This window comes from Mauremys reevesii, linkage group 21 (assembly GCF_016161935.1).
Source record: "Mauremys reevesii isolate NIE-2019 linkage group 21, ASM1616193v1, whole genome shotgun sequence".
Lineage (NCBI taxonomy): Eukaryota > Metazoa > Chordata > Testudines > Geoemydidae > Mauremys > Mauremys reevesii.
Window position 1 is genome coordinate 14,749,821 of NC_052643.1, and position 941,634 is coordinate 15,691,454.

Consider the following 941,634-nt stretch of genomic DNA (forward strand, 5'->3'; position numbering starts at 1 on the left):
AGCAACTTCACAGCCACTCTCAGTGCCTGGGTCAGAAGGTGCTGCCCTTGGGCTTTGTACAAACCCCAGACAGTCGAATGATTTGGTAACTGGGACGGCTGTAAAGGAACTAAAGCAGCTCACACGGAGGATGCTGCAGATCTGGAAACTGAGCCCAGTTCTGCTGAGGCCCAGCCAGACCCTCAGGCAGTGATGAGAGGGGAATGAGCATTGCCCCTCTTCTGGGCCTTTCTAGTATTTTGTAAAATGTAGGTGGTTTGGGGTTTTTTTAATTTTAGCCAGTGCTTGGGATCTTTGTGACACGGGTGTGGGGCCCTTTTCACAGGCCTCTGGCTGCTGGCACTTGACTGTACTGGAACCATTCATTTAAAGCAAGGGCGTCAGCAGCACTGGGTAATCCAAGGGGACCCGGCCCAGCTTCTTGCCAGGAGAGGCCTTGGTACTGCATGGCATTGACGTTACCCGGGCTGGGAGGTGTCACTCTGGATTTAGTGCCGAACATCAGGTCTAAGTAGCATAGTGGGCAATGGAGAAAATGAACAGGTGTGTCCCTGGAACCATCCGTTCCTGCCGAATGTGCATCCTTTAGTAATTCAACAGTGTAAAGCAGGAGGGAGGAGAGCACAGGAGCTTCCCTCTACTGTACTCTGTTACATCAGTTTTATGCTGGTGTAAATCCACTGCCCTAATTGATCAGAATCAGGTCTCTGGATTTTAAGAGAGCCCAGAATGGCAGGAGCCGCTTGCCAATGCAGATGCCTGTGCTTCCTGGGGCAGTGGTGTGGTAGCAAAAGAGCTTAAGGGAGGCTGAGTGGGCCAGAGGTGTCTAACCTTTGCTTTCATCTCTGTAGAAACTATGCATGGTCTAGGAAGGATGGGACAGTGGTTAAGGGTCAAACCTGGGGCTTGAGAATGGGGAGTTGAATTCTCCGCTCTGCCACAGACTTCCTGTGTGACCTTGGGCAAGACAGTTAGTAAAATAAAGGACTTGGAGACAAATGGGGATCATAGCACTGCCCTACCTCCCAGGGGTGTCGTGCAGATAAGTATGTTACAGGCAGTGAGGTGCTCAGCTATTGTAGTGATGGAGGCCATGTCAGTGCCTAGGATAGGCAGGAACACAAGCTCCTTTGGTCTGAAAAGTCTCCTCTAGCAATTACTGTGGTGTTGTTAAATTAGCAAAGAGTGTTTCAATGGTCCGTGCAGCTGCACATAGCTGACAAGAAGGAAACCTAGCCAGCAGTTGCACACAAATGCATTTTTATTTCTCTCTACAAACATGTGATACAGATGCATACATAGTATGCACAGAGCCCACAGGGCCATTCCCAGGCATGGGAGAAACTTACCATCCACAATGAATGAAACCGCTCAGTACAGAGAACAATCATTATAATAATGAACGTGCTAGAAAGAGCCAGGCTGACAGCCCAAATGTATAACATTGAACCACCAAACCTTGCATCTACTTTCTTTTGTCTTTAATATAAAGCATTAAAATATTATTTTCCTAAACAGAAAAAGCAGCAAAATGGTAGAAATATTCCCCATCGTTTTATCTAGTGACCTCTTGCTAGCCCTACAGTGTGATGGGTGAACAGAAGCTAGGAATCTATCGTTGCTGCTATGCAAGAGCTGCAAGCAAACAGGGCAAGAGAACTTGTAAAACGGTCCACCAACAGTGAGGTACTAAATTCGTCCTAAATTCAGAGTGAGCAAAGGTTGCTAGGAAAGTGGGAGCAAAGCTGACAGCTTTTACAAGCAAAATTAGAGAATTCTCTCCTACCAACACCGTTATCTGTTACAATCTTAACATAACTGTAACACTGATAACATTTAGCCACCTACAAAAACCTCCTTCATTATGAAGGCACGCGCCTCTAGACTGGGTGCCCTGGTGTACATTGCTATCACCAGTGTCTGCACAGCTTAAATACCACTCAACAGAATACCTGAACCTTTTCCAGAGGATCCCACATGAAACTGAAGAATCAAAAGTATCCCATTCTTTCCACACACAAATAAAACGGGAAATAATATTCCCTACATAGAGAGGATCAGGGTGTGACTATCAGCTGCAGTCACAGCCATCCTCTGGAATATAAAAGACAAAGGTCCATAAAGCAAGCGTTTCCTGTCCCCCCTCCCGCAGTCTACCAGGGTCTCCAGAGAGCATTGACGTTCTTCAGGGATGCTTGCTTTGGGGTGTTCTGGCTGGAAGAGGAGCAGATGACCTCTGGCGCAGCCAACTGGCTCTTCTGGAAATGACTCAAGAGCTTGCTCTGCGTTTCTGTTTGGACTTTATGGAGAGACAGAAAATGGAAAGCCTCCTGCAGGCACCTGGAGTAGCCTTCCTTGAAGTCGAACTGAGAGTTTTTATGGATGGATCCTGCAGCTAGAGAAGGAAAGAGAGATGGGAGAGGAAAGAGACCATGATTTAGACTCATTCTTCATGTCACTCTCTGGAGCTTCATACAGTACATCACTGCTTTGCACACAGCCAGGACTGAAGCCAACTCTGATACTCACTCTTTATCTGCAGCTGGCTCTGCTGTTTCAGGTAGCTAACAGTCATCTCCAGGATGTCGGCTTTCTCCAGCTTAGAGTTTGGCTGGTGTCTCTGGAACTCCTTCTCCAGCAGGAGTTTCAGCTGCTCAATGCTGCTGTTAATCCGGTCCCGGCGCATTTTCTCCACCACCGGCTTCCTCAGCTGCAAAAAGCAGGACAAAAGATTTGCTTAGAAAACATCCTCACTCTGCCACATCTCTGGACTGTTTGGTCCATAGCTTCAGTGCATGTAAGTAGTATAGGCCAGATCCTCAGCTGGTGTAAGTTAGCATAGAAATAGCGCTACGCTTATTTCTACCAGCTGAGGCTCTGGCCCCATCAGTTTCACTGAAGCAGTCAGCAAAGCAGACTGTGCTGGTACTTACTTTGTTTTTCTCTTTTGGTGTCAGCAGGTTGTTGTGCTCCATGAAAACAGTGCTGGGGGCCATCTGTCCCGAGCTAAGGAGGCAGATCTCAGTTGTGCTGAAGTCCTGTGGAAGTGCTGCTGGAAGCTGACTCTGCCCTATATTTATACTGCACAACCTTGTTGAGAATCTGTGGGTCTCTGACTTGGTTGAGTTTCCCACACTCCAGAGCCAATCAGAGATAAGCAGGACAATAGATGAAGCATCTATTCTTGCACGCTCCATTGCCAGTGAATAGCTGGGGGATAATGACCTTCTCCCAGATGAGCAGGTGGAGAGTGTGTGGTACGTGAAAGATTGGGATCCAAATTACATGTTAGAAGCTGGGAAAGAGCTGGCCCTCAGTGAGAAAAGGCTGCTGACTGATGCTGCAGATCAATAGCTTTCCGGGCACACACAATATTCAGTTCACATACAATGGTGAATGCGGGGGCCAGTTGCTGATGGCGGGAAAGAAGCTAATCTGTGCAGAGGAAAAGATGGGATTGTATCTTTTTTTGAAAACATACACACCCAGGCACACACTTTGGGCGCGAACACACACGGACACACCGATGAAGGCAAGCAGCACGCTTGCTCGGAGATCGCTGGGTTCACTAGTGGCTGAAAATAAACTATAGACTTTATTTTGCTAATTTCAAAACCAGGGTTGTTGTTTTTTGTGGGTTTGTTTTAATAACAATGAGCCAGATTCTGAAGTTCCTCCTCAGCTGTCATCAGTGTGAGTGTCGCCTGACTCAAAACAGTGTGGACTCCATGGTCTGGCTAAGGATAAACAATGCACTTCATTGTGGGTACACACATCTATACAGAGTGTTGTTATTTACTTATTTATACAAAAGACAGTCTCGTGGTTAAGCAGAGGACTGGGAGGAAGTAGATTTGAGTTCTGTTCTCAGACGTCCTGGGTGACCTTAGGCACTTCCCTTCTCATCATCTCAATTTCCCCATATGGGAAAAATAGTCACAATAATACTTCATTTCTCTGTTCTTAAATATGAGAGAGAATCCAGAGGTGAAAGGAGGGAAATCTTAGTGGGTGCTGAATATCTGTAATACTTTTGCACTTATGCATTACCTTCATCCACAGAAATCAAAACATATAATGAACATTAATTTCGCCTCACAACCCACTCCCCTCCATCCCCACCATGAGGCAGGTTTTAGTGGGATTATCCTCATTTTACCAATGGCGAAACTGAGGCACAGAGCAAAGTCATGCAGCAAGTCAGAAACACAACTGGAAATAGAACCCAGGAGTCCTGACTCCCTTTCTCCTTCTCTAGGCTACAGTCCATACTAGGATTTGATTTTACTGGCAGTTTCTGCTCTAGAGAGACCCAGGACTGCACTAGCAAGAGATGCTGCTGTTTAGGATATTAAGATGTATTCTTAGAGCTGTGTGTTTCCAATAAATAAAATATATAATAATAATAATAAATAATAAATTGCACTACACCTGACCTACACTCTGCCTGCTTGAATAACAAGGAGTCCTCAGTCACTTTTCTGAGCATTAAATTAACTCATACAAAGATAAGCTGAGTATCAAATGGAAGCAGACTGATTTCTGCACCATCTGTATGTTTAGTACACGTCTTCCATTCCAATTAGTTACATTACAAGGGTAGAGTTAAAGCATGGAGCCAGGCTGCTGAAGCATGGGGTTCTGTTCCCAAATTTGTTCCAGATTCACTGTGTGAACTTAATCAGGTCACTTCACTTCTCCGTGCCTCAGTGTTCCCATCTGTGACAAGGGGATTATAACATTCCCTTCTCTCACTATTCTTATGCGGCTCAGTTTATATTTGTTAAGAGTTTGGGGATCCTGCCACGGAATGTGGTATAAAAGTGTGTGTAATGTATATGAAAGTGAACACACACACACACACACACACACACACAGAGTCATCTGTCTCTAATTCAGTTATTCTTAAAACCAGGTAAGGCTTAAGTGACCTCTTCCAGGATCTGCTTTTCCTTCCCCATTGTACTGCCCTTGAATAGGCTCACTTCTTTTGTACAGAACAGCAGCTGTTGAGCTCTGAGTCTTTTATGTCAAGTTGTGGGAAAGTTTTGTGACATCATCTCACATGTTTCCTCCAAAGCGTGTGGATTAATTCTGAGCCCATGTAATGCCACCTAGAAACCCCATCGTTTGCTCTCCCGCGCCCCTCTTGGGGACAGCCTCTGAAACGGATCTCTCAAGCAGCGAACTCATTTCTAGGGCTGATTAGCCAATGACACATAGGGAGAACCCTGCCAGTTTCCCGGCCCGCACACTCAGCTAACAGCTTTGCCTGAGATCGTTCCTGCTTTGCAGATGAGCTTACTAATAACCAGATATGGGAAGAGCCATAAATTCTCCCTGCAACATCAACCACACACATGCATGCCCCACATTTGAATCTAACAAAGCAGTTTTAAGTGTCAGATGCCCCTCTCTGTAATAACCAGTTGTACAGATCAAAGCATTTCCACACTTACCCTCGTTTGGGGGGAAGGGAGGAGAGTCCTGTGCCCTGTGAGTTTTCTGGCCCATCTCAGGACTTTTATTTCTGTGGAAGACAAATGAGCTTTCAGTGGTAAGCCTGTTAGCACAGACGTGGGAGTGCACAGGTGACTGGTGCTGCATGTGCCTGTTTATCTCAGTTTGGGCTTCCGGCCACTTCGGAGATCTGGTGCTATGACTCAAAACGCTCTTTCGAAAAGAGAACCTAGAGGGTCAGACTCAGTTAGAACTGGCCAGATCCTCGCAGCTGTCAGCTGACTGTGCTGGGGTAAATCAGAGTCACTTTTGTCCCCTCGGTGGGTATAAATCCAAATAATTCCCCGGAAGTCAATGGAGCTACACTCATTTGCACCAGCTGAGGATCTGGCCCTTGTTTATAGCACACTTGTTCTCAAAATAATAGAATCTGAAAACAGACATTTTATTTCTCAGCTGAAGGTAGCCTGAGTAATCAAAAAATCACATGGGGACAAATCTTGCCACCTTGAATTGCTATAGTTCCATGGAAATCAATGGTAATTTCACTCAATGAAGGACTTTAGAATTTGCCGCATTGGAAAAAACAACAAAATATCTGCCCCCCACCAGGTCCCCAAGGCTTTTGGAAATTGATCAACACTTGCAGGAAATTAACCATGTGGAATACAATCCCTGCTTGATTCCCCCAAGGACCCTGCCAATAAGCCCTGCAGGGGAATTACTTTCTAGTTCTGTTTGGTTTTTTGGTATGTTTGAAATTTGATGGAGTCGTTTGATTATGGCAGAGTTGGGGCTGGGAGCCCTTGAATCTCAAGTTCTATCCTTGACTCTGATATAAGCTCTGTGGCCTTGAGTGAGTCACTTAACTGCTGTGGGCCTCAGTCGTAAAACAGGGACGATTGTAAGGTCTGTTGCACTGGTTTTGTGGGGTTCATCTATTGTCTGTAAAGTAACATAAGTGCAAAGTCTCCCTGACTTGACAGCAGCTTTTCCCTACCTCCCTGCGAGTCACACCACACAGATACTGTAGTTCCTGGAACAAATGTTCTAGTCTCAGGAAAAACAAACTAAAAAATGACTCCATGGTTTTCTCTGTGGCTTCGCAATCAACAAGGGAAATTAACTAACCAGGGAAGAACTAGCTTTGGAGGAGATCGTCACTTCGGCATGACCCCAGAATGAAGGGCTGTAACTCCAGTTTGATTTGGAAATCCCACCAAAGGGCAATGGGCCAGATTCTTCCCCACTGTAAAGCTACAGGTGTCAGTGGAGTTACACCAGGGATCATGAATTTAGAATTAATTTATGTCCCAACATCGGAATGATTGCTTTCTACTGTGGGACCGGAGCACATGGCATTGGAAAGAAAACAGATGATGACCATAAGACACTACATACAGGTACCACACTTGAAATGTGGAGTAAACACTATCCGCTCTCCTGAATCTCTGCCAGATGTTCGCTTTCAAGGCGTTTTAAAGGAGCTGCTGCTTTCCCAAGTCTTCAGAGATCATCACTGCTCTGATTGCTTCCTTTCTGATAACTGCTACCCAGATGGCCTTTTGGGAGTAGGGTTTCCCACTGAACACAATGCAAAGTCAAGCACCATTGCTAATGTGGTTTGTAGCCAGGCACACTTCTTTTGTGTGGGGAATGAATATAGTTAAGAAATGGTGTGGGAAACTTGGAGGTACACAAACTTCCACAGCCTTATGTTAATAAGCCGCTTACCATGGGAGGGTACTTCGGAGAAAAGGAACTCTGTGTGAGGGATGGGAAAGGCGGCAAGATCTTGGCAGACTTGGATATACAAAGTTAGCACTGAACCCTGGAGACCTTACTCGGGGAACACTCCCATTGGGCCAAATCCTGAAACCCTTTCTGGGAAGAAACCCTCACTGAAGCCAACGGGAATTTCAGCCTGAGTAGAGCCTGAGCGGGACTTATGGACTTGATCCATATCCTTTGGCACTTCCAGGGCCATATTCTGATCTCAGCTACACCAGTGTAAATCCAGAGTGACTCCAGCATCTTCCGGCATAGCTGCAATCAGAATCAGGCCTTTCTATCCAAGCAGCTCAGAGCCCTTTTCAAGCATTTATGAACAAACAGGGCAGAATGTCTCATTTCACAGGGTAACTGAAGCGCCAATAGGCTAAGAGCCTGATTTTCATAAAGATCTGGGCCTACTTTTTTGAGTGTACTTCCCGTGTGTGTGTGTCCAAATCACATGATTTGCACACGTAGGAGGCTACATAATTGCTTGTGTGTGCAAATCCGCATTTGACATACAAGTGGGCATCTACTTTGAAAAAAAACAAAAACAAACCCATCAGGCCCTCAGTGACTTTTTAAAGTTCATGCAGGAAGCACGACAGATGTGGCAATAGTCCAGAGGACTCCATTGCTCACACAGCCATCCTTCCTCTCCGGCTCTGTGAATCAGAGAGCTGCAAAACCTCCGCAGCAAAGCTGTACAAATCAGGCTCTGGCCTCCGCTGCCAACTCAGGACTCAGCCCGCATCTGGCAATTGTTTTGCTACAACTCACAAACTTTGGCCCAGTCATGAGGGCATCTGGGCTCCGTTTGTGGTTTTGCAGGGATGGCCTCCACATGGAAGACGACTCGGCTTTTACTGGGTTTTGAGGACTTTGTGGATTTGAGTTCACTGAGTAAGGACGCAGTGAGCCCCCAACTATGGTGCAAAGCCAGTGGACAAGTGCCCCAACATTCAATACTGCTAATACACGGATCTGCTGAGGGTAGTGATGTTTGTTCAGACTGTTCCTGATGACAGCAGCTGTCCAGGCAGAGCTGGGAGTGGTTAGAGCAATGGACTGGCAGTTCGGACTTCTGGACTGTGTCATGGGCTCTGTCATGGACTGTGTGGCCTTAAGCAAATCACTTCACTCCTCTGTGCCTCAGTTTCTCCAACTGTCAAACAGGGAGAATAACACTTCCAAGAGGGCCAAGCAGCCTGGTTCATTAATATTAGCAAAGGGCTTTGAGATCTCTGCATGAAAGGGGTCAGACCCCTGGGATGCTGTCGTTGCTGTGGCCTCAGCTCTCGCTCTCGCCGTTAAGAGCGGACGTACGGAGCTGCACCGAGGAAATCGTTTGCAAAACCCAGGAGCCCATACTGCATACTCTGGAGCAGACAAAGCACTAGGCAGTATGCGTGTATGGATCAGAGAACCTAATACAGGCTCAGCAGTGCAGCGCCACTGAACTCAATGGGACTGTTTCTATGGGCTTGAATGAGTGTGGGATGAAGCCCTAGTCAGTCCCTGTGCTGCTGCTTGTGAGCGAGGGGGGGGGTTATATATTACTCAGAGCCCCCTGTTTGAATTTCCAGCAATTTCTCTCTGGCTACAGTAACCTGATTTTTTTTTCCACTGGCTTTCCCCTCAACCACCACCCTTCCAGTTTAATAATGGGATTTTTCTTTCTGTCATTCTCTCTCCTTGTGTCTGCAACAGGCAGATGTGGGACCGAGGACAAGAGTCTGTTACAGGCCCTCAGACTGTGTGAGTTTGGAGTTCCTCTGAGTTTCCCACACTGCTTCTCTATTCACCGCATTCAGACGGAGGATAATGAAAGTGTGCCGTGCTACAAGCTGAATTAGAAATGGTGTTTGACTTCCCTTTGTACTTCCTAGAAGCCCTGTTCTGGGTAGACCATCTGCAGAGCACTTACTGTGGAGAAAAACATTGATCAAGGTCTGTCAGCCTGAGCTGGGGGAACTTGGGAAAGAAATTCCTTGTGCTACTTCAGTTCTTTAGGGCTTAACATCTGGCCTGGGCAAGGGGGTGCTGGTGGTGGTTTAACAATCTCACTTCCTTTAAAAGTTTCTTGACAACATCCAAGTCTGTATGCAGTAGCCTGAACTTCTGATTCTAATGATGTGGTGAGGGATCCCATAACTGGGAATAATATCTAGTGCTTTGCATTTCCAAAATGCTTTACAAATAGTTGCTGATGAAGTCTCAGAACTCCTTTGTGAGTGAGGGTTGTTTAGTAGCTGCGTTTTGCAGAGACAGACAGGATCAGCCCAAAAGATACAAAAGCAGCCAGTGGTTTTAGGTGCTCAGTTTCACTTGCCTGCTTTGCAGAAATGCAAAACACCCATTTTCATTTTAACTGGGTACTTGATGCTTCTGAAAATGAGGCCCCAAGGTGTCATCAGTTAGGCACCCAAAAACCAGTGGCCATTTTTTAAAATTTTAGCTAGAGTGACTAGTTCAAGACCACAGATGGAGTTAGTGTCAGAGCTGGGGTGACAAGGCAGGACTTCCTGGCCCCTAGGGCTATGCGGAAACCTCTCTCTGAACTACACAATGTATTCAGTAACAAGGGACTAAATGGGAAAAAGAATGTAGGTTTTGCTCTGTAAGCACTGATCATAGGCACCGACTCTGTGGGTGCTCCGGGGCTGGAGCACCTACAGGGAAAAACTGGTGGGTGCTCTGCACCCACCGGCAACTCCCCATCCCATCCCCCCGCTCCAGCTCTCCTCCGCCTCTGCCCCTAAGTGCGCCTTCCCCGCTTCTCCTCCCAGCTTGCCACTACAAAACAGCTGTTTTGCGGCATAACAAGCTGTGGGAGGGAGCGGGGGAGAGCAGGAATGTGGCTTGCTCAGGAGAGGAGGCGGGGAAGAGGCAGGGCTGGGGCGAAGATTTGGGAAGGAGTCCAATAGGGGCAGGGAGGGGGCAGAGTTGGGGCAGGGACTTTGGGGAAGGGGTTGGAATGGGGGCAGGGCTGGGGACGACGGGGAGCACAAGCACCCACCGGCGCCAGGAGAAGCTGGCGCCTATGGCACTGATCTCATTCGCTCTGCCAATACACGCTCACACGGATCTGTCAGTAACACCTCATTTTTAATCCCTAGACCTGAAGCTCTTGTGAGCAAAGACTGCAATTTATATTAAATTATGCCAGACCTTTAGCTAGTTGCATTAAATATGTTTTGGCTAGGAACTGGCCTTAGAGGACTAGCCCTGGCTACTGAACAGCCTGCAGATGGTGATGAATTTCTGCTACTAGGGATAGGGCCGGGATTGGAACCAGTGACTTACGGTACGTCTGCACTAGGAACCCTACAGCGTCATGGCTGTAGTGCTATGTTGTACACGTCCTACAGCGACAGGAAGGGTTCTGCTGTCGATGCAGTAAATCCAGGAGGTGGTAACTAAGTCAATGGAAGAATTCTTCCCTGGACTCAGTTCTGTCTACACTTAGTCTTAGGTCGACTTAGCTACATCTCTCAGGGGTGCACAGTTTTTACACCCCTGAGCAACGTAGCTAGGTTGACCTGACTTACTAGTGCAGATCAGCCCTTAGAGCTGAAAGGCTCCATAGCCCATTACCAGCCTCTGGAGCCATCAAGTGATCAGTACCAGACGCAGCTACTGCGCTAGGAGTGGCTTGTGGCTTTATACTGGGGATCCTGCAGAGGTACACTGCCCTGGTGGCAGCTCCTGGAGGCATTATGCTTGACTCCCCTTGGGGGTGCGTACAAAACAGCACCTACGGCTGCAGCTTATTCCGGGGAGCAGGGCTTGCTCACAACCGTGTCATCGATGCTAAAGGAAGCAAGTCAGGATCTTGGCCCCCACCTTCACCCCATCCTGTCCCACTTCTTTATGGGAGTCTGGCTCTGTTTAATACACTGGACTCCCCTGGTCTTGTACCCCAGTAGTGCAAGGAGGATTGGTGAGGCAGTCTCTTAGCACACAGCACCCCCTTGCACTCCCACTCCGGGCTGAGCTCTTAGACTGCACAAACTCTTTCAGTGGGAACTACTGCACGCTCCCATGGATTAGAGAGAGCGCTGGGACTCTGGCAGGCTCACAGGCCTGTTCTCTGGCTTTTGAAAGCTCTTCCTGCAAGGCAGCCGTCTGCTCTTAACAGGCATAATCTCCTCACTTTATTGCCAGCGGAGCACATGTTCCTGGGTCCCACAAAACCCACCTGCCCAGCAGGGTGAAAAAGACCGTTTCACAAGACACACTTCCATTGTTCTCTCCAGCACCGTGACTGACAGCCGCTGAGCATGAGAAAGGGCAGCCATGGAGGAGCTCACATGCTGAGATCCAGGCTGGGATACCGGCGGGTTAGGGCCGAGGGGGATTGCGCTGTAACACAAAGAAGGGACCAGTCTGGATTAGAAACAAACCTGTCCCAGAGGTGGGTGCCCGTTCCGGAGGCATTGCCTCATACTAGCACCTTCCATCCAAGGCTCAGAGCACTGTAGGAACATGAACTGATCCAGCCTCAGAACCCTGCTGAGGCTGAGCAGTTTAATATCTGACTCATTCACTATTGGCTATCTGGGGGGATAAATCCTGCGCTTTCAGGGGAATGGACTTGATTATCTACCATTAATACACCCTTGTCCATCACTGACTTCAATATTTTTATGTGGTAATTGGGGACAGAGCGCAGGAGTCCTGACACTAAGTCCACTGCTCTGTAATAATCTCTCCTAAGAATGGCCAGACTGGGTCAGATCAATGTCCATCTAGCCCAGGATCTCCTCTCCTGACAGTGACCAATGCCGGGTGCTTCAGCGGGAATGAACAGAACAGGGAAATCAATGAGTGACCCCATTCCCTGTCGCCCACTCCCAGCATCTGGCAGCCTGATGCTTAGGGACACCCAGAGCATGGGGTTGCGTCCCTGACCATCATAGCTCAGAGCCATTGATGGACCTATCCACCATGAACTTATCTCATTCTTTTTTGAACCCAGTTGCACTTTTGGCCTTCACAATATCTTCTGGCAATGAGTTTCACAGGTTGACTGTGCGTTCTATGAAGAAGAACTTCCTTATGTTTGTTTTAAACCTGCTGCCTATTAATTTCATTGGGTATCCCCCCAGTTCTTGTGTCATGAGAAGGCGTAAATAACATTTCCTTATACACATTTTCCACACGACTCCTGATTTTATAGATCTCTGTCATATCCCCCCTTATGTGGGAACATATGAGACTTTCAGCTTGCTCTCTCACTTAAGAAAAAAAAAAAAAAAAGAGAGTTTCTAGCCTGCAGAGAAGAACTTGCAAGTGTGATCCAAATGCAGTCGAAGAGACTCAGAAACCAAAAAGCAAATAAAAAGAACGCCAAATAATTATTTAAACACCAAAATAGCTCACAGGATTTTAAGCCAATCTTATGATTATTGGACACCTGATTCGTGATACCTGAAAGATCTGGAGCTGGAAATATGGCCAGATCCCAGCAGATGCCGAGCACCTGTTGAACAGCCCCATCAACTTCACCACGAGATGCCCAGCATGTGCTCTGTACCTCTTAGGGTTTGCCTCAGCATCAGCCATAGGCTATTCTCCTAGTGTGGACAGAGTTCAGGAGGTGAAAGGCTCCAAGCCATCTGTCCCCTGAGATAGCCAGGCCCTGCTATAAGTATCTGGGTTTAAAAGATCATTTTAAGGATTGTTGTAGCAATGAAGTTGGCCTGATGAGGATTCAAAGCTACTGCTATTTTCAAGCATATCATCATCATCATGATGTTCCCATTATGCAAGCATATAGAACTAATTAAATGAAGCATCCAAATTAACCTTCGCAAACCGAAGGCTATGTCTACACTGCACTTTCATTGGTAAAACTTTTGTTAGTCAGGGGTGTACAAAAACAAAACAAACAAACAAAAAAACACACCCCTGACTAACAAATGTTACAGATGAAAAGAGCCAGTGTGGACAGGGCTTTGTCTCCCGCTGACAAAGCTACTGCCCCTCGTTGGGGGTGGTTTTATTTTGATGGCAGGAGAGCTCTCTCCCGCCGACAAAGAGCAGCTACCCTGCCTAGCTTGCAGTGGCACTGTTGTAGCGGCACACCTGTGCTGCTGTAAGGTGTGCCGTGTAGACTGTAGCCAAAGTTTCAATTGTGTAGCCAGGTCTGTAACCAGAATGTATGTGTGTGTATTGTTAATTAATGACTGCCATCAGTGGGTCTTTGATCTAGAGACAATCACAGATCTCATTAAAGTTGATGGGTATGCTAAGCACCTTTCTTTCATGCTATATGGAAGGAACAATTGAATGTCTCTTGATAGCGGGAAGCCATGGCTCAAGGCCATGGTTCACATGGCAAGGCAAGTAAGCTGTGTAGGCTGAAGGGTTTCCCTGGCACTGATTGCAAATGCAGGGTTTAGGGGACTGATTGGTTGTAAGTGTGTATGCAGAAAGCCAACAGAAAGCGAGAAAAGCAGTAGTGAGTGTGCCGCTGGGAGGAAGCTGTGAGACAGAGCTGCTTTTGGACACAGTACTCACTGGAGTAACAGACCTGGATTTTCAAGTACGGAAACTGCCTGCTGTTTTTTGCTTTCACTGTATTTGGGAAACAGGACTTTGAAAACCAACAGGGTTGCCTGGACCTGACTCCATCATCAATTTCTTTTCCTAATGGAACCAACCCAGCAAGGCCTGAATATTGGCGAATTACTAAGGCCTAAAAAGGACTACAATATTTAGGGCACCTCCCCTGACATAATTAAAAAAGGACACGTCATTGATATGGATCATGCAAACATCCAGTTATATTGGACAGAATGAAATATTTAAAAAGCTACAGAAGCCCTCATGATTCAGGGCAGTTAGCCAACCACTGACTGATGGGGTTAAAAAGAAACTTCCCCTCTAGGCAGGTTATCCTGTGATTGTCCGTTACGGGGGTTTCTGGCATCTGGTACTAGATACTGCCTGTGTCAGGAGGACACTGAGCTAGCTGACCACTGACCTGATCTGCTTCCAGAGATCATTTCTGTTCAGGATCTGAGGGCTGCTCCCTCTCTTTTTCTCACCAGGCCAAGTTAAGGGCCCAAGGAAACCTGCTGCCAATTACTTACTTGGGGATACAGGGCTCATTTCTCGTCCCATTTAAGTCATTGGGAGCAGCAATAGACTCATATAATCTTTAACGCTTGGGGGGAGGGATAGCTCAGTGGTTTGAGCATTGGCCTGCTAAACCAGGGGTGTGAGCTCAGTCGTTGAGGGGGCCACTTAGGGATCTGGGGCAAAATCAGTACTTGGTCCTGCTAGTGAAGGCAGGGGCTGGACTTGATGACCTTCCAGCTCTATGAGACAGGTATATTCTCTCTCTATATATATATTTTTTGTGTTGCCTGTTCAAATCAAGCACAGGTCAGTAATGTCAACAAGGCTTTACCATCCCAGGGCTGTTCAGTGGCCTGTGTGGAAGGGGTGTCAGTACAGCTTTTTGGTTGCCACTTCACTTAAACTACCATTACCATCAGAGGGGCAGCCGTGTTAGTCTGGATCTGTAAAAGCAGCAAAGAATCCTGTGGCACCTTATAGACTAACTACCATGACACTGCCTGGCAGCTCTGCAGCAGGGCAGGGCTAAGGGCCACTGGCAGCCCATGCGGAAGGGTAAGTGCCATGCACAGAATATGCAGGAGTGGCCTCGGCTGGGCACAATTCTTGCATTAACCCTTCAAGAACCAATCCTTACCCATGTATGCCTCTTTCACCGTTGCCAGCTTGGGGCTGGGAGGGAAGTTTGCCCTGCTGGTGCCCATGTTTCTATGGATCACTAAAGGACTTCAACCTGGCACCTTTCACTGAGGCCATTTTAAAAACGCACAGAAAGAGGACGGAAGATGCATGGAACTAGATCTCTCTGATTTTGGAGGGGAAGGGGGCCACGGGGGAATAAATACCTAACGTGGCTGCTTTGATAAACCCCTGCTCCCAGGGCAATGTGTTCCTTTGAGATGTAACTGATTCCTGCCATCAGGCACCAGCCTGCTCTCCCGGAGGGTCAGCGCTTTCCCACATCCAAACACATTATCCTACAGACCCTGCCTTTTGTACAACACACTCCATCTATTCATGTGCAAAGCAGCTGTAATCCCCAGGCCTTTCAGAGTCAATATACCAGGAAATAATAAATCCTTCTTGTGCACCCTTGAATATACTGAGAGGTGACTTGTGGGAATTTCCACTAGGCAGAAAAAGAATAACTGCTTAATTTTTAATTATTTTTAATACCTGCTGTAAGGAGAATATGTCATTGACCCATGAATATTTCAGGGTCACTCGCTTAAGCAGTTGGGGAAACTGATTTCACCTCTGACTACCTTGGAAATGCAGATCAGGTTGGATCATGCATTTTGTGTTCCCCAATGATCAAAACCTGCTTGCCTTCCCTTAAGCACCTAGGAATGAGTGTTTCAGAATGCTGGATCCAAAAAGAAACCAAAAGGTTAAACATACAGGGAGAATGGTTTATAGCTGCATTACAAAAAAGGTCTTCCTCATTTATTTTTTTTTGGTCAGCATTAAAAAAGCCTGTACCTGCATCCTGCATTGGGAAGGTGAGAGGAGGAGTCATCCAGATAATGGCATAATAACAATTAATTATACATAATGGGCCCGATCATCATGTCTTGTTCTCTGAAAGGGGCAGATTCGGCCACACTTACACTACGTAAGGTAGCGCACTGGAATGGGTTACCGAGGGAGGAGGTGGAATCTCCATCCTTAGAGGTTTTTAAGGTCAGGCTTGACAAAGCCCTGGCTGGGATGATTTTGTTGGGGATTGGTCCTGCTTTGAGCAGGGGGTTGGACTAGATGACCTCCTGAGGTCCCTTCCAACCCTGGATTCTATGATTCTACGTGGCTCCATTGGTTTATTTGTGGGGTGAAGTACTACTCAACATGAATGAAAGTGGCAGAATCTGGCCCAGAATGAGGAGTTTTACCTAAGGACCACAGGTCAGGTCTTATATAGCATCTTTCACCTTACAGCACTTCAGAATCTATATGCCATGCACAGTACACGACCACTGAAATAACACCATCTCTGGAGCGCGGGGCGTCAGCACACTGAAGCAGAGTGGATTTTATCCAACAACACCAGTTTAAACTGCTACTCATAGAGAAAGTGCCAAAGGATGGTTAATGGTCATGCACAGGAATGATTTTCCCCCACAGGTCTCATCCAAGAGACCCTCACGCAGTGTAGAACATGGAACTCAGTCTATCTACCCAGGAAGATGAAGAGCTGAGTTGAACCTGCTGAGATTTGACCCTGTCATTCTAAAAATCTAGGCAGCTTAGCCTTAGAGCATTAGTCAGTTAAGTGCGTTGGCTACAATGATGCTAACACAGGGCTGGCCTAAAGTATAAGCAAATGCCTTTTCAGGAGTGCAGTCCAAGCAGGTTCTGCAAGGTTTTTACCACCCATCCAGCTGCAGTGCCAAGGTGAGGCAGAAGAGGTCTCTGCCAGATTCCCCTATGTGGGGAGAAGAGAATTTGCCAGCTGGAACCCTCATGGGTAGGAGGAAGAAGCCACCCATGGCATTTCTATCTCCAGAGAAGTACTTTCCCTACAGACTGCTCACACGGTCATCCTCCTTTGGGTCCTATATTCAGCTTGTCTCACCTGCCCTCTCACCTGCTGCATCTGCCCTAGAGGCAGGAAAGGCACCCTGGAGGCACTGCAAAGATGGGCTCAACACTGAGGCTTGCAGATAGACCACAGACAGTCGTAGCAGGACCCCTCCGAGGAAAGTCAGTATCATATCCCCATTTCATGGAGGGTAAACCAAGGCAGAACAGCATCTATGGAGTAGGCCAAGGTGATAGAGGAGTCAGTGGCAAAGCCTAGATTTTCTGAATCCCAGCCCTGTGCGTAAACCAGAGACTTGCCCCCCATATAGTCCCTTTCCTTGCTAAACAAGGATCTTGGAGACGCTCCGACCCACATGGCATCCAAGCACTTTAGTGACGCCCAGAGAAAAATCACGTGAATTCGCGGTGCATTGACAGACGCGCAGGCTCCACAAAGGAGTTATTAGCACCAAGCTGTGTGGGTTTGAATTTCTCTGAGTTTCCCACACTTTCCCCCATTGATAACATTTCTTGTTTGGACAATAGACGTGTGCCTTGCGACTACTTGCAACATTAGTGACGGTGCCTGAGCCTGAATGAATTCAAGGGAAAAAATCCAACTCCCAAAAGACCATCTGGCTAGCAGTTATAATACAGCAATAAAGGTCAGGGCTGCCGCTCAGAAGTTGGGAAAAAGATGCTCTTTGACACTGAAGAGTCTCTTTAACCAGCTTGGTACAACGACTACCTGTCAGACTCTAGCTTTAAGGTCCCTTGCCATCACTCCAGCGCTTTGGGAAAGATGACATGAGACATGGCCTTTTGGAGACAGGGCAGTGAAATGATGCAAGGAAAAGGGCAGCATCTTATTAGAGCTGGCAAAAGCCAGTGGTGCTGGTGAACTGTCACTGGGCTGCATTTTATCTAATGTTTTAATCCTTTGGCTGGATCAAAATGTCCATGAGATGACCTATCTCCTGGCTTTCCCAGAACACGGGGAATAAAAGGCTCTGAGGACAACATCTGTCCCTAACAAAGAACTAAGCCCATTCAGGCCTATACAATGAAAACCATGAAACTGGCTATTTCCCTGACTTCCCTTCCTGACAATCCAGGCTTTACTTCAGGGTTTTCCACATAGGCAACAGTCCCTGGCTTTCTTTAACCATTGCTGAGTTCCCACAACTAGAAACAGTTCTGTTTCTCTATTCATCAGCCTTGCCTCTGTGTTCCATGCCCATCGTTTGTAGAGAAAGAAGAGCTCCTATCCTTTAGACAGTATGGAGCAGATCCTCTGCTGGTGTAAATCAGCATAGCTTTACTGAGATCAGCTCCATGTGTAACCCTCTTTAATCCATCTCCATATATACCCCTCTATCATATGTCAATGGAGCCATCCCAGTTTATGCCAGCTGAGGATCTGGCCCTATGCTATTTTCACTGCTACCTTTAAGATTATGCCCAGGGATTAAATTTATCCAATTGGATAAAAATCAGAACTGACCTGAACATTTGCCCCAATGTGAACTGAACCTACAGAGAGAGTTCTGAGGCTCAAAAAAGTTAGTTTAAATTTTAAATTAAAAAAATTCTTAGGTGCCTCTGCACTTGCTGATTTCAGCCCCCCCCCCAAAAACAAAAAAGAGCACACTCCTCATTCGTCTCCATGCCCTTTACAAAGATAGCTAAGCGCTATTATTCCAGACCACGAAATAGAGGTGAAGTGACTTGCCAAAGGTCACACAGTGAGTTAGTGGCAGAGTCTAATGGATTCTACTCTGGAACCTCATCCTCTGGACCAGCGGCCTATCTGAGTTATCACTCTACAGTGAAAAAGGGCGATATTGCTAGCCATCCCCATAGGCTCTATTCATCCCCATATACCCCCCACCTAGTCATTCCCATGAGCTCTATCCATCCTCATATATTCCCTTACCCGACTACCCCCATGAGCTCTACCCATCCCCGTACACACGCCCACCTAGCCATCCAGCAGTCATCACTTAGAATCTCCTCAGCACTTAAGACCTGCTTTTCTAATGGGCTTGTCATTTTACACTAAGACAGTATTTTACTTTGCCGTTCGGTCAGTAGTGGGGAAAACCCCAAGTACTCTACAAAGAAGCACCCTCAGCAGGTAAACTCTGTGATAACAGGGCTGGGTGTTCAATGCTCTCTCCAGAAAGAGCAGAGAGATGGACGCAGAACTCTTTATTTTAACCCTTAAGTCACTGCCCCTCCTTTTCCCGCCTTCCCTGAACCGGTGCCTCCATCCCCAGTATGAATGTGACTGGCACATGCTGTGACTCTGGAATGCAATTGATCCCAGACAACCAGCTGGAGGGTCAGTGCTTTCCCAGATCCTCGTGCAGCCCTGCAGCGCCACACTGCACACTCCACCAGTTGGTTTGGGCAGAAGGTTATTCTCTCTGGGGCATTTATAATCAATGTACCATGCACTAATAGATGCCTCCTCTATTGTTTGACCATGTGCCTGGATTGGCTGAACGAGTGTGGGAAACAGCAACAAGCCTGAGACTCACATATCGGCTTGGCCACTCTGGGTATAAATACAGGCAGTCACACAGCCTTGTGATTAGCACAGGAACCCCTGATCCACAGATCTGTGGCCCTAACTGGCAAGGATAAGAATGGCTCCCAGCAACAGCTTCATGGCCCATGTGGAGGAGAAACTGCTGCCAAAAGAGAAGAATAAAGTAAGTTAAACAATGGACAGGGCTGGAAAGTGTGTGTTAGGTTATATTCAGTGGGACTCCTAATGCATCTGAAACTTCAGAGTCAGTTGGGTGTTTACCTAACTGATTTTATACAGGAACATCGGAGAGAGAGAATAGATCAGTGAAAATAAGAATAAAGAGATAGAGTAAAAAAGATTTAAAGAACGAGAACAAAGATTGGTGTAAAGATGGCAGATGGACATATAAGGTATAAGAGGAAGATAGATGGATGGACAGACAGACACGCCAGGACCATAGACTTCCTACTGAGTAGAAATTTGTCCTAATGTACATGGGTGGGAATCAGTGGAGATTATGTAAATTGGATCCACCTGTATCCCTAACAAACTGGCCCTTCTCTTGTACAGCTCAGGAAGCCAGTGGTGGAGAAAATGCGCCGGGACCGGATTAACAGCAGCATCGAGCAGCTGAAACTCCTGCTGGAGAAGGAGTTCCAGAGACACCAGCCCAACTCCAAGCTGGAGAAAGCCGACATCCTGGAAGTGGCCGTCGGCTACCTGAAACAGCAGAGCCAGCTGCAGGCACAAAGTGAGTATGCAGCATGCTTTATCACTCACAATGAGGCTTCCCTGAAGGCCCACTCCTACAAATCTTTGCTCACACAAGTAGACCTTACTCCTGCAGGAATCATTGGGACCATTTGCATAAGAACTATCCACATGAGCAAGGATTTGTGGCAGGTGGCCCCTCGTGTTGATCCCTTCAGGCGTATTTACACTGCTTAGAGTTTGGACAGACCATTAACAGGTTGATTTTCTCCCATTTATTTTCCAGTGGTCAGTCAGAAGAGCCCAGAACAGGATTTTAACACTGGTTACCTGCAGTGCCTGAAGGAAGCTCTGCATTTCCTCTCCTATTGTGAGTCTAAGAAGGAAGCTCAGGCCCGGCTGATCAAGCATTTCTGCAAAGCTCAGACAATTCCAGACAACCTGTGCTCACCCCCCATGCACAGCCCACCTTCATTGCAGTGTCTGGGACCCAGGAAGCATCCTTCCCAGAAGAACATCCCTGTGGCTGTTGCTGCCATCTGGAGACCATGGTAGACTGGACATTTGTGTGTGTGCTGCAAAACCAAAGGGATCTTTGATTTAAGGTCCCTCTTTAAAGTAGGAAACTTTGATTTCCAGAAGGGGGTTTTATTGTTTGTCATGAGAAATGGCCTCGGCAGTAGTTTCCCTTCATAGTGAAGGATGGTGTCTGTATCCTGCAGCAAACATGCTGCCCTTATGGGTGGCTCCTAGCTGAATAGAGGGCCAAGCCCTTTGCCACCTTACAGAGCAAATCTCCCATTGGCTTCCATTAGAGTTTAGCTCAATAAGGTCCTCTCTCCAATGCCCTTTGAAGTCAATGGGAATCTTCATGGATTTCTATGGGCATTGATTCAGGAGCTGCTTTGCCCTATATTAGGCATTGACCTTCAGACAGACGGGGCATTTGAGGATGCAATTTGTATCACAAACAGAGTCTAGCCTTTACTTTTTGAGTGAAAGATTTGATTCAGAAATATTGATGCTTCTGAAGTTCCTATACTATTTTAGTATTATCTCTTGTGCAAAGTTATTATGATAACGAATGACTGTAGGAGAAATTCTCTTAACATGCAGCATGGGTTAATCTCAGTTGAGAGATAATTGATGCCTTTTGTAAAGGAAGTACCTGCTGTGTATCTTAAATAGTGGGGATGGGAGGTGGGAAATGTGCACTCTACAGTCATTGACTGAATGTGCTGATGAGCGTAACATGCTTTTATAAAGTTGCCACGTGTTCATCATATGTGATGTTGAAAGTGACATTGGTTCCATCCCTGTAAATGTCAATAAATTTTTTTTTATTCATTGATCTTTTGTTTGACATCATTAAAACATAGAATTTTATTGGACAATATGTGGGAAACATCAGGACTTGAAGTGTGTGGGGTGGGAGGAGAGTCGCAAGGGATCCTGGGAGATTGAGCAAACACATTTTTTCAGAATCAAGCCAGATTGCTTAGGGCTGGGGTGCTCTTTATGAATGCGGGCCCCTCAGATTACAATAGACCACCCCCCTTTTTCAGTCTATATACAGAATGAGGCTATGTGGGGATGTTGCTGTTTGTAAATGCTGCAAACCCTAACTCTAGTGCGTACACTTCATGCAAGCAGCTACATATAGATTTCAGTTGGAAGAGGAGCAAGATTTGGCTTAAAAAGATAAACGAAAAAGCCTCCAAAATAAAAGTCACAAAGGCCTAATGTATATTAAAGGTGAACTGAAATGCTATAGACAGATGTGTAAGATTCCTTAACAAACCACGCACAGACTTCAAAAATAAAACATCATGAAAAATTTCACTGCCCTCCCTTACCAACCCTATTAATTTATCTATCAAGCCCTGAGTTCAGAGTGCTATGCTTCCATGCTACCCACCCCTGCAGGGCAAGAAAAACACCTTATAAACTATGAAGAATTCAGCTCCTTGCTCTGCTTTAGGGTCTAAACCTGCTCCCATTGAAGTCACTGGCAAAATTCCCATTTCCTTTAATAGGAGAAAATTCAGGGGTCACTTGGTGTTTTGATGTTAGCAACTCCTGTTCACAGAAACCTGATTGGTGGAATGTTGGTCCTCACAGGTAACACAAAGCTTCTCCTTCCTTTAAAAGGGAAATTGCAAGTCTATATAATCTGGTAAGGATTTCCTTTTCCAGATTATTTTCTCTTGTTTTCTAAAAGCACTTCACTCTCATCTTTAAGGAATCCAAGTAAGGCTCAGAAATTCAGCGTTGTTAGTCCAGGAAGATCAAGCACAGGGCTGGGAATCAAGAGATTTTGGTACTACTCCCTGCTTTGCCACGGATTTGCTGAGTGACCTCAGGCGAGACACTGCACCTCCGTGCCTCAGTTTCCCTATCTGTAGACCTGGGATGATAATGTTGTCCCACCATTTCTAAAGCACTTTGCGATCTCTGAATGACAATTGCTATATGAATGCTAGATGTTATTATGTATTAACCATTTACTTTTAACTTGGGCTAGTTTGCCTCCAGGAATTACTGCCACACTCCCGCAAGCTTTAAAATATTTAACACAAACCCTATTAGTTGAGATACAAAAATATGAAAGTGACAACGAGTCCCCTTTGATCCTCCCGCCACCCCCCAAACACAGAAAACAAATCTCACATGTCCTCCTAAATGAAGGGTTACAAAAGCCTGAAAACTCCACCACACCAATTGGGTGATCCAAGCTAAACAAATCCAGGGTGCTAGGCTTCTTGTGAACCACAGATGTGGGTGCAGTAGCAACATTACTAGGTGCTGCTCCAGCCATGTTTGTTCCTGAGAGCAGGCAGAGGATTAAAATTGACAGGTGCTTTGCTTTAGAAGAGAAGGCTTGTCAATTTCACTCCCTGGGCATTGGAAAAGAAGCACAAAGGCAGCATTCTATTCTGTACTAGTCTATAGAGCAGGGGTCAGCAGCCTTTCAGAAGTGCTGTGCTGAATCTTCATTTATTCACTCTAAGTTGAAAGTTTGTGCCCCTAAGAAAGCTCCATCTCTCGCAAAGATGAGCTTCACCCTTGTGTTAGAAAGTTCTGCTGTGCCTGAGCAGAAGCAGCATCGTCCACCACGGTCACAGGCATACTAGTCTGGGCTTTGAGAGAAATGGGGAGGGAGGGGGGAGTCAATTCTGCTTTGCCACAGACTTCCTGAGTGACCTTGGGCAAGTCACTCAGTCTCTATGTCTCAGTCCCCATCTATAAAATCAGTTAATAGCACTTACCTGACTCCCCTGGGTGTGCGGAGGATAAGATACATTATAAATGGTGAGGTGCTCAAATAGTGCAGTAGTGGCGGGAAGGGGGGAAGATAGGTACCTTAGAAGAACTGTTATGTCCATCCTCCACTCAGTCATCAGGGACAGAGATTAGGGAAGGCTAGGGAAAATGAAGGAAGACAGACAGAGGAGATTTGAGGATGGGAGGGAGAAGCCCCTCCAAGCATGACTTTACTGGGTAACACAAAGCCAGCCTTGAGCACCTTCCACATTCACACTTTCATAAAAATGTTTTATAGAATTTGTTATGGGTCCAGCCACCTTGTGGGCAGGATAGCACTGCAGCACCCTGCCTCAGTTTCCCCCTCCCCTGGGTTTCAATGTAACAAAAGTCCAAACAAACAAGAGCTCTTCCACCCCACTTGGGCTGTTCTTTAACCCACTCCCAAGCCTTCCGGCCTGGGGTCTTTTCCCTGCAGGAGCCTCTCTGCCACTCTCTTGCAGCCTGCAACTTCGTGTTCTGCTTCCCAAAGTCAATCTCAACAATGGTGACACGGGGCAAACCCTCCTCGGGTGTCCCAGCTGCCCACAGGCACAGTATACCTTCTCTACTCTCCCTGTCTGTGGCTACAGATGTTTTCATTTGCAGGCTCCCCAGTAGGTGCTGCTGCAGTTGCTACTCCTCCACGATTGCCAGCCGTCTTTGCAGATACAACAGTGCCTCCTGCTGCCTCTACATTCCCCAGGAGAACTTCCTGGATTGGCTTGTGCCATCTGTCCACTTCGAAAAACGGGAACAGGAACTGCAGTAGTTACTGCTGACCCCACATACGCCTATTTTTACCACTGCTGCTGCTCCTCTTTGGCTTCCTCTCCTCCATCCTCCGCTCCAAGCAAAGGGGATTCACAGCACAGATCCTGCTGACTGCACCAGCGTTAGAGGTCATCACCCACTGACCTAGGGTGCCTCTAGAACAACACAGTATCAGTTCCCCCTCTCAGGGCATCTCAAAGAACCCTGCCGCCTGGTTCGGCTGCTGCGGTGACTTGGCCCTCTGGCTAAGTCATTTAACAGAAGTCCTCCCCATCTAGGATATACCTGTCAATGCAAAACCAACACACACACAAACCCACAGCATCTACAGCCCAGCCTCAAGCTGGACCCACCAGTCCTCCTGTCCCGAGGAGCTGCTCTGCCTTCCTACTCTTTTACTAAGCACTGGCAGGAACTCCCGCACTTCCTTCCTGCACTCTTCCTTCTTCCCTGCAGAGACAGCCCCTCTGCTTCTCTAGGCCCTCTTATCTTTGTTTCCCTAGAGCCAGCCACCCAGTGACACAGCTAAACAGTCAGTCCCTTTCAAACCCCGCCCTTATCTACGGTAAGATTTCCCTCACATGTAAGAAGTGCCACTCCTCCAGAGAAATCCCACTCTCTAGCAAGCTCAGCAGGGGATGTGGAGGTTTTACTTTCCCTGTCTACAATTCCCAAGGAAATTAAATCTGCACATACCTGTCAAAATGCTAGTTTACAATATTATTTCTAAAGGTTACTGTTGGCTCCTGTCCTGTGGTACATTTATGAGGGTCTATGGTAGGGAATCATTTTGCATTGAGAATGGATGATTAGATGACCCACCACTGGCTGATCTCCCCTGTAATTCCATGAAAGAGATGTACTTGAAAAGCTTAATTTCTACTGAAATTGTTTGTCTTTAAAAACCCAGGGCTAACTGAGCACACCTGGTATTCTCAGATGGTCTCCCAGCCAAGCACTAGCCAGAATCAATCCTGCTTACTGCCAAAAACCACGTTGATTGGCCAGTCACCATCTAGCTTTGGCAAGGAATCCGCAATAAGTTTGTTACTTTTTTTGTTCCTTTCCATAAATGTAACCAGCCAATAGAAGAATCTTTTGCATTTCCTCAGTGTGGTTACATGGACCCTTCATGTTATTCTTTTACTATGGACACAGGAGCTGGCCTCAGTAATTCAATACATTTCCGCCTTTTTTTCCTGGTTTTGTGATTCATTGAAGGCTGATCCTGATTTGTGTGACTCGATTAATTATTCACAAGTATTCACCAAACAATTCAAACTGAAGACTCTTCAAACTATAATGACCCAGATAGATCACTGAGCGAGGACTTGGAAGACCTGAGTTCTGTTCCTGGCTCATCCACTGGCCTGCTGTGTGAGAATGAGAAAGTCACTCTGTGCCTCAGTTACCCCATCTGTAAAATTATTATTATTAATTATTTGGACTTCAGCAGCACCTCGGAGCCCCAGTCATGGACAAGGGAGACAATTATACATACCCACTCCAAATCTATGATAAAAAACTGCTATATAAGAGCTAGAAATTATAATTATTTAGCTAGTTGATTGCAAACTATTCCCTATGGCTATTCACTGTTTGTAGTATTTGATTGTTCATCAGGCATATTTTCTGCTTCCAGATTGGCTGAATGAAACTTTAACACGAGAATGGTGAGTAATGAATGCCACATTTCAGCGCAAATATGAAAATTTTGCGAACATTTTTATAATTACTGGAAGTCACATATATGACAAGTAGGGTGACCTCCTTCCCCAAATTTCAGACGATCAGATTCATGTATGTGCTCTCATTTTTTTTTTTTTTTTAAATCTGTCAACCAACTCTAATGAATGAAAATTACAAATGAAGACTAGGGACATATATTCCTTCTAGTGAGATCAGAATTACCCCATGTCACCTTCCATCCAAACTGTACTCAATACAGACAGGGACTAGAATCACCTACATTTTTCTTAGATATTATACATTTACTCAGGGCTTAACTACACGACTCACAGGATCAGCGGGCAGCGATCGATCCAGCAGAGATAGACACGATAAATCGACCGCTGAGCGCTCTTCCGTCGACTGCAGTACTCCACCAGAATGAGGAGCGCAAGCAGCGTTGACAGGAGAGTGTCAGCTGTCAACTTATTGCAGTGCAGACACCGCAGTAAGTAGATCTAATTATGTCAACTTCAGCTATGTGAATAGTGCAGCTGAAGTTGTGTATCTTAGATCGACCCTGTGAGGTAGTATAGGCAAGCCCTCAGAGTAAACTGCTATTATTTATATAACTATCTTATACAGCTAACATACATCTACTTGGAGTAAACTGCGCCACAGAACCTTGCTAAAAAAAATCACACCGAGCAACATCACGCATTGATTGAGTTTAAACTGATGAAGTCAGACAGAAAAACAGAAAAGAAAAACTCTGAAAACAACAAGAGTTTAGGGACCGCTGAGTCTGAGTCTGACCTCGCTTGCGCTTGTTTAAATCAGGAACAAGTCAGAAAAATTACCCCTGTGAAAAACTGGTGTGAGATCAGAATTAAGCCCATAAGGCAGGCATCTCCTTCCACTCATCCTGGTATAGATCAGGAAGCGCGCCGCCTGCATTTCCACTGCCAGGGTTGTACCTGTTCTGTGGATAAAGAGAGAAGTTCATTCTCCTGGGCTGTGCATCCAGCATTACATTCACATAACCCTCTTTTGCATTTTATGCTACTTCCTGACTTCATGTCACCCTTCTCATGAAAGGTATCAATATTGCGTGTGTGTTAAAAGAACAATCATCATCTTTTTCTGTACCTTAGATATCTTAAAATCTAGCTGACAATCCATCCTCAAGCCACCTATTTAGTGTCAAAGAGCATAACATTCCCAAGTTTTAAAAGGGCCTGGATAATACTGATCGATCAATGTGCTCCTTGGGAAAATAGCTCTCCAGATGGTCTATTGGGACAGGAATTGCTGGTAATCACAATGTGGAGTCAAAGAGCGTCACTAATGGGGGCTGTTGTGAGGCACGCTTCTTTTGTGATCCCCTTGAATGTCATAAATAGGGAAGAAAGTGTGGGAAACTCTGAGAAACTCAGGCCCACACTCTGAGGTTAATAGGGTCTTTGTCAGAAGAGTATCCCTGGGCTGTAGGATCAGCATAATAAACACCATGCTCCCCAAGGGCGGGAGAGTGCTGAGAAAGGAGACAGTCACCCAGGATGAGATGGGAGTTTAAAAAAAAAAAAAAAAAAAAACAACCACCAACCCTATAGGCATTTGATTGTTATGATTGATAAAATGTTGTGGGCCTGATTCTCATCTACACTAAGGCCTGGCCTTATAGCAGGTGGGGGTCACATGGCCATAGTGTACAGGAGACTCAGGCTTTGTGACATCACTGATTTCTGGTGCCAATTTTTAATCAATACAAAATAATGAATGTAACTAGATAGATCAGCCCCTCTATTCTCCTAGGTGATTCTTCTCAGTTTTGAAGCTGTTCTATATTCGCAGTGCTGCTATTGACGGTTAACGTGATTCATGACTGAACAAGGCCACTGAGAAAATGAACGTCACAGGTGCAATGGCTTAAGTGCTCAGCTGCAATCCATCTCTCAAGATCTGGTCCATATTTCACAGCAAGGAAATATTACAGGAAGCATTACAATGAAGAGTGCACTACATGCCCCCAATCGTAACTATATGGGTGAAACAAGACAATCACTGTGCTGTTGAATGAACTCTCGGAAAAAAATAAGACAAAAACACCACATCACCTGTGTCAAGTATCAGGGGGTAGCTGTGTTAGTCTGTATCCACAAAAACAACAAGGAGTCCGGTGGCAACTTAAAGACTAACAGATTTATTTGGACATAAGCTTTCATGGGTAAAAAACCCTCACTTCAGATGCACGGAGTGAAAGTTACAGACGCAGGCATTATCACCTGTGGGTGAACACTTCTCCGTGACCGCTCTGTATCTGACTTCTCAGTCCTCATCCTCAAAGCAAACTTGCATAGCACCTTCAAAAGATGAGCCTGGGAGCTTAAATTAATAACTTTGCTAGACTTTAAAAATCATGGACTGTTTAGAGATACTGGATTTATGGCTTATTACAACAATCCATAACTCACTAACCACCCCTCCCAGCTTTTCCCCTCCTCCTGCTCTCCCCTCTGTGACTGGAGAGGTGTTAATGGCCACTTCACCTAGAACTGGTCCCTTGAAATGTGAGTTAACCACTTATGCTAAACAAACAATCTGTTCCACCTTGTATTTAGCTATGACACTCTGAGTACCTTTCCCAGACCTGAGGAAGAGCAGTGTAAGCTCAAAAGCTGGTCCAGTAAAACATTACCTCACCCACCTTGTCTATTTAATATCTTGGGATCAACACCACTACCCCACTACTTCATACAAAGAAGAGGGTAATTATTTAGACCACTGCAGTTAGCAGATCTATAAAAATTGGAATTACCAGATTAGTACAATCTAGATTCCCAGTGTCTTTTGTGCATGTTTTGTTTCTTTCAATCTATCATTCCATTAACAACGGGGGGCAGGGGAAGGAACGGGGGTGGGGGGGGGAAGAGGTGGACTTATAACTATTTTTGTGAGTCTCACACAAAAACAACATTCTCTGCTTCCCCTGCAGTTACTGCTAGTCGAAAGCCACAATCCCCTCCCACAATGGGTGATCTTGGACCACAAGCATGTTTTTAACAGGAAAAACTGCTGTAGAAACTGAACTTTTCAGCTTCCCTTTAAAAAGCAAAACTAAACAAAAAATAGCCATGTTTGCCAAATGGAAACAAGACAAACATTTTAGTTACTAACCTTTTATAAAAGATAAATAGATTGTTGACAATAGAAATTATTTTGTTCCAGAACGGCAAATATCTTAGATGTTCACGAAAGTTTATGCCCAAATAAATTTGTTAGTCTCTAAGGTGCCAAAAGGACCCCTCGTTGTTTTTGCTGATACAGACTAACAGGGCTACCACTCTGAAACCAACAGACCAGGTGTTTTTCATTCAAATGGACTCCTAAAATGTGTTGCAGAGTTAAAGAAAATCAGACAATGACGTTACATTGGATAAACTAAAAGAAGTGGTGCAAAGGACATTAGATAGATAGATAAGATAGATAGAGGCGGGATAAATTTGTCCCTCGGGTAACTTCATTGATGGCAATACCAGCAGGAAGAATTTGACCTAGTGAATAGACTACTTACATAAAGATATGTTGATGCACAAAGATGCTTTGCAGGTGCTCAAATGTAACAGTGAATATTTGGGAGGAGAGGAGAGGATGACTCCAGCTAAAGTACAGTAGTATCCCATTCTAATCACCTTGATGCTCTGATTTCCACCATATTCAGAGGTGATAATGATTATATAGTCAATGTTTGTCTTCCTTGTGGAAATAAATGCAATATACATTACATATGAATCTACTTATGTGGCAGCCTTAAATTAGGGATTTTATTAATCTCAGATTACCATGTGAGAAAATATTCATTCACAAATATTCACTTACCATAAAGTATTTAGACCTGCATAATACAATCAAAGCAAATACAAAAGGAATGGCTCACTTCTTTGATTTGTGAATAGGTGTGGGGTGGGAGGCGGGAAGCGAAGGGGTTGGTGCTAGAGCTCTGGTCTTTTCCAAATGATGACAGAGAGAGGGAAGCTGGCGTTTATAACCCCAGAGGCTTGTTGTTTTGTGCATGCAATGCAAGGCAGCCTGCCTGGTTCACCATTCACCTCAGATGGTGAGAGTCCGGAATTTTGAGAGTTTCCCACACATCGCTCCATTCACAGTGTTAAACTGTCCACAATAGAAGTGTGCCTCTGCGGGTCCTGAGCAGAAAGCTAATGCCTTCTATACCATCTGGCCAGCACTCGGAGAATGCTTTAATCAACGAGGGCTGGTTCAGCCCTTTGCGTTCCCGGGCATTGTGCTGGGGAGAGGACGGCATTATTTAAAACCACTCATTTCATATTTCCAGAACTGAAAATTGGATCAAAAGCTTCCCTGGCCAAAGGAAACCTCCCACCTCACGGTGCCCTTCTGCTGCTGAAAACACATCCCTTCTCATCCAGCGTGTGGCATGACTTACTGACCAGTGCATCTGACATACTGCCAATCCTGGACACAGAGCTTTGCATTATATTGTCACTGTGAGCTACAATTATCAAAGTGTGTGTGGTCCTGTATTGCTAATATAACATTAAATAATAATAATTAATAATAATGATAATTCAAAATGTATAAAGTGACCTAGAGGCAGACTTTTAATGGGACTTGTGTTGCCGAGTCACCCACGTGCTTTGAAAAACAATAAAAAAATAATGAATAAGCTATTAACATATAACATGCCCTGGGGTAGCTGACCTATGGAACTCATGGTCACTTGAAGTCATGGAGTTAACTACTACACCAACTGAATCACAAAAACAGCTAGATAACATGATGACAATTTTATGACCAGTAAAATAAACTTTTCAGGATTTCAAACTTTAAGAGATTCGCCCTTTCAACAGCTGTGTGTGTTATTATTTACATGCCGCCATACGCGATACCATTGTTAGCCCCATTTTTCATATGGGAAAACTGAGGTATGGAGAGGTCAGAGTGAGCTTAGAGAAAAAGGTTTATTTAATTTTTCTCTGCATTTTAAAAGGCTGACAAAGTGTTAGATGAGGCTTTCATTAATGTCTTTGTAACAACGGGGAAACTGAGGCATGTGGAAACTCAAGTCCTTAATCTGTGAACAGCAGAGCTGAAGAGCTGGGTTCTGTGAGAGGAAGCCTGGCTTAGGGAATAGAGCCCTGGACTGCGACTCAGGAGATCAGTATTCTATTCCTGTCTTGACCACTGACACACTGGATGATCTTAGACTCAGACTTTAAGGCCAGGAGGGACCATCATGGTCATCTACTCTGACCTCCCACACATCACAGGCCACAGAATCTCATCTGCCGTGTAGTAGGCCCATCACCTCTAAGTTACTGAAGTCCTCAAATCTTGATCTAAGGGTTTCATGTTACAGAGAATCCCCCATTTACTCTAGTTGAGGGGTGGGGGAAAACACAACCCACAAGTGACCCAGGCCCCACACCACAGACGAAGGCTAAGTCACTTCCCCCCTCTGCACCTCAATTTCCCCATCTGTAAAATGGGAATAGTGATACTGTGAGCGCTACTGCTGAAGATCTCTATAAGTGTTAGATGTTATTATTTCTGTCTCTGGGTACTCTCTCAGGCCCCAGCTTCCAATTCTGAATGTGTAGTGCCTGAGAGGACAAATTAGCACACACCAAACCCCACTGAAATGCTCCAATGCACCAAACCCCATTTTAGGTGCTCCAAGCAAACATGGCAGTTTGACCAGGCATGATAGAAAGAATTGGCACCTCTGTCAATACAAGATCTCGCATACTTGCTCTGACATGATTCTAGATTCTAACATCCTGGCTCAGGTCTGCAGGTGACTCTGTGCCTCTGGTGTGGTAGACAATTAGCGAGTGGAGCTTACTGATATCTCACACCCTCCCACTCCACTGTAAATGGCATCTTAAACCTTTCCCCCCGAAGAATGGTTCCTTTCTGTTACCATCCCCCGTATTTCCTGTGTGCATGTTGTGTGACTTTGGGGGTGTTTTTTTCCAGTACACTACTTCTGATTGTTCTTTACGATTATACTATTCAATTGCGTGTAGCTGAACCTATGTGTGTAGCTCTGTGTGTCGCATGGGGAATCATAGCAATGTAGGACTGTAGAGGTCATCTAGCCCAGTCCCCTGCACTGAGGCAGGACTACGTATTATCTGGACCACCTCTGGCCTGCTTTTAAAAACATCCACTGATGTAGATTCCACAAACTCCCTAGGCAATTTGTTCCAGTGCTTAACTACCCTGACAATGAGGAAGTTTTTCCTAATTTCCAACCTAAACCTCCCTTGCTGTAATTTAAGCCCATTGCTTCTTGTCCTGGCCTTGTTGGTTAAGAAGAACCATTTATTATCCACCTCTTTATAACAACCTTTTATGTCATTTTACAACTTGAAGGCTGTTGAGCAATGCTTTAACCATTAAACAGTGAGGATTATGATTACATTGATATAAATTAAGAAAGAATCATGAATCTGGGTCTATGTTTTATTAATAGTCAAAATACTCATGAGTGCAGGGCCTGTGGTAAGGGAAGAAGTGACCAGAAAAGCATTGCTCTAAGCCAGTTTAATCACTGAGCCAGCATCTCTGGAACAAGATCCAAAGTTTCTGGCATCAGGTCAGATGATAAACAAAACAAATATTACTTATTTCTTTAGAAGATCTTCTCATGGTCAGATGACTGCCCACTCCTGTGCTATTCTCACGCTTTCCTGTGGCAGATTTGATTGTGCCAAATATATCTAATGCATATGGGGTACATAACAGTCAAACATACTGAAAAAAACGGTGCTTGTATGTGAGAGAGACAGAGAGAGATTGGACTAGGAGTCAGGAAATCTTGCCGTATTATAGCCATTTTGCAGATAGGATAATTCAGGCCAAGTGTGGGTGAGGGCATGATTTCCTTGGTGCCTCAGTTTCCCCATGTGTTAAGGAGGATATTCCCCTATTGCACATGGGGGCTGAGGCACAGCAGAGTGTTGTGAGGCTTAGTTCATGATCGTTTGTTTAATGCTCTGAGATATCAAATGGAAGATGCCAGGGAAGGGCAAAACTTATTATTGTACAGATTTGCCAGACCATCACAGAAGAAATTGAGATTGCCCAGAAAAAAAGCAAAAAAATAAAGATTTAAAAGTCTTTTAAAGAATAATAGAGGAAACAAAATGTCTATAAAAGATGGAGAGAAAAGCATTTTGAATTGTATCTTTCTTAAAAAGATCCCCTCCCCAAAAACATGTGTTTTCCCTTTTGATTTTGATCTCAGTTGCCTGAAAATTGACAAGCACTGTATTCATCTAAGTACGGTTTAATGTCAATGAAAATGTTTAGTCTCTCTAATTCTGGATTTTTTCCTTTACAGCTTCTTTTTTGGGCACAGGAAAGTAGGGGACATTTTCCTTTCCTGGGAGCTGTCTTCTGTGCTTAATTTCACCACAGCCTGGGAAAAGGCAGCATATTGAGATGTTGACGTTCCCAACATCAGGCACAAGTTTGATTATAATGACGGCGAACGCTTTCCCACGTTCTTATCCTGTCCCTCCAAAGCCACTGCCTATTGTGTAACACGCTCCCCAGTCCACCTGCTCCGTTGGGAGCAGAGTATTATCCCCAGGCAATTCACAGTCAATTTACCATGCTGTAATAGATGCTTTCTCTATTGTCCTGATAAATGCACGGATTGGCTAGTGAGTGTGGGAAACTCAAAGACGCTTAGGACCCAGACATTTGTATGCAGCTTCTGGGTATAAATAGAAGAGCTTTCCAGCTCCCTTCTGCACTGGCTAAACAGCAAGATTGGAAGTGAACCCTGCACTTGAACGTTTGGGATAATGGCACCCAATACCTTCCCACTGGAAATCCTAACTTCCAAAGAGAAAAACAGAGTAAGTATCCACTGCATATTGCAACATGCACTGGCTAAAGGGCAAACAGCTGATACAGGCTGAGCTGCTTACATAGAGAAGATGGGAAATGGATGGAAAAGAGAAATGCTGTCACTAACTTTCTCTCCCCTCTTGTGTTACAGCTGAGGAAGCCGATTGTAGAGAAGCTGCGCCGGGACCGGATTAATAGCAGCATCGAGCAGCTGAAACTCCTGCTGGAGAAGGAGTTCCAGAGACACCAGCCCAACTCCAAGCTGGAGAAAGCCGACATCCTGGAGATGACTGTCAGCTACTTGAAATACAGTCAAAGTAAGTGCCTTCCCCTTTGCTTTTGAATAACTCTCCTGCGCTGCATTTATCCCTGGTCCAAACTCCAGCCTAGATGTCCCTATCTAAAAGCCATCTCTGTCTTCTCTCTCTTCCCAGCTTTTGCATCCTCTTCTCCAAGCCTGCAGCAGGATTACAGTGAAGGGTATTCCTGGTGCCTCAAAGAGGCTCTGCAGTTCTTGTCTCTCCATTCTGTGAACACAGAACCCCAGATGAAACTGCTGTGCCACTTCCAGAGGCCTCAAGTTACAGCCAAGGACTCAAATTCTCCAGCTTCATCCTCTGCAGCCCACCAAAGGTCTGCAAAACAAGCAGCACTGAAGCCCACCAGCAGACTTTGGAGGCCCTGGTAGATTAGAGGGACTTCTGTATGGTTTCTGGACATTCACTCATATTCCAGAGGAGACTGTGACTTGCTGTACAAGTCCTCTCACTCCTCTAATGAGTAGGGAAGAATACTTTCCTTTTACAGAGCATACTTATGCTTGGATGCCAGTTTCCCTTCTCCTAGAAGGATCTAAATGCTCCCACCACGTGGAGAGGTAGCTATTCTAAAAGAATGTGCAAAGTAATCCTCATGGTAGGATGACTGAGCAGTTGTTCAAAAAGGAACGTTTAATGTTTTTTTAACCTTGCTGAGGTTTTTGAGTGTGTTTGTTTAGAAAGAAGTAACTTCTAGGAAGTTTAGGCTACAGTTTTCAAAAGTGTCCACTGAACTGGAGTGCCTCTGTTTTTAGCGGCCCAACCTGAGACTCACAGAACATTGATTTTCAAAGCGTGCAGCATCCCACTTCACTTGATTTCAACTGGAATTGTGGGAGTCAAAACTTGTGAAAAATCAATGTCTTATGAATCACAAGGTGCGCATCCAATCTTAGTGGGCACCTTTGAAAATCTGGCTCTCATGTTGTTGCTGTAAGGGGTTCTATAATGTTTATAGAGTTTATTGAGTGTACTTGGAAAAATGTTACACTGTAACTCAAGCTATGTAGAGGGGATTCTTCAGGATGTACTACTCTCAAAAGCAGAGTATTGTTTCTTATGTTCAGCATATGCAATGCCTTTTATAAAGGCAGTAACTTGTTTTGTATCCTCATAGGAAGGAAAGTATCGGCTTGTGTTGTCGGTTTTACGAGAAATATTTAGCAAAAGTCTTTCATGAAAGGCAACCGTACAAGTTATATTTACATTTTTGGTACCATAATGTTATGGGAGATAGTCTATTCACTATAATCCTCAGAGGATGCTGTGATGTGTTTGTGTCAGGTGAACTGATTGTATGATCTGTGTTTGAAACCATTTTGAATTTCAAAAGTTGCAGAAACTTTGCACAGTGTTAAAATAAAATCTGATTACTGAATCTATATGCAGCAAGTCATTCTCTCCTGTGTAGAAATCCCTAACTGATGCCCCTTTGACAGAGGCTTCACAGGATAGTGCTGTTTAAAGAACTGACATAGGAGACCTCACAATAGATACACAAAGATCACAGTTCAGCTATGGAGCAACCCAGGTTTGCCAAGTTTGGTCTGAGGCACTGTAATTTGAATGACTCCTATTGATTAACATACAGAATGGTACTGACAAGATCCAGAAGGAGCCATAGTCAGCCTTCCTCTGCTGCGAGTAAGGGTTTGCAGGATCAAGCACTCACATTCTATATTGCAGCAACATGCTCATCCTCACTCACTATCCAGAGTCAGGATTTCTTTAATTCAGAGGTGTCTGCCTGGCTGGTATCCCTGTATTGTTAAGCCTGTGCCAGGAGACAGTGAGGGGAAAGCAAAGCCCTCGCTAAGAGTCGAATAAATGATTCTATAGCAGACTTCTCATAGATCTCATTCATTTAACAAGGCTGCTCACAAATTAGTTCAAAGACTGAGACACTTAACTTTAGTACTGTACTTTTAACTGATCCTTTTGCGGCTTCTTATTCACACACTAGATATACCCCTTTAACAAACAAAATCAAACACCTGGCAGACATCCAACAATAATATGAAGCCCTTACATATTACGATTCCCACTTTAGATCTAGAAGAACTGAGACAGAGCTTAAAGTACAAATATTCCAAACAATTCTCTAATCTTCAGATGCCCAACTTCAGACGTCTAAGACCTGATTTTCCAAGGTGATAAATACAGTATACACAGCTTCGCTGACTTCAACTGGAGCTGTGAGCGCTCAGCACGTTCAGAAATCATTCCCAAAAAATGAAGGCAACCAAACATCATTAGACACTTAGACCCAAGTGACTTACCCAACATCACAGAAAAGGTGAGTGTCACAGCTGGATTTAACTCAGTAGTTCTTGGGTCTCAGTCCCATATTCAGCCTGATAGGTCCAGGGTGGCTCTGATGTATCTATGAATGAGAAAAATGAGGGCCATTGTTTTAGAAGCAGATAATCCATTTCAAGTAAGGAAGAAATAACTTCCCAAGTGAAAATAAACTTTGCTAGGTACTTAATGTTTAATTCCCTTCTTTTTATATATTAAATAGATGTGGGGCAGTAACAGTTACTAGTAAGACATGCAGCGAAATTTAGATCCAAATGGTTTTCCACATAAAGCAGAAATATTTTTAGCTACTTAATTCATCCTTGCGGGGAAAAGCCAATATATATGGGGCTTGAACCCGTAACACTGATGTGAATGGGAGCAGTATTAGGGCCACAGAGTGGGAAAATTAGAGGCTACAAAACTCAAACTATATGTTAGGCCAACAAGGTATCCCTTTATTCAGAGAAAAAGGAATACTGGGAGCTATTAAGTGGATGATAACCCTTAACTCTCCCTCACTTCAGTTAAACCCAAATGTATCTCCATTCCACACCAACCTGCCTTTACCTCATATTTGTTAATGCAAATGTTTTACCTGAGAATGCAGAAGCATATAGGAAAGGAGCTAGAAAATGGTGTTTGCAGTAAGGGAATGTATCCCAGCTAGAATCACAGAAATTAGAGGTCTGTCAGGTCTCATCTAATGTGTCTCCTACAGCACATTTGCTAGTATTTTGTCTAGTCCTGTATAAATATCTCAATTGTTGGAGTTTCCAGCCGTAAGCTCTATGTATTGCCACTTCGCTTGTTGTTTGCCCTATTGCTAGTTTATGACAGGGGGAGACTTTTGTTTGACTCTGACTATATCTTCCAACAACTCCCATCTTCTTTACCTACAGTGAACCATCTCTCGGTTTTGACTTATACGTTTTCAGGGAGGGATCATGTGATGTTTGCTGCACAAGCAGCACTGTAACCTCCAGCTGTGCTATGCCACCCTGTGGCCCAGTTCAAGCACTGTGTCAGTATGAAACAGCAAGACTACTGAAAGTTGCAATACCTTGCTCATTTGGGTGAGTTTGGGGTCTTCAGATTAGATATAAAAAAAAATGTGTTACTGAATCCATTAGCAATCATTTGTCCTCAATTTTTTGTGCAATACCTGGAAAAATCTCCTTTTCTCTCACCAAAAATGGAGCAGGGGTATGAACTCACTCAAGAGCAGGGAGGATCTGCAAACTACGAGTATTTATTTGGGATGATCTACTGTTAAGTGCAGGATATTATAGTGTACTAGTATTAACAACAATTTATGATCATAAGGTACTTTGAGATCCTTGGATGAGAGATCCCATAGAAAGTATCATTGCTAATAGATGATGATGCTATGTTAGAGACGAGGCAAACTGAGATTATTTGTATCAATGTGCCTTTTCCCCTCAATAACTTTGGGACTTCAGATGAATGGAACACAAATCCCCCAAACTCCCCACCCCACTATTCAGTAACGCTGTGGATAAAATGGGGCCAGATGCAAGCCCCTCTGCAACTCTCAGGTGCAAATAAAAATGAATCCAGACCCTCACCCACCTATAACCTTGTAGACCATAGATCTAGATCCCTGTAATTGGGAGGGGGGGAGATTACTTGGGATGAAGATCCAACCTACCAATAACTTTGTAAGGTAAAAAATATGGAGCCCAGTTCCACCCCCTCCCCCCATAACTTTGTCGGTCGCAGATAAAATGGGGCTACGATCCACCCTCTCACACCCCTCCCCGGGCAAAAAGGCTGAATACTAGCAACGCTTAAGGGAGCCCAAGCCCGACCTCATTTGTATAATATATGCATTATATCAGATTAATATGTAAAAATATGCGCATATATTTGCATGCCGATGAGGCCAGGCAAGGGGGTGGGTGGCGTTCAAAATGGCGGAGCGGGGCGGGCGAGGTACCAGCAGCGGCGGTGACAGCAGCCTGGACAAGAGCATCACTCTCCCGCCTGACGAGATCTTCCGCAACCTGGAGAACGCCAAGTGCTTCGCCATAGACATCGGTAACCGGACGGGCGCCTCAGGGGCGGCAGCGGTCGAGGGCGGGTGGCGGCTCTCTCCGCTCAGGGAAACCGCCGGGACGGGCAGCTAAGTGGCGCGCGGGGCACGCTGGGAAATGCAGTCCCGCTGGGCGCGGCGCGCACTGCCTGGAGCGGGAGACGGACTACGGCTCCCGGCGTGCGCCGCGGGGGGCTGGCGGAGCGGGACATGATGGGAGTTGTGGTCCAGAGGCTCTCCCGGGGCGAGGCGGAGGGCGGGCGGTAGAACTACGAATCCCAGCATGCCGCCGGGGGCGGCTAACGGGCTGGCCGGGGTGGTAAACAGGCTGGAGGGGCCAGCCTAGCAGAGGGGGGTGGACCCGATTGAGGGGGCGATTAAAGGGGGCAGGAGGGGGTGACCCCGGGGAGGGGACTAGGGAATGGACCCCTTTGAGGGAAGGCTCAGCAAGGCAGAAGACTGAAGGGGGTTAGCCCCTCGGAGGGGGGGGCAGGGTTGCCTCAGCATCCACGATTAGGGAGGCAGAATTTGGGGTGTGGGGGAGGGATGCCACTCAGCAGCGAATGGGAGGGTATGAGACCCCCCCCCTTACATGGAGGTGCATTCAGTCCCCCGCTTAGTTGTGGGGTCTGTTCAAACCTTAGCCCCGTGGAGTAGCTTGCTGCAGCAAGACTCTCTGACAATGTCTACACTACAGCGTAAACCCAGGGCTCAAATTTAGGCTCAAGCCTAATCCCCTCCCCCCATCTACACACATCATGTTAACCCAGGGCTCGGCCCCAGTCTCCCACACTGGGACCCTGGGTTCAAGCCCTGTTGCTTTTCAGTGTAGATGCAGCCCCTCTGGACTTGTGCTCTGGGAGTCCATCAAATTTATTTGACAATCCCATGGGCTGACTTCCTTTGTCCTCAGGCCCATCAAGTTTTCCCCTCCTGCATCACAACCAAAGGGCTAGAGCGGTCACATTTTGAGAGAGTGCTAGGAAGTCTGGGATATGCCTGGTTGAACTCTGGGCCGCATAAGGCAGTGAGTGTAGATGCTGGAGCCCCAGGTTGAGCTAAGGGTTCAACTATTCCTAACCTCAGATTATAAATGAGTGTACATACTGAAAACCTAGGTTAACAACCCTAGGGTCTGCTAACATGAGTTGTACTAACCCTGAGCTTACATTGTAGACAAACTCTGAGGCTGTTGTCTTCCACCCACCCCCTCAAAAAAACAAACACCCCCCCATTCAGGAGAAAGATGTAGTATTGTTAGCTATGTGTGTTTTCCATGATGTTCCTCCTGCTTTCCCCCTCCCCTTGCTTTAGGGAGAATGTAAGGACTGTGGGGGTGATGGTGGAGGGAGGGCTAATTTCTGAACTTATAGGGTGCCAATAGCCTATCAATATTGACAGCTGACTGCTGGATGTGTGTGCATTTCCCACAGCCACCCAGGGAGATGGGATTTTTCCTCTGTGAAAGTACCAGTATGCACTGGTGAAACCCTAATGGGCATATACACAAAGGTCTTGACATCTTGAACCAAGGTGCATAGCATGTCACAATATAATCAAAAAATGAAAACTTAAATGGGAAGATGAAACTACTATGTTTCATGTTGGAACAATGTTGAACCTTTATGCCAGGGAACAGAGAGGCTGAAGGGATAGATTTCCCCCAGCTTTTCATATTCCTTGCCAGCATTTGATCACTGCAAGAATGGCACAAAGGGAGGCAAGATACTCCTCTAGGTGCAAGTGAAGCAGCTCAGGGTCAAAATCCTGCTTGTAGTAGGGACCACTCGTGCTGCTTTCATAGAAGTCTAGGAGAGTGGAATTGGACCATTTGCATTTCCCCTCTTATTGTTCCAACTGTTACAAGTCAGTTAAGTTGTTTGGAGTTCTTTATTAAGCAACGCTTTCCCCCTCCCCATTAGATTTGAAGTTAATGTCAAATGCAGACCCTGAATTGAAACTGTCTAGAACTGCAGACTAATCACATGGGTGTGGGGGGGGCGGTATGTAGATGGAAGGGAAGAGGGACAGGGGTGTATTAGCAACTGATCACCCTTTGTAATTCCTCTGAAGGGGACAGTTATTTATTCTTTAATTTTAGTCCCTATTCAGTAAACAATAAATTAGTGTTACCTTTCAGTGGGTCAGAATAGAATTAAAGCAGTGGGTTAGCGATAAACCCCAGGCACAGTGGGTGTCCAACACAGGTTTTTAAGTCTTTACAAACTGGGAAAATAAAGCTAAAAGCAATTTAGCTAGATAGGGAATTCCAGTGCAAGATAGATATCAAGAAATAACTCTCTACTTCTGTAGTTCCTTTCATCTAGGGATCTCAAAGTGCTTTACAAACACCACTTTAATTTCAGAGCATCCCTATCTCTTGTATTTCCCTATTTTTAGAGGTTGGGAAGGTAAGTGTACCTTCTCAGCAGAGATCCATCAAGCTTGTGTTGACCTCTGAATTTCTTTTTTGAAGTTCAAAATTAGGAGAAGGGTAAAATTATTTTCTTATCAACTGGAAGTGACCGTTTCAGCTGATGCATCAGAATGGGATCTCAGAAGGTCTGAGGGTTATTAAGTTTCACTGCTTTTGTTACCATAGATGGTCATCATTGGTCTTATGGAATTGACCATCATATGCTGCTTAATCTATCTGGAACTCAGTGTCGCCTCTGTACCACTTCTTTTAAAAAAAAAAATAAACAAAAAACCCACTTTCCTCATTTGCCTAGATTACAAATGTTTAGTGCTGCAAATTTTAGTTTGCGGTAGTATGACACTGAATTTACCAATGGAATGTGTGCAGTCCAGGAATCAGTTAGTGAAGCAGTATGATATGGTTTAGTGCATACAGATTTTCACTTGGAGTTTGGAAAAAAATCACAGGCTGTGTCAGAGATTTGGCAATTCAGCATCCGGAACACTGCTGTGGACCATAAGAGTGCATTGTATGTTTTCTAAGAGAAATGCAGCTCTTAATAAGGGGACACCGATCCAGCTATTTGGTGAGGGGACATAAGGTGGAGAATTAATTGCATAGTTATTTGCAAAACAGCAGCACGAGACCTAGAATCCTCCTAGGCTCTGTTCTAAGAGGAGAGGAGGCACTATCTTCCTTCAGAATCTGTGATTTTGGATGCTTTTCCCTGTGTTGGCTACAGCATATCCCTGGCATCTTTCAGTGCAAGGTTCAAGATGTGTTTCTTTGTATGTAGGTGTGGGTGGTGGAGGGAGTGAGTTATGCGATGTGTAGCCCATAATACCTTTTAAATTATATTTTCTACTTGTGGTTAATATAGGGGTTTATTTTCCTCTCAAATTGCCCAGAGGCTTTTGGGCATTGGCTCCTGTAAATTAACATCTGTCCAAAAGTCAGACGCTAAAAGAAAATTATGAAGGAAACAGATGTGCTAGTACAGTGGTGGCTAAAGGATTTTAAAAACTCACTTCCAGTCACTGCTCAGATTTTGGTTGCGTGTGTGTTCTTGGTGATGCTCGGTTTCTTGGGGCATAGGCAATGCTGATCCATTTTGAAGACAATCAGCTTACCAAAAATCCTCTTAGTGATCAGGCTGTTGAGAAAAGGAATTCAGAAATATGAATTCCAGTTACAGAGCTTAAAGCAAGACTGTTGGTAAGGGTTTGTTTTTACATGATGGTAGGAAGAGTGAGCTCTTTACCTGTTTCAGTAGTAGCTCATTCTAGATACATTTGTAACCTTTTGGCAGGTCTAGTAGCTGTGTGTGTGTGTGTGTGTGTGTGTGTGTGTGTGTGTGTGTGTGTGTGTGTGTGTGTGTGTGTGTGTGTGTGTGTGTGTGTGTGTGTGTGTGTGTGTGTGTGTGTGTGTGTGTGTGTGTGTGGTCGTCAGAGTGGGTAATCCCTGTATGGGATGGGACTGGAGAAATAGAATAGCAAGAAGGTTGTCTTTGCTCAGTGCAAGAATGTGTGTTAGATAACCAAGAAGCCTTAAAGGTGAACTGAAGTCTACACATTGTTTATTTCACATTTACTGATGGGTTTGAAGCAAACCCTTTTGAAAGCACCATTTTTACTTGTATGAAGTAAAGTGTTTCCCATGTTCTGGATGACAACCGCACTAAATACTGGAAACGTAATCAACTAAAGCAAGAGAAACAGGTTTCATGTGAAAGCATATTTGTAATGTGCCTGTCAAAGTATTTCTATGTAATGCAAAGCAACAAGCACTTACGACATTCTAATCAACAGCCTTAAGAAATTATTATTGTAAAACAAGTAGTCTTAAATTATTTTGGCAGTTATAAAATAGTTAGATTGAACAAGTACTTTTCTAAGAACATCTCTTTGTAATTATATTGGCCTTTAATGCAGTTCTATAAACTGTTGGCAAAAATGGCTTGGATACTTGTTAGTTTAAAAGCTTTGGTTTTTTAGTCGTTTAATACTCTGTCTAGCGAAGTCATAATTCATGATGTACAACCTTAAAAATGATCACATTCAGTTTGAAAGCTTGATTTCATTACCTCAGGTAGAGAGCCTGGCTGTGCTAAGGGGTTTTATTTCATGGGGGAAAGAAGCTTTCTGCTTCTAGGGTCAAATCTAAACTTGACTGAGGAAAACCAACAGTTAGCATCAGCAGAACTGTTTTTTTTGCCTAAGTGAAATGAGTTTGTGGTGTTGCACTTTCAGAATGGAGGCCAAGGGCTGCATGGATACATATACGTAGTTCCCCTGGCAAGGCATCTCAGGGGAAGCTGGTACAGTCACTGTCTATGCTGTATTTGTTCTGTGGCTAAGTAGATAAGACATCCTGGATTGTCAGGCCACTATTCATCATCACTATTCATTTAAACTCACTATTTAAAATATGCAGTTTCATAGAAAAGGGCTAGAGTGAGATGAGCTTTGGGTGGGGAATCCTTGGGTAAGACAAGTTCCTTGAACACTTACTGCTCATGCATTACATGTAAATTTTTCAAATCTAATATCCCTAATGAGTCTGTCAGTGAATCACTCGGACCCAGATGTTTAAGGGGTTGAATCACTCAGTGTCGCAGGGCCTAAGTCCCATTTTCACGAGTGACTTAAGCTTTGCAATACTGTGCAGAGCGATGCCTAAATACCTTTAGAAATCTGAGCTTCGGAGACTGAGTCTCTGCCTACATTAGCGCTAGTCTTACATCAGTTTAACTCTGTTGACTTCAGTGGAGTGACTTGGTGTGCACTGGTCTAGCTGAGAGGAGAATCAGGCATTTAGGATCTCTAGGCATGCAAGCTGATGCTTTGGAGGAAAGACTGGTGTTGTGGTCGCCAGAAGTTTGTGACCTCCACTGCCTGGCAGACTTTGGGGAAGCCTCTGGGCCAAAAGCTGAAGTTTTTATTCAGTTTCTAGTTGAGCAAAATTCTTAGTGACTCACTGAAAATTAGTGGGTTTTTTGCCTGTGTAAGGACTTCCGGTTTTGGCCCCATAAAAATATCCAGCTGCCTGGAAAAGGGTCTGGTTTTCATTGCCTTTGGTGCTTCATGCAGCTTGTTCCTTTTAGGATGTTGATCAGTTTTGAAGCCAAGAATAATCCCTCAGCGATGTCGTTATTCAGCATTTAAATTCCTTTATTTTAATAGAAGCAGAGACTTTTTGCAATGTGTCCTTGAAGATTACTTAATGTTTACTTCAGTGTTTCAAGTGAAACTTTGTTGTTTGAGCAATATGCCTCATGTACAACAAACATGGCAAACCTATTAATCAAGTTTGTTAAAACGTGCAGGATTTTAGGCATTTCTTAAACAAGCTTAACAAAGATAAGCAGTGGATGTGTGACTTTTCCCTCCCATCCCTACCCCTCCTTAGAGCTTTGAAGCTCAGGCATAGTTATAATCCTGCCCTGATATGCTCTCACCTCATGGCCTTGAGCACCTTCCCTGCCTAGTTTAGCTATTTTGGAGGGGCTGGAGGTTAAGATTCCGATGCTGCAAACCCTTAATCACCTGAATAGCCCTTACTCAAGCAAGTAGTCTGCTTACATGCATACTGTGAGGTAACTAGGAAATGAACTCATGACCTCTGTTCATCTTCAGCCACCCCAGCATCAGTTGGGCTTGAGTGCCTCCTGTGGAGCCTCCACCTTCAAACAATGCATCTGGGTCTAGCTATGCCAAGACAGTCCCCAAATGACTGTTCTTTGGCTCACTGAATAAAGAGCTTCACCTAATTAGCTCTGTTTGAAGCCAAGCCATTCTTAAAACTGTGCTAGGTAACTAATACTCTGAAGGATCTAAATTCTGTCTGACCTTGAATCTGAGATGCATGATGTCTTGTTTTTGATAACAGGTGGGTCGTTAACCAAGTTGGCTTATTATTCAACTGTGCAGCATAAAGTAGCAAGAGTGAGATCTTTTGATCATTCCGGAAAGGTAAGAATTACATTATATAGCAAACCAGAACTGCTAATGTGTGCAGTCACGAGAAGAAAAAAAAATGGAAATTTGAAACACAGGGCATTTTCCATAATATCAATTTTCAGATGGCACCAGGTATATCTATTAATTATATAGCACTTTAGATGTGCACGGTACTTCAGAGCACAACTCTTGCCATGAGTTGCTCATAGTATTAGAGTCCAATCCTGCAAACCCTTAATGGTTCCTACTGTGAGGAGTCCCATTGACCTGAAGCACTGTAGTAAGGGCTTACAAGTTTGCACCCTAAATTAAGAGGTGTTTAAAAACAAAATGAGAGGCTTAGCACAAGGAAGAATTGTAGGTAATGACAGTAAGGTTGTGTGCTCACTTGGGTGAGTAATGTATGTACAGTATCTGAAATGAAAAACAAGCCTAACATGTCTAAGTTTGTCATCTTGAAGTGGATTTTGAGAATGGGTGGAAGTCAGGCAGCTGGGGGTCAAGAAGGGAATTCCAGGGCAATTGTCCTACTTGAGAGCTTAAATTATCAATTACTGTTGTCCTGCATTATATCTTGTAATGCGGGAAGTTTTGAGTGTGCACCTAACTGCTTGTAGATATTTGCATTTCAGGTTAAAAGTGTGTGTGAGACCCTTGTTTTTGTTCACACCTATAGAGTTTAATTCAGTATCTCTGGTGAAACAACCATTTGGTCCTGTTTGGCCAACTGACTCTCATATTTCATTGTGGAAGCTTATTACAGTTCTAGTTCCAAGCTTGCATGAAGAAGACTCATCATGCAAACACAACAAACTTGTTAAAAGGATGGTAAGGCTTCTAAGTCAAGCACTCAAAAGTTAGGAAATGCCAGATTTGAGGTTGCACAGGCAACCTTAACTGTCCACCTTCTGGATGTGCATTATGATAGTATGTGATCACATAATCCAAGACTATTTTTTTCACATGACCTCTGCCTCGTTTGATCCCCCCCCCCCCCCCCGCGAGTGATAATTTGGACATATTTTCACAAGGATGACAAAAAAACACATTCCTGACACAAATTTCAAGTCCCTGGTGTTGGCTCTCATGTATGAACATTGGCTCAATACATACTGTACTCTTCATGGGCTTGGGAATTAAGGAATGCTTGACTCTATGCAGCTGATGTATGCAACATCAAGGTCACCATCTTATATACAAAATGTAAGACTGCTGAAGTGTGGGAGGGGAGTCAGTCCTAAACACAAGTTCTGTCTGGTACACTGGTGCTTTCTGTCTATGCCTGTGCAAAGATAAAGGAATGGGCATTCTCTATGGATTAGTGTGTATTAAAATCATATTATGTGAAGAAAATTGAGGGTATTCGTGGGGAGGTTTTGGTAGCCAGAAGGTAGTTGCATGCATAGAAAATACAAATGGAAATATTCACTAGCTTACTGAGGCTTTGGCTACACTTACACTTCAAAGCGCTGCCACGGCAGCGCTTTGAAGCGCTAAGTGTAGTCAAAGCGCCAGCGCTGGGAGAAAGCCACACTGGCGCTTTGCAGCGCCGCAATTTGCAGCGCTGGAGAGGGTGTGTTTTCACACCCTGCTGCAGCGCTGCAAATTTGTAAGTGTAGCCAAGCCCTAAGTAACTAACTCTACTTCTCAGAAAAAAAAGAAATCCTTACTCTGAATTTTTTAGGACATAGAACATGAATCTCCATATGAAATCACAGTTCAAGAGGAGATCACAGCTCGACTGCACTTCATTAAATTTGAGAACACTTACATTGAAACCTGCTTAGATTTCATTAAAGACCATCTTGTCAACACAGAAACTAAAGTGCTCAAAGCCACAGGGGGTGGTGCCTACAAATTCAAAGACCTTATTGAGAAGAAGCTTGGACTGAAGTAAGTGGAAACTGGTTGACACTCATTAGGGGATAACTCCTCTTGTTGAAAGATTAAAATTCTGTCAATAGTAAATGTTAGACTGCAGCCTTATGTGGGGGGAGGGATAGCTCAGTGGTTTGAGCATTGGCCTGCTAAACCCAGGGTTGTGAGTTCAATCCTTGAGGGGGCTACTTAGGGATCTGGGGCAAAAATTGGTCCTGCTAGTGAAGGCAGGGAGCTGGACTTGATGACCTTTCAAGGTCCCTTCCAGTTCTAGGAGATTGGTATATCTCCAACTACTACCTAATCTTCTAGGGCCTTATAAGCTTAGCAAGGCTGGGCTTGAATGGGTGACATCAAGGAACAAGCAGCAAAGAGTCCTGTGGCACCTTATAGACTGACAGACATATTGGAGCATGAGCTTTCGTGGATGAATACATCCAATGAAGTGGGTATTCACCCACAAAAGCTTATGCTCCAATACATCTGTTAGTCTATAAGGTGCCACAGGACTCTTTGCTGCTTTTACAGATCCAGACTAACACGGCTACCCCTCTGATCAAGGAACAAGTAAGTGCTAGATGATGTGATTGTAATTCAGTAGGAGATACTTCTCCCTCTGTATTGGTACTGAATTTCCCCAGCATGTTGGTAGGGTGTGCTGTGCTGCCATACATGCCCTCTTTCAGTTAGCAAGTAACTAAGGTCACTAAAGATCTAACAGTTTGACACAATAGGGGTCTTAATCTCAGGGTCCTGGCTAAACTCCAGCACAGTTAGTATATTCTGTTTCCCTAAAACTCTCCCTGCAGTTTCAGCTGCAAGTGGTAATCATACCTTTGTGTCTTAAACACTGGGTAGTGTGACTCTGATGTTAGACAGTTTGATTATCTCAGAGGTGGCTGCATTTCAGTGGTGGGCAAGTGATTCTCTATCAGTTTCTAAAGTGCTTTGGATTCATTGTGAGGAGAGTTCCTATCGAAGCTATCATTCCTATCTCTGGAATACCTATCACAGTGGAATAAAAATTTGAAGCTCTATATAAATGCTATCAGTTCTTTAATAACAGGAATTGCAAAGCTCTGGAATCTTTAGCCTGTAACTATTGTATTTTCTCATGTCAATATTTTTCTGTACATAACAAATCTACTTAGTCTGTGTCCAAAATCATAAGCCATTAAAAATTATTGTTGATTTCTATTTTCCTGCCAAGTGTTGCTTTTTACTTGTTGTTGGATTTGTGTGAAAAAAGGTAATTTTAAAAGGGCATATTGTCTTTAGGATTATTCTGTTTATAAGTGTGTGTGTGTTTTCTCTTCAGGGTGGATAAAGAAGATGTAATGACTTGCCTAATTAAAGGGTGTAACTTTGTGTTAAAAAATATACCCCATGAGGTGTTTGCATACCAGAAAGATTCAGATACTGAATTCCGATTTCAGACAAATCATCCAAATATTTTCCCTTATTTGCTAGTCAATATTGGCTCTGGGGTTTCTATAGTGAAGGTGAGTAAGCCATTAGACTATTTCTGTGTGTGTGTGTGTGTGTGTGTGTGTGTGTGTGTGTGTGTGTGTGTGTGTGTGTGTGTCCTCTCAAACTGGTGAACGGTAGTCATCTAGATCTACATGTAAGGCTGTCAGATTGACATTTGTTTCCTTTCTGGGTTGATACCAAATTTTAAACAAAAAACAAAACTGCACTTGTTGACTTCCATTTCTTAATATAAGCTTTACCTGCTTTTCCCCTGGACTACCATCTGTCCCCTTTTAATTGGATAAGGCTGTGGTTAAAGAGGCTAGTGTAATAGCTGCAAATGACATAATAAAAAAAAATCATACAACACTTTTGGCAGCCACTTGTGAATAAAAGCTTAGGGCTGGTCCATGCTGGGAAATCACATCCTCATTGTTGTGTCTCTGGGGTGAGCTGGATTACCTTTGCTGATGAGAGTACCCCCTCCTGTCAGTGTAGGTAGTGTTTACACTGAAGCACTGCAGCAGCATAGTTGCACTGCTGTAGCATTTCTAGTGTAGATAAGCCTTCAGCCTTGAGATGGATGCTCTGAGCAGAATAAGAATACCTGCTTCTAACTTCTTTGCCTGAACTTCTCAGTATAGAAAGTGGGTATGGGGGTGGCAATGCTTGCCTGCTTCAGAAGTTTTAGAGGACTGGTTATGATCAAAAGCACTGTACATTGTGTTAGTGACTAACAGTTTCCAACTCTCAACATGTGACAAGGGTTGTGTTGTCATAGTTAATATCCTCTAAATTAAATCTAGTAACCATCCCATGCACATCTGTAGTGGTTAAAATTACGGTCAATCCATTAAAGCAACTCTTTCTATAAAAGCACATCTGTAGTTCTGTAGAGTGAATCTCTAAGCGCCCTGGGTTAAATAAAAAGCTATATGGTAACCAGTGGGCCAGATACAGAGTGAGAGATTATAGGAGCAATATAGGATTTCAAAGTCTAACTTGGATATGTAACCAAGACAAGGAATCTCTGCTTACAGATAACTTCTTATATTTTTGTAACTATTGTGGTAGAAGTACCCAAAGGCCTCAATTAAGATTGTGCTGTGATCTGTACAAACATGTTAGACACAGTGGGTAGGTCTACATTGCAATACGATACTAGTGGCTGGCCCATGTCATCGGGTTGGAGCCCAAACAGCTACACTGCAATTCTATAGCCCTGCAGCCCGAGTCCCATGAGCCTGAGTCAGCTGACTTGGCCCAGCTGCAGGTACTGTATTGCAGCGCAGACATACCCAGTTCTTACAATCTAAAGACAAGGATGCTACAAATTCTTTACATAAGAGAATTTTGCCATTGAAATGCTGCCACCTCTGTTGGAGTGTGGCAGCCAAGTGGACAGCTGGCACACTGAACATGTGGGGAGAAAAAGGGAGGGAAATTTGGCCTACTCTTATGTCAGATACTGTGAGATGTTGGTTTGTCCATAGAGCAGAAAGGACTTCTGACTTCTAAGGAGTCATCCTGAAGACCATAAACTGAATTTCATGCAGCAAGTCTGTATCTAAAGATAAAGGGCTAAATGGATCCTACTGAGATTGGATCGTGTAGTTCCATGGAGTCCATATGTTTCACACCTGGTATTTAGATCATTAAGAGCTGCCCTGTTGACAGCATTTATTCATACTGTGTGCATCCGTTCCATTGCCTGGAGTCCATATGTTAATCTGTTTATAGGTGTGTTGTGTATTAATTCATACTTATATCCATGATTGTTTATTTGATAAACTTGTGTTTGACTCATAGGTGGAAACGGGGGACAAATTTGAATGGATTGGAGGGAGTTCAATCGGAGGGGGAACCTTCTGGGGTCTCGGAGCTTTACTCACAAAAACAAAGGTATTTGCCAGTTGCACTTTAAGTAGAATGGGGAAATACAGGGGTGCTACTAAGAGGCCTTCAGTTGTGTTGTTCCTCTTTAGAAAAGAGGAAAAACCAATCTGGTGGAGAATGACGATTTCTAACCTTGCACATTAAGAACCACTATTCCACCACAGAATTTTTTTTAAAATTGTCATTAATGCACTATGCAGTTTATTTTTATATTCTCTATTAAATCTCTTTTGTTCCCTGTTGTGTCTGCTGCTGCTGTTAAACAACCAACCTGGGCCCCTGAGCTGTGATACTAGTGCATAAATCCAGGCAATACACCAAAAAAAGCCCCATTAGAAACACAGGGGACAAAGCAATAAAGAAATACATGTCAAGTGGGCAAAAGGCTGACACTGCCTGGGATAGAGGTTTTTATTTTCCAGCTTCTAGGATTGTGCGGGGGGTGGGTGTGGTATAATTCCCTTTTATTCTTTAATAGTCTTTTCCCTCACCATGTACAGTTTGAGAACAGTCTGCTCCATGTTACCTGTTGATTTTCTGTGCCCTGCGTTCCAACATGAATGAGCTGCTCAGACCTTGAGATCTGATCTCCAGGTTCAGTTTCAGTCTAAAGTCCCGAAGAGCAGCAAAGTCGAGAGCACCTGAGTATTGCAGTATATCTGAGGCAAGAGGGGTAGCTCAGTTCCTGTTGCATTTCAGGGGATTTGTACGTTCAGAGAACTGAAGGCCAATTGCCAATCCACAGCTTAGTCTGGTGCTGCTGTGTTTAACTCAACACCGTTTAAACCAAGTGGTTTTTCTGTGTCCCAAGATTCATGTGACTGTGAATGTTCGTTACACAGGAGAGAGTTACATATCAGGAACTTGTCAGGGGAAGGTCAAAGGGAAGAGTCCATATTCGCAGTGTTTTTTCGGATACATTTATTAGTCTCGGAGCCTTCTCAACAAGTCCTCCTTTACTGGACTTGGAGGAGCAACATGCCTAGACTTCTAACAGGGTTTACGGCTGAACTGTAAGCAGTGGGGGAGCCCAGAGGGGCAGGACTAGTCTGCTGCTAGGTTTATTTTATTTTGGTGCTTCCTTTAATAACTCTCTAGCTGGACAGATGGCCTCTTTTTTAGCTTTACTTTTGGAACTAAAATACCTGAGACATAATCCCACTTCATCCTATAACTAAGCCCACTTGGCCTCCCCTCCGGAGTAGGGGATAGGTGCACTGCCTGTGTGGCAGGCTCTGGCTGGAATTCTATACATGCTGATACCTGAAAGGTTGCTAGGCTACACCAGCAGTCCTAGTAACAAGGGAAGGAATGGAAAAGATGGCTGAGTATTAAGAAGTTGATCCAGAGTAGCTCTTATGAGCTTCACTACAATTTGCTTAGGAACATGTTATCCCTGTAATCAGGGTGAGGTGAAGGATACTGAGCTAAGGCTTTTTGCTAATCTGCTTCTTGAAACATTATAGAATCCCAAGTATCTAGGGATACTGGGTCACATTCTATTTATATATGCCTGTGCAACCCTATTTGAATTCTGAGCCATTCATGGCAGTTGTTTGGGTGAAAGGTGGCATATTTGTCTTGTTTCGCACCATGCTAGTCTAGGACAGAGTTCTCTGCCAGAGAGCAGCAATACCCTAATGGGTTACGAGCAACAAACTTGGAGGACACTCACACATTCCTCATTTCCAGTCTTTGAGGGGGAACATCTTTCAACCAGTTACTCGCATATGGTCAACTGAGGCTTGATTTGGAGAGGAGTGGTTACAGTATGAGATTGTGAAGCTCTGCTCTAAGATTAGGCTGGGGAGTCAGTCCCTGTGATCTGAAATACAAGGAATGCCTGGTTGGTGGGGGCTGGTTTTGTTGAATGACTACTCTTACTAAGAGTTCTGCAGAAGTTTGAGATTCAGACGAGATTATCCAGAAAACCTGGAGTAACACTTTGCTTTTCTTCCGCAGAAATTTGATGAATTGCTGCAGCTTGCTTCAAAGGGACAGCATACAAATGTTGACATGCTGGTGAAAGATGTGTATGGTGGGGCCTACCAGACACTGGGGCTAAGTGGAAATCTAATAGCTAGCAGCTTTGGGAAATCTGCCACAGCAGATAAAGGTACCAACACAGGGCAGAGGGATGAGTCTACTCAAGATTTGCTGTATAGATCATACTATATTTTGTCTGTTTCCCATTTTACTGTAATATGCTGAGTGTGTGAATATTTGAGACACTTTCAAATACTGAAAGGATGAGAATGTAGTTACCAACTTCTCTAGTACCCATTTCCCTGTGTCATGGGATTTTGTGAGGTTGTGGGGACTTCATAAGGACCAGTGTCTGTATTGGCCTGATTCGTCAGAGTTCTTGCAACCATGTCCTTTCTGGCCCTCTGAAGACTAGGTTGGTATCTGTCTCCAAAGGAGTAGGCTAGCTTAAGATCCTCCTTTCCTGTTCTGCTGTAAACTCCTATAAAATCTGTCCCTTGTGCTTTAACTGCACAACTGATGGTAAACAGTTTGTTCTACATCTGTCCTCTTCAGCACTGGGGAACTAGCAGATCAATTGAGTCCAGTCCCAAATGGACCTAGCAGTGTGTTGTGACAGTCTAATGCACTGTATGAAGAGTCTTATGGCTGGAGCTATAGGAGGGAAGGTCCCAAATATTAAACTGTTTTAGGATTTGCTGCACATATGGCTTTGTGGTCTTATCTGGTTTGAAACATGATATCTAGAAGTCTCAGAAGGGTTAGCTTGGCACTCATTACTTTTAAAGTACATAAACTGACTACATGCAGTTTACTGTATAAGGGCCTTTCAGGTGATGCTGTTTCCCTGCAAGGATGTTAAAGATCCCAGGGCACTCTACTTAACTGGTAGTAGCCACACTATCCTTCTTAACAGATTTCCTCTCATCATACATGTGTGATCCTGTGTAGCCCTTAGAGTGCTTTGAAATGAAAATCACTATATAAAAGTAAAGTTATTGGCTATCAATTTAGCTTTCTATCCTGGAGACTTCCAATAATTTTTCAAACAAAAAAAAAGTTCTAATCCCATAAAACCAGCTATTAGAGCTGGACAGGAAACTATTTTCCCCCATCCTGTGAAAATCAGATTTTTCAATCAGGAGCAAGAGAAATTTTCACAAACCTAAAATCTAAAAAAGTTGATTTGGATTAATGAAATATTTCTATTTTTAAATACTTTAAAAGTTTACTATAAGTAGCTTCAATTTTGAAAGTCCTTTTGAACCAGAAAAAACAGAACTTTTCATTTAGAAACCTTCTAAAGAAACTGACAGTTTCAAAGTTTGTCAATTTTTTTAAGTAAAAAAAATTCATTGAAACTTACCCTTTCCCACAGTTTGTTTCAACTGGTCAGTATTTTCTAATGAAAAAATGTTTTGCTGAAGAATTCCTGACCAGCCCCACTAGCCGTGTTAATCCCCATGCAAGCAGGAAATGAGCAGTGTATGATAGGGCTGAACTTCCTTCCTTGAAGCCAAATTCATCCCTATTCTAGTCTAAAGAAGCCAGTGGAGCTACCCTGGGGATGAACTTTGCTCACAGTCTGCCTAAAAATAATGTCCACTTAGGCATGATTCAACCATTTTTAATGTGGTTTTTTTTTATTTCTTTCCTTTAGAATTTTCTAAAGATGATATGGCAAAGAGTTTACTGCACATGATCAGTAATGACATTGGACAGCTTGCCTGCCTCTATGCTAAACTCCATAACCTACACAAAATTTACTTTGGAGGATTCTTTATTCGGGGTCACCCAGTCACTATGCGCACAATCACCTACAGTATTAACTTCTTCTCCAAGGTAATAAAAACTAAGCTCTCAGGAACACAAGAACAAGTCTTGGGTAACTTTCCCAATTTGCTGCAAGACCTTAACATAGTTGTTTTCAAATGTACCAAGTTGGCAGCATGATCAAAGTAATGCAGTGAATCTGTAACATGTGGTTATTAATAATGAATGGCCACTGACTGGGGCCATCCTTTACTAAAGGTCAAGTACCGCTATAAAGATCAATTGCAAACAGTTATGCAGAGTACTTGTCTGTGGGTTTTCTAACAGTCTCAGTTGTCCTGTAGCTGCTCAGCATTGATCCTTTCCATCTTCCTTGCATGCTACCATGATTATTCAATTCCTCTTGTTAATTTCACAGTCCCTTGTCAAATTCAGTGTGGGATTGTTCTTCTGTGATAAAACCTGCAACTGCTATCCGCTTTAAAAAAATACCAACTGCCATTCCTTCTAAAATAGCTATCTGAAATCATTTCAAAGGGTAGCTTTCCCCTTTACAGAGGCTTTCCCTAGTTCCAAAGTTTTGTGACCTGAGAGTGGGGGTGAAATCCAGAGCCAAGAGCTGGTTTTAGACATGTTGGTTTGCCAGTGTGTGGTGGCTTTATAAATTAAATGGTATTTGGACCCCCTAGGCATTGATGCTTAGATTTTTCACTCTCAACTCAACTCTCCAGGGTTGGATCTCTGGATCTTTTTTCAATTTCTCTCTGGTCTCCCTCTGTCATACCCCTACAATGCCTTTTTATAGACTAGCTGCAAGCTTTAGGAAACTGCTAGTTTCCTCCTTAACTACTAGTGTAAGTGAGTTGTGAAGTCAGTGCTGGTCTTTTGCTATACCCCAAGCAAATGTTAACGTTCTTTTGGGAGCTCCTCTATGGGGGAAGCTGATTTTGTCCCCTTTCCACGACATTTCTCATTGCCTAGGAAGGTGAGGGGATTTGGTGGATAATGGATACACCTCATTAGCACTCTAAGATTCCTGCATTGTGTTGAGGATGGTCTTGCTTTCTGGTGTTGACAATGACTATCTCCTTGACTGGTTTAACAAAGTGTGTGTGTGTGGGCAGGTGTATTGCTCTTTCCATTTGCATGGACATTCCAGTGTGTTCTTGGGTCGTGAGCCAGTGTGATGCGAGAGGGAGTGAAGTAGAGGAAGGAAACGAGTGTCATGGTTCTGAGAGATGCACTGCCAAACATGAATGAATGTGCCAAATGCCCTGACATTAACAGCACGTTTCCTTGGGAAGTTGCAGTAGCTTTCTGTACTGAAGCACTGGCCAATTACACTTCCATGATTATTCAGTCTTAGAACAAACCGCATATTCCTCCTTGCATCTTTCCTGGCTGCCTCATAATCCTGGGCTGGTAGGTGTAAGTAGCACATGCTGAAAAGAGACGTTTCATGCCTCCTGCAGCGCCATTGACATTATTGAAGTGTGTTGGAATGTAGCATGGATACAATAAAATATTCTAGCTGGTTTATCTGTGTTATACTTAAGTGTAAATTAAATTAGTGACGAAGTGCATGTTAGCAATCAGGGGCCATCCAAATGCAATGTTTCATATTGTGGCAGGGAGAGGTTCAGGCATTGTTCCTGAGACATGAAGGCTACCTGGGAGCCATTGGGGCATTTTTAAAAGGAGCTGAACAAGACAGTAAGTACAGCATCCCTATGTTCTGTATATGCAGTGTTCTAAAATGTCAGTGTCACTCCAAGCTTCTTTCAAGAGGCTGCATGTAAATCATTGGTTAATCAAATACATTTGCCATTAACAGCACAGATTTATTTTGTAAACACTTTTATTTTCTTCTGGCAGGGAGATCGGTTTACTCCATTTCCTTGCTCCACTTTGAGGGGCCTGGAGGATTTGCTTATTCTCTCTCCCCTCCCCCCGGAGACTGTGCCAAGAGCAACCTCCTCTCGAAAGGCAGAGGGAAATCCAGGCTTCTGATTTATCTCCTCTCTGGAGAGGACATTTTCTGAATATGGCCAATGTGCTAGTGTAGAAATAATGGAATTATTAAATTGCATTCTTTTGCCCATAAAAACGCCTCAATAGTTGAAGAGCACAGGTCTGCTCCTAGCATTCTTCTGTTACAGGTTGCTTTTGCTGAGTATAGAGCTGTGGTGTGGCACTCTCTGATTAGTTACCACTATTTGTGGTTGCTGTATTGACAAGCCACTCAGTTTGTGTGTTAGGGTGGGAACAGAACCAGACAGATTGGGGTTAATAAAACTTCCTTACTTATCCAGCGATCTCTGCATTTGCAAAGATTATTAAGCCTCATAATACTTCTGTAAAGCAGGACATTTTTCATACCCATTTTACAGAGAGGGAAAACTAAGGTACTAAGAAGCTATGCAAATTGGTAGAGGTTCTGTGGATCTGAAGAGTAACTAGGAATCCCCTGCTACACAAGGCATGCTTTTTCTGTAGCTGTATATCCCACACTCTGACTAGTGCATTTTTTCTATTTATTAAAAGAGCAAATTCTTCCTAGAAATAACTTTAAAGAGTTTATTAAACTAATTGGTTGCAATGCATTCTTAATAAGAGCTTTAATATCTTTAAAGGTGAAGATGTACTAGGTTTGGAAATAAAAATAGGGGCTTGGAGATAAGAGAAAATGTTTGTTTTTTTTCTTCCTGGAATTGACAACATCTTCTCTTTCCCCCCGCCCCACCCTTTTTTAAAAGGTTTACTATATTAAAAAGTGATGTAATGATCATTTCTGAAACATAGGGTTTCTGCCCCTTCCCAAATTCAGTAAATAAGAAGCCCCAAATTGCTAATTAACTGGATGGTTGAGTAACTCTGCACTTTTAAAAAAGTTATTTCCATGGCTCTTTTCCCTTGCATTTGTCTTTATTTAAAACCTACACAAAGGTATATAGACATTAAAATCACTCGTGGTATAGACAGTCTTACTTTCAGTTTATGGCCTCCATCTTTGTTCCTCCAGATCCCAACGAGTACAGTTGGGGAGAGAATTATGCTGGGAGTTCTGGCCTTATGAGCACTTCACCCGATCTCTGCCCCATGCAACGTGCAAGGAGTGGCACGGTAAGTTACTGTCTTTCTAGGACCAGAAGCTGTCTTCCCTGAGAGATCATTTAGAACCCTCATGGGACTTCAGGACTGTAATAAAACTATCAAACTCTTAACTACTTTCCCTACACACATACACCTCCCCATCTTAAATAATAGTTCAAGATCCCAAGTAAATAATTTGTAGCCTGATTTCCTCCCCCCAGAAAGTTTGACACCCAGTTGGATGGCTGTCAGTCTTGTCATCACAGTTAATGAGACTGCACATGCAAATCAGTTGTGTACATAGATGGCCACTTAGACCCAGAGTGGTTTGAGTTGCAAATTAGTCCAACAGTTGTGCACGCAGTGGTGCATGTGCAGTTGGTAAAATGTATCTTGAAAACTGAGCCCAACATTTGCAAGTCAACTTTTAAAAACCAACTAAGTGAAAATCAGATCCTCAATTCAACATGCAAAACCCAGTGTTTGTGTTTCTTCTATAGCCTTAGCCACAGCTAATGCCTAAAGCAGTATAAGGAGTACACTGAACTATTTCAGATGCTAGTAATGTCCAAGCATATGGTCATACTAAGATCTTGAGTCTCAACAGGTGGCAAACCTGCCTGTGTGTGGTGTACTCTTCCTGTCACTCCAGGGAATGGTGATAGGATTCTTTAGTAAAGAAGCCGCAGTCAATGTTAATTTTGCAGTAAAAAACACTTTACTTGTATGATTTGCACTCAATCTTGGATAACATTTTAGGAGAATATTTAAATAAAAAAAATTTGGGAATTCACACACACTGAGATGCTGTCCACGGTCCATCAATGTCAACTTCTTGTTGATTATTGCTGTATCTAGATAAGGAGTAGCATACACACTAGGAATAGTGCTCAGAGGCTGTATGTAAAACCACTGAAATACTTGAGTGCTCAGTTTCTAACCTTCCTAGCTCTTATCTGACTGGGCAAAAATGTAAAGGTATCTAAGTTGTACATATATGTAGGTGACAACAGGTAACTGTGTGCAAAATATGCAGTTTCATTTGCAAAAATAAATCTATGCACTTTACTAGGTTTTTTTAAAATATGCAGCAGAATATTTGTACAGGTAGAACTAACTGTGTGTGCGTGTTGCCTGTCCTTAAACTTATAGGAAACATTTGACCCTAAAGGTTGTTTTAAGGGCTCTGGGGGAAGGGCAGCAAACAGGAATGTGTGAACTGAAATGGAGGGGAAAATGTGTGCTCAAATACTCCTTCAGAATGATCCCACCTCTTGTTTCATCAGGAAACTTGTGGGAAGGGGAAAGAAATAGGGGGATTACTAGAAGCTTTTTTTAAATGAAAAACTCCTAAGATGTCAAGGCAAAGCTTTGACAATGGTGGAAACATTCTTTACTATACTCTATGCACACTAATGCAGCTGTCCACTAAGTTGTAACTACTGTTGGCTAGTCCCATTACAAATCAATCTTACTGGACCAGCCTGTTTGAGTTAGTTTAATTGGGAAGTCTAATACCTTTATTTTTCCCATCACTTCCCAGTTTGACATGTTCGAAATGGACCGGTTGGAGCGACCGCTTGTTAACCTGCCCTTGCTAAAGGACCCATCCACGTACATCCCTGACACTGTTGACCTCACTGATGATGCCATGGCCAGGAAATATTGGCTCACTTGCTTTGAGGAGGCTTTGGATGGGGTAAGGATCATGATGCAATAGTGTATCTAAGCATTTTCATGATTTGGCAAATAGATTTTTCTGTGGGCTGACATGGATGAGCTCAGACTGCTAACCTGAGCACACAGTTACACTTATGGATGAATGAAGCCTTCCCCTCTTGCAAATCCTATAGGTGCATTGGTGGAAGTCCTCTGGACACTCTTACCTCAGCATAGTGGATTTACTTTATTTTCTTGTGACCTTTTTTTGAACAGTTTTCAAAGCATTTTATTTAAATTCCACTGTATGCTCCCGGTTTAAACACACACACACACACGAGGGGGCAAAGATGGTAATGCCTAAAGGACCAGATCCTGCTCTCCTTATTCTTTTAAGCAGTCCCACTGATTGCAGTGGAACTACTGGTGTGAATCAGATGAATATGGTTTGGCCTAACTTAAATGATTCACATGACTGTCCTACTCTTAACTGATTCTGTGTTTATAAATCACTCCTGAATTCCTGTAGCCATAGTACGCAAACCCATCCAAAGAATGTATTAGCTATAAAAAGAGTTACCTAAACCCCATGTTAACTAAAGAGCAGATGATTTGAACTTATTGTAGCAGACTGGTAGAATGTTGTACCAGATGCTTCTAGCTTTTGGGATGTATCTACCTAAATTAGTCAAACAATAGTAAGCACTTATTTTTAGATGACTCTTTCCTCTGAATGCATATCCTTCACCCTACGACTTGAATCTGGGGGAAAAACCTCAGGTCTAAACTTCTTTGGGGTTGGCATGGGGGCACCGAACATTACAGAAGGCAGAACAAATATTTTCAAGCCTGAACTTCAGCCATTGAGACTGTTGCCTTCTACCCTCATATGATGGGTAATGCATTTGGCATCTCTAATCCAGCCTCCCTGTTTCTCTGTCAGGTAGTGAAACGTGCTGTGGCCAGTCAGCCAGATTCTATTGATGCAGCTGAGCGAGCAGAAAAGTTCCGACAGAAGTATTGGAATAAGCTTCAGACGCTCAGACAGCAGCCTTTGTAAGTGTGGGCTTTTTCCAGTGAGCACAGTTAACATAGATGTGATTTACTACATGTTTAATATGCATGTGTTAGCAAGTAGCTCACTGTTTTGTAATTCTTTGTTCCCTACATGTTACATTTATGTCATGTGCATAAGAAATAAAGTTAAAACTACTGATTTTATAGGTTCCTACCCCAGAGTAAGCCCCATGTGTATAGAGGTGACTCACCAGCTGGTGCCCTCTCATGGTTGGGTGCAGCATTGCTGGGCCTTCTGCTTGGTTGCCTCCTCCTGGTGGCTGTTCAGACCCTCTGTTGATCTGGCTGAGTGACTCGGCCCTCCAGCCAGCTCACACTTAAGAGTTCAGTCCCTTTCTGGGGAATCCAGTTCCAGCTGTAACTAGTCATTTGGCTTCTTCAACATCCCTTCACCTGGCACCTCCAGGAGCCAGCAGCGAAGTCCTTCCAACTCAAACAGAATTGAACAGATTGACACTCTTCTGTCAATCTCTGGGGACCCCTCGGTAGAACTCAAAACAACAAACAAAGCTAAATTAAGCATCTTTAACCCCTCTCCAGGCTTGAGCCTCTCAGGTTCCTCCGGAGCCCACGGATTGCCTCCCTGGAGCTTGGCCCCTTTCTCCAGTGACCCACCACAGGAGTCAGCTCTACAGCTGCAGTCCAGCTGCCATCCCCCTGATGGCTGGGCTTCCTCCCTTTTTAAATCCTACATCCTGCACAGGTGTGGTGCGGTGGGGCTATCTGAACAGATTGGCTAGCCCAGGGGTTCCTTACCCTTAAAGGGGCAGGCCACCATGTTACAGATGCATATGGGAAGAAATCATGTTGTGTTTTTTTTTTATATATAGGGTGCTCAGACTCATTAGTAGGAAACAAAATATTTCTACATCCCAAGAAATCCAAATGACAACTGTCTCCTAGCGTAGGAATCAACATTCCATTGTATGGCCATAAGTAAAGCTTGCTGTAGGCCCCCATTATTGATAATCTTGGCCCATATTAAGAGTAGACTGTGGACTGATACTTTAAGAGGTAATGTATGAAAAATAAGGGTAAGGACCTCTCTAGAGTCAGATGTCCAGCTAATCAGTACTGCGTCTTGTTCTAGCTAATTGTGCGTGCACAAACCACAATGGACAATCTTATATATGGTAGCCTTTTATACTGTAGTGCCTTCCTAGCATCAGAGGCGCCTGTGCTCCTAGTTAACCATATTGATTTGACCACAATTACTCGAACTTAACAAAGATATTTAATATTTATAGCACAGTAAAATGTGATGGTCTAGACACTGCAACTATCCTAGAAGTAGTAATTACAGTGGTTTAATGACCAGATGAAGATGGTGGGCATGGGGAGAGAAACAATTCTTCCTCCACTCTGTGAAGCAGCTGATCCTCCTTTCTCACTCTTTCTTTCAGTGCCTATGGCACCTTAACAGTGAGAAGTTTGTTGGATACGAGGGAACATTGTCTAAATGAATTCAACTTTCCAGACCCCTATTCAAAGGTAAGTCCTTCTTGCTTTACAGGGTGGACAAAAATGTAAGTTCAAGATATTTTTGCATCCTCTCAAACTTGATGTAGGTAGGTAGTTGCTCATGGTGAGGAGTAGGGGACTGGATAGCTTAAGGCAGAATTTCTCAGCTGGTGGGTCACTATCCCCAGGGGGTCATGAAAGGCAATCAGGGTGATTGCAAGGCATTGAATATTTTTGTTACAATCTAAATGAAAGAAAAGTCTTGTTCCCCTATTCCCAGCACACATTTACCCTTTTAAGTCAGATATTCTGTTAACCTCTCAAAACACACTCATTATATCGGCTAATCATTATAATTGGGTTTTTTTCACTGTTACATTTATAGTAAATATAAGGGGGATGCATGCATTTTGCAAGGCTGATTATCATGGGGATGCCTTTGCTTAGGCTTGTTTTTGTTTGTTTGTTCTTGATGGCTTACTTGACACTACTTCTTCCTGCTGGCCAAGATCCATTGTCCTGTCACTGTCTTGAAAAGAAACAATAGCAATTTCTGCTCTTTCTCTAGCATTAATGCGGTTATTAGCAGCCGAGGAGATATTTTATTTTTACTTGTTCATACTAAGCATGCTGATAACAGTAACTTGTTGGTCCATTAGAGGCCATGAACCTAGAGGAGAATGCTTGGAGGTGGTCTTGGCACTGAGGCAACCAATGATGGGTAAGAATTTTTCATCTATAAATCCAATGTCTCATATCTTTCTTACAGGTAAAGCAGAAAGAAAATGGCATAGCGTTAAAATGTTTTCCAAGCGTAATCGAATCTTTGGATTCATTAGGCTGGGAGGAGAGGCAGTTTGCTCTGGTGAAAGGACTTCTTGCGGGGAATGTCTTTGACTGGGGAGCAAAAGCAGTCTCAGAGTAGGTGCTAAATATTTTAAAAACACCATTTTTAAGACACTAAGTATCCCATCTTTCTTTTAACAAATTCAAGTGCACCAATCCAATTTTAATTGAATAACTTGTATTTCACCTTCATATGCTGGTTGTTTATTTGCAAGACTTGTTGTGGTGCAGGAAATTCACCATTACCACCCCTTAAAATGGGCAGATGTGTCACTATGAATGTTTGAATGCAGTAATAATAATACAGAAGTTTGCATTTGAAAGTTTGCCCACTTTGCCTGTAGGGGACATCTTTAGCACTGCTTTGGGTATGTGTTCCACTTAGCTCGGCATTACGGTCCTGGAAGATGAATGTGTACTTCCCACTGCTATTCTGTGCTGGCCTAGTAGCTTATATCACATGTTCACTGAGTGGTTTGTAATTAGGGATGGCTGAATGGGTTTGGATGGAATGGGACTCAACCAATACTTTGCTCAAACTAAATCTTTATCTGGAAAACTTTTATTAAACTCTTCCACACAAATGAATTCCTCATTCCTGTCAGCCCTAGATACTGTGAGAATGCGGGTATTTAGGTATCTCACAGCGGGCTGCCTTAAACTCAGGGAGTCTGACTTATGGGAAATGGGCATACGAAACTCCCCATTAAAACCAACAGGAGGTAACCTTGGGCATCTGCCAGGACGATTTGGCTCTTTGGCTTTCTGTATAAGCTTGATATGTTGGGATAGACCCCTTCCAGAAAACACTCTTTGAGAAGTACTTTAAACAGACTTGTATTTTGTGAATGCTCCTATGGCCAATCCAATTTAGCCTAGCATTTCACAGAATTTCAGTTTCTAAAATGACCAACTGTAGTTACTAATATAGATCTGGTCACCCACCTATTCATCAGTGCATGTTCTCTTCCCTCAGAGGAGAGGATTAAGGGAAGATGTCCAAGTTAATGTCAAGTATCAGAGGGGTAACTGTGTTAGTCTGGATCTGGTAAAAAGCAGCAAAGAATCCTGTGGCACCTTATAGACAAAAGTATTGTGATCAGTGATTCTTGCCTGCATATTTATACCTGCCTCTGGAAATTTCCACCACATGCATCTGACGAAGTGGGTATTCACCCACAAAAGCTCATGCGCCAATACGTCTGTTAGTCTATAAGGTGCCTCAAGACTCTGTCGCTTTTTACAAGTTAATGTCATTCAGAACGGGCTTGAGAAATGTTATCTTGGTGGGAACTGATTCGCAGGCAATATCTACACCTCTAATGGGAATGGGGAAAGGGTCAAGGATGGTGGAGAAACCCAGCAGAGCCCTGAAACATTTCACTGCTGATCACTTGAAATTGAACCAGGCCACCACATATTCCTGAATCGCCATTGCATCATCCACACCACCATTTAACTGTGGTTGGGCTTTTTGCTTAAAATGTCTAGCTGATGGGGAAGTCTGTAATATATTGTCAACCAGTTTTCTAACTTTAAAATGGCTTTGTTTAAAAGTATGACAGAATGCTCAATACCAGTTCTACTGCTACCTTCAAACTAAACATGGCAAATTACCGCTTACTGAACAAAGATCTCCAAAGTTTGTCTTGCAGTTTGTCATGATTATATATAAATCATAACTATGTTTACATGAGAATGTAGGTGATAACATTTGATGCTTTTCCTAGAATTTATTGTTAATGACTGCATGTTTTCATATGGTGCTGGCAGCTTTTTCCTTTGAGCACTGAACTCTTATTGTTTGCGAATAAATCTGAATCTTTTGTTTTTAAAAATAATATAAAGCACCTATTGTTCAGCCAGTGGGTCTCTGCACACCCCCACTAAAACTGATGCTATAAAAATCCCCATCTGATACTTGTTTGTTCAGCTGCAGAGCTGTTTGGACAGAGCACCTGTGTGGGATAAACTTGTTTAATGCTGTCCTATTTGTCTGTCTTCTGATGCAGAGTTCTGGAATCTGAGCCACAATTTGGATTTGAAGAAGCCAAGGAAAAATTGCAAGGTATAGAGAATCATTCTGTGGCATCTTGCTTTTGTGTGTTGACACAAGAATAAGAATGGAGGTAGGCAAGAAAGTGTCCAGTGGGAGAGAGTTCTGTTACCAAGGAAGGTCACATGAAATCAATGGTGTCTAGTCTTTATTCCAGATGACTATGCTACAGTACTTCACTGAATTGCTGCTATCTGAATTCCAAAGATGTCAGGGCCCCATTTCCTCTTAGTCCAGAGCACGTAAGATTTTTTTTTTTGCAGTGAGCAAAAAGGCTCCAATGAACACTTCCCCTGAATGTCAACCGTCTTTTCCTGCTTGCTATTCTAAATATACCTCCTGCTTAGCAACACCAAATAGAAAGTGGTCATCATGGTTATCCTACGAGGGGTAATAGTGTGCCACTGGGGACACTGACTCTAATCTCTTATGACTTGTTCTGTATTCTTTATAAAGTGCTATTTCAGGAAAACTAACTGATCTGCTTTCACAGTTACGAGCCCAAGAGTTCTTTGAACATACAAATTTAATATTACAGCATCATCCAGAGCTCAAATGTTTTAATGTTAAAGTAGATAGAAATGTGTATAAACCTGACCTGCCTTTTCATAAGTACTTGTTCTAACAGTGCTTACAAAGATTGCTGTGAGAAAAATGCTAACCTGCTGATTTTGTCAACTCTACAGAGCGCCCGTGGCTAGAAGATTCCTACAGCGAGTGGATACAACGACTAAAGGTAGACTTGGGCCATTGTGACTTTAACTATGAGAGATTTACTTAGATTTATGCAATAGTCATAAAAATTACTCTGATAACCTTTTGAGTTGCCTAATGCAACCAATGGCTCAGGCGTAAATTTCCACCTTAAAAAAAAAAAAAAAATTCCTCAAGCTCTGTAATTACTGATCAAATTTGCATTTTGTGACCGAGGTTATTAAAGTGGAAAACATATTACTTGCCTTGTACAACTTAAAAACCCCGAAGCAAAGAAGGTTTATAACTCCTCATCAAAACCTCAGTCAGCATTTAACGAAAATACATAAGCAGCATGAATTGCAGTGCCATAAGACTGGTTTTAAAGTTTCACAGCATCAGAATTGGAATAAATTGAAGGGGAGTGGGACTAGGCCATAAGCCTGTCATTTTAGTTGCCTAGTACTAAGCCAGCCCCGATCAGTGGTGGCAATGGAGTAGTCACATCTTTGGCTGTTCCATAGCCTCAGTTGGTATTGATGTGACAAACTGCCCCATTTCACTTTAGTTGGCAGGCCTAGGATTAATTGATCAGAGTTTGAAGATGCTACCCCTAAGGGAATAGGGTAGTTCAAGGCTGCTTTAAACCTCGTTGGCAGGACTGTGTTGTGGAAATCTTGCTCTACTTGTACTGTGGATAGGGCTTCTGTTTCCAGGGCTGTCAGCGTAGCCCTCTTCGGCAGCAGGGGAGTTGAGCTGCTTCCAAGTAATGGTGACCCATGCAGACATTTGCCAATGAGGTCATTAATTTCTGGATACTAAGAGTCTGGGGTTTTGATCTGAATCTTTGTAAATAGTTAACACAAATTAGTCACTGAACTTATGAGAACTGGCAACTCAACCCTGAATGCACTGGTTTTCTCTTTCAGGAAGGTCCCCCTCATAAATGTGCCTTAATTTTCGCAGATAACAGTGGAATAGACATCATTTTAGGAGTCTTCCCCTTTGTCAGAGAGCTACTCTCTAGAGGTACAGAGGTGAGTTTGAGTACTCTGGATTATGGATGCCTCATGGTCTTTATAATTGTCTGAAGTGTTCACTAATAGTGAAAGACTTAACAGTACTTCCTGCTAACATCTGCTAAAGCACTTCTGTGCACCAGAAATTCTAATAATGTACCCAACTGAGAGGAATGTGGCCAAGTGATATGTGCAAGGGAATTTAGGAGTCAGGACTCCTAGCTTCTAGCTCTGCTCCGACTTAAGAAAATCACAACTTCTAGCTCCTGAGCTGTAAAATGGGTCTAATAATAACCTACTGCAGGAGAAACTGAGGAATTTGGGGGGGGGTAAATTAAAAGTGCTATGATCTCTTTAGTTGAACTGTGCTAGAACAGTTTAAGGAGTTGCTAAATGGCGGTAAATCTGACAGTGTTGGGTTTAGTCTGAGTGTGTGTTTGACTACTGATAAGGGAGTTGTGGGTGTGGTGACAGGGACCTTAAGAAACAGTGATGGGTACATTTAGTAATAAATGGCTGTTAGGTTTGAGGTCCTCAATCCTTTTAAGTAAAGCTAGGGGTATCTGAGAAAAAGTTTAGGAAGTCTTGGTAAAAGTAATAACTCTCTGTGAAATTGGCAACTCCAATCCAAAATGCTGTTGTATTATGAGACAGTAGTGGAATAAAGTTTGAGTATTCTTTTAAGTCTGATACAACCACTGGCTTTAGCCAACTAAAAATCATGCTTCTATCTGTTTGTAGAAAATATTTAATCTCTAAACTTAGAAGGGGAGAATACATGCATACATACATGCAGGCTGTTGCTGGTTGTGTTGAGTTTCCATGTGGTAATTGGGGAGGGAAAACAAAAATAGAAAAATGTCATTGTAAAGCCACAGTTTGGCAGGAGCAATTGAGGGCAGCCATAGAGCATGAAACAACCTTGATCATCTTTTGAAATTGAGATTTCAACTAGACATTCTTCCACCTCCACCTGTTTTGATGAATGTGTGAGTATCTTAGATAAGCAGCGAAATCTTCTGATCTCTTTGCTGCAGGTTATATTGGCTTGTAACTCCGGCCCTGCATTAAACGATGTTACCTACAGTGAATCCTTGATTGTCACTGAGCGGATAGCAGCAATGGATCCCATTATCCAGTAAGTCTCTCTTTTTTTCCCTTTTTTGAATTGTACGAAGAAAAAAGGCTACCTGACCGCATCTATCAATACTTACACTAGAGTCTGCACTTTGACCTGCCCTTAAAAGGAAATACTGTCCGTGCTGAAGGTGTAGAATATGGGATCTACACAAGATCCACTACATCTTAAATGTCAGGGAAAAGAGAACCCCCTGTAATGATTGTAGCTCATCCTCAACCTCATTTGGCTAATGCAGGAGAACCAGAACCTGAAATGAATGGGGAAGCACTAAAGTGAGACTTAATGAAAACTGAGGGGAAATTCAAAACTGCCTATTCTGCAACAATAAGCTAGAATTCAAACACTGTCAGCTTTCAAGATACAAGATGATAAAATGCCAAAGAAATATTGTAACTGTTCTTGGGGATCCCTTCCATGATGCCACTCAAATCCTTACAGATGTTAACTGTTTTGAATTATGAAACGAGAGAAATGCACATTAATGTGGTGTACAAAGCAGCCCTTCTAGGGCTGCATGAGTGAAATACATCCCCACTGTCCAAGCAACTGCTTCCTAACCTTTTCACAGGTTTAGAGGGAAATTCCGGAAAAGGCTGACTGAGTTGCCCCCCTTTCTAGGTACATAAGATTGAGAAACAATCATCAGCAACGGGCACTGAGCATCTCGGTGGCAGGGTCTGCTGCCGCCTGCAGCCATGTGTCTGGATACTCACAGTTCAGCCTTAGTGCCTAGGTTGCCCCATCTGTCTCCATGGAGTAAGCTAGAGCTTGGCTCTGGTCTGCAGCAGGGAGTTAAGCCTTGGATTGTTTCAGACTAATGCCAGCCTGGCTGCATTGTGGGCCTGGCTTTCACTAGGGTCTTGCCTTCAGGACTTCCTTGTTTAGAGGGTAGCGTAAGAAATCATGTGGTTTGTTTGATTTTATTTTATTTCCCTCCTCCCCACCCCCCCAAAGATCTGCGCTGACGGAAGAGAGGCTGCTGTTGGTACAAACAGGTTCCAGTTCCCCATGTTTAGATCTGAGGTATGTTTACCAGTGGATGAAGTGTGTATTGTAAATACTCTGCCTTTGCCATGCAGTGGAGGTAGATTCTGCACTTTAATACAGTAACCACCCAACCTCTTTCTTTCAAGAGAAAGCATGTCTATAAAATCCATTATACTTGCTGAAACCTGCAAACAAGCATGTATGATGATAATAATCAGCCCCTGCTGCCTGTCTGAGATCTTAATTCTCACCTGCTGCAGCAGACACATCTACTTTCACCTTCACAAGTGGATTAAACATTAAAAGCTTTGGCTCAGAATATTCAGCTACTCTGCATTTTTTAAGTAACTACATCAGGTAGTTATTGCAGGAAATGAAAAATTGGTTCTTAAAGGTAATAGGCCTAATCCTGCAGTCATTGTAGGCAGTTCTGCCTGGATCAGCTCTTTGTCTTAAAGTAGTTGTTTTCTCAGTCACAAGTGCCTTATGTACAGGATGTGGTAGCAAGCACAATCTGCTCTCTGCCATACATGAGGTTAACTCGAGGCCTTGCCCCAGCACAGAGAAAAGGGGACTTAACCCCAAGATTCAGTCTCTTTGCAGATTCCTGTTATCTAGTGCTTAAATCAAAGCTGCAGTAAGATCTTTAACTCAATGCAGAAAGAAAGCGATCCTTTTCAGCAGCCCATTGAGAAACTGAATGCCACTAGTGCTTGGTTTCTTTCTAACATCCTGACCCCATCTGTACTTGGCATAATCAAACATCTTACAGCTTTGTCACGTGCAGAGCTAGATGTAATGCTTTATTTCCTAGCCCTCATGTTGTTACCTTGGCACCCTTCAGTCTCTCTAAAGTAGTTAACTGGAACCCTTTGCTTGCATTCGAACTGCCATCTCAAAAGACAGGTAGAAAGCAAGAAGAGCGGTGTAGCCTGACTTGAGAAAATTGCAAGGGGAGAGGGGAGCTTGAGGACATCTCAAGCCCTGCTCTATGTAACTTCATAGCCCATTTGGCACTGCCAGTTGAGAGAAACCAAGAGCCACAATGACGCTTCTGCTCCCTTCTCTTTCCCTAGTTGTTGGACTAATTGCTTTAGAAGAGGAATCAGTGCATGGGGAAAGCAAGATAGCCCTCTTGAAAGAATAATCAACCATTCCTAACCTTCCCTGATGGAAGGAGCGAACTACCACCTATCTCCATTGAAATCATGGAGTGAGTGCAGCTTGTGTTAGCCATACCTGAGCTAGCTTCAATGGTGCTAGCTCAGGTACAGGAGCAGTAAAGCCATGGTAGCATGGGCTAGCTACCTGAGGGTCTGGGAAGGCTGACACCAGTACATGGTTAGCTAGGATGTCTAACACAAGCTTCAGCTACAGCCTGTGATTGCAATGTAGACATTAAATCCGCCTGCCTGCAGGATAAAGTCTCTGGAGCACCTGAAGGTGCTCCCTGCAAGCCAGATGGACTTTAGAGCTGTGGACTATCAAGTAATCTTTGGGTGCATTTATACTATACCGGCATAGCAGCTATACCGGTGTAGCGTAGATAATTCATGCACCCATGGAAGGGGTTTTTCCATCGACGGAGGTAATCCACCTCTGACTGAGGGTAGTTGGTAAGTGGAAAAATTCCTTAGTTGACCTAGCTGCATTGTCAGTGGGGGTTATGTCTACTTTACGATGTCACACAGGGTGACAGATTGTTCACAGCTCTGAGCAACATCATTAGGTCAATCTACAGTTTGGATGTAGTCAGACCTTACTACATTACTTACATAACTGGACAATTGCATTTTCTATCTGCATCTCATTACAGCCGGCTGGACAAAGGCCTGGCCCTGCTGGTCAGGGAGCGGAAGACTGACTTGGTTATAATTGAAGGGATGGGCCGCGCTATCCATACGAATTACTATGCAGCTCTGCAGTGCGAGAGCCTCAAACTTGCAGTCATCAAAAACTCTTGGTTGGCTGATCGTCTGGGCGGGAAAATCTTCAGTGTCATCTTTAAGTATGAAGTGCCACGCAAGTGACTGGGGCTGGAGGCCTGAAGCGTGGCAGCAATGGACTTGCACTAGTTTTACTTTAATTGTAAAGAATGTATTTTTATTATGACAGGGAAAATGAGTTCACATGAAATTCCATATTTATATTGTGCTTTGTGACTTAAAGCAACAATATTCATTATATAAAAAAAATACACCCAAAATATATATGTATATCACTCACTGTTTATTTTGGTAAGTGTTTATTTTAATGCTGCAGTATTTGTGATGGAAAGACTTTATTTTTTTGTTCTGTGAGACAGTCATATAGAAATATATTTAAATGTCTATGAAATCTTTTTATATATCTCTGCTTACTATGCCAGCAGTGACTTGGCACATACCAAATAGAGTTTTTAAAGTGCTGAAAGCGTTTGACTTTGCATTTGAATATTTTAGTTCATGAAATACTTCAGACCTGTCTAAATTCTCTCTAGTTAAGCTAGGAAGAGACTTACTCCCTTGCAAGCTCTGAGCAGTGTTATTTCAGACACACAGGAACCTAGAACAGTAACTGACCTGATCATCAATGAGAGTAGCAGATGGGAGAGTTATTGCTGCTAAGATTTATCCGACTGCTGCAGGGTGAAGTTAAATTCCTGAAGCTTACCCACTTCCATTCTTGGCTCTTATAGTTTTCTGGATCCCAGCTAAATGTGGTAAGGAAAACCAGTCTCTTCAGCTAAATTGTCTAAGTTTTTAGGACTGAACCAAAGCAAGCCACATTCCTCACCTATACAGCTACTTACATTACACCAGGAATTAATCTGGAATAAGGCCTTCAAGAATTCCTATATACTCACTTTTTCCAGTTGATTTTCCTGTACCTTAAAGACAGAATCAGCTAATGGACATTTATCTACATCTGGTCTGCGTGTTAAACCCTCCCTTGCCAAACATACACATATCCATGCTAAACTACTTGGCTTTTATTGATCAGCTCAAAGCACTATACCTATACAACTAACAAGTGACTTCAAGTCATGCTCACATTCATTTCAGCTCTGCTCCAGTTTCTCTCAAATGGAAGACAGGTAATTGGAGTGTTATGGCCAGATCTTCTGCATCAAATAGCCATTCAGAGTGAGTGGTAATGACTCCCACCTGGCCATTGTCCAAAGCTACCTGGGAGAAGAGGCCTGTTTCTCCTCTGCTCCTGATACTCTAAATAGTGGAAAATCTGTAGTAACATAAGCCTGCAACTGGTGAAGTTTCCATTATCTTGTAAGGAAAGATAGCTTGTAAAAGGATAGCTCAGTGGTTTGAGCATTGGCCTACTAAACCCAGGGTTGTGAGTTCAATCCTTGAGGAGGCCACTTAGGGATCTGGGGCAAAAATTGGTCCTGCTAGTGAAGGCAGGGGGCTGGACTTAATGACTTCTCAAGGTCCCTTCTAGTTCTAGGAGATTGGTATATCTCCAATTATTACCTCTACCTCAATATAACGTGACCCGACATAACATGAATTTGGATAAAACACAGTAAAGCAGAACTTTGGGGGGGGGCTGCGCACTCCAGTGGATCAAAGCAAGTTCAATATAACACGGTAAGATTTTTTGGCTCCTGAGGACAGCGTTCTATTGAGGTAGAGGTGTACTCCAGATCCTTCACTGACTTTCACTGCAAAAACGTTAAATATAGCAGCAGTATCCTATTGCATCTCGACTCCAACTCCACGTAAGTCTCTCTAGGGTACTTACACACCCACTCCTGTGTTGCAACTAGTAGCTCAAAAAAAGTTTTATTTATTTATTTATTTTTTTAACCAACCAACTGCATGAGAGGGGAAGTAGACGGCTGACACAGAAATGCCAGGCCAGTGCCTAGAGCCCAAGGCCATCCTGCTGCTGCAGGCTACATGAATATGACATTCAGAAGGGTCTCTGAGTACAACCCTGCTACTTCTACTTAACAGGTCCCAACAAGCACTGGGATGAAAGAGCAGAGTCAACTTGTCATGAACTAATTTAATTTAGTTTTAAGTAAGTCACATGCTCTTTTTCAAACGACTTTTTTTTTTTTAAGTGGGCAGCCTGGTTACCTTTGCAGTGGTGACAGGCTTGCATAGTTTTGTTTTAAATGGCATTTGCTATGTGGCTCTCAGCCTTGTATTAAAGCACTAGCTTATTTCTTACAAGAGGAGGGATAGTCTCGGCACAGGAGTCTGCGCTCCCCCTAAAGCTCCCTGTATTTGCACAGTAAGCCAGAGGGGGAATATGAACCATAGTCAACATCCTTATTCTTCCCTCACCACCCAGCCAAACAGTAGGTGAAGGGCTCTGACCGTTCCGGGGGTAGATGGAGATCACCACATACTTTATTCTCCCTTAGATTAGATCCCTTATATCATTCAACCAAAACAAACCACATGGACAGTCTCATTGAATGTTTAATTTGAAAATTCCTACTCTGTAACAGCCGGGATTAAACATGTCCTTAAGTAACTTCAACCAAGCGATCGGGCTGTACCTCTAGCGTTTTTAGCACCCCTTACACTTTGACAGAACTCTTAGTTGCCAGGGGCAAAGATACTCTCGCCAGGTGCTTTTGCTGCCACAAGGCAATGCAGGTTTCTCAAGCTTTGCCGTTGCCAATATTCAATATGTTACTGAAACTGAGTCTGCCTCTTTACCCTTTCCCACTACACCCAAGCAAAACTAGCAGCAGATACAAGGCAGTATAGCCAGGAGGGCAACGCATGTGCTGTGTAACATGCCACCAAGCCCAGATCTGCTGATATGCTGAAAGGCAACGATAACTCTCAGAAACCAAGCGTAATAGTGCAGTGCAGTGCAATGTTTGATCACACGTTAGTTAAGCTGGGACCCTTTAAATTGGCCCTGCTGGTTTAAGAGCCAGGTTATTTTAGTTGATTTACCTCATTTTAGCTAGTTCAAGCTCAGCATAACTGAAGCTGTTCATATTTCATTGCAGTCACTCTTTCCACGGGTGCCTGAGACTGAGTCATTCAATTCGAAAACTGCAGGCAGCAAGATTTGCATCCCCCCCCCTTTTTTTTTTTAAATAGGCTGATGCCAATTTTCACTGGGAAAAACTCACCTTTGTGTGGTAGGTGAGTGAGAACTAGGAACCTGAGACTGGAAGTTTTGCATGGGAGTGAATCTCAACCTCTGTGCCCTTCAACATGCTCCTGGCTAGCAGACTTGTTTTGAAATCTCACTGGGAGGAAGTTATACTGATGAACATTGGCAGGTGCCAAGCAGCTGCATTAACTTAAAAGCTAAATGTCACAGTTTGCTTTTTAATACAGTTGTTCCCATGCTCTGGAGCTGAATAAGTGTATTTTGTCCAGCAAAGCTGTTTTTTGATACTTGTTTCATTTTCAGTATTCAAAGCTCTGTACAGACATGATCTTTGTCATCCTGAAAAATGGCAGGTGGGAACCTAGGCAGCACTGTGGAAAATGCTAAGGTAATAAAGGTAATAATTGGAGGTATACCAATCTCCTAGAACTGGAAGGGACCTTGAAAGGTCATTGAGTCCAGCCCCTGCCTTCACTAGCAGGACCAATTTTTGCCCCAGATCCCTACATGGCCCCCTCAAGGATTGAACTCACAACACTGGGTTTAGCAGGCCAATGCTCAAACCACTGAGCTATCCTTCCCCCCACCCAATGCTGCTCATTCTATCTTATGCTGCTCTTAAAGTCTCATTCTAGTCTCCTATGCTTGGTTCTAGAATATTCACACTGATCCCCCTTCACTTGCAGCTCCAGTTTTGAGCAATTACCACTGATGGAAGTTGCTGGCTTGACAGCCACAATCCTCTGCTTCGTCACAGAGCAGGTACAGCCCAGGGGACAGTGCAGAGACGCATCAGCGGCTGTTGCTTATGTGCCTCAACTCCGAGCTGCAGGGTCCACTTCTAAAGGTACATCTACCCTGCAGCCGAGGGCAGGCCTGGCCCAGCCTGTAGACAGACCTGTGCTAGCTGGTACTCGAGCTAGCTTACCCTACACAAGCTGCCAGTCACGTCCCCAGCTGCAGAGCCGCCATATGCTAAGGGTATGTCTACACGGCAGTCAGGTGTGACTGTGGCGCACAGACATACCCAAGCTAGTTCAAATAACAAGAGAAGTGAAGCTGTGGCAACATGGGCTAATTGCTTCAAAACATACCCAGCAGCGGGGGGCACTATCCGGCTCGTGCTGCTAAGGCTTCGCTGCTACTGTTAGGTGCTGCAGCCACACCGACAAGTCCAGTGTAGACAGAACCTTGTATGAATGAGGTGCTCACTCGCCACGTTTGCTCAGTCCTCAACCTTTGAGCTGGGATGGTTTTACGTAGGCCACCCAACAGCCATCAGATGCTGACATCTTCAGTCATCAGCGCTAGACTGAATTTAGCACTCTAGAGCGGCTAGGATCTGGAATCAGTCCTCTGAGCTATGTAGTTCTCTGCATGCGGTTCAATCGTTACAGAGACTGACCTTTCCTAGTGCTAGGGAAGCTACACTCTAGGCGTACAGAGAGATAGTGCCAGTGCAGAGAAACAGCTACTAGTGAATACACACAGTAGGAAAGAAATTGATTAATACTGAGACTCCATTCCCCAAAGAGCTTCTTATGGTTTAACCTTTTCTGGATTCTCTCTTGCACCTTCTTTTATTCTGAACCGATGACTCATCTCCTCGATGAGAACAGAGCAGCAAGATTTCTGAAAGATACGAAGGGGGTGGGGGAAGAGAAGGTGTTCCATGTGACCCAGAAAAGTCCCCTTTAATGTGCACAGTGTCTCAGTTGTACTAAGGAGTCAGCTGAGCACAGCAAGGCTGAGATTCAAGTACAGGAACTGCAAGACCTGTCTTTTCTTTGCATTCCTTCCCTTACTTGTCAAAGCATTCGTTGGAAGTACTGGTACTTTAGAACAAATTTATCATTGCCAAGGAAACAGGACAGAAGTAGCAAATCAAGTGGGTGTACTGCCAAGACTTTCCACTTGCACCAGTTTTACAGCAGCATAACTTAAGCAATTCAGTTGATGTTAATTCTGACACACACACATCCTCCGTCTGTCCACACCCAGCATGTTAGAAGGCACACGGATACTCACTGATAACTAGAGTTAAAGAAAACAAAAAAAATCTAGTTTTTTTTTTCTTATCTCCTCCAGTTTATTCCCTAAATGAATTTATAACCCTCAATGATATCATCACGAATCACAGGCTGTGAAAATGTTAGATCATCACTCTTGGTGAGGAATAAACAGAGTTCTTTCCATAATGGAGATCTTAGTTTTGTGCAAAGATCTGTAGTAATACAGAAAGATTGTTTCTAAGGCTACATCTACGCTGCAGCTAGAGATGTAATTTCCAGCTTGGGTAGATGTAGCCACACCTGGCTTTGATCAAGCAATGGTGTCATGGGCTAACAGCTCATGCACAATCCTGTCTGAGATCCCAGGTACATACTCAGACACTAGCTTTGTAACCTGAGCTGGAAATTACATCTCCAGTTGCAGTGCAGATATACCCCAGGTGGGGTCCTGGACACCTCTCTGACTCGCTAGTTACAGCATACTGGGGGCGGGGATCTAGGCCCATCACGAGAGTAATGCTGTGCAAAGGGAAGGAGGCATCACAGTGCCACTTACCTTCTCCCGTTCAGCAGCACGTCGGCTCCTGTTTGACAACTCCACCAAAGCCACAATCACTCCCAGTGCGAGGCCGATCGCAAGAACCAGGAAAAGTCCACCCATGGCTTGGGGTTTCAGAGGACTCCATGTGTCTGGGCCCTTATGGAAACAGGTGGTCTCCCACCACTTGTTACGCAGGTAGTCCAGGTTGCCTGATTCGCCCAGTTTCAGGACAGCAAGGGAGAGTTTATTGGCCCATGGTGATCCTGGAGGGTAGCAGAGAGAAATGAACTGGAGCATTATACAACACTTACACAACTTAATGGTAGCCGCGTAGGCACAACCCATAAATACACAGCGTGCAGTCAGCTGGCTGCTGCTTACCACCTCTGGGATGGCTGCAGTCCAGGTATATTGTGAGTGTGTAACTGTTGAAGCTCTTTGAGAGGAAAGATGGGATAACCATGACACATAATGTTAAATCTTTGCATTTTAAAAACAAACAGTCATCTCTCAAAACAGCCAAGCAGTAGGAGCAGCTGAGCTGTTGAACAGCTATGCAATCCTCATGCCAGTCCACCTAAAAAAATAACTAAAGAGATACAGGGAAAGGCAACATAAAAAGTACAGGCAGAACAGCCATTAAAGAGAACAACCATCAAAACCTTCCCAGGAGGTGGCAGCAAACTTTTAAAGTCCTCAGAATGCATCAGCTGCTATTCCGGGATGTTGGGGCTACAGAAAAAAATTAACCAATCACTGACCAGCAGAGGATTCTTTAGCCTATAAAGAATGAAGGGTCCATGTCAGAAAGAAAAACTCGGGGAGCCCAAAGTCATCAGCAGAATTAATACGTTGGATACTGACATTGCTTTGGGTCACTGAGCTCCCCTGGCAGGAGAGGCTGTTGGGACCTGGCCCACTGAAGTTGTCCTATGCCCCATGTGCCAGCAGAAGGGCACTAAAGTGGATCTAGAAACCAGGGGTTCTTAGCTCTGTGGCACAGTTGCTGCAAGTGAGTTGAAAGGAACTGGTGGGGTGGAAACAAAGCAGCAGACATGTCTCACCCTTTGCTGTAGCGATGCCGAATCCCCTCGCTCCAACGACCTCGGGGGCCCTGATCAAATTGCAGTGCCTGGCCGCGAGAAGGTCTTGGGTTATGGATTCCCCGATGAAGGCGTAATTCGATTCCAGCACACGCTGAACTGCCTCGTGGTAGTTTTTGACTAAAACGTAGTCTCTCCTCTTGTCCATGTACTCGTAGATCATCTGATGGATGGGATTCCTGGAGTTCTGCAACCCACAAAGTAAAGTGTCAAACCTCGCAGTGATCACGGGAGCTGCTGTACTAGACCAGTGGGCACCAATTGCAAAATAGCCATCTGGAGAAGACAGTTTAAACTCTCTCTCCCTCTGAGCCCCTGTACTGAGAGCTGCCAGTCTCTGGCGGGGAAGTTAACCAGTCTCTCAGGGAAGTACACAGGTTTCAGATAAAAGGTAAAGCGTCACCAGGCAGACCAGGGATACACAGCTTTAAAAGTCAGCAAGAACTGGAGCGGGAACCCATCCAACCTATCGAGGAAGCTCACTAGCTAAGCAAAAGAAGCTCATCAAAGCTTGGCTGGCATAAGCTGTCTACGTGCAGAGTCTGACTCTGAGCACAAGGGAATCTACTAGCGGGTCAAGCACCTTGAAGAACTGAAACGTGGAGGAACCTTCTATTGTCCCAAACTCGATCTCTCTCTGCTTCACGAGATCTTCAAAAGTCTGGATCGGGAGCGGCTCGTTCCCAGAGCGCAGCAAGGCGGTGGAATTGGCAATGTAGGCAGCCAGCAGAGAGATGGTGAAGAGCCACCAGATGGCAGCAATGATTCGCCCGGACAGTGCTTTGGGATGAGGTGCTGCACCTGCAGAGGAGAGACGGCAGCCGCGGGGTTAGCAGCTTGACACGCACACAAAGGGGACAGCGAGGGCAGCTGGTAGTGTACCGTGTACACACGTATTTAAGAAGTGCGTTTCTCTTTATTTAACGACACCCGTCCGGACCGAAACTTCCCCTGCAGTGCTGGAGACCAGCACACACGAGCCTTGTGCCTGTGCATGAGCCCTGGCAAGCGACACTGCCTCAGCCCAATTCGCCCACCTGCTGCATGGAATCCACACCAATGGCCAAAAGCAAAGGAGAGGTTGGCCCCCTCCCACCTCAGAAACACCAGTGTTAAGTTATCATCCCTTCAAACCACCTCACATTGAAGCCAGACTCCCCCGCCCCTGCGGTACTCAAGCAGAGCGATGACTAAGGTGCTGTCTGCGGACAATACCCTGTAGATGGCAGGGCCAGTGGGCTGAGTTAGTGCTGCTGGACGTCCTGCAGAAATCCAATGGGCAGGGCAGTCCACAGAGCACAGCATGCCTGCCACACAGCCGCACGCAAGGTCTTTACACCGCGAGGGATATGGGCCGAAATGGTACGTCGGCTCCCTGACAGCTGGAGGTTTAGCTGGTCACACCCACAGCCCCACTAGGGTCCTACCTTGCAGGGTAAGAGCTCCCGCTCCAAACCAGAGGCTGTTCAGAAAGGTGAAGTGGTTCTCCTCACTCTTGGGCTCCTTCCATTCACAGGGGCTCAGCCTATGGCAAGAAACCAGGTGTCACAACAGACCTACCAGCATCAGCCGCAGAGGGGCCGGGGTTGTTCCGCGCCCCACACAGCTCCAGTCTAGGATTCAGAGTGACTGCGTTCCTGTTTGGAGGACCTCGGAGGCGACCAGCTGATGCTGCCCTCGGCCTGGGGTGCATCGCAGCAGTGAAGACTTGGGACGGGGGCATCGCCCAGAAACACAGATGACGAGCCTTGTTCTCCCAACCTGGCCACAGCGGCAGCCCGCTGGGAGGAACAACTGCTGGGCCGTGAAGCTGGGCTTTCCGCTGGGAGGGAGGCGGCGCTGAAGGAAAAGACCTGGTATAAAGCGAGAGGTGTGGGCCCCAGCACACTGAGTGCACTCAGCCCTGGGGGCTAGTGGGGAGGGCATGAATGGTGGCTGATATGAATTGGCACCAGGGGTGCTTAGCTGCCCCAGCCTATGCCCAGGCCAAGGGAGAAGAACGACTCCAATGAGGCAGTTCCAAGTGAGAAAGGAGGGGGAACAGCCCAGACGATCACGAAGGCCTCTGGTTACTGGGGGGCTGTGCTAAGAGTGGGCCTGTTCACATCCTCCGCTCTACTGAAGCAGCAGAGTAGGGCTGTGCAGGGCGCTCGGGATGGGTGGCGCAGCTAGGGGATCTGTGATTCCGTGGATTCCACAATGAAATCCCAGCACAAGGAACGCAAAGCAGCAGCTGCTGTTCTAGCCTGTGGCTGCAGAGGGACTACACTGCGGCTGGCTTGGAAGTGAAGTCCTTCCTCCCGCAACACGCCTGGATATCCCTGCTCAGCATGGGCATGAAAGGAGAGAGAATTCCACCCACAGAAGCCAGTGTGAGTGAAGCCCCAGAGGTGAAACGCAGCAGGGGAGTTGCGCCTTAGACACAAACATGGTCAGGTTTAAGGGGAGAGAAATTAATTGTGACGAAAGTGAAAGCAATTGAAATTCATGTGTTTAAATGGAGCATCCAAAGCTTCTTACAATGTTAGAGACATGGTGCACTGTGTATCTAGAGGGGAAGAGACCCTGATTTTGCTGTGATCTGTCAAGTACCGTGCGCCTTAAGAGAGACACTTTATCTGCACTTTTAGCCCAGTGAGCTGTTCTGAGGTGTGCAGGAGCAAATGCTACCCAGTGCTTTGGCTAGGAGTCAGGATCTGTTCGGTGGCTGGGGAAAGCAATGGGTCCCAGAGAAAGCCAAACACACTGTACAGAACAGCAGATGTATTTTTACCTGGCTGCAAGAAACAGGCAGAGGCAGGTCAGCAGGTAAGCAACCATCACGCCAGTCCAGGTCTCCTTACTGAAGGGAGCGAGGAAGCCGAAGAGAGAGGCACCCTGGGAGGCAGCCTCCTTCCTGAGCAGGATCCCAATCCCCGTGGCCAGGAATGGCATGGTGAAGGAAATCACCTCGTCCCTCGCTGACGTGATCGTCAAGGGAGCCACAGCGAGGTCTGCTTCCTGCAGGGCAAGCGGGGATGTCTCAGCAGCCTCGGGACACGAGCTGGGGGCGTCTCAGTTCCCAGTGGACAGGTGGCCACCAAACAAACCCCATCACTGTCCTGCTTAGCAGCCTCCTATTTGTCATTCTGGCAAACCACCCCCATTTCGGGAAGAGCCAGGGCTGAGAAGCGAGCTCTGCCTCTCACTTCTCCAGGCTGCAGCATTTACAGGCATGAGCCAGAGCCAGGATTTAGGTACACAGGGCGGACTCCGGGCAGCATAGGCTCTAACTTGCAACTTGCCACCAGGTGGCAGCACAGGACAGGCCAAGGTGCCCATTCAAACCTGTCCTTAGCTAGTTTATTGTAATAAACAGCCAGCAAATAAATGAATTGCTAACATGGTTGTTTCCACCCCCACACCTGGGGAATTTCAGCCCTCCCGAGAAAAGTCACCTGTCTGACGATCTCGCCAACCATCCCGGTCCAGTTCCCGCCGGAGGAGACCGCCCCGTAGCGGCCATCTTTCACTATCGTCACCTTGTAGTTGAAGTGCAGCATCTTGGCGAGTGCATCCAGCAGATCTAGGCAGTAGCCCTCCAGCTCTGTGCCTCTTGCCATCGCATAGGGGTCTAGCTGCACGCAATGTGGGAGGGGGATGTTTGAAACCAGACAGTTCCACCATCACCAACCAAAGACCGGCTGTGAGATCCCTCCCCGTTTCAGCAGCCTCCACCCCCTCGGCCTGCCAAACCCCCACGAGATGGCCACCTGCAGATGCAAGACCTGGTGGTAGAACCCAGGATTCAGCTGTAGTGCTTCCAGGGCCTGGAAATCTGCTCCCCTGGGAGCCTCCCCACACACCTCCTCCCTGGTAAGAGATGCTAACAGTCACTCATTCACGTGAAACGTGGAGTTCGTCACCAGCCCCGGTATGGGACTCCCCCACTCTTAAAGCAGGGTGGCCTCATTTTTGACCACTTAGGCTTTCGTTTGCTTTTCAAACGATCTGTTTCTCGCTTTTGAGTCTCCCGGCAGTACTGAGCAACAAGTCTGGGCACTGCCGACTTCCGCTGCGGGACACGAGCAACTCCTGCTGCACTCAACAGGTGTGGGCCATGTCTAGCTGGGAACAGGCCTGGCTCAAGATAATACGTGTTTGAAAGAAGCATCCACTCAACCCTCCTGCTGGATTGGGCCTGTTCTGTCCTGGAAGCCTCCGGTCACCCTTATCTCTAGCCTGTGCTAGCTGTACCTGAGCGCCCTAGGAAGGCTCACTGAAGACAGACAGAGGAAGGGAGTTTGGACTCAAAAACAGACAAAGCCACAGGCAAGCCTAGGGACGGGACAAAGAGACTCTGTTACCCCAGTCGCTAGCAGCAGCACCCTCCTCGGCCTTACCAGGATTGTTGTGACAGTCAGCGTCTGCGGATCCGTTGCCCCTTTTCCTTCCTCATCGCTGCCCTGCAGTGCAAAGCATTCGAGGTGAGCAGCTGGATCTCAGCCATGAAGGGCGTCCGCTCAGCCCGACCCATTGTTATTTGTAATTTGTATTGTACCTTGGGGCCCGGTCATGGACAAGACCCCATAGTGCAAGGTGCTGTACAAACACAGTACACAGACGGTCCCTGTCCCAAGGGCCTTACCATCCTTAAGAGACCTGCATTCTATTCTCAGCTCTGCCACTGGCCTGCTGGGTGACCTCTGTGCCTCAGTTTCCCCACCTGTAAAATGGGATAGTGATACTGACCTCCTTCAGAAAGCACTTTGAGATCCACCGATAAAAAGTGCTGCATCAAAGCCAGACACTTACCAACATGGCCCTGCAAAGCACTGGATAAATACCCTCTACCCCCACAAGAGGTGGCCATTTAATATCATTATCCCCACGAGACAGATGGGGAAACCAAGGCACATGGCGATGCCAAGGCCGGCGGAAAAGCGAAGTGTCTCCTTTCAAGGCGCTCAGTGTGGAGATGGGAGAAAGGGCTCGATCCAGCAAAGCTCATTGCCGCTTTCTGCACCTGGACTCTGGGGCAAACGCATCTCACAGGAATGTGTTAAATGGCTCTAATAATGGCAGACCCACCACTGGGGTTTACCCGATTCACACGGTAAACACCTGGCAATGTCCCCAAGGTCCACTGAGCCCTCCCCGCCGGGGCAGGCGGGCACCTCGCAGCGTCAGAGTGCCACACCTCCAAAGGACTAGGGTTTGCAGCAATCCACTTGCCACATGCTTCTGCGGGAGCAAGGCCCCGTTCCTCCAGTGCAGATCTCCGAAGTCTGAGCACCAGGGACCATGTTCAGGGCAGCCAGCACTGAATGTCTAGACTTAAATGGGCCAGATTCTCAGCTGGTGTAAGTTGGCACAACCCCACTGCAGGCAACGAAGCCACACTGCTTTTCGCCCGCTGCAGAGCGGGCCCAGCGATGCCTCCCCCTCGACTCCGTCACCTGTCCCCAACGGTAATTAATAAATCACAACCGTTTACTTTATCTCGTGTTGCCAACATATTTTACCCAAACAAAAATCACTTTCAATGTTGTCTCGCTTCTTGGGATACACAGCACATACACATTCTTTCAAAAACGATCAATTCACGCTGCAGACAAAACAGCTGGAAGCCAATTAAGGCCTCATTAGAGCTCACTTCCAGGAGGCACAGAACAGCGGGGAGCATTAGATAAGGGGGAGGCAAGGAAAGTACAGATTCAGTTCTGCACAGAACAGCATTTTCCTACCTTCACAGCCCTCGCACAGCCACCGTGTCAAGGTGTTAGGGCCAGAACCTGACCTGTTCTAAAGCTCTTCTGAGCTTTGCCTGAAAACAGTCCAGGTTCTACACGACTTGTTTACCTCTGTTTTGCTGCCCAAAGAAAAACCAAGCACTACTATTTTTGCAGGAGGTGCGACAGAAAAAGGGGGCCTGATCTCCCAGGGTATTGAGTGCCCCTGGAATGGAAGGAGCTGGGCACCTCCCAGAATCAGGTCCTGAGTTGGGGGCCATCTGTCAGCAGGTAACGAAGACGCTGTTCTAGAAGCGATGCTGCCACTGCCACTCTAGCACAAAGCTGTAAACGTCCGACGAGCTGCGTTCGGTCCAGTTCCATTTAAAGAACTGAATGAGCGGAAGAGACAAAAAACTTGCCCAACGGGAAGAGTTGCGTTGATAGGGGAGGAAATACGTGACCCTGCAAGAAGCTGAAGTATTTATTTTTTATCAGCAATCCAGTGACTGAATCAATCTGTTTATCTGCCTGCCTCCCTACCAGAAGCAGCACAATCTGGTGGATAGAGCACCAGCATGGGAATTTGGGGCATGTCTTTACTGCAAAGATGGCCCCCGAACCCCGGCAACTGCCACGGGCTTGCCAGGCTTATGCTACAAGGCTAAAAATAGCAGCGTAGATGTTCCTGCTGGAGCTGGTGCCTGAGCTCCAAAACCCACCCCCTTCGCCAGATTCCAGAGCCGCCTCCAGCCAGAACGGGAGCAACCACACTGCTACGTTTAGCCGCAGAGTGCCAGCCGGAGCCAGCTGCCCAGGCGCAGACTGAGTGACACAAGGGGTTGGTTTTTTGGCGTGTAGCTGTAATCCAGGAGAGCTGGGTTCTGTTCCCCACTCTGCCCTGCTGTGTAACCTTGGATAAATCACTTCCCCTCCCCATGCCACTGTTTCCCCTCCCTCCCTTTGTGCGTACAGCACCATGCGCAATGGAATCCCTAGCTTGGCTTGGGCCTCTAGACACTGCCTAATATCAATATAATAGAGGGTGTGTGTACGCGGCAGTTGGAGTCAGGTAGATACATCCGTGCTAGCTTGAATCTGGCTGGCGCGACTCAAACAGCACTGCAGGCCTGACAGCACGGACCCTGGCTCAGACCAGGAATGCAAGCGTGTACCCGGGGTTCCAGGCAGGTTCAGGCAGCACATGCCGGCATGTCTTCATTGCCAACCCGAGCTGCGTGAGCCAGATCACAGCTAGCGTGGGGATGCCTACCCGAGCTGCTATCAGACCTGCAGGCTTGGTAGGATTAGATTTAATTAGTAAACGTCCTTTAATTGCCTATTTCTTCCTTCATGCAAAAACCTGAGGCACTGTCTCCCCTTTCCCGAGTTATTGTTAATTGAAATTATTGGCAGTTAAAACACAACTTGAGGGCTAAGAACAAGGATTTTGTGCGTGTCTGGCTAAAAAAGCAGCATTCCCTCATGCTGAAAAAACAGACTATCCAGCGTTTGTTATGACCCTCAGTGAGGAGTTTATTTCTGTTGTCCTGAAATGATAATAGCTGATGGTGGGTTTTTCCTTGAGGCTTATTTGGCTTATTTTGATACAGCAGAAAATTTAAGTCCATTTAAAACACACACACAAACAGATGTCACTAACCATGAAAATTCATTACAAAAATAAATCCTTCCTGAGCGAACTTTATGCACTGAAAACACTAATACCAACAACCCACTCTGGAGTGAAACAGGCCTTTTCACATGAACATTCGCAGCTGTGTACTAACAAACTTTGACGTACCTTACTGACAGCATTTCCAGTCTCGATAGCTCCTGCAAATACAAACAAGAGGTTTTTGGCGAGGGTTACTCTGCGTTTAAAGGGAAACGATCACGTTTCCAAGGGGGGCATTCGATCCAGGGAATGACTCTCCTTGACTTCAGGGGAAGTCAGTATCAAGCTCAGAGTTTGGCTTCATGACACTTGATGGGTTTATTGTGTGTGCTCCCTTGTTCCCATCACACGGTTAGTGGGCAGCAAATACCTACAGATACATGTGGCCAAATGCCACAATCCCAGAAAGCCCTAAATGTTCGCTCCAGGAAAGGGTGCCCAGGAACCTCATCTGCATCCCTACGGGAAAGCCCTGTCGCAGCTGATAGTGATGGAGACACGTTCCCTAGTGTTTTTGAATTATCTTCCCTATGAAATTCTGTAGCAGGAGGGAGGGAGTTATTAAAAAAACCCACCCAGACATCAGAGCGAGGCTCCCATGCTCTCCCGTTGTATAGGGCCGGGGCAGAAGGCACCCGGCCATGCAGCCACCGGGATGGCAGACAGGAATTATTCCCTGCCACACCCGATTGTGGAGAGCCCACTGGCCCTGGCGTAGCATGCGGGGCGCTGGGAAGATGACGTGCTTTGAAAAGAGAGTGAAATGAAGACAGACACCCCACTGGGGAGAGAGAAGAACAGACTCCAGCCTGAGCTGTGCCTCACTGTGCCACCCTTGGGAGCACACAGAACAAAATGCCAATTACTGCTGCAGGAGTTGTGTCTGGGTGCGTGACAGCACGGCCTAGTGGGCAGGGACTCAGGACACCAGGGCTCTATTCTTGGCTCTGCAACTGGCCTGCTGGGTGATATTGGGCAAGTCATTTCCCTGCCCTGTGCCTCAGTTTCCCCATCTGTGAAATGGAGACAACGACCCTGCCCTCTATGGTAAAGTGCTTTGAGAGCTGCAGCTGAGATTATTAAAGCTTAAAGCTGGACACTATTATTAGTGGAGAGATCAGGACTCCTGGGTTCTATTCCCAGCTCTACCACATGGCCTTGAAAAAGTCCCTTTGAGCCTCAGCTTCTGCATCTGCAAAAGTCCAGCTAATACTCACCTCCCGCCCCGGATTGCAGGGCTAAATGGAAGTGCTCGGAGGTGCTGGACTAAAAGAGCGAACAGTCCAGAGCATCGTTTACTAGCTGCACAGACTCAGTTTTCCACGAGAAAACACAAGCCTGCGTTTTGGGACAAGAGAGATACTGACCTACCAGCCTGCAAAGCCAAACCCCGAGCAGAATTCAGAGCACTGCTGGGCTCTTTCATTTAACAAAGGTTCATCAGTTTTGCCTCTTCTGTTCTCAGGCTGAACTCTGGCTTTCTCCAGGGAGCTGAACCTCCTCAAAGGAGCTCGCTTGTTGTTTCAGAAGTTAGAGCCAGCACGAGTTCCTTTGGGCTCCTTTTTGAAGAGTTTCTTGGAACTCTTGGAAGAAAACAAGCGTCTGTATTGAAGTATTCAGCCCCCCGCAGCGGCGCTGCCTGGGGCCGGCCAGAGCCTCACAGTCGGAGCCGCATCCAGCTCTCACCGTGTGCAAGGACCGTAAATAACCGAGCGGGGTAGCACTCACTCCAGGCCCCATTTGCACCCAAATCCACGGCCGGCCCTTGGTGAGGCTCCAAGGACACAGCACAAAATGAAGGGGGGAGACAAACGGGAGCTGTGAGCCACCCAGACACAGAGCGGCCTGTGCTGGGGAGGGCTGAAGTGCTCCCTGCCCCTTCGACAGCACCAGGCTCTGCTCCAGGGCCAAACCACCACAGCCATTTCCCGCACCTGCGGCGAGGGCGCAAGCCGCGGAACGAGACCTGGGTGCAGATTTCGCAGCCTGCGACGGGTGGGAGGCTCCTGGGGCCAAGCCCGTCTCCAGGGGAGCTAGGAGAGGCAGGGAGTGGGGGAAGGGGCAGGATGAGGGACTGCGCTGCGGAGGGGACACGTTCAGCCCCCAGGAGCGGTCTGGGCCTTGCGCCCACTGGGCACTGACTGTGCATTTAGGGAACAGCACAGCCAGCAGCGCCTTCGTCCGCCCCCCTCCGGGCCCCTGAACTCGAGTCTTTCCCAGCGGCAAGAGGCCACCTCAGCTTCCTCAGCAACAGACCCGAGAGCTGAGAACTGCGGGTCTCGTAGTCTCAGCCCTTCCCCCGTCCGGTACATGGCACAAGGGGCCTGCCAGAGGAGACCTTAGCCCAGGGCTTCTCCGTTCTGCACGGGCAGCGAGAGACCCTGCACCACGGTTCAGAATAGGGGGCTTGACCCAATTTCCTGCCCCCTCCCTGCTTGCCTAGAGCTTGTTACTGAAGCAGAAGACACGGGAGAACCTAGGAAGTGGAAGGAACCTGAGCAGCCGGGCTGTGCCATCAGCTCCCTTGGCTACACGAGCCCCCTGAGCGGAGGAGAGCAAACTGGCTCCTTGTGCAGAGGGCTGAGGGAGGGTGAACCTACCCGGCCCTCACTGGGCCAAGCCCCTGCTGCTGTCTGTGGATAGCACTGGGGGATGCAGCATCAATTATCCACAAACCAAGCAGGGCTCTTCTCTCCCTCAAACACCTCCCTGGAGCCCCCGCGTTCCCTCAGGGACACACCATGCCAGGGAGGCCTGTCAGTGCCACCGGTTTCACACTTCCCTTCCAAGATGCTAAGAAGTTACATGAACATACCACTGGCAAGGGGCAGGTTAGAGTGGGGAATGCTGGGGAGATTTTAGCTACAGACACCTCACTGATGGGGTTTGGCAAAACCCAGCCTCCCTTCCCAGTTCTCTCCAGCCACAATTTGCCTCCTGGCCCCACTCAGCCCCTCTACAACCAAAATGGAGTCAGGAGCCTCAGCCACGTGTCTTCTAACCTGGTGAGAGCACGGTTACAAGCTGCAGCTAAAGCCTTGGACAGAGCAGACTGCACAAGGGACAGTCCCTTATGCTCCCATCAGTGAGGGAGCTGCACAGGTGACCGCATCCCAAGGCAGAGCAAGAATATGTCTGCATGGTCCTGGGGCAGACTTTGCTCTCACCTGCCAGGCGCGATCCCCGCAGGAGCAGCAGACCCATCATCACACACAAAGCCAAGCGAAAAGCTTCCTCCATTAGGGCGGAAACAGCTGGTGCTCAGAGGGAGCCCTGCTAGAGACAAAAGGCAGGTAGGGTAAAGTCAGTGTCACAGTTCATTAGGGTTGGGTAAATGTCACTGCATCTCGGATTTTCTGCATCATATTTTTAAAAATCTCTGATTCAAAGGGAGGTGAAAGTGCGACATCTTACGGGACCTAGACATAACCAATACGCCTGTCTAGGCCTCAGTGATGGGTCACCAGTGCATTTCCCTGCAGCGAACGGGCCAGGCCACGCACAGCAGGGCTTTCTCCAGTCAGTTCTTGCAGCAGTGGGAAGGGGAAACAGGAGGACCTATATTTCATCCTCTGTGGCAATCAGTGTGCCGGGGCAGAGGGGCCGTGGCTGCAGATGGGTGTGGTAATGAGGTGCTAATGGAGAAGCAGTGCTCCTCATTAGCCTGCTTGGGCTGGCAGGGAGAAGAAAGGAGAGTGAGCGCAGAGCAACTGGACACAGGCCAAGCACTGAAATCTTGCTGGTTTGTGCTGCTGCCTGAGTCGCAATTAGGGCAGGATAAACAACAAAAAAGGGGGATTTGTTTTCTGGGACAAGAGTCAGAATTACAAGTGTCAGCTTGATGCAAAACTTTTCAGGGATTTTTCACCAGAATGCTTTGAAGTGAAACATTTTCATTCTGCACCAAACAACAATGAACAAATTTCATTTTGAATTGTTTCCTCACAAAACTGGAAACGTTAGAACGTTATGAAATGATTTTTTTTTTACAGAAGTTTTCCTATAGTTTGAAAAGCCGTTTGTCATTGAAAAACTCAGATGAAAAATTTGCAACCAGCTGTAATTGCAGTGACAGATGCAATGGTGCTGTATTATGCCAAGTCACACAGACCATTGCAACAGGCTCTATTCCCTCTACTGCCATAGCAGGAAACCACAAAGCCAGTGCCTGCCCCAGAGAGCTCACACTCCAGATTATACCGGAGAGAGGGCAAGGTGCTGTAACCTTGGAAATGACTCGCTCCCTTAGTGGTTTGAGCAGAAACAGCTGGTTAAGAGACACGGCAAGGGGAGGGATCTCTGGTTCCCGTCCACAGAAAATAGGGCAGAGCAGCTAGCCAAGGCCAAGATTTCCAGAAGCATCTTGTTATTTTGGGGGCTCAATTTGGTGCATTTTAAAGGGCGCGATCTGCAGATAATGGAGCACCTGCCCTCTGGCGCTCAGGACCCCTGGTGGTGCCGCACGCAGGGCGTTCAGTATCCAAGCACCCAAAATGACTAGCCACTTAAAAATCTGAACACGCTTTTCCAAGGCCATGCTCACACTGCTGAGTTACCAGGGCACAGTTTGGTAGCATCAGCAGCCTCTGGGGTTCCCACCACCATCGCCTCAGATCTTGCTGGAGAGGGTAGCTGGAATTCTCTGCCCCTAACACACAGCCCAGGCCTCCTCTCTGGGGAGAAAAATAGGTTTTTCCCCCAAAGCTGATTTGCTCTAAAACCCCACCTCACTGGCTGAATGAACTGGGTCTGCACAGCCTCCCAGATCAGCTCCTGGCCCCCCAGTCCCTAGTTCAACCCTTAGCCCAGGGAAGGGACCGGTATCTCAAATTTGCCTTGCTCCAAACAGCTCACCTCCTTTTTCAACTGGACAACCAGGCAGCAGCTCCTCGTGTTTGAATGCTGGGCTCAGGACTCATGGGCCAGTTCACACAGGTCAGATCTTGAGAGAGGGCTGGATCCAGGGAGGTGCTGAGTGGCTTCAGTTCCCATTAACAGAGGCACTTAGCACTACTCAGGGTCCAGTCCAGAGCGACTGTCAGCTTGGCAGCCAAGAGGGTTCCAGCAGGTCTTGGTGCTGGACAGACTTACAAAGCTCCCGCAGCTATTGCCCTAGTGTGGGAACTCGGCAGGGGAAGGGACCCAGGGCTAAAACAACAAATCCAGTCCTCAAGTGCTAGCAGCTGGAGAGCTCCCACAGTGGCTCTCTCAGCACCTGTGCTTCTCAAACTGCCTCTTAAATGCCTCCATTTATTTTTTACTTCTTCCTCCCAGCTCTAGTGGAGCTCACCCCCGGCCCGGGATCCCGCACACACTCTCGACAATACAAAGACACGGTTGTTTCCCTAGCGGATTCTCTCTGGGTTTTCCTCCTCCCCTCCAAAGAGAACAAGAGGAGCTGAAAGAAACGAAAGCTGATGCAAAAGCAGCCCTTCGGGAGAAAACATTACAGCTGCCTTTCTTCATAAAGAGACTTCAAAAGTGGGGTTTTATTGTTAAAATCCCAAAGGAAGGGGCCAGAATTCAGTCTGGGATTCACACCTGAGTTTCTGGAAAATCACTGCAGGGTGGAGACTGATTAGCAGCTGCAGTTAGCCATTGCCAGAACACCAGGTAAATCAACCACCACTGCACATAAGGGAAAACAGCCCCTCCCTTCCCCAGGTTACACTGCAAATTGAGCTCTCGGCCCTTTACAACAGAGCACATACAGCAAAGTCCTGGATTTATTTCTATATTTCCACACACACCTCGCCTCCAGGAATAAACTGGATTTGCGCTGGCAGTGAATTGCCTGTGCCAGCCATAAGGCAAACAGCCTGGTGAAATGCTGGTTAGCAGGAACAGATTCCAGATGCTTACACTCAGGATAAAACCCGGGAAGGCCAGGCAAACATGTGTCATGGTCCCAGTAAGCTCAGGCACAAGGGGAAGGAAAGCCCCAAAGGGTTTCAGGGCATCCCAGTCTACAGAAAGCTAGAGAGGGGGCTGGAGCGACACAGCTCCAGGGCATGGTGGCTTGCAGTTAGCATGGGAGAGGGCTAGTCACTTCACTAGAAGCAGGAGGGGAGACAAGCAGAGCTGGAACGCAATCTTCAGGGGCTCTCGCCTTCTACAAAAAGTTAACTCCAACGCTGCCAGTATTACCAGCTCCACCGTTTGCAGAGTTCTTGCAAATTGCCATGTTCACTGCCAAGTCCAGCTAGCGGGATAGAGGAGCCCAGTGGACGGAGCTGAACAGACAGTGATTAGCAAACAGCCAGCTCACATATGCCCTTTCAGCTAAACAAGAAGAGGAGCAATTCAAGGTAGCGTCTCACTTACAGCGTTTGCCTTTGCCTCTCCTAGGCTGGTTTGTCTGCCGGGGGACCTCAGCTGAAACGACTCTGAGCTGGGATAAATCGAACATGCAGGCTGGCTCGCCCCTTCCCCTAGATAAAGGGTCGGACTCAGGTAGGAGGAGCCAGGCAAAGGGGACTCCAGCAGGGAGAGTGCTGGCTATTGGCAGCAAGAGCCCCTTGCTGCTGGGAGGGAGAGAGGGGGCTCAGCCCCGTCCCCCACCCAGTGTCATACCAACAAAGCGGAGGCTGAGAAGCAGTGTGCTCCAGCAGGCAGGGTGCTGGGCTCACACTCAGCAGACTTGGGTTCGGTTCTGGCTCTGCCACTGGCCTGCTGAGCGAGTCTAGGCAAGGTGCTTCCCCCACTCTGTGCCTCAGTTTTCCCTCCTGCTCTTTGGCTGGCTTGTCTCCTTATACAAGTTCATCAGGGCACATCGAAGCCACTATGGCTTTGGGCTGGGGCGTCTGACCAGTCTGTTATTTACCACTGTGCCCAGGCCTCCCCACAGCATCAGGACCCTGTTACACCAGGTGCCAACACACAGTCCCTGTGCTGAAGGGCTTCCAGCGTAAGGCTACAACCCGTGGCCTACAGAGCCTGGGGGAGCCAATCAGATGCATAGAACATACTTCCCGGGATCGAACCCCCTCGCTGCAATAACGCGCCAGGAGACAGGCAAGCTGTCCCACACCAAAGGGCCCACAGCGTTCACAGACGAGCCAGGGCCTGCTCCGAGCAGCAACCGCTAGAGAGTTCAGTGTCTTTGCAAGGGAAAAACTGACTTGCAGCAGGCGGGTCGTGCCTCTAGCTTTGCATGTTAACAGCCCAAATTTCAGCCACGTAAAGCACACCCAGACACCAAGGTGACAGCCACCTTAGGAAAACTATAAAATAGCGAGCTGATAAAGCAAGGTATGGTTTGCTGGGCGCTCCTTGCTGCGCAGCAGGCTACTGGGAGGCCCTCATTACTATCTGAAGCCTTGGTACCCCTCATTAACCAACTGCTTTAGTGAGGAATGAAATTGTTTTTATTAAAGATTTTATTATGATGATATATTAAAACTGGCAAAATGATTGATAGTTTGTAGGCGTGCTCACCAAAGCGTTTTGAAACATGCTATAAAATATCTGATCACACACAGATTTGTGTGAAATCCTGCCCCTGCCACGTCTCCTTTACCAATTTCCACTTCAGAAAGAGCCCCCCTGGAGCACAGCGCTAGCCATGCAGAAACTCTGCTGTGCCCAGTAATGTAGATACATGACCCCTGGAAGTTTAAATTGCTACCCACTTGCAGGAACAGAGCCTCCCTTTCATAGGGAACGCAATGCAATCTGTGCAACTCACCTTGCAAGGCAGTTGACGTTTGAAGGCTCCAGACCTGGATTAGATGGCACAATTCCTGCTCCAGGGAGCTGCTGTCCCTTCTGCTGACACCAGGGTCCTGTTCTGACGCCAGTGTCGCCCCTCTGTCGGGTGGTACCGGATGGCCACGGCCTTGCAGGTTGGCTTCCCAGAGGACGATAAATCAGTGCTGTGGAGGCTGAGTGTACGTTCCGTATACCTGGCTTTAGTTACACACATACAGCAGAGAGGGGACAGGGCAACCCCTTGCGGTAAGATGAGGCCCTGAAACACAAACCCTTGTATCAGAGGCCCGGTATGAGGCCTAAGGCCTGAACTAAAGTAATGGTCAAGACTTTGTTAACATAAAGCAAAGTTAAGCTGTGAGCCAGAGGCAGGCCCTGCTCACAGAAGCTGGCAAGGAAAGGGCTGATGTTGCAAAAACACACATACCTAAAAGGTGCTGGACACTAGAGATATAAACATGTGCTAGGATGGTACTAGAACACTCCGATACTTGCATGTTCCACACAGATAACAAGGAACAGGCTGACCCATCCTAAAGACGAGGCAAAAGGGTAACATGATGGGTAGAGTTGTTTTGTTTGAACCAACATGTACCAGGTGAGAGGTGGCACCTTGCTACGTAGAGGGATTGTACCTCAATGCGTCAGGAGTGAGGTGTAACTTGTTTGTACCTGTGTATAAGAATTTACCCCCGAGGAGTTGCCTTGTCAGGCCTAGGGGGCAGTGGTGAGTCCCGACACTGACTGAGTCGGTCCATTGCCAGGGAGCACAGATGTACTAGCAGAACTGTAGACATCTGGTCTTGGAAGCTAGAGACTGTGTTTTGTTTGGCAATAAACCTGGCCGGGTGCCTTCGGCGTCTGTGGTCATTGGGGGGTTCTCTCGGGCTCTGCTTTGTCAGCGATCTGCACAGAGCCGGGGCAGCACACAGAGGGAACACATCCATGCTGCCGACTGTTATCAACATTGAACAGAGCAGAGCACCACACTGGTGACGTCTGATAACACCCCTTCTTCCAGGAACCTTGGCCCACCACCGTTCCTAGGGTGCAACTCTGCCTCCAGCCTTGGCTCTACTCAGAGACCAAAGTCTCCTCCAGAGCTGCCTCCGCACACACCTTTGCCTAACAGAACTGTCCATTCAAGGGCATGAGCCAAAGCCCACTGAAATCAACGCGAGTCTTTCTAGTATCTTCAGTGGGTTTTGGGTCTGGCCTCCATTGAGGAGACCGCACAAGGAACGACAAGAGACCACGGGGGATGAAAGTAGGGGCAGGGAGAGAAAATGCTCAAATGTTTTCTCATTCTTATGGCTGCAGAGAACCTTGAGAAGCTCCGTCAGCCATGTCTCTCTCTCCTCCTGGCTCCCCTTCAGGGTCAGTCCCCAGCTCCTGTGCTTGGCACGAACACCCTTCCCCTGCAGCTTAGCGTCAAGGCTAATAAGACCATCGCCCCATTTGTTTTCCACTCTGCTCCCAGGAGTCAAGCAAGAATCCAAGCAATTGTGGGGGTGCGGGGGAATAAGCAGCTTCGTGCTGGTTCTTGTGAACATTTTCTGGGCTATAAGATGCAAATTATGTGTAGGATTATGCCCAGCTGGTGGCAAGTGAGGGATAATCAGCCAATAAGTGCAACCAGGGGCTGCTGCGCAAGTTTTGCTTTGCCAGGATCAGTCTTTAAAAATACAATCAAGTGCTCACCATCAGCAACACCAAACCCTGAGCGACACGAGGGGCTTGGACGACAAACCCTCAGTCAAACTCTGCAGGGGAAATAGCTTGTAAAGTGGAAACCCTGGTCCTAGTCGCAGGGGTTTAATGAACTGAGCAGCACGCAAGGCCTCAGGGGAAGAGCTGAGGCAGGGGAAAACTCTTGCTGTCTCCACACTGGCTGCTGGCTGTTCAGCGCAATGCTTTTGCCTTTTCCAGCAAGCTGCAGTGCTGGGTGCATGGAATCCCTTACCAAACGGAGCTAGGAGGGATGAAGAGCCCAGTATTCAGAAGCCTTGCTCTGAAGACCCAACAATGTCCAGCAGGGGACGGATCACTTGATGATTCTCTGTTCTGTTCATTCCCTCTGGAGCACCTGGCACTGGCCACTGTCGGCAGACAGGATACTGGGCTAGATGGACCTTTGGTCTGACCCAGTACGGCCGTTCTTCTGGGCTCCAGACCAAACAGTTTCCTTTTTTGGTGTTTCGAGGGATGAAATATTTTGTTCTAAAGGTGGGGGTGATATCACAGCACTGAGGCAAAACACCCTGCAAAATACTTGCTTGCATAGGAAACCCTGTAGGCAGCAAGATGACTCTAGATACCCCATTACCTCACACCTGCTCTTGTGATTCTACCTAACTCCCCTGTCCCTTTGCATCATAGCAACAGATGGCGAAGACCCTGTTTCTTTCCTGGGAGACAGACACAGCTGCTCAAGGCCTCCATTCCCTATTGCAGAACTGGGGTAAGAATACATCCCTGGGATGCTGCAAGGCCTAGATAGGACGTAGAACAGAAATGGATCCAACCCACAAAACTCAGATCCAAGCTTCCTCAAAGTGGAGAGGTGCTTGGATTTGGGGTGTGACGGATAATCCAGCTTTATGTTTACATAGGGCCCAGCCTCCAAGCTTGGGTCTAGGTTCAGATCCGTATTACAGGAGCAGAACTAGAATTTGGATTCAGACCCATCTGTGGCAGCCTGGGAGTCTTAGGCGAAAGATACTGTACAGACGTGCAAAGCGCTGGCTCCTGCTCCCTTCTGACAATTCCAGTCTCACGCTGCGTTTATAACGAACTTTGGAAAATTCCAATAATAATAATCCCGATGGATGATGCACTGAGCTTGGGGGAGGTGGGGAGACATGCGGTAACAGCATCCACACACTCGCAGGGGAGATGGAAAGCAAGACAACAGGAAGCTCACAGAGCAGGAAATAAAAAGCAATGGATGTGCAACACTGCATTTATTTCCTCCTGTGCCTGGCGGGTGCCAGGGTCTCTGAGGGGTGAGCCAGCCCCTGGTGATTGTATGAGCGTCACTGAGTTATTACACACAGCACTGGGCAGCAACTCGCACAGTGCAACGTCCTCGTGGTTTATTTCAGCTTCCCTGCCTGTGCCGCTCTCTCTCTACATGCTCTCGGAATAGTTGTATTTATTTTGGGCCCAGCTGACCCGTATGGCTGTTCTGACTTGTGCCTCAGTAACAACATTGTTAATACTGTTCCATCTGCACGGCCAAGTTCTGCATTCGGTTACCCCTGTGCCAGTGCTCAGATAGCAATGGACTGGCCTGGGTTTGACTTGGGGACAAATTAGTAGTCAATGAGGTCGGCCTGTTAGTAATCGAGGATGGAATTTGACCTGCAGGGTCTTAATTAGCGATGATGATGCTTGAGCCAGAATGAACTCCAGCTCTGATCACAAGCGGAGGTTGCAGGATTGATGCTTGTCATTTTTTTAAACTTGTAAACCAGGAAGGTTGGAGCTGGAAGTCAGTGGAAAGTACTGAGCCAACACGACGATATTGTAGGACTCGCATCTCAGAGCAGAAAGGAAGCGTTCGCTCTCTGGCCTTTCCATTACTGGCCTTATGGAAGGATGCTGAATTCACCTGCCCTTGCTGCTTATTCCCCCTCTGAACTCCTGCTGCCATTCCATCTCTGGCCCATGCTTATTCCAGACCTGAAGGCAGGCTGCCATTCTGCTGCACAACAATCCAAATGGGCCCCGGCAAACCAGGGTGTGTGCAGAATCTGCCAGGGCTTTGGGCTGTTACATGGAGTTAACAGTATAACAGGGATAGCTTCTTATATCTCCCCTATGGCTCTCTGAGGCCAGAGCGCGCTATAGAACAACTTCACCTGTTATAGTAACGGGAACGTTTGCAGCTACTGACCGGTCATGATTATTATTGATTACTGCAGATGTCCGGGAGTGAATGCTACCGGCAAGGCAGGGGGTGTCCTGTGACTGCTGCTTATCACCACCATCAGGCTGTTAATTTGTGCTCTATTTGTGGTATCCACCCTTTCTTAAACGTCGATTGTAACCTCCATCGGGCAGGGCCTGCCTTTTCATTGTGTCTGCTGGTATATTGATGGAAGGGGAGATTGATCAAAGGCACGTAGTGCAATTAGGCGCCTGCCAACTCCCAGTGGAAGTCAGTGGGGTTTGGGGACCTGGCTCCCGCTTGTATCTTGAAAAATCCCCCCCACCTGTCTCACAATTGTTTAGGCAATACGGTGGGTGACAGCACTTCCCCGACTTCCCTCCGCAGATCAGCTCTGGACAGCAGCATCCAACCAACCGAGCAAGAATGCAGAAGAGGACGCAGAGAAACCAGTGTGCTAGCCAACAAGATTAAATGCGAGGAGAGAAATTAAGGCGGCTTATTAAACTTCTGTAGACACCATGAAAGAAAATCCCCCTAGAATAGCTACTTGAACACATCATTAAAAGTCTTCTGTGTAGCAGCATTCACTGTCCCCTGGGTTTACTGGAACACAGCAAACCGTCCAAATATGCTTAAGAGACAGCTGCTATAGACCTACAAGCAAGTGACAAAATCCAAATAAACCAGAGGGTGTTAAAACAAGATGCAGGTTTCATAACTGTGAAAAAAGCCAAGTGGCTGGAAGTGGTTCATGTTTTAAGCTTGCATATTGTGCATTGGTTAAATAAAAAGGTACTTAATATGACATGAATACAGAGAATCAGACTATTAAACTAGATTAAAAAAACCCCAAACTAAAATGCATTTTAAATGCCTCTTCCCATTCCTTACCTGAACCCAGCAGGGAGCTTAAAATAAACTATTAACATTCTTAAACCGACACACTCTGCTTTATGGATTTCTAGTTTTACGTATAAAAGACATACAGCTTTTCAGCCCAATGATAAATGGTGTTAGAGTCCAACTTGGTGTCTCGTGAATATTAATGAAAGCGGCTTTGTGTCGGTGACAATGCAGGACGAGTCCTGGCAAGCCATGCATTCCGCTTTGCCAATCGGCATTATTTTTCAGAGATTCAAAAGGCCCCATTGGGTCACTTCAATAAGTGTTACCATAGTCCCTGTGCCCCGGGAGTCTAGCAAACCTTTTGTCCTGTTGGCAGTTGGAGTGATAAGATTTCCATCTTGGAGATTTAAGGATGTCGGACTTTGCTTTATGATAACATTTCAAGGTCACTTTAAAAGCTCTGTCGGAGAAGCTAGCCCCCCTAAGCCGTCCCTCTATGCATTGTGATCAAGCCACTAGCTATCATCTGATAAGGTGGCTTTATGATCCAATATCCAGGTTTGAAATGCTTGTGGCCAAATTGACCCCTACTATCTGTGGGTCTGACTCCATTAGTATTGGATACCCTGCAACACAAAGGAGGTTGATTGTCCGTCCAGTGTAAATAGTGTGAACTGAGCAATATGCACCTTACTGCACACGAGGGGGGGCATTTTTGTATGAAACACACAGAGACATTAAAGAGCAAAGACCAAGGGCCCTTCGCAATAAGAGCGGAGGTTTGCTACTATGTCTTCAGTCAAGCTTCACCTCACCTCCACCACTGCAACACTGCTTCACAGAGAAAACAGCCCGAGTTTACCTTTCCTCCGTTCTATTCAACACGCACAGCTTTGGCTGTCATGGAACAGCTCTTACAAATGAACGATCCAGAAGGTTGCAGCTGCCCAGGACTGGATCTTGCACATTTTAGCAGGAGGCTCCAAAGCAGCAATAGAGACACTTCACCAAACAGCTTGGCAGCCATTGAGGATATCTACAGGAATGAGCCAAATCTCAGTGGGAGTCTTCCATTGACTTCAGTGGACTTTACATTAGGTCCTTGGTTCAGGCCTTTACAGAGGGGGAAGATACAGGGCCACCTAGACTAGTAATCTAGAGGCACCCCCATCCCTTTTGAACCCCACTCCCACCCCCAAGTAATGGTTGTGAGGATATGTGACACCACAGGAGGCCACCCTCCAACCAGAGTGGGCTGCATTTCGGTGGAACTGATGGACATAAGTTGTGTGGCCCCTCGGAAAGGTGGTACATCCAAAGGCCTGTATCATGGAAGTGAGAAAAGGGGAATTAGCCACATTTCCATAACAAACTTATAGGGAGTATAAGAAACTATGGGAATTTCTCTTGTTTAGCTGCAGCTAAACAGTTCAGAAGCTGAAAAAGGTTAAATGCTTTTATTTGAGTAGTGTCAGAGGCTTTACAAATGGATTTTAAAATTTTGAACTATCCAGAGAGGAATTGTTACAAACAAAAACAAAAATACCCCCAATAAAAGGGACTAGGCAGACTGAAAATAAAATTAAAACTTTAGCTCCACTTTAAAAACACATCTCGACAAACATTCTCCTTCCCCACCAATAAAATGTACATCTAGTCTCAAACAACAAATGATAATCCTGACAAAAATAAACTAAAAATAAAAAAGGTTAAAAAAATGAAAAAATTATTCCATTTAGGTTGGGTTTAATTCTAAATATGTTCATCTAAAAATCTGTATATATATATATATATCTATAGCTCTCTTTTTAAAACATATGCTCAAAAATCTTGCATGGCAGTGCATAACAGAAAAATTCATCCTGAAGGTGCTATGTACAGCAGCATGGTTAAAATCTCACCGAAAAGGGTCAATTCTCTTTTCAAAGGAATAGTAGCATTCATTTTAGCTATTGCAGAGCTAAACAAAGTCAACAGAAGACATTTCCTGTCTGTTTTCTAGCACCTTCCTCCTCCCCCAAAATTAGGTTCTGAAACACTAACTCGACACAGTTTGTATACCTGGACAGACTGGGTTAAAAGCACTGCTTCTGAACATGGAGAGATTTCTCTTCCTCAGCTTAAAAGAATGAGGCAACAGGGACTTTCACTGGAACATACAAGAGCAGGCTGGGCGGTGGTAGATCTGCCAGCTAGATTATTAACACAGAAAACAGCTACACTATGGTTTTGACTATCTCAGAGTGCCTCTCCCTCTTCAGAAAAACAGCCAGGGGCCAGATTTTAAAGCTAGGCCTTCCTTTATGGACCTGCAGTTTGCGGGAGCAAGTAGCTGTGGGCACCACTAGTGTCACACAGAGGTTTACCTGGAAGGCAGAGGCAACGTAGCTTGAGCGCACAGATAATTGCAGGTGCAAATTGGTGGTCAGATAGGAAAAAAAAGGCCAAATTAGAGGCTGCCAAAACAAAACAAGCCACCCCAAACCCCCAGGCCCTTAAAACTGAAACCGTATCTGCAAGCCACTGACTCCACTGGGCCTGCCCTAATTCTGGATGTCCAATACGCTGTCATCCATCTCTTCACAGCCCATCTCTTTGGTTGCTTTATCTTCAATGGGGGCGAAGAAATGTTATCTCGCGTGTGGGCATTTCATGCCTCTTGGGTTTCCAAGTTTTGCTTGGACAGGAATGTAAATATCGACCTTGTTCAGCGCTTCCCAGCATTAGAGTTTCAGCATGAAGAAGACCTCAGTGTCCTGGTTAAAATCCGTTTGGTTCTTTAGCTGGGGTGTAAACAGACTGGGGGAAGCTGAATCCGTACAAACTACTTTTGCAATGCAGCAGGCTCCCTCGGGGTTTCCCCTCTCCTCAATGGGGCTCCCGTTGATCTGACCCAGGCTCTGCAGCCGCTGCCTCTCCTGGGCTTGCTTGGCTCGGTTGGCAATGTACCGCACCCTGCTCTGGCTGCGAGAGGACGACCTGCGGAGGAGCAAGCCCTCCTCTTCCTCCTCGGATTCAACTGGCTCGAGGCTAGTGGGGGAGGTGATGTCGTTTTCCTCCTGAAAGGCTGTCAGCTTCTTCAGCTGCTCGGTCAGCTGGTCCTGGGGCTTGGCCGAGGACCTTATGCTTGAGGAGCGGCGTTGCTCTCGCATCGACTTAGTGACGAAGCTCCTGCTGATGCTCCGGTACTTGCTTTCAAAAGTGCACGCGATGTCATCGGAGGTGAGATCCCCAAGGCTTTTGGATTTTGCCTGGCTGGTCCCTGCTTTATCCTGGGCTTTGGACTTGTCAGAAGACTGTTTGAGACTTTCCATGTAGAGCCTGCTCCAGGTATGCCTCCTTGGGATGGAGGCTAATGCATCTTGAGGAACCCTGGCCAGCGGCCTGGGTTGCAGTTCGTCAATGGACATCTGGCCGGCCCGCAGGTTGGGATTGGATTTGCTCTTGGTCACTACTGGCATTTCATTACCAGATGTCGTAGCAGACCGGGGGCGCATGCCCTTTCTCACAGCAACGGTCTCAATGTTTTCATGACGGGTTCCTAGATCTGGAAGGCTTTTGCGAGCTAGGTTGGGCAGAGAGAGGTCTATCACAGTGTCGTTGGATGACATGCTGGAGGAGGAAGACATGCTGTCCCGGTGACTGCTGGAATCTAGCTTGCTCCAGATCTGGTCATGAACAGTGGCATCAGAGTACACTTCTGCTGCCGGGGACAGGCTACTTGGATTTTTCATTAAGGCTGAGTAGTCGGAATTCTTGTGCCCTTCGCTCTTTGACCTCTTCACTAACACGTGAGAGCTGGTCAAAGAAACAGAAGCAGCTGGAGCCCAGGCAGGCTGGATTCTCTGGAAAGCATCTGGAGGCAAAGTCGGCTGGGTGCTGTTACTCAGGTGGCTTGGTCGTGGTGGGCTGGTTGTGGCACCATCCTTCTGGCTTATGGATTCGGCAGTGCAGTTCACATCTGGTAACATTTGATCTACATGGTCTTGTTGCTTCTGACATTTTTCAGTGGAATGGACTGAAGTATCACTTGGTGCCAACATCTCCCAGGTTCGTTGAGGATACACTGCCAAACCAGACTGATCTTCTCCACTACCCTGGGTCTTTTCCCAGTCACCCCCATCTTCGAGTGGTCCCTTTGTGCTTCTACTTTCATCTTCCTGGCCCAACGTGCTTGTGGCGGCCGTCCCTGGAGTTACGAGCACTTGGTCTTCTGAAGCCAAGCCTGCTTGTGGTTCATCAGCAAGAGCAGCTTTCTCAGGCTGGTCTGTTGGGCTACTTCCTGCCAATCTAGATTCACTGGAATGATGAGACACAGACCCTTGTTCAGAATCGTTGCTGAGGTTAACAGGCAGAGGGATGCAAGAACCAGCATGTTGTTTTTCATTGGCAATGAGGGGCTCTTCGGTCATAGTTTCTAGGCTGCATAAAGAAGTGACTGACCTCTGCCTTGAGAGCTGGCAGACACCTAATGGGAGGGAGAGAAAGGAAAAAATACATGGGCGATGCAAAGGTTAATCAAACTATCAACAACGCTGATTCACTTATAGATGCATATTCTACACACTATCCCTTTGCTATGAAAGCTGTCATTTGTCAGAAATGTTGGCCAGGATTTTCAAAAGTAACTCGTCGTGATGTTGGGTACCCAACTGAAGACATGCAGTTTTCAGAAAGCGATGAGCATCCAATGAGACATACAAAAACCACTAGTCACTTCTGACCATATTTGTAGCATGTTACTTCACTGATTATACATATCCAAAGAAGAAAAGCTTATGCTTGTCTTTGTACTGATGCCTACAATCCTAACCCCATCCCTCATCTGTTTGAACTGTTCTATCCTTTGGCAGCACTGAGAACGGCCAGCATGAAACAAAAGTCAGAAGATCGCTGCTTGACCAACTGGTGACGTGTTTGGCATCCACTGTATTTCAAGAGGAAGGTGGTGCCGGGGCAGTGAAGGAGATGAAAAACCAAGTGATTTTAAAAAAATCCTTTTAAGCAGTTTGCCCATTTTGTTACTTATCAGCGAGCACAACCTTATTTTGCCAAATGAATTGGTTATTTCTTTTTTAAAGACCACACACAAAGACATGCTGATGAAAACAAAGTTGACAGTCCACTCTTGAGAAGTCACTGGAGTAGCCAGTTGCCTGAACAAAACAGATGCTCGGGTTACTTTCTTTATCTTGTATATCCTAACATACAAAACAATCATGCCAAAAAAACAACAACAAAGAAGGCTGCCCGCTGACCAAAATGCAAACATGCTCCAAGAACTAGCAAAGCAGCAGAAAGAAGCCAGGCAGCAGTTTTAGGAGGACGAGGAGGAGGTAATTATAAGATGCCTGGAAACTAAAAAGGAGCACAGGCAACACAATGCTTGCATTAGCGACACTCAATAAACAGTTACCTTGAACTTGCTTGTCCTGTCAGTTCTTAACTACAGAGAGAGAGAGTGTGCATGTGGAATAGGATAGAACAGAGGAAAAAATCCAGTTAATTTATGGAAGGCAGGAGCAGATAAAAGGATCGATTAGTGGGGAGGGAGAGGGAAATAGACACCGATAGCAATACAGTTCTTGTAGGATCCTAAGAATTTTTGACCAACCAGAGCACACAATGGATTGCATAAATTGGACCCAGACCAAAGGTTTTTGTTTTAAAAAGAAATTGGCCAATGTGTAAGTGTTCAAGGAAGGTTTGGAAACACGTAACCCAAGTCTGAAAGCCCCTGTGATTTTTGCCTTACTTGACATTCTAGAGTTGCTATAAAAGCAGCACTGCTACCGGAGCACAGATGCTAGTTATCTTGGGGCGAGCAGAACGTGACTCCAGCACACAGCTGCACGACGGACACACCCAGAAAAGATGTAGCACGCGTGCAGCAAGGTAAATCAACAACAGGTGTAGACATATCTGACAGATTCAGGGGTAGGTTCCTTGCCATCTGGATGTTGCCCATTCATCCATCTCCAGCTGCAGTTCCTAGCTGACTGGGGGACCAGTCTAGTGATCTAGCTGCATGAAAGCAGCCAAGAGTCAACCTTGCTGGTTTCTATGAGGACCGTTAAGTAGCTTCAACTTTCTCCCCTCTCCAGCCCTTTTCCTCCCAGGTAGAAGAAAAAGTCCCAAAGGCCCAAATCTGCTCCATTGAAGTCAAAGGCAAAGCTTCCATTTATGTCACCGTCCCTGGACCAGGCCCAAATCTGTATGTTTCCTAGACTGCCTAGGGGCACCCTAGTGCTTTCATAGCCCCTAGGCCAGAGGGGGGCAAATTACAGCCCGTGGGCCACATCCGGCCCACAGGACCCTCCCTCTGGCCCCCGAGCTCCTGCCAGGGAGCAGGGTCGGAGTGCAAGTGCCACGGGCTGAATGTTCACTGTCCTGTTAGTGTGGGCTGAGGCACGCTGGCACGGCAAAAGAACCAAGGCTCACACTGCTGCTGCCAGAACTCTCCCTATTCTGTGGCCAAGCACAGGCCTTCGGTTTCCTGTCCCACCCTCCTGGCATCTTTCACCAACACAACGTTTATTTCTGAAGTGTCGTTAGATTCGCCTCCCTGTGCTGGCTCCTTGGGGTCTTTGCACAGGGCACTGAAATAGTACGTGGATGGAGGATGCTTGCAGTTTATGCAACCCTAATATTTGGTCACTAGCTCATCAACGTCTAATCCAAATGCCTTATTCACCCTTTTAAAGGTTTGTGATTCTACACTTGAGAAGTCAGGCTCAAAATTTGATTAAATCCACCAATCTTAATATTTCTTCAGCGACTAAGGAGGCTGTGGGGGCTCTCCCCTCCCCCCAGCACAAACAATGGTAAATGGTTCCATATGTCGCATCTCTTGGAGCTTATGAAAAATCTAGATACACAAAGGGCTCCGCAGTTTTGGTTTAATTTCATGTTATGCGACTTGGTGATAAAACATAATCCAGATGTTCAGAGCAGATCATTTAAAACAAAAGTAAACACTGAAATTAAAAAAAAGATTCAAACAGCAGCCCAGTCCATGAAGGGCAAATCTGTCTGGGCTTCCCCTAGAAGCTCTTTAGGCTTTGGTTGGGGCTCTCGAAGGAGCCTGAAATAAACTGCAATGAAATTTAATGGGAGTTGGCAGTAATCTTTTCAAAAGCACCTGAGTTACATGTTTCTGAAATTTCACCCTGGATGTCTAACTCCCTTAGCTGCTTTAGAAATCCCAGACATACAACCTTAAGATGGCAGATGGCAAAGACAGAGAACGATATTGTTTGGGATTTTTTTTTCCGTTTTAATAATCTACGATGTCATCAGCAAGATAAGCAGATTTAAAAAAAAAAGAAATAGAATAAATTGTAGTCTTGACAGTGTCCTCCAAGAGAATTAAAGAGGACGTCCATGGTAGGCTCCCAGCTTGCAAACACACAAATAATTCAGTTTAAAGCATGTGTGTAAGTTGCACTGAAATCACATGCTTAAAGTTAAGCAGGTGCTTAAGTATTTGCATTGTTGAGGGCTTATAGATTCCTAGGGTTTAAGACCAGAAGGGACTGTTATGTTCATCTAGTCCAGTGGTTCCCAAACTTTAACAACCTGTGAACCCCTTTCACTAGAATGTCAAGTCTCGCAAACCCCCTCCTAAAAATGAATATTTCCAGGGATTTTCTCCTTCACCTGAGTATAAATTATAAAAGCAGTGATCTTGGAAATATAAAATATGTTTTTATGACATGCTTATTACACACTATTTAGTATTAATTATTATTTATCATTACAGTATTTTTATTACATTATGAAAACGGCAACACTCTTCCAAGATCTCACTTTCATAGCTTGTATCACTTTGAATAAGCCTGTTATAAGACAAGGCCCCTATGTTTCACCAAGGAATATCAGATGTGAAACAGCATGAAGGTATTTAAGAAGCCAACTCAGAGTTCCTCCTCCACAAGCATTCAGGGCTTGAGCAGCCAGGCAAACAACGCACGTTACAATAAAGCTTAAACTTGTTCTTCATAATAATTTAAAAAACAATACTAGCTGCCCATTTAATTTGAAAAACAGCAAAAAATATCCACCTCCCTTTCCATTTCTTATAAGGAGTCTAGAAGTTTATATCTCTTCAGCGTTATAGATATGCTTGCTTTGATCTGCTTAGCTCTTGGAAGTCCAAAGGCTCCAGGCTGCTGTCCACCATTAGGGAATTGTTTCCCGAGAACCCCCTGTAACATTTCACAAACCCCAAGGGGTTCATGAACCCCAGTTTGGGAACCACTGATCTAGTCTGACCTCCTGCATAGCCCAGGCCAGACAACCTCACCCAGTAATTCCTGCATGTAGCCCATAACTAGTAGCTGAACTAGAGACTATCTAGATTGTAAGCTCCTTGGGACCGGGACTGTCTTTAATTGTGTGTTTGTACAGTGCTTAGCACAACTAAGTCCCTGTGCACTCTACTGCAATACAGACCATAATGCTAGTGAGGATGACAATAGTCAGGGTGGACAGCAGTGCTGCTTTCCCCATTCAATCTCTAAGCAATGCTCTGGTTGGGAGTCTCAAAATTTACTTAGTATCATACTAGATTCATGATTAAAATCTCCACTCCACATTCATGGACGACAGATGGATGTGCTACTGTAGATGGTTTGCTAGGTATGGAAAGGACCAGTCTAGGTCAGACACAACTAGGGAACAAAAAGCACATTTATGCAGAAATGTTTTTCTTTCACTGAAAAAAAACAAAATGAGCTATGGTGGCAAAATAAAAATGTGGGAGCGTCTAAGGGGAGGAGCTATGAGGAAGCCAAGACAATGAGGTGATGATCTAAGGCAAATGGGGTGAAAAAAATCTGGTCTTACCAGTAAAGAATATAGGGGATTTACTTCGAATTTCCTCCAATTTTTGAACGAACAAGGCATTCATTTCCCTCTGAAGGGTGCCCACTTGCCTTCGGGAATTCTCAGACAAGCGCTTGGGGAATTCTGGGCTTCCAAGACTCTCTAGACTGCTGGAGTTGGAGGATATTGAGCCATTGCTGGCTGTCACCAAGTTGACAGTGCTTCCATACTTGCCACCTGATTGGCACTGCCACCTCTGCCGGGGATGACCTTTCATCCCGTGACATTTAGTTTCACCATTTTTCTTCCCTGGAGTCACAAAAGACTGAGTGCTCCTTGGTTGATCACTGGCCGTTCCGAGGCTGCTGCAAGTCTGCAAATCTGACCGAGGCCTGGGTTGCTCTGTTATACCCCAATTTTTTAGTTCTAACCTCTCGTCTCCCGTTATACTGCTATACTGATCATGGTGCAGCAGATCTTTAGCGATTGGCCTGGTAGCATGGTCACTCCACTTGCATTCTAGATCGGGGCTCTCCTTGGAACCAATCATGCATTTCATGCAATTGGTTGCCACTCCGATCCTACCAGAGCCATTGATGGCGCAGCGTGCAAAGACGCTCTGTTTCTCCTGCTGGTGCTCCTGAAGACGGACCCTGTTGGACCTCCGTGTGGGCTCACTGAAAGTTGCACCCCCGTGAGTACGAGTTTGGCGTTTACCTTTACCAGAACTATGGGCCTTACCTTTCAACCCTTTGCCATGTACCTCTCCGTTGGCCCCCTCTCTGGGAGCCAGCGATGGAGAGGAGCTTTCCGGCTCTTTGTCAAAGCGAGGCTGTGAAGAATCTTCCAGTTCACGGTCTTCACTGGCCCCTTCAGAGCTGTTGTCTTTGGCGTCGATAACAATCTCAGGAAAGCCTTTCTTGTTCTTCTTCTGACTCTTGGTAGGGGCGCTGGCCGTCCGCCGTAAGATGTGGCTGCTAAAGGAGTGTTTGCGATGGAGCTGACCAGCAGCATGACTGTCTAGCGAGGCCTGTTTTGGATTTCTGAGAAATAGACCTTTTAAGCCCAGAGCTTGCTTGACCTGGAAAATAAAAGAAACCCCCATAATAGAAGACGCGCATGTCTGCCCTGGCGCACAAGTACTTGAGGTGCAGTAAAGTACAAAGGAGTGTCCCCCTCCCCAATTCCTGCAAAATTGTCACTGCCCAGCACCAGAGCTGTTTGGAAAATGAGGAGGATAGAGAAGGCAAATGGGTTTGCAGAATTTCATCGCTGTTTTTCATTGAAATGTTGTTTTAATTTTTCCAACCAGCTTTATTCCTGTATTAATGACCCTTCCTTTAGCTTTATTCTTGGATTAGTACTACACATCTCCTTACAAGGAAATCCACAGGGGCGAGATACTGGGAGGAAAAACACTAAATAAGGACCTGAATTCGGAAAGGTGCAGAGTACCCCAATGCCTACTGAAAGCAGCAAGCTTTGGGGTACTCAGAAATGTTCAGCCTTGCGACTCCCAAGGATGAATTTCAAGGAACTTTTTCAAAATACTAGTTATTGTTTTGCTGTCTCCCTGGCAGAGCTGGTGGGTCAGCCCTCCAGTGTGCCCACAAGTGGGAATGGTTCACCCTCACAGGCTCACTATGAGGACGCAGAGCAGAACTTGGGGGTGAGGGGAGAAGAGGTAATCAACTCATCAGTGGAATCCGGGGTAAGTAGAGACTTACAAATTTGTTGTCAAGTTAGTGCTTTCCTTTAACAAAATAAAACTTCTTAAAATCGTTAATTTATATTTAATTTTAACAAACCCTGAACGTGTTTTAATGTTTAAAAAGTACTTTAACAGTAGTTACACCAAATGTAAAAAACATATTAAGAATGTACATTACAGCAACTTTGAATGTCTCTGGTTACCCTGATCAGCCAGTTTCTTGAGTCCCACAATGATGGCACTCAACAAACGGACAACAACATTACTTCTGTAATGTTCACCGCAACTTCTTCCCCGAGTGATAGTTATGGGTCTGATCCAACTCCTATTTCAGTCCACAGGATTCTTCCACTGACCTCAGTGGAAGTTGGATGAGCAGCTTAAACAAAAAGTAGTGGGTATCGTGAGTTACTCTCTAGCATATTACATTGCTGTATCTATCTAAGGCAAGCCATTAACCCCCTCCCTGGCTCTCCAGTGCAAAGCTTCCTAGAAATGAGGCAGGCTATTATTCAACAAGATAAAGACGTCAGCTGTGCGCGTCCAGGGACCAGCTTGCTGTTCTTTCACTGCAGTGTTTTACGCAGCTGGCTTATCTGAGCACCAGGTTCACCCCCCCACTCTGCTACAGGACAGAAGAAAAGGGGAAATAGCCAATGGAAGGAGTCCCTAGGGGCTGCCCGTGTCGATTTGTGAGCCTGCACACTGTGCGGCACTTTTTAAAATCAGAGGCTCCCTGAACATCTCAGTGGACCTTTCGCTAACCCACCGGTGTCGGCAGAGCCCTTGCCTCACTCAGCCAGTGATGGCAGCAGGGATTTAGCCAGCCTGAGTGACTGTCCCAAGCCTCTTTCCTTTCACCCTCATCCTGGGCCACCTTTTCCGTGGCTACGGACCAAGGCCATTCCCCTTGTGCCAGCTGCCACCAGGCAAGGCACAAAGTCTCAGAGGAGGACGCTGCGTCACCCTGCAGAGCAGTACTGCATGTAGTGGCACAGGGCTTCGCCTGGCCCGACCAGAATACAAATAACACTAATCGTATAGATTGCAAACAAACACTCACTTGAAAAGGGTCACTTCATCTAGGCTAGGCCAGTCTGGCAGAAAAACCCAATACAGGGTTTTTTTTTAAAAGTCAATTAAAAATTATGTTTTTGCAATTAAACAAGTCACCTGTAATACTGGAAACCCAGACACAACAGCGCCGGGCTCCTGTACGAGTACCAGGCAGAAAAAGTGAATAGAAACGGGGCCTGTATCTCCACCGTCTTTCATCTTGTGCTGTCAGTTAACAACTGTGCAGAGCGGGTGTCAAATGCTTCCAATCAGAATTCTCCCCTCTCTAAGGCCTTGTCTACAAGGCCACTTACAGCACGGAAACTTTCTTCGCTCGGGGGGTGTGAAAAAACACCCCCCGCCAAGAGCTGCAAGTTTCAGCGCTGTAAAGTTCCAGTGTAGACAATGCACCAGCGCTGGGAGCTATTCCCCTCGCGGAGGTGGTTTTATTACAGCACTGGGAGAGCTCTCTCCCCGCGCTGGAGCCTCAACCACACAGCCATGTTACGCCAGCTGTGTAGACAAAGCCTGACACTTTGCACAGGAGTAACTGAGCACACGATGTGCAAGGGAGCGGAGAGTCAGGGTCCAAAGCAGAACTGAGAGGTGCAGAGCGACTGACACACAACAGCTGAAAACACAAACAGAAATGGGGTCAAGCTAAAGTTGTATTTTTAAAAATCATTCCAATTTTAATCAGCCAAGGCATTCTTAGTAACATGGGTGAGGTTTCAATTTTTAAGCTGACAGTTTAATCAGACAATGCCCCTTCAATTAAAAAAAAACCCACACTCCTCATTAAAAACCAAAATAACCCGACGAAGTGAGCTGTAGCTCACGAAAGCTCATGCTTAAATAAATTTGTTAGTCTTTAAGGTGCCACAAGTACTCCTGTTTTTTTTGTTTTTTTTTGCGGATACAGACTAACACGGCTGCTACTCTGAAACCAAAATAACCCTGTAATTCAAATTGATCTTTACATTTTTTTAGTACCTGTAGGGAAGTCTAAAACAGCTATAAAATGCCACATTTTGTTCTATACATACATAAGACTATCACGGGTGCCATAATAATAGCATACAGGAGACTAGGTATCCAGGCTCCAGCACCAGAAATGTTCCCGTCTCAAGGACAGATTCTGTCCCTCCCCCCCCATCTGAGTGCGTTTTAATCAATTCCTACCAGACAACCTCCTCATCCAATGTCCCTCATGCACATTTTCATCATTGGAGAAACACATTATAAACAAGCAAAGGCAGTCAGAGCCATAATAAATACATTTCAATGCTTATCCAAATGTTAAAACACAGACAATTCCCCACACCCTCCCCCAGTTGATTTACAATCCAGTGAATTTTACAAAGCTTCAGCATTCCCACAAACATTCCAGGTGCACTTGCCAACTTTGAAGTAACAAGCTGCCCGTACATAATAAAGGGCTCCTTTGGTTTTGATTGTGTGCTCAGAGCATCTTGTACATAACTTGCTTCTGTTGATCTGCTTTAAGAATTTCTCCTCTGACCAGTTCATCCCTTCCTGAACTCTGTCACGTTTGCAGTTTGATCAGATTCTCCTGGAGTAGCAGGGTAATTTCTGTCCTCTACTTGGGGTGTAAAGAGGAGCACACATGCTCTTATCAGAGGCCCCACAGGCCAGGTCTTGAAATTTATCAGCTATGAGATAGAGGTTGCAACTGATTCAGTGTCGCTACCAGCTAGAAGTTAGCTTGCAGTCACTTTGGATCCTTTGCCCTGTGATGTCACAGAGGAGGTCACGTTTCTGCAATACCATTTGTAAGTGCAGAAGTGTCAAATTTAAGTGATTTACTTTCCTGCCCCAGAACACATGGTCAGATTCACCAGGATGCTCTGCCTGCTCTGCATGGCTTCAGAGCTAGGAAGCAGCTGCACACCCAGTTCAACCAGCCAGCGAGGCTGGGTTTAAAGCTGCTCTGTGCAATCCTATAAACCTAGCCCATAAAAATCATAGGTTAGGGGCCTGATCCAAACCCCACTGAAGTCAACAGTAACATCTCTTTCAACTTCAGTGGGGTTTGGATCAGCCTTATACCTGGCAAGAGTAAGCATGTTTCTGTGTGAAGAAGAGATGAGCAAGAGAAACGTACCTGTTTAAAGAAAGAAGACGGGGACCAATTACTCCCATAAGCCAACAAGGGCAGTGCAAACAGTATAGGGTAGGGGAAACTGAGGTTAAATATCAATAAGCTCTGTGTGGGCAAAAGAGACCCGAAGAGCTTTGTGTAGCTCCAGACTCTGTCTCTTTCACCAACAGAAGACGTTCAATAAAAGATATTACCTCACCCACCTTGTCTCTCAAATATCGTGGGACCAACAGGGCTAACAAATACACCCTCTGTAACATTTAAGGCAAGAGAACAAGCTGTTAAGGGAGGTTGTGGACTCACCATCACTGGAGAAATTCAAAGCTAGGTTAAACATTTGTTGTTGAGCAACCGCATCTGCTAATAACCAGAGTGGGAAAGAAATTATACCAGCCAAAATATGAAGTTTCCAAGCAGAATCCAATTGAGACAAGTTGGCAAGTGCACTCATTTACTAAATGATAATCAGACCCATTATAAATTACTTGCAAAATTCAGAAAAATCTCCAAACACACACACACAAATAACCCCAATTAAAACGAAAGAAAGTGGCCCACTGATGGAATGGGTGATGTGCAGTGAAGGTCCCCAGGTATCATTCTAGCTTATCTGGTGCATCTTTGTTAGACTCGCCATTAATGCTTGAATCAAATTACTGATTCAAGATCCCAAATCCAGTGCAAATTTGGTTTAAAAAAAAAAAAAGGTAAAAACAAGAGTCATTTAGAAGAAGATCCAGAATATCTGCTTTCAGCTCCAATTCTAGCTTTTGCAAACAGTGCTGGCCATTTCCTTCTCCAAAGCAGACCTATGGAAATCAGCACCAGACCCTTTGGTCCTTACAGTTGACTTTCTGAAAACTTAACCACATTACGTTAAATGATATCACATACAACTGAAGGAACCAGTTTGAACTGTAGCTTAAAAAAACAAACAAAAAAAGGTATTAGAATGTAGGAGAAGAGACAGCAAGTGAGAGAGAGAGAGAGAAAAAAAAGAGAAAGATTTTTATCCTGGATCTGCTTCATAAATGGTGGGCTCTCTGGCTGATCAATGACCCGACAAAACTGACCAAGTAAAACGTCACAATCCATGTTATATGAGTTGAACAGTTTCAAAATGCTAATAAGGAAACACCAATGCTAATGAGTTCACTGGTTAGAGGCATGCAGGTGTGTGGTGGTGCTCACTACACCTTCCTGAGTCAGGAGGGGGTACCTTCAAGGCTCCTAAAAATGCTCTGCTTCTAAAAGTAGACTTTTTTTGACATAGAGAAGTCCACTGAAATCACAAACAGACAGAGTAAAGGCAAGTAAGACACAAAACAACATTGAGGGAGGATCTAAGAGATATGCACATCTAGAAAAACATGAGAAATTCCACAATACATGAATAGACTACAGAAGAGACAGAAACAGAAGATCAAATCTGGGAGACAGAACGGTCCATACAGAGGTTTTAGGTTAACTAGAAGTGCTGGGACACCCTATTTTTGCAATTATGAATTATCGAAGAAGCTACAGTACCTAAGTTTAGGAGAATGCTAGTGAAGAACAACATTTGCACTGGAGCAAATGGATCAGTAAGAATAGGCAAAACCAGGGGTTGATTATGTTGTCTGGAGACATGTGACATGGCTTTCACCCAGGTGTATGGGGAAACAGTCAGACATACGGTTCTGGTTTTGACCCATTGCTACCGATTGATAATTGTTTTTGAAAATTTGTTTGTTCCAATAATATAAACACAGCACAGAACCATCCAAAATCAACATGATCAACGCATTTGCACAGGTTTCTACCACAAGTCAACCCAGGGTTTTCAAGCAAAGTTGGTTGGAAAATGCCACGAGGGGGAGATTAAATTTTTTGTCTAAGAATGTTCCCAATTTTTGGTCAAAAATAATAATAAGAAAACAGCTCACAGATTTTCCAACCATCCCTATTTATAAGCAACATCGGATACAAAGAGCTTGATTTTCAGAAGCACCCTCCCGTTTGGTTCTTGAATAGAAACATGGGGACATTTTCTAGTACACAGATGTCTAACACCAGCAAATATTAATGCCTGCAAAGTCTTTTAGCACTTATATCCAGACAGACTTCTGCTCCACTCCATGTTTCTTTCTGAAAAACTGGAGTCAACATCCTTTCAGTTTAAAGGTTCAGTCTCAGCTGGTATAAAACAGAATAGCTTCACTGGTGTCAATAAGCCAATTCCCCAGCAGGTGTAAATTGGGCATAGCTCCAATGAATACTCTGATTTACATCATCTCATGACCTTGCCCTAAATCTAAACAATAGGAACTGATCCAGTGATTTGAGACCAGACAAAACCACAGAGACTGGAGCAACATTGCTAAAAGGCTGAAATGCAGGAGACTTCAACTGTAACCATTAGCAAAGCAGACAAACAGAAGTTGATCCAAGCGTATAAGCAAGAAGTCTGAGTTAACAAGAGGTGCAGGGATTCCGATGGAGGCTACAGAAGTCTTGTTGACTATAGTCTTTATAATCAACTGGGGAGTGTTCCAGATGTAGATTGTGGGTCAGATACTGCCATTTTTGCGCTTCTTGAGTCTAAACTTACTCCATCAGCAGGTCTGTTGATTCTAATGAGTCTGCTTACATGTCAAGGTACTACCTAACATGAGGGTAGCAGAATGTGGTCCAAAGAGACTGGGGTGAGCAGGTGTTGTGCGAGGTGGAGACACAGGGCCGGCCGGAGGTATTTTGTCTCACATTCCGTAGAATATGTGATTGGAAGTGTCCACAGGCTCATCAAAAAGCTGTGTCTTCCTGAGGTGAGATCTCAGTATTAGCATACGCACACAGCAAAGCTAAAGAGGCTGAGGTGGTAATGAGAAGCAACAAGCGGGGTGTGTAATATATTGAGAACATGAAAAGGAAATAAAGCAATCAGAAAACAAATCAGCTCAGTAGACTGGAAGCTAAGAGATAAAGACAGGGATGAAACAGCAAGACACAACAGGGGCCCTTTGATGTGCTTAACGATAACTACTTGTGTAAGACAGCGGAGAAAAATCCAACAACCCAAAAGTTCCTGTAAAGGTTTAAACAGATGAGTCACCCTGCTGCAAATTAAAATGATCTATCAGCAAGTTACTCAAGGGGAAAAAGGAGAAATCAAGAGAAGCAAATAATTATGCGAGACTGACCAAGGATGTAATAACAGGGAGCGTCTGCCTTCAATTAAAGAAAGGCAAATTTAGATATGAAATAGTTTCCTGGGAGCAGTTAAACCAAGAAACTGCCACACAAGAGGGGGCTAAGGACACTTCAGAGGAAACGTTCACCAAGATTAAGGATGACTATGATTTAGGAGGTCATCTTCCACTTGCTGTAACACAACAGGGTGCACTGAGGAGAGACCGTAGAACTTGACCTGTAGATGAGCAGGGCCGAAGAGACCACTTCTCTGCATCTAAGAATTATATAAGGCAAACGGATACAAAACCAGAGACCACATGCCAGTCCACCGGCAGCAAGAGGCTAGAAGGAAGTGGGCACCTTAGAAAGAAACTTAACTGGAAATTAAATGCCTTCATCTTATTGCTCCCCCTTTTCATCCCCTCTGATCCCAGCACGTGGCTGGGCAGGTGGGTACTTTCCTTCCCCTTCCTTTGTGGCTGTTGCCAGGCAACACTTGAAATAGTTTTACCCTCAAACCATCAGAGGCTGGCATCAGATGCTCTTTAGCTTCCCCTCGGACTTCTTTGAACTGAGACAAAGTCTTTATTGTTTATTTCGTTATTTCTTGCTGCCCTAATTAAAATCTCCTGTCACTTTCTCCTGCCTTTAATTAGGACCATGTTTAAAAAAAAGAAAAGAAAAGAAAAGAAAACCGCACATTTAAGTTTTTTTTAAAAAAGAAAGGAAAAAAGAGTTGAAAATGTGCCCTCTGAGTTTAACTGACGTCCAAGTTTGAGAATGGCTGGGCATTGAAAAACAGCCCTCTGGAGGATAATGACAAAGCTCCCAATGACTTGAAGGGAGCCAAGATTTCACTCAATAAGAGAAGAGTCGTAGGCTATGTCCGTGCACACACCGTGCTGTGTCACTACAGCCGTGCTGCTAAAAGGTGCGCAGTGTAGGCGCTGTTTGTTGGCTCTCATGCCAACAAAAAACGTCTACCCCCAACGAGCGCCGTTAGCGTTGTCGGCAGGAGAGCGCTCCGGCTGACAAAGCGCTGTTCACACCAGCGCTTGTCGTCAACAAAACTTGTGTCTTTCAGTGGGGTGTTCTTTTAACACGTCTGAATGACAGAAGTTTTGTCTTTTACTTGCCAGTGTAGACAAAGCCTTTGATGGCTCTGGGAAAGTTGGAACAGGAAGGGTATATGAGGCCTTTCACCTTCGTAGGTATATGTACAAAAGCTATAGCTTACTGTTGTTTTTAGGGTCTCTTCTTTCTTATCTCCCACCCTCATCCCCAGGTTTGTTTTCATGCTTGGCATCTTCAGATGGACAAAAACTAGCCTATCTCCTTTTGCCTGTTGCAGTAGAAGAGGCCAGACTTGAAGTAACTCTTATAAAGAGGGAGGTAACTCAGGAAGTAACAGAAGCAGAGTAGTCTCTTGATGGAACATTCCTTCTCTGTACATCCCCTCTCCAATCACCCAGGGCCATAGATAAAGTCCTGACACTCCCCCTTCTACACCCTACAACCCCTCACCATTGTGGAGTTTGCAGTAATTAAGTGCTAAGTAGTATTTGGGAAGTGCAGGATTTAAGCTCCTGAAGCTGCTTCTTCTATAACAGGCAAAGTTTTCTGGAGCTAAGTAATCACCTGGGTACTACGATCTGCAGCACTGGTAATCGTTTGGCCTTTTTCTCTCCCTTGTTTTGGGTTTGCAGCAAGGATAGCGGCAGCCATTCTTTTCTGGGGGGTTTTTGGCAGGAGGATGCGGGGAGAAAGACGGCAGGTCAAATATGAAGTGGAGCATTCTGGGAACCGCTCCAACAACTGAGGCCCAAAAGCAAACATAATTAAACAGGTTTATAGTGGCAGGGGAGCTGTGAGTTGTGCCATCACTGACAGTCTCAGAGGCTCGGGGACATCTCCAGTTCAGCAAAGCATCTGCGCCACGGCTAAGAAGTTACAATAGGGTCTCACAGGAACCAACAGACACTCTCGGGACATTTCCAGTGTTTCCTAGCTCAGGCTGGGTCAGAAATAGCAGACTCATGTTTATGGAATTGCCTAAGCAACAGAGGTCGAACTACCGGCCCCAGCAACAGTGTCTCTGAAAGGAGCAGGGGAAAGCAGGGGGCCTGGACAGTTTAGCCAGACACCTTATGGTCTACACTGCAATTAAAAAAGCTACGGCTGGCCTGTGACAGCTAACCTGGGCTCAGGCTAAGGGGCTGTTTAATTGCAGTGTAGACAGGCTGCACCCCAAGCTCTGGGACCCTCCCACCTCAAATGTTTACACCGCAATTAAGCTGCTCCCTAGCCCCAGTCAGCGGGCACGAGCCAGCCGCGTGTGTGTCTAACTGCAGTGTAGACATACGCACAGTGTCCTCTGATGGAAGGCATCATATTGCATGATCCCTCTAGCACACTGTAGCTGTAGCAGCACAAACACACACTGCATCAGGAGGGAGGGAAGAATGTACCTGTTTTGTAGCATTATGACTGGGGCAGGGAGGAGAATCTGCATTTAGAAAACGTTTTGCTTTGGTAAATTCTATCACTTCTCTTTCCATGACCTGCCTTCAGTAGAGTTACCACGGGAGGCGAGGGGTTGGTTGGGAGGGACAGTCAGCTCAGTAGCTGGGCTAGTGGAGCAGAGAGGCACCGTTAGGCGATTGCAGGTCAGTGCAAGGGGTGCAGTCCTGAGACGCTTTGTTTCACCTTCGTGGCCCAGTTCGGCATGCACTGTCCTGAGGGCCCATACCATCTGGCTCTTCCAGTCTAGGTGTGTGGTGGGGCAAGAGGGGCCAGGAAAGAAGCAATCAACCTGCACACAGTGACCCCGGAATCAAAAAGAGGTTTGTGGGGTAAAACCGAATGATGCTGCTTGAATCAAGGCCAGGGAGCATATCTCTGAAAGCAGGTCCCTGGGCCAAACCACACTCTTCGCCTCAGAATTATGGAAGGTCTGATTTACACCCTGTGCAACTGCTTTGATCTCAGGCACTTAGCAGCGGTAGCTCAAGCAGAATCAGTCTCGTGATAGCTATTCTCAGCCTGCCATTTATTCTCCTGGTCCTGGAGACTGGCATTAACTGGCCTGGGCATTACCAAGCTGTGGATGGGCCAGGCACACCACAGGCTGGAGCGCCGAACACGGACCATGTTACTGCTCATCCCCCAGCACCAGCGCTTCCCTCTCACCCAAAGCTTTCAGGTCTCCTGCTCCCGAGAGCCATGCTCCTCTCACGAGGAAAAGGACGTCCTGGGTCAGATGCTGCAGACAAGGCTGCTGGCGAAGTCAGAAAGGAGGGAGCTGTGCCTGCCGGAATGCTGTCAATTCAGGCATTAGATACCTGGGCAGTAATAGCCTGACACTCCTCTCCTTGTAGGGGCATTAACTGTAACGAGCCGTGGGATGTCCCGAACCGAAACCCACCCTCTTTCTACGCTCCAAAGTGCGGCTCCCCCATGAGTTATCCCAACTCCTTCCTAGTTTAGAATTCACCTAAAATAGCTCCATTACTTAAAAAAAATTATCCTAAAATGAGCAACACTAGAGACTATTAGGATTCCTGGCCTGTTCAATACTGCCTCCTGCTGTCCGAATGCCGGTATTTCAGCCTGCTGCCCCTCTTTTGGTCACCTTATACAAAACAATAGTTGCGGTTTCCAAAGCACTGCAGGGATTTAGCCGCGCGGGAGATGTGTAACTAAACGCTATGGACTGCATTGGAAAGCGTCTCCGACTCAGCTATAGGGGAAGCTTGAAGCTCTTAGGCTGTACTTTCAACCTGGGAACTGTTCATATGAAATCAGAACATGTCATCAAGGCAGTTCTATTTTGACTGCATGTGAAGCAAGCCAAAGGCTGGACAGATGGATGCAGGAGAGGAGCGACCACTGAGCACCACAAACCAGGAGGGAGGCCACTTTGTGTACTTCTCAGCGCAACAAGAGTCAAAGACAGACCCGAAAATGAAAGTGCAGCAGCAGGGATCAAGTCTCCAAGCTGGCAACTCTTCAGCGCTATGTTTAAAATGCTAAAGCATCGAGGAGGCAGAGCGACAGAGCATTCCTGGCATAAATTCTGCAGCCAGAAAGCCTCAACAATTCAGGTCTGCACTTTTAATTTAGGAGCACCAAACCAGCACCAAATGCATCAGACACACCCATATATATGCACACACACGTGCTGAAGTGCTGTACCCCTGCCTATAAAACGCTATCACTCGCCAGGGTGCTGCCAACCTCTTTTGGGCCTTCAGGAGCTCTCCACCAATTACACAATGCGTTGGGGCGGGTGCTTTAGGGGTCCTTCATTTTGCATGAGTGTTTGTATCAGTGTTACAAGGGGGGGGGTGTTCAGAAACCACCAGAAGATGCGTTATGTAATGTATAGACAGCCTGACACATTTTTATATGGTCTAAATGCTCCATTTTCTTCTGATTCCCCCACAAGGACTGGAAGACATTCCCGGTGTGTGGTGATGGAGAGAGGGAACCTGCTCACTGGACAAGCAGGCTCTCGCCAGTTTGTGCTGCCGCATCTGGCTGCATTGATAGCAGGAGACTTAGGCGAAATCCCGAAGGCCTTGCTCAGACAATGGGCTGAATTCTGCCGTTTCAATGCAGCCACTTCAGAGTTACACCAGAGTTCCTAGCCAAGTTTTGTCCAGTAGCCGTAAGGAGTAAGAACTGCCCTTCACTAGGAGCAATATGGAGTGGGAAGCGATGGAAGAATGCCCCAGAACCGAAGCACTGTAAGGGGAGTATCTAGATAGGAATCTATTAGCCGTGCAATGGGGGTTCCTTATCTGGTAGTGCCACCTGCTTACGCTACATGGATGTTTAAAGAGATCTCAGGCTACTGTAAAAACCTCAGAGCAGCAGTTACTTGGATTCCACAAATGGGTTAGCTTGGGCCCCACCCCGGGCTCTCCCCCTCCCTGCATGGTACAAACCCCCCCAGCAGGATTACAAACGCAGGCCGCATTACAGCGCTGCAGTCCGTCACTCACCTTACCACAGATGTCATTAATAGCTACATGAACGAAGATGGACGCTTCTTCTATGCCTTCCAGGTACACGTGCCGATAGCCTGAAACACAGAGCGAGCAGAGATGAAGGCCTCCTATTGCTACAGACTTTCCATTTCTAACTACAGGGGGGAAAATGTAACAAGCTTTCTCCTGGCCATGTCTAACCGCTGAACTCTCAGGCTTGTACATCATCTTGCCACACTTGACTGTGTGAGAGCCACACACCATTTACAAAGTTTACTGCTGTTTTCCCCTGTCCCTTCCTTATTAAAAAAAAAAAAGAAGTCACACTATTTTTTTCCACTTTACACTATTGCTGCGTTCAGTTCTGCAATGTATAATTGATTAGCTTGTCCCCAGCAGGCTTGGGGCCATTATTAATACTTCAGCAGACGTTACAATCATTACCCAGATGGGAGTTGTGGGGTCCCCCCCCAAATAAACCTAAGTTTCCTCTGCTCTGATGGATAAAGAAAAAAGCTGCACACAGGATGCTTTTATGTGAAATAAGACTGCACAAAAAGCAGGAAATAGACAGAAAAAAATACCTGAAAATAAAAACAAACAAATCCCCAGATCTCACCAGCAGCCCAACTAGCAGCCTGCTTTACATTCAACTAGCACCGGCAGTAATTGTGGCCACTGGTGAGCTGCCAGCAAACACGAGACCAAATGCGACTCCAGCTTTGCTCAGGAAGGCTTTTGAAGTTTGCCCCGCTGTATATAAAAGCCACTGTATCTCATTTACACTGTCAAAAGCCCCAAAGCTGCCAAATAAAAATAATACATTTGAGAAAAAAAATAAAAAACTTGTAGAACAACGGGACAGAAAGAAATAGATCATTTACTGTAGCCTTTCCAGTCCAGCATGCTTAGCTATATAGTGCTTCCTTAGGTCCCTCCTGGTCTTCTACACTTCTACCCAATAGCACTTTTAAACCTGAGCATCGTAAGACATTCATTCATTAAGCTGCAGAACATGCCTCTGATAGAGACAAGGATTAGCACCCCCATTTTACACGTGGGAAATCTGAAGCACAAGGGACCATATTTTCAAACGAGCTCAACACCAGTGTCCATACAAGTGAGAACTTCTGGACACTGAGCACCTTTGAAAATCTGACCAGAGGAGGTTAAGTGACTTGGTCATGGTCACATGATGAGTTAGTGGTAGATGTGGGTACAGAACCCAGGAGTCCTGACTACCCAGTCTCCTGCTCTAGCCACCGGCTCACAACAACTCCCCAGTGCAGATGCACATCTGTGTGCACACGTGGTAAAGCTACACTGGGAGATATTTTCCTTGTCACAATAAAGGAATTTTATAGAACAAGGCCTCAGCCAATCGATCCTGTATGTCATCAAACAGAGAGCACGGCCTTACCTGGCATCATGCTGGTAAAAGCTATCGTCCTCTGGCCAATGAAATCCCGCCCAATTGGATCATGATCCCACACCAGAAAGCGAACCAGCGCAATCTCTGGCATGTGCACTGTGAACACCAGAGTCTCCTCCCACATTGGATTGAAACCTGGGAATTGGAGAATCAGCTTTTGTTATTTATACTGCAGTAGCACCAAACAGCCCCAGCTATGGACCAGAAGCCCATTTAGTCCTTGCTATGTTGTTCTGAAGATACATCAATTCCTACATAGTAATGGTCACTCTAATCGACCATAAAGGCTTTGGTTCTGTATTCCTTGCACATCCGGAACTCCCACTCCTATCAGTGGGAGCTGCAATGGTGTAAGAAACACAGGATTTTAATGTCTCTCAAACATTTTTATCTTCTCCGAAGGTCCACCGAGTGGCAGAACAAGGAGTGATAGACCTGAGAAGTTGCTGGCTTCCAGTCTCCTGTTCTGACCACTACCCCTCTCTAACGAAGAGGAGTGTGATATAAATAAACAGATTGATCTGTGTGTCTGATCTCATTGCATCAAGACTGTAATTACACAACACTCCCTTACCTAGGCCATGATTCAGCAAAACACATAGGAACATGTGTAATTCTCATTGAAGTTAACAACACTTAAGCATGTGCTAAATGCTTTGCTGCAATGGGTCCCAAGTTTGGCCCATTTTGCCTCCATGTGACAAAATGACCCTTCAAACGTCATGTCCAAGTGTGAACTAGATGGCAAAAGTGAAACAAAAACCAAACAAACACCCAAAGCACGATCTTACCATTGTCATCAACTACTCTAGTTTGCTCTTTGTAGCAGTCCACTGGTAACCCTATAATCTCTACCTCTACAAATGGATCTATAATCTGGAAAAGAGAAAGGAAAGAATATTTTAAAAAATGAAAAAAAGAGAGAAATCAAGTAATATCCTTATCTTCACTACACGGGCATCACACGCTATTGCAGATGAAACAGGCAGGGTCATATGGGTAATTTGCCGCTTAGCTGCTAAAAGATGTAGGACTATCTCACATTAAAAAAATATAATAACCTTCATCGTCGTCATCATTTGACCACTTCCCCATCCCAAAGAGCTTTCCCTCTGCGCACACCAGACAGACACAAGGTGGGGAAAAGGGAGACTATTATCCCTGCTTCACAGATGGGGACCTAAGGTACAGGGAGATTATGTGACTTGCCCAACAGGGCGTTTGTGGAAAGCAACAATCCAACAATTCAACCGCACACCATCCTGCTGCTTCTGGCCAGAATCTTCATTTGGATTATGAAAGCCACTCCAGCCTCACACCTGGATTAGGACAGCCACTCCAGCCTCACACCTGGATTAGGACAGCCATTCCAGACTGATCCATCTCTCAACACTAAGCATTCAGGGAAAGAGTATTTCAAAGTATTCGTGCCAAATCCAAGCATTTCAGAACCACTCAGAGGTTCGGTTCTAGTTCTAATGGGCTAAAGGCTCGCGGGGAAGTCTTACTTGGAGCCAGTTGTTCGGTCTTCACATTTTTCCTGAAGACTAATGTTTAATGAATAAAGCCACACTGGCCATACTCCACAAGCATTCGATTCAGAACAGCAGAAGAAATAAAAAGCCCCAACACTGTCAAGAGGCTACATTTTTTGCTCATTACGGGCTGGCTGATTTTGCTTCAATCAGAGTTGCCAGAGGCTTTCAAAGAACAAAATAAACTGCCACAAAACACACACACACACACACACTAAGCCAAACCAAAGCAAAGCAAAGAGGGGGCGAGTAGAGAAGGCACACAATGCGCTGTGCTGGGGAGCGGGAGGCTGGGAATAGCATTCACACAGGCAGAGGACAAGAGGGACCCTCAAGTAGCTTCATTTGTCTTGCTGACGAGCTCAGCAGTTTTGTGCACTTTTAGGGGACGCAGGGTTTTGCTGGCTCTGTTTGGGAGTTTAAGAGCACAGCAGTGAATAGGGACCCGTCACAGTGATCGAGTATCTTAGCTTTTCCTACACATCCTAGAGGCACCATATGAGAATAAGGCAAAACAGACTAGCTCCACAATGCTTAAGGGAGGAAAGGCACCTGGTGCTCTTGGAAGCTAATGAGCTGCATGATATATTCGAAGTGAAGCTCAGTGTTTCCCATAGAAACAAATGCAAAAAGTTAAGGCCTTGTCCAGAGCAGCTCCCAGACAGACCCTCTGAGATATGAGAGCCTCATCCCCCGCTCAGCATTCCCCACCTCTCCTCTGTCTCCCAGCATGGAGTCCCGGGGCTTCGGTAGCTGCTGCCCGCTGATTATCCTCAACACCAGCTGCTTCTTCAACTGACTGGGGAGCGGGTCTTCAGAATTTGGGTTAAAGACACCTGTGGGGGCAAGAACAACGTAAAGGAGGACTGGCACTACTTTATGGATGGTGACATTTTCCTCGAGCTCTTCCGCTCTCTTTTCCCTGCTTATCTGACTCTACAACCAGTTGTTACAAACTGTACTTAGGAAGATGCCCCACCTGGTCCCCTCAAGCACTTACAGGTACAAACATCCAAAAATGCACCTCAGTCATTAACATCTTTACAAGCAGGTAACACACTGGCACAGCATTTTGGATACTTTTCAGCATAGGGAGCACCAAGGACAAGTGAATTGCTTACAAAGGCCATTGGAAAGTGCTTTAGATGCAAACATCGCATGTTACCAAATTAATCACCGGGTAGTAGGTTACTGATCTGGTGGCACGGAGAGGTGGGGCCAAACCGAAAGTTGGATCTCAACAACCCATAATTTTGTGTGGTGGATTTCACACAAGGGCTGTTTAATTGCAGTGTAGACGTTCTGGCCTGGGCTGCAGCCTGAGCCCTGGGACCCTCCCACCTCGCAGGGTCCTACAGCCCGGGCTCCAGACTGATCCTGAATGTCTACACTGCAATTAAACAGCCCCTTTGTCCAAGCCCCGCGAGCCTGAGTCAGCTGTTGCAGTCCAGCCACAGGTTTTTAACTGTGGTGTAGACATTCCCTCTGTGACTTAGAAACCCAGGTCCTGCTGACTTTCAATAGGACTCGTGGCTCCTACGTCACTCAAGTGGTTTTGAAAACCCCACCCCAAAGTCTGCTGATTATTATGACAAACAATTATATAAACCCACATGCAGCAGGACCAAGAGATGGGTCTCCTGTGCGGGCTGGGTCCCAATCCCTGTACCACTTTGGATACCCGGCAATGCTATTCCAGCTTTATTTACTGCGGAATCTCTCCAGTAGGATGACGTTTGGTTCCCTGGGCTGTGTTTTGTGGATTTAGATGGAGAGCAATTTGTCACCCCTCAAGGCTGCAGAGCCTGCCCAACTTACATTTACCTGTCAGCTGATTCTCTTTAACGAATCCCAATTTAGAGCAAGGACAGTGCTGTGGGGGTTTGTGAATTCTTGCCTGACTTGGCTGGGCTGAAGGGAAGAAGATGGTGCCTTACAGAGTGAAAGCCTTATAGAGATCCAGGAAACAGGTATTTGATATACTGATCCCAACCCGTCTATCACTGTGGATGCGAGCAGTGGTTAGTGTGTAGTGGCGGGTGTGTAGGTTCCTTGCTGCAGTCATGCATACTAAGACACCACCCCTGGAGCAATACAATCCAAACTCCATTCAGGGGAAAACCTCCACAACTCCAGCCGATCGAAATCTGGACGCTGTAGAGAGGATGAGTCTTTCTCGTGTGTGGGGAGATATGGGCCTCATTTAGCTTTCACTTATCTGTGACTACCTTAGATGACGTTTCATGTGCCTATAAAAGCAACAAAGAATCCTGTGGCACCTTATAGACTAACAGACGTTTTGCAGCATGAGCTTTCGTGGGTGAATACCCACTTCTTCAGATGCAAGTGGTGGAAATTGCCTATAGTTACACACAGCCCATGTGACAGTACACACAATCTCTGCTTTCAAGAAATATTAACCAATAGTCTATGGTGCATGTATTGGGGGAAAATTAATCCATCCCAATGCCTTCAGAGACACCTAGGGATACTGGGCCAAACCTGCTCTCACTTGCACCAGTGTAATTCAGGAACAACTTCACTGATGTCAACGGTGCTCACGCCAGCGTAAGAGCAGAGTAAGGCCTGACGTTTCAAAGGGCTTCCTACAGCTGGAGGAAAGCGCCCAGCAGCTGTACACGTACACTCCCCTACCACTCGCACGACTTCGGAAACCACTGGAAAAATCAAGCCCAAACATAACGAGTTACTGACGCTACTGCTTCCATTCCCATTGCTTGCTGGCACATCCCACAATGCATAGCAGTGCCACGCATCTTTCCCGCATAAAGTACCGGTCCCACCCCCAGGAACCTTCCTCTCCCTCTGCAGTCCTCACTGGCTGGCTTTTCCTTACCTTGACACATGCACTTCGGTTTGAGGATATAGCCACAATTCCCATTGGCATTGAACTTGGCCCGGTTCAGCTGCAGCATTCTCCCCTCTGACTGATAGTTTAATGCAACTGTTGCAAAGAAGGACGCAGTGACATTAAGTCTGTTGAGAGCATTCACAGGCAATAAACCTATGTATGTTTTAAACTTTGTTCTCTGGTGACAGAGAGACAGAGATGTTGGAACAGGGACTCTCTTCTCCTCGTAAACCCAAGATAGCACAGTTCCAGGGACAGAGACTCCCAAGAAGGGTCTTTCCTCCTGTCTGTAGGGGTTCTTGCATGTGGGCAGGAGGGCATTGCTTTCCATGTCTCAGCCACCGGTTGCCACTAGGCATATGCATACTCAAGGCTTCCTACCCTAGAGACACAGACAATACCCCAGGTACCAAAGACCCAGATGTCAGGAGAGTTGGATGATCAGGTAACCCAGGGGTCTTTGCTGGGGCTTTCTGTTAGGCCTCTCTTTCAAAGAAAGATTCTGGGACCCCATTCATGCATGAGATTTCCACCTAGTTAAAAAAAATAAAATAAAACAACACGTCCTTTTTGCTTACCCATCTGGCAGCCGGCGTTCCAGAAGGGCTGGGGATTGTAATTGCTGGAATCTACACGATAGGAAGACGGGTAGATGCGGGACAACTGGTGTTGGTTGAAACGCAGATATTGTGCTGGCTTTTGCTGGAGTATCTGGTGGGCCTTTGTCTCGCTGAAAGATGAGACCTGCCAACTGGAAGAGACTGCAAGGAGAGAAGAAAGTTAGAAGGGGATGACTTCCCCTTAAAAACAATCCCCTCCAACAATATCCCATCAGTTACTAATAATTCTCTTGAAAACGCAACCTGATCAGATATGGTTTTCTCTCTCTTCCATCACCACATTTTGTTTCATGCATGGAAGAGTCAGAGGTGGGAAATCCAGGTCAGGTACAATAAGTGATCTGAACCATCACACAGAACTTGACCTAAATCTTTTAGGTTTGGGGATGGCTTGAGGAAAGTTTAAGTCCCCTAATCCCTCAATATTTCTCTCTGCTACAGGTGGCATTTGGACTTCCTGGTTCTGCTCAGGATCAGGTGCAGAAAACATACAAGGAGGGCTAAAATCCCTAAGCAGTTGCATTTTGCAGAACCAACTGTTTTGAAGCAGCACCTGAACTTTCATATACTTAGCCAACGTTCTGAAGATTTTCCTATTGCTTTGTAATGAAGATTAAAATTTCTCATGTAGTGATTCCTCTCCAAAACACCACAAATTCTAGTTGGGAGCAGCATAAATGTCCTTTCAGAATTGTCCTGCTTCTTAAAGTGTAAACTGTCATATAGCAGCCTTTCTAGCAATTGGCAGTAGCCAATGGGTTCCTACATCATGTGGTTATTTTTATTCACTTTAATGAAGTTCCTGCATAAATCCAGATTCACATTGCAGATTCCAAGTCTTAACAAATGATGACTGGTCACTTTGAAATGACACAGATTTATTGCATGCAGCTCTACTGTCAAATTCCTCTTGGAATAAAGCATTTATAATCAAAATTAGGTGCAAGAACATAAACCTTCCATGCCAGTTTCCAAGTTCTATGCACAGCAGTTAGTTCAACCTACTTTCAGTTTCAACATCATGGATCCCAACAGACTTTGTATACTTCACCAGGTCAGAGAGAGCCCGGGAAAGCTTCATTGTTTTCTTCTGTCTGCTCATCCTGGGTGAATAAAACAAACCGTTTCCCATAAACTGATCAAGAGGCGAATTCCCCCCCCACAAAACTTTAGTTTTTTAAATAACTGGCAGGGTAACGAAATACAGGGAGGAGTCTCTTCCAATAAGGAGTGCTGCTATGCCCATTCTGTTCATTCCTTCTGGGGCACCTGGCATTGGCCACTGTTGGAAGACGGGATACTGGGCTAGAGGGACCTTTGGTCTGACCCCGTATGGCCATTCTTATGTTCTTATGCCATAGTTGTAGGGACACCACATGAAGACTCATTGTAACAGTACAGGCTTCTGGTTAAACCAGCGCTGGAAGCACACAGAAAGTCTGTCAATGGGTGTTGGCTCCTGAGCACCTAAATCCCTTTGGAAGATGAGACTTAGGCATCACAACACTGAGCACAGCAATGCCTAAATAGCTTTTAAAATTTGGGCCAAAGAGCCTCATCTTCTTGTACGTTAATGGCCAAGAAAAGACTTGAACTTCTGGCTAAGAGTTATAATTTAAGATCTGATCTGTTCCAGATACTCTATGCTGCTAGGCAGGAGGTTGAACTGTGGACCTTCCCTTTAAAAGGTCTTTTTCACCTCCAACTGATAGGATAGGACAGTCCTTAAAGGACGTATATTTTAAATATCAAAGAATTTGGTGCCCTGATCCTTCCCATTTGCTTCAGGTAAACACCACAATGTGCCGAGTGGGTTTATGATCTCAGCATGGAGCTCTGTGACAATGCTGCTGGCTGCTCCACTGGCATTTTTCCAACACACCCTCTTCTGCCCTCCATTCAGCTCTCCTGGTAGCCCCAATAAATCTCCCCTACGCATCCCAACCTGATTTCCATCTGACCTCTTGCTTCCAGTGTCTGGAACCCATCAGATAATCTCATAAAAAAAACCTTTGGCTTCAGGTGTTTTGAAGAGATAATTTTCAAAAGCAAAATCAAAGCAGCACTTTGACTCTTTGGTGCAATGCCATTTAACAAATTAAACAGCCATGGGCTTCGTGCGCTCACCACAAACCCCCTGTGCTACAGGAAGGCTACCAGGGCTAAAATGCTACACCAACTTAAAAGACATCTTCACACTGGAGCTTGGCGAAGTAGCGCAACCTCAAGCCAGGTCTGAACAACATGTCTGGCTCAGTCGTCCACTGACAAATTAGGAAGAGCCATGTCAGGAGAATAATCTGATGATGGAGCCACAAACATTTTGGATCTACCTTTACATGGGCTTCCCATCATACGGTTAGAGCTCCCAAACTTGCTACACTTGTGTACACACCTCTGTAGAGCACTAAATTGCCAGGATTCCTTGTTACCCACCTGCTATAATGCACCGCGCCCCTGGCTAAGTTTCCTTGACAGTCTAGGTCATCTTCACCTTCCTCCAGGCTGGATGCCTTTTTCAATTTGCTTCCTTTTTTCTGCATAAAGGAAACAAAACCATGGTACAAAACTGGCACCACTGTTCAGCAGAGGCTTATGTAAACATTTAAAGCGTGGTGTGTGTGAAAAATAAAAACAGATTTAGCCATGTGTGCCTGAGTGCTAGGAGCAGAGCAGAGCAGAGCAAACCTCCTGGGGTTTGTTCTGAAAAGTTGTGTGCAGGGGAGCAACGAAACAGATGTCTGCAAAATTCTAAGTGGGTGCTAGAAAAAGAAAAGGGTGATAAAAGAGCGAAGCCTTTGCCAGAGGATGGATCAGCTAGTCTGGGGTTAACCATTCACATGCAAGCGAGCCATATTGGTGGTGCAATTGCATATGGTGGCAAATAATTCTGGACCCAGATTTTCAAAAGTGACTAGAGATGTATGGGCACCCAACTCGAGGGACTTTAAAAGGGGCCCAGATTTTGAACACGCGTTTTGTGAAGAACAGGCCCCTCAAGTTGGGCACCCAGAGTTTTAGTCATCTTTGAAAATTCTGGCACAGGAGTTGATCCAGGCCAGCTAGATTTTAAAGCCACACCCGTCAGACTAGCTTCTGAGCAGCTGATCAGGCTGCCCCATGCAATTCTGCTTCCTTCTTTCAAGGACCATGTTTCCTCCAGGGAATGGGAAATGGTAACCTTTTACTACAAGAGACGGCACTACGCCAGAACTGATCTGTGCACACATGGACGAGACAGCCCGGGGTTAGAGCCTTTCATAATGGACTAGAGATGCTAGCATGAAAGGTGCTGTCTAAAGGGGAATTATTATTAGTGCTACTATGATTACTATGATCAGAGAGGGCGTGAGAAAAGGATTCGCTTGTTCCATTGTTACTCGAAGTCACGTTGCAATAAACTGCTCTACAAGAGTTTAAATTAACCTTACTGCTTTTCAGGTTGGATCTGATAGCCTGAGATTGTCAGCATTTGACGTGAACTTAAGCAAATTGTTAAGAATAAAGGTGACTGGTCGTCCTGCCTGCTTGGCCATTGGAGTGGGACTCTGTCAGACTGTGTGTATTATATCTTCCTTCTCTCTCTCTCCCCTCCCCCTCAACTCCTGCCTCTCCCCCCCACACACACACATCTGGGATCTTAGTGCTTCTTCTGCTACCCAGTGCAAGTTATCTGTTGAGAGACTAACCTTGCGTTTGGAAAAGCTGCCCATCAGCGATCGGCTGTACCGTTTGTTGGTGCTTGAGTCTTCCCCAGATTCCACTTCGTCCTCAAGTTTGTTCTACAGCAAGAAGAGAGCATGAGAGACTATGAAAGGATAGCAGACAGGACAGCAGTGCTGCAGAGAACCACACTGAAATACATCCAGAAGTTTGAAAAATTCATCCTAAAACCTCAACATAACTCAGATTTATAGCAACATCTCCCCTGCCAATTCAATGCAATATCTTTGAAGTCAGCAGCACGATCTTATTAACTGCTCTTTTCTGCTGACGTAGTCACAGTCCATGGGCACATAAAGTACCCATGCACCAGTCTCTGGTAACTTCATTACGTTGTTCATTGTGGCAAAAACTGGGCAACAAACTGTGTCATGCACCAATATTTGATTGTTTTGCAAGGCAGACACTGATGGGATTTACTTCTCTCACAACAGCTGAGCTGTCTACTCTTTAGGATTAACAGGATCAGGTCAAACAATTCTGCTTATTGTTTGAGTGGCTGTATTTTTGCTAGGATGTGTAATGATAGGATACCTCATAGTAAGGAAGAGAAAAGAATCGTCTTATGACTCTAAAGGGAGGTTCTTCACTGAGGCCACTGGATGCAGACAAGAACCTGGGGTTCTCTGTCTCCCTGATTGGCTCAACACAGTCTGTTCTGCCTAGTGCAGTCCCTGCCCTGGACTACACTCCACGATCCATTGCAAAACCAGCTAGGTTTAAACGTATGCCCAAACTCAAGCCCTAGCAAGACTTGGGAAGCAGAGTTCTGTTTCTGAGCCTAGCTTAGCTTTAGTTCCAAGATGCTTACTAAGTAACCTGTCTAGAACATTTCTAATTTGCATGTAACAACCTTCCCTAAGCCCTTTGTGGCTAATTATAAACTCTGAAGTGGCAGTGCTTCAAGTTCATGCAGCTTAGTCAGTGGGCTGAGTACATTTTTATAAATAACTGTTATTATAAAATTAAAACTGTGAAATAACAGAATAGACACTTTTTTCTTACACAAAAAAGCCCAAATTTGATAATGGAAAACAAATTCTGTTTGCTCGAAAGAAAAAAAGTCACCTGTGTATATTTCACGCTCCGGTTGCTCTGTGCTGTAGCCAGAAAAAAAGCTCTGTGTCTCTGACAATGCTGCTCACCTGGCATCATCATTAACTGTGTGCATTCAGCTATGGAAGCTGAAGTCATTAATAAACAATTTATACAGAAAGCTAATAAAATCCAACAAAGTAGATTGCTAAACACCTTTTCCTCCATAGTTCCAATTTGCATTTCCAAAGACTGCCACACTCCATTATTCATGTGCAATGAAAGATTATCCTCCTGTATCAAGCATTCACTATAAAAATTGCTAATAAAAATATCTCATCCTTAAAAAGCAGAAAGATGCCTCTAAATGGACATCAACAGGAAAGACATTTTTCTTCATAAATAGCTTTTACATAAACAACGCAAAGTACCAACAAAGACCCATGACAAAGCATTACAACAGAGGGAAACATGCTTTTCCTTTCTATTTTCTTAATATTCTCAGTCAAAAGCAAATCTTGGAGTGCTGTAAGAGTGGAACAACTCCAGTGGAGTACCTCTGGATTTATAAGCGCCCGAGAGCAGACTCTGTCCTGTCTCTGGGTGCAGACAAAAAGAAACCAAACAGCACAGGTAGGTAAAAGTACAGTTATATAGTATAAGCAGGGTTGCTGGCATATCTTTGGCCAATGAAGATAGGGGACATTAATATCCTGAGGCTGAAATAGGGAGGATATGCCTTAGGGGCATTCATATTGGTCCTTACATGTTATGTCACATGACTGAAATTTGACAGGACTCCACTATATGAAGTAAGCCTTGTCTTTGCTTCATTCTCTTATTTCCAGTACATATTTTGCTGCTCCTGACACATGTAGTCCCACTGTTCAGGGGTCCCTCTAGTGCAGCAATGATCATGGCAGCAAACCAAGCAGTGGGTCACGATGAGCACAAGGAGAAAGATGGCGACAGGCAGGAACTATTCTCATGTGTCTTTTGATTTAACCAACATTTGCTGGTTTGGATGCATCTTTATTTCACTAGTAAAAAACTGGTGTATACCAGATAAAACCTAAAGCTTACACTGTGCATTAGACCCATCAGCTGTGGTCAGCAAAGCGCTTTCACATCCAACTCAATGCCAACCCAACAGCTTTCCAAAACAGAGAGGGGATAAACTTCGCTGGATAACCTAAAGACACCCAGGGTGCCCTGCAAACCAACTGAAGAAATCTAAAATGCTCCAAGTTATATGGAAAAATCCTACAGAATTGAGTAGTGATGAAGCCAATAGGGTTGATCTAGAACTATAAAAATGAATATCAAATTTCAAATGTAAGCTTGGAGCATTCTATAGCTTACATGGAGAGAATTCTTTAGAAAGCTTCACAACCCCCCAGAGAACAGCTATTTTCTATTAAAATCTACAGGACAGTTCCCTAAGGGAGGCTTAGACTATCCTCACTCTTAATGCAGCACACAATAGAGCATGGGTCGGCAACCTTTCAGAAGTTGTGTGCCAAGTCTTCATTTATTCACTCTAATTTAAGGTTTCGTGTGCCGGTAATACCTTTTAACGTTTTTAGAAGGTCTCTTTCTATAAACTATTGTTGTATGTAAAGTAAATAAGATTTTTAAAATGTTTAAGAAGCTTCATTTAAAATTAAATTAAAATGCAGAGCCCCCCGGACTGGTGGCCAGGACCTGGGCAGTGTGAGTGCCACTGAAAATCAGCTCGCATGCCGCCTTCGGCACGCGTGCCATAGGTTGCCTATCCTTGCAATAGAGTTTTCCAGGCTAAGAAAGCTTTGTGCCTCTAGAGGGCACTGGTCCTACACACAGAAAGCTATGCCACTTACTGAATGGCCATTGACGGTGTGAGGGATGAGGTGTGGGGGCACGAGACCATGCTTTTAAAAAATAAATGTCAAAGAAAGAAGGTCTAGGTGGGTGAGGTAATATCTTTTACTGGACCAACTTCTGTTGGTGAGAGAACAAGCTTTTGATCCACACTGCGCTCTTCTTCAGGGCTCGGAGAGGTACTCAGAGTGTCAAGACAGAACAGATTGTTTAGCATAAGTAGTTAATACATATTTCAAGGGCCCATTCCCGGTGAAGTGGCCCATTAACACCACTTGTGTAGCTTGAAAGCTTGTCTCTCTCACCAGCGGAAGTTGCTCCAATAAAAGATATTACCTCACCCACCTCGTGTCTTTAATATCCTGGGATCAACCCTGCAAACAAAGAAAGAAGGTATCCAATTACTGGGATAACCAGGAGTCCGGTGGCACCTTAAAGACTAACAGATTTATTTGGACATAAGCTTTTGTGGGTAAAAAACTCACTTTTTCAGATGCATGGAGTGAAAATTACAGATGCAGGCATTATTATTCTGACCCATGAAGAGAACAGGAGTTACCTCACAAGTGGACAACCAGTGTTGACAGGGCCGATTCAATCAGGGTGGATGTGGTCCACTCCCAATAATTGATGAGGAGGTGTCAATTCCAGGAGAGTGAAAGTTGTTTTTGTAGTGAGCCAGCCACTCCCAGTCCCTATTCAAGCCCAAATTAATACCCACGAAAGTTTATGCCCAAATAAATCTGTTAGTCTTTAAGGTGTCACCGGATTCCTTGTTGTTTTTGGGGCTACAGACTAACACGGCTACCCCGATACTTAATTACTGGGATAGCCTCTCTTAGGTCTGACCTACATTAACTTTCAAGAATCTCTCTCCTCTCTAAACAAGGCCGGCTCCAGCTTTTTTGCCCCCCCAAGCGGCGAAGCGGGGGGAGGGCGGGGGAAGGAAATAAAGCCACGACTGGCAGCACTTCAGCGGCAGCTCTACCGCGCCACTTCATTCTCCAGAGGCAATTTGGCGGCGGGTCCTTCGCTCCAAGAGGCACTGAGGGACCCGCCGCCAAATTGGCGCTGAAGAACTGGACATGCCGCCCCTTTCCATTGGCCGCCCCAAGCACCTGTTTTCTTCGCTGGTGCCTGGAGCCGGCCCGGTCTCTAAAAAGCCAAGACATCACATCTCTTCCGTACACAGCTACTGCATTTTTAGAACAGAGAGAACATCTATCCTACATATATTGGCAAATTTGGGGTCTGAACTACTTAAATGGTTTTCTTTAATATTAAAAATGGCTTTTAAAATGGCTATTTCTAGTTATAAAATATTTATTAAGATCTCTTTAATAACTTACAAAAGCATATTACAAAACTGCATTATTTATAAATAGTTGATTCCTGACAATCTGTCAGAGCAGGTGTAGATGTTGTTAAAATAAATGCTCGTGTGCACTGAACACACGGAGACAGGCTGTTTAACCATGTTATACAACTGCAGACAGCTGACAAATCAATAGTGATCTGACCTAAACAAGAACTGGGAGTCAAGTCTGGAATCAAAAGCAACGGAAAATTCTAGAGCCCAAGCTAAAGTTAATTATCTCTGCTCAGCCGGGGGTCCTTGGGTGCCACCACAAATAGAACTGGATCATAGTCTTTGGTTCACTGGCAATTCCACAAACAATTTAAGAAAATTAGTTTAGCATTGAACCAAAATGAACATTTTTCAAAAATTTCAGCAAAATAATTTTTAAAAAATCATTTGGGGTCAAAGAACGTTTTGACAAAACCAAAACGTTTCATTTGGATTTCAACCATTTTTAGATAATTTTATTTAAAAAAATCAAAAATAGAAGAAATGTTGACATAAAAACTTGTTTTGAACCCAAAAAATTGAAACATTGTGTTTAGAAAATGTTGAAATGAAACATTTTGATTATTTTAGACTATTTTTCTCAGGATTTTTTTGACCAAGAACGATTTGGCAGAATCAGCATGAATTTACTAAGTGTTCCAGTGGCACTCTATCTGCATTTTTGCAAAAAAAGTTCACCCAGCTCTAGCCACAAGTATTCAGAGTCTCTGTAAGAGCATCATCTAGGCTCTTTGCTCCTGCAAACTGTGACATTTCCAGGATTAGGAGAATTTTTCCATGCCGGGGAAGTAGTCTTGGAAATTACACAGAGTCCACAGAACACAGGATCTGAGAGCCCAGCCCCACTCCAAAAGGTGGGTGGCAGAAAGCCAGGCCCCCAGAGCACTTGCTCTCATTGCTCAGTCAGGAAGCATTAGAGGTTACAAATAGGGTCTGTCAAACGTTTTCAAATCCCCCAACAACATAATGTCAGGGCAAGACTTTCAGCTTTGTGTGCCCCTCGAACCGTCGCAATCTCAAAGGAGCAATTCTCTTGTCTTTGACAAGAAGGAACAGTCAGGACAGAGTGGGGTGGACAGTGCTGAAGGCTCAGGAGTCCCCTCACAACGGTTTATCAACAACTGCAGGGTGACAGGCAAACCCCGCAGTTTTCTGAGCTCAAGTCCCCAGAACATTTGGATGTTTATCCCAGTGCGTGGGCCCCTGAGGACACGAGAGAGAGTTCTACATGAGAACGAACGGCAGAAAAGGTAGCGACGGTGCCTCTATTTACCCTCCCGCATGACACAACAGCATGCAGACGCAGCAAGGTTCAAACTGATGGGAGAGGAAATACCCCTGTCCAGTGCTCTGAGCTAGCCTGTGGAATTCACTGCCACAACCCACTCTGGAGGCTGAAGAGTTTAACAGCTTACATCCTCTCACACAATATTCTTCTGGTTTTGGAAACACAAACTCATCTCTTTAAGACGAGTCCATCTGTGTACCTTTATCATAACAGACAATTCACCAGACCAGCCTCTTCCACAGTATTTCTGCCTTTTCCTGCCTCTCTCAGGGTTTCAGCACTTTCATTTCCAAATGGCACTAGAAAGGGCAGCCTAGCGCAAGGAGGAGAAACGGTGACAAGGACAGGTCACTGAAGGGCATGTTTCAGGTGAAGGGCTGACTTGGGTTAATCTGCACTGTCTTGCTCATCCCTAGCTGGATAATTTTTGCATTTGGGCAATTCCTACCAGATTCTGTGCAAGTTCTTCCTCTATTTATTTCCAGTGGGGTAGCTCACCAGGGTGTGCCTGGGTCTTACAGACCAGACCAGAGCTGATTCCAGCCTGTAGCATCCAAATTGCCAGACGTGATATCTCAGTAGAGAAGTTTATGAAAGCAAAATACAGAGAGGCACAGGAATACCTCAGTGGACTTAAAATAAAGGAGGTAAATGAGCATTATGTACAGATCCTAGTGAAAGATAAGTGCCTCTGATGAACAGGGGTGAAAAATGTTAAATAAAAGGCATGTAAGCCATTTACCATAAGGTCATAGAATCATAGAATATCAGGGTTGGAAGGGACTGCACAGCATGATCAAGCCACAACATCAGTAGGGTGTAAGGAACCTGCTATTCATGTCCTCGAGGGTTCTAGACCAAAATGGCAATGTTTCCTATATCAGATTAAACGAATCATTTCACATGCACACGCTTGGACAGAGATGTGGGAGGGAAGAAATTGTTTTCTTCCCTTCTTTCATGAATTAGATTTAGGACAGTTAGAAATTTCTTCCTCTGAGACAAGAGCCCCAGGATGAAGGTTAAATCTGGAACGGAGAGGTTTCAAAGGTGGAGGAGGAGCTTTGGGATGGAGTCTCAAACTCGCTCCCTTCTATCAAAAGGATCCCAGAGAGGAAGGATGGTCTTGATTGCAGCTCATGAAGCTGAGCTCATTTCCTAGATCTGTCACAAACTCACTGTGTGACCTTGGGAAAAAGTCACTTGATCCCTCTGTGCCTCAGTTTCCCCATCTGTAAATGGGGATAATAATCCTGCCTTTCTCTGTCTAGTCTATTTAGATTGGAAAGTCTCAGGGCAGGAACAATCACTTCCTGCAGCAAGAGAAGTGGCTCAGCTTTAGCAGTGATGGATTATCCTGTAGCTTCATCAGTGCTAGTGGCCTCAGGTTGACAGAGTCAATTCAACACCAATTTCCACGTGATGTTCAGTTGCTGCCACAATAGATAAATTATACCAACAGACAAGGTGATGGAACATCTCCCTTCATCACCACTTTATACTGTCAGCCTTTTACTTCTCTCTCCAAAGTGTCCCGTCAGCTGGGCAAAGAAATTATTCTATTTCGGGGAGGATTTTTATATTTTTAAATTTGGCTTTGTTCTGATTCAGGACAAACCCCCAAACTTTACACATTCTCCATGGACGGGATTGGAACCCTGGAGCCAAGGTAGTCTGTGTGGCACACTGCCCCACATCCTGGAAGCCCGAGAGTGCAGGCTGCTGAGGAGCTGTGATCCTGGGAGCAGGGCTTCCAGATCCCTGGCATCCCACCAGGTGGGTTGCTGAGAAGTCAGGCAAGCAAGCTGGCAGGAAACCAGACAAGACTCCACTGAAATCCTGCCTGGGTTCGGTCACAACTTCACTGAAATCAAACTATCTCCATGAAATGTTTCACTTCTGGTGAAGAGGTGTTCTCAATGGAAAATGTTCCGTCAGAATTTCTAACCAATTCCCTACTTCCCATGTCTGCATTGTAGGTCCTGTCTCCCATGAGTCACAGCCAGCCTCGGGAGCCTACTGACGCCCTCGGACAGCTAAGATTCAGACCCCAGTTCTAACCCTGGAGCACAGCTCTCCCTTTACTAATTCCACTGCCAAGAACAGAGTTTTCCTGACACAGGGATGCACTGAATATGTAAGATCATATTCAACCCCTAATCCAGTGAAAACTGGAGCTACAGAGAGGATTAAATGTTCCATCCCAGGGGTACAGAAAGCCATTACTCCACATCTGAACAGCTTTATTTTCTGCTGCCCAGAAAGGGGAAGAAGAGGTTTGCAATGATTTGATGTGAAGCTGCAGCAGCAGAACATCGCAGCGCTGCCTCCTGCAAAGCTACAGACTCAAAACATTTACGCTGCAAGTCTCCTCCTGCTGGAATGCGGTTCCTAGCTTATGGGCTATTGTTATTTAGCATTATGTAATGCGTGATCCCATTTGTGCAAATCAGTACCGAGGCCTCTAAGCGCTTGAGTGTTTAAATGACTGCCACTGTATCTCTGCAGGCTGAGCCCTTCTGCACTGTTCCTAGCGCTGCGCCTCATCCCGAGACTGAATTATTTGCTAGAACAAAGCCATCGGTAGCAGCTGCCCTTCAAAGTAGAGGCAATTCCCCCTCCCCTCTTTATACACAGGATTGAAGCGGTGCAAAAAGTAATGAATTAATTTGTCCATTGTGCCTTCCATAAATAGCTCTTCCCAGTATGATTCTTTAGGAGAAGAGCCCTCATTTTAACGCTATACTACTACACTGCTTTGCAGCATTTGGTGTAGTGACTGGTATGGGGTTCAGCTCAAACAACAGTGACTTGTTTGAAGATGGACAGCGGGGCATCCTTACGCAGAAGATTAATTGACTCCATCCTCTCTCCTTGCCTTCTTCACCCCCAAATCCCCATCCAAAGAGAGACAGGAGATGCACAGTGGTTTTGGTGGTGATGGAAATGAAGAAAGAGGGTATGTTTATTATTGTTTCTATTACAATACCACCTGCAGGTTCCAGTCAAGATCAGGACCACATTGTGTAGGAGCTGTACAAACACACAGCAAGAGAGTCTCTGCTTCAGACAGCTTGCAATCTCAATAGACAAGACAAAGAGGGGGAGAAAGGAATTGTTCATATCTCCATTCCACAGATAGGGAAAATGAGGCAGAACTTTTTTTTTAAATTAAGACTGGGATTTTCTAAGGAGCTGGACACCCAGCTCCTTTAAGCACCTTTGAAAATCCTAGCATGAGTCACTTTGCTGAAGGTCACACAGGGAGTCCATAGAAGCAGTGGGAACTAAACCCAGATCTGCTGAGTCCCACTCCAATGCTTTAACCACGACGTCGTCCTTCCTCCCAACAAGGCAAAGGGCTAACACTTAGTTTTTCTAATCTGGACAGCTCTGTTCTATCCCTCTAGAACAGTGGTTTCCATCCTCGGGGCCACAGTAATGAAAACTGTTGCATTAGAAGCATGTCTCCCCACTGCATTCGCAGCACAAACACAGCTCTGACCAGCACACAAAATGTGAGACCATTTTTTCTTCCCCCTCCTTTTACAAGCAAATCTCCAGCCATCCAGCAAAGTGGCAGAGATTGCTCACAACAGCCTCATCCATAAAAACTACAGGCACAACTTCTAAAAGTGCACACACAGCACCCCCATCTATTTTCCATAAGCCAAAGCCTGAGAGGAGCACGGCATTTATCGGTGCAAATCATTTTTCTCCATTACTCACCTGCTCTGGGCCAGCCTGTTAGCTCCCACCCAGTGCTCTTTCCTCATCTTTCTTCTTTAATGAGACAACCTGGCAATATTTTATTTATATCCTTTTTATAAAGCTGGATTGGACTTGCCATGCACACTGCCATTTACAGATACCAACCCTTCAACAAAACTCAACCTGGCCGGCCTCTTTCTCCCAGCCCCTCCCCGAAACGGGTGTGAGCAGTTTGCCACCTCCTAGCCCTGAACACAAGTTTCCAATAACAATGAGGGTTTTGAATGAAATTAACTCTATATCTCTCTCTCCTTTCCTCCTCTGCCCAGAGGGAAACATATTCCCTGCTTGCTACCTGGTGCAGTGGCAAGGGCTGTGTGTGTGCCGAAAAGTGATATTAATGGTTTATTACAGGAAAATGAAAGGCTTTGCATGCCTCACTGCACTCAAAGCATCTGATGCCGCATGCTAAACGGTGACAGTGGATGTGGACCGACAAATATTTATTATGATTAAGGGGAAAGCCAAATAGTGCCATTAACGCTCCAAGCTAAATTAGCACCACGCGGCAAAACTGATTCCCCACCATCATTCAGGATTAACCGTGATTATGTGCCTGACTCCATCATCATAGAAAGCCTCCCAAATAATAAAACATGGACTTACAAACTAAAACCCACTCAGACTGGTGCTGTGTCTGCTGAAACGTACTCCTTGCCCCTTGCAAAACCAGACAACCCTCTCTGCCCAGTGACACGATTATTTAACAGGCAGGTCTCATATGAACTCAAGTGACAATGCGCTTGGCACCATATGAAAAAGAACCGGGTTTCAGGCAGAGACGGGAAGACTGACCAGAAAGCCTCAGAGTGCTTTCCTTATGCAAGTTGCCGCACCCTTTACATTACTGAAAGGCAGCTATGGATGTACTGAGTGAAGTGCATAAGGGACAGGCACTGTGCATGCTTCCCCTACACATCTCTAGGAACCCCTCCTGCATTCCCTCAGCTTTTCCATTCCCAGCTCCTATGCAGCTGATTTGCGGCTCTTCCTGCCCCAGTGATCGTGAGCAACCAGATCCCTGCTATTTTAGTCTCAAACAGGGACTGCCTGCTCTATGGCAATTCTGTGATGGGCGCAGGTGTGAAACAGGATGAGACTGAAGATTCTTCCACTTGGGACATTGGACACTTTCGCTGCTGTCATTGCCACAGCAACCGCCTGTGCTGCCACGGAATGATAGGACTGACTCCAGCTGCAGGGTCCGATGCAGAACCCAGCTTCGCGGCGGGGTCCACGTTGGACCGAACTCCCCAGCAGCCGGATTGAGGAAGTCTTCAAGAAGCAGAGATCCTGTTTCCATGACAGGAAAGCAAAGTATAGGAAAGCAGGATCGAAATATCAACCCCTGGGATTTAACTTCCCTCAATTTTTATTCCTTTTGACACCGACATGAAAACAGGGCCATGATTGCCTAGTAATCCCATGTAACCCAGCTCCCTCTTGCTCCAAATGCGTCACAGTTCTTCTGTTTGAAACTGCAGCCTTCTCCACATCAGCCACATGCAGAGCAGCCTTCTCTGCTAAGTGGTTGAAGCATAGGAGCCAGGAGATCTGGCTTCCTGCTTCAGACTCTGCCCGACTTTTCTATGAACAAGTCAGCATTGTGCTTCGTTTCCCCATCTGCAAACTGCAGATGCGATTTACCAGCATAACACTTGGGCTGTGAAGATTTATTCGTTAATGGCTGCAAAGGGCTTTGAGATCTAGGGATGGAAAGCACTAGGGAAGGCAAAGTATTATCATTAGAGCAGTCAACAGACAGAGCCCGCTAAGGAACAAAAGGAGCTCTTTGCAACAGAATGTCCCCATGTGTCAAAGCAGAAAGCCACCCCCCAGGAACTGAAATACCAGAGTATGACACAAGCGTCGAGCTGCCTTAAATAGAAGAGTTTTCAGAGCTCTCTGGGCAGCTTCAGCTGCTCTGTAAGACTAAGCAACATGTGGGTGTCCCTATTTACAAACAAAAGCATGCTGTTACTCTAAAAATACAGCCCAGCAGCTCTCTTGTAGTCGGCTACTAATACAACTCAGACTAATAAAACCAGCCACCTCCACTCGCCCTGCATTTGGCAGTTCAGCCAGGTGTGTCTCACAGGCTACGGCTGCACTGCAGGCTTAACCCCAGGCTCTCACCTCGGTTTTAGCCCAATCCCACTACTGTCCACACACACACAACCCATAAAACCGGGTTTACCTGAGCTCACTCGCTCAGTTGGGGGTATAGCTTAGAGCTGGGCAGGACAGGCTCTGACCTGTCTACTTTGCAAGATGATGCAGTTGAAGATAGATTGCAGAGCTTCGGTTTTGACAGACCTCCAATGCCATCCCGGGCCTGTAATTTCCCCACTCTTTCACCTACTTACTTCCCAATCACCTCTATGTACTGGAAGCTTCCTGTTGGTTTATATACACATTGTCAAGGCTGCTTTAGACTTACATGCAAGAGACCAAGGGGCTGTGGGATAGAGAGAGACAGACAGAGAGGCTGTTTTGGGAATGATATCTGCCAGTTATAACAAACTGTCAACTTACTGCAGCTAGGTCCTTCATGGGCATATGGAAGGACATGCAGGATGGAAATATTACAGGCTTTCCTGATGACTCACTCCTAAGAGCCTGCTACTTCCATGACATTAACTGGAGCCAATCAGAAAAAGAGATTCACTGAAGTTTTTACTTCTCCCAATTTCACAAGCACCCCTATAGTTAATTAAGTTAGGGTCAATCAGAGGAGTACATCACAGTGATTTCCATGCAACTTAATTGCATGATTAAGGACACCAGAACAATAATTAATAGAAATCTCCCAAGAAAGCTGGCTCTCTAGAACTCCTAGGTGTTGCCAACTCCTGACATGTTATTGCAAGTCTGTCTGTAAAGGCCTAGCTTCTGGAGTCATGTGATTAGATGAGAATCTACACCTTCATTAATAAAAGGTAAGTTTTGAGATCTCATGATTGCAGAGAGAAGCTGGATAATGTGAATCATAAAGGCTCAAAATCAGAAGGCAAATAAAAAGAAACTCAAAAGTATTACAAAAATTCATAATTTGGGGTGGGGGAGAAAGGCCAACACCTGATTTTTAATGCTTGAGGTTCCCAATATGGTTTCTTTCCAATTTCTGATCCCAAGAGCTTTGAGATCAACATCTGACTTTTTTTTAAAAGGGGTAGGTTTGGCATTATTTGCCACAGTTTTTGGGGTGGTGGGGGTTCAACCATTGTTAATTAATATGGATTATTATTCCTCCTCACTGAAGTCAAACTAGAACTGGAGTTTTGCCATGGATTTCAAACAACAGCAGGCTTTAGCTGATGATTCTTTAAATTCCCATGATGAGACGTCTTTGCATACACAAAGAGTGACTCCGGTCTATATTTAGCTATTGCATATGGTGAAGTTCAACACAGCGTATTCAACATGAGGCACAAATTTGTTATGTTGCCAGCAAGGATATCTCCCAGGCACACAACGGCCACTGTAGCGCACATTCAGAGAAGACACAAGGGATTCCAGTGGGACTTGGCATCAACAGCTGGGATATTATTAGCCTTTTCGTGGTCTTGTCTGCTGCAGAAAGCACCACAGAACTACAATTCTGCAAAATTAATATTCAAATGGGCAGTCAAGGCTCCCATGCAGCCAGCATTTTTAATAAGGAAAAATATCAATCATAGTAACCTATACGTTTTTATAAAAAGTTTCATGATTTATAAGTTGAGATCAACACACTTTGGAATGCTCCCAAATCAAAAGCCATGCTGGTTATTACAGTAACACACCTTCTTCAGGCTAAAAGGCTATTGGCTTTTAAAAGGAAAGAAGAAGACACACCGATTAAGCCAAAAAAGGGAAAGAGGGCAGAGCTGAGGGCCTGAAGTTAGGCTTCTAAATCCATATCCAAGAGCCCAAATAGAAGAGACCTAATTTAATAAAGGGGTTGTGCATGTTCCAATTCCATGGGTGTCATGAGAGCTGCAGGTGCTCAGCACCCGTAAGCCAAGTCAGTTCAATTTGGGAGTCTGACTGTGTGTTTAGAAGCCTACCTTTAAGCATGCAGCTCTGGACATGTAGGCCTTCATCATTCTTAAAATGTATTGTACTAATGTACATCAGGGGAAGAGAGAGAAAAATGAAAAGTCAACTCTGATATGGGTTGAAAAAGACAAAAGATTTTCACCTTCTTGATGTCCGACTTTTGGCTGAGTTTCCCAGATGGTGGCAGAGTGGCGACTGTAAAATTGTTTGGATCTTCACAGTCACGGATTTTGGATTCCTTTATCAGCGAGTCAAGTTTCTTCTTTGCTATATTCTCTACTCGCTTCCGATTGGTGGAAGCCTATCAATGAAATACAGTCATTAAACGAGGGCACAGTGGTGTGAAATCTTCATTTCTCCAACAAGAGGCAACACAAACTAAAACAGTACATTAAGGGGGAAAAATAAGAAGAAAATGAGGCAAAAGAAATGGACTGAGGCTTCACTCTAATGGACTATCATTAACTACAGCTCCCCATGCTAATAGCCCAGCCGCCTCTTAGTTTGTACACTGTGAAATACAGTAACATTGTCAGTTATCTGCAATTATAAGAGTGCCCAGTGTTGGGCTTCACAGCAGATACGTGTGAAGCCCTAACCTGAAGCCACAATGGAATGAAAGTTAAACATTTTGCAAAATAAATAAATAAATAAAAATGTAACAACTTCTGGTTGAATGGAACCAAAATCGCTTGTCAGCAAGGCTGCTCATGTGGCATGGACTCTGTTACCAAACCATTGAGGTGCTACCTGGAAATAGCTGGTATTGAGGTGATTCCTTGGAGACCTGACTAGTGCAGGCTCCATTCTGTAGTATTCATTTCCAAAAATTCTGATCTATTTCATGACAGTGACTGCGCTTTACCGTTCTCAAGGCGGTTCAAGTTTTGCACACCCACAAAGGCTGAATAAAACATGGCATTTCTATTGCACATCAAGTCTGAGGGAATATAAAGAGCTCAAAACCATCAACTATTTGCTATGGAAGAGCTTGTGTCTGCAGCCACAGTGCCTGCAGAAGTCAACTGGAATGGGAGCAGCTGGAGAATCAGGCCTTCCACAGTTAAAAGGCAGCATTTATTGCATGTTCCTGCTCCCTTCTTCCATTCAGGCTGCTGAACGACTGAGGTGAGGAGTGGTGGGGGAATAGAGATGGAAACACGGTTCTCTTTTCTAGCCATGCAGTTTACATAGAGCAACTCCCAACTTCAGATCTTTGGAAGGTTTTAACCCCTCCCCCCCCATTGTGTTTGCTTAACGGGCCTTAGAATGTCCTGATTAATTCCATCAGGAAACAAGCTGTCGTTTCCCATGCTTTCCAAAGCCTCACTCTAACGTGAGCCGGGTCTAGCAAATCTGGAATCCCAGATGTTGGCACAAGCCAGACTAAAACACATTGTTAGTTAATGAAGACAAAGATGTAAGCAAGGCAGGGGCTTTATGGCAAGTAATGTGCCCAGCTCTAAGATGCAGCAGGGAAAGCAGCAGAGTCTCTTTATAAGGAAGAATGTCCTCTTACTAGCTTCCAGCTCTCTCTGCCTGTTTGAAGAAGGAAAACTTCCTTCTTTTAGACAGAAGCTCACGTGAGAGCTGTGTCAAAGAGGGCTGGAGAAAAGCTACCAATGGGAGAGTCACAAAAGTTTGCTTTTGACCAAGCATCCAGAAACGTGAGTGTTTACTTGAACTGTCTAATAAAGGAGGCTGGAAAGCCTGCGAGAACAGGCTCCTGAAACACTTCCTGGTTCTAGCAGGGATATGGAACTGGCTCCCTTGTTGCTTTCTGATACGGGGCGAGTCCAGGGAGCGAAGACAAAGGCAGGTGGGAAAACACGAGGGAGAAGAACAACAAGCTGCATGAACCTGGCCTGTGAAAGTAAAAAGGCTCAGTTCAGTTTGGGTTGAAGTCTGCAGACGTGGGTATCTCTAGCTGCTCCATATACACAACCATAAAGTCCGGGGGATCAGATTGTCTAGTTCATGTGACTGCGGGACTTGTAGCACAATTTGGTTTGCTTTTCACCTCAATACCCTCCAACAATTTTTTCTTCCCTGCTCCACATGTTCATTCCTTGGTAACAGGACTGATCCCAGTGTAAAGGCCGGCAGGCTAACCTCTACCACCACCGTAGGTGTACAGTACCTTCCACTTTGAATGGATGTAATGCCAGGCAGAGGGAGAGACAAAAACCATAGGAGCAAAGTGTCAAAACATCGCAGATCTCAAGATTAAGGGGAAAAAATTAAGCGTGCTACAGTAGAAATATAACTAAACAAAACCAATTCTCCTCCTTAAGATGGATTTCAAGGTCCTCCCCCTCTTCCATGCTAGCACGGCTCTAAGGAGAGGTTTCTCTTCTAGTCCTAAAACAAAACAATTGCACCCACAATAGGAGAGAAGGAAATAGTCTAAAGGACAAAAATAAAGGGCCGCAAATGTGACACACGTCCAAGGCAATTTTGTTTAATGTTATTAAAGGTTTCTGCTGTCCCTTTTATATTAAGTTTCCATAAGCTGCAATGCCATACTCACTGCATGCCAGAAGATTAAGTGTCAGAAGAATTTTACTTCTAAAAAGAGACGAATGAATAAGGTGTATTCAGGCTGAAGTAAGCTGAAATGAACAGCTTATTTTCCTTTTAACACTTTTGTACAGTTAAAGCCAACTAAGCACAGCATTCAGCATGTCAAAAAGTGCTCAATAAAAGGACCACTGAAGCTGGGGAATTTATTCTCCAGAGAAGGCCCAGTTTGAGATGGGATGGGAAGCACTGAAAGGGGACTCAATTTTTTTGGAAGAATACTCCACTATACAACCCACCAAGGTACCAAACAACCTGTGCGCGCGCGCGCACACACACACACACACACACACACGCGCAAGTTAGAAAAAAGCAACCAGACTGCTGGTAATGTCATTTACCATTGATTAAGCAGGTTCAGTTCTTTTTTGCAGTCTATTCTCTGACACATGGAGTGTCAAGTTTAAGAGTTACAATGAAATTATATTATTAGATAGCTAGATAGATAGACAGACAGACAGACAGACAGACATAGGTATGACTCTCTCCCATCCCCTCCACAGGGTATCTTTGTTACATTTAATATATACACCCCAACACTGATTGATTTTTCAGAGGTTCTCACACTTGCAGCTCTCAAAAGACTTCAATGGAAGATTAAGTTGTGCAGCATTTCTGAAAATCAGATGATAGACATGCATTGTAGGTCTCTCACTCACACATACACACACAGACCCCCCCCCCCCGTGGGCCTGATTTGCAGAACAACTGAGCGTCCCCAACTCCAGATGAAGGTGACTGGAGCTGTAAGTGTTCAGCACCTCTGCAGGGAAGAAGGAAAAATAAACCAGGTCTGTACCTACCTGGAACATTTGATACTAGAGATGGTCAGAACATTTTTGATAAAATAAAATTTCCCCAAAATGTGCAGTTTTGTCAAAGCCAAACCATTTGGTTTGGATGCAGACTGTGTCACAATGTTTTTGACAAAGAGTGAGACTCTCTTAACTCTATAGCATGGGCAAGCCAGGTTCAAGTCCCTGCTCTGCCTGAGTCAGACACATCTGGGATGAACAACTCGGTTTTGAGTCAGACATAGGAGGGACGTGAACCGGAGTCTCCCACATGCCATGCCAGGTCAGTGCCCTCACAACGAGGCCACCCACCCACTCACTGAGGTACCTCTGCCTGAACTGAAAACCTCAGGTTCTGATAATAAGACAGACATTCAGACAATTCTATTTTTGTGAAAAATGTTTGAAAGTTTAGTTTTCCTCCCAAATTCCAATGCAGATCGACCATATTTTGAAGCCTTGAAAAGTTGCCGTGAAACAGATTTGTTACCCTCAGGTTAGTTCTCTCTCTCTCTCTCTCTCTCTCTCTCTCCTTAAAAAAAGTCTCACAAAGTTTGAGAACCCTATGTGCCTGAACCTACTTTCTCATTCCAGACACCATATGAACTCAGCATTCATCCCACCGCAGTGGAACAGTTCAACATACATTTGTATTCATGTATCCGTTTTACTTACATCTCCATTCATTAGTTTGCAGTCATCATCAATCTCATCAGCACTGTCCTCATCAGACACTTCCCCTTCCTCTGCATCATCACTAATGGTGGCTGGAAGTTTCTTGCCCTGGAAAACAAAAGGATTAGACAGGCAGGTCAACATGCATCTCTTGGTACGATGAGAGGAAAATGATAATATGCAACTGAAGATATGAGAATGGCTGGGAGTCCAGAGAGGTTTTCTGGGGTCTGTGGAGTCCATATATCATGGAGCAGCAAAGAGTCCTGTGGCACCTTATAGACTAACAGACGTTTTGGAGCATGAGCTTTCGTGGGTGAACACCCACTTCGTCGGATGCATGACGAATATATCATGGGTTCAATTAAGTTTAAGGTTGTCAAGTGACCTGCTCAAGAACAAGAAAGGACTCTCCTTTAGTCCGTATTGTAGGGAAGAAAGCGTTCCACCTCCTTGGTCCTTTTGCTGTAATTCTTGCCTGGGGTAATCCCAAGGCGGACTGAACTAATGCAAGAAACCTAGTCAGGAAGGAAATGGTTATGAGGAGAGCTGCTGCTTGGGGCCAGATTTTCAGAAGAGTTCAGTGTCCGGCCACTCCAGAGGTTCCCAAGGGGAGCTCACGCATGATGGGCAGTTCTGAAGGTCTGGCCTTGGAATCTCAGACCGAAAAGGGGACAGAATCCTTCACTGGTGAGTGGACATGGCTTGGAAAAGCCTAGCTTCCTTCTCACATTACATATACACCTAGGAAAAGGATAGTGCCCATCTATCCTGCCTGCCCAAAGGAGATACCTTCCCTTCCATTGCTGCCCATCTCCCTCTCTTTCCTCTAAACCTAGCTGATACTGCCCCTCACAGCAGCTGCTATGAACCACCTCAAGCCAAAGTGGGAACTCCAGATTTCACAGTATTCTTCTACGTGTGCCCCAACTCACAGAGCAAAGGGTGGCAGAGGGGAATGAGCCTGAATTACAGCTTCAGGCAGTGACCTGGACAAAAGCTTGAAAGTTTGAAAGTGACTTTGAGCTTTTTCAAGAAAGGGCAGAATCATGGAACCTTCCAGAGCCTTCTGAACTAAGAGTCATCACTGCTGCTGGAGGGCAGGATTGAATGGGGGCTTAAATCTCCTCGACGGATGCCAATCACCATTTGCAGTAGCTGAAATGGCAGCAAAAGGAAGAGCAGGAGCTGGTGATATTATTTAAACAGCTGAGCCTCCAGCTGCCCTCTCCGTTCAGTCCACACAGGAAAGGGATTTCATTTCATCCGAAAGGGCAGTCACCGATATTTGCCAGCACAACAGCAAACTCAGCATGTACAATTAAACCAATTAACCTGTACAGCCTCAGCAGAAACTCTTTGACCTAGTAAGAAAATAGTCACACCACCAGAAGTACAGAGTGTGTCAGCTCAGTGCCCCAGCATTTCTGACTCTACCAGAAAAGCAGCAAAGGTAAAGTAATTCATATTGAAACTGCGGACATTTAACAGATAAGTAATATCAGCTGCAGTGCGATTATTCCTGAAGACAGGTTCTTATAGCCTTGCTGAACTGGAGCTGGGCAAGCAGCATTCATTTCTGGATCAGTTTGAGGTGAAGGCTTGGTTTGAGACCATCATGCCACTCTATGGCAGTTCATCCCCTGCACAGAACCATTTGTCTCATGAGATTCCTTGCACTTCTTTGGTATGGGGTAAGTCAGAAATGCCACAAGGAAATCTTCTTAGGGCATTTCCACTTGGGTAGGAAACTTGAAGCGAGAAGGATGTAAAGAATACAGGGGACAGAGAAATAGAGCCACAGAAATAGGTTGCCCCAGGCTTTTTTCAAATCTCAAAGATTGGCACAAGTTTTGAGTGGTCTCTTAATTGATCTAAGCCAGGTGGCCATCCCAACTCAGAGAGTAGCTGATTGGAGCCTAGTTCATCTCAGTCCCAGGGCACTCACCACAATATTTGCACTCACCAGTGTGTCTCTCTGCTTTATTCTGTGGTATACACTAAAAAATTAAATTGACCTACCTGTGTTGCTCAGGGCTATGAAAAAATATCATGCCCTGAGAACTATAGTTAGGTTGACCTAACCCCTTGTGTAGATGTGGCTAGATTGATGAAATAATTCTTCTGCTGACCTACCTATCGCCTCTCCGAGAGGTGGACTTCCTACATCAATGGAAAAACCCCTTCCATTGGTGTAGGATGCGTCTACACTATGGTGATATAGCAGCACAATTGCGCCGCCGTAACATACCCTTAATCCCATTTGTTCTGGTTTCATTCCATCTCTAAAAACATCCTTGACATTTCCAGTGGCCCTTTGGATTGCTTAGCCTTGAATAAGTTAAAAGCAGCTGAAAGTTATTTCTTGTTAACAGGTGCCTAGGAGATGACAAGATTTGAGGAACTTGTGCTAAGTATCTAATGGACTCTAATAGTCTTGAGATTCACCTATTGCATCTGTTATGGAGATGCCAGTGTCCTGTGCACCAGAAATGAAACCCAGACCTATGCAGGTTAAAAGAAACAAAGAAAAACCCCATCTTTGAACCATGGAACCAGTTCAAGAATATGGCAGGCAACGTAGGTATAGCACAGAGAAGTTTTAGTTAACTAACAAACAGCTGTAAAGTTATTTGGATTCCCAGGATAAAAGAGGTGCTAAAAAGCCATTATTATTCTGGACTGGAGAGAAGGAGAAAGGCTGGCAGAATGGAGTGAGGAAGGCTGCACGGTTGCATTAATATTTAAACCTCCACATACAAAAGTGACTTATTTTTTAGTGTTTGGGGCCTGCACTCAGCAGCATGTAAAATGAACCTCCCTCATGAGCTACACTGGAAACCTACCATTAAATGTTGAGAGTAGGGTAAAGAAAAATCATTTCTATTTCCACCTTTACATTGCTATGTTTGACTTACCACCTCGTAAATCTAAGAACATACATGGACTTCAGGAGACTCTGTTTTTATACATTTAGTTTTTCCAGTAAAAGGTGCAGAATGGCTGGGATGACTGGTTTGGAGGCACATCTGGAATCTACTGCCAGTCATGGCTAGCATCCTACTGTGCCTCTGCCCTGTTACTCGCACAACATGTAGGTAACAGGAACCCACTCGGGAATGAAGAGACAAGTTAGCCAAGCACAGAGGTGAAAAAAAAAATACAGTTGATCCAAGACTGGCCCTGCCCTCCCGAGGTAAATTTTACAGGCTACTTCACACATGGCATTAGCTCTTGATTGATGCTGGAAGGATTCCACAGAGATGTTGAATTTAGCTGCAGTCAAAGAGTTATTTATCTAGACAGGTAAAACCTACTTTAAGCAGCGACTATTTATAGTGCCTGAAGGGAAGAGTCAGATGGAACAGTCCTGGCTTTGAAAAGAACTAGGGACCAAATACAAAAACACTCCTTTCAACCAGGCAATGGATGCTGCTTTGCACATCTTCATCCGGCTGCACAGGTAAGCTCTATGTCCATGCACGAGGGGCGAAGTGCGGTGGGGGAGGGGAAAGGGGGGGGAGAAGCAGTCCTAGTTTGGGGAGTGGTTGGCCTAGGTGCCTCAGTGGGTGAGAGATAGAGCCAGGAGCTGACCCCAGAGCTCTTCTCTGGCTCTAACATTGCTTAGACCACAAACCTTCCCTTCAATGAAGCCTTCAGTCTGAAATTGCATCCATACAACAAAATTTGTGCAAGGCAACAGCTTGGGCAGTAAGTCACAAGGGGCAACTATCAGCTTTACACTGTACGATTTACCACCTTAGAGTCTGTTTCAGAAGTGGCGCCAGAGGTGGTCGCAATCACGGATCCCCCCATTTTCTGCATCCCACCCCTCCACACATAGGCGACCCTTAACAGATCAGATCTGTTTTCATGGGGGAGGGCTAAAGCACTCGGAGCCTTCTTCAGCAAGAGAAAACACACCCCTTCTCCCACACATGAGTTCCTCTGAGGGGCACCCAGGTACTCCTTAAGCTACCGTGAGCAAAGGACAGAAGTTTGACCCTGGCGTTCCAATGAAGCCACAAGACCTGCCAAATTAGCACCCTTCCCTTTCATCTGGACTGTAAGAAAGCACCTACAATAGACCTAAAAGTTTAAGACATTTCCAAAATGAGCCGGAACAGCTCTGGAGGTAAGGAAAACTGTTTACATGGAAAACGCCTCACTGAAAGTTTCACGTCAGTGATGCATTACTCAGCCAATAGATAACACAGGCTCCCTGAAACAGCGACACTGCTTTATACTTAACAGAGAACAGCTCTTATATTACGTCAGCCTGAGGGGCCGTTCATGCCTGTTAGGAACATGTCCCTCTCAATGGGTCATTAGCATTAAAAGCACTTACGTGCTCCGCCCCCAAGGAAGCAGAAAAGACATCAGCCAGAGTCTTGGTACAAGAAAATACTCTTACAAACAATTTGTTAACATAATTTACAGCATGCGCAGGTGCAGTGAACCAGGATTCTAAACCCTATAACCCTGTCATCTCTTATTTATTTCCCCCCCACCAAAAGATACCCAGAGGCACCAGAGTCAACATCACAAACTAACGGCCTGAAAAATGTTCGCTCGTATAAAACACAAACACGCACATACAGGTGACATCTTCCAATTCACAGAAGAGCAACTTAATTTCTAAGCGAGAAACCGTGATGTTTTGTGCAAATGTAAAATGAATACAGAAAACATCAAGCCTACAGTGAGAGCCAGCCAGACATATTTACTGTAATTTGGGTTATAAAAACAGAACTTCCTAGTTGAGTTGAGTGAACAATGCTCTGATCACCACCCTACCATAGCAAAGGCAGCAGGGGGTGCAAGGACAGAGCAACAGACACTCAATTACCCACTGATATAAGGTGATGGGGAGGGTGCAAAGGGATGGTATGACAAGCACATTCAAGTCCTTGTTCCTACCGTCCCCACTAGCTGTGTTTCATCTGGATCATCACCTGGGTTTTTACCAGCCTTAGATGTGAGAAAAGCTGTATCCTGTATTATGAGTAGAGCTGGTTGAACTTTTCCAAATTGCAATTTTCTGCTGCCATTTTTTTGGTTGAAATTTCAGTTTTCAAAACTGAAAAAAATAATTCAACAAAAAGTTGACAAATTTTAAAGCAATGTCTGGCTGGAGGTGCTATGTCAGGGGAAGTTCTCTTCAGCCAGAGCTACACTAAAAAAAAATCAAAAAACAACAATAAACCCACGGAGATTGCTCTTCAGCCCCACTTGAGATGGTGTGATGGATATTTTTCCACACCCTTTGTACAGTTGGCAGGTCCTTCCCACACAGCCTGGTTGCAAAAATGCTGTCGGTTCAACCGCAGCTGAGAGCTATTTTCAAAGTGCACTCCAAAGACAGTGCCCATGGAGCTTCCCTAGGCACCGCCATAAGAAATGTCAGCTTTGAGTCTCTCCCCAGTCATCTGGTAGTAAATCGGTTCCAGTTATGGACACAGCCATCATCTGACGGTGAGCTTAATATCACAGCCTCTTGGGACATCTGTGCCCATTTTCAGTCCTTCCCAGTGCTAGGAACTACCCCTGCCAGGTGCTGAGCTTCTCCCACAATCCAAACCCAAGAGTGTGGCTCAGAATCCAAACCTGGACCCCAGTGTGAATAATGGCTACTCGTTCTAGAGAGAGGAACCAAAATCCCAGGTGGAATTTTAAGCGATTTGAAATCTAGATCCAAGTTCTGTGACTTGAGAGCTCCTCTAATGAGCTGATCTAAGTGAAGCTGCAAGGGGTTCATAACCCAAAAAGAGCTTAAAACCACCAAAGAAGAGAACTAGAGAGCAAACACAAGCAGCTCTTTTACCTTCACTAATATCTTTCCTTTAAGACTTTCTGGGGAAGGGAGTTTGGTGGAATCCTCATTGCGCACTGAAGACAGGTCCAGCTTGTCCCCTAGGATTTCGATCAGATACTGAGCCATCTTCTTCTGCTGGAGAACGCTGCAGTGGTTCTCAATGGATAGAACAACAGGATACCTGGAAAAGAAGCAACCAGGAAACATCATCTGCACAGTCAGCTTTTTAGAGAGCTGATGGAGAAAGAACCATTTGAATCCAACCAGTTCAGCAGCTCAGTCTGACTAGGGACAGTTACTGATACTCTCATGGGATTTACTCAGCCAACCAGGGTACAGGGTAGTGTCCTGTTACAGACCCAAAACTAATTGCAACCTCTCGGCATATCTTGGTTTTCATGTCTGGGGATAACGTTTGCCTATGTGCTTCTTACAAAGCGGTTCTGTGGAGACTGTTCCTGGATTTGAGAGAATAAAAGCACTATAGAAAGTGTTACGTTTAATAGTCACTCATCTAGAGATTTTCATCCATAAATCTACAGGTGCTTTTACCAAGGAAAGTCAGCATCATTATCCTGTATTGGGAAACTGAGGCAGTGAGCGGTAAAGTGATTTGCCCAAGCTTTTCTAAATGCCAGGCCAGCATCCTATTCACTTGACCACACTACTAATCATCATACACTTTGGTACAAAGTCGTTTTTACTTGTTTTTTTAGGTTTGCAACAAACAATTTCATTTTATTTTTAAAAAAATCAAAATTATTTTCAGTGGGTATTTTACACAAAGCGGGCAGAGCCTCTCATTCCTACTCCCACAGGATTGTTCCATTACAATGGTTCCCAAACTGGGGTTTGTGAACCCCTGGAGGCTTTGCGAAATGTTACAGGGGGTTCTCGGGAAACAATTCCCTAATGGCGGACAGAGCTGTCCCTAGGGACCCCGGGCAGCACAGGGTCAGCAGCACGGAGCCCCTGGACTTCCAAGAGCTAAGCAGATCAAAGCAAGCATATCTATCACGCTGAGGAGATTTAAACTTCAAGACTCCTTATAAGACATGGAAAGGGAGGTGGATATTTTTTGCTGTTTTTCAAATTAAATGGGCAGCTAGTATTGTTTTTAAAATTATTATGAAGAACAAGTTTAAGCTTTTGTAATGTGCGTTGTTTGCCTGGATTGCTCAAGCCCCGAATGCTTGTGGAGGAAGAACTCTGAGTTGGCTTCTTAAATCCCTTCATGCTGTTTCACATCTGATACTCCTTGGTGAAACACAGGAGCCTTGTCTTATAACAGGCTTATTCAAAGTGATACAAGCTACGAAAGTGAGATCTTGGAAGAGTGTTGCCATTTTCATAATGTAATAAAAATACTGTAATGATAAATAATAATTAATACTAAATAGTGTGTAATAAGCATGGCATAAAAACAAATTTTATATTTCCAAGATCACTGCTTTTATAATTTATACTCAGGTAAAGGAGAAAATCCCTGGAAATATTCATTTTTAGGAGGGGGTTCGCGAGACGACATTTTAGTGAAAGGGGTTCACAGGTTGTTAAAGTTTGGGAACCACTGCTCTATTAAAATGCTTACCATTCGTCTGGGCTCTAACAGCCTCACCTAACTCATAGCATATTTCATTGTCTGACAATTGCGTAATAGCTACAGGAGTCACAAGTAGCTTGTTGGCAAATCCTAATGGTGCCTTATTCTATTCATGATCACGGCAGGGCTCCAGGCCCATTTAAAAAAAATAGATATGAATCGCTCTTCCAAAGAAAGACATTCAGAGGTGATAAACAGTGAGATGGAAAGTCCCATAAAAATGATGGCAGCTCGATAAACGGAGTATGAAATACCACCCAATTTATCCAGCACTGACATTCTCAGGTCTTATAATCAGCCACCTCACTATAGAAATGGAAAGTGGGCAAACCAGAGCCAACAGACACTATTTATCTGACGCCGTTCACTTGGATGTTCTTGGGGATGCATGCTTCTGCTAACAGATCAGTGAGCTCTGGAGCAGTTTAAGTCAGTGAGAGCGTTTCTATGGACTTCAACGTGCTTTGGACCATGTCTAGAGTTCTCCCATTTTTTTCCAAACTGGAAAACACAGACAGAAGGTTTAGGATTTGGAAAGATTAATTCCAGACTGCTCCCAAATGGGAACAGCATCAAAGAGATGTGGACCACCTACAGCAGCACATTGTTACTCGGAGAGCAGGACTCAGTCTGAAGCTAAACTCTAGATTAGTGTTAAGTAAAGACCACCGAAAAGAAACACACACACAGGTGGAACTGCTGCCAAAACAAGTTCGTTATCAAGGTCTAACAACCTAGACAGCATCCTGTAAGGGGCACACCTTGGAAGCCCATCAATTTCCAGCTTTATTTTTCATTTTCAGCATCTATTTTTGGGTCCTTCTGGCTGAGGCTGGGAAATCACATTGCACTCCTTAGAACTCGTCAAGGAGGAGTCGTAGAATTTTGAAACCAAGGTGATCGGCACTATATATAAACCAAAGCCAGATGGATTCCTGTTTAGCTTACAGGTGACATGATTCTGGGACAAGTGCAGAATCCAACACGCAAAGGGATTTTTTTTTTTAAAGTGTGATTTCTGAAAGTAACGCAGATGGTGGGATACAAGTGTCTGCTCTGTCACCTAGCCCCTCAAAGCCCTGCATTAGAAGGAGAAATTACATTTTGACCTGGACAAAAAACACACAGGACAAACCCCCAGACTGGTAGCTAATTTGACCTCAGAGCTTTTGCCAAAAGCTTGCATCTTAGTTTGATTTTGCACCAGTCTGTACTGTCCTAGGAGATTTGCACTGGGGAGGAAAAGACCCATAAATCCCAATGCCTTTGCTTTTCTCTGGTAAGCCAACTGTTGGTCCTTACTAACAAATAAATAAAACATGAATAATTAATGGTAACAAGGTCCCAGTCACCCCCCAAAGAGGCATCTTTCCTTAATGGCACTAGGAGTTACCAGCATTTAAAGGCATTTTGGAAGCTAACTTTCTTGCCTTCTGTTCTTTTGTGTCCCAAAACCCTCTTGCAAACAGCTGGGATTTTTCAAGTCACCAGCATGTATAGTAATGTTGCTTTGGCTGAGATGTCAGGAACAGCTTAGCTCTATTAAGGATGGCTGACTGGCTTCAGGGCACACTTAGGGACCTGAACCAATGCTCAATGAAGTCAACGGAGATTTCCAATTGACCTCAGTGAGCTCTGGCTCAGATTATCAGACCCTTAAAATCCCTAGTAGAGCTGGCCAGCACCTGTTTGACAAAACTTCATTTAGACAAAGCCCAAATGTTTTGGAGAGCGGTCTGTTCTGACAGGAAGGTTTTTGGGAGGGAAGGAAGAAAGCCAAAGAGTCTCTCTCATACTTTAGCCTAGTGGTTTGGGCACTGGCCTGGGAGGTTGGAGACCCCAGTTCAACTCTCCCTGCTCACTCTGAATCAGACAGATGCAGGATGCAAAACTCTACTCTGAATCAGGTAGAGTAAGGACTTAAACCGGGTTTCTCACATCCCAGGGCTAACCCCCACATGACAGAGACACACACCAGCACATAAAACTGCCTTCCTGAATCAAAAAGCTTGGGCTTTCATCAGAAAATGGACATTTTGACACTATTCCATTTTGCAGACATGTTAGAAAGGTCTGGCTTCCCTTCCAGCGTGGAATGAAAACAAGATTTGAAACCTCCAGAAACTGCTGCCAAATGGAATCAGCACCCACGGGCCTGCTCTAAAAAGTACTGAGTAAGGGCTAGTATCAGCAGGAACCTCCTCCTCTAATGCTCTCTCCACTGAGGCACATCATGCCCTCCAGTGAAAAGACAAAGATCTGTGGTTGGTGGTATATGGGATACGGCTGAAAACATCCACTGCCTATAAGCTGAACACCATGAACAACGTACTGGGGAGGAAACATGGCACTGCAAACATTGGCGCTTCTGCAGAAGCGTGCTACCTAAACCAGCTGCCTAAACAGGGATCTAGGACCACGCAGCCAGGGGATACCACAGGAGGTAGCAGCAGGCTGGGTACGTACTCATTCTTGATGAAGGCGTATTTGTTGATGGTTTCAATCACGTCTTTGAAGAGTATCTTGGAGGTGAGGGTGTATCCATGGTGGACAATTGGCTCGCCGTCTGGCCCGTCCCAGCAGTCAACTGCAGAGGGGAAACAAAGGTCTCATTTATCTTTAGATCTTAGGATCATAGATTATACTCCAGGGGTGGCCAAACCATGGCTCGCAAGCTGCATGCGTCTCTTTTACAGTTAAAGCGCGGCTCGCGGAGCCCCCCACGCTCTCCCCATTCTCCACTTACAAGACGGGGGTGTGTGTGGGGAGGCCTGGGAGCTCTGCCTTGCAACAGGGTGGTGGGATAGGGCCTTCTGCCCAGTGAGGAGGGGGGTCTCAGGGCTTCAGCACTCCTCCCGGGTCTCAGGGCTTCTGCAGGAGCGGGGCTGAAACCCTGAGCCCCAGCAGGTGCACCCCAGCTCTTGAACCTCTGAAGATTGTCATATGCGGCTCAGCATGTTTGGCCACCCCTGTTATAACACATAATTCAGACAGACAGACAGACTCAAGCCCATTAAAAAGAGAGCCAGAGAATTTCCTGGTACTGGGCGCATCTTGCCGAACAGCATAACCACCCCTTACAGCAGCGTCATCCTGCCAGGAGTGACTTGGGGCCATGCCTCTGCGAAAGGTGCCGAGAACCTGCAACCCAGCCACAGCACCTGCCCCCACGTCTCACAGCTGAGTGCAGGCTTGCCTCCCCCACCACCTCATGCGTGTCTCTCCCTATAGATCGCTGAGCAGTTTCCTCTGCAGGCACTTCCTTGCCATGAAATTCTGTTGTGAACAGATGACCCAGATCCCTTCGGTTGAGAAAGCCCCAAGCAAAAAAGATGTTCTTTTGTGAGTGCGGAGGAATATCTTCCTGGGGAAAGATATTAAAGCATAAAAATCCCATTCGAATTCAGCACTAGAATAGAGAGCAGATTCTCAGCAGAGCTCCTCAGGGTAGCAGTAACGCCAAGATCTAAGCACCTCCGTCCCTCCCGTGAATTCTCCCTATCCTTAGACACACCTACAGGCATATTTCCATGTAATGCTTCATTCCCCTGAAAATGTGTTACCACATCCACAGACCTTGACCTGAGCAGGCTGCCATATTTACTTCCTGGAGACTGACCCTCTATATAGTGGTCAAGACCTTGGAGACAGGAACAACATGGGTACTGCTACCTAGAGGATACTAAGCTAATAGACTCCACGACTGATTCCCCAAGAACAAATAACAGACCCACTGCGGAGTGCAAGGGCTGTCACAACATTTTCATAGCTTGACGCCCTTTTCCATACCCGGGACTCCCTCCAACTGAGCAACGAGGCTGCAAATCCCTGGCTAGTATGTATGTGCACCAATGCCCTGTTCGAGATGGAATCAGAACGGCTCAACCATACATCACAAGCCCTACGCAGTGAATGGAGAACTAGCATAGAATAGCTTTGGGAAAAGAGCCTTCTCCCTTGAAAGATGGATTCATAATTTTTTATGAGTATAAACAACAACACTGACCTCAAGCCTCTTCCTATTGCTGTGTCATGGAAAGTGTACCAGCGAGGAGGCCATAAATACTGCTGTCACAGAAACCCTGTCTTGCCATTGCTTATACATTGTGCTAAACCTTTCCCCCAGCCCGTCTACTTTGTTCTCATGATTCTTATCCTAAAAGACAAGACACACAAACTATGGCGCCTCCTGATTACCTCACAGTTATTCCCTTTGGTCTTTACCTTCCACGCAGCGGCAGCCAGACTGCAGCACCCAGGCGTACATGTCCACCCTAGACTGAGACATCAGCTGATCCCCCATGAGGTAGGTGTTATGGGAAGAGGTGATGAAGTAGTGGCTCAAAGGCTGGGTCATGTCCTGGTTCACCTGGTAGTGTTCTGGATTGAAGATGTCCCCCGACGGGCTCCGTGTGTAATTGGTGAAGCCTGTAGGAAAAAACCGATAGGCCAGCATCAGCGTTTGTTGTTCTGTTTGAGAGCAGAATGTGAATCAGAGATTGCTCGGTATAAATTCTCCCTTGTGAATCAGAGATTGCTCGGTATAAATTCTCCCTTATCTACATTCTTCCTCTTTCCCAACACACACCAGTCTGACACAAACACCTCTGCACCCCATCTGCTGTGACACAGTCTGAACACCAAATTCTCATGACAGCAGTGGTGAGTTTTCCTTTTACAGGATGGAGGGTTTGGACTCTTTCCATGTCTAACGGGCTCATTGAGACTCAAGAAAAAGCAAGCAGAGAAACTGGGAGGCCAAGATCACCTAATTTCATGGTTCAAAATCAGCAATCAGAGAGAAGCCACAGTCATACAGCTGTCAAAGTCCTTTCGAATTATGCAGTCTAAACCTCTGCCACTGACCATTTTGGCAGCCTATCAGCTTCGGCTCCATGCAGACATTTCTACAGCCATCAGGCCAATGACCCCCAAATGGCAACACCAAGTGGTTCCAATCCCCTGACCTGGGGAAAAACCAGCCCCAGTTTAAGAGAACTCCTGGTTATGTTGGTACCCGAGATGATGGGAACTACAGAAGCAAGACCAAGATGCTCTGGTTCTTTTCCTACATGATGCCTTTCAGAAACCCTTACTTTCCTTTGCAAAATGACAGCTCTCTGATAGGAATTACTGAGCATATGGGTCTGTATAAACAATGAGACAAATGCACCCACTTGAAGAGCAATGATGTCTGCATTTATAATGTGTAAATGAAAAGGTTATTCATGCTTTTCTGCTCCCTCTGTGTTTATTCCCAATGTCCACTGTTATTCCCGGAGGTCACCAGAAATGATGCTGTGAAGCTGCTAACCCCAGAGGAAAGGAACTACACTGCAGACAGATTGTTAGGTAGAGCTGCTAGGCCTTCCTTCTCCTATAACCCTACTGAACAGGCTTTTTAAATGCTCCATTTTGAGATCAAGAGCTTAGCAGGATGCAATAAGGGAATGACAATTTATACTGATGAGAAGAACATTCAGAGTTTCAAGAGCAATGATTTTAAGATACATTTGGGAAGGAATATAAACCTCTCTACTTCGGGGCTTGATTCCTATTGGGGGTTAATGGGAAACCTTCTTCAGGGACAGGGGATCCCATAAGTCCCAATACAGGGTTTCTTGCACCTTCTGTGGAGCATGTAGTGTAGGTCACAGTTGGAGTCAGGATACTACACGAGACAGACCCCAATCCTCGGATCCATTTGATCCAGCCTGGCCGTACCTACGAATGTTGTTTTACTCCCCTCAGTGGGATTTGAACAACAGCTCAGAATGGTCTCACTCGCATATCCCTCTGCACTCCCAGAAGGGTAACACGTTGCTCTTGCCGTCTTTCACATACCTAGAAATTGCCAAACTAGACCAGACTCAAGGTCCATCTAGTTCAATATCCTGCTCCAGGTGTGGCCAGTACCAGATGTTTCAGAAGAAGGTGCAAAGAACCCCTGCAGTACCATATATGGGGTAAACTGTCCCATACATTAGGTCTCATCCTGGTCTCTAATAATTAGGGATTGGCTTAAACCCTGAAGCAGGAGGTTAAATATCTCTTCCAAAAATTTTTACAAATTAATTGGAATAACTCTGGCCAAGGGGATTAGAATCAGGATGGAGATCTTTTCTCCAAAAGGTAGCCAGTCCAGGTTAGGTGTTACTAACCTGATTCAGCTCAGGTTAGGTGTTACTATTAGACTAGAATGTAAATTCTTCTGGGCAAATACAGTCTTTTTGTTACATGTTTGCACAGCACCTAGCATCATAGGGCCCTAGCATCTTGGTGCTAGAAAAATATAAGCAATATATCATAACAGCAGCGATAGGATAGATGGCCTATGTGACACAAAGTTAGCTGGGCAACAGAACTTGAAGCCATGTGAAAGTAATCTGATTTTATGTCACAGTATTAATCCAGACCAGGTTCATTAAGGCTTGTGTACTTTGGCCCACAGTTTCGCTCATCATTCATGACAGAGTGTGTCCAGGTTCCATTTGGGAGACTAATCCTAATTCCTACCGATCAACTGGGTTATCTCCATGACTGACTTCTGACAATTAATGTCCTCTACGGATAGTATATGCCACAACTGACTCGTGATCTCCAATACAGTAGCAGCCAGCTCTACGGAGATTTAATTGGACTAGAAAAGCTGACCCAAATGTCAGATTTGGAAGTGAAAGGCTGCAAGACAAATCCGAGTTACAGAACTCCTAAGTATATTGCTATATTAAGAATCTGAAACTTTTCTGGCACAGTCACAAATGCTAGCATTCCATCCAGAGCAGCGGATGCTTTCTCTCTGGCAAACGTACTATAAAGCTACAAACAGTTGATAATTGGTCTTAAATACAGGTCCCAACACAACATACAAGTCCATAAGCCTTCCATCAGCCTGTCCTAATATTCCTTTTACTTTTCAGTTGCGGCTTCTGTATCTCTTCAGCTCTCTGATGCTGCTTGGTCTAGCTCAGGGGTTGGCAACCTTTCAGAAGTGGTGTGCTGAGTCTTCATTTATTCACTCTGATTTATAGTTTCATGTGCCAGTAAAACATTTTAACGTTTTTAGAAGGTCTCTCTCTCTAAGTCTATAATATAGAACTAAACTATTGTTGTATGTAAAGTAAATAAGGTTTTAAAAATGTTTAAGAAGCTTCATTTAAAATTTAAATTAAAATGCAGAGTCCCCTGGACCGGTGGCCAGGACCCCAGCAGTGTGAGTGCCACTGAAAATCAGCTCGCATGCCATAGGTTGCCTACCCCTGGTCTAGCTATATCCTAATGTTCCCAACAGTGCTGCTCTTTGACTTTGTGTCAGTGCTTGGACTGTGACAGATTTGTCAATTTTGTTGCTGTAACCTTCGGAGCAACCAGTCCTTAAACGTGTTTTTGCATTCACCTCGAAAATCTGCAGTTAAAAAAAATAAATAAATAAAAAACCAGACCTCAGCATAGACAGAACTCAAAACTGGCACATGGCTAGAGTCTGATCATTAGTTTTGAAGATGTATTGTGTAGAGTTTGTTTACTGCCTAGAGTTGATGATTCAGGTTCATTTTATTAAACAGATGCTGGCCAAGGGTTGAGCAGATGGAAGCCTCTGGAGACCTTTGCGTATCAGTGAGATGAGTTTGGGGGACTGTAGTCTCAGCCCAGTCCCTTGGGGACATGACAAACCCACACTACTACTTGGCACATTCAGAGCCCCGCCCTCAGCCAGGAATTAGATATTGAGAGAGCAGTGTTGCATGTCAGGAGTAAGGGTCATATGAGATTGTCTGGACCAAACCTTGCCCCCCTAACTTGGCAAATCCAGTGTGGGTTCACTCCACAAAGAGAGGCAGGATTTGAGGACCCGTCTCTCAGGGGCCGCTGGCATCCTGCACGCTACAGAGTGCTCTTCCACAGGTGTTCCCTGCACCAGTGTCTGGAGTATGAAGGTTTCTAGCTGGTTGAGCCATGATTACATAGATGCACTGGCCATTCTCTTACATGCAGAGGGAGAGTAACAGCTGCAGGGGTTACTGTCATCCATGCAGACAGGCTCCGATGCCCGTCCACAGCCAGGGACAACGTGAAAGGATTCCTCTCTTTCCTCCAACTCCCATGAGAGCCTTCCCGAGAAAGTCTCAGCCCCCAACCCATCTGGCATGGCTGTGCATTGGTTCTTGGTCTCCCCTTCAGTAGGAGGGCAGCATGCCTGGCTCCTGCAGACAGACACTTTAATCCCTAACTTTAACGGGCCACCATGTTTCCACATGGGCACACTGACAAGAAAGAGGCCAGCACCACATTACTGTCTGTATCTTTATCAAGCTTGCAGGTCGCAGAAATACCGTGGATTCGGCACCATGCCGCTCGTTAGCAGGACTAGGCACAGAGATGCTACCTGAAGAATTAGCTTCCCAAAGCGATGGAATCTTTGTTGATCATGCAGACTCCTCACCTTGAAGGACACTGCACAATGATCCATGGCATCTTCAGTCCCTTTTCAGAACTGGGGGGAAGAAGGGACCGGAGAAGTAGCTTTGGGACACTGATTTTCTCCCATAGTTGAACTGTTGCCTCACATCCCAATGTGTGCCGGAGAGAGGATTATTAAAAACCATAACTTCCATCCCAAGTGTCCCACAAATACCTTTTGTTCATCTCCACTGAAATGTAGTATGTTCCCCATTTGCAACTGGGTCTTAACAGCTCTCCACAACAATGAGGGCTTTATTCCCTGGGATCTCTGCTTTGTCATGAATCATTCCCCTGACATCTCTCTCATTAGTCCATAAGCAAAGTGGGGACTATATAAAGATGCTGCTACCTCCTAAATGAATTAGCATGCTCCCTTGTTGGGGTCGGTCCTGATTTGAGCAGGGGGTTGGACTAGATGACCTCCTGAGGTCTCTTCCAACCCTGATATTCTAGGATTCTACTGAAACAATCCATCAGTCTGTCACGGAGTTAGAGGACTACCCAGGAAATTAAAACACAAAGAAACAATCATCTGAATCAGCCTCCCAGGACTGGCCTTCAAGTTGCAGGGAAAATTAACTTGGGGATAAATTGCTGCAAAAACATTTCCTTTATGATGGTTCTTGCTGGCTTCAAATTCTGACTGAGTGTTAATTAAATAAGCTTATTAAACTGAACTGTTAAACACAGGCTACAATCAGAACTTTGGTTAAGTGCTGAATAATCCACCCTGCGACAGCTCTGGAAAGCCTCAACCTAGCCCTAGTGCAGTCCCTGCTGGGGTAGGCTCTGAACCAAAGCACGGCTCTTCAACACAGGCTTAACTCGAAGCAGACAAGTGATCCCATGAGCATGCACTAAGTGCTGTGCTGAATCAGGGGTTCCTACACAACTCTGCAAATGGACATCAACCCCAACAGGGCACCTCACATTTCCCCCTTTCATAACGACGTGCAAAGCCCACCAATCCTGCCTCCCTAGAAACAAGGAAGACCAAAAGCAAACACTTGTTTAAAAAAAAATACTTTAAGAGTGCAACACAGTCATTTTAGCTCAGACACCTCCTTACTGGTAAAAACGAAGGCAACGAATGGGGAAAACTGAATTTCCACTAGGGACAAAGCGTAATTTTTCAGATGTTTGTCTCCATGGGGATTTTATTTTTTCCTGCAAGGGAAATCCCTGTATATGCCATCTTAGATGCCAAAAGTTTCACCTTCAAAACAAAGTCTGTAAGACTTGCAAAAATGTAGTAACGCTCCTAGCAGAGACGGTCAGTTTTATTCAGCTGTGTCCTCCCTTTCCATACAATTCTATAGGACGTATCACGAAGGTTCAAGAACTAAGCTAGGTCACGCTACTCTTATGGAAGAGTTCTATGGGAGGGAATGGAAAAGAGTAACACTTTCATAGGCTTTCCAGCCATCCCGTAGACCAGTGGTACCCAAACTTTTCCTGTCACTCCCCTCCCTTACCAGTAATAGAATAAATCCATGTCCCCTTCTGGTCCCGCACAGTTGGCTCAGAGGAGTTTGAGCTGAAGGCAGAGCTGGGGGGAGAACTGGGGATGGGGAGGAACTGGGGCTAGAGGCAGAGCTGGACTGGGGGTGGAGAGGAGCTGCAGCTGAGGGCAGAGCTGGGCAGTGCTCCCTCCCCACCCCCCATGGGGGCTGGCCCAGGGCCCGATGCATCCCCCCAAAACATTCTTCAGTGCCCCCCCCACCAGCGGTGCATACCCCACAGCTTGGGGACCTCTGCTATAGAATGTAACAGAGAATTCTGTTCCTGCAACAGAGAATTCAAATACCACCTACAGAAAAGGTTCTCATTATCTATTAACATTCTATATGTTAAAGTAATTTCTGTGGAACCCAATTGGTTTAATTCCTATTAAACACAACAGGGACTTTTCCATAAGAGTAACCAGGTTAGTACGTGTTGAAAGAAAAACAATTGTTCACTAATTATTATTATATTTAATTGCTCAGTTGTGGATCTGTGCAGATCAACTGACGCCCGAGCTTCATTTATTAAATCATTATATGCTTGGTTTGCATTCATGCCACTTGTTGTTTTTAAAGAAAAATCTATCTTTGCCGGAACTGCAAAAATACCAACGAACTACATATGCTAGTCACACTGCTACTGCTACCTCTCGTGGCGGTGGAGTACAGGAGTCAATGGGAGGGCGCCTGGGGGTCGATTTATCGCATCTAGGACTAGATGCGATAAATCGACCCCCGCTGGATCGATCGCTGCCCGCCAATCTGGCGGGTACTGTAGACATATCCTAAGACACGGCAGCTTTAGGCCAGCTCGCAAGAGAATTGAATCAGAAAACCTCCTCCAGCAAACCATTACCATAGCTTGAGTAAAAGCAGGAGGCTACCCAAATAAGATCAGCTAGAATGAAAAAGCAATAGGATGTATTGCACACTAGCAAAAATAGTACCAGCTGCTCTCGGCAAATTAATCATTCTCGCATTCTGGAAGAGAGATTTGACTGCTGAAGGAGCGGTTCTGTGTATCGCTAATTGGGCACCCTGTGAACTGGCCCTGTTGCTTGTGTCATGCACTTGCTGAAGTTTAAGGCTGAAATTGCCATAATTAGTTAACACTAACTGTGTCCGTCAGCTCTAGAATGAAGAAAAATGAATGCCTCGGGATGCTGTCAGCAGTGTGAAACAAAGACCTCAAGAGCTTGACTCCATTCTCAGGAAAGCCTCCTGGCACACAAGGTGCTTTATTTTGCTCAACAGCAAACAGTGATCCTATTAAAATTATCATCTCAGTCCAGTTCCTACTGGTCAGGTGCCACATGACAAGAAGCCACCACTAGGGAGGACATAAATTAGATCCCTACTTGGCAATCTCAACAGATCACCAGGAGCGAATGGGCCCTCCAAGTCATTGGCAGGGAACTTGCGCTGCATGGCGTGTGGCTGCACTGGTTCTGGGGGCAAACAGAGGACTGCTGTCTCCAGCACTCTTACAATCCAGCCTCTCTAGCTCGCCCTATTCCAGCTAGCCTTTATAGTGGGCAAGAGAGACTAATGGCTAGATAGCACAAAGCCACGCTAAGAACAACTCTGTACTAGATTACATAAGTGAAATAGCAGCATTCTGAAATCTAAGGAGGTTATAAGATTATATAACATTCTATGGTGGAAAAAAAACGTTTAGAGGACACGGGGCTGGCTAGCCATGTCAGAGTGGACAGCCCTGAAGAATGAATTTTTCCCTGAAGAAGATGCCAATTAAAAAAAGGTAGTGGAGTAAGAGGGAGAATGCTTGGGAAACAACAGCCCTACACAGCCCCCCTCAGACGCTGTCTGAGCAAAAGAGAGGGGCTTTGTCCCCCTCCATCCTTTCTTCATCCTAATGAAAAATAACTCCTGGAGCTCACACATTAGTCTCAGGCCTGGCTATTGCCCACCCTCAGCAAAATCTAGTACTCTAACTATTATCTATCTATACGGTTTCTCAAAATCAGGTCACGGGATAAGATATGGGTAAATGAGATGTGTAGACCAGCAGAAAGAATTGCAATAATTGCTATGCCTGCAAACAAGAGCCCTGGATACACACGACTTGTCAGTCTTCTACACATTTCAAAACAGGGTCAGGTGTGTATCCTAGTTATGCAGCCCAGACAAGACATTTACCAGACTTACTCACACTCTCAGCAGTTTTTGACAGACCAAATGCTTGGTCAATACCAGGTAGGATTATCAATTATCAACCAATTATCAATAAAAAGTTGCAGAGAAATAGCGCATGTTTCATCATAAACTCCTTCAGCTATCCAGAGCACTTGTTTTATATTTTCAAATCACAATAATAAAGGGCAATGCTCTGTGCTTCTGTAGCACCAGGATCTCAAAGTGCTTTATAAAAGATTAGCGAAGTGAAGCTGTAATTCTCTGTATGTATAAACATCTTCTTGCTGTGCAGCCGATGAAGTGAGCTGTAGCCCACGAAAGCTTATGCTCAAATAAATTTGTTAGTCGCTAAGGTGCCACAAGGACTCCTGTCCTCTTTGAAGCTTTACAGCCTCCTGGGAAGAATAGAGGGGAGGAGTAATAACTCTGACATTTGCAGGGGGGAAAACCGACACAAGCTAATCTAAACCCAAGGTTACATAGGGCGTCTGGCACAGAGCTAAGAGTAGAACCCAAGTCTGACTCCCTATTTTGTGCCTTAAGCACAAGAGCATCTTCTCTACCCATAAGAAACTGTATCTATAAAAAGAAAGACAAAGAAATCATATGGAGTCTCTCTGCAATAACTTCTTAAATGAGGACCAAGCTACTGGTTCCTGTGTTAGACTTCAATTTCATGGTAGAGTAACAACTGTGCTCCAAAATCTCTCACAGCAGCACAACCAGCCGTGAGTAATGTACTTGTGTGCCTCTTGTCAAGGTGACCCCACAGTCTATGCTTTGCCTGTTATGTGTAAGTCCTGTTGCTCACAAGCGTGACTTCTCCATAAGCAACGCTTATAGAACCTAACAGGCAATACAATGTAGTTAATATCTGTGCAATCTGTTTTTTGAGCACAGCAACAGATTGCATGGGAGCTACTGCTCACACCACTTTTGAGTTTGACGGTAAGAAGGAACAGAAGTTGTGTTAAAACATAATGAGAGCAAAGTCAGATGCTCTCCCTCACCCAGACAACCTGGGTTCAGTGCAGGAATTACTCTGCTATGCAGGAGGTCAGATTAGATGATCACAATGGTCCCTTCTTGTCTAACATCGCTAAGTCTCAGATAAGATCAGGCTAATGTCCAGTCGCAGGGAAGCCAAGCAGATGGACCGGATTCTCCGTTCTCACACTCAAGTGAAGTGGGTGTAAAGCACAACACATCCCGAATGGAGTGTTTTCCCTGCTGTGCTCAGTTTGCTCTAGTGTAGAAGAGGAAACAAGGGACAGGGCAACAGAGATTTCAGTCCCCAGAGCAGGAGAGACCTGAATGCATTATATAGGGACCATCCTTCATCGGAGACAAAGAGGTGACTCCAGGTATTGGAAACTACCCCATGCATTCAAGTAGAACAGACTGTACCAATTCATACTGGGCCGTTCTGCATTAGTCCAACACAGCCACCGAAGTGGATACTATGTTGTTGTTTTTTAAAACATGACTCAAGACCCTTCCCGTACAATCTATTACCAAACAACATTTCCAGGGCCTGACTAGCGCTTCTTGTTTGCTTTTGGAGTTGATGGGACATTTGTGGATAAAGGGGCCACTATACTGAGTCAGGGATTCCGAATCAGCCCTAAAGCAACACGTCCCATCTTGTCACCACTGAAGTCTTGTTCAGTGAGAGCCCATCACCACCAGGCCTGCTGAGTGTGTGCTTCTTCGGGCGCCATTATGTACCACTCCCACATGCTCAGAACACTGGTTTTATTAACACTCTAACATTTGTTGTTCACTGGGGGGGGGGAATTAACACTTTGTCTGGGATTGTCACCGATGCCTAGGGGAGATAAGTGCCAAATCTCATTGCATTTCAATAGGACCTGGGGAGAGACTTTCAAAGGCATATATGACAGACAGGCATCCAACCCCCATTGACTTGCAGTGACAGGAGCCTCATCCCTCTGGGTGTCTAACTCCCTTAGGCTCCTTTGAAAATCCCAGCCCACATCAATAACATTAACAGAAAAGCACAGACAAAGCATCCCCTATGCAAGGTGACACCATACAGTACTCATACCAGTGTCAAATTCGAACTAGCATTTAGCCTCCATTGGGCATTTTCCATAACAGCAGCAAAAAACAACTTACCGTCTATTCCCAGAGCCCCCTGCTTCTTGTTCTCCAAACACGGTTCAAACTGATTGATAATTTCCAGGCAGTACTCCTTGGTCACATTGGTCATCTAGAAAGGACACAAAACATGAAGCAGAGAACATCTCATTAACTAAATAATCAGCCACTGCTCCCCTAGTTCTCTTCTCTGTATATAGTTTGAGAACTGGCTGTATTTTCCACACCAGCACTAGGATTTTTACACTGTTCACTAAAATTCCCACTCCTGCCACTCAGTGTCAGGTCAGATAAGAATCAGGCAGCTTAGTGAAAAGTTAGTCCCATTGGCAGCTGCCTGATCGCACACAATAAAACACAGAGCCCGAGTTCTGCTTTGTAGGTCAATTTTGTTTAGTGTTTTTAAGCCCACAGGGCAACCAAACAGCACATGTTTTGCTATGGCCCAATAGGGTCTTTCGGCTGCAGGATTAATTTGTATTGTCAAAAGGTTTTCACTTTAGAGGCATGCAACAAAACAGAACTCCAGGAGCCAGTGGCGAGAAGGATGAATTATAATAATTGGCCACGTATCAGAAGGACAGGAGATTATTGGAAACGTTTCTAGGGCGTCCGTTACTTTGATCAATGGTAGGATTTCATTCTGATCTTCAAGATGTGTGCACAGAGAAAATTCTGCATGTTCTGAGACATTGGCAATTAAAAGTCAGGCCATTTATGGTTAGCTCCGTTTACGTTAAAAAAGGAATTATACAGCCCTGCACTATGTAAACAGAGCTGGGTGACCAATTATTTACTACACCTGTTGTCAGTAGTGCTACAAATCAGGATCAAGGCTTCACTGTGCGAGGTACTGCGTGCGCACACGTGACCATATGGTGCCTGTCCCAAAGAGCAGCTCAGATGAAAAAGCCAAGCAGAATCTTTCAAAAATACACACGTAAAACCAAAGTAAAGCATAAACAACAGGGACGAGGAGTTAACATCTCATGGAAGATGCTGGGAGCTGGGCGTTTTCCATCTAGCCGCAGAAGAGCTATAGCATGACAGCAGCAGTGCAAGCTTCTCTGGAAGTGCACAAACAGAACTGTATCCTGCCCAGGAGGAACCACTTGCAAGGGGACTTCAGAGTGCACGGACCATTCCGTCCTTGCCCTCTCTACTGTGCCTGACGACAAAGGGACTAATTATGGTGGCAGGTTGGCCAACGTGGACCCATGCCCAAAGGGTCAGCGCTTTTGACACTGCACTGGAGCCTTCTCATGGGGAGGTTCAAAACACAACAGAATCAGGGGCATGAAAAAAGCACTCTCCCTCCACTGGATATCCTGGCTAGGCTGGGCTGGGCTGAGACACAAAAGCTCAGAAGTCTCCCTACCAAAACACAGTTCTTGCAGTATTTACATTTTGGCCATGATCAGCAAAGGCAGGATCTCATAAGAAAGCTGGTTTTCACGAGATTTCGAGTCCCAATCCCACAGCAAGGCTTTTTCCTGCTCCTAGCTCAGCAGGGCTGCTGCATGCTTTTGTTCTGTTTTTACAAGGCTCAAACCTACCCTCGCTCTATACATACTGCATTACAGAGGGCAGCACAGTGTCAGTGATTAGCTGAACTGATTGAGTCCTGTGGCTGAAGTTAATTTTCTTCTCTCAGCATGAGGAGGATCAATAGGCCTAGTGAAAGAGAAACACAGCCTAACTCGTTTAAAGAGACAACAAGCACAAAGGGATGGGTCTTCATTTTATTTAATTTGCAGGTGACTCATGAGACTCTATTAGCGCATGAAAAGCAGAAGCACATGGACAGAGACAGCCTAACCTAGGAGTTCTCATGTTGACTTCACCATTACTGTCCATCATATTTTTTCTTTCCCACCCCATCTACTTCTGCAATTCTGGTGAGAAAAAAAAAAGTCCTGGCTGAGCTACTATTTTGCTGCCTCCTATGCCACCAAGAAATGCCCCAGCCTGGTCCTGACAGAGGATCCTCTAGAGCAGAAGTACAGGAGAGAAGGGATTTTATATCTGGTGGGGTGGGATGGGACTAATGGGCAGTAGAAATGCTCCCTTTCTACTGAGGATGTCAAAGTGGGAAGAGAGAAACAAAACAACTTCACTAAATTCTCAGTCTTAATTAAATCTTTGAAAGATTTCACTGGAATCCCTCTTTCCTTTATGAAAAGAAATACTCTGAACTGCAGGGCTCTCTGGTTGGATTTTACCTTAGTTTCATGGCTCGTCTTCCTTTGGGGCCATACTGACCCAAGAGCATGTTTCCTTCAGCTTCTGGCATCCGCCTTCCCTCTCCCCTTTCATTTAAGCATTGCAATATGGTCTTTTATTACACGTTCCTTTGGTCACATTTGTAGTGGGCTGGTTTCCCTGTCCCCAATGCTAGCAGCACTCTAGCTTACTAACTCTCTCCTCTATTACCAGCCGACTTAAAATAACCACCAGCCTCTTCATTGCAATAAGCTTTAACTTTCCCAGAATAGACCAGCCAACAACCTTGCAGTCCGAAGGTTTTAGACAGCTATGCACTAGAAACCACTCAGAACCCGGTAAGAGGAAGTGGTAAGGTACAGGTACAGAAGCACATTCACACTAAGCAACAGATGAATGGGTCACAAAATCTGGTTAACTGGCACTTCTGGAAAGGTCTGCCAGCTATTTGCAGCAGTCATCGGCACATACTAGCGTTTGCTGGCATAGCTGCCCTACGAGGTGGCACCCTTTGTTCAGTGCCTGTGGCTGCTGAGAGAGAGGTGATATTACCTTTCCGATAACATCTGTATTTTGCCATCATTCAGGGCTTATTTTAAAATGATCAACCCAGTGAAGCCACCAATAACCAAGACGATCACTTCGCTGGCAGTTGGCTGTTCCCACCAAGGTAAGTATAGTTGAGATTTGATGCAGAAGATGGAATAGATCAGTGCATCTGTATACACGTATGTATGTATGTGTGCAGAGAGGAAGCTACTTAGCGTTAGCCATGAGAAAATAAAAGCACGGTACACCTCGATTTGTTTCCTTTGCACAAAAGCCTACAGGAGCTGTCAGGAAAGGGAGCCAGCATCTTTAATCTGCAGCAGCGGTTGATGGATAAGTGACTAATATGCATAAAGAATGCAAACCTTCCTGTTTAGCCCTCGCCTACACGGAGCAAATCATTAATTCCGCTGTACGTAGCAGCTCCTGCAACAGGGTGCACGGGGACTATTTAACTGACAGCCCATCGATAACTATGGCAAGGGCGTCTAGGTCAAATCCAGTATTTGACTAGTAAAGCTTATAAACCCAGGAGTTAACATCTCTGAAGACCGACAAAACGTCTGATTTTATGAACAGCGTTAGGTGCAATGCCTGCCATTTGGTACTGGCCAAGAATAAAACTCTTCTAATAGAGAACCTCCTGTTCTGTTGGACCATAAACTCTTCACCTCTTTCAAATCAGATGAACTGACAGAACAGTCTGTGGTTTGTAACACCCACTAGAGTGGCAAGAGAAGGACCGACGAGTTAGTACTTTCCTCTCCAAGGGGTTGTCCAAGCCAGCAGTGAATCCACTCAATAACCCAGGGAAACACGGCCACCCTCCAGTGGGCAAATTACGTCATTACTCTACCCCCAAGGCCATGCAGCGAGACAGAGGTAAAAACATCACCACTGGACCAGGCTGACTCATACTGGGAAGGTGTTAACTGGACAGGTGTTAACAGTTGAATGGTCCCTTGAAATGTGTATTAACTACTTACACTAAACAATCTGTTCCATCTTGTATTTAGCTGTGATACTCAGGGCATCTTTCCCAGACCTGAAGAAGAGCTCTGTGGAGCCTGAAAGCTTGTCTCTCTCACCAACAGATGTTGGCCCAATAAAAGATATTATCTCATCTCCCCACCCCACCTGCATCTCTCACACTGGAAAGAGTCAAATGTCTCCATCTAGCCAGATGTCTACAGAATTTTTTGAAAGGAAAAGTAAGCGGAAGGAGGGAAGCTATAGCAGAATGATCTGCATGAGGGAGCTAGGGTGGGAATAAAGAGATTCCAGGAAACGTTCACACCAGGCTGAAGTGGTATCAGCAGTCATGTTAACATTTCAGTGGCTTTTGTCTAAGCCATCCAATTGTCTGAGTGCCCCACATTGGAGTGGCCAGACATAGGTAGCTACTCAACTTTCCAATTGCATCTCAGAAATTCTCTCTACTTTAAACAAATAAAAAATTCATCCCACCCATAGAATTAAAACATGGCAGATTTAGAACCCAGGGGGCTGGTCAGAAACCTCACAGTAATGCTTAGTTATAAAGCTAGCTAGCCATTTATTTTTTCAGTAATAAATGTCTAGTAGAGTAAAAGCTATTGTGAACCAAGCTCGTGAGGCAGTGCCCATTAAAGTAGCTAGTAGGTGTGATACTGCAAAACACATTCCTACAGTGACAATTGCTCGTTCAACAATATTACAGTCCTCAGCATGAAACTAAATCTTTATTCAAATAGTCACTGAAAATGGGAAAGGTGAATTCAGTGGTCTGAAGTGGACAGTGATGCATTTTTCTAGGCCATATGGAGTTTGGCCTGATCAGAAGGCTCTGGCTTTGGGAGACTAATAACTGCATCAGAAGGCGGTACCTTGTGATGCATTTTCAGACATATGAATGGCATGTTTGTATAGTACCTGCCCATCTCCTGCCTGCTTCTGGCCAGTTCTATTTGTCCTTCTCTTTTACAAGCACTAAATTAACATAAAACAGTATTAGGAAGGGGCCTTGAACCAAACATATGGCAAGCATTAAATCTTGCTTGGATTATTCCCTCTGCCACCAAGAGTCATGCCCACGCTCTGCTGTGCACAATTAAAGCACTCGGTTATTACTGCTTTAAAAATATTAAATTAAAAAATAGAAGCTCCACTTAGCACTCAACCCACAAGCTGTCCAGTGCATAGAGTGCATTGCTATATACAATGACATCCAATTTTGAGATTAGGTGGGGTGTGCAAATTATGATAATTAAGAAATCAACATACCAGGCGAGATCCACAAGAGTAAAACACAATCCATCTTCCATGCTAAATTAGATGGTTAGCCCATCTTTGCTCTCCCAGTTTATGGAGAGTATTAATTTCTCCAATGTTCCCTAAATGAGTAGGCCGATTATTCAAACCTGTCAAGGGTGCTGTATGTAAAGAGAAAGAGAGGCAGCACTAGCTTATCAGAGTCCTCTTCCCATTTTAAGACATCAAACCAAGAACCCAGCTGGGAAAAATAATACTAAGCGGCAACAGGCTTTAAGTTTCTGTGCACAGGTTTGGAAACGCTCCAAGACCTTTGCAGGTAACCTTGTTGACATTTTATGTGACAAGGTTTGATAGGATTTCAATCCACCTTGGGAAGAAGCCATGAGCGAAACATTAAAAGGTCACCTTTAAATGGAAGGTTGGAACATTGTAGCTTTCTAAGGGAGAGAAACCAGCGTTCTGCATCCAAGCTGCAATTCTCTCCCCGGTGCCCACCTACCTTTTGCTCAATCTCAAGGAAGCGCTTCAGGTCATCTGCATCCAGATAGTCCTTGTGGTTGCTGTAGGTGAGCATGAGGAGGTACAGATCGCGCCGCGTCGACATCATCTTGTAGAAGGCGCAGAACTCATCGAAGCCCAGCGTGCCCTGGTTATCGTCCGTATCAGCCTCCTGCGATACGCAACAGCAAGGTGGCATTAAGGTGCCCCGGCTCCCAGAAAGATAATTAGAATGGAGAGAATTGAAACCAAAACTAAAACCAAAACACACAACCCCTTGCGTTTTACAAAAACGTCGTTTTTAACCTGAACACAGTCTCACCTAGCAACGCACTGCTCAGGAAGATTTGGTTCACCAGGCTGAAACTGGCATCATGAACGGCTTGCAACCCCCCCCCCACACACACACCCCTTTTAGCCTTCCCAAACATCTGCATTTTAATGCAAGTTTCCAGAGCTCGCTTTCCCAGAGGCAGCAGTGTCCACTAGGTCCTCCACATCAGGAGGGTTCTCCCATTTAGGGCAATGAGGCAGGGCAATATGTAATTGAGGACTGGGGAGAGGACATGCAGGTGTCCAGGAGAAAGGGGCCACTTGTGGTGTCTTGGGAAGGTCACTAGAAACAACACCATCCCAACGAGAAGCCCATGGCTCAGGAGCACACCTGTGAATTCCTTGGGCAGAGATACATACACGCATGTTAATTTAATAGGGTCCTACGGAGGAAATAAAGCAGCAGCAAAATACACTGCCCTCAGGCACCCAGCCTAATAAGTGTATGCATCTCAGCGGTTCTCCACTCTTTGACCAACTGCACCAGCCTACCAGGCACAAAACCCTCCCCTCGATCACAGCTGAAAGGGAACTGCTCCAGACCAGTCTCGTGCGGGTCAGGGCACCAGTAGGGCCCAGCACAGAAGCTTATCACTGAGGCAAGGGTAATCCTTAGAGCACCACCAATTGTGTGCGTGTCCGTGACTGGAGGCCACTGAGATACACACCGTATTACAGCAGTGCCTGCCTAGAGGTCGCAACAGAGTTCCCGCACCCGTTACGCTAGATGCTGTACAAACACACCACAGAAAATGACCCAATTCTCCCCAATTATCCTCTGATGCAGTGGTTCTCCACCTATTTACCTATGTGGGCCACACACAATACTACCTGTATAGCCCTGAGGATGTCACATGGGCAGCAGCTGTGTGCTGATTGGGCCGCAGGCGGGCTGCGGGTTGAGAACCACTGCTCTGAGGTTTCAAAGGGGACAAGCACTTTTTCCCCTTTGTGACCCATCAACAACAGGATTCTTCACAGGGTTTTAAACCTGGATGAATGCAAATATAGTCCCCTGTCAGCAAACGCCATTATATCAGAGCCTGTTGGAATTCAGCTTTGACAATACCAAAAAAAAACCCACATCAATTTGGATTAGCAATTTCACATTGTATCTTAACTGCATCACTGGTTTATTAAGAGTTGTTTTACACCTATAACTGCTTTGAGCACAAATATCTGATTCCATTTTCACTCTGCCATCACGTAGGCCTCACACTCCATTAGATTTCAGTGGCGCTAATGACACAGAACTCCTGTGCGATAATGCTGTCTGATGTCCTCTGGAATATAGATCAGCTCCCATTTCTGTTACAAGTCTCAAGCAGTATTGTCACTCTCGGTCCTGTCCTTCCCTTCAGTTCTCTTGCTCTCTATTAAAGGGAGCCCCAGCTTTCTGGATGAATGTATCCTAAAACTAGAGGAGAGTATGATAGGAGAAGTGTGGAGAATTACAGACGGACAAGAGGTTTGGCATATGGATTACCGTTAACGATGCACCGCTAGCACGCCTTTCATCCAGCAGTCTCAAAAGCCCTTTACAGGCATTAAGCCTCACAAGAACGTGTTAAGTAAATACATTACAGCCAGCGATTCTACAGATGGGTGAAGTGAGCCCCAGGGATGCCTATGGAGTCAGTGGAACAACCATGATCAGAACCAAACAAAACCCAGCTCCGTGCCCTAGGCAAGAGTCTCAATGATTTTCCTATTGATTTTGGAGAAGTGGGAAGGAGGGGCAATTTGCATGAGATCTGATTTTTAAAGGGTAACTTTTTTTTGGTAGACAAAACATGCAATCGCAAAAATTGCACCTGCGAAGTCCAGCCATGCAGGGCCTATGCACCTGATTGTGACTGCAGCTAGGTACCTGCCCTTAAAGTTCTCAGATTTCTACCCGCAACAAGCTGCAAGCCTAAAGAAAGCATAGGCAGAAATTCTGCAGGTGTGTATTGTACCACTATTCCCCTTTACCCCACTGACCCACCCACAAAAGTGGCCCGTGTAAATATAGCTGTTAATTTGCATGTCAGCTTATGGGAGCTAGCTGTGAAAAGACCCCTCACACTCACAAACCGAATAAAGGAGAGCTCCACTGCCATAAAGTGTCTCATAAAAAAGAACAGCTGATGTGAGGCATAAGGTTTTGAGCTTAATGAAAAGGACTAATCAAATCTCCCAGAGCTGCTGGGCTGAGCAATACCAATGGCACAGCTTCAAAAAGATTATTCAGAACAAATGGTCCACCCTTCCCCCAGGTAATCCCTCCCTAAAAATTAATTCTGAACAGTCTATGATGGGCAGATGGAGGGAAAAATACTTCGTACAATGCAGGCATATGAAATATGCAAAACGAGCTCTGTTTAATGAGCAAGGCAGATAAGGCAGAGTAAAGTCAATACAATGGCATAAGACAACTTTGGGGTATAATGACAAAAAGCCATTCATCCAGAACAGACAGCAGCAGATCTCCGGAACAGCGAGAGTAATCCTAATGCAGCTCAGTGCTGCAGTCTAGAGTCCACCACATCAACACTGAAGTTTCAATTAAAGTTGAGCAGCCGTTATGAAGAGGAGACGAGGAAGGAAGAAAAAAAAACCCCAGTAAATCATAAGGATTAAAAAGAGCCCCTTGAAGGCCTTAGGGCTCAGTTGCTTTGTCTGAAGACACATTATCTGATTGTATCTGGGTGATGCCTAGGAATGGGCTCCCAAGTCTCCAGTAAGGCATACATACCGATGATGCCAGGGAAAAGATAAGACAGCTGCTGAATAGGTTTGTAGTACTGCTGATCTGAGTCAGCCGGTGCATATCTCTGCTGCAGTGACTGTAAAAATCAGGACCACTATCAGCCATAGACGAACTCTGAGAAACGTAGGAAGGCAAAACACTTAGACATCAGCCTGAACCAAAAAATCCACAGACCAGAACCCATCAAAAGCTTAAGAATGTTCAAAATCCAAACCCAGAACTGAATTTTGTTTGTTGAGCATGGCCCCCCGAAAAACACTCTTATGGAAGATCTCAGTCCAATGAACATCTCCCACCAAAGGCACAGCGGTCGGGTCAGACCTCACCAAGCATTCAAATGGAGAAGGGTCCTCGTAGATGGTTTAGGAAACAGCTAGTCCAGCATCATCAAACTCGATCAGGCAGACAAGTCTAGGAATGCTGAGCTGCTTCGGGTATGCCTACACTGCAATCAGGCGGCGCGACTGCAGCACGCGTAGGTTAACGCCACCTACCTGAACTAACAATAACAGTACAACTACTGCTTAAGTATGTAGCCATGATGCAGGGAGCCACCTATGCTGTTGTGGCTTCATTGCTATTGTTACTTGAGCTAGATCCGGGTATGTCTACATACCTCCTCCCTGTGTGTGGTCACACCCTTAGGTTACAACAACTCCAGACACCTCCATTAGAGACTACGAGGAAATGCAGCTGGCAGTTTGGCAGATGGCAGGCAGAACACCGCACTATCCAGCCGGATGCCACATGTGCTGATCTTTTAGGAGAGCTCTGAATCAGCACTTCCCATCCTTATTCTCATTTGGTCCCATTCTTATGAACGTGCCTGTCAGCGAGGATGGAGAATTAACCCCATCTTGACAAAATGGGAAATGTGTCTTGTTGCAGAGGCATGAGAGAGAGAAAGTTGAGAATCAAAATTGCTCAGTAATTATCTTGCTAGGGTGGTGCTAACCGACTCCTTTCCTGAAGGGAGCTCTCTGTAGCTGGGAAGCTTGTCTCTCTCACCAACAGAAGTTGGTCCAATAAAAGATATTACCTCCTGCACCTGGTCTCTCTCATATCCTGGGACTGACACAGCTACAACAACATTGCATACATTCTTTCCCAGTGTCAGACACCTGTGCTCATTTACTATACAGAGCTCAGCCATCCCTTTCAGACATTGTCCTTTGGAATTAAACTGCTGCATTATTAAGCCAGGATGTGTGTCTCTCGCATAGTCTCAGGACTGAAGATCCCACAGACCTGTTTTAACGTTGAGCTCCTCCCACATCCCCCACTTTGTTTTCCAGCAATTGAGTTGTCAGCCAGTTGCTCTGCACATTTTGCTGCAGACAAGCCTAAGCACATTACAGATCAGAGACCGAAAGTTTCAGGCTTCTTGTACAGTCCAGATAATACTTCTTCGCTGCATGCCCTTGGCCTGGTGCCAGGAAGGCTGCAGTTTTATCAGTTAGTTGGGAAAAGTCTCAGGGAACATAACACACCAAGACCATGGACAACAGCACTGAACTAACAGCACAAATTCCATTTAGAAGTCCCAGGGTTAAGTACCCATGCACAGCTAGCTCTCCAAGAACACAGCAAAACTGAAAATCCTTGATTTACCCAGAGAGAGACTCTCAATATGTTATCAGCGATACATTACCAGCTTCCTAGTCTATTCTCAGTCCCCAAGGAATCCACCCCCATTTCTAACTCTTGCTTGCCCTGGATTTTAGATTTCTATTTAGCAGCCTGACACTTTACCAACTCTTGAATTGTAGCAACTACAATACTGAAGCCAAATTTTGTATAGGCTCTGAAACGGTTAATAGAATTAGGCGCCAATGTAAAACAGGTCAATCAATGCAGAGACACTGAACTTAAAGGAGCCCAGTGAAACTTATCTGAATGTACTTGTGAGCAAAACCTTGCTAATAATAAAATTGCACTCTTCCCTCCTCCACCATGAATGAATGGAGGGGAGGTGCAGCAAACATACAACACTCATCTCCTTAAAAAATAAAGTTCCGGGTAGAATTAAAACACACCACTTTAATAAAAGCAGGCATTCATCTGAGTCAGTGGAAGGATATGAATTAGAAAAACTGAACCCAAGGGGACTGCCTTCAAACCCCATGTATGATGTACAATGTTAGTTTTACCAACATTCTGTTTAGCTCGTTCGTTAGCCAAGACAGAGATTTCTGCTTTGATTAGGCAATTCAAGGCTGCTTAATATCAGGAATTTTATATCACAGAACACCAATTACATCCATAATTCAGACCAGACTGCTCTCATTTATACACTTTCATATGGAAAAGGCACATCCATTTTTTTCTCCCTTAACAGGATTTCTAAAGTGCCTGGCATATATAATTATTGCCATTCATCTGAAACTATTAAGACAAGAGTCTAGCATGCTACGAATAGAAACCCGTACTCTAGTCACAGAGGTTTTACCAGTCTCTACCCTTTGGCTCCCATCAATCTGAATGACTTACCCTAGAAAGCAACTCCCTTTAATCCACTAATTTTAATGAGTTTCTGAAATTTCGTTTTCCACAGTGGTGCATTTGTGAGCGTGGTATTTGCTGGCATCGCAAAGAAGTTTTATTAAAACATTATTAAAATGTTCTGCCAGGTACAAAGACACCATCTCTCCTCCCCCCCCCCCCCAAAAAAACCCCTCATTACAATCCAGCACAATTGATGAAAGGACGGGATTCTCAGTGGAGCAGAAGTGGATGGTGCACAGGGTCTAATAACACAGGTATCAGCAGATTATAGTGCTGCCAGGCGTAGTGCATATTAATAGATGTATGAGTATTATCTTCCCACCGCCAAGGGAGTGAAGAGCCTTTGTTCTCCAACAAGCTTTTGACAAGGGCCTCTTGTGTGCACGGACACGTACATGTTTCTACAAAGCTTTTTAGCCTGGCATCTGCCCCCCAATGGAAGTAAATGCACTGAAGTGTATGGGACCATTGGGCTAAAGCTGGGGTAACCAGATGCATGTGCGCACCCGTGTGCTCAAGTGGACTCAGCACACTTGCTTTAAGCTAAATGTAAAGATGCTCACGAGGAATTCAGGCCCCATCTGGTTAGAGGCACTCAGGTGCTGAATGTGGCTCAGCAGACTGCACTGGGGAGAAGCTTCTTCTTTGCCTTCTACAACACTGCATCAGGCAGTAACACCACCACCGAACTCTCATCTAGTGCTTCTCATCAGGCCAGCTCAGAGTGCTGTATAAGGGAGGCCAGTATCATCACCCCCCTTTTGCAGGTGGGCAAACTGAGGCATAAGGGGAAATGACTTGCCCAAGGTCACCCAGCAGGCCAGTGACAGGGCCAGCAATAGAACCCAGATCCCCTGTGCCCCAGTCCAGTGGTCGGTCCACTAAGCAGCAATGTCTCCTGAATTGCAGGGGGAGCATGGTGCCTGTAACATCCATTCAAGGGGAGCAGAATGAAGCCAGGCACTGAGCTAAGACAGTTACCAGACACAGTAGCACATACTCCTTGGAGATGGGCCTGGACTCCTTCCCTCCAGCTGGCCTGGGATTTTTAGAGGTCAAGGAACTCTCCCTTAGCTGGTGGTAGCAGGGCAGCCACTAGAGGGTGACATGATTCCACAGGCCAGCATTTAATGGCCTTCTGTGGCATGTGTTAGGGTCAGAAGCCCTACCACACCCACTAAGGAGTCCAGCACCCCCAGAGGTGCTACAGACCCTCTTAGTGCTCAGAGACTGCAAGGACATGGATGCAAGTGTGTCAGGAATACTGTGTGGGGAGGATGGGGAAAACCTTTACGTTAATGTGCAGGGCTGGCCACAACCTAACTAGGTTGCCAGGGTTTCCATGCAGCTTAAGCTTATTTCTCAGTTGAGAGGTATCCCCTGCAGTGCTGTGAGCCCAGACTTTGCACTAGTGCACAAGTCCCAGAACAAACCTACTAAGTTTCAATTTGCACATGTGTTTTATTCATCAGAAACAGCGCGGATGGTTATAAATGTCAGGGCTGTGATGGCCAAAGCTGACCAGGGGAACAGAGTGCCCAATTCTCCTGGGCACCTTTGGAAAAAAGTCTCAGCCCAGAGTTTTAAAATCCCTCCTATTTTATTCATCCTAGACTTTATTCAGTAACACAGACAAACTTGCTGGGTGTGTGAGGTTTACGGTTGAAAGACATCACTATAAGCAGCACCTGTCCTGGTTTTTCCACCTTTTAGCTGTGAGCTGTTATCAGTGCAGCAATTTCTATACCTGCAGGACACCAGAGACACTGAAGTTATAGGTACAATATATGCCCATGTATATGCTAGGGTAACCTGTATTTTGCAGTTGCTGGAGGTTTCTCAGCCTCTGCAATAGCTTCTCCGTCCCTCACCCCACTCCTGCAAGCCACAGAACCATTCTGTTTTCCATGCTCCAGCTGAGCAAATCCTACCATTGTATATCCATAGAGGAATCTACATTGGACACAAGAGACAGCAGGGCAGGCTTCAGCATCAGCTGTCAGCAGGATGAAGAAAACACAGCAGAAAAAGTTGCAGGCTAAAAATATTTTCTGCCCCGAGGCACCAGAATAAATCATCTACCACAGTCAGGAGGCAGGGGAAGGAATTCAGAGGCTGCGTCTTCTCTCCTCACAATCAAGCCGGATCATTTCCAAAGTACCACCTTGCTCCTGCCTCCCCTCCTCATTTTCCTATAAAACTCAAAAGAAAAACCAAAATCATAAGCCATAAAGTCTATCCTCAAAGGCTGCTTGTGGTGGGTGTGAGGGTAATGCTGCCTTCCAGTAAGCAAGAGATTAACTTTGCCTTCCTTTCCCCCCGCAGTTGCACTGAGAAGGGAAGAGCAGAAGGAGAGGAATCCAGAATGGCATGTACACCGGTACCGAGGGCTGGGAAACCCAGCTGGGGAGGGGTGGTTTTGTTCTGGCTGGGATGTTTGTAAAACGGATTGATTGACTTGATTTCTGCTGGGTCACACCAGCAGTTAGGGTACGTCTACGCTACCCGCCAGATCAGTGGGAAGCGACTGATCTATCGGGGATCGATTTATCACGTGTAGTATAGACACGATAAATCGATCCCCGATCACTCTCCCGTCGACTGCTGAACTCCAGCTCGGCGAGAAGCCGAAGCAAAGTTGACAGGGGAGCCACGGCCGTCGATCCAGCGCCATGAGGACGCGAAGCGAGTCATTTTAATTCGCTCCAAGATACGTTGACTTCAGCTACACTATTCTCGTAGCTGAAGTTGTGTATCTTAGATCGACACCCCCCTCCGCCAGTGTAGACCAGGCCTATGAGTAACAACAATACAGGCGGGGCAGTAAGGGCTATTCAGACAGGGTCTGCATTGCAAGGGAAAATCGAACTCTGCTCCCGCCCTAGGGCAATGTTACAACTAATTGTTATTGTTACTAGTAGTGAATCCATTTTCCTAGTGCCTTTCATTGGAGGATCTCCATGCACTGCCCAGACAGTGAACCTATGCACCACCCAAGCCCTGAAAATAGGATTTAAGCAGTGTCTAGCCCTCTGCACAGGGTTGCATTTCACCCACAGTCACACAGTGGGTCAGCACAGGGCCGCCCAGAGGATTCAGGGGGCTTGGGGTCTTCGGCGGCAGGTGGCCCCTGCCACCGAAGATCTAGCACTTCGGCGGCGGGTCTCGGGGCAGAAGGACCCCCCGCCACAGGTCTTCGGGGCACTTCGGCGGCATGTCCCGGGGCGGAAGGACCCCCCCACCGCCGAAGACCTGGAGTGGAAGAAGCTCCAAGGGCCCGGGCCCCACGAGAGTTTTCTGGGGCCCCAGGACTGAGTGAAGGACCCCACTCCAGGGCCCCCAAAAAACTCTTGTGCGGGCCTCTGTGGGGCCCGGGGCAAATTTCCCCACTTGCCCCCCCCTCTGGGCGGCCCTCGGTCAGCAGTAGAGCTGGTCAGAGAATGCAGAAGCCCCAGTTACAGAAGTCCCTAGACAACATGCCAGGGAACACTGGACTACAGAGATTGGCACTGAATGGTTACTGGAAGATCATTTTTGGGCTCCTCCCAACTGAGACGCAAAGCATCAGAGCTCACTCAAGGAAGGTCTCATAGCACAGTGACCACCAAACTAGGATTTCAAAGGAATCTGGTAGCAGTTCAAACCGTACTGTGCCTCAACTGCATTTCCCCTGACTGCAGTTTGGAATGGTTTTCACCCAACTGATTACATATACAGGTCAAAGGCTGTTTAACACTGGCAACGACTTCAAGATTCCTTGTTTGTCTAGCTACAGAGCAAGAGGAGAGGCCCACTATGTCAAGGCAGATTCATTCCAGTCCTATTGGACCAACAGAAGCACAGAGAATCCAGAAGGCTGGATAGAAAAACTCTAGGAAGATGAAGGGATAGACTTGGAGACAAATCTTTTGCCACAGTCTGAAACCAGTTGCAGTCTGTACAAGAGCTGTACAAGTCTGTACAGGAGCTGGAGACACTACCTGGCCAAACAGTAAGAGAGGAAGGATGGTCTAGTGGTTAGGGCACTAATCTAGAACTTGGTAGACTTGGGTTCAATTCCCTGCTCTGCCACAGATTTCCTATGTGACCTTGGACAAGTGTAAAATGAGGATAATAGCACTGCCCTACCCCACTGGGGTGTTCTGAGGGTAACAACATTAAAGACTGAGGTGCCCAAAATCTCAGAGGGTCATTGGGAACTGAGTGCCTCACTCCTTGGAAATCCCACCATTTAGATTTTTTTAAAATGTCCCTTCTCTCCAATTTCCAGCACATCATCAACAGCAAGGCCGCCTCTTTAAAATTCTGCTACTGTTGGCATGTTTCTGAGTGAGGCACATGGCATACAGCAACGGCTACAGTTGTTTGCCTACTATAAAAACACCACACTGACTTAATTCCCATCAGGGTCCCATGCAAATCAGCTTTTTGATCATTGGTGTGGAGGCAAAGATGTATCTTTAATCCTCTCCTATTCAATTAGACAATAAACTGGGTCAAGGACAACAGCAGAACTAATTGCAAAGGAGTAGCTATCTGCATTGCAACAGACATGTATGCAGTGTTGTTGTAGCTGTGTCAACATGACATATATGAGCATCTGCATACTTGATACAGCAGGTGTGATCGGAGGAGACCAACTCAGTGACTGGACTTCAGATCAACAGGAATGTCAAGAAAGATTTCTCTGCAACAGTCATACAGATACATGCTTTGGCCATATCTAGCAATGTTATCTTTGATGTCTCACTGCCCCAACAAGAAACCCTGATAAAGCAATTTAGCAGAAAGTTATCTGATATTGAGTGGGCTTCAAATTTTTTTTGTTTTTTTTTGCCAGTGAATGTCTTTGGATATAAAAGAACCAGACTTTACACTTGTCTGCAGAGAAGTCTATCACCAAACCAGACTTTAAGAAACCAATTTTTACAGTGCTGCTGTATAAATGGGAGATATGACTTGTTAAGTTCTCCACTACAAAGGCTTCAGAGGACAGATCCTCAGCTGATGTCAATGGAACTAGGACAGTTACACCACCTGAGGACCTGACCCCAGGACAGGATATGATGCTAAAACACATGCACCTTACAAATGTCCTTCCTTGATCAGGGAAGTTTTGGAGGAATCCTCTGCATCTTACCAGCAGAGTACGTTTTAAACAAAATATGTGAGACCCAGAGGTCAGCAACATCTTATTCCAATGAACAAAGATCTTATCGTAGTCAAGTTTCCTAACTGCTTTTGTTTTTCCAGCAGCCATCTGTTATGCGAGGACTTTATTGAGGATGTAAGCTATGTTTTCTGTGACTGTCTTAGCATGCTTTGGGGCATTTTAAAGGGAAATTATTATAATCAAGCTACAGCTTCCAAAATGGATTTGGTCCATATTCTACAAGACAGGTTAGTGCACAAGTCCCATGATGATGGTCAGAACAGACTCAGCCCAACAGAACTAGAGAGTAGATCTCAGATTCAGGGCTCCTGAAAAAAAAACACCAATGCCACCTCTTAAAAAAAAAAAAATCTCTACATTCACTATAGTCCCTGGGGTGATGGCTCATGTCTAGACTGAATTTTAATTAAAAACTAGCTTAATAGGTTCACCACCTCACCAAGTAGCTGCCCATGTACACAGAATTCAGCTCCTAAGGAGACTAACCCCTTCTCACCCAATCTTGCACATACAAAAAGAGGGTCCCATTGGTGGGCTTCTGGGTTTACTGCCTGGCAGCTTAAGGTTATATTTTCAACAGCAGGATAAAAATAGCAGGAATTTGGACAGCCAGTTATCCCCTGTATTAAGCCAATCATATTCCCAGTCTCTCTTAGGCACACTCTCCCTCTCCCCACAGACAATCAATTCCTTTCACCTCACTCATTGCCCCCACCCCCGTAGCCGGAACCTCTACAAGAGCATTTTAGCCCAACTCAAGTGGACATTTAAACAAAGATCGACTCCAAGCCCAGCCACAGATCTTTTCTTTCTCCACTGACTATGAGCAACATATTCTGGGCTAAGCACCCAGCATGCAGGAGGAGAAAGGTTGGGCACTTTACTGGGCGTCCCATAATTTATGCACTAGAAGCAGTGCCATTCACAGAGTGCTGTGCGAAAGGGAGCGTGGCAGTCATCATTACTCAACAGAGATTTGTCAGGAGGATTAAGACATCATTTGAAAGAACAGTCAGAGCACTTTGAAGAAAGGAGGAAATGCCAAGAGAGATCCCTGGAGTCAAGAGGGAGATAACATCTTAGCAACTCATGTGACCTAATTCTAGGCCAAACTTAAAGAAGAAGAGCGACAGTGAAGAGGGAGGAAAGGGAGTGACAGAGAAGGAAGGTGAAGCCACAGCCCCACTGTTGCACACAGTAATCACCCCAAGCAGCTGTCCACAGCAATGCAATGACTTCCCTGTTTGCCAACAGCCTGGCATCATGCATGAGTCACTTCACCCTATTTAGCAACAGCACTTTGCTAGACCATTAAAAATTAGGACAATTAGGTTAGTGAAATGGGGATTTAGCTACAGATCAGGTCACTGGAAACTGAGCCCTTAGAGTAGGTAGCTTTCAAAGTCATTGGACCTAAATCCAGGTTCTGCTAATTAAGGTGTTTCTCAGTCAATCCATAGGATCTTTAAGTTTGTATCTACATTTCCCTCCCATAGTACTCCTTCGGAGTCATTTCTTCCTTTCAAACTTGGGAACGGCACCCCAGTTATTTGTAGAGCAAAAGTTCTGCTCACAGAAGTTACTTGGTGAGAGGCCGCAGCTGGCTTTTGGAAAAAGCACGTGGTTTGCGAGCACAGTCCACCTAGTCACCATCACCAAAGGAGCAGTCTATTGCACGTGGAAGAATGCCCATTTCACTCCACAGCTGGAAATGATCAAGGATAATCAATGACCATAGAAGACCAGGTTTATAACAATACTGGTCAAATTTTGATACTCTGTGAGAGAAAGGGTATCACCCTACTCCATGAGTGGTCCCAACAAGTTCCTTACTTCTGGAGTTAGAGGAATCATAAGACTGGAAGGGACTTCGATAGGTCATCTAATCCAGTCCCCTGCAGTCATGGCAGGGCTAAGTATTATCTAGACCAGTGGTCCCCAACGCGGTGCCCGCCTAGTGCCCAGCAGGGGGGAGAAGCCGTGGCCCTGTGCCTGCCGGGGACAGAGAACTCCAGGGCTGCGGACTACGGGCGCCGGTGTTCTCTGTCCCCGGCAGGCACCAGACCGCGGCTTCTCTCTGATTTCGAAGCCGGAGAGAAGCCGCGGCTCCATGCCTGCAGGGGACAGAGAACTCCGGGGCTGCAGGCTGCGAGCATCGGTGTTCTCAGTCCCCGGCAGGTGCGGGGTCGCGATTTAAGCCAGAGAGAAGCCACAGCCCCGCGCCTGCCGGGGACAGAGAACTCCGGGGTTGCAGGCTTCATTCTATGTTAAAGTAAGAATAATAAATATATTTGGACCAGCAGTTCAACAATGTTTTTACTTTTTTAAAATAAGATGAAAACTGTTTATGATATTTATTTTGTAAAATTTTTCTTACAGGTAGATAAAAAAAGAGCAAATTCACATGGTAAAGTGAAAGAGTAATTGCCGAATAATTTAATTAATACCTTTTACATGTAAAAATTACCCTTTTTATCTTATGGATTCATATATTATATAATGTTAAATATGATGTTTTTCATATTATTTAATGTACAAATACAAAATAAGCCTTGAAAAATTGTTGGAGCCCGCTCCACTCTTCTGAAAACATGAATGTGCTACTGGGCACAAAAAGGTTGGGGACCACTGATCTAGACCGTTCCTGACAGGTGTTTGTCTAACCTGCTCTTAAAAATCTCCAATGATGGAGATTGAGATTCCTCCAATGAGGAAGGCATGGTTCAATGCAAGTAAGGGTGTGGGAATCTGGCCCCAAGCATAGGAGGGTAGGGCATGGAAACTGACAGAGGCAGATGCGCTTTTCTTGTCCTTACACTGTAAAACTCCAGAAGCAACTTGGTGCAAATATCTTTTCCCTTTGCAGCTAAGAATTTACTCATGACCCTTTTGTTTCCAGAATTCTCTCTGACTTTCTGAAACGCACAATGCGGCATCCAGTGAGGGAACAAAGAGGAATTTGCTAGCAAAGCATTTACTCTCTCTCCTGTCGTGTTGCACATTAGATCTCTGCAGCTCAGCCCTTTCCCCCTTAGAAATAATCATTTTCACTTCTTACCTTAAACATTTGCTTGACTTTCTGTCGGGGGAGGTTCACATTCAGTTTGTGCATCAGCTGGAGCACCTCGTTAATACTCAAACTGCAATCACCATTCTTATCGGCCTCATCAAAGGTTTGCTTCAACCACATTTAATTGGAGTTAAGAAAGGCAATGGAGCATCAAGGGACCTTACTGGACATTATTTGGCCTGGTCTATACCTAAAATGTATGTGGACCTAATTCACACTCCTGAGAGATGTTGTTAAGCTGCTCTACGCCCCCAGTATAGACACCGTTAGGTCAATAGAAGAAGATACTTCCATTGACCACTAAAATCTTCTTCTGTTGACCTAGCTACCACCTCTCAAGATGGTACATCTAGTAGAGTGGTGGAAAGACCCCCTTTGTCACCAAAGAAAGTGTCAACTCTGCAAGTGCTACAGCGGCACAGCGGCAGCACTACAGATTAGTGGACTTTCTACTGAAACTATAAACCACACATAAAAATCAAAGAAACAGAGCTGAAAGGGATCTCAAGAGGCCATCAAGTCTGACCCCCTGTGCTGAGGCAGGACCAAGTAAACCTAGACCGTCCCAACTGGTGTTTGTCTAACCTGTTCTTAAAAACCTCCATTGACAGGGATTCCACAGCTTCCCTTGGAAGCTTTTTCAGGAGCTGAACTGCACTTACAGTTAGAAAGATTTTCTGAAAATCTAACCTAAGATAGCTTAACTAGAAAAACAATAAAGCAGCTCTGTTGCCCATAAACTAGATTTGTCACTGGGAGTTCTGGCAGCCTAAGCCGGATATAAACCCCTCCAATCCAAATGATGCAAATGCACCTCAGGTGCTGTATACAAGCTTTCAACCGGTTCGCAGCACCTTTCCTCGCTGGCACTCGTTAAACAGATTATTGGTCCCAAAAAGTGCTGAAGTTCTTTGCAGCCTTCCTAAAGGCTGACAGTTTGTCACACACCTTGTTATGGTGCCTCTTTCCCAGGCTAGGATCTCAGACTGCTCAACCTAACGCTACCTTGCAGCTGTTAGCTAAAGGGACCCCAATGCCCTTTTCTTCTAACCAGCACAAGAACATTCCCCCGTAAAGGGAAATAATAGCTGGCTACACGCCATAGTAGGGGACAGGCTTTCCTTTACGGAACAGGATCTAATAAGCAGCAAAGGCTTCCTACCTGCCAGAGTTAACATCAGAGATACCGTACAGTGACCATCACCAAAGAGACAATATTTGGCAAGTCTATAATCTGTTTCCTAGTCTAAGTACAGGGAAAGAAAATGAGGCATCTCGGAGAGATCTCACTGTGTGGTCACTGGCAGCAAATTCGGTCTTGCAGTGGTGATCACAGTAGACAGCCTGCAATAGCCCAGCACAGCGGAGTGATACAGGTATTGCAATAAGCAGATATCGACGGTGCCTTTAGCATCTCAGCAGCAGCCCCGAGCCAGGATCTCACTGCCTAATTTGGGGTTTGATGTACTTTTGTCCATGCAGACAATTTCCTCCTCCTCCAAACGGGAGTGCACAGAAGGGGGAAATCTCCTCCAGGATGAAACAGAGCATGGAACACTGCACCCCATACTCAGGTGTGTAGGGCCCTTTGGGAACAGGAGCATGTGACAGGACCCGTTGTGCAACTCTATGCCTTGCACTTGCTGCCAGTGAAATAAGCACTAAGGACAGCTCCACAAATTCCTTTAGGAGTGATACCGCCCCACCCTGCTAGACTCCCTCCCCCCACAGCACAGAAGGATATTGGTCTCTGGTCCTCTGCCGTTTTGACAGGCTGTCTTCATCGCTGATCCCTGCCATCAGGTACTTGAGCCCCGTGATCCAGGTGCGCGCCTCCTCCCCGCTGGAGGACACCAGGTCGAGAGACTCCATGTGGTCTCCATAGTAGATGCTGAAGCAGCAGTTGGGGTCGAAGCTGCCATCGGCGTAGCGCTGGAAGATCTCCGACTGCTTCCCCTCACATACCTCCTGCATGGAGTCAATGGAGACTAGAAGAACAAGAGAGGCATGTGGCTCGTTAGAGACAGTCAGTGGAAGATTATTAGTGTTAGTTAGTTACAATCAGACTCTTGGAGGGAAAAGGGTCCTTTTCTTTGGAAAAACAAATCACCCCCTTTATCCTCATTGCTGAGCATTACCACTTGGCCAAGGACTTAACAAATGAGAGCTTTGCCACTGGGAGGCGAGGCAGGGGGGGAATGATTTGTAACAAAATGTGCTCAGACAAGCAGCCAGATCTTATTTTAGTCTGAGAAGGTGAAGGGGCATGAGGTAATCTGCATATTAATACAACAGGCTCTTATGACACACAGTTTAGTTTCTAGTACTCTCGTGCCTTTCCTTTAAGCTTTTGTAACCTCTCTGTATTGACATTCAATTGTTAGTGACTCTTTTCCACTATTCTTTGTGGATATATTTGAGTTTCTATATTCTCCAGCTAGAAATAAAATCAAACACAGTTTGCACATTACAGTGGTTTCCCTACACCCAATCCATTGTAAAAGGAGCCTACACATTGTCTATGAAAGAGTCAGAAGCACATGCAGCCAGCCAGCCCCCGCCATGTCCTCACCAGCGTTTACACAGGCATATGGAAATAGACAGGCTTCCTAAACACACACAGTATTATTTTACAGTTTACCATGAAATGCAGCTGGATGCTATTTACGTAGATCCACCCAAATTTAGCCAGTCTTGCTACTTGGTTTCCTTTTTGCTGTCTCCACAGCACATGGGATTTCTTCATTCCTGTCCTTCATAGAGACAGACCCAAGCTGCAAAGTTTTGAGGCGGGATTCCCCAAAGGTCAGATCTCGGGGTGTTGGCTTGAGCTCCATTTCCTCTCTCGACGTGCAGTGCAGCAGCAGCTTTTATTATTTTAATGCGTCTTCTCTGTAGTGCTTTTACCTTAAGAATAAACTAGGCTTGCATAAAAAGAGCTGTGTGGTATCTATAGCTGTGGGCACATCATACTGTTGACCAAGGCAGGCCTGTTTGAGCAGCCCGTCTTTGCTGGGAACAGCTCAGCCTGGAGATACCCCAGTCAGAAGGGAGAGATGTGTGTCTCCACCCAAGAGAGAAGTGATGGCAGGGTTGCCGGAAGCCTATAAGTGGGTGCCTTTACTGAAGGGAAATATAGGGGCAGTTACACTGCATTCTGACCTAAGTCATTTAGGGTGTCAGCATGTTGACCTCTCTAGGGAAGGATGAGCAGAGAGGAGATGGGGTCTTGTTATGTTGGGGGTCATTAATGGGAACCCATCAACCAGTTGTTTGATCTACAAATACAGTTGCAGAGATGCTTGAGGCTGAGGCTGTGGCCATGGAAAGAGCTGGCAGAGGTGTCCTACTGTCCCCATTTCTCCCCCTTTCTCCAAATCAGTAGGGTTCTAGCCACTGATACCTAGAACATGCCATGAGGTTTGGAATGGATCACTAGGTTGGCAGGAGGGCTTCACCACCCCAAGAGGCAGGGCCTTCACCAAAGGGAGAAGCAACACCGTCCACATAATAGTGTCTTCGCTAAGTGCTACAGTGGTGCAACTCCACCGGTTCAGGTGCAGCTCCACCGGTTCAGCTGCAGCGCTGTAAGTGTAGACAAGCCCAGAGCTCTTCTTCAGGTCTGGGAAAGGTTCTCTCAGTGTCACAGGAAAATGCAAGTACTGAACAATCTGTTCCCCCTTGCATTTTGCTGTGACGCTGGGAGGACCTTTCCCAGACCCAAAGAAGAACTCTGTGTGGCTCGAAAGCCTGTCTGGTTCACCAGCAGAAGTTGGTCCAGTAAAAGATATTACCTTACCCACCTTGTCTCTCTAATATTATAAATAGAGAAATGCTGCTGAGTTGGGTTTAAGGCCTTTGCAAGCTCAGCCAACAAAGGACACAGGCAGCAACAGAAGAGGCACATCCTAGTCTGTTGTGAAGCATCCTGTAAATCTTCTTGGCTAAGATTAAACACAGTATCAGTAGAACATCTCTAATAATGATAGTGCTTAGAGCCCTCAAGTGGGATCCATTGCGCTAGGCACTGTACATACGCAGAGAGACGGTCTCTGCACTGAGGAGCTTATGATCTAAATAGACAAGACAGGCAAAGGGAGACAAAACAGATGAACAGAGAGGTGAAGTAACTTGCCCAGGTCACACAATAGCTCAGTGGCAGAGCCAGGATCAGAACCCAGGTACCCTGACTCTCAGACTATCCACTGAACCACACTGCCTTTCCTATATCCTAGTGCCATTTACTCAGGAATGAATTCTTGCCTTTGCAGGACTTGATCCAACTGATCATTAACATCTCTAGCTACCAGGTTCCTTCCTACATCTAGGTTTGGGAGTAAATTACCAAGATATTGGTAACATTTGTCAACCCGCATTCCTCTTCCCCTTGAATATACAAATCTTAAAAAGCTATAGAATGCTCTTCCGTTTAATGAAACAGTGTCTAGCATCCACATGCACTCAGAGCCAGCACATCCGATAATTATTTGAACAATTTGTTTCCCTTCTAAAGATCCTAGATCCGGAGCGTCAAGAAGAGAAATTTTAACAATAAAATAAACCCCAGCACAGAATGTAATTTTGCAGATTACAGTGTCCTCCTGAGATTACAAGAAGCGTGGCTCTCCCTAGAAGCAGACATCTGTTTGCTATGGTATGTGACTGTGCAGCTAGAGAGTATACATTACACAGATCTACACATGCCAGAAGTTTAAAAGATTTAAAAAAGGAAAAGTGTTGTAGCAGGGCAAAAATCCAAACTGCACCATTAACTGTTTCTAGGGGAAAAGCAGTTTAGATCAAACTGACATAAGGAGAACATTTAAAATCCAACACAGACTCCAGTCCCAGGCAGAATTTCTTCATTTGAAATTAAACTAAGCAGAAAACACCAAATTTGTGTTTTGTTATATCAATGCCCTCTGGACTTACTGTTATTTAGCAAGTGGGTATGGAACATTCACAGACACACACAGAGCTCAAATAGCATTAGACAAAGCAAATGTCAAAACAGGAAATGCAAAAAATAGACTTAACATCCGGTTTATGAGCTCTCTGTGCTTGCTGACAGCACAGCTCACGCCAAGGACAACGTAAATGCCAATCACAGCCTTTAATATTCCAGAGCAGTCTATTTATGTGCAGTCATTTTACAAAATGGGGCAAAAATTTAATATGTTGGACGTTATCCAGGTGGCTTGGTACGCTAGTCAAAATTGGAAAGGGGTCGCATTTCCAAATGCTCATAAACCTCGCCCAGGGATGGTGGGCACTTTTGAAAAATCTATGCTAAAACAGACAAAGGAAGTATTATTATTCCCATTTCACAGATGGGAATCCTGAAACACAGAGAGATTAAATGACTTGTCAGAGGTCACAAAGCAAGTTTATTGCAGAGCCAAGAATTGAACCTAGATCTTCTACATCCTAGTCCGCTATGTCCCTAAGCACTATGCAAGCACCCCTCTCAGACTAGGTGTCCTCCCTGTGCATCTTTACGTGCCAACAAACAGGTCACGTGAAGAGATGCAGATTGTGCCAACATTTACATTCATATTTGTAGTTATAAAAGGGGAAACACTAAGGTTAATTTGGTCCCCAAGCTCTCCGTCTCCTGCTCCTCCCCTCGACGTGATGGTTGTCAGACACCTCTCTGCAGCGTTTCCTTGCTAGCACAGTTTCACACATCTCGTTAAGTAGCTCTTGTTAAACAAATAATTGAAGTCCCTGTTTTCTTGCAGGTTACAACTCGTGTCTGTGAAGCAATCATTGCTTTTCAATCATTTATGCTTTCATTGGAGTGGATCAGCCACCATCTGGTGAAAAGAGACACTGAAAAAAACACAAACGCACACATGCACACACATTTGGGGAAAATATAACAAAGCGGCCCCCGTTAAAGAATGAAAGTCCCGACAGGAAACCCCCCCTTATCCTTAGGCCACTGGGAGATGGGGTGGGGCCAAAAATGAGATGCAGCATAGTCCAGTGGGTTGGGCACTGGCCCAGGACTCAGGAGAACTGGGCTCTGTTACTGACTCTGCACTGACCGGCTGGGAGACCTTGGGCAAGTCCCCTGTGCTTCCCTTCCCAACCTTCGTCTTGTCTATTTCAATTGCAAGCCCCTTGTGGCAGGGAGCCTCTCACTATCTTTTTCTCCAGCATCTAGCACAACTGAGCCCCAATTTCAGTGAGGGGGCTTTCAGCATGACTGTAATAAAACACAACATGTAGCTGAATGCAGAGACATATCAGCCCTCAGAGCCAGAACACACAGCAGGATCTGCGAGGGTAGATCCCTGTGTCTGAATGGATCCTGATGGACTCTAATGGGGTTTTGTCCACATAGGCCTGGTTGCAGGATTGGGGATCTTTATTTGCAACCAATAATCCCTATCTTTCTGGTGCATGATAAACCCTACAAGAGCTGCCTCAACCCACCAGACAACTGGTCCATGTAACCTCAGATCCTGCCTCCAGCAATGACCACTAACAGGTGCTTCAGAGGAACGTTGCCTCAATCAAAAATAAAGCTAGTGTGCTGTGCTGTATGGGATATGGATGTGGAGGGGAATATCCCTTCCTTCTCCCACAGACGTTTTTAGTGAAGACCCAAACCTCCAACTGCAGACACTCCTAAATCTGGGGTTATTGACACAGGATTTGCTTGGAGCTCATCTCCAAGTGTTGGGTTATTTTAGCCCTCAACTAGCAGAAGTGTTAACAACATTCATACAAGTCAGGCAGAGTCCTGCCAATCCAGCCACAGGATTTGCATTGGTCATCTTCCATGTTACTGAACCCCTCATGTCGGCTATTCAGTACCAATGCAAACCTCTCATTCTCAGCAGAAAGGCCCGGTGGCCGGCACTTACTTTTGGCTTTCTCATTCTTTCGCGACGGTCTCCAGCGAATACACGACTTGTGCTCATCGAGGTAATAGAACCGGACTAGTCCTTTGGAACTGCCCCGGAGTTTGATCATCTGGGTACCAGCTTGCATGGAGCTCATACATCTTTCCACTGGAGAGAGAAATAAAAAAGACAGCCTGAGTTAGATACAAGACTGAAATTCTTCAAAATTCTGAAAGGCACAACCTGCAGTTAGGCACTCGACTGCCCCAGGAAGTCAGACCAGATGTTCACAGAGATCCTTTCTGGACGACAGCTCCCAGCCGTGCCTCTGAAAAGCTCCACCTACATGTCTAAGGTGGAATCCACCCCAGCGCAGGTCAGCACAAGGTCTAGGCACCACTTAAGTTGGACTTTTATGATGTCTAGGCCTCCTGCTGACTCTCTGCATGGGGGGGAATTTCAACCTTTAGGTCAAATGATCAGCAAATATAAAACTGACATAACTGTTACCATCAGTGGAGCTACATAGTTTTATACCAACCAGCTGAGAGCTGACCTTTAATCTTCCAATTGCTGCTTTGGCAAAAAGATAACCCAACCACCCCCCATTTCTCGCTGCAACGTCAGAAGTTTTGGGCAGCAGCATCCCCAGTTAGAAATAAATTTGCTTCCTGGGAAGTGGCTGAATTAGCATCCTGCCTACCCAGAGCCCAATTAACTAAAGAGAAAAAAATTTAATTACCCAACTTGGCCACTCAGAATATAGCAAATATTCTGGAACCCAATAAATAATTCACAAAAGTCCTTAGTGTACAAATTGCTTTAGAAATAAACTGTTTTTCACTATAGAGAGGAGACATTAAAAATTAACAGCACAAAGGTTATTAGAAACACACACTGGATTCAATTTATTTATTTATTTTTAGAAAGGACCATCTGCTAAGATGAAGGCGGCCTCAGAGGCTACATTCTTATAAAATAGTCTGCAGTTATCTTCTGTGTAATGCTAAGTGCCTTGTATGACAGCCAGAGAGACGCACAGCTGAACAAAGCATTCCAAAACAGTTCCCTCCACCTCTCTAAATGTGCTGCTCTTCGAAGAAGCAACAAACCAACTTTGCTCTATTGCTACCTTCTGCATCCCATCATTAGGAACCGAACAGCGAAAGCCGTGAGTCAGTTTGATGCTCAAGTGATTATTACTACAGCTTGGTAATTGTTTGCAGCTCACCACAGTATTAATTCTGCCACCACGCTCATTCTTATTATGCATCATATACTTCCGTAAGATTTAAAAAAAAATCCCAACATTCATCACTCTCTGCACTGCTGTGAGTTAGATGCCAATATTCTCAGGCTCATTTCATGTTAACGGGCCATCTGAGCCCAATGTTAAGGTAAGTTAGTAGATAAAAATGAGACAGATTTATTAATAAAAAACAGCAATACGAAGCAGTGGCTAAGTCTGCGAGGGGGTGAGTTTCTAATGTGCCAACTTCAGGGTTAGTACTTAAAAAAAAATAAAAATTGAAGATAAAGATGCAGTTGCCTTTCTTTGAATGCTCTGGTTACAGCTCCGAGCTCTGAACTCCAGCAGATAATAAAGCTCTCCCATCTGCTGCTGAACTATTCAAGGGAGGATCATTAAACTTTGTCTGCTTACAGCTGTGACAGTCAGATAGCAAAAAGCAGCACAAGCTGGCTTCTCCGAGAATATTGAATCAAGTTCAAGGTGCTCAATGGCCTGGGCCCAGGGTATCTAAAAGATCAACTAAAGCTCCAGGATGAAGCCTGTGGTCGACAGCTCCGCTCCTCAAGCGCACTGGAACTTCCTACCATTGGGGTAAATAAAGCTCATTTGTGCAGGAGACGGTGCTTTCTCGGGAGCCAGCCCAAGACTTTAGCCTGAACTGTCCCAGGGACTAAGGATCCAAACCGGTCCTCCTCCTACTCAGTGCTGTGCCACGCATTTTCCCTTGACCCTGCCTTCTCTAACAGAGCAAGGTGTGTAAGATATATTTTAAAAACATCCAAACTATAAAAAACAAAAAACCTCAACTGCACACTCTTCTCCAGCTGGGGAGAGGAGGAGAGAACAAAAAACGGGACAGATGCTAGCCACGTTGCTTGATGCCCTGATTGGCACTCAGATACTACAGTGACGAGCACCTATAAGAACCTATACAGGATAGAAAACGAAGGTGGCAGTACAAGAAAAAGCAGTAAGAAAAATCAAAACCCCACATCTGTTTTAATGCGGATTTGAAAAATAGGAGTTTGTGGAACACTTTATAGTTAGGGTGAAAGTATTAAAATGTTGACTGAACGCCCAGTACTGCACGAGGCCCAGAGTGAAGACAGTCCTTGCCCAAAAAGCACTTCAAGTCTAGGACCCAGATCCTGCAAACACTTAGTTTACACAAATTAGTCAACGTTTAGCATGTGAGCAGTCCCAGTAAAACGTCTCATGTTGCTTAGGTATTTGCAAGTTTGGAGCCTAAAGTCTAGTGGTCCACTACTATTTAGCATACTGTACGTAATTAAAGCTTAGGAGACAAACATTTATCCCTCTCTCCCTGATGTCTGCAGATCTGGGTAGAAAAGAAACCACATCAGAGAACCATGGTGATAAGTGGAGTAGAACAGAACCACCCCTAGGTTTGCAATACTAAAACTATTCCCAAATGTTGGCATGTCTCAGCTAAACTCACTCCCATAATTTAGGGCAAGATCAGGAGAAAACATTAAGCTGTTAGAAGATTCTGGCATAAAATGCATGGAAGTTCAGAGGCAAGACTGATTTGCATTCCTTAACTTGTCTGGTAGCACACCAGGGTACTCCAGCATGCACTGCACTTTGTAGCAAAGTTTGTACAGAAATAAAATTAGGAATATTTTGGTGTGGTTTGAAAGGAGAGAATAAATAAAATAAATAAAAATATAAAAAATAATCGGGAACAAGCTTAATGTGAATTTATCAGCAATATCATTTTGGAAATTCCTTTTTGTTTGATAAGCAATGGAACAAAGATATGATTCTTTCCAAGTTAAGAAAAATCTTCAAATGTTGCCCCCAATGCAGAAGTAAAGACACCTGTACCTGTGTAACACCCAGGCCACCCAGAGTCACAGAGGCGTTTCTTGTGCAACACTTTTATTTGTCATTCCTGGGGCAGATTTTCAGAGGCGTAAAAGATAGCGAGGCGTTAGGTGCTTCACTGCTATTGAAAGTCAATCTGAGCGGGAGCCTAAGTGCTCTTGTGTATTTGAATATCCATTCCCCCAGCCGTTTGGATTGGTGCAGGAGCTCCAGTAATAAGAGTTTTACTCAATGGCCATGTTTTGACTTTGACTCAAAGAAGCCAAGATTCAAGGGGGGGAGGGGGGGAGCAAGACACTTTTAGGTTAGACCATTAATGCTCTGGAAAGCCAAACTGGATTATCAGCTTTTCTTCTCCTCGCTTCTATGGATTAACGCAAGAGTCAGTGAACCTCAAATGTGTTGCTAGAGGCTTCAGAAGGAGAATGGCTTTTTTCCTTCTTTCAAAGAACTCAAAAATGCCCTCATTTGGGGTGAACAGGAGACAGCCCTTTCCCCATGGCACACACTGACTGCGCTGATGGAGGCTGTAGAGGACTCTACAGACCATCAAAGGCTTTACTGTAGGGCATGAAGAGGTAGTGCAGCACTTCGCCCCAGTAATTGTCAGAATCAATAGCTTATCTGTCACCGGACAGGGTATACTTTATACCAAGGTGTTTTATGAGGAGGGGGACGGAGCACCGAGAACGATAGCTCAAGTGGAAAAGATAGGTGCGAATGTCATAGCGAAAGCTGCTCTTCTGTAATGTAATGAATAGAAGTTAGGAGGGACCTATACAAGTGCCAAGCAAGGGTAATTATTGCAATGTATCAAGAAACTTTGCATGCTTAACCACCCACTAGGGCCTGGAAGACATTCCACCACACCTGGACAGCGTGGTCCAGGTGCTCGCATGAATGGGAGGCAGAAGAAACAAGTTCTATTCCTGCTCCTGATTTCCTACCTAACCTTAGCAAGCCACTTAACTCTTTGGTGCCTTGTTTCCACTGCCCTCACCCCATCAGAAAATGGGGAGAATCACAATGCTCACCCTCCTTCATACGGTGCTTGGAGCACTATAACTGCAAGGAAAGATTAAAAATCCAGTGCCCTAGAAAGGAAAAATGGACCAAACACACCACACTTGAGTCAAACACTCCAAGCTGGCAGGTGTGAATCTGATGACTCAGGCCTATCTTTCAACCGGTAAAAGCAACAGCCCCCCAGAGAAAATTAACAAGGCAGGCTACAGACAAATACTACACGAGGAGAGGCACCTCTGGGATGCTAAAGCCTCCAAGCTCAAAAAACCCAGACAACTTCAGATCACCTTCGTGGGCCAAGATTTCCCATTACAGATTAGTTTTTGTTGACAAATTATCAATATTTCTAGAGAATTTAGACTTTAAGCCTCAACACTTTGGGCTGTTCTATTTACTTGAAAGCAGCATATTTGGGTGGATTTTTGTTTTTAAAGGACAGGCAACATAATCCCTTGTATAAAATATATTTAAAAGCTGGCCCCTTGACCTTAATCAGAACATGCGTTAGCAAAATAGTTAGAGTCCACGTGGTCACACTGTATTACCACTCACGCTCAGCCCAGACCTTACAGGGATTCACTACAGCATTACACTACAATGCTTCGGGGAGGATTCAGTTTCCCCATTTGCCCTCAGAATGTAATAAATATAAACCTTCATTTTACAGAGTGAGGAGAATAAACATGGGAGACATCTCTACACATAAAGAAATGCCATACAGAAGAAACAAGCGGCACTGAAAGGCATTGCACAAAATAAAAGTTCAGATAAATGCATGTAGTGCAGAGGTTGTGTTGCCTTGATGTGATTACAGAATATAATGTCTGGATATATGTTTATTGAGTTGAATATCGCCCCAGCTTTGATTATTTTTAAATGTATCCTGCAATAGCTCTTCCTGAAAAGGTCACTCATTCCTTCTGAGGGACTGTTGACCAAATCAACCCACAGCGTACGATACCTCAATATCCATTCAGCTGACAATTCTGTCTGGTTTGAAATATTGCACTACTCGTTGGATGGTTCACTGCACAAATGCAATTACTGTTTGCACACCAAACCCAGAGTTCAGACTGAAGCACCTCTTCGGCTTGCCTGGGAATAGATCAGTCAGATATCCAGAGGCTCTCACAGTCTTGCTTGCTTTGCAGTCTGAATTTGAGAGACAGGAGGAAGGGAGAATAAGAGAGTGTCTCATTCACGCTTTAAGGGAAAGAGATCCACATTCCTACTAACGGTGGAAATAAGGTAGCCCTGGGGAGGTTTGGGGGTGGTGGTGAAGGGGCGTGCTAGAGAGAGCAGAGGAATTTCTGGGGTAGGGTGGGGAGCCCAAACATACCTACACACTCCTTTCTTAGGGACCTCCTAAGGTCTAGTGCTCCTTCCCCTAGAGGAGATGTGGCAGCTGTGTGGAAAGGAGCTCCATGGTGGTATTTATACCAAGGAAAGTTACAGGTAGAAAAATCTTAATATATGAGAACAGTCATGAGAAGGTGGATAAATATTCCTATTTGTTCAGAGCTCAGCCACCTTCCTTAACTGTTCATTTCTGCCCTTTCACTAAACCCCCCACAGCACCTTCCTGCAAACGCTAATTCAGCTTCACAATACTCTTGTGATACAGGGATGCAGCCCCACTTTACAGATTGAGAAACCCAGAGAAAGAGATTACACAATCTGCCACAGGTCAGAAAGAAAGGCAGGAGCAGAGCAAGGAATAGAAACCCAGGTCACTCACTGCCTACTCCTGTACGCGAACTAGAAATAAAAAAGGTTCTTGCTAAGCAAGATTTAGCTTCCCAAGGGGCAGGAAGTGGCAGTCGTAGAGGAACAATAAGTGATTTGATGGGAACAATAAGAAATTACCAGATTTTACGTCCCTGAGGATCTCCCCACATGTGAGAATAGGCCCTAGTGTGACTCGAGGCATGCTCTGATCTCTCTCTCTGGAGTTGTTTCAATGGAATTATCTTTCCTGGGGGGGAGGGGGGAGAGGAGACTGCCTGTAGCGGATGCAAGGGAGAAGTTGTGTATCTTCACACCTGGGCTCAGATTTCTCAGAACATTCGGGAACAGAGTTTGGCCCGGTTGCATCATGCAGCTTTGCTAGCACAGCCAGTCTCCCTAGGAAGGTCAAAAGCCCAGCCGCTCACAGCTCTGCTGAACTTTTCAGCCCAGTTTTGTTAACAGAGTCTGACTTGGAAACCTACAAAGTGCACGTTTTCGGCATCCTGCCTGACAACGGCTCATCTGTACGCTGCAGGGGGTGGCGGAGACAGAGAGAGCGCGCGCTGAATGAGAGTCTCATTTCCCTTTCAGGGATCTCCAAGCACATGACATTTGCCAGCCCGAAGCAGCCCCTGCATGGTCGAATGCACACGCCAGCCTTACACGGCTGCAGTCTCATTGCCCTCAGCAACGTTAGTCCCAATTCACACCGGGGGAGGAGGAATGAGGCCCACACACAATTTAGACCCCAGTGGCCTACTTCAGCTCTGAGAATTCTGTTCCATTGAAGGGCTGCAGAACTGGAGGACATATTAAAAAGCCAACCCACTAGCAGCACAGTGGCTTCCTGGGAGCTAGTCCTTTCCCTGGCCAGGGCCACCCAGAGGATTCAGGGGGCCTGGGGCAAAGCAATTTCGGGTCCCCTTCCATAAAACAAAAGTTGCAATACTATAGAATACTATATTCTCGCGGGGGCCAAATTGCCCCCCCCCCCTGGGCAGCCCTGTCCCTGGCAACTCACCTTGAGGGCTCAGTGTAAGGTGCCTCGCATTCCACTCACTCTTACCCTGCAGAAATTCACCCCGAGTTCTGTTACTACAGAAACGTGACAATCTGCCACTGGCTGCAGAGAGTGGTTTTTGTCACCAGCAGCAGACGCCCCTATGCTGATGGGGGGCATTCATAGCTCTGCCTGTTGCTCAGGACACGGCCTGAGGAGTTATTTTAGATAACCTCTGTAACCGAGAGCCTTTGAGGCTCTGTACACAAATGGAAGTGGAAGACAGATGTTCTGCAAATGCTTTTCTTTGCGGCATTAGGGGAGAGGGGAAATCTCTTTTTACACAATGCATGGGCTGCTGTTCACTGGGCTGACTTCATTTCAGACAGAGAGCAGGCTATTGTGTTGCAGTGACTGGTACAGGCAGTGGGCCGAGCCAAGGATACTCACTTATGTCAGAGCTGCACCAGGCACAGAGACCTGCCTTGATAGCAATTTGCACACTTGATTCCAGGACCCAGCTCAGTAATTGCCTTTCTCAGACTTCTTCAGCTTCCCTCTGCCTGGTTTCTCTTTCTACTCCTGCCTCTCTGTTCCCTCAGTGCTGGATAAACAAGTCTCCTTTGTCCCTGCACACTGTCATCACCCTTGGTGCAAGAGCCTTCTTCTCTGAAGTTCTTGCCTGCATTGACTCATGTCTCATTTCAAATCTCAGCTGAGCCCCATTTCTCCTCCCCTTGGCTGACAGCCCTTAAAACATCAGGGAGAGGGGAACTGAGTTTGGGGCTCTTTAAACCTGCAAGTGGAGGGCTGGGCAGTGTTTGTACAAATGGCACTATACAAAGCAGAGTGTATTGGACTGCATCCATTATTAAAGCGCACAATCATTAACAATGAGAGGTTAATGCGAGACGAGACACTGGAAATGCTGCAAAATTAAAAAGCTTAATTTATCGGCAATCCGTTGATTCTACAGTTGCTCCTCTGGGCTGGAACATCCATTCAACCACCTAGAGGTGGGGCACTGCCGAAGCATTGTGCTCAGCCCATGCTGGTGCTTCTGGCCAGAGTAAACGCAGCTAGCTCTGATCAGTTTTCAAGCAGCCCTAACCCAGGCTTCCTTGTAAGGAGTAGATCTTTGAAGAGTGTAAGTGATAGAATGCTCTGCAGGCAAACCCCTTTCTACAGAGTCTCGGTTACGTCTGGGTAAGCCCACTGTTATCAAGTGACAATGCACCAATGTAACAGGAGGCTTTGTTTGTTCTATCACATTACTATACTTACCATGCAGATATTTATGATACCATTTCTAGCCAGGTGTCCCCTTTTTATTCCCTAAAGAACAAAGTGCTCTCATCTCATCCAGCTAGTGCAGAATTTCAATCCTGAGGTCAAAGGATTGTACCACGGCTTATCAGCACTTATAACTAAACACCCATGAAGGGATCTGAATCTGGGAAAAGGAAACGCGTCTCCTTCAAATATACAAGGGTGAAGGATTCAGTTTGCTGAAAATGGACAGAGTGTGAAAAGCAATGAGCCAGGAGGAATGGTTCACACTGCACAAACTCTTGCTGCTAACACCAGATCTGCCCAGTCAACCAACTTACTTCACTCTTTTGGAGGCAGTGCTGGGGGCAGGGAGGGAAATCTACGGCAAAAATAAAATAGGGATTTTCAAAGTCCACGCGTGTTAAGGTGTACACATTTTATTCAGATTGTCATAAAAAAGTGAAAGTGAAATCAAGAGTCAAAATATAATTCAGAAGTTCTTGAATCTTTCACAAAAATAGAGAGGCATGCCGGGAACTCATAAAGCAATGCAAAGATAAAAGAACATTGGGGCTGCACGCTCTGCAAATGTGTGTCAACATCCTCCTCCCCACCCCAGCTACAGCTAGACAAAGCTGTCATTAAATAAGATGTAAACATGAAAGCCTTTAAGATGCTATTGTCTTGTGCAATTAAGCATCAGGGACTCTGACATTCTCTGTCTTACCAATCTGGCCCATCTTCCATTTTGGCGTAGCCACGATGCTGCCCCCAATCCAGAAAAACTCCTCGGCCAAGCGGGCGACTGAAAACTTATTTTGAAGCAAGGGAGATTTGGAGGTGTCCATGTTGGAGACAAAAGGGAGCTTCTGAATTGTATGCCAGGGCTCCAGGTAGCTCTCCCCCCCCAGCGGAGGCCAATGTTCTGTAGTTGCAATTTCCAGTACACCACCATAAAAAAAAATCTTCACGCTAATCAGTGAAATAAAGAGTCCGATGTTTCTTCAGGCTGTTTTGTTACACAGCAATTTCATGGTTTAATTTAGACTCTTCCCACCTGCTGCAAAACTTTGAATATTAAAATACACTCAGTTGTCATTCTATATGACGGGGTTTTGGTTTTTTTAAAATCGCTCAGTTAAGAAGGTGTTTTTTCAAGTTTTCTATTTTAAAGAAGAGACCCGAGAGGCTCCAACCGTCCCATGAGGTAAGGCAGCATTTGGAAGAATGCATTCAAGGTGCACAGAAAGACCTCTCAGGCATATTTTTATTTCCTTTTCAAAAGTCATTAGCTGTTGGGAACCCAGTGTGCCATTACACTAGCCCTCAGCTGTCAGGAGTCTGCATGACACTTCCCCTTTTCAACTGCGATTTTACACACAGGTGAATTTATCCTCATACATGCTGGATTTGTAAAGCACTTGAAGTCTCGCTCCTGCAAGGATCAGCCTCTATCTCCTACACCCGTGAACAATAATGTCTGTCGGAATAAACATAAAGGACACCGTTCAGAACATCTTCCCCGCCACGAGTCCATCCAGGTGCCTGAGTTCTTCATTCTCTTTCCATCTCTGTATGCTCACGTGTCCTTCTCATGTAGCTCTTTCAAAGCCTTGCTTCAAACCTTCCTCCCTTTCAAGCCTCAGACGGGCTTTTTGAATATTCTAACCGGCATGTTTAGAAGAGGAAGCCTATTTCTTTCCGGCGAGGAGAAACTACACACAATTCAAATACAGCAATACATGTCCGCCTGTAATCCTAAATCCTCCATACGCACTAATCCTAAAGCTCTGGCTTCTGCCCTATCCAGTCATGGCATTTAGGGGGCATGTGCTGCAGCCATAGAAAAAGGAGAAGGGGGAGGGAAAAGAAAAACCACCACCACAACAAAACCTCAGATTAGTTTTCCTCCAGTCTAACTGCACAGCCCATTCAAGAGTGCCAAGCCCTAATGAATGGACAGCCCCACAAAGACGCCTGCTCAGGACACCAGCCAGCCAGCCCAGCACAAGCACTGCTAGCGGGGAGTGGAAAGAGCATTCCAAGTGCCAGGAAACAGGCAGAGCTCAAAACTGGTAACAAGGTCACTGTAAACCATAAAGCTGCCATTTCTCATCCTGTGGGAGCCTTCCAGGAGAAATATCACCCTAAACCTTCAGCGTGGCTGCATTCACCTTTTGGAATGGTGTCAAATCTTTTGTGCCTACAGTCAATCATGGATACGCAGCCAGTTCGCTCCTGCCATCCCTGGGCCCGATGGGGAGTATAATATGCATCTTACAGCTTCGGTGGCAGCGGGGGTCTGCCTGTCAGTTCTGTTTAAGAACAGATCCACTTACCTCTTGGGTGCCTCGAAAGACCTTTGCATATTAAGCAGCACTAATTAAAATATCCTCCACTCCCCATTTCACAGCTCAGTGGAGCTGCAGAATAGCTAAACCTAGAAAGAAGTGACTCAAAAAGGGGGAGTTTGATGGTCTTTTTGCCTCAAGTCCAGAGTTCACATCCCAGGGCAGGGTCACAAGTTGGGATGGGCTGCTGGTCTCCCAGCTTAGAGATCTGTACTTAGTAGAATCCGGCACAGCACAGTGGGAAGATTGCTGATTGGGATGGAGGGAGGGTGAGGAGCAGATGGACGTGCTCATGAGCTTGCCACAAACACCTTGCGGCTGCCTGCTGCTCGGCCACACCAGGAGTAAAGCACTCTAGCAATATCCTTCCTGCTGTCTCATGTCATTTCTCAGGACAGAGACGGCGGATACCGCACCAGACTACAGTCAGGAAACCTGGTTCTACAGCTGGCTCTGCCACGGACTTAAGTGCGCGACCTTGGGCAAGTCACTCCCCTCCCACCTTCTGGGTCTCAGGCTCCCCATCTGAGGAATGGGGACTCCCTTTGTGGTGTGCTCCAAGATCTGTGGATGAAAACCTGCTGCACTGGAGACAAAGAGGCAGGATCCACACAGCCTGGTTCTAAAGACACTTGAATCTCTTTTTGAGGGGAATAAGAGCCCAGTGGTCAGGGCACCAATCTGGGACTTCAGAGAGCAGGGTTCAATTCCCTACCCCAGCAGAGACTTCCTGGGTGCTGCTAGGCAACCTTCTTAGCCTCTCTGGGCCTCAGTTCCCACATCTGTACAATGGGGAAAATAACACTTACCCTCCCAACAGTGGTGTGTGGCAGGGAACTACATTAAGGACTGAACTGCTCAGCTACTACACTGATGGTGGTACCAAAGATGTAATATACCCAAGACCCTGTCTATGCTTGCAGCAACATGCTGCAGTGAAAGGCTCCAGCAAGGTGGAGGCAGCAGAGAAAAGCTCTGGTATGCTGCTCAAAACTAGAAGCGTGTAGGGAACACACCCTATGGGTCAGGTGTGTCATGCATTCTTCTCACCGCAGCAGTGCCTCACCATCTGCACTGCTAGCTGAGTGTGCAGCGTCTGCACTCACCTTTAGACAGTCTTTATGTAAAACAATCGGAAATGCCCGTGCCACAGTATTATATAACATTGTGTGTGTGGTACTGAGCTAAGATTTAGGATTATGCTCACCTGCTCCCCTCTCCTCTCCCGAGAAAAGAAAGGGTGTCCCATCGAGCGCCTTCATTCCCATGCACCATTACCATGGCAAGTTTGGCTCTCTGGGGAGAAGAAAGGGCTGGCAGTGGCCTGGAGTGCTAAATCCTGGTAGCTGGCTCGCCTTGCACGAGGAGCAGCATTCGCTCTAAACAGCAGCATTTGCAGCAGGGACACTCTAGATTCAGCATTAAGCATTCATGTGATATCAATCTGGGGATAGGGTGGGAGGGAGGGAGGTGGAACAAAGCTCCTATAGCAGCATTACACAAGATATTAAGTTGACAGCAGTTCTGAGTTGGAATCCCTTCGTACAAGCAGGCTCTTGAACAAGAGCCTTCAGATATTGGGTTTGGTATTTCCAGAGCTCAGAACCAAGAAATGCTGGTGGCTTTGAACCCAGCAGGGGTGAGGTGTGGAAAAAGCCATCTTCATACACAAGTATCAGAGGGGTAGCCGTGTTAGTCTGGATCTGTAAAAGTAACAAAGAATCCTGTGGCACCTTATAGACTAACAGACGTTCTGCAGCATGAGCTTTCGTGGGTGAATACCCACTTCTTCAGATGCAAGAACGTCTGCAGAACGTCTGCAGAACGTCTGTTAGTCTATAAGGTGCCACAGGATTCTTTGTTACTTCATACACAGCTAATGCTAGATTTGTAAGACCCGCTTAGAGGAAGCTTTCCATCAATGTAATCATTGTAGTTGACAATCAATCAGTCCTTCAGGTCACTTACAAAGAGGATCACACAGACAGCAAACACAAATACAATATTTTAAAAAATGCAAACAAAAGCCCCTCCATCCACTGATCACCCATGGCGGGCACTGGGCAACCATGCAGGGAGGAGATCGGAAATCAAAAAGGGTTAAATGTGACAAAATCCCTCCCCTAACTTCTTCATAGAGCATATTGAGCTGAAGTACTTAGGACATAAGCCTATTGAAAAGGGTTGCTATTCTTGCCTCATTTGACATCCTTAGAAAAATCTTCCTCGAGTGACAACACACAGATTAAAGCCTTGTTTCCATGGCACTCTTAGGGCTTGTCTACACTACAGGACTATTTCGAATCTACTTAAGTCGAATTTGTGGATTCGACCTTAATAATTCGAATTTGTGTATCCATACTAAATACACACAAAAAACTTGACTTCCCACATTTCACGGGGCCAGCTTCTTTGGAAGCGGTGCGGTGCTAAGCTATCCACAGTTCCACACCCCGCCGCCCTCATTGTTGGAATTGATTTCCATTTGCCAATGCAAATGTGGGAAAAATGTGTGCCAATTCAATCCGTCTCTCCTCCTCTCCTTCCTGCGAAAGCGGAAAAAAATCGCGCCTGTCTGTCCGGTCTACAGCGCGCGACGCCACAGCACAGCACGCGGCATGGAGCCCGCTGCGATCATCGCTGCACTTATGTCCGCTCTCAACTCTCGCGCCGCTATACCACACTCTTTCCACAGATGATGAGAAACCGGGGCGGAGGAGGCAGCACAGTGGTGAGGAGGAGAGCAGACCAGAGCAAAGCAAAGCAGGCGGCGCAGCAGAGATATGGGTGCAATGGTGGTGGCGTGTGGTGGGGCGATTTGGGGGCTGGGGAAACAAGCACAGACTGGTGGTGGACGCATAGTGCTGCAGGTCTGGGATGACACAGGTGGCTTCTGAACTTCAGGATGCGCGGACACTTTCCTTTTGAACTGTGGACTTGCTGTGTCCCTGTGAGGGCGCCAGGACACAGACACAAGGCAGCCCTGACTGTGCAGAGCGAGCAAGCCATAGCCTGGCCCTCTGGAAACTTGCCAGACAGCTACCGGTCAGTAGCAGTGGCCACTTTGGGCGTACCCAAATGATTGGGCTGATTGCTGTCGTGCGGACGCAATCGCCAAATGCGCTCAAAGCTGCGTAACTGCTGTAGTGACTCCGTCATCATCATCAGGTCATCATAGATCTCGCCGCCGATGATCTTCCAAACGCTGGGGGGGCTATAGGGGGGACCCATCCCCACATCCACCAGGCCCACCAGGCCACCCAGGCCAGCTGGTACATTCAAGCTTCAATGGTGCCGGCTGCTTGGTGCCACCATAGCGGGTGGTTGACATCAAGTGGGGGTGGGCCAACAAGGTCGGGTGGGCTGCTGGCAGGTTACATTCAGGGCGGGTGTTTCTTCTTTCTTGAGGCACAGGCCGCATCCAGGTAACAAAGGGGCCAGATGGGACCACAATGGGGAGGTTGCTACCGTGCTGATGCCTACCTACCGGCCGTGCGACTGGCTACTGAAGCCCTATACAGGCTGGCCTGCCCTGGCGCGTGAAGGGAACTAACTGGGAACCGGTGGAGCAAGTGCAGAATGGTGGTGGAGCTCTCTTGTGTTCGAAGGAGATGGCGGAGACCACTCTTACTGACTGACATCTCCTTGCTGTCATCTCCAGAATATATTGCTGTGTGCTGTGTGAGCTCAAGGGCTAGAATCTCTGCTGTGGAGAGAGTTGGCCGCAAATTGGTTGAGCTTGGGAGCCTGGAGGAGAATGGCTGCTGTTCAGATTCAGCCGCTCTGAGAATATCCAGGCGGCCAGCGGCGATGCAGCGAAGGGTCAGAGAAGGGTAGTTCACTTTTGAAAAGAGGGTGAGTGACTGTCCACTAAAATTTTTAAGAGCCTCACTTCAATTTAGGTTTTCCCACTTTTAAACCATTTTAATAATTTATAATTCTTTTTTTTGACTTTTTTCTTCTGTGTTTTTCAATAAACATGGAATTGTTCTGTGCTGAATGTCGAAAGTTTGCTGGGTGGGGTTTGCATGTGTGCTGTGGGGGTGTGGGTGGGCGGGCTAGGTGGAGGGGTGGGTTTGGGGAAGAGGGTGGTGGGGGGGGAACGGAGGCTTGTGGGGGTGGGGGAGGGGGAGGAAGGGTGGGGGGGGTAGTGGGGAGGTCGTCGGGGTGGATGGGGTGACTTTTGAGGGTCCGGCTCACGGGGAGGATCGGAACTACGGTCGGGGGATGTCAGGCAGGAAGCCTGCCTACTGACACACACAACCCACACACACTGAGTGTCACCACACCCCCTGCAGTACAGTCTGACCCTGCCCTGTGCCCTGTGGTGCTGACCTGCCCCCCCTGGTCTGTACCCTGGTAATGGGCCCATTACCAAAGTCTAAACCCTGCACACGGAATTGCAACTGCAACAACGACAAATGACACAAAACGTGTGACAACAGCAAATGACAAACACAAACAGGTTACTGGGACAGTGGGGGGACAACTGTGGGGGTGGGACTTGGAGATGGGTGAAGAACTTAGTGTCTTGTACATACAGTGACGAGTCTACAAGTGTACAGGCAAGTGCAGTGAGTCACCACGCCCTGTTGCACCTTTGCCTCCTTCTGGGTGAGGGCAGGGAGACTTCTTCAGGGTGGCGCTCTGGGTTGCGTGGCTCTTGCATCACCTCCTGCCTCAGCTCTGGCTCCTGTTCATTGCCAGCTCACCCGGCTGAGCGAAGTTCTCTTGTTCCCTGCAAGAGCAGCTCTTGCCTCCTGCCGTGTCTCTCACCGCACACTTGGTCCTCCTGGCCCTGTGTTTGTCCTCTGCTTTCACAGGCTGTCCTCGACTGTCTCTGCTGCGCTCTGCTCGCCGCCGGAGCTGGCTGGAAGTTCCTCTCTGGCTGGCCCTTGTCTTTTCTTTCATGGCCTCCAGTTCCTGAAGCTGCCTGAGTGTGATGCAGCGGCAGTCCGTGAAGGAGCCTGTGTCTGTGTCTGAAGTTAAACACAGTGGTGAAGGCACAAAAGCATGTTTGCCAACAGTAAAGTCAGTTTCCAAGAACAAAGTTAAGGAAACCAGTAACAGTTCAGGAGAGATCTCGAACGCCATTGAGATGGAAGAGCTCAATCAAGTCTGGAAGAGGACTGGGATTTGGAATGCGAGGAGAGACTGCTGCATCCTCATTGCTCTGCACGGCTTAGCTGAGAGTCAGATGCACATGCTTTGCTAAGCAGTGCTTGCCTGCTCTCCTGCTGGAGGCAATGCAGAATAGCTCTCTGCTGGAGGCGATGTGCAAGTGCAGAAAGCAAAGCGTAAAGCTGAATCTCCATGCCTTCCTCCAAGGCCTAGTACGGCGTGTTTTACGGAGGGCCGAGGGTCATGTAAGCTGTTTAAATGGCTGTTAAAATAGGCAAGCAAAATGCATTTAAGAAAACTCATTCATCATTCAAAATTTCTAAAAAGTAAATTAAGTTATGCATAATTATTCTTCAGTTCCACTATGCACAGGCAGCGATGCAGCACTTCCACAACGACATCATGCACTTGCACCATAGGCTCAGCCCACCCTGAGGATGCTGCCACAAGCACAGCGAGAGTTAGATGTCACCCTCTGCAGACCAGACCGGAAGCACCTTCTGCCTGAGACCATGGTGGCGAGTCCCCCTCTCCCTGAGGATGGCTGGCTTTTCCAGAGAGTCTCTGGCAGCCTCTTTCAATCCCAGAGCTCTCTAAAGCTGATCTTTGTTTGTCCTTTAGACTCATTCTTCCAGAGCTTTTTTTGTAAATATTCCTGTTTTGTTTGTCATTTTTTTTATGTAGTTTTTTTATTTTGTTAATGTTTATTTTTCATGTTTGTAAAAAATGTAAACCTCTAAAAAAAATTTTATATTCCGATTTTGTTTCTTAAAATCATTTCCGTTTCCTTCCCCTGATTCCTGGGTTATAGGGGAGCTGTGAGGAGAGGAAGGGATTTATGTGATGGTGATGAAGAGATCCTGGTTGACAGGGTCGGTCCCCTGCCCGCTCGTCGGAGGAGTGGTCATTCTGTCGCCCTCGGCCTCTCTGGGAGCGAGTCCTTGGTGGGGCACTGGCATCTTCCCGGAGCAGACCCACGACCACACCTGTCCGGTGGCGGGTCCAGAAATCACTGCAGGGGCACTGGGTGAGCTCCACCTCTGGCTTGGCTGGGACTTAGCCCCGCTTGCTCGTAGGTCCCTTCTGCCTGGGCGCATCCTCCTCTCAGCGGCTGTTCGCTTTGTCTTTCATGGCTTTCTTTCCTTTGTCTTTCATCTTGTTTAAGACTGCCTCTGAGACCTTGCTGGCCTTGCTGGAGCCACAGAGCTGGAGCAGAGCTCTCTTCCCAGTCAGTCCATGCTCCCTGACTCTTCGGTCCTCCCAATTGCACAGTCTCTTCTGATCTGGGATTATCAGACTTCTCTGCTGAGAGCTCTGTGCAACCAGACTGCACGTCTCATTCCGCTCTGCCCAGAACAGAAAATCAATTCATCGTTGTCCAGGAAAATTGGCGTGCCAGGAGCTCTGGCCATTTCCTCAGTGGGGAATCAGGAGAGTGGCTGCTCGTGGGATGAGTTCCCATTGCTCCTGTGGGGTAGCGCCAGGCCACAAGCGACTGCAGTCGCCTGTCCAACTGTGTGGTGCCTGTAGCACAACTGCTGGCCTTAGAGACTTCCCATTATTCCCAGCAGACACCAGAGGCTTTTCATGGCATGTACAGTATTTTTTTTTCTTTAAATGGAAGTGACCAACTTTGCCCTGTGGCACAGATAGTAGCAGAATTCTAAAGTCTTCAAAAGCAGCACTAGAGAAGTCACTTAGATGAAGAGTCAAGGAAAGGGATAGTTTCCTAAGGGAGACATGAGCACTTTTGAGAAGATACATGATCCTGGCTTATGCACTGTAAGAAAAGGACAAGGAATGGAGATTCCTAAGGGTGAGTGGATACATGATATGATTCACCCATCAATGCTTGGGGTATCTCCAAAATGCTGGTTCTGAAGCTTCCTGAGATTTCTAGACACAGCTCCCCTCACTTCAAGAGAGTTTCAAGAGAACAAAGAAGAGTTCACCATGTTTCTGGAACTTCCTAGTCAGAAATACAGCCCAAATAGCCTCTCGGCTTTTTACAGGTCTCCAAGGGACAGCAAGGAGGCACTCACTCATGCCATCCTAGAGGTTCTCTCTCTCAGTTTATTGTTGTCATCTATGTAGTAAGATTCCAGGAATGTCACTCTGGAGTCTAAAATGTCTGTTGAGTCCGTGTGGCTGCTTCCACCACTTCAGAAGCATGGTTGAGAGCTCTTTTTGTTCAGAACAGCATCAGGTTCAATCATCACTGGGATCCACTGTCTGTCATTGGCCAGTTTTAAAAGTTCTCAGCCATTTTTCTTCCGCCCTCTTCCCCCACATGCACATGACTTTACACATTGCTCCCCATGCGACAGCACTGTCTTTCACTTACTAGTCGCTTGCATTATGGTAACATCAGGAGACCCCAGCTGAGCTCACAACTAATCCCCATTGTGCTAGATACATCCCTGCCCCAAAGAGATTACAGTCTAAACAGGCAGAACAGTCAAAGGGTGGGAGACAAGAAGTATCATTTCCCTCATGTTATATATGGAGAACGGAGGCAGAAAGGAGGTTGAGGGCCTGATCCAATTGCTGTTGAAGTCAATGGAAAAAGCTACCAGGGACTTCAAGCAAAGCACGTGCTTGGTTTGCTGGTGCCTAGAGCCGGTCCTGGTGGGACTTGGATCAGGCCCTAAATGATTTACCCAAGGTCACACAGAAAATCTGTGACAGAATTTGAATGCAGGTCTCATTTAATCAATCACAGATCAGGACATACCAAAGGCCTCCCTCTGGAAGGGAAGGCATGGAGCTTTCCAAAGTCATTTTGCAGACCTACCAGCTCACCCCATCCAAATTTCAATACAGAATATGCATAGGGCCAGATTCTGATCTCTCTCATACCGATTTAAATCAAGATTAAATCAAATGAAGTCAACAGAATAAAGCCAACCGAAGTGAGAAGGAGAATTCGGCTCACAACATAGTATTAAGAAGTGTCCATTTAGGTTTACTTTAGGCACCCATCTTTTCAAATGCAGAAACCATCACGCTCATTCTGCAGACTGTTCGGGGAAGGAGACTGAATCAGAACCAGTAATTTAGAGGATAACTTGAATTCATTAAAAACCTGAAAGAATAAACAATTGTCTCACTAAACACAGAAAAATGTAAAAGCTCTTCCTAGTATAGAGCCCATGACCCACAGAAGAGCACTGGAAACTGAAGCCATTAACGGTTGGTGGGTACCCCAATTGTGACAGAAATTATATCTAAGAGAGAGACTGGAGGGAGGGGGAAGACAGCCTGTTTAGAAGTGGCGGCATCACCCATAAAATGAAGTAGCAGCATGTGAAATGTGTAATAAAAAAACTAGGAAGTTAAATGCAAGAGTTTCAAAGTAGCAACATTTCAAATGAATAAATATGAGAGACGGTAACTTAGCCAAGATACATAAGAGATTTTGAAATCCAATAGAGGGGAAACATTTTTCTTAAAAACGCACCACCGGTAAATGCAGATATTTTTCTAAACGGTTTCTAATTAATTAAGGCACAGATCCAGGTCAACCTCCTTCCTCCCCGCCCCAAATCACAAAATTATGTCCATGTTGACTGTCCTCTCACAGCCGAAACAGTCATGCCAGGAGCACAAGACAGATTGACCTGGTCACCTAAAGTCATGACACTAGTGCGGGCTCAAGCTTTCAAAATGCAGGGTTTCCACTTCCGCCTTCTCCCAGGAGAAACCGTCTTCCCATTCCTGATAATGCAAACAAGCGCCTCTCAGACAGCGAAGGAGAGCAGCATCTCCTCATTTCAGCCACTCTTCTATCAGGCTAGTTATCCTGGAGTCGTTTCCCCTGTTGTGTGTTCAGCAGGTCCTCATTCCAATACCCTTTTGTCTCACAGAAAGGGGAGTAAGGGGGTGTAATGTAGACAATGACTAGCCAATCCAGGCCAGGAGTTGGGAAAACCCTGTCTGGTGGCACCTGGCAGCACAAACCGAGATCCTCCAGAAGCTACAGAGCCAGAAGGAACCACCAGCAGCAATAATGACCATTACAGATTTTTTTTTAATTTATTCTTTTCTGTGAGAATTCTAACTTCTCTCTACAAGGGACTTCAGGGGAAGTCACCACATGTGCCTGTGACAAATCCATCACTGCGTTGGCCACTGGGTCCCTCAGAGGAACAGGTACTGTCAGTGCTGCAGCCCTTGCTATGGGAGGGAGTGGATTAAGGAAAAAGAAATGCCATCAGGGAACCAAGGCTTTTAATTGGTTACATTTGTAGTTTAGTTCCTTTCTGGGCAAAGCAACCATGATCACGCACTTAAGTAAACAGACATATGTTATTCCCAGTCTGGATACCGAATAGTTATCTCAGATTAAAAGCTCCTCGGCGCTGTCACTTTCACACAGCTCCGTCAACTCCCAGGGGGAAAGTACCAACAGATGTCTGAAGACACATGCGGAGTCATGGCTGGGTTTCCTGCACCCCCAGGTTCATGAATTCATAGGCTGAGGCATTTTCACAGGACCAGCTGGGTCACAGCAATACCATGACAGTTTATAAACTGCTTTTTCCTTAACTAGAACATTTAGAAGTGTTATAGGTCTTTAAATGAACTTCAACATGGACACCATCAGAGTAATATCCAACTACAAACTGCGACACCAGATGGGCAGCAGTGCTAAGCACTCTAATCAATCCATGCTTATGCCTGAAGCCACATATCTTCCCCATGGCAGGTGGGGATTGTGGTGTTTACTGTCTCAGACACATTCACCCAGTTTTTAATCCCACATGAACTCAGCCAGAGCCCGGCAACCTCACGCAGAGCCAGCGCTGACCTAAGTAGCTCAGATATATCACACAATACACCTCTTTAGTTTGCACACATGTAAATGGCAAGCAGTCCCGTTGAGAGCAGTGTTACAGCTGTAGCCCGACACACTCCATTGTGCGTTTTGAATTCCAACTTCAGCACTGGAATTTGTGACAGGGAAAACCTCCGGAGGGTCGCTTCAGATGAGTGGCCATAAGTTTGGAGATGTTCAGTGCTTCCTGATTCAGCCAAAGTTGGAAATGTTATGAATAACTAGTCTCCTGCATGGTATTTCTGCTAACAGCCTCTGAACATCCTAGCTTTGGCAGAAAGACAGGGAAATTCCAATTTTACAATAAATAAATAAAAATACATAAGTATGTATTGAGCCGAGCCTTGCAAAACTCTACTTAATCAGTTTCATGTTGGGTGAATAATTTTTTTATTTTATACAAATGGAGGCAATTTTCATTAAGTAGTTTTCTTGTAATGGTAGAGGCCAGGTAAGCAGATTTTGTGCCTAGGTTACGTGAATTTTCCAAGGTTGATTATGACAAATGCGGAGCCATCCAAGATCTCACAGTTGTCGCTGGGCTGCGCAGTGTGGCCACTCAGCACTCCAATCAACCTGCTCCGGGATCACAAGCAAGTTTCTAGCAGAATAGGGCATGTGACACACAGCTGAGCGCTTCCAATTCCATTCGGAAGAGGACAATGATATACACACACTATTTCACCACATACACAGGGCATGGTCATGATCTGGTTTTAACCACTCCACTTGGCCCATCTCTTATAGGAAGGCTTTATCCTAATTACCCTACTGGTCACATCACCAAGAACTTCAGGTAAGGAAGTAGTTTAGAGAGGAGGGAGCCAGTGCTGAGCCATGGCATTAGTGAGCAGCTGTCTTCTCTGAGATTATTTCAACCTTCTTTCCAATGAGCTCCTGTCACCAGGGAGCTTTCTCTGACAAGAGGAGCAGGTTCCACAACCGTATGTACGTAGGGCTGGCTTAGCTGACATGAGCAGGCCCAAGTTAAGACAAGACATGCCTGAATGAGTAACTGCTGAACAAGCTCCAGCAACTACTGTGAATACGTTTATAGTAAATAAGGGAGGCAGAAACAAACACAACAAAGTAGGCAGAAACACTCTAAACCGGTAAGCTTGCCGTAGGCAACTTGCAAAGCAATTGGTCTTTACATGGAAGAACTGTAAATAAATACATCTTTCCTTGCTACTAACAAACTGTGCGGTGTGTGACATGAATGGGAAGTGTGGTATCGCCCTGTACCTAAACCACCTGTGTCTGGACCTAGCCAGTCGGGCTGAGAGCAGTTACGTACCTAATAAAGTAACCTGAGCGATGAGCCGGAGCTGAACCGAGTTTGTTGGGTCTCAGAGATCTGGAGGAAGTGTTCTCCCAGAACTGGATGAGGTCGTGGATAAGGCCTTGGTGTGAATCCCAACAGTGTAAAAAGAGGTTTGAGCCAAAGAAATGCTGGATTTGTGGACTAGCTGGCAACTGCTCATTAAGTCAGTGTGCCCATCATATGCCTCCAGTTACAAAGGCCAGTAGAAAAGGCACGTGTGGAGTTAACTAGCCATTGTCTGTTTTTCTCCCTTTAGAGAGCAGTGCAGCATGCATCTCGTTGGGAGGATGACACTGTTTCTTAAGTTGGAAGAGGAGAAAGACTCCTAAAACTTGCAAATAAGCAAGGGATTGGTGCCAGGAAACAGGCAATGCACCATGGGACCAAAATGCACCCTCAAAGCATCACCTGGTCATCTAGCAGCCCCGGAGCAATTAAGTTGGCGAGATATTAAATTATCTGAATCTGGAGGGGACTGATGGAATACAAGGATACAGCTGCAATCAGTCATCCAAGACTTTCAACAGGCAGTGATCCAATGGCCCACTCTGCAGTAATGGGGGCTTGGTTATGGACAGGCTGGGCTGGGAGGCTCACTCCTTATTCAAGGAGGCGCTCTAGCTGAACTGGAGAGGTCTGAGGTTGAGAAAACCCTGAGTTTATGCACCAGCAGCCAGATATTAGTGGCATCTCCTGCTTTTGACCTCTTCTCTGTTGGGGTGGGATGAGCTGACAAGGTTCACTTTATTTTATTCAGTCCTGCAGAGTCTTAGCTGTATTTTCTAATGGCTTGGTGAGTGCCTGGGGGGGGGGGGGGGAAAGGCTTCGGCAGGATATTGTGCCAGTACAGACAGTGTGGAGCCAAGAGGATAGAGGGTTAAAGGCAACATATCCTCCCCCCAACCCTCCAAAAAAGCGATAAACCAAGTTCTACAGTTGCTTATATATTACTCACACTGCCATCTTACAGAAGAGAACTCCTTCATTAATCCCCATCTATTCCTCTTTCATATGATCCTGCCCTGCCCAGGTCCCTTTGGCCTGTCCAATTAAGAAACCCATCGCATTTAGCTGTCCATCACTCCTCCCACCCCCCGAACAATAAAACATGAGTAGGAAACAACCCCCAAGTCACATCTTACATTCCCTCACTCACCAGCAAAAGTTCTAGCGTCCAGGATTAATGCTTAAAGTGCTATACATGTAATGACAGGAGCTGCTGCCTCTACTTAATGAGCACATACCCAATATCTAATTCACCACTGACTTCAATGGGAAGGGTTTGTAACATACTTTGGGATCTGAAAGATGCTTTGACACCCATGTTCTAGTCCACAGGCAACATCACCTAAAAAGCAACACCGAGCCAGTTCAATGCGCAGGGGAATTTGGCGGAGGTTGGGAATTATTCTAATGGGGAGATACAGCTAATAAATTCCCATTGCCAACCCAGAAACAAGGTGGAGGGTAGAACTGGTCAGGAATTTTCCCATGGAACATTTCTCTCCCTAATCGGAAAATGGCAATTTTCCAAATCTTAAATGGTTTATGGGATAGGGTCAGTTTTGACAAATCTCTGATTAAAATAATTTTTTTTAAAACAAGTTTTGAAATTGTCAAAACCTCCTGTTTCAATGCTTTTGAAATGAAAAGTCTGGGTTATTTTTTTAAATCCAAAATGACTCTGTTTTGAAATGTTAGTTAATTTATACCAAGTTAAAAAACATTACAATGATTTTATATATAATAAAAAGGTCAGAAAGGTCAGAATTAATATAAAATGTTTTGACTGATCAGATTCAAAATTTTCATGAACTGATAATTGGGGCGGGGGGAGGGAAATTAGTTTTTTCACTTTTCAGCTTGATTTACAAAGGGAAATAGAAATCAACATTTCTCATGGGACAGGAAAATGATTTCCAGCCCAACTGTAGTGGAGGCATTTTCAAAATATTTGGGGTGCTAGTACAAAATAAGTAAAACCCATTTCACAGTCATAAGCTGTGTGTCTTTATTGTCTTGTCTGACTCTGGGTTTGAAAACTGACACTCCAATTACTGGGACGCATCACTCTCTGAGGATTAGAGCCAGCACTCCTGAGCACAGAAGTGAAGGAATACGGCTGGCTGACACCACGAGAGCACCCACATCTCTCACTCTTGGCGAGGATGTGAATGGAAATCTTATAGTTGCAAGTCATCTGAACGCACTGAAACATTTGTCATATTCCCTTGCAACCCTTTGTGGAGTGCAGATGTGTGCAACACAATCAGAGCGTTCAGAAACTGCTAGCCTCATTCTTAAAGACTATATATCTGAGTGGCAGAGTTTCCATTGACATCGGGTACATACATTTGTAATAATGGCCAAAGATCATGCAAATCTCGGATTGGACTAATCAGTCCCATGAGACAGTGCAAACTATCTACATCACAGGCTGCAATTCCCGCTGTCTCTCGTAGATGAGAGGATGCCAACCAGTGGCAATTTGACAGAGAGAGTGAGACAAAGAACGAACAGAATAAGGGTCGGAAGAGTTCTGACACCCCTGGATGGCCTGTGCCAGAGCTACCATATCAAAGAAGCCCACACAGACAGACCTTCTTAAAGACATCAAACCCAAGTATTGATTTTTTTAAATCTATATTAGCTAATTCTCTTTAGAAACCCAGATAAAATAAACACCCTCCTGCACACACAAACATACCTGCTACCCACTTGACCCACTTCATTGCTAAAGGATTAGAAAGAATTAACCTATAATGGTCCAGTAAGTAGGTCAGCTAATAAGAATATTCTCTACCAGCCCCAGAGAAGCCAATTGTTAAAGTCAAGAATGAGAAAGGGGACTATAGTTACCAGTGCAAGATCACAGGGTGTTCTCAGCAACAGATGCATTTTGCCCTCCTTATTTAGCTGTAAAGCTAAGGCCAGACAGTAACTGGTGTCTTCTGCTAAAGATTTTTCTGTCACAAAATAAACATGCAGGAGCTAGGGATGAGGTTGTGAACAACACTCCTAGAAAAATAAGCTGGGCTCTTTCAGCCTCCTCTCTCTTAGGGGAGAAAGTGTCTTTCATCATCCTTTCCCCTCTCTGTATAGGGCCGACAACCTGTAACCTCTCTGTTCCCCCAAAAGAGACTCCACAACACTTCCTCTTGGCAACTAACTCACACTTGTTTTTAGAAAGCAAAAATATCCCGGACAGGCAGATCCTTCAGTGAGATGTACACTCTGGGGTATCTCTGCCACAGCCTGAGTCCCCAAGCAAGGCGTATGCTTCTTATGGGCACGCTGCGCCCATATACAAAGCTATATCCCCTTTATGTGCAGTTTTATGTAGAGACTTATGTGAGGAATCTGTTTGACAGCTGAAAAATATGGATCAAATCAGCAGAGAAAGATTTCTCAGGCTTTCGAGTATTGAAGAACGGAAGGTAACGTACAAGAATTAGGCTTCAAAACCACACGGCCCTAAAAGCAGAGCTAGCAGGGGCCTGGCCCGTGCTCCAATGGACTGCATGGCCCTGGAGGACTTTTCCCTATGTGATTCCAATGATTGTAGCAGAAGAAGGGAATGTTGCAATCTCTGTGCACACATTCAGTAAACTTTTGGAGGGAGGCGGATTTTATTTCCCCCAGCGCATTCATCCTTTATAAGGATTTCTAGTGTATTCCCTGCTATTTGGGGGAAGTTGGAAAGGAAACCCCGCTTAAAGAATGAGAGCGAAGCACTGTGTGGATGGACAGACAGATGGAAGCAGTGGTCTTCATTTCTATGGGAGTTCATTGAGAGGAGACTCACCAGAATTGCAGCTTACGTAACCCATCACCCACCACAACAGCCCAACTTACAGGGGCTCTGCAAACAGTGAGACAATACTGAGTTGGGGGGGACGACACAGGGAGAATTATCAGTTTAATTCCTTGGCAACACTTCAGGCTAACAGGAGTCCCACGTCATGTGCCATCACAAAGTACTTAGGTTTCCTTTTTAGCTTGGTTTCATTCTTTTATGGGCTTGGACATGAAGCAATTACACAAGCACTAGGACAGATTTTAGACTGTGGTGCCATTGGCGTTGCCCCTATCGTAGGCACCGTGACATGGCCTCAGCAGATTGCTCAAAGCAGAGAGCATTTTTATAGCAACATACGCACAGGGGTCAGTCCCCAGCTGTGACTGCCCCCCCACCCCCCGAGCTAGAAAATTCCTTCCCTTATCCCGATGACAATCCAGGAAGTGGATTTAACTACATTAGGAAGTTCCTTTTCAGGGCTCATTTTACATATCATTCAATCTGTAGGCATTTGATTATAAAGCAGTTTTTCGGGGCCTGGTCCTTGATTCTGGAACTTGCCCTGTAGGGGTCAGGTAGATTGGCTTTCATGCTGCAAAGCTTCCCTCCCCCAGCTCCAAGTGTCTGCTGGGAAAGGGGGCTGGATGGCCGGACAGGGTCCCGTCCTACTGTGGCTGGCTTTGGGAAGCTTTTGTATTTTGAATGTTAGTGACGCACACAAATTGGGAATGTGAGTAGAAGTGCCTCCTCGGGGCCGATGGGAGCATTTTTAAATAAATAAAAGAATAGTGAAAGTACCTGTCTATTCTGTAGCAAGGCAAGATATGCATCCACAGTGGGACTTTCAAGAGAGCCCATGGGAGTTTCAGAGTCATTGAGATTTGGGCGTTTAACTCTCTTAGGCTCTTCTGAAAATCCCAGTCAAACTGCACAGATAACAGGAGTTCTTACAGGAAGCTGTTATTCTTTCTAGCAAGTTAGTGGAAGAACAACAGAGTCACATTCCATATCACCAGATTACGTCAATCTTTAGCCTGCACAGTCAAGGCAAGGACTGTGTGATCAGACAGCAAACTGCCTGCAAAGCAGAGCCTAAGAAGGTTATAGGAGCTAAGGTCCCAATCCTACAATGAGCCATGTAGGCAGACCCTTGTGCTTTTAAGAGCAGACGTAATGAGTTGTGTAAAGAAAAGTCAACTGCAGTGCACACAAGAACAAGCTTTATTGGGCCTATAAATCCCAGGAATTACACCGAATTTCCTGAGTGCCATTTCCTGGTACCGTAACTATTTACATATACACAGATATTGGGGTGCTGGTAACGGTGCCTGCGTTCAGCCCCACTGACTGCCAGCGGGGCTCCAGGCCAGTGCAGGGGCCTGTCCTTGCAGAGCACACTGCAGGACCAGGGCCTAGCCTGTCTTGTTCTGGACAGTGAGAGCAGCACAGTTCAGCGGCTCCTGTCTGGCCAGGTTAGAGTCATGCAACAGAGGGCTAGGAAATAACACAATGTATTCGTTATTCAGGGCAACTCCTTCCAAACACACACAGCTAATCGCAAACATTCCACAAAAAGGAAAACCTAGTGAGATCCAGTCACTTCCTGCAAAAGTTTATTTGTTTTCAGTTGTCAGAAAATATAAAGTTCAATTTGCAAACTTATTTTTTGTATATTAAAAAGCCCCAAACAAAGCTTTTCCCTCATTATTAACCCACACATTTAAGTAAAAGGCAGTCCCTGATCCTGCAGTCACTTGAGCCCCATGTGTAAATTTACTCTCAGGAGTAGCCCCATGCAGTGGTTAAGCATTTGCAGGATCAAGATCTATTATCGATATATCCATTTAATAATCACAGTGGACTTCCCTCCTCCATGGCATCCAAAATATCCAACACATTCAAATAAATAAAAATCCCTAATTTATCTTAAGTGAGTGTTTAGCCCTGGCTTTTAAAGTCTCCAAATAGCTTCTCTGGCCTAGAGGAAGGCTGTTGCTTTAATAAATACACCCCAAGGTTTTTATCGTGTTTTACCAATTAAGCATTAAAGGTGTGCCATGGATTTGTCCCTAAGGCATTAAAAAAAAAAGGGAGGAAACAGGGTCTGACATTTTAAAATGCCTTAATTAAATTCTGTTACCACTACAAGCAGCATTATCCCTTTTCCATTTAAAATATACATCAGCCTTGCAATATTTATCCAGCTTTCTGCCTCCAAGGATATAAAAAGAGAGAACTACTAATGAACTCCACTAAGAATTCTGAAGCTATTTGGTAGAAAGAGTTCAGCTTTCAAGATCTCTTTAGTGAAACAGTGAACAAAATGTGTATTAACTATTTTACATGAAAATTTTAAAAGTGCAATTTTGCATGTTTGCAAGAGAAATGCCAGGATAGAATATCCTTTTCCCCCTCTATGCCTGTAGTAGGGACTATAAATCCTGCTCTAAGGTCACCTTGTTTGCCAACCTCTCGCTGATAGAAGAAGACACCCTACACCATCACCGAGGTAAGATCTTAAACTCTTTACATCCAAAGATCGTCCAACACTTTACCATCTGTTCAGTGACGCGAGTAACAAACATGGGAAGGGAGATTTAAATTAGAAGAAAATCAATCCATCACTGTTACTGAACCATTAGCCACTTTTAAAAAGTGGAACAAAGTCAGAGGAAGAGCTCAAGACAGATTTAAAGATAGCAAGCAAAGCCCCTCTTCCACAGAGATGCACTACACTTGTCCACCACTACCGGTCTCACTAGCTCCGCTCACCTCACTGGGAGAATGGCTCCCCGAATCTAGTGCACGTGGAGTCAGCTTGGGCAGGGAACAAACCTGCTGCTCAAGTCGCCATTCCCAAAGGCAGCACTGGGTAGTCCCCACCAGCTCCCCTGGGGGATTTGCAGCTGCACGACCTTCAAGGAAACAGGAATCCCACACACGCTGCAGCTTTACTCCACCTGTAACAACTCTCTCCTTCAGGCCTTTTATACCAAGTTTGATGCCTCATCAAAAAGGAACAAAGACTGTGAATCATCAGAGGACTGAGACACTAAATGGAAGCTCCACACTGCAAGGACGAGAGTTGACCTACTGTCTAGGGCAGGGTGTGAGAACTCAGACGTCTTACCTGTGTTTCCCCCATGCCAGAGACTGAGGCACTCTCACTCTCCACCCTCCCTGAGTGCACTCCCTAGCTCTTGTACTACCCAGGAGCCAGCCATCTCAGGGAGACCCGCTCAGGGCTGCTGGCTTTCCCCCTGCTGTAGATCTAGATGCAGTAAAGCCCAGGGATTGACGCTTCCCAGCTCCAGGACTGTACTGGGGATATTTGGGCCCCTTGAGTTAGTGGTTTATATAACTCAGCTGTGGCTATTTGCTTTTAACTGGTGCTTGACAGACAGTGTGAGACTGCAGAACAAGGAGGAGGGAGCATGGAGAATACCAGTGAAACACAAAAATAAGCAGCTTCTTGCAAAAAGTAAGTCACTTAATGGATTTTTAAATGAATTAAAACCCCACAGTCAAACAGTGGGCAGAACAGGGCTAAGGAATAGCATAAGGTCCCCACTATTCCCTGGAGGGGCTGAATGCACTGGCTTTCCTTTGCTGCTAGCAAGAGACCCAGTACAGCAGCCAAAGGCAGGTTGGGGTGTGAAGGGTGTCGGCTGCTAGACCAGCTTCTCTCCCCTGCCCCTGGTTTTCTGAGCAGCAAAGGACATGAGCTCTGTTTGGATTGGGCCTACATCCAGCTTGCAAATTTGACCAGTTACACTAATCCCTGAACTTGCACAGCTCTAGCTCTCTGAGCCTCTGCCAGCCTGAATCAATCCTGCATCTCCCTGGTGGCACAGCGTTAACCAGCACGTAGGGAGAGCTCCTTTTTTCCCCCAGCAGCAGAGGGAATGAGTAATAGATGGGTCTGCGTGCTGAATGAAAACATGTCTGCAAAGCAAACCACAGAAGTGCAAATATCCCCCACCCCATCCCACTTAAGTCATCAGCAAGATTGGAACCAAGATGGACTTACTTTGCAAAAAACACGAGCTTCTTCCACTAGAGTTAAAAGCGTTACTCTAGCTGGTAGCTGTAGTAGGCTGTTATCCTACAGTGTCCCCACCTCTTCCCCAAGGGGTATGTGACTCACATTTTGTGTGGGTCAGACAAAGAATCTTTTCCCTCCAATGAATCCCATATTGAGGGCCTCATTGTTTTCCTCACCTTCTCTTCCTAGGCTCCTCACCAGATTCCTTAGTCCTCCCTGTTCTATTTACACATCTGTGTTATCTGCAGCTCCCTCTCCCCCATGTGAGGGACCTAGGACTCTCTCTGCAATGATACATAGCACATGGTTTGTATTTAATTCATCTTGGAGTTGCAGGGTCCTGTCTGTGTCCACCCTCAATAAAGAATCCCCCTCTCTACTCATTACAATCAAGTCCTGTCTCTTTTCCACTACAATGGACTTTACAAGGGTCTTGCCTTCTGTTGCGCAGCCTTGCTAGCAGGCAGCATCAACCAGAACCACTGATCTGAATTGTTCAAATGGCAGTGGGTTGGGTAAAAGGGAATTGAGCTCTGAAGCACCCCTGCATTCTGGATTCACGCAACCAAAACCGCTCTAATCTTGCCCATCCTTACTGCCAACTACCCTAGGGACTGGCTGATGCCTGGTTTAGGCATTTCTCTCTGCCTGGTTTAGGAGACAGGGTGTTCACAGCATCATTTTTACTAGTTATGAATACACTGAGCTGACGCATTCTTTAGTTCCTCATCTGCAATGTTATGTCAGGCTTGGGTTCATGTCCCTCGTTTACATTCTAATGGGTGATCACTCGTGATGCTGGCATAATAGGATAGAGCAGGAATAATATAATCTCAGTCTATGGGATGTTTTATAACGTCCTACTGATAATGTTTATTCTGAGCAGAAGGGGAGCATGCAGCATTCAGAGCAACGGAAAGAAAAATAGGATCTCAAAATGCAGGCACTCCCTACACATTTTCTTAACAGATGTGCCCACGGCAGCGTTGATATTCTGTCACTGACCAACAGAAATTCAAGCTGTTTTAGCACATAGGTTCTCAGCTGGGGAAAATGTTAATTAACTACCTGTCTTGCTGGCTGAGTCAACCCCTTGTAGGTATTCCCTGTAAGTACAGGACATACAGTGCTGAGAGACCGCGTGATATAGTGGATGGTGCATGATACAGACCACCAGGACCTGAGGTCTGATCCCGGCTTTGCCTGTGACTTGCTCTGCAGTCTTAGGCAATGGCTTAGGAACCAGTCCCGCTCCTGCTGAAGTCAAGGGGCCTGATTCTCCTCACACACCAGTGCCACTCCCTTGAGTCCAATGGAGTCGCTTCTGTTTTATGCCCATGTAACCAAGAGCAGGGGCGGCCCTAAGGGGCTTTCCCATTGGCTTCTCGGGGAGCAGAACTAGGCTAAATCCTGCTTGCCCTGCTCATTGCAATTCATTCAGTGACTAAGAGGAGAAGGAATTGACCCTTTGTCAATAAAGTCATTTTAATCATCCACAGAGCAGCTGCACCAGGGGCTTCAGTACTGCAAGCTTCCCCCATCGCTATGTTCCGGGAATCCGCTCTAGGAACAAGAGGGGAAGTCAGCCTCCATAGCCTAGCCTGTCCTTGGCCCCTTGGCTGCCAGTGGGGGTACCACCAGATGCCAGGCGAGAGAGTGCTTTTGAGAGCACGACTGCCTGTTGGCTAGAATCTGTGCACTCCTCAGCGCTCACCAGACCATACCAGTAACTTCCAACAGCAACACCTTGATCTCTGTTCCCTAGGGAAGTTAAAAAGCTCCGTATCCCGTTACCAATCCCCTTTACCATCTAGTATGCCCCGTACTGGCCTTCTGAGCCCTACGGCCACATTACTCAACCCAGCAGAGGGTTACATTCCTGTTCTACACTGTCGCTCAGCGCCATACTCGGGCAAAAGCTCCCCCTGACTCTAGAGCTCAGCATTCATTGGCTTTCTTTGCTATTTAAGCCTAAGCCTGGCATTAAATGTAAATACAAGGTAGGATTTTCAAGAGAGCCAAAGTGATTTGGGAACACAATTCCCACAGAAAGTCAATGTGACTTGTGCTCCTAAATCACATAGGCTCTTTAGAAAATCATACCCCTAGTATTCATCATGCTGAAGTCCTTCACCACTTTTTATTCAGTCCTTACTCAGGCACAGCTCCCATTAGACCGAGTTTTATACCAGCGAGGAATTCTTCCTACCAGTCTGGTGGTTCCCTGGGGTGGTGCAGCCCTGGGCCTGTCAGCACAAAGTATATGCTGAGCTATCTACTCTCCAGTGCAGCAGCCTCAGGAAGTGAAGGGAAATCTCCAGAGACGTTCACTGGGGAAGCAGTTTTGCCAAGAGCGGCAGAAGTCTCCCTAGCAAGAGGTGTTGGGAGGAAGCTGAGACTTCTCTAATGCTGCCTTCCTTCCCCTGCAGGGAGCACAAATCCTGAACCAGCCGAGCCATAAACTCACTTCATGCATTTGCAGAAACTATTTTGGGATTTTCAAAGGTAGCCCAGTTCTGAGCTGCTCTGGCATTGACACGATGCCCTCGGGCACCAAAACTAGTCCAAGTGGACTGCTGCTATAACAGTTTTATAACGACAGCCTGTCCTGTTAAATGCTCCCATCTGATATTCAGATTGGCTCTTTGGCATGTCCACTCCCAGGTGCATACTGAAAACCTGTCAATCAGACACTCTAAAATGGGGTAGGCAACCTATGGCATGCAAGCCAAAGGCGGCACGCGAGCTGCTTTTCAGTGGCACTCACACTGCCCAGCTCCTGGCACCGGTCCGGGGGCTCTGCATTTTAATTTAATTTTAAATGAAGCTTCTTAAACATTTTAAAAACCTTATTTACTTTACATACAATAATAGTTTAGTTCTATATTATAGACTCATAGAAAGAGACCTTCTAAAAATGTTGAAATGTATTACTGGCACACGAAACCTTAAATCAGAGTGAATAAATGAAGACTCGGCACAGCACTTCTGAAAGGTTGCAGCATGTGTGTCAATTTTTAACAAGGCCTCAGTGCCACCTTGTACAAAGGCAGCCATTAGATGATGCATAATCCAAACAACATCTCCAGCATGAGATGACCCTCGTAGTGCCGAGACATCAGATTAGGGTTGCAGGCTTTGTTACAAGGGATCTACTTTGGCTTGTGCTCTATGGGCCGGAGCCTTGGCCCGTGTTCAACTCAGCTCTTACATATTAAACAGAGTTGGGCTGGATCAGCACTTGGATGGGGGACCCTCTAAGTCCAGAGAGCTCCAGCAGTGGGGAAAGTGTTTGTATAGTTCTTCTCTATAACTCAGCACTGAACACGAGGCCCAGCCTGGTGTTAGCAACTGAAACCTTCCTGACCAAATGTGCCCATTAAAGAACCCAAGACACACTGAACAAGAGCAGGGTTGCTAGTCCTGCCCACATTCCAAACTGTACTCGCTTCCTGTGCAGCTTCAACTGAATTCAGTGTTTCTGCTGCTGCGTAGCATTGCTGTGTGCTGCTGAACATCAGTGGCTGGATTCTCCCCTGCCTTGTACCTTATGTTGTCATGTAAAGTGCTACCAAACCAGAACTCTCAACTCGTTTGCCCCACTAGTAGCACCTTACGCCCACGCTACGCTCCCTTAGCAAAGGTACAAGCGGCTGCCCAAAGGGCAAGGAAGCTCCTAAGTGCAATGCACCAGCTCAGTTCCACCCCACAGGTGGCCACATTTCAGTGAGGGGTGAGGTGATTCAGAGACTTATGATGAAAGGTTCACTGTGGGATGTTGTTTGTCATGATTTTACTGTCAGCTAATGCCTGTACCTTGGATCTCTCTAAGGAAACTGCTTCCTTGCCAGCAATTCTATTATATGTGTGTGTGCCTTGTTCGCTGCAGACGATCACAAACTCCTCTCTGCATTGTCTTTCTTTGCATTAACCCATCTTGGAAATGGGATAGGCAAAGTTCAGAAGTTTGGCAGTGAGCAGAGACTTTGGGGATAAAACACAGAATAACACTGTGCAGACATTTCAGATGCAAGACATAAAGGCCCCAGATGTTACAAAGATCTAATTATTACTCCTAGGAAAGAGTCCGTTGTTAATTCATCATGCTCACTAATTGTGGCTGGGCATCAAGATATGATTGAACAGGGAGCCAGGAAAAAGGACTCTTGGCTTCTAATCCCAGCTCTGACACTAACTGCTGTGTAACCTTGAGCAATTCATTGCACTGCTCTGTGCCTCAGTTTCCCCATCTGTAAAATGGGGATAATAATGCTTCCCTACCTCACTATGCTGTGAGGTTTAATTCACACTTGTAAAGTGCTTTGCAGTCCTTGGATGGCAATTGCCAGCAACATACACTGCCTGTATTATGATTAATGATAATCAACTAATCCCTTCCCAAAATAACAGCCAAAAATGCATCCTCAAGGGAAGCCCATGCTGACATGAGAGGAAGATTTTTATATATCTTCCAGATCCTGGAGATGGGTCCATTGCTGTTTCAGACCAATAAGGCTTCTTAACTTAAGATCAGAGTCTGCAAGGTGCTGAGCACTCATACATACTCATACTCATGCACACCACAAAACAGCTGATCAGGAGGTGCGGGGAGGGAGGGGGAGGCGCTGATTGGTGGGGCTGTTGGTAGGTGGGAGGCGCTGGGAGCTGATGCAGGGGCTGCTGATGTATTACTGTGGCTCTTTGGGAATGTACATTGGTAAATTCAGGCTCAGGTTGGCCACCCAGCTCTAAAGGGCCCATCCAACAGCCACTGAAATTAATGGAAAGGCTCTGACTGATTCGAAGGGCTTTGGATCAGGCCCTAAATGTTGTGCTGAAGCATCAGTTCTGACAGACACAGCACGTTCCCTCACTCTGCAGCCTAGATAAGCAACTGTTTGGTTCACAAAGTGCTAAAACTCCAGGCCTAGGTTTTCTATCTCCACAAAACAATCTATTTCATCCCCTTGATAAAAATCAAGAATTGAGAAACACCCCTGACCACCTCAATCCATCTCAGGGAGTTATGATTAAATCTGAGCGCAGCTACTGATGGCTCCAATCTTCAGGCCGGGAGGGAAAGCAATTTTCCTTTAACCACAGTATCACTCGGGGTTCAGAGGCCGCCCCAGCCTCTGGCAGGACACCGCCATCTCGGCTTCATCTCAACCTTGTCACTGCAGATTACAGATTCACTGGAGCATCTCAGCAGCACTCCTGAATCCACGAGATTTACAGGTCTCTGTCTCCTAGTTAAGGATCAAGTGAGATAGAACGCAAGCAGGTACCTTACAAAGGGATGGGGTCGTTTTTCAGGAAGCTGCTTTGCAGAATTAATTGCGGTGCACAGCCAATCTCAGATGGATGTGGGGCCGGTATTGGAAACATGCATTTTGTTTGTTTATTTTGGTGCAAAGCCATTTTCACCACTTGTGAGAAATAGCTTGGTTTACTTTATGATATCACAAACACAGGTTATAACACTTTTCTCTAGCATCCTTCATCTAATGAACTCAAATATAGGTTAAAAAAAAAAAGAACACGATGTAGCTAAGTATTTTCCTAATGTTAGGCACCTACATCCATATTTTGGCCGTGAATAAGTCAATGGGAAATGAGTGTGCTGACCGCACTTCTAAAAATCAGCCCATTTATTTAGATGCCTGACTATGGATTTAAGTGGTAAACTGAAGGCACCCAAGTTTGAACATGCAGACTCGTCTGGAATTTTCAAAGAATCAAACTGACTTTCAATGGGAGATGGGTAGCTAAATCCCTTGGGCTGCTCTGTAAATTCCAGCAGAGCTACTTGTGCTGGGGTGCAGAGGTAGGTAGGAATAAAATCCAGGAGTTCTGAAACCCTGATCCTAAACATTTCACTAAACACGCCCCCTTGCCCCTTGGCACAACTTGCCCTGGTGAATCTTCATTTCCTAGAAATTATGAAGGGTAAATCATCCAAATCGAACTACACATAGAATACATCTCCTTGATGGCTAACAGCTAAACTTCCAAAATGTTTTCAGGTGTTTAGAATGAACAGAGTGATTCATACAGGATTACAAAAAGCAACATCAAAGCAAATGTAAGTGTCTGTGCTATCCATAAAATCCATATATACAGGGTGGATCTGTAGCCATTGTGTCTGTTTGAACCATATTACTGAACCTAATTAGCACTTTTAGTTTCCAGCTCAGGTACTTGCTCTGCAGGGAACTGCATCCTCTTGATATGGCTCCTGTGAAATATTTGAAGCAGAACCTTCTATTAAATTACAGAGACAGACATAAACAAAAATGCAATATGTGTCTCAGGACAGAACGATCAGCACAAACCAGGATGCTGAGAGATGCTCCCAAAGCTTCACCAACAATTGACACAGGCAGCAAATCTGCCTTCTACACTAAACACAAAACCAGGGTGAATTCCTTCCTGACTTTTAATTTAGCTTTGGACCTTTAATAGGAATTAATTAAAATATTCCAGTATAAAAGGAAAACCACAAGAGTTTGGCTGCATTATGCTATATTGCAGCCATCCAGATGCTCTCCCTCCCTCCTGCCAGTCTCACCTGCTGCGTTAGATCCGCAACATTAGGTGTGTGTGATCTGCTTCCCTCTAACAAAGTTTGTTTCTATTGACCGTCTAGGAAGGAGGAATGGTCTGGTGGTTAATGCACCAGACGAAGACACGGGAGAGTTCATCCCTATTCAGCAAAGAACGTCAGCATGTGCTCAAGTCCCAGTGACACTGGGATTTATGCACATGCACAAAGTTAAGCATGTGCTTTGCTGAATCGGGGCCTTGGTATTACAGTGATGGCTGTTACAGAGAAACCTAACATGGATGGAGAGACAGATCGAATCCTAATGAGACAAAACTCCCATGTGTCCGGAGTTCTAGCAGCAGGGGGCAGTTCACACACCAGTGGAAAAGGCTCACTCTGAAGTCTGACATTGATTTCAAGCCCTAAAAGGGATCATTCTCTTTTGGGTGCAGCTGGTTTCTCTGCTGTTTGTTTTAAACCATCTGTTTCTGTGTCTTGGATAATGCATTCTCCTGGAACACCTTGAATGGAGCTAGCTGCCCTAAAAGGTCATATCCAATTTCTACAGTCCTTTGTGGGTTGATGAAGATGGAGGACTGGCTTGAGTAGGAATTCACCATTTTCCCCCTTAAAAAACACAATCCAGCTGAAATTCTAAATCTGAGAGAACAGAGATTCAGATCCTCATGTGGTGAAAATCAGCCTGGCTCCATTAAAGTCAATGGCACCATGCCGTTTTACGCTAGCCGAGGAGCCGACTTGTCCTGTGTGATTACAAGCATTTCTTCAAGGTGATTAATACATATGGCAAAGCAATGGATCAACCTGTGGGTTTGCTAAAACATTATTTCTTATGCAAACTTTTAACTGGCAACTACCTCTTATTCTGAGAGAATACTTGGGGGGAAATGCTGTATTGCGGGATCTATTTATTTATTGCAGTGTTGTGTTAGCACCTGCTTGAGAGTTTGTTCCTGTTCCCACTAGAACACTATTTATTTTCAAAGATTCGTAAAATCTCAAACATTTTTCCAGGCTGAAATTTGATGTAAAAGCTTTCCAGAGATAGAAAGGTCCCTTAATTTTGTTAACCGCTTTTACAAGAAATCTGTCCATTTCAATGACAAGAATGTCACTTTGCTCCTTGTGAAAGGTGCAAGGTGCAGAGTCCTGGAAAATTAAGTCCTCTGTTCATCCATGCAACGAGTACAATGTGTGCATCACCACTGGCTTCCCCACACACTGGCCTCCTGCCAAACTCATTCCTTCCACTGGCTCATATCTTCATGTGCCTTGAACTGTCAACAAATCCTGGGCCTCCCTGCTGAGACTCCCAGCCAGGGTACCAAACGGTGCCCGGGACCACACTGCATATGACGGGTGTTACAGTAGTGCCTGGAGGGCACAGCTGAGATCGAAGCCCTGCTAGCTGCTGTACAGAGACACAGTGTGAGGCAGTCCCTCTCCCAATAGACCCGACAGACACAGGGTGCAGGAATAGCATTATCCCTATTTTACAAACCGGGAACTGAGGCTCAGAGACGACCAAGTGACTTGTCCAAGGTGACCCAGGGAGCCTGTGGCAGAGCCAGGAACTGAACCAAGGTCTCCTTTGCCAAAACATTACCCGCAAGACTAGTTTTTCGCTCTCTGTGCCACGGACACCCATTCACTGGGACCACAAAGCTCGGCCCATCATTAACTATCTAAGTAACGAGAAAGAATCATTTTTCATTAAGATGTTTGGTGTGAAATTGCTTCTCAGGCCTGACCTTCAGCATCTCCTATCTGGGCCCTCTGCAGGCACAGAGCATGAGGCAGGCTGAATGGTACCAAACCATGTGGCACTTTGGAGACAGGCAAAAAGAATGAGCGGACCAAGCACATTGACACTTGTGACCACAATGAGCCGGGACAGGAGTGTGGAGATGTTAACTAACTTGGATCCTTTCAGCCTAGCAAGGGCCATGACCAGCCCTCATTCTGCCCAGATGTCTCTCTGCGATGTCAGCAGAGGCGGCACATTTGGATCAAGGGCAGCATATGGCTCTGTTCTCCATGCCTTTTACCAAAACTCCACATGAGGAATAATAAAACCAGGTGGAATGGATTTCACATTCTGACTCTGTAATATTGTGTGCTCCTGCGCACATACAGCCATGGCAAACAACAGAGCGGTCCCACATGGTGACCTTTTCCCGTGGATGCTATGGATACATGTGAAGAATTGATTCTTGTTTCTACTCTAATGCATGTATTTAAATGCATGTTGCTAAGCTAATGCATGTGAAGAATTCATCCTCGTTCTTATGCCATTCTCCACGAGACTGCAGGAAGTCTCCCCAGGAGCCTGGCTTCCCAAGTCCTCCCTTTTCTTAATTTGAATGCTACACGTTAAAATATCCCTGCTCCTTCCCACCCCCAATACTGCTGGGGTCTCCAGTTCCTGAGGGAAAGAGGTAAAAAGCATGGCAGGATTTTATATAGGGATTAGACATTTATATAAATGATAAAAGAACCCCATCACCCCCGGTTAGCCTGGCTAGGATATGCAGGCCTGTTCCAACAGAGAGACTCCCATAGATTTTAGTGGTTTTGGATTAGGGACTAAATTCATAAACTCTCCTGGTGCAAAGCACTAGCCAACCTGGCTTCCCAGGGGTAGAGAGAAACTTGCTCCAAAGGCATGTTATTACAACTCCCTCTGGACTGGAGCATCGAGAACTGGCCACAGTTGGAGTCAAGGATAGATAGAGCATGTATTTGACCAGTTCCTGTGCTCCGATGGAAAACGAGTGAGACCTTACCTATCACTAGGAGACAGTGGCAAGAGCTGTTAAGGTAATCGGCTGCAAACCCAAGGCATATCCAGGTGTCTTAGGAAGAAAAGAAATGCGCTTTTAACTTTTGCTCTGACTTCCTTGTTTTTGTGGATTTATGTCACATCAGATTTTTTTGGTGTATTGCTGCTCAAATATTGGCGTTTTCCTTCAGATTAGCCCTTTGGAGCTATGAATATTAATGTTTTTACTTAATGAGCCAACAATTCATCAAACCGATACAGAGCGGTACTGATCTCTCTTCTAAAAAGTGCAGAGAAATGTGTAGATCTGCATTTGTCTCCTTCTGGGGATAGTATTTTTCTATTAGCCTCATGGGAAACACTACATTTAATTAATGCAATCAATGATATTCTGAAATAAAACTATCAACCCACTGAGAGACCTCAGGCCCCTGCAAATTAATTGTATGCATTAATTTTAAGTGAATTTAGCACTTGTGAATAGTACACTGGTTGAAAATTTCCTTGCAAAACATTTTTTTAACCACAATGAATATTTCCACTTAAGATTTTTTCTTGGTCAAAATTTTCTGGTTTTATAACCAAAAATCCCTCCGAAATCCAAAAGAGTTTTAGGAGAACAATTCCGTTTTTGCTAAAAATGTCTGACTTACAAAAAACAATCATTTTAACCAACCTCCCCCCCCCTTTTTTTGTTTTAACTGAAAATGGCTTTTCAAAAAATAATAATTCCACAGGCAATTTTTTTTTAATTTCCTCCCAAAATTAAGTGACAGTCTTGGACCAGCTCCAGGGAACAGAGCTGAAGACTTCTGCCATAGAACTGGTGTAGTGGAAAAGATACCCAGCCAACTAGCCCCTCCTGGTGTACTTCAGCCTGCTATCAAAGGACCACCATTGGAGTTGGTCATTTCAGTCTCCATATCCATTCTCTTCTGGGCCTCACTTGCTGAGTATGCCAGCAAGAAAACCAATTGCAAAGTGGACACCAGTCCACATGGAACACCCAGTTCATGCCACACCAGCCACAAAACAACTTTCCAATGAAACAACACTTGATCACTGCTGACCTGGTTAGGGCGATTATCAATGGCCTGAGACTCCCTAGAAGTTTCTGTGTCAAACACATTTCTTCAGATGCAGAATATGTATAAATCATGGATTCAGTGTTTACCTCTCATGGCTCATAATTTTTAACTGAATACTAATGGACAGTTCACTGTTCTAGTTTCCTGCATTCTTGGCAACCATAACACATTAGATTTATCGCTTTGGAACCTGGTTGTGTTACAGGCCCATCAAGCAGAATTTATGGCTTTTTTATATGCTGTATATTTTTTAATTGGGTGAATCTCATGCTCATAAACATGAATGACTGATAGCAGTAGCTTAAACCGGCCATGGTGCAGGCAGGCACTCTGCTGGCTTCCTCCAGATACTTCTGCTAGCACAGCTCAGTCCTTCTACTCTAAACCCCACTGCTCTGCTGGGTTCCCAGATCTACAAATGCACCTCAGTCCTGCCTGCCTCCATGGCTGCTGTCCCATAACTGGCCTTAGGGTCCTCCCAAGCTTAGGGCTGCCCTGTACCAAGTAGAATCTGCAGGAGCTTCAGGAAGACATCTACAGCCTGCTCAGTCTGATGTGGGTGTTTGGGAGACTGTCAACCGAGTGGGACTTCATGTTACTTTTTACTCCAGGAACTGGGAGGGATTCAATAGCTGTGATCAGGGTGCTGGACTGGGGAGTTATAAGGAAGAGGATGCTGGGAGCATTGGACTCCAAAAAGCATGAGATTAGACTCAGGAAATGGCTAGGACTGACCTTTCTCATGGCTCTGCCAACAACCCCTCCGGCCTCACTTGCAATTTCCTTGCTTTTCCAGGTCCCACGTGTCTCCTGAGCTGAGGGCCACCTGGGCTGAACTGAGTGGTGGTTTCATGCTGTGCACAAATGTCCAGACAAGCCCATTTCCATCTGGGAGCATTACCTGCAGGTCCTCCCGGAGAGGAACATTTTTTAACATTTTGATCAAACGCTTTTGAAAACCAGCTATCCATCAATTTCTTATTTATTTCTTTATCACAAAAATATTACACTTTTGAGAAGCCAGAATCTGCGGCTCTTGGGAATCGATCACAGGTCTTTTTGTAATAATTTGGCTTAAGGATACAACTGTACTTTATCCTGCCTTTAGCAGCAATCATCTATTGTATTCCCAAAGCGGAAATGTTAACAAAATTATATGAGATATGATGGATGTGGTAGAAAAGGTGAATTCTGGTTCTTCCCACTGTAGCTCAAACCGATAACAAATAAAGCAGTAGCCCTCCGCATCTGACATTTGCGAGTTCAAGTCCCACCACTGTCTCAATGGCTGCAAGTCAATAAAGCTCACTGCAGAATATTTATGAGGCTGGGATGCAGTAGTTAGAGTATTCACAGAGGAGGGAAAACAATTGCTTCTGGGCTCTTAAGGGAAAAGTCTTCCTATTTTTTGCAAGGTCCCCCAATAACCCCTTCAGTTTGAAGCTTAGCTGTCAGGCAGACATTCCCCTCAGGTCTGCGGGAGCAGAAGATAGGCAGCTAGTTGCAGCTTGGAGAGAGTCGTTGTGGGCTGAGCTGTGAAAGTAGGCTCCTTGGGAATAACACTTAGCCAGAGATCCAGATTTTACAGAATTGCTGAACTTCCTTGGTTCCAGCACATCCGGTCACAGGCTTACGTTGCTCCCCATCAGATGGAATCATTAGATTTGCACAGGCCAACGCTAATTACAGCTCTCATGCTCTCTCCAGGCAAGAAGAGCTTTCTCTCCTCGCAGCCTGCACCTTTCCCAGGGCAGGGAGCGCGCTCTCTCTCACATTCTCCCGGAGCAGAGAGCTCTCCCTTTCTTATTGCAGCCGGCACACTCTCCCAGGGCAGCGGGTAGCATAGGCTGTGCCTCCCCAAATACCAGGCATGGCCCTGCCCATGCTCCACCCCAGCTCCCCCATCCTGCTTCCCATTCCGGGACTGGGGGGGCTGCAGCTGTGCACCGCCCGCTCCCCCGGCGCTCTGGGACTGGGGCAGGGGGGTGCTATCCTGCGGGGGGCAGAAGGGGCAGAGCTGAGGGCTAGTCTCCCCCAGTCAGCGGGAGCGCTCTCTCTCTCTCGTTGCAGCCTCCTCTCTAGAAGCTGAAATGTTGTTTCCACGGTACTTGTATCTCCTGCTGGCCTAGGGAGACAGAGATGGGCCCAAGGAATCCAATCCAGGTGTCTCAAGAGCAATGGCCACAGGGACTTGAGCCTGCCTATGTTAAAGCTTTCTCCTTGCTAAAGGAGAGCGGTGCGGGGAGGAGCTCCTGGCTCCCTGCAGCGCTTAATGCAGGGAAGAATGTAGACTTTGGTAACTGCAAACTCATCTCCCATTCTTCACAAGCAAACACAAGAATGGTACTTGCTGCACGGAAATTCGCTCTGAAACATTTATTTATGTATGTAAAAATGAAGGAGAGAAATGTGCACACCTCTTTGAACTTCAGGCCACAAGTACAGTGCAATGTGTGTGTGTTCTTGGGTACTAACAAATCATCAGTTGATAAGATGCCATGAGGGGAAAGGGGAAAAGAGAACAGTTGTGCACTGATTCTGTGTGGCAACCTAGCCTCCAAAAATAATCACCTTGATTTTTTCGACTGCTCACTGCGAGCCTTTCAAAGGACCTTTGCAAAGAGCAGAGCAGGAGAAATGTTTGATAAGGGGGCTTGTACGCTATAAAGCAGTCTCGGGTAAGCCAACTTAATTCAAAGCCATGTGAGTCGGTTGAGCTAGGAAGCAAACTCCTTTCTCCCTGCTTTAATCAACTCAGAGTAAAGTAAGTACAAACAGCAACAATGGTGACAAGAAAATCCTTGTAAAGAAATTCTCTCTGAAAATCAAAGCTGTAAGCACACGAAAAATCAAGATATCCCATAATATTAACCTGTAACACGCTGATAATTCAACCAGAACATGCTGAAATCTGGGTATTCCTGTGCTGCAATCCCACCTCCACAAGCACCAATTATTTCAAAATCAAAACTCCTTTGAAACTAAGAGCAACAAAAGTGCTGAGTTTGGCATATTTAAAGGGAACAACTACTGCTAGCTGCTGATTTATTAAAGGAACAACAAACACATCCTCCTCTCCCCCACCCCGCTGATGTCAAAGTGGTGTAATGTGGTCAGCCAACCAATGCTTGACAATAACTGGTCCTCTGGCATGCTGTGACTGATGCCTGACACTAATTACCATCATCTCACTGTCGCCTTGTGCTCCCCCGCCTGATGGTTATCTCTTGTCATATACCTAGGGCTTGTCTGTACATGAAAATTAATCTGGAATAAGGGAGGGTATGAATTTAAAGTGGATTAACTATTCCTGATTAACTCCATGTGTGGAAGCTGTTATTCTGGAGTAAGAGCGCCTTATTCTGAATTTGCTTAATCCTTTTCCATAGTAGATGTAGATCCACTTCTGGCATTAATTGTGCAAATATGCACTCTCCCAGCTCTACTAAAAGTAATATTACTTGGCACTTTTCCTTCAAGGACCTGAACACACTTTACAAATATGAATTACCCCAAGTGAGGGTATCATCCTCATAGCGATGTGCCCAGGGTCACATGTGTAGTCAATAGCAAAGCCAGAAACAGAAGCCCATGCTCTAAGCATATATGGAGTGTCCCGTCTCAAGGGTGCACCTATGTGTGTGAGTGGATTCCCTCTAGACAGAACCTTGAGTCTGAATGAAGACTTTTAAGTGCCTGTTAAACCTTTTCAAGGGTTTCTGCATTTGATGTAATTAAGGTTTTACTCATATCTGGTAACTTTCTTCAGAATCTGGCATTTTTGTCGATGATTAACCTTTAAAAAAAAATCCTTTATTTTATAAAACTCCTCTGGGTAGATCTGCAGCATGTAGCCAGGTTCAGCATGGACAGCATTCTTGTTCACATTAATCATGTTCGACAGGCCCATCAAGACTAAACCGACTCTATAAATAGCCCATTTCACAGCTTTATGCACTGCCTGATTCCTCATATTAATAACCCTCCACTAGATTCTGTCATAAGCATCAGTTACACTCGCTTTCTCTGTGATTCTGTGCTCATCCCTCCTCCACTGTGTTCATTCACAAGGCTATAAAATACAGGCTCAAAGGGCAGCACTGATTGTATTACTCACTCTTGATTTATAGCCCATCTGATGGCAGACAGAGAGGCCTATATCAGAGTCTTCTAAAGTCTTTCCTTGGCATTCAAAATGTCCCCCCACTAAAAGACAAGACCTCTGAAGTCCCATCAGATGGTTTATACACTTTGTGTTACCAGTGGTTAGAGCAGGAGAGTGGGCGTTTTATTTCCAGAGCTGGCACTCACCTTGCAAGGTGAACTCAGCCATTTCACTCGTCTTCTCTGGGCCTCCGTTTCTCCATCTGTAATAAGATGTAGCATTCCGGTGACACACACCAGGGCTCACCCCTGCTTGGAACCCTGGGCATGTGCTCATACAGCTAGCTGGCACCGGGGTCCGTGCTGCCATAACCTCACTAGCTAGATAAAGCTAGTGTGAGTATGCCTCCCTGAACTGCAATCACCCCTCCCACTGCAGTGTAGCCAAACCCTCAGTCTCTAGGTCTGTCGACCCAGGACCTTTCATCCACACTGGATGTATCTGCTTAGAAACCACAGGCAATGGTGTCTTTCTGTTCAGCAGGAACTTGAGCCTTGGATCAAGTCTGTTTTCTGTATCTGGCCTATGCTTGATGCTTCCAAGGAAACCAAGACCACACCCACTCATGCACATTGCTATGTTATAACTGGAAAAAGACAAGTTCCTTCCTGACCCCTGAGATTGGCTTCACTATCTTAGGGCTCAATCACATAAGGTCCTGAGCATTCTGTCCTCAATCCAGCAAAGCACTTACGCATATGCTTAACACTATGCATCCGAAGAAGTGAGCTGTGGCCCACGAAAGCTTATGCTGAAATAAATCTGTTAGTCTCTAAGGTGCCACAAGTACTCCTGTTCACTATGCATGTGAGTAGTTTCAATGCCCTCATAGTACTTAGCACATTTATTATGATCATATACTCATATTACCATAGCACTGAGACTCAAATGAGGTCAGGGCTCATTGCATTACAAATAATAGGACATCACTGACCCAAGCATCTTACAGTCTAAATAGACAACAAAGGGCAGGATGGGAAACAGGCACAGAGAGGCAAAGTGACTTGTTTAAGGTAACAGGGCAGCTTAATGGCAAAGACAGGATTAGAACTAATCTAGTCTCCTGACTAGACCAAACTGCCTCCCAAGGATGTCAGTCAGGGGCTACCCTAGGGACTGTCTTCTCATTGCAATAACTAGAAATGGAATTATTGCTCATAAAACATTTTCCTGTTCACTCCAGTTGGGTTTTTAATTTACTACTGATTCCTCTTTTATTAGCACAAAGCTCTGCAAAGCCAAGAGAAAATTATCAACATTCATTTTGCAAAACAGCTCCCTGCCACCAGCAACAAATAAAAATAGTGAAATAATAAAGAAACAACAACAGTAGCACAGCCAAATTCAGTGCTGATGCACACCCTGTGTAAGCCAGCTATAGCAGTGGTTCTCAAACTTTTGCATTGGTGACCCCTTTCACACAGCAAGCTTCTGAGTGCAACCCTCCTTATAAATTAAAAACACATTTTTTATACTTAACTCTATTATAAAAGCTGGAGGAGAAGCAAGGTTTGGGGTGAAGGCTGACAGCTCGTGACCCTCCATGTAATAACCTCATGACTCCCTGAGGGGTCATGACCCCCAGTTTGAGAACCCCCTGAACTAGAGTCAGCACAGATTCAGCCCATGATATTTATACCAGAAATGAACTCTCAAAGCCTAGGTGTTGTATAGAAACCCTGACTTGGCAGCCAGCATCTTGCTCTTTATCAATACAAGTCAATCCTGTGGGCCAGACAGATGTAGCTATGGTGAATAATTCAGACTCCTTGGTGATGCAATTTGACAGGACTTTCCAGATCATCTGGTTCAATCCTGTAAATCTAGCAAGTTATCAAAGGGGTCCCTTACAGCCCAATCATCTGTGATTTATGGGAAGCCTCAAAAGGGTCAGAGATCTGGTTCAGGTCAGCATCCAGGGGTCTGGATGCTTCTATGAACTATCCAGACATGAAAGGCTCATGGGCAGAGCTGTGTGAATAACGGAGTCTTTAGTTTGACAGAAATTCCAAAAACGAACTTTAAAAAAGAGTTCTGGGTTGAGCCAAATTTTCTGGCAAATCGAAAAGTTGAAGAAAAGAATGGTTTCAGTTCAAATTAAATGTTTCATTTAGATTCCGACCATTTTAAAGTGTTTTGGATTAGTTTTGTACAAAATCAAATGAAATTCTGAAATGAAGAGTAATTTTAAACCAAAAAATCACATTTCATTTTGAAAATGTCAAACAAAGAAACATTTCCACTTTGTCAGAATTTGTTTGTTTTCCTTTTCTTTTTTAACTGAAACTATTTGGCAAAACAGACACGGATTTGTGAAATGTTCTGGTGTTACCAAATCTGCATTTTTCCCTGAAAAAAAGATTCAGCCAAAAACCTTTGCTCAGCTCTACTCCTGGGAGCCTAAGTTTTCCGCACCTTCCTGCTTGTGTCTAGAGCAGAAATACATGAAAACAGCATTTCTCATTTCTACCTACACTTCCCATCTCAGCCAGAAAAAAGCCTAACAAAGTGACAGAACATCTACTATCTGTTCAGGCTTAGTCTGAGTTTTTGATGAAGGTCCCAGTTGGTTTTTATTTCATCTGTACTCATTCATTCATCTGCAGTCCAGAGAGAACTGAGACTCCCCAGGATAGCTGTCTGCATGGTGCCTTGTGATAGAAGATTGGTCAAAAATTCAGAGGAGGCCTGCAGCTAATTGGCTACAGGAAGCAATGTGGAATCTGGGCTGGAGATTTTCTTTGATTGCCTGTAGGATATGAAAGCTCCATGAAGCCTTCACTAGAGGAGGAAAAGCTCAATGCCAAAGGAGAAATTTGTCCCTTGCTAATACAATCCTGCTCATGGTTTCAGATGGGAGCAAAGCACAAAACACAGTTTCATTCACTATTTCATTATATATTATTCCCCAGCCAAAACTTGACTCATAAAGGTACAAGTCCACAAGTGATGAATTCCATCGTTCTGTATACCTGTTCTGGTATTATTATTGATTTATTTGCATTGCAGTGGAACCTAAAGGTATGTCTAGATGGCAACCAGAAATGCATGGCAGTGAGTATCAGAGCCTGGGTCCACACATTCAAGCTTGCACGGCTCAAGTTAAGGTTATAAAAATAGCTGTGTGGAGCTTCGGGCTCAGACTGGCGCTCAGAACCTGAAGCCCACCCCCTCCCTAGGCTTCAGAGCCCAAGTTCCAGTCTGAGCCCAAACATCTACACAGGTATTTTTAGTGCCGTAGTGTGAGCCCTGCAAGCCTGATTCTGTAGGCTCTGAGACTCGCTGCCGTGGGGTTCTGCTAACCATGTAGACGTATCCTAAGAGCCCCAGTCATGGACAAGGATCCTGTGGTGCTAAGCAGGGTAGAAACACAAAGCAAACAATGGTGCCTGCCACAAAGAACTTACAATCTAAGTGTAAGAGTAGAGAAAACAGGTGGACAGACAGACAGAGGTGGTGGAGCACAAGGAAACAATGAGGCAATATGGATCAGTATGAACGGCAGTGGTTTCATCACACCAGTTCCTAACCATTATCATTTTTTTTGTCGGCATCACAGTAAAGGAGACTTGTAAGAGGGATGTGAAAACGGACAAGGCAGTAGCTCTGCAGATGCTTATTGGGAGCTCATTCTAAGCGTGAAGGGGAGCACGGGAGACAGCACAACGGTGTGGGTTTGAGAATGTAACAAGTGGGCGACGGAGGCTGGGATGACTGGCTGATTGGAGGCAGGGTCAACAACTCGATAGCAGATGAGAAATGATAGGTGGGATGAAGATATACCGAGAGGGGCCCTGAACAGGAAGACACGTAGTTTGTGTCTGATGTGATGGAGAAGGAGGAGCCACACAGTGTATAGCCATCAAGAGAAGGGTGATATGGTTAAAGCAATGAGCTATGGATATGATCTTTGCAGCAGCATTCTGAATGACCTGAACAGGGCAAGATTGCATTTGTCAAGGCCAGACAGAAGGATGGTGCAGTAGTTGAGGTGTGAGATAATGAGAGGCTGGACACATGTTTTAGCTGTGTGGATGTGTAGCATGGTAGTGCCTAGGGGCTCCGGCCCCATGGTGGTAGGCACTGTAGAAACAAATTACAGAGACAGTCTCTGCCTTGAAGAACTTACAATCTACACATAAAACTATAGGCAACAGGTGGATAGAATAGATAGAGGAAGCACATATAGCACGCCCTTCCCCATGGTCTCTGAGCTGAGAACACCACCACAGGCAAGTTGTAACTATAAGAAATTTAATATGTGCATATAAAAAAGGCAACTGAAATCAGCCAAGAGTGCGTTTCTTGTAAAGGAGGATATAGCACGCCATGTGTTAGGTCCTAATCCTTTGAGGTGCTGAGCACCCTCGTCTTCCATTGAAGCCAGTGGGAGCTGTGGTAATGTTATTTGATGTTTCGTTTGAAACAGGTCTGAATGGCTGAGGAACAGCAAGCTCTGAAACATGTAACCAGAGACTGGAACCGAAGGTAAACTTTACTCTCCCACAATGACTCCGCCAGCATCTTAGAGTGGACAGAAAGACTCACAAGGAGCTCTCCGCAAGCTCAAATATACGAATGGAAATAAGGAAACCAGCAAGTGAGCTGATGGGTCAATTGTTTAACTTCTGAGCAACATCTGAGCACGGCCCTGAAACAGGAGGCGGTAAGTTGAGCAGACGTCCTTTATCAGATCAAGGTCCATTTTGGAACACAACGTCTTGGGCCCTGATAGATAGAGCCCTGCAAATCTGCGGATATGTGCTTTATATCCATGGACCATGTTTGGAGATCACGGATGGATGTGGATATCCACGGACCATGTTTGTGGATCGCGGATCAGATGCAGATACCAATTTTGTATCCGCGCAGGGCTCTAATAATAGAACGTTCTCCGGCCATCTCTGTTTTATATCTCAAGCTGCTGACTGAATGTTAAAGACTCCACCCATCACATGAAATGACTCTGACTCTCATAAACTCTTATACTCGCTTTACCAGTTGATTTCCCTGAAAGAACTTCCCCTGGATGTGGATCCTTTTCCTCATTAGACCGGAAAACCAGAGCTGGGGATTGTTAATTAGCAATGGGAAGACTGGCTGGGACACAATCAAAATTGATCTTGAACCTTCCCCAGAACGTGTACCTAACTCTTCCTGATGTTTTAAAAAGTTGAGTAAACTTGGAAAAATCTCTGTGTGGTCTCTGCACTAGCTGGCTTGGGCTGGTATAGGAAGTGGAAATGCTAAACTCTCATGAAAGAGGCTATTTTTCCAGTACTGCCAACTGGCCTGTAACTTGTAGTTGCCAGAAATCCCCTGAGAGCCTCAGGATCCTCTTATGGGAGTTGTGACCTGAATTCAAGACCAAAGAGATCCAGAGAAATCTGGGCAATTATTCAGACTCTGGGATTTGAAACAAACCTCCACATTCTTTGAGGTCGACCCATCCTCATCATTCAGTGCTTGGGGCATGATTCTCTGTCATTTACATCAGTAATTCTGGAGTAACTCCCTTGTTATAAAGAAGAGTGAGATCAGAATCAGATCCTTGAGCTTAGCTCAAGGGCCGTGATGTGATCTAATCTCAGAAGAAATTTGTCCAGAATGTCAGTTTCCTGGGAAGCTTGTATCCTATTCCCCACCACTCAGTCTCAGGGAACATACTAACCATAAAGGGTTTGCATGGCCTAATGGAGTCTAAAATCCTTTGGGATCTAAAAATCTTTTTAAATGTAAAGAGCTAAGAGTTGCATTATTAAATTAATTTAGTTACAGTTTAAGAGGTCTGAGAAGAATAGCTAGAGGGTTTTAAAGCTCCTGGAAGGAAATGGTGCATATATCACAGCAACAAGGATCTCTCCTATTCTTTCATATCCTACTAAAGATAATGACTGATCTTGATTTACACCAAAGACAGTAAAATTTCTCCACTGAGAAATCCTGATTTACAGTCCTAAAGCTAGACAAAGATTCCCAGCAGCTACTGTACATTATTATGAGTGACAGTACATTCCTCCTCTCAAAAGCAGGACATTTATCATTTCCTTTCCTTCCAGTGCTAAAGACTTCTACTTAAATGGGCCAAATTAAACAAACCAAAGGGAGAAAAGATAGTTTGCCCTGAATGTCTGATTCTTCCTTCATCTAATCCAGCAGTTTATGTGCAATGAATCAAGCAGTCACACAATGATCTCCCCAGCTAAGTCTTGATTACCGATAGATCTGGGAGAGAATAAGGCAAATATCCTTTTTGACAAGAATTCGCTTTGCGATGCTCATACCCATTTTGTGCATGTTTCCCATAGATATTCACGCAATAAAAGTAGTCAGAAAGCGAATTTCAAGCTTACATATGTGAACATTCACAGAAACCAAACATGGAATTTATACATAGGAGAATCTGTGTTGGAAGTGCTTGCCTGCTCATCCAATCAGGGAGCAGTACACATTGACTTATCTGGCCAATCAAAATTAAGCAACCCAGCAGGAATGTAAAGTATCTGTGACCAATCCCTGGAGAAGAAAATCAGAAAAGATATTTGTTGATTAAATTGGACAGAGAAATACATTTAACAGCATTGCCATCTGTGAAGATAAAAGGAGGCTAAATCTGAAGAAATAATTATTTTCAGGCTATTTGCTTAGCTTATGGGATGCTGTATAACACAGACGGTGAAGTTTTGCTGTCAATCATCTTTAAAAATCAGACTCCCCTATAAAGGGTAAAAATCTTGAATGAGCAGCATTCATGTGTATTCGATTGCTGTACGGTTATAGTTATAGTTCACTGTCCTCTACAAACAAAGTCCAATTTGCTCACAACAATAACAAAAGAAAAAAACAGCACAAGAAGAAGTTCATTTCAGCTAGAATTTTTTACTAACTTTGATTCATGAACTCTAGCTGTTGCAGAGCCACTGAAATCCAGGTAGAGTCCAAAGGCCAAGTTCTGAGCTCAGTTATACAAATTCTCAAATCACCCCGGTGAACAAAGACAAGCACCAGTTGTAGGCACCACTTAAAACCTATTTTGCAAGCTTAAATATATGGAGATATACCTATCTCATAGAACTGGAAAGGACCCTGAAAGGTCATTGAGTCCAGCCCCCTGCCTTCACTAGCAGGACCAAGTACTGATTTTATCCCAGATCCCTAAGTGGACCCCTCAAGGATTCAACTCACAACCCGGGGTTTAGCAGGCCCATGCTCAAACCACTGAGCTATCCCACGCCAAACTTAAGCGGGGAATTATTTGGTGTATTATCCCCTCTGAATAGGGATGAATTTCACCCAGGTAATCTGGCTTGGCTGTGTTTCTCTTTAATAAATTCAGTGTAATGTATTCAGAGGGCTCCTCCTCCCTCTTTCTCAACACTGTTTCCCTCAGCCCTCTCCCCACTTTGTTGTTTTATGAATAAAGTAATTTCCCCCCTATTTCGTTCCTCCATAATGCAGGATATATAATCTTTCAAAATTGCATTTTATCTCCTTATCCATTGCCTGGCAAACTGCTTGATTCAATACATGTATTATTAATAAGGAAAGTCAGCTTTTTTTGAGGCAATAAATATACTGATAATATGTTTAAAGCAGGGAGTGGAGTGTAAATAGTACAGCTAATGTGTGTAGAAATGTAGATTTATGTTAAATTATCTCCCAGAGGCCCACAAAGGGTCGAGATTCTGAGAATTATCCCTTATATGCTGCTTAGGGACGTCATTAAATGAGAAACACACCAATTTGTTGTGCTTTTGGTATTAACTTGTGCTTTCTCCTTTTTTAACCGTTCTACAAATTTTAGACTACAAATTATAGTAGCTATCTTCCATAGATGTTATACACAAAACAGTTATGTTAAAAGAATATTAAGCTTGCAAAGTCAAGCCCTGTAAAGTTAGGGAATGTCAGAAATAAGGTTGTCTGCGTAATCTTAATTCAACCCTCTTGTGCATATGAATTACTATACAGTCTTTAACTACAGGATCATGTATTATTTTTTCCAGGCCTCCTGCCTCATTCAGTGCACAGAATGGATGGTGCTCACTTAATGAGAACCTATGTAATATTTTGTTTTCTCCTTTTTGTTCAATGTGGGGCCTTATGCCTTATTTACTACACATTGTTTAAACCGTACTACGAAGCGTTACAAAGGTCCTCAATGGCTTTTCTATGGCACTCAGCACTATGATGTCTCAGTGCTTCATAAACATTAACTTCCCTTCCCAGCACCCCAGTGAGGTAAGGGGGAGCTATTTTACAGATGGGGATCTGTGGCACAGAGAGTGCTTTAGGTGCCCAATTGAGACCTGATTTTTCAGAGTCCTTATCATTATACAGCACTTTATTTGTTCCAAGCACAGCTCCCACGGCCTTCACTTGCAGCTGTGAGTACTCGGCAATCAGACCACAAGTCACAAACCCAGAAAATGAGGAACACAGTTAGTGGCCCCCTGCGAAAAGTCTGGTTTAAGCAGTTTTCCCAGCATCATACAGGAAAACTGTGACAGAGGCAGGGATAGAATCCTGTTCTCCATTCAGCTGCCTTAGCCATGAGACTATCCTTTCTCCTCCTGCAGTCCCTGCGACATACCACTTCCTCCGACTTCTACAAGAAACAAAGCTGGGGTCCTCCACACAACAGTCTCCTTAACTACACAGTCCTGATTCATTCCCAGAGCAGGTCCATTCTGTGCACTGACTGAGGCAGTGGACAAAATAGTATGGGATCATATAATTAAAGACTATCATAACGCATGCACACAAGAGGTGCGAATTAAGTTTGCTCAGACAATCTTAATTCTGGCATTTCAGAGATTTTAGTTTCTAACATCTAGGTCTCTGTTGAGCATGTGCAAACTGAGATTCTTCCAAGGCTTATAACTAAGCCTATGATTTTGTTATGGACATTTTTAGTAAAAGTCACAGACAGGTCACGGGGAATTCACAAAAATTCAGGGAAGCCGTGACCTGTCCCTGACTTTTACTAAAATTGTCCATGACAAAAAGGGGGAGGGAAGAGTGTCCAGCACCCAGGGCCGCCCAGAGGATTCAGGGGGCCTGGGGTTTTCAGCGGTGGGGGGCCCCCACTGCCGAATTGCCGCCGAAGACCCAGCACTTCGGCGGCGGGTCCCGGGGCGGAAGAACCCTCACGCCGCAGGTCTTCGGGGCACTTCGGTGGCAGATCCCGGAGCGGAAGGACCCCCTGCCGCCGAAGACCTGGAGTGGAAGAAGCTCCAGAGGCCCGGGCCCTGTGAGAGTTTTCCGGGGTCCCCGGAGCAAGTAAAGGACCCTGCTCCAGAGGCCCTGAAAAACTCTCGTGGGGGCCCCTGTGGGGCCCGGGGCAAATTGCCCCACTTGCCCCCCGCTCTGGGCGGCCCTGCCAGCACCCTGCCCTAATGTGGCAGGGAGCTGCAGTCCCTGCCCCGTGGCTGGGAGCTGGGAGGGACCCCGCCTGTGGCAGCTGGAGCGCTCTGGGGGTCCCCAGCACCCATGGGGACTGGGGAGCTCCAGGGGATTTCCCCCGCACCCATGGTGGCTGGGGAGCTGTAAGGGACTGCACCACTCCAGGCAGCAGGGGTACCCCGAAGCTTCTGGCCACCAGGAGAGGTGGGGGTAGCCTGCAGCTCCCAGCTGCTGTGGGTTGAAGTCACAGAATCCGTGACTTCCGCAACCTCCGTGACCAAATCGTAGCCTTACTTAGAACCAAGGGAGCTGGAACAATTTGTACAGTGGGGGTGCTGAGAGCCATTGAACCAAACTGCGAACCCTGTATATGATGGAAACCGCTTCAAGCCAGGGGGTGCAGGCACACCCCCAGCACTCCTAGTTCCAGCACCTGTTTACAACATGCTCAAATGTGAGCAGATTTTCACCGAGAAGGCAAAAAGCACATCCCTGATATAAGGCACCCGCCTGCCAAATTTCCAGTCCCTGTTTGAAAGCATCAAGGCTCTAGAGCTTTACAAAGGAAAGGTTACCTGATTTATTTAGTTATTTATTGCATTGCAAAGTGACATATTTTTCCTTAGCCTCATTGTCATAAACAACTGAACCATTCTGGCTACAAATTTCAAAATCCTCCTGAGGCAGACATCCTCCATGGAAAATTTCAGCCCGAACTGTTAAAGTTTGGCAAAGTTATAAGCAACTCAAAACAGGGTCTTACACTGGAAAGTGTCAGGCAACCTTAATATTAGGTGGTGCTACTAATCCCACTCATGATGCAACAGCAGGGCCAACCATGTAATTCAGATTTGGACAGAATAATTTTTTTTACACATTTACAGTATGTAGCTACCTATCTGGGCCCCCATTCTCTGCTCCTTTGCACTTTGTGTCAGCTGTTATGTCTGTGCAAAGTGGGTGTGAAAATGCTATCACTTGCTGTGAGTGGAGAACTCAGATCAGGTCACTTTTTAAAACCACTGTTTACAGCGGGGGTTCTCAAACTGGGGGTCGGGGCCCCTCAGGGGGTCATGAGGTTATTACATGGGGGGTCATGAGCTGTCAGCCTCCACCCCAAACCCCACTTTGCCTCCAGCATTTATAATGGTGTTAAATTTCTAAAAACGTGTTTTTAATTTATAAGGGGGGGGTCGCACTCAGAGGCTTGCTATATGGAAGTGGTCACCAGTACAAAAGTTTGAGAACCACTGGTTTACAGCTACAAATGACCACACAAAGTGAAAGGTCACAGAGAATTAGGCCCAAACGTTTCCTAAAGATAAAAATAAATTCCTCCACCTTAATTAATTCACTGACCGTTGGCAAGTGTAATAGGCTCTTGGATGTATCAGACTTACTGTTTATCTCACTTCGACACACCTCATGCAAGCAGCTCAGGGAGGGCTGCGCCTACTTCTTCAAGTGGGATTTTGTCATTTCTTCACTTTTCACACCAAAAAGTGACTAGCACAAACCTCCTCCACAGATGGACTATCAGAAATGTTCCTCCCCATCATAAATTAGAGTGTTTCCTCTTTAGACACTGATCCTACTAAGACCCTGCAAGAACAGATAGTGCAGTAGACTCACCCATAAGAACCCACCAAACCTAGTTTATAAATCAACTTATCTAGGCCCTCCTCACCATAGTAACAGTGCAGCTTCCAGCCATTAATGGGTTTTGTCATCTCAAAACTCCACTATGTAGTAGGGAGGCATCATCCCCTGTTGACCAATGATTCTGACCTGACCTTGGAGGGCTTATAATTTTGGGTAAAATATAATTTCTTTGTTAAGCATGCTTAATGGAAGGTATCAAAGCTGTAACAGCAAGTAGGAGAACAAATAATTGGATTATTAGGCTTTGCTGTAGTTAAAGACCTGTGCTATTAGTGTGAAGCCTTGTGGGAGTAGTCATGCTAAAGGCTGAAGTTTAGGGTTAAAAGCTGGTAGGCCCAAGAAGATAACCCCAGATCACAAATTCTGCACTCTCATTTCGAGACAAACAAGTAACCACAGAAAGTGCAGTACGCTACAGAATTCTGCAAGAAGGGAGTTTGGGGAGGGGAGCGGAGGGGGGAGAAATCCGGTTACTAGGCTGTAACTAGGTAGTTAGACCATAATAATGTATAGGAATTATTCAGAAATGTGTGATATATTTTAGCGATATTCATGATTAAAGGCATAGCTATGGAAAACTGGAATGCCACATATGGATAAGGGGCAGGTATTAATCTTGTTGCATGCATGGAAATTGATCAAAGAAGGGGGATAAATCTAGTTCCTATTTTTTAATTCATTGGCTCCCTGAGACAGTGTAAACCAAATCAGGACTTCCCTGCTGATGAGCTCCACTTACTTTTCATACTGTCTTTGTTTCCAATGATCTCCATAAAGTTGTAAGTATACACAATGCAAGATTACAAATATACACAATGCTGGAAACCATATTACTGTACTTCTTATTCTTATATTTATGTATTTTTTTTATTATTTCAATTATATTTGTCTGTATGAAGTAAAGCTCAAAGTTTGTGTATGTGTTTCACCAAATTTCATCTTCTCCATTAACTCTAAGTAGCCACCTGAAAAAAGAACCTGTCACGTGTGACAAGTGCATGTTGCACCTCGATAATGATCTGATAAGTGTAATCATTGATCAGGCTACATCCCATCTGATAGATGGGGAACCGAGGCTCAGGCTAAACTAAGAGACTTGCCCTAAATCAGGAATTGGGAATTGAATCCAGGTGTGCCAAGACCCAGACTCGTGCTCTACTCGATAGACCATCCTTCCTCCCCGATGTCTTTCTCCGTTGGAAGAGAAATATATTGCATCAATCATCATAGCTGGATAAAAATGGAAGCTACATGTATAAGACTGAGTGGAGTGTGTGATGCAGATCCACCAGAGGTGACAATTTTACCCATAATGGAAGAGACCAGTTATGTATTTATCTCCTGCTAAAGACAGGACCCAAATCACTGGGGTTATTTCAAATGTACTTCCACGAATCCAATCCTGCCCCAGTGCTTTTGGCTGAGGATCCAAGCCAGGAAGGAGTCTGTTCAGATTGAATTCAGCCCAAAATGGCAAAAATCTCACAAAAGCAGCTGTTCTTGTAGATTGCTGTAATTTGGGGGTGGCATCCTTGCAGCAGCTCATGAGATTTCATCACCACCAAATCCAAGCCGTCGTTCAGTCTCAAACCCTGAATCCCAGTCTCAGACGAACACCAGCTCTTTGGCCCGACCCTACTTCACATCAATAAAGCTTGTTATCAGATTCCATTTCTGGGAGCAATGCAAACAGGAATATGTTGCTCTTGTGAGGTGTGTAGTAAGTCAAAGGTTTCAAAATAGAATCTGATCCTGGAGTGCTATTTCAAAGTGTCCTGTCAGCTAGCTCAGTACCACTGCTAGATAGATTGATAGGAAAGGACATTGAGCACCACAACAGGCATTTTCCGCCTGACACTAGCTAAACTGACAGCCGGGACTGAGTACAGTGAGATGAATGTCAGGCAGCAGCAAAGAGACAGCTAACTAATAGGAGCAACTAGGATGTCCATAAAAGATGCCCATTCATATCTGATAAATTGGCTCCCAGCCCATTGTACGCTGGGGGCCTAATTCTGCTCTCAGTTAAGATGGTGTAAATCCACAGCAGCTCCATTCACTTCAGTGAAGTTACTCAGATTTACCTCAGTGCAGAATATTGGTGTTTCCCAAATTACAGCTGTTTGATCACTGCTGGAATTCCAGCTTGATTCTGTGGTCACATCTAATGGGAACATATATTTGACTTCCTAACCAACCCCCTAGATCTGACTCACAAGGTGCTGCATATCAGGGCAGTGGGGATTCTTACCAATGCCAAATGGAAAGGAAATTCCTAATACTATAAAGTCCCTTCCGCAGATTTTGGTCTCTACTGCCTGTGGGCCCAATCCTGCTCCCACTGATGCTTGTTTCCAATCTCCCTTGTGTCCTGAGCAATTGCTCAGAGTTTGGGAGTCTGCTGCCTAGCAGTGCAGCGTTGTTTTTCTAAACAATTATGGGGTGATCTTACAGTGTATCTGCAGGGAAAAAGCTCTCTGTTTCTTACCGACTTGTGGGTCACTCGCAGGCTTTGGCCTCGAGACCTGTTGAGCTGACACCTTTCATCACTACCAAGCTGTAATTCAGGAATACAAAACATTCCAGTCAGGGGCTGGTTCTGCTCTCTCCTATCCTGATGTAACTCCACTGGCTCCACTGCAGTCATCTCTGCTTTAGGGTAAGTAGATTAGGGACGTAAGGGGACGAGAGCTGAGGAAGCGTTGTTCTAAGTCAGCCATGAAAATGTTGCCATATTGTGGGGCCATGCGGGTGCCCATAGAAGTGCCGCTGACTTGAAGGTATATATTGTCTCCAAATGTGAAATAGTTATGGGTGAGGACAAAGTCACAAAGTTCAGCCACCAGGTTAGCCGTGACATTATCGGGGATACTGTTCCTGACAGCCTGTAGTCCATCTTTGTGTGGCATGTTGGTGTAGAGAGCTTCTACATCCATAGTGGCCAGGATGGTGTTTTCTGGGAGATCACCGATGGATTGTAGTTTCCTCAGGAAGTCAGTGGTGTCTCGAAGATAGCTGGGAGTGCTGGTAGCGTAGGGCCTGAGGAGAAAGTCCACATAGCCAGACAATCCCGATGTTAGGGTGCCAACGCCTGAGATGATGGGGCATCCAGGATTTCCAGGTTTATGGATCTTGGGTAGCAAATAGAATACTCCTGGTCGGGGTTCTAGGCATGTGTCTGTACAGATCTGTTCCTGTGCTTTTTGAGGGAGTTTCTTGAGCAGATGGTGTAGTTTCTTTTGGTAATCCTCAGTGGGATCAGAGGGTAATGGCCTGTAGAATGTGGAGTTAGAGAGCTGCCTAGCAGCCTCTTGTTCATATTCCAACTTATTCATGATGACGACAGCACCTCCTTTGTCAGCCTTTTTGATTATGATGTCAGAGTTGTTTCTGAGGCTGTTGATGGCATTGTGTTCAGCACGGCTGAGGTTATGGGGTAGGTGATGCTGCTTTTCCACAATTTCAGCCCATGCACATTGATGGAAGCAATCTATGCAGAAGTCCAGTCTGTTGTTTCGGCCTTAAGGAGGAGTCCACGCAGAATCCTTCTTTTTGTAGTGCTGGTAGGAAGGATTCTGTGGGTTAGTATGTTGTTCAGAGGTGTGTTGCATCTGACGAAGTGGGTTTTAGCCCATGAAAACTTATGCTCAAATAAATTTGTTAGTCTCTAAGCTGCCACAAGTACTCCTGTTCTTTTTACGGATACAGACTAACACGGCTGCTATTCTAAAACCTGTCACTAAGGTAAGTGAGAGGAGAATCAGGTTCTCAATTAACACAAAGTGATAGTAAGGAAACACCTGCCCGGTACAAAAGAAACACGATGTAATGGCCTCGCTGCTAGCCTTCCAGCAGAGGCTTGTAGCACCTTTGCTCTTTCTTCTTGGCCCAGCACCCTTTGCTTCCAAGATACTTCCTATCGCTGGCTTAGAATGACCCCCGCTGGCAAAAACGCAGACTTAGTGAATATCCACAAACCACAGTTGGACAATGCTGGGGCTTAAACAATGGAACTCAAATAAGTAACTGCGATTGACTGCTTCCCTGGGGCCTGTGAGATGGAAGTCTGAGAACTCATCCCTCCAATGTAATTTGAGATAGGAATGTTTTAAATCTCGAAAATTCTTATGGAACTGGGAAACTATTTCCCACCCAGCTCTTCTTAGCACCTGTAATCAAGTGACCAGGGAGATTGAAGTGTTCTCCAACTGTTTTTTGAATGTTATAATTCTTGATGTCTGATTTGTGTCCATTTATTCTTTTACGTAGACACTGTCTGGTTTGGCCAATGTACATGGCAGAGGGACATTGCTGCACATGGAGAACACTTCAGTCTCCCCGGTCACTCAATTACAGACCTAAACGTCGCAATATTACAACAAAAAAACTTCAGAAACAGACTCCAACGAGAGACTGCTGAATTGGAATTAATTTGCAAACTGGACACCATTAAATTAGGTTTGAATAAAGACTCGGCGTGGATGGGTCATTACACAAAGTAAAACTATTTTCCCATATTTATTTCCCTCCCCCCCACGGTTCCTCACACCTTCTTGTCAACTGCTGAAAAGGACCATTTTCATTACCACTACAAAAAGTTTTTTTTCTCTCCTGCTGGTAATAGCTCACCTTAACTGATAACTCTCCTTATAGTAAAAGCAGCAAAGAATCCTGTTGCACCTTATAAACTAACAGACGTTTTGGAGCATGAGCTTTCGTGGGTGAATACCCACTTCGTTGGATGCAAGACGACGCAGTGGGTATTCACCCACGAAAGCTCATGCTCCAAAACGTCTGTTAGTCTATAAGGTGCCACAGGATTCTTTGCTGCTTTTAGAGATCCAGACTAACACGGCTACCTCTCTGATACTCTCCTTATAGTGTGTATGGTAACACCCATTGTTTCATGTTCCCTGTGTATATATATGTATCTTCCTACTGTATTTTCCACTGCATGCATCCAGTGAAGTGGGTTTTAGCCCACGAAAGCTTATGCTCAAATAAACTTGTTAGTCTCTAAGGTGCCACAAATACTCCTGTTCTTTTTGCGGATACAGACTAACACGGCTACTACTCTGAAACCACTCAGAGTTAAGCTGATGTCATCATTAAAGCATGTCCCCTTGTTGAATCTCAAATACTTCTATCATTTTGTTTAATACTTTGCAAACCCCATGGGATAGTGGTTAAAGCTTAGATATTCTTCAGGAATTTTGTTGGGCATCAAAGCCACCTGGGTTCAGACTGTGAACTTCAGTGTAGTTAACTGAATTACTTGGGTGAGTACTGTACTGCTCAACATTGTGAGTAAGGGGCCCACAGTCTGGCCGTTTACTCTCTTAACATGTCAAATCATAGGTGATGTTCCCCAGACTTCCCTTGTTATTCTAACGCTGCTGAAATGCTGCAGTATAGCCAGGCTTTTAAAATCCAGTTGGCTTTAATTTTCAAACCCACGTCTTTGGGTTGCCGAAGCACCAGCCGCTTCAGTGATGAATGACTGAAATGGTCCCAGCCACACTGGTCTGCGCCTTTCTAACTTTGGGGAAGTTTGAATCTGGATGTGAATTTTCCAGCCAGGACCCATCTTTAGTGGTGTGAAAGAGACGTAAGCCCGGTGAATATGTCCCTGGGCTGGTGTGGCATATCTAGGGAATCATGCCCACTGCGGGCATTCCAACAGATGTGAAGGAGATAACTGACATACTGCACCCAGTGCACACAGAGAAGCCATACAAGAATTCACTACAAAACTATTATAAAACTGCATAGCTACCAGGCATAAAATACAGTGCTATAAAATATGTAGAGATAAGTAGTTAGTCATTTGACTCCATTAATGTAATGTTACAGCAACTCAGGGTTGCTGTAACTGGACTCTTTCCAAAGAAGTCAATAACAATGATACAGTTTTAAAAATAAAGAGAGAGGGGCCGGGTCTATACTAGGCAATTAAGTCAATATAACTACAGCACTCAGGAGTGTGAAAAATCCACACCAGTGACTGATGCAGTTAAACTAACCTCACCCCTAATGTAGACAGCTTTGTTGAGGGGAGAATTCTCCCACTGACATAGCTCCCACTTCTCAGGGAGGTGGATTACCTACACCGAATGGAGAAACTCTCCCCTCAGCGCAGTAGCATCTTCACTGAAGTGCTACAGTGGTGCCGCTGTAACATTTTAAGTGTAGATCTGCCCAGATACTGCACATGTTTCTGCTCAAATTATTATAATTTCTCCCGGTGACCGTAGGAGCTGAGAGTATGACCCCAAATTCCTGTGACTGGGAACGTCTGCAGCAACATCAAACCAGCTAGAGGCAACTCATAGAGAGGACCTCGGGTTCCATCAGGGATGAGTATGGCTCAGTGTGTTTCTAAGGACTTTAGCCTGGTAGGTTTAAAAGAAACTGTATAAAATTAAAAACTAATCCCACATATTCTCTGAAAAGCAAACAGCTGACTCGCAATAGTTCTGGGAGCCTTTTCTTTCCTCTTCTGCTGTAGGTAGCAAAAGGTCTGAGGATAAAAATGGAAATTTCGTCTTTATAGTGAGAGCCAGCTATCTAGGCAAGAGAAAAGGGAGACAGATACAACTTGTGCCTCCTCTCTGCTCATCGGTGAGAAGCAGACCCTGGCTACAAACCAATGTGTGCGCGCGTGTGTGTGTGTGTGCACATTTATTAAGGTTTGTTGGTAACGTCAGGAAAAGCCAAGTTACTGCAAAGACTCACTCAAGAAACTGCTACATCTTTGCACTAGACATCTCAGTTTGAATAAAACATAATATCAACTCCGAATGTAGGCTGAACTAAGCATTCCTTCTCAGTGTAACTAAATCTTTGAAAAGGTTACAAACAAAAATCTTCCCTTACCTTTATCTTGACTGAGGCATCTAATGGTGCTTACATCGTCCATATTCCAGCCAGACTCAAGTGAAAGAAACAGCAAAGGAAGCAATGACAACCAAAGCAATGCTCATCACTGAGCCTTTAAAAGCATCCTCTAAAATAATAATAATAATAGTAATGCATGCACATTGGTCTTTAATGCAACATCAGAAAGTTCCTAAGAATGCTTTCTTCTTCCTCTGGATTGTGCAGGCTCATTTCACTCCCCGTACAGTATGGCAGGAGCCGTTGACAGGTAGAAACCAGCACAGGAGTTAAATGAATTTTACCAGCCTTTCACTGCAACTCAAGTGTTCAGCCACCTGGGATAATCCGGAATTAACTCTTTGCTCCCCACTCTCAACTGAGATAGGGGAGCCTGTTTTGCTTGGTTCCCTCATGAAAGTGCCAGGGGAAAGGATGGTGGATGTTGCGAATTAAATAATAAACAGGTAACTGACAGTCCTGTTCCCCTGGGACCTGTTTCATTCAGTAGGCAGCTGTCACCAATTTCACTTCTCACCAGCAGGACGTCAGTTCATTTTTTAATCTTAGCGTTACTTTGGTCTTCATTGCTTGCTCTGGTGTTTTATGCTTTAACACCTCCCCTGCACCAGCTCTGTGCCCTACAGCCTGTTAAGATCCTCTCTCCTACTCGGCTAGTTTTCAGAATGCAAGTGTAGAGTTACTCATAGAGACATGCAAGCTGTTGTCTTTGGACTTATATCTCGTTTATTTTATTTTTTTAATTTTTTGGCAAACAACCCGTGTTTCTCTCCTTTTTTAATTTGCCAGGAAATATTCACTCAGAATTGATGGACACTAGCCAGTGAATGACGCAAATGCTTAGCACTCTGTTGCTGTGTCCCAACAAGATGGGCACAAACCTCTGTGTCCTGGCTAACTTGTAACTGGAATAAATACATTCCGCCTCACTAACTGATCGTACGCAAAAAGCTTACTGGCCCCAACCCAGAATGGGTCCCCATTGTGCTAGGTGCTGTACATATACACAGAACGAGACAGTTCTTGCTTCAAAGAGCACACCATCTAAATAGGCAAGGCAGACAAAGGAAGTGACTATCCCTGTTTTACAGAAGGGGAACTGAGGCAGAGGGGGGATGAAGTGACTTGCCTAGAGTCACACAGGAAGTCCACGGCCGAGCCAGGAACTGAGCCCAGGTCTCCTCGCCCCCTGTAGATTTCAACAGGTCTGGAGTTCTCCTCACCGCAATCCTGAGAGGGGCTAAGAACTCAGCTTCCACTGATTTCAGTGAGTGAGAAGGAGGATGATTCACATGGGGTCTTAGCATCCCATAGGTAAGACACACTCATTTCCTTGCAGGATCAGGCCATTCCTTCCCTGACTGGCTGTGTAGTGTTGTTATAATGCTGTTGCATTTCCTTTCTGAGGTGTCTGCATTGCAATGGTGGACATAAGAAAGTCTGTGAAGGGCTGTGGGGTCCTTTGGGTTGAAAGACACTAGGGAGTGAGGACTATATTCAGCCTTGTCAAACTAGAGGAATGGCAAGAAATGCACTGCTGGGTTTTCATTCTATTTCATCTGTCTCAGGCACTCATCACTGTAGGGTCTGGTTATCGCCACTGGCTGAGACAGGAGACTAGACAGCTCATGGGTCTGTCTAATCCGATATGGCAATTCCTACGTGCTGCTCCATCCTCACGCATGCGACACTCCCGCTGACATCATTGCCCATCAGTGTAAGGCTGTCAGGACTTGGCTCATGCACAGCTGCATGAAAATACAATCTCTGCTGCTTACTGTTCCCCTAAAGCCACCATGCCTCTGAGACATTGCAACTATCTCCACAGCAACTTATTACCATAGGAGCACTTATTGCAGGAGGCCTCTGGGACATCATGCACTCCCACTGTTCAGCATTTGTTTTGTTTCTTATTGTAGCTGCTGGGCCTTTTATAATGGGAGCTCCTCAGGGCAGGGGCCTGCCAACTGCCTGGCCCACCTCGCCCATTGTACACACGGTGCACACTCAGGGTTCCATATGAATAATAACTTAGTTTCACAAATAGAGGATTATAACTTAAGTGGAGAAATAAGCAGCAGCAGCAGGTGAAGCGTTCAAGCTGCACCTGTTTGCATGTAGGTGACTTGCATAAGGCAAAAACCACAGCAGGAGAAATGCTGACCAATAGAGCAGATCCCTACGCAGAACGCCGTGCCAAGTTTTTAAAGGGATATAATCATTACATGAGTGATTATGGGGTTTGCTCTCCCATTGGCTCACTGGAGATTTAAGGATGAAAAGGAACATCTCTCCTGAATTCTCCACGCAGCAATGGAAGAGCAGAACACATCTCACCTACCCTTCACTCGTCCTGCTGGGCTGGTAAATGAATTGCTATTAGTACATGCTGATCCCCGTCAAGGGTAAGGCTAGAAAAGGGGACTGTTTTGTTGTTTAAACATGAAGTGTGAGAGCCTTATGCTGTCTGGAAGCGCAGGTCATCCCTCTGTCCTGCTGAAGGAGAGAAGATGAGTTCCTTGCAGCTTAGTGGAGGGGGATCTTTCAGATGTCTATGTCCCACATAACTAACTCAAGTTAGCTAACACGAGAGACGAGGTGTGTGTGTGAATGGGGAGGGGGTATTATCTTTTATTACACCCACCTTATCTCTCCAGTGTCCTGGGACCAACACTGCAAACAGCGAACACAAGTCAATTATGTGGCACACGGCACTTGAACGTTCCCAGAACTCAGGAAGGAAATTCAACCCCCCAGAATGAGACTTAGATTCTTGAAGCAAGATCTTGCTAAAACAAGCAGTCAGGCAGAAATGTTTTATCCTTCGCAGCTTCCAGATTTTGATGAGGCTTAAAATGATTTACTCTTTGATTCTATTTTCAAAGCTTCCAAGCAAGCCAACATCAAACGATGGTCAATGTAATGAAGTTATTAATGAGTCTGATCTTAATGAATACGAGTGAAGATCCTAATTTCTTGGAGCACAAATCTGATGGAGTTTTGATTTGATTTTGGATGCGGTACAAAAATACGTCTATGTCCACATGCTACTTTATCTTGCTGGCAGCCCCATGTCTGAGTTTCTTTATTTGGCTAGATATGGATAAACTTACAGAGCAGTTTTTCCTATCTCGTTGTGTTTTCCTTTGTCTCTGTATTGTGTAAAACTATAGTCTATTTGTTATGTTGTCTGGAGGGGAACAATCCATAATAAACACCCTAGGTTCTTTCTGGGCATTAAAGCTCCTAGAGCACTTCTGGGGAGAGTCAGCCTGTAGCCGAATGACCTTCGCTAAATCTACCCATACCCTTACAGATGTGCAGAGTGTTGCACAGCAGTTGCCGTCAAGCCTGCTGCCCTCCACCCCTTAGGCCACTGCATTCTGGCAGTGGCTGACATGTGCCCTCTCTGGATACAGTCTGTAAAATGCCTTGTGATGAAAGGTGCTCTCTAAAGGCTAGGCTGTGACTCAGACTGTCCACCACGGCAGGGCCCTTAAAAAGGCTACCTAGACCTTGTCAGGGCTGATGAGAGAGGGAGATGGGGGGAGAGTTGTACTGGGGCCCAGAGCTCAGCGGGGCCTCCAAAACATCTGTAACAGATCTGTGTAAATAAAGTGAAATGGAAGGGGCCTCAAATTTCTCTCGACAGGCCTGGCCCTTGGCTCCAGCCATGTAAAAGTAAGCACGGCTATTTGCCTCCTTGCTCCTTTCCTGGAGTAGGTGGGCAGGGAGTGGACAGGAAGGGGTGGGAAAACAGCTGGAGTAAGCTGAGCCAACACATGGGGAGGGTGCTGTAGGCAACCAATGAATGACTGCTCCCCTTGGCAGGGGAGGTGCAGGGCAGGGGTTGCAACTCTCAGGAGTGCCTTTGAGGCACAGCACCTCTGGGGCACCTAAAGGAACAAGCTTGCCCTCAGTAGATTATTATTCTGTGCAAGTTTGTGCTCAGAGACAGAGAAAATGAAAAGACACCAGCTCCAAATCTCTGGGGGCTAATTCACTCTCAGGTTAGCATCTAATTTCAAACTCATAAAAGTTTGCTGCTTTTCGGGGGGGGGGGCAGTTAGTTTTTAAATGGTAACATCTAACTAGGAGGACATTATATATTCAGAATCAGTATGGGTTATTAGAGATCTAGATATAAATATTCAAAACACGGCAAGGAAAAGGGTTTCTCTCTCTGTGGTTATAAAAGGGTCACACAGCAAATGTCTCACAAACATTTTGATGCAGGGCAATGTTTTGCAGACAAAGAGAAAACAGGCTGCCCTATTATGATCATTCTTCACCTGAAGATGACCTCCATGGACGGCAAGATGGCGGCTTTAAGCATGGGAGATTTATGCAGAAAGAGCCTACTCCAGCGGTTCTCAAGCTGTGGGTCACGACCCCGTTTTAATGAGGTCGCCAGGGCAGGCGTTAAGACTTGCTGAAGCCCAGCCCACACCACCTGGGGCCAAAACCAAAGCCTGAGGCCTGCTGCCTGGGGCTCAGGCTTCAGCTTCAGCCCTGGGTACAGGGGCTCAGGCTACAGGCCCTCCCGACCCGGGGCTGAACCCCTTGGGCAGCAGGGCGTGGGCAGGCCCAGGCTTCAGTCCCCGCTCCTGGGGTCATGTAGTCATTTTTGTTGTCAGAAGGAGGTCATGGTGCCATGACGTTTGAGAACCCCTGGCCTACTCCAATCTCCCTTGATATCAATGGGAGTCTATCCACTGGCTTGGAATCCGGCCCAAAGGAACAGCATGGGGCGGTGGGTGGAAAGGGGCTGGCAGCTGCTCTTTGAGGATCTCTACCTCACAAAGCGCTGTGCTTAGCAGAACACAAGCCTGCGCCACCCCAATACCCTCTGCATCTGCCCAGCCGACTGGCCAGGGAGAAGGCGTGGCTTGAGGGATGGCCTTGCCACACTTGCATTCTCCTTCTTGTCCTCTTTATGGTATCCATGCCAGACTCCCCCATCCTTTTATGCCATGAGCACAAGGGCTTGGATCTTGGGCAGGTGAACTCAGAGAGTAAAGGGTCCTGGCACCCTTCTCTCCTTTCACACCCATGCGAGGTAGGCACAATCTACCCCTGGCCGTATCGACTGGGGGGAGGGATAGCTCAGTGGTTCGAGCATTGGCCTGCTAAACCCAGGGTTGTGAGTTCAGTCCTTGAAGGGGCCATTTAGGGATCTGGGGCAAAAAACATCTGGGGATTGGTCCTACTTAGAGCAGGGGGTTGGACTAGATGACCTCCTGAGGTCCCTTCCAACCCTGAGATTCTATGGCTAGTGCATCTAATTAGAATAGAGCCACACTAGTCTGTAACCCACTGAGGGCCTGATCCTGTTTTCTACCGACACCAAATGGCAAACTCCCCCATTGACATCAATGATGTAGGATTGGGTCCTAAGGGCCCAATCCTGTGAAGTGCTCAGTGCCCACAGTCACTGAATGTAATCACTGGAATGACTATGCAAATGACTGCTTTGATCTGAAGAGCCTTTGAGACATGGCAGGGATATGAAAGGCCAGGAATGGAGGGAGGGAAAGGAGCGTTTCCCTGAAGTGAACTCCTCCCACTCTAACAGAGGGTAGGAATCTGTTAGAGACTCTAACCCAGTAAAGATCAGAGAGGGAGAGACTCCAGCTTCCAGCAGTGCCAAAGGGCACTCTGCAAATGGTATCCTGTGGCCACTGCAAATTCATCTTCTCCCTCTGTTTTTTCCTCACGTCAGAGCTGTTTGGTTTAGTAAAAACCTAATTCTGCCACACTGGCAGACAGTAAGTAGCATGGTCACCTCAGGTCTAAGGGGCTATTCAGCATAAGGTTAGCAGAATCTGGCCCTATTTTTATTTTTTTTACCAGGAATGGGCAAAAAACAACTTGGATCTTCACTCAAAAACCAAGCCAAACCCAAACCCTTCCTGGAGGCTCAGAAGAGTTTGATTAACGTATGTTTCAGTTTATTTTTCATGGTTGTGGAATTATACATTCCAGCCAGCTGGATCCAGGTATGCCAAAACATCATAGGGAAAGCAGGTCTTGCAGTGTTTCTGGCAATACCGCACAAGACCCCTTGCTGCAAACCAATCTATAACAGTTTGGAAAGATCTCTAGATTTCAGAGCAGGATGCTGGAGTGCAGTTCTGCTCTGGTTGCTTAGCGGGCATCAAGTCCTCTGATAAGCATGGTTCCCTCCTTCCACCTCAAACTATTCACCCTGGCCTTCCTATATTGCTCTGCCCTGCAGCTCTAGAGTGAGTGCAACTGAGTCATTAAAAGACCTCCTTCAGTTTTTCACTGGAGCCCTACTGATGCATCAGAAATTAAATTCTAGATGTACAGTTTCAAACGATGTCCTTGGGAGCAAGCTAAGCAAAAAAAGATTGAGAAAGCAATCAGAGGAGACACAGCCTGACACAAACAAATGATCTACACCATAACAAAGCAACTGTTCAGATGAGGCTCCTAATACTTTGCAGAAATTTTAATAAGATATAATGAAGCAGAGAAATAATTAAATCTCTGCCTTCTTAAGCACTTAATGGCTGTCATGCAAACGGCTGTCAAGCAAATAATGTTTACGCTTTCAGTAAACTCTGACACATTCAGAATACATCACATGGACTTTCTCCATCTCACAACATGTCTTTTACGAACGAATCCAAAGGGATTGATCTTCCCCACTTGCCTCAAACCTGCTATAGTCATTTACACCTGTGTAAAGTGAGGTTAGATGCAGCCACTGTGATAGGGTAGTGTTTTGCACACGTGTAAATGACAACACAAGGTGGGTAACAATGGAGAATCAGGCCCAAAGCATTTCCTGAAAACCAGTTTGTAACAGTCATTCTTTGAAACTGCCTAGCTTCTCCCAGCTGAGGATCTGAAAATATCCTACCAATGTTCTCTCATTAAGCCTTGGAATCCCTGGAACTAAAGCTAGGCCCCTGCAGATGGCAGGATAATGCTATGGGGGTACAACATGCAGAGGTGGAAAGATTGTTCCCCATCTTGATTAAAAGTGCAAATCTTTCAAGTGACACTATCTGCACTGCCCAGTCAGTCTTGCTGATTATGTCACCATAACTCTTGCTATTTTAATAAGTAGCAGTCTCTTATGCACATCCAGCAAGTCATTAGCTTGTGCACTCCCATTCTCTTTTATGGGGATGTATTCCCTGCCCGCTTACAATGTAATCCAGTTTCTGAGCCTACAGATCTCAGACCCACTTCAGACTGTTTGGTTACACAGGCACTTGATAAGAAAATTATAGGCCAGCACTTGTGAGACAAAAGCTTTCCCTCCCACCTCAACAGATCTGGGAGGGAAGAGATTACATGATGGAAGATATGTTTAGATAAGTGGGTCCCCCAGGGAGGTTTGTGGACACTTTCTTGAAAGACTAAGAAGCAAAGAACAAACAACAGAGGATTAAGACGGGCTTTCCCATCGGCTCAGATCTGCTCTACAAGCCAGGTTGCAAGCCCTGAGGTCTTGTTCATAAAAACAGGAGCATAGGTTAATACAATCTCTGGGTCATTGTTTTAAAAGAGTCTAGTTTCTTTTACGCAGCTCAGGTTTTCATTATCGGCATGGGTCTCTTCCTTTCTTTCTTCCCTCCTTTCTTTTCTTTCAGCCTTTTATGGGACCTATAATTATTTTTACATAGCGATAATGGCTGACGACCTTTCAAGGAACAACTTGGAAAGTCAGGTCCCTATAGCAGTCGGGAGCCTTGTCTCTTGTCTTAGACACTGCACAGGATTCAATTAGGAGAAAGCTTTGCCTACTCCCATAAGACAAACTTCATCATCTGAAAGAGCTGGATGATTTTAGACCATTAAATATATTTGTGGCTAAAAATAATGGCTATCAAATACCGGTCTATAAACTCAACAACCCCAAGGCCCTAATGGATCATAGATGGATCTGTTGAGAGAATGCCTCAAATACAGTGGGACATGCTGGAGTCCTACAAAGCGTCGATTTAAAAAGCAGGCACCTGGCTCACTTCTGTTAGAAAGAAAGAAAGAAAGAAAGAAAGAAAGAAAGAAAGAAAGAAAGAAAGATTTTCTAGTGTGTGATGATGCCAAACTGATGTCATGCCAAGCTCCACTCCATTACATGATGTGACATTTTACCCTCGTGTCTGCACAGAATACAAAAACAAACAAACATCTGCAGAATTAAGATTAAATAATTTCTCAAATGCTGCCAGTCCAGAGCCACTGAACTGAAATAAAGAGAGAGATTATGTCTTTTCTGACAGTCCCTGTGATTAAGGCATCTCATTTAGAAATGGCATGCTACATTTTATATTAATTTGCTTAAAATTCTGATGCTGTCAATGTTCTTCCTGAGTATTTAAGCTATATCTTGACTTTGAGGGTAAAATGCCATCAATTAATCATCACTGACTGCTTGATGACTGAGTGGTTTACAAAATGGATGGGAAAATAAACCATGTCCTCTGGAAAGATCACCTGTTGGGCTTGTGAGGATTTTAATTTGCAGCGTTCCATCTTTCTTTAGGGGGATGTCCCCAGTGCAGGGTAAATAACCTACACAGGAAGAACTATAGTCTGCAAAATACGGACCAAATCCAGCCGCTCTCACAACAAATAGACTTAGGAGTTCTTTGTGGAGAAAAATATTGCAGTGAGTGGGATTTGGTCCTATATAAATAACTGCTCCTTTAGGGCTAGATTGAGGGCCAAATTCTGGCCCCCAGTCCAGCCTCCACATGTCACTCTGGCAGCATATGGGGACTGTCCCATAAAGGAAACCCAATGGGCTCTGGGGAATTACCCCAGCAGAGGGGCAGTACAGCCCTAGGCAGCCACCTTGGAATAGTGGCATGGTGGAACAGGGCTGGGATGGGACATGGACTGTCGATGAGCCCACTGGGAAGATTAGCTAGTGAGGAGGCTTAAAAGCCTCTTTTGCTCCTGGAAGGAGCAGAACTGCCTTTGCTCCAAGCCCCAAGTACTCAGCAGCGCCTGGCTGTGCCGCTCCAAGAGGGGATCTGGAAAGGAATTATATAATGCTGAGAGATCCAATTACTACCCCTTTGCTCCAGAGGGGAAGTAGGATGCTACAGCCCTTAATAAAGAATGGATTATTTGACAGGTCAGCAAGGCTCATGTGGGGGGAATGGGGTGCTCTTCCTTCTCCCCCATGCCCAGACCTTCAATGTGGGGAGCTCTCCTGTGCAGTACTGAGATCTGGGGTGCTCCCTCCAATTCCCAGTCACAATATAGCCTTTAAAGATTCCAGGCTAATAAATCCACTGGATGGCTATTGCAATACACCATGGAAAGCTTACATTTTATTTTTTTGGGGAGGAAATAATCTCTGTCCATTAGAGCTGGAAGCAATATCTTTACACAAAATGACCTGACAAATGTAGCGAGCACTGACACGCAGATGTGGAATCCATCCCACAGAGCAGAGAAGGTGCTGTCAGCATCACACAATGTGACATGCTGTATCCTCATGTCAATTTACCTTTGGTCACCTGCCTGCAGGAGACAGCTCTCCACTTCTGCAGCCTTTTCTAAACAAGGGCTAACTTCAGCTGCTTTGCCTGGCTCTGTATCGAGATTTTACGACTTTGTAGCCATAGGAACCCTAACCCTAGCTCCAAGTGCCCTACCCATAGGAACCGTAACTCTAGGTAGGGAAGCCCTACCTATAGGAACCCTAACCCTAGCTCGAAGTGCCCAACCCTTAGAAACCCTAACCCTAGCTCCAAGTGCCCTACCCATAGGAACCTTAACCCTAGCTCCAAGTGCCGTACTCTTAGGAACCCTAACCCTAGGGAGGGAAGCGCTAGCTATACGAACCCTAACCCTAGCTCCAAGTGCCCTACCCATAGGAACCCTAACCCTAGTGCAGGAAGCCCTACACATAGGAACCCTAACCCTAGCTCCAAGTGCCCTACCCTGAGAAACCGTAACCCTAGGACGGAAAGCCCTACCCATAAGAACCCTAACCCTAGCTTGAAGTGCCCTACCCCTAGGAACGCTAACCCTAGCTCCAAGTGCCCTACCCATAGGAACCCTAACCCTAGGGCAGGAAGCCCTACCCATAGGAACCCTAACCCTAGGGCAGGAAGCCCTACCCATAGGAACCCTAACCCTAGCTTCAAGTGTCCTACCCATAGGCAGTGGTGAATTGGAGCCAGTTCCCACCAGTTCACGGGAACCGGTTGTTAAATTTAGAACCTTTTAGAACCGATTGTCCCACGAAGGACAACCAGTTCGAAAAGGGCTTTTAAATTTAAGAAAAGCCCCAGCAGCTCCCTGCCCTTCCCCTGGCCCCAGCTCACCTCACTCCGCCTCTGACTCCTCCCTTGAACGCTCCTGAGGCTTCTCCTCCCCCTCCCCAGCTTCCTGCGAATCAGCTGTTCGCACGGGAAGCCTTGGAGAGTTGAGATGGAAGTAGCAGCTTCCCGCAGGTGAGCTGGGGCACGGGAGCGGGGGTGCGAGGAAGGCTCCAGGCGCCGCACGGCTCCGGCCTAGCCCCCGACCCCATCCCTGGGCAGCGCAGCTCCGGCCCAGTCCCGACCTCGGCCGGCCAGGCGGCGCAGCTCCGGCCCGGCCCCTGGGCCCAGCCGGCTGGGCGGCACGGCTCCGGCCTGGCCCCTGGGTCCGGCTGGCCGAGCACCGCGGCTCCAGCCCTGCCCCGGCCGAGCACCCCGGCTCCAGCTCCAGCCGAGCGCCCCAGCTCTGGTCCCAACCCGGCTGAGCGGCCCAGCCCGGCTCCGGCCCGGTCCCCATCTCCAGGCAGCGTGGTAAGGGGGCAGGGAGCATGGAGGGGGTGTTGGATAGAGGGCAGGGGAGTTGGGGGGGTGGATTAGTGTCGGGGCGGTCAGAGGTCAGGGAACAGGGGGATTGAATGGGGGCAAGGGTCCCGGGGGGGCAGTCAGGAAGGAGCAGGGGTTGGATGGGGTGGCAGGGGGCAGTCAGGGGACAGGGAAGGGGGGTGGATGGGGCAAGGGTCGGGGGGGCTGTCAAGGAACGTGGGGGGTTGGATGGGGCAGGAGTCCCGAGGGGGCATGACCCCCTCATGGGGTGAGGAGGAGGGAGCCAGTTGTTAATATTTTGGCAGCTCATCACTGGCTATTACCATTTATTTATTTTTCCTTGCAGGATGACATTAAATATATTCAATTACAAAAATATGATAAATGATTTCAGCAACTTCAGTTGTTACTTACAGGGGGCTTGGTTACCGCTTTGACTGCTCAGTAAATAACAGTCATCTTATCAGCAGCGGGATACAAAGAGACAAGAATCATTTGTCCTCTTGCAAGAAGCAGGCTAGGGATGCTGAAATACCGTGGATGGCTCCACTCCAGTGATTGAACAAACAGCATATGACAGGTGTTAGTCATGTTGCTTAACGCACCGCTGGAAGGTACTCAGATACTAAGATGATAAGAGTGGTATAAAAACATATATAGAATAGAATAGAATAGAATAGACCTTTCCTTGAATTGCCCTTGTTCACTCCATTCTGAACCTTTCCCTATGGCTTCCTGGTGAAAAGACCCCTTTTCCCAGAGTGAATCTTTTGAGCGCACTGCTGTCAGTTTGGTGGGAATGATCTACGTTGGAGATCATGATTCCATGAGATCTTGCACAGCAGCTGCGAGAGCCATCTGTTGAATTGTACCGTCCCATCATGTCAAGGCCTTATCTGTTCTAGCACCACAGAGCGATCTGTGGATGCATTCTCCACTGTGCAGAGAGCAAGGAAAGTTGTCTAGCTTCCACACCTATTAAGTCTGCTTTGATAACACATACAGGACACAGTACAATGTCTCTGCACACACTAGTAGCTGAAATAGTTTATCTGCCAGCAGAAGTATACTGAAATTCTGAGATCCTCCAGTAGGAGGCACTAGACAAGGGCAAACAGTGGGACAGAAGCTGTCCTGGGCAGAACTACAGATTGATTTGGTCTGGACGGGGAACAGGGGCAGATAGATGGGATACAGAACTGATTTTCATCATTCTGCTAGTGGTGATGGGACTTGGCTCCATGTGTCATTATGACGCTACGATGTTCTTCAATTCCCCGGACACCACATCCAGCATAATTCTGAGTGTGCTTGAATCAGTGCTCGTTTACTGAGCTTGGCCCTAGTAAACCTTGGGATTCCTGGAGAGGATGTAGCCAAGTGGTTTTACTTCCTGCATTCTTGTGCAGCAAGCATCTACCCTGGGGGCAAGGGTTTTAGCCTTGAGCTTGGGCAGCAGAGAGCTTTAATCCATCACTAGTTCCCATCAGTGTTCCTGTTTCGGTTTAATCCAGGGAGCCCTAGAAATCTAGCTAGAAAGCTTCATCTCAGGAGATTTCCACACCTGCTGCCGTGCAGACTTGTCTGGAGAAACAGCTGAATATTGAGGGCTTTGGAGGCCTTGTCCCTTGCTGGTGTGAACACATCTTCCTACCACCGCAGTGCCCCAGAGACGTCCAGATGAGATCCTGGTCTCTGCTTTCCCTGTCTCCATCTCTGCCTCTCCACGGCATGGCTGGGGTTCCAGCGCATTGCTCTGAGATGCTGGATTGCTCAGCCTGCCCAGCAACGATGGAACAGAACAGACCAACAGCTCAGCCTGGTGTTGGCTGAGTGAGCACGGGGAGGTCTCATTTCCTCCCAACGTTGCGTCTACTATCTTTGAGATGTCACCTCCAAAAATCTCCACTCACCCTGAATCGGGACTGCAGACGCAGGTGTTTCTCCCCGACCCCGTCATGCCTACGGTGAAGGGCTGGGATAGCTGCAATGCACAGTGTGACTCAGTGATATAACATGCCTCCCCGTGCTGCAGAACAGAGTGCCTCTCCTGCTCTCCGGGCAGACCCACCCACACTGCTCTGGGCACACTATCTGTCTTCATGCCCCCTCCCTCTGCCCAGATGACAGGCCCTGTGACACACTGCCTCCTCGAGTGCTCTCCCCTTTGCAAGCTCGCCGCCTTGACAGCCCCACGCAGGGAGAGGTGTCAGGCAACAGCGGGGACACAGCCCAGGCCATGGCAGAGACAGATGCAGGTATTTCAATTTTCATCATTCTTTCAATCTTTCAAACCAGGCAAGCAGGACACTTCATCTTCTCGGAGAGCGACTAGACAGCGCAACACAAGGGAGAGGAGTGGGGAGCACGCGCCAAAGGCAGCTGCTGTCAGAACAAACACCAGAGACAGGGAAGAAGAATCCACGGACCTTGTGCTTGCCGGACACTTGTATACTCTGTATTCGAATGCTGAAACACGTGGCTCCATACCGGGTGCACAGCTTCTCCTTTATTTGGAACCACAGCGATTCTCTACATCCCAGTGGTCATAACTCCCGTTCTGATATTCACCGTTACTGGTGAGTGTGCGTTACAGGTCACCTTCCACGCCTAATGCACACAGGATGAGAGTCTGCTACGGCTCTCAGCTAGCGAGCTGGGCTCTTTAGCTCTAGCAGCTCAAGCTATCTCGAGAGCCATGTATGTGACAGCTCCACACCACAGGTCGAACTGGAGTCCCTCCAGAGCTGAAAGCATAAGCAATGCTCGCCAGGTGGCACCATAACAGACTCATATCCCCTGTGGATCAGGGACATGTGACACACCACTGGATTACATAAGCACTTGTCTATCTATTCTCCTACATGCCTTTGGCACTTTCCCACCAAAGCCCCCCACAGTGCACTGCAAGCTGGCATGACCCGCAGTCCATCAGAAGTTTCTGCCATTCAGTACCATGCTCAGAGCCCTAGTTTGCACAACTCTCCCGCCACAAAGAGGCAGAAATCATTTCCATGCTGCCACCTCTGGAGCAAAACATGGCAGCTGGTTGATAGAGCACAGCAACACCACTACAGGTTAGGAAAGAAAGTGGAGAACATCAGATCTACTCTTTAGTGGGATTTTTCAAGACAGCTTAAGGGAGTTAGACACCTAGCTCCTACAGAAAGCTGCTGAATCCCATCCCAGACCTCACAATTCATGGCAGCATTTCAAAACCCTTTTATAAACTGACTTGGTTTGGCGCATGTGGGTGTCGCAAAGTCCCCCCATACCAACGGTACTTTTGTTCCCATAGTTACGAGTGTACTTCAGAGGGGGGAAAGCAGCGGGCAGCTAAAAAAAATTGCATAAAATATATAAGCAAAACACAGGGCAGCAACAAAACATGTTACGAATGGGGAGGTTCCAGAAAAGGATTTCATTGCCAAATGTTTAGCAAAAGCTGTGAAACTACCCCAGAAGCAATGCACTCAGTCTAGCAACCTGCAGCATCCCCCAGGGGCTAATGTATTTACCCCCTGAGAGTAATTTCACAAGCTGCCAATACATTTACACATTTGCAGAGTTGAGCCTGACAGAGCAACGTGCCCTGTGATATAGCATAACAGCACATGATATCCCATGTAAAACCTCTGTGACTTTTTTGCTTTTAAATAAGGAATTTCCTGTGCTTTTACTGCAGTGTCCACCGGTTCTGCTGTTGCATGGGAAGAACAAAGAGAAACACGTCGGGGACATAAAACCAACCTAAAAAGATTGTGGATAAACAGCAAGAGGGATGTGACCTTGCTAGGCAGGGGACAAATACTGAAGATTCTGCTCTGGGAAGGACTGGGGTCTGAGTGTCAGAAGTAGTAAGCTGCACGTGAACTGAGCATATGATAAACCACTGGTTTATTATCATAGGGTTCTGTGGCATGTACAAACCACTCAAACTCGCCATGTCTTCCAGAGACTCTCCCTCACTCTCATATAGTCCTTTGTTTCTCTCCCCTTTCTCCCTCCACCCCTCTCCTGTCTGATCAAGTGAGTTCCCAGAGGGAAGGCAGATGGCAGCAGAGTAACATTAGCATGTCCTAATTCCAGTGCAGTCACTGCAGGTCACTCTCTCTGCTATGCTCTCCCGGGTTAGTTACCCCTGCAGTTCATGGTCACACGCCATCTAGTCACTTCGCAAGGAACTGCAGCATCTCACTGACTGTTCAGGAATGACTAAGGCCTGGTCTACACTAAGGGGGGGGTTGAACTAAGGTATGCAAGTTCAGCTACGCAAATAGCGTAGCTGAACTCGAACGACCTTAGTTCGAAGTACTCACCCATCCAGACGCCGCGGGATCGAAGTCCGCGGCTCCCCCATCGACTCCGCCACCGCTGTTCGCGGTGGTGGAGTTCCGGAGTCGACGGGAGCGTGTTCGGAGTTCGATATATCGCGTCTAGATTAGACGCGATATATCGAACTCCGAGAAGTCGAACGCTAGCCGCCGACCCGGACGGTAAGTATAGACGTACCCTAAGACAACTCCTACTGTCTCTCCTTCCTGTGCGCTGTCGGAATTGCCCTCCAGCCATCTCCGCATTCTGGACACACGGCCATCCCATCTTCTTTATGTGCCCTCCCTCGACAATGGCTCTCCAATGGGTCTGATTCAGCTCTGAGGTGGAAGGGGAGTAGCCCATCTATGCATTTCAGGTCACCTATTGCAGTCAACGGGAGTCTTTCCATTGGCTTCAGGAGGCTTTGGATCAGGCCACTTCTAAAAACGCTTGTTTGGAATGGGGGTAGGAAAGAGGCCATAGCAGAAGAATGAAGGTGGTTTAAAATTGCAGAGCTCCACCTCTTGCTGATCATTCCATTCAGGAAGAAGCCCTCAAGCATATCAGAGGCGGTATGGGGTAGTGGCTGGAAGAAGGGACTGAGAGTCAGGACTCCTGGGTTCTATTCCCAGCTCTGCCACTGACTGCCCATTAAAAATTGGATAAGCCACTTAAAACTCTATGTACATCCTCTGATAATGATATTGAGGTATCTCCCAATGTGAGACTAAACGTATTGCTCTGGGTGCAAGCAAAGCACTGTGGGATCCTCTGATAGAAGGTGTTATATGAGCCAAATTCTGCCTTCACATAAGCATGTACAGGTCCCTTGATCAAAAATGGAAATGCATCTGAATATCGGAGGGTAGAACCCAATCCTATAAGGGGCATGCATTAGTATCCCACCCAGTACAGAGCTAGCCAAAGGGAAGGAAACATTTTTGTCCTTCAAGAAGTCCTGCCCAAAAACCTCCCAAGGAATCTATTCTGAACCAAAAGGCAGAAATGTATAAATCCCAGGCATTCCTAAATACAAGGCAGCCCAGCTAACAAGTTACAAGCTTAACAACTTCACGGTCTGACAAGTCACTCCATCCTCATCCTCCTATGCTGCTGGCACTGCAAGCGATGACCCTCTCTCATCTGGAAGCTGTGTATGTGCATTGAGACAAAGGATGATCACGGACAGCAGCATCCTGCTGTTCTGCTAGTTACACAGCAAACAAAGGCAGGGAGGGGATTTTCAGTGCAATTATTGATTTTTCAAATGAATTAATGATGTTTAAATACAGAAACTCTGTTTGGAATAAAATAAGGCACAGGGCTTTTCTTCTGCTTGGAAGCCAGCTCTCCCAGAACATCAGTGTTCATATGGTGGGGCAGAATTTTAACCACTTAGCTGGGGATAGCAGAGAAATTTGCCTATCCACCACATGTACCCTGGACAAGAAAAAAAGGAAGGGGACAGAGGCTGCTTTTAACACACAGCACCCTCTACTGGCCCATCATACTTCCTGGGGGCCCTTGCCTGAAGATCCCTTACCTTCAATTGGCGCCCACCTCTCCTGCCCACCAGCTGCCCAAGAGCCCTGCTCAGACAGGGAGGGGAAGTACACCGCATGATGGGCGACACCACTCACGTGGCTGCAATAACGACTTTCTACTTGCCCTGCAGATCTGGGAGAACCATCTGGACCCATCGCCCAATCACAGCCCACGGTTCCCTTTAGGTCGGGTGACCAGATGTCCCGTTTTTAAAGGGACAGTCCCGTTTTTTGGGACGTTTTCTTATATAGGCGCCTATTACCCCCTATCCTGTTTTTTCACAGTTGCTATCTGGTCACCCTACCTTTAGGGGCTTATACGGGGTTGAATGGAAATGGGAAGCACAGGCTGGAATCAGCACTGCCCCCGCCCCCCCCCCCGGCCCCCCTCATCAGTCAGCTGCATGGGATTGGGCTCCTCTGCACTCACGGAAGCAGCTATTATCCTGGAGCCCCTGATTTCTCCACACAAACGAGCACTAGCAGAATGCACTGAATCCCACAGCTCTCATTTGCACACAGTGAGATGAGCATCATCTACTTTATCCCTCAGACTTTGGGAAACTCAAGAAACTTGCACCTAACATTTAATGAGGATTTTTTAATATTTTTTGGTAAATAAAATCAGGGGGTATTCTACAGCGTGAACCCGCTATTACATTTCTGAGGTTTCTGGTTCTGGCTTCTATTCTACATAAACCTCCAGGGAAACAATTCCTAATAACCTGCCAGGATGAAATATGATTCATTGCACCAACCAAATTCTGCCTCAGACTTCATCCGCTGCTGCTTCTGCTACTTAGAAAGCAAAGGAGATGAGCTGAGGACATTTATAAATTGCTGTTCCAAGGTGCTCAGATAGGTTAAGGGGCATGCAGAACTCGGGACATGTTATGAAAATGCAGCCACAAAAATTCCTTGGAGAGCAAGGGAAGCGTGAACTAGCAGTAGCACACAGGGCTGGGAGTCAGGATTCCTGGGCTCAACTCCTGCTTCCGGGAAGATGTGCTAGTATTTAGAGCAGGGAAGAGACAGCATCAGAACTCCTGGGTTCTATTCCTGACTCACTTGCTTCACCACCACACTGCCTTGAAAATGAGGTTACAAACACTAACCTACTTCACAGGAAAAGGAGGAAATTAATTATTTTGAAAATGCTTTGAAATCCTTATCTTTAAGGAACATAGATGGGGAAAGAATTATTTTACCATTACTGTTTTTATAAAAAAAAACCCAATTACTTGATACTTTACTCCTAATCTAAAATTAATTAAGATTAATAAATACATTTTGGGAAACGACCACACAATTGAATTACTTAATAAAAATAATATTTATCCTGCAAGTGAAGAGAAGTCAATTCACTTCTTGGCAAATGAAGAAGTTCATGTTTAATTGCTATCAATTAGTAAACACTACAATCAATAACTTATATAATGGCCTGATTCTTTTATGACTATTAAGACTCTCAGCTGCTAATTCGATGTAATTGTGATTGGTTTTTTCCCCTGGGTTCTCTTCTTTCCAAGAAATATCCACAGACTTTGCTGTCTGAGGAAACTCTATTTGCACTTTGGTACAGCAGGGCAGAGCTCAAAGAACTGGGGGCATGGCCCCCAAATCACAGCCAAAGCAACAGAAACCATCCACTTGCTGCAGATTGTGGTCTTATGCACCTAACTCCATAATTGCTGACGATCTCCCATGCTTCCCCCCAGCGCTGGCAAGATGGCAGGCTCACTTACCACGTTCACACTGCTCTCCAAGTGTCAGCCATGCTCATACGATGCCTCATGATAATGCAGAATGAATCCAAACAGCACTGTGAATTCTGCTGCTTTAAGGTAGAGAACATGCTGTGCTGTGCAGCTGACACTTCCCCCTTTGCCACAGATTTTCTCAAAGGTGGAGATGCTGCAAAGGGGCTGTTACGTGCAGCCATGAGATGCTACCACATAGCGGATTCTACGCAGTCTGTATCTACAACATTACAGACATTTTATTCACTTCTGGGTCTCAGACTGGACAACTGTTAAATCGTCTGTTAAAAGGAACTAAGCACTAACCACTAGCTCTGGCCAATATTTTTCATGGGCTTTCTGCAGAGAAACAGTGAGGAAGGTAAAAGCCCAGCTAAATGGAGAGCAGCACATTTAGGTTTCTTGCAATGAAATTATCCCTGTGATAGAAAAATAACAGTGAAAGCACATCCAAACACTCTGTTTGCCCAACATAACAATTTCCTTGAAAGTTCCTGTCAAAGCCATCACTGCCTGCAAGCCACTACCTTTGCCATTTTCAACTAAGAGAGAGGTAAAATGCTGTGACATGTTACCCTGAGATAAAATGTGCTTCAAATAACATCATGTCTGGAATTCATTTGCAATGTCTCTTGCCTCATTCATACAAATAAAATAAGATCACTTGGTACTGCCCCATTGTTCATGGCCTTTTGCTTTTATCAGAGATGGATAAGGAGTGAGACTAAAGCTAACCCCAAGTCCAACGACTACAGAAAGGCTTGAGGGCAGGAATGATGAGCTTTGAATTAAGGCACTGCCTTGGGGCTCAGATTTGGGTTCAGACTCTGTTGCAAGTTCCCATGGCTATGTCTACACAGCGAGCAGCAGCCCATGGCACTGAGTCTCAGAGCCCAGGTTGACCGACTCAGGGTCACAGGGCTTGCGCTAAGGTGCTAAAAATAGCTGTGTAGACATTACAGCTCAGGCTGGAGCTCGGGCTCTGAAGCCTAGGAACTGGCATTCATCTTCCTATGTACAATTATCATCAGCTCCAGTGGCCACTGGCCTCTGAAACATCCAGCCTACAAAGCTCCTGTGTTTTCCTGTCTGCTGCGTACATCTGACTTTGGTTTCACAGAAGTAGGTCACATTGTCTTTACCACACACACAGACACACACACACCACTGGCTTTAGGCAGCACAAATTACCATCTCCCTAAACGCCTCCACGGTAGGAGGCTACATGGCTACAGATTTGCTGCAAGTGTATTTTCGAAGCCACCCCTCTGCTTTTACAAACTGCTGCTGCCCCCAGAGGAATGAGACTCTCCAAAAACAAAGGCACAACTAACAACAAACAACTTATAAGCAAGAGAGTTTCCAGACCATATGAATCCATTTCTTCTTTTGATTCATATTTACCATAGACAGACCATTGAGGACAAGAGCTGAGATTTCAGATTCACACTCCTCCTACATTTGCTGAGGGATGTATGGATATGTGGCCACATCATCCTGAGGCACTTCTGCAGATCTCTTGCAATCCGATTAATTTGGTGGGTGTCAATAACAAAGGGGAAGGGAAAAGATCAGTAGAAGAGATCTGTCTTTCACTCAATCAGACATGACCAAATAAAGTGGCTTGACAGTGAACTGGGGACAATGTAGGCAAGGTACAACAACAGGAGGGGAAGGTAGCCCCCAACTTAAACCACAACCTGTCATTTCCTGACATCCAGACTTTCATAGCTCTTCAAGGCTAATTTATTTATTTAATTTGCATCAATGTGACCTAAATTTCATAGTAAATTTGCCCATGAGACTAACTAGATTATCTGTTAAACTGGATGGATGTGGAGAGGAAAAAGAGAGCCATAAAAAGTCACAAACACTGCAGATTTGGGACACAAACAAAGGGTAGTGAAAATATCGATCAAACAGGTGCATGAAAAGGTGCCTTCAGATACTTACAGCAAGGACCAGAGGCTTCAGTGTGATTGCCATCCTGCTGAAAGCAATGCCTCAGGACTAGTTAGCACTCCTAACTTTTCTTCACTAACACATTTTGCAACTCGGGCTACTATCAGACCTCAGATCTGACAGATCACCTCTTAAGCACTAGTGGTCTGATTTTCAGAGGCTTTAACTGGAGAGGTTTGGACTCAGTAGCTCTGAATGCGAGGTCATTAAAGGATAGTATCATGGATAGCAAGAATATTCCAAGTTGTTATACTTATTACAAACATACATTTTGGAAGGGATATTAAACTTCATGCTTCAGGGTTGAAGCCAATCTCTGACTACCATAGATGAGGATCAGACCTAATGTGGGGAACAGATTATCCCTCTATTGTGGCAATGTCTCTGTTTGCTAAGATATTTCATATTGTGCTAAAGAATTCTGCTCTCACTGACACTAATGTACATCAGGAGTAACTCCACTGAAATCTATGGACTTGGGTAGATATAAGTGGCATACTGTAAGCGAGATCAATATCAGTCCCAGAGCTGATTGAAACTTGGAATTTCTGTGCCATGGGAAATTCTGACATTTCAAAAATTTTTATTCTGAATTGGAACAAAACAAAAATTGAAATTTCCTGAGAACACAATTCTGAAATAAAATTGTTTTCAGTCCAATCAAGACATTTGGTTTGATAAAATCTTAATGTTTTGTTCCAATTTTGACTTGTTAAAAACATTATATAAAATTATAAAACATGAAAGGAAAAGATGTTTCAAAACAGAAAACAGAAACATTTCATTTCAAAAAGGTTGTTCTGTTCCAAAATTATCTAAACAAAATTTCATCAAAATCTATGTTTCCACAAAGCATTTTGATTTTGATGAAATGGCATTTTCCAATGGAAAAATGTGGAGTTAGAACATTTCCAGCTGCCCTAATCATGCCCAATAATTTTCCTGTCAGATGTATAGCAATACAGAAACCTTGGACCAAAGTAACCTAGAGTACAGGTCATTTCAGCGATCATCTAGTCTGACCTCCTGTATAATAGAGGCCACAGAACTTCCCCAAAATAATTCCTAGAGCAGATCTTTGAGAAAAAAAAATCCCATCTCGATTTAACAATTGTCACTGACAGAGAATCATTTTACTTTCAATATGCTTGGGGGACCTGTTGGACAGACAATGCACTCACTTTCCCTCCATCCATTCGTTGTGTTTCTCTCCTTGGGACTTTTGCTAGTTTGCACCACACAAAACAATACTTCGATGTGTGCATTGATTTAACGCTTCTAAATGTCACTGATATCGCATGGCTGCAATGGGCTTTTATAAACAATAGAAAGGCTGACAAGAAAATGAATAGCTTTTTGCCATTTTGGTTCTGCAGGCTGTTGTTTTACTGAGACAGAGATCCAGAACCAGCCCAGTATAAGCCCCCACAACTCCAGTGAAGGCAGTGGAATGGGGTCGGCTTATGCCAGAGATGAATGTGCTCCACAGGCATGGTTTAACTGTGTAACCAAGATAGAAATGCCTATTGAAATAGCATTGTTTACTGAATCATGCTCAGATCCCTGCCCGAGTTATTGTTCCAGTTTATGCCTAGGAAGAGTAATATCCAGCAGAATTCTCATGGCTCTGCTCTACCTCTGTTTATGCATGCATGTACTAGTCAAGAGAGTCCACAAGAGATGCACTGGGTTGTTTCTACTTTGAGGTACCATCTGAGTTAAGGGAAAGCTTGTCTTGAAGCAAATGAGAAGGTCTGTGTTATGCTCATGGCTCTTCCACAGACTTCCTGAGGACCTTGGGTACATCCTTTAACTCCATAAACTTCCTGTACCAGAGGGCTAATCAGCCTTCTCTATCTCATAGCAGCATTGGAAGGCTTGTCAAGTGCTGAACCTTGAAGGGATGTTGCTTTGGAAATTTCTGGGATGAAAGCAGTGCTGCCAGCTCTTGAGATTTCATTGCAAGTCTTGCAATACTTGTCTTTTTCTTAAAGCTCCAGCTCCTGGAGTCATGTGATATGTGAATGTCAGCTTTCCCTAAAAAAAGTAAGGTTCCAGCCTCCCAGTTGCAGAGAAAAGCTTGAAAACACAAAGCAGATGTACCCTAAATGCTCAAAAAAGGAGGTAAATAAAAAGCACGCAAAATAAATTATATTTTAAAAAAACTCATTATTTTTGAACAGTTGGGGTTGGCAATAGTGTATAGAATGTGTAAACTATTAATAATTATTGCTGTTGTATGTTAATACCGTTCATTAATACCAATTAATGTTAGCACATTAACTTTAATGCCTACCAATTAATGGTTAATTGCTACATACTGTTACGTATTTGGGGCAGTAAAACAGCTGAATCTAAGGCTCAAAGGGGGTTTCTGATTTCCTTGATTACACAGGCAATGGCTAATGTGTTTTGCTCCAGCAAAAGTCCAAACACAGTACCAAACTGTGAAAGGATCCAATGCAAGACTAGGGTAGACTCTGCTTACACTTAAGGTGTTGCATTCAAGAGGGTTGGTGAGAGATTTTTTCCTGCCTCTCTCAAGGTTACAAAAGTTTATATCCCATCACAAGTAAATGTCAGCATTTACTGACTCCCCTGAGTACAGTCCCACAGTCCAAACCATATACAAAACCTGGATACGATTCAGTCTGAACCTGGATCAGACTAGATGTTAGTGGAGGGATGAAATGGGCAAGACAGTTTCTGACACAGATTGCTGGGACATTTTAATTACCTGGATTTATTCAACATAGAAAGGATCCTCTAATCCTAGAAATTAGTGAGCAATCATTTCATAACAGTGTTAATCCTAGAAGTGATCACTAAGACTATAGCAACTCTGCTTAACTTGCCCCCTTCCCTTTCCCCACACCCCTGAAGTTTTCTTTGTCTGGCTCCCATTAATAAGAGAAATGAATGAATTATTTCTTTCCACCTCATGAATGTAGCTCCTGAGTGTATCAAATGGACATTCAGGACTTGAGCCCATCAGAAGGTAACAGTCTAACTAAGCATGTCATGTCCCAGTCTTGTGGCTGATCTACATGCAGGATAAGAAACTACTATTGGTACCAGTTAATAAATTAAGTTGCCCCTTTAGCTCAAACAACAAAGGAGAATGTTAGTGATGCTGAAGTTCCCAGGTTCTCTTTGCACTGATGATCTTGGAAGAAGGACACGACAAGACACTCCAATCTATACACTGTGCTTTCTGCATAATCTAACCGTTGCATTATCAGCTCAGTCCACAAAGGGGAAGGGGACAAAAAAAGTGCCAACAATACTTTCATATTAGCAGCAAATGTAGCCTATAGCAGCTGGAAATTGATTTCTGAATGGTGCTGGCAAGCGTTGACATTTAGAGAATGTTATTAGAGCTTTGGAAAGCTTCCAGGTTATTCATAAAATAGTAATGCATGACAATGACCATCCTTAAATCTCAGGGTTTTCACAGAGGAGGGCAAGTATCAACGTTTCCATTGGAGAGATGGGGAATCTCAGCCATAGAAAGGTTAAGTCCCTTGCCCAAGGTCACCCATTAGGTCAGTGGTGACTAAAACACAAGTCTCTCGAGGCCGTGCTACCCAGTGGATGGAGAACTGGACTGAGATTCACGAAACCTGGTTTCTAATCCCTGCTTTGCCAGTGGCTTGAAGGGTGACCTTGGGCAAATCACTACTCCTTTCTGTAACTTGTTTCCCCAGCTGTCAAATGGAGATAATGAGACTGACGTCCTTTGTAAAGTGTTTTGAGATGAAAAGTGCTGCACAAGAGGTCGGGATTGTTATTACCTGGCCACCGGATGGCCAAAGAAACAGACAGTTTCCAAGATGCTGTCCAGATATGAAACTTACACAACGACTCTCAAAATCAATGGTGGTCACTGGAGATGGAGACACCACTTAGATAAAAGTAAGATGCCCTGAAACTTTTGTTCATTTCTGGAATGAAACATGAACTGAATCTTTTAAAAGTTGTCAACACATTGGGAAAGAGGGACTCTTCTGGTTTCTTTACATCTGGTGCGTGGACGGGACTGACATTCCGTAAGGCCTGTTCTCATGAGATTACTGCTTCTGCAGTGTCAAGCGGCTCCAATGCTTCCGAAAATCCGCTGACTATCGGATGTTCACCCAAGCTGAACACAGATGCCAAGCTTTTTAAGGCTCACCCATCAATGAGAGCCCAATCCTGCCACCCTGCCACACAGAGTTGTCCTGACTTGCTAAAGTTGATGTTTGCATAAGCAAAGGCTACTCACATGAGTATGGTTATTTTGTCACAGCAAGAAGTCTAATACAGATTTTTAAAATATTAGAAAAAGAAAATGAACGGAGAGCTGTTCTCTCCTGTTACAACCCGTGCAGCAAGAATGGCGTGTGCAATACCTACAGCAACAGCCAGTGTTCAGGCAGCTGCCATTCAGATGAAGTGCTAATGGAATCTACTGAAATTATCCCAGCCTTTTAACTGAGGTTTGATAGTATTCACCATAAGTGTGGCAACCCACGTTTGGTGGTTACTGTGAAGATGTATTATCCACGTACTGTCAGCTGTGTACAAGAAAATCTGGGGTGAAACTTTAGTGTGGAAGGATTACCCTACACACAGTGTGGATTAAGGCATAGATACAGTAGGACCATGCCTACAGCCCAGCTCCTACAGTCAAGTGATGAGATCAGAATCTCAGTTTTCTTTTCTTTTCTTTTTTTTAAGTTTCTAACCCTAATAGATGCAAAGGAAAAAAAAAAGCCTGATAACATACACCAAGTGCAACTGATGCCTGCCTGAGCGTGCAGACAGGTGTGACCTGCCTTATTCATTTTAACACTGAATCTTACTGCCACCCAGAGAGAGGCAATCTCAGCACAAGGACTGGCCCATGGGAGGCCTGATAAGGGGTGTGCCTGGGAGGGCAATCCGTTGCCTTCATTGGACCCTGAGTACACCCAGGAATTTCTCCATCCCACCACAGGAAGAGAGTCTGTTGTTTTACTGTGTTGCGGATTCAGTCAGATTCAGTGAGAAGGACCTGATTTCTTGTGATCTTTACCTCCAAGTGATCACAACAAGCAGATCCATGAAATCACGAGCTGTCCCGAGAAGGGAAGAGAGGACAGCAAGGTACACCATTCTGCAGGGATGGCAGGCATTCTATTAGACATGTTAATGCTGGAATAGTCAGTCAAATTACCATCGGATCTACAACACTCTTCTAAAATGAGACATACTTTAACGGAAGCCAGGCAAAAATGTTAAGTGAAGCACTTCTAACCTGAGCCTGATGGGTGAACGACCCCACAGATGAGTATAATTAGGGGCACACACAACACACTAGCTTCTGGAAGGTAACTTTGGATCCACACAGCCAAAGGATCACTGCAAGCAGCAATCCACAATAATCCTGTGATGCAAAGTACATGATCTATTTGAGAAAGTGAGCTGGAATCCCTAATCAGCATAAGCTCAACGATCCATAGTCTCGCTGTTAAATGAATAACTAACAGGTCAGCACATATTTAACACGCCCATAAAATGAAATCTAAAATCTAATGGAAGAGGAGGAGGAGATGCAATTCAGGTGCCCCAAGAAAAGTGCTGCTTGAACTACTTGGCCACCTTGTAGGTATTGCGAGCTGGAAGGCACCTGCAGTGCTTTCAGACATTCCAGGGATGCCCAGGTAAAACACATTTGCAGAGATGGTGTATAACTGGCATGTCCAAACAGCGCATTGATCTCGATGTCAGTGGGTGGCTGTTGCCGGAGACACCAGCAGCACATGGGTTAATGGGCATGCTCTCCGCAGCCTTGTTTAAAACTCACACATTTTTAGTCAAAAGGATTTTACAGTCTTCCAAAGTCCTTTACAGACTATTGCCCATGGCTTTTTCATTCACCAAATCTGTCTCCTAAGCCCTGTTGGAATAAAACCTTCTTTTTCAGTGCAGAAATCTATTACTGACACAGGGTTCATTTAATAGACTCCAGATTAATTAAAATACTTTACGCTGCTTCTGCTGCTAACGTCTTGGTGACAACACAGATGCCGTGCTCCTGTGCATTTTCATTACAATATCCTAGCTGCAGAGCCCTCCTCCACAAACAGGGTGCACAGCTCTGGCCTTAGATAAATGATAAAATGTTTCCCTTGCTGTCCATGAGGAATGTGGGCGATAGGAATATGCTACGGCAGGGAGCGCAGAGTGGAGGTGATGGCCCCACACCCCTCCTCACTGGCCTGGGGAGCTAAAGCTATGTTGTGGGACCATGCCCTGAAGGCTTTCATGGGATGCTCTGCTCTGCTCTCACCCACAGTATCAGTAGGCCCTTGAATGGCCCCATCACCACAGTGTCCCATGCTGTAACGAGGCAGGCATGGGTTACAATCCCCATTTTGCAGATGGGATAAATTTGGATCAGGTGTCCAGTCTCTCAGGAAGAGACTGGACACCTGATCCAAAGTTCTCTGAAGCCAATTGGAGTCTTTCCAGTGATTTCAGTGGGCTCTGGATCAAGTCTGAACTGATTCAGCCAAGCTCATGCAGGGAGTCTGTAACAAAGCTGGGAACTGAACAAGGAGAACTCCTGAGTCCCAGTCCAGTGCATTAACCACTACACCATCCTTCCCTCATGGATGTAGCTCTTGATTGATATTGGCATAAGTGAGATCAGAAGCAGGCCCCATTGAGCCTGAGCTCGGCACAACAGGTCACATTCTGCTTCAGTTACACAAGCATAAATCCAAAGGGGCTCCGCTGACTGTGGTGGAGATAGCCAGGATTAACACCCACGTGGCAGAGAGGAGATTCTGGCCCAGCATCCCTAGGAGTCCCTCTTGAAGCTGCGCTTCTCACTTCCAACCCCAACTGGCTGCAGTGGGTTTCCGCCACCATTTGGTTCTCAGTCTAGTTATCATTCATATCTTTCCATCCAAGGCCTAAGTACATCTTGGTAGTTTTTCTCCGGGCATCTTCTGAAACCGGGATGACCCTTATATAGCTGGGCCTCTAGAACACTGGACTAAAAATGGGGTGTGTTTTCCCCCTAAACTCATCAGCTCTACATTCCTCTGGCTGAACAGAAGGCTGCTTGCTCTTCATGACTGCTGCTTCTGGTGTGTTTTCCTCCTAGAACTGACTGAGGTAACAACTAATCTCTAAAGCTGCAGGGTACCCTTGTGAGCCGCGGGGCAGCTTTCCTTCTGAATTTTAAGTTGTGAGCAAAATCCTGGCTTATTGACCAGTTTTGCTGGAGAAATAATGCCAATAAGGTAAACAAGCGGTTAGTCTCCAGCAGGTTGCCAGGACCCCACCGCTGGGCTGGCAGTGGTGGCCAGAGAAGGGGTAAAAAACATTTAAAATAAAAGGCAGCAGGGGTGGAGAGAAAGCAGGTGCTAAAACAGAGAAGGAAGAAGAGATGCAATGTGGGATGCTAAAAGGGTGGAACTCCTAAAGGGAAAAGATGAGTTGAACCTAGAGAAAACAATCTGCCTAATCTCTCTCTCTGTCCCCTCCCATCTCCGTCTCCTACTGCGCCCATCACCCCCTGAGCACACTTGTGATTAGAGCCTGCACAGAGTAGCTGCTGGTTAGTCAGGGGAGAGTGGCAGAACCTCTGCAGCACAGGGAATAACACGCTAAAGTCTTCTGGCAGAAGAGGGGACGTCTATACAGCAAAACCCGCCCATGTCAGTGAGTCTCAGAGCCCAGGTCCACTGACTGGGGCTCACACTACAGTGCTAAAAAGGGCAGCGTAGAGGTCCGGGTTCGGGCTAGAGCCTGGGCTCTGAAACCTGGCGAGTGGGAAGGTCTCAGAGAGCCCCGATTCCAGCCTGAGCCTGAATGTCTACACTGCTGTTTTTAGCCCTGCAGGATGAGCCAGTTGACCCAGGCACTGAGACTCAATGCCACAGGTTTTTTGTTGGTGGTAAGTTTTTGGGTTTTGCTGAATATAAGTACCTAGAATGAACTACTACTACTAAGATAGGGCCTGATCCTTATCACATTGGAGTCGATGGCAAAACTCTCAATGACTTCAGTGGAAGCAGGAGTGGGCCCACTGTCACTACATTCACTGCATATCCATTCAAAATCCAATAAATGAAACCCCTGCTAAACCCTGCAAACAACTGTGAAGCTGTCCTGATTGGACAGCGCGGCCCTGTTCTTTAGATTACAGCATGTCTTGAGTGTGTCAGAGTGGGGGCAGCTTTCAAATCATCTCAGCTTTATTTCCTTTCCCAATTCAGAAACAAAAGAAAGTATTTTAATAGTTGTCTGCATTATTTTTAGCAAAGATACACAACCGTACCTGGCCATCCAAGGATCTCAGGCCATCTACAGTCTTCCAAATTAACCTATATTAAAGAAAGAAAGCAAACAAGAAAGAAAAGCCCCACCACCCCCAGTTTTCAAGTCCACAGGCACTGAAACTGAACCCAAGAGAAGATCACACAAATCCCAATGAACCCAAACTGCTGAGTTTTGCTCAGTTCTGGTGATGAAGAGAGTGGAAAGATCCTGTGTTTTGTGACCAGAGTGGCACCTAATGCCATGAGCTCTTCTCCTGGTCTTCTTAGTTCACTTCACTACTGGAAACCATGTTGTTTTATAAGCAAGTTTCCCACCAATTTTAATACTAACAACTAGGAATTGGGTGGTGATAGCAAGACGTTTATACGGGTGTTTACCTTGTTTAAGCAGTGGATCACCTCTAGAGATTTCTGGCAAAGTTTACAGAAGATAAAGGAGAGGCTGCAGATGTTCTAATCACAGCCACACAGAGACAGATCCAGGGCACAGTCTACTTCCTGCTGGGTTGTGTGCTGCTTCCTTTAAGGATGTTAAAGAGAAAAATGTAAAAACCCTGGTTTGCTCTTAGTTCTCACCCTATTCCGAGCCCCCACTCCACACACAGCTGTATAGTTAACAAGTCAAATGTGGTTTGATATTTCTCTGGAGACAGCAAATGCTCCCAGAGGAGCATCAATAAATACCCATCTATAGCAGACTATAGTTGGTCTGTTCTTGACCGTGAAAAAAATCAATCACAGGAAACCACAGGAAGGACGATCATATGCAGATACCTGTGACACCACTGCCTCCAGCCAGGGCTGATTTTGAAAACACTATAAGTACTGTACATCTGCAGACAGACACCCACCTGCCTTTGTTTCCAAGACCTGGGGCACACCTGTGTTTACAGCAAGGAACTGGATTTGGAATACAGACCTGCACTGCGATATTTTGAATGTCTATATTTAACTGGAGGGGGAGGAGAGTGAACCAGGTCTCTTTTTGCAAGGAAGAGAAGTATTAACTTTGGGATGCTCCTGCAGTGCAAGGGCAGCAGCACCTTAAGATGCTAATGGCTCTGAACAAAATCTAGCACCCTAATGAAATCCTGGGGACATTTCCCAAAAGAGAAGAAGTTCTTCCTTCAGCCACTGTGATTCTGCTGCCACTTGTATTTGAATTAGAAACCGCTAGGGCTAGGTTTTTTGGGGGGTGGGGCGGGGTTCAAATGTATCACGCTCAGAAACGTAGCCTTAGCGGCTTGGCTTTGCAATGGTTCATGTGAACACTTTATTCAGCGATGGGTAATACTAAGAGAAGAAGGGTAATACTTAGCTTTTGCTAATACTAAGAGATGAAGTGGTTCGGGTGCCAGCCTGGGACTCTGCAAACATGGGTTCAATTCCCTGCTCAGCCACAGCCTTCATGTGTGACCTTGGGCATGTCACTCGGTCTCTTTGTGTTCTAGTTTCCCAGCTGGGAATGGGAGATGATAGCACTTTCATACCTCAGAGTGTTGTGAGACAGGATACTAATGGAGGCCATATAAGTTGCATTTGCCAAGTTTTAGGTCAAAAACACAAAGAAAAACTAACTTGTGACAGTTCCATTTTGCCTGTTTGGGGCCGAAGCCCCGTAATCCACTAACTTTACATGACATATGTCTCGTTTTGATTCACAGTCTGCTCTGGCAAAGGCTAAGCACCAGGAGCTCCTTGGTTGGAAAACAAACCAGGAGTCCAAGGAAACCAAATCTGCTTTCCCCATCCCACATTTAACCAATCACAAAAAGCAAGACCAGAATTCATGGTGTCTTCTGCTAGTTGTACGGTTCTCATCTCTGTGGCCTTTGTTAGCACTTGGACAGACTGTATTAAGTATCAAGCTGATAGCCCCACAGCATGTGAAGCAGCTTGTGGGCAGCAATGCAAGTCTGGAGGGGGACTTGGAGTCTACCCTGATGAAGGCATCAGTGTGGTCTAGTGAGCAGAGCAATGGACTAGGAACTGGGTTCTATTCCTGGCTCAGCTACTGGCTCTCTGTGAGACCTTCCCCAATCTGTGCCACTGGTTCCCCTCTGGTCTTGTCTATTTAGATTTGTAAACTCTTATGTTCAAGGGCTGTCTTTCTCTCCATATATGTACAGCACCTAGCACGGTAGAGGCCTGATCTTGGTTGGGGCCTGAAGGTGCTACTGTAAGACAGACAGACAAGAGTTCACAGGTATTTAACATCAAGTGAATTTAAACTCCTGTATCCCTCCATTTAACCTTTTATTTTTCTTTAAGAAACATAAAACTACAACTTACTTGGACAGCACATGCAGCAGATTGTTTAGATTCTACCTTCCTCTGATAGTAGTGGAGTATGGAGCAGGGGATAAGGTGAACATTGCTCCAAGTTCCCCTTCCCATATTTGCTACTACAGCACCATGGGGAGGGCGGAAAACCACCACAGCCAAAATAGTATCACTGCTGCCAGAGCCACACAAAATAGCCCTTAGAGAACAGCCATATTAACATACCTCCCAGTATATTGTATCTAGGCTGCATAACAGAGATACCGTGTTCTGAAAAGCCAAAGACAGGAGCGGCTCATTCACAGAATAGGCTATTGTTTTTATTTTTCAGAAAAAGCAGACAGACATAATAGCATTAAACAATAAATACAGCAATGTCTTCTGGGGACAGGTGTACGCTGTGGGGAAAGGAGGTCAGCCATGACGTGCTCAGAGCTAAGAGTTCTCTTTGCAGAATCCTAATGCCTGGTTCATCCACAGTGACACCGGTAACCTGGATCTCCCACACAGCAATTGCTAGACTAGATCAGACCAGTGGTTTGTTCACATAGCTTGGTATCCTCTCTCTGACTGTGCTCAGTACCGGATGCTTACAACAAAGTCCCATAGCGGACAATTATGAAATAACCTGTGTATAGAGGAACTTTCTTCCTGCTCACATCAGTTAATGGATGGCCTGTAGCCTACAACAGGAAAGTTTATACAAACAGTATTTATTGTTACTAACATAACTGGATGTCTTTGCTTCCCAGATAAGCGTCTGCAAGATATCTACAGTGTCTTGTGTAAGGTTAATATATATACATGGTTTGGGTCCTTCAACAGCTGGGCTACTAACACTTACTGAATATACAGCAGTGTTGTTCCAAACCCAAGTTAGCTATGGAACAGAACATGTGTTTGGGTGCATGCAGCATTTGCACAATGCTCAATTTCATCCCCCCAAATAGGTTGACGAGAGAGACAGAGAAATGTTGTTCTGCGTCAGCACTGAGTGGATGGATTCATGCTCTGTTACCCCCTGCAAACACTGGAGGGTGTTTAAAACTATGATGTGTGTAAGATTTAAGCAGATTTGTTTTCATTGTGTTCTGAATGTAATAAACACTTTGGTGCATTTCATTTCCAGCTCTAGAGGAAGAGAAAAAGTCCTTCCTAAGCAGACCCCTCATTAGCAATGTTTACATTTAAAAAATCAATGTGGTGGGTCTTGTGGGAAACCAAAAACGCTTTGAGTAATGCAATTGCTCTGAAATAACTGGTAATGCTTTATTTTACACAGCATCATTATCCTGCCTCTCGACTTACAGCTCCTAGTAACTGTGATCGCTACAGGATTAACAGCAGTGGCCACAATGGGACCAATTATCAAGGTGCCAAGCACCTGCAACCAAGCAAAGTTAGTGGGAACTTTGGGTATTCTGCCCTAGAGCTGTTTGGATAAAGGGCTTTTCCCCCATGGAAAATTTAAACTTTTCATCAAAGAAACAAAACCTGAAAAATTTTCAGTTTTCAGGTTTTCTGTTTTTCTACAAAAAGTCAAAATTTTCTATGGAAATCAGATACTTTTTGTGGAAATTTTACTTTTCCTTCAAAAATGCAATTTTTAATCAGAAAACAGTTTCAATGGGCAGTTTCTGACCAGCCCTACTCAGCACCTTTCTACTCAGCACCAAGTTTACCTTCTGTAAACTTTGAAAATTAAGCTGCAGTAAAAATGGTTGCAAAATGGTTTCCGTTATAAAGCCCTACTCTCAGATAGCCATAACTCCATGAAACAGTCACCTTTTGGGCCAACATTTTCCAGGCTTGGTTTTGGAAAGTTTGGGCAAAACTGATTCCAGTCATTTTTGAACAAGAGAAGAGTGGGGGGAAATACAGTTTTCTCCATGATAAAACAATTCTTTATGACCTCTTATTAAACAGCTCAGGCTTGAGAGGTATAACTTGGCATGGAAAAAGCACTCCTTATGGAGCAGCGAATGGCCTGGGGTCAGAAAAAATTGGTTTTGACTGAGCACGTGTGCTAGTGGTTTTGTTCTGCACCCTGATTGGAACACGGGGCATTGCTAAATGAAATGCAGAATAAGCTGGGTAGTTCCTAGGCTCCCATGAGAGCAGACACCTTTCCAAACGCTTTTGAAACCCAGGGTCTTAAAAGTATATCTGATTGGGAAATACACCTCTACCCCGATATAACATGAATTCGGATATAACGCGGTAAAGCAGCGCTCCGGGGGGAGTGGGGGGGGCAGCGCACTCCGGTGGATCAAAGCAAGTTCGATATAACGCGGTTCCACCTATAACACGGTAAGATTTTTTGGCTCCCGAGGACAGCGTTATATCGGGGTAGAGGTGCAGCTTTTGTTCCCATGAAAAATTTTGAGATAAATGGAAATGTTTTCAGATTTTTGTCAAATAAACATTTCTCATTGAAAAAACCTTTCAAATAAAAAATTTCAACTAGTCCCACTTAAAAGGGCCTCTCCTTCCGCAGCTTAACCATCGTGCTTTCCCCTTAGCCTGGTGGAACGTGCACAGCCTTAATGCCAAGAGAGCCTAAGTTCTCATCTCACTTCTTCCACCCTGTATAAATCTCTGCATTTCCTGACCGTCTGCAAACAGCAAGTTATGTAGAGAATAAAAGCAGTCATAGTAAATACCAGGGTACAGATTTGTTATTTCTGTTTTTAGGCAACTACTGTCAAAGGGGAATTACTTTTGGACATAAAGTCTAAATGGCAGGCAGTCTCTTAGATCATATGCATTTATGTGCAGAGCCTTGCACAGATACAAAATGTTTATCTGCATCCGATCCGCAATCCACAAACATGGTCCGTGGATATAAAGCAGATATCCGCAGATTTGCAGAGCTCTACTTATATGGTCACTATCAAGTTAAGTCCAAAGAGTTGCTTCGTACTCAGAACACAAATCAGGATAGATTTATGTTCCACAACCCAGGCTTTGGGAGTGTAAATGGGAGCTGATTCAATTCCTTACACTTATCCACTTTGAAAAGAAAAGTCACAAACTAGGGACTGACTTCTGTTCTCATTTGCACTGGAGTAAATCAGGAGCTTCTCCACTGAAATCATGATAAAAGGTGCATGAGCTGTATGGGGAGACTTTGGCAAACCAGTAAAGTGCCTAAAACCACTATAGCTTATTGTTAAAGGTGGCCTAGTCAGCAAGCTGTAAATTGGCCATTCAGCAGTCTCAGCTTGACCAAGGCAGGAGGGGAGGGGGTTTTGGGTGCCACAGAAAGGGCAGCTTGAGCCCGCATCCTTCCTGATAAGAATTGTGTTGAAGTTGCTGATATGCCCCAGAAATGTCTATTGGGATCTCAAGGGTGCAGACTCTGGAAAAACCCACACCTGGTTAATCAATAATCAGAAGGAACTTCTTGCTTGATCATTGAAATGCTGACTTAACAAGGTTTCTTTAAGGGACATGGCATTCTATTACTAATGTATAAATAAGGGGGAAAAGCTTGAGATAGTGGGACTCATTTGGGGACTCTTCAGGACTGGTCTCTCCCTCTGGATACAGCTTGTGTTCCCCACCAGCAGACAGGCTGCCGCGGTGTCACTCGAGAGCCACACTCAGCTTTGGTAATTATCAAGGGTTGGGGGTGTTTTACTAATCTTGTTGCGGACGTGTGTAAGTGCTTGAGATTAGTAAAGTTTAGCTTTAAGTGAAAGCACTCTTGTGTTGTCCTGTTTGTGCCAGCCATCTATCAGTCGGATGGCCGTGTCTCCCATGATTTATTTCCTCGCACAGAGTAAAAGTTACCAAGAGCTTTGTGTTGAAAGAACCCTGGATAACAGAGTGACTGCAATCTGCATCTACTGGACTGCCATTCCTAATGACCCCCATGAGGCTGCACTAAAATTGGGGATAAAGAACTTTCAACAACAAAATTTGCATTTTCAAAACCACAAAGGAAAAAAAAAGCAAAAACCTCAAAGCTTCCTAATTTAGCTCACTTAAGCATTATTCTCTTTGTAATGAAGAGAGATGATCTAAAGATGTTTTGAGGGAATAAACAATTATTGCAGCACAGATCAGATCTGTACTAATTATGGATAATCAGGACAATAAGGAGTACTACATTAAAGGGATACACTCAGTTTAAAAATCATGGGCTTGATTTTACAAAGCCTAAAGGTTGAGCTAAATTCAAACTTCTGGTGTTCCTTTAAGCTTTTGTCTATAAGACATATTTCAATGCTAGTATAGTATAGTCTACTATTGCCATCCCAAGCAGTCAAAAATCATGGGTTGGCCCCCACCAAATCATAAGATTGACTTAAAAATCATGAGATTAAAGGTACATTTTGGATTCCTTTTATTTACCCTCTGGTTTTCCAGCATGTAGGATACTCTCAAGTTGTGTTTTCAAGCTTTTCTCTTCAACCAGGAGAGCTAGAAACTTCCTTTTTAAAAAAAATAAAGCCAAGATTATCTTCTCGTCACATGACCCTAGGGGGGCTGAGGCTTTAAATAAAACATATAATGAGACTAATGATAATATCATGACTGAGGATATTAACTCTGAGTATATTCCAACTTCAAGGCCTTTCTTACTCCAACGCATGGCATCTGGATGAGCTTGAAATTTCTGCCTCCCCACATCTTGAAATCTGGGATTTGATTACAAGAGTCTAAAATAATTCACCTCTTTGTTACAGATCATATGGATTTTCGATCATCATTTTTATTTTGAAATCAACACAACTCAATCTGAAGAGCGATTCTACAGAATTCTTAGACTCCAACCACCTTGTAAATATTAATTAATTAATCAAAAGACCAAAGAAACACAGTTGGAAAAATAAAGTTAAACAAACTTTTTCTAGCCTAAAAAAGTCTTCAGGCTTGCAATTGTCTCTCTCGCTCGCTCTCTTTCTCTCTCTCACATGTTTTCACAAAAAAATTTCATTTTGGTCAAAACAAGAAATAGAAAACACAAACTTTTTTTTAAATCAAAAGCAGTGGGAAAATTGGAACATTTTACAGGAAATTTTGAAAAAACAATCAAACTGGCCACATCAAATAATTGACATTTTCCAACCTGCTCTCCCTGAGATGCTTTGTAATTTCTCACCAGGAGCATAGGTTGAGCAACGTCTCCGGAGGGTCAGTGCTTGGGATGTCTGAGGGCTATGACCTTCTGGATGGTAGTGACTGTGAGAAGCCTAAACAACTTTATCAAGCTATAGGTCAGAACCCTAGACATAATTTTCAGCAGGCAAAGAGTTAAATATTATCAGCTGTGTAAGAAGCAGAGAGAGAAAGTGCTTCACCTTCATTTAGCCCTCAGAGGCAAATGCTTCAGTAGCTTCTATTTTTGAAAGAAAAAATATTTAAGAAGCACCGTGAGTAAAGTTTCTTTTAAGAAATCCCTCGGGGGGGAAAAGTCACTTTGTCAGACTGAAAACCTGAGGGTGCAGCTAAAATCTGCCTCCACGCTCCTCAGGTTAGGTTTATTTATTCTCTTTTCTCATAAGGATTTTGGTTGGAGCAGGAGTTAAGGGAAATCAGTGCTCCTCCTACCTCGCAGAATAAATACATTAAAGATTGTTTGCAGTAAAAAGCCATGATTGTGCTGGGGGGTGGGGGGGCGCAGATAAGCACCAAAACAGAGAAAGAGAATTGCCAAGGAGAGCCTCGTTTAAGGGATCAGTGGACATATGTGGAGTAACAAATAAAGATTTAAAAGAAATCAATATGCATTTTGGCTTGGATTGTCAGAAGTGCCTAAGGCCGAGAGATATCCAAATCCCACTGAAATTCAGTGGAGTTCAGAGATCGCTGTTGAGGTTTCTTCAATGGGAGTTGGACCTTAAGGTGAGATTTCTAAAAGTATGTAGGTGTCGCTGTGCTCAGTGTTGCAATGCCGAACTACTTCAGGAGCCTAAATTTAGGAGTGCCTAAATCCCTTTTGAAAATTAGATTTAGGATCCTGAATTAGCTAGGCAATGGCACAGCAATGCATAAACACCTTTAAAAATGCCTGTCAAAAATCTCAGCCTGAAGCAGGATTAGCTTCCATCATTGTCATTTGGAGGGGGCTGGACAGAGACCTCCTGCCTGATCAAGTGTATCCACATTCTCTATAAAGAGGATAGAAATGTTTAAAACATTGCAGAATTGTTTTATCAATTGATCCTATGGAATAATTGAAAGCAGTTTCTGCTAATATGAAGATCTATCCAGAACAGGCTCTGTCTGCTCATCTCTGTGAAAGGAGATGACAAAATATACATTATCCAGCATTACATGCATTTAAAGATTTAGGAACTTTTTTGTGCTATGCTGAAAATAATTGTCACATAAACCATAGAGATTAAATAAAAAATGAGATCCCAGTGCTTGCACGCTGCTTGAGCATCGCTGGCTGGCTGAGGTTGAGTTCAGCTTTGAATGTATTTGTTCTGGTTATCACAACAAGGTAAATATGGGCTTTCCATACTAATGTTATCATCCACGGCAATACATCTGCAGAAAACTCCCCAGAATCTCTGAGTTTCTTAGCTAGGGGGAAAAACCCAGCTACAGAAGGATTTTAAAACAGAGAGATGGTATCTGCAAAGGAATGTGGGCAGAGCACAAATACCCAAGTTCTGTTCATTTGTGTGACCATATGGAAGGCACCTCTGGAATTCTGATGAAACCCTTCTCCCAGGCTGCTCTGTGAGCAACGTACAGTTCAGATGTAGCTGCTTGAAATGTGGTGAATACTCTGTCTTTGAACAAGGACTGCAGAGCAATTAGAATTTCATAAACAAAGGGCTGGGATAGGTTTACCATATAGGCCCCTGAAAACCTGCCAAAGTCAGGCCTTTGAATGCATTGCTGTATGTATTCGAAATGGATTTGCTAAATAAGAAAATTATGCCTGACTCTCAGGTTCTTTCAGGCTTCATTTGCTGTGATTCTTTCCTCACTTTAGCCCCATTCAGGTCTGACATTGTCATTTCCAAGATCATTGTATACAACTGCTACACCCCGAATCCCAAAGGAAAGTATAAATAACTGGGCATTCCCATGCCTAGCTAGGAAAGACTCCATCACTTCTCATGGTGTTTCCCATCACGCTTCCCATCATCTTCCCCAAGGATGCAAATCTGCCAGCCATTTCAGAAGTGCATAACTGAAGTCAGTGGAGTCACACCTGGACTTGGTATGGCCCTATGTGATTCTGCAGGCTTCTGACCAGGCTAGGTTAATCACAGATAGACCAACCTATGTCTCTACCCGGCATCCTGCCATCTGATCCAGAGTTCTGAATGCTTAGTCTCAGCTGTGACCTGCAGAATTTGCTATCTCATCTCTTTGGACAGCTTCTTCCAACATGGCTATGGTGATGCTCTACTCTGGATTCACCTCATTACAAGGCCACAAGCCAGAAATAACGGAAAGGTAAAAGATAACCATAACCACCATTCTTTCCTAAATTCTGCCTTTGATGGAAGCAATAAAATATCGTTGCTATAATGGAGGCTTGCTGGTTTGTTTGATAGGGTGGACAATAGCACAGCTGGTGTGCATACACAGTGCCCGCTCACTGCATATTAATGAAAGAGAATCAAGTATAGACAGGAAGCAAAGGTTACATTAAAGGAGGTAAGATCATTCACTCATTGGGACTTATAGTTCCATTGCTCCAGGCTTTGGAACATACCAATCCTCCATCAGGCTGCTCAGAGGCATAAAACACTAGCAGAATATGCAAGAAAGATCATGCATCAGTCACAAATAAAACGTGAACTTGGGGGATAACCAAAACTTTCACAACACTTGGGTTGTAGGATCTCAGAAGACACTTGAGCTACAATCTGGACAAGAGACACAAAGGCACTTTGGATTTAAGAGAGTTTCCTATTTTATATTTTTAAAAGTTCATTTTTTCCCTAAAGAAGATACCAATCTTAGATTCTTTTTAAATTACACATTGTGATTGACTCATACATCAGATCCAACAGGATTATGCTTAAGCCTTTGCAATAAGCTCTTTAAATTGTTTTATGCATTTGCAGCCTTATACTTTACAAACAAGACACCAGTGTTGCATATAGCTAGGCACAAATGTACTGTAAATTGCTTTGCTTTGTTCTTCCACAGAGCCATGGGGATCCCTCAGATATCATAACTCCTTTACATCTAGATCTGACATGGCATTTCCAGGGTCTGTCTACTCTACGACTAAAGGTGTGATTGTTGCGTGGCTAGGCATACCCAGGTAACAACAGTAGTGTAGATATAGCGATATGGGCTTCAGCATAGACTAGCAACCTGAGTACAAACCCATCAGGAATCATGGGTACGTACTGTGGATGCTAACTTATGCCACCATGTCTACACTACTATTGAATACCCACGCTGGCTAAAGTAAAGCTAGCACACATATGCCTATCTGTGCTACAATAATACCTTCACTTGCAGCATCGACATACGCTAAAAGTTTCCAGACAACTATACAGAGCAGCATGTGCCCTCTCTCCTCCCATACACTGTCAAGGCCTCTTCAGTTTTTAAGGTGGGAATAGGAACTGAGAGGAAACTGAAGTCCAGCTCCAGCAAAGCACTTAAGCATGTGCCAAATTATTACATGCAAGCGGTTCCGCTGAGTTAATGTGGCTGCTTTCCAACTTAAGTGCCCACGCAGAAGCGCTTTGCAGGATGAAGGCCTAAAACTTCCATTTTTCACTGAAACGTCACCAGAATTTGAAATGGTGTGATCCAGATGTGCCTATTTCCCAGAAGGAAGGGTTGTCGTTTTCTGTTAAGGAAGGGTCCAATCCTGTGAGGTGCTGAGCACCCCTTCCGTTTAAAACAATAGCAGTCAATAGCCCTCATCCTCATGAGATCCAGCCTTTAAATGGGGCTTGTTGCAGAGATGGGCAGGGGCAAAGCCTGGATCTTACCCAGAATTCTGTGCAGATCCAGAGTCCATTTCTATTAAGCTTCATCCATTTTACCCTATCTAAACCTTGGGCATTTTCCCCCTTTAAGCTCCTTTCTGTGTCCTCACATCTTTTAACCACCCACTGTTTTAGATACAACCATTGTTCCTGTTTTCTTTACTATTATCTCACTACATCAGCCCCTCAGCTTCTCTTCCCTCCAATAATAATAATAAACTACTATCATCATCTTTTCTCTCATGGCCCCAGGGAGGCCCCGCGTGGCCACAAACATTTGCTTTAATCTTTTCTCTTTCCTAACCTGTTTCCATTCTGCAGCTCACATGCTGATGCAGCAGCAGCTTTAGCTCCTGCTATTAGTCTATATTGCAAGCCTCCTGTAAGCTCAAGTTCCTGTGGATTGGGTCACATGAAGCAGCAGTCAGAGTATGATGCACAGAACAACTGAGAATCCATCATCTTTGGACACGGGTGTCACTTAGTTGCCCTCTGTCCGGTTAGGATATTAAGATTTTGCCTGACTTGGCTCAGGGTGCTCTAATGCTGCAGCGCGAGTGCAATGGAAAGACGCTGACAATGGCTGTTCCCCCACCAGATTGGTGCTGAATCCAACACCTTTCAAGTTACTTCAAATGCACTTCTTACCATTTAGCTGGCTCCCTGACTGAGCATCTCCATCTCCAGGGAGAGAGAGTGGATGTTCCTCATTTCTCTTCTGTCTCGGGCTTCTTTTTCTAAGATGAAGCACAAGGGCTGCCAGTGGAGCCAGTCTCTGCACAGAGATTTCGATGTGATGCGAGCTGCTATGAGCTCACTGTGACTGCCCAGTTCATTTCGTTTCCTAGCAGAGCCAGGGCCCTTTAAAGAAAGAGACTTGGAATGTTTCCCTATGTGGGTGGGCAGAGGCGTGTATGAACCAGAGAGGGAACACCCCAGGCAGACTTAGGAGCCAGAACGTGGCCTGAATTACACAACCAGATGGAGGAGTAAGGCCACACCCTACACGCCTACTAGCTAGCTGGGCTGAGGGGCCTGACACAGTTCCTCACGTCCTGGAGCAGGTGGGCACAGAGAGGCATTGGCTCCACTCTCCCCCATGCTCTGGATAACATAGCTGAACCAGAACAGGAGGAATCATAATTGCTGCTGGTATAGTTACCCCACTGACTTCAGTGGAGTTACTTTGGGTTCACACATGGCCCTGAGAACCAAACACCTCTGCCCCGCCCCTGCCCCAAGGCCCCGCTCCACCCCACCCCTTCTCTGAGGCCCCATCCCTGCTCATTCCATCCCCTCGTCCCTCCATCGCTCGCTCTCCCTCACTTTCTCCAGGCTGGGACAGGGGGTTAGGGTGCGGGAGGGGTGGGAGGGCTCCGGGCTCTGCAGTGGGTCCAAGGATGATGTGTTTTGGGTGAAGGAGGGGGCTCCTGCCTGGGGCTGAGGGGTTCAGAGTGCAGGAGGGGGTGTGGGCTCTGGGGTTTGGGGTACAGGAGGGGGATCCAGGCTGGGGCAGGGGGTTGGTGGGATGCAGGCTCCAAGAGGGAGTTTGGGTGTGGGAGGGGACTCCAGGCTGGGGCAGGAGGTTGGGGTGCGAGAGGGGGGTTGAGGTGTGGGGTCCTGGCGGAGCTTACCGCAGCTCCCAGGAAGCAGCTGCCAGGTCCCTGCAGTGCAGCCCCTAGGTGCATGGGCGGCCAGAGAGGCTCTGCACACTGCCCTTGCAACTATTGGCACCACCCCCACAGCTCCCATTGGTCACAGTTCCCGGCCAATGGGAGCTCCGGAGCCGGCACTAGAGGCAGGGGCAGTGCGTGGAGCCTCCCGGGCTGCCCAAGCGCCTAGGGGCCACGAGGATCTGGTGGCCATTTCTGGGGGCTGTATGGAGATAGGGCAGGCAGGGAGCTTGCCTTAGCCTCAGGCCCCCGCTGCACCACTGACTGGATTATTAACGGCCCAGTTGGCAGTGCCAACCGGAGCCGCCAAGGTCCCTTTTCGACCAGGCATTCCGGTCAAAAACCAGTCACCTGGCAACCCTACCCTGGGAACTCACTGCTCCAGCCCTCAGTGTCAACGCAACGTCAATGCCAAGCCCGTGGATTGGTCTTTCGGCTCCTAAGGTGCTGAGGGACAGGGTATAAGAACAGGAGAGCTGTCCTTGGTAACTATTTTCTATTCATCTCCCAAATACAGTCAACATTTATGTTACAACATTGTGTAGATGGACAGAATTTGTATTCACTGCTTTGTCCCATCATTCTTACCGTTCTCAGTCATAAACTGGGGGAGACTAAATGAGGAAGGAGTGGGTGAATGCTCCATCTAGTTGATTCTGTCTCCTGCATTGTACAAGAGTGAGTGCATGCTAACAGCCAACACGTACAATCACTTCTAACAGCGCCTGCTTGAATTGGGATCACCGGGGGAAAGAGAGATGAGAAGCTCTTTGAGTGATCAGCTAGTTTCTGCTCAATAACAGATCTACAACTAGATCAGTCCAGGTTATACATTCTCTTGTCTTGCACCTGTCAGTGAAGTGCCTTAGCATACTTTTGGCACCAGGGAAATAAAATATTAAACTTGGAGCTCCCTCTGGTTCTGCTGCATAATTAAACAGCTCACCAGGAGTGGATGACTAGTCCTAGTTACTGCACCTTTAAATGCTGTCAGCTCAGTTATTACTCGTGTGTGTCTGTGTGCTCCTGTGAACTCTGGACCCAGAACGGGGGGAATGTGTAAAGCCTCCTGGGTTTTGTCTCAAGCAGTCCTAACTTCCCCGAAGAGGCCATTGGAATGAGGCTGGGGACCTGAGCGCTCCCAGCTTTGCTCTTTATGCCGCTTGTTTGCTGCATCATTTGTTTTGATACATTTTTTCAGCGAAATAAGGGGGCGGGAGAATCAGAGGCATGCTGCCACGTGTTTCTAAAATTAGCATCCCCTGCCTCCGTGAACCCTTACGGAGATTGTTGAAACTGAATTTCTCTGAGAGAAGAGAGGGATGTTTAAGAGAAGAGATTCTGCTGTGTGTAGCTAAAATCTGCAGCTGTATCTTGCCCTTAAAAATGGATCCTTCTCTCTTTCTCCCCCTCTTCTCTCTGTTTCCAGTTGTCAATCACAGATCATTCTCCTATTATGCAAAGTCCCTTTATATTAAATAACATGCCCATTTACCAGCCTACCCCCCATCCCAAATCACCCATGTGCCTTCTTTTACAGGGCCTCCTGTCATGGTACTACCTCTATGACCTCATCCAGGATGCCCCTACCCTGACCCCATTTAGGTTCCTCTTACAGACCCACTTCTGCTACCTACAGTGAGTTGAGAGGACTGTCAATTGCCTACTGTCTTCATGCTTTCCTCCTAAACCTCTATTCGTCTGTTCTCAGGTTGTGAGCTCCTGGGAGAAAGCACTGTACCCTTCTTGAGTGTCAGGAAAGCACCAAGCGCAAGGGGAAGGAACCAGTAGGATGTTCACTGTTCTCTTTTGAAGCTCTGCTCTCAGGTAATACGGTACTTAAGTTTAGTATTTAGTGAGATATACTCCAGAGGGAGCTGCAGATGCTCAGCACCTCTCAGGATCAAGTCCCAATGGAAGACAACCCCATCCTCCCCATCCTTGCCAGCATCTGCACAAGTGAGTCAGCGTGTGGAAACCAAACGATCAGTTTCAAGAGAATCCATGTCAAATCAAGGTTGTGCAAAGATCCGCTGTTAATAATCAGGCAAAAAGGGGTTGATGCCCCATGTGAGTTGCACAGCTCCATTAATGTCGGGGATCATAAAGGCTCTGCATCTGGGTAGCATTCCTCACTTGTGTGTCACATCTGTCTTTCCTTTCAGTGTGCTGCATGTCTGTTAAGCGTTGAATGCGTAGCAGGTGCTGGTCTTGTTCAATAAGTAACAATGTACCGCTGATGGAGAAAGGAACATTTACCAAAGCTGACTGGGCCAACAGGTAGGTTTGTATCTGGGACATTTAGAGCTACAAGCATGAGCTTCTACTGCTGAGCAAGGGACTAAGTGCCCTACAGGCAGCATGAGACTCTTAAGTCCTAACCAGCCACTAAAGGCAGACAAACACCTGCCCTCTCTTAGAGACAGTTACAAATGTACCACTTGTGTCAACACAGGACACAATCCCTAAAATAAGATGTGCTCATTACTGTACCATTGCTAACCACAAAACAGCATTACACAGATACAGGTATAGATATGTTTGCAGTTGTTTTTTTTAAAATATCTTTTCATGAAAACTGAATTTAAAAAATAACATTTTGATCCTTGTTATTTTATCACGGAAACCTAGCTTTGCAAAAGAAAACAAATAATATTAATTAATTTTCAAGGCAATAATTGCAGTGTTGTGGCATTTTGGTTAAATTAGGGCGAGAAATAGGATTGTTTTTTCTCCCTGAAAACAAGACACAGAAATGTGACCTTTAAAGACGGAAACAAGCTCTATCAGAGCAGCAAATAAGTTGTGCTGCTGGAGAAACTCAAACGAAGAGCAATGTTCCCCTGGATGGAATGGTAAATTACAGATTACAAAACTTCACAACTATATTACTGACAAAGCCAACAACAATTCTTCATGTGAGAGATTTCTGATCACAGCTGGACAGCACAGTCTATGACATACCTATTCCTGAGTTTCTAGGACTCTGATCTCACGCCTATGTATTCTGCAGGGGAATAGCGCAGTACTGACAGCTGCTAAAGAATTCAGTCTGCACATGAGGCAGCTGGTCTTTAGGCTTCCCAGGAGGGATATTCTACTAGGAGCCAAAGGGAAGTTCAAACTATGGCTGACTCAGTCCTGGGCATCTCTGCTCAGACCACTAGAGGTTAGTCCCAGGCATGATGTGGACACTTGTCCACCAAGAATTAGTCTGATCACCAACTCATTTTGCATAAACTGCTTTAGATGGCAGCAACCAGGGGCCCAATCCTGAGAAGCACTGAGCTGCTGCAAGGCCAGCGAGCCACAGGTTTGATCTGACCCAGCATCTTATCACCAATCCCCTCTGCCTTCAAGCTTGAAGCTCCTTAGAAACTACCCTCTTCACCCCTCACGTGGACACACATGGCGCATGGATAGTGAAGCAGACATTTATTCCTTTTTGTACACTCAACTGTATCACCCAGGCCAATGGGAATTATTTTTAACATACTCAGGCACCAGTGAAGGGTCAGAATAGTGAGAGATAATGTATCTCTTTATTTTCCTTTGCAGCATCACAGTTTTAGAAATATGCATGACTTCGTCCAGCAGCACGACAGACAGGAGCTGCTAAGGTCTGGGACACCATCGCATTGAATGACAGGAAAAGGGAATTATTTGTTCTCCAGCAAACTTCTCCAATCCCAGCATTTATCTCAAACTGTAACCTTCAGGATTTAAGAGTTTGTTTGCTTTATTATCATCATCGAGAAGGGTGCCCTTCAGGTTGCATTAGGAAGCAAAGTCTGTCCTTTGCCAAAGGCAGCTGCTCGCATGGCATGGTGCCCGGGCTTACGCTTTGCCTCGGTGCAGGAAATTCTGATCACATCGCCTCTTGGTTATCAAAATGTTTCCTGATTTGGGCAGCCAGCTCATCCTGAAGCCTTGACCCTGCAGCAAGGGTCTCATCAGGAAGGTGCTGAGTGCCCTCAATCTGATTGCACTCAATGGCACTCACCACCTCAGAGGAGGAGCTGGGCACCTGGCAACACTGGCCCACAAATTCAGACATTTCCCAGTAAAGTTCAATGGAGTTTTACAGCTGAAAGGTCTTAAAGGTCGAGAGGTTTCAAGTGTTAGTGGGTAGGGTAGGATGGAAGTTAGTTGGAAGAATGATCTACTCCAGTGGTAGGGTGTTAGCCTGGGACTAGGGAGATGAGGTTCAATTCCCTGCTCTGACACGGACTCCCTGTGTGACCCTTGGCAGGTCACTTTGACTTTCTGTGATCAAAGCCAGCTCTGATGGGAGACTGGAGTGTCGCTAGCTGCATCCCTGACCCAGGCAATCTGACCTGTGTGCTGGCTGGCTGGGTCTGCTCCTCATCTGCATTATGCCCATGATCTCTCCAATCCCTCCTGGAAGCACCGTGGGACAGTGCAGTTCTGAACAGCCCCCCGTGCAGGACTGTAATTATCTGCCACAAACTGACCCTGCCTGCTTACCACCAGGGCACAGAGGGCAGGACGAATTCCCTCGCTGCCATCACTCCACTTGGGTGAGCTGAGCCTTCCAAAAAGACAAAATCCCTCCCTGGTGCAGCTCTGCTGCCTTCTTTGCCTGTAGAGCCTTGATGTGAAACAGCAGCCTGGTGACTGAGAGAGCCTGCTAATGACATGCGTTTTCACACTTCCTTTTGCTCTAAATATTGAAGGAGCCTCATGCTGTTTGAAACTAGCAGGGTTCAGAGAATGTGATGTCCCATGATTTAAGGAATTAAACATTTAAAGAGCTCAGTCTCTGAAGTGCTGTTGGTGGCATTACCAGCTGAATTATTGACCCAGGCTGAGGGAAGCCAGCAGCCCTATTAATTCCAATCAAGTACACAAGATCTTGTGTCTTTCTGGTGATCTCAGAGCTGCTGAACAGACAGCCCATAATCTTCATGCTCTCCTGTTTCAGATCTGGAAATTCCAGAGATTATGCCAGCTCAGTCTCTGTGTTTTAGGGGTCCTGATGCAGGCAAAGACTCAAGCCAAGCAGAAGAAGAATCCTATCACGTGGAGCAATGTAGGGAGTTGCTGGTCACTAGATAATGAGAAGAGACTGCAACGTTTCATTCTATAATGCGTCTCTTTTCATGACAAAGTAAGGCGTAAACCTGAGCTTCACCAAACCAGAACACTACTCTGAGGGGATGGATGTCTGCTCTGCACTCAGGGCTGTGACTGCAGCAGGCACAGACATACCCAAGCTAGCTTTGATCTAGCTAGCTTGAAAACAATAGCTGCAAAGCCACAACAGCACATCCTGTACAACTCCACTCAGGACCCTGGCTATGTATTCCAGCAGCTAGTCCAGGGGTGGTCAACTTGTGGCTCCGAAGCCACATGCGGCTCTTCAGAAGTTAATATGCAGCTCCTTGTATAGGCACCAACTCTGGGGCTGGAGCTGCAGGTGCCAACTTTCCAATGTGCTGCGGGGGGGCCTCACTGCTCAACCCCTGGCTCTGCCACAGGCCCTGCCCCCAACTCCAGCCCTTCCCACCCCCTCCCCATAGCTTGCCATGCCCTCCCTCCTCCCCCTCCCTCCCAGAGTCTCCTGCACAACACAAAACAGCTGATCAGGAGGTGCGGGAAGGGAGGGGGAGGCGCTGATCGGTGGGGCAGCCAGTGGGCGGGAAGTGCTGGGAGCAGGGGGAAGCTGATGGGGGGCGGGGGCTGCTGATGTATATTGGTAAATTCTGGCTCCTTCTCAGGCTCAGGTTGGCCACCCCTGAGCTAGTCCATGATGCAGCACTGCTGTTATTTGAGCGAGATACATTAAAGCTAGCTGGAGTACGTCTACACCTGCTGCAGTCACAACCCTGACCGCAGTGTAGACATACACCAGAGCTGAATTTGGACCTTAGGGTAAGTGGGTGCTACTTCATTGGCTTCAGCAGGACTTGCAACTGTTTAGGTCAGGGCTGAATGTGACTCATTATTTCATTAGTTGTCCCATAACACTGTAACCATCTCATGGCTGTCTAAGAGCATGTGTGAAATGAGTTTGGTGGGTCTCAGCCCAGTTCCTAATGGCCTAGTGTCAACACACAAAAACCACCACGCTTAGCTCTAGCTGGTAAATGTCAGCACTTGGCAGCTGAAGCAGAGATACCGAGGGCTGAATGAGCACAGAGAACGAACAACCATTGACATCCTTCCTGGGCAGGGTTAAGGCACAGGGGCAGGGCACTTTGGGAGAAGCGGCCCTACTGCTGATGCATGCTGTACCAGTTAGGGGGATAAAGAGAGACTGCAGTCTACAGAGCTCTCACTCCAGCACTTTTCACACAGTACTAAATTCACCAGCTTCTTCTATTTAATCATTTGGTATTTTTAAAACACAAAAGCTTAATATTCTACATAGAGCTGGTGAGAAAAAAATTGTTTTTGTCAAAACGTTCTGTGGAAAAGTTTGACTTTTTGTCGATTAAATTTTATTTTATTTTATTTCAGCAACTGAACCCCCTCCAAATTTTGGCCAAAATCTGAAAAAGTTTTTGGGTAGAAACTGTTGAAAACTAAAAAAAAGTTTTGTTTTCATCTGAAAAACTTCAGTGAAAGATGGAACATTTCAGGCAAAGCAGACACTCGCAGTAAACATTTTTATTTTGTTAAAACCTCCAGTTTCCATTGGGAAAAAAAAATTGATGGAAAATTTTCAACCAGCCCTAATTCTTAACATGGGCTAAACAAATTCACAAGGAAGCTGTACTGCAATTTAACCAGACCCTCTAGAAAATGAGTTTTCTGCCCACGAGATGTTTTGAAAAGCATAAAACCTAAAATTGGATGGAAAACAGCCACATGCCCTCTGTGTTACAGATAGAGGTGGCTGAGTTTACCATAAAAATACATGAACCCAGCAATCTGTTAGAATATCACGAGCACTGCCATTAAGGAAAGGAGGATGGAGCAGAAAAATCTGAGCAGGAGCAGGAAACAAGTATAAGCAGCTCTTCAATGGGTATTAGTGCATGTTCATCCCTAATCATGTAAGCCCATAGCTGTCCCAATTTGGAATGGAACTTCACATGTGAGCAATTCTTATAAAGATTCCTAATTTGTGTCTCTCCATCAGAGCAGTTGATGTAACTTCACCTACATAAATGAGGCACTGAACAAATAGCTTGGATGAGGCCAATGGCACAGCTATTTGCAAATTCTGTCATGATTTATTTTATTCTGCAACATATCAAGGTCCTGGCTGATCATAATATTCATGGGTAGGGCTTCCAAGAGCACTCTTCATGGGCCTCACCATTGACCTCAACAGTAAAAGATTTAATTAAGAGTAAAGTCAAGTCTATGCTCTGTGCTTTTGAAAATTCCACCATATGTGATCATTAATAATAGTATAACATATAAAGGGCCTATCTGAAAGAGAGAGAGCGAGAGAGCATGAGCACGCATTACACTGGAGGACCCCCAAACCAAAGTTGCTCTCTTCTATGGGGATTTCTCTTGTGTTTTTTCTTGAGTTTTGGACTGCTCTTCTGATCCTAGGAATCTCCAGGAGGAAAAGAGGGGAAGTGAGGGAATGAAAAGGTGAGAGGAAAGGAAAGGAAGATAGATCAGAAAGGGAGGAACACACAAAAGGGAAGATGACAGCTATCAAAACAGTCTAACTGTAAAGTCTTTAGGATTCTATTCTTCATAATAGTTGACACTCAAAAGCCACAAATTGGTTTTAAATCACCAGCTAAGCCTTTCTCTGCCTGTGTCTCATTTTGCTATTCAGGACGGGGTAGAATAGGGCTAGAATGGGGATTCTGAAATCTTAGCAGGCTACAGCCAGTCAGTCACTCTCTTCTTCACTATCCCTGCTTAATTCACGAGAGCAAAAGGAAGATAAATAGATGTTCTAAGCAGCCCGTGGGCATACAGAATCAAAGGTGCATTGGACAGACAGACAATAGGAAGGGGAGATGGATGCTGGACAAAGAGGAAGGATGGATGTATGGATAGATATACTTTAACGACCACACGCTATTTTTTGGCAGCAAATGAAACATTTTTTTCCAATTATCCAGTAATTAGTTAGAACACATTTCAGCTGTGGCCTCGTTTTCCACATTACCATGTGCATAAGCCTCCATGCTCTCGGTCAGGGCCTTCTGTCACTGGATCAAGTTTCTTTTCTTTCCACTCCCCCAGCCACTTTGTGTGTGTGTTGGAAATCAGTCAGTATGTGAATGAAGATCTGAAATTCCTTGGTCTTAATTTCACACACAAATTAGACAAAACAAAAAGCTATTACAAGGCGATATGAAATTCATATTGATAATATTTTACTGCACTAAACCTGGCCTTCGGGGCACAATTAGAACATTTCAATGAACCACCAGGTCTAACGCTTATTAACACTATCACACCACGCTGTTTCTACCTAATGCAAAACCTCACCAAATAATAACACCCCTTCGACAATGTTCAGCTTGATTTATCACCCAGCCATTGGAACTGCCCTTATGAATTGAAAACATAAGAATTCTCAAATCACACTGAGCTCAAAATAACATCCATAACACATCATCTCCTGAATTCCCAAGGAGCAACTGGCCCTGACAAAGCTGCATTCTAAAACTTTCTTGCAAAATACATGATCAAATACCTTGTCAATCTTTATCACTCAGCTGCTAAGTTCATAAAGACTAGTTAAAATGCTGTGGTGGGTACATGAAGTGTAAAATAACAATTTCATGATGCAGCATATTGGGTGCAAATAAAAATATAATAATAAAAGCAGCATAGTAGTTCTCAGGCAGTGGAGGCAAACTTGATTCTAAATCCCTAGGATTTAGGATTTATACAGCATTTTCCCGTCCTTAGGCCACAAATACTTTGCAAGCGTGTTAAGTGGAACTATCAGTACTGCCAACCCCAAGAGTTCAAAAGTCATGCCAATGACGATGGTGGCTTTTGTGGTTTGGAGATTTTTGTCCATCAAGAACCGTCCCTGGGAGCACCAATTTATTTCATGTAAAACACCATACAGCCTTTGGTTACCACCAGACTGAGCTGGATTTGCCCTGTGCAGTAAACATGAAAGGCTTCATATACCATGATCAGTCTCCTGAGCCCCTCTGTGTAGGTCAAACTTTTCAAGCTTGGGTGTATGAAGTTAGCACACAAGGGTGAGTTTTTCAAAAGCATCCAAGTGATTTAGGAACACAAGTCGCATTGAAAGGCAAGAGAATTTGTACTCTGAAATTACTCGGGTGCTTCTGAAAACCCCTGCCTAAATTCATGTCTGGGTACCAAAAGAAAAGCGATCTTTTTAAGGATGCTGAAAAACTGCAGCTCCCCTAGATTTCAATGGGATTTGTGGGTACTCAGCACCTCTGAAAATCAGGCCACTGTATTGAAATGCCTGAATATGAGGCACCCAAGTATGAAAATGTGCCTGTGATACATACATCTGGTCTCACTTTTAATGCTCATTGTTTTTAAACCAAAGTTCTTCTCTCCCTTTCAGTGTTTTTCCTTCCTTTTTCTCTCTGAAGAGTGAAGATGCCCTGATCTCCAGTGTGAAGGAAAGGGCTTGTTGCCTAAGGAAGTGGATAATGGGAGCAAGGCTGTCACCGCTATCTGCGGGGCCCCTGCCGAGCTGCTCTGGTCTGAACGCAACATGGTAGCAGCCGCTCCTTGACTGACAAAAACGATGGAACTCCAGCTGGGAAGCCGTGATGAGAGCTCTAGCTGTTTCTATCCTAACAGACCACATGCAGGGTTTGCCTATGTAGCTTGCAGGCCTTTTGGTTGAATCAGGAACTTTGATGACCCTTCACAGTGAGCCTGCTAAGTGTTTTAACCTGTTTGTTACGCATCCCTGCTCGTGACTCTCAAAAGAAAGCAGATGCTGTATGGAGCCAGAGATTCAGAGTAACCATGTTCTTTTTGCTTTTGGAAGATGGTGTAAGGCTGGGTGGCAAGGGACAGCCAAGCAGTAACATGGCAACAGGAAAAGAGGTCTGTCCAGCAGGGGCAGTCAGGAGAAACCCAAATCAGAACCAGGTAACACAAGCACTAGGAACAGCCAACAAACCTTCTCCAGCTTGGGACTCTACAGAACCCTCAAATCAGAGCTGAGCAGAGCCTGCCCCGCACTGCTCTTCATCACTCCCAGATATTCTAATTCTGGTCCCCACCAGCCTTTCTTCTCAAGAGCTGTGCAAAAAGAGGGAGAGGGATGCAGGAGTCAACCCCTTGTGTGTCAGCGCCCTGGCAGTGCCCTTGCACCCTGTTGCAGATGATTTATCCTTTTATCCTAGAGAACGTACACTGCTCTGCTTCTGAGCAATGAAAAACCGGCACAAGCAACCAATGATTAGTTACAATAAACGAGTGACGTTTTTGGCTGGGGTCCTATGCTGTCTGTGCGCACGTGTGTACATTTACATGTGATACTGACCTCTACAGCTGGGCCACAGAGAGGATGCCAACTGCTACCAGTTATCAGATTTTTTTTAAGGAAGGGCCTGGCCCCACTGAAGTCAATGAGATTTTGCCTTTTAGTCCGGTGGAGCCAACATTGCACCGCTGGTCTTAATCTAGTGATCTATCAAGCATCTGCTGTCTGCAACATGGTTCCATTGCTGTTCTGACCTCATGCTCTCTATGGAGGCTGACTTTTCATTCTTTATATTTCAGGCCCCTTCTAAAGGCCAGGGCAAGCTATTGTCCAGTCAAGTCATGTATTATTATTAATTCTTTCTAAAGTGGTAGTACCATACTAGGAACCCCATCATGGACCAAGATACCATTGTGCTAGGTGCTGTAAAAAACACAAAACAGAAAGACAGCCCCAACAAGCTCTGCACATAAATATGTTGGCATCCCGGAGAAAGCCTTATCCCCACTGATACTAAACTGGGAGGAGTGGTAGATACGCTGGAGAGTAGGGATAGGATACAGAGCGACCTAGACAAATTAGAGGATTGGGCCAAAAGAAATCTGATGAGGTTCAACAAGGACAAGTGCAAAGTCCTGCACTTAGGACGGAAGAATCCCATGCACTGCTACAGACTAGGGACCGAATGGCTGGGCAGCAGTTCTGCAGAAAAGGACCTAGGGGTTACAGTGGACGAGAAGCTGGATATGAGTCAACAGTGTGCCCTTGTTGCCAAGAAGGCTAATGGCATTTTGGGCTGTATCAGTAGGGGCATTGCCAGCAGATTGAGGGACGTGATCATTCCCCTCTATTCGGCATTGGTGAGGCCTCATCTGGAGTACTGTGTCCAGTTTGGGGCCCCTCGCTAAAAGAAGGCTGTGGGAAAATTGGAAAGAGTCCAGCGGAGGGCAACAAAAATGATTAGGGCGCTGGAGCATGACTTATGAGGAGAGGCTGAGGGAACTGGGGTTGTTTAGTCTTCAGAAGAGAAGAATGAGGGGGGATTTGATAGCTGCTTTCAACTACCTGAAAGGGGGTTCCAAAGAGGATGGATCTAGACTGTTCTCAGTGGTACCAGATGACAGAACAAGGAGTAACGGTCTCAAGTTGCAGTGGGGGAGGTTTAGGTTGGATATTGGGAAAAACTTTTTCACTAGGAGGTTGGTGGAGCACTGGACCGGGTTACCTAGGGAGGTGGTGGAATCTCCTTCCTTAGAGGTTTTTAAGGTCAGGCTTGATGAAGCCCTGGCGGGGATGATTTAGTTGGGGATTGGTCCTGCTTTGAGCAGGGGGTTGGACTAGATGACTTCCTGAGGTCCCTTCCAACCCTGATATTCTATGATTCATCCTGTTAACACCCACAAAGAAGTCCATTCTGAAAGACTGGACGGAATTCAGCTGCTGAGACAGCAACCCTTGGTTAAACCGAGATAACTGAATTCTGTACTCAGTTACACCACCGTAAATCCAAAGTCAGCGAAGTTACTCCAGTCTTACACTGGCACACCCATGAGCAGAATTTGGCCCACATTGCTGTGTCAAGCTGGGCACCTGTGATGTGTATTTGAAAATGTGCCCCAGTGAGTTCTTTGTGATCATGTAGGAATATTTCTTCCTACATTACCTGTAGGAGGAACAATGTCCTAGTGCATAAGGTGCTAGCCTGGAACCTGTGAGAACGAGGCTCAGTTACCTGCTTTGCCTAGAACTACCAGGGTGACCTTGGGCAAGTCACTTAGTCTCTTCATGCCTCAGTTCCCTATGTGTGCTGTGAGGACAAGTCCAGTAAAGACTGAGAGGTGCACAGATACTATGGAAATGGGGCCATAAGTACCTAAGAAAAATAGATTCCTATCCACAATAAGAGCTCTGTGGCACGTAAAACAGACATGACAGGTGCCTTAGAAATATGACTGGCCAGATCAGATACTGTGATATAAACAGCATAACTAATTGCAGATTCCATTCCAGGATCTATACATGTTCCATTGCTCATTTTTACAGTAAAATGTAATGTTGAGTGAAATGAACAAAACAAACTATTGTTCTATTGCCTATACAGTCTCAAAACTATGTGGAAACAACCAGAAACCCCTCTGGAAAATCTGGTTATGGCCAAAAAGTGATTCTCTCCAACCCACCCCTTCCTGGTGCTTGTCTCAGTTCTATGCACAGCTCCCAACCCATCAAGACTGAAAGGTGACACAACACTGGCCTTTGAAATACATGACAAAGACCCCCAGTGACATTGCAGATACATTAGCAGAGGATGGCGCTGGGAGTGACATGCCATAAACTTTTCCATAACCCCAGCCTCAAGATTCAGCCTTTCAGCTGAAGTCATTTAAGGCACTGAAATAAACCATGAGGCGACAGCAGGTTTGTGTGGGCTGGAGGTAAATTTGGGCCTGAAGTGAGTGACGTACCCAGTGAGGCGTAGCGGAGAGGTACACTCCTTCCTATGCCTCTCCTGAGCCAGATCTGCTCAGGGGAGCAACAAAAACAGCTTTCTCCTCCTGTCAGCATGGCAGAGCTGACGGAGTTGCCACAAGAGCATAATGTGGATGCTGTTCTGCCTCTTTCTTCACTAGCAAAGCTCTCTCTGGCTCCACAACTCTAGTCACATTACATCTAGCAGGATCGAGGGGAAATCACTGGTGCAGGAGCTCAAAGTCCTTGATTTTCCTTCTTCCCCCTCACTGTGTTGTCTCCAGGGAGTCCAGGCTTCTCCTCCCTGTGGTGTCTCCAGGCTGCTCTGTAAGGCATGAGGAACCTGCCGAGCCATTTTTCCAGAGGTCTTTCTTCCCCATGTACTAAGTAGGAAGAGCACGGCTTGGTTTTTCGGACACCAGACCTGGCTGGCAGACAGAAAAACCTTGTTTTGAGCACTAAGCAGATCTGATATGTAAATCGTCAAGAGAGAACAAAATACAGGACCTTGTTATATCACTTAACACCGCTGCTTTCTTGACCTAATGGTGCTTTGGGGATTTTGATTGGGATGCTAAAAATACAGCGGATACGTCTGGAAGACACATCTATTCTGTTTACATTTGGAGAGTGGCTGTTTATTGCCATCCCAGTGAGGGTTTGGGCATACCGAAAAGGGACCCTTAAAACTGGCTGCTTAACGGAGGTGGATCTTCTACTGAAAGTGCATGAGAATGGATCTTAGTGGGCCTGTCTGTCTGTGACATTACCCCAGCCATTAACATAAGTTGAATTACACCCGCATAAAAGCGGTGTGAGTGAGATGGACTCAAACCTAGTCCACTTGTGGAGCTCTCTTCAGACAGAGGGCCTGCTACTAGGGATCTCTCTCCTATACTGGAAATCTGCCCTTATTTCCTCTGTGTGAAAGAGTTGAACACTGGGAGAGCAAATTCATTTCAGACCACTCTGTTCTCTAATACAATATGGTAGCAGTATTTCCCTGTGTGTAATTTGTGGATATTTGAGCTTAGGACATCTCCAGTTCCCCCACACACCATTTTTTTTTACATCAGTGATTTGGGGCAAAGTTCCTACTGGGCCAAATACACCCCAAGTGTAAGTCCAATGAAGTCAACAGGGGTCACCAGAGAGGACTAGCATCCTGCTAGCATCATCGGTAATTGTGTCTAAGTAAGGGCTACAGGATGAAACCCAATATTCATGCCAATAATTCCTTATACTCTTTCTTCTATACTAGACATAGTTTGGCTATAGGCTACTCCATTTCTGAGCGCTGTGTATAAAGTGCAGGAATGTGCTATGCTTCACTTTACCTATCGGGGAATTGAAATGGAAGCAGACAGCAATCCCAAAGCTACCACAGGGTTTATTAGGACAATGAGGTTTTCTAAATCACAGATCTTCTCTGAGTGACAAATAGGGAGAAAAATCTGCATTTGCCAATTACTGCCCCTACTCCACGGTAAGAACAAGCCACCAGATTATTCTTCACCAGGATAACATCTGACGTGTGCTGAGAAGTTTAACGTTCATGGGGCCTTGCAATGAAATGAGCCTGCCAACAATGCTTAAATGTCAACTGAGGTTTTGCATTAGATACACTGCACTTGTCTGGCCACATGGCATTGACCTGGAAGACTGGATGGGTTGGAGGTTGCTTAAGGGATTATGAACTTTCAAACCTACGTCACTGATTTAAAACCAGCCAGCCCAGGTCAGCAGCCACTAAGAAGCTGTTACCACCGATGGTGGTTTGGTGGCCTTTATGAAATGAGTGAGTGGTCTCAACCTACTACCTAGTGTTGAGCTTTGCAGATCCCTTGCTGGTGGCTGTAGACCGCTGGCTGGACAGAGAGAGGTAAATGTTCTCTCCAGAATACATAGGCCCAGATCCTCAGCTGGTGCAAATCAGCCTAGATCTATTGACTTGATTATTACCCCATCCAATAAATCCAGGGTCACTGACTCCAGTGGAGTTACACCAGTTTATATCAGCCAAACATCTGACTCTTACTCTTTTGCCATTCTCTCGACCTGATATTCAGTTACTGGCACTAATATTCTCTGCACAAAGGATCAGCCCAAATTCACACACCCCCTGCAACAGGTTCCACATCCACTCTGGCTCACCTTGAAGTATCTCCCCAAAATAGTTAGCTCCCAATGATTTCCACCCCAACTCCCTTTCTAAGATCCTTCCTGATCCCAACCCATGAGAAAAGACACCTATAATTGCAACCTTCCTGTCTCCTCCCAGAATTCTTTAAGAAACTGATTGACCGAGCAACAGACAACTAACAAAGGGAAAAAAATAAAATAAATCCCTACCCCCAAAAAACCCAGCTTTCAATTTACAAAAGGAAAAATATTCCTTAATCACCAGAGAATACATTCTATTTTCTACGAGCACATTTAGTTTCAATCTCTTGGTTATAAATTCATTTGGTATGTCAAGGTCACCTCCCATTTGGAAAAGATGCATCTCCAATTACCATTATGCACCGTAGAGGACAACTCAAGTTTGTCCATTGCTATACTGGTACAACTCCATTGATTGTAGTGGGGTTATGTAGGTCTAACGGAGGATGGAATTTACTCCTTGATGCAGCTGAAACTATCTACCAAAATTTGTTCTAAATTTGACTACGACTGTGAAATCCATGCTATGCAATCAGTTACATCACAGAGTATTTCTGGATGCACAAATACATGGTGCCACCCAAAATATATACCTTGATATGCTCTGTAGGCGATTTAAGAAATGGGATGGATTTGTCAATGGGACAGAAAATGTGGTAGCCAATTTTTGTATTTTCTGGACCGTTAGCTCCCAAGCTAATGTAATTAGTCACTGATTTCAAAAAACTGGTTAAGAGTGGAATTATATGTGCCATTCCCCACATCCCTCCCCCTAAGGATACCGCTATATCTGCTGGAGCCTATAATTGTATTGTTTTCTTCAATCCAGTCACTGTCAGTGCTCCACTCTGTCTAGAATTGTTATAATTCAACAGCATGCCCATTGCCCACATGCTTCCAAAAATAAGGCAGTAATTATTTGTATAATAAACCAGGTAGTGAGAATTACTATTTCAATTAATTCTAATTAAGGAATGTACATGCTACAAGTATCAAAAAAACCTTGATGCATTGTACTGTATAAAGCAACTCATCTACAATACTCAGATGAGGTATGTTAATCTCATCTAAAGCAATCGTTCTAGTGTCATTAACAGCCATTATTTTTTGGCAGATTGGTACTAATGCACATACACAATCAGTTCATTTGTTTGATTTAACAGTAATATATTGTAGCGCTCATTAAATCAAGAAGTTTGGTGTATTAGAGTAACTTAGGCACTGCTTTCCAGCAGAGACCACGGACTAAATGGACATGATAGGCTGAACTCTCTCTTGGCTTGTGGTAATCCCTTGTCTAAATGTATAGAAAGTAGAAGGATTTTGGTTGGTTGGTTTTGGTGTCAGTTTAACTGACAGTATATTTTGGCCACTAAGGTCTTCATTTCCCCTCCAACCAGTCTTTGAGTTTTGTAGATGCAATTTTATGCCTGCAAAAAGGGAAACTGCCCCCAAATCCCGCTCCCACTATAAACTGCAGGTGGAATCTGTAGCATGTAGACATCTCTGATCAGGTAGCTAGTTGTCTAAAAGCTATGTAAGATGCCCACACTTAACTGTGGGTGCAAAATAGCTCTGGAAATGCAAGATGCTTCTCAATGTCATGTTCTCCATGAACATGCAGATTTCACTTATGTCAAAATGTGTTTAAAAAAGTCTTCCACCCTGAAATTTTAAAGCCACAAACCACGAAACTCCACCTTCTTTTGAATTTTGATAGCCAGGGAAGTTTGCTTTTCTTTTTCCAGTTTCTGAGTCAAAGCAGCAAAATACCACAGATGGGAGAGAAAGCTAAACCACAGTCCTCCAGGCCTTCAAATTGCTTGCAAATGAATGAGCACGTTGCGCTCCTGACAATCCATGAAACACAACAAAAAATCTTTCTCAACTCCCAAAAGCTTTCCACGGATCCCTTAATACAAAAGATCCAACAATCAGCTGGGCTTGGTGGCTCACCACCGCTAACATGTTCTAGATTCATAAAACATAATCTGCACCATCTGTTTTCCAAGATGAGAACAAGGGGGTATTACAGTTTAACAGCAGGGCTTCAAAAGAATTAGTTGCTCAGCTTGGTTAGGATATGACAATCTCTTCTTTACACTCCCAAACATAAAGTGACTGCCCATCCAACTGTCACAAGAAGAGATGTTAAGGTAATAATTGGAGATATACCAATCTCCTAGAACTGGAAGGGACCTTGAAAGGTCATTGAGTCCAGCCCCCTGCCTTCACTAGCAGGACCAATTTTTGCCCCAGGCCCCTAAGTGGCCCCCTCAAGGATTGAACTCACAACCCTGGGTTTAGCAGGCCAATGCTCAAACCACTGAGCTATCCCTCCCCCCCCTCCATGGGCTAGCTGGCTAATCCACTGAAAATGTTCACACTTCCAGCAAAGACAGCCATATGAGCAACTTAAATACTGGTCATCTTACTATATAACTTTTGTCAAGATTACTACAAGGGCAGTAGGATTTAGTTAATCTGGACTTGATGTTATCTAGGTACCTGAGATGCTGACCCAGTAATAGGTCTTTAGAAGTTCAATCATTTAAATTTTTTCTTAAAAATTATAAACATGGAGTCCACACACTGATGTGAATTAACCCAGCTGTGAGTGCCTACTGGACTTTCTGGTGCCTGGACATCCTATATGGGGCTTGCACTGCTGTTTTACCATACCTGGGCCGAATGTTAACTTTGATCTTTGCATTCTACTATAAGAGATCGATTTTCATTTTCATCTGAAGTTATTAGCATGCAGTGCTTTCTAAAAAGCCATTCATGTCTCCAAAAGAATCAATAATATTCTATTAGGAAATCAATGGCTTTCTTATCGCCATTCACGATATAATGTCATACAGATATGAAAGCATCTTTGTCCTTAACTATGCACCACTGAGTGAATGTATTAAATTATTTCAGTGAGATTGCACATTGTTGTATTCCGTTGTCAGCCTTGTTATTTGCAGTGAAAACCTATTCACCATCTTTGCAGAAATTCCAAACATGTCCAGTGACACCCAAGTTAAAAATAACACAGACAGAGCTGTATTCACTGTGGATGGATAGAGCCACAATGCATTTGATAAAGAAGGGCGCTCAGCACACAAAGAGCTCTATTCAATTGAACGTAGGCTCTCTGGGTGCACAGAGCAAGAAAGCAGCAGATGATTTAGACAGGAAAGGTGCAAGACAGAAAAATCTGTCTTCCCGATGCTATTTCCCTGCAGTGGAACTCAGTGGTTCAGATTAGGAGGCAAATTTTCAAAGCAGCCTCTGAAACTGCACCTAGAGACCACTCTGTGCATGCAATTACCCATTCGGGACATTCACCTGTACATGCCCCGTGCTGTTATACTAGAGAGAAGACTCTACTAATTGCATTATTTCTTTTCATATTCAGGTCAGTAAAATGCTGCTATGGAAGGAACCTCTGAAACTGGTACACACATTTCATAGTGGAATACAATCCTGCACAGCTCTGCTGCAGAAACCTGGGGATGAAGGCACAGAATGCAGGTATACTGAGCCTGGGTCCAGCCCACATGCAGAACGTGCCACAGGAAACTGCACAAACACATTTCATTAGACTTGCTCTACTTAGGCTATGTCTATACTACTTCTGCATTCCCTGGACCCAAATTCTGTACCAGGGCCCTCTGATCTCTGCTGCACAGCCATGTTGAACTCTGAGGCACGATTCTCTGATGGAAAAGGCCATGAAAAAAAAAAAAAGCTGTGTTTAACCTAAAGAACTTCAACAGTCAGGTTCTCCCCCATGACACAGCTCTTTGCTCCAGTCCACCAGTGCAAAGGGGTTCAACAAAGCCAGTAGACCCAGCCAGCTGGGTGGAATAGAGCCAGCTATGCTGGTTCTTACAGCATTTTCTCTGGCACACAGGGCGTAGCCAGAACACTGCTACCCTTAATCCCCAGCGGATGAGGCAGCTGCTCGTGGTTATTGTGAGCTAGCACAGTTTAGAGCAGCCCTGAACTATTTGTACCTGAAGTCTGTTCAAGTCCAAATCCAAGACAGGGGAGCCACAGACAGCTCCTTTACAGTCCCCCTCTGCTACACTCAGCTCAGCGCAGCTGACTGTCCGGCCCAAAGGTTTCCTCCTAGGACTGAGTGGAAATGTATCCAAACTGACAAGGCCTGTCTATACACTGAGTTAGCCCATACCAGAGAGGGGTAGGTGTAACGTGCACTAGCATGCTGTGCTCACTGGCAGGACTACATTGATAAGCACAAGGGAACTTCTAGTGCATGCCAGCTGGGTCCACACAGGCCAGTTAGTGCGTGGCACACTAGTGCAGACTAAAATGTACACCCCTTCCCGGTCCAGACAAAAGCACCATGTAGACAAGCCCAAAGTCTATCTTATTCAGATTCCCTCGACAATTTCCCATAAGCCTCCAGCAATCCTGTGGAGAGCATCCTGAGCCTGTTGGAGTGCTCAAAATGATAAGTAACAATAGTAATAAAAACAGTGCAGCTTTTGGGAAGATAAGGGAAAGATTCTTCTTCAATTTCATGTTTGTGTCTGGCTTCCGGGGAGGGATGGAAGGCAGTTAATCCGTATCTCTTTGGGAAGGCTGATTACTTGCCTTGAAGACACTTTATATAAAGTCTCATTTTCCTGATGGATTTTTGTACCTTGGAAGCTTCCGACAATAAGATGCAGATTTTTGTTTTATGACATCAATATTTTCCAGTGGCAATGCTGTCTGGAGTGCACACAGACTACGTCATGATGACATGGAGGTTCACTTGGGAACCAGGAGAAAATTTTCTGTGCCCTACCCACAACGTGAAATGGTACAATAAGATATTTAAAACCTGAAGTGGGAGGCATCTGTTTTCTGAAAGGAGGCTGCAGTTTCCATCTCTCATACTGAGTATTATTCCTACACAGATCCAAGGAGGCAGGAATGGATCCAGAGCCCCAAGAAGAGGCAGGATGCCACACCCAAGGAAGCACAAAGTTAATTACCTACTGACTGAAAGCCCTTTGATGTACCCAATATGCAGGGGTCCTTTCATCATTGTAAGGTTAGCTGGAACAGCTTACAAGACGCACCTGATGGGACCTGAGGTGTTCTGAATCAAAGCACTGCACAATGTTTGTGTCAGGTTTCCTAGAGCTTTGGTGGCATGAGGAGGCAGCTGGATGACTCAGTCATTAGCGTGCCAGGATGCCTAGCAAAAGACCTGCATGTTGAGAGATCTGGCTGACAGCTTTGCTAAAGGTGCTCTGAATGCCCAAGGGGAGGATGGGAAGAGTTCATCTGCATTGCTCTCCAGTTCAGTTTGGAGGCCAGAATGCAACAATTAGGGCTGAGCACAAAACAAGAATTCCATTTTGTTAATAGTTTGGAGGTTTTGCCATTCGATTGTGTTCCACGCTGGGACAAAACGGAGACCTTGTAAAATGTCTCCTGAGAAGAGACCCCACCTGAGTGGTTAGGGCACTCAGCCGGGATGTGAGAAACCCACGTTCAAAGTCCTGCTCTCCCTGATTCACGTCTCCCAGCTAAGTGCCCTCATTACCAGCCTATCAAGTCAGTCTCTCTTTCTAAATCTCTCCTGGTGGAGCTGTTCCATTTTGTATAAATAATTAAATAACCAGCTACCAAGAGAAAGCAACATTGACACTGTAGTCCAGTGCTCAGGGCACTCAGCTGGGATATAGGAGGCCCAGGTTCAAGTCCCTGCCCCAAATCAGGCAGGAGAGGTGAGCATGGGTAGCGCTCTGTCTCAATTTGACCAAAAATTATCATCCTAGACCTGAAAAACTCTCCTGGCAAAAATTTTGTCAAAATTGACCCTTTCCCACAAAACTTCCTGTTTTGACTAACTGGCATTGTCTGACGAAAAACTGTCATAAAATAATTTCCAATCAGCTCTAGTAATAAGTTTTCTTGCAATACATTATTCAGCCACTAGCTGCCCGGTGTACAGAGTTCCCAGGAGGGTGAATAAGACTGACACAAAGAGCTCAAGCTGTGTGGAAGGCTGCTTATTTTGTGTCTGTATTTGCCTTATTAAATAAACGTCTGTTTAAAATGGACTGTGATTCCATATACCATACCATTATGGAGGAGTGTTCTGCCCACCCAAGTCTACAATGAGGCCCACTATGGATAGTGTACTGGCTACAGACCTGCTAACTTATTATCAGTTATATTGCCCTATAGTAACTAGAGGTCAAAAGAGAGGCGCAAGCCTCAACACTAGCAGCAACAAATGGAAATTAGACTTTGGGTCTATGAAAAAACCCAGGGTAAAAGTAGCCCGGACAGAAGGGGTAAGTGAACATCCTAGCACTCCCACTCAGAGGTGAGAACAGTCTGAGTCCTGCCAAGGGAAGGGCGCTGCACACCTTGCTGTTGTTATTTCTACTGAGGTAGCACCTAGAGGCTCCAATCAGGATCAGGTGCTGGCAGGGCCGGATTTCCAATTAGGCAAAGTAGGCACATGCTTACAGGTGCTGGCATTCTAGGGGCCGCTCTAAAACTGTGTGCAACATGAAGGTCAGCTGTAGGCGGGGCGTGGGGGAGCGCTGAAGATGCTGTGCATAGGGATGTGTAAGGTGTAAATCCGGCCCTGGGACATACTAAGGAAAACATGGCCGCTGCACAGAGGCGCTTACAACAAGAGGCACTGGATTCGGTCTTTACGTGTGCTAAGATTGAACTACAGATCCCACGGGGATGCTTCAACTGTCATAAGGCAGGGGAACCTGTTGCAGATGGGTCTCTACATACGTTTCACTATGTTAGTAAGATTCCTTCATCTTTTCTCCCTGCTATTAAAGGAAAAGTCACAGTCCCCCTTCCCCAATTAGCTTACTGATGGTGCTGTCTTCTGGAGAGTAGTTTGCACGAACCTGCTCCATTGTTTTGCACAGATTGATTTTGTTTGGCAATAGCCTGAACTGCTATGGCCCATCACTAAAGGTAGCACACCCACCCTCTGATCACCAGCTGAGACTGCCCTTGTCCATGGCAGCTGTTTGAGAGCATCAATCCTACTCTTTCTTTAATGAAAAGCCAACCCCGAGTTGATTTTGTCCTCACTCCCTGTCCATAGGCCACTGTGTGCTCACCCTCAGTGATGAATTATGAATGTTGCCCATATGCATCTTCTACTCAGATTGCTAGCTAAATAATATATGAACAAACAAAGAGACTGGAGTGAGTCAAGGGAGCGATGGGGGGCTGAACTTTGAATGGTGTGCTACAGCAGCAAGCATCAAAGCTTTGCTATCAGGTCTGACCCCAGCTGATTTTTTTTTAAATAAAGGCTAACGTTAAATGTTATGAACATGAATGGCTGGACAGCAGGGGCCCAACATAAAAGTGACTGACTCAGAAAAGATATGGGGAGAAATATATCGGGAAAAGATGGCACCCAGGGAATGAAACCTTTGCGGAATCATACAGGATCAAAAGGCTTTGGTATCCTGCACCCCAGACTCCAAGCTCTCCTGGAAGGGTCCAATGGAATCGGCCACTTGCATTGTCCAGATATCCTTGTCCGTGAAACAGCAGGGGGGTTATTTGAACAACTGATTTCCAGTAACACCAACAATGTCCCAGCCCCAAAGAGATTAGTAGCTAAAAAGGCAAGGGGGCAAACAGGAAAAAATAAAGGGGGAGGGGTTACAAGCAAAGGAGCCAAGTTAAGGGGAAGCCACATCATGATAATATTTATCTAGCTCAGTGTGGTCTCAATCCTGCTCCCTTTGAAGCCATTAGCAATTTTTTCATTAACTTCAGCAGTCCAGGATCAGACCGCATGAGTTTGTAAACACACATGTGCACAGAAAAGTAGTTTCTATTGTGCCAGATTCCACTGTTGCTTCAGGGAAAATAATCTGCATAAAGATACTGCAAAACAATATGTTATTTGGAGAAAAGAGCTTCCGTTCTGCATGAGCCTGTTTGTAATCCATTAGGCTGCATCTCCACAAACAACATATATAAAACATCTCCAAGGCATATTCCTTGAACATCCAATGAGAACGTATTAGGGAAGGACATGTTTACCTATAAACCAAATGGGCCAAAGGATGGATGGAGCATGCTGTGGTCAAGAAAGTAAGAAAAGAATCTATGGAAAGATGGTTTTCCATAGAACGAATTATTTCGCTGTTTTGCTTTGGCTCAATTGCATATTTTGAAATAGCTCATCAGATGCTCTCTGATCCAACAGACTCCATGTCCAACGTGCTATTACGTAGACCTGAAGGTTTGTCTGCTTGCCGAACTCTTCACCAAGATCCTATTGGGGAGAAATCTTTTTTCCTTCTGCTAGTAATTGGGTGGTGCCTGGGGGCACTAATTTAAATCTCATCCCAGGGCAATGGTAAAGCTTAATCCCATTTATCAATCTGGTAGAACTGCCTTTAAATCCATCCGTTACACACACCATTATCGTCCTCTTTTTCCACAGCAGTGTGAGCACCTGTGGCACTCCTCAGCTGTAGGAAAATATTCTTGTTACATGTAAGATAAATTATTTAATGTTGCTTGGGCTGAACTACATTGTTATCTTTTATTAAATATTGTGGCTATTCAGGATATGCCACAGTGGTGAGTTTTCTCTGATGAAGCCAGAGTAAAGTATCCATTGTACTTATGCTGGATGCTCCACGGGTGAATGGTGAAACCAGAATGAGAGGCTATTTTGAGTCTCATGATCATAATGAGGCTTTCTGTGATGGTATGAGCCGTGAGTGGATGGCCTTTGGAAACAGAACATGGCCATCTGGTAACTGTAGCAAGAAGAGTGTATTTAAATGACAGATTTCTCCTCTGAAACTTTCCTTGAAAAAAGGTTCCACGAGGAAGAAAAATCTGGATTATTATTCCCTGCAATCAGTTATATGCATTCACATATTTCACTTATTCCTCAAGCAGAGAACAAACCTGTTTCTATAAAATTCTTAAATGTTTAAGTGCCAGTATGAATCCTCAGCTGACTGTAGCATTTTGGGTTTCCACTTCCAGATTTTTACTAGTTTCGCTCATGACCTACATGCTATTTAACACGTGGACATGTTAATCTATGGATGCTTCCATCTTGGCTTTCCAATGGGTACACTCATTTCATTGAGTCTTCCATCCATTTGAATATTTCCCAGGTCTCCCATATATCACAGCTCAGCATATAACAGAGTCAATAATTAAATCATGGGCTTCAGTCACAGAACAATTAGTGACCCAGAAGCATTCCCTCTATCAGCCAATGTACCTATATGCCAATATCAGTCAATGTACCTATATGCTCTTCGTTACAATAGCTGATCATCTTGACTTTCTTGCTAGTCAGATCTGCTACATGTCCTTTAGTAGCATCACATCAGTTGCTACAATGGTGGGTAAACCTATGTCGCATTTATAATAATTCCTATGATGCTTATCACAGTAGTATCTGGCCTTCTCATCTACGTGAGGAACTATTACTACTACACGGGCCAGGTATAGCAGAATCCACTCCTGAGCCACCCCACACCTGCTTAGCTTGGAAGAGCTGACTTCCCCAACAGCACAATGTAGTAGAGCTGTACTAAGTCCTTCGATGCATCTTCCATAGTAAACATAGCAGGCGAATCTTAGTGGGAAGACAGATGAAGTCATTCAATCTTTCCTTCTATGCTCCCTGGGAGGGAGAAAAAGTGCTTCCTTCTATTATTCTGTCACTGACAGAAGCCTAAATTGCAGGTGGCTTTCTGAACAATGGCACCGACGTGATAACCAGTTAATCTGAAATGTTTTCAACCCGATAAAGAGGTCTAGCTCATGTTATGCTGTTACAATTAAGTCGAAGATGAAATTACATCAATTCCTGCTGCCCTGCGCTCCTGTGCAACATGCTGATTATCCAGATACTCCAGAATGTGATTTCCTCACCTGCTCGGTGGCCTGATTCCTTCCAGGCAGTAACTACAACCCTATGAGTGCTCAGCTACTACAGGCCAGGATCGATACCCCTTACAGAAGGGTCCTATATAACTCAATAGGATATGGTGCATGTAAGACGGCACAGGTCCCAGGGGGCATGCACCTCCAAGCATCTCTGTTCCAAGGCTTCAGCCTTACCTGTGCCTCCGTTAGTACAGGTGATGCAGGACTGTTCCGTCTTACAAGGCTACAGTTTATATGGAGCCTGTGGGCTCAGTCAAAGTGAACTAGGGGACCCCACACAGTGGAGTAGACTCTCCAGAGCTCCCAGGTAGAACACACGGGGAGCACAAGTCAGCTAGGAAAGCTGGAAGGAAAGCAAGGGGAGAAAGACTGCCCCAGCTGAGAACTCTGCAGGGTGGAAGACTGGTGTTAATCACTCAGACTCCCAGAAGGAAGGGTTCTTGTGAAAACACTAGCCGTGTGAAGTTTGATTGACTGGGGAAGAAGGCAAACCGAGGCAGCTGCCGTTGGCAGGATTGGCATCCCTGCTACAATTCTGTAGACACTTTAACTGGACACTACAGAAATTATAAGAGTCTAAACATCTTCAGGGCCAGATCCACAACTGGTGTAAATGAACACAGCTCCATTGAAGTGTATGGAGAATGTTAATGTCTCTATAGCAGGGATATTGTTTTAAATCCTACAGCATGGCTAAAAAAAACCTACTGAAAGCTGTCTATGAAATTGTACAGGACTTTCTCATACAGGACCAGAAAGCAGGATTAGACAGACACACAGTGTTGGCAAGAGGGATAATTATCGTGAACTCAGACTGGCTGATCTTTGAAAGGCATAACATTAGGGGCCCGATCCAAAGCCCATTGAAGTCAACAGGAGTCTTATGCTAGGCTTTGAATCTGGCCCTATAAAGTCAATTACCACCAGCCCGCAAAGAGAGATTAGCAGTAGCCAGAATTTGCATGTGTTAAGGTACATAAAGATCCATACAAAAAAAAACCCAAAACAAAAAACAAAAAACCACCAACAGGGAGTATTTGTGGTGCAAATAATCTGACTTCATTTAAACAGTTGTTCAACCACAACAGTCAAATTTATTGCAAATGAAAATATAAACAAATAAAGGCAGAAGGTTAAATAAAAACAAGCATATAAGCCAAGTGGAGCAGTGTTAGCAAATCTGTTAATTTACAATATTATTATTATACTCGCTGAACAAGCAAATTCATATGAAATCAAAGTCTGTTCCTGGGTCATTTGCAAATAGAGAAAAGAGCCTAATGCACCAGATTCACTGTTTGCAATTAATACTTTGTCCAACACTAGATACTACAGCAAAAGGCACTTTAACACCTCCCCCCCTCCAAAGATTAGTAGATAGGAAGTAGAGGAGAGAGCTATAATAGATTGCATTAATAGAAACTGTAGATAAAAGAAAGAGAAAATTAACAATCAGAGTGATAAGACAGAGGCGGTGTTCTCTAGTGGTCAGTGCATTTGGCTGGGACTCAAAGGGTATGTCTACATTGCAATTAAAAACCCACGGCTGGCCCATGCCAGCTGACTCTCTAACTGCAGTGTAGATATACCCACAGAGGCCTGAATTCTGTTCCCAGCTCTGGCTGCCCACTTTCCACTCAGGTTTGGCTGCACTGACCCTCTGTCATGACAGGGAGGAATGGGGGGGGGTGAATGATGTGGCCAAACCTGAGTGAGTGGCATTGTGACCCGGTGAACAGATGTCACAGCGCTGCTCAGGTTCGGCCCCACAGCAACCTCCATCACGAAGGGGCCGCAGAGGTGCCGTGACTTCCGTGCACCAGGTCGCAAAATCACTCACTTGATTCTGGCCCCACCACTCCTCCTCTCCCCATCATGATGGAGGGCAGCAGAGTCACGAGGGAATGGGCAGTAGGGCGGCCAGCACTGCTCCTCCGAGCCACTGCCGTGGGACTGGCTCTTGGACCAGGCTTCCCCCCGGGGAGCCTGCACAGCCTCACCCTGCCGCCAGAAGCCTGTGTCCCCTCGGCTTTGCCTGCTGGACTCAGTGACAGCCTCAAGACCTGTAACAAGTACGGGAAGCTGCAGTGAGTGTCCACATGGGGAGCTTCCAGGAAAGAGGTGGCAGGGAGCCCAGAGGAGCTAGACAGGAGGGGGGATGCCTAGTGTAAGATTTTAAAAAGTGTCTGTGTAGACACTGTGCTAAGCTAAAGTGAGAGTGGGTCAGCTGTGCATTCCGTGGGGAAAATTTCTGGGGATGCTTCTGACAAGAGCGTAGCTGACTCCCTCAAAGACTAGGCGGATTCCAGCTCTCCAGTATTCCCTAATAATACAAACCAGAAATTAAATGTATTAGCCTCAGCATTAGATTTGTGTTTAAAACATGCAACAACTGACTGGTTGCTGAAGCTGTAATACAAGGAAGGTTGGGAACAGAACCTGCCAGGCATTTAATTTCTTGTATTCAGGCTCCCATAAGTGATACTGCCTATTTAAAATAAGAGTAACTCCCTGGAAAAGTTTCCCGCAGCCTTGGCTCTTGCTCAGCAGATTGGCTGATAATGGTGTGATTCACCTAAAGGAACCAATAAACCAGGCTTAAGCTATAACTGGAACTTGCATGTTTAACAATATGAAACCAAGTTATAAAAGTCTCAGCTAACTGAAGTGGCTCCTTAGATTTACCATGTACCTTGGCCAGTGATGTGGAGTCAGGAGGTATGGAGTCAGGAAGGTTCCAATCCCAGGATCTGACTCTCAATGTGACCACTCTCTTTGCCTCAGTTTCCCACAGGCATAAAATGGGAATAATGAGGCACCCAGGTGAATTTTGAGACAATATTTGTGAAGTACGATGAGGCCCTACGGTGGAGATCCTGGGATCCCACAGTCCCTAGATTTAAAGGTATCAAGGGGTGGAGGAAGAGACTTTGACTCTGGAATTTGCTATGCTGAAGAAGTGCACAGTATTATTAAGTATTATTAAGCCAAGTTCCAACCCCTCACTTCTGTATTTCTTCTCTCTCCCCTGCTTCCCCACTGAGCCAAGGTCCACTCCCACCATGTCTCCCTCAGGCTTCATTATTAAGGGCTTATCTTCAAGCTGGTCCTTATCAGAATTTTCTCCAGCGGCAGGGGTTTGCTGCTCTACCAGCATATTTACCTTGCCTGGCAGGAGCAGGAAACTCCCTGCTCCCTGACAAGTTGTGTGACCCCCAAGTGGCAAGCCCTATCATACAAAGAAGCCAAGGCACTTTCCCATGTGTTTCTTCCATTGCTGCATACACTTGTTTCATTTATTGATTTCCAAACTCTGGGATGTCTCAATCCACTCCAACCTTGACCTTCAATCTTAAAAGGTATATTGCAATACACCTCTCAGCAGGTAGCCTAACTGATATAATAGTGGAGGAGAAAAACTAGACGTATAACTCTAGTCAGAGTGGATAATTGTACATTTATCCAGGCAGCAAATTATCCAAGCAGCTGAGACTTTATAAACTGTATTTCTGTGCTGGACCCAGGCAGCGAATATCCCATAACACTTTACATGAGGATGTGTTTCTCCCATGTCCTGGCCAAGGTTTCCCCCTGCCCCTCACAGCTTTGTGCCAATTTGCTGTTTCCCCTTCACCACTTCAATGGTGAGTATACACTTGAAAAGGGCTTTGACGTCCCTTAAATATGAAAAGTGCAGCATAAAAAAAGTACAGGTTATTCTATGATTAACTGTTCAGTTAGCCAAAACAATGGTCCTTCAAGGTTAGTAAGGATGCAAATCTCCACCAGCCAGTCTAACTCTGTAAAAATCTCTCATTGAAACCAAATGCTAAAAATGAGATTTTCCAATATTAAAAGCTCTAACATATGCCATGTTCTCTAACAGAAGCCCAGGCGTTTATTTAGCTCCACAATGATTTACTTTGTAATTGTACAAAATGAAAAGGTTCATCCTGAATATAAACCCACATTTTCAGTCTAATTCTCAGATTTTTGCATATTCACAATACATCTATCTCATCAGTCAACTGAATCTCAACCAAGCATCAAACGTCACAATGGGTAAACTTTGAAAGGTTTGTGTAAATATACCAAAGCTTGGATGTTTTCTCAAACTATCCCAGTCTCTACGAAGCCTGGTCCTACTCCTATTGAAGTCAATGGCTAAACTCTTAGCCATTGACTGCAATGGGGTCAAGATTTAACCCCCATTAGAAGTAGGACAGGGACAAGAGGCTGGTGAACTCATGTGAACAAGCTCGGTCATGAGATTTTTAGTACTTTTGCTTCTAATTGGAAAGGGCAAACCCTGACAGGGCTGACCTTAGGGGCAGGCAATCAGGGTGGTCACTTGGGATGCCAGCTTCCAGGGGAGCCAAGCCAGGGTTGTTGTTGTTTTGCTCAGCCATTCAGAAGGGCACCAAAACCATTTTCCACCCTTGGCAACAACACACCTAATGCCCAGCCCTGTACCCCGAGAAGAGTCTCACTTGCAATATTTTGGTGCTTCTCTGCTGAAAAATCCAACACTATTGAGGAAAGCAGATGTTTTCTGTGAAAATTTTCATTGACTTGTAAACCCAATTTTCCATCTAAAAAAAAGGCAAAATGAAAATTTCCCCCCAACCCAAATAGTAAAGATTATCCAAAGTTACAAGTTACTTGAACCAAGTCCATGATCTGGTAGGGTATAATAGGGTGCTTGCTCAAACATATAGGGTCAGAGTCTGCCCCTCTTACGCATGCTAAATTGCACCTTGCTACACAAGCACTCTTACTGGAATCAATAAGAAGGGTGGCAGAAATGGGAATTCAAAAAGCAGTGCTCTGAAGAGTGAAGAGCCAAAGAGATCAAAGGAACAAAGCACTTCAAATCTACTAGAGTGAAATCAAGCCAATTAATAAAAACACTAATATTTTACAGTAAGAAAGTCAAGATATTTGATTCCTTGCTATAAAATATGCTAACAGCTTGAGAGCTCTCCAGAACATCCTTAGACAATCTCAATTCAATTCCAGTACATTTGCTGGCATGATACATATCCAAATGATGCCAAAGTCTCACTCTCTCATTACTGGAATTCATCATTACTGGGATCCAGAAGCTAAACTCTCAAAGACTTTTAAAAAATACATTTATAGCTTTTTTTTAAAAAATTCTCAGTTAACTGTTATTTTTGGTCATATACTTTTATAAAGAAATTAGCACAGTCTGACTTTATAACTGATCACCAGCTTGTAATAAAGCAATAGGAATAGCCTCAAATATCTATTTACAAGTTATAAGGTGTGTTGTTATGGAACTATTGTACGCAATTGCCTTTAGAAGCATGCTACAGAACACTGACAAAAGAAATCGCAGTTGGAAATTAAATTTAGTGTTATTATTTATGGAAAAATATGCAGGATCTCCAGAAAGAATAACAAAATATAAATACATATTGAAAATGGCTGGTTTGGAGGCTAGGCAGGCATAACAGTGCTATCGCATATTTGCATATTTAGGAGGCAGTGTAAATTATGTATATAGAAGAGTGCGAAATGTCACATACAGCCTTCCTAGGTGATAGAATTTCAGTGAAAGTACATGCCGTCACCAAAAACCTCCCTGAATTATTTAATCCAATAAATAAATTCAGTCTAAGTTATAGTAACTTTTAGTTTTATTTTGCATCTGAACAGAAGCAAACTCAAACTGGGAATATTACCATTAAAACACTACCTGGTATTCAGATTCATATCTGATTTTATGTATCCGTTCCATTTGGATTGGCAGAGATAAGTTTTAGAGTTTTGGGAGATTTCAGTGGGACCTTCACACCCTTAAAGTTAAACACATGCTCCAATGCTGTGCTGGATTGGGGATTTTGGCCTTGGTCCACCGGTGAGTTATAAGTACTGTATTATATTTTGCCTAACTGGTATTATGATCCCCTCTGCAGTTTCATTTGGGTGGGGTGCTCCTCACTTCCTTTCCTAAACCGTTCTGAGATATTAAACAACTATCACACACCATCATAGAGATGAATGCATGTCAGTGCTGGGAGTAGTGATTTCTGGGTGTAAGATCTGTGAAAAATTTTGAGATCCTTTATGGTGAAAACCCCCATATAAATACAAGTTGGCATAATTTAGGCTAATTCTTTGCAGTATTTAATTTTTAAAAATGGGAAATGGTGAAAAGCAAGTGAATCCAAATGTTTAGCTCTTCGTATGAGCCTATTTATATGGAGTTAACTTTATCTAATAGAGTTGGAGAGCTCATTACATTGGAGGAGGGGCAGAATGGAGACATCTGGAGGTCATCTGCTGTGCCACTTTTTGATGCCTACTGAAGTGCAGCAGAACGACAGCTCTGACTTTCCTGGAGATAATTCTTAGCCATTTGTCTCCACGTATATTCAGGGCACAATACTTAATAAAAGTTCAACTCCAGATCCAAATATCTCCAAAGTTCAAGGGTATTCTGACCTGGGGATTTCAGTTCTGACCCTCTTCTAAACAGGGTGGAAAATGGGGCTGGGAACACCTCTCTACACCTTCACCTAGTTTTAAAACCAAAACAAGATCTCAATCTTTTTATATAGATAATTGTATATAGATTATTAAAGATTTCCTTAGAGATGAGGAACGAGCTTGTGAGTAAGGGCCTGGGCTGCAACTCGGAAGATCTGGCCTCAGTTCCCCATCTGTAAAACAGGGATCATTCTTCCTTTCTCCCATCCAGTCTGTTTTTCTTGTTTATTTAGATGGTGCATGGTAGGGGTTCTCTCTTACTATGTACTTGTACTGTGCCTAGTTGCGGCTTTTAAGCAAATGCAAATAATAATTAACTTTTCCTGACATTTTATCATTTCACTCCTGCCTCCACTCCCATATATTGACCAGGTCAAGAATTCTAAGGGCTCAAATATTGCCAAAAAGACTGCCCCAAAGGAAGGTGTCTCCAGTGGTATGCCTGGACGCAGGAAGCCCTGAACATCTCCTAAGAAAGCCAGTTCTTGTAGGCTTTCCAGTCCAAGTTTTCCAGACTAATCTATGCTCATAACAGATTTCTAGGTGCTCTGTCCACTTTCTCAGCTCTCAGATCCTACCTGCAAACATTTCACACATCATGGGATTTTATATTGCTCTCTTGTTGTTGTTTGTATCATAATGGCACTCACAACATGCTACCCTGTCCACACATATAAGAAGTCCCAGTCCCAGCGTGCAACCCAAGGTCAGTAGCAAGACCACAAAATGCCCAGAGTTAACATTAACCAGCTTGTAAGTCGTCATGCCAAAAAAGAATGGCTAGATTCTCATTACCATGTCACTTATAGTGATGTGTCAAACTCATGGCAGGAGAACTTGAAAGCAAAATGTACATGTAAGAAGTAGCAAAAGCAGAAAAGCATCTGCTTAGCTAATGGGCAACACAACTGATATCCCATGTTCACAGTTCTCCTTATTACCCTATTAGAAAAGAGTGACAGATGTCACGTCCGTGAAATTGACAAGAAATTAACAATATGCATTTGATGACAACTCAATACACTACTAAATGCTCACTGAGCCAACAGAATACAGAACAGTGTTTGCCAGCGAAGCTCCTAGGGGAACCGGAGGACACATACAAGTGATCCCACATTCTTTAGAAATGCACCATGAGCAAGCTTTTTTTTTAAATTAACAAAATGTTTCTTTTACATTTTCATGAAAGCAAAACAGAAAAAGTGTCCCACAAGACATCTTAGTGTCACAGTCACAGACAATCATGTTTGTCTCTTTTTTTCCTGATTAAATTCTATTAATGGAAAATACAGGCCATACTCGTCTGTGTAAAAGTATTCATAAATCTGAGAATTTTCATTACAATATAATGAGATACTAAGTGTGCCGCTTGAGTGATGTGCAGCAATGCAAGATGTAAAACAGGCTTGATACAAATGCTGAAGGAAAAAAAAATTATAGACACTTAATGTGCATTGCACACTTCCTCCTGCACTATTTAGGAAAGAGCAAAGAAGTGAAAATTGTGTTGAAGTACACATATGGACTTAATCACTGTTACACAAGTTGAACATGGAAATCACTCCTTTCCACCAATTTCCTCCCCACCTCCCACATTCACTTATACTGTGAATAAGTGAAAATACTGAAGAAATTGTTTGTGAGATTTTAGATTGATTCTATTCTAACCGATTTTCATTTCTATCCTAACTGATTTTTAGCTTTAGCTTCTGGGTGAAATATTAAAAATATCTCCTTACAATATTGCACATAAGAAAGGTTGCAGATTGAATTGTCAAAATGAGTTATCTTGCTCATGCTGTTACACCTACTTATACATACAGTGTGGAAATATTATGGTCTAGGTCTGTGACTATTTGTTCTTCTGTAATTCAGGAGGATTCTTTGGAAGGTTTAAAACTTTCTTTTTAAACATTTCTCAACTTTCAGGGAGAGTGAAAAAAATCTTGTGGAAAACATAAAGGGTGTTAAAGACAGATATAAATATTCCCATACGTGAACCAAAATCTACAATGAACAGGCTTTACTTGAGAATTCTGAAACCAAACATGCAGCAAAATCCCAGCTTGATGTTTATTTTATTTTATTTTTAAATTCTGTAGACCAAATTCATCTCAGGTGTAATTCCACTGACTTACAGTGTCATGACTTCAGTGATGTCACACCAGGAGTGACTATGATCTAGTGCCTTTGAAATGTTGGAAAGCTATGTCTAAACAACACATCATAATGAAGGAAAGGGATTACGTTAATTAAATACAAGATGCTAACATTGAGGTGATCAGCTGACTTCATACCTAAGCACTGTGATTAAGTCACAGACATCCAATAAATATTCACTGCTGCAGGAGGTCAAAGTCAAATGCTGAGGGTGGATTTTAAAAGGAGCTGGATAATTTTGTTACCAATACAACATTTGTGGTTTAACATGTCACGAGAAGGGTAATAACAGTTTGTATTTCAAGGCATAAACTGATCACCACAAGAGCCAAGAAAGAATTCCCAGCTTACCCAAAGAATACCACTGCATAATTTACCAGGAGAATCACAGTATAGGGGTTCCCCTTTCTTTGACGCTTCCGGTATAGTCCTCTCTGTAGCAGTGAGATAGCACATGACGGACCATGTAACCCATGTTCCTCCTTCAGCAATGTTTCACAGGCTCAGGTCAGTCTACACAATTAGGTTACTGATCTCACATATATGAAGCCTCATTTTCAAAAAGAGCCTCCTAAAATGCACTCTAAAAATCTGTACACAAAAAAGCTTGCTTTAGCATATGCAAAAAGACGTGTGTGTGCATGCAGACAGACAGTGCAGATAAGGTGACTGAAAATATGGCTGAAAATTGGAAATAAAAACAAAAAACCCAACTTTACCAAATGTGTTTGGCTTCTCTCTCTCTCTCTCTCTGTTATTGATGCATCAGACTTGAGATATACCTGGTAGAAGGGAACATTCTACATTCAGAAGAGTGTGATACAGTGTTTGATAAGGAGCTCGGAATAAACTGTGGCTATTTCTGGTTTTTCCATAAACATTGCAGGGACACTCTATGCCTCAGCAACAGATGCTGGATTCCAAATCCTGTTGCGATCAATTTCACTTCTTGAACCAAAGGACATTTTTCTAATGACTTTATCAGTAGCAAACTAGCAAAGAGAAATGGACATGCTTAGAATGTGCTCAGACTATATTGTATCAAGTAGGCAAGGTACTAAACAAGCTTCAACAGGACTTTATTTTTACAGTAGAAACCTCTTTACCAAGCTGCTGCTGCTGCACACTCTGTAACTCTCACTCTGCCTCCTCAACTCCTCCTTCCTGTTTCCTGTCCTTTCAGACTCCCAACGGCCAGTGCTCCCAGTTCTAATAATTACAAGCACATCTAAACACCACAGACTAGAAGTTAGGATCTCCAGCTCTCCAAATGAGGGGCCATCTCAAGTGAAAACAGCGGACAACCTGCTCTGTGTATGCCATTGACTTGGCAGAGATACACTGGATTTAAAGGACTGTGGTGAAGGAAATTTGCCTATCAGAAAGGGTATTAAATTGTAAATGTAAGAGGGTATTGATTTTCTTTCATAACCCATTACTGACAGAAGCAGTGCATCAAATACAGTTCTCAATATTTAAAGATGATTGTAGATAAACTGCCACTGTCCATACAAAACCCAACAATAAAAACCTGGCCCCTTCACTTTTCTTTCCGTTCCCCCCCTCAACAAAACCTTTAATAATAAAGGGCCAAATTCTCTGCTCACAATGCTCCATCAAAGGCAACAGAATTTCAGAAGTACAGCGGGCCAACTTCTCTGCAAGCATACCTCCATCAAAGGCAAGAAAGTTATGGAGGCAGAGAAATTAGCCCAGTGTGCTTCTGAAACATGCCACATTGGCTCCTTTGGAGTAAAAAAGATACAGTGTGGGCTTCCTCACCAAAGTGCCCCATGGGACAGTATCCAGGGCCTTTCAGTCCATGACATCCCAGCTGTCAGTGTCATTGCTCGGCATCCGCAACATGGACTTAGCCCATAGGCCTTGAAACAACCACCAGACAGTAACCACTTTTGGCCACTCCAAACCTACTGCTGAACTCAACCAGCGATGAGTGTGTGTCCCATCACCGAGCCCTCCTGCACCCCATATAGTTCCACAGCCTCTGCTCTGGACACTGGTCACTACTGAGGGAATGAATTAGACCAGCAAATAGCATCAGAAAACAAACCCTCTTTTCCTAAAGCATTTAATTGGTTGTATAAAACACACATAAATTTGCAACCATCAAGGGGCCAATTAGATTTGCATAATCTTTTCCCAATCCCTCCCATCCTCTTGAACCAAACTGAGCAACTTTGAACTTACTTCCTGCTGCCAACAGCAATTAACTTACAGCAATGTTCTCTCTTTGGTGTTTTTCCCCCCTGCAGATAAAAGGGAAGTGTATGTTTGATTAAAATGAGACTTAAGGCTATGTTTACTGACTCTAATGCTCTCCAAGAAAACCCCTTTGCTTTGCCCATTGCAGCTGTTAGCAGCGATGGTATGTGTTATTAATAGACTTAAATTCTTATTAAAGATGGATGATCCATTTATTAAAGCCATCATAAAAGGCGTACAGGAAAGTTAGCTAATGATAAGTGTTGCTTGGGTATTCGTCTTCATCGTGGTCACCTATCACTATGATTGTCACCGCTGATCAGTGCACAGAGTTCTATTACCCACTTCACTTTGTCCTTTTCTTTTGAGAATTCACTTCCTACACGACATTGTATGACCTGACAGATTCCAGAAGCACGTATCTAACAACACATCCTCAGCCTGACTCTATGACTGAGGGTTTTTTAACAATATTTGCCATTCAGTTCTTGTTGGCAGCAACTGCAGGACCGCAGGTGCCAGAAATCTACCAAGTGAACATAACAATTTGGGGGGTGCAAAACTGTTTGTGGGACATCATAGCAAGTCTATCTCCTTGCTGCATTCAAGTATCATCTAAATAAGCATTTCAGCCCAGTTTCTACACACTACAGAACCCAACTGGGTTCCACATCTTAGGTGGAGCTTACAGCACCAGGAATTATAAAAATAATCTTTTGGGTTGTATACAGAGCAATCATCCTCTTAAAGCCATTGAGACGCAAACATGGACTCTTGCAATGCTATTCTCATTATGACAGCAGTTGACTGAGTGGCGGAAAAACTATATGTTTCATCTGAAGTCCTGGCCCAGTCCAACCATATGTAGCTCACATAAGATGATAAATTCACAGCAAATGTTGGTATGGCTGAGTGAACATCTGTAGCACGTTATTTTACATAAAGACAGCTCTATTAAAGTAGTTAACTTCCAAACACACACTGTATAGATAGATAGATGAGATTTTTCAAAAGCACACAGCACTGATCTAACTACAACCACTGAAGTCAATGGAAGAATTCTCAGACTTCAGTGGAGGTAGGGTTAAGCCAATGCCTGGCACTTTTGAAAATCTGTATCTTATCAGGCCCCCAAACCTGCCCAGCGGATCATACCTATTCCTTTGATTCACGCATGGATCACTAGTATGCTATTTATCTGAGAGAGGGTGCAAGCATTCCCCACCTGAGTGAGCTACTTCTTCAGGGCCTTCACATTAATAGTCGTTTTTAAAATACTGTGAGTAAATTTAGCGCTACAGCTGTTGCAGAGAAAAAGCCACTTGCTCTCCTGAACTCAGCTCTTAGCAGATAAGTAGAGGTTGGAAATGATTTTCAACTATTTTTCTGCATGGACAATATATTCTGTAAGCAAGTTGGAATCTGAACAGATTATTTATTTATTTTAAGAATTTTCAGTTCACTGCTAAGTCTTCATTTTATTACCTCCTCAAGCTCAAACTCAATTCCCAGAGGTGTCAGAAGGAAGAGAAAATCGGTTCTAAAAAAACCCTCAAAAAAACCCAAAATGCAAAATAATGAAATCCAAAGGGCACCAACCCAAAAGGTGTCTCCTTGGAACAGGCTCTCCTATTACTGTTTAGCCACTACTCTCTGTATGTCTTCATTTGCACTGGTCAGGGACTATACAGCTGAAAACCCGAGTGCTAGAATAATATGAATACAATGCACTTTCTAGACTGCCAGTCACATGACTGTAGGAGAGCAAGGATTGAGTGAAAGCAAACCTCTTCACTGGTTCTAAATGGGTCCCAAAATGGTAGTGACTGAACGCTGTTTCCATTTGGTGGCTGCAGGGCAGCCTATTAACTGCTAGGAAATTAACTGAGACTAGCTGGCACCAATTTACACCCAGGCTCGCAGTCCTGGCAGAGAGGCTGTGGACTGAAAGTTCCTTTTCACTAGCCTAAATCTTTTCACCTATACAAATGGCTCAACGTACATGAGTAGGGGTGAGGCTAGGGTGACCAGATGTCCCGATTTTATAGGGACAGTCACGATTTTTGGGTCTTTTTCTTATATAGGCTCCTATTACCCCCTATCCCCTGTCCTGATTTTTCACATTCGCTGTCTGGTCACCCAAGGTGAGGCACATTGTCAGGAAACAATGGAGACACTCACACTGCCAGTGTGGTCTAAACTTCATCGCAGCTCATCTTCATGGCTCTTAATCTGGCAGCTTTCACAAGCCCTACATACTTTTTTCAGCGAAAGAAATAGGAGAAAGGAAAGGAGCTGGAGGTGCTTTTAAGGCTGTTATGTGTGTGGATGGGTGTCTCTGTCCAGTCTCCAAAGGGCTCACTTGAACGATCCAAGTAAATCATTTTAGCATCCCCCTAAAATAAATCCCTGCCCCAAGCTTCTGAGTGCAAATCCGTTCCTCCACCTCTGGCGAACCAGCCATTCATGACAGCTACTTGATGTCTCTATTTTTTACTTGGTTATCCTGATGGCTTCATCATTTCCTGGCTATTCCCAATAGATCTAATATCACATCAAACCCAACACCTAAGCATCCTAATCCTAAAAGAAAAAAGGGCCAGCTCCTGATTAGAGGGATGACCTTGAGTCATAGGTAGCTCAGAACACAGGAGCTTGGAAACAGGCAGGCAAGTCAGATGTTTTTGCTACCAACACTTCCCAGGGCAGTGGGTGAGTGTGACACACCATGTGTTTCATCCTTCCAATCTGTGTGCTCCCGAAGGAACAACGCATCTGGGCTGAGACTGTGAATAATGCCTGTCCCAATGACCAGAGAGGTTATTGGTGCTAACAGTTAACAGTTGTTGGATAACAGCTACTAGTTTGCTAGCAGATCATTAAAAAGAGGTCAAGACAATATAGCTAATGACTTCACGTTACTCTTGCTTTGGTTTACCCTACTGACTGTATCAGAAGGGGTGTTACCAGGCGAGGACCCAGGAGATCCATTACTCACCTCAGCTGCTGATTCACAGTATGGACTTTGGGCAAGTGGTTTATCCTCTCTGTCTCAGTATCGCCAATGCAAGATCTATTCAGGGTTATGGAAAGTCACCCATCACCAGGCTACCATTTAGTACTTAGCAGATGCAGTCTTGGGCCAGTATCTCATTGTGTTCTTAGGTGTACAAATAGAACAAGGACAGGCCCTGCTCCGCAGACCTTACACCTACTCACTCCTTGGTGGGGGTCGTGTGAGTCTTAATAAGTATTTTCAAAGTGCTTTAAGATCCTCCAATGAATGCTCCTCATATTTTCCAGCATTTGAAAAGCATCAGTGAAAATTTGAAATGTGTTTTCATTCTACTGCAAAACCCAGACAATACGGGGATAGAAAGTGATCCTACATGTGCTCAATTTACTAGTGACCAACCAGTGAGGTCATGACTTGCCTGGTATAAAACAGGCCTATGAATAATTCTGATACAAGGAACAGAAAAGGGGGAAGCTGTGGAAGGGAGATGAAAAGGAGGAAGATTTTTTTCCCCCCAACTTCAAGCTTCTTCTAGCAATGACCTCTTCTTGTTAGGGATGCAGCTCCCGTCAGACACTGAAACAGCGGCCCTGGCTCTTGTCCCTCTGTGATGAGTCATTTCTTAAGTCATCTCAGCTATGAATTTATTTGACATAAATTTAGGCCAGGATTGATTGCTTTCTGTGTGCGTGTGGGGTTCACACTGAGATTTCCGAACACAGATTGAACCATCACTCTCAAAGGCTAGTCGGATTCTGCTTTGCAAGAACAGAACATAAAAGACTTCCCATGACCTGTATATTCTTTACAGATTTCTAGCAGTCTCTGCAGACATATCTGAATATTCAGAGCCTTTGAATTTATCAGTCTCAAACCATAAAGAAATTTGTACAATAGGATAAAAATCATAAATATACCTGGAGAATTTTTTTTAAAATCCATGGGAGCTACCAATGAGCTACAGAATTCTCCATCTCCCGCCTCCCTTCCCCCCGCCCCCCGCCATGTGTATTATAATAAGTTGGGACAGAAAAAAGGAATGAAATCTTCCTGAATCCTGGAAAGGCAGATCTGAGGATTCAGGGACACAGAATTAACTACGCCAACTTCTCCCCCATCACTATCAAAACCAGTCATGGAGGGCAGAAAAGAGTGTCTGATTTTGGGGAAGTTGGTTGTTTATCTAGCAGTTCTGGTAACAGATTTGTTCTCCTTATTATTTGTATTACCATTGTGTCTGGGAACCCTAGTCACAGACCAGACCCCATTGTGCTAGATGCTGTGCAAACAGAACAAAAAGATGGTTCAGACCCCAAGGAGCTTACAATCCAAGCATGAGACAAAAGACAGCAGGTAGATACAGACAGGGAAGTACAAGGAACCTTTTTTTTCCCTAATAATAAATTGATGCAACCCATTCGTAAGGACACTCTTGAATCATATCTGATATAGTTTTCAATAAAAACATAACCAATACTGACTTAGATTAACATGGAAGCTTCACTGATTTAGTTAAAGTGATTTAGAAACCAATTTGGTTAAAATCGATGCAATTTCCATGTGTAGACCAGCCCTACCATTATCTTCATGTTACAGATGGGGAAACTGAGGTACAGATGGGTGAAGTGACTCCATCAAGGTCACACAGAAGTCCAATGACAGAGCTAGGGATAAAAGCCAGGTGTCCCGTCTCCCAGTCCTGGGCCCTATTCACTGGACCACACTTCAGGATGCAGATTCAGAGCCTTTCCCAAGAGGACTCAAAAGAAAGACACTGTCACCATTGCCCTCTACATACTCGGCCGTGTGTCATGAGTTCCATACTGCATGCACAGCTAATGGGGATTCTCCTGTAGCTCGAGTTGGGCCTTGTGCTTCTGAAGCAGTACACTGTCAGTGGCCACGGTGTGCAGCAAGTGGCCACAGACTGGCTACAGTATCACCAGAGGTGGATTAAGATCTACCAAAGCTTTAGCTCTCCCCCAAAAAGGATCCTGACTTAATCCACCACTGGATACTGCCAAAATAGACTCAATGGTCCTGATTCTTTTCTCACTTACAGCAGTCTGATTCTTTTTAGCTTCAGTGGAGTCTCTCCTCTTTTACACCAGCTTCATTGGCTTTAATGGAGTCACTCTTCATTTACAGCAGTGTAAGGAAGGGCAGAATCTGGCCTGAGAAGTACCATTATTTCAGCATTATCATGAAACCAAGACATCAGCTGCAGGCCAGCTGTCCTTCCCAAGTCCCTGAATCCTCTGCATGCCAGCTCTCTATGGAAGAGGAGCAGTGACCATCATTTTTAGCAGGGAGACAGGATGATAGAGAATTGACCCTTTGGCCAGTACAACATATGTCCAGCTAAGGAATCCTTAACAGAGACAATTATGGCATTCCCTTGATGGCCCCATGTGAAACATCAGAGATGTGATTTTAAAGGTCTGAGCCAGAACTCTTGGATGTCGAAGGAAAGAGTCCCATTGGCTTCAATGAGCTTTGAATCAGGCTGTACAATCTGACCATGGACAAGGGCGGGTTTAGGTAAGTCTCACAATGGCAGGTCTACAGAACCCCCAAGCATCAGAGGGGATGGAAAGATGCCTCTAATTATTTCATTGTGAAGGCGGGCACTGCTCTTCAGGGATACAATCCACTGCACAAATTATGATTCTTAAGCGCCTCAAACTGTGCCAACCTAAGCTACTTTCTTCAAGGTGATTGCCAAAGTCTGTTTATTTTTCAGTGCATTCCATTCCTGGGGGTGGCGTACTGCTGATTTTAACAGCAAACAGCTCATCGTTACCGTCATTGCACTAATGGTAACTGAAAATATATAAACTGAACCATAGTTCTTAATCTGTTTGAAACATTAAAAATTAAAATCTAATTACAACTGTTATTGTAAATGGCCAGTTACGAGCATGACAATCAATGCAGAGAGACTTCATTATAACCCTGTTTCCGCATCTCTAACACAAGCACAGAAAGCTCGTTATTGTAATCATCCAGTTTGCAAGGAGCTGAGAGACTAACCCTGTGCAGGGCAATGTTTTCAAGTCATGCAGTAAACCTCTGAGCATATACTACATTGTCTGCAGCCTCCTTCAAAAAACATAAGCATCACTCGGTCAGGTGCTGAGGGCAGGAGACATCACATTTGCTTCTCCACCGCAAAGAGAAAGTGGAGCAGAAATTATTTGACATTGCAGAGCCTACTGTTGCTAGAAACAAACGCCTAGGTGCACTGCAGCGGTGTTACAAAAGGTAGGAACACTGGAATACCATGGATTCTGGTCAGGAAATAAAAATACACTGGAAATTATTAGACCGGCACCCCAAGAAGCCAAAACATTTCAGACTGATGACTGGATAATCAAAAAGATACTGTTAAATATTATGGGGCAACCACATATTTGGTGTAGCTCCACTGGAGTCAATGCTGTTGCATCAGGGATGGATCTTGGTCCTGTGTTTTACCAAGAAAATGCAGTTAAAACATATTTGTTTCTTTAAACTGAAAACATGGTTTCATATTGCACCTTTTTATCATGCTCACTTTAGCATTCTGTCACCTTTGACATGAGTCACGTCAACATTTTAAAATTTGTAAACACACAGATCTTAACCTGCTGGCCTCAGCTACTGTGCTGCTAGTGAGTGTTAAGGTGTAAAACCACACTGAGATATTTGTAGGGTGGCTAGATCTTACTTTTTATATGGCCCCTATCATATCAAAAGATCACAAATCACAGTTAAAAATAAATAGTTAACTTGTATGTAAGAATAATTTCAACTGCCACTAAAATTCAGCCACCTCTCAGGTAAAATATGGCAGCTGATTAACAGCACGCAGCTACACTTCAGGACAGTTCGGACGCTGACGAGAATACTATATCAAAATGAAATTGCAGACGGGGAAACCGAGGCACAGAGCAGTTAAGTGCATTACACAAGGTCACACTTCTAGCCAGAGACAGAGGTAGACAGGGAAATGCAAAACTCTGTGTTCTACCCGTAAATCCATCCTCCCCAGCCCGTTTCTAATAGCACCTTCCCTTTGAATCCTCTCTTATCTTTGTTCCGGTCTCTGAGCTCCTTCTCTCTCTCTCTCCTATAGCGCAGCACCCAGCAATGTATGCAGCACTCCAGCTGTGATCTAATCAATGCTGAGGAAAGGGAAAGAACTGTCTTCTTGGTCCTTGTATAGGTACTGTGTGATGGACAGACAGGAGTACTGTCTATGTCGTTCCTCCTGCATACCTATATATCTTAAGGTAAAATGTACTACCAATCCCCAATAAATGTTTCTCCTAACATCACAGCCAGCTGGTTTCTCAAGATCAAAAGAGAGAGAGAAAAATCACAGACCAGCTCTGGGTCCAGAGCAGCAGAAGTGACTCTCAGAGCAATCTAATGACAGTACATGATCGATCCTGAAGAATCTGCAGCGCAAGCAAGCAAAGAAAGAAAGAAAAACAAATTTCATAATCCTTTCATAGCATCCCATTTTTCTATGGGGAACTATTCCCTGCCTGGTGCTGCTGGGGGTGCTGCCATCCTGCTGAGTGGGAGAGATGGTCGAAGAGTGACAAGCAGAGGACACAAGGGGGAACCATCGATCGCTTGGAAGATGCTCTGTGAGACAAAGCATCTATCCGACAGCACGGCAGACACAGAGCTTCCGTTTCAGGACTTGTTAGTGGCAAGGGGCAAAAGGAAATAGATTTACCCACAACAGCCATGTTTCCTGCAGCGAGGAATATGGACCCAAACCATTATGTATTTGTTTGTATTACAATGGCACCGGAAGGCTCCACCTGAGGTCAGGGTCCCATTGTGCTGGGTGCTGTACAGAGACATAGTAAGTGTCCCTGCCTGGAAGAGCCTACAGTCTATGCAGACAACACAACCAAAGGACGACAGAAAGGAAAGAGAGGGACCTGAGGCCCAAGGAGACTCGGTGACCTCCCAGAGTTCACACAGAGTGACCAGGAATTGAACCCAGATCTTCTAAGGACACGTCTACACTGCAGTTAGACACCCACAGCTGGCCCATGCCAGCTGACTTGGGCTCGGGCTAAGGGGCAGTTTAATTGTTATGGACATGTTGGGCTCCGGCAGCAGCCCAAGCTCTGGGACCCTCCCACCCTGCAGGGTCCTAGAGCCCAGGCTCTAGCGCAAGCCCAAATGCCTACACTGCAGTCAAACAGCCCCTTAGTCCAAGCCCCACGAGCCTGAGTCAGCTGGCATGGGCCAGCCGCAGTGTAGACATACCTGAAATCCCAGCCCAGCATCTTAGCTACAAAGCCAGCCTTCCCCTCAAGCCCCAACACCAGATCCACACACCGCCTTGGAGTCAGGATCCCAACTCCACGACTCCCGCCATCTCCCTAAGGAACCCAGACTGGACTTGGAATCCCATAACCACAGGCTTCAGGAGAGCTTTTACTCCGAATACTTCAGCCAGGACCCAAACTGATCATCTGCATTTCGGAAGCTCTTCATGTGCCCAATTCTGTCCCCGGCCTCACCCTGAGGTATACCTTCCTCCGCAATGGGACTACTTGGGGGATCAGGGCCTATTCCACACAAAGGTAGCCAATCAGCTCTTCAATCGCAGAGCTCTGCAAGCTAGATGCAAGGCTACATTCTTTGAGCGATGTAAACAGCCTGGATTTCGACGGAGTTACTCTGGATTACACTGGTGTGCCCAAGAGCAGACTCACCCCCTAACATGCAACGTAACTGAAATGCATCCACCTGTAGGCTGGAGGGCAGCCTCCGGAGTTAGGGAGGATGAGATTTTTCCAGGCTCTAAGTGCACTCTCCTGCTCTTCTATAAAGTGCTCGGGGATCTGTAATATCCACACCAAGTAGATGGGACCTCATTAAAAAAAACAATTATAAAGCCCTGCCACTTAGTAAGCAGCACAGTATCCATCTATCTACCACCAAGGGATAAAGAGCAGAGTCCATCCCAGCCAGTTTGAAACTGGGACTTCCTGGGAGCCCTCCAAGAAGGGTTTGTTTTTTTCTTTTAAAATATCCACTTCTAACTGTTTTCAAGTGACGAGGTCGGAGACAGTCAGAACGTTCAAACTTAGAGGGCAGCAGCCCTGATGAAACAGGACACTGCATCTTCACAAGCTTGTGACCTTGGGCTGAATTCTCCTCTCACTTACATCAGTGTAAAAAGGAGTGACTCCAATGGAGCAACATCAACCAGTATAAAAACAATGCAAGCAGGATCAGAACCAGCCCCTTTGAACATACAGGCAGGAACAGCTGATGGATGTAACATCAAACAAAGGTGAGAGGCACAGTTCGGCTCTTATGCCGTTTTTATATTCATGTAACGTCACTGTCATTGGTGCAGTGACTCTGGATTTACACCAGTGCAAATGGGAAAGGCAGCAATGCCCAAAGCCCCTGAGAAGGACCAAATTCTTCCGTAGTGTAACTATTGCCTTGAGTGGATTTACTCCACATTTACACCAGCGTAACTGAAAGCAAAGTCCCTTCGAAGGGTCTATGCTACTAACTGCCCGAGGGGGGGTGAGGCTCATTTTAAGCCATCCTTTCTATAGCAGCTCCAGCTGGCCAAATAATTGATTTTTCAGCTCAACGGATGAACCAAAAAATCCCGGGGGGGGTGGGGGAGGGGGATTTCAGGTCAACTCGGATAAACTAGTCACTGAAAAATATTTGCCCAGCTCTACTATCAGTGTCCCCAGTCTGGAGAGGGATGCAATGATAGTAAGAAATTCAGAACATTAGAAGTAATTTCCTGTGCATACTATCTGGGACAGTTCAAACTAAGTCCTGGAGTGCAGAGAAATCCTGCCCCAGCTGGAGTAGCTAACCTAATATTGGAGCTCCCTTCCATCTCCAATTCCTATGATACTATCATTAACTCATTGGCTCTGCTCTATGTGGGAAATCCAGGTCCTGCATAGCTCAGTGCTATTTAGTATTGTTTAATAACTTTTACTGTGTAAAATAACTGCAGCTCACTCATTCAGTGGAATCAACTGAGTTACTCTGGATTTACACAGACATATATGATATCAGAATTTAACCCAGAGACTAAAGACCATGGGATGGATTCTTAGCTGGGGTAAACTGGCATAGCCCCATTGAGGACAAACCTACTGAGGATCTAGCCCCACATTTACTGTGGCATCCCCTCGCTGTGATGTGGCACACATACAATACAAACCATTTCCTCCCCTAGTCTCTGTCTAAGAATCTAAACTGAGCCAGTGACTGCAAGTTAGGAGTTATCCCTATTTAAAAGGGGCAAGGGGAAACCTATCAATATTTTTTTGGAGCGAGATTAGACATGTCAGTATCACCGGGTCCAAAACACATTAGAAAAATGGAGCAAAATCGCTAAAATCAGAAGCCTGAAGGGAAAAGTAAGACGTGAGAAGAGTAGTTCTCCACTGGAAGGGTATCACTAAGATCACAAATGGCTTCTTGGCTATGGAGAGAACTATAAGATATCACTCTGTCCTGTGTGAGTCTTGGTGTACATTTCAAACAAGTCTTGGGTACTCTAATCTCCCTACTTTGCATTTTGTTAAGAGCTGGCATTACACTGTGCCTTAATGCCTACAGGTGCTGTTACCAGTCAGATGTATTCCATCTGGTAGCTGCAATTTACCTGTCAGTCATTTATTTCACTAACTATCTACCCAAGATGGCTTGTCACATCGCATGCCTGACATTTTACAACCACCACCAAAGATCTGAGTGACTTATCTTAAACAAATGCACAGATGTGAAAAATGCTGTCTCCCGGATAATGCCTTGTGTCATATAACATGCAGCCGGCACCCGCACGCGCGCGCGCACACGCACACACACGGTACTGAAGAACCCTCATTTAAGATTTAAGATGTCTATTTAATACTTAAGTGAAATATGCACTATAACTAAAGATAAGAATGTCTGCACAGTCAAAAGGTATCAGCATCGTCTACACGAGCAAAACTACTGCATAACCACAGAAAGAACGCAGTCACATCTGAGTGACTGCCACACTTGGAATAAAATGCTTTGTCTTTACCAAGTGGCAATGATCATGGACATGTGGTTATTAAATAAAATGTGAACCAACTCACAACCCCCTGGGAATGCAGTGCAAGACTCTTCCTTAAAGCCATCACCTTACTTGGCTCCTACTTAGAACCAAATCTTCGCTTCCTCCGTGGGTAAAGTTTGCAAGACAAGCTTATATGCTGTCTCTACAGCTACTGAAACTCCTCTGGAGCAGCTGAAATTTGACATAAAATTTTAACTCACTACATTGCTTTGCCACCAAGGTTTCATTGCAGCTGCATATATTTGGTTTCTGAGCGCTGGAATGGAGTTTCATTTATTTAGCAGAGACTTTTTTTTAATCTGGATACCATTGCCATAATTAATAAAACATATCTATTTAGAGAAAGAGGAGCTTCTGAAGCAACTACTGTACTGATGAAATTAAACACAAAACTAAAAAACCTTTACATTCCCAAAAGTAATAGGTATTCTTTCAACTAGACAAATATCTGTGCAGAATAGAAAGAAAAGGGGGTACAAACTGCTCTGCTATCAACCTGAGTAAGGCTACAGAGAACAACTGTGCCATATTTTGCAAGCAGAAGTACAATCTACCCTCTGGCTAAAAATTCAAAAATATACTGTAGAAAGAATAAATCCACCTACTGTGCTTCTGCGGTAGGCTTCCTAAATCCATTGTCTTCTAGAGATAAGACTTTTTTCAATTGCCTAGATTAGAATATAAATACTCCCAGCATTCTCTCCCTCTCTGTCTCTCTCCTCTTTTGCTGTAGCTCGTGTGTGTCTCTCTCTCTGTGTTTGTATGAGAAGGTAGTTTAAATTTCATCCCATTTATTAGCTCAGCCACTGAGGAATCACTGTCAGTTTCCCTTTTCTCCCCTCTCTTGATGGTACATGTTCCTTTGCTGTAGACAACACTAGAGCAGAGGGAAGGGGCAGGGTTTTAGCTAAATTACTTTTTGCTAGAATTATTAACCCTTCACAGACTGATGACTATTTCTTAGTGATATGATCTCCAGTGCCTAAGAATCAATTCTTCTAACACAATAGAGAATCTTCCTCTTTTCTCCTTTCTTTTCTTCCTTCTTTTTTTAATGGCAGTTATTTAAGTAGTGCTTCTTCCTTTAAGATCTCTAGTGCATCCCCCTCCATTGCTCAACAGGACTATACGACACAGGCAGAATTGCCAGGACAAATCTACTTAGTGTAGACTGAAAATCTACTTTTTCAACACTACCTAAGTAACACAAGAGCACAAATCCGATTGACTCAGTGCTCATCACTTCCTAAAGGTTAATTGTTTAAAATGTCTCGTAGTAACAGCCAGAAGTGCTACCGTACAGACTATTCCCCAAGAAACTAACTCACTACTTTAGAAAAAGTAATTTCTTAACATTTTAGGTTCCAGATACAGTCAGACATGATCAGTCATTAAAAAAAAAAGGGCAAGAAAGTGAGACAGGATAGACAGACCAGAGAGAGAGAGAGAGAGAGATGCAATACTTTGCACTTTTATGTACTTTTCATCCAAAGATCTTAAAGCATTTTCCAATCCAAGCTAACAGTGTAGAATAATTTCAATGGAATTACTCCAGATTTACACTGGCATAACTGTAAGTAGGCTTTGCCCCCACTAATCTCACTCTTACACACCTACCAGGCAACATCCCCTACTTACAGGCTTCTACAATGCAGGTACCGTTCACACAATGTCTCAGAAGACACCAACGCTGGCATTTCCCTTTACTCAGGTGAGTGCAGTCATCCGGAACAGTGGGAGCCTTTGAAATACAGTATTTTAAATGGGAATACTCTACATTTGCTAGAGGTCTGCCTCTCAATGCAGGGACTCAACTTTGTTTTTAATCCCCATCCCTGGGGAACATTTCTCAGCTGCACATTTTTATGGAGAGCTGCACAAGAAAAATGGGTCAAGAGAAACAGATTGTCTGGAATGACCATTTCGCTCTGGGGAAAGCCTGCTGGATTAAGCAGAACAATATAAAAATATATTCTCTCTTGAAATGGTACCTAAATAAAAAATGCTTCTTGTCCTAACATCCCTCATTCAAATCACACGGACTGACTTCCAGGAGATGTCTACTATTGCAGGACGGAACTACAATAATGCATACAGATTGATGCCGGCAATTACCCACGTAGCACGTGCTACCGCAAGACTGCTCATATGAATTTAGATTTACAGCAAAACAAGCACCTGTTCCATACATTGTAGGTGTCCATGATATGGAGGTGTCTTTGTCATAGCTTCAATACACTTCAAGTGCAGCAGTGACATTTCAGATAACTCACCACCAGTAAGCAACTTAGATGCTCAAACCCCCTCCTTGTCCAACAATTACCCACCTATAAATTACAGTTACAGTTTCCTGCTCCACCTTCCTCATATTCACATCTTCGGTGGTGATGGGGGGAAAGAAAGACATGTTTTCAGCATGTCCTAAGGTCTTCAGATGCAGGCTCTTCTATACCAAAGGAGAAAGGATGAATTCCAAAGCCAAATGGTCCTCCCAGAATATGGCCGGCCAACAAGACTCTGGCTTGGGCAACTCTACTGTTCCCATTGGGGGAGAGGTGTCTCAGGTAGCTAGGTCCTAAGCTTTGAGTGTTTGGTGTGTTTGGTGAAATATTCAGAGATGTTCCGCTCAAAAACAGTGGCAGATTGCTGAGCGCTTTTGAAAATCGGGCCATACTGAGTGTTGCTCCCCCTGTATACTGATTTAATCTATGCCATTAAGTGTGCATAGCTAGATGGGAAACCACTTCATCCATTCACCCACATTACAGCCAGAGAAGGCTCCCAAGAGTCTTATTTTTTGCAGATGGTAATTGACAAATTAGGGTCTGACCAATGGGAGCTTTAGAACTGGAAGTGAATACCATATCCAATTATAAGTGTAAGGGAAATTAAGGGAGGCAGGGTGCAATGCTCAGCTGGAATTTGGTCAAGACACTGAAGACTAACACCCCCATTTCATGCAAGAAGTGCCAAAAGATCATCAATGGGCACAGTCCGCGGCATTGCCAGCTTTGTCTCTCTTCCCAAAGAAGTGGCTCTCTACCTCTAAATCAAAATTGTAAGGAAAATTATTAACATTTAAAAATAAAGTACTGTAAATAGAACTGCCTCCATGTTTATTTTTTGTGGGTAAGAGATAAAATCTGTGCTAAGGCACCCCAGGAGTGGCTGTGGGAGGGACTGGAGCTGCATCTGCCATTCTAGAGAAGGGCTGTATAACAAGCAAGTAGATTAACTAGGGACATCACTAATAAGTACATGTTTGCAGAATGGCGAGCTTCACTTTGGCCATTATAAGCCTACATGCACTGAGCAAGTTCCAGGCATGCTTTGCACGAGCCCTCCAACTGCTCAGCTAATCATCTCCACTGGCTGATGCCAGGCATTGGCGGTGCTCTGCCAGCCCTCGTCTAGGGGGACTCGGATCAGGCAGTGTCCCAGAAGCCTAAGTACAGAGAAACAACAGTCACCTGATTTACCAGCAGAAACCCCTTCATCACTCGGAACACTGTTCTCCTGCAGAGCTCTGCCTTCTCCCTATGCCACTGTGCTATTCTTGTTGGTGCTATTCTATCTGAGGTGACACTACAGACCAAAGGGGTTATTTGGAATTTATGGGATGAAGCATTTCAGAACCCCGAGGTCCCCAGGGCACTACTCTCCGACCTCAGCACTCACAGAGGAGTTTAATGTTGGGATTCACCTTCAGAGACCTTCCAGAGGGAGAGAAGACATGATTAAATCAACAGGGTGAACTTGGTGCTTCTGGTCTGAAAGCGCTGAGCACCAAAGAACGGCCACAATACAAACAATGGCATGGCCAGCTTACAGACACAGACAGACACACACACACATCCATCCCCCTACACCAATATGCTTCAGACCTGACCTAATGGGGCTGTGAAAAACCATGTGCTATACAGCCAACAGACAATTGCTAGATCTGTCACATAGACCTGAGGGAGCTGGAACTAGACTCTGGATCCCTCTGCTGAAGCAGGAAGCGCCATCCTTCAGCATGTCCCCGCTGCATGCCACATTGGAGGGATTACTCAAGTGTCACACTCATATTAGGACTGAGTGGCACCAATGAGACCTGATTTTTGTATCCAGTTGTTTACGAGTCTTTGGGCTTGATCTAATATAATCCACCTACTGTATTCACCAGCCAGCCTGATCCCCTGTCACTGTAGGCATGAGGTCCCAACAGTCATTCTGCTCAACAGATGGGAGATTTTTAAAATAAAACAGAACCGTCCTTTACACTACAGCTATGCTGGGCACACAGGCATTGTACCAGGTTGACAGTGGGGCTCTACCACACTAGGGTGACCAGATGTCCCAATTTTGGGGCGTTTTCTTAGATAGGCACCTATTACCCCACCCCCTGTCCCAATTTTTCATACTTGCTATCTGGTCACCCTATGCCACACTCAGAACAAGGAGTAAATAAAAGCAAAAGTCAAACATAACCAAAAAAATTCCCTTCACCTCACTGTTACTTTCATGCAGAGCCTCTTCCAAATGAAGGATTCCTATGAAAGCAGTTGTTATTTCATGGCGACAGCATGGATGCAACTCAGATCCTCCTTCTCAAACATCACAGTTTTATACCACTTGAGATAAACTAGAGTCTCTTTTCCCTATTTGCCATATAGGGTCCAGAACACAGTTCAGAAATTCCGATTCCATCCAGCGAAGTGCAGTCACACACATGCACACACACACCCGGATCAGTTCATTAGTTAGTTAATTACAATTGCAAACCGCCATTATCTGCTCTGGAGGAAATGCAGAAAAAGGAAAATCCTTTTGTTAAACCCACAATGAACTGTTTAACTTTAGACCTGTCTGATAAAGAAGATTATGAACACAGATCCAAATAAAAATCCCTATATATAGATGAACGATATTTATATTCTGGCAGGTGAGCGGATCTAGATCTTGGCAGTGTTCCCATTATCACGACCCACAGAGACGGATGGCTTGCATCTTTAAAAGCCATTTACCAAACTTTAAATGCAAATTAGAAGCCAGGCAAGAGTCCATGTTGCAAGGCAAATTTGCTAAGAATAGCTTGGTTGTATCTGCATTCAGTGATTTTTAAAGGACTAAATTCACCAGAACTATCATCAGATATAAATAATTCATGTGTAAGAAAATGTCCATGAGGGAGAGAGAGTCGACTTTTATTTACAATATTTACGAGTATTCGATATTTTTGCTAGCTGATGTGATTGACAGATTTATTCACATTTAATGACCAGATCTTAACAACTCCTTAGTGATAATGTCAACGGAGTAAAACTTTATCATGGGTTATGGTATTTTCCGCCTTAGACAAATGCAGAGGCTAAGCCTGGGATCTGGCTGACAGACAAGCATCCATGTCAATGTCCTGGCCAGACTTTATTCGAGCAACCTTAAGTTATAGGGACAATGAAACAGAAATCACAAGGTTCATCTTTATTGGAGAGTTACTTTCTGATTGGCTCAGAGAGAAATTATTTCACCAGTACTTCAGCCAATCAGAAATTAGCTTATTCATTCCACTGTTTTCTCTAAACAAATTGCACTTATTTTAAGCTTCTGACTGAACATTTTTCCTTATTATTATTATTTCATCATTTCCTAAGGATCAGACATAGAGAAACGTACCTTCCTGCTGTCATACACCCATGGTGTATCCTTTAAATATGTTGTCCATTGTCAGGACAGAATAAAGGCTGGAGAACAGTTGGCATATGCAGTAACCCTCGAGAACTGTCGGATACAGTAGCTCCGGAAATATTTCCATCAGTGCAAATGGCACTGAGGTAGCATGAGCTTTATCACCTACTCTTTCTAAATCTGCGTATAAAAACAAAACTAAAGATGGAATGAAATCAATATGGCTAACGGAGTAAATGTAAAATTCACAATAGTCTAACGTTAGGATGCTTTTTCCCCCCACAAGCAACTGCTCTGAAAAATGTCCTGTTCTTAGATGTAGCCCTGGGAAGAACCAAAGACAAAATACTTCATTAAATCTTCATTATCTGCTCTGCGTGTGATTCAGGAATGCTGCTACAGCAAGGCTACATGCCACGGAGGCATATAGCAACAAGAAAGCAGTGTTAGCATTACTTATTCCTTGTGCTGCAACAGTGATGGGCAGAGAACTTTCCAGCAGGCAGAGTTCAGACACATCTGTGTCACAAGGAACCTGCAATAAGGGCCACCGATATATAGCTTATCCAGGGGAGGAGCTATCTGTGAACATCTGCAAAGCCATTATATTATTCTCCTTCAAATCACTCTTTAAAATTCAGCTACGCCATTATGTGTACTGAACAGTCAACAATGGCTACGCAGCTGTGTGTTGGGACTGCTGCTTGTTACACTACTCCTAAGCATCTCTGGGTTCTTTCCATCCTCCTATCTGCTTGTTCTAGTCGCCTGTTCTCTTTCCTTTTATACTTAGGCTGAAGCTATTTGGGGCAGAGACTGTTTTAAGTATGCACAGTGGTTAGCATAACAAGGTGTCTCAGCGCTACCACAACACAAATATTAAGCTACAATGTTGCCCCTCTGCTGAGCAATAGAAAAAGTTGGGGCCTTGCAGGTTGATTTCCCAATGGAGGGGAAAAATAAGGGATGCAGAAATCTGGATATTTTCTTAGTGCAACTTATTTGTTTATATTGTATACACCTGTCCTTGAACTCAAACAGCAAGCAGGCAATCCCCCTTTCAGGGATCAAAGCTCACAATATCAATGCCCAGTTTCTAGGAAGCAACTCTTCCCCAAGAATTGACACTAGTTAGAGACATTAAGGCAGAGAGCAATTTCCCTGCTGTTTGCAACAGATCCCCATCAAGTCTCTCCATCACAAAACTAACAACAGTACAGCATTTCTTCAAAGACTATATCATGCTTGCATGCTAAAAAGAACTTGTAAGACTATCAGTGCCATCTAGTGACTCCTACCATAACAATACTACACCCTGGAGCACAAGCCTATCTCCTCAGCTTCTGGAGCCTTGTACCGCCAGAGCTCTCTCTCCTCCTGAGCTAATGATAGGAGTGTACCCAGACAAGGGAATCTGAAGTGGGTGTAGGAGGAGGAACAGACTCCTGGCTTGAGCACTTCTGGGGTTCCCACGCTCATGACTGCCTGGGGCTGGCATCTCTGCACTCGGGAGGCTCACCTGTCACTAATGTCAATGCTTTAACAGCTGCAAGGAAGCTTAATGGGAAGTTCATTTCCCCCCAACTTGCACAAAAACCTGTCAGAGTCTGATTAGTATCACAGATAATTCCTAAATATACTGAAGATTTCATAGCACGCCAAATAAATTACAGCCTGTATCAGACACTAATGTATTGCTCAATTACATTAACTAAGCACAGCAAGTATTGTTCAGAATGTGATCCCATTTTCTTCAGAGATCACTAGTTTTTAAATGTAATATACGAACAAAAAATCCCTTTCTAGATAACTGCTTAAGAGTATTTGATATACAAACACTACAAATGACTAATATCTATTATTACTCTACCTCCCTTTAAGAACACAAGTAAGGACAGAGGCATGAACTGAGAACACAATATTAACCTATTTTCCTAACTTTGTGTTATAGAAGCAGCTAAAGGCCCCAAGCAAGATCTGGGCTCTGCTCTGGTAGGTGCTCTACAAGCATACAGCTTACAATCTTGAGAGGGGAAACAGGCATGGGGAGCGGAAGGGATTTGTCCAAGGTCACACAACAGGGCAGTGGTAAAGCCAAGAATAGAACCAGTCCCAATCCAGTGTCCCATCCAAACAGCCTGAAATTAATGAAGGATCTTCTGAAAGGCAGAACGTGTGTTGATATTGTTCTCATTGTCTTACAATTGCTTGGTACAGAAATCACAGATAGGTGGGTTATATCCCAAGCACTACTGTGCATACTGCACCTGCAAAGGAGCCAGCATTGGTGAACACAGACCAACCAACTGCACATACAGATGCTGACTGATGCCATGGTAATTTGCCTGAACTTTTATCTCACTCTCACAAGCACTAAGCGCATTACAGTTTTAAAAGCACAATTAACAATACGCAATAAACGTGCCTCACAAACAGCTCCGGAAAACATTCCCAGGCCTGGCCCACGCCCTCTTACAGCACAAGCCTCAGAACAGAACCTGACTGCACAGTATGGACACCATTAAAGACTTCTTTATGACCTCCAACATCATCCCCCCTACCACTTCTTACCTCTCAACACACCAGTCCTCCTCTCTAGGAATCACCTGAGATAACTGGTGGCTCTTACGATATGTATTGCAGACCACCAGAAATAGGCTCTGGAAAAACAAGATGGAGAGTGAATTCCAGAGCCCCAGATGCTTCATCAGAGCCAGCTCAGAAGGACTCAGAGAAACACAACTTCTATAGTACCATGAGGGGGAAAGACATCTCTCCAGTAGATGGGAGTCAAACCAATCCATGGAGGGCCTTTGTGGGTTAAAGCCCACCTGGAATCGACCAGCAGCCAGCGCAGATCACTGAATTCTGCTGTGGTGTGTGCCCGGTGGGAAAGGCCAGCCACCACAAGTAACCGTGGTGACTATTTCTGGGTGATTGTAGATAGTATTGCAGTAACGTAACCTATGGACTCATTTCCCCCATTGATATACCTGTGTAACCCCGAGGGGTAGATCTCCACGTATGCCTCAGAAGCAGTTATCACCCATGAGGAGGGGGCAAACAGTGGTTCCACCATTCTGCTCCCCAGATGCTGAAGAACACTGGGGGACAAAATGGCCCTCAGTGCAAGCTAGAGCAGTCTGAAGGCTGCTCTAGCAGCACCCAGGAGGCACTCTGCCAGCCAGCATCACCAGAATACATCGCACTTCAGCCTTGCCCCCTTCTGCCTTGGCATGCCCCTTTCCCATCTTGGAACTCTCTGTACTCACGGGTGGGGGGAGGCAGGGGGACTGGCATTGTGCTGGTCCAATTCGGGATTTCCTTATGCTAGAGGCCTCCACCACTGCTGCATTCAGGCAGCTTCAAACAAAAGCTTGAATTTTGGGATTGAGGAGGGATCAAAATGCTAGCTCTAAGCATTTGATCCTCATAGTACAATCATGAAGAGGTGAAATGACTCTCCCAAGAGATCAGAGGCAGAGACAGGATTAGAACCGAGGCATTCCTGACCCCACTGAGATGCTCCCCGACCACTGGCCACTCTTGGTGGCAGCACACCTAACTGCTGTGGTGCTGGCTACTCCATTACAGTCAGGAAGTAAGGAGGATGCATCAGGATTTGGAAACACCAGGTATTTAAATGGCTTTTGCTTTTACTCTCAGCAGCAAGACCCCATATAGATATTCTAGTGGCTTATCCCCTCCCCAAGACTGATTGGGAGGAGAGAGATCCGACAGTGTCTGCAGCTGGGCTGTAGTTACATTGCACCTTCTGTTTAAATGGCATGCTGATGCTCACATTTTGTGATACACTTTTCAGATGCCAGCAACCTTCACAGTCTCAATACAACAAAAACATAATCTGTAGCCTTCAGAGCAAAAAAGAAAGAAAAACTCCCTGCTATTTGAAAATGGCATTTACAGGCACAGTATTAAGAGAGTAACAAGAAATTGTGTGTTTTAGACAGATCGCTACATGTGTTTATCAAATAGGACAGGTAACATATCTCCTGCTGCATTCACTGTAAACATTAGTACCGGTGATACATTTAAACGCTAGAACAAGCGGAGAGAAGCTGGATACTCACATCTCACTAGCGGTCGGTTATTTTCATGTTGCTGAAGTTCCACTCAAATGACAGGAGCTATTTCCTATATTCCCCTTGCTTGTTTAGGTAATGCTTAGAAAACACAGAGGGCCTGGTTTTACTTGGGGCCTGTCTACACAGCAAGTTACTGGAAAGCAAGCCAGAGTGTGAATCTACGGCCCAGCGAAAGCCCCAGACCATGGCTTGGCATAGTAGTCGTCAATGAGTTTTCACTCCAGGTAAGAGCTGTCAGTAGCATATGCTGCTGCATTTATCTACTTGTTAAACACACAGTCTTGGTTTTAAACATGATGGATGTTTCTTAAGAAGTGCAGCATTAACTAACTATGTAGCAAAGTAAAACTTACAGAGACCTGCCAGCTGAACTCCTGTCACAGTAGTACACTGTTCCGGAACTTTCAAAATGCTGTGACAGTGTCCCCACAGGATGTTACCGTGCGGCAACCTGACGCACTGTAGATTCATGCCCTGGCTTGCTGCACAGGAACTCGCTGCATAGACAAACCTTATAGTGTAAGAGGTCTGGGGCAGAGACCCTCTTTTTGGGCCTAGCACCACAGGGCCCTGGTCTGTGACTACGGTTTTTGGGTGCTATCACACTACAAATAATAATAATAATTCTGTTAGGAGAAGGCCTAGCTTGAATTCTGTGGGAATTGGTAGTGATGTGACAGGTGGATTTTAGCTAAAATGTCGCTGTAATTTTTACTTTGCTAGCAGTTTAAGCCTATGACATATGAGTCTACATTTAACAGTACTTTTCAAGCAGACTTTTTAACACTCTGCTTCCCACTGCAGGTGGGAAAGGCAATTACTATATGCAGCAGACATACAGAAGAAGGAGAAAGGAAAGGATGCACTTCGGGCATAGGGGTCAGGTGATCCCGATTCTACCACAGATTCCCTACGTAACCTGGGGCAAGTCACAAGGTCTGTGCCTCAGTTTCCCGATCCGTAAAAATTGAGGATGACACCACTTCTCCTACAGGGATGCTGGGAGAAGAAATCCATTCATATTTCTGTAGTGCTCAGATGCTATGTTGATGAGTGCCATAGGAAGGTCTATAAATAAATCACTATTATTTGAAGCCTGCAATAAATGGGTTTAATTTAGTCCAGTGATTAAATATGTCAGGGCAGAAGTCAATTACATCTTCTGCTCTGCCACAAAGTGGTTAGAACCACATAAGGGCTTATTTTTCCATCTATCCCCTAAGGCAATGTTTCCCAAACTTGGGACGATGCTTGTGTACGGAAAGCCTCTGGCAGGCCAGGCCGGTTTGTTTACCTGCCACATCCGCAGGTCCGAACAATCGTGGCTCCCACTGGCCCCAGTTCGCTGCTCCAGGCCAATGGGGGCTGCCGCCGCTTCCCGCAGCCAGTGGGAGCCGCGATTGGCCGGATCTGCAGACGGGGCAGGTAAACAAACCGGCCTGGCCCGCCAGGGGCTTTCCCTACACAAGCGGCGTCCCAAGTTTGGGAAACACTGCCCTAAGGGGATGGGGCATAAGGTTACACTGGTCTAAAAGCAGACGCATCCCCCAAGGTAGAGAGCATCCCACTGGTTCCGAGCTCCAGAAGAGGATTTCCAACCCGCACCAGTAGGTGTCACCGCACAGCAGTAAGAAATCTTATCATCATCGTGAGGCCTTTAGGAAGGGCACACAGATACTAGAAAGAAAAGGAATTAAAATGTAGCTACAAATCACTGTATTGTACAAATAATTAATTAACCATTTAGCACGGGCATTGCAGTGACTTCAGCAAAGAACCCAGGACACCACAGGAATTAAAAAAGGCCTTTACTTGGTTAAATATGGGATTCTCCTTTATTGGAGAATCAAAGTCTGAATAAATTATGTCTCTCTACAGGAGTGTTGCTTTATCTCAGTGCCAGCGGGCTTTGTTAACAGTCCTTTGTCATGGCCCAGTCTATCTCATGTGTGAATAATTTTGCTTGGAAAAATGCACCCACACCCACATCCATATAACTGCTAGAGCAGTTCTCTGTCAGAGATAGGCAAGGGGCTGGGAATCAGAACTCCTTTGGTATTCCTGCCTCGGCCACTCGCTCAGTGGAACATAGTACAAGTCCCCTCTCAGACCATCTGTGTATGCATGGTTTGAGCAAAGGGGAAAGCGAGAGAGAAACAGATCAGCCCAGGGAAAGTCTTATGTTCAAACATCCCCCAGCCAGGTGATTTCTGGGGAAAGGGGGAGAGTTGAGAGGAAGCAGCAGCCAGGAACCGGTCACTGCCTCTATTGAGGTAGAGCAGTGATTATGGGATGGACAACCTGGAACTTTACCGCAAGTGAAGCATTGATTTAAAAATAGACTTGTGGAAAGAGAACGTAATGAAGAGCCACATTCCCTGTTTATATACCCTCCCTCCAAGGGGCCAGAGAGAGTTTCTTCCATCTAGGTAGATCTATTTCATTTCATTGCACCTTGCAGTGGCATTAGGTTAACTTTAATACCCCTGGAGCTATTTGCTGGTATTGATTCAGAGCCTCAGCGGTCCATTCAAAATACCAGGCATGGCAGCTTACTGTGAACAATCCTGCAGGACACTGCAGGAATACAAGAGAAGAGCTTCAGGTGTTAGCCAAATTCTAACAATCCTGCAAAAATATCCATGCAGCAAAAGCAACTCTAGGTGCATGCTTCTGATTCCACAGGCACTGATTTAAGCTTACCGGGCCAGATCCTCAGTCAACATAAATTGGCATAGCTCCAATGCCTTCAATAGCACTACATGGATTTACTGCCGCTGACAATCCTGCTAACAAACCAAACCAGGGGCCAGTTTCAAGTGAAGTTGAGCCCCTTTTAATCTCTGTAGTTTCAACCGAGTTTTGCGCTGTGCTTTAGATTTTGTTCAAACACAAAAGTCAGAGTCAAGCTCAGGGGCACAAATCCCTGTGAAGTAAAATTAATGCACTTCACACCACTCTGCTGGCAATGCCCACAGGAGCCCTGAAATTGTTCTGTGCAAATGATGTTTCTTCTCTGTATAACCAGAGAAAAATGTTATGGCTTTTGGTTTTGGAAATCACTTCTGGCCCATGATAGCCACTTATCCAATATAACTCCATCTGCAGAGAGGCGTGAGCTCTAGCATTATTTCCAAACAGTTCTGTGGAGAGAGGTAATTTTTCTTCTCCTCTTAAAACAGAGCTGGCGCTTTCAAAGTGTGATAGGAAAAACTATTCCCTGCTGTATGTTATAACTGTGGCGAAGGAGCATTTTTCAGCCATCCCTTCACTATGAACGCCTGACACTGTCAAACGTATATGTATGTGTGAGAGCAAGTTATAAAAATACCCACTAATGATCCCATTACTGATATCAAAGCACAGACTGAATGAAATACCCAGAGTGTCGAGGGTGAATTTTAAAGCATGACGCATCTTTCAACCTGTGCATCTCTCCTCTTCCAAAAGGCAAAGCAGCATGAAGCAGGCTGCCTGTGTAGCATAAGAAGTGGCAGATACCTCACCTAAGAAGACATAGTGTTAATGGCTAGGGCCCTTGCCAAGCCTGAAACTTTTCAAGGAAGCCCCTCGCGATGCCAAGGCACTCATGTAGCTTTGGGGTATCATCCATCTCTTGTGTCTTTTAGTGAGTTCTGTGCAGGTGGAAGGGGTTGACAGCTCTCCTTATCTGCAGAAGAGGTAAATCCTGGACAGCAGAAAGGAGAGTGATCCCATCCACCCGCCATGTGTCAATTTGCTTTTCAAACCCAAAAGTATCCAGGGCAGCATAAGGATTTAAAATGACAGCACCCAAAATTTGACTAAGACACAGATTTCTCCCATAACAGAGCCATATGGCTATATTTATATGTGTGGCATTGGTGGATATTTTTTAACTTTACAGAAAAAATTGATTCTCCAGCATAAATTCACAGATTTTATTCTATTTTATAACAACTGCCGAATGAGCGAAGAGTCTTATACAGGAGAGCTGGAACTAATGCGGGAAACATGGTTAGGTAGGCAAATGGCCTCCATCTTTTTATCAGTCATGTCTGTGCTCTAGACAGATTTTCCGCAAGATTGGGAAGAAAACTACATCTGTACTACAAATAATGGAGACTCATCTACGAGTTAGTTGACCCCTGCTACTGTCCTGACATCAATCTATCAAGATACTTTTGTGACACACATTACCATAGTGCTTTATCGCCTTTAACGTATTTATCTTCACCACACCCCATGTGAAGCAGGGCAGTGTTACTACCACTAATTTTACAGATGGGGAACTAAGGAATGGAAATTAAGGGAAGGTCTACACTTATGATAGCATGTACAGAATCATAGAATCAGAAAAGATTAGGGTTGGAAGGGACCTTGGGAGGTCATCTACCCTGCTCAAAGGAGGACCAACACCAACTAAATCACCTGTGCATAGAGTACAGACACTGTACACCCAGCTAGCCTAGGTATACACAGCAGTGTAGGCAGTGAGGCACTGCTTAGGTGAGCAGAGCAGAGACACATCAGAACCCTAGGGCATGTACCCTACACGGTTCTCTATGAGCCCAAGCGGTGCCTCCCTCATCTACACTGCTATTTTTAGCGCTGCAGCGCCCCGAAGCCTTTCCCACCCACATTGAAAGACTCGGGTGTGGAGAAAATGCTCTGACAGGCAGTAGGGAAAGGATCCAGCAGGGTGTGGCTATACTTCATAGTGTGGACTCAGCCTGCTTTCCCTGCTGTATGTAAGCCACAAGCATAGACAAAGCCTAGGTGGCATGCCCAAGGCCACACAGGAAATCTGTGACAGAACCAGGGCCGGCTTCAGGCACCAGCGTAGGAAGCTGGTGCTTGGGGCGGCCAATTCAAAGGGGCGGCACTCCGTCCGGTATCGGGGCGGCACGTCCGGGTCTTCGGCGGGAATTCGGCAGCGGGTCCCTCATTCCCTCTCTTCCTCTTTGAGCTGCCGCCAAACTGCCGCCAAAGAGGAAGAGAGGGAGGACCCGCCGCCGAATTGCTGCCGAAGAAGCGGCGCGAATGAGCTGCCACCAGAGTGCCGCCACTCATCTTTTTTTTTTTTCCCCCACTTGGGATGGCAGAAAAGCTGGAGCCGGCCCTTTCCTTTCCTCCCCTATCTTATTGACTTAATCTAGATCTTCTTGATGTCAGTTAAAAAAAGTGGAGAAAAACAGTCAAGAGAGATCCAGTTGCCTCAGCCCAGAGGCCAGAAAAAGAGTCAATATGGTTAAATGGTAATGTCCAAGAACATTTGAGTCAAACCACTATCCTTCACGAAATGGAAATCCAACCCTAGTGAGTCCACTGAAAAGGAGCATGAATAACAGTAAGAAAAATGTGTGTCATTCAGTCCACTAGACTACTGGGTCTGGCTTCTCCATCACCCTGCACCTCATGGCAACATTTACACCAGTGCAAAGTGAGTGTGAAATGTTTCCAAACCAAAAGAGTAACATTTTAAGCTCATGTTACACGGGGGTAAATCATACATGCTGGGAGGAGAATGAGAGCCAAGGACTTCATGGTTTGGCCCTAATACTGTTTTGAGGGTTTAGTGGCACATGGTGTCTTTTCATTCTTTTGCTGAATGGAAGAATGTGCAGGGACAGTGCAGTATAGGAATATTTATGCTGTGCAGCACGCAAGAGTCCATGTTTAAATGTTCTTTGCCTCTATCCACTATCTCTTTTCAAACTTATCAAAGCCTTTTTAGACAACCAAGTGAGAAAGCCTCAGCTCAGACGGCAAGAGAGCAGCCCGTCTGAACCCAAAAGGATGGGTTGTACTGATCACTCTGCTTGATGCATAAGTTACATTACAAAATCAGCTCTGACGGTAGTTCCTGAACTGCAGCTGTCAGTGCTGTTCCTCCTGGTTCTTTGCTCCATGTCCCGCCAATTCAGGCTGCATCTGGAGAAGCTTGTCACTTTGAAAAGTCATTCCCTCTGTAACCTGATTCCAGCCATAAAGTGGCTTGAACTCATTAGGTTCTTATTGACTCTTATCAGATCTAGCAGCAATGATGAATATTTGCAGCTGCCTTCAGGGGCATATCAGCACATCTGTGAATGGTGCTAGGGTTGATAAGCTGCTGCAGTGACACAAATAAAAGGGGGACTAGTTCTGCTGGGAACAATGTGGAACTTGTAGTGTGCCAATACAGGATTGCATGCAGTGTTGCTGTAGCCATGTCAGCAGCGCTTAATTTGTGCCAGGGCCCCAACATCTCTAGACTTGGCAGTTCATAGCCCCAGCACCTCTGGGCTTGCTGCATCAGTTATGAATGTAAAAAAACTGCTTGAGCCCTGGCACCGAAGTGCTTGACCCCTGGAACCTCTTTCATTACAAATTAAGCAGTGTGTGTCGGTCCCAAGATACTAGAGAGACAAGATGGGTGAGGTATGTCTTTTATTGGACCAGCTTGTTTGTGGGAGGGACAAGCTTTTGAGCTATACAGAGCTCTTCTTCAGCTATGGGAAAGGTCCCCAAATATGTGCTAACTACTTATGCTAAACTAACTGTTCCAACATGTATTTAGCTGTGACATTCTGAGTGCCGTTCCCAGATGTGAGGAAGAGCTCTGTGTGGCTCAAACACTTGTCTCTCTCACCAACTGAAGTTGGTCCGATAAAAGATGTTACCTCACCCACCTTGTCTCTCAATACAGGATTGACATTTATCCCATCTTCCCCGCACTGTACTTCTCTCACTCCTTCTACAACAGCAGTCAAAGGAAACGTGGGCAGAACCTTCTTCATGGCATAATGTATAAAAACTTGCATTTATGCCTACAAATCAATTCTCCCCCTGCTACTCAAAATGCATGTGCAAGCACTCACTTGTGCATAACAATGTGTGCATATGTGGGCAGCTGTATGCACATAACCCAGTGCACATCTACAAATATTGCAAGTGCAATAAAAGGAGAACTTTTTAAAACATCTCTCTGGTGTCCAGACAATGATTAAAGTATAGCAGAGCTCTAATGTGCAGGCAGGGATTTCTTTCTTGAGCCTAGGAAATACATTTGCATAATCCTGCCAATTTGATACAAACCACTAAAAGCAGATTTTTTTTATTTATGAAAGATGACAGTGCTCAAGGAAGGGGAAGGAGAATACACTGGCTAATGTTAATGAGCATGTCACTGTGGTGCCTCTAATCTACAGCCAAAGACAAACTCATTTACTTTGTATCCTGAAGTTTTAATGAAGACAGACTGTGGATGCAGTTCAGCACAGGGGGACAGAGCCAATTCAATCCCCGGGTGTTGTCACATTCGCACGCTCCAAAATGTTGCTTTAATGTGAATTTAAGAGAAGTAACTTTTTACAGCAAAAATATGAATTTTATAGCACTTTTAATTCAAAGCCCTTTTTACTCTAACATGGGCACAAATTGGCTCAGAAAACAGGTCCACTTCTCAGCAGAAATGGATGCACTTAACTCAAAAAAGCCAAGCAAAGTTTTTAATGCAAATAATCTGAGCAGTAAAATTCCAACCAGTTTTGAACTTGGCTGGAATTTTCCATGTCCCTCCACCAATCAGTGTCCCACATGTTTATCGCTATCAAGACAGAACAATACTTCCAATGCACCATTCCCCAGGCTGGTTTTGATACTGCAGAAGGTTTTTAAGTGGACAAAGACAGAGCAAACAGACTATATGTTGCTTCAAACAAAGAAAACAACAATGCTCATTAAGATATACTAATTTTTAATGAATCACAGGCCTTTTTCCTGCAGGTGCAGAGGAGAGTGGAAAACAGAATCAGATGAATGAGGAAGACTGAATGAAAGCAAACTGCAAAATCTCCCAGGAGAAACTGGTAATATGTTTCATAAACTGTGGCATTATTTTTGTTGTTAAGGAAAGTTCTACTTAGGTAAGAGATTTATTTTTAAATTATACACTGCTGCTAGCCAGCAACACAACAAGCTGTCAGATAATACAGAGATAGAAAAATGCTGCTCCTGGGCAGCTAAGCAGCTAGAAAAATCAGTCTTGTATCATCCATCAGGTTCAGTGTACATGCACTGCTGCAGTAGATGCTTTTTTCCTTAATTCCCTTTTCGCCTGTCTGTATCTCTCCCTAGATTAGTACAGTCTAAAGACATGTACAGATGGGTAGGGACAATCATTAATCACTTCCTCTTTGGTGAGTATCACAGAGCTAATTGTTTCTTTGCCATCCTCTGTTGAATGCACTCTTTGGTTGTCATCGTATATGTGCATTTTAACTGGCAATATTTTACTGGCAGACCAATGGCACTTATAACATTCAACCCTCCTATCCAGATCATTGGTGTGTGGCTTGATATATTACATAGAGTTGTCAGGCGTCCGGTTTTCGACTGGAATGCCCGATTGAAAAGGAACCCTGGCGGCTCCAGTTGGCACTGCCGACCAGGCTGTTCAGTCCGGTCGGTGGCACAGCAGGGTAGGAGCTAAGGCAGGCCCCTGCTTGCTCTAGCTCCGCATGGCTCCCGGAAGCAGCCGCCAGGTCCCTGCAGCCCCTAGGCGCAGGGAGGCTCCACGCACTGCCCCCACCCTGAGTGGCGGCTCCACCGCTCCCATTGGCTGGGAACCGCAACCAACAGGAGCTTTGAGGGGCGGGGCCTCAGAGAAGGGGCAGGGCAGGGGTGTTCAGTTTTGTGCAATTAGAAAGCTGGCAACCCTAATATTACAACACAGTCATAGTCATATTTCCATACCTAAGGGTGTAGCCAGGTTGTATTATAAACCTAATTTAATCCTCGTTGCATAACCACGTGTTACTGGGCTTGATGGAAGAATCACTAGGTGAAATTTTAAGGCATGTGTTTTGCAAAAAGGTCAGATTAAATTATCACAATGGTCCCTTCCGGCCTTAGAATTTATGAAAAACTGAATTGACCTGAAATATTCCAGTTTTACTCTGGAGGCAAAAGGTAGTTTTTCTGGAAAGTTTGGTCAAATTGATTTTGAATTGCAGGCCAATAAAGATTACTCCAATTTGAAATATTGCTAGTGTCTACCATCCCTCTAGTTCAAAAATGGCTTGTTAGTACCACTTGAAACTTTCCATATAGTTAAGATAACCTTGTAAACTAGTATGGCGGCTTTAGCTGAAGAAATTAGTTGCAATTAAGCAAAAGTATTAAAATTTAATAATTATTTGCTATGGTTAAAATGCATGTGTGTCTGTCTGTCTCAGATATGTGCACACACACTTGGATCCAGTGTCATTACTTTCAAGACTGGTAGAAAAATAGTAATTTTTGTGCAAGAAGTTTTCATGAAATTTTCCATTTTTGGGCTTAAAATTTTCAAATTTTGCATTTTTCCCCATCTCTAAACTGTAAGAAATACTTTGCATTTCAATAGCGTCTTCCGTCCAATTATCTCCATGTGATCTGATGATTTCTTAAAAAGTGATGCCTCAACTCCCACATTACAGATGGAGAACTTGGGGCAAGCAAAGTTTTTGATACAATCTCCCAACAGTATTCTTGCCAGCAAGTTAAAGAAGACTGGATTGGATGAATGGACTATAAGGTGGATAGAAAGCTGGCTAGATCATCAGGCTCAACGGGTAGTGATCAATGGCTCAATGTCTCATTGACAGCTGGTATCAAGCGGAGTGCCGGGCCAGTTTTGTTCAACATCTTCATTAATGATCTGGAGGATGGCATGGATTGCACTGTGCGCAAGTTCACAGATGACACTAAACTGAGGGGAGAGGTAGATATGCTGGAGGATAGGGACGGGGTCCAGAGTGACCTAAACAAATTGGAGGATTGGGCCAAAAGAAATCAGATGACGTTCAACAAAGACAAGTGCAGAGTCCTGCACTTAGGACGGAAGAATCCCATGCACTGCTACAGGCTGCAGAAAAGGACCTAGGGATTATAGTGGACGAGAAGCTGGATATGAGTCAACAGTGTGCCTTTGTTGCCAAGAAGGTTAATGGCATATTGGACTGCATTAGTAGGAGCACTGCCAGCAGATCGAGGAAAGTGATTATTCCTCTCTACTCAGCACTAGTGAGGCCACATCTGGAGAACTGCATCCAGTTTTGGGGCCCCCACTACAAAAAGGATGTGGACAAATTGGAGAGAGTCTAGCAGAGGGCAATGATTAGGGGGCTGAGGCACATGATTTATGAGGAATGGCTGAGGGAACTGAGCTTATTTAGTCTGCAGAAGAGAAGTGTGAGGGGGGATTTGATAGCAGCCTTCAACTACCTGAAGGGGGGGGGTTCCAAAGAGGATGGAGCTCGGCTGTTCTCAGGGGTGGCAGATGACAGAACAAAGAGCAATGGTCTCAAATTGCAGTGGGGGAGGTCTCGGTTGGATATTAGGAAAAACTATTTCACTAGGAGGGTGGTGAAGCACTGGAATGCGTTACCTAGGGAAGTGGTGGAATCTCCATCCTTAGAGGTTTTTAAGGTCAGGCTTGACAAAGCCCTGGCTGGGATGATTTCGTTGGGGTTGGTCCTGCTTTGAGCAGGGGTTGGACTAGGTGACCTCTTGAGGTCTCTTCCAACCCTGATATTCTATGATTCCAAGTAGCTCTGAAAGGATTTGAGTGTCAGTGTCAGAGCCCAGGCAGAGAACCAGGCAACGTTTCTTTGCTGAAACACAAGACAATCCTTCCTGCCACGAGTCATCTGCCTGTATTGCACTGCATCATTTCCTTTTGACATAAATACTGTCTATAAGCCAAAAAAGAATTCTTGTTTGTCAAAATCATTTAAGAGGACTTGTGCCTCTACTTTTCCCGACCCCCTCCACATATTGTAAAATAACAGATTTCTCTCTTTGTGCGTCACCATCTGTAGACTCAACCATAGGAATTTGGCACCACTTAGGTCTCAATTCAGCCAAGCACTTAAGCACATATTTCGGTCCCAATGTTTTTCCCCCGGTTACATCCAATTTTATCCATAATAATTATTTAGAAAAAAAGGGGGGGGGGCGGGGGGGGACTAGTCCCAACAAAGAAGGAACCAATCCTGCAATTTTCTGTGAACATTTTGTTAATGACTGATGTTTCTCTGACCTTGCCATTTTCATCTGGAACCAGAAGATGAAATCCCTGTAGGGTGTAAAAATCACCTTTCATGCCATTTCTGGGCCACGCGATTCCACCTGAATTCTCCAGGCTGAACATCACACCCTTCAGAGAATCAGCCAATCCTGGCAAAAGCCAAGAATGGAATATAAACCTGACATCTTCCTGCGACCTCCTCCAATACATGGATTGTAACTCTCTGCCCTCTATTTTACTGAGCATGGATATTACAAAGAACACCCCCGCCCCCTAGTGTTAATTTAATAGCAAGTATCCCTCTTGCAGTGCAAAATAAGTGACCCACAAGGGTCTGATGTTACAGCCTCCCTTCCCCCCTCACCTCCCATGCACATATTATTCATTACAATTACACATCACTTTAAATAAGAGGCCCAATTTATAACGACTTTGGCACCATTTAATGGGAGATTTTCACAGTAGGCGATAAAACAACGTATGTCGTGAAGTCTCAGATGATTTTGCAGCCGGAACTTACTCTTGCTAGGGGGTCCCATACATTTTGTATCCCACATCAGGGAAAGGTACTTAAAACGAGCTTCAGAGGAAAGATTTTCCTAAACTAGAAACCGCAAGTAAATTAATTCAATTGCACTATTATTTTCAATTTGCAGGGTCCCCCTCTGCTTATTCCAGGCCAGGAGCTGAGACTGTAATACATTTATTTGTGCCTGCTCATGCAAACCTGAGTCTGTGCTTCTGGCTGCCTCCTTGCATGCATAAACAGATGCACCTGCAAATAGCACAGGTTGTTTTGTGTGAGGCCTGTTGAAAATCTGGCTGGAGCTGTAACTGATAGTTAGAAGCTGCATCAGGAAATGTCAGAAGTATAGCCTCAGTGCACTGCCAGCTAGGGACAGGCCCAAGCAACTGAGTACATATCCAGCACTGGACCCAAACTAACCCAATATTTCATCCCACAGTTGGGGACACTCTCACCATAGACCTGGGGCCTAGCCATAAAGTTCCAGTGTCATTCTGGATCCCAATTCCCCCTAGATTTGGGGATGTTCAGATCAGAGGGCTAGTTTGGATCCCCCTCTAGTAGTTCTCTGGGTCTGGATGTGCACACACTGTGCATAGCACTTAGGGGGCCATCGCTCATTGTGCAGATATAACAATCTGTCACTAATTCGGTACGTCACATTAGCAGCCTCAAGGGGGAGGAGGTGTTCCTCCAATGCAATGACTTTTGATTTCACTTACGACCCATCTCAGTTTTCAATATTCTAGGCCAAATTCTGCTATTTAGATACATGCATTCAGCTTCCAGAAAGAAGGGAAGCAGGCTACTTAAAGAGACAGACTGGCCTGTTCCTGTGTGATGAAGAAGGGTCTTCAGTCTGTAATCCTTGGTTGGCAGACGGAAAGGGACTAGGCTGGGACTGTGGACATCTGAGAGTTCTCCCAACTCTGACCTTGGATAAGTCACTTCCCTCTGGGCCTCAGTTTCATTATCCATAAAATGAAGATAAAGACATCGCCTTTGTAAAGTGCTTTGAGGTCTATGGGCCAAAAAAGCTAAGCAACAGCTGGGTACTATTATTATTGTAACACTTACTTTGCTTTGGAAAGTCGGTGTGAGTGTGGGGGGGGGGGAGAAGAACCAGCTTTGGGATCTGATGGAAGCTTTGACACTGGGCAAGCTTGGGGATTAGAATCTGGGAGTTCCTGGCTCCCAGCCTGATGCTCAGTTCACAAGACTACACGGCCACTCGTAAATGTGGACTGATTGACACCTCTGTGTCCCTCTCTGATTTTTACTCTTAATGCTAACAAAAATTAATTGCATTTTTTTTCCCATTCTTAGCACATCATCTTACTCACAAAATTAGATTAGGTAGCTCTAAACTAAACTGCATGTTACCTAGGATACATAATGATTTTGGTAAATCAACCTTTGCCTTTTGCAACAGGCTCTTCACTTATTACGCAAAGGCATACCACTGTTTTTCTTGGGAATATACGTCTGGGTCTCTGTAATAGAATCTCTTTGTGTGAGAGGAATGCTTTTCCAACAGCCTCCCTACAGCACTTACTCGAAGCTGACCATACTTCTAGTTCTGAAAACCCCCCAGGATTCAGTGCATCTTGGAGTTCACTCACAATAGCCTGCAGGTTGGTTCACAAATGGCTGATCATTGACTCAATCCCTGACAATTCCACCTGAAAACGGAACCTCCCATGAGTCTCCCATTTCTAAATTCTTTGGGTCAAGTCCTGCTACCTCTCTTTTTATTTCAGTCCTGGCTAGAGGCCTGTACCAGGATTCGGGCCCTCGGCGCTGTGCTAACTCACACTAAGACACAGTTGGTGTTTACAATCTAAACAGACTAGACAAAGGATGGGGGAAGAAAGATGAAGTAACTTGCCCAGGATCTGACAAAACAGGGAACAGAACCTGGGCTCTACCCAACTCACAGTCATGGGCAAACTTTTTAGCCCAAGGACCACATTGGGGTTGTGAAACTATATGGAGGGCCAGGTAGGGAAGGCTGTGCCTCCCCAAACAGCCTGGCCCCCATCCCCTCCCACTTCCTGCCCCCTGACTGCCCCCCTCAGAACCCTGGAATCATACAACCCCCCTGCTCCCTGTCCCGACTGCCCTGACCCCTATCCACACCCACACCCCCTGACAGGCCCCCTGGGACTCCCACCCCCTATCCAACGCCCCCCGTTCCCTGTCCCCGACTGCCCCTCCTCAGAACCTCCTCCCCATCCAACCGCCCCCTGGTTCCTGTCCTCTGACTGCCCCCGGGACCTCCTGCCCTTTATCCAACCCCCTTGTCCCCCAGCTCCCCACTCCCTTACCATGCCACTCAGAGCAGCAGGACTGGCTTATTGGAAAGCCTGGGAGGTGGGTGGGTGCAAGCCACGCGTGGCATACCTGCAGGGGAAGGGGGACAGCAGGGGAGGGGCCGGGGGTTAGCCTCCCTGGCCGGGAACTCAAGGGTTGGGCAGGATGGTCCTGTGGGCCCACCTCTGGTCTAACACCTTATCCACTAGACCAGTGTTTCCCAAACTTGGGACTCCGCTTGTGCAGGGAAAGCCCCTGGCAGGCCGGGCCGGTTTCTTTACCTGCCCCATCTGCAGGTTTGGCCAATCGTGGCTCCCACTGGCCACGGTTTGCTGCTCGAGGCCAATGGGAGCTGCTGGAAGCAGTGCAGGCTGAGGGATGTACTGGCCGCCGCTTCCAGCAGCAACCTTTGGCCTGGAGCAGCTAACCGCGGCAAGTGGGAGCTGCAATCGGCCGGACCTGCGGATGCGGCAGGTAAACAAACCGGCCCGGCTCGCCAGGGGCTTTCCCTACACAAGCGGCGTCCCAAGTTTGGGAAACATTGCACTAAACTACAGCTTTTACTCTATTTTCATTTAGTCTCTGTTCAGGCAAAATTCTTATTTAAGCCAGTGAGTTTTCTCCGAGTAATGACTGAATAAAGATTTCAGGATTTGGTCCAGGGTGGATTTGATTTAAATCAGCAGTCAGGAAGACTTGATTTAATCGTGGTTTTCTATATAAAAGTGCATTCTTGCTGGTTGTTATAACATTAATACATAATATTCACAACTCAGAGAGAGATTTAGGTTTCATTTTTAGAAGGTACACAGTATACATTTTTAAACACTGATTTATTTTGAAAACTTTTCAAATTAGCTATATCAGAAAATGAATGCTTATTTGGTTATTTCATTTACCAAAGGTAATTGAAGCAGATATTTATGAAGTCATTGAAAGGTGAATTATCTCCAGTTCAACAGGCTAATCATTAATATTTGGAGGATTTTCTTGGAGGAGAACATCACCAGACAGACATTTAAATTGTTTTATTTAACTAAAGCAACAACGTTATGTATTCTGGATTTTTTCTTCAACAGCAAACATAATATTTTAACAAAACAAGCATATGTCCCTCGAGTCTCACATTTATCTCCAGACTTCTTCTTGTCCAGATCTATTCCGCCTCCAACAATCTTCTATTCATTGAACGTTTTGAAACTTTGCACTTTTAGAAAGAGGTACGGGATTGACTCTGTGTACACAGATTTGCAGAGGGACAATAGAGTTGAGGTCTGTTATTTCTTACCTCTATATATTATTTATTTATTTAAAAACATTTTTGCTGTTAACAAGCATGTTACCTCTGGAGACACAAATCCAGTTTGAGAACTGCAAAACTAAGCATCTCCGATGGTATCTTCTAGACTGAGCACTGAGTCCCATTGGGTAGATAGAAAGATTAACCTAAATAATCTATACAGAAACCTGTGGAACCCCATAAAATTGGGTCCCTAATCCATGAACTATTGGAACTCATTTACAAAACTTTTCTTAACAATTACATGAATATATTGTCTTATACTATAGAATTAGAATTTATAATCCCTATTCCATGATGAGATATCTTTGAGCTCATAATGTATCTTAATTAAAACTATCTTTAGATAGTTTTTTCCCTCAAAAAGCATTTTATCAAAAAAATCCAATTTAAATTAAAAAATCAGATTTTTTAAAAATCGCTGATTTTTATCCACCCTGATTTGGCATTATGATTCTACAGTGTCCATTGACTACACATTAGCAACACAATAAGCTGGTTGCAGCTAAATTGAAACACCCTGGAGAAACATTACCAATAAAGAGTTGTGTCATCTACTTCTAAGCAAGTACTCTCCTGGCTACACACGTCGCTAACACAATCATAGCATTAGTTCAAATCTCACTCCTGACATAGAGGGAGTTCACAATGATCCGACTCCAATTAACATTGTGTTCCAAGAGCTGATGTCAATTCAAACAGCCTTCCATTCATAGCAGAGGCACTTCACGCAGCCCTGAATGCGAAAACCTGCTATGCCAGTGGTATGGCCCATGTAGACAAGCAGTGCACTATCTTCTCATAGCCAAGGCAGTCTTACCAGTACCTCTCTCCCCCCTGGTGCATGGTAACCCAAAGTGGACGGGGTACTGCATGTCTGTGCATAGCAATCTTTCATCTTACCCACAGGGCAAAGTAGGCCCAGACATGTTAGAGCACATTTTAGAAATAGAGGATTATTGAATTTGCCACATCCGTCTTAATGTTGACTTTGCTAAAGTACTACTTTGTTGAGGACACGTAGCTATTAGCAAGAAAACTGATCAGTAGCAGCCCCTTATCCATGTTCCATTGTTTTTTACTTACTAATATGGTTGATCAACCAGTTAGTCATGACCCACACAGAAAAGGGCATTTCCCTCCCTTAGGACATAACAGCTCTGAAAAGCAGTTGCTGTCTTTATCGACTAAATGGGGGGGAGTGGGGGGGGGGGCAGAATCACAGCTAACACAGTTTCAAGGCTCTCCCTGAGAGCAATGAATCAAAATGCAGGAGCAGACTGTAGGCATCTGGTGATAATCTGGTTGTCATCAATGGAGCTACGTTGATTTATATCAGCGAGGGATCTAACCTTCTACCTCTTTTCCTTCAACGCTTTCTTGTGCATATGCTCACCTAACTGAGCCAAATTAAGCTTTATATTTCAGAGTATAAACTAATTAATCAACACAGGGTTCTAGAAGTCGTCCCACCTCATCATGTGCCAGATGGAACAACTGGCCTGTTGCATTGTGAGAGGATTTTTTGCCTTCCTCCGAAGAATTAGGAACAGGTTACTGGCAAAGGGAACAGCCCAACAGCGACATTATCACTGCAATGAGAATTGCTTTGCTCTGCACTTATTGCGATGCGAAGGCTGAAATAAGTGAAGGGTGCTGTAGGATGGTGACAGCTACACAACAGTCAGTCTTAGCCACAAAAGCTATTTAGGAATTAAGAACAGAACAGACTCTAGTGGGTGCAAGTAAGGTCATGAGCAGGGCTGCAGAAGGATTGCTCTGTAGAAGGCCAGCTTTTGTTTAGGATCAGGCTCATTTTCCCTGGAATGCTGCAACAGCAGCACAGTGACAATAAAGATACTGTTGGCTCCTTCCAGCTATTTTTCATAGCATCCCTTTACACCCTTTATTCCTCCTCCCCTTATCAAAACACGTGCATACAGCCATCTGTAATATTTCTACATATAAAAGGCACTTATTGTTTGAGAGGCCCCCAAAATATAATCTGTCCTAAAAATAAAAATGTCCTCCTGTAAGATAGTTTATATAATGTAGCATCAAGCAAAATAGCTCCTCTTAATCCTGTGATGCTAGGAGCATGGGGAATGGACTAGATGATCTAATGCATCTTTTTCATCTCTAAATTTCTGTGATTCCATTATCTCTGTTTCAAATCCCTTGCAAACCCAATTTACGAGAGAGAGAGAGAAAGAAAGTGATCACTGTCAGTGTGGTTAGCAAATGAGAGAGAGGTCTGCAACATCACAGAACTTAATTTGAATAAAATATAAAAAAGGACAGAAATCCTAAAGTGAATAAATAATAATAATCAGATCTGTCAGCGGCTGGGCAGCTCTGATCCAAAACCATTTTATTTCAGAAGCTAAAAGCTATTATAGATCTCAGAGGAAACAGGATTTTCAGGGCAGACATAGAATACTGTGTGTTCTAACATCAAAGACATTGACATTTGATTTTTTAAAAAGGTTAATACAACTTACCGTACTCAGTAGGTGCAACAAACAGCACTTTATGCTTGTAACATATACCTAAACTTTGAAAATCTAGAACTAATAGCAATATGACAGATATTTGGATAAGGAAGCAATGCTAGACCCCTGAAATTTATTAATCTCAACTCTACCTTGATACTATATGGGGTCACTTTGTAGGCTGCAGCCACTAGGGCGAGACAGTTACATCTGCTCCAGCTGGCATGGAAAGGACATTCCATCCAGCGGAGGGTAGTGACAGAGCATATTATATAGATACTTTGCACATCTCAGAGGGTCTCAAAGCACAAACCTGATAACCCTCCTATGGGGTGGGTGTCCTGAGAATTATCCCCGTTTGTGTATTAGGTAAATGAGCCAAGCTGAGGTCATAGGACCTGATTAAACAAAGTTGGTGGCAGAGATAGGATTAGATCCCAGCAGTCTCAACTTCTAGTCCTCTGCTCTGCCCTGGAATCTTCACAAAACTGGGAGTCAGGAGGTCCTGCAGTCTAATCCTGGCCCTACCTCTGACTCATTCTTTAGCCTTGGGCAAGCACCTCCCCCTTCTGAGCCTCAGTTTCACCATCTATAAAATGGAGCTACTACTATTTACCCAGCTACCTCACAACAATGCTGTAAAAGACTGAATAGTTAGCTAGGCCCCAATCTTGCAAACATCTCATTGTGTGCATACCTTTCCTCATGAAAGGAGTACCGCTGAAGTTAATGGGACTGCTCACATCAGCGCCTGGGGTCCTGGCTGCCAGCCGCTGTGCCCACCACCAGCCCCTGCAGCCAATTGCCACGACCAGGGACTCCGCCGCCCATTGCCAGCCCCTGCGGCCCACCACCGTGCCCGGGGTCTCCACTGCCCGCCGCTGCACACGGAGCAGCAGTTGGAATCCTGGGCTCTGGGGGGCAGCAGAGTTTAGTCGTTAACCGTTAAGCAAAACTGATAAGACTGATGCTTATCAGTTAACCAGTTAGACTTTTACATTCCTAGCCTAAATTTTGTGCTGGAGTGGCCTCCTATATGGAAGCGAATTTCACCAGGCATCCATAACCCTGCAAGGTCTGCATTTAGGGAAGTCTGTCTATTGACTTCTATGGACTTTGGATCAGACACACAGTATTCTGAACACGGAATGCATCAAACAATAAATTGATACACTTTATGGAAATAGCCTATGGAATGAAGGCCCCAGTTCATCAGCGCATTTAAGCAATGCTTCAGTCCATCCCGGTTCAGCAAAGCACTTAAGCACAAGCTTAATTCAGACACATGCTTAAGAGCTTTGCTAATTTGCAATGAAACAAATACAATTCTAGCAGACATTTAATGGGGTTCCAGAAAAATAAACAAACTTTCTATGGAAAGTAATCCAGCGTAGAGAGAGTTGAACAGAGAATTACATCACTGCTTGTATCTATAACTATATTGCTATGAGACAGTCTAAAATATCCCACAGAAGGGTTACTATTCTTTATTGAATGCTACAGTATTTTTTCATAAGGGACTACACTTAGGCTAAGATCCTGCAAGTACTTCTTCTATTTAAACCACTGGGGCTCTGCATGGATGCAGAGAATCTGCCCGCATGGAACAACTTGCAGGATCAGGGCCTGAATCTTATTGTGGCCATTGAATTATAATCGTATCTTACCTTCCAGAGAGGGGGACAACATGCCTGGGGGGGAGACCAGGGAGACAAAGTGTGCTTGTCTTCACATGGTAACTTAGAACTGTAATTGCTACTGCAGGAAATTTTGAAACAGTCCATTTCCTCTCACTCTTCAGCGATTACTTTGAAAAAGTAAAAAGCATTGCTGGAATAAGCTGGGGTTCTTTTATGTGGCCAGATGATTATCTTGCATTACACAGAACAAATTACATAACAGCTTACTAAAGGGTGCAGAATAGCTCACTAGTTACATCTCCCTGTGAACCCAAGAAGCATGTTTAGATGGTGGCTAGCTCTACTTGGGGGGGGGGACCACCTAGGTAACTAGAGACAAGAACTGGCACAGCTGCCACCACTTATGGATCTATCTTTCCACTGATGTGCTGTAACCAGTGAAGTGGGTTTCACTCCCATCAATATTAGAAGAAGCAACACATGCAGGTCCAGACCCTCAGCTTGTGTAAAAAGGTTGAAGCTACACTGGTTTACACCAAATGGGGATTTGACCCATCAGGTGAAATTCATCCCTGTGCAAGACCAGGACAAGACCTAGGCACAACTTAAACCCTACTATGAGTGCTTTAGCAGTGAATATGCTGATGCACAGGGGTGAATTTCACATCATGGGCTAGATTCAATCAAATGCAGCCTAGCTTTAAGAGGTGCAACTCCCATGGGAAATCTTGGGCCCAATTCAGTGCTCCTCTTGTGCATCAGGCAACCTGCCTCACCTCCTTCAAATCCCTTCTTACAACACACATGAGCCCACAAAGACTTTCAACGAGGGCCACTGGACAATTCCTCTGCTCTCTCAAACTCTGGTCAACAGCTCATGTTTTAAGTTGTGTCTTTAGCATGAGAAACTCTTTAGGGACCACTTCTTCCTCCAAACACACTGACAGCAGCAACAGTGAGCGATCATCATTCTTAGGGTAAATATGTAGGCTCTCAACTCAGAACACCTTAGTGTTAAGGGGCCTGAACATCAGCGGGTATAAATTGGGGTTGCTCCACTGACTTACAGGAAGATTTTCCAAAACACCTAAGGAATGCAGGAGCATCAATAAGTCCCAATTATCTTCAATCAATGCTCCTAAATAACATAGCAGCTTTTGAAAGTCTTCCCCTAAGTCACTGATTTACACCAGCTGAAGATCTTACTCAGTACCTTTGGCTTTTAAAAAGTAATCATTAGGTTTCACTTGCTCTTCATACTGTCCTCACACCTGGATGATGGGACGATTATCAAAACTCCCTCACAGGTTTCCACCATGCAATGTTCCCTCTGGAACGTATTAAAAATTAGAGAAGAAAATTATTTAAGTGAATTCAGCACTGGTGGCTGAAAGATGCAGTTTGGTAGCCATGGAAGTTGCATTAGCACAAGCCATAAAAAGGGACATTTCATTCTATATAAGACAGTGGTGGGCAGCCTACATCCCCGCGGCCCGCGCCGCTTCCTGCAACTCCCATTGGCCAGGAGCAACTGTGCAAATGTAAACCAACTGTCTGGCAGCCCGCCAGCAGATTACCCTGACGAGCCGCGTGTGGCCTGCGGGCCGCAGGTTGCCCAACACTGATATAAGGTCATACAATTTCTGACATTTCTTTCTTATTAATATCAACTGCTCTTACCACAAGAAGGGAAACAAACAAACAAGGCCAAAAACCACAGTGAACTTTTGCTCTTCCAAAAGTTTCAGCAGACTTGCAGCTAGACACAGCATGCGTGTTGTTCCCCGTCTCAGGAGACCAGGAGGGAGCCTGAGGCACACATTTTTACTGCTGACAGTTTGCATGGGGCCAAACCCTGAGTTCTTGATAAATTTTTTCACAGACTTTAGGAATACAGAAATTGCCAGACTGCATCTAGCCAAGTATCCTGTATGACAGTGGCCAGGACCAAAGGAAGTTTCAGAGGAAGGTGTAAGAACCCCACAATAGCAGATGTGGGGGCAGCTGATCCATATAAGACATCCACTCTCTTTCTGAATCTTGCTAAATCCTTCGCCTCCATGATTTTCAAGAGTTCCGTGGTCCAATTACACATCGTGTAAAAAGATATTTCTCTTATCTGTACTAAATTTGCCCCCCTTTTAATTTAATTTACTGTCTCCTTGTTTTTGTAGTGAGAGACAGGGAAACCAGAATCCTTTGATCTACCTTCTCTATTCCATTCATTATTTTATCATGTTCCCTTTTACTCATCTCTTGTCTATAGTAAACAATCCCAGGCTTTCCAATGGCTCAAAACTAAACCAATTTCCATGAGTCCCATGAGCCAATGGGAGGTTAGCAATCAGTAAATAAGTGAGCTAAGATTTGGCCCATGGTAGATTGAAGGTTAATGCTCCTCTTGAAACAATGACTAGGATTGGCCTCATTTCTTCCTCTCCCGTGAGGGCCGCAACAGATCAGAGTGCACAAGACCCAGAAAACCCCTGAACATGGAGAAAAATCACTGACTTGTGAGCTAAAGGATGGAAAGAATTTGCAAAGCCAGCTACTCAGCCTTGTTGCTGAAATGGAACGACACATTGCTATGGTCTCTGGGGCTAAAGAGCAATCAGTTCATTAACTCACTGCATCAGGTCCCCAGTTCACATCCTATGTTCACACACAGGCTTTGCCGGCTGTTTGTTTTAACAATCTAGTATTTTCCACAGTTAAATGTAATGCAATTGTATGGATGCTAACCCACGGATACAGCCTTGCTGACCATACACAGACCTAGACAGATCTTTTTTTCTAAGACAGGCTTCTATGCTACTTCCCACTACAGGAGAGGGACGAGCAAACAAACAATTACATTAATCATCCATGTCTTTAAAAAAGATTGAACTCCTGCTAATTATTCATTTGCCAAGCTACCCTCAAGGCCAGTCAGATCTGTTAGGACGACGTACCATTTGGTAGCATTCAAAGTTCTCAGTGTTTCCCATCTTATCCCCTTAAGTTGTATCAAGTTTGCCCAAAGTAGAAATTGTTCACCCATTTTATTTATAGTTGACAAATCCCTGAGATCTCTAACATAACTCATTCCGGCACCACCATATTATTTGCATGAAACATCAATTTTTTCCCCAAAACTTCATACGCACGGAGAGAATCCCATAACCCCCCCCACACACACCAAATTGCATCAACTGCTCCTACATTTACTGACTATTTTAAATTTAACCCTTTTAAGGGGATGCCCAGTAGTTTCTAATGAATATTTTTTGCTGGACAAGACAACGATTTAGGTGTGTAATAGAATTCAACACACCCTGGTTGGACGATTCCATCATTTTCTACGCGTATACCTTCTGAAGTCGCTGTGCGAACCTCGAATGGAGCTATGCCATCGAAGGATCTAGCCCATTGACTTGATCAGCAGGTCTCACCCCTGTAATCTGATTTCAAGAGCTATCTAGAGTACACGTGTTTGGTCCGTTTCCTGTTATTTGCCCCGAACAAGAAATGATACACATTCCACTGAACTTCTAATGGTGACCTCAAAGGACTGTTTTGACTTGGCCTTAAATTCCCTCTCGCTCACGTGGGGAGAAATCAACTCTCTACCTGTAATTAACTCTCTTGCCAGCTTTATTTTGACATATAATATTAATTGCTTTCAGTCTAGATCAGCTAATTAGCAAAGAGAACGAATCACCAAGTTGCCCACTTTCCAGTGAGGATGTTCCATTTAATTAACTCATTTGTCAGGGGCATCACTGTTAACTAGGCTTCAGCAGCAGATGAACACGTATTGTGAGAGATTCAAATGAGGAACCTTAACAGGGGCTGTTTAGCTTTTCCCTCAGAAGACCGTTAGCCACTATTAGTCAGATTTATGCTTCAGGCCAAACTGTCACAGTAGGAGAAGGGGAGGGTGAACAACGAGTTGCCATTGCCTGCTACAACCTGCATTTGGATGCACGAACCAGATATTTAGATGCCTATGTGTACAGCTGTCAGGTTTTGTATTTGAAAGTGCTTATTTGCATGCGCAAATGCATTGATTTTGTGGCTGCATCAGATGGCATTTGCATTCTTGTGTCTGGAGTAACAGGTGCATGCGTGAGTGTGAGCATGGACACACACAGACACACACACACATCCTTTCTGCAGGTGCACTAGATGCATCATACGTTTTTGTAGGAGTACACAAGGTTTTGCTGGCACATTGGGAATGCTCACGCATTCTGTGGGTACAAGGGCACGTGTGCATTTCTCCAGGCACACCCACTGTCCCCACTTTGGGTTTATACTGAACCATTTAGCAAATCCGGGGCCAAATTGCGCCATCTGGTCCAACTGTCGATGTAAGTCACCTCATTTCCCATAAAGACCCATTTCTGTTGAAAAAAAACACATCCCTCCAAAGAGATGGTGGATCACAGCTGGTTTGATGGCCTCCCTGCCCCATACAGTCCAGTGCTCTGTGAAGACTGGTAAGTACGTTGGGTACATTTATTCTGCCTTCCCAACTTCCCTGTGAAATTGGGCACGTGCCACTTTTTAGTGCCAGGCTTCCAATTCTGGCACATCAGGGAATGACATCAAATATGGATTGTCATTATAAGACTCCAGCAAGCTGGAGTGCCCAGTTTGTGACGTAGGTTAAAACTGTGTTAACGCCCTGGTGACCACAGTTTAGTTTCCCATTTATTCAAGGCCATCTCAAAACCATTTAGACAGTCTATTGAGGCCTAAATGTGACTGCCTACGTAAAGAGATTATTAGGCCTAACATGGCTCGGGAAGCATTTGAAAGCTTCATTTACTGCTTACATGAATCTCTCTTTACAACCACAATAATCTTATGGTACTATGCACCACAAATTCATAACACAATTATCCCACAGATTCTATGGGATGCACTTACGAACACTGACAAAGCAAGCAGCTCTTTTATGCAAAGCAACATATATCAACACAGATCCAATTTCAACCTCCTTAATGATAGCCAGTAACACAGGCATTGAGGGTGAGTTATAGACAAAGGTCTAGCACAACACACTGCAAGCCAAACAAAAGCTGGGTTTTAATCCTGTCTGAAACGCAGACACAATGTGCAATTTTGGGCAAATGACTCAATCTTCCATCCATTAGTTACCATGAGGTTTCTGTGCACTGCACCAACATAAAGACCCAATTAGAGTGTACCCATTCCACTACAGGCAGCGATCCGCCCAGCTCTCCCAAGGTAAGCTGGGCTGGCTTGGGTCAGTACTTGGGCAGGGAGTCTCAAAGGAATGAAGAGATGCTATGGGAAGTGGTGCTAATGACTTTGTAAGGGGACATTCTTCCCTACAAATTAGAATTGGCCCAGAATAGTGCTATGACAAATGGTGTTGCTAGGGTTATCATTCAGAGAGCATGTCAACCATAGTCCTTTCAACTCACGGTCACTAAAGATCCCGTGCATCTCTTTGTAAGCATTGGGGGTTAACCCCAGGCGTCTGGACAAGTTCCAGTGCAGAAACATTTTGCCTCACCAAGTCTCTGTGTTGTTTTAACTGGATTCTGCATCCTTTTTCAGTTCCTTTTACAGTTGTGTGGTGTTGCTGCAATCTTAGAGATGGTAGTGATGCATACTAAATCCTAGGACAGACATCTATCAAACAGCTGCTGTAAGATGTGATCCCTCTACACTCCTTACCTACCTGAGGCAGGGATCAGAGGTTTTATTCGTTTAGTGCTTTGAGATGCTCGAAAGTTGCTGGAAAGTGCACATTTTAACTTACCCAGCTTTACACCAATAGAGGCATGGAAAAGGGCAAGAGGCTTGTCCGAAGCCTCTGTGTGAGTGAGTGAGAAAGACAGACAGACACAGACTGACTGCCTGGTCTGTTGTGTTTTATACACCACTAAGACTGGTCATAAAAGCCTTTCAGGACATTTACTATTCAGTGAAACTCAAGAGGCGAGATTCTCTGTTGAGTCCTGGGCTATGCCAGTGGTTCATGGTCTCCTAGGGACCATGTACCAGCCGAGGACTGCTGGAGCAGATCACTTTCTGGCCACTCTGCCTTCACGTCCCAACACATTCCCTCTGCACAGTCTGAGTGGTGCAAAGGGAGTGGGACAGATCAGACAGTCCGCCCCAATTGTTTGTAAGCCAACCACAGTACAATGCCCAAGTGCATTGGTTCTCAACCTGGAGTATGTATACCCCTGGGGGTACTCAGAGGTCTTCCAGGGGCTACTTCAACTCATCTAGATATTGGCCTAGTTTTACAACAGGTTACATACAAAGCACCAGCAAAGTCAGTACAAACTAAAATTCCATAGACAATTATTTGTTTACACTGCTCTGTATACTAAACACTAAAATGTAAGGACAATATTTATATTGTAATTGAGTTATTTTATAATTCTATGGTAAAAATGAGAAAGTCAGCAATTTGTCAGTAACAGAGTGGCTGTGACACTTCTGTATTTTTATGTCTGATTTTGTAAGTTTTTAAGTGAGGTGAAGCTTGGGGGTACACAAGACAAATCAGACTCCTGAAAGGGGTACAATAGTCTGGAAAGGTTGAGAGCCACTGCCCTAGTGCAGCCCATAATCAAGAAAACTAGATGCCCCATGTAAGACCACAACTTCCAAAAGAAAAACCACAAGAAAAGAAGTTTTAAATACCCAACAACAACAAAATCAGGAGCTAATCAGCTTTCACTTACCTACTGCGATGATGTTTGCAGACAGGAAATGGTGACAGTTTTCATTATCAAGTGGTGGCTCTTCTGGTTGCAGCAGGTCCCCTAGCATGGCCTTTGGAGATGCCAGAGCCATTGTAGCCTCTCAACGCTGCCCCTTCGGAATGTCCACTCCAAGCCACGCAGCCTGTTATTTCAGTTGTTAGACTGGAAAATGGAAAATGTCATATTGGCACAAAAGATTCAGTTCCAGTGATACAAATAATCTTCAGGGAATCAGGGGCTTTCCCCTGCCATTTAGAGGATATTCCCAGGTTCCTACAGAATCCATGCAGAGTCTCCTCTCTGGAATTCCAAGCTCGCCTTTCCAGGTGCAGAAGACTGTCCTGTCTCAGTCCGATTGACACCTGCAATACAAGATGGAGGATAGACGTTCAGGTACCACTGCTAAAGAGAAATTACTACTGTGTTCTGCCTTTATGTAGTGAATCCCTTGGCCTTTGCATTCCAGGTGGTCAGAGAGTGACAGGAGCTGGAATTCGGCATCTCCTCCCAGTACATACTGCGTGTTACACACCTAGTGAAGACATTTTTTTTCAAATAATCGAAATAACTCATCTATTCTATCATGAAGAGCAAAGCTTACAATAAGACTGTGCTGAATTATCCACAATGGACCAAACTCTGCCCCTGCTTACACACGTTGGGCAGATTGTGATCTCATTTATGCTAGTATAAGGCCAAAGTAACTCCCATCATTCACAGGTGGGAGTGAGAGCAGAGCCCCACTGCACTCTGGTATTTCATTCAATTCATGTCATTTAAGAGTGTCGGAGTAGAAGCAGGGAGAGATCAGTTCTGCCAGCTACATGTTCGTAAGACACCATCAGATGTATTTGCTGCAGTAACAGTTTATTACATATATTTCAAATGCCACCATGTTTCAGGAGAAATCAGAGAATACACCACATCCCTAATGGACACAAATAACTGGGAGCAGCTTCTGTTAGGATGTTTGTTTGCTCATCCATCCCTCCTCTTAGCTTTCATATCTTCATTTCCCTTTTCTCTTACCTGCGGTCACCTCACCTCCATACCTGCGTCCCCCTCCCCCTTCTAAGCAGACATCTTTCTCACACATGCTGCAGGAAAGGTGGCTTTCTGCTCCGCGCACATCTCCCTGGGCCTCCTTCCTCTCAAAGAAATTAGAGCCGACTCTGATGCAATGATCAGAAAAGGCTGTGGGAGAAAACTCAATTCTTGTATTAACACTGTAACTGTTTGACTCTATGGGAGTCTCCTTCCTGCTTTTAATTACAAGTTGAGCCCTGGAACTTTGTCCGGACAGGTTTTGCTGTAAAAGCAGAGATCTAGTCTGAAGTGAACTTCTGGACAGAGATGGCAGTGAGGCATCACTTCAGAATTCGTAAGAGGGGAAGAGGGAATATTAAGGTGTTTTGCTTGTAGCATAACAAAAATCTAGTTCAAAGGTGTCCCTTTTACAGCGAGTGCCAGTCAAAGTGAGAGGGGCCTTCCACGTTTGCTCCCCCATCCAACTACAGCAGGGAACAGTTTCCTCTCCATACTGCAACACTGCAAGCCTTTTCTCCCCCACTCTGTCTTGCCCCAGGTACCTTGGGGGAAGAAACGCCTCAGCCAGCAAACTAATTCTCAGACAGTGAGTTGAATGCACAGTTCCTTCACATACGGGATGTCAGGGCTTGGCAATATCTATGCAGTGGAAAATGTTAATGACACTGAAACCACTGCATTTTTATACCCACATGGGATAGGATCTCACCAGAGACAAGGGCATCCTTTGGGAGTGGGGTTGCTTCACTCAGGAGGGTCTCAGCACCAGGGAACCTTGACTGCAGAACAGAGGTCCCAATACATTGGCATGAGTGTGTGCAAGCACAACGCAGGCTCTATGAAGTGTCAAGAGTATCAGTGCCACCCCCACAATCCCAGCAATCTCCTCCCATCAGCCCATCACCCCCTGCTTATCCCAGGCCAGGACTTGCAGCGACCCCGTTGGTGATGTTCGGTAGCACAAACTGCAGTCAGCCTGGGAGCTGGAAAGGCTGAAAGACCCACAGAGCCTGTCTGCATCCAGAAGCATTGCTCAGGAGAATTGTTATACACTCTTTATATTCAATACAGTCACTCCTGACCCTTCTCCACCACAAGACATGTCTTAGCCACACCCACCTTCCCAACCCACCAGTGTCCTTATATTTATATTGCAGGTGCTCTCCCCACCCCATCAGCCATTGCCCTTCCATGGGGCCAGGGAAAAGGAGGCAGGACTCTCCATTGATCAGACTCTTCTGCACCATTCCCCCTCCCAAAAGGCAACTCTCACTGGGCTGTGATGCTCCTCTGTTTGGACTGAGCTGGCAACATCGGAACCATCTGGTTCAGTTCCAGTGGACCTAGCTAAAAGCATTTAAATATTTATTATCTATGTAGATGCTCCATCAAGGCTGAAGCCATTCCTTTCTCAGTGCTTACACGAGGACTGCCTTAATAACATGTGGGCGAAGGAGGAGTGGGAGCCGGACAGCATCCACCCTGGAGATAACTTGTGAGAGCCCATTGCAGAGGGAGTTGCTATTGAGCTGTACGCTACACAGCTGCACAGTGACCCAGAGCTGTCTGTAATCTCTTTGGGGTAGGGGCCATCTTTTTGGTGCGTGTTTGCACAGCACTTAGCATAATCGGATCCTGGCCCCTGATGGCTGCCTCTAAACACTACTGCAATACCAAAAAAAGAAAAGAAAAAGATACTTTAAATGGGTGGGTGGTTTTGATTCCACTCCCAGATGCCGGCATCCACACAGCAACACGCAGCTTCATGGATGCCACTAACTGGCCCTCTTGTTGGCATTTCCACCAGAGAGGTGAAAAACTGAATGGGTTATGGAGACCGAATTCCACCCCCATCCCCACAGTCAATCCCGGCCTGGTCAGGGCCAAAGCACATGAACAAGGTAGTGTGGGAAACTTGCACTGCCGCTTTCTGGGCTGTCTCTGTTCAGTGGTTGGAAGACTTCAGTCTCCAGGGTTCTCCATCCAGCAGTGCTCAAGGATCCAACACACCAGCCTGGCTCACCTCACTTAACAAACACTCAGACTCTCCTTCATGCACGTCAACTTTCCAGCTCTTTTTAAAACGTTACTATATACTGCCCCTTGCTTTCCACACACCCAGGGACAGGAAATCTCTGCAAGCTTCGGCTTGTCTCCAAACACCGATCCCTAACCATGTCTTAGAGCAAACATAAGAACACAAGAGACTCTGACACACAGCCACTGCCCCACCTCCCACAACCAGTCCTCCGCAACGGCATTTCTGGAGCGCTCCAGAATCCTAAGCAGCTGATAAAGAGGTAGTCAGAGAACGAATGGCATTGTGTCTGCCTTTCAGTGTGGGAGTCGTGGGGGAACGCAGTGCCTGATCTGTCTGTCACACGCACAGACACACACTTTCTAGAAGCGGAGAAAAATCTGAAGCCGCTTTTGGTTCAAGCTACCATGCATTCTGCAAATGGATCATCAAAATACATAGCCCCATGAAATAAACACATTCCATTGCCTTATTTCCTTGTGCTCCCCCATCTGTATCCACCTGTTATCTTTTCTCTTATACTTAGATTGTAAGATCTTTGGAGCCGGGGCAGCCTTTTCGTTATCTGTTTGTACAGCACCTAGCGAGTGGGGTCCTGGTCTGGCACTGCGGCTCCTAAGTGCTACTGAAATACAAACAGTAATAATATCATGTACAAAAGATAAGAAGCCTCCTTAAGGAACTGTGCAATGGCTGTTACAGGAAAATAATGTTGTGATGAGGTACAACCCCCTCCTCCCCCCACACACACACACACCAACCTGGAAAAGTTTAGCTGCAATTACTTGTGCAAATCAGGCAATTGTGAGCGCAAATGGAGAGAAGACATTTGTGAGCACAACTGGATACTGGGATGTGCAGTTGCTATAACTGAATGTACACATTAGGCAAGCAATTGTGCATCTGGTTTTTAAAAGTCAGACTCCACATTTGAGGCTGTCAGGCTGCCTTCAGCGTAGGTCTGGGAATTGCAGTACATATGATGCTTATCTCACTCTGACTAATCACCCTGTCAGTATCAAACCCTTGCTGTGATCAAAGACCAAGAATGAGTAAAGGATACCCATGCTTACATAGAGACGACAAATCTCCTACAAAAGCTAACAATTGCTGAGGCCTGTTAGCAGAAGCACCTTATCCAGAACTGAGACATTGCTAAGGTATGTGAATACTGTACAGTAAAACAGAGCTGCTCTTAGGTAATGTTAGCAATATTCACTACAGGCCAAACCCTTAGCTCCTTGTGTTTGTTTGCACTCACCCCTTAGTCAGGCAATCTCCCACTGAAATCAGTCAGTTTGCACTGGGAGTGTGCCTCAGCAAAAGCCTCAGGATACGATCCTGTGTCAGGATCTCTCTCTGTGTTGCTCTCACACTTCATGCCTTTCTCATGTTTTGGGAGGTGGCAACAGATTACTCCTTGTCTAATTTTTACACCCCACCCAGTCAGGGGCGGCTCCAGGCCCCAGCACGCCAAGCGCATGCTTGGGGTGGCATGCCGTGGGGGGTGCTCTGCCGGTTGCCGGGAGGGCAGCAGGTAGGGTGCCTTCGGCAGCACACCTGCGGAGGGTCCACTGGTCCCACGGCTCCAGTGGACCTCCCGCAGGTGTGCCTGTGGAGGGTCTGCTGGTCCTGCGGCTCCACACGCCTGCGGGAGGTCCACCGGAGCTGCAGGACCAGCGACCGGCAGAGCGCCCCCCGCGGCATGCCGCCGTGCTTGGGGCGGCAAAATGTCTAGAGCCGCCCCTGCACCCAGTGGACATCTTCAGAGACTGGCTGAGCCTGCCACAGTGGCCTGTGTGGGCAATTATCCAGTGAGAGTAAATAAAACCTGGGACAGAGGAGAAGCTGTTGGCCCATAACAAGAGAGACTGCGCTCACTTATAACTTGGTAACGCCTTTCGCTCCAGTGGAGCGGTTCCTGACTTACACCGATATGAATAAGAAGAGAAAGAGGCCTCAGAGTTTTCTTAGATCTTTGGAGGAGAATTGAGCAGAGGTCAGAAGGTGCCTCCACTGTTCAGCCAAGATGTGTAGGAGACAGAGAGAAAAACATGAAAGTTAAGAGTTGAAGAAGCCAGAAGAGTGTTTAAATGCTTTGCTGCAGCGGTGCTGGCACACTGCTCTATGCATCCGCACAACGAGGACCTGGGCTGAAAAACATGCCTGGCCTCAGAGCAGGAGAGTTTATCTGGCGCCTTCAGTCATTTAAGTAATTTCTCCTCCGAGCCTATTCCGCACTGATAGTTGTACACCCACCAGCCACACCAGTGCTGTGGTATATGTATACTGCATGTCTAACAAAAGGAACTGTGGCTTCCTGGATGATTCCCAGGGAGAGAAGGAAATGCTTAAAAATGACTCAGGATCTGTCCATTCACTCTTCAGAGAGCCGAACTGGGTGGCTATTGCTTTGCCAAACGTTCCTAACAGTTTGCTTTAGGATTTGTTCGAGTGGCTCCAGTTACAGGAAGTTCAATCATTGTGACCGATTATACACCAAGCAGTGTGTCCTTCAGAATCGGGGCTGCCCGGAGCGAGGGGGCAAGTGGGGCAATTTGCCCCAGGCCCTGGGCCCCACAGGGGCCCCCACAAAAATATAGTATTCTATAGTATTGCAACTTTTTTTCTGGAAGGGGCCCCCAAAATTGCTTTGCCCCAGGCCCCCTGAATCCTCTGGGTGGCCCTGTTCAGAATGGGCAAAGTTCCACAGGCCAGATCCTCTGCTGGTGTCAATTGTCCTCGCTAGAGCTCTGTCAATTGTGCTACCAAGCTTTATGCCAGTGGAGAATCTTGCAAGGGGTTCACTAGTACATTTTCTTTAGATTGGGAGCAGGTGGGGTTCTCACTCCCTGAAATTCACCTTCAGTTCATTTCTCACATTCTGGACCCACAGCCATGAACTGGGCCCATGTTCTTGAAACTGGGCTCAGGTTCTTTCCAGAGCATTGTCAGCCTCACCAAAACTGCTGGAGTTGCAACAAAGCTGAGTGAGCACCTCTGAACACCAAGCATAGCTCTGCCCTCACCTTCGCCAGGCAGCCACGTCTGAGCCAACGGGTCCCAATGGAAGGGTGGACAATTAATCTTTGTAGACAGTTTAACAGAATGCAAATGGCTAGTTTCTTTGGTGAGCTCACAGGATGAAATGTCAGCGAAGTCAGCGGAGCAGTGCCCATTTACACTAGCTGACTATCTGGTCCCTGGTGTCCATATCACAAAACCACCACCACAACTGCTTGCCTCGTTGGGAACCTCGGCAGAAAGGGAGACCGAATGGACTTTGAACTATGCTCCAAGAAATGGTCCCTCGTGGTCTGAGCTGAGGTACGATGGTGTGAGGGGAAGCTTGTACTGAGCTGCTCATGCTGTATCTGTACCAGTGATAACAGAGTACTTTACATCCACGCAATGTTATTAAACTGAGCCATTCACATGCTTCCAGTGCTAGGCTTCACGAGCTTCACTGCAATGAAGCTAAAGCTACATACACATGAAACGTTCCCTTTGCCCTACCATGCAAGATACACTACCACCCCCTAGCGCTTTTCATCAGTAGAGCGCAAAGCAAGGAGGTCAGTATCCATTATCCCCGTTTTACATAAGGGGAAATTGAGGCACAGAGAAAGTCACCCAGCAGGTCAGTAGGATATCTGCAAATAGAACCCAATCTTCTGAGTTCCAGACTGGTGCCCCCTCTTCTAGCCCACACTGCCTAAAAGGACGTGTTTAAAAAAAGAGATTAACTTTCTGTTTTACCAAATCAATAAGTATTTTCACAAACACCTGGTAACGATGTAAAAAAACCCACCCTGTGCAAAGGTGATGAATTGACATCAGCTGGAAAGTGATGTCCCTTCATTCACTCATCCTGACAGGCTAATAATTGCATGCACCCTAGTATTTTAGTCACCCCATCTTATCCACTGGTAGCGTGCTTGGCTGTCTCAGCTTCCGCATGTCTTGTGGCTTAGATACAAAATGTTTGGGACAAGGACTGGACTTGGTTGGCCTGTAAGTACTACTGCAAGACAAGAGTGTGGAATTAATATGTGAATCCCCAGAACAAGGGACAGGTTTGGCACAATTAGAGCACTCCCCCACACCATCCTCTGCTAGCATGGACTGAAGGAGCTGCTACTAATAGTAAGAGACGTGTTAATTCTGGGCCCATTCTGAGAGCTTCCTGGTTCAGAACATAAACAATTACACAAAGTCTGGTCCCCCAGTTCAGGAACTCAATAAGCATGTGCTTAACTTTAAGTATGTGCTAAAGGCCCGCTGGCTTTCACGGGAGTTCAGCACATGCTTAAGTGCCCTTCTTGCACTGAATCACAGTCCACAATAGTTTTTAGTGACAAGGGCTCTTGCACGCTAGGTACTGTCCTGAGGCCCACCAGGTCATTGACACAGGCCACAGAACAGCCAGCAGAGATTAACATTTTTTGGTCAGACCCATAAGACCAGGATTTGAACTGGTGACCCTGGTTCAGGGCCATTTCCTACCATCTTTGTCACATCCAACATTCCTTGGGAAGGCAATGTGATTGGAATCCTCATGGCAGGGTACATGAACCTGGGAGATGAAAGGCTGCATATCCCATTACTAATCCCCTTTGCCATTGTTTTGATCGCTGCAAATAAAGTATTTAAAATCTCACTTGAAAAAGGCCATGCTTTTGTGTTTAGACAGCTACCACATGGTGTCTAATGGCATACAGATCAGCTCTGATTTCCTTCTCAGAGTAAATAATACAATAGCTACCGTATGTGACACACACAAAATTCACAAAAACAAGACACCAGGCTAATCTGAATCTGATCAAGAAGCAGATCAAAAGGAAAGGAGATCAGAAAACGATACCAGAGAGATACTTAAAACATTAACAAGTGAAATTTTGGGGTTGTTTTTAACCTCCGCTGCTGTTCCCTATGACACACTATTTACTTTAAAAAATGCAAAATCATTTGTCGGGCAATTCCAGTTGAGATATTTACACACCCAGGCAAGTTGTTTCACATCCAAGGCAATTGCAAAAGGAAAGCAGGCTGTTTTAGTCCTCTGGAACAAGTGGGTAAACCCACACCTTAGGGTGTGACGTAGCATTCCATTTCCATGGGGACAGAGCATGCACGCTGTAAACTGCCCTCACACAGAGCCGGGTGACAAAATTATTTGGTTAAAAAAATAAAATAATCAAACAACGTCAAAGGAAAACATGACATTTATTGGAGCATTTCTCTAGCAGCCAGGTCTTTCAGTTAAAACCTAAACCCAGCTGATCCATTGTACCTGTGGAGAACACCTTCTAAATCTTGGCAGGTCTTTCTTACAGCTAGAGCTGAAGGGGCATGTATACAACGCAGGAGTAGCTCTGCATTTTTGGTGAATGATATAATCACACATACCTTCCTCAAATCATTAAACATGGTTATTAAGCCTAAAGAATATTCAGTCCAGGCTTGAAGAGTCCAATTATACCAATAAGCTTATATAACATGTATTTTAGCATCTGCTTTACAAATCTAAATTTAACATTGTGGCAGTTTTTGGAAGGTGAACCCAGGGAACCGAATATGCAGAAGCCAGCTCTATTTGCATCATTTGATCTGTTTTCTTACTTACCAAGAGTGACTGGAAGGCCTCTTGGTGTGTCAGCCTCTCCTTGCTGAAAGACAGCTCACACACATCTTAAGCTTGAAATTGACAGGGTGATGCAGCACAATGCACAATTGCTAAAGAAGTGATCTCCCAAAAGCACCTGCATTTCTCAGTGGGGACGGGGAGGTAGAGCAGAGGGGGAGACTCAGAAACATGTATTAGAAGATTGTGCATAGAAAGCACAGGGAATTGGCTGGCAACAAACAAGATGCTGGCTGATAGCTCATCTCATGAGGCACTTGGAAGTTTCAAGTTTCATTCTGCATGGTACAATATGAAATTTGCAAGATTTCCTGTGAAAAACTTTTATTCCTCTAAGGATTCTAACAGTTTGATATAAGATATGAGAGCCCATCGGCGACTATATCCCAGGACCAAATTCAGATCTTGATTATACCAACGTAAATCTTGATTTCCACCAATGTCAATGGATGCCCCTAACAGTGCAGACTGCAAGCTGGGGAGAGGAGGAGGGAATTGTGGTTCAAGGGGTTATGTCCTAGCTCAGCTCCTCCTGCAGAAGTGTAGCTACCGGGCTTTGTCAAGCCTGACCTTAAAAACCTCTAAGGAAGGAGATTCCACCACCTCCCTAGATAACCCATTCCAGTGCTTCACCAGCCTTCTAGTGAAAAAGTTTTTCCTAATATCCAACCTAAACCTCCCCCACTTCAACTTGAGACCATTATTCCTTGTTCTGTCATCTGGTACCACTGAGAACAGTCTAGATCCATCCTCTTTGGAACCCCTTTTCAGGTAGTTGAAAGCAGCTATCAAATCCCCCCTCATTCTTCTCTTCTGAAGACTAAACAATCTCAGTTCCCTCAGCCTCTCATAAGTCATGTGCCCCAGTCCCCAATCATTTTTGTTGCCTCTGCTGGATTCTTTCAAATTTTTCCACATCCTTCTTGTAGTGTGAAGCCCAAAGCTGGACACAGTACTCCAGATGAGACCTCACCAATGTTCAATAGAGGGGAATGATCATGTCCCTCGATCTGCTGGCAATGCCCCTACTGATACATCCCAAAATGCCATTAGCCTTCTCGGGCACACTGTCGACTCATATCCAGCTTCTCACCCACTGTAACCCCTAGGTCCTTTTCTGCAGAACTGCTGCCTAGCCATTCGGTCCCTAGTCTATAGCAGTGCATGGGATTCTTCCGTCCTAAGTGCAGAACTCTGCTCTTGTCCTTGTTGAACCTCATCAGATTTCTTTTGGCCCAATCCTCTAACTTGTCTAGATCCCTCTGTATGCTATCCCTACCCTCCAGCGTATCTACCACTCGTTCCAGTTCAGTGTCATCTGCAAACTTGCTGAGGGTGCAATCCACGCCATCTTCCAGATCATTAATGGAGATATTGAACAAAACCAGCCACAGGACTGACCCTTGGGGCACTTCGCTTGATACTGGCTGCCAACTAGACACGGAGCCATTGTAAAGTTAGATGCTTTAAGACATGTCAGATGACAGATCCCTGCCCTGAAGAGCTCACACTTTCAGGAGACAGCACACAAACCCAGGAGAGAAAGAAGGAGGGAAGAGAGAAGCAACACATAACCCTTTTTCTTTCTTTTCCCTTTTTTTTAAACTTCCCCTTTGCCCTGTTTTGTTTTGGGAGAGTCGTTTTAACCCTCTCTTATTTGCTTTTCTTTCTTTTTTCCTTTCTATTTTTTTTAAATGCTGCTGTTTACTAGTTAACACTGAAGCCTAGAGAGTGAAGTGATCCTATAACAAGATTCACACAGGGGCCCCCAGAATAAAGGAAAGAAAATCAATCAACATTGTTATCCAGCCTGTAAGGGGTGAATAGGAATTGAGCAGTGCCTTGTGCAGACTCGGGAATCAGAGCAAAGAGAGACCATCGGTCTCGAGAAGGCTCAGCAATTCTATCTTTTCCCAGGAGTCTTAGGACTGGAGGTACTCCTGAAATGCTCTTATTCCAGCCATCACTCAGAAGCGCTGGGACGGCTCGGCAGGAGGTGACGTCTGCAAGAAAAATGAGGTTTACATGGCACAAGGGATTAGCAGGTTACATTAGCAGGGTTAGCAGGCTCTAAGTTCTGATGCTCTTTGCATTCAGGGGCACCGTATTTGGATAATATTCATACTCTTCAATACCACTGAAACCTGGCTAGCTGGCTCTGTCCCCCTACTACTTCATCTAAAGAGGAATCTCCATTAGCACGAGGCGGCATATGACATCTAATTGAGCCATTCCAATTCCATCCACCAGTCCATTACAGTAGCCATTAGTCTCTTGGATATAGGGCAACAGCCTATTCCAGCAATTCAGTAAGTATCCTATATTCCCACTCAAGTCAATAGAAGTAAAGGGCACTCGGCATCCCTCTGAAAGTGCTTAGCACTGTCCAGGATCAGGCCCAATAGGTAAGGGGAATGAGGAGAGCAGAGAGAAAAATAATAAACATTTTGCTAAGTGCTATCACTTTTTTTAAATTGTGTCTATTTTACATCTCCTGAATCTATGCTAAAAAATAATACATCACCCAACCTGAATACAAGACAAGATCTTTTTTGCCCGCGCTGTTCCAGCAATCTTTTGGTACATAATAATTGTAATTATCCATTAGCTGTATCATTTGGCCATATCCTAGGGAAACAAAATTCTACAGCAAAAATCTATATACAGTCAGATCTAGGCAATCTGAAAACTCAATTAAATCAAATTAAAAACCTCTTTGATACACATGAATAGATGTACAATGCAATCAGAGGTTTAACAACATTGATAATGACTGCGCTTCCTAGCACAGCCTGATAGTCTGAATAGAGTGGATACTTGTATACCTGGAGAGCTTTGATCAGTGCTTATCTGTCCTACTTATACAGAATTGAGAAGGGGTAAAACTTTGGACGTAACAGATCAGGCCAGGCCTACAAGACCAGCTTTCGATACCTATAGTCAGTGGTCAGTATCAAACACTAGTGGTGGCCCAAGAGAAGGCCAGCAATGCTGGGCAGTGGAACGATGTCTAGTATTAAGTTAAAGTGTAGAATTAGAATCTGAGATTAAAACAAAGTGAGCCCCAAGAGTTCTAGGAGGTTTTTGACCACATTGATGCTCTGAATAGTTCAGCTGGTTATTTTGAATATTTATTATTTGTATTGCAGTTGCACCTAGAGACCACTAGGCACTGCACAAACATAAAGACAGGGCCAGCCCCAAAAAGCATGCAAAGATCACCCTGGGTGGAAGTAAAAATCCGAAACAAGAAGTTCTGGGTATGTCTACACTTTGAGCTAAAGGTGTGATTTTCAGCTCAAGGAAATGCACTCGTGCTAGCTATGATTGAGCTGGTGTGCTAAAAATAGCCGTGTAGCCATGGCAGCCTGGGTGGTGGGAGGGGCTAGCCCCTCCGAATACAATCCCATCTGAGACACTCGGTATGAACTCAAGCAGTTAGCCCCTCTGCCACCACAACTACACGGCTATTCTTAGCATGCTGCCTCAATCTGAGCTAAGGAAGGTACATCTCCTCAAACTGGAAATTACACCCCTAGTTTGAAGTGTAGACGAAACCTAAAACCAAAAGCTCCGTGTGATGTTAGAAAGTGATTCACTGAGTGAGTTAGGAGACAGGAAACCACAGTGTTTGATTCACCTCAGCTTTCATGTGCAAGGGAAGAGAATGGCTGTATTTCCTGTGGAGAGGCGTGAAACAGGGCTGATAACAGGGCATAACTGGAATGCGCAGTCAGAGTCAGGAGGTAATTCGCAGGAGCCAGTGTCAGACAATCTAACATCTAAGAGTGGGAGGAGGATAGTAGCTTGCACTTCTGTGATTTGCATTTTCCATAGGAGGATCTCTGAGGGAGAGCTATATCAATATAATTTATAGCAGCACATGACTATAGTGTAAGAGCCCATGACTCCTAGCCTTCAGAACAGCTGCAAGGAGAACAGTCTAGGTATGGATTAGAGCATGGGACTGGGATGCAAGATTAATGGCAGGCCTACTGTAATTAACTGCACTACAACTCTGCCACTAATTTACTATAGATCCTTGGGTAAGTCACTTCCCCTCTCTATGCCTGTGTTTGCAGAACTGTCAAATGGGTACATAATACTTCACAATGGGCATTGGTGTGAGGCTTAATGAGACTTCTTAGAGAGTTTCCAGATCCCAAATGAAGAGATACTGTAGATATGTAAAGCATTGCTTTAATGTGTAAAAACTGCATATGGCTTGCAGGAAAGCCAAAATATAGGTGAGTTATGAGAGACTTCAAAATTGGAGATGATGGTGAGATCAAAATACTGATGTGACTGCAATGAGTCCTGCAGAAGAGGGCATGAAAAGAGTGCTGGGTCCATCCTGAAACACAGACTGTTACAATGCCACCTGAAGAGACTTAAATAGAGGACAGCAGATGGTGTGACGACTGACTGATGGAGTTTGGAAAGAAGAGTCTTTACCAGCAAGCCTTGTGGGGCTGAGGGGTGTCACAGACCTAGACTATCTTGGGCTTGCTTGTTGCTTGAATGTGTGGGCTGAGATTTTTTCAGGGGGTTCAAGTGAGGTTAGAGTCCAAATCACACTGCAGTTTAATGGTCCTTGGTGCCTGGCTCCCTTTGAACATCTCAGCTGTAATCCCTTTCCACTCTCCCATTGACAGCTGATTTACATTTACACTCTTATTGTAAAAACACAAATGAGTCAGCTGAATGTGGAGCCCTCATGGTTTGCAATTCAGGCAGCATGTCCCATAGGTACCTTCAGGCCAAACAGTGCAGAGAGAGGGTGCAGATGGAGTAGGTCTGTGTGTGAGCATTCACTCTCTCCCTTGCCTGTCTTTTTCCACTGCCACCGGCTATTTCTGTCAGCAGCTCCTTCGTTGGTTGGCCGTGCAGAGGAAGCTCTATCAGAAGGCGTTGCTGTGAAGAGCATTGTGAGAGCTGTGGATGTGACTCTTTGTCAAGCTACATTTTTCTTTCCTCCCACCTCCCTTGGAGGTGACACAAGCACAGTCTTACAGCAGGGGAGCAGCTAAATGCAAACGAAGCCAGAAGCCATCTCAGAGGGTCCCAGCTCCACAGAAGTTCGCCGTTGCTCAGAACTGGCCATCAGTTCTGGAGCACCTGAACATTCCAGCATCCCCTCTCCATGGGGCCCGGGGCAGCACTGAACTATAGGCATGCATTAAAGCCATGCTCCACTACCTGAATAACACTACTAGAGACAGAGAGAGTTGGACGCAGCAACTCTGTGGAAGATCCTAGAGACAGAGAGGGATTGAGTCGCCATGAGCTGCTACCTGTCACAAGAGGTACATTCATCCAAAATACCATCACGTTAAAAGCCCTGTTGTTTAGTTAGAGTAGCTGGAGGATGGCTGTTTTAGTGAGGAATTCATCCTGTTTCTCAGATCACTCATGCTCTTCATGTTTGAACACTGATGCCACTGCAGGTGGATGGATCGCCCCTAGACTCCACGCTAGCTGGAGACAGCCAAACAAGTTGTAGATGGAATAGGAGTACTTGTGGCATCATCAGATGCATCCGATGAAGTGAGCTGTAGCCCACGAAAGCTTAGAGACTAACAAATTTATTGTAGCATAAGGTGCCACAAGTACTCCTATTCTTTTTGTGGATACAGACTAACACGGCTACTACTCTGAAAGTTGTAGATGCTTATTATAGCTTCCTCAGGGTCATACTGATAGTCACATTTGGGACAGAGGAGTTTTACGTCAAGTCAGATTGGCACAAACCTGTAGCATGGAGTATGGCTCTTCTGTTATGATTACCTGGGCGGGAGACCCAGGCAATGTGACACCTCAGGCTCTCCTGTTCTCTGCCTGTAGCACACAACAGTTCAGTCTCCTGAGGACTGAAATACCTTGCGGTCTATCTAATGTCACTGAGCTCAACAGAGGAGGTATCTGGGTGAGAATTAATGGCCGGTGATGTGCAAAGGTCAGACTAGAAGATCAGATGGTCTCTTCTGGTGTAAAACGAAACTATCTCAGCCCTTTGAGTACTTCCTGCTTTCTGCCTTGCCAACCCTCTCACCACCTGGGAGCTCTTCTCCGTGAGTCCAGGGAATGACTCGCTCTAAGGAGGGGTAGACACAGATAAAGTGTTTAATTAGGATTTTCGTAGCTGAACCATCCCCACTCCCTGCTATGAATAATCCAACTAGGATCAAGAGCATGCTCTCTAAAGGTATGTCTACACCGCAATTAAAAACCCACAGCTGGCCCATGCCAGCTGATTCAGGCTTGCAGAGCTTGGGCTAAGGGGCTGTTTAATTGCAGTGTAGGCGTTGTGGCTTGGGCTGGAGCCCGGGCTCTAGGATCCTGCAAGGAAGGAGGGTCCCAGAGCGCAAGCTCCAGCATGAGCCTGAATGTCTACACTGCAGTTTAATAGCCCCTTAGCCCAAGCCCCATGAGCCCAAGTCAGCTGGCACGGGCCAGCCATGGGTGTCTAATTGCTGTGTAGACCCAGCTAAGGCTCAAGTGGGTATCCCCCTGCCCCACCCTGCCATAGTAACATCAACACAGGAAGTGGGCCTTTAAAATAACCACTGCACATTTGCAAGAAATCCATGGCCAGATCTAGGAACTTCACAGCAACAAGTGAAAGAGAGAGAAGCGAAATCCTCTTGCTCCGGAGTTCAGGCTCCTACCATTTGAACCAAAGGAGAATCTTCGTTGGTTGTTATCAGTATAGAGCTTATGACACGGCTGAGCAGTTCTAGTTTTGTCCAATAGAGGGCAGGGGCACACAGGAGCACTGGATTTACTATATGAAAGGGAGTTTTAAACAGGACCGGCCTGTAACTGCCAAAATATCCCTCTGACTTGCTTTATGGTCCTTGCCATGGACTTTGGTATTTTGCTATTCAATAAAATAAGATGATTACTCTAGTACAGTGATACTCTGACCTCAGTGGTTCAGGAGCCAAATTAGCCATCTACATTACTCAAAAGAGCCACAGTAATGTGAATTCATTGTTTCATTTACTATTTTTAATATATACATATATAAATTATTCTTACAGCAAAATGACCAACCAAGTAGTCTACTTAATAACATAGTTAATAACATAGTGAAAGCATCCTGATTGGTTAATAATTAAATCATGCCGTGTTGTGAGATCATGTATTATGTGCTGCAAAGAGCCGCAGGAGACACATTAAAGATCCTCAGTCTGAGTAAACACTCCTCTAGTAACTTATATGCCACCTGGCGCCCATTCAGCCTTCCGAAGGAGTTGTGATGCTCTGTTGGCAAAGTCTCTGGAAGGAGGGGAGAGAAAGCTATCATCTGAGCCATTTAACCAGAGATAGACCTGAACTGCAATCACAGACCAGAATCTGCCAGTGGAGAGCGGCATCCTAGTTAAAACATTCAGGCAAAGCAAGCCACAGGCCAGGGGCCCCAATCCTATTCTCTTATTCCCTAGCAGTCACATTGAACCATGCCAAAGGCTAGCATCGAAAGGGCAATCCATGAGCAGTTGTCCCGCCCCCTCCATGGGCCAGAGTCATGGCCCTCTGCAGGTAATGGGAGTGTACTGACTTCAGTGGGATTTGGTTCAGGCCCTATGTCAGCATATCAGGCACGTCTCCCATGCACCACCAGGCCTCTCTGTGCTCTTCCTCTTACGCCGTCATATCCCTGGCACCCAAAGCAAGCAGCAAAATGCATTTCACTGCAATCTTTCTGGCACTGGGCTCCCTATGCAATACCGTTCTCTCACTAGGTCTCCCGGGCTCTCTGCTCTTCCTTTCTCCTCCCCATTTTATTCTACTAGCCCGTAACCCCGCATCCCTCTGCCACTTCCCTTCTCTCCAGCCCCCTCCCTGCACTGCCCACCCACTGTCCCTACCCTCCTTCAACCAAGGCCAGCAGCAGCAATGGGGCCTGCTGCCTCTATGTATAGCAAAGAAAGGCTGATGCGGTCTGCCTCTCCATCCCCTTCCCTCCACAGTCCTCCTCTACTCCTCCATCCCAGCCCCCTTCCATTTTTGTTCACTCCTCCATGGGCTCCCATTCCACCTCCCCCACGTTCCACCCACACACCCCTAAGGAGCCCCGTGGGGAGAGAGCTGACATGGCTCTTCTCTTACCTCTGGGATCAGACGGGCCTGTCTTTTCTCCCTAGGAGCAAAAGCAGCATTTCCCCTCTCTCTTCCCTCTCTACCCTGAGAAGGAAGGGGGAGCCAGATCTTTCTATGGAGGTCAGGATGGTGGATAGGAGATTCCCAGGCTGGACAATATTTTCTTGTACCATGAAGGTGGCAGTGCTGTTGTTCCATCTACTGATGGTGTGGCTGGGGGCACCTGCTCAACACTTTGTTCCCACTTCAGGAGTCCCTGTTTGGTGACCCTTCATCCCACAGATTCAGGGGGAGAGGAGCCATTCTCCAAGACAGAGCGGGGAGAGAAGGGGTGCTTTTGGCTCCTAAAGACACAGGAGTCAAGTCTGACACAACAGGACAGCTGATCCACTCTCCAGAGAGCAGATAGAGGGAAGGGATAGCTCAGTGGTTTGAGCATTGGCCTGCTAAACACAGGGTTGTGAGCTCAACCCTTGAGGGGGCCATTTGGGGATTTAGTTGGGGATCGGTCCTGCGTTGAGCAGGGGGTTGGACTAGATGACTTCCTGAGGTCCCTTGCAACCCTGATAGTCTATGATATGGGACCTGTCTAGGAGGAGAAGCCAGACAATGGATATAGAAGGGTACAAAGAACAGTTCTCTTCCCAGGGAGCAAAGCCCAACCACGAGTCTGTTCACTCCACCGCTTAGTTATTCTGAAGTGATAAACTTCCATGGCCATAAAGCAAGCCTTCCTCAACCCTTCCATAGCACCAGTCTCCTATCCAGTTCATATCACTTAGCAAGATGCAGCCCTGCATTCTGCTCCGTTCCGTCTATTCCTTTTACACAGTTAATTTCCTGAGTTGACTGTTGTTACCTTACAGAGGTCCCTATGATCTGATTACACCACAGAGAGTAGGAGGCTTTTAAATCAGGGACAAAAAATGTGTGTTAAACGATCTCACAAGGCCATTTCCAGGAAGATAATTCTGAGTAACAACCTCAAAATGCACATGAAACATTTGCTTCCTGCTCTATGTCATTCCCTTGTTATCCATCCCACCTACCGTTGTGTACTCCCCTGATCAAACTGAGATCTTTTACTCTATCAGTGAGCAATTCCAGCTAGCAATCAGAGGGTCTAGTTTTCCCCAGTAACTTCTGCCTCAAATGAGTTTTGTGTGTTGGAATTGTGAACTCGTCACACATCCTCAAAAGCGTACAAAGATCTGGAGAAGGATTAGGGGACAATAGCCGGAATCCCTCTTCTTAAAACTGGTTCATAATCTATCCATGGTAAACAATGTTTTATTAATGTCAGAAAGCTATGGAGTGTCTACTGAACTCATTGAAAGCTAAAGAATAAACGTCTGCTTACTTAGCCACAAACCACAACACGGGAAACCCAGAGATGAGTCAATCGGCCCAGCCAAGACACAGACAAAGCACTAAATACAGGGTTAGCCACACATCTGTGGGGAAAGCCATTATTTTTAACCCTCAGCATCAGGGATCAGAAAGGTTGATCAACTGTTTACCACTTCAGTCCTTGTGTCAGAAAACAGTTGGAGCATTAACAAGCTTTAGAGATCGAGCTTCTTTTTTGTTGGTGTTTTTGAAAACATTCTGTCAGTTTAGTAGCCAAAAAATGTGCTATATTGACCATCTCTGGAGATTCCCTCCCTCCCATTGGTTCTCACCAGACCTAGCCGGTTTGCCCCACCAACCTGACCAAATCCTGACAGAGAGGAGCCACCTTTGGGGTGAGCAAGCAAGCTTAGTTTCTATGACCTGTTCAGTCTTTTGGCCTCTCTACTGAGAGTGCCACTTGGTGCCAGTTAGGTGGTGGGGTTTGCAATCTGGACACCTGTCTGCTACCAATATGACCTGGGCTTGAATGGCTGACTTACTGGTGAAAGGCTGATTGAGATTGTGTCCCCAGTATTAATGATAGAGCTATTATTATTCTACATCTGTATTTCTCCAGCAATGCATGCCCAGAAGCCTCTGGGAATCTAACCAGATGCAATAAGAGACAGACATATCTTCCGCAAAAGTCAAAGGCAAATTGGATTACTAAAAATTATCAACATTAAAACAAGAGGGTGCAGAACTGAAAAAACAAAATCTTATTATGACCCACTCTCCAAATCTACAGTAAAAACACACACAAATACCCCAACACTCCCCTCCCATAGTTTTAAGATCATAAGAACAGATATATTGGGTCAGACCAATAGTTCATCTAGCCCAGTGGCTCTCAAACTTTTTTACTGATGACCCCTTTCACATAGTAAGTCTCTGAGTGCGATCCCCCTTATAAATTAAAAACACTTTCTTATATATTTAACACCATTATAAATGCTGGAGGCAAAGCAGGGTTTGGGGTGGAGGTTGACAGCTCCCAACCCCCCCATGTAACTCTGCAACCCCCTGAGGGGTCCCGACCCCCAGTTTGAGAACCCCTGATCTAGCCCAATAACCTGTCTTCCAACCGTGCCCAGTGCTGGATGCTTCAAAGGGAATAAACAGAACAAGGCAGTGATCCATCCCCTGTTGTCCAGCCCCAGCTTCTGGTTTAGGGACACCTGCAGCATAGGGTTTGTGTCCCTGACTATCTTGGCTAATAGCTATTGATGGACCTATCCTTCATGAACGTAATTCTTATTTGAACCAATTTATACTTTTGGCCTTCACAGCATCCCCTAGCAACAAGTGCCACAGGTTAACTGCACTGAGTGAAGACGTACTTCCTTATGTTTGTTTTAAACCTGCTGCCTATTAATTTCCTGGGCTAATGCAAAGCCAATGGAAGTCACTGGAGTCTTGACCTCGGGAGTCTTTGGACAGGCTTAGGAAGCTCAGAGAGGAAAACAAACAGCCAAATACATCAAAGGAAAGTGAGGAGATAGTTCCCATTTGTAGAAGCTGTAACAAATCTACAGTATTCCTTCCTGCTTAAGTTTGCCTTTCAACTGAAGGATCAAAAGAAGCTTTGATTAAACATTCTGGCACTAATGGCCAAGTTTGTATAATATATTTACAGAAAACAGAGACTTTTGTGAATGTAGATATGAAAATGCAGCACTTATGTAGCAACAGTTTTGGGTTGTTGTTGTTGTTGTTTTTTAAAGAACAAAAGAATTGTTACCACAATAATATATTTGTGGCTCTGTTCCACTGAAAGCAGAGGAATATCACAGAAGTGCTGTTTGTTAGTTACAATTCTACCAGCTACTGGTCTCAAAAAAACAGGAGATTGAAAAAGTTTGTTTGTTTGTTTGTTTCTTAAAAATCCTAAGTTTTATTTTGATGTAATGAAACATGAGTACCACAAAAGAAACCTCCCAATACTGCATCAGTGCACCCCCAGCTAGTTGCGCTATGGTTAAGAGAAGATGCTGGAAAATCTGGAATCACAGGTGAAATAAACAGTGCTCCCTTCGAATATTGCAGGGTGACTTGCCCTGGACTGAGCACCATGGGGAGCCAAGCCCTCAATATCAAACAGGTTCACCATGAGCAGAGGCAATGTAAGTTTCCCCTCAATGCCCCTCAGAAACCTAGATCTGGAGGGAAGGGAGCCCACTCACTAGAGCTCTCGGCCTCTCATGCTTGTTGATGGTCCAGTAGATGCCTTCCCTTCCCCACCTTGTTTCTATTTTAATCCCCAAGGCACTCAGGATCCCATGGCAGCCTGAGGGGAAGCGTCTACGGCAAAACAGGCTTTCAGCCACAGACTCCTGTCAGGAGTGGTGCAGAGCATAACACTCCTAGGGGAGCTCAGGCAGGGATTGAGATTCAGGATAGTCCTTTGGTTGGTGCAAACTGCTTCCGCAGTGTGCCCAGCTGTCTCCACAGGCTGCTGCAGAGGGGGCAGGGCCATGCTTACCTTGCCCCCACCCTATCTGTGGCAAATTGTGCTCCCTGGTATGTGGATGAAATGCAGGGGCTGTTGCTGTTCCCATCCCTCACTTGGGCACACACAAAGAGGGAGCTCCTCAAGCCCTGGACAAGGGTCCGAGCCAACCTAGTCCACCACAAGCATTGGCCCCAATCCAAGCTGCCTCACACTCCAGGGTAGTTCAGACCCAGACTGGAATTGTGCATGGGGCATATACCACGAGTTGCGTTTTGAATTTCAAATTCAGAAGGAGTGAAACGTTCACTCAACTCAGCCAAAGCATCTGGGTTTCACATCAATGGGAAGACACAAGTTTGGGGAGATTTCAGTGCCAAACCAAAGATCTGGGCTTTGAAACCAGGCCCAGGTTTGATCACAGGTTCTGACCAACTGGTCTGAATTTTGTGTTAGTGACAGCTGGCCAATTTCCCCTGGTTTGAGCCTGTGTAATATATACAGAAATAAATACGTAGCTCTTCTACAGCACTTTTCATCAGTAGATCACACAGCACTTTACAAAGGCACTCAGTATCATTACATCCATTTCACAGATGGGAAAACTGAGCCACAGAGAGTTGAAGCGATTTGCCCAATGTTACCTTGCAGGCCAGTGGCAGAGCTGGCAACAGAATCCAGGTCTCCCAAATCCTAGTTCAGTGCTCTATTCCCTAAGCCCCACGGCCCCCCATCCGTGAACATTTTGCACAGCTCCAGTGCAGTTCACCTTTGAAAACACAAATACATGTGGGTCTTGACTCCAGCTGTCACAGTTCTTTAGTGAGCTCACAAGCATCTTGCTGCACAGTACAAAGCAACATTCCAGACCCTACTGGAGTGCTGGGCTAGTCATTTGGGTGTCTCCACTGAAATTGCCATTGACAGCACACACACAAACTGTCAAATAGCAGGTTACAGAAAAACAACAGAAAGGGAGGAAGAGAGAGACAGAGAGATTTGTCTTAGCATGAGTAACCGTTTGTGTCAGAATCTGCAGCTTTCCAGTTATCCCTCCTCTCTCATTTACAGAGCTCCAGACTAAAAGCATGACAGCCAAGGAGTTTGCTGATGCTAAGTGTGCTAGGGGAAAATACCTCCCACCCCAAAGGCAAACTTGGTAACACAGTGAATAAAAGATTTGTAAATTTTCTGCACCGCTAGAGTCTATGTTCCAAGTGGTAACCTGACAGAGATTAGAACATTGTGCTGACTGGCTGCAAACCTAGGCCTGCTGGCTGAGATCAACAACACAAGGGCCACTGTGGCACTGCATTTGGTTAGTGATGGGGTCAGCTGTCCATGAGGAAGTAAACCGAGGCACAGCATTTGCACCACAAAGGCCTCTGAACTGCCATCTGATGGTAACTATTACTGCCTTAAGCCTTCCGTACCTGGCCCCATACCCTATTACCGAGCCCATGCCTCGAGGCATTGTTTATAGTCCTACAAGCAACATACAGGACAATCCTGCTGCCATGGAGTTTTCCCGTTAGTTTCAGTGGCAACAAGTCTCAGCCCACAACTAGGAATAAGGGGATGTAATTAAAAAGAAATTCTAACTAAATGTTGGCAGTAACAGCATAACTGTGAGATCAGTTAGACTGGGGAATAGTGTCCCAGGCAGAGTAGGGAAGGCTGCATTGCCAGTACACTATGGGGATAATTCTGCATTGGCTAGATCTCTGATGGAGTGAGATCCATCTCTGGTGTGACTCTGAGGACAACATGAATGAGCTTAGCCCAGTGTGAATCTTTCTTACTGCTAATTTATTTGATGCTATGATTCAGTAATCACCCTTTTCTCCAATGAAGCTACTTTTAATTCTGAAGTCTACTCTCCCTCCCCGAATACAGTTCTCCTAAAACTATTTGCCAGTTGTTTAAATATGACATTTGCTCTTCAGGACAAATTGTGCACTCATTCCAAAATAAACTGAGAAAGGACTATATCATCAAATGGCAAAGGAGATCATTATAAAAAAAGGAAAACACATACACAAGCCGTGTCCAATCCAAATTATAATGCTTTACAATAACAATGTCAGGGAAGATTCTGTTTGCCTGGCATTATCTAAACTGAATTACAGGAATTTTAAGATCAGTGCATTGTTTCCTGATTATTTTCCATCACTGGAATCCAAATGATTTCAGGTCAGTCCAGGTTTTTAAACAGAGGAGAGAAGTTTTTCTCTCCGCAAATAGTTTTTGTTTTATTATTATGTCTGGCTTGAGTACAGAAGGAACAAACAGTCCTCTGTCTATATATGGTACACAATTAGAGCATTATCACATAACAAGTTTCCAGACTTCCATCATTTTCTTTTAAAACAAGCTATTTTGACTGAGTGGTAGGGATGTAACTGGAATTTAAATTAAATATATTTAAAGACCTGTTTAGTGAATCAATGATAAAAACAGAGATGTTTGGTAAGAGACAATGTCTTAAGTGGCAACAAGGTTCTTTCTATGAGATATTATGGCCACAATGATGCAATCTTTGAAAAACAAGAAACTGTACTGAGGGTGAAATTCACTAAGTCTGTGCAGAGAGCCAGCATGAGACTCCTCTGCCCCACTTTAAACCATTAGTGAGAATTGGCACCTAGGCCTTGTGCTGGCCCCCCAACCTGGGGAGAAATTTCACAGTGAAAGAAATGACCAGATCCCCAACGATCACCAGGTCTGAGAAAGTCCCTTGCATGTATCTTAGGCCCAGTCCACACACACACAAACCTGCCTCAGTTTAAGGCTCTGTCTGTACTACATTTACAGTAACACAGCTTAATAACTTAATAATGTGGCTTAATAACTCTTACCTTCGTGAGAGGCAGTAGCTATGTGGGTGGGAGAAGCTCTCCTGCCAGCATAGTGCTGTCTACACCGGCACTTAGGTCGGAGTAACTTATGTCGCTCAATGGTGTGGATTATTCATATCCCTGAGCAACATAAGTTATAGCGAAGTAATTTGTAATGTAGACATAGAATAACTAGAAGTGCATTTTTAACACTCGTTTAATTATATCTTACTGATTTACACCTTGCTTATAGCTGTTTATGGCTTATAGCTTGCTTATAGCTCTCGCCTGGTGACAAATGGCAGCTACACTGCGCACCTTACAATGCCACGCCTGCAGTAGCACAGCCACATCATTGTAAGGTGCACAGTGTAGACATAGCATAATATAAGTGTGTATATACTGGAATTGCACTGGGTTCGTTATTTCAGTGCACATTTGTGTGCAGATCAGTTCTTAAATTGGTGCAGCTTCTGTGTTTAGACAAGGCCTTTAAAAGGGATTCTCTAGCATCAACTCAGATAAGCCTTCCAAATCTTCTGTTTGACACAGTGAGCAGGGTTAATACCTTCCATTGTTCCCTACTTTAGTATGTCACTTCATGGATTTTTCAGCTAAGGCAGTGCTGCAACTCTCGTGATTTTATTGCAAGTCTTATAGCATGCGGTGGTTTTATTTAAAGCCCCAGCTCCTGGAGACAAATTACTAGGTGAGAATCTCAGCTTTCATTTTAAGAAGTTTCAAGCCCTCCTGGTTTCAGAGAAAAGCATGAAAGGGTGACCTAAGATTAAAACTCAATTTAAAAGACCATTTTTACCTGTTTTAGGGTTTTATTCTGCTGCCATCAGTGTAGTTTCTGTCTGAATGCCTTCCACATATTGTAAACTCAATAGCAATAGCAGAGTCCATAATGGATTTAAAGGAGTCTCTGGCACTTCTAAGATCAAAACTCTACTTGGTGAAGGGTTTGTTCTTTTTAAAGAGGATTAATTTCCCCTTTTTTGGCTTGCAGAAGTTTAGGGGCAAAAGTGGGTGTCACCTTCAAGGCAATCTAAGTTTTCGGGGAATCTGACTCATGATTTTTGAGCACTTGGGAGAGGCAAATGCTGGAACAGGCAGTTTAAAACTGTTTCTTTCATAAGTCCTCTCTGCCACTGCATTCTACAGAAACTGTATTTATGGCAAGTAGCTGCAGTATTTATTTATCTGCCTTTTACCATGATGGATAACAAGCTCGAGCAAAATCTTAGTAAATTGAAAAGATGACAGTAAGTACAGCAGGAATGCTATTCCATATTCCAGTAAAAATACATAAAAAGTAATATAAATCAGTAAACATTACTTACAGATTTATAAACACCGATCAAAATGATTCCATGGAGTAAGCTAGAGAGACATCTGGTACAATCTGTTTAGAGCAAATATTACAGGTTCTTCCTACACCAAGGAGCCAATTAATAATAATCCAGTTTTGCAGTTACATTGCTTTTTCTCTCCACAGATCTGAGGGCACGTTACAGAGAATGCATGGAGAAGCATTGCTCCCCATTTTACTAGTAGGATAACCAAGTCAAAGAGTTACAGTAGCTTGTACAAAGCCACATGTCAAGTGGAGCTGAGTGTAGAAATCAGAATCCTCTTGTGCTCCACACACTAGACCACACCTAACTTGTTCAGCTACCAACCTAGGCACCATTTACTGCTAAGGGAATATGAAATTCAAATGTTAACAGGTAATAAACTAGATTTTCCAAATGGTTCATGCCATAGGTAGATGCTGTCCAGGCTTTAGGACTATTAGAGCGATGTGGTCTATGGGCCTGAACACTTCCAAGTTCTAATCATGGCTCTGATACTGACTCCATCTATTGCCTTGGGCAAGTCACTTAATCTCTGTGACAGTTTCCACATCTGTAAAATGGGGGATAATAATACTGACCTGCCTCACAGCGGCTATTGTGAGTATTAGATTTGGTTAGTAAAGTGCTTTGAAGAGATACAGTTCTAAATAGCAGTAATATTTCTTGTATCTAAAACAACAGCAGATTCCTTCTGCTCCAGAAGGAGTCAGGAATAAGCTATTCATTTATTCCAAAAATGGCAATGCATCCTACTTCAGATGCAAAACTTCTTACACGTGCAGGCATATCCTACATATCCTTTAGGTGCTCTGCCTTCCAGGACAGAGAAGGGCAGGGATGCTGATGGAGTTGGATAAAGGCAGCACTGACTGTGATCAGGCTACAGAATGCTATGAAGCTTTGGCATCAACCTCATGCAATTAATATTTCTATTTTCATCACACAGGAAAAGAGAAACAGATGTTTAGGATGGAACAAACCTAGACCCTTCCCATAGTTCACAGTGCAACCTGTGTACTGTAGCAGTTCACACCCACAAATATTCTAACGCTGTAAGTACAGATCCACCCTTGCTTTGTAGCCTCCAGATGAAGTATTTGGAAAGAAATAAAGAAAGGATTTTAATTTATAAATAAAACACACACATATACTTAGACACAAGGAAAAATCTTAAACATGCAAGAGCATAACTTTTCCCCTCTGCAATATTGCACAATCTCCTGTACGCCAGTGAAGCCAATGAGGTTTTTGCCTGCATGCCGACTGCAAGCCAGACGTGTCAGCACAGTTCCTCCTCCTATCTCCTGAAGGCAGTAGCTTCCTTGCTATCACCAGGTGAGGCAGGGGTTGTCTTGATAAATATGCATTTGTGACTGCATAAGAGAGCAAACAGAAAAGCGGAGCCGGCATAACTCTGTGTAAATAACTTCTGCCCTCCAGCTACAGTAACCAAGGCACCTTTCGCTATTAAAAAATCAATTATATTTAGGTTGAATACATAATGTTACTCTTAAAGCTATAAAGAAAAAGGAGACGTGTTCCCTCTGACTCCAGTCCCCCACAGCCCCTCATTCTGCCCCAGCACACCCCCATTAGACACAGGGAACTGGGGTTTAAACTGTACTAAAGAAAGAGGCTTTGAGATTATGAAAACACATTTTACTTCAAAGAATCACACAGATGCACTGAATTTCCTCTCTGTACAGACACAGTCACACTCACAGACCAGCCTTAAGCATATATTACTATTCTCACCACATGCTCTACAGTCAGAGAGACAGTTCCTGCCCCAAAGAGCTTGCAGACCAGAACACAGACCCTCAGAAGGCAGGGCACACTAGGAAACAGGTAGGGGGAGAAGTTACATGTCAGGCCCTCCTCAGGCGGTCCCTCCTCATGGCTGCAAGGCACCACGCAGAGGCCCAGCCTCAGTTTCCTCCCCTCTCGGGGTCACTCTAAACCCTCTCTTGGGCTAAGGATCCCTTGTCACTGGTTAATTTATTATTACACCTCTCGAAGGCATACTCTGAGGTCCCATACTGGAACTCTCGACACCTTGGACTCTGACACCTTTTGTCACTCTCGACTCTTCTTCACTCCACAATCTTCCTTTAAAACAAAGCAACAAACACCAATATCTTCCTTCCCTGAACTTAATAGAAGTCTCATGTCCTTCCTGTCTTCTTTCCAAGCTTGTTCTTTCTCCTTGTGTGGAACAGCAGAACTTTACCAGGCCTTCCTTCACCCCACCACTCACCCACATTGGTAGGAATCATCCACTCTGCACGTCCTCGGTTTTCTTCAGCCTGGGTTCTCTCCCTGCGCCGTTACACTAGGGTCTGTGAAAAATCCCCTCCCCTGCCCCGGTCCTAGGCTCACTCAGGTTCCTTCCCCAGGCCCTTCCCAAAAGAGACCCCTGCCCCACTGAAAGACTTGAGAGCAAAGCAGATGTAGCTGTTGTGAAATGCCCTACTCTCCCTCAGGTCTCATCCTCAGCCAGCCCTCAGGAAGGAGCAGTCAGTCTAAACCCCTCCCCAGTTACCCTCCTACCGCTGGTCTTTCTTCGAGACCCACATCACGCCCAGGTTTGGTGGAGTGAAGCTAATTGAACAGGGCTGGCTGGCACCTGGCTTCTGGGCCTTAAAGGAGAAAGCCACCTTGTCATAGAGTGTAGTTTTTGGGTAGCCCTCTTGGCTAGCCTCTCCCTCCCATCATGTATCCACAATCTTCCCCAGGTATTAGCATGCCACAAACACCTTCCCACACCCCCTTGAAAAGCTTGGGGAGCTAGCACCTCCCCTCCCAAGTGATAAGCACCCCCAATCAAGACCCCAGTACGTCCTACCAAACCCTCTAAGAGTCCCTGTGATGAGCATATAACTGTCCCCCTATCACCGCCGCTTACAGGTGGTTGCCTGGAGCCCAAGTACTTCTGTCGTCACACAGGGCCTCAAATGCAGGGCTGGGCCTGAAAACAAGAGTTGCCAAAATACGCTGCTGTGGAAACCACCATGCCCTGCAATCTAGGGACTGAGTCTCCAGGTCCCTACTCACCCAGTACAAAGTGGATGTGGAATGTTTCCAAATCGGAACGGAAGCCCTTTACACCCACTCTTACACTGATACTGGATGCAGGACAATAGAGAATCAAGCCCGTGGTTTGTGACAAGGGAGCACTCCAGATGCCAGGGAGACTCCATGACACCAATTCTGCCCTCTGTTACGCCAGGCAGCCCCACTTCATTCAAGAGGACTGTACAAGGTGATTACAAACTGCCTTTGTCATCAACTACATTAAGTAGGCATGCCTAGACTTTGCCCTCTGCCACCCTGGTATAAAATCAAGAATAATTCCACTGAAGTAACTCCAGATTTACACTGGTATAGCTCAGAAGAGACTTTGGCACACACTGGTCATTAATTATATTGCATGAAATAATCTCCCTTGCACTTCCACAGCTGAATACCCTGCCATCGCTCTCAGCAGCAAAACCCTTGAGAATCCATTGGGCTCACTCTGAACTGCCCTATGTGTCATTTCAGGACAACACAATAAAATAGAGAACTAAACTGCTGATAGTGCCTGTCTCGAAGGGATTTAATACTAATCCAAGAGTCTCTTGGTAGAGTGTTCCTATTCACCTAATTTCATGTTCATTAATCGGACACATCACCCTCTTTGCTAGGCACCCAATGAAGTGCAGTAAGTTTCAGGCAGATTCAGAAAACTCAAGGAGAATATCTTTACAGAAGGGCTGTTCATCCACTTCCTGGTTAACACACCCAGATATTACTACTACAGTCATATGCTCCAGTCTGGGCTATTTGCATCCATAACCAGATTCCAATGGCATTTGCAGACAGGATGGTTCCCTTGCATTGTATTTAGGAGTCGAGTGCTTTGCAAATTTCAGTTTAAATCAAGCGAACAACATAATCAAAGCAATTTTAATTATCTCTTGCTAGGCCGGGAGAGGAGTACCTCCATGGCCTTGTGAAAGAGATAAAGCAGAACCTTACAAAGGAACATACAGTATCTCGTGTATTCTTAGCAAGAAGAAAAGGCCCTTTTATAAAAGCTCTCCAGCCTTTCACCTCTCTTGCTGTTCTGCACTCATAAAAAGGAACTCTTGGAAAAGTACTAGGTAGCTTTAAAACAATTTGAAAGGGATACAGCAGAGGCAGCTGGCAGGTTCACTGGTTTGCTTGAGTTAGAAATTCATGCACACCCTGTCTGACCCGACAAACCTGAGATGGGCAAGTCTGGGGAAAATGTGGGGAAGCCTTTACAACAGGCCAGAGGTGGATCAGTTTCAGGAAGCCCTGGCACAGATGCATGCCTGAAGAAAAAGAAAGCAGCTATGTGGGGTGAGGGGAGGGAAGTGTGTTTGCCGCTGGCTTTTGCTGAATTGTGGCTGCTATCAACAAGCCTGTGTTGTGGAAAGGGCTCTCGGCAGCAATGCTCACTCAGCTGCCCTCTCACACAGTCTGTGATGAGTCTGGAATGACCAGACCAGACTTTCAGTACAAGGGAGCCAGAACAATGCGTCAGAGGAAGGCAGAAGTCCTTCCAGGTGGCAGGGGCAAATTTAATGGCTCAGTAGCATGGTAGTAGATCAGACAGCTTCGGTCATGGTTTCAAACTCATCGCACAAGTGACCCCAAAGCTTGGAATGACTGAAGGCTGCTTGGTGGCCTATGTGAAAAGAGTTTGGTGGGTCTCAATCCAGTTCCTAGTAGCCAGGTATCATAACAGCCACCAGTACCACCAACTTTTGCTAGCAGGCTCAGCAGAGGTACAAAGGATTGAATGGATCAGGATCAGTGATTCCTGCAGGGCAGGAGTGAAGCACATTGACAACAGCACAGAGGCAGCCTTGTACAGCCACTGCACTTGTCCTGGGGCTAAGCAGAGGGCCTTACCCTCTAGAGCCCCGAATGCAACACCGTTCATTAGCACATAACTCACTTAAAATCCTTTTCTAGTAAACAGGACAGATTGGGTCCCAGGGGACCATTCTGATCATTTAATCTGACACCTGCATAAGCAGGCCAAAGAATTTCAATACATGACAGCAGCTGATCCTTCTCCAACACAATCTGTGAGTGGCTGGGAAGCCACTTAATACTTTCAGTTTCAGCTATGCAGGCCTTTCACGATCATGCAAATGTAAGGCAGATATGTGTCTGACAGCGAGATAAGAGGGTCTGGTGAACCTGCTGGGTTATTAAATAAAGCACAAAAGCCCACACATAGTTGGACTAAAGTCTTAAATTCTCATAGAATCTGATCCTTCTCTCCTGCATCACACCAGCCCTTGGGAACAGGCAATCCCTGGTAGCACAAGCATGCACACACTCTCTCTCTCTCTTAGCAAAGAGCTGGGAAGTGAGTTAGCAGAGAGGAGACATTTATGCACAGGCAGATGTTCTGCTCTCCACACACTGGTGTTGAGGTCACTACTAGAATGCAGCTCTGGCAGGGATGTGAATTGAGACTCTGTTCAGACTCTCTTGTGTTTACATAATCAGCATACTTCATTTGCAGCAACTGACCTCCTCTCATAATGGATAAAATTCTTGTCCTTTATCTAATCAAACAGTCTCCAACTGTCCCTCACTCTCATACACAACCAACAACAACAAAAAACAGGAATGGTACCCAGGGAGCACTTCCCCTCCCCCCGCCACCACTCACAGCAGAGACTTTCTCTCTTAAATATACAAACTTTTATCGCTTTCTCTCCAACAGTTACATGGAATTACAGCTAGATACTGCAGAGGGCCCCAAACAAAAATCTGGGAGTCCAACATCCCCAGCTTTGCAGTGAATCCAAACCCAGATCTGTGCATTTTTACAGTTGCTCCCCATCTCCACAGTGGGTCAAAGCAAGACTTTAGAGCTGAATGCTATAGAACTTTGGACATGCTCATAAGATCCACATCCAAACTTTGCAACTTGAGTTCATCTCCAGGACACACAACACTGGAGTTTACCTATCCCTGCTTTTGTCATGTCTCCAACATCCTACTTGCATCCTTGGCATTGGAATGTAACTGGGAATTCCTTCACCATGCTATATGACATGCTGTTCAAAGGCAAAAGGGACAAGAAGTGATGCTGGCAGTGATTTCCAAGTCGAGTTTCATTTACTGCTCAGTCACAGAGGCAGATTGGCTTGTTTGTTTGCTTTTATCTAGCTGCTATTTGTTCTCTTTATGATCAACTTTTCCCTTTGCAAGTCCACCTCCCATTAGACTTACAGCCTTTGCATGAGCTCAGTGCTACGAAGTGCCTGGGATTGTCATTTCGAAGAAATGAGTGCACCAAATCTCCTTGTTGGAAAAAGCTGCCCAATAAAAAAAAAACACACCACCTGCTGATATTATTTTGGTTTATACACAAGTGCAGTCCCCATCCTTCCTATGTGGCTAGAAAAGTTTGAAGCCTAGGGCTGATCCCAATCCAAAGCTTAACCCATTTCCTAGTAAGAAAAGCATATACAAATGTACATTTAACATCCAAAATGGATGCTTCTCCATGCTATTTTCCTTAGGTAATAGCAGAGGCCAAGAGAATTAGCGAGTTCTGTTGCAACCATAAAGCTATCGATATTCCTGCGGCAGCATGTTAGAAGTTTTGAACTTACCTCCCACACCAGAGAACTGAAAGTGTTAGAAGTACAAAGAAAAGAATCTAGGCTTGAGGAGAGGGGACAGGAGAGAAAAATAAAGAACACACCTTTATCTCTTTTCTCTGGACTGTGCAGAGCCAGTTCTGTTCCAGCCTCTCTGCATTGTGTATCCGGAGTCTTTCCTATGTATAACAAACAAAAAAAATTCAGCACAATCTGAAGCTAAAGGCTCCTCCCCTGCATTTTACATGGTAAAGGCTCTCAGCTCACTGATCACAAAGCAACTCTTACAGTCCTTGTTCAAACAGTTCAGCTCCAGGGTAACAAGTTCAGAGTGGGAGGAGGCAAAGGGAAGCAGAGGGTGGTAACAGTCTTGGACAGACTTTAAGCCCCTTTTATATCAGGGGAACCTGTTCTTCAGGTTGGAAATTGAAACATCCGTTTGTTGCCATGTTTGAATATTGTACTCCAAGCCTCTTCCACATTAACAAGCCCATGGAGATAAAACCATATTTAATAAAGCACACTCGGGCAACTCATGGGAGAACAAGTTAATCATTAGCGTATTCTGCATTTGTTTTATTATTCGGACTTCCTTGTATAGTTGCTAGTGGAGTAAATCCCCTATCATGTCTGTTGTAGGCAATAGTAGCAAACAGGATGCTAGATTTCAATAGTGATCAGGTCTGCAAAGAGTTTCAGTCTTGCACAATTTTGAGTCCTATACTGTGGCAGAATTTTAGAGGGTCTAAATAGTTTTCTGATCAATATTTGCAGTTACAGAGTAAGTGCAAAGGGAGGGGTAAAAAAATCACTCTTATGCTTCCAGGCATAAAATGATCACCTTGCAGGTCAGGAAGGAACTGTTCCCCCCACCACACATAATACAAAACAATTAGCCAGGTGCATTCAAGGGGTTTTCACCTTCCACTGCAGCATCAGACAATCTTCACTGCTGGAGAGAGGATATATGATGGGCTACGGCTGTGATCTGCTGTGGCAATTTCAAATATGTAATATTCAGAATAGCCAAGCTGCTTTTGAGCAGATCAGCAGTTTGGAATGTACTGGGGAGCTAGTCTATACTACTGCGCTACATCGGCACAGCTGCACCAATGCAGCTGTGTCCCTGTAGCATGGCTGGTGAAGACCTGTCCCCTCAAGGAGAGGTGGAAGCTATGTCAGGTGGGAGAGCCTCTCTCGCCAACTGAGCACCGGTGTGGACATCGCTTAGGTCAATGTAACTTGCAGTGCTATTGGGGGGGTGGCTTTTTCACACCACTTAAGCAGGAGTGTAGACAAACCCTAGGTCTCATGTGCTACATCACATTAGTTCCTCTAGCGCAATAGGGGTAAACTACTCTGTGTGCAACTAAGAAAAAACAATGTGGTTCAGTATCTTTTGTAAAGGCCGTATATGTATCTTACTCTAACGTCAGCCTTCTTCTCACTGCAATTCCCACTACAGTATGCTAGTTATATGCTGGCCTAAACACACATAAGCAGCACTAATGTGCGCCCATATTCAGATCAGCCACTCTTCCCTATTCTACATCTTCCAGCACACAGTGTAATCCTGCCAGAGGAAGGACTTTATGAGACACATGGGATAGGCAGGTCATGGGGCATCTGATCCAGAAACATGCAGACAATATTCCCAAACCCACCCCAGCCAACCTCCTCTGTAGGGTTCAGAGTGCAAGATTTATGCCCTACAGTCACCTATCAGTCTGGGTTTTTTGGGGGCATGAGCCCACTCACAGAGATGACTGGAATTTGACCAATTACAGTCTCCTATTGTGTACTTCACCAGACCCTGTCAATGTTGCAACACACACTGGGCCAAATTCTGTTCTCAGTTGCCTCCATACAAACTCAGTGAGGTCCACAGGGATACATGGGCACCTGAGTGCAGAATTTGGTCCCATATCAGCTTCCACAGCATGCAAAATATGAATCAGAAGACAATAACCTTTGCAAATATAGATTGATGTGAATGCATGTCAGTAGACTGCAAACAGAACACCAAAGCCAAATCCTGTATAACTTTAGAACCAGAACTAACTTGTGCCATTCATTCACATTGCTACCAAAAGACACTTAATTACTAACCCATTTTATTACAATTACTTTGCTGTTTGAAAGTAATTATTTTCCCAAATGTGGGGGAAGGCAGCAAACACAATTGATAAGTCAACCATCACATTCCAAGCTATTTGCCCCACTGGGGCTATGAATCCATACCTACAAACTGGTATGTAAGTTGACACTGATAGACCTTTCTGTTGGAAAGGCCAGTTTTACAAGAGAAGAACAGCTGCACAGTTGCACTCCCACAGCTCTCCTAGAGAAGAAAAGAGCAGTGATGAGAAATAAGTGGAGAGGAAAACAAGCTGGAGTTTGGATTGACCCCTGCAGCCTGTCATTTGCCCTCAGGGAGGCAGACAGAGAATCTGCTTTTCCATTCCTTTGCTAGCATGCTCATGAGAGTGGAGAGTCGGGGCTACTGTGATAGGAAGGACAGCAAGAAACAAAATGAGGCAGAAAATAAATAGGCAGGCGAGAGCAGGAGGCGACCCACAAGGATATGTTCTTTTATTAACTGGGTATCTAGAGTGCTTCTGCGAGGACCATTCAGTTACCTCGCCATGTCACATCTTAACTAGTGGCCCCATCCTGCAACCTGCATGCAAGTTTGCCTTAACTTTAAATATTTTCTGAAATTTGAGCACTTAATATTTCAACCTGAGTGACCACATGTTTGTTAGTAAATTTTTACTGGGTTTATGAACTAAGGGTCAGGCCATTAACTGCTTACTCCCACTGGGGAGGAGTTACTTGCATGAGTAGCCCCCACTGAAGCTAAGGGGACTAGTCATGCAAATAACTGCTCACCAATGGTACAACGGAGTCACATAACTTGGCTCTAAGTTATACAGACCTCATTTCCTACCTTTGGCTCAGATCCATGATTTCTAGGAAGAAATCTCCAGATTCCCCCATAACAATTGCATTTTCCTTTTGTGTCAAAAGTTGTAAAATATTCACATTCTTATTCCTGTCTGCATAAGAGAAGTTAAGATCTTAAGATAGGAACAGATGAGGGAATGGAAACATTTCTGTTAAATGCTCTCCTCCCCAAACCTGTCCATATTTAAACTGTTGATGCAACATAAAAGCTACACCTGGTTACATTCCCCAACATGTCTTGCTTTAGGAAGCATTCGGAAGTTGTGTGCATTTCAAGTGATGGGCTATTAGTTGTAGCAATTTTTCATTTTTAAGGCAACTTAGGAAAGTACATTACAAGTCAATGCTGCCCCCTAGGTAGCACTAGAATGTTGCCATCCTTTATTTTTTAACAAAGTTACATTACTTAGTCCTCACACAGCACTTCTCTCAAGAGCACACTACAAATACCGGTATTAACTAACTGGGAGGTTAAACAAGTCCCCTGTAGTGCAGATATGGATTAATCCTGTTTTTCTCTCAGTGCACAGGCGTTTTTTATATTAAAGTAAAACTGTCATTACTGAGCTCTTCACATTCTTTATAACATCATAGTCTTATATTTATACAGTAAGGATTCCAAAACACTGTATAAACTATAGCCCAATCCTGCAATGGCAGCAAGATCTAGCTGATTTGGCAACTGAACTGGTATTCAGTAGCCACAGGTTCTATTCCTGGCACTGCAAATGGACTTCTGGGTCACCTTGGGCAAGTTACTTTGTCTCTCCGTGCTTCCGTTTCCCCATCTGTAAAATATGAATATTGATATTGACCTCCGTTGTAAAGTACTTTGAGATCTACTGATGAAAAGCATTGTAACATTTAGGTATTATTATATAGCCTAGAGACTTCACCCATCACAAATACAACCTCTTCTAGGGCGGAACCCAGCAACTGTATAACAGTCTACAAGGCTGGAAGTCAACAAATTAAGAAGAATGGGTCCAGTAAAAATCAAAGATGGCAAAAGAGCTACAGCCCTCCATTAGCCTCAGTGCAGGAAAAGTTGCATACAGTATATTTTTCTAAGTGCTTTAACAATCCCACTTCTAAGTGGCCCAAACAATTCTCAGGTGACAGCCTTCATTTGCTTTTTAAGATCTGCTGCTCCGCTTCTTTTTCTCCTTGCTCTACCACTGTCACCTACTAGATAATATTGATTATGGAGGACTGTGAAACAGGAGACTCAAACCCAAAAGTGAAACTCAGTTTAAACATGTAAAAAACATGACTTTGTAGGAATCTGATGTGAAATAAAAACTTTGCTCAGGTTCACTCCTACAGTAAGTGCAGCACAGCAACCTCACAGAAGGCACAAGCCAATAGTTGAATTTGTAATTTAACCAGAGATCATTGTTTCTTAAGGGCACATGTGGCAGCTGTCTAGGCCTAATGAAGGAGCTATTCTGGGTTATAAACTCACTTTAAAAAAAAGTGCTGGAATTGCCCTTCAGACATGGGTGATTCACATTACTCTAACTGGAGTACACAATTTATATTTAGTAAAGTACCAAACTGCTTAGAAAGGGCCCTGATTCTTCAAAGGCTTACCAATGAGCTTATCTTGATTAAATCCACTGACTTGATGGGATCACTCATATAAAGTTAAGCACCCATGTAAGTCTTTGCAGGATCAGGTCCTTAACAGGTCTGAGCACGATGTTACAGTTAACATACATTTTCACAATTACTGAAACAAACATTAATGAGTTCACCCTTAAAGCTGAGCGACTGATGCAGAGAACACACCAAACATACACAAACTACAAAACCTACAGCACCCTGCATATTCCTGACTGGGACTTTTAGGCACTGTAATAATATAAAATGTCAAATAATTATTTTTATATAGTACCAGCTAAATGCTAGCCACTTTACACAGAAGTGTGAAGATTAAGGTCCCTTATGAGCTGAATTAATTAATACATAATAGACTGTAAGAAATGTCAGCCTGCATGTCGCTGTTATATACATTTTTCTTTCTCTCCCTCTACCCTTTTTAGTACTATCTTTAAAAATAATTAAGTTCACTGAACAAAAACAAAAACTCACCAACAATTACCTAATAGTATGTGCGCTCAACTTCAATTCACAAGAAAAGCAAAATTCTGAGCAAGGGCTGAAACGAATGCCCTTCAGCAGCCTGCAGTTCTTCTCAGTTTTATAGAATCTGGGAGAGAGGTGTCTCTAAGAGGTCTGATCAAATGACTAGGAGCCAGGAATTCGTGGGCCATAATTCCAGCTTTCACACTGATTCTTCGGGGGGAAGTCACTTAGTTAAGTATATGTATTACTGTAGCATCTAGAAGCCATAGTCATGACTAGGAGCCCTGCCTCAGCCTCCCAAACTGAGCGTGAATGAAACCCACCTACTTCACTCAAGATTTCTTTAATAAATGGCACATATATAAGACAGAAAAAGGGACTAGGAGAGAGAAACACAACACTCTAAGCAACTCCCAGACCCTTTCTCTGGCAGCTTCTCATTATAGCATAGTCTCCAGCTTCAGTCAGACCCAAGTGAATGCTAGGATGCTAGCTAATATCCTATCACTGTGTGTCTGTCCCTAGGCCCATTAAACACCTAGTGTTCTAACTGACCCATGTCCAACTGAGTCAAGAGATAATTAACCCTTTGGTTGCTGGAGGAAAGTATTGCACAAGGTACATACCAAACACCTCTCAGAGATGGTATGAGGATTAAACGGATGCCAAATTCATGCCACTAGAACTAGACCAGGGATGAATTTGGAGCATTGTTTGTTGAGTGTTTAAAATGTTAGGAATTATTGTTATGGTGTTGCCAAGTCTCATGATTTTATTAGGACTCTCGAAATATTTGATGTTTTTCTTAAAAACCCAGCTGTTGATATTAGGAGATTGCCTGGGAATCTCAGCTTTCATTTAAAAAACAAGTAAGTTTCTAGCCTTCGTGGTTGCAGAAAAAATGTGGAAATGTGACACGAGTGCAGCCTAAAGGCTCTGAAACCAGAGCGTAAATAAAAAGAACCCCAGATGTATTATTTAAAAAGATCATAATTTTCAAACCAATCTGGGGTGCAGACTCATTGTTTTTAATGTTTGGGGTTAGCAGTACTGCAATGACGTGCCAAGAATGCAAAGGCTGATGGTTCTTGCCTTCAGTAAGGATCTATTCTGGCACAGGAGGAGCAGGGAAGAGAGGCCATGCTGTTTGCCAAATACTGACCAACCTAGATATTGTATTATTTGAGGCAAGTACCCCACCTACTGTTCTTTTAGAGAAGGGGTTCTCAAACTTTTTCTCACTGTGGACCTTACCTTCAAAGCGAGATTGTTTCATGGCTGCTTCCCCACCCATCTACCGCTGAGTGGGCCACATACTCTCCCAAACATGATCACATAAAATCCTGGTTGCAACTACATCAATTGCAGCCATGGGAAGGGAATATTAGGGAAGTACTATTACTTATAAGTTGTCTGGTGGTAGCACACAGAAGTTCTTCGTGGTTGCTATTTCTTAGCAGCGTAGTGTCTTCTCACTGCTGGAGTCTTTCCCTGATGCAGGGAAAAGCTCCAACAGTGTGGAAAGGCGGTGGCAGGGGAGGCATTAGGAAAAGGCTCCAGCAGTAGGCAGCCACTGGAGCCTCTCCCCACTGCCAGAGCCTTTCAGACACATGTAGCTACACACCACACCATGACCACAGCTTGCTTTTCACTGTGGCATAAAGCTACATATACCTTATGGGCCTCTGCCAGAGCTGTGCAGCATAGCTGTAGTGTATTATAGTGTAATGTAGTGATTAGCGTGGATGGTGGTACTGTATCTTAGTGCCAAATTGTTGTCGTTTTGATATTACATTGTTGTATCTGATCAGGGGTGAGGGGACTGGTAAGAAGTCTGAGTCCTACCTGTGTGCAGGAGCTGTTACTTCCAGTATCCCAAAATACCCTTGAATTTTGATAAACAACTATTACAGTAGGTTTCACTGTAACCTGAACTGCAACTGGTAAATTATCCATTCACCAAATGGCTGTGGAACCACTGATGGAATAAAAACAGAATCTTAAAGTGGAACATTTACATTAGTTTATAATCTCATTTTAATAAATTTTAAAATCTGTTCAGAAGAAAAGCACAAATACAGTTTGGCAAATAACAGGATATGTCAGATTTCAAGATGTATAATTGTAGTTTATGAGTTTTTCAAAGAATAAATATTGCTATTTTGTTTCCTTTGTGAAAAAGAACCTGATTGTAAGGTATACATTGTAGAAACATTATACTGTCCACACCGCCATCAGCCTCAAAATGTGTAACATGAGGCTGGCTGGTTTTTTGTTTAACATTTTCTCTGCAGAGTCCAATAAATCATAGTGACCATGATTTACTGGACTCTGTCTAGCAGAACACAGTTATTCAAGTCCCCACAGTAAGAAACCGGGGATTATGTGTGATTTGGAGGGTAATTTATCAGCAAAGCTGGTGATTTTAATATTGTTAACATTGATGTTCACTCATCTTTCTGTCTCTTTCCAAGTGCTGTCTTTCATCAATGAATCATCCACATAGAGAAATGGTTCAGGCATTGCACTATGTCAGATGTGTGTTTACTGAAGACAAACAGCCTTGATGCTTTGTCAGAGAGAAACACTATATTCTCAAGGGCTGGATCCCTTTAGGCCACACAGGAATTAATCTTCAAAGTAAAACCACAAAACCAGCCTCTGAAGCATTGTACCCCAGCACTTCAGAGATCAGGATCTTTGTACATTTCTTCTAGCTGCTTGCATATTTAATGCAGTAATGTTGAGTGGAGCAGCAGTAGACAGGGTGGAGGAACAATCCATGTGAACTGAGTCCTGAAATGAGCTTTCCTGATGGCTCATTTGCCTGCCAGCACAAGTAACCAGCTTCAGGCAAGTAGCCCTCAGTTTTGTTTTGTTTTTAATAGGTTTTTTCTTCTTTAAGTTTGCCAATAAATCAAGTCTTTGTGAATGTGAGGAGCTAATAGCCAGCGCTGCTCTGACAAGCTATTCTGAAGATGTGCAGTATTGCCCAGGTTGAGTGCAGGGCTGCCAAGCCACAAGTCTGAATGAGTGAGACTTAAAAAAAACACATAGTAAGGAAGGATTCAAGTGACTGATTGAAATTAATAAAAAATTCTTCATCACAAAACAGAGAGATCTAAAGTTCATATGCAGTGAGAGAGACTTGGGCTCAGGAAACAAATTGTCCACACAACAGCCATAAGAAATTATTTATGAAGGACAGAAGAGCATGGATCTACATTTGGTCATGCCAATGTCACAGCATTGAGTAATGCACGGTGTACATACGTGCTCTGCTCTGCAAGCTTCCCACATGCAGTGTGATGATGAAAAACTGCACCACTGTTAAGCCAACTGCTGATGCCTGGATAAAAGAATTTCTAATTGTGGTTCTAATTTCTAATTGAGATCCTGGCCAGTTCCCACTGTAAGAGGCTTGCCCTTGTGAATTCTGTAGCACTGTGAATTCTGTGGCCAGGAATAAAAAGTCAGCAAATACTGAGTTTGATTTCAATATTTGTTCAGGAAAAAAAGGGACAAATTTTTCAACAAAAAAGTTCCTGTTTGCCGGCCAGCCCTAGCCATGCAAAAATTCTACCCCATCTGGGGGCATTGCTTCTACCTACACTTTCAGTGTGGCCAACTCTTGCAATTTTATTACAAGTCTTGAGATAGTCAGTGTTTTTTAAATAAAGCCCTAGCTCCTGGAATCAGGAAAGTGTGTGAGATTTTTAAAGGTAATAAGCATCTACCCCTCATGGGTTAGGTTCCAATTTTGGCATGAAAGTCAGTGCTCACAGGAATCATCAATTTGAATAAAGTCCACGACAAGCCCAACTCACACTTGCCCTGTGTCAGTAGCTCCTATCCCTCAGGGCTGGGCCTGGCTCCCCACTCCAGGTGTCATAACCTGGAACATGTCATTGCAGCACCACTCAGATTTGACCCATTCACCCCTCCATAGATTGAGACACAGTAGCAGATCCCAAACCTGAGTAGGGTTGCAACCATGTGCCCCAGGTTACAACCCCCAGAATGGGGAGTCAGGGCAGGACCTGCCACTGCCAGGTGAACTCAGTTTCTAATACCCCGGCCCCAACTTTCTGTGATTCATCATTTCCCCCCACATCTGTCATGAAATTTACTAAAAACTTCCATGTCAAATTCATAGCCTTACTCATGGTTGCCTGGAAAAGCTTGAAAACCTAAAGAACGCACCTTCTACTAGAGGCTGAGAAACTGGAAGGCAAGGGAAAAGAACCCAAAGTGTATTATTGAAAGAAAACTCATGATTTTTTTTTTTAAGGGGGAAGGAGGCTAACCCATGTTTTTTAACACTTTAAGTTGGCATCATTGGGCTTCTGTCACAGCTAAATTGCTCCCTGCTGAAAGGGTCCAGACACCACATGTTAATATAGAATAATAAATAAAATAATAATAAATAATAATAATAATATCTAGCTCTTCTATAGCACTTTCCATCAGTTGCTCTCTAAGTGTTTTACAAAGGAGGACAGTACCATTACCCCCATTTTACAGAAGGAGGAACTGAGGCATGGGGAAGGGAAGGGAGTTGCCCAAGGTCACCCGGCAGGCCAGTGGCAGGGCTGGGAAAAAGAAACCAGGTCCCCCAAGTCCCAGTCCAGTGCTCCATCCACTAGGTCTTGCTCCCTCCTTACCATGGGCCCATCCTGAATGGTGAGCGGGCGCCTTGGCGTCTCTGCGACGCAGCCCAGGGGATGGGCAGGGTGGGCAATGCCAGGGGACATCGCCATGGCAACACCCCCAGGGCACTGCCATAGAGCTCTGGCGGGAAGAGGCAGGGGGGCCGCCGTGAGGAATTGTGGGTACTGAGTGCGGTATTGGCTGCGGTAGCACTGAGGCCCTAGGCCTGCTCTGCCCCTTTAAGTGGCTCTCGCTCCTCCCATCTTGGAGGCTCTGTGATGACGCACAACTCTTGCGCCTCGCGAAGCCAGCATATTACGTCAACCTAGGCGTATTACGTATATGTTAGTGGCCTACGTTATCTTGGTGACGGTACGTACAGCGGACGGTGCCCGAGAGAGGGAACGTTTCCTCCCGCCCCCGCCGCTCGGGATGCCGCTGGCTCCGGCTGGGCCCGCGCACCTGGTGCGCTGCGGGCAGAAGGATGAGCTGTACCGGAGCGGCTTGCGGAGCGGGGCTGGGGCGGCGCTGCACGGACTGGCGGGTGAGGGGCTAGGACTGGGCTGGGGCTCGCGGGGCGGGGAAGAGAGAAGGGAGGGGGTTCGCGTGGGGCGGGGGAAGAGAGAAGTTTGGGGTTCGCGTGGGGGGGGAAGAGAGGAGGAGGGAGCTCGCGTGGGGCGGGGGAAGAGAGAAGGGAGGGGCTCGCGTGGGGCGGGGGAAGAGAGAAGGAGGGAGGGGCTCGCGTGGGGCGGGGGAAGAGAGAAGGGAGGGGGCTCGCGTGGGGCCGGGGGAAGAGAGAAGGAGGGGGCTCGCGTGGGGCCGGGGAAGAGAGAGAAGGAGGGGGCTCGCGTGGGGCCGGGGGAAGAGAGGAGGAGGGGCTCGCGTGGGGCCGGGGGAAGAGAGGAGGAGAGGGGCTCGCGTGGGGCCGGGGGAAGAGAGGAGGGAGGAGGCTCGCGTGGGGCCGGGGAAGAGAGGAGGGAGGAGGCTCGCGTGGGGCCGGGGGAAGAGAGGAGGAGGGGTGCTCGCGTGGGGCTGGGGAAGAGAGGAGGGAGGGGGCTCGCGTGGGGTGGGGGAGGGAAGAGTGGAGGGAGGGGGGCTGGTCCCAGTGCACAGTGCAGTTCTGGAGCTGTACCTGTTTGTTTTCTCCCCCTACCCCAGGTAGGTTTATTGACAGCTTTCAAAGTTTGAGGCCTAGCCAACACCAGCTAGTCCATGGCTCCCCTTAGCCCTAACAGTCACTGTAAGAGGCTGAGAGCTTTACTCATGGGTTTATTAAAAGTACTCCTGGCAAGTGGGATCTTGCTCATTGAAAGGCAAAGGTCATATTCTTGTGTTACTGCCCAGCTGTTCAGGTTATTACACCTAAAAACGAAACAAACTCCTCTCTTACCTTATACCTCCCTTCCTTGCCTTTTGCCATGTCTCCTAGTTTGGATAACGAAAATGGAGTAGTCTGGTGCACAGTGCCGCAAAGTTTGGGCAATAATCAGTGCTGGGGAGTGTTTTAAATCCAAACTGGTTTTGGAATAAATTTTATGTTGTTAATCTTACCTTTTTAGGTACTAAGAAATGGTTGGAATGGAGGAAAGAGATTGAACTTCTTTCTGATGTAGCATACTTCAGCCTCACCACTTTGTCTGGTAGTGTTCATAAAGTTTAGCCATTTATTTGACATGGTTTGGGGGGAAGGTTGAGGGTATGTTTCTGGTGTCTGTGATTTATTTGTTGGTTGAGTTAATTACCTGCTTACAAATATGTAATGCTTCTGGGTTTCTGTCAGTATTGTAAATATAAAGGGGGGGTGGGTCCTAGAAGTTTGGTTATTTTTATAGATGCCTCTTTTTGTTAAATGTAAATACAGTGTTAAATATTTGGTTTAAGATATAGCATTTATGTAAAATCCATGTGAAACAGCCTATCGTTTACCATCTTGTTCCCACTAGCACTATTGGAAGAGTGCTTTCTGAAAACAGGGCCTGTACCATGAAGAATTATGCATTATGGTAGTAAGCTTGGTGTTTGAGTAATTGCAGGATCGGGCCCATAAAAGATTTACAGTTTAAACATAATAATCACATCATTTGGAACTGAAATTTAAGCCACTTTTGGTGCTCCTAAACATGGCATCTTTTTAAACAGAGCATGTCAATAATGGAAATAAGAATGCCATCTTACCCATCTTCTGCTTTTGTCCATGTTATCTTTCAGGTTATCAAACTCTTGGTGAAGAATATGTTAATATTGTCCAAGTTGATTCTTCCAAGAAGAGAATCCCTTCTCTGCTTCGACGAGCCATTTTGATATCTCTTCATACTGTTTTGCCTTATTTGTTGGACAAAGGATTAATCCATCTGGAACATGAGTTGCAGACAGAAACTAGTGGATCTAGAACCTTGCAGAGCAATGGTCTATGCAGCAGGACTTTGGTACGAAGCTGGGTGCAGAAACAAGTTGGCAGGCTGACAGAACAGCAGAAGAAAACCCTTTTACAAACTGTGTATATCCTCAAGCAATGCATCCCCCTGCTCCGTAGGCTGCATCTGGCAGTGTTTTATATAAATGGCCTCTTCTATCACATCTCTAAAAGGATCACTGGAATATCTTATGTACGTTAAATAATTAATTGATTTGAAGACACTTTTCTTAACGTAACGTAGTATTTTGGCTTCAGCAACAGTATTGAATGTAAAAGGGATGTAGAATTTGGCCTGTGATGATCAGTAAATTGGTCAGTGCCTAATAGTTTGAGTTTTCAATAATTCATGAGAGAGGGTCATGTTTCCCCACCCCCTTGCTTTTATTGGTCACTGCTAACAAATCTAGATTAATTAGAGACCAGTTTGGGTCCGAATGTAATTCTAGAAAACAAGTGAATCTAGCCAAAACTATATTTGGGGCACATGCATTCACTGCTAGTATGTGTGGAAGCATCGGTAACTAACTGGTGTGACTCTTATATGGGAAGTCTGATACGTACGGTCTTAAGTTCTCATTTTTAACTGCCTTTTTCAAGCTAGTGGCTTAATGTAATGTAAAACAGCATTGTGTTTAGGAAGACGATTATGGGAGGAGGTGGTCAAAACTGAGGTACTAGCAGATCCATGGTGAGGCTCATTAATGAAAACATGACCTTTTGGATGGTAATTTAGTTTCTCTTTTCCTGTCTGAACTATGCAGCTTCGTGTTCCAGGATTGCCTGGAGATGACCAAAGCATTCGATCAAGTTACAAGCTTCTTGGGATAGTTTCACTGCTGCATCTTGTACTAACAGTCAGTGTTCAGATATACAGCTTCCAACAAAGGCAGAGGGCAAGGCAGGAGTGGAAACTACACCGCAACCTCTCATATCCAAAGTATGATGATCCTCACTTGCTGGTAAGGGGGTGGAAGCAAGAATAATTGTTGGGGAATTTTATCTGTAACTAATGGGAAATTCTGTGGTGGAGCTCCAATCACAGCTAAGCACCAAGGTAACAAATACTATAGGGTAGGTGGAAGGAATTCTTCAGATGCTATGTAGAGATCTGCTATACCGTTTCTATCCCTAATGAGAATGTGTTCAATTACAGTAGCCAGATAGGACACCATTGTGCTAGGTACTGTGCAAACATATATGACGGATTGCCCCAGCTCCCAAAAAGTTTGTAATATTGTAACTTAATGTGAATAAAAAAGTTGTTGGTCTCAGCTCTCCTCCTACTGGCAAAATGTATCAGGTTATGTCTATACTGCATTTTAAAACCTGTGGCAGAAAGGCTCAGAGCCCATGGCTACAGCCTGGCTCAAGCTACGGTGCTCTGCGGCCCCACCCCGTCAGCTTCAGAGCCCAAATTCTAGCCCAAGCCTGAATGTCTGCACAGCTGTTCTTAGCCTGTAGAGTCAGGCTGAGATACTTACTGCTACAGGTTTTAAAACCCAGTGTAGATTTAACCACAGGACCACCCCCACACACACAATTGGCTTTACTTGTCGGAAATCTCATCCGACACCAGGGATTAAATGGGTTATGACTGAACTATTCTCTCCTCTTACCAGAGGGGATCTTTTCAGGGCAGGATTGAGGCATACTTACAGCACAGGCAGCCGTGTATCAACACTTCCACCTCACTGGCCTTTCCACATGACCCTTAGTGTCAGGCCCTGGACTCATGTAGGGCAACCACTAGCAGCCTGTGTCATGTTGTCCCTCTTTCTCCACTCTCACTCACCTGTGCAGTGTCTGGGCTATTTTAGGTGCTGCTGTTACTTTTTTTTTTTTTTTCCAATGTGTGACTAAAAAGGGTGTTTTCAAAATTGCATCTGTCACTTTTCTCAAACTTCAATTTTAGCAGATAATTCCCTTTTTCATAGACTATTTAAGTTATCAAATAACTTCACAAGCGGATAAGAAAAATGTTGCCTTGACACTAGTGCTCCTGTTCCTTGTCCCCTTCACTAGAAGCATAGCATGAATTATGGTCCAGGTTGTCTTGGGCATCTCAGGCTGTGTTCCTCATACCTCATTCTATGTCAGTATCACTGACATTTCTGAAATGTTCTTAATGAGAGGCACGTGTATCACTCTTGAGCATAAGTGGATTTGTTTCTATACATTATATCAGTAAGGGTGTTTTACGTATTCTGTCTGTTCAACTAAAATGTAACTAAATTTATTATTCCATCAGAAATCAGACTGAGGAAAAATCTGTTGTATGCAGTTCCCGATGCACATTGTGCTTGGAAAAACGTAGGCATGCAACAGCCACTCCCTGTGGCCACCTGTTCTGTTGGGAATGCATCACAGAATGGTGTAACACCAAAGTAAGTGGGAAGAAGTTGGCTTTGAAAATGTGGAAGAACTATTGCATGATTCTTCTGGAATAATTTCCAGACTCAGTAGTAAACTAACCTTCCCTTGGTAGTTAAGAGACTCAAAATCCCTATCCACATTTTGGAGGGGCCTGTGCTTGCCAAGGTGACCAGTTGACTTGAGCTGTAAACAAATGTGAAAATGTTCTCTGCATTACAGTAATAAGGGAAACAGGACCTGAGTGGTGCTGTAAACAAATACACTCTGGCTACACAAACTCAGAAATGCTGTTGAACTTTATTGAAGTTGTGAACTTTGATAAATTATGGGATTAGTCATTATATACATCTGGAGATGTGGGTTCCAATCATTATATTATTTAAGTGAACCAAGAAAATAAACTCAGTATTCTCCTGGAGCCCAGTGAGCGTTTGTCGATATTAAACCACCACGTAAGTACAACCAGAAAAACCCAGGAGTGGTGTAGCGTACAGCTCCATCCTGGACTCAGCCTGTTAACTTCTTCATGGGCCACAAAATTTTGTTCTACCTCTCCTACTTTTAATGACATAAATGGTTGCATTTTGCTATGGATTAATTTTCTGTGCTGTGGCTTCTTTCAGGGATGGTGGTAAGCTTCTTCATGAAAAGCAAAGCTTCCAGTAAATGAATCATAGGGTGGTATTTACAAATTTAAAATGTCTTATTAAAACATTTGGAAAATAAACTTTGTTCTACAAGCGCTTCCAAGTTGATGAACGAGTCAATACACCAGTTAAGTCCATAGTAGCTTAAATGTGTTTTCTCATAGGGCTAGGGAAATACATTTATCCACAGGGCAGCTTGTCTCAGATTTTAGGGCATGTCTGCACTACAAGAGATACAGTGGCATAGCTGTACCAGTGTAGTATAAATGCTACACCAACAGAAGGGATTTTTCTATTGCTGCACCCTTGAGAGGCAGTAGCTAAGTTGATGACAGAACTCATCCATCAACTGAGCTGTCTACAGTGGCTCTTAAGTCAACCAGTGAAACTTCAGGTTTGAGCACTATAGAGAGCTAGGTTGACTTAAGTTTTAGATGTAGATCAGGCCTTAGTGTTAACTTCATAACACATGTCTGCTATCTATCTATCTTCTATGGAGAAGGGTCCGACTCTCCTGATCTTGTGAGTTAAACGGTATCTTTCCCAGGCTCCAAGAATAGTTTATAAACTATTACATGCTAGCCGTAGTCTGTTTTTAACCCTTTTCCAAACTGGAAAAGCTATTTGGTGACTGTGTGTGTGTTTTTGTATCCCACCATTGATGGATTTTGGCACATCACCCTGGCCCTTTGCTTTGTAAGGCTTTCGGGACAAGTGTTTGTGCGGAAATGAGTTTACAATAGGCCAATGCATGATCTAACCACACTACTTGGACATCAGAATTTACTACATGCTGACACTAAATTCAGAGGCTAGCCTGTGACCATTCAGAAAAGTGATATTCCTGAGTAGGGAACATTGTACATCATATTGGATGGGCCCTTTAGAAGAGCTATTAACCCAGATGTCATTTTCCTACCCAGTTATCCCTGTCTTATCAGAAGGGGAATACAATTATCTCCTACCCCTTATGTATGCACACTACAAGTAATGAGCTGCCAGAGCATCAGACCTGGTGGAAAATGCACTGCTGCAGCTAAGTTGATCATATAGGAACGTATGCCTTTCAGGCCCAGGTATTTGACTGAGCACTTCTTCCTTGGATAATCTGGGGTTAAGAGTGATGATTGTGTAAGAAGTGCCTCTAAATGCTAGCACTTCTGACTCAAAAAGCCAAATTCAGCCCAGCTGTAAGCAGGTGCTATCCATAGATACCACAGGAGCTGTACCTGCTTACAGTAGATGAAAGTTTAACCCTCAGTGTGATCCAGTATGGTCTCATGAATCACATTTTGTGCATTCCTTTTCAAACCTTATTAGACCCTTCTATGATTGTGCAGCATATATGACTGAGCAACTCTTGCAAAACAGAAAAATGGTAACACATTTATATCCCCTCTCTTTTCCTGCAACTGAGTTAGCTTTTACTGTACATCCAACACTTCACTGCCTACAAGACTAAGCTCTCCTACTTGATGTTTGAGGCTAGTGAAATTCCTAGATGCCAAGTTCACACTCAATAGCCTACTGGCAATTTCAGTATCATACACCTAGAGTCCAAAATGGAGAGTGAAACCAAAACTTGTTCAGAGGACTTCTACTTTTGCACCTTCAATCAGCTGTAAATACAAAGATCTAGATATCCACATACCTGATGGTAAGTGGCACATTAGAGGCCCTTTTAAATCAACAGGCAAAGACATGCTTTCTACAAGGCATACTATAGACTAGCATTTTTCCCTAGACAGCTTAGTGAGTAGTATTTCACACTGAAATAGGTCTAACAAATGCCTCGTTAGGTTTGAAGTCCATGTTACAACCTACTTTGAATCAAGTAAATAAATGTAAAGTATTTCTGATCAAATTTGTATATTACCAAATTTTTGGAAGTTAAGTGATTCCAGACTACTCTAGACTTGGTCAACTTCTCATCCCCTCACCCTCTTGACATCTAACCAGGAAAGGGTAGAAGATAACTAAGCTTTTCTATCTTGAGAGCAAACACTATGCAAACTTCAGCCCTTCCATGGATGCTTATATTAATTCTGCCATAGGTTGTTAATGTGTCTTGTGCCAGCACTAATTGTGGTTTTAGTGTCTGAGCTCAGTAGCCTAGCAAAAGTGATAGCTATCGAGTAGTAAACATGAACTAAATAGTCTAGGCAAAGGAAAGTTCATGCAAGATGGCTCTCTCACACTGGCTATTAGCTAAGGATGGGTCTCTTTAAAATTTTGCAGCTTAGTGCATTACCAAGTATTTTCTTCTTTGAAATGGATAGCAAAAAAAAAAAGTATGGCACTTTAAGATAAGATCTGAGTGAAATCCAAAGATGACAGATATCAAGCAATAAGCTGCCCAGAATGTTCAGATGGTTCAAGCAGTCTGGCTAATATATGGCACATAACTTTCTCTGCTGGCCTTCTGAGTGCATCACTGATTGGAAAACCAAGACATCAATAGCTCTACATTGTGAGATTCTGAATAAGTAAACTGGCATATAACACACTGAACAAAGTCTGGGTGTAAGTTACTTGAGAGCACTCTTTGAAGATTTAAGTGAATAAGATAGAAGTCTGAGTTCATGTACAGCTACAAATAAAATTATCTTGATCATGATGCTATGAGGAAGGTATTTTAGTGTATAGGAGGGAATTAGTTTGTAGTCAAGTGGACATTTCAAGTCTGGAGTTAGTGATCTTAGTCTTGGAGGCCAAGCCATAGTGTTGCAGTAGTAGCCTACTTGAGGGACTGCTTTTGATGGACTTCCCAGAGGGGGCCTGTCCTGCCCACAGGAGGAGGTTGATTCTAGCTTGTAGACGGCACAAAAATTCTTCATCTTAAAGGGACAGGAATCTGGCCTAACACTGTAGGAACAGTCTGCCTCAGCAGGTGGCAGTACTCACCTGCATGTAACCTCAGCTGACATCACTTAGGGCTGTTATAGAACCTGCAGGGTCACATGTTAGTGCTTTCTGTAGTTTCATTTTCTTTCATCTTCACGTGTGAACAGTAGCTTCTGTAAGTTTTTGCCTCTGTAGTTTGCAACCATTTATATACAACTCTGCAGCAATTTGGTTTTTAAAAGCCCAAACTTGTAAAGTGGGGGTTCTCAAACTGGGGTTTGGGACCTCTCAGAGAGTTGGGTTGCAGGGTGATTACATGGGGGGTTGTAAGCTGTCAACCTCCACCCCAAACCCTGCTTTGCCTCCAGCATTTATAATGGTGTTAAATATATTAAAAAGTGTTTAATTTATTGGGGAGGGTCACACTCAGAGGCTTGCTCTGTGAAAGGGGTCACCAGTACAAAAATTTGAGAGCCACTGCTGTAAAATAACTACATTTACATAGCAGCCAGTGCTTAAATAAAGTAGTGGGTAATTTAGGAATGCAAAAACCCTCAATGTTGCTATAAGAACTTTAACTTTTGCATTTTCTAACTCCTTTGTATTGCACATGTATACACTACTCCTAGTTGAGCTATATGCATTGTGGCTGAGTTAATGCAACTATTAGGATTCTCTATAGCATTTCCTAACTTTATTTTGCTTTAATATTTTAGTAATAGCTTCTTTTTGTCATCACTAGCAACTACATATTTACCTTGAGATCTGAAAGCTGCCTTTCATAGTAACTGAAATAATGGAGCAAATTTTTCTCTTCAGAATGAGTAAATTGCTTTCTAACTACCTGGGTCTCAATGAACATTTTCCCATGCAATATTTTCTTTATACGAATAGCTGAATTAAGATCTCATTGCTCATGAAGCACCAGCAACCTGTTCACTATAACATGTATTTTTCTCTCTCATGCTTGTGGGGCTAAAGAATGCAGATAAGTGATCTTACCTAGCTGAGAACTAGAGACCTACAAGCTAGCTGAACAGCCAAAAAAAGACACTATATGGTTTAACTTGTTGGAAAATACTGTTGTTTGGGTAATATATTGGGTCTTTCATTTGACATAGGAAAACCAGGGAAATCTATTTCATGTTATAGAAACAAAGGATCACTTCAGTCTTCTCTGCTATAGCTATGAGTCAGCTGGAGCACTTGTGTAAACCACTGGCCTCTCACCTAATCTAGGTGGTCTTCCCTTCCATGTTGTACCAGAGAACCTTCATTTATCTCCCCCTTGAGAATTGTGTACATCTACCTTTAGCAGTGGCTTGACTTTGGTTTAAGTTCTCAGAAGGTGGCATTTAATACTAGTCACCCTTTTGAGCGTTTTCATTTAATGTGACGCTTACTGTCCGAACCACGTAAGTTCTCCCGCATGTGTTCTTCCTTGTAGCAGTATCTGAAGAGGGTTTTATTGTCTACAGAGCTAGTAAAGGTTCACCTTGAGGGGCCATTGTAATGTACAGCTTGTTCATTAACCATGCATTATAAAGCTTAGTAAGGTCATTTCTTGTACTAAAACATTGTCATTTAAATTAGTGCCGTTAATTTGAATAGAGGACAGTGCTTTATACAGTTAACCTTGCCCTAAAAACTAGACAGAAGGAAAGATGTATGTTTAGAATTAGGTAGGGCTACTCATTTCTATGTCTAGATTCCTCCAATGTGCTAGTGTTTGTTTGTTTTTTGCTTAACACTTTGGTAACTTAATTTTTCCCTTTTGTAGGCAGAGTGTCCATTATGCAGAGAGAAATTTCATCCTCAGAAACTGATCTATTTGCGGCATTATCGATAACTGTATGAAGACACTGCTGTAGCCCCTGACAAGCCCCTTCCTCTATCTTTATCAGCCAGCAAAGCCATAATACAGTTTGGCTTAATCCACAAGCAAGACTTTATTTTGAGCCTAAATCTTTTTATAAAACTTAACTGTTTTATACAAGCAGTAAAAGGTGATGCTTCTCATTCCTGTTACAAAATAAACTTGAAGTACTTTGGTCTACTGCCTTCTCTTGTACCTCAGATCTTGACCTTCCATGTTAAACACTATTCCTAAAAATTGCTTAGAGCAAGTTCTCTAACCTTATTTATGCTGTTTGTCTGCATTTCACTTTGAACAATGAGGAGACTATTAGACTATTGCCCTTGCAGTTAGTTGCAAACACTGTGGGAGGACTTAAATCCAAACAACCTTTTGTAGCATGCTTTTAGTATTATGAAAGTTTTAGGATTAAGACTTACATATAAATGTTGGATCCTTGCTCCCTTCCTGTTCTCCTAAAACTACAACAGTCCCTGCTGAAGCTTCAGGTGGAAATCGTATGTGTGCATATGCTTAGAGCAGAAGAAATTAGAGTTATGAGTAACTGCAGTGGAAATTCTCATAAGAAATATGAATCCTAACACCACCATTCTATTTTTACAGCATAATTTGGGTTAACGGTAAGCAACTTCTCTGCTTCAATTTAAACTCAAATTCCAATAGAGCGTGAGCACACCTTGCACATGTAACTGCTGATGTAAATTGAACACTACAGTGAAAAGTGCTGAAGATCAGGTTAATTTATGTACCACTTAGTTTGTTGTCTCACTGCTACAGGAAAATACTGTCAGATCCCTGTTATCACATTTAAAATAGTCTAGCAATTTCAATTAGATTGTTTTACACAGCATACAGAATGCTTTTGTATACACTAAGTTTTAAAATCGCTCACTGAATGTACAGTTGTGGGAACAAGTTCAGTAATGGACACTTCCTGTAATAATCAAGAATTTATATTAATTCATTATATATACAGACTGCAGTGGTATCTTCCATTGCCCAAAATACAAGATTAGTAAACATCACACTCCTACCCAGAACCTTTTGGCAATAGGCACTATCAACTTTGCTGATTACACATTTTACAGCGCAAATGAAGAGGGATGTTTACAAAAGTATCACTGCTTAAGATTTTTTTCCGAGAAATTATTAGTGATTCAATTATCCAAAAAGCAAAGTGTCTGGGAGGAAAAACAATCAAACGTGGTTCATCTTTCTGCTCTTGCATGATAGCTAAAGGTACAACGCAGATTGCTATTCACATGCTCTCTGAGGGAAAAAATCCAGAATTCATCAAGTCTTTGACATGCATAACAAACTACTTAAAAATAAGCTTTTCACTGAAGCTTCTAAAGGTTAAAAAAAGCCTTGGAAAATACCTTATTAGATCTTGAATCCATACTAAGTTAAGAGCACTTCTGTTCAAATAATTATACTGCAGAGGTCCTGGCCATATAGGCAACATATAGCAAGAGTTGTGGACAACCTCTCCCTACAAACTCCCACACAGTTAGGTTCCTTCCCCTCACATACACAGAAAGCCTGAAAGAAGAGATAGGTACTGCTATATGCAGAAGAACAGGACACTTAACTCTGCTGGATAAGTGAGAGACGTGAAATACCCTGTCCCTACCCTCCCACCTTTCATATCAAAGGCTTCCTAGGAAAACCCCACCTGAACTTAACTGTCAATACAGCAAAGGGAGAAAGGTGGCCTGAGCCAGAACTCAAGGTATATGCAGCTTTAGAGATCATTGTCAACACATTTAATTACACATAGAAACATGTAGCAAGCTATTACTGATGGTAGAACTTGGATAATGCTGCCAAGAAAGAAGGCAGTTGCAATCTGCACTAGAAAGTTATTATTGAATCTGTCAAGATCTAGGTTTCTTCGGCCATAATTGATGAAGGCATATAGCTTAACACTAAGAAAACATTTAGAAGTGGTTTAAGAAGATGCCTGCTTAAACAGTTTAGAACAGTTCACTCAACCACTGCATAGGTGGTGTGTTTTTGTTATTTTTAAGAGAAACCATGTTCTAGACTTGTTCGTGCCTGGGCATGGGATACTAATTATTATTTGAACATTGTTAAAATCTCACTGCATAGGGGGCAAGCCACTCCTACCTACAACAGTAAAGAAGAAGGTATTGATCATGAGCTGCCACTGACAGAAAAACAGCAGCTGAGCAAAGGAACTATATTTCAAAACTGCAATTACAAGTATGTTCCTTTTTTACAATTTTAATAGATAAGTCTCTTTAAGGTTTGATGTTGAAAGGGAGTCAACCAGCCACTTATTTTGTGCCTCCAATAATTCTCTAGGTAAATGAATACAAAGATAATTACTATTTTTACATATCTCCCTGATTTGCAGGCACAGTCATAAGTGAAACTATAAAAACTGACAGCAAATTGTAAGGCAGTTTCTTAAACTCAGGGCTTTTAGTTTTTCTTGGCAGCAACAGTGTTCATGATTGGCATTTGATAAGGGCTTACGGTTATATGTTTATAACCGTAAGCCCTTATATATAAAAATATATATATTTTTCAATCACGTTTGCATGAAACTTTAGATTGAACAAGTTTACTTTATAAAAAAAAACCACACTGTTTTCCACAATGCTAGTTAAAGAACCTATGACATTTTTCAAGATTACAGCAGGCTGAATCTAATTAATGGTGTACAGGGTTTCCTATTGGCTTTTTCATTCTGCACAAGCAAACAACAAGGGTTCCTTTGTACGCGTTTCATAGCAAGAATCTATTGAAGCTGCCGCTACACTACGTAGTGCATTCAAAGGACTCGTCTCATCCTAGCACCTGAAATATAATTCAACTGAATAAACTCTTACGAACTAAGTAAATGTGTTACTTGAATAAAAAGAGGAAAATGTAAGCGTTGACACCATTTAAAATGTCAGATCTATAAATATTATTAGCCCAATATATTTCATGTAAAGATGACTAAAACAAGAAAGGGGGACAACTGTCTTTTAATAAAGTTTGGAATTAAAAAGTCACTTAATAAAATTGTTTGTAGCTGTATCACATCAAAAAGTTTACATGCAGGTCATTTATTTCTATATTTTTCATAGAAAATGAAAAGCTGTTAAAATCCACAACGTTTGTCTGCTATGGCCAGTTTGGGTGTGTTCTTAAGGGGCTGCATGAAGCAAACTTAAGTTAATCAAAAAAAACCTTAAGTATCATAGAAACAAGTCAAAATATTCTCCAACTAATAACAATTAAAATATATATATTTATAATTCCAGGCCCTCAAAAGAAATCATGATAGTTTAAGAACAAAGTTTTGAGTCATTATGAATGAGCCCAATTTCAGCATCTGCCATGAGATGCAATGGCGAAACTGGCATAAGAACCTAACACAAATGAGTTTCCTTATGAGCTATAGTAATTGTTATTTCCTTTCTGCAAAAAACAGAATTTAGGATTTCTTTGTAAAAAACCCTATCTACTCTTTACTAACTTGGTTACACTCCAGTGATACCATGCATGTACCTTGTTGGCTGAAATTCTGCATATATTAAGGCCTATCAGACCCGTGTATGAACTTAGCACACAGTTATGAAGCAGACAACAGCATCACGTGTGCCAACTTACTATTTTTCTCCACATATGTGCACAGCATTTCAGGGTCAAACTGGGCAGGAACACTGTAAAAAAACCTAATTGTAGCCATTAGCCTCCCCAATGATTGCAGTGGACCTTGAAAGCAACACATGATCCCAAATCAATGGGATACCGAAGACTCTCCAACTTATCAAAGATAAATTAACCCAATGCAATTTGGTTAGAATGCCAGTTTCTTCAAGAAACTGATATTTCAGACAAAAAATAGAAACAGCCTCTTAAAATGAAAATTCAACTGCTTTGTCACCACCCTCTTAATTACTTTATATGAAGAAAAAAGGCATTGTTACAATGGCTCAAAACCGTTCTTGTAGTTATATGTAGAGTCAGTCAACAGGCTCAATTCAACTTCTAGCTAGCGAAGGTCTTTCCCATGTCTTCCTTCCCTTTGTATTTCCTCTTGCCATGTGTGAACGGTATATACCTGTACTTTACCATATGCTGTAAACAAAAAGACATCAGTTTAGTTGCTGAACAGAACTGTTTGACAGATCTAATATTTCTATCAAAACACCATAATATGCAGTTTAAGTCACAATACACAAAGCTCTTCAGTATAATCACTAATTTACAATGATAAGATCTACAATGTTTAACTTCAACAACATAAGATGTCATTTTCAGTCACAAGCTACACAAAGGATTTAAATGGCACTTTTTTCTGTATTATTTATTGGTATATATGACGCTGAACACTTTAAATGGGGTTGTTTGAGAGTTTGACCCTTGAACTTTACAAAAAAAGATACACAGTATAGAATGGTCAAGATGGTTAATCATTAAAGGATTAAACAGCATAAATGTATTAATGTAAATCCCTTAGTCCTCACTTTACAATCATGAATCAAAATATACTACTTCAAAATTCAGAATGAGACATTTTCAAAATCTTTATTTTTAAATTTCCATTTAAAAGCCAACAAGCTATAGAAAATGTATCAAAGCCAACCTGAATACTTTGCTGTGTTTGTCTTTTTTAAAATGCCAAGTTTTTCACAACACCCATCACCAATTTGATCCCAATAGTCTGCTTTGGGCATTATGCTGCAGAAATGCCATGGATGAACGGTGCATATTATCCATTATAAACACCAAATTTACTACTTCAGAAGATATTATTCTGATAAATCTGAATCCTTTGAAGAATGAACATAAGGGGACTAACAATTTGATATCTAGGTTTCTAAATGGATTTGATTTTCAGGAGTATTGAGCATTTATATTTCCAATTACAGTTTGTGCTGAGGAGTGCCTACACTTAGGTATTTAAGTTTAAAAATATTGGCCATACTGTATATACACAGATAAACATCCATGGTGATCATTTGGCTGACAACATGGAAAGACACTCTTAAGCAGTGACATTTTATCATCTTCAAGAAGATTCAATCCAATCTCAGCACATTACCTTGATTTGTCTCTTCATAGTGATACAGAATAGCATAATGAAGTACATCACAAGGATTGGCCAGAATACCGGAACGTTGAACGCCTCAAAGAATGTACATACCATTGCAACAAGGATGCCTTTAGTAGCAGAATGCCTTAAAAATAAATTACATAATTAATCCCTTCCACACACTGGAAGTGACTGATTTAACACATTCATGTAAATGCTTTTTATTTTTAAGAGAATGGGCACATGTATCCACTCACCAGAATTTAAACTCTGGCAGCCTTCTAATGAAGGGTCGAAATTCCTCATTTTGTTTTGTGGGTAATGAAGGACCATCATCTGGATAAAAAAAGCAAAAACAAATTAAAAAAATCAATCTTTTAAGGTAAATCATCCCTTAATCAATCAGTCTAGTAAATATTCTGTTCTTTCCTACTGTCACTATTATATACAAAGCCAGAATAGAATAGCTCCTTGCAAGAGTTCAAGTTTCCTATTTGTGTAAAATTGATCACGGAAGGATAAGTTACTAATGCTTGATCAAACAATATTTGTTTTGAGAGTGATACCACATTTGAACCCAGATCTCCAGAAAAGTCCAGACCATTATGAAATATCTAACCTAGTTCCAGCCTTCAAAAATATTTTTCACTCTGAAGAAGTAATTTTAAAATATCTGAAAACAGATACCATAAACAGACTGAAAGGTAAAATCTGAGGCTACATTAAAGCCCCAATGTGCATTTGGTTGGGAACAGACATGTTAACACATCTACATATTCCACCACTTATAAGCAATATCAAGGAATAACCTATAGGAGAAAAATCTGTTTAATTCCCAATTACAATGTATTCATATAACATTCAATGTATATGCTGTGGTTTTGGTCACGTAGTTGAAGTGCAGGACTTTTGGATTCTATTCTCATTTGACGTACTGGCTTTGGGATTTTAAGGCAATAACTTTTTACTTACATCTAAATGAGTCAAAGGAGATGTGATTTTTCAATTTAACTAATCTTACTTGATTACAAAACTCCACCCCCTCCTTAAACTGTGTCTACACAGATGTTAATATCTTTTAGAGAGCGGGTCATGTGGTAGCCTACCACAACCAGTATAAAATAATGATGTATTTACACAGATGTTAAGAACTGTGTGTGTTTTCAGTTGAATTCAGCTCAGTTTTGCCTGTGTAGACAGGTCTTATGTGCCTCCGTTCGAACCTCAAAAAAAGGTTCACGTGAAGATAGAGGAAACTGGTTATGTGATTTGGAAAACAGTTTATGTTCAAAATTATAGTAATGAGAGTAATATCCACTATACCTGAGTCTTCCATTAGAGAGGGATCTACCTTTGGCGACAAGAAAGCTATGAAGAGATTTAGGTGGTAGATTCCCAAGGCATACGTCACGATGTACCAACCCTAGGAAAGAACAAAAACCAAAAAAAAAAAGTCAGACTGAAAAATTCATAGAAAACAGCTTCAAATTAAGTTTTTATAAAGCGAAACAACAGTAAAGATTTTATGATGTTATTTAATTGCAAGAAGATGCTTAGGATGTAGGGTGTAGTGAGACTTAAACTAGTAAGCAAAACACAACATTCAGTTTCTTTGTCCAAGTTCAGAGAAGCACAAAAAGTACACAACCACAAGAATGATAATACTTTTGTAGTCCTTGCAGGTTTAAGAATCTATGGTGTTTAGTAATGGAAAAGGATATCTGCCACTTTAAAAATAATTATTTTTAACCCAACTGTGTCCCTTTAAGGAAAATCTAATTTTTTATAAGATGCAGGCATAATGCATTTTGTCTAAAGAGAGGAATATTGAGAAATACATCATTAAAATAAGGACTTAAGGAAGTTACAATATAGCAGAGATCTGTTCCAGCAGCTTAAACTGGAGAGGGCAATTTGCAACAGACCATTTCCAGAAAAATTTGATAAGAAAATAAGTAAAATAAAGTCCCTTAAATCTTGTTGTTATAAAGTCAAATATAATTGTCCTAGATTTCTATTTTAGCGTTCATGCAAAGTGTGTTAGTAACACAGTTACTCGCAGCAAATAAACTATACTGGGAACAACAGTCTAACAAGTCTCTGACAGCACATACAGTTATTTCTAGAAATAGTTGTCAGTTTGTATGACAACACATTAGAGAGGCAAGGTGGGTGAGGTAATATCAGCCCAACTTCTGTTGGTGAGAGAGACAAGCTTTCGAGCCATACAGAGCTGAAGAAGAATTCTATGTGGCTCCAAAGCTTGTCTCTCTCACCAACAGAAACTGGTCCGATAAAAGATAGTACACCTCTACCCCGCTATAATGCGGCCCAATATAACACGGGTTCGCATATAGCATGGTAGCAGGGAGGTTCCGGCAGTGCTTTAAAGGAGCCAAGGCTGCGGTTGCTGCGGGGAGCCCAGGGCCCTTTAAGTCATCGCTGGAGCCCTGCTGCTGCTACCCCGGGGCTGCGACAGCAGGGCTCGGGCAGCGCTTTAAAGGGTCCAGGGCTCTGGCTGCTACGGGAAGTCCAGGGCCCTTTAAATCACCGCTGGAGCCCTGCTGCCGCTACCCCGGGCTGAGGCAGTGGGGCTCCGCCGGCAAATTAAAGGGCCTGGGGCTCCCTGTGGCTGGAGTCACGGGCTCTTTAAATCTCTGCTGCAGCCCTGCCACCGCTACCCCAATATAACGGCGTTTCACATATAACGCAGTAGGGATTTTTGGCTCCTCACGACCACGTTGTAGAGGGGTAGAGGTGTACCTCACCCACCTTCGTCTCTAATATCCTGGAACTGACATGGTTACAACTACGCTGCATACACACAAATGTTTAACACAAATGTTAAAGACATTTAAGGATTACATCACAATGCATGGATATCAGAGCATAATTTCTTTCAACTGAAGTTACAGCTGAATAATCTGTCCTCCTCTGAGGAAAAAAATAATAAATTATAAAGCTCTAACATACAGATAACATTGCCACAACTCTTGATTCATTGTCTTCCCAATTTTCCAAAGGCAGCAATACCAGAATAAATTGTATTGTATTCATTAGATAGGCACTTGAACTTATTAGCCTTTGAATGATTCTAAGTTTACATGGTATATAATTTTGCAGAGTGCTGAGCACTATCAGCTCCTGTTGATCTGCACCAGTGCCCTCAACTCACATAGAGGTCATCTCCTATGAGATACTTAGTGCCTCCAATTCCTACAAAACTTAGGACATTCCATTTCAAATATTTCCCAGATTGCGCCCTAGGAGAGGAATACTAATGTGTATGGGCTATATAGCTAATAGCAGCCAAATTTTATATATGAAAACCAGGACTAGAAAAGTACCCAAAGAAAATTCACATAAAAGTTCAAGTGCTCCAGCAGTTATGATGCTGTTACTCAATTTCACAGCCTCCTGCAATTACTTTTGAAATTGTTTTCAGGCTTAGAAGTTTTAATCTTTAGAAGGTCAAGCACTCAAACAGGGACACTGCTGAAGTTATCAGAAATATGTTACTCTTTGAATATCACCGAGCAACGAAAAAGGAATTGCACTCTTGCTTAGGGCAGCTTTGGGAATACTGGTTCTAAAGTGCTTAACTGAATTTTGCATTGGCATAAAATAGAGAAAACAGGTTAGTGGAGATACAGTCTGCTGCTTGCCAGTGATAATGCAGAAATTCTTCATAGGTTCGGTACTAGGAGAGGAATGTTGGCACTTGAATGAGATGCAAAGATTTAAATAGGAAGCTAAAACATGAATGAGAGTTTTAAGAAGTTTATTATGCAGTTTCATTAGAACATAACAGTGGCGCTTCCCACCTTCTCCTGCTACAAAACAAAACAGCCAACCTTAACCATCCCTTTCAAGACTGTGTTTCAGCCTAAAGTTTATTAATATGATGTAGCAGCTCAAATTACTATTGCTATTAATTGGAGGAAAAAAACAAAGCACTTTCAGTTCACACAAAGCATACCAAAGCTTTTCCTGGGGAAAAGATGAGTAGCCAAAAAAAGACATGCATATGTACTTGACTATGACACTGAAAGTAGCTGGTTTACGAATCTGCTTATTCTACCAAACTTGTTTCCATCTTGAAGTTATTATTTCATTACACGTCTATGCATGTAAACTTAAAATATTCTCACTTTGACCCATATGATTCAATATTTCTTAGCAAGTGTTTTAGTGAAATAGATTATTCAATCTAATAAAAAAGTATTCCTTTTTAAGTTACAATGTTATTCTAAACAACATAACAAATGCAATACATTTAGTTTTCCTACCTGTAGTAGATAAACTCTAATCATGTAGATAAAACTCAGACCCAGAGTTACAACCCATCGTACTGCTGTATATGGAGTAGATTTATCTAACCAGGATTGGTAGATCTAGAATGAAATGTAAAATGTTTTATACACAAATATGGTTTATTATAGAGTAATCTAAATGAGTGTCAGAAAGACCACAAGTTTTAAGGGACATTTTTTGGTTAAATATCATAGTTTAAAAGATTAAAAACATTTTTTTAAGACTCAGGTTTACTTGGCACTATTTAGACTGGTTACTTGCTTACATTTTACTCAGTTAGGTCACACTTTGCTAATAAATTTCACTTTCATTTCTAGTCACTCAATTTCTGGTTCTTAAGCACTGGTATAACTGGCTGCCAGTTTAAAGTTGTAACTAGAGAAACTGATTTTTTTTTCAGTTTCATAAATAAGTTTCCATTAATGTTATGTTTAAATCTTCTGTTTACAAAATCAGATTTTGAGCCCGAGTTACCCAGAGGACAAAAAAGATTTTTTATGGCTATTGGAAAGCTTATGTTCTAAGTGTTTTAAAAACCATTAGCAAATGTGTGTGTCTAACTTTGAACATCTTAAGGGGAGCAAATGTTCAGAAAGTGCTGAAAACCACCAATAAAAGGGGAAAAAAAAATCAGGCTTCTTTAAGGTGTTCATCCAAAAATTTGTGCATCCAAAAATCATGTCACTTTTAAAAATTGGTCTAATCTACATAAGTACTCATAGTTTAGTAATACGTAAAGTTTTAGCTTTTAATAGCAAACAGTAATTGCTCGAATTAATTATGGTTACATGAAGCTTTCTGTCTACTCATCTGAGAGCAACTAGCATGCTGAGGGCATTAATGCAGTAATAAATATTCATACATACTGTTAAACATTCAAATAGTGATAGAGACATTAAATTATGTATTTGTCATCATGGTTATGAGACCATCCATTTCTAAAAAGCATTTTCCTTAAAATGAGTTTGAAGTACTCAGTAACTTAATTATTCCTTTTACTGCAAAACTAAAGGCCATGAGTTTAAAAAAAAAAAGAAATTGTATAAATCCAGTGATATAAAACCAACCTGTCCAAGTCTTGTGAAAAATCTATACACCACAGAAGGTTTGCCATGAACAGACTCTCCAATACTGTCCCCTTCGGACATTGTTGCTGTGAAAACAAGACATTTATACAGAAAACATATTAAAAATGAGAACTTAATATTGTGAAACTTTAAGACACTTTACATGCATCAGCATTCAGGTGTGTGATTTCGTATCTTGCTTATCTGATATCTTGTTTGAAACAAAAAGGTATCTTCTGTGAAACATTTTTAAAGGCAGGACATTCATCCATTCTATTTCAGGGGAAGTATCAAGGAAGGAAAGGGTTAAATATATTTTACAAAGAGAAGGAAAGGATCCAAGACATTTTTAGGAAAAATTACAAACAGTAACGTAGGCAAGAGATCTAAGTGATATTCTTACCTTGATATACCAGAAATCAAAGTAATAATCTGGAAACATTAATCTGGAGATGATGTATTGGGATACTACCCTCCCCCCCGCCCCCAACCTTTAGTCTTTAAAGGTAAACTGCAAAACCAAAATTTAAGAAACCTATTTAAGACACCCCTCCTTCCAAAATTAGTGACTACATATTTAGATAAATTCAATTCTGGCTTCTGTACTTTGGGTTCCATCCAAGAGCTGGCATCATAAGCACCTAAACTGAAACATTTTCCTGCACCGTTTGAAGCATTTGATGTTGTTTGTCATATCTTTGCCAAAATGAACATCTCATATTGCCTTACTCCCTCTCACATGGTAAAAGACAGGATCCAGAACTCAGGTGAAAAACAATATTAATAAATGCAATACTTTTGATTTAGGATTCTCCTCCACTCAAAAAACAAACAAGGTCTGCAGTTTGCTTTAAGACACAAACAAAATCATATGGAATCTGAGCAGCAGATGTGCCACATCACCAAAGGTAATACCTCACACTACTTCCTGGATTCCGATCTCTGGGCAGGACTATGTTGCTCTATGGGATAATGGGAGTAATTTCAGCTCTATAGTAATTAACATTTAGAGAGTGTTTTTCACCTGAAGATCTTAAATTGATGGGTGAAGTATTAGTAAACCAAGGAAGATTACCAGTAAATTGTATTAAATGCTGCATTATAGTGACAAATAGATGGAAGGAAGCTCTTGGTCCTAATGACAATCTGGAGATTTATGAAATGTTATAACTCTAAATTTCTCTTTGGGTGCATGGTAAAAATCTGAAAGCTATGTATTATCCCTCTTTTACATGGGAACAATAATCAGTAATGGGAAGGAGTCCCTGTACAATATCAGAAGAAAGAGGATTGATAGTGACAATCCAGAACTTCAGCCCCACCTCGATCCTAGGTATACCAAAGAAAGTCTCCTAAAATTTGACAATACAGAAGTGTCCTTTTAATATCCAGGGCCAAAGAGAGGAAATAAATTTTTCTCTTCAGTTAACTCCACAGGGTGGGAAGAGGAAATACCATTATAGAAACTGAGTGCTATTATTCATAACTTCCTCTATTACTACTACCTTATTATTAGTTTTGAAACTTTTTCAAACCTACTAAATCAAAAGCAGAACCAGAATGGCTACAACGATGGAAATGTTTCCTTTCTGTCAATGATACCACTATTGAGTATCTTTAATGTTCTCATTATGTGCTTCTACTCAATCATCAATGGGGACTTGGAAAATCAGATCTGCAATAGAATCTAAAACCCCAATCCTGCACACAGTTACACACACTAGGGCCATGTCAACACTAACATTTCTGTCAGCCAGGATGGATAATAATGATTTTTTTGATAAAATGCTTTTTGAGGGAAAAAACTATCTAAAGATAGTTTTAATTAAGATATCTTTGAGCTATAATGTATCTCATCAGGGAATAGGGATTATAAATTCTAATTCTATAGTATAAGACAATATATTCATGTAATTGTTAAGAAAAGTTTTGTAAATGAGTTCCAACAGTTCATGGATTAGGGACCCAATTTTATGGGGTTCCACAGGTTTCTGTATAGATTATTTAGGTTAATCTTTCTATCTACCCAATGGGAACTCAGTGCTCAGTCTAGAAGATACCATCGGAGATGCTTAGTTTTTCAGTTCTCAAGCTGTGGATCTGTCTCTCCAGCAAAAATGTTTTAAAATAAATAAATATATAGAGGTGAGAAATAATAGACCTCAACCCTATTGTCCATCTGCAAATCTGTGTACACAGAGTCAATCCCTTACCTCTCTCTAAAAGTGCAAAGTTTCAAAAAGTTCAATGAATAGAAGATTGTTGGAGGTGGAATAGATCTGGACAAGGAGAAGTCTGGAGATAAACATGAGAAGGGAGGGACAGGCAGTAGAAACAAAAGTGAAACTGTTTGAACAGCATATTCCAGAAGTCTTGAGGTCTTCCTGAGTGCAGCCTTCATTGATTTGAGATCTACCATACCAGTCATATTCTCTCACTAGAAAGCAAAACCTATAATGGTAGCAGGCCATAAAGGAGACCCAGTTTTGGAATAAGAACCATTCAAGAAATATATGTTTGCTGATGATGTTTTAAAAACAGTCACACCAGCGAACTGGTGGAAGTCACTTAAGCACTTGGATTAAGAGACTGTTGAAGAGATAATCTCACTTTTAACAGCAGTAGCTTCTTCTGCCAGTGTATGAAAAATATTCTTCCTTTAGACCAGGGGTCAGCAACCTCTGGCACACGGCTAGCCAGGGTAAGTACCCTGGCGGGCCGGGCCAGGTTGTTTACCTGCTGCATCGGCAGGTTCGGCTGATCGCGGCTCCCACTGGCCGCGGTTCGCCGTACCAAGCTAATGGGGGCGGTGGGAAGCTGCGGCCAGCACATCCCTCACCCACGCTGCTTCCCACAACCCCAGTTGGCCTGGGACAGCGAACCGTGGACAATGGGAGCTGCAATCGGCCGAACCTGCCGACGCGACAAGTAAACAAACTGGCCTGGCCGCGTGTCAAAGGCTGCTGACCCCTACTTTAGACCAATTCATTCCAAAATGAGAAATCTTTTGGGACCCAAAAAAGCAGGAAAGCTTGTTTTTCTTTTCCAGGTTATGAAGAAACAGGAGAATGAAGGTGAAGATGACTGAGTTAGCTGCAGAAGCCAACATTTTAAGTTTCTCATGTTGACCTGGCTGACGTAGTCAATTTAATTTTTTTTTAAATATATCATTTAACTATTTTAATTAAAAACAATTTAAAAAAAAACAAACCTGATTTTAAAAAACTTGAATGTTTAACTAAATTAAAAAATTCATATGCTTGTTTTGTTAAAATATTATGTTTGCTGTTGAAGAAAAAAATCCAGAATACAAAATAATGTTGTTTTAGTTAAATAAAACAATGTATATGTCTGTCTGGTGATGTTCTCTTCCTAATACAACATAGCAAGAAAATCCTCCAAATATTAAATGATTAACCTGTTGAATTAGAGATAGTTCACCTCCCAATGACTTTATAAATAGCTGTTCCAAATATCTTTGGTAAATGAAATAACCAAACATCTATTTTCTGATATAGCTGTAAAACTAATCTGAATTTTTTTCTACATAAATCACTTAAATTTATAGTGTGTACTTCTAAAAATGAAACCTACATCTCTGAGTTGTGAAGAATATGTATTAAAGTTATAACTACCAACAAGAATGCACTTTTATGTAGAAATCCATGATTAAATCGAGTCTTCCTGACTAGTGATTTAAATCATGATTTAAATATATTTGATTTAAATCAAATCCACCCTGATGTCAGCAAAACTTTTATCGCTCAGGTGTGTGAAAAAACACCCCCTTGAGCAACATAAATTTTGTCAGCATAAGCACTCGTGTGCACAGTGCTATGTCCACGGGAGATGCTCTCACACCAACATAGCTATTGCTATTCCTTGAGCTGGTTTTATTATGTTCACAGGAGAGCTCTCTCCTGTTGGCATAACACAGCTACACGAGTGCTCTTACAGTGGCATAGCTGTATTGGTACACCTGTGCCACAATAAGCTTGTAAGTGTAGACATGGCCTAGTAGTTCCGTTGAAATCAATGGGACCTAGTAGTTCCGTTGAAATCAATGGGACCACTTATGCATGAAGTTAAAGACATCTAGTTCTTGCAGGATTGGGGATTTCTGCAATATGGGTAGTAAAAAACTTCACATCTGATTAAGTGGTGATTATTATTCAATTTACAAAAAGAAAAGTGCTAGGATGAACATCTGATTAAAAAAAATTATTCTTCCAGGGATAATGAGAATGTCTATAGTGTCACTGAAGCTTTTTTAGCACATGAATAGTTTTAAAACCAAATAAGTATATTTTCCTGATTCATGTTGTTATGAACCTCTCTCAATGCATTTTAAACGGCATAGGTTTGAAATATGTAACATAATATTCCTTATATGTGTTACAATGTTTAATAAAGATACAAGCAGCGATATTTCAAAAGTTACAGAACTTTAGTGGTTAAAACTACAGTTTCTACACACAATATTTTAAAATTCTGCACATTTTATTTGTCAAATAAATGTGGAGGCTCCAAGATGGCATTGGGGAGCACAGGCCACTGACAGCACAGAGGTGGGAGATCACTGTGCAGCTCCCCACTGGGACACAGATTCAGCAGTGAGGCTGCACCCAACCCTGACAGCGCAAGGACTGGGCCTGCCCCAGAAACTCCCCAGGGCCCTGCCCCTCCGTGCCAGGTGCACCAGGTGGACAGGCAGGCTCAGCAAGGCAGGATGCAAGTGTGGAGAAGCTTAGTGTGGGGGGATCCACGTGTGGGTTGAGAGGGTTCTGTGTGGGGCAATCTTGGTGCAGGGGGACGGAATCTGGATGCACAGGGGATTGTTGGGATGTTCTGTGTGCAATGATAATGGGACTCGGCATGGGGGTCCAGGTGAAGGTGCTTGGGGCTCAGCGGCGGGGGGGGGGAGGAAGAGGAGGAAGAACAGAGCTCAGCAGGTGAGTCTGGGTGTGGGGGGTCCAAATGCTGGGAGAGTGGGGATCCACGTGCAGCTGGTTGGTGCTTGGTGGGGTGGGGATCTGGGTGGTCCGGGGGAGTGGGGCTCATCAAGGGGGTTCTGAGTGTGGGGGGGTGAGGCTCAGTGGGAGGGTCTGGATGTATCGGGGTTGGGCAGATAGGGGAGCAGCTCTCTGTACAGGGATCCCTCCCCCTGCAGCTCAGGAGCGATGGGTGCAGAAAGTGGGGGAGTTTGCAGAGTTTCCTGCGGCTGGGGGGGAGGAGGGAATCTGGGGGTTGGTCTGACCTGGCCCCAGATGCCATGCAAGGGAAGTCCCATCCTCCCCAACCCGCCAAGACTAGCAGCTGAGCCTGGCGCAGGGTAGGAGCCATGAGCTGGGTCTTCTCCAGTCCCGTCCCCCAGCCCACAGTGCTTTACCTCTCTGCCAGCTACCCTGGGCACCTGAAATATACTGCTGGGGAAGACGGCATGACTGCTCTTGTGGCTTCCCTTTGCTTCACCGTCAGGAAGTCATTTTTCTGCTAGGAAGCAAAGAAGTCTGCAGGGGACATAAATTTTGCATATGCACAGTGGTGCGGAATTCCAACAGGACTAAGTATCACAAGAAGTGTGTCTTGTGAAATTTGCTTTGAAAAGGATTCACAATTACAGACCTAATTCTGATCTCATATCTGAGAACTGGAAATAAGGCTTAATTTTGATAACACACCATTATAACAGAGCATAAAATTCCTCTCTTACTTACAGTGAGAGGTTATCAAAATCCAGCACTGTAAATAAATCAGTAGCCAGGGAGCAGACTGAAACTAGCCTAATGAACTTAATAGAGTTCAGAGTTTTAAACAGAGTGCTACCAACATGAAATATAGCTCTACAAAATTACTGTTCTGCCTGAAAAATATATTAATCTTACACACTCATGAGCTATAAGAAGTTACGTTTTCTGGTTTACTAGGCAAGCACTATCCATCCCTGAATTCTGAAAAAGCAGGGTCTCTTCCTTGTTTATTTTATTTTGTGTGTAATGAAAGTGTTCCATTCATCTATTCCAATAGCATGCACGGTGTAAACAGGCCAGAACTCTTTGAACATTAAGGAATTTTTCTGACTTTAACGACAAAACAAGCAAATAAGGAGAACTGAAGAGAAGGATGCAGTTCCCTGTGCTTGTAGAAGAACATACTTTCATGAGCAATAGCCTAAGACGTTCTGTTAGACGGGCCAGTGGGCAGCCAAAGGAACAAGGCAGCCCAGTTGGTCCCAAGTTTTTTAAAGCATTGCAGCTTACTTCTGCTTCCCACAAAGTGCAAGTTTTCCTTTTACAGCAGATGTGGTTCCTACCCTTCTACCTCATGCACCTGGCCCGTCACAAATACATTCCCAGCCAAATAAAAGCAGCAGCTGTAGGATACCTCTGCAGCCTCACTGTCATGAAATAAACAAACCTCCACCGGGGGTTCGTTAGTTACATCTTGACACTAATTAAAGGAGGCAACGCAGGAGAGAGGGGGGAGTCCGTAAAGATAATAAGTAAACAACGCGAATGCTCATGTGAAGCAGAGGCCAAGGAGAAGGAGCCCCCGAACTGTGACTAGAACCGGCCCCTGTGGGCAGCGGGAGAAGAATCACCGACCCGGCTCTAGGGGGGCGCACAGGGCGAAGACCCCGAGACTCCCCCGCCCGGGGCAAGCAGCGCCTCGCCTACCCCCACCCCCACGCACAGAGTAACCCCTCCCGCCCGGAGGGAGCTGCGTGCTCCTTTCCAGTCACACCCCGAGGGCCGATCCCAGCCCCGCGCCACCTCGCCTGACGCGCCCCCTCCCGGCTGTCCCAGCGCCCTGTGCGAGAATCCCCGCCCCGGGGGACACCTCACCACCCCCGGCACCGCGGCCGCTGTCGGGGCCCCAGGCCGCATCCAGCCGCTGCCCGGCACGGGGCCCCGCTCCCACCTCTGTCCCGGGGGAGGGGGAATCCACTACTCACGGGTGCCGGTGCCGCTGCCAGGTGTCTCCTTCCGCCTTCCCCCCCACCCTCCACCACAGCATCCAATATGGCGGAGGGGGTCAACGCCAACTGCTTCCGCTTCCGGGGCAAGGGGGCGCGGCTCACTGCGGAAGCGTTGCCTGCTGGCGAGGGCCCCAGGGGAGTTGCTATTGGAGGCTGGTAGTTCGTGCAGGGATTGAGGTGGGGGCTGGTACTGGGAGGTGGGATTGCAGAGGCACTGGGGTTACAGTCTCTAGTGCTGAGGGCTCAGCACTGGGCTCTGGGGTTAGGCTTGAAGGCCCTAGTATTAGTGGGAGGGGTGTCTGGCTGGGAGGAGGCACTGAACAAGGATGAGAGGGAATTAGCAAGAAGTGGGTTGAGTCTGGAGGGGTCAGTCCCAGCCCCTGTTCCCTGGGAACATCCAGCAAACGAGCAACGTTCAGGATAAAAAAAGGTGATTAAATCCTACGTGCTATGCTATCCGCTTTGTGATCTGAGACATGCTCTTCATTCATCTGAGATTCTGGGTAAAGTAAATATAGGCACCAAGTTATTTCCCCATTCCATTCTTCCAAACTATACCGTTTTGCTACCTAAAAGTGCAGTTGTAATATGACTTGAAATATGGCATTTGCACGGTTTCCCTATTTGTCACCTCTCAATTTGAGATCACATTTGCTCAGTTTACAAATATAAAAAGATGGGTTTTTTTTTTCCTAACTGTAAGATCAGCAAACTCAACAAGGGATCCAACAGGAATTATTTCTTTGTATGCATTATTACCAGTAATAAACATTCTGTGGGACAAAATTTCCCCCTCACATTTGTAACAGAGGAAACATTTGGAACTACTGTTGCAGTTTAGACCCAGATCCTGCAGCTGGCTCTGTGCAGTGCAAGAGTCCACCTGCGTGAATCAGGTTTTAGTGGCAGGGCCCGGTTAATAGTGTGGGTAAGGCAGTAGCCTGAATAGAATTCAGTTTCCTCTCTCATAGCTGCTTTATCTTTGCAAGGCTAACAGGAGAAAAAATTACTCACTATTGTCACTCAAGTGAGTAGATCTGACTCAATCTGCAGTGACCAGAACTCCTGAGTAAGAAAATGAAAAATTTTATATCATCACTTCTTGGAGTAGCACTATGCTATGAAGTTTTACTGTGACCTTATGAAAATGTCTATTTGAATCTGCCTCTTGAACTGAAATATTGCACTACTGTGTATTATACATTTCTGATCTTGAAATAAAACAACGATAAATTTGCCCTTTTAAAGGAAAACTAGAGTGATCTGTTCCAACACCTTGGATAGCTATATAAATATTTATTAGACAAGAATATATCAAAATTACTTTTCTTCAGAAATAATTACCATTCTTTCATTGGCTTTATAGCTCTGATATTAATGACACCTAAAAAGATTGAATAAAACTTTTCTTCCTGACTGGTTTTGAAGGATTCTGAATGCAAAATGTTGGTCACTTTGTGACTACGTGGATTCTTCCAGGTTTCAGGAATCCTCTCAAATACCCCATCGCCAAAAAAGTCACCCAAGTAGTAGTATGTTGATGCAGTCTCTGGATTCTAGCAATATTTTTGTTTCACCTCAGAAATAAAGTACAAGATTTCACATAGATATTTTTAAAAATATTCATAAAAAGTTAAGTGGCATAAAATTCATTAAATTATATTTGAGTAAGTATTTTTAAGATCACCTAACTGTCTTTTAGTGCAATACTTACCATTTTGGCTTTCCTAGGTTGAGAATTCCCCTTCACATACATAGCTTTATAAATATATTTAAAAACACTTGGATTATAAGAGAGATAATAAAATCCCTCACCCAGTGCTCTTTGATAAACCTTAATTTCCAAAATATTTCCCATTATGTATTGGAACAGTAATAATGGTTTGCACCACTCTATGTCCAGACAGTTAAATCACACTCATCACTATATCTTTAAACATGTATAGCATTTTTCTTCAGAGAATCTCAAAACATTTTACAAGGTTTATATCCTCACAATACACCTGAGAAGTAGCTAAGCATTATTAGATCCAGTATCCCAAGCACAGAGGGGCTTGTTAGAGGCTCTGTATTAATGCTGTATTACAAAGAATAAATCATAATTATACAGATGGGGAAAGGTAAAGTAATTTCTCCAAGACCACATAATAAATCAATGGCAGAGCCAGAAATGGATTTGCGGAGCCCTGATTCAAATTTCCCTTTTCTAACCACAACAGCCACTATTGGGGGTGAGGGTTTGCCTTATGCTTTCACTTAGAGCTTGTAAAAAAAACAAAATGAACCATGTTTCAAGTTTGAAACTGAATGCAGGAATCAGAATATGAAGATCCTAGTATTAAAATTTACATTAGAAAAGTCAAACCTCACTGGTTTAAATTGTCCTATTAGCACAGGAGAGGCAGTTTTATCGTATGTCTTGTGATATTTGGTATTTTGCTTAAGTTCTGATTTGTTGAGGGTCCTCCTTGGACTACAGGACAATCTTAGTTTGCATTTTTTTTTTAAAAGTAAGTTTCCAGCCTGTTTGCTGGATGAAAAACAAGAAACAAACAAAACCTTTAAAATCTAATCCCTAAAGGTTCCAAAACCAGAAGGCAAATAATTTTTTTTTCCGTTCTGACTCATGATTTTTGAATGTTTGGCATTGTTAATACTGCTAATGTAAATATTAAATAATAGTGGTTCTCTTTCTTTGTATTTCTGTGGACCTCATCACTGCAGTATCTGCACTTCATTAAACCCTGATCCTGCCACTTATTCCTGTGCCTACATGGAGGCCCCGTGAAGTCAGAAACACCCTCCCCCTGGCACAGGTACTACCTGTGCACAAGCTTGCAGGATCTGGTCCTCAAATTGTGAACTCTTGAGGGCCGGGACCATTTTTTTCATTATTTGGGGTCTGGATCCTGACAGGGGCCTCCAGGTGCAGCTGTAACAGTTCTAAGCCTAGGCAGGTTGCAGCACTCGCCCCCTCAGCTGGCAATGTGCTTCCCCAAATCCACGGGGGGGAGATGGGCAGTGAAAATGCTCCCCCCTAGGCCTGGCCAGCATGTCACTAGCCGCCACGCAGCAGGGAAGACCTTGGAAACCGGGAGCTGAGCGGGGGGAGAGAGACGCATGCGTACAGCGGTCTAGCTCCGCCCCGCCCTTCTTCGTGGGGGGGAGAGGGAGAAGTCCCGCCCCTAGCTACCAGGGAGCCAATGGACGGCAGGATACGGTTGCCAAGGTCTGGCGTCGCTACTCCCAGGGCAGATGGCGGCCCCCAGGCCTGGTTGTTACTTAGGGGCGGTGAAGGCTCAGCGGCGGGAAGGTGAGGGCTCGGGCTGTTGGTCTGCCTGTCCGCGCCCTGAAGGAGGGGGGCTGAGAGAGAGAGAGAGAGAGAGTGTGTGTGTGTGTGTGTGTGTGTGTGTGTGTGCGCGTGTGCGCGTGCGCGCGCGCGTGTCTGTCCGGGCACCAGGCCGGGAGGAGGGGCGGGTGTGTGTCTGGCACCGGGGGGTGTCGGTCTGTGTGTGTGTGTCTGGCACCAGGGGTATGTGTGTGGGGGTCTGTCTGTCTGGGCACCAGGCTGGGAGGAGGGGCGGGTGTGTGTGGGAGCAGGAGGAGGAGGGCGGCTCTCACTTGGGGGGTCTGTCTGTCTGTCTGTTGGAGCACTGAGTGGATAGGAGGCTCTGTCTGTCTGTCTGGACCAGGGGTGTGGAAACTTTTTGGCCCGAGGGCCACATCGGGGTTGCACAATTGTATGGAGGGCCGGCTAGGGAAGGCTGTGCCTCCCCAAACAGCCTGGACCCTGCCCCCTCCCAGCCCCCTGACTGTCCCCCTCAGGACCCCCAACCCATCCAGCCCCCCCCGCCTCCTTGTCCCCTGACCGCCCCCTCCTGGGATATCTGCCCCCATGCAACCCTCCTGCTCCCTGTCCCCTGACTGCCCTGACCCCTATTCACACCCCTGCCCCCGATAGCCCCCCGGGACTCCCACCCCCTATCCAACCGCCCTCTGCTCCTCGTCCCCTGACCACCCCCTCCTGGGACCCCCTGCCCCTAACTGCCTCCATAGATGGATTAGGTGATACACTCTAAAGCATTTATAATGAGCTCAACAGTGTAGTATCTAGATGTCCATGTTTATAAGATGTGTATGTAAATAGTAAACAAATTCCTATGTTTATATTGGTGTAAATGTTATTTAATAGTTCAAGATAAAAAATGTCTATGCAGATGTGTATACATATCTACAGAAAATAACTATTACTTTTCTATTACCAGTTCTTTCAGCATTCATGTATGATTTTTTATTATTCAGCTAAATAGTTCCAGAAATCTCTTCTTGTTACCTAATATTTGTCTTGTTTTTCAGGATATGGACTGTATGTTTATCCTAATTCTTTTTTTCAATATGAAGGAGAATGGAAACAAGGAAGAAAACATGGTAAGGGGAGATAGCTTTTGTTCATTGACAATGAAGGGAAATTTTAATTCACTTATCTAACTTTTTTAATTTGTAAAATTTCTGTAGAAACACTTTTATACACTGAAGCTAACGTAAGATTATGTATGACTCTGCTAAGCAACTGAAGCAGCGACAGTGATAATTGGTGTCATGGATGGCAAAGAGGTACAGGAACTAATGGAAAAGTAACAGTGACATTTTGGGGTGAAGTACAGTTGTGGTTACCTTCATGTCTAACAGCCCTCCAGGAAGAAATGTCTTGTTTTCAGGAGTTCAGAGAAATTCTCTTCACCAGTCACACACACAAAGGGCAGAAACCCAACCAGATGAACACAGCTATGCATTCAATTAAATATGAATGCTTCCATTTTTTCCAAATTTGCGAGTTAGTTATCTTGATTTCCAATCATTTTACCTTCAGAGCTTAATTGTGATTCATATTGTTTTAGAACTGGTGCTATGACACATCTCATCCTGCCCCCATTCCTTGATGGGAGGCCTGTGTCACACCCAGAAGAATATGGCCATCTTTTACAACTTCACCGAGCTCTTTAATGGCACTTTACTGATATGGCAAGGGGATGAAAAGTGGGGTGGGGGAACTCCATCTATCTATTTTATTACTCCTAGAGGCTGATTAATGACTCATCTGAGTACTTTGAAGATTCTTGTCCATTACAAAGAGGTTAAAAAAAGGAAAAATAAGAAGGTCCCTAAGGTATAGAAAATAAAATACATATTTAATCAATTCAGCTATTAAGACTTTCCAGATATGCATGACATGTGTCGGGGAGTCAAAGACATCACAGTCTTTAGTTCTTAAGTGTAAAAATATAGACTCTTGGGCCACAAATGCACAGGTCTTGGATGTCATAAATCTGGCAGAGTCAGCCCTGGAAAAGCTCTACATGGAGCATCCACCACAAAGAGCTCTGCTTAGCCAGAATTGTAACAAGAGGAAAGAATATAGAAAGGTATAAATCCTTTTAGGTGAACAGAGCCTTTTGGCCAAAGGCCACAAATTAGTAACAGAGAAACTGCCCCTTCACCCTACTCTTCATAGATTCCTTTGTGTAGTCCATTATATCCTTGGAATGGGTGTTATCCTCGCTCCTTCCTCACTGTGTGTCATATGTGCCTGCTCATGTTCCAGCACACTTGAAAGAGTCTACTTCTTTCTGAATTGGGTGCATCATACGTAATCATTCAGTGTTTAACTGCTAGAAATATGTGAGGAATAAGGAGTTAAGAATATTGTTGTTCAAGAGCTCAACTAAGTGTTCTCTCATCTTCTGGAAACAAGTGTCACTTGACTGTTCTCTAAAACTTTTATTTATAGTTTACAAATAAAACAAAAAAAACAGTAACTTTCTTTCTTTTGTCTTCGTACAAATAATGAGAATCTAGTATATTTGCAACCTTATATTAGGTGCTTACAGACTGGTATGAAAACAATGTCCTTGTCTTCCAAAATGTACAACCTCTAGAGATGAAATCCTGGCCCCAATGAAGTCAATGGCAAACCTCCCATTGACTTCACTGGGTCCAGGTTTTCACCCTACACATACAATACTTTGTACTTCTGCACTTCCTTTCATCAAGAGACTAGGTGCCTAAACATTATTTTGATAAATGTTAGGAATGCCTAAAATAGATTAAGATTCTTTAAAGGCATTAAATAAGTCTCACAAAGCCCCTGTAAGATAAGTAGATTTATCTCCTTGATTTATCTATCCTTATGATTCTAAGTAGATTTATCTCCTTTCTGCAGACAGGCAAATCAAGTCACAGAATGGGGCAGTAACTTGCCCAGGGCTGCACAATGAGTCACACAAATTGCTGAGGATGGAATTCAGAAGCCCTGATTCTCGCTTTACTGCTCAAACAATTAGATGTAGTGTCTTTTTTTGTCACTCATTTGAACTAACATATTGTTTCGTAGGTCATGGTAAGCTGTTATTTAAGGATGGGAGTTATTATGAAGGCGAGTTTGTAGATGGAGAAATTATGGGAAATGGATTGCGATACTGGGCATCTACAGGTTAGTTCTTTTCCCTGGAACACACCATATTCTTTTAATATAAATTTTATCTTTTTACAAGAAAAAAGTACATTTGATACCTATCTATATTGTAAATTGCCACCTTGCTTTGCTTTAAATAAGAGTTTTTTCTGGGTTTCCATTGTAAATCCTATTTTTTGGGTTTTCGTGTGTTTGCAGTTTTATACTGGATTATGTTGACTTTTAGTTAACTCCAAGCAAAGTGCATTTAATAGTGGGCGAGGGGTAATGGTGTAAACCAGACGCATGTCTCTTACCTTTGACGATAAGGATCTCAGTCCTGGAAGGATTTCCACACAGGCAGATCCTTACACCTGCATCAAACTCCTTCAGCCCTGATATTGTAAGAAAGTAAAGGATGAATCATCCTGTGATTAGTGAGCAGATCTTGTGTATGTTCTCACATATGGATGTGTCAATGAACCTATACCCCAGCTGGCACACCTCTCCTTTTTCCTTTCTTGAATAGCAAGAAACTCTTGGGTAAGGAGTAGCTCATAAAAAATTATTTAAGTTCAGCCCTAAATGTGGGGCATCATGTAATTGTGCTGTCCCAGAAGATACTATGGGAAGGAATTGTAAGTCTTCACCTCTGCTTCCTTTTTGACCTGAGGGTAAGTCCCTTCCCTTCTACCCCCAGCCCTTGTGATTGGCAGTCTCTGGTGGCTGGCATGTAGCGGGTATGGGGTGGAGTCCATGTAACCTTTTTATTCTATGAATAAATAGGGTAAAAACTTGACAGAAAAATATAGTTATTTTTCATTCTGAGATGGTATAGGCATGGACAAATTCACTGTACAGTACTGTATTTTTAGTACCAAGCTCCTGATTTCCCAGGCTTCATACAGAAGATTTGAATGACTACATGCCATCAAAAAGCTGTTAAGTTGACTATGAAATTAAAGTACTTTTTTATACATTTCTTAACCATAAAAGAACATATTATGAATCTTTTTTAACAAGTCACTGCCATTTTTAAGATGCCTCAGTTTTAAAGACCTGAAGGAATATGGATTATGATTCATTAGTTTTAAGATAAAGACCTAATGAACAGGTTTTTTTCTTCATTTGTCTGTACTGATAATAAAAAGCCATTATTAATTATTCATTTTATGACTTTTAAAATACCTTCTACCACTGCTCTGTAAGAAAGGTACAGTAGGAACCTTTCTTTATTAGCACACCTTAGACTTTTTAAAAAAAAAAAAAGATTATTAAACCACATTTGACACAGCTATTATTTCTTTTTTCCACTTTACTTTCTCATATATTTGCTTGCAGGAAACACTTATTCAGGTCAGTTCGTTTCTGGAGAGCTCCATGGACATGGGGTTATGCAGTACAAAGACGGTGGGAAATATGAAGGGGAGTTCTCCTATGGAATGAGAGAAGGTAAATTAAAGTCTGAGAGGAAACTGATTAAAATTCACTCTAAAGTAATTGAGGTCCTGATTTTTTTGATGATGATGATGATTATTATTTTATTTTATCCATTATTAATCACATTTATGACAGCAGTGCCTAAGAATCTACCAAGAATGGGGACCTATTGTGCTAGGTATTATACACACAGAATAGTAGACAATCTCTGATTCAGGAAGGCTCAGGCCTAACTTTAAGCATGTAAGTGGTTCCACTAAATTCAGTGGATTATGTGCACTTAACATTAATCACATGTATCTTCCTGAAATAGGCCTTATTTACTAATTGGGGTAAAATCCCTTCACTCTGTCTCCCTTCCCCTACCACCAAGAGTGTCTCAAGCAGAGCAGACTTAGGCCTGGTTTACACTAGGAGTTTATGTCGAATTTAGCAGCGTTAATTCGATTTAACCGTGCAACCGTCCACACCAGGATGCTAATTAGTTCGACCTAGAGGGCTCTTTAGTTCGAATTCGGTACTCCACCCCGACAAGGGGAGTAGCGCTAAATTCGACATGGCTATGTCGAATTAGGCTAGGTGTGGATGCAAATTGAACTTAGTAGCTCCGGGAGCTATCCCACAGTGCACCACTGTGTTGACGCTCTGGACAGCAGTCCGAGCTCAGATGTTCTGATCAGCCATACAGGAAAAGCCCTGGGAAAATTTGAATTCCTTTTCCTGTCTGGCCAGTTTGAATCTCAATTCCTGGTTGGACATCGGGGCGAGCTCAGCAGCACTGGCAGTGATGCAGAGCTCTCCAGCAGAGGAGTCCATGCAATCTCAGAGTAGAAAGAGGGCCCCAGCATGGACTGACCGGGAAGTCTTGGATCTGATCGCTGTGTGGGGCGATGAGTCTGTGCTTTCGGAGCTGCGCTCCAAAAAACGGAATGCAAAGACCTACGAGAAGGTCTCCAAAGCCATGGCACTCAGAGGATACAGCTGGGATGCAACGCAGTGCCGCGTGAAAATCAAGGACCTGAGACAAGGCTACCAAAAAATCAAAGCGGCAAACGGACGCTCCGGAGCCCAGCCCCAGACATGCCGCTTCTACGAGGCACTGCATGCCATTCTCGGTGGGTCTGCCACCACTGCCCCACCAATGACCGTGGACTCTGAGGATGGGATAGTTTCGACGGGCAGTTTCTCGGCGATGTTCGCCGATGGGGAAGATGAGGAAGGGTTTGTGGAGGACGAGGCAGGCGACAGCGCTTACAATACTGCTTTCCCCGACAGCCAGGATCTCTTCATCAGCCTCACAGAGATCCCTTACCAACCCTCCCCGGCCGTTAACCCGGACTCTGAATCAGGGGAAGGATCAGTCGGTAAGTGCTATAAACATGTAAACATTTATTTTTTAAAAAACAGGAATAAAAACTATATGAAAAGAAGGTCAATACATATAGGGATCGAACAGAAATCCTCTTGGGACAGTTCCACGAAGCTCTCGTAGAGGTACCCGAAAAGCCTCCGCAGGAGGTTCCTGGGGAGAGGTGCCTTATTGGGTGCTCCGTGGAAGCACACTCTTCCGCGCCAGGCCATCCTGAGGTACAGTGGGAGCATTGCCTCGACCAGCATGGCAGCATAGGGCCCTGGTCTGTGCAGGGATTCACGCAGCATGTGCTCTCTGTCTCTCCTAGTGACCCGCCTCAGGGTGATCTCGCTCGGCGACTGCTGCATCTAATTAGGGGAATTACTGTAATGTTACTATTGTGAATGCTTGACTTTTCCTTTGCATAACAATAACCGTCGTTTAACAGCCATGTGGTGGAGGCTGCAGAGGAAAAGCATACAGGGATCTTTCCCGGGGACAGGAACAGGGGCTGGAACAGGGTCAGACTTTATGCTTTCCAGATTGCCTGCAGCAGGAGGGCACTGCTATCCATTAACTGTTAAGCAGCCTAAAGTTTACGGCTTACCAGGCCTGGCTGCTACACGGATTCTGCTGTCCTGCCCCGCTTGTTCGATCTCCAGTGCAAGACCCCAGGCAATGAAAGCGAATGCCGAAAATTCAAACTTGTCCTGAGAGCACATGAGATAGGTGCCCTGTATGGTCTTGTTCACAGAAACTGAGTAGACTGTGTTCAGTGTTCGCAAACATGTATCTTTGCAAGGAAATCACTTCCTTTTTCCCATCACACAGCTGCGGCTCTTTCCCGAACTGCCCCGGCATCCCCCTCACAGAGGCTGGCGCACATTAGGCGGCGAAAGAAAAAGACTCGGGACGAGATGTTCGCTGAACTGATGGCCTGCTCCAGAGCCGAGGCGGCCCAGCAGAGCCAGTGGAGGGAGACCCTCTCTCAGCAGCAGCGCTCACACAGCGAACGGGAGGACAGGTGGCGGCAGGAAGACCAGCAGGTGACTCAAACGCTGCTTGGACTAATGAGGGAGCAAACGGACACGCTCCGGCGCCTTGTGGATGTTCTGCAGGACCGCAGGCAGGAGCAGAGAGCCCCCCTGAACTGTATCTGCAACCACCCTCCCCCGCCACAAAGTCCTGTCCCCCCCTCACCCAAAATCACAAGAAGGAGGGGCGCTAGGGGCCGTGAAAACTGTCACTCCACCCCAGCAGAGCGCTCATGTACCAAACAGCTCTCATTCCCTAAAGTATGAGAATTGCTTCCCTTCCTGGCTCACCCAATCCCAAATCCCAGTTTCATCCCCCAACTGTGTAGTTGAGTATTAAAAATAGTTTGCTGTTCATTACTGTTTCCGTCATGTTTCTTTGCAGAAGACTTTGTGTGAAGGGAGATAGGGGTTTGTTAATTGCATAGGACAGCCACCATTACCAGGGTACAGACATGGGGCAGGATCAACAGCAGGTCACACACAGAGTGCAGTCACTAGGCACCCGGGTCACTCTGGGAGGTGTCTGCTGCCCCAGGTCAGTCTGGGAGGTGTATGCTGCCCCAGGTCCGAGCGCCTGGCATCCACAAATGGCAAGGCAGGCTGCCCTTACCATGCCCTTCCACCCTACCCATGAACCTCTCCGATGCCCTGAGCCCCAGCCAGAGCCATCATCCCCTACACCTACTCACCCTTCCACACACCCCTCACCCCTTCCTGCAAACCCACCCCTTCCTGCACACCCTCCTGTAACCGTCCTCCCCCCAGAGACCGCTGTAGGAGCAGGAGCCTGTCAGTCCTCGAGTGTAGAAGCGGTCTGTACATCACTGCACACCGTACCCACCACAGTCTGCGTCCCTGTTTGAACCCTTTACTTGAATTCATTAGTAAAGAAAACTTTGTTAATTAAAAATGTTCCAATAACTTTATTTTTAAACGTCTGTTGGAAGGGGAAACCTGGTGAACGGGGTATGTATCCGCTGAAAAAAGTCAATAGTAACTGAAACAGGGGCAGGTTCAGCTTCTCTGTAAAGAGACTGGACAGTCATAGGTTACCCTGCTCTCTGAGGAACCTAGCTTTCAAAGCCTCCCAGATGCACAGCGCTTCCCGCTGGGCTCTTCTAATCGCACGGGTGTCTGGCTGAGTGTAATCAGCAGCCAGGCGATTTGCCTCAACCTCCCATCCCGCCATAAAGGTCTCCCCCTTGCTCTCACAGAGATTGTGGAGCACACAGCAAGCTGCAATAACAATGGGGATATTGGTTTCGCTGAGATCCGAGCGAGTCAGTAAGCTCCTCCATCTCCCCTTGAGACGTCCGAAAGCACACTCCACCACCATTCTGCACTTGCTCAGCCGGTAGTTGAAGAGCTCCTTGTCACTGTCCAGGGCGCCTGTATAGGGCTTCATGAGCCAGGGCATTAGCGGGTAGGCTGGGTCCCCGAGGATCACTGTAGGCATCTCCACATCCCCAACACTTATTTTGTGGTCCGGGAAGAAACTACCTTCCTGCAGGCGTCTAAACAGACCAGAGTTCCTGAAAACACGCGCGTCATGAACCTTGCCCAGCCACCCGACGTAGATGTTGGTAAAACGCCCCCTATGGTCCACCAGTGCTTGCAGCACCATTGAAAAGTAGCCCTTTCGGTTAATATACTGGCTGGCCTGGTGGGCCGGTCCCAGGATAGGGATGTGAGTGCCATCTATAGCCCCACCGCAGTTTGGGAATCCCATCGCGGCGAAGCCATCTGTGACGACCTGGACGTTTCCCAGGGTCACTACCTTTGAGAGCAGTAGGTCAACGATTGCGTGGGCTACTTGCATCACAGCAACCCCCACGGTAGATTTGCCCACACCAAAGTGGTTCGCTACTGACCGGTAGCTGTCTGGCGTGGCAAGTTTCCAGAGGGCTATGGCCACTTGCTTCTGCACAGTCAGGGCTGCTCGCATCCGGGTGTCCTGGCGCTTCAGGGCAGGGGCCAGCAAGTCACACAGTTCAAGGAAAGTGCCCTTACGCATCCTGAAGTTTCGCAGCCACTGTGATTCATCCCAGACCTGCAGCACTATGCGGTCCCACCAGTCCGTGCTTGTTTCCTGGGCCCAGAATCGCCGTTCCAGAGCATGAACGTGACCCATTGCCACCATGATCTCCGCGGCGTGGGATCCCGTGCTTTGTGAGAGGTCTGTGCCACTCTGACACTTCATGTCCTCACCGCGCTGCCGGAGCCTCCTCGCCCGATTTCTCAGCAGCTGACTGTGGAAGAGGTGGACGATAAGGTGCAAGGAGTTGACAACGGCCATAAGTGCAGCGATGATCGCAGCGGGCTCCATGCTCGCAGTGCTGTGGCGTCCGCGCTGTCACTGACCAGAAAAGTGCGGTAACAGATTTCCCGCCGGCGCTTTCAGGGAGAGAGGGCGGGAGTGACGGTTGAATGATGACAATTACCCAAAACCACCCTCGACACATTTTTCCCCCAGCAGGCATTGGGGGCTCTACCCAGCATTCCAATGGGAAGCGGGGACTGCGGGAACTGTGGGATAGCTGCCCAGAATGCACTGCTTCCAATGTCGACGCTTGCCCCGTTAGTGTGGACTCACAAAGTCGAATTAGTGTCCTTAGTGTGGATACACAAATTCAAATTCATAAGGTCGAATCCACAAATTCGACCTAAGTTAAATCGAACTACTCTTGTAGTGTAGACATACCCTTAGTTAGAAAAGTTCATTCACAACAGATTAAACCAAGGATTTGTGCATTTTGGTGGCCAAATTCAGATTAAGTACAACTCCATTGACTTAATTTGAGTTCAATTGCACTTGCTTACACTACAACTGAATTTGGCACTGACTGTGTTTACACTTTAATTGGCTGGAGCCTGGTAGAGGGAACATTTGGGATGATGAGACTAAGTATAACACAAACTTCTGGAGATCTGAAGTAAGCCCATTCTTATATTTATTCAGCTAGAACTAGATAGGTTTTCCTGCAAAATGTGTGGTGATCTTTTTGAGATAACAAAAGGCCTGATCATGCAATTATTTGCAGAGATGAGTAACTCTGCATGCATGAGTAGTCCTATTTATGCATGCAATTAATCCCATTGAAGTCAAACTACTCACCTGTGTAATTGTTTGCAGGACTGAGTCCATAGAATGTTCAAATTTGGGGGACAGGGCCACTTACTTGACTAGAGACACTGTGAGTAGCTCGGATGATTTTAATGGGACTACTCTCAATGCATAAAAGTTAAGTGTGTGTATGTCTTTCTGTAGGATCAGGGCGTTAGTTCTTACAGCACCTAGCACATAGGAGTGCCGCTGAAATAAACAACAACATCTGACCTAATTTGTAGTCCACTAAAGTTTGAAAAAACTTTGGATAATTAAAACCCAAACTGTTTGTTTATTTTTTTTGCTTAAACCTTCATCAATTGACTGTGCCCTGAGTTTGAAGTAGATATTTTCTGTGCAGTTTAGAAGTTAACTATATTCAAAAAACACATATTAAGGGATTTTATTGCAGGGATATGTAAGGATATTTCCTGCCTCTAGAGATTGTTGGTGTCTGCTGTAGATTTTCTATTTATTATTATTTAGGACATGGATTACTTGTCGACAAGGATGGACAAACTTATCAAGGAACCTTTTACAATAATAAGAAACATGGAGGAGGGAAAATGACCTTCAAGTAAGTTTTTAATCTTATTATATTATTGTATTGTTTTGCTTTTGTTAATATAACATTTAGGGGCTGGATTAAACATGCAAAAATTGGGAAAGTGAGTTAAGGTGAAACTCACCCTGTTATGCCTAGATCTAGCAGTTCACATTTTGCATGTATAAAAGATGATCCTTTCATTGAGACCTTATAACAAGTAATTACATCTTCTCCAATATTTAAGTTTGTGCTTAATTCTGAATTTTATTACATTTGTGTTAAACCACAAACTCTTAGTGCCATTTTTATTGTCCTTGTTTTATTAAATCAAAACAAGAAAAACTTCTGTGGAAATGTTGAAAGTTTTAAAAATTGTCTCAAGCACACTGTCATTTGCCTGATCCCTTTTGGAGTTATTACTCTCTGTCCAGCTAATGAATATTGTACATAGAGATTCTTTGGATCCAATTAAGCAAAAACAATCCATGCAGGTTCCACACCATGAAAACCTATGCAAGGTTTGGAAGTTGGTTTTTCATCTCTTTTGAGGCATTGCATGGACTTCCTCAGCATGGAAGCTGGGCAGAGTTTTGTTTGAATTGGTGTTCAGCTGTTGGACATATGTACCAAGCAGGAGCGTCTCTAGCCATTTCACCGCCCCAGGCATGGCGGCATGCCGCGGGGGGCGCTCTGCCAGTCGCCGGTCCCGCGGCTCCAGTGGACCTCCCGCAGACGTGCCTGTGGAGGGTCCGCTGGTCCACTGAAGGCACGCCTGTGGGAGGTCCACCAAAGCCACGGGACCAGCGGACCCTCTGTAGGCACGGCTGTGGGAGGTCCACCGGAGCTGCTTGCCGCCCTCCCGGCGACCGGCAGAGCGCCCCCTGCGGCATGCCGCCCCAAGCACGTGCTTGGCGTGCTGGGGCCAGGAGCCACCCCTGGTACCAAGTCCACATGCACTACTGATGGACTTTCTGAATGGGTTCTTTAAAAAGACATAATCTGCTTCCATACATGAAATAAATGACCTCGATTTCCCTGCCAGTGCATAAAGGGTTTTAGGTTTTCAGAGTGAAATACAAAAGCTATATTGAAATTGCAAGAATGTCAAAAGGCTTTTTTTTTAAAACTAATTAGTACTGCTGTATCTTAAAGATAAATTTCGAATTCATGTGGCTAAGATTTTATATGTGGCGTTTCAGTCTATAGCCTAAGATGAGATATTGAACTTCTAAAAAGATGAATTTACACAGGAAATGCTTGCAATCACAGTGTAAGCATTGCTGCTGTAATTGCTTGTAAATCATCAGTACTTCACTGTGGTACTGCTTTAGCTATGCCAATAACACACAGCTCTGTCAATAACTGATTTTAGCTCTGGATCTGCCACTTGTTAACATCTTTTTTTGTTTTTTAGGTAAAAAAAAACTTTCAAAAGTAATGTGATTATCTAAATACAGTATACTGTATTTACAAAGAAGGTCAGCCTCACCAAAAATCATGCTTGAGCATTACTATCAGTGGCTTTCTGTGTGAACAGGAATTGCTAAATTAAGGTTTTATTTGGCTGGAATTCTGATTCCTGAAGTTTTAGTTGCCAAGACTCCATGTACCAATGGCTGTAGAGTCAAAAGATAGTTCAGCAAAACTAATTTACACTTTGAATATATCTAAAGCCTCTGAAGTCAAGGTGGAAATCTTATCATGGATTTCAGTGGGATTTGGATTAGGCCCTGTGCTTATGCTTTGCACTTTGTTTTTCTATTTTCTGTTTCTATATTGGCCGTGCATGGATAGTAGCCCCCACTTATCACATACCAGCGTATAAGTAAGCATACAGTTGAAAGAAGAATAACAATACCAGAAAGGGCTTGACAGCATGGTAGAAGCGGATCAATCATTCTTACCCACTAAGGAACTATAGAGGACTTCTGTTAATAGGGTTAATAACAGTCTGCTACCTGTTGGCTTACCTTGGTTGCAAAACGAGCTGTACCTTACCTGTGCCTCTGACTCACAAATGGCTCCATGTTTGTGAGCACTTCTCAGAAGGCACCTCGCAGATCAGACTCAATCAGGGAATAAAGGAAAGGGTCTCCTGTAGAACTAACTCATGCAATGTATCATCCGTTGTCTGTCTCTGAGGTGAAAAGGGTTTGAAAGCCAGTGATGGGAGCTGGCTGAGTTAAGCACTTCCAGATGGTCGCCTGCTTCCCAGAGGAAGTGCCAGTTGAAGGTTGTGGGCATTATTGTGCTGACTTCTCTGTGACGATGCTTATCTGCTGCTGTTTACTTTTAATGGCTTATCCTGCAGGTTCACAAGCCCTGGTTTTCCAGGATAGCACATTATATTATCTATCAAGTCACAAAGCATGTAAACATTAAGAATTTTCTCCTGGTTGGCTGTTTCAGGAATGGTGATAAGTATGAAGGAGACTGGATCCTGGACCAGCAACAGGGTCATGGGGTGCTGCACTGTGCCGATGGAACTGTATATGAGGTATATAAAGAGGACACATGAGAAGCAATAGTGCTGTAACTAGGAAAGCACAAAAGAGGATTGTACAGGGTGCTTCAGGTGAATAGCCCAGAAACTTCATGACTAGAGCTGGACATACTATTCACAGCAGTCAGTTCCTTTGAAAAATTTAGCCTGTTTTTGATCATGAATTATCCATTAGTAGAATATCATTTTGGGGTTACTTGACATTATTCTACTATTTTTATGTAAATCCAATTCAGCCATAATTATTTGGGAATTATTCCCTAGGACTACTGGAATATTAGTGATTTACAAATAGCTATTTGCTCTGTATGGCTGGTCCTTTAAGACAGTATTACTTCTGCTGCCTGGTTGGACACCTGAAAATTTTATAAACAGGATGAGTTAATGAATAATTCACTTTTGTTGTGAAAATCCATATAAACGCACCATGACATTTTTGTCTCCACAACCATTGTGCATATGAATATTCACAGAAAACAGATAAAGTTACAGTATGTATAGCGACACTTAAGCAATTGTAAGATGCCACTCATAAACAGTGTTATTACAGTGTTGCTGTAGAATGGGCCTGATTCTCCACTGCCTAGCACCAAAGTGTGTGTTGAGTGCTACCAAGTGATATGTCTCTGCTCAAATACACCTGGTAATATTTTCCCCTAACTTTGCAGAAGTGTAAATGGTTATACAAGATGCAAGATAGAGAATCAGCTTATATATATATATTTATACTCCAATCATTTGTACATACATTGGAGGAATTTAAAAAAACAAAGGAACCCAGTAGCATCTTTGATTCATTTCAAATATGACAATGGTATGGTCAAGTGGTTTCAGTGCTGTGAAATTCTATCCCAGTGTAGCATGAATTGCAAAGGCCCAAAAAATTGCATGCCAAATGTTTCACTTGCTGCTAAACCAGAGAAGGAGAAATTAGTTTGGTAGAAAATGGAAAAAGAATGAAATCTAGCACCAAATTCAGCGATGGGGCCCAATTTTCCTCTCACTTTTATACTAGTAAGACAACTGAGTTTAGTGGAATTGCTCCTTATTTTCACCAGTGTAGGTGAAAACAGAATCAGGCCTCAGTGTAAACAGATGGAGTTTATACCAGGGTTACAGCAGGGCAGAATTAAGCCCTTTCTCTTCTGACTCTGTGCCCAATATATACATGAGATTCTATTATATTTGATGGGTTTGTCCATAATATAAATGACAGCCTAGTAACAAATGCTGATTAAAAGAAATTAGAAGATGCCCGGTCACCTCTTTTTATAATAAGAGGTATTCAGTTGCTTAGGAAGTCAATATTCCAACATAGAAAGGTGAGTATTTTTCCACTGTAAATGAAGCAATAAGATATGGCAGGGTGTGAATTATTTTGTAATAACTCACAAATAGGTGCATTGTCAGGCAAGAGGCTGAAGACCAAGTGCCATCATATCATGTATAGATGTGAATAATTATACAATAAATCAGGCATAGAGTTTTGTTATTGCAATTATAGAATGTCTGGAGGCTTAAAAAAAAGTCTCCAGTTTTAAATTTGAGCTGTTGAGGGTCTGAACCAGGGCCATTTTATGTGTGTATGTAATATAGGACCTTTATTTGTTTAAAAAAAAAAAAATCACTTCCCTGAAACTTGTTTTACACCGCCAGTGTCTGAAGAGACAGGGTTGTGATCCAGCAGTGTCTTAGGCTTCAAAGTGTTCTTGTTCATTTAAAATAAAAGCAGTATTTAAAAACAATATCAAAATTATTTTTTCTCTGCTACTGTATCATTTCTTAGGGAATAATTGAGATGATATAGTATTATGTGGCTAATTTTCCTTCTTGGAGTGATCTGTGGCTATGTCTATTGCTCAGTTACATAATGTTTAGTGTCTAAACCCAAAAGGTTTTCCATCCAAAGCAAATGTCCGAAAGCAAGCTCTGTTTTCATCTTCTGAGTCTCTCTCTCTCTCTCTTTTTAATTGACTTTGAGCCTGATCCAACTCACATTGAAGACCATCAAGAAGAGTCCCACTGAGTAGGGCCTTTTGTGAAGAAGTTTGACAAAAATGGAAGTGCAGATACAGTGTGACCACAACAACATTAAGCAATCTGGCTATGCATCACAACGCATAGTCTGTTGTGTCTTATTGTTCAGGAAGTACAGAAATGCCACTCATGCATTAATGTAGGAAATTAGATAATCAGCTGGAGCAATTTCTATTTGTCTGTAAACATGTATGTCTCGTTCACATTCTCCAAAATGTTAGTGGGGTTAATCTGAGGGGGTATGACAATTTTTCCTCTTTCCCTCCTAGAAGAAGAATTTGTGTGTGTGTGTGTGTGTGTTTGTTTTGGTCAAAGATCTTTCTCAGTTTTTTAAACGTCAAATAACTCTACTAATACCCTTATCCTAACAATACTTTTAGAAGTTAACATTTTAAGGGGAGGGGGGTAGACTAGCATATGGAAGAATACTTTTTTGTGGCATGTTGTAATGTATTCACTGTTTTATGTATGTGTTTTACTAGTTTAGAGCCTTAGGCCAGGTCTACACCTAAAACGTAGGTTGATCTAGATATGTCACTTGGGTGTGAAAAATTGACACCCATGAGAGACATAGTTAAGCCGACCTAAGCCCCAGTGTAGACACAGCTAGGTCAACAGAAGAATTCTTCCATCCACCTAGCTATCGCCTCTGGAGGGGGTGGACTTACAGTGATTGGCAAAAACCCTTCCGGTGCTATGGCATGTGTCTGCATTACAGTGCTACAGCGGCGAAGCTGCAATGCTGCTGCTGTAGTGCTTGTAGAGTAGGCATAACCTTTGTCTATAGGGATGTAAGTGTAGTCCTGTATGAATTTACATTGGGTGTAGTTCTAAAATTCAGCTTTTCAGACACTGAAAGCTAATGTGCAAAACAACAAGACTGTACATAGAAATAAAAAAAAAATATATCTCAGATGTACAAGATTTTAGAGAAATTCAGCTCAGGAAACAGGCAAATCCGTATGTGGGGTACTCAATTGACTTTGTCTTAGGAAGGGAAACATGACTTTCCTAGTAAAGCAAGGGATTTCGTATGTCTGTTTTAAAGATTGTGGGGTTGGGCTATCCCAGAGATACTCAAACTGTAGCTCTAGTGTCATATTGACTGTCTCTGCATGAGATGCTGGAGGAGCTCAGGGTTTGATTGCAGCTGCAAATGGGTTGCCTGATGCCCGGCACACTGAATGGAACGCTGCCTGATGCATGTGAAGCAGTGTGCAGGGGAGTGCTGGATAATTGGAGAGAAGTCACCAGGATCTCTCCTAGGTCTGATTCAGCAAAGTATTTAAGCATATACTTAGAGTTGAGAGGCGATTGTACCAAATGGGGAAGAAGAGATCTGCAAAGTAATTGCAGTATGATGTCCTGACGGTCCAAGGAAATGTTTTCATTGTGATGTATCCACACTTGAAAATTTAGCATTCCAGCAGTTCAGTGTCATACTACTAAGATCACAATGCAATATCAGGACTCTGCAGTATGTTTATTTTGTGGGTTTCTGCATCTCCATTTGATGGAGAAGTTGCTCTCCAGAGCTGCAAGCCTAGTCCAAGTGTTCTATTGTGTTTATAGTGGGAGTGTATCTTTTATTCCAAGACAGTGTTTCTTAAATTCAGGAATTTTCAGATTTTGAATCCTTGGCATCAAACTATTTCCTTTTGAAACTGATTTTAGTGGTCTAATTTTAGACCATAGTGAATACTTGGCCTCCTCAAATACTAGCCCCTACAACGCACACAATTAATGAGGCATTATAGAGTATTACTAGTATTCACCTCCAAAGAGGAGCCTGGAATTTGACAACTAAGGGGCAGAAGTGAGGCTGGTGATCTGAACTGTATGGGGAAGGTTGTACAACACCTGTGCTTACTACCTGGCTCTAGCCAAAAATATGGTTGGCATCCCTCCTCCCACTCGAGCACTAAATCTCCACCGAATTCCAATAATATAAAGTTAATCAGTGTGTTATTTTATATCATGCAAATATGGTATATAATTAGCCATGCCTTCCATACTGTTCTCTGTTTGATATCAGTGTTCCTGTGCTGAGAATTCTTTGCCTTTTCAGTTAAAGGTGTGTTTCTCAGTTGAATAGAAATGAACACAGTAATTCTTCTCCCTACCCTCATTTCCATGTATGCTTTTTTTTTAAAAAAAAGGCTTTGTGTATCATTTCCATGAATATACACCACTTTTTGGAATATAATCAATAGGACAAGCATCAGCAGGGTAGCCGTGTTAGTCTGGATCTGTAAAAAGCAACAAAGAGTCCTGTGGCACCTTATAGACTAACAGATGTATTGGAGCATAAGCTTTCGTGGGTGAATACCCACTTTGTCAGATTCACGAAAGCTTATGCTCCAATACATCTGTTAGTCTGTAAGGTGCCACAGGACTCGTTGCTTTTCAGTAGGACAAATGAGTTTGAATTAGATATGGAAACTATTAACAAAAAATGCACTATTACCAGTATGTTTCTGGTCTTAGGTACATGTGGCCTATCCATGTTGTTACGAAACATTGCCAACTGGCAATAAGAAGGGAGTACTTAAGTGGCTTGGCATTTTTGATAAATGAGTGTAGCTTATGCATTATTTGCACCACTAGGTGGCTCTCTAACATTTGTTTACAGATTGATCTCTTAAACTCCCCAAAGTATGATTTGCTTACATTATCCTGGACTGCCCCTGCATGGTTGTAAATGTTTTTAGTAGTGTACTTAATTTACAATGCATATGTACTCAAACAGAAAAATTGTTTGATAGGAAAAATATCTAACAATTCTATCAACAATACTTTGTTGATTAGTTCAGCATTTTAATTGACTCTTAGGCAAGTTTAAGAAATGAGCAGACAACAAACAAAAATCCCAACATTGCTATTAGTATTCATCCAACACATACTACTTTAAAGATTTTATAAATATTGTGGTTATAAAACACTAAAAGCTAAGGAACTTAGTTAAGTTTACTATCAGGGTTTAACTTCGTCTACTGTTAAACTATAACATATTGTCTTGTCATTAGGAACGAGCTGCTCAGTCTTCTGGAAGCCTTGTTCAAGTCAGACTAGTGATCTAGACCTTACAGCTCAATCAGATGGTCAAATCTTTCCACAGTTGCAAGTTTAATTTCTTTCCACACACTGCTCCTAAAGCCTCATTCCTATGCAGGATAGCAAAATTAACATGTTCCTGTCTGCCTTGGACATTTAGGGTGGGATCAATGAAGAGATTTAGGTATTGCAACATTGAGTGTTATGATGCCTAACTTTTAGGTGTGTAGAAAAGTTACAGGAATAACACTGCAATTCACAAAGCCTAAATTAGGGACCTAGACTCCCTATAATGAATGAAGAGATAGGTACCTTAGACTGCAGTCATCAAAGCCAGCATGCTAAGTGGGAAGCCACCTCATGGGAGATGCTGCATTCCTCTCATAGAGATATATGGTTAAATCCAAACTGTATGAAGGCTCCTAGCTCTGCTAGTGATCCAGAAACTGAGAGAAGACAGGCACTCGGCCACCTAAGTTGTGTGCAGGGATTGACAAGTATGGCGGCAGAGGGGCAGACGCTGTCTTATAACATTTAGTCTAGTGGATAGAATACTTACGCAGGATATGGGAGACTCCTAGGTCACCTCCCTCCTGAGGGAGAGAAGGGATTTGAACAAGGGTCTGTTACCTCTCAGGTGAGTGCCCTACCCACTAGGTTTTAGAGTCATTCTAACACGATCTCTTGCCCAAGTAATTGAGGATTAAAGTGGAACAACTTCAGTAGGAGAGACTGAGGGAGCCCCACCCCAGAATACCCTATAGCTCAGTGATTAGCGCATACAGCTGAGAGGTGGCAAATCCCTGTTCAAAACCCTTCTCCCCTTCATGGGTGGGGGTGGAATGCAAACTAGGAGTCTCCCACATCCTGGGTGAGTACCCTATTCAGAGGGCTAAAGATTATAAGGGATCTGCTGCTCTTCCTGCCCCACTCCTTGGGCAGTTTTGTGTGAATGTGTCTGAGGGGCCTGATTCAATAGAGATGCTCAGAGGCTGCCCCACCAGGCTGGGTGCCCATATGTGACTTGGGCAGCTAAATTCCTTTCTATCAGTTTGTGAATCACTCGAGTGTAGGCAGGAGATAGGCAGTCCGATGCCTATCGTGAGGCAGCAGCATACGTACTCAGGCAGAAGATAGGCGTCCAGCTGCCAAGAGTGAGGCTGCAGTACACGTACCCAGAGGAATAAAACCTAGGCACCAAGTGAGTTTAGGCACTTGCAGTATTAGGTGAGTTTTGTGGCTCAGACCGGTGCCTAAAAATGGGACTTAGGCCTATGTATATTAGTGGACCCCCCCTTATCCATTGGCTTTGGCGTTTCATTTAACATCCAGGTTTACAGTGAGCATTGTCTCTTCCATTCCAAATTGGAAAAAATAGATGATAGATTTTAAGACTACCCATCGTGACCTTACAGAGGCGAGAGGATCCTTTCTATCTCTTGCCTTTGTCAGCTGGTGGCCAGGCTTTAGCGCAGATGTAGACAACTAGCAGAATATACCACCCACTTTGTAAATTTTGTGTGTGTACATCTTGAATGTTACCAAGTTACATTTCAACTCAGTGACCCTTATGATTTATATTAAATGGCACTTCCAGGCAAGCTGAAAAGAATTTCCCTACTGGCAGAGTCAATAGGAACAGTCCCAGCTAGAAGCCTCTCTGCACATCTTACAGTGCCATTTGTTAAACCATGAGGTTTCTCTCATTTTTTTCCCCTCTGCCTTAACCCCATCATCCTGTTCATTCCACATTACAACTAACCTTTTTGGGCTAGGCAAACTAGAGATGAACATTCAGTTCATCATGTGAAGAAAATCTCTTCTCTAAATTGCTTTAACAAATTATCCTATGACAGATTCTGTTGAAGGTGTATAGAAAATCTGCAGCAAATATTTTTCCACTGTTTAATATTTTAGGCAGTTATTAATGCAAAATTAGTTTGTGTTGTAGTTATTTACATTAAAAATTATGGGGGTTGAATATTCTTAGATCAGTTAGTCATCATTTATGTATGTAGCAGCTCTTATACAATGTATTTTAATGCCTTCCAGGAAGAAAACTGCCAACAATATGGTTAAGATAATTTAGGAAAGCAGATACAAAAATATCTGAAGACTAGGTTTTTCAATTGCTGCTGGAAGCAAGGAATGAAGAACTTGGGGTTAAATTTACTCTCAAAATGTTGAGATATCTAAAGGCAGGCTGTGCCCCAACAGTTTGAAGATATTGTGATACAATAAGAGCTCAGCTCTTGCTATGCTGAATACACACTTAAAAATAGAAGAGTTCAACAAGATGTGAATTATAAAAAATGAGCAATACATTTTGCAAAACCTAATTAGAGATTGTGTACAGGCAATGAAAAGATTCAAAACCAGTCATGATGCTAGAACAAATCTTGTTATCTGTATCAAGCACAGGGAATCTCAAGCCTCTGTTTTGCCCATGAAAGTTTGTGCATGTACATTTTCCTGGCATAATCTTTGGGCATTCAAAACTCTTATGTACACAAGCTTTATTTGTTGCAAGTTAGCTAGGACTTTACCCAATTTGCACACAACAGCTTTACTCATGAAGATGGTGGGCTTTCTAGGTTGCTTTTGAAAGGTTATGGTCCTTATTGGGACAATATTTTGAAGAAGCTGAGTGGAGAGTGGATCTAAGAAGCCAAATCAGCACAGTCATAAAATAACCAATTTAGGAAAATAAGGGCATGGACAAATATTTCAATCTTTAGTAAACAAAAGGAAGCACTTCTACATGGCAGTATTTTTGAGATGTCAAAGAACAGATTGAATAAGGGCATGGATGCTACATTTGGTGTATCTGTGCTCTGCGTTTTTGATCTGTAATAACAACAACAGCAGCTGGATTTCCTTTTGGACAGGCCTTGGAAGGAGAGAAATTAGTAAGTAGGTTGGGTCAATCTGCTGACAGCACATTTGGATTTTTCAAAAATGTTTATCTCAGCCAACAGTTTAATTAAACATCAGGTGAACAAGCAGTAGTTAAGACTACATTAATGGAGGAAGCTGTTAATGGCAAAATAACTCAGGTTATCATCTGCATAACTATAAAAAACTAATTTCACACTGGGGGAGGAATGTTGCCAAGAGGTAAGAGCACAGGAACTAAACTGGAATACTGAAGAATCTATAATAAGACTAGAGCATTGAAAGCTTCAAGGCATAAAAATTCCCATCCTTGACCTATATTCTTATGAATTCAGCTTGAACATGTGAATGTGTGGATGCAGTTGAGATTGGAAGACAATCTAATGAAATATATATGAAGTTTGCATGGATTAATGAACTAAAGCATTTATTTTTCCACATGAAAAGTGTTTCTTACCTATGATTCCTCTTTCTTTGGTGGCTGCATAGGTCCCAGTAAGCAGATGCTGTGTTCCATTCTGTCCCTGTTGCTGCTGCTTTGTGTGTTTTGGCTGAGTTTAGTTTGTCTTCTTTCCCAGAGGAAGGCCTGCTGTTTGATACACCTGTTAACTACGCTAAACAGGTGGCTAGCCTTATGGGCTTTTTCACCTGCAATGTTTTTTCTAAGATCCATTTGAGTTTCATTATCTGTTTTAAAGAGTAATAGCCTCAGTAATTATGCAGATTCTTTAAGTTTAATTGGTCGATATTTAAATTACCAGATTTCAGTAGTTCTGATTTATACCACATTCCTGTGGAAAACTGAGAATGTATAGATACAGTAAAAACTCATCCCCAGTTTGCCACTAAGGTAACATAGTGATGAGTGCAATTAGAACAACCTAGATCAGTAATTTCAGCAGTGGTAAAGTAGCCATGCATTTTTTAAGTAAATAAAAATTGAAATTGCTGTTGGCATCACTGGCTATTGCTTCACTCATGAATATAACTTTTTATTATTATTTGTATTCCAGTACTGCCAACAGTGTTCACCGGCACTTTCCAAACATATGAATGTGCAGTCTCTCTAATGCTCCGTGACCTTATGTTACAATCAAAGGCATGTGCATAATGCAATATTCACAAGAAGATGACAGTAGGAGGGTGTAATCAATAATAGTTGTGTCAGAATACAGACCAGTAATCCAAGAAAAGCTCTTTCCTCACCCCCCCCTTCCTTCAGTTCACTCAAATTTGTATATACCATACAATAGATTAGGATGAGGACTTATGGTAAATATTTTGTATTGTGACAGGATATTTTACCCAGAGAAGCAAAGCTATTTTGCTTACTCAACCTAGCAGTCAGGTCTCATTAGTTCCAACTCAAGAAGATCAACTGTGGAGAGTCTTTGAAGCCAGACAGGCGCTAGTGTGTGAGACAGGTGCTCCTGCAGGGAAAAACCTCTAGAACAGCCAGCTAAGAAGGAAACTTAAGATACAACGTTTATGGCAGATGTTTTTAAGTTAAAACCTCAGGAAAGAATATTGAGTTTTGGACACTAAAATGTTTTCTATATTGAGAGCTGGGTGGGGAGTCTGCCAGGTCTGTAGAGAAGATGTCAATGACATATTTTCCTCTCCCCCCCTCCCCCCCCGCCCATCTTTATTGATTTTTTTTTTTTAAATACAAGGAATATTGTGTACGCTGCTTATTTCATGGAAGGGTGAAATGCAGTTGAAACCTTGATATCTTGCTTAGTAAATGGACATTGAACAGTTTTATCATCTACTGGAACTTAAATAATTTTCCAGGATATGCCGTTATTATTTGACACCTGGGAAAAATGAAACATTGTAAACTTTTTGCTAGTCATCAATTACTACTAAGAGTGTAGGTCTTGGAATTGTTGTGGATAAATTATAACATTCTGTCAAACAGAGCTTGCAAGAAGAGGAAGATCGGTACAATAAGTCATGAAGTATCTAAACAAAGGGCCAAGTAGTTAGTTGGTATCAATTGCTGTAGCTCTGCATGCTTCCATGTAGCTACACTGATTTACACCAGCTGGGTACCTGGCCCCTAATGACAGAATCATTTAACGCAATGCATCCTTCAATCATTGTTTGAAGGGCAAAAGAAATATTAGCCTACTGAATAAGAAAACTCCTATACAAATGAAAATGTCTCAATGGATTGAAGCTTGATAATGGAGATGTTTGGGCTTTTATCAATCAAATTAGATCATATGGAAATAATATACTGTCAGTAGCATACAAGATGAGACTGAAGTAACCAAAATTAATTATAATAATAGTATAATAGCTACTCATTTAGAAATGGAAACACCATCAATTAACTGGAAATTGCTTCCTGAAATAAAAAATTAAGTACTTGTTTCTTGAGATTCATTGAAAACCCCTTTTCCTTATTCATAAGCAGATACCTTTCCACCACCCACCACTGCAGAAAAGAATTAGTATAAAAATAAAAAAAAAAATCCTAGATCAAAACAGAAAATCTGCACATTAATCAAAATGTGCTGTCAGTGAGGAGGCTGTATAACATTCAACTGCCCCGAGTAGATTACAAAAAACACTAATGCAATTATTCTGCTATTGATTAAGTTTTGTTGAATGGGAGCTAGCTATTTCTAAGTTGTGGTGCATTAGGGCAGATCTCTTAACCTCTCTGTGTCTCAGTTTCCCTATTCGTAAAATGGGGGTGACACCTCTTTCACAAGGATGTTATGAGGATTAGTGTTATAACATGGTGCTGTGGAAATGTTACTCTGTACAAGTGCTAAATGTTCTTATCTACTTATCAAACATATTTGTTACTTCCATTTAAAATAGATTTCATATGAATACATTCAGTTTGAACTTCAAAAAAATCTTTGATGGTATTATAAAAATATCAGATTGTAATTCTGGTTACTACTGACTGAGTAGGATAAGGGCCCTTCTTCATCTGATAGTTAACTGAGAAATATTCTCCCTGGTGATCATTTACTTTTAACGAGGAACTATTTTGTTTATTTTTTGGTTTCCGCAAACTGATGGAAATGGTACCAAAAATGGTCTTATTGTGTTTAAAAAATAATTTAAAAAAATTAATTAAAAAAATTAAAAAGCAGAGCTACCTATTGAGATCAATGAACAGTGAGTTTTACTTACAAACAAAAAGGCAACAAAAACAAACACAATATAGCCCATGTCTGGAAACTTGTGATCATTTCTCTTTTTCTTCCTCTTCCTCCCTTCTCTTGCTGGCTGGCTGACTGGTGGCTGTTTTCCTTAGGGCCCTTCTGTGGCTCCGGCTGTTCACGCTCTTGGCTGTCCTTATCAACACGTGATGTGTGGATGGCGCTTCTGTGAACGTCAGCATTTCCAAACCTTGCATGTGTTGCATTGCTAAGCAACTTTTAGCAACACTTATCTCTCATCCTTATGCCATCTGGAAGAGAGGATGATGCAAGGAAGTGTGCCAAGGAGAGGCTGAAGGCAAATCAAAGAAAGAGATGGCTTAATTACATAGCAGAGGGAGTAACCCAAACAGAGAGCACTTGTGACTGTTGGTAAAGGTGCCCTCCCACCTTCTATGGATGAGGATGATGGACCATAAGAACGGTTACATATCCCGCTACTTTCATGTTTTTTTTTTTAAAGTGTTAAAATCTTACTTGTTGGTAGCTGCTGGAAAAAGAGGCATACACAAAAGAACTCTATGGCTGTGGCAAAGTTGCTGCCCCAACACACTCCCTCCTGGATGGCTGTTGCACTGCAGCAAGTTTTGTCTCAGTGTCCCCCTACTATCCGTTGGTCTACTTCAGCCATAAGATTGTCCAAGCCTTCTAGCCAGACCACTTTGCTGAGTCATGCCCCTTTCCAGGCCACAGAGTCCTCTACCAAAGTCCAAAAGAAATGTAAACAAAGATCAAACCTTCAAACAAGCTGGGCTCAGCTGTTCACCTCTTTCTCATACGTGTACCTCATCCACTACAGTTTACCCCCATGCCTTGTCTCAAGCTCCTATGCCTTCGACAACTCCACTCTCCAGTGGCTGGCACACTCATTCTCTCTCTTAGGGGTTGAGGCAGGTTACATCTCCTCAGAGCCCGTGTCTCCAGTCAGCCTTCTAGCTTACCCTTGGAGTAGCATGACTGCTCTGCTGCCCTTCTCAGCCTTCTTTCAGGTTGCATACTAGACAGAGGGAAGAAATCTCTGCTCCCTCATCCAGATCTTTATGAAACAAGCCCTATTCTCCCCCAGCTGTCTCTGTCTCTAATTTAGCCTAGCCCACCCTTCAGGTGTGAGCACGAAGGTTAATTGGGTTCTCATATTAGCTCTTTACCAGCATGTGTGGGATGAACACCCCATCATAATGGCACACTTGCATGTAGTACAGTAAGATAAGTCTCCTATTATTTCAGTACATCACAATAAACCGATTAGTTTCTAGTTATTTTGAAACCTCTTAAACTTCAGATTTCCCACCATTACTATCACCAGTTCAGCTCCGCTGGTAGTAGCGGTTACGTTAACCAGCCACTCTGTGCTAGACTGACTGACATTTTAATGACTGTGTTATCCAACCTTCCTCAGAGCAGGTGTAGATGACACCATTTTGAAAATGGCAATGCCTGCTCATAGTGTGATTACATTAGTTACCACCATCGCTGCCTGGGGTGGAACTACACTGCTGATAGAAATGGTGAGATTTTTTCAGAAGAGTCCACTGCATAGTATTATCTCTTCCCCCTAATCTCATTTTTTCTCCCCCCCCCCCACACTTTTACAATTAAAATGATTTATTCTGCTATACATTTATATTGCAATAATAATAACTTTTCCCTCTGAAGGCTAAACACTAATCTGAATCATTGCCAAATCCCGATAGGCCTGTGTCGTTATTGAGTGACTACTTGTTCCCTTGCTTTTCTGTTAATCATGATCTTTAACTCTCCTAAAAGTAACGTAGCAGTGCTGAAGTTACTGGGTTTCCCCAGTACCGCTTCAGAGATTGAATTCACTTCTGTATGGTATCTTTCATACTATGTATTAGTGAATGTTTAGAAGTGTGAGCACCATTGTAAATGTTGTCATGCTAAGAAGTAGATTTTTTGGCATATTCAGCATTTAAAAGTGATTGCTACATCTTTTCTTTGAACTGCTTATTTTAACCATAGGAAGAGAGGCACTGGTTATACAAGAGCAAAGGGCCACATTCTAACTCATGTTCTATAGCAGGGGTAGGCAACCTATGGCACGTGTGCCAAAGGTGGCACGCGAGCTGATTTTCAGTGGCACTCACACTGCCCGGGTCCTGGCCACTGGTCCGGGGGGCTCTGCATTTTAAATTAATTTTAAATGAAGCTTCGTAAACATTTTAAAAACCTGATTTACTTTACATACAACAATAGTTTAGTTATATATTATAGACGTATAGAAAGAGACCTTCTAAAAATGTTAAAATGTATGACTGGCACGCGAAACCTTAAATTAGTGTGAATAAATGAAGACTCGGCACGCCACTTCTGAAAGATTGCCGACCCCTTTTCTATAGTACTTTACTGCATAAATAGTCCCATTGATTTCAGTGGAACTACTTGTGAAATAAGGTGTTACTCAGTGTGAGTAAGGAATCAGAATCAGGCCCAGAACTACAGCTTTGATAACTACATTTGTATATAGCAAGCAGGTTTACCTTGCTCTATATACAGTATATACATACAGTTTATATACATAGACTGTATTTAGTCCAAACGTACTTCCTTCCTGATATCTGTAGTTGTTGGTAACTCAGCTAATATTAACAAATATATAAACTTAAGCTTTCTCTTCAAGAATGACTATCCCTGTAGTTTCTCCACTGAAATTTCTCTGTCCTAAAACCCAATTATTTGCTCAAGGAGCTACTCCCACCTGTCTGTCCCAAATGGAGTTAATGAGTTGCATCTGCCACCAGCGAATCAACAAAAATAAGCTGGCATCGCCTTGCAGGGTTTCAACACCTGATAATAGGGTGGGACAACAGAAGAGCCTGCCATCCGGTCCATTATGAAACTTTCATTCCATGCTTTCTAACAATTATACTCTAAAGCAAATTGTTTTCAAATTATTTCCATGGAATGCTTTAAAATAATGAGGGGAAAACTAGAATAAAGTGAGTTGCTGCAGAAACATATTTCTGCAGAACTGTTTTTAACAGCCTGTGCTCAGTCGCTCTTGTTCTCTAATTTGGATACTAGTTGCTAAAGGTGGAAAGAGTGGAAGAATTCTAACCTCTAAATCCATCCGGAATTTGAAGGTGGCTTAGACAAATTTAGAGTTATAGTAGCACTTTGTTTTGTGCAGCCTCCATTTATCATACAGCAGAACCAGAAATTGAACAACCTGCCGTAAATAAATTTTTAATTTGCAGTGGATCAGCATAGCAGAAATGAGATCACGTGAGACTTTAAAACGTGTTTATTCTCCAGCTCCTAACACCCTGTTAAGTTTAAGGAGTCAGTGCCATAGTGCAGGAGAGAGCCTGAAATACATACTTTCTCTCTCTCTCTCTCTCTCTTTTTTTTTTTTAACACTACATATAGCTATTGGCAAATATTATAGAAGTACCACTTCACTTCCCACACTTAAACTTTTGGTTGTCTGTGTGTGTTGCAAGTGTGAGTTCCTGCTCCCCTGCCCATGACAGACTGTCTCACCATTCTTCTATTGTCAGCAAATAGCTGTGAAAGCCACTAGAAAAGGATGTCTGTCTCTCATACCCCTCTAGTCCTGGTCCACACAGAAGATAACAGCCTAATACTGTTACTTTGTGCTGTGGATCTCAAGGTTCCAGTTGCTGAAAGAGACAGAGGTCCTGTGGAAAAATAATATCTGGTCTTGCAATTAAATATTTTATCATAAGGCATGCATACCAGGGGCCCAATTATGGTTGCACAGGAGCTCAGTTCTGGCATTCCCTAACTTTTGAGTGCTTGATTTTGCAAACATCATTTTCTTTATGTGTATAATATTATATATCTTGGGCCAAATTCAGCAGTGGTGTAAATCATTGAGATTTTTGGGGTTGAATTTGTCCCAGTATGTCACTCTTCACAATCTGTATAGGAAATGGTGCGTCATTCTGCATGTGCCAAGTAGTAACTCATTCTCTGCATTTAAGTGCAATGTAATTTCTTCACAGAAGCACCTCTGATAATAGCGCCCCACTGTAACAAACCTTCGGCAAGAAATACTTGATTCTTCTTTTTCTTTAGAGGGTGTATTGTGGAGTGCCACGTAATCCTCGACTGTTGTGTGGTCCCCCATTCAACATGTTCACACAACTGTTGGAAGGGTATTTATAAAGAACCTTGAGGGCCACCCACTTGGCTATTGAGAACCCTCTGGAATAATCCCTTCGATATAAAGTAGCCTGTGTTGCAAATTTGAAATCAATGTGTTTCTATTTGAAGGGACAGTGGAGAAATGATGTGTTCAATGGACAGGGCACTGAAATTCATTGTTCTGGTGTCATCTATGATGGACTGTGGATCAATGGCTACCCTGCTGGTATGTTCATTCATTATGCTATCCAGTTATTAACAAGACTTCAACATAATGCTTTGGCTGTCTCTCTGTTGATTAATATGATCTGGCTATAGTGTTAGCCTCCTCTGTGCACTCAGTTTGCCTGGAACATGTAGTTCATAAGAGAGAAAGCGTAGCTGTTTGAGTGGCACATTTATGTGTGTGTGGTGGGGGGGGAAGCTATTAATTCAAATTAAATGTAGGGCCACAATGAAGTATAAAATGTTACTTTGGAATCTTTTTTGAAGAATAATGTGCTCTTTTCATTTTAAAGCAAATCTCACATACGTTTTTGGAGTTAAAGGTCGTTACCTTATTCACAAAAATAATAACATAGTAAGTTTAAAAAACAAGTATTAAATTGTCCTGCTCAGAAAGCAGAGGTCACAACTTGATATTCATCTCTTCCATGGTTAATTATTCAGCATATTCCTAGCTGCTTTCTATACTGTTTCACAAACCGCCCTAGATAAAAATTAACTAGAAGATCAAGTACTATATTTCCAATAAATTCTGATAGCTTTTAGAACATAATGTATCATGGTTTCCAAACTGGAAATGGTTGTTGCAATATGCAAGAAGATTTATTTGCTGAAAACCTAATAGAATGTTAGGGCTGGATGGAAGATGAAATTAGAAGAACTGTTTGGGAAGAGAAGACCCCTAGAATTTCTCCATTTTTCTCTTTCAAAAACCATGAGTCAGGCTAGCCTCCTCTTCTAGCTGAGGACTGGATATGGCACAGGAGAGGCACATGGCTTATGGTGTCAGACCTCTAGAAAGAGTTCCAGAATTATCTCCATGACTCATTTTGCAATGGAAAGGGAAGAAGATCTAGGGTAGAGGAAATCATCTCTTGTGTGAAGCATAGTTACAACACCTTAGAATCCCCTTTGATCACTCATCCAGCTTTTGACTTCTCAGCATTTTCAAAGGTACACATCATCTAAACTTGATTGCTCCTCAACCCTTCTGGTATTAGTTGTAAATATCATACAAGAAGTAGGTTTTAAGAAAGGATTTGAAGAGGACAATTTAGTGGCCTATTGGAGCTGTTTGGGGAAGGTGTTCTGTGTAGGGGGCATCATGAAAGGAATCCGAAATGGCTTGGTGGAAGAGAATAAGCAGGGTACTGTAATTTGTAGAATTATTATCATTTGTATTACCGTACTGCCTATGAATTCTAGTCATGGAGCAGACCCCAGTGTCCTAGGCACTGTACAAAGACAGAACAAAAACTTTGTTCTGCCCCAAAAACTTTGCAGACTAAGTATGAGATAAGAGACAACATATAGGTAACAGACAGAAGAGGAAATTTAAGGAAAATATGAGACCGTGTTGGTCAGCACGATTGTCTCCGCACACCAGCAGTCTAATGTTGTCAAGTTTTTTGTAGGCATCATGGAAAAGGAGAGTTTTAAGGAGCGTTTTGAAGGGGGATAATGAGTTAGTTTTGCAGATGTTTATGGAGGGTGTCTCCCACACATGAGAGAGAGCATGGGATAAAGCATTAAGCTGCTTGCTAGAAAATTTAACAAGTGAACGGTGAAAACTGGCACAGTGCCAATCAGAGGCAGTTGATGTCTTGGTACTGAATGAGAGATGATAGGCATGGTGGGGATAGGCCATGAAGGACACTGAAAGTGAAGAAGAGTAGCTTATGTTTGAAGCCGTAGAGATGAGAGAGGCAGAGGAAGGATGCAACAAGAGGGGAGATGGTCAAAGCACCAGAGTGGGGAAGTGATCTTTGCAGCACCATATCTGAGCAGGGCAAGGTTGAATTTGTCAGGGCCAGAGAGAAGGATGTTGCAGTAATCAAGACCTGAGATGATAAAAGCTTGGATGAAATTTTTAGTTGTGTGTATAGATAGGAAAAAATAGTATACATGGCCCTTTCATGTAGTTATACATTTTAATACCTCTAGCCAGGATAATCCTGGATGCATGTAAGATGGAAAAGGATTGGTTTAATTCCTTGACTCTGTGAAATGCACATTAATATTGTTCTCTTTTCCAGGAATCTGAAACTGACACAAGGTTAATCCACACCTAAAAATCAGAGCTAGAAAAGAGCAACAAAGGTCAACTAGCCTATTCCCCTCCTGGTGGAAGGTTGTCCCCTATGATACAGTCTCATAACAAGCATTGTAAACAAAACAGAGCCTAGACAACTGTCATTCCAGTTTTCAGATTGATATCTGATCCACTGACACATTTGTTCACTAGTGCAAAAATCACACCTCTGCTTTCTAATTGTGCTTTACACATAATCCCAAAGTTCTTCACAAATGATATGTAAACAACATTACTAAAATGCATCAATCTCTGTGATGGAAGGAGGCAGTCAGTGGTACAAAGCATACTTCAGTGAAGGTGGGGAAGGTAACTTTTGATTTAGGACATAAAGATAAAACCATTTAATCTGAAAGTTCTCATATGAAATTATCACACGCAGAAAATTTAATGGAACTCAGTGCATCTATTTCTGAAGGATGAAATGCTAAATTAACCTCCCTGGGATCTGAAGTTGTGGCTGCTGGGAATCAAGGTAACCATCTCTGGAGCACTACTAGCTGATCCACATCCTGTGGAAACAAATGGAGAGAGACTCCCATTGACTTCAATAGGAGTTAGATTAGGATCGAAAACACACACACACACGGTTTCTGCACATTTTGTTTGGCCTATATCCACTAAAGGAATTGCTTAAATAGTGGCTCATCTTTTACCACCACCAATAAGAAGAAGATCTAGAATGAAAGTATAGCAATTTGTAAGGCTATTGATGCCTGAGGTCTACTACCAGCAATTCATCAATCTGTTTGGGAGAGAAAATCATAAAAGATGCTCCAGAGCAATGGTTCTTTGAAGGAGGGGGAGCACTTCAAGTCTATTAATTAGAGAAGAACTCAAATATATTTAATGTTGCAGCTCAAGCAAAGAAGATAGTAATTTTGGGCCCAGAAGTTATTGATGTAATCCAAGGGTCTGCTATCACCCTTCATGTCCAGCTACAGAATGAAGAAGGAGAGGTTTGTGAATGTAAGAACATGTTTAAAGATATTTTCTGCCATATAAAAATGTTTCACCGTTATAAATAGAGAATAAAAATACCAAAACATGGCATTAAATTAAATTTTCCTTTGACAGTTAAGATAATTTTTGTTCAAGGTCTTTTATGAGACCTATAATTTTGCCTTGTACCACTCAGGTATGTGGCTGCCACCTAAAAGGATATGGTTTGTGGAATCTTTTAAATTTGGGGTGTGCTGTACTTCTGATGTCTTGCCACACACAAGTCATTGCACATGACCCAAAGGTACAAATGTACACACATCTACACACATCCTACTTTCAGAAAACAATTATATGTAAATAATCTATGCAATAGGCAATGTTATCATACTGGTAGCATCTCAAGAAATGAAGTGTTTGATAGATTGAGCAAAAAAATCTGTCAGTGTCCCTAAAAATTTATGAATTTTACTTCATTTCTGAATTCCATGCTTAATATTATGTGTGCACATAATTCGCTAGTATTATTTCAAAATCTCAAAGCGGAAAGTCATTATAGTTAGAAACATGCACAATGTGGGACTGTTCTGTTAAGGAGATTAATAATGGGATACAATTTTTCACAGTTAAATCCAGGTCATTAATGACCAAAATTTATAAGCATCTGACAGCTTGTTTGTGGCCTGTGTACATGAGTTGATGGTCTCAGACCCATATTTAGAGAACATTAACTGGTCTCTTTGTTGGCAGTCTTAGCAGAAAGGTAAGGGATTGAATAGAGACAAAACTCTCCTCTCAACTCTAGAAGGGTTCTCTCCAGGTCAGTGTTAGGATAAATTAGAAGGGATAAAGTTTGTACTGTACTTTTATTTGCAGAGAGAGAAGACGTCATTTTCCAGTGCTGTCAATCTATGCCCTTTCACAATCAATGCATTCATTTAAATTCTGTATTCAGAAAAGAAAACCTTCCTGTTGACAGTTAAAACTCACTTGGTCTTTGTAACCTTCTATTTAAAATCATTTCTGTGGAAGTCAAGGCTATCCACAGCATTGTGGAGTTAAATGAATGTACCTAGATAAGTATTTCAGAAAATGTGACAGCTTTGTTATAGCTTTTCAAAAATACAAATCAGAGGAGGTTATTTAAAATGAATCCTCTGGAAAGGTTAAACTATGTCTTTGTTCTTTTTCTCACAATTTGAATAGAAAATGTTCAAGGAAACTGAAATATTTATTCCCCATATTTGCCTTTACTAGAAATGGTGAGCACAAACTCTCTGTTCCAGCCTGCTGAGAAGACAAGCTGGCTTTCAAGTTGTGATCTCCCAACTGAAAGTACAAATGACAGTTTTAGCTCTGTTGTTTGCGTGGCATAGTAAAAGAAGACTCTTGGCAAGCTTCATCTACATGAGGGTTGGAAACTTTGAGTACCTAAGGCCTCTGCAGAATTATGCATGTTTCTTTGAAATTTTGCAAGGGATTCAGTGACTGCTGAGGTTCCTCTGATCATTACTTTACTTTTCTCAATCTGCTTTCTTTGGATGCTGAACTGCAGAAAGTATAATTTTTCCTACCTTGCCCCTGGACTAGTATTTGGCTTCAACTTCTGTGAAATTAAGCCCGCACAGAATTTGTCCCTAGTTTTTACCAGACTATCTATTTTTTTTCTGTCAGAAGAAAGCTGTATTACAATTAATATCAACACATCACAAAATGAAACCACAATATTGAAGGAACAGACTCAGCAGCTGAGAGATGGAAGGACACACCATTTTGATTTGCCAAATAAACAATATAAGGCTAAGGATTAACAATTGAAGTGAATGAGCAAGAAATATTAATGGGGTATTAATCAAAGATATTATTAGATCATGACTGAAATATCTACAATGAAAGAGAAGCAAGAAAATAACACTGGATTATTCTCTCAAGTAGATTCTGATTTCCTAGAGATTTTCTTACACTTAAATCTTAATTTTTAAAAATATTTTCTTCTTCCTTCATCATATATTTTTCTTTTTGAAAACCACTGACCACTAGTCTGTTGGACAAAACACTAGGTTTTATTACCACCCTTGCTAACAAGTATGATGAGTGTTTTTACTCAGTGGTTGATTCTGAAATTTTGCATAAACTTGTAAGATGATATTGTGCAGTTGCAACAAATATTTCAGTTTTTTACTACACAGTTATGAAATTTTAATTGTTTATTTTTCCTGTTGCTCTTTTGATGGGAAGATGAGAATGGTCGACTTTTGGAGATCTGGGCTGGAGTCAAAAATCATCAAATTCCAGCAAGTTCTTCTACCAGCTTATTCAAGTTAATTGAAGAAGTTGAAAGGAAGCCAGTGAAAACCCCTTTGTACGTAGTGTGTGGAAAAATCTATTTCATGAAGTATTTTCTCTTGAATAATACACAAGGTGCAGTGACTCAGTGTTTTGCAGTCACTCATTGGTGTTTTCCCTGTGTATCGGTGCTGACTTTCCCTTGCAGTACTTGCCCTATCATCTAGTTCAAGCCAGATTCTTGGATTTTTCTTGTGCCATCACCACTTACTTTCTATGAATTTCTCCTCTTCCTCCCAAGCCTGTGACTTCCAGAAGGCACTGGGAACCTCATTGAAATCAGTAGAAGGAATCCTATTGCCTTCAGTGGCCTTTGGCTCATGACCCTGGGTGATAAGGCTAATTCCTTTCATAAACTCTGACTATATTCCCTCTTACATTACCAGGGCTGCCCGGGGGGCGGGAGGGGGGAAGTGGGGCAATTTGCCCCAGGCCCCACAGGGGTCCCCACGAGAATATAGTATTCTATAGTATTGCAACTTTTTTTTTATAGAAGGGGCCCCTGAAATTGCTTGCCCCAGGCCCCCTGAATCCTGTGGGCGGCCCTGTACATTACTGCAATCTTTATTGACATTGAGTGTGAGAATCCTGGGGTAGATCTTCTTTAGTCTTTTTTCCCTTGTATATCTGAATTACTTTGCCAGTATTTCTTGATACAGTATTTTGAAAGAAGCCATTTTGTTCTTCAGACATTAAATTCTACAAATATTACTGGTGAGGTAGAAAAAATATATTGAGTAAGTGTTAAGCCTAAGCCCCATTTTCAGAAATAAATTAGGTACTTAGGCACCTAAAATGTTGTCTGCATGGGAAAGTTATGCCCGTTTAAACTAAGGTGTGAATTTAAATAGGCAAAGTTCTACTGATATAACTGGTAAAACTTTCCTATGTAGACAAACCCTTAATTCCATTGTAAATGACTCCTCCTAAATCACTTAGACAACTGTGAAAATTTTACTCTTTGTGACAGTTTTGTTTTAAACCAAGCATGTGTTCTGATTACTGGGTAGTTTGTTTCTCCATAGTCACTGACTATGGTCTTTAAAATGGTCTTTAACAGCTGGCTCTGTCAAAGGCTGGTAAATCATGGTTGCCACTGAAAGTTCACTGTTTACAATAAACATGTGCATGTGCTGTACTTTCTTTAAAAAAAGTAAGTCCCCTAACATTGCTATGTTTTTGAAAATGTTGCCCATGGTTGTTTAAGTATGTTTCCGTCAAAACATGACATGGAGTCCTTTGTCTGAGAGGATTTTTCTTTTAAATAGTAAATTATAGCTGCTCAATCAAGGGATTCCTTAACTATGAAAATATAGCAGCCACGATTTTCAAAAACAGAAGCCTTAAAGTTAAGATTCTAAATCCCAGTTTAGGATCCTAAATAAGTGATATGATTTTTCAAAGTGCAGATCAACCAGCAGCTCCCATTGCAGTTAATGGGAGCTACTAAATGTTCGGCACTTTTGAAAATCAGCCTGCATATTTAGGATCCTAAATCAGGATTCATGACTGAGATTTTCAGAGCCTAAGTGAGTTTGGCACCCAGTTCCCATTGAAATTTGAAGTGGTTTGAACCCTTAACTCCCTTGAAAATCCCAGCCAACATATTGCTCAACATATATTGTAGAGTAACATATTTCTCTTTTCTCCCTCAAGGGTAATGGCTGACCATAGGTGAAAATATTACTCAATATCTTTTATCTAGCTAAACACTTAAAAATCCTTACTCTCAGCAGCACTCTATGACATGAAATGTAATCCACAGTAAACATTCTCTTTCAAGTTGCTCAGTTTTAATCATTTTATGATGATTATCAGGACAGGTCGTCATTGTGACTTTGTGTACCAGTTCACCAAGACCTGACAGACATGAGATAAGTAACCCAAATAAACTTGGTGTACAAAGGTTTAGGGCTACACTGTTTGCTGACAAAATCAGATAGACTAAAGTCATGTGACATCAGCTAGTTTCTCAGTACTGTATGTTATGTTGTATATATCACAATATATATACACAGTTGTAACTTTCATTCACTGGATATTTTATGGTCGTGATGGTAAATTCCATATTATATCTGGATTATTTTATTAAAATCTTAAAACCTATCAGCACAAACAAAGTAAAATGTCAACCCTATTTTCTTTCACAGTGGATTTGAGTGTATTAGCTATCCTTTGATGGATGCTGTGTCTGGAAGCTGGGAACTGAAAGCTGCTGTCCCTATATCTGGCAAATCTGGATTTGCACTGGCTGATTTACCAATCCCTAAGGGAGATACAGAGCCAGAATCCAGATCAGACACCCTGCTTGGAATGGGAGATGCCCCTAGCACCGAGGATGGTGAGTAGAGATAATGGATTAGTCAACTGCTCAGCTTTTTAGTTAACTGAGAAACAAAAGGTATCTTTACGCAGGAGTAAAACAACTCAGAAAAATAAGAGACAGCTTTTGTGATGCAAATAAGTGGCTCTCAAAGCATTTTAACAGCAGAAGTGATTTCCACTGACTTTCTTATAATAAATGGAATACATTTCATAGAAATATTTAATTTCTGTTTTATAAAAAACAACCTCTTCTCCAAAGCTTCTACTTCAGTTATTTTGTTCAGTCAAAATACACTGGTTCACAATGAATTAGATAAAGGCGCTGCAACAATCACTTAGACAATCTAAGTTCACTCACTGTGGTAGAATGAAAGATGGGCCTAAACCATGAAATGTAAATGTGAATCCAGAATTTTGACCCTCTCTCCCACTGCCAGCATTCAGAGGCATTGGTGCTGGTTCAGCCCATCTCTAGTAACAACTGTGACTTCAAATGCAGCAGATGCAGGGTCCTGAGTAAAGTGAAAGTGCCTCTAGCCCCTTTAAGATATTTTTAATTAATTGAAATCAGTTTAAGATAAACACCTTTTAAGTAGAAATATGTTTCATTTTTTCCCCTCCCAGTTTTGTCCTTGTTGCTTGCAATATGTGGTGTATGAATTTTTGGGAAATGGCCAACAAGCTGTAACCTGTGAGCTTATTTTGAGGCTATGGAACCACAGTCCAGTATTCTCAATCCCATGTTGTCAAAAGTCATGAGATTTAAAAAATAGTAAATTTGGGATCTTTTTATTTGCCTGCTGGTTTGAGAAATTAGGGTCTATATCTTCAAGCTTTACTTTGTAATTATAAGGACTAGAATGTTCTCCTTTTTAGAAAGTGAAAATTGAGATTTTCACATAATCACCCAGTTTAAGGAGGCAGGGCTTTAAGAAAAACATAAAATAGCTCGAGACTCATGATAAAATCACCAGAGTTGGCAACTCTGTTGGTCAGATTTCCCTTAATCTTTCCTGACCATTTCATACATCAGACTCTTGTATTAATAAAATGAGTTATCACATGTAAAAAGCTTCACAAATAGTTCACTGCTGTGTCCTCCCATGTATGAATCATACAGTTCATTCAATTACAAAAATCTCTTTCTTGTGGCTGGCACTTCACATACCATCACAAAGGGTGCATTTCAAGGGGAGCCATTTCATCAGAATTTAGGAGAGATGGGAGTACACAGAACAGAGAGAGGGAAAGTTGCTTGTTGTTTTTAAATATTAGGTCTATGAAATAAATAAAATTAAAATAGGAAAATGTGGAGTTACAGAACAGTAATTTGAAATAGTCTACTGGTGAAATCATGTACGGTTCTTGGAATGTAAGACTTCTATTTAAGGTATTTAAATGGAACCCATTACCATAGTGTCTGAGTGCTTCGCAGTCTTTACGGTATTTATCCTCGCAATACCCCTGTGAGGTAGGCAGTGCTGTTACCTCCATTGTATGGATGGGGCACTGAGACCCAGAGAGGCTACGTGACTTGCCCATGGTCACACAGGAAATCTGTGATGGATTAGGGACTTGAACTCCTAAGTCCTATGCTAATGCCCTAACGTCCTCTTGTCCATCTCATTACCTCTTGAAGGAATTATAGCACAGTAAGTCGTAGTTGCATGTTCATCCTATATAATATATATATATTCAATACTTAGATTGTTATTCCATTTTCCTACAGGACAGGGAGTAATGATTGAACTAACACTTTCTTTATAAACATGCTGGTATTGCTTTACCACCCTATTATTCTTGGAATTATTCATGGGAGCCTAATGCTGAGGCTTGGGAGTTGAATCAAAGTTTAATCACGGCAGTTTATTGTGAACAGTAATATTAAATCCTCCCATATAACTTGATACATTGTAAATACATGATTTGCATCTTAATACGGTCAGTGGAGTAACAAAGCTGGTGGTAGTTACGAGTTAGTTGAAAAAACAAAATAAACACCATCTATCTTAGAGGTTTATTTTGATAGCCCCAGCTTGTGTGTGACACTGTGGCTTTCAAAAATCACCAGTTTGTGCAATTTTTTTTGTCATTTGTTTTTTAACTCACTAAAGTAAATATTGATAATGAAGAAGAATCCTTATTTACCACATGAACTAATGTTAAATTATCACCACAAGATTAGGGTTATTAAACAAATGTGTCTCACTCTTGCTGGCTCATTCCGGGCCATTTGATTAGCGAATTTTCAGGTCATAGGTAAAAATATTTTTTCCCTTTCATGGGACATTGAAGCAGAGAGTCTGGAGTTGAAATCCCTACTACAATATTTGTAACTAACAGCTTTCCTGGTACAAGCATAATCCAGGCTGTTGGCTACCACAGAGGGAGGGTCAGGTAGATGACTGATTCCTGTCATCCTTGTAAGTGTGAATAGTAACAGTATTGTATTTTTTAACTCCTTAGTCACTCTCAACAGAACACACATCACTTTTCTTTTCATCAGAATGGATGGAAGTCTTGCACCTAGTTCAGCTGATTTCAGTTTCTTTAGAGAGAGGGCTAAATGCTCAGCTTCAATGAAGCATGGGAAAGACAAATGTGACTCTAAGCAACCTTTCCACCCTAACCTTCTCATCCCGGGACTGATCTTGGGCCACAGCTCAAATTGGAACAGCCTGAGGGCTGCTTTAATTGTGCCAGTTTGTAATGGTCCCTTTGTATGGCCATTACACCAGCGAGGATCTCCAGAGCACGGCACACTCCCTTTTACCCAGAATTCTGCTATGCAGACATGCCATCTGGAGCAATGGTGACATTAGCATGGGCTGGGAACTTTTGACTTTTCCCTTAGCTAACCTTTTCATTCACCATGTCTAATGAATGTATAATCCTTCTACCTACTGCCTACCCATAATTAACAATTCACTTTTCTATTCCTCTTTAACCATAATTGGAGGATCACATTTGGGCAGAAGCTGGATTGAGCATAAATAGGGGTACCAGCATGTTTTGGGTGATCCCATCAGGATTTGCAGAATCTTGGCTTTTGTTTTAAAGAAAAATGAATTTTTAATTCTTCTGGTTCGGAAGAACACCTACTGGGTGTGACTCTATGCAGAACCATCTGCCTGAGTGTGCAGAAGCAGACAGAAACAATGGGACAATTCTGCCCTGGTGTAATTTCACGAACTTGTGAGTGGGTTGTGAATGTGACAGACAGGAAAGAAGAGAGAGGTACTAGGGGAAGAGAGTCAGTAATTTAGGAAGAGGAGGGAAGAGATTGAGGAAGAAGAGAAAAGAAAGGAGGGCAGGACAATGGGTGAGATTGAAGGGCAGTATACACAACAGAAGAAGAGTGTGATGGCAGGACATGGAACAATTATTGTACAATATAGAAAAATAAGAATGGGAGAAATGATTTGGAGAAGAGATAAATAGTATAAAAGGTACATAAAAAATGGAGTGAAGACAATGGAGAAAGAGAAGGAAGAAAAAGCATGAAAGAGATAAGTCAGATCAGCATTTGTTTATTAATTAATAATAAATTTAGTGCAAAAATGTTGCAATGACGGACCCTTTGTTTATTAAAAAAAAGTGGGGAAAAGAACAGTGGACTGGGAAGCATATAGTGGAATTCACCCAAGGCAGGATCCACATACTGCAGAGATGGGTGCAGAGAGGTGTGTAATAATAATAGTTAATAAATTCCCAGGGCCTGCCCTGACGGTAGCTATTTCTAATTAGCACTGCTAGCATAGAGGTCCGCTCATTACAGTGGAACATAGGAATTGCCAGACTGGGTCAGACCAGTGTCCAGTCCTGTCTCCAGTCTCGAAAAGTGGACTGCACTAGGGATAACCTGACTCCAAGGACGGTTCCTCCTCCTCCTCCCTATAGTGGGTGCTTTATGCCCTTAAATATGAGGGGGTTTATCCCTTCCAAAAATCTTGGTGGGTTTGTTGTTTTTGTTTGAATGGGGGGCAGAGGATTACTCTTGTTAAGCATATAAGCGTATGCCTACACTGCAGTTAAACACCCGAGGCTGGCCCTTGTCAGCTGACTTGGGCTCGCAGGGCTTGATCTTAAAGGACTGTTTTAATTGTGGTGTAGATGTTCGGGCTCCAGCCCAATCCTGAACGTCTACACTGGAATTGAACAGCCCCTTAGCCGGAGCCCCACGAGCCTGAGTCAGCTGCTATGGGCGAGCTGCAGGGTTTTAACTGCAGTACAGACCCTAAATGTCTAATTCCTTTTCTAAAATCCTGCTACAGTCTTGGCCTCCATGATGTATTGTGGCAGTCAGGTCCACAGTCTAATTATACATTTTGTGAAAAAGTATTTCCTTTTGTTGGTTTTGAATTTGCCCCCCCTTCATTTTCACTGAATGTCTCTTTGTACTTGTCTTATGACACAAGAAGATAAATAGAAGATCACATTCTATCTTCATTATTTTGTACACCTTTTATCATGTCATCTTTTAGTGGGGCTTACTACACCAGTATAAAGCCTGACCTTTCCCATAGCTGCTGTGGATTGGAGTTGCAGCTGCGCCATGCTAGTTGTATAGATATTGAGAGCCACTGGATCTATCAAAACACAAACCAATGGCCTCTTCTTTATCCTGCGTCATTATGGCTTTTGTGCTAGTCTTTGTGGGGATGATGATGATGATGTGGAGACTCTTTGCTTTGTGTGTAGGGGGCTTCACCTGCATTTCCCTCTGCAGCCCTATGTGGGGCTTAACTAGTGCAAAGAGCTTAGTGCTATCAGTGAATTTCAGCCAAAATAAATAAGGCATAATATACAACATTGTAGTATGGACAAGTATTGAAAATGTAATAAGAAGTGGGGCCAAAGCACATCTTTTTACATTTTGAATGATTGCTTCCGAAAGGTTCATTTGACTATTAGGTTTGCAACTTTCCACCATGGAGATTTTTTTTCCTGGCCATTGTTTTATTGATTATGCTCTCATTCTTCTCAGCAGGGTTCATCTCTGGTTTTGAGAGAAATGCTGTTTAGCTCTCAAAATGCCTCAAGAATAACTTCTGTTGATGAGTAAATTATGAGGTCCTTGAGGCTTTCATGCACCACAGTCTGGAGTATGGTTGTAATAATGCAATAATGAAAATTCATGCAGTTCTATCCACTATTGATGAACTGTCAGCGAAATAGAATTCGGAAAGGTTCTGTTGTATAGTAGTAACACATATGTACCCTTTTATTTCAAATATGGATGGTTTTCCATATTTCAAAAAGGTAATGAGATCCAAATTTAGCAAAGATGGATTAGATGTAATTCCTTTGGAGAGTCTCCTTAGTAACTATATAGTTATACATATCACAGATTTAACCATTCATTTCTAGCTGTTTCCTGATGTTAGAGAAGTAAATTAGTTTTGTAAAAATGAGTCTTTTTGGTTTTTAGTTTTGTTTTCTTCTTATAATATCAGTCATAGCAGCAACAGTTTTATGTTGAAATATGAATAATTTTCCAAGGCTCTTTTTGAAAAGTTAATAATGGCTGTTTAAAATAGCACTAGACAAATTACCAAATGGAATCAGAGCAGCAATACTAGTTTGTTTATTTCAGTTTATGTAACGCTAATGGAAGTGATGCATGCATGTTAAGGGAGAATATTCCTCTTATGTTCTTGATGTTTTTACAAGACTTCAAAGTGCAATATAAAAGAGATTTCTAAGCATTGATAATAGCAACATGGTTTTGCTAGTTGTCCAGCTTCTCTTAATCCCTCTGATTTAAATTTGGTTTATAGCATCACATTTTCTGCTGCATCAGCTACAATATTTCTCATATTTGTGAAGCGAAGAACTATTTATTGTGTTATATGTCTTACATTTTGGGGAATTTATAAGACAGAGCAACAAGCTTTCAATTGAAAGCAGGACTAGGAATGCATGGAGCTTTCATATTCAGGCCAACCCAAACGTATCACTGATTGATTGTTTAGGAGATAGGAGCTTTTAAAAGTTCAGATTCTCTTTCTCATTGTTTTTGTGCCTAGTGTTCAGTTTTAAATATTCCATCCTCTAATTCAGGCCTGTTGTTAAAGTTTTACCATACTAACGCCATTAAATGTGCAATCCTATCCCTCAGTCTGCTGAGTCACAAAAAAGGAGAGTGTTGTTTTGGTTATTTTTGTGTTTGTATTGTTTTATAACACTATTGGATTCTCTTCTCATTTCACCAGAATGTCACTTCAAATGATGATATATTGAGCTTAAATAAGAAACAAAAGGCATAGAAATCAACTACTGAGCCATCGCTTATTACTCCATCTCTTTAATTAGGGAGACAGAAGAGAGCCCACATGCTGCTAAAATAAGTTACCTCATAGGCAGAAACCAACCATAAAACCAACAAACGATATAGCTGGGAATTCAAACAATTGGAGTTCTTGCCAATCCATGTTATCTTTTATTAACAAAATCCAAATACAACAAGCTACTTTTCCTTTCATCACACAGTGTCTAAGACCCTGGTCCAGCAAAATACTTGACCATGTGCATAAACTTTGAGGAATTGGGTCCTAGAAGAGTAGATCTCACGATCAAATCTGTAAAATATAATATTCTATATATCTATATTTAAAATACATTGTTTGTAGCAGTTTTTATATTACCAAAAGAGTTTCACCAATGGTAGTTCAGTAAAGAATGTGTTTGTCTACTAAGGAAGTAACTGGGGAGCATAATTTACTGTCATCTTGACCTTCTAATTGTCAATACTGTGTTTGACTTGTAGAAGTTTTTGACATGTCAATGTGTTGGGGTTAGGGGTGAAGGGAGTGGATGTGGCCAAGGAGTTCCCTTTACTGTATTGTAATTTCTAAACTGATAAAGTAAACCAGAAAAAGGTGAACTGAACATTTACTAAAGAAATATGTTCTGAGAATGTTTTGACAGAAGATGCATAATTTACTGCAACACAAGCATCTGATGGCACATAGATACTTTCTGCATGATATTCAATAAAAAAGTAGTTACTATAACAACTGACTCACCATTTGTATCTCCAAGAAAGAGTACATCTTAAAAGAAAATACATGAGGTCACATGCATTCTATAGTGTTGTTGAAAAACATGTAGCAAAATAAATAAATAAACACATTCTCTCTCACTGATGTTAAGGTTGATTTTTAACAAGTTGTAATTTTGCTAACCAGATTAGGAGACTATACTTTTTTCATTCCTTGAGCATTATTAGAAAAAATAGCAGCGAAATGTTGTGTTTTCTTTTGTTTTAAATAGACCTTGTTTGAGTGTCTCATCTCTAATCACTGTAGGGAGTCATCTGTCTAGACAGCTGACCAGACAGACACTAGTATAAACACTGGTATAAAAAGAATAATCAGGAGCCTTCTCATTCTGCCTTGAAGATTTTTTTTTACTTTAAAATAGATTGATCTGAATCTGCTACTTTAAAATTACCATTGAGGGTCTGATTCTGCTCAGATTTGAAGTCAATAGGCGTTTCACCTTTGACTTCTGTATTAGTATGATCAGGCTCTTAATCTACTTTCTTTAATGCCTGCTGCCAGATCCTCAGAGCTAACATCAAAGCCCACTTCTCCCCATCAATGCTTCCCACTCCTCCATTGAAGTCCTCAGTGCTAAAACTCTTGACATCATCAATGTAGGTTGCCTCAGGACCATCATTTCTTTGAAGACATGATATTCATTTCCACTACAGACATATGTTCTGCTGCAAAGGTTTTCAGCTCCACCCTCTATTTCCCCTGGGCCAGGATGAATAAAGAATTCCTAAGAAGTTAGATTATTTGAAATCTCGTACTTACATGTCTCTTCCTCTGAAGAAGCTCCGAATTCTACATCCTACAGATATATTTTTAACTTCTCTCCCATTTGTTGCTTTTATTTATAGCTTTGCTTTTACCTGAACTAAATTGTTCAACCAACATTTGCCACCTATATTGGCCAACCAGTGTCCACTGCCATTTTGATCATACTTCTGTCTATCTAGGTTCTTGTATGCTTCCATCACTGTAGAACCTGATACATTTTGTGTGAAAAATCCTGTTTTTTCTATATCAGCACTTTATTTTAATCATCCTTTCTCCTGTGAATGCTGTGGGCCAAATCCCATCTGTCTCACAACACTTCCAGTGAAATAAAATGTGTGGGTGAAATTTTGGAACCATTAAAGTCAATAGTAAAACTCCCATTGACTTAAGTAGGGTCAGACTTTCATTCTGCATGTGTAAAGCAAGCAAAATGTAGCCCTATATAGAGTTTTCCCATAGTTACTGAGGATTCCTAAAGGTTCCGTCTTTTGGGATTCTGTACTCCAGGAAAGCTCAGTAGTTCTTTGAGCTTTACTGGATTTAGAGATCGTCACTATCTCTGTCTTCTCCAGAGATTTTTCTTTCCACTCTGTCAATTGGAAGCTTTATGCTTTGGACTCTTCTTTCTTGTAAATAAAAGATGCAGGTATCAAAAACTAAGATTTCCTATAGCAACAGGATGAGAAACTAATATACATAATGCCTACAATAATCTTATTCTCTATACATTCCTTACTTCTTGAAAGTTGTTTAAAGAACTTTATTAGTGTTGTGACAATGAGGAACTGTTGAAATCCACATAGTTATGAATATTATTTTTGTGTGTGGAACCTTCCCAAGAATCTTTGATCTTCCCATTTGTTTTTCACTATCTTGCACCTGAAACCAGGTGGCCTAGGAGCCAAATTCAGATCTGGTGTAAATGAGCTCTAGGAATATTGAGATATACATTTACTACCCTTGAGTGAATTGTAGGAACAAGGAATAGAGTGTAATGACACAGCCAGGACAGTAAACCTCATGAGATATTGTGTAATATCTCAAGATATCTCTGTTATACTCATCTGAGCAAAGTGTGGCTATTGTAATATTTCATTGTTAATCTCATGAGATTTTTCAGTAACACTGGTAATAGCAATACAGCATTTGCCTTTCCCACTGTAATTTCTTTTAATATTGCTTAAAATGACACTGTCAAGGTTTATAAGCCCCAGAATTGATCTATCTTAATATTACAATAGGTGGATGAAAATCTTCTGCATTCTAAGTTCCTATACTTTTTAAAAAATCTGCCACTCAGAAATAATGATAAAAGGCTTATTTTTATGGGACTCGCAAAGGACATGTTGAATGCTCCCTCAACTGCCTCTGCAGCAGCTGGAACAAAATATTATAAATGCTATTCCCAGACCAGTGCTCTTATTCCCACAGTTTTATGTGAACGTAAAGAAGTATTGGCATTAGAAGCTTTGTTGGAGGAATGTACAGAGAAAAATTATCACGTTAACTTTGAGTCCATTTAGAGCAAAGCTAAAACTATGTTTGCAGATTAAAAATAATCTGCAAGGGGAAAATTATTTATATGCCTGAAGGAAGTTAAGAATAAAAGGAATTGTAAATACGAATTGTTTCATAATAGTGATGCACTTTACAAGTGAGGTAAATATCATTGTCTCCATTATACATATGTGGAAACTGAGGCACTGTGAGGTAAAGTGCTTGCCCATGGTCACCCAGAAGGCCAATGGCAGGAGTATAAATTACGTAGCCTGAGTCCCAGACCAGTGTTATTTCTACTAGGCCCTATTGCTTCTCTTTTTAAAATGTTACTGCTGTGTTATGTACACATCAGAATGCTTTTCATATTGGATTTTATTTTTTATTATTTGCTACAGTACCTATCATCCTAGCAGCTAGATGTTTTCATTGCAAAAATTAAAACACATAAATTACATGTATTATTCATGATAGGAGGCAGAAATAAAATAGAAACTACCATCTCTATTCTTTATCGAGAACTGGTATCTTAGCTCTTGGGAGGGAGAAAGACCTGACCCAGAAGCAAAGCACTAAATGAAATAAATGAGTCTCAATCTAATGCCCCCCAGACTCATACTATAGCAGATGGCCAACAGGAATCCATTCCAAAGATGAGAAACTCAATTGACAAATCCTGCCTGCTGACTGGGAAAGATCAACAAAACAGAGCCAACATGCTCTAAACCCTTACTTTAGCAAGTGAGATTTCAGCGTAGCACTTTTTTCAAGGGAGCAGCTGAGTAAGGACTTTATACAATCAGAGCCCAAAATTGTAGCTCCCAAAGTGTTTCAAAGGCACCTTGTGTGTTGTGTTCGTGGACTGAGTTGCGATTTTTAAAAATATTTAAATGGCAATTATAAAATGCAACTGTATTTTTTCAAGCAAGATAATTTTGTTCTGTCCCAGTATAGATAGTATGTCACCATTCTTTTGTTAGACACACAGCCAAGAAAACATAGCACAAAAAGGATTATGTTATTGTAGTATATGCACTACTTGCTCTATTTCTGTTCCTGAAAGGGTTGAGTGACATTTAAATTCAGGTATTAGTCATTCACCTTACATAGGTGGCGTCCGATTCAGACCCCTTCCCCTCCTCCCCCACTTCCTGCAGTGTTCACAGAGCTGCTAAGGCACAATATGTATCCAGTAGAGAATAGAAGCACTACCTGCTCTTGTTCAAGATTAATCTCCTTTCCAGGACCAAGGTCCTCTGTAGTGCAAGGGAGGTATGGTTTACACCTCTCTGTGCTAAGCAGAATATAACTGGCCTTTAGCCTTTGAGTCTATGAAAAATGTCTGATCAGCCTGCAGATGCAGTGATTGAATAGAAACATGCTGCACAGCCATGAGAGCTCAAGTTTCAATGCATGATGATAGCCTGACCCCTGGTCACAAAGGGTTATTCTGATTTCGGCCCAACCCTGGTTCCAGTTAAGACATTAACAAAATGTTCATTGACTTAAATGTAACCAAGATTTGGCCTGCTAACCAAAAATTACTGCTAGTGGGAAAAAATGGTAAATGGCAGTTCTTGAATTCAGAGGGTTAACACTTTTTTGCATTCATTTTTGAGTCCACTCTCCCCTTAAGATTTCTGAGGTTATGAGGTCACTCTCCATCTGTGGTTTGCTCAGTCTTAACATTTGTTAAAAATAAGTACACTATAATGTTGGGAAATCTTTGTGTCAGGCAAGCCATCTGTCTAAAGGGGAAGGGAAATCCTGCTTGTACAGGTTTATATCTGGAAAGCGTATAGAAGTCAGTGACCTGGGCCCACATGTGTATAAAAGGATTAAGGGGGGAGGTGGAGCAGGAAGAGGAAGGAGCATCTTACAGTAACCTGTGATGTGTCTATATTTCTTTTCTCTGTTTGACTAAAAGTCTAAATAAGCTTGTGAGAGTTCCCGTCTGTGACCTCTGATACATTTCTGTAATCTCATTTCTCCACCACAACAACAGGGCTATAAAGTGATGATTAATGTGTTTGCCGATTTTGCAATTAAAAACCCTGGGCTAGTCCTGAACATGCTGATTCTATTAGATTAACAGGGAGTGCCAGAGATGTGGCACTAATTGTGATAAAAGGGGTCTTGGTGTTTCTCAAGCACATCCCCATTAACTCAGTTTAATGAGGCATCACTTTGAAATTAGACTCTTGCTATACAAATTTCTTCTCCACTTTCACTTGTACTGCTACTTTTCTACATAAGATACTTTTTCTAATATTTCTGTCCTGAAAACAACATATAATATGTGTGTGGTGAATTAGAATTTATAATGATACATACTTTCGTGAAATACTTTGGAAAGGTTTGAGTTAGCTTAGAGATAATGCCCTGCATTCTGCCTTATAGTGATGGAGTTGTGCTCACTTCTCTTTCTGGTCTCTTGTTCCCTGAGATAGCAGGCACTTAGCACTAGAGATGCTAAGTGCTGTGATTGTTGGGGGGGTCAGGAATGAAGCTCTTCAGTTTACTCCAATTGTGATCCCTTAGACCAATGAATGATCAGTGAATCTCTGATGGGAGTCCATCCAGTTTTCTTTAGCAAAAAGAATTGTGAATACAACACAAGATCTTGAAATTCATCTTATAATATGGGTGAGATGAAGAATGATATACACCAGCATCTGACAAACACCATGGGAGACACATGAAGGAGCATGTTAGTCAATGACAGTTGAAATGACTCAATTTTGAAAGACAAAGTCCTCACTAATCTAGGATCAAAGTTCCTGCAGGACCATCTACCACCCTGTGTCCTGTCAAACCAAATTATAACATTGACATAATTATGGACTGGACCAAGAGGCTGGGCCTTGTGTAAGATACTCTGTCCCTGAGAATGGCCATCTGGCATGTCTGTCCCACTGTGGCTGTTTTCAGAAATTAAAACTTTCTTTCTGCTTCAGTCATTTTAATAATCAGAATTTAACTTCTCCATTACCATCTATCCTTCTGTACATAATTCCTGTTCAAGTCATTGAGAGCTGTAGTTGTTCAGCACTGTTAAAAACAAGGCCTTGAATGTCTAAATGTAGGCACGCAGAATTAGAGGCCACTTTTGAGAATTTGTCCTATTGTGACTTGATGGAAGGTCCCAGAGGAAGTTAGTTTAATATTAGAACTGAGCTGAACGCAGAAATGTCTAGCTTCTAATGCTATGACCGCTATAATACACCTCTCTTTGAATGTCCAGTGAAAAGATTGTTGATACTGAATCTGATTAAAGGTATCTGTCTTCATATTCATTATACAATAGCATGTTGGAATATTTTATTGATATGAAACACTTTAGTTGTTTAGGTTTTGTTTCATTTTTTAAAAAACTTTCAGATTGGCTGCTCTGCATTTTGCTTCGAAGAAAAGTCTATCTCATGCATATGGAAGATTGCCAGATACTCTAAACCCTATTTTGGTTAAATTACAGTACCCAGATTTTAGTAACAAAGCACATTGATTTTATATTCAAAAAGATTTTTATATTTAGTCTGTTAACCTTTTGTAATTCCCACCCACAGCTTTAAACTGTAGAACATTTTTTATGCTAATTGTTGCCAGTAGGGTATCTGCCATGGCCCCTTAGTAATTTAAATCCATTGAATCGTAATGCAGGTGCTGATAATTGCAGAACTGTTATTGTCTGACTGGCTGCAGCATATACATTTCAAACAATTCCTTGCAAATTGGATTTGAGAACATTAAAAAAAATCACATCATTAAAGATAACCTTACATTATAGTAAAAAAAAAAAAAACCTAACAAAAAACAACAAACTGAAATTGTATTGCGGAATTGTCTTTCTCATCTGCAAGATAGTTTGAAGTATTTTGGCTTTAAAGCATTCATCAGTGTGACAGTTTCTAGGGGCTTGACAACAATTATGTAATTTAAAAAAATCCGTATTAGTTCATTCCTATTACAACTGTACTGGAATTTGTAGCTAATAGTTTCCGGAAAATGAAATCAGGTCTTGTATGGCAGCACAGTCCAATGAATAAGGTGCTGGAGTGTGAGTCAGGAGATCTGGGTTTTAGTCTCAGATCTGCTGCTGACCTGCTATGTGGCCTGGGGCAAATCACTTGACTTCCCTATATCTCCATTTTCCCAGGTATAAAATGGAAATAATGATAATTACACTCCTTTTTAAAATACTTTGAGAACTATGGATCAGGCCCTATAAGAACTAAGTATTAATTTTTATTTATTGTATCAGCAACCTCTACCCCAAGTTCAGATGTGACTGTGGCATATTAAGAATCCATATTCTGAGTGGTTAATAAACATCTTGTCCTGAAATCACAATGCTTTGAGGTTTAAGTTTGGGAAAATATTTATTGTAGAATAATTTTTAATGGATTGTTGACCCCTCTCACAGTGGAATACTTGTTTTCACAAAGTGCTTTGCTGTGGGAGAAATTCACCTATGAAAAAGGTGAGAGAGATCTCCAGTGCAATGGAGTCAGTGTTCAGCAGAGATGGCAGCTCATTGTGGAGCGGGTGCTCTGTTTTTTTTAATCAAAAATAGGATCTTTTGGGTCCTGTTGTCATTGAAAAAAGATCTCTTCTTTCTTTTAATTTTAGCAAAACATAAATGTTTTTGAAATTTTGAAATTTAAAATTTTTTTTTTTTATTCTCTCAGCACAAAATAAACAAGGCTTGGTCTCTACCCTGAAGAGCTCACAATCTAGGTAGAGGTACAATGAGTGTTAGGGAGCAAGGGAAAGAGTTAAAGGTTCCAGGAGGGAATAGGCGGTGAGACCCAGCTTGGATTGGGGACTCAGTGTATTCAAAAGGTGTTGCTACTTCGCTGCTCCTTAGCTCTGGCTATTGAGGTTTCCTCAGGGAGCTCTGGGTTTCTATGCTCCACCATCGCAAGCCTTGATACTGGTGGGCATGTTGAGGAGTGGTTGCATGGTAGTGGTGATAGAGTGCCTGGTTCCAGTGGGTTTGGGGTGAGGTAAAGGAGAGCAATCTGCCTGCCTTTGCCTCTGCCCACCTGCAACTGTTCTGCTGGTGGCAGTTGCTGAAATTTCGGAAGACCAAGGTTTTTTTTTAACTCTTCCTCTGGCATAGTTGGTGCTGGTGGCCCTGTGTTTTTAAAAATTTTAATTTCATGTTAGGATGCAAAAGCTGTCATTTTTGTAAGCACTTTATGAAAAACAAAATTTGGTGGCAGTGAAGTGGAATAGAACATTCTCAGCCCTAAGTAAATGTTCACAGATCCATGGGATACAAGCTCCTATGCTGGGTGGTGCATGGGGGTGTATGGCCCCGGATCTAGCCAGTGGTCACTACAGTCACAAGAAGACTGTTTATTTAACTCACCTTTTTCAATTCCTATTGTGACACTTCAGAAATATGTCACAGTGCACCAACACATTGTCCTGCAAGAAAGTTGTATTAAATTACTGCAACTCCCATGTGTGGATGCTTATTTCTATTTAACAGTACCTTATATTGATTTAACTAAAGTTGATTCCTCGTCATGTTAAGCTAAATTGATACAAGTCATTCTTAAATCAGAGTAAAATTGTCCACACATGGGGGTTACACTAATTTAACTAAATGGTTTAAACCCATATTGATAAATTGGTACAACTTTCTCATGTGTAAGACCAAGTTCCAATTCTTTAAAGTACTTTAAATCATTCTTGATGCACATCCTTCTGGCTAAGAGAGTTCCAATGTAGTCATGACAGCTATCCAGTCTTTGGATCTCATCCTGATCAATGGTAGATTTTTCCCCCCCTCACCTTTGTTCATAGGTATTACAACACATACAGTATGTTCAGTAAGCTCCTTTCTCTGTGGCAAGACAACTCGGATTCAACGGCATGAATTAAGGATGGAGTAGCAGCCTTAGCTCTTAATTTCATAGCTTTTGTCAAATTAATTTACAACCTTGCTTTGACATATCATAGGATTTTTTGTTTAATTGATATTAGTTTTGCAGGATTCAAATGGAACATAATTTTATAAGTTAACGGTTGATTGAAATCTTGGTCTTCATTGTTTCATGCTTTTGAGCCAGCAGTGAAAGCAAACTATTTGTTAAATCTGTTGCCTGTGTTTTACATTAGAGAAGTTTGGGTTTTGCTATTGGAAACGTGCAGTGTTTTCCTTATGGAAAATCTGGCAGTTTAGCTCTGTGTGGCTCATTTTTATTATTGGCAATTTGAACACTTCTTTCTAACATCAGCTGTATTTTTAAGTGGTACCAAGAGATAAATTCACCTTAATTATAGTTTTAGTTTTTATATATATATTTTAATTAATAGAATACCAGTTTGGCTATGTCAACAGCTTTCCAGACAGGATTTATGATGAACAAAATGAAACCAGTTTAAGCAGTATCAGCAAACTAGGCATGGGTCCTAGCTAACGATACCAGTCCTGTGCAATTTACACCAGATGGAGCCATTTCAAATGAAAAAAACAGACAGTGATTAGCCACTAAGGGATCTTTTGTGCCAGGTGCAAATTTTATTCTGGTGGCATCATATTAGATTGATGTAAACTGTTGTCTGGAAACTAAATTAGAAACAGACTTGTCATTTCTCAAAGCTTACACTAACAAACTTGGTCACTAGGTATCTAACAGTTATCTGTCCCAGAAGAAATCTACAGCTGAACTGTAGTTGGGATCTTGCCATTTCAGAACATTGGCAAAATACAGTAAGTTTTATAAAATTAATAGTTTAAACTTATTTGAATGTGTGTACTGTACATGTATTTTCCATTGTTTGGCCCAAATGACATTAGCATTCCACATGTTAGCAACCAGGCATAGCTACAGACATTCTTTAACATTGGCTTAAACGGAATGTTTGTATTTAATATATATTACAGATCAATGTGCAAAATACTAAATTACTCCTTGGCCATTGCCTTCAGTTTCTAATATGGTCTCCAGAGGCTTCCACTGGCACAGTTTTGCCATTGTCTTTAACACTTACAATGTTGTCTCCTTGGGTTTCCACTGGCATGTTTTCCATTCAGTGTAATTTGGAATAATCAAATTATCTGACCCTGAAATTGGGGTGTGTAATGGAAACACCAACTTATTTAAACCCAAAGGCATACAATAGGCATTACTGGCACCATTATACTATTGGATACATAGCAACTGATTTGTTAGCAGAAGGCCTTTGAAATATGGCCCAAGGGATAGAGAAGTGTTTGAAACTGTGATATAAGGGCCAAAGCCAATATAGTCACTATTTATCTTTCACTTTTGTTTAAAAAATTGATTAGTGCCAAATGTTTAGCATACATTGGTAATGAGTAACCTCCCTAACACTAAACACTGCAAAAGTTCAGTTTTATTGTCCCACAATTTTCTAGTGCTCTGCTTATTCATTAACCATGCTATATTGTGGAGTTTGGGATCAGATCTAAGTTGCTGGGTTGAAATTCATTGGCAAAGATGGTGAATTGTATGGGGGAAAGAAATTAAATAGAACATAATATCTTTTCCCCTGTCATGACTGACAGTGAACATACCCTAGAGAAAATGCTGTCCATGGGTGAGTGATATGGATATACATATTTTGCCCCAGTGCTTGTATTGTCCCAAGCAATCTGGACAGTCTCTGTTTCTTATTTGGCTTTGCTGTGAAAGATGCTGAGCCACTCCTGCAAGGTGCTGATAATCCTTAAGTCCCCTTCACTGCAATGGATATTCAGGGTACTCAGCCACTTTACAGATCAGGTCTCCACGCAGAAGACAATGTTAATCAGTTGTTTCCTTTAGGTTTTGGTAATCTGGAACATGATCTAAAATGATTTCTGAACTTTGTATCTCATAGCAACAGTTTGTTCCATTTGCCATAGTAAAAGCTGTGCACTGTTAAGCTCCTTTAAATCCAATTTGCCTGGGTTTCTGGAAGCAGTGCAGGGGTGTCAGAAAACTGATGCCTATATTTGTTCATGGCATTGTACTTTCTGGATTGAGCCCCAAAGCAGTACCTGTGATTCAGAGGTTGATCCTGACTGTACCTGAATTAAGAGGTTTGCCAACAGAAATGTTTTCTTGTTTCATGTTCCATTTACATCTCTGCCATATCAGAACTCTAGCTGTAAGGCAAGCGCAAACCAGCAGCTTTCTATTATGGTAGTAGAAAAACATAAGTGCAGAATAATCTTGGAAAGAGAGAGCGCTGGTAACTCTGGGTTAGGTGCAGTACAGAATGTACAGTTTTATTTTTTAAAAACAGCTCTTTAAAAGCACAATATCTCTAAAATAATAGAATACTCAAGAAAAAAACATGTGACAGATGTTAGTCACGTTGCTTAGTGCACTACTGCAAGGCGCTCAGGTACTACAGTGATTATTGTGGTGTAAGAATCTATATAAAATACAAGTTTTAGCAGCATGCTCTTGAAAGTGCAGGTGGAACAAACAGTGCTCTTCCTTTCAGAATACCTTTAAAGAGCCCTGTGCAATGACAAGCATCTCTTTAGAAACAGTGTACTCTCAGTGTTAAAGAATAGAAAAGAGATCAAGATTGCCTTCTGTCTTTTGCAATTCTACAGATTTATTTGAGTTTGCAGCGCTAAGATTCCTGTTTTAACTCCTTTGAGCCAAAGCTCTCCCTTGTGAGCCTGATTCTTGCAAAGTACTGAACGCCTCCTGCATGGTGCTGAGCACTCTGAAATCTGTAGGGGTTGTACTCTGCAACTTCCAGAAGGAATTCAGTGCCCTATGGGATTGGACCTAATATTAGTGTCTTTGGTACATGAATAGAGACTAACAAATTTATTTGAGCATAAGCTTCAAAACTTCAAAAGTTTTTTTTTTCCTTACTTAATTGGCCTCTCAGAGTTGGTAAGACAACTCCCACCTTTTCATGCTCTCTGTATGTGTGTATATATATATATCCTCAATATATGTTCCATTCCATACATCCGAAGAAGTGGGCTGTAGCTCACGAAAGCTTATGCTCGAATAAATTTGTTAGTCTGTAAGGTGCCACAAGTACTCCTGTTCTTTTTGTGGATACAGACTAACACGGCTGCTACTCTGAAACTTGGTACATCAATATATCCCAGCGTCTGGTTCCAGAAATTCATCTGTACTCCAAGGGTGGGATCTGCAAAAGTACTGATATGATTCAGGAGCACAGGATGCCAGTAACTTTCAGTAGTACTTGTGCTCCTAAGTCACTTGGATACTTTTGAAAATTTCAAACCATGTTGTTTGCTTTGTAATGATGGAAAATGTTGACAGCTGGCATAAAAATAAATATTGTGTTTACCTCCTGTATACATTAGGCTAAAACCCTATATTGTTAGGAACAATCCTGCACTAGGTAGGAAGGTGGATTAGAAAACTTCTGAATGTTCTCTTTCTTTTTCTTACATCTGTGTTGAAGTAAATGAAGCAAGACTCTCAGATTCATTTAACAGAAATTCGTGTGAAAAGAATTCTGCTATCATTTTGCCATTTTATTGTATGTATAATGTAAAGCAGGGGTCGGCAGCCTTTCCAAAGTGGTGTGCTGAGTCTTCATTTATTCACTCTAATTTAAGGTTTTGCGTGCCAGTAATACATTTCAACGTTTTTAGAAGGTCTCTTTCTATAAGTCTATAATATAGAACTAAATTATTGTTGTATGTGAAGTAAATAAGGTTTTTTAAATATTTAAGAAGCTTAATTTAAAATTAAATTAAAATGCAGAGCCCCCTGGACCAGTGGCCAGGACCTGGGCAGTGTGAGTGCCACTGAAAATCAGCTCGCGTGCTGCCTTTGGCACACGTGCCATAAGTTGCCTACCCCTGATGTAAAGAGAGGCAGTATTGAATTTGTTGTGGTTTATTTTGTTTCTTTTTGGATATAGGACCTGTATAGTGTGCACACAAACCACATTTACATGTACAAATATGCACTTTTGTCACAGTACTTGTGTGTATTTTGCACATGCGTTTACCTATTTGTACATGTATACACATACTTTGCAGGCATAACTTGGGTATCATAAGGGTTGATAAGGGTATCATAAATGTAGCTTTTACAATAGTATATTCCGCTTTTCAGATTGTCTTATGTTGTAAATCACGGTGTACATATGTTTAGGGGAATGATCCACATTAACGTATGTTCTGCCCATGGGAAAGTTACTGCAGCAACTGTACTAACACCGCAGAGAATCTTTTTCCATGAGACCAGTATAACATTGAGGTGATCCACTGTAACTAGAGTTAAAGAAATAAAGCTTTATAATACCGTTTTTTCCTAAATCCCTCCATATACTTGTTACTTAATTTGTCTTGTGTTCAACTTTTCTCTCCCTTCCCCCTACCCCTGACCAATCCTTTCTTTAATGAATGAAGCTTCTTGGTTAATTGAGTCTAGCATTAAAGACTAATGCAGTGTGTCTGGTCACCTTTAAATGAGACATTTCTATTACCCCTAGGACCGGTAACATTTTATTATTTTTTTTTAAAAGTTCACTTAAATGAAGAAATTATTACAGCATTTAGATTTTGCTATAAACAGCTAATAACTATTTACACCCCATTATTAGGTGTCACATCTGCAGTTTTACGATTACTGCCTTGTCACCCTAAGTGAGGGTTGCTTATTGCTGATGATTCCTCCCCCACCCTTTCCCACACCTTCTAGCTTCATGTCCTACACAGGTGATTAGTATGCTATAATTGAGTTGGTTGTAAAAAGATAATTAATTGACATTTCACTCCCAGAGAGGTCAAGCTGCCCTATCTTCTGTGGTCATTATGAGCCCAGTTATCCTGCTGGCACTCACCCCCCTGAGGTGACAGAATGACCTTTATCTTGCTGATTGAGTCATAATTGTCATAATTAAAATAGACAGGAAGGGAGGATTTAAGGAATAACTTGACAGTTTGGATGGTTTGGCTCTACTTTGCTTTGCTTTAAGGATGTGAAACCTGGGTATGTAAATCTTAATAGGAAATTTGTCTGTCTGTCTGCGGTATTTCTAATGCATCCTTCATGACAGTATCTCCTCTGTTGTCGATACCTGTTTTGTGTAGTGTTGTCCGCAATCTGGCATTACAGAGATATGAATGAAGATTCCTATAAATAAACAAGAACACAACGTTTCTGAGGTGACCAACATGTGGAATCCTGCCAGGCAGTTTGAAATCATAAGCTTTCAGCACCTTTCTTTGACCAGTTAGTTTTTCCAATATTGATTCAATCACAGTTTCTCAAATAGTTTTAGGGCATGGACTCCATTTTAATACATATGTTGTCTAAATGTTAGGGATTCAGCAGATGTCAAGGGGACTCTGAAAAAACTCAAATAGGGGAATATCACAACTTGAGAGCGATATAAGAAGGCAAGGGGAGCCTGAGGAGGAAGAGGAGGGGAGCTGGGAGGACTTGGTTATAGATGAGGTGGCAGTTGGAGTCACATAGCACCTAGGTAAGGTACAGTTAATTATTTCAGTTTTGTATACTTAGTACAGGGGTGAGCAAACTTTTTGGCCTGAGGGCTGCATTGGGTTTCGTAAATTGTATGGAGGGCCGGTTAGGGGAGGGGGTCATGGCCCCCTCCCTGGAGTCCTGCCCCATCCAACCCTCGCTGACAGCCCCTCTGCGAACCCTGCCCCATCCACACACCCCTGCTCCCTCTCCCCTGACGGCCCCCGGACCTCCACTGCCCCATCCAACCCCTCCTCTCATTCCTGACGGCCCACTCGGGACCCCTGCTCCATCCAAACACCCCTTCCCCCAGTCCCCTGACTGCCCCTGGAACCGCTTCCCCTGACTGCCCATTGCCAACCCATCCACTTCCCCATAGGAACCCTAACCCTAGCTCCAAGTGCCCTACCCATAGGAACCTTAACCCTAGGGCAGGAAGTCCTATACATAGGAACCCTAAACCTAGCTTCAAGTTCCCTACCCATAGGAACCCTAACCCTAGCTTCATGTGCCCTACCCATAGGAACCCTAACCCTAGGGCGGGAAGCCCTACCCAAAGGAACCCTAACCCTAGGGCGGGAAGCCCTACCCATAGGAACCCTAACCCTAGGGGGGGAAGCCCTACCCATAGGAACCCTAACCCTAGGGCGGGAAGCCCTACCCATAGGAACCCTAACCCTAACTCCAAGTGCCCAACCCATAGGAACCCGAACCCTAGCTCCAAGTGCCCTACCCATAGGAACCCTAACCCTAGGGCGGGAAGCCCTAAATATAGGAACCCTAAACCTAGCTCCAAGTGCCCTACCCTTAGGAACCCTAACGCTAGGGCAGGAAGCCCTACCTATAGGAACCCTAACCCTAGCTCCAAATGCCCTACCCATAGGAACCCTAACCCTAGGGTGGAGAGCCCTACCCATAGGATCCCTAACCCTAGCTCCAAGTGGCCTACCCATAGGCATCCTAACCGTAGCTACAAGTGCCCTACCCTTAGGAACCCTAACCCTAGCTCCAAGTGCCCTACCCTTAGGAACCCTAACCCTAGGGCGAGAAGCCTTACCCATAGTAACCCTAACCCTAGCTCCAAGTGTCCTACCCATAGAAACCTTAATCCTAGGGCGGGAAGCCCTAAATATAGGAACCCTAAACCTAGCTCCAAGTACCCTACCCATAGGAACCCTAACCCTTGGGTGGGGCGCCCTACCCATAGGAACCCTAACCCTAGGGCAGGGTGCCCTACCCGTAGGAACCCTAACCCAAGCTCCAAGTGCCCTACCCTTAGGAACCCTAACCCTAGCTCCAAGTTCCCTACCCTTAGGAACCCTAACCCTAGGATGGGAAGCCCCACCCATAGGAACCCTAACCCTAGCTCCAAGTGGCCCTATGCATAGGAACCCTAACACTAGCTCCAAGTGCCCTACCCATAGTAACTCTAATCCTAGCTCCAAGTGCCCTACCCATAGGAACCCTCCTTCCTGACTGCCCTCTCAGGACTGCTGCCCCCATTCAACCTCCTATTCCCCCCGATCACCCCGACCCCTATCCTCACCCCTGCCCGCTAACCACCACCCTGAACTCCCCTGCCCTCTCTCCATGCTGTGCTCCCTGCCCCTTTACTGTGCTTCCTGGAACACCGGTGTCTGGCAGTGCTGGAGCCGGGCCACGCCGCCACCACATAGCTCAGAGTACCGGGTCAGGCCCAGCTCTGCAGCTGCGTTACCCCAGGAGCTCACAGCCCCGCCACCCAGAGCATTGCGAGTGAGTTGAGGCTGTAGGGAGGACAGCAGGGGAGGTGCCAGGAGCTCAGGGGCCCGGCAGTATGGTCCTGCCTGGAGTTTGCCCACCTCTGACTTAATACCAAGCGGAAGAAGGGTTAGATGACTTAATAGACTTCTTTTTAGCTCTAACAGCTATGGTACTTAGTCCTTTTAAAGCACTTTCTGTGCAATTAAATTATCCTCAGATCCCTGGTGAGGTAAATCAGTACTATTACCCTGATTTAGAGGTGAGGGAACTGAGGCACAGAGATTGAAACGACTCACCCAAGGTCACTTAGCGAGTTCTTGTCTCAGCCAGGATTAAAATTCAGGAGTTGCTGACCAAATCACAGTGCTGTGTCTCCTCAGTCCTTAATGCACGGTTTACATATATAAACGTGAAATACATAATGAAGGATAAATATTAGTTATTGGCAAACCTTGTGAGGCTTGATTCAAACATTCAGGCAGAGTTTGGAGGTTTAGTTACATTTGGGCCTTCTCCACTTCCTTCCCTGGAAGGTCACTGGCACCTTTTCCCTCCACATGATCCTTCACTATAAAAGGGGCGAGTTTGGTCAAGACCAGTTATTTTTTTCTAAGATTGTTTCCACATCCTTAGTAAATATTATACAGGTTCTTCCATTAAAATGCAGTACTAAGGGTCCTTTTCAGTGTTAGATACTTTATTGAAAAATGTATTGCACAACAGTTGTCAATAAAAGAGGAAGTCAAATTTAGTGGATACAGAGTCCTTATTGAAACTATTAGTGCATTAAGAAACTGAAATTATGCTGCAAGCAATATGGTTCCCATTCATTGCCCGGAACATAAATACTGCTACTACAGCAAAAGCTAATGGAGAGAAAGATGTTGGTTAAAGAATGTCCTTGTAGAAGTAAAGCCTTAACTTTTTATAATGTCATATAAAGATAAAATTAAGGCACCACAGAAATAACTGCATCACTTGCAAGTAGAGGCACCTTGTTTTAACATTTTCTTCCTAGGATAAAGGATTGTAACTACAAACTACCATATATACTCGTTCATAAGCTGAATTTTTTTAGTAAAAAAGGGAAGCACCAGAGAAAGGGGTCGGCTTATGAACGGGTATAGAGAGGGGGAGGTGGAACACAGCCCCTCCCTCCAACAGAGGCAGCATAGTCAGCAGTGCCAGAAGGGAAGAGACGGGGCCAGAATCTCTCCGCTCCTGGCCATGCTGCTCTCCCCCAGCCTATGAAGCAGCTGCAGCTCCAGGGCTGGCAGGCTGCAGCCATGCTGCTCGGCCCCACCCCCCAGAGCAGGCTGTGGCCATGCCGCCCGGCCCGTTGGAGCATGCTGCAGTCTTGCCACCCAGCCCAGCCCACTGGAACGTACTGCGGCTGTGCCGCCCAGTCTGGCTTGCTGGAGCAAGCTGCGGTCGCACTACCCACCCTGCCGGAACAGATCCATCCAAGCCAGAGACATCCTCCCCTTAGTCCCCTAGCCCTCCCCAGATAAGGTGGGAAGGGATGAGATGGGGAGAGTGAGGGGGTCCTGGGCTAGGGGTGGGGTCATGTGGGGGGTGGTCACAGGGGTTACTCCCCTGACCCCCAGCTTCTCCCCCCCCCAAAACATTTCCCCACCAGTTGCTGTCTCGGCCCATCAGGGTAAGCAGCTGGTGCATCGGGACACTTTGTTTACTTAGGTTTACCTCCATGCCTGTGGACACGAGGTAAACAAACGATCTTGGCCTGCCAGCAGCTTATCCTGATGGCCCGGGAGCCAAAGCTTGCTGACCCCTGAATTATAGGGTCGGTTTATGAACAGGTCAAAATTTTCCATATTTACTTACCATCTTGGGGGGGTCGGCTTATAAACGAACCGGCTTATGATCAAGTATATACAAAATTTGCTTTTTTTTCTTCCTAATACTTTTTCAGCTTTGTTCAGGAAATAAGGCAAAGGCAACCTTATTCTGCTCCGCCCTACGCACAGAATACCTCAATCCATGCAAATTATTCCTTCTAGGATGAGAAGTTACATGTGAGGGTACCTCTCAACTCCTAGACATATGTTGGACTGTCCCTCCAGATTTCCACCCTAAGAGCAATCTGTCTTCTGGTTCCAGGGGGAAGTGGGGTGTAGCCAGAAGAGAGGTGGAACACTCCTACCCTGTTTTCGTTTCTAGCTACTGCCCTTCTTGTGTGCATGGAAGTATAAATGACTACAGTTTGGTTCTTTTTTGTTTGAAGAGGAGGGGAACTGCTCTATACTTCATGTTCTTATGCTTTAGAAGATGATGACCATAATTTTCACATCTGGCTGCCTACAGTTAGACTTTTAAATCCGTATTTAGGCACCTAAATAAGTGTCCTGATTTTCCAATTTGAAATTTCATTGCAATGAATTGGAGCTTGTGGATGCTCAAATCCTTTGGAAATTAGACTACTTTTATTTAGGTGCCCAAATATAAATTTAAGAACTTAACTTTAGTCACTCAACTTTGAACATTTAGGCCACTGTGTCTGATTCTTCTCTCACATAAATTTTACATCAGCTTAACTCCATTGACTTTGGTGCAATTATACTGCTGAATTGCACTAGTGGGAGATTAGAATCAGCCCTAATCTGTTGAAGAAAGGTAGAAAAGAAGAAGCTTTCACCAAACATCTTTGATTTTTTTTATTTAAATTTGTTAAATATTTGCACACATTAAAAATTAATATTTGACATCGTTATGTTATCCATGGAAATGTTAACTTTTCCAATGCTACATTGGATAAAATATTATCAGAGATAATTTAATTCCTATTTTTCCATGTCTCAGGTCAGTTTATGAGTGATAAACATGGCCAGGCTAGTCTATTGAATGCACCATGTACGTTTTGTTGACTTTGTTATTTTAAATAAAAAAAACGAGCCATTTAATTGCTAGACTTTTTCTTATTTTTCTACATGTTGATGCCCTGACTGACTATGTTATCCCTTTCCTAGTCAGTTACTGTGGAGGTTGCCATTCTAGAAAGGGAGCCATACAGATTAACTTGATCACTATTGTATACACAATTTAAGAGAGGCTAAACCAGGCAAACATGACAGGCATCACTGCTTGAAAACATGAAGCAGTTAACCACCTGTCATCTCAGCCATTAACAAAGCAAGTTAAAGAACTAAGGGAAATAATTGTCAGGTGCACATCTGGTTTTCATGGAAAGCCCCATGCTGCAAGGTGTTCAGCATCTCCTGGAGGTACTATTGAAATCACTTGGCGTTGAGGGCACTCAGTGCCTTGCAGAATTGAATCTATACTGTGTAACTACTGTAATCTTCTTGGGTAAATATACTGTAGGGTGCCTGATTTGCATACTGCCACTCATCTTTCCTTATCTTCCCATTTCTATCTCTGTGTTTCTTTTCTACCAAGCAAGCAATGTTTTTTCCTATAGCATTCCTAGCACTGACAAATCTACAGCACCACCAAATTCTTCACGGCAATACTTTGCCAGAAGAGTTACAATTAAATAGAGATTGAATTCTTTGCCTATTGTGTATATCGAGGAGTGTGCACCCCTTAGCTATCGTTTCCACTTTGCAACGCATCAGTCAAGATGGCCAGCAGAGACCGCCTCCTGTGTAGGGAACTCTCTGCTGGTGGAAGTGGCTTCACTATCCTTCAACTGTCCTTCCTCATTCATCAGTGTAATGGGAAGAAGATGGCATTACAGAGGTGGGGCAGGGCATGGCAGAACAGATCTCTACTACTCCCAATCTTCCACTGGCATAAGGCCTGAGAGTCCTTATGCCAGTGGTGTAAGTTACATCTGTTCCCTTGCTCCTCTAAGATATGCGAGGGCAATGTGGTTTAAATTAGGGAGACACAACCAGCTCTCTGAGAGCCTCCTCTTCACTGTACCGGAGCAGAACTCATGTAGGATGGAAACTCTGGCCCCATGATTTCCATATCCAGCTATACCACTGAGTAGTTGTGTGACCTTACTCTAGTTACATAACCCTCAATACCTCAGTTTACGTCACTGTAAGTGGGCCTAATAATATTTATCTGTTCTTTCGGGATGTTGTGCATCTTATTTAAGGTCTGGAAAGTGTTTTACTATCCCTGAATATATTTATTTATTTGCTGTTGCCGTCACTCTTCATAAAGGGAGTATACATGTAGATCCACATTAGCTTTTTACAAATGTTTGATTTGTTTCTATTATGCAGAAAACACTTGCTGTTTCTGAGCATAACTACTAAGTTAAGCAAACAAAGCACTTTCCAATAGCCTGGCCTTGCCATATCTACTTTAGCCAATTCCAAATGTTGTAGGCAGTGCCATAAATTAGCAATGTAAAACATCTTCTCTCCTAGTCTCTATAAGATACAGATGGTCACAAAGAAGATTCCCCCTCCCTGTCAAATGTAATTCACTCAGCAGATATGTTTTTATAAGACTTCAGTAGGGTATTAAATATATAGATACGAATAAAGCAAGGTTTGATACTTGTCTTGGCACTTGCATAAAAGGCAAACAGTTTCATATTGTACAGTACATTTAATTCCTACAATATCTACAGTATATTACTTTGCAAAAAATATAACAGGACCTAATTCTATCTCTCTTATTTATTTTGAGTAGTATCTTCACTCCTTGAAAAGTGATGATGTTACTTATGGAGTTAAGTATTACTCAGCATGAGTAAGAGTGGCAGAATCAGGCACATAAGGACACATTAGCAGCTGTTATGTTAGTTATTTATGCTCATAGCATTTTGTTGCTGGTTTCTTAAATGTGTTTCCTTTGTCACTTTTCAGGATTTGAAGATGAAAGTATCCGTCCTCCAGCCAGTCAGAGAGTGGAGCGTGGCTGTGTTGTTTTCAGAAACATCATGCTTGCACCTCCTCCAGCTAATTATCAACCATTCATGCTTTTGGATGAACTAAACAAGGTAAGAAGACTTCATTATAAAACATTTTTAATTTGACCCAAGCAAACTGGACACTTTATCATCTGTCTCAGTTCCCTCTATAAATCAATATTGTTAATTCATCCTTACAAAATCATTGGATAATTCTGCAAGCCCAAGCACCAAATCTGCTCTTCCACTGTGATGATATCGATGGGGAAAAAAATAACTGCTTTGCTCTCACATAGAGAAAAATTCCGGCCATGAACAAGTCAAATTTGGCAAGGCAAGAATAACTAATGTTAATTGTTAGTGTTGCACTTCCTGGCAACTTTGTCCCTCCAGATGCCCATGTTAATCAACAGCAGCAAAAGAGAGCAACTATGAGTTCTTTTGAGAGATCTGGTGCACCATAATATTTTTTCTGATATAAACAAACAAGTAATTAGTGATAATTTACCTAAAAATGCAGGGATAATTTACCTAAAAATGGTTTTGCACATTATCTCCAGTGACACCTTCCAAATGGTGATATTTATGGAGAAGGTGAACACATTCACCTACATGTTGAACAAAAGATAATTTGAGACCATGATGGTGCTGCACTGTTTGTTCTCATTTTCTAAATATGATTTGCAAGTCCTCTGAAAGGCCCATCTAACTTCCTGCAAAATCCTACAGTAGCTAATACTTACTTGTTCTTTTGCAAGTTTTTCGAAAAAAGAAATTACACATGAACTCATAGTTGGTGTGAAGTTCATACAGATTAATACAATATTAACAAAGTATACGGCTTTATTTGTTCAAAGCATGGGAAAAGACACTCATCTCTGTAGATTTTCATGTGTGTTCTTGACTCAGCAGCAGCTGTAGAGCTAAAATGAAGAATCCAGAGTATTGATAGGATACTAATGGTGTAAAATTGTGGACTGTGTTTGAGGAGGATAGTCTTGTGAATAAGATGCACGACTGAGTTTCAGGAAATCTGGATTCAGTTCCAGCTCTGCCAGCAACAGTGGCAAATCTCTTTTTCTTCCTCCCTTTATCTGTCTTGCCCATTTAGGTTGTGAGCTCTTCAGGGCAAGAGCTATCTTTTACAATGGGACATTGATCTCTGCCAGGACCTCTAGGCACTGCCATGATAGAAATAATAATAATAATAATAATTAATAATAAATAACCAGACATGAGCCAGGTAGACCACTCTTCCATATAGAAAATTAGAGTAAAACTACAGCACAAATATAGCATTTTTTCAATGCAAACAGTGTTTTGTATGAATAGGTAACTACCAAAATCATAATTTTTGACTGGTTAAAAAGCTATCTTTAGATTAGATTTGAGCCATAGTAAGATATAATGCTGAAAGTTCCTGAAATCTAATTGACTTTAAACTCACCTTAAATAATTGTAATGTTCAGTTGCTAACTATAATGTTTGTGACGATAAAAAATACAAGATAACATCTCTCCTGTGACAATCACTAGAATTTAAAAAAAAAATATATATATATATATATATATATATATATATATATATATATATATCAGACTCAGGTAATGCTCCTGATCATAACTTCCCTGGCTTTGCAATATATCCCTGCAGGATGGGACCCAAAACAATGTATCGGGGGGGGGGAAAAAGACTGATCAACCTTTCAGCCTTGTCAAATTCACTGTTACCTACAGCAGTAACAATAGGCTCTGTATCACAGTACCGTGTGAATGTGGAAAAATATTTAAAACAATCATTCATTTTCTTAAGACTTCTAAAAATAATTTCTCCTACTCTACTGATGCTGTAAAAATATCAGCCCAATCAAATACCAAGAGCAAAATTCTGTGATCAGCCATAATGACTTTAATGAAGAAACTGAAAAGAAAACATTAATTTTAAAAAGTGAAATGACATCTGTAGGGTTGCGCACAGAGGTAGAGTTTGGCCTGCTGTGGTTTACAAGATACCTTTAAAAGATGGTAGGATCAGGACCAATGGCTTGAAGCTAAAGAAAGAAAAGTTCTGGAGAAGGTTCTTAATAGTTAGTACTGTTGTGGCCAGGACTACACCAAAGGAGGTGTATGAGACTCCATCGCTGCAAACAGTCATGTACCAATGAGATAAAAACTTAATGGGAATAAAGTAGGCAACATCCTACAAGATGCAGGAACAGGGTCAGACTAGATGATCCAAATTGTCTTAGATTCTTAAAAATACAGAGTTGAATAAACTGTCATATCCCTTACTGTGATTTGCCTAAGGGAAATGTAAGGGATGTTGATTTTGTAGGTGTAGGGGCCAAATTTTGCTTACAGGAATAAATATATGACATGAAGGTTATAGCAGAATCTGGAGCATATATGCAAATCAAAAGCCACCAAATCCAAGCGATGATGATTTTGCATTAGTAGTTATTTTCAGTTATGAACGCAAAGGAAAACATTAGCACATCATAAATTACAACTCCACTTTTTGGCAGTCCCCTTGAGCAGTGCGAAATACATTTTCCTTTTTCCGCTCTAGAAAAGAGGCAAAAAGCCAAGTGGAAGGATATCTGCTGAGAAAGCTGAGAAGTTGACAGTCTCACAGGAGAAAATTGTAGACTGCAGGTATGTGTGAATCAGTATTTCTACTGCTCAACTGGAGGATGCTTTCCACTTAAAGCAATGCTTACCTTTATGCAGCAAGCAACAGATGCTTCTATGATGTGAAATGACTCTGTTTTCTCTTTGTCGACCACTGCCATAATTATCATATAATATTGCCTTTCACACTTTACATCAATATATTTCTAATGTTTTTATAATTTACTTCGGACATATAAATATTTGATTTGGATGTGACAGTGAACTGAACCACACATGTACCAGGGTACCTTGCACAGGAAGTGTGTGTATATATTTTAACTTCAACTCTGTTTTCTAGATTAAACTCTTTTAAGTTTTTCTCTTTGAAATGTTATAAGTAAAGGAGGATTAGATCATGCTTCTAAAATTGCTCTCATATTTACCAGTCCAGACATAAAATCTATGTTGTCCACTTTTTATCAAGGTGATGATGATGATGATTAGGAACGGGGGGTGCGGGGAATGATTTAGAATAAATAAATATATGTTAAAAAAGTGTCTCCTTGAACTATGTGGCAAGTAAAGTTTTTCAGAGCTGCTTTGGGCAACAGTGATCATGCAGTGATCGTATTTTCTTATGGTTCATGAGGTTGAATTGGAGAAAGAAAAGGAGAGGTATTCTTTCAAGCTCTATACTCCTGTCCAGGGGTGGCTCCAGGCACCAGCACGCCAAGTGCGTGCGTGGGGCAGCAAGCCACGGGGGGGTGCTCTGCCAGTCACTGCGAGGGTGGCAGGCAGGTTGCCTTCGGTGGCATGCCTGCGGAGGGTCCACTGGTCCCGCGGCTTCGGCGGACCTCCCGTAGGCATGCCGCCAAATCTGCGGGATCGGGGACCTCCCGCAGGCAAGCCGCCGAAGGCAACCTGCCTGCCGCCCTCGCAGCGACTGGCAGAGCACCCCCCTGTGGCTTGCCGCCCCTGCTCCCGTCATTCAAAATGTAACTTCAAATTGAGACTCTGCTCATGCAGATCTTCCTAGCATGATTGTCATTCTCCTGCATTGGTCAGCAATGAAATAATTAACAATGTTGATGTTTAATTTGTCAGCTTGATAAGAAATGTGGCACTTCTGTCAGAGCTATTGGTTCAGGCAGACATCAGTGCATTAGTTAACCTTAACAAATATAATCTTCATAACCATGAGGCATAGAAATATTTTATTTTATATGAAGATCTAGATTCTGGAGCAAATTTTCTGCAGCAAGGGATGGGCAAGGGATAGATTCACTGGCTGGGGAATCACACAGTACACATAACTCTGATGATAGCTGCTTTCTGTCATAACAAAAATAATTGTGATACCGTAAGGAAAAATCAACAAAGCTACATTATAATGTATTAAGGGAAAAGCAGAGGAAGCCAAGCAATCTCATTGACTCCCAGTCCTGTGGTTACCCGATGATAGCTGTACTGGTTTCATCACTGCAAAGTTTTACTATGTCTTCAGTATCCAAAAGTAATTGTTAAAAAAGTTTTACCAATGTATGTCATAGAAACATCTGTGACAACATTGAGGCTGCCTACTGTTTCAACCCCCTGTTGTGCTGACTCTGTAGACAGTTCAGAGAATCAGGACACATCAGCAAATGAACCACAGACACAAGGGACAGATTTTAAGCATCAGGCTGCAACTTTATTAAATTAATGCTGGATAGGGGCACTGTTTGCCAACCCCTACTCTTGCATACCCAACATTTAATGGGGTCCAGTGTGGTGGGATTACAGGGTACCACCATGTATAAATTGGTGAAAATCCTTCTCAGCCTACCCCTAGGCCTCAGGTGACTTCTGAAACCACACCCCTATGACTACCAAGGGGTTATCTCAGTCCACGAAGACTTCAGGTTTCCCCTTGTCCTACAGGCACAAGGTCCACCACTGAAATCCCGGGTCTCAGCTCTTTAGCCTTTATCCACACTAGCCACTGGCTACACATAGTGACGAGTTTAACAGTCTTACCTTTCCTGATATTAAATTTTCAAGTCCTATTCCTTTCAACCCAACTGGGCCTCCATGAGGCTGCAGGAAAGCTGAAAAAGCCCACTGAATCTAGGTCAGTTTGGCCTAACAGGAAAAATTATTTTCTGATCCCCAAATAAGTGATTGTTCAGACCCATAGCATCCTGAAAAACTCAGTTCCTGTGCTACAACAAAGTGGAGGGAGGACAGGGTAGCTAAAGGTCCAACAGGCCTTTGAAAAGCCCAAGCAGAGTTTAAATATACCTGGCTGACAGGCACAAGAACCAGTCAGCCATCCTGGTCCCCCTAGCCTCACCAATGCGCTCTCGCCTCCCCCACTTTCAGGGTACCGTGTCTTATTTCTGCTGGTCCAACCCAACAACCTCTCTTGGGATGGGCACTTGTTATAGAAGACCCAATATTTAGCCCTGTAGCGGGGTGGTTATCCACTCCTGCCCTGCGGGGCCTGAAACAGCCCAGGAGAGGGCTGGGGCTGGGGCAAGAAGCCTGGGCTGATCGGGGAAAGTAGGCTCAGCTGTGGCCATGCCCCAATCAGGCCCAGCTGGCCCCTATAAGAGACAGTGAGCCAGAAGCCCAGTCAGTCTCCCTCTGCTTGTAGAAGGGCCTGGCTGCAGGGACCTAAGCAAGACACCTAGATTGGGAGCAGGGCTGGGGAAGGGCCAGAGGATCTGGGAACTCCGGCCTGGAAAGCCCCAGGCTGCAGGCCTGACTATAGGTGCAGGGTTGCAGTGGGGCAGCCCATGGGGAGGCAGAGGCAGCAGGTCCGAACCCCTTTGCCTGTGATGAGTGGCTTATACTGCAGTCTGCCCAGTGAACGGGGGCTAGATGGAGACTGGGCAGTAGCCAAGACTGAGGTGAAGTGGGGATAGTGGGTGGGGGTTCCCCTGGGAGAGGGAGACCCAGAACTGTGGGGGTACTGCCAGGGGGCAGCACCCAGTAAAACGGTCACCGGGATCCTGGGAGGGACACAGGGGCCAGCAGTGGTAAGGCAGATCACCGGCCTGCAGAGGGCGCTCTGACAGCTGGAGAGCTGATTCCTGAGACGACCAGCAGGAAGCGCCGCTGGGTGAGTCTGCACACCTCTACAAGCCCCAAAAGGCATTTTTGTCTCATAAGAGCTGAGATTCAGTGACTGTAAAACAAGCCTGTAATGAGGAAAAACAACTTTTCCCCGCACAAATGCCAGATTTTCTGCCAAGCAACTGTCACACAGACAAACCAATAGGAGAAATGAATTATCCCTTTCATAGATTCATAGATTCTAGGACTGAAAGGGACCTCGAGAGGTCATCGAGTCCAGTCCCCTGCCCTCATGGCAGGACCAAATACTGTCTAGACCATCCCGGATAGATATTTATCTATCCTACTCTTAAATATCTCCAGAGATGGAGATTCCACAACCTCCCTAGGCAGTTTATTCCAGTGTTTAACCACCCTGACAGTTAGGAACTTTTTCCTAATGTCCAACCTAAACCTCCCTTGCTGCAGTTTAAGCCCATTGCTTCTTGTTCTATCCTTAGAGGCTAAGGTGAACAAGTTTTCTCCCTCCTCCTTATGACACCCTTTTAGATACCTGGAAACTGCTATCATGTCCCCTCTCAGTCTTCTCTTTTCCAAACTAAACAAACCCAATTCTTTCAGCCTTCCTTCATAGGTCATGTTCTCAAGACCTTTAATCATTCTTGTTGCTCTTCTCTCGACCCTCTCCAGTTTCTCCACATCTTTCTTGACATGCGGTGCCCAGAACTGGACACAATACTCCAGTTGAGGCCTAACCAGTGCAGAGTAGAGCGGAAGAATGACTTCTCGTGTCTTGCTCACAACACACCTGTTAATGCATCCCAGAATCATGTTTGCTTTTTTTGCAACAGCATCACACTGTTGACTCATATTTAGCTTGTGGTTCACTATGCCATACTCCTTCCTAGACAGTCTCTTCCCATTCTGTATGTGTGAAACTGATTGTTCCTTCCTAAGTGAACCACTTTGCATTTGTCTTTGTTAAACTTCATCCTGTTTACCTCAGACCATTTCTCCAATTTGTCCAGATCATTTTGAATTATGACCCTAACCTCCAAAGCAGTTGCAATCCCTCCCAGTTTGGTATCATCTGCAAACTTAATAAGCATACTTTCTATGCCAATATCTAAGTTGTTGATGAAGATATTGAACAGAGAAGGTCCCAAAACAGACCCCTGTGGAATCCCACTTGTTATACCTTTCCAGCAGGATTGGGAACCATTAATAACTATTCTCTGAGTACAGTTATCCAGCCAGTTATGCACCCACCTTATAGTGGCTCCATCTAAGATGTATTTGCCTAGCTTATTGATAAGAATATCATGCGAGACCGTATCAAATGCCTTACTAAAGTCTAGGTATACCACATCCACCACTTCTCCCTTATCTACAAGACTTGTTATCATATCAAAGAAAGCTATCAGATTTATTTGACATGATTTGTTCTTTACAAATCCATGCTGGCTGTTCCCTATCACCTTACCACCTTCCAAGTGTTTGCAGATGATTTCCTTAATTACTTGCTCAATTATCTTCCCTGGCACAGAAGTTAAACTAACTGGTCTATAAAAAAACAGGAGTACTTGTGGCACCTTAAAGACTAACAAATTTATTTTAGCATGAGCTTTCGTGAGCTGCAGCTCACTTCTTCGGCTGCATGGAATGGAACACACAGACGGGATATTTATACATACAGAGAACATGAAAAGGTGGAAGTATGCATACCAACAGGCAGAGTCTAATCAATTGAGATGAGCTATCGTTAGCAGGAGGAAAAAAACTTTTTGAAGTGATAATTAAGATGGCCCATAGAAGGTGTGAGGAGAACTTAACATAGGGAAATAGATTCAATTGGTGTAATGACCCAACCATTCCCAGTCTTTGTTTAGGCCACAGTTAATAGTATCTAATTTGCATATTAATTCAAGTTCAGCAGTTTCTCTTTGGAGTCTGTTCTTGAAGTTTTTTTGTTGCAAAATTGCCACCTTCAAGTCTGTCACTGAGTGGTTAGAGAGGTTGAAGTGTTCTCCCACTGGTTTTTGAATGTTATGATTCCTGATGTCAGATTTGTGTCCATTTATTCTTTTGCGTAGAGACTGTCCGGTTTGGCCAATGTACATGGCAGAGGGGCATTGCTGGCACATGATGGCATATGTTTTTATTTTCCTTTTTATAGATGGGCACTATATTTGCCCTTTTCCAGTCTTCTGGAATCTCTCCTGTCTCCCATGATTTTCCAAAGATAATAGCTAGAGGCTCAGATACTGCCTCTATTAGCTCCTTGAGTATTCTAGGATGCATTTAATCAGGCCCTGGTGACTTGCAGGCATCTAACTTTTCTAAGTGATTACAACATCTCTTCTCTGAATACCCCGGCCTTGATTCTGCCCCATTGGTCTTCCCCTCTGACCGTCTTGGAACCGTTTTGAATTTTAGGGCTGTAGGCCCAGGAATATCAGAAAAATCAGTAAAGACAAAAGGGTGGAAGTGTCAGTCTTACTATGTATCTGTTCAGGCAGTTATAGTACAATCCTATTTCTGTTTGTGTCACTCATAGCTGGCAGCCTTCTGTTTGATAATTATATTTTTCTTTCCTGTTCTAACTCTGGAAGACATTCTCTAAACAAGCTGTGAAGAGCTTTGGAGAGTTTATAGCTACATTAATCTTTTGTGTGTCTTTGTTTAGATGTAAAGAGGAGATCACAGCCCCTGTTTTTCAGACGTAACTGTAACCTTTATGTGTACGTTAAAGAGGGAAAGCTCTTACGCTCTTGTTGCTGAGAGCATAGATGTTCTGTGTACTGTGCATTATCAATAGGCAGTGTAGTGATTATGTTAAAAGTTGAAAATGTGATGATAGAATTTATATAACTGAAATTCTGGCTCTTAACAAAGAACACATGACACTTACCTACTTCTTAGATCAAGGTGATCCATTCCAGTACAATTGAATTCTGGCGTCATATCAGTGTTTGGCTCAGTGTGTATAAATTGCTTCAGTTGTTTGTTTGAAATCTAGAGACACTAGTAGAAATTGCTTCCATTAAATAACAATGTCATCTTCAGAATACAAAGCCATGGGTTTGATCCCTGTTGCTTAGATGTGAAATAAGAAAGAAATTTAATTACTATTTCTGGCTTTTGCATAATATTATGCCCCTAGAAATAGCTTTTTTGAAAGGAGTACCAGAATATGTTACATTTGTCACGTGCAAGCAAAAGCAATTTTATGGATAATTTATTGTCTTTTTGAGATTTTCATTTAAAAGAAAAAACTGTAATATGTTGTAGACTTCATTTTTCCTTCAACAGCCTCACCCTACAGATGTTCTTGCCCAGCTGACCCACTGGAAAAACAATATTTAAATGCCATGACTTCTTACCCAGGAATAATTACACAATAATTTCAGTACAGTGAATCAAACTTTCCTTTGAGTTCCTTTGAAAATGTAGCAGATCAAGAATCTGGTTTCTCAGTGCCATCTAATCCATTTGCAACCCTGAAGGCAAACACTAAGCCTTTTCCATATTCTATACACAGATGTGACTGCATAAATGCTGTAGTATGAGACAACAGCAAATTAAACTGCAGCAAAAGCAGCAAATATTAGGGGGAAATGAAAACTCCTGACTCAGAGGAGCTGGGCAATGACAGACTCCTCATTATAGATCTTTTCATATGGAGAAGAATGACTGATAAATGAGGTTGCTGTGACATAAAGAGGATGAGAACACAGTTGGACGTTCATGCAAAAATTATGCTTTCTGTACAAAACAAATAGAAGAATGGGTGATATCTAATTTGCATCTCTTCTTACCAACAAACTGATTAAGGAGACATCTTCTGAAGCAGATGGTAGAGTTGTCATCTGCAAGATTAAGATACCATGTGTACCCTTTTCCACTCTTTTGGTTGTGATGGAGGTGACATTAGCTGTAATCTTCCTGTTTGTTGCCAGTCGTTTACTATCTCTTTAAGGGGTTACAGTTGATACACATGTAGTTCTTTAAAATCTTGACATTAGGGAAATCTGCCATTGCCCAGAATCCTCCTACCTCTTTCTATTACTGAAGAATAGCAAAGCATAAAATAACTATCATGGAACCCTGTCTTGCTTTGTCTGCTCATTCTAGTAACTCTTAACTACATGAACAGCTCCATTGACTTCAGTGTCAGTAAGAGTTGCAGGATTAGCCTCTTTGTGATTTGCAGTGGCCTCTAGATATTGAACAAGACACTTCATCATGACCTTTCAAACTGGTTGAAGAGGACAATCTTGGAGTGCCAAGGCAATGCAGCATGGGCAACAAAAGCTATAAGTCATGGAGAGACTTCCATATGAAGAGAGTTTGAAAAGAAGGGGGATTGTTTTGTTTAGAGAGGGGCTCCTGTTTACTCTTTCTCATAATACCAAAGCAATATTCAATACAATTTAAAGGCAATGAATTTGAAAATTATAAAAGGATTTTTTTTGTGGTACATAATTTATAATTAACCTGTGGAACTCCATTGCCTCTGGATATTACTAAGGCCAATTCCTCATCAGGATTCAGAAAAGGATTAGACACTTATATGGATTTTGAGAACATTCAGTTACTTTAGATAGAATTTTTAAAAAGTGTAAAATGAATATTCAAGAATTATGCCAACTCATTCACTGGCACTCATTGAGAAGAAAATTCCCTTATGGCAGGTTATTTTCTGTAACTGTCCACTCTCCATTTTCACCAGTGGTCCCCAAACTTTTTACCTCGTGCCTCCCCTTACCTCTGTCCCTTTACCCCCCCTGCCCTTTGGGGTCAGGAGCAGGGCCGCAGTCTGGAAGTGGGGGACGCAGACAGGGTAAGGGGGCTGAGGCTGGGGCCACACCTGGGGGCAGGGGCAGAGCTGAGGCTGGGGGCCAAGGCCAACAGCCAGGACCCTGGGCATGGGGCCAGCAGCCGGAGCCAGGAGTGGAGCTGGGTGGCATTCCCTCCCCACCCCCCATGCAGGCTGGCCTGGGCCCCAGCTGCCCCCCCCAATGTTCCTCCAAGCCCCTGTAGAGGAGTGTGCCCCACAGTTTGGGGACCTCTGATTTTTCACCTTTCTCTGAAGTATCTGCTATTGGCCACTGTCAGAGATAGGACACTAGACTGGATGAACACTTGCTCTGATGCACTATGGCAATTCCTGTGTTCCTAGTACAAAATATATCATTGCATGAGTACAGTATATTGATTAGCTTAAAGATTTTCAAAACCTTAGGGCACAAAGAAACCTATAATCATCCACCTCTGCTTTCAAAATACAAATGTCTGAATCACAGAAATCCAGTTTCCAGATGGGAAATGTTCCTTTTATACCTGTCTGATTTGCATATCTGGACTGATAGGTTCCAGACTAGTAATGTCTTATCTCATTGTCTTCATCATTGCATTCCATGGTTAATCAAACTAGTATTCCAGGAGGAAGAGAAAGTACTGGGAGAAGATTAATTGAGTGATTCCCTTTCCTTCCACAGCTGGTAGAAAAGAAGACCCTGTAAGTTCACCTACAGAGTACAAAAAATAACTACTTTTAAAAGCTTCCAAATCTTTGTAGAGGCTGAACTGAAAGTAAACCTTGTGCCCAAAGGATTAATAATGACAAACATACCTCAGATAATGGCTGATGGTAGACATTAGGGTTCAGACTGTTGTACATTCAGTGTTGGGTGCTTTTTGTATGTATATTATACTGTATGCCTACACAGGCCGAAAGATTCGCAGACCAAAGCTCTCCCAAGCGCTCTATAGTGTATCTACAGAATGTCTTCCACAGGTAAGTTTGGAAAGCAAAAAGCATCATCATAAACAGCTACCATTTTGCATAAGCTATTGTCCTGGTTCCTGAACTTCAAGAGTCGATAGAGGAGCTAAAGTCTGGGCCTGAAAATGTACATGATGGAGATAATGCTCAACAGATAGAAAAAAGAAATCAGGGTAAATGGGAATATAGCTGAATGAGTGAAAGAATATATCAACCTTAGACAAAAACTGCATGGACGAATTAGGCAATGTTGGAAGATAAAAGACATTGGAAGACCTATCATCTACTTACCTAGAATTGGCAAATCTACACATGTATTTTGCTAGTAATCAAATTTAGCTTAGAAATATCCCTCCTTGAGAAAATGCATCAGAAATATAAGGCACCAAAGAAACACTGAGAGAGATTAATGAGGAGACAATAAATAAATGGGTGTAAGGACAAAAGTAAATAACAAATCAATATTTAAAGATCAAAAGGAGGAATTTGAAATACCAGGTAATAGTTTTAAATATGCTTTGTCCAGTTCTCTTCTTTTCTTACATTACGAACCTGATTTTCACAAGTGCTGAGCACTTACAGTTGCAATTGAAGTCAATGGGAGCGGTGGGTGCTCAGCATCTCTGAAAATTATTTTTACTACTCCTATTTATTTCTATTGAGGTAGCATGTAGGAGCCCCACTGTTGGACCAGAACCCATTATGCTGGGTACTGTTCAAAGGCAGAACAGAAAGAAAGATTCTGCCCAAAAGAGCTGATAAATTAAATAAAATCAGCCCCTATGTGTTCTCTGAGTGTAAACCTAACATTTGTTCCAGAAATGGAAAATAAAACCTAGAAAAATAGTTCCTGCCATGTCTGGAACTGAACTTTTGAATTTATTTTCTGAGACTGTAATTAGCATACTGGCAGTGATCCTTAAAAAGCTACTAATGCGGGTCTTGCAGTTTTGTTAATTAGGATGTGCCATTTAATATGAAAATAAGGGTGATCATTATATAGGTCACTATGAGAATTTGTGGATCTGACATGGAGTACAAGCTTGGAAAGAAAGCTTCAGAAATGTTTTTAACTGTGACCACGTCTGTGCTTATAAAATCGAAGAAATGTCCTGTTACACTCGTTGAGTATAAATCAGGCATCGGCAACCTTTCAGAAGTGGTGTGCCGAGTCTTCATTTATTCACCCTAATTTAAGGTTTCGCGTACCAGTAATACATTTTAATGTTTTTAGAAGGTCTCTTTCTATAGCTCTATAATGTATAACTAAACTATTGTTGTATGTAAAGTAAATCAGGTTTTTAAAATGTTTAAGAAGCTTCATTTAAAATTAAATTAAAATGCAGAGCCCCCTGGACCATTGGCCAGGACCCGGGCAGTGTGAGTGCCACTGAAAATCAGCTTGCGTGCTGCCTTTGGCATGCGTGCCATAGGTTACCTACCCCTGGTATAAATCAATATAAGCTTTATGCTGTATTTCAACTTGAGATGTACTTACAGGCAGAGATCTGTAGACCCAGGTCTTGCAGGAAATACATCTAATAGAATCAGTTCTGTTGTTCCCTGTGTTTTTAAAAATTTCAGTGAAAAAGACACTCTCATGGTATTTTTTTCATAAATTTAAATGTCACAGTTGCATTTATCATGGTTTAACTAAGCTTGAAAGCAGATTGTTTTCCTTTGAGTTCAGTTGCAATGCATGGATGTAACTGAGAGCATTATTTGGCCCCAAATAATACAACTGGGAATATCAAATCTATGCCATCGTAAGTGAGAAGTGCAATTAAAAGATTTTTATGACATCTTATTGGCAAACATGCTTAATTGGTTTGTGATATATTCTGAAATTCTTTGCCTGTGTCCACACTATGTGGTGTACTCATGTCTGATGTTGCTTTGAAATATGGTTGTAACACTATTTGCATCTGCGCTTAACACTGTTTTGTGTTGTGCCTCTGAGAGGAGGCATAGTGTGAGGGGAAAGTCTCTCTCCGGATCCCAGCCATGTTAAAACAACAACAACAAAACAGTCTGTAGCCTTGTTAGAACTAGTTTAGTAAGGCATAGTTTCTGCTACTGCATTTATCCACACTGGAACCGTGCAAACTATCACCATCTTGACAAGAGGTTCACAAGCAGAGTACAGTCAGAACCATGCTTCTTAATTGCCATCATTGTGGCTAGCTGGTTCTGCTCCCAATATGCAGTCACTTGACAGCTAAGAGGCTCTCTTCATCACTAAGTATTTGCTCAGTAAAGCAACATATTGGTATAGATTTTTCTTTTTGCCCTTTGGATCGAATTCCTCTATACACAGTCAAACTTACGATAGATGTTTAACCATGTTCGATCACTTTGGTTCAAGAACTGAAGAAGTTAGTTGATTAAGTTATGATTTCTGCAAAATACCAGAAATTGGATGCTACAGTTCCTAACCTGACCATAATGTTGTCCTCAGTTGAGTTACACCAGGGATAAATTTGGCCCTTAGTGCTTTTAACTTGGTTTAATTCTTTTTAAACCATCAAAGCTAATGAGTAACCTATATAATCAATGCATGTATGAGAAGAGACTAAGTTGGAGTTTCAGACAATTAGGTCACCTAATGTACTTGCAGCTGTCTCATACATTGATCTTCTCCGCTGTCTAGTAATTCTTCGTAACCTACAGCAAGTTATACATTAACTCATTTATTAGCTTCACATAAGAATCAATCTCTGCCCACAGTGGCAGCCACTCCATTATCATCTGGTATATTTCAAACAATAGAAGTGATTGAAACAGGAACTCCTACATTTCTATGAAGATTAAGAATGACACACCACCCTGTAATTTAAGTAGTTGTGCAATAGTTTTTCATTTGCATTAGAAGGGGAGTGCAGATTGTGCTGAATTGTTCCATTTTTTTTAAAATAAAATTTCACTTCAGGTTTTGAAAGATCTTCTCTGACTAATAGGTTACTTATTTTTGGAGTTCACAGGAATTTTATATTTTTAAAAATGCAGGTGTTTTTCTTCTAATGAAAAGAAATTTCATGTTTTTCATCCAGATTAAGAAATAGTTCATTTTTGGGTTTGGTTATTGTTTTAGACATTGAAGGCCAAATTAATCCCCTGAGTTATACCTGCTTACACCAGAGCTGAATTCATCCCTCAATAAATCCTATAATTTCCAGTCCTTAATATATTATTAAAATAATTTTTTCTTTTTAAGATAACTGCGTTCAGCATCGTCAGGGATATGTGGTCACTGATTTTATTTTTCTTCAGTTACTTGGATCAAATTTGACTAAAGTTTACAATTTAATTAATTAAAACTAATTGAAATCTGTTTCTGAGATTTGATTGGAGCTGGTAATATAGCAAAATTTCTCAAGTGACTCAAACTGTAATGCTTTATATATACATTTCATCTAACCTACATGACTTTGAAGAGTTTAGACAGGAGAGCATTTAATCAAGCCAAAAGTATAATCAGAAATTACATAGTCATGACTAAGATTCTTTTCATCTATTTTGTCCCTGTAATTTCTTCATCCATATTCTGAGCAATAGTCTTGAATCAATTGGGTATACTCTAAAACAACATGCCCCAGTTTCACAGAAGGATGTGCTTATAGTGAATGTCACTGCAGATTTCTCTCAATCACCATTATAGGCCAGAAGACCAGATTTTTTTAAAGTGGTAATTTATGAAGAAGTCTTAATCCACATTAGCAGATTGGTTTGATTCTAGAGGAACTGAATTAAAGTCTCATCCTGCAACTCTAGTTGCTTGAGTAGTCCTCACCTGACTTCAGTAAGACTATTCGTGGGGATAATGTTTGCAGGATTGGGCACTTGCATTGCTATAGTAGTAACCTATCTATACCCGAAAATGTCAACAAATTGTCTGTCTTTATACGCACACACACAATTTTACAATAGCTTTATTAATTGCTTTAGTTTATATAATAATGTCTTGTGTGTAATCTTTAGCATACCGTAATGTTTTTTAGAACTAGTGATATAACATTTTTCCAGTGGCTGAAGCAGTGGTTTGTTAGAAATTGGAGGACAACAGTCAGAGAAAACAATGTATTTCTATATTACAGTTTATACATTGGACTCCTCTCTTGCATTGGCACAGCTGTAGCATTTTATATGCAACACTTCTCATTAAAAAGCATAGATCATAGGCATGAGTTACATGCAAGTGGAAAGTTGGCTTATTTAATGCTCAACATGTATCTTTTTTAATCTACCACTTATTTTAATATATTGTTTTAAATAGATTGGGTTCAGCTGTCAAGGCAGAGGGAGTTTGTTATTTTTCCATAGCAAAGGTCACTAAGCATCGGGGCAGTCAAGTGACTAGCCAATAAAATCTAAAATCATCTCTTAATTTTAGACTGCCATCTTCCTTTACTTAAAAGGACTCTTTTTTTTCCCCTTTCTTTTTAAGTAGCCTGGTCATTTGATTCATGAGAGAAATTCCTTGCATATTATAGAATTTCATAATGAGATAGAGATCACTGTCATTTCCTGAATAATCTTAAATTGTGTCAGCTGCTGAGAATGGGCCTGATTTAGTAAATATGGCCAGGGGCTTTATCCAGCAATATATGAAAGTCCTGCAAGAATCTTTTCACTGGCTTGGGGGATGGGGCAAGGGAGGCGGAAGAAATGTCAACCTCTTTTATTGCTTATTCTCAGCAATCTTAATTACCTGTTTTGTGATGGAAAAATGCAGCCACATGCAGAACCCAGTCGAGCACCAAGACCTAATCCAATCAGTCTGATGATGTATGCAAAAAGTTTACACAAAATGACCTTGTGCATAATTACTCATTTGACGGCTGTTAGTAAATGACACAAACGGAATCTGACACACATTGTAACACATTAATGAGCACCTATCTCCCCCCATCCTCTTCTGTACAGAAAAATGGTTTTAATTAAGACTTCCGTGATTAGTCATTTAATCAGTCATTAGCCCAATACAGATGGAGTCAATTAATTTTTTTTACACTTGAATAGACACTTGATGCTACTGCAAACCATACAATCTATTTTTTAACATTGTATCATGGGCAATTGCTTCACAGTATATATAGTCAATGTGTCACTCTTTTACAGAGACTGGGTAGCCACAACAGTATATCAGTAGTACAGCTGATATAGGGGTTTCTTATTGCACACATCCAGACTACATGGGCACAGGTTCAGCTGTGAACTCAGTGTGGTATTCCCTTCTCAGGGTTCATCCATTATTTATATTAACCTTAGTGGAATAGTCACCTCTTGAATCAGATGTATACAGTAGCTCTACACTTCACACACCCCTGGCATGGGTATAAATAGCAACGTAGACAGCAAGGCACTGCATAGGTGAGCAAAGGCACACCTGAACCCTGTGACTATGTGCCATATACATGCCTAAGCAGGGGCTAAAAATAGCAGTGCAGTGTCCCACTGCCTTCCTGTTGCCAGAGTCTTTCCCGCCAGAGGGAAAGTCTCCAGCAGCAAGGAAAGACTGTGGCAGAGGAGAGACAGTGGGGAAAGGCTCCAGCAGTGGGGAGCTGCCTCCATCCTGCCAGAGCCTTTCACTGACACAGGTAGGTACACGCCTCTGTGTGGACTCAGGCTGCCTTTCACTGCAGCGTTTAGCTACACGTAGCCTACACAACCACCACCAGAGTAGATGAGGCCACAGTGTCCTATTATAGTCATTAGGTAACTCTAAGTGTGTTTTTGTTTTGTCTGGAGAAGTATATAATGGAAATTTCTGAACTCTGTGTGTACTTGTAAATCCTGGACCACCACAGCCCCTGCAATTATAGAACAGACATAGGGCTTCTGATTTTGTTTTCACTGATAAACATGGATAAAACAGATTGATATAAGTAAATAAATAAGAAGGAAAAACACAACAACAAATAATGGAAAAACACCAGAAGCAATTACTCAGTTCATGTTGGTTTCACCTCTTTCCCACTGCATTTTGTTTATATAGATGTCCCTGCTCCCTGGCTTGTACCTCAGGACTTGTCTACATGGAGCATAATCTGAACTATGGGGGTGTGATTTCTAAAGCTCACTAATGTGCTACACATTAGTTGGTTCAGATAGACCCTACTGGTGTGCATTAAAGGTTCCCTAGTGTGCTTTAATATAATGCTGTTTGAAACAGTGCTGTGTTAAAATGCCCTAGGGGACATGCACCAAATGCTAAACTCAGTGGCTCAATAACAAGCATACAAAGCTTAAACTAACATTGTCTTTATATATATATATATTATAAAAATTAAAGTATATCCTATTTATATAAGAATTTTGGGAGTACCTAAAAAATCTTCTCATTACAGTATCAGAGTCCTGAAACCCCCCAATTTTGTGACATCTACACACACCTCAAAAATTGCTAAAAATAAACCCTGAAAAATGAAATTAATAAACCCTGGAAAACAAGCTCTGCTCATATGCCATACAGCTTACCAAGGAGAACAAAATTTATTGGGGATAAGATTTTTCAAAAGCAACTAAAGGAGGTAGACCCTCCCCACAACTCCTGTTGACTTTCAGTGTGAGTTGGGTTTCTAATTCCCCTAGGTGCTGTTGAAAACCCCACTCTAAGTTTTCAGTCATCAATAATTGTTTGATAAATTAGCACAGTTATTTGGTGAGTGAGGCAGTCCAGCTAGTGGACCAGAGCGCCAGATTGGGGGAGGGGGGTGCAATCAGCATGTCTCCCACACAGTGACTGAATGGATTGCCAGCAAGATAGAAGCTTGCGCTGTGAAATGATAGGCTGGTATGTTAGGCGTATGCCACAAGAGCAACTGCAGATGGGAGTGTGAGGATGTTTGTGCAATCATCCCAAGGTGCATTTGTGTATCTGGTATATGTTTGAAGGGCTGCTTACTAGTAAGTGAAGAGCTAGTCATGAAAATGACTGCATATACTGAAAAGACTATAAAAGGGGGCGCCCTGATAAAAGGCTAGACAGTGACACAGGATGGATTTCAACTAGGAAGGTTTATCAGTCACTGTCTGAAAAATCAACACAGTTATTTGGTGAGTGAGGCAGTCCATGTCCTGAAGAGAGGCAGAGCTCCAGACTGAGAGAGGGGAGTGGTTGGAATGGATACAAGCATGCGCCTGGAATGATAGCCTAGGATAAGTAAAAGTGGAGAGCCCTGTAGGAGCCAGGAAATACCTAAACTAAAGTGAGATCTCTCCCCTCTTCCAAAACCCCTTGTGGTTATTTGCACATCTGAAGCGAAAACTTAACAAACCAGTGTAAATGTGCATAAGAAAACTTGCAACAAGAATTTACATTAACAGTAAATCCTTGCAATTGATACAGTTTCTGCTCCATCGTGAAGTCCCCACCATGCTGGAGACATGCTTTAGGGAGCTGTCCAGCCTCAATATTTGTGTGGCTTCCCATTAGGTCAGAGCCCTGCCATGTCAGTAGTTTGTTTTAATCTCTTCTTGGTGGGCTTTCTCTTAGAGACAAAAGAGAAAGTAATAGATTGATTTCTTTTTCTTTGTTTTTTCTTCTTCTTCCTCTTAAGAGAAGGTTTAAAGATTGAAAAATGAGCCCTGTCTTGTCTAAGTGAGGAATAATAAATAAAAGCAGGTGTGAAGGGTTGGAATTGGAAACAGCTGGATATGACGGATGTGATCTGACTTCTCTGGAGCTTCAGTCTTTAATCCCTGTGGCTCAGTGTGAATATTTCCCTCCTGATGCAATGCAGAAATAATAAATGGAACACAGCATATGGAGGAGTTCCTAAATCTGAAGGAGGAGGGAGGGAGGGAACCACAGTTAACTCCTTATAAGCCTGCTTTTCTACCCTCCACACCTCAGTAACCTTCTGCTGTGTGTGCTACCATTTCTGAATGAGTAAATGTCTGCAATAAGGAATTGGTTGCTAAAAGGGGAAAAGAAGACTGAAGAGATATGATGCCGTTTCAAAGCTTCTCTGTAGAAACCCTGGGATATTGTGTGTTGCAGTTAGACAACATCTTTTTTAAAGTCACTGTTTGTATTATTTATTTAAAGATGTGTAATGGCCCCTTAGCCTCACCATCTGGATACTTCTTACCTTATTGGAAACACCCACTGCTGTACTGACAATGTAAATCCCTATAACAACCACCGTACTCCCTGCTATTACAAATGATCTAATTGTCAATCAAAAGCTTGAACAAACAGATAGGACTCACTCTGTACCTTAAGGTTTGCCAAACCCTGGCTCTGACACTCTGCCAGATGGAGCAAATTTCAGAGGATTGGGTCATCCACCAAAAACATCCTGCCATCTACCCTGGAGAGCACAGTCCAAAGAATGAATAGCAAGAGCAGCTCAGCAGATCAGAGCCATCATGGTGGTACCTAGGGAGGGAGGCAAACTCAGATAACCGGATCCAAGACTTAAGGTTTTATATATTATAACCAATATTTTGAACTGCATCTAGAAGTGATCAGGTAACCAATGCAGAGCATGGATCACTAGTGTTATGTTAAATATCAGAGGGGTAGCCGTGATAGTCTGGATCTGTAAAAAGCAACAGAGTCCTGTGGCACCTTACACACTAACAGAAGTATTGGAGCATAAGCTTTCATGGGTGAATACCCACTTCGTCAGACGCATGTTATGATGGCTAACTCCACTCAAGAGACAAGCCAGTGCATTTTCACTACTGGAAATTTCCACATGTATATCACTGGTAGCATCAAGCAGCAATCTAGCTGTGGAGTTAGAAAGCTATAGATCACTGTGGTAAGATCTGTATTAAAAAGGAGTATCTTGTCTGGCTCAGGTTATTACGGTGATAACTAAGCACTAACATTTCTAACCTCTGAGACGATAACAAGGGGATAAAGGCAATATGTGGCATCACTGTGTCTGGGGAATCTACCTATCTCCTTACTTATACCACACTCATCACCATTAGTGTCTGATAAGCAGGAGTGGATTGAATTAGGATATTGTCAGGACTGTCTGATGGTTAGAGGCAGGCCTGGGTTCTACTGCTGGGTCTGCCAGTGTCTCTGTCATGGACCTCAAGAAGTCACAGAGGCCCAGATCCTCAAAGATTGTTAGGCACCTAACTCCCATTGTAATCAATGAAAGTTGGGTGCTGTGATGGCAGCTGCTCCACATGCTCATCTTGAAGGGGTTAATGTAGGCCAGATGAGCCAATTAACCCATTAGGCTGCAGAGGGCGGGAGATAGTTAGGCTGAGAGGAGAGCCCTGATTAAGGGAAGCTCACTTGTGCAGAAACAGGTGGGGCTTCTATAAAACCAGGGAGCTGAAAGCAGAAAGGAGGCTGCAGGGAGGAGTGCTGCAGTCACTCTCCCTGGGATAAGAGAAAGGGATTTGGACCCAAGAGGAGGGGGTTTGCTAGCAGACCCAGGAGATAGAAGGTTAGCTAGAAGGGTGAGGAATGCACACCTGGAATAGGCAAAGTATGAAGTAGTCCAGGGGAGCAACAGAAAGGTTTGTGCTAGTACAGATCTTACCTGCTGGAGATACAGCCCCTGGAATGGAACCCAACGTAGAGAGTAGACCTGGGTTCCCCCACCAGCCACTGAATTAGTGGCATGATCTGGGTAGTGAATTTGAAGACTGTCTGGGTCCATTTGTTCTAGCCACTGAGGGAGTGGATTGGCGGAAGCAGTGGGACTGCCTGGGATGGTGGGAAAGACTGATAATGCTCTGGAATGGGAGGACTCTTGTGGCTTGTCTGGAGGGCTAAGCCATGAAGACTAAAAGAGCGAGACAATGGACCAACGAACCACAAGAAGAGGGTGTCAGGCTGGTAGGGCTAATCCCCAGATGTGGCCAGTAGGAGGCACCACCTGCAATGAGTAGAGGCCCCTGTGACAGGTGCCTAAATACCTTTGAGAAAGTGAGCCTGATCCTCTCTTGGACTCCACGTGAAAAATAGATGTGATATACTTACCTACTCCACAATGGTTTTTGTTTCTATGTCTGTAAAATGCTTTGAATCCTTGAATGAAAAGTGATGGGTGAATGCAAAGAATTATTATTTATTAAGAAAGCTGCAATGAATGCCCTTTCTTGAGAATTGGTGTTTGGATTCTTTTCCCCTTGTCAGTTATGTTCCCAGAACCATGGTAGGATTTTTCAGAGGTAGTCTCTCAGTCTGTATAGCCAAGCAGAATATTTTGAAGGGCATTCTACTCCTGGCAATTTTGTCACAGCTTCCAAACAGATTCTGCCAAAAAGAAAATTGTAGGAACTGCTGTTGTAGACTGCATAGTCATCGGTTTATAACAGGGAGTCAGTAGCAAGAATTCATTATACATTCACACAGCTGCAGATAAAGAGCACCTAAAATTGGATGTCCTGTTCCAGACATCTGTGGTTCTGCTTTATTAGATGGCATTAGTATCATCCTATGCTAGCTTCTGGAATTATTGCACACATTAGGGCAGGGGTTCTCAAACTGGGGGTTGGAACTCCTCAAGGGGTCACGAGGTTATTAAATGGGGGGTCACGAGCTGTCAACCTCCACCCCAAACCCTGCTTTGCCTCCATAATTTATAATGGTATTAAATATAAAAAAGTTTTTAATTTATAAGAGGGGGGTCACACACAGAGGTTTGCTATGTGAAAGGGGTCACCAGTACAAAAGTTTGAGAACCATTGCATTAGGGCATCTAATTTTTTCCCCCTACAGAGCCTTGGTTCTGTACAGCAGTTGTGACTAGCAGTTAGAGCAGTAGACCTGGAAGCCAAGACTCCTGGGCTCTATTCCTAGGTTTGTTTATTGACTTACTGTGCGAACATAAGTCGTTTAACCTCTCTGTCTATTTCCCTCTCTAGAAATAATAACATAATAAATACCCACCTCAAGGAGAGATTGAGGCTTAAATAATTATAGGTGATTCTTTGTTTAAAGGCCTGTTATAACTCAAAAAAGAGTAACCAATTTTGGTGAAACTTTCAAAACCATTCTCCCTACCCGGAAATGCACCTTTGGGCTGAGATTAGGCGCAAGAAAGTTAATCTGTAAAGGAACATTATTTGGACAGCAGTGGTTTTCAAGTTAAGTTCCTGGCTATTGTGGTGTCATTCTCTGTGGCATTAAAACTAAGACGTTTATTAGCTAGAGGGAGATTTTCAACAGCTTTAAGGGGAGTTAGGCACCCAATGGGAGATGGATGCCTAGCTCCACTTAGTACCTCTGAAAATCTCTCTCTCAGCTATCTTCAAGAAGTGGTAATTGTGTAAAACGTAAATCAGACTGTTGGTTATGTTTTTGAACAATCTCTTTCTGCTTTTGGAATCTGACAGAAGTTTTACAAACACTAGCAGGTCACCTTTTAAGGATCACCACAATGGAGGATTCTGCCCCATATCATTTGGAGCTGGCAGTGCTGCAGCTCTGAGCATCAGTAGCAATGTGTTTGCACGGTGTCGGAAGTCCTGGCTCTCCATGCCAAAGAATTATGTTTGAGGATGAGGGCCAGTAGATTCACTGTTCAGTGTTACAGTTGTGTTGGCCCCTTCTTCCTAATTTGTTAACTTTGTTTGTACTTCTGCCTTCTTTTTTAAAGCAGGGCTTTGAAAAATGCTCAGTGTTGGCTTAACCCTGTTCCCACTGACGTCAATGGGCTGTTTCTCAATGACTTGGTGAAAACAGATTTAGGACTTCTGGAAATTCCACCCTGATTATCCACCACAAAATAGCCTTCTAAAAGAGATACAGTATACCCCTTCTCTAAGGTCTCTGGCCTGCCTTCCCCACTCTGGGGTCACTTGGCCCCCAACTTTGATAGCTAGTACCTTTCATCTATGCAGGATCTTAAAGCTTAGCTACATTTCAGTGCTTGTATCTCTGCAGCTCTAAAAGCTTTCTGCAGTCTTGAACCTTTGCCTTAGCCCACAACTTCCACTGATGGGACTCAAGAGGGTTGTGTCATAATATGTACCATGTCATTCACACACATTTTTATTCTTCCCCAGGGCAGCAATAGAGCTCTGTGTGTGTGTGAGAAAAGTTTTATATTACAGATTCTTTACATATTGCCCAACAATCAGGTAGTGACAAGTTTAGGCATTTTGAATATGATGGCAAGAGCTTTTAGAATTGGGCACAAATACTGATAAGCATGTATAACCACCAGTATCTATAGTCTAGCTAGGAGGTGCAAAAGAGGCTTACATAGCTGCAGCATTACACCCGGATAGAAATTGTCAGGAATTGCCATAAATGTAGTTGACACCCCACAATACATACTGAATTCCACATAGGCTAGGAGTGGGACCTGTGTTGCATACTGTTGACAGATAGACTGTTGCATTTGGTTAGATACAGAAATCTAAATTAGTCCCTTGCAGGGACTAATTTAGATTTCTGTATCTAACCAAATGCAATAGTCTATTTGGGGTGTGCTTTAGCAGGCCAGAAGGAGCCAAACTCTGTTCTCATTTATACCTGTGCCACCAAACTGAAGTCCAGGGGCGGCTCTAGACCCCAGCGCTCCAAGCAGGCGCTTGGGGCGGCCGTTTCCCGGGGGGGCGGCATTTGGCTCCGGTTGAGCTCCCGCAGGCATGACTGCGGCAGGTCCGCTTGTCCCGGGCTCAGGTGGACCTGCCGCAGGCATGCCGGCAGGAGCTCAACCGGAGCCGCGGGAAGAGGGGACCCGCCGCGGGACCGGGGAAGGGCGGCGCAGCGCTCCGCGCTGCTTGGGGCAGCCCGATTTCTAGAGCCGCCCCTGCTGAAGTCAAATTGTGATCCAAAGTGACTTCATTGCAGGGGCACTCCAAAGATGAGGTAAGAATCTGGCCCAAAGTCTGAAGTGAAAGCAATTCAGTTTCATTAAAATGAGCTGCATAGTGGAAACCAAAGTGCCATGTTAATCCACAGTTCAAATATGATTCAGGCCGTTAATTTTCTCATTGACATTCTCTCTAACTTGAAGGAACCACTCCTTCTCAAATGCCATCCATCCTAATGGAGATCCAAACTCTCCTAAGGAAAATGAATAATTTTAAACTGAAAATGTACAAACTACATTGTGAGCAGGGCAGAGCATATTCATGTTTCTAAAGTGTATCATGTCATTTCATTAGCTTGCAGCTGTAAAACCTTATTTCCTAGAATTCTTTATTTTATTCATAGATTCATAGACTCTAGGACTGGAAGGGACCTCAAGAGGTCATCAAGTCCAGTCCCCTGCCCTCATGGCAGGACCAAATACTGTCTAGACCATCCCTGATAGACATTTATCTAACCTACTCTTAAAAATCTCCAGAGATGGAGATTCCACAACCTCCCTAGGCAATTTATTCCAGTGTTTAACCACCCTGACAGTTAGGAACTTTTTCCTAATGTTCAACCTTTAGATTTTGTTTATTTGTAAATGCAGCTGTATGCAGCTCTGGGCATATATACTGAAAGTAAATTATAAAACATACAAACTAGGAGTCAGGTCGTGAACTAATCCTAAACTTGGTGGCTCTGAATTGCCACTTGCAAGTCACCTGACTTAAATGGCATCCATAGAGAGTCACCTGCAATTCCCTGATTTGGTGCTGCGTGGCCCTAACTTTATAGATTAAAACCAATACCTTGAATCTGAATTTTTTGTACTTATGCTTATTCCTTCTCCCATCCTACAATCAATTAATCAATCCATTAATTTGCAGTTCATACAGTGACACACATTCTAAGGCCAGAAGGGACGATTGTGATCATCTAGTCTGACCTCCTGTAGAACTCAGGCCATAAAACTTCCCCAAAATAATTCCTAGAGCTGAGCTTTTAGAAAAACATCCAATCTTGATTTAAAAAGGGTCAGTGATAAAGAATCCATCAAGGTTCTACATTGCAAGCATCTGTACACAAGTTTGGCCAGATCTTCAGCTGATGTAAATCAGCATAGCCCTATTGGAGTCAGTGGAGTCATGCTGATTTATAATAGCTCAGAATCTGGCCTATTGGGTCTAATTAAAGCAGAAACCTAGCTACTATGGAGAATAGAGCCAATCAAATCTGCATTTATACAGGTCTATGGGTTACATTTTCAAACCAGTGTGCAGGGAATTATTTGCACAACTCTTGTTCCCTGAACACAATGTTGAAAATTTACCCTAAGTGTTTCAGTAGCCATCATCTGTGAGGACTTAAAGTGCCAGAGAGAGAGGTCACAACAAAATAAAAACCTGCCCCCTGAAAGGTTTAACTTGCACCGCAGGGAAAGTTAAAAGTGGAATGCAGATTTTTGTCTGTTGTCGTAAGGGAATTGATAGTTTACTCAGATGAGTTAAGGCAATATTATTCAAAGCTTTATAGGCAAGTACTGTACAAACATTGTGAAAGCAATTAAATATCTAATAGCAGCCCAATTAAGTTATTTTTATTAATAGATGATGAGATATTGGTAGAGTTTATTTGTAGCCAGCAGTTTAAGTACATCCTAAAAGGTTACATACTGTAGCAAAGAATTTAAGTAATCTAGGAGGGCAGCAAACTATGCTTATAAATAATCATTCAATCTGGATTTTTTTAAGAGGCACAAATAAAAATGAAGCATTCCGCTAAGAAATTGGCAATACATTGACTCTCAACATATACTTTCAGCTTCAGGAATGTAATCTACAACAAAAAACCCAAGAAAAATTAACATTAAAATTATGAGTTGGCTAAGAGAGTAAAATCATTGCAATCCTTTAAAAGGTTCCACAAGGGTAATGGTATAGCTCAATAGCCTGCATCAATCTGTGCAGTCTGATCTGAATAAATCAAAATGTGTGGTTTGCGTGCTTGTTTGTATTCACATTCAATTTCAACAAAAGTTAACAGTGAATCTTTATCACCTTTCAATTTGCTCCCATATCACAGTGGATAACTGCTTTATGAATTTTTTGCAGTATTTGCTGCATGACATTTTCAGCAGGAGACAGCATTTGGAAAACTGTTAAGTATTGACAATCTGCCAGTATCCAAATTATTCTGTTTTACATCTCTCCTGATAAAGCACCTTAGCAGGTCAAAGATGGCCCCGTCTAGTCAGCATGGGGTTTTCTGCTTCGCTGTGATAATTAAGATTGTGTTTCCAAATTAAAACACCCAGAGGACAGGTTGAAATGATGAAGAGCACAGCTCAAATACTGAGCCCTTTAGGAATCCAGAGTGTGTTTGAAAACAATCACAAGAACACCTGCCTATGGTTACAAACTGAGAACCTGGTCTGTACCACTTACTAGGCTCCAAGAGGGCTTGTCCTAAATAAATTCAAACTGAACAAGGCAGTCCCACAGAGGCCTCCAAACCAAAAAAAAAAAAAAAAAAGCAGTTAGTAGTTTCTGGGTCAAAAGTTGCCAATAGATTTTAGGGATACATTTTCAGTGTAATACATGGGAATAGTATGAATATATGTCATTAACAAGTAAAACGTATTGTGTATGCATAGTAACTACTATACAACACTTTATGTTTATTCCCTAGTAACAGCAGCAAAGACAATTGCTTCCCTTCCACACATATTCATAAGTCACTCCTGATCTGTCACAGAGCTAGCTCCATTTTTCAGGGTGATTTAACTACACTATCTGTTAGTGATTTCTTATGACTTCTTTATTTTTTTAAATTATTATTAAATATAAATATTGCTGTTAAACCACATAGCAAATATCTTGACCTAACAGGATATGTGCAAAAGCACATGCAGAAATAATGTACATTTTGACAATTTGCCATAATATTAAAGCACCAGAGGACAAGTATTTATGGTGGACCTAAACCTATTGATGATTTCACTTGAAGATGATTCTTCACTGAAATTGAAATATTTAATCTAGGGGGAGAATAGCAAATTTAGCAGGCTTAGCATTAGTTGGATCACCATGGAGCAAGACATGGTTTCTTCAAAACCAACCTGGCTTTAATGGGAAATCACTGATGCTAGACAAGTTTCCAATATTAATTCCAGCTGGACATCAAAGAAGTACACTTTCTCAACAGTGTGTGGGAGATGTGTAAAATCCATCTTATCATTTGTTGTTGTGATTTGTATGTGTGCAAGCTGAATGCTTATAAAAATTTACCCCAGAACATTCAAACCATATCTATATCAAAAGAAGTAAAAACAAAGCTATTCAGAATCATATTGTCATCTTGGGGTAATGCAGGGAAAGCAGCAGAAGATGAACTTAAAATAACTGCCCAGCTATGTACCTGCTCAAGTCCACATATCAAATCCTTTGATTTTCAGAGTGTGTATTGATGACAACAGAATAATAGAATAGGACCATGCTGTTACACTCTGCAATTATGCAGAATTTAGGGATACTGTTGCTTTTCTGCAGGAGAAGTGGTGGAAGCAAATGAGACCTGTTTCTAAAAGGAAGAGCGCTCAGAAATTTCCCCAAAAGACTTTTATATCATCGATTTTACGTCATCAATTTTACAAGCATGTGACTCCATTGACATACATGGGGTTTCACCTGATTTATCTCTGTGTAACTGAGATGAGAATTAGACTCGTTATCTGTACAACTATTCCTCATCTTTGAAGAAAGATTCTATTTATATTATTGGTGTTTTCCAAAGAAGTGATCCTGCCTTTTAAGGGGCTCAGAGTTAATCTTTTGGCTTTATGTTTCTGCCCACCAAGAGAGAATCCTCCTATTTGGGACAAAGTTTGCAATGAGTAATGCATCAAACTCAGCTTCTTTGTTTGTTCATGGAATGTCTGTGAGCAGATTGTGATTCTCACATGTATTTGCTACTTGAAAGCAAAGCGTTCATAACATTTTTCTAAAATTAATTAAATGTCTGTAGATTGATTGTTAACAATTACGTGCTTGAACTGTGTTCGTTAGTTATAATTGGCCAGATAAATCACGTGACTTAGCTTCTGCTCTCTGAATAGATACTGGGAGAAGCACTCTCAGCACAAATTTTTGCATAGCTGAATTTAAAATTCAGGGTCAGCAAATACCTGCCAGACATGACTCTGCCATTCACTTTCAGCAAATGTTTGAGCCAATATCACTGAGTTGCTCGTAGTAGGAAAGTTAACACCAAAGGAGTGTGTGTGGCCAAAGAGAACTCATTTAAAAATCTGAGTGCAAGTTAACTGAAAGCCCCCTTCCCACAAAAGTTCTGTATTCACCTAACTAAAGATATAGTACTGGACCTGAAGCAGAAATGACCCCATCCCTTCTACCCAAGCTTTTGCTTATGGGAGAGTCCACAGAGAAAAAAAAACATTCCCCTTAGAGAAGCTCTTCTCAACCACAGTGAGCGAGTGAGGGCTACAAGGGATTTGTACTGCCATTCTCTCCCATCTCCATCGTACAGTTCTCTCAGGCCTGAATTATGTTGTTTTTAACTAAACTTGGTGGCTTGTTCTAATACCTTTACTGTGCTTTATGCAATGCATTACTACTAAAGTTCCTAACAAACAAAGAGGGAATGATACTCCAATTCTAATTAAAGAAATAGGCTTCTATTGCTAACAGGCTCTTTCCCTGCGCTCCAGTATTAAGGATCAATGGGCTGTCACATGCATGTCTTTTTAATACATGCCAGCTGAGATGACATTAAAGTGATAGAATGATCACTATAATCAATGCAATTCAAAAGAATTTTGTGGCTTAAACATGAACTTGACTTTCCTCTGAAATTCCTTCTTTAAAAGTAACATTGTCGGAGAAGCAAAGTACAAAGTTGCATTTTGGTTTGAAAAAAAATACAACCTTGGGATGGCAGAATTAAAAAAAAAATCTTCATGTAGCTGTAGGTTTTCTTATTTAACTTATATTTTAAAGCAATTCAAAGGACCTCTGTATTTATTTGTAGTGCCATACTAGACTGAATCAGAAAAGATTCTCAAGTGGAAGGAAATCGTACTGAGCTGCCCAAAGAGAAGAGCTAGCAGAGGAGGCATCCTCAAGTTTTTATTTCCATAGTAGTGGTGTATTAAACCATGCAAATTGACACTGCAGCACATAAAAATTATTCATTCTACTCCAAGGCAGCTGTAATTGATCTTTCTTTGCCTTTAAAACATGAAAGTATTGCTTGCCTGAACGGAATGAGCATGTGTGTATTGCTGAATGCCAATACAGGTAATACCAAACAGGCTTATCCGTGTCACTTGAAATTATAAGCTAGTATGATTTGGCCTCTCCATAAGCACATTCTCTTTGGCCCCTTACAAGCAGATGCGTCTATTAAAGAGACAGTCATGTTGATGCTGCAGTATACAATTACAGCAGCGAAAACAAAACACAAAAGGAACAGCTTAATTTTGAGCTAATGGAATCCATACATACCATTGTTTTCATATTTTAATCAGTGACTTTAAAATCTACTTACACACAATACTTTTGAACTCTTTTTTTTGTTCTGGGTTTATTTTTTCAAAGCCCTAGAGGTTTTGTAAAAACTCTTAGGATTCTTGTAAACCCTTTTATTTCTCTTAAAGTTGGCAGACTGACAGGCTTTAGTTATTCTTAGTGCTAAATTATTTATCTTCCTTTCCCCTCCTAGCCCTGACTTCTGAATCTTTAACTTGACTCTTGGGATATATCTGGGGCCTTTTTCCATTTAAAATAAAGCAGTTTTCATCTTTTGTCTTTAATTTTTTATCATGAAAATTGTACATGCAAAGTTTGAATATCTAAGTATCTTAAAGGTGCAGTGTCTGGATTTTTTTTTTAAGTGTCATTTTCAGTAGACTAACCTTACTACATAAAGGACAATTTCAAATTTAACTTGTTCATGACAGCTACTTCACCATCTGCAATCATTGCAGCAGTTGAAATTTTTTAGGACAACAGCACCATCTTATATAATGTATGCTAGATCAGTCCCAAGGCTATTTCCCCACAAGTCATAAATAAGAAAAAAAGTTACTAAGCCTTTCTTGACAGTATGTATCTTGATATTGTATGATGATAAAACAATAGAATTTGCTATGCCGGAACATACGTTTGATCCTTCAAATCCAGCATCCTGCTGAGCCTATTGTTACAGCTCTACTTAGTTTGGACATATCACTGGAAAGTGATTAGTGTACTTTAATGAGACGTAAGCACATGCCTAAGTACTTTGCTGAATAGGAACAGTGTTACTCAAATGCTTAAAGTTATGTACATTCCTAAGTGCATTGCTGAACTAGGGCCCTAATGACTTCTGGTGTGGAAGTAGGAGCACATAAACTCTGTAGAAGCAAAGATCTTTTCATGCGAATGTCACTAGTGTTGGAAAAATAGTAACAAGAAATACAGAAAATATTAAATAAACATAACTATAACCTAAAAAACAGTTTTTCAGAGTTAACCATAGATGTTGATGGATTTTAATGCATATAGCTCCCTGCGCACAAAAACAGGAATATAGCGTACTCCCTAGAATGTAAATAACATATTTAGCATTTTAAGGTAGATAGTTTTGTAGTCTGCAGGGTTATATTTTACACTTGTGATCAGTGCAGGACCTGTTAGGTTGATATTTTGAAGAACTGTCGTACTTTACTTTGCATTTTTGGTGCTATATAAGTAAAGAATGTAAGAGCAACACAGACAAAAAATATTAAATCTCTTTTTGGCGGTAAGAATAAGCATTGCCAAAATACATATTATTTGAAGAATTCCCCCAAATCAGAAAGACATATTGTCCAGATTAATAGAAGAGAAATGGAATATTTTTTTATTCTTAGCCTAACCCCTTATTTACAGTTATCTTAAAATATTCTGACATTTAACACAAATAAACTATTAGTAGGTTTCCAAAGCAGAGATCTTGGGTCTCTCTGGAGTTGCTTGCTTTTGGTGGCAGCTTGTTTTTAGATGATTCTGGAGCTGGTGTGGATTCTGAGCTTTGGAAGTTGGCATTAATCTTGTATGTAAAAGTGCTACTTCTGGTTACATAATTTAGTCTGGAGGTGAGCTATGTTTTTTAGGTTAGTTAATGAAACTTTTGTCTTCTTGGCTATTGCAGTGCTTTGCTACAAATCTTCTAGCTACTGCTCTCCAAGTTTTTTAATTGGTAGGAAATTTAGTAGCTAAGGCCCTGATTCAGCAAAGCACTTAATCACATCTTTAACTTTTAAGCATGTCTTTAAGTTTAGCCCTATTCAGCAACACAAACTCCTATTGACTTAAGTGTGACTTAAATATGCTTAAGTGTTTTGCTGAATCAGGGTCTAAATTAGTTGCTAGTTCTAAGTCTTTCGTCGTGTTACCCCATTTTGTTTCCTTTTCAACGTGTAGCGTGTCCATGTGCAGACTGCCAGTTAAGGCTCTGATTCAATAAAGTAAGAAAGTACATGCTTAAGTACATGAATAATCGTATTGACTTCAATATAGGACTTACGCACCTCCTTAACATTAAGCATCTGCTTATGTGCTTTCCTGAATAGGGATGTTTTCCTCAATAAGGGTCAATATGCTTAAAATTAAGCATGTGCTTAAGTACTTTACTGAATCAGGGTGTAAAGAATCACATACATTTGCACACATGGGCCAGATCCTTGGTTGGTGTAAATCAATGGAGCTATAACTGTTTGCGCAATCTGAAGGTCTGGCTCTATGGGTCTGATTCTCCACTGCCTTCAACCTTATGCAGTCATTTACACCTGTGCAATGTGGGCACTTTGTGGGAATTGAGTTACTTTGGTTAATAGTATATTGGAATCATCAACCATTTTTAAAGGCAACCTTGCAAAGTGCATGAAGTAAAACTTAATGTACCAACAAATACAAACTGAAAGGATCAAGTGTATCAGGTATGAGCTCTGCTATGAGATAGCTGTAAAGTGGTAAAAGCATTCTGAAAATCAGTGTGCACATGAGCCTATGGGGATTTGATCCTTCATTATGGAAGCTTTGGTAATTATTTCAGTGGGAGCAGGATTGGACCTGTAAAGCACACCTTTGCTTCTGATTTCCTCTAGCCAGTACTGCCTTGATACTCAGGACAGGTAGAGTATGTGAGACTAATCGTATTAAATCTAGGGCTTTTGCTTTCTTTTAATGTTCTTATTTTTCCCAAGTCTTGGAGTGTCTCCTTGAAAAGTGGTTCAGAAATGTAAGTTTGATTGATGGGTTTTTTGATCGCTCTATATGTGAACATACTTAAGATAGAGATATGTGGGTGGCTGTTTCAAATGCTGCTATTAGAAAATTAGAAACTGGATAAAGCAGTAGTAAGTTTATTGTAACAGACAGTCCTGTATCTTGTAATGGTGGCTCTCCAGCTCTAATTTCTGAGTATCATTATCAGTAGAAGTGTTGTGATAGCTATGCTTTTTTCCTGTGTTCTGCAGGTCTGAAGTGACAGCGAAAGGGTACAAGTCAAAACAGGATCAGCACTCCACGAAGAACTCTAGGGTATTGCCAGGTAAGGATTTCTAGCTGTCTGCATTACCATACACATCAAGTTAAGGGTTTTGGAAGCTGAGTAGCAGTATAATTTCAGGATCAAAATAACTAGGTCATGATGATGATCATGACCACTTGTTTTTAGTACATTTTCAGACCATTACGTGGCAGGCTACTCCTAATTTCCTAGGGCTTTGTTTCAAAACACATAATTTCTTCAACATTTTGTCTGTCAAAAAATTATAATAGTTTTGGGTTCCTCCAAAGTGAATCATGATTCTCTTGTTCTTAAATCACTGTTTGTTTGGTGTCCTCCATATCAATTATGATTTATCTTGGATCTGGTTATAAGCAAGGTCATGGAAGCCTTTTAACCTCACACTCTCAGTGACACCAAAAAGAAAACAGAATCACATATGGAAGGGAGCTCTCATAGTAGGAGCTTACTTTAAAAAAATTCAGTGATTGTGGAGGTGTGGCAATAGCATGGTGATAGACCGGGAAATCTGCATTTGAAGAGATGTTTGTCCTTTCAACCACACTGAAGTAGAATAAGCAATGTATTCTGCTATCTCATGATCTCCTGAGAGATCAGATCTCATGATCTCTTGGGGCTAGATCCTTAGCTGATGTAAATAATCTAGCTGAGTTGAATCAGTGGAGCTACACCTATTTACACAAGCCATGGAGTTGGCCCTTGGTGTCCAAGATGTGTTGGTACGGTGGCGGGAGGCAGCACATTATGACCTCCCGATTGGAGGGGAAAGATTGAGGAAGTGTCTTACTGAGATTGGAAAAGATGGGAGAGACTTTTTTTTTCATATGCTGTAGATAGTTACATTTTTCATGTTAAAAACCAAGTATTTATTATCGTATCCATTTATAAAAACTATTCTTGTGAGTGTTCACCAAAAAGATTGCTGCTATCCTAGTACTCTCACTCTTCTGCTGAAAGTGAAAGATGCTTCTGCAGTTCTATGCTTAAAGCTTCCCAGGCACAGGGACTCAGTGATGAAACGGAAGACCAATTTTTATTAACTACTGTTCTGTTATCAAAGATGTGCATTTTTAACAGTGAAGGTAATTAACCATTGGAATAGATTGCCAAGGCCTGTGGTAAATTCTCCATCACCTGGAGTCTTTAAACCTGGATTGGATGTCTGTCTAAATTATTCTATAGCTCAATTCCACCAAGTCAGACTATATGATCATAATGGTCCCTTCTGCTTAAAAATCTATGTATCTGTGAATTTTAAAATACACAGAAGAATAGCTGTCTCAAAACTTATCTGATTGATCTTGCATATTATAATTCTGACTTTATTGACTCTGTCGTTGAAGGGACAGATTTCAGCCCCTGATTTGACTGGTCTACTTAAAGGATCATTGTCATCTGCGATATTTTCTTTCGTGTGTCTATTTCATTTTTATACTCATTACTATAAAGCTATAACTTTCTTTTTCATGTTTGAAGTTGGTGACCTCTGAAGGTTTTTGCATCTCTGAAAGTTTCATTGATGAAAAAATATTAGGTATCATATTCTGGAAAGCTTATGGCCCATTAACTTATGTCTATTAATGGCTGAAAAATTCATAAACCTTTACATAATGATTTTCTTTAAGTACAGTAGTATTAGCTTTTATGATAATTTTACTGTTATTTATGATCCACAAAAATGTCCATTGAAAAGAGAGAGAATCACATAGGAAGCCTAATTTGTAGATACTTTAATAGCTTATAGTAATTGTTGCAGTCTCTATTAAAGATTAAGGAGGTTACAAAGCCTGTCTTTATAAACCGAGAATAATTCTGTGTAAGGAAAGTTATATTATGAATGGTGGTTTGATGTGATTTCTTGGGGAGCTGCATAATTCATTAATAAATTCCATTCATCTTCTTTATGGTTTGAAAATATTTGTATCTGTACCATCGTGACCTGATTACAGTCCCTTTTTGTCTGTGTACAGTTATCCTGTGCTTCACATTGATGTTTTTAAAGCTCAGAAATTAGTAGCAAATGTAGTTGCTTTCAGTAAAGGAGACTGGTCTAAAGAAACTCAGAGTTTGACTTGTTTGGGACCCACTCCTCCCTGATCTGATATCAATGAGAGTTCAGAGCATTTGGCACACACCAGGACTGGGCTCTTGGAGACTGATCCTACAAACGCTATTTCATGTGCTTAACTTTACTTATAATAGTAGCTCCACTGAAATCCTAGGGGACTGTTCATGCAAAAAAATTGTGAATATGTCTATGTTTTTGTAGGATCAGGAGTGTAAAGCTGGGCAGGGCAAACAGGGCTGGCTCGAGGCACCAGGTCAGCAAGCAGGTGCTTGGGGCAGCCCAGGGGAAGGAGTGGCAAGTCGGGCTCTTTGGCGGCAATTCAGCGGCGGGTCCTGCAGTCCTTCTCGGAGGGAAGGACCTGCCGCCGAATTGGCGCCGAAGAAGAAAGCGGCACAGTGGAGCTGCCGCCGATTGCGGCTTTTTTTTTTATTTTGCCGCCGCTCAGGATGGCAAAAACCCTGGAGCCGACCCTGGGGACAAAGTACTACAAGATTTGGTCTAAGAAACAATTCTATGCTGGCCCAGTGTAGGGTGAGCGACTAGATGGCCCCAAAACACTATCTTTACATCTCTTATTTATATATTCACACACCCATAGATAGATGGATAGAACCAATGAAACAGTGGAGACCAAGAATGGGAGAAAAAGCTTGTGCCAAAGAAATTTTAAATGATCTTTAAGTACTTGTCAGCATAAAGGCTTGCATGCTCTAAAGAAGACTCCTGAGCATTGCTGGTATATACCTAATGCAACTGAGACTATCTTATATTTTTAGTTTAGTAATACATTACATGTCCATCTAAATGGCATCTGGAAACGTCACATGTGGAAGGAAAATATTCACGTATAACTGGCGACAATTTACAGCAGAACTAACCCTTTCCTTATGAGCCACCTGCCCACTCCCACCCCCAAAAATGAGAAAAAATAAACAAAAGAAGAAAGTGCCTTTCTAGTTTTTGATCAGGTCAAGGGAAGGTTTGGCTGAAAAGATGAGCCATGCACCAGACCAAAATAACTTGGTCTCTCTGATGTACCACCAGGGGGAGTGAGTTCTGCAGCCAAAGACTCTCCATTGAGGATACCCTGCCTTTCAGCCTCAGGGATTGTCAGCAAGACCTGATCTCAGCTGCCACAAAGGTGTGCATAGGAAGAGGTGCAAGGTTGAATCCTTACCCCCATTGAAATCAATGGGAGTTTTGCCATTGACACCAATCAAGCTAGGATTTCATCCACAGTCTCTTACATAACCACGTCCCCACCAGATAGGGAATTGTACCCAGTGGGGAACTAGGACAATGTCCAATGTGTCCAGATATGCCATTCTTCCAGCAGTTGGCTACTCTAAGCAGACCAGTTGATGCATTCTGCACTAACTGAAGCTTCTGAGTGGTCTTCTAGAGGACTCCCAAATTGCAGTCACTGAAGCTGTAGATGACAAAGACTGTCATTATTAACTCAAATACAGGCTATATTAATTAGATTGCCATACATTTTTATTAGTGAAGGTAAGTTTATAGATATATATATAGACCCACATGACAAAGCTGCTACATGCCTAAAGTAAATTGTATTTTTTTGCCACATGTCACTTATTCCCTCCGTTTAAAAAATAGTACACAGTGTTGCATTGCTGACACTGCTTGTATGGGAGAAAGCATTCCTTCAAATGTAGAGGATTTGTCTTTACTGAAAAGTTAACTCAGTCATAAGTCAAGTGTTGTCCCTAATTCAAGTCCTTTCAACAAACAAAACCCCTTAACTCAAGTATGGTGCTGTTTTTATCTCGATTTGGCTGGCCTGTCAAGGGGCACAGGCTACCACTAAAGTTAGCACAACTCATCAGCTACTAACACAATTGCTGAACAGTAACCTAGCCACTCTGTTCAGCTCAAAAGTTATTTCACAGTGTGGCTGCTGTCACTCATGCTAGGCTGATTCAAAAGGTTTTAACTCTAGTGTAGATAACTTAACTCTGTAGTGAAGACATAGCTAGAGGAATAAAAGACTGTCTCATGGAATGAATTAAAGTATCTGATATTCCATAACTGAAACAACACTTTTTGGGCCAGACTGTGCAGCTAATTTTTAAACCAAACTCCCCCATTAATCATACTTATGATCTGGCTTTTGTTTGTTATTTGAATATTACTATGGGTCAAATTCTCTGCTCAGTTTTACTGCAGTGGAGCTACTCTTCAATTACACTGAAGTAGTAGAGAGAAGTTGAATTGGTGCTGCTAATAAAGAGGATCTCTTGGTAAGATGTTCAGGAAGCAGGATTTAAATAAAAAAAATACTTTTCTTCAGATTTTCTCTAGTAAAAACCCAAAAGCTCTTTTAATTAGGCAACGTAAAATAAATAGTTGATATATTTTAAAGTAAATATCAACCCAAAGGTCTTAGGCTCTGGTTTATTAGAAAGTTTTGACTAGTCCTCCACTGATAATTAGCAGTCTTCTTGGGTTTGGGGTTTATTGCAAAAATACTGTATCTTTTATTTTAAGATTTGTGCAGAACACTTTCCCAGAGCTGATTTTAATTACTCCTCAGAAAGCTGCAGCTGAAAGCAACTCAGAGCACCCCTCCCAACGAAGCCCTTAGTGCAGTCTATTCAGGGATCATTTAACAGTACCTCAAGAATAGGCTTCTTGTGCTGTTTAAAGCTTTTAGCATGACAACCCACAGGTCTGAGTATCAGGCCAATTACATCACATGGCAAAAAGAAAAAAATCTACTTGTTTTTCTCTGGTATGAAATCTTCCTTAAAGAAGGAAAGGTGTGCCAGGCAGCTAGCTTAATCCTTATAGACAGATCTGTATTCCAGAGAATGTTCTTAACTGACACATTGTAAAAATAATCACCTCATTCCAAGATAGGATAAACAGTAAAATGTAAAGAGATCTCAAGGATAAAAATTGCTAAGATAGCAAATGCATACTTTTTATACATCCAGGGTATACATATTTATTTCAGGTCTCTGCGCTTCACTGTTGTCAAGAAAACACTCCACAACATAGAAATGGCCTTTCTTGACATTGTTGTCAAGAAACCCCTCACCAACATGTATAAATCATATATAGAATTCCATTCAAATGAATGGGGCTGATTTTGCATATTACAGAATACACTGCCTGCTGTATTTTCCCACACTGTGTTTAGATGGGGTTTAAAAAGTAGCAAAGGTGTTTTATACTGTACTGCTTTGCAGTGCTTTAAAGAAACCAAATTCCAGATAGAGAGATGTGATATTGTATTATTTTTTTCCCTGTTTCAAATGTCATTGTATTTTTTAGAACAGATGGGAGGAGAAATAAGGGTGGGGAAGATTTGTATGCAACAAAACCTAACAACAGCCTTTCATAGATTCATAAATTCATAGATTTTTAAGGCCAAAAAGGACCATTATGATCATCGACTCTGACCACCTGCATATCAAAAGCCAGAGAATTTCACCAAGTAATTCCTGAATCAAGCCCATAACTTCTATTTAAGCTAGGAAAAACACTTCAAGTGATGGAGAATCCACCACATCCCGAGGTAAGTTGTTCCAAATAGTTGGTTAATGACCTTTGCTGTTGAAAATGTGCATCTTCTCAAGCTGCAGCGCAGGATATCATTTCTGGTACTCCACAGAATGAAAAACTTGAGAACCCAAGCCATGAGAGATTTGGGCACTGAGTAGAGTGATACCATATGGATATCTTTTTCTAAATGGCTTCACAGAATTAAAACATTTGACAACCATTGGTAAGGATATGACTTGGACACAGAGGTCACAGATTCTGTGATTTTAACAGACCTCCATGACTCCTTTGGCTTCACGCCCACGCCAGAGTGGCAGAGCTAGAGTAGCGGCTGGCAGTCAGCTGCCAGGGCTGGAGCAGCCACTAGCACCTCCTTTGTTAGTCCCCCTCATCCCCATACACTATTTTTAGTAAAAGTCAGGGACTGGTCACAGGCTTCCATTCATTTTGTTCATTGCCCGCGACCTCTTCCTGACTTTTACTAAAAATACCCATGACAAAATCTTAACCTTAACCATTGGTTTAGTAACACTTGCCATAAGGTTCTGCATATAGTCTGTAAAATCTGACATTTCATCCTAGCTTGTGACAAAGTGCTCCAGTCACCGCTAGGATGGCACCTCCTCCTGGCCGTTCTGGGGAGTAGCTTCACAAGGTCAATGCCCTCTCGCACGGTTGCATGCCATCTCTTCCTGGTCTGCAGTCCCTCTCTCACTCTGGGTGCTGCAGCCTCCTCTTTGTGACTTGGTCCTCCGGCCAGGTCACTATACGTGTTTTCCCCTTCTGGGGTAGCAAAGTCTTCCTTCAACAATCCTGGGCAGTCTTCCTATTCGCTGTCTCATAGTGCCTTTCCCTCAGTGGCTGTCCAGGGAATTCGGCCTGCCCTCTACTCTGGGTTCCAGCTCAGGGACCCTCTAGCCAGCAGTCAAGGTCTGTTCCATCCTGGACCTTACTGCCTTTCCCTGAGCCCTTTCCTTACCACCTGGTACTCCCAACTGCAGACTACTTCTCTCTGTAGCCCAAAACCCTCCTCCCTGCTTGCAGGGAGTGACTTCAGTCCATTTCCCATGAGCCCCCCCGCCAATTTCCTGCCTTTATAAATCCAGCCCAGTTTGTTTCTTATCAGCAGGGCTTCCTCACTCATTCAGGGGATTACTTAGCCACCTGACTTCCCTCAGCTATGGTCTGCCAGGTTATTTAGCCCCCTTCTCAATCCATATTAATTCTTTCCAGGCAAGTGTGGGGTTAACAACCCATCACATAGCTGTTAGATTTCAGTACACGTAAACTGAGGTTTATGAGAAAGTCTGTGGAGAAACTGTTATTACTTTAAAGATTGTTATAGGGCAAAACCTGCTCTTCTTTGCTCAGGGTCACAGAGAGCTATAGCAGGTCTGGAACTGGTACACTGGTGTGAGTCCCGAATGGTAGAACCTAGCACAGAATTTTGCAAATTCTGGATCTGTGGTCTGCTGGACTTCCTGCACTCTGTAGCAGTGATGAAGCCAGGCAGGGCTTTTGGATCCATTGTTATATAGCTTGGAGTAGAGGATTCCTTTTCCCTCACCCTTGGTGCCTGGGGTACACCTAAGTATGCAGCCTCATTCCTCCGACTCTGCACTGAGAACATTTTTTAGACCTTTTATGGGCAGATTTTTTTTGGAGGAGAAAGAGTAAAAGGAACATCGTGTGTGTATGTAAGCAATAAGAGGGAAATAATGAAATTTGCAAATAGAAATATGGAAAGAATATTTGAAAACACAACTGATCTAAGGGCTTCCTTAACCATGGGAAAATGCATTCTAGCTACCCAGTGCCCGTAGTTATGCATTTACAATTAATACCACACCAAGGAACAGTTTTCCAGTTTTTGAAAATAACATTGTCCTGATGGTTATGCCCATGGAAATAGCATGCAATTCTAATACTATACAATACAATTCTAGTGTATGAGAATGATGGGGCTGGGGCCCAACACACACTAATAATTCCCCAGAAATTTTGTTATGCTTCTTAGTTTCAATTAATGAGAGCTGGATTTCAAACAATGTGGCTATTGCAGGAATGTTTGCTAAAGGCACAACTGTGTTTAAATAAACAAAAAACAACTGGCAGTGCTGGTGCAGTCTTAAGCCATGAGCCTATAAAGGCTTCTGAACATGCTTAACTTTAGGCACTGAGACGAGCCCTATTGAAGTCAATGGGGCCATAGAGTAAAGCATGTCTTTGAGGGATCACAGCTTTATACTAGATCCTGAGAGGGCAGCAAAACATGTTTTAAGGGGTAATTTTAAATATTTAAAGATTGTTCCTTACTTGGAAAAAAATTTCTAATGTATTGGGGCAGTTCTTCAACATGTAAAATGTTAGTACTTAGTATTTGTACAATGTTTCAAGGGCTATCACAGCCTCTGTGATATCTTTTAAAATTATTTTAGAGACAAGCTATGGTGCATATTATTTGACTGCAGAGCTGCTGCATTTTGGGGGAATATTTAATATTTGTGTACTTTGAAAGATATACTGTCAAAATTAAAGTTTTACAGCTTCTCCTTAGCTGGAGAGAACACACTTTTATTAATGCATAAGGCTGGAGAAATGCATTTAACATATTAATTTTTAGGAATGGATGGTAGATAGGAATGATCATTTTAAATTCTTGGAAGGCACTCTGATAATATGCAATGGGGGACCACATAAGAACCTACAATATATTTCTGTCTGTCTACTCTGAGTTTTTATAACTTTTAGAGCTGAATTTTCAGACTGATCTCTAATTTTTTACTGGGAAACTCAATGTCATGGATTCACTGTGTTTCTACTTGGGCCCTACACTAGTTAACATTTTTAGTAATGACCTGGAAGAAAACATAAAATCATCATTGATAAAGTTTGCAGATGACCCCAAAATTGGGGGATTTGTAAACGATTAAGAGGACAGATCACTGATACAGAGTGATCTGGATCACTTAGTAAACTGGGTGCAAGCAAACAGTATGAATTTGAATATGGCTAAATGTAAATTCATACATCCAGGAACAAAGAATGTAGGCCATATATACAGGATGGGGGGTTCTATCCTGGGAAGTAGTGACTCTGAAAAAGATTTGGGGGTTGTGGTGGATAAACAGCTGAACATGAGCTCCCAGTGCAATGCTGTGGTCAAAAGGGCTAATGGGATCCTTGAATGAATAAACGGGAATCTCGAGTAGGAGTAAGGAGGTTGTTTTACCCTTGTATCGTCCTGCTACCATGTCCAGTACTGGCTACAATTCCAGAAGGATGTTGATAAATTAGAGAGGGTTCAGAAAAGAATGATTAAAGGATAAGAAAATATGCCTTTATAATGATTGACTCCAGGAGCTCAATCTTAACCAAGAGGAGGTTAAGGGGTGACTTGATTACAGTCTATAAGTACCTACATGCGAAACAAATTTAATAACAGGCTCTTCATCTAGCAGAGAAAGTCTAGCCAGTCCAATGGCTGGAAGTTGAAGCTAGCAAATTCAGACTGGAAATAAGGCCTAAATGTTTACCAATTAGAGTAATCAACAATTGAAACAATTCACCAAAGGTCGTAGTGGATTCTCCATCTCTAACCATTTTTAGATCAAGATGGGATGTTTTTCTAAAATAATTTTTTTGGGGGAGGTTCCATGGCCTCTGTTATACTGGAGGTCAGACTAGATCCCAATAGTCCCTTCTGACCTTGGAACCTATGACTCTATTTTAAAAAGTGGGGGCTATTGTGATATATTAAATCACAGATCTTTCTAACCAAGAGTTGTTTATTCACTAATGCAGTTACAACTGCAGACACAAATAGGCTTGCGTGCAGGTTGCATTCCCTTCTTTACCAGGGTTCACACAAGGACCTCTTGTAGTTGAATATTATAGTGCAAGCAAACAAATTGTTACATATGCCTAATTTCCTGCTTTACGCATGTGCATCTCTGAAATTTTGTATGAGCAGTGGCTGCTTTGAAGCCAAGCTGAAAATTTGGCCTCTAAAGTCTTACATCTGCTTTAAGGGTAAAAGAATACACAAATTTCTTTTCTCCACTACATTCATGTGTGTAACTTCCATCAACATATTAAAGGCCTCATCCTGTTTTCTACTTCAATGAGAATGTTGAAGAAGAGGGTAGAGCTGTAACAATTAGCACAGGTTTAAGTCATACTGCCTGCCCTGACACTGAAAGAATGGTTCAGAGGGGGTTCAGTGGAGTTTACTTATAGGTAAACCTATAGCTCTTATAGGCTCTCCAGAAACTAGCAAGATGAACTCTTCCTCCTCACCAGGTAGCAGTGCTTAGAGTATAGCCTGACTGTGCACAGCCTACTTGGCCACACCCCCTGAGGTCCCTGGAGTGCCGCTGGCACTCTAGTCAGCCACTCTGTCTGTCAAGGAGCGCTTGTGGCAGCATTCTGCATGGTACCGATGAGCTTACACTAGGATACGGAATAAGTCTCCTGTGCTCTCCAGCTTCCCAGTATGACTGTGCAGGGCAAGGTACAATTTAACCCTCTTTATTAATGTAAATGCCCAAGTGCCTCACTTTTTGGAGTTAAATGTGAATTATTCTATAAGGGAAATTATAAGAAATCTGCATTATGAAGGACTCAGCCCCAGCTGCATAAGCAACTAAAATATCAGGGGATGGTGCATTTGCTCCTGAATATATGGTGGGTTAGACTTGGCTGTTGGGCGCTGGCCCTTACAGCTGCATCTCACACTGAATTAAAAGGCAATGGAGAGGGTATGTTGCTGTGTTTGTTTCTTCTTTGTATTTTGTCTTGTAACCATATATCTGCATGTTGGGCTCTGACTCTGAGTTCCATGACTTGGCAGCGGGGAGCAGTATTTCTTTCCAGGGGACCTTAGCTACCCATTCTCTAAGTTTGTTGGTCTTTTTTTTTAAGTCCCTTGTCCTTATTCTGCTGCTCTCACTTCTTCCTTTCCTTAGAATCATGAAATCTATCATTTCATGATCACTTTCATCCAAATTGCCTTCCACCTTCAATTCCCCCTGTTGGTTAGAATCAAGTCTAAAATGGTGGTCCCATGGTTAGTTCCTCCACTTTCTGAAACAAAAGTTTGTCCCCAATACATTCCAGGAGCTTATTGAAAATGTTGTGTTTTGCCATATTAATTTTGCAACAGATGTCTGGGTAGTTAAATTCCTCCCATGCTACCAGGTCTTGTGTATTGGATTTGTTATTTGTTCTAAAAATGCCTCATGCAGCTCCTCGTCCTGATTTGGTGGTCAGTAGAAGACCCCTACCAGGACATCACCCCTATTTTTTCCCTTTACGTAGAGACTTTCAACTGCTCTGCCTCTCACTTTCTACAATCATCCTGACATTATGCGTGAAAGGACATTTCATTCCAGGTAATGTGAAATCTGTGTGCACTTGGTGCAGGATCACACAGCAGCTCTAAGTGTTAGAAGAATACACTTTAAATGCTGCGTTACATTGCTACATGGTGCTGTGCTGTATTTTATACTTCTTTATGGGGATTGGGTTGAAAAGCTATCTTTCCCAGCTTTTTGTGTTGTGACTACATATTTCTTTCCATGCTTAGATGCAGTACTAAAAAGGACAATTAAAACTATAGCGCGGGTGCTGAAATGGCCCATTTTTGGTTTTAAATGTTGCTTATCTTTAGTATAGATTAGTAAGAGTCTCACAGCATTTCTTCCAAGAGTAGGGTGTTAACCCAGGTGTCCTGGCCACATTCCAGCTTCAGTAATAACATCCTGCCTACCTAAATCCCCCCTGTAATTTCAGTTTCATGCAGTGTTCTTCACTTCCAGCCCTACATTATTGTGTGGTTCTGTATTTCGTACCAGAAGTGATAGTTTGTAGATAGTGCTTTGAGATCCTTTACTATAAAAGTCACTATCTAAATATAAAATCATTATCATTGCAATTTTCTTTCCATGGTAGGTCTGTTGACTATGCCCTTCTGTTAATACATTCAGTTTAATAAAGCACCAAGCAATTTTAATCCTTGTGTGGTTTAAATAGAACACTACATAAACTGCATTGTGAGCAATGCAATCATAAATTAACATGTATTTATAAAATCAGTTATTATCTAATCTCAGTCAAAATTCCATTTCTTGCAAGTGCCTGGATATTTTCTCACCAGTTTAAATAAATTGCATTATGCTACTACTTTGTGTACACAATCGGTGTATGGATCTGTTATACAGATAAAGTTTTGTCTACTTACTCATCCAAAAACAGTTTAAACTTATTTTACAGCTCTCATATCCTAGAGAAATATTCGGCTGGGCAGAGAAAAATTCATTGTCCGCAGTCCCAGTGGGTTTTGTTCTATTTTGCAAGAATACATTTGGAGTCATATTCTGGCTTTTGATATGCACCAAGCACACCACTTCCATTGATATCAATGGGAGCCCCTTGCATCTGCAGCCAGAAAACAGCCCTGGAGTCTTTACACTCTCCCATGGTAGGAAATTTTCAGGATTAATTGCTCTACACAGAATTAAATTGAATATTTAAGAAGCTTAGTTCTGTTTGCTTGCTCCTTTTTTACAGTGTAACCCATTCCTACAGATATAAGTTTCAATATGCAGAGAAATTCCAAGTCTCTGCAAAAAGAACTAACACCTCTCCTCCCCCACCCCCCCGCCTTGTTTTAATATGTTTTCTGGTGCCAAAACATACAGAAGGCTAATATGTCACAAAGGAAAAGTAAGAAGAATAGGACTGTTTCTAAGGCAACAAAACGTTTTTATTTTATTTCCCACTCACTTTTATAATGGTTCCTGTTGCTTTGAAACTCTCCAGGCATTTTGCAGGCAATAAAAGGGGCAAATAACTTTCTTTCCTGAAAGTCTTTTATTTGTGGTGTTTCTTATCTAAGCCAAAACGTAACTGCTTAAATGGCAGATGCAGTTACCCTCTGTTTATACAGCACCTTGGTGACTGCTTTAAACGCACACACCGATTTTATTACTATTATTAATCCCAATTATACAGCACAGCACTTCATTTGGTATGGTGTTTTTCATGCAAAGTCTCTCCCAAAATGTGTAAAAAAGTTAAATAATGCAAAGTTAAATACTAGCAGAAGGGAAGAGAAATTCAGAGATATAGGCAAGGGATAAGAGAGAAGTTTTCAGTTAATATTTGAAAACAGATTGGGCCTGATTCTCATTTACATTGAGGCCCCTTAAAACTGCTCTGGCATTACATTTCAACCCACTTTAAGGCCTCTTTGCATCCCACTGTGTGAATGAGAATCAGGCCCATTGTGTCTATAAGACAGGATTATATGGGAAGGTTGTTCTAGATGGCAAGAGCTCCAGAATTAGGCTGTCTCAGTAAAGGAAGGGTGGTTGTCTTAAGGGTCAAAGAGGAGGGTTGTGCTAGATGAGCCGCTGGAGCGGGGAGGCAGAAGCAAAAGAAGTGGAGTCTTTAAGGCAGGCTGGAGCAAAATCTATGGAGAATGCTGAAAAGAAAGTCAGTGTTGAACTGGATCCTAAAATGAATGGGAAACCAGGGGAGTAGTCCGAGGATGAGGGGTGATATGGATCAGACTTATTGATACATTGGAGAAAGTGGGCAGCAATGTTTTGCAGATGCTGGAGCCTCCAAAGTGAAGCCAAGGATAAGGGAGCTGCCATAGGCAGGGTGAAAGGTGAAGGCCTGGGTCAGAATCTCTGCAAAGTGTGTGCCAAGCCTTCACTTTCAGTGAGCTCTAGAACTCACCAAACTCAGCCCAAATGTTAGTACAGAATAGTATTTTAAAATATTAACAGATTATTGCAACTATAAATGAGGTCTTCAATATTATTATGTTCTGAACTCTCAATCATATTTCTTCTTCCTTTCTCCTATCATCAGTATATTTTTTTCCACACTTCCATGATTTCATTCTAAAAGTTTATTTTTGTGCAGTAAAGTATCAGCAAAGGCAAGCCTCCTTTAGTGCATTTTAAATTATATTGACTAATCCTGGATAATTCTGTTACTGTAATTTGCAAACACTGACAGTCCTTAGTGGCTTGTACAGCCTCATCAGACTTGTGTGTCTGAGAATCTGGTAGTTGTAGAGGCAGCAGGAAGAGGTGGAGAGAGCTGAGCTATTAACAGTTCATCCTAGGCCCTCTAGTGTTGTTAGTCTATATTTTGGACTTGAAGTAAAGAAAATGAGAAGGATAGCAGTACCAACATCCCCTGATTCTCCTAGCTATAGGCAAACTTCATGGTAACTGGGTAAAGAAATTCATTTTTAACTAAGTGACTCTATGACATATTAGATTACAACATCCAAAAATAATTGTTTGACTTCTTAAGAACCCAAGTAGTCATGGATCCCCTTCTTAATGTTTTAGAGAAATGATTTAATATAAGACTTCATCTTTTTTATTTACAGTTCCAAAATACTGCATTTAAAGTGAAAAAGCTAGACAATCAGACTGCACTACTGTCTACCTCACTGGAATACATGGCCACCACTAGCAACAACTGCCAGCTTTGTTAGTCTAGTTCCAGGCACATACTATAAGTAGCACAGAAATGTTTAAAATCAAACCTCTAGTTGGGCATAGGAATGTAACAGGGCCCCTTAAATAGAAATAGACCAGATAGCAGATACTTTCAACAAGACACAGGACAAATACACTTTACTTGGATCCTGCTATCTAGTGCCTTTAGAAGTGAAGATCCACATTGCAGATGAGAAAAGAGAAGAGGGCCTTTAGTGTCAGTCAGAATATGACATTCTTTAGGCCGTAACCTGGATATCCTGGGTGTGTTTGCTTGTGCAAATACAGTGCTTTAAAAACTTTCACTTACCACAACTTCATGGCCCAGAGGCTTAGTAACAGGATATAGCACCTGCCACCTATAAATTGTCACTTGGAATCCAGCCCAGGTTGATAGTGGCCTGTGTGAAATGAGTTTGGTGGCCATAATCCAGTTTCCACATCACAGAAGTTGCTGCTTATAACTGGCCCTGAAAATTCTGTATTGTTTTGCTCCATATGTGGATCTCCATTGAAGTCAGTGGGAGATTTGCATGTGAAAGGACTGTAAGGTCAGACCCTGATTAATCTGTATATAGAGAGTCCCTTGCCTTCCCAGCTGCCAAGCAACATGTATAGTAGCTGAAAAAAATTGTCTCCCAAATGTGTCACCATTATAGTCCCACAGTCTGTAGAAAGCAATACTCATTTTAAATTATTTTCAGTACATAACCTCTAATTTGATTTTCATGGATTTCCAGGTACTGCTTTTCATAGTTCACAAAAGACATCATACTTGTTGATTACAGGGTCAACTCAACCTTTCATTCTTCGGAGGTGGATAAATTGACTTCCATGCAGTTACTTTGTGTTAGTCTCTTTAAGGAAACTTTCAGCCATAGGTTTTGTTCACTCTTTGTAGACATTAGAGAGCCTAAGGAGCTTTTCATAAGAGGCAAGGTCTGCCCCTGTGTCCTGGGTCAAAATTTCCCCTCTTCCTCTCCCATTTGCTTTGTGCTGTGGGTAGGTTCTCCATGTTTCTGGCACACTCTTGCCCAGAGGTGGCTGCTTTTCAGTTGGGCTAGATGTATTTAGGTCCTGTTTCAGCTTTACACATGTGAAACCATTGAAACCAATGACACTAGTCATGTGCACAAAGACAGCATGTGCACAAGTGCTTGCAGGACCAGAGTCATAGTCTGTTATACTCTTTGAGATCCTATAAAAATATAAAGTATTATTGTAAATCATATTATTATTATAAATTATATATGATCATAAATCGTCATCTAAATTACATTTGTTGTGGTAGTGTTTTGGGTTTTTTTTGCTATTTTAACTGTGTATTGTTTTGGGAGATTATTGTATATGCTAATCTGCAGTACTGTGAAATGGCAGCACAGATTGTCATACTTGCCAGTAAATGATGAAATCTTTTTTATATATTTATGCTTTAACAAGAATAGAAAACAATCAAAAATATTCATTTTTGCTTTCTGTTTTTCATGGACATTGTACACTACTTTTCATATGTGAGAATTAATGTGATAATGGAGGAATGTAGATACAAGGACAATTCTATCATTGTTCCCTGTGCTTTTTCTTCTTCTTCTTCTTCATTTAAAATGTTTAATTCCCAACTTTCCCTTATCTTTTCCAGGCCAGTATGTGATTATGGTCCATGAAGTGACCATGCCCCCATTCTTGGGCCAGACTCTCCCACCTGCTTTCAAACTCTTGAGGGTTTTGCCAGAGAAAACCAAAGTCAAGAATATTAAAATGGAAGCTGTGAAAGCCATCAGCACATAAAGAAGGAACATAAATGTGTAAAGAGTCAGGACCTTTATCCAGCACCCACTGAAGTCAGTGGAAGTTTTACCATTGAGTACAATGGGAGTTGGATTGAGTTCTTGAGCCTTGATCTGCCCATGCAGTTGGGGTTTAAGTTTAAATATTGTGGACTAATCAAAGCAAAGAAATAACTGACCACCAGAGATCCATTTCACACTGGTCCTGTCTGGTAACATTTTAGAAGACAAATAGATATTTCAGATTGTATTCTGAGAAATAGGTAAAAGACTTTAATGAAATCTATTTTTCATCACTACAGTAGAACCTCAAACTTATGAACACCTCAGGAATGGAGGTTGTTCGTAACTCTGAAATGTTCATAACTCTGAACAAAACGTTACGGTTGTTCTTTCAAAAGTTTACAATGGAACATTGACTTAATGCAGCTTTGAAACTTTACTGTGCAGAAGAAAATACTGCTTTCCCTTTATTTATTTTTTTAGTAGTTTACATTTAACACAGCACTGGAATTTTTTATTTTTTTTTGTCTCTGCTGCTCTCTGATTGTGTGTTTCTGGTTCCAAATGAGGTGTGTGGTTGACTGATCAGATTATTATTCTGGTGTTCGTAACTCTGAGGTTCTATTGTATATAAATTGTGTGTATTTTAACATAATTGAATTCAAATGAAGTGGAGTTTATGCAACAGTTTGATCAGATAATGATGATGCTATAAAACCTGTTGAACCAGCTGGGAAACTAATGGATGAAAATGTACGTAGCAAATTAACTTTTATGGTTACTATGAACACCTCTGTAATAACATGTTTACTAATATATTGTTCTGGGCATAAAGTCTTGTTCATTACCTACATATTAAAAACACCTGCCCACTACAGGATGACAACGAGGCTGCTCTCTTCTCTCTTGAAACTGGTTCCGGTCATCACCTAAGGAGGATAAAAGCTGTGTTAATTATTCCAAAAATGTCTTTGTTGGCTAGTCCAGAAATGAAGCTGACTGGTGATGGTGGTGGTGGTGAAGTATTGAGTTGAACCAATTGTAACATATTTGTGTGTAGTGGCAGCTACTCTTGGAAATGCAATATAGAATGCCATACTGGATGAAAGGTTCAAGAAGTAGTCATAAAACACATGAAAGTTAGCCGTGCAACAAGAAAAGAATGGAGTTCTTAGTGTAAAAAGGGATCCGAGAAAAATAAGGGATTTAAAAAAATTTAACAAGAGCATCTTCTGGAAAAACAAAATCATTACTATCTGGCAAAGGTTTATCAGTGTGATTTACTACCAAATGCCAACGTCTAAAATTAAAACTTAAGGGAAAAAGTAGAGCAGGGGGAAAATATGTTAAAACTGAAAATGGGAAATGTTCTTTGATGTGTCTGCTTGTTGATTCAGAATTCCCCATTTTCAATCATCTTAGTTTTTTAAAAATTATTTTTTGAGATTAAAACCTTACCTGATTTTTAGCATTGTATTAAGTGCATTGACTGACTGCAGAGTACAAAGAGCATTGAAAAGGAAAACTATGTACTGAACTCCATAAACTGCTCAGAGCTGAGCTCTGTGTAAGCTCCAACACTTTGTCTTGCACCAGCTGAAGCTGGTCCAATAAAAGATATTACCTCACTTACCTTGTCTCTCACATACTTGAAGGTTTATATATCTCCTGACCAAAAGACTTTCATTATTTCACATCACAAATAAACCAGGGATCCTGTAGATCTCTGTTAAGTCTAATGAGCTCCTGTGCACAGTGGAGATTGATGACATCTGAAGCTAGGCAGACAAAATTAATCCATAAGAATAGGTTCAGCATCTGCTCACAGCACTGAGTCAAGATCATACTGTGGACATTAACAATAAGGAGTCTGGTGGCACCTTAAAGACTGACAGATTTATTTGGGCATTATCTTTATCGCCTCCACTGAAGTCAACAGTAAAACTTCTATTAACTTCAAACTGAGCCATATGAGGCATTCAAAACCAGGTAGGCAGTGCTCACCCTGAGGAGTCTTTGCTGGATAGACATTTCTATGATCACCTTGGGAACACAGGTAAGGCTGCAAGGGGTCACTACAACTTTCTGTAACCTCTAATAGCTTGTTCAGAGCCGCATGACTCAAATCCTTCATTCCCTTTTACTTTATGAGACCACCATTCTTTTCTGTTCCTTGCTTTGTTATAACCACTATAATTTTTCTGGAGTAGTATTACTAATTATTACAGATAACAGTAGTTCACCCCTTTCTCGCACTTTTCATCCAAGAATCTCAGTCAACATGTTCCTTGAAGTCATATCCATCAAGTCTTTAAATCAAGATTGGATGTCATTCTAAGAGAGATGCACTAGTTTAGCCAGAAGTCACTGGGAGTGATGCAGGAATCACTGGGGGAAATGTTCTCACCTGTGTTTATGCAGGAGGTCAGATTATGTGATCATTACGGTCCTTTCTGGCCTTTAAAATCTATGAATCTTACAGCATTAATGAACTAAGCATCTAAACAACCCTGTAAAGTAGGGAAGTGTTGTTATTCCCATTTTACAAATGAAGAAACTGAGGCATGGAGCAGTAACTGGGCCACAGCCACACAGTGGGTCAGTGGTGGCTTGGGAATAGAAACCGGGACTCAGGACTTTGTACTTTACCTTTGTGGTAATATGGTGCTAAGTGCTCTTACCGGTCTCCTTTTTTAATTCATGAGAAAAGACTCTTAAATCATTCAACCTCCTTTCTCAGGGCTATCTTAAGGCTACGTCTATACTACCTGCCCGGGTCGATGGGTAGCGTTCGACTTCTTGGAGTTCAATATATCGCATCTCATCTAGACGTGATATATCGAACTCCGAACGCGCTCCCGTCGACTCCGGAACTCCACCACCGCGAACGGCGGTGGCAGAGGCAGACTTCAATCCCGCGGCGTCTGGACGGGTGAGTAGTTCGAACTAAGGTAGTTCGAGTTCAGCTACGCTATTCGCGTAGCTGAACTTGCATACCTTAGTTCGACCCCCCCACCCAGTGTAGACCAGGCCATAGCCTAGCATAGAAAGCTAGAGCATTTACATACCATCTCTCTTTTGTTGTTTTGTTATATATGAATACATACGCAGCTTACTGGCTGACAAGTTCTTTACCATTAACCAAAAAGGAATCATGGAATATCCCTTATCAAATACATGATCTACTATCACAGCCCAACCAGAAGATAAATCAAACATTGCAATCATAAGTCTTTCTTCTTCTCTAAAATTACCAGATTTTTCTCTCTCACCCCCTCTCTGAAGAATGTTTCTGTGGTGGACAAACTCCTGGTGTGCTAGGTCTCCATGTCAGTAGACCTTGTTAACCGGCCACTTGCAGTTCTTGTCAGACGTCAGAATAATGAGCTACATGTGCTATTGATTTAACGACATCTCTCGCTACTAGGAATCGATCTTATGCTTTCTGTGCACTAAAGCAAATTTAACAATAGGTTCATTCAGGGTTAGCTAACTCTAAAGATCTACAAGCTTTGAGATCATGTTCCCTGTCAAAGTGTGAGTTATACAGTATAAGCCTTTTAGAAGATCAGGACTCTGTCTTTCTGAAGTAATCAGTTTAAAAGTCTAATTTCCAAACACTCTTGCCCGGATAAACTATTATCCCACCCTCTACTGCATTGCAATCCCCATTACAGTGAAGCAAGGGGACCAGGAGTCCTTGAGATTATAAACTACACCTCTTTTTCTTTTCCTAATAAGACTTGTTGGGTTGCCTGTTATCATTACAGGAAATGAACATGTACATCTAAGTGGGTAGAATGGCTTTGCTCTCAGATAAATTGTACAAATGTAAATATAAATCCCCTGTAGTGAGATTCTGTACAGTTTCCCAGGAGAGGGGGTTCCTTGCTATGAAAGCGGTGCATGCTGTCATACATTAAATAAACATCAACGTGTAGCATGTGGGGTAGGCCAGAGAAGGCTCTTCAATGGCCCTTGCTGTATGCAATTTTCGAGGCATATGGTCCCCTGGGTGACTCATTTTTGGAAAATTGCTAAAATATAGACAACTCTAGCAGCAAGTTTTGGTTTTGTTTCCTTGAAAAGCTGCCCTCACTTTGTTCAGAGTAATATCCTGGGAGATTACCTGGCGAGAAGCACTCACTAACTGTCAACAGTACCTGAAAATAAAAGTTTTAATTAAAAGTGGCATTTCTGAATCTCCTGCTGGCTGCCATATTATTGTGAATTTGACATTGTTTATGGCACCAGCAGAAGCCAGAGATCATAAAAAAGATTTGATCTTGCCTGGGAATTTATTTTTGTGTGGTATTTTTGCAGGTTTTAACATCAGAAGAAGAATTTTTACTTTGAAGTTTAAAATAAATGCAAAGCGTTTACAAACAGCAAGTTCTTCTGATCCTTAAGCCATCTGAAAAGCGGGATCGAATATTACCATATAGTTTTAGTGTGAAACAGGAGTAGAAAACACTGGGGGTTCTGACAAGTTGAAAGCTGCTGGTAAAGATGCATCAGAATGACAGTTTTTAAATGACTTTGGTGTAGGCTCTAGGGCCCAGATCTGCAGAGGTATTTAGGTACTTAATTGCCATTTGACTTAAATACCTTTGAGGATGTGGGTGTAGGTGATCAGTCTTAAGGTGTGATCATACAGTTATTCACTCAATGGAGCTACTTGCATCAAAATAGATACAGTTTATTTATGTAGATATATGTATTCTTCTTCTCTTCCTCCTTTGTTCAACTCTGTCATTATGGAAGGCAGTGATGAGAATAGATGGGTTGTACTACAGATGATCTCCAGCAAGTTTTTACGATAAACGACCTTCCTATATTACAGTGCTTTTAGAGGATTAAAGCCCCTCCTCCCCCCAGAGTGCTGGCAAAATAGCAGACCACAATTGGTGAGATGGGAATTTATTCCTGTAAAGCACTTGTGTGTGGTGCTGCCTCACAAATTGCAGGTTATAGTAGCTGCATTTTTCTCTCTGAAAGAAAAGGCAAATGTATTACCTTGTCAGGTATAGGTTACGTAGATCCTCCTGCCACAAAGGTTATGAATTGTACTGTGTATCTGTGTCTTTGCCTTATTAATGTATATTGGGGCCAAATCCAGATCCTATTGAAATCAATGTTAAAGTTGTCCCAGATATTTGTATTAATTCCATATATAAGGTAAAACTATTGCTTTCCAGGCCATAGATTTGTCATTAAAAATATCAACCAGTTTTGTGCAAACAAATGGGAGGTTTTGAATACACAGACAGGTCTGCCAAGAAGAACTCAGAGCACATTTTGGAGGCACTTTAAAAGTTGGCCTCATGACTCATTACTATTATTTAATATTTATATTGCAGCCATCCTCCATCTTCTCTCTTCTATAAAGGGGGTAATTCTTCCTTTGTCCATCTTATCTATTTAGTTTGCTTCTTTGGGACAGAGAATGTCATTTTCTGTATGTTTGTACAATGTCCAGCAGAATGATGCTCCAATAATCAACTGAGGCATCTAAGCAGTAATACAAATGATTTTTTAAAATGTTCTGTTTGCTACACGTATGTACCACGTATTCAATCTGAAGAATGTTTTTATATTACTAAAATTAACTACAAAATATATTCACTAAAAATTAGATCTTTTTTAGTGGCTTCTGGGAAGTTTTGGAGAGAAGGTGCCGTTTCCATGCCCACAACCACTACTGTGATTTGCTTTCTCTTGTTGTCTCCCAATGAAATGTACATTCCAAATTCTTCTAGTAGAGAACTAGCCTCAGGATTTTATGGGCCCAGAATGTAAAATATATGTAGGGCCACATTCCCAACTGGTGTAAATTGGCATAGCTCTGTTGAAGTCAATGGCAAAACTCATACTGATTTCAGTGGAACCAGGATTTGGTCCTGGTACACATTAACAAGCTACTAGTATATGAAGACAATCGAGCTACACTGATTTACAGCAACTGAGGATCTGACATATATTTTACATGCATACACATAACCTACATTTGTTAATTTTTTTAGTATTATTATTATTTCAGGTGATAAACCCAGGAGAGAGAAGTGTGATCATATTTGGATGATTCAAGTAGTGAAAAATATGAACATGATCACATAAAAATGAAACAGATGTCTATAAAAACTTCCATACTATCATGCTGTTTAAGTGTTATCCTTCACCATTCCTTTCTTCTTCCCCCCCCCCTTTTTTTTTTGGACTCCATTTTTCCTCAATAGTAGTGCAAAAGTTGGCTTGACTTTATGTTCTCAGCACAAAGAGTGCTCTGTTAACCAGCAAAATGGCAAAGAGGTCTGGCACTGAATTGGATGGTGTCCAGCCTAATACATCCCAGATACTGGATGGTTGCTCATTTCCAACAGAGCTAGTACCTCTGCACTAATAGAAATCTGCTGTGGGAGATGCAACAGTCTGTCTTTAGTTTTGAATAAAGTAAGTAAGTAACTGTTCTGCCCAGTATTTTGAAATACTGGCTTGAGAAATCACAATTACACCTTCGTAGTGTTTCATTGGGCTATGTTTTCTTTATTTGCAGTAGATATGGATTCAGAGTAAGAGGAGAAGGTCCTAACAGGCAAACAGTGATAAAGATGCCCTTGAATTTTGAGTAGTTTTGTATTTTAATGAATATTTCCCATACCTCTAGTAAGCCTGGGATGGGGCATAAGGGGTGAAAGAACAAGAAAGGAGCAGTATCTTCCACCTCCGCCATACACACACACTGTGGGGATGGTGGGGAGACCAGGAAGAGTGCATGTAGCACTGCCCCACCCCCAGCCACTCCTGTTTGGTGATCTGCCCCTCTCCAACTGAAGGAGGAAAGGAGGGTGTTTCCATGGCCTCAGGACCCATCAAAGTCACACCCCAGCTAGCAAGGTGAGCATTTGTTAGGAGTATTTCTCACACCTCTACTAAATTCCATGAAAAATCCCATCAGACTTAACATGTTCTGCGGCAGATAATGTCTATTATCTAAGCAAATCCACAAACAGGCATTTTGCATCAATTCTAAAAATCCCATACCACTGAATTAGTAACTGCAGAAACTAGTGTAATGAAATGGCTGAAATATTCTCCTATAAAGCATACAATGAAAGGCCATGTGTATTGACTTCCAGTGGCTCTGAGCTGCGTGAGCATGTCCAGCTCCCTTGTTGTCTTTGTAAAGGTCAGCATGTGACGGCACTCAGTTTTCTTTGATGGGAGACTGATTTAAAGTTTTCTACTTATGTCATATAAAATATGTGATTTTCTTTCTTCCCAAATATGAATGTTTCCTGTAGTTAATGGCCATTCCTGCTCACTTACATTATCAGACACATCAATTGTGGTTTCCCGTTCTACTTCATAAGTTTTACTAGGGGAGACCAGGAACGCATGACACATAGCCGTGCTCTGTCATGTGGGACAAACGACAGTGTATAAATAGGAAAAATTCTAAAGGCAAGAGGCTGGATTCACCCCAGGGTAACCTAGTTTTATGGCACGATGTTAGCCCATCACAGTCCATGGAATTACACTGGCCTAATTTTGGGCTAACCCCGTGGGGATTCAGGCAATAGCAATAAAATTGGAGATCACAAAACTCAAATTATTTAGTCTTGAAAGGAAGAGAGCGGTAAAGTGTTAAGGATTAAACTGGGAGGTTAAGATTAAATAAATTATAGAGCAAAATTCTCAGCTTCTCATTTGCTGTCCCCTCACACAAGAACGAGGAATCATTTGGGGTTCAGTCCTTCAAGTACATAGCACCCTCAAATCCTATTGAACGCAGTGGGAGGTGAGGGCACTTATCAACTTGCAGGATCAGGCCCCTGGCAGATGAATGGCCTGGAGTTTAACTAGTGCTAGCACAGGGGGTTCTGGGTAGTTTCTCAGCCCCAGAGTCCAGTTTGCTAATAGCAGCAGTGGAAGTAGGAGTTTACCTGCTCAGCTACTGCAGGATGGAGTGTGGCTATCTTCCTGCCACCCAAAAGACCTTTCCAGAAAGTGGGGGGAGGGCACAGCAGCCACTCTGTGTGGTACCAAAAGCTGCAGGATAAGAGGAGGAATGGCTAACCAGTGCCCCTGAAGAGCACTGGAGGAGAGGGAGTGAGCCACTTGGTCTGAAAGAGACTGACCAGGGAGTCACATGCCAGTTAATTCAAGGAACTAAACCTAGCTTGACTTCTGCTAAGCCAAACCCGACCAACAAAGTTCTTCCTTGCTTTTGAGCAGCTCTGGTATTTACCAGGTAATCCAAGATTTTCCTTCAATGGTTCCATAACCAGAGAAAGCCTCACTTTCTTAAGCATAATCATTTCCTCAGATACCTTTCGACTCCCCTCTTCACTTGGCAGCCCCAGGTTACTGAGAACATGGTGCCACCAAGCAACTTGCCTGATATTTGGGCACTGGTCTGGGGATGAAACCTAAATTTTAAAAGTCTTTGAAGGGGATTCCCTTAATATTGTGTCAGAACATTTTCTACAAGTCATCATCACATAGTGTCAACCCCAATTCTCCCTTTCGAACAAGAGGAATGTAGGACCCAAAAAACCTTTCAGCACAATCTCTGAGCAGACAGGAGTGGAGCCCAAGCCAGGAAATTACAGCATCTTCTCTGTGCTGTTGCTGGGATTGTTTTTTTTCACACAAATCTGTAAATCTACTTAAAATGTATAGAGCAAAACTTAACTGTTCCTAGGTTTCCTCACAGTCTCTTAAATCTAGTGAAAATCAATTTTCTTTTGTGCTTTATGAGCCATTATTATTATTTCTAGGTATTATGTTAGTACCTAGAGGCCAGGTCCCCATTATGCCAAACCCGGTACAAACATATAAGAAAGAGATGGTCCCTGCTCCAAACAGTTTACATTCTAGGTGGATTATGATGTATTATAATAATAGGCTGCAGTTTTCAAAGAGGCCAAAAGGAGCTTGTTTCCTGACTCCCATTACATTTGGGTGCCTAGCTCCTCAGGGCCTTTTAACCATGTCAGTTGTTGTGTGTGTGCGACCATAAGGGTAGTGGGGGAGGACAGGCATAGGAGTTGCCGCTTTAACCCCATTGAAATGCATTGGACTTTGAAGAGATAAGTGAAGAAATGGAATGGTTAGTAGGAAATATTTTGCTAAGAATTACTGAGCTGATGTATTTTTCCTAGAAGGTAAATGCATGATTTTTGTGGGTGCCTTGGCACCCAAGTACAGATCACATGATTATTCCTCATGGTCCAGAAACTAGTCTGTTCACCAATGATATTTCATATTTATCTTTAAGCATCAAAGCACTTTGCAGACATTGTCTAATGAAGGAACAAGATGCCCACTTTTGGGTAGGTAAATATTGTTATCTTCATTTCCATAGTGATGGGCCTGAACTAAAACATCACAAACTCTGGGAAAGTTTGGATCCAAATCCAAATCCATCTCTGTGCTTGCAGATGGGGCCAGACCCAGCACTGACTTAGACCCTGTGGGACAATGGAGAGTTGGTGCTGATCAGGCCCAGTGGTAGTAAAGAGATTTGGAATGGGCAGTGCTGTCTAAAAGTAAACATTATTATGATTAGGCAGTGGGTCACCAAGCATAGGGGAACTATAAATAAAACCTAGATAGTTAGTTCTTAACATGTCTGTGTTCTGTAAAATAGTGTTAAGACTGTTACCACTCTCCTCGCATGGGTTTGTCCTCAGTCACCGTGTTATACTACTAGAGGTCTTTATTCACCTAGATTTCTCACCACAGGTCAGCGTTTGGATCACAGCAACGGGTGAGGGACGGAGGGAAAAGGTGCACCGACAAGATAGTTATTAACAAAGGGCAGATAGTGCCTTATCAGAGGTTAAATTGTGCCTCAACTCCATCATCAAAGAGGAGTTTCTGCAGAATATTTGAACACTGCATTTGCCAGGAGTTGTTTTAATTAGTTTTCTCCCTAGAACCTTTCAAGCTTAGTCTGTGCTAGGACTGTAAACAGTGGGCCAGATTCCGCAGTGACCTGTAGAATACTATTTGAGGGTAGAATGTGTCCCTGTATAACTTTTGTCTGCGCAAATTACTTATTCAGCTTGCAAAGCAAATCCTATTGAAGGAAACTGGCAGCTTCTTGAAGAGAATGAAAAGGTGTGTGTGGGGGGGGGGTGTTAAACACACCACCATTTTTAAATACACATCTAAATAATACTTAATCAGAGATCATTCCCACACGCCAACACATAGTTTACACTGTACACTTTTCTTGAAAGAACTCTACTTCCCCTTGGGAATCTTGTAGCATTTATCTCTTCATAGTGATTTCTGATATTCATTGTACAATACTGCTTGTTAACTAATATGCAGTGGCGCTGCATTTCAGAGTGATCATGTGTCTGTGTCTTCTGTGCTAGCCATGAAATTAATTAAACATGTTTCAGCAGGACTGTTTGTTCCACAGTTTAGTTAGAACTATTACAGTTGCTAAAGAAATGCTGCGAGTTTGACTTCTTTTGACCTAATATTTAAATTCTATTAGGGAAAGAAAGAGCAAAATCTTATCAGTCATCAAACTTTGACTAATAAAATGACATAATAATATGGAGCTGTATGGTAACTAAAAAGCAAGAAACATTATCTCAGGTTTGACTTTTAAATTCTAGGACATGGAAACAAACAACAAAAGAAAGCACAAAGTGAAAAAATAATTAAAGGATTCAATAATAGCTCTACTGATTTCTGTAGAGATAGCTACACCAGCTGAACCAGCTGAGGTTCTGATCCAAAGATGGAAAAAATGGAACTCTCTTGCTCGGTAAGTTTCCTCATACTGATCTCTTCCTAAATCATATCTAGAAATGGTGTAAAAGGTTGGATCCACTGTCTGGAAACCATGTCCCTGCTTCTCTAATCCTATTTATTATTATAAGGAAAATAAAAACAAGAGACAAATGGGCAATGTAGAGAAAATGGATAAATAATACACCATAATGATCAATCAGGAGGAAAATGTTCTTGGAAACTGGAAAACAAATTGTTCCAAAAGCACGAGTTGACATTGGTTAGTGTTTTTCTATAAGGCAAAGCTTTTTGTCTCCGTGGTAGCACACGGGTGCTGTGGTTGCCATGGTAAGGTACATGTTTTGTTATGAATACTATAAATAGTCATGTCATTGGCCAAGAACATAAGTGAGAGATGTTCTGGTCAGACTTCACGTGGGCTCTGGTCATGGCCACGATGGGTTATATGATTGTTTACATGGCAAGTTAAATAGGCCCAGGAAGCCTGTCTCTGGATGATTATGGAAGCATTTGTCTCGGTGGCCATTCTCAGGTTAATGCTGCCACCAGGTACCTCTGTGAGTCCTCTAACCTTAAGTCCCTTTTACTGGAGTATGAACCTGAATTATGCCCTTTTGCCTCCCTTCTCCCGCAACTCCCTCACTGTGATCGAAGCCAAGAGGGAATGGAGTGTGTTTGATGAGCAGAATGGGGAGTCAGGACAGCTGTGACAATTTGGGGAATCTAGCTGTGTACAACTTACAAATTCTGGTTATGATATGAAGTTATTATTATGAATTTGTTGTATCATGGAATGCCTCTGTGTTCTGTGGAATCCACCATTTGCTGACAGGAATAAAGTATATCTTTAGTGGGGTTTGATATGTATTGGCGATGTTTGATATGTTTAGGATGTTTGATATGTATTGGACCTGATCCTGCAGTCTCTATGAGTTATTCCGCTGACTTCAATGTCTCTATTCTTGTGAGTAAAGGTTGCCAGGATAAGGCCTGTGGGTTCCTGTACATTCCCTGCTCCAAAATGTGTAGGATCTAAGCAGAGGACTTCTTTTTCTAGGGCTATCAATCCAGTACTTTGCATCCACATTAAGTTCACACTTAAAAAGAAATAGATTGATGGAATGAGCAGAAATGCAGGATTTACTTTGCATGCAATGCATGTTCCTTTGCAAGTCCAAACAAGAGAGCATCCACACAACAGAGTTGTTAGAGGTCCCCTGCATTGTAACCACATGGCATCCTAAAAAATGAACATTCCAGACATGAATACACTGCTCGCCAGGCAATGATTTTGGGACCTAAATCTTCCTGTGTCACTCATGAGCATTTCAGATTTGCCTCTCTGCAAATGATGCCTGAACCACAACATCTGCAGAGAGTTTTACAAACTATTTGTTACGGAAACATTTGCCTAATCATTGTCTTGTACATTTGAGAGAAATTAAGAAGACAGCCTGCCACTTAATGCAGGACATTGCAATACAAGCAGCCACAACAGGAGTGATATACAGTGCTCGATATTACTTGTATTCCTGCTATGAAACACATGCTCGCTAGGAAGCACAGATGGCAGGGTTCTCACCTTTGGTCCAAGAGCTGGACTTTCTAAATTAACCCTTTTGGGCTGGTTGGTGGAACAAATTCTGGGTCTGACATAAAGGCTAGTGGCATTTTCTAGGTACTCAGCCCCAGGTTCTCTTCCCATTTACACCAGTGTAAATCCAAAGTAAGTCCATTGACTGGTGTAACTGAGCAGAATTTGGCCCATAGTTGTAAGAAATCCTTACCCACGCTGCTAGAGGAGAGGGTTATGTACATAAAGATTTCCTGTAGCTCAGCATAATCATGAATACAAACAAAAAGCCCTTTTGGGGTGATTATAGCAGACTGTGGGTGGTGCAAGAAGGCTGAAGAGAGTTTTGTGTCACCAGAGGGGTAGTAACCTCATGCTTCCTTGGCCACCTCATTGCTCTTATGAAATGGAAATTATATATAAAAGCAAGGAAAGCAAAGCTGTGCAATTACAAGGGACCCTGCTGCAGGTAGGCAAGTGAGGTCATTAGCAGCCAAACCAAAATATCCCATTGGGACCAGAGTGGCACAGGGGACACAGCCCTGACATGAAACAGCCCATCGTGACTCAGTTTCTAGAGATCAGAGAAGGGCCATTCTCTAGGACCATTGTTTCCCAAGCCTTTAATAAAGGGGGCTTCTAATTCAGACATACATCCTGAAATGTATCCATGAACCTGCTCTGACTGAGGGCAATGGGGTGATGAGTGCAGTCAAGTGGGATAGATGAGACAGACAGATTAAACCCTTATGAGAATAGTGTGACGAGGCTAAATTCTGACCAGTAACAGCTCTGCAACTGTATGCTGTGGCACTGGTGTACCTCAGAGCAGAATGGGGACCAAAGTGTTTGTCAAACCAGTTTTACTCACCATTTTCTGCAATGGTGCCCTTCGGTGCAACAGGAAAGGCTCTGTGTAAGTCAATAGGATAATCAGCTGTTCCCTTGGATGCTGAAAGACTGGGCTCTGTTTCCATCGTGCTCAGAATGTTCTTTTAGCGATTGTTTTTGTTTGCTTCTTTCCATTTTTTTTCAGATGTACCCAACTTTGGGTGCATGTTCAGATCTTCAGCAAAATAACAATCAAGTTGACCAATGCTACCCGAGTACATGAACTGAGCCCAGAAATCAGCTGATAACACATGAAACAAATGAAATATAAATCCTTAGATGTCTCCACAAACACCAGCCTGCATGCATGTGAGTTATTGTGGGGTTGTAGGGTTGCTCACTAGTGTTGGACTGGCCACCAAGTTTTGTCAGTTTAGAGCTGGAATGACAGCCCTGGAGATTGCTGATCTGCATTCATCCATTAGATAAGTTCATCATGGGCAGTAGCAGGGCAAGCCTCCCCATCTTGCTTACCAATGTGCCCCAAGGGAAAGTCTCCAGAGCTCATTCGGTCCTTATCTTCACTGCTAAGATTGCTAGTCCCTGTCAGTGCCAACTGTGACATGAACATCTCTCAACTGGGAAATGGGTTCAGTCCACCAAGTCACAGTCGATGAGCCACAGAACATTCATCAGTGGTCCAGTCAGTCTTGGCTGTCATTTGGCTCCTTTTAAACAGGCAAACTAGAGGTGGAAAGCTCTGGAGATCTATTATCCAAGCTCCTCAAATAGTGGGACCTAAGTCACCTTTCTACCTCCCCAGTTCTAGGGCTATCAACAGCCTAAAGGCTGCTCTTAGTTGTGCCAGGTGGAGTGAGGAATGCTCTGCTGGCTAAGGATTGGATAGAATTTCATGTACTCTGGCCCTGTCCCAAGCCATTCCCCTGGCCCACTGCCCTCTGCCCCCAACAAGCCTACACCAGTGAGGGGAAAGCAGATAGTGTAGCTCGAGGATTCCCCTATGTCAAGATTGAGCCCACCATCCCTTTCCTAGTAGTAAACTGCGGGGAGGGGAATGTTATGTCTGCGTTACAGATATTCCTGAGAAGCACAATGCAGCCTTCTCTGTAGCATCTCAAATGCTACCACTGCTAATACATTTACTCCAAAGAAGAGCTGTGGGCAGATTGAAAAGATTTCCTGCTAGGTGAACACCACGAGAATTATTATGTCTACCTTACATCCCTTATTACATTTCATTGTCTGCAGAGAGTTAAGGGCAAGAGCAGTTGCTAGAGAAACTGTTCTGAAAAATGAGGTAACAGTGAGCCTAGCTGAAATATATTATTTCAAAACTTCAGAGTGTTCCCATTAGTGTGTAATTACCAAGAAATACATAATAAAAAAAAAAGCCATTTGGCTTCCCAAACTTTGAATCTAATACCAGTTAATAGTTTCAGGTTACAGTTGTTTTAATGTTTTGTACGTAAGGGTCAAAGTTCTAGCAAACATGTTCCTGGAGTTGTTGGCAGCACAGAGAGAAATTCTGCTTTATTGCGCTTTCATAACTGTTCTGATTCCCATAGCCAAGAAAGCACTGTTAGAGTTTTTATTATTTTTAATATTAAAAACACTTTTAAAAATATATTACAGAGGGACACCTGCAGGAGCTGAATAATCCTGAAAAATCTTTGGAAACTAACTCTACCTTGGAAAGGATTTTTTTTTAATGCTAAAAAAAATATGAGGAAAAAAAACTTTAGTTGTGGCTTCATAGGAGCCATAAATTCCATTTAATAAGCCATCCTTTCTCTTTACACCCTCTAGCTTTTGTCTTTGCAAGACCAAGCAAGATCTTCCTTTTCATTGTTACTTCATTCACACTTGAAGCCTTTTAAAAATGTTATCATCCCAAGTTTTAACACCAAACCAAACTCGCAACACATACACTTATGCCTGTTGGATTTTTCATTCCATTACATGGGTGGAGAACATTCTCCCCAGAGCAAAGAAATCCAAAAGGAACAAAATAACCCTGATGGAACAGAGTGAACATCTCTACAAGAAAGTCTACAGATGGAACTATTAACTTTTCTCCAATTCAGAGTTATGGAATCACAGAAATTAGGCATGGAAAAGATCATTAAGTGATCTTGTCCATGTCCCCTGCCAGTTCACAGTTGCACTCTGCAGTATGTTCTCCAGTGGTTTGTCTAGCTTAGTTCGGAATAACTGTAGTGAAAGGACTTCAAGTCTTTCCCCAGGAGGCATAGCACAACAGGGCCTAACTGAGCCACTGATGTTCCTCTAATGCAAATATTAATAACAACAACAGTAGATGTCGTTAGGAAAATTACCTTTGTCATTAGGACCAAACCTGCCATATATCTACTGTTTGTGGTAACTAAAGCTGAGTGAATAATTGTCAGCTAACAGTTTATTCAATATATTTCTCCCATCTGCAAATTGCTTGCAAACAGCTCAGATTTACTGGCAATTTGCTGAATCCTTTCTAGGAAAAATTCTTAATGTGTGGTTCATTTGTAAGCAGTTCTTTGGGAGTGTTCCAGATGTGAAATACAAAATCATTTGATTGGATGCCTAGGTCACATGGTATTTTCTGTGCCCTGATTGGATGAGTGTCAATTTGGGGCAGTGTGAGCAGCAGGCACTGCAGTGGGGAGGGAGTGTGCCCAGCATCTAGACCAGGAGACTTAAGTTCTCACCCTGGTTCTGCTGCTGTGGGACTTTAAGCAGGTTATTTAACCTCCCTGTGCCTCAGTTTACAAACCTTACCTGCTGTCAGCGGTGTTGAATGACACTGATGCTAACTACCTCACCCTGTTCCATGACTTACCAAACCCAGGGATTTGGAGAAATCTACCTCCGTCAAACATTACAGGGTGCTGTGTAGGTGCCAGAGAAAAGGCTTAATGCTTTATGATGTCACACCTCAGACAGGGATTGCCTGAATATTTCTGCTCTCTGGAGTAGCAAGTATTTCAGTCAATACCCACTGTGACGGGTTGGGTCACAGAGACTCCATTGGGACTGTCACCAGATGTGCTGAGATTACCTCTGAGCCTGTTTTCCCTTCCAGCTTGCGACTCCAGAACCCTGTCTTGTTGAGCCAGACACACTACTCCACTCCAACACAGACCCAGGGTCTGAACCACATACCCAAAGCTGCAGGCTTTAACTGAAAATCACTTAGTAGGTACTCCTATCTCCAGCACCCAGACACCCAGCTCCCAATGGGATCCAAACCCCAAATAAATCCATTTTACTCTGTATAAAGCTTATACAGGGTAAACTCATAAATTGTCCACCCTCTGTAACACGATAAAGAGATATGCAGAGCTGTTTGCTCCCTCAGGTATTAATTACTTACTCTGGGTTAATTAATAAGCAAAAGTGATTTTATTAAGTATAAAAAGTAGGATTTAAGTGGTTCCAAGTAATAACAGACAGAGCAAAGTAAGTTACCAAACAAATTAAAACAAAACACGCAAGTCTAAGCCTAATACATTAAGAAACTGATTACAGTGAAATCTCACCCCCAGAGATGTTCCAATAAGCTTCTTTCACAGACTAGTCTCCTTCCTAGTCTGGGTCCAGCAATCACTCACACCCCCATAGTTACTGTCCTTTGTTCCAGTTTCTTTCAGGCATCTCTTTGGGGTGGAAAGGCCATCTCTTGAGCCAGCTGAAGGCCAAATGGAGAGGCTTCCAGGGCCTTTTATATTCTCTCTCTTATGGGAGGAAACCCCTTTGTTCTTCTGTGCAAAGTCACAGCAACAAGATGGAGTTTGTAGCCTCTTGGGCAAGTCAAATGTCCACAAATGATTCAGCTTTTTACAAGCTGACGCCATTGTTTACATGTTAGTTTGAGCATTCCCAGGAAAGCTCAGACGTGGATTGACGTCTCCCAAAATCCATTGTCAGTTAAGTGTTTCTTGATAGGACAATTCTCAGTAAGCACCCATTCTCAAGAAGCTGACCAAATGCTTCATTGAGGCTACTTAGAATCAAACACATTGAGATACAAGGACATAGCCAATATTCATAAATTCAAATACAAAAATGATACACACATACAGACAGCATAATCATAACCAGCAAATTACAGTCTTTCTATAGACACCTTCTTGTCCTCCTTTGTACAAGATTTGGTGCAACTATAGGACCTTGGTTGCAACAATGATCTATACAGTCACAGCTCATGTCAATAATATCACACCCACTCTTTGTTCAAGTGCTCCGTTTCACTGAATCCTCTGTCTTTCCCCTGGCATTGAGCCGCACATTTATATTATTGCACACTGCTGATTCCTAGAAGTCTGCATGTAATAGGATAGCAGACTGCAGAAATGCTCAGTCCTTGCCACCCACTGGGTGAGAGGGGCTGTTTTCTGCAGGTAGCTCTGAAAGGCCAGTTGCTAATTCCCTCCCATAGCTGCTAATTAAAAAGTCCTATTTCACAGGTGGATGAGTGAAGAAGATGCTCTTAGACATGTGAAAGGGAAAGTATGGTGTTTAGGCAGAATTCTGGGGCCCTGTGGTTCAGGTGTCTGCAGGGTCGTGGAGGATAACCATGCTAATGAGTAAGTACTGGTGAAAGGGTGTGTGTGCTACAGAGCAAGTCTGGAGGAGACTAAGTATGGTCTAAGAATAGGAACTGAAGAGCCACAGAATCAAATCCCAAGGGTTTAGCTCAGCCTGTCCAGGCACTTGCAGTTTACCAGGTTGGGATCTGACAGATGACATCTTCAAAATGGAGTGATGGTTTTGGGTGCCTCAGTTCTTGGAATGTCCAACCTGAGACACCTGCAAGGGGCTGCTTGGTAGACAGTGCTCCCCCTCTGGAACGCAAGTCCCTTAACAGTGTCTCAGGTTGGGCATCCAAAATCACTGGCACCTTTTGAAAATTTTAGCCTCAGGTCCTGACTCTCTATGCAGACATTAAAGATCCTCTGGGCCTTCTTTTGTAAGAGCAAGAGATTTGTCAATACATCCTTGGCAAAAACCAGCCCCCCACTTGAGTTCTGTGTGATGTTGGTCTGCCTGGCATCTGCCTCTACCCCAGAGATCTTGGGGTATGATTGACCTTATCCTGCTCTCATTAAAGTAAATAGTAGCTTGTGCCTATGACTTCAGGGGGAGCAGGATGGGTGCCATAGTTTGTAAAGTGACTTGCAGGATAGAGGGAGCTGCAGCAAGTGCTGAAAAGGTCAACTGTTGTTGTCTGTGTGGGAAAGAGGATGTGAAACAGACACAGCGCCAAATGAATCGTCCTCCCTTCTGCAAGGACAGGAGCAGAGTGGTGTTCAGAACAGCTATTTAGCTACATTTTTTTTTTAAGAAGTGGGCTTCTTTTATTTAGGAGACTGAGGGTGTGTCTACACTGCAGTGTAAACCCGGGGTTCACACTCAGGTTCAAGCCTAACCCTCTTCTATCTACATAAAAATCATGCTAACCCAGGGCTTGGACTCAGGGTCCAAAGGCCCCACAGGGGTGGAGGATCCAAGCCTGAGCTGGGACCCAGGATTCAACCCTATAGCTTTGCAGTATAGATGCAGCCCCACTGGACTCATCCCCTGGGAATCCATCAGAAATATTCCACAATCCCATGGGCTGACTTTCTTTGGCCTCTCTACAATCAAGTTTTTTTCACACTGCACCATGAACAAAGGGCTAGAGTAGCTACTCTTAGGGAGGGTGGTAGGAAGTCTGGGACATGGGTGGTTGGACTTGGGCCCACATAATGTGTGCAGACTTGGAGCCCCAGGTTGAGCTCAGGGTACAACTATTCCTAACCTGGGGTTACAAGTGAGTGTAGATGCTCAAGCCCTAGGTTAATAAACTCAGGGTCCGCTCACTCGGGTTCTATTAACCCTGGCTTACATTGCAGCATAGACAGACCCTGTTTTACTGTCAGAAGAACATGACTTTTCAAAGGCAGGTGTTAGCAGGTCCTGTGTAGTTTACAGAGAGCATAAGAAACCCCATAAACAAGACATCAACACAAAAATATAGGCAATGCCCTTACCTCAGACCATGAGGAACATGACTAGGTGCAGGGTCCCTGGCAGAGAGGGAGTTAATTGCCAGATCAGGTCTCATTCCCACACCCACACAGGTGCCAACAGTTGGGGAACTGAGTGCTCAGTCAGGAGCTAAGAGCTAAAACCCCATAAATGCAGCACCTATGTGACCAGACATTAGCAGTTAACAGGTGGTGTGAGAAGGCTCAGAGGTGGTAGGTCTCTATAGCACATGGAAGGGCTGGGTTTGTGTCTTAGCCTAAATGAGCCTATAAATCTCATTATTTTGATCTGAAACCACATGGTGGCTCACTCACACTCTGCTAGAGTTTCCAACTTTCTAATCGCACAAAACCAAACACCCTAGCCCCATCCCTTCCCTTCCCCTTCCCTGAGGCCCCACCCCCACTCACTACATTCCCCCTCCCTCGCTGGCTTGCTCTCCCCCTCCCTCCCCCACTTTCACTGGGCTGGGGCAGGGAGTTGAGGTGCGGGAAGGGGTGAGGGCTCTAACTGCGGGTGCAGGCTCTGAGGTGGGGCGAGAAATGAGGGGTTCAGGGTGCGGGAGGGGCCTCCGGACTGGGGCAGGGAGTTGGGGTGTGGGAGGGGGTGAGGGCTCTGGGCTGGGGGTGCAGGCTCTGGGCTGGGGCCAGGGATGAGGGATTTGGAGTGCAGGAGGGGGCTCCGGGTTTAAGGGGTTCTCAAGGCTCGGGCTTGGGGTTGGGGTACAGGCTTACCTCGGGTGGCTCCCAGTCAGCGGCACAGTGGCGCTAAGGCACACTGCCTGCCTGTCCTGGCACTGCACTGCACCCCAGAAGTGACCAGCAGGTCCAGCTCCTGGGGCGGGGGATGACCAGGAGGCTCCATGCGCTGCTCTTGCCCATAGGCACCGCCCCTCCAGCTCCCATTGGCCAGACAGGAAGAAGCCAAGGCTACAACATATTTTTCTTACCCTGGTTATAACAGAGCTTGGCCTCACCCACAGCAACAGGCCACACCACATCATACCCACATCAACCACAACCACAATCAAGCCATGCTCAAGGCTGGACAATGATCCTGGCAGGTAGCCTAGCCTCACCCTTCTCCTCTCCCACCCCAGTCTAGAGCACTCCACTTTCCAGGCATTGATGGTGAGGCCTCTCAGCCCTGGCTACTGCTCTCCTTCCACACAGGGAGGTTTCCTAGTTCTGGGGTACAGAGCAAGTCCCTTTGGGCTGCAGCCCTTTCATGTCTTTCCCTTCCCCTTCCTTTCTTCCCAGAACACCCAAGCAAGGGGAGTGTGAGTCTGACAGGCAGCAAAGATCAAACACCGGATTGATGGAGCCTTGTCTTCTTTCAGGGTTCTTCCAGACCTAACCTCAGCTCCAAGGGCTCTCGGCAGTCAGCATTGGCAGCTCCTCCTGCCCTGCAGGGCTGCCTGGGCCTGGCCCTTCGTGCTGTCTGTGACTGCCACAAAGGGTTAACCCTCATTAACCAGATGTGTAAATAACTTAGACATTTATCTTCACCAAATCCAACATTGCTCTGTTGTAGGAATGTCTTTATTTTAACCCTGTCTGTGCCAGTCCATCTGCCTTGGATTTGCCCAGAATTACCCAAAGTGAGAGGCAGGAGAGCCCTTTGCATTTCAAGAGAGTGGGAGGGGGTGTTCTTGCTCTGGCTAGAAAAGCATTTCTCACTTCCTCCTCCATGACTTTAATTCCACCTCCCTCACACATTTACCTAAGAGCGCAAATGAGAAAGGACATGAAGGATTTATGGGGTTAAACTGCAAAAGTTCTAATGACTGCCCGGAGGGAAAAGGAGTGTGAGTGTGTGAGAGAGCAATTCAGCATTTGGCTGCATCCCAACCCAGAGAGGGTGCAGGGCTCTCTGTGTGCTTCCTGCCGAGGGTGGGGTCACCTCCCATGCCTTCTTCCCCTCTTCCCCAAACTGCTTTCAGCGCCACATTGTTAACATCTGGAGCTAAAAAAAAATCAACATTGTTTCCTTAGCTGAAGCAGAACATTTTCATGACTGGGGAATTCCTGCAGTTTGAAACCAGCCAAAAAAAGAGTCAAAGGGGTTTTAGCTTCACTTCCCCCAACCCCCTCTTCTTTCAAAAGCAGGACAAAGTTTCTCTGGAAATTTGGATTACACCCACCCTCTCTCCAGAGAAAAATTTTATCCAGAGAGATGGGCCCAAGGTGCCAAGCTCAGATCTGAATGTCCCCAGAGGTCAGGGATATGTTGGGATGCGGAGTTTTGGTTTGAGATTCATGGGCTCCTGATAGGCAGTCCTGGGGATATAGTAATGATATTTAGCAAGGCTGTCACAGTTTTAATCTGAAGCATTTTATGAACTTTGTTTAAGGCTCACAACCCCCCTTGGGAAGTATACAAGAGTTGCAGAGGGATCAGCCACCAATGGGAGGAGAGGCAGCAGCTTTTGAATTGCACATAACAGTTTAGCAGAGGAAGTGAAGAGTCTCATATCCCACTGAGTGTACGAGTATTCCCTGGTGGCCTCCCGTTCAAGAACTGACCCACATCAACCCTGTACAGTACAAGGTGGCCTGGCTAATGGTAATGTAATTAACATTAGCTATTTTGCAAAGAAAAGCTTGTTGAATGCACATACTTACAGATTTAACTAAAATCTAATAATATCTGGGCTCATTCTGAACTGTTGCCTTTACAAAAAGGACCATACACACTGGCCTGCCTGGTCTAATACTGTGGGGCTTGGGGATGAGGTTGGACCTGTACAACTCCCCAGGTACTTCCTACCAAACAGGGTGGTGCTGAAGTTCAGTGGACTGGCAGTAATGGATGACTGCTCTTTAATTAGGACATAGGAATGACCAGTCTGGATCAGACCTAAGGACCATCTGATCTAGCGACTTCTTTTTGACTAGTACCTGATGCTTCAGAGGAAGGTGTAAGAACCTCGCAATAGGCTGATGTGGGATGATCAGTTAGAAGTAGAATGGCTGGCAGTAATGGAATAGTGGGAAAGAATAGCCTACCACAATTGCACTGCCAGCTGCATTTTGAAAAAAAACTTTGCCTACTAATCTTACCTTTATAGAAGCCTTAAAAATAGCGAGAGATGATAACTGTATGGTATTGTTCAGATTAGTAACCTGTAGCAAACTTTGTGGCATGACATTTATACAGTGCCAAGTGATTGACAGCCCTCAGCTCCAAAGCGGAAGCTGCTCTAGCAACTCTCAGTGACATAGCTTTGTGGTGTAATCAACAGTTGTGTTCTCGTTGCCACACATGGAGACCTTTGCTGCCAGGATGTGATATTGTTCCAACGTTGTTCCCTGATTGGAAGGCTGGGATAACAGATGAAGCTGGTGGAGTATAGATTAGGAAGAACACTGAGTGTGTCTGGAAATATCATTTTGAGATCTCAACTGTTCCTTTGATATGACTTGGGTGAGCGAGAGCATGTCCAGTGTTGAGACAGGTGAAGAATGGGTGTCATTTGTCTAGAAAATGTGGCCATATTTGAAGTGCACACTTGAGCTGTCTTAAATGGAGGAGAAACCCCGTCAGTTGCCCATCTGTTTCCAAACTCCGTTAACAAACATCCCTTTTCTCCCTTGCCCTAATTCCCCTCTCCCACTCCAGCTATGAGTTTGCTCTGTAATTAGGCTATTTAGGGGCTTGATGCTGCGAGGTGCTGATGTTCCACTCCCATCACCCTCTTCCCAGGAATGGGGGATGAGCGGCACCTCTCTCCTTGCTTGTTTCATAAAAATCCATCAAAACAGACATAAGAATAAACTACAAAGGCAACTTCCCTTTCTGCTGTTTTCCAGCTGCTTCCTGGCTCAGGCGGGGCTCAGTTGTCTTCTTCAGCACTTACCATCTCCAAGGTCACCCCAGCACCACTAGAGATGGATAGTCCCTCTGCCCCATTACCCAGCAGAGTGGAGGGTGACCTGTGAGAATATCCCCATCAGAATCTCTTGAGCCTTTGCACTGAGGAACCATCTGACAGTAGTTCTGCATTTTGATTGGCTGACAGCCTGCTGTGTAAATATTTGCCCATGAATTGGTTGTCGTGTGGAAGGTGCTAAGGCACACAACCAATCTTTTATAGGGTCTCTTTCCTTATCTGAGCTTTTTCTCCAAGTCATTACTTGGTTTCTGTCTAATTTTATCACTAGCCCTTTGGAAAATCCATTATGTTATTCCCTCTTTTAAATGTAGTACATATGATGGCAGCGACCTGCAGAAAGTCAGGTGTATTCAGTGAGATCCTAAACCAGGGCACATGCAGGTGTTTGTTGTATCCCAATAGGAAACCACTGGTATCCCACCCAAAGCAAGAATAATACTTAGTTCTGAAGTGGCACTTTTTGTCTTCAGTGTGCTTTGCACACATTAAGCAATTAATCCTCACCATACTCCAGTGAAGTTCCGTTATTATTTGACTATTGCAGATGGGGAAGCAGAATGGATAAGTGACATGTCCAAGGCCACAGAGGAAGTCAGTAGCAGGGCTGGAATTAGAGTTTGTGGAGAAAGGATGTATTATTATCCTCATTTTACAGATGTGGAACTGAGGCACAGAGAGTTAAGTGACTTGCCCAAGGTCTGTGGCAGAACTAGGAATGGAAATCAGATCTCCTGAGTTCTAGTTCAGTGTCTCTTCCATAAGACCATCCCTCTATTTTTTGCTAACATTAGCACTTTTGTACTATCCATTGGTAGTACTAGTACATGTGGCAGTCTTCCCAAGTAGCACTCCTCTGGCACTATTCTTGGGTACCACTCGTATTTTCACACTCTCTCTATATGTAGCAAGTAACTTAATAAATACCTGTGCCTTGTTTAAAGGAATTTTGAATCCTCTTGATTCAATGAACCTTTTGTTGGGAGCTAAAGTGAAATTATCTTAACACTTCTTGCCAAATGTTTTTAAGACTCAATCCCTCCTGGGCCTTCCTCAATTGTGAAAAGCTGTGTTCAGTTTCTTGGCCTGGTTTTTCACTCACTCAGTTAATCTTTCTTTGACTTCTGATAAACTGCCAGGGAGCTTAAAATCAGCCTTGATAACTCCCATGTAAAAGAGACTGAATTTATCAGAGGTGGTCATTGCAAATTAGTTCTCAATTTCCATTCTTTTTTACTTTGCTATAAGAACTCCCTAAAAAAGAAGAAGCTGGTGGGCATTATTCTCAGAACCAAAACTACCATCAGCTTTATAATGGATTCAGCCCTTCTTTCTTGGAGCACAGACATTGCTCTCCTCAGTGTTTCTAATGATCTCGCCCACACTCAGTGGGATTCTCATCTCTGTGCTTTCGCAGCTATTGGCTGCTTTTGATATCTTAGCTCATCAAATGTTACTAGACAGACTACATGCTTTATGTAGGTCATTGTGCAATTGCTTTGAATGAGTTTGCTTCATATCTTAGTCAGCAAACTCAATTCATATGTTTAGACTGAGATTCTTTAGCGCATGTTCACCTTCTTATGGTAGGGTGACCAGATGTCCTGATTTTATAGGGACAGTCCCAATTTTTGAGTCTTTTTCTTATATAGGCCCTATTACCTCTCCCTTCCCCCCCCCCTCGATTTTTCACATTTGCTGTCTTGTCACCCCGTCTTACGGGAAGGATCTGCAGTAGTCCATATAGAACTTAAGCCTTTGATATTTATTGTATGCAGTCACAGTACCATTAGCTGATACTATGGGCAGACATAGTTTCACCCACTATACGTTAGGTAAGCGACACACCAGTCCAGTTTTCTGCTGCTGCAAATCCACTCAGATGCTCCTTTAAATCTCTCTGTGTTTAGATTTGTAGCTTTTAAGGCCAGAAGGCACCTCTATGATCATCTAATCTGATGTGCTGCATAACAGGCCAGGTGCTTGCTCTCTGGCTGACACCTTTAACCTTTATCATTTATTTTACCTCAATGGAGGGTGCTAGTGCACTAAAGCACATGTATTCACCAAGATTGTGTGCACACAATTGGCAGTTGGGCTCTGCCATCAAGTCGAATGAGACTGGGGTTTGGACCCTTATTGTGTTTGTCTACATGTAATAAAAGACCCTTGGCACAGATGCACTTGGCCCAGGGCAGCTGACTCAGGCTCATGGGGCTCAGGCTCACAGGGTTAAAAAGTGCAGTGTAGACATTCGGGCTTAGGCTGGCACACAGGCTCTGAAACCCCATGATGGGAGTGGGTCTCACAGCCAGAGGTGGCTCTATGTTTTTTGCTGCCTCAAGCATGGCAGTCAGGCGGCCTTTGGCGGCGTTTCTGCGGGAGGTCTGCCGGTCACATGGATTTCGTGTCATTTCTGTGAGTGATCTGCCTGTCCCATGCCTTCGGCACCCACCGCTGAATTGCCGCTGAAGCTGCGGGACCGGCGGACCTCCTGCAGGCATGCCGCCAAAGGCTGCGACTGCCGCCCGCACAGCGACCGGCATACCGCTCCCCACAGCTTGCCGCCCCAGGCACGCGCTTTGTGCGCTGGTGCCTGGAGACACCCCTGCTCATAGCCAGGGCTCCAGCCCAAGCCTGAATGCGTACACTGCAATGTTTAGCCCTGCGAGCCCAAGTCGATAGACCCGGGCTTTGAGACTTGGTGCCATGGGTTTTTATTTCAGTTTAGACGTATCCATTATGAGTTGAAGGGAGGCAGGCCGAGAACTGAGGCTCATTAGGGACCAATCTGCCTTCCCTCCCATAAGCAATTTTTACTCATGCAAGGAGACACACTGTTTTCAGCGGGAATCTGGGCGTGCAGGTCGGGGCTTACTAGCAGCCAAAGGGAGCCTATAGAAATCATTACAAAAGGTAGAAATACTGATAGGGGTGATACCCTCCTGTGGTTAGAAGCTGCAGCTGCAGATAATACTGCAATTGTAAATAAATCAAAAGTCTTTCCCGACCTGTGGCTTGGGCAGTATAAACAGCCTGCCACCACAGGAGAAATGGGAATGCTCGAGTCAAATCAGTTCTCATTTACTCACTTCATAGGATTATTGTCTTCAGGATGATTTAAAGAGCTGTGCGGTCACTAATCAAATGCTCAGTCCATTTTCATTTGGAGAATAGAGTCAAGGAAATATGCACAGACAGAACCAGCAGGTTAAACATCCCTCAGTGCTCCACTGGCATCACTGCCCACTCTGAGAACAAGAGCTGAAAAGCAAACCCCCAGCATGGGGATTGTTGGAGACAGTTGGTCATTATTAATAATTATTTGTACTGTATCACAGTAGCACCTAAACAACTCTAAATGAGATCAGGGCCCCATTTCCTAGGCATAAACAGACACATAGTAAGAGGTAGTCCATATCCCAAAGAGCTTACAGACTAAAGAGACAAGGCAGAAAAGATCTGTAAGCCTTTTCCTTGCTATTTCAGGATGAAAACCTCACATCCACATCTTCAGCTGCCATGGATATTAATGTTTTTCTTGTGTGTGGATGCATTAAAAAAAACCTAACAATCTACAGTAGCACTGACTCTTGCCATAATTCCTTCTCACACAGCCTAACCCCAGCTCCTTCCAGCATTTCCTGTGCACTTGGAGAGGCTGAGAAAGTATCTGCCACACACTCAGCCTGGGGCTTGCTTCCTCCTGCTTGTCCTGATGTTGTACGAGCTCAAACATGGAAAAATGCTTCTGCTGCCATTGCTTGCTCTGTAGCCGACATCTTTAACCTTTCATTCTCAGGAGGGAGGACAAGTTCCATCATGTTTAAAACATCCTCGGATTGTTCCCATGCACAACTCTGACGATACTTGCTCTGGTTTTCATTAGCAGCCTATTTACTTACCAACCATTGTTTCTAAGGTTTTTAAATGTCCTGGATTGTTGTTTATTTTTAAAGGTCTCTCTGCAACTTTTATTCAGTCCATTGCTGTTCTTTACCACAAAAGAGGAACAGGCGATCTCACTGGGAGTTTGGATTTAATGCAAATTCTAGAGTCTTTTTTGCAAATTGTGGGTTTCACTAAACCTTTTTTGCCTTCCATGGAACATTCACCCTGCTCACCGCTTCATTTAAACCATCGTATTCCCAGGAACATTTAAAATTAAAAAGTTTCTTGCTAACTAAATGGGAGCCTGCACTCTGCAAAGAAGAAAGATTTTAGTTTGAAATGACTTTTGCCCTCCTTCTAGGCTGTATGAGGGAATAAAAGAAAACTTGATATTGTTCCCAGAATTCTTTCTGCCAGAGCCAAATGGTGATCAAACTTCAACGGTTCCAAGTTTGGTTGTTAATCTAGAACTCATGGTTTCCAAGCAGTGTTTAGATCTGGTAAAATAATTTCGCCCCTTCATACCCTCTTTCAAACTCCATAATAAGGGCCTCCATTTTTGGAAGTGACTAGTGATTTTGGGTGCCTTCATTTTTGGGTTCCCAACTTGAGACACTTTCAGGTGCATGATATTTCAGCAGGTGAATGCTGTCTTTAATTGGGCACTGAAAATCACTAGTTGTTTTTGAAAATATAGGCTAAACTCTTCTTCATTGTTCTCTTCTACAGCGCCCGGAGTGACTCCCTTAAGAAAATGGCTGCCCAAGTTCTGTTAGTCTGGGGAATTGGGAATTTCTCAGTTCTGATGCCCACCCATGCTCAGCATCAATGGCTTTTATGTGGAACAGTTGCAGCCACAAGATCTAGGCAATCATGGCAACAATGCAACGGCAATTCAGGGCTCCAGGTCAGGAGGAAACCTGCCACTCAGCTTTGAATTACAAGAAATCACAACTTGCTCACATCATTCCCCCTATCACGGAGGTTTTAGTAAAATAATCAGCCTGAATCTTCCTTCAAAACTCAAACTAAAGCCTAACTGAACCTGATTTGAGCTTTGTAAAAGTTTGGATGTTTTGACTGGTTTTCATTTTCATGCATCTCCTAGAACAAGAAGCAGAAGTGCCTAAATACCACAAGAAAACTGCTCCAGTGAGATTTCCAACCCAAACTGCAAATCCAAGAGGTTCAGGGAAGTACCTGAACTTGTAGATGCTTTTCCAATCCAGACCTCTGAACCTTTTAAAATTTGCATAGCCACTAGCCTGAGTCCATGGACCATTGACATGTTGCACTTCCCCATTCTCTTCTGCCGTCTTGTGACCTACTCCCAAACAAAGCAGATGTTTGGTTCTTTATAAATCTCCCTGTTTTTAAAATGCTGGTGGTATTGAATGAAGCGGCATGTCCAGTTCCTGGATCTAGTGTGTTTGGTAGTAACTAATGAACAGAGGATATTAAAGTTCAAACTCTTTGGAGCTGGGGTACGTGAAAATCTAACCTGAGATGTTGTGCAAGACCTTTCGAAGCCCAGAGAGAAGGAGAAGGGCCAACTGAAACATGCCCTACCTTGCATTCACTTTGCTTTGCTAATCTTGGCATATTACTCACTAGCATGAGGTCCACAGCAACAGCAACTGTTCTGATGTGGGAATTAGCATAAAAATCAGCCTGTCATCCTTTAGATATGGTACATGAACTGTCGTTAATTCTCTAATGGGCTGATGGTGGGCTAATGCTGACACCAGTCTGCAGTGCTTAGCAAACAACATAAAGTATCATCCCCAAACCGCATGATCTGCTAGCACCCCAGTTACAGTCCGAAAGCTTGTTCCCTTCTCTCCTATCTGACTGGAAAATCTCTGCCTGGGCCATGTTCAATTTCAGGTGAGCATTTCAACTTTATCTCAGCTCCATTTGTTCTGCTTTGCGAGATAATGTTTGTGCTGCACTTTGGAATATAAAACGCCACAGAAGCTCTCAGTGCTATCATTACTGTTGTTGTTTGCAAGGTGTACCTAAGGTTCTTCCACTCTGCACCATGGCTTGTGATACTGCTGGTGGCAAGGCTCGGTTGAATGTTCAATGACAGCATCACGCTGCAGAATGGCTCATCCATTTGGGCTTTCTTTGATGGAGCACAAAGGAAAGAATAGATTAAAAGACTGTAACTCTGGTGCCTTTTAAAAGAACTGTGCTGTGCCTTTGAGGCTAAAACTGAGAGCTTAGTGGGAAAAGTCCATTGGTGCTATGATGATGGGCTCTACAGAAAGATCTCAGATAGACAGAAAAAGTTCTTTGTCTCCTTTTTCAGTATTTACTCTGTGCATCTAATGGAACTTCAGTTACAATTGACTTCATCGTTGCCCCTATATAGTTCATCAGTTTCCCCTCTTGTTCATGTGGGTCTTTCATAAAGCAACAGGGGTGATAAAATCATATTTTAAATAGGAAAATGTGTATGTAAAATAACATACATTCTCAGCGGGTTTCAGCAGCTTGTTTCAAACTAGGACATAGTTTTACCTCTTATTTTGACACTCACTAAATGTCAAGCTGATAGTCATTCCTTTAAGGTTTAAAATGTTTCAGTTAACATTCTGTGTGATGTCTGTACTTCTTGGAACTGTCTGGGACCAGAAGCAGAAATACTACAACAACATGGAAGAGGATAATTCCTCGGCATTTATAGCTCAAGCTGAAAGCAAGATGTACATAAAATCTCACTTGAGATGTCCAGAAGAAAGATGTTCAAAGATGGTTTGAGAAACATCCAGGTCTCTGGGTATTTATCAGCAACTGCACCTCTGAACCATTTGAAGTTTAATCAGCTCTAATTATACTGCATGTTCACGGTTTCCAAAAATAACTGCCACCACCGACAAATCTCTTTCAATCAAACCATTTCACCCACCAGGTATGTCGGTTTTTCTTCCTAAATAGGAACAGTTGCCATCAAGGCAACCCATATTCACAAATGGTGAAATTCACCCCAGTACAGAAGGGACTTGAAAGTGGTGCATAGGTCTTTCATGCAAGGGTGAATTTCAATCACTGTGCTTAGCTTTAGAACCAGTAATCTAGGACCCAGTTTGGCAGCAAATATATGAATGATGCTCTGAGATACTGCTAGGGAAAAAATGCAACTGTATTTCCTTTTCTTCTGTATTTACCAATTAAAAATAGTTACACCAGATAGGCTCCTCACGATAAAAAACATCTGGTTGGCAGAAGTGCCCTGTCAGCAGACAGCAGCAATTACACTGAGGCTGAACAACAGCTTAATTACTTACAAGGCAGCTCCACTGACAAAGGGAGCCACTGCAAGCTAAACAAATCCCCCAACCAAAATCATCCCTGAAATTAGAACTATTTAAAAGAAAATCTCAGACCACAAGAAATCAAGCGAAATAGAGGCTAGCCCCACACGTAGCTGCAGAGTGGGCTGTGAGTGGAAATGTTCATTTATATTTGCGTTGGTGCTTTTTATTTTTATATTCCCATCACGCTGTAAATGGCATGTTTTGGCTCTAGTTGAGGAGGCAGCATATCCCAGCTACTTGGAGGAGCTTTAAAGCGGGTCTTTGACAGGAAAGCAGATGAGAAGGAAGAGACTATTTATACAAAATCCTGTGTATTTGACCCAGCAGTCTCTCAATTTCCCCTTTTTACTTGCTTCCAATAGCTTACATTTGGGGATGAGCTGTTGATCTCTGTTTCTCTTCATCAGACTCTACATCCATTCTGCTATCTGTCTACCATAGGTATTTATACAGTCCCTGGCACTGCGATATCTGAGCCCTCACAATCTCGCTGTCTCTTTAAAAAAAAATAGGGCTGTCAAGCGATTAAAATAATGAATCATGATTAATCGGGCTGTTAATGATAGAATACCATTTATTTAAATATTTGTGGATTTTTCTACACTTTCAAATATATTGATTTCAATTACAACACAGAATACAAAGTTATAGTGCTCACTTTATATTTATTTTTTATTACAAATATTTGCACTGTAAAAAACAAAAGAAATTGTATTTTTCAATTCACCTAGTACAAGTACTGTAGTACAATCTCTTTATCATGAAAGTTGAACTTACAAATGTAGACTTATGTACAAAACATAACTGCATTCAAAAAAAATCAATGTAATACTTTAAGGTCACAAGTCCACTCAGTTCTACTTCTTGTTCAGCCAATCGCTCAGACAAACAGTTTTTGTACATTTGCAAGAGATAATGCTGCCCACTTCTTGTTTACAAAGTCACCTGAAAGTGAGAACAGGCGTTTGCATGGCATTGTTGTAGCCTGCGTCCTGAGATATTTACATGCTACCATAATACAAAGAATAATAATATAATCTTATTCTTGAAAGTGATGAGGGAAATGAATGACAAACCAATGTAAGGTAGCTGGGTAGATGCATATTTGAGATATTTCTGCTGATATGCCCCAGCTTCAGTGTCTGTAATGAAATCACAATTAAGAATGGGAGATTGGAGCATTTTGAAGCCATGAACTAAAATCAGAGAACCAGTGCACCACTCTGTCAACCTGGGGAGAGAGCTGTTTAGAAAAGCTGTGCATTCTGTAGCTAGGAAAAATATGACAAGAGATCTGTGTCAGGCAACCAGGAAAAAAAAGAGCATTGCACAATCTAATCTTGGTAATTCTGGGAATGCAGCGTCTGGCCCAAGCCTCCCTTACATTTGTGAGCACTCGGGATATAGATCCAATACAAACGCAAGAGCATGATTTACTTCTGTGTAATATAAACACCATCGAATAACATTTCGACAACACTGTACTGACATCACTTTGGAAATCTGATTGGGGTCCCTCAAAGACAATTAAAAATAAGCCCCATCTCCCCTTCCAAGTTTTATATCACCACAATTCTTTGAGGAGCATGTCAAGGAACATAAATAAAAAATAACTTCCTGGCCGTGCAGTAGGACATAGAGGGGGAAATAACTGACATGCGGAAATGGTTCTAAGGAGTCTCCTGGAGTGAAGCACCTTCAAGCCCAACCCAAGACTGAAAATGTAAAGTTTACTGTTTAAATGATCCCTGTTTGTCCGCTGTGCTTCAAAGTGTGAGGGGGACACGCAGAGCTTTAGTCATACATCTCTAAAGTACAGAGAAATGAATGGATGGGAAATATGGGATGGCCCTGTGGCCAAAGCAGAGGAATGGGTGTTAGGAGACATGGGTGCTATTCCTGGCTCTGCTGCTGACTCACTCCGTGACCCTGGGCAAGTCATTTCACTTTCTGTGCACCAGTTTCCCCTCTGTAAAATGGAGATAACGATCCTGGTCCAGCTACTGTTGAAGTCAACAACAGTTTGTCCACTGATTTCAGCAACAACTTGGCCCGGTTCAAGAACTCTCACCTAAAAGTCTTAACAAACTGTTTGTCAAGTGCTTTGATAGTCTTGATTCTGCAAAGTGTTGTCTAAGGTTCTGAACATCCCTGACTCCACTCACTTTAGCCAGCCGGTACACATGATCTAAATGCTATTTGCAGAAGCAGGCACCGAGAGGTCCTAGCTCAGCTGGAGTGTCTGTTGCAACATCGCAGAGTTGGTGGGAATGGGCCTTTAAAAGGTGGCCAGGTGTTTGCTTCCTCTCTTTTGCCCCGTCCTGTTCTCATTGTGTCTGTCACAGAGAAAACCTCCCAGGGGAAAAGAGGAGATGAGATTTCAGTGTGCGAGATATAAAACCCTCCCCAAAAAATGTGTGACCAATCGCAATGATGAGGTAATGTTGATAGCTTATCCTGCACGCTAGTGAAATGATATCCATGCCCGGAAAAGGCAGAGGCATGAATATCACACCCGCTGTCCACAGCCATGTTCTCAACCATCCAAGCTTATGCTTTCCCTGTGTGCCCCCTAAGATCTGCAACCATAATGAACAGGCCTGGGTTTTCTCTTGCTAACACTTGTGCAAATCAGGAGTTAACCTCATGGAAATCAATGGCAGAGGAGAGCAAAGTCCAATAAGTGGGAGTGTGGACCAAGGAGATATGACATCAAATATTACTGCTGCTTAAAGTGACTACAGAAATGAAAATAGAAAGGGCTGCCCAGAGACTAGTCTGTGCTTTGGTATGTACTATAAACACCCTTGGTGAGCTCACAGACAGGGTCTGCCAGAGGAGACCACCACACCCACAAGTCAAAACCACGGTCAAGGAAAAACAGGCCCCAGAAAACTCTAGTCCATTTCTATAGCTTTTTCACTTGTCTTTGTTTAATTACTCAGTCCCAGGTGGTTAGGAAAAAGAGTTTTCTTCCTGCAGCCCCCGGGACCCTACATACCTTCACCTGAAGGGATACACCATAAGTTGACACAAGGAACAAAGGAGACGGAAGCATCACTAATGGGCCCTTTCATATCACTGGTGTTAGCCCAAAAGAATTGACTTCTGCCATAGGAAACAGGGAGCCAGCTGAGCAAAGGTGCAAGGGCTTTCCTCATCCCAAAAGACCCAGTGCCAAAGCAACCTGGAAAGGTAGCGGATGGAGGCACCACAACAGTTAGCCAAGCAATGCTGTTAGAACACCTTTGAGAACGTGGGACATGAAAAGCAAGAATAGCTGCCTGTCTGCGGATTTGGCATAAGAGGGTCAATAATTCTCATTTGCTCAGCAGTGCAAGAGAAGCAAACCAAGGGGTTTTTGCAAGATAATCCAGCGGGTAGAGTCTGATCCTGCCTTGCTGCAGGGCCACCAGGAGGCAGGAGTGAGGCCGAACCATGGAACAAGTCTCATTTGCATGCTGAAGATTGTTTAAGGCTTTGCCAATGCAGAGACCCCCATGTCTCCATCCATACCCCACTCCTGTTTCATCCTGTGCTCTTGTGATTGAGGACACAGGCGCATGGCAGTGCAGCGACAGGGGAGTTTGAGACCAAATATGCAGAACTAAGTCTAACATTACTTCCACCCGTGCCTAGCCTCTCCACTTGCACTTTTGCTGGAGCACAGCAGCTACATGTTCTCCGCTGTGCCTTGCACAGGGACTTGTGGGATTGAGGCCATAGTAAGATACATTCCCTGGCCCATGCACAAAAGCTTGCTCTCCACGAGAGCTGACACCATCACATATGCGTTGCTCCGCACAGCCTCCTTATCTCATGAACAGCACTAAAGACAATCCAGCAGCTGGCATGCCGCCTGGTTTCCGAATTCCAGCGTCTGAGCCATTAACATTATGGATGGGGCAGTATTAGGTGGATGCAAAGCAAACGAATTGCAGTCATTCTGAGAAGTGTGTCCAGCCAGGAGGAGATGGTGGGGTTGGTTGGGGGATGCAGAAAGGATGGGAGCCAACAGGAGACACGTAGCAATGTTTAAACAGACTTTGTTTTTTCTTTCTAAATCAAAGAGCAAGCGCCCTTTGAGGCTCTCCCTCCGGTTGATCAGGGGAAAGAGCGCTCTGCCTTTGATGTCTCTTTGGAAAGCCCGGTTGCCAGTTGAGGAAATGGCAGCAGGAGGATGTTTGAACTTGAGCCTGTACACACAAGTGAGGGTGAGAGAACAGCCAACTGTTGAATCCCAAGGGGTTTGCCAAAGCCAAGTCCTCAGCCAGCAATAGAATCTAAGCTGTAGGTTCTCAAATAAAGCAGGTAGAGGACTCTGTAAAAGGTGATCATCAGAACATTAGTGTCCCGCTTGTTTAGATACAGATTGGAGGGGACATGCATCCGACGAAGTGGGTATTCACCCATGAAAGCTCATGCTCCAATACATCTGTTAGTCTATAAGGTACCACAGGACTCTTTGCTGCTATTGGAGGGGAAGGCAGCTATTGTCCACAGCTAGCAACGAGCACATAACTCATGAATGGCTGAAAAATTCAGGACCATACAAGTAAGCCATGTGCATCCCTAATACCTAGAGATAAAGGTTTAGATCCAGCTCTGGCACGAGCAGCAGCAATCCCAATGAAGTCAATGGGAGTTCACCCCACTTACTCCAGGGCTGAATTTCACCCAGAGGGATTATTCCAATAGAGGAACATAAGGATCGCCATACAGATCAGATCAAACCAGCATCTAGTCCACTCTCCTGTCTCCAACTGTGGCCAGCACCAGCTGCTTCCAAAGAAGGGACAAAAAGAACCCTGCAGTTGGAAATTAGAGGAATACCTATCTCCAAGGAAAGTTCCTTCCTACTCCCATTACTTAGAGACTGGCTAATACGGGGAAGGAAGAGGGCTTACGCTTTTTATATTATATCTATTGAAGCCCTTGCTATTCTAACTCTGGCCATTGTATTTCTGTTTTGGCTCTCAGCATTCTCCTTCTTGGGTGTCACTTTTAGACCATGTTTGGGTAATTCTAACTGTCTGTATTGAACAGTACTGGGTAAAATATGTAATTGAAACTTTTTTTCAAATAAAATATGGCCTTTGGAAGGAAACAAAAATGTAGATTATAATGGTTAAATCCAGGACCATTAGATCATCTAGTGTGACCTCCTGTATCCCAGTGGACATTACATTTCACCCACTTACTCCAGTACGGAGTCTAATAACTTCTGTTTGACTAAAGCGTATCTTCCAAAAAGGCACCCTGTCTTGATCTGAAGACATCCTGTGATAGAGAACCCTCCACTTCCCTTGGTAGTTTGTTCCAGGGATTAATCACCCTCACTGTAAAAAATTTGCACCTTATTTCTAACTTGAAGTTGTTTGGCTTCAGCTTCCAGCCATTTATTCTTGTTCTGCCCTTCTCTACTAGGTAAAAGAACCCTTTAGTATGCAATATTTTCTCCCCACGAAGATACTATATGTTGTAATCAAGTCAACTCTCCATCTTCTTTTAGATAAGCTAAACAGTCATTTTCCCCAGTCCTTGAATAATTGTTGTGGCTCTTTTCTGCACCTTTTCCAATTTTTCAGCATCCTTTTTAAAATGTATACACAATATTCCAGTGTTGTATCACCAAAGCCATCTACAGAGGTAAAATCATCTCACTCTTCCTACTCACAATTCCCCTGTTTATCCATCCCAGGATCAGTTTAGCCCTTTTTGCCACAGCATCACAGTGGCAATTGTTTGTCCACTGTGACACCTAAATCCTTTTCAGAGTCACTGTTTTCCAGGATACAATCCCCTATCTGTAGGTATGGCCTGCATTCCTTGTTCCTAGATGTATAACTAAATGCTGTACTAAAATGCATTTTGTTTGACTGGGCCCAGTTTATCAAGCAATCCAGATCACTTGGTATGACAGCCCTGTCCTCATTTATTGAAACAAATAAAACATTTTCATTGTGTTTCAGGTTGGTTTGTGTTTTCCTGCTCTCTCTTCTCCTTCCTCCCCCATTGCCATGGTAAAAAAGGGAGGGTGACGAAACCAAAAAATGAACTGAAATGGAAATTTTCAATTCAATTAGTTTCACTGAAAAATTTTGAATTTTTTCAACCACCCTTACTTACTATTGGGCTATATATTTTCCTGCTGTGTTTCCTTGTGCATTTAGTAATATGGGTTGTTTAAGGGCCCATTTTTTATTGTGCTTGTGGGGCAGATCCTCTGCTGGATGGAATGTGAATAGTTCAACTTTGTCTCATAGATGCTATACTGCTAAGAGTTAACAGAGATTCTCTGTGGGAAGTGACAGAGACCTAGATCTGCATTCTAGCCCTGATGTTCTGAGTAGCTATGGTGTGCAGCATTGTGACAGTCAGGCAGTTCCTACATGATCATGAATTTGTTACAGTACTGTAGCATGCAAAAGGAAGCCCAATTCTCGGATAACAATGTAAAACACATCAGCTCTTTGTAATATGTACATGTATCTGTTTGCATTCCAAGTGTCACTGGGTGGGGCCATAAGGAAAACCAAGAGCAGCTGTGGTGGTGAAACAGAGTGAATAAACGTTTGAATTATTGTTAACACATGTACCACTATAATAAAACCCCGATCTGATCAGTTACATGAACACAACATATTGCTGAATAACCCCCCTCTGGATACATTTGTATTCCAAAACATGTCATAAGGAAAGATTAATGGTTTGGAAATGGATCTTTTCCTTGGGATGCAGATTTCATTTCCTTGCCTGATATTCTTGGAAACTTTTCAAAAAGCTGAGAGTGGGGGGGGAATAATATGAGGTATTAAACCTGTCCAATGTCTTGTTTAATTAGTACAGCAGTCAGGCATGAAGGGGACAAACTGGAAGCAAAGGATGCTCACCTGCTCCATGGAAGTATCTCTTTTCTCTGATCATTGGCCCCCAAAACAGTATTTTGGGAGTTGGGGTGATTGAACCTGGGGAAGTTTGGAGTTTAGCAAAACGTTTTAGAAGCTGATTAAAGAAACCAATTTTCTCTCCAATGGAAAATGACTCAGAATGCAACAGAACCAGTTTTCTTATATAAAGAGATTGGTTTCCATGCTACAGAGTTGAAAGAATCTCAGTTTCAGAACCTCCCAATCTGCTGGAATCTTTAGAAAAATACTTTGATCTGGTCTTTCTCATCTTTTCAGAGATGGCCAGATCCCATCCTAAGGTACATCCTTTGCAACCTGATTCAAGTCAATGGACCAGTTCTTCAACTGGTGTAACTTGCCTATATTTTGCAGGAGACAAGATAATCTTTTCTGGCCTTAAAATCTGTGACTAAATTAAGCCAGTTCCAAGTCAATGTAGCTGTAACCATTTACATTAGCTAAAGATCTGTGGCAATCAGTGTGTCTGGAGTATATACCACATCAGGATTTGGGCCCTGCCAGTTGCCTACATCTCTCTCTCAAATTCTTCTTCCACTTATGAATCAAGCAACCATCTTTCCATCAGCTTCACTCTCACTGATGCTTAAGAAACAGAATACAATGAGAGCAGAGATAAATTACCATTGTGGACTAGTTCCACACCAGGAACTGAAGACAAAGGCATAAAATACAAACACAGTTATTATCTTACAATTAAGCCTGTTTCTGAGGCCTTCATGCTGCTGCTGTCCACAGCAGTGAAGCCAGGGAGTATGCAGAAAGTTTTTAATTATTAGAGGTTTTACTACAGCATGTTGCATTCTTAATGCAACACATGGAGCTTAGCATAAATGAAGCAAGAGTATTGGGCCTAACTGCTATTACAATGTTGGTATTAGTAAGAAAGAAAGAAAGAAAGAAAATATATTTAATTTTAGTTGCTAAGTTCTTGCTCAGCTGATGGTCTTCTCTCATCTCAAGGTGCAGGGAATTCCCACAGGTAGAACACTCTTGTTAGCATCACTGGGTGCTACATACACAACCCTTCCATCAAATTAGGAGGAAGACGCATGCCCTGTGATCATGGTGTGGTCTTATCTGTACTGAAGATGGGTGAAGTGGTTCAAATAAAATAAAAATTGGGCCAACCTTTCCTTCAAAATGACTCTCAAGTGCAACTTTTTTGAGGTCATAAAAAAACTTGAGAGCTCCTGCTTTTTTATATTTCCATGCCCCTTTCTGCTTCTGGGTTCTGCCACAGCGCATCAGTTGTGATGCCAAACTACTGCATTCAAGTCCATTCTGATGTGATAGAGAGCAGGAGGTGTTGGAAGTTTCATGAGAAAGCTGGGCTTCATCTTGCCGATTTAGGAGATCAGGGCTCTCGGAGAAATATAGGACCAGCTCACATTCCAGCATATCCAACTGCGAATAAGAGCAGGGGAGAGCAGTAATCTTTGACTGTATGCCCCTATCTGGCAGTGACAACTGGCTGGGGGAGAGGTCTGCTCTGCATCCCTACGTTCACTGAGGACTAGAAACTTCTCAGATGGATCCCATTGATGGAAATGACCCACTAGAACCAGTTCCTTTCAGTCTGGCATGCTTATCCCTAACCAGTTGGGCTGTGGCTCTCTTGTTCTCAGTATTTGCTTCCCACTTTTCTTCCCTATTCCCCATTTCCCTTCCATCTGACGGGGTGGTGTCCACATCCTCCGAGGCAGCTTGGCTGCAGACTTGGCCCGTCTTGATTTTGACTGGTTTAGGGATGAACTCCCGTTCCTTACTCAGAATCGTTCAGGGTTAAAAAGAAGAGACAAGGGCAAAGAGTGCATACATTTGGGCTTAAGACTCGGCATGAGGAAGAGTGGGATGAATTTCAGGAGAGAGGTACATGCAGCAGGATGGCTGTAAAATCCAGTCACCAGTTCTGCAATAGCCTCCATACACCCTCCCTAACCCACCCACCCCCTTGTTACAAATTCTGCGCCTATGACAAGGAGGGCCAGACGAGCAGCATATGTGACCTGGAATCGCCACGTCCCGTCAATGATGCACTAACAATGGAATGAAAATCCCTGTGCAGAGAGTACAACACCACTGTGGTATGTGCTTTAGGCACCCAGCATAGAACTCAGACCGAGATGCAGCCTAAACAGCTGACCCCTTCTACAAACCAAGGCAAGAGGAAAACCCCAAACCTCAGAAAACTGAAATGCAGGGGATTGCTAAATGATATTTCCTTATCTATAGATAAATGTTGCCCCCTCCCAGTCTCCAGACAATTGCTAGGGAGGTACTGGGAGGGGGGAGCAGGCGTGGGACGGTGAGAAGGCCTGCAGACGGCATTCAGACTTCAGCATCATCTCCCCAGCACGTCGCTAGAGATGTTTGAAGATGTCAGCCAATTCTTCTAGCAACAGAAGATGCACCAACGGATTCCTGCAAAATGAGAGCATTGGGAGTGGGGCCTCTGGATGGACAGAGCCCAGTCCATTCGCCAGCTCAGAGCCCGGATGAAAAAAATGAGCTGCAGCTTCAGTCGCTGTGCTCCCCAGCAACACTGCCTTCAAACAATGATTTATTTAACAATGATAATAAAAGAGAATCCTATTGGCTGAACCCTGCCTCCCCGAGGGTCCCAATTTATTACACACTCATGCATTGGCTTTGGATTTCCAGAAAGTTTCTTTCTTAGATATGTGTCGTCTCTTATCAGGCACAATCTGAGCTGTTTCCTCTGTTTCCAAACGCACTTTTAAACAATTTGCTAGGGCTGGAAGTTGGCTTTATACAGCAGCTCTCATGCCCAAGGGATCCTGAGGCACTTTAGCCCTGATCCAAAGTCCACTGAAATCCATGAGAGTCCTTCCATTGACTTCAGTGGTTTTGAATGGGGACTTCTGAGTTACAGGTCTGATGAATATGCTAAAGGGGGCCCACATCTCCTCAGGTCCACCAAATGGGCTTGGGTTTTTGTTTCTTGAGCCTTGAACTGAGCCCCAGATGTGCCATACTGTTGGGATGCATCTGCCCCAGAAAACGTTGGTTCAGTTTTCCAGCAATGATGAAACTGCACCTGTGTTAGTAACAGCACTAGTCAGCGCTAGTGTAGCCAGGACTTGAGCACTGTTGCCACTGGGTGACCATCAGCTTTGTGTGCCTCAGCAAGGGACGAGTTAACTGGGAGGCAGATGAACATAGACATGAAGCGCAAAGGTTGCAGAGAGGGTTAGAACAGAGCAGTTGCCCTGTGACAGAATAAAAAAACATTTAAAGCTTGTGACACACAGGACAGCAGCTACGATTCAGTAAAGCATCCCTTCTTTAGTACAACATTTAAGCATGTGATTAACTTTAAGCATGTGCTTTGTGTGTGCTGAACATTAAGCATGTGTTTAAATGCTATCCTGAACCAGAAGGAACTTAAGCATGTGCTTAAACACCTTCCTGTTACAGGGCCGGGGATTAATGGGAAACCCACGGATTAAAGCTAACCTGATCGTAATTACATTCTCCCTAGATAATAATATCTCAGCTATGGAAGGGGTTCACCTACTTAATAACTGTCTGTGAGCATAGAATCATAGAACTGGAAGGGACCTTGAGAGGTCATCTAGTCCAGTCCCCTACACTTGTGGCAGGGCTAATTATCTAGATTATCCCTGACAGGTATTTGTCTAACCTACTCTTAAAAATCTCCAATTATGGAGATTCTACAACCTCCCTAGGCAATTTATTCCAGTGCTTAACCACCCTGACAGTTAGGAAGTTTTTCCTAATGTCCAACCTAAACCTCCCTTGCTGCAGTTTAAGCCCATTGCTTCTTGTCCTATCCTCAGAGGTTAAGAAAAACAATTTTTCTTCCTCCTCCTTGTAACAACCTTTTACATACTTGAAAACTGTTATCACATCCCCTCTTGGTCTTCTCTTTTCCAGACTAAACAAACCCATTTTTTTCAATCTTCCCTCATAGGTCATATGTTCTAGACCTTTAATCATTTTTGCTGATCTTCTCTGGACTCTCTCCAATTTGTCCACATCCTTCTTGAAAGGTGGTGCCCAGAACTGGACACAATACTCCAGCTGAGGCCTAATCAGAGCAGAGTAGAGCAGAAGAATTACTTCTGTGTCTTGCTTACAACACTGCTGTTAATACAGCCCAGAATGATGTTCGCTTTTTTTGCAACAGCGGTACACTGTTGACTCATATTTAGCTTGTGGTCCACTATGACACCCAGATCCCTTTCCATACTCTTTTCTAGGCAGTCATTTCGCTATTTGTATGCGTGCAACTGATTGTTCCTTCCTACATGGAGCACTCTGCATTTGTCCTTATTGAATTTAATACTATTTACGTCAGACGATTTCTCCAGTATGTCCAGAGCATTTTGAATTTTAATCCCATCTTCCAGAGCACTTGCAACCCCTCCCAGCTTGGTATCATCTGCAAACTTTAAAAGTGTACTATACTCTGTATGCAATTATCTAAATCACTGATGAAGACATTGAACAGAACCAGACCCAGAACTGATCCCTGCGGGACCCCATTCGTTATGCCCTTCCAGCAGGACTGTGAACCACTGATAACTATTCTCTGGGAACAGTTTTCCAACCAGTTTTGCACCCACCTTATAGTAACTCCATCTACTACTCTTTGCTCATCAATAAATAAAAAAATAATTGCCAGACATTAAATTGCTAATCAAGTTCTTAAGGAGACGAGAGGATGTCAAAATACTTGTGTGAATGTATTATTATAAATCCCTTAATTATTATTATTAATTGTTGAACACTGATGAATATTTATGGGGCCCCATAGGTGTCTTTATGGCACTTTGCAAACCCTCCAGAGACACCACCCCTTCCATCTGTAATCTAATTCTGCAGTGGAAATATGATATGCGGGATAACAGTTCAAATATGTAATAGTAAGAGGACAACACAAGCATGATGGAAATCAGTGATGGGAACCAGCATAAGAGTCCCTCACTTGAGTCATCAAAGGAGTTTGAAACCTGAAGGTTCAGTGCTAAAAGCATGAACCTCCCTCATGAGCTAAAGAAATAACTCCCCCAACCAGTAGCAGTTGTAGACTCTTACGTGGAGTAGCCACAACAAGTAGACAATGACACACATTTTACTAGGGTGGATGACACAACATAAGAGAGAGGTTTTCAGGAGGGATTTAAAGGAGGGCTGGAAATGGGAATCTGTTGTAAGCATAAAAGCAGAGCAAAAGGGAGACATGAAATGGAGGCTTGGGGGGAAACAAAAGGCCAAAACCTCCATGTACTTACAATTGTGAGTCACTTTACTCAAGTGAGCAGTTATGTTGATGTTAATAGAAATGTTCCCATGAGTGGAGTTACTCAGTATCAGGCCCAAAGAGAGTAGTTAGGAGGCAGGGGTGGGATATAGCGAAGATGTGAGGCCTTGAAGATGAGGGTGAGGAGCTGGGACTTGATGTGGTAAAAGACAGGAAGCCAGTATGAGTAAACGCAGCTCAGGGTTGTCATTACACTGGATAAACTTTGAAATATGACCTACTAGTTATGGACAGGATAATATTCTAAACAAGGAGAACATATCTACGGCTGCTCTGAAGTGCATCCAAGACCTTTAAAAGTGTCATATAAGGAAAGCATCTGTCATATGTCGCATGTTTGAAATTCCTGTTATTTGTTCATCACTATACTGTGAGATGCATGCTACTTACCAAGCAGCTCATAAACGTGCCACCAGCATTAACTGAAGACTTTCTGTCCTCTTAAATATATAAGCAGAATAAAGCCAAAATTAAAGGTGGAACAGCAGCCTTGAAGAGGTGTTAGCATGTAGCTGTGGAGTTGTCATGCCTTTTGTTTTCTGCATACCACCTCTTTAAAATTCTGGGTAGAGCTTAGCAATTTGTTATGTTATGAGAGTTGCTATAGACAGAGGAGATGCAAACAGCATGTTCTTCCCTGGAAACTTTGTTTGTTCGTCCTTTCTTATCATCATTTCCCTTAGTCTTAAAAAAAAAGGACATTTCCCACTGAAAGTGCATATTTTGCTTTTTGTGTATGGAATTATTATGAGTGAAAGGGGTGGTGCTGCTTGTATGGATTAATTACTGTCATGATTTTTGGGGGGGGCTGTTATCTTTGCATGGGGTAGATTGAGGAGGGGTTTCCTGTTTGTACCCCTGCCTCCCTCTGTACCCACATAAACTTCAGAAATCCCATTTGCAGCCTGCAAGATGCCTTTTTCCCAGCTCTCAGGCCTGATCTCCCTGCTATTTACAATATTATTATTTTTATTAATTATTATTATTGTTTATTTGTTTATGGTAGCACCTAATAACCCCAACCAACATTGGGGCCCCATTGTGCTAGGCCCTGTACAAACACAGAGTCAAAGACAATCCCTGCTCTGGAGAATAAAGGAAGTGAGATATAACATACAAGGAGAATGGCCAATGGGATGGTTTGCAAAGAACATGTTGGTGCCATGAACATAAACCCTCATTTTGGCCGGCTTTCTGTTTTGTTTTGAGTGGGGTCTAGTTAGGCAGGGATCAGCTGAGCAGAGGGCCAAACAGAGGAAGAAGCATGCTGAGGGGAGGATAGTAAGTGGAGAAGAGAAAAGAAGGAGAGAGTGTAACATGGAGGGTCAGTAGGAATTAGGCTAAGGTGAAGAGATGCCAGGGGGTTGGAACACACCACAAGTCAGCAGATGGGAGAGAATGTTCATTGAAAGCACTTGTAGTATGATGCTGCATAGGCACCATACTCGCCCTGTGCTTTGCAGGAATGCAGAACAGATTAAAGGCTTGGAAAAGTGTCCCCTAGCTGTTCCAGATTCTCCTCCAGGTCCAAACTTCCCCACTGGTCATGAACATTGGGGTTTGGTTTGGCCCCATGATAGAGATGGGGACTCAGCCCCAAGTTGGAAGGAATTCAGACCTTGTGTCGCTGTTGGTCTCTCTCTAGTTAAAGCATGATTCCAGCTGTAGAATTATGTGTACCAGCATGTATGTTTGTTCCATTCTGAAGACTATTCTATGGAGTCTTGGTGATACAGAAAAGAAAGGGCTCTTGACTAACCCACAGTCCTGACTGACCCGTAGGTGCCTCCTTTCCTCTGCTCTATGCTCAGAAACAAGCCCTGCAGCCATCAGTGCTTTCTGTGCCATATCTGCATTTTTCCTCATCAGCACTGCAAATGTCCTGAGGTTTGGATAGTTAGGAAGCTACGCAGGATTGGGCTTGATCAGTACTTGGGTGGGAAACCTGAGCCTCAGAGGGAAGCTAAGGATGCTATGGAAAATGGTAGTGATTCAGTAGGTGGTACTCTGCCTTTTCAGACAGTAATGAACCCAATGTCCTAGCATGCTGCTAGGGAGCTTGTGCCAAACTTCTGTGTAGTGTTATTGAGTGCTATTAAGCAGCTGCTGCCTTCCATGCCAGAGGTGGCTGCACTTCAGTGATGAGAGAAGTCCTCTATATATAGCTTGGAGAGCACTTTGCCTTCCTTTGGGATTAGAAGAGCACAAAAAAAATGGAAGATATTATTTTGGTGTAATTTGTTCTTTGCAAATCTCTTTCATTTGATTCCTCCTTCAAAATATCTAATCTAATCTATTGCCATCCACACTCATTATCTATCTATCTATCTATCTATCTATCTATCCATCCATCCAAAGGGTACCAAATATTCCCCTCTTTCCTAGAATGAACCCTGCAGCGCTGGCCTTTGTGGGGGGGAGGGAGAAGAGGGCTGAGGATGTTTCAGTGCAACCCTTTGAATCTGAGCCTTGTGAGACAAGGAAGAGTCAGCAAGGAAAAGCCTTCATGTGTCTCACAGCTGCCTCACTATCAGAGTCAAGGATCTGATTTCATCCCTGAAAGATCCCATTGTCTCCAGTAAGGACTGTGAAATAGCTACTTGCTGAGTGACAGTGAATGGAAGAGCAGCTGGACAAGCGGGATGGTTCTCGCCTGGACCCCCGCACAGCTGCACACTGGAACAGCAGATGTCAGGATTTGATGGGCCCCCCGGAGGAGAGCAAGCAGGAGTCAAGGCTCTGCTCCTGTCAGCTTAGACGGGACCCTGCATGGCAAATCCCCTTCCAAATGCAGGTCTGATCAGCCACTTTCTGCATCTCCCTCTCCATGTAAAGAATATGGTGCCACCAGCTGCTCTATCACAGAGGCCCTTCCCCCAGCAAAATCTCCATACCAGACTTAGATTATGAAGGACCCTATTGACTGAGGAGAAAGGTTCCTATGCAATATATTCCAAACAATAACAGCAAGAAATAATGTCTGGGGTTGTGTGCACAGCTTGGGGAATATGCATGTGTAAAGGGCTGGTTGGGCATATACCTTGCCTTTTTAGGTACTTTCCTAGATCCCAGGAGCTGCATTCGGAATTCTGAGTCCATTTTTGCAAGGGCAACTCATGTGCATAGACATGGGTTTTTTACCCTTTGGCAATTCTTCCACTATGTCTCTTGGGAAATTATTCCAGTGTCCTGGAGATCTCATTTCTACACCACTTTGCCCAGTATTCAGCAGAAGTTTTCCTATTGCTCTGTTTCATCCCATTCCTCCCAGTTGCATCCTCATGTACCTTCATAAGCAATTCCTGTCCTTCTTTGGTCTTTGCCCTCTTCAGATACTTGCAAATTGTGATCACACTTCTCCCAACTTACTCGTCATTTGGATGAATAATGAGCCAAAAGTGTCTCAAGGGTAAATATCGGGGACTTTCTGAGGTTTGTACTAGTTGTGAAGTGGAGGAATGTGCTAAACTGCAAAGTAAATTACCCTGAATAAAAATTCAGAGGTCATGCAACAATAATTAACAAATTCTGAAGAAACAGTTCAATGCTTCTTGGTCTGACAGTCAGGGAATTAGAGACAGATAAGATGAGAACAGCAGAGAGATTAAAACTTATTTCACATCTGTCTTTGCAAATGAACAAAGCGATGGACAGTTCAGGGCTTCCCTAAACTGTGCCTCAGGTATTTCTGGAGATAGAGGGTGCAGGAGAACATTGGTTAGCAAAAGAGCAGCTCATAATATTGACAAGGGGCCACCTGCACCCCTCTGCTATGGAGAATTGGGGGCAACACATTGGAGCACATTGTGGGTCAAACCTGCAGTGTGTGGGAGAAGGAGCAAGCAGCTTCTGTGTTCCATTATCCCCCCCAACCTCTGAGCACATCTCAGGCCATGCACAGGTTAGGAAGTGAATTAGCTTTCCAGTTCTGTAAGGAAACAAGTACCTCTACCCCCAACAAAACAATTCAGAAGGAATTCCAGGAGTGGAAACTCAGATGCCTCCTGTGCAGGTTTTCTTACATAGCAGTAGCATGTAGCTGATGGATATGCATAGATCATGATGTGGCTGTGGTGTAAAGGCCTACTTGTAGATGAAAAAGGGATGCAGGATAAGAAGGATGCTCTAACACAGTGTTTCTCAACGGACAGTCTGTGGACTGGCGCCAGTCCCTGAGATCTCCCTGACACATTTTAGGAAGGCAGCAAGCTGGTCCTTAGTATCAAAAAGGTTGAGAAACACTGGTTTAGCAGACAGGACAGTGGACTGTGATTCTGGAGATATGTGTCTCTGCCACAGATGCCGTCTGTGAAATTGGGCATATCACTTCTTCTCTGTGCCTCAATTCCCTACCAGTAAAGTGGGGATAATCATTCCCTACCTCACAGTGGTGTTGTGAGGATAAAACCCGATAGTGATTGTGAGAGGCTCACATACTACGACTAGGGTGAACTCACTATAGTTCCAAATAACAGGGAGCACGTCCCAGGGTGCTCAGGAAAGTGGAAATGGGAACCAGAACAGGTTTGGGAGCTGTTTTCACCAGTTCCTGCAGGGCAGAGTGGGAGGCTGGAGAGGAGCAAATAGGATGAGCAGAGCTGGAATAAACCTGCTGAGTGAGGAGACTTTCTGGTTCCTTCAAAAGGTTCTACAAATCTGCCAGGGTTATTATGAGCCCAGGGTGAGCTTAATTAATGTTATTAGCAGCAGTGGTGGTTTTTAATTGATTGGCACCCACGGGCCTCTCAGTGCCTTAACGAAATGTACATAAAGCACAATTATAAATACAAGGCAGTGTGCCATGGTATCTAACCCAAACAGGAGCTGAGCAAAAGAAACAATATGCCTTTCATTATCCTACACGCCCCACCACGCACATGCAACCTACTGCACAAAACATGCCCTGAAGGATGCCAAGGGTGTGATCAGTCTGTGTGTGTGCGGCCGGGGAAAGAGAATTCTAGAGCTGTGGACCCTTGATCGGAAAAGTCCTATCTTCTGCCCTTTGGGTTGGACTTCAGGACTGGCAGCAGTTCTAAGCCAGCCAATCAAAAGTGTCGCTTTTGGAGTGGCGTGTAGCCCATCGGGTGGTGTTCAGCTGATTGTCACATATGTCATAAAGTGCCCTCACGCGGTACCTGGCAGACTGTGCAAGTCACAAGCACCCCTAACTGGTGAGGCCCATGGACAGCCACACTGGGGAGAGCTACATGTAGAAGTGCTTCTCAAGGGTCGCTCTGAATTCAGCTCATCACTGCCTACAGGTCAGGAAGGTGTGAATCTCTGAGCAGAGCCTCACAGCCAGGGGAGAAGGCTTCTGCTTCCCAGTGCACACACAACAAAAATGTGGGAGGGATTGCATGTGCGAATGCATGAGTCCTGCAGTCACCTCCCCGGAGGTACTGGGGGAGGGGAGGGGTGTGGTCTAACCCACAAAGCTTACAACTCTGCCGCCTCCAGATAGTCAAAGACTCTCAAACACTGCCAAAGCATAACCCATTTTCCTCCTCTGAGCCAAGGAAGAAATGCTTAATACTGGCATTTCGAAAAGAGCCTAAGGGGGAAAACAATGTGCCTAGATCCTCTTGACTGGGAGTTGGATGCCTAATTCCCATAGGCTCGTTTGAAAATCCCAGCTGAAAAGCACTGCTTTGCGGCTCAGAAAACTCAAAGAGATTGATAGGTAATTGTTTGCAGGAGCTGTCATGGTTCTTTGGCCATGCAGGATGTCTTGGTCTAAATAGGAATACCGCTCCAGAGCTAACATCCAAACCACTCTCCATTGGGAGAGAGGAGAACCGCCACTGGCTACAGCTGTACTGGACTTTAAGCTCTGTAGGCCAACTGCTGCAAAGACAGACCTAGTTCCCGACACTGGAGCAGATCAGAGGTTCTATCCTGCTGTGGGCAGAGCTCACTGCCTGGCTCACCTCGCCTCCCCCAAATCCCTGCCCTCACTTACATTTATGCAGCCCTAAGCGGCTTCTCCAAAACAGAGTTTCTACATGAGATTTAGAGAGACTGGGGTTACACCAGGGACAAACCTGGCCCTTGTTCTTAGCTTTAGCTGCCAGCAGTATGTTATCTCTGTTCCTGAAACCCACAATGAGCAAGGCCCATGGTCCTGGGAACAAACTGGATCAAAAGCAGAACTGGATGATGAATGCAAAATACAATGTCCATCACAGAATTAAAACAGCAAATACACTTCAACACACAACTCTCCACAAACACACCTGCACACACCCACATTGTCTGATACACATATCAATAAATACACACAGCCATCCACAGACAAAGGTACAGGCACATGCACTCAGAAACATCAACACACACACAATCCTCCAAAAATACATGCAACCTGAGTTGTAAACAAAAACCACATGCCCATCTATAAACAAAACTACATCTCCCCAACACACCATTACACAGTCTTCCAGAAACATATAACCTGATGCCACACACTTCAATAAACACACATACCCTGCCACAAACAAACTATACAGACATAGTGACAAACCAACCCGTCATGAGATATACAGCATGACACCCAGACACATACACATTCATAAACACACACACTCTTCCCCAAACAAGTCTAATCCTACACACACACACACACACACACAGTGACCGGATACTTGCACATGCATCAGCAGACAGACTTCCATAAATGAATCTGTACACACACATACAATCCAGATACACGTATCAACAAACATGCTCACAAGTATACACACCCAGAAACACACATCAAAAAACATACTTGCATAGACAGTATATACCCACAGATCAACAAACATGCACCCAGCATATGTGTGTGCATGTGCACACATATACACACACACACAGGACAGGAATCACTGGCAGGAGGATGTCAGTCACTGAGCAGCCTGTCTCCAAACAGATGTTTGATTGTTTCAGGGTTGCGGTTTAATTGTTGGATAGCGTTCCAGCACTCAGAGGGGATCGAAAATACTCCAGGTCTGCAGCTGCAGCAAATGCCAGCTTTAAAACAAGGCGGATTCTTGAAATCATTGCTCGGGGGGGAAACTACTCGCACAGGAAACCTTAGTCAAGCCCTGCATTAATAGCACTTTGAAGTCAGAAAATGAATCTCTGCCATTTTAAAACATTGTGTTTTATTTCAGGGGGCTTTGTGAGTTTATTTAAAACAAGCTGATCCCTTCTGGGCATTAGTGACAGCATATTTACTTGCCCAGGCCGAATGACTTTATGTGCTCTCTCTTTCCTTTCCAAAAATCTTTGCCGTTTTGCCCTGCTCTTCCAGGCCCCTCCTGGAAACTGGTAGCAGCCGGCTGGTCTCCTCACTACCAGTTGTTTTTCATTTCATTAAAAGGCTAAAGTACAAAACAACTGACCTTTGTCAGGAAAGGGAGAAGACAATGGATAATACAAGAATGTACCACTGACAGTCAGACCACACAAAGCAGCAGGTAGTGTGGTCTGGACAGACCACTAGAAACAGGTATGGGACCTTGAAACCCAGTTTGGAGGGGGTGGGTGGACTACATATCCCTGGGATGCTCCCACCTTTACTGTGGGGTTGTGGGGAAAGAGGATAAATGGGTGGAGTCTAGCTGTTCTCTCAGGGTCTGGAAATGAGAGGATGAGGGGGAGGAAGCTGAAGGACTTGGTGTGAGGGGAAGGTGAATTTGAGGGTATTAGCTGGATTTAAAGGGATTGGATGGGTGGGTATCAAGTATTAAGGGGTTTGGATCCCCCAAGGCAAAAAATCCTAAAGTCAGGGCTGCCTCTGACCAGCTAGTTCAGACACACGGACACAGGTGGTCGAATGTATTAGCCCACTTGACTGCCATTAGCCTGCATTGTCTTTTAGAATTCAGCTGTTAGACCTACTGGGGATCCTGGTGTGATGTTTCCCTGTGAGATGTAGCAAGGCTGCTTCCTGGAGTGCTGGGAGTTACCCTGGCATCATGCCCATATGGCTGCTGCACCACCTTACTCCTTCCTTAAAAACATACTGCGGCGCTTCTCCTGCAGATCCTCACTGGAGTGTAAGCTGGAGAAGTCTCTTCCTCAAATTTGCTCTGTAGTGTTGAGGTTTCAGGCAGGCTGCTTTGTTCCCCCCGACGTAGAGGAGCAAATTCTGGTTTCCAGACCAGCCCCTATGCATTGCTTCAGAGACGTTCAGGGGCCAAGAGGAGAATTTCCCCAGTGCTGGAGTGCTGTAAAGTTGCTATATATGGCTTTGTGCTGCCCCTCTTGGAGCCCCTGGCATAGCAATTGTGCCAGGGTGATCCTGGGAAAGGCCATGTCAGGGGTAAGAACGATGTCTCCATAGCACTGAGTGCTATAGGGATTCTCAGTTGATCCAAGGCCTGGCACAGTCCGCAGGGAACTGGGAAATGCTGTCATAAATTAAAGTGGCCCTTGGGGCTGCTCTAAATTACACTAGGGATCACATCAGCCCCCAGCTGGCCCAGAATCCAGGCAGCTCAAAGGAGGTGTGGCACAGAGTCTGCCCATAGACTCCACATGATGCTGGGATCCTTTGTGATGAAAGGCACTAAATACTCGCCAGTGGTTGTCACTGGTTTCTTTTTATATACATGCATTGTTCTGTGGTTCTTGCAGCTGAACTGTCCAGCTCCCAGTCAGTCAGGTTGGTGTGAGAGTGCGGGGGGCAGTACGTGCATTTCATGGAACTTCCAAAGCTGCTGTCCTAGGGGCTTCTTAATAAAATAAAGGGTTTGTGATTTAAACCTTTTCTCTCCTCTTCTTCTGATCTAAAATAAGGGGGCATTTCCTATGTATCTGGGGAGGGGAAGGATACAGCCAGAGTCAGAAGTGAACCTTTATGGTGCTTTAGGCCAGTGATTCTCAGTCTTCCAGCGGGTACATCAACTCACCTAGATATTTGCCTAGTTTTACAATAGGCTCTATAAAAAGCACTAGCTAAGTCAGTACAAACTAAAATTTCGTACAGAAAATGATGTGTTTATACTGCTCTGTATACTATAAACTGAAATGTAAGTACAATATTTATATTCCAATTGATTTATTTTACAATTATATGGTAAAAATGAGAATGTAAGCAATTTTTCAGTAAGAGTGTGCTGTGTCACTTGTATTTTTATGTCTGATTTTGTAAGCAAGTAGTTTTTAAGTGAGGTGTAACTGGGGGTACGCAAGACAAATCAGATTCCTGAAAGGAGTACAGTAGTCTGGAAAGGTTGAGAGCCACTGCTCTAGGCATAATTGACCTTAATTGATAGATGCTACCTGAGTGATAATTTATGATTCTTCTGGGTTTTCTAACACTGTCCTAGAATATGCATAGAAACACATCCTGAAAAAACAGGCAGGAGCTCAGCAAATACAGCTTCTGTGCAGGCTCTGCTTGCTTCTCAACAATTAAATCCACATGTGTTTGTACAGTATCTGACGCAGTGCTGCCCTTGACAGCTCCACCTTGAAAGTCACAGATTTAGCAGGTGTCAGGAGCAAAGACTGGACCAACAAACTCATTTTTATGGCCCATCAAAGCAAAATATTACATAATGGAAGTTGCTCGGTCAGCCCTGAATTAGCTCACCCTCAGCACAGCTGTCTCAACTAGATTTCCCATTGCGAATTTCCTCGGCTTTGAATTTCGGGCCCTTGTTGGTTTTTCTCGCTGCAGTTTTCCATTCCCCTCCCATCCCTGGAAAAAAATCCACCACAATTAACATTGGGAGAGGTTCCTGGGTTTGCTCCATTCCAGGGTGAAAGTGGCTACAGCTCCTGGTTCCACTGACTTGCCCAGCTGTTATTCCTCTCAGCTCACACCCTGGCCAGGAGTGGGGATTTTTTCAAAATGTAGAACTGGAGATTTTAAACCTTTTGTAAGCATAATTTTGGGAACTTGCTGAGCAGTTTTCATTAGTGGTGTCAGTTGCTTCAGAGACATCTCAGTGTCTCTCTGGGCTCCCACCATCAGTTTATTGTACTCATCTATAGTCTTAGATTGTAAGCTTTTGGGGGTTGGATTGTCTCTATATCAGTGTCTCTCAAACTTTTTTACTGGTGCCCCTTTCACATAGCAAGCCTCTGAGTGTGACCCCCCCTTATAAATTAAAAACACTTTTTTATATATTTAGCACCATTATAAACGCTGGAGGCAAAGCGGGATTTGGGGTGAAAGTTGACAGCGCGTGACCCCCCCATGTAATAACCTTGTGACCCCCTGAGGGGTCCTGATCCCCAGTTTGAGAACCCCTCTTCTATATTATTTAATTACTATCATTATTATTATTATTTATTTGTATTACCATGGGCCTAGGAACCCTAGACATAGACCAAGACCCCACTGTGCTAGGTGCTGTACAAATACAGAATAAAAATATGGCCTCTGCCCCCAAGGAGTTTATAAATATAAAACAAGAGACAACAGAAGCATGTACGGTGCCCTTAGGGTGACCAGAGGTCCTAATATTATCGGGATTGTCCCAATATTAGGAGCTTTGTCTTATATAGGCAACTATTACCCCTCTCCCTCTCCCAATTTTTCACACTTGCTATCTGGTCATCCTAAGTGCCCTGGACAATGGGGTCCTGGCCTCTAGGTATTACCACAATGCAAATAAAGAAGTTATTCTTTGCCTCCCTCTGCCTTACCCTTTCCCAAGCCTCATGACCCTCCTCAACCTCTTTTGTCATGTCCCACCGGTAGGTCCTTCTCTACTTTCCTCCCCACAACTCCGGATCATGTCACTCCCCTATTTGTCTCTCTTAGCTGGCTTCCCCTTGCTATCCAACATCAAGTTCAAGTTTCACCTCGTCATATTCAATACCCTGCACAGCTCTGCCCATGCCCACATCTCTGCTTGCTGTTTCCTATTGCCTTTGCTGTTCTGAGTCCTGCTCTCTTCTGATACTTCCATGCCACACTCCTACCTCCAAAGCTGAAAGCACAAGTCTCTCTAGTTTGAGCTAAAGAGTAAAGCTGTCAAGCAAAAAGCTGTACCTGACTTCTATCCTCTGTGGATCAGGGTGCAGAAGGAGACACACAACACTCAAAGACTGGTGGGTTACACTTATTTCAGATCAGAACTCAGCCAGTTTAATAAGAGCAATTATTTCTTTAGGTAGACGCAACTGCCAGTGCTCCAATAATACAGATATAAAGCCAACCCAGCTATAGCAATCAGGTTTGCATAACAGTCTCACTGGAAACTGAGAGACTTTATGTAATCATAGAATCATAAAGTTCGAAGGGACCTCGAGAGGTCATCTAGTCCAGGCCCCTGCACTCAAGGCAGGACTAAGCATTATCTAGACCATCCCTGACAGGTGTTTGTAGAGTTGGAAGGTGAAGATAGATAGATACTCTCTAGGCAGTCAGTGAGAGAACATCAAAGAAAGTGACATTCTCGAGACAGCAAATATTTGGGAGCTTCACCAGAAATAAAGAAGCTCCTTCAAAACCAAATGTTTCTGTTCCAAAGGAAAGCAAAGAACTACCGTCCAAGAAGCCAGGTTTTTTTGTTCTTTTTAAATATAGCATTAAACAGTTTAATGACACGCATTAAACCCCCCAACAATCTGCAAAAAACTGGAGTTTTCAAGAGCCATTTTGTCAGTTTTCATAAGATAACTTCACAATTAAAATGAGCAATGGACTGAAGGCTTATGCCACTGCATTAACCCACTATGGGGAAGCATAGGCATTGAACTGGGATTCAAGCAGAATTGAAGTCAGAATGCATGTCAGTCCAGACACAAGTGGATTGCTGACCACTTACAAAAATACTAATATAATCAGTCCCTCAGTGGCTTCTCAGTGTGGAGATGCTTGGATACTCTGATAGACTGGACTTCTCTCTCAGTGGTTTCTCGATGTCAGGGCTGGAGAGAATGGAAGAAGCTTACTCGTGTGTGCCTGTTCTCTGGTCAGAGAGCACTTCAGTCTTGCTTTATTCAATCAGGTTAGCTCAATCCATCTACCCCTGGCTCTAACTCCACCTGCTAAAACTGAGCTAAAGGTGTTCGGCTGTGTCCACAGTGCTGTTAAGAGGGTTTTTCAATTGAGTTAAGCTGGCTTGACTGAGCTAACTCCATTGAAAAAAGCACTATTTCCCCTAGCCAAGGCCCAAAGATTTCAGAGCTCAAATAAAAAAAGACTGAGTTAAGTTAGGCAAAGCCACCCTGCTCTTCCAACTGCCTTTCTTGGCACACGTCTCCAAGAAAAGAAAAGCAAACAACATACATGAGAATTCTGCTCTTTGCCTTTTCATGTTGCTAATTGCTTTATTAAGCCAGCCTTTCAAAGGGAAGGGAAATAAAGGAACTGGATTCCTTCCTACACAAACCCCCTACAGGTAGCTTGCTCGAGGTATATATATTTTTTAAACAATTACCTCTAATTCTGGGTTTGTTTTATGCTCTGGGAACTCATTAATCCCTCCATTTTGAGCACGCTTCCCCACAGAACAACTTCCCCAGGCCAGGACACCTCCCACCCTGCTACCCAGCACAGGCGTGCAGCTCCCTTCCTTCAAGGTTTTCCTGAGGCTGCATCCTCTTGCCAAGCAATGCTCTGCTGTGGTAACATGATGGAGCATTAGTGCATTCTGCCTTCCATGCCAAAGCCTCATTCTGAAAGGGAATGTAGTGCATGTGCTGGCGGCAAGACAGTCCAGGGAGGGGAAGGGCTGACTGATTTATACCTTTTGCTTTAGAGCTGCATCCTAGGCCCCTTTAATACTTTCCTGTTTGTTTTTCTCCCTCCTGTGGCAGCCTTTAGTCATATCCCTGTGCTGGAGCCCAAAAAGCCCACAACGTTTTCCAGGATGATCTATGCCATTGTTCCCAAAACAGAACATAGAAGTTACAGCTCAGTACACCTAGGACCCATCTTGGGGCTGGGCCATTGGCATTGCTGGTTGCAGAGCATGGTGCTGACAAGGTGTGATGGAGAGGCTGCCCTCTCCCAGAGGATATTCATCAAAACTGCTCTGAGAGTGGAGAATGGAGAATTCTTTGCTACTTTGAGACACGTCTTTACTTTTCTCTTTTTTTCTTTTCTTTTAAATTTGACTTAAGGAAAACATGATGGGCAAAATGTTTGAAGAAGAGCTGGGTCTGAGCTGCAAAGCACAGAGTGGCATGGATCTGCATTCCTGCAAAATTTGGGGTATCTCCAGGTGTGGGTTTTTGGATCAGCTTGTTATAGAGAAAGCTGGAAGTTTAGATCTGAACTGGGGCAAAGGTCTGGGGGTGAGTCAGGTTTCTACTTCCATCCAAACTGGTTCATCCTATCTTTAAAAAGTCCAAGCCCACCAGGAACTGGTACTGTTTGCATCTGTCAACTTCTGCCAATAGTATGAAGCAATCCTCCTACTGTAATACAGGGCCTGATCCAACTCCCATATAAAGACTCCCATTGACTCTGTAGGGGATTTCTTTGGGCTCATAATGTCTTGGGTTAAGGGACCTCATCTGAATCTAATAAAAAATGGATTGCTTTATATGGATTATGATGGGATTAGATTTCTGATCCCTTCCCCCCCATCCCTAGTTAGGCCATCATGCTGTAACAGCCAACACACCTGGCTTTCAAGGACAGTTCAGACTGGCTTTAAAGTTATGTAAGTGGAATATGATCTTTAAGGGAGTCGATTAGGACATTTAAAACACAACAACCAAAGAATGCCCCCCTTGGTCTAAGATATAATGCAACTGTGTTTGGGTAGCTAGGAATATTCCATCGTGTTTAAATGTATGTATATGATTGTTCAAAAATATAGAAAAAGGGTTTTTTTCCTTGTTACAAAAGAGCATAGTTTGCTCTAATGGGATCTAATAACCCTTAATAGCCCTTCGTAAAAGTAATAGTGTTCTTAAATCTCCACTTGGCAATAATCCAGGGCAGAAAAAGTGCATTTTAAAAATGGGAACAGCTCAAGGCTGTATGTTCCCAGCCAGCAATGACAAGCTGAAACAATACAAGGAATCAAGATAATGAAGCACATATGTCTTTCCAGTACCCTGCGAATCAACAGCTTCCTCCTTTACGCAATCAAAAGGAGGAAAACTCCCCTCCTCCCCACTCTGATCCCAGCACCTGAGGTCAAGGGGTTAGGTTTGCAAAACTCTCCCTGATATTACTGTAAGACAAGACTTGGGGAAGTGAATTCACTCTTTGCTTTATTTTCTTTTCTCCTTTCCCTTCCCTCACCCTTTTTCAATATACACATTTTCCAGTGCAGAGACTGTAGGAAAGTAGAATAAAGCCAGCTCTAATAATTCGTAAAAGCCAAGCAAGGCAGATGGCCAAACGCCTGGCATGAAACACAGGGCCTGATTCATTAAAAAGCACAAAAGTATATATATAAATATAAAAAAGAGGGCTCTGTCCTCAGAGGAGATCACATTATGGTTACTCATTGGGAGCCAGGCTGCCCTGCCACAGAGAGAAACCCCTGAGGCTTCCGGGTTTGCACTTTGCAGGAACCCTTTTGGCATCCACTGCATCAAAATCTGGACCTGGGGCAGACTTGTTCTCTTGCCCGTGGAAGGTCCAGTGGCATCTCCCCAAGTGGTGTGCTTTTGCACGGGTCCTTCGAATGGAAGGAGGGCTATGATACATCAGCCTGGTTTGCAGGCAAAGCAAAAACCTGAAAAATGGATTTTTCTTCCAGGAGTGAGGGAGGATTCCATGGCTTTTGGCAGGCATCTGTAGCACTGCCAGCCTGACAGAGCCTTTACTTAATCTGGCCTGGTTCAACAGAAGCTAGCAACATGAACACAGCCACAGTCACAGCAAACCACAACAGGAGAACGGGATAATTAGGAACCATGCCTGGAGTCCCAGGGAAGAGCTCCCCAGGCCAAGAACCGATCCCCTGGCCTGTCCAATTAATAATTGTAATAACAGCACTGAAATAACATTTTTGCAAAAATCTGAGTTGGATCACATCAAAGTAAGCACGTATCACTGTCCATGTGCTACCCACAGCAACACTGAAGCCTATTAGCCTGCCTGGTATATTGAGCATCCTGCTTGAGATTCTTTGGTCCTGATTTTCAGAAGTGCTGCACATCCATAGCCCCCACTCAGTCTGTGGGTGCTCGGCTCCTCTTCAAAATAGTCCCCAAGAGTCTCATTCTGAGCACTGAAAAATGAAGGCATCCAAACTGAGTGGCTGCTTTGCCCTAAGTGGCTTCCCCAAGGTCACTGAACAAGTCAGTAACACAACGTAGGTCTCTTGACTGCCAGTTTCAGCTCATTTCCATTGAATCACACTGTGTTGCATTAGAACAATGTTATGATCTTTGCCCACTGCTGTAAATTGGCTGTGAGCCTGCACTTTCAGATGTTACCAGCCTGGGGTGAGCTCTATAACCCCTTCCTTCACCCCAGTTCATAGAGAAAGGGATGAAGAAATGACAGAGGCATTTCTGTTTCCTGTCCGGCTCTGTTGGAAGGGAAAACATGCCAGATTTTGAATTTCAGATTTCAAAATCATCTTTCACTTGGAATCAACCCATTTTTGCTCCAAAATCCACACATTACAAGCAAAAAGGTTTAAGATCATGGTAATTTTATTTTTTTACAAAATAGGCTCAGCTTGAGATCAGAACAAAATGTTTAAAACACCCTCAAATTGTGGGTAGCATATTCCCCAGAGCAATTTGATAATAGAACCCATTACCTGCAACAGCCAAAGGGGAGGTTGGCCAGTGAATGTATTGGTCTTGAAATTTGGAGAGGCCTGGGTATTTCTGAGCAGCTGGTAGCTGCCCTGTTCATAGTCCTGAGGGCAAACACCACACCAAAATTAATCTTTGGTTTGCCGGAAAGCAGACAGCAATGGCACCAGGGCTCCACAATTGACTGTGATCCATTGCACTAAGGATTTTATTTTAATCTAAGCGCTTTTCCTCTCCTATCCAAGTGCCGTTGTGGTGCAGTTCACGGCAGCAATTAACAGAGATCACTAACACATAGTCCCAGCTGTGTCCGCTGTCGGCTTGATGCAGGTTCAGCATAGCGTATTCCATCCCACATTACCTCAGTGAAGATTAGTGCTAGGTAAGCTTCAAAAGGTTTGGGAGATTGGGTTTGATTTGGAGAAATGCCCAAAATGTGGGAGCTTCTCCAGATCTTATCAGAACTTTCTGTTCCTAGTGGATCTGTACCAGGGCCTAAAGGAGATGGAAAGTGGACAGAAAGTTAACATGCCAGCCAAGGAGAAGGGCCACAAGTACTCCTGTTCTTTATCCAAGAAGGGGAGCTTCAGCAGGAGTGGCTCTACTAACCCGGTCCAAGGAGAGGAAGAGGAGCTTCCCCTCTGTTTAAGAGCAGGAGAGAGAGCTGGGCCCCATCCCACCTTACTTTAATCCCTGGCCTGACCTGCATAATGAGACTGAAAATCTCATGAGAATGGGCTCTCTTGGGAGACTTTTGGTCCTTCTTGTTTCAGGAAATACAGCAAGAAAGGGTTTCAGCAAAAAGGTGATGATTCTAAGGGCCTCTGGGTGCTTAATACAGGAAAATAATCATCATCATTCAAGGACAAAGCATGCAGTGTTTTTGCACCTAGGAACATGCACAGTTTGAGCTCTGGATGCAGGGTCAGGGCAGGTTCTTTTGTTGATGTAGTGAAGAGGCTGCAATGTCCAATCAGCAGATCTGGTATCTAGTCCAGACTCTGTCTTTGAATCAGTTGTGTAACCTTAGGAAGTCACTCACTTCTCTGGGTCTCAGTTTTCCAACCTCTGCAATCCCATGATAGCACTTACCTTTGTAAAATGCTCTGCAAAAACACACTTATTATTCAGCAGCATACATAGCACTAAATACCCCAGCAAAGAACAGAGCCCCATTGTGCTGGGTACTGAACACATACACAGAAACAGTCCCTGCCCTGGAGAGCTTGCAGTCTAAATAGACAAAGCAAATGAGTGGTGGGGGGGAAACATACACATGGAAAGGTGAAGTTACTTTTCCAAGGTTAGAGAACAAGGCAGTGCCTAAACAAGGACTAGCACCCACATCTCATGACTCCCAGCTCAGTGTCTGCTCCGCTAGTGTGCAGCCACTTGTACGTTATATGGCACGGTCGCAAGTTTCACTCTTTGCAGAGTCTTAAGCCGTACAGCATTGAACATGAACTTCTGGGGAGCTCATCAATTCTGTACTTCTCTGCATCTCTGCTCCCGGGGGAGCTCAGCAGGAGCTTTGTTTCTGGAATTAGTGAAGCCCTGCAAAAGGGTTGCTAAAGATGCATTAGGGTCACGTGGACCCTTTGAGTCACTGCAACATGTAAGTTAACTTTAGCAGCACTGGGAAATTAAAGCAAATCACAGAATCATAGAATCTGTGAGCTCTGCTCTTGAGGAAAAGTCTGCTAGGTCACTTTCCTTTTTTATTTTTATTTGTTTATTTTCAGTTGGAGAAACAAAATAAAGACAAATTGAAGCAACGGGTGAAAATACAGAAAATCAGTGAAGGCTTCAGGGAATTCTCCACATCCCATCCTCCAATAGCAGAAGGACAGGGAAAATGGATCAGTACTTACTCACCATGTCTTTAATTGGAAAGAGAACATATGCTTTGCTTGGGATTTTTGCTTTTGGAGTTTTTATTTTTTATTTTATTTTATTTTATTTGGCTCCCTGCTATTTCCGTGTCTAACACTCACAAAAGTTAAATACAGACCTTTCAAGAGCCACGTGTTTGTCTGCAATTCTAGCTGAAACAATCTGCCACCTGCTTTGGGAGGAGACAGGTGGAGAACACAATACATGTCTTTGGAACAAGGAAAGGCATCACGAGGAGCGGCTCCAGAACCAACACCTAGCCTGGTAGAATGCTTCAGCATGGGATCAGTGGACAGCTGTCTGTTAATCTGAGCAAGCCCATGAACAATTGAATGGTGCACTTCCCACATCCCGGTGAGGAAGCACTGTTAGAGCAAGGGGCTAGTTCCATCTTCAACTCTGCCAATGACTCACTATGTGGTCTAAGGTGAGTCATTTCACCACTTTGTGTATCAGTTCCTCCATCTGTCAAATGGGGATAACAACATTTTAGCCTGTTTCAAAGGCTCCTTAAAGAGAAGGATCCCTAGGACCAGATGTACGGAACCAGGCAGGTGCTGTGAATGAGATGGCACCCTAGAGATGTGCCTGAGATGTGAAGTTCAGATCAGTGTCCATACTCCTGCAGGGCACAGTGGTCTTTGGCTTCCTGTGGTTCACATCCTGGGCTCCATTGGAGCAGAGCCTAGCAGTCACACTGGAGGGGACGGCTCTGTGAGGCAGACAGTTGGTAATGAGACACCAGCAGGCCCCTTTTCATTTGTGGGACCCAACTTGGATATTTTTTTAAATCAGCTCCCTAGGATCAGAAGGAGGTTGGTTCATCAAGCACGTTGCCCTCATGTGAGATTGTCTACCCAGATGCAATGCCACCCCAGTCCAGTAGAGGGAAGGCAAGCTCCCCTGTTGGTATGTGGAGGGAAAGTGACTCAGTTATGAACATTAGGGTGAGGTGTTCAGTTCTGAGATTCAGTTTGGCTCCATGATGATATCTAGGGGGGGGGGGGGGATCAGCTGTCCTTATCTTTAAAGATTGTTATATATTTGCTCAGAACTATATGTGATGTGCTTTCCATGTACATAAATAATCCAGATTTGCAAAGGAGTTGTACCTCTAAAAAAGTAGGCCCCTAAATTGCTCCCACATTTGCAAACACAAAACCCTGCATTTTGCACACACAATGGGCCCTCACCCACAGTGTGACCTGTTTATGCAGATGCACGTTTGCTTCAGATCTTACATATAGAATTAAGGAAGCTCCTTTGAACCCATAGCTTAACACTGAGCTGCAAAATTCAGAGTTGCTTGGAGTCAGAGATTCAACACATCCTCGTCTGCTTCATCCCTGGTGCTTTCATTACTGTTTTATACCAGAATGTGTATTATATCTAATATATATAGTATTGTTGTAACCATGTTGGTCCCAGGATACTAAAGGGACAAGGGGGGGTGAGTTAATATCTTTTATTGGACCAACTACACCTTGAATGGTCCCTTGAAATATGTGTTAACTACTTACGCTAAAGAATCTGTTCCACATTGAATTTAGCAGTGACACCCCAAGTTAGTGTCCTAGACCTGAGGAAGAGCTCTGTGTAGCTCGAAAGCTTGTCTCTCTCACCAACAGAAGTTGGGCCAATAAAAGAAATTACCTCACCTTGCCATTCTATTTTATCTAATAACGTTCCAACAAAGCCAAGTGCACTGTAACTCAGTAGGGGAGCCATTATGGCGTACCTCATTTATAACTAGCAGAGGTATCTGCTGATTTCATTTTGGAGGAGGCATAGAAAGTAGCAGCCTATAACGAAGCTTGCACACTCAGCTTTTGCCAGATGCTGACTAACATGTACTCATTTATTGCTTGTGGCATTAGAGACTAACAAATTTATTTCAGCATGAGCTTTCGTGAGCTACAGCTCACTTCTTCGGATGCATAGAATGGAACACACAGACAGGAGATATTTATACAGACAGAGAACATGAAAAGGTGGAAGTATGCATACCAACAGGAAGGGTCTAATCAATTGAGATGAGCTATCAGCAGGAGGAGAAAAAAAACTTTTGAAGTGATAATTAAGATGACCCATTGAAGGTGTGAGGAGAACTTAACATAGGGAAATAGATTCAATTAGTGTAATGACTCAACCATTCCCAGTCTCTGTTTAGGTCTGAGTTAATTGTATCTAATTTGCATATTAATTCGAGTTCAGCAGTCTCTCTTTGGAGTCTGTTTTTGAAGTTTTTTTGTTGCAAAACTGCCACCTTCAAGTCTGTCACTGAGTGGTTAGAGAGGTTGAAGTGTTCTCCCACTGGTTTTTGAATGTTGTGATTCCTGATGTCAGATTTGTGTCCATTTATTCTTTTGCGTAGAGACTGTCTGGTTTGGCCAATGTACATGGCATATTCTGCTGCTCTCTTTTCTTCCTTTTGTGAGGATCCTGAACTCAACCATCTCATGGTCACTGCTGCCCAGGTTGCCACCCACTTCTATTTCCCCTACCAATTCTTCCCTGTTTGTGAGCAGCAGGTCAAGAGGAGCATGGTCCCTAGTTGGTTCCTCCAGCACTTGCACTAGGAAGTTATCCCCAACATTCTCCAAAAACTTCCTGGATTGTCTGTTCACTGCTGTATTGCTTTCCCAGCAGATGTCAGGGTGATTGAAGTCCCCCATGAGAACCAGGGCCTGTGATCTGGAAACTTCTGTTAGTTGTCCGAAGAAAGCCTCGTCTACCTCATCCTCCTGGTCTGTTGGTCTATAGCAGACGCCCACTACGACATCATCCTTGTTGCTCTCGCCTCTAAACTTAATCCAAAGACTCTCAACAGGCTTTTCTCCAGTTTCATACTGGAGCTATGAGCAATCATACTGCTCCCTTACATACAGTGCAACTCCTCCCCTTTTCTCCCCGGCCTGTCCATCCTGAACAGTTTATACCCATCCATGATAGTGCTCCAGTCATGTGAGTTATCCCACCAAGTCTCTGTTATTCCAGTCGTATCATAGTTCCTTGACTGTGCCAGGACTTCCAAATCTTCCTGCTTGTTTTCCAGGCTTCTTGTGTTCATGTACAGGCCCTAAGATAACTAGCCGATTGCCCTACTTTCTCAGTATGAATCAGGAGGCCTCCCCTGTTGCACCCTCCTTCCTGTGTTTCCTCCCAGTATCCCACTTCCCCACTTACCTCAGGGTTTATGTCTCCATTCCCCGGCGAACCTAGTTTCAAGCTCTCCTCACTAGGTTAGCAAGCCTGCCTGCGAAGATGCTCTTCCCCCGTCAAATCCAAACCCACCTTCCAGGTGACGCTGCTACAGCAACAGTTAAGCAAGAGGATTCTGTGCTCCAGACAGTCCCTAAATCAGGCTGCAGCATGCAATGTTATCCCTCCTCTCTCTGTTTTGGGATAACTAGGGTCCTTGCATGTCACTCAAACTGCATAGAGACAAGAATGTCATTAGTGTGTGACACACAGGAGGGTTAACAAGGTGTGGCACCAGTCACCTGTCAGATGTCAGGGAGCAGTATTCACTGGCTACAGTTACTCCTATTGCACCTGAGGAAGCTGAATTGAGGCTCGAAGGCGTCGTCCTTTAAGCACTGGCACTTGCGTGGATTAATAAATTGAATGAAGGGAAGCTGCCCCCTAATTATGCTGCCCATTATTTTGCAGCATTCTGTTTATATGAAGGCAGTAGAGTGGAAAACAGGCTGGATATTTATGTAGCCTTGGCTGGTAGAAAGAAACCATATTCTCTGCTCATTAAAAAGGGATTCATAGATTTTTGCAGCTTCCAGGTTTATTTTTATGTTAATTATGTTTGCAGTGGTTCATAATGGTTTCCAAAGGGCCTTAACCACCTCAGCTCCCAGACAGTTTTATGTTCAGTGGAGCTAGTCAAAAATATTTCATCAAAACACTTTTTTTTCCTTCACTTTGATTGACATTTTCTGGGCTTTTGGAAAAGAAAACTTTTTTTTAAGTAAAAAAACTTGGGTTTTGGTAAAAAACAATTTTTTTTCTGAAAACACTTTTTGAAAATTTAAAGTCATTTGTTTTTCAGTTTCATTTTTTGTTGAAAAAACAATTGTAGGAAACAACCCTTCCGATGAAAAATAATTGCTAGGGTTTTTTTTACAATCTTCAATGTTAAGGTTGAAATCAGTACCTGAATATAAAAGATGGATTTGCTTTAAGGCCCATTCCAAATATTGGAGAATAAAACACACACATCAATAATAAAACTGCATGAAGAATGAAGTTTACATAGTTCCAGGTGTATGTGTGTAAGCAAGTGAATTGCATATGATTTGTGTCTAATTTAGTAATCAGTAAATCTAAATCTAGCTGTGTCATCTGCGATTTTTAATGCATTTACATAATGGATGTGAGAAATGTTTTATCACTTTGTTTGCTAGCCTGCCTCCAGTTTGTGATTCCTTACTCTCAACGAGGAGAAACTTGTGAATTCAGCAACACTCACCAAGGTTGCAGGGCTTGTTCTGAAACATGCAGAGAGGTATCCTTTCCCCAAGTGGCATGTGGCACCCCCTGCACCCTTCCTACCTCAAAAAGAATTTGGAGAAACTTTAGTGGCCAGGCTCGTTCACTGAAATGAGGACCTGAAATCCCATCCAATACCTGCCCCCCAGCAGGACCCTAGCTCCACAGCTGCAGGGACCCTGCTGGTCCTATGTGTGAGGGTAGGATGCCCAGGGCCAACGAGGCGGGGGAAGTCGGTACAAATTACCAGGGTCTGGGGCCCAGCTTCCCCAGCTTCGTCGGCTTTGTTTTGCTGGGGGGCCTGAAAAATTTTTTTCTCCAGGGCCCAAACCCGCTCTCAGCGGCCCTGAGGATGCCAGGACCCTAGGCAGGGAGTCCACACCCCGTGATTCCCATGTAGCTCCATGTTGGCCCCCTGCACCCAGGAAGGTTATTTGGTAGGGCAAGGACAAACTGAGGAACATGTGGAGGCAGCACTGGTAGGATAACACTGGCCATTCCACCGGAGTTGGGTGTACAGGAGCCACGGCGACGAAGCTATAGCAGGAAGTATACACTGGCTCTGCTACTTCTCTACAACATGGGGGGGGGGGAATTCTTCTCACCGCCCACACATTGTCCTATGGCTTGGCTATGTGCCAGGCCACACAGGGGAGACCAATGGAACCACCTAAGAGATCCCCAGATATTGAGGCCTGACTCCAGTCCATGGGAACCCCTTCCTAAAGGACTGCAAAGTCGGTGTCTGGACTTGGAGCAAAGAAGGGTAGAATGCAGCACCAGAACGCACCCCCCCAGCAGAGGGGTGGAGAGATGGTCATTCACACCAAGCCCTGGTATTAATGATGAGGATATGGTTGTGCAGGCTGCTAATTGGTTACACTGAAATGTGCTTCCTACTTGTTTTCACAAGAGCAATGGAGGGGAATTGTGAAATTTAGTCTTGGCTGCTCATAGACTCGGAGACTTTACGATCAGAAGGGACCATTGTGATCATCTAGTCTGACCTCCTGCCAGGGGCGGCTCTAGGCACCAGCAAAACAAGCTGGTGCCTAGGGCGGCAAAAAAATGGCGCCCCTGCCGCTGGGAGGCGGGGCGAGTCTGGGCCGGCGGGACCTGCGCCATGGCTGGCGCAGGTCAGGCCGAGCCCGGAGTGGACCTGCGCGCGCAGGCGCATGCGGCGGAGGCGGGCCGCGCTCGGCGCTGGCTCCCTGGACGCAGGGCATGCATGAGGCAGGTCGCGGGGCGGAAGGACCCGGCGGGACCGACCGACCGAAGGGGCGGCAGCAGCGCACGCGCGCAGCTTGGGGCAGCGTGATTTACCTCCTGCACATTGCAGGCCTCAGAACATCACCCACCTACTCCTGTAATAGACTCCTAAGCTCTGGTTAGGTTACTGAAGTCTTCAAATCATGGTTTAAGGACTTCAACTTACAGAGCATTCACCATTTACACTAGTTCAAACCTGCACATGACCCGTGGCCCATGCTGCAGAGGAAGGTGAAAAAGCCTCCAGGGGCTCTGGCAACCTGACCTGGGGGGAAATGCCTTTTCAGTCCCAAATACGGCCATCAGTTAGAACATGTGAGCAAGACCTACCAGGCAGAGATACCTGGGAAAGAATTCTCTGTAGTAACTCAGAGCCTCCCCATCTAGTGTCCCATCTCTGGCCACTGGAGATTTTTGCTACTAGCAGTTGCCGATGGACCACATGCCATTGTAGGCTGTGCCATCATCCCATCCCATCCATAAACTTATCAAATTCATTCTTGAAGCCAGTTAGGTTTTTTTGCCCCCACTGCTGCCCTTGGAAGGCTGTTCCAGAACTTCACTCCTCTGATGGTTAGAAACCTTTGCCTAATTTTGAGCCTAAACTTGTTGATGGCCAGTTTATATCCATTTGTTCCTGTGTCCATTTTGGTGCTTAACTTAAATGACCTGTCTCCCCTCTGGTATTTATCCCTCTGCTGTATTTATAGAGAGCAATCGTATCTCCCCTGAGCCTTCTTTTGATTAGGCTAAACAAACCAAGCTCTTTGAGTCTCCTCTCCTAAAGTAGATTTTCCATTCCTTGGATCATCCTAGTAGCCTTTCTCTGCACCTGTTCCAGTTTGAATTCATCTTTCTTAAACATGGGAGACCAGAATTGCACACAGGATAGAATTAGCTGCCTCCTTTCTGAGAAATAGCAGGCTCTCCTTTGTGAGTGTTAATTACCATTCCTCATTTGTTCCCCTACTCCTGTAGCTCAGCTTGCATCGATTAGGGATGTCTAAAATAAATCCCTGTTGTATTACTTATTTGGTGCCATTAACTCTTCTTTTGTGGAGGTGGCAAAGTGGCAGAGGAGAGAATTCTGAGAACCCTGATGAAAGAGACCATTTTTGCTCATGTGTGAATTGAAAACACAGAGGGGCCTGAGTCTTCTCTCTCAGTGGTGTAAATCAGGAATAAAGCCTTTGAATTCCATGGAATTATACTGATGTAAGGGAGAGGAGAATGAGGACCTGAGTGCTTTCTGTGAAGGGAAGGATAGTCCAGTGGTTGGGGCGTCGGTTTAGGATGTGGGAAACTCAGGTTAAGTTCCCTGCTTTGCTATGGACCCCCGTGCTATCCTGGGCAATTTCTTCCCCTTTCTGTGCCTCCCTTCCCCATAATGGGGATAATAATGCTTCTCCACCTCACATGGGAGTTATGAGGATCAATACATTAAAAGATGGTGAAGCGCTTTAAGACCTAGTGATGAAAAGCACTATATAAGAAATAGGCATTATTATTAAGCTACTCAATACTATATATACTTCCCTTTCCCCTCCATTAAAAATGAGCTGCTTTCCTTATCCTCCTTGGCTATAGATGTGATGCTGTTGTTTATATTCTCTACCCCATTTCAATCTGCCCTCCCATCCACACTCACCTACTGCTGTGTAATTTACACACCTCTGAATGAGCAGCAGTGGGTTGTGCTGCTAAATGCCTGCGGAGCGGCATTGTTGTTGGAGCACTCTGGAATGTTTTTTGCTCTTCTGATTTCCAGTTACACTGCACGCTGTGCTCTGCAGGCACAAGGGAGAGAATGTTCCTGCTCATTGCATGATGGTTCTCTCCTTCTGCCTGCCAGAGACCCCACGTGCCCCCACCATGCATGCCCCATCATCAGCATCCACCAGCATTCAGGCAGGTACTCTTTGCTTTCCTACAATAAAGAGCCACACTCTCCCAGGTTTTGTGGCAAAGCGCCATTCTCACTTGGCAACTGCAAGAGCCACAATCTGCAAAGAGCTGCGGGGGTTAAAAGTATTCTGGGATTGATGCTTTCCCTGTTGCAGAGCAGACAGGGCATGCGGTACATATACCAACGGGGATGTCTCTGCTCCCTTCAGGAATAGCAGTGTTGTGCAAATGCATAATGTGATTTGGCTCAGATACCTGTTGTTTATGCCTCCATTTAATCCTTGCAAATACTTGGAAAAGTCACAGTATTTTTTTTTAAAGATTTCTATATTACTAACTTTGCATTTTGATGGCATTTTCATTATTAAATCTTAGATCTCTTTGTACATTTTAAATAACTGAGCCACAGAAGACACATGTGAGGCAGGTAAGTATGTTTATCCCCACCTTATCATACAAATATGGTGTGAGGCAATAGATAGATTTTATGGATGCGTAAAGGAAGGTACCAAGTGACTTTGCCAAGGTCAAAAAATGAAACTGAACAGGGCTGGAAATTGAATCAAGGAATCCTGAGTCTTGGTCCCATGCTCTAAGCACAAAACCTCCCTGCTCTCCTAGAGCTGGGAATGGAAGCCAAAAGTCCTGACTCCCAACCACCACTGTTCTCACTATAAATTAACACGTCCTCCTTTTTCAAGAGGAACATCCATGGAAACAAGAAATATTTACTCTAAAAGCGACTCACTTGGTCAGTCATTCTTAGCACTGGGACAGGGAAATTCCAAATCCCACTCCCATTTTCATTTAAAATTCCAACCTACGGTATTCTATGGCAATCACCCCAAGCACTGCTGTATGGTTTTGTACGCCGTAGCCTTTGAAACCATGAATATGGAATGCTGTCAGACTTTTATTAAGACAGCCCCTCTACCTATCCTCCTTGAAGCACCTGGGTGAACAGGCAGGCCCTTGCATTGTCAACAAACTTGTGTTTGTAGACCAACAGGAGGATTGAGTTCCACAACTGAATATGCCCTGCTTTCACTCCCTCAAGTTCAGATCTCAGAACTGTTAGAGCACCTGGGCTGGTCTCTGCGATTTGCATGCCATAAGCGAACAGCACTTGATAAGAAGAGAGGCAATGTCTTTGCAAACCACTCTAAGTGATCCTGGGGCTGTTTTCAAACCCATGTGAGCCAATTAATGTCCTTATGTTAAAATCATGTGAAACTCATAATTTCTTCTGGCTCAGAGATGAACAATCCAAGTTTCGGGTTTGAATGCCCTGAAACTTCGATGAGAAGAGGTCCCTATCGCAGTGCAGTCTGGATCTGAACTTCTCCTAAAAGAGATTAGCTGGCCCTGAACCAGCAGTGGATTTGGCAAATCAGATCTGGATCCAGATCAGAATTCTGCTTCCCTGACCCATATCCAGTTTCCATGGGAAACAAAGTGAAGCTTGGAGGATTTGACTGTTTCTTTGAAATTGTGCAGTTGATTTGAACCCCAAAATCTCTGCAGAATTTAGGGATGTGGTTCCACAGGAACTGAAATGGAAGGGGTGGGGCTTATTTGTATGCTGCACCTTGTGCAGCCACTTACACTAGGCAAAGTGAGTGCAAAATTCTCTATGAGTGGCATTTGACATTTCCTTTGCACAGGTGTAAATAAGGACACAAAATGCCAGGCAAGGGAGAATTGGGCCCAGTATTTGTGCCAAGCTTTGAAAGGAAAATCTGCCACATTTGTACAGCTCTACTCAGTAGCCAAAGCCCATGGAGGGGATTGCACGGTGAAGTGTGTCCTAGCAAGTCTGGTAGCTGCAAATGCTCCCCCATGAGTAAATGACTAGCACAGCATGCACAGAGATGCTCTGCCTCGTTAGAGGAGGTTCCTGGTAGCCCAGAATACATCTAAGAATCACCAGACTAAAAACAACCACCACATCTTTCAGCATAATTTACAGTGGAAATAAAAACCTGTAAAGACAATTGTGTTTCACCTATGGGCTTGAGTCGTGAACGTTTAGTGATCCTGGCCTCCAACTGAGCCTGTTCAGATACTACAGACAGTGCTGCTCCTCTCTGATAGCTTCACACTTTGTGCTCTTGGCAGCAACACTGTTTAGGAAATTATACCAAACTGGAGACATAACATAGACATTGCAAATAGAACTGTTTACATTCCTGTAGAGAGAGCTGCAGCAAAAACTGCCAGGACTGCAAGCTCCAGTGAATGAGATACTTGATGCTTGTGAGCTTTAGATTTTTCCCCTCTCCGTTAATGCACTCGATGTATGCTTTAGAAATGAGGTTTGTGTGCGCTCAGCTCAAACATCCTACCTCAGGCCATTTCTCTTAAGTGTACAGAGGGACCTAGCTCAGTATTCCAAGTCCCAACACCCTCAAGGTTTGGTGGGGCTCAGATCAGACTTTGCAGCTTGGACCTGTCTCTTCCGGAAATGGAGCCAGCTAAACTAGAAGGAAATACACATTGCTCTTAAGACAAAAGCCACTGGAGGAGGTAATGACCAAGTGTTTTGACTGTCCCTGTCCAGCAGCATACACCTCTATACCTGTACCCATGATAGCTGTAAGGAGAGCCATGTCATCAGCATAGCCAGGCATGCCTCTTAAGACTCAGAGGACATTTCTATACTGCATCTGGGAACGAGCCTCCCAGCCCAGGGCCACAGATTTGCGCTTGCAGGGCTTGTGCTAGTGCTCTGAAAATAGCTGTGTAGACACTGTGGCTCAGGCTGGAGCTTGGGCTCTGAAGCCTGGTGGGGATGGGCCTGAGAGCCCAAGTTCCAGCCTGAGCCGCAATCTCGAAGCACCATCTACACAGCTATTTTAAAGCATTAGTGAAGCCCCGTTAACACAAGTCTGTGGACCCAGACTGGGAGGCTCACTCCCAGATGCAGTGTAGATATGCACAGACACACTAGACAAGCAGAGCTTTACTTGGGAATGTCCATGGAACTCTGAGCTAGAAAAGGTGGCAATCCCCTGGTTGGCTTTATGTAGAGAGGGTCTGAGCAGCACCCGTATAGTGGATTGGGGGTTATTCCGACTCAGAATTTTGGTATGGTCTATTATAGCCATAGAAAGCATGTGTGAAATGTTGATCAGGGTTAGGAACCGATGTGTTTCCAAGAGACACTTTCTTGGGTTATGAAACATACAGCATGGGGAACTTCATGAGAACTCTTATCCCAGCTGGTATCACTGCTGTGCTGCACTTAATCATCTATGTGTCTTGTAGGGGGTCTCATAGGCCCTGGTTCAGTTACATGTGTTGCTTTGGATAAAAACCATAGAAGTTCTATTCTCTCAGCATGTTAAATGCCACCTCTTCTCACTGTAAAGTGGCTGGTGCTCCTCATTTAACACCCTTAGCTCACATGGTTTCCCAACCATAGGTATGGAAATCCGGCTTTTCTAGCAGTGACTTGACCTTAGGCTATGCTAAGCCTCTGGGTATGTCCAGACTACCCGCCGTATCGGTGGGTAGTGATTGATTTATCAGGGATCGATATATCGCGTCTCATCTAGACGCGATATATCGATCCCCGAACGCGCTCCCCATCGACTCCGGAACTCCATCAGAGCGAGCGGCGGTAGCGGAGTCGGCGGGGCAGCCACGGACGTTGATCCCGCGCGGTGAGGATGGGAGGTAAGTCGGGATAAGATACTTCAACTTCAGCTACGGTATTCCTGTAGCTGAAGTTGCGTATCTTACATCGACCCCCGCCCAGTGTAGATCAGGCCTCTGTGTTGAGTATTCCACCTCCCATTCAGCCATACATGTGCTAGAGCTGTTCCAACACCAGTCCCATTGTTGTGAACAGCCAGAGTTGCATGACAGCTTAACTCATGCACAGCTGATAGAGATACAGTATAAGGGCCAGATCCTCAGCTGGTGTAAATCAGCATAGCTACATTTAAATCATCTGACCTCTGCCCAGCAAATAGGTACAGCTACCCAGAAAGGGTAGGGAGCTCATGCTGCTGCTTGCAATGAGTGACTTATAAAAATGAATATAATGAACAGGAAAGAAACCAGGATTTGTGAAGCTCTGTTTAGAGTTAAACAATTTCAGACACAGATTCTTGTATTATTTTTTATTCATTTCAGACTCGAGTGGTGTTACTATCAATGTATCACATGTTATTCTTGGATTGCTTTAGTTCCCACTGTTTTTTCCCTTCTCCTATTTCTTTATTTCCTCTAAATTTCACAAACTGAATTTAGGTCTGGAGGCTTCCCCTCCTTCAGTGTCTCAGAAGGGAGAGCAATTGGTCTAATATGTAAAATCATATTAGGAATGTTCTGTATGTATCAGATAACGCAATATCAGATAATGCAAACCAGATAATGCACCTTTTCCGTGACAGAAGTTACAGATTTGTTCAGGGAGACTTCTCTGGGCATGTCATTAAGGGTCTGATCTTGCCACACTGAAGTCATTGGGAGTTTTACCATAGACTTCAGTGCACTCAGGATCAGACCTCAGTATTACTAACACCAAACATTCAAAAACACAAGCCCCCAAAATCATAATATTGGCTTTAAAATAATGAGATTTTAAAAATAATAAATAGTGGGTTCTTTTAATTTGCCTTCTGATTTTGAGACTTTAGGGCTCACAGTTTCAAACTGTTTTGCAATCTGGAAGGTTAGAAATTTACTCTTTTTTTTTTCCAAAGGAAAGCTGAGATTTTCCCATAATCACATGATGCCAGCAGCTGGGGCTTTAAAACAGCAAGTATTGCAAGACTTTTCATTAAATTATGAGAGTTGGCAAAACTGAGACCCTAATAGCTTAATCTGGAAACATTCTTAGGAAAGAGGGAGTACTCACAAAAATCTTAATTATAAAGAGACGGCTGCAAAGGTAAAAAGCACAAACTGTCTCTTGATATCTGTGTGTGTACCAGTATTGCCAACCCCAAATGTTTAAAAAGTCATGTCAGATCCCTGAAAAATCATGCTCTTTTTAAAAATTGGAGTTTCTATTTGCCTTCTGGCGTCTGAGTCTTTACTGTGCACTGGGATCACATTTGTCACATTTGCATGGTTTCTCCATGAACCATTAAGGCTGAAAATTTTTTTTGATGAAAGTTGAAAGTCTTATGTACTTCCATGACTCCAGCAGCTGGGGCTTTAAGCAAAATAGCAGTGATCATAAGACTTAAGATAAAATCACAAGAATTGGCAACACTGGTATGCTGCCTAGCGCAATGAGGTGTCTTTCTTAGGGAGGGCTTCTAGGTGTTACTATATGTGATACAAGTAATGATATCCAACTACCATGTATTTATTTATTTATTTATAGTTTAAAGTGCTACCTTTCACCTGCCTTTCTGAGTGACTGTGGTGCCAATAAAAGGGCTAATCTGGAAATGAGAGGAAATCCTATCTCAGCTGCTTTAGCCTGTACATCATAGTGTCTCAGAGTATAAATTTTAAAGCACTGAAGATCAGAAGTAGCTAACTTATAGACTGCAACCAAATCTGTAACCTTGTTGTACTTACATAAAGTAATTTCCTTTTGATTGCCTATTGAGTAAGTCTGATTATTCTTTAAGAGTCACTTTGGAATGGAGCCTGAAGGTACAATATAAAATAATTGAATTGAGTGTAAAGTCCCAGCTGGTAACCTTGTCAGTAATTTGAACAAAGATCTTGTATCTGTAATTTAGAGAGCTACGAATGTGGAGTGGATTCCACTAATATTGATGGAATTTATCCTTCCTCCTCCCCCCACCATTAAAACTTCTATTCTTACCAACAAACTCATTGTAATTGAATTAACGTACCAGTTGACTGCCACACGCTCAAATTAGAACTGTATGGTTGGCTCAGATTTATTTCACGCTATATCACAGTATGAACTTGAGGAATGATTTCCAGGAGACTAATTATCACATTATGCTGAACTGCATCCGTAATTACTACAAATGGGGAGACAGGATTCTTTTTTATCGTTTCTAAACCATTTGTTGCAACGTTTTAGCCCCTTAATGAAACTAGAACAAAAAAACCAGAGCTGCAGTCAAAAGCCCTGTAAGAGATGGCAAGAAATACTTTGTGTAAGGCTGAGGTCATGGAGTATAAACTCCGCATCTCTGCTGCTTGTGAGGGATGGGGGTTGATAAAGGGATTACCTTACTTCTGATAACTGTGGTCGCTGGGCCAGATGCTGTGCTGGCTTACACTGAAGGCCAAATCCTGGAGGGTATGGGGGAACAAACTGAGTCACCTTAGGGCAGGGGTTCCCAAACTTGGTTCATGGCTTGTTCAGGGTAAGCCCCTGGCAGGCCACGAGACGCTTTGTTTGCCTGACCGCCCGCAGGAACGGCCGCTCGCAGCTCCCAATGGTCACAGTTCGCCGTTCCTGGACAATGGGAGCTGCAGGATGCGGCGCGGGATGGGCCACTGCTTCCTGCAACTCCCATTGGCCAGGAATGGTGAACCGCAGCCACTGGGATCTGCGAGCGGCCATACCTGTGGACACTCAGGCAAACAAAGCGTCTCACGGCCCGCAGGGGCTTACCCTGAACAAGCCACGAACCCCTGCCTTAGGGTACGTCTTCACTGCAGAGTTAACTTGGGTTGCCCCTCCCATCCATACACACAACCCTCTTACCTGAGTTTGATAGTGCTTTCATCCCAGTCTGTGCACACCTGAATCCAGATCCTCAGTTGATGTCAGCTGGTGTGGCTCCTTTGAAATCAGTGCACTTACAGTGTCTGAGGATCTTATACTGTCTGTATCCCTGAATTCAGTTTTGGATCCTCTTGAGGATCTGAAATCTATGGTGGAGCTAACAGTGCCTTCCATGACTGCTTAATCTGTGCTCGGATTTAAGGTGACATTGTGGATATGTCTTCACTTTAGAGTTAACCCAGGTTCATACCCAGGTTTTAGCCCAAACCCTCAATGTCAACACACAAATCTTTTCAACTGGGTTTGGAGGTGTGTTAAATCCAGGATAGCCCAGCTGGTGGTGGGGTCCATTTCAACTCAGGCTGGAAGCTGCAAAGTTTGCAGTGAGGATGCCGGCTATATCTTTTGAGTGCTTATAATCCTCCAGTACCTTTCCACAGTTCCTCCTGAAGGACAAACAGGGTCTCCTGTAATTGACTGGGAAAGAATCATAGAGCATCTCATCCCAAAGCACCATGGGATATGCCCCTGGACACACATAGGGAAGTGCAGAAACTGTGAGGACACAGCAACGCAGGTAGGGCTTTGCAGTGAGGTTGCACACACTCAGACTAGGCAAACCAGGGTGACTCAGGTACCACCACCTGGACTAACTCTGCAGTGAAGATATACCCATGTGGTGACACTAGACAGCAGAGGCTGCGATGGACAAATCCTAATTCTCAGGCTATCTGCAGAGCTGCTCCTGTGTAATGTAAGGGAGGATTTTAAACTGATTTAGTTACTAGGGTTGCCAGGTGTCCAGTTTTTGACCAGAATGCCTGGTCTAAAAGGGACTGTGGCGGCTCCAGTTGGCACCGCTGACTGGGCTGTTAAAAGTTCAGTCGGCGGTGCTACAGGGCTAGGGCAGGCTAGTCCCTACCTGTTCTGGCTGCGCCCCGGAAGCAGCCAGCAGGTCTGGCTCCTTAGTGGGGGAGCTACAGGGCTCCATGAGCTGCCCCCACCCTGAGCACTGGCTCTGCACTCCCATTTGCCAGGAACCGCGGCCAACTGGAGCTGGGGTGGTGTTGCCTGCAGGCGAAAGCAGCGCATGGAGCCTCCTGGGCCCCCCCTACCTGGGAGCCGGACCTGGTGGCCACTTCTGGGACACAGTGCGGAACCAGGACATGCAGAGATCCTGCCTTAGCCCTGCTGCACTGTTGACTGGGAGTCGCCCCCCAAACCCAGAGCCCCTTCATGCACCCCAAACTGCTCATCCCTGGCCCCATCCCAGAGTCTGCACCCTCAGTTAGAGCCCTCACTCCCTCCCACACCCCAACTCCCTGCCCCAGCCCAGAGCCCCCTCCCACCCCCTGAACCCCCCATTTCTGGCCCACCCCAGTTAGAGCCCTCGCCCCCCCTGCACCCCAGCCTCCTGCACCAGTCCAGTGAAAGTGAGTGAGGGTGGGGGAGAGTGGGTCACTGAGGGAGGGGGAATGTAGGGAGTGGGGGGCAGGGCCTCGGGGAAGGGGCGGGCAGGGGTGGGGCCTTGGGAAAGGTGTGGGGCAGGGGTGTTCAGCTTTGTGCGATTAGAAAGTTGGCAACCCTATTAGTTACAATGATGTAGATGCCCTTATTTCAATTTTAACCAGGCTTATTTCCATTAAGATGATTAGGCTCAAGGTTAGGCTAATTAGAAACAACCCAATCTTAAACCAAAATGAGTGCTCTGCACAGAGGTTTGCACTAGTTAAATCCGTGGAGTTAAACTAAACAGGACAAATTTGAGTGTAGACAAGGCCTTAGAAATCCAGAGAGAACCACAGGGTCTATGTCCAGCAGCCTCAATAAAGAATCTTCTTCATATTCATTGCAGACCAGTGCTGTTCCTTTCCTACCGCACAGAGTCCCCCATCTAGTAAAATGCTTGTTCATAATCTTAATTATATTTGGCTCTTATTGAGCACTTTTTATCACAATACATCACAAAGGAGCGGTGGATGTGGTATTCCTAGACTTTAGTAAGGCATTTGATACGGTCTTGCATGATATTCTTATCAATAAACTAGGCAAATACAACTTAGATGGGGCTACTATAAGGTGGGTGCATAACTGGCTGGATAACCGTACTCAGAGAGTAGTTATTAATGCTTCCCAATCCTGCTGGAAAGGTATAACAAGTGGGGTTCCTCAGGAGTCTGTTTTGGGACCAGCTCTGTTCAATATCTTCATCAACGACATAGATATTGGCATATAAAGTAGCAAACTGGGAGGGATTGCAACTGCTTTGGAGGACTGGGTCATAGTTCAAAACGATCTAGACAAATTGAACAAATGGTCTGAGGTAAACAGGATGAAGTTTAATAAAGACAAATACAAAGTGCTCCACTTAGGAAGCAACAATCAGTTCACGCATACAGAATGAGAAGAGACTGTCTAGGAAGGAGTATGGCAGAAAGGGATCTAGGGGTTATAGTGGACCACAAGTTAAATATGAGTCAACAGTGTGATGCTGTTGCAAAAAAAGCTAACGTGATTCTGGGATGCATTAACAGGTGTGTTGTGAGCAAGACACGAGAAGTCGTTCTTCTGCTCTACTCTGTGCTGATTAGGCCTCAACTGGAATATTGTGTCCAGTTCTGGGAACCGCATGTCAAGAAAGATGTGGAGAAATTGGGGAAGGTCCAGAGAAGAGCAACAAGAATGATTAAAGGTCTTGAGAACATGACCTATGAAGGAAGGCTGAAAGAATTGGGTTTGTTTAGTTTGGAAAAGAGAAGACTGAGAGGGGACATGATAGCAGTTTTCAGGTATCTAAAAGGGTGTCATAAGGAGGAGGGAGAAAACTTGTTCACCTTAGCCTCTAAGGATAGAACAAGAAGCAATGGGCTTAAACTGCAGCAAGGGAGGTTTAGGTTGGACATTAGGAAAAAGTTCCTAACTGTCAGGGTGGTTAAACACTGGAATAAACTGCCTAGGGAGGTTGTGGAATCTCCATCTCTGGAGATATTTAAGAGTAGGTTAGATAAATGTCTATCAGGAATGGTCTAGACAGTATTTGGTCCTGCCATGAGGGCAGGGGACTGGACTTGATGACCTCTCCAGGTCCCTTCCAGCACTAGAATCTATGAATCTATGAATCAATGAATCCCCCTTTCTCAGGTGGGAAAACTAGAGCAGAGAGGGGACTTGGTGTGCACAAGCTCTTACAAGCAATTAAAGAATTCAGTTCCCAATGGGGCTTCATGCAGGCATTGTAAAGGTCAGCAGAGACCTGCCTGAATAGAACAGTGCAGACAGAACAATAGGAATAGTATCACAATTGTCATATTAAATTGCCTTGTAGCAAGGTTGTTCTGACTGCCATATGATGCAACTCAGGACATTTCCTTCCCCTTCAGATACTAAGTGATCACATAAATTACAATACCTTTTGATTCAAATCACCTGACTGCAAAACAGGATAGTGAAGAATCCAAATTTAATCCCATTTGGGGGCATTAAATATCTATCCAATTCATTTTGCTTTGATTAAATCCTGAATTTCATTAGAAATATCGAATTACCTTTTTTATTTAGGGCATTTTTTTTTAAATTTCAGAAACAGTTTCCAGAGGAGTGAAGGATCCAAATATGGAAATTAACCTTGTGCAAACGTCAGGATAAATGGTATGTTACTATGGCATTTTGGATGCCTTCTTATTTACTAAGCTTTTCGACCCTGTGTGTTGCTAAGATGCACAAAACAATAGGCTGTCCTAGACTTGCAATAATAAGGTCAATGTGCAAAGCAAATGGGATGTAATTTTCCATTAATGGAATGTGTTCTGCTTAGGGAGGTTGGATTGAATTTTTTTTTTCATTTTTCTGAAGCACAATTTTAAATAAACTCCCCTGATCAAAATTGGAGAATAGCTATGCCCCCCTAATTCACTGCTTTGTTTTAATAAATGGTGGATTTGCCAATTTAGGCATGATATAACAGACACACACACACACACACAAATCTTACTTACTAATGCATTTCTATTTTGTACACTCCTTGGCCAACTGCCATGATCTACAGCTAGTGACGCCAACACCTTGATTTACTGTCTCCTAGCAGCTATGTCTCATTTCATGAACCACTTTAAGGAAATGGTGCCAACCATTGCATGATGCTGTTATACCTCCCTCCTCCTTTGATAGCTCCCTTCTCATGCCCCAGCTGGTATTCCTTGGAGCTTTGCCTTTGGTAACCTGCCATATATTCTTTGCAAATATGCCACAGCTATTCACTTTTCCTTCTACAAATGACTCGCATTAGCTTCTATTGTTGCTCTGTGTCACTGTGAATACAGTTCCTTCAACTTGCTGGCTGCGATTATTTTTCTTTAGCTATTTTCCATTTAGATGCATTTCCTCTCAAGTGTTATGAAAATATCACTCTTCCCCCCCTTACTTAGAGTTTGTAAAGCTTTTCCCATAGATAAATATCTCCCATCGGACTGATCGGAAAGAATGTGGTTTTTTTTCTTCTTTTCCATCTGCAATGCATTTTCCCCCTTAAAATTAAATGTGTGCCTGCACCCCTGGGTGAGGGTAGTATGGGGTATCACTGTGTATTTGGAGTGCATATTGGTGCATGCTTGTATAGGGGCAGTGCAAACTGGGGCATATTTGGGGGTAGTGTATTGTTGGGGCCTCTTGCATGTGTGTGGATATGGGAGCCTATCTCCAGGGGATGTGCAAGGTGTAAGTATGTGTGTACTAGTGGTTGGTGAACCTATTCTAATCTCCTACTGGTTTCACACTCATGTAACCCTACTGACTTAAATTGGTGTAACACAGTAGTAAATTTGTAGTCACTCCATTAAACATCAGTGAAGATAGCCTGACATAGAAATACAGTAGTGAGTCAATGATGCCTCACACCAGGATGAGAACAGAATTAAGCTCTCAGAATCCAGGTTCAGCTCAGCAAGTCATCCATACATTTGGATTTTGACATGAATTATCTAAATCTTTTGAGTGTACGACACTAGGCTGGAAATCTCATAAGAACACAGTTTGCATGAGAGATTCCCAGTTTTTTGTCGAATTACACAGAAATACCAAGAGAACCGCCTTTCTCCTGGATTTATGCACTTCCCAGCCAAAAACCAGAAATAAGAAAATCTATATCCCACTGTGATGGGGTGTACTTACCCCACGACACCCAGCCATTTCACGACCTGAAAATAGTGAGACAGCTTGAGCCTGTATGAGCCTAGGTCCAGAGGCCAGGGTTTGCTGGGACTAGTGGCACCTATGGGGGAGTTAGGAGGACTTTTCACAGACCCTAGTGAGAGGGCTGTAGAAGACCTCTGTAGTCAAGGGAAGAAGGAATGTGACATGCCCTGTTACAGGGGAGGATGAAGTATTTACAGGCCTGAGTATAAGGCTCGTGGACGAAGTCACCGAAGCAGGTGGAAGGCATTGGCATCTGGGTAGAGCTGTGAAAGACGAAGGGGAGACTGAGACCAAGCTGCTGCAGTGCCCCACCACATTGTGAGAGGGGGCTCTGGGACAGTGAGCTTTGTAACACAACTACTGTTTGTGAAACACCTCTAACTGAATGGGAGTCTGGCCTGAGTACGGGAGTATGGACTGCAGAATGTGACATGTAGTGTCTATGCTGTAATGCCTTATTTTACCCTGAATTCGACTAGTTTAGGAATTAGAATTGGACGCTGAGGTGTTGTTAGACGTAATGGTTATCTCTGAGGAGCTGCGTGCAATCCAGAACCTCATGTTGTGGGACTGAAGAAACACATACCTACATAGAATGGATTACTAGGGTCATGTACTCAGACCTCATGCTTAATACCGGCCATAGAATTTCATCTAGTAATTCCTTCAATGGTAGAAGTTGACTTGCTAAGGATTTTTTCTTTAAGGTTTGATCAGGAGGAACCCAGCCAATTTTATGGAAGATAAGTCTCTCCTGAGACAGTTGGAGAGGTGAATTCCATGTAGCGAAGGACTCACAGGATTTCACTCAATCTGCAGGGAATAGATGAAAGCTGCATTGCACAAAACATTGTTTCCTGCACTGTGAGCTGTCTGAGGTCTGCCAGAAACGCCTGTGCTTTTCTGCTTACAACAGTAAAAGTAGAAAACAAACCCCACCCAAGTGTATGCTCTCAGGCAGTAAATCTAGGGAGAGTTCTGATGATAATATAAGACCTGTGAGACTGAAGCTTGACTGGAATGTACCTTTTACCCAGTAAGAGTAAACAAGTATTGTGTGTGTATGCTGCTGTTTGGGTGTAGTTTATTGACTGAAGAACAGACACCGAGTATAAGGTCCCTTTGTTGATTTTAAAAAAAAATCATGTTATACAATCACATAATTTGGAGGAAAGAAAATGAGTTTGCTGTAAAGGAACTGGGCTGGGACGCAGGAGATCTGAGTTCAGTTCCCAACTACCACAGACTCCCTGCTGCACTAGCTCTGTATCAATCCAGAACAGCAAAGGGGCTATTTTTCAGATCCTGCTCAGACAATGCTAGACACGATGGAAAGCTTGTGAGAAGAGCTGATCTTCTGAGACTGGCAGAAATAGCCTGAAATCAGTGGATCAGGTGAGATTTCTACCATTTGGGGACAAGATGCTGTAGCCAAACCCAGGATTTATAGCTCACCCCTTTGGTGGATGTCACATACAGTGCCCCCAACAAGAATAAATTGTGTTGCCAATCTCAGAATTTAACTTGCATTGACTAATAGTGACTAGCTAGTGTTGCTATGAGTCACCTAACTTTCAGGGTATTATGCAAAGCATAATCAGACCCAGGGGCGGCTCCACACCCCAGCACGCCAAGCGCATGCTTGGGGCGGCATGCCGCGGGGGGCGCTCTGCCGGTCGCCGGGAGGGCGGCAGGCAGCTCCGGTGGACCTCCCGCAGGCGTGCCTGCGGAGGGTCCGCTGGTCCCACGGCTCCGGTGGTCCACCAGAGCTGCGGGACCGGCGACCGGCAGAGCACCTCCTGCGGCATGCCGCCCTGCTGGGGGCAGCGAAATGTCTAGAGCCGCCCCTGATCAGACCACTGTTACAAAACAGCATAATTCCAATGAAATCACCTCTGTAGAAACTCCTTTAGTGCAACTCCTACATCAAATACTTGCTCATTAAGCTGGTCAGGTGAGAGGCCTGTTGCAATGGGGCGATTGGGGTAGGGTTGGTGGGACACACAGAGCTGATGCAGCCAAGAAAAGACATTATTCACTCAACCACATGACCAGGCAGAATTGCTCACTGTGAGTCATAATTGTGTGCAACTTACACTAAAGAATGAAAGGTGCTGTCTTACTCTAAACCAATCCATCTCACTCTTTAACACAGGCAGTGCTTCCAAGGTTTGTGTATTTTAAATTACTGTGACATCCTTAGGGCTCCTCCATTTACTCACTTGTCTCAGCATCTCCAAGAAATCAATAGGAGGACTAAAGGCATGAGCATGTTCCCTGTGTCCTTTGCAGAAGTTCCAATGGCCTGTTCCGAATTAACTTCGGCAGTTGAGTGGGTGTGCTCTTGGTAGCTTGACTGCCTTTGATGTCTTGCCAACAAGCATTGAATGCGCTGGTTTGTGAGGAGAATGAGGCAGGAAGATGATCCTCATTTCCCCCCACCACCCCCGGCAAACAATTCTTTCTGTCCTGTTCATGTCTACCCTGCAATCCACCCCCTGCACTAATGCATTCTCACTCCTGGTTCAACCCTCTCCCCCTGTTGTTTTTAATCTGGTTGCACTTCTGATAATGATTCTCCTCTCGAACCAGTTCCTCATCATTGCCATTTCACTGACATCCACTTTATGTGAGAGGCGAATCCCACCCAATGTGTCTGCTTCACAGGAGCTGATGGTGCCTTGGCCTCTATCACCACCAATCTGCCCTGCCAGGAACACTTCATTCTCAGTTAGTTATCAACTACACCGCTACCTCGATATAACATGAATTTGGCTATAACACGGTAAAGCAGCGCTCCGTGGGGGGAGGGAGGAGGCTGCACACTCCTGTGGATCAAAGCAAGTTCGATATAACGTGGTTTCGCCTATAACGCGGTGAGATTTTTTGGCTCCCAAGGACAGCGTTATATCGAGGTAGAGGTGTATTTGTTAAGAGCAGGCAATGCAACAACATTTCTCAGCGAGGCATTTGGGTTTATAATCTGCTTTATCGTGACATAAAAAGCCCTCATCCATGATCACCAGTTGGATTATGTCTCTTTGGCTACAGCCATGTGCTATTAGTTTACATTTCTATCAAGCTCTGGATATTTTTGACCTACAATTTAAAACTTAGGCGCATAGGAGATACAAAGTAGCAGCACAGCTTCCTACCACATCAGCTGATTACCAGTCAAAGCAAAAACTGGGGAGTGTTGGCTGGTTCAACAACGTCACTGGTCTCCCCTTCAGTGTAATGGCTGCACTAATGTATTCACACTCCCCATTCAGTCCTCTCCCCCAGTGTTTTTAATGTGGCTGCACACAAAGATGGGTTTGACAGGTGGCACTTCACTCTTCCATTAACTTTTTTGTGCAAACTTTATTGTTGAAAGAAACTACATTGACATTTCTAAAGCCCAAAGCTGTCTATTTATCTACAGAAAAATCCCAGCACAGACAAGGACAGTGCAAATTTCCCCATGCTTCCCCTCCCCTCTACTGTGGGGCAGGGAGGGGGTAGGATGAGAAGGCAGTTCACTCTCTGTAGCCCATTCATTGAAAAGTTCACCCTTGTGCATGAGGTATAGGAACCACCCCTGCTCAAGCGCAGTGGGCTTCCATGGACCACAGGCCATCTGCATTGGTGAATATCACCCTCAGTCTTTGATAGCTCTGCTAAGGAGTCACTGAAAGTGCCAGCTGTGGTGGTGGTGGTGGGGTTATATGTGGTCCTTGTCTGCTAAGAACAGGACTGAGACCCCCACAAGCTCATTTCACACTGGGCAGACCGCAGCTTTCCAGTGCTAATTGCTTTTGGTCACTGAGTACTAAAAGCCTTGCTATGCTCTGAAAAATGCCAGTGCTAAAAGTTCTCAGCCCACTCTCCTGTAAACAAACAATCTGAAAAACAAGGAATAAGGAAAGGTGCAGCTCTGAGGCCAAAGGTGGTGGACTACAGCGATGGCTGGAGCTGTAAAATAACATGAACAAGAGAGGGTAGATTTTACCAGTTCAAATCCAGATTCATGGCCACTTTTTCGTTTAATTCATTTTAATCAATTAATCTGTTGCTTTCCTAAAGCTCTTCTAGTGCTGGCAGATAGGTAGAGCAGATGCTTCCAGCCGTTACATTGATGCTGTTTCTGACAGTTCAAATATGTCTCTGACACCAGTTTACCCCAATAGTGGTGGAAATAAAAACATTATCAGGCCTCTAATTGCTCAAATCAAGATCTGGGACCTTCCCTTGGATCTGTGTAATTCAGCCCTGCCCGTTGCAAGTGACAGCAGGCAGAATGGAACAAACCAGGTTCTCAGATACTTGGGAAAACTGCATCTCTCTGTTTGAGCAAATCTTTTAAAACGTTAAAAATTTTTGATTTGATGCTATTGACTCTAGAGAAGAAAACGTCTGTAGTATTAGCTGGAGTGACACTGCCATCACCTGATATGGGAATGTGGCTCATAGGGCATGGGCAGCTGGTATAAGAGGCTGGGGGTTCTGGCTGGCCATGGGGGCGGGAAGGCTCAGGGCTCCAGCAATGGGGGATGGGGCCTCGTGGGGGGGGGGGCACGGGGCTAGCCTCCCCAAAGGGGTGGTCCACCTGCCACCCATATCATAAGGCAGAGGATGAAACCATTATACTGACCCTGAACATTCCTAATGAATCTATAGGCCTGGTTCTGAACTCCTTTACGCTGGTATAGAGCGGGAGTAACTCCACTGAAGTCAATGGTCTTATACTAGTGTGAAACCCATACAAATGAGAGCAGAATCAGGCCATTCTGAGTAGCAGAGTCACAGCAAGTGTTCATCGTACAGTGGAGTTCTCACTCACAGGTCCTTCCAGTATCACAAGCTAGTTGCTCACCAAGCGACACTGCAAACAATTCATCCAGCAAAATAATTACTGCAGAAGGGGGAGGGGGTCAGACATCCATGAGCTCACCCATTTGCATCAGTCCTTCATCGTGTATTCTGGGGGACACAAGCGCTGAGCTACCTCCACTATGAAGCAAGGGTTGGGACAGGCATAGAAATGAGGGCAAAGAGGAGAGGGGTATAAACCTCTGCGTACCACAAATAAATGCCTTAATACTGGCAGAACATCAAAAAGTTCAGAGCTCAGATTCAGTTGAGAAAGATCAGGAACTCATATGAATTATCCAAGCCCCCTGGGTCTGGCCTGGAAAGTTGGTGGGAACCAGTGTTCTCTTCAGATTCCTGGTGCTGAATTTCCAGCCCTAACCCATGCTGGAAATGGCAGGAGAAGAGCTTTTCTCAGGTTATGTCACTGCTTAGGGTTTAGTGCAAGGAAGGCTGAAGTTAGTGGAAAAACTCCTATTGATTTCAGTGGGTGTTGGAGCAAGCCCGACCACAGCCAAACCAGGAAGTGCAGGAGACAAATGATGAGAACAAAAGTTGGCCAAACATTCTGGAACCTCCAAGGCAAGTTTGGTTCAAGTTAGAGTCTCTGGGTGAAGGGTCAGTTAAGGTTTCAGAACTCCTCCTTCCCATCCTTTACAAAAAAGTACTAGGATAAAAGCATTCAGTGCATTCATTAGAATCCGCTTTCCACAGTGTAGGTTCACTTTGTTCTACTTCGGTTTTGTTTCTTTTTAAAAAGGGTTTCCAAGTTTTTTACAGTTTTTTTTTAATGTTGACCCAAAGTTGTTACTGTCTGACAGCTGTTCAGTGTCCTGTGTGAAATGAGTTTCTTAGGTCTCAGCCCAGTTCTAAGTAGATGGATGTCTACATCACAAAACCCCTTCGTCAGACAGTCCCACCAGAGGCCAGGGATCAAAAATTCCTGGAGATGGAATGACCGTGTGGCTCCTTGTGGTTGGGTCATAGGGTATGTTTGCTGAGCAGTGAAGAGGAAACTTGTTTGCTGTACCTTTCCTGGGGGCAAAGTGAGAATTTCATCACTGCCCATCTGGCACCTTCCACCGGCGCAGTCCTTTTGCCTTTGCCCTCCATGGCAAAGCGTTTCACCCCCTGGTCTCTAAGCTTTCCAGGTAACACCTCTGGCTGCTGGACAGGTGGTGGAGGCAAGCATGTATCTTGCCTCTTGTCCCCCGTCCGTGTGTGTTGTGCCTCCCCAAGGGATCCTAATGGATTTTCCAGTCCCCCGCCGCAATGCAGCCTGGTACTTTGGCATCTGTAAGTACCCAGGAACTTGGTGTCTTCCTCTCCTGCTCTGTTCTGATATTCTTGCTTTGGCACACAAAAAATGCCAACAGATGCCACTGAGTGTAAAGAGACAGGTGGTGTCAATGCGTCAGAGGAGGGACTTCCTCCAAAAAGATGGCACTTGCTGAGCTATGTAGGCTGCCCATGCAAATCCATAGCGTGTGACATCTATCTCCTTGTGAGACAGTTCTCGTGTCCTTGGGAGCAGGCATAATGCCATCCCCAACCCAAGACTACTGTAGTACACTTCTTTTTCAACAGATTTTATTTAATAGATTTAGAAATGAGGCCCCACATCCTAATATCACATTAGGAATCAGTGTGTACAGTGGGTTGGGCAGCAGACTGGGAGTTAGGTGACTGAGGGGCTGTTCCAACTTTGCCACTGATCTGCTGAGTGACCTTGGGCAAGTCACTTCATTGCTCTGTGCCTCAGTTTCCCATCTGCATTAATGGATATGAAGCTTGCCAGACTTTGTAAAGCCTTTTGAGTTCTGTAGTTGAAGAATCATTTTACTGTACTGGAGCTATTATAGAAAAATAAATGCTAAATTTGGAGACTTTTGGTCAAAAAGAATGGGAGGCATGTATGTCTCCCTTCCTCCAGACCACTGTCCCATATACTTCCCCCCATACCAGGGTCAGTCTCTGCCCTCTCATTCTCCCCCACCCAATTCTTATTTCTTTTTGTTTGGTTGATGTCATTCAGTGTCAATATTTTTAAACTGCTGGGACAATGGGTGCAGTTGAGGTGCGGGGTATTGTAATCCTGGAATATATTAATGGCTGCTATCAACCAATTATTTGATGCATACACAATTACAGAACTGATTGAAGCTCCTGGATCTGCAACAGATGCCAGGGGCTCCATGTGTACCTCTATTTCTTCCTTCTACTTTTCCAGTTTTCACCAAAATCGATAGGGCTCAACCCATTGATGTTTAGAATATTCCTTGAAAATTTGGAATTGATTGGATACAAACATTACTGCATCACATTCAGACAGACAGGGAAATGCCGTCAAGTTGAGTGTTTACAGTGTTGTAGCCATTTTTGTCCCAGGACGTGAGAGAGACAAGGTAGGTTAGGAAATATCTCTTTTCTACCAACTTCTATTGGTGAAAGAGACAGCTCTCTCACCAACAGAAGTCAATCCAATAAAAGATATTACCTCACCCGCCCTGTCTTTCAAATCAAGTTGAATGTACGACCTCGCTTCATTCCGCCAATAATACAGAAGTCAATGAAAAAATTTGGCCAGACATAATTCTGGAAAAGAAAGAATGTTGGGTCAGATCTTCGGCTGCTGTAAATCAAGCATACCCTTCAAGCTGTGCCAATTTTCGCTACTCAAGAATATGACCTGTAATGCTATCTAGTGACTCTTTGTCCTACGTAGGCAAACAGGGCTTCTCTTTCCCCAGTTCCTTTGACTAATGGGTCTTTAGGTGGTTCTTACCCTCAGCTATGGAACTACCTCCATTGTTGACCCAAGCACCTCTCCATGGACTGTCTAGCAGGTGGTGCCCATGCCTCCATCCTCCTTCTAGAGTCCTAGAGTCAGATCCTCCCATTGACTTCAGTGGAGTTAGTATCTAAGTTCCTTTGAGCATCTGGGCCCAAGTGCCTCACTTTCCATGCAGCTGAACTCCTAGAGACCTCCTACAGCAGAAATATAGTACTCTGCAGCTGTAGTCAGGAAGGGCATTAACTGAAGGCTGGAGTTGCAGGTGGGAATGAATAAACTATCTAATGAGATGGTATACATCCAGCCTGTGTCCATTACCTTCAACCTACAGAGCAGCTTTCAAACCCGAACCATAATGATGCTGGTTGGGACCTGATGGCTGCACTGTGACAGTGAATGTGGATTACAATGGGCTAGCTCTCCTCCACTCCCTTTTGAACTCAGAACAGTTTTTCTCTAGCTGCATGACATAAGTTAAGAGGCACAGAAACAAATGTTGAGTTCTTACCCTGCCTAATACTTCTGCTGTAGAAAAGCTAGACAGCTGTAAGCCTGAACTCTTTGCACAGTGACAGTTACCTGACAAATCCTTTCATTTAGGTATAGCGTAGACCTACTTTTTTAACATGGGCAGGCAGCTTAATTGGACATCCAAATCCCACACATGAACAGAATAATGGTTTTATATGTTTCTGTTGACCTCTGCTGGGGGGTGATTTAGAACTGCTCAACTGTGTGTCATAGGTCCTACACTGCTATTAGCCATGGGTCTGCATGTTAGACAAGATGATCTGAATCTATCCCAGCTGCCTCAGTGATATTCCAAGTGGCTGAATGGTATGCACATAGTGATAAGTGAAATTTACCTGGCCACAGATTCATTCTATTTAAAAAATTTATAATTTTTTATTAATTTTTCCAAATACAACAAATATACCAAAATACCAGATTCATCATAATACACAAAGTAAATTAAAAGGGCTAGGATAAAGGGAGAGAAGGGGTCAACGTTAATCATAGACCTCTAAAATGTCAGCCCAAATTGCTATGAATTTTCTGGGCATTCTCTTTCTGTGGAATGCCAGTCATTCGTTAGCTGTGAGGTCAGCCATATCACTGAGCCAGGCATCAATATTTGGAGGGGATGGACTTTTCCATTTTTGCAGGATTAATTTTTTGCTACCAAAACTGCATGTTGGAACCATGCTACCTTGTTACCAGGGTAATTGCCAGGTATCAGGAATATATCCAAGAATGAAACTTAAGGGGGAGGGATCCAATTTAGCATCCAATATCAAATTGATCCTTTGACCCACCTCATACCAGAAATTCTTGATACAGGGGCACTCCCAAAACATATGAGCTAACGTAGCACCAAGGCACAGATTCATTCTAAGCACTAAAGTTATTATGTAATATTTATATTGAAGAATCAGGTTTGGGACTGCATACACAAGACATAATCCCTGATGTGGAGAGCTTACAGTCTGTGAAGATAAGTGACCTTTGCGGGAGAGAGTTGGGAGGAAGGAGGTTACAATCAAATATCTATAGCCACGTACACACTTTTAATTTAAAAATCTATGTATGTAAGTGCCAACCAACCCCTCAAGCCACTGTTAGTTGGCTGATTAAGAGCACACTCCAATGACTAGCTGAGCATGCATGAGTATGTCTACACTGGACACTCAGTCTGGGTTCTTCTGACTCAGGTTTGAGTCCAAGCCTCTCTTCCATCCACACATAACTCAGTGTGACTCAGTTCAGCAAGCACTCAGAACCTGGGTCCTAGGAACCTGAGAAGGGGGTGGGTCAGAGCCCGAGTCCCAGTGTGACCCAGGTCCAAACCCTGTAATTTTGCAGTACGGACACAGGAGGTCAAGCCACAGACCCGAGCCAGAAGATCTGCATGGAACAATATGGACATGTTAGCTGGGCTGTGAGATCTGGATTCAGCAACTGTAAACCCAGGTTTACACTGCAGGGTGGACGCTCAAGCACAGGCTTGGTAACGTGAGTCCACACGGCTTAGTGTGCAGTGTAGACATACCGTGAATGTGGGTTGTGTATCTTCTACAGTTGCCTGTGCCCATCTGCTTAGCTCACAATCTCTAAGTTGCCCATCCCATCTTCTTTTCCAGGGCTAGGGGCTTGTTCTGTGCTTTGCTATTACATTCTGCCTTGAAATCCCACTGACTTCTTGAAGTCAGCCGTGTTGCAGGAAGTGTAATTAAAGGCAGAACTTGTCCCCGGGAGCTTTGTGAGGAGGTGAAGGACAATCCTCTCACCCTGAAGTTCTCCATTGCTTTCCCGGCGACTGTAATCTGTTGCTAAGGCAGTGCCTGTGCTGTAACACAGTGTTCTCTCCCTCTCATTGTGTTTATGAGCAGGTGGAGCAGAAATTGCTTGTTTTCCACACAAATAGCAACAGAACAAATGTACTGAAGGAAACTAAGGGGTGGGCCCCACAACAACATTAACGTGAAAATAAAAGATGTGAAAACACTCCAAAGATGAATCATAAATATACACGTAGAACTCACCAAGGAGTTGAACAACTCAAAGGAAGGTGGGGTGGCCTAGTGGATAGAGCACTGGGATTCAGGATATCTGGGTTCTAGTGCCAATTCTGCCACTTGTCTGGGTGACCTTAGGCAAGTCATGTCACTGCTCTATGCCTCAGTTTCCCTATCTGTAAAATGATGATAATGATATGGACTTCGTTTGTAAAGTGCTTTGAGGTCTTCTGATGTCAAATACTATAAAAGAGCCAGGTATTATAATGGACAAGGCAGGTAGAGAGCTGCTGAGGGAGAAGAAAGGACAAGTGGTAGTTTGGAAGGACACACAGGAAAAGAAGCCTGCACTGAAGACAGCTGTAGAAAAGGATTCAATGGGAAGGTGCTTGAGTCCATCCTTTGTATAATTCCACAAGGCCAGTAGAGCTGAATCCGAGTTCCCTCAAGCCTGTTTACATCACTGTGCTGTAGCTGCAGACGTCTTTACCTTGACATTAATGTATAACAGCTCAGAGAGCTGGCATTAGCACAGCACGTTTTGCCATGTATCAGACACATTGCACTGCAGAGGAAAACAAAGGCAGATGAAGCGAGAAGTGGGAGTAATGAATCATTTTTAAAAAATAGCACACATACACACACCCCCGGTGTAGGAAGAATGACAGCATTGCCATTCAAAAAGAGTCCTTGCCACCCGGCTCCGTTGCAGCCAGCACAACCCGAGGGGATTGTGTGTTTTTTAAAGTTAAATCACTTCTTACATTGCAGGAATCTTCCTTCAGGAGCCATTCTTGTGGCTTGGCAATAGAACTCAGGTGCCACATTCACCTCATTTCTCCCCAATGCCATCAGATAGCTAGCTAGCTAGATAGATAGATTCTAAGGCCAGAAGGGACCCCTGTGGTCATCTGGTTTGACCTTCTGTAGAGCACAGGCCAGAGAACTTTCCCAAAATAATTCCTAGAGCAAATCTTTGAGAGAAACATACAACATTGAGTTAAAAATTGTCAGTGATAGAGATTCCACCACCACGACCCTTGGTAAATTGCTCCAATCGTTGTTTACTCTCACTGTTAAAAATCTACACCTTATTTCCAGTCTCAGTTTGTCGGGCTTCAACTTCCAGCCATTGGATTGTGTTAGATCAGTGGCTCCCAAACTTGTTCCACCGCTTGTGCAAGGAAAGCCCCTGGCGGGCCGGGCCGGTTTATTTACCTGCCGCGTCCGCGGTTCGCTGCTCCAAGCCAATGGGGGCTGCGGGAAGCAGCGCGGGCCGAGGTACGTACTGGCCGCCGCTTCCAGCAGCTCCCATTGGCCTGGAGCAGCGAACCATGGCCACTGGGAGCTGCGATTGGCCGAACCTGCGGACGTGCCAGGTAAACAAACCGGCCTGGCCTGACAAGGGCTTTCCCTGCACAAGCGGCAGAACAAGTTTGGGAACCACTGTGTTAGACCTTTCTCTGCTAACTTGAAGAGACAATTATTAAATAATTGATCCCTGTGTTGTTACCTATAGATTGTAATCAAGTCGCCTCTTAACCTTCCCTTTGTTAAGCTAAATAGATTGAGCTCCTTGAGTCTAGCACTGTACTATAAGGCATGTTTTCTAATGCTGTAATTGTTCTCGTGGCTCTTCTCTGAACCCTCTCCAATGGTTCTTGACTTGTGGGCACCAGAACTGGACACAATATTCCTGCAGCGGTCGCACCAGTGCCAAATACAGAGGGAAAGTAACCTCCTTACTCCGACTCAAGATTCCCATTTGTGCATTCCAGGACTGCATTAACTCTTCTGGCCACAGCACCACACTAGGAGCTGTTTATCCAGCAAAAAACCCCAAACCCTTTTTAGTCATTAATTCCTAGGATAGAGTCCCCCATCCTGTAAGTATGACCTATATTGTTTGTTCCTAGATACATTCTTTGTTCCCAGCTAGCTAGATAATCACTATTATCTATTTTGGTGGTCCTAGGGGCTAATCAAGAGTGGGGCTCCGTTGTGCTACTATGGTATGAGTGGAGAATCCTGATTTGGTAGCATCTCACCATATCCACTTTGTCCAGAAGTAATAGCACAAGGTACAAGGCAGTGGAGAACCAAGCCTATCATTTACTAAATGCCTCTGATTCTTGGCTCATGTGAGTGTCATGCTGGTGTACCTTCCATGTGATTTCAGTGAGCTCCTGCAGATTTAAACCTGTGAAAGTGAGAGGAGAATCATCCCTTGTTGCCTGGAGCAAAGAGTGGGATACACTATTTAATGCATTACAGGTGAACCTCAGAAGGCTCAGGTTTGTGGTGTGTCATATATGTAGCTATGACACTCTTGTTTTTTGAGCAGTAAATCTTTAACATGAGTGCAGAGTTCAGCAGCCATTTTGTTCTCAGAGTCGCTTCTGTTCTGCTAAGAGGTCCACACACTTAGCTCTCTCCTAGAAAATTTGCTATTGTTCTTTCTCGATGCCTTTTCCTATTAATATAAAATAAGTTTATTTTAGACCGAATATCCATGTTTTTCTCTTGTGGGTGGAAACACAACAAAGTGCATTTCAGCTCATCCCCAGCCAGTTTGGGATGGTTACATTGCACGACCATTGCAGTACCATGACATCTCCATTCTAACTCTAGCAAGATACTGCGGTTACTCCTGGTACATGGGGCAGTGAAGTGGAATGTGAATGGTGCTCACTGTCTCTGATGTTCATCTTGGATATTCCCAGCACTTCTGTTGAACATTAATAAGAGAATTCATTTTGAGCTCAGTTCTAGAAAGGGGCTGGGTTTCTGGGCTTTTGTTTTATCTGAACCCTCCTTAATACTAATGGAAATGGTAACCTCTGCCATCAAAAAGAACAGGAGTACTTGTGGCACCGTAGAGACTAACAAATTTATTTGAGCATAAGCTTTCATGGGCTACAGCCCACTTCATCAGATGCATCAAGTTCTCCTGGCTTATCTTCACATGTGGATGTCTTCTCCTGGGTGCTGTGAAACTCAGAATCTTGCCAGAGGTGATCCATCAGGGCCTTCTTCCTTCTTTATTAATTGAGATTGTGTGCTGGTTATTATTAGCTTTGAATTGCTCCTGTTTTATCACAGTAGCCCACACAATATTCTCTCCTTGGTCTTAGGCTCTGAACTAGCTCTGAGTTCTATGATCATTTTAACTTTCAGTTTAAGAATGTAATCTTCAAGCTGTAGTTTGCTCTCTGAGGTATAGGAATTGCCTCTTCAAATTTTCTGTCTCCTTGTTTTTTTTTCATTATGTTTTTATTCTTCTGTTTGTTATTTCTATATTATGTAAATTCTAGTTAAGGAGGGAAATAATCAGAACATCAAAAAGAGACAGTGTACCTAGTGCTTAGAGTGTAGTACTGGGAGTCAGGACTCCCAGGTTCTAGTTCTCCCAGTGAGAAGAGAGTGTTTCTAGTGGTTAGGGCAGGACTTCTGGATTCTTTTCCCAGTTCTGTCACTGATTTGATGCTGCATCTTGGGAAGTCACTTTGCCTATTTGCTTCAGTTTACCCATCTGTACTTTTTTTTTTACTTTTTCTTTTAGAGACTGTGAGATTAGAATGGGCATACAAATACTTACCTCCTGGGTGGGCTGCAAAGTTTAAATTGTTAATTAATGAGTGTAAAGTGATTTAACATCCTTGGCTGAAAGGAGCTAGAGAAGTGTGAAGTGTTGTTAATTAATTTATTATTAATAATAATAATAATAATTAATAATAATAATTAATGTTATCAGTGATTTTCCAATTAAGATCATTGGACAACCAAGGTATCTCTCATTGGTAACTGTGTGAAAGGGTAAAATAGGTGAAAGACGATTTATAAATACTAACTAATCAATCACTGAGGCCCTGATCCTGGACCATGAAAGCCAAGGGAAGCTTTGTTATTGACTTAATAACCATAGGCTCAAGCCTTTAATCTCTGGTAAACAAAACCTAAGTGTGAATTTTGCAAGTGTTTTTTTTTTTTAATTAACACTCTAAAACAATTCCTTCTTCATTCTGCCACCAGTTAACCCAGGTTTCTGGAGAGGCATGGTGATGCTTCTTTTTGCAGGATTTGTGTTCTTTTTAAGGTGTATTGCCACCCTTTGAGACACACTGGTTACTTCATAAACTCTTAGGTTTTAAGTGGTTTTTTTTATTTTTGACTTTACAGGGGGAAAAGCAGGTGTGATTACTAAAATGATCCAGTTTGCTTGACATACTGTAGAAGCAAATAGGGGGAAAAATTGAAATAGCTGAATGCAAGAAAACTGCCAGGACGACATTTTTAACACTTACACCAGACAAACTGTTGGGTTTCAAATTGGCAAACAGTTTGTTATGACAGTCCTTTGATGGAGCATTTCATAGAGAGAAAACTAACAGGGAAACTCAACTCCAGGGAAGAGGGGCTCTTAGGCGCCAGAGAGCAGATGATGCCACTCAAAACCAGATCGCTAGAGAATCATGGAATTGTAGATATAAACGCCCAGTTCCTGCAATCAGATAGCAGGGTTGAGTCTTAACAATGGGAAGAGCTTACTTGGCCTTGAAAGCACAAGATGATGCTGAATAATGCTGGGCACATAATCAGTAACATAGTTTATTGGCTGAATGGAGCCTTTTTCTGAGTGGTGTAAACGAACTATGCACCACCCCACAGCTCGGGTGGAGGGAGGAGTACGGTGGCTTAAGCCACCTTTTATGCCAGGAGCCATTTTGCATCTGAGAATGCAGAGGATGCACTTGGATCGCCCTGAGGGCCTGCCTAAGTTACGGTAGCCCCAAAATGAGATAGGTACAATTGCTGCAATGACTTCTGCTACTGCTCGCTCCTGTTCCTTCATGCCCTAGCTTCCAGTGGGGGCCTTGTAAGATAGTCTGCGGTCTTCATACTCCGTTCCTGACCCATGGCAATTCTCCCCCAGCTGGATCAGTCTGTTACAGCCCCTTTTGGCTGCCACAGTAGGAGGGAGAATCCCTCCATACGTTTCTTATTAACGTCTCCTTTATTCAAAATTTTTTCAGGCAGATAGATGCATTTCATGCTGTGAGCTTTGTACAAGCCCAGTATAACCAGCTTCCTTTGTTTACAAATCATGAGTCAGGCCAACCAAGTCATGAGAATAACCCTAACCCTGTACATAATCTTTTGAGGTTCAAAAGAGGCTCCTCTTCTCCACACATTATTTCTCATTTCTGGTGGAGATAAGCCTGAACCAAAATCCCATATCAAACCTTTGGGAAGTCTCGGATGCAGAGTTGTGTCCACCTTTAGTTTCAGGGCCCTCTGCATGGTCAGGTCCTGTCCAGGAAGTAAAAGTATTCAGATACTACCTGAAAGACTCTTTGTAGACATTTCTAGTCATACTGGAAGGAGCCATAACTAGGAACCTCAAAGAAATTTCATTCCTACCAGATTTCCAGCTCAGTTTCCAGCAAAACGTGGGGCCTCGCAGGCCGGTGCCATTGGCCAGTGAGATCAGTCCCAGAAAAGACTTGCGCCCCAGGCCCCACACTCCCTGGCTTCAGATAAACATCCCAGGGTGGTTGGGGGAAGGGCTATGCATTGGTGTGAAACCCCCACCCTCCAACAAAAGTCTACACATACTTTGTGCAAGATTAAAGATTATCCCCTGCCTGGGATTAAACTAAAGAGAATCTCCAGCGTAGGCTTTCGCCTCAGGTTTTTCATTTTAGGATTCCTTTCTTCAGCCTTGTCTTCATCCGGAAAAAACGGGGTGTTCTTACCACATTAGATAATGTGGCAAAACTCTAAAGCAGCGGTTCTGAACCTATTTACCATTGTGGGCCACACATTCAGTTCTCTATGTGTTATGTGGGCAGCATCCACACAATATATATACTACCTGTATGGCCCTGAGGATGTCACATGGGCCACAGCTGTGTGCTGCTTTGGCCACAAGTGGCCTGCGGGTTGAGAACCACTGGCCTAAAGTTTGTAGTTTTTACAAGTATTAGTAGGTTGAGATAAACCTAGGCTCTCCCCTATTTATCTCAGCCTGCGAACATGTGTGAAAACAACTGTTGCCTCATCCACACAAGGATTTTACCATGTGTTCACTAACATGTGGTTAACCCCACACACATCTGTTTCCTAGTGTGGACACACCTGAGCTGCTACCACCTCTCCTAGCCCTGGTTTCCTTTCTAGAGAGATAGTTCCATCCCCACCCCACTCCCATTTACAGGGGGCAGTTTAACAAACGATACCTGCTCTAATGAGTCAGCAGTGATTAAATTGTAGCTTCCAACACCTACCAGCAGGCTGGGACAGTCTTGCTACTTATAGCAGGGGCTGTATCTGCACCAAACCTGAACTCTGAACCATTTGTGGATCATGGTTCAGTGGTCAGTATATTACACTATAGATCTGCAGATATTTGAATGGCACCTCCATGCATCTTTCTTTGGGTCTAATATATCATTACTATCCCACCCAGGAATGGAAGTCCCCTTCAAAAAATATGGCTATCAGGATAGTACCTGGTCTAAAGTCTCTAATCTTGCAATGTGTATTTCCCTCTTGAGGTGAAGAAGGCAGACTGATGCATAGACAGAAATGATAATAACATACTGGTTCATGGGCATGATCACTGCCCTCAACTAGAGGGATTGTACAGCCATGTGTCATAAATTCTCTACTGCTAGCAGCAAATTGAGATTCTCCTTTGGATCAAGTTGTAGGGTCCTGTGCTCCTGGGTAGAATGATCTGCGCTCTATTTCTGCTGTTGCCCTGAGATTGTGAGTGGCCGTAGCATGCAGTGTAGTTATAACAAGGGGTTAAAGAGAAGGGGACCTCCGTTCCTCTCCCTGGCTTGAGTAGGCAGTGCTCCCCTGGCTATATAGTTGGTATGAGGAGAACACCCTCTCCAGTTTCAATCTGCCTGGTTACAACCATAGAATCCCAGTTATCATAAACTTATGTGAGAGCTTGTGTGCATCTGTATGTACAAAATACCCAAGCCCCCTCTCCCATACACACAAGTAGATCTTTGACATCAGGTTCACCAAACCAATGCAATCAATGGGGAAAGAGTGGATGTAAGAAATAACTGATTGATCTGATCAAACCTGCTATTTATGTTAGAAAAGGGAACTTTCCAAATTCCTTGTTATTTATTGTCCTCACCTCTCTCCATTAAACTTTTCTCCTGATAAACACCAGCCAGGCTGCTCCAACTTTAAATCACTTAAGTGGATGTGTTACACCTACAGCTGAATGAATAATTCAGTTCCTAGTCACTGTCTGACTTTGATAGGAAGAAAAGGGGGAGTCCCCAAGGGTCTGATTATGTGAATCTCTGCTCAGTTGGGGGGAGGGGAAGGCTAATTAATTACACATTTACAGTGGGGAATACTTAAAAAAAAAAGCACCTAAATCCTGGTTTTCCTTGGGCGTCTCTGATCAGGGCTGAGAGCATAGTACCAAGGCAATCAGCCTCTTGGAAACTTAACGCTTTCACGTCTGGTTAGAGCATTGGGAAATTAAAAAACAGCAACAACAGAACACCTGGATTGTGTTTCATCTGAAAAACGCCTGAGCTGCGGAATGATTCATCATCTGCTGCTGTCGGATTCATTACTCATGCAGTTGTGAAGGCGATCTTTTTTCCCTCCCCATGTTGTTTTCCATTTCCTGGGAGACTTTGCTTCTGAAAGTAAATGTGGAGCCGGCGGCATCTCCCGGAGCGCTAAGGCAACATGGTAGTATTACCATTGACACTAAAGATGCAAATTATTTTTCGCTTGGCACCAGAAAGATTTGTGCTGCCAACTATCTCTAGATTAAGCTTTTTTTAAATACTGTAAACTATTTTGGTAGCAGTGAATTACTGTTGCTTGGTGGTACATGATCTCTGGCTATTTTTAATGCCCCTGGGACAGATTTGCAACTCTCTTTCCAGTGTACATGTACGGTCATTTTCTGAAGGAATCAAGGCCCCTTTTATAGCTAGACTGTTTCCATTCTGTGCAGAACAGGTGAGAACTGCAGTTTAGAATTATTTTCTCCTCCGGCTCCGGTAGCATATCTCTATAATGTAAAACCTACATTCACAAATGCTTATTGCTTAATGCTTGTAATAACTGCTTTGAGCTTTCCTTTCTCATTCTCATTTGGGTTTGTTATTCTTCCTCATTTCCTGTCCTAAAGAATTGAACGGAGTTGCTGTGTGCTTTGTAAAAAGCTGATCTGTTTTTCCCCAGAGGTGGCTGCATTTGGGGTGGGGTGGGGTGAGCAGAGCCATATTCTGGCTGGTGAGGCCCCATGTTGCACCTGTCTCCAGCAGTGGGAGAGCAGATTGGAAATTGGCAGTCCTGATTCTGTTCCCTTTGCAACATAATTTGCCTCTTTCCAGGCCCTCTGCAGCTATGGAGAGGTTTAACAGGACATGGCCATGAGATAAGGGCACACAGTCTGCAATGTCATGAATGAGTGTTCCTTGAGCCGTGCTGCTTTAGTACAGCATCCCACACAGATTTATTCCCAGTCCTAGTAGATTGCAGAGAAAATTTGTGCTATGTACAGATGTGTCCATGGTGAGGAAGGTTATCCCACTTTGCTTCCACTTCCCAGAATCTGGCAATGGCTTGTAAAGTTCTTTGGGTTCCCTTGAGAGGACAGATGTTATATCGAAATGAGAAAGGGCTGGGCCAGATCCTCTAGACTGGCTGTGCCACACGTGCTGCAGGACATGGGTGAGGGCAAAAGGTGGCATTGATCCTGGTATGGCCAGGGGCGGCTCCAGGCCCCAGCACGCCAAAGCCGCGGGACCAACGGACCCTCCACAGGCACGCCTGCGGGATGTCCACCGGAGCCGCCTGCCGCCCTCCCAGTGACCGGCAGAGCGCCACCCCCTGCTTGGGGTGGCGAAATGTCTAGAGCCGCCCCTGGGCATGGCTAGGGAACAATCCAACCTAAATCTGCTCTAAGTTCTGCCGGTATTTACTGTCCGGAGGACTGTTCTGCTAGCTGGGGATCACAAGAGCACAACCCTCCTGCCACACTCCCTCCTATGTCTGACCCACTCCCATCATTCCCCTGCTAGAGGAGAAGGGCTGGGAGCAGGTCGCATAGAGCCAGTAATAGTGGCTTTACTCCCCCCCAGGAGAATCCCCTTCAATCTCCTGAACGGTGCAAATCAGCCAGATTGAGAGGGAAGCAAGAGTCTGTATTAATAAAATGGCCTATCAAATAAAACTACATTTCATGAACAGCAGCGCAAAAGGAAAAAACCTCTCTCTAGCAAAAGCTCCCTTTGGCATTAGGAATTGGTGGGCGATGGGTGGGTGTGCTTCCTTGATTTATCCTGAGCCCCAGCATGGTGGAGAACAAAAATAACGTCAGCACATCCCATGGACTCGCTCTCCAATTCCAGAAACAGGTGGCAGTGTGTCATGCTACAGCTTTAGTGGCCTCCCAAGTGAAATGGCATCTCGTGCGCAGGGCAGTTTGCCTATTGCTAGAAAGGCCAGCTCCACTCAGCTTTTCTGTCCCCCCGGCATCACCCATCTTTTCCACAGTCAGCACCTCCAAAAAAACATTGCTTTAAAAAAGGGAAAGTAGTTTCACCACTCTGGGAAGTCCTCCCTTCGAAACACTTCAGAATTTTTCCACCTATTAATTTGGATTATGTGGGAAACCTTTCGGGGATGTTGCAGCTCTTTTGGCGGACAAGTAAATCAACATGATTTTATTCTGGGGATTGGAGCTGAATGGACAGCGATGTAATCTGGTGGGCCATAACCCAGGGCTTTGTTGGTTTATGATCCACCCCTTGGCACCTGTATTGTCACTTTCTCTTGTAGAAAGTGGGTCCTCGTGATGCTGCACTTTGGCCTTGCTTCTCCATTGCGCTGCACCATCAGTAGCCATTTGCACAAAGGTGTCAAATGCTACTACTGGTGTTGATGGGTGGAGAATGGTGATTTGGTAGCAGTTTACACACACTTCACACAGGTGTAAGAATCTGTCCCCCCAACTCTGCCACTGACTCCCTCTGCAACCCTGGGGAGAATCCTGCCCCCGTCTGCCTCGCTTTCACATCTGTAAAAGGGAGACAATAACACCTGCACTGTTTTTCGTTAGCCTACAGGAAGCGCTTTGTTGATGTAGCGAGCTAAGAAAGTTAAGGATGATTACAAACTGGCTATGAATCTAAAACAAACTCCTAGATCAGAAGCAGAGGGAGTACTAGGGGTGCACCTCCAGTAAAGGAGGTTACCGCACTGGACTGGAACTCAGGAGATCTGGATTCAATTTCTGGCTCAGCCACAGACTCCCTGTGTGACCCTGGGTATGTTACTAAGGTCCAGATCCTCAGAGCTATTTAGCTGCCTATCTCCCACTGAAGTCAGACAGGAGTTAGGCACCTAAATACGTTTGAGGATCTGGACCTGACTCTCTTGGTGCCGTGTCTCTCCATCTGTAAAATGGATAATAACCCTTCCTTTCTCTCGGACTTGCCTCTGTGGATAGCAGGCTCTTTGGAGCTAGGACTGTCTGTTACTAGGTGTGTGTACACACCTAGCACAACAGGGCCCTGCATAGGTGCCAACTCTGTGGGTGCTCCGGGGCTGGAGCACACATGGGGAAAAAATGGTGTGTGCTATCACCTCCCCCCCAGGACCTCCCTCCCACCAGCCGGGCCGTGGATCTCAGCGACTCCCCCTCCCTCCCTGCACCTCCCGTCAGCCTTGATCAGCTGTTTTATGGCATGCCGGAGGCTGGGAGGAAGGGGGGAGGAGCAAGGATGTGGCTCGCTGGGGAGAGGGGGCAGGAAGAGGCGGGGTGGGAGCCTTGGGGGAAGGGGTGGAGTGGGGGCAGGGTCTGGGACAGAGCCAGAGGTCAAGCACCCCTGGCACTTTGGAAAGTTGGCACCTGTGGGGCCCTGCTCTCAGCTGGGCAGTCTAGCTGATGTTCCAATAGAAATGGTTGCACTAAAAAGGCTCGGTGCAGTTAGTTCTGGATGAAGACTTGGGTTACAGGGTAGATGAGCAGTTGTCCCCTATTTCTATTCACTAGACAGGCCAGGCAGCTATCAACCCCCACCCCCACCCCCCTTATTGGGGGTACCCACGTTATTTCAGAACTACTGGACAGCCTCGTTGGGGCTTACCTTCCATGATGAGGTCACTTGCAGCCTGGGAGTGCAGTTCTTCCCCTCATCTTCATTTTAATTCATAGGATCATTTCTTTTATCTGCTGTTTATTCTGCATCTTGGGCACACTGATGCCTCTAGCAAGCTTTGTGTGCCAGGGAATTATGGGTCCACAGTGTCTGCAAATCTGCATCCCAGCCAAAGCCTTTGAAAGCTGCTTCTCTTGAATGCCATGCATTTGGCTGGCTCCCCTCGCTTCCCCTCTCTCTCTTTTTCTCCCCTAATCCAGCCTAGTTATCCCCTCAACACTGATCGGAGACTGTCTGCACTGCACAGCGTATAACTTGGCGGGGGTGGGGGTGTCTTCACTTCCTAGCAGATGAGCTCTGAATCCTTCTGCATAAGGCATATAGCACATGGGCTGCGCTCTCCCTGTCTACCCCCAAGGCTAAACACTTTGGGCCTGGCTTTCAGAAGGGCTCTGACAATCAGGACCACACTTGCCTGACTGCATGGTGCTCAGAAAGGGCAGAGGGGCACCCTGTCTGTTTGCTCCAAAGAAGGGGGGAAGTTGCATCTGATTTTCCTTTCTCCTCCAGTCTTTTTGCTGTTTCTCCTTTTATTTTAAATATTCTTGCTTTGTGGGTTTCTCCAGTGAATCAGAGTGCATACGAAGTGCTAGTTACATGTAGTTAGAAGCTGGTTTCCCCTCTGATGTCCTGCAAGTATTTTTCCCCCTGAAACTGTCTCTTTCCACCTCCCCACCCCCCGAGCTTCAGCAAGCTCAGCTGCACATAATGACATCCAATCTGTTCAGGAAAAGAAAAAAAACAGAAGAGGGAGAATATTTCCCTTTGATTTATAGAGAAGCCAAACTGGCAGAGAACCCAGCTCAGGGATGGGTGGAAGGGAAACCAAAAAGCGAATTTGTGATGCATAGGCAAACTCTCCCCTTGGGGAGATGCCAGCCAGCACAGCAGCCACAGCTGAGGAGAAGCTTTGCAGGTTTCATCTGTGCACCCAAGGCATCCTCCTTCCCAGTGCATTACTATCTCCACGCAAACACACACCCACGGTCTGTGCAAAGCCACACTTCCTAATTTAATTTTAAAATGACATTAGAGCTAATACAACCCAGCTCATTAGCACTAGACAAAACACACAGATCTCCATGTACAGAGATGGAGACTGAGACCTGGCTGGAGTGGAGAGGCCTGCAGTTCTGATGGTGCTGTTCTCATTCCAAGACACCATCTTTGTGCTCTGGATGAGAAAGATGTGGTTCACTTAGGAACAAGGGAGGAGTGAGATAAGCAAAATGGGTCTTGACTTGTGGTTAAGGCACTGGACTGGGACTCCCCAGTGTAAATTGGGAGTAACTCCACCAAAGTCAATGGAGTCACACTGGCATAAAACCATTGTGAGTGAGAGAACAATCAAGTGCAGTGTACTACAGACTCACTTATCACTCACACTGCCTGGGGGGTAGATAACAACACATGGCGCATATTTGGCCCTGACCTGATTTGGGTGTATTTACTCTTTTGATGGTGGTCATGAGTGGGATGGACAGGTAGAGGCAGAAGCATCAGATGTGATGTAGCCAGGAGCTGCACAGTTTCCGTACCTCAGTCCTGCGCTCCTGTACAATTCTGCTGACATACCTCAGTCCTGATCCTCGTCACCCCACTATTCCACTCTTAAATCTCACACACATAGAGTCCTTTCCATACCCCTCAATCTTGACCTACAGCATCCCTGGCAGTTCTACCCTTCAACACATATGCACAGATAACATTGCTCACGGACCTCAATCCTGTCCTGCAGTGCCTCCTGCTTGGAACCCCCTTGAAGAGAGCCTGCCATTGACACTGAGTCAGGCAGTGATTTTTCTGGTGTGGTTACATGCCTCACAACTGCCTGCTCCATAAAGGAGACCCAGCAAACTCCTGGATGATCCAGGCTGCTGGACAGGAAGGGGTTAATGCATGAATCCACTGCCTCTCCTGGCTTCCTCAATCAATTTCATAACGTCTCTAGAAGACATTCCAATTCCTATGTAATTGTTCACGGAGAGTGTAAACAACTTCACCCAGCTACAAATAATTCCCCTGCTCGTCTCTCTGCTGAAAATCCATTGGCTTTGGCATCTGAATCTCAGAGCTACACCCTGCCCTGCCCCAGCAATCCAATTAATAAGCGAGACAGCCCAGAGGATGGCATGCTGTTCAGTTTGTTTTGCAGCAGGACAGGATGTGTGGAAAGTAACAGACAAATAAAGCGCTCCTGCCCCCGGCTCCAATGGAAACGGGTGCTTTTCTCATGGGGAAGCCACTGTCAGTTCTGATTGTTCAAGTCCTCTCCAGCTAAGAGGACGATACAGCCTGGCCTGAGGGACAAGGCGCAAGATAAACGCCAGCAAACCGGCATGAAGGCAACATCAGCATCTAAACTGCTATAGAAATTAACAGTGTGTGTCTGTTGTTATTAGGTACCTAAACCAGATAACTTGACAGTAATCAAGGGAGAGCTGAACTGAGAGATTCTGGCTTCTTTCAGAGAACCAGCCCTCAAACCCAGCCAGGCTTGCCGAGATTCTGTATCCACTGTACTCTGCAAAGGAGAGAGTATTTGCATTGCATGTCTCTTAACAGCTAAGCCAGCAGGAGAGCCTGGAGAGCTGGAACTTGAGGTCTGCGTGGGGACAGTCCCGGGGCAGAGCAGGGATACATATGTTCCAGGAAACAATATGCATTGCAAGGTCATTGGTGACTGATTATTGAGAGGTGTTGCCAGAACAGTCTCACTGGCTGGGCTTTTCCTTGGCTCAGACCCAACTGCAGACACAGAGCCAAGTGAGAGCCAGGGCTCTCAGTTCGAGACAGGCTTATCTGCCCTAAGTCACTTTCATGTTTTCAGGCTAAGCACTTTGTCGTTAATTGATCCGTAGTGGCTGATTTGGCACAAAAGTCTATTTCCTTTTGCATGCATCATCCTGGTGTTCAGTCCCTGAGTGCCTTTGCACTGAGAGTTGCAGGACTTCCACTGCCTCCATTAATTAACCTCACAACCTCCTGGGAGGCAGGGGAGTGTTATCCTCATTCTCTAGAGAGGCACTAAGACATGCAGACCTGAAGTGACTTTCCAAAGTCACTCAGCAAGTTAGTGGAGGAGCTGGGAGTCAGGACGCCCAGTACCCTGAGTGTGTCCAGAAATACCGAGTCAGTGACAGACAGAAAGATTTCAACGGAAATACAACAGCTCTGGATTAGGCCCTGGGAACAAACTTTCTAGGCAAACAGAGCCAAGCAGCCATTGTACATCCACCAAGAAATTCCCACAGTTTTGGGAGGCACCGTTGGTCAGGGCAGAGTCTACAGACAACACCTCCCACCCAAACTCACTGCAATATAAAATACAGATTGGCTGAGTCTGCCCCACTTTCTGTATTTCATTTATATTAGCATCAAAGGGCCCCAGTCAAGGTCAGCTAGGTGCTGTACACATGCATATAGCCAGAGACCGCCCCTGGCCTGAACAGAATACAAGACAGACAAAGGGCTTGTCTATACTGGCACTTTACAGCGCTGCAACTTTCTCGCTCAGGGGTTTGAAAAAACAACTCCCCCCGAGGATTGCAAGTTTCAGTGCTGTAAAGGGCCAGCGTAGACAGTGCACCTGCGCTGGGAGCCATTCCCCTCACGGAGGTGGTTTTTTCAGAGTGCTGGGGGACCTCTCTCCCATCGCCACGCCGCGACCACACAAGCCACTTTAAAGCACTGCCATGACACCCCTTTAGTGTTGCTAGTGAAGACGTGCCCAAAGAGTGGGAAAGGACACAGAGGTGCAGAGACTTGCTTGAGGAGGCCTGAGCCCCAAGCCAGTGCTCTATCCACTGGATCATACTGCTTCTCAGTGTCATTTTCACATTCCTCTACTCAATTGCTTCCATACTGCAACTTGTTGGTTAGCGGAAGCCGGGGGAAGGATGTGGCTGTGAGCCTGGCTAAGTTCTGAGAGGGGAGCAGCCTGCAAGCTCAGTACTTAGCCACAGCTTGTTCAGTCTTCAAATACCTCTGTTCCCATTTATACCCCAGCGGCCCGGCCACCTGTCCCAGGGACACTCATTTGTTGTCTGTTCAGGCCTACGGGGACTAAGCCCAACCAAGCCAGATGGCTCAGGGCCAAAAGTGCTGGAAAACTCAATCACTAGCACCACCCACTTCTGCTTTACCCAACAGCAGAGATGTGGTTTCAGCACTTCTCTGCTAGATGAGAATAATTAAAACCCCAGCCCACCCCGGCCCAAAGCTTTCCCCTAGGTAAGATTTCAGGCTTACGACACCTACCTCAGCCTAATTATAGGCTAAGAACAACTTGGCTCCCAGTTTTCCACATTGGATTCTTTTTTCTCTCTCTCTCTCTCTCTCTCTCGGCAACTATAAATAAACAGATTAATATTCTGGTAATTGAATTGCAGCCCTCCCTGTCTTGTTCCCATCTCCCTCCAGCAGGATGGTGAGCCAGGATGAAATGCCTCCTTCCTGGTAAGCACCATCCGCAGCGCAGCTGGAGAGCAGAGTATCTGAGGGAAATGCACAAGTGCTCTGGTGTTTCTTTATTTCCTGGTGGCATTTATAGAGGACATGTCTCTGAGCACAAGTGCACTCACTGTCTGATTGGCTAAACAAGGGGAAACACAAGCATTACAGCGCATCTCTTGTGCCTGAATCCCGCATCCTCCCCCAGGTACACACCCTGTGGTTCTGAAGGCTACTGTCATCCCATCACACATGGTTGCCAGTTGTGGAAAGCACACAAGGATGCAGGCTGGGTGCGGTTGGAGGAGACTGAGTCCTAATTACCCCTGTGTGTCATGTGGGGTCTCAGCTCCATGGTTCATCCCACTGAGGTTGATGGGAAGCTTGTTCTGACCCCCACATGCAGCCCTTTGATGATGGAGGAAGTGATGAGTGGTGTGGGGCAGGACGGGGAAACAGTGTGGTCCGGTGGAAAGAGCAGGGAACTGGGAATCCGGGCTGTAATTCCAGGCTCTGTCAGTGGCTCACATTGTGACCATGGGCAATGGCCGTAAATGCTTCGACTTACTTCAGGTGTGTGTTATGAGGGTTAAAGGATGCTGAGGACCGGGAGCACTCGAGGGCCAGGTCTGACTGGTACTACAGCATGCAGGCAGGCCTCTACGGGACAATGGTGGCACCATCTCAAGGCCCAATCCTGCTCACACCTAGCAGGGTCAGGCACTCAAAGAGAAGGGGCTTTTGGCCCAACTCTGATAAAAACTCCCCATCCAGACTCTGCTGGACACCTGTCCTGTCTTATTGGCTGACTTGTAGAGATGCACCAGCCAGCCAGCATCTCTTTTAGGTTCTGAGAAATGAGACCTGGTTTAAAACAGGCCCTTGTTTTGCCCTTGCAAATTTGAGACACAGCTGATGAGATTTTGCAAAACCCAAACCACCAGCCCCAGTTTTACCTGTCTCTTGCTGACTGGTGCCATACTGACAGCATCTCTGTGCATAGCCAGTTTGTCTGAGGCCAGGGAATCATTCAGATATCTGTGCCAGCCTCCTGTTCTCCTGCTGGGATTAGTAGGACCTGCCAGCACTAATCCAGGATTAATTTTCAAAACAAAAATATTGTTTTGCTGGCTATGTATGCAGGGAGCAAACTCAGTCTCCCCATGACCTCTTGTCTCCTTGTGTGTTCTCCCTGTGGAGTTGTCTAAACAAATTTCTAGAGAATAAGCATTATGCTCAGCTCCTCACTGGACGCTCAGCTCCAGTGCAGTCAGGTTACTCAGTGTGGTTAGTGTGAGGATAAGGGTGATCTGATTTATATGATGAGAGGCTGCAGTCTCTAATGGCTAATTCACAGGACTGTGAGCTGGGACACCTGGGTTCTGCCACTTGCTTACTCTATACCCTTGGGCAAGTCACTCCACCTCAGAGTCTTAGTTTTCCCTGCTGTGGAATGGGCACAACAACCTCACAGGGGAGTTGGGAGGATTAATATTTGCTGTGCTTTGAGTCCTCCAAGGAAAGACTGTACCGAAGAGCATAGTGTTACCATTGTTTACACAGCCAGATTCCCATTGACTCCAACAGGGATTTAGCGGGAGTAAGCAGTGAGTAAAGCCTCAGTAAGGACTCTTTGGTGAGGAGTTGCACAGTGTTTCTGGATTTCCCCGGTTCCAACCTCCCTCCCCTGTTCTGTACTTCTCCCACGTCCCCGTTTCCTGTAAGCTTTTCAGAGTTCCTCTTTCCATTTAAGCTAACTTTCCACGTGGCAAAGAGTAAAGGTCCAGCTTTTGAGTGATGTATATGCCAGACAGGGACAAGGATCTCATTGCTTAACACCTGCCCCTCCCTGGGCAGGCACCTGACGCAGCACTGGGAGGAACCATAACCCTCAGGGGCGGAGGACGACTGCTACTGTGTAGCATTGCTAAATGAAACCAGCACCTGTATCTGTCATCCCGTCTCTCTCCTGATTCACACAGAACCCAAGCCTCAGCACCACAGAGACCTCCTGATGGCTGCCGCCTGAGACACTGACTGCAATATTTCCTGTGTCTGTGCGCACCTGTGCCCACAAACACAGCATCTGTGTTGTGCTGGGGACGGGGGGAAGAGGAAGGGCTGGGTTGACAGTCCTGCAGCAGCAGCAGCAACAAACTCTAGTCTAGAGAAAGCCTGGTTTGATTCCCAACATGCCGTCTGAATCAGAATTGACACATTTGCTCATTAACAGCTCCATTCCACATCTCAACACCCCAGACAGGGGGCTTGATCCACAGAGATCTTTGTTCCCCTTTAGGGGGAAGGGGCTGCAAGAGGAATTAGGAAATGCAGCGCCAACGAGAGCCATTTGGCATTGTTCCACCAGCACATGCTGTTTTATTAACAGGAATCACTCACGTCACTGAGACGTGAAGCCAGCCAAACCCTGCAGCTGCGCCAGCAAGCAGGGACTGTCTCCTTGCTGCTGTGGTTCCCACCAGTACCCGAGACATGTTGATGCACTTGGATGGGGACAGAGTAGAAGCCAAAGTGAAGAAGGGTAGAAGGACCTGTTCCATGCGGTGGGTTTATTTAGCGAGATGCAGTCCTTGGGTGGAGCGGCCCTGTCCATCGCTCAGGTAGCTCCACTGGCATCTCTTAGGGGCGGGATCAGTTTGGCCCTGAGTCAGTTCTGAATAGCAGTCACGTGAGGAAGCCAGCATCTCTGCCAATGGGACACCTCTGGCCTGTTGGGACCTTGAACCCCTAGTGTTAAACAGAACCCTGGGTTCTGGTGTCTCGGTTCTGCCAATCACGCACTGTGTGATCTCACGCAAGGAACTACATGTCTATCTTAGCTACTTATATGGCTCCCCATTGCCATGGTATCTGAGCACCGCCCAGTCTGTACCATATTTATCTACCACTGAGGTAGGGCAGTGCTACTATCCCCATTTGACAGTTGGAGAACAGAGGCCCAGAGAGGCTAAGTGACTTGCCCAAAGTCATTCAGGGAGTCTGTGGTAGAGTAGGGAATTGAATGTAGGTCTCCTGAGTCCCAGGCTAGTCCCTAACCACTGGGCATCCTTCCTCCCCAGCTGTTCAATGGGTCTGATGCTGTAATGCTTCCCAGCTCCCGAGAGTGCCAGAAAGGCTCTGAAATCAAAAGACAAATAAAAAGAACTCAAATTAATTTTATTTTTTTCAACCTTGTGATTTTTTGGAGCCTGACTCCTGATTTGTGAGTGCTTGGGGTTGCCAGTGCTGCACTGTGCACAGACCTGTGCAGATAACAAACTATGGCCATTAGAGTTGTGAGCGTCAGCCACCTGGGCTTCATGGGGGCCATCTCCCCACAAGTGATACCCACTTATATTGGAGAGGGGCTGCTGCTCCCCCTGTGACAGCTTCTCCTAGTGCTGTAAGAAGGGTTAGCTGGGCTGCAGCCAAACAGGGGATACAACCTCATCCTGGTCTAGGTCTCCTCCCTGTTGCTAGCTGCTTTCTGAAGATTAAGGCCTGATCTACTCATGCAGTTGTATCAGTTTAATGGTTTTATTTTATACCGATTTAGAATGTGCAACCACACTTATATTGGTTTAAACCTGGATTGTATCAGTTTGGCTAGCATCAGCCAATTTATAGAAATGAACTAAGCCAATATAACCCATTTTAAACCAGTCGAAGAGGCTTTCTCTGTGCTGGGAAGTTGCATCAGTTTATCCTAAGGTTTGAATTTAAACCAGTATAGTTAAGCTAGTGCAAACCTCTGAGTGGATGCTTTTCTTTCAGTATAAGAGTGGCTGTTTTGGTTTAACTGAAGTCACTTAGGGTTTATGTTAAACTGCAATAAGCCACTCTTACACTGAAATAAGTATCCACTCATGGGTTTGCACCACTTTAACTGTATTGGTTTCACAAGCAATTTAAAATAAACGGATGCAACTTTCCCGTGAGACAGTTCAGTACAACTTTTGTCTGTTGACTCTCTGGTTTTAACTAAATCAATTCAAGTTAATCCAGTGTCACTTCTATATGTAGACATGCCCCAAGCAGCCAAGGTCTTTGGCCTCTTTACTGACTCCATGTGTGTAGCAGGCAATATACCCTGTTGACTATTGGGAAAGCCTTCAGTGCTCTAACAACAACATGTTGCTTGCTACTCCTTCCCCCATTCAGAGATAGATGTCAAGAAACAGAGCCTACCTCTGACTTGTCCTTGCTCCCCACCTGATGTGCACACAACTAACTGACCTTGCCACTATGTCCAGCTCCCCATTCTGCCTCTCATTAGCTTGTGCGCCAGCCCTGGTAATCTTTCACAGGTCTAAATTCATAGATCCAGCCATGATGTGAATAGTCCCACTGAGTTTGCTGGAGCAAATACTCATAAGTCTTGTAGGATCTGGCCACAAGCTGTATAGACTCCAGTCACTCAGATATCTCCTAACCCTACAGGGGGGCCAGATCACTAATCACAAGGTAGCAGACTAGGGAATGTTTAATTCGCCAGCACAGGTTCCCCTGCCCCTCGCTTCCTATTTGATTAAAAATATATATACATGCCAAAGGCTTGATATGTCTCATGTGGCCCATTTAGCATCTGCTGAGCATCCCGGAGTTGCCTGCAGTGGAAAACAAGTCACTGGAGGATAGAGTTGATGGAAGGAAAAAACAAAGCAATTGACACCCTCAGGCACCAAAAATCTCCAGACTGATTCTTGCTGACTACAGGCAGCAAAGCAATTTATGGGAACATGGTTGAGAGCTCGCTTTATTTCAGAGATGCAAAACCCCTGCCTGGCACTTATGTTAACACTTCATAAGGCAAAGTCAATGAGCTATCTTGGCTCCCAAGGCCTCAGCCCTGGGGAAGCTCTTAATGGGAGTCAAAAGAGACATTAAACTTTGGAGAGAAATCAGCGAAATGTGAAACAGAGATGGAGGTGTAGCACGAGGGCTGAGGAGCTCGATAAAGAGGAAGCAAACTTCCCCTGTGCTGTGGATTCCCTTGCCATTGCATTCCCTCTTTGGACCAGATCCTCAGCGGGGGTGAATCGGCATAGCTCCATCAATGGATATGGTCCTTGAGTCCAATGAATGGAGTGCACTCTGCAGATGGAAGCAGGGGTGTTTGGTAGCTGGTGTTTGGTAGTTGGCAGCCAGATTTTTTTTTTTAAGGAGTTACTGCAGTGAGAGACAGGAAAACAGACGGAGGGGGAGAGAGAGAGTAGTGAGTGGTTCATTGGCATCGTTTGTCTGGCACAGCAGGTTCAGCACTTACTTTTGAGCTACATCTCTCTCCAGATGGTTGGTGGGAGCCAATTACCCAGCTCCCTGCATAGCTCGCTCCATACTGGAAATGTACCGCACCTCTATTTTTTTTTAACCCCACTGTAACCCATTGGTGAGTATGTATTATGGTCGCCTTGTGTACCTGATCCACAGAGGATATTAATCTGTTCACTCCAGCTCTGGGTCTTTATCTCAACCTGTAGCACCCTATGCTTTTAGCACTGGAAGTCCCTGGTTCAATCCCCATATGATGGTTATAAGTGTGATCTGCCTGTCTTTCCAATTGCTGCCATTTGCTTTTGTTTTATCTGAATCATGCCATGCCATAATTCCGCTGGGGGGAAAGAGGAGTCACCTTGGTGCACTGGATGCATTTCTCTGAACATACTGCAAACAATTATTAGCAACAAAGGAGGGTGATCTAGAAATTAGAAAAGTAAAAATGGATGGGTCGGTACCATGAACAAAGAATCTTATCAGGAACTTGATTGAATGGCCCTTGGCCAATATATTTTATGTATGTATAGGCTTTTCTGTGGCCCAGATTGCCATAGTAACTGAGAACCTCATAAACAATGAGGAGTCCGGTGGCACCTTAATGACTAGTGGATTTATTTGGGCATAAGCTTTCGTGGGTAAAAAACCCACTTCTTTGCCACCAGACTCCTCGTTGTTTTTGTGGATACAGACTAACATGGCTACTCCTCTGGTACTTGAGAACCTCATCTACATTAAAGAATTTGCCCTTGCAACACTCCGCTGTTTTACAGTGGAGAAACTGAGGCACTGAACGATTAAAGGCCTGGTTCACCAGCACTCATATTGACTGGAGTTATGGGTGCTCAGCCTTTCTGAAAATCAGGTCCTGTGGTACTTGCAGAGGGAGTGTGTAGCAGAGTCAGGACTGGAACCCCGCTCTTCTGAGTTCCCATCCAGGGCCTAGACCAAAAAACCTGCCAGCTGCCTCATTCTAGTGAAACTGAATAAAAGGGCCAAATTGTTTCCAGTGCAGCACAAAGCACAAGATACAGCTCAGCTATAGTGAAGCTCTGTTCAGAATTTAAAATGTTTCACCTCCATAAGGGGCCATTCCCTATATCACATAGATAAATTCCATATATAGGGCAACTTTGAACAAAGTGAGCAAATGAGCATCCATTCTGCCTGGCATCTGGACTCTCTGACGCAGCCAGATTACTAAGTGCTCCCCAGTTTCATTTGAAATTAGTTAATTTCCTGCCCACAGGAAGACCATGAAGTTGCCATCTTTAATATGTTCCCAATGTTTTCGGAAGAATTCTCTCTTTTTTTAAAGGCAATTAGTATTTGCTGCATGTGGTTCATTAGGCAAATTAGGAGCAGTTTGTATCCTACTGGCTCCTCTGCAGAACAGGAGAAAGTTTGGGTTCCTAGAGAGCCTGTCTCATGAGCTGGTTAACCTCAACTTGTTTCTGACTCACCAAGTGCATGACATACTGGGTTCCCCTTTCTCCCTTCCCCCGCTCTTATTTTGCATTTGAAGTATGGCATGAGCTGGGAAATGCAATCAGTGGGAAGAACTTACAGGAAATGGAAGCCATAAACAAAGATGATTGGCTGAGTTTAAGTGAAGTCTGGAGCGCAGTTGTTGAAACAAACTACTAGCTTTAGATCTGTGCGGATCACTAGTCTGAATGCCTTCAGGATCAAAGTGTGGGACAAAGATGGCCTGGGCAGGCTGAGTGTCCTCCTGGGGTGAATGGTTCAGCTATACCTTTTCAACGTGGATTACATGCATCTTCCAGTCTGTTGGACCCAGGAGGGTGTAGAACCTCATTCTGCTTCTGGCTGAAGCCACTGACTTGCTCAGTAACCTTAGATGAGTCACTTTGTCTAGCTGCTCCCGCTGGGCCAGACTTTCAGAAGGACTCAGCAGCCACAACTGGGGCTGTACTTTCCAGAGAACTTGGCTCCCATCTAGGCATCTTTAAATCAAGACTAAGCCTCATTTGAAAAGATCTGCCGGAGCGCAAACAGCTATGGGTCTGATGCAGAAGTTACAGGGTGACAATCTCTGGGCTGTGCAATGCAGGAAGTCAGACTAGATTATTGTAATTGATTCTTCTGGCCTTAAAATCTATTAACCTAAATAAATGCTTGGATTGTCCGCACCCAGCAGCTTCGCTTGTTCTCAATAGGCGTGGTGGGACGGCGATTCTCTGTTCTCAATGGGGACTGGACATTTTTACAGTCTGGACATTTCATTTAGGTGCCAAATAAGGGCTGAGCTCTTAATTCTGACCCTAGTTGTGAATGCAGAGGCCATCTGAGAATTCTGGTCTTAGCTACCCTGACTGTGAAATGGAACTAGTTTGCCTCTTCTACCCCTTTGTAAAGTGCTTTGAGATTTCTGGGTGAAAATGCCAGATATCACTCTCATAAGAGCTGATTAAATAAGAAGCTTGTGAATCAAACCATAGTGATAGCACAATGAACAGAACAACTCTTTTGTTTTCTCATACTGCCTTATCAATACAGAATAAAGACACTGCACAGGGTTATGTAGTTTGAGGGAAAAGTCTCAAGGAACCATATGTGGAGAGTGGGAATGTTTTAGGGGATCAGAATAGGGACTGCATTGCAGGACTACTGGGTTCTATTTGCAGCTCTGCCACTGATTTGCTCTGGGACATTAGGCAAGTCACATCACTCTCTGCCTCCATAAAATACAAAGAATATACCTCACAGGAGGTTTGTGAGGCTTAAAATTAAATGTCTGCAGGGTGTTCTGTGACTCTTGGATGTTATTCAAGAGCAAAATATTATTAAAGTTCCATAGTTTCAATTATTTCTTCTGATCTCCAACTTCAAGGGACTCTGTCCCAGGGTAGCTCGCCCCTGTGGATAGTCTGAGCCCAGCACCCATGGACCAGAGCAGGTGAGCTCAATCCAGCTAATTCAACAGTACAGGGCTACACATGGGCCTATAAAGGCAGCTAGAGGGGAGCTGGGAAAGAAAGCCTGAGACAGGATGAGCCCTGGGGAGGAAAAGCTACACGGGAGTAGAACTAGCTCCTGTGGTGGGTCCCTGTAGCAAGGGGTTCAGGGAAGCAGCCCTGCACATGCTTCTTCAGGCAGGGATCAGAGCCTACGGAGGCTGGAAGGCTGCCAGGAGCTGGAGTACCAGAGTGCCCCTGAAACCTGGGGCCAAGGGCTGAGTTAAGATTGTTTTCTGTTTGATAACCTCTGTTTAAAGAAATAAACCTCCAGGAAAGACTGGGCATGGTGGTGCATGTTTTGGAGCCGGGGAGAAGCACGGCCTGGTGACACATGGTACTAGAAATGGGATTCTGGCTCGGTGACAGCGTCCCTTTAAGGCAGTAGGGTGTATTAGTAACTGTAACCTAGTTGTGAGGAATATGGCTCCTTGCTTGCATGGATATGAGGATTCAAATATGACTCCAAATCTTCCCACTCTAACGGTCTAGGAGCTTTGCCATTGACGTCAGTGAAAGCAGAAGCATGCGCTAAGGCAGTGGTGGTGCTTCCCGCAGCTCCCACTGGCTGGGAACAGCAAACCATGGCCACTGGGAGCTGCGGGCGGTGGTGCCTGAGGACGGTCAATGTAAACAAACTGTCTGGCAGCCTGGCCCACCAGCGGGTTACCCTGATGGGCCGTGTGCAGCCCGCAGGTTGCCCACCACTGCTCTAAGAGGTCAGAGCAACAAAGAGCTGTCCAACTTCTAAGGTTCCTAGTCACCTCTGATTGGAATTAACTCTGCTTTCTTCCGTCAGCTACTCTCCACCCTTCAGAAAGGAAACTGCAGTAACAAATCCTATTCTTCAGTAATGTACTTCAAGTTTGAGTTTGTTTATTTTTTAAATCCTGGAGCGAAATTCACCAGTTTTTGAGGGACAACGGGAAAGGGGGGAATGGTGTGGAAGTATATATAATCCCTTTAATATTTTTAAATTTAATTATTTCCAAATTAGGTTAGAGACTGTCAAGAATACTGCATCTAAAGTATGGAGCCCACAGGCAGCATTGGAAAATGAGACGAGAAATTAATAAAAAAAAAAAGCTATTGCTTCAAGGCAGCAGACTGGAACGCTGACATTCCATTACTCCGTCTGTCTGCTGAATTCATTTAGCATCTGTGGCCTAAATAGGCTAGTTTAAAGAGGCATGCTCCAGCGTTGGTGGTGGGTTTTGGATTCTTGTTTTTTGCTAGGGAATTTCTCTTTGCAGGAAGCAAACTGTATCTAAAAGGGGCAGGAGATTTGCACATCATGGGACTGGAGTATTGCTAATCTGTCATTATTTGTAGTTAAAATGATAGTTTTGTGCCTTTTGTAAAGCTTTACAGAGCGTGGTGTGGATCTTGCAATTGGACTAGTGTGAGCAGACCCCTCAATGGGGAAGTACATGGCACCAGGGCTTGCGTATGCAGATCCAATTACAAGATTGGACCTAAATCTGTAGAGGAATGACAGCAGCCACCATTGATGTGCAGCCACTTAAGGAGTGTGGGGGTGGGGAAGAAAGCTGGGATGTGACAGCTATTTAACAGCTCTTGGCAATGCTATAGAAAAGTTGGACAGGAAGTGAATCAGAGTCCTGTATCTAATTGTAATTTAGGCCTGTATACGTGTAGTCAGACCAAAGGATCTGACGCCCATACTCTTGAGTGTTTCAAAGTTCCCAGGTGGTCAAGTTGCTCTAACTTACATCTCATGCAAAACCACAGCACTCCCTGACTTCAGGCTAGGGCATTGGGTTAATGCTGACTCAGAGGGAAAAGTGCCACCCACCTACAGTGACCAGATGTCTCGATTTTATAGGACAGTCCCGATTGGGTCTTTTTCTTACATAGGCTCCTATTACCCCCCACACCCTGTCCTGATTTTTCTCACTTGCTGTCTGGTCACCCTATACCCACCAAAACACCAGCATCAATTCTAGCAGCACCCTTTCCCCCCTGGGGAGCTCCCCTCTAAGTACTGACCCTGGGCTTCCCTGCTTAGCATGCATGAGGATCCAAGATCAAAAGCCTGAAGCTATCTAACTGCAGCATTAGAAAGCTCTCATAAGCATGTACTAGAGCAGTGGTTCTCAGCCAGGGGTCCAGGGCCCCCTGGGGGGCCAGAAGCAGGTTTCAGGGGGTCCACGAAGCATGACTGGCATTAGACTCGCTAGGGCCCAGGGCAGAAAGCCAAAACCCTATCACGCAGGACTGCAGCCCAGGGCCCTGAGCCCTGCCACGTGGGACTGAAGCCTAAGCAACTTAGCTTTGCGGCCCCAGGCAATTGCCCTGCTTGCTACCCCCTAACCCTGATCCTGGCTTTTATATGCAGAAAAATTGTTGTGGCACAGCTGGGCTGTGGAGTTTTGGGGGGGTCTCAGTAAGAAAAAGGTTGAGAACCCCTGTACTAGAGGCTAGACAGACGGCTTAACAGCAGTCTGGAAAGGAAAGAAGAGAATGATTCTCCACTTTACTGCCAGGAGACTTACAAGTGTTTCACTTCTGGGCATTTTTTGAAACATCTGGATACCAGGAGGATAAAAGATACCAGTGTAACCTCCCACTAAGATCAATTGTTTAAAGCTTTCTATGTATTTCTAGTGTGGCTTTGTTTTCCTTCCCAAGATTTAGAAATAGGTCCATGAATATTCTACAATATAGTGTAATGTTCTATTTTTTTTTCTTCGCTGTGCCTTTTTTATGTAAATAGTCAAATTCTGTATTCCCTTATTTATCATCTTTAGGCCTTAGAGCAGATCACATAGGAAGGAAACCCATGAATTTCTATGGGGAGGTGTAGCAATGCGACTCGCCCCTGTGGCACCTCCTGCTGGTCATCTTGGGATTTAGTTCCCCAGCCATCAGAGCACCCTCTGCAGGCCGGTGTCCCACTTTCACTTGGCCCCCGTGTCCCTCCCGGACCCGGTGCCTCGTTGTCTGGGTGATGCCCCTGGCTGTACACCCCTCAGTCTCAGGGTCTCCCCTCCCCAGGGATCCCCCACCCCCTATCCCCACCTTGCCTCAGTTGTAGGCTACTGCCAGTCACCAATTAGCCCCCACGCCCTGGGGCAGACTGCAGTGTCAGCCACTCATCATAGGCAAGGTTGAGTCTGGACCAGGGGCGGCTCCGGGCACCAGCGCAGCAAGAGCATGCCTGGGGCGGCAAGCCACGGGGGGCGGCAGTCAGGCAGGCTTCGGCGGCATGCCTGCGGGAGGTCCACCGGTCCCATGGCTTCGACGGCAATTCAGCGCAGGACTGGCAGATCACCCGCAGAAACACCGCCAAATCCGCATGACCAGCAGGGGGCCGCCTGACTGCCGTGCTTGGGGTGGCAAAAAACATAGAGCCGCCCCTGGTCTGGACCTGCTGCCTCTCTCTGCAACCCAGTGCCTCTATGGCGCCTCGGACAAGGCCCTGCAGCCTGGAGCTCCCCAGCCCCTCTGGCCTTTCCCCAGCCCTGCCTCACTTTAGGCACCCTGAGCTTCCCGGAAGCCAGGCCCCTCTCTCTCTGAAGGCAGAGAGAGACTGTCTGTGCATCTGCCCCGCTGGCCTTTTTATACAGGCCAGCTGTGGCCTGATTGGGGCGTGGCCACAGCTGTAGCTGTTCCTTACAGCAGCCCTCTCACTGTCTCAGCCCTCTCCCAGGGCTGATTTCAAGCCCTTCAGGGCAGGAGCGGGTGACCACCCTGCTACAGGAGGCATATATAAGCTGTTAAATTGGCCCCTTCTCCTCATCATGCTTTGCTCTCAATATGGATTTTATCAAAAGTTGTTGTTGAATGAAATGGAGATTACGGGTGTCCTGATAAAGTTTCAAATGGCTTTACTGATGCAATCTACCTGGAGATGGCACCCTGGGTTTTGTTTTCAAACATATAAAATCTTATCCGGCAAGATTCTCAGGACCTCCTGCAAATTCCCCAGAGCCCTCAACTCTCATTGGCCCACCTTCTTGCAGGATCAAGCCCATATTTCCAAAGCTAGCTGTTTATTTTAGGCATTTGTGATATGCACATCACTGGCATCTTGGGCTGGATAAGGACAGAGGCACTATAGGTCCATGGCTAGGGCACCCTGAGTCACATAATTCCTTTAGAATCTCAGTTTCTAGTGGTTGGGGGGGGGTTGTTTGCTTTTGTTTTTAAGTATGTTTCTAGTCTTCTGGTTGGAAAGAATAACTTGAAAACATGACTCATGTTGTACTCTCAATATGCTTTGTCTGCCTGAGTCTGTAAAGAGCCTGAAACAATAGCTCTGGGGCAGGGGCATTCATCTCAATGGGGTGTTAACATCAAGACCCATTGTTCTTGGAGACCTTGCCATCCCCACCCAGGGCAGACAATTTAGTGGATGGCAGTGGGAGAGAATTACATCCTAGATCCAGGGGAGGTCCCAGATGACTGGGAAAAGGCTAATGTAGTGCCCATCTTTAAAAAAAGGGAAGGAGGAGGATCCGGGGAACTACAGGCCAGTCAGCCTCATCTCAGTCCCTGGAAAAATCATGGAGCAGGTCCTCAGGGAATCAATTTTGAAGCACTTAGAGGGAAGGAAAGTGATTGAGAACAGTCAACATGGATTCACCAAGGGCAAGTCATGCCTGGCTAATCTAATTGCCTTCTACGATGAGATAACTGGCTCTGTGGGTGAGGGAAAAGCAATGGACATGTTATTCCTTGACTTTAGCAAAGCTTTTGACACGGTCACCTACAGTATTCTTGCCAGCAAGTTAAAGAAGTATGGGCTGGATGAATGGACTATAAGGTGGATAGAAAGCTGGCTAGATCGTCGGGCTCAGCGGGCAGTGATCAATGGCTCCATGTCTAGTTTGCAGCCGGTATCAAGCGGAGTGCCCCAAGGGTCGGTCCTGGGGCCAGTTTTGTTCAGTATCTTCATTAATGATCTGAAGGATGGCATGGATTGCACCCTCAGCAAGTTTGCAGATGTCACTAAACTGGGAGGAGTGGTAGATATGCTGGAGGGTAGGGATAGAGGGACCTAGACAAATTAGAGGATTGGGACAAAAGAAATCTGATGAGATTCAACAAGGACAAGTGCAGAGTCCTGCACTTAGGATGGAAGAATCCCATGCACTGCTACAGACTAGGGACCGAATGGCTAGGCAGCAGTTCTGCAGAAAAGGACCTAGGGGTTACAGTGGACGAGAAGCTGGGTATGAGTCAACAGTGTGCCCTTGTTGCCAAGAAGGCTAACGGCATTTTGGGCTGTATAAGTAGGAGCATTGCCAGCAGATTGAGGGACATGATAATTCCCCCCTATTTGGCATTGGTGACACCTCATCTGGAGTATTGTGTCCAGATTTGGGCCCCACACTACAAGAAGGATGTGGAAAAATTGGAAAGAGTCCAACGGAGGGCGACAAAAATGATTAGGGGGCTGGAGCACATGACTTATGAGGAGAGGCTGAGGGAACTGGTATTATTTAGTCTGTAGAGGAGAAGAATGAGGGGGGATTTGATAGCTGCTTTCAACTACTGTACCTGAAAGGGGGTCCTAAAGAGGATGGATCTAGACTGTTCTCAGTGGTACCAGATGACAGAACAAGGAATAATGGTCTCAAGTTGCAGTGGGGGAGGTTTAGGTTGGACATTAGGAAAAACTTTTTCACTAGGAGGGTGGTGAAGCACTGGAATGTGTTACCTAGGAAGGTGGTGGAATCTCCTTCCTTAGAGGTTTTTAAGGTCAGGCTTGACAAAGCCCTGGCTGGGTTGATTTAGCTGGGGATTGGTCCTGCTTTGAGCAGGGGGTTGGACTAGATGACCTCCTGAGGTCCCTTCCAACCCTGACATTCTATGATATCTACCTTAGCAGCTATCCCAGCAGCTGAGGTTTAAGTATTGTCTCCATTCCCCCTGCTTCTCCTGGGGAAAGGGTTCCTGTTGCCACCCCTGCTGCAGCTCCTGCCTCTGTCTCTCTGGGAGGGAAAGGAACCCACTGCCACTCAAAGTGAGGGGTAGAGATGCGGCATGAGGATCTCAAAGCACTTTAGAAAGATGAAACACAATCATCATCATCATCACCACAGATGGGGATGCTGAGGCACAGAGAGGTGAAATGTCTCACCCAAGGGCATGCAGCCAATGGCAGACCACAACTAGAACCTAGGAGTCCTGACTCCCAGTCATATGCTCATTCCTCAAGCCAAAAGCCAAGTCATTGTCACTGACTGAGATGGAGATCCATGTGACCACTCACTCATCAGTAGCCAATCCTCAGAGCTCGGCATACGGCTATGCCCCATCTCAGGCAAACATTCCAGTGCTCAGGTCAACAGAGAGTTGAGTCCGGCATGAGGCAAAGGATAAAACCGAGAGCATGGCAATACATTTGGCAGAAGCAGTATGGTCTGCAGTCTCCTCTCCCATGACCCAGGTCACAAATTATTATCTCCCTCTGTCAACCATTCAAAGACCGATGCTCACTTTTAATCACTCTGGTTCTCCCCACAACTTGTGATACTTCTGAAGAATCATGTGTTTCAGTTAAGGAAATGACTCACTCAGCTTTAATGATTTTTCCTATTAATGTGACCAATTAGGAAATTTGAGTTTTTACCATGACCAATGTAGTGACTTTTTCAGCTCTGCTGCTGATGTGCAAGCCCCCCGGTCATGTTATAATGGGCTGGGTTTTTTAATACTCTCATAGAATAGAAAGAAGATGCCCCATACTGTGACATAAAACAGTGCAGTTGTTGAGTTGCCACCCCTCTCACTGAGTTTCTGAGTCCACACCTGAATATCTACACAGCTATTTTTAGCACCATAGCACAAGCCCGAGTCTGTAGATCCAGGCTCTGAGACTCACTGCCAGGGATTTCTGCTGGCCATGTACCTTAGGTGTGCTGAACATCTGTCCCTAAATGTCACAGTAGGAGCAGATGGATGTTGAACCCCTCTGTAAACTTGGTCCCTATTGAAAATAGAGCTGGGTGAATAATGGATTTTTCAGTCTGCTGGCAATTCTGAGAAGCCAAAAAAAAATTAATCTTGGATTGAACAAAATATTTAGATTTCAAGCATTTTTTTAACACTTCATTTTTTAATCAATGGACATTTCCAAACAAAACCTCATTCCAAACCAAAAATCAAAATGTATCCATTAAAAAAAAATTTCTCAAACAATTTGGCAAAACTGACATGTATTCACAAAATGCTTTGGTGTCACTGAATCTTCATTTTTTACACACACACACACACACACACACACACACACACACACACACACACACACACACACACACACACACACACACACACACACACACACACACACACACACACACCAAAAGCCAAAAAATGTCACCCACCTCTACTTGAAAATCTGTCCCTCAGCACTTTTGAGAATTTAACTTCCCCTCTCCATGGGACTAAATCAAACCCCCTGGTCCAGTGCTCCATGTGAGATACTCTCTAGCTCACCCAGGAGTTCTGAACTTGATGCAGGAATCACTGAATGAGGGTTGATGACCTGTGCTAGATTATCATAATGGTCTCTTCTGGCTTTAATATCTGTGAAACTTTGGGGAGTTTCAAAATCCAGTGTTCTCAGCTCAGATCCATTTTATGCCCCCTTGTAGAAATTTTGGTGGTGCCCAGAACCCGCCCCCCAACTCCGCCCCCCCCCAAACTCCACCCCCACTTGCCTAAGGCTCTGGGAGGGGGCTTGGCGGGGGAGGTCTGGGGTGCAGATCCTGGGCTGGGGATTAGGGTGCAGGAGAGGTGCAGGGTGCAGGCTTTGGGATGGAGTTTGGGTGCTGGGTGCAGGCTCTGGGCTGGGGCAGGGGGTGGGTGTGCAGGAGGGGGTGAAGGGTGCAGGCTTTGAGACGGAGTTTGGGGTTAGGAAGGGGTGTGTGGGAAGGGGGAGGGGTGGGAAGGGGGAGGGAGTTTGGGGATAGGAGGGAGTACAGGGGTGAGGGCTGTGGGGCTGAGGATGAGGGATTCATGATGCAGGAGGGGGCAGAGGATTAGGGTGCGGGGGGATGAGGGCTCCGGCTGGGGCTGAGGATTAGGGTGCGGGGGGATGAGGGCTCCGTCTGGGGATGAGGATTAGGGTGCGGGGCGATGAGGGCTCCGGCTGGGGATGAGGATTAGGGTGCGGGGGATGAGGGCTCCGCCTGGGGATGAGGATTAGGGTGCGGGGATGAGGGCTCCGTCTGGGATGAGGATTAGGTGCGGGGATGAGGCTCGGCTGGGGCTGAGGATTAGGTGCGGGGATGAGGGCTCCGTCTGGGGATGAGGAGTTGGGTGCGGGGCGATGAGGGCTCCGGCTGGGGCTGAGGATTAGGGTGCGGGGGGATGAGGGCTCCGTCTGGGGATGAGGATTAGGGTGCGGGGGGATGAGGGCTCCGTCTGGGGATGAGGATTAGGGTGCGGGGGGATGAGGGCTCTGGCTGGGGCTGAGGATTAGGGTGCGGGGGGATGAGGGCTCCGGCTGGGGATGAGGATTAGGGTGCGGGGGTATGAGGGCTCTGGCTGGGGCTGAGGGTTTGGGGCGTTGGAGAGGCTCAGGGTAAGGGCAGCCTGCCTTGCCATTAGTGGAGGGCAGGCACTAGGACCCTGGGGCAGCAGACAGCTGTTCAGCTGTTCAGCTGTTCTGCCGGGAGCCGATCTCTGACAGCTCCAGCAGGCAGGGACGCGGCGCGGCGGGGGCGCTGGGACCTGCTCCAGGCAGGGACGCGGCGGGGCGGGGGGGGGGAGGGGGGAGGCCCGCAGGGGGCCGGGGCCCGATCCAGGCAAGGCCGGGGGAGAGACCCAGCTCCAAATATTGCTGGAGCAGGGCACCCGGCCCCTGAATATTCCCGGAGCTCGGGCACTGCAGGTGTATATAACCTGCCGCCTATGAGCAGGGTATCTTTGAAGTGGAGCTCTCTCAAACACTGTTGTTTCATTCCATGGGCACAGGGTTCAGTAGGGTTCAAGAAAGATATGACATTTTTATGATGACAATGAGAACATCCACAGATACATTAGATAGGATGAAAACTTTCAAAATAAGTAATGTAAACGCTCATGCTTCAGAATCAAAGACAGCCCCTTCCTGCTGGGGATTAGGAACAAATTTCCCCCAAGGGGAAGGTTGAGAAAATTATTCCATAATTGCCCCTTATCGAATCATAGAAATTATTATGGGGTTACTTCTTGCTGAAGCATGTGATATGAGCACTGTCCAAGACAGGACACTGAAGCAGAAAACCTCTGTCCTTCTACCTGGATTCTAACACTGTGCTGTACCACCCGACAGCTACCTAGAACTTCATAGCAGGACCTGGGCTAGAACTTGGACCTTGCTGCTTTAAAAGCATAGATCCTTATCACTTGAGCAAAGGGAGAATCTTTTACCTTGTCACAACCCGTGGCTGAGCAGTTCTGAGTCCATCCAGGGGAGGGCAGAGATTCACACACACACTGCCAGCTCATTATAATATTTTTGTACTGGACTTTTTTTTCCAAACCTTTCCTCTGTTTTCTAACGAGACAGAGTATGTTATTCATGCTACATATTTGCTAATGCCTTCCTCATCCAATGTAAAGAATGGACATAAGCCCTCTGGGTAAATAAATGTACCTGTGAAATTTCCTCAAGAAAGAGACTTAATATAATAACTTGCAAATATGAGTAGTAGTAGTAGTAATGTATGTTTCATCTTTTTAACTCTGACAATAAGGGGAAAATATTCTAAAAATCAGTTGCAGTTTCTTCACTTGTTTTAAAAAAACTTCTAATGGGATTGCAATTTAACTTTTAAAAGGATGCTAATGGGATCATTTGCTGCTGGGAACATCTGTGCAGTTAAACGTATTTTATTGTTTTCAGAAGAAAAGCACCTTGCTTACACTGAAGGAACCAAACAAGTGCTCATATTTATATTGCTTAAAAATCCTCAGTGTTTTACCATTCTTGTAAATATTGTTTTACAGAATTGTAAAATTCACTACTTCAGGGGGTGTATTTTTTGTCTCATTGATCTGAACTGACAATTTTCTAAAATTGCCCCTTTCCTGCAACTTGTATGACAAAGCTCTTTCCACACAAGTCACCTCACTGAAGGCATGAGGGCAATACTCATGCCAGGTTTGCAAGCTCAGGCTCTGTTACATAGCAAAAAGAATATAGAGGAGATGAATCAATAGATTGTGGTGGTTTTGAACTTGTTTTCTCCTGAAATAGAAACAGGATTCAAAAAGTCAATTTAATAAAGAATGGTTCCAGTGCATGCAGAGAATGGCATTGGTTCTATCTGATAGTCTTTAGGGATTGTTACAAGAAAAGGCTTCCATTTTTGTTGTGCTTTTCTGTTAGCAAAACAATAACAAAATGAACACATTTTCTTCTACAGGTATATGCAGTCAAATGCAATATCTATATACACACACAGGATGGTGCTATAGGAAGATATTAGGTTATCAAATATGACCCCAAACCTTTTGAAAGTCTGCCCACAACTGCCACTAGTCCTCAAGTAACTAGGCCACAGCCTCTGCTCGTGTTATGCCTCTCTATCTCATTGTTAATCTCCTCCCACATTACTATGTGCAATGCCAAAAAAAAATGTTTGGTGTTTTTGAATGATGATTAAAAAGGGATAAAACAAATCAAGATTCACAGCAACAGTCACTTACCCAATGAATGAAAATAACTTCTTGCCAGGATACTAGTGCACCTTGGAAAACTCTTCTGGCTGTAAGAGCATCTCCTCTTGCATCCTTAAGGTGACAGGACCACTTGACTTTGCTTCACTGAGAGCCCTAAAGGAGACACTTGGAATCACAAGAGCCTTGAACATACCTACAAGCATATCATAAAGCATCAGAGAAATATTTCCCCATTAGCAGCTTCACTGCAGAGAATGGGCAGAGCTGCCTTTCTTATAGGCGGTGCTGTGGGTTTTAAGACTTCTCAAACCAGCCACACTCATCACCTTGCTAGCTACTATGATGAAGATCCTGCTGGTTTCTAATGGATTTCATCTGGCTGATTCTTCAGACTATTTTCATCCATCCACACTCAAAACTGGCATAGGCTCCCATGAGGCTTCTCTGGCAAAGCAATGGTGGCAACTGGCCCTAACAGTTTGTTCATTGTCTTATTCCTTTTATTGCAAAGTGTTTTCATTTCAATTGTCTATCTTGATTCCTTATTTTACCCCTCTCTGCTATAGAGGAACAAAGTCTTTTCCTTCCTTATTAACACCAAATATTTCTATGGTCTCCACTTTCCCACTCTTCCATTGGTCTCTCTCACTCACTCACTCACTCTCTCTCTCTCACTCACACACACACACACACACACTCTAGACCCCCCAGTTTCTCTGCACAAGTCAGATGATCTTATGGTTTGGAGTCCAATTCTTTGAGGGTGTTGAGTGCCCTTAACTCTCAGTGAACTCAATGGGACTTTTGAACACTCAGCACTTTGCAAAATCACACCCGTGGGTTGTTTTTAATGGAGCTTTCTTTGTATTTTCCTTTAACTTTCATATGACAAGCCCCATTACAATGTGCTATGTAGGTCTCTAATATGACATAGGGATTTCAACATCGGGGAACAACAGATTCTCAGGTGGTATAAACCAGCCTAGCTCCATTGATTTTAGAGGAGCTATAACAGTTTATACCAGCTAAGGATCTGGCCCAACATTTGGCAATACTTTGGTCCCCTGGAGCTGCAGGTTTGCATCCCAGCAAGGCCTTGTCTATGCTGCCACTTTACAGCACAAACTTTCTCGCTCAGGGTTGTGAAAAAACACCCTCCTGAGTGATGCAAGTTTCAGCACTGTAAAGTGCCAGTGTAGACAATGCACCAGCACTGGGAGCCACTCCTCTCGTGGGGGTGGTTTTTCCCAGTGCTGGTGCCACGACTACACAGCCATCTTAAAATGCCACAGCAGCATTTTCACATTGGTGGTGAAGACATAGACATACCCCAACTTGATCTTGGGATATGTCTACACTAGACTTTGTTTCACCTCAAGCTAATTGATTGCCAATTAACTGAAGATAATCAACACATTTGTAAGGGCTGTTGTGGATACTTCCCAAATGTTTGTTCCAGGCTACCTCTGTTTTTACCCTAGGGCAATCAATTAATTCTTAGATTGAAAGTCTAGTGTAGACAAAACCTTGTGCTTTCAAATGGAATTCTGTGCTGTTTGAGTGTCACTCTTTTGGATGATACCTTAAAAACTGAGCTTCTCTGTGAATATTTACCATCCGTTGGCCCTGGCTTTGACAATGGGTATGTCTACACTCCAATCGCAGGGTGCCACTGCAGTTCAGGTAGATATAACTGAGCTATCTTTAATCTAGCTCACTCTAGTACCAGAGCAGTGAAGCTGTTGCACCACAGCTTCAGCACAGGCTAGCTGCCAAGGTAATTACCCATGCGGCTGTGGCTTCACAGCTATTGGTGCCTGAGCTGGCCACTATTGTGCTGTATGCCAGGTCTCCCAGAGGACACCACCTGAGATATGCCTCCGTTTCAGTGGCACAGAAAGTGAATCAATGTCTGTGCATATACATGTGTGACAGGAGCACTACCATGAAGTGTCATTTGCAATGACGGTATGGTAAAGTCATTGAAGGGAAGGGTTACTAGAGGGGAACCTCCGCTAATAAGGTGTATACCTAATATGCTTCCTCCACTGGTCCTTTTCTGCTCATCCTCTTAGATACGAAGTTGATCCTGAGTCAATCAAAAGGGGCACTTGAGAATGAAGACTGCAGTTATGCCTCTCAATGTTATTCACTTACAGCTCTGCCTTGGCTGCTGTTAGAGCTGTGTACTCTGTAACCTTCCCTGTCTGGTCCCGGGTTTGTTATTTATGCTCCCAGTGGGCTTATCTTCCTTTTTACATACCAACGGAACTGGAAATAAGTACCTGGCCTACAACACTGCAGGCATAGAGCTGCATGGGAGTGTAACTGTGGGGAACCAGCTTCTGGAGATTTGCATTAAAAATGTTGTGTTATTTCTCCCTTCTCCCATTAGGCTGCTGTGCAGCCCATTTTACCATTGCTGTTACTTACATATGCCTATTTCCACTTGGATGCTCTTTCTCTCCTGCTTGGCCCTGCCTAAAAGGTTTTTAGGCCTTGTGAGAATTTCCTGAGCATTGGTTAACATGCACTAGAACTGTGTCACCATGAGTCCCCCAAACATCTACTGGGGGGTTTGCTCTCACCGCAAAGGGAAGGCCTGTGTTGTTGGAATAGGATTTGATTTGTAACCCTGCTGTCCCCCCCATGATAGGATTTCACTTATCACTGGCTTCCTAGGCCCCAGTGACTCCATTGCAGTGTGTTTAAGTGTAAGCAAGAAACTGCAGAACTTAAAGGTAAACTTCTAAACAAATCTAAAACCTGACTTAGCAGATAAATTGGGGATTTTCAGTCCCCATTGATCAGGCAGTCAGGGGCCATCACTACAGAAAGAAATGGCAGCTAACTTTGAAGAAAATTCTTTCCCATCTGCAAAAGCCTTTTAGTCCATTCTGGCTGAATGAAGAGATCGCAGAACGCATCTTTCTGTGGCATCACAAACACCATGGGTGTTTCCAGGGAACCAGCAGTCCTTTGCCCAACCTCTCACTGCAGTGGTGAACTGCAGCCCTAGTCCAGCCCCTCACTCAGGGGTAAACTGCCGTCCTTTGGCTGGCCACTTCCTTCAGTGGCCAGTGGGGCAAAGAGGGGGGGCCCAGGCCCACATACCTGCTACTCTGGGACCCTATAGCTGGCAGCCGCTCACTGCCACTCCTTCCCCTGTGCTACTATCTGCTTTCCCTGGGCTACTTCCCCATAGCCCCAGCAGACAGTCCTTCTCCCTCAAGCTCTAGAAAGAGACTGAGTGCCTCGCTGCCCTGCAGCCCTTCTTATAGGGCCCAGCCTGACCCTGATTGGCTGCTTCCAAGCCTTCCTCTGATTGGCTGGGTTCTGTGCAGCCACTCCAAGGGCTGCTATTAATCCTTTATCAGAGGGGTAGCCGTGTTAGTCTGGATCTGTAAAAGCAACAAAGAATCCTGTGGCACCTTATAGACTAACAGACGTTTTGCAGCATGAGCTTTCGTGGATGAATACGAAGAAGTGGGTATTCACCCACGAAAGCTCATGCTGCAAAACGTCTGTTAGTCTATAAGGTGCCACAGGATTCTTTGTTGCTTTTATTAATCCTTTGCCAGCCAGTGAGGGGCAGCTGCCTGTCACAGTACCACTGTGTCAATTGCCCCTCTGCTCCCTGATTGGTGGGACTATTCAGCCTGTAAATCCATGTAATTGAAGTGTCACAACTCTGCTACATTCCTAATCATCAGTAGAGTCTTGCAAGGCAAACAGCATAGATGAAACCCAAATTTCTAAAAGCATTGAAACCAAGCTGAAAAGCCTTGTTTTAAAACAACGTTCACGCCTTTCAAATACATGAAAAAGATGGGGGGAGGGCGTAGGGGAGAGGAGAAGGAGTATGTCCCAACCCTCCCCCTTATTAAGCCCTTTGAAGAGCACCTTTAATTCAATGGCATGTTTGCCACTCACCTTTAAGGAGCTCTATTAAATGGTCTGTCTCTTTAAAAGATTTCCTTTAGGAAAAGACTTAGCTCATTTTCCTGAAAGGAAGAAGAGACCCCAAGGTCAGTCTCCTAACTAGGTAATTGCTTGTGGCTCTTCAGGCCTCAAAAACTTGAACAGGTAATTGGCTCCAATTAAGTTTCCTCACAGGTGCTTATGAAGCTGCCTGCTGGAAGCAGCAGCTACTCCTGGAAAGCGAGCTAACCTCTGGAGGAGTGGAGAACATGGCAAGGAATAAAGCACAGGAGGAAATTGTGAGAGCGGCAGTGAGTGGTCAATCTCAGCACTATGGCCTCATGCCACAGCTGGCCCGGCCAGGGGTTCACAAGAGGACGGTTGCAGGAGACTCTCTGGAAAACAAGCCTGTGTGAGGTGCCTTACTTGCCTGCAGGCATTCGGTAACCACAGGGCTTTGGTCCTCGGGCAGGCAAAGCAGAGCTGCCCAAGGTGACTGTAGCTTCCTGCCCAAGCACAGCATGAAAACCGAAAACCTGATTCTTTTCTTGCATCAGTTGTACAGCTCTGTAACTCTGCTGACTTCAGCAAAGCTGCTCCTGGCTCGTAGCAGTGTAAGAGAGAGGAGACTCAGGCCCTAGTTCTTTTGCATTGCCCACCCTTCTCCAACTCACAGCTCTGCTGCCTCTTAGCTTCTCCACCGCAACAGCGGGAGGCAGCTTGGGGCCCTGTACTGAAGGAAGCCTGGTAGCAAAAATCACAAGCATGAACCAAATGGAAGGATCCAGGCTTTGAACTTACTCTCTCTCAGGGGGTTGTTTTATCTTCTCGTCTTCATTTCTCGCTCCATGCTCTACTACACTGTCCCCCTGATTTAGATGCGAGGCAGAGTTCTTGCCTTTAATGTCTCATCTGTAATGAACGTTACCCCTCGGTGGCTCTTGCTTAGGTTTGGTTACTGCAGGACCTGTGTTCCCTACATTGCATGGGCTCTCAGTTGGTTTGCAGGGCCACTTTGGTTCAAAATGTTGGCTTTATTCTCTTAGGGTGGGGATTTTCAAACAGGCTATGTGACCTGGAAAGGCAATAGGACTTGTGCCTCCAAGTGGAATACAAGTCCCATTGACTTTCTAGGTCACTTAGGCCATTTTGAAAACCCTACCCCTGAGCTTTCATTTGTTGGGCCCTTGCAGTGTGTTTTATAATTTGTCTAGCTGTGATTGGATAACGTTTGTGTCCTTGCCAGAGTGTGTCAGTAGATTCATTTTAGACACTGAAAAAATAAATATAAATTAAAAAATCTAGCAACATCCACACTACCCAAAAACAGTGTCCAGCAATGAAAACAGATGAGACTACACAGGGCTCGATGACCGCTGCTACAAAGTATGTTATTGAGCTCAATGATATTCACTTACCCAGTATGGAAAAAAGAATTCCCTCCCCAGCTAGAATTACTGGGTGAAATTGTCTGGGCTGGGTCATGCAGGGGGGTCATACTGGATGATTATGGTTGTCTATTGTGGGCTCAACATCTATGACTCTATAAGACACATCTGAGCTTGCTATAGCTGCTGCAGTTCCATGCTCTTGCTTTGTATAAAGCTATGTGCATTTGGAGAAAACACTTTAAAACACAACATGTAAATTGACACAGTTTGGAAAGATCAAAAAGCTTCACAGCTGTACATTTCATGGATTCAAGTGTTCCTCTGTCATGTCGTCATCTATAAACTCCATTGAACCACAGGTGGTAGAAGACACTGGAAAAGGCCCAAATTGTTGCGCAGATGGTCATTAGCAGTGAGAAAGGAAAGAGGAAAAGTGAACACATTTTTCCAGACTTCTAAGGAAGGGAAGGGAGTTGTGACAGCTCAGCCCATTAATGTCAGAGGAATTAAAGCCACTGTTTACCTCAGGAAAAACATTTCTCCTTAGTCAGACATGGCCTGAAGTGAAATCACAGCTCCAAACACCTCCTGGACCTTGTTAGTTTCCAGTTCTGGATCTGACTTTTGTGATTGGTATTGATCTCTATTCCGATCTGACCAGAAGTCTCAGATCCAAATACCCCAAAATCAGGGGATGTTTGGATCCAAGTTTTCTATCTCCACTCCCCAGGTCTGGTTCAGGGCTGTAGGACTGCTCCAAAAGATGCCCCCTTACTTGGGCCACTTAAAAATATACTGGGGCAAGAGGGGGGAACCAAAACACAGTAGTAGAAATTGAACAATAGGGCACTTCCCTGCACTAGCTTGTGAAGGGACAACAGTAGATGAACAGAATGATTTAAGAAGTCTTCCCCATCTCTAGTTTGTGATTCTTTAATAAGCACCTCTGAGCCTCTCTGAGCGTGGGCCTCCTATGAACAGGTTGCCCCAGGAGATATCCAGTGATTTCTGGTGCTGGATGTGGTAAGAATTACTGCTATGACAATTGTAATACTTATCCTTTGGGGTCCAATCCTGCAATTGCACATGCTTAACTTTACTATTTACATATATGAAGTTATTCCTGGCCATAACCATAGGGGCGAGCCCTCATCACAAATAACAAAGCTGGATCAGTAACAATATTGCCATTATACAGATGGGAAAACTGGGGCACCAAGAGCAGAAGGGACTTACCCAAGGTCACAAAGCAGATCAGTGGCACAGCCAGGGACAGAACCTAGCTTTCCTGATTCCCTGAGCCATCTCCCTGACCATACTGCTCCATGTGACATTTTGTGTGCAGTGTTGTTGTAGCTGTGTTGGTCCTAGTATATTAGAAATACAAGGTGCGGGAGGCAATATCTTTTATTGGACTAGTTTCTGTTGGTGGGAGATATGAGCTTTTGAGCTTACACAGAGCTCTTCTTCAGGTCTGGGAAATGTCCTCAGCTCACCTCTAGTGGTCACCTATTACCCCACACTGGAACTCACAGGGTACATCTACACTACCCCCCCAGATCGGCAGGTCGTGATCGATCTATCGGAGATCGATTTATCATGTCTAGTTAGACACGATAAAATCAATCCCCGATCGCTCTGCCGTTGACTCTGGAACTCCACAACGGCAAGAGGTGGAAGCGGAGTTGACGGGGGAGCGGCAGCAGTCGACTCGCTGCCGTCCTCATGGTCAGGTAAACCGACATAAGATATGCCGACTTCAGCTACGCGAAGTTGCATATCTTAGGTCGACCCCCCTCCCCCCAGTGTAGACCTAGCCATAGTATCATCAAACAATCCTCATCCTCAAAGGAAACCTGCAGAACACTTTCAAATGAGGAACCTGGGAGCTTAAATTCATAACTTTGCTAGATACCAAAAATCGTGGACTGAATAGAGACCCTGGTCTTACAACTTATTACAACAACCTATAACCCATTTAACCCCCACCTCTCCCTGCCCCTCCAGCCAATTTTTTCTCTCCTTTCCAACTATGACTGTTGGAAATGGGCCACTTCACCTCGAATGGTCCTTTGAAATATGTGTTAACTACTCATGCTAAGTAGTCCGTTCCACCTTGTATTTAGTTATGACACACGGATCGCATTTCCCAGACCTGACGAGCTCTCTCTCCACCAACACAATAATTGGTCCAATTATTGGTCCAATAAAAGATATTACCTCACCCACTTTGTGATATGTTGGTCTTTTTACTTCGTGCTCTAACCTGAACCAAGAACTCCATCAACATTCAACCAACAATTGACCAAACTTTTTTAAGGCCCTGATTTAGCAAAGCACTTAAGCATGTGCTTAAATCCATTCCTTTTCAACAAAGCACTTTTGGTCATGTCTACATCAATCAATCAAGAGTCCTGTGGCACCTTATAGACTAACAGACGTATTGGAGCATGAGCTTTCGTGGGTGAATACCCACATGCATGCATCCGATGAAGTGGGTGTTCACCCACGAAAGCTTATGCTCCAATACGTCTGTTAGTCTATAAGGTGCCACAGGACTCTTTGCTGCTTTTGCAGATCCAGACTAACACGGCTACCCCTCTGATACTTGACATCAATCAATCAATCAATCACTCAATCCTCTGGTTTGCTTTCAGATTTGAGTTTCAAGCCAGCTCTTATTTTAGTTCAAGCACTCCCTCTAATCTGCTCTGCATCTACACTACAAGCTTGCAAGGGTAACTGTGAATTAGCTTTGTGTACTCAATTTAGCTCAATTTGTACATCTTTCCTGAAGACATTACAAGTGACAGGTTTGTGATCCATGTAGAAATAATTTCACCAAACAGGTTATAATAGACTTCTAAATTCTTCAGAATATGTTGATAGTCTCCTCAGCCCACACACTTCCTCTCTCTAATGTTATTTACATGTTTATGTAAGTGCTAAAAATGATAAACGCTATTGCACAATAACATACAGTAAATGCTGCAACATAACAGACAACAGATTTCTGTGCTGAGAGAGGAAAGAGCTCCCATCCACTCCCATTGTTTGCATTACTGGTCTTTGAACAAGATTTATTTATATATTTTGCCTGGGGGATATGTATTGGGGTTTTCCTCCTGTTCATCTAGCCCTATTATTCAACCATTATGTAATTAAGCCTTTCACCCATCAGAGTTTGAGTTTATTAAGGGGAAAGATGACAGCCCGTCTGCTCTGATTGCAAAAATGGTCATGAGATTGCTGGTTTCTTGTCTGGGTTTTTCTGTCTCAGACAGACTGTCTCCCTGCAGAGAGGGCCCACAGGAGGCTGGGAGAGACCAGGAGGTGGTAACAGACTGGCAGCCAGCAATATTAGATGTAAATATTTTCAAACATGAACCAATTGGGTGAGGGGCAGACCTCTTAGACCCTGCAGATGAAGAAACGTCTGTTTTGTTTTTCTGGTGGCTTATAAAGCAGCAAATTATCACTGTGGTTAGTGACCCAAGCTGCCACTCTCACTTCTGCTTTTCATTCCCTTTTTCCATGGTATAAAATCCAGTAATGGAGGTATAGAGCTGGCATGTCTGGAGAATGTATAATATTAGGTATACATTCATGAGCATAGGTTATGGTGCCCTTTTTCATGGTACTTATGTGACTCAGTAAATATTTCAGGCCCCATCCTGCAACCCTTACCCACTTGAGTAATCCCATTGACTTTAATGGGTTTATTCCTGTGGATAAGGACTGCCTCAGTGTGTACTTCTCAACACTGCAGTGTTGCCAATTCTTGCGATTTTATCACAAGCTTCATATTTGCTGTTTCTCTGAAAGCTCCAGCTCCTGGAGTCATGGGAAGACACAACAAACTCAGCTTTCATATTAAAAGAAAAAGGAAATTTCTAGCCCTGATTCTAGTGGGAGAATGCCTAGTGAAGGGGTCGGCAACCTTTGGCACGCAGCTCGCCAGAGTAGGGTGACCATCCCGATATTTAGGCATCCCGACCAATCTTTGGTCCCAATATTTCGCGGTACTTTTTTTTTTTTTTTGCTCAGATGGCAGCACTTGTCTTCTTTTTCTTTTTTTCTCCACCAGTAACACCCCCCCATATGTCCCAATATTTTCTTCCTCTCATCTAGTCACCCTACGCCAGAGTAAGCACCCTGGTGGGCCGGGCCAGTTTGTTTACCTGCCGCGTCCACAGGTTCGGCCGATCGCAGCTCCCACTGGCTCTGGGGCAATGGGGGTAGCGGGAAGCGGCGCAGGCTGAGGGATGTGCTGGCCACCGCTTCTCGCCGCCCCCATTGGCCTGGGACGGTGAACCGCAGCCAGTGGGAGCTGCGATCAGCCAAACCTGTGGACGCGGCAGGTAAACAAACCAGCCCAGCGCGCCAGGGTGCTTACCCTGGCGAGCCGCGTGCCAAAGGTTGCTGACCCCTGGCCTAGTGAATCCCACTGGGGCTTAAGGATGAGCTGGACGCTGGGCATCAGGATTTATGCGGTCATGCACATGCCCACCGGCAGAAATGTAGGCGACTAGGGAATTCAAATGCCTACAGGATTAGGTGGCAGCTAAGCAGGGGGGTTGATTTTGCATTTTGGACTCAGGCACCTAAAGTGGCAGTTAGGCATCCACATCCCTTTGTATATCTAGCCTTAACTGCTCAAAAAATAGAAGAGAAATAGAAAGAAACCAAAATGTGTAATTAAAAAAAAATCTCCATTTGTAACCCAATCCCATGATTTTTGAGTGCTTGGGGTTGGCAATGCAGAAATGTGGTTAAAGGCATGGCCCCTAAAACTGCATTCACCAGAGGGGAGAAGTACACACAGATGCTACTAACTCTGCCTTGCTGCCCCAAACTACTTTTGAAGGAGACTTGGCTTGGAGAGGTTGTGCCAGCCAGGACCAGCTCCCAAAGGGAGATGTTGGAATTTCCTTGGCTGCCTATAACCAAGGAAAAAGAAACATTTTGTCATTTACATAGAATGATAGAGTTGGACAGACCCTGACACAAATGGGCCTTTGCAAGGGTAAAATATTTTAGAAATGTTTTAGGGAGCTGGAAAAATGTTTACAGGTTCTGTTTCCATATCTTTTTGCCTGTAAACCCAGATGCTTTATTATCAGAAGGCTGCAGTGGGAGAGTAAATTATAACTATGATATTTTTAGAAACATCTAAAAAAACCAAAAATAGTTTATTCATAGGGAATAATATTGTAATTTAAAGGGCCACTATGTCATGATTTTTCAGGTCTAAAAGCAAAATCTTATATCTTTAGAAATCCAGGAATCTCTCTCTCTAGTGCTGTGATGCACTCTCGCTTCTCACCCTGATTGGTTATGGGTTTGGGACCTTAAATTTGTCATTGGTCTAGGTCTAAATAGTTCCTAAGTTTGTATCTAGGTCAGTCTAATTTTGTGACTCAAGTGTCACACTTTGTGCGGACAACAGAAAAAATGTTGTAGCAGGTGGTTTAAAAAAATGACTAATAAACAAATGGCTGTTGGAAACTCCTCAGCATTTTGGACTGTTAGAAGTAGTCTGAGCAAAGCTGGATTGGAGGGTGCAATTAATCACATGACTCTGCAATTTACCAGCATGGGGTGAGTGTGTTTGCTTCCTAGGAGACATACAAATCAAACTAATCTCTAACAACTATACCAAGATCAAAATTCTAATTCCAGACGTGGGTGCATCTCATAGGCTATCACTGCATCTGAAATATATTACACCTGAGATTAGAGTCTGGCCTTAAAGATATACTTTCTCTTAAGCCTTGCTCTGCTTGGACTATAATTGTAGTAAAGTGAGTAAGTAGCTGTGCAGATGCTAACCAGATGCAAATATCAAACTACAATTCAACATGTTTCCTGACAATAATACTACAGTGTTACTATGGTGATAACAGATTCACTAGAGGTTTCATTTAATAAAGCAGGATTGCATGTTAGTATCTGTAGAGTTACCATAGTTTTATTCAAACAACTGTGCTTCTACTTATGACTGAACTGATAGTATTACCACTGGACTTAATTTTTCCTTGAGAATCTTCTATTTTCAAGAGTAAATTTGCTGTCTAAGCAGGTCCTGTTAAACTGGCAAACAGGAATATCTATGAATCTAAACATTAAACTCAGTGGCATTGCCATAAAATTGTTAAATACTGAATTAATTTCATGCTAATTGATATTTAGTCAATTGATTTAGATTTCAGTCATGAGTAAGGCTCTTCAAAGAAGCCTAAGAGTTTGGCATAAGCAAAGAACGCAGGATTGGACACTTTATGTTTGGGGTTTATGTTCTATTATTGTATCAGTTAGCAACAGACGGGAGCATTCAGCTCCCAGCTTCTGCTCAGCCAAAGACCCAAATGTCAAGAATTCTACTTAATTATTTAAAGCTAATCACTTGTGGTCTGATAGTTAGGGACAAATTCTGCTCTGGTGTAAATCCAATTAATGTGAATGTTGTCACTCTGGATTTACACTGGTGGAACTAACAGCACATTTTGGCCCTTAAATCCCACTTGAGGTTCTGATCTTCCTTGTCTTACACTTTGTCTAGTCATTTACAGCCGTGCAGAGTGGTTATCGCTGGTATGTGAGGGGACTTGGCAGCGTTTTCACACTCACTTTGCACAGGAGCGAAGGATGACACAAGGTGCAAGACAGTGGCAAATCAGGCCCAGAAATGAACTAAATTCTTCCATCACCTCTGCCCCAATCCTGTCAATGGCAAAACTCTCACTGGCTATAATAGTGCGGGCTCCTCTCCTTAATACCAGGGGTGTCATGTCAGAAAAATTCAGGGGAGATGGAGGCAGCAAGGTTGTCTCAGCATATAGAGCAGTTGTGGGCAATCTGTGGCCCATCAGGGTAATCCACTGGTGAGCCCCGAGACAGTTGGTTTCATTTGCATGGCCGCCCGCTGCTCCCACCGTTCCCAGCCAATGGGAGCTGCGGGAAGCGGTGTGGGCCACAGGGACGTGCTTGCTGCTGCTTCCCACAGGTCCCATTGGCTGGGAATGGCAAACTGCGGCAACTGGGAGCTGCCGGCTGCCATGCCTGCGGACAGGCGATGTAAACAAGCTGTCTTGCGGCCCACCAGCGGATTACCCTGACAGGCTGCAGGTTGCCTACCACTGTCCTACAAAGTCAGGTGCGGAGCAAAAAGTGGGGCACATAGAGCTATGAAAAATCTGTGGGGTGGCAAACCAAGGCCTGGGAGGGGCAACTGCCCTTCTTGCCCCATAGCAAAGACCCCCCTCCCCCCGCTTAATACTCTGCAGCCCCCTTCCCTTTGATGAGGTGGAATGAAATTAACATTTGGGTCCCTTTAACATTCTACAAGACGAAGAGGAGCTGCTGGCTCCTTTTACCCCTGAATAATAAAAATAATACCACTGATAATTAACAATGATGAGGCTAATCCTCCAGCCAAACATGTGCGATCAGCATTGCCTAAGCACTATTCCCAGTCAGAGCTTCATCTGTATTCAGTACGCTGCCATGTCTGTCACTGCTCTGTGCACTCCGGGTCTGGAATCCTCGGGGAGCCTCGCAGCTGTCAAATTGACTTCCATCATTTCTTCCTGAGCCGAGAGACAAATTACCCAGCCAGCCATCAGACTAGTCTCTGCGATCGAACCTGTAATTTCTAAGTGATAAAACCCCCCATCCCAGCTTGGACAAAAGGTTCAGCCTGTGCAAGGGGGAGAGGACAGTTTGGGGTTGAGAGGGACGGTTTCTCTCTTCCTTTTCTGTTCTTTAGAAGTCATTATCGGGCTGGAGATCTCTTAAAAGACAAGAGGCAGAGAGATATGCAGGGGCTAATGACTTGGCAAGCACTGCGTGAGTCACAGACATGTCAGTTCAGAACCTCACCTAGAAAGACCAGACCCCTTGGGGTACGTCTACGTAAAAAAATAAAACTCAGGGCTGGCCCGGGCTCGCAGGCCTCGGAGGACTGCAGGGCTGTTTCATTTCTGTGTAGACTTCCAGGCTCAGACTGTCAAGGCTGCTCAGCAGCTCAGGAAGTGCAAACTGCAGTGAGCCACACCACACGTTTAAGAGCCTAGTGCCAGTCACAGGAAGGGGAAACTGCCCCGACCAAGGGCGCAGGACTATGAAGTGAATTGAATCCAAGGTAGCTTTTTCATCAGCTTCTTTGACTGTGGGCAGAGCCGGCTCCAGGCACCAGCTCAGCAAGCAGGTGCTTGGGGCGGCCAAAGGGAACGAGCGGCACATCGGGCTCTTCAGGGGCAATTTGGCGGCGGGTCCCTCGGTCCCTCTCGGAGGGAAGGACCTGCCGCCGAATTGCTGCCGAAGAAGAAAGTGGCGCAGTGGAGCTGCCACCAATCACGATTGCGGCTTCCTTTTTTTTTTTTTCCCCCGCCACTTGGGGCGGCAAAAATCCTGGAGCCAGCCCTGACTGTGGGGGAAGCATTTGGAGAAGTTTGTGCTCAGTGCAGAAAAGGGTGTTTGGAAATGGACGCAGCAAATGGAATAACTCCTCTTACTCCCAGAAATGGTGAAGGAACTACAGTCATCATGTGAGAACTTCATTCAAGGTCTGCAGAGTCAGGGTAGAAATCTTCAACCCCCACAAGCCGCACAGTAATACTAATTCTGCTGATACCCTCCAGCCTGCATTTGGTGGCTCCAATTGGCAGGGGCCTAACGTGAAGGGTTGATTCTTCAGTGTGTCTGAGTGGTCCCAAGGGCTCAGTTCATCTTCTATGTTTTGGGCTGCAAGACGCAGACAACTGGGGCTATGGTTCCCTGTAGGTAGTAAGGCCTGGAGCCACAAAGGGACATAGGTGCTAAGGACACTCAGCATTGCAACAATTAACTTGTAGGCACCTAGAAAATCACTGGAATCCACAAAGCCAGCATTAAGCACCTCTAGGCAGGCTGGGCAAAGCCAGCTGGGCCGGCTCAGTGTGCTTAGCCTCCTGGGGAAGGTATGAAGCACCAACCTGCAAGCTGCCATTGTCAATAGGCTGTTTCTCTGTGGTGTGTGCCTGAGATTGAGATCTGACCTGGAAGGAAAGAGCCCAGGCAAAAAATAGCACATTCAAGTAGTGATTTGTTTTCCTGGCGATTTCTCTATTGACTTTCATCACGCTCTTCCCTGGGGCGGTGGCTTAATAAAATAATGCAGCATGCTCACCTGATGGGTTTTTCCAGACTCTTTTGGTGCTGTCCTTCTAGCCTTCTGATTCGCTAGCAGGCCATACTGAGACTAGGTAGTAAAGGAACGAGGCCAACAACTCAGAAACCAAGAACTCAGCCAGTGTTAGAAGAAACATTCTTTCTTCATTCAGTAGTTTGGCTGTTTCTCCCCATGGACACCTGGCCCCCAGGCTCCAGGATCTGCCCAGGCTGCCTGTTGGCTTTCAGGTGGAATTTAAGGTGTAATTTTTGACCTTTAAAACTATAAACAGTCTGAGATCTGTCTACTTGAATGACCCAACTTCCTCCCTGGGTGATCCCACTGCAGTTCTGCTCAGCTGTGCTCCAGATGAAGCCACAAGGGGAAGCTGCTGGCAGGCCATTCCTCCATGAGGGACTTCTGAATTCACTCCAAAATAGCCAAATCTGTTGATCTTTAGGGCATACTGCAAAACCTGTCTATCTGGGCAGTGCTTGGGAGTTGAGGTGGGGATGTTTTGTGAAGGCTTTGTTGACACTAAGGTCTGCGTATTGTGTTGGCTGGGATTGGTTGCTCTTCGACGGCTTGCATGAATTGTGTGCCTAAACAGTTGAGGTACCCACAGCTTGGGACAGATGTCTTTGCATTTAAATCTGAAATGAACACACCTGGCATTAGAACAGAAACGGATGGACCCTGCTGCATTTCACTTTCCACAGTATTTTGAAGTAGGTTAGCATTGGAATCAGGTAAGAAATGTCTCACAGCTCTGCGTCTTCCCTATTCCACTTCTTCCCTTCACTCATCTCTCTCTGTGACAGCCATCAAATACTAAACACTAAATAACCTCATTCCACATTTCCACTTTGTGCCTTTCCAGCCCTGCATATGCCTATATCAATGGGTAGCTCCCATGGTTTCTGAAGTGCAGTTGAATAAGGGAAAGCTTTGAATGGGTCAGAAAGGTTTGTAGATTATTGAAATGTCTCAGCATCCCAGGGATTGGGAAATTAGATATAATTAGTCACAGAACAAACATATTTTTTTTAGAAAAAAGCCCCCAACCCAGGCATTCCCAACTAAAAAAAAGATCACCTTTAAAACTTTCCCTTGAATTTGCCAAACAGGCCTGAGTGGTAGGAGCGGGGCATGAGTCATTCTCTCTCTCTGTAGAACAGGAAAGTCTGTGGAGGGTGGAGGCATGTCAGTGCACAGTGTGGTACACTTTAAAATATCAGCTGAAATGACTAGGTTGAAGAAGTAGGAGGCTTGATATTAGTCACAGGGTATTACACACCAGAAAAGATAAGGACAGAAGGAATTACTGGACAGTATATTCACTTCAGTAAATCACTTGGCCCAACTTTTTAATATGGGTATCTCAACTTCAGATCTCTTCATTCTTTCTTCAGAACCCGTCTATTTGCCTTGCATTGTGAGTGAGACTCATTATCTTAGCCACGCAGCGAGCTGCCACTGGCCAACTGTTCTTAATCTGAGCTGTAAGGAAAAGGGCAGGCCTACCCCCATGCACAGAGCATCAGCAACATGCCTCCGTCCCCCCGAAACTCACAGAGATCCCATTCCCAATCCTGTTACTGCCCATCTCAATAGAGCCAGGCAGGGATTGCTGTAGCCCTGCAGTAACATCTCTAGCTCCGGGGCAAGCTGGTTGGAAGGATGAGAATCCTGCAGGTGATGGAGAGCTCATTAGTATGACTTTGCTGCCCCACTGCCAGCAGCTCTGCACCAGCTGTCTACAGGGCAATGGGAGATCCTCTCCACTATCAGACTCCATTCCCAGTGTCCTCAGCATTGGCTGGAATGGTGCGTTGCTAGCATACCTGACAAATAAAGGTCCAACACTCTTCTTGCTGCCATGTCACATGGGCCCAGGAGTTGATCTAAGTACAGATTAGTGCTGCTGCCATGCTCACAGTCTTGGAGATTGAACAAGACCTCAGTATACACAGAGGAACAGCACGTGCATTGGCTAGGCAAGCTTCCCAAGCACTGTACTGAGAAACCTCAATATCTGTTGCAACCATGGCCCTGATTCAAAGTCCAGTGAGATCAGGGGGAGTCTTTCCAATGAGTTCAGTGGACTTTGGATCAGACCCCAAATGAGTAATTGTTTGCTCTTCTCTAGTGCCTTCCATCCAAGGATCTCCAAGCACTTTACAAACATTAATTATCCTTCACCATCCCCATCCACCCAGTCAGTAGGGAGATTCTAAACCAGTTTTAGCAATGGGAACTGAGGCACAGGATACATAACTTTTCTAACGTTACAAGAGCTAGTCGGCAGCAAAACCACAAATCAAATCCAGGAATCCTGTCTCCCAGGCTTGTGTGCCAAGCACTGGTCCATGCTACCTCTCAATGTACTGTAGAAAATGTTGAAATAATGAAATAGTTAATAAAAACCCACATGGCATAAACCCTCAAGTGGATGTAGAATCATTGTAAGAGTCGACTGAACAAGGTGGTACTTAACTAAACACTAGGAGAACAATCCTGTCGTCTGCTGCCCTGTTACAAGCCTGGATGCTTCTAAAGGACTATGCAGTGCGCTGGCTCATGTACCATCTTCCCCAAGGGGGCGTGATCTGCTGCTAGCCGCACCGCCTGGTTGTGCATATGGTATGCAGCACTTAGCAGCATGTGCTGGCTCAAGCCAGAGGCTGTTCCTACTCAGAAAAGCCATAAATGGTGGTGGTGGCTCCCATCCTGCCTAGGACCTAGCACAATGCCACCCTCAACGGGCACCCGTATGTGGCCTCCTTCAAAAAATTGCAGGGCTCTGTCCTTTTATTTATGCATAACAACAAATTGCAGATCCGGCAGCCACTCCACTGGAGCTAATGGGAGCTCCATGCATAAAGCAACTGCAGGATCCAACCCTGTTGTTTTGTTAAATTTTTAACAGAAGGTGTCTCATCAAATAGCCCAAAATCTTGTGTTTTCCGTAATGCTTTATCTCTGTAGCGCATCTGCTAACCCGGTGCATCATACTTAGCCAAGCCAAAAATGAAACCTAACACAGGCCTTCCTAGTTGTCTGTGACTAATTTATCCACTTCTAGAGCTGATGGAGCTATTTGTTCTGAATTTAGCCCCCAATCCAGATTTTGGCAGAAGTATTCACCAAATGCTCTCAGCCTATAATTTCTGGCCACTTTGCTTTGTGCAAATAGTTTTAAAGATGGTCACAATTTTTCAAATTTCAGTTACATTTTTAATTTTGGAAGTAAAGACAAAAAATTACTGAACATTTTCTCTCCTTTTTGCACCAGCTCTGAAATTCACTGTTAGAAATGTCTCATTTCTGCTCCCTGACTGGGTGACTGGAAAGTGCCTAATGAACTGCTGTCATGAATTCCCACACAAATATCATTCAGTGGTAAAATGTATGAAGCGTTTGGGCTCTGTGAACATTATCACAAGCGCACAGTCGTTCAAATACCCACATGAGGAATCTGAGGGAGCTGAACCCATTGCTCTTGTTCAGAAATAGGTTCTAACTGCCAGTATTCTTAGATCAAGTCAGGTCATTCCTTACAGGATCCAGAGCAGTTCGCCCATCCACAGTGATCAGCTTGTCCTGGAGGTAGGCCACAGCATTCTTACTAATGATACCTATTGAAATCTGCTCCCTCAAGCCATTATTCTTCAGAGAAGCAGGGAAATATCAGGGAAAAAAGGACATTCTCTTGTCTTTTATGCTGACAGATCGTTTATCAAGGGGGTTCGTTAGCCTCTGTGCCTTGCTTCCCCTGGATCAGAAGCATCCCACCCTCTTATTCAAAGGAACAATCAGCTTTGAATTCTGCCCATTCCAACATCAGTTCTGGAACTCGCAGTGAGAAGAGCAAGCAGGTGTGCATGTAGCTGATACTTGCATTTCTGGCTCTCATGGGGGATGTGGCATGTGCACCTGAAGCATACCAGCAGTGCCACTGGGGGCAGCGTAGGAGGATAACCCCAGATTCCACAATAGCCTTGGCTCACATCACCTGTGTTTTCTCATCTGTGCAAGATAACGTGCTGTTCCCTTGCATGAACCTTTTCTCCCTGTGTTTGCAATGGCTCCTCTCTCATTCTGGTTGAAATATATTTTCTTCCTTCCTCTCAAAGTACAATATTATACCTCATGTGCTGGTTTTAAATGCAACAACAAAGACATACAGATGCTAAGAGGAGAAGCAGTGGCAAGTAGTGTAAGGAAAAGCATGCCAAGGAGTCAGGCAGTGTGTACCTGCTTCTCACCACACCAACAGCGTAAGCTTAGCACTAAGGATGGACAGTTTGCTGAGGACACATGTGCTCCTCTTATGGAAGCTTCTGCTATTCTCCTAATCCTAAAATAAACCATTCCTATTGAAAGGGCCTCTCTGCATTTTAGGGGTCAGATTTTCAGAAGTGCTTACAGCCCATTGGTCACAGTGAGTCACAATGAGAGGCACAGGGCCCTGGGCCCTTTAGAAAGTCCAGCCCTTATTTAGGCGCCTAAATGGGAACTGAGCTCTTTGGAAAATTTGGCCCCAATTGTGGGTGCTGAACCCTTGAAAATCTGGACTCACATATGTTGCAGGAGCAGAGGTGGTTAGAGGTTGGTAAGGCAGTTCCAGCCTGAATTGTTGGTAAGTTTGATTTTTAATTCAGAACATCGACTCCAAACCCTTTCAGGCAGCTATTCGGCCAGCTGTTGAATTTCACAAGCTTCTTGTGACCGGAGGGCCAGATTCTGATCTGAGTTACTCTGGTGTAAGGACTTACTCTGGATTTACACTGGTGTAACTGAGAGTGTGACGCTGACCCTGAGGCCCGGTCTACCTTGTGGTTTTTTGCAATAGTGGCTGCACTGATATGAGCCTCTGGTATAGACGCACCATGTAGGCAAATCCTGCATGGGACTGTGCTAAGTCCACAAAGATCTATTGCAATCAGTGACCAGATACTATGCTAGCAACCACCCCAGCTGCTAATTTCAAGGTCAGACATAAAATAGGTCAATTCTGTAGCTTTGAATTCTCCAGTGTGTCTGTACAGGTGACCTCCCAGCAGTGACCTACAATCAGGAGATGTGGGTTGGAGCAGCAACAATTTCCTCACAGCATGAACCTGCCAATGCCTTTTCCTGAGGTTTTTTTTCTTCTTTGAAGTAGGTCAAGCCTGTGAACTGCTAACTCCGCGGACCTCCATTTGTTTTATCACTCTGTCACCCAGCATGGTAGAGAGACTGGCTACTTCCTTGTGGCTGAGCATTGGCATACTGGATGCAACATAAATTCAGTTAGTGCAAGCTCAGATGCTTGCTAGACTAAAATCAGAACAGCCACCCATACAACAACCTACTGTCTTAGCTAAGATACGTCACTCCAGGAAGGCGATATCTTAAAGATCCACTGACACCATCTGGAAAACATTGCGCTTGCAGAAAATTCCCTTTATCCCTCTCTCCTTATCTAATTTACTCTTTATTTTTCTAAAACTCCCATCACTGTGCACCTAAGCATTTGGACTCTAAGATCCTCAGCTCATGCAAATCAGTGTACCTCTATTGGTACCAGTGACTTTATACCAGCTGGGTATCTGGTCCATCAACATCTACGGAGTTATGACAGCTTACACTAAGTTCCGGCCCATTGACTTGAATGGAGCTATGTCAGTTTACCTATGGTCAGTAATTCTGCTCATATCTCATCATTTCTGTTTTCTCTCCTTATTTTTATTGCCACTGATCCTGCATCGAAATACAAGGCAGGTTCAGATGGCAACACCCAGCAGGGGCGGGAGTGCTCCATCAGACACTCCTTGGCTTAGGGCATGCAATTCTGCTTATGGCAGGTAGGCCGCAAAGGACTGAATTAGTATTTAAAAAATGTAGATTGTTCACATGCATTTTGATCATTGATAGAAAAATCCCTGGAAGGTCTGAGTAATCTGACCTAATTTGGCTTTCTCCAAATCTCTTTGGCCTGGAAGTCATACAAACCCCATGAGATCTTCAGCATCTCCTGATTCCAGATGAGACAGATACACCAGAACTGCTTTGTCTTATGGTATTTTCACTATGCAGTGTTGTAGCTGTGTCGGTCCCAGGATATTAAAGAGACAAGGTGGGGGAGGTAATATCTTTTATTGGACAACTTCTGTTAGTGAGAGAGACAAGCGTTCCACAGAGCTCTTCTTCGGGTCTCAAGGAGACACATTCAGATTTGTTCACCGACAGATACAGCTGAGCCCGGGGAGCTTCAGAATGAATACATTTATTCATTTACTCATTTTCAAATTACCCCAAACTTCACAAAACCTCTGAAATAGCTTTAAATTTGGGTTGAGTTTGGGGCAAACTTTGTGCTGGCTCTTGCTTTCATAAAGCCCTCGGTTTGAAGAGAAAATCTCCTTTAATAAAAGACTAATTGATTTTAAACCAGAAAACACTGATACCACTGTTTCCTCAGTAATGATTGATGTGTCCGGCAGACAGAGCTGTAAGAAAGAGATCTTTGTGCAGAATGCTGAGTGGCCAGTGTTACATGCTGAGGCTCTCTGGGCAGGAACTGTCTTTTTGTTATGTGTTTGTATAGCGCCTAGCACAATGGTCTATGATAAACGTTCCTGTGCACTACCACAATACAAATAATAATAATATGAGCTGTCCATTTGGCGTCTGCGTATATTCCTTGGCCCTCTAGAGTTACACTGAATTAGGTCCCTCCTTAAACCGGACTCTGTTTCTGCAGTTCCACTCAGCATAGTATAACAACAGGTCTGAGTCCTGGAGTCCTTGCTCAGGCAAAATTCCTGCTGAAGTCAGTGGGAGTTTTACCTGAGTTAGGTGTGCAGGATCAAGTCTTTACTCTGCATAGTGTCGTTCAGACCAGTTATATCCCTGAACACTCTGCAGAGTTAAGGCTGTGTGAGGCATATGGTAAATTACAGACATTGGAATGTAAAGCTATAGTAGAACGAGTAAATTAAGATGTTCATTGATAAGACCAATAACAATTCAACACATTCCTATCAAGCAATAAACATCTTTATTTCCAATTGATTTTTCTGGTTTGATTAGACCACTTGAAATTTTTAAAAAATGAAGAGCATCCATGCTCTCCAAAGATGTTATTTTAAAAACATATTGATCAGATTCTCTACTAAGGGCCAGGGAATTATTTTGGCTTTTTGTGAAATCTTAGGCTGACATTTTCACGTCACCTCTTAAATTGGGGCACCTCACTGTTTTCAGAAGCCCAGCTTGAATCACCCACACCATGAGTTTTCAACCTGTGGGTTTTCAGCCTCCAAGGGGGTCTGAACCACCCTTCCCTTCCCATATTACTAAATGAGATAGGGGCCCTAGCTAGATCCTGATAGATAGGAAGTGAGGTTTGTGGGGGCGCAGTATGGAAAAGAAGGCTGTGCTATAGAAAGGTTAAGAACTATTGGTCTTCATGGATTAGGATTACTTAGGACACCTCAATCCATTCCTTTGGGCAGTTCATTTGAAAACTTTGCGCTAACATTTTTTAGGGCTGATGTTCTGTCTCTCATGTGGATCTAATCACCTGTGCCCCGAACCCTCACTACAGCAGCTATTTATACTCTACAGATAATCTTCTGGTCTCACTAGTAAGAGCTATATTCTATCATCCTAAAACACAGAGCTGCTGTTCACGCACCAGCTCAGGGCTTTAGCACTATTATGTAAAATGATTTGATGTCATTGTCCTTGTATCCAAAAAGAAGAAGAATAACAATAATAAAAAGCAAGAGAACATTGGTTTCTTTTTTCTTCCTTTCCGTTTCCTTGATGTTTCATGGTTTGGCCAGCACCTCACTATTTTTTCCTTTCAGTTGCTACCATACAGCTTTTTACACAGACCTCTTTGGAGCTGTTTTTTGATGCCTGGAGTACTTAAGCCAAAGTTCTGTTCATTTTTTCCTGGCAGCAGCTACTTGACAGAGAATAATGTTAATTACAACTTTTGGTTCTCTGAGACTGTGTCTTCGGTTTTCTGTATTAGAAGAGTCAAGCTAGCTAGACCTCTACAGAAGGCACAACCCTCTGGAATGACAGTAAGTGACCTGGCACATGTTGAGATATTAAGAACAGATTTGTCAAAATTGGGGCCTAGAACTGGGCATGGAGAGCCATGATTAGGAACCTAAACAGTGGTCTGATTTTTCAAAATTCCTAGGCGGCCGCATCTGCCACTAACTTCAGTGGGACTGCACGTACTCTGCAGCATAGAAAAATCAGACCAGTTTTATTTAGGTGCCTAACTTTGGGCCCTCCAGTGAGACAATACTGGTCTTAGTATCTTGGTGTCTGGGAGGTCACTTGCGGCCACTCTGACCTGGAACTGGAGAATTGTGCTCACTGAGATCTAGCTGGACTGGGGAAAGCAGGCGGTGGCATGATGAACATCCTGCTAGCCTAAGAGCACTGGTCTCTACATCCTATTGCCTGTCCCCAGAGCTACCCACTCTTCATCCTCCTCTTCCTCCATGTTTGATTTTAATACCATGCTTCTCAGATGGGTCTCTGTTTAACATAAGCTCTATTTCAGTACTGAAAGAGGATGACGAAGGAGACCGGTGGAATCTTTGCACACCTCCTTTTGAGAGTCTAATTCCAGGTGATGTCTAACAGAAAATCCAGCCACAACTGTGTAATAATGTCTTATGGCCCTGTCAGGACGTGTGTCACTTTAGATTGTCTTTTATTCCTATCTCAGATGAAGATTTCCCATTAGTTCCTACAGCTGCAGTTACCAATCATCGGAATGGCTACAAATTGATACCAGCACCTTACTGGTAACAGGGCAAGTGAAAGTTCAAGAAAAAGAATGAAGATTTGACTTTCCTAACGTGTGAAAATAATAATAATCCAATTTTGGACCTCTGTAGTAACTTTCATCTCAGGATCTCCGGATTAAATCCCAGGATGCATTAATTAAGCCTCATAATGTCTGTGTGAGGCAGGTAAGCATCAGTATATTCACTATACAGATGGGAAACTGAGACAAAGGTTTAAGTCATTGGCTGGGAAAGGGACCCAGGATTCCTGACTCCCAGTCCTCTCCTAATAAATAATAAAATAAGCAATACTAATAAAATAATAATAATAATTAATAAATGATTAGCTCTTATATAGCACTTTTCTACTAAGTGCTTTACTAAGGACTGCAGGTATCATTTTCCCTATGTTACTGATACAGAAAGACTGAGGTATAAAGAGGGGAGGGGACTTGCCAGAGCCAACCCAGGAATAGGACTCCTGAATCACTGTTCAGCGCTCTACCTAACAGACTGCGCTGCACAGGAAGCCTTAAGGTGACTGTCTCATTGCAGATAAGCCTGTGTCACTCCATGTTCTGGACTGCGCCAGGGACTCAATAAACCATCCTTATTACTAATCCATCTTGCTTCTTCCTTCAGTTGGAATCCTGGTGTCACCACTCCAGTGAGGATGATTTGTGCCTAACAATGGGGAAATCCTGGGTTTCTGGGCAAGCCAATAAAATTCCAGACTTGAACGCTTAGAGACCCTGCAGGGGAGGCTGCCTATGGAAGAGACCTCTCTGGGTAGGCAATTAGTTCCATTAGTGCAGGAAGCCCGGGGGCTGTTAAGTCAGACCTTACCGGTAGGGGGCTCTGTGGCAGCAGGGAAAACTCTGCTGCTTTCCTGGGACTAGGAGAGAAAATGTTACCTACTCTGGGGAACGAGAAGATTGGGGGGGGGGGGGGAACAGTGCAAGGAAAATGGTATCATTGGAGCCAAGAATGCAGAAACTCCCTTAATTTGCTCTGTGACTTCAGGTCTCAGCCCAACTGTTTGAGGCTCCAGCTCTCAGTGTTCCGCAGAAGAGGAATAATGTGTTGCCACAATAGCATAATTTGCCCCTGCTGAAAAGCTGCTGATATCCTTGTGTGAAACGCTAAAGGGAAACAAATCTTGGAGCAGTCTGGCTCAGAGCAGCTGAATGTATTCAAACTCCTGCCTCAGCTGGTCCCTTACGCAGCACGAAGAGCCTGGACCGGACGCTCTCAGGTCTCCCTCCCTTTGCACAAACCACCCCTGTCTTTATCCTGACACCATTGGGCCAGATCCTGAAGTGATGAGAATGTGCACTTCCCCCAAAGTCAATGGGAGCTACACATGCTCAGCGGCCCTGGGGCTCAGCCCAATGAATTCAAGGGGATTATTGCATTGAGATCAATGGAAGGAGAACTGGGGCCTATTTATGTTTGCCTGCTGGTATTAAAAATGAGTAGATAATCCATGTATTAATCTGGTTCAGCCAATAGGCATAGAGATGGGGGGCATCACCCCAATGTATTGGGTAAAAAATACAACTTTTTTGGCCGTAAATCAAGACTATGCTACAGTTGATCAGAACCAGAAAATGATAAAGTGGGATGGGAAAGACGCTTGCAGCTGTTCTCACATCTCCTCTCCCAGCTAAGGTTGCTTCAGATAAAAAGGGGATCATGAGCAGGGGAATTTGGAAGAAATTCGGTTATACAAATGCCAGGGTTTTCCATAGCTCCTATAAGTTGCATTGTTTATTGTGGATTTTCTTTTCTTCCCTTTCTCTTTTTGCTCCCTGGGACTGCACAAGTGACAATGTTTTAAATGGAAAGATTTGCAGCAAGCCATCAATCACTGTGCATGCAGGATATATCTTCTGGCTTAGTCTTGCTCATGCATCTATAAATCAGCATAGCTGGAATATTTGTGGTTGTCTGTAGGAGATTTATGCAGGTGGGAGATTAGAACCAGTCTGTCATTTTTGTGGGGGAAGCGCGAGATGGAAGGAGCTGGGGAATGCTAGCTCACAGGAAGGATTTATGATAACATCAGCAGATATTTAGGGGTTTCATAGAGGGACAATTAGGAAGAAGTGTGTGTGGTATGCCTCTTTAATTTGGAATCAGGAAGTGGTTGTTTAGATGCATTGTTTTCAATGAGTCTAGGCAGAGAGAGAGGTTACATGGACATTCATCTTCTTAGGTCTGCCTGGTTTTGGTTTGTTTTGAAATTTAAAGCTTTTTGTTTATGGCTTATGCTTCCTTTTATTTATTTATTTTCATCTAGGCCCTAGTTGCAAATTAGTTTTATAGGTAACTATATCAGGTGAAGTAGTCCTTCTAGCCCCCATCTTGCTGGGTAATTATGCGGTGTAAATATATCTGTCTCGGACAATAAACATAAATATATAGCTTGTCTAAGGGGGGAGAAAGGAAATGTGTCTCCTGCTACTAAGAACAAATCCAGGCAAATTCTCAGCTGGTGTAAATCAAAATAGTTAAATTGACCTCAGTGGAGCTGTACCATTTTACACCAGCTGAGGATCTGTCCTTCCAAGCTTTGCTGAATTTCACATGTATAGTCTAAAAGGTCTTTTCCATCTCTGGTGTTCTATGATCTCAGAATAGAATAAGACACAAAATTAAAGAGACTGGCTTATTTATTTTATGCGCCCTTTGCAATTTTTAACCTTAGTTGGTTGCTGGCATCCTAGCGCCTAGTTGCTATAGGCCAGAAGTCGCCCACCAAGAGCGCTGAGAATTGAGTAGCTGGGAGTGTCCATAAGGCCTCTGCCTGTTAACCTTCCCTTTGCAGTCTCAGGCAAAGGCCAGGACTGAGCTGTGTGAAGGTCACTGGTGCAGCTTCCCACTTACCTCATATTTAATGAGATCAGTCCTGTTCCTAATTGCTTCCTAGTATAGGCAAGTTTTAGTAGGTAGCTGGGGAGCTTGCAAAGCTCTGGCAGCCTATAAAATACATTTTGGAAACCTAAAAAAAAAATGCTGCAAAATATATGGTGCCCAAAACGTCTCCAGCCTTCTTTCTCTCAGAGTAAAAAATGTCTTTCTGCCTAAGTTGTTTGCACCTACCAGTTCCTCACTTCCCCCTTCCCTTTGTAGTTCAGACTGGGCCATAATATGATATTGCTGATCAGCTGCAGCCTGCCTTCAAAGTGGGGCCTATGGAGCCATGTACGACTCCAGGAGACATGTCTGCATCATCTGTTTCTGTGGCCTGACTGCCTGCTTCTTTCCTTCCAGCACAAACAGGGTCTCAGGGCGGGGCAAACTCTCCCACAAGTCTCCCAAGATCTACACACTGACCAGTGACACCAGAATCCAACCAGATGAAAAACTATCCTCTCAGTTCATTGAGCCAAAATGTTGGTCTTGAATATTTTCCTAATTGGGGATGGATGCTTTCCCAGTAGTTTTTAAGAGCAAGAAAATCTCCATGGTAGGAAATGTTAACTCCTTTATCACAGTACCATTTTCCATGCTCTGTCATAAACTATCAGGGCATTTTATTAAACATAAGTAAAAAATACTTTTCAGTGATGTCCAGAGTCTAATGTGAAGAGACATTGACACTGTTAGTTAGGTCAGATTTTGATATGACTTTTTTTTCTTTATGCCCCTTTGCGGAGTCCCTAGAACTGTTTGTAATGTTAGAGACAAACTAAATCCGCTAACACTTTCAACAGCAGAAAAGTCAATGAGTAGGGATGGTTGACATTTTCTGTTTAAACTTTTTCGACAGAAAATTTGAAATTTCCATTAAACATGCCTGTGTTCCATGGAAAATTTTGGGGAGGTTGGTCAAAATATTTTGGCAAAAACAAAGTATTTCAAACAAAAACTTTGTTTTAGGCCTAAAATTTTGATTTTTGAGTTTTAGGCAAAAACTTGAAAATGTCCATGGAAAATTTCACTTTCACTGAAAATTTCCTACTGGAAAACAATATCAGTGACAGCAGCCTAGTGCTGCTTATTAATAATACTATAAACAAGCCTACAATGACAAATATCTCTGAGCAGCAAAGTCCAGATCTGAACTTCCGCAGCCTGTAGAGGGGTTTGGATCCAGGGTTTTAGCTTATCCCCGTATAAACACCCAGGTATGACATTTGGATCAAAATGCAAACTTTCCCCGAGTGAGCATGGGTGTTTGTATCTGAGACTTCAGTTCAGGGCTTAATCTCCAATTACCCTGAAACATGGTAGATTTAGTCGTCAGAGATTCATGCAAACCACCTTTTTGGTTGTAATCCACACCGAGTCTTTCCATCCCTGAGTCCTGAGTTCAAATTAACCCTAAACATTCACAGTGGAGCTTGGCTAAAAGCAAATAAGTTTTAAAGCACGAGTCCAGGCAAAATGGTAAAAAGGCAGAGGTGTGTGCGACAGGATGACAAACTGCAAGATGAGTTACAGATCCCCAGCTTGGGTAAGTTTCCGGCGCTAGCTGATTTCATAATGAAAGTTTGACACTGCTCCATTTATTAAGAGTCAGTAATAACTAAACCATTAGCATTTTTATAGCATTTACATTATCTAATTATCACTCCCCATATGCCTGCAGGGTAGGTCTGTAATATTATTCCCTGAGGCACTAGTGGAGGCCCTGATTCTGTAATTGACTCCATGTGTGCACATCCATGTGCCTGCATGAAATCAAATGGAGGATCTGGCCTAAGTGACTTGCCTCAGGTCACACAAGAGTGCAGAGCACTCTTAAGAGTTTGTCTACACTGAGGCCTTGTCTACACTGGAAACGCTACAGCAGCCTAGTGCTGCCTGTGCCGGGGTTAGGTCGGTTTACCTATGTCACTCAGGGGTGTGGATTTTTTACATCCTGTGCAACATGGCTGTGTCGACTTAAACTTTGCATGTAGACCAGGCCTCAAGAAAATTAATCCAAATTAACCAAAGATCTGAATTTAAAGTATATCAGTTAAACTGCATTAAAACTCCGGTGGTGGATGCTCTTATTAGAATGAAAGAGTGGCCTGCTGAATTCAATTTTGTTGGAAGTGAATTGAATTAAATTGAATGAAGGCCACTTGAATTCTGAACAAGGATATTGAAACAGGGGTTTAATGCGGTTTAACTAATGCACTTTATAAATTAATTTGGATTAGTTTTCCTAAGAGTCCCCATGAAGACAAACACTAAATCCCAGGCCACTGCTCAGACCACTAGACCACACTTCACTGAACTGGTTGCACAGTTGTCCAATTCTTGGAATAATCTTTGCAAAACTATTCTGAGTCCAGAAACTGCTAATTTTGTGGAAAACTATGTACTGTGTCTTCACAGTAGCAGCCTCCACTACGGCTCACACTATTCCATCACCTCCAATTCAAGCAGTGTTCCCAACTTTTATTGCTGGGTCTATGATAATTGGTGCATTACTTAAAACCCCAGCTCCTGGAGTCATGATTATGTGAGAATCTCACCTTTTATTTTAAAAAAGTAAGTTTCTAGACCTTGTGGTTGCAACAAAAATGTGGAAATGTGACCAAAGTGTAGCCTGAAGGCTGAGAAGCGAGAAGGCAAATAAAAGGACCAACCTTTATTTTTAATCTCATGATTTTTAAGCCGTTCTCATGGGGAGGTTTGAGGCTTGACTTGAGAATTTTGATACTTGAGGTTAGTGCTACTGTACTGTACGGTGTAGCCTGGTGGCGAGGACACCAAAGTGGGACTCAAGAGATCTGTGTTCTCTTACCAGCTCTGCTATTGCATGACCTTGGACATGTCACTTCCCTCCTTGGGCCTCAATTTTTCCCATTTGTAAAATGGGGATAACACGAGTGAACTCCTTTCTGAAGCATTCTGAAACCTATAAGAGTTAGGTATTATTATTACAAGCTTCCGGTCCTTCCCTTTCACTAGACCAGTGGCAAATACTGCATTTTAGAAATTGTGTTCTTTGCACGCTTTCTGGACTTATTTACCCCTTTGGCAAAGGGTAAAGAAGTGCTTTGTGGTAATAGAAAGGTTTTCACCTGGTAATTCCTCCTCCCTTGAAAAAATCCCAAATTGAATCAACTGAACTGTGTTTGCAAATACCTCATGAAAATTAAAACAAAGGCAAACCTGTTAAATTAAATTATTCAGACAAACTGCGGATGTAAATAATGGCACCTTTATTGGATTTTGTGTTGCCTTTTTTTTTTTTTAATTATTAACTTTTTCCCTGGCTGGAGCCTAATCTTCTTCATTCTCAACAGTAAAGCTTAAGTGATTAACCAAACTGATATCTCTTCATAAACCTGAAATACATTGCAAACGGAAAACCAGTGAAATGTATTAACTCCTGACCCTTTACAAGGGTCCCATCAATTGCACAGCAACATGTGCTGACATGGACAGCTGAGGAAAGGGGTAGCCTGCCTGATTAATTGGCTTAGCTCACATGAGTAGATGTGGCACTCATCAATAAAAAGGTATATTGGACGAACTCCAGAAGTGCAGATCTGTAACAGGAAAGGCCAGTCTCCATGCACATTTTCCTGTAATATCAAATAACAACATGTTACGATGTGAATAGCTGAAATTCCCCCTCTTCAATCCACACAGTTTAGTCTAATATGTTATTATTAGGGTAGTGCCTAGAGACTCTAGCCAGGATCAGAGGCTCATTGTGCTAGGAGATGTACAAACATATTGTAAGAGATAGCTCCTGCCCCAAAGAACTTACAGTCTAAGGCCCTGATCCTGCAAACCCATATGTACATACTTAACTTTGACTTCAGTGAGACTACTCACATGCTTAAAGTGAAGCATGTGTGTCAGGCTTAGTCTACACTTGAAAGTTATATTGGCTGAAAGTTATATTGGCAGGGCTACCTTGACCAGTGTAGCTATGTCAGCCTAATCCTCAGTGTAGATGCAGCTATCTCAACAGAAGCATGTGTCCTCTGAGGTAGCTCTCATTCAGGGAGGTAGTGTTCCTTCACTGACAGAAAAACCCCTTCTGCCGGTGTAGGCTGCATCTACACAATGCGGCTTTCTGGCATAGTTATGTCGGGGGTGGTCTAGCCCTGGTCTACACAAGAAAATTAAGTTGGCTTCACGATGTCGCTCAGGGGTGTGAAGGTAAGCCAACCTAACCTCAGTGTAGACAGTGCTAGTTCAACGAAAAAATTATTCCGTTGACCTAGCTACCACCTCTCAGGGAGGTGGATTACCTATGCCGATGGGAGAACCTCTACTGAAAAGTCCACACCCCTGAGCAAGGGAGCTATGCTGACCTAACCCTCGGTGTTGGCAGTTCGTCCATCGAACTACCTACTGACTTTAGGGGGGTGGGTTAATGATAGTGACAGGAGAACCCCTCCTGTCGTGTAGTGCGAGTCTACACTGAAGCACTGCAGATGTGCCACAGTAGCGTTTTAAGTGTAGACGTAGCCTCCATGTCTGACAAATTGAGGCCTAAATAGACAAGACAGGCGCAGGCTGGGAGAAAGACGGTATCGTTATCCCCCTTTTGAAAATGGGGAAACTGGAGCATTGAAAGGTTGAGTGACTTGCTCAAGGACAAGCAGCAAAGCCGGCATTTGATGGTAAGTCTCCTGAGATCCAGTCAGTGTCTAAACAACAAGCCTGTCCTTCCTCTTTATTTTATTTTATTAAATGCTTTTCTGTATTGCCCAGCACTGCAGTATCTACTCGCGGAACAAGTAAATTAGCCCTGTATGGCGGTATCCAAAGGAGACTTCCTAGAGGATTCTGCTTCAAGCTGTTTTTTGAAATGATGCTCAAAATGATTTGTCCTTGTCTGTTCTTGCAGCCAGATCATGTTTAGCGCCCCTTCGCTGCACCCATTCCAAACCACAGTGTATTGGTAGTGTAGGCATGTCAAAAATATCTCCATTGTCCTCTTTGTAAGTGGGGATAATCATACTTATCACGCCCTCCCAGGGGTGCTGACGGGTTTAATCAGAGTGTGGAAAGCACGTAGTGATCCGGAGATGGAAATGGGCCAGGATGGGCAGAGTACAGTGTTGAATGACCTCGCAGTCTTCTTTTTGTGGGTTAGCACAAGCCATCAGAGTCCCTGGAATGATGACCCAAGCAGGAGCTCAGTGACAACAGACCATGTGTTTATCACTGTAAGAGGAGGACAGGAGCAGCTCCCCTCCTGCTTCTGGTGCTGCTGACTTCCCTCCCTCCCCCTCCTCCCAGGGTCACTTGCTAAGTCAGGGCTCCTTCCCCCCTGGAAGGAGCTACACCCTTTAGGGACTGTCTGTGGACGTGCCACACACAGACCCAGCTAGCACCATATGTCTGTTACAATAGTAGAGCCCAAAGGAGGGAGACGGGGAGCTCCCCACCACTGCACTCAAACATTGTCTCTCCTCCCAGTAGCTCATCCATGGCTAGTGGTTTTGCTTTGTCTCTGTGCAGGAATAATAACAGAACTTTGTCTGACTCCTTGGGGACTCGGCAGGTGACCTGCTCATGTCCCTCCTCCACTGGATGCTAATAGCCACTGTTGCTTATTTTGCCAGATACATCTCCCCCCTCCCCCAAAAAAGAAGAGCCAAAGGAATGTAGTGCCCAGGAAAGTTAGCAGCTCATTTACACTTTAAACATTACAAGGCAATAAACCTTAATTGTCTCATCACATTTGAAAGTGTTATGTCAGTGGGTTGTTTTTTTTAAGGAAGTATTTCTGTTCCAGGAAATAATCGATCCCAGAAAAAGCCACTATCTTGGAAACTGAAAAAGGTAAGATGAGCCATCCCATATGATAAGCATTCCCTGGGGCGGACCTATTCCTGGTCTGTGCTGGTGGAAATGAGATCACCATCAGCCCTGGTTCTGATATAAGGAAATTCTGCAGACGGGTCAAACGAAAAGTGATTCCCTAACCCCAAAACCTCAATAGGTGGGCTCTCATTGCCAGCGGAAAGGGGATGGTTTGGATCTAGGCCACATTTTCTGCAAGCTCCCAGAGTTCAGGACGGTTCAACTCAGTGTTATTAGTACTATTGTTTATTCATATTAGAGGAGGGCCTAGGAACTCTGACCAAGGATCCCCCACTGTGCTAGGTGCTGTACAAACGAGTAACAAGTGAGACAGTTCCTGCCCCAGAGAGCTTGTAATTTCAGTCCATCTCTAGCTGATACCTGGGAAAATGGAGGTTATAGAATAATGGCAGATAGAAAGGTCTGGGGCCAGGAGCGGATTTACCATGAAACAAACCGTGCAGTGGCACGTGGCCCGCAATGACGGCCCCCCCCCCCAAAATGCAGACAAATATCTGTCAGCCTGCCTCCAAGTCCCAGCCTCCAAATGTGTATCTGAGCCTCTTGGGCATCTTTATCTTGTGCCTCCTTTCTCTTTCACATGTGCCCATCGCTTTGATATCTGGGCACCAGCAAAATGACATAGAACTTCAATCTTTCAGCAGGACTATGTCCTTCTACCACTGTTTTCTATCTACATACTTATGTTACCCTCATCACCAAAATACCTGTGCATCTTACCCAGGCAACACCCCTGGGAGGTAGCAAATACTGTCCCCATTGTACAAATAGCAGCACAGGGTAGATAGATTAAATAATTTACCCATTATCCCCTGGTGAAATCAAGAATTGAGCTCAGATTACCTGAGTCTGCATCTAGTGCCTGACTCACAAAACCATCCTTATGCCCTGGACTAGCCCTGTTATTTAGGGGTGTTATATATAATTCTGTGATTGCTTTGTGCCTAGAACTGTTCCTCATGTCTGGGTACCTTCTTTTTGCCCAGCGTGCCTTTCTGAGCCTGACCTTTTAAATCTGGCGGCGCTAAGCTGCTGTAGCCCTAAAGTGACCATTTTAAAGTTGACTGCTGCTGCTCCTCTGCCATATCTAGTAGCGCCTGTTTTGATTTCCCTGTCTTATTCTAGAGAAGGCACATTCCCACAATGCTGCTGGGAATCCTGGGATTTGTCCTGCAAACTGTTTATCTCAAGCACTGGAGTAGCTCGCATTGTTTATCTTGTGATGTTTATAGAGCGATAGCTTGGAAATTGGGCTAGAACTCCCATGCGAGCAGGTTTTCTGTGAGATTTTGGGTGCTTCTTGCTCCAAACTGGCCCAGGATGCCTTTCTGGTGGTATTTTTCTACTTATGCTTGCACTCCCGGTGCATGTCCTTCACTGTGGAGCTAAATGATGTAACAGCAAAACTTTCTCCTAGTGAGCGTGAAAGGAAATCCCAATAGTCTAGCCCTTCCTTATCTCCCCCATTTCACTCCTCATGCCTTCTTCACCTTTTGGGAATGTGATAATGCTGCCGAACAGACTTTAACTGGATTGTTTACAAGGCGTTTATTTTAAATTAGTGATGCTCAGGTGGGTGTAATCATAGCTGATTCCATGCTCAGACACAGCCATCCATTCACTGCAAGTTGAAATGCAAGCCATCAGTCATCCATAATAGAACTTCATACATATTCCCATCTAAAGGGTATTTGTGTGTCTATCTATATCGATACAGTGTGTAGCCATATAAATGGCACACAGACATATCCAAGATGGGGAGATGCGTATGTGTGTATAGATGAAGTTATGTATTATGGAAGTTTTGTTCTCAGATTATTTTTATTTTTCCACAAATAGTGAGTGAAGAGCTATTTTAACATTGAAAAACATGTAGAATTTTGAATTTTAGTCTGGTTTTGATACAAAGCTCAAAAAGGGGCCTTTGTTCAGAAAATAACTCAAATGCCATGACACTGCTGTGAAAACAGAACCACCTTCTGGATTTGCAGTGCAAAAAGCATGAATGCTATGTTATTTCACATGGCCTTATGAATTTTGTGCACACATCTACTATATAGTTAAGCTTCTCTCTATAGTCCCATCCAAGAGGACACCTTTCAAAGAAAACTGGGGTGTTATAGGGAAGACATTCAATCACTGTCCACAGTGACAAAGAGTAAAATCACTTCAGATGTGTTTCAGGATCTTAAATATAGTTAACAATCCAATAGGAAAGCAGCATCTTGCCATTATGATGATGATATTGTTTGTTATGTGTATTGTAGCTCCTACAGGCTGTAGTCTGGGAGCAGGGCTGTGTTAGGTGCTGTACATACACATCATAAAAACACAGTTCCTGCCCAAAAACATCTAACAGTTTAGTTCCTACAAATTAATTGGCCTGAGCTCAACCAGCTGCATTCACATGGGGTTCCAGGTAGGTGTAGGGAGATGATGGGCAGATCCATTTGCAAGATCTAGCCCTTGGTATCTGATGAGAGAATGAACAAATGGGGCAGGGGAGGAGTATGGATGAAGAGTAGGACTGAAGGAATCCACTTTGCCATGCAGTTGTCAGAACGGTTCAAAGCTGTTATAACCCTGTGTTCTCTCGAATGACTTTTAATTTATTACCTTGACTATAATTGCTGCAGGGATGCTAGAGGGCAGCTGTTTGCTGACCTCCTCTTACGATTCCCTTCATAGATAGGGGGTTGTTTGATTTGTTAATATAAATTAGGGAGGGACATTCACATCTTTGGATCCCAGGAGAGGCGGGTTGGATTCAGGGGACTTGGCTTGGGCCCATCTCTGGTGTGATCTTAAACCAATAACAAAGGGGGGGGGTAGTAAATGGGTCTGAGTGATTCTGGGAAACAAGAGCAGCTGGTGTGTTTAGAGAGTACGGTGCTCCGATAATAGGGCAAGGCTAGAAAGCAGGACATGTAATTGAGACACTGGAGAGGTAAACGCTCTAATGATGGGAACCGCACGCTCGCGGGAGGTCTCTCCCCCTGAGCACAAGCTGCTTCTCAGCTCCTTCAAAACAAGACATCAAGCAGATGCCAGTTTCCATGGTGACAGTTACACTCCTGTGCTAATGCTGTGACCTCAGTGAATACACCAGGCCTAGTTTAAAAAAAAAAAAAAAAAAGCAGGAGTTGGGTCAGATGCCGGCATCCACTTGGGAGCTGCAAACTCTGCTCTTGTTTGACGGGAAGGAGCAGCTTTGAGCTCTGCTAGATGGCTTCTCCAGAGCCTAATGGGAAGTTGTCCCAGTCCCATCTGTGCACCAGTCAGCCTCTGCTCTGGGGGAAGATAGTGGCCCTCAGAAAGCCCTCCCCACAAAACACTTTCCTGCTGAGTCCTAGGCAAGAAAACAGGTAGCTTTCAAAATAACTCACTTAGGGCTTCATCTGCAGCACCCTGAACTCCATGGGAACCTTTCCAGTGCCTTCAGTAGGCCTTGAATCAGGCCATGAGAACAGAATTTGGCCTGTTCCATAAAGACTTAAGTAAAACTGCCATAGCAATAAAGCCCCAAGCCTAGCAGAAGAAAGTTACCTGGTTTTCGTAAGAACCCAAATCATGGCCTAGTTCAATCTGATAGATTCACCAGGTTTTACAAACCTTTCTGATGAACGTTAGCCATGTTTAAGGGGAATACCTTGCAGGCGGGGCAGATGCTGAGGGAATAGCCATTGTTTCATTGGAAAGCATGAGAAACCACAGAGGTTTTGCTTTGAATTTTTAGGTTTGTTCACAACAGCTGTGGGAAACAACCCCCCTGATAACTGAACCCCATGCCTTTCGCCTGGATATGTAAAACAGCAAATGCAAACATCTTATTGCTGGGGAAATGAAAGAGGCTGATGTTCTATGTTTCACTAGGTAACAGGTGGGGTTCTTTAGTGCAATTTGTACCCAAGCACAGAGAGGCTGTCAAGTGATGGAAAGGAAGGGACAGCTGATTCCTTTTAGCTCTGGGGCTTGGAAAAAGAAAGGCATGTGGGCTGCAATTTTCAAAAGTGGGGACTGATTTGGGTGTGTCCAACTTGAGAAACCTTGAGCCTGACTGTCAGGAGGTGCTGAGCCCATCCATCTCTCATTGATCTCAGCTGGCACTAGCCTGTGGGTATCCAGCACCTCAGAATGTCAGACCAAAGGTATCGCAAGCTCAGGACCTCCCCAAATTAAAGGCATCTATATTCAGTGTCTGGGGCTGCTGCCTGGAGTCGGTGCTGCTAGTCTTTATTTATTGTAGCAGTGTTGCTATGATTTTGTCATGAGTCTTATGACAGTTATTGTTTTCCCTTAAAGCCCCAGCTCCTGGAGTCAAGTGGAGATGTGATGCTATCAGCCTTCATCCTTAAAGAAAAAGTAAGTTTCTAGCCCTTGTGGCTGTTGAGAAAGCTTCAAAATATGACCGTAGAGCACAATAAAGGCTCAAAAAGCAGGAGGCAAATAACAATCTCTTATTTTTACATAATCTCATTATTTTAAATCCAATCTCATGCTTTTTGGTGAGCCTGACTCATGATTTTTGAACATTTGGGGTTGGCAATACTGTTGTAGGGGCTTTATAAAATGTGAGTTCTCATATCATCGAACAGAAGTGCAAATAAGTCAGGAAATCTGTGCACCTCCCGGTAAAGCAAGGGCTATATGGGTTGCAAACAAGGCCTGGAACAAACACTGGAAAAACAAAGGTTTTTCTCAAAATCAGTCTGTAAATTCAGAGGAGGAGGGGCTGAGCAGGGAGAGAGCTCCTAGCAGTCAGAAAGCCTCAGGGCTGGTAGCCACACATGTGCATAAGAAGCTATGAGCACACGTGCCAGCCATACTGCTAGTGACCATGGGCTGATCCAAAGCCCACTGAAATCATGGGTGTTAGTTCAGGCCTTGTCTGCTCTTGTGGGACTTTCTGGGTGGGAGCTAGAAAAGCAATCAGCATCTTCTTCCCTTTCCTCAGTTACTCAGAACTGGAGAGAGGTTGTTTTTGAACAAGTGAAACATATGGTTACCAGCAGGTGAGCGAGCATGTGCTAGCTGGGGATCCAGTCGAAAAGACTGGAGGGTGTTTGGCTTGAAGTCTGCTATCTGCCATACCTACCAGTGCAGGACTAGAGTGAGATGCTCTCGCTGCTATCCTACATGAGAGCATTTCACTCAGTTGCTGCTGAACCGTTTTCAGCTCATTAGGTGGGCTTAAAGCCACTTGAGATGGTTCCTTTCCCTGACACTCCTAGGTGTTGCTAGATCCATTTGGAATCATTATTAAGCAGGGTGAGGGGAATTCTGCTGTGCTTCTGCATCTGAGTGTCATAGGGTGCCCTCATAGCCACTAGCTAAAAAACTTAGTACAGCAACAATATCATGGCAGTCAGTGCCTTAGCAGGCCCTGCCAGCCATCAGTCTCAGTGCTTGGAAAGGAAATAGTTTGTTATCCACCTAGCGAATGGGTAAGCTGAGGCACAGAGAGGTTCAGTGACAAACCCAATAGTGAGCCAGGAGCTGGGAATAGAGCCCCCAGGAGCTTAGAGAGAGGGGAGGGTCCTTGGACTGGGGCTCAGAAGATCTGGATTGTACAGTACTTGCATCTCTGCCACAGGCTTACTTGCATAACCTGGGCTGGTCCCGTTAATCTCTCTGTGCCTTAGTTCACTGACTGTAAAAGAGGGGTGGTAATGCAAACCCATCTCAAAGGTATGCAGTGAGGTAATTGCACAGTGTTCAGACTCTAGAATGATGAAGGTCACAGCGTGCCTGGATGGCGGGACTCCCATCTCCCTTGCTCTGCCCTCTGGACCTGCTGCCACAAACCCAGCAGGTTCCTTTACGCAGGAAAACCAGGTACAACCTTGTGGCTTGGCCAGGTCATGGTGATGAGCAAGGCATCACTGCCCTAGCAGGTCTCTGCTACGGACTCAGTAGGGCAGCCCCACAGCAGAATGTGTTATTAACACCCCCAGGCTGCTCTCCGGGGGAAGGGAGAGAGAGAGGTGAGAGCAGAGTAGAGGAAACCTCTGAATCACTAAAGCAGCAAGCGCTGGCAGGGAACAACCGCTGCAAAGGAACCAACCTGCCAGAGTGAAAGGGGAAGCCAAGGAAAAGGATTGACAGTGTCTGAGGCCTCCACAGAGAAATTAGACCAGTAATTAATTCAAATGACTCCTCACCTCTCCGTGGTCTTGCCTGGAGAGGGGGAGAGATGCCTAGAATGTACTGACTCACTAATAGCAAAGCTCCTTCCTACCAGGCAGCCCTGCCTTGCTTCTCCCTGAGTCCCTGCACATGCTGCAGACACTTTCTCATCCACTCTTTTTTCACTGGTGAAAGAAAGAGAGGGACCAGCCCTTCCCCCACCCACCTCCCTTCCCCCTTTACTCTCCATCAGGGCAGGGGAGTGGTGTGTCCGTGAACCCACAAACAGCACTGGGATGTTGCACTCCCCACAGAGTGGTGTTGAGCCTGCAATTCCTGAGCCATATTTCAGTTCCCTCATTCTACATGAGCCAGCATCTCACTCACGTTCAGAATACCCCTGGGGCCAGGCCTGAGGTACAGAGGTGAACTCTGAACCCTCCCAACCAGTAACCAAAGCTATCTTTGCATGGAGCCGTAACTGCAGGGAGGGAACTCGGGAGACTGTCACAACTTAAAGGCTTGCTCCTGCTCCCAAGTGCCCAGGACCTTGTGAGATGAGCCATTTCCTTGGTAAATCCACACACTGCCACTGATTGAACATGCACCTGCTGGGTGTCATGGCTGGACTGCAGCCTGGGAGCTGGAGCAGCTGCATCTCAGAGAGTGGGAGCGCTCAGAGAACCAGAGCCAGGGGCTTTGCGTGTTGAGGGCTATTTTCAGCTCTGGCAACTGCAGTGATACCAGCCATGTAGACAGTCTCTTTGCCAGAGCTAGAGGCCCTCTCTATCAGCTGCCCCCTTTATCAGGCCAGCCCACATCTCGAGCTGTGCAGGCCACGCCCTGAGCATTGCGTAGGTTAAGGGCCAGTCTGCAGCATAGAGTTTGTGGGGAACAATATGGAGCCAACCCACCCTGGCGCACAGAGGAGAAGTGCATGGGCTGCCCTCTCCACTGGATAGCACAGCTCCCCAGGCCATTGCATCTCAGTCCAGGGTGCCTCGGCCCCATTGCCTCTCCCAGGGTTAATGGAAAGGGTGCAGCTCCCTCTCCTCTCTGACTTGAGTAGTGGTGCCCCCCTCTTTCTTGGCCGCATAGTAATGGGAACTCCCCCGCCTCTTCCAATCTACTGCACCCACTGCTCCTCCTCCACTCCCTCAGGGGTGATGTGCACCCACAGGACTCTAGGAGACAGCAGTCCCTGGCCACAGGGACAGTAATTGACTCCAGCCCTGGAGGTATCCATGCAAGATTTACCAGTGACCCAGGGCAGTTGGCTTCCTGCCCATTGTGAAGCATATCCCTTGCTGCCCAGCAAACAGAAAAAGAGGCGGAACAAACCTTTTCCTGCTCTACACATGCTCACCAGTCAGAGTCCATTGCATTTTTTTTGTTTTGTTTTTACAAGGGCCTGTCCCTGCTTAGCAATGTAGAAGGCAGGAAATGCCAAGTCCACCAGTGTCCAGGAAACCAATGGTGTACGTACCCATCCCGGTCATGGTGGTTGAGTCTTGCCCAATGCTCCAAAGGCTGGTGATAAACAGAGTGCAAAGGGGTTTGTGATATGCAGACACTGGCATTCTGTGTGCATCACACCTCTGCTAGTTGCTTTGTTCCCTTGGTTTGCCACTGTGACAGGCGTTACAGATGCTTTTATTCATTTCAAATGGCTTCCTAGATCTGGGATTTTAAATAACAATCTGCCTTACTCTTTGGTGGGGAGAGAGCATAGCCCTAGTGATCTATGCATGGATCTGTGCAGTCTTTAACCTGTCTGAGGTTCAAATTCTGTTCTCAGCTATGCTGGTGCAAATCAGGAGCCACTTGGGATTTAACTGGTATGAGTGCAGAATTTTCCCATCTGTTGCTGTTTCCCCATCTGTAAGATGGGAGTGATGGTTGATTTAACATAACACACAATGGGCCCTCTTGTTGGAGAGTAGTACAGCAAAGTGCTCACCACCAAAATGAAAGGAGTGCCCAGCTGGACCCACATAGACCTGAACCACATCTTACTGAAACCCCATGAACTTCATGAGCCTGAGACACGATTCTTCTCTGATGCCATTGTGAATCAGCAGTAATGCTAGTGAGTCCCACTAGAACAAAGCCAGTGGGAGTTCGAGAAGGAGGAGGCCTATTAAGTTTACACTAGTGCCGTGAGATCAGGCTCTGCCCCTGTACGCACTGGGTATCAGTGTTATTTTGAATGGATCTTCTTCTTTTGAAAGGAGGAAAAAAGATTGGTTTCTTAGAAAACAAGACCCTCCAGTCCCTAAGGTTCCATATTTTCCTTTTCATCTCTTCCTAGGGACCCTGCATAGAACTCCCCAGCTAGCCAAAGAAACCATGCCGTCTCATCTTCTGTAGGTGCAGTTTTCTTTCAGTAATTGCTTTCCTGTGCAATGCTCACAAGTGGTCAGCAGTGTCACCTGCTTTTCTGATGCTGCCTCCAATGACAAATTGCTCACCTACAAGAAGCTCTGTGCTTTCCTGCCCCTGCAAAGAATCAAGGGCCCTTTTCCAATTACAGTAGCCACAGCTTGGCAGTGCCCTACAGATTTTTTTTTCAACAAACACCCAGAAACAGAGCCAAATGCAGGCTGTGATTAGATAATAAAGCATTAAACAAATCATATAAGGTGCTAGGTGTCTGCCCTCAATTCCTATTTAAACCAGTAAGGGTTGAGGTTGCTCAGCACCTTTCAAACTGCTCCAAAAATTTAAGAGGAGAAATAGTGGTTTCCACCAGATGTGTGCTGGGAAACAGTAGATTCATATGTGTGCCTGGAAGGACCTTTCTTTCTTCCCATCTACTGAGGCATCAGCTGATCTAGAATTATAGATTAGGGTTGGAAGGGACTCAGGAGGTCATCTAGTCCAACCCCCAAACAGACTTTTGCCCAGATCCCTAAATGGTCCCTTGAAGGATTGAATTCACAACCCTGGGTTTAGCAGGCCAATGCTCAAACCACTGAGCTCTCCAACAGGGCAGTCTAGCCTGTTGCTGGTTGGAAACCAAAATGTTGGTTCCATGGGACATTCCAAAATGGGGGAAAAAAATCATTCCAAATCAGAATGACAAGCTGAAATTTCCCATGGAATGAAAATTTGGAAACATTTCAATTTGGGACCATTTAAATATTTTATTTGGGTAGTGTCAAATAATTTCATCTTGAGAAGGTAAAAAATTTTCATTTCAGTAGTCGGTTGATTTTGTTTAGACATTTATATTATAGTGAAATATTAAATATAAAATATGTTAATATTTTACTATCCTATAAAAGTCAAAATGAAATGAATTGGAATGTTTTTAGCTTATGGAAACAAAACAAGAAAGTTGAAACAATGTGTTTATATTCCTCCCCACCTCCACCCCACTCCAAATTTTACCAAATTTTGTTCACATATTCTGTCAAAAATGTTCAGAGCGGCTGTATTCCAGCCCAGCTAATACAAGTCACTTTCATCTCCTGGGTCAACTATGCATTGGCATAAACCTGTTCTGCTTGAGATTCAGGCAAACATGTCTGTTTATAACTGAATTTGTAAACCTCCTCTGCTTTGTGGGTGTTTTGCCTCCCCCAAGCCTAAATTTGTAGATCAATTTATTTAAGCATCTCATGAAAAGTTAGTGTGGAGATGGTGGGATTTTTTAGTACACTAGCGGTTAGACTGCGCCTCAGAATCAAGCCATGTAATCTCTTAATAGTCCACGTAGAATTTTTATTTTAGGCTGCCTAAGTATATTCCAGAGGGCCTCAACTCTTAGTGTCCAGCCTAAAAGGCCACGCTTGCTCTTATCTCTACAGCACTGAGTCCTTTGTTGGGATGAATTTTCATTTGTTCTCAGTCAGTTATCTGCACCCCAAACCCCTCATCCCTGGCCCCACCCCAGAGCCTTGACCCCCCACCCACATCCCAGCCCTGAGCCCCTCCAAACCTGGAGCCCCTCCTGCACCCCAAACTCCTCATCCCTGGCTCCAGCCCAGAGCCCTGACCTCCTCCTGCATGCCAACTCCCTGCCCCAGCCCAAAGCCCCCTCCCATACCCTGAACCCCTCATTCCCAGCCCTAGCCCTGAGCCCCTCCCACACCCCCAAACCTCTCATCCCCAGCTCCGTTGGGTCACAGGCATCAACAATTTTCTTCAACAGGGCCCCAGAAAAAAAGTTTGAAAATCACTGGTGTAGATGGGGCATAAACACACCCCATCTAATCTCATGCTTGGGACAGACTAACAAAAGGGGCCGCTTGATGCTAAACTCCAGTCAGCTTTTCCCACTCACATCTGATTGCTTATTTGAGGCATTTTACTTTTCACATGGGTCTTGGGTTGCTGAGACCCAGAAACGACACCATGGCTCACTGCACACATGGCCTATGCAATTAGCACTCCAGGCATATGTTTAGCAAAAGGAACAGTAGGTCACCTGTTCCCTGCCCTGCAGCCTGAACTGCTCAACATTTCTCTAATCGCTGATGTAATTGAGATAGACAGCTAACCAACAACTGTGGAATTCTTACACTGCGCGAGCTCACGGAGGCGACAGACACTCAGCCCCCGAGAGGGGAGTACTTTGCTACAGGATTTTTCAATTTGCAATCAAGGCTGCTATGGGAAAGGTAGAAGGAAGAAAGGCCCAGACCTTCCACAGCAGCTGTAAGTCATGACCTATGACAATGAGTGGAAAACATGCTTTGGTGATTCCTGCCAGATAACAGTAACTCAGGGGGCTGGCTCCCCAGAATTTCAGCTTCTTGTAAGAAGCAAACCAGGTCAGCAGTGAAAAGGGTGGAGGAACTTTCCAGGAGCCAATCATCTGGCTTTGGTGCTTTGTTTCATTGCTCGTGTTGGGGTACAGGGCCTGAGCTGATCAGCGCCTTTGCCCTAAGGTGTCCTGCATGCCTGTGGAGAAGGGAAAGAGCCAAAGAGGAGACTGTATCGGCTGGAATTACAGGTATGCTCAGCAGTTTGGGTTCACTTCTAGTTTTCATGTTGTTCTTGCTGAGCGTTGCAGGGAGTACGGAGTAAATTTTGTGGCAGAGGAGGAAGAAAATAGTATTTTTAGGCATTCTACTCTATGAGTATATCTCTGTGCCTAAAGACTTTGGGCCTGACTCTGCTTCCTCCATGCATCTTGTGCAGTTATCTATACCCATGCACAGTGGGTGTAAAACAATACCATTCTGACCTGGTAGCATTTAGCAACTGCTTTGCTCTGGTGTCAGTCAATGACTGCCCAGTGTGCAGGATAATAGAGACTCAAGCTCTGGGATATTGATATGGGGGCAAATATCTGTCATGCTGACCTCCTGTTGAGAAGGGAGCAGTGACAGAAAGGACTGATGTGAGGAAAACCTGCTGGGGATTTTGAGGAGCAAAAGGGAGTAGGGTCCTATTTGGGGTGGAGTGGCTGAGAAAGCAGGGACTTGAACCACTGATTTGTAATGGGGAGCTGAAAGAGGGAACAATCCCAGCTCCACTTGACTTGCTGGGCCTTGGAGAAAGGAAACTGGTGGGGTGATGAGGCAGGCACTGTTGCCAGGGGCGGCTCCAGGCCCCAGCACGCCAAGCGCGTGCTTGGGGCGGCAAGCCGTGGGGCGGCAAGCAGGCTGCCTCCCGCAGGCTTGCCTGCGGCGGATCTGCTGGTCCCGCGGCTTCAGAGGACCTCCCGCAGGCTTGCCTGCGACGGGTCCACCGAAGCCACAGGACCAGCAGACCCTCTGCAGGCAAACCGCCAGAGGCAGCCTGCTTGCCGTGCTTGGGGCGGCAAAATCCCTAGAGCCGCCCCTGGCTGTTGCTGTCCTAACAGTGCTGTGCTAGGTGCTAATGGAACGACGTATTATGAATGTAGAGAGAAGTTGGCAGAGCTGATGAGTGCTTGTGAACAATGGGTGCGCTGGCTAAGAGTGCACATGAGGGCTATTGTGATGGGCTGGCAACTAAGCTGAGGTGCAATAGGTAGGGCACTGGACTTGGCCACCGGACTCCTGGGTTCTATTCCTGGCTTTGCCACTGATCTGCTGGGTCATCTTGGGCAAACCACTTTCCCTTCCCCTTCCTGCTCTTTGTCCATCTTGTCTGTTTAGTTTGTGAACTCTTTGGTGCTCTGTTTGTACAGCACCTAGCACAATGGGCTCCAATCTCGATTGTGAGAGTGCTACCCTAATTTAAATAATCAACAAGGTTACAAAGGTTGTTTGATATACTTCTCAAGAGCCTGGGTCTCTCTTGATTTCATTTTTCATTCTCTGTTTGATGATGCTTCTGTGGCTGGCTTGAAGCATCTGCTCCGTCTCCATTTGGATTTGGTTCTGGTGTGAAGTTTAGCAGCTGTACCTTCCTTTCATGTGTTCTCTCTCACCACCGCCGCATGTGATATTACAGCTTCCTCTATGACAGACAGTTTTGTACAAGGCAGTGTGAGCCAGAAAACACTGCAAAGCCAAACAGGCTGAAAGCTGCATTGTGATTATCTCAGACGAAGGGAGCCTGTAGGACTTGGCACTGGGCTTCTGCACAAAGCTGTGGGAGCTCAGAGGGAAAGGGCAGTTCAGTGTTCAGTTAAATCTGAACAAACCCAAATATCCTGGTGCTGGTGTTTGTTTTTCATGGGCTTTTTCCCTCCCTCAGGGCCGTTTATGGGGCTGAAATTACATGGACTACTCTTCCTATGGTATTTCCACCCATACAGGAACTGAAATGAGATGACCACATTAGAAGATCACGAGAGGACCACATTATTTCAGCCCTGTGAACTGCTCCGTGAAGCATTACAAAAGCCAAGGGAAAAACATAAACACAAATACTAGACATATGTGTGTCCTTGAGTCAGATCTGCTCACATTTCCTACTCCACAGGGAGAGCTGGCCTGTGCATTTAGGGGAAAGCACGTTGGATTCTATTCTTTCTTGAGCACTACGAAAATTGTCAACTAATTCCTAAGGGTGAAATTCTTACTGATGAAGATGACAAAAGACGCAGTTAGAGCCCAGCTGTCTGGTCCCAGGCAGAGTCCCATCAAAACAATAATTTGCCTTGAAAAACTGGTGCAATCTGAAAAACACTGGGTCAGATTCCCTGGTCCTTACTCAGTTCTGACTCATGGACAAAACTCCCATTGACTTCAAAGGGCGGAATAAGGATTGTAGAATCTGGCTCATAGAGGGAATAAACGCAAGAACCACACACTTGTCGTTTTTTACCTAGTCACTTTCCTAGCTCTAACCCCACACTAGATGTTAGTGTGGCTAAGTGATGACTCATTTCAAACATGAAGGGGAAAAAAGATTCATCACAAGGGGAAAATCTTTTATAACCTGTCAGTATGACTCTCAGAATCCAAGCTTGCTTTGGGGAGTTAATAAACAACACCCTTAGCTTTGGGTCTAACTTTAGTGTGCTTACAAAGTATACGTGATACATTTAAAACCAACTGCACAGCGGGAGATGTGGGGGGAAGTGTTTCCTCCTGTGATTCATCCTCTCCCATCCTAGGGTCAAATGCAATGTGTCCATTGTCTCTGTGGAGACAGGCATTAACGCAGCTGATCTCTAACATCAGCGCTGAAACCTCTCTTAAAGTCAGGAGCTTCTCTGAAGGGGTAATTAAAACTCAGAGGTGCACGTGCACTGCTGATTGGCCTGGAAATCAGATTGGGAAAATGGGTTGAATGATTTAAAAAAAAAAAAATCCTAGCAAGATTGACCAATAAACATTTTATATTGGAGCTACACCCAGCCCCCTGATGTGAAAACAACTCCCACAACCACCAGAGGTGTTTAGAGATAATGCAACATTGAGAAATACTTGATTCAAGCCCCAGAATGAGAGGAAAGAGGAAAAGCTGATAAATTCCTTTAGTTGAGGGGCTTTCAAAGAACACAGGCATTAGCCAAATGGCTTTCTCGTATTACAATGCATCTTGTTTGTTTCCTAACAACAGTTGAACTCTCTAGGCTTGTCTTTCCTTCTCTTTTTCTTTAATTTAATTTCATGCGAGATCAGCATGTTTCTCCCCATCTCTCTTACCCACAAGCAGGTATGGACTTAGGTGTATTAAGTATGTCCACCTGGGTGGTAAGATGGTCTTGTGGTTAAGGCAATGGACTGGGTGTCATGAGAGCTGGGTTCAGTTCTTGGCTGTGCCAAAGACTTTCTGGGTGACCTTGGTCAAGTCATTTCATGTCTCTGTCCCCCGCCCCCCTTGGGAAAAATGGGGATAGTAATCCTGGCTGTGTCTGTCCTGTCTATTTAGATTGTAACCTCTCCAGGGTAGGGAAAGTGCATACAGCATCTAGCACAGTGGGGCTGTGCTCTCCGCTGATGCCTACAGAGGCACTGGCATACTGGCACCCCCTGCTCCAGCCCGGAGCCCCCTCTGCACCCAAACTCCCTCCTAGAGCTCACACCCCTCAGCCTCTCCTGCACCCCAACCCCCTGCCCCAGGCTCAGCCCAGAGCCTCCTCCCACACTGCAAACTCCTCAGACCCAGCCCAGAGCCCGCACCCCGTCCCAAACCCCAACCCCATACCCCAACCCAGTGAAAGTGAGTGAGGGTGAGGGACAGAGCAATGGAGAGGGGCGGGGAATGGAGTGAGAGGGGCGGGGCCTCAGGGAAGGGGCAGGGTAGATCCTGGGTTGCCTTTAGATTCAAAAAGTGATCTTGGGCGTAAAAAGGTTGGAGATCACTGTCACATGCAAAGCTCCTAAAATGTTTGCTACCGTATCTACAAACTTCAGCCCTCTGCCACTTTCTAATCAATTATAACCATAAAGGTCAATTTTGCCTTGAAACAATTTTAATCTAATGTAGTGTTTAAGCTCAAAGCCTTCTCTGCTACCTTCAAAAACAATGTGCAATTTTAATTACAGCAAATGAAAATTATAAATTAGACACCGTCAGGCACATGCTTAGATCATCTGTGGAGCTGCACCAATTTACGCCAGCTAAGGATCTGGCCCTGTATGTCTGTATTGACTTGTCTAACAAAGGGTTATTGGGCCAAGAGATGCCAAGTGCCCTCAATCCCAGGTGAAGGTTGCTTATCCTCTTGCAAACCAGGCCTGTTATATACACAAAAACTGATAAAAATGCACAGGAAAGGGAGCAAATGTTCTCAAAATAAAATAAGAACAGTTGGGTAAAATACCAAGAAATGTGCAAATACTGAACAGGGAGGAAGGGGACTTTGGATTTGGTAGCATACATGCGCAGGATGACTCCACAGGGCTTGTGCAACTGGGAGATAATGTGCTTTACAGGTCATTGGCTTTTGAGCACTGTGTTATCTCACCGCAACATACACCTTGCTGTGTCTTTCTGCTCACTTATAGCCAATACGCAGGCTATAATATGGCTTATCATTAGCCAGAGGATGACAATTACCATTTAAGAGTAAACTTTTTTCTTTCCCTCCCAGCCAAGTCTATCCACAAGGCCACTTTGCCCAAGAAAAGATTTGCATGTGCAGAACAAATCTGTACACTAACTGGTTATCTGCTTGCCCCAATGATGTATCATTTAGGAGAAAAGCCTTGTGTACTGTGCATAGATATTGCATGGAGCTTGTCTGAGATCAGAGGACCAGCTACACTTGCATGAGTAACCTTAGACAATGTCTAAGGCAGAGACATCATGGTCTTCTACAGGGGCAGAGTCCAGCCGTGGTGGCACAGCCACAGGATCTCAGGCCTGCCTCTCCCCACCTCTGCAGTCCTCCCCCAATCCTCTTTCCACTGCTCCATCCTCTCTCACTCTTCTTTCCCTTCCTTTTTTCCACCCTCCTCTCCTCCCCACATTCTCTCAGTTTCAGTATAGCTCCCAGCAGTAATGCCAATAGCCCAAGAGCCTTAGGCATCACAATGTGATTTCCAAACAATTGCTGACTAAGGCGATGGCTACACTACAGAGCTTACAGCCTAGTGCAGACACTCAGCTGTCAGGAGTGAGCTCTCCCATCATCTTAATTACTCCAGGCCCAAGCGCAGCAGTAGCTATATCAGTGGGAGAAGCTCTCCCGCCAACATAGCGCTGTCCACACTGATGCTTAAGTTGGTGTAACTTACATGGCTATGGGGAGTGGCTTATTCACACCTCTGAGTGACATAACATACCAATTTAAGCTGTAGTGGGTACAAAGTTTGTTTCATTATGGTAATGGGGGTTTTATAATGTATCCATCCTTCCCTCACCCTCCCCACCCACCATGATGGGCTGCAGAAATTGGGCCTCAATTTAGCAAAGCCCTTAAGCAGGTACTTCATTTTAAAGCCGTGTTTCAGACAATGGGTTATACTTAAGTGATTTGGATTCAGAAGTGTTTAGAATCACATGAGACTCTAGAGATGCTGGGAAGGGATTTGGGGAGGTGATACAATGAAAGGAGCAGCACAATGCAGGAGTCTGCTGGAACTGAATTGTCATTAGGGTAGGCAGGGTCCTTGTTTGGCAGGGAACGGAATTGTCCTGTTCTCTGCAAATATCAAGAAGATTTAAACTATTAGCCACAATATTTTACACTAAATGCCACAACAACCCAAAAAGAGACTTAACCATTGACCACCCCAATAAAGCTTAAAGGCTGAATAATAACTATTTCTGTAGCTCTGTTAAACATTTATGAGATTCCCTTAGAGCAAGGAATTAAGCCTCTGAACATAAACGTGATAATATACAGTGGCTCTGACTCTTGAGGTCAGAGGTCAGCAGTTTAAATCTCCTGTCCTGCAGTTTGTCAAATCCCATTTACCCAATCTGGCTCAGCATGAGGATACTGACGACATATAAATCTTTCAAAAAATGCCTTCTGATCTTTCACCTACAGTAGATTAAAAATAGCCCAGAGCAAGAGCGTTAGCATTTTGTCATCACAATTTCTCTGTCAAACATGATAGATAACCAACCAAAAGAAAGAAAGAGCCCAGAGATCAGATAATGAAAAAAGGCTGAATTATACCCACAAAAGCCAGGAACTTCAGTCATGGTGGAAATCCCCATTTAGCTTACCCCACTGACCCCAGGTATCGCAGCATGGGACCTGTACCAAGAGCCCTCCAATCCTCTAATATTTAGACACTTTGGTCTTATTTTTATCTTGATGTACAGTATGTATGTAAATCTCATTAAAGGCCTGGGGGACTCAGGACTCCTGGATTCTGTTCCTGACTTTGCTGTTGCCTTCTTGAGGGACCTTGGCCTTAGTGTTTTACCCCATTTATTTATTTTTAAGGGAGGCTGCTAAATTGGGGCACCCATCATGAAACAAATTCAGCTGGATTCTGGGGGCACTCAACACTTGCGAAAGCCAGCCCCAAAAATCTGGCCGCGTGCTTTCCCGTAACATAGTCTAGTAATACTTATCTACTCCCTTCCCCGACCATCAAAGGGATCGTCAGGGTTAAAGTCCTTCAGGATGCCCAGAGATAGGTTGTCATTGCTGTGGTATCTAGGCACCTCCTCCAGTCTTTAGAAAGCTCTTACTGCTAAAGACCATAAGCTGCATCATCAGTGACCTTTCCTCACACAAGAAACCCAGACTGAGGCTAACACTGGCAATTCCTGTCCAGTCTTGAGCTAGTCTAAGAAGATTCAGAGATGGGATTGGTTAAGATCATACCTGAACTACCTTGAGTCACTAGTAGACCTGGTTGGGAAATTTTTCATGAAACAGATTTTCCATCAGAAAATGCCAGTTAATTGAAACTGAAACTTGTTGGTCAGGGCTCTCAGCTAGATGTGGGAGATCCAGGTTCCAGTCTGCAATCTCCCCAGTTCAGACCAGGGACTCAAACCTGAGTCTACCACCTCTGAGATGAATGTCCTAACCATCGGGTAATTGGCTATTCTGGGGTGGGGGACTCCCAGTGGCTATAGAGTCAGTCTTGCTCATTAGCTCACTGATATACTGTATAATTTATACAAAGTGGAACAGCTTCTCCAGGAGCTAGTGAGACTCAGGAGGACAGAAGGTGACTCTATAGCCAGTTAAGGCACTCACCTGGGATGCTGTAGGCTTAAAATCTTTGCACCAATCACTAACACTGGGACGTAAAACCTTCCAAGAAGATTTCCGCCCCTACATATAATAATTAACGTTGACGGCTCAAACCAGGAAAGGAGTGCTGTATCTTGGCCTCAATTATCCCAACACCATGGTCTAAAACAGGGGCTCTCAAACTGGGGGTCGGGACCCCTCAGGGGATCGCGAGGTTATTACATGGGGGGGGGGGTTGGGAGCTGTCAGCCTCCACCCCAAACCCTGCTTTGCCTCCAGCATTTATAATGGTGTTAAAATATATAAAAAAGGTGTTTTTAATGTATAAGGGGGGGGTCGCACTCAGAGGCTTGCTGTGTGAAAGGGGTCACCACTACAAAAGTCTGAGAACCCCTGGTCTAAAAGATGCCCTCAGCACTGTCTACCTACACCAGCCAGAGCAGCATAGGTTTTATCTGAGTAGCTTATACTACCAAAGCCACTGCTTCCATATCTGCCCAGAATGATGCACACTTTCCTGGCAGCTTGCAGAGAACGTAACATCTGTCTACCAGACACCTTTATGACATTCTACCTCTCAGAATAGTGGGCTAAGATTTAAAGAGTAATCATGTTAAATCTTGTTGAAGCGCTAAATAAACTGCACCAAAAAGGTACAGGCTTGCCAGCAACCATCTTACCCACGGAAGCCCTAGGCATGCAAACTGACCCACTGAAATCCATGGAGATACTCCACATTAGCAGGAGAGCAGAATTTGGTCCAGAACATTATTCAGCACCGATAACTTAAGCTATTTATTATTTGTATGCCAGTGGGTGCAGGAGGGGATATGGGGTGCTGGCTCTGGGAGGGGGACAGGGCTGGGGCAGGGGGTTGGGGTGCAGGAGGGGATATGGGTGCTGGCTCTGGGAGGGGGGTTGGGGTGCGACCTCCCGCTGGGCAGCACTTACCTCTGGCGGCTCCCAGTTGGCAGCGGGCGCAGCGAGGCTAAGACAGGCTCCCTGCCTACCTCAGGCCGCTCCCAGAAGGGGCGAACGCGCCTCTGTGGCCCCTGGAGGGGGATGTGGCTGCACGCTGGCCCCCTCTGCCAGCGCTGGCCCCCTCTGCCAGCGCTGGCCCCCTCTGCCAGCGCTGGCCCCCTCTGCCAGCGCTGGCCCTGCAGCTCTCTCAGCCAATGGGAGCTGTGGGGGCAGTGCTCGCATGCAGGAGCACCCATGGAGGGAGACCTGGGGCCGCAGGCTTGTGCTTGCCACTTCTGGGAGCAGCGTGGGGCTGGGGTAGGCAGGGAGTCTGCCTTAGTGGCAGTCACACTGCACAGCCAGAGATCGCGATCGACTGGGAGATCCTCTAGAATCGACCACTTGATCACAATCGACTGGTTGGTGACCACTGGCATGTGAAGATAGTTCCCGGTCATGTAAAGGGATTATGCATTTGGAGACAGGGTTCTGTATGATGCAGTTCAGCCACTATTCAATGCATGGAATAGACTCAGGCCTGTCCACCAGGGATGGCACCAGCATGGAAAAGAAAATTCTAGGAAGGAAATAAGGGAATGAAAATGTCTGATTTCTGTCTCTTTGAGGCTGTAAATGCATTTTCTCTCTCTTTATAGAACTGTAATTGTTTCTTGGTGCGCAATGGGCCAGAATGTCTGAGAAAGGTAGAAATGAGCTGGCTTCTTGAATGAGACTCGAAGAGCCAAATACATCTCTGGTTGTAATTCCATTAACTTCAGGGATGTATTTTGGTGCAGGAATCCTTGTGTGAATCTAGCACTGGAGTACAGGGCACCAGACAATGGGGCTAGGATCATTTCCCCCGGCCAGTATGCCTCACGCCTGACCAGAAGAGACCACCAGTAAAGTGTGTGTGGCGGGGGGAGGTCAGTCCTTGGCCTCTCTGCTTTGATAGACGGGAAGGGGGCCAGTTAGCGCCAAGTATAATGGCAGTGAAAACACCTGTCCATTGAGCACTGGGCTGAGACCTGTGTAGTCTGGGTGTAACTGTTGGCCCAGGCAAGCTCTTGGTTTAAGAGTCATGCCAGAGAGGTGGGTGGGAGGGAGCTGTCCTTTGTGGAATTTTGCGAGGAAGCCATCTTTTGCTGTTGACAAGAATCGTGGTGGTTTTAAACTCTGGGGTGCTGATTCTCTGTGTCGTGTGCAGCTACTTACACCTCTGCAGAATGGGTGTAAAATGCTACCAGATCAGCACGGCAGCATTTTATCCCTCCTTTGCACTCTGTACATGTGTAAATTATTATTTGACTTCAGGTAGCACCTGGAGACTCCAAATTGCATGGAGCAGAGACAGACTCTTCCCCAGGGTTTGTGCAGCACCCAGCACACTAGGACCCTGATCTGAGTTGGGGCCACTGGGTGCTACTGCAATATAAATAAAAACATTTATTTATAAAATGTGCTTAAGTTAGAATTTAAAAAAAAGAACTGAGAGGCAACGGAAACAGCTGTCTCCTCCTCTTCCTCTGAGTCCCTTTACTTGGTGAGACACTGTTTCTGACTACGGCGGCAGCACTGTAAATGCTTGCTAGATGTCTGGGTGATAATCCACTTGAAGCAATTATAGGGCATCCGTCACCAGTAGGGACTGAGCCACAGGCCTCTTATCTGGGGAAATTGATGGATGAGAAAAGGGGAGAAAAATCAATGCCTTTCACCAAAATTATCTGCCAGATTGAATTAAGCAGCGTGGAATCCCTGCTTTTCACACTGTGACAGTCAGAGCTGGAACGGAAGAATCTGTGTGCAGTGCACTCGGCTCACAGGAGTGGCAAGTCACTAACGTACTGACCCCACACTTGCATTTCTTGAGCATCCAAAAACTCCCATTCACCTCAGCAGGACTCTTGGGTGTGAAAGGAATGCAGGATTTGGGTCTGCTGTAATCATCAACCTCATGGTCCTGATTCCAGGGGGGCAGGCCCCATTTCAGCCCTACTAGATCATTATCACTGGATCATAACATTGTCTCGCCACACACCAGAGCCCACAATCTTTTGCAAGTGTAAAGGACTATATGGATTTGGGATACAGGGTGATAGTTCAGCTGTTTTGTTGGGTTACTGGTCTACAGTGTGGAGATGGAGGCTGAGGGGTGACATTTTCAAAAGCATTTGAGTGACTCAGGCTATATCCATACTGCAGACTTCGGTTTACACAGACGAGGGTTGATCCCTGACTGAAAGAGCTGTGCTGGCAAAAACCCCTCACGTAGAGACAGTTATACCGGCAATTACTGGTCTAGCTTGTCTTGCTCGTAGGAGTGGTTTGAGTTTCCCAGTACAGAGCACAGCTTTGCCAGTATAGCACGTCCACTCTGTTTGCTTAGACAGCATAGTATATTAGGCTGCGTCTACACTACAGAACCTATGGCGGCGTAGCCCCCTATGCTGATAGAAGGAAGGAGTTGTTCTGCTGGCACTCTACTTTTGACGTAGTTGCATCTACATGGGGGGGGGCGATGGGGATGGATGGGGATGTAATTAAATCCTAATTTTCTGTCTGTAGGAGACTAGTTCTCTGATGAAGGGATGGTGAGATCCAGGAGGTAGATAATCAAAGGTATTTATGAGCGCTTAGTAAAATTGCCATCTATAAAATGACACATTTCCCCCACTGATTCTGGAATCAATGCTATAAAGGCCACCAGTTCACCTCTGGAGATGCTTGTAAGATGCTGTTGCCTGCTCAATGTATGAGAGAACCACAGGGTAGGTCCTTATGAACAGCAGCAGGAGGCTGCTATAGATGAGGGGTTCTCAACCTTTTTCTTTCTGAGCCGCCCCCGCCCCCCCCAACATGCTATAAAAACTCCACCACCCACCTGTGGCACAACAATTTTTTCTGCATATAAAAGCCAGGGCAAGCATTAGGGGGTGGCAAGCAGGGCAATTGCCTGGGGCCCCACACCACAGAGGCCCTGCAAAGCTAAATTGCTTAGGTTTTGGCTTCAGCCCCAGGTGATGGGGCTCAGGGCCCTGTGTTTCAGCCCCAGGTGGTGGGGCTTCGGCTTTCTGCCCTGGGCCCCAGCAACTCCTAATATCGGCCCTGCTTGGTGGACCCCCTGAAACCTGCTCATGGCTTCCCCAGGGCGGCCCTGGACCCTGGTTGAGAACACCTGTTATAGACAAGGCAATTGTATAGGGGTGAGCTGGCTTAAAACACGGACTGTGGGACCATCAGCTTTGCGAATGTAACCTATGCTAATACAGTGTGCTGTGTCCCTTTCTAGAGTCTGGGTCACACAAAGAATAACAGACTGCTACTGCTAGCTGCTAAATGAGATGCTTCTGTAGCTGGAGTTGTAGAGATCGATGCTGAAGGTCCTGGGTTTGAATTCTGCTGATGACCCTTAGAGGGATGGTTGTTACAAGAACTCAAGACCGCACACAATATACTCATGAGTTACCTGAGTGTTCTCCCAGCATGGCCATTACTCACCAGAGGGGAGCCAAGGTTTTGATTTAAAAAATAACAAAGCAGAATATGGGACAAACCACGTGAGACACCTTAGCTTCCTGTGAGAGGGTGGGGGTCATTGCAAACATTTGCTTTTGAGGCACCTGGGATAGCAGCCTCTCCCAATTTCCTAATTTCCCCCTCCTCTCTACCTTTTGCCTTCGTTCCACAGTGTGGGCAGACCTGTAGGGATTAGAAGGGTCACGGGGGAGGACAGGGGGCACCCTGGCAGGAATGGGCTCTGGGGAAGCACTCAGAAGAATGAGAGATGTCCCCAAGGTCCCAGATTAGAGCTGACTCAACAGAAACCTCTCACACAAATGAACCTGACGCTCTAACCAGCCAAACAAAACATCCGTGGCATACCAAACAATTGGACTAGATCAGTTGAATACGGGGACCCATGGAAACTTTTTTTTCCTCCCAAATGCAAGGCTGTGGGAATTTGCATTGCAGTCAGGTATACTTAGAGTGCACATAAACCATCTAATAAAAATTCCACTGGAGTGTACGTCATACAGCTGTGTTTTATTATATTTGCACTCCCTTCCCACTGACAGCGCCTTTATAACTGGATTACTCACATATCATCATTAACTCTGACACTCCTGGGTTTTTACTGCTTCTCCGCTTTCTATCATCTTCTGCAAGTTTTATCCCTTCCCTGCAGATGTTCTAAAATGTATTTCTTTTAATATCCTTGCAGCAGACGTACATGGGAGTTGGGGAAAAACTGTGGTTTGGATGCCCTCGGCTGCAAGAAGGGCTCATGTAATGTTAATACGCCAACAACTACTCTGCTCTTTTGGTTAGCTTTCCCATAGACACAGTGCTCTGGCCATGCAGGTGTGGCTGTGGGGTGGAGGGAGGGGTGCCTAAGACGACCCTGAAGATTAAAATGTATTGGGCTATTGTCTAGCCCTAGCAGTATGATTGCATAGCTATTTGCTTGTGCAGCTGTTGCCTTCTGCATTGCTGTCAGTCATGTTAATCAGGTCTTCACCCACTGTTGGGAACCAACAGCTTAAAAAGTGTATGTGCAGTCACCCTCTGCCCTGTACAGCATATCAGATTTAAATTCCAAGAAAGAGTTCTCTCCTTAGTCCTATCTGGATTTTTTTGGAATAACCAAAGCAGAGGAAGTTATGGAGGAATCCATCCCAGATTTTACAGAAGACCCAGAGGAACCAAAGACAAGCAATCCGCTTGTGCGTTTGTACATCACCTAGACCACTGGGGTTCTTATCCTGAGTGGGGTCTTTTGGTCCTATGGCAATACAGCTAGTAAAAGATAATCATGCATTACTTCTCCAGCCAGAATGGGTTTAAGCAATAAAACATCTAGTTCTTCATATTAATGTTGTTTTAGGGCCCAATTCTATTTTCCCTGTGACTGATATAGATTCAGGATAACTCCATGTTAGCCAGATAGTAGTTGAAGTCCAGGGAGTTTTCACCAAACATACACTAATGTAACTGAGAGAAGAATCCAGCTCTTCATGAATTCATATGTAGTTTCCCTGTTCCTTCGGGTATGTTTATGCTGCAGTCAGGAGTGGTGATTGCAGCATGTGTAGACAGAACCGAGCTAGCTTTGATCAAACCAGCTTGCTAAAAATAGCAGTGTAGTTGCAGTGTAGGCATACCTGCAGTCAGAAAGAGCTGAGTGATACAAGGCATGACAGAACTGACTTCTAACGAGATAATCTGGTTGGTTGGGGATGCCCATCAGTATCTCATGCATGAAGACAACATTTTGTAGTGTGTCACCCTAGAACCATCACCCCCAAGGGCAGTACTCTTCCACTGGTGTCTGCACAGCATCGGTCTAGTGGGTAGGACATTCGGACTTGACATTGGCTCTCAGGAAACCTTGGGTTTATTCCTGACTCCCCCATTGACCAGCTAAGTGACCTTGGGCCAAGTCATGTCACTTCTTTCTGTCTCTGTTTCCCTTCCTGCCCTTTGTTTGGCAAGCCTATTTAGACTGTAAGCTCTTTGGGTCAGGCACATCCTCCTGCTAATGTTTGTACAGCTCCTAGAACAATGGCGTCCTGATTCCATTGGGGTCCTCTTGGGCCTGCTGCAGTGCGAATAATATACAACAATAACTTGCCCAACAGTGTATGTAATATTACGTCCTGAACTGCTGCTTTCACAAGAGAGAGAGCTTCCCAGTAGTGCTAAGAAAGAAAATAGAACTATGTTCAAAGGTTGAGTCCAGTGATGTCCCATTTATTTGTGGGAGAGACACCCATGCTTTACTTTTGGACTTAACATTGATAGAACTGGCCAAGTGCACTTCTGTTTCTCAGACGTCACTAAGTGAGCAAAAGTTATACTTGTAGTAAAGTGGAAGTAAGTCTGTGGGGAGCATAGCACCAACTCAGAATACTCTGAGCAACCCAGTTAACCTCTTAATGACCACTTTACTACAATGCTTGCATGGGGCAGAATGACCCTCACAAAATTCAGTTACTCCCAATGGGTTTCCTAGTCGTTAGCATGAAGCAGTGATTTTTCCGTGGCCGGTCTTCAGAATATTTGTTGCTGCATCTATAGTCCTTCAGTGGCTGGCAGTACATAACACTGCTCAGAATTACTTCTCTAAATCTGGGTTTTGTTGCCGCGAAGACGGCATGAAAATGCAGTCACTGGAAGAAAATGACTTTGAGTGGGAGAAAGGGCTCAACTCCTCAATGCATCACTCTGTTTTGTTCCATGCTGGGATGCAGTCAGGCTCCTCAAAGGGTCACAAGTACAGTTCAGTCTGCGTTCAATCACAATAGGAATTCCTCTGGAATTACATGGTGACTTCAGCCTAAAGATGTCATCGTGCCTAATCATTGTTACACCCAATGCCGAAGGAATTTGTAATGATTTGTCAGTTTCTTCAGTTTTCTCCTTTGATTATACTTAGTTTGTCTGATATTTTAGCTGAACAATTTTCCTGCTCTTGGATTTTCTGCGCAAACTGAGGTGTTGAAGTAATAGGTAGTCGTGACCACTGCACATATTGTATCTGTATCACTTGATCATTGCCTGTTAGGTTCACTCCATCTGGGGCACCTGGCAGGTTGCTAGGAAAAAGACTATAAAATCCAAGGCACAAATGGTATGTTGGGGGGCAAGATTTTTACAAGTGATTAGTAATTTTGGGTGTCTTAATTTCTGGGTCCTCAACTGGACGCAGTTCAAAGGGACCTGTTTTTCTTAAGATGCTAAACGACTGTTTGAAAAATCAGGCTTTTATGACTATGTATCTAGCTGTGGATTCAGAATCACTAGCCATTTTTGAAATCCTCGCCCAGGGCATCAAATGAAATTGGCATCCCCTGTTACGCCGCTATGACTGGCAACTTAGACAGGAATTTTTTTTTTTCCTATGTTGTGTTGATGTTGCTTCCAAGTAAGTTAGCAGCAGATCTTGATGGCAGTTGGGTTGCTTCCAGGTGCCTGCCAAAACTTACCTACAGCTCAGAAATCGGCTTGAACTTAGGGGACATCTGTCATATGCATCAAATACGCACCTCGGTTCCAAAAGATTTAAGCTTAGGCTGACGGGGGAGGCAAATGAAAAACGCAGTTCTCTTGCTCCACGTATGTGTCTGCAATCTAGGTCAGTTTAATAAAGGCTCCCAGAATAAAGTGTAGCCAGATAAACTCAGGGAAGCTGAGCAGGGATGATCCAAGTGTAAAGTGCCTTGTAGAGCTGGAAAGCTAAACACCACTCAGATACAGACTGGAGATTTCCATACTGTGGGCCAATCTCTGGCTGCCAGGTTAGATTTAGCAGACTCCAGAAAAAGCAGGGCCTGATTCTGACTTTGGTTTAAACCTGCAGAAGAGCTAGGTCCCTCTTTCATTCTGAGCTGGCATTTTGGGAATTGTGTGCATGCACTTCCTGACATGGCCAGGACAGCCAAGCGCCTCGCTCTCCATGCTTCAGCCAGGAAGGCCACAGCAACACAAACTAGAGCTCTGCTTTGGCACGTTATATGTGCAGTCAACCGGGAGCCATTTACATGGGCAGAGAGAACTTTGGCCTGATCCCATCCTCCTCACTCAGACCAAAGGCCTTGATGACTTCAAAGGGAGCCATCCCTGAGTACAGATGGCAGGGTCAGCCTCTTTGGCTCATATTGTGCCAGTTAACACACTGGCAATTAACCTGAAGCATAGACCGGTGTTTCTCAGATGCGGCCACTAGGGGCTTTTCTTGTGGCCTCAGTGTCCTGGCTGATGATGGGGGGCGGGGGCGGGGATGGGTAAAGCAGCGGTCCCTCCCTTGGGGCCACCAGCAGGGGCTGGTCCCTGTCCTCTTTTGGAGCAACAAACACTGTAGGAGCAGGCAGCCATCATGACTTCTCCACCTTCCTGGGGACAGTGAGGCTCAGGCTTCAGCCCTGGAGTGGTGGGCAGCAGACTCTGGTCATGCAGCAGCAGGCCCCATCCCCCAGCTGCAGGGCTTCAGCCTCGGCTTCGGGGTCTGGCTCTGGGCTCACCTCTCACACATCGCCCCTGGCCCCTGCTGCTGCCTCCAGTCCCCATCCGTGCATGAGATGGGGATGAGACGATGGTGTAGAGAGGAGGGGTTCACGTTCATTAGGAACTGGGGAAACTTCTGGGATGGGAGGAGCCTATACAGGAGAGAGAGACACACAAACCAAAAAGGAAAACAGAGAGCTGCTGGCGCTACTAAAAAAAAAGGTTAGAGTTTTTTTTTAAACTTGTGATGGGGGAAGGACTGCATGCTGCGAGCATGTGGATGGACACAGACTTCTTAGGATAGGAAGTCCTGATGATGATGATGAAGATAGGTTAAGGGAGCAGAGGAGGAAATAGGATAATGAAAAATATCAGATGATGAATGAACAGTGACATAAAAAAAAAAAATCAGAAAAGAAAAGGCAGGCTAACAAAAACAGACACAAGTTAAAGTGCTTAAAGTACACAAATGCCAGATAAATAAAGAAAAGATATGGGAATAAGAGTGGATATTGATATAATGAGGAATATGATATAATAGGGATCACAGAAACCTGGTGGACTGAGAGCAATCAATGGGACAAATTCAAATCATACAAAATATAATCGGGGAGAGAGGAGGGGAAGGGAGTGGTAGGAGGGAGTTAAAGAAGTGTAAGATTCAAATTCAAAAAATCTTAAAAAATGATCCAAAGTTCATCCACAGAATCTCTATAGTCTCTAGAAATATAACATAGAAATAAAGTATCTAAATAAAGGATATTAGACCTACTATATTCAGGACCACCTGACCAGATGATGAATAGGAAAATGAAATTAGCTAAAGAAATAAATAAAGAACCAATAAATTATGGATATTTCAATTTGGGATTGACTCACTCTGACTCTAAAAGCAGAGATAAAAAATGGAGATAATGCTTAAATTCTTTTTTTTTGAAATGACTGAGGGGATGGGAGCATGGAGGGCGAGGCGGCGGCGGCGACGAGGACGAGTGGAGTGGAGGAGAGTGAGGAGGAGGTAACTATAGCAGACCGCTATAGAAAGAGTACATATATATAATACAAATTAATTCTCTGGTGGGAAAAGAATCCCAACCCTGCCTGTGGCCTGTGCCCCCAACTGCCCACCACTGTGAAAAAAAATTTCAGGGAAAGAAGGGAAAAAAAAGTTAGAAGGTAAAAAAAGAAAAAAAGAAAGTAGTGTGGGTCCTTTTAAGGAATAATAGAAACCCAAACCAAAATAATACCCCACCAACAAGAAAAACTGTAAAGAAAAAAAAAAAAAAAAAAAAAAGAAAAACACACAAAAAAAAGAAAAGAGTAAAAGATAAAAAAAAAAGTTAAAAAAGAAAAAATCCTTAGTAAAAAAAAAAAGAGAAAAACAAAAGTAAGTTTAAAGGCAAAAAGCTAAAAAAGCAAAGAGCAAGAGTAAAGAGAGAAAACGAGAAAAAAAAAGAACAAAAAGAAAAAAAAAAAAAAAAAACAAGAAAAATAACCAAAAGCTAAAAACAAGCAGGAAACAAGCTAGAAAAAAACAAAACAACAAAGGATGAGAAAGTAAAGATTAAGTCAATGAAAGTAAACTAATTGGATTCTTTGCACTAAAAGATGATTGAGGAGATAGAATAGAGATTTGAGGATGTTAGCTGATTCTTTAAAAAGAGTGACTGTAGACAGGAACTGCAGATAGAAGTATCAGTAGAGAAGTTTGGGAATTGTCAGATAAACTCAACATTAACAAACTCAACATTACTTATGGAAAGTGGCAGATGGAGAAAGATGAAGAACAGAAATGTGAAACTAAAAACTAAGGTTGTAACTAAACTAATTAACTAAAAACTGTAATTATAAAGTAAGCCGTGACCATGTTAATGCTAATTTAAACCCAATGACTGGAAGTTAGCTTAAAAACGCAGAGAAGGTAAAAAGGGCGGTAGTGGTACGGCAAATCAGAAAAATTAATTAAAAAATAAAATAAAAAGAAAGAAACAAAAACAAAATAAAAAAACATAAACATACACACAATAGTTAAAAACTCTTGAAAACTTCTTACGTGTCTTTCTAATCTTTGAAAGTTCTCAACAAAAACATGGACACAGGGGGATCCGTGGAAGTACATAGTGGATATAGAGAGGCCAGAAGCCTTTGACACTTAGATTCACCAAGGCAGGACATTAAAAGGTCTGTCATGGGGATAAAAGGAAAGGAAAGATCCTGATGTGAGAAAGGAGGAGAGGAACAAACAGTAGGGATAAGGGGTTAAAGTCAATTTGGAGAATGGGGAGGGTAAGGTAGTGGAAAGTCCAGGGGGATCCCCCTCCCAATCAATTCATTCATAAAATGAAAGAAATAAAAAGCAGAAGGATCAAAAAGAGGAAATGATAAAAAGTGATATAAGACAGAAAAAGATAACTAAATAAAAGAAGTACTGTGAAAAAAAAATAAAAAACAAAAAAGATAAAAAAAAAAACAACAAAAAAAAAAAAAAATAAAAATGATATAAAAAAAAAAAAATGCAAAAGAAAAAAAAAACAAATAAATATACATACAACATGGAAAAATAATGGATACTACAAAAAATACAGAATGGAAGTGATTTAGAGTGGATAGTTCATCTGAAGATGAAGAGCCAGATAAGTGTGCAAGCAAGTCAAAGCAAATGGATGTTCAGAAAAATTAAAAAGGGACTAAGAATATATTAAAGATAATATATAAATAGGATATAAATAAACTAAGAAAAAATATACTGACCAAATGTGGGTCTCCTCAGATAAAAAAAAAAGATATTCTAACTAGAAAAGAAAAGAGAAAGAAGAAATTAAAAAAGAGAGAAGGTCTAGAGAAGGTCCATGAGAAAAATTTAGAAAAGAAGAATTTGAGAAAGAAGAAAAAGAAGAAGAGGGGGAGGAGTTCAGTTATAAAATCAGAAAAAGTGAGAGAAGAGAGGAAAAGATAGTTTAATAATTCATCATGAAAGAACATAAGTAAGGAAATAAAAAAAAAATGAAATTAAATTAAATAAGGTTTAAAAAAAAAAAAAATAAGTTCTTCTTCACACAGCAAGTCATAACACTTGAGGAAAGGAGGAGGAGGAGGTTGAACGACTTACAACTTGTAAAATGTTTAGGCTAGGGACTCTAAAGGGAGGCTGTGGAAAAAGTATAGAAGGAGATGGGATAGTCCATATGGTGGTGTCCCTGGCCTCTGGATGGATGAGGATGGAGATGGATGGATCAGAGAGATCATTGGATCATGAGAGGATGAGATGGATGGCTCATGAGGTGGCATTGGCCTCTGGCCTGTTAGGTTCACCTGGCTGGGTGTGCAGCAGGACTCCAGGCTCCTGCCCTGAGCTAGCCCCCCTCCCATTGTCCCTGACCCCTGCCTCCCATCTATCCCCCCCATCGCCCCTTGGCCCCCTATCCACCTCCCCATTTAGGGCTTAATTAGTCCCCCAGCTTGCCAGGGCTGAGTAAGTCTGCTGTGAAGAGTGATATTTGTATGTTTGTTAATATCACTTTTCACAGCCTCTCAGCCAGCTAGCAAGTCTGCTGTGAAAAGTGATATTAACAAATGTCACTTTTCACAGTAGCAGACTTACTAGCTAGCAAGTCTAAAAAAATTAAAAGCAACCAGAAAAGCAAAACACGCAAAGCACCTTATTTGTGTTTCTATTCTGTTTAAGTTCAGTAAAGAATAGAGACAACTGTACATCATTTTTAATTTTTGAGTCTGCAAAAAAAACCCTACATAAATCAATGACAGTGATTTGGACATGGATATGTGCATATTTATTTGCTTTTCCTAAAGTTAATTAAGTATTTTAGGAAAAATTGTCAGAGCTGCCACCAGCAAAAGTTGGTGACCACATTCAGAGGCCACCCAAAAATTGGTTGTGAGAACCCCTGACATAGACCATGTTCTGCTGTCAGCTATGCCAGTGTAAATTTGGATTGATTTCAATGGAGTGAGTCTGAATTTGCAGCAGAGTAAATGAGGTCAGAACTTGCCCCCATATTCTACACTGAAAGAAATGTACAATTGCATGGTAAGAAAGTGAGCTGGTGAATATTTTAAGGGGAAGGGAAAGTGACTCCTCCTCCCTGCAAGGTAAGAACAGTTATTTTATTTTCTGAAGACATTTTCTTTTTACAAAAATACTGAAAAGTTCTAAGAACAAGGTGGGTAGAGGGATCTGTAGGTGGATCTGTGTCTGTAGGGGCGGGCAGAGCAGGTACACAGGTAAAGAGACCAGTCTGTGGAACTGTGAATGTAGACCTACAGATGAAGGGTCCAGTCAATTGGGAGTAGAGATGGATGGAAAACCCTATTTCACTGAGGTCCCTGGTTACTTTTGTCCTTAATTTGGCTATTGCATTTTCAGGCCTCTGAGGTGCCAGTCCCACAAACACACACATGCTTAACTTGAAGTCTGTGAGACTATTCATGTATGTAGTTGAGCCCTTGTATGTTTGCAGGCAGAGCCTTAATCCGCATTGTTGTTTGACATAAAAGCATTGAATCTGCCTGTGTTCTGGCATTCGGAAATATCTGTGGGTCAATCTATCTCGGTTCTTTGAAGTGGAAGTGTTTGCAGATTTAGCTTTATGAACTAGAAGACAGGAGTCATACAGCGACAGATGAATTCAGTTTCTCTCCATTCTCTCATTTCCAGGCACAGGGGTTCATATATAGGGCACATAAAATTAAATGAAGAGAGCCCTAATATTACATTACTGTTGTGCTGCTGCTGCTTTGGGAATATTTATTTTTAAGGTAACTCCTTGTTATCAAAACTTCTCAGACACCCTGTACTCTGCTCCATGGCCTAAAGAGAACCCCACATAAACTCCTGGGCTGCTGCAGCTAGTTCACACCAACCCTTTGCTTTTCGCAAACATTGAGATCTGTACGTTTCTCCCTGTTGGGAGCTGGAGGAAGAAATGATCTGTTCAGTTCCCATTACTCCTAAACCAGAAATGTCCACTGGCCTCACAAATGGCTTGTTGATTTAGTTATAGAACCAGGACTGTTCCAGTTAACGAGCTTTGCTCTCACTGGCAATTGTCACCATAGTCCTAGAGCACTGCAGAACATATACTAAAAATGTACAGGTGCCAAAAGCTCAAGGACTGTGATGAGGCTCAGGACAAGGCATTAGCAAAAGAGAGACAAGCCTGAGGAGAGGTGAGAGGCCTGGATCATGAGAGAGAAATCAAAAAGCCTGGTTGTTCTGATAGCGCTTCCTTTTGGCCTGGGGGGGATCATAAATACAATGGTTGTGAGAGACTTGATGGCTAAGGGGGACTGGGTCTTTCACTGCTTGGTCATTGGTTTGGATCCATCTCTAGCTATGACCAAAAGTTGATGCCAACCTGGTGGTCAAAGTGAAATTAGTTTGCAGGGTTCAGAACAGTTCCCACTAGACACATATCCCTGTTGCTAAAAAATCACCACCATAACTGTGTTGGGAATCTCAGCAGACCGTACAGGATAGAATGTGCCATAGACAAAAGAGATGCTTTGCTCCACCATGCTGGTGGGAGGCAGTGTGTGTGGGAAGTTTGACTCTCTCTCTCTCTCTCTATCACCACCACCAAAAAAAAAAAAACAAAAAGTCAAGTGAATGCTCTATGTATGGGGTCATGGTGTGGTTGGTCCCCTTATGCCAGCACTGCTGTCCCATACCTTGTGGGGAGTTCCACCCTCCACAGGAGTGTTCACCAGTTTACTCAGCCCAAGCTAGTTATGCCCACTGCTACCAGCCAGGATGTGTGGGGAGGGAATAGGAACAAACAAAAGGATGAGTCAGAAATATAAGGTAGAGTTCAAAACAAAACCAAAAGCAAAAAAACCAAACCCATCCTGCTGATCCTTTTCTGGCTTTTCCAGTGTTTTGCAAGGGTATGCTAAGAAATGGCCTAGTTCTATGGAAATTCTGCTGCCATTTCTCAGAAAAAACATAAGAGTTGCCACAAATTACTTTAACATATGTTTCCATCCTCTTCTTTCTGCCTCTGTTTTCTATTTCTTTTGTTTTTACATTTCTTGCTTTTCAACAGAAAATGGACTTTTTCACAGGGAAATTGCAGCTAAAGTAATTGCATGTGTGTGTTTTCCCCCCTACGTGATATTGTCAGAGGGCTAAACTGTTGCTAAGCTGTCTGGGATACGACACAGAGAAGGTGCTGCAATAATGCTAAACCCTGTGTTGTCTCTGAGTGTGTGCGTCTTAGAACCCACGAGTGTGCATGCAGATTTCTGGTCTGCCCAAAGAGACCAAACGCAGCAGCTGCTCAACCTTTTTCTTTTTGAGGCCCCACCAACATGCTATAAAAACTCCACAGCCCACCTGTGCCACAAGACCTGGGTTTCTGCATATAAAAGCCAGGGCTGGCGTTGGGGGGTAGCAAGCAGGGCAATTGCCTGGGGCCCTATGCCATGGGGTCCCGGCGAAGCTACAGTCAGCGCTGGGCCCTAGCAAGTCTAACACTGGCCCTGCTTGGCAGTTTCTCCCCCCTCGAAACCTGAGGGTCCAAGACCCCTGGTTGAGAACCACTGTGCTACAGGACTATAGATAGCAGGGTAGGCATTCCCTCTCCGGCTGGAGCCCTTGCCGGGGTTCAGAGCCCAGGCTCCAGCCTGAGCCCAAATGGCTACGCTGCTGTTTTTAGCCCCGTAGCATGAGGTCTGTGAGCCTGCCTCAGTTGATCTGGACTCTGAGGCTCGTTTTTTGCAGTGTAGCCATTAGCCAGGGCCATGGGAGACCTAGCTTTGATTCTCTGCTCTGCCACAGACTTCTTGAGTGACCCTGGGCAAATAACTTAGTCCCTGTCTGGGCCTCATTCCCTTCTGTAACATGGGGATAGGAGTCCTACCCTCTGTCGTAGGGGTGCAGGTAGGATCAGTACATTAAGACTGTGTGGTGCTCATATAGTATGGAATGGGGGGGCCCCCCTAGCACTACCTTCTTCTTCACGCAGCGCACAGTCAACTTGTGGAACTCCTTACCTGAGGAGGTTGTGAAGGCTAGGACTATAACAATGTTTAAAAGGGGACTGGATAAATTCATGGTGGCTAAGTCCCAATGGCTTGGCTATTAGAGATGTAAGAAAGAATGGTGTCCTCTGCCCTCTGTTCGTCAGAGGATGATGGATGATGAGAGAGAGAGAGATCATGATCATTGTTAGATAGATTCACTCCCTCGGGGCACCTGGCATTGGCCACCCTGTCGAGAGAGATAGGGAGGCTAGATGGACCTCTGGTCTCTGACTCCCTCTCTATCTCTTTATGTTTATGTACCTTAGCTAGCTAAAGCTTTCAAATGATCAGCACCCACAACTGGGCACAGTTTTTCAAAAGCGCTCAGCACCCAATTTAGCCACTTATTTTGGTACCTAACTGGGCACTGCGCTCACCTGAAGAGCTGGCTCATAAATCAGGCGTAGGGGTGTGTGTGGTTGTGTGTCTTTCTCTTACTTTCTGACTTGTGTAGGTGGCCTAGAACTGGAATGCTCTTTGATTATACTAGTATCTAATTTCACCATTTTTAATCAACCTAAACCATCTAGCCGCAGTACTTGCACATGAAAGCAATTAATAATGGGACAGAAAGTAAGGGACCCTAGTCAAAGGCAGAGTTTAGGGTTCAGTGTGTTTAAATGCATTGTGTTTTCAGAGGGCTGTAACACAAACTATGTAGTGCTATCACTGTATACATTGATGGTCATAGCATGGGAATGGGGGCAATATAGTGTGCCTGAGGCACACAGGCGTAGCAATAATAATTGCTAGCTCGTATATAGTATCAAGAGTTAGCTGTGTTAGTCTGTATCCACAAAAATAACGAGTCCGGTGGCACCTTAAAGACTAACCGATTTATTTGGGCATAAGCTTTCGTGGGTAAAAACCCCCACTTCTTCAGATGCATGGACTGAAAATTACAGATGCAGGCATTATATAATGACACATGAAGTTCTTTACACTATTCTTATCCCCACTTTACAGATGAGGAAGCTGAGGCACTGTATAGAAACCCTATACTGAAAGAACCCAAGAGGCCAGTAGCTGAACTGTGAACAGAAGCCAGGTCACCTGAGTCCCAATGCTATCAGCTGACGGATGTTCAGGAACAAACAAGTTTGGAACCTGGTGAGAATCCATTAGGGCTTGATTTTTTTTTCTTTTTCTTTTTTTTACAAGTGGCGAGAATGCACAGCACCTGATAGAACCAGGCCATAAGTCTTTCTGGCTATGATGAGTTGCCTAGTTATATGTGCTGCAGCTTAAATCTGGCTAGCGGGACTGGGGGAGAGGAAAGAACGCATGCCTAGCAGGACAGGGGTCGCAGGCCATTTATAAATCTGCATACACCGCAGAAAGGACCCACCCGACAAAGGCATGGAGTTGCCTGAAAAAATGGGAGTTGGCCACCTTTGAAAATTCCAGACATAACATCTCTGTGAGTGAGCCTTCTAACAATGGGGATAAGTCTTTCCCCCCTAGTGCATTTCAAACCCCCTAACTCTCTTTCCTTCCCTCCTCCCCATCAGTGAAAAGGGTGATGGAGGATGCTGATTATGGTTATACAGTGGGTAAGCTAGACCCTGTCAGACATTACAGTGGAGTCACATCATAGGTGCATTTAACTTACGCGATTTTAATTATACGCGCTCAGCAAAACAAAACAAAAAAGAGAAAAATAACAATTTAAATACTGTACCTGTAGTGTGAGCGATTCCGCCTGCCATTCCACTCAATGAGCATTTGACTATACGTGATTTTCACCTTACGCGCTGACTTCAGAACCTAACCCCCACAAAAGATGCGACTCTCCTGTAGTTTTATTCAGGGGAAGACGCTGAAGTCTTTGGGAACACTGGCCATTGTGGGCAGGGAATTATAGTTCCAGAAATCCTGTAGCAGCTTTGCTGTACTGCCCCAGAGCCAGTTTGCTGCTGGGACAAAATGATATAGTTAAATTTGCGTAAGTGAAAACTGAAGGAACCCACCCTCATGTGTGCAGAGTAGCCGATGTCACACAATCTTTCTCTTAAATCCTTCTGTTTCCTAACCTAGACAGCTCCAAGGCCAATATAAACAGCTGCTCATTTTCTACCCTCTTAGAAATCTTAGTGCCAAATTCTGGGCACTCTTCTGCCCTAAAATGTCCTTCCTGTTTCTGGTGTTAAAGGTTTTCCTGGCAGAGAGAGAGGTGTGTGTGAAAACAGCACTGAGCCATTGGGCAAGAGTGCCCAGCATTGTGGAGTGGATGTGTATTGGGGGGTCTCAGTATGGTGGGGGCAGCAATCCACCCTCCCTTAGTGCTAAAGGGGAGGGCTGTCCCACACTACAGTCCCAGTCTGGAAACAGAGAACCAGCTTTCATGCAGAGGAACTCTCAACATGGTTTAACAATGATATATACACAGGTGTTACTTCATCTAACAGTGTGTGGAAGGCAATCAATTGGCATGGGGGCCCAGGGAAGTGTCCTACTCTAATATCTTCAGTGACCATGTGGACTAGCCAGGACCCTGTTTTTTAAATCCTTCTCTGAAAGATCCATACACAGTAGACAACCTGCATTGGAATGCCATTTACCTACCTCAGCAGAACAAGGCGGGGTGGATGGGTAAATTGGCCCTATGGTTCTAGGAGTCTAGGTATATTACAGTGATGTGTAGTCTCTTAATTCACTCCCTCTGCAATCTGTCAGTAGAAGTCAGTCAAGTTTCTTACGAGCTGGTGGTGGGGCATTTTTGGGTGGAGATTGTGAGGACAATGTTGACCAGTGTTTGTTCTAAGTGCAGCAAGGTTCTCATTACATTTCTCCCATCGCCTATTTTGAGCATGGCTGGAGATTTTAACTAGAAAAATTCCCTTTGCTACTCAGCAATCTGTGCAAACTCCCCTTCCTTCATTCTCTTCTACGTCTTTTACTGAGAGCACATTAACACCCAGCCTCTTATTGCCAAGAGTCATGCACTAGCCTCCCATCCCAGGTCCCTCATGCCCTCTCTCAGCCTTTCCCTCCTCTTGCCTTTAAGATGGCCTTATCACTTTAGCTTTGGGCATGATCCTGAGTCTTCTTTAATATTAGAGGAGGGGAGTGGCTTTGTGCTAATGGAAGGATCTGCTCCTCAATGTGTATCTTGCTCCCTTTTAATTCAATGGGAATTTTTTGCTGACCCCAAACCTTGCATCACTCACAACTAACGGTGAGGAATAGTAATCTTAGTAAATGTTCACAGGCTGGAGAGTGTTTCCACAGCACCTAATGTAACAGGGGCCTGTCATTGGGCCCTTTGGCACTACCATCATAGAAATTTACTCTACTGCACCGGAACGTGCATACGGGACTATGCCCCATATGAACGTAGGGGCTCTTGAGTGGTGAATAAGATCAGATTTTTGAGCAGAGATGGACTAGAGTGACTATTATTTTAACAGAAGTGATCGGAAATGCTACCGAACTTTTGATGTGCCGGTGTGTGAGTGAGAGAGAGGGGGACAAACCCACAGGCCTGCATTATCAAGAATGACTCCTGGTTTTGGGTGCCCAAGTGGCAACATGTTAAAGGAGCCTGATTTTCAGTCACTGCCTGCTCAGCACTTTCTGAAATTTAGGCCCCTTTAAACTAACGAGCTAGGTCACTCCAATGGGAGTTAGGTGCATAAATACCTTTTGAGGAGCTGGGCCTTAGCCACTCTTGAGAATTTAGGCCACCATGCTGGTAATGAGAGATTCAAATAACATAGCTTATCTATGGTTGTTTTCTGGACAAACAATTTTATTTTAGGTAATGCGTCTATACACTGTACATTCAGTCACTGTGGTATATAAGCATAGCTATTTTCATACATAATCTCATAAAGTCCTTTATTTTACAATATTATCTGTTTCAGGGGAGGGGATGTGGAAAAGGGGATGTAAAAGGACTATCAAGGTACACAGCGCAATAGATAAATATGCCAAGCTTTTTTCTTATTTTTTTTTAAATCAGGCATTTATAAACAAGAAAGCATACAGTAATTACATAAAAATAGTTCTAGAATAGTAGAGTAAGTCATAATATTGTCATTAGCAGCAGCATAGGAGAGACCAGGATAACAAAATGTGCTGAAATGCTATTGGCTATTATAAATGTATAGATTTTTTTTCCTCAATTGGGGGGAAAAAAAAGTCATTTTTGTGAATTCTTTTGATTTTTTAAAACAAAAAAACACCTAAAAAAACACAACCTCCCTCTAAAACACATGAACTGACAGGGGGAAAATCATTTTTTGTAATAATAAAATACTTTACAATGAAAATAAGGACAAATAAAATGCAAATGATGTTCAAAAGTTAACCCACATTGAAAACTTGCAAAAGTTTTTTTGTTTTGTTTTGTTTTTCCTAACAGACAGCAAAAGTTCTTCTTAGTTAAAAACACAACTCATAAAACAAGACAACTACCAGGTAAGAAAGTTTTGAAAAAGTAAACACCATATACACTTATAATACAACAGTGTAAAATGAAGAAAAAAAAAAAGTATTTACATGTTGAATTTACTTCTTTATTTTTTTTACATTGGCTAGTTCTGTTTGAAAAGCAGAGTATTATGTATACTAGTTAGCTGCTCCATAGATATGAATGTTATTGCTGTTTGTTTTTTTCTTCCCTTCGTTAAGTCCTCTTTCAGTATAGAAACAGTGAGTAATTAAACTGAATATACAATTATCTAGGGAATATATTTTTAAGTATAGGGAGAGTCAATAGCCTGTATAAAACACCTCTTCTCCCTTTTAACTTCTTAAAGGAAACTAAATGGCAAATACAAAGGGAGGGGATGCAATCTTACAATTCCTAGGCATCCTACTGACGTGGGTGCACATGGAATGCAGCCATGGTCAAAGTAAGAGCAATCCCATCTATGAGGGATTTACTTCAGTGCAATGTTGCATACGCAGAAATTACACACACAACTCCCTCATTGCGAACAACCATCACAGAAGTTTCTCTCACAAGTGTTACCACCATTATCAACAGAAGTTTGCTAGAATCAAGTGCCTGTGTACCCAGATATCCCCTTTCCCCGATACACTGATTTATAATCCCTGCACAGAAGTTTTGAGTTAAAAAGAAAAGGGCATGCTCTTCAGTGATGCCAAAATTCTACTATTTGCTCATTACAGAACTCTCCTATTAGTGAGTTGCTGGTGTAGATCGTTTGTTCCCACAGTCTTCTTGCACTACTGGTGGTGTGGTTCTTAATTTTATTTCCCTGCATGGGTTTAAACCTTAATTTAGAGTGATTTTCTAATAGGTTGTTTCCTCCAATTTAAAATAATCCTACATAGTGCTTGATGTTAATTTGAAACACAGTAAAGCTAGCAGTCAAGAGATTACACTCAACAGATTTATTATAACATCATGTGAAAAATCAAAAATTTTAAAACCTAATGGCATGCAGTTTGAATACGGAGAATTTTCTTCCTTGATGTTTCTTGATAAAGCTATTTACGGTCTTATTTTTTTCCTTCCCTGGAAAAAAATGCAGAGTTCATTCATTTTTGAGGAAAAAGACTTCCTACAGACAGGAGAAGTTATGCCAGTGAATAAATATACATGCTGCATAAATACAAGGATGAAACATATGAGGTGCCACAGGTAAGAAGGTTGTTTTTTCTTGGCTGAGACAGGCAGAGGCTTCAACACGCTGCAAATTTTTGTTAGGTCATAAGGAAAGAGACATTCAAAGGTTAGACGAAACAATAAAAACATTCTGCTTCAAAGAAGCCAGCATGGTGAAAAACAACAGGTTTGTTGTATGTGTAATTTCTTGACATGGCAATAGAGCACAGCATATGAGAGACCTTCTAAAATATGCAACACTCAGCTAAAGTTAAATTATTTAGTTTCCCTTGAAGAAATAACTGAAAAATACAGATGTGGAAATCATAAGGTTGAGAACAGTTTTATGCATATTGCATAACAAACCCTTTACATAAGACAGTAATAATGCCCATTAATGAATATACATATGGCAGAGATTTTAATTCCATGCATATGATTTTTTTAATAATTGCAGAAAAAAGTACAAAGAAGCAAACAAACAAACAAACAAAAAAAAACCACATAAAAAATACCCCTGCATAAACAATGTTCCTTTTGCATTGCACTTTAGAAGAGGAGATTTCCACCTTAATTCAATCTTCACCATCCCAAACACACAAGGGCAAAATCCCCTGTTTAAACAGAATTTTCATTTCACGTAATTTACTTGGTATAACAATTTGTTTGCTCCCCACAGTTCTGCATTGTCCCCATAATTTGATTCCTTTCATATACCTTCTTTCCTTGTACCTAAAACATATATGAACTTTACTTCCCGTTAATGCTCACAGTTACAATGGTTATTATAATGGATTCAAGCAAACAGCTCTTGTTTAAAAAAAATTAAAAAATCTTTTATTTCTCTCTAATGCACTGTAAGTAAATACTATAATTTTAGGATTGGCAGCCGCTTTTTGTCTACTGGGAAATAATTTTCAAGCTTACACAGTTTGCATAAATGTCCAAAAAGAAAATAAAGATTACTAGGAATGTGCTTCACTGAGAATAACTTCTGTTTATAATGATGCACAGGTTACTTTTTTTTTTTTTTTTTTTAAGTTGGGAAAAAAAGTCAACATTTCCTTTACAAGATGCTGAAAGGAATAATTAGCCGGAAGGCACATCAGCAGCCCCAGGTCCAATTTTTACCTTATGCCTTTAAACTTGGGTGCACATTGAGATATGTGTGTTTTTTATTAAACGATTTCCCTTGTTCAATAAAGCACTGCATATATATATATCTATAATAAACACATGGGGAAAGCCCAAATCTCCACATCCTTCCACTTTGTCGATATGTACAACCATGCAAAGCGAATATAAAATACTGCTACTAGCATATGTATATGGAAAATCCTGATTTGGTAGCTCGATCCCTGGTCTGCAGTCACTTTGCCTGGGTGTGAATGATGACACGAGGTGCCAGGCTGTGGAGAATCGGGCGGATGTTTTGAAGTCTTTAAAGCACGGTTCAACCTAGAATAATTAACCTGTAAACTGTACAACTGTGGAATAAAATGCAGAGGAAGATTTTGACAAAGTGCAGTTCTTTTAAAAAAAAAAAAAAAATTAAAATAATAATAAAAAAAGACAAAGTGATGTAATGCTGCATTTTTATTCCAGGGCTGCGGCTTGGATCCCAAAATTAAAGTAATTTCTATTATTTAAAAAAAATAAAAGATGTAGCCTTATTCACAGCAGCAAAAGTGTCATTCTTAGTTTTCTGTAGTATCTGGTGTTGCACTGTCCTCGGGCACAGTAATCCTGACAGACGATGCCGAGTAGGTAAATCAATACTGAATTTATGAAAAGATTGTGTAACAAAGATGAGTTCTCTGGAAAACTGAAGTAAAGATTTCAGAATGACTTCAAAATGCATGTCTTTTTTTTTTTTTTGCTTATCTTTCAACCAACTTAAGTTCATTCACTTTCTTTCTTCTTCCATTCTTTTCCTAAAACTGAAGTGCTCTTGGATGAAGTGAGTCTTTTGAACACATCAGTTAATGACCGATATCTTTAAAAATTATGGCGTGATTTACAAACACTGAAGTCAATAAGGCTGAATTTATCTCTCTCTAGCATACACTCTCCCCACACATGCACTCCCCTCCATCCTCCTTTCTTCCTGGGTTTAGTAGAGGAAAACGAGGATCGTTCATACTAAGAAAAAAAATCAACTTTGAAAAGCACTCTGAAATTCTCATAGAACCACATGACAGTGTTAAAACTGTGATGGCTTCCTAAGGGGTTGAAAATTGCTGATGAAATGGGAACATCACCAGAGGGCTTCTACAATAAGAATCCCAAAGCCTGTAACAAGTCACTTAAAAATTGTGCATCAAGGGTTGGTTTTTTTTTTTAATTCGTTTGTTTTGCTTTTAAAGGTTCCTTATTTTAAAAAAAAAATCTTAATTGTTTTAATACCAAGTCTGTATAATGTAATCATTTTAAATAGCTTATAACAAAAAGTTTGTTGGGTTTTTTTGTTTTTGTTTGACATTCCAAAGTGTTCCAGCAAGCACAAGAACAACATCACAGCACTGCCATGGTTGCTTGCCTTATACTCTGGTTCGAGTTGGACGATGTTGCTTGCTTGAAGTTTGCCAGTAGAAAATTTGCAGTGGACTCAAAAGTATTTAGTTTATAAACACTCTGTGTGGTATAGGCACAGTAAGATGTTGTGCTATATGGATTGAAAAAAGAGGCGTAAGTCAGTGCTTCTGTTGTAAAGAGTAACATTTGCCCTCCAACTACTAATAAAGTCCATATTTATAGATGTGTGCAGCGCAACACACACCCACTCACACATGCACGTACACACACACCCCACACATCCTCCCTTACTGTGCATATATGTCATTCTGTTTATAGATTAGATGTTAGTTCTCAATATCGTTTGCTGTGTTCTCACTGCTGGGATGATTGCTTGATTTAGGCCACAGTTGTTCCTGAAGTTCCTTGACCACTTTTTCCAAGTGTTCCCGAGCCTCCCTCTCATGCAGCAGGTCAGCTCGGAGCTGTTCCCTGTCAGCCTCGGCATGCTGAAGCTTAACCTGTAGGTCCTCAATCTAGAGGAAAGGAAATGGGGGGAGGAAAAAAGTATTTTGGTTCCATTGTGTCTTTGTGGATTCAGAAAAGAACTAGATCATTTCAGACCAATAACACACGTAATTTATAGAGGCTATGAGAACAGTAATGTAACCTCCTGCTGCAGGGGATAAGAGGATTAATGGCAGGACTAGGAAGGAATGTCGTCATACCTACCCCCCCCCCCCCCCCCGTACAGTTACTAGGTGCATTATGGGAGCTGTTTGCCTTCTTTGAAGCACTTCCCTATTACAAGACAGGGTGGACCAGTGGTATGGTATGAATCTCAGAACCATTAGAGAGGGGAAAGACCAAGTAGGCCATTTACTGAAGCCTCACCCAGTGCAGTTTTTATGCCCATGGACTTTTAAGGTAGCACTATGCAGGGGTGTAACTGCCTGCTAAATAGCTAACGTGACTAATTTCCATGCATTTTAGATGGGTTTATAAGCATGATTCTCCAAAAATGCATTCTGATTGGCCAGCTGGACCTTCAAGCTGGTCACAGCCCCCCAGAAAGGCCAACTGTGATCTCCTCTTACACCCAGGCAAGAATCCTTACACTTTTTATGGTAAATGGAAGGGACTTGGAGGAAGGGAAGACAACGCTAGTAATATAGCGGGGCAGCTAGGTTCAAGGTGTGGGGCTGAAGGAGGAAGGAAGTGACCATCTGAAATTTCCCCTGACCCCAGCCACAAGCTGTAGCTCTTTGAACTACTTTGACAAATTCACACTGGAAATAAGGCCTAAATTTTTAACATAGAGGGTAAATTACCCATTGGAACAATTTATCAAAAGGCGTGGTGGCTTCTCGAGCCAGGGAAATTTTTAAATCAAGATTGGATGTTTTTTCTAAGAGCTCTGCTCTAGCTCAAACAGGAATTACTCTGGAGCAGCACCAAGGCTGGACTACAGCGGGGGGTCAGACTAGAGGATCACAGCGGTCCCTTCAGGCCGTGGTGTGCTGAGGTAAAAGCTAAACTGGCAGCTGATGAAATTGAGTTTTGACCAGCACAAGCTGTAAGTGCCTGCTGGGCCCTAAAATGATGTTGAAAAGGCAGCTGGGCTTCCCACATAGCAATCTGGCCAAACAGCCCATGGATCCTTACACAAGGGAGGAAGGGTGAGCACCTTGCAGGCAGGGAGGGGGGCTGTACTCCAAATCTGGGGCTTGCCACTTATGCTGCAGTGGGAAGATGAACCAACACTCATATTCCAGCATGGGCATCAGCCTGTGACCATCCTCAGCAACCCCATATGGCAAGAAGAGCTCAGCTCCTCACCGACTCAGGCCCCATAGTCTGAGTCTCTGACTCAGAGGGGCAAGTGCAACCCCCAGCAGGGGTGTAGATGGGGATGAGGATGGTGCTGACTTGTAAACTATAATTTAGCCCAGTGGCAGAGGTAACAGAAAACATCTGCAGCCTCATGTCATTTCACAGGGAAATGAATGCCTTGCCTTGCCTTCCTGCGGCTGAAACCAGCCCTGTCAGCAGCAGGTGCAGGATCTTTACACCCACTCTGAATTTGGCCCTCTGGGCTAGGCTACAGGAGTTCAGGGCCCAACTTGCCATGCCTTTCACTAGGAGATTGGCCCCTAACTCTTTTAAACTCCTGTCAACAAGCCCAGCCCTGGGTTTATTATGTCTTCACATGCTTGTTTGATGCTAGTTCACAGACTAAATCTGGCAAAAGAACTGTGGTTTCTTTGAAATCAATAACAAATTATGAAAACACATGCACACAGACATTCTCTCGCTCTCTCTCTTCCTGTGCAAGTTTGGCAGCTACAAAGTAAGGCACAAGGACAAATAGTGTAAAATTTTCAAAAGCAGTTAGGTGAGTAAGTCCCACTGACTTTCTATAAAATTTTTTAGCCTCTTAAGTGCCTAAGTCACTTTTTTAGCATTAGGCTCCTAAGTCATTTAGGTGCTTTTGCAAATGTTAGCCCTCATGCTAGATTCATGTAGCTGAAAACCCCACAACTGGGGGTATTATGGGAGATGGGGGGGGAGGAGGGGAAACAACTCAAATTTTCATCCAGAGCAAAATAGAAGAGAGGACACACCTGCAGCTCAGCAAAGCTCTATCCTGTAATTAAAGAGTTTAGTTTATCTGCATGACCTGGTGTCTTTTTTTTTTTTTTTTTGCTAAAGTGGAAGTCAATTGCAGGTAACGCCCAGTGCAACAGAGCTCAGTCTGGGTATGTTTAGTCTGGACACCTCTTATCAGTGAGACATCCTGAGATGCTAGGGAGGAAGCCCACATCATTTCCTGCTTCTTGTCCCCTGGTTAGGCATGTCTCAGAATGGTACAATCGGACCACTCCCCTTCCCGTTATTGAGAACCAGCATTAGACGAATTTAGGGTGTTGCTTTTTCTTTTTTACTTTGAAAGGCTGCCGTTGTAAGTTTTGGTATTTGGGAAGAATGTGACCTGCAATCCAGCCCCAAATGAGGGGATGTGTGTGTAACAACATGCTACATTAGGTATGAACTAATGTGACTACACCTATGTTGATCCATGACCTAATCCTCTAGGAGGTCAAATGCATGTACTTCTATGGTGTTTGCATAGATGTTACATGTATCTCTGCTCTGTGTAGGTCTACATCTAGCAAAGATCATTATTAATCCTCCCTCAAACAATGCTAAAACAATGCTAAAACTGGCTGCTTTCTGGGAGTTTTGGGAGAAGGATGGGTGGGAGGGTGGGGGGATATAGGAAGTTAGTGTGGAGAGAGGAACCGTGGCAGGAAGTCAGCTGCTTGGACTGCGACCGAACCCTGCCCCATCTCCCTCCTGCCAGAAACTCTCTGTGATCTAGGCTCTCTTTGTCCCAGCTCCCTTATTAACCATTTATCAGCCAAACTCTTGGACTGGGAACCAGTGGGGGAGATGGTTTGGCAGAAGGTGGTCAAGGAGGGAGCACGTCTGAATAAGGCTAGAAGGCAGTAAGGGGAGGCCGGTGAGGGGAGGGAATTGGGGAGAAGTGCTAACTGGGTTTTTTTTTTGGAGAGGGTGAGGTTGCAAGAGGGTTAACGAGGATTATGGGGCCTCATTCTTTTAATTGGGAGGGAATTAAGGGCCAATCAGGTTGTTTCAGTGGGAGAGGAAGGAGGGGGCAGAGCACTGCAGCGGACTCCTCTTGACTGGTGTTTCTCACGAAAATCCAGGAGGCTGCCACTCGGCTCTCAGCTCAGCCAGTTATGCTGGGTCATTTCAGGGGGCTTGGAACAGTGGATGGCCTTGCATTCCACATGCCCTGCAAGACCAAGACACAACAAGGTGACTTAAGGACGTACAGCCTGAGCTCTTGGGGCCCGTGGCTTTTGTTGGTGTGAATGAGCTGTTGACTGTTTTGTTAGAAGAGAATCTGGCTGGAGGAAGGTGAGAGGGGTTGGGGTGCGTGTTTTAATTTAAACGCTCGAAGTGAAACACTCCTGCTGGCTCACAGCAATAAGCAAAACTCCCTCCCAGTGGTGCAGTCCAGCCATGCAGCCTGCGCTACACCTAGCCTTCTGAATCTGCAGGTGATCATTAGGGAAATCCTATACGGAAAGTGACTGAAAGCTACGGGACTTTGCCTAATACTCTCACTAGATGAAATCACCCCTGTGCAGAGGGACAGAACATGGTCCATGGGGCTCAACGGGGACTGCAATGGTACTAAACACAGGGCCGGCTCCCTGCACAGGGTGAATTTCACCTGGAAGAAATATTCTTGGCACTGCCTCTAGCTAAAAGGCCTGAGCTACCAAGTTTGGTTGTGTGACCTTCCTCAGACCTGGGGAGCGTTTGCAGAGGGCCCAGCTCCGGAGAAAGAAAGATGGACTTGTGCATAAGGTGCTGGACTGGGCCTCAAGAGAGTTGGGTCCATCTCTGCTCTGTCAGACGCTCCCTATGTGACTCTGGCAAGTCACCTCTTTGTGCCTCAGTTCCCCATCTGTAAAATGGGAGAAAATTCTTCCCTACGTCTCAGGATGGCCCAAATACTACAGAGGGGCCATGTAGATCCCTAGACAGGCAGAGAATATCCCTGCTAGAGTCAAGGGGCATGAGGCTGAAGAAGGATGGCACCGACTAACCCTAGAAAGTGGAGAGCAGGGAAGCTTGTGTGCCAATCCGCTCTCAAAGGCCTGGCCTTACCTGGGCAGAGTACTTGGCCCGCAGCCTGCCTGCTTCACATCCTTTGTCACACACCCGGATCTGCCTGGCTTGCTCCAGTTCCCGCTTTAGTCGTATCCGCGACTCATTGGCTTCTTTCATCTTCTTCTCGTTCTCAGCTCTAAGACGTTCAATCTCTTTCCTCAAGTTGCGCTTTGCCTCGGTTGCCTCTCTCAGCTTCTCCTTCTTAGCCACGCGCAGGAACTCCAGCTCCTGGAAGGCACAAACAGTTACGGAGTGCCACAGGAACAAGTGCAGCACGTACAAGATTACAGCAAGGAACTGGGTTCAAAAAAGAATGAGATAAGCTCATGGAGGTTAGGTCCATCAATGGCTATTAGCCAAGATGGTCAGAGATGCAGCCCCATGCTCTGGGTTTCCCTAAACCTCTGACTGCCAGAAGCTGAGACTGGATGACGCGATGGGTCACTCACTATTTGCCCTGGTCTGTTCATTGCCTGTGAAGCACCTGGCACTGGCCACTGTCAGAAGACAGGGTTAGAGGGACTACAGGTCTGCTCATATGTTCTTAAGTGACACTGGAAAGGAGAAATGGATCTAAACCAAACCCTGAGATTCAAACACCGCTGCGTTTATTTTTTATTTTATTTTTTGGGGGGGGTGGGGAGAGAAGAAAAGGCGGCTGAAATCTGAACTTGGTTCCAAATTTTGCAAATGACCCAATCCTTCTAGTGAGCAGAACGAAAGTCCCGGGCCCAAGGTACCCAAACTCAGGACTTTTAAAAAGCCAGGCTTGATCCAAATTTCTCATCTTTACTGTCAAGCAAAATGGCTGTCACTGTCTAAGGCTGAATGAAGATGAATTGGAGTTCACTCTTTTGGTGCATCCACTGTTAGTGCTGAATGCTGTACTGGCTGAAAACAACTTTCAGAGAAAAGGATCAAATGAGATAACTCTAATGGCTGCCCTTTATCTGCAGATACGAAATTGAGTCTGCACAAAGTGAGGACAATGCAGCCTGTGAGTGCCGCTTGTGAAGGGCAAAGCTGGCCAAGAGGCTTTCTACAGCTGCTGCAATCGAGCAACAAGCAACTCCATCACAGCTGGCCAGGAAGAGACGTATGATGAATGTGAAAATAAGTTACTTATTTTTAATTTCTAACATTAAGCAGCTCTGTTGTATTATCTATGTTTGCGAGCAGTCCTCCGGCTACTGCCAAGTAGCCAACGGAACCTGCTACGGTTAGGAAACCCCTGCAGTAAAAGCGAAGGTAAATCCAACCTCCGCTTCATTCAGAAAATGTTTCCCTTCCTGCCATCGAAGTTCTTAGTTTTCATGCTAGTCATTCATGCTATCACCCAAGCGAGAGCTGTGAAATCAAATTAAACCAGAGGGAAATGAAAGGGAACAAATGGAGAGGTAAAGGCTAACTGGTAGTTTACGGACACGTGCCCACATTCATGTATCACATGCTTTTTAAATTACAAATATTCTAATCTTAATGCCATGCTTATACATCAATTACTTATGTTTCTCTTTGCAAAAATTGGCTGTGATCTGGCTTTTTAAAGGGTTAAATTAAACGAACTATGGCACATGACTCCTCCCACCCCCTCCCAGACGCTGGACTTCCTCTCTGTCAGAGGCAAACCCTCACAGCAACTGTGTCTCTGGTAAGTAACACACTGCAGTCGGGTCATGGGAAATTCACTCCTTTGACAATCTCACTTCCCAGCCAGGCCATTGTTAGCTCAACCCCGACATGGGGGGTGCACATGCACGTACGCCCTAGCTCCGTGGAATCGGAAACCCAGAGCTGCCAAAATGGAAACTGAGGGCCAGACGCCATCCTCTCTCCTGGTCTGACACACTCCTTTGCTTGATTAATCCTGTAAAGCTCAACTTGGGTTCAGCACCTGTTTTACGTAAATGAGATTTGCTTTTTTATATTATACATAGCTGGCTTCAATGAAACACAAGGAAATCGAGTGGCTTGCCCCTAGGGCTCACAGAGTGAGTGAGCAGCTCTGGCTGACTGAAAGCGCTGGACCTCCCTTCCGCTGGAAGCTGACCTTGCAACCTGTGATACTGAAGACTTCCTTACAGGAGCAGTATATTGTGTGAGAGAATGAGCTGCAAATCTGGGCCTAATGGAGGAGTCAATGCCAACTGGTTGGGCAGACTTTGGTTCAAATATGAATCAGGTTCACCCAGGCACCTTTCTCCTACTATGGGGACTGTGATAGAGCACCTAGGTTCTAATATTGCTTTGTCTTGGTGCAAAGCCTTAGTGCCAACAAATCACATCTACATATGAGCCCCTGGCCCCCCAAACCTGGCACTTGTTGGCTGACAGGAACGTGTGTGCCTGCTTTTGCCAAATAGCAAGAGGGTCTCTGCTACCAGCCCTCTATGCTAAAAATAACACGACGCTCATTGTTACAGACAATATCCCTGCTCCATTGAACTGGGGGTACAATACCACCTAGTTATGCTTCATATGCAGTATCCTAAGAGGAGGTTGGACCCTGGTTACTAGCACACAAATGTAGATAATTACTATAGACTGGCAATCTCAACTCCCTCCCTCCCCCAGCGTGCTGATGCCACGCCATGCCCTGCAGAGATGCGCCTGGGTTGGACAATGGGGAAATTTTACGTACTTCCCAACAGACAAAAGCTCTCAATAGGCCCCTCTTTGAGGAGAGAAACGTGAACAGGCTGGGCCTGGCAAGCTTCTCAAAGGAAAACAGGGAAGTGGTTTGGTTTTGGTTAAAAATTTGGGATTCTCTCTTAAACAGGGGCAGGTGGCCATGTGATATATAGCCAGAGCTCCCATATGCCGTGCACTGGCCCTTTTCTGTTCAGAACCAGAACTCCAGGGAATGCTGCTAGCGTTCTGGGAAGACAGGTGAATTATTTTCAACGCGAGACTAGCCAACTGGTTCCCCTTGGAGGTGAATATGCAGACAGTGACAACAGGAAGCTGTTGTCCATCATTACCTGGTGCAGGCTTCGTTTAGCCTGCAAGGCAGCATTTAGCTTCTCCTCCTGCTTCACTCTCATTTTAACCACTTCATGGAGGAATTTCTCTTTGGCTTCTTTAGTATCCAGGCCACTGTCCAGGGCCTGCCTTAGATGCTCCAGTTCAGCTTCCAATCCGCTGCTGTGAGACTCAGCATGGGTGGCAACGTCAAAGGAGTTGCTGACAGTGGCCATGGTTTGCATGCCAGGTGAGCTCATGTCCTTCGCAGAACTGGATGAAGTAAAGGATGGGGAGGAGAGCGAAGACAGGGACGAGGTGACTGAAACAAACAAACAAAATCCTGAGGTTAACAAACGTTCACAGCAACTTAAGTGAGAATGGGATGAGACCCTTTAAAAAGGAGGAGCCACGCAATGGATAATCTTACAAACAGGAGAAAGGAAAGAAACGTATGACGGAAATATAGATCTAAGCAATGCACAGGGCTGCAAGGCTCGCTGCAAGGCTCCCATCAAACTCAGCGGAAGTTTTGTCTAAGCACAGACTTTGGGATTCAGCCCACTGAGCTCACTGGCTGCATGCAAACTCTCTGCACTCTCTATCTGGAGAACAACTGGACAGGGATATCCCACTAGTCTTGGTGGGTGAAATTCACCTCTGTGCAGAGGTGCAGCACCAACCCTGTGCACTGCTTAAGGGCTGATCCTACCCTCGCTGAAGTTAAACTGTCACAACAGGGCTGAAGTGGGACTTAAGTAGTAAATAAGTATGTGCTGATTCCCAGAATTTGAAAATGGACCACTTAGGGACACATTTTCCCTCTGAAATAAAAGTGTGTGTGTGTGTGTGTGTGTGCGCGCGCAAACCACCATTTGCATGTGCAGTCAGCTATTTCTCCCATGCAAGTCCCCGGGCAGACTTTTTTGGCACCAGAGGGCATGGGATGTACGATATACTCATTTGCACGGGCATTCACCCATTTTAATGCAAGTGTGAGATTTTGTGGCTGCATCTAAGCGTGTGCTTTTCTGTGAGTGTGCACCTGGGGTGCCCTTCTGTGAAAATTTCACTTTTGACTTGTGCCTCTGTTTCTCACTATTATTTAAGGCTGGGATTTTCAGAGGGGCCTCGAGGAGTTGGGGATCTAGATCTGGAAAACCAAACCCCAAAATTATTTCAGAAAAAAAAAAATAAAGGCAGGTAACTCACACTTACATTCCTCCCGGGTTTCTACTTCAATCTCTGCTTCTGACTCTTTGTCCTCTTCGGTAGCAGTGACGGTGGTCACTGTGTCCGGGACTGCTGGGTTGTCTGCAGTCAGCTTCCTTTTCCGTGGCTGGACCGGGCTGCTCATTGGCTCACTGCTCCGTGACGCCACTGTGGCACATGGGGAATTGCTTATAATCTTCTGCTGAGCAGGAGGTGCAAGAGCCACGTTGGGGGCCACAGCATTCTCAAAACTTTTGTAGGAGTAAAAACTGTTCGGGAAAGGGGCGACAAAGGAAAAAGGCAAAATATTCAGTCCCATTCTTGCCTTCAAAATGCCTCCTAAGTAGCATCTTAGACTGAAAAAGGCCAGATCCTCCACTGGTGTAACTCAGCGGAACTGCATTGATTTCAACCCTGATTTACACTAGCTGAGAATCTGGTCCTATGATCTCCACCCATTAAGTGCTCCATGCTCTTCTAAGTGCAAGGAGGATTTAGACACGTAACCTCCACTCAGTTCAACAGGAATTACAGGTTAAATACTGTGAACGTGGAAGAGACCAGAGTGTCAAGTCTCCCGTATGTTAAATGCTGTTTCTATATTTCTGTCTCTGGAGTTTTATGGATTCTTCCAAGATATGGTGCTTTACATCTAACCACCCACAACTGCCTTCCAACTTTTGAGATTGCACAGCCTGGAGAAAAGCCAATAGAGTGCCAACAACATTCTGTAGTGCATAATTAATTTTTCCAGATCACATGTATGTGAGTGTGTATATATTATATTACATTCAAAGAACCATGTTAAAAGAACATTAAGATTGCAATGTCCAGCACTCAAAATGTTGGTAAGGTTGCCGATGTAGCCTTAATTCAGACCCCTTGCAATTATGCAGTGAGAAAAAATCTTTAATTATATGTTAAAGTCTCTACCGAGCATGTGCAAATTAAGATTTTTCAGAGGCTTATAACTGCCAAATTTGGATGAATTTTTGCAGGGACAGCAAGACACATGCTTGAAACCAGGGTGCCTACCCAGCCAAATTCCAAGCGCTTTTTTTCAAAGCACAGAGTGCTGGAGTATCTTAAAAAAAAATTCTTAACAACCATTTTGTTAACAGGAGCAAAACATTGTATTTCCCCCAGTCTCTTCTCAGAAACTTCCTAACTGTTTCCTAACTTTTCCAAAAAATTCAGTCTGAGGCAGACAACTGGCATGAAAGTTGTCAACCTGAGCAGTTTAAGTTTGGCAAAGTTATAAACAACTGAGAACAGGGACTTATAATAGAACGTGTCAGGCAATTTCAAGTAAGGGCAGCGCTACCACCACTGCCTAGACAGGGACTGATTCTGATCATGCTTGCACCAGTGTAAATCAGGAGTAACTACTACACTTGTATGAAAACGAATGTGAGAGCAGAATCAGGTCCATAACAGCAGCTTTCCAACGATGGCTGTCAAAGCCTCAGCTGCATAATTTGTACATGCAAAAGCAAGTTTTCGTGTACAAGGGGGTACACATGCAAATAGGGTATACATTTATACACACTGTGCACAAGCACAGATTGCAGTCACAACTTCAACACTCTCTGAAAATCTGGACCTCCAGGTGTCAATGGAGATTTCCATGGGCAGCCCCTGTTGCAGTTACAGCCAAACCAACATTCATATATAGATATGCACGCAGAATCACATGGATCTGAGCACGTTTCTACATGTACAGACCCTTTTGTATTCCAAAAAATGAGATAACTGTACAGAAAGGAGGGGAAAAACAATTGAAATAAAAATCTAAGCAACTAGGTTGGAATGCACTGGGGGATCTGCTGAAAGGAGGCGGGGGTGGCAGTGCTAGCTAAGAAATGCTGTTGAAACCTCCCTAAAAATAACCAGGGGTAGAATGGGGGGCCTGGGAGACATAAATCGTAGGCTAATGCAGGGGGACAGAATGTTTAAAGCCAGAAGGATGGGAGCAATGGGAAGGATGCTGGAGACCTGAGGTCTATTCCCAGCTCTGCCCCTGATATGCTGCACGAGTTAGCATCTTTGTTTCCCCTCCCACTTGTTTTTCTTATCTATTTAGATAGTGGGCTCCTTGGGGCAGGGATTCTTCTCTGTGGATGTTCAGCACCAAGCACAATGGGGCTCCAATCTCTGGTGCTGCTGTAATAATAATAATAACCACCAAGAAAGCAGCAACAGGCATGGCTTTGGAAGTCAAGTCAGTTCATTCCCATAACAACCGGAAGGCCTGTTAAATTCTGAAATACTAGTACATTCACTAAAATGGGTTTAGAACCGTGTGTGTTAGGAAGTACGAAATCAAGATGTCCGGAAGGACAAACCAAACTGATGCCATGAGCAGGAGTTTGAGTGTTACTAGGGACAGTTTCAACAGCGCCTGCCAAAGGGACAAGATTGTAGAGACAGTAAGTTTAACAGATGGATACAGTACATGGATAGTGGCTTGAGTGCCTTAAAAAGAATAACTTAAGGGCATGTGAAATGAGCTGTATAGAATGAGGAACAACAAATGCAGCAGGAGCGGATGCTTCCATGCACCATCTTGCCCAGGGTGTCTCAACCCTAATCTCATGAAACCACCGGTACTGGCCAAGAGGATGGTTTGGGCTCCAAGGCCCATTCAATCCAGGGCATTTCTGCTGAGCCTGCCAATAAGGGAGTCAATGCGTCAGCTTTGGCAGTGGTTTGGTGACAGGGGCACCTGTGTGCTACTGATGTGGGAGGAGACCACTTGAGAGATTTCACAGGGGGCCACCAAAGAGCTGTCTGGTGATAACAACTGGTCCCTACCAACTTGGAGCAGATGCCACCCATCATCCTAGAAGTTGATGGCCAAGCCATCTTTAAATAGCAGATGGGCAAAACTCTAGATCAACTGCACAAAATGCTTGTCTCTTTGCACCACTGAACTAGCAATGATGCATGGACAGATCCTTCATTTCGCAATCTTTTGAGGCACGTTTCACTCAAGAAAACTGAATTACTGTATGCACAAATACTGCCACTTTCTTGTTTTCCCTCCTCAGAATCACTTAAAACTGCGGCTGCAAATGCTTTCACTGCACTGCCAGCACACTGACTGGAACCAAACAACACAGCCACTCATATCAGTGCAAGGGAAACACCCACAAAGGGGCTTGCTGTCATATAAAATTGATTCTCCCTCCCACCCCATGGCTCAGGTCTTCTTACCTGTCTCGGATCAGTATGGGAAGATGTGTCGAGAGATCTTTCTCGTTTGCTGAAACAGCAGGGGACCAAGGCCGGAAAGCAGAGAGGCGCTGACGGGGATGGACGCAACCAATACTCTGCAAGGGAGAGAAGGAAAGAAAGGAAGAGAAAAATAAACAAAAATTGGTCACCACTGAGTATATCTTTCAAAAGTATAAACTGCAAAGGAAAGTAAGTAAGTGTGTGTGTGTGTGTGTGTGTGTGTGTGTGAGTGTGTGTGTGTGTGTGTGTGTGTGAGTGTGTGTGTGTGTGTTGTCTCTAACACAATTCCCCAACTGGGTAGGCTTTCTGGACCTAACTGCTTAGTGCTTTTCACTGGAAGAGCCAAGTTGGATTAGATTTAAAATCCCGTTCAGTTGTTGCTTGCCAACAAATAATATGTGGTTTGCAAGAGACCACCTGGGACTTCAGGGCCTTTCAGGATTCCCATACCTCTGAGGCATCGAGAAACTGCTTATTTCATCCCACAGCCACGCCGCCAATGCTCACTGAGAGGCGGCAGGAGAAGGGGAAGGGCAAAGTAATTCACTTTTCATCAGGGAAAGGTGGAAGACATCTTTCATTTAGGCTAGGTCTACACTAGTGGGGGGGGGGGGGGGTCGACGTAAGATATGCAACTTCAGCTACGCGAATAGCATAACTGAAGTCGGCGTATCTTAGGTCGACTTACCTGGCCGAGTCGACCGCTGCCACTCCCCCGTTGACTCCACTTCCGCCTCTCACCGCGGTGGAGTTCCGGAGTGGACGGCAGAGTGATCAGGGATCGATTTTATCGCTTCTACACTAGACGTGATAAATCGATCCCCGATGGATCGAGCACGTAGATGTACCCTTAGAGACAGGGGCGGCTCTACAAATCACGCTGCCCCAAGCAGCGCGGAGCGCTGCGCCGCCCTTCCCCAGTCCCGCGGCGGGTCCCCTCTTCCCGCGGCTCCGGCATCCTGGGGAGGGCGGCATTTGGCTCCGGTGGAGCTCCCGCCGGCATGCCTGCGGCAGGTCCACCGGAGCCCGGGACGAGCGGACCTGCCGCAGTCATGCCTGCGGGAGCTCAACCGAGCGGGAAGACGGGACCCGCCGCAGGCATGACTGCGGCAGGTCCGCTCGTCCCGGGCTCCGGTGGACCTGCCGCAGGCATGCCGGCGGGAGCTCCACCGGGGCCAAATGCCGCCCTCCCCAGGACGCCGCCCCAAGCGGGCGCTTGGCCCGCTGGTGCCTAGAGCCGCCCCTGCTTAGAGAGCATGGGCCAAAGCCATCCTTGGTGTTGTTCCATTGGCTTCAAATGAGGGACACCAAGCACAAATTTCCTCCCACCAATCTACTTTAAACAAGGCAAGTGTATAACTTAAGAGTCACCTTATTGGATGAACCAGACAAGGATCGTAACCAACTGGACTGCTTTTCCTTCTCGGCAGAAGTTGGAGACTGGGAAGCAGAGTCATCAGTTTTGGGCTTTTTGGAAGCAGGAGGATCTGAAGGGATCTGAAAGGAAGAGGGGGAGAGGAAGCAAAGATTTAATAATTGTTCTTTTCACAGTCAGCTTAGTGCCAGAATAAAAGGTGATATTTAAAACAAATATTGATCTTTTCCCACCATCCCTTGAACAGAACTATCATTTCATGACTGCAAATGGAAGAGACAAAGGGACAGAGACCAATGTATTCCACAACACAACACTAGCTTCATTCATTCATTAAAGCATAAATGGCAAGACATAAAGTTACAATACAAGGGCTAAAATGAAGCCTAAATATAATTGAGCTATTCACACTGTGCTGCTAAGCAGTATCTGCCTTTTTTATTATTATTATTATTATTGTATGCAGAAAGGTAAATTTTCATGGGGTTTCTGAATTGGAAAGATTATTTTAAATGAGAACAGAGCAGACTTTGTTATTCTGTTTGCAATGGTTGTTATGCCGATGACTTCACTACCCCACAGCTGCAGTGGATTCTGGGGGCGCTGCCAAGAGCTGCTTTGCCTTTTCCACAAGTGCCTCAGCTTGGCCTATACATCACCCTCAAGCATAAAATAGTCCTTTGGCAGGCAGGGCCCCTTTCCTTCAACACCACCAGGACATAAAATTCCTACAGTCCCAGTGTGGCTTGCAAAAAAAATTGGTAACTACTGGTTTCACTGGTGTGCTGGGGATACCAGACTGAGGCGCCGCCAGCACAAACAAGGCTAGCGGACGGGCTCTGGACCTCATTCTGCATGAAGAGTACAAATAATAAAACAAGAACACACCAACTTTCTTTCTTTGAGTTGGAAAACTCACTGCTTTTCCATATTGCTGTCCAACAGGGCTCTTATTGAGATGGCAGCACAATATGGCAATAACCAGTAATAATCCTAATACCGTATGTTTATACTGCGCTTTTCCATCCCACCACTGCGAAGCATTATACAAAAGCGCGTAAGTATCCACTGTCTCTGTTTTATAAATGAGGAAACTGTGGGGACAGACACGTTTTAAGGGCAAGACCTTCACAAGTGTCTACTGATTCTGGGTGTCCAACTTGAGGCCCCTTAAAGAGGCCTGTTGCTCAGCATTATCTGAAAATCAGGCTCCTTTAAGGCATCTCAAGTTGAACACTCAAAACTGAGTCACCCGAAGCCACTATCCTTGGAAATTATGCTCTGAGTGATTTACCCAATTTTCAGAAAGGGAGTTTCAGGCAGAACTGAGATTCAAACTCCCTTCTCCAGATGCCCAGTCCACTACCCTATACACTCTGCTCACAGCAAAGCCTGGAGCTGGATGCCATACAAAAACACAGCCCCTTTGCCAGCCTTAATTTGGAGGGAACGCTGACATCAAGTCCATGGTCAATCTGCTGCTTTTATGGGTGGCAGAGCAGCTTTGCAGAGCTGTGGCTCAAGCCAACCAGTCTCTAGTTAATGCCCGTTAATCTGGCAGCCTGCGCTGCTAGGACTGCTTGTGTTCTTTTACGGCCCGATTCGCGTTGTAACATAATTGAACCCGGCACAGATCTCTTACTACAGCATTCTAAGGCAAGCTAGAGGCTGGGGCGCCTTCCCATACATAGAGCGCGTGTGTGAGTAACCGCGAGTGCAAAATTAGCCCGTGCCAGTGCCAAATGCCAGTGTCAGTGGATCTGCAAGAGCTGCGTTTGGCTCAGCGTCAGCCTTTTATTTCTTTGGGCTGACTTTGGAAGTGGCTGTTCCACAGCCCCTCCTCCCTCACCAGCTGGAAAGGGGCACTTTGGAATGCCTGCTGCGGCAAGCCCAGGGCAGCAGGTTGGGGAAAGGGTCTTTTCTGCTGTCAGAGACGGCGAAGCAGTGACAGCATCAGAATGGTATTTGGCAGGCGAGGCGGCTCCCAGCCCTATCCACTGGGGATGGTGAGCAATGTGGGGAGGGGAGAAGTAGGGGCCTGGAATGAAAAAGGCAACAGGTGGCAAGACTCAGCATGGAGACCAGTCCTCCCCCCCATCACTGCTACCCTACTCAGCTGCAGGAGCACATTCTGCTCAGGCAGGATGGAGGACAGCCATCCTGAGCCCTGTCCTGCGCACACATGGATAGCGCCGTAATGGGCTTGAAGTGGGGGGCCGGTGTAAAAACAAACCGCTTTTGGGGAACAGAGAGGAAAGTGTCAAGTCTTAATGGGCATGAGAAAAGATATTTAAATAGAATCACCTCATTTGCATTTTCAAGGGACACCTTGTCTCCTTTTTCCTTCTCCGCCCGCCTCCCTTTTTCCCTCTAATCAAGGCTGACCATCCAAGGCAGAGGGGGAGCCTGAGCTGCACAATATAGGAGCAGACAAGCAAAACAATCCATGCCCCTTGCTGCCAGCGGTCAGTGCTGTTCTGTTCCTGTGCACCGGAGCCGTGATGGGAAAGCCCCCCACCCTCCACCGAAGAGAAGAGAAACAGCTGCTGACAGCCCCTGTAGATTGTTCTAAATGAAGCAACATCATCTCCCACCATGTGGTACTAGCATTCCTGCGAATCAGGCTTGGCTTGTGTGCCGGGCACTGGGCTCTGACTTGGAAGCCCTGCAGTCTATTGCACACCCCAAGCTGCTGTGTGACCTCAGGCAAGTCACTTCACCTCCCGCTGCCTTGTTTCCCCTTCCACCCTTGATCTGGCTTGTCTACTTAGATTATTAGCACTTCAGAGCAGGGTCTGCTCACCGGGTACAATCGGAGCTATGGGTGCTACTCTTAACACTGCTAATAATAATTGCTTTCTCACCCTCTGTGAATAATAATGACTCAAGAACCAGGGCTGTTCATGAAAAAGTGGGGCTAATGCTTTGAAATCCAAAAAGCAGGGGGTCGCTCTTTGCCCTGTCACACATGCCATTTGGTTACCCTTCTCGTTACATTTGTATCTGTCTGGGCAGCCACGGAAAATATTTTTTCCCTCCTCACTGAGCTGCAGCAGCTATGCCATAAATCCACCAAAGGCTCATGTGCTACAGGTGTCAAAAGTGGTCAGCTGGTGACCAATAGGCCCAGCAGAGAGGCCGCGCAGGCAGCCAGTGAGAAAGCATTATCACATGCCTCTCACCCAAGCATGACTTTTGCTTTGCAAAGCAGAGTCTGCTGATGAAATAGGCAGAATTTGATCTTCCTACAAGGGAGTGTGAACAACAGCGCAAAAAAAATCAGGGCTGAGGAGGTGGAAGGTTACAAGAAAGGAAAAGAAACGTACTCTAGTAGTCTGGACACTGAAATGCAAAAATATGACGAGGCATGTAGTACAACTCCCCCTGCCACATGATTCACTGGATATACACCAGGCTAGGACAGGCTCTCAGCTGGTAATAAGTAAAACTGAGGAAAGTACCACTCTGTCGCTTTCAAAGTAGCCAGCATGGGGGAGGCACGGTAGATCGTATCTGGATGAAAATACTTTTATTTCCATCCAAATATATACACGTACACACTTACAAATAAAATATTAACACAGGTGGCATTTAACGGGGCACTAACGAATGCTTTTCACCATTCTTATAAATGACCTCCCCCGCCATGTATGCAATAAACTCTTAGAAGCTTGAAACAGAAATAGATGTTTCCTTAACCTTATTCCCCTTTGGTTGTGTTGCTCAAGACCAATGGTTTGTTATTGTATAGCTCCGCATAAGCACTGGGGCTTTTCATGATGGTTTGTTGTGGTACGGTACCTCATAAAGCCTAGAGCTATGCAAAGTGGCTTGTTATTGTAGAGTTGCTCAACAGCACTGGTATAAGCCGTCTCTTGTTATAGGGGAGTTTAGGGGCACTGTGGCATTTGCTCTGGTAAGGCGAAACCACACAGAAAAGTTTATATGGATCCTAACGAAAACCACAGAAGTGAGATTTGGGGCCTGCTAAACATGATGGCATCCCTTTAAAGTCACCCTGATATTAATGAGACTAGTTTGGATTTTGGCCAAATGAACTCACATTTGACATGTCATGCTAGCTCGATTAGGTATTGTATTATCAAAGCATGAGATCAGTGGAGATGACCTTTACCCGCTGCTTCTCAGAAAGACACCCACCCCTCCCTTCCGAATGCTAAATAATACTACTAAAACAAGCAGGCCCGGAGTTAACTAGCAAGCCTGGCCTGGCCCCTAAAAGTTCCCTTTCAGTCCAACACAGAGTGAAAATTGGGCTCTCAGAATAAGACACTTTCAAGCTAGTCAAGAGGGGGTCATTCCTGGGGTACTCGCTCTCTGGAGTCACTTTCCTCTCTAGCATCTGGGCTGAGTGGACGATTTTTGTTCTCCGGGCTCCTCTATTGCCTGAGGGTTTCTCCTGAGCACAAAGCAGGGAGTGCTCTTGGGGGTCTGTGTGTTTGTATGTCTGCCTAAGCCCCCTGTAATATGAACAGCTATCCACTATGGGATAAGTTCAGATGCTACAGACAAAGCAGTGTCCTTACGTGGAAGAGGAGAGCAACAGAATGGGCCAAAGTCCCTGGGAGCACCTTTTGCAATTTGACCCTATATGCAACAAGCCAACAACAAGCAAACATGCCTGTTTCCCAGGTCTCTGAAACCAAACAGCACCCCAAACCCAACCTCTGCAAACACCCAAGGGATCTGTTCAGAAACCTGGGCTTCATTCTGCCCCCTCACTCTAGTAATGCTATTGATTTACACTGGTGAAAACGAGAGCAGAATCGGGCCCATTTGCCTAATAGGAGCAGGAAACTTTAGGTGGAGAGTGGTGGGCAGGCGGGTGCGAAGCTATTTCAAGGTAGCTACCCAAACCGGATTGCTTAGAGCATGTGGGAACATGAGGGTCCCTGGCTAGAAACACAGGAACTTCTGTACCAGATCACAGCAGTGGGCCACCTAATCCAGTCTCCTCTCTCTGCTAGCACCCACCAGCAGATGCTTCACGGGAAGGTGCAGGAAACCTAGTCGACATTTAACAGCTGGGTCTTAATGGGTGATGCGACCCGAAGTGAAGGTTGGTTTCAATTTCAGGGTGGTGCAGATTGGGATTTGCAGGGCTGCACCTGCTTCAAGGGGATCCAACTGAGAAGCAGCCCCCAAAAAGGAAGGGACCCAATTCTCCAGTTCCAATTCAGCCCTTTGGGGCTGAAGATCTCACCACAGCTAAATCTAATCCTAACTCAGAACCCCCCAAAAGCCTACTGCAGTTACAATGGGGGAAACGCCTGCACATTGCACTGGCTTTTTAATCCGTCCTAAGATGGGTGTGAATGCAGCTCCCCCACAGCAGGGGGTAAAGCAAGTGAAAAAAGAAAAACTCCAGGGTTTTGCTCTTTGAGTTCAGTGATGCAGGGCAAGCCAGGCCAGGATGGCTATTATTGTAGCTTTGAGAATATCTGACAGGCTGGAAGCAGGTGCAGTGACCCACACTGCATGGGGTTACTGATTCATCTTTGAATAGAAATCAGATAGCTAAAGGGACAGAGCACGTTCTGTGTGGAGACTCTGATTAGGCCATAGGGTGTCTTTCCCTCAACCCTGCCCCTTCCCTTTTAAATGGAGCTTGAAATGGATCGGGGACATGGGAACAATACTAGCAGAAATCACTTTATCCTACTTGGCTGGGATCTTCTTTAAAGGGCTGGATTGTGGCCTGGCTTTATGTGGTTGCAGATGGGCTACGAATAGGACCCAGCCTTCCCCACTACATTGATCACAGTCCTGGGTGTAGGTGGTGGGGGTGCAGGCTCCATGGGGCCACTACTGCGCCCCACAGGGAAAGCTGAGCCTGCACTAAGGGAAGAAGTACCTTGCACCAGGTTACAGGACTCTAGCAGTGGAGGGAGACAGGGAAGGAACTGTGATTTGCAATTCTGTCCTACGGCCGCTGTGCTACACACCTCTCCTAACATAGGACTGAGCCCAGAAGGTCCAAGGTCTCCATCAAGAATGAATGATTCAGTCCTCAGGGGGAGGGAAGGGAGGGTGTGAAAGGGCAATTCAGGAGAGCAAGCCACAGTAATGCATGATTTTTACGTGTACATCTACGCACCCCAGGGAGATAGAGGGGAGGAGCTACGGTCAAGAACTTGGAGCAGATCCTACTGCAAACAAGAGTCTATCTTTTCATGGTAGCTTTAAATGTCCCCCATCACACACAGAGTGATCCAAGAAACCTCTATTTTAATCTCTTTATGTGACTACTAGACAGGACTCTGAACCTGTGTGTGTGTGTGTGTACGGATTTGATTCTTTATCTCCCTCATATGGGTGTACCTGAGAAATAACGCCACCAAAGTCACAGGGGCTACACTCACATAAAACCGGGGGAAGCAAAATCAGAAACAGGCCCATAAATCTATGCATAGCATTATAGCATGTTGTTCAAGCTGCTGCTTTTGCAAAGAGCCAAGTTCAGTTATACCATAAGAAAGGGTGGAGCTTCCTGTCTCGGCAGATACTCAGTTCGGGCGTGAAAATTAAGTGGATTTCTCACAAAGAACAAAAACCACAAGACCAGACGCTAGTCTGATACCGGTTTGTAGAAACCTCAAAGATACACTTCTTGGGGGTTAAAAAACGTGACAGACACCAAAAGATAAAAATACATTAAAAAATAAAGCAGCAAACAAGTGAGTGGCAGGCAATAAACTATACCACCAGGGTCAGACTTCAGGCCAAATGTGTCAGCAGCACAGGGCAAGGCTGTGGCCCAGTTCAGTTGTGCAGCGTGAAAGCACTGCTGTTGGTGATGCTGTAGTGAAGGGTCGGTCTAAAACTGGGTCTGGTCCAAAGCCAATGGGAGTCATTCCACTGACTGCAGTGGATTCGGGATCAAAACCTGGTTAAATGATAACCGGAAGTTCTCATTTATGGTGTTTATAAACTGGCTGCAAATATTAGCTCGGGGTGGAGGGACATGGGTGCTTCTTGACTCACACGTGCACGTTTCTCCCAAGGAAACTTGTGATCTCGGCATGTGCCTAGACAGGAGCCTGACCTTGAGAGCGTGCAATGGCTGTAAAGAAGACACTGCAGTCTACTGGGACGTAGCACATACTCACCAGAGGGGCCAGGACAGTCCTGAAGAGGATGCTAATGTAAGTGACACTCATTGTGCTATGTCCATCCTTGGTGTAACTTTCCCCCTCAGCTAGATAGATGATTCAGTAGATAGGACATGGGGCTGGAAGTCTGGAAACCAGGGATCAGCTCTTGGCTTTGTCCCTGACTCTCTGTGTGGTCTCGGGCAAATCACTTAGCCCCTCCTGCACCAGCTGTACAATGGAGTTAATGGCTCCCTACCTCACAGGAGTGTTGTGAGGGTAAAACCAATGAATGACAGAGAGAGGCACAGATAACAGGGGCTACTACGTCAGTTCCTAAGCGGACCTAATTCAGCCTGCAGTGGGGGTGACTGACAGTAATTACCATTCAGGAGCTCCTTGCTGGCCTAAATGAACATGGCAAGTCTGACTAGGTCTTAGTGGATGGGTGCTTATCTTTTTTTCGTTTTTTTTTTAAAAGGCATTTGGCCAATGCTTAATTTGTAATGAAAGGTGCCAGGGATGAACTGCCAGGCCCAGAGGTACCAGGGCTTGACCCTGGCACAAATTAAGCACTGCATTTGGCCCAATGTAGCACCTGGTTTGGCCTCCTCGGAGAGGCCAAGGACCAAATGGGACAGGATGGCCACAGTGGGTAGGATTTTCAAAAGCACCTGTGATGTATGAGCAAAAATAATATATGGAGACATACCTAGCTCACAGAACTGGAAGGGACCCTGAAAGGTCATTAAGTCAGCCCCCTGCCTTCACTAGCAAGACCAATTACTGATTTGGCCCCAGATCCCTAAGTGGCCCCCTCAAGGACTGAACTCACAACACTGGGTTTAGCAGGCCAATGCTTAAACCACTGAGCTATCCCTCCCCCCTAAATGCCACTGAGACTCGTGCTCTCAAGGCCCTGGGGTGTTTCTGAAAGCCCTACCCCAATGTGTACATGTAGGTGGGAAGCTTGCCCATTGCCACCTGCAGAGTACCCATCACGTGGCTACCTGAAAAACGTCATTTTCCAGGAGCTGCCAGGCTGGAGATTTTCCCCAGCACTCATTTGAGTTTAAAAGTAAACCTTCCAACCAGCAATTCAGTAGCCAAACAAACAACAATGGAGCATCTAATCTCTCTGTCCAGGCCTCTTCACCATGCTCACTGTTGTGGTATCTGAGCATGAGGTGTAACAGAGGAATAAGCTGCTGCTGCTTCTTTGACTCAGCAAACTACGAGTGCATCCCTATCAAGATCAGGCTCACCCCTGGTGATACTGTCCTCTTGCAGCAAAAGCACTGTAGAAAGCACTTAGAGATCTATCACCAGCTATGTCCCACAGGGGCCCCTGGATGACATGCAACTGATTCAGGACAGACAGATCCACATGGGATTTTGCTAGACAAAACAGATACCAGAAGCTTCAGAGATACAGCCCATGCAGCCACAGCGAGCTCATAGAAAGCCCATGGGTATTCAACCTCAGCCAGGGAGCAAGACTCTTCCATCACCAAGGAACCTTGCAATTAAATTAAAACCAGCCAAATAGAAGATCTGAAAGTGTTGATCCTTCAGGAACTGCTGTGCTTTCCTTAATCAGAGATGAAAAGTGGGTCAGTGCAACTATCCTAACCCATTTGTGTGCTGTGCCACTGCAAAGACTGGAGAGAGAGCCCCAAGACAGCTTCTGTATGCAAGACGTGACACTCAGTGTCTAGTTAGAAGTCAGGACCCCCTGGGGTCTGCTCTGGCCTTGGAAAGGAGTGGTGTAATGCTCAGAGATGGGGACTAGGAGACATGACTTCTAGGTTCTATTCTGAGTGCTGCTGCTGATGCATTAAGTCATTTCAATTCAGCTCCTTCAAAAAAGGGAAATAACCGCCTTACCCACCTGCAAGGACTTTGTCTTGGAAGAAAGTTGGCATAGAAAGTATTCTTAAGCAGAATGAAATGACTGTGTCCCATATGGAGTCCCTTCTCCCAATGAAACCCCTAACACTTGTTCATTTTTAAGGGTCCTAAGGTTGGTTCAGGCCATTGCACATGCCACCACGGCCACACGTTGCAGAGGCCAAATGGCAGGGTGAACAGGACACCCCCAGAGATGCCATGAGTAGCAGTTTGGAGAAGGCATGGCATTATGTTACCAACAAGCACTCTAAGCTGCTCCTTCAAGTCAGAGTGCAATCCCCGAGGAACAGAGAGGCTGGTGTTACAGCCTTCTCCCCAGGCGTTCTTACGCGGGGTTAGTCTCCTGTGACTTACATCAGTGCAAATCAGGAATAGCTCCGCTGAAGCCAATGGAGCTACACATGCGGTCAAACCAGAGTAAGTGAGAGGGGAATCAAACCGTGTGTTTAATTGGCAGGTGCAACACGCTCTGAAGGCACCCAATTGTGAACAAACTCCTGCAAAATCCCAAACCAGGCATAGTTTAGATTCAAGTTCCCTTGCATCCAAATCCTTTAAAACCGTGACACGAGCTCCAATCGCTAGAACACATGCTTCCTACAGGCTTTTGGCAACATGGCCGGCTGGTGATTAATAAGGTATTAAGGGGGGGTCTCTATCAAGGACTGTACTTTCACATGGATTGGGGAAAAATATTTAGTCTGATGCAGACAGACGGGTATAAACGACCTGTCTCAGTGAAACAGGGTGAGCTCGGAGCACTGTAATCTGGAGCGGTAGGAAGATTTTCTGCATCTTTACTGTATATATTTAAAAGAGAAAAACCTACCACATCTAAACACCAGTTCTAGGAAGCGCTTACTACAGTCTGCCCTTTTTATTTTTTTATTAGGTTTCTGGTTTTGGTGGCAGGAGTCCAGACCGTCACAGCACAGAGCTCTCCGTCTCCCCGCGCCCAGCTCGGGTGGAAACAGCAAGTATTCATTTTACCCTGTCATTCTGGGAGGCCTGATGACATGAAGTATTTGCTTTCTATTCCTGCCCTTCCCAGCACACTCACTGGCTGCCACTGTGTCGCCCTGCGTCTGACCTGCGGGGAGGCTTCACAAACCGCAGCTGAAAGCACTTCAGAGAGTGCCTGTTACACCGTGGTTTGAAAAGGTGTTGTGAAAAGCTCCTTGCTGGAGCTGCTGTGCTCACCCTATACCGGAGACCTGACCTGGACTTTCCTTGCCCGCTCTCGGAGGGAGAGCCTCCACATTGCCTGTAAGCCTTATTCTACTCAAATGGCACTTCCCCGCCCAAGAATGTTATGTAAGATGCAGTGTTTTAGTCATCTGGTACTTGAGAAAGTTCATCTCAAGGATTTGGGAACAAAGGAGCTAATTCTCCTCTCATTTCCACCAGCGTAAAGTCCTTTGCCTCCAATGGACTCACTTCCAGGAAGGGAGACAGGAATTGGACCCGTTCTGTTTCCTACAAAATGCCTCTCTTTCACACTTCCTCAGCCTAACAGAATTTCTGAACAGAGTCTCTTTTGTGAAATGTCTGGAGTGAAGCAACATTAAAACTGTTTTCCAGCCCCTCGACTCCATTTCCAAACTCCTTGGCCAGCGTGTGGAGGAAGCTATTTCCCTCCCCAGCCCTGCTGTCTGAACGTTTCTTCCTTCCCCCCCACCCCGTTTTTTTTCCCCCTGTAATATTTTAGCCAGGTTCCATTTGGTGGCTGTGTTTGAACTCACAACTAGCCAACAGTGGATCCATATCAAAAAGCTCCCAGCCCAATTTCCTAACAGTTTGTTCCAGTTGCTATTACCAAAAAAACCACTGACCCTGCAGCTTGGTTTTAAAATTTCACTGGAAAAAAACAACATATATGTATTTGCGCGATTTGCTTTTCAAAGTGCTCAATACAACTGAGAAACTCCAGAGAGGCTGTGAATTTAGTAAACTGGGCGGATCTTGGCTCCAGTTATGCACAGAAGCATATTTATTAGGACACAAAATGGCCATGATTTGTTATGAACACACCTCCTGGGATACTTTCAGGTTGCTACAGGCTGTAGTGTAGCTTGTAAACTTACTTCTGAGATTAATATTTCGTAGAGGTGTGGTGGTAGAAAGAGCCAGCTATTCCTGCCTTGACATTTACATTCAGAAAAAACTGCTCTACCAGTTGAACTGGCTCAAAGTGATTAGTGAACTCCGGAATTAAACTCTCTTACTCTTCCCCCGCCCCCAGCTGTTAAATTCTTTGCTGAAAATGATTCTTTGGGCCTGATCATGCATATTCTGACCAGGGGAAGCCGAGGCGACTTTGCCCATCAGTAATGGCTGGTAGGGATGGGTCCATAGAGCTGGATTTCAAGGCTTGAGGCCCATCACTGACAGCCAGCTAAACAGAGAACACACAAACACTTCTGCAGCTTGTTTCCTTCAAGGGCACAATTAAGCAACCACTTAGATCCAGACGTGGGTCCTGATAAGGGCACTTCCCCGCCTGCTTGAGCCATAGGTGCACATTATCTCTGACGGACTGACGTCAGCCAACGCACACCCCATTCTATATTGCACTGCATTCAAATCAAACCCTCTCTCTGCCAGGGTCGGCTCTGGGGTTTTTGCCGCCCGAAGCAAAAAAAATTTTGTCTGCCCCCGCCACACCAGTGCCTTCCCCCACCCGCACCCCCTGCCGCCCAGCCCTGGGCTCTCCCCCTCACCCCACCCGCACCACCTGCCGCCCCTACACTGGGCTCCCCCCCCCCCGCCCCAGCACTGGGCTCCCCCCACCAGTGCTGACTCTGCCTGCTTCCCCCTTGCCTCCAGCCGGTCTGGCGCTGGCAGGGTTGGGGTAAACAGTGGGGCTCCTGGGCCACACCTCGGCCCAGGGTCCCTCCAGCCAGGGCTCCCACCTCCAGGACCGGCCGGGACCCAGGAGGGCAGAACCGGGGGGACCACCCCAGCAGGGGGCTGAGGAGCCAGAGCAGGGTAGCCCCAGGGGGAGTGGAGCTGCGGAGAGCGGGCCCCGCACCCAACACAGCAGCGCCCCGCCCTCTATGGCCCAGCTGCTGCTGCTGCTTCTGGCTGCCCTGCCACAGTCCCTGGGCAGCTCAGATCACTTCGCCCCTGGCTGTGGCGCTGGGGGGGGGCGGCCGCCCTGCCGCATCTGCAGGCGGCTCCGTGTGACACCAGCCCGAGTGTCCCCTGCTCGGAGCCTGCCTGGCCCAGCCACAAGATGCGGGCGCTACTCCCCCGCAGCGGCCCCAGGGCACGACGCACTGCTGCTGCCAGGGCCAGCTCTAGGCTTTTGCTGCCTGAAGCAAAAAAAAAAAAAAAAGGTGGCCAGAATGCCGCCCTTGAAAATGTGCCGCCCCAAGTATGTGCTTGGTTTGCTGGTGCCTACAGCTGGCCCTGCTCTCTGCAAAGGGTACCATTTTAAACCTTCAACTTTGGTCTACATTAGGGTTCAGATGCATCTTCACAAAGGAAAATCACAATATATATATGTTAAATAAGCAACAGAGAGTTTCAGCTTGCTGTTCCGAGAAACTCTGAGCCAGACATAAACAGCTCTTATCCTTGAAATCACTCCCAGACCCCTTCCGGGTTTACCAAGCTGACTAAATCTGGGGAGGATTTTAGACATGCAGCCCGATGGGATCCTTGCTCACAACCACATCAAAACACACACACACACACACACACACAGAGCCCAGTGAGGTTGCACAGCTGGGATCGGGCAATCAAAAAACCCAGCGTACTTTAAAAAAAAAAAAGGGGTTATGAGTGCAGTTGGAATGCAGCTGTGGATATTATTTTATATAGGGAGGTGTGTGTGTGTGTGTGCGTGTGTGGAAATACACATGTGTGTGTGCATGCGTGCATATGTGTATCTATAATAAATAGGAAGTATTTCACTCTGAGCAATCTGGAAAAAATGTACCAAGTGAAATAAGTCTATTTATTTTTAGCCGTAAACTAATTCCTTTTTAGATTCCAGTTGCCATCTAGACTGGGGGGAAAAAGCAGCAGACCTCATAGGGCAATGCACTAACGGCTTCACTAGAGCTGGACGGACCAGTCTCAATCCTCACAGCCTGTACTACTAGCCAGTTGTCTCAAACACATATACAAGGGTCAGAGGTCAGTGCCTGGGTAGGCTGCAGGGGATCAGCTCAACTACAGACGGTTATATTTCTATTACCAAAATAATCCTCATCATAATTAAACACACACACGCACACACACACTCATATTCTGAGCTGCTATTTCTGAACCGGGTTTTTTTGGGGGATGGGGAGGATGACAACGACCCTTCCCTTTCCTTCCGTTTCTTACCCCTTCATTTTAAAAAACTGTTTCTAGTGCTTATTGGTGCAGTGATATCTACCTGAATTTGCAGACAGGCTGAAACAGTAGCTCAGGGAATCAGAGAATGGGGTTAACCTGGGGTCACCACACCCCGGGGGGTTGTGAAAAGATATCAGGGGTTACCTCCAGGCTTCCCTTCACATGTTGCTAAATGGGAAGGGGCCTCTAGGGGATGCCAGTATGGAAAAGATTGAATACCAGTGTTCTGAAACAAAGTGACAAGGTGACTTTCAAAGTATGTTCTCCCCTTTGAATCAGACCGCTGCCTCCAGAAAGCCTTCTACTCTATCAGGATGACAGTTGCAATAAGCATATAGCTTTTTCAACCCAAGGATCTCAAAGCACTTTGCAAGCATTTATTAAATAATTAAGCCTCCTACCTATACCTGTATTATGCAAGAAGCCAAACTACATATCATAGTCGCTGCAGGCCTTTGTAATCTATGAATTTACGGGGGTTGCCATTATGAAACCAACATTTATCCATAAGAGCCATCTGAGACGTCATGTTTTTCCAATATGCATGAAATAATCCCACATCTCAGATACCACTAGTAATCACTGTCCATGAACGCTGACTTGATAGTGATGACCAGAGGATGACAGCAGAGATTATTCTCATTGCACAGATGGGGAAACTGAGGCACTGAATACTCAGAGTAATCAAGGACAGGGCCAAGAATGGAATACAGAGTCCTGTGCTGTAATCACTACACTCCCTCCCCAGATAGCAAAGGGAGTATGACCTGAATGTCAAGAATTAAACCTCTGGAGTACAGTGCTCCCACAAGAAAACCTTTGTAAAGAAAGTTCCAAAGAAATAAAGTTGATTTATTTGTTAAGAACTGTACTTGGTTTTTGGCCCTGGTTCGGAGCCTCTTTTCCATTGGCTAAGACTCTGCCTTGCCCTTCCAGTGCAAACTAAAAATTATGGCTTGAAAAGAATTCCCTACCCTGTGGTTTGGGTTTTTTAAAAACAAACAAAACAAAACACACACCCACACACCAATGCTGGAGCAGAGCCAGTCGCTGACTGACACTAGTGCAAACCAGATCAGGGGGACTAAGCAGAAAAAATGGGCCTTTTTCCTCTGGCCGTTTTTGTTGGCAACAGTTGTGTGGGAACTCTTTGACTGCTATATGGATACCGTGTGTGTGTGTGCGTGTGCGCATGCACGTGCGTGAGACAGAGAGAGAAACTGAGTGTGAGCGTGTGTGCAAGAGGGAGACAGAAGTTGGGAGGAACCTAGGGGCCTTGCTTTGACACCAATGAAGTTGAGGGGAGTTTTGCCACTGGGTTTCATGGAAGCAGGATTCAACAAGGAAGCAAGTAACCTCCTCTAAACAGCCCTATTCTGCTCGCTTTGAAACACTGGACTGATTCCCTATGGGATCATTGTTCTGGGAACCTACAAAGCATTTACCAGATATTAACCCCCCCCCCTTTTTTTAAATTAAAACCAGAATCTGCTGCCCTAACTGCCTGTAAGTTCCATCTTGAAATTCTCTCCAAGGCATCGGTTCCTCTATTGAGAGGAGCCCACTCTGCCAGCTAAGATTCTCATTTTAATTTCAAACCTCACATAAAAGGGCAAGTATTCCCCTTGTCCCTTCCGCTAATGTTGGCTCTAGCAAGCGTGTTGTTCTTCTTCAAATACCATCCGACACATAAGAAACTTCAGTGGCCAGGGGTTTATGAACTCGGAAAGGGGAGGGGGGAGAGAGAGACCCAACATTGACAGAAAACAGATGAGGTTTTGTTGTTGTTTTGTTAAACCCTCCTCTAGTATCTGGGCAGACTGTTAACAAGCTCTAAAACGGACTAATTTGGGGTTTTTCTGATTCCTCTGGTGCCTGTGGTAGTAGCCCACGGTCTCCTAAAAACACATAACCCGCCTTTGATTTAAAATGGGAATGTAGCTAAATGCTGCCAGCACCTGGAGAATGCAAACTTACAGGATTCCTCTGCTGCAAACTGTCAATGATACTGTGGATTTTTGCATTTTTTAAAAACTGGTTCCAACATGCTGCATGGCAGATTTACCCCCATCCCCCACCCCCCGTCTGTGCGATGAAACATCTTGGATGAGGGACAGGCAGAATGTACCACACCATTAAACAAGCAAGCCACCCTGGGAAGCACAGCTGCAAACAAACTGGCAAAGATCTGCAAGTGTCTTTCAATGGCACTTAACAAAGAACATCCCTTGAATGCATCTCCAAGCTGGAGATGGCTTATTATGTCTGAAAGTAGGTCCTCTGCTGACCTCCACAAACTGCACCACTCACTGGGCTATTCCCTCCATTACAGTGCACACACAGCTTCCTCTCCCTGCAGCAGGCAAACACACACAACTGGGTTTGCACATGGCAGCTGGTTACAGCTCTACAGATCTGAATGATGCTCGCGTGTCACCATGAGGGCACTCAGTAGAGCTCTTGGGATGACGCTGAAGCTCCCTTGCCCTCCATATTGACTAGTATTTGTTTTCAGATGCCTCCTTGCTTTTCTCTTCCTCGCAGGCTTGTTCTGCTTGCACTAGGGTCTCTCCACCTGGTACCTTTCCAAAGCAGCACCCATGCAAACGCCCCCGCCCACGATTAACCTATCAGTGCCGTAGTCTTCCTCAAAGGCTACCTGTTTGTTCCCATCCTGCTAAACTAATGTCTTCATGGTACTATCCCCAAGACATAATCAGCTTCTCCCAGTGGAGACAGACAACAGTCAGCTTCTAAAGCCAGGATCACCCTGATGCGAACCAAATATGCTAACCGGCAGGCTGCTGCAGCGCAATGACATCGCCCATCCATGCCATGTGAACTGGAAGTCAGCCGGAGTTTTACACCCCAAGCCCTGCTGCTTTTGCAGAGAGATGCCTACAGCTAAAAAGTGAATAAAATCCTTTATGGATGGCTGCCAGGATTATGATTTTTAAAAGCATTTTAAATATTTTATTGGTAGAACATTCTGCAAAAGTCAGTGCGGGGGGGTGGGGGGGGTGGTTGGTTTTTTTAAATATATAACCATGGAACAGAAAGAAAAAAAACACCTAACCAACGTAACACAAAGATGCAACATCCCTTCAGGAATCTCTTCTGTCCCTGTTGCAGAGAATTAGGCCTTCACATCTTCTCCCCACTCCTCCTCCAGGCACCTAATCTGATACTTGTGGCAGGCTGGTTTGCTGTCAGGACCCTGGGCAAAACCATGGCACGTGGGCATGGCCACGTGACACTGACAGGCAGCGATGGGGGGAGCGGGAGGGGAGAGGAGAGAAATAGAACTGAGAGATTCATCAGACTAAGCTGGGAAGAGTTGTCTAAGCACATCACAATGAATTACTTCAAAGCTCAAAGAGCCAGCAGAGAAATGAGACACACTTCTTATATCCTGCAGGTTCACAACGGACAACAGGCAGATACCCTTTCCTGGAGGTACCCAAGGGACCAGAGTCATACAGTCCTTCCTGTGGTGTCAGTGTTAATAATGTGCACTATACAGCACTCCTCATCAGAAGATCTCAAAACCACAATCCTCCAGGTAACTATGTCCCTTCCACAGAAAGGTAAAACAGAGGCTGTGGCAGCTTGCTCAAAAGAAGTCACTGTCAGAACTAGAACCAGAACGCAGGAGTATTCACTACCCATTCCCTACTCTAAGCAGTGGACAACACAGGTTTTATGTCTCAGGCTGCTTAAAACATCTAAGGGAGGAGGGTATATTGTCAATTCAGCGATCATGAATTAATGTGTACAAATCCCATTAAGGTTAATGGAAGCTGCAAACGGAAATTCCCACTCCTAATAAATGACAATGTATGCCGTCACCCATCTCGCCAGGGTTTCTTAGGGACTGCCATATTTTTCATCCCAAGAAAACCCATGGTGCAGATTGAAGGGAACGCATTGTGCCTAGACAGGGTAGGACATTTTGGGTACAACTTAGCGGCTAAAATGAGGATTTAAAGTCAATAAAGGGACATCGCTTTTTCTTCCCACCTCTCTTTTCAGTCAGGCCAGGGCCACTGGCAAACGCTGCATTCCAGGGAGGTGTCTCCTTCACTACCACACACAGAGTAGAGGGAGAAATCAAATTCTTTGTTTTCAAAATGTTTTTAAAGCTATAGAAAAGACAGGCAGATGCTTCTGTAAGTACCAGACAACTAATGCGCTCTGAAGAAAGGTTATGATTCTAGGAAACCCACAAGAAGCTCATCTACTTTAAGTAACCGTTATTACTCCTGAAACCTCCCCAGAGCTCCAAGGATAAAGCCAGACAACCAATTACAGTCTTAGACTTTCAAAGCCTCTTTTGCTGCCTTTAGAAATAAGCATCACGTGCTCTTTGCACCAGACAGTGCACTTAGGAGGGGAGTTTGTGGGGAGGGGAAAATGGAGGCGGGGTGAGGGGGGAAGACGCTCTTCAGTTCAGCCTTTCCAGCAGCTCTATACAACTGCTCCCCTTTTCTTCTGTTTTATTTTAAGCTCCAGTGGGTAACTTGTCTAAACAGAACTAACGCGGCCTGGGACATGCATTTCACAAAGGATGCACTTAAAAAAATACATATGTGACATACTTAAAAGAAGGTTTTTTCCTGCAACGTGGCCAGCGGGATTAAAGAAGGGCAAAGATTTGTAACAGTTTTAAAAAATAAAAACCAGCTCTCTAAACCCAACCTACTAACCAGAGAGGATAGACACATACATACTCAGCTCCTAAGGAGCAAACTTTGGCAAAGCAGCCCCATCCAAAGGAGACGTTCCACACTCATACTTATCTTTACAAATAGAGTATGTTATTCTCCCCTGCCCCAACTCCTTCTCTATTCCAACCTAAAAATGATCTTTTCAACCTATAACACTGTAGATGGCAAGATTTTTAAAAAATGCAACCCATATATAGGTACAGATAGAAATGTATATAATGTCAAATGCGTAAGGAAAAAGGAATTTAAAAAAATAGAAAGGGAATAGGATGGACATGAAGGGAAAAAACTGGGACACCACAAGAAGGCTTTCAGCTCTTGTATAATGTGATGGATTTTAAGCCTTAAGGGGGAGAACTGGCTAAGCAATATTACAATGCAGCGTGACTGAGCAGCCACATGGATTGTGTCTGCTACAACTCTATTAATAGGATAAAAGTAAAGATAGAAGAGGTTTGGCTATATATACTGCCTGTATCAACCAATACAACTGCTTGGCAGTGGGGCTCGCTCTCTCTTTCTTTCTATCTTAGGCCCTAGAACCTTCCAGAGGGTACAGCAGTATCTAATGGCCCAGTCCCACAAACACATACGCACAAGTAAACTTTATTCGGCTGAATTAGCTCAATTGATGTTACCTATGTAAGCGTTTGCAGGCCTCAATTCAGAATCCATATCAAAGCACTGAAGTGTGTACATAAGTCTCATTTAAAGTTAACAGGATTTAAGCACATGCTTAACTTTAAGCACACGCTTATGTGCTTTGAGGAATCTGGACCTGAGATGGTAAGTGCACAGATACGTTCCTTCTGTTCAAATAATTAAATATCTGAACATTTACTCCCACCTTTACTATGTTTTCCACTCTCTTCTCATTTTCTTGTTACAATGCAAGTCCTTTTGCACATTCCCATCCCATGTGCGTAATCTGCATGACCCCTATAAAGATGGTCAAATAAATATCTGGTGATCTCACAAGTATGGAAATAAGCTTATTTAAAACAAAAATTGTATCTTCAGGGGATTTGGCAATAACTTTCAATTATTTTTAATTGCCTGGAAAATTAAAATAAGAAAATAGCGTGGTATAAATGTTAAGGAACATTATTAAGCAGTTTTCATAACTTCTCAGTCTTAGCTTAATAGACAAAAAGAAACTTTTTTAAGCCTCCCCTCATGGTCATCTGTTCGATCTGAATGGACTGTCTGTTCCCAGGCGTCCTCAAGGGGGAACTGAACTGAAACGTTCTCTGATAGAAACCAGACTCAGTTTGACCTGGTGGGCAAAAAGAACTCGACAGAACCCTCAAAACTCGGGTTTAATTATAAACCACTGCGAAGTCTGGATTGCAGCCTGGGAGCAGCCATGCAGGGAAAGGGCTCAGAGAAGGTGCTTTGGAGCTATGAACATCAGCCCCCTTCAGCCCCCTTCAGCATGGGGTGGGGTTTTTTCATCTTCATCAAAACAGATTTATTCACTAACTGCAAAGTAAGCAAGATTTCCAAGGCAATAGCCCAAGACTCTGAGCAGCATCATTTCTTAAGAAACCTTTCAAGCAATCCAATGGGAATGCAGTGAACCAAATCTTGCCTGAAAAGTACATGCATACATCCTATGGACTTTAATACTCGCACCCAGAAAAGAATTGGGCTAACTTACGTTTTTAAGATTCTACCCTCACCCCTCTGCCATGCAAAGACATCCTTATTTTTTAATTATTTAATAACATGGGCCTTTGGAAAGTTTACAAGAGAGTGTAATGAATACTTCTGACCTGCTCAGAAAACAATATTAACCTGACTCTACTCTTCCTTAAATTGGTGTAAATCAGCAATGAAGCCTGATCCAAAGCCAACTGAATCAATGGTTGGCTTCAATAGTCTTTGGATCAGGTGCTCACTCCACTGAAGTAACCAGAATTACACTCTCCATTTCACTAGTATCTCAGAAGGATATTAAACAGCAGCTACTAAAATCAGACATTTGCATCCAAGAGTTTTAAAAGAGCTGGCCGAGGAGCTCACTGGACTGTTAATTTTGATTTTTAATAAGTATTGGAACACCGGGGACGTTCCAGAAGACTAGAAGAAAGGTAATGTTATGCCAATATTTAAAGTGGATAAACATGATGATCTGAGTAATTATAGGTCTATTAGTCTGACATTGATCCTGGACAAGATAACAGAGAGGCTGATCCAGGACTTGATTAATGAAGAATTAAAGGAGAGTAATATAATTAATACACATCAACATGCATCTACAGAAAATAGACCCTGTCAAACTAATTTGTTATTTGTGATACAATTACAAGTTTGTCTGATAAAGGTAATAGCGTTATCGTAACATAATTCTATAAGGCATTTGAGTTGGTACCACATGACATTTGTTTAAAAAAAACTAGAATGATATAAAATTAACATGGCACATATTTAATGGATTAAAACTGGCTAACTGATCGGTCTCAAAATGTAATTGTAAATGGGAAATCATAATTGAGAGACTATGTTTCCAGTTGGGTCCCGTAAGTATTGGTTCTTAGTCCTACTCTATTTAACATTTTTATCAGTGACCTTTAAGCAAACAAACTCATCACTAATAAAGCGTACAGATGACTCAAAAATTGGGGGAGTGGTAAATAATGAAGAAGACAGGTCACTGCTGGATTGCTTGGTAAACTGGGCACAAGTTTTTAATATGGCTAAATGTAAATGTATACATTTCGGAACGAAGAATGTAGGCCATTCTTACAGGATGGGGACTCTATCCTAGGAAGCAGCAACTCTGAGTAAGATTTGGGAATGGTAGTGGATAATCAGCTGAATAGGAGCTCTCAGTGCAATGTTGTGGCCAAAAGGGTTTATGCAAACCTTGGATGCATAAACGGGTAATCCTGAGTAGGCGCAGAGAGGTTATTTCACTTCTGTATTTGGCACTGGTGGACTGCTGCTGGAATAGTGTGTCCAGTTCTGTTAACTCTCCTCTATGGCTAGGGGAGAGGACTTTTACCTCAATCTCTCCCTCTGTGCAATGCTATTATGAAAAGCAAAACTCAAGGGAAACGAAGCCACAAATGGTACTCGAGGGATAATATTAGTGCAGTGGTTTTCAATCTGTGGGCCTCCGAGGGACTGCAGACTATGTAAGATTTCCAAAGGGGTCCACACCTCCATTTCAAATTTTTTAGGAGTTCTCAAATGAAAAAAGGTTGAAAACTACTGCATTAGTGGATTTAACGAAAATGCACCATAGCACAGAAATTCAGAATAACCATGAAACTCCAGGCAAACAATCTGTCCTTAAGTCACCCTCCTGTGCCTAGATAATCAAGGATCTTTGACATATGTACCATCATGCACTGTTGAGAGACTTCAGCACCATAAGGTGAGGTAAGGACAGCATGCCAGTGTCCAGTGTTTCATTTAAGCTCTGAATTTCCCTGTAAGAGTAGCACTTTACCACAGTTTTGTTTGGTTTAAACGGTGCAAAACCTTAAAAACAAACAAACAAACAAAAATGCCACATACAAAGCCATGAGAATAAACTGTCTGGAGGACTTAGCTTATTTGCAAACCACCAGACACTGAAGTGCCTTGTCGCACCCAAACAGCAAACAAGAATGTAAAACTTGAACATGTGATTAGAAAGAGGAAGCTGTAACACTCCTCTTTCACTTTTGCATCCCAGCATAAAAGGGAGAGTTTCATTTAGCTTCAGTGGAGAAGGCCATGGCTAAAATGCTGCTGTTATTAATAAGGTGCTGGGGCGGGGTAGAAGGAAAGCTGCATTCTCTAAGGCAGTGGTCACCAGCTGGTCGATCACGATCGACTGGTCGATCCTAGAGGATCTCCCAGGCCTGGTCCACACTAAAAAGGGGGTTCGAATTAGGGTACGCAAAGTCAGCTACGGGAATAGCGTAGCTGAATTCGAAGTACCCTAATTCGAACTACGCACCCGTCCAGACGCGGCGGGGTCGAACTCCGCGGCTCCCCCGTCGACTCCACCACCGCCGTTTGCAGTGGTGGAGTACCGGAGTCGACCGCGGCGCTTCCGGAGTTCGAACTATCGCGTCTAGATCAGATGCGATAGTTCGAACTCCGTGAAGTCGAACTCACCGTGTCGACCCGCGCGGTGAGTATGGACCTGCCCCCAGTCAATCGTGATCTCTGGCAGTGTAGCATGGCTGTCACTAAGGCAGGCTCCCTGCCAGGGCCGGCTCCAGGCCCCAGGACGCCAAGCGCGTGCTTGGGGCGGCATGCTGCGGGGGGCGCTCCGCCGGTCGGTGGGAGGGTGGCAGGCGGCTCCGGTGGACCTCCCGCAGGTGTGCCTGCGGATGCTCCACCGGAGCCGCGGGACCAGCGGACCCTCCGCAGGCATGCCTGCGGGAGGTCCACCGGAGCCGCGGGACCGGCGACCGCCAGAGCGCCCCCCGCAGAATGCCGCCATGCTTGGGGCGGCAAAATTGCTAGAGCCGCCCCCGCTCCCTGCCTACTCCGGCCCCACGGCACTCCCGGAAGCGGCCAGCACAGCCCCTGCGGGGCAGGGGTCTCCCTCCATGCGCTGCTCCTGCCTGCAAGCACTGCCCCCCACAGCTCCCACTGGCCAGGAGATCTGCAGGGGCGGTGCCTGCAGACAGGAGCAGTGCATAGAGCCAGGTAAATAGGGCGTTGGCTCCTTCCGGGAGCGGTGTGGGGCTGGAGTAAGCAGGGAGCCTGCCTTAGCCTCACTGCGTCCGCCAGCTGCTGGAGGTACTCAACCCCCAGCCCTGAGCCCCCTCCTGGAGCCAGCACCCCATACACCCTCCTGAACCCCAAGCCGCAATCCTGACCGCCTCCCAGAGCCAGCACCTTGTACCCACTCCTGCACCCAAGACGCCTGCCACAGCCCTGACCCCCCACCCACAGCCTGCACCCGGCACCCCAACACTGCCCCAGCCCAGAGCCTCCTCCTGCACACAAACTCCGTCCCAGAGCTTGCACCCCTCACCCTCTCTAGCACCTCAAACCCCTGCCCCAGGCTCAGCCCAGAGCCCCCTCCTACACTGCAAACCCCCCAAACCCTCACCCCAGCCCAGTGAAAGTGAGTGAGTGTGGGGGAGAGCAAGCCACTGAATTGGGCAAGGGGCAGGTTAGATCCTGGATTGCCCCCCCCTTAGATTCAAAAAGTGATCTTGGGCGTAAAAAGGTTGAAGATCACTGCTCTAAGGCCTTTTATTATTTTTTTAGCCTTGTGTTTTAGAGATTACAGGTGGATGATCAAAATTACTAGCAAGTCTCTAACTATCCTACCTCAAGGATGGGTCTGAAGTCTGTGGGTCACGTAAATTTCCCTACACCGAGACTCAAACAGAATCTGCGCCGGCTGAAGGCTTAGTGACATATACCACTGCGAGCCTCCGCACAAGCCAGGAGCTGGGAGTGCTGTGTGGCTGTTCCCTCAGTCCCTGGGGCAGGGTGACGATGGATGGAGCTACTCATCGCTCTGCAGCATACCCTGACTGATCTGGGGCTCTGGGGATGGTGGTCATGACACATCACCTTGGGGGCACAGAGCAGGGGGAGATAGGGGACGGGCTCCAAATGTGATGAGAGATTTTGCCTCCCCTTGTCTGAGGGGAGAGCAGTCGCTCTGCTAGTACCATGCGCTGCCTACTACACAAGGTCTGCTTTACAAGCTACAAAGCGTAAATAAGAGGGGAGGTGGCATTTCGCCCTAGACAGTCTGCTCAGGTTGTGAGAAATAGCACCGTAAGGAGAGAATCTAGCCAGCCAGGACAGAGGACAAATATTATCTAGCTCCAGGGGAGTTGGACGAAGGGATCAGGTGGATATAAAACCAATTACTGGATCGAAGGGCCTAAGGCTTCCAAGGCCCCAATCAATCACACTAGGGCATGAACCAGGCTAATTCACAACCATCCTCAGAAGGGGTTTTCAACACGGCTCTTCCAGAGAGCCCCGACGACCGGTTCCAAAGAGGGTTTGCACATTGTTTCCCCGTCCATTCTGAAGAGGGATCGTAGTTTAACAAACATGTGAGGTGAAGCCGGGCTGCAGACAGATAACCCCGCCAAGCAGTCTACGGGCCGCTTTGATCACCAGGTACCATCCTGCTGCTACTGATGCCAACTGGGAGTTTTCCCACCAACTTCCAGGGTAGCCAGGTCGACCTGCCACAGCAAAGGTCCAAATTCTGCTCTCATGGAGAGTGGTGCAGTGGGCTCATACCAGCGTACAGGACCAGAATTCATCCGCCAAGACGCCAACCAGTTTCAAAACAGGTGGAAAGGGTTTAAGAGAAATTCTCCCATAGCCGCCTTAAAAAAAATAGAGAATGAATTTGGTGGGGAAGAAGTTTATCATCTCATCTGCTGCTGCAGGGGAGAGAGAGCAGTGAGGGAAAGGCAGGCAAATAATAAGTCTGGCTCAGCTGTTCGGGGTGGCAGGTGTCCTAAAATCCTCATTGCAGAGAACAAGCCAAGAGGTCACGGGAGTCATGGGTATTTGGAAGGGAGTGGAGAAACAATAGCTTTGGGGCCCTCTGTCCCCTTGCCTTTCTTGTCTCCTTTGTTAGTGGTCGCCTTCCCAGAATGGCCGCTAGCTTTATTTTAGGGGGTGTCGGGGTTTTTTATAATCTCCACAGCCTAGTGATTAAAAAAAAAGACACCCCCCCCCCCTCTCGCTTTATTGTCTGATTCTGGCACACATGTCACAACCCCTTTCAGTTGACAAGGGAGGCTGCTGGAGACTCTTGTTCTTCAGTCAGGGCCAGGCAGCGGCCAGAATAACAGGGCTGGATGCAGGGCCAGGCTCCTGAAACTTAATTTTCTTATGTTCCCCCTTTGGTATTGCTCTCTAAGAGACCAGCTCAGTGCAAGCCTCGGGGACAATGGTTAAAATGCTAGCAAGTACCATGGCACAGCAAGGGATCGTGCTCTGGTGGAGCTGAATCGTTGGTAGAAACTGTGGGGAAAAGGACGGTCTAGACCAGTGGTCTCCAAACTTTTTTGATCGCCCGAACTGCCGAAGCAACCAGAAAAAAAAAAAAGGCGCTCCTCCTGCCGCGCTCCCCCAAGAATCCTCTTGCGCACCCCACTTTGGAGACCACTGGTCTAGACAAGACCATTCTCCTTGCACGCTTCGCATCCACAGCTAACACAGGTTGTAAAGAAACTGTGCCTCGTTGTTCCTGCTGTGAGAACAGATGTGTTCTGAGAGGGTGACCTCCTGGTTAAAGCACGGGACAGGCTGTTACGACTCTAAGGCCCTGGCTACACTTGCAAATTTGCAGCGCTGCAGCAGGGTGTGAAAACACACCCTCTCCAGCGCTGCAAATTGCGGCGCTGCAAAGCGCCAGTGTGGTCAAAGCCCCAGCGCTGTACGTTATTCCCCACAGGGAGGTGGAGTACGGACAGCGCTGGGAGAGCTCTCTCCCAGCGCTGGCGCTTTGACTACACTTAGCGCTGCCGCGGCAGCGCTTTGAAATGCAAGTGTAGCCATAGCCTTAGATTCTATTCTGGGCTCTTTGCTCTCACTTATATGACACCGGGCAAGTCACTTAACTTCTCTCTACCTCACTCGTGAGAGCTCTGAAGCTTAATGAATTTGTCAAGGGCTTTGAGGTGGTCATTATATAAGGGTAAAAAATTGTTCTTGCTTAACCACAGTGTGTACAGGGCCTTGGGGGCAAAACACTGACTTCAAAGTTCAGATAAAGGCGGCACAAAGGCCAGTTCTCTTCTCACACAGTTTTAAACCCCTGACTTCAAAGGTCCTGAAACTCCTGCTTTTCGCCAGTTTGGAGAGCAGAGCAAGGCCTTAACTTTCACTCACGGAAGCGGTGAGATAAGTCAGTTCTCTCAGCTTGAGGGATGAGGTGAAACACTCAGTTCCTCAACCGTTTTAATTTGGGGTTGGCAGTTGTAGATGGACACATGGGACCGGATTCTGTTCACTTGCAGTGGTGTTTCCTGGAAGTTACACTAGTGTGAATTTACTCTAAGAGGAGAATCAAGCCCTGAATCTACACCGTTCTCGGTGACAAGTTAACCACCGTTCCTGCACTCACAGTTCCACATACAGCTTTCATTTTGCCCCATGAAACAAGGAGTTTTGCTGTGTGCTGTCAGAGTCCATTTAATGGGATACTTCTCGTGCTTTAATCTCCATAAAGAGATCCACGTGTGGACTGGAGTGACATCTTGAAAGGAGATTGAGTGTAATAAGAGGGCAGATGGATTGAAAGAAGATTAATACATCATTTGATTCCAAACTGCCTGACCAAATACACTGGCTCGTCTGCCCCTCCCCGTCTGATCTGAACGTGATTCCTGACACCAGGCCACAAAAACAAACCCCAACAAAAAATGGCAGGTTTTATTTTATCATTTGGGTTGGTTCCATTAATGTGCATGGGAGATGAATCTGCAATATAGTTAAACCTTCCTCATTTTGCCATTTGCCATCCCAGGCCTCAATCGCTCCTAGGTTAGACGGGCGCTGTATGATTTACAACACCACAGCATTTGTGACAGAGATAGGGCAAGCATCTCTTCTCAAAGGTATTTGGGGCTGTTGTTCTGAATCAGGGTTATTCTCAGGTTCAAGGGGGGAGACGTTTCTGTAAGATGATTTCTCTGTGGCAGAGGATTTAATCAGGTCAAAGTAGCGATTAAAACCTGGACTATAAACACAATCCTTAAAGGACCAGCTGCAATATTAAGCTTTTTATTTTTTGACTGCAACAAAAATTACTAAATATCTGTCCCTAGTGAACATATCTTTTTTTAAAGTTAATCTGAAAATCTGCTAGAATGTGGGCCTCTTTTCCTCCCTGGTGGGGAGGCCAGGCTCTGGAAGGGTATTGCTGTCCAAATACATTTAGCACGGTACTCAATGTGACGGAATTATTCCCATCTGGACATGCTTGGTAGGTAGGTTTTTCTGATGCTTGGTTTTCTCCACTGTATGTCTTCTAAATTTTCTGCACAGTAGCCACAACCCTGTAATACTATCTACAGTCTTTTCTCCAGTTTCCAGTTCGCTACAGTGTAGGTCTGTGGTTATTTCCATCCATCCAAAGACAACAGTTGTATACCATGATACCATATTTATAGTGATGAGGAAGGGGAGGAGAAGAAGAAAAAACCCGACACACTAAGCTGCATTTCTCCTCAAGCTTCATACAGACAGAAAAAGGATCACAAAGGCCAAAAATACTTCCTTCGTGAATTCCATGAATAGGATGGTCCCTGGGTGAATGAATCAACAAGCTTTGCCATACAATGTGTCAGCCTCCTGCCCATAATGAGACAGAGGAATTCTCATCTTCACATTGTCTTGCCACCACAAACTAATTAATCCTCATGCCACCCTGGGAGAGGTCACCATAGCCTCATTTTTATAGCAGGAGAAACTAGGCAGGGAAGGCCACTCCAAGGAGGAAGGAAGTGTGAGGTTCCTGGCTTCTCCTCCTGTGCTCCAGCCACCAGACCACATCCTAGAAACCATTGTCCATTTCTATCGGCACGATTCTCAGTGGGGATGAGCAACCACAGCTCCTGTGGAAGTTCATGGCAGCTGTAGGTACCGAGTACCCCTGTGAATTAGTCCACAGAGGGATATTTTCAAAGGCACTTAAGGGATTTAGAAGCACAACCCCCAGTGAAAGTCAACTGCACGTGTTCTATTTACAGGGCTTGGTGACACTTTTCACTCCAGTGGAGCTACTCCTTCACGGCACAACGGGACATCATCTACACACCCAAAGCATCCAGGATGCTGTACTCCTTTCTATGCTCCCCACAACTACTTTTCACATGCTTAACTATTTTAAAGCTAATCTGGGTCTTGTCTAATAGGATTAGATACTAAAACCCCAGCCAATTGGCATCATTCATTCGAGGACTAAAAGGCCAATGTGGAACACACAGGGTATTGGATTTAGGGTGGCTGGGGAGAGAGTGATACTTACTCTTCCCTCTTCTCCATATTTATAATTGGTACAGAGCTTGGAAAGAGTATCTTTATGCAGCCCCTGGATTTCCCCATGCGGCATCACAATTTTAAAAGCAGATTCTCCATTAATAGAAGATAATGTGGTTTTGGAGTATTGCTGTCGGTGTCCAGGAGCAACAACTAAATAAACGGAACAGTCTAATTTTAAGTTTGCCTGAACTGGACTGGACACTTTAGTTCATTACTTGCATTGTGGTGGGGTTTTTTGTTTTTTTTTGTTTTTTTTTTTTAAACTGTGCTCGCAAACCATGGCACTGTATAAAGTTCACTTGTTTCTTGCTATTTTCCGCATCTGGCTCTTGCTAAAGTAAACTGCTCATCCTTTCCTGATCCACAGGAATATTTCAGCACTGAGACAGAGGTTCAAGTAATGAATGTTAAGGATGTCCTAGAGAGCTATAATTGTGCCTGCATCTTGACACCAATCCGACTGTCTCCCTCTGTTTTCATGACATGACATTTAAACGGCAATACATCTGGAGCATGTCCGATGCAGCTGTATGAAGCCCAGTGGAAATAAAATCATGTATGTATGTTACACTGGAGGAAACGTGGTCTCATGGTTAGTGCAAGGCCTGGAATTTAGGGTTACTGGATTCTATTCCTGTTCTACCACTGATTGTTTGTGGGGCTTTAGATAAATCACTTAACTTCTCTGTATCTCAGTTTCTCATTAAATAAAAATACCTGTCTCTTTAGGGTCCTGTGAGTATTAATTAATGTTTATAAAGTGCTTTGAGATCCTCAGATGAAAAGCACTATTGAAATAAGACTAATTGCTCTGGACAAAGTACTAACAAAGCTCTGTGTAGGAAAAATTCAAAATGTTTCTCACAGTTCCCAGTTAAAACTCTTATATTCTAAGAAATAGCTCTAGATGGGAATTGTGATTTATGTCTTCTATATACTGCAGGACCAACTTTCAAAAGTCGGTGCCTTCATATGACTTTTAAAGGCTCAGATTATCAATTAGGATGAAAATATCCACAGTTTCATTAAAGAGGAGATTTAATGGTGTCTGTATATGTATCTATTTTATAAACCCTTTTGCTTCACTTAAAGGAGGTTAGGAAGTATTATCTCCAAGACAGGATAGTCCACACTCCTCCACTATAGTGTGTTTTTTTGTTGGAGGGTGGGGGAGGAAGTTGTTTGTGTTTCTTTGTTGGGGGGTGGGGTGGGGGGAGAAGGTTGTTTGTGTTTTTTGTTCGTTTGTTTTTTGCATCTTCTTCTGAAGCATCTGGTACGGGTCACCAGATACCAGACTAAAAGAACATCTGGTCTGATCCAGTGGCAATTCCTCTCTTCCTAGATGTACAAATGGCCATTTTCTGCATCTATGCACTAATTAGAACATCTATACCTGGGATCTGGACATGCAAACAGACCCTCCTTGTTTGAAACTGGGCACTATGTCTATGATGGAAAACACATTTCCTAGCTATACCAAGGACCACAGGCCAGATTTTCAAAGATAAAGATGCAGAGGCACCTAGTGGATTTTCAGAAGTGCCTAGGTACCTAACTCCTTTTGATATCAATGGAAGTTAAGTATATAGGTGCTTCGGAAACCCCGCCAGAGGCCTATCTGCACAATAAAATCCAGCCGGCACTTTTAACAGGCTGGGCCCTGTATGAAAGGACAATATTAAAGGATCTTCAAGATTCCCAGTAGATTTTTTTTCCTCAAGACCTCTTCTACCAGCTGACTGATCTTTTCTTAGCCCCTTGGACAGCCAATTAATCAGGTTTCACTATATATTACACAACCTAGTTTATGCTTCATAAGAAAGTCAAGAGTTATTCTTGTGATACAATTTCCCTCTGAATGGAATATGTTGAAAAATGCTAAAAGAACAATGAACAAAGAGCCCTTGTACAACTGCTCTTTTATGGTTCTGTTTTCCACTGGGGCAGACACAAACTATTTTCCAATTCAGAACAATAAGTAAACAATATACATTCCTCCCAGCATAAGTGAAGCCCTTAGAACTCGGTGGAGAGGGAATGGAAATGAATTCTTGTCGGCTTAGGTGTTTCACCTGTAAATCCGGGAAACGTAAGCCAAAAATGAAACCTAGAATTAGTTGGAGGTAAACGGGTGCTATCGTGGGACCCCCCGCACACATACACACATGCTGCAGTTTCACTAGTTTTAACTCTCCAGCTCCATGGCAGAATCACTTTACACACTATAGCTGCGATCTTATCCAGCCTGACAGGTTTATTTATAGTGTTCATAAGGGAAGGTTACAATTCTGCAGCAGGCACCAGCCTGACTAATGTCACTTCTGTAGGTGCAACCTGTTAAGGGTGCCAGCTACAAAATCCATCACACAAAGGTATCGTTCATACCCGCTCTCTTCTCTGTTTTGCTTTTTCTGAGAAAGGATTCTTTGAATCTGTGTCCAGAAGAGAAATAGGGCACCCACGAATTCTCTAAAGTCAAAGTGCTGAGGTTGTGACTTTTCCCTGTCCTCTACTTCCACCTTCCCTTATGTCAGATCACATTAAACTAACAATCAATTTTTCTGTCTGGTCTTTTCCGTCCTCTCTCCCTTCTCCCCCCCGAATCGCAGGGAGTCTAGGGAAACTTGGCATATGGCCACAGATTCATCAATAGCTGGTGGAATAACCTGGTGACTAAGTCCTTTTTAGAATTTTCATTGGCTTGAGCTCAAGCCTTACACCTGCTCGACGTGATTACTACAAAGATTAAAATTTGCACAGGTGGGAAATAAAAATAGCAGACAGCAAGGATGTCACTGTCTTAAAGCACAGGAATGAACCAGAGCAAAACTAACCCTTTCCTGTGATGCTGGTATATGTATATAAAGCACTTGGAATGGTCAGGTAGGCACTGGACAGACAGTGTGCCACTGCCCTGCCAGAGGGAGTGCTCTAGCTCATGCGCAGAGCTGGTGATGTCTCGCCAAAACCGATGTCCATTAGAAACTACCAGCAAGATCCTGCTCTCAGATCTCCAAGAGTGGAGGGACGGTCATATGATCTGCTGTGTTGTGTTCCTGTCCAAATACCTTGGGACTCCCTGGGTGACCTGGGGCGCTAGGTGTCTGAGAGTTGCCTAGGTATTATCTCCATGAGCTTGTTTCCTGACGTGTCTCCCAGGGCTGCTACAAGGCTTGATTCAAGCACCCGAAATGCTCAGATTCCAAGGTGGAAGTTCTACAACATGATTCAGCACTAACCGTGTTATAACTCACGTGTGGATTTCAACTCCAACATTCTGCAGTCCCCCGCTGGAATGGACCCACTGATGTCAGACATGTAGGGAGAATGGAATGTCATAGCTAGACTGTCATCCTGGGGAACGCGCAGTAATAAGAAGGGCAGTGGTGAAGGGACGCTGTTGGGTATTGTGCACAAACTCCCAATCGCCTCTGTGTGCGAAACCTGGGAGGAGCATTCTAAGGAACCCATATTTTGAATGGTGGCATCGGCACCCCACAAAACGAGTGCATGCACAAACAGGCATTCAGAACCGGTAACTAAGTGTGTAAGGACCTGTTTGTGCACATACATACATAGGGGAGTTTGTGCATGAAAACTGGAGCACGTGCAAATGCTGCAGGCACAATGTAAAATGCCTCATTGAAAATATGCCTTTTCCTGACCTCTGGATTCAGATTAAGAACCGGAACTTCTCCAATTAAAGCATCAGTGCTCTGCAACACTGCCTAGTTTACACTGAATGCAGCTAAAGTGCTGCTTCACACAGGTCAATTGTCTTTAAATACATCACAGGGCCATTTGAATTTGTATCAATACTAATTCACACACACAATCAATCTTTCCAAGGTATTTTAAAACTAATCTATTTTTGGACAAGAGCCCTGCAGTGTAGATATGCTACTTTATAGACTACTAAGAATCTCCAAGACAAAAGTACAAGTGAAATATAAGAAATTCAAATATCTCTTGCTGCTGCTCTGCTGACAAAAATAAATCTACAACTTCCTCAAGGAAATCGAGTCATCTAATTTTCGGTCTGGCCATTTCACGCCCAGAACAACAAACATATTTACTATGGTCAAGCACAGTCTATGCATCTAGCTGCCTGCCTACCTCTAAACAGGCATTTAGAATAAATTAACCTGTTCAGCCTGAATCACAGTGTCACTGCTGGTAACTATACTCATTATACAGTTATTCTTGGGCAGGGGGAGGGAGGTATCGTTGGGTGAATGAGGGCATTCTGCAAACAGCGAAGTCCATGGAAGACTCTCTAGTGACCTCAGTGGGGTCTGGATCAGACCCTTAATGCTGAGGAAAAGTGCCAGGTTCCTGGCCCTGATCTCTGAAGTCCTCTCGCTAGCCACAAAACAGGTCTAGCAACAGGACAAGTTTCATCCAAAGAGGCTTCAAACGTAGCTCTCAAAGGGTGAGAGGGGAGCTCAGTCTCCAGAGCCCATTCAGTCCTTTCCTCTCGGCTCAGCCTGCCCAGCAAGGGGGACCCTCAGGGATCACGTATATGTACCCCAATGAGAGGCACATGAGGAAACCCAACCTCGTCAATCTTTGCTGTTTGACCAAAGCCAATTATTTTGCTCTCTATCCAGGGCTCAAAGGATCCTAGGAGCTGAACGCAGCAGAGCTGGTGTCTGTCAAAATAAAAAGAAACCACTAAGTCTCCAGGGAGGAAGGGCACGGAGGAGGGGGGGGAGTTATTGTGGTGGGGGGGCGGGGATCCCTATAAAGGCACCATGACGACAGAGCAGGGTGATGGAGAGGTCAGTCCCTTTCAATAATGCTCTTTTCTCGTCCAAATGAGACACTTGGCCATGTCCGTCACTGGAGTTCAATCAGAGGTAAATAATTAGACCAGGGAGCCATAAACAGTCTACAGATGAGATGCTGGGTGGGTCCAGCCTCCTGGCCCCTTCCCCCTTTCTTCTACAAAGGCTGTTTCTATAGCCCCTCCAATTGCCCCTCACAAAAGGAAATCCCTTGTGAACATCTCTGGGACAGAGCCAGGTCTTCGGACTATCCCTCCCCTATACCCCGATCCAGCATCTTCTGCTTCCTCCACCTCTTCACCACACACACACACACACACACACACACACACAAAGTGTCATTTTCAATAATGAAATGGGTGATTAATCTTGACAGGCATACGGCCCTTAGAATTACTTTTCAGCAGCTAGTGGTAGGTGGTCAAATTATACCTTTCCATCACATTTCACACTGTTGCATATCTGTTCAGTACATTTTCTCATGAAACACTGTAAGGATTCAGAACAATTAAAGCTAACTACTGAGTAATTCCCACACTTTTTTTTAAGTATGAAATCACTCCATCTAGTGCGGTACTGAACTGCTTTAGGGAAATAAAGAGAGAAGCTTGGAAGTGTCAATGCTACATTAAGTCACAGGTTTTTACATAGAGCCACATGGGATGGGTGATTTGAATTAATCACAAAAAGTGGTGCATTATAACCAAAAAAATAAAGCGATGCTTTCTTGTTCCATAGCTTTAGGTGCAAGAGATCATTCAGGGGCCATTTAATGTTTTCATCAATTCATCACAGGTACAGAGGCTTGTAGGAAGTCCTTGTGTAGGAAGAGAGGGCCCCAGCACAACATATATTTTTAGCATTAAAAAAAATGCAGAAATTTCCTGTCTGCCATGAAATTAGCTGCGTTTGGGGGCGGGGCTTTTCTCCTGGCTCACTGAGGGCTATAATCATGATAGTCTTAACTCATACTGATTACACCTTACTCCATGAGTAGTTCAATTAACTATGCATCTATACCATTCAACATTGTAGGAAGATCAGAATCTAGCTTTAAATTATATATTTCTACAAGGAGGAGGTTAAGAAAAATAAAACAAACCCAGCATCCTTCACTGTTCGTGATATAATTATTTTAAAAAAAATCATGTGTCCCCTTGATGAGCTCCTTAAGAAGAGTTTAATGGTGTAACTCCTTCCTATCTTGTGCAGAATTTTATACCTGTGCAGGACCCTGAAATCTGGAAAAGAATACTCAAGAACCAAAAAACAATTTATTTTTTTTCAGATTCTAAGAAAACCAAACTCCACCCCACAACAAATTCTCTGTGCTATTTTCCCCTGGTGACTCCAAGAAAAAAATAATGATAGAGCTCCTTTCTGGCTGATCCATATCAGACATTCCAATGACATGATTTGCCTGTTAGAGTTGAGGGATGCAAAGGATCGCTAGAAGACGAGCGAACTTTTCCATCCAGAATTAGAGGAAATTTTGCAGAAAGGAGAAAGAAACTCAAAATGAAACACAGGATGTTGTGGTTACTGCGCTTGGAAAGTTTATTTACTAGGAATCTGAGTAAATTAAAAAGGAATGTTTTACAAGAACACTGAGGAAGTGTGGCTATGTTTATGGCTTCTTGGCTCATAACCTGTTCCTGGGCTCCTTAGAGTTTTGCTGTTAAAAGGGCCTTAACAAAATGGATGTAGTTTTACCCTCCTTCAGCTTTTATATGGTAACATAGATCTAGGGATTGTGCTTTGATGGCTGTTTAATAGTTTCTTTGCTGTGAAAAATCTTGTGAGTTAAAGGAGGATCCATGAAGATTCAAGGGAGAACATTACATAGGGGTGGTGCATGGAGATGGTGGAGAAAAGACAATGACTGTAGGGGTGAAGAGAGCACTCAGACAGCAATTATAACAATCCCTTACTGACTTGCAAAGTGCTTTGCAAGCATCAATCAGGCAGGGAAGTGTCATCATCACCACTGCAGATAGGGAAACTGAGGTACGGATAAACATCAGTGGCAGAGCTATCACCAGAACCTGGATCCTCTAACTCCAAGCCTTGTGATTTAACCTTGCCTCCCAAGGGTGGAATTACACCATCAAAAGTTTACTGACAAATCACTAATGTTAATAGATGGGTTGGCAGTGGGATGTTTCCTCTAACAGCCCTTCACGAACATTTGTTCTGTTGTGACTTAGCTTAAAGATCAGGAGAATCTAAAAGATTTTGAGCTGTTAGATTACATAAGCCTGTAGCCACCACCCAGCAATGGGGAAAGGTAGTGGGTATTTGCACTTACAGCAAAATTTTCTAACCAGATGGCCAGACAGACTGACATCACTCACATTCCAACTCATAGAGACCCAAAAGTAGCACCAACGCTAAGTCTGCAACCCGGTTTGTACTCTGAATAATCTTTCCAAACCCCTCCTCTAATCCTGCAAAAGGTATTTTTGGTTTATGATCGTTTGCTTCCATTGGGCAACATCTGCCCCAAGCTCTGCCACGATTGTTCATGTGATCCAACCCTCTTTTGCTGAAATGAAGTCCCTGTACAACAAGGCACCTAAGTGCACACTTCGCATAAGGCCTGGTCTACACTACAAAGTTAGGTTGACATAAGCCACCTTACGTTGACCTATTTATGCATGTATCTACGCTACAATTTGTCTCCTGGCAACATAAGGGCCCCATTGGGGTGACACAGCAAAACCATCTCACTGAAAAGGGCTGAGTCATGGTCCACCTACAGAGGTTGACGCAGGGCTAATGTAGACACTGCCTGACCTATGTCAACCCTAACAGTCCTCCAGCAGCTGTCCCCGTAATGCCCGACAGTGACTGCTCCAGTCACAACTGTGACCCCTCTCCCCAAATACCCCCCGTATATTTGAAATGCCTTTCCCCGACTACCCAGCTTGGCAAGCACACTTAGAGCTCTCCCTTGTTGCGTGCAGCTGTCCAACTGACCATGCTGACTCCATGCGCTAGATGTGCTCTTGCCTGCAGTAGACAGGAGGTATTGGAGCTTCTGGGCCTGTGAGAAGAGGAGGCTGTGAAAGCCACAGCTACCGACTAGTTGAGATGCAGTACAACAGGGATCAGCAGCAGTGCCACATGAAAGCGAAGGAACTGCAGCAGACAGCAACAAGGGCCAGGCCAACACACAGGTGATCTGGTGCTGGGCCTGCTGCCTGCTTTATGATGCATGCATGTGCGTACTTGGGGAGACCCACCTGCACAGCAGACTGTAGAGAGAGACTGTAGAGAGCTTGGAGACCTCTAGACTGAAGCAGCAGGGGAAGAAGGAAGAAGAGAAGAGGCCAAGCCTTTAGCAGTTTAGTTCTTTTTTTTTTTGGGGGGTACATTTAAGGAAGAAAAGCCAATGAGAATCAGTGGGAGTGCTGGATTGGATTCAAAAGGTAGAAGCCCACCTGGTCCCAGCTAAGTCAAATGTACAAACAGACTCCAAAATCTTCTCTCCCCACAAAGTGAAATAAATACTTATGCTGCATGTTTTTTTTTTTTTCATCATCTCTGAACTGCAGGTGGAGAGATGGGAAACACAGACAAAGAGATCAAAGATCAAAACCCATTTTTTTATTTTTTTTTTTTTTTTTTTATTTTTGTTTTTTAGCCCTCAGCCCTTTTTTAAAGTTTAAAAAAAAAAAAAAAAAAAAAAAAAAATGATGTTGCATTGAGAGCTGCCCAGATTTTCCCATAATGCACTGATGCAAACACTGACAGCCCATGGGTGCAGGTGCAGACAGCACATGGACACAGGTGCACAAGCACACATTGTGATGGTTGTGGAGAAGCTAAACCATATTTCAACCACTTCTTTGACTCTCTTCTCTTCTTCTGACTCTCTCTCTCTCTCTGGCTCAAATGTGGCATGAATCAATGTGAGAGGAAAATGTGTTGAGAGTGAGAGAAGGAGGATGGTGATTTGATATTGATTGAAATTTGGATTGCAGAAAAGAAAAGAGTGTCCCAAAGAGAGAAGACCCTTTTCTCCATCTGTAGTGGGGTGGTCTCTCCCCCACCCTCACCCCCCAGGAGAGGGCTGTGGCTGGGGCAAGAAGCCTGGGCTGATTGGGAGAAAGCAGGCTCAGCTGTGGCCAGGTCCCAATCAGGCCTAGCTGGCCCCTGTAAGAGGCAGTGAGCCAGGAACCCAGAAAGTCTCCCTCTGCCTGTAGAAGGAGATGGGCCTGGCTGCAGGGAGATAGACACAGGGTACCTGAGTGGAGCAGGGCTGGGGAAAGGCTGAGGTGCTGGGGAGCTCCTGCCTGAAAAGCCCCAGGCTGCGGCCTAGCATAAGGCCAGGAGGTACTGGGGGTTGCAGGGGGCAGCCCAGGGGTAGGCCAAGGCAGCAGGTCTGAATCCAACCTTGCCAGTGCTGAGTAGGCTGATAACTGCAGTCTGCCCCAGGGCATGGGGCTAGATGATGACTGGCAGTAGCCTGATACTGAGGCAAGGTGGGGATAGTGGGTGGGGGTTCCCCAGGAAGGGGAGACCTTAAGACTGAGGGGATTACTGCTAGGGAGCAGCACCACAGGTAAAAGGGCATCGGGTCCGGGAGGGACACAGGGGCCAGAGGACAGGCGGATCACCGGCCTGCAGAGGGCGCTCCTGGCTGGAAAAAGTGCTAATTCCCAGAAGTCACCAGCGGGAGGCGCCACAGGGGTGAGTCCACACCTCTACACCATCAGAAATGGAATTCCATGCTACTGCTGTGTTACCAGATGGATCCTGCTCCATTAAATGGGAGTTAGAGACTGGCTTCAGTGACAGCAGGGCATGGCCTCAAGTTATTTCACAGGATATTTTCTGTTGCTTTGCTAGGTTTTCCTCCAACCCAGACACTATTTGCTTTAACAGCAGGTCTGCTTCCCAGCAGGGACAAACCTTTACAAAATAGTATTCTCAGAAAATATTACAAACCCCTGATCTCTTCATCCACCTCTTAAAGTAACTTAACACTGAAAGGAAAAGAAATCAGTGGAGTTTAAAATACAGTGCAACGAGTTTTATAAAGTGCTCAGCATCTAAAACCTGTGAGCAACTGACTACAAATACGCGTCAGGAATGTTTATCTGCGAAAGAACAAAGAGTAAAGTATTTCTGTCCCACCAAGATGGCTTTTTTCTTCTTTAACACAAGAATGAAAATAAGCAAGTGTAATTGTTACTTAATGGGAGCTACGGGCCAAATTCAAACCGGGCATAAAAGGTGACTGCTTACGACCAACCAAGTGCAGTTTGATCTTTTGCCCATTTAAGTCAATGGCAAAAGTTTCATTGACTTCAGCAGGGCTAGCATTTCACCCCAGCATAACAAAAGGAACAATATAAATACATACACACACTCCTAAAACTTGTTCTTACATCTTTAACCATGGGACTAATTCAGACGAGTGACAAAAACCTTGCTGCCCTCCATACAGATCTGGCAGGAAATTCCTGCCTGGGACTTTCTTCATTTATAAAAATATTTTGCCACTCTCTATGCAAGATCGCCAAGTGTTTTAAGGCATGAATCCTCACTTCTCTCTGTGGTGGTGGAAGGTTTTAAAGGAAGGTATGAAGAGCCTTGGAAGGATGAGATTTTTTATCGGTAAATATCATACACACACACAAACAAAAATATTTCCAACAATCCAACTGAAATTTACAAATAGGCAAAGTAAGAAAAATGCTGCTAGAGAATTTAAGAGTTTGAGTTAGGGATACTGACTTCACATATTTTGACACGATGTTGATCATTTGTGTTTGAACGGTTATCAAGCTCTACCTTTTTGAATCTCAACACCTACTGTCATTAAATAATTACTGTCTGACCTCCCCGTGTTTCCCCACAACTGTGAAAATTAAATAGATTAAAACCACCAATATTATCCATCAAAATAAAAATCAAATTCTGCCAAGCCTAGTTATGAACTGCAACACTAGCTCAGACCAGTGGCTATTCCAGGTCAGTATATCCGGTCGCTGTCAGTGCCAAGGGGCTGCGTATTTGCAGCGTAGACATTCAGGCTTGGGCTAGAACCCGGGTTCTAGGACCCTGTGAGGTGGCAGGGTCCCAGAGCTTGGACTGAAACCCGAGCCCGACATCGCATTAAACAGCCCCTTAGTCCAAGCCCCACGAGCCGGGGCCAGCTGCGGGTGTCTAATTGCAATGTAGGCATATCCAAATGGACAATCATACAATAACCTACCGATAAGGTAAGTTCCTTCCTATCTCCTGACAGTTAATGACTGGTTCATGCCTTCATCACAGAGAAGAGGGTTATAAAAAAAGGTTTAGTCCTAGACATCATGGGAATGTTCTTGTTATTGATATAAACACCTAATCCATTTCTTATTATTTTACAGATGAGGAAACTGAGGCACACAGAGTTTTACTTGTCCAAAGTCACGCACAATGTCACTGGCAGAGACAGGAATGGAATCCAGATCCTCTGACTCTCCAGTACCCTCTCCTCTCTCCTTCATGTGACTCTGTCTTCACAAAAACAATGGCCTTGGTCCTGCCACCCTCACTCACACGAGCAGTGCCATACTCTGCAAGTTGTTCCACTGACATCAGTGGCACTTGTAGTAAAACGCCCCACAGAGCAGAATCAGGCCTAATCTGTACAATGATTTTCCCGTGGGCAAGTGGTCTTTCAACTCCCATGTACAATTACAGCACCACATATTAAATATATTAATAATAAAGGTCAGAGCAGGAGGCAAGCGTTCTGTTCCTGGATTTGCGACTGATGCTGAATGCAACCTTGAGCTAGTCAATAAAACCCCCTTTTAAGACTCAGTTTCTCCATCTGTAAAACGGGAGTGATAATACTTACCTTCCTCATGAAGGAGAGAGGTAGTGAGGCGCCATTAATTTAGTATTAGTAAGGTGCTTTGACATCCTCTAATGGAAAGGGCTGTAGAAATGAAAGGCATTACCTTCACCATCATTATTAGTGCACAAGGTATTAGCCAATGGGAAGAGCTATACATTTATTAAACCTTGTGAGGGATGCAAGTAAAAGCAATCTTCCTGACTGCTGCAAAATACAGCACCAGGAGGATAGTGCCAGGGGCAGGGCTGAGAGGAAGAGAAACAAAGTAGATGCAAAGAAATAGCTGCAGTGGCCTTTCTAGTGAGCAGTATATTTCTTTAAATCATCCTCTGCACAGAGAAGAAGCCGGTATTAGTTGTGTCTGGGAAGCTGGCACTCCAAAGCCTGCCAAGTTTCCATGCAAAATAAAACCTTTTATTTGTTCAACTTTCTCCATCTCTCTCTCTCTCTCCATACAAAAGCTTCATGGTTCAGCGCAGCATGATGAATTATACATTACAGCTCAATTATGATGAAATATGCTGAGGGAAAACCAGAATCTAAAGTGGGGGAGGGAGGGAGGAAAGAAAGAAGGAGGGAAGAGAATGCCAGGTAGGAAGAAGAGGGAAAGAAAAAAAAAAGAACCCAGGGAGTTTTTGGAAAGTTGAAAAAAAGAAGGGAGGGACGTGCATCTGCTCACAGTTTTAGAAAGAACAGCCAAATTAAACAAAATGAGGAATGAAAGAGTTCAAAGATGTACCGTTCTAGCCCTAAGTTATACATCAAAACCTACTCAAGACAAGAAATCCCCTGCTTATCCTGGAAGTCATCTAAGCAATCTAGAAAAAAAAAATCAAAGTCAGCTTATCTAGGAGTGGTGTAACCGGCACTGGATTCCAGAAGCCTGCTTTACCTGAGCAAAGAAGCAATGCAATGGCTTCAGGACCACATGAAGCTTCGCATGGATAAGTTACTTGCAATGGGGAAAACATCATCCCAGATGCATTAATCTTATTTCACTACTTCTCCTTTCCATAACAACTCTTTGTTCTGAAAGGCCATAGCAAAGACATGTACCTGAATTGTAAATGCTATCATGTAAGTTCTGATCTACAGAGCTGTGTGAATAACTGAGTTTTTGGTTCACTGACAATTCTGAAAAATTTGGGGGGGGGGAGAGGGGAAATCATTTCTGGTCAAACTGAAATTTTTTTTTGGAAACTTTCAACTAATTAAAAAGATGGGGGGAAGTTTAAGCTGGAACAAAACATTTCATTTGAAACCAAACGTTTTGCTTGAGCTTTGTACCCCTCTTTCTAAATTTTAAAAATAAAATTATAGGGGATTTCAAAACTAAAAGTCATTTCATATCAAAAAGTCGAAACACTTCATTTAGAAAATGTCAAAATGAAATGTTTTGACTTTTTTGGAATTTTTAATGGCTTTTTCCCAACCAAAACAATTAGCCAAAATCAACACTAGTTCATGAAACTTTTCAGTCAACCCGAATCTGCATTTCTCCCCCCTCCCACAAAAAAGAGCTGCGCCTGAAAAATTTCCCCCAGCTGTTCTGATTCGTTTATACATGGACAGTCTGTAAAACACAAACATTTACACCACTGAAGTCAGTGGGACTACTTGTGGAGTAAGGTGTTACTCAGTCTGAATAAGGGTCTCACAATATGGCCTATAGTAGTCACAACTACTAACACTAAGATGCATTAAGGCCGCGTTCTCCAACTTTTTCATCCCCCAGACCACTGTGTGAAAGAAATCCCCTCAGGCACCTCTCTTACCTGTTAGCAACCAAACCCCAAATTCCTTCGTTCTGAAAATATCCCATGCTACGTAGCTCCACAGATCGTGAGAGAGCAGTTTGAGAATTTCTGCATGACTCACTACAGCATGTGTGAGTAAAGCTGTGCTGTCAGCCACATTGAACATGAAAGGTCCAAAGACACCACACCGAAGAGGAAGTATCGTATTTTACAGGACTTCTTCAAAATGGCCCCTTGTTTTTGTTCAAATCAAACTTCAACTAAAAAAATGTGATTATGCAAATAATTAGAATAGCTAATAGCAGCTGTCATCTCACAAGATTATTGCTGGCAATATTGTGTATGTGGGGGGGGGTGATTTTAAATATTAAAAAGGGGTTGTCACTCTAACATTATGGGTTTATTTCACACACACACATACACACGCACACACACACGTTCATCCTTCTTTCAGATTCCCATGCTGTACAACATGGAATACCACACTAATGATCCTCATGAGTGCCTTGTTCTAGAAACGGGCAGACAAGAGTTATTACTGAGTCATCTTTGCCACCGCTGCCTACACCAGCTCAGAGAAAACTGAATCCCTAGCATCACTGCAGAACTCAGGATCCCTGCCAGACAGGCTTTAGGCCTCAGACCTAGCTGCAATCTGCACAATATGAAAATTATCAGCAGATAAAATCCTGTCTGAGTCAATTTTTCTATTGGAAAATAAATAACCAATCAACTGAAAGCACTTCTTACACTGAAAATAAGCCCAAGACTGTGCAAGCCAGAAAATGGGTGGGTCCCGGTTGAGAAGAAGGGGGCAGACAGACAGACATTGGTTTGTTCATCTTCCCAGGAGAATCCCAAATCCCTTCGTTTATTGGGAAAGAGTGAGCCGAGTGGAGAAACAGCCCACTAACCTTACAGGTTTCAAACATTATTTGTACAACAGCTTAAATCGGGAGATTTATGTTTCTCTCAAATTAGTATCTTTGCTAATAAATAAAACCTAACATTGTCACCACAGCAAGTAGCACCTATAAGAGCTTAAATGTCAGCCTTGGAAGAGAAAACACATTTCCCTCCTGTCCTGTCTCCTTGAATCCAGCTTTACATCACACAATAGCAACTAATGTTTCCTGGCAAAAAAACAAAAACAAAAAAATCCTGCACTTATTTATAAACACAAAATACCACACAGCTCTCCCCCCAGGTTAGGAACTGTGCTAAAAAGCCAATCTTGACTCACTTTATATATTCAGAAAACGTACTTTTTGAGGTGAAGGATATTTGAAATTATTGCAAAATCCCAAGGTATTTTGGACTGAGGATCTGCTAGAAGCCCAAGGAACGCCATGGAATGTGTTGGGATAATAAACTCCTCTATTCACTTACAGGCACTCTGCTTCACCATGCAGGGATTTCCCTGTCCTGACCAGTGTTTCATTACACATCACTTGTCTTATACAATTGATTATCATAATCAAGGGAGGGAAAGAAGGGTCCTTTTGACTAGAGCTATTAAAGACCCATAGGATTTCTTACAAAGTGAATAATCACCTCACTGCTTCTTTGGCGTCCCATCTATGTCCCTTCCGTAACCGTCAGAAAAATCCAAATTCACCAGGTACCATGTGTCTCCCGAAATCTGCTTCACTATGTAAGAACGCCACACTGAATTCTCCAGGAAAGATAAGAGTCCACTTTCAGGACCATGGGATCACATGCATGTTATTTATAATTAATATGCTAATTCTATTATGAAAATCAAAATGCAAGTAGCAGAATATAAATAAATAAATAAATAAAACCAGCCCATTTGTTAGACAGTACAAAATCATCATAAGGAGAAGTAGCTAATGCATTAAAAGTATCTCCTTGAAATGTTAGACACCCTAAGTCAAAGTTAATACAAGTACAGGGGGCACACGGCTCTATATATTACTTTGGTGAGTGCTATTCCAGCAAATGTATGAGATGCACCAGAAAGACCTCCAGACAGTGAAACAATTTAATACATATACTATGCAAGAGGACACTGAGCAACACATGCTCACACATTTAACTATGTGCTGCAAGACTATCAATTTCTCAGCATTTGTATACAGAAATCATCCTTTACAGCTCTACTATACTACCAAAAACACCTAAAATAAATTCCTGAAGAATGTGAAAATGCTTCATTTTTAAAGACTTCTGTTCATTTAGAGCTAAATCCGTAATAAATGGCTTCATGCATTGGTAAGATTTTTGTCTGAGATTTTTGTCTGACAAGCCACACCAAAAGGAGATTCTAGCTTACATATAAGAGATCTTCTACCATATAAATTTCATACTTTGAACTCTGATCCCAGTTCTGAGTGCCAGGCTGCCCAGCGGAATGATTTAATCCCTTAAAAAATAAATGAGCTGTAATCATTTGTTCATAGACAAAGAGGATCATAGCTTGGCAAAGGATGTTCCTTTATTACTTTGCAGATTTTGAACTGTGCTTAGGAAAATGTAACAAGGAGATTCATTTATACACCAAGAAACAGCTAGAACCGTTTCAGCATCCAAGCTGAAAGAGAGATACTTCATGGGGAGAATACCTCTTACGCAGAACTTTTCATCCACAGATTCCAAGCCACTTTACAAAGCAGGTAATTCTCATTATCCCCATTTCACAGATGAAGCTTAGAGAAGGGAAGCAACTCAGCGGCTGAATGGCAGATCCAGGCACAGAACCATGCTCCTAGGCAAACTTGGTAACAACGCCTTCAAACGTTATAACAAAACACAAAGACCCGCTTCTGCTGTCTGAACTATGTGCGGTCTGTGGAGACGGGTCAAGTCCTTGAAAGAGTGAATATTTCAGACATACAGACAAAATAAACTGCGCCTTGCAACCCAAACATCCAGCACAATGAGACTAAATTGTTGATCATTCCAATAGGCTGAAAAGAATGGCTGATGAAGAAACATCTGTGTAAATTAAAAGGATACTCAAGCCAGAGGAGACTTGTTCGAGGCCTCAGGGTGCATTGTAAACACCCAAAGGAGTAGTCTATAGTCTGTGCTAACCCCGGGACAGCTGTTATGTATTTATATTTTGTCAGCATAGTGGCACCACTGGAACTGCTACATAAACAAAGTAATGTAGCAAATATTTTTACTATAAACCATCTATTTCAGGAGTTAATACTTCTGCCCAAATAAAATGTGAACACCCTGAATCACAATCTCTAAAATTGTAGCCCAGGGGTTAGAGGGTGTAATGGAAGCTGGGGTAAATATTTATTCAAAAATATTTTTAATATAGCTGGATGCTGCTGAATTATTAATGTTTAAAAACATCTTAGGTTCTCTGGACACTTTTATGCTCCCCTAAATCAGAATGATCTTACAGAAAACGAAATTTTGCATGCTCTTTTTCCATAATGTAACATTTGGGATGCAACCTTCCAACAATGCTAGTGCAAAATTCTTACCGAAGACTATGAGATTATTGCGTGTGCATAGACAACATGATATGGCCTTAATAAATACAGGTCCCGATCCTCGTGCACTCAGAAATCCCAATAAATGGAATGCTCCCCTTGAATTTGTCCCTGAAATGGCCACCCTCACCTCCTTTAAATCCCACCTCTGCTGGGTTGGGTGTCATTCAGAGCAAGCTAATGATATTTATTTTTAAATATATATATTTAGTAACTTCAGGAGCCATCGGATTGTGCAATAGCTACCTTTAGAACTGCATCATCTGACTGCTGTTACCTTTGTCCTCCCTCAGTCTCTCTCCCCTTTTGTTTGTCTCACTAATTTGTTGCGTCTTGTCTCAAATTATGAGCTCTCTGGTGCCAGGGCTATTTCTTCCTATGCATTGGCACAGCAGCTCGCACAACTAGTCCTGATCCTGACTGAAGGCTTCGGCCACCACTGTAGTACTAATAATATGAGTCTGGACTTGATATTGCTGCAAAATTGGGATCTGAGATATACAAACACATTTCACTGCAGACAACATAAGACGGGAAAGGAAGCTAATCCATTGCTCCACACTTTGCACAGGTAATGATGAACTTTGAGGGGCGGATTCCAATCCATGTTACACTGGTATAAATCTGTAGTGATTTCAGCAGAGTCATTCCAGATTTACACCATTATAATCCAGATCAGAATTGGACACTGAGGATAAAAATGTAAGCAGTTCACTTGTCTAACTTATCTCCATTGCCTCCAAAATGCCCACGAATGGGATACAATGTCAATTTGATTCTTTCCACTGACTCCAGTGAACTTTGGATCAGATCCTTACAGGGATGTCAATCCGGATTAACTCCAAGCCAATGATGACAAAAATGTATATATAGTTAATTAAAAAACCCACAGGCTCTGAAAAGTTCCTGGAAATGTGCTAAACTCACTAACGCAATGGGTGGAATCACAGACCGTGTTTCTTTCCACAAGTGTTTTTCATTACAGAATCACTGTGTGGATGAGAAACTGCAGAGACTAAAAGCAGCAGAGAGTCCTGTGGCACCTTATAGACTAACAGACGTATTGGAGCATGAGCTTTCGTGGGTGAATACCAATTCGTCGGATGCACCCACGAAAGCTCATGCTCCAATACGTCTGTTAGTCTATAAGGTGCAACAGGACTCTTTGCTGTTTTTACAGACCCAGACTAAAACGGCGACCCCTCTGATACTGTAGAAACTAAATCCATGCATTTTTCTCTTCCCTTGCAAAGGACAGAGCTGTCTGTTTAACCAGCTCTGCTTGTAATTTTTTTTTTTTAAATAGCTTACAAACTGAGTCAGGGGACCCATTTTTTAATGCCATTCTTGATAAGAGTTCAGCAAAGACTTTAAACACCTATTTAACACTCAATCTATGAGTCAACACTTAACGCACTGACTCTCTCTAGTGGGTTGCTATTTTCTCCCTATGGCAACAACCGTAGGCACTTAAGGTGCGCGTGTGATAATCTTTGCTGTCTGAACTTTTTCTTTTCTGTCACCAAATGAAAAAAATAAAAATAAATCACCATTAACAATGGGTGCAACCACATCTGCACAATTTTCCACTGGTCAGGGGATGTACATGACAGAGGACCCTCTTGGTTTACAGAAGGCAAGGGAGGGGAGATTGGGAGGGGGAAAGGAAGTCTGAAAAGGGCAGATTGGGTCTGAAAATCCAACTCCATTTCTGTTCTCTCTCGGATCTCTCTCTCTCTCTCTTTTTTTTTTAAATACCAACTGTGGCTCAGAATGCTGATGTGTGTGTCTTTTGAAAGTTAACATTTAACAGAGATTTCAGGTCTACTGAATTCCAAGAAATAAAAATAAACTCTTGTCCTGCTTTAGTTGCCAGCTGAGGCCAATGTTTACTGAGGGGAATATTAGGAACCAAGGAGATTTTAGGGTGGAAAAGTTCCAAGCAGACTTGCTGGCCTGTGGCCCCCGACCACCACTCTCTCTCTCCCCCCCTCTCCCAAGCGAGCAATTTGGAGCCAACACGATTTTTCTCCCACAGAAACGTGTCTGATTTTTCTCAAATATTATGCAGAGTGCTTATTATTATTAATAATAATAATAATGTTTCTTAAGGGGTAATACATAAGGACCAACCAAAAATGACTCCTAATCTGCTAGGCCCTGTTGTCTAATGGGATTCTGATCCAGGACTGGGGTTCCCAAACTTGCCAATGATACAAACAATAATTATTAATCATAGATGTGAGTGGGGGGGGGTCCCCTGTCAAACAAATATCCCCACCTCCATCCCAAACACCACTCTGTAGAACTCCATGCATCACTGCAGCTTAGTCCTTGGTACTCACCAAAACAATGAAACCATAATGTTTTTGTCCCTAGTCTACAGCCAGTTTGCTGAAATAAGAAGGATTACAACACAGAGGGCATCTCACTCTATAGACCATGTTGTAATTAACATATATGAAACTGCTTTTTCCTGCTGTTGTGTTTTAATTATCTACAAGAAGAAAGTGTAGAGAGAGTCAAGTTTGCACGTTTACATTGTTTAGGGCCTGATCCAAAACCCAATGAAATCAATGGAAAGATTCCCATGGACTTCAGTGGGCGCTGGTGCAGGCCCTGCTTTTGTTGGTGTCTCCCAGTGCTGAGATTTGGCCTGTAGCTAAACTGTAGATAATTAATCGATGCTGCACTGTGTCATGGCGCACTGTATACAACCTGCTAACTCCGGTCACAGCAGGAAGAGTCACGATTCTAAATAAAATCTGTAGACACAATAAAAATACATTAAATAAAATCCAGGATATGTGCCATCTTTCAAAAGAAGGTAAAAAGTTTACTTCCCACTAGTTACAAGGCAAAAGCTGAGCTGCTGCACTCCTTACCCCCAGGTAAAAATACCAGCAAGAGATGCAACAGTCTTTTGAAAAGAAAATACCCCATAGCCTAAAACAGGAGAAAAGAGACACTGGTGTGCCTGGAGCTAGTGAAGCATATTTGTATCATGAGTTTGTCTTTAACATGCAATAGTCTTCAGTCTCTTTTGTGTGTTCTAAGAATCGTCTGTCAGTAAAATATATATAAGTGCCCTGTTTTGCAATCATTACTAAGGTTGACTATTACTTACTCACTGAGTCCCATGGGGCTACTCACATGAGTAAATACTATTCAGCATGAATAAGGGTGGCTGATTGCGTGTATATGACCTTATATATGTAACTCAGATTTGTTTCTCTGGCCTCTCACACTTCTCGTGGTTTCTAAAGGAAGATGTTGACCCAGATACCTATTGCTCTACCTTCTGAGCCCCAAACACGAGATGCAAAAGCAGCAGCTAAGGAAGTTTTATACAACATGGGATTTTTTCTTTTTTCAAGGCAATGACATGGTCTTTTGCAAAGAGAGATTCATGATTCAGCATTTCCGAGATGTAAATTTAGGTCTTAAAAGAAGGGAAATCCTCCATAAAGAGGAACAGTTGAGTAGTTGTCACATGAAACTCAGCACTTTCCATTCATTGGGGCTTCTACTTTTGCTTTAGATGTCAACATGCCCTTAGCGTCTCACCGGGAAGGAAACAAACCCGAAACTCATACGAAACCACAGAAATTCTGTCTTCTTTCAGTCCAATATCATAAATTGTTCCCAGGTTCCCCAGGCACGCTCCAAAAGAAAAGCTTGTGAACCCTGGTGAACCTAGTCCAAGTTTGGGGTTTATAATGAAACCCAAAACCTGGTGACTTGCATCTGGTTTGAGGTTTAGGTCCAGCTTTGCTAGGAAATATCGCACAGCTCAGCAAAGACTGTGAAACTTCAGAGAGTAAACCCTGGCTTTCCACTAGGAGCGGTTCAGCTTGAGTCACGTGTGATGGGGGATCAGAAGAGAGAGCCCAAAGGTACAAGACTGAGAGCTCAATCCTGCAAGAGAAGAGAACTCGGAATGAACTCAAGAGAGCTCCCAGAGTGCAGAACTAGTAGGACTGTGCGCTGTCTTTCAGCATGCCTGGAAAGGGATGTTCTCTCCAAGCCAAGACAAGTGATGGGAATTGGTTACTACACAAAAACCAAAAAAAAATCCCTCCTTTCTCTTCTCCAACAAGAAAACAACAAAAACCCAGCAACTCTGAACTAACATACCTAAAAGGTGATGCCTTCCAAGGGAGCAGGGACCAAAGCACTAACCTGGGGATAGGAAAGAGGGATTTGTTTTTGGTTACTCATCTCTCCCCTCAGAAGGCACGTTGCTGGTTCTCCGTGTTAGGGGGAGCAGCAGGAGCTCCCAGGTGCGAGGACTTACGGTCAAGTCCATCTGCCTGGTTTAAATGGAAAGGGGAACAATGGAAGAGACTCACTCATCCGGATTAACAAGAAGCCTATGGGGATTTGTACCGGAGGCCACGTGGTGGTTGCTACTGGAACATCTGAAACACTGTGAATTGAAAACAAAGTTCTGAGCCCAGATGAAACGACTGAGGACAGGGTTAGCAGTTGGAACTAGCCCCAGAATTCTGGAGCAAAGTGCGCTCCCTTTGCCTAACTCTTCAAAACAGGAATGAAGACGAGAGCCGGCCTGGAACTGTGTGAACAAAACACTCTCTCTGTTAACCTTAAACCCTGAAGACCATCCCATATCTTCTGCTGTAATACCAAGCCACAAAGCGCCACACCAATCTAGAGTGGGTGACTCCCCCCACACCTCTGCTCCCCACATCACAAAACACGTTGGGCTTGTTTCATACTGGACAGCTTGGCGCACACCAGAATCTCCCTCCTTTCCTCCCCAAACCACCTTTTTTCATAATGCACATATTTCCACCTGGGTTTCAGGCCCGGGAGAGGCCAAAACGCTACATCCAATTCAAGGAAAGAATCCAGATTTCACCTCCAGAGTGCACAAAGATCATATTCTTCTTCGTTTTTCTTCCCTTTTCTGCCCTTTTTTTTTTTTTTTTTAAATACTCTTCCAGGTCTGGCAACCCTAATGTTTTTTTCTCCATAGAAACCGACATAACAGTGAGCTTGAGCCAGTCTCCAGCTCCACAAACACAGGCTGGCCTGAAGCAGACGCAAGAGAGAGACAGAGACAAGGAAAGAAGTGTCCGGGATACACACCGTCTGCCAAGCACATCTGATCCTTCAAGGTAGCTGGACAAAGGAGACAGCCCCATCTATTCAGCACTGCCCAGCCTAGCCAGGAAAAAAAATCATTTTGCACCCTGCTTCCATCCCGCAAATTCAGCCAATTAAAAGAAAGAAACGCTTTGCTTTTATCTGCCTCCTATCTTTGCTCAAGCTGCTGGCATGAGGAGAAACTCTTATGTAAGGGGGGGGGGGGGAAGTATCCACATGCGAGTCATACCAGCTCAGCGGGTTTTCCAGAGCACTAGCCAAGCTACAAACGTGCTGCAAGGTTTTTAATTATGTGACCTTCCTGCTTTAAATAAAAATAAAAAACACCCCTCTCACCTTTCTCTGTGAAACATGCATCATTCACATCACTGGTAACATGATTTGTATATAAAATAAATAGAAAGTTTATTTAGATCCTTATACCCCCCCACGGCACACTTCAAGCCAGGTGTACATTATATAAGGTTTGCCAATACAACTACACTGGCTCCCTGGGCAAAATAAGCTATACCAGCGAAAGCACTTTTTGCTAGTATAACTATGTCTACACTAGGACTTTTGCCAGTATAGAAATGATGCCAAGACATCACACCCCCTAATCAAAACTCCAAAAGTTTCTAGTGTAGACCTGGCCTAAGGCAGGCAAATCCCTTTAATTATGATAGCTCTGTTTTGAATAAACCCTAATTCACACCAGAAGAAGGGGCTGGTGTTCTATAAGCCAGTCTCAGGGTATGTCTACACTATGATAACAGACCCGCAGCACGACTGCAACTGGCCAGTGTAGACTGATTCAGGCTTGAGGGCTATAAATTGTCTAGTGGACATCTGAGTCCAGGCTGGAGCCCAGGTTCTGAAACCTAAGCAGGGGGATGGGTCTCAGATCCAGTTCAAACATCTCAACTACAGTTCTTAGTCACACAGCCTGAGCCCTAAAAGCCCAAGTCAACTGACACAGGCTCTGAGACCTGGTGCTGCAGGTTTTTTATTGCACTGTAGATGTAACCCTTGGAGACCTGTGGGGGATCATCTTCCTTGGATGTAAATATATTCTGATTAACAGAGGAGCAGATCAAAGCAAAGTCCCGGTGCCCAAAAGGAATATTTACAAAGAGTTTAATCTACAAGCCATGTCCCCGGCTCTGCTGGCTGCTGTGTTTGTCCCTCCACCACAAAGAGCCACCTTTTCTGAAGGTGCCTACCAAAGCCAACGGGGAGAGGCCCCATTCGAGGTGTTCCTACACATGCTCCGTTGGGCAGAGCAGGACTGGTGTGCAGTATCTGCTCTCCCCATCTTTAGGACAGGGCAGCCCAAACATTGAGATGCTGAGGGAAACCTTGGAGACTTGCCCAGGACTTGATGGCTCCATTTAACATGCAAGAAAATTTCACACACACACACACAATTTGTGCCCATATCTTTCGAACAGGTGACTGGAAATTCCTTGCTTTTTGCATTCACCAATCACAAAAGGAACCCGCTGCGGATTGGAATTGCCCTTGCGCTCCAGAGAGTAGCTGTAACCGTGTCTTTACGATTCCAGGGGCTCTATTTGGCCCTCAGCAGACTGGGTTTGCTGAGACATGCCATGCTACCAGCCCTCACTATAACTGCCACCCACTGCAACCCTCCTACCCTCCCAACCCTAGGCACAAATGATCAAGGGAGCTGTGTGATCTACCTCCTGTGAACTCCACTCATCGGGGTTGCCAGAAGTAAGGAGCCCCAGGCAGAAATCACACCTCGTACAATTTAGCTGGCTTTCTTCTCACTGCAGCAGCATGTAGGGCCAAGGATCTGTGGCCAAGAAAGGGAACAGCTCACTTGGAAAAGGAAAGGGGGCTGGGAAGAGGTCCTTTCGGATACCCTGTGATCAGTTCTGTATCTTAAACTTGCTGTAGCTTGGATGGTCATTCAATGACATAACCCCACCCATTGATTGGGTTTCTTACAATCACTTCGTTGCTCTCTAAGCGCACCTGCACCAGCCCTGTCAAAGCAGGGACCCAGGGAGACCCAGCCTTTCACAGTTGTATAAATCTCTTTATGCTAAGCATCTGAAAGGATGTATTAAATCACCAACTGACCCTAAAATGTGCTTTTATCTGGGCCTCATCCGTCTAACCCAGCTTAGGGAAAGCTTAGTGGTTGCAGCTAACACTTGGATGACATTTTTATTTTTTTTGCTTCAAACACAGAAATCTCACTGGAAGCAAAGATGATTGGAGCGCGGGGCACGTTGCCCTGTGGTTATAGCACAGGACTAGGAGTCAGGACTCCTGTGTTCTGCTTCTGATTTTTCGACTGACTTGGTATGTTGTGACTTTGGGTATGTCATTGAACCTCTCTTTGTCTTGGTTTACCCACCTATAAAATGGGTATAATAATACTTAAAAGATAGTTGTTACACTATCACACAGCATAGTGCTCAAAAGGCTTCAAGGGACCAATCGAGGAAAGAGGGTAACACTCAAAGAGAAGCAACTGGGAGAATTTCTTATGGCTTGGTTTGTCTTTTATACGTCTGGCTTGTCTCCCAGCCCCAGAGGAGAACTCTCAAACCTCCCAAGCAAAAACTTTCAAAATTTCAGACTGAAAACCCCACAACCCTGCAATATTATAATTACTGCTCTACCATGCTGGGAGAGCAAAACAAACTCACTCCAGAGCAGAGGAAAAGCACCAAGTGGAAAACAATTCCGGCAACCAAAGAGGCAGGCTCAAAACTCCCTTGCTACAGCCTGCCTCTGAGCCAGCAGGCAAGGCTGGCCTCCCCCACGTGCTGAGAAGACAGTAAAGAACAAGAGCACGTTGTGAGTGGAACGCCAAGGGAGAGCATCTCGTGGGAGAGGAGACGAAGGGGCCAGGGCTGACGGGCGTTACCCTGCAGGCTCTGAAAAGCAGGCATTCCGGACAAGTTCGATGACTCCCGCTTTTGTGGGCGACTTCAGGGTAAATGGTTTAGCGGTGATTCAGTCCTCGGGAAGGAGGAAATTGCAACACGCCCACCCCGTGCTGGCTGTGGAGCACCAGCCTCCCATTTGCCCTTCCACCCAGATGGAGGAGAGGTGCAGGAAGGGAACAGAGCTAAAGCTCTCAGCCAGGCGGGTGCTGGAGGAAAAGGCTATGGGACAAACGGCTGGATTCTGCACAGTGCTGGGCACTGTAGCCATCACCAAGCCAAGCATGTAAGCACCTTTAAGCACTGGGGGGTGACACGTTACACTTGCTCTTCACAGGAGTGCTACTGATGACACAAGGCAGGGAAGAATCAGGACCACCGCTGTTTGCAAAATGATAGGCAATCTGCAGACCCTGGTCCTGCCTCCCAGCTGCCCTGAGTCACCATTTACACATGCACGGGCTGATCAAGGTGCGTTTTGCACCTGCTCAGCGCTCACTGATTGCACAAGGAATGAAGTAGGAGATTAGCTCCCTCCCCTGGGTCCACTTTAACTCCCTTTGACTTCAGGGAAGCTACGCACCATTGAAAGCATCGTGAGTGAGATCCGAACTGGCCCAGCTGAGCTGAGCAAACAGTGCAACTGGCTCCCGTTCTGCAACTTCTCCCAGGCAACAGTCCAGCACCACACCAGGAAGAATCTGCTTTTGCACCAGCCCTACCACGTGCCCTCTTGCCCCCTACGTCTCCTTCTAAGAAAGAAAGCAGAGTCAAATAAAGTAAAACATCTTTAATGACTCAAATTGTACCACAGAGTCTCTATGGACAGAAATTCCATGCTTGAACAATAAGAGTCTAGCCATAAGAGCTGACCCCCAACCAGGAGAGTGAATGTGATTGTGAAATGATTAGAGAGGCTACAAAGGCAGAAATCGCAATAAGAATGGGAGATTTCAACTATCCTCATATCGACTCAGTTCATGTCACCTCAGGAAGGGATGCACAGATGAAGTTTCTAGACATTCACCTATTAAAATTCTTTGAGGGAGCCAACAAGTATGCGGACAATGGTGATCCAGTGGGATACAAGTATCCGGGGGGGAGCCATGTTAGTCTGGATCTGTAAAAAGCAACGAAGAGTCCTGTGGTACCTTATAGACTAACAGATGTAATGGAGCATAAGCTTTCGTGGGTGAATATCCACTTCATCAGACGCATGTGGGATACAGTGTTCTTGAAGTTTCAGAAAGCTTTTGACAAGGTCCCTCACCAAAGGCTCTTAAGCAAACTAAGTAGTCAGGGGATAAGAAAATAAGATCCTCTCACGGATCAGTAACTGGTTAAAAGACAGGAAACAAAGGGTAGGAATAAATGTTCATTTTTCACAATGCAGACAGGTAAATAGCATGGTCTCCCAAAAATCTGTACTGAGACCAATGCTGTCCAACTTATTCATAAATTATCTGGGAAAAGGGGTGAACAGTAAGGTGGCAAAATTTGCAGATATAGAATTACTCAAGATAGTTAAGTCTAAAGTTGATGGTGAAGGGTTACAAATGGATCTCACGAAATATGGTGGCAGGGCGACAAAACGGCAGATGAAATTCAACATTGGTAAGTGCAAAGTAATGCGCACTGGAAAACACAATCCCATACAAGATGATGGGCTCTATATTAGCTGTTACCACTCAAAAAAGATCTTGGAGTCATCGTAGATAGTTCTCTGAAACCCTCCACTCAGTGTGCAGCAGCAGTCCAAGAAGTTTACAGAATATTAGGAACCTTTATGAAAATGATAAATAATAAAACAGAAAATATCATAATGCCACTACACAAATCCATGGTACGCCCACACCTGGACTACTGCGTGCCTCATCTCAAAAGAAGATTTGAATTGGTCAAGGTGCAGATAAGGGCAACAAAAATGATTAGGGGTACGGAACAGCTTCCATACCAGGAGAGATTGAAGACTGGGACTCTTCAATGTAGAAAGGAGATGACTAAGGAGGGATTTAATAGAGGTCTATAAAACCATGAAATGTACAGAGAAAGTGAATAAGGAAGTGTTATTTATATCTTCATATAACACAAGAACCAGGGGTCATCCAATGAAATCAATAGGCAGAAGGTTTAACACCAACAAAAGCAAGTACTTTTTCACACAATGCACAGTCAACTTGTGGAACTTCGTTGCCAGGGGATGTTGTGAAGGCCAAAAGTATACCTGGGTTCAAAAAAGAATGAGATACATTTGTGGAGGATAGGTCCATCAATGGCCATTAGCCAAGATGGTCAGGGAGGCAACCCCATGCTCCAGGTGTCCCTAAATCTCCAACTACTAGAAGCTGGGACTGGACGCCAGGGGATGGATCACTCAACATTGCCCTGTTCTGTTCGTTCCCTCTGAAGGATCTGGCACTGGCCACGGTCAGAGACAGGATGCTGAACTAGATGGACCATTGGTGTGACCCACTATGGCCGTTCTTATGCTCCTTTACCCGTGATCCTCACACAGTCAGTCAAACGCTGGTCTGAGTCCACAACACAACCACACCATGCAATGACCTGTCTCTGGGTTTTAAGTTCCCCCCTTCCCCTCCCATCCTGTCTGTTTCGTCTGAGGCTGTGGTTCAAAACAACCAGAATGAATTATCATGGCCCATCTTTTTTACACGCTGTGTTAGACTGTCTCCTCAGCATGATGCATTTTTAACAGGGTTTCTAAACACAGACAATCAGGCTGCTAATGACAAGCATTTTGTTTCTTTCTTCGTGCCCCCCCCACTTTCTTCCAGAGGTAAGTCGCTGCGGAGTTGTGATGTCTCACTGCACCTTATTACAAAGAGACATCGCTGGCCTGACACGCAATAATAACGTTGATGTTTGTTCTCTAAGAGCTTTGGGGCTCCTCATACACATCCCACAGCAAGACTGCAGTCCCATGAATCTTCTCTGCCTTTTTTTTTGGAGCTCACACCCAAATTTAACTCCGCTTTAATGCCAAAGGAGCCTAGAACAAGATCTCAAGATACTGGGCACAGAAATAATACAAAAGGATCCCTGGGCTCAGCACATCTCAGGTCAGTCCAACCTCCTCCTCCTCCAGCTGTGGATGGGGAGGAACGTGAGAGAGAGGAGAAAGCCTGCTACCCAAGCCTGATTTCCCCTGCTCACCTCTCCAAGTCCTCAACTTCCCAGATAACCCCTCTGCCTCACTGGGATCACCACAAACTGCAAGGCCATCCTGCACCAAAGAACCCATTTAAAGCTACTAAAAGCAGGTGATCCAGCTTCAGGATGTGTTGTTCTAAATTTCAGCATGACAGCCAGGTTATTAATACTATCACCTGAGAAGTAGAAGATCAGGAAGCACTACTCAGAGATCACAGTAATAAATGTGCAGATAGATAAGATAAGATAAGATAGATTTATTTTAAGGACAAGGCGTCACACTTCTTAATCTGTTTCTAAACTGATCGCACTTAAAACCTCTAAAAGTAAAGCTGCAATTTAGCTCTGAAAAGAAATCTGCATATAAATAAAAAACAGGAGTACTGATGTCACTAGCTTCTTCTCTCCACTCCCCGCTCCCCCTCTTTCAGCAGAACATTTAAAATGGGCCAAAATTAGGGAGAAAAGGCTCTTCTGTCTTCAGAGCTAAGATGTACCAGTTTGATTTGGCAGCTGAACAGCCTTCCACTGATTTGACGCCCTCCCCCATCCCCGAATTCTCCCATCCAACTGCAGCTGGAGATGTCGTTAGAGAAAAGAAGAGGCATTTCCTGTGTGGGTTCCCCCCCCCCACATTCTTGGCACAAAGGGGAAGGGAAGAGAGGGAGAGAGAGAGAGACACTCACACACAAAATGTGTGTGTGCATGGGAGGGAAGTGGAGAGAGAGAAGTGAGGGGGAAGCCTGGCTTCCCACCAAAAACCCTACAGACTGGGGGCTTTAGGTATCGAAAATACATAACATTCCCTTCCCCTCCTGAGATTTTCTATAGCAAGTGACCTCAGGGGCCACGAAGATGAAGGACCCATTTGCTATGTGATGGTGGCTCGACACACGGCAATGGCATTATATCCTGGCAGGATACTTTCCAAATACTGCAGGGGTGCTGGAGGAGATATCAAGGATATTCCATTTTGAACCCCATACTGTTTTGTTATTTACACCTTAAACCCAGCTGCATTAAAGGCCCAGAGAGTTCTGTAAATATAGAAAATAACCTGGGGAAATACAGAGGCGAGGTTTGCTCTAAAATTGCAGAAAAAGATAATATGCAGTGGATATTTAACTGGCTAATCCATCACACTAAGCCCTCAGATGTATCTGCTCCGTCTTCTAAAAAAGTAACTACGCGGTCCACATTAGAGGAGAGAGTCAGTGGCAGGAATCATGGCTCTCATCCCCTGCCCCAATAGCAAGGCCACGCTCCTTCACCGCACCAAGGACAGAGTCTGGTTATCTAATGTCCAAGCATTTTCCTTTGTATGGAAGATTCCCTTTTCCGGAAGGACAGTTCTTGAAAATATCTTGGGCTACTATGCCTGACTTTTTTTTTTTTTTTTAAAGTTGCATTACTAGTCACAACGTGCAAGGAGGTGGACAGGCAGCTCTACACAACACTAATAAGATGCCCTGTCCTTCCATGCCAACGTGCATTGGAGAAAGCAGCCGCATCACCACCACCGCGCTGCCCTCTAACTGCTTCTAGCGTTCAGAGCTGCTCCTAGTGGGATGGGATGTTCTACAGCAAAAGCCATCAGTTTAGCCACTGCAACCTGATCTCCCTGGTTTCACTTAGTCACTGTTCTCCAATACGGATCAAAGCCCTTGCAAAGGCTGAGTCAATCTAAACAGTCAGTCTGTGAATGAAACACATTCTTTGGTGGGTGGGCAGGGACAGGTGAGTCAGTCTGTCTAAACTTTAACCTACTCTAAAGCTGACAGACAGGAGAAATATGGAAGGAGGAAAGAGATTAATAGGTGTTTTTTGTTTAAGCTGAGCATCAAACCAGGCCAGCTTTGTGCACCATGTGTTCTGTTGGTGTAAATGTCTCTTTTTCTCATAGGGTCTATGTCTTCTCCTGACTCTAACCCTCTCCTGACACTTTGAGTCTGAGCCTCGTACCAGGGAAGGGAAGGGTACCTGGGACAGGCTCATGCATGTGACCCTTACTTAGTCAATATCCTCTTTTGCTCAGCAAGAAGGCAACAGCTTCAGGTCCATTTATTTCCCTTCTGCCCTTCCTTTCCTCCTGGCAATGCGAGGAGAAGAGTCTTCTTCCTCACTAACAGCCAGACCCTGCTCTCACTGAAACCAATAAAGGTTTTAACTCATTCTATCCTCAACCTCTTTCTCTGATTATAACAGTTGCCCCAACCAAGGTTGAGGCCTATTGTGCTAGATGCTGTACGTACACACACCCCATTAGAGCCAGACATTAGAGAATTTACAATCTAAATAGACAAGACCAACATGGTGCAGATGACGTCACAGAAATATTAAGTGATTTGTCCATGGTCACTCAGGAAGTTCGTGACAGAACCAAGAATTGAAGCTGGATCCCCATAGTCCCAGTGCAGCACCTTAACCACCAGGTCAACTTTCCTCCCTGACTTTTATGCACTTAGAACTTTCTCAGTGGGGTTGATCTAGTCTGAAGTCAAGGACGAGATAAGTGATTTACACATAAGAATGATCTGCTTTTTTGGGAACAAATCCTTCAAATACCAAGGGTGTTTTGATCAGCTGCCACTCTCAGGGTGGCAGCAGAAGTGTGTTCCATCTGGAGTTACCTCACCCCCCCGCTCCCGCCCCCAAACAAAATGAAAGAGAAAGCAAGATACAGATATTGTATTGATTTGGCTTGCTAGATAAATGGTTACTGACACTTTCACATACACCATCTCACTCCTTTGAGGGCACTAATCTTTTCTTATCTGTAAATGGCTTCAGTGCTCAGAGACATGGCGGTAATACGCATTTGGCAGGCGGCGCAGAAATGGCTTAATGCAGTCTGATTTCAAGACGATTCAGTGGGTCACCTCCTACTGTTCCATTCTGCTAGTGCAGAATCTCATTATCCTCCTGATGTTTCGCAAGGAGGCGAAGGGGGGGGGGGGCGGTTTTCAGAAGACCTGCGATGTTTGAAAGAGTCACTCATGTTTCCATCTCCAAGCCTGAAGCTGGTGACAGTGGCTGTGGGGCTGGTTCTCAGCTGCATGAAGGCCACTTTCCAGTGCTCTAGCAGCATAAAGGGGCCTGGAAGTGGGCAGGAAGCGCCGTCCAGCAATACCCCCAGCACAAGGGACCACTCCAGCTGGGGCAGCCTCAGTAGCAGCTCTGCTCTCAGCCCCTGTTATAGAGGGATGACTGGGTGTGGCGCATGTCAGTGGGGCGGCTGTAGTGCTTCAGTCCATATGAAACAGAGTTCAAGTCGGAGCATCCCTGAGGCTGCTCTCACTTACACCAGGAATAAGGATGCAAGCCCTAATATGGAGAGCCCAAGGTTAAAGCCACCTGGGCTTCTCCCGGATTCTGTCCCCAAGCTCACACATTGAGAACCAGTGCCCTGTGTCTTCAGAACTGCACACATGCTTCTTAACGCAAGGAGTAATGTGAACATGCAGGTAACACTAGAGCGGTCTGGCTTGCACTTAGTGACAGCCCAAAAAGACTCTAAGTCAATCACTAAAGAGAATTCAACGCCTCCAGGAGCACAGGGAAAGCTGGCATTAATGTTACAATAGACAGGTAATATTATATCTATAAAGGTAATCTAAATAGCTTTCTACACAGGAAAGGAACCTTTTGGCACAGAATCAAGGGCAATTCATTCCCATAAAATAGAGCTCTATTACTTACCTCCCCTTCAGATTCTCCACTCCTGCATCACAGCTCAGGATCCAGCTGCAGGAGCATGGATATGTGCCGAGCAGTAGAGTGAACACCATTTGTCCGGAAAGGAGGTTAGGGATACAATACAGAAAGCAGCTTACATTATTAATGATACAGATCCACATGAGCTGCATCACATTAGCTGGGCGTCTCTGCTGACCACAGCGGGCTGGACTGTCAGGTGAACTCTTTTCAGACAGCTTGGGTTAGTCATGCTGAAAATGTGCAACTTTTCTCCTCCGGAAGTCCTTCCCCTCTCTTTTCCTGTACACTGAACAAGAGAAGGTGGCCATCTCCCCAAAGCATGTCAAAATGGAACCCACAGCCCCACTGCATAGCAAAAAGAAATGTCACTTCATTTCTAAAGGCTCGAGAGGGCTTGGGCAAAATTCTCCCTTTTACAGCCCTGAAAGCAATGAGAAAGGTGGCCATGTGACTAGCAGACTTTAGCCCTCCATATGTCCAACAACAGCAAGGGATGGAGATTTCAGAAAGTCTATGTGGGCTACTGAGAAATTTAGGCCCTGCTCAAAATGGGGATAGTGATTTGGCATTTCTACTGGGTTTTTTCACTGTATAACGAGTGTGGCCCCTAACCTGTGTCCCATCTGCACAGAAAAACTCTTAACTCAGTATGGGGTTGCTTTTCACTCCAGGTGGCTGACCCATCTGGGGGTGTAGGCTTATGCTCGAGTTAGCACAACCTGTCAGATGCTAGCACAACCAATCTGTAGCACAGACACTGTCTAGCTTCTCTCAAATGCCACTGATTTCCAATGCCTTCCCACAATTCTCCACCCCCACCACTATCCCCTGTGTGCTTAGAAAGGACCAACAAATTCTCCCACAGTTCACTGGGAAGGAATTCATAGAGCAGCTCAGTTTACTGCAGTGCAAAGAACAATGGGACCAAAAGTCTTAGTGCGAAGCACGAGTGCAGCACCAGTGCGGACACATCAGTGTGAGTGTTATTTCACAGCAAGGCCAGTCTCACTGGAGTTAGGTTGGGTCTACACTAAAAACGTTGACCCACGTTGCTCAGACGTAAAAAAAAACCCACACCTCTGAGCAATGTAGCTGACCCAATCCCCAGTGTAGACAGTGCTAGGCTGACAGAAGAACTCTTCTGTTGATCTAACTACTGCCTGTCCGGGAGGTGGATTAACTACAGTGTCTACATTGAAGCTGTGTTGCTGTAGTGGTTGGTTTAAGTGTAGACTCAAGAGGAGCATTTTAAATGTGGATGACTCGAGTTAATTCTGTGATGAAGACAGACCCTGTAAAGCCTTTCATCTTGAAGGATCCTGAAGTAGTTCAGAAACTTAACACAAGTCATATGCAAACTTCCCATCTCCGTGCCTCAGTTTCCTCACCGATACAATAGGGATAAGGATAGTGCCTGTCCTTTGTATTCTGCTCTGAGAAGGGGTAAATCAGAGCTAGGCGTTATTATTAGGTGTTTTTTCAAACCCCTTTCCATGGTCCAATATTCAACCATCTATAAGTTATAGATACCAGAGTACTGGGGAAAACACAGGGCACTATATATGACCTAACTCCTCCATAACACAAATGCTGGCTAAAGTGTTTCTAATGGTGCCTTGATAATAAAACAGCTCAGCATGGATCCATTAAATAATGCAGTTCTTCCTTCACAGGTTGCTAGTTCTTTACCACTATTGCCTATGTGATTAGGTTAGGTTAGGTTAAGAAATCATGGTTCAATATTTGTGGTAATGGTAAGTCAGTGAAAGAAGGTGGTAAACTCAGCAGGGGAGGGGGGGGACTCCACAAAGTCTTCTAGTGCATGCTTAATTTCTCAAGCCTCCTTGATGTAAGGAGCCATGCTCAGTTTGTTCTGTGAAAAATGAGGCAAATACCCTCCTTTTTATAGGCAGATCTCAGTGGTGGTAACCAGATGTGTTGGAGTTTACCAAGCAGTAATATCCACATGCAGATAAACACCGAGACAAAACTGAAGCGTTTATTCCTGTGTGTGGGTATTACTGCCAACTACACTCCGATACTCCCAGCTATTATCGCCATTATTTTGTGTTACAAAAGGGAAAAAAAGCCACAAACTTCCGAACTGCCAGACCAGTATCAGATGACAATGGCTCTTCCTTCAAATGTTAATCACCCAAGCATTTTACACCCGATTACTGAGCCCCAGTAGGCAAGTATACTTGATGTGTCTTCACACTCAGTGACAGACTACAGCACTTAAGCCAATCACCACCCCTTGACAACTGACACATTCCCCCAATGAACCAAACTGGCTTCTGTTTTAGCAGCTCTTTCAGAGTCCCTCTTGTTTCAGCACAACAGCATGCTTGCTGATTCAGTCTGCCTCTCCTTCCTCCCGCTTACCCTGAGGTTACTGTGGGGAGCACAGGGAATGGGGCCAATTAAATGAGGGAGCAGGTGGCAGCCAGGTGGGATCATGGGAAGATACGAAATTTCCTCTCTTCTCAAGGCTGTGCTATCTCTTCACTGAGCCTGTACTTATAAAACAGGTGCTGCTTCACCATATGTCTCAGCATAAGCCGCAGGACGCAACTCCTGCCTTGTGACAAAAGAAACCCTTTATCTCTGGGCATTCTGCTACACAAGATCCTGGGTCTCTTATCCAAGAGATTCAACAAGCATAAAATACATTGTGGCGCCTTACAGCTGCATGTGCATGGAAATACAATTTTAGTGTGTGTGGTGTGGTGTGTGTGTGAGAAAGAACCTAGATAGCATAATGATTAGCACTGTGTGAATGACAGATACAGGTTCTGATTCAGACCTACCCCATTTTGTCTCCCTTTGTCAATATATAGCAATAATGCAGTGCTCAGACAGAATTATGTTAAACTTTATTAGGAAACCATTAAAAAGTTATCGGGGTCGTTAGAAAGACGTAATAGAAACACTTAAGCTTTCTGCCTACTGTCCTCTCCTTAACCCCTATTCTTGGCCCTTCCTTTGGAGATAAGTATCTTGCACAAACAAAATTACCTTTGACTGCAGCAGCTGAACTTCTGAAAGCATTGAAAAGAAGCTCACTGACTACAGGGAGTGGGTTGCCACAGACATAAACACCAGAGAGCAGACAAGAAAAACAAGTTTTAATTAAAGCCACTTTTGCATAATCCATTTTCCCTTTTGTATCACGAACTTTTAATGTGCATCTGAAGTGTCTGACAATTAACAACTGACATAGGCAGGTCCTGTGAATGAGAGTGGGCAGCAGGTTATGAAAAGCCTGATCCTGTGAAGTGCTGAGCACCACCCTCAACTCCCAATGGCATCAGGATCCAGCTATGGGTGGGTATGTTGGAGCACCAAAACCAGGGGCTCTTTGTGCCGGGTTGGGCATGTAGTGTGAGATATAAGCATTTCAGGGCAGAGACTAATTTACCTAGACAAGGCAGACATAGGGTGGGAGAGGAAACAGAGAGGTGAAGTGACTTGCCCAAAGTCACACACCAAGTCAGTGGTGGGAAGAGAACCCAGGTCTCCTCAGTCCCAGTCCGGTCGGTGCTCTAGGCACTCTATGAATCAGAAGAACCTAAAATTCTTAAATATGAACTAATGGCCAAATTACTTACATCAGGAGGGATTTGAAACTGAACTGGTGTAAACTCAAAGCAGAATTTGTAACTGCACTTCTATCTGGTGGCGTTTATTTTTAATACATGGATTGAACAGCCAGTACCTATAGTATTTTATTACATACACACATGCACATACAAAATCAGAGGGTAGAGTATGCACATATGGATGCACACCCCCCCGTATACAACGTGACCCAAGCATCATGGTAAAACACTTCCTTCAAACTAGGGATCCACAAAATCTCAGAAGATTTATTATTTTCATAACATGAGAAGGGAGAAAATCAATCAATAGCACAATAAAGAGACCCAGAACAATAAAGTGAAACCCCAGCTCATGGGCTGAGTTGTTTTCCTGGGTGAGGAATAGCTTGTGTGGTTTGATTTTAAATCAAGAGCACTAGTGTCCCCCCTTTATCCACCCTCTTTTTCCATGTGCACAGTGCCCGTAAAAATTCCTGCGCACTATTTGCAGGCAAGGTCACTGTAAAAGGGCATGGCTCTGAGCCAGGGTGTTTTTCAGCCGAGCTGCAGGGAGGGGAGGGGAAGCTCAGGAACTCAATTATAAGTTTCTACAGTCTAGCCAGGAGGCTGCAAGCCCAGACTGCGGCTGTTCTGTCCTCTGTGCGCACTCCCGCCTCCTGCTTCCTTCCCCTCCATCTCCCTCAGTCTGCCCAGCTTGTCTGCCGCCTCAGTGTAGCTAACGCATTTCACAGGCATTCTTAAAGTCACAGTAAGGTATTTATGGAGAAAATGCAGTTTTCCCTGATGGCCTGATAAATCCATATGTGGTTTTCCGGAATGACATATTGGTATGCAGAATGCACAGTACATGTCCTTTCACAGTCATTCTGGCTATTAACAATGGGCATTAATATTGTTTTTATAACGCACTCCGTTATGGCAACCCTGCCTAACAATCTGCCAACCTAACAGTATATCTAATAACACAGTCCCATCCTGGTAGCATTAATTTATGCAGTTGAAATACGCAGCCACTCCTTTGCAATCCAGAAACTGAGCCGGGTCATCCCTAACAAACAGACAATTAATCCTCTGAAGCCCTGTTGTCTCAAGGCACATGACTGCAGATTCAAATTATGCTGATTTGAATACAGATTCTCAACCAAAGGGAACCCTCCTCAAAAATCCTCTACACAGTACCCAAATTTAGCTGTGACACTCTGAGCATCTTTTCCAGGCTTGAAGAACAGCTCTTTGTAGCTTCAAAGAATCCTGTGGCACCTTATAGACTAACAGACGTTTTGCAGCATGAGCTTTCGTGGGTGAATACCCACTTCTTCGGACTTGCATCCGAAGAAGTGGGTATTCACCCACAAAAGCTCATGCTGCAAAACGTCTGTTAGTCTATAAGGTGCCACAGGATTCTTTGTTGCTTTTACAGATCCAGACTAACACGGCTACCCCTCTGATCTTTGTAGCTTGAAAGATTGTCTCTCTCACCAACCTAAGTTGATCCAATAAAAGATATTACCTCACCTACCTTGTTTCACTAATATCCTGGGACCAACACAGCTACAACACCACTGCCTACAGTTCCCAAAGACACTCCTGGGCCAGGCAAACCCTGACTGGTAGTTTAAGGAAGCATTTAGATTAAAGATGCGGCTGATGTTTTATATATATTTATTAATTTGTGGTGCTTTATGTTTCAAAAACTTTACCTGTGTCGCTTTTAGGTACCTGACCTGAATTTACAGCTTACAAACTAGCAGCGGTGCTGCTGGTAGCAAAAGCTGCTATGCAAATGGCAACATCCTGGCATGCAAAAATGCAAACACTGCCTGGGAAGAGAATAAAACAGGAGCCTTTTCACCCCATAAACAAGTCTCCTGCTGCCTTTCAAAAGGCCAGGAAGTCTTATGCATGTACACTGTGCACAAAAAGCACAGCTCCAACGGATACTCAGCCTACATGCTTTGAATGTTGCAACCCCTAAAACTAACCAGCTTTCAACCTGCATGTCCCAACCTGAAACTGATGGGTTTTTGGGCCACCACTCCAGAAAATAAGTTTTTTCCTGGTAAGAGAGCAGTAACATTTTTAACCCTCTTGGCGTCACAGACATATATAGATGTTCTGAATGTGTAACCCCTCCACCTAGTACTCATTTGGCTAGCTGGAAAACGCACAAGTTCAAACCCTTTAAACAAAGGGTGAATGAAGCTATATGGAGGCTACACAAGTAAAAATGCCAGCAGCATTTTCTACCCTGCCTGAAAACAGGGCAGCAATTCAATAATTACACTCTGCTCACATATGTGAACCAGCTGCATACATTATTTCAGAACTCCAGAAGCCCGGATTTGCTCTACCAAGAGGGTTTCTTCAAGGCCAGATTCTGATCTTATATAGGCAAGCGTAGCTCCTCTGAAGTCAACTCTCACCAGCATATTTGAGAGATCAGAATCCAATGCAGTATTTTTCAGGTCATATTACTGTAGATTTTTAGATAAAGACGGCTGAGCACTGCTTGCCTGAGAATGAATTCAGCCAGAGAAGTCCTAAAGGCGTTGTTGTTACATGCCAACTGGAGGAAGTGATTAAAAATTAATGCAAGCTGAGAGATACAGAAACCTGAAAGGGTGTGCCCGTAAACCACACTTTCAATCTGTCCCATTAGCAAAAAAAATTTCTCCTCTTCTGCTTTTTATAATCCCAGTCTCACGGGACGCAGTTGGGGCATGAACTCAGTGTTCTCATACAGCTTTACCCCCTGAACAGCTAAGAACGAGAAACTTCATGTTACCCAGAAGTGGAGGAGGGGGGATATTTCTTTCTTTCTGGGTGGGGATGATTGGGGAGGAAGGGGGAGGCACAGTTGTTGGTGGCAATTACAGCATCAGGATGTGTAATCTCTCCTAATTCTTCTGTAAATGTCTGGTGGTGGGCTGCCCTTGTACAAGTCACTTCTTGGGTTGTTTTTATTATTATTATTATTAGAAATACATCCTTAAGCATCCTTGAAAGAATCTAGCATATCTGTTTCTCAAGGCTTCTCTGTGGCTAGGCAGTTAGGGCGTAAGACGTAGAACATACACTCAGTGGGAAACTGAAAGGCAAATGTATGGTTTCCACTGCACTAAATGCAAGGTGTAGCCCCTTGTTATGCAGCTAGCTATATAGTAAAAGGCACATAAGAACCCATGCTCAAGGTAATTTATCTGGCTAGCAACATTTAAAGCATTAGTGGAGGAACATCTCTCTCCAGCATCTTAAAATACTGCTTTCCCTCAAGTTGAAAACACATTCACTTTCCCCAGAGCAGGCAACACTGGTTGGAAGTTTCATGGCTTTGTGGATTTTAACAATTTACTTAATGGATGTGGCTTTCTTCTTTGGGATAAGAGCAGGATTCAGTCTGATTCTCCTAATCTGTATGACCTGTTTATGAAGAAAAACTCTTCATTTTCAGTTTGGACACAAAATAAAATGGAGCTGCGAATCACATATTGGTAATAAAATCTGTGGTTAAACTTCACTAGAGTTCACAGAAAGTCTGGACTTTTCCCTCACGCCACTTTCTCCTCCAAGCATTGAAAATCCCAGCATCCGTTATGCTCATTTCACTAACAAGTCAGAGCTGCTTCTGTTCCTCCCAGTTAAAGGTCTTGACCTGTGACCTTTGCCCTTTCCAAGCCCTCTGACTCCTCTATACACCGTCCACTGCCCCTGGGACTTCCCATTTTTATTGCTCCATGTACATTGCTGGCAATAAAATGAGAGTTGAAAGCTGAGTGTAAACAGGGATGATGCTAAATACATTGAGGCCTATACATGGTAATAGAGGCTACACGTTATGATAAAGGTACCATGTTATACTGCTGATTGGAATGGCTTGGAAGGAGGCTAGTACTGGACGCTTGGGTCAAGAACCGATGAGCTAACAGCGGTGCACCTTAGCACTTCAATGGCAAAGAACTGAATCTACCGCCTCCCCAGCAGGCCACCTTGGAAAAACACTCGGAGACTCCAGGTCTCTGCTGTTCAGTGTTTACTCCAGCCAACATCTCATTGATTTCCAGGTAGTAAAGAACTGAGGAGCATGAGAGTGTGATAGTCCCCTAGCAGCATCTCCCCGCCTCTCCCTTTTCAGGTGTAGAGCAGGCTGCTCCTTTTCTTAATTATCCCTGATGTTCCTTGCAGGTTGCATGATTTTGGAACACTGACTGTATCATTTTTAAAACTCTGGTTGCCATGGCAGCACAGAATGTGGCTCTTAACTGTACACATTCCTCTGACGGGAGCCTGGCTTCTTCTTCTTTTTTTAAATGTTTCTCCTCTGAGGAAGCTCATGATATAATGACAAAAATCCTTGGGAACAGCACACAAAGAAAATGGTGGCTGTGAAAAAGAAGGAAAAAAAAAAGTCGGGCAGAAGAGGCAGCGAGGGCACGTCGCTTTTGAAGGCAGAACCTAAGCTGCCCATTTCAGATGGTCACAGGAAGGTTGTAAACCTGGGCGAGTCAAGCCAAATTCTTTGCGGAGGAGGTGGTTAACAGTACTGTACTCAGCCATTGTTTCCCTTTGAAAGGTCTTACGCTGGCCTGATTGCTCAAACCCAGAACTTTAAACCTTGAGCAAGCTTTCAATGAACGACTGGAGGAGATAAGGGACAGGTTTCCATGCAACCATGCAGACAAAAAGTAACTGCACTGCCCTCTCCCTCCCCCCGCACCACTACTCCCTCTCTCCTCCCTTCCAACTGTCTGCCAGAGCTCTAAGGGCACAGCAGGAAGTGGGCAGGGCAAAATACAGTCATTACTAGAAGAGAACTGATCTATCTGGATGACTGCACTAACAATGAACCCATTGACTCCAGCGTGACCCAGGATTGCATTCTGCAATACATAATCCCTATAGGTAGCTTGTAAAGGGTACTGCATGGCTGAGAGACCCAAGATCCTCTTTCTCAGGGATTGTCTATGCACAGAAGTTTCTGATTTGTTCATCTGGGATGTTCTAAGCTAGGCTTCTAGCCCAGCTCCCTCCCACATTGACAGGAGTGAAGAGTACTCAGCACCTTGCAGAATCAAGGGGGGGAGGGATAGCTCAGTGGTTTGAGCATTGGCCTGCTAAACCCAGGGTTGTGAGTTCAATCCTGGAGGGGGCCACTTAGGGATCTGGGGCAAAAATTGGTCCTGCTAGTGAAGGCAGGGGGCTGGACTCAATGACCTTTCAAGGTCCCTTCCAATTCTAGGAGATTAGTATATCTCCAATTATTTATTTATTTTAAGCCCCTAAATATTCATGCTGGGTTCAGAGTTTTTGGGTCTTAAAAGCTGGCTGAACATCTCTCATGAGAATTCCCATAGTTCCTGCTTCCAGCCAGGCTACACCTTTCTTGCATTACTTCTGCTGCGGTTAGAATCCAGAAGTGCAGGAGTGTAAAAATTAAAAATTAAATTTCAAGTTGAATTCTTCCAAAGCTTCAAAAAAAGTTTAGTTTGAGTCTGGAGTGAAGGTGTGGGTCACAGTTTACACTTCTCCACCAGTCAATGCAAATAAATAATAATGGTAATGATCTAAAAAGTGCTTCATAAAATTGCATAAGCATTATTGTTCCTGTTTGTATAGATGGATTTAACAGACAGGGATTTTAAAGTCAGAGTCAGTAACAGTTAAAAACAGAACCCTCAGACCTGTGCCCAATTCACTAGACTACAATCTACGCTGAACCTAAAGAAAACTAATGATGTGCTGTGTCAGAAAATCAGCCAGTCTGATATCAAAAAGAGAGACATGCTTGACTAAATGAGGATCAGAATGACTAAGCATTATACTGATTTTAACAAGGTCATGAGATGCTACCCAAAGTAGAATGGCAAAGGAACAGTTTCTCTTTCATGTGATACTGGCTTAAACTTTCAAGAGTAGTTTTGTGCTTGTGTATGCCTGGATCTTTCTGGGCTCAGTTAAGAGTCCCTTTAAATCTTGGCTACTCAGCACCTTTTGATAATCAAGTCCCTTTAAGGTGTCTCCTGCTGCATATGCAAAAAAAAATCACAACTCACTTTTGAAAAAGTTTAAGTTAATTTGATACAGTTGCCCAGGGTATCTGCTAGTATTTCCACCCTAGAAATACCTCATACCACATGAAAAACCCGAATACATCTTGGGTTCACTCAGTGACCATCATGTTCAAGAGACAACCCTGGCCCCAAGAGAATCTCACATGATACGTGTGCAAAATGTAGCAAAGTTAATTGTCAAGATCCCAGTTCACTGCATACAATACAAAAGTCTATTAATTAGCCTTGTCCACGTGTGTAGACCACCAAAGCCTTCTTTAAGAGAAAATAAAGTCTGCTCGTTTCCATGTTTTCCCTTCAAACTCGCAACTTATCCAGAACTTTCAAGAGGAACATAATGAAAGGGGTGGCAAACTTAACACGCACGATAAATTATAGGCCTTACGAATAAAAGTATTGTGGCCAGGAGTCTTCACCAAGTCAAACTGTTACCATTTCAAAACAAGACGCATATCCAGTTTGTGGCTGTGTACAGTATCTTCTTCTCTCCCCCGCACGTTCCTCCCCCCAGCACTTCTTGTAGCTTGGTTCGTTGTTGCCACAGCTGCACAGAACAGCCACGGCCTGAGATCTCGATGACATTGGAAAGGGAAGAGCTTCTGGGGACACATTCTACTGATTAGCTATTTGGCAAGTCTGTGTGAATTGCTGGCCATGGCTAACCATTTCTGTCTTGAGGGAAATTCATCTCCAGTCAAATTCTGCACAACCGTTAAGTGAAACAAAATACACCCTATTCTGCTCTTGCATCAGTTTTTACATGTCACTCCTTTGCTACCAGTGGAGTAACTTACACAGGCATAGAAGGTAAGAAAAATCAGACCAACATGCTACTAAGAGACTTCTCTCACCAAATAAATAAACTGAGGCTCAATTAATTGTATCGTTTTAGGTCACTCGCACTGACCTTCTACGGATCTCCACTATGCACTTTTTTAAAGTTGCTCAACTACTTAAGCCAATTCAGGGCTCTACAGGACAGAACATAATTCCTCTTCCTTGCCATATGCTCACATCTAGAAGTCTAATTATCTCGTTTAAATATTTAGAACAGAGGGAGGTGTGTCGCCTCAACATGAGGCCTGATGCTGCTTTTATTGGTGAAGATTAACACATAAACTGAATTGTGCCCTCTGTTCAGAGTTCAGCCTTATCTACCGTTTGCCTCTTTACACATTCCAAGAGCTTCTTACACCTTGCCAGTCACTCTAGACTGCAACTTTAACCCCTGAACAAGCTTTCAAAGAATTGCTCATGGGTTAGAGGTGGCCACATCTTCATTAGCAAAACAGGCCCTGCTGAAAACTAGTTCTTTTCATCTGTACTGTCTTCTTTATCCATTCCCACCACCACCAAACAGACATTCTTTTAAATAATAACTATATCCATCACCATTTATCCTGACTTTAATTACTGAATTGGCTAGGGTTACTCTGGCAAAATGCCAGCCACCGCTTTACTCTTAAAATTTGTAATTAAATTCTTCAAAGGGGGGAATACATGAAAAAGATACACTGGAATGGAGGGAGTGAGAGGGGCGGAGGTGGAGGGAAGAAAACCTAAGCTCTTGATCTGCAAAAATTCAGCTTCCTTTTTCTCTCTGCTATTTACTCCCTTCTCATCCTGCTAAACAATACTGCTCCCCCATTCTTGTCCACCCATCTAATGGAAAGCACTTCTGCCTGCACGTAGACACACATTCACGTCACTGAAAATACCAAGTAATCTTGCAACCAGGTATCCAGCCACTGGAGACACTAGTACGCCTTCTTGTGCCATTAGTCAGCCCTGTTTTGAGTGTGTGCAACTGGGAGTCAAACCCGTTCTCAATACTGGAACATAGTTATGATCTGATATGAATATTACTGTGTCACCCTTCCATATAACTCAATAGCGCTACATTTAAAACAGCGATTCCACTTATGAACCCTTCTTTTCAGTGGTTTATGAACTGACCACAGTAAACTTGTAATCTAATTTACAAAGACTTGAGTCAAAGAGCCAGACTGAAAAATTAAAGTATTTCTGGCCATTTTTAAGATATACACTATTCTTCTGTAGGGCGTCATCTTGTGCTCCCCTATCTGTCTTTTGTATCCATCAGTTGTCTCTAGTCTTACATGGCAAGCTCTTCAGGGTTGGGACTATCTATTATGTTTGTACAATGGGGCTGGAGCCTCTGGGTGCTAACGCAATACAAATAATAAAGATACATGAAGCGGCCACGATTTTCGAATATGACGAGTGATTTTGGGTGCTCAATTTGAAATGCCTAAAGATGCCTAAGAGCAGGTACTCAGCACTTTCTGAAAATCAGGCCCCTTTAAGGTGTCTGAAGCTGAGCGCACACACACACACACACACACACACACACACACACAAAGGAAAGAAAGCGTGAGAGAGAAGGTGTGTGAGATAATATCTTTTATTGGACCAACTTCTGTTGGTGAGAGAGAGATGAGCTTTCAAGCTTACACAGAAAAAAAATATTACCTCACCCATCTTGTCTCTTTAGTATCCTGGGACAACACAGCTACAACAACACAGAAAACAGACAAACAAACAAAAAAATCACTAGTTACTTTTCAAAATCTTGGCCAACGCTGCTTTGGGGAGGTAAGACACACACAATCCTTCCTAAGGCCTTGAGTATCTGACAAGTGATTAGTCTATAAAATAGTCTAAGCACTATTGATATTTTGTGTGTATACACACTCACACACACACACTAATAGCAGGCAAGATGCTGAGATCTGACTGCCAGTGGCGGGGCAGGGATAACAACGTATTCAACTAAAATGTCATAATGTTCACAGTTTATGTATAGCAGCCCAACCAACACTAGACAGGAGACCAACAGTTCCGGCCCACTGGTCCAATCATCTGTGACCCAGCAAAAGATTTATACAGCAGACATCGGATCTGATATCAGGCAACAGATGTTAAGTCAGCCTCCTTTGCACTGGGATATTCTTTCTTTTTTTTAGTACTAATACATTTGTTTCTTTCAAAAATATGAAAGTCAGATACATGAAGCAAAAATCTGATCTGCTAGTGGTAAACCCCAGAAAAGCCCATATTACAAGACCTGCGGCCTAAAGTCAACCAGGTTCCTCAAGAAGAAGGGTTACAATGAAAAACCAAAATACCACAACACTAAGATTGCATGGGCTAATGCAGTGTGCATCTCTCCCCTCCTAACGCATGATTCTCAAACTGCACCTTTAGAACAGCCATTTATTTCAGTGCCACCTGCAAGCTCAACTCTGGCAAAAAACCAAACCAACATTTCTAGTCCGGAAGATCCTGAGATTTTCCTGTGAGCATAAAAGGAGAAAATGAAAACGATAACGGGGACATCTGCATATTCTGACTTTCTTGTCGTGGCCCTAGTAGCAATTAAAGAGGACTTGTCGCTCCACATTTATCTTCTCACTTCCTGGTTTACAATAATTTATAAACTTCACTTTTTCCAAGTTTGGGAATAGTGAATACATTTATTTTCTTATTTTTAAGCCAACAAAAATTAATGTTATTCACCATAATGAAAGGCACTTCCACATGTATGTTACTTTTCATTACTGTTCAAGCCAGGCAACTTTGGCAAAAGACCAAACACTCCTTTTACTAACTCTTTAAAGAATTTCCTATAAATGGACTGCAATGGATGAGAAATGGGACCTATACATTATATAAGTTAATACAGAATACATTTAGCATGTACTTCTCAAACACTATCCTTGGTAAAAATCATTCTAAATGATCATGGGTCTTATTTCTTTAATGGTGTGCATCTTTTTTCTCAACATGATACACTGAACAGCAGCTTTGCAAATTCTTTTCCCCTGAGGAGAAATGCATTGATATGGCTGCAACCCTTTCATTTAAGATTAAGTACCCAAAGGATCTATTTAGAAGATCGTGTCCTGCATTAGTTGGAAAGACACTCAGTGATAACTAGGGTTTGATTTCAATGCATAGGCACAATACGCCAGGTGCCTCTCAATAGGAAAAAACCATGCAGCCATAGTGTTCAGGTGATTTACAGAACATCTGATTAGTTTTTGAGGGTTTTTTTTTTTTTTCCCTAGCTACTGCTACTAACAAGCAGGGTCCCAGAGCCACATGGCAATCCCCTGTGAGACATCACACCATTAACATCTAAAGCAGAGCAGATATGCTCCAGCGGATTCTTGTAAGGTCACGCTGAGGCTAAAATATGTTTTCCAGTCAGATTGCAAGACGTTTATCTAGCAAGATGCCTCCAATGCCAACGGCACAGTCTGAATAAAAGGCACAAGTGCACATCACTTACCTGTTCCAAGATCCAGCGGAGAGAGAGATGAACACAAGCATGGAATGGAAAAAAAAACAAAAAACAAAAAGAATGTAAACAATACAGAGTGCATCAAAGAAGCCAGGCATTAGAATTAGATGCCCCCTGCTCACGCAAGTAGCCCTCCCCCTGCCCCACCAAACTGAATGGCAATACTTGCGTGAGAAAGGTGAGCCTTACTGAGGCCAAATTAGCTACATGTTCATACCCCACTTTGGCTAAGTGTGAAGTGTTGTATAAGTGCCAGCATATTAAAGAACAGCTTTACATCACAAACAAGGTAGAATTTTTGAAAGCAGAGACCTATATCTAATATCCCGTTAAATATTCCACTTGTATATTGCAGAAAAAAGGTGGTTTTAACTAGCAATAAAGCTCACATTTTAGGTTAACTATTCAACAAACCTAAACACGGCCTCAGAAACCCATTAGACAAGGGTCAAGATTTTTGCTGGCATGCTTTCCTGAATCAATTTCCAAAAGGGCTCAGGACCCACCAGCACCCACTGAAATCAGTGGGAGTTTGCTCGGTACACAGTCCTTCTGAAAGTCATGTCACTGATTTAGGTCTGTAAATATGGATTTAGGAACCTAACTTGAGGCTATTTCCTGGGAAATATTGGCCACTGTTTTTAGTCAGAATACCCTAAAAGCATTTCATTTGCACCTCCCATGATATGAAGTCATAGCTGTGGTGACAGAACGTACTTGGCATAATAAGCAGTGGCTATAAAGAATTTTCACTGGGACCAGCAGGGTGTTTTGTTATGACAGAAAAAAATGCAAAGACGCTGCAAAGCGATCCTGACTCCCCCACATACTTTACTCCATGCTTTTTTCCCCCTGAGCTGTTGCTTCAGGCCACTGTAAAATCTCACAATAGACCTGTCTTTCCGGGTTTTGTGCTGTTTTAAGGTCCTGGCTCTCAAAAGTAAGGTAAATATGCAGCTATCATTAAATAATAAAAAATGTGTTAAAGGTCAGATGGCCGGGGTTATTTATAGATCTTTCAAATGAGCCTCATAAGAAAGAGATTCTCCTAAAAGACACCAAGTGTCATAAACAAAGAGATAACACCCCTAACCTGTCTGATGCCCTGCCAGGGTTGGGGGTGGTCATGAAATGGGAGTCATGAGAACCAAGCTAAAGGCAGTTAAAAAAGGGGGGGGGGCGAGAAGGGGGGCTACGACCTTTTGAACTGTGAGTCTTTACAACAGTGCAGAGCTGCAGTGGCAGAAGGTGCATGTGGTGGTGGAGAGTCTGTTTGGCACTTCGGTCAGTTGTAACTAGTGCAGGAGATTCCCTGGGTTTGATGATGTGAAAAGGCAAACGGAGAGAAGCAGTGCGCATCACGCGGCCATACCTTACTGCTAACTTAATAAATCCCATTCACACTGACATCACCATGGCAGGGTGATCAAGGGCAGCGGCCCAAACTGAAGTGTGTGGCCAATGAGTGAGTGAATTAACTGGGGGGGGGGGGGGGGGGAACGTGAGGCTGAAGGGGATAATCCCCTCCATTGTCTGAATATGGTGAGGATAGATTATTTCAGCTACTTTACATGGACTATCACTTGTATTTCCCCTCTGCCTCATGCCATCTTTCCATCAGTAACAACCACATCAGTCAAGGATGTGGGCAGGCAGACAATCCCTGATGATACCTACAATGATCAAGGATGCATGGTCATCCACACCCTTCACCCTCCAAGAAAAAACTCCCCATCCCCCCATTCCCAGGCTATGGTCCCAACCTCTGAAATGCATCAGTCACCTCTGTTACATCTATTCACCTGAACAGCAGTTCTTCGTAATGGCTAAACTCACCTTACCCTATCTCCCACAGAGCCACCATTCAGGCCCCAAATGTAGCTATTTTACAGACCAGTATGCGTTCCATGCCTCCCAACATATTTTAAAATAAACTTTCAGACGAGCACTTTCTGCTTGGCCATAGTTTGAAAGCAATTAGCCGATGTTGACGAGGATATTGCTGTGCATCACAGAGCAGGAAAACATATCCATCTGTGCCAAGAAAATGGGCTCAGAATAGTTTTGTTAATAAAGCTCTAGCAGATTCTGCAGCACCCAAATGTTACGCATGTCTTTAAAATTTTTAATATAACAATCTGGTATAATATAAAAGAGAAGAACTGCACATAACTGCAATTGGTTTCAATTAGTGGTAAACACTGGTGTTACAGTACAGAGTTAATTTTTTTATGATTGAGATAATAATAGTGGCTCCTCTTTCCCAGGGTGGATGTTTGAAAGGCAACATTCAGCTTCAGGGAATCTTCATGTTACTTTTACTTTAATTTTTATCTTTGCACCTAAAAGAGGTTGGGAGAATGTCTCCTCTTCCATTTAGCCCAGGTCATTCAAACTAAGTGATGCATTTTGTATACCAATAGAGCTGTTAAACAGCCAACAGAAATAGTCACAATTCAATTGTCATGCAGTCTGAAATACACCCAGTAGGAGATTTAAACTTCCTCTTTAGAGAAAGAGTGTGCTTAAAGAAAGGCCTTGATTATACTTTTGCACTAGTTTAATTTAAATAGTTTTTTAAACCAGTAGAGTTAAGCTGGTTCCAGCCCTGGCAGAGACACTTATTTTGGTTTAAGAGTGGCTTATTTCAGTTTAATTTAAATATGTTCCTAAATGATATAAAGTAAACAGAAAAAAAAAAGCCACGCTTATTAGGAGCATCTACACAAAGGGACTGTACTGGCTCAACTATATTGGTTTAAATTTACACCTTAGATTAAACCTATGCAACTTTCCCATATAGCCAAGATTTAAGATGGACACTGGATGCTGATTATATCAGGCAATTCTTCAAACTGCAGAGCATTTTAAATCTTCATTGTCTTCAATGGGAAGGGCGCACTCAACACTTCATGGGATCAGGTCCACAGCTCTTGATATTTTTAATTTTTTTCCAACCCTCCCTCCATTTCAAGTGGGCTTCACACACGTTCTTATTAGCATCAGCTATCATGCTAACTAGCATGCAATTTATTTCCCTCACTCCCTTTGCTTACCCTTCCAGCTTCCTCTCCCCTGCCCTCCGCATGAAAATTAAAATAAACAGGTGGCAATATTTCAACTACCACCTTAAATAAAACTTGCTGCGTAAATTTTCACAAGGAGCGTGGAAACTCCATTTCTGCTCAGAATATGAAAGATGATTCAGATTAACAGGACAAAACATGCCAGGAAGCTGAGTTATCAACCCTGAGATGCCCATGAAACTGGTGCCAAATGAAAGTCATGCAAAGAAAATGTAAAGCTTCGCAATGGTTTTGGTGGGAAAGCCTGATGCAGCCAATGGGAACGAGGTCAGGCCCCCCAACCACGCCCCCATTTGGAATGTGGTCAGTATGATGACATCCCTACAAGAAGCACATGTCCTGGGAGACCTGTGCTCTTCCTCCATCTTTGAACACCTGTGCATACAGGCAGCCAGATTGTATATCCAGATGTCAAAGTGATACTCAGGGCAGGGTGAGACCATGTGAACTGAAACCAAAGGAAATATTCACACACCCCAAGAAGAAAAACCACTGAGGAGTTTCACAGTGCATCTATCAGTCGCCCTACTCAGTACTATAATATGGGCAGAAGCTGCATAAGAACGGACCAGTTCTAGACAGAGAAATGGCCGTTCAGCCTCGGTGGCCATTCAAGTCCTTGCTCCTCTACATAACAGCAAACTTTAAACAAAACTGCAATAAGATTATTTCATGCCAGAGCAAGATATATTTGTGCGTATACCCCAGCGCTTCCTAGATCGCCCATTGATAACAACGGATAAGAAAAGAAACCATGGCACTTGAGGACATAAGGATTCTCTGGACAGGAAAAAGCCACTTGGCCAACAAAGTATGTTGTGACTGGAGGTCTACATAGATTAAGGTAGGTTTTTGTGGTTTCCGGTAGACGGTTGTGACTGACACAATGCTAAGAAATCAGCCCTCCTTCTTCCTCTTCCTGTCCTGTGATCTTTAGCGTCACTTGTTAAAGTTCTGCTGCATGCAAAAATATTAGGAAACCTGCTCTGAAATTGAAAGAGCAAAATGCTGTTTCTAGCTCAGGAGCGTCTTGGGCCTTGAACACTGCTATGAAAATGCACCAAATCTGCTCACCTGTCCCTGATAAAGAAAGAAGAGTGATACTTTGGGGCCACGTCCAGACTCATACGGCTACAGCAGCATAACCCCATAGAGCAGATGCAGCCTGCAGCGACAGAAGAGGTTTTACCACCTGTGTAGGAACAAAGCCTCCCCAAGCCACAGTAGCTACATCGACAGAAGAATTCTTTTGTCATCCTTGCTGCGTCTACACCGGGGTTTCGGTCAGCATAGGTACAGCGCTCCAGGGTGTGGATTTTTCACACGCCCTCCTCCCCCCAATTACTCACACTAAGTAAGAATTTGAAAAAGTTCAGTTATGAGTGAGAAAAGCTTCACTGATCCTGCACTCCAAACCTGGTTCATCCCTGACCTCCCAACCAAAACCCTTTAGGAGGTGCATTACCAGCTTTCGGCCTGATTCTGGTAAAAATTACTATTCAGGACAGTACTCTAACATCTGTATAAGACCCACTGATTTCAAGTCCCAGGGACTTGCTTAAAGCTAAACAACGGCGTTAAGCTTTATCTACACTAGCACTTTTGTCAGCAAAGCTTCTGTCAGTCAGGCGTGTGAAAAAAACTGTGCTGCTGAAAGGTCCGTAGTGTAGACATAGCCTCAGTGATGTCCTGAATCGAGGACTGACACTGTGCACCATCAGAAAACCTTTACCTCTGAAACCTACCCTATCATGCCCCTTTTGGCCACTAGACATTTTTCTTAAAATTTCTCACTATTCCTCCCATGGGTGCGCAACTCTGCCAGTCGGACGGGTGCTAGCTCGGACAAAGGGGTGGCATTTTAACTTCCATGTCATTCAGACCTGCTCTGAGCAGAGCTCAGTGACAGGGTGGTTAAAATGCCTGTACCCAGTCTTCACCAACCCTGCCACAATTGGAGCACAGGGAGAGCCACCAAGATTGCAGCAACAGTGCGGAACTTGGAACTTAAGGAAGAAAAAAAAAATCATAGTTGGTATCCACCCATGGTCTAGTGTGTTGGTAACCCAGCGCCTCCAGGGCAATTGGGAATGAGGCTCTGTATCTGTTATACTGCCTTCTGAGCGCCTCAGCAGGACAGCGCATTGAGCATAAACGGACTGTTTTAATAAAAAGTGCTTGGCAACAGGGGTTTTGTATAATACAAACATTTCTAACATTAAAAACCCAAGGTAGCTCTCTCTGTGCAATTACAGCAGAGTCCACAATAACACAGACCAGATGTGCGCTCTGCATTCCAGTGAATTGGTTAATTGGGAGATTCTGTATTGTGAGCTAAAATAGTCTGTAGAGTGATTCACGTTAACTGGGCCCGACTCACTTTTAAAATGGCCTTCGTTATTCTGAAGGAAAAAAAGGCATCCATCTACCAAGACTTCCTTTTAGGAAAAGCTGATTTATCACCTTAAAGACAGTTCACATTCACTTTAACCTCAGTTCACGGCTTTTATCCCCCGTTCAAGTGATCTCGCTTTCATCTTACACTTGCACATGTCTGATACGTTTCTCTTTGGAGAAACAATGTGCTGGGGCCCATTGTGACTGCTCACTGATTTTACACTGGGGCGGGTCAATGCTATAAACTCACATTGGTATAACTACGTCACTTAGGGGTGTGAAAAATCCACGCTCCTGAGTACAGTTATACCGACATCGCACTGTCTACTACACAGAGGGCTATGGTGTGCTTCTCCCGTCGACACAGCTACCGCCTCTCGCAGAGCTGGATTATCTATGCCGACAGGAGAAGCAATCCCCTTGGTGTAGTAGTGTCTTCCCTGAAGCTCTCCGGTGGTGTCCTTCTGATACCTGTAACACAAACATACCCATCTAATGAAACACTCTTCTCACTTGCACTGGTGCAGGAAATTGGGAGTAATGCCACTGCAGTGAATGGATTTACACCATTGTGTAACAGATCGATCCACTGTATACAGTGTGTGCACAGCTCCACAGAGGAGGGAATCTTGTAGAGTTGTCCAAATCCATAAGGGGTGAGGTTGTGAGAAAGGATTAAATCGGACACATCTTGTTCTTTTCGGACCAGATGCCTCCTTAAAATAATTTGCTTCTAGGGACAGTGCTCCCCCAAAAGTGCCCTGCTGCCAGCACCCCTCTCTATCCAAAGCAGCTGTCTCAAAACTCTCCACTGCAGCCTCTGGAATCCCCATCTCACCCTTTCCCTCCAAGGTCTGGTACGGCAGCACAGCTATCTTTCATAAACTACTGGTTGCGCACAAAGGAAAAAGTAACTGAGAAGCCTGAACTTGCCAGTTCATTGTTCGGGAGCCGGCCTCACTGCTTCATCCAACGAGAGCATTTTACAAAGTTCAAGCTGTGTCTAATTTGTCTGTTCTCCAAGTCTTCCAGCAATCAGAGCCTAGCTTGCACAGCCTCCACTCATAACACAGGCAGCAATGTACGTGAGAAGGAAGGAAAGGGGTGGGAGTGGCCGGTCAGGACAAGCCATTTCACAGTGCCTGCATTCCAGCCCCCCTGCCTAACTCCTATCTTTGGGGAAAAAAACTGGACAGCCTGAACTTTTGACCCTCGGTACAGACGCCCAACCAGAGTAGAAAAGAACCATAAAGGTGTCTGGTGAGGGGCATGATCTCATGACAACCGTCTGCAGCTCGTTTCCTCACCATCCTCCTCAAAAAAATGTGTATTGGCCATTTTACGACTGCCAGATGGCAGACCCTACCGACTGCAAATCTTCTATCATCCAGGGTGACCGTCCAACCTCACATAAAACTGGGAGGCTGAATCTCGCCCTCACCATCCCAGCACAAGGGTGTGGAGAGCTGCAAACCTCAAAGAGGCCGACTGTGTTGGTTCCAGTCCAACAGTGCATCAATCTGTTTGCAGTCTCATCCAAAGGATTCACACCAAACTGGAAACAGTGTATTAGTAAGTATTATTTATTTATTTATACAGCACCAAAGGTGTGTGTCGTGCTTTAAGAGGCAAATAAGAGACAGGTCCTTGCCCCGAGGAACTGATCTCTGAATAGAGGCTGTAACGTAAACACCAGGGCTCTACGCACAGAGCACGGGGGTGTTTATTTAAAAGAAAATAAAAAGAATCAGGAGCAAATTGCGGGTTCTTTCCTTGGGTTTCATTCAATGAGTGGCCAGTCACAGCACAAACACAACATTGCAACTTGGAAACAAAGGGCTTGTCCACATGGGGAAGTTGACTGGAATAGTATCCCTGTGTGGACACACTATTCTGGAACAAAAGTCATTTATTCCGGAATAACTAGCGCACCTCCAAAGCAGAGTAATTATTCTGAAACAAAAATACTTTTATTCCACACCCAGAGCTATTCTAGAATTGCTCCTGTGGAATGGCAATAGCTATTCCACATACACAAGCCCCATGTTCCCACCTGTGGCCCTGCGACTAAAGCTAGGCCATTGTACAGACCTGAACCTGGGGCAGACATGATTGCCTCTGGTACATTTCCTGCATGCAACTCTTTAACTTTTTTAAATAGATCATTCTAGATTTCCCCCTTTTTCCCCCCTCCTTGCCTTGACCCATCAGCTATTTATGCAGCATCTAGATTCACCTTTCACCTCCATCTTCAGCCTCAAGATATACTCCAAGACCTTTCCCATCTCTCAGACGCACACACAAGGGCAGGGCTCCATGCATGGAGCCCCGGTATGGTTGGAGCCTTCACTCATGACTATATGCAATTCTACCAGTTTTTGCTGGCCTAAGATCCCATATTTCCCGCCAACCCCAGGCACTTAGAGAAAGAGCCAACTTGAAAGACTCCCACTGATAAACAGAGAATCCTACAGACTCATTCTCTTACGGAGCAGAAATCACCCTATGGGGGCAAGGGGTCCATGCACAATTCTATTAGAAGCTCCTGTAATTTTGGTTACTGGCCTGAAACGATCTAACCACCCCTCTTGGGCCACTGTCCTCTCTAAACAGGAATAAAAGCACATCTCATTTTTTCAAGGAAATGTAAAGGGCCAGATCCAGAGCTGATGTACATGGGCATACTCGCTAAAGGCAATAGAAACTGCACCCATTAGTTGTGATAAACATAGGGCTAAAGCGTGCAGATCTCACTGAGTGTTTTCTTACTCCTCAATCAGCACAAAACGCCTACTGAAGTCAAGGATTTGCTAAAAATAAGAGTAAGAACCATAGTTAATAGACTGTCTCTTCCTTTTCTCTAGCCCCATCTCCCAACACCCGTTATGATGGTCAGATTTAGAAGTGTGTCACTTGGGCTTGTTTTGTTACTTTCATTCCTTCTTCCTTGCTGCCACTTTAACTGATAAAGCCCCAAAGTTCACAACCCCGCTGTCCTCAAATTCTCCCCAAATGTAGTGCCTGTCCCTTCCATCAGCAATGAAAGAGATTTATAGCCAGGCTGATTGAAGGCCCCTCTCCTCTCTTACCTCCTCCCCCTTACAAACATACCATCATGTTATAAAGTTCAGTCTGACCCTTTTTGTTGTTGTTGTTTACGATGCAGTCCTGCTTTAGCTTCTGTCCTGAACAGTGATCAAGAAGGATAGTTAGACCTAATTGCTCTGAGCGCCTCCTAATGAGCATACTCACCACCTTTTTAATGACCAAGAGAGAGAAAGAAAGGGGTAAAAAAAAAAAAAAAGAAGAAGAAAGAAAGAAATAACCCAGACTTGACTCGGCCTTTCAGAAAAGAAAAAGAAAGAAACAAAGCGAGGGATCTGCACGCATAACTCCAATGAAAGTTAGTGGAGATCCACACCCAGAAGACAGCATATAGCTCTGTGATTCGCAGACATGGATGTAATTTGGGGTTGGGGTCTAGAACCTCCCTTCACATCGGTGGCATTCCATTGACTTCGGTGTCACTGCTAGTGATTCACACTGGTCTGAGTGGAAGACTGTACGCCTGAACTGAAATGCTCTCCACTAGGCGGATCCTTTGTCCACGCGGAAATGTTACCGTGTTGTACTTGATTCAGCATGAAGGACGAAATGGGGTCACCAACAGCTACCAGCAAACCATACATTTGTGCATGCAAAATAAGTAATTGGTTACAGAAGCTTTGTATCTGCATGGGTACAATTTCCCACTTACATGCAGACTGGGCCAGACTCAATGGCCACTTAAATACTCTTTTGCATGTACATCCTTGCCCACATCCCTACATTGTCTAGGTCGCCAGGCAGGCACCTTGGGGACTTGAGGAGATTTCACTACTTCTCTCACTCTTGCCCTGCAAAAGATAAGAGTAGCCCTGATCTCTAAATATCAGTTGCAAATTCTAGCTGAAATCCAGAAGAGAGCAGAGCAGATTCTCCTGCAACTTACACCAGTATAAAATCAGGAGTGGCTTCAATGTAGTTACTACTGATTTTATACACCAGAGTTAGGGTTGCAATTGACATCAGAAGAAGGCCCAAGTGAACAATGAACATCAGGCCTACCTAGTCCAGTGTCCCATCTCCAACAGACAGAATATTGGACTAAAGCCCTGGCGGGGATGATTTAGTTGGGGATTGGTCCTGCTTTGAGCAGGAGGTTGGACTAGATGATCTCCTAAGGTCTCTTCCAACCCTGAGATTCTATGATTCTGTGAACAGTGGACAGACCCAGATACCTTCAGAGGAAGCTGAGGGTTTCCTATGCACCAGATTTTGGAATGAATAAACTTTAGCTCCCCTTTCAAAGAAACAAATTCAAGGTCAATATTTCTCCTGGAAAGGGAAAAAGCTCCTGAATTTTTAACCAGACCTGATTTTCTCTGGAAGAGTCAGTTTTGTCTCTGTCAGCTTTTTTGCCTTTCCCTATTTCCAGGGGTCTGGCTATATTTTTGGTGCTGTTCCCGTACTGGCACTATTCACTCCCCTAACACCAGACTTCAGTGCTGTCACCATAATGAGCTATTGCCCATTGCTGTCTGTTGTAAAATCTGCTTGGGGTTCAACAATAAATTCTTAGCACAAATGGGTTTTTCTGAATTTTTTTTTTCCTTTCCCCTCCAACATCTGGTCAGCAGAAGTGCTGATATATCCCTCTTATTTACTGCGCTTCTGTAATTTACATCCCAATGCTAAACAAAAACCACATGAATGCATCCAATAGTGCCAAAGAGTCTAATACTTAAAAATACTTATAAAAACACAGGAAGTTATTTACTGAATTTAACATGCACATTGCCTATAAATAAGTTAACACTGGGAGAAAAACACAGTGTCTTTTGTTAATTAACACTGGACAGGAACATATTTTTTTAGAGAGGGGTATGTGGAATCTTGATGTGTTTTATAGTGGTGCCTGCTACAGTTTCTCTAATTTCTATTAGCATTTTTGTTATACATCTCTATTCCCTACATTTCTCTAAATGCCTTCAAGATCCACTACAAGGAATTAGCTAGGTTGGGAGACAGGATTTTTAATTTGTTTTGTTTAAAAACTTTCACGTCATCTGGAACCACCAAGTTACATAACTACTAACATATATAACTGCACCATCCTCTCATCCTGACTAGCCTCTTCCCCTCACATTCACGCTGCATCTTGTCTCACAAGCTCTATGGAGTATGTGCTGTGTCTTCCTATGGGTTTGTGCAGCACCAAGCATAAACAGAGGCTCTGTCCCTGATTGGGGATTTTCCATGCTACTGCACTACAAATTATAAACAATAACAGCAATGCCAAAATTAAGGGAAGAAAATAAGCATAAGCTCTTTTCTTGCACTGGCCAGAATGCAGCCTTCAATGGAGTTACTCCAGATCTACACTAGTGAAACTAAAATTTAAATGTGGCCCATTGTCCTTAAATCATGCAGCTTTGCCTTGCAATTGAAAGGTTACTTCCAGACAAGGATCAAATTCTAGCCTCAGTTTCATCCATGCAACCTTCTCTTGAAGTGGAATGGGAATGACAGCAGCTTTTGGCTGCATTGGCTGACTTCACCTGCACTTTGTGTTGCAACAACTAAGAACAAAGGGGGGTGAGTTAAAGACACCAGATTTGATCTTCATTACACCACGTGTAAAATCATAACAATTGATTTCAGTGGCGTTTCTCTGAATTTACATCAGTGTAACTGATATCAGAATGCGACCCCCATGCCCTGATTTGTGTGCATTTGTCAGGCTGTGGCCGTTATTTGAAACCAAGGGGTTGTATTTGTGGTTTAATAAGAGCAGACCCAAGCCCTGAATCTTGGCTCCATCGAGGCAATTTTTACACAGCCCTGCATGGAAATCTTGGTGGTTTTCCAGCCCATACATGATTCATTTTGAAATATTATAAAATAGCCACAATCCAGTTGGTTGCCTGTACTCCATTTTGAAGGAAAAACACTATGAAAAATATAAAAGACTCTGCTATTAAAATCTAACAGCAGTAGAGCAATGACAGCCTTTATAACAGAAAACCCATGCACACAAAATGCATTTTCAAACTGACTGTCAAAAATGAGATGCATTTAACCTGCTAACTAACATCTCAAGCTAATGCTCCCCTGCAGCATGGGGGTGGGTATGCTTGATGAGAACATCTTGTAATTTTGCTTTCAAAAATTAACCTCATCTTATATTCCACTGTGAATTTAAACACAGGTATACAGGGCCAGACTTCGATCTCAGTTACGCCAGTGTCATCCAGGAGTAATTCCAATGCAGTCAGTGGAATGTCCTTAGATTTGTACAAGTGTAAATGAGATGAAGATCAACAATTTCAAAATCTAGGCGTTCCAGTATATGCCATGTAGTAGTAGCCGTGTCAGTCCGAGCATATTAGAGACACAAGGTGGATGAGGTAGTATCTTGTATTGGACCTCTCCCAGGCCTGAAGATGAGCTCTGTGCAGCTTGAAAGCTTGTCTCTCTCACCAACAGAAGTTGGTCCAATAAAAGATATTACCTCACCCACCTCGTCCGTACAGGAGTTAGCCACCTAAATAAATGGCTTGATTTTCAGAAGTGCTGAGCACCAGCAACTCCCACTGACTCCATTAGCAGCTACACCCACAACTGTGAGGGCAGAATTGGACTCACAGGGTTAAATCCTGATCCTGCTGAAGTCTGGGAGTTTTGCCATTGACTTCAATGGGGCTGAGATTTTGCCCGAAGACTTATTCTTGATTAGAGTCACAGCTCATACAGGACCCGAACAAACTCCCCTGAAGTCAAGCGAGACCTATACACTTCACTAGAGGAAGAAGCATGGTTCCAAAGCTTGCTACAAACCAGAAGAGCTCTGATTTTTTTCCATGTATTATTTTGAAGCATCAGTTTGTTTATAATCAGTCCCTGATAAAATTACAAGAGGTGTAATGAACAAATTAACAAGTGTCTCTTTTAGCACACCCCAAATTACTCCACAAGGCCAAAGGGACTGTCTCACCAATGCCTTCTGCTCCACATCTTTCTTCTCACGCAGATCCTCCTTTATAAAAGGGATAAACTGTAAGCATCTTTCACTAAATATACTGCAGGCTCCTTTGGCCTGCTGAATGTGTTCCACTAGGAAGACACGCCATCACTGAAGTGTAATGACATACACATTAGTATATGTTCCCCCACACACTTTAAAAACTAAAAAAGGATAAAGAATACTAGAGGCCATTTTACGAATAAGCATTGTGGACTTCTGATAACCATCCAAGCTTTTCTCTTTCTCCTCCTACCTCAGGATTAAAAAAGAAACGTACCATGCAACTAATATCCATATCTACCAGGATTTTGTCTATTCTGTCTGCAGAGGGAAGAATCAGTATTTCAGGTAACTCTGCAGAGGTAAAGGTAGCATCATGGGTTTTCTTTAAGCTATATTTTCTTCCGGTGCTGCTGAGTGTGAAGTCCACTCGATCCTTTAAACTGGAATGCCTATCCATCCTTCCACCAGTTTGCAGGAGTGTGGGGAATGGTAGGGAAATCTGAACATTTCATTTGTTCCCTAATCCGTCAAGGAGGCACAAGTATCTATTCAACATGGCTAACAAAAAGCAAAAACAAAAAAATCAACCACCTAAAAAGATCGACGGACAAGTCAGTTGTTTATTGGGAACTAACAAGGCTCAGATGCGAGAATCAATCTGTATGGAGAAGAGACACAGGCACACACTCTCTCACACACACACACAATTGGCTGAATGCGTAGTTCTCCATGTCTGTCAAACATTCATAATTCTTTACCACCACACAATCTCCTCGGATATCTAGACACTTTTACAATTTGGTAATATAGTTTATTAGTTGTAATTCCACCTTAGTTCAGACAAAGGCAAGCTCAAGAGGCATGGAAATAAAGTAAAAGTTTAGAGGCTAAATTCTACAGGCTGTGGTTTGGTGTAAATCCATAGCAATTCCAATGACATCAACAGAGTGACACCAGTGTAAACATGAGCAGAATTTGGCCTGCAACCCCCACTGGCAACAACAGGACCACGATGTGCCAATTATACAGCAGGGAACCACAGTATGGCTTGGAGACCACAGGTCTATGCAGCACATATACATCCAAACAGATGCGTTCACTAGTCCATGCTAATTTTTCAGCCTGTTCCAATGGCCCATGAACTGAGAGCCCCTATTCAACCCTTAAATAATTCTTCTCAATAGGCCACAATGTACAAGCATACAGTTTCAAGGAGAAATACTTACATACAAGTGACCTCAGCTAGAAATCCTCAATACACCTGTTAATTGGGATCTCTAAAGTGACATGCATAACATCTATTTTTATACCTATGTGTTAATTCTGTGTGTTGGGTCAGAGAGGGGGAAAGAGGAGGGGAGACAAGATAACTCATGCCTAGTTTTGCAATACAATGAATGCATATTTATCAAAAACAGTAACTATATGCATCTGCCTTTCCTGACTTAAATAAATATCCCTTTCATTGCAAAAATTAATCAAAGTCAATATAAAAGCTGTATGAACATAATCTCAGCTTCCGTTAGTTTAGTGTAATTCTAAACAAGGTTCATTTATTTCACTTCTCTATCAAGGTGGCAATTTTAAAATGATTTAAACACCACTGGCCCATAGAAATTGGGATGCAATTCTGATGCAGCACCATGAGTCTGCAGCCATTGCAATGTTAGCAGAGTCAGATTACAGACTGCTAGTATACATGAGCAGGAAGGGTGAAATTCAAGCCTTGTGCTGGCCCTCAGAACATAGGTGAATTTCATCCTTGATGCCCTAGGTTTCTCATCCACCCCCAATGGACTCAAGTCTCCTTTGCTTCTGGTGGTGACTGTTCTTTAGCTGGCTAAAGCAGCTTTAACCTTACTGATTCCTCCACCTTCCCGTTTGCTTTCTGAAGTCAGCTATCACGTTCACCAAGCCGAATCTAAGGAGGCATCCCAGGTGACAATGCTAGGCAACTCCAGCAACGTGCCAGTTTCACACCATTTGATAATTTGCCATCAGATACAAGAGAAAGTAGCTGGTAGAAGGATTTCGGACCAACCTTTTCTAGAGCAACTAGTGATTTTGGAGGCCTCCATGTTCAGTTTCCCAACCTGAGACCCCTTACATGGGCCTGGTTTTCAGAGAGTGCTGAGCACTAGCCCTCCGAAAAACAGGCCCTAGGTGGGCACCCAAAAACAGAGGGATGCAAAGTCACTTGTCACTATTTAGACTTTAAGTCTTGTCCCCTAGATGCCTATTCACCTGGAGTTTGCACGGAGATAAAAATCAGAGTATATCAGCAGTGTTTAGGAAATGGGATAAAACCAGAATCAGCTGCCAACTCTATCTTGAGTTCACTTGAAGCTGTATCACTTCACTGCAAGCTGTTAGATTAACCCCCTCCTGAGCTGCATCTTACCCTCTGGGGTACTGGGACTACCATCTGCTATTTAAACCAGAGGACTGGGAGCCAGGACAACTGCTAGCTTCCATTCCCAGCTTCAGGAGCAGCTGGGATCTGGTGGTTACAGCATGAGATCGGGAGTCAAGACTCCTGGGTTCTATTCTGAGCCCTGGGAGGAACAGTCTAGCTGGAGCCAGAGAGCCAGGACTCCAGGATTTTATTCAGGGCTCCGTAGATCAGGTATAATAAAGCTCTCCTGCGTCACAAATTTATGCTAGGATTACTTAGTGTCTGTGAAGTACTCCAAGAGTCTTGAACAAGCAGGGTTGGAAGTGCAGAGAATTGCTGTTGGTATTATCGCAATGGGAGCATTGACTGTGTGCAGCGTATCAATGGGACGGGGAAGCTGAACAGCGAGGACATAAAAGCTTTCTACAGGCAAAAGCCCAGCTGGCTGCTCTGCGAAAAGGTTGCGTGGCTAGCCATGCCTCCTGGCACAGCCGCCCTTGGCTTCCTGCAGCCCTGGCAATCCCCAGAGCTGCATCAGCCTGTGTGTGTGTGTGTGTGTGTGTGTGTGCGTGCGTGCCTGGTCTCTCCTTTTGAAAAGGGAATCTAACAAATCCTTCCAGACAGCATTAGAGAAGAGAGGAGACATTACCAGAGCAAAACGTCCGCCTCAAGTGACCCCTTTTTTGCTTCAGAGACAGTTACATAAGCTTTCTGCAGAAGCTGGAGCTGACAGGAATGCAGGGCGACAGAACAAGAAACCTCTCTCTCGTCAACGGCTTCCCTTCTGCTGATTACCTCTCCTGTAAACTCTCTGCCACGCGGGGCGGTACTTTGAAAAGCAGCACTAATTACCCATGAGCCACTCCTCACCACAGAGGCAGGCTGCACCCAAACATCTTGGAAGTGACGCGTTTGACGGGGAGGCAAGGGAGAAGCCTCTTCATTCAGTTTCACAGGCCTGGGGAAGTGCCAGTGCAACAAAACACAGCCTATTAAAGGTTAGCGTATTTGCCTTCCACAGCTCAGGCCCCAATTCGGCACTTAGTGTATGCAGCCATGTCCACACTTACCCAGCACCGCACTTCAGCAAAGCGCTGGAGTTCCGTTTGACTTGTATCAGATTTAGGCACATGTTTAAGTACTATACTGAATAAGGGAGGGCTACTGGCTCAGGACCCAAAGGAGCAATCTAGAAAAACTACTACATCAGGCTCAAGATTAAAACTAACAAGATTCGGTAACGTCTCTGGACCTCGTCTAAGCAGACAAGAGTGAGCGTGTCAGTTCGTGATCTCCCAGCACAGTGTTTTTTCTCGGAGACCAACAAGGACCTGATGGAGGAAGAGAAGGAGGAGGGACGTTCTGAAGATCGTAAACCACTTCTTATTCCATAATTGTTTATAATATGCTCTGGGACTTGCCTGTGAAATTCCTAGGGAAGCCCCACAAAGGTCTGGAAGCCGCAGACTAGGGTAAATAGTGTGTCGTCATGCAACCCATGATCATGCAAATCAAGAGAAACTTACACAGAGGGGAAAAGGGAAGAAATGCATTTACATGGCTGGGGCAGCTAGTGCATGTTGACAGCCTGGGGTCTGTGCGCTTGGGACAATTTTAAAAGAGAGAGTTTAGAGGAGAAGTTGGGGACTTTCTGGAGCTGACTCACTGCCAACAAATCATGTATGTTTGCTAGCTGGCTGTTGCTACCGATATAAAAATCTCTGTTTGTTTTCATCATGATCCAACCTTAATTGCAAGCTGCTCCCAGAAGATACCGGGCCACAGATGCAAGAGTGTTGACGAACGCCTTTTAAGGGCTTTGGCCAGGGGAACTGTGCTGTGGGTAATTTAATTAACGGTTCAGCGTCCGACACACGACTACAGCCAACTTTGATGCTATAAGCCTCCAATCCCCTTGGGGAATGACCTCTGAGTATCCCATCAGAGAGAAAAATCCCCCTTGTTTACTGACCTTTCCAAGGCAAGGTCATTAAGTAGAAAACCAATGTGTTTCTTCCCTGCATTCCTACTCTTATTTCGGAGGGGCTTTTACTGTTATTAAAACCCAGGGCTGGAAGTTTTGCATGTCTGACGACATTCGGCACAAGACCCAAGGAGACACCACAGCACTGTTCATTGGGCTGCAGCAGTCTAGGCTCTGCCATATTGATTACACCTTTGATTTTAATCAGCAGTGCACAGAAATTCTAAGTGCAGGATATTACAGTGTTTCCAGAAAGGATCTAAAATTAATCATTAGACAGAATCTGGCTGCAGGGATCTGATACTGCGGGTACAGTATGGGTACAGTATTGCTCAGAATTGCTGACCTCTTCTCTTAAAGGGAAAAGCATGGGCAGGATGCGTTCTTGCTAAATCCTTTTTCTGCAAAAACAGAACTGGCACTTCAAGCCTGAAATGAGTGAATCTGCATTTGGGCAGTTCTGCTTTTGCTCTGTCCAAATGGGAAACTAACCATCAAGACGGAAAGAGACAAAATGAACAGGCTGCTGCCTCTCTTGGTGTTTAAAATAGCCCCCCCTCCAAATTCATTAAAATACCTCTACGTGAGTCACGCCCCTCTCAGTCGAACCACATCCAGGGGGAATGCCGGATGTCATCCTGTAATTCAGGGGAAGAGTGACAGGCCAAGTCTACTTTGAGGAGCAGTTATTTCAAACTTGGCTTCTTTCTCTTTTTAACATGTCTGGATCAGGCTGCCGCAGGAACTTTCTTCTGTATATAGCACACGGCCATAGATCTGCCACAGGCTTCTGTCCCCTGACCATGCTCGCCCCCATGCTGATGATGTGTAGGGACCTAAACAGGGGGTTCTGCAGATATCCCAGCAACAGCAACATTCTTTCCTTGTATCAAACTCTGGCAGCTCCCATGAACCGATGATCAAATGCTCTTACCTCGGCCCCCACGTACAAATGGGAGTCAGAAGCGCCGTTTTGCTGTCAGCCTAGTGCATTAACACATGATAAATTACCCTGTCATAGGCACCCTGCAGAACGAAGTAATGCAATAAAAAGCAGATTGAAAAGGCTGATGGACCTATTCTACTTTGGTTACACCTGAGCAACGCCACCCACGGGAGCAGTGCTGCACAGGGGTACAGGGCAGGATTTGGGCCATTTTACATATAAAAACAAGAACCGAGACTTGCAAAAGTGACCAGTGATCTGGGGTGCCTGAAGCACCTTGATCTTCAGAAAGCTGGTTTAAGGCATCTCTAGTTGGGCACCCAAAAAATCAGCACTCACTTTTGCAAATCTCAGCCAGCGTGCCAACTTCTGCTCTCTGTTATGCCGGTATCCATCCAAACCTGATCGAGTTTACTCTAGATGTGTGCAGATGGTTACTGAAAGGAGAATCTGGCCCGTTTACTTTCACACCCACTACTGAAGCGTGCTCAACACCTATGTCTGGCACCACGCTGAATGCAAACATGCGTTTGGCAATAGCATTAAATGCTGTATGCAGATATTTCAGAGTTGCTATTGTTTTTTTTTCCCTTTAAAGGGAAGGAATTCCCCATCCCCCACCCCCTGAAACGACTCCACCTCATTTCCATCTGGCTGACACTGCATTAATGCTAAACCTCCAGCTGGATCCCACAGTATTGGCTTGAACATTTTGTTCCAGCAGAGCTGAACTCTAGGAGACTCTCAGCTCCGAAGACAAATCACAAGGCTTTATGTACATACAAGAGTAGCCTCTAAATAACAGACTGTGCCCTTGGTACCATGGTGGGGAGGCTGGAAATGGGGGCTAGTTCATAGAAGGCCGCCAGTTGTTGTGCTGTGTGGTTTTTTTGTTTTGGTTTTTAAACACTACCTCTTTTCATTCAGGGCAGACAGACACGGGAGATTTTTCTCTCTCTCCCTAACATGGCAGGATTTTTTAACTCTGCTCTTAACACTTTCCTGAGCTGTGGTCTGACTCTGGGAGCTGCTTCTCACACAAAATAACAACAATTTACACGCCAGGATTTACTGAAATCAATCTGTGGATTTAAAAATAACCCCGACCGAATTTATAGCTCTACTGATTTGTGTATTTTTGCCCCCTCTAGGAAAATTTCTGACAGCCCTGGGGCCACAATAGCCGCCAAAAAAAGAGTAACCTGGGAGGAGAGGGTTTTTGAAAGCAGGCTGACCTCTGCAAATGTTCTGGCTCACGTTTGGATTTGCAGTTTATGAAGGCAGCTGGATTAGGTTACCAGTTACATGCCCAATCCTGAAAATATTTGCTACCAGGAGCAGTGCTGACTAGCAGGTGTAGTGCTATTGACTTCAATGGGACTATTCAGGGGGAGGAATTACTACACTCCACAGTAAATCTATGCAGGAGAGATGAAATTCTCTGTATCGAATTCTAGAAAAAACCTCCAACACTGGAAACTCAAATGACCCAGTTAAAATCACAATGACCCACTTTTGTTATGACGGGAAGGCAGCCTTTACAATTTCCCCCCAAAAGAGCTGACCTAACGGTTTCCAGTGTCTTAATCACGCTACAAGTAGCCCCCTTATGCAGCCAGAATCCTTGTATTCATAATAAATAAAAATGTCTTACATTTTTATAGCACATTTCACTCCAATGTATCCCAAAGTGCTTTACAATCAAAGGAAGCACATTACAAAGATACATATAAAGAGTCGCTCCACCGTATTAAATATTTCCCACTTGTTCTTAGCAAAACTAAGAACATCAGCATCAAACCTGAGAAGAATAAAAACGCTTTCTCCAGGAAACTCAGGGTGTGTCTACTCTACAGCGGCACAGCAGCTATTCCTCTGCAGCGCCATAGCGTAGACGCTGCCTACATCAATGGCAGGGGTTTTGCCATCGATGTAATTAATCCACTTCTCTGAGAGGCGGTAGCTAAGTTAATGGAAGGATTCCATCAACTTAATGTTGTCTACCATAGGGGTTAGGTTGATCTAACGACAGGGCTCAAGGCATGAATTTTTTTACAGCTCTAAGCAATGGAGCGATGTCAGTCTAAGGGCTTGTCTACGTTACCTGTTGCATCAATGGGCGGCCATCGATCCAGTGGGAGTCAATTTATCACGCCTAGTCTAGACGTGATAACTGACTGCCGAGCGCTCTCCCACAGTTCTCCACCAGGGCGAGAAGCACAGGCAGAGTCGACGGGAGAGTGTCAGCCGTCACCTGACCACAGTGAAGACACCACAGTAAGTAGATCTAAGTACGTCGACTTCAGCTACGTTATTCACGTAGCTGAAGTTGCGTAACTTAAATCGATCCTCCCCACACACACATAGTGTAGACAAGGCTTAAGACTGAACTTCAGTGTAGTGTGAAGTGATAACAAGTCCTATTCTGGATGTTAAGAAATTAAGAGCCTGATTCTCATTTACACTAAAGCCGCTTTACACCAGCCTGGCAGTGGGAAGCGGTCATAAAGTGACAGCAAATGTGCTGCACACCCATTTCAAGACATCTTTATCTAAGAGCCCTTTACGCTGCTGGAGCAGCGTAAAAGGACCTTCATGTAAATGAGAATCAAGCTCTAAGTGTCAACACACTGCATTTTAAGTACACATGATATGATGGTAATGTGAAAACTTGTCCAAGTGTACCCAACGAGAATGCTAAGCAAGGCATTGGTGTTTAGCAGGGGAATGGGGTATTTATTTCCCTTGCAATTAAAATAAATAAATAAATCAGAATTTTTGGAACCAATTTATGCAGTAGAAGGCAAGAGGGGGAGGGGAACAAAAAAAAAATCTGTTCTCCCTTTAAATAGCCACCTCCTACTATATTACATATGTCTCAGTACAGATCACCCCGCTGTGATCACGTGACTCTCAGACACTAGGGTTGTGTTGGGGTAAAACAGACACAAAGAGCTGTGACGAACAACAAAAACCTCCTGAACTTTGAAATGAAGAGAGAATTCAGTCAGCAACTCCTGCCCTAGTGAAAACCAACCAGACCGCTCCCTTTTGTGCCCAGCACGTTGCTTGCAGTCTGGGGGAGAATTTACTCCGCACCCAAGGAACAGAGACTTGCTCAACCAAAAAACGGTAATTGATAAAAAGACTACAGTTCATATTGCATTCTTTCTCCTTCCCCATCACAGCTAACTTCTCTTTCCCCAAAGTATAATTCAAATCTCAAGCCAATAAGATAAAAGAAGAAGATTGTTTTTAGGTAATAAACTGCTGATACAAGTGTGCTTATGTCTTAAAGGTCAAAACATATTCATTTAAAAAAATCCCAAAGTAGAATAAATTCATAAGAATAAACACACTCACCTAGGCCCCGATCCTGCAGACACTTAAGCACATGGACAATTTTACTCACATGAGCAATCCCACTGAAGTCGATAAGAGTAAAGTTATGCACATTCTTAGGTGTCTGCAGGATCAGAATAAAAAAATTCTATTGCAATTTCATTAAAGGATTTGTTCAGAAAGAGACAACATGGAATAGGGGAAGAGAAGTCCCCTAAAGAGCCAAAGAGATAACGACCAACCCTGCATTGCAAATACAGATGGGCCCAAGGATCCACACAGGACAAACCCTGCAGGGATACCACATGCTCAGGAGTCGGCCTGAGCAGATGCAGGACTAAATGACCTTACTCATCTTTTCCAATCTCCAGCTTCTACGATTCCATGACCGAGAAAGTGCTGCAACTCCAAAGATGGCTTGCAGGCAATGCATTTGCCATTGCTCGAGATGTCACATGACAAATAATATGGAGCCAGACCCAGTGGTCCCTGCACATCCAAAACTCCCCCGGAAGGACAATGGGAGCTTGGGGGTAAAAACAGTTGCAAGAATGAACACCCGGGGGGGGGGAGGGGATGGAGGAGGAAAGGGGTTTAGTGGTTCAGAGGAGGGGGGGAATTCAGTAGTATGTTACAAACCATCATATTGATTTTCAGTATAGTTTGCACCAAAGCCATGGTCTGTGGGTACTTTTAGTTAATTTGGGGGATAAAACTGTTTGACGCGTCTTTTTTTAAAAACATGCACCAAACGCTCTGCTAATTTAAATACACCTGTATCACAGTCCTCCCATATAACACACTCGCAACGTCACTTTCTGGACTTGCACGGAGACCATGACTGGAAGAGATACAAGGACAAAGGACTCTTGTACTTCTCAGGGGTGGGGGTACGAGGGTGTGAGTGAGAGAAAGAGTCGCTCTTAAGCCACTTCTGTGTTAGCATACGCTTCTTCATGTCATTGGATCACTTTTAATTAAATACACTGTGTACCCAAAGAACATGAGGATGAGTCTTGAGAAAATGGGTGAACACCCTGGCCATAGGCACAAATGCACAGAGGTCAGAGAGAGAGAGAGAGAGAGTGAGAGGTGTAGGCAAAAAGTCGCTCAGCCCTGGTGAACACCTAAAATTTAGGTTTGACCTAGCTACGTCACTCAAGGCTGTAAAAAATATCACACCCTGTGCAAGTTAGGTCAACCTAATCTCCGCTGCGGAGGCGGGTAGGTCGATAGAAGAATTCTTCCCTCGACCTAGCTACCACCTCTTGAAGAGATGGATTAACGACACAGGTGGAAAAACCCCTTCGGTCCATGTTGGAAGCATCTACGCTCTGGTGCTACAGCAGCGCTGTGGTACAGACATATCCCAACTCAAATTGAGACTTTTTATAGGTTTGTAACTGGCCAATGCCTACCTAATCAATAAACCAGGCTAAGATCCTCTTCAACTGTGAGCTCCCTGAGGCAGGAACCTTGCCTTTGTGTGTGAAGACAGCGCTGTGAGCAGCTGCCAGTACACATACTACATAGGGAACAACTACACACTTAAGGAGAATGCAGAAAAGTTTACTAAAGAAAATGACTTTGCATCTTTGTAGCATCTATTCTCCTAAAAGGATCTCAAAACTCTTAACACTTGTGGAGGCAGGCAACTGCCTAGTGAAGGAAGTTGTTATTATTGCTCCCATTTTATAGATGGAGTAATGGAGGCACAGAAAAGTGACTTGATCAAGGGCACAGCATGAGATAGTGGCAGAGAGATAGGAGCAGAAGGCAGGAGTCCTAAAAACCTTTGCCTAATTCCCTGCCTGGTATCACAGGCACCTGTTTAAGTGACAAGAGCCTGTTTCTGGCTGCCTGTGGGCTGCAGCTCTGCCCAGAATCTCTGCAGCCCTATGTTCTGTGGCCACACCCCCGACCTGCCCCTTCCTGTCCCCATTCTCGCCTTTACCACGCCACGGGCTCGGGAAGGGGTCTGTGGTTTCAGGGCTTGCACAAGGGAAATTCTCCCCCCATTGGACACAGGGCTTTTAGGGACCCTTTATAACCCATCAGCCTTTTTACCCAATGTCAAGCATCTGGAGCAGGGGAAAGAACCTCACCCTAGACTTCTTTTGTTGTCATTACAAATCGGTCTCCCCCACCCTGGTAACCTTGACCGTCCTCTTGAAGCGACACAGCTGCAGAGCGGTGTTGATTAAAAGAGGAAGTTTGCCCTGCCACTACGAGACTGACGCCCTAGAGACAGCCCTTGTGCAACCTCCTCCTGCGTCTGTGTCTTGCTGGTTCCCCTGCCAAATCTCAGTTGTCAGGATACAAAAATAAAAATAACAAGCAACTTCTCATTAGTATATTTTTTTCTTCCCCTCTTAATGTCCCTCACCAAGATGAGCTGGATTTTAAGGCCGTGCACGGGGCTCTGCAGGAAACGGGTTACCTCTCTACAGAGGCAGCAAGACAAGCCCTCTGGTCTCCAGCACCACAGTGACTGCGACAATCAAAAAGGGGCCAGATATTTTAATACATGGCCCCTGATAGCTGCTGAGAGCAACGGCACTGACCTGCTCCATCTTACACCACTCACAGCAACTCATCCGCACCCCATGAGGGCAAGAACACGTGAGGGGTAAAGCTTCAGCATCACTGTTATAATCTCAAGCCTGTTCATAAACAAACACCACCACTTAGCACACAGCTAGTCCTTTATGTATTCCAAGTGCTTCACAAAGATCCTCCTAACATTCCTGTCAGGCAGGGAGCTAAATATTATTATTCCCATTTCACACAGTGACTTGCCCGAGGGCACGTAACAAAATGATGGCAAGATGGGACTAGAACCCAGGTTGCTTGATTCCCGATCCTGTGCCCTACCCATAGTCAACACTGCCTCTCTGCCACTTTAAGAACCTTTACTATGAGAAAGGGAAACCAGCACCCCACCCCCAAGGACAAATGATTTCTAACAGCAATTTCAGATGAGGGATGAATGAACTTCTGTGTAGTTTCAAGAATTGATCCAGCCCAGATCTCCCCCCCCGCCACACACACACACAGATTAAAATAAATTAAGTGTTAAAACTGGGGTCAGATTAACAGAAATCAGGTATTGCAACTGGTGCAAAGTTCAATGGTTTTTGGGTAGAAAAAATATATCCACCATCTCCCATCTCCAACAACTGCAAAGAGACGTGAACATTCCTGAGTTGAGCACATCTTGCTAACCCAATTTTTCCTGCAAAACCCTCTAAGGCGTGCTTGTTGCCTGTAGAGATTTTCTTGTTACTGCACTGAAGGCAAGAACAGGCTTGATCTTCAAAGAATCCACTGATACCTCATTGGGGGAAGGGGAACGCCGCAGCTGATTGACTGCCAGGTTTTGTTTCCCACCCAGAATGTCATTTCTTGATGCTCGAGTTTCACTCTGGAATGAGATGCATGCTGGTGCTGACCCCTCTGCTGCCATTCTATAGACTCCTTTGTCTCTCTAGCCCCAGAGCAACCCATTCCCACTCCTCTGCATATATGTTCCCAAACAGTCCATCTTTCCACAATGGCTCGCAACGTTTGGAACCCACCATTCTCCTGGAGTTTTCTCACAACGTTTAGATGCGCATCCTTATGGCTTAGACTGAGATATGTCTTTTACTTTTTAAAAGTTGAAAACAAACTAACAACCAATTAACCATAAACAGAAATATGCTGTCAGCACAACAGCCTCCTGGAGAGTACTGCACACTTCAAATAAACACAGAAGCAGCTGATTCTGCGCTCCAGTTACACTGCTGTAAGTCAGGAGTAACTCTCCTGAAGTTAATGTAGCTACAATCAGTATAAAACCATTGTAAGAAAAAGCAAAAATCGGGCCCTAAGTGTTTACATTCATACATAAAACAGATTTATATTTACCTAGAGAGGGCAAAGCCCTAAAAACTCTATTACAAGGAACTCATTTCAAGGTTTAGTTCAGCTTTGTTCAATTTAAATTGTATTTCTTTGAGGGGAGAGTTAAATCCAGTTGTTGTTGTTGTTCTGCCTAGCCCCCCTGCTCCCCAATCACCTGGCAGGGGAGGGGGTTTGTGCATCTGCAAGGCTGGATATTTGGGAGTCATGGTGCAATGAACAAGCGCATATTACTAGTCCCATTCCAAGGAAAAATGAGTCAGGGCTGCTAGCCAGAATTTCCACGATCATTTTGTCATATGCATGTGGCATGGATGTATCACACATCTATCACTGATCACCATGGGACACTGTATCCATGGTTCTTCACTTTATTCATACCAGACCTCACAGCTCTGGCTAACACTGTTGAACTACAGCTGATTTGGGTTCTTTGTTGTAATACTGGGGGAAAGGGTCCAACCATGGGAGGTTTCATTTTAATACCCCACCTGGTATTTTGACTCCCAATGGCTGAGAAGGAACAACTGGAATAAAATAAGGATGGATCTCCCAAAATACTTTGTTTTCATGCTTTAAAATTCTTCAACCGTCTAGGGACAATGGAAAGCGTTAATGCAAACGCAGCCTACGTATTTTCATAGAATACTGACCCAAACAAACATTCACATCTAGACTTTATTGGATTTGTTGGTATCAGCAAGTACCAGTGACTCAATTAGCCTCTTAGCAGTGCTTCTAAACGCCACTAATTCAGCATGCTGGCTGCTGTAGCATGTGCACACAAGCTTGTCCCTTTAGATATATCGGTAACAGCACCACTATTCTTCTCATGACAGCACTAGGGGTCCAGACAGTCTCTCTCTCTCTCTGTTCTGCCAGCCACACAAAAAGAAAGGACCCCAGGGCTAGCTGCCTACGAGGGTTGAGGGTTGAGTCTGAAGAGAAAGGAAAGGGGAAGACACCATTTCTATTCATTTTAGTGCTTTGAAAAACGCTCTTGATGGATTAAATTAAAATTAAAAACATATTCCGAGAAGTGTCACGGTTTAGAGTAACAGCATAATAAGGTGTTTTAAAAAACAAAAGAAACAAACTGACCTAAATCTTTAATGGTCAAATTTTCTGTAAGTAGGAGGACATTTTACTACCGCAAAGCTTCAGTGCATCACAGAAACTGGGGGTGAAGAAGTTCTACTGGATTCTATCTAGTTCATGCTTCTCCAAGTGCCAGACTCCGAGAAACCCCACTTTTGACTGAAATTTCTGCCTCTATTACAGTTACAAGTAATGTTATTTTCAATTTGCCTATTTTGTGCATTTGACAGCACTTAGGTATAGTCAATCTCACCATCCTCTGGTGTCTAATTAATTTGTCAGTTTCTCCCCTTCCTGAAAAGGCCCTTATAAACATCAGTAGGGAACAGAAAACCCTGTATAACAAAACAGTGAAAGCACTTTATTCAAATATTGACATCATACTATTTATAAAGGGGCTGGATTTAAAAAAAAAAATCCAAAACATTCAAACTGACCACGTCCCTATAATATGATTCTGTGGTTTTTATGGACATATTCCAATTGTGCATGAGATCTGACTTTGCTCTCACATATCTTGGCTTACACTGGGAGTAAATCCATCAAAACAAATGAGATTGCACCAGCAGAAAACTGGTGTAACTGAGAGGAAAAATCAGGGCCCATGGTACGTAAGATATGGTTCTGCCTCCTTTCTCACACTGAGTAGTCCTTACTCACTGTAAGCAAGGGGCACAGAATTGGGGCTTGACCCTGCAAGGTGCTGAGCACTCTTATGAGGTGCTCAGGACCCTCAACTCCCACTGAGTCCAGGGCATTCAGCATATTGCAGGATTGAACCCATTAGACCTGTTTTGCTTGACGGTTACTATATTAACGACATCATGGAACTGCAGGCTTGGAGAAAACACTGGGAATCTCAGAGGGGGTGAAAGCTTTAGCTAACCAGTGCGCATGAAGAGCAGAACATTCTTATCCCATGGGAGAGTGCACAAAGTGCCCCCAACCCCCCACCCCCCAGTTAAAGAGGGATGCTCATTAATAAATGGTCAAAATCGAAATCATTCTAGGTTTTGGAGCCATGACACTTGCAAAAAGGCATTATCCCTTTAAAGCCCTCCCATCAGCTTCCCAGCTGATGTTCACATGGCATCTAAAAGGCTAGATAAGAGCCTGGCAACCATGCAGGATTCCTACAACAATATTTGCAAAACAAAATGGGGGGGGGAGGGGGGACGACAAAAGCCCCCCATTTCACCCACTAGACATGCAACCAGAACTTACACCTCCCTCTTCCCATTAATATTCAGCAGCTTAAAACAAAGATAGACAAAAGAATGGTAACCTCAGTGCCCGGGGAATTCATTAAACCTTCAGTATTTCGGTTCACCAGCCTCTCAGCTGCAATGGACTGAAACTGGAAAGAAAGTCATTACTCTACATTTAGCTGCAGCCTGGGTTATAGTGAAGCGCGGCTGATTTCACACTAAGTCACAATAAGGTGCCAGACCTCAGGCTGGGGGATGAATACTTTAACGTCTGATTTTGGCAAAGGGGTGTAGAGGAGAGAGGTGTTTGGTTTTTTTAAAAATAGTTAATTTGGTAGGTGGGAATTAGGGCCAGATACATAGTTGGTGTAAGCCAGTGTAGCTTCATGGATGTCACCAGATTCACGCTGGCTGAGAAGCTGGCCCCCAGGCAGCAAATGTCATGCAAAGTTCTCTGAAAGCAAAAAAAAAGATGCTCTCAGTTTCAGACTGCTGTACAATCCTTCAGTTTGATGCCCGGTTTTAAGAAGAAAACAATGTTAGCAATAAAAACCCTATGCTTACATAGCATCTCTCCTCCCAAAGGATCCCAAAGCACTTTCCCGACTGCTCTATAAACCACATGCAGGGATCTTCTGCCACTGAAATGCAGCTGCCTCTCTAGCGGGTAGGAATCAGCCTCCTGGTTTAATTTTGCTGCGCTTGTTGATACAGTAAGAAACCACTTAACGTGAAATTGGTCCACTTACAAAGCAACGGAATGGAAGTGCCAAGTTGTATCAAAGCACTGCTGAGTGCAATTCCCGCTACAAGCTGCCCTCCCCCTAAGAGACTGAAATCCTCTCCCCTGTGCAAAGGCTGAGAAAACAGGCAATGCTCAGGGGTGCCCTGTAGATTCAAAGGGTGGACACAGCCTCTGCAGTTGACAACGGGGCTGTCAGGCCGCTGGGTCTGTGTCATCCCATGGCCACAGCCACGGTTCCGCCCTTTTCACAATCCTCCTCTGTGGGTTCAGAGCACAGGCTCCCATCGCCCTCCCCCACCCCCAGCAGAACCACCCTGGTTCCATGGCACTCAGGGCTTTCAGCAGCTCTCACAGGGACCACTGGTTACGTGAGCTCCTGAATTTTAAGAGCCCAACCCTGCAGGGCAGCCCTGAACCACGACACCGGCAAAGCACTCTGGACCCCTTTCCTTTTTGGCAGCACCACATGAACAATCCAAGTGCCGCCTGAATTCAGTGAGCGCTTTGGCTGCACGACGGGGCCTCGGGAAGGTTCTGTCCAAACAAAGATCGATCCCGGCCACATAGGAAACATAAGCGGAGATTGTTTTGAACACTTATCTTGAGTGGGTGATGTTATCGTGGCTCCTGGACATTCTGTCTTTCCTCATCGGAAAGCGGGCTGGCTAATTCATGGGCAGAATGGGAAAGGCAGAGGGCAACCGACAGACGCAGAATACTTAAAGCAGGCATGAGAATGGAGACAAAGCTCCTCTTTCACCTCCTGCTGTTATTTACCATCTGGGCTCCTGAAAAGGGGGTGATGGGTGGGAGCGTGACAGGTCTGGGAAGGGGCAGTATATTTAGTACTTTGTGTGTGCGAGAGGTCATGTGTCAGAGCCTTCACAGCACATGGGAACACAACCCCAAAGAAGCCTCAACAAAAGGGCTGCCTCTTCTGAGGCGGCCAGAAATTCTGTGAATGGAGGGCCTGGCACCACAACAGCAGCCTGCTCAGAATAAGGGACCGCTTTTTAGAAACTGCACAAGGCTTGGAGAAACATCCTCTAGCGCACACACAATCCCACCCTGAGAGCACAGTGATATGCTGACGGGACACTACCAGGTTAAAAAAATCTTATATAAAAAAAGGCTAAAGCCTTATCTCTTGTTAATAATCCCTTCGATCATCAGAGCTGAAATGGTTTTCAAAAGCAAAATTCAATTTCCCTTCTGCAGCGATGCAGCTCATTCAGTTTGGAAAACAAAATATTAAGTTTTCACATTAGTTTGTAGTCACTTCCACTTTCTGCTTTCCCAACATTGTTTTTAGGTTGCAAACTCTTCAGGGGGATATTTAAAATCCACTGGGTATGTGTGTAGCAAGCACCAGCTTGTGTTGGAGCCTTTTTGTTCATATTTTTATTGATATTAATATAGAAAGAAGAATGAAATTTCACATCTAGGAAGCACACAAGATTTTTGTTTGTAAAGTTCATTTTTGTGATGCGATTTTTATTTAAAAAAATAGCAATTTCCCAAAAGAAGAGACATGAAATCAGGAGTTCGGGTGTGAGGATGTTTCTCTGCCATTTTTTTCCTTTTTCACTCCTAAGCAGGATTCTGAATAGTGTGCGCTCTACATTCAGTGCTACTGTAAATCTTTTAACAGGATCCCTTAGTCAAATGACATGATGGACTATTTGAACGTGAGCATCCTAGTCTCTTGCCCAGACTGGCTGTCTGCTGACCAGAGTGTTTCTAACAATGCTGCTACTGTAGACATTACCCTGTGCATTTGTTAAATTATTTAAAAACTATACTCTGCGAGATGCACAGATGTGAGAATCAGTCACCAGAACTAATGCAGTAGTTTTGTTTTCTTTTCTTTTTAAATCCATGTGGCTTTCAAATTCTGTTAGTGGGAACCACTTCTTCCAGGCTAAAAGCTTTAAACTGAGGATAGCTGTACTGTACCATCAACTATACAGTAAAGATAATGGAAGTTTGTATGTTGTGGAAGAGAAATTAGCATAATTTTTAACTGTGATGATGGAAAGTTAGGACTAAACAGGAGTTTAAAAGGGCTATACAGGATCCTAATGCAATTCTTTAAATGTCACTAGAGTATGCACTGTAAATCTGTGAGACCCTAACTTGTAAATGAAAATGTTATTCTTGTTGTTCCACCACCTTTCTTTTGTGTGCGCGCACACATGTAATCACAAAACAACTTCACTACCACCAATAAGCACTATAAGGAATTGCAATTAGCATGTTGTTGCAATGCACTGAAACAAACTGGGACTTCCAGATCGTTTCAACATACCTAGACTTTCACTCCATCCAAGTTCACTGAGAGGAACTGGGGAACACTCCCTCCCTTAATGCAGCCCACCCTACCATCCACAGAAGCTGGTGAAGCAACAGTAGCACCATTTCTGCTCCTGAGTGCCCGTTTGCCTGCACAATGCCTGCTCAGCATGGCAATACACCTTGGGTCGCTCAGCACCATTGCATCGGGGATATTCCATGCCAGACACTCACCCCTTCCTGAATGCCCCATGTGGAGTTCTGTAAGCCCAGGTGCTACAGACAGGTGTTGGGGTGGGCTGCCTATGCACTGCAGTTACCATGATGAAGAATAAATTACTTGTCTGCCTAATAATGAGCAATTCTCTTCAATGGGAGATAATGTGAGTAGAACAGCCCAACCGCTAACCCCTGCACTTACTACCTGATTGATGCCCAGAGAGATTTTTATAAAATGAGGAGTCCACTATTTTTCTGAACTTTATAGTTGGGGGTGGGGGTCATATGCTTAGCATCAGAACAGTATCTCCCATATCACAAGCTGTATTTGAGGACAGGAGCATGATGCTGGGTGGCAGAATTTCCTACCGTAGCCTATTAGGAGTTAGCATCCTTATTAATCAATGCGTGTGTACACTGGCATCTCCATTAAAGGGCTCAATACTGCATCAAGCAGATGGGGGAGGGGGGGAGAAGAGCAGCACGGGCTGAGTTGCATAATATTCCACAATGCTCTGATCTGAGGTCAATATGCCTGAGTGACGCCAACAGCTAAGCTTTGCTTTGCAACAGTCCTGGCTTTGCTACGTTTGTGCAGTTCTAGGGACAAAATATTCTGTGCTGGTATAAATGGGCACAGCTCCACTAAAACCAAGACAGCTGCAGCCATATACACCAGCAGAGCCTGTTTGATTTGTTCTGGGGTTTGTTTTTTTTGGTTTGTTTAAATGCATTTTTATTTTGTTGTATGTCAGGAACCTTAGTTGACAGGGAAAAGAGGAGAGAGAGAGAGAGAGAGGTGGGATTATCTACTGCCCTGAACCAGGGTAAAGGTGGCTCAGATAATTAAATCTGTCCCGGGACACTAAATAACAGAATCTATTTACATACATTTTCTTTTTACATGGAGAACATGTACAAGTGACTCTTTTCTCCACTCAATGCCCACTCCTTTTTTTTCCTGATCCACCCCTCACCTGCACACATTTACAGGGGTAGGACCAACAAATCCAGTTACATTTTGTATAAACAGGAAAACAGTCAAAGACTAGCAAGGATTTCTGAGGGCACAGGGATCTCACTGCAGTTGCCATTTTCCTCATCTAAAAACCTCCTTGTCCTGTTGAACTAGTTTTTTCTAAAGTGCGTAGGTTTTAAGCTGCATGAGATCCAAGGCAAGAAACAATTTTAAAATAACAATAACGGCACGCGGAGCTTTACAATTCTAAGGTCTGCTCTTACAGTCCTGACCTAGGCAAAACTTTTATCAGGAAGAGAGACCTAGGTCAGGTCAACACCAGGAACTTTTGCCAGCATAGCAATGTCAGTTAAAGGTGTGACTTTTTTTTTTTTTTTTTGGGCAGCGTTTCTATACCAGCAAAAGCACTTGCATAGATGCGATTATAACAGCAAAAAGTACTTTTGCTGGTATAGCTTATTTCACTTGGAGAACCAGTATCAGCAATACTGGCAAAAGCACTTTTTGCCTGCATAAAACACTCCTACACTAGAAATTAGTGTGGCTAACACTGACCACTGCACCAGCCTTCCTTCTCCTTAGGGCTTCCCCATAGCTAACATCTGCGAGTCCTCTACCATCCTTCCCCTGCCTCTACACACACACACACACACACACACACACACACACACACACACACACACACTGCCCAGCTTCACGTTCATCTTTCCATGGCATGCACAGCTCCACCCCAAGTTTTCCCTATCTGTTTTGGTCTCTCATGTTGCACATCATTGTTCCTCAACATAAGCTTGCAGGGCCTTTGCGTGCACTTACTGAATCTATGCTGTGTGTAGTTCAGCCATACCCCAGATTCTGGCCCAGTGACTCCACAGTAGATTCAGGGTATACTTGTGAAGGAAAAGCACAATGGATGGGAGCCAGGGCTCCTAGGTTCTCTAAATGGCTCTATCACTCACTCACTGTGTGGCTCTCAATATCATTTCAGTACCAATGCGCTAATTCAACATCCTTGTCTGTAGGAGATGGACAGGTCTGAGTCCATGTGTCGACTGTACGTATCGGAGGGTTTCAGTGGTATGTCTAGTTCTATTGGTTTATGTATCACAAGGACGTGTGACTCAGCACACGGGGAATCTTCTGTCAATACAGTATCACTTTTGTACATAGATTTGAAAGTTGCGTATTGGGCTGGATTCTGCTCTCACAAGAGTTTTACACTGAGCTCATGCGACCGACTTCAATGGGAGTTACTCCGGATTGATACCAGCCTAAATGAAAAGGGGACTCAGGAACACAGAGCATAGTCTATCAGTACTAGGAGTTTTATGGCAGGTATGAGTTTTTGATGTGATGATGGTAGCCAGGAGGAGAGGAAACTTTAACTCTCTTTAAATTTATTATTTATAAAGCAGAAAAGTGTATGCACTCCCTAAAACCCAGCCAAGGGAAAGTGTCAGGGATGAATGGTACCACTCATTCTCCATGGGGCACACACAACCCTGAGTTCAGATGCTGGCAGGCAAAAAGTTTTCAAAAGGCTCCTTCCAAATGAAAAGCTACTCCAAGTTGCCAGCAAACTATGACCAAAACTCTTTCAGAATTCCCTGCTTTGAAAGTGGTGACTGACACAAACATTATACATGGAGGAATAATCATTTTTACACACACAGAATGAAGAAATACAAGTAAAATTGTGAAGAGGGGGAAGGAAAATCCCTTCCCTCCTAGATGGAGGATTTTTCAGCCTGAAGTAAATTAAAACAGATGGGTTATAAACCCTTCCAAAAAAGGAGATAAGTGGGGGGTGGGGTTCTCTAATGGAAAAGGCAACTCAGCCCGGGCTGCCAGGCACTGCTTTAACGAAGGCTTGAACTTCAAATGATCTGAGAAGGAGTCCTTTAATCCAGATACCAGAGGCCCTGGGAGGATGGCTGCGAGTTCGGAATCCCCAGGAGAGAAGGAGCTGACAGCATGATATATTTGAGAGGGTGAGGAATCCATTAACCAACCCCAGCATCTCCACAAACCAACACCAAAACTCGCAGGTAAAAAGGGAAAGTGGAAATGAAGGAAGCCAGAAAAAGCGACTGACCAGAGCTGGGTTTACAACACTCCCGGTGGTCTGTACGACTGTGGAGCCCTCGGCTTGCACACACTGGGAAGAACAGGCCCCTGTGGGGATCCAAAAAACTACAAGCCAGTATGAAATGTTGACACTGCTCCATGCGCAAGGGTAGATGAAGGTTTTCCTGAGGCTTCAGCTATTCTGGACGCCACATAATGTGCTATGGGAAGCAAGAGTGATGAAATGGACTGCACTTCTGGAGGGCAAATTCTCCTTTCACGTGTGCATGTACTGTTCCCATGGACTCAGGAGCTGAAGCCAGCATTCGGCCCAGAAATGTTATAGTAGCTCAAGGATGGGTCTTGTGGCTGATCCACAGGACATGTCAGGACACCTGGATTCCCTCCTCAGCAATACCACTGACTCAACGGGTGCCGCTGGGCAAGTCACGTCTCGTCTCGATGCTTCACTGAATCTACTCCACAAGCTAAATGCATTAATGTCTGCCAAACTCTTTGAGATCCTCACCTTGATGGTGCAGGAGAAAGTGTTGGCTGATCTAAAAGGGTGGGAGGCAGGGGATTTCCCACATGGGGCATGAAACTGGAGTGCTCTCCCAATTGCTGTTTGCCAGAAAACATCCCAAGCATCAAACAGGACAAGAATCTGACCTTTCTTGTTCCCCTTTCAAGTTGACTTTTATTGTAGGTTTGTTTGTTGTTTTGATACCCTCTGTAGATTGCAGATAACAGGCAAGGCTAGGGATGTTCCTCCCTCCCACTTCTGTATTTGTTTGGGCAGGCTGCCTATTTAGGTTAATTTTGTTTTAATTCTGCATTTCTGTTAAGATGCCTAGAGGCTTTTGGGCAGAGGCGCCCGAGAAATTAAAATCTATTTATTTACTTATTGTTGTCGATAGGAGGTCAGCGCTCAGAGGGGAGGCAGGACAAGCCACAGACGTAGATCTGCACACAGTTCTGCTCTCGGGTCAAACCTCACCTCCACCAATACCAGGTGCACCCCCCCCATATTTAAAGGGAGTAGAGCACTGCAGCAGTGCTCAGAACCAACACACAGATCTGACAGTAGTGTCTGATGATCTGTCCACAATATTAAAATATTCAGTAGCCTTTCAATTCCACCTGCCTTGGATGGTGGACAGGTGCACGCTAGCTCTGCTCAAGTTAGCACGCTAAAAGTAGCAGTGTAGCCAGAGAAGAAGGGGTGGCAGAGACAGCTCCGGCTTGCTGCCTGAATACAAACCTGCTAAGACCCCATACATCTTCGGGTGGCACTGAGTTCCTGCAAGACACACTGCCTACAAAACACAGAGCCGGCTTAGCCCTACACTCAGTCTATGGCCGCAGAAAGAAGAGAACAAAGCCCTGACCCTTCTGCACTCAGAAATCTCATGGGTGTCGGATTTCAGAATAGCCTCCATTTTTAAATGAAACGCTCAGCAAAATGCAGGGCACAATTCTGACCTCACATGGGTGGGAATCACCCCTGATGCCCAGGCAGTTAGATCTGTAAAAGCACGAGGATGGAGAAGGGGCTATTTTAAAAGCTAAGAACACAAAGACGCTCAAGGCCAGCCAGGGCTCTAAGTACTGACCTCTTTGTTTGGCAGGATTGTTTTAGGGCTATTGTTCAACCAGAAGGCCAATTCAGGTGATGTCATAGGCACTGATCGTCTCTTCTTTTCTGGACAGTGACCCTTCCCCTCCCCACCTTACTCTTCTAAACCATCAGGGGACAAGGACACCTTCCTCCTCCCCAAGCTAAAGGTGGGTGCCCTCCTAATGTCAGTGTTACCCAGTCGGAAGCTGTCCTCAGAGAACCACAGAGCAGAATGGCACCACTCTCAAAGGCTATGCCATGCCAGAATGGAGTTTTAGAGCCAAGGAACCTGGTCCAGTGCTGGACTTCCAGAAAATTTCACATCAGCATAACACAAAAGGCTTGCCTACAATGGGGTTTTATTTTTTGCATCACTGCAGTTGCATTATTGTTGCTCCATTGCAAACGTCAAGCACACACATAATGCACTGGTGTGAAAAGCAACTTGGACACCGCAAATCACCTTTTCCAGGGTGGCATAACTCCACCACAAAATTGCAGCAAGTGTAGCTATACCAATGTAGCTACAGCAGCTGAAACCACACACAGCTCAGTATGGACAAGCCATACATTAATTCTTTAAAAAAAAGAAAAAAGCTAAAGAAATGCAATAAATGCTTTAATCTGAGGCAATTAACAGGGTTTTACTGCATCACCACAGCTTCCAAAAGAGCTTTATAAATGGAGACAAAAAAGCATGAAGGTCAGACGCACTGGGGAAAAGCTCACAGTATTTAAGAATGTTACCCAAAAAAAAAAAAATCACAGTTTTGATAGTTCTGCAGGAAAAAACTTAGCAAATTTACAACAAAACTGTCAAGTAATTAAGGCAAGGCACTTCACACATGAACTTAAACTGCTAATTAAAAACCCCTTGCTTAATTGACTGCATTTGCATTTCACTCAACTCAGAGTATAAACGGTTTGGGTAACACATATGCCCCTCCCTGGGTAGAGAAAGGCTATAGGTAAAATGAACAGGGGGCATCAAGAAGCAGCATTAGCGGCTTCCAAAGGAACTGGAAGGTGCCATCTGAAATCCTGGATACTCATTTTGCTCTGCACCTTTGCAGTACCGTGCCTGGGGACTCTGTGCTTCAAATACATTCTGAGATCCAAATATCACACTGAGGACCAAACCCAGCAATAACCACAAATGGGAGCCCAGGGCAAAATAAACAGTGGCCCCTGTTGCTCCTCATCACACTCGCCAATGCCTGCAACTGGTATACAGCTCCAGTTACTCTCTGGCAGAAGGGTTATTTTTCAACAGACCCAGCTGCTGCATGCTCAACTTTGAGCTCCAAGAAGAGGGGCAAGGAGAACCATCAAATCACTGCTCTGCTTTTCTACGACGTACATGGGGAAGGTAGAGGACAAGGCAGACGAAAGAAGTTCTGCAGCAAAAAATTTCAGCTACACATAAGAAAAAAAATATCCTAACTAGGAGATCTATTAGACTGTGGAAGGAAAATGGTGGGAGACCCATTGGTTGCATTGTCTATAACTGAACTGGAGAATACAGCCGTACCAGAGGGATGTCGAACGTGTGTGTGTGTGTGTGTGTGTGTGTGTGTGTGTGTGTGTGTGTGTGTGTGTGTGTGTGTGTGTGTGTGTGTGTGTGTGTGTGTGTGTGTGTGTGTGTGTGAGAGAGAGAGAGAGATCATGGTTCGGGGTTTCAAGTCAGGACTGTAAACGCCTCACAATGTATAGGGGAAAGGGAACTTCACCCCTCTGCATCCTTGTCACAGGATATCTGCAGACTCAGGAAGACATCAGTGCACTGATTACACTCTGCTCACATTTGGAAGGCTATTGCTGCAGCCATGATGGCTAGACACTGACTTTTGGTTTAAAATGAAAGCTAAAATAATCTGAATGCGTCATACAGGCCACAAACACATCTTGTCAGACAGGTGCATGACAGCTCTGCAGCACAGCAGGTTTTTTCCAATCTCTGTGCACTGGAATTTGTGACCAATACTTTGGAAGTGTAACATTATCATTATTTCCTAAACTGTGTCAGTTCTAGACTTTTGCAATGGTGGCGTGAAATGGTAAAAGCCACACACACACAAAAAAAGACATCTGGCTTATTTATCTCAAGGCCGAAGAGATTAAATCTATTGCACTGATTCAGATCTCACACCAATGTAAATCAGGAGTGACCCTCTTTAAGTTGATGGTCTTACACCAGCATAAAAGCAATGCAAAATGAGATCAGAATCAGACTCTGCAACTCTAAATTTTCCTGAAAAATTAGTTAGCTAATTATTTAATTACTTGTGCCCTTTAATCATTTCCCTTCTTACACCACTAACCCAAGAACACACACATTAATTCAGAAGGAACATCAATAAAATTCCTGCTGTGCTAAGGACCCAATCCTGGAATGTGCATAACTCCAGTTGAAGCCAACAAAGTTGGATCCTAATACCCTAAAATTCCTAGAACCAAATTACACTATGTATAATGCTGATTTCACCATACAAACCAATGTAACTACCTTAATTTCAATGGAGTTACTAAAAACTTACATGTGTGACTGGGACTAGCAGCCAGCCCCTGGTATTTACATTTTTATAGACAACAGAAGTTGAGTATTAGAATGATAAAAGTTATTTCTAATACACAAAGGCTTCCCAGGCAAAAAAAAAATACAAAATACAAAATAACCAAATACCACAACAACCGAATTCAAATAGTGATTCGCCAGTAGTCATTATTAGTGTCTGGTTAACCAGACAAATATAAACAGACAGGTATGCACATTTTATTTAAATTGTCCTTTCTGAATTTAAACCTGTCTCCTGCTGATCTGATGCGGGGGAGTGATGACTGCAGAAGGCAGCAGTGTCAGGAGTAAAATTTAACTCTCCCCCCTCCCCCCAGAATGTTATGGAAACTTTCTCTATAAATCACAGAATTCCAATCACTGGCACAAGGAGAAGCCTTGTATGTACTACTCTTTCCTCTGACTTGCACTGTTTTACACTAGCAGCTCCATTTATTTCAGTGGGAGTTATTCCTGATTTACACCAGTGTAAACTAAATCAGAGTCAGGCCATCTTGTCTTTTTATACATACATACATAATGAACCAGCTCATTGGGCCTGATTCTAGTCTGATCAGAAGCAACTCCACTCAAGCAATAAAATCTAATGGTACATTCATGGGTGTCCAAAATTATAAAGATTCCCCCCATCCCTATTAAACAAAGGGATGTTGCCTCCTTTAGCTCATTTTTTAAAAGCTCCTGTAAAGTCTGAAATATTAATATTCTCCCCCAAAAAGCCAGCAGCTGCTCTGCTAGCGTGTGACACGGATGGTTTTGTTGAACGCCTTTTTTTTTTTTTTTTTTTTTTGGTTCAGTGTGCTTTGCATAAGAAACAGGACATTCCCCATCCATCCCCTCCTAATCTAACAGGGACCTCACTTCCTCCCCATGAAACAAGCAGCCCATTCAGCAAAAGGGAAATCCCAGGATGCACTGGGGTAGAACAGCTAAACAAGAAGCTTGGGGGGAAAAAAACGAAAAAAGAAGTTTGAGTGTGTCCAAATGAGCAGAACCGAGCTGGTAATTGTGACGCTGCAAACCAGTAATTTAGGATGTGGATCTGCCGTGCCAATCTTTCAAAAAATTTTCCAAGGAGGCAATTCTGGTCTTTCCCTACAGCAATAGCCCACAAAAGAGACAGTACACAGCAGCAGCAATCCACTGCCAAAATAGAACCACTGATAAATAGCCAGACTGGAGTGTCCTCTATAATTACAGAACCACATTCTGCAGGGTAAATCTGGCATAACTCCATTGTTACTCCACGATGTCCCCAAGAGCAGAATCTGACCTATGGAGCCTCATGGAAAACTTTGAAGAGCAGCTGCTTTGGGCTTCCCCTCCTCCCCCCAAACATTTTTTATTTCTTAAGTTTGCATGAAAACAGGCTCTTCTCCACTCTACATTTCTTCTCTAATGCTTGTTTTGTGACATCACAATTGTCTCCACAACAGCTAATTGTGATGTCACAGAGGATTCTGATTTCAGATGGGGGAAAATAAGCAAAGAGAGAAGGAGAGGGAGCTTCTAAGCAACAAAGGAGCTGTTTTCATGCAAATGTCATAAGGAAGAATACAGCGGCATAAACAGAAGGGCTTTCAAGTCTGCCATGAGGAGGATCAGCTGCTCCTTAAGCAGAACAACATAAAGGTTAGACCAAATGTATGAATTCTGGGTCTGGCTGATTGGTATAAATCCACTGAAAACAAAGTCAAATCAACATAAAATTGGAGAAATGCAATAGTGAATAATGCCCTTTAACTACTGTGATCTTACCTGTTAATTTTTTGAAACTTAAAATTACAATATAATACTTTCATACACAAATTCTGCTCTCAGACTGATGTAAATTCCGGTAATCCTAGTAAATCCAGTGACTCTTGATTTCCAGCAGTAACTTAAGAGCAGAATTTGACACTCAAACTACAAACCACTGCTGAAAGAGGCCCAACTTCTGAAGCTGTTCAGCAAATTCTGCTCTTGGTTAGGATGGTTTAAATCTGGATTACTTACACTGATGTTGCTGGAGCTACTCTAGTAATACAGAACAGAATTTTACCCAACGTCAGTTTGCCTGAATTAAAGCAAGACGCTTGACCTGGTTCTGATATGACAGAGGGGTCTGATTCAAAGCCAACTCAAGTCAATGACGGTGTTTCCATTGACTTCAACTGAACTTGGGATCAGACAACACAGTTTTTATACCAGCACAACTTGACTGATGTCAGTAGGGTTTACTCTTTATTTACACTAGGCCATAAGTAAAAAGTGAATTAAGGATCCTCAGAATTTGGCCCAGTGAGAACTGTGCTATTTAAAGTACCACACCCTTTTATACGTGAGGCCTGAACGGCAAAGGTAAATCTTTTCCATAACTATCATATATCTCCATATACTGATACAGTTCACCACTGTGATTCAGAGCCCAGATCTTTCCTATCCTTCCAATACAGCCTGTGTCATGTTTTAAATCTTTTCCATAACATTATCTTTCATCTTGAGCAGTAAACTGCTAAACTCATAAGAAAATAAAAAGAAGCATGAAAATCTGTACTATCGCAAATGCTCCAAATGCCAAGACTAACTTTTTTCTAAAAATTAATTCAACTCTTTCATTTCTTAGCTGCAGGCCATTTGCTGCCACTCCTTTTTTCCACCCAAACAAAAGACGAAAGGGATGACTCAAAGGAACTTGAATTTCAAGCTAAAGCCACAAAGCACTGAATGCTTGATCTTAATATTAAACAGGTGTGCAGATGCCATTCATTCAAGACTCATCACGGCTGGGTTTTGGTTTTTTTTTAAACTTGAAAAAAGCCCTGACTTCCTTAAAGACACATGGACAAATTCGATGATGACATAAGTGGTGGTATAAGTCACATCTTGTGCGTAAGCTGCTCTGAAAATGGGTGACATTTTACAGTATTGCCAATTCCAAGCATTCAAGAATCATGACTCAGGCCCCTAAAACTCATGAGGCTGATTTAGAAGTCATTAGATTTGGGATTCTTTTTCATAGCCTTTTGGTTTTTGAACCATTACTGGGATCACATTTTACAGCTTTTCTCCACAATCACCAGGTCTAGAAACTTACTTAAATAAAAAAAAGTGGAGATTTTAAAATAATCATATGCCTCCAGGAGCTAAGGCTTTAAGAAAGCACCAAATATCATGAGTCTTACACCCTTTGCACCATTTTGCACACCCACCGAATGCTAAGTTGATACAAGTTACGCCACTTTATCACTTACACCCATTTTATAATACTCTTCACTGCTGAACCTGGCCCAGAGATCTCTGTGGAAGATGTGCCTATCTAGTCCTGAGTTTAATATCCTTCACTGATTTTTCAAAAACTAAACTCCTGTGACAAAAGAGGAAGGCAAAAAGCCAAGCATAGCTAAACTTTTGCTACAGGAATTCACAGGCTTATTGTACGGTATGTTTCTTATTAGTGACAAAATGGGAATAATGGAATATCATTAATGAACCTCATGCTGCAGTCTGTACTCATTCGTCCTGATTTTCATCTCACGTATGTCAGATTTGCACCATTGTAAATTAATTCATGCCAGCGTAAGAAGAGGACAACCATGCCCATTGATTTCACCGGGAGTGCTGCTGGATAAGGGATGGAGAATCAGGTCTATAATGCTGCTGAGTATTTTTAAAACAAATGCCTACTATCTTTGAACTCAAATACATTTATCAAGAACGAAGACACAGGCATAAAAGGAAACCCCATCTCATGAATGCTAAAGGGACAAATTCTGATCTCAGTAACACCAGAATAAATCTGGAGTAACTTCACTGAAATCAATGAAGGCTGAAAATCACAGCAAAATACTGTCCTCGTACTATAAATTTTGCTTTTCAGGCCCATTAATTAAGGTGTTGATTTCAAGGATTTTCTTTTAATTTTAGGTTACAAACTAGATGTAGTGAAAGCTAAAACGCGTATTTTCCTGTTTAAATACACAGAGCTGATCAACTTTTTTTTTTTTTAAATAAAGGACACTTGTCAAATAAAACACCAAAACAATCTTAGAGAACTGTATCTTCCATAATGTTGTCTTGTTTTTTTCCTTAAGAGTAATTGATGGTTTCCAGCATATGCTGTAACAATAATTGTTCTAGTGAGCAAAAGCATCGCTATGCAATACATACATTTTAATGCTCCACAGAAATGATTTAGTTAACTAGAAAGATGTTGCAAAAGCATCTTCAAGTTTTATGCATGCAATTCAAAACGCCCAGAGCGCCAATAACATACAGTAAGTCACTACTAGTAAACAGCCAGAGAAAACAGCGACTAAGGTCCCAATCCTGCAATGTAATCCCTGAATGGGCAGATCCTTTTGCCTGCCCAGAGTCCCAGTGAAGTCAGTAAAAACAATGAGGAGTACTTGTGGCACCTTAGAGACTAACAATGGGACTGTGCATGGGTCCTGGGAACCACCGGCGCAGATCAGGCTGAAGTACTGGATCCAGCCAAATAAACACCCTAGGGCTTGGGTCAGAGTTGACCAAAAAGATATTTTAGTTTCTTAGGGTATGTCGACACTACAATAAAACACCTATGGCTGCAGACTCAGGCTCAGGGTCTTGGGCTGCAGGGCAATAGAATTGCCATGTAGTTATTAGAGCTCCAGAACCCCATGGGGCTGGGGCTGGGGAGGAGGAGCAGGGTGAGGCTCAAAGCCCAGGCTCCAACCTAAGCCCAAATGTCTACACTGAGATTTTATAGCCCTGCATACCAAGCCTGAGTCAGCTGTCACAGGCCAGCTGTGGGTGTTTTACTGCAGTGTAGACACATCCTCAAAAGTTCTAGCAATAGAACTTTATCTCTCAACAGAACTCTATCTGACAGAACAAGAAGCAATGGTCTCAAGTTGCAGTGGGGGAGGCCTAGATTGGATATTAGGAAACACTATTTCACTAGGAGGGTGGTGAAGCACTGGAATGGGTTACCTAGGGAGGTGGTGGAATCTCCATCCTTAGAGATTTTTAAGGCCCAGCTTGACAAAGCCCTGGCTGGGATGATTTAGTTGGTGTTGGTCCTGCTTTGAGCAGGGGATTGGACGAGATGACCTCCTGAGGTCTCTTCCAACACTAATATTCTATGAATCCGAGTGCTGGTTGGAGGTTTTCTTCCCTCACCAGCATCTCTGCACCAAGTTGCATGAAAGGTTTCCAGCCCAATGAAAACAAACAAGACAGTTTTCCACTAATCAAAGGAGTATCACAGAAGTCACTCCAAGCCCTTTCATTATTTACAGGGTCAGAAGCCTCATTCACTGGTCTCTTCTGGCTAGCACCAGTAAAAAAGGCAACAACTTCTGCATCAAAGCAGGAAAACCCAAAGACTGAGAAAAACTATGTGGTGGTGTTATTTATGATTTTAACAGCACCGCTGACATGTACTGCAGCTATACAGCCACGCTGTGAAAAAGAAGAGGTCCCTGCCCAGAGAAGCCTCCAATCTATTGGCCCACTTGACTTTTCCTGGGTATTAGGGTCTGTTCTACACATACTCAGGGCCTATGGTAGACATAATGCAGTGAACGATGGAATTCAATTGGGGGTGGGGAAAGCGTTCATGGGAGAATGAGGGTTATAGCAGTGAAAAGACATGGAACAGTTTTCCCTCCCAACGCCAGCAGATGTTGTCCAATTAAAGATGCAAATAAATCATCCTCTGCATTGCAAGTCAGAAAACAAACACACAAAGCTTTCTAAATACATTTCAGTTTAAACTTGCATAATTCTCCCAGTGGAGAAATCATCCTAAACTTATGCAATCCTTAGAAAGAGACATTATTACAGCTTGTGTAACAATTTCAATGCCACCCAGAGAACAGTAATCTGCATAAGGAAATGCAGACACAACCCTAGCAGAGAACAACACACACACACAATTATATGTGGGGAGGGTAGTCACCATGGGGGCTAAAACCAGAGACTCCAGCTTCCAGAGCGACTGCTCTGTAATTGAGCTGGAGGGACTGCTCCCTCTGCGCCAGCCAAAAAAGTCTCTGTTATACTTAACCCAGACTTCCTAACACTCGATATCCTGTCTGCTATTTCAATGCCCTTACTCAACGTTTCAGACAGACATTACACAAACTGGCTGGTGAAAAGGGCTTGAGAAATCAAGAACCAATCCAAGTGAATGACCTTATTCTTTAAATTGATACCACTGACTGAGGCTGAGCAGAGGCTAAAGAACAAAGGTACAGAGGTGCAAGTCTTCCTAGCATACCACCTAAATCCTCCACAGGGCAAAATGGAGGACATACAAGGCCACACTATTAAAAATGAATAAATAAAAATGTTAACAACCCAGCAATCTTGCTTGCAAGAAAAGGGGTGAGCATACCACACATTCTGAAGCAAAAGAAACATTACTGAAAAGAAAAGAAAACTAAGAAGAGATCCTATTCTCCACAAAGCATGTGCGAAGGTAACTGCATATAAATCAATACACAACAAGGACAGGTCATTGTTTACTCTGAGCCTAAGGTATAATGCTGCAACAATCACTTATGCACGTAACATGTACTTGCGTATTTCCATTTACTTTAATGGGACCGCAGGGACGACACAGTGTAAAAAAGAACTACAGGATCAGGTCCTTATTTAGCAGAAAAGGTGATTATACAGCTTGTCGCTTTAATACTACATCCTCAGCCTGGAAAAGCCCGATTAGATGAGATAGCAGCCAACCATTGACTGAGCCAACGATAAGAGCTTCACTCATGGGAATTCCCATTGGTTTCAAGGGGAGTTCCATTACAGAACAGTGGCAGGAATGGGGCCCAAATTCGTATCAATCTGTGTTTTTGTTCTCTCATCCAAGAACAAGTAAAACCAATACACTTAGCTCAGTGCAGAAAGGCCAGTGTCCATCAGCCAGCAGGCTTCCCCATAATTAAAAACATGCCCATTCCAATGAATTATAAAACTATATTTGATACCATTTGCATGCAAGTTTATGGTATCTACATTAGTACTGGAAAAAGTATGGCCCTTACTCCAGCTTTTGAGGGGAGATTTGCTAGGCTCCAAAAATCCCTATTTAACAACTAAAATCTAAACACCTAACAGCAATCTTAAATCCCAATTCCTGCATGTGACATTGTCCATTCTGTCTGAGGACAGAGGGACAATTTACAGCAGTAAGCACTATCCATCCCTTTACCTTTAGTAAGTGTTTTCAGGCGCAGACCCATAGCGCACTTCTGAAAATGAAACCCCAATTTTGATCTGCATTTCCCAAAGCAGATATACTAAAGTAATAACACAGCTCCAGATTCTGCTCTCAGATGTAGCTCTATTGAGTACCAGTGTAAATCCAGAATACTGTCTTCAGCGGAGCTAATCTGGATTCAAATGGGTGTAATGAGATCAAAATCTGCCCCCATGACTCTAGGGCCACATTCTAGGATGGCTCAACAGCCAGCCAAAGTACAGGAAGGAGTTTGATATAACTACAGTATTTCTGTGGTTTGTGGGCAAATAGGCTTCAGTTACTTTGTCTGCTGACTGCTTGAGTGAGAACTGCAGAACTAGCCCCAAACTATCCTTATGTTACAGAGACTTGGGATTTTTTTAAAGCTATAATCTGAGTTTAAATCTTTGCAAAAAAAATATTTAAGGAGCTAAGCTGTGGAGGGAGAACACAGCATATCTTCATTGAGCAATCACTGTTGCCCATACTGAATTCTATGCACTTCAATAATAATTTTCCAAGGTAAAATAACACAGTATCAACTCAATCCCATTATTTTCCAATCTCTTTGCAGACTGAAGACTATTGTTTACCTTTTAGCCTGGAGCAGCAGAATGAAATGCAAAGATTTTGTGCCCCAAAATGTCAATGTTTACTGCCCAAATTCAGAAAATATTCTTAAAAATGCATTAAAAAAACCCCAACAGTTATGTTTGTTAATAGTCAAATAAATTTCATTTAATAATGAAGCCCACAAGTTCAAACACAAACATGCTAAACTATTACTTTTTTAGATAATGTTTCTTTATCTGGAGGTCAATTTGATTTATGTGCCTTGTCCAGCCAGACAACCAAAATAGAGTAGTCCTATTGACTGCTAGTATTCTATAACTACACTACCTAGGAAGCAATGTTATACAAGTCACCAGTGTTCATTCCTTAACTATTTTTCTCTTCCAAGAGCTCAGAAATAGGGCCTCTAAGGCTAAATCCTCCCATTGGAGACAATGATACAACTCCCACTGACTTAAATGGGAGTTGCATCTGGGCAAAGTACTATACTGTAGAGCCCAAAGCTTGCTACTGTCTTTGAAAAAAAGTATTAAACCTGGCTTAGACAGCACTGGGTCTGAATGATGCACTTTGAGATGGATTTTTGTGTGGGATATCTAGCCAGAGCATGTGCCAAGCCACCAGTGCGAATTCCCACCATCAGACACGTCACACTGCTAGTGCTGCAGACATGCACCATTTTTGACTGTGCAGAGTTGTGATAGAGGTCCTCTTCAAACTGGAATCAGGACCATGCTAACTACAACTGTGTCAAAACAACATTGCCCCTTGAAATGTTCTATAGCATGGTTTCCCCAATCAGAGCGGACACGGATTTTTTATTCCTAAGAACCATGCTAGCCAAAACATAGTCTCATCAATACTAGGGTTAGTTTAAAACTTCCCACAGTTCTAGCAATGGTGAAAAATGTAGCATAGATAAAGTGCAAGCAGCTGCCAGCATTTTAACCACTGTGTTGTCTAGACATGCTCTGAAGCCTAGTATAGACACCTCCAGATAGGGTATGGCATGCTTTTGTAACGCCAATCTAAACACAGACCCCAAGAAACAAAAACATGCCCTCACTGGTTAAGAAGATCAAGTTAGACCCCTGCTAGCAACAACCATGTTCAAATCCTAAGAAGTAGTTCAGATATTAGGTCCCTGCAACGTAGTCAAGACCAAACTGTGGTTAACTTTGTCCCAAAAGTGTACTGAAGCCTTGGACAGGTCCAAGTCCTGAGTCCATAAACCACAAAAATGGTGAGTCAGAATAGGCCACAGAGAGAACAAATGTCTGTCGTTCTAACATTGGGATTTTCCAAAGAGCAGAAGGAAGGGAATTAGGCACCCAAAATCCCTGCCTAAAAAAATATCAGCGGTCTAACTTCAGTGACTTCTATCAGGGTGAACTAATTTATAGCAACTGAGAGCAGAAGTCTCAGAATCCTCATTTCATTATTTGCAAGATATTCACACGCGCACGCACACCTTACTTCTCAATCCACAACATCTGTAAATCAGTTTCCACTGCTGGGGAAAAAAATAGCTGATGCCTGCTTAAAACACAGACATCTCCACAAATACACAGGATTTTGCTTTAAGCTTAGTATCATTTTTGGAGCTTAGCTTCTGAGCCGTAAAATGATACCAAGCTTAAGCTGTTGCTCCAAGCCATTGCTAGTTTCTGCTTTGGGGGCCATCTTGGCTTTTACTGAAGATTTTCAAATAACATTTTTAATAGTCAGATAATGCAATGAGTCATTTCAGTGCTATATATAATAATAATGGGCCTAATCCTGCAGTCTTTAGGCAGGCAGAATTCCCCATTGACTTTTATCTAATCCATTTAGTGATGGACTAGATAGCAGTTTGGATGCCACTGCCTGGGCAGAACCACAAGTTCTCTACAGTGCATGTCACAGGCCATATATTCCTAGCAACCGAAAGAGATTCCTCTTTAGGTAGCAGGGACCTGCACCAGTGGAGCAGAAGGATCTGGATTTTATCCCTGCTGCCACTGTGAAGTTCTGGGTGGCCATAGTGTGCAGCACAATGACAGCTGTGAAGTACTTAAGTGGCCACAGCTATCTTACAATGTCACTCAGGGCTGCATTATTTCACCGTGAATAATTTCTGTCCTTTCATTTGGCTGCACACTTGACCGGGCTAAACCTTACTCCAGTTGAGAAAGCTCTGTGATGTGGCAGCAGCGCTGGATTTGGAGGAACTGCTAAATAAAGTGGAAAGCCTACTGTGCTCATTTACATGTCAATACCCAGAATGCTACTTCTAGCTCACAGCGACTTCATAGAAATGCTGGGACCTGAGCCATGGGAACACTGCAGTGCTGGTGTGTGTGGGAGTGTGCACGGAATTCTCTTATCCCCCAGTCTCTAATTCTATGTAGTTTTGCTTAAAAAAAAAAAAAAAAAAAAAAGTCTAGCTCTGAAATGCAAGGGGAGGGGGATATTAAAGCATGATCAGGCTGTGCTCAGTTCAATGACCCACAGAAAGTGTTATGGGGCAGGGGGACAGGATCCCACACTGTTCTACTGGAGACTGTCCACCAATCAAAAAAGATTAAAAGCTCTCTTTTGAGGCTTTAGTAGCTCAGACACTTTGGAGACATGTTGGCATGCAGAAAGCAGACAGACAGCACACCAGGATGGGGCCAGGGCATCAGCCATGGAGCAGAAGAGATGGGGATGGCGATACAGGCCTGGCCTATACTGGCCAGAGGAGACCATGGAGGTCTCAACTGAAGTAGTGTGTCCAGTTCTGGGCACCCCACTTCAGGAAAGATGTGGACAAACTGGAGGGGAAAAAAATCAGAGGAGAGCAACAAATATGATTAAAGGTCTAGAAAACGTGACCTATGTGGAAACATAAGAACGGCCGTACCGGGTCAGACCAAAGGTCCATCTAGCCCAGTATCTGTCTACCGACAGTGGCCAATGCCAGGTGCCCCAGAGGGAGTGAACCTAACAGGCAATGATCAAGTGATCTCTCTCCTGCCATCCATCTCCATCCTCTGAGGAACAGAGGCTAGGGACACCTTTCATCCTAGCCTAGATGAAAAAAATGGGTTTTATTTAGTCTGGAGAAGAGAAGATTGAGGGGGGACGTGATAACAGATTCCAAGTACATAAAAGGCTGATATAAAAAGGAGGGTAATAAACTGTTCTCCTTAGCCACTAAAGATAGAACAAGAAGCAATGGGCTTAAATTGCAGCAAGGGAGATTAAGGTTGGACATTAGGAAAAACTTCCTAAAGTATTGGGACAAATTACCTAGGGAAGTTGTGAAATCTCTGTCATTGGACATTTGTAAGAACAGGTTAGACAAACATCTGCCAGGGATGGTCTAAATAATACTTAGTCTTGCCTCTGTGGAGGGCACTGGACAAGAAAGCCTATCGAGGTCCCTTCCAGTCCTATGTTTCTATGATTCTATGCAATTATACCAAAAGAAACCATGGCTCTCAATTTATGGAACCCATTTTTGCAGTTCTGGGAGTTTTTAAATCTTAAGACACACAATCCAGAACTTGGTGGCCGTGGTCTGAATAGCTCCACTCCAGACACAGTGGGAGAGAAGGGAGAGAGAACAAACTAATGGAGAAAAGTAGAAGAGACTAGGACACACACAAAAAACCAAAGGAAGCGGCAGGAGACCAGGAAAGGAGCAGGGAGAACAGAAAACAATGCCAGGGGGAAGTGGGAGAGCAGAGGCAGAGGGGGAGAAACCAGATGACAAGGAGAGGCAGAAGGGGCTAGGACAAGGGCAAAGACTGAGGGGAAACAGGAAAGAGCTCGAGAGAAGAGGAAGCTCTGGGAAGTGGTGGCAAGGTGAAGGTTAAGGGTGGAGTGTATGCGAAGAAGCTCACAGGTCAATGCAGAGGGAAAACAAACCAGAGATTAAGGAAATAAAACAGAATAAAATTAAAAAGAAAAGGGAAGGAAGAAAAGTGACAGACTCGGAGGGACTTGCTCTGCTGTGCTGCAGAGTTCAGAGCTTCCTCAAATCTGTGGCTTTAACCCACTGTCCCCTGCATGAGGCTTTCACCTGCACTGCAGCTCTAGACCAAGCCACTCCTGGGAGGAGCAAAACCACAGACACCACACCTTGCACAATCACACAGACAGACATATAGCGCACTTCGTACAGTCATGTTGACAGAGCAGCAGAGATACCTCCACCCGCAAACACCCCAGAGACAAGCAGCACACAGACCAACACATATATCCACAGACCCATCATGAAACTGAGACAAAGTAATTCAACCAAATCACAAAAGAAGGCACACATCACACATGCATATGTACACAAATGGATATATGACAAAACAAAGTGACACAAGCACACACAAAAAGCAAAGTGACACAGACACACGTGCTTCACACATTTATCCACAAACAAGCACCACACACACAGCCAGAGAGACACACAAACATGTAGGTAGACAGTGATAAACACAACCACACAAAGCCAGAGGCAGGATCTTCCTTTCATTTCCTTGCTAAGTGACCTAAAATTTACTCCACCGTTATTTGCCTCTGGCCACAGTCTAGCAGCCCTTGAGCCAGACTGAATCTCTCCATAATTATCTGCAAACGCAACACAAACGACCTTAACATATGATATCCCGTTGGCTACATCTGATGGAAAAAGGCTGGAGAAAAAGGAAACGTAAGTGAGCTAAGGCAATTCCAAAACTCTATCTGGTCTGCCAGGTAAGTTGTTGACAGGGTCGCTTCAAGACTGCACTGTAATTATACAGGAGCCCTGAAGCCAACTCAAAAGCCTTGAAACTTAGCCCAGTTCTGAACAGGAACTGAGATAAAACATTCCCCCTTCTCCACCCTATCCCCAGAACACACGGACACCACCCACCCCTTACAATATTGCAGTTTGAAAGCCAACACCCTGGGAATTTCATCGCATAAATGCATTTTGGCAAAATGTTCCAAAGTAGCCACTGATTATTTAATATTTTTATGCCAAATTTTTAAGTGCCCTTGATCCTGATTTGTCAGAGGTGCTGTGCACCTTTCCCACGGCCTCATCCGAAGCCAGGGGTGCTCAGCGCTTGCTGGGAAAGTGTAGTCCCTTTTGGGGTGGGATCTCAAGTTGGGCTCCACCCCTAAAAAGAAAAAAAAGTCAACAAATCAAAGCACCCCAAGTTCAGTAACCACTTTTGAAAAATGTTGCCCCTTGTGTCTAAACTTGTCGTGACTCCTCCACCTAGCTCCAGTCAAGCATTCTGGATATTGCTAAAAACAGGGTAAAACTCCATAAAAACCATTGTGAGAAAAAAAAATGACATCACTTAAGGTTTGAAATTCATCAAGTGAAAGGGGTCAGCTATGGAAATGGGGTAGGGAATCAACCAATATAGGACTGACCCAGGTAATATTCAAAACGCCTTTCTGGGAGTAGGAGAGGGAAGTGGGGAGAGAGGTGGTCTAGGGGGGATGCCACAATCACAGCAAGGTTGCTTCACCCCAAAAATCCTGCTTCCTCAGCCTCACAACCTCACCCCCTCCTGTCCCCCCTTCCCCTCCCCACACATCCGTAGACAGTCAATCCCACCATGCCATCTTAGCGCATGATTAGCAGCGGACAGACAAGCCATTAAAAACACATCCACCTCCAACTATGGCGATAATGTGGCTCATTACAGCACAACACTGACACAATGGCTCTGACCCTCCAGCTCTGGGAGGGGAATTTGAGGAACCAGAGGTAGGAGGAGTCTAGTTACTGATTAAAAAAAAAAAAGAAAGAAAAGCTAGAGGCAAGACGCTGAATTAACTGGGCCTCCCAAAGATAGCTGGGCTAGGTGCAGCTTTGTGTGCACAGCGCTTCCTAAGTCTGGATATTTAAAAAAGTTAAAGAGAGAGAGAGTGTTTAAAACAAGCATTTGGGAAGTGATGAGAATCTCCCTGCCCATTCACAACAGGCTTTAAATGCTTCTCTTTGCGTTTGTCCCTAGCACTATGCACCCTGCAACTCCAGCAACTAAAAATCCCCAACAAAATGAGACAAAATCCACCCAACAAGCCAGGGCAGTAGAACTCAAGGGAAAGAGTTAACTCGACTTTTCCTGTTTGCTTTTTTTTTTCTGGTGTGTGTGTGTGGGGAGGAAAGGGGGGTGGACAGTGTGCTGCTCATCCCACAGCCAATTACACCACCGCCAGCGAGCCAGACATCCTGGTGTCTGCGAGGAAGTTCTCAGGGCCCTGTGGCATTGCTGCCCATTGATCAGGACTGGTGCCAGGGGCCACCACGGCCTGCCACCCACCCACACGCTGGGGATTCAGGCTGCTCAGACTGAAAAAAAAAAAAGCCACCTAAAATAAATGTGGTTTAGCAGTCTGGATGGGCAGAGTCAACACCGCATGGCGTATCTTACAGGCTGCTGCAGCTGGCTCTAGACAGACTCATTTACTGGATGTATACAAAATCCAATACACAAAAGCCAGTCTAGTCGTAGGATTCAGACAATGTGCACAGTCTTCTCCGTTCACACGCCAGTCGCTAATGCAGGCTACTAGTATACTGACCTATTGTCAGAAATTTTCCTATGGACCCCTGTAACCAGTCACATTTCATTCCCACCTACGCTTGGAGATCATTTCGTCTCTGTTCCCAGACCTGTTCAATTTATTAACACATACATCGGGAGGGGAGTTGTATGCATTTCTGTAAAGAACAAACTACTCTTGTTATTCGTCCTTGCCCCAGCTTCCATGCTTCCCCATTCAGGCTCCGGTCCCAAAGTCCTGGCCTGTCTCCTAGTGAAAGTATGGGGGGGGGGGGCAAGGGCAGCAGGATCAGGCCCCTAATGTACAATTCAAAGAAGACAGAGAAAAGTAGAAGTATTTTAAGTAAAACCTAAAAGCCACCAAGGAGAACAATTTAAGCCTACCAGAAAGCGAAGTGCAGTTTCTAAGAACGCTCTTCCACATCAACCCACTGGGTTTGATTTCACAGCCCGGTTAGACCGCTGCATGCCTTTAAAGGGAAAAGGGGCCACCAAAGATGGTTTACCGGGAGATCCCTGAAACTGTCCCCACCCTCGTCCCCCCAAAATCAGGTGCCACTTACCCTGGGTGCTTTTCTCTTGTATTTGTTGCTGTAGTCAAATTTCTCCTTCATTTCATCCAAGAACCGGCCCAGCCTTGCTTTCTCCTCTTTCCCGGTATAATCCTGGCTGAGGAGGATATAGGACCTCCAGTTCGCCGAGTCAAAGCCCCAGTGGCAAGTCCTGTTCTCCAAGGATTTATGCGAGTGGACCACAAATTTGTGAGGCGGGTACATGAGCCTGCAGTCCAAGCACTGGATGCAGGCAGCGCTGGGGTTGGTGTACAGCTCCGGCACGAGGAGTCCCTTGCACTTCCCGAAGCACTCGTGGTACACCTTGAAGCTCCTCTCGGTGAGCTCCAGCTCGATGGTGCTGGAGAACTCCTTCTTGCAGTGGGGCGGGTAGGTGCCCCCGTAGAGCAAGGCGTTGCAGAGCCTCTCGGCGTCCGTCTTGGTGATGAGCCCGCAGGAGGGGGCCGAGAAGGGCAGGATGCCCATGACTTTCAGGATCTCCAGCTGGTCGGCCGTGCACCGGGAGCAGTAGATGTGCAGCTCGTCGCACACCGAGTTGATCTGCTGCAGGGAGAAGTCCCTGAGCACGGAGTTCAGGATCTGGGGCAGGCAGAGCCGCTTCTCCCCGCCCACCACGAAGCAGGAGATGGTCTCCCCTTCCAGGATGGTCTCGCACCGCTCCGTGGACCGGTCCGACGGCATGAAGAAGGGGCCCGGCATGACGGGCGGGGGCTGGATGGGGGGCAGGTGGAGGACGGGCTCCGCCGGGTCTTTGCCATTGTCCTTCTTGTACATCTCCTGCGCCCAGCGGGCGGAGAAGGCGGCCGGGCCACCCAGGGAGCTCATGGAGCTCAGATGAAACTGTTCCAAGGTCTTCTGCAGCCCGGGATGCGGCTGGAAGCTGCTTCGACTGACAGTCTCCATCTTTCAGCCCCTCGCCGCCCCGACCGAACCCCGGAGAGAAAGACAGAAACGCCCCGGGTCCGACTCCACTAAGCCCGGGGCCAACACATGGAAACCACCCCGCCCGCCCTGCCTCGCCTCCGGGCTCAGCCGGCCGCCACCCCCCCTGTCGCTGAGTGTCCCCGCGGGGCGCCTGTGCCCGGCTCCTTCCCTGCGGCCCGGGGCCGCCTGCACCAGCGCCGAGTCTCCCCCGCCGCCCCGGCGGAGCAGAGAGTCCAGCCGCCCGCCCCGGCCACCCCGCCTAGCACACCGGGCCCACCCCCGCCCCCCACGCCTCCAGCACGCGCTCTCCCGGCCGCCCCCTCGCCCCCAGCACAAAACCCCAGGAAAGTCTGTGCCACGCTCCGGCCCCGGGGGCTCAAACGCGCGCGGGCTGCGGCTCTGCGGCGGCGGCCTCCCGGCTGTCCATCTCCAGCGAAGCCCAGCGGCAGGAGGGGAAGGGGGGAGAAAAAACACAAAAAAAGCTCGGTCCGTGCAAGGAGAGGCAGCAGGGGAAAAAAATGTTGCAATATTTTGTTTTTCTTAAAAGCTCCCCCGGCCGCAATCTTTTGCACTTCCAAAAAAAATAATAATAATGTGGCGGAGGGGGGCTGCAGACAGAGGCGGGCTCCTCCCGCCCCGCTTTTCCGTGCGGTCCCCCGGCTGGGTCGGGAAGGTTTCCTTTGCTCTCAGTTCTTGCGGTGCTTCGCTCTCTCTTCTAGCGGGCGGCAGGGGGCTGCAGGCAGCGAGCGCAGCTCCTCCCCGCTCCTCTCCCCAGCAGCGACTGAGAGCGCCTGGGAGCGGAGCTCGTGCCGCCGCCGCGCGCTCACTCCTCCCTCCCCGCGCGCCCGCCTCCCTCCCCCTGCTTGTTGGTGTCTGCCTCAGCCGCTGAATCCCGGCCAAGAATGTGACCAACTCCCCAGGCTGGGCTCTTCCAGGAACGGGGGCCGCCTCCCCCCGCGGAGCCTCTCTGCACAGACAAGCCCTGAGCAGCCGGGCTGGGGAAGAGTAAAGTGCTGGGTTCACAGACCTGCCAGCGAGGAAGTAAGGGGGCGGGAGGGCGAGGGCTTTTCTCTGTGGCTTTTGTTTCTGCTTTGTGCTGATTATGTACTGTGTTGGAGGGTGGTGTTTTTTTTAAAGTGTGTGCCTGACATAAGCACATACACACAAGGTACCTGCAACAAACACAGGGTACATGCAATTAACACAAAAGTTGCAAAACATACATATACCATGTGTGTGTAATTCAAGACAAGTACACCCGTGACACAAAATATACGCACACGCATGCATGCAACACAAGGATATGCACCTAACGTATACATGTAACACAAATACGATCATACACAAATTTTATGCGTAACACGTCTTCAAACATAAAACATGTACATCTAATACAAGCACAAAATACAGACACTCATACACGGAATGTGCACAAAACACACGTAATATGTAAAACAAGACACACACACACATATGCATAGTGCAAAACATATGCCCAATGTAAATGCATAATACAAATACACAGTGTATAGATGAACACACACACACACACACACACTACATGGCGTAGCCTGCTGTAATACAAACACAGTGGAGAACAAAGAGAGAAAATACATTTTCAGCTGAAACTGCAGGGGTATTTTAGGTCAGAAAAATTAAATTTGTCCAGTCAAAGGGTAGCCTGCAATCTTTAAGGGCCATGACTAATGGAGGACCTCCCTTTCACAACTCATGCGAAAGACCGCAGAGCCACCCCGAGGATTGCTGTACACTGACTCACAGGAAAGAGCACCCTCTATTGAATCACTAACACCACTTCCTTCAGCACCAAGATTTTCCTAACAAGTCTCCCAGGCAATCACTGACCCCATTCAGCCCTACTTAGTTTGGGAGAACCTACCGGAAGATACCCATGTGCATACACACCATTTTTGCTGGACTCTTTGGGTTTCTTGCTGTTATGAAAACAAATGAGAACTGGAAGATATTCTCCAGAGTTCAAGGCTTTTCCTACAGAAATCTGTTTTCAATAAGCAAACAATTTTGGCTGAAATGTGTCTGGTTTTTCAATGAGTTACACAGCCAAATTTTCAAATTTTTCAACAATCAAAACTCTTTTTTTACTGTCTTTTCAACCAACTCAAGATACAAAGATAAGAAACAAGTTTTAAAACCAAAAACGAGAGAAACAAGGGATTGTTTCCCCCACCCCTCAGAAATCAACATTTTCCTTTAACTCTAATGTACAGACAAGAAGAGGGCTGCATGACAAGCTTTATCCAGCCTAGGAACCCCAGTCAGGGACCAGAACCTTGGTGTGCCAGGCGCTGTGAAAACACAAAGCAAAAATATCGTTCCTGCCCCAAAGATCTTACAATCTAAGTATAAAACAGACCACAACACGTGGATACAGGCAGATTTGGGGGGAAGGGGTAAAGAGATGAATGTTCAAATAGATATGTTAAATTTGAAGGATCAATGCAGACACAAAAATAGGAGGAAATCTGGCCAAAATCAATCACTGGGGGAACACAATGCCCTTTGGAATTCTATTTAGATACTAAGATTTTGAATTCAGTCTCCCACCCCCTAGAGTTCAACTACTATCTGATTTGACAATTTTCAGGGCTCAATCCCAGAGGTTTCAGTCACTCATCAATCTTTTTTTTTTGTTACTTTGGTCCAACCATTTTATTAATTATTATTTTAACATTTATAGTTGTGGGACTGCCTACAAGTTAACCAGCTCAGAGCCAATTCAATGAGCCAATATACAAACGAATTTTAAAATTACAGTCCCTACCTTATATTGTTGTCACTGTTATTCTGGTGGTAGCAAAGTGCAGCATGTGCTCAAAAGAGGGCTCCGATCCTGCAATTTGAATTAGCAGGGATGGGCCCAGGGGGTCCATTCACATGTATCCAGTTGAAGCATCTAGGTTTAAAGTATGAAAAGGGAGTGCAAAGGAGGAAAGAACTTCATGTGCCTAGCATCTGTCATATCACTTCATGCACTACAGAAGGCAGTCCTGGTCTTTGACTGGTGCTCTTAGGTGCTACTGCAATACAAATACACCGCTACCCTGATATAACGCGGTCATGAGGAGCCAAAAATCCCTACCGCGTTATAAGTGAAATGCCGTTATATCGGGGTAGCGGTGGCATGGCTGCAGCGGTGATTTAAAGAGCCCGGAGCTCCGGCTGCGGGGAACCCCAGGCCCTTTAAATCGCCAGCGGAGCCCTGCTGCCGCAGCCCCAGTATAGCAGCGGCAGGGCTCCAGCAGTGACTTAAAGGGCCCAGGGCTCCCCGCAGCAGCCGGAGCCCCAGACCCTTTAAAGTGCTGCTGGAGCCCCGCTGCTACCACACTATATGCGAACCCGTGTTATAGCGGGGTAGCGGTGTATTAAATAATAGGAACTAAAAGTACTAATCAGCGCCCAGGGCCCTAATGTGCTAGGTACTGTACATTTATGCAATTAAAAAAAAGTCTGTCATGCAAAAAAGCTTATAGTTTACTGGCAGAATTCTGGGCTGTATTGCTAGTGATCTATAAAGGCATTGGTTAAGAATATATTCTTTTAAATACAAAATTCAATGTGACATGATCGAAACTGACTGTGTCTGTTACCTCCTGATAATAGGAAGTATGCATGAGATCCACCCACTCACATGTTCTTTTGCTTCCAAATCGTAACATGTTCTGTATTTGAAGAATAAAGAAAGACCCTTACCCAAGCAGAGTTTTGACCCCAAAAAGGGAGAAGTGCTAGGAACATTGCTAGTGATTTGATTTTATATGGAAGGTGCTCAGATGCTACAGTTGTGGGACACAGAATAATACCCTAAAACAGATTTAATTGCATTTCCAGCTGGTTTTAGATACATTAAGATCTAAGACAAAAATCCAGACGTATTAAAAAAAAAAACTATAGAGTCCCTGATCCTTTTAAAGAGAAAAAAACATATGCTTAGAAGGAAACTTACTCATTAATGGACAAGCCACTTTGCTCTGGAAGCTGGTTTGTTAGTTTATGTTTTAAAAACAAAACAAAAACCCAACAACTAAGGTTCATTTTAAGAGAGGTGGCTCCTCCCAATCAAGATGGTATCTGCTACTCAGATATCCATTGGATCCTGTAAGGACCTGTTTGTGGGCAGGCTGACACTAACTGGAATTTCTAGAAGAGAGAGGACCATACAAAGGAAAGGGAGGATGGCCTAGTGGCTAAGGCACAGGGCATCTGGGTTCTATTTCTAGATCTCCCAGGGACTTCCTGTTGCCTTGGGCAAGTCACTTAATCTCTTTGTGCCTCATTTCCTCAGCTGTAAAATGGGGGTAATGCCAACTCCCTGAGGGCAGGCAGGCCTGGATTAACCAGGGTGCAGTTGCTGCGTGTGCACGGGGCCCCTGACTACCAGGAAAAACAAACAAACAAAAACCACTGTGGCACTGTAACCCCATGTGCCAGGTCACAACACCACTTGCTCCAGTTTGGCCCGGCCGCCTCCCTGTTTTAAAGGAGGAGTGCTCGAGCAGCGCAGGGCTGTGAGTGCAAGGCAGGGAGAGAGTGGAGGTGCTGGACGGTGTGGGATCAGGAAGAGCCGCCCTAGCCTGGAACAGGAGCAGAGTGCTGAGCCGGGGGGCACCAATGAGTGGCCAGGAAGATCCTGGGGTGGGGATAAGGGGCTGGGGTAAGTTGTTGGGGGGATATGGAGTGAATGGGCAGTGTTGGGGGCCGGGGTTTGAAGTGAGTGGGATGTATGTCAGGGCTGCTGGGATAAGTGGGAGCTGATGGAGGGTTGTTGGGGTGTATGCGAGCTGGGAGGAGCATTCTGAGTTTTGTGGGGGGTATGGTGCGGATCGCTATCTAGTTTAGGAAAGGTGAGGAGGCCTCCCAATTTCCATAGTGCACAGGCCCCAAAGTTCTTTAGTCTGGGCCTGGCCAGGGAGGCTGAGAGGTTAAATTTAATTAATGCTTGTGAGCTGCTGAGATCCTACACTACTGATGGTCACAGAAAGGCTGATAAATAAATGAAGCTGGAGTGGTCTAAGGAGCCTGTGTGTGAGTTAGGGTATGTCTACACTACCCGCCGGATCAGCGGGTAGCGATCGGTTTATCGGGGATCCAAATATCACGTCTCATCTAGACACGATATATCGATCCCTGAACGCGCTCCCGTCAACTCCGGAACTCCACCAGGGCGAGAGGTGGTAGCAGAGTTGGCGGGGGAGCTGCGGCCGTCGATCCCGCGCCGTGAGGACGGGAGGTAAGTCGAAATAAGGTACTTCGACTGCAGCTACGCTATTCCCGTAGCTGAAGTTGCGTATCTTACATCGACCCCACCCCCTAGTGTAGACCAGGCCTTAGTTAGGCATTGATCTCCCAAAGACTTGTAATGGGGTCTGGGCACTAACGCCTTTAGACTCTTGACAATCCCACTTACAAGTCTCACACAGTTAGTATGAGAGGCCGTTAACAAACATATGTGTCCTGCTCCTGATCTCACTCTCACAAAGCCTGCTCCCATTAAGGTCACCAAAAACTCAGACCGACTTTAACAGCAGCAAAATCAGGCCCTAAATCAGAATCAATTCCACTGAGGCCAATGGAGACACACTGGTGTAAAAACAGCATCAGGGCCTGATCCAGAGCCCAGCGAAGTAATGGAAAGGCTCCCTCAGACCTCAGCGGGGTATAAACCCGGGTCAAGGTGAGATCCGAATCATTCAGCTGAGGAGAGGGGAAATATTGACTACAAGGGAGCAGTTGTGTTGTGGGAGAAGCAGTTCCCTGGCTCCTCCCTAAAGATAAATCATGGGGTAGAAGGAAACTGAGTATGTGAACACTGTCCTCTTATGAGCTGTAGGTGTAGGTGACCCTGGGCAAGTCCCTTCCTCATTCTTTGCCTCAGTTTCTCTATCTGCAAGTGTGGATAGTGACCCTGCCCTGTCTCAGAAGGAGGATTAGTTCATGAATGAGTGTAACACACTGAGATCCTCAGACAAGCAGCTTTGGAGAAGGGGAAAGGATTAGTATCAAATTGCTCAATGCTGTGGTTTTTCCTAACAGGTTTAGGCATTAAAAGGCTGGTGTTCGTGCCGCACACAATACAGTAAAACTTCCGTTTGTCTGTCTCCCAGAGGCTTTGCAGAGTTAATAGAGGCAGGGAGGTAGTGAGGGGGAGACTGGCCTGGGGAGTAGAGAGAGCTTTCACTTTGGAGTAAGGTGACAGCAGGTTTTGAAGCCTCTTGCCTCCCTGATGAAGGACTGTGAACAGGACCTGTGTTAAACAAACAAACAAAAAAAACCAAACACATCATCTCACACACACATCCCCCTGACACACACCCCCACCGCCCCTCCAACCAATTCAGATCTCTCATGCTCGACAGCCCTCTAGCTGGAGAAAGCAGAAATGGAGGGGGGGGGGATTGGAATCTCAGAGGAAGGGCCCTAACACCACAGTGTTTCTCTCTCTCTCTCCCCCGCCCCCCCCATTGGCTTCAAGGCCAGCAGCTCCTGGAACACAAATGCTCTTGTAAACTTCTGAACCACACAACCCTATGGTGGGTGGGTGTTTGCTCCCTGCCTGCCAGTTCCAATCCACCCACAGATTCCAAAGGCCCAGAAGGAAAAGCAGACTCCGTTTTCCACATTTAACAGGCAATTTATTCCATCCACCACTCCACTTTTGGTTCACTTGCAAATCTGTAAGCATTTGGGGACTGGGGAGCATGTTCCTTCATCACTGCCCCAACCCCTTCCATCTCCCCAAGCGGGGAGAGGGATGTGTTTGTGCCTGAAACATTCCACACACAAACATAAAAACAAGCTCCAGTCCTCTCTGCTGCCGGATGTGCAGCTCATCAGGAAGACAGAGGTTATCAGGGAGAGGACTGCATCTTGCAACTATTTCATAAAACATCTGGGGAGGGTCAGGCTCTGGAGAGGGGGTGGAAGACAGGTGAGATCTGAAAGCACAAAGGCAAAAGGGACGTGTAAAGATGCCACTCAGAGCAGCTAAAGATCATAACATATCTTGGTTTAGACTGTAAATTCTTGGGGGGCAGGGACTGGCCTGTACAGTACATAACCCAGTGAGGCCCCAATCCTGACTGGGGCTTTGGGGCACTACAAAAAATAAGTAAAAATAAAGTGAAATGCAAGGATATGCAGTTTCCTACCCAGCCTGCCCTTTGGGAGCCTCTGCTGGAGCAGATCTTATCAGTGTTTAATCATTACTTGCATTATGTGGTAGTAGCTAGACGTCCCAACCAAGACTGTACAGAACCTAGCACAAACTAACTGTTCTCTCAAAAGAGCTTAGCTACCCCCAGGCACCTAAAAGAAGGGGCCAGAACTTCAGGCGTGCTCAGAGCCCAACAGCTCCTGAGGTGCTCAAGGAAAGCTCATGGACGCTGAATGGGTTTGAAAAAGCTGGCCAGTTATATGACACTTTATTTCTCTAATTTGCATATTTGCAACTAATTAGCATGCGGCCATAATTTGAGCTTAGGGTCAACACGTCCTGCCCCAAGCCGTGGTAGGGCTGGACTGGATGTGGAGCAGCACAAAAGTTGCCAGCTCTGAGGCTGGGGAAGGTATCTGAGGATGTGCTGGCAGGGGTCTGGGGTAGCAGGGGGGTAGTGCTCTGGTGTCTGAGGTAGCTGGAGGGAGGGATGCTGTCAGAGTAGGTGGGTGGGTGCCGGTAACTGGGGTTCTAGGCTCCATCTGGGAGGCAGGGGGTTGGGTTCTCTCTGTGGGACAAGGTGTCAGGCAGGGGCGGGAGTCTCTCTGGAGGGCAGGGGGGTTAGGGGAGCCTGGAGCTCATATGGACTCCCCCTCCCCTTCTATCCCTGCCTGCCTGCCAGCCACTCACTGCTGCCTCCTTCTGGATTCAGCAGGGGCAGCAACCAGAAGGTGGCATACAGGCAGTGGGCTGCCTGCTTCAGCGGGACTCCACAGCCACATCTATAGGTGGCGGGAGGAACTACGGCTCCTGCCAGCAGCTCAGCCATGTGTGCAACATGGAGTCTGAGCAGCGGGCTCAGGGCTGCCCAGCACAGGAGCATCTCACAAAACGCCCAGCCTGTGGTAGCCCTGTCCGTAAGTGCTGATGGGTGCTGAGCACTTTGGAAAGTCCAGCCTGTCGGGCCTGATCCAAAGCCCATTGAACTCAATGGAAAGACTCTGATTGACCTGATCAGGCCCATAGCAAGGGACTGTCTTTGCCCCAAAGAGTTTACACCTCGATGGGCAAAAAGCAGCAGCCCCAGTCCAGTGCTTTAACTCAGGACCATCCCGCCTCTCTGTTTTGCTTCCTTCCTTCCTTCCTGTTGCTTGCTGACTCCGCCTGATGCATCCAGCAGGCCAAGGCCCTGATTCAGCAAAGAACTGAGATTAAAAGGGACTTGAGCAGATTCCATAGATGCATTGATTCCAAGGCCAGAAGGGACCATTGTGATCCTCTTGTCTGATCTCCTGTATAACAAGCCACAGAGCTTCCCCCAAATAATTCCTAGAGCTGATCTTTAGGAAAGCTCTCAATCTTTATTTTAAAATCCCCAGTGACGCCTCAACCCTGGGTGCTTCAGTGCCTTGCCTAATGGGGGCCTTAGTTGTCACTGGGTACCATCAAAATAGGAAACCAACCTCAACCTAAGAGGAGAGTAATTCAGCTATGTGCATTAACTTCAATATTAAGTCTAACTAATAGAATATCAGGGTTGGAAGGGACCTCAGTCCAACCCCCTGCTCAAAGCAGGACAAATCCCCAGAGATTTTTTTGTTACCCCACTTCCCTAAATGACCCCCTCAAGGATTGAATTCACAATCCTGGGTTTAGCAGGCCGATGTTCAAACTATCACAAAAAACTGGACCCTAAGAAATGCTTCATTGAGACACTTGGGCCCAGTTTTCAGAGGTATTTAACTAGGCTTTTGGTTTTTAATACACTGATTGTTACCAGACTAAAAATGTAACTTTAGCAAAAATACACTAATCCTATTTTTTTCTTTAACTGCAGCCACCTGCTGTTCTCATTTTGTCAGTAAGAACACAAAACAGTTTTTACAAATCACCAGCCAATTATTCAAAGAGCACACCTTATCCTGGACATGTACTCTCAGTCCATGATGTACTCTGGTGACCTGCTCTGATCGCTTGCAGTTTCATTACGGCTGCACAGTGAAAGGAGTTAGTGGGAAGTGCAGCAGGAACTGCATCTGGGTTCCCCTTCTGACATTCCTGGGGCGTCTTCTAACACACATGCTGTATCAGGCAGGCTGCAGGGGAAGTCAGCTGGTATTGCAGTAGGGATCAATAACCTACTGAGCTCAGAGATTAGTGAAGATTTTTGTGTATACAGACCTCCAGCATTAAGGAGGTTAGAAAAGCAACCACACCCACATCCAAAGCTGAGTCCCCTACATTTTAGTTACTTTCATGTCACTTCACTCAAACAGCGGCAGAGGCAAAACAGCATCTTTAATTTTAGTGCAATCCAGCAAACAAGTAGTGTGTACAAAGCAAAAACTCCCTGAGGACAGAGTCCACCCCCAACACAGATTTAGTCCCCACTTAGTTTGTGCAATTAGAACACTGAGGGGGAAGAAGATAAGTCACTTTTCCCCACTGAGGCTTACTTTTTTTGCACCTTCACTGGGCTCCACTGGTGAAACTAAGTTAATCAATTACACTAAGTGCCTCCTTCTGGTGCCCATATGCTGGGACAATCCTATAGTGCTGTGCTTCAGAACAACGCAAAGGAGAATTTAATTTTATGTTTTAAAGGCAGCTTTAATTGAAATTTAAAAACAAAAACACATGCAAGTATTTCTAGCCATATTCAGTTTTTTAATTATAATGTATTTATTTAAAGAACATAACCTAAATCTAAGGCCCTTCCCGCAAAAGGGTCAACCCTGGGTTCTAAAGTTACACCCCTAAATTTATATCAGACATTTGGATAATGGGCTTGACTTTCAGATAGGGCAAAGGACCACAATTCCTGCTGATTTTAAAAGGAGTGACTCCGGATTTATATCGGAGATCAGATGCTGGCCCAGAAACATGACAGTAAATAGAGGAATACAGTGAAGCTCTAAGAACTCAGTGTTTCTCTCATCTTTGAGCCAACCTCGAGCAGCAGTGGTTGAAAGGGATTCACGATGAGATAATAAAGCATATCATCTCCCAGCTGGCCCATGCTTGCATGCCTGGCAGGGCTCAAACTGAGGGAAGATGCAGTTCCCACTTGCTAAAATACAAAATAAAGACAGTGACTGAATAAATGCGGAGAGAGGCCCGGAAGGCAGGGGAGTTCCCTCTGGTAGGCTAGTCCCGCCGGAGCCCCGCTGTGTGGTTTCAGTGAAGAAACCCAAGTTGGACGGAGCCCTTTGAGGCTGTGTACTCTGAACCACAGAGGCTGGGGAGCTGCGCTGGTAAGTCCCGGGAAGGCAGAGCCACAGACGCAGCTCTGTAGAGTGGGAGGGAAGGTCAAGGCCAGGGAACCAGACAGAGAGGATCGCCAAGCCAGAATGAGGGCATAGCAAAAACACCACGCCCTGGGGCACCAGCCCAAGGCAGACATGTGGTAAGCAGGGGAGACCACACACAGTTCTAGGGTCACCCTCTCCTTGCCTGATTATTATTATGCAGACCCAGGGTGGAGATGACAAAGTAGTTTTCCTCCAGCAGACTGCTCCTTCACGTGGCCTTGTCTTTCACTTCTCCTTTCTAGTTCAGTATCTGCTCAGCACTGCGACAGCAACATGCTGCGTTGCATCTTTTGGACTCAGCTCTGCTAGCGGTTTTGTTTTACAGAGCTGGACTTGGCTTCTGCTGCTCCCAAGCAGTGCCCCATGGCATCAGAGATGGGGGAGCTGACCCCTTATGAGCATCTCATCTCCACAGTTGTCCCATCCCTCTACAGCCAATCCTGCTTCCCACCCTATCTATCTATCTCCCTGCCTCTCACCTTGTTGTGGATGCACACAAGCTAATGTAGCACAATGGTCAGTGTGCATCATACATCCTCCTCTGTAAATACACAGAGGAGACAAGTCTATTACAGCCCCCACTGCAGAGACCCATGCTTTAGTTCAGCAGCTCATGCTTTTAGTCTGGAGATCCCCAGTTCAATCGCCCGTGTGTCAGCCAAGATGTGGCAATCACTTAAGCCAAGGCTTGCAGTGGTTCCTACTTTTGTTGGACCTGGATGCTGGGGATGAGCTTCCTCCATCCAGGGGGAGTAGGTAACCCACTAGCCGGTGTGTGTTATAGATCCCTGCTCTGCACATGATCCACAGGACCTAGCTCTTAAGCTCAGGTTGTAGAGATTTGTGCTTTCTGCTTTAGAGGGCCCCAACGCCGGCCCCAATGCTAATCAGCAGCCTGTTCAAAAGTTAAGGCTGAGATTTGTAAACTGCTTGTGGGAACTGGATGGCCAAACCCCATTAATTGTAATAGAAACTGGGTGTCCAAATCCCTTAGGCATCTTTTAAAGCCTCAGGTCTAAATCTTTACAGACCCTGCCACCGTTGGCCCTTTTGCTAACAGGCATGTGTGGGTGCCTAGCAGAGCTATGCTATCCCTTCACTCTCGCTCCTGATTTTAGCATTTACAGGGCAAGAGCCCATCAGAGGTGGTGGGGGAGCCTCCCTGTAGTGGGTGGTGCTTCAGAGCTCCCCACCCTTGCAGGAGTCTTTTCCAGGTGGCTGGTATGCTGCCCAGGGGCCTCCCCCACCTCACCATACTCTGTCCATACACGCCCCAGCAGATGCCACTGCACACCTCATTAAAAAGCCAGGCGTGCCTGCCATTGCCAATTTAAAAAAAAAAAAGTTAATTTCCTGGGAGAATTCCGAGGAAGGCATACAAGCTGGATCCCCCAGGATTCCCAAGAGAGCCAGCAGAACAGCCCTGCTAGGTTGTCAGGACAGCAAAGATCTTCAGATTTTTACTTTTATACAGCAACTTTCATCCCCTGCCCGCACGTAAACCACCCCCGGGGAGCAGCTAGTGGCCAAGGCACAGCATTGGGGAGGAGGCTAAGGACTGCCAGCTAAAGTCCTGCTCGTATAAAAGGTATTGGGTCTGTTCCTCCTATCCACATATAATGCAGCAGAGCAACTCCCAGGCTGCCACTCACTGTCAACACCCCAGAGGGTAGAAACTGAATTGTATGATGCACAGAGACTGAAACCGAGGCTTCCATGCAAGTTGGGCATTTGAAACCTGAAGATTCAGGCTACTAAGGTCTCCCCTTTGGGTCAAAGTCTGCAGCCAGCTGTTCCACACTAAAGTGACTGCTAAGAGGGGTGTCTCAATCCTGCACCCTGAGGAGTTAGTGGAGTTCTCTCGTTGGCTTCAGTGGGAACAGGATTGGACCCTTTGCCTCCCCGGCTCACTCAATTTTGGGCTTCACCAGAACATGGGCTTCCCATTGTTCAAAGTCCCCACACCATAGGGACCAAGCAAGCAGTCCTTCCACATGCTGCTGGCTTCAGCAGCACCGCCCCAGAAAAAAGGATCTGCAGGGCTGGGCCCCAAAGCTGGCATGTTTTGACCCGCAGAAACATATGCTTAGTGGAAATATTTTCTCCCATTCATTTCACATACAGGCCATGCACAAACTGGGGACGAAACCCTGCCTTCCACACAAACACATTAGAGATCCCTCCCTCCTCCTCCCAGCGGACCGTCCCTTTTATGCTAATTACTTACTTACCTGCATCTGCCTCTCTGACACATGGGCCAGAAAAAAAAGAAAAGAAATTAAGGCCTGGATCCACCAGGTGATCACTGTGGGGATACACAAGTGCTTATGTCATCTCTTGAGTCATTCAGACATGTGGTCCTCAAATCTTCTCCCCACAAGCTCCAGGGGTCTGATCTCATTTGTTGTAAAGGCTTTTCTGTGGTTCCCATCAGCATTGCATCTGGGCACCTTGCTAGCATTAATGACTTTATTGTCACAGCCACCTCATGAGGTAGGGAAGAGTAAGTATCCCCACCTTATAGGTGGGAAACTGAGGCACTGAGAGGGGAAGCAATGTGCTTGAGGTCAATAGAGGGAGTCTGTGGCGGAGCGCAGCTCTTCTGCCAAGTCCCAATCCAAGACCACCCTCCCAGTTCCCTACTGAAATTCCAGCAAAGATCCCTGGAATTCCTCCCGATGTACACCAAAGCAAGAGAAGAATCTGGTGCTAAATGGCCGGTGGTTCAGGGGTTCCACTGCCCTCTTCCCATGCCCTGCCGATCAAGCCAAGCCATCCCTGGAATCAGCCCCACCATTTGTTATTGTAGCACCAGACTGTGAAAACATTTTTCAAGACTGCAGCGTTCACCAGAACGTCTGCAGCCCTTCCCCTTCCACCACCCCCTCCTCTTCCTCAGGAAAAGAAGCCATAGTTTGGCATCGAGACAGAAAGCTGCCTGCTTTGAAGAAGTTGTCAGGCTAAGTTTTTATGTGAAACTTTTTTTTTTTTTTTAAATAGCCACAGGTGGACAGAATGGCTCGGGGGCTGTGAATGGGCAGAGGGCTGAAATCTGCCCCTGAGCAGAACAGCCGCCTCCAAATGTTTCTGTGGAGGTTAGTCACAGCAGGCACCTGTCTCTGGAGCCAAGGAGTATTCACTCTGTAATGGCCTGAGGCTCTAGCAGACCCAGCCAGGTGCCTCCTGCGCCACAGCACCAGGCTGCTCAGAGCTGCCCAAGACTTTTCTTCTCTAGGTCTGGGTGTGAGCTCAGAGTTGATAACAGGTGCCAGATCCCCACCAGCTCTGGGAGCAGCTCCCAGCGGGAGGCAGAGGTGAGACAGTAGCAGCCAGGTGCCTCATGAGTTTGAAGTTACAGGCAAAGCTCCCCAGCTCTAAAATGCCTTTCTCCACCCATCACCCGGCCCATACTGCTTCAGGTCACCTTAGAGACCCAGCAGCCATCAGATGGCAGCAGCTTTCAATCACAGTTTCCCTAAGCTGAATTTGAACCTGAAAGCTAAAGGTCAAATGTTACTAATCCCCTGAGTCAGCCAGTCCCTGCAAAGATTGCACAGTTAAAGAGCTACTACCTACAAAATATCTGCATGCTCCTATTCAGGGCAGAGTTTGCTCTGCCACACCGTCACCCCATGTACCCTTATTTCTATGCGCCTGTTCCATATGGGATCATCCACTGATCTTAATGGGACACTGCAAGTGATCATGCGTAATCATCACACTGCATCGTTCATATCTGGGTTTCTCAGGCTTATCGGAATGTGCCGGAGACACTGAGATTTTGTAAGACCTAGAATGAGCTGTCCTCGCACCGTTTTTGTTTCTGTTTCACAAGATGGAAGCAAAAAGCGCAGATTTATTTTAGGTTTCAGAGTAGCAGCCGTATTAGTCTGTATCTGCAAAAAGAACAGGAGTACTTGTGTTGTTCCAGCAACGTCACTATTTTTGGATGGGGTTAGGAGAGATTTCATTTTCACTGCACACTATCTGCACACCACGTCTGGACTATATAGCCATGCAGCTAGAGACCCCTTGGTCCCCTACCATGCCGTATTTCGGAGGGTTTTTTTTTTTAAATAAACATTCAATCAGCCATATGCACACAACTGCAAGACTAATTTACATGGACATTTACCGTGACAGCACATGTAAATCAGGAAACTGCAGACATATGTATGTGCAGCTGACTGGTATATGGAAAGACACAGAAATGACACAAACAACTGTGCCTTCAACTGGTTTGCAAATCTGGCCTACTAATCTTGATAAGTCTGACGACCAAATGTCCAAACCTCTGAACAGCTCATCATGGCTACTGTTGTTGATTATTATTTGTATTCCAGTAGTGCTTCAGGGACCCAACTGAGATCAGGGAGCGTATAGTCATACACACTGCCACTAATATCTTACAGTCTAAACAGACATCAGGTGGGAGGGGAAAGAGAAGCACAGAGAAGTAAAGTGACTTGCCCAAGGTCAGTATGTCAATCGCAGAGCCAGAAATAGAATTCAGGTCCCCAAAAAACCTGTTTGTTAAATCATTTCACTCCCCTAACCAGCATTAAAAGGTTTCCCCTCCTGCACTCTTCAAATAAGGCAGCGGTTTCCCGATATTCTACTGATTTGCTTCGCATCCAGGCCACTTGTTCAAATAGAGCCCAGGTCAGTAATGACTGAGAGTTTCTGGTTTAATGGCTGTTCTTAGCCCATGTAGCATGAGTTCAGTGAGCGTCAGTGGAGTATCCAATGGACAATTCTCCATATGATCCCAAAATACTACCCTGGTGGTCATTAGCTGTGCCCCATATGGGCAGTCGCTGTAGAGGCCAAGGCTAACAGCCCGTGGAGACTGACACCCCTCCACACACACGTCTGTCTTCACATCGCCCTCCCAGACTGAAGAAGTGGTACACGTGCCTGTGCTGCACTGCTCTCTCCATCCCCATCCACGAGCCCTACACTCACATCCAAGAAGGCACAGGGCGTCTATATGGAGAGCATTAGCAACAAGTTGCAATTGTCCAGCCCTCGGAGCAGGCTGGCTAGCTGGCACTGGTCTCGCATTGCCTCTTGTTTTTCCCAAGTTTCTGCTCGATTTCTTTGGTGCATGTGGCAGGCCTGGGAATGGGACTTTCTCCCTCCTGCCCCGTTTCCCGTGTGTAATCCAAAACCCATCCCAATGCAATGACCACAATCTGTACTGTGCATATTCCAGGCATTACCGCTAAGACCCAAGATGCAGTGGGTACTAAGCCAGCTGGCACCTTTCCCTCCCCTCGGCTTTCTCTCCACAACCATTCTGGGGCTCCCGCTGGACTCACTCTGGACCCACACTGTTCCTGGTAATGCATGCAACCTGTTCTAACCAATGTGAGGCATATTTGTGAGTTCGGAGCAACGGTCGACTGCCTGATATTTCACATTTCTCACTATAAATCTGGGTAACGCTTTATTTTAATTACTGGGACATTTTCTAACTTTTATTGTTTCTGGCAAAGGCATGTGAAATGAGCTCATTCATTATATAAGGCATGTGAGCTATTTCTTCAGGGGAAATGGTGTTCTATACAATTCCTACCGTCCAACGTGATGCCATTCACCCCACTGCTTAGTGTCATGAAGCATCATGTAGGCTGGGAACAGTGATCTAACCTGCTCCTGAATGACAGTGGCCTTGGCAATAAATGATCTATCTATCCACCTTACTACATTTCTAATGCATACAACACCATAGCGTCTAGGAGGCAATACATCACGTGTTTCTTTCATGTCTCTTCCTGCAGCTCTGGGAATGCTGCCTTGAGACATTACTCTGATAGCAGACATGGGTCCAAACTGCAAAGTTTGGACCTGAATTTCCCCAGCATTCAGGGGTATTTGGGTCTTGCAATTTTGAGAAAGGCCCATCCTGGTACGTGAGCTTGCAGGAAGGGGTGAGTAGTGAAGCAATCCAAAAGATGAGTGCCACATTTGGACCAGGATTTAGGAATACAGTGGGTAGAGACAGTAGGCAGGGCACACTGCAGTCAGTCAGTCTGGGAGCTAGAGAAAAACACAGGGTTTGTTCGTGTCCTGTAGCCCTAATGAAGAATCCCCTTTGTATCATTAAAGCCAAGTCCTGTCGCTTCTCTCCTGTGAAGGATCCTACAGGCTGGAGACTGGGACTGACTCTCCAGTTCCAACCAGAGGAGTTACACTGCAGCAAATGAGGCCCAGCATCCCTAGGCCTGCTGCTGCTCCCTCAGCAGTCACTGGCCACAGACTTCAGAGAGAGATTAAGCCGGACCATCTGTGTTCAAAAGGAGGCAGAAAAAGCGCATTGAGGGCCCACATCCAGCAGGTGCTGAACACTCAGTCAGTGGGAGTTAAGAGCATTCAGTATCCTGTAGGATCAGACCCTAGCTTCTTAGCCAATGATTTGAGGATAGACAGAAGGTGTCATAACGTAAGCTACCTCTTGGCAATCGTTTGGGTTTAGGAATTGACTCCTGCCCTTTATGCTGTGGAGCAATGCATCTCCCCTTGTCTGTGCATTCCAGCTCCTCCTCGCTCAGACGATACCTTCCTTGTTCATATTGCTGAGTTTAAGATGATGGAATTGGCCACTTGCCCAAGCTGGGGAGGGAGGAAAAAGCAGTTAGCGTAATGGAATGGCTTTCTGACTTTCTGAATAAAGTAAGTGAAAATCCCATGCAGATAGCACATGGCGTGTATAATGACTCACGCTCCACATTTTCACCAGGGGAAAATTTAAGGCCCATGTTCAAAGTTAAAAGATGGAAATTTTTATAAAGACATCCATGGTGATATGTTACCATCTGTTCTGACATAAAACAACCTAATGGAGTAAATTGGCTGATTTTTTTCCTCTCTTTCTGTGGTAAGAGTTTTCTGTTTTATAGATGACGTGTGAATCTCCGGACTGGAGAGATACTAGCATATACAGTCCAGCCCAAAGAGACTGGATGTTTGGTCTAACTGCCTACTAGCTAGCATATGAATTTAAGCTCTTAAAAATAGGAGAAAAAAAGTCTTAATTTATAGAATGGAAGATTAAACTGTGATCAACATTGGGGCTCATCTGTGTGTGCCTCAGCCTGAAAAAGAACTTTTGCTTGAACAGCCTCCATATCTTCTGATGGGAAGATTTTACGAAAGTATTTTCCATCCCTTGCGAACCAAGCCACTGAGCAGTCAGATAAAACATATGTAATAATAATAAAAATGTCCATGTTTTGGTTGGAGAAACCAGAAATCCTTTTCAGCAGCCTTCCTGTTTCTCCCCCACCTCCTTCATTCTTTCTAATAGATTCATAACAACACATAACTTTTTCCTTCTGCTTTTAAGCAAGAACATACATTTCTTTATTTTCAGAGAGTTGAATTCTTGGAACTCATATTATATGCATTTTGCTATTTTTACCCACCCTGCTCCTTCCTGTATCCATGGAGTTTCAGCAAAACATTGGATTCCAGTCTCTAATGACATAACCTTCCCCTTTCCTTCCTGCTCTCGAGTTGCCTCTCATTTTCTCGTTGGGTCCGCTGGCTTCTCTGATTTTGAGGTTTTTTTTTTTTCTTTCAAGTTTCTTCTTTTCTTTTCTTTCTCTGCAGTCCGACTGGGCACCACCACTTTCCCTCTTCTTTACAGAGGGAAGAGGAATGTTATGTACACATCAACAACTAGTTTTTTAGAATTAAACTAAGTAGGACAGATTATCTTCTTACACCAGGGTAAGTAACTCCTCTGACTTTAAAGGAGCAATGGACCAGATTCTGCTCTTACGCCAGCATAAAACTGGAGTAATTCCACAGTAGTCAGTGGGCCCCATTCTCATCTCACATTGCTCCGCTGTAATTCAAGAGAACACAAGCGGGAAGTCAATGGAGCTGATGTGGTGTAAAATTGGCATAAGAGAGCTCAGAATCAGGGCTAACCACTTCACTGGTTCCATCTGAGTTTGCTTATTAATAGTGGGATATGGGCCAGATACTTTGTAAATCTGTAGTGACTTAATGGGCTTTACTGGAATTACTCCAGATATACAGGGATGTAACAGATCAGAATCTGACCTGATCTGGCCTTTCCATATGCAAAATATACTTTGTTAGGGCTGTACTTCCCTGCAGGAGATGGAGGCATTTATGATGCTAGAAAGTTACAAGGGCTCTAGGGCAGGTTTCAGCAGATTTTACTTGTGCATGAGGTTTCTAATTAATTAAAAATAAAACATAGCTGATTTAGCTGTTGTCACAACGTACAGGATTTAAGGCACCTGACAAGATGCATGCACTTTGTCCACTTCGTAGCTCCAGCACAACCCATACATGTTATTAACAAGATGTTAATTCAAGCGAGTGGGAACACAGACAAACCTATGCCACGGGAGCGTCTTTCCCAGGCATACCTAGCATTGTATGCGCCCCAGCATGTCACTGCAAGTTCTGCTCCCATCCTCGGCTGGCAACCTCGAGGAGGGTGCTTGATGTTGCGGGTTAAGGCTGTCCTCTGTGACTTTGTCCTCAAGCTGGAAGCTGTCAGGGGCTGTCATTCCTGATGGCATCACTCAGAGGCTCCTTGTCAGATTTGCTCTCAGTGACGCATTCTCAAGGAGACAGCATCTCCGGTTTCAGGGGCACTAAAGTTTGGCCATCTGAGCTCTGCAGTGACACCTTGCCAGGAGCCCCAAGCCCACACATAGAACCTGATCCCACCACGCGCTGAGTACTCTCAATTCCAATGAAATCAGTGGCTCAGCATCTCACACGATCAGACCCCTTCATCTGCACAGCCGTACGTGCAGCACAAACGTACAGTCCACGGAGGTTACACGTCCCAGCCAGCAATGCTCTGCCTAGGCTACATGGCTCCAAGGCAGAGCACTGTGTGCTCCTGGCATGCGTAGCTGCCCCAGGGAGCACCTCCATGTTAAGGGAGAGGGTGGCCATATAGGCCATACCGTAGAACTCCCATGGCCACTTCTGACTCTTGGGTCATGCTTTGAACAGCCCTGTGAACACGTAATGTTTTTCACAAGAGCTCGTTCACCAGAAAGTTCATATCTGGGTCTGGAGTTTCCCCAGAGTTTGGGATTGTTCAGGCCAGATGGCTACAAGAGAGTGGTCGAAGGTAGATACATTAGCTCCAGGTTAAGCAGGTCCCTTTTCCCTGGGTAAGATAACAGGGACTATTCCAGAACACTCAGGAGCTTTCTAGAACTAATTAAGGCAGGCAGGCTAATTAGGACACCTTTAGCCAATTGGGAAGCTGCTATTATTAAGGCTAATTAGGACACTCAGTTTACAAAGGCTCTCACTCCAGTTAGTGAGGTGTATGTAAGGAGCTGGGAGTGAGAGGACGTGCTGCTGGAGGACCGAGGAGTACAAGCGTTAACAGACATCAGGAGGAAGGTCCTGCGATGAGGACAAAGAAGGTGTTGGGAGGAGGCCATGGGGAAGTACCCCAGGGAATTGAGGCTGTATTAACTGTTTCTCTAGCAGTGATCTGTATTATTTCAAACCCCCTGCTTCCCCTGACTGCTTTGCTGCTCCATGGCACTGTTTCCTGAACCAGATGGGTGCATGAGGCTGGGGCCTGGTGGTGGATGTTGCTTTTGCAGAATCGTGTGAGTGTTGCTAATCCAGTGTGAGCATTGCTTTCCAGGCTAGATTCTGTGCTCAATTACACTGGTGTAAATTGGGGTGACTCACATCTGAGTAGCTCAGTGGAGTCACTCTGATTTATAGCAGCATACTGAGCACAGGATCCACTGCAGAGCAAGCATAGAAATGATATAAAAAGTGGTGTACATGTTACATTGGAAGCCTGGTTTGGATCTCACTCCTGATTTACACTGATGTAAGTAATTTCACTGTAGCCAAGAGGTTCATTAATGTAAATCCAGCTTAAGTGCAATCAGTGTACATTGGTAAAAAGTGGGTGTAAGTGGCAAAGTAGTGTAACTTGTATCAATTTGGTGGCTGTGCAATGGCCATTTTGTATTCAGTGGGGATTATACTTAACCCCGGTATCAAGAGACAACTCTGTTAACATCAATCCAAGTTGCGTCTGCCTATACTGGAGGCTGAATTCGGCCCTGGTAGCTTAAGGTGTGATTTAAGTGAAGTAGCTGGGACTGATTCTACTCTCATAGTGTAAGTCAGGAGTAACTCACTGACATCCCTCGCGCGACACTGGTGTAGCAGAGATCAGACTCAGGACCACTTTTTTACCTTCAGTGCTGTCCCTACTGCCCCTTTCAGCTACCTTGACATGTAATTCACATTAACAATCCTTGCTCACTGAACAAATTGGTGCAAGTTACACCACTTTGCTGTTTACGCCTGTTTACCAAGGTCACTGCTGAATGTGGCCCATAGAGCACCTTGCAGGGCTGAACTTGGCCCTGATACATCAAGTCACAGACACAGATTTTGTTTTCATTCAAGGAAAAGCGAGCCCCAGAGAAGAGAAATTTATTCTGGTCCGCATAGCTACAGTTCCGGACACTTTGTTCCCAGCAACCTCCACCAATAACTGAGTAACCAAGAGGTTCCACCTGACTCATTTCCAGAGGCAGATGATGAACTGAGATTGTTTGCATTGTTCTCCACCACCTGAGCGAACAGCCATCTACAATTTTTTTTAAAAGGGATTTGGCTGCTATAGGGTTTAATCAAATAGAAACATCCACTGTTTGTGCAACTTCAAAGTGTTATTTGAAAGCACTTCATGTGCATCACAAAAGTTTCCTCATACTTCCACATCCGTCTCGTTTGCCAATACTATTGCAGAGCTGTCTTCCAAAGGAATCTGTCTAAACAAATACACAGGCAGAATGGAGCATTCCCATCTGCTGGACCTCTCCACAGCTGACATTTGGTTGTGACCATCACCTCCTAATGTGTGGATTTCACCTCCAACAGAAGATGGTGCCAAGCATGTTCTAATTTCCATGTGTAATATTTAACTTGGAAAGGCTCAGTGACAACTGCAGAGTAGAAGGTAACAACCAGTTTGAATTGCTATTAGCATGCCAGAAGGAGGAGGTGCAGGGGGCGGGGGGAGAATACAAGACCCAATGAGCTGTGGACTGTGAGTAAGAGAGAGGTCATCTCTGGAAAAAAAAAAAGAACATGATCCCAACGAGATAAATGGTACAAGAATAACCAGGAGACAGGCTAGTTGTGAAGGGTAGAAGTTACAAATATTCCACGTCAGCACCTAACTGGGAAAGACTAAACCTGCTATGGGAATTCCAATTAAAGAAAGAACTCTGGTGGCTGGCACAATGCAATATACTCAAAGAGAGAGAATCATTTATAGTAGCACAACGTAGTTGCAGCATTCTGGTGGTAAACTGGTTCTGAAGTATTATTAGCTGACGCGCCAGTCAGCCAATGGGAGGTAGTTCTGATGAAAAGCTCATGATTTGTGTTTTCATTGGCTGAGTGCACTCACCCTCAGACACCTGTTGAAGGGGAGTTGTGTAGATGGAGCTCTGGAATGAGTCAGAACTGCCTTGTGCCATCTTACTCCTGAGGGTGACTTCAGCACGCAAGGAGGAAAAACAACTGCTTTTTTATTCGCCTCTGGACTTTAAAATATTGTGTCTCTTGGCTGTTGAGTTAGCTCTATTAGCAAGATACGAGGACCCTCTCTGGACACTATCAGAAGTGGACCACATCACTCAGCACTTCCATGCTCTGCTAGTAAGGCAACCAGAGGATAGACGAGGCCATGCCAATAAACATTTACAATGTGCTCCCCAGAAGAAAGAGAACCTTGGGGGGGAAAACAAACAGACAAGTGCTTCAAGGATTTATTTTGGCCTTATTGTAGACTGTGTTAAAGGTGCAACGGTCTTTCAGCAAAGTGAACGGGCTGAGGAAGAAGAAAAACATGGTAATGCTTCTGACTTTAAAGACAAAATTGCTCTCTGGTTTACATTCCAGCGGCTCCACTGAAGTCAATCGGGGTGCAGATGAAGGGAGAATTTAGTCCTAGGATCTTGGAAGAAACTATACATTAAGAAGGTGGTGACTCAGTTTAATGCAAATAAAAGTCTGGGCAAGATGATCTAGAAACTTGTAGAACAGCAACGCCTTTAATTAGGGGCCTGATACACTAAATATCTGGTCCCTATATTCCCACCATGGCAACTTCCTTCTGCTTTGCCTGTGGACGGAGTCACGGTCTGGGAGTGGAGGTGTGGATGAGTTGGAGCCAATGATGCACATATACAGATTCACTGGCCACTTCCCACCCACATGACATCTGTGGACACTACTGTAACCCGCAGGCTACCATTACACAGCCTGGGAAGAGTGGTCTCTCTCCCACTGCACCCCCGGGAAACTTCCCAGTGCCACTGCCAATTTGCTGGGGCTCAGATCAAAGGGAAGAATTGGGCCTAAAGTGCCTGAGACATTTTAGGACTTTCCAGCAGCTCTGTAAAGGAATGTAGAAAAGGAAGAGAACCAGTTTGCTTGAAGAACAATGAAGCAGATTCCGAGACGGAAGGGAATGGGAGAACATTCCGCTTTCCAGCTAACTGAGGTTGCCAGCCCAGCAAAGAAGCATCTGGTGGAAAATAAATTGGTAGTGTCCTCCATCTAAAGGGCTGCAAAGCACTTTTCAGAATTTAGCCAGGCAAAGCGAAGCAGAGAGAGGTATAAAGCAACCAACCCTACCTAAGGACACAGAGCAAATCTGGAAGAGAGCACAGATTTCCTGGAAGAGAGCACAGATTTTAACCAGTCGCCAGTGCACCTCCGTCAAGCCCACACATGAAATGGAAACTCACCACTAAATGAGAATCAAGGATCATAATGCAAGAAAGAGGATATAGGAAAGACAAGTCAGATTCATCCAGCAACTCACTTAAGCCACAACTTAGAACAGGAAATTTCAGTCAAACTTTCTATTCCCACACCAGGTTAAACCAATCTCAAACAAATACATTTAAAAGCAAGAGCCTTGAATGGAAAAAACAGTCTCTCTCTGTGCCACCCACTACCACAGAGATCATTGTTGGTTCTTGAAGACTATTTCCCTTTGAAATGTGATTTCTATTTACTGTCCTAGGCACTGGCTTCTGCAAATCCCAGCATACCCCCGCAAACCTAGCAGCTCGTGCGGCTAGCAGAAGCCAAAGAATGGGGAGCCAAACATTTTTTGCTCTAAATAAATTTATGGTGGCATCTCAAGATTGTTGTTGACCCCAGGGGATTAGGTAGGGTTCTAAGTCATTCCCCAAACCAATCACATACTCTAATTTTTTTACTACTACTTAGAAATCCACTTCTCCAGTCTCCATCAAGCAATAACATCAGGGCCACAAATATTGCCATGGATTTTTTTTTTCAGATTCTAGCTGCATCTTTAAAGGGACACTGTCAACATCAGAATTACCAGACTGGTCCAATGGTCCATCTAGTCTAGTATCTCATTTCTGACAGTGGCCAGTGTCAGTTGGTTCAGAAGAAGGTATAAAAAATACGGTAGGAGGCAGTTATGGAATAACCTGCCCACAGGGAAAGTCTCTTCCCAACCCCCAGAAAGTAGAGATTGGCTTATTCCTTGAAGCACAAGGGTTTATTGCACTTCCAAAACTCTTGCTTTAATAATTGTTACTCTAACTCTGGATATTCTTATTACCGTATGAATGTACAATTCTTTTCTGAATCCCGCTAAACTCCTGGCCTCAATAATAGCCTGTGGAACTCCTTGCCACAAGGTAACTGTGACTTCTGCTATCTAGTTTTAGGCCCAATTTTAGACTTCCCCTCCAAAAGGGGGGGTGGGAATGAGACGGATACAAGTTTTAGTTTCTTTCAATTTTTCCTGTGACTTCATTGCCAGTGAAGGGTGTCAGATTCAAAGCCCTAGAGATTGGAGTCCTTTGTTTATCTACAGAACAGGTTTAACACAGGTTGTGGCAGGGTAAACTTCACCCAGGGCCTGTTCCATCGATGTGCTTCAATCCACGATGATTTAGGGTATGTCTACACAGAGATAAAAGACCAACGGCATAGCCATGGCTGGCTTGGATCAGCTGATTCAGGCTACGGGGCTAACAATTGCTGTGTAGACATTTGGGCTCAGGCTGGGACCTATGCAGGGTCACAGAGCTTGGGCTCCAGGCCAAGGCCGAATGTCTACACAGCAATTTTTCAGCCCTGCAGCCCGAGCCCTGCAAGCCTGAATCAGCTGATCTGGGCCAGCCGCATTCTTTTAAAACCCCTGCGTAGACATATGCTTAGACTGAGAGACCAGCTCTAAAGGCAAAAGTTTCATTGCCTCCAAGACCATATAACCCACAGCCCTGTGCTGAGATAGCTACCAAAGGTGCCAATTAGGGGCCAATTGTGTCTGTGGTTTCATTGACATGGATGCTTGAGAACTGAACTGAGATCATCAAATTCATTTCACATGGGTCACTAAAGAGCTAGCAGAGTGTAGCACCTTTTGATTTCCACTAACAGACTGGATTTGAAACTGCAGCCTACCAATTAAAGTCTCTCATTCAATTATCAATGCACTGAGCAGTTTTACAAAAACTTGGTAAGAACAGAAATGCTTACATACATTTTCAAAATGTCAATGAAAATGTGTGTTAATCTCTGTCCCCCTGGGAGTTTTGTATTATTCCCCTGCACACCCCAGCAGCAACATCCAGAAAGTGCATGGGAGCCAGAAAAAAAAAAAAGCAGAATAGAAGACACAAGATGGTCATTTTTACATCATCCACATACAGCAAAATGCTAAAGAGAAACAAGCAATACACATTGGGAAAAATATTTTTTTTAATATGTATGTTTTATGCAGCCACTGTTCCTTTAAAGCTGGATTGACCCTTCCTTTCTTGCCTCAAGGAAAAGTGCAGTTTCCCAGGTTCTTACAATAAAGTTTTCTTGGGAAAATCCTCATTTTGAAAGCGTTGTTTTTATGCTTTTGGTTCACTGGTCATGCGATTCTGCTGATGTTTTAATAATATTTTTATTCCAGGCATGTTTAATAATAATCCATCCATCCTATTTCCTACAATATCTTCTTCTAAGGATAATTATATCAATATGCCTCTGACATTTTATAATCTGAGTGGTTCCTTTTTTCTAGGCTTTGTTCTCACTTGGGAGATTCAAAACAAGATTTAATTGTACATTCATGGCCCTTGCTATTTTGTGCAAAGGCTGCTGCATAACACAATAAATAACCTAATAAATGTTGGTAGCCTGGGATTATTTTGCAGAGCACTGTTTTTAAAGCTTCCAGCTTTTGTTTTTAAAAAAGCTAGAATAAAAAAGATCAGTAGACATCGGTCACATTTTGCAAGGGGAAAAAAAGATCATGTATGTATTTTGTCTAGTGTCACTTTCACACCAAGAAGTGATGCAAAGGAAGCTGTAATTGGATGTTGTATGAAGAGCTGCTGATACATATCCAGGAATATTTGATATTGCATTTAATAAAGACCTTGACAAGTGCCTGAAATATTTAGGTGCAAAGAGAAACTGCCCAAAAACGTGGCTTCTTATTAAAATTTGTTTATTGACACTACTGAAATCTTATTCTCTTGGTAAGACTGACCAGGCAAATTACAGGGTCTTGCTACTACAACAAAGAAATATTATATAAAACAAGGCCTCATTCTCTCGCATAGCTGATGTTCTATTTATAATATCATCTGCCTACCTACCTGGCTGTTTCTAATGTGCCTGTCATCACTTGGTCCATATTTAGCTCATTCAGGCTGTAATTACTACCCTTTTCTATTATTACCTAGCACCTAGAGGCTCCTGATGAGATCAGAAACTCATTGTGGTGGGCATGATACTACCAATGGATAATTCCTGCCCTGATGATTTACAAATAAACAGTGTGAGGGGAAACTGAGGCACTGAGTAGTACCATGACTTGTCCAAGGTCACCCGGCAGGTCATTGGCAGAGCCTGGAATAGAACCCAGACTTTCTGAAGTTCAGCCCAGTGATCTAACTATTAGACTGCCCTGCATCTTGCCCTCATTTTTCAATCTTAAGAGATGTGGTGGCTCAGAATAACAGAGAGCCTTGCATGTAATGCAGTGTTAATTTCTGCCGATGTTTAAGGAATCTGCATGCCCGATGCCTGACTGTCCCCCACATAGAGACTGTCTGTTGGAGCGTCGGCTAGTCTCCTCAGAGAGGCTTGTTGCTTAAAAAATCAAGTTAGGGGAAGTGTAGAGTTGTTTATAAAGGAAACCAGAAGAGTCTTTGATGAGATACAGTCTCCCTCCCTTCCTTTCTCACAGTGCTCACTCTAACTTAGTCTGCAGCAAAGGATTTTTGGTCCTATCCCCTGTTTCTATATGGTGGTCATAGGCTTTCTCAGGGGTTCCACCCAGGGCATAACATGCAACTAGCAACTCCCCCATCATAGATACATTTAGCAGGCATATAAGGTACGCATGAGTGCTCTAGTCTGTCTCTAAATAATTAACAGACAATACACCAGTAGGTGGCACTCAGGAGTATGTAGGACAGTGCCTGGGTTTTCCAGGGCAATAAAGCTGCTGCGTGTACATGGTGAAATGGCTTTTGTGCAGCTCGTCACAAGGAACTCTTCACTGCGGGACAAGCCCCTTCTGCAATGACACTGTGAGAGCGCACATGGGGTAGTGATAATCAGAGGGACTCTGAATTACCAGCCATCCTGCCCAGCTCACTTGTAAAACTGAGCGGAACTGGAGCTGGATTCCCCCACTTCAATCAACTGCAGAGGTTAATAATCCTCAGGGAGGCTGGTCTTCGCTAACCAGTTCTCCCCTAAGTGCAAGGGCAAAAACAACTCACTGAGCAATTGTAGGAGTCCTGTGGAAGTGGAGTGTCCGCAGGCTCCTGCCTTATTCAAGAAGGAAATAGGCAGCGTAATGGTGTGTGTCTTCGAGATCACCCTACTGTTGAATCCTGAGACACTGAGCATCATTGGCCAATCTGGTGCAATACAAAACAGGCTGCCAGAGCTCTGCTAGTATAAGACTGGATTTACCTCCCACCAGACAACAGAAGGGTCTGTTAAGAGTCTGGTAACAATATTTAGAAGCCTGATGTCAGGCTTCATTGGCCCACAATCAAATACCTAAGATGGATTAGACGAGCTGCCCTTTCGTTCCATTAGGACACCAGGAGAAACAGATAATCTGAGGTGTGAGCGTGTGCCAGGCATGTCTACTGCTGTCTCATCCTCATACCAAATGGGTTTATTGTTTCTGTGGGGATGGCTGGTAGGCTGAAGCCAGAAGTTCTGATAACCTATTAATAGACGATCTAACCACACTTTGATACTATATTCTGCAGAAATTAATATACTGAGTTGAAAAATAATACACACCCACATTGTCTAAAAATAAGCACTAAAATTTCCCCTCCTAGTTTCCTTTCTTAGTCTCGTTTCCTCTGAGCTGATGGCACGATTCTTCTTTTTCCTTCGGCTTCTTTTTTTTCTTAATCTTCTCTCCTATAAGACTTCATCTGTTCTGGGTCATTGACTGTGCTGGGAAGCCTGGCTTAAGCAGGACTCTAGCTTTGGGAAGTTATAATGCCTTCTGCTAGACCAGCTTGAAAGTTGAGAAGACATTGGCTGGAGTAAGGAACTGACTCTTCTGAGCCAACAAGACATACAGAGTGCTACAGTTACAGTGGATGTAGAAGTCATTGTGTTGCACCAGACAAACATGAGTAAATCCTGGAGTATTTTTTGCACTACACATGCTGTGTTTAGCTTAGAACATTTTAACTCCCCTCACTTCAGTCCATTTAAAATTCCTACAAAAAACAAGAAGCCAATTTAAATACTAGAAGCGTATTGACTATGGATTGCTTTAAACACTCAGATTTAATGTAGTCCGGTTTTCTGCGAACCCATATTAAGAGCACATAGTGCTTAGAAGCTATAAAGATGGGGCCATAATTTAGCAAGAACGCTGAAGAAACTATTTGCAGCCTTTGCCAAGCAGACAAGCCTTAAAAAAAAGGAGGATGACTGGGGAGGAATCCAGATGGAGCAGTCTGGCACAGCAAGGTAGCAACTCCACAAGACTTCAGGGCAAGTTCTGTACATTGTACTGAAACAGTCAGACCTAACACACAGCAGCTTGACTGTGGTGACCAAGGGACTCAGTTCCAGAGCCTGGATTAGAACTCTGGAGTTCCAGGTTCCTATGCTCCAGCAGCACCAATTCAGATATTTCTTAGCAGGCAGGGAGGGATGAACAAATTCTGGTTTCTCTCTTCACCCCCAGCGGGGACCTCATTCCCCCATTTGGGGAGTCTCCCTTCTCTCTACCACACAGTCCATGAGCCGGTACTGTCAGGAGTCAAGTTCTTAGTGGACTCCCCTGCATCTCACCCCACCGCATAGGAACAAACAGTTCAACCCAGCTACCCTCCGATGGAGAGGCAACCAGGCCAAATTTGAATGGCATTCAAATGGCATTGTGGCCCCATGCATCAGATCCCTGTACAGAGGGACGCTGGGGTCAAATTTCAATGGTGGTGTGTCCATGCAGCTGGAGCAATGCTCTGGGCCACTCCAGCAGCATCCATACTAATTTAGTACCACTGCTTAAAAATGGTCAGGCCATGCCTGGCCCCACTGGCTCCATGGCCTATAGAAATTTGAGCAAATGCAAAACCTCCAGGGGGCATATTTTCCCCAGCACCCATCTCTCCAGCTGGCGCCATTGCTATGCTCACATAGCTACGTGATATGTAATTTAGAGACGTTTGTCGGGGCAGGGACCATCTTTTCACTGTGTGTGTTAACGGCATCTAGCACAATGGGGCCCCAACGCTGGCCTAGGCGCCGCTACAAAACAAGCAAGAAAATACCTCATGTTAGGAGGTCTTAAGCAGGACTCCCCTGGTCCATGGGCCTTGTGCTGACCTTTGGCACAAGGAGTGAATTTCACACTCAGGGAGGAATGTCACGCTGCCCAGATGTACCCCTTCACCCCCAAAAGCAAAACAAACACTATAGAAACTCATTTTAGCAGGACTATTATATATACTGTATTTAAAGTGGGTCAGGAGACCGGCAACACGCCAGCTGCTAGCACGGCCAAGAGAGGGAAAAGAGCAGGAGGAGGAGAAATATGAAACAAGTTGGTCGTGGTCTCCCAATCTGAAGCAGACAAGCCTATTGTAAGCTGTCCCCAGCCTGAGGATAGGACAGCCTAGGCTGATTTATGAGCACAGTATTTATCACTATCACACATGAAATACATTACAGTCAGAAATAACTCTCCCAACACGCACAGGCTCCATTAAGATAAAAGGATGCCTACGGTAAGCTAAGTGGATGCTTGCAGTTAGAAGCACCATACCAAAGCCAGAATGTGTCTTTTGCACCACAGAGACCATTTATTTACACAACTGTCCAGCACCCAACAATACCCTGGAAGTAATGAGATCCAGGATAGCACGTTCCAGAAGGAGGTTCCTCCCATTCCTTTAAAGTGAATTTAGTGCTGCTGAAAGGTTCTGGATTGAGAGCCCTTGGGAGTGAGACACTAACGGAGATGAAGGCGGCCCTTATCGTTAAGCCAGAGACCTGAGTTCAGTTCACAGGCCTGCCACAGGCTCCCTGAATGATCTCTGGTGATTTACTTAATCTCTCTGTGTTACAGTTTCCTGTCTTTTAATAGGCTAATACAATGGTTCTCAACCTTTCCAGTCTACTGTACACCTTTCAGGAGTCTGATTTGTCTTGCATACCCCAAGTTTCACCTCACTTAAAAACTACTTGCTTACAGAATCAGACATAAAATAAAAGTGTCACAGCCACACTCTTATTGAAAAATTGCTTACTTCCTCATTTTGTCTGTATGAAATTTTAGTTTGTACTGACTTTGCTAGTGCTTTTTATGTAGCCTTTTGTAAAACTAGGCAAATATCTAGATGAGTTAATGTACCCCTTGGAAGATCTCTGCATACCCCTGGTTGAGAACCACTGGGCTTCCTCTACCTAGTTCCTAGATTATAGAGCCAGAAGGAACCATTGTGATTACCCAATCTGACCTCCTGGTCAGAACACAGGCCAGAGAACTTCCCTGAATTAATTCCTAAATATGAACATTATTTAGAATGCAAACTCTTAAGAGCAGGTACTGTCCCTTTCGCAGTCTGTGCATGGACTAGCACAATGTGACCCTGATTTTGGGTGTAGATTCTAGTTATTACTGCAGTATAAATGTACAGATCTTGTACGCCATAAGCAAGCTTCTCCAACAGCTCCACTTATACCCTTCAAGCCTCACCCGGTTTGAGAGGGTATCTCAGCTTCCACTGCTGATTCCATCCTTAGCTTCAATGTGCCAATTTTTATAATTCTCAATTATGTGGTTCCCTGCCCACTAGAATCCAGACTGAGACTCATCAGCTTATTTTATACAGGTCATAAGTGAGCCATCCTCTCTGTCTAAGCCATCTAGTCCTACAGGGCATGTTACTAAATAGACAAATGTATCAATAATTGGTTTTGAACCCTGGAAAGTTACTTTCTGCTTAAGTTTTCCATTTGAGTTGGACAATCTTCTTCACTTCCTGTCCTAAACTGCTGTATGACATCATGGCACACTGTTCTTGCTGCTACATTCCACCTTGCAGGTGGCCATGACTCAGTGATGCATTGATGACTGTTCCATCGACTGCAATGGAACTATACCACTCTTCACCAGCTGAGGCTCTAATTAGGGGAGTTGAAGGGGCAGGGAATGGGTTCAGGGAAAGAATCTCTCAGAGGCCAGTTGGAGCAAATCCATTAAAGGCTTTAGAAAGAAGGGCAATTTTTAAATAGATAGGGAGCCGGAGGAGATATTTCAATGGTTGCACTGCTTCATATGTGACACGGTGGCATACAAGCTGGAATATGAAAAGTTTAGGTTCAGGAAAGTCCCAGAGATGGGAGTTGCAAGGTGAGAGGAAATGAAGGCAACATGTTCTGTAAGACCTCTAGTCAGGTGCCACTACTTATGGGGGCTGGTATTAAGGGGGGGGGCTGCTACACTCCCTGGCTTGAAGTCATTTCCATTATATACAGGGTTTACAGTTTGGTTCAATGGCTCTCAGCACCCCCACTATTCACATTGTTCCAGCACTCCTGCCATTACTGCAGTAGTGAGCTGCATCCTAAGTGCAGGAACTGCTTGATCTCAGTTCAATGGACTTAAGCCAATGTAAATAAGGCAGACTCAGGGCAATATAGGTGTCTGATACAGTGAAGTAGCCATTTTTTTTTCCAGGTCACATCTGATTAATCACATGTAAATATCAGTTCTCCTGAGTCAGTCACAGTTTAGGCTTTCTCTTCCCAAGGGTGAAGCCAATGATGGGAGATTGAGAGGTTGAATGTAGAAGGAAGAGTATTTAGAAAGGGAGGAACACATTTTGCATATATGTTATTGAGATTTGCATTAGTGCAATATAAACATTACAATATTAGGGTCCACTCAAAGCCCACTGAATTCAGTGAAGAGACTCCCATGTACTTCAATGGGCTTTGGATCAAACCCTGATAATGGAGCTTGCTGTAATTTAGCACTCCAGCAGGTACTCCATCCAAAGCACATAATCCAAACTGAGGCTCTTAACCACACTCAGCAATGCACTAAACAGACATTCTTCCTGTGAACAGCCTTCTCTTTTCAGCTAATTTTATTACATACTGCCCCAGATAACTAATTCTGGTATGGATGGGATAATAGCACACAAATAGGGAGGTGGGTGTTTCTGTCAGCATTTTTCCTCCATCAGTTTAGAGTTTTCATGCCTGTGGAACAAGTCAAGTGGCCTTTCAGCAATGACTGAAGCCATTGCTTAACATTGTACCAAGGCAGGTTTAAACTGAAGAGCCGCACAAAGCAAAGGAGGAAGAGCCCAAGCCCCTATGGCCCATAATACTCCACAACAAACAAACACACACACACATATATATGCAAACACAATACCACAACAAATCAAGACTCACAGGCAAGCTCAGTAAGCATAGGGAGAGTAATAAGTGCATATCCCCCACAGGAGAATCATGGGTTGGTCTACAGAATCCAGGGTTTCATGGCCCGCCAGCCCCTGAACCTAATAATTGTTTAGGATCCAGACTGATCTCTCCAGGAGAGTTTCGGTCCTAGCCCTCAGCAGCACCCCAAGATTATAGTGGAAGTTGAGAGTTCGATTTTTCCCTGCCTCACTCACCCATACTCATCCCACACCCACATATGTATCAGGACCTGACATAACTAAACACATACTTGTGGTGAGGGTGCTGGACTGGGACTCAGGAGACCTGTATTCAATTCATAGCTCTGGGTGTCCTTGAGCAGCTGGTGCCCAAAATAAGTAGCCAGTCAAAAGGTCTCCCCCTCCCCCGACTGCCCAAAGTCTCCCATTCCCCCAAAGACAGCAGTTACTCAGATCTTCTCCTCAGCTAAAATGTCGCCTCAGTAGGCAGAGCCCTCACAGTTAGCCAGGTAGCATGGCCCCCATCAAGGAAAGACACCCCTGCTGGGCAGCACAGCCCTCTGGGACCCCTCCCTCCAGATTCCTCCCCTCCTCCCTCCGGCCATCAAACTCCTGACCAGGCTGCATAGCCCCAGAGCTTCCCCCTCCCCTGACCTCCATTCCCTCTTCCTACCAGGCTAACTCGCTGCCTGTGCTCTTCACAGTCAAAGGCTGGAGCTGGGTAGTTTGGCTCTTTCCAAAGCAGGCCCCTACTGCAGGACCAGAGCCAGCAGTGGGTATCCGCACTCAGGCAACCTAGACTTAAAAAAAAAAAAGACTCCAAATAGGCCTGAAAAAGTAGCTTGTGAGCATGCCCAGTCTCAGCCCTGCCCTCATTGTTCCAGTGGAGGGAGGAGCTCTTTTAGAGTTTGGAAATTACTAGTTGGTGAGTTTTGCTCCTCCCAGGCACTGCTGGAGGGGTGAGAGTTGTCTGCTTCTCCATCCCTGAACTTCACTAGCAGAGAAAGGGGGTTTTGTTTGTTTGTAGAGAAATGGAGAAGGGGATTTGAGGATTTAATTGGTGTGGTTTAGCCCCAATTAGCTTCTAGTTACCAGCTGCCATGACTTGGGCCAGATTTTCACAAGAATTTAGTACTGTTCTGAGCTCTTTTGAAAGTAAGGTCCTGGATCTCTGTGTGTCTTGGTTGCCCATCTATAAAGTGCTCCGTTTCTCCCATCCTTTGTCTTTCTTATGTACTTTGATTGAAAGTTCTTTGTGGGAGGGGATTGTCCCTTACTATGTGTACCTATACCCCTGGCACAGTGGGGCCACCACCTCAGTCAGGGCTGAAATAAAATATTAATGTACTGAGAGAACCAATATATCCAACGACCCCACTATGGAGATTATCTCTAAGGGGAAACAGACAGGTCCAATCTAAATTGACAACAAACCTATGTATGTAAACTGTGAAGCCAGGGGGCTCTTAATAGCCATCTCCAGTCATGGGAAGTTGATGATGACTGAATGCACCACGCTCTCTCCACTCCATCGGCCAAAGGCAAAGTGATCCCTTCTGTGCACATCGTGCCAGCATGGCGTAGGCAGGGGTGCTCATAAACTAACAACACGTGCAGAATCTTTTCACGTAATAGTAACAGTCCCCTGGTGCCATCATCTGCCATGGCATTTCATTCACACAGAACACTTGTGGGCACATCACATATGCTTTGCCACTCAATGTATTTTTAAATGTTTCCCAGGCAACTGTTTCAATACAATATGTCTACTTGGCAACCTTGGCGTGCCCGCAAATGCCATGCCAGTCTCCCTGATCCTCTTTTTAGGTTTTTCCATCCTGGCATATAAATGTCAGCAGGTGTGATTGTGTGTAAAGAGCCACGTGGCACTGAACTTTCATTATGCTCTGAAAAGGTGGACTTCCTGAATGGGAGATGGCACGTGTATTATAGACTAACGATCTATGACCATCTACTCTGAAACTGGCATCCCACCTTCAAAGTGGATGGAATACCATAGTAACATATGGTCATGGGAGCAAGCAGGCAAGCACCCATCCTGAGCAACAGCTGCAGGTTTTATGTTGGGTTCATAAGGCTTTCTCCGATTCAGATTTTGGCCTCCCATCTCTCAGCATTAGACAGCAACCCCTACCTACCATATTGGTGTGATAAGATTCCCTCCAGATGCTCAATGGACACCACTCCCTCCATGGCACCATTACTGGTGGATGGATGGATGTGTCATATGGCGCGAGCAGAACAAGCACAGAAGGGGAGTGAGGAGCAGAATAGCCAAATATGTCATCCCTGAGGCATCTGGATACCTCAGACACAGACACTCAATCAGAAGAGCATAGAAGAAAGGGACTAGGCAGTCTTTAGCACCAACTAAGTGCTGGCTGCTCAGTGCTGGAGTTCACCTACCAGTTGGGTGCTTCAGCAGCTAGGCCTCGTAGGCACTCGTTCCTGTGGGTTCCCCATACCACTCAGAGACATGGTTAAGTGAAAGGGTATTTTACTAGGGCGCTAGGAAAGGGAAAAAACACCAGATACCGAGGCTTAAACAGTTGTAGTTCAAAGTGAGCAACAGTGGTCCTTGTTTGGGACCTTGAGGGCAGGCCACTTGAGAGACAGGGCTCTTGAGGCCTATTGCCTGGGGCGCCTTCTCAAGTCCAGTTTCTATTCAAGCAATCAGGAGCTTTCCAGGCCAGGATCACTTGTCACAGTGTCTCTCTCACTGGGGCCCTGCTGCTGCTTCCTCATAGTACCCCCTCAGACCTGCACTCAGCTGTAACCTCCAACATTCATACCATGTCCCACACACGGCTCTGTCCACTGTTCCTAGGGGTTCCTCTCTGCAGCTCCTGGCTCACCCCGTGGCTGCTGCTTCCCACAGAGCCTGGCCATTTCTTGTTCAGGATCCTTCTCCTTAACTGGCCAGAGAAAAGGGAAGGGCAGTGGGAAGGGGGATGAGGGGAGTTGTACTCTCCTGCTTAGTAGCTCCATCACAAAAGAAAAGACTGGGGTGAAAAAAAATGAGCCTCACACTGGGCTCTGAAGACCAACTTTGGTTCTAGTCAGTCACCAGTGCAAGCAGGGTCCAAACTAACTCATGCTTCACTGAAGACATGCAACTCTACCCCTAACACTAGGGCAGGTCAGCAAAAATGCCTCCATTGATCTTATAATAATTCTTAATCAGGAAACGGCAATGGGCTTGCGTTTCTCAAAAATGAGATTCCACATCAACCTCCTTCACCTGACTTTGCTAGAGGCAGATTTGTCCAGCTTTGATAATTTAATGGCTCTGAATTGTGCTGCACCCTTACTGATGCAAAATGAAATTCTCTCCCATTCCACCAGCCCCATGGACCATTGTGACTCTCCAGCGCTAGATGTAGTCCCTCCAGATCATGCTTCAGGCACTTTGGCAGGGGAGGCTTACCCTGATGCTGCCAGTTCTGTAACTGTTCTGGCATCAAAGACAGAACTTCAGTCTCGAAGGGTGTTTTTGTGGCACTTGTCAGTACAACATCTAGAACAATGGGACCCTGATCCTTGATTGGCGTTGAATAACTTTTCATACCCACTAAAACTCACCAATATATTTTTTCTAAACAAATTGCAAATCAGTTTCTTGATAAATCATAGCTCAATCTCAAAAACTTTAGTTCTCTCTTATATAATAACCATCACTATAGATTTTACAGTATCTAAGCTTCTAACCTCAACTATTAGCATATGTCCTCACCTAAAAAAGTTTTGCAATAAACCTACATTTCCTGTCACTCTCACAGTATCAACAATAGGCTATGCAAAAGCATACCATGTACATATGATTATATCGGCATCAGTGGGAATCCTAGCACAAATGACAGTGTCTTTTCTTCATTGATAATTCTAGAAGAACAGCTGAAACATGACAATTTTTCCAGGCTGTAAAATGCCTAATGCTCCAGGTTCTGCACTGGAAGCACAACCCCCCTCCTGTCTGTGAGACGTTATGTCTCCAACAGAGACCCTGTCCGTTACTTCAAGCTTTCTAATTCTTCCCAAATGCAGGAGCTCTCATTTAATGCTGCAGCTGTTGGGGAGGAAATCAGAAATAGCAGAAGGCGGATTAGTTGATAATGTACCAGTTCTTCCCCAGCAAATGCTGGCACCTGCGTTTCACATCCTCCTCTCTCCCCACCCCATGAAAAGATCACTTGGTTTGTTTGGCTGGTGATTTATAGGCTTTAATATTTGTGGAAATTTGTTGGAGCATTAGAATTTGTTATAGTAGTCCCTTCCTCTGCCCCCATCCCCACTTCATGGGAGCAAAAGTTAAAACTGAGGCCTAATTTATGTCAGGAATCAGGAACTATGGAAATCAAGATTAAGCATGTGCAGCCTGATGAGTATCTCCAGGGAGTAGATAAATGGCAGTCCATTGACAAGCATTCCCTTAGCTATATGGAAAGATATCTA

General features: G+C 44.3%; 10 protein-coding genes and 3 long non-coding RNA genes across 45 annotated transcripts; 5 read left to right on the forward strand and 8 right to left on the reverse strand.

The window, feature by feature from the left end:
- Positions 1–713: 713 nt before the first annotated feature.
- LOC120387735 (transcription factor HES-5-like) lies at positions 714–41,979 on the reverse strand. 10 transcript variants are annotated; one of them, XM_039508795.1, is made up of 7 exons: positions 38,312–38,441; positions 36,333–36,436; positions 23,453–23,512; positions 5,460–5,530; positions 2,934–3,435; positions 2,530–2,710; positions 714–2,395 (listed from the first exon to the last, which is right to left on the reverse strand). In XM_039508795.1, exons 5-7 carry the CDS (start codon positions 3,195–3,197, stop codon positions 2,154–2,156), a joined length of 687 nt encoding a protein of 228 aa, XP_039364729.1. In that variant the 5' UTR covers positions 3,198–3,435; positions 5,460–5,530; positions 23,453–23,512; positions 36,333–36,436; positions 38,312–38,441; the 3' UTR covers positions 714–2,153. The 10 variants fall into 10 exon arrangements, with proteins under 10 accessions (XP_039364729.1, XP_039364726.1, XP_039364727.1 ...); XM_039508792.1 differs by lacking the exon at positions 2,934–3,435 and adding an exon at positions 11,435–11,598; XM_039508793.1 differs by lacking the exon at positions 23,453–23,512 and adding an exon at positions 35,726–35,827 and having other exon boundaries at positions 2,934–3,962.
- LOC120387736 (transcription factor HES-5-like) lies at positions 19,462–21,097 on the forward strand. The gene is made up of 3 exons (XM_039508803.1): positions 19,462–19,559; positions 19,949–20,129; positions 20,376–21,097. Exons 1-3 carry the CDS (start codon positions 19,494–19,496, stop codon positions 20,642–20,644), a joined length of 516 nt encoding a protein of 171 aa, XP_039364737.1. The 5' UTR covers positions 19,462–19,493; the 3' UTR covers positions 20,645–21,097.
- Positions 33,691–34,424, forward strand: LOC120387737 (transcription factor HES-5-like). Its single transcript, XM_039508805.1, has 3 exons — positions 33,691–33,744; positions 33,888–34,053; positions 34,171–34,424. Exons 1-3 carry the CDS (start codon positions 33,691–33,693, stop codon positions 34,422–34,424), a joined length of 474 nt encoding a protein of 157 aa, XP_039364739.1.
- PANK4 (pantothenate kinase 4 (inactive)) lies at positions 38,262–71,145 on the forward strand. Of its 2 annotated transcripts, XM_039508790.1 has the most exons (19): positions 38,262–38,412; positions 44,715–44,797; positions 46,470–46,678; positions 47,982–48,165; positions 49,943–50,035; positions 51,992–52,145; positions 53,676–53,857; positions 55,420–55,501; positions 56,811–56,911; positions 58,425–58,580; positions 59,484–59,596; positions 61,021–61,108; positions 61,848–61,999; positions 63,937–63,992; positions 64,667–64,716; positions 65,603–65,710; positions 66,730–66,830; positions 67,788–67,856; positions 69,637–71,145. In XM_039508790.1, the coding sequence occupies exons 1-19, from the start codon at positions 38,286–38,288 to the stop codon at positions 69,848–69,850; spliced, it is 2,322 nt and encodes a 773-aa protein (XP_039364724.1). In that variant the 5' UTR covers positions 38,262–38,285; the 3' UTR covers positions 69,851–71,145. The 2 variants fall into 2 exon arrangements, with proteins under 2 accessions (XP_039364724.1, XP_039364725.1); XM_039508791.1 differs by lacking the exons at positions 46,470–46,678; positions 47,982–48,165.
- Positions 71,146–73,436: 2,291 nt separating this feature from the next.
- LOC120388043 (probable glutamate receptor) lies at positions 73,437–90,352 on the reverse strand. 4 transcript variants are annotated; one of them, XM_039509583.1, is made up of 11 exons: positions 90,275–90,352; positions 87,118–87,223; positions 84,077–84,108; positions 80,944–81,006; positions 79,999–80,178; positions 79,335–79,561; positions 77,989–78,086; positions 77,145–77,362; positions 76,523–76,748; positions 75,474–75,721; positions 73,437–74,537 (listed from the first exon to the last, which is right to left on the reverse strand). In XM_039509583.1, exons 2-11 carry the CDS (start codon positions 87,188–87,190, stop codon positions 74,445–74,447), a joined length of 1,458 nt encoding a protein of 485 aa, XP_039365517.1. In that variant the 5' UTR covers positions 87,191–87,223; positions 90,275–90,352; the 3' UTR covers positions 73,437–74,444. The 4 variants fall into 4 exon arrangements, with proteins under 4 accessions (XP_039365517.1, XP_039365516.1, XP_039365520.1 ...); XM_039509582.1 differs by having other exon boundaries at positions 87,118–87,226; positions 90,275–90,351; XM_039509586.1 differs by lacking the exon at positions 90,275–90,352 and adding an exon at positions 88,805–89,068.
- A 7,525-nt stretch (positions 90,353–97,877) lies between these two features.
- On the reverse strand, positions 97,878–401,747 carry PLCH2 (phospholipase C eta 2). 2 transcript variants are annotated; one of them, XM_039509129.1, is made up of 26 exons: positions 401,608–401,747; positions 394,768–395,110; positions 380,565–380,649; positions 380,267–380,449; positions 238,100–238,155; positions 193,769–193,915; positions 188,638–188,881; positions 186,882–187,011; positions 173,062–173,232; positions 167,556–167,649; positions 157,516–157,719; positions 155,758–155,878; positions 151,698–151,869; positions 145,874–145,981; positions 141,967–142,125; positions 128,427–128,519; positions 127,174–127,274; positions 125,743–125,840; positions 124,696–124,878; positions 124,103–124,210; positions 121,957–122,081; positions 120,502–120,586; positions 119,699–119,845; positions 118,294–118,373; positions 105,249–106,308; positions 97,878–100,869 (listed from the first exon to the last, which is right to left on the reverse strand). In XM_039509129.1, the coding sequence occupies exons 5-26, from the start codon at positions 238,119–238,121 to the stop codon at positions 99,125–99,127; spliced, it is 5,397 nt and encodes a 1,798-aa protein (XP_039365063.1). In that variant the 5' UTR covers positions 238,122–238,155; positions 380,267–380,449; positions 380,565–380,649; positions 394,768–395,110; positions 401,608–401,747; the 3' UTR covers positions 97,878–99,124. The 2 variants fall into 2 exon arrangements, with proteins under 2 accessions (XP_039365063.1, XP_039365064.1); XM_039509130.1 differs by lacking the exon at positions 394,768–395,110 and having other exon boundaries at positions 105,969–106,308; positions 380,267–380,649.
- Positions 401,748–421,786: 20,039 nt separating this feature from the next.
- Positions 421,787–431,845, forward strand: PEX10 (peroxisomal biogenesis factor 10). 3 transcript variants are annotated; one of them, XM_039509172.1, is made up of 6 exons: positions 421,787–422,048; positions 423,064–423,144; positions 423,713–423,930; positions 424,682–424,857; positions 426,169–426,304; positions 431,565–431,845. In XM_039509172.1, the coding sequence occupies exons 1-6, from the start codon at positions 421,847–421,849 to the stop codon at positions 431,631–431,633; spliced, it is 882 nt and encodes a 293-aa protein (XP_039365106.1). In that variant the 5' UTR covers positions 421,787–421,846; the 3' UTR covers positions 431,634–431,845. The 3 variants fall into 3 exon arrangements, with proteins under 3 accessions (XP_039365106.1, XP_039365105.1, XP_039365104.1); XM_039509170.1 differs by having other exon boundaries at positions 421,804–422,048; positions 423,713–424,110; XM_039509171.1 differs by lacking the exon at positions 431,565–431,845 and having other exon boundaries at positions 421,797–422,048; positions 423,713–424,110; positions 424,682–424,879; positions 426,169–426,319.
- A 3,711-nt stretch (positions 431,846–435,556) lies between these two features.
- Positions 435,557–449,202, reverse strand: RER1 (retention in endoplasmic reticulum sorting receptor 1). Of its 2 annotated transcripts, none has more exons than XM_039509215.1 (7): positions 449,053–449,202; positions 442,098–442,183; positions 441,006–441,110; positions 438,040–438,139; positions 436,974–437,052; positions 436,726–436,861; positions 435,557–435,758 (listed from the first exon to the last, which is right to left on the reverse strand). In XM_039509215.1, the coding sequence occupies exons 2-7, from the start codon at positions 442,176–442,178 to the stop codon at positions 435,669–435,671; spliced, it is 591 nt and encodes a 196-aa protein (XP_039365149.1). In that variant the 5' UTR covers positions 442,179–442,183; positions 449,053–449,202; the 3' UTR covers positions 435,557–435,668. The 2 variants fall into 2 exon arrangements, with proteins under 2 accessions (XP_039365149.1, XP_039365150.1); XM_039509216.1 differs by lacking the exon at positions 449,053–449,202 and adding an exon at positions 449,019–449,040.
- A 2,950-nt stretch (positions 449,203–452,152) lies between these two features.
- MORN1 (MORN repeat containing 1) lies at positions 452,153–769,319 on the forward strand. 11 transcript variants are annotated; one of them, XR_005590384.1, is made up of 20 exons: positions 452,153–452,389; positions 453,433–453,504; positions 455,468–455,566; positions 456,869–456,979; positions 462,948–463,038; positions 465,418–465,505; positions 480,943–481,039; positions 483,989–484,099; positions 486,311–486,434; positions 488,569–488,759; positions 516,080–516,213; positions 518,692–518,777; positions 548,886–548,959; positions 642,928–642,995; positions 721,237–721,283; positions 725,628–725,687; positions 756,427–756,570; positions 759,827–759,882; positions 760,965–761,074; positions 769,216–769,319. XR_005590384.1 is itself a non-coding variant. In XM_039509147.1 (14 exons), the coding sequence occupies exons 1-14, from the start codon at positions 452,332–452,334 to the stop codon at positions 564,845–564,847; spliced, it is 1,485 nt and encodes a 494-aa protein (XP_039365081.1). In that variant the 5' UTR covers positions 452,153–452,331; the 3' UTR covers positions 564,848–565,091. The 11 variants fall into 11 exon arrangements, 3 of the variants coding, with proteins under 3 accessions (XP_039365081.1, XP_039365083.1, XP_039365084.1); XR_005590385.1 differs by lacking the exons at positions 756,427–756,570; positions 759,827–759,882; positions 760,965–761,074; positions 769,216–769,319 and adding an exon at positions 734,088–735,210; XR_005590381.1 differs by lacking the exons at positions 721,237–721,283; positions 725,628–725,687; positions 756,427–756,570; ... (1 more) ...; positions 760,965–761,074; positions 769,216–769,319 and adding exons at positions 575,487–575,638; positions 586,431–586,642.
- Positions 560,648–584,868, reverse strand: LOC120387874. 2 transcript variants are annotated; one of them, XR_005590394.1, is made up of 5 exons: positions 584,812–584,868; positions 584,080–584,236; positions 566,483–566,627; positions 565,702–565,778; positions 560,648–564,257 (listed from the first exon to the last, which is right to left on the reverse strand). It is a non-coding gene; the product is annotated as an uncharacterized LOC120387874 (long non-coding RNA). The 2 variants fall into 2 exon arrangements; XR_005590393.1 differs by lacking the exon at positions 566,483–566,627 and having other exon boundaries at positions 560,649–564,257.
- Positions 672,918–692,495, reverse strand: LOC120387879. Of its 4 annotated transcripts, none has more exons than XR_005590401.1 (4): positions 692,377–692,495; positions 691,294–691,351; positions 689,290–689,415; positions 672,918–673,507 (listed from the first exon to the last, which is right to left on the reverse strand). It is a non-coding gene; the product is annotated as an uncharacterized LOC120387879 (long non-coding RNA). The 4 variants fall into 4 exon arrangements; XR_005590402.1 differs by lacking the exon at positions 672,918–673,507 and adding an exon at positions 675,304–675,538; XR_005590400.1 differs by lacking the exon at positions 672,918–673,507 and adding an exon at positions 685,559–685,631.
- SKI (SKI proto-oncogene) lies at positions 761,458–904,780 on the reverse strand. Of its 2 annotated transcripts, none has more exons than XM_039509138.1 (7): positions 903,728–904,780; positions 777,041–777,166; positions 775,649–775,764; positions 772,433–772,701; positions 771,241–771,542; positions 768,257–768,487; positions 761,458–764,088 (listed from the first exon to the last, which is right to left on the reverse strand). In XM_039509138.1, exons 1-7 carry the CDS (start codon positions 904,637–904,639, stop codon positions 763,900–763,902), a joined length of 2,145 nt encoding a protein of 714 aa, XP_039365072.1. In that variant the 5' UTR covers positions 904,640–904,780; the 3' UTR covers positions 761,458–763,899. The 2 variants fall into 2 exon arrangements, with proteins under 2 accessions (XP_039365072.1, XP_039365073.1); XM_039509139.1 differs by having other exon boundaries at positions 772,439–772,701; positions 903,728–904,776.
- A 14,919-nt stretch (positions 904,781–919,699) lies between these two features.
- On the reverse strand, positions 919,700–938,024 carry LOC120387875. The gene is made up of 3 exons (XR_005590395.1): positions 937,835–938,024; positions 922,591–922,806; positions 919,700–921,778 (listed from the first exon to the last, which is right to left on the reverse strand). It is a non-coding gene; the product is annotated as an uncharacterized LOC120387875 (long non-coding RNA).
- Between the last annotated feature and the right edge of the window lie 3,610 nt (positions 938,025–941,634).

Bases quoted from the DNA above. Each gene is read 5' to 3' on its own strand.
- LOC120387736 (XM_039508803.1), top strand. From the start codon at position 19,494: ATGGCTCCCAGCAACAGCTTCATGGCCCATGTGGAGGAGAAACTGCTG. The intron at 19,560-19,948 runs GTAAGTTAAACA...TCTCTTGTACAG, and splicing joins TGCCAAAAGAGAAGAATAAA to CTCAGGAAGCCAGTGGTGGA. The intron at 20,130-20,375 runs GTGAGTATGCAG...TTTATTTTCCAG, and splicing joins GAGCCAGCTGCAGGCACAAA to TGGTCAGTCAGAAGAGCCCA.
- LOC120387735 (XM_039508792.1), bottom strand. From the start codon at position 23,490: ATGACTGAGTGGAGGATGGACATAACAGTTCTTCTAAG. The intron at 5,531-11,434 runs GTGGGTTTTGTG...TGTCTTCCACAG, and splicing joins TTTTTCACCCTGCTGGGCAG to AAATAAAAGTCCTGAGATGG. The intron at 2,396-2,529 runs GTGAGTATCAGA...TTCCTTCTCTAG, and splicing joins GAGCCAGCTGCAGATAAAGA to CTGCAGGATCCATCCATAAA.
- LOC120387737 (XM_039508805.1), top strand. From the start codon at position 33,691: ATGGCACCCAATACCTTCCCACTGGAAATCCTAACTTCCAAAGAGAAA. The intron at 33,745-33,887 runs GTAAGTATCCAC...CTTGTGTTACAG, and splicing joins CTTCCAAAGAGAAAAACAGA to CTGAGGAAGCCGATTGTAGA. The intron at 34,054-34,170 runs GTAAGTGCCTTC...CTCTCTTCCCAG, and splicing joins CTACTTGAAATACAGTCAAA to CTTTTGCATCCTCTTCTCCA.
- PANK4 (XM_039508790.1), top strand. From the start codon at position 38,286: ATGGCGGAGCGGGGCGGGCGAGGTACCAGCAGCGGCGGTGACAGCAGC. The intron at 44,798-46,469 runs GTAAGAATTACA...TGAATTTTTTAG, and splicing joins CTTTTGATCATTCCGGAAAG to GACATAGAACATGAATCTCC. The intron at 63,993-64,666 runs GTATAGAGAATC...TCAACTCTACAG, and splicing joins AGCCAAGGAAAAATTGCAAG to AGCGCCCGTGGCTAGAAGAT.
- LOC120388043 (XM_039509583.1), bottom strand. From the start codon at position 87,190: ATGGAGGAAGCTTTTCGCTTGGCTTTGTGTGTGATGATGGGTCTGCTG. The intron at 84,109-87,117 runs GTGAGAGCAAAG...TTGTATTTGCAG, and splicing joins GCGGGGATCGCGCCTGGCAG to GAGCTATCGAGACTGGAAAT. The intron at 76,749-77,144 runs GTGCTTGACCCG...TGTGGGTTGCAG, and splicing joins CCACGTTTCAGTTCTTCAAG to AACTCCAGGAATCCCATCCA.
- PLCH2 (XM_039509129.1), bottom strand. From the start codon at position 238,121: ATGGCTGAGTTCACCTTGCAAG. The intron at 119,846-120,501 runs GTAAGATCGTGC...TCCAATTCCCAG, and splicing joins TAGAGTAGTTGATGACAATG to GTTTCAATCCAATGTGGGAG. The intron at 106,309-118,293 runs GTGAGTGACGGA...TTTATTTTCCAG, and splicing joins TTAATGACATCTGTGGTAAG to GTCAAGCAAGCTCTGGGCTT.
- PEX10 (XM_039509170.1), top strand. From the start codon at position 421,847: ATGTTAGTGGCCTACGTTATCTTGGTGACGGTACGTACAGCGGACGGT. The intron at 424,858-426,168 runs GTATGATGATCC...TTATTCCATCAG, and splicing joins CGCAACCTCTCATATCCAAA to AAATCAGACTGAGGAAAAAT. The intron at 426,305-431,564 runs GTAAGTGGGAAG...TCCCTTTTGTAG, and splicing joins CAGAATGGTGTAACACCAAA to GCAGAGTGTCCATTATGCAG.
- RER1 (XM_039509215.1), bottom strand. From the start codon at position 442,178: ATGTCCGAAGGGGACAGTATTGGAGAGTCTGTTCATGGCAAACCTTCT. The intron at 438,140-441,005 runs GTAGGAAAACTA...GTTCTTTCCTAG, and splicing joins TTAGAGTTTATCTACTACAG to GGTTGGTACATCGTGACGTA. The intron at 436,862-436,973 runs GTGAGTGGATAC...TTTATTTTTAAG, and splicing joins CTGCCAGAGTTTAAATTCTG to GCATTCTGCTACTAAAGGCA.
- MORN1 (XM_039509147.1), top strand. From the start codon at position 452,332: ATGGCGGCCCCCAGGCCTGGTTGTTACTTAGGGGCGGTGAAGGCTCAG. The intron at 452,390-453,432 runs GTGAGGGCTCGG...CTTGTTTTTCAG, and splicing joins GAAGGCTCAGCGGCGGGAAG to GATATGGACTGTATGTTTAT. The intron at 481,040-483,988 runs GTATGTTCATTC...TTAATGTTGCAG, and splicing joins GATCAATGGCTACCCTGCTG to CTCAAGCAAAGAAGATAGTA.
- SKI (XM_039509138.1), bottom strand. From the start codon at position 904,639: ATGGAGACTGTCAGTCGAAGCAGCTTCCAGCCGCATCCCGGGCTGCAG. The intron at 775,765-777,040 runs GTGACTCTTAAG...TCTCCCTTGCAG, and splicing joins TGTCTGGTTCATCCAATAAG to AGTATTGGTTGCGTCCATCC. The intron at 768,488-771,240 runs GTAATGATGGAC...TGTGCCTTCCAG, and splicing joins CTAAACGAAGCCTGCACCAG to GAGCTGGAGTTCCTGCGCGT.